Source organism: Saccopteryx leptura, chromosome 1 (assembly GCF_036850995.1).
Source record: "Saccopteryx leptura isolate mSacLep1 chromosome 1, mSacLep1_pri_phased_curated, whole genome shotgun sequence".
Classification (NCBI taxonomy): Eukaryota; Metazoa; Chordata; class Mammalia; order Chiroptera; family Emballonuridae; genus Saccopteryx; species Saccopteryx leptura.
This window is the reverse complement of record NC_089503.1, coordinates 223,785,313-224,933,491: the sequence shown is the minus strand read 5'-3', so window position 1 is coordinate 224,933,491 and position 1,148,179 is coordinate 223,785,313. Positions and strand designations below refer to the sequence as shown.

The 1,148,179-nt window shown below is 37.2% G+C and overlaps 5 protein-coding genes and 3 pseudogenes across 14 annotated transcripts; 4 read left to right on the top strand and 4 right to left on the bottom strand.

Annotated features, from left to right (window-relative positions):
* Positions 1 to 105,492: 105,492 nt before the first annotated feature.
* Positions 105,493 to 124,008, bottom strand: NPY1R (neuropeptide Y receptor Y1). Of its 4 annotated transcripts, XM_066387144.1 has the most exons (4): positions 123,464 to 124,008; positions 113,628 to 113,722; positions 113,411 to 113,516; positions 107,971 to 108,136 (listed from the first exon to the last, which is right to left on the bottom strand). In XM_066387144.1, exons 1-4 carry the CDS (start codon positions 123,820 to 123,822, stop codon positions 108,115 to 108,117), a joined length of 582 nt encoding a protein of 193 aa, XP_066243241.1. In that variant the 5' UTR covers positions 123,823 to 124,008; the 3' UTR covers positions 107,971 to 108,114. The 4 variants fall into 4 exon arrangements, with proteins under 4 accessions (XP_066243233.1, XP_066243223.1, XP_066243241.1 ...); XM_066387136.1 differs by lacking the exons at positions 113,411 to 113,516; positions 113,628 to 113,722; positions 123,464 to 124,008 and adding exons at positions 105,493 to 107,181; positions 112,686 to 112,761 and having other exon boundaries at positions 107,290 to 108,136; XM_066387126.1 differs by lacking the exons at positions 113,411 to 113,516; positions 113,628 to 113,722; positions 123,464 to 124,008 and adding exons at positions 105,493 to 107,181; positions 112,555 to 112,679 and having other exon boundaries at positions 107,290 to 108,136.
* NPY5R (neuropeptide Y receptor Y5) lies at positions 123,213 to 129,321 on the top strand. Of its 2 annotated transcripts, XM_066387107.1 has the most exons (3): positions 123,261 to 123,286; positions 123,894 to 123,963; positions 127,621 to 129,321. In XM_066387107.1, the coding sequence occupies exon 3, from the start codon at positions 127,630 to 127,632 to the stop codon at positions 128,965 to 128,967; it is 1,338 nt and encodes a 445-aa protein (XP_066243204.1). In that variant the 5' UTR covers positions 123,261 to 123,286; positions 123,894 to 123,963; positions 127,621 to 127,629; the 3' UTR covers positions 128,968 to 129,321. The 2 variants fall into 2 exon arrangements, with proteins under 2 accessions (XP_066243211.1, XP_066243204.1); XM_066387114.1 differs by lacking the exon at positions 123,894 to 123,963 and having other exon boundaries at positions 123,213 to 123,286.
* Positions 129,322 to 151,622: 22,301 nt separating this feature from the next.
* On the bottom strand, positions 151,623 to 154,608 carry LOC136406852 (RNA-binding protein 25 pseudogene; annotated as a pseudogene).
* A 64,282-nt stretch (positions 154,609 to 218,890) lies between these two features.
* On the bottom strand, positions 218,891 to 220,771 carry TKTL2 (transketolase like 2). 2 transcript variants are annotated; one of them, XM_066360930.1, is made up of 2 exons: positions 220,544 to 220,771; positions 218,891 to 220,429 (listed from the first exon to the last, which is right to left on the bottom strand). In XM_066360930.1, the coding sequence occupies exons 1-2, from the start codon at positions 220,766 to 220,768 to the stop codon at positions 218,891 to 218,893; spliced, it is 1,764 nt and encodes a 587-aa protein (XP_066217027.1). In that variant the 5' UTR covers positions 220,769 to 220,771. The 2 variants fall into 2 exon arrangements, with proteins under 2 accessions (XP_066217027.1, XP_066217026.1); XM_066360929.1 differs by having other exon boundaries at positions 218,891 to 220,768.
* Positions 220,772 to 225,773: 5,002 nt separating this feature from the next.
* On the top strand, positions 225,774 to 246,976 carry TMA16 (translation machinery associated 16 homolog). 2 transcript variants are annotated; one of them, XM_066387180.1, is made up of 8 exons: positions 225,774 to 225,911; positions 226,483 to 226,660; positions 233,102 to 233,214; positions 239,380 to 239,417; positions 240,962 to 241,046; positions 242,190 to 242,338; positions 244,074 to 244,116; positions 245,765 to 246,976. In XM_066387180.1, exons 2-8 carry the CDS (start codon positions 226,595 to 226,597, stop codon positions 245,943 to 245,945), a joined length of 675 nt encoding a protein of 224 aa, XP_066243277.1. In that variant the 5' UTR covers positions 225,774 to 225,911; positions 226,483 to 226,594; the 3' UTR covers positions 245,946 to 246,976. The 2 variants fall into 2 exon arrangements, with proteins under 2 accessions (XP_066243277.1, XP_066243286.1); XM_066387189.1 differs by lacking the exon at positions 226,483 to 226,660 and having other exon boundaries at positions 225,782 to 225,911.
* Positions 246,977 to 251,513: 4,537 nt separating this feature from the next.
* On the bottom strand, positions 251,514 to 1,085,441 carry MARCHF1 (membrane associated ring-CH-type finger 1). Of its 4 annotated transcripts, none has more exons than XM_066387072.1 (9): positions 1,085,421 to 1,085,441; positions 801,563 to 801,637; positions 715,018 to 715,226; positions 415,916 to 415,966; positions 337,747 to 337,826; positions 336,725 to 337,471; positions 303,480 to 303,660; positions 263,185 to 263,332; positions 251,514 to 255,364 (listed from the first exon to the last, which is right to left on the bottom strand). In XM_066387072.1, exons 3-9 carry the CDS (start codon positions 715,114 to 715,116, stop codon positions 255,066 to 255,068), a joined length of 1,605 nt encoding a protein of 534 aa, XP_066243169.1. In that variant the 5' UTR covers positions 715,117 to 715,226; positions 801,563 to 801,637; positions 1,085,421 to 1,085,441; the 3' UTR covers positions 251,514 to 255,065. The 4 variants fall into 4 exon arrangements, with proteins under 4 accessions (XP_066243169.1, XP_066243160.1, XP_066243153.1 ...); XM_066387063.1 differs by lacking the exon at positions 1,085,421 to 1,085,441 and adding an exon at positions 1,084,726 to 1,084,920; XM_066387056.1 differs by lacking the exons at positions 801,563 to 801,637; positions 1,085,421 to 1,085,441 and adding an exon at positions 574,786 to 574,934 and having other exon boundaries at positions 715,018 to 715,095.
* LOC136388224 (tubulin alpha-1B chain pseudogene) lies at positions 795,561 to 796,835 on the top strand (annotated as a pseudogene).
* On the top strand, positions 939,633 to 943,171 carry LOC136388223 (PDZ and LIM domain protein 1 pseudogene; annotated as a pseudogene).
* Positions 1,085,442 to 1,148,179: the final 62,738 nt, after the last annotated feature.

Genomic DNA, 1,148,179 nt, shown 5'->3' with positions numbered 1-1,148,179 from the left:
GTATTGGAAAAGTTAAGGAAAGCTTTACAATGAGCATGATATTTGAGCTGGGCCTTTAAAGAGAACCAAGACTTTCTTAATCTGAAAATGTAGGAGGCCTTCATTGGAAAGAATAAGATCATGTAATTTTCTGTTTAAAACCCTAAATATTTGCATCACACTTAGAATAAAATCCAGACTCCCTGCATCTAGTCTTCAAAACTCTGATCTGGATGCTCCTTATTTCAATTTCCATCTCCTCTCACTTTCCCCTCCCTTGTGCCATTCATCTCACTGATCTTGATCTCCTTCAACACACCAAGCTCCTTTACATAAGGCATGCTCACTATGTTGTTCTCTCTTTTCTTATTAATATGGTTCATCTCCTCACTTTACTCGGATTCTCTACTCAGATATTACACCACAGACAGGGCCTTCCAGACCACACCATCTAAGAGTACTTCCTAATACAAGTCACTCTCTAGCTCATTGCTGTTTTTTATTTTTAATAGTACATATCTTCATGTGGAAATATCATATCTATTTACTTCTTTATTGTCTCTGTTTTTCCATAGATTAAAAACTATGAACTCAAGATCTTTGTCTAATTCACAGGAGTCTTTCAGTGTCCAGAACCATAATAAGCCCTTTAAAAAATTTTTTTAATATTTAAAAAATTTTATTTTTTAGTTATACTTTACATTCAGTTGTCTAACATGGTGGTTATACAATTATATACTTTACAAAGCAGTCCCCTCAATATTTTAAGTACCCACCTGGATATATATATATATATATATAGTTATTACAATATTATTATATAAAATTTTTTTGAATGAAAGGAAAACAAATAATAGATTTTTATGAAACAATCACAGTGAAGGAAAAACTATTTACAGATAAAAGTGCAGCAGGTTCCTAAGTTATTCATTCAGTTTAAATGAATCTAATGGTATCTAAAAAAAGGAGACTGGTTTTCAACAAAAATCCCTATTGGTTTTGGAATGGGATAGTCTCTGGGAAGCAGGATAAGAATAGCTGTACCTCTGCCTAGCTTTAAACTAGGTCACTACTTTGCAAATGCTACTTTTTCTAAGTGCTTGAATATGTCAAAATGTCTTGAATTTATCTATTTTCAGAGCCTGACAGTCCACTGAATTATTTCTAACGGCTGCTAAACTTAGCCTGAAGTCTTTAACCTAAGGCTAAAAGCTGAAAAAATTAAAAATAAATAAAAAATGCTCATTGAAAGAATGAATCGTTTATAAAATTATTCTTAAAAGTAAGGGTTTATCTTGAATTAAATTATGAATTAAAAGCCATATTATATTTCAAAGCTAACATATAAAAACCCTAAACTTTCTTTAAAATGCAAAACAAAGTTTATGAGAAGAAATTTATTGATTTTAAGAACAAACAGAATGTTGCAAGTTCCCCAGTCTCTAGTTATAAAGATTGTGAACATTTTCAGAAAGAAAAAATAAACCTAACTAGTTCTTCATGACATTTTCACTGGTGTGCAATGCCTTGCTGTTCAAAATATGGTGGGACATCACTTGGAAACTTGTTAAAAAGGTAGAAGCTCAGGCCATACCTCCTGAATCTGCATTTTAATGAGATTCCTCATGTGATTTGCATGCACATTATAGTTTAAGAAACTCTGCTCCAGAGACTATGTGAAGGCAGGAAACATCCCCAGAGTAGCATGATGCTTGAAAGTAAAATAAGTGAAAGACTTAAGAGATACAGATGATGTATCCTAGATTTGTACACTTGAAACCTATATAATTTTATTAACCAATGTCACTCTGATAAATTTAATTATAAATAATAAATGAATAAATAAAATATTTTCTTTAAAAAAGAGGAGTTGATGTGCTGAATCTAACCTGAATAAAGTCAATAGCTCACCGTCTGTTGATACCTCTACACGGATGCCCCACAAGAACCTCAAACTCTCGTATCTAAAACTGATCTCAGCGTTTTTTTCTCCATACTTGTCCTTTGTTATCTTTTATCCTTGTAATATCATCATCTACCTAGTCACTCACTACAATACTAAGTCTCAGCCTCACCAATCTGCTGTGCGTGACTTCATCCAAGTCATATTCATTCCTTTATTCATTCAATAAATATTCACCAAGCACAAACTTTGTGTCAGGTGCTGGGTATTGGAAATAAAGTGGTAAAAGAAGAAAGAAAAAAACAGAAAAGGCTGAAAAGCTCATGGAACTCACAATATAAAATTTCAGTTTCAAATACTGAATGGTAAGAGCAGAGATGGACTGCTCCTGAGTGAGGGAACGGCGAAGCTGGGAAGAATGTCATTCCCGGTTTTTTACACATGCTGAGTTTCAGGTAAGATTTCATTTGAAGAAAAGATTTAATGGCAGAAATAAACCCAAAAATCAGTAAGTTGAAACTTAAGACCTTTTTTAGAAATAACATTTCAAAGTCTTCGAATTTTGTTTCCAAAACTGAAGTCAGGATTTTTAATAAATGACACACTGACCGATCTTAGTTTATTTCACTGTTTAAAAAGACATGAAAAGACATATGTACAGTTTAGCTAGAAGCCTGCAAAGCCCTTGTTAAATAGAAATGAGAGTTTCTAATGTTCGTCGCACAATGACTAGAAGGATATGTGACAGTTTAGACAAGTTGTTATTCCCATTTTTATATACTACAACACCAAGACTGGGTCAAGGGTTTGATTTTTACATTGCAGGCTAATGCATAAGGAAAAGAAAGGTGTAAAACATTTTGCTAGACTTATTTGAGTCTTGACAGAAAGAACAAAAAGAATATGTATCAAGTATGAGCCTGTTGTTAGGGGAAATACTTCTACTCCACTTCTCTTGTTTTGATAGAGGAGATTCTGACTACAGCTCGGGACTAAGATAATGAAAGGAACACCTACCTCTAGCCGCCCAGTCTCTCCTCTCACATCCCAGTGGTAAAAAGAATGACTTACCTAATTGGTGAACTTGGGAAAAGGAACTGCGCGTGCTTGAACCAGTACCTTTTGGATCCTACTGTCAGGGAGGTTGCATTCTGAGCCATCCTCCATTGTACAATAATAATAAGTGCAAACACATACACAGCACTGAACTGTGTGCCGTCCACTATTCTAAGCCCTCTATAAAGCTCCTTAATTCTTTCCACAACATTTTGGAGTAGATAAAATTCCCGTTTTATAGGCAAGGAAACTGAAGCGCAAAGAGGATTACTGAGTTTTGCAAGGTTACAAGCTGGTAAATATCAATATTTCTATTCTTCCAAAGCCTGAAGATTCCCAACTAATACAGTGAATGAAGTCTTTCCAGTCTTAAAAGTTCATTTTGCTAGAGATCTAAAGCCATGACCTCTAATTAATTTTATCAGTAATTAAGGTAATATTTTTTCTGCATCCACTTGTCTCAGGTCTTATTTCTAAACTGCTGCGTACTTAGGAGGAAAAGAAAGGGATGTTATTTATTGTCTACCCAAAAGTCCAACCTCTGGAGGCCAGAGTTCAGGTAGAACAGCATACATAGAAATGAGTTTTCCATTCTTAGTAGCACCCAACACCTTACCTCTCAAAAACTAATAGCCTACCCAAATGTCTCACTCCCCAAAGAGTGTATTTCAAACCTATGCTGTTCTGTGGAAATCTCTACAATTATTGAAATGTACTGTATCTGTGCTATCCAATATAGTAGCCACTAGCTACATTTAGATACTGACACTTGAAATGTGGCTAAGGGAACTGACAAACTAATTTTTTACTTTATTTAATGTTAATTTAAATTTAAATGTTCCTTCATTAGAGGTCTAAAGTTTTCAGCTAATACAGTGACTGCATTGGTAAATATGTCTACACTCAAAAGTCCGTTTTGCTGGTATTGCTACCATATTTGGACAGTGCCATTTTGAACCTTCATCATCCTTCTAAACTTCCTTTTCATAATTCTTTCACTCCTGTCAAATATTCATTAGATTATGTACCCCTTCACCTTTCTACCTGCAGATTTATAAACTTCCTCATTCCCATTCTTTCTACTATCACTTTAATCTTTTAAAAACTAAAACTTCGCCCCTAATCCAGAATTGGTTCAGATCTGCTATGGATTTCATCTCTCTGTGCCTTCTCAGGGGCCATTATCACTTATTTTATTTCAGTCATTTTCAGTTAAAAGCAACCTTTGTCTTCCTCTTCTATTTCCCTTTCTTTTCCATTAAAGATGTCTTTTTATTTTTAATCTCTCTCATCTTTTTTTTCTTTACAGGGAAACTTCTTGAAAAAGTAGTCTGCACTTGGTTTTTGCTACTTCCTCATCTTCCAGTTCTTAACTCATTGCAGTATACTAATTACAAAATTGGTGACACTAAAATTTCTCTTTGAAAGCCATAAAGGACTTCAGATGAACTGCCAAACCCAATCAGTCTTTTTAGCATTCATCTTTGCTGACCTCTAGGATATGACACTGTTTATCACACCCTCCACTTTTGACCTTTGGGGTAGCATTCTTCTATTTTTCCCTCCTCTGATTTATTTTTCTTGGGGTTTATTTATTTATTTGTTTTGTTTTATTTTTGACTGTCCTCAACAGCTTGCAGGAAAGCATGCTTCGCTGAGAGCAGAGGGTAATTCAAGCAGACACAAACTGCTATAAAGTGGAAGATAAGGTTGGCCCATACCAGGGGTTCACTATTATTAATCTCATCACTTTCTTGCCTAAAATCTGCCACTTTGTATATTAATCTTCACTCTTTAAAATGCCTAATTTTTGGATATTGCCTCATCCTTTCTGTATCAAACCAGTCCTGACACTCAACCTTGAGGTCTGGCTAGATTATGGGTCTGAGGGGCTCCCAAGGGCCACTCACCTCCTCACACATACTGTAGACCAGGCATGTCTGTGGTTATGATGGATGGAGCAAGGGGAAAAAAGTGAATGGCTGTATCTTTCCTGGCAAGCCAGATTCCACAGCAGGCTCCAGGCTCCAGGTTCAAAGGGGTCTCTGATACATACTGAACTGCTAAATAAAAGCCATACTCTCCAACACCCTTAACTCACTCTTCTAGTAACCACTGTATTTTTCTCAATCCCATTTTATCAGACATTGTATTCATTATGATTATATCTATTACACTTTCAACCTTATTAAATGCTGTCTCTTCATCCCACCCACACAACTCAGAACCACCTTGACTAATACTGCTTCAGAATCTCTACTTAACCTCAAATAAACTCTAACTCAGGGGTACATGGCTGTGAGCAGTCCTGCCACCCATGTGGCTCACCCATGCTTTCAAGAGCAGCATCTGAACGGGTCAGACAGGATAGGAGACACAGGGCAGAAGGGGCTGGCAACAAGAACGCAAATCAATTTTTTTTCTGTTAGTTATGCCTCAGTAAAGCTGAAATAAAAAAACTGAGTATTTTTGGAACTACTGCTGTAATCCAGAGTGGATGTACATGTAACACACTCAACAAATTTCGTACGCTTATTTTTATCTTGAGTTCTGTCTGAAGCCAGGAATTACATTCCCCTTTTTCTCTAAATTTTAGTTTCCAGGACAATTTTGAGCATTTCTATTTGTTGCCTATAATTCAATCTTGAAGATACTAAAATTGATTTTACTCTTCCAAGAAATATATTTTCTTTTTAAATAAAGCAATATGAAAGTCCAACAGAGGTCAATCAATAGTTGAATGGTTTCATGAACCAGCAAACCACAATTTGGGGAAGTAGCAGTAAACACAGACGTTGTGTGGTATGTTTGTTGGGTCAAAGAAAATTACTTGCACACTGCCTTTTTGAGGTTTACAAATAATCAAGGGAAAGTTCTTATAGGAAATACTTTATTTTCTCTTAGATTCCAAATTTAAATATGTCAAGGTCATTCTTGTTCAATTTCTGAATTAAATGGTGATGGCAATCAGTGGATTATGTACTGCATACATCATGGGAAAGGTGATATTGAATAATAGAGTGGGGAAATGGTGTTTTGAACTAATAGGCCCTGGGGTCTTTTTATCAAAGACCTACTCAGGTGCACTGGTTGAAGTAGGCAAGATCATTTCAATATGTTTCAGGGATCAAGGGATTAACAAACTTTTCAGCACTTCTGAACCATATTAATTACATGATACTCCCTCTGTCCATGCTTCTCCTTTCATAAGACAAGTGCCAACAGAGGGACTGTTTGTTATAAACAGCATAATCCAACAACAACTCAGTCAGCATTTTCAGGAGGTGGTAGGTTTAAAACCATAATGGAATACTTCAAGCACTAGGTAAGACAGTATTGAAGAGAGTTTTATATTGTGCTTGAATGGAGACTAGATGACTTCTAGGATAGTGATTTCCAACCCTTTTTTTTTTTTTTTTTTTTTTTTTTGGTATGTGCACCTGTTTTGTGGTCTTTTATGAGATGGTCAGACAGATGCACTACTAGAAGCCACAGAGGAGAGGCTTAGGAAGTACCAAAGTATATTATACTCAAAGGTCCTGGAGACGGGAAGCATAGCATGCCACACAGGAACACCACATAGGAAAGCCACCAGGGCGGTGCATAGGCAGGAGACTAAAGCTGGGGACATTTAGACCACTGCCTCTTTTGGTGTTTCCATGCGGAAGGCGATGCAGTACTGAATGAGCAGTTTAGGACTGCCTAGCTGGAATAATTTTATGCAGGTTCTGGGCTATAGAAGTGGTCCCTAATGACCTGGCAACCGGCTCTCCTACGATTAAGGCAGAATAACATTGCCTTGGGGTGTATCAGCCTGATAGAGAAGGTTTGTTTATGAATCGGTTAGTTGGCATTATCAATGGCTACTCAAAAGCGAAGACTTTCCTTTCTCTAAGAACTGCTAGCCCTGGAAGTGCTAATTTAAAAGCAATGCAAACTTTTAAGTTAATGGTACTAAAGTTTTGTTTTGGTTGAATACATATTCATTTTAATAATTTAGTGAAATCAACACTATTGAATAGGCTTTCTTATTTGGAAATATTGTGTTAGCACTATGTGATTCAGTAAATTAAAGTTGAGTTTCTAAATTAAAGTTTTTTGCCTTTTTAATATGGAAAATTTTAATAGTTAAAAAAATAAGTTGAATAGTAGATCACACCTTTATGCATTTGTCATCTGTTTATAGGTTCATAGTAATCTTGGTTTATCCATACCTCACACTTCTTTTGACTACTACCCTGGATTGTTTTGAAACAAATTCCACATTTCATATAACTCATCTGTAAATGTTTCATTATGTATTTCTTTAAAATATGTATTTTTAAAATAAGCCACACCTTATTAACACAGACAAAAATTACTAAAAAAATTCCTTAATATAATCAAATATCCAGGCACTAATTCACATTTATGAGTTTTATACAACCACTTAAGTTAATATTGAAAATTGATTGTAATGAGTATAATAGCTAAAAAAGAAGTATTACAAAAGCATAATAAAATAATATACATTAAACATTTAAAGTAAATTAAATTATGGATGTTAAGGTAAAAAGTGGATATGAAAGCATGTTTCAGAGTCCCCCTGACAATTTTGAATAGTTTTGCCCAATCTTTCAAGATCTACTTAGGCTGCCATTGTTTTCATCTTGTAATAGTACATTTGACAAAAGAGTTCTCGTTTAAGAATTTGAGATATGATTGACATATAGCATTGTGTAAGTTTAAAGTATAGTACCTGTTAATTTGATACATTTATATATTGCATATGATTACCACCATAGCCTTTGCTAACATCTCCATTATGTCATATAATTATCATTTATTTTTTGAGGGGTGAGGACATTTAAGATCTAGTCTCTTAGCAACTTTGAAGTACATAATACTGTACTGTTAACTCTATAAAGAGCCTTTATTAGGAAACAGAAAGTTCAGCTGCATTGTCTTCTTGTTTCCTGTGTGCTTTACTAGTGTAACTATCGAGCACTGGTTACTATGGAATTATTTGTAAAGCCATTTGTACATATTATGAGGACTACTTTATTATATATCACATATCCTAAAATGATATATAAGCCATAAGTCTACTTATGTCACACTTAACATTCTCTGTGCTACTCTATGCTTCAAGTAAAGGGACAAGGGAGGACTCTCCCATCAAGCCCTCTGTGCTGTGGAATTATCACCCTTCTCTTATTATAGGGAACTCTGGACTAATCTAAAGGTAAAATGAGGATACTGAAGCCAAACTATTTAATATTAATAAAGCTTACGTTTTCCCTAAAATTTTATATATATATATATATATATATATATATATATATATATATATATATGCAAGTTTTAAAATTTCTTTCTCTTAGAGAATTGTCACATGTACCCATTCGGTGAAGACCTACTTCTGTGTTTCCTAAGCTTTCTAAGTCTGTGAATTGCTCTGTGTCGGTACTTTTGGGAAGTTCCCTATAGAGAGCCACTGCGTCTGAATGCCTCCGGCCTATGTGCAGCTGAGAGCGGAGGAAGGGCCCTGCTCGGCCTTGAGTCACCTGGCAAGGCAGGTCACTAAAACAACTTGAAGGCCGTTTGTGGCATTGACGCTGAAAGCAGGGCGGCAAGCACACAAACTCTACCACTACCACGGGCTCTACCACTACCATCTGCTTATAGGACAGAGCGTCAAGTAGTTTTAGTTTTGGGGTTGTTGTTTCCACTCCCCAGCACAACACCCTTTTGTTTAAGCATATAAAATAAACAGGTTTTCCAGGCTCAGCGGCAGTGTGTCTCCAACAGAGCACACTGTCGCACCTGGCCCAAACTCTATATATGTCCCCGTGTTTTCCTTCATCCTTCGCCGCCCCCACTCAGGTCTTCCTTCACTTCTCCGCACTGGTTGCGGCAGTTCCCAGTCGTTATTAATTTAAATATTTCTTCTGTTCCATTCTATCTTTCTTCTCCATTAGGTGTTCCAATTATACATGTTACTACCTTCAAAATGGTCCTACAGTTTTGGGATATTTTTTGTTTTTTTCTTAATTGTTTACCTCATATGGGGATGTCTCTGTCAACCTGTCTCAAGCTCATTGATCTTCTCGAGTCTAGGCTACTGGATGAGCGCACCAAAGACATTTTATTTCTGTTGTGTTTGTATTTCTAGCATTTCCTTCTGATCCTTCCTTAGAGTTTCCATCTCTGTTTACATTGCCCATCTGTTCTTGCATGTCGTCTACTTTTTTCATTCAAGCACTTAATATATTAATGATTGTATTTTTAATTCCCTATCTCATAATTTTAACTTCTTTATTATAGTTAAGTCTGGTTCTGATGCGTTTTTTGCCTTTTCAGATTGTTTTTTCTTTTTAGCATGCTTTGTAATTTGTTGTTGTTGTTGTTAACAGCTGGATGTGATATATAAGGTAATAAGACAGGTAAATAGTCTTCAGTGTGATATTTTTATGTTAAACTGGCTAGGAAATCAGATGTGCTTAATGTCTTTGTAGCTGTATATGTTCCAGAGCTTCCAGTTCCTTGAATGTTCTCTTTTTCCTTCCCTGTTGACTTGAGGTTTCCCTAAGTACTCCTCCTTAAGGACAGTCTGTGTGTCAAAGCTTTTCCAGCAGAAACCCGTTGTTACTATCCTGGAGCACTGGTATATGGTAAGGTATAGGTGAGAGGAAACACTATAGGTGAGATTTAATCAGATTATAGGTGAGATTTAATCAGATTATAACGGAAAGAAGTCTTTTAGTGCAGTTTTTTCCATGCACTGTTATCTTTCCAAGCGTTTTCTGCCCTAAGTGAGACAGAAAGGCTAGAGGAGACTGAAGTGAAGTGCCCTTCCTGACTTGGAATAAGCCTCTGCTAAAGATTTTTTTTTTCCTTAGAAAGTAGGTCTTTTGATTCCTCTGGGTGATTTTCACCATTTTACCCCTTTTACCTCCTTCTCAGATCCACAAGGTGATTTTTTTTCAGTTCTTGATCATGAGAATCAGTGTTGGAAAAAAATCTCAATTATTATCTCTTCAGATATTGCTGCTATACAACTGCCTCTATTCTCTCTTTCTGGGACTCCAGTTTCACTTGTGGTAGACCATTTTACCATGTCACGTGTTTCTTATGCTTTTTTTATGTATTTTTATTTTTCTATCTCTCTTATTTCAGTTTGGACATTTTTTTCTGCCCTATAATCCAATTCATTCATTTTCTTTTCATTCTTTTATATCTGGTGATTTTTCTTTCAGTGTTAGACATTGTTTATGGAAAATTATAGATAACTTTGATTTTCCAGATAATACTTCCCACAGAGAGAATTTACTTTTGCTTCTTTCACTAAGGTGCCAGATATCTCAGGTCATCTTAGTTTAATCAGAGATTGAAATAATTCTAATTAGAGCCTCATTTATGGTTCACCTTTGATTCCTAGGGTGGAGTCCTCCAGGGTCCTCGCAAAAAACCTCACACATTGACCCAGCTCCTCCTTTTTCATAATTATTAAAACCTAGTTTTCTGTCATTGGAACTTTAGGAGTCTGTCAAGGCCTCCAACTACCTTTGCACCCTCAACAATTACTTTTCAAATTGACAGATCCTACAATAGATTAATTTCTCTGAACTTCCATGGGTATTTGTCACACAAGTTTTTGCTATTTGGCAGCTTTCTTCTGCCTTCAAATAGGTTTTATTTTGTTCCATTTCAATTTTGTCCAGAACTTCTAGTTTTTAGTTAGAATTGAAATAACTGAAAATACATTTTTAAAAAAATAGGACCATAGGGAGTAAAAACCTTTGTTTTGTCTCTGTATCTTGGATCTGAAAATTTTGTTCATAACAGTTGAAGTATAAGTAAGGTCTACTCCAGAGATGCTATATGTGCTTATTTTTTGATGAATACTAGAGATCTAAATCACCTAGTTTTTGTAATGTATTTTTTTTTAATTTCATCAGAAATACTTTATGCACTATCTACAAAGTTTCTGTTCATAATTTTCTTTGTAAGCACCAGTTTTGGCTAAGGCAATAGAATTTTATGGCATAGAACAACTGCAGACGAGCCTGTGAAAATAAATATAGCTCTCTGGGAATTTTGTGCTTAACCCAACTCTGTAGATGATAGTTTTCTCTGGGAGGCTCTACAGCTAGTTTATTCCATTTTGTGATTACACAGACTTTGATAATAGCCTTTATAATTTTACACATTTGAGAGGTCATCCTAAGGGAAAGTGAACTAGCTTTCCAAAGTTGTCTCACATGTATTCTAAACTCCTAAAAACAATAATGTCCCTCCATCTTAACTAGTGCTTTTTATGCTTCCTGGATCATGCAAACACGAGTATATAATACATGCATGAATAAATGAAAACAAAGGCATTCTCTAAATTTTCAATGTTTTTCTGAAAATAAGAAACTCAAACTGAACACAATACCTATCAATGTTTTTATAAACAACAAGTGAGGCAAAGCAATCACCTTTGAAATTGGGGGAAATTTTTAATTAGAGGATACTATTAAAAGTAATAATATTAAGAATACAAGTAATAGAGTAACTCAGGTTAAAAAAGAGCCAGATTGTCTGTGGTTTAGGCAATTATTTGCTTTCAGGACTTAAAATAGTTTTCAAAGATTTCTATATTTTAAATCTTTGCCAAATTAAGCTTATAATATTTTCATAATAATTTATTCTGTCTCTGGAATTATGTTAAGCTATTGCAGCAGTTGTTATCTTTTTATAGTGTATATATGAAAAAATAAAAAGATACACAAATATTACTAAATTGAGAAGAGTAGAAATTTGGGAAGCATTTCATGACTTCTAACTATATATTTTTAACATATTAAGGCTATTTATTAATTGACATGGCATTAACTCTATGCCAATATACTTTCTTTTATTTATTGCATTCTATCTACTCTCCAAAACATTCCTAAATGTGATTAAAATAATAATGGATAATTAAAGAAGAATGTGTATCTTTAATAGATGATATCTGGAGTCGCTGATGGTTTCAGCATAAACTTAGTGATGTTTACTTTAAAGTAGAATTTTCTTGTTTTATGGTATTCAATAGCAATATTATGAACTGTTTTAACTAGACCAGATAAATAGAAAATATTATAACTATTACTCATTTTTTTTACGACAGATGGTGGTTCTATTTCAAAAAAAGAAATCTTCCAATTAGACATATTCCATGAACATACAGAATTTAATGTAAGAAGTTACCATTTTGCTTGAAAAGCATCATTGAAAGTACTGTATTTGGCATTGCTGACATTTCTTTTGGTGTCTTCTCAGGTAGTTTTTAATATGCTGAAAAGAAACTTTAGAAGTTTACTTTATGCATTAATTCTACAATTTTAAAACTCTGATACTTTTTTGAGCATTTAAATTTATCTCAAATCATATTATTAACTTGTAAGACTATAAAAAAACAAAACAAAACAAAACAAAAACGAAAACAAAAAGACTTAGCCCTGGCCAGTTGTCTCAGCAGTAGAGTGTCAGTCCAGTGCGTGGAAATCCTGGGTTTGATTCCTGGTCAGGGAACACAGAAGAAGCGACCATCTGCTTCTCCACCCCTTTCCCTCTCACTTCTCTCTCTTTCTCTCTCTCTTCCCTCTACTGGAGTTAGTTGGCCCTGAGCACTGAGGATGGTTCCATGGCAACTGCTTCAGGTGCTAAGAAGAGCTTGGTTGCTGAACAACAGAGCAACACCTGAGAAAGGCAGAGCATAGCCCCATAGAGGGATTGTGGGGTGGATCCCGGTCAGGATACATGCGTCTGTCTGCCTCCTGACCTCTCACAGAATTAAAACTACAACAAAAAAAACATCACTTTTAAGATATCTTTGAATGACATTTAGAACTGCTTAAAGTTAAAAATCTTTAACATTTTAAGTTGTACTTGTGAGTTTAATGTACTTTTTTTCTTTTTGAACACTTTAAATTTCTTCAAATAGATCCTGCCTGATTACATAAGTAACTTTTATAAATCTAGTTAAACATGGTAAGCTTAAACCTAACACTATATATAAATAATACTATTTCAAATTAAAAACCACTAATCTAAATAAATTATCTAATTTAATATATATTAAATAGAAGCAACAAGACTTTTAAACTAATTACCAAATTCTTGTTAAAAAAGTACTAATCCAGCCATTCCTTGAACAACACTGGGTTGGGGCACTGATCCATTATGCAGTAAAAAATGTACATACAACTTTTGACTACCCAAAAGCTTGACTATTAATAGCTTACTGTTGACTGGAAGCCCTGATAACATAAACATTCGATTAACACATATTTTGTATGTTTTATGTATTTATAGTATATATTTTTTTAAATAAATTTTTATTTTAATGGGGTGACATGAATAAATCAGGGTACATATATTCAAAGAAAATATTTCCAGGTTATCTTGTCATTCAGTTCTGCTGCATACCCATCACCAAAAAAGAGATCGTCCTCCGTCACCTTCTATCCTGTTTTTTTTTCCCCTTCCCCTCCCCTTCCCCCTCTCCCTCCTTCCCTCCGTCCACCCCCCGTAACCACCACACTCCTGTCCATGTCTCTTAGTCTCGCTTTTATGTCCCACCAATGTATGGAATCCTGCAGTTCTTGTTTTTTTCTGATTCGCTTATTTCACTCCGCATAATGTTATCAAGATCATACCATTCTGCTATAAGTGATCCGATGTCATCATTTCTTCTAGCTGAATAGTATACCATGGTGTATATGTGCCCCATCTTCTTTATCCAGTCCTCTATTTTTTTTTACAGTGATTAAAAGCCTTTAAGCAAACTCTTGGCCAATACAGCAAGAATCCATAAAAGAGTAGTGTCTTTAACATGTTCACCAAGTCCAAGTTGGCCCCATCACCATGCCAAATCCCTGAGAAATGCAACCCAACCACAGTTCAGTCTGTTAGGAGCTGTCACAGGGAGCAGGAGACCAGGAAAAGTCCACATCCAGGAAAAGTCCGCATGGCACTGGAATTGTTGTCACCATTCTATACTTTGCAGCTCATGTCCAAGTCCCAATGACAGCTGCTTCTAGCTGGTAATGATTCAGGTACACTGGAAAAGCCATTTGCAGCATGCGTGGATATGGAGCTTCTGTTCTCCTCTGCCTGGAGAGTTGAGACCAGGTTGCTTTTCCCTGGAGCTCTGCGACTGTGGCATGGTAAAGAGAACTTTGGGATACACTAAGCTGGGTGGCAAAGGTAAATTCATAATACAAGTTGGCAAAAGGGGGAAGGAGAGCTCTACATTAGGAGTAGATCCCAGCCTGACATATGAGTGGGACATTGAGGTAGGAGGGATAAAGGAAACACTATATACTAAGCAAAGCAGCAGAAAATAGGACTATCAACACCCACACCAGAAATCTTCGAGGGAAGAATTAAAAACCTGACTATTCAGGAAAGACATAGTTAAGTGGCCCTTGTGCAAATGAGATCAGTTTACCTGCTTCTTGGAAGAAATACCCTAGACTCTTCCACAATGTTGTAGATGGGGCTGACAGCCCTGGGCACCTTCAGCCTTCAGTGGCAAACCCCAGCATTCTGGGCAAGGTTAGGTCATAGGTGGCCGGAGCAGGGCTGGAAGAGACTGAACCCTCCCTTAGAGGAGCGAGGGGGAAACCTACCTTCCAGTGTCCCTGTTTCCTCACAGCAGAGGCATGTAAGCCTGGCAGGCTTTAGCTCAATGACTTTCCTTTCCACTTTTGAAGCAGGACCCAGATGGCATCCTATGAGACCCCTTTGGGGCGTTGGAGCCTTTAAGGGTGTATCCTAAAAGCTGGTAGTTCCCCTGATCTCCATTGGGCTTTTTCTGCCTCTAGATATCTTAAAAGCCATGCTCAGAAGATTTCACTGAGGGGTTTGAGGATCCCCATCCGCCTATATAAATCTTTTCCATATATCTGGAGCTATTTGGAAAAAGACAAAACAGTGTTATTAGCTGGATCTAATAAAGAAAGTAGTAGTTTGCAGGTGAAAAAGATTTGGTGTCTCCTGTTAATCAGCCTTCAAAAGAAATGTAAAAAAAATTTTTTTAAGTAAAAAGCATGATATGGTAGACCCGTAGGAGTCATTGGCCTGGTGTGCAGGATTCCCAGGTTCGATTCCTGGCCAGAGCACACAGGAGAAGCACCCATCTACCTCTCCACTCCTCCCCCTCTCCCTCCCCTCCCTCCTCTCCATCAGTATATTTTTATAATAAAATAAACTAGACAAGAGCCATTTGCAACAACATAGATGGACCTTAAGGATATTATGCTAAGTGAAATAAGTCAGAAGAAACTAAGAACCATATGATTTCACTCATATGTGGGTTATAAAACTGAACTCACAGACACAGAAAACAGTATGGTGGTAACCAGAGAGAAGAAGGACAGGGGTAGTAAAAGATAAAGGGGGGCAAATATATGGTGATGGAAGATGATTTGTCTTGGGTGGTGGGCACACAATGCAACATATAGATCATGTGCCATAGAAATGTCCACTTGAAACCTATATGATCTTATTAACCAATGTCACCCTAATAAATTTACTAAAAAAGAAAATCATAGGGAAGAAACAATACATTTACAGTATTGCACATATTTTTTGAAAAAATTAGTGTATAAGGAGATTCGATCAATGGTCAACATAGACTAGGTTTTAATGTGTACTTTCTTTTCAAACACAAAAATTATATTCTAGTATTCTGCTTCTCCTAAATTTTCAAATCTTATTTATTTATTTATTTATTTATAAATAAATTTTTATTTTAATGGGGTGACATCAATATATCAGGGTACATATATTCAAAGAAAACATGTCCAGGTTATCTTGTCATTCAACTCTGTTGCATACCCATCACCCAAAGAGAGATTGTCCTCCGTCACCTTCTATCTAATTTTCTCTGTACCCCTTCCCCTCCCCCTCTCCCTCCCTCCCTCCCCCCGCCCCCCGTAACCACCACATTCTTGTCCATGTCTCTTAGTCTCATTTTTATGTCCCACCAATGTATGGAATCCTGCAGTTCTTTTTTTTTCTGATTTACTTATTTTACTCTGTATAATGTTATCAAGATCATACCATTTTGCCGTAAGTGATCCGATGTCATCATCTCTTATGGCTGAACAGCATACCATGGTGTGTATGCACCACATCTTCTTTATCCAGTCCTCTATTTTTTTTCTACAGTGATTAAAGCCTTAAAGCAAACTCTTGGCCAATACAGCAAGAATCCATAAAAGAGTAGTGTCCTTAACATGTTCACCGGTCCAAGTTGGCCCCAACACCATGCCAAATCTCTGACAAAAGCAACCCAACCCCAGTTCAGTCTGTTAGGAGCTGTCACGAGGAGCAGGAGTCCAGGAAAAGTTCACATCCAGGAAAAGTCCGCATGGCACTGGAATTGTTGTCACCATTCTATACTTTGCCCCTCATGTCCAAGTCCCAATGACAGCTGCTTCTAGCTGGTAATGATTCAGGTACACTGGAAAAGCCATCTGCAGCATGTGTGGATGTGGAGCTTCTGTTCTCCTCTCCCTGGAGAGATGAGACCAGGTTGCTTTTCCCTGGAGCTCTGAGACTGTGGCTTGGTAAAGAGAACCTTGGGATACACTAAGCTGGGTCGCAAAGGTAGATTCATAATAGAAGTTGGCAAAAGGGGGAGAGAGAGCTCTAAATTAGGAGTAGATCCCAGCCTGAAATATGAGTGGGGCATTGAGGTAGGAGGAATAAAGGAAACACTATATATTAAACAAAGCAGCAGAAAATAAGACTATCAATACCCACACCAGAGATCTTCGAGGGAAGAATTAAAAACCTGACTATTCATAGTTAAGTGGCCCTTGTGCAAATGAGATCAGTTTACCTGCTTCTTGGAAGAAATACCCTAGACTCTTCCACAATGTTGTAGATGGGGCTGACAGCCCTGGGCACCTTCAGCCTTCAGTGGCAAACCCCAGCATTCTGGGCAAGGTTAGGTCATAGGTGGCCGGAGCAGGGCTGGAAGAGACTGAACCCTCCCTTAGAGGAGCGAGGGGAAAGCCTACCTTCCAGTGTCCCTGTTTCCTTACAGCAGAGGCATGTAAGCCTGGCAGGCTTAAGCTCAATGACTTTCCTTTTCACTATTGAAGCAGGACCCAGATGGCATCCTATGAGACCCCTTTGGGGCGTTGGAACCTTTATGGGCGTATCCTAAAAGCTGGTAGTTCCCCTGATCTCTATTGGGCTTTTTCTGCCTCTAGGTATCTTAAAAGCCATGCTCAGAAGATCTCGCTGAGGGGTTTGAGGATCCCCTTCCACCTATATAAATCTTTTCCATATATCTGGAGCTATTTGGAAAAAGACAAAACAGTGTTATTAGCTGGATCAAATAAACCAGGTTGTAGTTTGCAGGCGAAAAAGATTTGGCATCTCCTGTTCATCAGCATTCAAAAGAAATTTAAATTTTTTTTTAAGTAAAAAGCATGATATGGTAGACCCGTAGGAGTTCCAGGATATGACTCCCCCCTTTTAAAATTTTTTTTAAGTTGACCTTAAAATATTTGCTGGGTACACTTTAATAATATCTTAACTTTGAAGATTGTAAGAATGACAAAATACAGTAAATGCTTTTGCTCCATATGCAGCAGCATTTTCAGTTTAACCAGTTTAGGAAATCCAATAATAGAACAATGCATACAGACAATGAGCTATCACATGCTTAGCAGCCTCTCCTGTTCTAACAGAGGTTACTATAAATCCAGAATATGTATCCACTGGAACGTGGACATAGGACTGTTTGCCAAGTGAAGGTATATTAGTAACATCCATTTGCCAAAGTTGTCCTGGTATGGGTCCTTGAGGGTTAACTCCAAATGAAGGGGCAGATTGTAGTATAGGACCCCTTGCACAGGATTTCCCAATCTGCCGTGCTGCTTCCCGAGAAAGTTGAAACTGTTTATATAGGTCTGCAGCGTTCTGGTGATGAATAGTATGAGACTGAATTGCTCGAACTGTCATGGTTACTCCAAATACTTTCTTTTGCGTAGCTTGATCAACAAGGGCATTCCTAGGCCCTGGCCAGTTGGCTCAGTGGTAAAGCATTGGCCCGGTGTGCAGGATTCCCGGGTTAGATTCTCGGCCAGAGAACACAGAAAAAGCGCCCATCTGCCTCTCCACCCCTCCCCCTCTCCTTCCTCCCCGTCTCTTTCTTCCCCTCCCGCAGCCAAGGCTCCATTGGAGCAAAGCCACCCCGGGTGCTAAGGATGGCCCCGTGGCCTCTGCCCCAGGCACTAGAATGACTCTGGTTGCAACAGAGCCACAGCCCAGATTGGCAGACCATTCCCCCCTGGTAGGCATGCTGGGTGGATCCCGGTCAGGCACATGTGAGAGTTTGTCTGACTGCCTCCCCATTTCCAACTTCAGAAACATACAAAAAAAAAAGCTCCAGGGAGCATGGAGTGAGCTTGAGTATGTCCTATGACACATGGAGCTCTATGTTGACATACAAGTCTTTGAAGAAGGAGGAACTGCTGAAATAGTTCGTCAGCATTTGTCCCTAAGACAGCAGTTTTTATAGTGGAAACACCATAAGTAAATATTTGCTGTCTGTATATAGATTAAAGGGGGAATATGGCAAATGCTGAAAAGCCATGATCATGGCATATAATTCTAGACTTTGAGCTGATTTTAAGTTGAGAGTTTCAGTATAAAGTTGTCCATTGATTTGCAAGAGCGATTTGCCATTTAGTAGAAGTTTCCCAGAACCATTGTTGTTGATCCTTTGAAAAAAGGAACAACAATAATTTTGAGGCTCAAAACCTATAAGGGTTGCCTATGCCCCTTGATAATCAAGGATACGACAAGATCAAAATATGGAAGTGTATTCCATGGGCTATTAGATGGTTCAATGTGCCCAGGCTGTAGCTGCTCTTGTACCCATTGAGTAGCTGCCCTAAGTTTCTCCTGAGAAAGGGGCCATTGGTCTACCCATACAGGATTATCTGATTTCCAAGTAATTGGGTCTGCACAATGCATTATTGAGGTAGCAGGAGTTACCAAGGCCCCTATGCTAAATTTTGATATCTGAATCCACACCTTCTGGTATTGGGTGCCACTTCTATGGGGGTGAGAATTCCTCGCTATTCTTTCCCTAGACCCTTGGTGGGCCAAAATCCCCAATCAAGCATTTGAGTACTGACTAAACCATTAGGACTGACAAACAACACTCCCGTATTTTTCAAAACATCTCTAACTCACAAATTAATTGGCCATCCAGGGAGCACATAAGGCTTAAAAAATCCAGAATGACTTCTTAATCTTCCCAATGTAGAAAACTAGAACTTTGTTGAGGGGATTTACCCTGCCCTACACCTTGTAATTCTGTGGCTGCTGCATGAATGGGTCAGGAAGGAGGCCAATGTAGCTTAGCGATAAGAGATACATCAGCTCCAGTATTTAAAAGTCCTTTAAATTTATGCTCATGTATCGTTAGTTCCATTTCAGTGTGTTCCTGACCTATTTTTTTTTTAAATCCAATTGACAAAATCAGAGGAGCCAAATCACCAATTTGCTTGGGGCCTCTTTTGCAGGATGTGGCCTGAGAAGCAGAATTAGCATCCTTATACTATTCTTCTAACTCTCTGAATTAGCCGTGAGACACATTCTTTTTTTTTTTTTTTTTTTTTTTTGATTAATTTTGATGGGGTGACCTTGATAAAATTGTCTTCGGTCACCTTCTAACTGTTTTTTTTGTGCCCCTCCCCTCCCCCAACCCCCTCTCTCTCCTCCCCCCCACCTTGTAACCGCAACACTGTTGTCCATGTCTCTGAGTCTCATTTTTATGTCCCAGCTATGTATGGAATCATATAGTTCTTAGTTCTTTCTTATTTACTTATTTTGCTCAGTATAATGTTATCAAGGCCCATCCATGTTGTTGTAAAAGATCCAATGTCATCATTTCTTATGGCTGAGTAGTATTCCATAGTATATATATACCAAAGCTTTTTAATCCACTCATCCTCTGATGGAAACTTGGGCTGTTTCCAGATTTTTGCTATTGTGAACAATGGTGCCATAAACATGTGAGTGTGCATTTCTTCTTTTCAAACAGTGCTATGGTGTTCTTGGGGTATATTCCTAACAGTGGTATAGCTGGGTCAAAAGGCAGTTCGATTTTTAATTTCTTGAGGAATCTCCATACTGTTTTCCACAGTGGCTGCACCAGTCTGCATTCCCACCTGCAGTGCAGGAGGGTTCCCTTTTCTCCACATCTTTGCCAGCACTTATTCTGTGTTGTTTTAATGATGAGCGCCATTCTGACTGGTGTGAGGTGATATCTCATTGTGGTTTTAATTTGCATTTCTCTAATCATTAGTGATGTTGAGCATTTTTTCATATGCCTATTGGCCATCTGTGTGTCCTCTTTGGAGAAGTGTCTATTCATTTCTTTTGCCCATTTTTGGATTGGAGTGTTTGTCTTCCTGTTATTAAGTTTTACAAGTTTTTTATAAATTTTGGTTATTAACTCCTTATCAGACGCATTGTCGAATATATTCTCCCATTGTGTAGTTTGTCTTTTTATTCTTTTCTTATTGTCTTTAGCTGTGCAGAAGCTTTTTAGTCTGATAAAGTCCCATTTGTTTATCCTGTCTTTTATTTCACTTGCCTGTGGAGACAAATCAGCAAATATATTGCTGCGAGAGATGTCAGAGAACTTACTGCCTATGTTTTCTTCTAAGATGCTTATGGTTTCACAGCTTACATTTAAGTCTTTTATCCATTTTGAGTTTATTTTTGTGAGTGGTATAAGTTGGTAGTCCAGTTTCATTTTTTTGCAGGTAGCTGTCCAATTTTCCCAACACCATTTGTTGAAGAGGCTATCTTTACTCCAATGTGTGCTCTTATCTCCTTTGTCAAATATCAGTTTTTGATAAAAGTGTGGGTTTATTTCTGGGTTCTCTGTTCTGTTCCATTGATCTATATGCCTGTTCTTATGCCAGTACCATGTGTTTTGAGTACAATGGCCTTTAATATAACTTGATATCCGGAAATGTGATCCCTCCTGCTTTATTCTTCCTTTTCAAGATTGCTGAGGCTATTCGTGTTCTCTTTTGGTTCCATATAAATTTTTGGAATATATGTTCTATATCTTTGAAGTAAGTCATTGGTATTTTAATCAGTATTGCATTGAATTTATAAATTGCTTTGGATAATATAGACATTTTAATGATTTTTATTCTTCCTAACCATGAGCACGGTATATGCCTCCACTTGTTCATATCTTCCCTAATTTCTTTTATCAATGTTTTGTAATTTTCCGAGTACAAGTCTTTAATATCCCTGGTTAAATTTATTCCTAGATACTTTATTTTTTTGGTTGCAATGGTAAAGGGGATTGATTCCTTGATTTCTTTTTCTGACAGTTCATTGTTAGTGTATAAAAATGCCTCTGATTTCTGAGTATTGATTTTATATCCTGCCACCTTGCTGAATTCATTTACAGGTCTAGTAGTTTTTTTACTAAGACTTTAGGGTTTTCTATATACGATATCATATCTGCAAATAATAATAGTTTTACTTCATCTTTTCCAATTTGGATGCCTTTTATTTCTTTTTCTTGTCTGATTGCTGTGGCTAGGACTTCAAGAACTATGTTAAATAAGAGTGGTAAAAGGGGGCACCCCTGCCTTGTTCCTGATCTTAAGGGGATTGCTTTTAATTTTTGCCCATTGAGTATTGTATTGGTTGTGGTTTTGTCATAGATAGCCTTTATCATGTTGAGGTATGTTCCCTGTATTCCCACTTTGCTGAGAGTTTTGATCATGAATGGGTGCTGGATTTTATCAAATGCTTTTTCAGCATCTATTGAAATTATCATGTGGTTTTTCTCCTTCCTTTTGTTTATGTGATGAATCACATTGATTGATTTGCAAATATTGTACCAGCCTTGCCTCCCAAGAATAAATCCCACTTGATCATGGTGTGTGATTTTTTCCATATATTGCTGGATCCAGTTTGCTAATATTTTGTTGAGGATTTTTGCATCTAAATTCATCAGGGATATTGGCCTATAATTTTCTTTCTTTGTGTTGTCTTTGCCTGGTTTTGGAATCAGAATTATGCTCGCCTCATAAAAGGAGTTTGGAAGTCTTCTTTCCTCTTGAATTTTTTGAAATAGCTTCAGAAGGATAGGAGTTAGTTCTCCTTTGAATATTTGGTAGAATTCACTTGTGAAGCCATCAGGCCCAGGACTTTTCTTTTTTGGGAGTTTTTTGATAGCAGCTTCAATCTCATTTGTTGTAATTGGTCTGTTTAGGTTTTCTGATTCTTCCAGATTGATTTTTGGAAGATTGTATGTTTCAAAAAATTTGTCCATTTCATCTAGGTTGTCTAGTTTTTTGGTGTACAGTTCTTCATAGTATTTTCTTACAATATTTTGTATTTCTGTTGTGTCAGTTGTTATTTCTTCACTCTCGCTTCTAATTTTATTTATTTGAGTCCTCTCTCTTTTTTTCTTGGTGAGTCTGGTTAAAGGTTCATCGATCTTGTTTACCTTTTCAAAGAACCAGCTCCTGGTTTCATTGATCCTCGGTATTGTTTCTTTAGCCTCTATGTCATTTATTTCTGCTCTGATCTTTATTATTTCCTTCCTTCTACTAGCTCTGGGCTTTACTTGCTGTTCTTTTTCTAGTTCTTTTAGATGTAGGGTCAAGTTGTTTATTTGAGCTTTTTCTAGCTTCTTGAGGTATGCCTGTAATGCTATAAACTTCCCTCTCAGGAGTGTTTTTGGTGTGTCCCATAAATTTTGAGTTGATGTATGCCCATTATCGTTTGTTTCTAGGAATTTTTTAATTTCTTCTTTGATCTCATTGTTTACCCATTCATTATTTAATAACATGCTATTTAGTTTCCAAGTGTTTGAATGTTGAAAAACTGAAAAGTTTTTCTGTTGTGGTTGATTTCTAGTTTAATGCCATTGTGATCAGAGAAAGTACTCGATATGATTTCAATCTTCTTAAATTTGTTGAGACTGCTTTTGTGCCCTAACATGTGGTCTATAATAGAAAATGTACCATGAGCGCTTGAAAAGAATGTATATTCTGCTGTTTTAGGGTGAAACATTCTGAAGATATCTATTAAATTGAGTTGATCTAATATGTCCTTTAAGTCTGCTGTTTCTTTGCTAATTTTCTTTCTTGAGGATCTATCTAATGATGTTAATGGGGTATTGAAATCCCCTACTATTATAGTATTGTTGTTGATCTCACCCTTTAAGTCCATCAAAGTCTGCTTTATATATTTAGGTGCTCCTATGTTAGGTGCGTAGATATTTATAATGGTTATAACTTCCTGTTGGATTGCTCCCTTTATCATTATGTAGTGACCTTTTTTATCTCTAACTATGGTCTTTGTTTTAAAGTCCATTTTGTCTGATATAAGTATTGCTACTCCAGCTTTTTTTTATTTCCATTTGCGTAAAATATTTCTTTCCATCCTTTTATCTTCAGTCTGTGTGCATCTTTTGATTTAAGGTGTGTCTCTTGTAGACAGCATAAGTATGGGTCCTGTTTTTTTATCCATGCAGCTACCCTATGTCTTTTGATTGGATCATTTAGTCCATTTACATTTAAGGTTATTATTGATATGTAATTGTTTATTGCCATTTTATTCTTTAAAACTGTATTCCTCTTTTGCTATATTCTTTTCCCTCTTTGATCTGTTTACAACAGGTCCCTTAGCATTTCTTGTAGCCTTGGTTTTTACTTCTCCTTCAATTTTAAATGATAGCCTTGCTGGATAAAGTAGTCTTGGTTGTAGGCTCTTGTTCTGCATTACTTTGAATATTTCTTGCCATCCCCTTCTGGCCTCAAGTGTTTCTGTTGAGAAGTCAGAAGTCATCCTTATGGGGGCTCCTTCGTAGGTGATAGTCTTTTTTTCTCTAGCAGCTTTTAATATTTTCTCTTTATCACTTAGATTTGGTGTTTTAATTATGATGTGTCTTGGTGTTGATTTCTTTGGGTTTCTCCTTAATGGAGTTCTCTGTGCTTCCTGAACAGGTGAGATGTTTTCCTGCCTTAATTGAGGGAAGTTTTCAGCTATGATATGTTTGAACAAAGTCTCTATCCCTTGTTTTTTCTCTTCTTCTTCAGGAACCCCTATGATGCGGATGTTATTTTGCTTCATATTGTCACAGAGCTCTCTTAGTGTTTCCTCAGACTTTTTGAGTCTCTTTTCTTTTTTCTGCTCTGCTTCTGTGCCTTTATTTATTGTGTCCTCTAACTTGCTTATTCGATTCTCTGCTTCATCCATCCTGCTTTTAATTCCTTCCATTGTATTCTTTATTTCAGATACTGTATTTGTCATTTCTGACTGATTCTTTTTTATTATTTCAATGTCCTTTTTTATATTTGCTATCTCTTTATTTAGGTTTTCGTAATGACCATCTATTATTGTTCTAATATCTTTGAGCATCCTAACAAGCATTATTTTAAACTCTGCATCTGGTAATTTAGTTGTATCTGATTCATTTAAGTCCTTTTCTGGGGATTTCTCTTGGTTCATTTGTGTTGCATTTCTCTGCCTTTGCATTTTCTCTTCACAGGATTGGCTGTGCTCACGTGCTCGGGTTTACAAGCCTTGGTGGCCTTGGCCTTTGCCCCACCCCCGTGGACGACGTTACTTGGTCCTGAGGTCACTGGCGAGCAACTTTGTTCAGCTGTGGGTTTCCGCCTGTTTCCTGGCTTTCACCCCGCCCTTGCAGGAGGAGCCCACTCATGGAATGGCTGCTAGCCTTGGCTCTACGGGCAGGGCAGAACTGCGTGCCCATGCTTAGCTCAGTAGCAGAACTCTACCTGTTCTGGGCTTTTGGCTCCACCCCCGTGGTAGGAGCTGGCTCCCAAATCAGACCACAAGCCTGGGTTCTGCAGGCGGGACAAGGCTGTGCTCCTGCGCCCTTGCTCAGGGGCTGGTCTCCACCCTTTCCTAGTTCCCGCCCTTCTCCCGCAGGCTGGATTACAGGCTGCCAGCAGCTGGGCTTGACCACTTTTGTACGCCCCCTCCTCCCCAGCCAGGCAAGACTGAGCTCACACCTGAGCCCAGTGGTGGCCAGCCGGCTTCCGCCCCTGACAACAGAACCGCGCTTCCGTCTCCCTCTGCCTCCCGCCCTCCGGTGCGCCCTCAGCCACATGGGTGCAGGCACTGCAGCTCAGACCCTAACACTCACTACTGTAGACCCGAAAGCTCCCTCCTTCTAAGCAACTCTGCTCTGAATGCCGCGGGGGTGGGGGGGGGGGGGGGCTTGTTTGGCTGCTCTCCTGCTTCCCTTTGCTGGTATTGCTGTTTCCGGGGAAAATATTTACTTCAGATTTTCAGATTTGGGGAGTGACTCGTCCCAGGCATTAGGCTGGCTGTCTCCCAAAATGTTTCTCCCTATGCTTCCCAGATTACACTCCCCTTCTGCTACTCTGGCACTCTCCCTCTCCCCGTCCCCTGAAGCCCCAGGTGAGTGGTTGTGAGAGAGGTGTTTTGCGCGGTCCCTTTAAGAAGAATCCCAGGTCTGAGAAATCAGACTCTTTCTCTCAAACAGTATCCTGACTTGTTTCCAGCTAAATACTGTCCTTATGCCTCTTCTGGGCTCTGGGGCTGCAGGCTGGGGCTTTGTTCCTGGGGCTCTGGACCCTCCCTTCTCTGCTAAACTCACTTCCCGCCCCGCGAGTCTCTCCCTGCTGCCATTTGCTCCAGGGAGCTGGGCAGCCCTCTCCGTGTTTCCGCTTTTCCTACCAGTCTTGGTGTGGCTTCTTCAGTGTTCCTTGGTTGAAGAGTCCTCTCCTAAATTTTCAAATTTTTATTGCAACATATTCCTGTAGTTAACAGTTGTATATGTAGGAGAAAATAAAATTTAACCCAATTCACACATTTATTCACTAATTTATTCATTCATTAATTCAAAAATTATTTCCTTTACACTTAACTGTGTATAGCACAGTGAACAAAGCAAGGAAAAAGCAAGCTTTCACTCGTGAAGCTTAACTTCTTAGGGGAGAAGAAAAATAATAAATGAGATAAATTTATCACATAATTTATAGTATGTTAAAGGTGATACATCAACCAATGGGTGGATACCATAAAAAAAAGAGAGAAGAAAATAACAAGCATTGCTAAGAAAGTGAAGAAATTGGAACCCTTGTGCATTGTTGGTGTGAATGTAAACTGGTACAGCTTCTATGAGAATAATATGATGGTTGCTCAAAAAATTAAAAACGGAATCACCATTACCATATGATGCAGCAATTCCACTTCTGGGTGTGTACTCAAAAGAATTAAAATCAGGGTCTTGAAGAGATAGTTGCACACTCATGTTCATAATAGCATCATTGAAAATAGCGAAGCCTGACTTGTGGTGGTGCAGTAGATAGAACATTGACCTGGAATGCTGAAGTCACCAGTTCAAAACTCCAGGCTTGCCCAATCAAAGCACATATGAGAAGCTACCAATGAACAGCTAAAGCGAAGCAATTATGATCTTGTTCCCTCTCTCTTTCTCTGCCTCCTTTTCTCTCTAAAAATAATCAATAAAATATTTTTTGAAATAGCTAAAACATGGATTCAAACCAACAGATAAATAAATAAGCAACATGTGCCATATATCATATACATATAATGCAATATTATTCAGCCTTAAAAAGGAAGGAAATTCTGACATGCTACAACATGGATGAACCTTGAGAACATTATTTTAAGTGAAATAAGCCAGTCACAAAATACAAATCTGTATGGTTCCATTTATATGAGTCACTTAGGGAAGTCAAAATCATAGAGACAGAAAGTAGAATGGTAGATAACAAGGGTTGGGAGAAGGGGGAAATAGAGAATTATTGTTTAATGGGCATAAAATTTCAGTTTTGCAGGAAGAGTTTCAGAGATGGATGATGGTGATGGTTGCATAACAATACAACTATACTTAATACCACTGGACTGTACCCTTAAAATGATTAAAATAATAAATTTTATGTTTTGTGTATTTTTCCAATATAAAAAAAATTGAGAGAAAAAGAGTTTACATGCCATGGAGAAAAAGAAACTTGGAGAGGGGCCAGCAGCAATTTAAAATTGTGTCACCAGAGAACAGAAGTTATTTAAGATCTCCTATTTGAAAAGGGCAGGAGGTTAGGTTCTGCAGACATTCAGAAACTTTGGTCTCCTTGTTATCAGAGCCTCCACTTTTGGTCACTGCAAAATTCCTCTAAAGACTGATCTCACAGCTCACCTGTCACAGTTCACCTTACCTAGTTGTTTTTTTCCGCTCAAAGAGTGCTTAATGTGTCTTCCATGCAGACACTTCAGAAAATTTTGCAGCTGTTTAACTTTTAAGATATGTAAAGTTTTCTCTTGTAATGCTAAAGAATCCTGTCCATGTATTTTGGACCTCTAAACATTGCTGTAGATTTAAAATTTTATTTGATAGACATCTCACAGGCTGTTTCTGATGTGTAGATGCAGTTATGAAACCATTCTACCTTCAGAAGCCTGACTTTCTTCCTGAATGCAAAAAATATAAAAATTACCTGCATTGTTATTAATAGATGTTTTTCCTGAGAAAATCTATTGGGTTCATTTAGACTCTCAACAATAATATTATCTAGGAAATGGTACTTGGAATACCATATATTTAAAATGCTAATAATTCTAAAAAGTAACTATGTTAGCTTCATATAAACAAAAGGCTGAGAAACGTGTTCATTTCTAAGCAAAATTACATGAACAGATTTTTAACTTGATCTGGCCAATTTCATTGTTATGAGCAATACCTACTCCCAACAATGGAACTTGATATGAGGAATAGCAAAAATGTTCCACGTAAAAATTATTCAATAAAAAAGAATAGATTGCCAATCTTTTAAATGTATTTTTAAAATATGATATTTTGTTTTCTATGTGACTTTAAGAAAAATACTAGACATGCTTGATTAAACTTGGCTGATCACATTTTATTTATTTATTTTTAAACCAGAACTTACTTCTATTTAAAAATGCTTAAGAGACTTTTAAAAGACCCAAAAGGTCAAAGATGCTCAAGTTTAATATAAGATCACACTGAGGTGGCATCTGTCAGTTTCTCCATTACTTCTTGATTTGATTCTTGTTAATGAAACACTGTGATAATTCCTTTCATTGGATCATGGTGATTTCCTCTGACTCCCGGTATAAATGCCCATCAGCTTCCGAATGCTGGAAAATGTAATACCAGAAATAATTATGAAACATCTGCAGATTCTACTTGAATATCCTTCCTGCATTATTCTCGGAAACCAGGTCCAGTTATTATCAATTTGAGTAGTGGAGTTCACGGCGAGGGTCATCTGCAGAGATAGGTATTAAATGCAGCTTTCAAGACAGAAACCAGCAAACACCCTTTGAGATTAAACACCCCCTGTCCACATTTTAAAAAGACATCATCTAGGAACCAAATTGACAAAAATCTATATATTTATATTTGATTAAATTGCACTGTTTATGCACATACAAGTCATGTCATAAACTGATTTAAGTTAATTTCATTTCAAGTTTTACATAGGGCCATGTATTTGTACGGCAGGCATAATATGAACTCTGCAGTAGAATCATAATTATTCCTCCTATCCCTCGCTCTAAGATGTAGAGTGTTTAAAGTAGGCAGAAGGAACAGTTTACTGGAGCTGGGACAGCTTTTTTGAGACTTGAGAAATGTACCCCATGTATAAGACGTACACTTTTTTGAAAATTTTGGGGTCTAAAAACTGGATACATCTTGTACAGTGGTTGTAGATTTTTTTACTTGCATTTCCTTCTTTTTCACACTTATTTTTGCACTCATTGTTGAAGACAGTGATTCGTCATCAGACACAGATGAGGACAAGCTAATGGATGGGAGTTTTGACAGTGATGAGGAGTTGTATGAATAAAACTTGAGTTCAATAACTTTATATAATACATTTTTTTTATTTTGGACCCTGAAATTAAGGTGTGTCTTATACATGGGAGTGTCTTATACATGGGGAGATATGGTATGTTTTGTGAGTAGCTCAAACAGGAAGGTGACAGGGCCTTCAGAGGGAATAACTGCGTGGTTCTCTCTCACCTTGGCACCCTTGTACTTGGATGTGTCAGCCAAGCTCCCATCCGAAGAGCTCTGCCCTTGCTCTGTCTAGAGAGTGTTTCCATTTCTTCTTCAAAAGCCATGCCAATTCTTTGTTCAAAGGTACTGTTTTCAGTGAAATTTTCTATGGCCAGTCGTATTTTTTTCCAAGATGACACGCATTCTCCGAGAACCTTGCCATGCTGCAGTGAAGAGGTAGAAACTATTTCCTACCCCTTTTAAACTGGTCATGCACTTTTAACTATCTCAATAAAGGGAAAGTAGCAAAACTAGCACTGTATAACTTTTAAGCTAGGCTACAGAGTCCTTCTTCTTGGACCACTCTGTCCTGGGACTCAAGTCCTTGAAACACAGCAACTACTTTGCAAGGAAGCTCAAGCCATGAACAGAGGCTTTACCGTGTCTAAGTGTTTCAGAAGCAACTACCAGATACTTGAGTGAGCAAGTCTTCTTCTAGCCCTTAGCCTCCAACCTTCTAGTGGAGACCTTGGGCATTATGGAACAGAGAAAAACTATCCCTGTCATGCCTTATCCAAATTCTTGACACATAAGTCCTCAAGACAACAAATGATTTGTTTTATACCCCTAAGTTTCAGAGAAATATGCTATGTAGTTAGATAACTGGCAAGGCCCTAGGGAAATATTTATTGTGGATCCCCTACCTACATAAACCATTTGATTAAAAAGAAATATATTACAAAAGTGATGGGCCAATGGATAGAATGTCAGCCTGGTGTATGAAAGTCCTGGGTTTGATTCCCAGTCAGGGCACACAGAAAAAGCAACCATCTGCTTCTCCCACCTTCTCTCCCTCTTCCCCTCCCACAGCCAGTGGCTCAATTGGTTCGAGGGTGGTCCTGGGCACTGAGGATAGCTCTGTTGGAGTGTATCAGAGTCAGGTGCTAAAAATAGCTTGGTACTCAAGCATCAGTCCCAGATGGGGTTGCTGGGTGAATCCTGGTTGGGGTGCATACAGGAATCTGCCTCGCTATCTTCCCTCTTTTCACCTAAAAAAAAAGTCATGGGTCCATGTGATGTATAGTGCTTTATCAATGAAGAGTATGTTTATGGTCAATCAGTGAACATGAACATTCTTAGTCCAAAGTCTGACCTATTCTGCAATCCCATCAAGCCAGCAAGTCAGCACTATTCAGGTGGTCCAATCTCTCTGGGCCCCAGCTACAAGAAGTGATCCACTTATCAGGCCCTTCTCCTGGAACTGGGGCATGGCCTGCAAGCCCAGGATAACCTCAGAAGCATGAGTCCTAGGCTTCTTTGAAACATCTTGTAAACCTCATGCATAGGGTAAGAAGTCAGAGAATGTTTTAAAGAGGTGAAAGCAGAAACCGGGCTCAGGTGTCTCTATGGTGCGCACCTGGCTCCAGGAAATCCCAAGCACTAGAGTGGGACTTTTACAATTTCAAGATTTACAGTTTTGGGACTATGAGGCATGGGGACTGAGGCAGGGGCTGTGCTTGTCACTATCTAATGCCATATTGTTATAGGAACACCTTTCTTAACCTCTTGTTTAAAAATTTTCCCTGAACTCCCAGGACTCCTTATCCCTTTCCTGCTCTGCTTGTCCATATAGCACTTAAACCATTGATATATACAAGAGGTCCATCTGTTTAAAACATTTAATGTGCTTCCTCTCTCCAAAATGTATGCTTCTAGAAGGTTATTGTTTTATTTTTTGGTTCCCACTTGTATCCCTATTTTCGAGAATAATTCCTGGAGCATGACAGGTATTCAATAATAGTGATACCTGATAAGAAAAAATAAGAAGGGGTGAGGGCAGCTCTGAGTTTGACTGGGACATAGTGGACACTATAGATATACTTTATAAATGAATAATTAAATATGAAAGCAATGATGAAGTTATGTATGGGTAGTATGAGAACATGAGGGAAAGAGACATCAGGTAAGGTTTGCCAGAAACTGAGCAAATGGAAAACAGGTTTGGCATTTCAGCAAACGAGGACTGCTTAGAAAATTCTAGGAACAGTTGGTTTGAGGTCATGCAGTATAACTTAAGATGTGATGGGTTTAAGAAACAGAGATGTGATGGGTTTAAGAAACAGGTATGCATCACACTATGGACACATTTGTAAGCTATCTAAGATTTCCTGTACACGCAATGGTGAAACAACAGCGTTTTCAGCAAAGGAGGGATGTGCTTTGGCTGATGTGGTATGATTCTGATTCAGAGCGTGGATTTGATGTAGGCCACGCCAGATTGAGAAAATTAGTCATTGGCTGCTTTAACAGCTACGTGGCAAAATGTTTTGCTGTTTGGAAATCTGTACTTTTGAAGTGAAGGCAAATGAGAAGACTGACAAAATGACTTCCCTCATTACCGCCTCCCCCTGTTCCTTTTACACTTGTACTGGAGCCAGTTGACTCCTACCTGCAGTTGCCCTTGCCTTGGGACTTGAGATCAAATCTGTCTACAGTCAGAGGTAATTAAGAAGGGAGATCTAAGGGCCAAAGGGACCAAAAACCAGGTCAATCCTGCTGCTCCTCTCATTGTGACTTCATGCCCTAAATTTAGTAAGCTGGCTATTTCCTTGTTCCTATAATCAAGATCAAAGCTCCACTAATACATCCACCAGGACTGCGCCATGTGTTGTTTTTACTAATTGCCTTGATTGCAGACCTACTGCTAGTCTGTATAATATTTCCATGTGAATTAGAAAAAGTGTCTTCTCTGGGAAGAAACAGCTAGATCTTCAGGCTTTCAGAAATGGGAGTTAGTCCTTTTTGATTCCCCTGCTGGATGCCATTGTGCTGTTCACAAACTGCCCAACTGTATGTGTTGGTCCTGCCTAAGTCCGATGTCATATCCCTGAACCTTAGCCTCATGACTCTCATCTTGCTACCATACCTATAATACTGGATTGACCACCTGCCTGCATCTTCAACCATCATCTTCTCCCTGAAACCCAGTTCAGTACCTCCCACCTGCTAAAACAGTTTAGGATTTTAGAGGAAACATAGTGTTAATTCAAGTTTCATTTTAGGGGAATATTTTTAATTTTTTTCAGTGAGGTTTAGAAACCATACATTGAGTTTATGCTACCTCATTCTTTTGTACATTATTTACTCATGTTATTAGAAAATTAATATTTGGTTTAACAGTTAAATTTCTCACCTATGATTGGTCAAGGTGTCTATTATTATATTTTCTTTCTTGGAAGTGGCACTTGAGTTATAAATCAGTATTAATGTATATATGGATCTCTTTATAATCTCTATTCTGTTCCATTGGCTATACATATACTGGTACACCAATACAATATTGTATTAATTACTCTAGCTTTATAAGAATATGTTTAAATATTTATCTTTGTTTGCACTAAAGTTTTGTTAAATGTTTTTGGGTTTTTTTGGCCTGAAACTCTACTTGTTTGATTTTTTTATAGCTACAAAACATTTCTTTTAAGTGATATTTGCACCATATAATTTTTCCTTTATTTTCAGTATCCTTATATTTCATGTGAATTTATTGTAACATACAGTGAGGTTTGTTGTTGTCTAAATGATACATTTTGTATTTTAATTAGATAAATTAGCTTTTTTAAATTTACATTAATAACTGATATGCTTTAGTTTAAATCTATCACTTTGCTATTGGTTAAGTATTTATCTTGTTTATTCTGCATTTTCTTTCTCTTATTTAGGTCAGTGAGTTCCTCATATATATATATATAGATGGATACATATATATGTATATACAATTCTATACATGTATATATATGATTTATATATAGATATTATGGTATATATTATATTAGATATTAGATATACATATAATATAACATATATTATGTATATATAAAATTTAAGTTATGTCAGCAAGATCTCTTCACTAAGATACAAATATCTTCAGAAATAGAAAACTTTTAACAAATATAAAATTGTATGTTAAATAAGGTGGGCTAGAAAATGAAAAGTCTGAGGAGAGCAGAATTGGAGAAACAATGGGTGGGCAGCTTGCAAGGAGACACAGTAAGTTTTAAGAGAAATCTACCATTGGCTTAATCCCAGTATTGCAGGGACCTATGTCATACCTAGAAAAGTATACAAGGATCAAAGGTGTGGTGAGTGAACACAGAGCATTCTGATTAGCTCCTATCGTCAACAAGTATCTTGTCTGCATATACAACCTCACCATCACTATGTCATACAACAATAAGTGTTTATTCTCACACTCAAGACCATGTGGACTAGCTTCTATGACTCTGACTCAGAGTTGACTTTTCTCTGTGGGTATTTATTATGAAGCCCAGGAAGTAGGAGCAGTGGCTACTTTGAGAAAGATCAAAATCACCTACTGATTAAGTTTAAACAGAAAATTACATTTAAGATCTAGATTTGTACACTCTCACTTCCATCCACATTCCATTAACCAAAGCAAATCCTATGAAGAAGGCCAACATCAAAAGTACGGGAAGGAATCTTCTTCCTAAGGAAGTACGGGAATGAGGAATAAATACTTGCTGAAAAAGTTTAATTGACCTCAGTGCCTAGCTAGAAAATGCTTTTAAAGCATCCATTATTTTTTTCTCTGCTTTTTGCTCATACAACAAAAAACATCATCCTTGGGCTTCTATGCCTTATTTTTATCTTTATGAATCTTTAAATGAAATTTGGGAAGCAGATGGGTCCTTTCTTTATAAAATTAGCTAGCAATAGCCTACCATATATTTTGTAACAAAAAATTGTTATAAGGTATTTGACTCACTCCTCCCTTTCCCCTATAACAAGGGACTTCTTTAGTGCTCTTCAGATACAAAAAAACATCTATTTTGGTAAACAATTTTAGCTAGGTTCCATTAAATGTAGGAATCTGTTCTTGGGCTTTATTATCTTGCAATCATAGCATGAAATACTATTTTGAAATTGATTCAGATAACAAGTATTACAATTGTAGAAATATATAGCATACACATAAGAATAATGCTTTAATCATTTGTTATTTTTAATATTAGAAAAAAAATAACAAACTCACAATGTATTGAAAACATGTTATAGAGAATAAGATGAAGGTACTTCCAAGAATGATTTCACATCAATATAATGCATCATTGTGTCTGCTTGCCAAATAGAAATCACAAAATATAAATCTGCTGAATATGAGAAACATCTAAATTGAAGATGAATAAAAGCAAGACACATACCCAAAAGAGTATGAATAAAACAAACACCCCCAATCCATTGAATTAATGTAGCAAAACCAAAAGTATAAGATTAGAGAGTACAATATTGAAACAGTTATTTTCAGTGGTGGTAGTTACCTAATACCTTCAGATAAAAGGAATTCATAGCAGGCACTTTAAAAGAAAAACTAGAAAAGGGGATTTATAGCCCTGGCTGGTTGTATCCATGGATAGAGCATTGGCCTAGCATATGTATGTCCTGGGTTTCATGGCTCAATTTGTTTTAGTGTGAACCCAGGTGCTGAGATAGCTCAGTTGGTCCAGTGTGTCAGTCTCAAGCACTAAAAATAGCTCAGTCGATTGACCATCAGTCCCAGACAGCAGTTGCCAGGTGAATCCCGGTCGGAGCCATATAGGAGTCTGTCTCACTATTTGTCCTCCTCTCACTTAAAAAGAAAAGAAAAGAAAAAGGGATTTATGAAAATACTGAATATGACATTGCATTTTTAGAAACTGAGAAAAGACAAAACAGATTTAGTGAAAGTTTTAATTGGTTTGGTTGACCAAGGATGGCAAAGCATCATTGATGCTGAAAAGTCACAAACAGAAATGGCAGAGCACAACCTAACCAGCTGGATAGATGACAAAGTGAAAAAGAAACTGGGAGACTTGGGATGGGGTGTGGAAGAAGATAGAAAGGAGGAAGGAAGTGAGGGAGGAAGGGAAGAAAGGAGGAAACTATCTCAGGGCGATTGCCAGCTTTAACTCTCAAGCACTCCTATGAATTTTTGTTTTGTTATTGATTTTTAATCTATAAGATTTTTATTTTTTTTACTTTTTGTTCCAAAAGGTTGCCTTAAAAATAATCCAGTATTTTATATGTGTTATACTCAGAAGGTTTCTCTGAAAGTTTATACTCTTCATTGTCAGAAATTGAAGTCTCCCCTTATGAAAATCTTCACCCAGTCTTAGGAAGAAATGAGGTTCTTACATTACCTTATAGTTTCAAAACTCTGTTCCTGTTCTGCAATGCTCAGTTTTTGTAAATCCAAATCTTTTCTTTTGAGATCATTTGCATACACAGATTTGTAAAATATATTCTATCACAAAAAATTCCAAGAATTGCTTCCCTGTCTTCTGTTCCTATAGCAGCATCCATTTTTTGAGATGAATAAAATGCAATCCACAAGCAGCCGGGATTAAGCAGTAGGTCCACAGGGAACAGTACAAGGAATTTTCGGTCCCTCTATTATATACACTAGCAAAAAACCACATCATTTATTGAATCCAGCTATCAACCTTCACTCCTTACAAAAGAAAAAAATATACTCATATAAATTGTGATTGAATACACTATAAAAATCATGAATACAGGCCCTGGCCGGTTGGCTCAGTGGTAGAGCGTCCGCCAGGCGTGCAGGAGTCCCAGGTTCGATTCCCAGCCAGGGCACACAGGAGAAGCGCCCATCTGCTTCTCCATCCCTCCCCCTCTCCTTCCTCTTTGTCTCTCTCTTCCCCTCCCACAGCCCAGGCTCCATTGGAGCAAAGATGGCCCGGGCGCTGAGGATGGCTCTGTGACTTCTGCCTCAGGCACTAGAATGGCTCTGGATGCAACAGAGCGACGCCCCAGAGGGGCAGAGCATCGCCTCTGGTATGCATGCTGGGTGGATCCCGGTCAGACACATGCAGGAGTGTGTCTGACTGCCTCCCCATTTCCAGGTTCGGAAAAATGCAAATAAATAAATAAATAAATAAATAAATCATGAATACAGCTCAAAATTGCCCAGAAATACTATACTGCTCACAAAAATTAGGGGATCAGGGAATGAGCAGATACTCCAGTGCTTTCAGCCTTTTGTATAGTGCATTTTCACCAATGAAATAAAAGTTGGTTTTGCATCTTATTTGCATAATCGAACAACTTTCTTTGACTTGTCATTTGCTTTTCTGATGTTCTTGTTTAATAAAAAAATTAAATGTTTCTCTTTTTTATCATTTCATGTTCATTTTGAAGTATCCCCTAATTTTTGTGAGTAGTATATTATATTTGGCTAGAACATTCACTTTTACCCTTTCTGAGAAGACTATTCCACGCCTTCTTTCTTCAGATTTCTAGTAGCCCTTTCTTCACTCCCTTTAATGACACCCTCACTTCTTTACTATAAAAATATTCAAAACTAGACATAATCAATACATCAATATAACCATACCCATCCATATTCATATTCTGTGTTATCCTTCTTGCCACAAAGGCACCCTACTGTGATGCTCTGGGCCCTGTCTCCTCTTTCTTTCACTCTTTCTCCTGCAGTAATTTCTTCCTATCTTTTGAATCCTTCTTGAAGGAGTATACTATCTCAGCACTATCTGCTGTGACTTCACATATGTCTGTGACTTCCATTCTGTTCCTTCCTCTATCTTTTTCTTTTCCTCCCTTCCCAACTATTCTTGAACCCACTCAAATCAAGTTTCTGTTCCCATAACATTTACTAACATTGTTTTTGTAAAGGTCTCAGTTTTCAAATTAGTAAATGCAATGGGCTATTCATTAGTCTCATCTTGATTGGGCTCTCAGCAGTACTGGACACGATCAACTACTTTCTGCTCCTTGAAATAATTTATTGTCTGCTTCTAGAATACACTTCTCTTTTGTTTTCTTTAATAATTTTATTTTTAATAATTTTCTTTTTAATGGGGCGACATCAATAAATTAGGATACATATATTCAAAGATAACAACTCCAGGTTATCTTGTCGTTCACTTATGTTGCATACCCATCACCCAAAGTCAGATTGTCCTCTGTCACCTTCTATCTAGTTTTATTTGTGCCCCTCCCCCTCCCCCTTTCCCTCTCCCTCTGCCCCCTGCCCCCGTAACCACCACACTCTTATCAATGTCCCTTAGTTTTACTTTTATGTCCCACCTACTTATGGAATAATGCAGTTCCTGGTTTTTTCTGATTTACTTATTTCATTTCATATCATGTTATCAAGATCCCACCATTTTGCTGTAAATGATCCAATGTCATCATTTCTTATGGCTGAGTAGTATTCCATAGTGTATATGTGCCACATCTTCTTTATCCAGTCATCTATTGATGGGCTTTTTGGTTGTTTCCATGTCCTGGCCACTGTGAACAATGCTGCAATGAACATGGGGCTGCATGTGTCTTTACGTATCAATGTTTCTGAGTTTTTGGGGTATATACCCAGTAGAGGGATTGCTGGGTCATAAGGTAATTCTATTTTCAGTTTTGTGAGGAACCACCATACTTTCTTCCATAATGGTTGTACTACTTTACATTCCCACCAACAGTGTATGAGGGTTCCTTTTTCTCCACAGCCTCTCCAACATTTGTTATTACCTGTCTTGTTAATAATAGCTAATCTAACAGGTGTGAGGTGGTATCTCATTGCAGTTTTGATTTGCATTTCTCTAATAACTAACCAAGATGAGCATCTTTTCATATATCTGTTGGCCATTTGTATTTCTTCCTGGGAGAAGTGTCTGTTCATGTCCTCTTCCCATTTTTTTATTAGATTGTTTGTTTTTTTGTTGTTGAGTTTTATGAGTTCTTTGTATATTTTGGATATTAGGCCCTTATCTGAGCTGTTGTTTGAAAATATCATTTTCCATTTAGCTGGCTGTCTGTTTATTTTGTTATCAGTTTCTCTTGCTGAGCAAAACCTTCTTAGTCTGATGTGGTCCCATTCATTAATTTTTGCCTTCACTTCTCTTGCCTTTGGAGTCAAATTCATAAAATGCTCTTTAAAACGCAGGTCCATGAGTTCAGTACCTATGTCTTCTTCTATGCACTTAATTGTTTCAGGTCTTATGTTTAGATCTTTGATCCATTTTGAGTTAATTTTAGTACAGGGGGACAGACTGTAGTCCAGTTTCATTCTTTTGCATGTGGCTTTCCAGTTTTCCCAGCACCATTTATTGAAGAGGCTTTCTTTTCTCCATTGTGTGTTCTTGGCCCCTTTATCAAAAATTATTTGACTATATATATGTGGTTTTATTTCTGGGTTTTCTATTCTGTTCCATTGGTCTGAGTGTCTATTTTTCTGCCAATACCATGCTGTTTTGATTGTCGTGGCCCTATAATAGAGTTTGAAGTCAGGTATTGTAATGCCCCCAGCTTCATTCTTTTTCTTTAGGATTGCTTTGGCTATTCGGGGTTTTTTTATAGTTCCATATAAATCTGATGATTTTTTGCTCCATTTCTTTAAAAAATGTCATTGGAATTTTGATGAGAATTGCATTAAATTTGTATATTGCTTTGGGTAATATGGCCATCTTGATTATATTTATTCTTCCTAACCAAGAACAAGGTATATTCTTCCATCTCATTATATCTTTTTCGATTTCTCTTAACAATGGTTTATAGTTTTCATTATATAAGTCCTTAACATTCTTTGTTATGTTTATTCCTAAGTATTTTTTTTGTTGTTGTTGCAATCGTGAAGGGGATTGTTCTTTTGTGTTCGTTCTCAAATGTTTCATTGTTGGCATATAGAAAGGCTATTGACTTCTGTATGTTAATTTTGTATCCTGTGACCTTACTGTATTGGCTTATTGTTTCTAGTAGTCTTTTTGTGGATTCTTTGGGATTTTCGATGTATAGGATCATATCATCTGCAAAAAGTGATACCTTTAACTTCTTCTTTTCCGATATGGATGCCTCTTATTTCTTTGTCTTGTCTGATTGCTCTGGCTAGAACCTCTAGTACCACATTAAATAAGAGTGGAGAGAGTGGACAACCCTGTCTTGTTCCTGATTTAAGGGGGAAAGCCTTCAGTTTTGTGACATTTAATATGATGTTAGCTGATGGTTTATCATATATGGCCTTTATCATGTTGAGATATTTTCCTTCTATACCCATTTTGTTGAGAGTCTTAAACATAAAATTGTGTTGTATTTTATCGAAAGCCTTTTCTGAGTCTATTGATAAGATCATGTGGTTTTTGTTCTTTGTTTTGTTAATATGGTGTATTACGTTAACCGTTTTACGTATGTTGAACCATCCTTGAGATTCTGGGATGAATCCCACTTGATCATGATGTATTATCTTTTTAATATGTTGTTGTATTCGATTTGCTAGTATTTTGTTTAGTATTTTAGCATTTGTATTCATTAGAGATATTGGTCTGTAGTTTTCTTTTTTTGTGCAGTCCTTTCCTGGTTTAGGTATGAGGGTTATGTTGGCCTCATAAAATGTGTTTGGAAGTATTGCTTCTTCTTCAATTTTTTGGAAGACTTTCAGTAGAATAGGAACCAAGTCTTCTTTGAATGTTTGATAAAATTCACTGGTATAGCAATCAGGGCCTGGACTTTTATTTTTGGGGAGGTTTTTAATGGTTTTTTCTATTTCTTCTCTACTAATAGGCCTGTTTAGGCTTTCTGCTTCTTCTTGACTCGGTCTAGGAAGGTTGTATTGTTCTAGGAATTTATCCATTTCCTCTAGGTTGTTGAATTTAGTGGCATAAAGTTTTTCATAGTATTCTACATAATTCTTTGTATATCTACGGTGTCCATGGTGATTTCTCCTCTTTCATTTTGGATTTTGTTTATATGAGTTCTTTCTCCTTTTTCCTTGGTAAGTCTTGCCAAGGGTTTGTCAATTTTGTTGATCTTTCCAAAGAACCAGCTCCTTGTTCTATTAATTTTTTCTATAGTTTTTCTGTTCTCTATTTTATTTATTTCTGCTCTGATTTTTATTATCTCCTTTCTTCGGCTGGTTTTGGGTTGTCCTTGTTCTTCTTTTTCTAGTTCCTTAAGGTGGGAAGTTAAGTGGTTCACTTGGGCTCTCTCTTGTTTGTTCATATATGCCTGAAGTGATATGAACATTCCTCTTATCACTGCTGTTCCTGCATCCCATAGATTCTGATATGTCGTATTGTCCTTTTCATTAGTCTGTATATATCTTTTGATCTCTGCACTTATTTCTTCTTTCACCCATTCATTTTTTAAAAGTATGTTGTTTAGTTTCCACATTTTTGTGGGATTTTTTTCCTCTTTTTTGCAGTTGAATTCTAGTTTCAAGGCTTTATGATCAGAAAATATGCTTGGTACAACTTCAATTTTTCTGAATTTGCTGATGTTGTTTTTGTGGCCCAACATATGGTCAATTCTTGAGAATGATCCATGTACACTGGAGAAAAATGTATACTCAGTCACTTTGGGATGAAATGTCCTGTAGATATCTATCACATCCAGGTGCTCTAGTGTTTTGTTTAAGGCCACTATATCTTTGTTGATTCTCTGTTTGGATGACCGATCTAGAGCTGTCAGCGGTGTATTGAGGTCTCCAACTATGATTGTATTTTTGTCAGTTTTTGTTTTAAGGTCAATAAGTAGCTGTCTTATATATTTTGGTGCTCCTTGGTTTGGTGCATATATATTAAGAATTGTTATGTCTTCTTGATTCAGTGTCCCCTTAGCCATTATGAAATGGCCATTTTTGTCTCTGAGTACTTTTGCTGTCTTGTAGTCAGCATTATCAGATATGAGTATTGCTACGCCTGCTTTTTTTGGATGTTATTTGCTTGGAGTATTGTTTTCCAGCCTTTCACTTTGAATTTGTTTTTATCCTTGTTACTTAGATGAGTTTCCTGTAGGCAGCATACAGTTGGCGCTTCTTTTTTAATCCATTCTGCTACTCTGTGCCTTTTTATTGGTGAGTTTAATCCGTTCACATTTAGTGTAATTATTGACACTTGTGAGTTCCCTATTGCCATTTTATAGATTGCTTTCTGTTAGTTTTGTGTCTTGTTTGATCCTTCTCTTTCGCTTTTCTATCTTTTGTTTTTATTTGGTTATATTCCATACATCTTTCCTCTGTTGCTATCTTTTTTATCTCATGTGCTTCTGTGGTGGTTTTTTCAATGGTGGTTACCTTTCTGTAATGACAAGGGTTCCTACCCTGTTCATTGTAGCGCACTATTTTGTGAGTACTTTTGCACTGCATCGTCCTTTGCTACTGTTAATCTCCATCCTCTCCCCCCCTTTCTTTTTGTTGTTGTCACAGTTTAAATTTGGTTTTATTGTGTTCTTCTTGGAACTTTTACTTGTGGCTTTGGTTTTTTTGTTCTTTGTATCTGATTGAAGAACCCTCTTTAGTAATTCCTGGAGTGGGTGTTTTTTGATGATAAATTCCCTCATCTTTTCTGTATCTGTGAATGTTTTTATTTCTCCTTCATATTTAAAGGATAGCTTTGATGGGTATAGTATTCGTGGCTGGAAGTTCCTCTCTTTCAAGACTTTAAATATTGGGGTCCGCTCCCTTCTATCTTGTAGAGTTTCTGCTGAGAAATCTGATGATAATCTAATGGGCCTTCCTTTATATGTTGTATTCTTCTTTTCCCTGGCTGCCTTGAGAATTTTTTCTTTGCCGTTGGTTTGTGCCAATTTCATTATGATGTGCCTTGGAGTAGGTTTGTTAGGGTTAAGAAAACTCGGAGTTATGTTTGCTTCTTGAATTTGAGGCTTTAGTTCTTTCCACAGGTTTGGGAAGTTCTCATCTATTATTTGTTTGAGTATGTTCTCCATTCCATTTTCTCTCTCTTCTCCCTCTGATATACCTATTATTCGTATGTTATTCTTTTTGATGGAGTCAGATAATTCTTGTAGGGCTATCTTATTTTTTTAAATTTTTGAGTCTCTTTCTTCTTCTCTCTGTTGTGCCTCAAGTTGCTTGTCTTCTATTTCACTAATCCTCTCTTCTATCTGGCCTGTTCTATTAGCTAAGCTTGTTACCTCGTTTTTCAGCTCGTGAATTGAGTTTTTCATCTCTGTTTGATTTGTTTTTATAGTTTCAATTTCCTTGGAAATATATTCTTTGTGTTCGTTGAGTTGTTTTCTGAGCTCCCTATATTGCCTTTCTGTGTTTTCTTGTATATCTTGGAGGATTTTTAGGATTTCTATCTTCAATTCTCTGTCATTTAGCTCCAAGGTTTCCAATTATTAAATTTTTTCTCCATAGATTTTTTTCTCATCTAGCTGTGTTACCTCTCTTTCTTTTGTATCCATTATATTCGATTTTCTCTTCCTTAATGGCATCTGAGGGTGGTTTTGTTGATAGTATTAATGAGATTTAATAAAGAATGAAAAGTTAAAAAAAATAAAAAATTGAAAAGAGTTGTTGTTTTTTTAAAAAAATTAACAATGAAATAAAGAAAAATAAAGTAAAAATTAAAAAAAGGAAATTATTCCCCCCCCCTTCTTTTTTATTCTCCTCTCCTCTCCCCTCTTTCTTGAGAAAATCTTGTGGTGAACTGTGAATTATATTGTACTAAATAGAACAAACAATGCCTGTGATGGAGTGCCTGAATTGGGGAGAAGTAATAAAGGGGCAAAAAAAAAAAAGAAAGAAAAAAGAAAAAAAAAGGGCGTATGAACCCACAAAAAGCAAATAAGAAAAAAAATTGGGTCAAGAATAAAATGATTTGCTTTTAGGTGTTGGTTGACTAAGAGTTATGATGAGAGGAATAAGAGGGAAACAGGAAAATGGGGGGACAAATTAAAAAATTACCATTGTATTTAGTGGAACAAGAACTAGATAAAATGGAGAGCCAGGGATGGGAGCACTACTAGTGTGTTAAAAAGGTGAAGTAAAAACCCCCCAAAATGCCACAAACATACGTTTGAGTCCCAGATAAGATATTGTTCGTTATTGAGGTTTGAATGAGAGGAGACGTAAAGGAGAAAGGAAGAAACTAATATAGAGGGAGAAAAGAAAGAGAGAGAGAGAGAAAAGAGGGAACCACTAAAAGAAGAAAAAAGAAAAAAGAGGAGAGAGAGAGAGAGAGAGTTAAGGGTTTTGGAGTGCAACCCTCATAGAGAGAAAGGAAGAGGAAAGAAAAGATAATGGGAGATGTAACACTTATGGGTAGTGTAGTTCAAGGAGAGGGAAGAGTAAGACCAGCAGAGAGTTAAATGACCAAATTGGAGGAGGAATAAAAAATATCAAGAATGAAGATAAGAGAAACAAACGAACAAATATAATAAAATGGGATAGGCTATAAAGTCTGCGTATCATTCTTGATTTTGATAGGTTATCTTCTTGCGTTTTCTTTTCTCTCCCTCTTCTTGGTTGGTGACTCTGTACCTCGGGTTCTGCCCCTTTGACACGCTCAGGTAGAGGTTTGCAGTTGATAAGTCTCTATGGCAATGTCATGTATTGTGGTTCAGTCTCGTTGGCAGTCGAGGCTCATTAGCATTTGTGGGCTCTGACAGTGAGAGAGTCTGTGTTCCTGGAGCCTTCCTCCTAGTCTTTCCTTCCTCAATTAGTAGCCTGATAATCCAGCTATGGGGTTGCTGCTGCCTCTGCCTGGATAGTAAGAGGCTCAAAGAGCTGGCAACTCCCCACTCTATTCCCACTCAGCACAGGGCTCTGGGTAAGGCTCAGTCAGTTAGAGCTGCTAGCATAATCAGGCGGGGCTTCCACCCACTCAGAGACCTCTGGCTCTGCCACACTGTGGGATAACACGGGCTCGGACTACCGACGCACTTGGAGGAATCTCTCGCCCACTATCTGCGTGCGCATACCAGGATATCAGGCCGGCCACCTCACCTTCTGAGTGAAACCCCCACCCGCACAGAAAAGTTCCAGCGTTGGAATTGGCTCTCGCTTCGTCCCCGTGTGTGGCTTTCCCAGGGCGCTGGGGCGGCCCGGAGATTCTGCTTTCGGCCCACACAGAGGCCTCTGACTCTGCCCCTCTGTGGGACAACACGGGCGCACACTCTCGGGGCTTTGGAAGGAATCTCTCGCCCACTATCTGCGCGCACCGACCAGGAGGTCGGGGAAAATGGCTGCCCCGCTTGTCTTTCTTTGTCTGGGTTTGGCGCGAGTGTTAGCTGTATTGCCCGGTTGTCACAGGAACCGCTTTTCCTCGGCTTGGATCTCTGTGCCACAGCCTGGTTCGGCCGTTTGTGCCGTGGCCTGGATCTATTCACGCCCTTTGCCCGCCTTAGTTTCTATATTCTCAGTTCCCAGTGAAAGCCGCCCTGTTTAGGTTAGTGAGGAAGGCAGAGCATTTCTTACTCCCTATTTCCTTCGGGGTTTGATTATATATTTAGTCAATTTTTCGCTGGACCATACCTTTGGGTGTATTGTGAAACATCTGGAGGCTCCAAGGATAGGTTTTTCTGTTTCTGGTTGAAGATCTTGTTGAGTTTTGGGGGAGATTTATCTGTATTGCTTCCTACCGCACCATTACTCTGATATCATCTCCTTGTTTTCTATTTCACAAGTAGTCTCAAGATCCTTTACAGGTTTCAGCTTTTCTATGACTAAGCTCTATTGGACTTCTCAAAGTTGAGCCTTGATCCTAGTTCTTAACTATAAATAACTGCCCTTTGTAAATGATATCTAGTTTTGTGTTTTTACAAACATATTAACTTCTCTTGTCTTGACCTTTTCACTGAGCTCTGGACTCATATCTACCTACCTGGAGTCTGCATTTGTGTATCAGATGAGGTAATACTAGATGCTTTAACAAACAATCTTTCCAAATTTCAGTGGCTTAATACAATGATATAAATTTATTTCCCATTCACATAAACAGTTCAGTTTGGGGGAAGGGGTTCCAAAGGCATCCTCCTCATGGTGCTGAGGTAGTCCCCATACTCCTCCCTTATGTTTTCACTCTTATTTGGGTACTGAGAGTATTCTGCATTCAGTAGAGAGGATGCAGAAGTAAATAAAACATATACATATCTTGGTCTCCTCTGCCCAGAATGACACAGAACATGTTCTCCTGTGCTCTGCTGGTAAGAACTAATCAGATGGCCCCTTCTGGATGCAGTATGAACTAGGAAATATTATCTCTGGCTGAAAAGCTGCTAACCAGCAATAATACTATGTTAAGGGGAGTATGAATCTCAGATGTATAGCTAGCCAGCTCTGCCACATTCTATCTTTCTTGTACAAAATAAGCATCCAAACCTTTCTTCACCTACACAAAACATAAGCATCCCTTTTCTGAGGGATAAACCAACATTTTTGCTTAGCTACTGAATCCAGCTAAGAGTCCAGGGTCTCTGGGTGGTGAATGATTCTCCAGCAGAGGTGGCTATGGTTCCTACTCTGGCTACATACGAACTAAATGAAAAGTCATTTGTCCACTCAATACCACTTCCAATTCACAGTGCTGGAGCAGGAGCCATGAAAAATTGAAATAAAGCTTCTATCTGAAAAGGAAAGGGACTGGGAAAGTTTCTCTACACCAATTAAAGGAAAACTCTGTTTTTCCCTTTATAATGCACACCACTTCACTTCTGTCCACCAAATGTATGGAGGTTTTCCCACACCCACCAATTCTCCAACACCAGCTCGCTGTCCTGTTCAGTTCTGACACTATCTGTCTGGAGATAGGATGAGATTGCACAACTTAAGGACTCAGTGCTACAAGACTACCCCACTTCAGATGTCAGTTGTAAGTCCTAGGTTGTTACCTGTACCTCTGATGGCTGCCTATATATAAATTGTAGTAACCATGACCCCCTCCACCAGCTCTCTAACTTGCTAGGATGGCTCACAGAATTTAAGGAAGCACATACATTTACCAGTTTATTATATAATAAAGTATACAGATGAATATAGCCCAATGAAAAGATATTAGGTGAGATCGGAAGGGTCCAAGTGCAGGAGCTCCTATCCCCATAGAGCTGTGGATGGTAGAGAAAGGTTTTCCAGGAAGAACCAACAGCATGTGCAAAGATGCTGAATTCAGAAATATACATGTTGTATTTGAGAGGCTGGAAAAGGAGAAGTATCTTTATAGAAAGCTCTGTGGAGTGTGGAAAACTTCCAGAAGAGGAAGTATAGGGTCAGTGAAGGAGTATGAGATGTTATCACATGAGTAACAGGAGATTGCCAAAAAGATTCAGGGAAGATAGATTTATGAGTAAATGTACACTGTTACTGCATTATGTATGGACCTTGTAAAATAGAAGCTGCATTCATTCATCAAAATAGTTTTATAAAGGTCAATTCCACTGATGTTGAAGAACTCAAAAGAAATCATTAAAATGGCTAAAAATGTACTGTATTTTATTATTTATTTATTTATTTATTTATTTATTTATATTTTTTGTATTTTCCTAAAGTGAGAAGTGGGGAGGCAGAGAGACAGATTCCCACATGTGCCCGACAGGGATCCATCCGGCCTGCCCACTAGAGGGTGATGCTCTGCTCATCTGGGGCCTTGCTCCATTGCAACCAGAGCCATTTTTTTAAGGCCTGAGCTAAAGGCCATGGAGCCATCCTTAGCGCCTGGGCCAACTTTGCTCCAATGGAGCCTTGGTTGCGAGAGGGGAAGAGAGAGATAAAAAGAAGGAGAGGGGGGAGGGGTGGAGAAGCAGATGGGTGGTTCTCCTGTGTGCCCTGACCGAGAATCAAACCCAGGACTTCTACATGCCCTGCTGACGCTCTACTGCTGAGAAAACTGGCCAGGGCCAAAATATACTGTATTTTAAATCAAAGTTGGAATACTTTGAATTCTGGTACAAAGGAACCATGCATATATAGACAAATAAAAATGCTGAAATAAATTTATAAATAGATGAAAAGCGATTATATCCACAAGCAATAATTAATTCTATTCCACCTAACATAACTAATTTGCATTTCTATGGGAAAGGATCTTTGCACTGTTATTACTCATAATTATTACTCATAATTTCTAGGGTTGTAAAATAATGCAAAGACAATGAAAAGAGTGAGAAAACCAGGAAGGGTACTCTCTGGGAAGACAATTTTGGTCAGTTTCAAAGCATTTCAGCATTGTTCCCACAACTATATAAAAATTATAAATTTTATAGTCTATAAGAAGGCTACTCTAGTACTGGTCCAAAAATTACTGCTCTGCCCTATAACCAACTGAACCTCAAATCAATGCTGTTATTTATGGCAAAGCTCTGCAGGGTCCTGGAGCACTTCCACTTTAATCGTAATGTAGGTCAGCTCCAGAGCTTTAAATCTAGAGAAATTTCACTCATATGTGACCCTGATCAGAACATCCAGCCACACAATGCAGGACACTTGACCGATGGAAACTCTAAGATAATAAATGTGCTTGTAGTCCATTATTACACAGAATACAAAACTAATGTACGTATATACATTACGATTCCATTTATATGGAGTTGAAGACTAGGCAAAACTGAACTGAGTGTGGTATTAGATGTCTAGCCAGGTGCTACCTCTGGGCAGTAAAGAGGTAATAATTAGGTGGGTAGGTGGGGAAATGAGGGGGCTTCTGGAATCTGATAAGGCTCTATTTCTTTATCTGAACATGAATTTGGGGAAATTCACCAAACCGTACATCGAGGATTGGTGTATGTTTCTGAATGTATAGTTCAACCAAATGTTATTGAAGAAAGATATAATTTAGCTTATATTTATATTTCTGATTTCATTGCCAAAAAATAGCTGATAATATTTACATATATTTAGCTAACATGTTTCCAAAGGCTTCATATCAATTAACATGTTTTTATATTTTTATTTTGCTTTTAGTGCCTTTTTAAATATAGAATTCTGTTAATTTGATATGGTCAAGGGTAAAAGTATTTACCCTTTAGGGTATACTTGTATATCATTTAAGAGTCTTCCCTACCTTGATTAAAGTGCTTTTAGAAACAAGTAAAGAAGGTATTTCCTACATATAAAAATTAATTTAATATACTCTGTTTTTAAAGATAAGCATAGTCTTTCTGTATATGAAAGGCAGTTTTTAGCCCTGGCCAAATAGCTCAGTCCATCAGAGCATTGTCCTGAAATGCCAAGATTGCAGGTTTGATCTCTGGTCAGGGCACATACAGGAAGCAACCAATGAATGCATAAATAAGGGGAACAAAAAAATCAATGTTTCTCTCTCTCAAATCAATCAGTAAAATAGACACCCATAATAAAAACCATTTTGCTAATTATATTTAACCCATTTTTACATTTAATTTTGATAAATGACATCACTTTTCAGTCCTAACATATGAGGAATCTATTGAGTGGTTTGGTTTTTTTTGCATGAAAATAAATTTTTTTTTTGTAATTATTATCATTTTCTTGTTACAGTCTTGGTTTTTAAATGCCCTCTCTGTTTTGGCATTCAAAATAAATGTAATTGTATTTATTTGTGTCTTCAATAAACAATATATTCTTTTGACTCAAAATTCAAAAGATATGAGTGAATACAGAAGAAAAAAGACCTTCCTACTTCTGTCTTCAACACTCCAATTCTCCTTCCCACAGGCAATATATGGTATACTTTTCTTGCATATCATCACAGAAATATTTTTATGCACATATGCTCAAATATGTACAAATTATATATATATATATATATATTTTTTTTTTTTCCGAAGCTAGAAACGGGGAGAGACAGACAGACTCCCACATGCGCCCGACCGGATCCACCTGGCACGCCCACCAGGGGGCGACGCTCTGCCCACCAGGGAGCGATGATCTGCCCCTCCGGGGGGCGTCGCTCTGCCGTGACCAGAGCCACTCTAGCGCCTGGAGCAGAGGCCAAGGAGCCATCCCCAGCGCCCGGGCCATCTTTGCTCCAATTGAGCCTTGGCTGCGGGAGGGGAAGAGAGAGACAGAGAGGAAGGAGAGGGGGAGGGGTGGAGAAGCAGATGGGTGCTTCTCCTGTGTGACCTGGCCTGGAATCAAACAAATTATATATTTGGATATAAATTATATAAAAGATACATAGCTGTAGATATATAATATATATATATATATATATATATATATATATATATATATATATATATATATATACAGAAATGAGTAGGCTGTTTTTAACACTTATAGACAATAAACTCCTTAAGATGATAGTCTTTCTGATACATCTGTGTAACCTCTCCAATATATTTATTACTCATTTGAGAAAGGAGAAAGAGAGAGAAGAGAGACACGAGGCATTCAAAATAAATTTAATTGTATTTATTTGTGTCTTCAGTAAACAATATATTCTTTCTCTAGATCTACATTTAAGTTGTTTAAGAGCAGGAAGCATCAACTCCCATATGTGCCTTGACTGGGTAAGCCCAGGGCCTTGAACAGCAACCTCAGCATTTTCAGGTCGACGCTTTATCCACTGCGCCACCACAGGCCAGGCTCCAATATATTAATTATATGTATTATTCTCTCCTTTCTTTTTGGCACATGGTAGCATATATACCAATACTTCACTATATTGGGTTTCCTGCCTTTGCTTTTATTTTTAGATAACAGCATTTCTTGTAGCAAATTCCTATCAGTACGTAAAATACTTTATTATCCTTTTTAATGATGGTATAATATTTCACTATTTGTAGTATTCCATATACATATAATTTTTTTCAGTCAAGCTTCTCTCTAGATCTACATTTAAGTTGTTTCCACTAGCTTGCCATTAACAATATGGCCATGGAAAAAATAATTTCTTTCCTTCATTTATTTATAGCTAACTTCAGTTGAGTAGTTAATATAATTTTGGCACCATGTGAAATGCTTTACATAAATTATCTTGTTTAGTTCTCCAGTTTACTCTAGGAGGGGAGTGCTTATTTTTACTTTACAAATAAAGAAACTAAGAGGTTATCTAATTTTCCTAAAGTGAAAAAATGAGTGAGAGATTCAGAGTCTGATTGCTGTTCTGTGTTATCTCCAAAACTTTTATAACAACAAATAATTACATAGATATTTATTGACAAACTATATGGATACAACATGCTAGGGAGATCACACAGATGAGACAGGCACAACTCTCATCTAAGGAACTGATTTTAAGTGTTAAAAACAGTCTGATCATTTCTGCGTAAAAGTAAGTCAATTACAGCAGATTTCAACATAATGACTGACAGTTTGGTAAACAGGTGTACATCTATACACAGAAATCACAGTTTAAAATCATATTCTCAATCTCAGGTTATATAATTTAACTGAAGAGTATCAGACTGAAAAAAGTAGTAATTATAACATTTAATAAAACTTCAAAGCTGCTTCTGATGTGATCCCCATAGGGTATAAGCTTAACAGCTAAATTTCAAAGATGAGCACTTTTGAGAGTTGAGCTAGAACACATCTCTAAATCAGTAATTACAGCTAGAAAAAACTCTTACAACATGAAAGATTTTAAAACAAGTAGTGAGAAAATGAATGCCTTTGGAAGAATTCTGAAAATGGCTTGCCTGATTCTAGGACAGAGAATAAATTTAAATTGATTATAGAATTTTAAAAATTCTCATTTTATTCTGTTTTACTGCTTATGTCCTTCAGGGACAAAGATTAGAAGTGTCAAAAATAACACATAACAAGCATTTCTTTTCAATGTTGAGATTTGTATAGGAATAAAAAATGTTATAAAGAAGCCTACTTTTAATTTTCCAGCCTAGTTTGAAATGTTCAAAATAAAAAGAAAAAAAAAGCAGTTATAGTAAGAAAAAAACCCACAGTTTATAGTGAGTCACTTACATCTGAAATGTAGTCTTGGCAATTCAATTACTCCTCTCTCTTGTCTTGCAGCTGCGCTTGAAATTACTGCTAACACTTCAACATTCGGCCATCATAGTCCTTATCACATGACTACTGTAATTTGCCAACATAAAATAAAAATTCTTGGTAGAATTAAGAGATGAGAGAATTGTTAAATATTTTCCCTTTGAATTGGCAATTGAATCAACAGATTATACTACCAAATGCAGATTCCCTAGCCCCAATTCTGACTCTTTATAAGAGAGTATTCAGGAATCTGCATTTTGGTTAAGTCTCATGCAATTAAATTTTAGAAGCCATGCAACGAAAGAAAAGAAACTGCAGGGATTACCTGTGATTTCTCTCTTCGCTCATGCACTTAGGTACAAATCAGTGGATAGAAAATGCACCAACTGAAACTGGAAGAGTGTCTTCTAAGCCTGGTTCTGCTACTTCCTTGCTGTGGGGAAAACAGCTGTGTTAGGCTTGCTGTCTGCAAGCACTTTGCCTGACAAGTGCATCTATGTAAGGCTATACTTTCCCTTGGGGGTGATTCTTCCAGGATTGCTCTCCCACCACTGGGAGATGTGGTTTTCCTGCTCCCTTGCCTTTCACTGTGAAAAGCAGGTTTTCCTTTGTTTATTCACTCACCTATCTTTGTGAGCCTCCAATAAACCGGTAATGGTCCGACGCTGTCTGGCTCCGCAGTTCCTCTACCGTCTGCCCAAATTCAATGCAAACCTTCCTGGCCTCAACCACCAGCATTACACTTGCAGAATGTGCTTGTAGGGGCCACTGAACGTCCTTGACCCCCAGAGCCCTCTTCTTCCTCTGGGGTGCTGTGGGGTAAAAGATAATATGTGCAGGCTCCTCATTTCCTGCCATTAAAATATATGGTATTAATAGTGTTAATTCCATTCACTAAGAGTAGATCGAAGAGTAATAGATTCAAAATAAAATCCATTTCGAACAGAAGTAAAAAGAATACAAACCAAGAAAGCGTATATCTGCAATTAACACAAAATAATATTAAATGTAAAAGTGTAATTAAAAAAAAGGAAATGAATAAACATTTACTTACTTTTTGTAAATTTATGACAGTATTAAATATCATTTTGTAATCATGACTGTTTTTAATTTAAGAGCTCTTCCTTGTGTTACTTTTTCACACAGAAACAAAAAGCAGGTGTGCTTTCATGATTAAAAGGGACAGGTTTCACGACATAAGCATTGCCTACTTTTTGGTACAATTGGGTTTCCATGAAGTCCTTGAAAATGTTTTTTCGTTGTTGAAGCATGTCTGTCTTGGGTATTACAAAAGCTCTGGGTTTTTAAATTTTATTTTATTTTAGAAAAGAAGCATGCCTTAAAAGTCTGACATTTCTGACAAATATGATCACAACCCTTGGGAAATTAAAGAGTTCTCTGGAGATATCACTAAAAAATACCAACTGAAACTATTCCTGTCTGATATATGAAAGCTCTAAACACCAAGGCTACAAACTGTTGGAATGAACAAATACTGAGATGAGAATCTTTTACTAGTTACTCAAAGTACTTAAAAAACTGGTGAGTCAGTAGGCACATCTGCACATCGTATGAGCCTCTTACCATTTCAGGGCCTCAGGGGCCTTCTGAGAAATGAAGAAATGGGATCTGATGATAAAGGCACCATTGGGGATCAGCAATCTGTGATCTATCTTACATCATCATGACCTGGAAATAGGAATGCTTCAGCCAACAAAAAAGCGTTGAGAGAAGAAATTAAAAAGTCTAAAACTACAAAGAAAGGAAAGAAAATTGTAAAGCCAAGTGCTATATATTGCTATAACTGGATAGAGAGGAGGGGAGGGGACAGGAGAGGACGGGAGAGGAGGGGAGAGGAGGAGAAAATGCAGCAGGAGGTTTTGTTTAAGGGCAGCATGGCCAGAATGGCCTCCTGGTGAAGTATGAGGTCTTCAGAACCAGGCTCCTTTGTTAGAATCTCAGTATTGCATTTCTAGCTGTGTGGCCTTGGGTAAGTAACTTAACTTCTCTGTGTTTCAGAGTTATCTATAAAATGGAAATAGCGTTAGAAAGTGCTGCACATGGAAACACTTAAATGTTGATTTTATCAATATTAAGAGAATTTATACAGTTAATATTCAGTTATCTATGAATAATAACTGACAAACAGATAATTGACAAATAATTATTGATTAATTTACTGAGATTAAACTAATACTTTTTCATTTAAAATCTCAGGGTCTTTTTTTTTTTTTTTTTCTTTTTGGTATTTTTCCAAAGCTGGAAACGGGGAGGCAGTCAGACAGACTCCCGCATGCAACTGACCAGGATCCACCCGGCACGCCCACCAGGGGGCGACGCTCTGCCCATCCGGGGCGTCGCTCTGCCCCGACCAGAGCCACTCTAGCGCCTGGGGCAGAGGCCAAGGAGCCATCCCCAGCGCCCGGGCCATCTTTTGCTCCAATGGAGCCTCGGCTGCAGGAGGGAAAGAGAGACACAGAGAGGAAGGAGAGGGGGAGGGGTGGAGAAGCAGATGGGCGCCTCTCCTCTATGCCCTGGCCAAGAATCAAACCCTGGACTCTGCACGCCAGGCCGATGCTCTATCACTGAGCCAACCGGCCAGGGCCTAAAATCTCAGGGTCTTTTAAGCTTTTCTCTAGAAGTTAGTCTACTAACTACAGAATTTGGAAATAAATTTACATTAAGCTTTTAAATATAATTTAAATATACCTAGATTAAGAAGAAAGACATTTTCCCATATTAATCTGCTTTATTCTTACTCAGAACTAAATTATATATGTATGTCAATATAATTACTCTCCACTTTATTCTACAACTACATAAATAAAAATTAAAAGATATCAAAGACATTTTAAAATTCTGATGGAGTGGTTGATTTGATTATTCCATTTGCTTTAGCTTTTTAAGGCTAAACTCAAAATTCAAAGGCTTCTGGATGACTATATAACATTTTAAAAGTACCAAGTTAAATTAATCAGTGTGAAATATACAGACTTGTGATTAGCCAGAAAGGTTTTAAAAATAAGAAAATAAATGAGACTGTATTGTGAGTCATACATTGTAGTATTATAGCTTAAATAATTCATCAATATTCCGGCCCTGGCCAGTTGCACAGTGGTAGAGCGTCAATCTGGCATGTGGATGTTCTGGTTTGATTTTTGGTCAGGGCACACAGGAGAAACGACCATCTGCTTCTCCACCTCTCCTCCTCCTCCATCTCTCTCTTCCTCTCCAGCAGCCATGGCTGGATTGGTTCGAGCTCATCGGCCCAAGGCAGTTAGGATGGCTCTGTGGACCCTCCATCTCAGGTGCTAAAAATAGTTCTGCTGCTAGCATGGCCCCAGATGGGGGTTGTCAGGTGGATAACGGTCAGGGTGCATGTGGAAGTCTGTCTATCTCCCCTTCTCTCACTTGAAAAAAGAAGAAAAAAAAATTTAAATAATGACATCAATATTGCTCGTTCAGAGAATTCTTAACGGAACCCTAGGAGAGGATGTGTAGAAGCATGTTGCTGCCATGGCTTGATTACATAGACATGCTATGCAATCTAAAGGAGAAGCAAGGAAAACTAGAGCCTGCTGCCATCTGTTTCACATCTTTATTATTCTAGCCACAGTTCTGTGAACACTACAGTATCTACTCTTACATGTCACAGTGTCATTTAATGACTGGGCTGAAATAATCAGTAATAAGGGATGAGGCTGACGAGGATTCAAAACACTATTTGGCATTAAGAGAATACCACAGGAACATTGGCATGGCACCTGCTATTCCTTTCCAAAAACATAATCAAAAGATAGTTAGACAACCCACACCGCCCACACTTCCCAGGTGGCTAACACATAAGTGGATCATTATTGGATAGGCTAGCAGGTTTTATGATATTGGCAGCAAATTGTCCATGACTGTTTTTCAAGTTTAAAAACATCTAGGAGTTTCTACTTTGACATTTGAAAAAAAGACTTTAGTAAAACTATTTTCAAAACAAGAAAGTAACCTAATATGAGGGAGAGTAAAGCAATTTACATCTTTTTTGCTGCTACTGCTGCTAACTTTCTTTTACCATTGTCAAAGCAAATTGTTTTAAAATTTAGAGTGACTGTATTCTATTTTATATAAGTTATATACTTTGGTTAATATAGTGTTTCTAATTTTAACAGAATTGTGGTTCCAGTAATTAATAAGAATTTCTTGCACTTTTTGCTAAAGTTGTATATTTCAATTTGTTTATACATTTGGTCAGAGTTTCACAAATTTGACAAGCATGACTGGTTTTGATACAATAGAATTAAGAGAATAAATTAAATTATTCATTCTAAAATCACTTTTCTTAATTTGATTTTTTTTTTTTTTTTTTGGCAAGACAGAGAGAGAGACAGATAGGGACAGACAGGAAGGGAGAGAGATGAGAAGCATCAGTTCTTCATTGCAGCTCCTTAGTTGTTCATTGATTGCTTTCTCATATGTGCCTTGACCGAGGGGCTCCAGCAGAACAAGTGACACTTTGCTCAAGCCAGCGACCTTGGGCTTCAAACCAGTGAAATTTGGGCTCAAGCCAGCGACCCTGTGCTCAAGTTGGTGAGCCCATGCTCAAGCCGGGTGATCCCATGCTCAAGCCAGATGAACCCGCGCTCAAGACTGCAACCTCAGTGTTTCAAACCTGGGTCCTCCATGTCCCAGTCTAATGCTCTTTCTGCTGCACCACCGCTTGGTCAGGCTGACTTAATTTTTATATATGGTGTCCAACTTCATTTTTTTTGCATGTAGATATCTAGTTATCTCAGCACAATTTTTTTTGTTTTGTTTTTTGTATTTTTCTGAAGTTGGAAATGGGGAGGCAGTCAGACAGACTCCCGCATGCGCCTGACTGGGATTCACCCGGCAGCCCACCAGGGGGTGATGCTCTGCCCATCTGAGGCATCACTCTGCCACAACCAGAGCCACTCTAGCGCCTGAGGCAGAGGCCACAGAGCCATCCCCAGTGCCCGAGCCAACTTTGCTCCAATGGAGCCTTGGCTGCGGGAGGGGAAGAAAGAGACAGAGAGGAAGGAGAGGGGGAGGGGTGGAGAAGCAGATGGGCGCTTCTTCTGTGTGCCCTGGCCGGGAATCGAACCCGGGACTCCTGCATGCCAGACCGACGCTCTACCACTGAGCCAACCAGCCAGGGCCAGCACAATTTATTAAAAAGACTATCCTTTAAAAAGAAAACTGTTCTTTCCCATTGAATTACCTTTGCAGCCTTGTAAAATCTTGACAATAAATATAAGGGTTTTTTTTTTTTTTTTGGATGCTCAGTTCAAGTTCATTGATTTATAGGTCTAACCTTATGTCAGTATCATACAGTTTTGATTACTGTTGTTTTGTATTAAATTTTAAAATCTGTAATAGTGTATCCTCCAACTTTATTTTATTTTCAATACTTTTTGGTTTTGGTCATTTGCATTTATTGTCATATGTATTTCACTATCCGATTTCATTTTTTGCAAAGGTGTAACAAGAATTTTAATAAGGAGTGCATTGAATCTGTAGATTGGATTTGGAAGTATTACCATCTTAACATTAAGTCTTCTGTTCCATGATCATGTGATATTTTTCTACTTATACAGATTTTTTTATTTCTTTTAACATCATTTTATAGTTTTCCATGTGTAAGTTTTGCACTTTTTGTTAAATTTATTTTTAAGTACTTTATTCTCTGTTATTATCATAAATAAAATTTTTCCTTATTTTGATTTTTGGACTGTACATTGACAGCATATAGAATTACAATTGATTTTAATATATTGATCTTACTTCCTGCCACCTTGCTTAACCCATTTGTTAGCTCTAAAACTTGTTAGTAGATATGTTAGGATTTTCTATACACAGTCAAGTCACGCAATGCTTAATGATGATGCTATATTCTGAGGAATGCATCGTTAGGTGATTTTGTCATTGTGTGAACATCATAAAGTGGACTTACACAAACCTAGGTAGTATAACCTACTGTACTCCAAGGCTATATGGTACAGCCTATTGCTCTTAGGCTACAAGCCTGTATAGCAGGTTACTGTACTGAAAATATTGTAGGCAACTGTAACACAATGATAAGTCCTTGTGTATATAAGCATATCAAAACATAGAAATGGTACAGTGAATTTATGGTACAAAAGATCAAAACTGGTATAACTGTATAAATTATTTACCATGAATGAAACTTGCAGTACTTGAAGTTGCTCTGAGTGAGCCAGTGAGTGACTGGTAAGTCTGAAAGTGTAGGACATCACTGTGCATTACTGTAGATTTTATAAACACTGTACACTTAAGCTACAATAAATTTAATTAAAGTTACTTTTTTATTAATAATAAACTAATCTTAGTTTACTCTAACTTTTTTACTTTATAAAATTTTCAACTTCTTAAACTTTCACTTTTTCATAATAGCACAATCTAGATTAAAACAGAAACACTATCCAATTCTATAAAAATATTTTCATTATATCTTTTTTCTTTGAGCTTTTATTTTTTTATTTTTACTTTTAAAATTATTTTGTTAAAAAAGTGAGACACAAGCACACACATTCGCCTAGGCCAACCCAGGGACAGGGTGATCAATATCACCGTCTTCCACTTCTGCTTCTTGTCCCAATGGAAGGTCTTCAGGGCAATGACATGCACGGAGTAGTCATCTCCTACAGTACAACACCTCCTTTTGGAACATCTCCTGAATGAGCTGCCTGAGGCTTTTCTTGAGTTCGTATCACTCTTTTAAGAAATATGTCCATGATGTTTGGCTTGGTTTCTTTTTTTATCATTGATTTCTTCTCTGAATAAAGTTATTCCTGAATATTTCATGCTGACATGGAGTTATGTGAAAATATTAAACAAAACTATGTAAATTATTTTTGAAAAGCAGTGTGTTTGTTGTTTAATCTACAGTCCCTACTAATTAACTACCTCTTTGGAGAAAGAGAAAGAGAGAACTAAAGATGAAGTAGCTTTGAAAATGTCTCCATTAAAAAATTTCAAACCAACTGAGCTAGACTGAAATTGATGACTTGATTATATTTGTCAAGTGATGTCTAAAGACTATAGTCTGTGAAAGATAGTGAAGCAGTTATGCAAATTTATGCATAAAAATCACATATGTACCCAAAAGGAGAGGTTTCCAGCCAAAATGCTAATGATATGAAAAAACAAGTTATCATCTAGACAGATTTTAATTCAGAGATCAAAATGGATTATAAATTTATTATCTGCTAAATGAGAGTAGGCAGTTATTTTCCTCTGTTAAAAATTTTTAAAGTGTTTACATTTTAATTGGACACAAATATATACATAATAATGAAATCTCTGAATGAGTAAACACCAGAAGACAACTAAAAATATTTAAGATTTAAAAACATCTAAGTGACCTAAATTGAATCAAATGTATGAACAAAACTGCTTGCAAATTTGAATACTATAAACATTTTAAAGACTTTTCTATTTTATATTTACATTTTAATATATAAACTATAATAAATTTTTTTTTAAATTTTTTTTATTATTTATTCATTTTAGAGAGGAGGGGGGAGAGAGAAAGAGAGAGAGAGAGAGAGAGAGAGAGAGAGAGAGAGAGAAGGGGGGAAGAGCAGGAAGCATCAACTCCCATATGTGCCTTGACCAGGCAAGCCAGGGTTTTGAACCGGCAACCTCAGTGTTTCCAGGTTGACGCTTTTTCCGCTGCGCCACCACAGGTCAGGCTAATAAAAAATTTTAAATAGTGTGAGTTCTAGATTAGGTGAAAAAAATATGGCAGCTGCCTTAAAGTGTTAGAATTAATGGGGGAAATGAAACTAATTAATAGGACTAACATTAGCCAGACATTATGTACTAAAGAGTTCAAAGGAAACAAGCAACTTTAGGCAACTGAAGAGGAAATAATGATCTTGAGATTGGCTTTATAAAGGGCAATTAAGCCAGATTTTGAAGTACTTTTAGAAGTTCTCAGGTCTGTTTTTGAGAAAGTAAATTTAGGGGATAATAAAATAATGTTAATGAACTGCCAGAATATGAAATGTGATATGTAGAATGGTAGGGACTAGACTGAAAAGCAGGTCAAGGTCAAACCAAGGTGGGACTGTCTTCTTCAAGTAATGAAAAATGACGGAAGTATTCTAAGTGTGACAGTGACAAATAATATTTGATTTGTGAATATTTTCTCACAGGATCAATGTTATAAATCTGAGATAGAAAATATAAGAAATTTAAGTAGTTTCTAGGGGAGGTATTTGTTTCAAACATAGAATAAAAAACTTAGTACAAAGCCTTAGAAGTTATTTCCTTAACCCACAACTTTTCTTCCCTCAATATTTTTGTCATTAACTATAGAAATTAAGAACTCCATACATAAATAGTTATTAATCTGCCCAAATCCACACAACAAATCAATTGTGAGGTATTGATGAAATGTTCCAGTGGAGACTTCTAGCAGGACGCTGAAAATGTGAATAGAGACATCATAAAAAAGTTGAGAGTTAAGCCTGTAGATTTGGGACTCTTCCAAATAGAATTTAAAAGAACCTTCAACTGGAGGTAGGAATAAATAAGAACAAAGAATGAAAGATAAATTCTTCAATGAAAGGTAGTCACACAAAACAAGAAGGCATGTTTCAATCATTTGAAAGTTTCTTTGACATTGAAGCTGGAAAGTCCAACTCATAGATACAAAGGACAGACTGAAGCTGTCAGAGGGGAAGGGAACTAGGGAGAGGGGCTTGAAATAGATGAAGGGATTAAGCAAAAAAAGAGAAAAAGAAAAAAGAAAACCTTATAGATACAAACACTGTATGGTAATTACCAGAGCAGAAAGGGAGGTAGGGCAGGCAGGAGAAGGTAAAAGGTAGATAAATGGTGATGGAAGGAGACTTGACTTTATAATACAATATATTATAAAACTGTACCTCTGAAACCTATAGAATTTCATTAACCAATATCAATTCCAATAAATTCAATAAAAAATTAAATTGAAAAAAAAGAGCTTAGAGAGTCCAAGATCAAAGTGTCAACAGAATCAGTGTCTGGTAAGGACTCTCTCCATGGGATATAGATGGCCATCTTCTTGTTGTGTCCTCATATGGCCTTTCCTTGATACATGTATGAGGGGGGCAGAGAGAGAGTAAGAGATAGTTATCAAGAGAGATCTCTTGGGGTTTCCAAGATGGCCACAGAGTAGGCAGACGCTCCAACTCCCGCTTCCCGGAGCCAAGGTGGATTAGCACTTAAATCTGAGAACACTCATCAGGAAAGACAAACTTTGGACTAAACTAGAAGGATTCTACAGCCAAGGACCACCAACGAACCCTCACTGAGTCTGGTAGGAAAGGCAGAGACATGGGATAGGCTTCCCGGCTCCTGGGAGCCAGCAGAGCCCGGGAAGGAATTTCGTGAGGAGGAGGGCTGTCCAGCGGGTTGTAGGTCCTTATCCCCAAAACTGGAATCCCAGCCTAGAGCCCTGGATCCTGGAAGGGGCTTACAGACTATATCTGGCTGAGAAAAAAGCCTACTAGACACGGTTTGAGAGAAGGAGGCAGCACTCTCAGACCCAGGCTCTGTATTAAAGTAACTGCACGGAAAGCCTCGCTCACAGCCACTTTCCTGGAGTTCCAGAAAGACATCCTAACCCCTGGGCTGAGTCACTCCTGAAATTTAAAGTGAACATTTTTTCTGGGAATGACATCACCAGTAAAGGAAAGAAAGTGCCCCATCCACTGGAGGCTCCCCTATCCTAGCTAGAACAAAGGCGCTTAGAGCCAGGCACCATGTTAGGGACACAAATACGGAGTGCAGAGGTCTAAGCTACACCACCCACTTCACAGCTGAGTGCTCCCCCAGGACAGACAGGTCGGAGGCAGCAGGGTGTGGCTGTGGAGGTTCCACAGAGCAAGGCGCAACCCGGCCCATGGAGCCAGGAACCGCCATTGCTGCTGGGGGGAGTCCAGGCTCACACACAGCCCTGCTTGCTGAGTAGCCCGCCCTTGGCAGGCATGGAGGCCCAAGAGTCAGCAGAGGAGGAACCCAAGGACGCGCGGGAGCCCGCCAGCGACAGCAGAAGTTGCTGGAGCTGCTGCAGGGCTCCAGGCCCGCGTACAAACTTGCTCAGGGTGTGGGCATGCCCCCAGTGGCTGCGAAAGCACCGGTGAGCTTGGCGGTGATCCGAGTGGGCACACGTGGCTCCCCCCACAAGTGGCTGCTGGAGGTCTGAGACAACCGAGGTAGCCCCCGAAGTGGTCCATTGGGTGTGCGTGGCACCACCTGCGGGGGTGAAAGCTGGGGCAGATGCCCAAGCCCATGAGTAAAAGTGCATGGGGCACACCCCAGCTCTCAGGCAGCAGAGGCTGGGGCGGCCATGGAAGCAGTCCAAACGGGTGGGTGAGCACACATGAGCCTGACCAGGGCAGCAGTGGTCATGGAGGTGGGCTGGTGCCAGCAGCACCTGAGCCCAAAAGCCCCAGCAGCAACAGCGGTGGTGGCCTGATAAACAGACGACACAACGGGAGCACAGGAGCCACATCCACTGGACTGCTGTGACTACATCCTACTGAGTGCTGAAAAAGAACAAAATAAAATAAAATAAAATAAGTAAATAAAATGTCTGGATAGAATGACACCTGAGGCTAAGGAGTAGTCCAAATCAAATACTGTACCTAATCACTGAGTTACAGTACTGAGCCCAAAAAGTAGCCAGTAATAAGAGGCAACAGAAAGTGAATGTTAGGGGAATTTGAACTTTTAAAGAAACTTCTCCCAGACCAAGAGTACATAAAAGCAAGCCTAGGAGTGCAGCTGATATTTACAATGGCACCTGGACCCAGCAGAGGCAGCCACAAGATTTGGATAATCTGTAGTTCCCAAAAGGTGGATAAGAACCAATCATAGACAGAGACCACCACTGATGGGCACCAGGCCCTGGCCAGAGAGGTCCAGGACAACACAGACAAAATGGGAAGACAGAGAAGTGCAACCAAATTTAACAAAAGAAATCCCCAGAAAATGAACTGAGTGAGATGGAAATAAGCAAACTACTGGATGCAGAGTTTAAAATAATGATTATTTGAATGCTGAAAGATCTTAGAACAACAGTGGATTGACACAGTGAGCACATAAATACAGAGATAACAAGCATCAAAAAGGACTTGCAATAATAAAGAAGAACTAGTCAGAAATGACAAATATAATATCAGAAATGAAGACTACACTAGAAGCAATTACAAGCAGGCTAGATGAAGCAGAGGATTGAATCAGCGATTTAGAAGACAAGATAAACAAAAACACAGAAGCAGAGCTGCAAAAAGAAAAAAGACTGAAAAAATCTGAGGAAACTCTAAAACAGCTCTGTGACAACTTAAGGAGAAACCACATCTGCATCATAGGAGTTCCTGAAGAAGAAGAGAAAGAACAAGGGATAGAGACATTGTTCAATCAAATCATAGCTGAAAACTTCCCTAAATTGAAGCAGGAAAAAGTCACACAAGTTCAAGAAGCACAGAGAATTCCATTGAAGAGAAACCCAAAGAAATTCACACCAAGACACATCATAAATAAAATAGCAAAGCTAAGAGATAAAGAGAAAATATTAAAAATTGCTAGAGGAAAAAAAGGGTATCACCTACAAAGCAGGCCCCATAAGGATGACATCTGACTTCTCAACAGAAACACTTGAGGCCAGAAGGGAATGGCAAGAAATATTCAAAGTAATGTAGAACAAGAGCCTACAACCAAGACTACTTTATCCAGCAAGGCTATTGTTTAAAATTAAAGTAGAAATAAAAAGTTTCCCAGAAAAAAAAAAAAAAAAAACAAAAAAACTCAAGGACTTTATTACAACCAAACAAATGCTGTAAGAAATGTTAAGGGGCCTGTTGTAAACAGAACAAAGGGGGAAAAGAATATAGTAAAAGAGGAATCTAGCTTTAAAGAGTAAAATGGCAATAAACAACTACATATCAATAGTAACCTTAAATGTAAATGAATTAAATAATACAATCAAAAGACATAGAGATAATAAAACAGGACACGTACATACGCTGTCTACAAGAGACACACCTCGAAACAAAAAATACACATAGACTAAAGGTAAAAGGATGAAAAAAAACATATTTCATGCAAATGGAAATGAAAAAAAAGCTGGAGTAGCAATACTTAGACAAAATGGACTTTAAAGCAAAAGCTATAGTAAGAGATAAAGAAGGTCACTACATAACGATAAAGGAAGCAATCCAACAGGAAGATATATAACCATTATAAATATTGACACACCTAATATGGGAGCACCTAAATATATAAAGCCAACTTTGATGGAGATAAAGGGCAACATCAACAGCAATACTATAATAGTAGGAGATTTCAATACCCCACTAACATCACTAGGTAGATCCTCAAGAAAGAAAATTAACAAAGAAACAGCAGATTTAAAGGACACACTAGATCAACTTGGATTTAATAGATGTCTTCAGAACCTTTCACCCTAAAGCAGCAGAATATACATTCTTTTCAAGTGCTTATGGTGCAGTCTCTAGGATAGAACACATATTAGGGCACAAAAGCGGTCTCAACAAATTTTAGAAGATTTAAATCATATTAAGCATATTCTCTGATCACAATGGCATGAAACAAGAAATCAACAACAATAGAAAAACTGAAAAATAATGAAACACATGGAAACTAAATAGCATGTTATTAAATAACGAATGGGTTAACAATGAGATCAAAGAAGATATTTAAAAATTCCTAGAAACGAATGATAACAAGCATACAACAACTCAAAATTTATGGGACACAGCAAAAGCAGTACTGAGAGGGAAGTTCATAGCACTACAGCATACTTTAAAAAGCTAGAAAAACTCAAATAAACAATCTAACCCTGCATCTAAAAGAACTAGGAAAAGAACAAGTAAAGCCTAGAGGTAGTAGAAGGAAGGAAATAATAAAGATCAGAGCAGAAATAAATAACATAGAGGCTAAAGAAACAATACAGTGGATCAATGAAACCAAGAGCTGGTTCTTTGAAAGGGTAAACAAGATTGATGAACCTTTAACCAGACACACCAAGAAAAAAGGAAAGAGGACTCAAATAAATAAAATTAGAAATGAGAGTGGAGAAATAACAACTGACACAACAAAATACAAAATATTGTAAGAAAATACTATAAAGGACTGTATGCCAAAAATTTAACAACCTAGGTGAAATGGACAAATTCCTTAAAACATATAATCTTTCAAAAATCAGTCTGGAAAAATCAGAAAACCTAAATAGACCAATTACAACAAATGAGATCAAAACAGTTATCAAAAACTCCCAACAAACAAAAGCCCTGGGCCAGATGGTTTCACTGGTGAATTCAACCAAATATTCAAAGAACTAACTCCTATCCTTCTCAAGCTATTTCAAAAAATTCAAGAGGAAGGAAGACTTCCAAGCTCCTTTTATGAGGAAAGAATAATTCTGATTTCAAAACCAGGAAAGACAACACAAAGAAAGAAAATTATAGGCCAATATCCCTGATGAATTTAGATGCTAAAATTCTCAACAAAATATTAGCAAACCAGATCCAGCAATACATGAAAAAAAATCATACATCATGATCAAGTGGGATTTATTCTGGGGAGTCACGGATGGTACAATATTTGTAAATCAATCAATGTAATTCTTCACATAAACAAAAGGAATTAGAGCCTGACCTGTGGTGGTGCAGTGGATAAAGCATCGACCTGGAAATGCTGAGGTCGCTGGTTCGAAACCCTGGGCTTGCCTGGTCAAGGCACATATGGGAGTTGATGCTTCTGGCTCCTCCCCCCCTTCTCTCTCTCTGTCTTTCTCTCCTCTCTCTCGGTCTCTCTCTCTCCTCTCTAAAAATGAATAAATAAAAAAATTAAAATCTTTAAAAAAAAACCAAAACAAAACAAAAGGAATTAGAAAAAACACATACCACATGATAATTTCAATAAATGCAGAAAAAGCATTTGATAAAATCCAGCACCCATTAATGATAAAAACTCTCAACAAAGTGGGAATACAGGGAACATACTTCAACATGATAAAGGCCATCTAGGACAAACCCACTGCCAACATCATAATTAATGGGCAAAAATTAAAAGCAATCCCCTCAAGATCAGAACAAGGCAGGGGTGCCCCCTTTTACCACTGTTATTCAACATAGTCTGGAAGTCCTAGCCACAGCAGTCAGACAAGAAGAAGAAATAAAAGGCATCCAAATTGGAAAAGAAGAAGTAATTTTTTTTGCATTATTTGCAGATGATATGATATTGTATATAGAAAACCCTAAAGTCTCAGTCAAAAACTACTCGACCTGATAAATGAATTCAGCAAGGTGGCAGGGTATAAAATTAATACACAGAAATCAGAGGCATTTTTTTATACACCAACAATGAACTATCAGAAAGAGAAATTAAGAAAAAAATCCCCTTTACTATTGCAACAACAAAAAAAATAACGTACCTAGGAGTAAATTTAACCAAGGAGGTTAAAGACTTGTACTCAGAAAATTATAAAACATTGATAAAAGAAATCAATGAAGATACAAACAAGTGGAAGCATGTACCATGCTTTTGGGTAGGAAGAATAAACATCATTAAAATGTCTATATTAGCCCTGACCGGTTGGCTCAGTAGTAGAGGATCGGCCTGGCATGCAGGAGTCCCAGGTTCGATTCCCAGCCAGGGCACACAGAGAAGCACCCATCTGCTTCTCCACCCTTCCTCCTCTCCTTCCTCTCTGTCTCTCTCTTCCCCTCCAGAGCCGAGGCTTCATTGGAGCAAAAGTTGGCCTGGGAGCTGAGGATGGCACCATGGCCTCTGCCTCAGGCGCTAGAATGGCTCTGGTCACAACAGAGTGATGCCCCAGATGGGCAGAGCATCGCCCCCTGTTGGGCATGCTGGGTGGATCCCGGTTGGGCGCATGCAGGAGTCTGTCTGACTGCCTCCCCATTTCCAACTTCAGAAAAATATAAAAACTAAAATAAAATAAAAACTTAAATAAAAATGTTTATTTTACCCAAAGCAATTTATAAATTCAATGCAATACCAATTAAAATAGCAATGACATACTTCAAAGATATAGAACACATAGTCCAAAAATTTATATGGAACCAAAAAAGAACATGAATAGCTTCAGAAATCCTGAAAAAGAAGAATAAAGTGGGAGGTATCACACTTCCTGATATCAAGTTATACTACAAGGTCATTGTACTCAAAACAGCTTGGTACTGGCATAAGAACAGTCATATAGATCAACGGAACAGAACAGAGAATCCAGAAATACACCCACAACTTTATGGACAATTGATATTGACAAAGGAGGTAAGAGCATGCAATTGGTAAAGACAGCCTCTTCAAAAAATGGTGTTGGGAAAATTGGACAGCTACCGGCAACAAAATGAAACTAGACCACCAACTTACACCATTCACAAAAATAAACTCAAAATGGATAAAAGACTTAAATGTAAGTCATGAAAACATAAGCATCTTAGAAGAAAACAGGTAGTTAGCTCTCTGACACCTTCACAGCAATATATTTGCTGATTTATCTCCACGGGCAAGTGAAATAAAAGACAAGATAAACAAATGGGACTATATCAAACTGAAAAGCTTTTGCACAGCGAAAGACAAGATGAACAGAATAAAAAGACAAACCACACAATGGGAGAACATATTCGACAATACGTCTGATAAGGGGTTAATAACCAAAATTTATAAAGAACTTGTAAAACTCAACAGCAGGAAGACAAACAATCTAATAAAAAAATGACCAAAAGAAATGAATAGACACTTCTCCAAAGAGAACATACAGATGGCCTATAGACAGATGAAAAAATGTTCAACATCACTAATCATTAGAGAAATGCAAATTAAAATCACAATGAGATATCACCTCACACCAGTCTGAATGGCGCTCATTAACAAAACCACACCGTAGGTGCTGGCGAGGATATGGAGAAAGGGGAACCCTCCTGAACTGCTGGTGGGAATGCAGACTGGTACAGCCACTGTGGAATACGGTATGGAGATTCCTTAAAAAATTAAAAATGGAACTGCCTTTTGACTGAGCCATACCACTTTTAGGAATATATCCCAAGAACACCGTATCACTGATTCGAAAACAAGAAATGCAGCCCCATGTTTATGGAAGCATTGTTCACAATAGTGAAGATTTGGAGACAGCCCAAGTGTCCGTCAGCGGACAAATGGATTAAAAAGCCTGGTACATATATACAATGGAATACTATGGGGCCATGAAAAAGAAAGAAATATTACCTTTTGCAACAACATAGATGGACCTGGAAACTATTGTGTTAAGTGAAATAAACCAGGCAGAGAAAGAAAAATATCATATGACCTCAACTCATTTGAGGAACCCAAGGAACAATGTGAACTGAGGAACGGAATTAAACCTGAAGGGAAGGGGGAAGGGAGTTGTTGAAAGGGGGCAAGGGAGATGTTGAGGGGAATATGGGGGAGGGGGAGATGCATTCAAGGAGACACTAGAATCTATGTAAACACAATAAATAAATAAATAAATAAATAAATAAATAAATAAGTAAATCTCCCTTTTTATAAGGTCACCAATCCTTTTGGATTAAGACCCTACCCTTATATACTTCATTTAACACATATTGTTTCCTAAAAGCCCTATCTCCAAATACAATTAGGTTGGGGACTAGGGTTTCTAATATAGATTTCACAGGAACATGATTCAGTGTACAGCAACAAGAAAACAAATTTGAACATATTACTTTAAAAAGGAATACATACAATTCATTCAGTCAATACTTATTGAGCATGACTTATGTGCCAAATGCTATTCTAGGCATTTAAGTTAATATATAGGAGAGCAAATCAAAGATCCCTGCTTTTGGCAGGCAATTTTGGGGGGGTTTTTAAGCCACTAACCGTATTTGTCTGTTTCTATTTAAATTAATTAAAATTGTAGGCAATATTTTAAATGGATTTTCGTAATCTGAATTATTTAATGGCAGATGACATGTTTCATATCTCTTATTGACATCTTACTTGGTAATAAATAATTTTTGAAATATCAGTAAAAGGGGAAAATGAACACCATGCAAAAAATCAGGCTTTTCTAAAATTGCAATTCAAGATATAATGACAAAATATATAGAAATTCTGTTAAATATCAAAACTTATGTCACAAACCTTTACCAAAATAAATTTGGCTTGTGGAGCCATGAACTAAGAAAAGAAATATTTTTCCTTACTGAAGAAACAAACAGTATTTTAGAGCATTTTTTTTCAGATGGCCAAAATAGTATTAGAAATCGTGGTAGGAAAGTAAGTTAAATACCAATGAAATGTTACATTTGGAAATCAGTAGATCAGCCCAAGAATAACAGTGAAATAGCAAGAGACCCTTTAATGTATTATTTATCAGGGATTAAAAACACTCAAAATGCTTATTTTACTATGTCACAAAGAATCTAAAAAGGCAGTTAATCTAAGTAAAATTAGAAAGAATAAGTTTTAACAGATTTTTAAGTCAAAATAATTACATGGAATTTAACAAATAATAATTGACAACAAATATTTAAATGTTGTAATACTGTATCAAATTCATTTTTCAACATGATCAGTTAAATAAAGGGATGACAACTACTTTGTCAAATGCGTTCTTAGGTAGTAATGTGATTTAAATTTTTAAGATTTCAACTGACAAACAGTCATATCTCTTTACTGGAAAAGCTCCTTCCTAGGCATAAGATCTGTTCCTGAGTGTCTGAAGACCTAACTTTGTTCTGAAGACCCACAGCAATTGATAAAACCCATAGGGAAGGAAAGGGGGAAAGGATGAGAAGGAAGGAGCGAGGTGGGGAGAAAAGGAAGAAATAGAAAGGGAGGGAGGATAGAACAGAAAGGGTACACAGTATCCTCTAAGTAATCTTTTTTGAGGTTCTCCTCACCCTTATGTCTTTGATACCATCAGTGCTATCCAAAGATACCTAATATTTGACCAGCTGTGTCACAAACTGTGTAAAGAATGTTATCATACTCTGCTGTTTCTACATTAAAGAGAACTGTAGGGAGGTGATGTTTATCTCCTTCAATTTTGGCTTGTCCAGAATAGTTGTCTTATTTTATTTGGAAAGTTATTAAAGCCTCCTCTTTTTCTTTCCAGCTCAAATCATTTTGTTTTTAGAATAAATATTCCAAGGTCTACAACTTTCCATCGTTTAAGAAATTAAAAAAAAAAAGTTGCAGTTTATTGCCTCTACTGTATTTTCTTTTAAATCCTCCTATATCACTCACATTGAAGTCTATCTTCTGAATTTTTTTTTTAAAAAGCTACAGTGTTATATATATTGTATTCTTTCAATTATGCATTCTTAAGTAAAATTTTAACAGAGGCTGTGGAATGATTGAGATGTTTTGTCCAGTAGAATTTAATTTATTTCTGAAACTATTTACTTTTATCCCCCAGCTTTATTGAGACTTAACTGACATATAATTTGTGTAAATTTAGGGTGTACAACATGATGATTTGATACACATATATATTGTGAAATGTTTACCACAATAAGCTTAGTTGGCCATTTTTTTTTCTTCTTTTGTGACAGAGACAGAAAGAGGGACACATAGGGACAGACAGGAAGGGAGAGAGATGAGAAGCATCAATTCTTTATTGTGGCAACTTAGTTGTTCATTGATTGCCTTCTCATGTGCCTTGACCAGGGGCTACAGCAGAGCAAGTGACCCCTTGCTCAAGTCAGCAACCTTGGGCTTCAAGGCAGCGACCATGGGGTCATGTCTATGATCCCACGCTCAAGCCAGCGACCTCTCACTCAAGCTGGTGAGCCCACACTCAAGCCAGTGACCTCGGGGTTTTGAACCTGAGTCCTCTGAGTCTCACTCCGATGTTCTATCCACTGCTCCACTGCCTGGTCAGGCAGTTAACCATTTATTTATTACAAGTTTTTATTTTCTAAATACAAAATCAAATATGAAGGTGATGTTCTAAAGGTAATTCAGTTTTGTCTCGTTAGACATAAATTTCTTGGGAATTAGCAAAAAGAAAAATTACAACATTTGATGTATCTGTTAATCATTTGCCCTATTTTCTAGTGAATGACTATATCAATCTCAGACCATGAAAAATAGGCAAAGAATTATGAATGAATTCATGAATATAACCTTCTAAAGAAATTATTTAAGTTATTAAAAACTGCCTTTTCACTGAAATTTCAGTCAAGATGGTGCCCACATACCTATTCACATACCACATTACATCTGGTTTCCAAAAGTGGTGAGCCCTCTGGTCATGTTGAGACAAGACTACACTCATACGTGGCCGGGTAGTTCAGTTGTTTAGAGTATCATTCCAATATTCCAAGATTGAAGGCTCAATCCACAGTGAGAGCACATACAAGAATCAACCAATTAAGGCATAAAGAAGTGGAACAGTAAATCAATGTTTCTCTCTATCTCTCTCTGTCCCTTTTTCTCTAAAATTAATTAAAAAGAAAAGACTACACTCATGATTTGTTATGGCGCAAATGAAACAGTAGACTACTTCTGAATGTGCTGTATTATCTCCCTTTATAATTTGAGTTCACTATTCAATAGTATTGCTTCAACACATTTTATCTGTATTATCACAGACCTTAAATATTTTAAGTTGAATTGTTTTGTCTATAAATATCATCCACACCTTTTCACTTCTTAGGGTGTCATGAAACTTCATACATAGCCACTTAGAAGGAACAGGATCTCTTCTATTGAGATCCATGCTTCCTAAATTTCCTTTACGTATTTTCCTAAAATTTTATTCTTTCATACTTACCGAGAATTCCTCTAGGTTCTCAGTTCTAAAGCTAATTCACAAACACTAAAACTACTTGCATGATTGATGGAGTTTAATTACACCAAGGGAACCGCAACAACAACAAAGACCCCTGAGGCAATAGTGGCTGATGGCCAGCCCGGACCAGCTGGGCAGGGCAGGCAGCAGTCTGGGACAAGCTGACTGGACAGGGTGGGCAGCAGCAGGCATCCTGTGCTGGGAGAAGAGACACAGCCGCAAAGAGCAGTCACACTAGAAAAAGATGGCTCTGGAGTCTGTGCTGTGAGGCAAAGTCGCTGGCCACTCAGGAGACCCTTGTTCTCACATGGCAGCAACTTCAATCAGCAGGGTCATTTCTACATTAAAAAAAAAGAAGAAATAGCAACAAATGTTTATTTTATTTGCTGCCTAATCAATAACAGTTGTTTTTGTTTTTGTTTTTCCTGTGAAAATCAAAGCTGAGATTTTTTCCCTTTTGTTTGTTTTTAAAGAAAGTGGAGGAAGTGAGCAATGTGTAATTTGGGTAGATTGTTGAACAGAACCGTGGCCTACCCGGAGCACTTTTAGATTCACATTTTATGATATTTGTCCATGTAGTCTCATCATAGCTTCTACTACTCTCTGAAAAGTTGCACATGGAGCCGTGAATTTTTTTTTTTTTTTTGTATTTTTCTGAAGCTGGAAACGGGGAGAGACAGTCAGACAGACTCCCGCATGCGCCCGACCGGGATCCACCCGGCACGCCCACCAGGGGCGACGCTCTGCCCACCAGGGGGCGATGCTCTGCCCCTCCGGGGCGTCGCTCCTCCTCGACCAGAGCCACTCCAGCACCTGGGGCAGAGGCCAAGGAGCCATCCCCAGCGCCCGGGCCATCTTTGCTCCAATGGAGCCTTGGCTGCGGAAGGGGAAGAGAGAGACAGAGAGGAAGGAGGGGGGGGGTGGAGAAGCAAATGGGCGCTTCTCCTATATGCCCTGGCCAGGAATCGAACCCGGGTCCCCCGCACGCCAGGCCGACGCTCTACCGCTGAGACAACCGGCCAGGGCCGGAGCCATGGATTAATTGAGTTTACAATTATCGCAGGCCAGTCTAAGACAATTTATCCTACAAACTAATGGCTAGCATTTCACAAAATTAGAACAATACTAGCAAATTATGGTCCCCAAAATAAAGTTCCTAAACTTTGCTTCCCCTCTTTTCTATTTGTCCATATTTTCAAACATCTATTCAAATAGTCAACTCAAATGGTTCTTCCTCCTGTAGTTTTTCCTATTTCCTCATTCAGCAATCTGTCTTTCTCCTTGGTGTTCATGAGGTATTTGCAGAAGGATTATGGTGACAGCTAAATCATCCCTGTACACCTGGTTATTCGTTCACCAAACATTTTTTTTTTTTAATGACAGAGAGTCAGAGAGAGGGATAGGGACAGACAGATAGGAAGGGAGAGCAGACAGGAAGGGAGAGAGATGAGAAGCATCAATTCTTCGTTGCGGCACCTTAGTTGTTCATTGATTGCTTTCTCATATGTGCCTTGACTGGGGCGCTACAGCAGACCGAGTAACCCCTTGCTCCAACCAGCAAGTTTGGGCTCAAGCTGGTGAGCCCTGCTTAAACCAGATGAGGTGATGCTCAAGCTCACGACCTTGGGGTCTCGAACCTGGGTCCTCCACGTCCCAGTCCGATGCTCTACCCATTGCGTCACTGCCTGGTCAGGCTCATTTACCAAACATTTATTGCTTCTTTTCTATCTAGCAACTGAGGGCACCAGGTTGCATGCGATGCAAGCAAGCAGATGATACACAAGCTCTTCGGAGGAGGGGTAAAAGTGACTGATTTTGTTTCTTGGTATAGAGGGAAAGCTAGGAAAATGAGGAGCAGCTTGACCTAGTTTCAGGAATGATTATTTTGCCAAGTAGATGGAGATGGGTTGGGAGAGAGATTTTCCAGACAGAGGGAATGAGTACAAAGCCCCAGAGGGGTGAAAGGATTGGGGCAGTCAGAGAGCTGGAAGCAGAAAGATTTTGGTAGAGCACAAAGTTCAAAGGAGAAGATTGTAATTCAGGACAGTTTAAAATAGTCATGAGCTAAACATGGAAGGCCTAGTACTGACAATTGGAATTTATTTTACTGGCTAGTGTTTCTCTTTAGTGTATCACCTGGAAAGCTTGTTAAAATGTGCCACTCCTAAAAATTTTGATTCAATAGGTCTAAGGTGAGATCCAGAAAACCATTCTTAGCAAAAATCCTCAGTGACATTTTTGAAGATAGCTTTTGTTCATGTTCTGAGAAAATGGCTGTAGTAACAGGAAGATATAGAGGCTTTCTAACCAGAAGCACATTTGGCACAATAATTCGAGATAAAGAAAAGAAGGAAATTGGACTTACTTGACTTGAGCAGACAGCACATGTTTGTAAGCCCCTTGTTCTGGAACTAAGGAGACTTGGAATTCTAGATGGGCTCCATCATTTCTTCAGAGTAGTTATCTAACTTACCTGCCTGTCATGTGTATAAAAATTTCATATTATAAACCTTCCTTCATTTTAAAAAAAGTTTTGTTTTTCAATTACAGTTAACATACCATATTATATTAATTTCAGATGTACCATATAGTGAGTAGACATTTATGTACCTATGACATGATCACCATGATGTCTTTTTACTCCTTCTTTTCCAAGTGAAAGGAGGGGAGTTAGAGAGACCAACTTCCTCATGCACCCTGATCTGGATCCACCCAGGAATCCCAGTATGGGGCCAATGCTCTTCCCATCTGGGGCCATGCTTGCAACTGAGCTATTTTTAATTCTTGAGGTGGAGCCTCCAGGGAGCAATCCTCAGCACCCAGGGCCAATGCGCTAGAAACAATTGAGCCATGGCTGTGGGTTGTGGGGGGAGAAAGTAGAGAAGGAGAGGTGGAGAAGCAGATGGTCATTTCCCCTGTGTGCTCTAACTGGGAATCAAACCCAGGACATCCATATACTGGGCTGATGCTCTACCACTGAGCCAACCAACCAGGGCCCACCTTGATAAGTCTTGTACCAATCTAACACCGTATATAGTTATTATAATATTATTGACTATATTCCCTATTCTGTACTTTACATCCCTGTGACTATTTTGTAACTAGCAATTTGTATTTTTTAATCCCTTCACCTTTTCCACCCATTCCTGCAACCTTCTCTCATGTAGGAACCATCAAAATGTTTTCTGTATCTATGCATTTTTTTCTGTTTTGTTTGTCATTTATTTTGTTTTTTAGATTCCTTATGAATCATGTGAAATTATATGGTATTTGTCTTTCCTTGTCTATTTCACTTAGCCTAATACCCTCTAGGTCTATTCATGTTATAGATGGCAAGATTTTATTTTTCATTTTTTTATGGCTGAGTCATATTCAACTGCATATGTGCACCACTTCTTTATCCATTCATTTATTGATGGACATTTATGTTCTTTCCATATTTTGGCTATTGTAAATAATGCTGCAATAAACATAAGCCTGCATGTATTCTTTTGAATTGGTGTTTTGGGTATCTTTGGATAAATACCCAGAAGTGGAATTGTTGGGTCCTTGTTGGTCTCTTATTATAGACTTTGTTTAAAAGTCTATTTTTTCTGGTAATAAGTATTGATATCCTAGCTTTTTTTCTTACAATTTCCATTTTCATGAAATATCTTTTTTCATTTCTTTATTTTCAGTGTCTTCTAATCTGAAGTCAGTCTCTTGTAGGCAGCATATACTTGCGTCTTATTTTCTTATCCATTCAGCCACTCGGTGTCTTTTGACTGTAGTATTTAATCTATTTACATTTAAAGTAATTGTTGATAGATATATAAGAATCATAAAAGTTTCTTCTAAGTTGATAAATAATAAAGCTAAAAATGCTTTAAAATAATTATGTTTTATACAACCAAAATGGAAGTTTTACCATTTTGTATAGTTTACCAAAATGATGGTATGATTCAAATTAGAGAATATACTATATTAATAGATACAGCCAAAACAAGTTTATGCTTTTAAAAAATGATGTCATTTTTTTACTCTTAAATATCAATGCAGTCATTTTAAAAAGAGTACATAATTGCTTGCTCTACTTTAAAATCAAAGTAAACATTTTCTCACTTTATTATTTATGTTCCATTTATAACAATAAAAGATATCCATAAGTTATTCATATTAATTATTTGTAATACTTTTTCCATGCTCTAGTAGTTTTATTGCAACCATTCTTAATGATTTATCAATAACGCTTGGCATACAAAGGACACCCTCTCTCATTACCACCATTGCTTCTCCTTTCTGAGCCTTTGGTTCACTCTAGAGACTGCCTAGTAGTCTGAAGAACAACGTCTGCCTTCAGACTTTATGAATACATATGAAAATATTAAGACTGCTTCTTTTATGCCTGAATAAAAACTGAAATTTCAGACTTTTCATTTAACATTTCATTTTGTGCCCTGATATAGCAAAATTTATGAGTGTGTTGTTTAATTTAGTTTTCTTTACTTAGAATATATGGTTTAACCTCTCAAGATCTCAGTTTCTTTGTTCATTTATTTTCAATTAAATAAACACTCAGTATTTTTTTAAAAACTGTCTTAATTAATTAATGAGGTTGAAATCGTGGGTCTTTAAATCATACGATAGGTAGTTTTGTCCTTTTCTCTAAGCTACCTGGTTAGCCATCTTGCAAATACATTAATTGTTTATCAGAAGAATTTTAAAAAACAACCAAAAACACTATGGAAATGAGTGAAAACCCTTTGCCATTATTTTCAGAACAGCCACTGAGAGTATCCTTAATAATAAAGCTTAGAATTTGAATACAGGTTCTCAGATCAAAGAAGAAGGATGTGGTCAAAACTTACCCTTAGTATCTTCCTAATAACTTCCTCACCATTACAAACTCAAATAGCTAACAGATATGTCTGTACTAAATGCCAGGAACTGTTATAGAATTTTAAATAAAAAATGTATCTCAAAACCCCTATTGATAAAATGTATCTTCAATGACGAATGGAATCTGTAATTGATCACAGGCAATCACTTAAATTTTTACTAACATATGAAGTTCTCCATTCAAACTATATTTGCCAATGTAGTAGGTTGAGAATAATGTAAAATTAATTGATCATCTCTTTTTTTGCAAAAAATACAAGCTTCTTCAAACCTATATTCATAAATGTTGAAACAATTTGTTCAGAAGCCCATTTTAAAAACTGGAGCTTAAATGAATCAATGTGGAATAAAGACAGGGACCACTGTTATCATACAAAAGTTACTAAAGTTACTGGACAAAAAATCAGAGCTGACTTTTTATCTAGTAATCACCTGTGCTCCCTGAAGAAAGCAAGTTATCTCTCTTTTCTTTAGTTTATTTTTCTTTTATTATAATATCAAACGACTGGACCAGTTAGTCTCCAATAAACCTTTAATCTCTACAATTTTATGATTCTATAATTAGAAATAAAATGTGTTGCCCATCCCTTAAGTTAAATATGAATCATCGATCATCTTACGACTAAAAAAATATGTCTTTCATCTCCTGTAATACCTCAGGCTCATGGTATCACAAGAGAACTATACCAGTCACATTTAGCTGCTTTGCTTATATAGTTTATGGCCAGAATTGGTTTGTTTTAGATAACACACTCCTGTGCTGTGCCACTGTTGCTAAGATACGGTTATGTAAATAAAAGTTATTTTAAATATACATCCTGCTGTAGGGAGGGAAGAAAACATGAGAAGTGGTAAGTCAAAGATTTAAAGTACCTTTTGAGATAAATGAGACAATACTTTAGCTAAATCTTTGCATTGATCCCTAAAATGATTATGCTTCACCTTAAAACTCAGTGAAGAGAGGGTAAGGACCCAGAAGGAGAGTGAGCAAGTCTAAGGCTAGTAATAAGGACGAGTTGTTTTGCAGCTCAGTGACTTGGCCAGTTTGAAAAGACACTGCTATTGTTGCTCCCTGGCTCTGTAAGGTTATTTTGCCCTTGATATGTATGTCTTAGTCTTTTCACCAAAAAAAAAGGGAGGGGTTCGATTTTCATCATTCACAGTAGATCAAAAGAGCCGTATCTAAGGAGTCGCTATGGAAGGCTGAAGGGATTACAACTGGACAGCCCTGTCGCCAAGAGCAGTTGGCATACAGGCTACCTGATGGTGGTGATAGAATACGTTGTTCACCATGAACTGGGCACTAACAGGGAAAAGGGCCTGTGAGCTCCAGATAACTCCTCCACGGAAACCTGACACCCACAATTAGGCATTCATGTCTTAAAGCCCCCATGACTTTAATGAGTGAGACTAAAGAAGACTGTGCTTTGGAGGGGCGTTTCTGGGCAACTAGCTGTCAACAGGATAGAAGGGTGGTGAGAGACGAAGGGTCCAGAGGGTACGTTGGTTGCCTGGCAAGGGGGAGAGGAGCTGGAAGTGCACTGCAGCATTTTGTAGTCATAATTTTGCCTGCTGCAGTCACTTCAAGGTGGAGCAGCAAGGACTTCAGCCACTTTAAGTCACAGCAAGGACGAGTCCAGCTGCCTTAGCTTATTTTTGGTTTTATGAATGAGGACTGTTCCACTAGCCTATTTCACTTACATTTATGCTTCTAAGCAGTATTCTTCTTAGCCACATTCTTATTATCAGACTTTGCCTAATATATGTACTTCCCCTCTTCATTCCTGGTCCCCTAGGACTTCTCCTGCCCCCCGCCCCCGGCCTGTGTTTATTCAAGAAATGTAACTTGACTTCATATTTACTAATCAAAATAAAGTCCTTTAGCATCTGATAAGTTTAGGAGAAGGGCTTGAAAACATCACCCCTGCTGCTAGGCCTTGTTAGTCTTTGTATCATTGACTAATACAGAAGGGCCACACTGAGAAAGTCCTCTGACACCACTCACTCCAATGAAGAGCTCCTCTACAATTAGGTAACAACTCTTTTCTTCTACTGCCTTTTACTACTGTTATCTTCATTACTATTACTACATGTCCAGTCCTTCACCAGACTCTAAGATGTGTCCACTCCTGGGCATTGTATGTTTTAGTATCCCTGCCCCTCCCCCCAACACACACACACACACACACACACACACACACACACACACACCCTGCCAATGTCAGGCTCTTGGCATAGGCTTGGCTTTTAGAAAATCCTTTTTAAATAAATGCAAATGATAAGAGCAGAAGACCATTTCACTATTACTTTAAATCAGGGGTAATCAACATTTTTATACCTACTGCCCACTTTTGTATTTCTGTTAGTAAAATTTTCTAACTGCCCTCTGGTTCCACAGTAATGGGGATTTATAAAGTAGGGAAGTAACTTTACTTTATAAAGTTTATAAAGCAGAGTTACAGCAAGTTAAAGCATATAATAATAATTACTTACCAAGTACTTTATGTCGAATTTTCGCTAAGTTTGGCAGAATAAATCTTTATAAAACAACTTACTATAGTTAAATTTATCTTTTATTTATACTTTGGTTGCTCCACTATCGCCCACCATGAAAGCTGGAATGCCCACTAGTGGGTGGTAGGGACCAGGTTGACTACCACTGCTTTAAATAGTATCTGAAGGCAATGGACATTCTTAGTACTTCTCTCAGTTTCTTAGAGGGGGAAATAGGACTGAACACTTCCTCCCTGGTTTGGTTGATTTTTTATGTGTTGCTTTGAGTAATGAGGAGCATAGATCCCACTCATAGGAGTCAGAACTCAGAAATGGGAGGTGATGAGCATTACTCAAACCCATAGGGTTTCATTAACTTGTGCTCTCTCAGTTTTACCCTAGCCTGTCCAATTTCTTCTTTCCCTTTCATCTGACTCAGGATAACTTATACCTCTTGTCTTTCTGTGTCGCTGTCTTGTCCTGGTCATTAAAATAAATGAATAAAAGAAATTACCCTGCTGGTATTTAAAAGGTTAACTTGGAAATTGCTGATGTCTAAACTGCTTGGCTAATATAAGAACACAAACCATATACTTCTCTGCTATGCACCCCTGGGAATATCCTGGAAGAAAATGTTGAACCATGGGATTCAGACTATTTCACAGAAATGGAACTAAAAACAAAACAAGTAGTTCTTGCTGCCAAAGAAAAATGAGGAACATAAAATCTTGCCAAAAACGGATACTAAAAAGGAGGGAAACATAATAATAACAAACTCAGGAGTTCAAACTTACTGTCTTCAAAAATTTCTGTGATTCTAAAGATTTAGATGCTATATATAACTGTTACCTAGAAGTTTTAAAAGCCACTTTATCGGTATGCATATTTAAAATACAAGGTATTTGTAGTTAGCCATTCTTATGGTCGAGATGTTGTTCTACAACTTACTAGTCTTGTGGCCTTGGCTTTCTGCACACTCTAGCATCTAATGAACATCAACTGTAATAATAAATATGCTAAGGCCTGACCAGGCAGTGGCACAATGGATAGAGTGTCGAACTGGGACACAGAGTACCCAAGTTTAAAACCCTGAGGTACCAGCTTGAGCGCGGGCTCATCTGGCTTGAGTGCGGGCTTACCAGCTTGAACACAGGGTCACTGGCTTGAATGTGTAATCTTATGGATCAATGTTACCCCAATAAATTTAATTGATAAAATAAAATAATTTAGTTCAAATAAAAAATAAAATAAAGGGATAGTTATTTAATGTACAGTAAAATTAAATGCTAATTGAGTCCTACATATTTCAGGCACTATCTTATTTACTGTACATATATTACCTTATTTAATTCTTATATAACCTTATGAGATAAGGCCCGTCATTGGCACAATGTCAGGTGAGGTAACTGAGGTACATAAAACTTAAGTCATTCGCTTGACCTGTGGTGGCACAGTGGATAAAGTATCCACCTGGAATGCTGGGGTCACTGGTTTGAAGCCCTGGGCTTGCCTGGTCAAGACACATATGGGAGTTGATGCTTCCTGTTTCTCCCCCACTTTTCTCTCTCTCTCTCTCTCCTCTCTAAAATAAATAAATAAAATCTAAAAAAAAAAAAAACCCCAACAAAAAACTTAAGTTATTCACCCAAGCTGACACAGATGATAAATGGAAAAATTGAGATTTAAGTCCAGGCTAAAGGGCTTGAGAATTCACTCTCCTAACTACTCTTCTTTAAATCAATATGTTTGCAAACTCTTAGACATGCAAGAGTTTAGTAGAGCTCTCTGTTTACATATGAGGACTCTGGGCCTCAGAATAGAGGCAGAGTCCCCAGAGAGTGACAGATCCAAGAGAAAGAGTCAGCTTTCCTGTCTGTGTGTCCACACCTCAAGCCTCACTCTGCACTGAGAAAGAGAAATCCACACACGAGAGACACCCATTGGGTCTTCTGGGTATGTTCAAGAGAGCAAACAAAAGAATATTTGTTTTGAGAAAACGTTTTTATATGGTTTAGAGAGCTTATATAAACTAATAAAATAAACTGGTCTGCAGGAATTATATTTCACCTACAGCAACAAAATAAGAGTCAATAAAGCAGAAGAAATAGGGAAGAGCGGAAATGAACAGAATTAAAGCTGGTTTTGATGACTCGCTGTATCTCCAGATATGAGAAGGTATGGATGGCCACTGGGTTTTTCATCCTCAATTCATCACTTACTAAAACTTTATCTATATAAAATAACAAGAGAGAGGCTAGAGAAACCATTAAATTTTTAAAGAATTTCTTTTGTCTATGTGCGGTTTGGGGAATGTGTTCATTTTCCTTCATTACCACCGGTCTCCTACTGGATGTGTAATAACGCTACTAAGGTCTCTTATAGCTCAATACAATTCACATTGTGTATTTCTCCCTCACAACCATCCTGGGAGATATGTAGTAGAAATTAAATGGTCTCCTTTTGTCAAAAGAGGAAAATGAGGCTCAGAGAAGGTAAGTCATATACATGCCCAGTTCCTCCACAGACTTTGGATAGTCATGGTCTCTTGAAGGATAGTTTTACTGACAATTTATTTTTCCCCCAATTGTGGTAGTCTATGGCCCAGTAATGTCCTGTAATTTACACCTAGATCTATCTCTGTACATGATATTACTTTATAGTGTTTTTTCCTTTCTATTGATGATAAAGATAGAAAAATAATCAAGATGAGAGGCTCTCTTTCCAAAAAGGGACTTTTGAAGTGATGGAGTTGGAACACCCAGTTACTGTGGACCCTGTCACAACAAAGGGTCCCAATGCCTGTATATACCCACAGACTCTAAGGCAAACTGAGACAGTGCTTAATTATTCATTGACTATAGAAATATGCACCAGCCCAGAGAAAAGGTTGTCAGAAAAATTTTCAATCACATGTTAATTGTTTAGACCTCAGAGCAGAAAGTTATAAGGGAAAGAAATAAAAATAGAGGTATGAATGATATTAATCTAGCAAATCAGATAAATTCTTACAAGAGAATATCAGAGGGTCAGATTTCAGCACAGTCAGCTTTTTCGTCCAAAGATCTGAACAGTGTTTGAAAGAATTGCCCTAATCTGCTGGTTGCTTATGTATAGGTAAATGGTTGCTCTCTGACATAGATAATTAACATTCAGGGTTGTATTGGGCCCTTGAAATAGTCTTGTTTTAGTTTGACACAATTATTTAAATAATTTTGGACATGTCATTTGCAATGTTTAGGGTACAGACTAAGTTGCTTGAATAAGGACACCTCAAAAATACTTAAGAGCACTTTATTATTCCCCCAGATACTCACAGATACTCTGGGGAAGGAACTGGGCTAGGACAGAGCAGGGAGGGCTTGTTTTGGTCCAAGATATCTGGAGCTCCGGTGGGAAGACATGAAGGTCTGGGGGTGATTCAAATGATTACAGGCAGGAATTGTCTAGAAGCTTCTTTACTGACATGTCTCTACCTGGGCTGGGAGTACTTGAAGGCTGAACTCAGCTGGTTCCGTTAACCCACACGTCGCCTCTCCGTGGAACTTGGGCCTGACACAGAAGGGCAGCTGTCTTGCCATCTCATACTGAATATTCTGAGAGAACCAGGTAAAAATCACATGGCTTTCTCTGGCCAAGCCTTGGAAGTCCCCTAGTATCACTTTTGTCATACTTCATTGGCTGAAGAAGTCATGTTTTTCAAAGGGAGGAGACAAAGACTCTACTTTTTTAGGCCTTGTTTTAAAACAATTACAGGTGCCAGACCAGGTAGTGGTACAGTGGATAGAGCATTGGCCTGGGATGCTAAGAACCCTGGTTTTAAACCCCAAGGTCCCCAGCTTGAGTGTGGGCTCAACAGCTTGAACATGGCATCATAAACATGACCCCATGTTCACTGGCTGGAGCCCAAAGGTTGCTGGTTTGAAGCCCAAGGTTGCTGGCTTGAGCCCAAGGTCACTGGCTTGAGCAAGGGGTCACTGGCTCAGCTGGAGCCTGCCAGTAAAGGCACATATGGGAAAGCAATCAATGAACAACTAAGGAGCCACAACTATGAGTTGATGCTTCTCATCTCTCTTCCTTCCTGTCTGTCTGTCCCTCTCTCTCAAAAACAAAAACAAAAACAAAACAAAACAAAAAGAACAGTCACAAAGTACGTAAATAAACAACACTCCAAAGGTGATCATTCCAGGCCTGGGAATAGCCTATGATTTTCAAGGTTTCTTCAATTTCTACCTTTTTCTAGGCAACAGAAAGGGGTAATTGCAGAGAAACCATCTGTAAAGAGATGACTTAAGATTTTTTCAAGCTCATCAGCTTGAACTTAGTCAAATGGCCTCACGTGACTGTAAGAGAGCCTGAGAGAACAGTGTGGAGCTGACAGGTGTGAAGGGTCACAGGTGTCCAGGTCAAATCTGGGGGGTGCTGTTACTATGTGTAAGAAGAGAAAGGACATTGGGACCCAGAGGACCTCAGTATGCCCTCTGTACTTCCCTCCTGCCCCAAGTTCCACACACGCTCTCTTCTTTTTATTGATACAACTATTCCTTTCCCCAAAAAAGGACAACTCAAAATCTCACTCTGTTTCTTCACGCAGCACAGGGGCAGAATTTCTGGGGTACTCGGTCTCCTCCATCATGTCTGGCTGGGGTTCCTCCTGCTCTGGGAGACATCATGTAGGAACCAAGATAAACGGCTATGGCATGAGGTCCCTGCTGGTTCTGTGCAACCCACCTCTGACTCTATTTTTGATTTTTTAATGCAAAACCTATTTTTACTTTATTGATTTTACCACCTTTTTCACATATTTAATTCACATATATACTTAGGTATGCTCTTGTCTTAGTTATATTTAATAAGTAAATATAATAAATATTAAATGTAGCCTAGTAATAACCTGTTTAAATTACATGATATTTAAATGCATATTGACCTCTGATAAAGCAATTTGTTTGTTATTACACTTTCTATTCATTTCTTTCCTTTTTACAAAAAAAATTTGGGGTGATATTGGTTATTATATGATGGAGAAATAAACTATCTTTTCTAAAAAGTCCATTGTAATTTTCTTTTCTGTCACTGCAGCTGAGATTTACCCAAACTAATAACAGCATTTATCACAAAATGGCTCAAATTGTCTACACTTATTTCAGTTTTATATTTAAGGATGACTTCTTAAACAAGACTATGTATTGTAGCAATTTAGGATTCCGTAGCATTTACTTGTTTATTGTCAGTCATCATGTTCAATGATTTCAACAGTTGCTGTGCTGCAGAGCACAGAGAAGAGAGCAGATGGTCAAGACAAGGAATCACCCATTGTTACTGTCATCACCACTTCTGTTGCTTTGAAATAAGAAAAGTCATGATAGTTAGTTTTTGGAAATGTTCCTACAGACTCAGGTAAACCCAGGGATGTTTAGATAAGGATTAGAAGGCAATCCTCTTATACTTGCTTACTCCTTGTCCCACCAACTCCAAAGCCACCTGAACTTTCCACATGGAATTTTTAGATGAGAAGTAGGTATTCAGTTACTTCGTGCAGCTCCTACTCAACCCCTAATCTCTAAGGACAATTTGGACACAGGTTACGTGTGACAAGTGTTGAAATACACTTCTAGGCCTGAAATGAAGCCTCTCCTGCCCAAGGTGTTGTTACATCAACAAACTGAAACTGAGAAAACTTTCTTGCCCCTGTAAATGTTCCAGTTGACCAGCAATGCTGTCTATCCAGTTATCCAATCCCAAAACAAGAAAACAACTCTGGCTGGGTTTTATACTCAGTTTCTGGTTACTTATTTATTTTTGACATTTTTCTTCTTTGTTTTTCTTTTTTCTTTCTCCTATAAAACTTCCTGTCTCCCCCCCCCCCCCCATTTTGCAATTCTGTGGATCTTTGGGAATGAAGTCTGTGTTTCATGAAGTGTATTACCTAAGTTGTCTTCCTTATTTTTAACACAGGCTATCTTAATTTTTGCTAGTATGTGTGTTTCTTAATTATTTTTAAAATCCTCAAATGCATATTTTAGAATTCTGAGATCAAAATGATACAGTAAAATCCTGGTTAATGAGATTGATTAGGTAAGAAGTAGTTCTGGTAACTAGTGCTTGATAAAAGAAAACATTATTTTCATTTCAAAAATTGTCACTGCAAAATAATTAGAAATGCATTAGTGAATCAGGGTTCCCATGTAGAACCTAATTTCAGTGACTCTCACTGTAAAACCACCAAGAATGATGGCAGCCGTGGGGCAATCTCTCTAAGGTGCCTCGTCATAAGCAACTTATCCCAAGAGAAAAGGCCATCAAGAAACCAAGATCAAAGTCTGAACAGAATGTGTATGAATACAGTTTTCCAGAATGCCCTTTAGCTCAGTCTTCATGAATTCACACCCAAGCCTAACAGCAAAGGAGATGCAATAAAAATAGAACAAAAAGAAAATGAACAAAATGGGAAATGTCAACCGTATGTTTGGGCTTCAAATGTGAGATGTAGTTGGCAGCATGGACATCAGCAGCCTTTATACTGAGCACCCACAGGCGCTGTCTGGACACCGATGGACATTAGTATTAATGAGGCTGCCCTGAGATTTCTAGAGGCCCTGAGGCTGAAGACATTATGATTCTCCTATGTGGACAACCAATAAAAATAATTATTATTATTCCAGAGTGTGAAAGACATGTAAAATTTAAATTATGATTTTGCTAGAAAGGCTAAATCAATAAATTTTTAAATGTCAAAGACATTATTTACCAATTTGTTTTTTGTTGCCTTTATTTTGTTAGTGTCCTAATCATATACCTTCTCTGCCTTAGGTTATCCAGGTTGGTTTTAATAACAATCTCTTTGGAGAGGAGTGGGCTGGGCAACAGCACACCTGGCACAGATGACATCTTGCTGAACACAAAACCTCTCTGACACAGAAGGCATTGGCAGAGATGGAGAGCATAGCCAGGGCACACTGGAGTGGGAGGAGAAGCATGGCAGGTTTCACAGGCAGTCAAGGGGACTGGTGCACAGGGAGTGACCTGGGGAGCACCATGCTAAGAGAAGTAAGCCAGTCAGAGAAAGACAAGTACTGTACGACTTCACAGAATGTGTATGAATACAGTTTTCCAGAATGCCCTTTAGCTCAGTCTTCATGAATTCACACCCAAGCCTGACAGCAAGGGAGATGCAATAAAAATAGAACAAAAAGAAAATGAACAAAATGGGAAATGTCAACCCATTGTGTGGAAGTTAATGCTCAAAATAAACAAACTAACTAATGAAAGAGAAACAGACTCATGGATACAGAGAACAGGCTGAAAGCTGTTGGAGGGGAAGGGGGCTGGAAGCTGGGTGAAAAGGTGAAGAGATCAGGCAGAGAAAAGAAAACTCAGACACAGACAGCAGTATACAGATAACAAGAGGGAAAGGGGTGGACAGGAGGTAGAAGGGGTCAAGAGGGGATAAATGGTGATGGAGACTGGACTTGGGGTGGTGCACACACAATACAGCATACAGTAATGTATTATAGACATGTACACCTGAAACCTATAGAATGTTATTAACCTATGTCACACCAATAAATTGAATTAAGAATACATAAATAAGTGTGTGATCAAAGATCTAATATATTATAAATAGTTAATCTTGGTGTTTCAAAGTCTTGAGGTGCCATAATCATAAATTCTTGTATTATAATACAAAAAAATCTTGTATTATAAATTAACATAGATGTACAAATAGAATATAGAGGTAATTAAAATTAATGTGCAAAGAACCATAACAGCCCTGAAAGTTATTTTCTGTTATATTTCATTTTCTATCATTTTGCTTTTGTTCTTATAGTTCAGGCAGCCAACAATAATTCTGCTTATTTTCGGACAGGTATTAAAATTTTAGTTCAATTCAACAAGTATGAGTTGAGCACTTACAATGTTCCAGGAACAAATCAAGGTGCTGGGCTACAGGGATGATGAACACGTAGTCTCTCTCTTCAAAAGTCTCACACTGAGAAGGTACGCCAAAAGCATACAAATAAAAATGATTAGAGACAGTATGTGTAAATTCCAACATCTATTACAAAAAACAGAAGTGCCTAGGGAAGTGGCAACATGTAGAAAGAACATTCAATTTAGTGGCGGATGTGGCGTTTCCATGAGAAAACATTTCTAAAAGGAGGTAGTGATCGATCTTTATGGGGGAAGAATAGAAGTCAGTCAGGCAATTAAGTAGGGGACCACAAGATTATAACAAAGTCATAAAACATTTCTCCTCATAAGAGAATGAGTGTGCATTAGTGTGATTGAAGTGGAAGGGGTGTATGTAGCATGATAGGATTTGAATGTCAGGAAATTCACCAGGCAGTTGTTTGGAAGGTAGTCTGGAAATAATAACCTAGAACAGTGGTCCCCAACCTTTTTTGGGCCACAGACCGGTTTAATGTCAGAAATTTTTTTACGGACCAGCCTTTAGGGTGGGATGGATAAATGTATCACGTGACCGAGACAAGCGTCAAGAGTGAGTCTTAGATGGATGTAACAGAGGGAATTTGGTCATTTTTTTAAAAATAAAACATCATTCAGACTTAAATATAAATAAAACGGAAATAACGTAGGTTATTTATTCTTTCTCTGTGGACCGGTACCAAATGGCACATAGACCGGTACTGGTCCGTGGCCCGGGGCGGGGGGGGGGGGGGGCGGGGGGGTTGGGGACCACTGACCTAAAACAATCAGAGAAAGCTAACCAAGGAATGAGAAGAGTTTCAAGTAAGGCTTTGCAAAGTATGGAGGTACAAAAAGAAGAAGATATTTCAGAGGTAATATTTGGCAAAAAGGAGAAAGGAAATTAAGATAATTCTAATTTTTTTTTTCTTGATAATTGGTGTTTCCACTAACAGAGACAAGGAAAATGAAAAGAAAAAGCAGAGTTGGGTTTGCGTGCAGGGTGAAGACTGGTAGTAGCAGGTACAGATGCTAGATTTGCAATGCTTGTGTGAGACCCATGTGCAGCTATTGAAAAGACATTTAGAAATAGAGATTTAAAGATAAGTCTAAGATGGAGAGAGAAATATTATAATTGATATTGTTGCACATCCTCTAGATCATCTTACAAACTGTATTCAATCATCAGGTATCAAAATGTAACATGTCTTTACTCCTTGTTCTATTGATTGTGAAACACTTTATTATGCTTTTACAAGTAAGAATCAACTATTGTACATGGGATGTTAAATAAAAGATGTTTTAGAAGTCCAAAATGTAAAAGCAGTGGCTGAGAATGAATCATCCAACAATCATATGTAAACACAATACTTGTTTGAAAGAGATATTTCCAATTATTTATGCATTCCTCGGATTGCTGAAAGGCAGTGTGGAACTGAGGTTACAGGCACATTTTCTGGAATGGACTGTACTTTTAACTCCCAGTTCTGCCCCACTGGGCTGTATGAGCTTGAACAACTCTCTGATGCTCTCTGTGCTTTAGCAATCCCATGAGGAAAATGAGAATGATAAGTTGAGGATAATATACCATACAGGATTTTTGTGAGAATCAAATGAAATATTATAGGTTAAGCATTTTTAAAAAAGCAGGCATATAGAGCGTGTTCAGTAAGCATTGTCTATTATTATTTTCAATGAACAGTAGGTTTTGTTATTCTTCTGATATGTTTACCCTTAATGGTGAAGAATAGTCTCCAATTTCTTTTTATATCTTTATCAACTAAACCTAAAGTTGATACATGACCTAAGTAGAAATTGTGTTTATTTCAAAAGGAGTTTGATACAAGGTGAATACGTAGATTTTTCTACTAAGGAAATGGAGATCTTTTCTAACAGTAAGAGAAATAAAAGCAGATTCAGTGTTTTTAAAATAAAAGTGTTCAGTTTGAGGAAAATTGAACTGTTTGGCATTGTCTGCAGTAATCAATCAGCTAACAGTTTTAGTTTTTCCTAATAATGCAGATGCAATCCCAGTCACACCAAACCAACTGTGTGAAGGACAAAAGGGAGAGATTATAAAAGTTAGAAACTGAAACTCATGCAATTAATAAGGCTTAACTGTGGAAAACTAAGGGTGTTATTTGTTCTGGGGCTTTCTTGTGATGCATTCCGAAGCAGAGGAAATTCGCTGGGTGAGCTAGCTCCCCATGTAGCAAAGAGGGTGTGGGCAGAAACCTGTAGCATTAGAGGGAGGGAACAGAAAATGAGAGCATTAAAAAATAAAGGACGCTGAATCAAAAGTTTCAAATCAAAGATGGAAAAGAAATACCCTGGCTCCTTCCACGCCCCCCATCCCATATTTCTATTCATCTTTATTGTGTTAAACGAAAGAAATAAGAGCTGTGAGACCACTTAGAGGCAGCATCTGTTCTCTGCTATGAGATGCTCAATTTAGCTTCTGGACTATAAAATGAACTAATTGTTTCTCTTAACTTTCTAGATAATTATATGCCTTCCTCTGAATAGTCAACCATTTTTAAAGCTTTGTTTGGGTCTTAAATGATAGTTTTCTTTAAATAAGCACTGTTGAATGTTATATATGGATATTAAAAGACCCCAAGGCAGCCTCTTACACCTCTTCCTTTTCTATATCCATATATAGTATGTATTTGGTAGATCCACTTCTGCCTGAAGCTTTACTTAAAAAAAAATATGGAACATAAATGTGACAAGGTACAATGGGGAAGATATGGACTGGTAAAATCAGAAGAGGACACTGAAAGCATATTTCAGTCTATTTAATATAGCTTCCTAGACAATGCACAACTCGATACATCTTTTGGAGGAAGTAGCACCAAAACGAAGAAAAATCCTCCTATACAGTACATTTTGCTCTGAGGAAACCACCCACACTTCTCAATTTGGAAATATCCTTAGGGTATTTTGCCAGAAATAATTTATCCTTCTTTATGTTCACATGTTCAAAGAAATCTTTCGCACTTCCCCCTCATTTTTAGAGGCAAATTTATGCCTATGAGATATACCCCTGGCTTAGCCTATGTTTCCATGCATTTTTCCATTGGCGAAATCCAATCAGTACTCATTATCTTTGGTCTCACAGAAAATTGGCTTAGTGGATTCCAGGATATTGGCTAAAGATGACTTTACACACAGTTACAGCCTTGGCTGTTGGGTTTCTATGAGTAGCATGTTCTAATTCAGATTCCAGACTTCTGAGAGATATAACAGATTAGGAAGAGCTAAGGTCAATCATCCATTTCTAGTTCATCCGCCTATGGCCAGGCTTAGGGTTGAAAGTGGGAAAAATAGGTTGCATATTAAAAACATGGCAGAGGGTTCGTTTTAGCTCAACAATTCCTTTCTAGTCATTTACTTGCTAAAAACATGGCAGCTTTCAGGGAAATGGGGTGAGAAGAAACCTCCAACACTATCGACTACAGGCTCTAACTATGGTTTATTTACCAACAGGATTAAAACAAACTAAGGAAAGAAATTATTTGGAAGAGATATACTTGGGATGTGATTTACAAAAAAAAAAAAGAGCTGTTGAATTGCTCTTCAGGCTTGAGGACCTTGTATGATGACAATGACAAAACAGAAAAGCCAGAGGGTATCTTACCTCAGCAATAGGCTAGAAGGCTTATCTTCATTCAAGGTCAAGGAAGGGCAGAATAGCTTAGCTGACATTGTTCCTCTCACAAGGCCACTGAAATAGAACAAAAAGAGTTTCAAATAATTATGTCCTTCTACTGAGTATTGTTGTTTTCTTCTAACCATGGTGCCCACATAATCACAATAACATACTATGGTAAATCATTTTTAATTCTTATTATTCTCAGCCAAGTGGCATTGTATATAAAATGTTACCAAAATTTTACATGGTCACAAATGCTCTATTCTTAATGTCAAATTTATAGTAATAATAACACATTTTATTTTTAATGTAAATGCTCGCTATATTGTTAGTTGCAATATTATCTTCCATTTAGAAATAGTAACTACAAAAAAGAAAAAAAAGCTTATGCTTAACCATTAACTTTTAAATAAAATTCTCAGCATATAAAAATCTGTAATAATATAGACAAACGTATTTTTAATTTATGTTGGAAGGTACAGTCTTAGCATAGATAATTTATTCTTGAAAAAGAAGAATAAAATTTAAAAAATATATCTACCTTATGTTTAAGGTCTAAAATATAGCTACATTAATCAAGACTGTGTGATATTGGTGCCAAGATAGACATCTAGATCAATGAAACAGGCTAGAAAACCCCAAAATGGCCCAAAGTTATCTTTGAAAAATGTAGTTTAAAAATAAGAAAATCAATTGAAACCTCATACTTTATACAAAAACTAATTAAAACTTGATCATAGACATTAAATATAAAACAAAAAATAGAAATTATTTAGTCTTAGGTTTCATTTCTTTAACCCTGCCAGTAATTCTGTTTCAGGGCTCGCAGCAGATGACCAACCGCAAAGAATGTCTGACCTCACAAGCCGAGAAGTCCTGGCAAACTTCCATAAAAGACCCTCCTTGGTCCAGCAGCCAATGGGCTAAATACCCCACGAGCCTTCCTACCCCCTTCCCCAAAACCCTTAAAACCCGGTCCCAGGCTGTGCTCGGTGCAACTCTCCCTTATGAGTCAGCCTGGCAGGGTTCCTTTCTTCCTTTCAATTAAGCCTGTTACACTGGTCGTTTTGGACTCTCATGGATTCTAACATTTAGGAAAAACATAAGAGAAAATCTTCAAATTCTAGACAGAGAATTCTAAGATTTGACACCAAAAGGACAATCTATGAAAAGAAAGATTGGTATGTTGGACTTCATCAAAATTGAATACTTATAGTCTGCAAAAGATCTTAAGACGATGGAAAAGATAAACTATAGACTGGGAAATAAATATTTGTAGACCACATATCTGACAAAGGACTAATATCTGTAATAATACATAAAGAATTCTCAAAAATCAACAGTAAAAAAAACCAAATAATCCAATCAGAAAAATGAGCAAAAGACATGAACAGACATTTAAGATATACAGATGGCAAATAAGCATTTGCAAAGGTGTTCAACTTCATTAGCCATTAGGGAAATGCAAATTTAAACCATGATAAGATAATTATTATACTTGTATCAGGATGGCTAAAATAAAAATAATGACAACACCAACTACTGGAGAGGATATGAAGAAACTGAATCATTTATACAATGCTGATGTAAATATAGTATGGTACAGCAACTCTGGAAAACAGTTTGACAGTTTCTTATAAAAACTAAATATATAATTACTATGCAACCCGCCATTTGTACTCTTGAGCATTTACTCCAGAAAAATGGAATTGTATGTTCACATGAAAAAAACTATATACAAATCTTCACAACAACTTTGTTTGCTTGTTTGTTTGTTTTTTAAGCAAGGGTGGGGGTTGGACAGACAGACAGGAAGGGAGAGAGATGAGAAACATTAACTCATAGTTACAGCACCTTAATTGTTGATCAATTGCTTTCTCTCTCTCTCTCTCTCTCTCTCTCTCTCTCTCTCTCTCTTAATTAAATGAAAGGTGGAGAGGTAGTGAGACAGACTCATACATGCGCCCTGACCAGGATCTACCCGGCAAGCCTCCTACCAGGTGATGCTTTGCTTATCTGGGACTGCTGCTCCATGGCTCAGTAACCGAGCTATTTTAGTGCCTAAGGTGAGGCCATGGAGCCATCCTCAGTGCTTAGGGCCAACTCACTTGAGCCATTTGAGCCATGGCTGTGGGAGTAGGAGAGACAGACAGAAGGGGAGGGTAAGGGGTGGGGAAACAAATGGTCACTTCTCCTATGTGCCCTGACCAGGAATTGAACTGGGATTTCCACATTTTGGGTGATGCTCTACCACTGAGGCAACCAACCAGGGTCTCAACTGCTTCGTCATATGTGCCTTGACCCAGAACTTCAGCCAGCCAGTGACCCCTTGCTCAAGCTGGTGACCTTGGGCTCAAGCCAGCAACCTTGGGCTCAAGCCAGCAACCCTGGGGTCATGCGTATGATCCCATGCTCAAGCTAAATGAGCCTTCTCTCAAGCTGGTGACCATAGGGTTTTGAACCTGGGTCCTCAGCACTTCAGGCTAATGTGCTATTCACTGCACCACTGCCTGGTCAAGCTTCACAACAACTTTATTGATAATAACCTCAAACTGGAAAAAATTCATATCCTAAAACATATGAGTGGTTAAACAAATTATAATATATCATACTAGAAAATACTACTCTGTACTAAAATGTAATAAGCCAGTAATACATAAAACTTCCTGGATGAACTTCTGGGAAATTATACTGAAAAAAAAAGAAATCTTCTATCAAATGTATATAAGCTTAGGGAATAAGTTTAGAACTTATACATAAATTATAAGTTATATAAGTTATACCATGTATGGTATATAAGTTATTATAATAACTTATAATAATTATACTACTTTCTAGTAATGAAGCAAGCTCAAGTCTGTTTGGGCTGGGATTTCAAAGTCCTGAGTAGCTATAAAGTGATATAAAGGGAGGGGCATTAACTCCATGTGGCAAGTCCTTTTGGCTTGTGGACTTTTTGCACTATGAGTGAAACATGGCTGGAAAATTTCTCATTATCAAAACAAGACCTGTAATCAACCAACTACCAACAGCTGAAGGGACTGAGTGCTTGAATCTTGCAGGAGAGATCATCTGACTGGTGCACCAGAGCATGTACTACAAGAACAGATCGATACCAACATTTCTAAATGATGTTTCCAGTGACTGAGAAAACAGGCTTCCTGGCCAATATTCACACCTAGGAAAGCCATAACAAGATACCATTACTAATTAAAATCCCCTTAGTGGGAAATAAACAATCCCTGAAAATCTATAAGTGTTAAACAGATTTCAGAATAGAAATTAGAAATCTGAGGCACTTTGCATCTTTGTTTAGAAACTTGCTATTTGGATTCATTGATCTAGGTATTAAAAAATAACCTGGGTATATAACTGGAGTGTTTGCATATACCCACCCTTTAAGAGATTCTTTGTATTAGAGGCACGGAACAAAATTTATAAATCTCATAATAAAGTCAAGAAGGGGTTAGGTTAAAAGGGTTAGTGGATATATTGAATTTACTAAATATAAATGCTTAGACTAAGATTCAAAAGCTAAGATCATGAGGAGAAAATACTCTTTTCTGAATAGAAACAAATAATTATAAATGAAATACATACATTATAACTATGTTTAATGAGTGCTCTTTTTTTAACTGTAACTAATTTAGGTAGAGTGTCATACTCTATCAAATGATTCTAACAAAGCTGGAAAGACTAAGATCATGCATAAGCATTTAAGTAGCCCAGATGACAAAACAAGAGTCAAGTAAGCCAGCCTCCATAACACTGTGAGATTAGAGCCTCCACTGAGAAGTCTGATAACAGCTGTGGACTCTCTCTGTGTCTGTGGCTGATCTGAATGGACCATTCTCCCAAGAAGACATACAAATGGCTAATAGATAAATGTAAAGATGATCAACCTCACTGGCTATTAGAAAAATGCAAATCAAAACTACGATGAGCTACCACCTCACACCTATTAGAATGGCTATTTTCAACAACATAGGTAATAAATGTGCTGAAGAGGTTGTGGAGAAAAAAGAACCCTCATTCACTGCTGGTGGGAATGTAACTGGTACAGCCACTATGGAAAACAGAATGGAGAGATTCCTTAAAAAATAAAAATAGTTATCATATGACTTAGCAACTCATCTTTTGGATATCTACACAAAAAATCTGAAAACATTTATTCCCAAAAATATATGCACCCCTATGTTTATTTCAATGTTATTCATGGTGGCCAAGAATGGAAACAACCAAAGTGTCCTTTGATAGACGATTGGTTAAAGATAATGTGGTACATACACACAATGGAATACTACTCAACCATAAGAAAAGATGAAATACTGCCATTTGCAACAACATGGATGGAACTTGAGAATATCATGCTAAGCAAAATAGGTCAGATATAAAAAGTTAAGAACCATATGATTTTATACATATGTGGAACATGAAACTAAAAGCAACAAATGAACAAGCAAGAAAAACAAAAACTCATAGACACAGACAGCAGTATGGTGGTTACTAGAGGGAAGGTATAGTAGGAAAGCATAAAGGATGTCAAATATATGCTGATTAAAGATGACTTAATGTTGGGTGATGGACACACAATGATATATAAAGATGAACTCTGGTTTCTCTTCAGATCACATAAATCTTTTGCCTTTTACTAAGGATGATGTATCATAAAAATATAACCTTATTATAATCTTATTAACCAATGCCACCCCAATAACTTTAATTAAAAAAGAATATCTAGAATTGCAAGCATAAAATTGCCTCAGCTAAACTATAACTTATCTAGAATTAAAAGTATCAAACCGGCCCTGGCCAGTTGGTTCAGCGGTAGAGCGTCGGCCTGGCGTGCGGGGGACCCGGGTTCGATTCCCGGCCAGGGCACACAGGAGAAGCGCCCATTTGCTTCTCCACCCCCCCCCTTCCTCTCTGTCTCTCTCCTCCCCTCCCGCAGCCAAGGCTCCATTGGAGCAAAGATGGCCCGGGCACTGGGGATGGCTCCTTGGCCTCTGCCCCAGGCGCTAGAGTGGCTCTGGTCACAACAGAGCGACCCCCCCGGAGGGGCAGAGCATGGCCCCACGGTGGGCAGAGCATGGCCCCTGGTGGGCGTGCCGGGTGGATCCCAGTGGGGCGCATGCGGGAGTCTGTCTGACTGTCTCTCCCTATTTCCAGCTTCAGAAAAATACAAAAAAAAAAAAAAAAGTATCAAACCACTTCAGAGAGACTTCAGCAACTCCAGTTAGTATTCCCATGTTACAGATATAAAAACTGAGGCACAGAGAAAGTACATTACTTGCCCAGGTCCCATTGCTGTGAGGTGGTAGAGGTGATTTTTGAACTCAGGAAAACAAAATTTATCTGCAAATTGTTTATAGTGATAACGATGTCCCAGGTTTTGCAATGACAACTGGTAGCCTTAGTGAGTGAGTCATCTGATCTTACTAAGCCTGACGTTCATCATCTACAAAATGTGGAATATGGGTTATATGGCACTATGTTCTTCTCCAACCCCAACATTCCACAAGAATAACTGAACAGTGGGGATGTGGCATAGGAATCATGATCCGTTTAGCAGCTAAACTTTAGCTTATATTTAATAAAAGTAAAAATGTCTTAAGTCAGGTTTTTTCCCAATTAAGAACAAAATTTGGCCACAATATTTAACATTGAAAAAGATTCTATCAACATCGACAATATTTAAATATTTAAATGAACCAAGGAATAGGTCTATCTTCTGTGCTTTGAGATTTAATGTACTTTTCTGAATGAATATCAAAGTAAAATATGAATCAATGTGAAGGTTCAGGTGCCTAAATGGTACAAATAACAGACTGAATTAATGGAAGAATATATTTGGCATTTAGTGAGTTGCTTGTGATGCTGATATTGGAAATGAGTCTACCTCGTATTTCTGATTTAAAAAAAAAAAGAAGCAGATGCAAGAGACCACTGTATATTTTCATAATAACAATTGATCATGATATTAATAATAATATGTCATGAAATGATGTGCAATAGGTGTGCATTATTTTTATTAGTTAACTTCCTCAGAAGTTAGTGTTTTTTACTTTTTACTTGAATATAATTCTAGATTCATAGGAAGTTGGCTTTCACCAAGTTTTCTCCAACAGTAACATCTTATATAATTATCATACCATTTCAAAAGTAGAAATTTGACATTGGCATAATGTGTATGTAGAGTTTTATGTCATAAGCATTTGTTTTAAACCTTAAGGAAAAAATGCCTTTATTTTTTCATAATTAAGATGCTTTTTCACCTACTTATACTGTTGGTTGAAATTTTCACTTGGGGCTGAAATTTGAACAGGAGAAAGCTTGTTTTTGAATAATAAGCTAGCTTCATGCTCAAGTTGCCGTATTAAGCACTGCTTAAGAAGTCTTCAGCATTAGCTAAATAAATCATATTCTCATTTGTCCAGCAGCTAGATTTTATCCTATTTTACAGGTAAATATGTTGCAAAGAAAAGTATTTGAGAATTCCATTAAAACATTTTTTAAATAGTAGAATGAATACTTAAGAATATGCCTACTGAAGTCATAACAAGTGTTTCAAAATCTATATAAAGTTGAGCCTTAAACAGCGTAAGGATTAGGGCTGCCTACCCCTACTAACCACAGTTAAAAATCTGCATATAACCTTTGTCTCCCCCAAAACTTAACTACTAATAACCTACTGTTGAACAGAAGCCTTATTGATCACATAAACAGTTGATCAACACTTATTTTGTATGCCATATGTATTATATACCATATTCCTAAAAGAGCTATTAAGAAAATCATAAGGAAAATACATTTATAGTACTGTATATATTTATTGAAAAGTTTCTGCATATAAGTCAACCTGCACAGTTCAAACCTGAGTTGTTTTAGGGTAAACAGTACTTTAAATTTACAATTTTCTTTTCCTCTAGCAGGTGTTTGATCTTACCTGCCTTAGCTTTGTTTGGAGCACTTTTCTCTGTATAGCTGATCGTGTGAGAAGTCTACTGATTATTTTATTGTTATTGTTGGTCTCTGTTCGTGGTGGTAAGTCTGCCCAAGTTCCCTATGGACACACACAGAGGGTTACTCACCTTCAGTTCCCTCCGTGGTGAGTGTGGAAGGACGATGTTGTAGAAAGGGCAGAACAGCGCCTTAGTCCCAGCATTAGCTCAGCTAGATTGTGCTACATAGACTCTGCTAACCCTCTATTTCTTTACCTCTAAATAGTAAGCTATAAATTCAAAAACATCAAAGATACTTTCTGGGTTAAATTCAATAATTTTGTGATTACTATATCACAATAATTATTGTAATTTCTCCAATTCAGCTAGGGCACACAAATTTAATCCTATAGCCAGTGGTTCCCTAGTGGGAAATATTACCAGCAGGAATATAGCTCCACTTCTTTGAAAGGACACAGTTGGTATGCTGGAGAGATCAATGGTAGCCTGGATGATGGGCTGGAGAATCTTTTCAGCTGCAGAAGTCTGGTTTAGCCATGACCATGACCTTTGTGCACTGTAGACGAGGCAACTTTGTCATGCTGCGTTCCAAGCAGTTGCCAAACATCTAGGATAGTGGATGATGCATGGTGCAATAGGAAATGGGATTTGGAGCCTGACCTTGGTTGAAATCCGAACCTGCCTCTCACTAGCTGTGTTTATAGATAAATAAGTGGATCAGGACTGCAGGAGGACCCAGGTAGGTTCTCTGGACAGAATTCTAAAAACAAGCACAGAGTAGTTTTACTCTACCTCATTTTAACTGTCTCTGGACAGAGATGCTCCTGGACCCAGTGGTGTGGTTTCCAGCCAGTCAGAAATCAAAGGCCTGAGAGTGAATCCTGCTCTTAAAAAGTGAAGTTGGCCTTGGCTGGTTGGCTTAGTGGTAGAGTGTTGGCCTGGCATGTGGATGTCCTGGGTTCAATTCCTAGTCAGGGCACACAGGAGAAGCAACCACGTGCTTCTCCACCCTTCCGCCTCTTGCTTATTTCTCTTTCTTTCTCTCTCTCTATTCTCTTCCTGCAGCCATAGCTCAATTGGAGAATGTTGCCCCAGGCACTGAGGATGGCCCCATGGCCTCTGCCTCAGGCACTAAAAAATGGCTCTGGTTGCAACAGAGCAAAGGGTCCAAATGGGCAAAGCATTGCCCCCTAGTGGGCTTGCCAGGTGGATACCGGTTGAGAGGCATTCAGGCATCTGCCTCTGCCTCCCCTTCCTCTCACTAAATAAAAAAATAAATAAAATAAAGAAAGTGAAGTTAAGAGAGGGTAGGATTATCTCACAGCAGGTAAGTACAAGCCATGAGCACAAATGAACATTAGTATCACAGATCTTCAGATATGGAAAAAGACTTTAATTATAACTGAGTCCTCAATATTTCACCCTATCCTGACCAGTGATTGCCAATTCTCTGCTTCTATATCCCCAATCATGGGTAATTCATTATCTCCCAGAATAAATGGTTTAATTTTCTGCCTCCTTAATTGCCTTCCTAATTCTGTCCTTCCTAATTAAGGACTGTGCTTAATTTTCTTATACTTTCTTGTGTGATGGTTTGAGCAGGAAGTTAAAGGAATAATAGAAAGAAAATTAAAAAAAAACACATTAGTAGCTCTTGCTGAATCTTGGCCTAATGATTGGACAGTATCATAATTTTACTGGTATTATTTATAGAAATAATTTAAGCTTAGAATCCATGAGTTGTTATGGATAAGCAATTCTTGGTGAGCATTTCCTTTGAACATTTCTTTGAGCTGTTTTATAGTTCTCAAAAGTTCACATTATCATGAGCAAGTTTGGAAAAATTCCAGAATGAGTGGGTTTTTTATATATATCTACTTCAAATACATGGTTGGATGTTTTTTCCAAGCTCTTGTTTGAAGTGTGAAATTGTTCCCACAGCTCTGATAATGCTACTTTAATTTCTCATTAAAACAAAGTACTGACGCATACTGCATAGGAAAAAAATAACTTTAATAAAAACAGCTAGTCCTAGATGAAACCACACCTACAATGTCTGTAAGTATATTTGCAGCTTTCCAGATGATTAAAAGGTTTCATTTTCTTCTTTCCTCAAACTGGAGTGTTCTTCTGCATCAAACAGCCTCTGTTTTCTTAAATAGATAAGAATTATATTTGAGGTCAATCAGAACTATTAAAAATTAAGTGACTATATTTCAGAAGAATAATTTGTGTTTTCTGTGACTCTGCTGCAATTGCTATATATTTTACTGTCTATTATACAATCAACAGGAACGTGATTTCACTACTCGGCTCTTCAGTCTTTGCAGGCCAGAACAAACAAGCATGGCTAATTTCCCTGCATGTGCAGCTATGGTAGTGGGTTGCAATGGAGAAGAAAGGCCTAGCTCTTTTTTGGGTTTTTTTTTTTTGGTTTTTTGGTTGTTGTTTTGTTATTTGGTTTTTGTTTTTGTTTTTTTGTTAGCATGAGAGAGAGAGAGAGGGACAGACAGAAAAGAGATGAGAAGCATCAACTCATAGTTGCGGCACTTTAGTTGTTCATTGATTGCTTTCTCATATGTGCCTTGACAGGGCCGGGGGACCTCCAGCCCAGCCACTGACCCCTTCCCCAAGCCAGCAAACATAGGCTCATGTCTATGATCCTACGCTCAAGCCAGCGAACCTGTGCTTAAGCTGGTGAGTCCGTGCTCAAGCAAGCAACCTCAGGGTTTCAAACCTGGGTCTTCAGAGTTCCAGGCCAATGCTCTATCCACTGCACCACCACCTGGTCAGGAGAAAGATCTGACTTTAAAAGAATCACCCATCTAGAAAATTAAAGCTATTTCAAAAGGAAAATTTATTCATACTAGCTTAAACAGTGAAAATTATCATAAAGTTATATAAAAAAGTGTTTACTAGTTAAATATGACTAACTTTTTCTAATAAAAGTTACTAATTTTAAGATATGCGAACAGGCTAGTACAGAGATCTCCAGAATCAGACAATGCTGAATTTGAATTCTGACTTCACCATTAATATCTATATGACACTGAGTAAGTCATTTGTAGCTAAACCTGAGCTTATAATTAATGCTTAACGATAAGACTAATACAAGTATTTTAGCTCATTAAATTCTTATGAGGAATACATGTGATAACATATAAAAATTATATCTTATATCTCCTGACCCATATTAGTGCTAAATTTAAGCACTATTACATTATTGTTTAATCCTGAATGTTAGAAATATTTATCGTGTCTGCTATATTCCAAATTCTGTGTGAGGTCCTGGACATATAAGAATTTGAACTTCCTTGCTCTATTGGTTTTCAAAATATAGTAGAGAGAAGAGAATCCTAAACAAATGGCATCTAATGTGAAAAGTGCAATGACAAGAGATTTAAGAGAATCACAGATAAGAAGACAACATTAAACTTTTAAATGCTTTTTATAATTCAGAGTCTTCCATTGCTGCAGACTTCTGGAAATATTTCTCATCCTTTATCTGCTACATATAGCTTGCCTGAATGAAATTTCCCACATTCAGCACATTTCCAGAAGTGCCAGGAAGTTCTGTGGGGTCTCTGGACTTTTTGCTGATGGGAGGGCATTTGTCATCACATATGATGTAGTGGTTTAACTGGGGCCTTTGGGATTAGGATCCTGAGACTGACTTTTGACTGATTTGCTTTGTGCAAATACTCCGTTTCTCTGAGCTTCAGTTTGTTCCCTATAAAAAGGGGAACATAATATTGCCTATTTTACAAAATTTTAATAGGATTAAAGGAAATGTGTAAGGCAGTTGGCAGATGTTTAGTGATAAATAGACGTTGGCTATTGCACTCAGCTGAGGAGCTAAAATTTACTCTTATTTCAGGTAAGGTCATTTTTTGTTTGGACGGTCACCCAACACTCAGAATAAAATGGAAATACGTCTCTTGGTGGAAAGAAAAAGCCCTTGAGGTGCTGAAAATCACACCTCTATTTGTAATTTGGTTCTTTTCTATTGCCCTAGGGCCTAGGTGATGAAAGCTGAAGGATTCTCTGTCAAATTAAATAAGGGCTGGCTTCCATTTATATTATTGTGACAGCTCTGTTTACCATATACTTGTTTATAATATTCTCACTTAATGTCTAAATATGTTTTAGTCCTGACATAGTCTGCTCCTGGTTTTATAACCAAATCTGTTGCCGTAATGCCCATAGTTTTATTGTTTATATTTTAATAAGAATCCATTGGCTTATTTTTTTAAAAAAATCAGGTTCTTCTTGTGAAAAGATTCACGTGAGAATCAGCCAGAGCTAAATAAAAACCTTTTCCTAGATATCCAAGACAACAAGAAAAGGAAGGAGTGGGGTCTTAGAAGATGTGTCACCCATAGAAATGGCAAGAATAGACTCTGGACACAGAAAGTGATGGTGGGAGTGTCACTTGTACTAAAATAAACATGCTGATTAATTAAAATCCCCCCTCCCTTTGCTTTGTCTGCAGGCTCTTTATTATTCATTTCACCAGTAACAGAGGGGTATTGTCATTCTCTAATTTCCAGTGATTATTATCTGAAATGTTTTATTGTAACTGAACAAGCAGCTCCAGTAGCACGGACCACTTCCCACCACATGACAGTAAAAAAAAAAAAAAAAATCACACATTTGGCAGTGTCTGATAATTATACATATATACACGCCATTTCATTTTTAAACCAAACCTATGTGATTTATTCTTTTTAATGCTCATCCTCAAATCTTTATAATATTAAAATTTGATGGTATTTATGTGATGTTTTCTGGTTAAGTAGGCTTTTTTTTAACTTAAATTTTATTTTTCAATTACAGCCCACATTCAAGCCCATTCTGCATTAGTTTCAGATGTACAGCATAGTGGTCAGAAAACAGGTACTTTACAGAGTCCCTCCGATGCTTCTAGTTCCCACCTGGCCCCATACAGAGCTCTTTCTTAACCTTTTAAAAATTATGAAATGTTACATCCATACAAAAGAGGCCACTAAGTATAATTGATGGCATAATAAATAATTATAAAGAGAACACCCCAATGAGAAATAAAACATGCTACACTCTGAGACATCCTCTACCTCATTGTCTCCTCCAGATCCAGCCTCTCCGTGGTGAGATAACCTTTGCTCTGACTTTTACAGTGATCATTGTCTCTGTAGCTTCCCAACTCTGTGTGCATCTTTAAAAATGTAGTTTAGTCTTTGAAATGCATATGACCAAAACCATACAAAATGTATTATTTGTCTATTTTTTTAATTGAGTATTATCTGTGGAAAAATTGAGACAGAGTCAGTATTTTTTGTTTTATTGTTATAAAATATTCCAATCTATGAGTACACTATTATTATTTATTCACTGTGCCATTGTTTAACATTTGGATTATTAATAGTTTGGGATAATAATGAGCAATGATGCTATAGATATTCTTTTATATGTAATGTATTCTGATCCAAATGAGCAAGAGGTTTGGTGAGTTCTGTTACTACGGTTGAGATTGTAGGATAATAAGATATGCACATCTTCAACTCTGCCAGCTAATTCTAAACTGTTTTCCAAGGTAGTTGGACTCATTTACAGCCCTATCAGTAGTATGGGCAACTCTCACTGTTCCCATTTTAGCCAATCTCATAGGTGTATAATGTTATGTTGTTATAGTTTTAATTTGCCTTTTCATGATTACTAATGACACTGAACAACTCTTACATGTTTAGCAACAAACTAAGTTTTGTTTTTTATGAGGTTCAAATATTTGGTCCTTTTTTCTACTGAGTTTTCTTCCTTTTTTTTTTTTTTTTTTTTTTTTTTTTTTTTTTTTTTTTTTTACCAGTAACTTAAATAAAATCTGGATACCAGTACTTTAGTTTATTTTTTCCAGCTTTATTGAAGTATAACTGTCATATACCATTTTAAGATATTTAAAGTGAACAATGTGATTATTTGATATGTGTATGCATTGTAAAAGGACTCCCTCTCATTGACTTAATATATCCATCACCTCATACATTTCTCTTTCTCTTTTTTGTCAGAATATTTAAGTTCTCCTTTCTTAGAAAATTTCAATTGTATAATACAGTGTTATCAACTATAGTCACCATGTTATACATTAGAAACTAAGACTTAATTCATGTAAAACTAAAAAAAAAACCACTTCTTTTTCTTTAGGTGAGAGGAGGGGAGACAGTGAGGCAGACTCCCACCAGGATCCAACCAGCAATCCTGTCTGGAGCCATGCTGGAGTCCTGTGCTATTTTTAGCACCTACAGCTGACATGCTGGGACCAACCAAGCTATCCTCAGTGCCCGGGACTACACTCAAACTAACTGGGCCACCAGCTGTGGGCGGGGAAGAGGAGAGAAGGAGGAGAGGGAGCAGGGGAAAAGCAGATGATCACTTCTCATGTGTGCCCTGACCAGGAATCAAACTCGGGACATCCATACACTGAGTTGACGCTCTATCCACTGAACCACTGGCCAGGGCCGAAACAGAAAATTTATATATCCCTTTACTAACCTCCTCTTGAATTTCCCTCACCCTGCAGCCCCTGGCAACCACTTTTCTTCTCACCATTTGTATGAGCTCAAAGTTCTTTTTTAAGATTCCACATCTAAGTAATAACATGAAGACTTTGTCTGGCTTATTTCACTTATAATATAATGCCCTCCTGGTTCAACCTTCAACCATTTTGTCACAAATGACTATATTTCCTCATATTCTTATTTAAGACTGAATAACACTATATATTATGTGAGTGAAATGTTGTTCATGTTTTGTGAACATCAACAAATTTAACTGAGAGTCCTTTGTGTTCTCCTCCAAGTAAGATACAAGATTTAGAAATTAGGTAGGTAACAGTCCCTGTCCTCAGACTACTCAGAGGGCAGTTCCCCAGCCAGTGGCTAGAATAAGAGACCATGCAGAGGTAATGCTCTTGGCTCCAAAAGGGGAGGTTGAGAGGAACCTACTGAAGTTTTAAACCCTGCCCACTCATTGGGAAAATGATCTCTCAGGATGACTCAGGCATCGGCTAGGGAACTAGAAAAGCTAGAGATTATATAAAGCAGGAAGCCAGAATTGATAGAGACCTGGAGAAAAGGAGAAGAGATTTGCACTGATCATTCTTGGGTGGAACAGACCTGTATCTCAATACTGCCACTGTGCCTAAATTACCACGATTAGGAGTCTGTGTTAGATCTCAGAGGAGAAAATATCTACTTTTTATCTTTCTGAAGTTGTTTAGAACAGGGGCAGACCTGGGATGCAGATAGAGGTCCTGGGTAGATCCAATAACAGAAAAATTGGGGAGGGAGAGCCTAGGGAACTCAGGCAGTGTGACACGTTGGAAAGGTTTTCAGGATATGTTAAAGACTCATGGTCAGACACCAAAGTGCCTGGTTTTACATCCTGGCTGTCATTTAGTAGCTGAGTGACACTGGACAAGTTACATAACCTCTCTAGGCCCTCCTTTCTTCACCTGTTAAATGAAAACAAACATAGTACTTTATAGAGCATTTTATCAGAGTGCTATATAGGGAAATAGCCAAATTCTAATTTTAGGGAGAATTCTCCAATTCAAAAAGGAATCATGGATACAAACAATCATAAGGGTCATTTTCTCTCAACTCTTTGACATTTCTTATGGTAACTAAAATCAGAAAGTTGGGTGGTATTGTTATACCCTAATAACAGAACTTGTAAAGAGAAAAATATTTTTTAAAACTCTGTCTTAGGTCCAGCTCATTGATTAGTTTACTCACACTGGACAGACCTGGACGTGATTTCTACTTCCATTATGACTCAGTGTGTAGCTCAAATTCTTCAACTTGATTTTCAGTTTCCTCCTATGTGAAGTGGCCAACTATTAGTCATGCATCCTCAGTTACTTAAGCACTTGACACGGTACTTGGCACACAGCAAGTGTTTAAGAATTCTAGCTATTATCATTTAATTCTAAATGTATATAGGTACTTTATAGCTATGCTCCTGCACTAAACCAATAATTTACTTTTGTTCTTGAGTTTGAGAAAATCCAGTGGTTCTATAGTTTGTATTTAACATGGTCATTTATTTCCTCTTGAATTACAATGGATCTGTTGTTGACCCTAGACTTGACTATTAGTTCATCAACATCTTTTGATAAAAAATTTGATATTGAGTTCATTATTTATATAAAGCCAAGAAATTTCAGCCACAGTTAACCAAAAATCCTAGAAATGGACATTTACTGCTTGTGCTGACAAAGAAGCATGTTTATATTAAGGCTTTTTATAAGCAATTTGTTTCCTTAGCACCTAAGTAGAGAAAGACAACATTTTCCATTAGACCCTCCAGGCAAAAAAAACAAAAACAAAAACAAAACAAAAACAAAAAAACAACAAACAAAAACAAGAAATTTAAAATTCCAAGTTTTGGTAAGATAAAAGTGAAATTATTTTCAAAATTAGTTTCAGAATTGTTTCTTCTTGTTCAGTTAACTAAAAGTCATTCTTAGGCTATAATGTACATTCATGTTAACATTCGATGTTCAAAGTTTAATATTTGCTTGACTTAAAAGACTAATCATGCAAGTTTCTAAAATCTAAAATGTCTTTTTTGCTTAATTTAAAATGGAAAAATAACATAATAAAATAGAAAACATCTCCTTGATAAAGATGAATTTAGGGTAAGAGTTCAAGAAAATTTCAGGATGTGAAGTCAATATGCTCATAAATGAGAAGGAAGGAAACCTAGTCATTATATATTCATATTTGTTTTAGAAATGTATCTTTTAAAACTTCTAAGTACCTGGCACTGTGCAAAACATATTGGGGACATGGAGTAATGTAAAACAACCCTTGTCTTCAAGAAGCAAAGGAATCAGATTAGGCCATTGATGTTTACACCACAGTGTAGAAAATGTTTCATTCTCAAGCAGATACATGATGCTGTGGGAAAATCATGGAAGGAAAGATATGGAACCACAAAAGAAAAAGAGAGAGAATAAAGACGGAGAGAGACACAAAACTGACTCAGAAAAAGCAAAAACAATTTTAATAAAGAAAATGTCTACCCTTCTAAAATCAACACACTCAATACTTTGTGTGTATACTCCATCAAAGATCTGTCTTGTTCTTTCAAATATTTTTTTTCCAAATGATTCTAAGGCTCAGTCACGATGACAGGATACATGAACTTAAATATATTAACATGACACAGCTACTCTGGACTCTATACAGTGCATTATTGAAAAGACTTCACAAGGCACACAGTTTATACAGATTAACATGGGTTATATGAAGTATATTCAGTTTTCAGGTATTTATCCCTGCTAGCCAGTGTGAACATTCATTTAACATTGTACCTTGATGTCTTTTTGAAAATGGACATTGTTAATCAAAAATGAGTTATTATATAGGCACTGAAGTATGGTAAATACACTTAGTGTTTTTATACATTGTAAGCTGGAAATGCCTTTTGAATTGCATGTATATTTATGCTAGGAAGCTTGACAAACACTGAACAGTTTGTAAGAAATGGGAAACCCCTTGATTATCAATTCAAATAAATATAATTCAACTATTTGCAATATTATTACCTTAATTATTAAACTAATTACTTTGAAACCCTTTGATTGTTGGGTACCAAAATAGTTTTGAATTTAGGGACTGTTTTCCTACTTAATTCTTGTGGGTGGCCCTATCCCCCATGGTACTCACAGCAAAGAAGTACATTTTATGCATTTTTAAGTGATATGCATTTATGTAAAAAAAAAAGCAAATCACTCCTGAATGACTTTAGATTGTAGGTATGCAAAACACAGACTCTCTTTTACCTCCATATCCTGACTGCTGTTTGTATGTTGTCACCTCTGTAGCAGACTGACATGATGCCTATTTTACATCAGGACTGCCCAATCTGGTAATGATCTATTCAGGATAGCTCAATATAATGAAAATATCAGCGGTAGTGTTTCTAAAGTCCTTAATTGTAACACTTAAAAGAAATTTTATTACAATAAATACGATATAAAAAGTTTTTATATTATACGCATAAATTTACAAAAAATACTTCAAGGGCGTCTAGTCAAAACTATCACCAGAAGATTCCAAAGCCCATATATTTTGTTCCAAATGAAATTATGACAGCTACAACAACATCAAGACAGGAATCCTGGTCTTTCTTCAGTGATTTTAACTCTATTCCGTGGTTGAACAAGTAATGAAAGTACGTGGCCGTTTTTGTGCTTGTTTTGAAATAGATGTCAACTGGGACCATATTCTACAGCAGTGTCAGATTTTTTCTTTATCGTTGTTGATTTTTCTAAATGCGACTGGGCTTGCTTGCTTCAAAGAAGTCTTGGAAACATCAGTGTGCATGGTAGACATGGCTATTGTCTCATAGTCATCATCCCTGGACCGGAAATCACAAAAGTTAAAAAAGAACTGCAAGTCTCTCTGGAAGTTTTTGTTCAGGAATCCATAAAATATAGGGTTGACAAAGGTGGATAGCATTGCTGTGAGGTGGCAGAGCAGGAAATAAAGATTATGGTTGCATACAGAAATCATCTTGTCATTCCAATCAAACACAGTGTTAAAGATAGTAAGAGGCAACCAGCAGACTGCAAATGCTACCACAATGGAGAGCAGCATGATGTTGATTCTTTTGGTTTCACTGGACCTGTACTTGTTATCTCTCATGTTGTTTCTCCTTTTCAAACGTATATAGATCTATGAGGAAAAGAGAAAACAAGTTCAAATAGGACCACTCATTTAATGAGGAATTCTTTGGAAAGAAGGTAAAAATGAAAATGGTGTTGGGAGGGGGAGTTTTCTTACCTTGTAGTAGCAAATAAATATAAAACAGAGTGGACCAAAATACTGCAGCACCAAGAGGAGAGTGGTGTAAGACAACCTATGAGACTCTGACGGGAATTTATCCAAGCATATGTATTTGTCCTCGAACCCATCAAGTGTTAAATTCTGGAATGGTTCATCAGTCAAGACTTGATAGATCAGGAAGGGTAAAGAAGTAGCCACAGCAACAAGCCAAATGACAGCAATACCTACATAAGCATGCTTATTATTTGGTCTCCACCCTCGTGGGTTGATAATCAGCTGATGTCGTTCCACAGCAATGAGAACCAGGGAGAAAATGGACACAGTGATTGAAACACATTGCACAAAAGGATTCAACTTGCACATTGCCTCCCCAAAAACCCAGTGGTCCATTAATGTGTAGACAAATGTGAAGGGGAGACACATGATGGCAACAAGCAAGTCTGAGAAGGAAAGGTTCACAATCAAGATGTTGGTAACATTTCTCATCTCTTTTTGTTTCAAGATGATTATGATCAAGGCCAAGTTTCCAGTGACCCCAAGAATGATCACAGCTCCATAAGCTAGAGCTAAAATAAATATCATGGCCAAAGGAAGATGACAATCATTTCCAAAAGCCAAAAACTGGGAATTATTCCTTGACAAATTGTAGTAGATTGAATGATTTTCAACCTTGGAAAATACTGTTGAATTCATTTTGATTGGTTTGGTTGTTGTAGATTACTTTAGACAAATGAACAGTATGTTTCTTCAAAGCAGGTCAATTTTTCAGCTTATTCTTATTTCTCATATTGGCATCCACTCATCAGAATTATTCTGAATTCTTCATTCCCTTGAACTGAACAGTCTGTAAAGAGAAAATGACCAATTGCATTACTAATTTTATTCAGGGCAGGCAAAATGAATTCTGACTCATAATATTGTTTAAAGTGAAGACACTGAAATAAATAAACAGAATGAAATCTGTATAAACATCTTTTTGAAGTAGCAGAAACAGCAAAAACATTTTGAAAAAAATCTCAATAATTTTCATTAGACTTGTTTACACATTGAGTTCAGCAAAACAGTGGTGTGTAAATTAGTAAGGTGTGTGTAAATCTCATGTTCAAAGTCTTATATAAACAGTACTATTAGCATTATTCCTAAACACTGTAAGAAAGCTTAATACATAGCGTAAAACATAAAAAAAATATATATGAAACAAGCAAAGCAAAAAACAAAACTATCTCATCCTTTCTTACTATAGAAATGAAAGAATTCTTGTAGAGGTCAATAATAGCTCCACCATACACTGAATTGCTCTTTAAGGCAGACATTAGTTAACACAAATATATTCAAAAGGAAATGACTAATAGAGTGAAACATCATAAAACTTTGTCATCTGAAGGACTGTTGAAGGAACAGAAGATGTTTAATCCAGAAAAAAACAAGGATGATGGTATAGATGTCTTCTCATATTTGAGCGGGTAGCATCTGGCACAGGGAACTGTGCTTGGAATATTATGTCAAAGTACACAAGTTACAAGCAGAACCAAAGGAAATATGTTATATTAAAAAGCCAAAACCAATTTCACATCTTCATTAGGAACAAATGTTTAATCCAATGGCATGAACTGCCTGCAAATCAAGCAGTGTCTGTACACAAAAGTTTATAACTACTACAGGTAAGACTTTCAAAGAGTTCTTATATTTGTGTAAAACAGCTTTGTCTCTACTTGTGAGAGTCTATGTCTTTATTAATATGTTATAAGTTTTCAAAAGATTTCTAATGTTCTATTCTTATATAAATATCCTCTCTCCCACTCTAGATTGTATACAGATATAATGCAGGGATCTAATTTTGGTTATAATATGAGTTTTCACAGCACTTTTACCAACAAAACAAATTACAGATCATAGTCTTATGAAGACTGAAAACCCTTCTTTAAAAAATCTCTAATTTACCCTAGTTTACTAAATAAATATATCACGAGATTTCTTAGGTTAATTTATAGGCCATTGTGTCTATGTTTAGAAAGAGGATTTCATTTATGTCTTCCTTATGCGAGAACAATAAAGGAAGTCATGCAGATTTACTTCCACTGAAAAGGAAGTAAGATGTTTAATGAACTAACAATATGTTTGCCTTTTAAGTGGTGTCCTTAATAAAGCTTTCTCTGAATGGTTTTGCTTTGTAGATGTGAAGTGTTATTTATTATACAACCACAGCTTGAACCACATTTTGTTTATAAAACAAAAATAATAAAAATAAAGGTTGCTAACATTAAATGGGAATGAAAATATAAGACTGGGAATGGTACTGGCAATGATGTCAAGTATGAATATTGTTAGAATAAATAGAGTTCTCCGCTCCTTTATGCAACAGCCTGTAATGATTCCTAAACTTATGTGATAATCACACTTTTTCTCTCAAGAATACGAAAGGCAGAGAAAATTATCTGTGTCTTTCAGTTTCTGAAAACAAACCTTGAAGAAATAAGTAATAATCTAAACCTTCCTTGAAAATTTCTCACTTAAGACTTCAAGAAAACTTTGCATAATGTTTCATATTCAGGTTGCTATCAAGCTATTTTACATTACTCATCAGTTAATTGTGAAGTTTTCCTCATTATGAAAAATAAAAATAGCTAAATAGGAAAGAATTTTCCTATTTATTCTATGACTTCTCATGGCTCCCTGTCACCAAGAAGCACTAGGTGACTAAGTATCCAGGTATGAGATTTGGACTATTGAGTCCATGTCTCAGCCTGATACTTGAAGACCTTTGTATCATGCCTCTCTCTGCCTTTCAGTCCGTGCTCTAATAACTCCATAATGAACTCTCTGTACCAGGTAGGCCAGTCTTTTCACAGTCCACCAAGACTTGGCCTGTTTTAACGTCTACAGCTTTGCCCCTGCCTTTTCTCTTGCTGGGTGTTCTTTTTCATCACCAATCCAAATTCTACCCATCTTTCAAAGCACCATTTAGTCCTTTGAATTCTTAATCGGCTCCTCTCAATTATAATATAACCTCTTTGAGGTAGGTACTGTCTATACACCTCTTAGTAACTCGCAAATAGTAGGTTTAGAAGAAAATGTGCAGATGCAGGGTTGGAACAGCAGGCTCCTCTGTGTGAGTTAAATCTTAACATCAGTAACTTAATTCTATCCTCGTCCTTTTACATGCAAATTAGATGCTGATTCCATATTGTTTTTTAATTAAGTCAGGTATGTAAAAAATATGTGCCACTTTGTGTTAAAAAAAGATATTGTTTCTGAAAGAAAATTCACTCATCAGGTAAATAAATACGTATTGAACACTTCTTTTGTGTCAGGCATGGTTTTAGTGGAGACAGTTGTGACATTCTCAGAGTTTCTCATCTTGTGCACAAAGACACAAAAAAATAAATAAATAAAAGAGATAGTATGCCAGATGACTGTAAGTGCTGTGGAGAAGACTACAGTAAGAAAGGGGAACTGGGCTTGCTGGGAGTTGCAATTTATTCCTGGGCAATAGGGAAGACCTCTACTTGCCTAACGAGATGGGATGTGAGATAAGGCAGGGCAGCGGTGAGTGAGGAGGTCATGCAGAGATCCCTGAGATTGCGCCTAATGTGGACAGAACATAAAATCATTCAGGCTGGGGTGTACCTGGTATTCTAAATAGCATTGGAAACCTTAAACAGAGAAGGCCCTATCCCAGGGTACAGTCTTTGACTTTTTCTTTGAGAAAGATGAGGAGTCACTGGGAAGTCTTTGGTAAAGGCATGAAGTTACACAACTTGTTTTAAAATTGTTACTCTAGCTGCTGTTTTCAACAGACTTAAGAACAGGAAAGGGAAGAGGTAGGAGATACATTAAGAGGCTACTACATTAATCCAGGTGAGAGATAATGAAGGTGCAGACCAAGGTGTTAGCAGTAAAAAGGAAAAGAAAAGTAAAAATTTTACATCCACTGATTTTGACAACATTCAATGTGTTTGGGAATTAACACAAACAGTTATTAAATTATTACAATGTATGGGCTACAAAGATAGCCTTCTTACAGATGAATTCAGGTAAATACACTGAATCTCTAATACCTTTGAAATGATATTTGATAGACATTTTTTATGAAGAATAACAGTGTTCCTACTAAGAAGTTATTTTAGCTATAAAGAAAATGCAAGCTATATATTTTTAAGTACTTGCAGGCCTCCTTTTCTAAGTGCATTGCTGGGTAGTCATTCCAGTTGGATAACACAGTCCCACATTGGATAAAATGTATATTTTTAGCCTACCTTACTACAATTTTAAGAAATAGTAATTGTCAGAAAACAACAGTACTAAGAGGGAAAGAATTTACATACATTATCTTTGCAAAAAAATACTTTGATATTTATTATTCCAATATATATTTCTGAAGCAAGGTATGCAACTACACACACTGCAAAAATGAAAGACTGTTAAATCTCATTATAGCTATCATGTGCCTTTACAAAGCAGAGACACTGCCCAGATCCTCAGTTGGCAAATTAGCCCCTTTCGAAATGGAAATTTCTTTCTTCTTTCTGATTAGAACACTGGCCTTTCACCACTTACTGTTCTTAGTGCTGTTACTCCCTGAAAGTGCAACTTTCCGTGTTTCATAGCTGGCTGCAGATACATTTTTTCATATACTCAGAATTGTCTGTTCACCTCATTTGTTTTGGAAATGTCAGTCCTGTTACATGCAGCCTCCCAAAGTTACTGAGAGTTGATCTCCATGAGTTACATAATCCCCTGTTCATTCCTCTCCAAGGAGGGCTTGTTCAACAGACAGCTAGCTGCCTTAAAACAATAAGAAAGACTAATCAATCAGTCACCCACCAAAAGGCACAGGTCTGTAGTCATTGGTGGGGAACCGACTGGGTAGCTTTCTGCTCTCTTGCTACACCCTGGAAGCAGCCTGGAGTCTTGGGAATGACAGCTACTGTTTCTACATTCTGTCTGAGCAGAGACAGATAAGCTGTGACCTTACCCCTGCCTGTATGCCACATGGCAAGTTAGGCTTTCTCCTAGGATCCAGGTGGGTATGGCAAATCTGACTCTTAAAAAAAAAAAAGGAAAGAAAGAAAAACGTCAAAGCACACTTCCTGTAGGTTTTCATTGTGTGGCACGCTTAGGCGCCCACAGTTCTTACATTGTGTAACTAGGTGAATTGACCCAAAATGTCCTCATTCCTAACCTCTGTCCACCCTCCACCCCGCTCCACCCCTTACCCTCATCACACACATTAGCCATCCATTTATTAGGGAACATCTTTACCTATGATGATCAGAGACTGGCAAAGCAGAAAACATCCGAACCAACTAAAAACAAATAAGCAGAGCCCAAACTCGGTCAATACTCTTTGGTCCGACATCAGTCCTAAAATCATCCGCCCCCCTCCAGCCTACCTGGGGCCAGCCGAACACTCTCAGGCTACCTCCACGTTCAGCCCAATCTTCTAACTCAGCCAGTGTCCCAACATCACTGTTCAGAATGGAGCCAAAGAGTTAGGTGGTTCCAACTGGGAAGTAGGAGGTGAGGGCTCAGGGCACAGACAGACTGGGAGGGCCCAACACAGGGGGGTGGGGCTCGGTTCCAGCCCAGTCGCGGGGACCCACAAGTGACCCGTGGGGCCACGTCTGCGCCGGGGTCTGCGGCCGCGGAGACGAGCCGGGGGACACGTGCCGCGGGAGGGAGACCAAGGCGGACGACCCTCCAAGCCCACCCTCCCCAGGCCGTCCCAGTGCCGGTTCCTCCACGAAAACTCCAGTGCAGCCACCCCGGCAGGGGCTCCAGGCGGCTCCCAAAAATACGACAGACGAGCAAGATGAGGTGAAGACCAGCTGGGGCACCTGCCCGCCCCTCGGCCTTCTTACGGGACCCCGAGGAGAACCGGGATCCCGCGCGTCCCGGTTCCCCACGCCCCAGCCCCGAGGCGAGAGCCCCGGGCTGTCCGCCCTTTCGAAGCACCTGGAGACCCCGCAGGGGGCCCGAACAAAAAGGCTGACTCTTCACCCCACCTCAGCTGCCCAGAGCCAGTTTCGGGGTCTCGCATGCTTTTTTTCTTCCCCCTCATCCTTCGTTCCACCCATCAACGACCGATTTCTCAAAAGTCTCATAAAAGGAAACTTACCCTCGGTTGTATTTGCCCTTTGTGCCCGTTTCTCGAAGCGGGAAGGATGGCCGGAAAGGGAGCCGGGAGGGGAAGAAGAACCGTGGGTATTTCTCCAGCTCACATCCTAAAGATTGATGAAGATAGGCAGAGACGTCCCCTTAAAGCCGAACTCCACCTCATCCCCGATCACGTGACGCGCCCCCCCAGGCGCCTGGAAGTCCCCCCAGCGCCTCACCTCGCAGCCTGCGCCCCGGAGGTGCGTTACCTCGGCGTCCTGGAAAGGAATGCCACTCAGCAAACCCACACACGGTTGTCGGACGCAGACTCGCGCTGCAGAGGGAAGTAAGCACTCATCCCCGCACGGTCCTCGACTCCGCCGAGGCAAGGCAATTTTACATGCTTTTTAAAAAGTCGGTGCCACTGTTTGTTTGCAGGTCAGTGCCATCTTGTGGCCGAAGGCACACCACTCTGAAAACCTGGAGCGTGAGCCCAACTCAGGAATGAAAGGGGTTGTTTGTTATGGGAAGAGGAACCTTGAATTTCGCACCGATATATGCCACTGGTTGTTTCTTGCTTTGTTTTGTGAGGCTCGAATTTTTTTTTTATACCAGTGCCGAGCTTATTACTTCCTTTTAAAAGAGAAGAAAAGACTTTGAAAAGGCAAAGAAGCAAGTCCGGTGGAGAGCCTGGCATTTTAGTCTTTTCTTTCCACTGAGAAAATGCATTGAGTCAGATTTGTTCCCAGCGCCTAGCTGCCTCTATTTTTTTTTTTTTTTTTTTTTAAGGGGAGCACGATGAACTGAATATTGCCCTGGTGGTCAGAGTCAATGCCATTGTCTAGGTGCTTACTCTACTACTGTACTGAACATGGTGAAGAAAAGAATAGAATGTACACCGAGTACTGATGGTGCAAAACCATCATAGTGGCCCATGATTCAGACTAATTAATGATCTGCTGATCCCAGATGTTTTACATAGTCTACAATACTTGGAAAAGTCAAAGTTGTGTAATTCGCACACATAAATTATTGACTGGCCTAGATGAAAAAACCCCTAAATCTGTCAAAAAAAAAAGTCTTCTTAATAAAAGTATAGGATACTGCCTAGAATATGCATAAAATTTTTATTACATAACTAAGATTGCATTCTGTCTTCAAAACTAAAAACTAAACAAAATTTTAAGACACATGGAATAGCCTGAATTTTACACTATTAAGAAATGTGTTCTCTTTTCTGGTTGTTAGGCTGAATAAGCCTTATTTAAACCTCAGTTTATAAGTCATAGCTCATTTATTTATAGAGTGACACAATTTCTTCTTTTTGTTTCAGGAAAGCTTTTTCATTGACTTTTGTCATTGGACACTTTTATATAGTTGTGAAGAGATATGATCAAGAATTAAGATATTATGATTATATAGCAAATGTACTATAATAATAGATATGAGCATACATTTAAAAATGTCCCATTAATGGTTAAACAGAGTACAATGTCATATATATTTTCTTCTTCTGCTTTTTTACCAAGGATGAAAATTAAGGCATAATTTAGAGATTTCAGTTCTCTCAAAGGGCAATAATTCATTAATGTTTCTACTGACCTTCTGTCTACTCCATTTGCCTAAGTCACGTTCTGTTCTTAGAAATAAGTTTATCACAAGATTTTCATCATCAAATCTTAAAATCTACGGGATGTAGTCAGTAAAGAGTTTAACTAAATTGCTTAGCACAAATAGTACAATCACTTTCCTCAATCGTCTTTTTGAGAGAATTAACTAGCAGTAAGAAATAACAATTTAGTTAAAATGCTAGTATACAAGTATATAGACAAACAATTCAATTAACTTCCTAGTGTAGAAAACACCAAATACTATTACGGTTTGTTCTTGATTTGAAATAGGAGTATACCTCAGGAATGTTCTCAAGTGGTTACATAGGCTACAGATTTAGAACACTTGTTTTAAAACTGTTAGAATAAGACACTTTAAGATAGGATCCTGGCCGGTTGGCTCAGCGGTAGAGCGTCGGCCTAGCGTGCGGAGGACCCGGGTTCGATTCCCGGCCAGGGCACTTTCCTCTCTGTCTCTCTCTTCCCACCCGCAGCCAAGGCTCCATTGGAGCAAAGATGGCCCGGGCGCGCTGGGGGATGGCTCTGTGGCCTCTGCCTCAGGCTGCTAGAGTGGCTCTGGGCGCAACATGGCGACCCCCAGGATGGGCAGAGCATCGTCCCTGGTGGGCGTGCCGGGTGGATCCCGGTCGGGCGCATGCGGGAGTCTGTCTGACTGTCTCTCCCTGTTTCCAGCTTCAGAAAAATGAAAAAAAAAAAAAGATAGGATCGTAAAAACTTAGTAACTTTCCAAACATTTTCCTGCAGGTCTTATCTTGTCAGACACCCTTTAGACATTTAACAAAAGAATAATGCTATTTTACAAAGTGGAACGTTCTGCATTTGCTGCATGCTTAATGAAAAGACCTTTGGCATCTTATACTATTGTTTTCTATTATAATTATTAATATTCTCTGCATTTTCTTTCCAAAGTGGTGGAGCAGGAATGGCTGCTGAGAAGGGGAAGTATGAACGCTGCCACTGAACCCTCCATCACCTGTGACAATCGTCTCTAACTATTCACCTTGCCCACGCCCACACCCACCCCACTCCTACCTCTGAAATCCCAGGCGTGGCATCTGACCCCTTCACAATACAGCACTTCCTGAGATAGTGCGAGTTCTCCCAAAGGCAGCAAAAAGATTCCTTATGTACACCTAAATAGTGTCACAAATGGGCACAGAGGCGGCGCGAAGTGTTCCCAGGTACTACTTTGCTTAGGTGAGCAGCCTTTCTTCATTCTTTTGTTTCAGGTCGAGCTGTTGCTTTTCTTTCCTGAGACACATTTAAAATCTCGAAAAAGGATAAATATCCAAGGACGGGTAGTGGTATAATCTGATTCATCTCAAGCCAGGAAACCACTTGGCGACCACTCTCTGCCAACAGAGCATGTATAGGTGAAGTTGCACAGATTGTTGCAACTACAATTTCAAAACCTTAGTTAAGCCTTAAATATTACCTTGAAATTCTTGGGCTTGGGTAACTCCCAATTCCTCTCCTCTCAGAAGGTATTTCAAATGGTTGCCAGTCTCCTCCACCTTCCTACCTCACACCCTCAGTCTCAATGGGCTCTTCTTTTCTTCTAAAGTGAGTGCCAGCCAAACGGTATAAACTCCCTTTCACATCCTATCCTTCATTTGGGCGGCAGCTGGTTCAGCCCCCAGGCTTTGAGTCACTTTAACCTACTGAGTTTTTCCAGATGGCACCCAAAACATCATGTGACAGAGACCAACCATCACTGTTGTGTTCCCCCTCTCAATCCATGAACATCAAATCCATGTTGCTCTCTTCTACAAGGTTTTGGGAGGTTTATTAAACAATGATAACTATAACACCTGTTTATTCAATAAACCAGTTTTCTTGGCTTAACACTGAAATAAAAACAAAACCAAAATGGCTCACTCAATTTCACTGTAACTCCCTCACTGATGTCATAGTTTCTCTGGCTGCCTTCTCCTTCCTGGTAGCTTTCCCCAAAGTATAGTACGTTTATTGGCCTCTCATTTCCCCCTCAAATACGGCCCGCCTGAAACTGCTTTTGCATAGGATATCGATGACCAAAGCCAGTAGACAGAATTCAGACTTGATTACATTTGGTATTTATGTAGCGTGTCACTCCCCTGACCATCCTATCCTCCTGGAATCGCCTTTTCCATTGGCTTCACTAACTCTACACTAGGATCTTCTCTTTCCTTGCGGGCTCTTCCTGTTTTCTCCCCCAAAATCAGATGTCTCCATCTACCTCTTATATGTTTTTCTCCCTGGGCTCCTGTTATATAAATGGGCCAGAGATAGCAGTTGTGTATTAGCCTAAAATAGTCCCCATATTATTCACCTCTTCATAGCAGGCTAGAACTATTCACCCAAATCCAGACAGCAATAAACTCAAATTCTTACACATTTAATTGCTTTAAATGTAGTCCAAATAAATATGTATTTAACCAGTTAGAGCCCACCCACTATACATACCCAGAGATAAGATAATTCTTGTAGCCACAAAAGATACCAATCTGTTGTTGCCCTTTGTAGTCCTCAATCAAATCTACTCACCTTGCTATATAGTGATGTCACCTAGACATATAGCCCCTCTCTATTTTCCCCATTTCTCCCCAGAGTCCCCTTGTCCTATCCTCTGTATGTATAGGACAGTTTCTGGAAGGTCTCTTGCTGGGAGAGACTTCCCCTGTCGTGCAAACTTGTCCAAGGCCACCCAAATAAAGCTAAAGCTTCAGTGTTATTACCTTTTGTACCCTGTCTCTTCCTTGATTGACCCTAAATTGCCCAAATTTACTGGAATTTTCACTCTTAATCTTCTTTTTTTTTTTTACTTTTAATGAATAATCACACCCTCTGCATCAATTTCATGCTTGTTGGCTCTTAATCCTAAATCTCTATCTAAAAGTTCAGCTCTCTCTTGCATTTCCTTGGAAATGTGCTTCTCAGGTTGTTGACTGGATCACAGTCATTGCCATGATCTGTACCCCACAAGTTCCAAACCAGCAATTGTTCCCAGAATTTCCCACTCTCACACTCTCAAATTCAACTGAGGACATATTCCTATTTATTTTACTCCCTGAATATCTCTCAAATGTATCCTTTCACATCACTCAAGCTCTACTTATCTCTCTACCAAATGGTCTCTCTGCCACTAGCTGCTTTCACAGCAATCCAGTTGCAGCCTTCCCCAGCTTTAAATCGTCTAGTCGCTTCCCAGGTCCTTCAAGTACAATACAGTGTCCTTTCTAACCAACATTTTCAGTACCTCTTCTACTGCTTCCTACACACTTCCATCATACTGACCTCTGTGCACTTCTCTGAATGTCACACTCTCTCACACCTTCGTGCTATTTCTTCACTTCCTACTTGCCCATCCCCTCCATCTGCTGGGTTAACTCTCACCAACTCCTTAAATTTTAGTTCAAGTATCTTTTCAACTATGAAGCTCTCTTGCATCTTGCCATCCCCTCCCACCCCATAAGCTGAGTTTGTCGTCTTTGTATTCTTACAGTACTCTAAGTATATTTCTGACACAGAGTTTATCACACTGCATTGCAATTTACTATTTATTTGCACAGATCTACAACTACACTGTGGTTGCTCAAAGGAAGTGACTACTTCTTTCACATCTTTAAACTTAAAGCCTAGAATAATGCCTGGAGTATCATAAGACACTGGAAAAAAATTAAAAGGTTGTTGGAGGATTGAAGAAAAATAAATAAGGTAGAATTATCTAAATTATGATCATCACAAATCAAGACCAGTTGTTCATCTCAATCACTTAAAAAATGTCTTTGGCATCTTAGCTATAGTGGATTATTGTTATTTTTATGTATACATCTAGTACTGTATACATGTATACATTTTATACATATATAGGCTTACTAATATACTCCCCTTGATGATTCTTCTCATATTTTTGGATTTTCTTATGTGTTGATTCAGCTTGCTCCATTACGTGTAAGCTCAGATAAAGGCCACTATTGCCTTTGAAAATGTATATGTCTAGTAGAGAAAATGCCTCAGATATTTTTTCTACCTGTTGAATAATATACTCTTAAAGCTGAATCACCTATGAGAATAATAAGAGTAAGAACATGGAAACAGAAGCGCTTTTGAAGAGCATATTATTTAACCATCTCAACTTTTGATTCTGAGTTAATGTTTTGAACAGTTCTCTAAATATTCTTTTGAAAGACTATTCAAAACAACCTACTTAAAATAGATTAAACTCTTCCCCTTTTGTTTCCACTTATATAGAGTAAAGCTATAATTAGATTTACAACCAGATTTTTAAAAGTTAGCCATGATAAATTAGCTAAGAAATGAAAATTTATTTAAAAAACAGTATTGGGGGGATACACTACTTTTTATGAGGAGTTTTGATCCACAAAAGAGAATATATGGCCTAAATATGGATTTACATGATAAAATGTTATTTTTTTCCAAAGGGATCTAAGTTCTCTTCTTCTATATATTTTGTGCTGAAACTTAAAAAATAATATAATAGATAAAGAATGATTTGTTGATCTGTAAGGCACCCACATCTTTTTAAAGAAAGGAATCAAATATCATTATGTAGTTACAGCTGTAAGTAAAAGAATGAGCCAGTATTAATGGGAAACACAACAGTATTTCTTCTTTTTCTTTGTTCTAATATGGAGAGGAGACAAACAATTTCTATGACCATTACATTTTTCTAAAGATCAAAAAGGTTATTTCCCACACATATGCCTGTAATGCATGCTTGTTAATGGCATAAAGTCATAGATATTTAGAGCTCAAAGAGGGCTCTGGATTTGCTAGTTAAAACATTTCATTTTTCAAAGAAAGTGAAGACTAAAAAAGATCAAGTGTCCCTTTTACAAACAAATACACAGGTATATGTGATTGTATAACCATATATATGTGTATCATATGTGTGTGTGTGTGTGTGTATTTTAACCTGGAAACTTACTTTTAAAATGAACTGCACATTCTCTCTGGAAATCAGGTCACTCCTTTATATTTAATGACTTAATCATTAGGGCATCAGAAGGAAAAATGTTTTGCTTAAATTGCATAGTGCTTATTAGAAGAAGGCAATGGAATGTTTGTAGTGCTCCTTGAGGACCTCAAAACTGATTTGCCTGGGAAAATGACTTTATGCACACAAATAATTTGCGTTTATTTATTTAAATAGCATTTGTTCCTTTTAAAACAAATTGTATGTGTTTCACAATCATAAGTTACTTTCTTGTTTAAGTCCTAAATATTGATTATATGACAAACTATTACTAATCCAAAAAAGTCACTGAAGCAACATGCAGAAATAGCCTTTCTACATCTTTTCAGAATTAAGGATTTAACTTTACTGTGACAGAAACAATGGATAAAAAAATGTTACTTTTAATGAATATAAAAAGGTTCTCAGAGAAAAAATGCATCAAATTAAGTCATATCATTTTCTGTACTTATTTACCCCCACTATTTCTATGTTTCAAGATCACATTATTTGAGTTTATACCAAAACATTCTAGATACTATCCTCCACAAATGGTAGCTGTTGTTAAAATACAGCAATAACTTTGACAAAAACAATGGACATGGTCCTCAGAGAAATACTACCCCAGGCATTGTTTGGTGTTTTATTAGTCAATAATTTGTCTTAGGAGTCCCGAGTGATTTTAAGTTTCACCTTTATAGAAAAGCTGTCTTTCATAGCTGATAAAGAACCATGACCACTGGGAAACAGCCAGTTTAATTTTGTAACATACATAAAACCCAACTTAATTTCCCAAATGAGTATTTTATAAATAGTGAGTAGGAAAAACACTGGAGCAGAGGTGGACATTATTTCTATTCCCAGAGGTAGAATTCTTCCTGTTTGAATGTTACTTCATAAAGCAGGAAAAAAATTATCTTCTACAGAGAGTGATGATGAGTCTTGAATCCTTCCTGGGAAATTTAGAGATGAAAAATATGTATGTGTCCTTATATCTTCTTAAAGTAGCATATTGTTAGAATTTTTAAATTGACAATTTCTGCTTCCCAAGAAAGAATTCTTAATAATAATTTGTTTACTCCTTTACCATCAAATGTGTAGTTGAAGAAGAAATTGGAACTCCTCTCTCTTTTTTTTTTTTTAAGTGAGAGGACAGGAGATAGTGAAACAGACTCTGGCATGAGCCCCAACCACGATGCTGATGTGGTGGGAAGGGAAATGGGTCAATCACATTCTGCATCTCACTGACATGTTGGTCTTTTAGTACTCCAAAAATAGTGACTTTAACCTAGAGCAGGGGTTCCCAAACTGCGGCCCCCTGAGGCCATTTATCCGGCCCCCACCGCACTTCCGGAAGGGGCACCTCTTTCATTGGTGGTCAGTGAGAGGAGCACATTGATCATCTCATTAGCCAAAAGCAGGCCCATAGTTCCCATTGAAATACTGGTCAGTTTATTGACTTAAATTTACTTGTTCTTTATTTTAAATATTGTATTTGTTCCCATTTTGTTTTTTTACTTTAAAATAAGATATGTGCAGTGTGCATAGGGATTTGTTCATAGTTGTTTTTTTTATAGTCCGGACAGTGAACTGGCCCCCTGTGTAAAAAGTTTGGGGACCCCTGACCTAGAGGTTTCTGTCATCAATAGCACAAGAAAATTTGTGAAAAACAAAAGATAAAAATCATCTTTTTAAATATAAAAAAGCTTATAGACAAGTTTTTTAGAAGATAGTCACAATGGGATTCGTTTGAAAGTTGTTTTAAAGCCAATGTGTATTTGAAGTAGGTATGTGTTATAACTGTGCAAGGGATGGAAGGATGGAAAGTTATGTGATGTGTAACACATTAACTGTACAGATGTTGGAGTTAAAGTCTAAGAACCAAGATTTATTTTCTCACTGGTCATCCCATCTCAACACTTCTATCTCCCCTCTCACCCACTGCAGAATCCCATGGGCCTGCTTAGACTGCCTACTGTGTTAAAATTTGGGGGAGACTAAACTAGTAGTCCCGAAATAAAAAGGAATGAATGAAAAAGGAACTGATCTGGTTGAGGTATTTAAAAGCTATCTGGCTGATAACAATGACAAGCTAGACAGATCCCCCAAGTATGTTAAAATTTAGCAGAAAAAAAGCACAAGAATTTTTGTCTGGCTTCTGCGATAACATAGTTTGCCACGCCCAGATATTAGCTATACAATTCTCATTGCATCCAAATGATACAGGTCTCTCCAGTTCACAGAGTACCAGTCCCACAGGATTTCACTCATCACCAAATGCACAATGCTGTGACTGTCATTTAATCGCTTTCAGTTTTAAAGTATACAATAAATACACCTTTTCTTGTGCAGGCTATGGTCAAAGATATATGCATCTCTCTCTCTCACATACGCCCACACACCTATCTCACGACTAAAAATAAGGCAAACCTATGCGATACCGATTTGGGAACATTAGGGATGGAAATCATATTCAAGAGAAACAGAAGGACAAATTTTATTCTTTTTTTCTTCATCGTTTTAAATTCATGACACTTTTTCCCCCTCCGTCGTCTTTTTTGTCACTGAGTGCAGTCTTGAGAAGTGGATTCCATTTCAGCCTCACTCCCCGGCTGCAGGCAGGCCCAGGGCTGCTCCTGAGGAATGGGCCGTATTCCTTTTTCTCGTGTGCGTCCCCGACTCTTGTGCGTGCCCTACAGACAGGTCAACCGCCCTGCCTAGGCTTCGCCCTTCTTCACTCTAAAAACGTGCAAATACAGCAACGTTCTGTTTGTGTTTGGGCCTTGCTTTTATTTGTTTGTTTATTATTATTTTTTCCAAACAAAGAGAAACCCTGGGCTTTGCATCTTTTTCTCAGGGAACCTAAGCTCTCAGAGATACCCCTGCTCCCCCACACCAGCTCCAAACTCCTCGAGCTCGCTTCACCCGGCTGGGGTCAGACAGGGCAGAACCCATCCTGTTCCTCAAGTGAACTTGGCCTCGGCGGGAACCCAGAGGCCAGAGTGACTGGGGTACCCTCCCGGGGGCCTGCAGCTTCTCCCTGGGGCCCCAAACAGCAAGGTGGGGGCCGGGATGCCCCTGCCCGCGGAGGCTGGCGCGGAGCAGGCGCGCTGGAGCAGGGTCTCGGGGGTCGCGGGAGCAGTCACGTGCTCCCCAGGCACCTCTAAAAACCCCCGCGGCTCCCCGCCCCCTAGTCCCCGCCGCCGCCGCCAGGTCTCCTCCTGCAGCCGCCGCCGCCCGCGCGCTGGAGCGGCCACGCTTGGCCGGGTTCCCAGGAGCCGAGGCGCCGGCAGCGGCCGGGGCCCCCGAGGTACGGGCTTCAGCCTCTCCCCGCCGCCCCCTTCCGCGCGGGGCGAGTCCGCGGGGCCCCGGGACCGGGCGTTGGCCGGGCCGGAGAAGTCGGGTTTGGGTGGCGGAGCCGGCGAGTGTAGGCGGGAAAGGGAAGCGGGGACGGGCCGGCGTTCTTTCGTGCGGGGCAGGTACTCACCCGGGAGCAGCGTGCCGGGGTCCGTGCGGGGGGCCTGGGCGGGACGGAGAAGGGACGAGGGGCATCGCGGCGCGCGGAGCGCTGCCCCTCGGGGAGGCGAGCCCCGCGCCTTCGCGCCGCGCCGGGTCGGTGGTGGGAACGCAGCTCGCGCCCTCCCCGCCGTGCCCAGCCCCGGCCCCGGTCCGGCACCGGCTCCGGCACCGGCGAGGCGAGGCCGGGCCGCCATCCACCCGCCGCTCGGGGCGTCCGGCCGCGCGCCGTCCCGAGGCTGGTCCGCCGCCCGCAGGCAGCTGCGCCCCCGGTTTGCGCTCTTGTTTGCAAGGTGGCCTCATCTGACAATTGCCATCGATCCCATACATCCGTACACCTCGAATGACAGAAACGAGATTTTTATCTCCAAGTTTACCGACCTTGAGTTTATCTTTTAAAGAAACGGAACCATCGGGTTGGAGCGAAGCCGAGAGACTTTGCCTTAGACCAGGGGAACAGCCTGAAGCACTGTGAGCAGAAATTTGCAACCCCAATGCATTTTAAATTTCAGGTTTCTCAAGGGAATAGAAACTCTGCTGTTAGAATTGAGAAGAAAGGGCGGCGCGTGCCTGCCTGCCTGTCAGCTGAGAACAGAGCTGTATTTATCTTTCCAATTCAAGTTTTGCCAGATTCTGGCTTTAAAAATAAATCATGGAAAGATTTGAGGACCTGGAATCTCTCCGTTGTTTCAAGTTCACAGCAAAACAGGCAATAGTCTGCATTTTATCATTGTTGCAGGGGAAAATTACAATTATTTTATTCTTTTGTGTGATTGTCATCCTTTGTGAGAAGAAAGATGTGCATTTTCATTAGACAGGGAATTATCTTAATAAATACTATTTAAATGTGTAAGCTAAGTTTGTTAGATCCTTTGAGTTCCCTACAGTTCCTATTATGCTTTCTAAGAATTATCTACTTAACATTTATAGTACACTCAGAAGATTTTCTGTTTTGGTGTCAGATATAGATAAATTTTTATTTAAAAAATACAGTAAGTCTTGACAAAGACATTGCTGTTTTAAAGTTGCCACAGTGTGACGAAGAACTTTTTTTTTTTCTTCACTTTTTACTGAGAGCATTCAGTTTGTTGTTTAGCCTAGTAATTCAGATGGTGGGAGAAAGAGAAGAAAATCTCTTATTTCCACTTTTTTAGCCACAACAAAGTTTTCACACAGTCAATATAAGATTTCTTCTCAAATAATAATTCATTTTTAAAACATTCTCTCTTTGGTTATATTTCATATTTTCACTAGGAATCCAAGATGAAGAAAGGTTCACATATAACATCACTTTTACTAGCAGAAAATATTTATGTTGCATCAAATTGGACAGCACTCATTCTAACACTTGTTGAAAGCAGAAAATTAGTCCACAAGCTGACATTCCCATTATAGGTTTGCTTATTGTGCTTTTCAGGAAAAAGGAAATGGAGGAGTAAGTTTGAGGAAAGAAATTCTTTGTGCTTTTTTTTTTTTTCATTTTAAAGGGGTTCCTCTGCCTTAGATTTTCAATTTTCCTAATGTTTAAAATATCCCAACTGTAAAGAGGCATTTTTAAAGAAACTGCTTAACATCCCCTACCCTAATTTGCAGTAACCATTATTTATTTGTGAGAAGTCTTTCACTGGAGCAAAGATTCACAGAATGCTCATTTAGTGCGGAGCACAGATATTAGGTGTTTCACTTGTGTATGTTTGTGTGTAGATGGGGTGGGGTGACAGTAAGAGCAGGAGAAGGGTGATTACATAGCCCCAGCAAAATAAAATAGATTAGTGAATGTTGGCTGAGAAAAACATAAGAAAAAATGATAATTTGCTAATTATCAGTAGGTACAAATAAGTATTTATTATATTCAGGAACAGTGCAAGTGGCCGTGCTGTTGGGAAAAAGACATTCCTGGAAGTCAAGAGAACGTCATTCATTCATTCACTCACTCACTCACTCATTCATTCATCAATCATCTATTTAGGGCCTTTTAGATCTCAGGCACTTGCAATCTTTAGTTACACACTGTGTAACCTTGTATTAATCCCTCATACAATATTCCTTACATAGTACCTTGTATTAGTTTGTTTTTTTGCTACCAGAGCCAAGCAGAGACCCTAGCATGTTAGCTGCTCAATAAATTCTAGTTGAATGAATGAAGACGGGAACAATGAATCTTTTTTAGCTATTCATTTATGAAAGGGGCCTCCCCTTTAATTTGTATATAGAATAGTGTCTTTTAGGGAGGAAAAGAAGTGGTGCCCTCAGTTTTTCCTATATCCAGTGAATTCTCAGGCTGGCATTTCCTTCATCTGCTTACTAAGGTGACAGTGGTTTTATAATTTAATGAATTCAGTATTTTGTGTGCATATATTTAAAATAGAAAAGTTTTAGGGACAAACTATACAATCTGATATGCCTCTTTTTTATTTAAATAAATATGTTATAAATGTATTTTGCTACTTTAGTTTTATATTGCTTATGTGATAGCCTTTATCAATGAAGACATCTAATTTAAAAATTTTAAGTGTTAAACTATTACAATTTTCTATATAGGCATCTACTCATTTCATTTTGGGGCCATTTGAAAACATCTAATTTCAGTGGTCCATATATATATATATATATATATATATATATATATATATATATATATATATATATACAGAGACACACACATACACAAAGTTATACTCTAAATGAGATTTGCCCATATTCCCAGGATGATTCATTTCTGATATTTTAAAGCTGGGAAAATTAAACTACTTTTATCAAATGGTTAGTAACAAATATTTACTTAGCATCTTCTATATACAACATACTCTATTTAACACCATTACTATCATGAAAAGAATTATACATTGGAGGCAATCTGAATGTTTCCATTACCACAGATTGTGCTGTATTTCCTCTTCAAAAAATTTGGACAATAATATTTCACTCTAAATGAGTGTTATTCCACATGTCTCAGGAAAGCATGAAACCTTCGTAGAATAGACCGTCCAGTATTTCTTTTGTCCTTACCTTGATCGTAGAAAAGGCAATCAAGAACTACAGGTCTCTTAACAAAAAAGAATTGTTTCAAGAAAGTGAGTCAAAGGAAATACTAAGCAGGATCACAATAACCAATAGCCTGTACACATTATGAGTATAAATATGATGATGGACAAGCTAGATGGACCAGGAGGTCATCAGAACTTATAAAATTAGACAGAAAGGCCAGTCAAAGCTGCTTTGACTCGAAGCTCACTAACCTCTCCAGGTGAATTGTAGGGAGTATCGACTATCAAGAGATGAATAAGAAAGATGACTCAGTAGGCCATGTGAGTCACTTTTGTACCTTTACAGTTTCTAATTTGAGGTAATATCAATGTAAATTATTGGTTAGGACCTAAGAATAAATGAATAAGATCCTGAGTTTTTTAATTAATTTATTTTTTAAAAGATATAAGTAGCTTCTTCTAGGGAGTAATTCAGTCAACATGGAATCAGTTGTAGATGTTGTGGAAAAGAGTAGTTTCAGAGTTTCTCATAGCACAAATGGTGAAACTTGCTGCACATAAAGCTACAGTTAAAGTTCTTGATAATGAATGTACATACACAATAGGATGTCCTGTTTGGAAATTTATTGGATCAAGACCTATAAGTCGAAAATAATAGTGTTTAAATTGAGGGTAGTAGTGTTGACCAGGAATATTTTAGGATAGGTGACTCTTAAGTTCAGTCTTGATTTAAGTAGGAAAGGAAGAAACGTTTAAAGTAGATTAGATGACTATGCCATGTAGTAAGAACCTTGACAGGAGAAGAATATTAATAAGGTACGGTAAATTAGGTATCTCAAAGTTCTTATCTATATTTGCCTTTCCTTACTTTACATTATTTCTTACTTTAATTTAAAAAAAAAAAGTCTGTGATTTTAACACAAGTTAACACACCATAGAATGGCAATAGACAAACTTACTGTTGTTGTTGGCTAATATTTGCACTGCACTTGGAACCAATTAAAGACCTCACTAAACATTCTTAGGAAGTTAAGGTAATAGGAGCAAATGGTAAAATTCAGTTTCCCTCTTGGTAGATTCATATATAGTAATCCTGTCATTTTTTTAAAGTTGCTAACTCGTGTCTTCTTCTTCCAAGCAGGACTATAATATGGATTTGGAGCTTGAGGATTATTACAACCGGACACTTGCCACAGAGAATGACACTGCTGCCCCTAGGCATTCTGATTTCCCCGTCTGGGATGACTATAAAAGCAGTGTCGATGACTTGCAGTATTTTCTGATTGGACTCTATACATTTGTCAGTCTGCTTGGTTTCATGGGGAATCTGCTTATTTTAATGGCTCTAATGAGGAAGCGTAATCAGAAGACCACAGTAAACTTCCTCATAGGAAATCTGGCCTTCTCGGATATCCTGGTCGTGCTGTTCTGCTCACCTTTCACACTGACCTCTGTCTTGCTAGACCAGTGGATGTTTGGCAAAGTCATGTGTCATGTTATGCCTTTCCTTCAGTGTGTGTCAGTTCTGGTTTCCACTTTAATTTTAATATCCATTGCCATTGTCAGATATCATATGATAAAGCATCCTATATCTAATAATCTAACAGCAAACCATGGCTACTTCCTGATAGCTACTGTCTGGACACTGGGTTTTGCCATCTGTTCTCCCCTTCCGGTGTTTCACAGTCTTGTGGAACTTCAGGAAACATTTGGCTCCGAGTTGCTGAGCAGCAGGTATCTGTGTATTGAATCATGGCCATCTGATTCATACAGAATTGCTTTTACTATCTCTTTATTGCTAGTTCAGTATATCCTGCCCTTAGTTTGTCTCACTGTCAGCCATACCAGTGTCTGCAGGAGCATAAGCTGTGGATTGTCCAACACGGAAAACAAACTTGAAGAAAATGAGATGGTCAACTTAACTCTTCATCCATCCAAAAAGAGTGGGCCTCAGGTGAAACTCTCCAACAGCCATAAATGGAACTATTCACTCATCAGAAAGCACAGAAGAAGATACAGCAGGAAGAAGGCATGTGTGTTACCTGCTCCAGCGAGACCTCAAGGCAATCATTCAGGTACGCTTCCGGAAAACTTGGGCTCTGTGAAAAGTCACCTCTTTTCATCCAGTAAGTCCATACCAGGGGTCCCCACCTGCTTTGAGATGAAACCTGAAGAAAACTCAGATGTTCAGGAAATGAGAGTAAAACATTCTATCATGAGAATAAAAAAGAGATCTCGAAGTGTTTTCTACAGACTGACTATACTGATACTAGTGTTTGCTGTTAGTTGGATGCCACTACACCTTTTCCATGTGGTAACTGATTTTAATGATAACCTTATTTCAAACAGGCATTTCAAACTGGTGTATTGTATTTGTCATTTGTTAGGCATGATGTCTTGTTGTCTGAATCCCATTCTATATGGATTTCTTAATAATGGAATCAAAGCTGACTTACTGTCCCTTATACACTGTCTTCGTATGTCATAATTCTCACTGTTTACCAAGAAAAAAAATGTTGGGATCATCTAAAATATATTCATGATAACTATGTGTATATAATAAATTTTGTTAATATTAATTTATGTGTAAAATTTCTGAATTTGAATGTCAGTTCATTGTATATGGAAGACAAGTTTGTGTTATATTGAATAGTACAGTGAATTGGTTTAGTTTGTATAAAGTCTGTGTTAGTCCAATCTGTGATTTTATTTTAAAAAGTAGTTATATTACCTTTCATTTCCCTTTGTCCTATAAACAAGTGAATTGTGAGTTTTTGTTTAAAATAAAAGTTATATCTACCAACTCTGTATTTTTTGTCAAAAATGATAATAAAAAATATTTTTCCTGAGGAACATCTAAAATGTGAGGAATATTTATTATCTCTTCATCTGCATTTCTATTTCATAGGTTTCTTAATGTTCGGTTTGTGAATATACAGAAAATATTTAATATTCTCAACAAATCATAAACAAATGACATGATGGATGCCCAAGTCATGGTTATAATTGCAAACATATATTGGGTATAGTTTTAAAACTCCTACAAGAAAGTATTCATCTCTTATTATTAATAATTGGTCAAATTGTCGATTTATCTCCACTGTCTTAGTAATACACAATTAATTACCAAATAAAAGTAGATTATAAATTTTTCTAGACTTATATGTCAGCATTAACACTATCAAGTAAAGATTATTTTCATATACATCTTTTATATTAAAAACTGTGCAGTATAAATGGTATCTGTAGTCCCAAGTATTAAATAACTAAAGTATATTTACATTGTCCACAGAAAAAAAAGCTTAAGTTTTTTGGCCAAGATATAGAATGATTAATATAATTTATGCCATTTTAGTAGTGAGGTCTCATATGCTCTCTTACAAAATTGAGGTCAAACTTTTCAATTGAAATTTTTGTTTTTACCAGTTTTTTTTTTAAAGAAGCAAGTCCCTGAAAACAGTTGAATATTTGCACATACAGCTCAGATTACTGTCTCCTAACCTCGCTGTCTTCAGTCCCTATAACCATCCCCCGCTTTGATTCCCAGGCTTAAGGGAAAACAGCAAAACAAACTAAGTTTGCAATAAGAGGTCATTCTGGTAGTTGGAAAGTCCAATATCTCAACGAGGCTTTCTTCGGGCCCCCTTTCCTCCTGCCCTAGATGACGTCTCCACAGAGGGGAGGCCAAAAATGGCGCCGGTTCACTCGGTACCCTCTGGTGGCTCTGCTGAACTCGGGTCAGTCCGGTAATCATCCTGCCACGTTACATCAGCCCCTCCCTGTGCTGCCTCATGCCTGGTCTGTTCTCAGTAAGTGCGGGGCCTGAGAGGCCAGCCCCTGAATGTCCCCCTGCTGACATTCAGTGAAGTGTGAGTTTCAGCCATGTCCTCCATTTTGTTCTGAGTCAAGGTTGTCTGGTGGGGTCTTGCCCTTGCCAAGTCTGGGGACTACTCAGGCACTTGAAGCTCATCACTCAGCACTCAGTAGAAACTTAGGAAATTCTATTCCTTAAATAGGTCACCAGGCACTGAGACAGGAAGCATGGCTTTCTTTGTCCAAATATTACAATCTGCCATATCTACACTGACGTGTTCACCTCGTGTTACTGCAAAAGCACTCTTTTTCAATCCCTTTCTAGATTTTCAATTATGAGACTATACAACTTCCTCTGCCTTTAGCTTCCTTCTCATTGATCTGGTGCTATCTGTCCTTCCCAAGTTTTTATATCTAGTAGAAAGAAAATAGAAGAAACATCAGTTTCTGTTTACTTTTTCTTTTCTTTTCCTCTTCCTTTTACTTGAATGGTTTATGCTCATCTCTGCATACTAGGAATGTCCCCTATTGACAATGTTTTCATTTTTCTCTGCACTATGGCTTATTGTAAAATTGTGTTTAAAACTTCAAGGTTTGCTTTTGGCAAAAGCAGCTCATGATTTAAAACCTTCTCCTTTTCAAAGCTTAGATTTAAGGCTTGTCTCACTCTTCACTCTAACCAAAACCAAAACAATCTAAGCTGAAAAATGACTGCTTATTTAAAAAAAATAAGTATTTTTACATTTACTAGGGCAATCAACTTCAAGGTTTAATTTTAGTCACTAAAGGGCATAATCTCATCAATAAGGGCAAACATAAATACATAGGAAGGCATTTTATACTGTTAGACTAACTTACATTAGCAAATGTACAATAACTGTCAAACCCCACAGATTTTATGGTGGCTGATAGATTAGTTAAATTGGATAAACTAATTTGGGGGCTCTTAAACTATTGAACTCAGAGAAAGCAATTTATGTTTCCCAATCAGAAATGACAAAATGTTCTTAATATTTGAAAGCTGAGCAATTTGAATGGGTTGGTGGCTAGAAGTCATTAAGAAGAGGATTAATGGTTTTAGATGATTATTGAGAATAATAATTTCTTCCATGGAGACTTGCTCAGTGAGCTAAAGGATTTTTGTTCAATCAACTCTCCATTTCTCAAGAGCTGATTATCTAACTTTTTTTTTTTCCTATTCTCTCCTGGTGTCTGACCTGATTACTTGTTTCATAGCATTGTCAGAAAGCATGACTTGGGGAAATAAATGGAAATGAATTTACAAACAGTTAACATCTTTACTTTTAACAACCATTTCAGCTTGACCTGTGGTGGCCCAGTGGGTAAAGCATTGACCTGGAATGCTGAGGTCACCAACTCAAGACCTCAGGTTTGCCTGCTCAAAGCACATGTGAGAAGCAACTATTACAAATTGATGCTTCCTTCTCCTCCCTGACCTCTCTCTCCGTCTCTCTCCTCTCTTTCTAAAATAAATAAATAAAATCTTTAAAAAAATTATTTTAAAATACATAATTCAGGAAGAGATGTTAAATTGAGTTTTAGTAGTTAAATTGTTCCTGCTAGCTGTGTAGTTTAGTAGTTAAATCGTTCCTGCTATTACTGTAGATAATAAAACACTGAATGAATTTAAAATTCTGGGAAATACATAAAAAGCAACTAAAATGATTAAATGATGAAAAATGTATATAAAGATTATTTTATTCAGATATCTATTGAATACCTACCTAAAGTATAACAGGAACTCTTCTAGGTGGTTGGGATGTAACAAAGGGAAAGATCCCTGCTCCTTTGACGTTTGCCTTCTGGGTGACAGGGAGTCAGTGGCAGGAGATAGACAGGCAGTAAGTAGTAAGAACAGCAAAAAGGGGATTACATAGCAATGATACAGTATATACATAGGTGTATTCATTTCCTTGGGAAGCTGTAAGAGGACTTGATAAAATCATTTACTCTAGATAGACCATCCTAAATGCATTTGGAATTGGCTTGACATCTGCTAATTGTTCTTATTCTACAGAAAATAAAATGCCATAAATCTCTCTGCCAAACAGGAACCAGGCACCTAGGGTAAACTCCCACAGAGGCAGAGAGATTAGGTGAGATCTTGATATTTTCAATTCAAAAGAGAGGGCTTAAAGGTTCTGAAGAAAAAATTTCCTTGGCTGTAAAATTGGCAAGAGGCTTTTTGAGCTTTTGAAAAGACTTACAAATCCAAAGGACAGAGGAAGAATTTACAATGCTTTTTAAAGAAAATTATCTAATTCAATACCCATTTATGATTGAAAAGAAAAAAAGAAATTCTCAGCAATGTGGGAATAGAGTGAACATAATATAATAAAGGTCATCTATGACAAACCCACAGCCAACATCATACTCAATGGGCAAAAATTAAACATGGTTTCCTTAAGATAAGGAAAAAGACAGGGATATCTACTTTCACCATTCATATTCAACATAGTACTGGAAGTCCTAGCTACAGAGCACTCAGACAAGAAGAAGAAATAAAAAGTGTCTAAAATGGAAAAAAAGGAGATAAAATTGTCATTATTCGCAGATGACATGATACTGTATCTAGAGAACCCTGAAGATTCCACCAGAAAACTACTAAAACTGATAAATGAATGCAGTAAAGTAACAGGATAGAAAATAAATATCCTGAAATCAGTTGCATTTTTATACACCAATAATGACCTATAGTAAAGGGAAACTAAGAAAACAATACCGTTGACAATTATTTAAACAATAAAATAAAATAAAATACCTAGTAATAAATTTAACAATGATGTAAAAGACTTGTACTCAGAAAAATTATAAGACTGAAGAATGATAAGGAAGAAGGTACTAATAAGTGGAAGCATATACCATGTTGATGGATTAAAGAATTAACAACATTAAAATGTTCATACTACCCAAAGCAAGTTATAAATTCAGCATAACTCCTATCAAGATATTCCACAGTACTAGAACAAATATTCCAAAAATTTATATGGAACCACAAAAGACCTCAAAAAGCAACAGAGATCCTGAGAAAGAACAAAGTTGGAAGAATCACACTACTGTATATCAAACTGTACTACAAGGCTATAGTAATCAAAACAGTATAGTACTGGCATAAACCCCAACAAATAGCTCAGTGGAACAAAATAGGGAGCCCAGAAATAAATCCATACCTTTATGGTTAATTGATATTTGACAAAGAAGCAAGAACACACAATGCAGTAAAATTAGTCTATTCAATAAATGGTGGTGGGAAAATTAAACAGATATATACAAAAAAAAATTAAACTAGACCATTTTTTTACAACATACACAAAAATAAACTCAAAATAAATGTAAGACTTGAAACCATAAAAATCCTAGGCAGAATAACCATAGAAAAACATAGGCAGTAAAACCTCAGACAACTCTCATAGCAATGTTTTCTGATATATCTCCTCAAGCAAGGAAAACAAAAGAAAAACATAAAAAACAATGGGACTGACTAGCCAGTGGTGCAGTGGTGCCTGGTACACTGAGAATCCAGGTTCAAAACCCCGAGGTCCCCGGCTTGAGCGCAGGCTCACCAGCTTGAGCGCGGGGTTGCTGGCTTGAGCGTAGGACCATAGACATGACCCCATGGTCACTGCCTTGGGCCCAAAGGTCGCTGGCTTGAAGTCCAAGGTCTCTGGCTTGAGACCAAGTTCACTGGCTTGAGCAAGGGAACACTGGCTTGGCTGGAACCCCCGGCCAAGGCACATATGAGAAAGCACTCAACGAACAACTAAGGTGCCGCAACTATGAGTTGATGCTTCTCATCTCTCTCCCTTGTTGACTGTCCCATTCTTGCTCTCTCTCTCTCTCTCTCTAAAAAAAAAGATCCCACACTCTAAAAGAAAAAGTGCTTTTCTTTCATCTCCAGAAATTTTTTTAAAATCCATAGCTTAAACCACCCAGCTAAAGACAAAAATAAGAATTAGTCTGAGCCAAAGAAGGAATAAATCTAAAAGAAACTGGTGAAACCCATACTCCCATCACACACTCCATCACATACTCCCATGTATATTCTTGAATCACAGGTTTGCTACATTGGGTGTAATCACATGTATACTTGTCAGTTTCTTGGACTGTTAGGTCCTTGAGGTCAGGGACCACACTCTGTCACTGTTGACCCTGTGTCTGACATAGTGCCTCAACTTTACTAGGTATTTAATAAATGTTTGTTTATTAAATAACATTTTGTTGACATGTCAAAATAAGAAAGTATATGCCCACAACTTATTAATATGTCTTATGTTTTCATTAAATATATAATGGCTGAAATTTAAGTATCTAATTAAAAAGACCAACCAGCATAAATAAATCATTTGCTTTTCACAAGGCCTCTTGTTCAGTGTAGATGTTTTTCTTTATTTAGAAAAAGAGAGCATCAACTATTACTCTATTAAAGTTTTCTTGTTCTTTTTTCTAACCTTTCCTCTCAGATTGTTCTTGTGTGTTTCACTCTTCTAAAAAATAGTCCTGTTGGTTTTAGTTACTTCTTTGCCTTCACAGCTTAAAAGAAGTTTTTAAAGAAAGAGGTCACATATCACCCTGGCAACCTGGTTTGAAGGAACTGATGTATCCTTAAACATAATAAAGCAAGCCAGCACCTGGCAGATTTATTATTGCTAGCCACTTCTTCGTAACTGGTCATGTCCTGGTGAAAGGGGAACAATGCCAGGTCTTAAAGAAAGATGTTAGCAGTGTGTCCTAAAGCATTATGAATGATGGCAAGCAAGTTCAACTAATTATTCTCAGAAGAGTAAGGAGGTTAGCATGAGCTATCTTATATAAATGGTGTTTGGTAAAAATTGCAACTCTTAAAATATGCTGGCTGAGAACTTATAAAACTATAAAAATTACCTGGAAAGAAGTTACAAGTTGAATGATCTTGCAATCTTGGTGTATACACATTGTATACACTGTCTCTTCTTGTTCATTATTAGTCTCCTGTGGGAGGAGACTATCCACAGAAGTACAAAGAAAACAAAGACAATAAACTCTCTCTCCTGAGCTTTATTTGTGGTACTGTGTCCAGACATGTATGAGTTTTCTCATCAGTGAAGGGTTTCCAATCAAGGATCATTACTTTTTTCCTTTTTCCTTTCTCCGTATAATAGGTAGGTCAAGCCTGGAGTCCAAATTAGGAAGACTGAAAAAACGCTATTAATGAAAAGGTAGAAACATTTCTCAACATTGTATATTATTCCTATCAGTATTTTAGGTTTCTCTTCATGATAGGATTTCAGCCTGGTCCAAGAGTAAGAAGAAAAAAAAAAAAAAAAACAAAGAAAATTTCAGGTAGATGAAAAGAGGTATTTTGGGTTTGTGACAGTGTCCTATTGCAAAGCTAGCAGGCAGTGGCTCTCTGGCAGCTCTCTGTATAAATCACCCCAAAGTGATAATTGTCCAATTTTCTCTACACTAAGGAAAGGATCGTGTAATAGCAGATTCTCCACTGAATTCCAACAGCAAATTACTTTTGGCCAAAAGCTAAATGGACTCTTAACCACCATCTTTTCTAAGTAGTTTCAGTACTAATGGAGTAGATTAGAAAGGGAGACTATGAGAGAGACCCTTGGAGTTTGGTTTATTGAGTAAAATTTAAGAGTGAGTACTCATGTCCTTGCTTCCAGAATAACTACATTTTGACTATTATAATATCACAAGGTAGGAATGTTAAGAGAAAAAGTTCACACAAGAATTCAAGTACACAATAAATTCATAAGCAGTGTACATGACCTGTGTTCTTCACAATCTGAAGACCAGTTATATGTCCTATTGATGTGATGCTTATACTCACTTTCTGTCCTTGTCCACTTTCCCTTCAACTCAGTTTTCTTTTCTCCCATGTTTTTGGTTTATTTCTATATCTGACCATATTAATTTCTAAGTGGTATTATTAAGTGATGGTTTAAATATTATCTGATACCTCTGTGCACTTCTCAGAGAGCTATGAATACATACAGACTTTTATGAATATAATTTGCCAATACCTTTCAAAAGCCTTAAACAGTTCATTTTTTTGATACAGAAAATTTATTCCAAAACATTTTCTAATAAGGAAACAATCAGAAATGTGCACAAAATTAGTTATAAGATATTCACAGAGAGTTGTACATAATTTAAGTAATCAGAATATCCAAGCAGTGGATTGTCAAAATTAATTTTTTTGAGAAAACAACATCAGCAAGATGGCAAAATAGGAAGCCATGGACTTTTCATGGACAGGCACACAAATTCAATGACAATACGTAAACCAATTTCCTTTGTGAAAAAGCCAGAAATTCACTGAGAGGTTCCTGTACCTCAGGTGAATGTGGAAACAGCCACATCATAGTAGGAAAACCTCATTACCAAAATCCCTCCCATTGGCACAAAGCCATGAAATTGGGAGAAACCTCATCTCTCAACTTCTCCTCGAGGAGGGAAGAAAAGAACTGGACCATATATCCAACATTTGGATTTTGCAGGGATCTGCCCAATAGGTTGGTTTTTGCCTTGTCTAATCAGTGTCTTAACAGGCACTGTCAGGAGGTCTCAGGTTGGGAATCACTGAGAACAAAGATGGTGGTTTGGACTAGCATGAATATTTTGCATCTATGTTTATCATGTACATTGGCTTGTAATTTTCTTTTTTGCTAGTGCCCTTGTCTGGTTTTGCCATCAGGGTAAGTATTCTCCCCTCTTCCATTTTTTGGAAGAGTTTGAGAAGTATTGGAATGAATTCTTCCTTAACTATTTGGTAGAATTCACAAGAGAATCCATCTGGTCCTGGACTTTCCTGTGTTGGGAAGTTTTTTATTACTGATTCAATCTCCTTGCTAATAATTGGTCTGTTCATATTTTCCATTTCTTCACGATTCAGTCTTGGTAAGTTGTATAATTCTAGGAATTTATCTATCATTCCTAGGTTTCTGTTGAACCTTGAATGCCCCACGCAATCAGAAATCTGCATATTCTGTAGTCAGCCCCTCATATATGAACAGAAACAGTATTTTTGATTCTTGGTTGGGAAACAACAGTTGGGAATGCAAAAATACTGTTTTTGACCCATGGTTGGTTGAATTTACAGAGTCAAAGCCCACAAAAGAGCTGACTGTATTTATTGAAAAAGATTCCACATATAAAGGAGACTTATACAGTTCAAACTTGTGTTCAAGGGTCAGCTATATACACAAAGACCAATAATGGTCAAATATTTGGTGAGATGACCACATATATATGGTAATATATATTTTTAAAGTAATGTTGTTTAGTCAGGAAAATTGTTAAAAAGCATATAATATACATAAATATGCATATGTCTACAGATATATATATATGTATATATGTCTGAAAACATTACATAAGAACCTAATAAGCTGCTGTTTTTAAATTAGCTGATAAACACAAGTTACATCTTTCACAGGTGTTTACATTTAAAAGCAATCTCAGCACTAACATATCCCCATTTTTTGTTTAAAAAATAAACAATTATTAAGTGATATTTTAGATCCCATTCACCCTTTGACTTTGAGAGTGCTTCAGAGAAGCTGCTACATCTAATTAGAGGACCTGTAGATGAGATATATACTGCATCAGTAAGTAGGGATGCTTGTTACATCCTTGACATCATTTGAATATCAGAGTTTCTTTTGTTCTTTCTTTTTTCTTTCCTTTTCTTTCCTTTTTCAACTGAAAGTTATATTTGGAGTAAAACATAAATAAGTGAAAATTTTTTTTAAAAAGGCTCAATTACAAAAGAAGAAAAAAAGAGACCAAACCTGAGCAATTAAACTTTTTCTGTTTCCAAAAGGTAAATGTGGAATGCCATGGAATTAAATTATAAAGATATAAAGAGTGAACCACATATACTTACTAAAATGGCCAAAATCCAAAATATTAGGCACATCAAATGCTGGCAAGGAAGTGGAGCAACAATTTCACTCATTTATTGCTGCAGAAAATGCAAAATGGTGGAGCCACTCTGAAAGGCAGCTTGTCAGGTTCTTATAAAATTAGATATACTCTTACCAGCAATCACACTCCTCAGCATTCACCTAAATGAGCTGAGAACTTATTTCCTTACTAAAACTTGCACATGGGTATTTATAGCAGCTATATTATAATCACCAATATTTGGAAGCAACCAAGGTGTGCTTCAAGTCAGTGAATGAAGACATAAATTGTGATACATCCAAACAATGAAATATTATTTTGCACAAAAAGAAAGAAAGAAAGAAAGAAAGAGAGAGAGAGAGAGAGAGAGAGAGAAAGGAAGGAAGAAAAAAGAAAGAAAGAAAAGAAAGAAAGAAAGAAAGAAAGAAAGAAAGAAAGAAAGAAAGAAAGAAAGAAAGAAAGAAAGAAAGGAGATCTCTAATCAAGGAAAGACAGAGAGAGCCTTAAATACATATCACTAAATGAAATAAGCCAATCTAAAAAGGCTGCCTACTGCATGTTTCCAATAATATGTCATTCTTGAAAAGGTGAAAGTATGGATATAGTAAAAAAGTCAGTGGTTGTCAGAGGTTGGGGAGGACGATGAATAGATAACACAGAAGATATTTAAGGCATGATGCTATAATGTTGGATATATGTCATTATACATTTGTCAAAACCCATAGAATAAATGCCATGATTTAGAACCTTAGTGTAAAGTATGGACTTTGAGTGACAATGATGTGTCAATGTAGGTTCCTCAGTCGTAACAAATGTAGCACTCTGGTGGGGGATATTGATAATGGGGGAGACTGTGCATGGGGGGGGCAAGGGTTACATGGGAAATTTTTGCACTTTCTGTTCAATCATGCTGAGACTCTAAAATAAAGTCTATTCAAAAGAAAATCTATATATGTATATATAAAGAGTGTCATAGAATGATGAGAATAAGATGTTAAACCATCAAATTAAAAAAGAAAACAATCAGATACAGAGAGATGAAAGAAAGAAAAAAGAAAGAGAGAGAGAGAGAAGAGAAGAGAAGAGAAGAGAAGAGAAGAGAAGAGAAGAGAAGAGAAGAGAAGTAAAGAAAGGAAAGGAAAGGAAAGGAAAGGAAAGGAAAGGAAAGGAAAGGAAAGGAAAGGAAAGGAAAGGAAAGGAAAGGAAAAGAAAGGAAAAGAAAGGAAAAGAAAGGAAAAGAAAAGAGCAGGAATTTCCCAACTAAGGAGAGGTGCTTTCATAACTGATTGCTATCAAATATTTATTTGCCCTTGGAGGCCATGTGCAGATTTGTCCTCCTGGTTTTATTTTGCTGGATCACTTCTTGCCTCATCTTCTTTCATGTTCCTCTGTAGGTTTCCACATATTCGTCCTGCTTTTAGCTCGGCTTGTCTGCCCTCTTGTGCTTTTGTTGCCTCTATTCTCCAGTATAAATGAAATGGCAAAGACAAACTCTGAGACCTGAATATTTGCGGCAGGTGGTTCCCCAGAATAAATGCTTTATTAAAAAACATTCATTAAAAAGCCTCCGGTCCAAAATCAATTATAGCTTTGGGTCTCTGAGCACACAGGAAAAAAAAAGAAAAAGATAAAACCAACATTACCTTTAAAGACAAAAGTGCAAATATTAGTTATGCTGGTAGGAGATTATGTCCTGCTGTTCATTGCATTTGTGTCCATGGAAAGATAAATTTCTTTAACAGGGTATTCTTTTTAGGAAACCCTGAAATGCCAGCTGGACAGAGACCCTGAGACATTGCTTGTTCATTACAAATAAAGGACTTATTTCTCCTTTATCTCAGGAAATAAAGAAGATGAAGACTTGACATTCTAGAATACTTTGGAAAAGTTGCTGGGTAAGATATGTGGATGAGGTAGGCTGTAAGGTTGGCTAAGAATTATATCTGTTACATCTTGTCAGTGTGCACCCTGTCCAGGTGGTGGTTGTGAAATATTCAGTGTAATGGGCACCATCCGTTTTGACCTGCTTCCCTGACTGCCTCAGGAAGGCATGTACAAAAAGTTAGCAGGTATGTTCAAGCTGGCAGAGGCTATTCTCAGCACTGGATGGAGCAAAGGCTGCTATATAACTAAAAGAAGAGGAGACAAGCAGCATAAACATTCTATTGAGAATCTTTGATTTACAAGACAGTGGAGAAAACAGGTATGACTAGAGGGGTACATGGAATCAGAACAGGATTGTTTTCAAACGTGAGAGAACTGACAGCAAATTGGCCTGATGTTGGGTCTAATTCAGTGGGAGGAGGGGAATCACATACAATAAAGTGGAAAGAATTGTTAAAGCATCTATAGGAACAAAAAAGAAGACAGAGAATATATGGGACAGATCATGGCTGGCAATCTAATTTGTGGCCCAAGTGAAAAATGAAAACTCAGAGCTCTAACCAAGGGCACAGTAGTCAATCTCTCTTTCCCAGGAACTGGCTCTCTAACCTATGGTGGATACATCTACTAGTCAGGGTTCTCAAGAGAAAGGAACCAACTAGATGTTTATATGTAGGTGGATACATAAAATACTAAGAAGTTTATTTAAAGGAATAGGCTTATGTGTTTATGGAGACTGTCAAGTCCAAAAGCTGTAGAGTAGCCCCACCAGGAGTCTGAAGATGGAGAAAGCCAATATTGCAGTTCAGGTCTGTGATAATTACTTTTATGTGTCCACTTGACTGGACTAAGAGATACTCAGATAACTGGGAAAACATTAATTTTTAGTATGTGTGTAGATGTTTCCAAAAGAGATTTGGATTTGAATCAGTCACCTGAATAAAACAAGATCGCTCTCACCAACATGGGCAGGGACAGAGGCAGTTTTAACAGCGCACAGGGCGTGCACCCTGGACCCCGACTTCTGAAGGGCTCTGCAAAACCCCAACTTCATACTTTTTTCTAATGACACCAAGTTTGGTTTCATATGTGCAATTTTAACATTAATAGTACATAATATTTTTTATTTATTTAAGAATATGGTTAACATGTATTTTTATTTTCCCTTTCTTTTTTTTAAGGGGGGCCCAATATTTTCTTCTGTGCCTGCCCAGGGCCTCAATCGACCTTAATCCACCTCTGGGCAGGGAATATCCAATCCCTTGAGGATCCGAATAGAAAAAAAAACAAACAACAAAAACCGAGAGAGGGTGAATTCTCTCTCTCTCTCTCTCTCTCTCTCTCCCTCTCTCTCTCTCTCTCTCTCTCTCTCTCTCTCCTTGACCTGGGACATGTATCTTCTCCTGTTCTTGGACATTGAACATCAGAACCGATTCTCAGACCATCAAACTCCAGGACCTACACTGGCAGCCCTCTGTTCTCAGGCCTCCAGAGCTGGACTTCAGACCACCAGCTTTCCTAGTTCTCCGGCTTCCAGATGGCAGATCCTGGGACTTCTCAGCCTCCATAGCCACGTGAGCCAATTCCCATAATAAATCTCCTCTTATACATCTTAATATATTCTGCTCATTTTGTTTCTCTGAGCACCCTGACTTGTAAAAGCCGTCTGTTGCCTTAATTTCCTCTTGCTCAGAGGAGGTCATTTTTGTTTCATTGAGGCCTTCAGCTGATAGAAAGAGGCCCATCCACATTCTGGAAAGCAATCTGACTTACACAAGTCTACCAATTTAAATGTTAAAGTTCATCTAAGAATAACCAGAAACGCTTACAATAATGTTTGTACCAGGTCCAGCCAAGTTGACACACACAATAAACCATCACAATCGTTGATCCCCAGGAGGTGGCAGTCTCCCTGAGATGTGCTCAGATCTGGGATCAAGAGCGGGCTGAAGACCTCCCACCTAGTCCCTACAGAATCAGTTGCGGAGCTGCCGGACCAACCATTGCTTTGTTCTGCTCCAAGACACCACAGGCACATGCGCAGCCGTGACCCACGCTGCACTGGTGCCCAGGCGTTCTGCATGAGGTGGAGGCTGACGGGAACGCAGACCGCTGGCCCAGCGCAGCCTGTAGCCCTAGTGGAGGACGGCGGCAGCAGCAGAGAGGATAATACAAGAGGAAGAACGGGATGGGCAAGAAAGGCTGGGGGACAGGAGTGAGTGAACCCACGGAGGCGTTAGAGAGGTGATATGAAGCAGGACCCAGGATCCAAGCCCCTGAAGCATGCTCCATTGTTCTTTTGAACTTCACTTACAAATTCAAATATAAAATTATTAAGAAATGTATCTTAAGACAGTTACCAGAGACCGTTAAGGTCCAAGTGCAGGACCATGGTGAATGTCGGCCCTGGGTGAATATTGACCCCACACCCATGAAGCGTGTTCCCGCCCAGATAGAAACGAGGACACACGTCTTAGCAAAAGTTTGCAAAAATTCTTCCGATTGCTTTTATTTTTCTCAACAGAATAAGCTTATCAACTGAGAGGCAGAAAGGGGAAGAGATAGTGGTGATTTTGGGAGAGAAAAGAAATTGAAAAATCACTTAGAAAGAGTGGGAGAGGAAATGAACCAGAGAAATGTACCTGAGTGGCCGGGCAGCTCAAGGGCTCAAATTGAGAAGAGCAGTCATGATTGTAAAGAGACGCCAAGCAGCAAGGTGGTGTCATTTTCTCCTGCTGCAGTCAGATGTGTGGGTGCAGCAGAGGATAGGTGAAGAGCTGGATTTAACCAGAGCTGGAATTTTTCCAGGCAAGTGTGATGAAGCAAAAGGGGGCACAGTATTCGAGCTTGCAGGTAAAGCAGTGATTAGAATGTGGGAACACAGAAATAAATAAATGAAGGAACAAACAAACAAACAAACCAAACAAGTAAATGAAAAATCAGTTGGTAAATTCCAGACACATCATGCCAGATACATTACTTTCATTATCACATTTAATCTTCAAAACATAATGAGATAGTACATTTATTTTTCCCAACAAGTATTTGCTGAACACTATTGTGTGCCAGACTGTTTTCTGTAGCTATGGCTTATTCACAGAGAAGGTGTGCGTGCTCATGGAGCAGGAAAATGAAAATAACCATAAATAAACAGGATAACGTCAACTAATGGACAGTGCTTTGAAGGCAATAAATATAATTGCGTAAGAAAGTGGAGCTTGGCTGAGTTTGGAAGTGAAAGAAGTCTTTCTGAAATGGTAACTGAGCTGAAACAAGGTAAGAAGACACACACACAAAGCTAGTATGAGCCGTGGATGGAGAGATAAGTCTTACATTTACAAGAACAGCTGAAATGCTGTTAAGCAAGAATATTCACAACCTGGTCCTAGTCTATGAATGGCACTCCCTGGAGAGGCGCAGCGTACAACCTACACGTACAGTATTAAAATAGGGAGCGTTCATCCTCTGGCAAAGACTTCTTCCAGTTGCAAACACATAATTAGATACATATAGAAATCACTACAAATTATGTATAATTACTATGAGATGCTGATTCCCATTTCTCTGGAAATTTGAGAAAACTCTCAACCAAGTGAGGTTATGATAACTGCTTCTGATTCTGTCTGGTAAGCACTTCTCCTTTGTTGCTGAACTCTGCTGACTGTTCTCTACTGTTCTTTTCCCATACTTGCCTGTGCTTGAATGTCATTTACTTTTGGAAGAAAGCTTATTTAACTTTCTGTAGAAAATGACTAGTTTCTACTTCTACAACTACACAACATTAATTGAAAGTACAGAGTCATGACCTATTGTATTGTCTTTGAAGCTTCCATTTTCTCCACCATCGTCTGCAATGTATTTGTTGCCAATTTTTCATTTGAGCTCTCTCTTTGCAAGCTGCTATGAGTGGTTAGTCTTTTCTACTCTGAGTGCTTCCTGTTCTTTGGCCAGATGCCCTCATGTTCTCTGTTCCTTCTGCACAGCTGCCATTAGAAGACACTTTATTCTCTCTTCTCTTTTGTCAAAGTTTAGCATCCAGAGTAATTTTATAATTGGCCATGAACTGAAAAAGAATCTCCGTGGTATAAAAATGTAGATGCCACAATAGTTGTAGTGCAACCTATTTTATATCCTAAGTTATATCTTCTTATGGATTTTTCTGGCTGAACATCTACTGGCTATTGTATCACAAAGTTAAAAAAAATGAACTAAGAATCAGAAGGTCTGGGTTCCAGTTCTATTTTTTTTTATTAAACTTTTCTTTTTTTCTTTACAGAGACAGAGAGAGAGAGTCAGAGAGAGGGATAGACAGGGACAGACAGACAGGAACAGAGAGATGAGAAGCATCAATCATTAGTTTTTCTTTGTGACACCTTAGTTGTTCATTGATTGCTTTCTCATATGTGCCTCGATTGCAGGCCTTCAGCAGGCCGAGTAACACCTTGCTTGAGCCAGTGACCTTGGGCTCAAGCTGGTGAGCTTTTTGCTCAAACCAGATGAGCCTGTGCCCAAGCTGGCGACCTCGGGGTCTCGAACCTGGGTCTTTCGCATCCCAGTCCGACACTCTATCCACTGTGCCATCGCCTGGTCAGACTCCAGTTCTATTTTTGATACTTACTAGTAAGCTCCTCAACATTGTTGATCTCTGTTTCTTTTTTCTAAACAGGAAAGATGGTTTAGGTCTAGCATATAGTGCTTTTCCAGACACCAAATAGAAAATGTTGGTAAAACTAATTTGTACACCAGAAAAACACTTTATAGTCTTAAGGCATTACTATATAGATAATTTTGCTGGTTGTTTCTTTACAATGCATTTATTTAAGATTCCAATTAAGATAGTTCAGAAAAGAGCACAAGTGAAATTATCTCTGTATAAAGATGGTATTATATAATATTTAAATGTGAATGTTTTTAATCTTGTATCCTAGAGCTTAGGTTTTCTAAGGTAAAATCTTTAAAGATAGTATTATGGAATATTTAAATGTTAATGCTTTTAATCTTGTCTCCTAATCAGTAAGTTTTCCATGGAAAAATCTTTTAGCTGATGTGCAACACTATAACAGTCATTTTGTTCAACTTACTGTCTAGGAGACAAGGGTAAATATGGTAATTGATCTTTTTGAGAATGTGAACCATGAGAAATTGAACTGCCCTAATATACTAATGGCTTAAAAGCCTATGACCTGACCAAAATATACACTTGTACATGGGAAAGAACATTATGGTCTTGTAAAGTACCAAGGCCACATAGTCATCTTGAAAAACATCAGAATGGAAGAAGTTGTATAGTGGGGTTTTTTTTCTGTATTTATTGGAGGTTTACTTTAAAATTGCTTTTAAATTTTAAAAACTTAATAAAAATGATATGGAGAAAAAGATTTAGAAGGCTCAAGAATATAACAGGAGTTTAAGAAAAAGAAATAAAACATGAAGTTGATTTTAGAAGTGAAATTACCCCCTTTAAATAAAATGAAACTCAGAATAGCTGTCATTGATTGAGTAATTAGCAGATTGAAAAGGGAGCAGAATCCACTGGCACCCATTCTGTTCCCTTGGTTTTTGACTTCTCTCTTGGATTCTCTGTGATTCCAGTGGTATGAATAGACTGATTCTGAGGGATTCCTCTTATCATGCGAAGAGCCCTGCCTTGATTCTGTCTGCCTGAATCTAAATCTGTGGAGCTTTGGTCTATGCTGACACCTAAAATTAACTTCTTAAACTCAGAAGTAGCTAATCTCACCATGTTTCACATTGTTGGCATCACTGGACACAATCCAGGCACAAGACCTTAATATCCTCCCTGACCCATCTACTGATTCCTCTGTGCTGACAGGTCATTTGTTTACACCCTGAACCTCCTCAGAGAATACTTCTTTTACTGTCTAGAAAATTTTCCACTCCAAAAACACCACTTCTCCTGTAACTGTCTCAAGGGGCAGCTGTTCATCTTTTTTTTTTTTTTTTTTGTATTTTTCTGAAGCTGGAAACGGGGAGAGACAGTCAGACAGACTCCCGCATGCGCTGGACCGGGATCCACCTGGCACGCCCACCAGGGGCGACGCTCTGCCCACCAGGGGGCGATGCTCTGCCCCTCCGGGGTTGTCGCTCGGCCGCGACCAGAGCCACTCTAGCGCCTGGGGTAGAGGCCAAGGAGCCATCCCCAGCGCCCGGGCCATCTTTGCTCCAATGGAGCCTTGGCTGCGGGAGGGGAAGAGAGAGACAGAGAGGAAGGAGTGGGTGGGGGTGGAGAAGCAAATGGGCGCTTCTCCTATGTGCCCTGGCCGGGAATCGAACCCGGGTCCCCCGCACGCCAGGCCAACGCTCTACTGCTGAGCCAACCGGCCAGGGCCAGCTGTTCATCTTTTTAAAGACAATATTCCAGACATACTCAGACACCAAAGAGTAAGGAATTTTTAGTCTGAGTAAGATTAGAAACCAGAGTTTTTCAGACAGAAAATGGATAAGATCTGTTAAACATTTGAGAAAGACCACAGAAAGAGTGGAAATAAAAGAAAGCTATTGCAATAATCCAGTTGATTGATAATGGTATCTTAGACTAGAATGTTAATGACAGAGGTGATGAAAAGTGGTGAGACACAATATTTTCCAGAAGCAGAGCTGTCAGTATGTAATGCTGAATTGGCTGATGGTGTAGGAGAGGAAGAGGACTCAAAAGAGTGTGTGAGTGTGTGTGTGTGTGTGTGTGTGTGTGTGTCCACAATGTGCTGAGTGACAGTGTCATTTATTGAGGTGAGGAAGACTGGGAAAGGGGAATACTATTTGGTAGCAGTGCTGGATAGAAATTCAGCAATATTGCTTTGGACATTTAAGTTTGAAATGCCAATTAGACATTCATGTAGGAATCCTAAAAAAAAAAATGAGTACATAAATTTCAGACTTTTTGTGCAAACGTCGTTTAAAGCCTAAGTGCTGGAGACGACCCAGAGAGTGACTAAATGCATTTAGAGCCAAGCAGCAGTGTAAGAACTGGACATACGCATGCAGAGGGGACGTGGTAAAGCGGCAAAGGACCCTAAAAGGGGGCAGTTAGCAAAGTAGGAAAACCTTGAGAATGAATAGCATTTTGAGAACAAGAGCAGAAAGCATTTTAAGCTGAGGAAGTCGTCAATTAATGCTGACGTAACAACATGAAGATGGAGAGACAGATATTTCCAGGAAATATGTCTTTGGCTTTGAAGAGTTTTTAGCGCAGACAACTCATCTCTTGCCTTTCATTGAGGCTCTTTGGAGAGCCCTGTTGTTGGGAAAAGTCCTATTTTCTCAGTTACTGGAAACCCATGTTAGATGAGAATCTGAGTACAAACAACAGTCAGCAGCAGCAAGAGCAAAAAAGAAAACATAATTAGGAATACGTTGAATAAGAAAAATACAAGACCCAAACGACAACTGAGAAACTTTAGCCTGACCTGTGGTGGTGCAGTGGATAAAGCGTCAACCCAGAACACTGAGGTCACTGGTTCAAGGCCCCAGATTGCAGTCAAGGAACATGCGAGAAGCAACTTCAAGTGGATGCTTCTGCTCCTCCCCACTTCTCTCTCTCTTTTCCTCTCTAAAAATCAATAAATACAATCTTCTAAAAAACTATACTAAGAAACATTATTGTAAGTGGAATAAGGACCCTCCAAAGATGTCTCTGTCCTTCCTGAAATCTGTGAATAAATTATTTTAATGTCCAGAAGGACTTCGCAGCATATGTGAAGGATCCTGAGATGAGGAAATTATCCTGGATTATCTAGGCTGACCCAATCCTTGGGTCTAGTTTGATCACAGGATCCTTATGAGGAAAGGCAAAGGGGTCAGAGTGAGAGGAGATAGGACAACAGAAGCAGACCTTAGAAGGATAGAGGTCACTAACAAGGAATGCAGGCAGCTCGTGGCAGCTGGAAACGATAAGGAAATGATTTCTCTAAGCTTCCAGGTGGAACACAGTCTTGTCATTTGACTTAGACTCTTGACCTCTGAAAACTATAAGGTGATGAATTTGTATTACTTCAATCCGGTAATTTGTTGTAACAATTGGAAACCAATACAGATTGAAAGAGACTGAACCAATGGGAAGAAATCTCCTTTTACACATACATAGAGAGAAATCTGTATGTCTGGAAGGACTCCGAACTGGCTTGAAAGACTGGGTTAGAGAACATCCTCCTTCATTGTTTACCCTCTTGTGCTATTGGACTCTCTTGATTTCTTATATATGCGTGTATTACATATATATTGTTTTTATTTTTTGGAAGTGCCATGGATCAAATGAAGTTGACCAATTTATTTCCATAAGGCAGTTACTCTCATGACTGGTGACTCAAATTGCTGCTGCCCCTGGGATGGACAAGAAGACGTGAGCAAGAGATATATGGACAGGTGGTTAGTACTGATGCTCTCAAACACAGCCGTCATGCCTTACACTCTGGCATAGAAATAAATATACAGAACATAGAATCACAGAGAAAAAAAGTACAGCTAAGGTTTTCAAGCCTTTCCAGATAGTCTGCAGTCCAAATAATAAGGACTCATCCAATAATCGTGTTCTTTTACACTCAGTAATGAGGATAGCTTTGAGGCAAATTTCATATGCCACCTGTTAGTATTCACTTTATTCTAGAAAAAAAATTGAAATAGAGAAAACATAAGAATGGTAGAAAGGTTCATGAATAATAGCTCAATGGCTTTGATAGAATTGGCATTTTGAAGGAGAGCTGCCGTGATTCAGTGTATTGTATTTTGCCTGAATAATAAGTGGGTGGTGTGTGATGTGTGGAAGAGCATAAATATGGTCATTTAGCAAGCGACATGTTTTGCTTTAATGCAAATCACTAAGATGTAAGTCCTTTTTGTAAATCTTCAGCATGTCTATTTGATTATAAAAAATGACGCCACTGACAATGATCAAAGCAATAACTATGTGGATGACTACAAAAAAGAAGGTACCATCGACAATGCTTCCTTCTCTCTTTGGAGACAACAGAATCGTTTTTAAACTAATATTTGCTTATTTTGCTAGACAGTTATCTTTTGTTTTTCTCAACCATAAACTGTGCTGGTTGTTGTTTATTTACTATCAGGCTAAATGTTTTGCCCTTCCTCAGAAGGCTATACGTGTATGACAGTCTTTGCTATTGTACTCTCTGGTTATCTTGATTTGGATCCATAGAATAAATTATATTGGGTGGTAGGAAACTTCAGTTTTATTTAAGGTTATTCTAAATTTATAACAGTTCATTAACCTATATTCTCCAATTACCATTTAAAAAAAAGAAAAACTCCAAAGTCTAGCAATATTTCTAATAAACAAATATAATTTTGGTATTTCACCATTACACATTAAAATCAACTTTTTCTTAGACAAAGAAGTTTTATGCTGTTTTATAAAACTGGCCTAAAAGATGAGACATACTTAGTTTTCACTGTGGAGACTTCATTTGAATAGGAAATACTGTGTGCTTTACTCCTCTTTTACTGAATTTAAATATGAAAGTGAATGTCTTGGCAAACGTAAACAGTATGTTGTGAACAAAGAAAATCTTTGTGTTTTTTTCTCTATTGACATTAATCTCTATAGTCTCAAAAGTTTTCACGTAAACCTTAGAATTTTAAAAGCTATGCAATAGTTTTAAGTGTAATTAGGGAGAAATAGAATCAAGAAATGTGAATTTTGAAGATAAATATTGCATAAAGACAGTGTTTAAGACCTTAAAATTTTTTTCTCCTCTTTTTAGAGTGTATTTTTTTAAAGACACTATATATTTTTTTATTCATTTTAATGGGGTGACATTGATAAATCAGGGTACATATGTTCAGAGAAAACATCTCCAGGTTATTTTGACATTTGATTATGTTGCATACCCATCAGCCAAAATCAAATTGTCTTCCGTCACCTTTGACCCAGCCATCCCACTTTTAGGAATATACCCTAAGAACACCATAGCACTGATCCACAAGGAGAAATGCACCCCCATGTTCTAAATTTATAACAATTCATTAACCTATATTCTCTAATTACCATTTAAAAAAAGAAAAACTCCAAAGTCTAGCAATATTTCTAATAAACAAATATAATTTTGGTACTTCACCATTATACATTAAAACTAACTTTTCTTAGACAAAGAAGTATTATGCTGTTTTATAAAACTGGCATGTTTATGGCAGCATTGTTCACAATAGCGAAGATCTGGAAACAGCCCAAGTGTCTGTCAGTGGACGAGTAAATTAAAAAGCTTTGGTACATATATGCTATGGAATACTACTCAGCCATAAGAAATGATGACATCGGATCATTTACAACAACATGGATGAAACTTGATAACATTATACTGAGTGAAATAAGTAAATCAGAAAAAACTAAGAACTATATGATTCCGTACATAGATGGGACATAAAAATGAGACTCAGAGACATGGACAAGAGTGTGCGGTTATGGAAGGTAGGGGGGAGGACACAAAAAAAGAAAACCAGATAGAGTGTATTTTTAAGAGAAAGTAAATAATAAAACTGGTGTCATACTCATTTGGGAGCATTTTTTTATAACATTCCCTTTACTTTATGAACTTGAGTTTGCAAAAACAAGCATTTAGTACTTGGCCTATAACTAAGATGGGCCACCACCAGGACTGAGTCTGTGCCTTCATTATAATCCACTGACTGCACTTACCACAGGAGTTTTACATGCTTTCCACTCAACAGTATCGATAAACAAAAACATAAAACATTTTGTGATAACTAAGAATATCGTTTTTCATAAAATATGAAAGTTTTCAAACAAACATGATTTCAAATTTAATATTTTATCAATATTACCAACTTTTGTAATGCGATATTTAATTTTTCCAGGCAGAAATAAATCTTATTAATGCAGTATTCTGAAAAAGGTGATATTTTCTTGCTCCGTCAGCTTAAAACAACACAGTAGTAACCACAACAGTCATTTGGGCTTCTCCCCATCTCTGTACTTATGGACTGAGAACCTGATGCTGTGTGTAGTGGAATTCAATATGCACAGTTGAATAGCAAACAATGTAGAGCGGGCTGACAGTGCTTTTACGTCCTTCACACTAAGGAAATGATGAAAATGCTAAGATAGATGTAATGCCTTCTGTTCTGGGCTTCCTTCATTTTGTATGTGTTTTCCTCAATTCTGCCTGCCTCTTAGTTTCTGGGTATAATCTGCTCTTTTGACATTTCTCATAAAGGATTAGGAAACTCCCAATTGGAAGAGTGAGCAAGTGTTACTGTGGCCTAGGTGCATCCAATCAGCTTTCTGGGATTGAGCGTTCCGTCCTGCAACATGAAAAGGAGTAAAAAGTTAGTCTTGCAATAAACCTCTAAATGTGCAATCTTAAATCAGAGGGAAAGTTGGAAGCTACTTGACAATTTATTTTAGCCCTAGATCTTTGTCTTGAAGCTTTAAAAAAAATGTTTCAAGCTATGATATATTATTTTATTAAATATAAAATTTTGTCATGCTTCAGTCTTTTTTTTTTTTTTTTTTTGCAAAATAACTGGGGAGTCATTTAAATATTTACAAGGAACAAATCAGCAGAACAAGATTATATAAGACAGTCTGTGTACAGTAGATGCGGCTTATAAAACATACCAGTAATCTGTACCTGATGAGTATAAAGAGAACCAAGGTAGGATTCAGATGTCTTTACAACCAAGGAAGTACACGGGGCATCAACAAATTGGAGGACAAAAAAAAATTTCACATTTTCTACATTAAAAAAAAAATTACAGATCTCACAAATGTCTTTGAAGACAAAAAAAAAAAATCAAAGTCTGTTGAAGGATGGGAAAGAAGATATCTGAAATGGAACTCTAAATGTAAAGAGTTTTACTTTACAAGACCAATTTTCTTGGCTTCTGTTTCATATATCAATAATCTCCACATTTTTGACAATAAAAACTTCTGCTTCTTCATCAAGTACCATAGCAACATCATCTAAAATGCTCTGAGGTGAACTATGAGCCATAACCTTAGAACAAACAAAATCGACTAATGTGGCTTCTTCTTCACCTATGTATTCTATAATTTTCTTATTAATCCATGGCCTAATTCGTCGTTCCATCAATATAGAATCCACAATAGACCAATCCAGGGGATAGGCAAAGAGCTCAGGTTTGGCTGTAGGAATTTTCTCAATGAGACTCTTAATGTGTTTGCGCTTTTCTTCGGTGTTTACAGTGCCTTTGGCAGCATTTTTTCATCTTCGCCATAATCCAAGGGAACCAGTTTCCTTTTTTGGGGTACATCATCACTGTCTTCAGCCTCAAATTTGTTAAAGACACTATCTACAGGGAGCTTCTTTCTCTTCACAGAATTAGGTTGACCAGGACTATTGGAAGCACCCAATTTAAGACTTAGTCCTATTTTTGGCCCATGCTCTTCAGGTTACTGTTGATCTGGCGAGTTTTCGTGAGGAATAATGATACCATAGGGAGACTCATCGCCAGGAGTGTTGGGGGTTGCGTTGCCACTGGCAGAGGAAACAGATGGGACGGAACTGATAGGTCTCAGGGTTGGTTTGAGACAGGGCTTCTGCTCGGGCTCTTCCTCTTCTTCTACGAGTTCCTCTCATTTTTCTTCTTTTTCTTGCTTTTCTTCTTCCTCTTCCTCCGATTCTGGTTCTTGTTCTATTTGTGGTTGCCTGCGCCTCTCAGCCTCTTGTTCCATCCTCTGTAGCTCTGCATCTGGATCTGGATGCCCTTCTGCCAGAAGCCGCTGCCTGATTTCCTCTAGCTCCTCCTTCTCATTTCCTACCCGTTCATCTGCTTCCATCTCCTTCTCCCTATCACGCAACCTTTTCTGAAGAGCACTTCCTCTGTAGTATTTGGGATCATCTCTATCATCATCATAATCTTCTAAGAATTCTTTTAGTTGTTTAGTTTCTTTTGCCATTTCTCTTCTTCTTTCTTCTTCTCTTTCAGCCTCTTTCTCATACTCCCGGGTTTCCTTCGTTCTCTAATCTCCCAATTCTTAAAGCGCTCTTGATAAGCAGCTTCTTTCTCTCGGAGTTTTCTTTCAAGTTTTCTTCGTTCATATGCATCCTCTTCATCCTCTTCTCGGTCCCTCTTCTTGTCTTTCTCTCTTTCTCGCTCCCGTTCCCGTTCCCGTTCTCTTTCTCGTTCCCGTTCTCTCTCTTTCTCTTTCCCGCTCCCGTTCCCTTTCACGATCTCTGCTCTTTTTTCTTGATCTACTCCGATCCTTATTCCGGTCTGAACTCCTTTCCCGATCGCGGTCGCGATCTCTCTCTCGATCTCGGTCTCTGTCTCTCTCCTTTGTCCGGTCACGATCCCTACCCCGTTCTGCTCCCGCTCCCGTTCCTTCTCTTTTTCTCTTTCCCTTTCTCGTTCCCATTCTCATTCCCGTTCTCGTTCCGTTCTCGCCTTTCTCGTTCCCTTTCACGCTCCCTCTCTCTTTCTCTCCGTTCTTTCTCAATTTCCTGTCTTTCTTTTTCTTTTGCCTTTCTCTTCTTCCAGTTTCTTGTGTGTGTCTCTGAATTTGCTGATCTCTCGAGATATCAGGTCTCTTTTGTCTTCTTCCATTTCTATAGCATTTATGTCTTCCTTAGTGATGAGTGGATACAGGATCAGAGGTGCCACTGGAAATCTGTGGAAAATGTCCTCCTTCTTTTCCTTCTTCTTCTTCCTGGGGTGAGAGTCAGATTCCTGTGAAGGGGCATTGAGCTCACTAGTATTCCCGTATTAAAACTTCAATGGCCCCTTTGATCATCTGATCTCTTCTTTTTGTTTCTTCACTAAGGCTTCTTCGTCATCAGTCATCATTAGTGACAGTTTCTGGCCTAGCAGTCCCATTAGAAGCTTTCTTCTTTGCTTTCCATTCATCCAGCTGTGCCTTTGTCTTTGCATCAACTTTAACAAGTAGCTTCTTCTCTCCAATCTGCAGGTCATGCAATAATAACCTTAGTGCACGGAGGGTAGATTCAGGCTCCTTATACTCACAGAATCCAAAGGCTTGAAGTTTTCCAGATGCACCTTGTACTCTCTTCCAGCTTAAAATCAAGCCACATTTAGCAAGAAGCTGTCTTATGAGCATGTCTGAGGCCTTCTCAGAAATGTTGCCAACAAAAACTGTAGTAGTGGGACCACAATTTTCATTATTTTCTTTCACCTTTAAGCCTGGATGATCCTTTCTTGCTCCCAAATGCTTTCCAACCATAGACACAGTGGGTACTAAGACAGTTGGAGCAGGAGCCATAATGTTCATTGGTACAGGAATCATTGGGGTTCCTGGAGGTACAGGTGGAGGAAAGCCAGGAAGCTGTGGGGGTGGGATCCCTGGAGGGGGTGCTGGGATTCCCACAGGAGGGCGATTCAAATGAGGGGGAAAAGACATTCTTACTGCAGCAGTCCGCCGCTGAGGAAACGGAACTGTCTTCGCGGTTCTCTGTGCTCCAGGTTACGACAGGGATCCACCGCTTCGAGGTTTCTCCGCACTGCTCACGGGGAGACTGATTCCGAAGCGACTACTCGCCCAGGCCGCAACGCAAACCCAGCCGCGCTGCGCGGGAGCTTCTGGGGGTCTTCCTCCTGCCCGTGCACTGCGGCTGGGGGCGTGGCTGCTTCAGTCTTAATTAAAATTGTGGCCGCATGGATGTTTACCAGTGAATTCATTTATCCATTCTATCAAAAACATTTATTTAATGTCTACTAGGAAAATATTGTACTAGGCCCTAGGATACAGAATATAAGACTGACGTAATTCCTCTCTCCTAGAGCTTTTTATTCTTATCAGTTACACATGAAACAACTCTGCTTTGCTGGCGTGGTAATCCTCCCTGTTAGAGGCCTTGAGCACTAGAGGTACTGAACCTTAACCAGAAGAAAAATAAAGATTTCTTTTTTCTTTTTTGCATTTCTCTTTGTTAAAAGGGTCCCAAAGTAGTGTTGCTTGGACCCCAATGTATTGTACAAATTAAGCAGATATTTCAGTACTGGTAATCATCTCTTTGAATGGTTCTGTTACACACGAATTTCAGTTACAGTTTAGTTCAATAATACTAGTTCCCCAACAGCACCGTTCAAAATTTTTATTTATTTATTCATTATAGAGAGGAGAGAGAGAGAGAGAGAAGGGGGGGAGGAGCAGGAAGCATCAACTCCCATATGTGCCTTGACCAGGCAAGCCCAGGGTTTTGAACCGGCAACCTCAGTGTTTCCAGGTTGACACTTTATCCCCTGTGCCACCACAGGTCAGGCAGCACCGTTCAAATTTTAATTACCATGGTATATTCACTTTGAATAATTTTATAAAATGCATACTTCACTGCTAGCTCTTCGTTCCACAGATCACTATGTAAATAACAGCTGGGCATCATGATTAGCGATCAATCGCATCATTACTTTCAAAGTCTGCTGGTGATGACGGGTCATTGCACATCTGTTACTCGCTAAGTGCCCAGACAGCAAAGCATGTAGCTGCGTGCCTCCTTGTCTCCTAGTCATAAATACGCCTGACGTTTTACAAAAGTGGATAACTGAAAGAGGAAATCAGTCAATAAAGATGCAAGAACAGTGAAGAAACAAAAAATGATAATGCTGAAAGTGAAATTCAACGCAAACCTAAATAGAGTTAGAGAAGAAATAGCTAATTATGACAATGTTGATATTGCTGCTGTTTGGGGAAACTTGAGCGCCGTAGCCAGGGAGACTGACCGAGGTGAACTAACTTACCAACATAAACTAGGAGCATGGTTGTGAGGAACATTGCCCGTGGAAGTGACACGGACAGCAAACTTCACACTAAAGAAACTCTCAGAGACAATTTTATGACATGGAAAACACTAGAATAAAATTTTGGAAGATTATCCGATTACAAAAGAAATACGATAGTCACGGGTATGTACAGCACAGCATAGGAAATATAGCCAACGATGTTACTATGTTAGGTGCCAGGCAGGTACTGGAATGATCAGGAGAACACTTTGAAAGGTTTATGACTGTCTAACCGCTATGCTGTAACCCTGAAACCAACACAAAATAACATTGAATGTAAACTGTAATGTAAAAATAAAATTTTAATTTTAAAAAAGAAAGAAGTATGAAAACTTGCAAAGGAACAGAAAAGATGCTCACTTTGTGTCATTATACATTAAGTTATATGACGAGAAGACAGCAAGCGCTTTTCAAACTCGTCTTAATAAGCTTTTCCAAAGAAATAGATGTTAATTAATGTGTCTAATGTTTGTATTACAGTGTATTAAATAAATAAATAAATACCTGTTTTACTATTTTTTATTTCCCTACACATTTATTATAAACAATAGTAAAAAAAACAAACAACTTTATAATCTTTTAACAAAATGTTTAAAGATCATAGAATAACTGCAATTTTTACCATTAATTTTTAAGAATTCTTTGCATGGTCTCAGCTTAAAGGGTCTTTTGTTTGTTTGTTTGTTTTATGATCTTGCGCTACTGTGCAAAACAGAAACTGCCTGTAGTCTATTCTACTGTCTTTATAAGGCCCACAATGCATGTGGGGTTGGCCCTGGGTGGGGGGTGGGGGGTGAAGTACCAGCCATTAAACACAGAGTTTACATTCCTCTTCAATGACTAAGCACCAACCTGTTTTTCAGCCCTTCTGCAAAGATAATGTCATTGGGCAATGTCACCATTTTGATAGGCATGGCAAAATATGCCTGAAATTGGAAAGGATGTATATTTTATTCTCCCAGCAATTCCTCAACTCCTATATATGATACATATAACGAATTCTGATAGGACCCATCTCAGCAGATTTCTAGACATTTTGAGTCATGACTAAATCCACAGTTGTAGACACTGCCCCACCTGAGATCTTTGTTTCATGAGAAAACTTAACATAAATGAAGAAAGAATTTGGATAGCATAAACATGTTAGAATTCGCTATCATTGCAGAAGGGTTCTAATAATATTTATTTTGGAAACAGTAGCAAAATATATTTCTAGGACCTATGGCAAAATGATCTTGATATTTAAAATGTAATATAATTAAAAAGAAAATATTGTCTCTTAGAAAGGAATAAGTCTACCAATATTTTTTCTTGATGCAAATATGTATTTGTATCACACTGAATATTTTTTATCTTTTTGGTCATTGCCTGAATATAGTTAATTGTTTATTAATGTGAAAGCACTAAAAATAAACTCTTAAAAAAAGAAACTGTAATTTATTTCTGTTTACTTTTCTTTGGTTTATCCTTCACACAATGACACAAAAGCAATGTATTTTTTTCTATAGCTGAGAGATATTCAGATAATTTACTTCCTGGCATTTCTAGAGTTCTACCACCACTCGTTTTTCTGAAACAGTCACATTTGCTTGATTTTGAATGTGTATTTGGATGTGTAGCCTTGAATAAACATTACATACAAAACAATTTCCAATCGCCATTTGATGATGGAGGTCACATATTTTAACTAATGAGTTTTGTGGCTCAGTGCTACAGTTTGAGAGACCTGGGGATGAGTTGCGCCACTTGATGATTGCATAAGTGGATAAACAAGTCTGGATCAGTTCAGCAGAGCACCAAAACACCAGAGAAAGAATAATAAAAACAGCCTTCTATCTGGCAGCTGAAACGGGTGCAAGACCTCACTTAGGTCTACTCTTTATTTAATATGGAATGAAATCTTTTTTTTTATACTAAATATCTTTACATAACAGGTAGTAAAACATGAATCCAAATAAATGAGCTCTACTTTACATAATCCTTTTAATGCTTATATGCTTCGGAACTGAAGAGTAAAAGGCATTTTGGATTTAACTATTAAACAGCAGCAAAAGGACATACACATTAAAATAAAAAGTCTGTCTAAAATTAGGCTGCAATATGTATGCTGAATAAGTTTGCTAATTTTTAAAATAAAAACTAAGTGAAATTAAAATAAGTAAAAACCTTTGTTTAGCCAAATTGATTAAATGTGGAACTCCTTGTATTAACAACAGTTTAATAGCTTGCACTTGGTGCAGGACCTTGACCCAAATCCTTGTCCGACTTTTGCCACTTATTAAAATTCTTGAGCCTGACCAGGCGGTGGCACAGTGGATAGAGCGTCAGACTGAGATGTAGAAGACCCAGGTTCGAGACCCTGAGGTTGCCAGCTTGAGCGTGGGCTCATCTGGTTTGAGCAAGGCTCACCAGCTTGAGCCCAAGGTCACTGGCTTGAGCAAGGGGTCACTCAGTCTGCTGTAGCCCCCTAGTCAAGGCACATATGAAAAATCAATCAATGAACAACTAAGGAACCGCAACGAAAAATTGATATTTCTCATCTCTCTCTGCTCCTGTCTGTCCCTATTTGTCCTTTTTCTCTGCCTCTCTCTGTCTTTGCCACACAAAAAAAAAAATTCTCGAAAAGAAAGGAACAGCCCTCATGGAGGACTTACACTGCATTGGGCAGTGAGACCCTTTGTTCATATATTACATTAATCTTGTGAGATAGATGTCTTTGCCTTCCTGTTGCAGCTGTCTATAGAAACCAGGCTTCCCAAAGCATGCAGGAGCCAGCAACAGGTAGCCGTGGAATTGTGGAATTAAAACTCAGATTCATTGTGCTCTAAAGTCTGTGCTCTTCCGGCTAGGTTATGTCTCCTTCCCTCTCCAATAACCCAAAATGCCATGGGTTCCTTGTTTCTATCACATCTGTTTCAAATGTAAATGAAGTTTCCCTTTGGCATTGAAGCAGCTTCCAAATCTCATGCAAGCTCCTTCCAGGGCATCCTGCTGCTACCAATATTTTATGATCTCAGTTCCATTTAAATCATTGTATTTTTATTTTTATCCTAAGTAAAAAAAAAAGAATAGGTATTTAATATTTGTTTCTGAGTAGTAATGGGAAGGTCAATTGAAAATATCAGCTTAAAAGTGTGTCAAAAATGTACAAGTAGTAGTAGACAAACTGACTTGATGATTACATTTCCATTCTACAACAAAATATTTGTTTTCTAAACTTCAGAACACTTCATAAGACTGTGCAGCCATATTCTTTATTTAACACCAAGAAAAAAATTAAAAAGACCATATTTATATGATTTAAAACAGTGAGAATCTGCTGGGAGTGTAAGGACAAAAACAAATTTATAATAAGAAGCTTAATTCTCCCTGTTGAAAATATGGGAAGGGACTTCCCTTCTTAAACATTTACTTTAGAAAACCTATAATTGTGAGTTCTCTGTCCCTTTGAAATAAATGTAAAATTTTATTTCAGTTCTATTGACAGATAGTTGACATCATCACTGTAGAAGTGTATGGTGTATATAGCATGATGGTTCGATTTACATATACTGTGAGGTAATTACCACATTAGGTTTAGTTAACATCCATTATCTCATATAGATTCAATAAAAAGAAAAAAATTCTCCTGTGCTGAGAGTTCTTAAGGTTTACTTTCTTAACAACTTTCTTATATATCAAACAGCAGTGTTAAATATAGCCATCATGTTATACTTTCGTGTGTCAATCTTTTTACAGATAAATAAGCCTCTCGCCAGGTTTATGACCCAGAAATGTCTTTCATTGAAGTATAATCAAAGAAAGGAGATCTCCTCTCTCTCCTCATTTCTGTGGGCAGGGGAGCCTAACTTCAGCAATCTCCTTGCTCCCAGTTACAAAACTGGCTCCTGTCATAACCAAGATTTTTCATGAATAAAGCTAAATTAGCTAACAGAGATGGTCACCACAATTACCAAGGAATTTAAGATAAACTATGTGAGAAAATGGTGCTGTCAAATCCTCTTACTTGAAGACTCATTATTGTTTAGAAATATATATATAATAATGGGTTGTATTGTCTTGGCTATATAAAAGAATGTTGTTTCTTTCTATCTTGATAAATACATGAATTTACCAGGAATTCCAATTGCCCTTTTGATGTTCTGCTTATCTGTCAGATCACACCCTTACTTACTGGACTATCACCCCTGAGACAGAGGAATTCCAAGAAGCTGGCAAGCCACCCCAAGGAGAAGCATTCGGACATACCAGTACTTTTGATTCAACACCCACTTTGCTCGAGATTCTCCTTTACTCTATAAAATTCGTCCCCCTAGCTTGTACTGGTGCCCTTCTCCCCGGAGAAGTGCCCAGCAGGGTTCTTTTCTTCCTTTCAATAAAGCCTGTTACTCTGGTCTTTTCGGATTCCCATGGATTCCAACATATCTTTGTAATCCTTTAGCTGATTATCTGTGATGTGTGTCATATTCTGGTTTAATGTTTATTCACAAATAGTTTTTCTCTTTTACGTTTATTATGGAGAGGTTTCCTCAGTTGGGAGGAGATTTTATTTTTAACCCTTTTAGTGAGTTTTTATCATGCTCACTGACCCCCGGGAGTGAGGTGTTTTTTTGTTTTTTTTTTCAAAAAATAAAATTAGGCCCTGGCTGGTTGGCTCAGCGGTAGAGCGTCGGCCTGGCGTGCGGGGGACCTGGGTTCGATTCCCGGCTAGGGCACATAGGAGAAGCGCCCATTTGTTTCTCCACCCCCCCCCCTCCTTCCTCTCTGTCTCTCTCTTCCCCTCCCGCAGCCAAGACTCCATTGGAGCAAAGATGGCCCAGGCGCTGGGGATGGCTCCTCGGCCTCTGCCCCAGGCGCTGGAGTGGCTCTGGTCGCGACAGAGCAACGCCGCCCGGAGGGGCAGAGCATCGCCCCCTGGTGGGCAGAGTGTCGCCCCTGGTGGGCGTGCCGGGTGGATCCCGGTCGGGCGCATGCGAGAGTCTGTCTGACTGTCTCTCCCCGTTTCCAGCTTCAGAGAAAATAAATAAATAAATAAAATAAAATTAGTTCCAGTTACAGTTTTATTAACTTAAAATCATGTTTGTTTGATAACCAATTTATGGAAACAAGAAGAACATACATTTGCCTTTTTTTTTTTGTATTTTTTCTGAAGTTGGAAACGGGGAGGCAGTCAGACAGACTCCAGCATGCACCCGACCGGGATCCACCCGGCATGGCCACCAGGGGGCAATGCTCCACCCATCTGGGCCGTCATTCTGTTGCGTCCAGAGCCATTCTAGTGCCTGAAGCAGAGGTCATAGAGCCATCCTCAGCGCCCGGGCCATCTTTGCTCCAATGGAGCCTTGGCTGTGGGAGGGGACGAGAGAGACAGAGAAGAAGGAAAGGGGGAGGGGTGGAGAAGCAGATGGGCGCCTCTCCTGTGTGCCCTGGCTGGGAATCGAACCCAGGACTCCTGCACGCCAGGCCGACGCTCTATCACTGAACCAACCGGCCAGGGCCTACATTTGCCTTTTTTTAATGTTGCCTTACACATTTTTAAAATAAATCAATCATACTCTGGATGGTCAGGAGGCATGAGGACGTACATGAACATTTGTACTACTCAAAGGGTTAACTGTATTTCTGAACAACAGAAAATATGTCTATAGAAGGTAAGAAGTCCTTTTAAACTTGCATCTTGAGCACAGTCAGGACAATAAGCAGTGACCATTTCATCAGTAGACATTTGAAAATTTGTATGTGATTGACTAATAAGAGAAATCTGTATTGAATTATCCTGTTTGGTATTAAAGAGATTAAAGGATTTTGTGTCCTTTCAGAAGAATACCAGTTAGTCTAACTTCTTCTTTTAATCTAAGATTTGAATTAAATCAATGAATGTATTGGAAATGCAAAGGTTTACATATTTAAGTGCAAAACAGGGTAGAAAAGTGATGGTTGGCAGATATATTGAACTAAGGCAATGTTCACCATATTCATTCTTTTAAATCTCAACCTCCAGGGTATTCTGTTTAAAAATGCGGAGGGTGGGAGCCTGACCGGTGGTGGCACAGTGAATAGGGTGTCAACCTGGGAGGCTGACAACCCAGGTTCAAAACCTTGAGGTCGTGAGCTTGAGTGCAAGCTCACCAACTTGAGCATAGGATTATAGACATGACCCCATGGTCATTTGCTAGAGCCAAATGGTTGCTGACTTGAAGCCCAAGATTGCTGACTAGACCTCAAGGTCATTGGCTTGAGCAAGGGGTCACTGGCACAGCTGGAGCCCCCTGAGTCAAGGGACATATGAGAAGCAAGCAATGAACAACTAAAGTGACACAACTATGAGTTGATGCTTCTCATCTTTCTCCCTTCCTGTCTCTCTCTCTTGGTCTCTCTCTCTCTCTCTCTGTCTCAAAATAAATAAATAACAAATTTAAAAAATAAAATATGAGGAAGAAGGGAGGAAAAAATTATGGAGATTTTATACTATATTCTGTTTTAAAGATTCACAATAATTAAGATAAATAATAACATGCTAAATATTAACAATAATTAATAAATGATAAATATAATAACAGTTGCATATTAAAAGTTCTGAGATATCTTACAGTCAAGAAATTTCTTATTTTGATTTAATTTTCTCTGAATTTGTTGACCTTTTAGAACATTTTATTTTATTTATTTTTTTGGGATATTTTATTTATTTATTTATTTATTCATTCATTTTAGAGAAGAGAGAGAGAGAAGGAGAGAGAGAGAGACAGGGGGGAGGAGCTGGCAGCATCAACTCCCATATGTGCCTTGACCAGGCAAGCCCAGGGTTTTGAACCGGCGACCTCAGTATTTCAAGGTTGACGCTTTATCCACTGTGCCACCACAGGTCAGGCTAGAACATTTTATTTTTAAAGAATTTATTTATTGATTTTAGAGAAAGAGGAAGGGAGAGAGACAGAGAGACAGACAGAAAAATCAGATCTGTGATTGTATGTACCCTGTCTGGGGATCAAACCCACAGCCTTTGTGCATTGGGACAACACTCTAACAAAACAAGCTATCTAGCCAGGGCAACCTTAGGGAACACTTATCAACTACTTGTTAATATTCCCACTATTGCTAGTGTTTCACAGAACAGAGCTCCCAACTGTGAGGACTCAGTGAGGATTCTTTTATTCAAATATTCAAACCAACTCTAGTAGTGACACATATATTGCTCACAAAAATTAGGGGATACTTCAAAATGACTATGAAGCTATAAAATATCCCCTAATTTTTGTGAGCCGTATATTTTGGGAAGTGCTGATATAAAGCTAGCACTGAAAATTTACATTTTCTCATTTCATTGGAATAGAGAAAAGAGACACACATCTGATTAATCATGGAGTGATTGTAAGGAGCTGTTTGCTTCAGAGTTGATCGTATGGCAACAGTGGCAACTCGAAGCTTTTGGTCAATAGGGATTAACAAACACAGCTGGAATCCTTTGTTAATCATTCAGAAACAATAATCTGTAGAAGAAGCTTTAAAAGATATTCCTTTTTTGGAATTTTGGACCATCTGTAGTCTAGTGGAAATGGATTTTATATTCACCCTTAGGGAGAAAAATTGACATAAGCTTTTTCCATAATTAAAGGAATTATTTTTAATCAAGTCTACTACTTACACAAGTGTTTTCCCAAGCTAAATAGCAAAAATAACTAAATAAATTTTCTTTGTGCTGAGGTGGTTGTTACCCTAAAAATTTAGTCTTCAGAGTGAGAACTGAAACTACCACCTCTGTAGTAAATTCTTTTCTGCAGTAAGCAATATATTCAGTCTTATCTTTTTTTTTCCTTTTTTTTTTTTTTTTTGTATTTTTCTGAAGTGAGAAGCAGGGAGGCAGACAGACTCCCACATGCATGAATCCACCTGGCAAGCCCACTGGGGGGTGACGCTCCGCCCATCTGGGCTGTTGCTCTGTTGCAACTGGAGCCATCCTAGTGCCTGAGGCAGAGGCCATGGAGCCATCCTCAGTGCCTTGGCCAACTTTGCTCCAATGGAATCTTGGCTGTGGGAGGGGAAGAGAGAGACAGAGAGGAAGGAGAGAGGGAGACGAGGAAGAGTGGAGAAGCAGATGGGCAATTCTCCTGTGTGCCCTGGCTGGGAATCGAATCCAGGACTTCCACACACTGGGCTGATGCTCTACCACTGAGCCAACTGGCCAGGGCTGATCATTCTTATCTTATTAATAGGATGCACTAGTTACATTTGAGGTGTCAGCATTCAACAACAGCTGGCTACCATTGCTACCCATTCTGGTTCTGTTAAATTAAGGCTGCCTAAAACCCAAGAAGAACTTTTGAATCAGATCTTTTGTTGTGAATTATTAGTAATAAGAGGCATATCCATGATCCTTGGGAATGCCTGTAAAATACAACAAAGGGGTGGCAAGGGATGCAACTTCAAAGACTTCTTTGACAATTTTTTTTTTTTTTGTATTTTTCTGAAGTTGGAAACGGGGAGGCAGTCAGACAGACTCCCACATCCCACATGCGCCCAACCGGGATCCACCTGGCATGCCCACCAGGGAGCAATGCTCTGCCCATCTGGGGCGTTGCTCTGTTGCAACCAGAGTCATTCTAGTGCCTGAGGCAGAGGCCATAGAGCCATCCTCAGCGTCCGGGGCAACTTTGCTCCAATGGAGCCTTGGCTGTGGGAGGGGAAGAGAGAGACAGAGAGGAAGGAGAGGGGGAGGGGTGGAGAAGCAGATGGGCGCTTCTCCTGTGTGCCCTGGCCGGGAATCGGATCCTGGACTCCTGCACGCCAGGCCAACGCTCTACCACTGAGCCAACCGGCCAGGGCCTTCTTTGACAATTTTTAATGTGACTGAATATTATTTTCTTATATAAAATTTTCTAATGATCTTATCATGTAAAAGCACATAATTCAATTCAAAATCAAAGTGATGCCCTGAAAAACTGACTGTCTTTAAGAAGATGGGAGTCCAGTTTTAGGAGGGATTCAAATCAAGGGATGAAACTTTACAGATGAGATTCAACATTCCTCTATCCTGGTCTTTATACTCAGTTTAAGCTTCTTTAAAATATGGTTTTTATCATCTTTCTCTCAGCTCCGTAGGTTTGTTTCTCATATTTAAATTAGTTTAGAATAAAGTATGGAAAAAAGAGATCTCCTAGGCCAGTGGTTCTCAAAGTGTGTGCCAGGGTGCACTGGTGTGCCCTAGAAGATTTCCAGGTGCTCCTTATGGCAGTCTAGAGAAATATGTGCCTGTAGGGGACAAAAAAAACAAAAGGAATTTGGAGTTTAGATTTTTGGGGGACAGAGGTGTGGGGAATTGTCTGTAAGCTGACAGTCTGCCCAACCCCCCACCTTACTTGCCTAATTAGGTTGCAAAAGGCTGTTAAGCTGTGGTGCTGGATTGTTTACACTACCCCCCATATTCTCCAGAAAGACTGGAAGTAAGTTTCTTCTATCCCTTGTTTGATGTAAAGTTAAGATGATATGTATGGGGGTTTTCTGCACTTGGTAAAATTCTTGTGTTGCCTTGGAAACATGATTGATTTGCTAATTGCCCACTTTGCTCTATAAATAAAGCAAGATGCAGTTTTGGGGCACGCTTTGTTCTTGCCAGCATAATTACAGGGCTCTCCTGACCCTGTATTTTCTTAATTCTGCATATTTTCTTAAGTCCACACCGTTCCCACTCAGGACCTGGAATTACTAGCTGCACTGGTTCGTGGCATGTGCCTGATATAAAAATAGTTACTTTATTATACCATTCATTACGGAAATACCGCTCTTTTTGTTAACACATCATTATTATATTTATTATTAACACATCATTTTATTATTTTTAGATATATACACCCAAATAAAATGGATAGATTTTTCAAAAAGAAGCATGATATTGAAGAATCTGATTCTGGAAGTGAGCAAAAGTTAAGTGTAAATAAAATAGGACTTGCAGGCTGACAGGTAGAATTTAATTTATAGCATTTTCCATCACTTAACACTGAACAATACGACTGGATTAGAAACCCATTCATGGAAGCTTCAAGTGACTTTGATTTAACATTAACAGAAGAAGAACTGGCAGCTTTATCCACTGATCGTGGATTGATGATTAAACATAAGGAATTATCTCTTGAAGCCTTTTGGATTTCTATAAAAAGAAGAATACTGTATGTAGCAATATCTAAAAAAGCTTTGAACATTTTACTACAATTTTCAACATCCTATTTATGTGAATTAGGATTTTCTACCCTCAACATAATTAAGAGTAAAAAGAGAGGAATTCTTCAATGTATTGAGGAGGAAATGAGAGTTTGCCTTTCAAATATATGCCCAAACATTGAAGAAATCAATAGGACACATCAGGCTCATGTTTCTCATAAACACAAGAATGAAAAAACTTAACACATTTGTGCCGGAACCTGCCGAATTTACTAAATCTTACTAAGAATGTATCTATATAAAAAGATAACTTTTTTTGCCGTTTTTTTAATTTTTTACCTCTCTTTTTTATAAATTCTAAAAAGCATAACTCAAAAATGTAACAAAAAATGTTTTATAATGTCAGAATAAATTTAATTTTTTCATATTTATTTCATTTAATTACCACAAAAGCACCTTGGACTTTATATTTTTTCTTTAATATTTGACTTAATTATTGTAACATATTTCTCAGAAGTTTGTATATAGTGTGCCTACAATTATTTGTAGGATTTTAAATGCATCCCGACTTCAAAAAGTTTGAGAATCACTGTCCTAGGCTAATATAATTAGAAAGGCGAAAATGTGATGAGATCAAAATTACCTTTACCCATCAAATTTCTTTACATTCTGATATTTTAAAAACTAAAATTCACAAGGGAATGATTAGCAAGAAAAAAGGAACAATACACACTTCATAGGCAAACATCTGGGTATACAATAAATCATTTGAGGGGGGAAAAATGCCTGGCTCTTAATATAATGTTGAATGAATAAATAAAAACATTGCCTGTGCAGGCTTATCCTAATTTCTGGAAAGTATATACTAATTAATTATACCCTTTCTTGGCATATTTATATTTCTGAATACAGTCTTAGGAAAATTCTAATAGGACTTACACTCTAATAAAATGATCAATCTTGAGGTGAATTTCCCTTCTAAATCTAGCACTGTTATGACATCAATCAACAATAGGATTTTTTTTTTAGATTTTATTCCTTGAAAAAATAATAATTATCTGGTGAGAAGAGAATTACTGATCCTTAATCAAAAGAGAAAGGGGGGAGAAAAAGAAAATGAATAAGGAGGGAAATCAGGTTAGGCAATTTAGAAATTAAGCTTATCAAAAATTTCCAAGGAACTATAGACTTGGTGAAAGCTAAAAATTGAAATTTTCAAAGGGTTTATTCTATCTCTTCAATTCAGTGAAAGCAATAAAGCTGTTAAAGTAAATATTAAACTTTATTAATGAGTTAAAAAATTACTATATAGTATGTGTGTGGAGGCCACAATGCTTCTACTCACAAAATGGTCTTAACATCAAATTTTATTAAAGACAGATCCAGCCTAATTCAGGAGAATATTGAATTAGCATGACTACATATTTTATTCATGTTTTATGAGAAGACTAAATTCGTCTGCTTAGTGGAAAGGTCAACTAGAAGTAATTAAGGAGTATTGGAAATGAGTTACAGTTCAACTTGTGTTTAAAATGTAGTAGATAAGGAGAATCCATAAAGGAGACATAAATAAGTAAGCGAAAGTATGCATCAGGTTGATTGAATAAAAAAATTTAAGTGAAAGAGGGAAAAATAATACATTTTCTGGGACCAATATATCTGGTATAGAACTTGAGGAGCTTAAGTTGGGACCCACTTTCGGAGTAAAATACATCAATAACTGATGTCCACAAGATTCGTAGTTGTGAATTTGACCACAGGTTCTTGTATTTTTCCATTCCCAACAGGCAGGTAATGTCAAGTCCTCTGTAAAGAAAACAAAAAGGTATATAAGTAAATTAAAACATTTATGGACCTTGATTAATCAAGTAAGACAACTCTAGTCTACCATTTCACTCCGTCAGTCTTAGCAATGGCCTATACAGATGAAGCTGCAAAAAGTTTTCTTTTTCTCATCTTAATAAGTTGGCTACTATAAATTTTGACAAATCTGGTTTAAGAATAGTGTTTTAAAATTATTCTTTTTATAATTCTTTTGTCTCTAATATAAATGAATATCAATTAATATTTGATATTGGTATCAACTCAATTAATAACCCTGGTAAAATCAATTAACAGTTAATCTAATAATTATTAATAAATGAATCATAACAAAATAAAACAGCTGTTTTTAATAGGTAGTTTAATTCCAAGTTAAAATTATTTAAAACAAAGCCTGAGCAATGAGAATTGGGAAACTAATTTAATACTAACAGTGAGTGTTAAAATTTTGATGTTTAATTGTTTTGTTGCTTTTAATTTTGTCTATTAAATATGGTATGCTTTTTCTTCTTTTAAATAAAAATTAAGTTTGTGGAAAGGGACTGATAAAAATCTACCAAGTCTTAGAAATGATAAAAATCTACCAAAGAACATCTAAATCGTTTGAAATTAATTTCACATTTATATAGAAAATTAAATATTTTTTTCTTAAAATTGAAACCTCATTATAGCATAGGTTTTAGAATCAAATAGAAATAAGCTTGAATATTTTTCTACTACTCAATTACTAGGCAAATTTGTATAATTTATTTCTTTTCACTGAGTCACATTTAAAAAATAGAATGCTAATACCTTATTATGTTAGATGGATTAATATAGAGAAAATGTATTTAATATCATCATTATAAAGCTAGTTTCTGTCACAAGAGCTATTATGGTTTTATATTATAATAAAATAAAAGCTTGTTATTTTTTAAACAACTAAACTCCAGCGAATTTACAAAACTAACCAAAAGAGGGAGGGCTATTTTATATTTAACAGTACAAATTATTTAGAGACTTTTTGCAAAAGTTCTATTTTAGGTGTGCTAATAGCCTCCTGTGAAATATTAATAGGTATATCTCCAAAACAAAGTCCCCATTTAAAAACAGCATTTAGCATGTTATGGAACTTTAGAGCATAAAAGAAAACAGCTTAGGAAAAGCTAGTACCTAATACATATTTGAAATTCTACTTGCCAAGTATTACAGTAATATTTAATCATTTTAACAGGTATTTAAATTATATAACTATTGCATTATTATATCTTCTCAGTCAGATTCCTGGCAGGAAAAAGATGGTGGATCAAAATACAAGGTACACAAAGGTATTTGAATAAATTGAGTTCTCACAAAGACACGAGCAAGATTTAGAGAAATTAGTTAGAGATAATGCAGTGTCCCACAGTTTGCAATTGCAAAAGCTGTTTTCACATCCAGGCTTGAAGGTGCAAGGACAGGGAGCTTGCCATTGTGAACAATGCTACTTAAGAGGAACATTTAGTGAAGGAACACTACCAACCTGCAGCAGCCTGTAGAGCAAGAGCCACACAATAAATATCCAGACTTTACCCTACTGTGGGCTTCCTGATGTACAATAAGTGCTGAACAACCATGGAGGCAACATCATGGAATTAATTCTGTGCTGTATATATTGTTATGATGGAAGAAACTGAGCAATACAATTTGCAGAAACTGATTCATAAAATATTAGAATAGCATGAAATGAAAAATTGTGGTAGGAAAAGAAGAGTTTGATACCTAACTCATAAAAAATGAAAAATTTTAAGCCTGGAAAAATATTGGCAGAGAGAATAAGGTATGACATCAAAATTCTCCTGCAAAAGGTAATCTGAATTCTTAAACAGTTATTGAAACTAGTAACACTTAAGAGGTTCTCATGCAAAAGAGATTGGATAGCTAATCCCTGTCTAAAATAATCTTAGAAATAATAAAGACTAGGTAAAACCTTTGCCTCTTTTCCTCAGCACATGAGAGATAGCTGGAGTAATTAAAAAGAATGGGGTTAGCTTCAAAGCTTGATTCTAGCTCTTCTTAGCTGTATAAACATGTGCCAATCATGATGTCATTAAAACAATAAAATTAGTAATACTTAACTCTAGGGTTGTTGTGAATATATCTTTATGCATATGGAGGCTCTGTTTTCACAGCAGGCACAAAACAAATGTTTTTGAAATAATCTTAGTGCAACTTTTTACCCTGGAAAGTCAATATGTGGCATTATTTTTATATGATGTTTATTTTTTCTGACTAGCAGTATTAGTTAAGATCATCTGTGCTTGGCTGTGCTACAGTAACCAAGATAATCTTAAATCTCGGCAATTTAGAGCAATTCATGTTTCTATCAGTCTTACCTGAAGACTTTGAGGGATCCAGGCTCCTTGCATCTTGTGAAAACTCTAGTGTTTTAACACATGCCATCCAGGGTTTCTCCCGCAGAGGAAGAGAGAAAGTAAAGGTAGAAAACTATACTTAAATGCTCAGCTTGAAAGTAATTCACTTTAGTTTTTCTCACATCTCACTGGCCAGAATTAGTGAAATGGCTTAATAATGGAAGAGACTGGGAAATGGTTTCCTCGCTTGTGCTAAAGAAGGAGAGAACTGGACAGAGCTGAGCACTAGTGGTCTTTATCACAGTACACCACTGGGTTTATTGTTGGATATCTGCACTGCCATTTTAATTACTTAAAACAAGGTTTAATATTTTTTGGCATGATCCATAACATACATGGCTTATACCCTCTAGTATTTAAGAAATCACTAGACTCTTAAAAAGAAAATTCTTACTTGATTAAAGGAAGCTAATGAATAAAATAAACTAATAAGCATAATATTTATAGAAACAGACTCATAGATTCAGAGAACGAACTTATCAGCCGTCAGAAGGGAGGGCAGTCAGGCGGCTGAGTGAACAAAGTGAAGGGATTAAGCAAAACAAACAAACAAACAAACAACAGATACAGACAACAGTATAGTGATTGCCAGAGGAAAAGGGTAGGAGGGGAAGTAGAAAGAGGTAAAGGGGAAGGAGACTCAACTTGGGGTGGTGAAAAGACAATACAATATACAGATGGCGTATTATAGAATTGTACACTTGAAACTTATATAATTTTATTAACCGATGTCACACCAATAAATTCAATAAAATATTTTTAAAACAAAAAATAAAGTAAAATGTAAGTTAAAAATAATATATTCCTTGTCTAGCATCAAAAAGATAAGAAATAGCTAGTGTTGGCAAGGATGTGAAAAAGAGGAAACCCTTGTGTATTGTTGATAGGAAATGTAAATTGGTACAGTCACTGTGAAAAACAGTTTGAAAGTTCCTCAAAAAATTAAAAAAAAAAGAACTTGTTATAATCTTGAAATTCCACTTCTGAGTATTTATCCAAAGGAAACAAAAACACCAACTCAAAAAGTAATATGGGCCCTGGCTGGTTGGCTCAGAGGTAGAGTGTCGGCCTGGCATATGGATGTTCCAGATTTGATTCCCAGTCAGGGCACACAAGAGAAGCGACCATCTATTTCTCTCCTCCTTCTCTCTCTTTTCCCCTCCCTCAGCCAGTGGCTTGATTGGCTTGAGCATTAACCCTGGCACTGAAGATAGCTTAGTTCAGGGGTCTCAAACTCGTGGCCCGCGGGCCGCACGCGGCCCGCCGAACAATTTTGTGCGGCCCGCAGACTAATCCACAAAGTTCAAAATATTTTGGATAAAATTAAGTAAGCCTAGGGGCCTACTTGTATTTTTCATTTCTCTAGCATCCTAGCTAGATATTAGCTTAGTTAACAGCAGTTGTGATGCGAACTACAGTTTCTGGTCGTTTTGTGACACTGAGTAAACTGCATGTACGATTGTGCTTGTTGTACTGATTTTTTTTTTGTTTTCAACTGCAGTGAGAAAAGTGTTGCGTAACAGTTGCCTTTTGTAGACCTAGTGCGGCCCGCCCAATGGCTGTGATCTTGCTCTGCGGCCCACATGCTGAGTTGAGTTTGAGACCCCTGGCTTAGTTAGTCTGAACCTATCAGCCTCAGGAGCTAAAAATATTTCAGTTGATTTGAGCATCGGCCCCAGATGAGAAGGTTGTCAGGTGGATCCTGGTTGGGGACATATGGGAGTATGTCTATCTTCTGTCCTCTCACTTAAAAAGAAAGAAAGAAAAAAAGATATATGCACTCTCACATTCATTACAGAATTATTTACAATAGTCATATATGGAAACAATTTAAGTGTTTATCGATGGAGGAATGGATAAAGAAAAAGTGATAGACACACAAACACACACACTAGGGAATGTTATTCAGCTCCAAAAACAAATCTTGCCTTTTGCAACAACATAGAAGGACCTTTGATAAGTAGAATAAGCCAGACAAAAACAAATACCATATGATTATACTTATATGTGGAATCAAATAAGTAAATAAATGTCTATGAAATATAATGTACAGAATAATGATTATTTTTAATAATACTATCGCATGTTTGAAAGTTGCTAAGACAATAAATCTTAAAGTTCTCATCATAAGAAAAAAATTCTGGAACTATTATGCTGCAGGATGTAATTTATTCTTTGTCACTCCATTGTACTATGAAGCTTCCTGGGGTCAGGAATTATGTCTTATTCATTGCCAGTGTTTAGCTAAATACTTACACATAGTGGGTGGTCACATTGAATTATTTAATAAGCAACAGGATATACATAATAAAACTGCTACTTTACATGCCATTAGCAAGAATGATATCAAGAATGTGAAGTATAAGTTTTTTTCTTGTATTACATATCTTAGAGATCTGTTCTTTCTTAAAACAATATCTAATGAGTAATTTCTGTCTTTTTACTTTGTAATTTATTTCTAATTACCTTTTTGTGGTCTAGACTTCTCAGTAGACTGTTTCTTCAGAACAAGAATCTTGTTTTGTCTTGTATTTGTTTGTATCCCATAAAGTACCTACTTCTTTTTATTTTTAAGTGAAAAAAGGAGAGACAGAGAGACAGACTCCCACATGCACCCTGGGATCCATGGGGCAAGCCCTCTACTGGTGATGCTCTGTCCATTTAGGAACATTGTTTGGTAACAGGGCTATTTTTAGTGCCTGCGGTGGAGCCTCCACAGAAGCCATCCTCAGTATGGGAGCCAACTTGCTGGAACCAATGGAACCATGGCTGCGGGAGGAGAGAAAGAGAGAAAAGGGGGATGAGAGGGGTGAAGATGCAGATGTTCTCTTCCCCTGTGTGCCCTGGCCAGTAATCAAACCCAGGACATCTACATGCTGGGCCTATGCTCTACCATTGAACCAACTGGCCAGGGCCAAAGTACCTACTTCTAATATACATTATACTTAATAGCTTCTCAATAAATGTCAAGAAATTGCTAGGCTGAATGAATACTAACAATGCAAGGTAATTGAGAATAAAGTATAGTCCCAGACAGAGTTTAAAGAGTAGCAAAAATGCAAAAGGACAAGCAACCAGAGCTTTTCTCTGAAACTTCACCTGAACACAGAAAACTAAGGCCATTTTCTGTGACATTCAATTTTCAAACCTCATATCCACTGAATTAGCTCGAAAATTTTGCCCTAAATTGATTTATAATTTTCTTTTATGTATCAATATATTTTTCTTTTACATCTAGATTTATTCATGTAAAATAAAGAACATGGTTCTTTTGTTTGCATTTTCAGCAAATGGAAGTATAAATAGTGAAATGACTTCACCCACTATTTATTGCATATAATTACAACAGCATTCACAGAAAACAGTGTCAGTGTCAACACTGCAGAAAGGGAGGTTAAATCAGGATAACATTCATTTTGTAAAACATGAACATGAAAACTAAAAAAAAAAAAATATTTCCTATATAAATCACATTTTCAAAGTACATATTTTGTCCCATGAACAGCTGATTCATTTTCATTACCATGGTAACCTAAGAGAACATGAAATTGCCATGGATTAATGGTTTCACTTAAGGGTCAATTTTCAAACAAATAGACATGTGTTCCCTTTTGTCCCTTACTTTTGTTAACATTTACCAATGGTTGTACATCATGTTTCAAGATATAGTGTCTAAATTTTTTATCAGGAGGTAATATGTCCAGGAAACTGAAGCAGAGCAAACTATATTATGCCTCTGACAAATCTCCCAAAAGCAACTAGTAAATACAGAAACCATTTCAATGAAGTGTGTTTGCTTTGGCTTTTAAAAAATGTGGTAGAGACTGCTAAAGGTTCATTAAAATCCATAATTCTCTTTTTTCTTGGCATAGAACAAGACTCTATTTCTCTACAGTCAACTTTGTCTATATGGGTTAGGGTCTTCCCAATGGTATATAATTGGAGGTCACATGTGTCACACTCAGAGATGACTAATTAAGTCACTTACATGTTTCTCCATGTTTCTTTCCCTTTCTGAATGATTAGGATGGCAATTTCCTAGATGAACTTGCATGCAACATGTCAAAAATGGCAGAAGCTGTCAGCCTGGTTAGTAATTGCATAAAGGAATGCTGCTCTGCTGACTTTGATACCTGTTTTGAGCTCTTCTAAAAGAAAGAAGTAGTCTTCTTGTTCTTTAAAACACTGACTTTCATGAGCCTATTTGGTACTGCAGCTTTGCCTATTCTACCTAATTTTGACCTCATACTTATTATGAGATAAATGTGTGCATGTGTATCTCACAGAATCATAATCATATATTAAGGAGAAATTAGGAACTTAAATTGTAGCATCCAAAAATGGAGATGATACATCTTCACAAATTCCTTGGTCTTGCATAAAAATTAGAGATAACAAAAAGTGTATTTTATATTTGTATCTTTTGCTTAGAATCAACTAATTTGATAAACACCTAAATTAAGGGCTTTAATAATTTAATCACTAATCCTTTAAACTGTATCCACATGTTTTTCTGAAATTTAGGGGTTTTGTTAGAGAACTTTGGAGTTCTCTATTTTCTTATTAATAAAGGATCCATCAATATATGGCAACTGCCAAAATTTGATTACTGTAACTCTATTGCACAATGTCAAATAACACCATTTTGTTTACTGCCAATTCTAAATGAGCAAATTTGCCACTAGGTAGTAATAGTGATAATGATAATGTTAGGAGCAACTGTCATTGTACACATTATTTAATTTAATCTTCATCCCAACTTCGAGGTCGATGTTATTATCCACCTGTTGCAGATGAGAAGTGAAGACTGAGCAGAAGTGAAATAACTTGTCCAAAGCCCTAACAACCTGAGCTGCCATAACCAGGATTTGGATCCAGGCTTTGAGTTCAGTGTTTGTGCTTTCAGTGGCCCACTCTGCCAGCACAGAGAGAAAAATACTCAGCACACTTTGCCAATTTTCCTTGTGTCTTACTGTTTTAGAGACAGTTTCATGTACTAAAAAGATACTGAAACAAATCCGTACTGCCAAGTCAGAACTAGACCCTTAAGTCTTAGCTTTACAGAGTCTTTCTTCAAAATCCAGAATAAAGGAACATAATTTTTTAATTATGATGGAAAAATTGTCTTCAAAACTAAACAATGATATCTTTCTAAATGTTAGAATTATAAAGTAGTATCTTGGTTCTTTCATATCTTCAGTGGAAACCACAGCTGATATCACATCCATTTTTGTTTTCACAATTTGAGAGTCTATCTTGAACCTCTACTTCTAACCTGGGTTTTATAATCTAATTCCAAGTGTTTAAAAGACAATTCTTCTGGACTTTGTATTGAAACTTTTAACACAACAGCTCTTTAAACAAAACGATTCTCCTCAGAGCTTGATTACTCATCCTTACATTCCCATTTATTTCTCCAATGAAAGAATTAATTTCTCAATCCTTTTGTCTCTGTTATTTAGTTGGTATTGTATGTATACTACTCATCAAATTCATAAATTTCAACGCTATTTATGCACAACCTACCTCCCATGATTGCATGTAAATACATGGTGTTACTCATGGGTCTATTGTTCAGAAGAGATTAACTTTAACAAGTCCAGTGACATTTATTTAATCACAGATTAACTCTAAAAAATGGTGCCTCTTTTTTTTTTTTACCTGAAACTAATATAATATTGTATGTCAACTGTAATTAAAAAATAGAAAAATGCCTGACCTGTGGTGGCACAGTGGATAAAGGGTCGAACCGGAATGCTGAGGTCATCGGTTCGAAACCCTGGGCTGGCCTGGTCAAGGCACACACAGGAAGCAACTACTAGGAGTTGATGTTTCCTGCTCCTCTCCTTTATTTTACTCTCTCTCTCTCTAAAAGTCAATAAATAAAATCTAAAAATAAATAAATAAAATTTAAAAATATATAGAAAAAGAGAGGGTGTCCTTTGAAATAGGTAGGAACCAAAGCTGTATATTCATTCATTCTTGTGCTTCCAAGAAGACCTGACGTAGGGCTCCGATTTTAACTGGGTCATGACAAATCTCGGTTACTAACAAATCACACATAAATCCACTGATAAAGAACTTTAGTACTAATAGATAAGATAAATGCTGAAATAAGAAAGGGCAATTATATGAAACTAAAGTGCACATGAATCAATGCCCAGTGGGCAGGGAGACAGTGAGTCCATCTTACTTTATGATTTGCAGAGTTTTATACTTAGGAGATGAATTTTTACTGAGATGATGAATAAACATCCACGAAAAAATATAACTAATGTACAAAAATCTGCAGTCTTGAAAACTGTAACATTTCATAAACAGCATATTTTGTAATGACAGGAAGTCTTTTGGTCCTTTGGTTAATATCATATAAAATAGTGAAAATGAGAACAACTGAGTATTTGTCAATGCTCATTGAGAAGTATGTGGATGACAGACACTCTTATTGATAAGCATGGATATTCAAGTCATTTTTAGAAAAACAGTCTCTAACGAGGATCAAGAGCAACTTTCCAGTAATCAAGTATTTATATCATTTTGCTCAAACTTGTCATATCTTATTTCATGTACCAGATATATTAACGTTAACAATTAGTGTTATATATATTGGATTAGAGTGTTAGGATCACTGGAAATGTTATAGTTATCATCTATTGTAATAAATTTATTAATATGCAAATAGCTCATTGCAGCATGTGCAATCCTGATTTTATCATTATGAAACTAGGCAATCTGTCTTCAACAAATGGTGTTGGGAAAACTGGAAAGCCACATGCAAAAGAATGAAACTTGACTACAGCCTGTCCCCGTGTACTAAAATTAATTCAAAATGGATCAAAGACCTAAATATAAGACCTGAAACAATAAAGTACATAGAAGAAGACATAGGTACTAAAATCATGGACCTGGGTTTTAAAGAACATTTTATGAACTTGACTCCAATGGCAAGAGAAGTGAAGGGAAAGATAAATGAATGGGACTACATCAGAATAAAAAGTTTTTGCTCAGCAAGAGAAACTGATATCAAAATAAACAGACAGCCAACTAAATGGGAAATGATATTTTCAAACAACAGCTCAGATAAGGGCCTAATATCCAAAATTTACAAAGAACTCATAAAACTCAACAACAAACAAACAAACAATCCAATAAAAAAATGGGAAGAGGACATGAACAGACACTTCTCCCAGGAAGAGATACAAATGGCCAACAGATATATGAAAAGATGCTCAGCTTCATTAGCTATTAGAGAAATGCAAATCAAAACTGCAATGAGATACCACCTCACACCTGTTAGATTAGCTATTATCAACAAGATGGGTAATAGCAAATGTTGGAGAGGCTGTGGAGAAAAAGGAACCCTCATACACTGTTGGTGGGACTGTAAAGTAGTACAACCATTATGGAGGAAAGTATGGTGGTTCCTCAAAAAACTGCAAATAGAACTACCTTATGACCCAGCAATCCCTCTACTGGGTATATACCCCAAAACCTCAGAAACATTGATACGTGAAGACACATGTAGCCCCATGTTCATTGCAGCACTGTTCACAGTGGCCAAGACATGGAAACAACCAAAAAGCCCTTCAATAGAAGACTGGATAAAGAAGATGTGGCACATATACACTATGGAATACTACTCAGCCATAAGAAATGATGACATCAGATCATTTACAGCAAAATGGTGGGATCTTGATAACATTATAAGGAGTGAAATAAGTAAATCAGAAAAAAACAAGAACTACATGATTCCATACATTGGTGGAACATAAAAATGGGACTAAGAGACATGGACAAGAGTGTGGTGGTTACCAAGGGTAGGGGGAGGGAGGACATGGGAGGGAGGGAGGGAGAGAGTTAGGGGGAGGGGGAGGGGCACAGAGAACTAGATAGAGGGTGGCGGAGGACAGTCTGACTTTGGGCGAGGGGTTTGCAACATAATTTAATGACAAAATAACCTAGACATGTTTTCTTTGAATATATGTACCCTGATTTATTAATGTCATCCCATTACCATTAATAAAAATTTATTATAAAAAAAAAAAAAAAAAAGAAAAGAAACTAGGCAATCTGGAAAAAGTTGCCCTCTCTCTTTTTTCCACATCTCCATTCACGAAATAAAAAAATTAAAAATAGGACTAACATCATTTACTAGTTTTTTTAAAAATCTGTGATTAGACTATCCCTGGCCAGGTAGCTTGGTTGGTTAGAGTGTCATCCTGATATGCAGAGGTTGCTGGATCAATCCCTGGTCAGGGAAAATATAGAAACAGATTGATGTTTCTCTCTATCTCTCTTTCTCTTCCCTTACCCCTTCCTCTCTTTCTAAAATCAATAAATAAAATAAAAATCTGTGATTAGAAAAAGACTTGTGTTGGTCTTTACCGGGTAGCTCAGTTGGATAGAACGTTGTCCTGATGTGCCAGGGTTGCAGGTTCGATCTCTGGTAGGGGCACATATTATAATCAACCAATGAATACATAAATAAGTGGAACATCAGATCGATGTTTCTCTCTCACAAAAATTAATAAACAAAAAAAGAGAGAGAGAGAAGACTTGTGTTATTAAGGAAGACTCTTTTCCCCACCAATGAAGACCTTTACTGACAGGTGACAACTTTATTGTGATGAGAACATTACAAAGGAAAACTAAAAATTTCTTAAGAGGAATTTGTACTTAAAATATTTAAACCATTTATCTCTGGGAACTTATTTCTTCAAATTAATTTTTATTCAAAACAATCTATCCTGTGGTTATTATACTGACACTGCTTCTAATAATACAGAAAATGTCTATCTGGTTTTAAATTCAAATGGCTGTCACTGCACTGCCCAAATTCTGGGCTTGTATTCTTCCCATATACTTTTCTTAAAAACAAATCAGTAGGGTCCTATTGATTTTGAATAGAGTTAAGAAATCTGGTTCTAGATTTGATTTGGGGTAAGACCAGCTCTATTTTATTACCTTTTTTTTTTCCAGTTTAGGTGTATTCTGGAGTTGAAGGTCAGAAGTTTTGAAACTATCACTATCAAGTATAAACCTGAATTTCCAGGGATTTCTAAGCTAGGAATGAGATGAATTGAATTACATTAATTATCAAGATAAAATGAGTAACAGAAGGAGGCAGCAAGCTTAAATATGAATAAAAGGAAAGCACAGGGCATTATAAACAACCTCTCAAATAGTCCCCTAAAGCAGTGGTCCCCAACCCCCGGGCCGCGCACCAGTACCGGTCCGTGGGCCATTTGGTACCGGTCCACAGAGAAAGAATAAATAACTTACGTTATTTTCATTTTATTTATATTTAAGTCTGAACGATGTTTTATTTTTAAAAAATAACCAGATTCCCTCTGTTACATCTGTCTAAGACTCACTCTTGATGCTTGTCTCGGTCACGTGATACATTTATCTGTCCACTTTAAAGGCCGGTCTGTGAAAATATTTTCTGACATTAAACCAGTCCGTGGCCCAAAAAAGGTTGGGACCACTGCCCTAAAGGGTAGACTCCCTAATCAAATGTTTTCTTTCTGATGAGCAAAGGCAATTTGACTATAATCATAACTTTTATAACTGGCAAGCAGGTTTCTATCTTCATCAATGTTGACTGAGGCCAACATTATCTTTTATGCTGGTTTACCCTCAAATAGAGTAACAATGTTATGAAACAAGCAGGTTTTAGCCACAATTTCATGCCAAATATCTCTCAACACAATTGAAACCCAAAGTCCATTAATTACACATAGCTGGATTTTCATGGAATTATGTAGATGCAAGTAATGTATGTGAGTAACTTAAGAAAGCCATCCCAGAGGCAGTTAAGAATTGGCATTATTAAATAGTTTCTTTGTGAGTGAAGAGTCTTTTAGAGGGGTATTTAATTTAGAATTGCCAGTAGTAAATCATAGGGAGTATTTGCACAAAATGCCTGTGCTTGAAAATCTATTAATCACAATTTAAAAAATATTTAATGAATACATATTGTATAACTATTCTGTACACGTCAGATTTAAACCAAATGCTGTTAGACAACATTTAATCAAAATCAACACAGAATTTTTTTTTCTGTTCCTTCAGGTTATAAATTACACATTTTTAAGACTCTGACTTCTAGTCTCCTCATAAAGAGAAGAGATACAAAGATACATATGATTTTTCTGTTAGAGTCAGAATGTTTCCCAGGTCACAGACAAGATAAACAATTTTAAAATCGCACTGTGCTTTACTGACTTCTTTAATTTGGATATAATCTCTGTTGTGAGGGTGACAGTAGAACCTGCTTCAGGTAAGACTGTCGGGGTCATTCAAAGATTATCAATCACATTTCTGTGGTCAGGTCTTCTGATCACAGCATGATTTAAAAAAACTGAATTTCATTGTATTTATTTTGAATGGAGGAGAAACTAATATTATTCTAGCCCAATAATGTGTCAGTTTTCTGAACAAACTAGTTTTTTCTTGATAGTTCTGGAAAGTAAGTTTAATACAAAAGTGTTGCTTGTTGAACTTATTATTATAACCCATAAGGTGAGATGTTCCTAAGGTACACTTGACAAACTTCAGTACTCTCATAAACTGATTTTCTCTATTTTCAAAATAGATGTATCTGAGACCAACTGTCTAGAATCAAAGTGTTATGGGCTAGAGGAGGGGACAAGACCTCGATTCTTGTCTTCCTGAGAGGAAGAGTTCAACCAAGAGACAAAATGTTGCAAGCAAAGGAAGAATGTAGGCTGTGCAGGAAGAAAGTCGGAGGACAGGGAACCTTGAAGGCAGGTTCAGGGCGTTAGCCCAGGACAAGCTGAGGCTGCCCATTGCTTCCCTGGTTGCAAGTCTTGTGGGGACCTTAGAGCTTAGATGGCCTGGGAGGAGCATGCCTGGGAGTCTGGTGGGGGGGTCCTTAGAGTTTACATGGCCTGGGAGGAGCATGCCTGGGAGGAGGAGGATGAGACAGGGACAACTCTTTGGGACCTTCTTCCTAAGTAATTTTAAAGGTGGGGATTTTAGGACAGGTCCCAGGGGAAAATCTCAATAGAATATTCAGCAAGTGTCCAGGTATGTCCTGTTAGGGTCATGGTCTCCACTGATTAGTTGATGTCAGAATAGGGGATCATTTGTCAATGCAGCTGGTCCTGAGGTCATCCATGGCTTCCCTTTGTCTGGTTTTGCTGCTTTTCTGGGCCTGAAGTTGAAACACTGCTGAGGCCTAGGAGTTATCTCTAAGGCAGGGGTCCCCAAACTTTTTACACAGGGGGCCAGTTCACTGTCCCTCAGATCGTTGGAGGGCCGGACTATAAAAAAAGCTATGAACAAATCCCTATGCACACTGCACACATCTTATTTTAAAGTAAAAAAACAAAATGGGAACAAATACAATATTTAAAATAAAGAACAAGTAAATTTAAATCAACAAACTGACTAGTATTTCAATGGGAACTATGCTCCTCTCGCTGACCACCAATGAAAGAGGTGCCCCTTCCGGAAGTGCGGTGGGGGCCAGATAAACGGCCTTAGGGGGCCACATGCGGCCCGCGGGCCGTAGTTTGGGGACCCCTGCTCTAAGGGTTAATACTTAAGTACTCTCTTCTGGCCTTCTTTTTTGTTCCTCCCTTAAGGAGGTCTAACCCACACTATTAGCTACATTCCACAGGAGTAAAGGTCAGAAGAGCATCCTAAAGCATGACCAAAGATATGAAATCAGGGGGTCTAAACCCCGTGACCAGCTGAAGAAGGAAGGGTTACCCTGGGGCAAGGTCCTTGTCTTCCCAGTTTTTTGGGTTTTTTTTGTATTTTTCTGAAGCTGGAAATGGGGAGAGACAGTCAGACAGACTCCCGCATGCGCCCGACCAGGATCCACCCGGCACGCCCACCAGGGGCGACGCTCTGCCCACCAGGGGGCGATGCTCTGCCCCTCCGGGGTGTCGCTCTGTCGCGACCAGAGCCACTCTAGCGCCTGGGGCAGAGGCCAAGGAGCCATCCCCAGCGCCCGGGCCATCTTTGCTCCAATGGAGCCTCGGCTGCGGGAGGGGAAGAGAGAGACAGAGAGGAAGGAGGGGGGGGGGTTGGAGAAGCAAATGGGCGCTTCTCCTATGTGCCCTGGCCGGGAATCGAACCCGGGTCCCCCGCACGGCAGGCTGACACTCTACCGCTGAGCCAACCGGCCAGGGCCCCCAGTTCTGCCTGTTGCTAGGCACCTAGGGATTTCTGCCCTGATGACCTTCTTTCTGTGCCTGACCTATATATAGTCCTTGCCCTTCTCATGTCTGGCTAACTACCTACCACAAAAACACCTCTCCCTTGGAGACCAATTTCCACTTCCCACAATGCCTTTTTGAAATTCCTTATCAGTTAACAGCATATCTGTCATTACACCCTCTTATGAGCAAGTTAGGGTTTCTAGGATTATACTTTATTTTCTTTATTTTCCAGGATCTGTGTCTTCTTGGTTTGTTAATTTAATCAGTGCTCTATCTCACAAGCATGGTCGAGGATGAATTATTTCTGGAAAGTTTCCTGAAAATAATTAAATCTATCTGCAGTTTGTTGGCTCTGTTGCCTTTTACTAAGAGTATGACATATGGTCTTGACTTTCATCCTTTACCGTCAGCCTCCATCTGTGTGTTTAACCAATATTTTGGACTTTACAAACTATAAAATAGACTCGATTTATAAATATGTGTAGAACGAAATAACCATTCTGTTAGCAAATATTTTGGGATTGTTGGCATTAACATCTAACATAAGAAAAAGATTACACTTACTCTGTTGTGTTAGATAGTTTTCTTTGAACATGTTTATATCATGTTCTTTCTTACCTAGCTTATTTTCTCCCACTTTAAAACATCATCAAGTTTAATGGAAATAATATAGAAAATATGGCAAAAGAATCAAAATATTTAACATCAACTACTTACTTCCTTTACTTTATAGGTATATTATATATACTAAAAATACATATTGGTTGTGTTACATTGTCTATTATAGTTTTTAAATTGCATATCAAGATGAAGAGATACAGCATGAATGAAATATCAGAGACTTTGAAGCAAGGCCTTACCAGCTTGAATTAATAACATCTTTCTTTATTGGGGTAGACTTGGACAAATTCTTGATATCCTTGATTTTTGGCTTCTGTTTGTATAAGTAGTGACCATTTTGACAAGTTTTTTGGGGCTGGTAGATGGTGTGTATGAAATGGTGAAGTAATTCCCATTTCTTTGAGACTTTATGGGATTAAATGGTAATAACTTCTAGTGTATTATAAGTACTTAATGGGCAGTAATGATCGTTATTATTGAGAGAAGCTTACTCTGAAAGACTATAAAAATATTGACTCATTGTTGGCCTATAGCCAAAAATAACGACTGTATTTTTAGAAAGATAACTGAACAATCTAACAAATCGTTGCATAAAATCTTACTGGGCAAAGAGAATTGAGGACTAAAACTTGGAAATAATATTGACATATGCTTGTGTCATGTGTCCCAGTTTTCAAGTCACTTGCATATCAATTTCAAAAAGGAATTTAATCAGTAGGAGTTAAACTTTTATTTTATGGTCAGCATTAAAATAACAATGGATTGCTGTAAAAAGATTTATAAGGTATAATAATTCTTGCCATCAAGTTACTCACACAGGTGACGATGAAGACTTTTTTTTAATATAGACATTTTAAACTATGACAACCTACTAAAATGTGAGAAAGTTTGTAGATATGAATTCAGGAGAGCAAGAGCGGGGAGGTGTGGATGAGATGGACACGTGGCTGTGGATTAAGAGGTGAGGAAAGGAAACCATGAGGAAACTGATTGTGGTAGGAGAGAGCTCTGCAGGGTAAGAAGGGGCGAGGACTGAATGAAGGTAACAGTGAGAGAATCAGTGGAAACAAATAGGGTCAGAATAAATAGTCACGGTGGGACTGGATGACCGAGAGCTGATAAGCAGTGAAAAACTACCATTTCATATTCTGATCTGAGTTCAGACGCTTGCTCTGGCATTTCGTGGCTGTGTGCTGTCTGGAATGCAGACGGACTTCTCTGACCTTCTCTTATTTCATCTGTCATATGTGGGAAAGAATTATTAAGTCAGAGGATTGTTTACATACAGTGCCAGTTTAGCACCCAGAAGACCATGATTCACGATAAAACTTCTTAAAAAGAAGCCAAGAACTAAAAAAGATTAAATGACTGCTTTCACAAAGGAGGCTTGGAAATCAAGAAAGCAAATGATTTTGAAAAAATTCTTAGAGCTGAGTGATTGCCACCGGCTCTCGGCCTTGTGTTCCTTCCATTAAACCACATTTTATTTTTGCCTTTTTATTTTTATTTTTTTTTGCCAGTTGTGCAGAATTCCATATACACATGGATCAATTTGGGAATCACTAAACTAGTAGAAAATTATAGAAAAAAACAGTTAAAACCTTGCATTGCTTTTTATTATATATATATACTATGGTTATATTATATGTTAATAACACATACAAAGAATTATAAACCAAAATAAGAATTTGAGTATAGGGATGATAAGTTAAATAATAGTATTATGTCAATATTACATTCATTCGGTTGTTTCCAAGTTATAAAAAACCAGCATTGTGTGTATGTGTGTATGTGTGTGTATGTGTGTGTATAAATATATATATATATATATATATATATTATTTTCCAAGGATTCATTGTTCATCCTTTGTATCTTACTAAAGCATTTAGGATATTTACATTTCTTCCTGTTCAGGTCCAATTAGCATGGTGTCATCAGTATAGTGAGACATCCTGTGGAATGGCGAGATGACCCAATTCCTGTTTATTAAATATGACAGCAAAGAGTCAGGGTTGACACAGCTCTAACATAAAATGCTAAATGTCCTGCTGCTTCTACCAGGTAAAAGTAAATTCTTATAGAGGTTTCTGCTTCTTATTTAAGAGAAAAAATAACACTAGTAAGAGGTGTGATGAGCTCTGATGATATGCTCCAGAGAAGAAGATAGCGGCCACAATCGAAGTGTGACTGGTTAAGCTCATCGTAATCCACTGTCTTTCTTCAGTAGTAAACAGTTTTTCACACTGGCTAAAAGTAAAATTAAAGAGAGACATAGAGAGTTATTTTTTATCATTTCTCCCTCTATGGGTGTTGTAAAGCCTGTGAGAACAAAGAATTTGATTTATTTTATTCACTGCTATGTTCACAATACTTAGGATGCCACGTGGCACTCAATCAAATATATGTTTACTTAATGAATATTTAAATATAAAGAAATTGAAAGGTGTGTGAGGGTATTACAATTGGATGCAGTTAAAGATATAAATAGAGGATCATATCTGAGGGCATTTTTATGCAGAGGATTTTGGAATTTATTGTGATAATTATTATATATTATTCCTGAATAAGGTTTAAAGTAAGGTAATGATTTATACTTTAGTAATATGATTAAAATGTTAACACAAAGTATTTTAGTAAAGGAGGAGCCTAAAGATAGACAGGCTTCAAATAGGACAAATTTATGATACTCATCTAGGCTTTTATGCCAATCTCATCACTCAGTCATTGTTCTGTAACGAGTTTGCTTAACATTCTTTTATGATAAAAAAATCTCAGTAAGAATACAAATCAATTTTCTTAACTTTATTAAAGATGTCTATGAAAAATTACAGCAAATATCACACTTAGTGATGAAGCATTAACATATTACCATTATAGGGGGAAAGAAAAATTGCCCTTAAGGACACCTGTGAAGAAGAAAAAGGGCAGTCCTGGCTGCTACCAGCTGATTTTTTGGCCTGGCAGTCATGGCAAAGCTATGCTGCTTCTTCCTTAATATGAGCAATGTCCTAGAGCATCTACATCAGTCAAAGTCACTCTGAATGTCTGACAGAGTAAGCAAAACCAAGACTACATTTTTAATCATTTCTGATCCTTGAAAAGTAGAAAAACACTGCAAATCACAAAAATTACCAAGCATGTCCCTCTGAATGTTACATGAGTGACTACTTATTTTATCAATTATAGCTTTAGCCCCACTCCATTCCACCTACCTCCCAGGTAAAAAGGAAGATTCATAATCATAGAATTTCCCAGTTCAGAGAAGAACACACTTCATTGGTTCCTCTTCAAATTCTCTAACATGAGCCCCAATCCTGTAAAATATCTTACTGAGATACCCCATTGTTTTCCCATGGGGTATGATCTCTCTTGCAACAAGTAATAAGCTCAACTTTGATTTTGGTGTTTCTTGTGTTCTTTGGTTGCTGAATATCTACACTTCTACACTGTTTATTGAAAATATTAAACATTACTCGAAGAGTAAAAGAGAAGAAAATAGACTCTCTTAAAAAGGGTGCAAACAAAAGGATATCTCCAGAGTAGTTAGATTCCACCTCAAGGGAGAAGGTGAATGGAACAGTCACAAAAATGACTCAGGATCAAGTCACCACTGATGATTGTATAAACTGTGTTCTTCCAAAGGGTGTTAGGTACAAGGAACAGGGAAACTGAAAACTGGGCCCCACTAGTCAACCTAGGTGCCTTCACTTGGAGCTTTCATACTGGGAGAGAGGAGGACCTTTGGAACATTACATGGTGGCACAGTGTGGCTTAACTTTGGTATGCTTGAGGTTAAAGGTTTTGCTGTAGACTCACCATGAGTTACAGAATTTTATGAGAATGAGAGGCCAGGAAATAAGGGCTGATTTGGAAGTCCTGAGTTTCCCATAGTGACTGAGGTAATCAGGGAGAAAATATACAATATTTATGACATGATCAACCCCAATTGTCTCGAGCAGAATGTGGAAGTATGGCTGTGAGATCTGGGTTGGGGAATCTTCTGCTAGGAACATGTAGAACATGGCCCCTCTTCACTTCCTCTGACAGAGAGGTGGAGGCCAGATGAGGGGCAGTCTTCCCTAGAACACTTGTACCTATATGTCTATCTCCTAATGCCTCTGAAGAACAGGAGGCACTCTCTGGTACTCACTTAATTCCTTCCAATTGAGTCAGAGAGGCCAGGGAGGGGATGCAGTCTTACTTGAAGTATGGCAAATTCTTGTTTCCCTTCTGTAATTTCTACAGTTAGAGATGTGGTGGCCAGGGAAAGGTCACAGAAAAAAGATATTCTGTCTTGCTTTTTCTTTTACCCTGATAGGTATACTCTCCTGTTAGGTTTGACAATATCTGACATGACACACACACCCCGCCCCAAAACTCAATTCTGGACTTAGCTCTTCTGTGGAGACTTCACTGATTCCTGAACTGAGCTGACACCTTCCCTCTTAGAACCCTCAGTATTTTTATTATGGCACAGATCTCAAATTTATACCATAGATTTAGTTACATATTTCTTTCTCCTTAAGAGTACTTTATAGCTCCTATTTTTCTTGCCTCTATCACTCAGCACAATAGCTGACACATAGAGGTGGTTGATTATACTGAGTCAAATACATTGGATTGAATTTATTTGAAAATAGACTAATGTAATATAGTGGAGTGAATATGGAGTCAGAAGGCTGAAAACTCAGGTTTCTAGCTTTGTCTGTGCTAACTGCTTTCATTATCATTTCCTAAAGTATAAAAGTGAATTTTTAGTATCAGGACTCGGTGATTCAGATAGATGTTCCACATGCTTGACCTTTTCAGCCAAGTTTTCATAATTTGTATAAAGAGCGGTGATGCATTCCTGGGTTCAGAAGATCAAAGTGTTCACTGATAATAAAGCTTTTGCTCAAGCACTAAGGCCTAACTAGGAAATTTGCCTAAGAACACTTGAACATTTCTAAAGACCATCAGATCTCTTACAATGACTTAAAAACAAAAAAGAGTATAATTTATCAAGGTTTTATCTAAGTAGAATTCATACAATGAACTTGAGGTCTAGTGAATTATCTTAAGTACAAAAGCATTTATATCATCTGTGATTGATTGCAATGATTTTAAAGCTTGTACACATGCAATGAACTGATGTCATTAAAGAAAAATTCCCTTTCCATATTTTGTATTAAAAAAATCTTTGGTTGCCAGAACCAGTTATCATAAATGAATTAAACTGCAACAGTAGCTCTAGCATTATGAAGATGATGTTTACAAATAATTGAATTGCCTTTGAACTGTTTCCACAAAGAGCGACACTAATGCATAAAACAAGGACCTTTCCATTATCAAAATTATGCTCTTTCCTAAAGATGCTTTTATAAAAGAGGCAATTTTTTATACCATTAGGTAGATAAAACAACTGTATATTTTTATGGAAAATAATTTAAAAATACAAATAATTTTCAACTTTATCAAGCATTGCAGATTTATAATGTATATACATTATGGTGGTTAGGGCAAGAAATAGGTCATTCCAAAGTGGTGTCTGCAGACTTATGTTAATTATTTAGTCTTACATAATGATCAATGTATTGGTCAATGTACTCTTAAAAGTGACATGGGTATTTTAGGTCATTGTCTTAGCCTTTAATAAGTTATTAATGCAATTCTGTGTGAGCATAAATAAAGCATCAAAATTTTTCCAGCTGGAAAAAATTGTTATCATTATATTAAAATAACTTTCAAGTCTTCCAAAATTACACTGTATAAAAAACTGCCTTTGAGTAAGGAATGCTATTTGTGTAAAGACTAGGTCTTACATATAGATAGTCTGAATTTGAATAGTGATTATTTTCCTCCAAATAACAGAAAATATATCTATTCTTTTCTTTTTGGTGTAAGGCCACTATAATTATACTAAAACCCTGAAAATATTATAGTGCTGAAATATTTTCAGGTAAACAAAGCACTTGTTCTTAGTAATAGTCTTTTTAACCAAGACAATTTTCCAAATGTAACACATTGAAATCACTTTTTATTAGTGCCAGAAATATTGATATTACTAAGGAAACAAATGATCACCCTCACCCTCTCAAGTGTCCCTGACTCTCTGATGTCACAGTGTCTTAGTTTCCTACTGCTACTGCAACAAATTCCCATAATCTGGGAGCTTAAAACAGCTCAAATTATGTTCTTGCCGCTGTTGTGGTTAGAAGTCCAAAATGAGCCCTGGTGAACCAAAATGAAGTTGTCATCAGGCTGCCTTCCCTCTAAAGGCTCCAGAGGAAAATTGGTTTCCTTGGCTCTTCCAGCTCCCAGAAGCCACCTGAATTCCTTGGCTTATGGCCCCTTCCTCTATCTTTAGAGCACATCACTCCGACTCCAATTTCATTGGCACAGCTGCTTTTTCTGATGTTCATATTCTTGCTTCCCTCTTACGAGGACCCTGTGTTCACAGTAGGCTTACTTAAATATTCGATCCAGGATAATTTCCCCATCTCAGTATCTTTAACTTGATCATATCTGCAAAGTCTCTTTTGCCATGTAAGCTAACTATTCACAGACCCTGGAAATCAGGACATGGACATCTTTGAGGGGCCATTTTTCTGTTTTCTATAGATAGACCCTAATGAAGTGTGGTGAAATCTACTGTTTCCTTGTTAGAATAATGTTTTATTTATTTGTTTATTTATTTATTTATTTTTAATTAAGTGAGAGACAGACTCTCGCTAGCACCCTGACTTGGATCCGCCTGCCAAGCTCCCTACACGGCCATGGTCTGGCCATCTGGGGCATTGTTCCATTGCTAGGCAAGCAAGCTTTCCTTAGCATCTGAGGCGGAGGCCAGGAAGCCATCTTCAGCACCCAAGGCCAACTTGCTCAAACCATTTGAGCCATGGCTGCAGGAGAGGAAGAGAGAGAGGGAGAGAGAAAAGCAAGAGAAAGAGGGGTGGAGAAGCAGATGGTTGTTTCTCCTGTGTGCCCTGACTGAAAATTAAACCTGGGACATCCACATGCTGTTCTACCACTGAGCAAACTGGCCAGGGCCAGAATGATGTTTTTAAATGCACAAAATAAAATACATAAATATACAATAGGAAAAAAATCACATTGAAACACAATAATCAAAATATTTAAAAATAAATGTGTTTTAGTAATATGTGTACTTTTTAAATTATTGCATTAAACAATAATTGCAATGGCTAATAATAACTATAATTTCAAAGTACTAAAGGCCATAATGGTATTTGCAACAACTGTTTAAAATATAAAAATATTTGTGATTTTTATTGTACTACTAATGGTGTGCTGCTGTTGTCTTTTTTGTTTAATTTTCTATACATTAATAATTGGAAAAAATGCTAAACTTCAATTAGATGTTAAGGCAAAAAATATAATTTTTATTTCCATCTATGATCTTGGGAATGCAGTTTAAGAATCTCTACTGTAGCCTGACCAGGCAGTGGCGCAGTGGATAGCTGGGATGCTGAGGACCCAGGTTCGAGACCCCGAGGTTGTCAGCTTGAGTGCAGGCTCATCTGGTTTAAGCAAAGCTCACCAGCTTGGACCCAAGGTCGCTGGCTTGAGCAAGAGGTTACTCAGTCTGCTATAGCCCCATGGTCAAGGCACATATGAGAAAGCAATCAATGAACAACTAAGGTGTTGCAAAACTGATGATTGGTGCTTCTCATCTCTCTCTGTTCCTGTCTGTTTGTCCCTATCTATCCCTCTCTCTGACTCTCTCTCTGTCTCTGTAAAAAATAAATAAATAAATAAAAATTCTACTGTACACACATGGCAGAAAGTAAACATTTATGACTTGGTGTGTATGTGTGTGTTTAAAAGAGAGAGAGATTCCCATTGACCAATATGAGGCCAGAAAATTGCTATGATTCTATCATTCTTCAACTGTATTTACTTTTTCCTATTATTCAGCTACTAACTGAAAAGTAAAATAAACTAATAATTGACATTATCAGAAATCTATATTATGAGATTCTCATTCTGCAGAGCATTAGACACTAAGGTATTTAGAGACATATGAAAAATTATTGTGTGTATTTAAATTTTGATGAATTATCCTGATTAATTTTAATATTTATTAAACATTGAGATTTCAATAGATACATGAGATAGCACTTTTGGTCTAAGAGCCAGCATTTGATTTAACACATAGAATATATATACTCTGCTACATGAGCACCATCTAAATTCATTTTTGATGTGTTGTAGTTTAATTATTTATCATTTTTGTTAAAATTTTTTTTACATTTTCATATTACAGGGGGTCATCAGGTTACAATACAGTTCCATTCCTATGACAGTGACATAACTTGAATTTTGGTGTAAGTTGAGACACTCCCTAGCCTAAGGCACTTACCTATCCTAACACAGTTGTAAAATCATAATCTAGAACATAAAAACACAACTAAGCTACAGAAAAAGAAAAAGGACATAAACATACTGTACTGTACACTGTACTATAGAGTAACAGAAAAAAAGACAAAAAATGAGTAGAAAAAAATTCCTTACCTTTATTCCTGTGGTTGGCTTGCACACTAGTAAAACACTAATGGTGTAAGCCAAAAAACTCTCATCTCAATTTTTTTAAGTTTTTATAGGAGTGAGCATCGTAAAGTCAAAATGTCATATGTATAAACAAGATATGTTTTTGCAATCCAAAACAAATGAGTTAAAAACTAAGGACTATAGGAAGCTGAAAGTTTACCTTCCAAAAAATATTTTTATCCCCAAAAGAATGACCCAATAAAATAGATGACTTTTATTTTTTTACTTGACTTTATTTTCTTATAATCCGTCTTTAATAAGCTCTAATAGATTAGGTGTAAATGATATCTTTACATATTAAACATGTGTCTGACTAACTAAATAAAGATTGAAATATATTTTAATACTTCCAGGATCTCAAAACTAAGAAATTTAGGCCATAATATTCTACTCTGCTGCTCAAAACTTAATATGAAGTTTGGATTTGTAGAGCTTTGAAAAGTTATTGCCTCACTTTAAAATAATCATTGTGTTCTACTTAACACAGAGTCTGCTTATACTTTCTAATCATGAATTCTGTTTATATTCTGATTATCCAATAAGCCTATCATTGTAGTTAATGGGAAATTACAGATTAAGTGCAATTGTTTAACCAAGAAAGTAGATTCACAGGCAGACAGGTCACATAGGATTGGATTGTGCATGTGAATATCCCTATGTGCTATTTTAGCTTCATTGCATTTATGGACCTGGTGAGTAGTTTGTGGAAAAGAAATGATCTGCAGTAGCAATAGGAACACTAAACTGCACCCCTGAAACATTTTATGTTAACTTTTCCTTACTGACATTGTTGCCACTTCCTTCCTATATTAATCAGACAGTCAACACTCTGCCATTTTTAGTAGTTTCATATTTTATAATGAGGAGATATCTGTGGTCTTGTGTGTGAACAATTTACATAAAACAGAAAGCTGCCATGATGAACAAGCTTGAGAATATTTGAATGATGTTAAGCAAGACCTGCTGTATCAATGTTCTTTTTTTCTTAAGATATCTTCTGTAAAAAAAGAATTTCACATGTTTATTTTGTTTCATTGTTTTTAAAGTCACAGCCTTAGTTAAATTTATAATGTATCATAGCTGAAGTATTTAAGGTCTCAACATTTCAGAAAGTATGTTTATTGTAATCTGTACCTTTGATCAAGGTATGTGAGTACTACTCACATTTGCTAAGTGAAATGCTATGGTTAGATGAAAGGAAGTACAACTCAAGAAATGTCTTCTTTATTTGCCACTAAATATCATTAAAATTTTGGTAATGATCTACTGAAGATAAGTTCAAATATGACTGCATATAATAAAATATAAAAATTCAAGTAACTGCATTTTAAGAGTTAGAAAATTACAGACCAAATAGTATATGTATTATTATTTGCTGCATCTAGTGTTTATTTAGCAGACATTTAGTAATAACCACTGCTTAACATTCACTGTCAGACACTGGTAAAACAAAGATGAATGCTTCCCAGTTCTGCTCTGATATCATAGTTCGATAGAGAAGGCTGTGACAGAACAAAATCAAACCACACCACACTATCTTCCATAAAGTGGCATAATAGATATGTGTTCTTTTAATTTAAAAATATTTACAAAACCTTTCAAGATAGCCATTTGAGGAAATTCACCAAAGAAGAGAAGGTTCACATGGGGGGGGGGGGGAGTGCATTCTTTTACTCCCAGGAGCTGTGAATGCTGAAGTGAAAGGAAGCACAGTCTGGAAGCTGGAGTTGTGGTCTTGTCTTTAACTCAGCTTTGGCCAACCTTGGCCAGGTTACCCCAGTTCTCTAATTTCAGCTACACAGTAAAAAGGATTAACTTTTAAAAATAGGAGTTCAGGTCCTCTTAGCTGTACAATTTTATTTTTTAAATTTTTATTGAATTTATTGGAGTGACATTGGTTAATAAAATTATACATGTTTCAAGTGCACATTTCTACAAATATATCATCTGTATATTACACTGTGTTCACCACCCTAAATTAAGTCTCCTTCCATCGCCATCTAGCTCTCCTTTACCTTCCTCTATCCCCTGTAACCCACTTTCCCTTCTGCAGTCCTCATACTGTCGTCTATATCTGTCTTTTTCTTTGCTTAATCCCTTTACCTTTTTCACTCAGCCCCTCCATCCCCTTCCCCTGACATCTGTCAATCTGTTTTCTATATCTATGAGTCTGTTTCTATTTTGTTTGTTAGTATATTTTGTTCATTATATCTCACATATAAGTGAAAGACAAGTGGTACTTTTCTTTCTCTGACTGGCTTATTTCGCTCAGCGTAATACTCTCCAAGTCTGTCCATGTTGTCTAAAAAGGTAAGATTCCCCAACCCCCTTTTTTTCGCAACAGGGTAGTATTTCATTGTGTAACTGTATCATAGCTTTTTAATCCATTCATCTACTGATGGGCACTTAGACTGCTCCTAAATCTTAGCTATTGTAAATAATGCTGTAATGAACAGAAGGGGGCATACAGTCTTTTGAATTAGTGTTTTGGGTTTCTTTGCATATATATTCCCAGAAGTGGAACTGTTGGGTCATAAGACAGTCCCATTTTTAATCTTTTGCAGCAACTTCACACTACTTTCCACAGTAAGAAAACATAGGCAGTAAAATCTTGAACATTTCTCATAGAAATATTTTTTCTGATTATTATGTCAGTCAAGGGAAACAGAAAGAAAAAATAAACAAATAGGATTATATCAAACTAAAAAGTTTATGCACAGCAATGTAAATTATCAACAAAATGAAAAGACAACACACTGAATGGGAGAACATATTCTTCGATACATCTGATAAGGGCTTAATATCCAAAATTTACAAGGAACTTATAAAACTCAACACACACACATACAAAACCCACAAAAAATCCAATTAAAGAATGAGCAGAAGACCTGAATAGACACTTCTCCAAAGAGGACAGGCAGGTGGCCAATAGACATAAAAAAAAGATGCTCAATGTCACTAATCAGATAAACGCAAATTGAAACCACAATGAGATTATCTCCTCACACCTGTTAGAATGGCGCTCATCAACAAATCAACAAACAAACAACAAGTGTTGGCAAGGATGTGGAGAAAGGGAACCCTCCCACTCTTTTGGTGGGAATGCAGACTGGTGCAGCCACTCCAGTTAGCTGTACCGTTTTATGATTCCTCCCACAACTCACCACAGTTTTAGTAATGATGCCTGCAGTCTGTTCCAACAGAAAATTTTCTTTAAGCAATTCAAATTATTCATAATATTTTCTCTTTACCTAGTTGCTAAGTTTGCTACCAAGAGGTTTCACAATGGGGAAATCACACAAACCCTGGAAAATGCAACCAAGTGTGATGAATAGCACCTTTTCTTTAGAGGAGAGTGGGCCACCCGGGAGTGAGATGTGCTGTGAAGACCTGTACTTTTCATGGAAATTAGGCTATTCTAAACTGTGATATGGGTGAGAACTGGATGACTTAACGCTACTGGACTAAGCTTTGTAACTCTCGAAATAATTCCTTCCTGGACTAATTAGGCAAACTATCAAAAAAAATAAAAACCCACAAAAACTTGTTTCAATTTAATTTAGACATTTTAGGAATGCTTCTTTTCATAGCCAGTAACACACTGAGAAGGAAATTATTTTATGCTTTTGAGCTGATACAATTAAATTGTAGCCACAGGCTTACTAAGAATCTTTCTGTCTCCTTTGGTATTTAATCGAAGAAGAAAATATGTGACTTCCAGATAAGATGGCAAAACAGTGCATGTTTGTTTAACTCCCTTACCCAAACGTTAAATATCCCACAAGCAAATAAATAAAATAGAACAAAATCTAAACAAAATAGAACAGAAACAAGTGGAAAAAATTATTTCAACATTGAAATTAGCACACAACTACAATTTTATACAAACATATCAAATAATGACTGCCTCATACAAAACAGGACCAAATTAAAACCAACTTTGAGATATGACACAAATTCCTAATACCAAGTTTAGAGCTACATGCTAGAAATGAAGAAGTTGAAAACCCCACTGATAGTCATACTCAAAGATGTGTGTGGGCAGTTAGGTATGCTCAACCACGGACAAGATAGAGAACCACTGCTTGGCATGTATTTCGTCCATGCAGAGCAGGTGCAATTCAGGTCTGGCAGAAGTAGAGCACTTATTACCACACCATTCAGATGCTTGCCTATCTTGCTAGACTATGTGTTCACTGCATTAGGGAAATACTCCTCACTCAATCCACCAGCGATGCATGGCACAATTCAGCTCTAAATCCTTGTTCTAGCCAGGTCTTTATGATTTCCTTTCTCCCCTAAATCTCCAGCCAGCTGGAAAATTCACCTTCAGTCTGAACAATGCACGGTCTCTGTGTTAACTCTATCTTTCTCGTGCCGACTTTGATGCTTGGTATGAATTTGTTGCTATGGTTCTTCCAGTAATATGTACCGGTTGCAATCCTACCCAAACTTTAAAGTCTGCTGAGAAACAACTTTCTTCATAATTCTGTCTTGATCCACTGACTTTTTTTATAGGACCCCCGAAAACTTTCTTCTCCTAAGAAGTCCTTTAAGTTTCATTCTTTGATGGCATCTCAGGTTTTCCCTCATAGCACAGTCATCATAACTGTTTATGAAGTTAATTTCTTAAGCTGAAAATCATGTTGGTTTTTGTTATCTCCTAGTGTAGTTCTTTGCATAAAATAATTATTCGATGAGTGCTGGTGAATCTATATTTTGGTTTCCCAAGATTGAGAAACAAATAGACATGAAAAGGCTTTATAACTCCTGAAAGGTAATTATTCTCTGAACAGTGTGGAGTGTCCACACAGTAAAGCCTACTCTTTCAAGGTCTTGCAATTTGTCATTGTGAGACAAATGAGTTTCTGAGTGCACTGAGATTCTGCCAGGCTTCTAATAGCCTGGCAACAACCCTTAACCTTGAAGCTCAAGTGACTTGAAAGTTCTCTTTCAAATATTCAATTATCTTATACCAATTGCCCCTCTTAAAGATATACTGCTTATATATCATTAAATTATTGGGACAATGTTATAAGCAGAATTGTTTTGTAAATTTTCTTGCAGAAATCATTTTTTACAGTTATATTTTTTCCTTTATTCTCCCTTCTAATGAGCTATTTTACATATTTTACATAGTTCGAGAGCAGTAGTGATTAGAGGAACAGCTGTGAAACTGTCACTGAGAACTCTAACACCTCACATTCATCTGTGGACTCCTCCCCTACCTGATTCCCCTGCCTTTTTCTACATAAAAATTTCTGTATTTATCATTTCCTTTTTTTCCCTTAAATTTTTAAATTGGAAATAATCTTAAATTACATAAAAGTTGCAAGGATAGTGCAAAGAACAGTCATATACTTACATGTACACTTAATGTATATATACTTATACACATGCAGAATTAATATATATGTATACATAATCTTTTCTCAGATTTTTTGAGAGTAAATTGCAGATATCATTGTCTGCCTTTATCTCTAAATATTTCAGAGTGATTTCCTACGTATAAGGTGTTTTCTTTCATGACCACAGGGCAGTTTTCAACTTCAGTAAATCTACCAATTGGGGAATGCTGAATAAGTTGTTACACCCTTGCCTTCAAGTTATAAAAAGTGTAAATTGTATCTGCATCCCCTGACCTGAAGAGATGTTGATAGTATACTCTAAGTGTAAAAAGAAACTTTGAGTGTAATGGGTAGAAAATGGTTCCATTTTTGTTAAAAACAAAACAAAATTTAAAAATGTACATGTGTTAATCTATGCAAATAAGAATATCCTGAGGCAAGGCCATTTGTGGAGTATGAAGTAGAGGCTAAAAGGTGTGTAAAGGTAGAGATGTTAACAGAGGTTCTAATGGGGAGGGCGGGGGGCATAAAATAGATGTTTAGAAAGTGTGAGATCATTGTATTTTTACTAATAAAACTGTATATTCTTTTACCCATTACAATAAGTATGCATTATCTTGTGTAATTTTGAAATCTAAATTAGAATTTAAAAAATTGAAGCAGTAGTGATGATATAAGGCCAATTTTAATGTTGAAAAATTCTCAACATGATCTGAAGCCAGCATGGTGAGTAGAATGTTATAACTACAGGATGAGTCACCCCAGTGGCTCCAGGGGCCTTGCAGTTCTTTACTGTGGGTGGGCTTGTGGCAACTGCACAGCATTCAGATCTGAAAACTGTGGAACAGTGTGTCAGCTCACCTCCTGCTGACTTCAGTAGGAGGCCTCCCGGGAAAGAAGAGAGTTTTGATGTCCTTATGAAGAGTCAGAAGGCAGTGCGGGGAAAACACTGATGGGGCAAAGTTGTGGAGCAGTAAGTCAGGAGATGCAATCAGACACTTCCTGTGCAAAGAGCCGAGAAAAGGGGAGGGATAGATTGTTTTCAGGAATGGAAGGCAAGAAGATGAGAGTTCCTCTATCTTACTCCTTCAACAATAACAACTTACATTGACTGGTGCTTACTTTTTGCCAGACGCTGGTCTGAAAGCCTTAGGCACTTAATGCGGTTGATCTCCCAATAACCTTATGAAGTTGGCCCTATTGTTATCTTCATTTTACAACAGAAGAAGTAACTGAGGGACAGAGAAGTTAATAGCCTATGGACTTACCTCAAACCAGTGGTGAAGTGAAACTTGAACCAAGACTGTCTACTTAAAGACCTCTTAACAACATGCTTCTTAAACTTCTTAGAATGTCAAGTTAATTGATACCTCCAAGTGTAAAAGGTTTTCCCTTTGTATAAAATATAGTCTTCTTCTCATCAAATATTACAATTTTCTTTGCTGCTTAAAACTCAACATCTGTCATTTTTTATAATACTTTAGAAATATTTTCATAATCTGCATCAGTATATTATAGTATTAGGTTAAACTGTGGTAAGGTACTGTTGGTCAAATAAGTGTGTAAATATGATATATATGTTTGCTCGCTTATATAATTTCGCATTGGGTGTGGGGACAGGCTGTAAGCAGGCTGGGTTGTTATAGCCTAAGGCTTAGTTTTAAGACTAAGCTTTTCTCCACACCCTTGACTGTTGCATAATAGGGGGTAGTGCACTCTCATGAGGAATCCCATTATGCCTCAGATAAGTGACTTTGTATTAGAGACTTCCTTGTTTTTATATTGGATTAAAAGTTTTGATTTCGGGTCCTGGCCAGTTGGCTCAGTGGTAGAGCGTCAGCCTGGCGTGCAGGAGTCCCAGGTTCAATTCCCAGCCAGGGCACACAGGAGAAGAGCCCATCTGCTTCTCCACTCCTCCCCCTCTTCTTCCTCTCTGTCTCTCTCTTCCCCTCCTGCAGCCAAGGCTCCATTGGAGCAAAGTTGGCCCGGGTGCTGGGGATGGCTCTATGGCCTCTGCCTCAGATGCTAGAGTGGCTCTGGTTGCAGCAGAGCATCGCCCCCTGGTGGGCATGCCAGGTGGATCCCGGTCGGGTGCATGCAGGAGTCTGTGTGACTGCCTCCCTGTTTCCAACTTCAGAAAAATAAAAAAATTAAAAAAAAATGTTTTGATTTCTACACTATAAGAGGAGAGCAGAGAAAGGCCTCGTGGAGGAGAGGAGAATGGCAGAGTGCTGAAGAAGAAGCCAGTTTGTTCAGAAAGAAGGAGATGGGGAACAGTGGTGAATAAGGCTGGTGAGCTAGAAACCTTTGATTCTAGGAAACTCGGATAAGTCAGTGGCTTGGGAGCCCTGAATGGAAAGGGAAGTGTTTTCCCACTGTGTGTATTTCTTGCCCGCCAGGTGCAAGCTAGGACAAAAGCTAAAGGCTCACCAGTTCTTGGCTCCATTGTTTCATTACTATCTGTCTGAATCAAATGCAAACCTGCATGAACCAGGCAGCTGAGACGGTGGCCGTGGTTACTGGCTTTACAGGTACCAAAGAACTAAAAAATTAATATTGATGTTTTAGGAGAAAAAGTCAGGTTTCTTGTCCTCTACTTGTAGAGAATAAAGAGGAAGAAATGCAAAAGTTTCCTAGCCTGCAGAGACATACTGTGTAGGAAACCCCTACTAGGAACCTTAAAGGGAATTTTTTTAATTTGGGCTAAGCATACAGAGAGATTTTATAAATATGATTTTTATACTTGTGTGTGATTTGTACCAACTCAGGACAGACAACAACATTGTATTGTAAAGAGATTTTGTGCTGGGGAGACTTAGATTCCCCTCCCCCACCTCTGTGAGAAACCGGGTAAACACCTAGCCAGGTGTGGGGAGGGGAGAGAGAGATTAAGCGAGTCTTTTCGTCTCCTTTTTTTTCTTTTCTTTCCTTCTTTAATGGGTCATTCATGAACGCTTATCCCCTGGCATCCTGTAGGCTCCCCCTCCCTTCCTGAAAATGTGTAATTAATGTATATACCTCTAGAGCAGTGGTAGTCAACCTGGTCCCTATCGCCCACTAGTGGGCATTCCAACTTTTATGGTGGGCGGTAGTGGAGCAACCAAAGTATAAATAAAAAGATAGATTTAACTATAGTAACTTGTTTTATAAAGATTTATTCTGCCAAATTTAGCCAAAATCCAACATAAAGTACTTGGTAAGTAATTATTATTATATGCTTTAACTTGCTGTAACTCTGCTTTATAAATTTTATAAAGTAAGTTACTTCCCTATTTTATAAATTAACATTACTGTGGAATCGGTGGGTGGTTAGAAAATTTTACTACTAACAGAGATACAAAAGTGGGCAGTAGGTATAAAAAGGTTGACTACCCCTGCTCTAGACAAAGGGATAGCAGATGAACACTGAAAAATTTGGGAATATCTTTTAATATGTGGAACAACATTTTTCACTATTGTATTACCTTGTAAGTTTTAATGTGTAGAAATATTTTTATAAATCGTATAGACGAGGACTTAAAAGATGGCAGCGGAGTAGGCAGACGCACAGACAGACGCCCAGCTCCCACCACCAAACTGGAATACAAATCAATTTAGGAAAAATCAGCATGAAAAGCCAACTCTGAACTACAAGAACAGCTCTCAAAAACCAAGGAGCAAAAAAGAAGCCACAAAAAACCTGGTAGGGAGCGCCTGAATCTCCCCTGCTTACAGGAATGGAGGGGGGGGGGTGAGGCTGAGAGCCCAGAGGGGATCTCACACAAGGGAAAAGGGCAGAAACTACTGCTCACAGCCACTTGCCTGGTGACCAGAGAGCGAGGTGTGTTGAAAAGAACAGCTTATCTCCCAAGTGGAAAGGACAGGGAGAGGGACACACTGTGAGGGGCTAGGAATGCAGGAGATGAACTAAAAAAGCTGACTCATCCATGCTGGAGGTGGCCATAGCTAGGGGAGGGACTGAACCTTTCACAAAGTAGAGCTGAACTGCTTCCAGATCAGAGATCTCCGGACATCTATCCAGCTCCAATCAGCGCAACAAGACACAGCTGAAAATAAGAAGTGGAGAGGAGGGGCAGTAACTCAGGTCTCCATGGAGATCTGAGATACACCTCCCCCTATTGAAGCTGAGAAAACACCCTGCCCCCAGAGAGATTATTGGCTAAAGAGGCCTTCAGAGTCTCAGGTTACACCCACCTCATTCCTGGATACAGTTTCAAGGAAGCCCCCTGCTGAGATCAGTAAAAAGACTATCACCTGTTAAGAAAACAAACAAATCAAGACTTCAAAGCTGCCCAAATCCGAAAGTGGATTACAGATAACAGCTGATACCAACCCAAGAAGACCTAGAAATAACTGAAAACTGGAGGCAGACAACACCAAGCCTAGACTCAACCAACTCTACAAATAAAAAAGCCAAAAACAGACAATGAGAAGACAAAGAAGTGCAATCCAAATGAAAACACAAGAGACACCTTCAAAAGATGAACTGAGTGATATGGAAATAATCAAAATTCCAGATGTGGAGTTCAAAATAATGATTGTAAGGATGCTTAGGGATCTTAGAACAACAATGGATGGCCATTATGAACACCTAAATAAAGAAATAGCAAGTATAAAAAAGAATCAGTCGGAGATGACAAATACAATATCAGAAATAAAGACCACAATGGAAGGAATTAAAAACAGGATAGATAGAGCTGAGGATCGAATCAGTGAGTTGGAGGACAACTGGAATGAAGGCATGAAAGCAGAGAAGAAAAGAGAAAAGAGACTCAAAAAGTCAGAGGAAACCCTTAGAGAGCTCTGTGACAACACGAAGAGAAATAACATCCGCATCATAGGGGTTCCTGAAGAAGAAGAAAAAGAACAAGGGATAGAGACTTTGTTCAATCATATCATAGCTGAAAACTTCCCTAAAGTAATGCAAGAGAAACTCTCACAAGTCCAAGAAGCACAGAGGACTCCATTAAAGAGAAACCCAAAGAAACCTACACCAAGACACATCATAATTAAAATACCAAAGCTAAGCGATAAAGAGAAAATATTAAAAGCTACAAGAGAAAAAAAAGTTATCACCTACAAAGGAGCCCCCATAAGGATGACATCCAACTTCTCAACAGAAACACTTGAGGCCAGCAGGGAATGACAAGAAATATTCAAAGTAATGCAGAACAAGAACCTACAACCAAGACTACTTTATCCAGCAAGGCTATCGTTTAAAATTGAAGGAGAAATAAAAAGCTTCCCAACAAAAAACAACTCAAGGAATTCATTACAACCAAACCAATGCTGCAGGAAATGTTAAGGGGTCTGTTGTAAACAGATCAAAGTGGGAAAAGAATATAGCAAAAAAGGAATACACCTTTAAAGAAGAAAATGGCAATAACCTTAAACATAAATGGATTAAATGATCCAATCAAAAGACATAGGGTAGCTGCGTGGATAAGAAAACAGGACACATACATATGCTGTCTACAAGAGACACACCTTAGAACAAAAAATACACACAGATTGAAGGTAAAAGGATGGAAAAAAACATTTCATGCAAATGGAAATGAAAAAAAAGCTGGGGTAGCAATACTTATATCAGACAAATTGGACTTTAAAACAAAGGATATAGTAAGAGATAAAGAAGGTCACTACATAATGATAAAGGGAGTAATCCAACAGGAAGATATAACTATTATAAATATCTATGCACCTAATATAGGAGCACCCAAATATATAAAGCAGACTTTGATGGATTTAAAGGGTGAGATCAACAGCAGTACTATAATAGTAGGGGATTTCAATACCCCACTAACATCACTAGATAGATCCTCAAGAAAGAAAATTAACAAAGAAACAGCAGGCTTATTGGAAACACTAGATCAATTTGATTTAATAGATATCTTCAGAATCTTTCACCCTAAAGCAGAAGAATATACATTCTTTTCAAGTGCTCCTGGTACATTCTCTAGGATAGACCACATGTTAGGGCACAAAAGTGCTCTCAACAAATTTAAGAAGACTGAAATCATATCAAGCACTTTCTCTGATCACAATGGCAAGAAACTAGAAATCAACCACAACAGAAACGCTCAAAAATTCTCAAACACATGGAAATTAAATAGCAGGTTGTTAAATAATGAATGGATTAAGAATGAGATCAAAGAAGAAATAAAAAAATTCCTAGAAACGAATGACAATGAGCATACAACAACTCAAAATCTATGGGACACAGCAAAAGCAGTGCTGAGAGGGAAGTTCATAGCACTACAGGCACACTTTCAGAAGCTAGAAAAAGCTCAAATAAGCAACTTAACCCTGCATCTAAAAGAATTAGAAAAAGAACAGCAAGTAAAGCCCAAATGTAGTAGAAGAAAGGAAATAATAAAGGTCAGAGCAGAAATAAATGACATAGAGTCTAAAGAAACAATACAGAGGATCAATGAAACTAGGAGCTGATTCTTTGAAAAGGTAAACAAGATTGATGAACCTTTAACTAGACTCACCAAGAAAAAGAGAGAGAGGACTCAAATAAATAAAATTAGAAATGAGAGAGGAGAAATAACAACTGACACAACAGAAATACAAAATATTGTAAGAAAATATTATGAAGAACTGTATGCCAAAAAACTAGACAACCTAGATGAAATGGAAAAATTCCTTGAAACATACAATCTTCCAAAAATCAATCTGGAAGAATCAGAAAACCTAAACAGACCGATTACAACAAATGAGATCGAAACAGTTATCAAAAAACTCCCAACAAAGAAAAGTCCGGGGCCCGATGGCTTCACAAAGGAATTCTACCAAATATTCAAAGAACAACTAACTCCTATCCTTCTCAAACTATTTCAAAAAATTCAAGAGGAAGGAAGACTTCCAAGCTCCTTTTATGAGGCGAGCATAATTCTGATTCCAAAACCAGGCAAAGACAACACAAAGAAAGAAAATTATAGGCCAATATCTCTGATGAATATAGATGCTAAAATCCTCAACAAAATATTAGCAAACCGGACCCAACAATATATGGAAAAAATCATACACCATGATCAAGTGGGATTTATTCTGGGGAGGCAAGGCTGGTACAATATTCGTAAATTAATCAATGTGATTCATCACATAAACAAAAAGAAGGAAAAAAACCATATGATAATTTCAATAGATGCAGAAAAAGCATTTGATAAAATCCAGCACCCATTCATGATCAAAACTCTCAGCAAAGTGGGAATACAGGGAACATACCTCAACATGATAAAAGCCATCTATGAGAAACCCACAGCCAACATCATACTCAATGGGCAGAAATTAAAAGCAATACCCTTAAGATCAGGAACAAGGCAGCGGTGCCCCCTTTCACCACTCTTATTTAACATAGTCCTGGAAGTCCTAGCCACAGCAGTCAGACAAGAAGAAGAAATAAAAGGTATTCAAGTTGGAAAAAAAGAAGTAAAACTATCATTATTTGCAGATGATATGATATTGTATATCAAAAACCCTAAAGTCTCAGTCAAAAAGCTACTGGACCTGATAAATGAATTCAGCAAAGTGGCAGGATATAAAATCAATACTCAGAAATCAGAGGCATTTTTATACACCAACAATGAACAGTCAGAAAGAGAAATTAAGGAAACAATCCCCTTCACAATTACAACCAAAAAAATAAAGTACCTAGGAGTAAACTTAACCAAGGAGACTAAAGACTTGTACTCGGAAAATTACAAAGCATTGATAAAAGAAATCAAGGAAGATACAAACAAGTGGAAGCATATACCGTGCTCATGGTTAGAAAGAATAAACATCATTAAAATGTCTATTTTACCCAAAGCAATCTATAAATTCAATGCAATACCAATTAAAATAGCAATGACATACTTCAAGGATATAGACCACATATTCCAAAAATTTATATGGAACCAAAAGAGAACACGAATAGCCTCAGCAATCTTAAAAAAGAAGAATAAAGTGGGAGGTATCACACTTCCTGATATCAAGTTATACTACAAGGCCATTGTACTCAAAACAGCATGGTACTGGCATAAGAACAGGCATATAGATCAATGCAACAGAACAGAGAACCCAGAAATAAACCTACAGTTCTATGGACAACTGATATTTGACAAAGGAGGTAAGGAAATACAATGGAGTAAAGACAGCTTCTTTAACAAATGGTGTTGGGAAAATTGGACAGCTACCTGCAAAAAAATGAAACTAGATCATCAGCTTACACCACTCACAAAAATAAACTCAAAATGGATAAAAGACTTAAATGTAGGCCGTGAAACCATAAGCATCTTAGAAGAAAACATAGGCAGTAAGCTATCCGACATCTCTCGAAGCAATATATTTGCTGATTTATCTCCACAGGGAAGTGAAATAAAAGACAGGATAAACAAATGGGACTATATCAAACTAAATAGCTTTTGCACAGCTAAAGACAACAAGAACCGAATAAAAAGACAAACTACACAATGGGAAAACATATTTGACAATACATCTGATAAGGGGTTAATAACCAAAATTTATAAAGAACTTGTAAAACTCAACACCAGGAAGACAAACAATCCAACCTAAAAATGGGCAAAAGAGGTGAATAGACACTTCTCCAAAGAGGACCTACAGATGGCCAATAGGCATATGAAAAAATGCTCAACATCACTAATCATTAGAGAAATGCAAATTAAAACCACAATGAGATATCACCTCACACCAGCCAGAATGGCGCTCATCAACAAAACAACACAGAATAAGTGCTGGCGAGGATGTGGAGAAAAGGGAACCCTCCTGCACTGTTGGTGGGAATGCAGACTGGTGCAGCCACTGTGGAAAACAGTATGGAGATTTCTCAAAAAACTGAAAATCGAACTGCCTTTTGACTCAGCTATCCCACTTTTAGGAATATACCCCAAGGACACTATAGAACGGCTCCAAAAGGAGAAATGCACCCCCATGTTTGTGGCAACATTGTTCACAATAGCAAAGATCTGGAAACAGCCCAAGTGTCCATCAGAGGACGAGTGGATTAAAAAGCTTTGGTATATATATACTATGGAATACTACTCAGCCATAAGAAATGATGACATCGGATCATTTACAATAACATGGATGGACCTTGATAACATTATACGGAGTGAAATAAGTAAATTAGAAAAAAACTGAGAACTATATGAATCCATACATAGAAGGGACATAAAAATGAGACTCAGAGACATGAACAAGAGTGTGATGGCCACAGGGGTGGGGGATGGGGGGAGGGGGGAGGGGGCAAAGAAGGAGAGAGGGGTTGGGGGAGGGGAGGGGCACAAGAAAACCACATAGAAGGTGACAGAAGACAATTTGACTTTGGGGGAGGGGTACACAGCACAATCAAATGTCAAAATGATCTAGAGATGTTTTCTTTCAACATATGTACCCTGATTTATCAATGTCACTGCATTAAATTTAATAAATAAATTTTTAAAAATTGTATAGATGAATGTTATAAGCTTGCTAATGAATTGTGTCATCTCTCCTCCTCCCCCTTTTCCTGCCAACCTGTGTGATCAAAGGTATATAACCTGCCTCAGGGCTATAGTCTGGATGACATGATTTGGGTCAGCTATGCTCCATGTTATTCATATGCAGCCGGCATATTATTAAATCTTCTCCTTTTAATAAAACTTCTTAAAATTCATTTGGACTTAGTGTCTCTATGTAAACCCAGAGGGACATTACTTTATAACATTTGGGGGCTCGTCCAGGATCCAGTGTTCCACGTCACCTGGTAGAGACACCCAGATAGGCTGGTCTCTTCGGGGTACTTCCTGACCCCGCTAGAATCTCGAGGAGAGGCACCACCTAAGACTTCCAGGGCTCCCATTTTCCTGTGGGGTTTGGACAGTTCCTCGGCAGACACCTCTGGTCCTCAAATTTGACAATTCGGCAGAGAAATCGAGGGGGTAGTTAAAGCAACTCTTTTGCTTTACTAAATTCTAGCTTTTTGTCTGTTCTGAATTCTAGCTTTTCTGTTTTGGACTAGTCAAATTTGGACTATTGCCTAGAGGACTGGATGCGGTCTCACTCTCGCAATAGGCTTTCCAAGACCGAGATGTTGGTGGAGAGTTTTTAGGTCCCACCTTGGGCTTATCTGGGAGACATCTGTTTATGCTCTAGGAGGACAATTAGTGGAAACCAGGTCCTGCCTCAGACTTCCAAAGATGTCTACTTGTGCTCTCAGAAAAAGACATTAGTGGGGACATTTGTTATTGCTCTAGGAAGACATTAGTGGGGACTGAGTTAACCAGGTTGATCAGCCCTGCCTTGGGTTTCCAGGGACATCTTTGTGCTTGTCAGATCTCATTCTTTGCTTTTATTGTTTCTGTCTAAAACCCCTAAGTGATTGGTATGTAAGTGGGAATCTCTGGTGCCTGAGCCTAAGTTCTAGGAATGTGGCTGAGCAAGTACCTGAAAGCCCCTAATGGGAAAATCCCTTCCTTTGTCTATTGAACTGTGTGCTTAAATAGTGATTTGTTTTGTCTCTTTGTCAGGAAAATCTCTGGTATAATTTTAATCAGAATAAGTAAAGCGCACTCATTTAAATCTCTTGATTTGTAATTTGTGTATGTGAAGTCTTTGTTTAATGTCTAAATGTGTCTGCTTTTAAGGCCTGAATTAAGTTCTTGCATGCAAAAAAAATTGGAAATTTCTGGCTTAAAAACCAGAGGGCAAAAGTGAAAGGAAAATTTTAAACTTCATATGGGGTTAGTGGCTGTCCTCTGGAGCCCACAAATTATAAAATTAGAGAAATTCATAGAAATATTAAAAATTCTTAAATGGTCAATTGTCTATACTGTAGATTCTCTTTATTTGTCCGAGAAATCTCTCATGACAATTCATAGTTTGGACCTTTCTCCCCAGATCCACTACATATCTTTTCTTGGATCCAAGACCTCTGGCTTCAGGGCACTCTGTCTGACTTCTCCCCTGAAGAGATTATTCTCTTCTGTTGGCTCCTACTTCTTGTTTTGTCTAATAAATTACACCTCTGTAGTCAAACATTCTTTATTCTGAGTACTAATTATTATCTGTCCTATCTTTCTTGCCTTTATTAGTGTACTAATTCCTGAATTCTCCTGGACAGTTTTTTTTTTTTTTTAATTTTTATTTATCTATTCATTCATTTTAGGGGGGGAGAGAGAGAGAAAGAGAGAGAGAGAGAGAGAGAAAGGGGAGGAGCAGGAAGCATCAGCTCCCATATGTGCCTTGACCAGGCAAGCCAGGGTTTTGAACCGGCAACCTCAGTGTTTCCAGGTTGACGCTTTATCCACTACGCCACCACAGGTCAGGCTGGACAGTTTCAATTTCATAAATTGGTGGCTCTAGCTATTAAATATGGGAGAGGGTCCAGTACACAAAAGACCCCCTTAGGTTGTCTCCTAAAGTACTTTCAAGAAGCTTATGGAGATAACCGTGGGTATGGAATTAAATAGTCAAAAAGAAGACTTCGCACTCTCTGTGAATCTGAATGGCCCACCTTCGAGGTTGGATGGCCATGGGCCAGGACTTTAAATCCCCAACTAATAAGGGAAGTCTGGAACATCGTAACTGAGGATCCAGGCCACCCTGATCAGTTTCCCTACATTGATTTATGGCTAAATTTAACAATAAATCTTCCCAAGTGGCTAAAAGCAGGTTCGATATAGAAAGGGCACCACGTCTTCCTAGTCTGGCCAGATTTGCATTTAGGACAAAAAGGGGATTCAAGAGAAAAAATTAAGACTCCTCTAGAAAAGAATCTGTGCACATATTGCAATAGTGAAAAGGCTGGGATATACGCCCGGGAGTATTTCTCCAGCCTCTAGGGAAAAAGGGCTGTAAGTAAGCAATTTAGGTGAGCGAAAAATAAGAAGTCAAGCCAGAATGTGCAGAATGCAGAACGTCGGGGAGCACCGGCCTGCTCCTCCCCCTCCCATTGGGCTTCTGCCTTTGACACCATGGGCACCCCCTGAGCGAGAGGTGGACAAAGGGCAGCTAGCTGAGCGCCGAGATTCGAGCCTCACCACCACCACCACCGCCATCACCCCCCCAACGCCCCCCCTCCCCCTGTGCGCTAGGCCAGGCTAGGGTTCAGCCTGCCTCTGGTTGTACAAGAAGGGCCAAGTAGAAATCTTTAGAAATTAACAAACCACAGGTGTAGATCTTGTTAATTATCAGTTTCTTGAAATAAATTACAGCTCCACGAAAAAGAATGAGTAATAAAATGATAGGAAATAGGATTGTCAGGAACAGGCCCGCCGGCTGTCTCTTCCTTCTTCCCCCTCCCCTAAGGGCCCTGGTCAGCAAACTGCCCCTCACAAACAGCTCGCAACCACATGCAGCCTTTGGCCCCTTGAGTGTGGCTCTCCCATAGAGTGCCGTCTGCAGACGCTGCCTCAATGGGAAATGTGCCTACCTATCTAGTTTAAGTTTGAAAATTTGGCTCTCAAGAGAAATTTCAGTTATTGTGCTGTTAATATTTGGCTCTGTTGACTAGTAATTTGCCGACCACTGGTTAAGAGTGGTGTCCTATCGCCCTCTACTGTTGTGTGAAAAGTTGTGAAGAAATTATTTGCTATGTAAAAATATATGTGTTATTTCAAAAGTCTTTTGTTAATTCTTTTTATTTGCTATTTGATAGCCCTGTGATGTTGAAATCTTGGTTTAAATATTAGGAAATATGTAATAATTGTTAATAATGTCTTTTTATGTAATGTTTAGTTTATCACTTTTGAAGCAATATTGTTCAGTGTTAAGTCACCAAACCCAGAGTGACAAATATTACCATTAGCTTAACAGTAAAATTACAGCATAAATAAGGTGTGTTTTCTTAGAATGTAAAGGAATTTGTAATTAAGTAAAATATAAAATTTATTAGTCATTTCAATTGGTGATTGTAACTAAATCATTAGAATGTAAGACATAAATGTAATAGAAAATAGTTTAAATCCTCTTTCCCAAGTGACCTATAGAATTAGAAAGCTCAGAATTCCCTTTATCAGGGAAACCTCAAGCCCTAGCAGGACAGTTAGAATCTGTAAAACAATCAAAATAACTTCAAGAAAATGTTTCTAATTGCCTAGTTTAAGTAGAATTCTAACAACCAAGCAAGTGAGGAAAGTTTGGACACTTTCCATCAGTTTCTATTAGCCAGAATCAGAAAAAAATATTAAGGCAGTCAACTTAGCCTTTACAAAGCAATCAGTTCTAAATATTAAAAAATATATAGTATAAATTTTAAAAGGTTGGCATCATCAGCTGCTAAAACTAAATAAATGAATAAAACTAAGCATTTTGGAAAGGACATTGCCCCTCCCTCAATCACATAACTCTGCCTGGCTCCTAAGATGACTGGTTAGTCAATGACGGGTAAGATTCCTGAAAAAAGGAACGACCTAAGACAGGCACAGTTGAAAAGGGGCCATAAAGAAAAGGTTACAAAACTAACAAAGGTGAGGCTCAAACCTTCACCCCAACAATGCAGGAGCCTGCTCCCCTGAAATAGTGAGTTTTATCCACTGACCAGGACACCAAAAGAAGGGAGACTCCCTAGAAATTCAAGAACAACCAAACAGCTGAAGATGCTACCTAAAATCAGTGGGATTTCTAGAAAATTTTAGTAACTTTACTAAAACCCTTATTGCTAAAGGTTTATTCAAAACCAATTAGCAGAAGATTTTGCCAACAGGAAAGGGATAACTAGAAAAGCCAGACTGAGAATTTATTACGAAGGCATAATATCTGAGTGTTTAGTTTGTGTCCAAGTGAATACTAAGCAAAGTAAGGAAATTGTGAAAGAAACAGGGAAGGAGGAACTTCCCCAGGTAAAAATTTAAAAATAGACTTTAATAAAGTAATTGACAAGTAAGTAAAAGCTTTTCCTACTAGAAATAAGGCCACAATAACAGTTGTTAAAAAAAATTGCTACATGAAATTCTTTCCAGGTTTAGCTTGTCCATTCTAAGGATGGGCCTGCAGTTGTATCCAAAATCTCACAGCTAGTAAGAAAGGAACTCAATATTAATTGAAAACTAATTTGAAATTACATTATGTCTATAAGCCCCAAAGGTTCAGGGCAGATAGAACACACAAATCAAATCGTAAAGGAAACTTTAACCAAATTTGTTTTTGAAACCGGTGAGAAGTAGCCCTCCTTAGGATGAGGTGCACCCCCTCTCGCCCCTTCCAGCGCCGACAGCACTGCCTTCTCTTCCATCCTGTCTTGCCATCAATCGACACAGGAGCAGGGCTTCGCCATATTCCTGACTGACAGCTAGACGCAGCAGCGGCAATGACCAGAACCTGGTTGCACAGAGCTCGGCCCTCTTTTGTTTACTCAGTACAGGACAAGGTGAGGTTTCTGCAGAAGTGCGGTTGCAGGAGCTCGATCTGCTGCATGATGATCAAGGACAAGCTTGTCAACCACAGATGCCCCTGTCACAATACACCCCAGCCTCAAGTCCAGCGTGAGGCAGCAAGCCTCCCTCAGCATTTGCACTAGGGAGTGAAGGTCCCTCCTCCCCAGCTGTGGCTACAAACTAGCCCAAGCTTGCTGCTTCCTGCAAATCTCAGCCTCAGTGTACATCTATGCTGGCAACCTGGTGCTTGGCATGTGGCTACTAGTGCCGCTTACTGGTACTGCCCATAATGCTAGCTATCCGGCTAGTCCACAGAGAACACAAGAGCCTCTGCCTGCCAGCCAGGAGCCAAAGCACCTACCGAGCCTACCTGACACTGTTCTTTGGGACCAGCATTGTAAAACATGGCATAGTCATCAAACTACTCTGTGTGCACCTAACCTGGACTTACTGTTGCAACAGGCCTCCTCCCCACAGACGCAGTGGCAGCCCAACCCCAAAGTGCTACACCTCATCCTGGACATTGTGCTACTCTTCTGAGCAAGCTTCATTCCCTTCTGAATGTAGGGGCTGCTGGCCCAATACTTTGGCGTCCAGCCACTCACACTCCGCGACAGGAGCACCAGTAGGCACGTAGACACCAAGACCCCTGGCAGTGCCACCCCCACTTCCGACATGCCTTTGGCAACTTGCTATTTATTCTCCAGCAGCCAGCTTCATTGTCACCAAAGGTTAAAAGTTTTAAAATGAAAAGTTCTGACTAAAAGTAAATTATTATAAAAGCCAGTTAATTTTATGTAAATTACAAAAGGTTTGTACAATTTATAAGAAATTAATCAGTAACATCTGTTTCTTCAATAAACTGTATTACTATTAATGAAAGCATTAAGTCTGTCTGTTAAATATCTGTTACATATTATAAGTTAATATTCCTACTCAACAGCCTCATATACCTTATTAAATTAAGTCAAAGAGTTGACTTAGGATATAAAACCAGTGGGGAATGGGGTAAGGTACCAAAGAATTGAAAAATTAATATTGATGTTTTAGGAGAAAAAATCAGGTTTCTTGTCCTCTCCTTCCTGTAGAGAATAAAGAGAAAGAAATGTGAACGTTTTCTAGCTTGCAGAGACATGCTGTGTAGGAAACCCCCTTTTACTAGGAAGCTTAAAGGGCATTTTTTAAATTTGGGCTAAGCATACAGATTGTGTAAGTATGATTTTTATACTTGTGTGTGATTTGCACCAACTCAGTACGGACAACAGCATTGTATTGTAAAGAGATTTTGTGCTGGGGAGACTTAGATTCCCCTCCCCCACCTCTGTGAGCAACAGGGTAAACACCTAGCCAGGTGTGGGGAGGGGACGGAGAGATTAAGCAAGTCTTTTCCTCTCCTTTTTCTTTTCTTTCCTTCTTTAATGGGCCATTCACTGATGCTTATGCTCATCCCCTGCCGTCATGTAGGCTCCCCCTCCCTTTCTGAAAATATGTAATTAATGCATATACCTCTAGACAAAGGGATAGTAGATGAACACTGAAAAATTTGGGAATATCTTTTAATATGTGGAACAACATTTTTCACTATTGTATTACCTTGTAAGTTTTAATGTGTAGAAATATTTTTATAAATCCTATAGATGAATGTTATAAGCTTGCTAATGAATTGTGTCATCTCTCCCCCTCCTCCTTTTCCTGCCAACCTGTGTGATCAAAGGCATATAACCTATCTCTGGGCTATAGTCTGGACGACATGATTTGGGTCAGCTATGCCCCATGTTAGTCATATGCGGCCGGCATATTATTAAATTTCCTCCTTTTAATAAAACTCCTTAAAATTCATTTGCACTTGGTGTCTCTACATAAACCCAGCGGAACGTTACTTTATAAAAAAAAAAATGAAACTGCTAATATTTGAACAATTTTGACTCACAAAAATGATCATTTCTTATGTCTCAATGTAATATCTGCCTGTGTTTGGGAATATTAGTTATGAATATATCTTTCCTGCTGAAGAGGAACCTCTCAGTGTACAAACCTCTTTTTTTTTAATCTGTTTTTCCAAAGCCTAACAAGGTATCTTCTGCATAGTACATATTCATAAATAATTAAAAATGTATAAATAAATGATGATACAGAGAAATTCTAAAGTACAAAGGCAGATAAGGTGATAAAAAATATAATAAAGCTAAAGACTTTGAGGGCATGAAAATTCATAGTGCAGAAACCAGTGTATGATTCAGTCAAATTCAGAAGAATAAGCATCAACATTGCTCATAAAATGTATCTTTCGATGTCTCTCAGGGTTAAAGGCAATCCCAAATCTGTTGATTAGTTGATATATTTCCCATTTTGGTTTCACAATAATCACATTGAAGAACACAAGCCCAAAATAAGAAGAGATTCTAAATGGTCAGGAAATATGTTATCATACAATCAGATTCAGGTAATTACTTAAAAATAGAAAATGATGTGAATCAGCATTATGAATAATTGGATTGTGCACTTAAGATCAAAAAGATAATATTCAAAAGGAAGCTTTCATTAGAAGGCCTTCAAGATGAAGACAGTGCTTTGTTCTATCTTCCACTAAATACACTTATGATAGAGAAGTAGTCTTTAAAAATGTTGGCTATGGCTAAACTAAGTAGAGGTTTCAAAGCCAGCACCAGTAAGTATAATCTATTTATTTTATAAGGGAAAAATAAATTTAAAGTTTCTCCTCTAGTTCAATAATTAATTTTTTATATATTTTTTGTTTTTCAATTATAGTTTATATTTAATATTACTTTGTATTAGTTTTAGATATATAGCATAGTGATTATAGAATCGTATACTTGACAAAGTGTTCACCCTGATGTTTCCAGTACCCACCTGGCACCATATACAGTATTATTGACCATATTCTATGCTGTACCCTTCATCTCTGTGACTATTTTGTAATTCTCAGTTTGTACTTCTCAATCCCTTCCCCTATCAAGTCCCCCAAACCCCCCTCCCCTTTGGCAACCATTAGTCTGTGTTGTGTATCTACGAGTCTGATTCTGTTTTGTTTGCTCATTTATATTGTTCTGTAGATTCCACATATAAGTAAAATCACATGGTAATTGTCTTTCACTGACTTACAAAAAATAATTTTTAAGATATACTAATAAAAGCAAAGCTAGGAAGGGTCAAGAAGGACGATGACTGATATCATTGACATAGGTGACATTTTGAGTTCTTAGAATAGTAATGAATAAATTCTATAGTTCCTGAATAAATCTGTAAGGTATGTCACAAGTTCTCAATGGATACGTTGGCCTCTTATATACCTGAGATCCATACAACCTTTCTGCTTTAATTCAATATCATTCTCATTTTTCACTACCTCTATGCTTTTATGAAGTTCATTCTTTCTTAATTCAAAGTCTTTTCTTCCTTCAGTGCTCTGAATTTAATATATTTCTGACTTTTTAAAAAAAATGTTATAACTTTCCCCATTGATTTCTAATTCTGATCCATACCTCTGGTATATGTGAGTCAAGGAGTTAAGGAACATTAATAAATATAGAGCCCTCAAGAAAAGATTTCATCCCCATTTTTAGATACTGTGGTAAAAATTGGCAAAGACAGTTCTTTGGACTTAGATTTCCAAAATAACAAATTATGGAGGCTTCTTAAATACATGGAATCATGAGACTACTGTCTCTCATCCAAAGTTTACATACTCATGTAGCTTTTACCCTTTTCTCTCTTTTCTATTTTCCTCTATGCTCACTACAAACAGAATATCTGAAATTATACAATAAAGGACTCTGTCTTGACTAATCTTAAAAACTAACAAACTTGTTTCCTTTTAAAGTACTATATTATTAGCATTAAAAATAAATAAATTAATTAATTAAATAAAACCTCAAAAGAGTTGTCTAAATCACTGGTAATTCTTTCACCACTTTTCCTATCTATTGCAATCTGGCTTCCACCTTTCCCTTGCTACTGCACATACTCTCTTAAAGGTCTTTTTTTTTTTTTTTTTTAAAGGCTAATGGAATGAAGTCCTGGAGAATGTAAGAAGTAATGGAAGCAAAGAGGTACAATTAAGCCATGAAAAGAGGGAAGCACTGTTAAAATGATAGGAAATGAACTGGAGAACAAAACGGAAAGAAAGACTTGGTCAAGTCTGTCTGGAGAGTATTGCCAGACAACAGTTAATGACACAGTGTTGGGAACAGTCCCAGAGAAGGATCTGATCTTTGTGGGACCCAGTAAAGTGTCTTGACTGGAATTTCATAAACAACAAAGGAGAGTCATTGTCATAGTAACTGAAAGTGTGATATACAGTACAATAAAGTATGCATACAGTAGAGGCCATGCCTTTATTGTATAATTTCAGATATTTTGTTTGTAGTGAGCATAGAGGAAAGTAGAAAAGAGAGAAAAGGGTAAAAGCTACATGAGTATGTAAACTTCGGATGAGAGACAGTAGTCTCATGATTCCATGTATTTAAGAAGCCTCCATAATTTGTTATTTTGGAAATCTAAGTCCAAAGAACTGTCTTTGCCAATTTTTACCACAGTATCTAAAAATGGGGATGAAATCTTTTCTTGAGGGCTCTATATTTATTAATGTTCCTTAACTCCTTAACTCACATATACCAAGCCAGTTTTCCTAGGAGGACTTTGTAGACATTGGCCTCACAAGTGCATCAGTATTTGTTCCTTGAAATGTCTCGTCACACTTTATTTGATGACCACCATTCTCAAATAAGACCCTCCAGGCACAGCTTTGGTTGCATCGTGTAACCAATTAAAACTTGGGAAGACGGAGGACAATTTCTTGCTGAAATAAATAACATAAGATAATTTGCTATGAAAAATAGGGATCTTCAGTAATAGTTTTTTAGTTTTGAGAAGTGGGCCACAAGAGTCAGATGTTATTTTTAAATGTTTTCATTATTGGTTAGATAGCTTGTCATAGCTTTCTTGTATATACAGAGAAGTAGTAAAAACAAAATTTAGGATATTCCAGATAGACAGCTGTAATAAAATTTCCCTCATCGGTTCATTCAGTTATGAATTGTTGTCTTGTTGGATCTTGTGTTAGTAGTCATATTATATCTCAACTAAGTCCTGAATACCCCAATTCAGTCCACTGACATAGTCTGAAAGTTGTTTAAATACAGTATATCTGCTCAGAAGCCTGTCCTCAGAGGCTATTCTCTGAATGGTTAGTATCAATCCAAGATTTTAAAGATCTCAGAAATTATTAACTGACATACCACAAAACATTATTATTACTCTTGAAAAAAACTTATTGGAATGATTCAATTAAATTAACACATTTTTAGTTTTCATAATCATTTATGTGAAAGTAAAGTTAGCTTATCTGCTCAGAAAATCTATGTAAGTTCAGAAAAAAGCAAACTTAAATGGAATAAAATATAAGGTTGCTTTATACCTAACATTGATGAATCAGAAGACAGTTTTTTTATTATTATTAAACAAAAATTATTAAGCAGGCCTCTTTTTTGCTACAGAGTTATCTTAACTGTGTTCGCCTGGAATTTCAAAACATTTAAGTTTTGTAAAGAAAAAATTTTAGATACATTCCAATTTTAGGCTGCAATAAGGAGGACCTTTGTGGCCTGGACTTATCCCTTAGATCAGCATGTCTACTGGTAATGGGCACCCATTAACTAAACCTGGTCTTGAAATTTTTTTTTCTCACATACTCCAAAATAACAAATTATGGAGGCTTCTTAAATACATGGAATCATGAAACTACTGTCTCTCATCCGAAGTTTACATACTCATGTAGCTTTTACCCTTTTCTTTCTTTTCTACTTTCCTCTATGCTCACCACAAACAGAATATCTCAAAATTAAAGTTATATTTAATTTTTAAATTATTATTTTAAGGATGTAACCTCTGTTATATTATTATAATTGCCTTTTAAAATAAAATTGCTATATCACATTCTTTAATGTATCTGATGGAATTAGAATGGCATATCAAATCTGAAAGGGATAAATTAATTGATTAAATGGATAACATACCCTAGATGGCCCTAGATTGCAACAGGGGGACATTTGGCTTTGAACCTGCATTTAAGGTTTTTCGCTAGCGAGAGCAATTTTTATCTAACTTGTGGAAATTCACATCAAAAATAAGAGAAGGTATAGGACCAAAAATAAATGTAAGTTTTATAACAAGTATATTTATTATTGTCTCTTAAATACACTATTTATAAGGAGAATCCACAATAAACTGAAGTTAAGTTAATCTAAATCTAGTAAGTGGTAGCTATATACACTATCAGAGATAACGAAGAATATCAAAGATAAAAAAGCAGAGAAATGGTCTATCAGTGACAACAAGTTGAGTCTTACACCTAAATGAAATGGCTGTGCATTATCCAGGAATCTTGTCACAAGACAAGGAAAACATGTCTCCTGTGAATCTAAACAAATAGTACAAAAAATTAATCAGAAATAAACAGAGCACTTTTGGTTGATCAGAAACAGAGCACTTTTAACTTCCTCTGCCTTAGAATCATGCAAAGTATAATTTCATGCTATAGACACAAATCAGTGAGAGTCTTGACTTTCTCCTTAATTAGGAGACTGAAAATGCTTTCATAAATCTTGAATAGTCCATTTCTAAAACTCATTGATGGATAAGGCATAGAGACTTGTCAGGACTTGTGGACAGGATAAAAGAAAGTGCTGTCATCTTCAAAATGTCTTATGTTCTTTGCTTTGCTCTACTGAAACCCTAAGTAACAATGCTTTGACAAATGCTGAGGGATAGGAGAAAAAGATTTTGCAAAACAAATACATCATCCTTGCCACCACTCAAACCTGTAACATACTGTGTATTCAGAACATGCTCACATGTGTAAAACTGCTGGTTTTAAAATTCTTTGTTACATTCACTCTAGTATTCTTAGTAGATGAATACAGTCTAGTTAGCAATCTGGTTTGGTCACTGAGAAAAGGAAACATTTTTGAAACCTCACCCAACAGTGTAGTGTGCAGACTAAAACTCACTATGCTTTCATCTCTTCATGAAACAGTCACAGTAAGCAGTATGGTGTGTCATAACAACTGCTCTGTAGTCTCTACTCTATGGCAGAAAAGGTGAAGTCAAACTTCTGATGAAATCTCAAGGCAACTGCAACCAAACATTATCTGCTAAGTTGTAGGTAGGACTGCATTATATGCAAGCTTGAATTCGTTTCACAGCCTGGGCTACTGAAGCCTACAATTAAATTCACGGTTTCTTATAAGGAAATTACATACATTTAAGAAACTATTATCTCTATGTTGAATTCCAACCTAGAGAGTTATTTGTGTAGTTGTTTTGTTTCCTATTCTGTTACTTAAAATGTTATAACCTACTTCAATGATTCAAAACTGAGAGTGACATTGGTATATATTTATATAACCACAGTTTAACAGAAGAATAACTTGAATTTCTGAATTAAGAATATAGACAGATATTAAATGCTTTTAAAAACCATACAATATAGATATAATGATTTTGTACATCGAGCATGAATATAATATAAAGATAACAGTGTTTTAATACCAAAGCCAACAGACTGACTTTTAAAGAACACAGCTATTTTAATTCAGTATAGTATACTTCACAGCTTCTATGATGTGTCTGGCACTGATTCCAAACATATCCAACAATTCGCTAGGTTTCCCACTTTGAGGGGCTCCTGACACAGCCAGCTCGTGAACAAGGATGTCAGGCTCCCCAGAGAGAGCTGCACATACAGCTTCTCCAATGCCACCTTCTCGGTAGTGCTCCTCCACCGTGATAACCCTACCGCCTGTAGCTTTCACATTGGAGATGATGGTGGCAGCATCCAGGGGTTTAATGGTAAATGGGTCAATGACACGAATAGAAATGTCTTGTTCAGAAAGATCATCAGCAGCTGCTAAGGCTTCATGCAGAGTAACTCCAGCTCCAATAACTGTGACTTTGTCATTGACGCTGTGGCGGATGACCTTGGCCTGTCCAATTTCAAAATTTTCTTGTGGACTATAAATTACTGCAGTTTCTGTTGGGTTGGTCCGAATGAAGCACATCCCTTTGGTATTGGCAGCTAGATAAACAGCGTGCTCGGTTGAGATGGCATCGCTTGGATAAAAAACGGTGCAATTGGGAATGCTTCGAAACATGGCTAGATCCTCCAAGGCTAACTGAGAGGGTCCATCTTCACCAGCGGATACCCCGCAGTGGGAGCCAATAAGATTGATATTGGTTTGAGATATGGCTCCCATTCGGATCTGATCAAATGCTCGGGTTAAAAACGTAGCAAAGGTACCAACAAAAGCAATGGTTCGACCACGTGTCGCACAGCCCAGTGCCACACTTACCATGTTTTGCTCAGCAATTAAACAATCAATAACACGGTCATGGTGTTCTTTCTTGAATATCTCAGAAAAGGTGGAGCTCTTTGTGTCGCTATCCAGGACAATAACCCTTTTGTTTGCATGGCCCAGTTTAGACAAAGCCAAATCACAGGCTTTCTGAGTAGCTAGCTTGTCACCAACTTTATAATCAGGCAGAGAGGCCATTTTTATATTCTTGATGCTGATTTGAGGTGAATCTTCAACAGGGGGTTTCGGTATGAGATTCTTGTTGGTCTGTATCTGACTCTCAATTAATTTGATGATGGCATCTTCTCTTTCCTTTGGCATTGGCTTTCCATGCCAATTTTCTTCATCTTCAACGTTTGGAATACCCCGGCCCTTGAAGGTCTTTGCAATGATGGCAGTGGGTTTGTTCTTCACTTGAGCTGCTTGCCGAAATGCTTGGCACAAGGCCTCTACATCATGGCCGTCGACTACGTACGTATTCCACCCAAAGGCTTCACAGCGTTTCTGATAGAGATCCATGCAGTGCTCGAGGGGCGCGGCGCCACTTTGTCCCAAACGGTTCACATCGAAGACTGCCACAAGATTGTCCAAATTGTGGTAAGAGGCAAAGGCCAACGCCTCCCAGACCGAGCCTTCCGAGGACTCGCCGTCCCCCAGAAGGCAGAACACCCGGTAGCTGGCCTTGTCAAAGTGCAAGCCGGTATAAGCCATTCCACACGCGGCACCTAGTCCTTGCCCGAGCGACCCGGTTGCCACATCAACAAAGGACAGTCTGGGAGTGGGGTGTCCCTCTAAATCACAGTGAATTTTCCTCAAGTTCAGCAAGTCCGATTCACTGATGTCACCCAATTCTGCCCACGCAGCATAGAGAACGGGAGCTGCGTGGCCCTTGGAGAGGATGAACCTGTCGTTGTCGGGGTGTTCCGGGTGGGCCGGCTTGTACCTCATGACATGGAAGAAGAGCACAGACATGATCTCGGCCGCGCTGCAGCACGACGTGGGGTGGCCGGAGTTGGAGGCACACGTGGCCCTGATGGAGTGGATGCGCAGGCGGTTGGCCAGGTCCCGCAGGACCTGCAGGCTGTCCGCGTCCGGCTTGGCGTCGTCGCCCATGGCCGCATTCTCCATGGTTGCAGCTGAGCAAAACGCGGGTGGAATGCCCTTTGGCCGTTTCGTCACGTGCTGCCCACATCCTGGCCCCGCCTCCCGGAGGTCAGGAGGTCAGCAACTGGCCGGGCAAGCGCGTGCCGGATTGGGTCGCGAGACTGAACTGGTTTTCAGACTCAGGTCGCACCACGTGCTTCTGAACCCTTCTGCACTGTGACTCCACCTCTTTCTCTTCACGGGGCCCATCTTCTTCCAAGCCCAGTTGAATGGATTATAAATATTTGCTTTGTTACTTGTATGTTCAGCGTTATTAAAAATATTTAAATTTCTTCATACCTTTCTTCATATTTTCGGTTCAAAAAGGGGCATTCTTATATCCAGATATTATAGAAAGCTATTTGTGAGGTTGTGCTGCTTTTATGTGCATTTATAGCGTGTCGGAGACATCATCCCTTATAGCAACAGCATTGCTAGACATCACCCAACGTCACTTTCAATCTGATCCATGTGGCAACACTATGTCAACACTCTGTCAGAGCAATTGGAAAATCTGACTTACAGATAAAAATACAATGATCAGTTTGACTAAAATTTACAGGGAGATCAAATCTAAAACCTCTCAATGGCGGAACTGCAATTTCCCCAGCATACTGTAAAATAACTGCTACTGCAAATAACTTTTAAAAAACAAAATTAATTTACGTTAGTTATAAAACAAATTTGTGCCACTGACTTCTACTGGACAAGGGTTATAGTTTGTCATAAAAAACAAAAAAACAAAAAAATACAATGACAGTATCATCTCCCATGCTGCGATGTTAAACATTTTGATTCTTGAGTAATAATTCTTAACATTGATTTCACATTAAAGTCATGATACTGAAAAAAAAATGATAAAAACCAACTAACCAACCAAACAGTAATAATACTGGGTTCCACTCCAGACAAATTGAATTTGAATCTCCAGGAGTAGAATCTGGGAAGCTATATTTTTTAAATGCAGCCATTGATTCTAATTTGTAGGTAAAGAAATTGATTCTCAGCCTTTTGGCTAAGAGCAAGTCCAATGTGTAGTCCAAGTTAATAACAGATTAGTCATCTGCAGATAGATCAGTGATTCTCAACACTGGTTATACTTTTGAATTATCTGGGGAGTTTTAAAAATCTCCTGGCTGGGATGTGCTCCAAACCAGTTAAATCAGAATTTCTGGGTGATTTGTCTGGGCACCAGTAATTTAAAAAACTTCCCAGACAATTTCATTGTTCAATCAGGTTGTAAATAACTAACTCAGGGGATTTTTGCTACTCTTTATATGTCTCTTACGTTATATATCAGAAACAATATTTTAAATATTCTTTGCTATTTAAACTAATTCTGTCATTTTCATTTTTAAGGATACATATTAGAATAAATCATAATGGTATAGGAAAAGTCTTTAAGAGATTATTTTGTATTCATTACTCCCAATACCTTTTTCAAATTAATGTTTGCTTATTTTTTTTGATAAAATAAAACTAGATTAAAATAAACTAGAGTTGGACTAGGAGTAAAGATGAAAATTAGAGAAAAAACATTCACAGTATCATAATAGCAAACTACTAGGAGCTAGCTAGAAAGCAGTTAATATTAACACAGGTAGCTTAGTATTATTTTGGTTGAGGAAAGTTCTAATAAATCAAAATAATTGGTTAACATGATAATTTTAAAATGATCTATGAGGTAGTGTTTTCATTAAAAAGATGAGGAAAATGGAGACAGTCAGACAGACTCCCGCATGCACCCGACCGGGATCCACCCTGCACGCCCACCAGGGGGCGACGCTCTGCCCACCAGGGGGCGATGCTCTGCCCCTCCGGGGGGTCGCTCTGTCGTGACCAGAGCCACTTCAGCGCCTGGGGCAGAGGCCAAGGAGCCATCCCCAGCGCCGGGGCCATCTCGGCTCCAATGGAGCCTCACTGCAGGAGGGGAAGAGAGAGACAAAGAGGAGGGAGAGGGGGAGGGGTGGAGAAGCAGACGGGCGCTTCTCCTGTGTGCCCTGGCCGGGAATCGAACCCGGGACTTCTGCACGCCAGGCCGACGCTCTACCACTGAGCTAACCGGCCAGGGCCTACCTTTGTTTTCAAGTTCCCAAATTCTTGCACTCATTTAAAGTATTGCACAAATATTTCCCAAGTTATTAAATAGAATGTTTTTTTTTTTTTAAATAAAAATACAATTCTATAGGTCAGTTTTGTTAAGAAAATAATGTGGTCTTGGGGATTAATATCCTAGGCAGTGAGTGTCAATTCTCTGTTGTTATTCTGTGAGACTGGATTTTTTATATTATAAAGGAAATAATATTTTGTAAACTATATGTAAAATACTTTAAAGTGTTCTGATATTTTTAAAGGAAAGTCTGGAAAGTTATATAAAGGTTATTGATAATATTCCTTTAAGCACTTTAGTGTTTTGGAATATAATTACAAATATGCAATTGAAAATAATTTGATAATGCAAAATTATCTAATGTCGCTGTGGACACAACTTCATCAAATAAATTGAAAACATGATACAACATTCCATAGTATTTTCCCATTTAGAAGAGGCTACCACTGACATAAGGCCAGTCAAATATTTTTAAGTCAACATGCCACAAATTTTGGTATCTTGGAAAAAAGCCCATTATTCATTTTAGAGATAATTTTGAAAGACAATCAAAAGTTTTCTGTAAGTAGGAGGAAATTATTCATTTTTTAATTTCTGGTTTATCTGCATGAAGGAGGAACTGGCAAACTCAAGTGCCTACTGGGCTGGAGAAGTACCATGAGTATATGAATGTCAGATATTATATAAGAGGGTTGGAGAGACCTGTGACAAACTGAAGGATACAAGCCCACCTTAAGGCATTCAAAACTGAAAACATTGTGAACACTTTATTTTGAAAACAAACACAAAACTCAAAAAACCAAACATAAAACAAAACATATCTTCAAGCTGCTAGTGTTGATTCTCGATTCAAAATCTGTTAAAAATACATGCTTTGTTTTATCGTTAACTTTATGCTAATTTTTCTAATAGTACAGAAAAGTGTTTAATGTAGTTCGTACTTCAAGTAGAAATTAAACTTAGCAGCATCATTAATACAAATAGCGTTGGAGGGAAAAGAAATATAAATTGCAGGAATTGGTAAGTGCAATTTCTACTTGGTTTTAGCAAAGAAAACAACACATATAATGATTACTCAGAAGGTCTATACTGATTTGTGAAAATATGTATATATTTGCTTTATGAGGGTGAGTTATATTTAGAGGTTGGGAACACAGAAGTTTATGTATATTTTATCTGAACTGTAGAGTTTTGTTAAAGTTTTATAAAAGAAAGATAAAAATGCTGAGGTTTTTTTTTTATTATTTATTTATTTTATCTTGCATGTTTTGAATTTGGTTGGTTTAGTAAGCCAAGTTTGGAGCAAGCCAGGGTAAAATTGTTGTGTAAGACAATAGGTTTCTTGGGAGGAGGAGTGTATTCTTGCAAGGTCTGGGAACAGTATTCTAAATAGACCTATTAGGTCAAGTTGTACTGTTGTCTTCTAGATAATTTGAAATATCTTATCAGTTTGTTTCCTATTCATTACTTTAAAAAAATGTAATTTCCCACCAAAGCAGTTGGTTTTTCATTTTTTTCTTTTTCTTTTTTTTTTTTTTTTTTTTTTTACAGAGACAGAGAGAGTCAGAGAGAAGAATAGATAGGGACAGACTGACAGGAACAAAGAGAGAGATGAGAAGCATCAATCATCAGTTTTTCATTGCAACACCTTAGTTGTTCATTGATTGCTCTCTCATATGTGCCTTGACCGTGGGCCTTTAGCAGACCGAGTAACCCCTTGCTCAAGCCAGCAACCTCGGGTCCAAGCTGGTGAGCTTTGCTCAAACCAGATGAGCCCGCGCTCAAGCTGGTGACCTCGGGGTCTCGAATATGCGTCCTCCGCATCCCAGTCCGATGCTCTATCCACTGCGCCATCGCCTGGTCAGGCACAGTTGGTTTTTCTATTTCTTGAAATTTTACCAGTTTTTCCATGATATATTTGGAGTTATATTACTAAGCACACATATATTTAAAATAGAAACTTTTTATCATTATGGGATAATATTTTCTATCTACCATAGTATTTCTTAACCTAGTCTATTTTGTTTAACAATAATGGATCTATACTAGCATTCTTTTCATTATTAGCATTTGCTTGTCATACCTCTCACCTCTTTAATTTTTAATTTTTCTGTTTCCTCATATTTAACATGTCTTTTATAAACAGGACATAGGTGTATGTTTTAAACCCAATACGGTGTGTTAATATTTTTAATTAGGGCACTTATCCACAATTCTTGTCACATGGATTTAAATTTATCATCCTATTTTTGTTTTCTTTCCCTACAGTCCTGTTCCTTTTTTTTCTTTGCTTTGAACTTGTTTTTTAATTATTCCTTTTATTTTTTCTACTTGTTTGTATCCTATTCAAAGTTACTAATACTGTTTCTATACTTTTAATGGTCACCCTAAAAATTAAGCATTAGTTCTTATTGTATCAATATCCAATGTTCACAGATACTTAAACCTTATACACAAACACATCTCTGTGTATTTGTTAAAGCACAGGAAAACATTTCTAAAGATGTGTTCAAACTATCTATAGTAGTTACTGGTAGCGGGGTGTTGGATGGAGGGCGGGGGGGATTCAACTGGCATTTGTGAGCAGCCCTCCCGGGAGGGGCAGCCTGTGCGGGGATCGGTGCGCCACAGGAGAGCCCCGCCGGCTCTGCAGCTGTGCACCTGGACAGGGGCGCCACGGGGCCTGCAGCGCCCGCAAGCGGCGCGGGGCCAAGGCCACTTCCTGCACGAAGTACCCTCAGCGCGCTTCGCGAGCACGCCGGGGCGCCAGCTGCTAGGAAAGGGTTTAAAATCCAACTCGGGCAAAAAAGGCCAGGTTTTGCTCACTGCCGGAAATTTTAGGGAGACGTACTCGTCCCTCCCTTTCCGGTCGATCCGCTCCGGCTTCTCCCGCCCCGCGTGCATTTGGCCAGGAGTACCCGCGTGAGCGGCTGGTGCTGCTGTGGGTGCGGGTTGTCTCGGCGCGGAGTGTAGAGGCCCTGGGGGCACGAAGACATCACCATGGTGGGCCCCCTCCTGCTTTGAACCGTTTGGTTACCTAGAAAGCTCCCGATGGGGAGTAGGGAGCGGTTTGGGGAAGCTGGGCTGGGACAGAGGAGGGGCGAAGTGGTTATACTGGGTGATACACAGGAGTTAGGGGTGGGGTGCGGGCGAGACAGCCGTGAGGATGGGTCCGGCCAGCGGCCGAACGTTAAAGCTCTGCTCTGAGTTTCAAGTGCTTGCAGGGCGCCCGCCACCTCTCCCTCGTGCTTAACTTCTTCCTAGTCACTTCCCCACCTGCATTTTCTCTCTATCCAACCAAACTCGTAAAAAAGCTGTTTCCATACCCCTGTGTCGTTCTCTCTCCCGCCCCACCGGCCTTTGTAGACTGCGTGGGCTCAGTCACCTCTTCTTGGCGTCCACTCACCGCCCTCTCGCGACCTGCTCGGCCCCACATCTTGCCTTCAGGCCCCCCATTTCCGCTAAGGCACTGAAACTATTGCTAATCCTCCGAGGTGAATAGTATCCAAATTCTATATTTAAAGTTCCCATACTTTTTTTTTTATGCTTACCTCTTAAGTTTGTGTCCCAATAGAGCCCAAGCTCTACGTGGATCAGGCCTCCCTGATTCGACTTTCTGGTGCAGTGGGACACTCCTGCTTATTAGCAGGGCTGGCAACCTCTTACAGACTACTCTTGAGGGAGCTATGAGGATGCTACTTATCAGTGCCGAGACCAACTACCACTGGAGGAAAGACACAACCGACAAGTTAGTTGCAAGAATCGCACAGGCAATTTATTACTCACAAATCCTTTTGGCATACCTGGGTACAGCTTAAGGGGGCCGGTTGGCGTGCTCCTCTGGGCTGTCCTTGGTCAGAGTGGCCACATTCTCGTCTGGGTGACTACCGCAGCAGGGGGTCCTCTTAGCTTTAGTACCTTTTCTGGCCAACGCCTTCTAACAGGTGTCAATCTATAAGATTATCATTTCAAACCACCGTTTTGAGAGTTCCTGGCAGGGAGCTCTTTTTATGTTACTCTGCTGAAGTGTTACATCAAGCCACTTTTAAGATGTTCCTAGGGGAGCCTCCTCGCTACCTCAATCCACAGAGTTATGACATCAAGCCACTTCTTATCTATCGATATATGTAACTTCACACATACACTAACTGAGCCCTGTGCAAAAGGCAGTCTGTTTATCATATCTGTACACATTATATTAATTCCTATCCAGACAGCATAACTTTATTTAATTTACTTAATTGCTTTTAATATTATAGTCTAATTACTTTTATATATCTTTCATATTTTTCTATATTTCTGTGTATTTAATTACTATAACCTTATATTACTGCAACAGTTTGCTTTCTAAAACTATTTGTTGTTTTTGCTTTTTTCACTTAGGTTCCTGAAAATAATTCTTGAATAGGACCATGTTTTAGAAATACTAGTTTTTCAACTAGTCTTTAATACAAACATTATAAAAAGTTAGAATACTCTGGCTACAATGTCTGTTTTCTTCTTTTTCTGACCCTGTTGTATGACTGTTCAGTCTTTTATGTTTGTCTGCAGTCTTTTTGTTTTAGATTATATACATGTGTGTATATTCAATTTTTGTTTATCACTACACGGGTGCTGTTTCCAACCAACGCTTTATAATTTTCTTTTACAGCCTTTCCTTTTCAGAGTGGAACATTAAAACCTTAATAATGAGATTGTGTGTGAATGATTCAGGGTTGATTGGCACTGACTACAGTCCTTAACTATCACAGTTTCATTGTCAGCCTGTAGAGTAGTAGACTATTGCCTTGTTAGAGTCAAAACAGTGGCACAGAAATCTGTTCTCGTTGGCACACTTCTTGCCCTTTCATTTTTCTGGTATATCTCTTGTGACTCTGCTACAGCCACTCTTGAATTTAAGCTCAGCTTGGAACTGGGGGTTGTCCACCCTAGACGTTTATATCAGGTACTCTAAACTTTTTTCAGTCCAGCTCAGAATATGGGCTATGGAATCCCAGAGGGAAGACTTTGGCACTTGTATCTTTACTAAATTATAATCTTGCTGAAGTTACTTAATTCTTCTTCCTTGTCCTACCTAGTAAATGGGGTAACCATAGTGCCTACCTCAGAGAATTGTGAGAATTAAATGTAAACCAATTATCCCAATGTATGGTATTTAGTAACTGTTAGTTGTTGTAATTTAGTGATAGTAGTCAATAATAATAGTACAGTTTGTTGTCCGCTTTTTGGTTTTTGTTCATTTATTGGGAATACTTCCTAGAGCTTCACAAATTCATATCTTTTTCTTATGTCAAAATTTAATGTGAATCCTTTCAAACTAATTCATCCCACTCAACACTTTTTATTCTGCATTTGAAAAAGATTTTAGTACTTTTGAGTTTGGTCTTAGGCTACTAGGCACTTATGGGTATATTAAGCCTATTATTATAGAGATTACATGTGTTTATGTACCTGGTTAGATTATAAACCATTCCAAAGTGTATAATCATCCTCCCTTGATTACCTACATGTTCCTTAATGATCAAAATTGTGCGCTGTTGGGTTCATACCTATAAATGTGATCTACCAGCACATCAGCTTAAACATTTTGATTTTTCCCCTCTGTATAGAGATGTAATTGACATACTACATTGTGTAAGTTTAAGGTGTACAATGTGATGATTTGTCATACATATATATTGTGAAATTATTGCCACAGTAAGCTTAGCTAACAATTCCCTACTCTGCATAGTTACCTTTTTTTCCTGTTGTGAGAACTTTTAAGATTTACTCTCTTAGTAACTTTCAAGTACACATTACAGTATTTTTAAACTATAATTATAAATATGAGATGAGCTGATTCATCTTATAATTGGAAGTTTGTACCTATTGACCCCTTTATTCATTTCACCTACCACTCATCCCTGACAACCACCATTTTACCCTGTTTTGTTATTTTGTATTTTTCTAGGAATATTTGAAGCATATTGCCCCTGAAATACCTCTTTCTGTTGCTGTGTTTTTTTTTTTGTTTGTTTGTTTGTTTGTATTTTTCTGAAGCTGGAAACGGGGAGAGACAGACAGACTCCCACATGCGCCCGACCGGGATCCACCCGGCACGCCCCCAGGGGCTACGTTCTGCCCACCAGGGGGCGATGCTCTGCCCCTCCGGGGCGTCGCTCTGCCGCGACCAGAGCCACTCTAGCGCCTGGGGCAGAGGCCAAGGAGCCATCCCCAGCGCCCAGGCCATCTTTGCTCCAATGTAGCCCCGGCTGCGGGAGGGGAAGAGAGAGACAGACAGGAGGGGGTGGGGGTGGAGAAGCAAATGGGCGCTTCTCCTATGTGCCCTGGCTGGGAATCGAACCCGGGTCCCCCGCACGTCAGGCCGACGCTCTACCGCTGAGCCAACCGGCCAGGGCCTCTGTTGCTGTGTTTTTTAAGTAAACTATGTGTTTTCTGTAACTCCCAATTCTGAGCTCAGAAAAAATAGTTTAGAATGAATTTTCTGCAGTAATAACCAAAGATTATAGGCGAGAGATACTTTGAATACAAGTTTTCTGACTAGAATATTACTGTAGTGCCAGGAACTTTAAAAAGTAGTCAGAGTTTTTGGAAAAAATTTAAAAAATATAAAAAAAGTAGAGTTATTTAAAAGTCTATTAGTGATGCCTATGAAAAGAAATTGTATTTCTGCTATAACTTTGAAATTTAGATTTGGTACTTTTTAAAAGATAAAATGTTAATTTCCGTAGAAAATAACCTTAAACTCTCTTCCCTAGTTTTGTTACATATTTATGTTCTGTACTGTTCATGAATCATCAAGTGCTCTATAAAATTAATTTGGAGAACCCTTGACTAATAGAGATTAGTTAAAAGATATTTAGTTTGAGTAGACTGCTTAATTAACATTTTATTGATAGAGTTTATTTCAGTTTTCCCCTTTTGAAACATTTTGTTGTTGTTTTAATTGGGATATATTGAAAAAAAGGAAGTTTTGAAATTTAGTGTTTCATTGTACATATTTCTGTGCCTTATATATACATATCCTGCCATGAGGCAACCTTATGAATAAGTTATTATAAGGAATCATAAACTACAGTTGAGTCAGAATACAAGTTCAATTTTCTTTGTACCTTATTTGTACTAAGTCTGGGAGGTCCTTTGAAGACTTCTAAAGGTATGAGGAGGATAAGAGTATCAAAGTATTTTTTGTCCTAAGGAAGTTTGTAAATCTTTAAAGTAAAATTACTACAGACTTGAACATATTGCTGAAACAATGTTACATATCTCTAACTTTAGTTAAGTTTTTTTTTTTGTATTTTTCTGAAGTTGGAAAAGGGGAGGCAGTCAGAGGGACTCCCGCATGCCCACCAAGGGACGATGCTCTGCCCATCTGGGGTGTTGCTCTGTTGCAACCAGAGCCATTCTAGCGCCTGAAGCTGAGGCCATGGAGCCATCCTCAGCGCCCGGGCCAACTTTGCTCCAATGGAGCCTTGGCTGCGAGATGGAAGAGAGAGACAGAGAGGAAGGAGAGGGGGAGGGGTGGAGAAGCAGATGGGCGTTTCTCCTGTGTGCCCTGGCTGAAAATCGAACCCGGGACTCTTGCAGGCCAGGCCAACTCTCTACCACTGAGCAAACCGGCCAGGGCCTAGTTAAGTTTTAACAGCTTCAGATAGCACCCTTTTTCTTGACTATTTTGTGACTTTCTTTCATTTTGTTAGGATATGAAACAGAGATCTTTTTAAAGAGCACACCTTTGCTTTGGTTTGTTTGTTTTTTGGTCTTGCATCAGTTTATCTCTTTCTGTGTAACAAGCTATCCCAAAATTTAGTGGTTTAAAACAATAGCATTTATTGTCTCACAGTGTTTGTGGGTCAAGGATCAGGCACGGTTTACCAGGTTTTTGTCTCTAGGTTTTTTATAAGGTTGCAATAAAAGTATAATCTGAGGCTGTGATTTAACCAAGGGCACACCTGGGGAGGATCTTCCCAGCTCACTCACATTGTTCTTGGTACATTCAGTACCTCATACTGTTGGTCTGAGGGCCCAGTTTTTCACTGGTGATTGGCTAGAGTCCTCCATGTTGTTGTCACATAGGACTCTCCATAGGGCAGCTCGCTACATGATGGCTTAGTTTTCCACCTGAACCAGTCGAAAGAGTAGGCAAGACCGAAGCCAGAGTCCTATTAAAACCTAACTTTGGGGTTGACATCTCATTGCTTTTGCTGTTTATTAAATGTGAGTCACTAGGTCTTCAGTCACAGGGAGAGGATTAGACACGGGCATACATATCAGGAAGTGGATTCAGTGGGAGCCATCTCAGAGGCAGCCTACAGTGACTTCTGAAAGTTTTTATTTGATTCATGTTTGCTGGGTAAACTTCATGCACAAAAAATTCTCCTCATACCTTCCTCTTCCCTGCCCCTCACCTTCACATGAGCAGAAAGACACTCTAAACTGAATGCACATACTATTTTATGTTACTCTTTATTCCCTTATACCTATAACCAACTTCCGGTGCCATTCTGGGTTTCAGACTTGCAGCTCTCTTCTCTGGTCAGGCTTATCTAGAGTTGAGCAAAAAAATCTTTTGTCAAATATTTTGGTAAATATTTGCTGAAGGAGTGAATACAGGTGTGAATGAGGAATTTGTGGTCTTTTTAATTCTGCCTGGAGAGTTTTACAAAGGAAGTAATTATGAGCTTCATCTTATCAAAGGACAAGAAAACAAAAGGCTTTTGCAGGCAGAAGTAACAAGTACAATCTCAAGAAGTTATGAAATAGCAAGGTGCGTTCTGGAAAGGTGAGAAGTTCATTACGAATGGGGTGATGGTTATTTGGAGGGAAGAGAGATAATGCTGGAGAAGTAGGGGGGTATAGGTTGTTGCCCACGTTAAGGACTGAGGACCTACCTCCCTTTGAGTTCGCAGAGTTAGTGTTGTAGAAAAATAAGCTCTGTGATTTCTTTGAAAAAAGGACTAGCCTTAAGAATCTAACGGCCATCCTAGTCATGAAAGATCATGAGGCTGAATTAAGGCATTGATAATGCTTTGAAGAGAATATTCTAGAAACACTTGAACCTTTTTAAATATTAGGTATGTTAGAAACTGTTAGCTGTCCCCTAATAGACTCTTTTCTTCTATAATAATTTATTTTTTATGAGAATAAGATTATATTTTCTACTCTCCCTCATAAAACTTTGATTAAATTTTGGTCAGTGGGGTGCAAGCAGGAGACAGCAACTTTCCCGATCTTGCTCTTGAAGGTGATAGGCCTTTTGATCGTCTTTTCTACTTTTCACTGGCTGGAGTTTAGATTTGTTTTGTTTGTTTGTTTGCTTTTGCGACAGAGACAGAGAGGGGCTGATAGGGACATACAGGAAGGGAGAGAGATGAGAAGCATCAATTCTTTGTTGCGGCACTTTAGTTGTACATTGATTGCTTTCTCATATGTGCCTTGACCGGGGGGTGAGGGAGGTACAGCAGACCAAGTGACCCCAGTTGTTCAAGCCAGTGACCCTGGACCCAAACTGGTGAGCCTTGCTCAAACCATATGAACCCGCACTCAAGCCAATGACCTTGGGGTTTTGAATCTGGGTCCTCCGCGTCCCAGTCCGACTCTCTATTCACTGCACCACCGCCTGGTCAGGCTAGATTTGTTATTAAGCCATCTTGAACTATATGTATGTACATACAGGAGGTTATAGCCTAAGGATAGTAGATAACAAAAAGAAAGGAACCTGTTTCTATTTTTCTATGAATCCAACTTTGATTTTGTTTGGTTCACTGCCCACTCCCCAGTCAAGATCCCATTAACAACATCCTGTGTTCTTTCTGTCCCCTCCCCCCTAACTTTCTTAACTGTGACACAAATTTCCAGTTCTGAGTCCCCTCACTATCTGCATTCTCTGTACCTACTTTAAAGATGGAACAGTTGATGAGCTGGCTTTCCTGACCCTTTCTGTTCCTTCCTTTATTTTTTTATTTTTTGCATCATGGAGATATTTCTGAATATATCATTACTGTTATGACCATGGAAACAAAGACTTTTAATTATGTAACAGGTCTGGCTTATCTCCTGATTCCTGGTGTAGTGGTTTGAAGTATATATTTGTTATAATTACTGTTCTTATCATTTATTCCTGAAGAAAAATTTTTGACAGGAATCACTTAAATATCTGACTTATATGTGTCATATGTTTTTCTACATTTTAGCCTAAAGCACTGAAAGGAAAAATTGTAGGACGGGAAAAAAAGATCATCCATCCGTATAGTAGAAAAGCAGCTCAAATTACCAGGGAGGCCCACAAACAGGAAAAAAAGGAAAAGTAAGTGTTTTGTTTTGTTTTTAAGTGTTTGTATCTGTCATGCATTGGTAAAAAGGCCATGCAGGCATTTCTCTGTGATCAGTATTGCTCTTCTTCCTTCCATAAATATGTCAAGTACATTCTGTGCACTGAAGGTAAAACATGAACAAGAATTCAGCTCTTGTAGAGCTTATCTTAAACAGACACATAAATTTAAATGGGTAATGATGAGTGCCGTGAAGAAAAACTAAAAAAGATTATGGGATGGAGAGTGAGTACATGAATCTGAAGAGGCAAGAATCATTGGGGACCATTTTACATAATACCACCTTTTGTTACTATCTGCCTACCAAAGACACTTGGTTTTCTAAGGAACAAAGGTAGCCAGGCAGCTTGGAGTATCCAGTCTCTGTATTATTTCACAGAAGCCAGGATTCATTGTACCACTTCCTGAAATTTCTATTTAAGGAGAAAGAGAGATGTCGGGGATCTCAGAGGGTATCTTAGGATGCAGTGCCTTTGACTGGTGGGGAGCATACAAAACCAGACCTGCTGGGTTAATCCCATTGACTCTTACTAATGGCCTCTGATTACTTAAAGATGCTGCTGGAGTGAATAACCACAGAGGAAGAATTCAAACATGTTATTCATCTTCAGTATTTGAATGCTCTCATTCAGAACTGCATGAAATACTGCTTCTGTTCACGTTAAAAGAAACTAGCACATTTCAAGCAATGCTCAATTTACAGGTAGCAAACGGCTATTCTGTATCATGATTTTCACTTTGTTTTAGGATTTCTCAGCATGGCAATATTTTGTTGCTGTGTACTGTCCAGTCTTGTCCTGCAGGGTAGTAGTAAGGAATTCTAGTTACTGAATGAAGTGGCTTAGTATGAAAAACGAACAGAGTGAATAAAACTAAGCATAATGGGTAAGTATAAGGCCAGTAGACACGGCCACCATCATAGCCTCCTGGCCTGTGCGGGTTCGCATTTGATTTGGACAGACGGTAATGGAACAATGGAACCAAGAACTGGTGGGCCATTAGCTTTCATCCTAGCTTGCACCCGGCAGGTGAGAAATACACATAGTGGGAAAACACTTCCCTTTCCATTCAGGGCTCCCAAAGCCACTGACTTATCCAAGTTTTCCTAGAATCAAAGGTTTCTACCTCACCAGCCTTATTCACGTCTGTTCCCCATCTCATTCTCTCTGCACAAACTGTGCACAAACTGGCTTTTCCTTCAGCACTCCGCCATCTTGGCTGCTTCTCCTCTGCAGTGCTAATTTCAGGAACTCAGAGAGAGAGCCCCTGGTCTCCCTTATTTTATAGTATAGAAATTAAAGCCTTTAAGCTAGTATACAAATATGGAAGTCTCTGATAGAAAGCCACTTATCTGAGGCATAAATGGGATTCCTCATAAGAGTGTACCACCCCACATCATGCAACAGTCAAGGGTGTGGGGAAAAGCTTAGTGTTGAGAAGATCTTAGTATCAAAAGGGTGGGAAAAGCTTAGTCTTAAAACTAAGCTTTAGGCTATAAGGACCCTGCCTGCTTACAGCCTGTCCCCCACACCCAATGCAAACTATAAGCGAGCAAACATATACATCATATTTGCAAACTTATTTGACCCACAGTAAGAACCCAGGAAACTACTTTTGAGAATTAATCTCATCTCTTTCTACTTTTCTTTATCCCAACTCATACCCTCTACTTCAGGTCCTCAGTGAGTTCATTCAGCTTGACTTCTAACTAGATTCTTTCCTCCAGGCTTATTTGAAAGGAATGAATTCTTCTCAAAGCCATTCTTTACCTTGTTATTAAATAAATAGTCTTTGTTTTTTAAAATCAATTTTTTTTTTTTTTTACAGAGACAGAGAGAGTCAGAGAGAAGGATAGATAGGGACAGACAGACAGGAACAGAGAGAGATGAGAAGCATCAATCATCAGTTTTTCGTTGCAACGCCTTAGTTGTTCATTGATTGCTTTCTCATATGTGCCTTGACTGTGGGCCTTCAGCAGACCGAGTAACCCCTTGCTCAAGCCAGCAACCTTGGGTCCAAGCTGGTGAGCTTTGCTCAAACCAGATGAACTCATGCTCAAGCTGGCTACTTTGGGGTATCGAACCTGGGTCCTCCACATCCCAGTCTGACGCACTATCCACTGCGCTACCGCCTGGTTAGGCTAAAATCAATTTTGAGGTATAAATAACATACAATGAAGCAGGCATATTTTAAGTGTACAGACTGAGCTGTGTATCCCCCATGGTCAGTATATAGTGCATTTTCTCCTCCCAAAGGATCCCTCTGCATCCTCGCAGTCAACCCTCCCTCTTCACCTCCGGCCTCAGGCAACCGTTGATTGGCTCTTTATTTTGATAGATGAGATTTGTCTTTCCTAATATTTCATATAAATAAAATCATATTGTATGTTTTGTGCCAGCTTTTTCCATTTAGCATGATGTTTGTGGAATTTATCCATGTTATTTCACATTAGTTGTCTTTCTCTTTTATTATTGAATAGTATTCCATTGTGTGGATATGCAGTTTGTTTATTCATTCACCAGTTGATAGTTATTTGGATTGGTTAGGGTTTTTGGCTATTATCAGGGTATGCAAATGAAGGTCAAACCCTCGTTTTTATAAAAACACTTTTAGTTGGAAGTAACTTTGCCCGTTCCTTTTGCATTGTTTGTGTTTGCTTTCAGGCTACAATGCAGAAGGGAGTAGTTGCCAAGGGGACTGATCACATGGTCTACAAAGCCTACCATGTTACTATCTGGCCATTTAAGAAAAAAGTTATCCCCTACTATTTTAAATGAAGCTGCCATGAGCAGTCATGTACAATATTTGTGTGGACATATATTTTTATTTTAATTCCTAAAACTGAAATTGCTGGGCCATATGGTAGATGTATGTTTAACAATGTAAGAAGCTAAGTTTAAAGGAATTGTTGGTCATATGATAGGTGTAATGTTTAAGTATGTAAAATAGCTTTATCCAAAATGATCGTGCCTGTATGGCCAGTAGCCACGGCCACTATCACAGCTGCCTGGCCCATGCAGGTTCGCATTTGATTCAGACAGACAATAATGAAACAAGGGAGCCAAGAACTGGTGGACCATTACCTCTAATCCTAGCTTGCACCCAGTGGACAAGAAATATACACAGTGGGAAAACACTTCCCTTTCTATTCAGGGCTCCCAAAGCCACTGACTTATCTGAGTTTCCTAGAATCAAAGGTTTCTACCTCACCAGCCTTATTCACCCCTGTTCCCCATCTCCTCTCTGCACAAACTGGCTTCTCCTTCAGCATTCCACCATCTTGGCTGCTTCTCCTCTTCTCCACGTGGCCTTTCTCTGCTCTCCTCCAGCATAGGCTCCTCTGCCCCATTTTATAGTGTAGAAATCAAAACCTTTAATCCAATATACAAACAAGGAAGTCTCTGATACAAAGTCACTTATCTGAGGCTTAATGGGATTCTTCATGAGAGTGCACCACCCCACATCATGCAATCTGTCAAGAGTGTGGGGAAAAGCTTAGTTATGAAAAGATCTTAGTATTAAAAGGGTGGGAAAGGCTTAGTCTTAAAACTAAGCCTTAGGCTATTAACGACCCTGTGTGTTTACAGCCTGTCCTCCACACCCAATGCGAACTATAAGCGAGCAAATATATATATATTTACAAACTTATTTGACCATTTTAAATTTTAATCACCAGTGTATGTGTTACATTTGCTCCATATCTTCTCAAATATGTTGTGTTATCAGTTTTTGTTTTTGTATTTTAGAAAATATGTTAGTAATTCAGTGTGGTTTTAATTTGCACAGTTAGTAATCTTGATGGCTAACAATGTTAAGCATCTTTTTATTTGTTTATTGGTCATTTTTGTGCCTGTTGGTCAAATAAGTTTTTAAATATGATACATGTTTGCTTGCTTATAGTTTGCATTGGGTGTGGGGGACAGGCTGTAAGCAGGCAGGGTGGTTATAGCCTAAGGCTTAGTTTTAAGACTAAGCTTTTCCCCACACCCTTGACTGTTGCATGATGTGGGGTGGTGCACTCTCATGATGAATCCCATTATGCCTCAGATAAGTGACTTGTATCAGAGACTTCCTGGTTTGTACATTGAATTAAAGGTTTTGATTTCTATACTATAAAGTGGGAAGACTAGGAGCTTGCTCTCTCTTGGTTCCTGAGATTAGCATTAGAGAGGAGAGCAGAGAAGGCCACGTGGAGGAGGCCAGGAGAAGTAGCCAAGATGGTAGAGTGCTGAAGGAGAAGCCAGTTAGTGCAGAGTTTGTGCAGGAGAAGGAAATGGGGAACAGAGGTGAATAAGTCTGGATAGCTAGAAACCTTTGGTTCTTGGAAACTCGGATAAGTCAGTCAGTAGCTTTGTGAGCACTGAATGAGTGCGTTTTGGAGCCCAGTGTGATTTTACTTGCCCCCCTCCCCCCCTGCAAGCTAGGATTAAAGGTAATGGCCCACCAGTTCTTGGCAACATTGTTTCTTACCGTCTGTCCCAATCTAATGCGAACCTGCATGGGCCAGGTGGCTGTGATAGTGGCGGTGCCTCCTGGCCATACAGTACCTTTGATATGATGAAAAAGATTTGTGAAAATCTTATGTGCTTTATAGTATTGGGTTTTTCTACCCAATACTTTATAGTAATAGTTTGTCTACCATTAAGTAGGAAGAGCTGTTTGTATATTCTGAAGGCAAGTCCTTGTCAATTATTTTTTTGAATATTTTTTCCTATTCTGTGGCTAAACATTTTTTATAACAGAAGCTTCATTTTATTCTCCAGTTTCCTAGTTGTTTAAAGCAGGAGAGTAAAGCTGGTCTGCTTTGTCAGGGCAAGGATGCATCCTTAATGGCGGCATATAGTGAGTGGGCAAACACTCACTATCCAGACATCGCTTCTGAATGATTTAGTTATTTAGAATTCAAATAAAAGTAGGCATTTATGACCTTGTAAGGCCAGTATTCACGGCCAGGGCTGCTATCACAGCAGCCCAGCCCATGCAGGTTCGCATTAAATTCGGACAGTCGGTAAAGAAACAACGGAGCCACAAACTGATAGGCCATAGTCTTTAATCCTAGCTTGCACCCGGCGGGCAAGTAAAAACACACACTGGGCTCCAAAACCCAATCACATTCAGTGCTCACAAAGCCACTGACTTATCCGAGTTTCCTAGAATCAAAGGTTTCTTGCTCACCAGTCTTATTCTCCTCAGTTCCCCATCTCCTTCCTTCTCCCAGATACAAACTCTGTACAAACTGGCATCTCACTCAGCACTCCGCCATCTTGGCTGCTTCTCCTGGCCTCCTCCACGTGGCCTCCTTCTGCTCTCTGCTCTGCTCTCTCCTCTAATGATAATCATCCCAGGAACCAAGAGCCCCAGCTCCCGTTCTGCCCCCATTTTATAGTAAGCTTCATAACCTTTAATCCAATATACAAAATAGGGAAGTCTCTACTACAAAGTCACTTCTCTGAGGCATGATTGGATTGTACCGCCCCACATCAAAAAGGGTGGGAAAGGCTTAGTCCCAAAACCAAGCCCCAGGCTACAAGGATTCTGCCTGCCTTTAGCCCACCCCAACACACATTAATATCACCTGGGCGATGGCCTCCTCATGTTATCTTTAACAAAGTGAGCATAATACATTTTATCTGCCCAACAGACCTAGACCGTTTTCTGAGAACAAACTAGTTCTTTTGCTTTGTTATTATTCTTTCTCACTTATGAAAAGTAAACATTCTGTTTTGTTCTTGTTGAAGTTTAAAAGACAACTGTAATGTATTCCGGTCTTGGTGGCAGAACTCAGTCTTCAGAAGGTATTCATTACTCTTTTGTGTACAAGTATTCTGCATATAACAAAACCCGCCTGAACATTCATAGTAATCCAGTCAAGCTCTCATTTGTGTTTTCAGAGTGGATTGTTCTATAGGTGTCCTTCAGTCACTGAAGAGCTAAGAAGAATTTTCTGATAACATTTTGTTCCAGTGATTTAAAAAAGAAGCATGATGTTCACTGTTTTTATATTAACAAAGTTAATTTCATATGTATGAAACAGTGAAATCACATTGGTTCTCTAGGCAGCTTTTCTTTTTGTTGTTTTGACAGATATTAAAAATGTGCTTTGGAAATTTTCTAACACCTTATGCACTTTTTCTTCTAAGGTTGAAGAATGAAAAGGCATTGCGTCTCAATCTTATTGGTAAGTGGATTTTTTTATTTGATATTTTGGCTAAAATATAGTGAAGCTCTCCCCTATACATTTTTTTCTTTTGACTTTCCTACTGAAATATTATTTTTTATCTAATTGAATTTCCTTCACCAACTTGATTAAATCAAAACAAACTAAAATCACTCATTGAGCTCTTAGAACAGTGTTAACAATATCTAGATCACTTTTTCAGGAATTGTTTGGTTTATAATCACCTGCCTACTACCTACCTCTCTATCTGCCTCTGCCTGCCTGTCCATGTTATGTTATGTTATTTTATCTTATCATCTTTCTGTCTCTCTGTCTATCCTTCTATAGCTGAAGTTAGTTACCCTAACCAGTAGAATTGTGGCTGAAGTATTTTGGAAACGCAATTCATATTGAGGGGGTGGTCATATTTATTGTTAGAAAGTTTTTCCTTATAAACCTGGAATTTTAAAATAGTGACTGTTAGGCTTTATTACTAAAATTAAAGGTATTTGAATACTTATCTAATACTTCATCAGGTATTGGAATAATATTTTGAAGTGAGTTATCAGTATTTGGGGTAGGGTTATTTCTTCATCTCTAATTTTGAGAAATCTTACTGCAGTGAGATGGTCTGATCTACTCATAAGAATGAGGTCTGTTAGCTCTTTGTATCGGACAGATCTTGTATGTTTAATGTATTTACTAACTTTGAGGCCCTGAACATGTTACTTAACCTTTCTCATGTGTCAGTGGGAATAATAATAGTACTGATCCTCATAGGATTATGAAGCTCTTGACTTAGTGCTTGCTGCTTATTAAATGTTTAGCAAATACCATTTTTACCATTAATCTAATTTTTTTTATTATTTTAAATAAGTTTTATCCTTTGCTTTTTTTCTTCTTTTCCAAGATAGGGGAGATAGAGAGATTCCTGCATGCATTCTAACCAGGATTCACATGACACCTGCTGTCTGGGGCTGATGCTCTGCCCATCTGCGGCCATGCTCACAACCGAGCTACTTTTAGTGCCTGAGGCAAAAGCTCCATGGAGCCATCCTCATCACCTGGTGCCAGTGTGCTCAAACCAATCAAGCTATGGTTGTGGGAGGAAAAGAGAGAGAGAGAGAGAGAAGGGGAAAGGAAGGGGTCAGAAGCAGATAGTCACTTCTCCTGTGTGCCCTGACTGGGAATCAAACATGGGACTTCCACATTCTGGGCCAATGGTCTACCACTGAGCAAGCCAGCCATGGCCATCCTTTGCTTTTTAAATACTTAGAATTTCATGTTCTGTATAAGTATTCCTTTATTAAAAAATTTTTGCATCCTCACTGGATAAGAAATATATTACAGAAAAGTTTCCTTTTCACTCCTGTCTCTTCCCTAAATTAAAATGTGACGATTTAATTTCTCACTGACTGGTTTAATTAGCTGTGAGCCCACGCAGGGCTTTATATTTAGCATTGAGATAAATTTTGATACTGTTATAAACACTGATCTTGAAAATTATGATGAATACCTCTTTGCTTAAATGATGATTGTGATGTTTATCTTGATACTTGTTGTAGGTGAAAAACTGCAGTGGTTTCAAAATCATCTTGATCCCAAAAAAGTAGGATATTCAAAGAAAGATGCTTGTGAATTAATTGAAAGGTAAACACTGGGCATGTTATAAGCAGACAGTCAGATAAGAAGTTTTATAATCTGGTTCTTCGAGAGACAGTTCTGTTCTGGATTTATAGAAGAGAAAATGGGCTTTGTTACAAAAAGACTGAATTTATATCCTAGCCTCCTCACGTTAGCAGGTTGTAACCTTTCTGTACCTCAGAATGGTAGTCCAGTTCCTTGGAAAGGCTTCCTGGGGAAAGATCATCTAAAGTGACCCCTGCAGGGTGGGGGCAGCAGGTGGCGGTAAGGTGATTTGAAGAGCCTCCAGGCAGATACTAATATCTGAAAGGCCCAGGAGTGCGAGTGCCATGTGGAGTGATCTGCCAGATATCTACCATGGCTGATAAGACAGTGCAAGGAGGGGATTTTCAGGCATGACAGGTGACAGTCAACTCATGAAAGAGCTCCGATACCATTTTAGGAGTTTGGACTTTATTGAAGGACATTCAGAGGCATGAGTGGCTTTTACAGCAAGTTCCTGAGATGATCATATTTAAACTTGAGAAAGGTCACAGTAGTGAGAATGAGGGCAGTGGCCTGAGGTGACATGGCTTTGGCCAGGGGACCGTGGAGAGGCTGATGGAACAATCCAGGGAGAGACAGTGGTCACAGTGCAGTGGAGGGAGCGCAGGATTCCAGAGACATGGGGGGGGGGGGGTCTCTCTCAACCTGTAGGGAGCAGATGTGGCTTGAAAGGGAGCGCGGGGAGGGAGGGAGGACACTTAGATTCCTAGCGGGCAGTTGGATAGGTGGGCATACAGCTTCCTGAGACGGGGAGCCCAAGAGATGGAGCAGCTTTGGTGGGAGATGGGGGTCAGGAGTGAGGACAAGTTCAGCTTTGATGTGTTAAGCCTTGAAGGACTTCCAAATGGAGTCATTTTGGAGGTGGTTGAATATGAGCATCTGGAGTTTTACAGGTACTTTAATAGCAGGCAGTGATTTGGTTGCTGAGATTTTGAGAATGGTTGAGTTTTCCAGGGAAGGTCTGAGGTTGGAGAACTTGAACTCAGAGGAATACCGTAGATAAATGAAAGGATAGGCGAAAGCTGGACAGGATGGTTTTTTTAATGAAAGAGCAGAAGCCAAATATACAGACTTTTTAACTCAGATCATTTTCTTGTTTTTCAGATATTTGAATCGATTCAGCAGTGAGCTGGAGCAGATTGAGTTACATAACAGCATCAGAGACAGGCAGGGCAGGCGGCACTGCGCCCGGGAGACGGTCATCAAGCAGACGGCGGGGCGGGAGCGGCAGCAGTACGAAGGCTATGGCCTGGGTGCGTTCACTGCGGTGTCTTCTTTCTTTCCAAACACGGTTCAGGCTTGTAGTTCACGTCAAAGGGTTAGTACTTAACTTAGTTTGATTTTCTTCCTATGATTTTCTTTCTCTTGTGAGTATGTGGAATCACTTTTTTTAAATTCATTTATTTTTTTCTACATACCCCCAAACTGTCATTTGTGACAGTGACATCGATCTGTCTACTGTGAGAGGAAAGTTTCCTCTTGCCTCTGGCACACGCCTGTTTGCTTTGTTCTAGGGTTACTACCTGCCTATCTCCAGCTACATCTAAGTTTCTTTAGAAGGCACTGTGTCCCTCTCCTTTGTGTGATTCTTCTAGAACCAAGCTGTACTTATTGCAGTTATTTTTGAGAAACTATAGAAATCAAATATCCATTGGGGCATTGTAGCACTTTTTACCATCCCTGAAGACAAAATGTTCCTAGTTTCCCAGCACTGTCTGAAGAAAAGCACTTAAAAGGAGAAGGTACTGAAGGCTTGCAAAGCCCACAAATAGGTGACATCCCAGAGCCTACACATGGCCTACAAATGATATTTGATTGGCTTATTAATTGTCAGTATAAAAAAATCTGGTGATTTCACATGAAAAATGTAGCTTTCTGGCTTGTCTTAAAAAGTTAGATAAGGCCCTGGCCGGTTGGCTCAGCGGTAGAGCGTCGGCCTGGCGTGCGGGGCACCCGGGTTCGATTCCCGGCCAGGGAACATAGGAGAAGCACCCATTTGCTTCTCCACCCCCCCCTTCCTCTCTGTCTCTCTCTTCCCCTCCCGCAGCCAAGGCTCCATTGGAGCAAAGATGGCCCGGGCGCTGGGGATGGCTCCTTGGCCTCTGCCCCAGGCGCTGGAGTGGCTCTGGTCGCGGCAGAGCGACGCCCCGGAGGGGCAGAGCATTGCCCCCTGGTGAGCAGAGTGTCGCCTCTGGTGGGCGTGCCGGGTGGATCCCGGTCGGGCACATGCAGGAGTCTGACTGTCTCTCCCCGTTTCCAGCTTCAGAAAAATACAAAAAAAAAAAAAAAAAAGTTAGATACTAACATAATCTGCTAGATGTACTGTCCTCACCTTGTCATTTAAAGGACACCCTTTTCCTCTTCTCTTTGGCTTATTGGAGCTGCCAGCATCACTGTGTGCACTTGGGCCGTTATTAAGTGGACCGGGGCTTAGCGCACTGTACTTGCACACAAGCTCTGTGATACCACAACAGTAGATCCGTAATCGAGACAGCTACTAAGTGGCTAATAGGCAGGTACGTTGATACACTGAACAAAAAGATACAGTAGTTCACATCCTAGGTGGGACAGAATGGGACATTGTGAGATTTCATCAAGCTACTCAGAATGGCTCACAATTTAAAACTTACGAATTGTTTTTTTCTGGAATTTTCCATTGAATTTTGAACTGAGGTTAACCTTGGATGTCTGGAACTTCGGATAGTAAAATCGCAGATAACGGGAATTACTGTCAGTTTGTTCCCTTTTACAGATTCTGTGCTAGATTTTATTATTGATAGGATTTTTCTTAAATCACCTTAAACTAAGCCCTTAATACTTGCAAAACATACTTTCATATAGCATTATAACAATGCTTTGAAACTTTGTTTTTCTTTAGATGGTTTTGCTGTCTATTATTTGAAGCATCTGAAATAATAAATGAGGAAACTATAAAGTATTGTAATTAAGAAATATTTTCTAATGGATATAAATTATTTTCTTCCCCAGAGATTCCAGATATTGTAGATGCAGGTAATCTGAAAACTTTTAGGTGAGTCTGTCACTTTTATTGTGCCTTGAAGCAGCATGTAAAATACATGACACATAAATTTCTTCTCTTTTGAGTCTAGACATTAGAGTTGACAGAAAATCAAATTTTTTTCTTAACCTTTTCTCTTTCATCAGACAAAGTAGGATTTTCCTAAATTGTGTTTATTTGAAATACCAGATATACACTAAAATGATAGTGACAAGGCTTTTATTTCCTTTCAAAATATTTTAAAATGCTTTGCTGTAGTACTTAAAAGAACTCTATCTCATTATTCCTCCTCAATTCTTATTTGTTAAAAAGAAGAATAACAGCAACAGATCTGATGGCTCAGAGTCACGTCGCAAACTTTCTGCAGCAGCCACCTTGGGAGAAGCTGGTGGGTGGAAGGTGACTGGCGCCCCCCGGGAGGGGCCGAGTGGCCAGCACCGGGAGGCCAGTGGCCTTGCTAATAGCACTCTTTTTTGACCAGAGAGACCACTGAGTAGGCTTTCAGTTTTTTCCAAACATGGCTTGTCTTTAAAAAATGATTTTTATTAAACGTTTTTATCTTAACTGGATCTTATTGATGAGTCTGAAATTGTATGTTAATTGAAATTAGATTAAGTCCAGTCATATTCTTTTTCACCCCTAAGCTCATTTTGTATTTTTTTTACTTATGAATTCATAGAAAAGTACTTCGTATTTAATACTTATAAAATATTGGTTCTACTAAAGTTTACTGATCATATTTAAGAAGTCATTTACTCTTTAGCTCATGTATCTGTATTTATGATATAGATACATCGAGCTTAAGATTCTATTTATACGCCTGACCTGTGGTGGCACAGTGGATAAAGTGACGACCTGGAATGCTGAGGTTACTGGTTTGAAACCCTGGGCTTACCTGGTCAAATCACATATGGGAGTTGATGCTTCCTGCTCTTCCCTTCCTTCTCTCTCTTTCTTTCCCCTCTCTAAAATGAATAAATAAAATCTTTTAAAAAATTCTTAAAATAAAATATTCTTTTTATACCTTAATTATGTTTTTGCCTAAAATAGTAATTAGGTGTATATATATATGTGTGTGTGCTCTTTATTTCTGAAACAAGTATGTTCTGCCTCCCAAAGAAAGTCAGAAAAGAGAGAAGAATTTAGAATAGACTGTTTATCAATGTTGCTGGAGTTCAGTTCTCAAAGCAATCTTTACGTTGCTCCTAAAGTAAATCAACATAGGGTTGTCACAGTAAATGCTGAGGTTGAGAAACTAAGTTGTTTGATTCCTGAAACTTGCCTGTGACTTACCACTGTATGTAAAAAGAACTTTCTGACTGTGCACTGTGGAGGTGTGCCACCAGGTCTGATATAGTCGCTCCTTGTGAGATTCTTGATGCCACAGAGCCTGACCGACGAGAGTGTGCAGGGCAGGGAGGACGGCAGAATGGCCCAGAGCCTCCTCGTAGCTCCTGTGTAACGTGTTCCTCTCTTGTTCTGGGAGTTTTGAGTATGTGGGATTCTCTCTAATGCGTTTATATTGTTTCCTCCTAATACTTTTGAATCTGCTGTAAATTTGTAAATTTTGTTTTGCTACTTTCAGAGTTTTGAGAACTGACTTTTTCCTGCTTCCTCAGCTCACATTCTGCCAACCCTCTGTGCTCTTTCTTTTGTGTAGGGAATGGGATTTTGATCTGAAGAAACTGCCAAACATTAAAATGAGAAAAATCTGTGCTAATGATGCAGTTCCCAAGAAGAGAAAGAAGAAAACAAGTACAGATGTGGACAGAGATTTAGGGGAATTGGCTTTACATGATGATTCAAGTGACTCAGACGAGGAAATGACTGCAGTGGCCTGATTGTCCTTTACTGAAGTTGAAAATAAATAATTAGAGAGCCTCCAGTTACCCTTAGCTGATTATGGTAAATAATTGTTTAGATACAAGAATTTGCTGTTAACTCCTCTTATATGATGAGAATCCCATTTCCAGTTTAAAACCAATGTTATGTTTTTTGTTTAAAAATGACAGCTGCTTAATTTACATTAAATTGCTGAAATAGGTATAGCGAAACAAAATAGTGAACTTTAAGATTAGTTGTATCTGAATATCTGGGGCAGGAAGGAGCAACATGAGCAAGGACAAAAGCCGCTTCAGTTCGTGTCGTCGTGTTGACTCAGGATCAGCCTCACATTTGGGGCCGGGCAGAGCCTGTTTTCTACGAGGGTCCTGTGGGCCCTTCCTGAGCAGGATGATAGCAAAATTGCCTTTCAGTGAGAATATTTTACTGCTTTTTCTCTTAAACATTATACTTATTTGTTTCCTTATAAAATAGAGGAAATGTGATGTGGAACTCATATACACTGACTGATTGTATGTTATATTTATTTGTTGTCTTTGAGCCAGAGTTAAATGGTAAAAAAAACAAAATGCAGTGACTTCTCTTGTTATGTGATCTCCCACACTTAATCAGCTATCTTTTAATAGGGGGAAGAAATTATTTTAGGCTAGCTCTTGTTTGTACATTATTTTCTGCTTTCTCCCTGTGAAAAGTGATAGTTTCTATTTGTGGAAACAGATGTAAGATTAGAGAACCAATTTTTTTTCAGTTGTGTTATTTTTTTCTTTTAAGAGATTGGTTAAATGACACCTGGTATAACTCAGTACAGTATTTCAAGCCTCCTGAATAACACGGCTGTCAGGGAATGTTCTTCACAGAACGTGTGTGCACGCATCCTTTCGTCTGTTTCTAAAGGAGGCAATAGCAAGTGCATGTGGATTTTCAAGAAGATGCTGGATGAGGTTAACTAGGTATCAACCAAATTTTGTAACAATTTATTAAAAGTTATGTATTTTTACTTTTAAAAATTAAAAATATTTCTAAAATTTTCCTTCTGAGGCTTCAAATTATTTCGTTTGCAGTGAGGTAACTGATGCTGACTTGCTTTTGCTTTAATAATCTGTGAAAGTATGGTTTTATGGTTACATAAGAAGGTCTTGATCTCATTAGTCACTGGAAAAATTTTTTTCTTGGAGTTCCTATTTAGTCTCAACAGCTATGAAAACTGAGTCATAAATTGCAGTAAAGAGAATAATAAGTGTTTTATCTGGTGTGATGTTTAAAAAGCTATGCTGTTAGATGAATAACTTGTGAAAATGCTATATCGCCCTTCCCATCAGACATTTATTCCTAGTTGGCCCTGTGCTATGAAAGTAAAAATAGCAAGCCACAGTGCTTGGAAGTACAACAGATAAATATTTGTTGAATGGATGAATTTACTTTTACCATCCAGTACCACATGGCACTCCTTGCTAGACCAAAGTATCCTGAGACATAATTTGTCTTTAGAGTAATGCTTTTAAATGATAGCCTTCATCATTGTCTATAGAACATGTTCTTTCTGCAGTAATAATTTATGCTGCCTTTTCTAGACTCCTTTTAGTCAGGGGTCCCCAAACTTTTTACACAGGGGGCCAGTTCACTGTCCCTCAGACCGTTGGAGGGCCGGACTATAAAAAAAAAAACTATGAACAAATCCTTATGCACACTGCACATATCTTATTTTAAAGTAAAAAAGCAAAACGGGAACAAATAACAATATTTAAAATAAAGAACAAGTAAATTTAAATCAACAAACTGACCAGTATTTTAATGGGAACTGTGGGCCTGCTTTTGGCTAATGAGATGGTCAATGTGCTCCTCTCACTGACCACCAATGAAAGAGGTGCCCCTTCCGGAAGTGCAGCGGGGGCCGGATAAATGGCCTCAGGGGGCTGCATGCGGCCCATGGGCCGTAGTTTGAGGACCCTGGTTTTAGGTCCTTAGTCTATCTTTGTAAGACAGCTCTGTAGTCCATGGCCATGGAATCGAATCAAAATAACTCACTTTGTTGTTGGCACGCTTGTGTAAACTAGGGCTTGGCAAACTTCTTTTTCCTTTTTTTCTTATTTTTTAAGAGTCAGATAGTAAATATTTTAGGTGTTGCAGGCCAGGTGCACTTTCTGTTGTATAATCTTGTGTGTGTGTGTTTTACCACCCTTTAAAAAATGTAAAGACCATTCTTCGCTCAGTGCCATTCACAAAGAGGCCATAGGCTGGATTTGGCCTGCTTGTCCTAGTTTGCCAACCACTAATCTAACTCGGCAAGCTGAACTTCCATGGACATAGGCCAATAATACAGTTCTAAGCTCAGAGCAAGGAATTTTGACATCTCTGGTCACTTTTCCTAATATTCTAGTCACTTCCTTTCCTTACCAACATAGGTGTCTATTTAGGACTCTCTAGCCTCAATTAGAAGCTTTTTTTCCACTTCTGTCCCTTGCGCTTTAGGAGGAGGAGGTGGGATGGGTGTCCTTGCTTGACTACCTCTTTCGCCCTTAGTTCTGTGAAGTTCTGTTAATATCTCTCCTCTTTATCGTCTTACCTCCCTGAAGAAACTCCTCATTCCTTGAAGACTTCAACTCTTGGCCCAGTTTTCTTCTCTCCTATTTCAGTAATTGTAGTGATTCCTGGAGTTCTGTGGATAACAGACCTAACACTGAAGTTTAGGTTTCTCGATGTTTTTCTCTATCCCATCAGAGGCCTCTCAGTGGTCACACTGCTCAGGTCCTTATCAGCACCTACATGTCTGTCAGCTTGCTTTTGAGCCTTCATTCTCCACGCTGTCTCCCACCCTCTCCGCGGAAGTTCTGCACCGTGACCTCATTCTCTCAGCGTCGCCTGTCTCCTGGGCTCGGACTCTCTCCCTCAGAGTTCCTGGCTGCCGCCTTGCACCCGCCCTCCCCTCCTCTGCCCCTGACTGCATCGTCTTCTTCACACCCGAACCAGGGAAGGTTCGATTATCCGTCTCCTTCCCACCTGTTCCTGAGCAGCTCAGCTGTGCTGGAGAATTTCAGACGCTCGTGTTTCCCGATCTCCAGTGGATTCTCAGGACTGCTTAGCTCGTTTTCCAACTCTGAGATAAGGTTTTTACTACTTGTTCATACTTTCTAGCTTGACTTTAATCCTACCATCCTAAATGTTCAACTGCTAAATATTTATACATAATTGAGAAAATACAAATCTACTGTTTTTCGATTTAATGGACACAGTAGCTTTTGTCTTTTCAAAGACCAGTACTCCTGTTTGTGTTCGGGGTCCTGTTCCCTGTTGTCTCCTCAGGAACCTTGATTGACCCCCACACATATTTTTACCCAAATCTCAAGCCAGAAAACCCTGTAAATCATCCTTGATTCTTCCCTTTTTCTCTCCCATGCCTTACCCCAGTGTACGTGAATTAGTGGCTATTTCTGATTCTATTTCCAAAAAATAGAAATCCGTCCGAGCCAGGGCATCTCTGCCCTCCTCCCCCCCCACCCCCGCCCGCCCCGCCCGTGCCCAGGCCCCGCGTCCTTGGCTGCACCATGTGGTCCCAGTGCCACCATTTTCCTCTGCTTTATCAAGTGCCCTGAGGTGCTCATTTTAAAAATGTGCCCTAAAGGAGGCCATTCCTTTGTTCAGTCTTGTTACAGTATCATTCCGTCACATTTTTAGTGGTATGTTTCTTTATTTGATGTATAATTTTGTTTCTAACCAGTTTTTAGAAAAGATTTTATTTTATAGAGCAGACTTAAGTTCACATCAAATTGAGAGAAAAGTAGAAGAGCTCTCCCACATGCCGCTGCCTCACGCATGCGTGCCCGCCCCGTTACTGACATCCCCATCGGAGATGAGCCTACAGCGATGTGCAAGCGTTTGAATGAAGTTCATGTTCCATACCCCAGCCAAGAGGCCTGAACTCATTGGATTCCTGACTGCTCCAACCTCAGCCTGTTTCCACTAGCCCTTGACTTACAGTACTCAGACACACTGGCCGTCTGTCCATTTCTGAAGCGTCCAGGCTGTTTCCTGCAGAGGAACAGCGCTGTGCTGGCACCCAGGTGACCACGTGTGATTCTGTGTAGGCCACGCAGGCCAGCCTTGGTGACAGCTGCCCTGAGTGTGAGAATGCTGCCCTGCGATCCCAGAACAGGATAGGGGGCGCTGGTGAGGAACTGCCGAGGCCACTTCATGTTAGCCTCCTGTCCCCCCAGGGAGCGCCTGTGGCACAGTCGCTGCCTCCAGGGCTCTGCTGAAGTATGGGGTTTCCCACCTGCCGTCTGGCGGGCGCAGCTGCAGGCTCTAGCGTCGCTGAGCTGCACACGGAATCCAGAATCCGCATCTCAGGAGCGGGGTGCCCAGCCCTTCCAGTCCATTATCCTGCCATCTGGTCCCTTCTGTGTCTTTCCTGGGGGCAAGACTATGGAGAGCTGGCACTTTGGTCCGTCTTTCTTTTGCTATCTCTATGTGATGAACTGTCTGACCCTGACAGGGCTTTTGGTTTCTTTATTGGCTGGTTTTGCTTGACATTTCCCCCTCAGGACTTGGGCCTTTTCTGTTTTCTCTGCCTGCAGCTGTCATTTCCCTGAGGTAAGGCCTCTCTCCCCACACCCTTGTTGCCCGGTTATCTGTTACAGTGCTTCCTTTTGAGATTAGCTGAAAACACAGTAACAATGATTTGTGATGAGGGAGTGTTTGTTGTTACTTGGGAGATGGGAGAAGACAGTAAGTTCAGACATCCAATTTGGCCCGAGAATGAGCTCATACAATTGGCATCTAATCGAAAGTCCTGTAGATGCCCTGGACCAAGCAGTCTTTCACCCTGAATTCTGGCTTAGAAGTGGGGGCTTTGGAGAAGAGTATTTTGCTCACTAATCACCAAACCTCTTAGATTTGAACTAGATTCCAAAATCTTTCTTTTATATTTATCTATGAAATTATCTGCATCTACTCATTTATTATCTGAGTAGAAACATCTTTTTGTATATCTAGGCCCTATGCATGAAAAATTCTTTCTCTATGTCACACTGTTATTTTTAAAGTTGTTTGAAAACAGGGTTTGAAAGTCTGGGTAGATTATTTCCATTGTTTTTTTTCCTTGTTAATGCATCTGTTTAGTCCTTTCTACAATGTCTTGGGTTAGTTGGTCTGTGTTGGCCTGAAAAGAATTTTATGTTCAGGCTCTGCTTTCAAACCCAGACCACTGTGAAATTAAAGAACTCAGCCCCTCTGAATGTTGCAGATCTAAATCAGCAGGAGTCCTGGTAAGTTTCAGAAACTAGAAACCACAACAAAGGTATGAGTCACTTGTTTAATATACAAAGTCTTTCTTTCACAGATAGTTATTTTCTTTTCCTTAATTTGTCGTACACATTATTCACAAAACAGTAAATTGTTAATGCAAGAAAAGTAGATAAAACAAAGTACAAATGTTCAGTCTCAAAAATTGCACAATTAAAATAACTTTTTCTGGTTTGTTTTAATGCAATGTCCAATTTCAAACTGGGTTTTCTTCAGATGTGGAGGAAACACTGCAGCCCAAAATAACAGGACATCCTTTCAACTACTGACATGGAAAATAGCACCTTTGGGCTGACAGAAGGAAAGAAAAAAGGTTTTCATTTTCTTAATCAAAGCGGACGTCCTACACAATTCTATAACAACTACAGTAATGATAATAATGCATTTTAAGAGCTCCATTTTGTTCCAAAATACTCATTGGCAAGGCAAGGCAAGGCAAGGTGAACTGTTAGGCTGATGAAATAAGCTTCCCCACCTCACCCCCACGACACTTATGACAATGATGTCATTGCTCTAATGAGCCTACTTTCCAACCAGAGAGCTGTTTTAGGGGTACCCTAGGCCCTTTTATTTCTCTGGGACCATAATCACATGTAGCAGCAGCTCAGAGTGAGATTTAATCCTGGGGCATTTTGAAAGACTCCTTCAGTATATACCCATTTTCTTTCAATTTCTCCATTGCTCTATCTCAAGTTGATGGGACCATTTTGGTTTTGATTTTTTTTTTTTTTTCTTTTTCATTTTGGTTTTCTTGGTGTTTGTACTTAAGCCTTGTGGCCTTTTGGGCTTCACTTAAAAAAAAGATAATTGTATTTTGATCCTTTACAATTTAATCTTTTGATCTATACAATGAAATGGACAGTTGGACAGTTCTTTTTAAAAAATAACAGCATAATATAGTATTGGTAATACCACAGAGTCATGATTATAATAAAGCTCGAGTTTTTAACAGAATAGTAAGCTCATTGTTCAGTGTCAGTCCTTTGTTTCAATTCCATTGTCTTTCTTACACGACCAGGGAAACCATCACTCTGATGAGCAGTTTTCTCTTTGAAGGGTATGTCCAGTCTACACAAGTGTAGTCACAAAGCGAAATCATTTCAATGAAAGGGCAAATGTACCATTGCCACACAGAATATAAGAAGAAAATAATCAACATTAGGTTTTAAGTGCACATAGTTATTTAGATTGAATCATAAACAGCCATTGCAGAAAGACTTTCCGGGAGTGCAGGGTCTAAAACGGTCAGAAAAATAACAGAATAAAATGTTGACTTTTAACCTGCTAGGGAGTTATTTTCTCATTTCAGAAAAAGTCAAAGCCTGTACGAGTTCATTTTGAGAATTTAGGCATGGTTTTAAAACACCCTGTCATCTTTTATCATTCTTACAGTAATGGCTTATCTTTACTTTTCCTGTTAGAAATGTTTTTTCTTAGTGTTAAGGGCAGCCCTTAAGACATGAGGCTTATTTTAATCAGTCACCTCTGGCTGTGAAATGAACTATGCACTTAGCTATGTTGCTTAGGTTTGCACAGTATTTAAACAGTATTTTTGGTGGTAATAATCCTTTTCCTTTCAAAGTAAACAAAAGAGAAATCATTTCTTTGTTTTCCCGTGACTAATTTCCAGCCCCAGGAACATTGTAAACAACATGTTGCCATTGCTAACCCACAGGAAAAACGGATCAGTAAAAAGCTTAGGAAAATGATCAGTTACATTGACTCAAGGTTAATCCCTTGAGTGAGAGGCCATGGAGTTTGTTTGGGGTTCATATTGTTATTACACCGCTTATGTCCTTATCTGTACAGTAATTCTGGTCCCGTTTAGTTAGTTAACGCAACTTTGTTTTCCCTGTGCCTTTATTCCATATCCCTACAATAAGTTTTAAGAAAGATGAGTTTTAAACCTTTTGTTTCCTGACTGACTGAAAACGTTTTTCTCTTGTATATACATGAACACACACACACATGCCGCACACACGCACACATAGAGTGGACATTGTTTTCCTTTATTTCTAGGAATCAGGACTATTTGGACTCATCGTCAGCCACTACTAATATTCTTATCTTTCTCATCATGAGGTTATTTCTTTTCCCTTTTTCCTATGATGATCTGTGAAGACAAGCACACGAATAATGACAAAGTGCATCAATGTGATACCCAGGTTTGTGCAATGCAACCCCCATGCTTTGGTTCTTATGGCTGTCATGGTTGCCTTCTCACTATAATAAATATGACAGCTAACAAAAATAAATCACCTTTTTAAATGTAAGACATCTTTCTTTGACAGGCTACTATCTCTATAATCAATCTAGCGAACTGCAATGTCATTCACGCTTCAGTCTTACATGAATATGCAAAGAACACAATAATCAACCCAACTGTCAAACCTAAACACCTCAATTTATTACTTATCACAGAACCTGTTGAATATTTTTGCTTCCCAGCTAAGCAAGGGGGATACTGTCAGCTTTTAAAACTAGAGTTTAAATGCTTAACTACTCATCTGTCAACTGGACACCTCATATGGATTTTTTTTTAAGTCTCACACATATGACTTAGTTAACAAAATATTTCCTTCTTTCCTATAATAGGTGCTTCATCGTTGCAGACAAGTTCCTTTCCGAACATGGCTGCACGCATGCAAACTGCTTTATCTTTCTATACTTTTGTTGTTTCATACTACAGTGACTTCACCTAACTCTTCAGCCAGGCTGTTTAATTTGATTAATTTAGTGCTTTGTAAAATTATCACATCTGTGAGACTTTGAGTAAAAGAATGAAGTAGTCTGCTGTTTTGACATAGTCAACTATGAATCGGAGATTCTGTCTCCAGTTTTAGGACTGTGCTTGCCAATACAGTTAATTCAAATTGAAATATGCAGCAAGAATAAAATTCTGGATTTTGACGACTTGGTTCCTAAAAAGAAGTAAACTATCAATAATTTTTAATGCTGATATGTTGAAATAATTTGACTATATAGTTTAAAATAAAATAAATTCTCAAAATTTTCTATTGAGGCTACAGGAGACTTTAAAATGTATGCATGTGACCTACATTTGTAGCGCACAGTATACTGCTGTTAGATAACACTGTTTTAGAGGTCCAGGTAAGATATGGAACCTGATGGTTGATTTCAACTTCTGTAGGTATTTAGCAGAGCCAATTAACCCCCCACCCCAAATCTCTGAAAATCTGTTGCTCATGATTTAAAGAGAACTCCAGGAATTAATATCTTGAAATAGGTACTGCATCTATTTTAAAAACATGCATCTGTCAAAACAACTGGACTGCACTATAGCCATAAAAACGTTATCTGTCAAAGTGTGCATATCAAACAATGCGTCCTCCAGGTGTGCTCCTGATGCGTCTCAGGGATGACGTGGACAATTTCTACCTTAAAACCAACTATGCTTGTGATTTCCAGGTGAGATGGTTAACCTTACAAGGCCTTAGAAGAAAAATACAGGTTGCAATTTAAGTCTGTCTTACACTTTGTCCTGCTACTGTGAAGACTCACATGTCCATTTAGTCTGACGATGAACATTGCCTAAAAGCATTCCTTGCTCCGACAGTTTTTCATTGTTTCGGAAATTACTCCTTAGCAGACTTTCACATTTTTGTGTCACACTTTAGGCTGCTTCATGGGATCCTGGTCATTTGGTGTCTTTTCCTCCTTTTCCTTTTTAAGTAAGGGACAATGAGTCAGTAGGAGAAAGGGGAGAAGAAAGAAAGTGGATGATTCAGGATCATTTCTGTCGTTTGTAGTGGCTGAGGGCTAGAAAGAAACTGTGGCGAAGAAACTCCCACCTGGCTCCATCACACTGGTAGGACTTCCGGAGGGCTGCCCTCTGCAGACGGCAGTGAACTTGTACCTGTCTGTAACACAGGCACTACAACCGCATCCTTGATGTCCGTGTTGACGTTGCACGAGCAGCTCTTCTCCTGTTTCTTGGCAGTGTCCGGGCAGTTCTGCACAAAGATCACCCGGTTGTAGGCCTTCAGCCTGCGCCACAACTGGACGTAGGCTTTGCACTGTACGTACATGAAGACGAGGCCGCCGGTGAAGCCGATGGCCACCACTACCAGTTTTGTCCAAAATGGCCATTCAAGGACACCTTTAAGATAAAAAAAGAGAGGATGTTATCACCATGTTGTTATCCATGGATATGGTGATTTTTTTTTTCTCTATGACTCCTTCAAAAGACCATGCCTGCCTGGTAAATTTTGTGGGTAAGGAATATATTGTTATGTAAATGTAAGATTTTATGAATAAGAATTCTAACCTGAATTGCCAAACTGCCTTCACATATTCTAAAGGTGTTAACATTGTATACGAAGAAATCTTCTTACCAGTATAATCTCATATTTCCCCACCTAGAATCAAGTACCTACTATGAATATCAGATACATTAGACTTTTGATACTTTGACATTTATTCCTTGTAGCTTAATCTTTAAGGAAGGATAGTGAACATATTGAGTGAAAGAATCAGAATATAAAGTCCTCTTCACTAGGTAAAGTAATAGGTAGATCTGACTTTGTGCATAGAATCTGCCTTCCCATCTTCGTTCTCTTGAAAGAGAACATGAGAAAGAAAGGAGCTGCTGCATGTCACCAGAGAGAAATCCTGAGTACGGACATACAGAAGATTCAGGATTACAGTCATTTTAGCCAAATTTTATATTTTGTTACTGAAAACCACTGCTTTCTCAAATATAGCTAAAATAGTATCTACACATGTTATCAGTGTAAAAATTATTAATATGTCTATAAAACAGCAAAAGATAATTGATACATCCCTTAAAATGGTGGTAATAGTAGTATCTACCTCCGGGTTTTTAGTGTGGATTAAATGAATAGATCTTGATACATAGAAAGTGCTATAAGAATGTAACTTATGATTTTTGCTACCTGAGTGATTTAAATGTTTAATAGGATTAAGGGCAAAGCTTTCGCGGTGCCTACACTAAGACCTTTTTAACTTCTGGCCCACCGGGATGCAAGGCAATGAGAGCCAGGAGCCCTGGCGAGGGCAAGTCCGGTTCGCTGCCAGCCAAGCCGCTAGCATCTCTTCAGCATTACACCTCCTCTCCCCGTGCCCTGGGAATCCCTTGCAATTCTAATTCCCTTCATGGGAAATGTCCAGAAATCTCAGCAAAAGTCAACTCAAAGGTCCTGAAATGCTTCAGTGGCAGCGCTGTGTATTGTGCTTGTTAGGAAACACGCCAGATTTTCAAACCACAACAATGACTTGTAAGCTGGGATGTACCCACTGGCCCCTTTCAGCCTCGTTCACTGTCCAGCAATATTGTCTCTGAGAATATCTTTTATTGGTAACAGGGCAGGGTCCCATCCCTTTCCGCTGGAGGCACACATGCTAAGTCACTTGTGACATCTTGCTTCTCTATTTTTTTAAGTCTAATTGGATAAGCCACATGCTCCCAGGTGCAGTTTATGATATACCTGCAGATTAGGCAAATTACTGATTTCCTCATCTTTAAAACAGTGATCTCTAAGGTCTCTGCCAGCTTTTAAATTCAAGTATTTTACATATCTTATGCAGCAGGTCTGTGACTGGGGGCACCTGTGTCTAAAATGCCTTTGTATATCTCCAGACAGCAGAAGAACCTCCCCCCCCCCCCCCCCGCCCCCAACTCACAGCAGCAGAACAATGGATATTTAGAAAACATATTGGTGAAGTTGGGATTGTTTTGGCTGGGTGCTTGGGTTATGCAGTTACAGAATGTGTTCATGTAATGGTGTGTATGAGTGGCCAGGTTGGATGGTGGTTTTCTTCTTTGCTTTTATCCAGGTTGAAAGAAAAGAAAAAGAAAAATTGTTGCACGTACTTATAACTTTTTCTTGTTTTAATGGTAAATATTCATTGTGAGTAAACAGATATGATGATATATGCAATATTGTATAAACAGTGTTTCAATTTATCTGGTGTCTTTGAAAAATGAATCACAAAAAGAACCTTTGGAGGGTCATGAGTCCAACTTAGTTTTACAAATGAGGACATTGAGTGTCAGAGTGATTTTTTGTTCAAGACAACTAGCCTGACCAGGCGGTGGTGCAGTGGATGGAACATTGGACTGGGATGCGGAAGGACCCAGGTTCGAGACCCGGAGGTCGCCAGCTTGAGTGTGGGCTCATCTGGTTTGAGCAAAGCTCACCAGCTTGGATCCAAGGTCACTGGCTCGAGCAAGGGTTACTCGGTCTGCTGAAGGCCCACGGTCAAGGCACATATGAGAAAGCAATCAATGAACAACTAAGGTGTCGCAACATACAACGGAAAACTGATGATTGATGCTTCTCATCTCTCTTCGTTCCTGTCCATCTGTCCCTATCTATCCCTCTCTCTCTGACTCTCTCTATCTCTGTAAAAAAAAAAAAAAGATAACTAACTAGTCAGTGACCAAGGCAGAACCAGAACCCTGACCTTGTGATAACTAGCCCAAATCAGTGTTAATTATATTTGGATTGTTAACAATAACATCACATGTAATTAATTTAAAAAGGAGTCATTTAAACAATAATGCTGAAAAGGAAAATATAGGGATTAGGGAAATGATTTTTTTGTCTTTTAAATTGAATTTATTGGGGTGATACTGGTTAACAAAATTACAGTTTACACGTGCCCAATTCTACAACACATTTCTGTATACAGTATTTGAAGTGATTTTAACACATACTCTAAACAGATGTTAAGAGCCACTGTTATCTGCTGGACTCAGCCACAGTTAGCAAAAATTTCAGTTGTTGATGCTAGTCTCTTGTGCATATATTTAAATGATTTGGGGGCAACATTAATATCTGTATCTATAGTCTTTTAATAGTATAAAACTTTTCCTCCGTCTGTGTTTTTATTTGGTTTGTTTTCCACATACAAACAGCATCCTAGTGCATTCTTCTAGAATATGTAAAGATAAGGCACAAAGAGCAATTGTTCTCTCCAATTAGAGTTGGTAGCATGGGTAATTCATGTTAAAGTTTCAAGTACCATGTATTACTTTTTCTTTTTTTTTAAGCCATCACAGATGACAGAAAGAGTGAGGTGAGAGAGTTATGTGGGGCATCATGCATATTTAATCTGAAAGAACAATCATTTAAAAACATGAAACATTTCTTTTTTCTTCGGGATTGTTATAATGGTTCAAAGATTTTGCTGTTTTATAAATCAACCTCAATTCTGGTTGACGAAGGACAATTTGTTTCTCTTCAAAATATTTTTGAAGGTTTTCAAGATGGATTGAAAATATGTTGACTTCGAAATGATGCAGGTCTTTTTGTGTTTTGTTTTGTTTTTCAAAAACTTTACAAGTAAATTCAGGGTCAGCACTCACAATTCCAAAGCCAAAGGAAGATGAAATAATAACTCATACAGATGGCCACATTACCCGTATCTTGGGAGGTCAGGTCTTAAGTACAGTTAACGTAAGTACACGATACCATTTACAAAAGTCACTATGGTTTTCATTTGCAGTTATGTGACTTAGGAGTTGTCCCATGGGCAATGGCTCTGTAGAAATAGCCGAGGGCACTGCTTCTTCAAAAATATCTTGCTTTTTAATTCAAAAGCTCTGAACATCAAAGATAAACATTATCTAATATTCACTTATTTTTAAAAAACTGAAAATAATGTTTAAAAGTGTATGGCCAAGCCTGAGCTGTGGTGGCGCAGTGGATAAAGCATCGACCTGGAACACCAAGGTCACCTGTTCAAAACCCTGGGCTTGCCTGGTCAAAACACATATGGGAGTTGATGCTTCCTGCTCCTCCCTCCTTTCTCTCTCTCTCTCTCTCTCTCTCTCTCTCTCTCTCTCTCTCTCTCACACACACACACACACACACACACACACTCTCTCTCTCTCTCTCTCCTGTTTCTCTAAAAAATGAATATTTTTTCAAAAAAAATCTAATAAAAAAGTGTATGGCCGAAAGTTGACTCTTGACTACAAGTATATTTGCAGAAGCTGACCTTTAATTGTCATTCAAGCCTTTCTACTGGGAAATCTGACCTGAGCTGACAGTCCACTAGGAGACTGTTTTCTGAAATTCTGCATCCACCCAGAACTGAGAAAGGAAAAACAAGTTGTTCAGAAGAAAATACATAAAAGCAAGATTAACAATGGAAAAATGTGGGTATGAGGTATTCACACTTCATCACTGCATCTAGGACATTAGCTGGACCACCAGGACCCACACAGCACTCAGAACCAGGGACATGCTGGTGGGTAAGATACACACGGCCTGACCTGCTCTGGGCTCAGGCTATTGGTGTGGGGAGACAGTTGAATGAGCCATTACAACCGTGTGTCCTGGTGGGGAAGAGGCTCTCAGTGTGGATGCACAACAGGATTACATACAGGATAATAAAGTCTAAATCTCTGGGGTAAGAGTCAGGCTTTGTAGTGCCATAGACACTCCCCAGGTAACTCGAGTTATGCAGTCGAGTTGGAGTAAGGGATGGGGAGGCAGGTTAAGAGCGTGACCATGGAAACCCTGCTTTCTGCAGGTGACGAGCGTCACAATCACTTGGCTTCTTAAGCAAATTGGTGGGCTTTGCCCTCAGAATTTCTGAATCATCAGTCTGGGTAGGGAGAGCCCCAAATCTGCATTTCTCTAACAAGTACCGAGGAGATGCTGATGTTCTTGGTCCTGGGGGCACTTTTTGAGAACCACTATGCTAGTATAAATGACTAGTTCAGGAAGCTGAGCTAGGTTTCCCAGCGGGAGTGAAGTTGAAAGGGAGCTGCAGAGCTGTGTGAGGTTGGAGAGTGGTGTGGAGTGGGTGGACATTTGGGGGCGTGGTGGTGGGCAAGAGAAATGGGGAGCAAAGGTTTTGTGTAGAGCAGGGGTCGGGAACCTATGGCTCGTGAGCCAGATGTGGCTCTTTTGATGGCTGCATCTGGCTCACAGACAAATCTTTAATAAAAAAAAAATAACGTTAAAAATACAAAACATTCTCATATATTACAATCCATTCATTTCCTACTGCTCATGTTCATGGTTGCAGGTGGCTGGAGCCAATCACAGCTGTCCTCCCGGACAATACCAAATTTTTATTGGATAATGTGTAACGTACACGGGTCGTTGTATGGCTCTCATGGAATTACATTTTAAAATATGTGGCGTTCATGGCTCTCTCAGCCAAAAAGGTTCCCGACCCCTGGTGTAGAGAGTAAGGCTGAGCTAGGGTCTGGAAGTAGGTTTGGGGAGCTATTCAGCGTAATTGGCTACAGCTAGGTCAATGGCTAATGAGGGATAGGATATGACCAGATTTGCATTTTGTAAATTTGCAGGGAGTACGTTATTGCAAGTAGGTTGAAAGTGGGAGAAGCTAGAGAAAGTCTAGAAGCTATGGCAGTTTTGAAGTAGAAGACATAATAGTTTGCACATGGATGGTGGCCGGGGAAGAAGGGGAGAAATGGACAAATTCCAGAGGTCTATGAGGCAGAATAGAGAGGACTTGGTGACTGTAGGGTGGTTGAGAGAGAAGGAGGAGAGGAGGAATGAGAGCCCGACTGGACTTGGTGCCTGGGTGGCAGTGATGCCTTTCCCACGGGTGTCAGTGCAGAGTGGTCGTCGTGGTCGTAGGTGAGGAGTGCGGACACACTGAGGTTAGTGCCCGGAAGGCCTATAAACGGAGGTGTTCCAGAGGTGGGGAACTGCGTGATGCGTTCAGCATGAGTTGGGGATACATTTGGAGGGTTGGTTATCGGATAGAAATGACAACTGGAGAGTAAGGATCTAGCGCCAGGGGACCAGAGATAGGGCAGGCCCAGTGAGATAACTGGAAGCACGGGGCCATAGGTGTGTTAGGTTCGGGGAGATCTCCGTGGCTGAAGGTGAGACTCGGGTTCATTGTAGGATAAATGATCACTAGCCATTCAGATGTCTCAGAAGGGGCACTGAGTAAATGAAAGTAAAAGAGGGGTTCTGACCTGGCCATTTATGAATGGCACAGGTTGCTTCTCCTTTTGTGCCCTTAATGTTCCCTCACATGTAGCTAAAGGGGGACAGAAAGAGCCCTTCAGGCCAGTGCAGCTGGACCAAGTCAGGGTGGCCGCGGGAGACGGCGAGGCTGCGCACGTTTATGATTCTCAAACACTGGACTCCGTTAAACATCCGCAAATGTTATTAAGTCTCTGGCTCTCACGCCAGCCCTTGATTGCTAGGAAAATACTCGGGTCTTGAGCTCCTACGCTGGGTATAGGGGGTTGGGGGAGGCTGGAATGCCTCTGTTTCCCCATACATGCACAAGGTGTTTCTGGCACGTTTTCTGTGACTTGGCTTGGGCCAGTACTGTAAATGTAGGGGACATGGATTTAAAAGAAAAAAAAAAAGGTCCCTACCTTGTAGGAAATTATTCAATAAGGTCTAATAGACATTTTTTAATCCAGCATTTCAGGAATAATGCATAATGTAGTTTAGGCATTGTAGTTGGGAGTTAAGATTGAGCCAAAAAATAAAAAAACCCTCCCCCTCCCCGTGTTTCCAGCCACAGTACTTTCATTCTCTTGCAGACGAGAACAGCCGGATCTGTAACTCCGTCGCCCAGGTCCCCTTCTGCTCCTAAACGCCGGGAGAGCACATGCTGGCGAGCACTGCTGCCACCGTGAGGGCAAGTGTGGAACGCCGTACCTTCCCTTCGGCTTTTATGAAACCGAAAGAAGTACAGAAGAAACAAAGCTTTCCCTTTAAAATTCTTTCCCGTTTTCCTCACTCCCTCTCATCTTTTTCTTTCTTTCCTTTTCTTCCTTTTTTTTTATTGGGGGGGGGGGTGCGTAAACATTTTTATAGCACTGCAAACAAGCTGTTAACATCTGAACAATTTCTCCTTTCAAATTCACCAGGGTTTGAATCCGGTGCCTCTCCCACCCCCGCGCGGAGGCGGATGGTTAGGCGAGTACTCCCAAGCCTTTACCAGCTGTGATTGAGGAGCCCTGCTAAAGCTGTTAGAGCCTAATGAGAAACAGCTGCGTACCTTCGGCGTCGAAGGTCATCTATCTTAAACGACCTCTCCATTTTAAATATTAGAATATACCTCAGTGATTTTTGAACATCCTTTGCAGACTTGACCATCAAACCTAGTATGTTTAAAATTTTAAAACATGGCGCTAATCCACTCTATCGCCTTATATAGTATAAGTTAACAAACTATGACATTCTCGACTAGAGTATCATCTCATTCATGTTTTAAAAGAAGCAATGAGGCCCTGGCTGGTTGGCTCTGCGGTAGCGCGTCGGCCTGGCGTGCGGGGGACCCAGGTTCGATTCCCGGCCAGGGCACATAGGAGAAGCGCCCATTTGCTTCTCCACCCCCCCCCTCCTTCCTCTCTGTCTCTCTCTTCCCCTCCCGCAGCCAAGGCTCCATCGGAGCAAAGATGGCCCGGGCGCTGGGGATGGCTCCTTGGCCTCTGCCCCAGGCGCTAGAGTGGCTCTGGTCTTGGCAGAGCGAGAGCATCGCTCCCTGGTGGGCAGAGCGTCGCCCCTGGTAGGCGTGCCAGGTGGATCCCGGTCGGGCGCATGCGGGAGTCTATGTCTCTCCCCGTTTCCAGCTTCAGAAAAATACAAAAAAAAAAAAAAAAGCAATGACTAGGGTGAATTCAATAAAAAACTTTAAAAACCTTCCATTTTTACAACCGTTTACCGTTGCACCCCTGGAAAGAACTTAATCTTCATTCTGCTCCTGCAAAGTCTTTACATAGACTTGGTCCATCTCCCATCTCAGCCTGGGGCCCCGTATCTCTAAGGCTTCACCGTCAGAGTACGCAACAGCAGCACAACGGGAGAAGGCTCAGTCCACCTCGCAGTACTGGTTTTTGCTAGTGTATCACACATGGAGATGTACCATGGGGCCATGGCTTTCCTGCCCGGCTCTGGGCGTTGTCCTAGCGTTCCAGGGAGGAGAAAAGAGACCTGCTCTCACCATTATCATTGCCTTGCTTGATCTCCTCCGCTGTCCGATCTATTAATACGTACAAAGACCAGACCACACAGGTGATGGCGATGATGTGGAACGTGACAGAGCAGAATATTTTCCTCCTTTCGCTCGTGGTCATCTGTAGTTTCTCCCACTGCAATCAAAAACAAATCAAACAGAACTGAATTTCCAGCTGGGAAATTGTGCTTCCCATTGATATCCCACACATAGGTCAGGAGTGGGGGGAAAACATGCAATATCTGTCATGCCAGAGGACCCCATAATAGTCACACTAGTCTTCCTGTTTAGGAAGATATGAAATCATAACCTATGGCCCTATAGATAACTTGGATGAATATTAAAGTGAAAACAGTATTTTTCTATTCTCCAAATGAATTAAGTCATTTCCGTTTTGCCAGCCCATCGTTTCCTTGTTGGTAACATGAACAGGACAGCTATAACATTGTCCAATGTTTAGAAAACATTTTCTTTCAGGTTTCTAATTCATTTCTTTGTGACACTAAGTTGTAAGTAGTGATAAGTAAGCTCTTCTTGGATGAGCACATAACCCACTATAATGTTGCATTTTTGAATGTATAAATCTCATAAAGCATGTGAATGGTGGGATGGTATCTGTGAGAGAAAGTCAACGTGGGTTCACAACTGTTCACCTAGGAAACGCTCATTTTAGTATCTGGACAAGGTGAGAAGACCAGCGGAGGCCCCTTTTAGAGCTGCTGCCACTACTCTTCCCCTTAGTCACCCTCTGCAGAAAGTTGAGGCTTATATAAGGGAACGTGGCCATTACAGTGTGTCCGTAAAGTCATGGTGCACTTTTGGCCGGTCACAGGAAAGCAACAAAAGACTATAGAAATGTGAAATCTGCACCAAATAAAAGGAAAACTCTCCCAGTTTCATACCTATTCAGTGCAGTTCGATGTGGGCTCACGCACAGATTTTTTAGGGCTCCTTAGGTAGCTATCCCGTATAGCCTCTACAGACTCGTCACTGACTGATGGCCTACCAGAACTGCCAGTTTCCTTCAACGGCTTATCCCACTGAGTAATGTTATTCCTATGTGGTGGCACCTCGTTATAACCACGCTGATATTCACGTTGCACTTTGGTCATGGATTCGAATTTAGCGAGCCACAGAACACACTGAACTTTCCTCTGTACTGTCCACATCTCGACTGGCATGGCTGTGGGCTGCTCCGCTGTATACACAGCATTACGTCATCATGTGCACATGCGCACATGCTGCCACATCATCCTACAGAAACTGGGAGGGTTTTCCTTTTATTTGGTGCAGATTTCACATTTCTATTGTCTTTTGTTGCTTTCCTGTGACCGGTCAAAAGTGCACCATGACTTTACGGACACACTGTAGAAGCTTCAAAGAAACAGACTTGCAGATGAAACTATAATGCTCAGACAGCTACAGCATCACTCATTTCTGTGCTGAGAACCATGTCCTTCTTTTTCTTTTCATTGTACTTACAGGAAAATCCAATCACTATGATCTCATTCTAGAAGTGGCTTCCTGTGCTAAGCTCTCAATAATCTGAAACTCTTTACACTGTGTACTTAATATGCTCTTGTTAAGGGAAAATCTTTAGAACTTCCATCACCCCACCTCATCTCACCCCCACACAAAACTCCATGCACGACTCAGTTGAAAACAAGAGGGACACATTATGCTCCATGAAGTCCTGGCTCTAAGACCTGGGTGAAGTGCTTTATTTCTCTGACCCGCTTGTCTCATCATAAGATGCAAATCGTGGAGGAGGCTGCGACAGAGCGCTTTGGGAAGAGGGTACTGCTCTGTCCTTCCTTTATTAACAGACTAGCAGTTCTAGGAGGGTCGGCATCGTGCCCAGCGAAAGCAGCTTTCCAACCTTCCTTGCCAGAGGTGGATAGAGGCTGTTTTCCAACAGTGAGTGGCTATCTACTGGAACATCGAGTTTTTGCTTTCCAGACACAGAAATTGTCCCTTTCTCCATTTTTTTCTCATTTTTGCTGCCTGGAATTCATAATTAACAGTAGGAGTCCCAACAGTCATCTTGCCACCTGGAGGAAAAGTCTTGAGGATTGAAGAGACCTCAGCCCCATCAGCAATGGCATCGCCTCATGTGCGAGGAACACAAAGCCCCGGCTAAGACTTATTTCTCAGGACCCTGCTGCTTGCTGTCCAGTGCAGTTCCTGATCAATGACTCAAATGCCTATTTTCTTAATTTCTCTTCCAGTCTGATGATTAAGATCCTATAATTTCTCTTCAAAGAGAGCACAACATGTGAAATCTTATCATCATGCTCCAGAATGCTGCTTAAACGTTTTTAGAGAAATAAATATTTTATTTGCAAACACCGCATTGCTTTCCTCTTACTGGCCAATCATAACAGTTTTCTTTACGAGAACGTGTTAGAGCCGATCAACAGTTCATACTTCATCATGTACTTTCTTTTACATCGCACTATGTTTTACGTAGTTTTCCAAGTAAATAATGGAGAGAGCTTAGCAACATGGCTAGCAGAAAACCACAGACTTCAACCTAGAATCTATTTTTAATTAACTGATATTGAATTGAGAAGATTTTAGTATGTATATCTTGGCTTGTTTCAAAACTTCACATATTTGCGAAAGCCTGCTTTTTAAAATTTTGTTTTGTTATTGATTTATTCACATGTTAATCTGAATAAGCTGTATGATTATATAATAGACTTATCAAGTGGTTATAGCATTTTGTGATTTCATACCTCTTTCTTGAATTACATCAATATTCAATGACCAAATGGCACAGAAAATGAGTTTGACATGCCCCAATTTTCAAAATTTTCAAAGTGGCTAAGAATACTTGCAGTAACAAAATATTCATAGCAAATCAACCCTCAATTGTAACACTGGATTTAGAAAAAATCTCTGAATAATTGTGTCTTTTTAAACTTGAGGAGCATTTGGATGCAGTGCCTGGAATACATTCTTCCAAATTCACGAGCCTTAATTAGAAAAGCATCAGTGTGGTTGACAAGGATGGACCCAATCAGGCAAAGACTCCTAGTTCCAGATAATAGAAATCCTGAAGTTGGCACTCCTTAATCTCAGGAAATTTTAGAAAAAAGTGAAGTGTGCAAAGACCACCCAGCTTTCCTCCTTTCCCTTTATAAATCTTTACAGGGACTATTCAGGAATTCACTGAACAGTGCTCATGTTAATGAGCGTCCTCTTCCTCATGATCACATTACTGCATACAATCGTCCCCACAAGGCATCACCACAAATCTTTGTGTTTTATAAAATGTTCATCCATATCTTTGTCTTTTCAGGTTTCTATACAAAGTGTGAACAGGTTTTACAAGCCCCCACGGTGAGAAATGGATCGAGAATGCAAGGAAGAGGAACCTTATTTAAACAAAGTTGTCATAAAAGCTTAATGTTTGGAATACTGATGTTCAAAACCAGTATATAAAAGATTTTGTGATAGGACAGTGATAATATGCACATAAGCAATTTGTGCTCCCTTGCCCGGTTTTATAACACAATGTGGGCTTATGCCACATGACCACGTGTATAATATTTACCGTGTGACTCCTCCAGAGCGGGGTATTAGAGAGGGGAGCCTCACTAGGCAGCCTCACCTGGCGCTTGTTAGAGCTGCAGATTCTCACACTCCACTTCGATGTGATTGCTCCATTGGTTCTGCCCTTAGTGGACGGAGCACAGCTCACCGCCAAGGCAGCAAACCTGCTGTTTGTCTTGCCACCGGCAGGACAGCGGCAGGACACTGCCTTTCCTATTTCCCTGACTTGTGAGTAAAATACCTGCCCTCAAGTCCCTCAGTTCTAAGGTGATACACCTTAGTGGTCTCAATGAAACTGGTGGGAACGCTGAAACAGAGCAGCGGGGAGGCCATGCACCCCCGCACGCCACCCAGTTCTCCCAACCTTCACACTGCCGACACCCCTCCGCCCCGCCACTCAGCAGGGCCTCTTGTGCCTGCACAGTGAGGCATACGCTAGGACGGGCAAAGCCAGTTTCACAAAACCTTACCTCCTTGGGCGTACTTGGCCTTTGCTTTATTATTATTTTTAATTATTATTTATTTATTTTTAGTTGGATTTATCGGGGTGGCATTGGTTAATTACACAGGCTCCAGGTGTACAGGTCTACAGTACGTCATCAGCACACTGCACTGTGTTCTCCACTTTCACTGAGGTTTTGTCATTGCTGGGTCTTGGTACCTGCTTTATAGTTCTTGGCCTTTGGTGCCTTACTGAAACCACTCAATAGTATAAGAAATGGAACAGATCTCTGTTATTCACTTCAAAATGTGCTGCTGGTAGTTTTAGAATAGTTGCAGAGATGTAAATTACAGCACAGAGAATATAGTCAGTAATATCATAATAACCAGGTATGGGGCCGGGGGGGGGGGGCGGTTCTTGAACTCTCAGGGGATCACTCCGTGAAGTACACGATAGTCCAACAACTATGCAATGCACCTGGAACTAATACAGAGTAATATTGAATGTAAACTGTTACTGAAAAAAAATATATATGCTACCGTATTTTTCTGAAAATATTTCCACACTGGGGTTTTAGTTGATGCAAACATTATTTCTGTCAAGGTTTCTATTTGCTCTAGTTAAAATAGGTTTGCTAATTTAAACTACTTGTATTCATATTCTGTCCAAGATATAAATTCAAAAATACTGCCTAATGAGAATGCTTTTTAAATCTTTGTACCAGTGAAGAATAAAGGCAGCTTATCTGCACAACATCAAAACACACGAGATAGGGACTGCTTAACTACATCCATTTTTTTTTCTTCCTTGACTCTTTAGTACATTTTTTAACTGTTAAATTAAATAACCAGAGGAACCAGAATTAGCAAATCTTCATAATGCTAGAGCATATAAAGACCACCAGGTGGCGCCAAAACCAAGCTATTGCTATTACAAGGACCGTTGTGGCTTTTTTTTTTTTTTTTTTTTTGGTTGCCGTTTTTCCATTTTTGTTTGTTTTCGTGTACAACCAAGCCCAGGAGCTCCCAGCCAGCCAGCTACACAAGCTCCTGATCATTTCATTAGCCCGGCAAAATGACATTTTAAATGGTTAAAATTTTCTGACCCTTCCTGCTTACATAGTATGGTGGAGTTTTACTGCAGATGAGTGACTATAAAACCAAAAACGTCTAAAGTTTATTTCATTATTGTAAAGCCAGTAGCCACGGCCACCATCACAGCAGCCTGGCCCATGCAGGTTTGCATTAGATTTGGACAGATGGTAATGAAACAACGGAGCCAAGAACTGGTGGGCTATTAGCTTTAATCCTAGCTTGCACCCAGCGGGCAAGAAATACACACTGGGCTCCAAACCCACTCATTCAGTGCTCACAAAGCTACTGACTTATCCGAGTTTCCTAGAATCAAAGGTTTCTAGCTCACCAGACTTACTCACCTCTGTTTTCCATCTCCTTCTCTCTGCACAAACTGGCTTCTCCTTTAGCATTCTGCCATCTTGGCTGCTTCTCCTGGCCTCCTCCACGTGGCCTTTCTCTGATCTCCTCTCTAATGCTAATCTCAGGAACCAAGAGAGAGGGCAAGCTCCCAGTCTGCCCCACTTTATAGTATAGAAATCAAAACCTTTAATCCAATATACAAACAAGGAAGTCTCTGAAACAAAGTCACTTATCTGAGTCATAATGGGATTCCTTATGAGAGTGCACCACCCCACATCATGCAATCAGTCAAGGGTGTGGGGAAAAGCTTAGTCTTAAAACTAAGCCTTAGGCTATAACCACCCTGCCTGCTTACAGCCTGTCCCCCACACCCAATGCGAACTATAAGCGAGCAAACATATATATCATATTTAAAATTTATTTGACCAACAATCATCTACAGGCTTAATTAAGACATACTATGCTAGAGGATAGCAAGTACACTCTGGAAAAGTTCTGGGGCTTAAACATTTAGTGAAGTTTCTACAGGGCCCATTGCTCTGGGGCAGTGGTTCTTAAATAGTGTTTGGCAGAAGCATAAAGCATCAGCCTGGCTCTTGTTAGTGTTAATTAAATGAGGAGTTCTTTGGGCTGAGGTAGCTCTCATACCCACGCCCACATAAGCAAACAAAAATCTCAGTCTGTAAATGCCTGGACGCTGGGTAATCGAAAACCTCAGGAAGACCAACGAGGCTGCAGCTGATTCCTCTCCTTGCTTGGCTTCCGCACTTTGTACCAGTCTTTCCCTCGGCTTCGGGGCTGGAGCATTCCTATCCACTTCTGGTTTGCCGCTGTCTGATTGCCGATACCAATCGATTTTTGCTCAAATAAATTCTTAAAACTTTTAATAAGCCTTAGTTTGTCTTTTCACATTAGCAATGCAGTCATGTGGGGCCTGGCATCAGACTTACTGAAACAGAGACGCTGGGGTGGGGCCTGCAGTCAGGGTTTTAATAAGCCGTCAGGTGATTCCCACTAAAGCAAGCTTGGTTTTGAGAATCACCTGCCTAATGAATGACGTGGCAGAGCTGTATGATGGTGTCAAGGGAGCCCATATTAGAAGTAGTGTTCATTACTCTGTGATGTGAAATCATATGTAGTCCAGAGAAGGAAAAATCAACAAACCAGTTTGGTTACCTGGCTGTAACCAACCTGTACTGTTTCGGGTTGAGTGAGAAACCACAAAATCAGTGAATTGGTTTGAAATAAAATAAAATTGTTTGCAGTTAGCTTATTCATCACTAAAACAAAATATTTCATCTTTTAATTTCTCTTTTCATAATTAGCATTAGGTACATAAAAGCCTATTAAAATCTAGTTTTACTAGTTATTATTTCAAATATTTTGAGAGAGAACCAAACCACAAACTTTAAATATTTGGTAAGAAGTAATTCTTGAGATCTTAATGAATCCCAAGTTCATAAATATGGCTAAGGTGAATCATTCCTTTCTTAAAAATGAGTTAAAGAACCCTGAAAGAAAAAAAAAGTGACCTCTTCAGACGTGTGAACATTGGCTACAAACCTGATGATCAGTCAGAAACAAGAAAGCCAGGTGGGATTCCTTGAAATGTAACAAATTCAGTTTGCCTTAGTGCCACCACTCTGTTTGCCCACTTTCCTCATTTCTGTTACCTGCTGGGCACCTGCGACCCTTGAGTGCTGGCATCAGTCTGCAGCATTTTTCAGAGAGATGGGAACCACGGCGTGCAAAACAGGCATCCAGAGCCTTGGGGGTCTGGCGAAGAGCTGTGGCTGTTAGAAGCCAACATGAAGAGATGTCAAAGGGGCCACCAAGTACTAAAAGATGCCCAGAAGGGAGCAATTTGGAAGATCTAAGTTATTGTACTGATGTGCTGGGAACTTATGTGACAGGATCAGGCTTACAGATATGAATACTCTAAAAACACTGTGGCCACGATAGTCAAATATTCGCCAAATATTTGTAAAAGGAGATTAGCTCTATTATTCAGTCGACCTTTTCAGAATTAAACTTTTCTAGAAGATATATGTTGCATATTGAATGCATATCTAAATATTTGAAAATCCAATATTATATCACATCATTTTCTAAGTAAGCTTTTCCCTGAGTTTATAAGAGATGGCATTTCCTAAAAGTTTTGAACAAAGTATTTATAAGAGGTATAAGAAAAAATAAAAAAATCTTCAGTAACATCGTCCACTAGAGGGTGCAATGATATCACATATGATGATTTGAGGGAAAAAAGATGAACAAGTGCTTATTTTATAGGTCTATCAGGAACAAGATGCTATATGCTGTACCTAGGCACGTCTATATTGAAATTGCTATGGTAACAATTAAACTAGAAAATCCCCAAACTCTGTCCAGAGCCACAGCCGGGGATCTAGGACCTGCATTCCCAACAAACGCTCAAAGTGATTTTAATGGAGGCTGAACTTTGATCATTATTTCCCCGAGGAGAGAAACATTTAGGGAAATATTTAAGAGATAAACTCTACTTTATCATACCTTATCACAAGAGTGAAAATATTTCCACCTCTCCCTCACATCCACAACCAAAACCCCACCCCAATCTGGGCTGATGGATATGTTGTCATGTAAGAACACAAATCACTTAAAGACTTAATAGACGCATTTAAACAAAGTTCCTTTTTTAAAAAAAACAACAATAAAAACTTGGTTTTCTGCTCTCTGTTGCAGGTTATGGGGAAAACTACTATCTCCTGAGCTCTGGAGGTGATATCAGTATATTTCTGCCTCAGGTGTCTTGAACCAGCAGATAATCCATGGTGCTGTCCACAAAGTACTGAATTACGAGCTACGACTTCATAAAGAAAACAAAGAATAATTGGATGACATTTTATGCAATAGTATATCCCCTCTTCTCTAGAGACTGAAGTCTGTGCCTTGGACTCTTGGAGTTGCCACTGCCACTGTATTGTCCTTTCCCAGGGCCCATTTCTCATGGTTGTTTCTGTTGTGTGTTCCTCCCTTCCTGCCTCTTCAGTGAATATCCACAGCGCATCTGGGGTCTACAGAGCAGATGTCAGCCTTTGTGCCTAAACCATCAAAGCCCTGCGGTTCAGGAGACAGTGCCCATCCACTAAGTGGAATCGGAGAGACTGGGAACATTAGAAGATGCCTACAAAGACCCAATTTTACTTCCTCATTTTCTAGAAGAAATGGTGGCCAAGAAAACTGAATTGATTTGCCCAGGGTCACATAGTAAGTGACAGGTAGATTTCCTGGGTTTTCTTCCTCTAGTTTTAATTAGTAAACTTTTTTTTTATTCAGGAGCTAATTATTGAAGCATCACAATATATTAGATGTTCTCTAGGTGTCAGGGAACAACACAGCCAAGACTTCTGCTTTCATGGAGTTTGCATTCGTGTCATAACTGTGAGATTTTGTGTATTTGTTAGAACAGGGGTTGTACAATTGTCCATCAACAAGAGAAAATGGGCTTTGATTTCGTAAGTGCGTTTATCCCTTTCCCGTCTTTTAGTGTGTGTATGTATGTATGTGTGTATGTATGTGTATGTGTGTGTATGTGTACATGTGTGTATGTATGTGTGTGTGTGTGTGTGAGTGTATGTGTATGTATTTGGGTATGTGTGTGTATTTGTCTTTCTAAAATATTCCTTTGGGTGGCAGCAAAGAAAAAGAAGTTTCTCCTTGGAATCACTTTTGTACAATGAGCCCAATTTTACTAACAGGCCCATTGTCAATGATTACTTTCATGGACTTAAAAAAAAATTCTTACATCTTATTTCCAACCTGCTTTAACAATAGTGTCACATCTGCACATTGTATGTAATGTGTTTGGGTTGAGGTTTATTTTTGTTTATTTGTTTTAATTCTCAGAATTGTATAGCCACATAAAATTTTGAAATAAATCAGATAGATTTAATTTATATATTAAATGGCAATTTAGGCTTAAATGGCAACCAATGAAGCTTTAATCTCTCAAAATACTGATCAGATTTTGTACATAATAATTCAAAGATGATGCAAATAAAACAAATAGTATTTAGTTAATATATTAAAAATCAGTTGTTGATACTCTGACATCAATCTTAAATAACTGGCTTAATATAACACCTTTAAGTATGTCTTGGCATTTTAGAGATTCAGCCTTGGATAAGAATTTTGTCCTAAAACTGAAGACTTTTATTTTAAAAAGCAGAGTTCTTCAGAGTTTCCAGGGGTATATACATGCCCTAGATTTCATGAAAAAATTTGATTTGTCTTTTCCTTTTCTGGGGAGAGACCCATAATTTTCACTGGATTTTCAGAGAGGTCCAAGCCACTTTCCAGATTAAAAGCCCTGGCTTTAAACTGCTCTCCTTTGAACTGATTTAATTAGTAATGTAACAACTTCTTAGGAAATAAGAATGCACTGGGCCAGGGAAGGGCAGGAGGCGCATGTACTCTCCACAGGCTGGAAACAAAACCCGTGGCTCAGGCACTCGGCATTGTGAAACAAAAATGTTGACTTCCACGGGTGAAAGTCTTTGTAAAAGAAGGAGTTTATTGCCTGACCGGGTGGTGGCACAGTGGATAGAGCATCGTACTGGGACGCAGAGGACCCAGGTTTGAGACCCTGAGGTAGCCGGCTTGAGCGCAGGCTCACCAGCTTGAGAGCGGGGTCGCTGGCTTGAGTATGAGATCATAGACATAACTCCACGGTCACTGGCTTGAAGCCCAGGGTTGCTGGCTTGAAGCCCAAGGTCGCTGGCTTGAGCCCAAGGTCGCTGGCTTAAGCAAGGGGTCACTGGCTCTGCTGTAGCGTCCCAGTCAAGGCACAGATGAGAAAGCAATCAAAGAACAACTTAGGTGCTGCAACAAAGAATTGATGCTTCTCATCTCTCTCCTTCCTGACTGTCTGTCCCTATCTGTCTCCTTCTCTCTCTGTCTCTGCCCCCCTCCCTAAAAAAAAGGGAAGGGTTTATTAGGCCACTGTGGACCTAGAGGGCATTATACTAAGTGAAATAAGTCAGACAGAGAAAGGCAAATACTATGATTTCACTTATGTGTGGAATCTAAAGAACAAAATAAATGAACAAGCAAAATGGAAACAGACTCATAGATACAGAAGACTCAGATACAAGGAACAGACTGCTGGTTGCCAGGGGAGGGGGCTGGGGGCTGGGTGAAAAAAAAAGGTGAAGGAATTAAGAAGTATAGGTTGGTAGTTACAAAACAGTCACAACGATGTAAAGTACAACATAGGGAATATAGTTATACTGTTGTAATAACTATGCATGGTGCCAGGTGGGTCCTAGACTCATTAGGGAGAACACTTCTTAAGTTACACAAATGTTTAACCACTTTGCTGTACATCTAATATTTATATAACTAATATAAAATATTGAATGTCAACTGTAATTGAAAACAGAAAAAGACCCATTTGGGGCATGAGTCTGCACCAGCAGCAGCATGGCAAGGTGGGAAGGACAAGATGGCCGTGCCCCTGGAGTCTGGCAGGCCTTGCAGACATCAGTTAGGGGCAGAAAATTATAAGCCCTTCTGAGGGATTTGCCTCTGTAGACAGAGGGGTGGGAGAAGGGGAGGGGGGCAGTTCTCGGACAGGTGCAGGGGAGCCCGAAAGCTAATACGTCCATGGGAAACATGCTCCCGGAGTTCCTCGTGCCTGGCTCTTCTGTTTTTAGATAATCTTGGAAACAGCCACCTGGAAGCTCATTCAATAATTCCAACATGCACTAGGGAGTATGAGCAGTTTCTGTTGGTTGCCATAGTTAATTAATTAACCCCTTCTTGTCTCTTCCTTCCACCCTTTGGCCTGCTGTCATTTAATTTAGACCATTGTCAGCATGTTTGAGGAACAGAGAAGGGCTGTGCAACCGTGACTGGCCAGAGCGCCTCACTAGTGGGACTGAGCCTGGAATCCGAGAGCCCAGGGCTGATTCTGGGCTGCCAGGTGGTGGCAGAGTGGTCACACGCCGCACGTCCGCCTGGCCGTGTTCAGCTGCATAAGCAAGACATCCGTGCCCCATCCTTCCAGCCCCAAATCTCCTAGAGAAGTCAGTTTGAACCAAGAGAAGCTCTCAGGTGGCCGAGAATCTCATTTGCATCAGGAAGACTCCAGAGCGATTTTGTCCAGGTCCTTCAACAGCCCTCGCCAACGAGTCTGTTCCGTGTAATGATCCGTTAGGTCTGTTTGCTCTCCGTGTGCAATTTCCTGGGACACAGGGCACACATTCTAGAAACCAATTCCGTATTGAGCTTAAGAGAAGCAAATATGAGGGGAACTCTTATCCAAAGGTTTATTTACTTATTTAGTGTGGTCATTTTTTTTTTTTTTTTTTGCCTGTCTCTTTGGGAAGCTAATAAAAATGGATTTGCCTTGCTTTTTGCTCTGTGTCCTTCATTTCCAGTTGTTAAAATTCTAAAACCTTTCTCCACTGCAGATTCCATGGTCAGTTTCTCTCGTTACCATTGCATTTCCTGCAAAGGGGTAGAGATTCAGTGGTAAACTAATCTTCTATTAGGCCAAACATTTATTATTACCATGACGAAGAGGTGAAGTTCAGTTATCCACACTGCAAATGAGCATGAATGTATAATATTCCCGTGGAATACCTGCTTTCTATCAAAGCTGATAAACGCTGTCCAAGGCTGGAGCTGAGCATGTTGGAGGCGGGGGTGTGTGAAAAGAGTGGACTCGGGTTGTGTGAGGGTTGCGGAATGGTGTGTGACAGGTTTGTCCGGGGCCGTGAAGATGAGTAGGAGCGTGGGGCGGGGGTGGGCAGGCGGTGAGCTGGGAAGAGTGGGCAGCCGGGATGACTGACGAAGAGCCTTGATGATCATCCCCTCACAGCACAGGACTGCGGGCACGGGACTGACACAGACTAACCAAACTGCAGACAGAAGTAGAAAATGGTCCTTCTATTTCCCTTCATGGAGGTTTTTCTAAAGAATTTTCTTTATGACTAATCGGGTGAAAAGGAAAACCAGAGGGACAAGAGGAGGGCTGATGTCGCAGAGTGACACGATGGAAATAGCTTCTGTCATTCCAAGGAGATGGGGCCTGGGGGTGCTGACAGAGCTGGCAAGTCACCGGGGAGAAGGCAGAAGTTTCTGGCTTCATGACCGGATTCCTCTCCTGCAGCTGAACTCATCAGGCTCAGAGATGAGTGGATTTGGGTACAAAATCTACAGACACCAGATTACACGAACAGCAGTGGGAGTATGTGGAAACGGAGAAAATAAGTTGTAGACACTTGCAGAAAGCAGATGTAATGTGTAGATTGTCCCAGACCATGGATTTCAGGATTGGGCCAAGTTGAAGTGAATCTCCAAGGACTAAGGCAGAAAGGAGTTTGGGTGACCAGCTTTAGAAAGATCAGTACTGCAGCTGCACGGAGGATGAACTGGAGGGAGAGTGACTAACCAGTAGCCCCTCCTGCTGGTTTTTCTCTCCAGGGCAGGGAAAGAACTGATGTTGTGACCGTGGCTCTTATTAAATATGACTTCTACTTTGAAAAGCATTGATACTCTCTTGGGTAAACTCCCATAACTTCCTGTCTTCAGACTAAACATGTATTTATAACTGCATCACACCCTTCTTACTTCCTTCTCTCTTACCTAAGAGGACAGAGTGTCCCTCTGCAGTCTAAAATAATCATTCTTTATGATCTCTTACCATAAATCTTTTTCATTAATTTATTTCTTTTTAAATTTTATTGATTGATTGATTTTAGAGAGAGGCAGGAAGAGAAAGAGAGAAAAACATCGATTTTGTTCCACTCATTTATACATTCATTGGTTGATTTTTTTATGTGTCCTGAACTGAGGAGATTGAACTTTCAACCTCAGCATATTCGACAACGCTCTAACAAACTTACTGGGTTAGGGCCTCTTTTTTTTTTTTTTTTTCATTTTTCCGAAGCTGGAAACGGGGAAGCAGTCAGACAGACTCCCGCATGCGCCCGACTGGGATCCACCCAGCACGCCCACCAGGGGGCGATGCTCTGCCCCTCCGGGGCGTCGCTCTGCCGCAACCAGAGCCACTCTAGCGCCTGGGGCAGAGGCCACAGAGCCATCATCAGCGCAGGGGCCATCTTTGCTCCAATGGAGCCTCAAGGCCTCTTTTTAATTTATTTTTAACTTCTTTATCTTTATATATAGCCCTTTTCCTTTCAACATGGAAACCTGCTTGTATGTCTCTCTCTCTTAGCTTTTCTTTCACAATAGCTTATTATTTTATTAACTGCATGCTTACTTATAAAATGCAGAAAAATAAAACAAATGAAATCATTTATAATCTCATCTGCAATGTATGCCCTCAATCTTTTTTTCTTTATGTGAATATAACATATATTAGAATGTAAACATTCAGACCATTTTAAAATGGAAATTTCTTTCTTATCTATATTTCTTTGGAGCACCAGCAGAATGGAGCTGGGCAGACATGGGGAGTGATTGACAATTAGGGAAGTAAAGGCAGGTTTCTTCTGTGCTACGAAGAGGTCAGAGACTGGATGGAGGAGGACCACCGTGCCCATGCTGGGAGCCTAGATGACCGCGTGGGTCATGGAGGGGGTCCTCCACCAGGAAGAGGCCTCCCTGCTCAGGAAGGACGTGGAGACTGGGTCTTATAGAGGACCACTGGAGGAGAGCCCCACAGTGTCCATGTCACCCCTCAAAGAGGAGCTGTCCTTAACTTTAAACCTGGCCATTGTCTGCCCTTGTGTCCTAGAGACCAGGATTGTAATTTATCTCCATCCATTGAGTCATCCATTGGCTACCAAGCAGGAGTGTCCCCTCTGTGCCGCAATGCTCCTCTCAGAACTTATCTGCATAATCAGTATGGCTGCACCCGTTTCCATGTCCTGGACGTCTGTACATACAGAAGTGGGCTCAGCCTTGGGTATCTGGTGGAGCCGTAATCGGGAAAGAAACCTTCCACCCTTTCATTAGTGGAGAGAAGCAAGAAACAAACAAGTGTGACACACCCAGCCTAACAATGTTTTCTATTTACAAAATTTAGAAACACAACTTTATGGAGATATAATTGACATTTATACTGCATATATTTAAAGTGTAAGAGTTGATAAATTTCAACATATATTATACACCTTTGAAACTAGCACAGTCAAGAATATGAACCTGTCTGTCATTCCCAGTTTCCTTTTATCCTTTTGTACCCCTCCCCTTCATCACCGTGCCCCTCCCCAGGCAACCAGTGATACGCTTAGGTCATTGTAAATTAGTATGCATTTTCTAGAATTGTATATAAATGGAATTATAACACTTTATGCTCTTTTTTATCTGGCTTGTTTTACTCAGCATAATTATTTTGAGATTCACCCATGTTGTATAATGTATCAATATTCATTCATTTTACTACTAAAGGTATTCCATTGTATCACTAAACTACAATTTTCTTGTTACTTGATGTTCACTTGTGTTGTATCCAGTTTGGGGATATTAAAAAGTTATAATGAACATTCATGTATAAGTCTTTCTATGAACATATGCTGTTATTTCAACTGGATAAATACCTAGGGGTAAAACGGCTAGATTATATGGTTAGTGTATGTTTAACTGTTTAAGAAACTGTCCAACTGTTTTCCAAAGTGTTAGACCATTTATGTTTCCACTAGCAGTGTATGGAAATGTAAGAAGGTTCTAGTTCCTCTATATTCTTCCCAATTCCTGGTATGATCAGTCTGTTTAATTTTAGCTAATCTAATTGGTGTGTAGTGATATTACTGTGTTTTAATTTACATTTCTCTAATAGCTAATGTTGTTGAATTTTTATATTTTTCTTTGCTATCTGTATAGCTTTTTGACGAAGTATCTATAGAAATCTCTTGCCCATTTTAATTTTTGTTGCTGTTGTTACTGCTGAGCTTTCAGGATTCTTTGTATATGTGGGAAACAAATCCTTTATTAGAGATATAATTTGAAAATATTTTCCCCACTATGTGGCTTGTCATTTTATTATCTTAACAGTGACCTTTGAATAGCAGATGTTTCCGACTTTGAGAAAGTCCAACACAGCAATTTTTCCGTCATGGATCTTGCTTCGGTGTCCTCTCTAAATAGCTATGGCCCAAAGTCATAAACCGTTACTCCTATGGTTTCTTCCATAGGAAGTGTTATTAGGTTAGGTTTCAGATTGATAGGATACATTTATAGGATACATATACTTTTTGTATATGGGGTGAGATATAGATCATAATTTTTCTTTGCATTTATTAAAAAGCCCATCCTTTTTCAACTGAACTGTTTTCGTTTTTTGTCAAAAAATTATTGGACCATATATGAGTAGGTCTATTTCTGGAACTTAAGTCTGGTCCATTGATGTATTTGTCAGTTTTGATAATGATGTTACATTTCCTGAATTCCTGTAGGTTTATTTGTAGCTTTTTGGTAGTCTTCAAGTCAGGCAGCATATTCCTTCAACTCTGTGCTTCCTTTTGAAGTTGATTTGGCTATCCTAATCCTATGCATACAAACCGAGACCTTAGCCAATTTATTTAACCTCTTTATGCCTCACCTGTGTTTTCCTGTTTGTTACACTGTAAGAACATCTATTTTACGTTTCTTAGGAGGGTTAAATGAAGTTAGATTAACAATAGAGTATGCAGCACCGTGCTTGGCACCAGGAGGCAACCAGGAATTTCAGATTGAGCATTGTGGCCACTAACATAATTCATCTTAATGAATCATCACTATACATGAGCTACACCTCTATCAAATTTACTTCATGGAAATTCAAGAGGAAAATTTCCTGAGGACCACATTGACCTGATAATCTGTGTATTTGCTGAAATATTTATATTCATGTACTATACATAATTTAATTAATCACATTTCCCTCCCTTCTTTAACTGCTAAAGCATTTTGGAAGCCAATTACCCTTTCCATACAAATAGTATATAATACCTGTGGCATGCATCTTCCTAGCGTTTGCCTGGTGATTTTACTCCACTCATTTTCTTTTACTACAACCTCCTTAACTATTCACCTTCCTTTTTGGTCCATATTTCTGTATGCAAGCTCAAATCCTTGTGCACAGTGGTGGAGTGCTCATAATTTTTGAAGGTGGTAATGAGAGAGGGCTGAGCTAAGCAAGCGACAAGTCTTTGTCGACTGACTGACGTCTGAATGCCTGATCTGTCAACTCCCAATAATGGAAAGAAAATAATGCTAATTCTTCAATAGTGGATATGATAATTTGTACTATTTTATATGACTAAAATTCCTTAGCTTATTGTAATAAGAATGGCAGCTGAAAGAAGCTGAGGTATGTTTTATCTAATAAATGTGCAACATCATAATGTCCTGAGCCATTAAAACCCATATACAAAAATTTCATTTAAAAACCACATATTTGCATTCTTAAACCCCTGGGAATCATGACATGAAACACAATTTTGTGTTTCAATTTTTATGTAATCAACCTTTGTGCAATCAACTTTTGTACAAAAATTGAAGGGGCAGGAAGTCTTATAAATGTCTGAAAAATTAACTGGAAACCCAGACTAATAGTTCCCAATGAGTGAGGAAGAATCACTTCCAATCACTATGTAAGTTGATGTAGCTTGTGATTTGTATGACTAAGATTCTACCTCTAGGAATACACACTGCTCACAAAAATTAGGGGCTATTTTATAGCTTCATATTCGTTTTTTAAATATCCCCTAATTTTTGTAAGCAGTATATATCTGAACAAACCTGAAACACTGCTTCAAAAGAATATAGGCACCTCTGTGTTCATTGCAGTGTTATTTACAATAACCAAGATTTGGAAGCAGAACCCAAGTGCCCATCAGTAGACGAATGGATAAAAAAGTGCTGGTACATTTACACAAAGGAAATCTACTGAGCTATAAAAAACAGGAAACCGCACCTTTTGTGACAGATAGCATGGATGGACCTGGAGATTATTATGCAAAATGGAATAAGCCAGTCAGAGACAGACAAGAACTACGTGATTTCACTTACATGTCAAATATAATGAACAACTGAACTATCAAGCAAAATAAGAGAGAGAGTCATCTATACAGAGAACAGATTGACAGCTGTCAGGGGTGGAAAGTTAGGGGGCTGGGTAAAAGAGGTGAAGGGACTAAACAAAAACAAACAAAACAACAAAAAAACCGAAACCAAAACCAAACAAAAGTCCTCGTAGACACAGCCAATATGGTGATTACCGGAGAGAAGGGGGCTGGGGCAGGTAGAAGAGAGTCAAGGGGTTAAATGGTGACAGAGGAGATTGACTTGGGGTGGTGAACACACAATACAATGTACAGAAGATGTATCATAGAACTGTGCATCTGAAACCTATTTAACCAATGTAGCCCCAATAAATTCAATAAGATATATTTAAAGTAAAAAAGAATGATTGTATCCTTAAGATACAGTAAAGAGATTGAATGACCTCAAATCCAACTTATAATGGGAACAAAAAAGATCAGGTATGAAAATGAAGTCTTCAAGTTTTCAATCTTCAGTAAGAATCTTAACCTTATCTATTTTTCTTGTTAACAGGGAGCCAGCAAAAAGAGCAAATCAATCCTTACTCTCCCTTCACTGGGATTATCTTTTAAATCAACCACTTGGGAGCCCAGATCTCAGTCTCTGAATTCAAGTGTGATATTGGTATAGCCTCCCAGAGAATCGTGGTCTTATCCTACTAGCATGGAAAAAACTCTCAAAACTGGGTCTTGATTCTTAAAAAGGGGGAAAAAAATACAACAGGTGAGTGATATTAACCCCAGAAAGCACTTTGCTTTTAAGTAATTTAATTTTACAAACCATGAAAAAGCTGTTGATTGCAATCAACTTACATAGAAATAGTCAAATATGCCAACATTGTTATTGCAGCTTCAAAAATGTAACTGTGTGTGGTAAACAACCTCACACTTCCTGGAAATGCAGAGATAGCACGTCACTGCTACGGGATTATTTTACCTTTAATGCTTTAATATACACAAATATCCCTCAAGTCAAATTCTTTCACTATCATGACACTGTATCTTATAAAAAAGTAATAGCTTTGTGCATACGGGGGATGTCTTTGACCCGTGTACTATAAGAGATGACTGCGTAAGGTTTGCAACACTGGTCCAGAGTGGAGAAAACGGTGCTGAGGGTTGCCTTGACAACACGGGTTAGCTGCATTGAGAAATCCTTGGCAAGGCAGGACCTTCCAGTGTGTCAAGATTGGAAACTATCTGCCAAATTAGGTTAAAAGAAAGCTAATCCCATTGCAAGGCAGTATTACCTGACCTATAAAATATCAGTTCTCACTTTTTAAAAAATCATAAACCTTGTTAGAAAATGGATGAAAAATCTAGGTGGGAAGACAGGAAAGCAGGAAGGAAACAGAAAGTGCAGAGCCTGTCCCCCTCTGCTCTAACCATCGCACCTCCCACAGGAGTTTGGGAATTGCCGCCTCTTCTCTGAAAGTCGATTCTGCTAAGACAAGTGCATCTTGCCCTCTGTCTGTTGACTTCAACGTGTGTTTCCCACAAAGTTTCTCTACGGGGAATGTTACCTGCCCATATCGCATATTCTTAAACAATGAGCCACATGGGGATTCCCAACGAAGCTAGTTATTGAATAGAAAACAAAACATGCTAATATATGTGCCCTGTGGCCTCGTTATTCCAGCAGGCCTGGCGAGGGATATATCTGCAAAGTATCATGTCTCTAAGACAGAGCCTGTTACTGAAAATCTATGGTACTGAGCAAACTCGTTTCCTCCCCTCACAAGGGCCCCTTGGTGACATTGTTCTTTGTGCACAGTTTTGGTATGTTTCTTCTAAAAATCACCATAAAGCAATTCTGAATGAGGACGCCTGAATATTTCTTTCATAAACGATTTTCTTAAAGGTAAATAGAGTTTGTTTGTTTTGGTTTAAACTGCAGTTAAGAGGTTTGTTTTCCACATAGTCCCATGTGGTGATCCAGCTGATATTATAGAGGTGGGTCCTGGTTACAGAAGATGTTTTGTGTGTCCCCCGGTCAGGGAAGGGAACTGGGACCGGGAGGACACCCATGGGGGCAGGGGAGCTGCCCCTGTAATTACAAAGTTGGGAAGCATTAGCCCAGCTCCTCTGAGTTGGGCTAGTGTGGATGGGTGGACAGTGACAGCTGCTCCATGTGCGGGGCCGAGGTAAACTAGCAGAGTGTGCCACTGAGTATAAGAATAAACAATATTTCTGTTCCAAGTGACATTTATTTATTTTTTTTCCTGGGCAATAGACAAGTATAATAGATGGGCCCATCACCTGCACTAAAGGCCAGTATTGTTCACAAGGCTTTGTATCCATCTGAATCAAAAGCCTTCACTCCAAGCCTATGAATAATTTAATGGGTGGCAGTGGATGAATGGAAACACTGCTTTTCAGAAGCATCTTCAGAAGGGACAGATGAACAAGCACAGCATCAACAATGACTCACTGACTGTCGCAGGTAGAAAAATAGGCATGTGATTTGGGAAGCATGCCTAAGTGTCATCACGGACAATTTCTGACCCAATCCTAAACATTCGGATTTCTTAGTTGAGGTAAGAATACAGAGAATTTAAGCTGTAAGCCATAATTTGTGCTCTTAGCTAAGTCCTTTAACTGTATCAGCTAACAAGCTAACCATCATACCTGCCATGTGAACACTGTATAGGACCACAGGGAATAAGAATTCTATCTAAGACAGTGGCTCTAAGAAGACAAAACTCATCTTTTTTTTTTTTTTTTTTTAAATATTTTATTTATTGATTTTTTGTGAGAGAGAGGAGTGAGAGAGAGAGACAGAGAGAGAGAGAAGGGGGAGGAGCAGGAAGCATCAACTCCCATATGTGCCTTGACCAGGCAAGCCCAAGGTTTCAAACCGGCGACCTCAGTGTTCCAGGTCGATGCTTTATCCCACTGCGCCACCACAGGTCAGGCCAAAACTCATCTTTTCCAATGATTTCATTTCTCATGCTAAGTGGGCTATCTGTCCTTTGGTCTACTTAGTGTGACCACATAGGTGGTCTGTCTCTCACGGGAGCTATTTGGGTGAAATACGTGAATCTATTTTGTGGTCACATTTTTAAAAACTCTTATGTTTAGAGAAGAAATTAGGCACATCTAAATAACATCTCTAGCTGGTGAAAGCAATGAGTATGCCTTGAGGAAGTCTTACATTCTGGTCTTCATTTTACTTAACTGTCTAATTTTGACTAAGATCTTTAATGATCCTTGGGTCTTGTGTGTTTTTCTTTCTATAAAATAAAATGTTAAAATTCAGTGGTTTCCAATCTTTCTTCTTTGAAAGTCAAAAAGTTTTCAGAGCTTTGGGGCTATCAGAGGTCAAAGGTGAACAGAGAACAAAAAGGACTCTTTCTTTGCTTTTCTCACTAGTCTAATAAGAACAGTTCAGCATCTCCCTCTTTTGTTATTCAATCTTTTATTTAACATTTAAAAATGAACTTTTAATTTTAGAGTAATTTTAGGTTTATAAAAAAGTTTCCAAGGTTGTGTACACCCCTCACCCAGTTTCCTCTAACATTAACATCTTACATGAGTCAAAATGAAAAAAACCCAATATTAGTACACTAAATTAACTAACCTCCAGATTTTATTAGGATTTCACCAGTTTTCCTACTAATAGCCTTTAAGATTTTTGCTAAATAATGTTCCCTGATAAAACTTATGGAACTATCTTTCATAGAGTTTAGAAAGTCCAGAAGAGATGTAAGACAATCTAGTACCTAATGGGGGCTTTGTTAAAAAATTATTTTTATTGAATTTTAGAGAAACAGGAAGGGAGAGAGAGAGAGAGAGAAACCCTGATTTCTTGTTCTTCTTATTTATACATGCATTGGTTGATTCTTGTATTTCCCCTTACGGGGATCAAATCTGCAACCTTGGTGTGTCAGGATGATGCTTCAACCAGCTGAACTAACCAGGTTTATTGGAGGCTTCATTTTGATATCATCAGACACTCAAAAGATCTGAATTAGAAAATCCTTTCTTCTTATGTGAGTCATACGTACATAAAACGTGTCTGCATCGGCACTACCTGGGAGTTCATCAGGAATGTGGAGTATCATGCCTCGGGTCTACTGAACAATCAAAACTGGATTCATTTTTAAGATTTATTTCCATAAAGCTACAGGCAAAGCCCACTTAAAGACTACTTAAAATTTTACTTTAAGATAGTTTCCTGCACCCTCCTAGACCCTTTGGCATCCTTCTTTACTGCTATCTAGGGGAAATTACTTTTAAATATGGTAGCTGATGCTTCCGATATTTATCTCGATCATTTTATGTAATATGCTTCTACTGCTACTGGCAACACATTGATATCACACAACAATCTCTTATACTGTTGATGATGATTTAATGCTTAGCCATAGCCCTCCTCACTCACCTTCTCCATAACCTCCCAGGATCAGTGTCTGGCTCTTTTGATTATAACAATAGAAGAAATTACAACTATATAAAGTGGTATTCATTAAAGAAATCAAGTGTTATTCTAGGGCAGTATTTTTCAAAGTGTCACTTGGGGATCCTTTCAAGAGATCAGATGTGGTCAAAATTATTTAATAATAATTCTTAGATCTTTTTGTATGGTGGGTTTTCCCTGAAGGTATATTATGTGTAGTATCACAACGGACCAAATGCAGAAGCAGATATGAGATTTCAGATGTCTTCCATAGGCCAGCCATTAAAAAGATTTGCAAAATGAAAAAGCAATGCAACTCTTTCATTAAATATTGTTTGTTCTGAAAAATATAATTCTTTATAAAAACATATTACTTATTTAACATGCAAGTATTTCTTAAATGACTTATGTACATATTTGAACATCTTAGTTTCAATTTCTAATAAGGTACATATTTATAGATATATAGATTCTTTAGTGTCTTCAATAATTTATGAGTAAAAAGTTTGAAAATTGCTGCTCAAGGTTAATAATTCATTTTATCAATAAATGTCTTTTGCATTTTAAAGATGATACCCTTTTAATATTCAATCTTGTTTCTCAAGCAAATCAGATACCTATCAAACTGATTCTTTCCCAGAGATCTCTGACCCTGAGGTCTTTAATTCTTTAATTTTTTATTATTTTATTCTTTAATCTGAGATGGTCATTCTCTTGGTCTACATATTTTTTCCTCCTGCTCTCTCCTCTGCATCATTCTCAGGGTGATCATTTTTAGATAGTTTTGAACTGCCGGGTGCACAGCGCTTGTCCTGAGGACCCCTTTGCAGCTCTGCCATATTGCCCCCTCTACTTCCCCATCCTTACTGTTTTGCTTGTATCAAGTGCCTTATTTTGCTCAAGCTCTCCCTTGAAAAGCTTCTAAAGAGCATGCTGGATGTAAGTCTTTAAATTACTTGCATTGTTTTAAAATCTTTATTCTACTCTTATATTTTATTGGACTATGTGCCGACTATTAAAGTGTGGTTAAACATGCCTGCAGAATTCTCAAGGTCTTTCTGAACCATCTCTTAAGTGTGCATAATGGAGAAGACAACCATAATTCTGATTTCAATGGAATCCATCAGAAGCTCTTTGAAAGCTTCCAGACTTTGCTATTTATATTTAATCTTGTTATTCTGAATTTTTATCGTTATCTAAGGCATTATTCGTTTGTGCTAGATAACCATGCCTTTCATTTTCAGAAGTATTCTTGTGTTATTTCTATTATATTTTTCTCTTGCCTTTTCCTCTATTGTCAGTATGTGGAAATGTTCTTAATCTAATTCTAGACTACCTTGACTAAGATTCTTTAAGAAATCTTTTATTCCTTTTGTCCTTTTAGTTTAGTTTTTTTGAAACATTTGCTCAACTTTATTTTTCAATTTTTTCATTGAATGCTTCTTTTTTAGTTATCTGACTTTTAAGGAATTAAAAAATCTCTACTTTTTATTTTTTATTTCTTAAAGCATAAATAACCAATTAAGCTTTCTTTGTCACATCTGATATCAACATCGTGACTGCTTCCTAAAAAGACTGTGGAAGTCATTCTTTCCCTTCCACTGGAACTCTTTATAGCACAGAGGTTGCACGTTACGAATTACAAGTCCTGGTGTCCTCTGACTTCTGCAAAAGCCTGAGTGACTTTTAAAGGAGATCAATGATGGCCTGTGAGGAGCAGGAGCATTTAAGTTGTGACAACTTTGGTTGGGATGTTTATTGAGCTAAACTCAAGGGGTAAGCTGGGAGCTATATTTCTGCTATTTCCCCAAAGTCACTTGATAACTGTCTATGATTCAGAAATCTTGATAAATAGATACTTGACAAGAAGACAGAAGATGTGGGTTATGAGGAATTATTCTTTTCTTACAGAAACAGGTTAATCTCTGAGCTTCGTATTTTTGACTTGAATCTCCCTATTAAAAGTTTTGAAAATACCTTTCTGATGATGAGATCTGTCTGGGTTTATGAACCTTCCTCAGCTGTGTGGCTGAGTCAGAAGTCATACGGATGATCAGTGCCAGCCAGCCCCTCTTAGCCAAGGTATCTGGAGGAAGACATCCCTATCTGGCTTGCTGGGATTCTCTGTCCCAGGTAAAGCGAATGATTGCACTAAACGTTCTATTAATGACACAGGGAGCAGTGGCCCATGGAAGACCAGAATCTCCTAGACATGTTTTTTGGGAATCACAGGGTGAAGAATCCCACGATGAATGCCAGAGGCACCGGCTGCTTCAGGGTGCTCGGTGCCCAAAGGCTCGGGTGAGTCAGCTGCTACTACTCTGTTTATATTACTTATCTGGTTTCGGATATAAAGTGAATTATCCTTCTGCACAGCTAAAGACAATAAGAACAGAATAAAAAGACAAACTATACAATGGGAGAATATATTTGACAATGCATCTGATAAGGGATTAGTAACCAAAATTTATAAAGAACTTGTAAAACTTAATACCAGGAAGACAAAAATGGGCAAAAGAAATGAATAGACACTTCTCCAAAGAGGATATACAGATGGCCAATAGGCATATGAAAAAATGCTCAACATCACTAATCATTAGAGAAATGCAAATTAAAACCACAATTAGATATCACCTCACACCAGTCAGAATGGCACTCATCAATAAAACAACACAGAATAAGCACTGGTGAGGATGTGGAGAAAAGGGAACCCTCCTGCACTGCTGGTGGGAATGCAGACTGGTGCAGCCACTGTGGAAAACAGTATAAAGATTCCTCAAAAAATTAAAAATCGAACTGCCTTTTGACCCAGCTATCCCACTGTTAGAAATATACCCCAAGAACACCATAGCACTGTTTGAAAAGAAGAAATGCACCCCCATGTTTATGGCAGCATTGTTCACAATAGCGAAGATCTGGAAACAGCCCAAGTGTCTGTCAGAGGACAAGTGGATTAAAAAGCTTTGGTACATATATACTATGGAATACTACTCAGCCATAGAAATGATGACATCAGATTATTTACAACAACATGGATGAACCTTGATAACATTATACTGAGCGAAGTGGGTAAATCAGAAAAAACTAAGAACTATATGATTCCATACATAGGTGGGACATAAAAATGAGACTCAGAGACATGGACAAGAGTGTGGGGGTTACAGGGTGGAGGGAAGGAGAGGGAAGGGGTTGGGGGAGGGAAGGGGCACAAAGAAAACCAGTTAGAAGGTGATGGAAGACAATTGGTCTTTGGGTGATGGGAATGCAGCATAAGCAAATATCAAAATAACCTAGAGCTATTTTCTCTGAACATATGTACCCTGATTTATCAATGTCACCCCATTAAAATTAATTAAAAAAAAAAGAATTTGTCTCAGGGCTAATTCAGGCAGTTAGAAGAATAATATAAGGATGCTAATTCTGCTTCTCAGGCCACATCCTGCAAAAGGGGCCCCAAGAAAATTGGTGATATGGCTCCTCTGATTTTGCTAATTGGATTTAAAAAAATAGGTCAGGAACAGCCTGAAATGGAACTAACAATACATGGGCATAAATTTAAAGGACTTTTAGATACTGGAGCTGATGTATCTGTTATTGCTAAGCTACATTGGCCTCCTTCTTGGCCCACTCATGCAGCAGCCACAGAATTACAAGGTATAGGGCAGAGTAAATCCCCTCAACAAAGTTCTAGTTTTTTACATTGGGAAGATTAAGAAGGTCATTCTGGATTTTTGAAGCCTTATGCGCTCCCTGAATGGCCAGTTAATTTGTGGGGTAGAGATGTTTTGAAAAATACAGGAGCATTGCTTGTCAGTCCTAATGGTTTAGTCAGTACTCAGATGCTTGATCAGGGATTTTTGCCCACCAAGGGACTAGGGAAAGAACAGCGAGGAATTCTCACCCCCAATACCAGAATGTGTGGATTAGAATATCAAAATTTAGCATAGGGGCCTTGGTAGCTCCTGCTACCCCAATAATGCATTGTGCAGACCCAATTACTTGGAAATCAGATAATCCTGTATGGGTAAACCAACAGCCCCTTTCTCAGGAGAAATTTAGGGCAGCTGCTAGATTGGTATAAGAGCAGCTACAGCTTGGGCACATTGAACCATCTAATAGCCCATAGAATACACTTCCATATTTTGATCTTGTCGCCTCCTTGATTATCAAGGGGCATAGGCGACCCTTACAGTTTATAGGTTTTGAGCCTCAAAATTATTGTTGTTCCTTTTTTCAAAGGATCAACAACAATGGCTCTGGGAAACTTCCGCTAAATGGCAAATCACTTTTGCAAATCAATGGACAATTTTATACTGAAACAGTCAACTTAAAATCAGCTCAAAGACTAGAATTATATGCCATCATCATGGCTTTTCAGCATTTGCCATATTCCTCCTTTAATCTATATACAGACAGCAAATATTTACTTATGGTTGTTTCCACTATAAAGACTGCTGTCTTACGGACAACTGCGGATGAACTATTTCAGCAGTTCCTCCTCTTCGAAGACTTGTATGTCAACATAGAGCTCCATGTTTTATAGGACATACTCGAGCGCACTCCATGCACCCTAAAGCTTTAGCACAAGGGAATGCCCTTGTTGATCAAGCTACCCAAAAGAAAATTATTTGGGGCAACCATGACAGATTGAACAATTCAGTCTCATACTATTCATCACCAGAATGCTGCAGCCCGGTGTAAACAGCTTCAACTTTCTCGGGAAGCAGCACGGCAGATTGGTAAATCCTGTCCAAGGTGTCCTATACTACAATCTGTCCCTTCATTTGGAGTTAACCCTCAAGGACTCCTACCAGGACAACTTTGGCAAATGGATGTTACTCATATACCTTCATTTGGCAAACAGCCCTATGTCCACGTTACAGTGGATACTTATTCTGGATTTATATACATAGTAACCTCTTTAGAACAGGAGTGGCTGCTAAGCAGGTTAAAGCTCATTGTCTGTATGCATTTTTCTACTATTGGATTTCCTAAACTGGTTAAACTGACAATGCTCCTGCATATGTAGCAAAAGCATTTACTGTATTTTGTCAAACCTTTTGAATTATGGGTATTTCTTACAATCTTTAAAGTCAAGGTATTATTAAAGTATACCCAGCAAATATTTTAAGGTCAATTTAAAAAAATTTAAAAGGGGGAGTCATATCCTGGAACTCCTATGGGTCTACCATATCATGCTTTTTACTTAAAAAAATTTAAATTTCTTTTAAATGCTGATAAACAGGAGACACCAAATTTTCTTCTCCTGCAAACTTCTACCTTCTTTTATTTGATCCAGCTAATAACACTGTTTTGTCTTTTTCCAAGTAGCTCCAGATATACGGAAAAGGTTTATATGGGCGGATGGGGATCTCGCGGAAGACCCCTCAGCGAGATCTTCTGAGCATGGCTTTTAAGGTACCAAGAGGCGGAAAAAGCCCAATAGAGATCAGGTGAACAATCAGCTTTTTGCTCTTAAAGGCTCCAACACCCCAAAGGGGTCTCATAGGATGCCATCTGGGTTCTGCTTCAATAGTGAAAAGGAAGGTCATTGAGCTAAAGCCTGCCAGGCTTACATGCCTCTGCTGTGAGGAAACAGGGACACTGGAAGGTAGCCTTCCCCCTCTCTCCTCTAAGGGAGGGTTCAGTCTCTTCCAGCCCTGCTCCAACCACCTATGACCTAACCTTGCCCAGAATGCTGGGGTTTGCCTCTGAAGGCTGAAGGTGACCAGGGCTGTCGGCCCCATCTACGACACTGTGGACGAGCCTAGGGTATTTCTTCCAAGAAGCAGGTAAACTGATATCATTTGCACAAGGGCCACTTAACTATGTCTTGCCTGAATAGTCAGGTTTTTTATTCTTCCCTCAAAGATCTCTGTTGTGGGTGTTGATAGTCCTATTTTCTACTGCTTTGTTTAATATATAGTATTTCCTTTATTCCTCCTACCTCAATGCCCCACTCATATTTCAGGCTGGGACCTACTCCTAACTTAGAGCTCTCTCTCCCCCTTTTTCCAACTTCTATTGTGAATTTATCTTTGCCACCCAGCTTAGTGTATCCCAAGGTTCTCTTTACCACGCCACAATTGCAGAGCTCCAGGGAAAAGCACCCTGGTCTCATCTCTCCAGGCAGAGGAGAACAGAGGCTCCATCTCCACACATGCTGCAGATGGCTTTTCCAGTCTACCTGAATCATTACCAGCTAGAAGCAGCGGTCATTGGGACTTGGACGTGAGCTGCAAAGTATAGAATTGTGACAACAATTCCAGTGCCATGCGGACTTTTCCTGGATGTGGACTTTTTCTGGACTCCTGCTCCTTGTGACAGCTCCTAATGGACTGAACTGGGGTTGGTTTGCATTCGCAAGGATTTGGAATGGTGTTGGTGCCAACTTGGACTTGGTGAACATGTTAACTCTTTTATGGATTCTTGTTGTATTGGACAAGAGTTTGCTCAAAGGCTTTAATCACTGTAAAAAAAATATATATAGAAGACTGGATAAAGAAGATGTGGCATATATACACTAAGGTATACTACTCAGCCATAAAAAATGATGACATTGGATCATTTACAACAAAATGGTGGGATCTTGATAACATTATACAGAGTGAAATAAGTAAATCAGAAAAAAACAAGAACTGCATGATTCCATACATTGGTGGGACATAAAAACGAGACCAAGAGACATAGACAAGAATGTGGTGCTTATGGGGGGGGGGGGGAGGGAAGGAGAAAGAGGGGAATGGGAGGGGGAGGGGCACAAAGAAAACTAGATAGAAGGTGACAGAGGACAATCTGACTTTGGGTGATGGGTATGCAACATAATTGAATGACAAGATAACCTGGACATGTTTTCTTTGAATATATGTACCCTGATTTATTGATATCACCCCATTAAAATTAATAAAAATTTATTTATAAAAAAAATAAAGTGAATTATCCATGAGACTCAACAGCTCTCCACCGACACTTGGTGGTTACTTTTCTTGGCCCACTTGGAGAGGGGTGTCTGTGGGAATCCTCCAACCTCTTGTAACTGATGCTCATTTGACAACCTTTTCACCATAGTATCTTTAATTAAATCGTTCTCTTAGTGTAACAGAGAAGCAGTTGCAAAATTGAGCATTTTTGCCCTAAAAATTCTCATCAGCTTTGCTTCAGTTATAATTTAATAGTTAGAATTATATTAATCCTGTCTAGGGTTACTAAAATTATCTTCCATATCATTCTTAAGTCTATTTCAAAATATTACAACTAATTCACTTTCAAACTCCATATCTCTGTTCAGTAGTGAATCATAACTGGGCATCAACGAGCCCCGCTCAGTGTGGCCGCCCAGACCCAGCTGGCATTAGTGGGGTCTTACATATGAATAAGTCCAGCAGAAGGTTATTAGTCTCTTAGGAGACATGCCATTTCCTAAATGCAGAAAAGATGTAGCTCAAACATTTGTTAGCTTTGTTCATTCATAAAAATACTTCATCAAAAGGTCAACTCTTGTATTAAACTAACTCTACATTTACAGAAACCCTAGCCTTCAACAGAATATCTTTCTCAGGCTTAACTACACTCATTTGCTTGACCTTAAAGCTATACTGGTTGTCTTTACTGCGCCAAAGAGAAAATGGCTTTCAGCCCAGCCTGCCTCTTTTCTTAGGGTCAGAAGTCTTTTATGTATTGTGTCAAGAACCACTTGAATTTGCTTTACACTAGCTTGTAACCACCTACTTACAATTTATAAGAAAAAAAAAAAAAAGCCCTACATGGGTAGCTCAGTTGGTTAGAGCAGGGGAAGTCAATCTTTTTATACTTACCGCCCACTTTTGTATCTCTGTTAGTAGTAAAATTTTTCTAACTGCCCACTGGTTCGACAGTAATGGTGATTTGTAAAGTAGGGAAGTAATTTTACTTTATAAAATTTATAAAGCAGAGTTACAGCAAGTTAAAGCATATAATAGTAGTTACTTACCAAGTACTTTATGTCGGATTTTTGCTAAATTTGGCAGAATACATCTTTATAAAACAACTTACTATAGTTAAATCTATCTTTTATTTATACTTTAGTTGCTCCACTACCACCCACCATGAAAGCTGTAATGCCCACTAGTGGGGCGGTAGGGACCAGGTTGAGTGATTTTCAACCTTTGTTTCTCATGCACTCATAAACTAATTACTAAAGAAAAAGGGGCCTTGACCTCTTCTTCTTTAGTAACTAATTTATTTGTGCCATGAGATGAAAATGGTTGTATTTAGTCAGGGGCACTGACCTTAGTAATTAGTGTGTGTTTGTGCCATGAAAAAAAAGGTTGAAAATCACTAGCAGAGCATTGTCTTGTTATGCCAAGGTTGTGAGTTTGATCCCTGGTCAGAGCACATGCAAGAAGAAACCAAAGAATACACAACTAAGTGGAACAACAGATAAATGCTTCTCTCTCTTTCTCCCTCTTCTTCTCTCTCTCAAAAATCAATAAATATTAAGAAAATAAAAACAATTATGTCCTGGACACTCACATCTAGCTTCTAGTCACCTTTCAGGATGCCTCCTTAATTGTCAGCCTCAAACAGTCTCCTTTGCTCCTCTTTTCCTTTTCTCTTTCTTCTCTCCATTTTCCTTCTCTTTCTGTAGTCATGCCTTTTAATGTTTTTTTTTTTCTTTTAAAAAATTTAGACAGAGTGTGTCTTGTTTTCCTCACCAGGGTTTCCTTTAAAGCAGGGGTCGGGAACCTATGGCTTGTGAGCCAGATGTGTCAGACAGACTCCCTCATGTGCCTGACTGGGATCCACCCGGCACGTCCACCAGGGGGCGATGCTCTGCCCCTCCAGGGCATCGCTCGTTGCGACCAGAGCCACTCTAGCGCCTGGGGCAGAGGCCAAGGAGCCATCCCCAGCGCCCGGGCCATCTTTGCTCCAATGAAGCCTTGGCTGCTGGAGGGGAAGAGAGAGACAGAGAGGAAGGAGAGGGGGAGGGGTGGAGAAGCAGATGGGCGCTTCTCCTGTGTGCCCTGGCCAGGAATCGAACCCAGGACTTCCGCACGCCAGGCCGACGCTCTACCACTGAGCCAAACAGCCAGGGCCCAGATGTGGCTCTTTTGATGGCTGCATCTGGCTCGCAGACAAATCTTTAACAACAAAAAAAATAACATTAAAAAATATAAAACATTCTCATGTATTAAAATCTATTCATTTTCTACTGCTCATGTTCATGGTTGTGGGTGGCTGGAGCCAATCACAGCTGTCCTCTGGGACAACACCAAATTTTTATTGGGTAATGCATAACGTACACGGGTCATTGTATGGCTCTCATGGAATTACATTTTAAAATATGTGGCATTCATGGCTCTCTCAGCCAAAAAGTTTCCCAACCCCTGCTTTAAAGGGTAGGACGAAAGACTAATAAAGCATACACCTAATTTCTGTAGCATTTGAACCTTGGACTCCTCTGTTGCTTGGCATCCTGCAGCGTACACCTAAGCTAGTCAACGTGAAGAATTCCCTCTATACCTGTTTTTCTTTATCTTCAGAATATTTAAAATTTATTTGAATGTGAGGTTTCTTGCATTATTTTCTTTTTTTTTAAGTGGATTCCTCATTGTGCTTTTCATGAAATCACAGAATTTTAAGTTGAAAGAAAAATCAAACATAATCTTGCCCAGTCTCATGAAGAAACTGAGACAAGGGTAAGTGGGCTTAAGCTTCATAACCAGAATTAAAATCTAATTTTCTGACTCTTAGCCCAGGGCTCTTTCCTTTACTGTTAATTGGTTATGTGTCCTTTTTAAATTGAGCTACATTTTTTATATTTCAGTTAAAAGAGGATTTAAAAACTATTTACCCTTTCTATATTGTAGGGTTCTGTGCTTTGGAGGGGGAGTATGGAGGCTTCTGGAGGATGGGCCTTATGGTCAAAGCTCTGTTGCCCTCTTAGAGCGCCTCTTTTGTTTCTTCTTCTTTATTTCATGTTTTCACATGGAGGGACCTCCATTAGGGTAACACAGTGTGCCTCTCTCTCTGCCTCTCACTCACTGCTCTAACTGAGAGGAGAAAAAGAACTAGGGATGGATTGCCCAACCTCTTTGCCTCCTGTCCCACTTCCCCCGGATTTTATCGTAGCCCATGCTGTGCACTGACAGGGCAGGTTCTGCTGTACCCGTGCCTAGATGGGTCAGTCAGCCTCAGTTAGGGTAGAACGTTCATATGCAAGATCACACCATTGGTACGATGAGATGGTGGGTGGTATAGCCATGTGGAGAGGAACAACTTGATGATGACACCATTTAGAGAAACGTAGAAAATTGGAAGGAAGTAGGCTTGTGAGAGATTAGTTCTTGCTTGGAGTGAAATCTTTGCACCGCCTTGTTCCTTATAATGTTGATAATATCACACAAGCATGTTGATGGATGTACAGTAGGGTTAAACACCATCATTCTAGACAGATCATATCAATGACTTCCTCATTTCTCTCTTACTTGTCAATCCAATAGAAAAGGAATCTGATTTGTCTAAAATATTTGCTTTAAAGAAAGCCATATTGATTTTCAGTGCCTTCTGGTTTAATAAATTCAGCCAAAAATTTAGGAAAATTCCTTTCTTATATTTTATGCCAAGATTTGAGAAATAAAAATAATAAATATGAAACAATCCCAGCTGAGAAAAAGATCTTTAGGAGAAAAATTCAAATATGAAAGTAATTTAAAACTCAATCATTATATCATCTTAAAAATTAAAGTGAAAGACAAATATATTTTCTTTCTCATATAAAAAAACTCCATCATAGGATGATGCTTGGGGAAATCTTTATTTGTAACTGTTTGTGTGTGTGTGTGTGTGCATGCGCACATGGATGTACATATGTTTCTTCACATTTTAATATGATGGTTTTATGCTTTCCATATGGATGAGTGTGATATTGATTCCATCACGGTATCTACAGTTTATGCTTCAAGTAGCAAAATACACTCTGTATAGAAGAAGTTCCATTTTGTATTTGTTGTCGTCATCAAAACCAAAATAGATTTCCCCGAAGGTGGAACTGTATCCTGTTAAAGACTTTCATAGTAAATCTAATGTAAGTTAAGTGTTTCTTTTTCGTATCTAGAATAGTGGCAGAAGGTGACGTTCTTACCAGGCAGATAAGGTTATGTTCTTCAAGTGATAATTTTCAAAGACAGAAACAGAACTAAAGTAGTAAATAATTGGATCTACTAATAACCAGTGCTGAAGAGAAATGTTCCAGCCAACCATGGTTATCCGGGGGTTGTTTATTTAAGTCTCCTTTGAGACATCCTCTATCAAATCCTGCTCCGTATTCCCAATTCTCTCTCCCCAATGTCCTGGTTATCTAACTGCTAACTAATACCTTGTTGATTGGCCTAGGTTATGTGAAGCATGGAGAACTAAAGAGAAAAGACAGTCATTTTGCTATGTGTGTTTATAGTTATCGTAAAAATATCTTTTAATACGGATCGTCTCATAAGCGACAATGGTGGGCTTGCTCTCTTTGAATTACCTTTATCTGCCATTCCCTTTGGAGCTTCAGAAAAGTTTTGATCCCCACAACCAGCCACTGATTACAAACCATTCAAATTTATTACAGAATATTGTAAGTAAGTAATTCATCCTTTTTCATCTTTCTTGCAGTGGACTATCTGCTCTCAGAGAGGACGGTGTTTTCCTGTCTAGTTTGCTACTGAACACAACTGGCACATATTACAGTGAGTTGAGTAAATGAGTGAACTTGGCATTGTTGAAGACTCCTCAGGAAAAAACATTCAGAACACAGCTTGCTCCTGATGGTGCTCAAGTCTGCCTAGAGGTTGTACTGTGATTACAGATGTAAGCTTCATAAAAGAATAAGCTCTTTGCCTGACATGTGGTGGTGCAGTGAATAAAGTGTCAACACGGAACGCTGAGGTCACCGGTTCAAAACCCCGGGCTAGCCTGGTCAAGGTGCAAAAGAGAAGCAACTACTATGAATTGATGCTTCTTGCTCCTCTCTTCTTTCTCTCTCTCCTCTTTCTAAATTCAATAAATATAATCTTTTTAAAAAAGGAAAAAAATAAGCTCTTTTGTTGTCCAGAGAAGAATATTTCTATTTTGCACAAACTATTTTATAATATTGATCCCTGCTGGGTAAACAATTTTGTATTGAAATTTTAAAGACTAATCAACTTGTCTTTGTTGTAACTTACTAGTATTTCCTCAGAAGAAGAAAGGATGAAATCATGTAAGAAGTCTCACGTGTCTACTTGAAAGAAGTATGAACCACTTGTATTCTCCATCCCAATTATTTGGCATAAGACATGTTGGCATTGTTATTTACTCAAACTGGAGTATTACTTTAATTGAAATATTGTTATGCCGGTGGCTGAGACCAGGCAGGTCCATATTGGATTTGGGCAGATGGTAGAGAAATTGCAGAGACAGAAAGCACTGACTGGGCCATTTCCATTTAATAGAGTCTGGCAACAGCAGACAAGCACACAGGCAGGGGGAACTGCTTCTCAGGCAAAGAGACAGCAAGAATGGTTCCTCACAGTGGTGGGCAGGCGATCCACCATCCGCAACTCCCCTGAGCACAAGCACCCATAGCCTTACATAGACCACACACACGTGGTGCAGGTGCACACCCACACGCCAATCAGGAAAAGTGCTCCCTTTCCTCCTGCACAGTCAATAAATCCTGGCTTTACTTGCTGCACTTTGCCTCTTAGTTGTGTTTTTGCCTTCAAGAAGACAAGAATCAAGGTCTCATCATTTTTGCCAATAACAATTCTGACTGAGAGCATGAATGTCTTAAGGCAATAAAACAAGTAAAAAACAAGGAAAACATCTTAGTGGAAAAGATAATGCTTCAATTGACTTGAAGAACTTTTCTTATAATGACATTCTTTCTGTTATTTTGTAGTTTATTGGTCCTTTCCCTTCCACAGCAAGCAGCCTGTTGGGTTCCTCCTTCTCATTGAATAAAACAGTGAGTAGGCAAAGGGAAGCATCTGGCTGTAGACATCACCACTGGGCAGTGAGAAATTTGTTGTGGGAAACTCAACTGGCTCATCCAGGGAGTGTGAGTTTGCAAACTAAATCATTTCCTAAGATTATTCTAAAACATTTAGGCTGCCCTTAGGGCTTATACAGTAATGGAACTAAAGCACAGCAAAAAGACAAGACGGGAGAATGAGTATGCATTGCAAATTAAGAGGATGTTTTCTACAAAAGTATAAAGAAATCTTTGTACAGCATTATAATAGAGCAGAGATTTCCACTGCCTCTAGGCTTATGTATATATTTTTGAAGAAATTAAATAGCAAACCCACTGCCTTCAACTGGGCTCCGATTATAAGGAAACAGCCTAAAAGGCAATGGAAATCTTCATTTGCTGAAGGCTTTTTAAGAATCATGGAATCCCAAGTAATTTGAGTAAAACTGAAAATTAAGAAAGATGGCAAAGAGAAGTTCAAGAATCCAAAAACGATGGCAGAATGTTCGTGCTCACAAAACTCTTCCCAGTGATCACAAGAGAATCTTGCAGAAGTTTATCTAGAACAGCTTTTTCTAGACCCAATTCTATAACTCTTGATTTTTTTTGGTTGATGTTTGAAGTAGAAAGCAGCTACATAAAGTGTTGATTAAGGCAGTGGTCCCCAACCTTTTTTGGGCCACGGACCGGTTTAATGTCAGAAAATATTTTCACAGACAGGCCTTTAGGGTGGGATGGATAAATGTATCACGTGACCGAGACAAGCGTCAAGAGTGAGTCTTAGACGGATGTAACAGAGGGAATCTGGTCATTTTTTAAAAATAAAACTTCGTTCAGACTTAAATATAAATAAAACAAAAATAATGTAAGTTATTTATTCTTTCTCTGCGGACCGGTACCAAATGGCCCACGACCGGTACTGGTCTGTGGCCCGGGGGTTGGGGACCACTGGATTAAGGGCTATTGGAGGAACAAAGCGGTGACAGTAGATGCTCTGAGAGGAGGGGAAAAAATAGAAACAATAAAAAGCAGATAGAATGGCTTTCCAAACACAGCAGACTGGTGGCAGCAGAAGGCGAACACACATCCTTCTATGCGTTTCAAGATACTGAGGCAGTTAATATTTTTCAGCCTGCAAAATATTTGATGTTTATATTGTATAATGACGTAACTAGGTATTAGGAAAATACATTGGGTAAAACATGCATGTTTAAAGAGGAAGATTTTTTAGAAAATTTTACTTTATAAAAACTTATTTCTAAAGATTCCAATAGAAATGATTTAAATAAAAGCGAGAGTTTTCAGCTTCTGAAGGGAAGGAGTCACAATGAGATGAGTATTAAGCTTTAGAATCAGAGAGCTTTGTGTGATATCAAGTTTGATACTGTGTCTTATTTTCCTCATCTGTAAAATGGGATTTATGGATGCCTACACAAAAGTGAGTTTGTAATGTAGATTAAATTAATTAAGTGGTCTATTCTAAATATTTGACACGATAGAAACGCAGCATGTGGTTTTCTCAGTGAAATTGCAAATCCTCTATAATTTAAGTAAATTATGCATTTTAAATTTCTTATATGATTAGGTAACATTATTCAATAGGGTGCTAGAAGAACCTAGCTAAGAATTTAACCACATTCCCTGCCCTGTTCAATTTTAGTGCTGTGAATTGTAAGACTTTCAGCTCAGCAGAGAATCAATAATAACCTCTGGGCAGTTGACTCACTACAGTAATTTACATAGGCTCTTTTAAAAGGTGTGATGCTACATCATATTAAGGAAAGGAAGAAATTAACATAGTACTTGTCAAATACAGTTCTTTACTTTTTTAAAATAGATATTGCAACTAAAGCATTGTAAGTCAGCATGGTGTTAATGTAGAAATACCAAAATAATTACTCCTTTGTATTTGGCACAAGTTCACACAGAACCTATATACAGTATAATGAACTTTCCAATATTCAAGATCTTTTTGATCTGGAAAAATAACAAGTGCATATAGTTCAACCTACTAGGCACTGAAGCAAAGGTAATTGATTAACTGCCTCATTTTATATGTAGAAATGAGACAAGAAAAAAATGAATGCATATTTTGTGTTATGTATTTGTCAAATAGCTTTCATATGGAAAACTATATAAAGAAACATTATAGGGGAGGACATAAAGTTGTCAATAGCATTTCTACCTTCAAGCATAGCTACATATCCAGCAGGCGGTTTCTCCCACTCAGGAATGATTCAAACCTGAACCCCATGCAGTTCTTCAACTTCCAAACAGGAGGCGAGTTTATGCTTCCTAACTGATATTGTGTCCATTTCTAGATTTCACTGAGTCATCACTCTACTTTCTATATCTTTGGCTTTTTGACTTTTCTGGGACCTGATAATGATTTCTGACCCAGGTAACTTAGTAGATTAATGAGACTCTTCTTGAATATTATCCAGTAACTGAGCTATTGACTTGGAGATGATGGAAATTGCTTTTTTCTCAAATAAGCTCTTGATTTTTATTTAGACTTTAGAGACTTTTTCTGGAAACATTAGGATACCTTGAGGAATTTACTAATTATAGATTTTGATGTAATAATATTAGCAATTAATGAAGTAAGGTTTTACTAATACCTTTAGAGACTAATAAGTTGCAAGGTTCATCAGACTAGGAAGACTTGTACCTTCCTACTTTAAGAAGCTATTTCACTTAAATAGACTACCCTGCTTCCATTGGCTAATGGTAGAAATTCAGAATCATTATCTAAATTAATTGTTTTATATGCTTGGTTTTTGGAATATTATCAGCTATAATGGAATTACTGAGTTGAAAGCAATTAATTGGGTGTACTTCGAATATATTTTAACCAAATGCTATGCCTGTCACTCTAAATAATCACTTAAAAACTACCAAAAGAAAACTGCTGATGAGTCTTAGTGCCATCAAAACAAACTATCTAGAAAAGTTTTAAAATGCCTCATATCTGTATAGCTTGTGCCACCTCAGAATCTGAAAAGTCATTTTGAATACTGCTGTTTACATATTATCCCAGTGCCCCTAGGTTTAAAGGAGAAAGGGAAAGTTTGAAATACTTTTTATAGATTTTCAAAGCCTATAAATCCTAGAGGCAGGAATCGAATGTGTGTTTCTCATGCCTAGGACTCAATGTGTTAGACCAGGCATTAGAAGTTCCGATGCCTTGACTAGAGCCACAGAGGTACTCAGGCGAATGAAGATGGCGCAAGGTCTCCGGATCAGAAGGAGAGAGAGGGCTGAGAAGTGTGGAGAACGTAAAGGCAAAGGGCCTTTTGAAAGGACAAGCCACCACCTAGCTCTCCTGGTTGTTTTCCTATGGATGCTGTGATTTTCAAATACAGATTATTTTAGACTTTACATAAAATAATCACCTATTTAAAAGTTGGTAACAAATTCAAATTTGAATCCTTGTGGATCAAATAAAATGTATCCGTGGGGTGTTAGGAAGCCACTTCTGGATGAGATTCTAACATCCTCTGTAGATATATAAATGCTATTAAAAATGAAAATTGTTAACATGCTATCCTTCATTAATATTTATGACCAATCAAAGGAAATATTAAAAAAAACTAGGGTATTTCATTAATCAACAGATAGTAGGTGCCCACTAGGTTGCCACAACATATTCATTAGTAAGAATATATTTATTATCTTTTTAGTATATAATGAATATTCATATTCATTAAAAAAGGATAGATATATTCACTGCATTTCTGAGGTCTATAAACAGGTTAGTTGAGGGGAAAAGAAAAAATTTTCTGATAGGGTTGTAAATTACTGGGAATAAAATATTTAGAAAGGATCAAAGTTATATATCAGGGATGATTCTATAGAAGCTGAAGGTAGGATAAGAAGATTTTTCAAGCTACATATAGTTCCATGTGTTGTTTACTATAGAAAAATGGGAGAGAGGGCAGATAGCATGAAGAGAAAATGTGACTATTTTATTATTCTTGACTATGGCTTTCAGATTAAAATACGATGTTTGACAAAGTTGAAATGGAAATTTCATATAGATGTAGGTTAAGGAAAAAACCCACGGAGATGCTATGAACTAACTGTGGTTCCCTGGGGGCTTAGAAGAGGAATTTACAGAATCATGGAGAACAACAACGTGTCATTTAGCTACTCCAGATAACATCTAGCATCTGTTGGTGGGTAAAGCAAAGAATAAGCAGTAAGTGTCCAGTTCTATTTCTGGCATTTGATTGCTCTGGGCCCAGAGGAAACTGAATGTCACCTTTTAGCACTTAGGTCACTGGGTATGTTAAAAAAAAAAAGGCAATGTGTCTCCCAAGGCCATTATGCATCAGTTTGACATCTCTAAACCATTTGCAGATTTTTTAAATTAAGGCTACCACAAATGCAGGGAATGCTATTCTCTTTGTAATTTATAGATTTTTAATGAAGGATTGTGATGGCTACCTACCAATCAGATCCTTATTAGAATATGCTTGTTTGCTTTACATCTCTGCTCATCCCAGAACCCATCATGTTTATTTCCAAGCAATGTTATCTTTATACACTTTTTCTTTGCATTTAATTTAAATGAGGAAGCAGATTCATTATTTAAATTGCAGTCTCCATACTCTCATTTGGAAATTGAGGCACCCATGTATGTAAGGCTGCAGTTGGGTAAAAAGATGAATATGCTGTGTGCAAAAATCCAGGGGCCCAGCCATGAAGCATGAATTATATAAAGTGCATTTTCTTTGTATCTTTTACAAGTTTTTCTCTGCTAGCTTTGAGTGCAATGCTAACTTCATATTTTAATCATATTCTTACCTTTATTTTTTAGAAAAATATAACATAAATGAGGAATTTGAAGATTAAAGTTATAGATAAAAATCTACTTACCCTGTCTTAGAGCTCGGTGCACATTATGAAAAACAATGCCTTTTGCATGTACTCTAATTTTCCATGAACCTTCAAACCACATTCCCAAATAAAGTTAAACATGAACACACTCTTGACAGAAAAAGCATTCTTTTCTATTACCTGATGCCTGACTTTCAAAAAATTAGATGAGTTCAGATTATTTAATGTAACCTATTATCTAACCTTCTTGGGAATTGACCTCAGTAAGCACAGTGTTCTCACGGTTCCCATCAATTCAATGGCATTGAATTACAAAAATATTTTGCATACATACTCACACACATTCACATACATATGCACACACTTTTTTTTTTACTTTAAAGAATGATATAAAAATCCGAGGCTCTAGAATACAAACTAGAGAAGAAAGAATTATCTGCAAACACCTGGCTGCATTTTATATATTGAAGCCAACACAAGACATGTACTCTTTAGGGATATTAAAATATTAGCAAAATCTCATTGGAGAAAGAAATGGTTTTCCAACAAGCCAGCTTTGCAAGTTCTCCTTCCAAACTAATTCTTACAGACACTGTACCTTCCGGAGAGGTTTGAGCTTGGTCTCCATTATGAAGTCATACTTGCAGAGCTCACAGCAGCGCGTGTCTGAGCTCTTGATCCACTGGTGGAGGCAGGACTGGTGGACGAAGCGCAGGGTGCCCGTGCAGCGGCAGGGTGTGATGAGGGGGCTCTCTTCATCCCCTTCGCAGTGGCAGATCCTGGGGAAAAACACAGCAGCCAGGATGAGATCTCCCAGAAATCACTTCTCCCCAACGGACTTCCTCCCCCGCACATCCCAGGCTGGATGAGTACGGTGACATCACCTTTAGAATGCATGAACATTTCATTCCAACTTGGTGCTAGAACTCAATCTATGACCAATATTAATTTTCTTTCATTTGCACAGTCATTGCTGGACCCTTAAATCATGTTATAAGGCTCTAGACACAGGCGCATTCCTACACCAAAGCCAATTTTTAACAGCACAGCTATTGAGCTATGACCCCAGCTTAATTTATTTAATAGGTGAGTGTCTACGGCATTTACTGACTATATATATATATATATATATAAAAGGTATGACTTCTAAATATTCTAAGAAATGTTGTAATCTGTTAACTTTATTCTTTTGTTTTGATGATAGTTTTACAGGGGCATGGTGTATAATTTAGTACAGAGGTATCCTAGCAACACAGTAGAATTCTGAAAATTTTCACATATTACCAGAGAATAAAATGAATACAGAAAGTCTCAGCTTAGAAGTATTACAAAGATTTTCCTAGGAAGAGGCACATAAATTTGGGCATAATGAATGGCCTAGTCAACAATTATCATTGTTTAAGTTAATTACTACATTTTCTAAAAAATTCAGAGTTCAATTAGTATGTTGAATTACCATGAATTTTAGTGTCATAGATTCACAGTCTATAAAATCTTTATTCTCACCTTCAAATTTTAAAAGGTAACTTGTTTACCCCATTGGGTGAGATAAGCTTTGCTTACCTCATGTTGTGAATTCAAATCTTAGTATTTCAATAATTCCTATGATTTAACCAGCTATTAAAATTGATGATAAATTTAATTAGAAGTATTGCTTGAAATCTGTTAGAAATAGAAATGGAACATTAAGAATATATCTGTAGAGTTACTTCTTTAAGCTGAGTCGCAGTGGCCCATTGGAAGAATATTTAAATTGCTGCTAGTGCTCTTTCCTCTTAGGTCTGTACATTTTACTCTCCAGAAGCCTAAGTATTCAAGAACAAATTTTTAAAATATATGCATCTATCTTGGCTGCCTCACCAGGGGAAATGAAATAGGTGCTCCGATCATTATAGCAGCAAGATAGAGGAATCGAAACTCAACTCTTCCTTAACCTCAAAATAAAGAAGTATGACACAGGGCAGTAGTATTTTGAATTTCTTTTTCTTAAGTAAAAATAAAGTAAGCAACAAAGAAACACTGACTTTTAAAGCCCTAGGGGTGGGAGTGGTGGGTGAGAGCATAGGTCTGCCTTCCCCTGGACTGAGTTAGGAAGTAACAGTGTTGGTTATAGCAGCACATATAAAAGGCTGACCTGGTGCAGGCAAACTGAAAATTATCTGAAAGCTTCGTTTTTAATATGAAAACCTGAAATATCTTCTCTTTTCAAAGGTGAATGTCTTAGGGATTAGGGTTTAGTATAAATATATATTGTATCATACTCACTGCCATAAGAGTGTTGTTTCCACCATAGGGACTCAGTAAATAATTGTTGAGTAAAGGAACTGTTCAGTCAACAAACTATGTCTTATTATAAAAGTGACCAGTGAAAACAAAAGAACATCTGTGTTTCTATAACACTTCATTTTGTTATAATACTTGTTCTTGGAGCTAGCTTTGAAATAATAAATTATATGGCACAAGAGGTTGACATATTTCTCAAGTTCTTGAAACTCTTATCTCCCTGCCTCCACACAAAGATACTCCCTTAGATTAGGAGTCAGCAAACTATGGCCTGATTCTTCCTGCTGCATGTTTTTGTAAATAAAGTTTTATCGGAACACACCAACACATGTTGTTTGTATTGTTCAGAGCTGTGTGTGCACTGTCCCTGCAGAATTGAGAGTTGCTGCAGAGACCACAAGGCTGCAAAGACTGACATATTTACTATCCATCCCTTTACAGAAAACATCTTCTTAATCCTGCCTTAAACATGATGCTTATGAGTTAAAGATAATGCATAAATATTATCAACAAAAATAAAAACAAATTTATCCCCCACCCCCCAAAAAAATCACATCAACTTCTGCAAGGGAACAGTGGTTGAAATAAAGGTTACATAGAGAAAGAAGCACACAATAAAAGTGAAAGTCCCTCCTGGCCTGGCATTGAAGTCTGCTGCTCCATGAACAGTCTGCAGGGGCAGGGCACATGCTCTCTTGTTTAAAAAGTAAAAACTTGCAGTGAATGCTGTCTGATAATTCATCACCAAAAAACGATTGTGTCAATGAAATACCACTCAGCCATAAAAAAGATGAAATACTGCCATTTGCGACAACATGGATGGACCTTGAGAATATTATGCTAAGTAGAATAAGTCAGACAGAAAATGTCAAGAACCACACAACTTCATTCAACTGTTGTGGGATATAAAACTGAAAGCAATAAATGAACAAATAAAAAAAGCAAACAAAAACTCCTAGACACAGATAGTAGTATGGTGGTTGCCAGAGGAAGGGGGTGGGGGAAGTAGTAAAGGTTAAAGGTCAAATACAGAACGACAGAAGAAGATTTGATTTGGGGGGGGGTGAACACACAATGCAAGACACAGATGACGCCTTATAAAACTGTACACTTCAAACCTATGTAATTTTATTAACCAATGTCACCCCAATAAATTTAACTAAAAATGTCAAAAAGAAAACCAGATTGAGTCAAATGCTCACAACTGCCAATATGATTCTGAGTCTCTGATTTTCTACCCACATGAAAAAGGTAATTTATTCATAAGAAAATTTAAACTACAAATTTGCTGATTACTGAGTTCAAACTGACCTGAGCTGTTTACTGATTGTATGGTCCAATTTATTGTATCTTATAGACTCCTTTTTAAAAGTTTCTGCTGAAATTGTTACCTGAGGCAGCACCAGCAATATCAGGTTTTTTTTTTTTCCATAAAATTAAGATTATTTCCCATGGGAAAAATCAAAAGCTTAGTTCGTTTTCATTCCCATTTCACAAGATTTATTTTTATATTAGTTTAGCATTTTGAACTTTTTGTAAATTATTCAACTAATGTTGGGTCCCAAGAGCCTTTTTAAACCATGTTGAAATTGTTCTAAATGAATTTAAGAGCTAACTATAAACTTCAATTATCTACCAAAAATAAAAAATAATGTGATAGTAGCATTACAGGAAAAAATTAAAGAATTTGTAAATTGCTACAGTTCACACAAACCACAATTGCTAAATTATAAATGAAAACATAAACATGCTTTTTCCAACAGAATAATTGTGCAGACAAAATGATTTTAATAAAATTGCCTTGAAAAATATTCATAATTTGATGAATAATTTTAACTTATGAGAAATTACAGTTTATGATTTGAGTGATTCTATAAAATATTGCTGCTCTTCAATGGTGTCATTTTGGGGGCATTTTAGGGTATAAACTGGCCGCTTACAGTTTAATCAGAATATACTGATTCATATAATTTCTAGCTTTCTGTGAAAAACAGACCACAAAATGCTATTTTTCAAATTAAATTTTAAAAATTGTGTGTGTGTGTATGCGCTTAAAAGTTCCTTTTTTGATGTTTGAGTTTTAAGGAAAGTAGGGTTTTTTTCTTGGTCTGACGTGTCTTTAAACGACCTCCACTGCGCCCTATTCCTTCCCTAACCAGGACTTCTTGGTTCTGGTGGGATAGTCACTTTTTTCTGAATAAGTTTTTAAAAAATAACTCATCGGTAAAAAAAAATATTCATGAAGACCATAGTGATTATGTAAGTATGATTTTTAAAAAAATTCATTCGTCATTTCATTAATTTACATTTTCTTGGTTCTTGCTGTATGTGAAGAAAATCAGTTAATAGCATCAGCATGTAGGGTTAATTGAGAGGGAGAGAAAAGAACCTGCAGGCAGGTGTCCGATTTGGGCAGCTATTACAATCGTCCAGGTATTAAGACTCTGGAACACAGTGGTGACATGGGGGAGGAGACAGGACACTCTCAGCCTGCACTGTGCAGACAGCCCGAGGACCTTGCTTGGTTTCTCTGCCTGCTGTGGCAGCACTGCACCTTGACAATATGTGACTCTAAAGACAGCCACCCACCTGTGATGTTCAGACAGTATACCATACGCAGGCTTCTCAACTCCTTCTTCCCCATTCATGCCATATTTCCATTCTCTTCTGGAAAAACCTTCTGATATATCCCTTCATTTCTCTACCTACATATTTCTCTGTACTTCTCTCCAACTAAATAATCTTTAAGCACAGGAATGATGGATACTGCTATATTTGTAATGGTTTAATTTGGATGGTTTTCTTTACTCAAAACTAATCATCATGCTTCATAATCTGGCACTTATTCTTTTTTTGAATTCACTTCACTAAGCCAAAAAAAAAATGATGAGAACACATGTTGGTCAGAGCCATATTGAAAGGTATTAAGCTGTGGATGAGAAATCAGTGCTCAAGGAAATGAGTGACAGATATATTCTTTCTCTCCTTTTGAGAAATAAAGCAGAGCAGGAAAAGGAAAGCAGACCAGAGAAATTTTTACTTTAATTTTCTTTCTTTTTTTAATTAAGTGAGAGCAGGAGAGGCAGAGAGACAGACTCCCACATGTGCCCACCTGCAAGCCCCCTATGGGGCAATGCTCTGTCCATCTGGGGCCATGCTCAACAACCAAGCTCTTCCTAGCACCAGAGGGGAGGCTCCCCAGAGCCATCCTCAGCTCCTGAGGCCAACTTGCTCAAGGCAATCAAGCCATGGCTGCAGAGAGTTGGGGTAGAGAGAGAGAGAGAGAGAGAGAGAGAGAGAGAGAGAGAAAGAGAGAAAGGGGAAGAGGAGGGGTGAAGAAAGAGATGGTCGCTTCTCTTGTGTTACCTGACCAGGAATTGAATCCAAGACATCCACACACTGGGCTGATGCTCTATCACTGAGCCAGTCTTCCAGGGACTATTTTTAATTCTCTTTAAAAAATTTTTTATTAATTAATTTGAAAGAGAGAAACATCGATTTGTTGTTCCATTTATTTATGCATTCATTAGTTGATTCTGGTATGGGCTCTGATTGGGCATCAAACCCACAACCTTGGCCTGTTGGGAGATGCTCTAATCCACTGAGTTATCATCCAGGGCTTTTTTTTTTTTTTTTTTTTTTTTTTTTTGTGGCAGAGACAGAGAGATTCAGAGAGAGGGACAGATAGGGACAGACAGACAGGAAGGGAGAGAGATGAGAAACATCAATTCTTCACTGCAGTTCCTCAGTTGTTCACTGATTGATTTCTCATATGTACCTTGACCAGGGGACTACAGCAGACTGAATAGCCCCTTACTTGAGCCAGCGACCTTGGGCTCAAGCTGGTGAGCCTTGCTCAAGTCAGATGAGCCCGTACTCAAGCTGGTGACCTCGGGGTCTCGAACCTGGGTCCTCCACATCCCAGTCCGACACTCTACCCACTGTGCCACCGCCTGGTCAGGCCATCCAGGGCTATTTTTAATTTTCATTTTATATTATTTTTAACAAGTTTCTTGTCCATAAAGCAGCAGTGCCAAAGACAGGTCTTCTTTTAAAAAAAATTGGCAAGAAATGTCCCATTGTTAAATGAAGATCCTTGAGAAGTTAAGAAAATATGAGGAAAGAAAGTATGGTAGAGAGGAATTGCTTTGGGTAAGTGGAAGAATACACAGGAGGGAAAGAGACACATTTTCTTGTGGGCAAGAGGTAGGGGAAGAATGACAGGTGAACGCCAAAGGTGGCGGAAACAGAGGCAATAGCAGAGCTGGATCTAGGAGGTCTTATCATCTTCCATGACATGGGAGACAGCATACATGCTAAACAGATGCCAGGAAGGCAGAAGGTTAAGGTCTTATAGAGGCTGTAAGTAATTAGAAAATGCCACTTGGAGAATGTGATGGAAAATTAACCAAGCATGAATATTACAACTGTGGGGCAGCCATGGGGTCCCTGGTAAGGTTAGACAGCACAAATTTATAGCAGACGCTATGAATACCACTTAGTGACCTGGCAGTGTTCAGCAGTCAGAGAGCAATCCTCCAGCACCATCTCACATCTTCCGGTCACTGGGTCAGGAGGACAAAGAAGTGAAGCATTCAGGCACATCAGAAAATATGGTGGGAAAACGGTTGCTCATAGTGACTAGACTCTCACTGAGCAGGAAGGCCACTGAAACCATCTTGTGGTGAATGTATTATAAGAAAAGCATGGGTTTGAGAGACTGGAAATTGCAATGATGGCAAAGAACTGATTTTGAAAGTGGGAGGAAATAGTATTCCTGTTTATATGTAGAGCATTCCTGTCTCTCATATTTGACTTCATATACCTTGTGTTGTATTATTTTTTCCCATGGCATAGGGAAAAAATACGGAATAGTTTGGTGATTGAGAATCACAAGCAAATCAAAACCCTGACTCACACCCTTGCTGCTCCGGTAAACTGAAGAAGTTCTGTTTACTCATGTGTAAATTGAGGTTAAAAATACCTCATAACACGTTGTGAGGATTAAATAAGAAGACTGCACATAGTAGGCAATCAAACGTTTGTTAGTTTTATTATGGATAGTTTGTTCATTTTCTCATGGTATTAATACCACTTCAATTTCTTTTCATTTTTTCTTCTTTTTTCTTTTTTTTTGTATTTTTTCTGGAGTTGGAAACGGGGAGGCAGTCAGACAGACTGCCGCATGCACCCGACCGGAATCCACCCGGCATGCCCACCAGGGGACGATGCTCTGCCCATCTGGGGTGTTGCTCTGTTGCAACCAGAGCCATTCTAGCGCCTGAGGCAGAGGCCATGGAGCCATCCTCAGCGCCTGGGCCAACTTTGCTCCAATGGAGCCTTGGCTGCGGGAGAGGAAGAGAGAGACAGAGAGGAAGGAAAGGGGGAGGGGTGGAGAAGCAGATGGGCGCTTCTCCTGTGTGCCCTGGCTGGGAATTGAACCCAGGACTCCTGCACGCCAGGCTGATGCTCTACCACTGAGCCAACTGGCCAGGGCCTCATTTTTTCTTTTTTGAGAGAGAGAGAGAGAGAGAGAGAGAGAGAGACAGACAGACAGGAACATACAGACAGAAAGGGAGAGAGATGAGAAGCATCAGTTTCTCATTGTTGGCACCTTAGTTGTTCATTGATTACTTTCTCATATGTGCCTTGACTGGGAGGGGGGAGCTCCAGCTGAGCCAGTGACCCTTTGCTCAAGCCAGTGACCTTGGGTTCAAGCCAGCGATCTTTGAGCTCAAGCCAGAAATCATGGGGTCATGTCAATGATCCCACAATCAAGCTGGCGACCCTGTGCTCATGCTGGTGAGCCCATGCTCAAGCTCATGACCTTGGATTTCAAACCTGGGTCCTCAGCATCCCAGGCCCATGCTCTATCCACTGCACCACTGCCTAGTCAGGTAATACCACTTCAATTTCTACGACAAACTTGGTTTATCTATGTCATTGCTTTCAGTATTTTGGAACTAATAGTTTTTAGCAGATGGTTTGTAAGTTGGTTAGAGCAATTGCTTGTAAGGCCAAGGTCATGAATTCTGACTCCATACAGGTGACACATTTGAATCCTCAGGTCAGTCACATCAAAGACATGTCTCAAAATTAGGCGATGGAGTATATTTCGACTGTGTAGGGTCAAACTGGGATTAAATTTAGCTTCACTCTTTTATACAGTAGATGGCCTTAGACAAGTTTTTTAAACAGTTGGTTTTATTAATCTGTAAAATCTTACATGGCTATTATGAGGCTAAAATAGAATAAGATATATGAGGAAATATTGCAAAGTATAAATGTCATCTCAAATTAAGGCATTACTGCCAACCTATAAATAATCCGTAAAAATCAACAAAAATTGCTGCTAGATAATAAATGCAATTCATTGCAGGCTTTTTATAAAAGCAACTCAATTTTTCATGTCTGCATTTCAGCTTACAGACTGTTATTATTAATTATAAAGGACTGTGATGTAAAAAACGAAGATAGTTTCTCTATCTTTCTTACTACTCAGATCACTTTTCTGCTAAGCTACCAACACTCTTCCTTACAGCCAAACCGAAGGGCTTTTTTCTAGCTCTTTGTCTTTCCTATGTCTTTTTTGCATTGTTAACTAAACTGTCCTTCTTCCAAATTCTCTCTTTTTGACTTATATGACATGGCTTTTATATTGCTACCCTTAAAGTTGAAAGCAGTAGAATCAGAAGGGCATTAAGATAATTGTAAGGATCAGAATAGTGACTATTTAAGGAGAACAGATTGAAAATGTTAGGAATCTGGAGACTGAGATGGTGAGAAATGATAGGAGAGATATGATCAGAGAGCTTTAATGGTGGAGGTGGTAGGGAAATAAGACAGAATTCAACATATGTAAATTCATGGCTAAGATTCTTCTGCTATAATTGAAAAAAATTTTTTTTCTTCGACTGGGCAGTATAATTGAAAATTGTAGGTCAAAGGGACAACCATCTAAAGTATGAGTGTAGTCATTTGAGGACAAATAAAAAGAAATACTAAGTCCCACATTTTACATTAGAAGGAAAAAAAGGTGGGGAAGGGGAAATTTTATGACAGCCTTCTCTGTGAAAGGGAAACTCATCTTGTTCTGTCCCACTATTGGGTCCGATGAGTAAAAGCCAAAGGAATAAACAGAGCTTTCCAAAGATGTTATAAGCTGCCACAGGAGGGGGTAAATTTCTCATCACTGAAGATAGTCAAGCCCTGACTTTTTGGCTCTGTGGTAGAACATTGGCCCATTGTGTGGTGTCCCGGGTTTGATTTCCAGTCAGGGCACATAGGAGAAGGGACCATCTGCTTCTCCACCCTTTCTCTCTTCTCCTGCAGCCTAGGCTTGTTTGGCTCAAGCAAGGCCTCAGGCACTGAGGATGGCTCATGGCCTCACCTCAGGTACTAAAAAATGGCTCCAGTTGTAATAGAGCAAGGGCCCCAGATGGGCAGAGCATCACAGCCTAGTGGGCTTTCCAGGTGGGTTCTGGTTGGGGCACATGTGTGGATCTGTCTCTACCTTCCCTCCTCTCACTGAAAAAAAAAGTACTCAAGCATAAGTGAGATGATGAAATGGCAGGCAGAGAAAGCAATGATTTTCAATCAGTGTGCTACAAGAATTTTTACAACCTGCAATACCTGACAATTTTTTCAGGGGCACTGACCTCTTTTCCCTTTTAGATTGTTAAAACAAAAATTACAAAGTCAACGTAATAATAGCCATAAGGTGTTAATGAATCAGTATTATACCTATTTTTTGGAATTGCCTTTTGACCCAGCAATCCTACTTCTGGGAATATATATGAAGAAACACGAAAACTAATTAGAAAGAATATATGCACCCCTATGTTCACTGCAGTGTTTTTTACAGTAGTCAAGATTTAGAAACAGCCCAAGTGTCCATCAGTGGATAAAAAAGGTGTGGTACATTTACACAATGGAATACTACTCAGCCATAGAAAAGAAGAAAATTATCTCATTTATGTGTAGAATCTAATGACCAAAATAAACTGATGAACAAAACAGAAACAGAGGAATAGTTACAAGGAACAGACTGACAGTTGTCAGTGGGGTTGGGGAGCTGGATAGAAAGAAGGTGATGGGATTAAGAAAAAGCATACATATATATATCATATATCATATTATATATATATATATATATATGTATATATACATAATACATAGACACAACAGTGTGGTGATAGCCAGAGGGAAAGGGGCTGGGATAGGTGGAGGTAGGCAAAGGGGAATAAATGGGGACAGAAAGAGACTTATCTTTGGGGATGGGTGCATGTAAAGCCAGTATCCACGGCCACCATCACAGCAGCCTGGCCCATGCAGGTTCTCATTTGATTCTGACAGACGGTAATGAAACAACAGAGCCAAGACTGATGGGTCATTAGCTTTAATCCTAGCTTGCACCCGGCGGGCAAGCAATACACACAGTGGGAAAACACTTCCCTTTCCATTCAGGGCTCCCAAAACCACTGACTTATCCGAGTTTCCTAGAATTAAAAGTTTCTACCACACCAACCTTATTCACTTCTGTTCCCCATCTCCTTCTTTCTGCACAAACTCTGCAGAAACTGGCTTCTCCTTTGGCATTCTGCCATTTTGGCTGCTTCTCCTGGCCTCCTCCACATGGTCTTTTTTTGCTCTCCTCTCTGCTCTCTCCTCTAATGCTAATCTCAGGAACTGAGAGAAAGTAAGCTCCGGGTCTGCCCCATTTTATAGTATAGAAATCAAAACCTTTAATCCAATATACAAACAAGGAAGTCTCTGATACAAAGTCACTTATCTGAGGCATAATGGGATTCCTCATGAGAGTGCACCACCCTACATCAAAAAGGGTGGGAAAGGCTTAGTCCCCAAACTAAGCCCCAGGCTACAAGGATCCTGCCTGCCCACAGCCCGCTCACAACACAAATTAATATAATGACACCCATCTCAAGCAAGAAGGGCAACTGTATCACCTGGGTGACAGGCTTCCACGTGGGCTGCGCCATCTTTAACAAAGTGAGCATAATATATTTTATCTGCCGAACAGTGCACAATGCAGTGTGCAGATGTTTGTTGAGTTGTACACTTGACACCTATATGGTTTTGTGAACCAGTGTCACCTCAATGAATTCAATAAAAAAATTATACCTATTTATTTGTCAGATCAGCAAAAAATATAATACATATTTTGGTGTGCACACCACAGAATTTTCATAATTGGCTTATGTGTGCCATGAGATGAAAAAGTTTGAGAATCGCCGTATTAAAGGAACCCAGGCAAGGGTAGACCACATGACCTCACATGTCTTTCCAATGTTGAAATTCTGCATTTTCCCCTTCCCACAGACTGATTTCTATGTCGTGGTGATTAGCATTTCCCCTCTGCCCATCCTGGAAGTTCTGTACTGGACCTTTTGTTTTTTTCCTCTCAACACTGACTACCTTTTTGTAGGAAGGTAATCTAGGGCCACAAGTTCTAGCATCACTCCTGGACTTGTGATTTTAAAACATCATCTCCAAAACCAACCTCAGCCTCTCCAACAGCAAGAAACTTCAGCCAGTTCTCTAAGTCTAATGGCAGGGTTACTATTTCTTATATCTCATCATCTCCAAAGTAGCTTTTCAACCCAAAGATGCCATTTCATAGCCAATTCTCTTGGCTTGCCTTTATCTTTGGACCTTCCTTGTACCTCAGATTATATATTCAAATTGTCATCACTACGGCAATATTTTTCTCCTTCAGTGTTTTTCGTATCTTCCTCCTTTTCATCCTCATTATCATCTCTCTAGTGGTCTTGAATTGTCAACAGGGAGGTAAACTATCTTTAAGGCTTTGCTCCTTCCAAGCCTTTTTAAAAACATACAGCTGTTCAGATCCTCTGATGATCCAGCCACTCTTTAAAAACTCTATCATCAATCACTGAATCCAAATTACCTGATTTTCATATGACCTTCCATAATTAGGATTGTTCTACTGTATTTCCCATTAATCACTAACCTAGGGGCATAGTGGCATGGTAAAATTTATCACCTGCTAAGCTATGGGTTTTGCCACAAACAGTTCTGGATTCTTCTCAGCCTAGAGGGCAGTTTAAAACTCCTCACAAATATTATCATATTGTGTGTGTGTCATGATGTGGCAAATGTTGGGAAATCGCTGGTGTGGTTGTTAACAATCAACATTGGAATCATAGTTCTTCATATGTATGTCTGTTAAATACTTAAATCTTGTAGTTTCAAGTTCCTCATCAATTAAATAGGAAAATAGGAGTGTCTACTTCATAGGACTGTTTATAAAGATTAAGTTAATTGTCAATAAAGGTTAAATAGGATTTTTTGAAAGTAATGCTCTGATGGTAATTTCCTTAGCCTATTGCATTCTGGAAATGTCTACCTTTGAGAATTTCCTCAAATATAATCTCATATCAGTGATATCTCCCTCTCTTGATAGCACCTCATGTAAATGTAAGCTATCCTAAGACCCATAGCATTAATGCAATAGCTTCTTTCTAGAGCTTCTTTGCATACAATGCTCCTCCATTTATTTTTATTTTTATTTTTTTTTAAGACTTGAATCATTTTAGAGAGGTGAGAGAGGGAAGCCGGGAGGAGCAGGAAGCATCAACTCCCACCATATGTGCCTTGACAGGGCAAACCCAGTGTTTCGAACTGGTGACCTCAGTGTTCCAGGTTGATGCTTTATCCACTGCGCCACCACAGGTCAGGCACTCCCCCCATTCTTGAGGTTACATTACTCTTAAATCTTATTCCATACAGTTCTAATCTTTATTGTTTGTTAATTGTTCCATCTATCTAAGTCCTGCTATTATGAGCTGAATAAATTCCTAGTTACTAATTTTGGGGGCAGGATCTATGTATGGGAAGAACAGAATGATACTAAGTACAATTTATATGATGAGAGTGTTAAAAAGTCAGGGTAAATAAAGGTGGCAGCGTACTAGACCATAAATCGCTGGGAATGAGGTAGTATTATTTGAATATGTGCAGAGCCCAAACCAAAAAAGATAGTTTAGTGAGATGATGTAGCACTTCTCAGAAGTAGTTACCAACTATCAGTTTTGTTTATGTTTTAGGAAAATTAACTTATAATGAAAGTAATAAATGTCTGATCCTTGCACATACCATGAGCTCTTTAAATAGCATTTGAGGAACTAAACTGAGCTATAACAACTTTATACCCACTCTGAGCACTGAGGAAGTCAAGCACACCGATCTGCTATAAAAAGGAGAAGTGACTTATTTAATAAGCAGAGAAGAAGATGGACAGTATTTAATAACAGCGTTCTTCCTAACAGCTATTTCCAGCAACTCTAATTGACATGGAATCAGCATATGTTTTTGGATTAATAATAAAAAAATTATAAATCAGAGTTTTAAGATTTTTCTTTAGAGAAATGAGAATAAGCATTCTAAGCTATCATTTAGCCTGAGATTAAAACTATCTTGTAAACTCTAATTAAAAGTACAGTTGTGACATACAAATTAAAATATTTTATAGACAGCTGATCCTTTTTTTGCAATCATAAGACTGGGCATTCTGAATCTACAATCTTCTTAACACCTACGGTTGAGTGACAGCTTTTCACACACACATGATTTTGTTAAGTGTTTTCTTTCCTCAAAGGAATAGATTCAACTCAAAAAACCCTGCTACAGAGCATGACTTCCTGAGTTTAATTTCATGCCCTAATTTGTCACCACTGACTCGGTCAAAACCTCAGACCATCTGCACAGGGCTGGAGGGAATGATCAACAACAAAGACAATGGCACAGCAAAGTCCCTGGCTCCTAATTTGATCCTGGAGCGGATCCAAAGTCACAACTAATCAGCTGCATTTTCTTCCCACTAGATATCACACTGATGGAAAACAGTGGAGAGGAAAATGATCACCTTGCTGTGCCAATAACAGAAGCCGAGGAGGCCGAGTCTGATTTGAGTTCAAAGGCATTGTGGTGGTGTGAGCTGCTATGGATTGGGAAGATTCTATTTGAATTGCTCCTCTTGTGGCCCTCATCACCTCTGGTTATGCTTCAATTCTATTGATAACAAAAGTTTAAATCCTGATTGGGATTGAGGCTTCTTACATGGACTCCTCTGTTATCATCCAGCCTAGTGATTCTGTTTCACAATGGGCTAGGCTCCCTTTGAAGACCTTCTGAAGTCTCCACGAGTTCATGGAATACATTAGATATTTTCCCCCTGCATGTTGGCATGTGTTGCCCTAAGGGCCCCAGCTCCAAGTACCCAACAACAGAATAGATCTTCCTCATTAGTCTTAGGGTCAGCTCCAACTGTCCAAATCCTCCAAGTCAGAAGAGATCAAAATATGGACTGTTCCCTTTGGGATAAGTCCTCCCCTGTTAACCATCATTGACACCCTAGTCATACTTTGATAGTGAGCTCAGAGAACAGGCTACTTGTGGGAAAAGGAACTGATGCTCCCCAATGGTATTTAACTTTTCAGATTTTACCTTACAATGTTGGTGACATATAGATGTGTAATTAGATAATAACCACTGAGTGAATGTCCTTGTGTAATGATTTTCTCTATATTCTCATACATTGCAAACATGCATTTTATAGTAAGCTTTGAGATCTTTTAGGGTTTGTTTGTAATATTGACAAAATAAGAGATATTTCTATGTAGTTATTCTTAAAATTATTAGATTCAATTTTATTGCCTGCAAGTGGTAAAAAGGAAAAACAAAAGGACTGATAATACACATTCATTTGCTTTCTGTGTTAATATAAATAAATATATTTGGTCAGATGCAGAGTAGGGCTTTGATACATCCATAATACCAGACCTGTTAGAAAAATTATCATTATTATTTTTTTAGTATTTTTTATTTCTGCATATGGCAGAGACTTTTAATTCAAACTGATCATTTGATAGCTCTTTCTTTATGATTGCTACGTGTTTGAATCCTCATAACCTCATTCTCAACCATGACTTCCTTCTGTTTTCTCATCCATTCATTAATCTTATCTGGCTGAGCATTACATCAAAGGAAGTCTCAAGTTCCAGGGATAACTGCCAGAGTAATTTACTTCCAGATAACCAAGAATACATTGAATGAATTAGAAATAGGCTTCTGCATATGAATTCTTCTACACAGGCAAGTAAGTGTCTTGGCAAAATATTGATGTTTAAGGTAGTTCCAGCCATTCTGAGTGCAGAATGGTCAGTCTTTATTCATTCATTCACTTATTTATTCATTATTTACTTATTTACTTAATCATTCTCTTAAGAATAATTTGGTGCATATGGACTCTGTGCGAGGTTGTACAAGGTGCTGTGATGAATGAAAGGACAGATAAGTCTCAGTCTTTGTGCCCTCCATGGAGCTTATACTCTGATAGTTTATATATTGGACTGTTGTACAACTAGCTAGAATCCGGTTACAGTGTGATGCCTATCTTGTCCAGTGCTGTTATACGCAAGGGAAATAAAGATAAAGTATAGATTTGGGGTCAGGTGCTGGTTAAGCCTAATGGAAGATGTAGTTTGTGAAATAAAATTTGATCCTGGGAGGAAATTTGGAAGATGGAGATAGAAATTGGCATAACACTCCAGATATAGAAGATATTTTCAGTGACTTCTTAGAAGAAGAACAAACCAGGTAATTGGGTCAAATATGTGGAAGGGAATGGAAAAGTTTGTGTGGGATGTCATGCTGAAAAATAAAGTAAGATTGTGGAGAGCCTCAAATACATTTCCTTCATCCATTGCCAACATGCACACATACACACTCACACTCACACACACACACACAGAGGTACACATGAAAAGTTTTAACTGTATTCAGGTGGGGTGGGAACTTACTAAAAAATTTGAGTAAGGCCCTGGCCGGTTGGCTCAGCGGTAGAGCGTCGGCCTGGAGTGCGGGGGACCCGGGTTCGATTCCCGGCCAGGGCACATAGGAGAAGCGCCCATTTGCTTCTCCACCCCCCCTCCTTCCTCTCTATCTCTCTCTTCCCCTCCCGCAGCCAAGGCTCCATTGGAGCAAAGATGGCCCGGGCGCTGGGGATGGCTCCTTGGCCTCTGCCCCAGGCGCTAGAGTGGCTCTGGTTGCGGCAGAGCGACGCCCCGGAGGGGCAGAGCATCGCCCCCTGGTGGGCAGAGTGTCGCCCCTGGTGGCCGTGCCAGGTGGATCCCAGTCGGGCGCATGTGGGAGTCTGTCTGACTGTCTCTCCCCGTTTCCAGCTTCAGAAAAAAAAAATACAAAAAATTTGAGTAAGAATGTACGATTATTAAAAAAAATTAATCTAGGTATATCACCTCATACATTAGAAAGAAAAAGAAAAGAATGTTGTAATAGTTAAAGTCAATGGTAATAAGAACAAGAAGTAATGTAATAGTCATGAGAATGGAAAAAGAGAACGAGAGACTATAGTAGTAAAGTTGGTAGAACTCAGGCATCAGTTTGGGACAAGGAAGGGGTGAGCAGTGGGAGAACGGGAGTAAAGGATAAATTACACTGACTGTAGCTCCTCAAGACAGATGCTCATGATTAATCAATCTATTTACAGGGTTTCTGAGCATTTGTTTGTCACCACAGGGATCATTTATAAACCATAATCTTCATAATTTAATTTTTAACTTTGTCACACTGTATGGAAACAGTCATTTTGAAAAGTAGAAGAAAGTAATTTTGCACTTTCTCACAGATATTACTATCTTGAATTTGAAATATTTCAGTGAATAATCATATTTGAAAAATATTTTTCCAAACAGTGATTGAATTACCAATAAAAACTGTTTCAAGAAATAATTTGCCTGACCAGGCAGTGGCACAGTGGATACAGTGTCAACCTGGAATGCTGAGGACCCAGGTTTGAAACCTTGTGGTTGCAGGCTTGAGTGAGGGCTCACCAGCTTGAGCATGGGGTTGCTGGCTTGAGTGTGGGATCATAGACATGAATGACCCCATGGTCGTTGGCTTGAGCCCAAAGGTCACTGGCTTGAGCCTAAGGTCTCTGGCTTGATCAAGGTGTCACTGGCTTGGCTGGAGCCCCCAGTCAAAACACATATGAGAAAGCAGTCAATGAACAACTAAGGTACTTCAACTATGAGTTGATGCTTCTCATTTTTCTCCTTCTGGTCTGTCTGTCCCTGTGTGTCTGTCTGTCTCTTGCAAAAAAATAAATAATTATATATCAAATATATAGTTCTACTATAAACACATAATTAATAATGTGGCTCCTTACTTCCTCTTTCTAATTTATATTTTCGTATGTAAGTATATTCAGAACGATTCTTTTACCATTTGTTTTTTCCAATTATTTCTTTCTCTATCATATGACAGAAAGTACAATTTTTGGAAAGTTAAAATACCTTATAAAAATAAAATTATATTTTATTCAGAATCCTGAGAGAACAGAATTTCTATTTAGACAAAAATTTCTAAGATTACTTTTTTTCTGACAGGTTTCATTCTTCCAAAACTAAGTGTAGAACTTTGTATCTTGTTATTGAGAGACATAACTCAAGATAAAATATAATCCTATTAAAATTATATGTATAAGAACATTTAAAGAAAATATATCAAAATTTGAATAATTAAGTTTAAAGTGGTTTTCTCTATTTCAACTTTTCTTTACAATAACCACTACTACTCTAATAATCACTAAAAGAAATACTAAAATAAACTAAAAATAAAGAGATTTAAGAATACATTTTCAATTCTACTTCACTTTCTTTTACCTTATTTTCTGGTAAGTTAACAAATTTATAAATATTATATTTATATACCTGAACAATGTAGAAAAAGTGCCTTGTTTTTTGTTTTTGTTTTTTCCTGAAGTTGGAAACAGGGAGGCAGTCAGACAGACTCCCGCATGCACCTGATCGGGATCCACCCAGCATGCCCACCAGGGGGCGATGCTCTGCCCATCTGGGGGCGTTGCTCTGTTGCAACCAGAGCCATTCTAGCACCTGAGGCAGAGGCCATAGAGCCATCCCCAGCGCCCGGGCTAACTTTGCTCCAATGAAGCCTTGGCTGCAGGAGGGGAAGAGAGAGACAGAGAGGAAGGAGAGGGGGAGGGGTGGAGAAGCAGATGGGTGCTTCTGTGTGCCCTGGCCGGGAATCAAACCCAGGATTCCTGTACGCCAGGCCAACGCTCTACCACTGAGCCAACTGGCCAGTGCCTTAAAGTGCCTTGTTTTTATTGTCAGTCACTGGAAACTGCTTTCCAGTCTCCCTTCTGTCCAGCTTCAGGAGACACCATTTTAGGTTACAGCATAACCAAAGGATTTCCATATAACAAGCATTTATATTTCAATAGCAATATGAACTGTGAAGGTATTAACCCTATACATGAGAGTCTCCATTCTATACCCAAAATATTTATTTGTTGGAAACACAGAAAAGTATAAACTTTTTGTCCCCCATCTTCACCCCACCCACAAATACCAATATTAGGAATAACTTGTATTATCTGAATTTAAGTATTTAAACCTTGCTATTTTGGGTCAGGTATGGTCTACCGTAACTGATCTATGATCTATGATCTATGGAAGTATGTGTATTCAGACACTCCATTAGGTATATGAGGTTCTGCTTCAGTTTCTTAGAAGCAGAATCCAATTTACCCAACTTCCTACTAGCTGCAAGGGAGCTCACTCTTCAGCTCCATTATTAGCATTTAAACTGGCTGGATTTGTGCAGGTGTCAACTTTCTCTATTCTGTTCACCATCCATTGAGTCTTTCTCAAAGTCTCGCCTTCACTTGTGTACTTACATTTTCATCATCTTTTGAGCTTTCTCTTTCTTGGGCAGACTTTTTAAAATTATGAAATAATCTAAATGATGAATTGATATCATTTTTCCTCCACACCTAATATGAATGAATTTAAATAATTATGTATGCCAGGTGCAATCATTACATTTAGCTCTTCCCTGATATCTTTGCCTTTCTGTTATGTCTCTGAAGCAGCTATCTTACTTCAAAATAGAAACAATAAATTTTTTTAAATGTGACTTCAATTTAGAGTAATTGAAAGACCTTTTATTTTCATGCACAAACCATGAAACTAAAAAGTGCAAGTGCTATAGTACAAACCTCAAGTATGGTGTTGCACTAACACGATGCAAAATAAATAAGAAGTAGATCATTTTTGGAGTATGAGTGCACACACGTCTATGCAATACCCACATATATATATACACATATCATGTGTGTGTACTGCATGCTGTAGAGTTGGCACCAACTCCTGGAAACTCTATGTTCGAGTGATGTCCACAGTGTCCTGTCCTCAACAGCCCTGCTCAGCTCCTGTAGACTCATGCCTATGGCCTCCTTTATGGAGTCAGTCCACCCCATATTGGCCTTCTATTTATACCATCATAATCAGGGTGGGGCAAAAGTAGGATGAGTTGTTTGTATAGAAAAGAATACAATAATAAATAAATAATAATACAAGAATAAACTGTTTTGTGTACTCACAACTGTTAACCTACTTTTGCCCCACCTCATAAATACATACATATGCATGTGTGTGTGTGTATATATATGTATGTATATGTACATATATAGTTGTCCTTCGGTATCTTCAGGGGATTAGTTCCAGAATCCACAATGGATACCAAAATCCATGGATGCTCAAGCCCCTTAAGTAAAATGGAGTAGTATTTGCATATAATCTATACAATCCACTCCTAGATTTTAAACCATTTCTACATTACTTATAATACTTAATTGAATGTAAATGTGATGCATATAGCTGTTTTACTGTATTGTTTAGGGAACAACAAGAAAAAAAGTTGGTACATATTCAGTACAGACCCAACCATGGTAGGCCTAACTACATAGTGCATAGCAGAAACAATAAAACATTTTTTTCAAATATTTTGATCCATGGTTGGTTGAATCATCAGACTCAGAACCCATGGATATAGAAGGTCAACTGTATATACATATATACACATATACATATATGTATGTATATAGGGTATATTTTTACCATCTATTTAGCCCACTGCACCATGAACACTATTACAACTCTGTTTTTTTTTATCTGTAGTCTCTAGTTTCATGGTTTTCAGACTTAAGCGTGAATCAGACACACATAGAGGGCTAGTTACAACTCGGATGGCTGAGTGCCACTCGGAGTGTTTCTAAATCAATAGGTCCTGGTTAGGGTCCAATAATGTAGGTTTAACAAGTCCCCAGGCAATTGTGATGCTACTGGTGCAGGCACTATACTTTGAGAGCCATGTATTTAGGTTTTGTTTGTTTGTTTTTAACTATAGTGTCATTTAGAAGGGAACTGCAACTAGATGGGAAATTTGAAGTTTAACCCAAGATAAAAGCTGTTAAAAGCAACTATCTTCTATTTCTACCAGTAGAGTTATCAAGTTTGTGAATCATTCTTAAATACTCTCAAAAGTTGTTGCTCACCATCGGGCTCCATTCTAGTGTGTCCAGGCTGTACAAGTGCTGACAAGTGGACGTCCGACCCCAAACATGGTTCCTGTGATATATATATATCATCCTGGCTTCAACTGGTCCACTTGACATTGGACTAAAATCAGTGATTCTCAGCCCTGGGTGCTCATTAAAATCATCTGGACACAAAAAATGTACCCATGCTGAGACATCACTTCTGAAGGATATCAATGAGGTCCTGGCAGCACATATATTTCTAACTTCTCAGGTGAGTCTACCATGCAGCCCAGACTGAGAACCACTAGGTGGGGTGGTAATCTCTCTGACCCTTGCTAGTCTAACTGGTACAGAGATGAGGCTTTGGAATGCTGACTGCAACCAGGGCTCCTCTGATGCATGGAGCATTTTGATAGTGTCTATGACTTCTATTTCATTCTAGGTATTTTTATTTCTTTACTGTTCTTTTAATTTTTCATCATTACTATTGCAATATATTACAGTGTGGCAAAACATCTTCATTGGGTTGTGAACACCTTAGATCAAAGAGTTGTAAACTAGCTTAGGTCAAAGAGCCTGTAAAATAAATAAAGACGCCAGAATTTTTTAAGGTGAAGCTCAGAAGGGCCAAATAAGGACAGAGTCATGCAAGTGAGACAGAAAACAGAGTGGTTTTGATTAGGCACTTGCTAGATAACTGCAAGGAAACATAGGAAATATTCAGCGTAATGTCTAAAGTAAAATCTATCTCCCAGAAGCTTCCCAAACACAGGAATTCCTGGACTATGGCATCTTCAGTCCTGCCGGGGCCTGGCAGTGAATAAAGGGGAGCTAAAGGGCTCTGGAAGTCCTCCTTGCATCTGACAGAGCTAGAAAAGATAACATTGTGCTGAGTCTCAGATAGTCAGAGCACTATGAACAAAAGCCAACCCACCAAGGCTGTCCCAGGGGTATTTAAATTTCTGAACCAAATCAGACACTGGTGTTTAAATTTACCTCTGTCTGAGGACGATTGTAGAAGATTTGAAATGAATGTATAACTACTGTGCAACGGTTAAAAGAAAGATAAGAACCTAAATGGTAATTAGGAATGGAGGAAATGTTCAAGCTATAAATAAAGTCTCAGATATAAATCATAATTTAGAAGCAGCAAGCACTGTATTCAATATTTATCATTTAAAAATACAAGTGTTCATTTTCTATTTACATAAATATATAACAGGCCTGAATTTAATATATGCATAATGGTTTAAAATGAATTTGTTTGAGTGAGAGAAGAGAGAGGGTGTTTCTGGTTTCCTTCCTCTTTTCTTGTGAGAGAAAGAAGAAATTCCATATTTCCAAACAGATGGAAGGTCATTAAAGAAAGCACATTGTTCAAAATAACTGTAATCCTAAAAACATGTGGGAGTGGGCAAAAGTAGGTTGACTGTTATTTGTATGGAAATAATAATACAAGAATAAACTTGTGTTTTGTGAACTCAAAACTATAAACCTACTTTTGCCCACCCCTGTATTGTTATTTTTTTTAAAGTTCAAAACATAATGTTTTTAAATTAAGAAGTAGATAAACTCTAATTGATATTCTTTATTTAGTATTTTGCACTTTGGTATAATTGGGCATAACAAACTTAGAAATTAACAACAAAAAAAAGAGATAAAAACAGCACAGTCTATGCCTGACCAGGCAGTGGCACAGTGGATAGAGCATCGGACTAGGATGCAGAGGACCCAGGTTCGAGACCCCGAGGTCGCCAGCTTGAGCGTTGGCTCATCTGGTTTGAGCAAGAGCCCACCAGCTTGAACCCAATGTCGCTGGCTCCAACAAGGGGTTGCTCGGTCTGCTGGAGGCCCACAGTCAAGGCACATATGAGAAAGCAATCAATGAACAGCTAAGGTGTTGCAACGCGCAATGAAAAACTAATGATTGATGCTTCTCATCTCTCTCTGTTCCTGACTGTCTGTCCCTGTCTATCCCTCACTCTGACTCACTCTCTGTCTCTGTAAAAAAAATAAATAAATAAAATAAATAAATAAATAAATAAATAAACCAGCACAGTCTAAACAGCTTTATAACCTGCAAATACTAACTTATATGTCTGAAGGAGCATCATGCTTCTATGTACTTTGCCTGAAATGTTCTGAGATTGTAAATTTTCTGACTGATACTCAAATCTACGGTAAGATAGTTTTATAAACAGAAAAAAAGTCTATTTTTTTCTCTAAAAGACAAGTTGTTAAATAATTGGCCTGTAAAAGACATGCTATTTCCAAAAATAAGAGTGACCTACTTTGCCAAATTTGAAAGTAATTAATCAAATCCACTTGGTTTTGGTCATGTAAGATAATTTACCAGTCAAGACAATCAGTATTATTGATGACACTGTCATTCCATTTCTAAAAAGATTATCTTCCAAAATTGAGAACAATTATAGAAAAACAAAAACCTGCCAAGAACAAGGCATGTCTTTGAAAGATATATATGAAAATATATTAAATAATGGCATTTCTACAATCTTTTCAAGTTATTTCTCTCATAAGTTTCATGCATACATATATCAGTGTCAAAATAGAAATTACTGAGATAAATACTAATAGACTGAAATCACAATAAATGTTTATAACATTTCAATGTGTTGTTATAAATGATTTTTCTTTTCTTTGTTGGAGAAACTTGACTCCATAAAATAAAGGCATATGGTATATATCTGAATTTTTACTGAGGACTGCAATAAGAAAATTATTCACTTCAAGGAAAGAAATAGTTTTAAAACTTTATATTATACCAGTATTACATACATTTATAATGCACATCCACTTTTCTTATTTTTTTTTTTTTTTGACCATAAAAATGAAGATAGAAACATTTTACTTTGTGAAAATGTGACCACTTTGCACAGAGAGAAAGCAGTAGTTGAAAGTGAGACTTGGTGTTTTTTTCTTGGATAATCTCAAGTAACTCTTTTCTGGCAGGTTACTAAAAGTGTTCAATCCTATATTTCCTACCAACTCAGCTGTTATTAAAATGAACAGGAGAAAGTTTGTTATTAATTCCTATGAGACTCAGAGAAAGAATGGCAAAGGCATAAGGAAGAGAATAAATTTGAGAACTTTCTTGAGAATTTGTTACCTCTTGCAAATGAAGTTTCTCACAGGTCCCTTAGGAAGACCTTTCTCACCTGAATATTGAGGACTTTGAACAGCTTATTTTTTACTCATGGAATGGACTTTTAAAATAGAACATCATATAATTGAATACCAGTCTCATTTTTGTATGGAAAAAGAAATAAGTAACAAAATGTGTAACAAAAGTAAAAAAGAAAACTATTACTGAGTAAATAGAAATCTAGGGCTAGCAGGTAGAAAATACAAGAACACAGGCTGATTAAATATTGGAAGGACTGTTCTCATAATTAGAGTCTACAAAAGGAAAGAGGAAGTCCCAGGAATGATATGTACAAAGAACAGGTAGATAATGTGTGTGGATGTCCCAAAGGTCTTCAAAGAGCAGATGGGAAAGTGAACCATGTGATTTGTGACTCTGAATCCACTCTTCCCAGTGGCTATGATAACTGCCTGAAATGTTAAGGTAGAGAGAGGTATGTTTTCTTTCTCTAAATAAATATTGAATAAAAAAAAAACTACTCACTGAAATGTTATTCTACTTTAAAAATCTTATTTGAACAGCATATTTTTCTTAGTTTTTAAATTTCAAGTTTATCTGGGGAGATATAAAACTATGCTAAATGTAAACTTTAGATGTCTCATGATGTCACTCCCATAGTTCCGTGTTCAGTTGCCTTCCTTGGTTTTATCTGCATTTAAATGATGTGCGATGGAGGTAAATTATACTTCCTGCAGTCTTTGGCCACATAAATAGTTATGAACCTAAATAAAACTTTCAATAATGTTTTTCTATCTTATTATGCTTAGCATTGCCAGACTTAGTAAAAAATACAGGATGCCCAATTACATTTGAATTTCAGATAAACAACAAATATTTTTTCAGTATGAATATGTCCTAATAAAAATATTTGTTGTTTATTTGAAATTCTAATTTCATCACATGTTTGACCCTGCAACCAACCCCCTTTCTACAAAGCCATCAGAAAGCAGCTCTAATAAACTGTAGATCCACATTTACCCATATTGATCATATCCTCTTTACTTCTATTGCAAAGAAAGGCATACCTATCTTTCTTGCCATGGCAAGCTTTCTACTTTGAGTTTGACTCCCATCCTTTCTTAACTACTCAGTGGGAACTTAATACATAAATGTCCTCTCAGTTTCCTGCACCTTCAATTGTTCTCTCTCTTGCTTTTTCTAAGCTCAATGGTCTCTTAAACTGGAAAAGCAAACCAAAAAGACTCCCTAGTTCATCTTTCCTCCATCTATCACATTTTCTCTGTCCTTTACACACTCTTGGGTTTTCATCTGATCTTTATCCACTCTGTTTCTTCTATCTGTTTGTTTCTTTTTCTCTTTTGGGGCCATTAAATGTTGCTTTACAACAGGGTTCTTCTTACCTTCATTTTCTCAGTCTGCAACTTTTCCACGAGAGAGTTTGACAGTCATCACTTACATGCTCAAGACTTCCTTATCGCCATGTAAAGTTGAGATATATTTTGTGAAGTCTAGATCTTTATGTATACTTGCCTCCAAAATATTTTGGCTATGTAGATATTTGCCATGCATCACAAACTATCAGTCTAAAATGGAACTCAATTTGCTTTTAAATGTCTCTTAGTGTGTCCATTCTCTCAATACTAAATGATATAATAATCTATAGTTTTCTAATGCAGAAACTTGAGATCATATACATATGTAATTTATTATTAAGTCCCATTTGATTTACTTTCAAAATTCTTTAAAACCCCATCTATTTCATTTTCTTCTGACAGCCACCATCACCTGTTCCCCAGGACACAGTGATGGCTTTCTAGTTGGTTGCCTATCACTTCAGGCTTGCACCTTCCAATCTATTTTCCAAAAGCACTTTCCAAGCTCAAGTAATCTTCCAAAACACAAAAGTGACAGTGTCATTCTTTTGCTTGCAAGTCTACAGAAATTTCCCCTTGTCATTAGAACACCATCCAAACTCCTAACTATAAAGAACTCTGTGACTGTCTACCTTTGCCCTCCTCCTGCTGGGCCATCCTGGAATCCTTCTATACCATGTCTCACTCATTTCTGGTGGTCACATGTTGCCATATCCTTGTCCTGGAATAGACTGTCTTCTTTTGCTCAACTTACTCTTACTTCTTCTTTGGGATTCTCCTTAATTGTTAGTTCCTCAGGGAAACCTGCTTTGTACTACTAAATGCAATGGTTCCTTTAGCTTTATTCATGGATATTTTTTACATTTGCCTGTTTAATATTTTTCTTACCAACCGGAATATAGATTCATGAGGGATGGGACCATTACTGTACTTTCCACTATATTTCCAGCTTCTAGAACATTGCCTTAATACAGAATAAATTCCCAAGAAATAGCTGTTCAATGTGTTAAATGAATGAGCACATAGATATAATGACAATGATAAAAAGCATTCATTTTAAGCAAGATTTTCTTAGGAGCTCAAGCCTATTATTCAAAAATTACCTAAATCAATTTTACAGATGCTACTGCTTTCTCACAAAGCACAATCCCATTGATCTTGAAAAGGAGTCTTCTGCTATGAGCTTTTGGAGTTTTAGAAATTTTCTCTCCATTTTCTCATACCTACTTTAAAGTACCTGCAACTTACAAGAATTACACAAGTCAAAATACATATTATCTTTACCATTTTCTCTTCAATTTTTCCTCAAAAAGTTTTTATTAATGAAGAAATGAGAATATACCTAATGAAGGCTATAAGAAAATAATAAAATATACCTTTAAACTCACCATCCAACCCAAGCTAGAACTTGAACGTTATCAGGAGTTATTATTTATTTTGGACTCTTCTTCTTTTATTTATTTATTTTTAAATTTTATTTATTGATTTCAGAGAGAGAGAGAGAGAAGCAATAACTCATTGGTCTACTTAGTTGTGCATCCATCAATCCACTGGGCCAGCCAGTGACCCTGGGATCAAACTGGTGACCATGGCGCTCTGGTACATGCTCTATCCACTGTGTGACTGGCCAGGGCTTACTGATTGCTTCTTATATGTGCCCTGATCACATATTGAAGCCATAACCTTGGCATATCTGGATGATGTTATAACCAAATGAGCTACCCAGCTAGGGCTACTGGGCTCTTTTTCTTTTTTAAAAACTATGGATGTTATTTCATTATTCCCTATTTGTTTTTCCCTGCAACACCCAATTTCCATTATCATGCGCATAGTTTTGGCAAGTCTTTGCTCTTAGCATTCACTGATTACAAAGTCATCTCAAAAATTCTGTTTGAGAAATTCTTAAAAGCCAGAATTTTTCTGATCACTGTGGAAGACATACTCCTACCTTCAAGGAGCTTATTTTATCGGAAAAAGAGAACACATGAAACTGTTACAGGAAAACTGAATACTAAATACACGATATTTACTACAAAGATTATGGGAATTCCAAGAAAAAAAGATCACTATGAACCAGAAAAGTTTGGAAAAGCTTTATGGAAAAGGATAAAAATAAGGATAGTGTACCTATGTTGGGCATTTGGATAGAAGTATAAAGGCTTTTAGGAGGCAAAGAAATGAGTTTGATGGTGGTGAGTGCTACTGTATATATTTTGCTCATAATTCTTTTTTCACATTTTCTGGTCCTTGTGCTGCTATTTTTGTTGTTGAAATGTCCTTTCCCTAATTCATACAGTTCTAGAGTCATTGGTTTCCAACAACTACATTTTAAATCCAACTTTCCCACCCAGGGACTTGCCTCAAGCATTATGCCTCATGACCTTGTGACTGTGATTATCTCAAGGATGTGACCCAAGGCAGGCTGAGGTTTCATGAACAACTACTAGAAGAGAACATTTCTTTTTTCTGTTAGGTCACTGCTAGAAAATGTAAGCCTGAAGCTATCTCTGGCAACACTGTCTCTTCCCTCTGCTGTGTAGAGGAAGTTTATCTATAGTTGGGGAAAAACGAGAACACACAGAAGAGAAGAGAGAGAGTGAGAGACTACATTGTTTCAGTCTCTGGAGTCCCTAAAGCCATTTGTAGACCTGGATTTTCTATTTCTCTGGCTCACACATGCCTATCTTGCTTAAGCACATTTGAATTAAATTTCAGTCAATTTTAACTTTGTATAAGAGTACTGCCCAAAGCAGGTAGCCAGCTAAGGGGTGGATGTGGAGAGTAGAACTAAAATGGGACATTGACAATGAGACAGAAGGCACCACAGATCAAAAGCAATCTCTGGAGGAAGAAATGATAGAAATTAGAGACTGGATATATTCAATGCAGAAGACAATTGTTAAAATTGAAAATTCAGAGGATTTGTTGAGTCAATGACAGAAATGGGGGTAGTTGAGATAAGGAAGTGGGTCTGAAGGGAAACAGCATCCAAACCATGACATCTGAGTTCCTGGTAAAGTTGAGACATTGTCAGTCTATGGTTTTAGTGGGATGTTCCACACTATCCTGGTATGACAGTGTGAAATACAGAAAAAAAAAAAATCAAACTATGTGTTGTATCAGCATTCAATAGACTATGATAGAAAACTATAATTATATTTCCCAAACTCAACCTTTCAATGACCTTCTCTCTTTTCTCTTCCCACTTAAAGCCAAAAGAGAATTTGTAGCATAAAACAGAGGATCTATAAATGTATTCCCTAGGTCAACAACATCTGTATCACTTCAGAACATTCCAGAAATGCAAATACATGGACCTAACCCCAAAGTAAGGGAATCAGAAACTCTGGGGGTATTTCTGGCCATCTTGATTACAAGCCCTGTAGTTGAGTGATGTCCATGAATGTTTGAGAACTGCTGGTGTAGAGTATTCTATACACATTTGCTCCAAAGAACATCAGGTAACCCCCACTTAGTGCTATTATTTCACACAGTAGGAATGACTCCCTTAGAAAAATTCATTTTCCCTAAATCTAGTCATTCAAAAGCTAAGTTGAATGTGTGCTATCTTCCAGGCACTGTGAATACTCCAATGAACAAATATGATACCATTGATCACAAAAATATCTACATGTTAGTAATTAATTTTATTTTTTTTAATTTTATTGAATTTATTGGGGGGCATTGGTTAATAAAATTATATAGGTTTCAGGTGTACAACTCTATAACACATCATCTGCATATTGTATTGTGTGTTCACTACGCCAAGTCAGGTCTCCTTCCATCACTATTTACCCCCTTTTCCGACTTCCACCCCCCACCTTTCCTTCTTGTAATCCCAATACTGTTACCTGTGTCTGTGAGTTTTTTCTTTGTTTAATCCCTTAACATTTTTCACCCAGCCCCCCAAGCCCCATTCCCATGTGTTAGCAATTTAAAATTATGCTATGGAATTGACTCCCAGGTGACCTGAGTATTGGTTAGGGAATCGTGAAGGCATCCCAGAAAAATGACATTTAAATCAAGAAAGAATGACTAGGAGTTAGTCTGGTGAAGGACAGAAGAGGAAATGTGTAGGCATCGTAGGCCTTAAAAGAGACAGGCCTGGCTACTTTCAGGGAACTGAAGACAGAGAAGCATGAATAGGTCATCGTTAATGATGGGTATTGAAGCTGGGGGAGCAGATCTGATAGAGAGATCATGCAGAAATTTATAAATCATATTAAAGATTTTTGAACTTGCAGTTGAGGGCAATTAAAAGGCTGTTGAAAAGTTTCAAGCAGTAGGAATGACTCCCTTAGAAAAATTAATTTTCCCTAAATCTAGTCATTCAAAAGCTATGTTGAATGTATACTATCTTCTAACATGATCTAATTCATGTTATTCTAAACATAAATTTTTCTATAAAAGAAGGCAAAGCTTTTCCCACTACCCAACTTTGGGGGTAAATCATGGTGATTAAATGTCTTGTACATTATAATTGGCTAAGAGAAACTACGAATAAGGCTTTGTTGAGGTGGGAAACAGCACAGAATACCCATGTGGGGACTACATCCTAGGAACAGAGGAGGAAGGACTTAGAAGCTTCTGCTTTGTGGTTGTGGCTGAGACCCGTCCTGCCTGTGCATTTCTAAAGAAGCAGGTGTGCAAGTTCAAGGCAACTGCTGCTGCTTCTCTCATGGGCCCCTTTTCCCTCTTCATAGGAGGCCCTGCTGCTCAGCTTGTGTCCACCTAGGGGCTTTTACCCTCTATGTATGATCTCATTTAAAGATTTTATCACTTTCCTAGCATCCTAGTCACTTCCCTGAGAATCTATATGTCCTCTCTGACCATAATTATATTTTCATTTTTAATGTCTTTGTACTATTTCCCTATGCTAGTGCATTATGTTAACAACAATTGCAAATATGCAATTGTTTAGTGTTAGTCTGTGTATAGTTCACAAATGCTTGAAAAAAGTACACAGACCTAACCCTGACTGCTCCCCTATGTTTTGGTGACATGTCTCATATTATCTGCTGGACAGGTGACCCTTGAATGTCACTGTGACAACAAATAGCCTGCCTTAGTTAAACCCATCAGCTCTTTCCCAAACCAACTTGCTTCTGACCTCTTCTGCCTTCGTTAGTAACATCAGAATTTACTGTCTCCCAAATTCCAAGGTTGGAGTCATTATTGATTCCTTTGTCTTATGCTGTCACCAATTCCAAGTACTAAGATTGTTCCCAATTACCTGGTGGAATGGCAGTATGCTGATGTTCCCCTTGTCATTACCCTGTATCATCCTAATCTTAGTCATTTCAAAGTAGAAGACTTCTACCACATCCCAACTAATTCTCCTAAATCTAGGTTCCTTTCCCAATACACCTTAAAAATACTGTGACTACTCTATATATGTTGTTCTTCATCGAGCCTATTATATTTAGCAAGGGCTATTTTGCATTATTTTTTGAAGTGGAATCTTCTTTTTTCTTAAAAGAATAGTGTGTAGAACCCTATTATATAAGAGAGATAATTATAACACATCTCTGGTTGAAGACGGGTTAAAGGGAGCACAACCCCTTAATCTGTCCTCAACTTTCAAGGCAGCCTCTTCGACACCAAAAGGCTCATTGAGAAAGTTTGGAGACAAGGATGTACAGAAGATAATTGAACTCCTTGGAAGGAGATGCATGTTTTACTCATAATAATCCCTTTAAGCAATTTATTTGCTATCAATCTATGCAAATCTTCCAATCTAGTCACTCAAATTCACACAAAATTATTTTTTGTGCATGTGACAGAGACAGAGACACAGAGAAAGAGACAGACAGGAAGGGAGAGAGATGAGAAGCATCAATTCTTAGTTGTTCTTTGACTGTCCTCTCATATGTGTCTTGATTGGAGGGGGCCACAGCAGACTGAGTGACTCCTTGCTCAAGCCAGCAACCTTGGGCTCAAGCTGGTGAGCCTTGCTCAAACCAGATGAGCCTGCGCTGAAGCTGGCAATTTTGGGGCCTCAAGCCTGGATCGTCCACGTCCCAGTTCGAGACTCCATCCACTGTGTCACTGCCTGGTTAGGCTCACACAAAATTCTTAAGCACACAGTGACATTCCTGCATTCTGCTCTGGTCATAGTAATTTCCCTGCATAGAGTGCCTGGGATGCCATCCATGCGTCTCAGCCAATCTAAACTCTACTTTTTTCAGTCTCAATAATCCCCCTTTTCAGGGGTTCTCAGATTGTTCCAGCTCTCAGCACTTTTTCTGTCTACAAATTTTTGCAGTATTCCTCTTTTAAATTAACCCCATATGCCTTGAGCTTCTATATTTTCAGTATGTGTTCAATTTCTCCTAATAAAGAATAGTACAGTTTAGGGAAGAGTCAAGTCTTCTGTTACTTTTCATCCTAGGCATCTATCTAGCACAATAGGCTGTCCTCAGTGTTTGCTTAATGGGTATATTTTGATGATAACTCACAGCAAGAAATAATAACTATAGGCCCATCAATCTCACTTTCACTAATAGAAGTCTAAGGGAAATATCTGTCTTTGAAAATGTTTCTCCAGTGCAGAGCTTTTAAGTTACAAGAACTAGCCACTAGGGCTTTAATTGCAAACATTACTTTCCCCCCCAACTACTATACCATTAAGCCGACAACCAGCTTCTTTGACTGTCTTTCATTAAATTATGTTGGAAGTAGATTTGGGGAATGACAACAGCTGGTTGCAAGTGGGGAGTTCTTAGATCAGAAATAGTGTTTCATTCTATCACCCAGCCTTTTAGCCAAGCCACACTTAAATCATATTCAAGAGATTACAAGAAACTCACCTCAATATATAAATCAAATGATATCACTTCTCCTTAAATCACTTAGCATGTTCTATTCGGCCCTCTCCATGTCTCGGTGCTCATCTCTGTCGCCCTCCCTTTTCACTCGCCACACCCTGGCCACAGCAGCCTGCTTTCAGTTCCTTGGTTTGCAAAATTCCTTCCCTCACCCTGGCTTTATGGGGTGGCACTCTTCCTGCATGGTCCTTCCTGCTTCTCTCCTTGATCAATCCTGTCATCCTTGATCAATCCTGGAGCGATGCCCCAGATGGGCAGAGCATCGCCCCCTGGTGGGCGTGCTGGGTGGATCCCGGTTGGGCACATGATGGAGTGAGTTAGCTGTGACTTCCTTAAGAGAGTTCTCCTCTTGATCTCCCAAAATAAGGAAAGCTTCCTTGTTATGTATGTAACCCCTTATCACAATCATAAATATATATAACGATGAAGTAGTTATGTTGGAAATCCTCATCCAACTGCAAGCTAAGAGGTCAGAGACTATGTACATCTCATGCATTATGATGTTTTCAAGACTAGAATAAAACCTGATGCATAATAGATGCTTGAATTCGTAAATGAACATTTTATGAATGACTAGCTTATAAAACTTCAGAGTGGCCCTGACCGGTTGGCTCAGTGATAGAGCGTCAGCCTGGTGTGCAGGAGTTCCGGGTTCGATTCCCATCCAGTGCACACAGGAGAAGTGCCCATCTGCTTCTCCACCCCTCCCCCGTTCCTTCCTCTCTGTTTCTCTCTCCCCCTCCCAAAGCCAAGGCTCCATTGGAGCAAAAGGTTGGCCCGGGTGCTGAGGATGGCTCTGTTGCCTCTGCCTCAGGCGCTAGAATGTCTCTGGTTGCAACAGACCGACGCCCCAGATGGGCAGAGCATCGCCCCCTGGTGGGCGTGCTGGGTGGATCCTGGTTGGGCGCATGCGGGAGTCTGTCTGATTGCCTCCCCATTTCCAACTTCAGAAAAAATACAAAAAAAAAAACAAAACCAAAAACTTTCCGAGAAACAAACCATTCTACTATAATTTACATCCAGAATTAAATTTCCCCATGTCCTGCCCTGAATAAACTTAAGGCTGTATTCTCTGGGGTCACATGATTCACATGAAACACACATACATTGTTTTAAAAAGTAACTTCCATTTGCAAATAAGCAAGCCCAAAGCATACACTTAAATAATTGGGTTCAATATGAAAGTTGAACAATATGTTGTGTTTAAAATTGTCTCCTTTGTGAATAACGCATAGAAATGTGTACAGCTAGGCAAAAAGTGCAAGAAAGCAGTTTGAAAGCTATGAAATATCTGCATGTTGAGACCTTTTAGTACACGATTATCACTCATGTTAATGCAGGCTCCTTCCAGGAAGGTTCCAGCACCCCCACTGATGTGTCTACAACCTGTTTCTGTGTCCTTTCGGTCTTAAATCACCCTACTGAGTCAACCAACTAGAGAACAAATTAGCACCAAGTGGAGAGGAGATTTTTCTGACTTTATAAACCCCACACCTTGATTTTGCATTGAAGAGTCTAAGGTTTCATACATCCTCACTGAGGTTTCCTCCACTCGTCTCGTCTTAACTAGAATGGTCTACAAGACTCAACTGGTTTGTCAGTCCCTTTACTAGAATAAACCATTACTCAATTAAAAAAAAAAAAAGAAAAAGGGGAAATCTAATTCTATTGTTTTTCTCAGACTCACCTTTTTTCATTTTGTCAGCTTGTAACCAACCAAATAACAGCATGAATAAATGTTATGCTTTAAGGGAAGGGGTCAAACACACCTAACTCACAGCGGGAAGAAATACATTTGCATGGCATCAAGCCTTTACTATAGGGACTGACCTGCACACTGTTAAATTACCGGGCCCGTGACGGCAGGTGGCAGAGTTATTCACCTGGAACCCTGCGTTGTGCACAGACTCCCCGCCTTCTGGTGCTGCCAGTACTGCAGCGCGTGCATCTGTTTTTGAAAATCGTTTCTTGCTTGTCTTATTTGGCCTAAGACTATACGAGAGCTGTGGGTCCCTGTGTTGGTATTTGCTCTCACTTTCTTCACGGCTCCTTGAGGATCTCTGAATCTCATAGGGTCCTCCAGGCAGCGAAGGACCACACTCTTGGTACCATGGGCCATTTCCTCTGCAGAAATTTAAAGAGCAGCTCTCACATTCAATCTGTTCTCCTTGCTGTTCACCTTTGGATCCCAAATTTACCAGATCATTGTCATTGGGGGCAGAAGATCCATCCAAGTTTCCACGTGACTTATTGTTATTTCTCCTTCTTCGTGACAGTCGGAATTTCACCTGGGCTCTCCTTTTTGCTTGAATCCAATGACTGTCATCTAGGGAAGATGAATCTGAAGAGTCTGTGCAAAGCTCACTCCATCTGGGACTGGAGATTTGCAGGTGAAAATCATTTCTTCTCCCTTTTACTTGTTCTTCTGCATGCTCATATCTCTCAGAGGCCTTTCTCCTTCTCCTAGGCCTCTGTTTTACTGATTTCTTACCAGGCTCCTTCCTAGCTGGGCTCAACACCATGACAGGGGTGCATTGCTCAAATGCATCTTCTGACATGTCATGCAAGATGGCAGATCTAAACAAAGTGGCAGGCAAAGGATGGGAGTGGGAATGGAGAGGAAAGCCATGGGAAACAGAGAGAGAGAATGATAAAAATGATAGCATGGTCCAGAGTTGGTAAATAAAGAGCAAATGAAGAAAATGCACTAAAGAAAAAAAAATTAAGCCAGTATAAATTAACCATGGACAGCATAAAGCAGAAGCAAGAGCCACACAGTCTCAGAATGTGAAACAAGAATACAAAACACTGGTCTAAAAAATATTGAGTAGAATCATATGCTGAGCACTTACCTGCAGATGTCCTGAGTGGACGGACAGACGGACAACCTTGATTGGCTCCTGGGAGCTGTCCCTGTGGTTGGGCTGCTTGCCTGGAGAAACAAGTTAGATAATTTGGCATCTTGGTTAAGGTAATACATGGTTGATATCTTGCTTTTTTTCCACATATTTAAAAAATTACAACAAACGTGGCTGCCGGTCATGTTGATCATAGCACAGCTCACAGAATGTAGGAAGTTAGAGGCTCATTTTGCAAAAGTAAAACTTATTTGAGGAACTTGAAACAGCTGAGATGCTGTACGACTTTGCTGTTGCTTCATTTATGAGAGAGGAAGATGATTCTACAAGTTTCTATTCTATTTACTGTAAACATTTGAGTGGAATGGCTCAGGCTTAATTTGCCTTGGAAATAAATGAGTAATACTTGAATATCCTATGATATAAAGGACATACAGACTATTATGTGACAAGGGTGATAATAATCTAGAAAAACCTAAATAATCAAATAGCCATTAGGTTGCTAGATGCTGCTTGGAGTTAACATTAAGTCACAACAAGGCCCCATGAGATAATATACTTGAAAATATTCTGTAATATTCAAAAGCCTCTAGTTATTACTACTTCATCATTAAAACCAAAGAAGTCTATCCATCTGTATTATTGATCTTTTCTATCTTTTAATCACTTGAACATACTGAGCCTAAGAGTAAGAGAGTATGAAATACTTCAGATTGTTGGCATAAAGTAGAGTACACGTCACTAAACTCCCACCTTTCTTCACTCTATTTGACTTCTTCAACCTGTTTTGTTTAATACAGGTGATGATAAATCAATAGCTATGGTATACTGAGAATCTACAGTGTGCCCTGCTTTGTGCTGTGGCATTACCTACTGTCCCTTTCATTCTTATAATTATCTGACAGGTGGGAAATCATCATAATGAACAGTTCTGAGTGAATATTATATGCCAATTACTGTTTAAGTAATTTCTGTATGTTCAGTTATTAATACAAGAAATGTATGTGGTAAATATTGTAATCATTTCTATGTTCTAGATGAAGAAACTGAGAAATTGGTGGTTTCTTACTAGTAGGTGTTAGAGCAGAGGCTGGATGAGGAATCCTGCTTCTCTCTCTGTTCTCTTATCTTCCTAGCAATATAGTTCTTTACACAGGAGGAAATCAAGGAAGTCCTAGGTCCAGATTTAGGCCAGTCTGACTGCACAGTTGAAATAAACAAATTTTCTACCAAGAAAATAACAGTAAAGGTAGAAAAATTAATCCCAAATTTCAAAGTAGTTCTAAAAATTCCCACATTTGAGATATTGTGGGATCCAGAGAAAGAAAAACTAATTTTAACTCAAAAGGTCAGAAAAACTTTCAAGCCTGACCAGGTGATGGCAAAGTGGATAGAGCGTTGGCTTGAGATGCAGAGGACCAAGGTCATTGGCTTGAACATGGGCTCATCCAGCTTGAGCATGGGCTCAGCAGCTTGAGTGAGGGGTTGCTCACTTGAGCGTGGGATCATAGACATGACCCCATGGTCGCTGGCTTGAGCCCAAGGTTGCTGGCTTGAGCAAAGGGTCACTGGCTCAACTGGAGTCTACCAGTCAAGGCACATATGAGAAAGCAATCAATGAACAACTAAGGTGCTGCAATGAAGAATTGATGCTTCTCATCTCTTTCCCTGTCTGTCTGCTGTCTGTCCCTCTCTCTGTTTCTGTGTCTCTCACTAAAAAAAAAAAACAACCCAAAAATACTTTTAAGAGGAGGCATGGTAGGCTGAATAATATTCCATTCCCTCCCTATATGTTAATATCCCAATCCTTGGAATTTGTGAATACATTTTTTTTACACAACAAAAGGCACATTGCAGATAAGATTAAGTTAAATATTTTGAGATGGAGAAATTATCCTGGATTATCTTGGTGAGCCCAATGTAATTAATCATGAGGAACCTTATCGATGGAAGCAGAAAAGTTAGAATCAGAGAGAGACAATGCCAGGCTAAGAACAGAGGTCAGAGAGAAGGTAAGATGCTACATTTCTGTTTTTAAAGATGAAAGGAGGGATCCTTGACCCAAAATACAGGTGGCTTCTAGAAACTGGAAAAGGCTAGAACTAAGACTGAAATCTGTTTGACCAGATAATTGCTGTAAAGTTAATCCTAGCTGGCGTCACTCAAAATTCATTTGTTCAGCAAACATGAATGAAGGGTGTATTATGCGATAGATACAATGACGAGTTCTGAGCATAAAGAAATAGATGGCTGCCTTAAGGGGCTTCTTAGTGAAGAAGAGATGAAAATGAACAGTCAACTGTAATAGTCCAGTGTAACCTGATAAGAGTCTAGTAATAGAATTCTGATGAAGGAAGACATCTAATGTAGAATGGAGCAGACATGTAAAGTAAGAGTCCCAGAGGTGATGACAACTGACCTTAAAAAGGTGAGTATGAGTAAAGTGGGGAAGGGCAGTCCAAACAGAGAGAAGGGCATACACCAGCACAGACTAGAGAGAACGTGGCTTGTTTGGGGAACACAGAACATTTTGTAGTGGCTGGAGGGTTGGTAGTGAATGAGATACAAAGTAATATAAAGTCAGGATAAATGAGTAGACAAAGGTCCTGTATGCCACATTGAAATGTTGGGGCTGTAGCCTCAAATAACTGTAGTCATTGATGGATATTCAGCAAAAAATGGAAATGATGAAATCTGGGCACGAGAAAGCTCACTTTGGCCACTGAGAATTGGAAGGTCCAGAACTGACTATGGCAGGGAGAAGAGTGAGGGGTCCATACATCCCCTGTACAGTGGGGATTCAGAAAAGGGCTACTTTAAGCACTACAACCCCAAGTGATTGTTTTATATTTAAATATGATAAAAATTATTTGACAGATCAGCTGAAAAAAAGTAATATGGGGAAATATCTATGAAAATTATTTAATAAAAAATAAGTGGGCTCAAGGATTAGAGTAGTTTTATCAGATAACAAAATATTATAGCTCTTCAGAAATTAGAGGGCTATATGAGTGGCAAAGGAAAAGACACATCATTAGAATAGAAATCTGTTATCTATTTCTCTATCTATTTATCCTTTATTACATGAAAAAGTTGCATTACAAATCAGTGGGGAAGGCTAGGGTATTAAATAAATAACGGGGAAAATGACTAGTCATTTGGGAATATGTAAAGCTTAATGCCTTCCTTACTACCTACACTAAACTTCAGGTGGATAAAAGACTTATAGTAAATAAAATCATAAAAGTATGTGAAAAACACATCACTGAATATGTTTATAATATTTTAAAAGGGAATTCTTTATTTTAGGACAACATAAAACAAAAAAATTAATATAGAATAAGACAAATAAGCATGATATTTAGAAATATAAATTAATTTATAAAAAAGAAACATGTACACTCACACATCAATACTACATCAGAAAACATTCAAAGCCATAAATAATGCCATATTCATAACATATATGCTAACCAAACAGCTACTTTCCCTAGGATTCTAAGATCTTTTACAAGTCAAGGAAGAAAAGTTGATTGATTTTTTGAGAAAAATGGGTAATCCAACACAGACAGTTCACAGAGAAGGAATTACACACGGCCAAAAGCCACGTGTAAAAATATGCTCAATTTCAATAAGCAAACAAATGTAAATTCAGTTAACAACAGTATTTACTATCACTCATCAGATCAGCACATTTAGAAAAGATGGATAACACCCACTGTACTGAGGTGGGGGAGACCAAGCATTCCATACATTGTTGAAGTATGTAACTAAATTGGCACAACTTGTTGGAGGGCAATTTGGTAAACTCTATTAAAACAGAAAATGTCTATGCTATTCCAGTCAGAAAGTCTAATCATAGGAATCAATTTTGCTAAAACACTTGCACAATTGCCCAAAGATACTTTCATTATAACAAGAATGTTCATTATGGCATTGTTTGTAATAGTGAGAAATTGAAAACAACCCAAATGTTCAGTTATTTACAATGAGATAAACAAACCATTAAAAGGAATGAGCGAAACCACACACATGCACGCACAATCTCACACACATACATTTGTAGGATCTATCTCTATGTGAAAAGTCAGGTTTCAAAATGATATATATATATAGTATGATCTCATAATAATAACTAAATAATGTTTTCATAGTTTGTGTTAGCATATAAATATGACAAATTTGAAGAAGTATACATCCAAACATTAGCAATGATTATCTTTGAGACATAGAGTTAGGATAAACCTTTAATTCTCAGTTTACATATTTCTGTATTAGTAAAAATCTTTCATTTTAATAAAGGGAGAAAAACTTTTTAATCATATTAATGTGATGTTATACATGACAATGATTAATATCAATAATCAAGATATATGTGGGTTTTTTCCTTGCAATTCAAGTAATAAAGTCATTGCTTATTTAGCCACTTTGAGCTCCACTTCCCTTCTTCAATTAAATGTAGTCAATAAGACATCCATATAAAAGGATGGTGAGAAGGATAACAGAATTATTGATCAGGTAAGTACTTTGTAACATGTCCAAGAGTTGTAATAGGACAGGGGTCCCCAAACTTTTTACACAGGGGGCCAGTTCACTGTCCCTCAGACCATTGGAGGGCTGGCCTATAAAAAAAAAAACTATGAACAAATCCTTATGCACACTGCACATATCTTATTTTAAAGTAAAAAAAAAAAACAAAAACAAAATGGGAACAAATACAATATTTAAAATAAAGAACAAGTAAATTTAAATCAACAAACTGACCAGTATTTCAATGGGAACTATGCTCCTCTCACTGACCACCAATGAAAGAGATGCCCCTTCTGGAAGTGCGGAAGGGGCTGGATAAACGGCCTCAGGGGGCCGCATGAGGCCCGCAGGCTGTAGTTTGGAGACCTCTGTAATAGGACATTATTCTTGGAATATGAGTATTCTTTTTATTCATTTCTAACAAATCATGTATTATCCCCACAAAGGGACTCAATGGTATCTCCTCATTCAAAGAAAAGACACATACAACCATAAGTCAATGATCCTTAATCTTGGCTAAACACTTGAATCACTGGGAAGTTTACAAAAAAAATTAACTCTTCCCAGGTCTGATTTTAGAATCTCTGAGGAATGAGATCCAGGAGACAGAACCTAATCATCAGTAGTCTGAAAAGCTGCCCCCCATGAGTGACTCAATGTATCTAAAAGACCTAAGTTATTGGCTTAGGTCAAAGGGGACATTATCCTACTTCAAAGTTCATATTCCTTTTTTTTTTCTCTGAGAGTCTAGTGATAATATTCTTGAAAGCCAATTTCTTTTCTTTTCTTTTTTTTTTTTTAAGCGAGAGGGTAGGGAGACAGACAGGGCAGTCAGGAAGAGAAAGATGAGCAACATCAGTTCTTTGTTGCGGCACCTTAGTTGTTCATTAATTGCTTTCTCATCTGTGCCTTGACGGAGGGGGTGGGTACAGCAGTGTGAGCGACCTCTTGCCCAAGTCAGCGACCTTGGGCTCAAGCCAGCAACCATAGGTTCATGTCTATGATTCCATGCTTAAACTGGTGACCCCACACGCAAGCTGGTGAACCCTGTGCACAAGCCGGCAACCTTGGGATTTCAAACTTGGGTCCTTTACGTCCCAGGCCGAAGCTCCATCCACTGTGCCGCCACCTGGTCAGGCAAGCAGGATTTTTGCATAGAGAAAAGTGTTTTGTAAATTTTTAACTTTCACTTTCATAGTCTAGATAAGACATTGGACCTCTGGTCATGATTTTAATACAACCTATAGCAGAGTGAGAGGAAGGGTATGACTTAGAGGAAATTTAAAGTTTACAAAAAGAACAATCACTCTGCTTACTTCTTGCTGCTGAAGAGCAGGGCAGAAGGGAGGGGTGAGAAGAACAAAGGATGAAATGCAAGTGTCTTCTCTCCCCACTGACCCACCCTGGGTTGAACATGGCATGGGGAGAGGACATGAGGGGCAGGCAGAGTACTTGGAAGACTCCCCATGGCCTCCTTGGGAGCAAACCAAGGGCATGATGCTTTCTTTTCCTACAAAGACTGCATGTCTTTAAGATCAGCCTCTCAGTAGGCAAGGGCAGTGCCTAATATAGCACCTGCCCACTAGGGTAGAGGTAACTGAAGCAGATTGTCCCAAGCCAGCTCTCCCATTCCCTCAGTGTAGGGTGGGAAGGAGGAATACAGATGTCTTGCACTTTGTGTAAAAGAAGCCTGAGATCTCTAGCCTAGGGAAGTAATCAAGAGTCACCAGAGTTAAAACAAGTATGACTGTATAACAGAGGGCCACAGAAAAGACTACCGAGGCAAGAGGCTCGGGATTCCAGTGAAAACCCAAATTGGCTGGAAGGTCAAACTGTAACAAAGAGCTAGTCATCAGGTCCAACAGCCAGTGGTGATAATTTAGCAGCAGGTCTGGTAAAAATGTGCAATACAGAACTCTAAATATAGGCTCCTGCTCAGTGTATTCTGAAATTTGTTGGGAAATGGGAAGAAAACTTGAAAATCTAAATGTGATCAAGTTCTGAACGGATAGAGACTGAAGTCTTGTTTTGAAAGAAAAACAAAACAAAAAACAAAGCAAACATTTCCCACATCAGCAGAAAAGGGAGCTAAGAGGAAGATATGAAAACTGAGATTATTTCTAGAAATTCACATGCCCCTCCCCCCATATTATGCAAAATTTACTAAACTATATGCTAAAGATCATGTGGAAGTCCTATGAAACTCTGTGTAACAAACATCCACACCATTGGCTGATTACAAAATCTAGATGTAGAAGAAAGTAATCTGGAAACCCAGGATGTAATTCTGTGCATTAAAAATGGTGCAAAAAGAAAGATGTAGGCCAGACAGCAAAAAGTAGAAAAGAGAGCTATAGTAAGTTGTCCTAAAGTTCCTTGTGGCACACCAAGTTTTAGAAGAAACTAAAACACCTTTTTGAAAAGAGAAAGCCAGATCTATCTTTGGCAATTCACACCATTGTGGGAGAGGCTAGAGCAAGCTTAAGTCAATAAAAGAACTGCAGCTATAGGTGCAGAATATAGCCCGTCCTGAGAGGCAGACATTAGAAGGCCAGCAAATGGAGCCGCACTGGTCTGCAGACGCCAAGTGAAGCCAGCCTACATGTCCTTTTGAAACAGACAGTTGAAAACACAGATGGCACAGTGATTGCCAGCAGGGAGGGAATAGCAGAAAACTTGCTTTAAAGTAGCAATTCATGCCACCTCCCATTTTTCAAAAGCCACCCACTCCTATTGATATAGATCAGATCCAAGATAAGCTTTTGCAACAGTCAAGATTGAACCATTGGGACCAGAAGATGGAAAGGCTAGTTTTGAGAGCAAGGACCATCTCTTGGGGGAATAGACAGGGACCATTCTGTAAAGTTGAGGATGCATCATCGTACCCAGGCTCCCTACTAAAATGTAGGCATTTAAGTAGCTGGATAGACAAACAGATTCAGACAGTTGTCTCTGGTATCTTATGTTACATCCCCTTAACATACTGTTGACAGCTGCAGCGCTGGTGAACAATTCTTTGTGGGTGCCAACTGACCTTATGTTGACAATGTTCCACTTCAAGTGAGTGTCACTTCGTCTCTACTTAGTACTCCTAATTCCATGGGAACACACGTGGGCTTGCCCAGCCTGAATGCAAGAAGAGTTAATATCTCCTGGAGCAATCTAAAAAATATGAGGTCTAGAAGCTTATTGAAAAATGATGCATTCTTTTGTCCCTCAGGTAGAAAATTCTGAGAGACATTCTAAATATTTCTCAGAAGTCCCATTAGAATCAAGCCTACATAACTGACTTCAAAATGTATCCTTTCATTGACTGTTCACCTAGTTTTGTCTTATGTTCCCTAATCCCTCATTTATAATCCTAGGATGACTTCTGAAGTCCACCACTGGCACCCGAAGTCTTGTCATTGGTACTTTGAGAGAAAGCTGGTACCAGAAAACCAGAAATTGTTCTAGAGAGCAGACCCCTGAGATAGAATTTAGGAGACAGGTTGCTCATGGTCAGACACAATGGGGAACCCTTTGCTTGCAGCAAGTGGCATGGTGAGAATGCCTGGGGAGCTGTAGCACCACAATGACTGGGTTGCCTGAGGGACAACTGGATGGGGAAGCATGCAGGAGCCCTAGCATTTATATAGTAAGGTCAATGATAAGGATGAGGATATGTCATTGCCTTCCTTTCTTAACTGCTTGGGACGTTTCTATGAAAAAAAATGGCAGGTTCAGCTTGGCCAAATGCCAACCAAAGGCACTTAGTGAATGCCTTTGTACAAAGCATACAGATGTTACCTCTAGACAGCCCTGAATTAAAAGGGGCTCATGTCTCTAATCTTGGAGACATCCTTACATTTCACAGGTGATCCTGGCAGAACCAAGTTCTGTTCGACACATCAGTGACCTTTACTATCATACATTTCTCTACTGGCTTCTCCTTTTCTGTCTCACTGCCCTTCTCCTTGCTGCCTAGGAAACATTTTCCCCCTAAACAACCCTCAGATCCTGGAGGTTTGGGGTTGACGCTATTATCAGATAAGCTGGTTGCCTGTGCCATCGTCTATGTGGGCCCAGGCTATCCCCGCACTCCGGGAGTTGTGTGTGTTCCCCATGGCCTGAGTCCTCTTGTTGCAGGTCTGGTGCTCACCTTAAGCACCACTGCAAGATGATCACATTCCAGATCCTGGCCCCCTCAACCTGAAACAGTTAATTGTCCAGACAGAGAACAATTCTTCTCACAGTTCTCCCTACCTCCCTTTTTTCTCAATTTTCACCTGTATTCTGCAGAACATTTGGGATTTATCTTCCTAAGGTAAAGCTCCAGGCATTTCCTTCACCTTATCAAAAGCTTCAAAGGTTCCTGATTACCTAATTAAATACAAAGAGACTAGTTTGGTATTGTTTGCAGTCCTTTGTGTTCTGTAGTGCATCTACTTTTCTGGTATCAACTTAGTCACTTCTCTTAAATAGGTTCTAGCAACATCTGGCTTGTTTGTTATTATTAAATAGGTCCCGTCCTTTTATTTCCACCCCTTTCTTTCTATAAAGAAAGTAGCAAGAGAAAAAAGGCTTGGAATTTTCCTCAAGGGACAGTTCATTTTTTCAGTGTGATGCATAACCATTTTTCTTTGAACTCCGGGAGCCCTTTTAAAACTTTTCTTATGGTATCACTCTTCCTCTAACATTTACTTTATCATCCATATTCCTATCTGATTACTTCCATAGTGCCACAACATTCTACAATCTCTCTCTCTCTCTCTCTCTCTTCCCCTCTCCCCCCATAGCATCTTGTATGTATCAGGTAGCTAATAAAGGCCTGTGGGGGTGAACTGTGCTTGGTAAGACTTGGGCAGAGTTGAACTGACCTGGGTAAATTCTGTCCTGATTGCAGTAGAGATAAGGATGACAGACAATTACATCCAGTGACCCAGAGGGCTCCACTCTCCTCTGTAAAAGAGGCAATCCTGCTCTGTAACAAAGTAAGTGAACTGAGGCCAAATTTTATATAATTCTTGAGACCCTTTTTTTGAACTTCGGAGTTAAAAAGCACATCAAATTAAAGATACATCTTCTGTTTTCCTTTAAAGGTAGGGATTCCTATTGAGAAGTAATGTAACTATCCTATATGGAGAAGACGATGTCTTTCACCAATTTTTAAACTGGCAGGGTCTGTTCAAAAAGTAAACATGGTCATTGAAAATAACAACAAATTAAAATCTTTTAAATGCATGGCCCGATTCAGCAGCAATGAATTGTTTTAATTTGCTAGTTGGTGCATCATGAGAGCTGGTAATTTGTTCATCCCTTTAATAGGTGCGAGATTGAAATGCAGTTGGGAAGGGGAAAATAACAATTGACTGGATGAGCAGAATAATATGTTCTTTGAAATGCAGCATTCTTTGTAATGGATGTTTCTTTCAGATGATTACATTGTACAGTGCATTCAAATGGGAAGAACAAACAGAAGGCCAGCTGCACTAATTTTATCAAAGTTATTTATATCCTCCATATAATTAAAGGCAGTAATTTCAAATTAGGTTTTCTGAGAATCCATTTATAGGCGATACAAGACAACTTGTCTCTATGGCATGTAGGCCACAATTGTGCTCAGAGGGCAATGCTAACTATTGCCAATGGGTCTTGGCATTTTAAAAATTAATTACTATTTCGCAAGATGCGAAAGCTGTTGCTTCCTGTTGCCTTGACCAGTTTAGATGTACTCTGCCAGGAGAGCTCGATATATAATTTATGGATGTGACAAAAAATAAGCTCATGTAATCATTTACAAATAGTGTCTCTTATTTACTAATACATTATAATACCTTATGAATAATGATTCTAGAACTTCAGGTGGGAATTGTTGTTGCAGAAGCTTTCTTTCAAAAAATAAAAGCCTTCTTTAATTTCAGTAGTACTTTGTGAATAACACATTGAAGAACTAAGAATTAAATAAAATATATATTAAACTGGCTATAGGGAACAGATACAGGGCCAAAAACTGTCTAAAAGACCCTTTCTGGTGGTAAAAATGACATTTAGTAAATAGAAGAAATAAATTTAGAAAATATTTTTATGTAGTCTCAGGGCTATGGGGAACTTCATAAAGGTGACTTGGTCTAATCCCCATCTGACACTATTACTCTTTATAACATTCTCAGTAGATGACTGTCCAGCCCCTGGTTGGACAGTAGCAGAATTCACTATCTCCTGGGAACTTCCCTGGCATTTCTCTGGTTATATCCTCTTACCATAACTGTATCATTCTACCATCACATTGAAGTCCATTTCTCTGTGGTTTCCAGCACTAGTTTTACCCTCCAAAGCCACATGGAATTTGCTTAATCTCTGAGACTTTCTTCTATTCCAGCATCCTTTACTACTTATTGATCCTTATATATTGTGTTCTTGCATCCCATTCTCAATCCTCTTATGGAAGTGTAGAGAATACTATGTACTCTTACATGAAAATTTGCAGTATATAATTGGGGTAGTGGGTAATGAAATATACTGGAAACACAGGATGCCAGTAATGAATTTATAAAGGAAAAGTTTAGACAATGACGAAATTTCAATGCCATGTTAAGTAGTGTTCTACAGTATTTAATATGTAATCACTGATAGTTCTGATTATGAGATAAGGATGACAAATATCTTTAAATAAGGTTAATCTATTGAAAAATGAAACCAAAAAATCCATTTATAATAGCACCCAAACTATAAAATACACACAAATTAGTCAATGAGACAGACTAGAGGATCTATAAATCGATTTATAAATATGATCAATTGAATTATGACAAAAGTGTCAAGGCAATCCAATGAGGAAAGGAACATCTTTTAAACAAATGGGGCTGAAACAAATGAATACCTGCATTGACGAAAATAAATCTCAATCCTTACTTTACAACATACTAAAAATTACCTAAAATGATTCATTCAAAACATGATTCTGAGGGAAAAAAAAATAGAACATCTTTGTGACAAAATAGGAAGAGATTTTCTAATTAGACATAAAAAGCACAAATCCTAACACAAATTGTTGGCAAATTACATTTTACATAAAGGAAATACTTTTGCTCTTAGAAAGTCATTATGAAGAAAGAGAAAATGTGAAGTGCATATTGAATAGAGAACTTGTGCCTGACCTGTGGTGGTGCAGTGGGTAAAGCATTGACCTGGAATGCTGAGGTTGCCGGTTTGAATCCCTGGGCCTGCCTGGTCAAGGCACATACAGGAAGCAACTACTATGAGTAGATGCTTCCTACTTCTCACTCTCCTTCTCTCTCTCTCTCTTTCCCCCCTCCAAAAGTCAATAAATAAAATAAAAAAAAAATGTTTTTTTAAGAGAACTTTTATCCAAAATATATAAATAATTCTTACACTCTTATAACTCAGTAATTAAAAAGACAAACACCCAATAAAAATATGCTATTTGAACAGCCACTTAAAAATATGAATTTTCAATAAACATTTGAAAAAATATTCTAAATAATTTATCATCAGTGAATTGCAAAATAAAGCCACAAAGATATACCACCCCATACCCATTAGAATGACTACAGTGAAAAATACTGATAATATCAAGTATTGAATAGAGTTCAGATACTGGAGGAAATGTAAAAAGGGAAATCACTTGGCAGTTTCACATAAAGTTAAATGCACCTACCATACAACCTAGCCATTGCACTTCTGTGTATTTATCCAAGAGAAGTAAAAGCATATGTGCACCCACAGCAAAAGTTGCATACAAGTACTCATGGCAGCATTATTCACAATAGACAACATGTGGAAGTTACTCATCTGTCCACTGATGAATGAATGAATGAATGAATGAATGAATACATAAGCAAAATGTGGTATATGCATTCAATGGAATATTATTCAGACTTACAAAGAAAATTGTGACACATTCTTCAGCAAGAATAAACCTTGAGAACATTATGTTAAGTGAAATCAGCCAGACCACATGCTGTATGATTACACTTATATGAAATACCTGAAGTAGTCAAATTCACAGAGACAGAAAGTAGAATGGTGGTTGCCAGGGGTCCTCGAGGGTGGATGGGGAGTTGTTGTTTATTGGGTACAAAGTTTCAATTTCTCAAGAAGAGAAGAGTTCTAGAGATTGGTTGCACAACAATGAGAATGTATTTACAACGACTGACCTTGTTCACTACAAATTGGTCAACATAGCATATTTTATGTTATATGTATTTTAACTCCAATTAATTTTTTTTAAAGTAAGGAGACAATGGGACAAAGAGGAACTGAGAGCAGAAAAAATGAGCTACGTACCTTTAGGTACACTGGCCAGAGCAGTAAGCCCCAGGGGGTTCTAGGTTTTCTAGTCCCTGATACAAAGAATTGCACATGTACAGTCCCATAAAATAAAAAAAGAAAAAAAAAAGTGAACCATTAGAAAAAGCAGAATTGCTGGTTCTGAGATCAAAAAGAATGTTCACGTATGGGTGATCATTTAAGAGAAATAGTGAAGTACGTTATTGCTCAACGCAACTTTTATAATGAACCCAGTGCTGAGTCTCAAACACATGTCCATCATTTTCCAACGGCGTGAGGTCAAAGTGAAATTCAGTGCAACAGGAAAATTTTTACTTTGACATTATACCATCAGAAAATAATAATGGATGTGTGTTTGAAATTCATTGCTTTGTTCATTGTAAAGTATTCTTAGCTTTTCCCCCTACACCTTCCCTTTAAAAACAGAAATACAAATAAAATCTTCACTGCTTCTCTTCCTGCCTTCATGCCATCTGGATTGGCAGACAGTGACACAAGGAGAAAGAGAGGTTGGCTAGATTTCTCTACAAAGGAAAAGTCGGAAAGGAAAATAAATAAGATCCAATAAAGAGATGAAGAAAGTGCAGTGTGATAGGAGCTGAGAACAGCTTTAAGACTTCTGTGGTTGAGAAAAAGATGAGCAGTTGTTTAAATGAATGAGAATTTAGGGGCTAGAGATAAAGGGTCCTCAGGAACCCTTACCCTGTGCTCTTTGCCCCAATTTCAGCTTCATTTCCACCTCTGCCTCCAACCATAGACCACTCCAAGAGAAGCCTTATGAAAGAGCTCGCCAGTGCTTTCAGAACTGGAACTGCATTGCTTTTGAATGGCATTTTATGTGGACAGAGGGCTTAACTCGGGAACAAGAAGGCCTGGATTGAGTTAGATTATATCAATGAAAAGCAGTTTTACAGAACAGCAGAATAAGGGATCTAAACATTTTTTACTCTCTGGCTTAATTCAGGAAATAACTTTAGAGGAAAAGCTACAGATCAGATAATACTTTATAAATACTACGTCTCCCAACAAGGTAGTTAATAGAGAGTTGAAATGAATTATCTATTCCCAGTCAGATGCTTCCATGAAGCAATTCCATGTGGCTAGTTAGGTGTGCAGTCAGATGATAACAGGGGAATGGAGCATTTTCTTCTATATACATATATAATGAGAATTCTATGAAAATATCTGCCTAAAGAAAAAGCCAGCAAATAATCACAAGGAAATTAGTCAAAGGTGTACATGTAGGCAAGGCCGAGAACTATCAGAAGAAATTTCTCAGGTGCACTTAAGTGTGTACAGATTAAAGGACAGTTAAGATCTCAAATTTCAATACCATGAGCCATAGCTATAGATAATTTTAGCCTGGAAAAAATTTAAAGTATGTCCAATCACATTTCTCCCTTTTTATATGTATAATATATACCTTCAGCAAACCACCAAAGTATATTTAACAGCCTAAGCTGTCATCTTTTATTATATCCACCAAGCTCATCAACTTTGTGCCTAAATGACTGCATAAGTTGGATTTTTATACAGGAATATTGGCAATTTATATAAGCGAAAGCACATGTAGTTTTAGAATAGTTGATTTGTAGAAATTTAGAGTAATAATCTAATAATTGGGCTAATTGTCTGTTAGGGCCACCCGTTGTGCATTAGAATCATATTATCTATATCAAAGAGAATGTTTACTTTTCTTCTTAGAATGCCAAAGGGGTACAAAAATGACAATTAAGACAATATAAAAAGACTTTACAATACTAGGCTCAGTTTTTATACTTCCTTTATAATTTGTGCTTTTATGGTTTGAACGCAAAATCTCATTATCCTGTCAACCTATAAGTGCAATCTCTGAGTTGTCCCTACAGTAATTTTTAGCATCTGGCAACTACAGTACATTTGCTTAATGTTATAATATGTCATTCTTGCACTTTCTACATGCTAATTTCTAAATAGTGTATGCTATGAGAATCTAAAAAATATTTCTTAACATCTCAGTTGTTACTTCATCAAAGCTGTCACTTTTGAAGAATAAAATGATAGTTTAACTTTGATTGAGAGATCATAGGGAAATAAGTAATAATACTGTTTGGGAGAACAAAGAGAGGAACCAAACTTATTACAATTCCTATCATTTTGTTATTATGACTAATAATAATATAAGAAAATAATGGCTGTTTGTAGGGAAAAAAGAGGTTTCTAATGTAAATTAAGTCCTATGATATTCATAAATCTGGGGTTTACTGACAGTTTTAGTATTCTTTCTAATCTGCTCTATGGATTTATCATATATTAGAATAGAAATAGGAAACTACAAGGGAAATATTGATTCCTGAACTGATGCAAGAATAAATATTTCTAAGCTTACTTCAATGAAAAGCAAATAACTTTATATAGTAAGGGAGACAAGGACATCCCCCACAAAATATGCTGCTTGATGATATTGATGATTTTCAGCTAAAGGCACTTGAAAACCAGCAGGTGCAAGCTCTGACCTCTCTTTTTCTTCCTGAAAGCAGGAGGTTGAAATTCCCATGTGCAAGATATACCAGGTGGAAATAAACTTTCTTATCCCCAAGGGCGAGGAGCTGAGGCTGAGAGAAAAGTGTACAAATGGACCTTGCTGAAATAATTCTTATCTCCCTTTACTCTCCCCATGCATTTTACTTAATGTTTTTTACAATTGCCACTCTTGGTTCAACCTCCTATACAAGCACTCAGATCTAGATTCTTTTGTGGGTCTTCATTTTCCCAGGACTACTCTCATGTACATGCAAAATCTTATTAAGTAAAACATGTACTCATTTTTTTTTTCTTCTGTTAATCAACCTGATGTCAGTCCCAGCTGCAAACCCAAAGAGCGTAGAGGAGAAATTTTACCTCCTGTAGATTAGGACTAGGGTGTTCTCTTCTTGGGCCCCAAGAGGAGTGGAACTTTTGTTGAGAAACATTATCTTCTGGATATATTTAGAAATTTCAGAAAACTCCAAAGGTAACATTCTAGGCTAGACTTTGTCTCTTTCTTTGATTTCCATTTATTTTCTCCTATTCGGACTGGTGCTAGACATTAGTGGAACCAGAAACAAAGTTGGTTTCTGTATGTTGGAATTCAATATTATTCAAGCTTTCTAATTTCTTTGGCTTGGTTGGCCCTGTGTACAACTGCTCGGAACATGTTGAGTTAACTATGGAGACAATGTGTTCTACACTTAAGGAAGTCTCCCTACCCTTCACCCACTCCCACAATGCTAACACTACCTCATTTTCCAGTGGTTGTTTTGTTCAGGCCCCAAATCTTTATATGTTAGATCAGATCACAAAGAGTTAGTAATTTGACTTTATATTTGGATAAATGACTCAACCAATTTAGCTGAGCATAGATTCTCATAAATGAGTTACATGGAAGTGCTGGTCAGTCATTGTACTCATTTGCCTTTCTTGGGAGGGAAATTTTCAGAGTTGGCTTTAGGATTCTATGGCCTTCCAGAAGAAAAAAATAGATAAATTCATTTGTTCTTTTTTTACAGTAAGTATAATAAAAAAATCTTTTTTTAACATTTAATTGCTTGAAGTTTCCCTCACCTTTTAATAACCTCATAGTGTTGGGATTTCCTCTAGAGTATTAGATAACCTGAATTTATTTCCCCACTAATGAGTACAATTGTCACTGTTTGCTTAACAGTTATTTTAGTTCCAAGTGGACTATTCTCACTGGATTTAAAAGTCATGGCCCTGCATTCTGTTTGACTTGATCACATGTTTATCTATTGATTAAGGAAAAAAGTTTGCTAGATCTCTTTGTAGAGTTCTCTCCATAGCTACTGTTATAATTAGATTTTTTTCATATGTTCTAAAACAAATGGATAGATGGTTAATTGAAGTTTATGGGATCTACTTTTTATCACCTAGTTTGCTCCTTTAGAACACCAGATTTGCTAAATTTATTTTGGAGAGCGAGGGTGTTATGTTCTGTGGGCCTGTCAAAAGATTTTGCCTAAAAACATTTCCATCTATAGAGTGCTACAAATAAGAATTATTTGACTACAATATATTGAATTGTTTAATATTGTTATTAGGCAAAAAACTGAAAGGTCTTAGATTTAAAATTAGGGAATTAAAATACCACGTTTCTTATTTTGTTTTTTAAAAGATGATTTATTGCTAAATATGGATAAGAAAAAAGTACTACATTTCCATAAATAAATCATTCACAAATATTGATTTTTGAAAAAGTCAGTTGAAAGAGAAAAACTGCTACATTTCCTCTTGTGATCACTCTGCAGGTATAATGACGAGGGGAAAGGGTGTCCAGATTTAACACTATTTCTGGATGTGCCTATGAGGGTATTTTCTGACCAGATTAGCATCTGCATTTTTGGACTCAGTGAAGTAGGCTCTTTTCCCCAATGAAGGTGGATGTCATACACTTTCTTCAGAACCCGAGTAAACCCAAAGATACAGGTAGATGTTGGTCAAATAAGTTTGTAAAATATGATTTTTATGTTTGTTTGCTTATAGTTTGCATTGGGGGCTGGGCAGTGCCAGGTATATGTGGTCTATGAAATTGCAAATTACCTTCCTGCTTGGGAAGGGCTATTATTTGCTAATGTTTGCTGGAGGAGAGGTTTTCATGCCAGAAAATTTTGAAAAGAGAGAAGAAGATGTAGAAAGAAGCCATGTTTGCAGAGTGAGAGTGGAGAGAAATGCAGAGTGATGAGGAAGAAGCAAGTTTTACAGCAAGAGAGAAGGTGTACAGATGGGGAACCAGAGGTGAGGGGCTTTGAGAGCTTCGATGAGATTGGAGGGGTCTTTGATTCTAGGAGGAACTGGAGAAGATTCTCCTGGTTGTGGAACTAGAGAATGTATCAGTGGCTTTGGGAGCCCTATATGTTTGCTCGTCGGCTGGTGCAAGACTTTAATTAAAGGAATGGCCCACCATTTTCTGGCTCCACTGTTTCTTTACCGTCTGTCCAAATTCAATGAGAACCTGCAAGTGAAGAGCCACGACAGTGGTGGCCCCTGGCCTTACAGAAGAAAATTTGTTCCTTTTTTGCTCCCTGTCTTCTTGCTGAGCTAGGACACTGTGGGGATTTGCACCACTTGCTCCAGGTTCTCAGGCTCTCAAACTGGAACTGGAATTATGCCACCCACTTGGCTGAGTCTCCAGTTTGCAGGGAGGGGTTGTGGGACTTTTCAGCCTCTAGAACCTTGGGAGCCAATTCCTCATAAGAACTCTTTTTCTGTTTCTCTGGAGAACCATGACTAAAACACTAGGATGGCTTCTGAATAATTAGCCATGATTTCAATTTTTTCTATTTCTGAAGACACTCCTTTTCTGGGTGGATAGGAAAGTAAGCAATTTTGGGGATTTTCAAAATTAGCTTTTAGTTTATTTTTTGTTACTATTTGTTACAGAAAGAAAATGCCCAGAAAGAAAACATGTAGAAGAAAAATTATATATTTTCTAAATAAACAGGATGGGATAGAGATGGGAGTAATGAAGAAAAGAATATGAGTAAAATTGAGAATGTTATTATTATATGATGTTTCTCCTATGCTTACTTGTAAAGTTTTTCTTACAATATATATTCAATAGTGCTTTTGTAAGTGATACTACCCATGTTTCTTCAAAATATTTTTATTACAAAATATATAACATTTAGGTAAAGCCAATATTTCTATGTACTCTTTTGGACTATGTTTTCTTAAACATATTTTATCCATTTTATGTAAAATACTCTTTTCTCATAAATGTCCTTCAAACTTACGTTCTCCACCAAAAGTGAAGCTAATTCAGGTTGTTTGATAAGTTTGTTTTGCGAGAAAGAAAATCACCTAATAATGTTTTCTATTAATACAAAATAAAACTTTGATTCTTCCTCTTTATGTTAGGGGCTCAGTTCTTTTTCTTCCTCTTTTAAAAAGTTAATCACTTATATAATAATTGATTCCAAGCTACTTAAAAAAATATTTTTTTTTGGTCAGAAACCAGGAAATTGAGACTAAGTCAATATTTCACTTCATATATAGTTCTTAATTTCTGTTATATTAGGCTTGGTTTTTAGCTATTTAAATAATTTTAGAGATAGTATCTTACTGTGCAGACTACTGCTTAAGAACTAGTAATACTGTGTTCAGTTTATTTATATTTTTAACTTTGATGAGTCAGCTTTAAGACATAGCTTCTATGTCCAAACTTTGAAGTTTGGCACACAATGCTAGGCAGATTAGGCATTTTTGCATGTCTTCTACTTAATGGTGAAGATTTTTACTTACTTACTTTGTCAGGCTATAGTCTATAGCAGGTGACAGCAACCTATGGCTTGCGGGCTAAATTCATCCTGCTGCCTGTTTTTGTAACGAGCATTCATCTACATTCATATACACATTGTCTGTGGCGGCTTTCACACTACAGTGGGAGAGTTAAATAGGTATGTTACATTATGCAAAGCTGAAAATATTTACTACCTGTTTTTTTTAGAGTTTTTTGACCCTGGTCTACAGTAAAAGTAAAAATTCACAGGAAAAAGCTGAAATGGCTGCCTTTAAGTCCAAATATATATATATATATATATATATATATATATATATTTAAGTTTGAGAGAAGAGAAAATAATATTGTAGAAGAAAATAAAAATAATGAAGGAGATGAAAATTATCAATGAGAAAACAACAACAATGAGTATATATTAAAATTACAGTCCTAGTACTAAATGGCAATTCAAAGATGAATAGATGTGAGGGAGGAAAAGTACATAGGAGTTTAGATGTTTGGAAAACATGCAAACATACAATACTAACAATTTTTAAAATGTCTGTCTTTAACTGTTATGCTCTGAGGTATTGTTACAAATTCCATCATTGGGAAGAAACATGTAAAAGCAGGAGTTCACTGCAGCCTTTTTTCCCCCCAATGTGACTATATTTTTGGCTTTTCTAAAATCACCATAGTTGCAGAAGGCAAACAGTGCTATATTTAAGTTGAATGCATAACACAAGATCCAAGCCTCATGTGATTCATTTTTCTAGAATATGCTGAATTTAACTCCATTTCTGGTAAATTATGTACCTGTTTCAGCACATTCCTGAGAATGAGTTTTTCTTTGAGCACAATATGCTACATTAGACTAGATATTCCATTAAAACGAATGGATTTTCTGCACTGAAATAGGCTACCCGAGCCCTTATATTGACTTACAGCATATGAAAAAGAACATTCTCCTGGAGTATTTTTGGAATTTAACGACGTAGTCTAATCTCAATTTCCTTTAAACCCACAGGAATGCCTAATGCTATACTGGAAGAGAAATTTATAGGCAGAGAGTTATAGAACAAAACATATCATTCAAAAGAAAAGAATATTGGGAAAAATAATTGGTGATAATCCATGTTTCTTGTTTCCAAATCTATCTGTCAGAGAGATTGATATGCTGACATTTTAAGTAGATTTTTTAGGACATAAACAGCATCTGTAACAGAGAAGCTAAGCCTTGTTGATCCCCATAGCAGAATCTTGAGAGTCCATCCCCAGAAGCCCCTCCCAAGTAAGTCATTGCCTCTTAGCCTGGTGTCAGCTTTAAAGTGCATGATGATAAAGTCAAACAAACAAACAAAAACCCAAAAGCATTTTTCCTCATACATAGCTAACTGAAAGTCTCCGGATGATACACTGTGGAGTCTTTCCATGTTTATACCTGGTTCTGTCATTATGCCCTTGCCCTAACTGTTGAATGGTTATACTCTAGTTTCCACTTCAAGAAAACAGAAGATATTCTCCATGAGTATAAAGGCTAAAGGGATAGCTGAATAAGTCACAACCCACTTCCTAATGATCAGAGACAGTGGTTTATAGTCTGCTTTAATCATTAACTTTTGTTTTTATTTTGTCTCCATAGAAATGTTTCATTAAATTACCTGATTTCTAGCACCAAATGGAGCCTAGCTTTGATAGGAGCCCACTTGCAACTCCCTCTCCTGAAATGAGACACAGTTGTTTAAGTGAACTGATCGATTTTCAGGACTAAGAGACTGGTTCAAGGAGAAATAGAGCACGCTTTTAACTCAGTTTCTTGGGACAGAAAATGACAGCTAGCAGAATATACCAGCTCCAAATGTCACTTGGGTTTAAGAATTATTTTGAGCTGAAGGCAACTGAGCGGAAAAAAGCTCTCTACCATGTATACATGAAATACACATGTTATTAAACTTCTGGGTTTTTTTTTAAATATATAAAACCATGGAATGGGTGTGATAATCTGCCAATTGAGTATACCATATTTCCCCAACACCCTTTTTCAAAAAATTTGGGGTCTAAAAACTGCGTGCATCCTATACAGTGGTTATAGATTATTTTTACTTACATTTCCTGCTTTTTCACAGGAATGAATTTTATGATGAACAAAACTTGAGTTCAATAACTTTATGTAATACATTTTTTTCAAATTTTGGGCCCCAAAATTAAAATGCGTCTTATATATGGGAATGTCTTATACAGGGGAAATACGGTAGAGATAAGAGGTAAGGATACAATTTTGGGGCACCCTGATATTTAAGTTCAGAAAGATAAAGAGAAATCCCTAAAAGAGACTAGAAAAACTGACAATATGGGTGAGGAAAACGCCAGCAGGGGGGTCCTTGGCAATCAAATGGAGTTGAGAAGAATAGAGAGAACCATTGGGTTAAGTGTCCTGAGAAGTGTAGTAAGAGAAACACTGTGAACCGACTCTTTGTTAATGTGGAATCAATGTTGACTGTGATGAGACCAATGTTATTATGGTAGAAAGCCTGACTAGAATATGTTCCAGGAAGAGTTAAAAAGTAAGGACTATAGTCAGCAGATATAAAACACTTCAAAGCCTCCCATCTTTAAATTATAAAATATTTTAAGTATACTAAAAATATAGCAGCCGTTATATTGAATGCCTGTGTTCAGATTTGAAGTCATTGCTTCCCAATTGACTTCCTGTGTGGACATACATGTAGAATAACAATAAGATTTGTAGAAAACCAGGTAAATATAGAGGCAGAGGGTTACAGATGGGGTTCACTGGCTCAGGGACTGTAGCACCTAAGGCCCTTCTTGACTGGGGAGTATCAATTAGTTTGGTCGGTACCTCTAGCATTCTCCTTGAGAAATGGTTAGATAAAACCTGTTGATTACATTGTTTGTGTATCTTGTTTACATTGTATTTTCGTTTGGTTGTTTAGCAAGAACTGAGACAGATTTGTATTAAACTTCCTTAGGTAGATTTCTCTATTTCCCCTTCAAATTCTTATATTTTTTTACCTTACATTTTTGTTTAAAAAATTTTAGAAAATCTCGAGATGACGTCAGAGTAATGGCGGGGTAGGAAGCGATTCCGATAAATCTCCCCCAAAACTCAACAAGATCTTCAACCAGAAACAGAAAAACCTATACTTGGAGCCTCCAGATGCTTCACAATACACCCAAAGGTATGGTCGAGTGAAAAATTGGCTAAATATATAACCAAACCCCGAAGGAAATAGGGAGTAAGAAATGCTCCGCCTTCCTCACTAACCTAAACAGGGTGGCTTTCTCTGGTAACTGTGAATATAGAAACTGAGGCGGGCAAAGGGGGTGAATAGATTCAGGCCACGGCACAAACAGCTGAACCAGGCTGTGGCACGGAGATCCAAGCCGAGGAAAAACTGATCCTGTGGCAACCCGGGCAATACAAGCTAACACTCGCGCCAAACCCAAACAAAGAAAGACAAGCGGGGCGGCCATTTTACCTGGTCTCCTGGTTGGTGCGCAGTTAGTGGGCGAGAGATTTCTTCCTAGGCCCCGAGAGTGGGTGCCCGTGTTGCCCCACAGAGAGGCAGGGTCAGAGGCCTTTCTGTGGGCCGAGGGCAGAGTCTCTGGGCAGCCCCAGCGCCCTGGGAAAGCCACGCACGGGAGGGAGTGAGAACTAATTCCAACGGTGGAAATTTTCCATGCTGCTGGGGGTTTCACTCAGAGGGAAACGCAGCCGGCCTCATATCCTGGTTTGCGCGCGAAGATAGTGAATGAGAGATTCCTCCGAGTGCCTTGGCAGTGCGCGCCCGTGTTATCACATAGAGGGGCAAAGTCAGGGGCCTTTGTGTGGGCCAAAGCGGAATCTCGGGCCACCCCAGCACCTTGCAAAAGCCGCACACGGGGACGGAGCGAGACTCAATTCCAACGCTGCAACTTTTCCCTGCGGTTGGGGGTTTCACTCAGAGCGTGAGACTGCTGGCAGGATATCCTGGTCTGCGCACGCAGCCAGTGAGTGAGAGTTTCCTCCAAGCGCCCCGGAAGTGGGCGCCTGCCTGTGTTACCGGACAGAGTGGCAGACAGAGCCAGAGGTCTTTGAGTGGGCGGAAAGCCCGCCTGATTATGCTAGCAGCTCTGACTGACTGAGCCTTACCCAGAGCCCTGTGCTGAGTGGAAATAGAGTGGGGAGTTGCCAGCTCTTTGAGCCTCTTACTATCCAGGCAGAGGCAGCAGCAACCCCATAGCTGGATTATCAGGCTACTAATTGAGGAAGGAAAGACTAGGAGAAAGGCTCCAGGAACACGGACTCTCTCACTGTCGGAGCCTATAAATGCTAATAGCCTCGACTGCCAACAAGACTAAAGCACAATACATGACATTGCCATAGAGACTTATCAACTGCAAACCTCTATCTGAGCGTGCCAAAGGGGCAGAACCCGGGGTACAGAGTCACCGACCAGGAAGAGGGAGAGAAAAGAAAAAGCAAGAAGATAACCTCTCAAAATCAAGAATAATCTGCAGACTTTATAACCTATCCCATTTTATTATATTTGTTCGTTTGTTTCTCTTATCTTCATTCTTGATACTTTTTTTCCTCCTCCAATTTGGCCGATTAACTCTCTGCCGGTCTTACTCTCTCCTCTCCTTGAACTACACTACCCATAAGTGTTACATCTCCCATTATCTTTTCTCTTCTCTTCCTTTCTCTCTATGAGGGTTGCACTCCAAAACCCTTAACTCTCTCTCTCTCTCTCCTTTCTTTTTTCTTCTATTAGTGGTTCCCTCTTTTGTTCTCTCTCTCTCTTTCTTTTCTCCCTCTATATTAGTTTCTTCCTTTCTCCTTTACATCTCCTCTCATTCAAACCTCAATAACAAATTATCTTATCTGGGACTCAAACTTATGTTTGTGGCATTTTGGGGGGGGTTTACTTCACCTTTTTAACTCACTAGCAGTGCTCCCATCCCTGGCTCTCCATTTTATCTAGTTCTTGTTCCACTAAATACAATAGTAATTTTTTAATTTGTCTCCCCATTTTTCCGTTTTCCTCTTATTCCTCTCATCATAACTCTTAGACAACCAACACCTAAAAGCAAATCATTTTATTCTTGACCCAAATTTTTTCCTTATTTGCTTTTTGTGGGTCCATACGCTCTTTTTTTTTTTCTTTTTCTCGTTTTTCTTTTTTTTTCTTTTCTTTTTTTTTTTTTTTGCCCCTTTATTACTTTTCCCCAATTCAGGCCCTCCATCACAGGCATTGTTTGTTATAATTCACAGTTCACCACAAGATTTTCTCAAGAAAGAGGGGAGAGGAGAGGAGAGGAAAAAAGGAGGGGGGGAATAATTTCCTTTTTTAAAAAATTTTTATTTTATTTTATTTTCTTTATTTCATTATTAATTTTTTTTTAAAAAAACACACCTATTTTCGATTTTTTTTTATTATTTTTTTTAACTTTTTATTCTTTATTAAATCTCATTAATACTATCAACAAAACCACCCTCAGATGCCATTAAGGAAGAGAAAATCGAATATCATGGATACAAAAGAAAGAGAGGTAACACAGCTAGATGAGGAAAAATCTATGGAGAAAAAATTTAATATATTGGAAACCTTGGAGCTAAATGACAGAGAATTCATATTGAAATCCTAAAAATCCTCCGAGATATACAAGAAAACACAGAAAGACAATTTAGGGAGCTCAGAAAACAACTCAATGAACACAAAGAATATATGTCCAAGGAAATTGAAACTATAAAAACAAATCAAACAGAGATGAAAAACTCAATTCATGAGCTGAAAAACGAAGTAAAAAGCTTAGCTAATAGAACAGGTCAGATAGAAGAGAGGATTAGTGAAATAGAAGACAAGCAACTTGAGGCACAGCAGAGAGAAGAAGAAAGAGATTCAAAAATTAAAAAAAATGAGATAGCCCTACAAGAATTATCTGACTCCATCAGAAAGAATAACATAAGAATAATAGGTATAACAGAGGGAGAAGAGAGAGAAAATGGAATGGAGAACGTACTAAAACAAATAATAGATGAGAACTTCCCAAGCCTGTGGAAAGAACTAAAGCCTCAAGTTCAAGAAGCAAACAGAACTCCGAGTTTTCTTAACCCCAACAAACCTACTCCAAGGCATATCATAATGAAATTGACACAAACCAACAGCAAAGAAAAAATTCTCAAGGCAGCCAGGGAAAAGAAGAATACAACATATAAAGGAAGGCCCATTAGATTATCATCAGATTTCTCAGCAGAAACTCTACAAGCTAGAAGAGAGTGGACCCCAATATTTAAAGTCCTGAAAGAGAGGAACTTTCAGCCATGAATACTATACCCATCAAAGCTATCCTTCAAATATGAAGGAGAAATAAAAACATTCACAGCTACAGAAAAGATGAGGGAATTTATCATCAGAAAACCCCCACTCCAGGAATTACTAAAGGGGGTTCTCCAATCAGATACAAAGAACAAAAAAAAAACAGAGCCACAAGTAAAAGCTCCAAGAAGAAAACAATAAAACCAAATTTAAACTGTGACAACAACAAAAAGAAAGAGGGGGAGAAGATGGAGATTAACAGTAGCAAAGGACGATGGAGTGCAAAAGTACTCACAAAAGAGTTCGCTACAATGAACAGGGTAGGGACCCTTTTCATTACTCAAAGGTAACCACCATTGAAAAAACCACCACAGAAGCACATGAGATAAAAAAGATAGCAACAGAGGAAAGATGTATGGAATACAACCAAATAAAAACAAAAGATAGAAAAACGAAAGAGAAGGATCAAACAAGACACAAAACTAACAGAAAGCAAGATATAAAATGGCAATAGGGAACTCACAAGTATCAATAATTACACTAAATGTAAACGGATTAAACTCACCAATAAAAAGGCACAGAGTAGCAGAATGGATTAAAAAAGAAAATCCAACTGTATGCTGCCTACAGGAAACTCATCTAAGTAACAAGGATAAAAACAAATTCAAAGTGAAAGGCTGGAAAACAATACTCCAAGCAAATAACATCCAAAAAAAAGCAGGTGTAGCAATACTCATATCGGATAATGCTGACTACAAGACAGGAAAAGTTCTCAGAGCCAAAAATGGCCATTTCATAATGGCTAAGGGGACACTGAATCAAGAAGACATAACAATTCTTAATATATATGCACCAAACCAAGGAGCACCAAAATATATAAGACAGCTACTTATTGATCTTAAAACAAAAACTGACAAAAACACAATCATACTTGGAGACCTCAATACACCGCTGACGACTCTAGATCGGTCATCCAAACAGAGAATCAACAAAGACATAGTGGACTTAAACAAAACACTAGAGCACCTGGATATGATAGACATCTACAGGACATTTCATCCCAAAGTGACTGAGTATACATTTTTCTCCAGTGTACATGGATCATTCTCAAGAATTGACCATATGTTGGGCCACAAAAACAACATCAGCAAATTCAGAAAAATTGAAGTTGTACCAAGCATATTTTCTGATCATAAAGCCTTGAAACTAGAATTCAACTGCAAAAAAGAGGAAAAAAATCCCACAAAAATGTGGAACTAAACAACATACTTTTAAAAAATGAATGGGTCAAAGAAGAAATAAGTGCAGAGATCAAAAGATATATACAGACTAATGAAAATGACAATACGACATATCAGAATCTATGGGATGCAGCAAAAGCAGTAATAAGAGGGAAGTTCATATCACTTCAGGCATATATGAACAAACAAGAGAGAGCCCAAGTGAACCACTTAACTTCCCACCTTAAGGAATTAGAAAAAGAAGAACAAAGACAACCCAAAACAAGCCGAAGAAAGGAGATAATAAAAATCAGAGCAGAAATAAATGAATTAGAGAACAGAAAAACTATAGAAAAAATTAATAGAACAAGGAGCTGGTTCTTTGAAAAGATCAACAAAATTGACAAACCCTTGGCAAGACTTACCAAGGAAAAAAGAGAAAGAACTCATATAAACAAAATCCAAAATGAAAGGAGAAATCACCACGGACACCGTAGATATACAAAGAATTATTGTAGAATACTATGAAAAACTTTATGCCACTAAATTCAACAACCTAGAAGAAATGGATAAATTCCTAGAACAATACAACCTTCCTAGACTGAGTCAAGAAGAAGCAGAAAGCCTAAACAGACCTATCAGTAGAGAAGAAATAGAAAAAACCATTAAAAACCTCCCCCAAAATAAAAGTCCAGGCCCTGACGGCTATACAAGCGAATTTTATCAAACATTCAAAGAAGACTTGGTTCCTATTCTACTCAAAGTCTTCCAAAAAATTGAAGAAGAAGAAATACTTCCAAACACATTTTATGAGGCCAACATAACCCTCATACCAAAACCAGGCAAGGATGGCACAAAAAAAGAAAACTACAGACCAATATCTCTAATGAATACAGATGCTAAAATACTAAACAAAATACTAGCAAATCGAATACAACAACATATTAAAAAAATAATACATCATGATCAAGTGGGATTCATCCCAGAATCTCAAGGATGGTTCAACATACGTAAAACGGTTAACGTAATACACCATATCAACAAAACAAAGAACAAAAACCACATAATCTTATCAATAGATGCAGAAAAGGCTTTCGATAAAATACAACACAATTTTATGTTTAAGACTCTCAACAAAATGGGTATAGAAGGAAAATATCTCAACATGATAAAGGCCATATATGATAAACCATCAGCTAACATCATATTAAATGGCACTAAACTGAAGGCTTTCCCCCTTAAATCAGGAACAAGACAGGGTTGTCCACTCTCTCCACTCTTATTTAATGTGGTACTAGAAGTTCTAGCCAGAGCAATCAGACAAGACAAAGAAATAAAAGGCATCCATATCGGAAAAGAAGAAGTAAAGGTATCACTTTTTGCAGATGATATGATCTTATACATCGAAAACCCCAAAGAATCCACAAAAAGACTACTAGAAACAATAAGCCAATACAGTAAGGTCTCATGATACAAAATTAACATACAGAAGTCAATAGCCTTTCTATATGCCAACAATGAAACAACTGAGAAGGAACTCAAAAGAATAATCCCCTTCACGATTGCAACAAAAAAAAATAAAATACTTAGGAATAAACATAACAAAGAATGTAAAGGACTTATATAATGAAAACTATAAACCATTGTTAATGGAAATCGAAAAAGATATAATGAGATGGAAGAATATACCTTGTTCTTGGCTAGGAAGAATAAACATAATCAAGATGGCTATATTACCCAAAGCAATATACAAATTTAATGCAATTCCCATCAAACTTCCAATGACGTTTTTTAAAGAAATAGAGCAAAAAATCATCAGATTTATATGGAACTATAAAAAACCCCGAATAGCCAAAGCAATCCTAAGGAAAAAGAATGAAGCTGGGGGCATTACAATACCTGACTTCAAACTATATTATAGGGCCACGACAATCAAAACAGCATGGTATTGGCAGAAAAATAGACACTCAGACCAATGGAACAGAATAGAAAGTCCAGAAATAAAACCACATATATATATAGTCAAATAATTTTTGATAAAGGGGCCAACAACACACAATGGAGAAAAGAAAGCCTCTTCAATAAATGGTGCTGGGAAAACTGGAAAGCCACATGCAAAAGAATGAAACTGGACTACAGTCTCTCCCCCTGTACAAAAATTAACTCAAAATGGATCAAAGATCTAAACATAAGACCTGAAACAATTAAGTACATAGAAGAAGACATAGGTACTCAACTCATGGACCTGGGTTTTAAAGAGCATTTTATGAATTTGACTCCACAGGCAAGAGAAGTGAAGGCAAAAATTAATGAATGGGACTACATCAGACTAAGAAGTTTTTGCTCAGCAAGAGAAACTGATAACAAAATAAACAGAAAGCCAACTAAATGGGAAATGATATTTTCAAACAACAGCTCAGATAAGGGCCTAATATCCAAAATATACAAAGAACTCATAAAACTCAACAACAAACAAACAAATAATCCAATAAAAAAATGGGAAGAGGATATGAATAGACACTTCTCCCAGGAAGAAATACAAATGGCCAACAGATATATGAAAAGATGCTCATCTTCTTTAGCTATTAGAGAAATGCAAATCAAAACGGCAATGAGATACCACCTCACACCTGTTCGATTAGCTGTTATTAGCAAGACAGGTAATAGCAAATGTTGGAGAGGCTGTGGAGAAAAAGGAACCCTCATACACTGTTGGTGGGAATGTAAAGTAGTACAACCATTATGGAAGAAAGTATGGTGGTTCCTCAAAAAACTGAAAATAGAACTACCTTATGACCCAGCAATCCCTCTACTGGGTATATATCCCAAAAACTCAGAAACATTGATACGTAAAGACACATGCAGCCCCATGTTTATTGCAGCATTGTTCACAGTGGCCAGGACATGGAAACAACCAAAAAGCCCATCAATAGATGACTGGATAAAGAAGATGTGGCACATATACACTATGGAATACTACTCAGCCATAAGAAATGATGACATCGGAACATTTACAGCAAAATGGTGGGATCTTGATAACATGATACGAAGCGAAATAAGTACATCAGAAAAAACCAGGAACTGTATTATTCCATACGTAGGTGGGACATAATAGTGAAACTAAAAGACATTGATAAGAGTGTGGTGGTTACGGGGGGGAGGGGGGAATGGGAGAGGGAAAGGGGGTGGGGAGGGGCACAAAGAAAACAAGATAGAAGGTGACAGAGGACAATCTGACTTTGGGTGGTGGGTATGCAACATAATTGAACGACATGATAACCTCGACTTGTTATCTTTGAATATATGTATCCTGATTTATTGATGTCACCCCATTAAAAAAATAAAATTATTATAAAAAAAAAAAAAAAAAAACCAAAAAAAAAAAATTTTAGTGTTAATCTTTTTTATTATATTTTTATAGCATTTTTAAACAAAATGTTTTATTTTCTTTAAAAATTTTATTTTAAAGTTACAGTTGGCATTCAATATTATTTTATAAATTTTCAGGTGTATAACACAGTAGTTAGACAATGATATAATTATGAAGTGTTCCCCTGATAATTCAAGTACCCACCTGACACCATACATATAGTAGTAATTACAATATTATTGACTACTAGCTCTACCCAGCCACGCATTGCTGTGGCTCAGCCTGGTTAAATGGAAAAGAAAGAAAAGAGAAAGCGCACGTTTCTAATATGTTTAATTTCACAATGCTTGTGGGTATACAATATTTTTTGTTGTTCCATTGTCTGTGCAGATATAGAGATTATCTGGTGTGCCAAGTCTAGAACACGCAACATATAATTGTCCATGTGAGAAGCGATCCGTGTGTAGATCTAAAGTGCACAATTCTAAAGATTGGCCCCCTGACCGGGCAGTGGCGCAGTGGATAGAGTGTTGGACTGAGATGCGGAAGACCCAGGTTTGAGACTCCGAGGTCACCAGCTTGAGCACAAGCTCATCTGGTTTGAGCAAAAGCTCACCAGCTTGGACCCAAGGTCACTGGCTTCTGCTGAAGGCCCACGGTCAAGGCACATATGAGAAAGCAATTAATGAACAACTAAGGTGTCGCAAAGAAAAACTAATGATTGATGCTTCTCATCTCTCTCCGTTCCTGTCTGTCTGTCCCTGTCTGTCCCTCTCTCTGACTCTCTCTCTGTCTCTATAAAAAAAAAAAAAACAAATAAATAAAAATAATAAATAAATAAATAAAGATTGGCCCTGAGCTTTGTTGATGTTGATTGCAAATGCCAATCGAATTGGGAATTGCAATGTCTTAAATTAAAATGGCATATCCATTGAAATCATAGGAATGCGAGGAATGAGGACATCTTCACCTGTGAAAGGTACTGTCAAGATTGTTGCTTCTACGACGTTGCTCATTAATTTTTTACAGTGCACAGACCCAAACACTTCATGTTTTACCCTGAAATCCATCAGCGATTTCAGCTTCTGTCTGAAAACACGTGCTGTGATGTCATGCCTATCTATCGGCAATTGGCCAGGAAGTAAGAGCTGTTGTTATATTGTCCCAAGCTGGATTGTATGTGAATGTAATGAATAGGTCTGGACACCCATAGTGACGAACATACGCAATTGCATCTTGAGCATACTCATGCATATGACGTGGACCACCTGTATATGAAGATGGCAAAATCATTAGTCTTCCAACGTTAGTTGTATTACTGTCATTTACAACTGTATCCTGCAGATGAACGTATTCTTCAGAGCAAAGCTTGGTCTGATTCAAACAGATGAATATCAAACGTTCTGTTTTGATTTTTGCATACATATCTATGATGTATTGGTGAAACAATTGACGGCATTTCAAAATGTGATTGTCTTTATTCTCTCGAATCATTGATCGTTATGAATAATATCATAGTTAATTGTGCTACATTTCATATTTGTTTCTTCGCCACCGACTGGATTTATCATCTTAATGTTGAAGTGATTTCCATCAGCACCATCCCAAAAATGATTGGATATTGCAGGGCATCTAGGTTGGAATTGATCTCCAACTATAACAGTTACCACTTCATCTATAGTTGCAGCATTGAATCTTTGCACATGTTCTCCAGCAGCCATTTTGTCAGCATGAATAACAATCTTGTGTGTATCAGACGGCATCACGTCAATTGCTGTTTTAAACAAATGCACTAAATTGTTTTTATCGTGAAGAAGCTTTTGCAGTTGGGAAATGATGGACCTTTTTATGCTGGTAGAAATTCCACAGCATGCATTCAATTCATCATTGCCATAACTGATGAAATACATTTGTAGGAATTTATGTTGACCATCTGGGAACGGAAGCAGGGAGCCGGCTTTATGATACATTTGTCCTTTCACGTTGAAAGTTGGCATGAATTGAGCTGTTACAATTTCTGTGCCAAACGATGATGTCATTTGGAAGCATGAGTTCTATTTCCTGATGTTAGATAGGAAATGCTTTGATTCGGCGGAATATCCGGCAAGAAAAGTTTTTAATGGCTCTGGTGGTTCTCCAAGTTGAGGCAGTTTAATTTTTCTGGCGGTGCAACACAGTCCTTTAATTTCTCCATTAAATTTTAGAGCCTTGCAATAAGGACACACTTCAGTCATAATGCTGATGAGAACATTCCGCTCAAACTATAATCGTCAGCTGGGTTGTACGGGAATGCAAGGTGATTGTAATCGCATGATTGCTGAGCACAGAGTCTTGTTTGACGCTGATCTGCTGTTTCTTGTTGACGTCTTTCAGCCACTCTCAGCCTGTCAAGTTCATTCTGTTGAAAACGAAGCAGATCTGAAGATACAGAACGTGATCACTGTGCTCGCAACCATGCATCCTCAAATCTGGCTGCATATAAACAGATCGTAAATCAGAATCATTGAAATGGAATCGTAAAATATTTAGTATAGCGTGTTTACTTTAATGTCCAACAGATGGCGCTGTTTTTTAGAAAAAGCATGTTTTTACCTGTCACAGGTGTGACATCTATATCTATATAATAGTAGGTATATAAAAAAGAGTGCATATTCGAATGGAACGTTGTTTCAAAATTTCAAAGCAATTGGTGAAGAACTTTCAAAAATTTAAGATTTTGAACAAATGAACATTTACATTTTTATTTATATAGATATTCCCTCTGCTGTACTTTATATTCCTGTGACTATTTGGTAACTACCAGTCTGTATTTCTCAATCCCTTCACCTTTTTCACCCAATCCCCTAACTTCACTCCTCTCTGGCAACCATCAATCTGTTCTCTGTATCTGTGAGTTTGTTTCTGTTTTGTTTGTTCATTTATCTTGTTCTTCAAATTCCACACACAAGTAAAATCATGTGGTATTTGTTTTTCTCTGTCTGACTTATTTCACTTAGCATAATGCCCTCTAGGTTTATAAATGTTGTCACAAATGGTAAAATTTTATTCTTTTTTATAACTGAGCAGAGTTGGATTTAACAGTGGGTACACCGGCATGTGCCCTTGGCCCCGACTTCCGAAGGGCTCTGTAAAACCCCAACTTTACACTTTTTTCTAATGAAAGGAGCCCAATATTTCTTTCTGCACCGGGGGCCTCAACCAACTTTAATCCACCACTGTGATGGAATAATATTCCATTGTAAAATGCACCACAACGTTTTTACCTACTCCTACTGATGGGTATTTGGGTTGATTCCATTTCTTGGCTGTTGTAAATTATGCAATGCACATAGGGGTGCATATATCATTTCAAATTAGTGTTTTGGGTTTGTTTGAATGTTTACCCAGAAGTGAAATTGCTGGGTCATAAGGTAGTTCCATTTTTAATTTTTTGAGGGACTTCCATGTTGTTTTTTAAGTGTTTTATTTTCATAAAAACCTATAACATTTGTATTTTTAAAATTAAATTCCAATAACACAGTACTATGTTATCTTCCTGTGAAGAAAAATTAGGAGATAAGTAAAGAGTCACCTTTGCGTAGTCAGAGTCAAATACATGAAAAGAACCACTTGCAACAACAAATGCCAGCTTTCCATGTCAAATGAGCCATTTGGGGATTTAAACTTGAAATAAGAAAATACTTTTTTTTGGTCATTATATCCTTGTTTTCAATATGCTACTTACTCTTCCTCATGCAGAACTCATCTTGTGACTTTTTAAAGTTTGAATTTTAAGCACATCTCATCAGGGGGTGGTTTGTGGGGAGGCTGTTCTCCCTTCAATGGGGGAATACCCTTTCAGAGGCATGCTTATTTGCCAGGGATTATTGGGGGAATATAGTGCAGATCTATGATTACATTTCTTGGATGATTTCCTTTTTTCTTGTACCACAGTGGTCCCTCGTCTATCGTGGTCGTTAGGTTCAAGAACCCCCCGCGATAGGTGAAAATCTGGGAGGCAGCGACTTCATATTTATTTTATCATTAATATATATTTTAAGGCTTTATAAATCCTCCCCTCATTCTTATAAACCTTTCCCACACTGTTATCAACATTTCTCACATGCTTATAAACACTTTCTATGCTTATTTTACCACAAAATAATTAAAATATATAAAAATACCTATATACCACAAAATCCCACGAACTGGTGAAAAATCCGCGATACAAAATTAGATATATACAATTTAAAAATCTGCAATACAGTGAGACCTGAGGAGTGAACCACAATATGGCGAGGGACAACTGTACACATAGAATTCAAGCCAAAAGAAGGGTCAGCTTTTTTTTTTTATGTCTCTGAGTAACTGGTTGAATTATTTGCTCCCTAATACTTTTACTGAGACAATAGCATTTTAAAGGGCCCTCCTTTTTTACACGTAGGTGGTGAGAGGTGTTTACGTCCCACACACACTCGCTGCCTTGCCCTCAGTTCCTGAGTGGGCACAATCACAGGGCAGACACTGTGTACTCTCAGCCCCATTTCTCTGGCCTACGGTTCCTTTTTCTTTCTGATTCCCCGAGATTTATCTTCCCTCTTGCTCACACAGCTAAGCGCTGATAAGAATATTTGTTTTATTTTTACCTCGTATTTCTAAGTTTTACTATTAGGAGTGATTTCAGATCTGTCTGTAATGTTGCTAGTCTCTAATTGTTGTATTTTCCTTTTTTGTCAATGATGGATTTTACAGTCAAGGATGCAGAAGCTTGTGAAAGATAAATGATGAACCCAAGAGCAAGTGGTAAGAGGGAAAGCCAGAGGCGCCTCTCTCCTGGCCTACTGTTATCTCCAACATGTTGTGTCCCTAGATCCAGAGGTGGATTAAGGTCAGCTGAGGCCCCGGGTGCAGAAGAAAATATTGGGCCCTTAAAAAAAGAGAGAGACAGGGAAAATAAAAATACATGTTAACCGTATTTTTAAATAAAAAAAAAACATTATGTACTATTAATGTTAAAATTGCACATATGAAACCAAACTCGGCATTATTAGAAAAAAAATGTAAAGTTGCGGGTTTGCGGGTCCCTTCAGAAGTCGGGGCCCAGGGCGCATGCCTGGTGCTCCCACTCTTAAATCCGCCTCTGCCTAGATCTCTTCTCTTTCTGAAATCTTCTTATTTTAATATACACTAATAAATATAAGCTAAGGGTTCTGGACCCAATTCCAAAGCGCATGTGTGTAGGATACCAGCGGGGTGTCCTACAGTGCAGCTCCATCTGACAGTATCTACCCAGGGACAGCCAGCTGCCGCAGGTGAAGGGCTCCGTCCCACAGGACTGCTCTCCCTTCAGGTGCTCACCGAGAGAGTTCAGGCTGTCACCTGTATTTCTGACAAACTGACTATAACTTAGAGGTTCCCAAGACCCCCCTCCTTGGGTTTGATTAATTTGCTATAGCAGTTTACAGAACCCAGGAAACCCATTTACTCACTAGATTTTTTATTTATTATAAAAGATTTTAAAGGATACCTACCAACAGCCAGATAAAGAGGTACAGAGGGCAAAGTCCTCAAACAAGAGAACTTCTGTCCTCATGGAGTTTGGGGTCTGTCATGGTGGCATGTGGAAACATTCCGGATAACCATTCTGGATGCTCTCTTAATTCTCTCCTGTTGGGTTTCTTATGTAGGCTTTTTATTACCTAGGCATGATTGATTAACCATTGGGCATTGGGATTGATTCAGCCTGGATCTGCTCTCTCCTCCCTGGATAACATGCTTCGGGACTGAACTTTTCAACCCTCTCTTCATGGTTGTTTGCCTGGCACGCCCCCCCTCCCCCATCCTAGGTGCTTTTCAAAAGTCACCTCATCAACATAAAGTCAGGTGTGGGTGAAAGAGGTTTATTATGAACATCAAGACACCTTTATAACTCTTACCACTTAGGGAATTCCTAGTTTCAGTTCTGTTTGGAACTAGAAATAAAATCCAAACACATATTAATTATAAGTCACAACTGATAAGCCAAAATTTATGCTGACATCAACTATCATATGTTAAGAAAAACTATTTCCTGGTGCAGTGGATAGAACATCGGACTGGGACGCAGAGGACTCAGGTTTGAAATCCTAAGGTCGCTGGCTTGAATGTGGGCTTTTCCAGCTTGAGCATGGGATCATGGACATGAAATCATGGTCGCTGGCTTGAGCCCAGGTTGCTGGCTGAGCAAGGGGCCACTTGCTCTGCTGGAGCCCCCAGTCAAGGCACATATGAGAAATCAATCAGTGAACAACTAAGGTGTCACAATGAAGTACTGATGCTTCTTATCGCTCTCTTCCTGCCTGTCTGTCCCTCTCTCAAGTCTCTTTTTCTGTCTCTCTAGTTAAAATTAACAAAAAGAAAAGAAAAGCAAAGAAAAGAAAGAAAGAAAAAAAAGACAAGAAAAGAATACACTATCAAGGACATATTCATAGAAGCAAAAATCCTTCATCTTTCATATTTGTAAAACTATTTGCCACTCTGCATCTTTTATCTCTTCTGATCGAGCTATTCACACCACTAAGTCAAGGCTTCAATATACTTGCCAAAATGGGGTAGTAAAAAAAGAAGAAAGAAAAACTGACAAAAACACCAAACAGCTGACAAATGCAATCAGCTGTGATACCTATTTGCATTGTTTAACTGGGGGTTGAACACTAAAAAATAAATCAACAGAGTAGTCTCACTATCTTATTTTTCATAGACAATGAAACTCAAAGGCACTTATAATCCTGAAAAAGTCTGACAAGAATGTTTTGTTTCATAAGCCAAAGAATGGGGAGTTCAAAGCAATGAACTTGTGTAATACTATCTCTATTTGTCTCTTCCTGGTAAGAGAATAATGTCTTCCTGCACTTAGTATTCAAAGCACAGTGAGACTTTAGAGTACACATTGCTCAGTAAGCTCCAAGATGTACATACACGGAAGATACTTTGAAATACAGTAACAGATTTTTATTTGTTAGTACACAGATATCATATAAAATGATTTTCAAATTTTTAAAAAGCATTAAGGTCTCCTTTTTCAATTAAAATGTTACAAAGGACCTAAATATAAAATAGATTAAACTAACATGTTGTCCCCGCCATCCTTCGCGGCCCGCACAGCACCTCCGAGAATGGAGGAGGCCTCAGAAACGGTCATGAACCCGCCAGACCCCGTAGGGAGGTGAACTGAATCGCAACTCATTGTTAAAATTTCTAACATGAGGAAATAAAGAAATAGCCTATCTGCAGAGCCAATTTATCTAGCAGGTACAGTAAGTACAGGGTGATATTTTTAAACACTCATAAAAATATTTTGATTTTTTTTTTAAATTTATATAATAAGGAGCATAACAATAAAATAGATTAGATTATATTTGTCTTTTCCTAACATGTTCATAAAGCATAATTTTGGAGGGTGGAGTAGGAGGAAGGCAAAAGTGCCTTGGGCCCATGACAGTCATAGTGCCGCCTGTCTCTGTGTCTCATTAGTTACCAGATGCTAGAGCTCTGATCCCAACAACTTCAGAACAATCTGCAGAATTAAAGAGAATTGATTCCGTTATAAGTTTCAGTATACAGGAAAATTCTCATGGCACACTTGATGTCATAATATTTAGTAATACAGACTAAAGAAACAATGCAGAAACAAATTTCAACGTGTTTAAATTGCTTAAAAGGTTCTGTCAAAAATATAATCGAGGAGAGATGCTGAAATGCTGCCCAGATGCAGGACTGTGCTGGGTGGGAACTTTGTTAGTTACAGCCTCTTCCTGAGGGGCTCAGATGTGCACACGTGACAGGATGACTTAAAGGAACTGTCCAGTCTTCCTATCTCAAGAAACATCTTCTTCAAAGTGCATTTTCATGCAGTAAAAATGTCTAATGGTGTTTTTCTACTCACACTATAATTTACTGCCATAACATTTTTATATGTATGATAGAATTATTCAGTGTTCCTTTGAAGTTACTGCTTGACGGTGTATCGTGTTTAAAGAAAAAATTCTGTTAAAAAAGCCAGTTTTGTGCTTGACGATTATTAAGGTGATATGTAAATTCACTCCCTTTATCCATCCTTATTCTCCATGTTGTGACACTTTTTTTCTCCATGAAAAAGAATGGTGCAACTCTAAGTAGAGACACTGCCAATTGCTACCTCTCTGCTTAAGCCTATAAATCTGTGCTATAAACTCTCAAAGATACTTAGCACTATATTATAAATTTGTCTAAAGCATATTAAACTAATTTTTAATAACTAAAAGTTGCCAGTTTTGCTAGCCCATTGGTCACACTAAGACAATCTCTCCCAGTTGAGGGTTTCTGGTGATGCTGAGGGGAGTACTGTGCCCAGTGGGTTTGATGTGCCCAACGCACCCGTGCCCTTTCATGCAAACATTCATGTTCATGCTTCATGCAAACCTGCTGACTGAAATATCAATAGTTAGTTAAATGTCTCATTTTACTTAATTTACTTAATAAATGGCCCAGGTAATTAACATATCAGAATCTCTCTAGTTCTAAAGAACTAGGTAAACCTGAACCATTTGTCCACATGTCTTCTGAAAACCATAAAATGTCATTTGATACTGTCATTTTGTTTCATAAAGCTTTGGCATTATTGCACACTGCTTTATATATATATTTTTTATTTTATGAATGTTATCCTACAGGTGATTCTATACTGATTTAAAAAAAAACCATTTGAGCATTAAAAACAGTTTCTCTTTTTATTGCTCCTAACCAGTTCTACCTCTTTTTAGTCAACATACACACACAAAGAGAAATCACTCAGAATTTGTGTCAGTATGTTGCAGCAAAAGCAGTTATTCCAGGAATTTATTATAAGGAATTTGTCACAGTACACATTCAGATTTAGATCACTGAGATCTCCAAAACTATGAAACATTCATTTCAAAAAGTGGTGGTCCGTTCTTCTTGAGTTGACTGTTATGCTTACTCTCAGTGAATAGATTGAGCATCTATCCTGGTCTTCACAGTCAACTTTTTCCAGGGAGCAGTGAAATCAGACAAGAGGTGCCATGCCACAAGACAGACTTTTTAGAATTTTCATTTTTGGCCTGTTTTCATAACAGACTTCAAGGTTCTGCTTTGTGCTTCCTGTTTCTAACCACCGATATATGTTCCCATTTTAAAATATAATTTAAACAGTTAAAAATAATACTTTTACATTGGCAAACAGAAATGACACTGATATCATAAACCTCTGAATTTTTGGCATTCTTTTGTTCTACGTAGACTCCAAGGAGTCTAAGCATTCTGAGAAGGGGCCACCTTTGTCTTGTATCCACACACTGCTGCATCATTGTTCAATTACTTTCTGGGGACTAATACAATATGGGGGAGGTTTATAAACAAAATACTTGTTCAACACAATTTTTTTTTTTAAAGAGAGTTGTTTCTCAAGGGCAAAATATACATTTTTTAGAAACCCAGCTGTGTGGCCTCGCCTGTGTGGCCTCGCTGTGTGGTGGCAGAGTGGGCAGAATGTCGACCTCCAATGCTGAGGTTGCTGGTTCAAAACTTCAGGCTTGCCCAGTCAAGGCACATATGACAAGCAATCAATGAACAACTAAAGTTAAACTACTATGTTTTTGTTCACTCTCTCCCCATCTTTCTGTAAAATCAGTAAATAATATATTTAAAAAATAATAAAAATAAAATAAAAACCCAGCTGTGTGAATGCTGGCATATTCTGGCCAGGTCAATGATGAGGTTCCTGAACTGCAGGGGTGAACAGAAGCTGAGCTGCAGAGTGACATTACCATGAGCTGTTCACACTGATCATGGGGCTGACGCCGCAGGGCGGCCCCCACAGAGCTAACCGCTGGAGAAAAGGATTACACTTTTCAGTCATTAACTATGTAGGGTTTTCTTTCCTATACTGCAGGCTTGAAGAACAACAACTAAAATGTCCTATAAATTAGATGTTGAAAATAGTGTCCTATGGATTGCCTCATAAACCTTTCTATTGAAATCAAAATATACACTATTTTCTTAATCTTCAAATAAGATTGGAAAGACGTGAAGAGCCCCTAGTCCAGGGGTCGGGAATCTATGGCTCGCGAGCCAGATGTGGTTATTTTGATGGCTGCATCTGGCTCGCAGACAAATCTTTAATTAAAAAATAATAACATTAAAAATATAAAGCATTCTCATGTATTACAATCCATTCATTTCCTATCACTCATGTTCATGGTTGCGGGTGGCTGGAGCCAATCACAGCTGTCCTCCAGGACAACACCAAATTTTTATTGGATAATGCATAAGGTACAGGGGTCATTGTGACGTCAGGAAGTAAACTTCCCTTCTTTTAATCAAGTAGTCAGCTAGCTAATTGCAGAAACCTTTTTGATGAAGAAGATGGCTAAAAGAAAAAGAGATGAGGAGTATCATACTTTTCAGCAGAAATGGACAGAGGAATTCACCTTTGTGGAGAGAGCAATGATAAAATTGCATTGATGAAATGGTCAAATATAAAGCGGCACTTTGACACATGCCATACTACATTTGCATCGAAATATCCAGTGGGGGACAGCAGGAAGAAAGCATGTCAAGAGCTACTCATTGTTCACAGTGGCCAGGACATGGAAACAACCAAAAAGCCCGTCAATAGATGACTGGATAAAGAAGATGTGGCACATATACACTATGGAATACTACTCAGCCATAAGAAATGATGCCATCGGATCATTTACAGCAAAATGATGGGATCTTGATAACATGATACGAAGTGAAATAAGTAAATCAGAAAAAAACAGGAACTGCATTATTCCATACGTAGGTGGGACATAAAAGTGAGTCTAAGAGACATTGGTAAGAGTGTGGTGGTTACGAGGGGAGAGGGGAGAGGAAGAGGAAAAGGGGGAGGGGGAGGGGCACAAAGAAAACTAGATAGAAGGTGACAGAGGACAATCTGACTTTGGGTGATGGGTATGCAACATAATTAAATGACAAGATAACCTGGACACGTTATCTTTGAATATATGTATCCTGATTTATTGATGTCGCCCCATTAAAAAAATAAAATTATTAAAAAAAAAAGAGCTACTGTGCAGAGTGCAAGCTAGTCACCAGCAACTCTGTGTTTGGACCCAACAAGGTGACTGGAATTTGGCTAGCTTTGCTGGTGCTTTAGCAATTGTGAGAAATGGAAAGCCATTCACAGATGGGGAGTATGCCAAAACATTCATGCTTGATGTTGCCAATGAACTTTTTGATGACTTTTCGGATAAAGACAAGATAATCAAACTAATAAAAGACATGCCTCTGTTGGCAAGAACTGTTCCCGATAGTACCATCATGATGGCAAATCAAATTGAGGCAACACAAGTGAAGGACATAAATGCAGCACCATTCTTTTCTCTTGCTTTGGATCAATAGACGTAAGACATTTATCCCAGTTCAGCGTGATTGCAAGGTATGCTGTCGGTGACACACTTTGTGAGGAAAGTCTTGCTATTTTGCCCATGAAAGAGAAAACAAGAGGGGAGGATTTATTCAAGTCTTTCACTGAGTTCGCCAAAGAAAAAAATCTACTGATGAACTTATTTTGGTGTGTGCTGATGGTGCTTCGTGCATGGTGGGGAAAAACAGGATTTGTAGCACTTCTTCGTGAACATGAAAAGAGACCCATTCTAAGTTTTCACTGCATCCTACATCAGGAGGCTCAGATGTGTGGCAAGCAGCTTGGTGAGGTGATGTCACTGGTCATTCAGGTGGTCAATTTTATTGTTGCCCGAGCTTTAAATGATCGCCAGTTTAAAACACTGCTGAATGAAATTGGGAATAATTATCCTGGTCTGCTTCTGCACAGTAACGTGCATTGGTTGGCAAGAGGGAAGGTGCTCAGTCATTTAGCGGCTTGTCTGAGCGAAATCTGGACTTTTCTTGAAATGAAAAACGTCGAGCATCCTGAGTTAGCTAACACTGAGTGGCTCCTGAAGTTCTACTATCTTGTGGACATGACTGAGTGAACATCTGAACCAGCTCAATTTGAAAATGCAAGGTGTTGGAAATACAGTCTTATCCCTTCAACAAGCAGTATTTGCATTTGAAAACAAGCTGGAACTCTTCATTGCTGACATTGAAACAGGTTGTTTACTACATTTTGAAAAACTGGGAGAGTTTAAAGATGCATGCACAGCAAGTGACCCTGCTCAACATCTTGATCTCCAGCAGCTAGCGGGCTTCACATCTAATCTCCTGCAGTCATTCAAAGCGCGCTTTGGAGAATTTCGTGAGCGCACTCATCTTTTTAAGTTCATCACCCATCCACACGAGTGTGCAGTGGACAGCGCAGACCTGAGTTACATCCCCAATGTCTCTGTCAGAGATTTTGAGCTACAAGCTGCTGACCTGAAGACCTCAGACATGTGGGTGAATAAGTTCAAATCACTGAATGAATATTTGCAAAGACTTGCATGACCGGAAGCAGAGTTGGCGAGCAAACACAAGTGGGGAGAAATGAAAATACTTCAACCCGCAGACCAGCTGATTGTCAAAACTTGGAACACGCTTCCCGTCACATATCACACACTGCAGCATGTGAGTACTGCTGTATTGACAATGTTTGGCTCTACATATGTATGTGAGCAGTCTTTCTCACATCTAAAGAACGTTAAGACCAACCTACGATCATGTTTAATGGATGTCAGTGTCAACGCCTGCATGAATTTTAACCTCACTATGTATCAACCAGATTACAAAGCCATCAGCAAAACCATGCAGCACCAGAACTCGCATTAATGGTAAGAAGCACTTTATTCATCATTGATTAGCAACAGCATAACAACGTTATTAAAAGGAATTCAGAGACTTATTGTACTTTAAAAGTGTTGGTCTTACATAAAATGCATACATTTACTTGTATTTAGTGTTAAACATATTGTATGGCTCTCATAAAATTACATTTTAAAATATGTGGCGTTCATGGCTCTCTCAGCCAAAAAGGTTCCTGACCCCTGTCCCAGTCTAATGGAGAATTCCTGAGGATGTCTGTTAGGTTTAAGATATTTTTATATAGGTATACAGCTGCAGCATGCCTATCATTATAAAAATTTGACTCAAAAGCATCATTTTATGGCCCTAATATTTTGAAAGCTTATTTTTAAAGGCCTGTGTTAGAATGAATGTCTACACAATCCTGACCACAATTTGTCAAACATTTCTAGTTAGAAATGCTCGTGGCATTTAGTAAATTAAACTATACATTTGTTTGGCATAAATATATGATCAACTGATTATGATATTAGTAGATCACTGTGTGTGATATAACAAACCATAATTTGTAGAAACTTTACTATATTTTGGGGGGTATATTCCAAACAGGCCCAGATTGCACAACTGTACCACCGACCTGGCAGTGAACTAGTGAAGTAAGCATGGTCACCAATAGCGCTGAAATCCTGATCTCAGCAAGGCAGTGAGCTAAGTGCGAGTAAGAGAAAATGAGTAAGATGGGGGTACGTGCCTGCCCTTAAGAATGACCAAGGTCTTATGAGTGAAGCTGATATGTAAATGATTAATGTATATGCTTTTTTAATTGATTTTAATTTATTGTGTTTACATACATTCTAGTGTTGCCCCGAATGCATCCCCCCCTCCCCTGTATTCCCCTCAACATCTCCCTTGCCCCCTCCCCATAGCGCCCTCCCCCCTTCCCTTCAGGTTTATCCCATCCTATCATCGCCTTTCCCTCTGTTCTCTTTTCCTCTGGTCCCTTTGATTCCTCCTCTGTGTCAATTCCATTCCTCAGTTCACACTGTTCATTGGATTCCTCAAATGAGTAAGGTCATATGATATTTTTCATTTTCTGCTGTATATGCTCTTTAACGATATATCTACAGGATCATGCATATTACAGAAAATAGCATCAAGGAATGAGTAATTCTAAGAAGGAGGAGGAGGACATGTAGGCAGAATGGACAAAGACAAGTTAGAGCATATAAGAAGTGAGGTAGATAGTCTTTAGGAAGGACCAGGACCTCACCAGATGCAATTGGGCAGGATGGGTAAACAGCAGAGCACATTATTACCACGGAATATGGTGCCTGCAAAGGGCCGAGTGAGACTAGAGTGGGCTGAACAAGATAAAGCAAGTTGAAAGCACAAGTATGGCTTGAGATAATATCCCTGAAAGGCAAATATATCAGAAGCAAGATTTCTTTACATTACTGCTCTGTTCCCCTATAGTTGACGGTATAATGAATAAATTACCAACAATAGTATGAGGACAATATAGGTAAATCCGTTTAAGTAGTATAATATGCAGAAAAGTCCAGAAAATTATCTAGAAAGCTCAATGAATTATCACAAAATGAATTAGGTAAAACAATAAAACATTACCCACATTTTAGAGGAGTCTGCAAACTCCTATTGGTCAGTTACATCCTTTTACCCTACAAAGAGAACCATTGTTTTGTCTTTTATGGTACCTACCTTCTTTTTAAAAAAACTTTTTTTCAGTACTTATATATGGAGCCTTAATAACTATTATATAGCTTTGCCTTTTTAAAGCCTTATATTCACAGAATCATACAGTATGCAATATTTTCTGACTTTACATTAAGAAATTGATATTAATTTAAATTTTTGCATGTTAAATAGTCCATTCATTTTCACTGCTATACAGTGTTCCATTTTATGAATATGACATAATTTATCTATTCTATTTTTCTAGAAATTTAGATCATTTAAGTTTTATACTGTTCAAATTAAGTTTTATAAATATTAGTGTATACATCTTGGTACAAATGTGCACACATTTCTATTAAATATATAAATGAGTGGAAATGTTAGATCATAAGGTATATGTAAACTGTTCACAAAAATTGGGGGATATTTTATTGCTTCATATTTATTTTGAAATATCCCCCAATTTTTGTGAACAGTATAGTTTGGAGTTGAGGAGACAATGCCAAAAATGGTTGTTTAAAACAACCTTCCCAACCATTTCTGTTGTCCCATAATCTTTCCAACAATTACTATTTTATTTTATTTTTATTTTTATTTTATTTTATTTTCTGAAGTTGGAAATGGGGAGGAAGTCAGACAGACTCCCACATGCATCCGACCAGGATCCACCCGGCATGCCCACCAGGAGGTGATGCTCTGATCATCAGGGGCATTGGTCTGTTGCAACCAGAGCCATCCTAGCACCTGAGTCAGAGGCCCTAGAGCCATCCTCAGCACCTGGGCCAACTTTGCTCCAATGGAGCCTTGGCTGTGGGAGGGGAAGAGAGAGACAGAGAGGAAGGAGAGGGGGAGGGGTGGAGAAGCAGTTGGGCGCTTCTCCTGTGTGCCCTGGTTGGGAATCGAACCCGGGACTCCTGCACGCCAGGCCGACACTCTACCACTGAGCCAACCAGCCAGGGCCCCAACAATTACTATTTTAATCTTTTATATTGTAACCATTATAATATCTGCATAATAGGATTTCATTATACTTTAAATTTTCATTTCTTTTATTACTCATGAGCTTGAATATCTTTCATATGCTTACTAACTCTTTGACTGGTCTCTTTGTGCCAAGCCTTGTGGGAACACCATACTGCTGTCTGTGTCTGTGAGTTTTGTTAGTTTGTTTGTCTTGTTTGTTCATGTGTTGCTTTCCATTATATGTCCCACATATGACTGAAAGCATATGGTTCTTAACCTTTCTGTCTGATTTGTTTTGCTTAGCATGATATTTTCAAGGCTATCCTTATTGTCACAAAGTGCTTTCTTATAGTTTAGAACTCTTCTTTCATTCTTTCTTTCTTTCTTTTTTTCTTTTTTTCTTTCTTTCTTTCTTTCTCTTTCCTCTTTCTTTCTTTCTTTTTTACTGAGAGGCAGGGAGACAGAGAGACAGATTCCTGCATACACCCTGACTGGGATCCACCTGACAAGCCCCCCTACAGGGTAATGCTCTGCCCATCTGGGGCCACTGCTCCATTGCTTGGCAACCAACCAATTTTAACACCTGAGGGAAAGCCATGGAACCATCTTCAGTGCCTAGGACCAACTTTGCTTGAACCAATCAAGCCATGGCCAGGAGGGGAAGAGAGAGAGAAAGAGAGAGAGAGAGAGAGAGAGAGAGAGAGAAGGGGGAAGGGTGGAAAGGCAGATGGTGGCTTCTCCTGTGTGCCCTGACTGGAATCAAACCTGAGACTTCCACTCACCAGGCTGACACTCTACAACTGAGCCATCTGGCCAGGGCCTTAAAACTCTTTTCATTCTTCTGAATTCATTAAGAAATTCCCTCATGTTTCTATATATCTTTTAGAAACTAAGAAAATAAGCCAAATGACATAGTTCTTAAAATCTCCTTCCCTGCAAACTTGTAGGTGAGAGACTATTGGAAGCAACTTGGAAGCAGAAAAGAAGCCATAATATCCCAGAGGCTTTTGCAGCTAAAGGTGTGTGGGCTGCCGTGAGGTTCCCAACAGCTTTCTTATGAGCCTGTGGGATCCATCCACCCACTTCACTTCTGCACAATGTGGTAGTTTGTGGGAGCTTCTGAGAACTTCTAGAGAATTATGGCAGCCTTCAGAAAGCTTCGGAGAAGTCCTACTCTTTGCTTTTGGCTGAGTGTTATAATTTCAGTGGTAGCTTTGTTAGTTCCCCAGATCTTTTAGGGTTGATACAATAGTCAGTTGATTTATTTATTGAATCCTGACTTGGTTTTAGTTTTTTTATCTTGTCTTTTTGTATGCCTGGTTATCTTTCCTTTTTCTTTCTGGACATTGTATTCATAAAGGTGCTCTTAGAAATGGACGAGGCAGAGAGAATTTATATTTGCTCATTCCAGGCACTTAGTGTCACTAGTAACCAGTAACCCAGAATCTCATTAATTTTGTTCCAGGAATTGAAATGATTTGAAATGAGCTGCAGCTCTTGTGATGTTTATCTACTTCCTGCTTGTATTTAACCCAAGTCCCTGATCCAGACCAGTCTTGGACTCGTACTATGGCTTCTTAGACTCTCAGCTGTTCAACCACTTCCCGAATTCGTACAGATGTCTAAGAAAGTAGCCCCACACAAAGATCTCCTCTCTAGATTTTTATCCTTTATGGATCTTTTTCTGTTATTTTGTCCCTGACATGGCAATTCTCCAAAGTCTTCACGGAGGTGATTTTTAAAATAATTTTTCAGTGTTTTTGTTGAGAGTAATTAATGATGCAAATTACCTAATTTGTTACTATGAGAAGAAGTTACTATAGAAATATTTATTTAAAGAAATTTTATTTCTTTGAATACCATTCATTAAACACAAATCTCTTATAATGCATAATATGCTTCAGTTTGGTTAAAAGATTTACATTAAAACTATAAAAAATATATTTTTTATAGTCATCATATGATAAGAGGTTTTCTAAGTCAGACACTAAAAACCAGAAAAAACAAAAAGAGAGATATTCTAGGTATATAAAATTTAAATATTTCTGTACTTTAAAAAATAAGATAAATGACAATAGACTGAGAATAAGTACTTGATATGTATATAAAGAGAAAGTATTTTTATCTATTACCTATTACTCCCTTATTTGCAATTATATTTTCTGTTAGATTTTCTTTATATATTTTCCTTTTCTTTTTTTTTTGGCTCAGCTTATTTTCTCTACTGATTTACATCCATGCTTTATGGAGTAAAAGCCTTCTTGTTATTCATTAAAGATATTGAATCCTTTTCTAAAAGATTTATTCATTAATTCAATGAATATTTATTGAATACCCACAATCAGTCATACAAATATTTTAGGGGCTGGGAATACAATGGTTAATAAATATTCTTACTCTGGTAGTCAGTCCTTGTAAGGGTTCTAATTTTCTTCTGAATCTTCAAGTATTTCTTTTTTCTTGTCTTGCAGCACCTGGCAATTCTTTTTTTTTTTTTTTTTTTTTTTTTTTTTTTTTTTTTGTATTTTTCTGAAGCTGGAAACAGGGAGAGACAGATAAACTCCCGCATGCGCCCGACCGGGATCCACCGGCACGTCCACCAGGGGCGACGCTCTGTCCACCAGGGGGCGATGCTCTGCCCCTCCGGGGCGTCGCTCTGTCGCGACCAGAGCCACTCCAGCGCCTGGGGCAGAGGCCAAAGAGCCATCCCCAGCGCCCGGTCCATCTTTGCTCCAATGGAGCCTCGGCTGCGGGAGGGGAAGAGAGAGACAGAGAGGAAGGAGAGGGGGAGGGGTGGAGAAGCAGATGGGTGCTTCTCCTGTGTGCCCTGGCCGGGAATCAAACCGGGACTTCTGCACGCCAGGCCGACGCTCTACCACTGAGCCAACTGGCCAGGGCTACACCTGGCAATTCTAAGTTTGTATTTATTTCTTTGAACAAAGGAGAGCAAGCCAAACCTAACGTATGTCAATGGAAAGACTATGAGATTATTTCTGACTTTATTCCTTCTGGTTTCACTTGTTTGCTGGTTAGACCCTTCCCTGTGCATGTCACTGAACAGTTTATAGAGGATGTAGCCTCTTGCCTAGTTCCCTGTTTTAACAGTTGGATGCATAGCAGATCTTCTCCAAGCAGTACTCTGCTACTTAAAAAAACAGAACACTCAACATAGAGAGATATCTACCAAGATTTTGCTTTAGAAGAGACTTTATATTTTGAATTAGGGGTCTGGTGGAGGCAGAGTCCAGTAGTTATCTAAATTCCAGCAAGAAAGAACACAATGCAAATCTTTCACCAATTGCTTTTTATTTATTTATATATTTTATTTTAGTATGGCTTTATTATGGTAGTTTTTTTGTATGTCTTTGTTCTTGACTAATAAGTTGTGATGGGACAGGACATATTAGAGGCTAACTAGATGCCATTTTCCTCCTAGGGTTAATTGCTCAGTTCAATCTGTAATGTTACATTTTCTCACATGTATTTTTATTGGTATTTATAAGTAAATATACTGGTTTTTAAATTATGCATATGTTAGATTGGCAAAACTCTCAATGGTGTGTAATCAAGTAGGTCATGACATAATTTCATTTCCTAGAGGCAATTACATACTTATATAAAATACAGCAATTTAGTTTTAAGTGTAAAAGGTGAAATTTTTTTTGAAAAATAAAAATAGGAAGTATTTTTTTAAAGATCATTTCAACAGAGTTTGAAAACTTTTATTATTTCCTGTTTTTTTTTAAAGTTCTTTTTCCTACATTTTAAAAGTAATTAAAGTTTATTGTTCAGTTAAATAAAAGAAAAAATAAAACTTACTTGTTTTCCACCATGTGGCATTCCAATGGTTGTAAATATATATATTTACGTACACACTTTGTTTTTCCTGTGGGGCTCTCTATCCAAAGATGACTAAGAGTGCAGGCTCAGGGGTCTCATACCCTAGTTTCAAATCCGTTACTGACTGTGTGATCTTGGGCAAGCATCTTAATCTCTCAGTGCCTTCATTAACTCATCCATAAAATAGGGATAATATTATTCATCTTGTAATTGAGATAACAAATACAAAACTCTTTAAGATCTCTTGACATACAAAAAAGCATGTAAAAATGCAGCTTGTCATTCATAATTTTCTTGTTAAAAATTTGTTACTTAACATTTTATTTTACAAGACAGTTTTCATCATTTTTAAATAGACTTTATTCTTTTAAAAAAGTTTTAGGTTTCAAAAAAATTGAAGGGAAATGGAGATTTCCCACAGACCTATAACCCTTGTCTTACACATGCCTCACCTTCCCTATTAGCAGCATTGCTCACCAGCATGCTATTTTTTTTAAAACCAAGGGTGAACTTATATTGAACCATCACAATCAAACAGAGGTCATACCTTACCTTAGGATTCATTCTTGGTATTGTATCTGCTATGGGTTTAGAAAAAAAGTATAATGACAGATATCCATAATTATAATATTATACAAAATATTTTCAATGCCCTAAAAATTCTTCATGTTCTGTCTCTTCATCTCTACTCCACCCCTAAAAACCAGTGAAAAACATAGTACAAACACATGATAAAATGCTGTCCTACAACATTGCAATGGTTGCATAATACATGTTTTTTGGTGTGTCATTAACCAATCTTTTGTTGATTTGTTTTAACTTTTTACTATTGCATACTTTATTAGTTTATCATTGCCACTTTAACAAATTACTGCAAATATAGTAGCTTAAAATAACCAATTTTATTATTTTACAGTTTGAGATGTCAGAAGTCTAAAATCAAGGTGTTGGCAGGTTTATGTTCCTTCTGAAGACTCCAAGGGGGAGTCTATTTCCTGCTCCCTTTTCTGCTTCTAGAAGTCACCTGCATTTCTTGGCTCACACCCTTTCTTCCATCTTCAAAGTACATAAATCAACCTCTGGTTCTGTTACATGTCCTACCCTTTGCTTCCCTCTTATATGAGCCACTGTGATGACATTGGGTCCGCCCAGATAATCCAGGATAATCTTCCCATCTCATTGACAGCTGTCAGAGGGGATGGGGATTGGAGGACTGGGTGAAAAAGGTGAAGGGATTAAACAAGAAAAAAAATTTAGACACAGACAACAGTGCATGGATTACAGGAGGGAAAGAAAATGGGGAGGTGAAGAAGTGTAGAAGGGAACAGATTATGATGGAGGAGGATATGACTTGCGGTGGTGAACATGCAATGCATACAGATAATGTATTATAGAATTGTGCACATGAAACTTATATAATTTTATTAACCAATGTCACCCCAAAAAGTTCAATAAAATTTTTCTTAGGAAATCCTTAACATAATCACATCTGCAAAGTCCCTTTTGCCATGAAAGGTAACATATTCACAGGTTCCAGGGATTAGGACATGGACATCTTTGGAGGGGCATTATTCAGCCTACCACATACATCAAGCTGAAATAAGCACCTTGAGAGAAATTAATTTGTGTGTCTTCCATTACTTCTTAGTGTACATTTCTAGAAATAAAGTTGCTGGTCAAATAACATACCTATTTAAAGATTTTTACTCGATTTTCTCAATTTAACATTTAACAGGTGCCTAATTGAATGAGTATTATCTGATTAATTCCAGGAATGTTGTATTAAGTTATAGTTTTACCAGAATTTGATAGGTATATTATTTACTGTTCAGCATTTTGGAATTTCCAAACTTTTTAATCATCTTAGCACTAGACTTGTAGTTGTTCTTTTTATTAATTGTTTCACCAGTTTCCAATAACAAAAACAGAAGAATTTTCTTAGTTTTTATATCTAAACAAAATGCTAACAGAACAAAGGCATTCTATTAAATAAGATTTGCTCCCTTATCAATTGTAAAATAGCCATTTCATGAAGTACAGGTGGCGACAATAGGTGAGATGTTTCAACATCTAAACAAAAAGAAAAATTAAGCTCTGATTTTTTTTATAAAAACCCATAAGCAAGATATTATAAAAGGCAAGAGTGTTTCTTTTAAAGTGTTTGCCATATGCGAAAGACGTCAATATATTATATATTATTTTTGGAAGCTGTCATGTGTATAATTCATGAGTTGAAATTGGAGAATAAGGATAATGTTGACTCAAATTTTTAAAATGTGAGAAAAAATACCAAAAACAAAACTCCTATTGCTGACATGATAGTAAGCTACAGCCTTCGTTCCTAGGCACTCCTTCAAAATCAAAATTGGAAAAAGCAAAGCAGGAAGCATGAATTACACAATTTACCTAAATAACAAACAACCTGACTTGATCCCCTCATGGGACTTGAACTGGGAGTGTGGAAAAAAGTAAAGGAAAGTGTTTGGAGGCTCTTTCAAGCTCTTCTTTTGCTTCTTCCCTTCATTGCCTTAAGATAATCACTGCTTTCCCTTCATGATTCAACTGATCACCAACACCCAGAGAATAACGACAACGTACAACCAGGGCCACTAGAACCATAACAGAGCAAAACACAAACAACAAGAAAATGCTGGTGATGGGCTAAGCAGTTGATGAAAACAGTGGAGGTGACCAAGTGCCTTCACCCTCATACTTTAGAGCTATCTCCAGCCTGGCTTTTTCTAAATCCCTGGGAAAATTAGATTACTACTAAGAAGAAAGACTCCTCATGTATTCATTTCAGCTAAAAGCAGAGAAAACCTGACCTACACATTTATTCAGAAGAGTGACAGCAAACGGGGAGCTATCAACAATATTTTGGGTGTTTGAAGCTTTGTGCCTCGTTGGTCACCCTCCATCTCAGCTTTCAAGCCCTTCCCCAGGGCCCCTGACCCGAGGAACTAATATTTTCAGGGAAATAGGGGTTTACAAATCAAGTGCCGGGTATTTGGGAAATATAATTATTATAAAGAAGGATTTATATCGAACAACATATATTATTTGAAGCACAATTACTAGAGTCATAATATAAAATTAGTATAGTATTTATGCTTAGCAGAAAAGGTAAAATACCACCAATATAAATAAGAAAAATACATCATAACATTGAAACATTAAATATTAAAATAAAATGGTTGAAATAAGGAACATAATAGAAATAATAAATACTGGGCTGGATCAAGCTGAAGAATAAATTAGTGATTTGGAAGATAACATTGAAGAACTCTTTTAGAAGCCAGCTCCAAAAATGAAAGTTATTTTAAAAATACATAAAATATAATAATAAAGGTAAATATCACAAGATTCAAAAAGATAGAAGACTTCAAATTGGAAGTTTATAGAATGCTAAACAAGCTGGGAGAAATAAAATTCACTGCCTAGCATATTTAGTAAAATTTAAAACTATTAAAGACAATGAGAGTATTCAAAAAGTGTTTAGAGAAAAACAGCAAATCTCTAGTGTAAGAACAAGAATCAGGTTGTCAAACATTTTCGGTAGTAACACACGATACAAGAACAATGAAGCAATAATTTTCAAGTACTGAAGAATAGCCTGTTCAATAATTCTTCAAATGGAAGAACATAATAATATTCTCAGGCATCAAAGATTTTAACTTTGGTAATCTTATACAATGAAATCATTCTGGAAGTAGGTACTCAAATACCGTTAATAAAGAGAAAAAAAAAATCCAGAGACGCTACACATGTCAAGGAGAGAAGGGGTACTAAAATTCTTCCACGACATTGTGTGTGCACATATGTGTGTGTGTGTGCAGGTGTGTGTGTGTGGGAGGAAATAACAAAGGAATAGAAGCCTGTGTTACAGTAGTGGTTTTATTTTGGGGGCCATGTAGCAATAGGTACATTCAAGAACTCAGAATATAAATAAAAATACTATAGTTCTTCAGTTGAGATCATCCATATTAAGAACAAAGAGATAATGTATAACTTTGAAACTGAAAGAACTAAACTAGATTTATTAAAGGAATGCAAAAAAAAAAAGACAAGAAACAAGAGAAGTAAGTTCATATACAATCAAAAATAGAAACAGATGTAGATATGCATATTACATATTAAAAGTAAGATTTGGTAATGTTTTCAGCAATTAACACTCCTAAAATAAGGACAGTATTTTTTAAATCAGGGAAAATATAAACAACAATAAAGCTGAGTTAGCAATTTTAAAACTTAAAAAAGTAGAATTTAAGTCAAAAACATCCCAAGGATGTTATATACTGGAGAAAGATAAAAGACAAATGTATGTGCACCTGTAATACAGATGCAAACATGCAAATTGAAACTTTTCAAGGAGAAACAGTTAAATTAACTATGGTCATTTGAGATTTTGCCTATCCCACTTAGAAACTGCATTCAAGTAGGCAAAAAATAAGCAATCTCTTTTCCATATAGAACCCAGAACAATTTTTTAAAGATGTAAATTAGATTACATCATTTTCTCATCACAATTTTTCTATAGCTTCCTATTATTCTTAAGATAAAATCCAGATGGTTCTACAAGAGCCTGGATGATGTGGCTCATGATTTGTTTCCATCTAATTTCATGCTTTTCTCTCCCTTATCTATTACATTTTTGCCAAACTAGCCTCCTACTGGTAGTTATTCGGTAGATGCCAAGCTCCTTCTTGCTCAGAATTTTGGTTTCCTGTTTCCTGCTACAATAGCCTTTCACTTAACGCCTAATGCCTTTGCATCATTCAGGTCTCTCCTTAAAATATTTCTTTCTCAGAGAAGACGTACCTATTCACACTTCACTAAAAATAAATAAATAAATAAATAAATAAATAAATACCCCCCCCCAATTCCTTATGCCAAGTTTCTATTTCTTCAGCAGCATTTATGCCACCTGATAACACCATCTTGTTTATATCATCACTTGTCTACGGTTGGTCTCTCCCACTAGTGTGAATGCTCTATCAGAGACGATAACATTTTAAAAATCTTTTTTAATTGGTCAGTAATTTTATTGTATTTCTAATGTTTTTTTCTTCCACTATAATTCACCTTGTGTGTGTGTACCACACAGTGGCCAATCAGACACTTCACAGAGTGTTCCCCCCAGTATTCCCAGCACCCACCTGGCACCACACATCGTCATTGCAACAGTATCTACCATATTTCCTATGCTGTACTTCACATCCTCCTATTTTGTTTTTGGGTTTTTTAAAAATGTATTGACTGAGTTTAGAGAAACAGAAAGGAAGGGAGAGAGAGAGAGAGAAACAGAAGAATTCATTTGTTGTTCCACTTAGTTGTGCATTCACTTGTCACATCCCATATGAGCTGTCGCTAGATATCAAACCCACAACCTTGGTGTTTTGGGACAATGCTCTAACCAACTGAGCTAACCAGCCATAACCCCCTTGACTATTTTGCAACTACTAGGGGTGACTCTTTAAAAAGGTTTTTCCATTGATTTGAGAGGGAGAAAGAGAAAGAGAAGTGGGGGGGGGGGGGAGAAAGAGGAGCATTAACTCGTTTGACTTAGTTGTTCCATTTAGTTGTGCACTCATTGGTTGCTTCTCTCACATGCCCTAATCAGGGTTGAACCCGAGACCTCTGGTGTGCCAGGTGAGTGCTTAATTCACTGAGCCACCTGGGCAGGTGGAGCCTATGACGTTTTATCCTCTGCACATCCCCACCCTTCAGCAGGACTCCTGACACCCGTTGCATGTGGACAGATTACTGGATAGGGCAGCATGGTGGAGAGCGAGATGCGTGGCCTTTGGATTCCCAGATTTCATAACTCTGAAACTTTTATAACCTCAGCTTCCTCATCTGTAAAAAAAAAATGTGTAGTTTGTTTAAAATAAGCAAGCTACCACATAAAGATGAACTCACTTATGAGTTGATCCATGTGAAAAACCTTCCAGCATGGTCTCCAGCAGTTGGCAGAAATTCTGGTGATGGGGATGAAGAGGATGGGGTCTGCGGCCCTCCCTCCTCAGCCCCATTGCCCTCAGTGCAGAACTACCAGTGCACCCGCCAGCTAACACTTCCGCAGTAGAGGTCCTAGTTCTCTGCCCTTCCTCATTTCTTATGGTAAAACATGAGAGTTACACTCAGAACCACCTGAACTTCATTTTGATTACTTTGACAATGTTCTCAGCCTGCCGGATTAAAACACAAGCCATAGCTGTACTGTTGCTATGCTCAGGCAAATAGATGGCATGTATTATGATTAAATAACACAGAATCTTCTCTGCTTCTTGCATAGAATTAATTTTGGCATAGTTTCCATTTCATTAGGGAGACACTTTAAAACAGGTCGAGTGTAACCAAGACTGAATTGAAAATGCATTATGCTATTTTTTTGGTCCTCCAAGCTGATACATATTTAATGCAATTTTATAAGGAAGTTCAATGTCAGGCAGATTCCTTTAAGAAAACAAATGCCTTAAGTCTCACACTAGGTGATTTTAGTATAAACACTCCATATATCTCGTCAACTGTCCTGGAGCATTTCCTGGACAGAAGATAAGCTACTTATGTGAGTTATGTGGTCGACAGCTGATAGTAAGACACTGAACACTGCTCCCTTTAATGCTCTGTCTCTTCGGGACTTACTTTAAGCATTCAGGAGTACCTTGGATTTTTCTCTATTTTCTTTCTTGGTATTGGATTATTGGAATTACGGAAGTTCAATGCAATTTAGGTCCATGCTTTGCTGTTTATCCACATATGAACAGTTTTATTTGTTAGGCTGTTTAGTCAGCAGGATGACGACAGTGACTTAACTTTCTACTAAATGTAAAAGCAGCTCCTTTTCAGATAAAACTGCTTCCTGCAGTATTCAACACCACTGGGGAAAAATGCACATTTTATTTCTACAACTGTCCTGATTATTCAAAAATGAGTGCATGGACTAATGAGTCACATGCTTAGGGCGTTAGTTGTTTGGTACTGCGGTGCGGGATCCGGGCAAGAGGAATGAAGTATACTGGGAGCTGTGGCCGTGAAACATTAAGTTCTCAAACATCCAAATCAACTGAAAGAGGAGAAGGTTGAACGTGCTTCCCTTCCTGCCAGAGTGCTTTGAGAGAATGTGAAATGAAAATTTCTGGGCTTTACATGTGAACTTGTGCCATAGCTTTCAAAAGAATACTGGATTTTTCAGAAATATTTTCCCAAACTTAAAGATACCCTAATTTGATCATTTTCCAGAGAAAACTCTTGGAGTGTATGTTGATGTGTCTATTTTTTCCCCACAGCCTGGAACACTTTGCTTAGAGCCTACTGCCATTGAGAAAACCCTAGAATACCCCAATCCTGTATTCTTTTAATCCATATCCTCTTTAGCAGTAAATGGTAGTGTCTGTCCCATGCATTCATCCTGGTAGTAAAGATGGAAACCTTAACATTATCCTAGGCTCCCCCCTCATCTAGTCCCTAAACTCCAGAGTCTTCAAGTCCTGGATCTTTGACTTATTAAAGGATATCTCATATTCATCTCTACTTCTTCAACTTCCACGTGCCACTTGGGTCTTTATCATAAAACTCAGAACCCCTTTTCTAAAGTTGAAGATGACTCGCATTTGCCTCTTTGTCAAACCTAATAATCTTCTTTCAATATTAATCCTCCCTAAACTCTCTGAGGAGTTTCACTCTCTGGAACACCAGATCTTATAAAAAACAGTCTTCTTTTTAGTACTCTGTGGCTCCGCACTCTCCAGTGTCTTTCTCTCTTGTCACTCCTTGTGTTCTTCAAGGGCTCCTGTCATCCTTCCTCTGTGCATATGGGAATATTTCTTGCAATTCTATCTTTAGACTTCTGATCTTTTTTCCTCATACATTTATTTCAAGTGAATATCATGTCTAAATATAGAGCTATCATCTCTGAGAGATAAGTCCAGACTCTATTCTCAATTCAGACCCTCAATCCAGACCGGTGCTCCAATATACTGTACTATGACTTGAAATTCCTTCACAACCCTTACCAAAGTTTACTGTGATGTATGTGTATGGTTTTATGCCTGTTTGGATAACTCATTACACTGTAAATTTCAAGGCTCATGATTGCATCCTTAGTGTCTGGCACTGTTTCTGAGATTATCTATATTTCAATAAATACTTGCTGAATAGATAAATAACAGCCAGATGTGATTGGGACTGTGTTAGATGAGACTATTCTCATTTCTGAAATGTACCTTAGAACAGTGGTCCCAACCTTTTTTGGGTCACGGACGGGTTTAATGTCAGAAAATATTTTCACGGACCAGCCTTTAGGGTGGGACGGATAAATGTATCACGTGACCGAGACAAGTCTCAAGAGTGAGTCTTAGATGAATGTAACAGAGGGAATCTGATCATTTTTTAAAAATAAAACATCGTTCAGACTTAAAAACAAATAAAACAGAAATAATGTAAGTTATTTATTCTTTCTCTGCGGACCGGTACCAAATGGCCCATGGACTGGTACCAGTCCACGGCCCGGGGGTTGGGGACCACTGCCTTAGAACAAATGAACAGTATCCCCATGTTTTTAAGAACTGTTGCTGTTATGTCTATGTAGGGTATGCTAAGAGATGGCCTCCACAAACTAGTCTTGTGACATTTCCAGACCATTCACTACCTTCAGGCTATATAAGGAAGACAAGATTTACAGGAGAGAAGTGCTATTCAGTGTGGTAGAGTGACTGCTTCTAGTCATCTCAAGTCAAGTTAAGGGAGATTGAGGAAAACCTGAGGAATTTTCATATTTGCATGTACAGTTCTGCAGGTTGTATACTGCACACTGGGGGTGCATTCACATCATAGGCATTATAGTTTAGCAAAGATGGCAGTAAAATTTTGTTTTAATAAATCCAGAATATAATATGACAATTTTATGACAGACGTTACTATAATATCTTCAGAAAGTGATGCCTTTTTCTACTTTGCACAAAGCTAACACCTGAATTTTATATTTACCATCTAAATTTTTTTTTTTTTTGGACATAGACAGAGAACATTAAAGAGAGGAACAAATAGGAACAGACAAATAGGATGGGAGAGAGACAAGAAGCATCAATTCTTTGTTGTGGCACCTTAGTTGTTCATTGATTGCTTTCTCATATGTGCCTTGACCAGGGGGTGGGGCTACAGCAGGGTGAGTGACCCCTTGCTCAAGCCAGTGACCTTGAACTCACACTGGTGAACCTGCACTCAAGCCGGTAAGCCCACACTCAAGTTGGCCACCTCAGGGTTTTGAACCTGGGTCCTCTGTGTCATCCCAGTCCAATGCTCTATCCATTGCATCACCGCCTGGTCAGGCACCATCTAGATTTTGGAAGCTATAGATATTACTGTCTCTCTTTTATTTAGAAAATTTATAAGATAAGAAACTCATTGCATCTGCACACCACCGCAGTGTTAGGAGGGAAATCTAATGGGAATAAGGTATACTTCCACTGTTAGGAGCAAGGGCTCATGTTTCCTACAGGCTTAAGAAGTCTTGAAAAAAGTCAGGTCTTCATGCTAGGACAAAGTGACGTTAATGAAAAATGTCTGTGTGTATGTGTTCTATTTACAATGGCTGAGTAATACATTATTCCAAAACTTGGTGGCTTAAAACAATGACATTTATGTTGCTCACAAATCTGCAATTTAGGTAAGGCCCAGCAAGGACAACTTTCTCTGCTCCACTTAGTATGAATATGGAGGCTGAAAGGATTGGGGAGGGAATCAGGTAGGCTCACTCGCTCAGTGTCTGCCACCTGGGCTGGGAAGACTACGATAGCTGGGGCTCAAATAGGTGTGGCTTCTTGGGTATCTTTCTGTCTCTGTGGGAAGTGTGGTGGCTGCAGGGCGGCCAGTGCTCTTCCGTCATCATCATCTCAGAGCTCTCCAGGAGGTGTCAGGAGTGATACCCATACAAAAGTTTATGACCTTGCCTTCAAAGACACACAGCATCATTTCGGATACATTCACCCGGCTGAAGAAATTACAAAAGTCAACCTGATTTCAAGGGGAGGGAACGCAGGGCTCTGCTCTTGTTAGAGGAGTGTGAATGTCACATCGAAGCATGTGGCATAGGATATATATTAATGCAGCCAATAAAAGGAGCTCTAGGAGGGTGATAAGATGTCAACTGCAAAGTATGTTGCCAACGTCAGGGAGATTTCCAGTTCGGGCCGTCTCCAAAATAAATGGCTACAAAGGCGCTTCAGAAGAATGCCAGCATTTGGCCTTCTGTCACAGCAAGCACTTCAAGGGCAGATGATGAGAGCACCACTACTTGTTCTTTTAACCAGGCTAGAAGCTCTTGAAAGATTCATCTCTCTTGACAAGTTAACAGCAAAAAAAAAAAAAAAAAAAAAAAAAAAAAAAATATATATATATATATATATATATATATATATATATATATATATATAAAATCTAATTTAAAAAAAGAAGGAAATATTACCTTTTGCAACAACATGGATGGACCTGGAAACTATTATGTTAAGTAAAATAAGCCAGGCAGAAAAAGAAAAATATCATATGACCTCACTCATTTGAGAATCCAAGGAACAATGAGAACTGAGGAACAGAATTGAGACAGAGGAGGGATCAAAGGGAACAGAGGAAAAGAGGACAGAGGGAAAGGGGATGATAGTATGGGATAAACCTGAAGGGAAGGGGGGAGGGCACTGTTGGGAGGGGGGAAAGGGAAATGTTGAAGGGAATAAGGTGGCGGGGGGATGCATTAGGGGTGACACTAGAATCTATGTAAACACAATTAACTAAATTAAAAAAAAATGGGCAGAGTACTTCACTAAACACCTCTCCAAAGAAAATATTCAGATGGCCAATAGACATATGGAAAGATGTTCAACATCACTAATCATCATAGAAATTCAAATTAAAACCAAAATGAGATATTACCTCACATTTTCCAGAAAGGCTATCAATCAACAAAAACAAGTGCTGGCGAGGATGTGGAGACAAGGGAACCCTCCTGCACTGCTGGTGGGAATGCAGACTGGTGCAGCCTCTGTGGAAAACAGTATGAAGTTTCCTCAAAAAATTAAAAATGGAACTGCCTTTTAACCCAGTAATTTCTCTTCTGGGTATTTATCTGAGGAAACCCAAAAACACTAACTGGAAAGAATATATGCACCCTATGTTCACTGCAGCATTATTTACAGTAGCCAAGATCTGGAAGCAGCCCAAGTGCCCATCAGTAGATGAGTGAATAGAAATGTGGTGGTACATATATACAACAGAATATTACTCAGCCACAGAAAAGAATGAAATCTTACTATTTGCAAAAACATCAAAGGACTGAGAGGGTATTATGCTAAGGAAAAGAAGAGAACAATGAATACCATATGATTTCACTACATGTAAATCTAAAGGACAAAGTAAAAAAAAAAACCCAAATTGAAACAGACTCATAGATACAAAGGATAGACTGATGGTTTCCAGCGGAGAGGAGAGTTGGGGGACTGAGTGAAGAAGGTGAAGAGATTAAAAAGTACACATGGTAATTACAAAATAGTCATGGGGATGTAAAGTACAATGTAGGGAATATAGCCAATAATACTGTAATAATTGGCCTGACCAGGTGGTGGCGCAGTGGCTAGAGCGTCGGACTGGGATGTGGAGAACCCAGGTTCGAGACTCGGAAGTCACCAGCTTGAGCGCGGGCTCATCTGTTTGAGCAAAGCTCACCAGCTTGGACCCGCGGGTCGCTGGCTTGAACAAGGGGTTATTCGGTCTGCTGAAGGCCCGTGGTCAAGGCACATATGAGAAAGCAATCAATGAACAACTAAGCTGTCGCAATGAAAAACTGATGATTGATGCTTCTCATCTCTCTCAGTTCCTGTCTATCTGTCCCTATCTATCCCTCTCTCTGACTCTCTCTCTGTCTCTGTAAAAAAAAAAAAAAAAGAAAAGAAAAAAAATACTGTGATAACTGTGCATCGTGTTAGATGGGTGTTGGAATTGTTGGGGGCAACAATTACTTTGTAATGTATGGTTGTATGGTTGTCTAACCACTTATGCTGTACACCTGAAACCAAATTAAAAATAATATTGAATATATACAGCAATTGAAAAATAAAAAAGATTCATCTCTCATGATTTCATCCCTTATTTTTAATTTTTAAATGGTAACTCATTTAGTTATTTTAAGTATTAGTCATGGCAGTATTTCTTCTTTCCCATTGTCACTAACATGCTCAGGTACTCAACAGCTCCTATTCAGTTTATTGTAATGTCTCTGAGAATTAGTCTCTGCCTCTCCAATCTAGCTACATATTGCTACCAATTTTTCTATTTTTTTTCTAGCATCTTATGAAAATTTTCAAATATATACAAAAGTTGAAAGGATTATGTAGTAACATTTGAATACCAATACTCAAATATGTAAAATTTTGCTCATTTTATTGTATCACATATTTATCTATTTATTCATCTCTTTATCCATTAAAAAATCCATTTTACTTGTATGATTAATGTCAAAGTAAGTTGCATGCAAAAGTGTGCTTCATTTTTAAATAAATTGGAATTCATATCACTAACCAGCATTCAGTATTGTGTACAATACATTTTTAGGGAAAAAATTCACATGGAGTAAAATGCATAAATCTTAAGTTCACCATGTTGCAAGTTTTTAGGGCATCTTTTTAAAGTCCCATTTGTAGTATGCTATTTCCCTTCTCAAGAAACCCAAATGGCTTTCTATTATCTATCAAAATAAGCCACTCAAAATCTTTTTTTAATACAACCACATTATATCTCCAATTGTTTTTGAAATCCCTTCCCTCCCCTTCTACAGTGTGAGTCGTATATAATCTGTGCTGGTCACTCATGCTTTTGTGGGTGTCACACTGAAGAAAAGTCAGAGAGGACCATGGTGGTGGTTTGGCATATTAGACTATGGATAGGTATCTCTAACTCTTGAAGTCTAACACCTAGGTTAAAAACCCAGGCTCTATCACTAATTTGTTTCCTGATTTAGGGTAAGTTAGGTATTGTAAGTCTTAGTTATCTCAGCTTTAAATTGTAAATCTATCTAAGAAGGTTCCTGTCAGGTTTAGTGATAATATGTGTACAGAACCAACTAGGATGCTTAACACATAGTATGTGCTCAATAAATGACAAATAGCAGGTGCTTATCATGTATCCTTACCAACATTAATAAGACTTAGTAAAACTCCAACCTCAAAACACTTCAAAAACCAATCTTGTATTTTGCTAATATTAAAATAATATTTAATATAAAATGTTTTCTTTACCTCAGATATAATATTTTTAAATATAATTTTATTATCTATTAAGCAACAAGCAGTGCTTCCCTTTATACTCAGGCAGAAAGATCTCTATATAAATTATATGGTGTTCTATTTCCTCATTTGGGTTCATATGTAAGTGAATGAACAGGGTAGGCCTAAAGTATGTGGAAAGATGGATGGATGGGCCATATTATTGTTAATATTTTTCTTGACATTTCCTTTAAGTAATATGAATATGTACTTACTGAACTATTTCTATCATAAGGTCTGATTTTTCTGGAGTACCTACATTGATCTATCTCCTAGGTTAAGTATTTAGCTAAGTGCTTGACTCTTAAGTTTTCAATACATATTAACTATTATTTTTTTTGGTCCATTTTGAGAAAAAAAGCAAGTCAGAAACCCAGCTGATGTAAGAAAATGTTCTTTCATATAGTATATGTCCATGTAGAAAATAAGTCTGCAATTAAAACTTACTGTGAAACACCTAGGAATATAGTAATCAAATAAAATACTTGTGGAACCATTTAATAATTACTATCATTTTTATGATTTTTAGCTATCTTATTCTGTTCTGAGAGCAAAGACATTTTTGCAAAACCAAATCCTTCGATTAAAGTCTTTCTAAACCATGAAAAATTTATCTTCAGTACATGAATTGGAGACTTGCAAACTTGTTATTAGCTTTTCAGCACATGTTTTTGTCCATTTATTTTAGATGAGCAGGCACAAAAAGTAAGTTTAGCACTTTTTTGTCTTACTTTAAACAAAATCACCTTGAAAGGGTGAAAATGCCAAGTTGGAGAATCAAGAAAGCATTGAATAAAAAACTGGAATCACTGAATCATTTGTCTAATAGGCTTTCAAGTTCAATGTATATTCCGAGAGGTAAGAAGCCATATATATTTTTTTCCACATACTACAGAACAAGTGCAAACCATTAGTCTGCTGAGTAAATGAATAAAATACTAGTTTATTGTAGTTTGCTCAGCAAAAATTTTTCTTCTGGCAGACTGAAGGCCTGTGATGGGTCAAACAGTAATTAATTATTGTATTTTCATTTTGAAAGGTAAAAATAAAAAGTTATTAGGTCTGAGCATTTCAGCATGATGTTAGGGGATGTACTATGTTTATGAGCTTTATGTATAGTGGATAGAGAGTTCCCTCATTCATCCTTTCCCTGGCGGCAGCAAGAAAGGGGTCTGAAATTTTCCTCTTTTCTCACTTCAGCGGAAAGATGAGATGGAAAACAATGCAGCGATTATTGAATTTCAGCTGAAATTGGTGCTCTTTCTATGTCACTGTTCCTTCCTAGAGCTTTGATGGTAAATTTCAATGAAATGAGAATTGAATGAGGGAATACATGATGTGTCTCTACAGTAATTAGGGAGATAGAGATTTGACAATTATCCAGTTAATCTGATCAACAAAGACAGCCAAATTGGGTACTTTCAGGCTCAAAGTGGATTTATTTGGCCTAGTCATTCCAAATTAACTACAAGCATTAATTACATTTACAACACAGCTGCCAACGTTCTCCTCGCTGTAGGCTATATGGAAAGAGCTCAAATGGAGGGGAGGTGATGAAGGACACTGACAGCAAACACAGACTCAGCGGTAGCAAGTAACCCAATAAATGTAAGTGGGAGAAGCGAAGGAGCGGGATATAACTGTCACACAGGAAAAAGAAAAAAGCCAAGGGCATACAACATTTGAAAAGATAATTCATAGTTAATATTGTCAGAAGTAACAGAAAACGGGAGAGGCAGTGAGAGGAACCACTGGTGTTATCCTATGGGAAACATGTCACCATATCTCTTGTTAAAGTGGGTGAAAGATGATCAAATGCTATGGCTTCTTTGACCTTTAATGACTTCAACAATGCCTCTTTTTTTAAACTTATAGTATTTGAGGGAGAATATGTCTAAGTTCTTGACTAATCAACCTTTATAGTTGCTAGAACTAAATGTAGCCTATTGTTATAAGTGAGAAAATCTGTAATATTAAATTATTTCCTAAATTAAAACCATAGGTGAAAAAATTCAAGGCTGCAGCCATCAAACTACCATGTTAGATTATATAAATTTAAAGAAATTTGTATAGTTTATTTACCTGAAAGATATTCAAAGAAAATAAATACTAATTTGGCTTTAGATCAACTATTCTTGCATTGCATTTTCAGTTGAGGAAAGCAAGAGGGAGAAAATTATGATTGCTTAGAGAATCAGTGGACAACATTCATTTCTCTTGCTTGAACCAAGTCCTGTCCCCACCTTGCCCCCAATGTCCTAGAAAACTATTACTTCATGGCTAGTTAAACTTTGAATGTATATCCTTATTTAATCAGAAATTTATTACATTGAAATATATGAGTATCTGCAAAAATTAGAAATAAATGTAATGTAATCAGTTTCATTTACAATCAATCCTTTCTTTGAAAAAGAAACCATAAATGCAAGGTGGCTTTCTATTTCTGCTCTGTGTGATGATCAGTGGCAAGAGATCATTTCTAACCTGGGACCATAAAACCACATGGTATTCACTTCCGTGTAGAATTCTCATGGGAACCAAAACACTGGCCCACTTTAGCTTTATGATCTGGTCACGAAAAACAACTTCCAACATTGCTACAGTAACACAGTCACAACAATTACAGCTGGGTCATTACTTCCCTGAGGCCAATTCATTCCTGATCACTAATTCTTGCTCCTCGGTAGTTCTTGTTAAGCAAGCCTAAATAAATGGTAGGAATCAGATTTAAGAACTGGTACAGGTCTATTGAAATATTACATATTATCAGATATTACCCAGATTGGGGTCATGTTTCTAGCTGTGTTAAAAAACATCTTCACTCATTTCTTCTCAAAGGGGAGTTTAACATATTTTCTATAACAGCAGTGATCATCTGATAGAACTTTCTGAGATGAGAGAAATATTCTGTAGCTACGTTGTCCAATATAGTAACCACTAAGCACTTGTAGTCATTGAGCACTTGAAATGGGCTAGTCAACTAAACTTAATTTTGAATTTTATATAATTGCAATTAATTTAAATTTAGATAACCACCCATGGCTAGTGGTTACCATACTAAACAGTAATGTTGGAGAGTAAATAGTCAGCTACTTGCTGCTTGAAAACTCACTTGTATAGAAGTTTTTTCCCATATATATTCTAAAAAATAACCTTTTTTATCTTAAACTGAAAGACCAAGACTCTTGGAGAAAGATTTCCCCCATCATCAGTAAAATAGGTGAGAACTGTTCACATTGTTAGACAGGTTTGAAAGATGTGAGATTTTAATTCATCTCACAAGTCTACTAATATATACTACAGTAAAAGAAAGAGAATATAAAAACATGCAAGTCCAACATGAAAGAGTATAAGTTAAAATGAACTGGCCCATGGGACATATGAGATACATTTGATATATGCCTAGTGAGCCACGACCAGTGCTGCTTATTGTCTTGGCACTCTGTTCCCTTGCTCTGCCTGTTCTCTCCCTCAGAGCGGTTGGCATGCCCTATTTTCTGAGTTCTTTAGAAGCCTATGCTTGGCTGGGCATTGGTTCAGGAGATCTCAGCTATCCTGGTGATAGCCAGAATTCTTCAGCTCAGTAGGCACAGGGCACGCAGACTGACTGCCAACAGCAATCCCATGCCCCATGTGTCTGATCCCCGGGCCAACCTGCAGCTTTGTTTCTGAATTTCACCTCCACAGACATAGTTTTTCTTAACAGCTATTTTCAGTGAAAATTACTTTGATTCTGGACTTTCCCCAAAGAGAGTCACCTTCTCTTTAATAGCTGTTCAAAGGTGATAGAATGAACTGGTTAAATGTTGAAGGAAGACTATAGCCATCTACTAAATGTTGGAAGAGATAAAGTATTATTGATCTCTTTAGCAGATGTTCTGTTTGGAGATTTAATCACTGGCAATACATAAAAGTGGAATTTAAAAATAGCCCCTGGAAACCATGAAGCCAAAATTTCTTGCCTTAGAGATGAATCCCCTTCCTCGCCAACCATCCAAATGTTGGTCATGTTAAAGTACGTTAAAAAAAAAAGTACCTCCGACTCTTTCTTTTTCCAAAGGCTGAGAAAATTAAATGTGGTACTAAGATAGAAAGAAATCATAAATTAAGATTACATAGTTGAAGGACCATATTTTACTGAAGAATAAAGGACAGACTTTATTTCAAATCCCCCTAAACCTTTTGTTTGCCAGAATACAGGTGAGGTCTCAGCTATAATATAATTGGTTAACAAAAGCTGGCCAGCATTATAGCATCCGAATCATGACCCATACAGGTGTTCTCCTCTATGTCCTTTGGTTGTGGGCACAGAGGTCACCTCAACCAATGATCAGATCAGCAGCCTCCACAGGTACTAGGCTTCTGGCACTATTAGCTCAGAGGTCCTCAAAATGCTTTAGCTGAAGGCAAGGCTGACTTGTTTGTATATCTGAAGCTTTCCCATGAGGATAAAGCTTAACTGCTCCTGCTAGAAAGGTATCAGATTTCTTTACTCGCATACTAATAGAAGGAGCTCAAAGTGACCAGGCAGCAGTTACTGCTTTAAATTTAGTGGGACTTTCTGTCTTCAGATAAAAGTGTCCTCTCTGTAAACCAGAACTTATAAACCCACAGAACCTAAAGTGTCGGATGTGGGAAGCACAAATTCCCCAAGTGGATCACCGAGAGTAAGGTAACTGGTCAGCCAGGTAACTCATATATCTACCCTTCCATTCTTATACCCAAGTATTCTACCCATAAGAGGCGAAGCACCACTTAGTAGTTATTGGTTTAAAAACATGCTGCATTTTGTGGGACAGTGTCTTATTCTCCCAGGATGTCTTTTCCGAGCTGATTTCTCTGATGCATCCATCTTCCAAAGGACATATAATCGCCGTATCAGATGGCAGCATCTGGCTGATAGGGCACCTGCTGAGAAGCATGAATCCCACGGCCACACAGCCATTGCCAAACCTGTTTTGCTATAAATGAGTCTGGGTTAGGCAGAATCCTGAGTACATAGATTGAACAGTCACTTCTCAGCTGTCGCCTGAGGCACAGGGCCAGGTCTGAAGTGAGGGGGTGAGGCACTCACCTCAGGCACATCTTGTAGGGGGCACAAAGAAACTCAGCAATCAGAGAAAAACAGTATGTTAAAACAGTATTTTTTAGAAATCAAAGCAAAAAATCCCATGATAAAACACGCATCAAAAAACTTAAATAGAAAATCAGTATTATAGATTTTTTCCTTTTGCCTCTGGCTGCATATAGCCCGATAGAGCACAGATCCTGTTTTTGTATAAAATTTTGATAGTTTATTTATAATAGAATTTTTGCATGACATTGTGTTGCATGACAAACCATTGCATTGACATTTGTCTTGACTTTTCTGATTTTTGGTACACTCTTACATTTTGCATCTGAGCCTAGTACTTTATACTTCCTTCCCTTGAGTCCAGTCCTGCACAAGAGACAAACCCAAATTGGAAGGTACCTAATGCAATCAAGTGGCTGGTTGGTCTTCCTGATAAATGGCCCTAAGTGGGGAAGGCCTAAGATCAGTCTCTGCTTCAAACAGCCAAGCAGTGGAGGCAGCTTGTTCACCCATGGTAAGGAGAAGACTGCAGTACTGGTGCCCAGGCATGGCCTCCTTCTCTGCTACCATGGCCACTCCATTTAGAGACAGAGGCTGGCTGAAGTCCACTGGATGAGTCACCCTTTCCACTTGGTTATTTGGTGTTTCTTCTGCAGTAGATGGTGGGTATGTAAGAGTAATATTAAAAAATTCTCGACCCTGGTTAGTAGGCTCAGTGGTAGAGTGTTGGCCCGGTGTATGGGTGTCCCGGGTTCAATTCCCAGTTAGGACACACAGAAGAGGTGCCCATTTGCTTCTCCATGCCTCCCCCTCTTACTTCTCTCTCTCTCTCTCTCTCTCTCTCTCTTCTCCTTCTCTCCTGCAGTCATGGCTTGATTGAGCGAGTTGGCCCCAGACACTGAGGATGGCTCCATGGCCTCCAGCTCAAGTGCTAAAAAATGGCTTTGGTTGCAATGGAGCAAGGGCCCCAGAAGGGCAGAGCATTGCCCCCCTCATGGGCTTGCTGGGTGGATCCTGGCCGAGGCTCATGTGGGAGTCTGTCTCTCTGCCTCCCCTCCTCTCACTAAAAAAAAAAAATTCTCACTTGTCACACATCCAGGGTGAAAGACTACCACTTGATTTAGGACAATTTTCTGCAGAGGGAGGCAACTGATGAATTATCTGAAGCTGGGGAGGAGGTGGCCAGTACTGAGCATCTGGGTGGGGCATCTATAATAAACACACTTTCTAACTGGTGGGTCTTGATAACAAGTTCACAGACTGGTCTGGTCCAAGAATCACTATTCTCTACACCCACAGATTCCATTTAAGAACACATGTCCTCAAGCCAACAAAACAAAACAGGCTCCATTCATTCACTCAACACATATTTACTGAATGTATATCAGTATCAGTCACTTTTCTATGGGTTGAGGAAGCAATATTGAACAAATAAATAATGCTTTGCTGTCATAGTGCTTAAGTTAAACAAAGAATACAGAGGTTGCGGATTATAACAAAATCCTGAAAGAAAAATACAGCAAGGAAAGGAGACAGGTCTTCACTGATACAGTGGTATATTAGGAGAAATGGGAAAAAATTAAGGAAGCCAATTGGTCAGATCTCTGGGGAATGAGCACTGTGGGCAGCAGGAAGGGGGATTCCCTGAGGCCATGCTTGTGTTTGAGAAAACAGTAAGAGGCCAGCGTGCTGGGAACTGAGTGACTTAGAGCAAGAGGGATAAAAAATGCAATTATATAGAGAGCACAGAGCTAGATTAAGGCTTCTTGGCCTTTGTAAGGATTTGTCTTAGCTCTATGTGATCCAGGAAGCCATTGGAGGGTTTAAACAGGAGCAAGACACTATCCGATTTCCATTTGAAAAAGATCATTTTGGCTTTTGAGTGAAAAACAGACTTAAAAGGTGATTGTTTCCATCCTGTCACCATTTCATTCCTGTCTGTTTCCTGCAGACACCTGGTGGATCAGGCAAATGACAGCAGACCAGGGCAAATGTGTCCAGGTGGCATCTCTAACTGCAGCTGCTGTGCTGCATGTGGTGTCATTACCGGGGAAGAGCAACACACTCTCTGGCACGTGGGTTGAGGCTCTTACCCTAGTAATGGATTCTTCCCAATAGCCATCAAAACAAAGAGCAAGCGCAGTCTGCACCCACCTGGCATGGACATTTGTATACATCACTTTTCCTACCCCAGGGATATGTCACAATATAGCCTGGAGGTGACCTTGATGGTCTGACAATTGTCAAACATCAGGTTAGTCCATTGCATTGAGGACATCATGCTAATCAGATCTAACGAGCAGGAAAGGCCAATCATCTAAATTCTTTATGAGGACCCATGTGCTCCAGAGGATAGGAGAAAGAGTCTACCAATATTCAGGAGCTAACCAGATCAGTGAAGTTTTAAGGGGTTCCATGTGGTGTTCATGTCAGTACATTCCTTTTCGTGTTTAGGACAGATTTTGTGTTCTACTGTAGTGTTGAGAAAGACCCAGAGTGGTTGGTGGGACTCGGGATTTTAGAGGCAGCAAAACCACACTTTGGAATAATGCTTAGACCTTTAATCAGATGATTCAGAAGGTAATCAGCTGTGAATGGGGCCGAGAACGAGAGAAGGTTCAGCAGCAATTTCAGCTCCAAAACCAGCAGCTTTGATGCCAGAGCTGTAATAATCAGCACATGCTGTGTTACCATAGTAAATCAGACTGCAGGTCGCAAAATGAGAATGGCATGGGAACCCTAGAGTTTGAGGTCATCATATTGCTGCAGAGTTCTCTTCCTAGTTTGAAAAATAGCTCTTGGCATGCTACTTGGCTCTAGAAAGACTGAAGGCATGACCATGGACATTGGTTGGCCACAGACTGAACCTGTCCCTCATGAGCTCAATAACATAAGTTTATTGCATGGTAGGCAGAGCAGCAATTCACTAAAAAAATTGACTTGCCCATTATGAGAAGGTAGAGTTCCTGCTACATAACACGGGAGCTAGAAATAGGTTAAAACTTGGAGGAATCTGTTGCAGCATTTTTTTGTTGTTTATTCACACCCTGGTTTAACTTTACATGGTTGATTAGAACTACACTCTAGTAAGAGCATGGTGCTTGGAATTGGAGATCAGAGACACCTCACCAGAAAGCCAGCTAGTCTAACAGAACTGAGGATCAAGAAAAGGATAGGCTCTGGCCGGTTAGCTCAATGGTAGAGCATCTGCCTGACATGTGGATGAGCATCTGCCCTGCATGTGGGTGTCCTGGGTTTAATTCCTGGTCAGGGCACACAGGATAAATGCCCATCTGCTTCTCCATCCCTCCACACTCACACTTCTCTCTTTTTCTCTCTTCTCCTCTCCTCCTGCAGCTATAGCTCAATTAGAGCAAGTCAGCCCTGGATGCTGAGGATGGCTCCATGGCACTAAAAAATGGCTCCAGCTGCAACAAAACAATGCCCCAGATGGGCAGAGCATTGTCCCCGTGATTACCGGGTGGATCTCGGCCGGGGTGCATACGGGAGTCTGTCTCTGCCTCCCACCCCCTCACTAAAATAATAAATAAATAAATAAATAAATAAATAAATAAATAAATAAAAGAGGGATATAGGAAATGAGTGGCAGAAGACGATGCATCACTTACAGCTTTGGCAGCTGTAACAGCAAGAGCTCATTCAATTAATCCATGTCTTTTAATTGTTCCCTCAGAAACTGTTACCTGTCCTCCTCTGTAAGTATTCATGACAGGATAGCAGAAGTTCATATGGATCTGAGTGTTGCATCGCATGGGCCACAGCACGTGCTGCGAGTTCCACCATGATTCAGCCTGGCTCCCTTCCCAGCGCCTGGGCAACTAACGTCCTGCAACTGTGATTTTCTTTGGAAAATTGCCCTTGGCTTCATAGAAGCTTTGTCTGTATGAGAAGAGAGGAAAAGCACCCAGAAGTTTCCCTCCCTTGAAGTGACCTGAGAGAATGAATGCCTGGTGTAGTATAGGAGGAGGTGAGTCCTGCACCCATACCTCTATAGTGGGGACAACTTCAAGTCCATTTTATACTGCAGGGTCCCTCTGGCAGGACTAGGGGCACTTGCCTTGACTTCCTTCTCTTCCCTGCCTGCTTCTCCCACTCCTTTAATGGCTTCTTCTGGGAACATTCCTAGAGTAACTTATTGCAAAACATTCTCATCCTAGGGTCTGCTTCTGGGAAACCTGACCTAAGACCAATACCTATTACACATTTATTTGGAAATTTTGAGTAGGATATTCGAATCTGGAATTCCCAACAGAAACGTGGGCTAGAGATATCTATTGGAGAGTTGTTGCCCTGGGAGGCTATGTAAAGTCGTGAGGCTAGATGAAATCACTCAAGGAATGAGTCTATATTAAGAAAAAGCCTCGAGATAGAAGAAGGTCTCAGGCTTTCTTCATCTTCCCCCAACATCTTTACCAATTCAATTGAATTTATCCGCATTTTCAGCATTGGTCTCAGGACTCAGGCTCTATAAAAGTTCTCAGATTAGTCCACCTCATTTTCAGTAGCTCATTCTTAGTTGTTTCTTAACTCTACATCCTATTCCACTTCATCACCCTATCAAATTTACCCTCTGAAGGTATGTATCTGAAGGTATGGCTGATTTATAGGTCCCTTGTATAAGCAAACTAAGATTGATCTCTCAATAAATCAGAACATTAAACACCTGTTCAGAGATGCAAATGTTTGGCTCAGGTTAAGCTGAAAGAAATCCCAAAGTATTTTACATTTGGGGAACACTTTCATCTTGACCTTGTTGGAAATTTTAAAGACGGGGCTGGAAAAATGTAAAGAAATGAAAATTTATAGAAGTAAAATCAAAGTATGTATTCCATCCAAGAAAACTTAAAATATTATGCTTCTTATAATGCCCTATACATAGTAAACACATCCTTACAAAACTATTGGTTGAATAAATTTTATTTACTATTCCATGCATCTGCATTTTCATTTATTGCTCAATAAACTAGGATGCACAGACAAGAGAAAACTTCAGAAATATCTTACACACTATATACTGTCTTTACCTTAACATTATACATGATATTTCTAGACCAGCGGAACAGTTTAGATCAGTGGTAGTCAACCTGGTCCCTACCGCCCACTAGTGGGCGTTCCAGTTTTCATGGTGGGCGGTAGTGGAGCAACCAAAGTATAAATAAAAAGATAGATTTAACTATAGTAAGTTGTTTTATAAAGATTTATTCTGCCAAACTTAGCGAAAATCCGACATAAAGTACTTGGTAAGTAATTATTATTTTATGCTTTAACTTGCTGTAACTCTGCTTAATAAATTTTATAAAGTAAAGTTACTTCCCTACTTTATAAATCACCATTACTGTGGAAACGGTGGGCAGTTAGAAAATTTTACTACTAACAGAGATACAAAAGTATGCGGTAGGTATAAAAAGGTTGACTACCCCTGGTTTAGATGAACCTCTGTCAAGTAAATAAAGTCTTGGGAATATAAGAAATGGTGAAAATGAACTAAAATATCATTTTGTTAAGGTAGTGGCTTTTGAATTTCTTTTCATAAGTAGATTAGATTCTGTGAGCTGCTCCCTACATAGATGAAAAGCATAAAGTGTTTCATTTAAAAGAAAATCCTAGATGTTGATTTGAATTGAAAGTACAAGGCTTTCTTTCCTTTTGACAGATTGCTTTTGAAAGGTTTTTCTGGTGAAATATATAATACACTGTTGCTAGTTGCATGTAATGATCCCTCACCCAAGAAGAAATAAAAGAAAGGCCAAATTTGGCTAATTGTGCATCATGAGGAACTTATTTGTGAGTCGCACGTGCGTTTAAAAGCAACAAGCACTAATATCAAAAGCAGCTTTGCCAAAAGAAAAATTAAGTGATGGATGAATGGATGCTGCCATGTTCACACTGAAGTTATTTTGACAATCACACATTCATTGTTTTGTTTTAAACCTACATAGCTTCTCTGTAGCTTTTTAGTCATCTTTACCATATCCAAGCCATATAACTCTTATTAGAATAAGAAGAAAAAAAGAGAGAGAGAGAGTCACACATCTACCAGTCTTATATGTCCTAAAACAAACTAGAAATATAAGCCAATAAACAATTAAATGTTGGAATGACTGTAAAATTCAAAGAATAATTGCAATTAAATAATACATGGTACAAAGATTCAGAGGTAAAGACTAAGGAGAAAACTGGTAATATTTACTAACAATTCAACACTTATTTATCCCATGCTTGGATATTTCATACTCACAGCAGCAAGATCATGTTTATGCAGTCCTGAATAGCAAGAATAATGTTTAGTTTCATACATAGTTACTAAAAACAAAGACTTGAGAATCTTGATGGGTTCTTAACCCATCTTTATGTTTCCAAACCAGATAACACTTGTAGGACTAAAGAGAATGCATCCTGTTTTCAAAGTTCCATGTCAAAGACCCCTAAAAACTATTTTCATAAGTATTTATAATATTTCCGTATAGTCCATATTTTCTAGCTTCCATGCCTTGAACTTATTCCCTTTAAATGTGTTCTCTTGACTGTTGATCAAGTCATATTCATTCTACAAGTCCCTGTTTATAGGTCATTCTTCCAAGATACCTTCTCTGAGGTTATCCTGTTTTTACCCAAGGGAAGTGATCATTCTCTGAATGCCCATAGCCTTCAGTGTCTGCTTTTATGACTAATACACCAGAGGTTCTCATGACCCTGCCCAAGTTTAGTGATTCTTCTAGGCCAGCTCATAGGACTGAACTTAGAGTCACACACAGAGCTATGACTTATTACTGAGAAAAGATGCAAATAAAAATCAACAAAAGGAAAAGTTACATAGGGTAAAGTCCAGAGGAAACAAAGTAAAACTTGCACACTTTCAAAAGTTTACGCCCAGTGAAGTTAGTTGTACAGGATGCACTTAATTTCCACAGCAATAAACTGTGACAACGTGAAAAGTGTTGTAGCTACCAAAGAAACTCACTGGAGTTTCAATGTCTGAAGTTTTTACTGGGGCTGGCCCTGTAGGTATATACCAACATCCTAGACTCCTCTAGGAAAGCAGGTATTGATATTTAGGACAAACTGAATAGTTTGCACAGTTTAGGCACAGTGAGCCATTTTTATTAATTAGGATGGACTCTAATCCTAAAATCCAAGTTCCCAGATGCCAGGCAAGAACCAACCTTCCAACAAGTCTTTCTAAGAATAGGAGTCTCAAGCCTGCTCTGTTAACTTTTCTGCATACAGTTCGAAATATTATATGTAATTTTATATATCACATTTCAACTCCATCACTGTAAGATCTTGGAGGACTGGGAAGATTTTTTTTTATTACCCTATCAATTCCAGTATAGAATAAGATTCCTGATGGGAGACATTCCACAAATATTGATGATGAGAAGGTCTGTTGATTCAGGAAGGAACCACAAAAAATTGGCAGTAAAGTAGACTCAACAGTGTAGAGGGCATTCCTGCTACCCCATTCTGAATAGAATCCTCCATATCACCTGCCTTTTCCCCAAAACAAAAGACAGGGGATGGTGCAAACTTGATAAAAGATAATGAAGACACCTATTATGAATGATACTGCTATTGACTTCAGATAATTTATATATATATAGACACACTTTTTAGGGAAGCAGAATCTGCAGTGTTCTGTCAGATAACTAACATCTTACTTAGTCCTGTCAAGTCTCTTACTTATCCTTACTCCACTCAAAAAACAATGCATATATTATAACCCACGTCTCAAATTCATGTGCTTATGAAAAGACCTACTGAGAACATATTTGAGGCTGTTACTGAGATATAAAATATTAAGAGACCCATAATAATAAAAGCTAATGCTTACACAGGGCCAGAGTTCTAAGCACAATTCTAAGAGGTAGATACTGTTATGTATTCTCCTTTCACAAATAAAGTTACAAGGGAAGCTAATTCACACTCTCAATTACTCTGTTAGGATGATTATCAAATCCTTGAAAAGCTCACAGTCTTTATTATTTTGACATAAAAAAATTATTTTGATAAAATTTGAGAAAAACTATTCTTCTTACATTTTAATGTTTTCTTCTCTACCACTTTAAAAGTAAAAGGACTAGCGGTAGAGCATTGGCCTGGTGTGTAGAAGTTCCAGGTTCGATTCTCGGTCAGAGCACACAGGATAAGTGCCCATCTGCTTCTCCGCCCCTCCCCCTCTCCCTTCTCTCTATCTGTCTCTTCCCCTCCTGCAGCCAAGGCTTCATTGGAGCAAAGTTGGTCCGGACGCTGAGGACGGCTCCATGGCCTCCGCCTCAGGTGCTAGAATGGCTCCAGCTATACAACACAGCGATGCCCCAGATGGGCAGAGCATCGCCCCCTGGTGGGCACTCCAGATGGATCCTGGTTGGGTGCATGTGGGAGTCTGTCCGACTGTATCCCTGCTTCTAACTTTGAAAAAAAATAAATAATAAAAGTAAAAGGACTAAAATATAGCTAGATTTTGCCATTTCATATTTGGTAAGTCACAGGGTCTTAATGAAAAATTTATCACTTAATAATTCATGAAAAAGTAGTGAGGACTCAACAATGTATTTAGCAGTCATGACTGTCACTCTGAATATAAATAGAAGTTATATTGTTTTAAATTAAAAAAGGATGCATACTAAAATCTTTTTATTCCTAGCAGTGTGAGATAGTTGATTTTTGCTCTTGCACAATTAGTGACTGCTGAGAAGAGAGCATTTCATTTCTCTCTGAATGGCATGCATTTTTATCATCAATTGTCTCCTACATAATTAATATATATTAGAGCCTGGAAGAACTCAAAGAAGAAAATCTACATTCTTGACATTTTTACTTCTTATAGAACAAAATAGAAGGTGAAAATGTTATAAACAAGCTGCATGATCTCAAATTCAAACAGCTGTTTGAAAATGTGGCCATCATTGCACTTCTGGATCGAGAAACAGTATTTGGTGTGAGGAAGTTGTCAGTACTGTTTACAAGTTTCTAGGTCAATGTTCACATTCAAGTTCAGAAAGATGACAATATTCTCCAGCTGCGGGCAAGGCTCTTCATAATAAACATTTCAAAGATATTTTTTTTAATTTACAGCCACTTAAGGAAAAACTCCTTGAAGTGACTGATAATATCATTCTCACGTCACACAGGAGGCGAAGGTTAGTGAATGTCTAAGGTTACTACAGAAGTAAAAACCTGTGCAAGCAGCAACTTGCACTCAGCTTCTCTCTCCACAGCACTCTTAGCCACTAAGTGACATTACCTCTCAAATGTCTATGGAGGTGCTCAGAGTTAAATGGAGTTAGACACATTCAGTATGATGTATTGAGCTGCTATTCTTTCTGTGTCTCTTGTATCTCTGTATGTAGAAGAATTGACTGCTGTTGTTCTGGGATATCTTTTAAGGATGTTTGTACCCTGGATGGTATGGATAGGCATGCTTACAGTCTCTTACAAATATTTGGGTTTCCTAAACGCGGGGTTCTGCTCCTGTGATCAACCCAGTGTGTCTGTGGGTGTCCCCTAGCCATCTTGGCATTGTCTCAAAAGAACTGGCCTTGGGAAGTCAGCTTAAGAAAATGCTGATCATCTGGCTACAGCTGTCTTTCAGTGAGTAATATAGTCCTTTGTTTCCAAAAGCAAAACAAAATTTAAAAATATATCCTTAAATTGGAAGTAAATTTGGGTTCTGTAGTGGCTAAGGTTTATTACTTTTGGCAGGTCCTCTTGAAGAAAAAAAATACAAATTATATATACAAAATTAAGTTCAATGCGGTGGAAGATTTTCTGCAAGTAAAGGGACCTTAATGAAAGTTTTATTCATGATAAATCCATCTCTGTCTGAATTATATTTTTGGAAGTCATAAATGTCCAATTAGACAAATGGCTTTAAATGACTTTCTACTCCCCAAGCACCAAGTCTATGCGTTGTAGAGTGCCTTGTTTTAGAGAACAGATCTTAATTTTTGTTTTCAAGGCAATATAAAAATCTAGAGTATCTTTCCCATGCCAAAATGTTTTTCAACAGTCTGCTGTCTTGGTTAGATTTATAGACAATCTAGGCAGCATTTTTTTTCCATCTATTGACTTTAAATGAAATATAACCAATCTAATGTCTTCAGTTGATTTCTAAAACCTGCCCAGTGACAGGAATAGCTAAATTCTAACATTGTTGAGCCCAAACTCTTGAAGCATTAAATTCATGGAACTTGTACCATGAATGTTGATACAGTTTCATCTTGGGTATGTGGTAGCTCTATAATGCTTGAAACAAGAGGGAAAGAAACATACTCTGTATGACTTTGTATGCTACTCTGAAAGTAACAAATGATGTTTTTGCATATAGCATTGAAGAGGAAAAACTAGCTTAACTTGTTTTGTTGTGTAAAATCATGTTCTTTTATCACAGTAAAACCTTGGAAGAGTTAAAACCATTAATTAGTAAGCCATTCTTGTGCATTGTTCACAGAATACAATTATAGGTTAAACGTTATAAAATATTTACTTAAATCATAAAATATGGAAATTAATAAACAAGAAAACAAAGTTTACCTACTTTTGAAATATTACTCGATCGACTTGCAGATCGTCCTGGGGATTTTTCATTCTGAAAAATAAAATTAGAGTCATTGATTAAACATATGGCAATAGTCTTTTTTAAATTTATTTTTAAAATTATATTTTAATTGAATTTATTGAGGTGACAGTGGCTAATACCAATATAGGTTTCAAGTGTACTATTTATTTATTTATTTATTACAGAGACAGAGAGAGAGTCAGAGAGAGGGATAGACCGGGACAGACAGACAGGAACGGAGAGATGAGAAGCATTAATTATTAGTTTTTCGTTGTGCCTTGCGACACCTTAGTTGTTCATTGATTGCTTTCTCATATGTGCCTTGACCGTGGGTCTTCAGCAAACCGAGTAATCCCTTGATCGAGCCAGTGACCTTGAGTCCAAGCTGGTGAGCTTTTTGCTCAAGCCAGGTGAGCCCGTGCTCAAGTTGGCAACCTCGGGGTCTCGAACCTGGTTCCTCCGCATCCCAGTTTGACACTCTATCCACTGCGCCACCGCCTGGTCAGGTTCAAGTGTACAATTCTATAACACATCATCTGCATATTGCATTATATGTTCACCACCCAAAGTCAATTCTCCTTCCGTGGCCATTTATTCCCCTTTCGCCCTTTTCAACCGCCCCGCCCTCACTGTCCCTCTTGTAATCACCATACTGTTGTCTGTTTTTCCTTTATTTAATCCAGGGGTCCCCAAACTTTTTACACAGGGGGCCAGTTCACTGTCCCTCAGACCATTGGAGGGCCAGCCTATAAAAAAAAACTATGAACAAATCCCTATGCACACTGCACATATCTTATTTTAAAGTAAAAAACAAAACGGGAACAAATACAATATTTAAAATAAAGAACAAGTAAATTTAAATCAACAAACTGACCAGTATTTCAATGGGAACTATACTCCTCTCACTGACCACCAATGAAAGAGGTGCCCCTTCCAGAAGTGCGGCGGGGGCTGGATAAATGGCCTCAGGGGGCCGCATGCAGCCTGCGGCCATAGTTTGGGGACCCCTGGTTTAATCCCTTCATCTTTTTCACTCAGCCCCCAAGCTTCCTCCCTTCTGACAGCTGTCAGTCTGTTCCCCATATGTATGCATTTGTTTCTCTAACACAGAGGAAAAGAAAAGCTTAGCACAGGCAGACATGTAAATGCTCTCGGTATTGTTCTAATAGATGTACAAATTGCTTAAACAGGATGGCTTTTTTCTCACTCAATTGTATTTCTTGAGAGCCTATTTGTGTCCCTTTGACAATGTCTCAGTTAACATGAGCCCAGAAGTGTTTATTTCCAGGAATGCTTATTTCTCCAGAATGTATGCAGTTCCTTTAAAATAAAAGTAGACGGTGGAAATACAGTCCATTGCTTGTCCTTTTACTTTTGCTACCAGGAATTTTTGAGCTAATTCTGGTTCTCAGTGTCACCAAATACTGCATGCCCGGCACATGGTACAAACATCTGACTCATTTTTCTGAAATGCATGTTATTGATCTTTTCTATTATTTTTCTTTTAAAGTAAAAAAAAAAAAGTCTAAAAAACCTTTGTACATAAAATGTTTAATTTGAAAATTATTTGAAAATTATTTGAAAATTTTATACTGAAAACAAGTTAAAAATCATCACCTCAATTTTTGCCTCTTATATAAGCTTTCCAATTTAGTAGAAAAGACACATGAAAAAGGTTTTGAATAAATAACATAAAAAGAGTCATTTAATTTTAAAGTAGGAAGGGGTCTTAAAGAGTGTCACTCCCTCGCATGAAGCCTTTTCTGATCCTGGCGGTCGTAGAGTTCATGCCCAAGCCAGTTCCCGCCCGAGACGTTGACTGGTTTGTTCTGAAAGCTCTCTACACTCTGCCAGTCATCTGCTGGTGGACAAGTGACTGGCGAATGAGAACATCTGTATTTACCAGGTACCAAGAAATCACAGTACACTTCCATACAGAAAATGTTGGAAGAACTTGCTCTGGAAACCAAAAGTTTGTGAAGGGTCTGAATTAACCTTGGCACTGAAATACTCTAGCACTCTTTTAAAAAAAATTTCTGAGCATCTGGATCCAGTACCAAAGTGGACTTGAGTAGATACCTGGACAAAGGTCATTTTTTTTTTTTTTGAGAACTAAGTTGTTACAACAACCTGTGGGTCTGAAATTGCCCCTTGATGACAGCTTGACAAAGTTTTAGAATACATTGATGACAGGCGATGGCAAATGTGTTCGTATGGAAATACAGTCGCTGCAGTCACTGCAGAATGTCGCTGTGTCATGCACAGGTTTGCAGATAGATATTCCAGCTAACAGCACTTTTTCCTTTACATGCAACATCCATCTCCTGCAACCACTGATGTCACTGTGGAGCATGTTATTACAGACTGAGATGAGTCCCAACGATACGATTAGTTACACCTCATAACAGCCCCGTGATCCGGGGGGAGATTAATGGTTCTACTACCCACAGACATTTTTCCTTGATTAGCTTCCTCTGGTGATGGAGAGAGGTACTTTTCTCCTGACATCTCAACTCCTCTTCTAGAGACTAGAAAACAAAAGCAATCCATCTTTCCTTCTCGGTGAAATTCAGGATTTTGACACAAGAGAACAGAGGTAAACAGGCCACACAATATTAATAGGCTTTGGGAGCAGTTTGGGGGCAGTTTGCTTTGTTACATTTTCTATATTTAAGTGGTATTTGAGAACATGATTATGGAGCTAGAATTGAAAGGTGCTTCAGCAGGAAACAAGAATTGTAGGAAATTTAATGTGCCATCAGATTACTTAATTTTTCAAACCCAACAGGACTTTGTGGTGTTTTCAGATAAAACAAGGAGGTCAGATTCCCTCCACAATTACGAATGAGTTCAGCACAGGGTTTTAATAAGTAGCTAATTCGCAGGCTCTTCACCAGCACTCTCCAATCTAATGGGGAGGAAGCATTTGGTTCATTATATAGTTCTTCAAGAGATCTTTTAACTTTACATCTGTTGGTTCTTTTGTCTCCTAAAGCACCATTAGGTATTGAAAGAAGTAGATGAGCTTAGGCAAAGGTTCAATTCTTGCTGTGGCTCCATTCTCTGTTGTCTCTATTCCAGTTAACACACGGGAACAGAGTGGCGCACACTCATGCTGGGCTGGCCGTGATGGAGAGTGAGAGACCGACTTGCCGTTAGACCCGTGGGAGTGTACTAGCTCTAGCAGGAATATATATATTGTTTGACATTTTAAAACTTCAGTGTCCTCTCTATGACATGGGGATTTCTATAAGAATCAAACAAGTTACAGACAGAAACATTTTACAGATTGCTAGGTTATGATGGTTCCACTACAATTTACAGGCAGAGAAAACATCAGTAGTGCACCTTCATGTTTCACCATGATCATTACGAGTTACAAGACTCATAATCTAAACATAAGCGTCTGAGTTGCTCAGCCCTGCAGTTCTGCCTCTATTGTGGATTCCATTTTGGCATATAAAATTTAAAAATGGGAAATCATATTTTTTCTCCACCAAAAGAGATTTAGAAAGTTGGTCAGTTTGGCCTTTGAAGCAAAGCACCAGGAGCACTTTATATCCTGGAGAACTTCCAAAGCAATCTGTCCAATTTGCTATTAATTAATTGGGTGGTTTGTCCCATTAATATTGCAATGACATATCCTTCTTTGTAGATGAGTGAAATATGGTTCTCATACCTCATTATGATCAATTTAAATTCTTTACCTTAGATTAAATAGAAACTGCTTCCAATTCTAACATCACTTACTGGTACCCAAATTATAGTGACTTAGTAAGTCAATAAAAGTTGGAGCCAAAAATGTTCCATCGAGTCTGCATGAAAGTCTGAGATCATCAAGCAGGAATGTTAGATTTTAGCAAATTGCTTACAGAATACAGAAAGAGAGACTTCTAGTCTTTGTAAATGCTTTTTAATATTTTTCAAGAGGTTTCTAACTTTTGGTTTGATATGAGTGTCTCTGATATTGTCAGTTTTTTGTGATTATTTTTAATAATATAATATTTAAAAATGTTGATCAGTTAATTAAGCATGATTGAATTATTATTACCAGTAAGAAGAAAATGATTACCAAATGAAAAAAATCATTACTAAATTGTTTGACATATTTTAAATGTTATATCTAAGAGAAACAGAATAGTTTCGCCTGACCAGGAGGTGGCACAGTGGATATAGCGTTGGACTGGGATGCCAAGGACCCAGGTTCGAGATCTGGTTTGAGCAAAAGCTCACCAGCTTGGACCCAAGGTCACTGGCTTGAGCAAAGGGTTACTCGGTCTGCTGAAGGCCCGTGGTCAAGGCACATATGAGAAAGCAATCAATGAACAACTAAGGTGTCACAAAGAAAAACTAATGATTGATGCTTCTCATCTCTCCGTTCCTGTCTGTCCCTGTCTATCCCTCTCTCTGACTCTCTCTCTGTCTCTGTAAAAAAGAAAAATAAAAAGAAAGAAAAGAAACGGAGTAGTTTCTTGAAAAGGAAATGGTCTGTGTTAAAGAATACACAGTATGACCGGATATGTAGGTACCTATGCATTAATTCTCTGTAATTTACATCATTGACCAGAAGAGGGCAGTAAGAAGCTTGTAGCAGGTTTATATGTAAACTGAAGGGAAAACCAACGATTCCCGAGTGAAGAGAGTCTAAGACAGTCTCACACAAATGTTATTGTGTAGTGTATGCCTCTCTTTTTCTTCTCTAGGCTAAAAGTCAAGAGAATTTGAAAAAGGAAAATGAGTTCATCTGAAGGATCACCTGAAGAATTCTAAATAGATGATAGACTATTTTTGCTAGGGTAATTAAAGCTTGTAATAGAACAAAAGTCTTTGAAAGCAATGTAACTTATAAAGAAACAAAAATAAACAAGAACAGAAAAAATCGAATAATGCAATAAAACTTAATTAATAGATATACCAATTAATTAATTATAATTTTTAATTATAAATGCCTTTGTTACTCAAGAACACAGTTCAAAATAAAGTAAAAAATCCCATGTCCATTTATTGAAAAATACTCTTTTTAATATCTATCAAAATTGAAAAATTATTTGACCTCAAATAATACCTTAGCAAAGATATTCAAGTAGAGATTTCATGGGGCACTTCTTTTGATATTGAGCAAATAAAATTAGAAATAAAGATTTGAAATGTGACTAAAAAATCTTAATCACCTGAAAATTAATTATCAAATTTTTATATAATGCTTGGTCTAAAGAAATGAAAACTCTCTGGAAAATAAAAAATATCATACTAAAACCTTTGGAACACAGCAAAAGTTATATCCAGATAAACATTTTTAAATTATAAATGCCTTTGTTACTCAAGAACACAGTTCAAAATAAAGTAGAATACAATAAAAATTATAAAATATAGAAGCTAAAACCCATTAAGTGGATATAAATAAGAAGGATAAAGAAATACTTTTTAATATAGCAGGTTCTTAGAACATAATCACAAAATTGATGAACTTCCTATAAGATTTATTAAGGGAGAGAGCCACATTATGTAGAAAATGAGAAAGAATATATAACCAAAAATCAGAAAAGACCAGAGAAAGAGATTATAAAAGCTATATGTAATACTATAGCAACATTTTGAAAACCTAGAGTAAGTGAATCATATTCTAGTAAAATAAAAGTTGCCAGGATTAAATAAAGAAAAAGAGAAAAAAATTGATAGATAACAAAGAAGAGACTGTTAAAGTAAGTGAAAGTCTATATGCCCTATGCAGGATAAGGATACGATGATTTCATAACTGAGTTGTACCTTACTTTTAAAGAATACATAGTGCAGTGGCCGATGGCTCAGTTAGAGCATCGTCCAGATATGCAAAGGTTGATGGTTCTGCTTCGATATCCTGGTCAGGGAACAAAACAGGTTAGTGTTTCTGTCTCTTCTCTCACTCTTTCCCTCCCTCTCTCTCTAAATCAATAAACCAAAAAAGTTAAAAAAATAATACATAGTTCCAATTTTATTTACACTATTCTCGATCATAGAAACATTGTTTCCTAATTCATATTATTAATCTTGCATAAATGAAACTTCAAATGTATTAAGAAAGTACCCATCCCAAAAATAAAGAAGAAAAATAAAGTTATGCTCTAGTCTTGTTTGGGATGACAGATGCAAAAAATCTTTAAAGAAAAACGATTAACTGATACCTACATAGTAGCATATATCTTTGCTACAACAGCAGTTTATGGTATTTAAAATATTCACAGGGAATAGAATAAATCTAATTTATTCTAGTGATTTTCTTATCAAGAAGTCTGTTAGCATAGTTCTTTAGATTAATACATTGAAAGGGACAAACATTATCTTATAATTAAATGCCAAAAAGATATTTGACAAACCTCACCCATCTTATTATAATGTCAGCTGTAAGTGAAATAAGATTTGAAGAAAACCTCTTACAGTGATAAAGACAATAGTCTAAAAACCAATATCAAATATTATTCTAAATGGTGAATTACTAGAATTATGCTAATTAAGGAAATTCTGTTAGGAATGTTTATTCTTGCTACTATTACCCAATGTGTCTTAGAGTTTCTAGCAAATGTTATCACAAGAAAAAGAAATATTTTATAGAAAAAATATTAAAAATAAAATAATCTTCTTTCATTGATAATATGTTGTTATGGAAATTCCAAGAGTCTCTAAAAGAAAATTAGTACAATTAATGAGACTTAGTACAATGGCTAGATACAAAATAATTATTACAACATGACAGAGTCTCCTAAATTTTCCAAAATCTATTTTCCCTTTTCCTGTAGTGACCGAATAGTAACTGGGTATATATCTTCCCAGTCACATTATATCTCCTTTCCAGTAACAGGTTGCCTATGACTCAATTCCCACTAGTGAGATGTGAATATAGCTAGCAATTGTCAGCTTCCTACTTGTCCAATAAATCTAAAATTCCTCCCATGCTTTTGGTATTGCACTGTGCTAGGATGGTATCAGGGCAAGCCAGGAAGTCACTTATTAAAGATAGGAGAGCTAAATTCTCTTGAGTCCTTGAATGACCACATTGTGAAGAGCCTTCTGACAATTTGGAAAATACTCTCTAAACTGCCAGGAAAGAGAGACAGAAACTTACATTCCTTTTGAGCCATTATATTTGTTGAATTTATTATAACAGTTTAGTCTATTGTTTTCTCTTTTCTAGCAATAAATATCCAGAAATGTAATAATAAAAACACACACAGAAAAAAAAAACACACTTAGAAATAAATTTCACAGGGAAATCATAGAATTAAATATGTAAACTCTAAAATCTTACTGAGCAGTATAAATCACAATCTGAACAAATGAAAGCAATATTCTTTGATGGGAAGATAATTTCATTAATATAAATCTTTTACCAATTGACATATAAGTAAAAAGTAGTTCCAGTGAAGTCACCAGTGGAGTTTATTTCTTCATTTCTGAAGAAGAAAAGAGATAGCAGAAATGATCTTAAAGAACAAAGACAGAAAAAAAGTGCCTTGGAATAGTCAAGAAAATAACGATAAAAAGAACATCTCCTTATGGTAGACATTGCCCATACTGTGATTAAGTCAATATGGTATTGGCACAGAATTATCCAAAAGGTCAGTGAAATCTAGAATAATAAAGAAATACAGAAATAGATATAAAATTTTTTGAAAGGAGAGTTAAAATAATAAATGCCACCAGACAATCACACAGTATATACAATCAAGAACTCCAAATTGGACAGAATAAAATGTTAGAGAAAAACAAAACAAAACAAAACCTTTGAGTTATAAGACAGTTCCATTTTTAATTTTTTGAGGAATCTCCATACTGCTTTTCACAGTGGCTGCACCAGTCTGCATTCCCACCAGCAGTGCATGAGGGTTCGCTGTGATTCCACTTCTGAGAATTTATCTGAAGAAACCTGAAACACTAACTGGAAAGAATATATGCAGCCCTATGTTCACTGCAGCACTATTTACAGTAGCCAAGATCTCAAAGCAGCCCAGAGTACATCAGTAGATGAGTGAATAAAAAAGCTGTGATATGTTTACACAGTGGAAGACTACTTGGCCATAAAAGGGAAGAAAATCTTACCTTTTGTGATGGCATGGGTGGACCTGGAGAGCATTATGCTAAATGAAATAAGTGAGTCAGAGAAAGACAAGCACCATATAATTTCATTTATATGTGGAGTCTAATGAATAAAATAAACTAACAAACAAAATAAAGACAGACTCAGAGATTAGGCTGACAGCTGTTGGGGCAGGGGTGGTTGGGAGGGGAGGGTGGAGGACTGAGCAAAAAAGAGAAGAAATACTCATGAACACAGACAACAGTGTGGTGACTGCCAGGGGGAAGGGAGGTTGCGGGTGAACACACAAGACAGTGTACAGAGATGTGTTGTAGAATTATGCACCTGAAACCTGTATAATGTTGTTAGCCAATGTCACCCTAATAAATTCAATTTAAAAATCTATTGCAAAAATATTTTTGAAATAAGCATAAATTACAAATTCAATATTGTGGTGGGAGATATCTATCTAACTAATACAGGAATCAGAAGCTATACATCATATTTAATTATATAATACTTGAAAAGCTACAAAAATTAAAATGAATAAAAACAACAATAGAGTTTAAAAAAAGTACAACACAGAAGCTGATAAATTTCAATTTCTATAATATAGAAAGAGGTTTGTCAGTTCACATAAAAAGGCAAGAGAAACAAACCCACTGGAAAAAAATTTTAAGCAAAAGACAGGAATAGAAATTCACAAAAAAAGAACTACTGCTTGTTAATAAACACATGACAAGATGCCTAAAATCACAGTCAGGAAAATTCAAATTAAATAAGACATTGCTGGAAAAGTTGAAAGGAGTGATAGCCTCTCTTGCTGGTGGGGATGAGATGAAAGAGTATACTCTCAAATATTGCTAGTAGAAGTGTAAATTTTTGTAGCAACATTTGAAATAAAACATCTGGCAACATATGGTGAAATTAGAAATATAATATTATGCAATAATATCATTCCTGGGAATCTATTCCAGAGAAATAAAAGCACCAGTACATAAATATATGTGAATATAAACACTTAATACAGCTCTGCTCTTAATTGGGGGAAAAAAAAAATCTTGGCCATAAAAGAGGTACCAGTTGTTAAGTTAATATTTCAGAACTTTTTTTTTTTTTGACCGGGATTCACCCGGCATGCCCACCAGGGGGGGATGCTCTGCCCATCCGGAGAGTCACTCTGTTGCGACCAGAGCCACTCTAGTGCCTGAAGCAGAGGCCATGGAGCCATCCTCAGCACCCGGCCATCTTTGCTCCAATGGAGCCTCGGCTGCGGGAGGGGAAGAGAGAGACAGAGAGGAAGGAGAGGGGGAGGGGTGGAGAAGCAGATGGGCGCTTTTCCTGTGTGCCCTGGCCGGGAATCGAACCCGGGACTCCCGCACGCCAGGCCGATGCTCTACCACTGAGCCAACCAGCCAGGGCCTGTTTCAGAACATTAAACCCAACCTCCTAAATTTGGCTCTGGGGTTGGGACCCTGCAAACCACATTTCTGATTCATTATCTGGATCCCTCTGAAGCTCAACTAGGAGGGGGGCCCCACAGGGAATCTGAAATTGCTCCATCCCATTGATTCCCATTGGCTTCTTAGCTGCTTCTTTTGCGCATGCGCACCATCTTAGAAATGCATCACCTGTGTGCCCCTCCTGTAGCAGCAGCTGGGTACAGTGCGCAGTTATCCTAACACCATCAGAAATGAAGCCTTGCTTCATTTTTTTAGACACCAGCACCAGCTTGCTGGCTCCCTCCTCAGAAGCTCGAGTTTCAGTTCCATGAGGAGCCTATTCTCATCTTTAAATAATTGCGGGGTTTTTTTCCCCTTTGTTCACCTAGACCTGCACTTCCAATTTGCAATATCTTATTCTGTTTTTATTTTTTGGCCTTTCTCTGTTACCTAGTTAATGTTTTTTTTATAGTTAGGCACTCAATCTTTATGTTAAATTTTCTGTGTTAACACAGAAAGTCTGGATCCTGGCCAGGTTGGTTGGAGCATCGTCCTGACATGCCAGAGTTGCAGGTCCGATGCCTGGTCAGGACACATACAAGAATCAACCAACTAATGGCATGAATAGGTGGAACAACAAATTGATATCTCCCCCCCACACACACTCTTCCTCTTTTTCTAAATATCAATGAAAAAAAGGGGGTTCTGATTTCACTTTCCAGACTAGATGGGGACTAATAAACAAAGCTTATCAACAGAGAAATGAACAAATAAGTTATAGTAGACCCACATCTTGGCATATTATGTGATTATGAAAAAGAATGCATTGGCTCTCTACCTTTTGACTTTAAAGAATGTGCACTAGATAAGTCTGAGAGTGAAGAGGAAAATGAGAAGTGGCACAGCATGATTATTTTGGAAACACATAAGGACAGAGCCTGTATAAACGGTGTCCAGTTGTGAACATACCTGTTTGTAGACATGCATTTGCATATAATGATATGAGCATGAAACTCAAGGAAGAACACACATGAGTGTGCTAACATGCGTTTCTGGGGGGGGGACTCAGGGAGAGTCCAGTGGAAGGGGAACAAAAAAGATAAGAGAAGGGGAAAAAGGTCCTTAAAAAGCAGAAAGGCAGAAGAGCCTGTTGGATGCCTGTTTATGTAAAATTACATATGGATGTGATATTATAATGCTAAAATTATAATGCAAATATGAGGTTATATGTTTACTTATTGGCAAGTTGCATTATCATCCATGATATATGAGTAAGGTAAAAATGAGTGAAAAAACAATGTGAAGGGTTAATTTCATTTCTTTAGAAACAAGTATACAGAACCTCTATGTATGTTTATATACAGTGTGTCCATAAAGTCATGGTGCACTTTTGACCAGTGAGAGGAGAGCAACAAAAGGAGATAGAAATGTGAAATCTGCACCGAATAAAAGGAAAACCCTCGCAGTTTCTGTAGGATGATGTGGCAGCATGTGCGCATGCGCAGATGACGACATAACACCGTGTATCGAGATGTGGACGGTACAGAGGAAAGTTCAGTGTGTTCTGTGGCTCACTAAATTCGAATCCGTGACCAAAGTGCAACGTGAATATTGGTGTGTTTATAACAAAGCGCCACCACATAGGAATAACATTACTCGGTGGGATAAGCAGTTGAAGGAAACCAGCAGTTTGGTGGAGAAATCCCGTTCTGGTAGGCCATCAGTCAGTTACCAGTCTGTAGAGGCTATACAGGATAGCTACCTAAGGAGCCCTAAAAAATCTGTGTGTGAGCCCATATCAAACTGCACTGAATAGGTATGAAACTGGGAGAGTTTTACTTTTATTTGGTGCAGATTTCACATTTCTATTGTCTTTTGTTGCTTTCCTATGACAGGTCAAAAGTGCACCATGACTTTACGGACACACTGTATTTACATATATATTTTTGACTGAGCAAAAATAGGCTCATCCAATATGGGTCTTTACCATACCAATCTAATCACGGTTACCACCTGCAGTCCCTCAGCATGGTGGGACTGAAAGGGAGCAGAGAAGCCCATGGGGATATTCGAGCCTTTTTAAAAATATCTTATGAGTGGTATGGTTTTACTTGTTTATCACAGTCTTTTATGGTAAAGTGTCAAATTAAGAAAATTAAAGAAACAAAATGACAAAGTTACTTTTACACATCAAAGAATGTATACAGGGTGGGGCAAAGGAAGGTTTATGTTGTGAGCATGTGAAACACTGAGTTTATTCTTGTTACATTATTGTCTATTAATTATTGTATTATTGTCCATAGGCACAACTGTAAACCTACTCTTGCCCACCTTCTACAGAAAATAAAGGGAAGTGCATCTGTGTGATCGAAGGAGCTGAAAAGAAACCTTGGATGTTTCTATTTCCCAAGACAGTATAGTACCTGGAACAGAAAGGCTTCCAGTTAATGAAGGCAAGCAGGGTTGGAGGGAACACTACGGGGCTTGTGGTCGTACCACGTGGATTAGAAATGAAACCACATGAATATGGATCATAAGAAGAGCATTTCTCTTCTTCACCCCTGGCTTGCTGAATTTGCAAAATGGTCCTAAAGACTTTACAGAACAGCATGGAAGTAAAAGGCAATAAACTTTGAGAAGATATGTTCCCAATGGTAAAGCACTGTGTAAATATAAACTAGGACTTATTAGGATTATTAAACTTGGATTTGCTAGAGTTAAAGGATGATTAGCGAGAAGGACACTTACTTGTAAGTGGTCATATTTATTATTAAATTTTGCATTGTATAGAATTTTCTGAAAACACTGAATTTTCTTAAATATATCATGCTGAAATATCAAATTTAATGGAAAACTTGCTACTCTTGCTAATGATGATGATGAAAAAAAAAAAAATCTTTACTTATATTCAAACAGCCCAAGTAATTGTGTTGACTAGGAAATGAAGAATATAGAACTCATGCTATAGAAATCTCCCTCCTATCCTTAGAAAGCTGAACACAACCATGCCCTTGATGACATACTTATAAAGAAAGACTGTCTACTGATGAATGACAGGTCATTCTGACAAAGTAAATGCAATTGCTAGTATGAGAACAAAAGGAAATGTTTTTTAAAAAATAAGTTTGCACACCGAGTACTATACTGTTTCAAACTGAGTCTTATTTGGATGGAAAGAAAAATAGTCAAGGGATCACTGATCACTAAATTGCTAGTGCACCAGGGAAAAGGCCCTGAGGATTTAATTCACACGTCTTTCCAGTTAGGAAAGATGGACAATAAGGAACCCTGAGTGGCTGGTAAAATGCAGAAGGTGAGGATTTCAGTTCTGAGGCTTGTGTGAACAGGCGATCACTGTTGCTTTTTTTTTTTTTTAACAGTACATACAATCAGAAGCTTTTAGTGTACATCAGTTGAACCCTTATAAGAGTGTAATACAAGGAATTTTGTTGGTTCCCACAATATAACTAGGTTCACATTAAAAACAGGAAGCTCACCACTCTTTCAGTATTCTAAGAATATACACATAATTTACAAAACTTCTATTTTTTATTGATCCATGAAAACATTCTTTTTCATTATACACATTCTCTTACAGTAATCTTCATACTTAACAGTGCCAAAAGGAAAAATCTATCATTAGTTTTCCTAAATTTCTTTTTGCAAAAAATGAATATAAAGACCCATTTCTTATTAATTATTTGACTTTTTTTTTAATTTGGCTTTTTTTTTCCTGTTTGGGAATCTCAGAGTTTCCACAATAATTAAAGACATCTTATTTTCACTTGCTTATATTCCCAGCTGCACTGTTCATGCTTCATTTGTCCCTATAGATCTGCATCGCACTGTTCCCCACATTGCTCTGTGCTCAGGCGGCCCACCTGAATGAGTCTCATCTCAGACTCTTCTGTTCTCTGGCTTCTAATTTCTTCCACCATTGCAGAGTTCCAGGGGATTGTAGCAAAGGAGGACCCTGAGATCAGAGTGCCTACCGCATCCTTCTCCATGGAGGTTTTGGCATTTGTCAGGTAGTCCTTGCCACAAAGCCCTCTGCCGCTGGGCTCTGGGAAATGCTCCTTCTTGACGCCTCTTCAAGTCTGTGGGTGGTAACCACCCACTACTGTTTCTAGCCAGGGGGTACTGAACTATCCCTTGTGTTTTCTACATTCTCTGTTCATACCTGTTATAAATAGACTATTAATTCTTCCCAAATTATCCAATTTAAAAATCCCATCTGTTTCTTTCTAGACCCTGATGGACACAAATCATCTTTAGTATTCTTTTTCTAATTATGTAAGAAAATGATCAATTTTTGCTGTTTTAATCAAATAAAATCTTAGAAGGTCACTCTGGAGGCATGGTCATATTGACCACTGGCAGTCTGTAGGTACTGGAAACAAGTACCAAGTAGCCTTCAAACCACATTTTGCATAAGAGTTACATTGCTTTCTTCTATGGGTTTAATTTAAGATTGGAGACATGTTTGTAAGATGCTCCACACATTAGAGACCAATCATTTTAAAATGTGCTGTATAGTGAGGTGCTTTCATTAGCGTTTTTCATCTTCCATTCTATTGAAAATACTTCATATTTAAGACATTGTCAAGGAAAGTTTAGGCTAGGTATTTTTTTTTTTTTTATTAAATTCTGGAATAGTGTTAAAAAATTCTGTGTATGTGTGTGTGTGTGTGTGTTTGCCATAGCTTTTGTTGTGCTTATGTGAGAAAACTGACAATACATCTCTGTCTTTTTTTTTAATTCAGTGAGAGGAGAGGAGGCAGAGAGACAGTCTTCTGCATGTGCCTCAACCAAGATCCACCCAGCAAGCCCACTAGGGGGTGGTGCTCTGCTCATTTGGGGCGTTGCTTCATTGCTTGGCAACTGAGCTCTTCTTAATGCCTGAGGCAGAGGCCATGGAATCATTCTCAGTGCCCAGGGTCAACTCACTCCAATCGAACCATGGCTGCAAGAGGGAAAGAGAGAGAAAGAGAGAGAGAGAGAGAAACAGGAGGGGGAGGAGTGGAGAAGCAGATCGTCCCTTCCCCTGTGTGCCCTGACCAGGTAATGAACCTGGGACTTTCACATGCCAGGCTGATGCTCTATCACTGAGCCAATCAGCCAGGACGGACAATACATCTCTTATCTGAAAGTATAAAATTTAAAAATATTCAACATTTTGTAATCCAAGCAAACATACGTTTAAGCAAATTTATGATCCATGCATAAGTTGGTAATTATTTTTCCTCTATTTTTGAAAAGCCTCACTTAAATGTAATACAGCTACTTCAAGTCATTCCATTCTTGTGCCTGACTTCTATTTTTACCCCAACTCCATTATTCAGCTCTTTCTCCCTTCTTCTTTCAGTCAGTAACATATAAAGTATGTGATAAAATTTTATAATAGCATATGTAAATTCTGGTTATATAAAATAGCTGGGGACACGTGGGATTTTCCTACTTGAACAAACAGACACAATGACCTTGATACGAATGAGAACAGTTTCAGGGAACCTGATCTTGCCCAAGTTTCAGGGTTTTCCCTCACTGTCATTTATTTAAGGTCCATTTTTGACAATCCCTCATTATATGATAATACTGGCCCTCCAGGAAGTCTGCTGTTGCAAATCTCAAGGCAACATTTCCTGAAGCTCTTTTAGGAAGACAGCCTGAAAGTCCATCCTAGTGTGCATGAATGCAGAACTCATGCATGCATGAGAAAGATCATAGCCAAATTTTTCTAATTTATTACAGCAGCTCTAGCATATCCTTCCTCTCTTTATTTTCATCTCCCTATTGCTACTTCTTAAGCTATTTTAAAAAACAAAGCCTGACCTGTGGTGGCTCAGCAAATAAAGCGTCAACCTGAAACACTGAGGCCACTGGTTTGAAAGCCTGGGCTTGCCTGGTCAAGGCACATATGGGAGTTGATGCTTCCTGCTCCTCTCTCCTTCTCTCTCTCTCTTTCTCACTCTCGCTTCTCTCTAAAATGAATAAATAAAATCTTTAAAAAAGATTTTAGAAATGTGAACTCATATGTTAGATAAGAATTTCAGGATTTTTGTCGATTATTATTAGATTAATTATTAGACAAATGATAGAGGGTTGGAAAACAAATGACCTCCAAAAGAGCCCAAAGGAAAATCAAATGTAATCTTTCCACATATGTACTTTTTTGAATCCAGGAGGAAATACTCAGGAGTGGCACTGGACTGTTACTACTTGATATAACTAGGCAATAGTAAATTTTCCAGAATAGTTAGGCTCAAATTCCAACCAAACCACTTCCGAAATGACCTTGGGCAAGTTACTTATCTACTTGCAATTTCTGCTGATGCATCTATAGAATATAGGTAATAATACAGTTCTCTCAAGATTGTTGTGAGAATTATATTAGAAAGTAAGAATTAAATCAGATAAAGTATTTAGCATGGAACATAATGGGCTAAGTAAATGGTTGCAAAATTTTATATTTCATATAAACTTTATATGTTATGTACAAACTGTATTTCATTACATTAGAAACAATCTGTTAGAAATAAAAGTTTTGAAATCATGTCTTAAAAATGTAAAAAAATTAGTTTTAGACTTATGTTATGAAGCATTTCTCCATATAATTAAAACTATCCCTTCAAATCTTACCTATGGACAGTGGTAGAGGTATGAGACCCTGACTCATCTAGAATATCTTCCCGAGGTGTACATCTGGATGACACACCCAATAGTCTCTGTGGCCTTGGTCACTTTTAAAGAAGTCTTAACAAGTTGACATATTGTAATGGACAATTATGATGAAATATGTATGCATCATAGCCTGACCAGGTGGTGGCACAGTGGATAGAGCATCGGGCTGGGATGCAGAGGACTCAGGTTCGAGACCCCGAGGTCGCCAACTTGAGCGTGGGCTCATCTGGTTTGAGCAAGGCTTGAGCCCAAGGTTGCTGACTTGAGGAAGGGGTTACTTGCTTTGCTGTAGGCCCCCGGTCAAGGCACATATGAGAAAATAGTCAATGAACAAGTGAAGTGCTGCAATGAAGAATTGATGCTTCTCATCTCTCCCCCTTCCTGTCTGTCTGTCCCTATCTGTCACTCTTTCTGACTTTCTGTCTTTGTCAAAAAAAAAAAGAAAAGAAAAAAATATGTGTGCATCATAAAGAGATGGGAAGAAATGATTTATAGCTACCAAATAAGACAGAAAATAGTAAATATATAGTTTGTATAAAAATAATGAACAAATAAGCATAAGAATGAATTTTCATTCCTTTTCCTTACTGTCATTTATTTATGGTCCATTTTTAACAATGTATATGGTTCAAATTCCAAATCAGCTCAGCAGTCACTAGCATATGACTTTGGGCCAGTCACTTTACATGTCAGTGTCTCATTTATTGTTGTTTTCTGTTTTTTTTAATGATTATAAATATTATTAGCACCAGACTAAGCAGGATTTCTGGCACATGTTTCAATAAAATGTAATAGAAGTGAAAGATTTGAAAATGCAAGGTTTTAGACACTTGATTTTCATGAAGTGCCTCGTTCTCCACCACACATACAGAAGCCATTCCAAATAAATGCACAAGTCAAATTTTGCTTGCTATGCAAACTCAACTTATACAGGTCTATGATACTGTCCACAGATTTATTTTATATAATAATTCTGGAGACTTGTACATAAATAGCATTACTAATGAAATTAATTTGGGTGTAAGTTAATACATGTTATTCTAGTTCCATCACTTGATAAATTACTTCTCAAAGGAAGGGACTTTATTTGAATTATATTTTATTCTCTCTAAATCAAATCCAGTACATCCCTGGAGTATCATAGATGTTTAATAAATTAACTAGAACTATGATTCATTCTGTTTGTTTCAGAAAGATATTAGCATAGGTATTCCTGAAAATAACAGACATCAAGTATAAAATGGTAATTTATATGACATTTCATTAATGAATAATATGCCTTTATTTTTATTCATTTATAATAGCAAAATAAATATCTATACCTGGGTTTATAAATGTGGCTAAATTATAAAGTCACAAGTAGAAAGCAATATCAGATTGATTTGGGTTGTAGCATATTCTATTTTGGATTTCATATACAATATTACCAAATCCTGCAGGTGGTAACACCATTTACAACTGTTTGGTAGCAGTACTGGCTTCATCAGAAGCAATCATACTTTGACCTACCATGATGAGCTGAAATATGAAAAAGAAGTAGAAAGAAGAGTGGCCTAAAACCAGCTTAAAGTGCTACCTGAAATTTCAGTTTTACAAGCTCCACTGCATCTACTTTAGCTGACTCTGGCCCAGCCAGGGTACATTTATATGTTTGAGCTTCTTTAGGTTTATGAAGTGTTTACATAATTTCAACCATTCAGATGTGAAAATCTAAAGGGGCTGAACTTTAATCTCAGTGGAAATCACTGAGATCCAACACATGCAAATATGTGCACAAAAGGAACCATGAATTAATGACTACTTATTAAAGAAATTTGAATTTCTCATAATATGAAGAATCTCTAAGGATAAATATAATAAAATAAGGGCTGATATGTCTGTTGAAATTTTTCTGCTTCATATCAGAAGTTCAAAAGGCATTAAGACCTTTGACCACAAGGAGAATCAAAATAATTAATAAATTTTCAACCATACTTTCTGGGATAAATAAAAATCAACACCTCCTGGATCTTCAATTATAAGAAGATAGTCCAGGGAACAATTTATTATCTATCAATTTAGTATTTTTGTTTTGACAAACAAAAAATGTAAAGTACAGAAATTTTATCAGGATACCAAAGATAGGTATGGGCAGGTATCAAAATACTGGTGCTTAAAAAACAAATCATGTTAGTAAATTATTTATCACCAATAAAATTTATGTGCTTATGCAACTAGTTTTCTGAAAGACTTTATGAAACACCAGAGATCTATTGAATCTGGTAACTGTGATTCAATTTAGGTAAAACACAAAACACAAGCATCCAATAGGTACAATTATTTGGCATTTGTTAAAATTTTAAAATTTTGTTTCACAGTACAAGATGCACATTTTTAGCCTAACTGGGTGGTAGTGTAGTGGATAAAGTATCAACCTGGGATGCTGAGGAACCGGGTTCAAAACCAATAGGTCACTGGCTTGACCACGGCTCATCTGGGTTGAACGCAGGCTCACCAGCTTGAACACAGGGTTGCTGGCTTGAGTGTGAGATTATAGACATGACCCCATGGTCACTGACTTGAACTCAAAGGTCATTGACTTGAAGCCCAAGGTCATTGGCTTGAGCCCAAGGTCACTGACTCAACTGGAGTCCCTCCACCCCCATCAAGGTACATATGAGAAAGCAATCAATGAACAACTAAGTTGTTGCAATTATGAGTTGATCCTTCTCATCTCTCTCCTTTCCTGTCTGTCTCTCTGTCCTTTGTTTAAAAGAAAAGTAAAAAAGATGCACACTTTTGTTATTGTTTATTTTTACAGAGAAACCTGAAAAGTGCCTTTATAATATGGTAAGAGTCATTTCATGCCCTTTCAGATGATAATATTGATGTTGATGATAGAATTAAAGTCAATTGAAATAAGACAACATGAAAACCAGTAAAAATTTATGATTTTTATAGAAATATAAGTAGAAGCTTAACTGATAAACATGTAGGTAGGATTTATAATGTTAAAAGATTACTAATATTCTCCCTGTGCATAAGATGTCCAAAGGACATGCTGTTTCATTAGTTTTGCATTGGTGTTGACTTGCTTGACTTAGGGCAGCTCCACATCCAAGAGCAGTCCCTTGTGGACCGGACCAGTGGGTAGGTAAATCATTTGTGGCAGGAGGCTAGGTGGAGTAAAGGCAGGTGAAAAGACCATCACCTAACAACCAAACAGTTTACAGAACTACCAGTGTTTGAGTTGGTTGCTAAGTAGCAACTCTAGGTCCAGAAACTATTGTAAATCTAGAAAGTTTTTATACATAGTTATTCAAATGGGAAAGTTAGCAAAATTTTTCCTAGTTGGCCACATAATAATAAATTTTGCATTAACAAAATAAATTATTTTATAATGTGTCTCAGAAAATGTCCTGAGGGTTATGATGTTAAAGCTATTGGTTTATTTATTTTACTGAGAGGTTTGTATTTCAGGTATTTAAAAAATGAGTGATAAAAATAGTGACACAGAAGAAAACAGACAAGCAAAGGATGGTAAGAGAAAATAATGAGAATTTAAGTGATAAAAGGTAATACATTTTTCATTCAATAAGTACTTTAGAAAATTAATTTAAAAATAAATCCTCTCACTTTTCACAGTCTGTACTTGTGAGGCAGTATAGTATAGGAGGCACAGAAACTCAAGTCAGAAATCCCAATGATAGAGTCCTGGCTATATCATTTGCTGACCATCTGTGTAATTTTGGGAAACTTTTTCTGTGTCTGTTTCTATGGTTGTAAAAGGTAAATAACCCTAGTACTTATCATTAAGTATCTTCACTGTAAAATTAAATAAACACTTTAGGTAACAATTTTAACATCTCTCCAGTTAATGTTTTTACACTTGATCTTAGCCAAAAGGCCGAGAAGCGATCCAGTTAATATGTTTTTAATTTGTATTATACTATTATGTTTAGAATGGCATTTTACTTCATTTTTCATGGCTTCCAATGATTTCCTAATGTGAATTTTAAAAAAATGATTAGAAATGTAAGCAATCACTTGTGTTTAACTTTTGAGAGATCACTGCATTTTATTGCATAGAATTACACATTTTATCAAATCAATATTTTACAAGTAACACTGTATGGGGAAATATGTTAGCACGAGCAATTGAGGCATCATGAGAAGCTAGATCCAAGGGGTACCTGTTGAACTTTCAATTTTTATAGATAAAACAGAAAACAAAGTAAGTCACTTAACTGCCCTAAGTAACCTGTGGCACCTCAATTTCTACCACAAGTTCATTGTTTATTCAGCTGAACTTACTAATTATTCATTATTTAATTAAATAATTCAATCAACAAGTACTTATTGACACATGTGCCTGACGAACAACTATTTTTCTGTGCTTGTAGACAATGCAGTGAGTAAAGTGAAAATTAAAATGACATAAAAATAGCCCTGGCCGGTTGGCTCAGTGGTAGAGTGTCGGCCTGGCATGCAGAAGTCCTGGGTTCGATTCCCGGCCAGGGCACACAGGAGAGGCACCCATCTGTTTCTCCACCCCTCCCCCTCTCCTTCCTCTCTGTCTCTCTCTTCCCCTCCCGCAGCCGAGGCTCCATTGGAGCAAAGATGGCCTGGGCGCTGAGGATGGCTCCTTGGCCTCTGCCCCAGGCACTAGAGTGGCTCTGGTCGCGACAGAGCGACGCCCCGGAGGGGCAGAGCATTGCCCCCTGGTGGGCAGAGCGTCTCCCCTGGTGGGCGTGCCAGGTGGATCCCGGTCGGGCGCATGCGGGAGACTGTCTGACTGTCTCTCCCCGTTTCCAGCTTCAGAGAAATACAAAAAAAGAAAATAATAATAAAATAAAATGACATAAAAATAAGGATGAAAAAGAATGTTTAATAAGTGAAGAGTGGAGTCATTACTTGAACTTCACAGTAGTAAGTAATAATTTTGTTACTTGTGTAACTGTCCTTTTCATTTTTTTCCTCTCTAAGAGCATTACTTGTAATTACTAATTATGGTTTAATGAGTTTTTAGCATCACATGCCAATAATAGTCAATTATTTTTTACTGTTTCTCTCTCTCCCAATGCTACCTCTATTTCCAAGAACCCTTGTAACACTCTTTGCTGAATTCTTTTTTTTAGATCTCTAAAAGTTCCAGTGCCTTTTTCTCTTCTTTATCTATACTTACTCACTCATTGGAGAGCTGTTTTAGTTGTCTGGGTTTGAGGACAACCAATAGAATAAAGACATCTGAATTTATAACTCATTGTCTGATCTTTCCTTCAAATTTCAAAATAATCTGTCTAACTTCTTTCTTATCATCTCCAACTACCTACTTATCATCTCTACTTAGATTTATAATAGAAAACTCAAATTTACTTGTCCAAATCTAAATCATCCCTAGAATGGTGAGGGCCAAGAGCAACTCAAATAATCTAGGGCCTGCCCTATATAACTCAATTTGAAAAACGATAACAGTAACCACATCTTTCATAGAGCCCTTGGTATTTAATTAAAAATGAATTTTAAAACAGAGTTTTAATTATGTTCAGTGAGGTAACATTTCTTATGTCTCAGCATACTCCTCCACATATACAATATATTATCCTTATGGTAACTAGAATTATTCTTTAAAAAGTAAATAAGGCTACTTAGCAATGGAATCCTGTGAACATTACCCACTGCAACACTGCATAATTAGAATTGATTGGGAATATTTTTCCATCTATTTCTGGCCAAGTTGAAGTAATGGGGATCAAATTTATCATCCAGTTGGAGCAATGAGGACCAAATTTATCATCCCATCTGAAAAAACTAAAAAAAACCAAACTAGTAACTAAGTGTAAAAAACAATGGCTCTCAAGAAAGTGAGTGACAAAGGTTAGTGATCATGAAGGACGACACACATAATAAAGTCAGTTCTATAATTATTCCAGACTCCTACCCGGACAGTTTTCTGATAATAACATAGGGATGGAGAACTCAGGCAGAAACTGATAGGCTCTCTTAGATGAGGAGGTGGTTTTGGGAGTCAAAGAAAAACAAGGAGGCAAGATTTCGTAGAGCTCAGTACCAGAGAGGAGAGAACGGCACATCAAGGGAGCTAGAGAGATGCTGAGGGGACCCTTCAAATACTCAGCTGAGTACTAATCAGCACATGCACATGAGGAAGCCACCTAAAAAAGAAACCCAAAAAGGTTCACAGAAAGAGTGCCCTGATATCACACAAGGCCAAGAATAGTGTTTATTACCAACAGCCACAGTTGATAACCTTCTAATTCACAGGGTGTTCACCAGACTATTAAGAAAGTCTTGCATAATAATGAGGAAAAAGTGACTCAAGAATAAAATCTATCTTTTTTGGCCTAGTAAACCTCAAAGCAAACCCATGAGCATCAAACTGTTTCTGATGAACTAGATGACATTCCAGGACAAATTTCAACATTTTTAGAAATACAAAAATACAATAAAGTAAAACTGTAAAACACACAAAGTCCATTGTCCAATCAAAAGTTTCCAGGTAAACAAAGAAGCAGGGACTGCGATCTCTATTGGGAAGCAAAATGATCAAACTAATCTATAAATAGCAAGGGTGACATATTTACGGTACAAGGGAATTCAAAATGTTATTATGACTATTCCATACATTCAAGAAGCTAAAGGCAAGACTGAACATAAAAAGTAGATATAAAAGAGATAAAAAAATTTATACTTCTAAATCTTGTAAACTACACAGTTAGAGGAAAAAGTGCACTGGGTGGCATTAATGGCAGATTAGATTAGTTGATAAAAGATCAGCGAGCTGTCCAAGACAGCAAACAGCTCTTCAAAAACAGAGGAAAAGATGGAAAAAATAACATCAACACCCAAAGTCAAGTTCAAGCAGCCAAATATACATGCAATAGGAGTTCCTAGTGGAAGAGAGAGAGGGTGTAAAGAATATTAGTTTCTAAATGATGAACATTGTAAATGCATAGATCCAAGACACCCAACTACCTTTAAACACAAAAGCATAAGGAAACTACACGAAGGTACATCATAATTAAATTCCTTCAAGGCACTGATAAAGAGAAAACTTTTAAAGCAGATGCAAAAAGACATTATGTAGAGAAACAGAGATATGATTGTCTGCAGATTTCTCACTTGAAACAATGAAAGCTTGAAGACAGTAAAGCAACATCTTTTAGAGCAATAAAAAGAAAAAAGGAATCTTTCAACTTATAATTTCACCCAGTGAAAATATCTTCCAAAAATGAAGGCAAAATAAAGACATAGTCAGACATACAAAAGCTAAAATAATTCACCACCAGCGGACTGGCTTGCATTATAAGAAATGTTAAAGGAAGTGTTCCAAGAAAAAGAAAAATGATTCCAGATGGAAACCTGAACATACACAAAGGAATAAAAAGTACTGGAAGAGGTAACTACTTTCAAGAAAAGGAAAAACGGAAGGAAAACTTTAATCTAGCTTTCATATTATGTTTTAAAATGAACACATAGTGAATTTTAGGTATAAATGGAAAACCTAAAATTATAAAATTAATAGAAGAAAACAGGAATAAATCTTTGTAACTTCAGATTAGGCAAAATTTCCTAGATAACCAACAAAAATCAATCCACATTGAAAAAATAATGTTAAACGGGATTTCACCTAAATTAACAACTTCTGATCTTCAAAAGACACCAGTTAAAGAATAAAAACAATGAGCAAAATATTTGCAAAACACCTATTAGATCAAGGACTTTTGTCCTGAACTTACAAAGAATTTCAATAATCATTAATGAGAACGAACAATTTAAATATGGGCAAAGATTTGACAGACTCTTTACCAAACAAAATATTCAGATGACAAATATGCACATGAAACATGGTGGACACCATTAGTCCATCATTAGGAAAATGAAAATTCAAACCACAGTGAAATAGCATTATATCCCAATTAGAATGGCTAAAATTTAAAAACAATAAACAGAAAATACTGACCATTATAACTCTTAGCAGGATATGAAGAAGTGGGGACCCTCAAACACTGTTGGTGGGAATGTATAATGTTATAACCACTTAGTATGTTTCCTTTCTTCTTCTTTTCTTTCTTCTTCTTTTATTTAAAAAAAAAAGACTTAATTTTATGTAGAAGACATGGCACAGTATTTCTTGTTCTTTTTAAAGTATTTAAAAATCATTTCAATATTATGTAAGTTTTATGTGTACAGTATAATGGTTAGATATTTATATAATTTAAAAAAGTGGTCCCCTCATAAGTCTAGAACCCACCCAATACCATCCACAATTATTACAATATTATTGAGGATATTCTCTGTGCTGTAGTTTATATCCCTGTAACTATTCTGCATGTGGCAGTTTCTTAAAAGTTAAATATCCATCTACCGTATGTCTTAGCCACTCTACTCTTGGATATTTTACCCAGAGAAATTAAAGCATATGTCCATACAAACTCTTGTACACAAATGTTCATAGCAGCCTTTTGTTTTTAACCTCAAAAACTCTGGAAACAATCTAAATGTCCTTTAACAGGTCCAGAAGTAACCTGAGGATTATCCATGAAAAATGAATATTCCTCAGCAATAAAAAGGATTAGATACTGATGTACACAACAACATAAATGGCTTTTAAAATAATCATGCTGAGGAAAGAAGCCAGACAAAAAATGAGTACATGCTTCTGGTATTATTTCAATTCTAGAATGGAATGTCCAAATTCTAGATCATTCAAACTAATCTAGAGAAAGAGAATCTAGATTAGTAGTTGCCTGGGGATGAGGGTGATGGAGAGGGTAGAGGATTCACACAATATCACAAGGAAATCTTTGGGGAGAAGGTTATGTTCATTATATTGATTGCAATAATGTTTTCAATGGCTATAGGTACATCAGAATTAATCAGATTTTAAACATTGATGATTCATTGTATGTCAGTGTACATTGGTGAAGTTGTAAATATATACAGAGGCAAATTTAACAGCGGGTGCACCGGGCACGCACCCTGGGCCCTGACTTCTGAAAGGCCCTGCAAAACCCCAACTTTACCCTTTTTTCTAATGACACCAAGTTTGGTTTCATATGTGCAATTTTAACATTAATAAGTACATAATATTTTTTACTTATTTAAAAATATGGTTAACATGTATTTTTATTTTCCCTGTCTCTTTTTTTTAATGGGCCCACTATTTTCTTTTGCACCCAGGGCCTGAACCAACCTTAATCCTCCTCTGAATATAAACTATATCAGACTGTATCACTCTTTTGCTCAAAGCCCTCTATTGCCTTCCCATTTTTTTTAGAACAAAATTTGAAGTTCATATTGAGTGAAAGTTTTCCACATAATCTGGCCCCTGGCTAGTATTTCATCCTCTTTTTATAGTCATTCTTTCCATCCTTACCACCATCTAATCTCCCTACTGGTCCTGAACATGGCAGCATGCTCCTACTAGGAACACCTGCTGTTCCTTCGATGGCACACACCTTCCCTACAAACACACATTTTTCTTCTTCACTTTCTTCAATATTCTAATCAAATGCCACCCCCTCAGAGAAGTCTTCTTTGACAACCCTATTGACAGTAGCCCCCATACTCATCATATTTCGTTTTTATTACCCCAACTCATGTATCTTCCTGGCTATTATAAACACATGGTATTAGAATAAATAACTATTGTACATTTCCCCAATAGAATGTGATGGCTATGACAATGGAGAACCAGTCTGTCTTACTCATTGTTACAATTCCCAATTCCATCACCTGGAACAGTGTCTAACTTACTGTGCACTCAATAAAGAGATATTGGTGCAAATGTTTAGATAATCCTCAACCATTCCCTGTAAGCTATTGTACCAGAATAGCCCATGTCACATCTTTAAAATGTTTATTCTTGTCATATGTTGCACTGGTACATGTGATGGATTAAAATCTTTAAAGAATTGAAGCTACTGCTCCCAACCTAGCTTTCCCCAGAGTGCAAAGAATCACGCTGACAAGGATGGTGATGTCTAGAATAAATAGGATGTTATGATGCTTAGGGATATAAGATAAAAAATGTAGGATATTTTAAAGAGACTAAGGACTATAAAAAATCAATACTAAATAATATTAAGTTATATCACATCTAAAAAATATAATAAAAAATTTCAAAGTACTCAACTAGAATGCTTTTATTCTATTACAGTCAAACAAATAGATTTTGTGTACGCGTGGGCAAAAAATTGTTTTTTATTATGAACAAAGTCTTGCATAAACATAATTTACTTTGTTCATCCCTTTTTAACCCTCCATCCCTTATTTGGTTTTCTCTCTTAGTACACTAAAGTGAAAGGCCTAATAAATTTATGATGGACCTGACACATTCAGTTGCATACGGCACACAAACAAACCACAACTAGTATATGTGAAAGTAGAGAAACAAGTCTGTGTCTGCATCTGAAGGGCTTTAAAGCACATCCTTGTAGCTCAGGCACAAAGGCAGAGCCTTCTGTATTCATAGAGAGCAAAGCTGGGGTTTACAAGGGAGCATTCACCTGTTTCTCAGGCCCCAAAACACAGCCCTGGTATCTAAGTGTCTTTTAATTAGAAGACTCCTGTGGTTAAGCCCCTCTTTAAAGTCACCTCCCTGCACTCACCACTTTCTTCTGGTGCCTCTGGAAGCAGTTCAGGCTTTCTGGTGGTCTGGATGCACACACTTTGAGGAAGACATGGGAAGGTCACATGCTTATCTAAAACAAGCTGGCTGGCCTGCCCTATAGACTGGTGTCAACTAAGAGTTTCCATTCTGACTACTGTTGCTTCAGAAAAAACTGAAGGAGTTCTGTCTCTGTTTTCAAATTGACCTTAACTAGTGGAGTCAAGAGAAAAATGATAAAGACATATTTTAATCTGATTTCAGGCCCTTGATGCAAACATGAGTCTTTCTCAGTTGATGGTGTAGAAGTTTCCACAAGAGAACAAGACCTTCTGCGGGGCCATTTAAACTACTTGGTAGAACAAAGCTGAGTCCTATGGGCATGGATTTCTCTTTCACTCATGCCTTATCAGATCCCAAAATATATTTGGCATTAGGGAGCTTTTGCATATTTTTCTAAAAAAATATTCTCATCATCTATTATTGCCAGTGAACATGAGAGTTTACATTTTTACGTAACAAAAGCTTCTTCAAATCGAGACTATATTATTAGCCACCTGGTATATTCAGAGTAGATACCAAAACATGCCCCAAATGTCTTTATGTGCCTATAAAGGGCTATTTTTCTTATGCAAATTGGTGTTTTAAGTAGTGCTCTATGCCAGGTGATACACATTCTCTCAACCTGCATTCTCATAAATGCAAAGCAGAACAGAATTTCATTCCTCTGTTCAGGATTTAGCCTGAGAAAAATATTCCACTGCCGTGCAGACAAAAGCCACAGCTGGATGGATGGCACAAAAGCAATCATTAAACTTTAAAACCTGAAGTGTATTTTAAATTACAAATTACTACAAACATCATAAATATTCCTAATCATCAGGCCCATTAACTCACCTTTACCTCCTTCCTAACTTCTAATAGCAGTATCTGTTGCTGCTGCTAAAACCAGGGATAAAAGGAGGTGTTCCTTAAGTCCATGATTGAACCCTAGCTGGGTAGCTCAGTTGGTTAGAGCATCATCCTAATACCAAGGTTGTGAGTTAAATCCCCAGTGAGGACACATACAAGAATCAACCAATGAATGCACAAATAAGTGGAATGACAAACTGATCTCTTTCTCAAATCAATTTTTAAAAAAGCATTTTGATTTTCATTTCTTTATGCTAAAAATCATTTACATGTGGAGTGAATATTTGTTCATATCTCAACCATCTCACAACCCTTTACAGCTCATTGAATGGTAAATGCATTTTACATTTTTTTCTCCTGTGACACATTAAATAGACTCCTCATGGGGTTGCCACCGAATCACTCTATCTACTGAAATTCAAGGGTGACTAGAGAAATCATAAAAGGACACAGTAGACTAGTTCAATGGACAAGTGATTATTCACAAATTATGGAGGCTGATTTTTATGTATGAGAAAATTCAACAGGATGAAAAGGACATCTTACTCTTGACATTTATGCCAGGCAGAATGGCAAAATTGTATGTGTGCTAAGAGCGCTAGGCCAGTAATTTCAAAGTACACCATATCCTTAGTGAAAGAACACTAAACTGAAATGTCATGAACTCAAAAATTTCTCCCTTTTAAAAGCCTCAAAGAACATTATCCAGTATTTAACAACTAAAATAGTGTAAGAGACAATCATGAAAAACTCGCTAACATGACATTCAGAATAAATTCTCAGGGGGAACTCATTTTCTCTTAGGAAAAAGTTTTCAGTTATAAATAATCATTTAAACTTCTTTTATGTGCTAATTTTCAGACAATTTTTACTTCACACTTTCATGTTAAGATTAAAGTACATTTTCTTTAAAATATCACAACAATCATCACTTTAGGTGTTCACAAAATCTTGTTCAGTGGTAAAAACTGATTTTTTCTTATTATGAATCTTACAATGGAGTATAATTCCCTCTGATGTGCTGTTCCACCCAGAGGTCAGAACACCTGAAGGATGGTGAAAGGAATAATAAATTCTGGTTCAGTTTCTTCTTGTTGCAATCACTTTTGCCATTTACTTGCCAATATGTAAATTGCCTCATCATTACAGGCAAGCTGCATGATTGAACTAATCTTGATTTGCAGTCATTTAAAATGAGAGACTTGATGATTACACACCAGCTGAGAGAGCTCAGTTTAGTCAATAAAGATGGATGACATTGTAAAAACTACCTATAGGTGACCATTCCAGATCTCCTTCTGCCAAGTTACTATGCTCCCTCCTAACCTCCTTCGCTGCAGGGCACACGTGCCATCCACCACTGTATGGTTTGGTCTCACGACAGGTACTGTTTCATCACTGATGCCGGCTGAAGACAGGAGCCTTGTGAATCAGAGACAAGGACAGTTTATTACTTCTAGCACCAGCAGTAATCAGAGTGTCAATATTTGTGCTGGTTCTCCATGGTGCAATCTGCACTGGGCAACGGGGAGAGAGCTAGTGGAATCTTTACACTCAGTGGACTGCATAACAGAGGAGAAATGTTAAGCTTTGGGAGCCCAAATCAATTGTAATGTCCACAATTGTGCTGTATAGGGAGATACTCCTGCTCCCAAGACTCTTCACTGGATAGACACATCCTTGGATAGACAGACAGTATGGAACACAGACAGTGCCTCTGCCACCAATATGTGCAGGGATGCAAGAGATTTATGGAGAATTGTATCCCAATATTAATCCCACTCAACATAATGCATTCTAGTGGTCTCACCAGATAGGTAAATAGTGGAATAAAGAAACTCCACAGCAAGTAGAAACTCTATAGCAATGCATCTTGCTACCCTTGAGCTACCAGGAAACACAGTGTGAGAGCCAAGTAGATCTCTACTATGTCACTTACTGCAAAGAAGACGCCTCGCTGTCTCTAATAAATACAACATCCATCAGTGTGGACATCTCCTGTCTTGCACATGGACCTTTCAGGCAGCATGCTGTCCTTTTTTGAACTATCTTCTCTACTGTTTCTTTCTTGTGTATGTTACTCTTTTACTTGCCATTCTCTCTAGGGCAGAGGGCATGATATATAACACACTGCCTGGAGGTCAGAAGACTGGGTTCTAAACTTAATTTTCTATCTACTAATTATGTGTGCTGGAGTAAGTCATTTAAAACTGCCGAGTCTAATTTTGTTTTGTGTAAAATGAGGAGGTCTACTTTCCAGCATGGTTCTGTTACCCCAGTTTTTCTTTGACTGTGGTTTCATGGTTTAATTGCACAGGATTGTTATTGATGTGAGTCTATGTGTATGAGGAAATAGGGAATAAAAGAGAGGGAGATGAAGAGAATGGCAGACTCATTTGTTTTTATTGTCATACTTTATTTTTCCCCTAAGGAATACTCAAATCCTCATTCATTATCAACTACTTATTATGCGTTGTATTATGAGAAAAACCTTTCCATTAGAGAATTTTCAAAAGGAATGTCGCTTTAAAAACCCTTGTAAGTGGGTATACCTCCTGCCACCTCTAGGGGGCGGAATGAGGTTTTGCACTGACTAAGAGTCATAGGTTCAGGTACTGATTCTGCTCTTTTTATTCAGTGATCTCTAATGCTTTACTTATTTTTTAAAAATTTTTGCTTTCTCATTAAGAATTTCAGAGTAATAATATTTAATAAAGCTATTCTGAGTATTAAGAAAATGTTGAATATAAAGTATCCTAATACATATTTGATACAAATAAATATATAAAATTTTTCATTAAACACATTAGAAAACCTAACATCAGGGTGTTTAAGTGAGTCGCCCAATTCCACACAGCTGGTAATATAAGTTGGTTTCCCTCCAAAGTCATCGGTGTTTCTGGATACAGTCTGTCTCACAGGCGGTCTGGCCTTCCAGAGTGGGGAAAAGGAATGTGGTATATTCACTCTTCCTTTTTGTTTCTCATTTCCCCAGCCAGCCACCAGAGCGGACACCAGGGCTTGTGGACCGATTATTGAAATATTATTTCTACTTATGTTAAAACTGATTTCTTTTTATTATGGTCAAATATACATAACATAAAATTTACCATTCTAACCATGTTTTTAAGTGTTACAACTCAGTGGCACTGAGCACCTTCACAATACTGTACAACTCTACTTATTGTCATCTCATCCTTTCAAGTTTCTATTCTTGCATATTTATAAATCTATATAATAAATTAATAGCCAGATGTGTATTTAATGTATATTTCTGGATTATTATTTTTAAATATAGGCACACTGAGGGTGTGATTATAATATTTTACTAATAGGTGCATGGCCCAAAATCAGGGAGAGTACTGGTTTAGGGCAGTGGTCTCCAACCTTTTTTGGGCCATGGACCAGTTTAATGTCAGAAAATACATATTTTCACAGAACGACTGTAGGATGGGACGAATAAATGTGTCACATGACTGAGACAAGCGTCAAGAGTAAGTCTTAGACAAATGTAACAGAGGGAATCTGGTCATTTAAAAAAAATAAAACATCATTCAGACTTAAATATAAATAAAATGGAAATAATGTAAGTTATTTATTCTTTCTCTGCGGACCGATACCAAATGGCCCATGGACCGGTACCAGTCGTGGTCCGGGGGCTGGGGACCACTGGTTTAGGGAATGTTCTTTATAATCCTCCACCAAATCCACCAATGGAGCTGTGCTTTCCCATTGTCCTCTCTTCTCATTCCTCCTCCGCAGGCTTGCTAGGAACACTGGATAGAGTCAATCAAACATGACAATCAGTTGACCAGTCCTAAAAGGGGTTAACTCCCCTTACCTGAAATAGTAGGAGCTGCCTCCAATTGGAGAAAACAAGGGCTGGAATTTCAGCTACAGTTCCAGTGCACCCATTCCCGCCTTCTATGCAAACTCTTCCAGTCCTTTCAGATGGAATTAGAAGAGAGAGGAAAGCCACGAGCTATGGAAAGGTGAATCTGTGTGCTAATTACAACCCCTTCTGCTTATAGGTAACTGTGCAGCTTACTAAGCAGTTGACTTGCATTATCCCATTCCATCCTCAAAAACTTCTATTATAAAAATGAGTTGATTAAACTCAAAGAGGATTAGTAATTTGCTGATGGCCAGAAGAGGGATTGGAATCACAATGTTGCATCATTCTTTTTCCTCCTGGTACCTAGTTATCACCCTTTTACATAACAGCTGTATCTAAGGAAAGATTCCTGAAGGAGCCATGTGGGCCTAGGTCGCTGGTCAGAGCTGGTTTACTCTGTGGCGAACATACAAGTAGAGCAGTGATTCTTAAACTTCACTCAGAATCAGAAACATCTGAAGACACTCATTAAAAATACAAATTCCCAGTACTATAATCCTAAAGATTTCGAATCCACAGATCTATGGAGGTACTTAGAAATCTGTGTTTTGAAACGTTTCCCAGGTGATTTTGTTAGGAGTAAGCTGTGGACTGGCTTTCAGATAAAAAGCACGTGGATGGAACAAAATGGGAAGCTGATGACAGCTTTTCCATATTGGGTGGAATTAAGTTCTTCAAATGATTGAAACTAGAAAATTGGCATTTGAAGAATCAAAATGTTTTCTGCATTTTAACATGGAACTTGATGAACTTTTTAAGTGCAGCTAATTTAAGAAAAGTATGTACTCATTTTAAATGAACAATCTCTGGATTTGTAAAGTAATATAACTTCATATTGTTTGCATTTTTGTTATATATTCTGTCTAGTTATGTGAATTAAATATGCCTGTAGCTCAGAATTAGTCCTCAAATATTAGAATTATGTTTAATCTAAATACAGATTCTTACTGGACTCCCATGCTCCAGTTGTTTGGCTCAAATAATTTAAGATTTTTAAGCATGTGTTGTTGATTCTAGTGACTTTTTGAGTGCTGAGAAAAATCAAACCACTCCATGCATGTAGGGATGCGGGCTAGGGCAGAAGTAGAGCCCACCTCTGAGGGAAATGGGTCTACCATGCTGGAACAGAAAGGACTGGGCTTTGTTCTGAAGTTGGGAGAACCGTCTTCACAGTTGGTGTTAAGGGGAGAATTGGCATTGGAGACTAAGAAGAGTACAGGGTCAAAGAGGATTCCAAGTAATCCAAGATAAATTGGCCCTTAAAACATAGCAGAAGGGCTCAGAGGAATGAAGAGAGATGGCCTCCTCTTTGGGAACATTTACGGCCACTGGCCTTTAGACAAAATATGTAATCTTTAAAGTTCTGTCTTTCTCTTCCCCTAATATATATTGCCAAGCTCTTACTAATAAATAGGATGGCCTGTTGTTTGTTCTTCCTGTGTGTTGAAACAGAGAAGATAACTTCAGTCTGATCACAAGCCAGCAAGTGATCTCCATCTCATGTCTTTCTAGTCACCATGCTCCACTAACTCATTCATTATCTTACTGACATTTCCAGTAACATCTTTGGGACTATTAATGTAGCCATTAGCTCCATGGGGACCCCTTCTGAGAAATTCTCATTTACTCCATTATTCCTGGAGAGCAATTGTACTGTACTAAGAGAAACATATGGGAATACTTGAGATTGGATAGCTCAGCTAGTAAAAATTCAGGACTAATAAAGTCAAGGTCAGGAGATTGTTCTCTATGATAATCAGGGAGCAATTAACTTAAAAAAGAAATAATTTTCCAAAGGCTGTGATTAAAGCGGCACCTGGGCCAATGACTGCTGTCATTATGAAGCCCAGATGAGAGAATAAGGACGCTTTATCTGTCCACCGGCAGACTCATTAGTCCACAATGACACATTAATGACTGTGGTTGCCTCTGACAGGCCCAGACAGGGAAGGAGGAATTAAGACAAGGGGAAGAAGAAGAAACAGCAGACTAGAATAAAAGGATCACTTGTGTGTTTGTGGGAGTGCAGAACTACAATTAACAAGATAATGCAGACACTAAGCACATCATATATTTGAAGGGAGAAGACTTTTGGATTCCTTCAAACCAATATTGTTATGATGAACTATTTTTTATTTAGAAAGGAGCAGAGAAACCACTCAAAGATCACATCCTGATGCTGGAGTTCTGGTTGTGACATCTTTACTCCTAGTCCAGTATGATCATAGGTTCAGCTCCATTTAAAAAGGAATTTCTGAAAAAATATGGGCTCCAAGAAATATTCAGAAGAGGAAAGTTAAATATGTGAGCCAAAGATAAAATTATCTCTGTGTATGCACATACAGGATTTTAACAAATATGGGAAGAGAAAGCATGTAATTGTTTGAATCCAGTGTTTAGATCATTGATGTGTAGTCGTAAGGATTGTCAACCACCTGAGCTGCACAAGACAATGCGAGTTATTCCTGGAAGATGAATCAGAAGGGAAAAACCTTTCCACATTTCAAAATTCTTTATTTATATATCTCTAGTTTTGTATTTTTGGTAGTACTTTGGTTGGTAAGATATCAGTGTGAAGATCAGATCTATGATGTTATGGGAATAAGTAGTATTTTCATTTGGTTTTGTCTTGTAGCTCTTTTTCTTTTAAAAAACCATTTGCACTCATGACATACACATGCCTGGTCAGTTAAACATATATGACATAAGCTGACGTTGCATCAAAGTTATTCTGATAATTTAAACTAAAGAAGAAACATATCACAAGAAATAAACTGTCTCATTATGCTCTTCTATTGCTATTGTAAGTGCACTTTCATAGCTCATGTTAATGTAGAGCTTATGTGCTCTAAGTTGTAGGAAAATAAAGCATTCATTGAAGCAACTTCCTTGACTTCCATTTTAAAAGGACTATGGGGAGATGAGAACAGGGGTGTAGGATAACCTTGAATCTGGAAGGAAGTAACATCAGAAACAAACTCTGGAATGTTGACTCACATTGTACATTCAGTAAAGAGTCAAGACAAAGATTATATATTATCTGTTATGGTGGCAAAGTAGCCAGAACTGTTTCACTGCTCTTATTCTTTCCCTAGTTCTCACATGCTGGCCATAGATAAGTAGATGAGAAAAGGTATGTTGAGCACAATTTCTCAGTGTCTAAAGATTGATCACAGACTAAGCCAAATGAATAGAGACGGAAAAATAAAATGGTGAGAAAAGTGAAACATTGAGGTGCTTATTGCTGTGGCTGACTATGGTAAAATTAATGTATAAAGAAACTGGATGCTAATTACCTCACCTAAGTTGCTTCTTTGTTTAAACAAATTCAATTATGACAACAAACAATGGAAAGATGATACACTACTTTCATAGAGTAATGTTAAACAATTTGCTGAAACTGGCAATCTCTTTTAGAGTTTAAAAAAGTATAACAAGTACATATCCAAAAGTTGAGATTGAAATATGCATTTTTTAAATGTATTCATTTTAGAGAGAGATAGGGAAAGAGAATGGAGGAGGAGCAGGAAGCATTAACTCCTATATGTGCCTTGACCAGGCAAGCCTGAGGCTTTGAACCAGTGACTTAAGCATTTCAGGTGGATACTTTATCTACTGCGCCACCACAGGTCAGACAGAAATATGCATATTTATATCACAACTCAGACCTTCAATTGTGTGACACCACCTTGTGACTATAGCTGCAGCTTTGGTTGGGTGTATAAAATAAATTACCTTCATTTTATTGAGAAGTAGTTTAAATAGAATTATCCCATAGAATATTAATTTCATTAAAAACTGACCCCTGTTTTCAAGTTAATTCCTATTTCATGAGCCGGTGTTGGAGCAGCTTTCAAAGTGACTGCACTTAACTCATTCTCAAGGTGCACTGATTGATTTATTACTATTCATTTTTTTGTTGTTGTTAAGACAAGAAGGAGCCCCAAGGACATACCATGACCTTCCATAGCATTTTATGTGCATTATTGAACCAAAGACTTTTTCTCTATAGGACAGTAAGAAATAGACAATTCTTATTCTGTTCAGGGTGCTGCTTCTCATATTTCAGGTACACATTACATAAATGACATGAAAAAATAATGCATTTCTAATCAGATTTTTGTTTAGAATATTTTTTGAAGTCCCTGTCTTGGTAAATGTTCATCACCAGTTATTGAAATGACCCTGTATTGTAGAGTCAGCCAAATTTGCAGCTATTTAAGCTTTCTGATCTTCAGTTGACTTCTCAGTCCAATAAAAAAAATACCCAATTTGTTAGCAAACATTGTGTGAGGGTCAAGTTAATAAGACATAAAGTCCTAGAATTTACCTTGGTAAAATAAAGAAATAATATTTACAAAGCATTTTTTCTCTTGAATGTGCATTGTTTACATTACTATTGAAATAAGAGAACCAAACCATTAAATTGGCCCCTTATACTTTTTGCCCTAAAGTAAGAAATAATTATCCTTTCATGTATGTATGTGCATAGGTATATATATATATATATATACTGCCTCATTTTACAAAGAATTGAGACAACTTCTAAAAAATAATAAAGATAAGAAAATTGAAAAATTGAACAAGAAAATATGTTGAAAGATTAAAAGTATAACACTGGATAGAGAGATTATATACAAATTATAAAAAAATGATACCTTAAACTCCTATACTTTTTCCACCACTACATAGGGCTGAAAATTTGGCTCTGAGTTCTCAAGTTAATGAAGCAAGAAAAACAAAACCAGTTCTAAATTTTGAATACCTATTTTAAAAATCATAGCAATTTCAAACAAGAAATATATCAACTCACAGCCACAGAAAATGAGTGTTGACAAGGATATGGAGAAATCAGAACTTTCATGTCCTGTTGGTGAGAATAAAATAGTACAACCATTATGGAAAATAATATGGTGGCTTCTCAAACAACTAAAAGTGGAATTACTATGTAACATAGCAATTTCACTTTTTGGGTATACCCCAAAAAACTGAAAGTAGGATCTTGAGACTATATTTGTTCCTCCATGTTCACAGTAGCAATATTCACAATGGTTAAAATATAGAAGCAATTCTACTGATGGATGAATGGATAAGCAAAATATGGTCTGTACCACAATGGAATACTATACAGCCATAAAAGGAAGGAAATTCTGATATATCCTATAACATGGATGAATCTGGAGGACATCATACTAGGTCAAATAAGCCAGACACAAGATGACAAATATTATACATTCCACTTATATTAAGTACTTAAGAGCAGTCAAAAATCATAGAGACAGACAGTAGAAGGTTGGTTGCCTTGGGGGAAACTGGAGGAAGTGTTAGTGTTTAATAGGTATAGTATTTCAGTTTTATAAGATGTCAAATGTTCTGGAGATGGGTGGTAGTGATAGTAGCAGAGCCACCCATTTAAAAATAGTTAACATGGTAAATTTTATGCTTTGTGCATTTTCCCACAATTAAAAAGATTTATAAAATCCCAGGGAAAATCTCTTAACAAGGCCATAATGCTGGGGCAAACACCATGAACGCACTCTGCTGCTGGGTAGACATGCAGACTCCTGTGTAAATAAAGCTGCTATAACAATCCATGCACAGGATTTTGTATAGACATAAGTTTTTAACTCATTTGGTTAAACACCAAGCAACATGATGGTATGATAAAAATGTTTACTTTTGTAAGAAACCATCAAATTGTCTTCCATAGTGGCTGTCCCATTTTGTATTCCCATTAGCAATGAACAAGAGTTCCTGTTGTTCACCCTCTCATTTTTTGTTCTTTTTTCTTGCCTCCACTCCCTCTTTCTACTTACATTAAAAACATACACACACACAAACAAAAAAACACATCTTCTTGAATAATGTTTCGCATTTACTATTTTGACTCAGACTCTTTCTCTTCAAAACATAGGCTAAGGCTACTGGCACTCACAGCATGTGACTGTAAGCTAGCCAAGTCCCTTCACCTCCAAGCTCTCATCCTCATCACAGTACATCGTCAGTGGAGGAGTTTTGTAGAGTGCAGCTTCTTACTCCGAGTCTAATGACTCAGTGAAGGCACAAATCCAGAAGTAAAATCTACAAATCTACAAATAAGTAGACCACTGAAATCAACCTTTGACCTCAAGCACATTTTGAAAGCCGGGTGAAATTGATCAACACTTTCTAATACCATACCTCATTGAGGTAAAGGAAACAAAATTGAGGGTCTGCCAACAGTACAGTCTAATAGGAGATACACACAATATCTGCAAAATTAAAAGATTACACTGTCAGTGTTATGAGGAAGTAGAAAAATTTCGTCTCCTTTCAGGGGACTATACAGAAAAATTGTCTTCCATAAATCATAGCATTTAGAAGAGAGGGAAAATACATTCCCCAGAGAATTTGTAACTATAGCTAGCCTGAATTCAAATTACCTGGCTTGACCAAAATTTCCCAAGCTGAGAATTTATTTTAAAATGATCTCAAGCTGGTAGTGCCTTCAGGTACTGGCAAAAGCAAATAAAAATTTTCTTTGATGGAACCTGCTTTTAGATATCGAAACAATTCCCACAGGTAACATTCTAACACATATGAGCTCAGAGTCAAACTCAAAAATACACAAGATATCATATGTGAAAGTCAGCAAATTAACTGACAGTTGAATTTAACATGCAAAGTTTTCAAATTCTGGAAGTGTGAGACAGGGAGTTATGTTCAAAATGTTTAATAAAATAAATGAAGGAACTGAATATATGAGTCAATAAGAAAAGTCTATTAAAATTTATTAATCAGAATCCAAGAAGGGCCAAACTAAATATCTAGAACTTGAATAATATAATAATATATATTTTTTCCTATAGTTCGTAGTTTTAGGTATACAGGTTTTATGTGTTACTTTTTGAAGTTATTCCTGAGTGTTTTATATTTTTAATGCTACTGTAAATAATTTTGACTTTTAAATTTCATTCAGAAGTTATTTTGTGAATAAATAAAAGTATACTTAATTTTTTTGTACATTGACCCATTATTGACTTTTCTAAATTCACTTATTACTTTCTCATAGTATTTTTTTATTATTATTCCTTAAATTTTCTATGCAAAAAATCAGGTCATCTGCAAATAAAATCAATTTTGCTTCATACTTTTCAACATTTATGACTATTTCTTTTTCTTGACTTTTTCTCCCTGGCAAGGACCTTCCAATGTTGATGGGGAGTAATGAGGCATTCATCCCTGCCTTTTCCACACTCAGTGAGTTGTGTCTTCACCACTAAGTATAATGTAAGCTGTATTTGTAGATGGTCCTTATTAAATTGAGGAAATCTCTGCTTCTAGTTAGCTGAGAGTTTTTATCATAAACTGTTATTAAATTTTGTCAACTGCATCTTCTGAACCTACTGAATGATGATATGATGAAGTTATACAGCTTCCTAGGGAATATTTTGTGAAATCATCTCAGCAAGCACACAACACATCTCAGTGGCTAACTCAATAGTACATCCAAACATTGGCTCACCATCCTTCTCTATTTCATTCCTCTTGTCCTTCATTTCTACTTCTTGTGAATGAATTGTCTCAGACTGTTTTGTTTTTGAGGGATCCTGAGATAAAACACTTTATAACTATAAAATATACTGAATCAATAGTTAATAATATATTAAAAAGAGAACACAAGACCCAAATTACATATAGCTTTAACATCAAGTTCTCCCAAAATTTTATGGAGTGAACAGTTTCAAGCACATACAATCCTCCAAAGAATAACAAATAACAACTGCACCTTATTTCATGAAGTTAGTATAACACTGACAGAATATTTAAGAGATAAAAATTAAAGGACATTCTAATTTGTTACCACAGGTGCAAAATTCTGAACAAAACACTGGCCAAACAAATCCATCAATATAGCACAATATAACAAAATCCACAAGTTTGTATTTCTCTCTGGTTATGAGTCTATTAAATTTAAAAAGAAAATTTGTGTTTTCATGTTAACAAATTTAAAGAGAACAGTAATATCTATCTTAAAGGATAATTTTATAATACAAAAAACATTCTTTTCATTCTTTTCATAATTAAGAACAAGAGAAGGGTGTCAACTTTCAGTACTTCTATACAACGTTGCCTTAGAGTCTAAGCCATGCAGTAAGGCATGACAAAGTAAAATAAAATAAAATAAAATAAAGTAAAATAAAATAAAAGGCAGATGGGAGAATAGGAGGAAAATTAAAGAATCATTTTTCAGAGGATGTAAATATATACAAAAATTCAAAATTGTCCAACATAAATTATTATAATTAAATAACAAAGCTTTAGAAAATTTATGGATATAAAATCAAAATACAATAAGAATATATAAATTTATGTACTATCCAAAAATTATACAACATGATATAAGAATAGATTTAAAATCAGGAGCAAAAGTATCATGAGAAGCCCTGGCCAGCAAGCTCAGTGGTAGAGCATCGGCCTGGTGTGTAGAAGTCCCAGGTTCAATTCCCAGCCAGGTTACACAGGAGAAGTGCCCAACTGCTTCTCCACCCCTCCACCTCTCCTTCCTCTCTGTCTCTCTTTTCCCCTCCCACAGCCAGAGCTCCATTGGAGCAAAGTTGGCCCAGGTGCTGAGGAGGGCTCCATGGCCTCTGCCTCAGGTGCTAGAATGGCTTCGGTTGTAATGGAGCAACACCCCCAGATGGGCAGAGCATCGCCCCCTGGTGGGCATGCCAGGTTGATCCCAGTCGGGCCCAGGCGGGAGTCTGTCTTTCTGCCTCCTCATTTCTCACTTCAGAAAAATACATTAAAAATAATCATGAGAAAATTATAAAATTGTATTGAAAGAATAAAATAGGTTTAAATAAATAAAGATACTTAATATCCATGACTGAAAGATACAATATTGGAGTATATCACTTCTCAAGTTGCTATACAGACTTAATAGAATTCTTTGTCCTCAGTTGCTTCATTTTCTAACATTTTGGGGCCATCTTAAGTGCTATAAACATTATTATAAAAAGGGAAAAGAATCACAAATGTGGATACAATGTGTATAAAACATAATTGACAAAGGATGATTATATGTTCATTAAATATCTAAAAACTAATAAAAGACAAAAACACTATCTAGAAAAATTGACAAAAATAGTCACTTCAAAGAAGAAAAACCACAAATGTTGAGTATACATATGAAAAGCTGTTTACCTCATTTGTAATTATAAAATATAAGCAAGATCTACAAGCTAAGATTTTGCCCATTAAATTAGCAAAATAATAGTCAACTTTGCAAAATAATTTTTCATCACTGATAAGTTGAAGAAAGCACACTTTATGGTAAAGATCTTCAACATAATGATGAGCATGGAAGGAAGCAGAAAGGGAAAGCCGAGATCCGAAGGATAAACTGCAGGTTTGCTTCCTGTCTCACTTTCTCCTGTATTTTTTGACCAATAGTTTCAACCTGAGCAAATTTCCCCTCAGGGAAAGTTTGGCACTGTTTAGAGAAACGTTTGGTTTTCCCAACTGAGTTGGTTGTGGTGGTGGTGGTGGGTACTGGCCTGCATCCGGTAGAGACCAGAGATGTTCAGCACTGTATTCTCAATGCAAAGTGAACCCTTCACCACAGAGAAGTTACCCTTGTCCAGTATGTCAATAGCACTGTAGTTGAAAAACCCTTGTTTTAGATTTATGACCAAATTTCCGATCAACAAATTACAGAGATTGCTGCTCTCTCCCAGCTAACTGATAACAATCAGTAAGTCTTATATACAATAAGTGAAGCTGTTTTTCCTTCAAATAGGTTACTAGTGTGCTATGTGACTCAGATTTCTATCAGCAGGAAAGGCCTACTATGCCAGTTCACCTAAAAAGTTAGGGCTGCCAGACACCAACTTAACTAGATGTTATGTGTTCAGTTCAGACAATAATGGGACTCTTGTTTTTTTCTCTGTCAATTTATTTCTAACTTAACACTAGCAGTGAACAGAACTGCCTGGCTGTGTCTCACACTGTCATTTTGGGCAGATCATGCATAAAAAAACCACCAAAAAATAAACCACAGAGCAAAGATCCAATCTCTCCTGAAAAAAAAATGACACAAGAGGTGAAACAATTTATTTGGCTGATCTATACACCTTGGACTATTGGGCATCTGAAAAGGAAAATAAAATCACTGCAAATAAATAGGAATTCTGTATTCCTATATATCAAGAGAGCTAGTAAATAACATAAGCTCTTGGTGAGTGTTTAGATTGAGTGAGTAAGCTCAATAAAATTGATGCTGAATGAGAAATTTCCTGGAATTAAGAAAACTATGTCAAGATACACACACAGGCTTTATCTTCTTAGGGAAAAAAGGGGTATTGCTGATGATACATTAGCACAGGGGTCAAAAACCTATGGCTTGCGAGCCAGATGTGGCTCTTTTGATGGCTGCATCTGGCTCGCAGACAAATCTTTAATTAAATAAAATAATAACATTAAAGATATAAAACATTCTCATGTATTACAACCTATTTATTTCCTACTGCTCATGTGCATGGTTGCGGGTGGCTAGGGCTATTCACAGCTGTCCTCCAGGACAACACCAAATTTTTATTGGATAATGCATAACGTATACGGGTCATTATATGGCTTTCACAGAATTACATCTTAAAATATGTGACGTTCATGGCTCTCTCAGCCAAAAAGTTTCCCAACCCCTGCATTATCAGTTGAATCCAAATTACTGGGCCTTACCTGCTACCCTTACTACTTCCAATGAGCAAGGAGAGAAACTTTATTATATTATATCATCTGACCTTGCAAATGGATGCAACAATTGCTTAAGTTCTTCAGCCTTAACTTTAAGGCTTAAGTTACTTTTAATTTGTGACTTTTTCAAAGCAACTCATATACTACTTAACACATATACTAACACTGAACTTACAAATACTTTTACCTACAGTTTACATATGGACCTTCACAATAGCCCATGTACAAAGATAAACTTTGAGACATAAAGCAGAAAAATGCTTTCCCAAAGTCATAGATCTGGTAAAGCGAGAGCCAGAATTCAAGCCTATTTGTCGAATTCTTATTTCAGGGTTTTTATTCTACTGCATCTCTCCTCTTATATAATATAGCTTCTCCACTTAGAGAGAGGAGCAACATAAAAGGAAGCCAATGAAAGCAGTGAGCCAAAAAAAAAAAAAAAAGTATATTGGACCTTAATACTAACTTTTATGTATTCTGAGAATGATCAAGTGAAATTTGAATTAATGTTTTTAATTCAAGTTTCTAATATTAACTTAATGTTTATGCTCAGATTCCTAAAACCGATTTCTTTAGGTTTTTGTTATTTTGTGATATATCTGAAGAAAAAGTTAGCAGAAGTATCTTAAATGAAAGGAAGCCAGTATGTGGATTGAAAGAAAAAAAGAAAGAGATGATTCTCCAATAGTCCTTACGTTGCTTTCAACAGAGACCCAGCGGCCATTGAGGCTGTAGAGGATGGAGAGGAAATGGACTGTCCATCTTCGTTATGGTGAAGTCTTCCCAATTCACACTTAAGATGAAAATGGAAATTGATAGCTAGTGCAATATTATCTCTTTAAACTCACTCTTCCTATAATCCAAATCTTTGTTAAATCAGTGAACATTTGCAAATGTAAGTCAGGTGAGGGAAGTTATGGTGTAAACTGGCAAACATGCTAACTCTTTATTAAGTATTCTCTAAACTAGAGAGAGCACATCTGTACCAGCTTCAGTCCCCACCGCTGCTTCTCCCATGTACTGATATTGCCTTGGTGTCTTTCCTACATAACAGACCCAAGCCTACATGTGAAGAGACTTGAAGCACCGTAAAGCTAGGGCAGAACCAGAGACCTCTCGTAAATATTAAATTATATTAGCGTATGGTTACTGTCAATAAATTTCTGAATAAACGACAGAGAACATGTGGACATAATAAGCATTAACAGTGCTGACTGGGCCTAAATTCAGCTTGTCATTTGGATCCCCTGCCCCTTCTTATCTTGAGTCTATAAAAATGACATCACTTTTTGCACCCTAGGAATACCAAAGACAATATTACCTAAGAAGACAAGTATTTTTTTTTTGTCTGTGGTTAATATCAAGAGTAACCAAACATTAAAAAGCAAAAGTAAGAGTTCTTTAAAAAAAAAAAAAGAAAAGAAAAGAAACATCCCTTAGTTTAGACCTGCCTTTGTCCTTTGAGAAATAAGTATTTTAAATGAATTAAGGATTCTGTTGATCAGCAGAAGAGTGGATTTTTCAGAATTTATTTTACAATAGTTTGACTACATGGCCTTTGATTCAATTGACCATTTAGCCTCATGGTAAAATGAGTGAGTAGTCATTACACCAAGGATAATCGTTAACATGCCTCATTAGGCCCAGAAAGGAGTCATTTCGTTCACAGTGAAAGATTTTGAGTTCAGTTTCATGAAAGGGTTAAAGTGATATTTCAGAATAATCTCTCCAGCCCTGAAATTTATTTATTTAGTTACAGCAAAAAGGCATGAGTTTCTAGAAAGACAATAAAATACGAATTATTAAGACTAACAGATTTTTTATTCATTCTTTCCTAACTTTTTCTTTTAATTCGTGTTCTTTTCCCATTAGTTTTATCCTTCTAGAACATTTGTATTCAAGAACAAATATTTCAGGGCCAGACCTCCTGGGCCAGCACTGGGTTGGGACAGAGGGGAGCCTGGAAACAGGAGCCCAACTTCCATTGCTTCTGTCTCGATAAGTTCAAAAGCTAGATGAAACTGGCTGAACAGAGCTAGGCTGCGCAACTGTTGTATTAGTCTTCATTCTATGCTCTGAGGAGCATGCGAGTGCTCTATTTAGAAGAATGTAACAGACAACATGAGTGGGACCTGAGGTCCTCCACCCCTGCTCAAGTTTGACTAAAGACATTCCACCATTATTGGCTTTACGCATTGGGCTTCCATATGAGATATTACTAATTGAAAAAGGGACTTAGATACTAACTATAATTGGAAAGTAGTCATTTCTCTGATGAATACACTGAGGTCCACAGAGCTTAGCTGTCTTTTCCATGGTCACTCAGAGAGCTGGCAGAAAAATTCTGATTTCTTGTGGTAGGTAAATTATTACCCTCGAAGGACAAGCCTAAGTTGCCGTTTTAATTCATTCAGTTAACATTTTATACCTAGCTTAACAGACATACTGTGACTTTTATGAGTGAAGATAGAATGAATGATGAAATACTTTCACCTTGACATTTTAAAAGTAACGCCGAATAGTCAGAGCTGGGTCAGGACCTCCTAAAATGCCTGCCTTGTATTCTCTCACAGTCTCAAACTTTTTGAAGACAGACACTTCTGTTTCTTTTTTCCATTGAAATTGTGTGAAATTGTGCATACTATAGTAACTTAACTGAAAAAAAATAGAAGTATTTAACATATTGACTTTCACTTTTAAATTTTGAAATAAGAAAAAACAAAAAAGGTTTTGAAATATCATATTAAGAAAGCCTTCTTCTTACTAGCATTCTAAATTACTGGAGACCTAATTACTAGAGTTACTGCTTACAACTTGAAAAAAATGGAAATAAACATTAGACAATAACTCATATAAATATAAGGTGTTGCATCCTTTCTATATAGTTTTTAGATATCTTTTATGTTTCATTTATATTCACTTAATTTTTTTCTACTTAAGGATAATTGCTCATGCTAATGATCAGTTTCAAGGTGTAAACACTTGGAAGGTAGGACTACTATTTTTATAACATCAAATATAAATGTAATTATTTGATGGTGATGAAGAACAAAAAGTAGTGGCAAGGTAAGTTCTTTTTTTCAATGGTGTATCCTTTCACTGATGTATGAAGTAAGTTTTTTTTTTCAATGTTGTATGCTTTCATTGACATATGGAAACTTAATTTTGGAAGTTAGAAATAATATACAAACAGAAATCATTATTTTATCATGTAAATATTTCCTTTCACTTAAGTTCCCAAAAGGTACATGATAATATACCTTAGATGTATTCAATAGTGGTTTATAAGCTTTTTCTTTGTTTTGTCAATAAATGATTAAAAAACATTTTAAGGTTAATGATCTCATGATGTGATCAATCATTCTTAGCTACAATCTGCCACCAGGGCTTCTCATTTTGTGAAAAGCAAATGATTTCTTGATAATGATCACAAGCAGCACATCTGTATGCTGGTTGAAAAGTTAATTAAAATGTGATTCCATCTGGTAGTCCAGTTGGGAATGTCACTATTCGATTTAATCTACATTGAGCTGAAATGAACTCTGCATAATCAAAACATATAATGCAGTGGGGGACACAGAGCTGTAAGTTAGTCAGTGTTGCCATGTTCATTTAAATCTTGTTTTCTTCTCTTATTTTTTTTTTCTTTTATAAAAGTGAGAAATCTGTGAAAACATAATTTCCTTATGACTTCTCAATATGGTTACATTTTCCTTTATGTGAATTTTGTCTAACTGCATAGTTGTCTCTCTTCATTTTAGTAGGATTGAGAGAACTGATGTGAACACAAATATACTACATTGTTTTGATACTGCTGACTTCAAGCCCTTGTTTTGTTCTTATATCATGTGTATTAGGTTCCTATTGCTATTATAAATAATTACCACTAACTTAGCATCTCAAAACAATGCAAATTTAGCCTAAGCAGGCAATGGCACAGTGGATAGAACGTTGGACTGGGATGCAATGGACCCCAGGTTTAAAACCCTGAGGTTGCCGGCTTGAGCGCATCCTTGTTTGACTTGAGTTTGTCCTGAGTAGAGAGTGACGCTCTTATCTTCCTCTCAGAACATGTAGAAAATTTTTCCTTTGTGGTTTGGCTGATGTTTACGAGTTTGCACACATGCTAACGTATTTCTAGTTATAGATTTTCCCATGGGACAAAGAACTGAAGATAAACTTGCATTAAAAAGTGTTTCTCTTAGGTATTACCTCAGTGTAGAATTGAATACATACATACATATATAATTCCATTCCTTTGCATGGAATGCAGAAGTTTTTTTAAAAAAATTCAGAATTTCTCAGTGGGTCTTATTATTATGGTGTACCTATCTTTCCAGGCCACTAATTTAGTTATTACAGGTTGGCTGCTATTCCATCTTACAAGTTTTTATTACATCTTATTTTTCTTTGGAAAGTGAAAATTTTATTTTTATCAGTTAAACATACTTGTGTTATATTTAGATAAGTAGGAAGTTAAACTTTGGTGAGATTGAAGCTTTGCAATTATTAAGCCAGCCCTAAGTCCCAGACTCCACAGACAATGTCTACCAATGTGTCTGTGCATACCTCTGCAAATAAAAATGCACCCAATGAGAGAACCATAAGGGATTACTATTAGAACAGTAACGATGCAAGCATAAAATTATTTGCATTAGGTGTCAATCATTTTAAAACTAGAAAAATACAAGACATTCTAATGCTGATAAGATATTTAGTCTTTTTTTTTTTTTTGTATTTTTCTGAAGTTGGAAACGGGGAGGCAGTCAGATAGACTCCCACATGCATCCGACTGGGATCCACCCAGCATGCCCACCAGGGGGCGATGCTCTGCCCATCTGGGGTGTCACTCTGTTGCAACCAGAGCCATTCTAGAGCCTGAGGCAGAGGCCACAGAGCCATCCTCAGCACCCGGGCCAACTTTGCTCCAATGGAGCCTTGGCTGCGGGAGGGGAAGAGAGAGACAGAGAGGAAGGAGAGGGGGAGGGGTGGAGAAGCAGATGGGTGCTTCTCCTGTATGCCCTGGCTGGGAATCGAACCTGGGACTCCTGCACGCCAGGCCGACGCTCTACCACTGAGCCAACCGGCCAGGGCCAATATTTAGTCTTTTAATCAGTCAGATTTTAATCATACAAGAATAACCACTAGGATATATACTTTTATATGAAGGGGTATAACATTACACAATTGTGGAAGATGGTTAAAACGTTTTCTTTGCCTTTGTGTCTAATGCTGGAACTTAAGGCTACCAGGCGGGAAGTGGAGAATGGAAAATGGATGTGAAGTGGGGAAGATCGAGGATCACTATAAGCCACAAACATGAGTTAGAACCAATGAGAACAGACTGGGACCCATGTCAGCTCTTGTTGCCTTAGACCTTGAAGATATCAGGGTCCTGCAGAAGTGGAGGCCCTCTTCTCAAGCCAGGATTTGACGCTAAAAAAGGATCCAGGGGAATAAGTAGAAATTTCAGGCCTGGATGCAACCCTACCCCAATGAGATGAGCCAGCAGATAAGTGCCAGCATGTCTGAATGACAGAATGTCTGCTCTGCCTTCTGCTCTCCATGAGTCCTGCAATTTCCCTTGTTGCCTACATTAACTAGAAACACACAGTAAAGAGCATTCTTGGAAGGTGACACATTACAAAGCCACTAAACATAGTCTGGGAATATCTGTGATCTACAAAAATACCTATTTATCTTCAGTAATTCTCCATCTATCAAGAAGAACACATAATCTTACTCTTCACCTTTCCCTTCTCCATTGAGTTTGTTTGTTTATTGAAACATATATTAGAGAATACATTTTGGGAGGGTTAAGGGTTAAGAAACAGTAACTGATAAAGTCTTTCGATCTTTCATTTTTCTTTCTGAAAATATTGTCAGATGTCATTGGTCTTTTCAAGCCAATAATTTATTGTTTTATTAACAGGAAATGAGGGAGTAGGACAGGGATGTAGGCACCACTTTTTATAGAAATGCGATATTTTTAACTAGCTAAATGAAATAGAAAATTGAGGTGATTATCTTTATTATTCCCGGTTTTCCTTTAAAAAACTTTCCTCACTTGAATTTTATTCTCCAAAATGGCTTTCTTACTTTGTATTATTCATATATTTTTCATGTATTCATTATTTTATTTCACATTTGTATGTCTGGCCTGTATGATTAATACACAGACATTTTATAAAACCAGTGCTCATAAAATTCTGTTCTATTGAAGAGAAGTATTACTTGTACTTTGGGTTAAAGAAATTGCAAAACTATGGATGTGTTATACATAATCAAGGGAAGAATTCTAGCAATTACTTGAATCACATATAAAGAAAGAACTACCTTTTTCTTCATTGGATTGTTATGGCAAAATTTTGTTATGAGGGCTACTCTGTCTTCAGAATTGTTCTGATTCTATAAGCCCTTTATATGCATGGAAAGTTCAAAAGAAATTATATACATATCAAAGCCAGTATAAATGCAAGAATAGAAATTTTAAATTCCAGAATTTTTAGGAGAAATTCCTGAATATCCTTAATATCACTTCTTTGACCATTGTAAACATATATTATAATGACCTAAAATTATACAAATAGCACACTTACCCTAATTAATAATTTAAAGACCTAAATAATGATTATAAGATGTATTTGCTGAACATGGTTAACATGTGATAATGTATCTTACTTTGACATTACATATCGACTGTTGGAGTTAAGTTTCTTACTTTACAATTTCTTGACATTTATTATGAATATGATAATAAGAGTAGGACCACAGTGAAAATCTAAATGACCATTTGATAAGCTTACTCTGCTCTTCTTTATTATAAAGTAATCCTGCATCTTTCTACTGCACATAACAAGGCTCTAATTATAAAGCAATATCCAGGGGGCAACATAAACCCCAGAGGTAAAATGCAAATGGTATGCTCGTGGCATTGGGATCATGACACGTGCTTATAATATTCTGAGCACAATTCTAGCATTTCTTCTTTATATGCATAATAAAAGAGAAATCTTAGATGAGAAGCTTTATGGTTCCTATTTCATTCTAAATCAATCAGCAAGTGAACAGTTCTCCTCTGTCATCTTTACAGTTCATTCGACCCTTACTGAAGTCTGAGGACAGAAATCAAGGGAGGCCCTAGGAAATCCTGGGTGAAACAAATGAGTTCATGACTATAGACTGTCCTTATTTCTATAGCTCTTCCTATGTGTTCTTGTTCATTGACCAGGAGCATGTTTATTTGCAGGGCTGGGCATTCTTATCTATTCCAGAGATGAATTTTCCTTTCCCTGAATTAATTACTTATTTTTCTTCTTCTTCTTCTTCTTTTGTTTATTTGTTTGTTTGCTAAGGCTACTGCACACTGAGTTTATCTGGGGCTCTGGAGCATTGATTTTTAATCTGTAGACTGTAAAACCTGAAATTACATGCAAAATTGTCTTTTATATATAGATACTCATTTCTCTGGGAAGAAGAAGCTAGGCCTTTATAAGAATCTCACTGAGGACTATGGTTAAGAAAGCTTAAGAATCACTGCTTTAGAGGGCTTCTGAGTGATTTCTTCTGTAGTAGACCACTGTCTGCTTTAAAAACATCAGTAGGGAAGAGGAATACATCAGGAAACATTGTGTGACATTTGCATTTGACAGTAAGTAGTACTTTGTTTGGGGACATTTTGTACTGGTTAGCAATGAAGGTCCTGATATTAATGACTGATTGCTTTCATTTTTACTTCATGAGTCATACTCTTATATTAGCAGTGAATTATTTAGTCCTAAATATCACTCTCTACCTAGTATGTATTGAGTAAGCAAGTAAATTAAATAAATTAGAAAAAACTTTAAAATCCATTTGCAAAGGTTTTCTGATGATATGGCCACAAGGCTAAAGAAGTCACAAAACACTCCTTTCCTCATCTTTTTAGAAATTTCTCATTTCAAATTTTTCATGAAGAACAAAACATCATCCAAAATCTATGCTAGTGCGGCAATTAAGATAAAAAATATAATCCTTACTCCTTCACCAAAAGGTCTAAATAAATTTTGGGGGGAGGGGAGGAACGGAGCTGTGCCTGAGTCAACCCACTGAACTGTACACTCATTACAAAATTTGTCATGGGCTTCCTGTGTCTAGGCATTGCTCCAGCGCCTTAGATTGTAATGGATTCCATTGCTGTTTAAGAAGAAGAACTACCAGCCCTTGATACTTTATAAGTTGTGAGCATGAGGAAAAAGAAGAACCTGGTATGACATCCAGGTTTCTTGTTTTGATAACTGGTAGATTGAAGTGCAATTTACTAAGACAAATAATATAGGAAGAAGAGTATATTAAAGGATAGGAAGCATATGCAGAAAATCCTTAAGATATTTACAGTGCCTAAAACTTTTGTTTTATTGCTGAGGGTTGAGGTTGTCTAGTACAGAAAGAAAAATCTCTTTATTTATAATTAATTAAATTTATTTGGGTGACATTGTTTAATAAAATTATGTAGATTGCCTTACCATGATACCTGATTGGTGCATTGCATTGTGTGCCTACCACCTATGTTCACTGCAGAATTATTGATGGTGGCCAAGACATGGAAAAACTACAATGTCCTTGGATAGATGATTGGATAAAGAAGATATGGTACATATATACAGTGGAATACTACTCAGCCATAAGAAATGATACTGCCATGTGCGACAACATGGATGGATCCTGAAAATGTCATGCCGAGAGAAAAATCTTGAAGGTTGTTATAGTTACTAGTTCTTTGGAGGAACAGTGACATACATTTCCATAGAAAGACGTATCAGAACTTCACACTAGCCGTCTTTTACTTTGAGAAACTTTGTCTCTGTAGTAAAAATTACTGTATTTCCTCATGTATAAGATGCATAATTTTCCGAAAAATTTGGGGTCTAAAAACTGGGTGCATCTTATATAGTGGTTGTAGATTTTTATATTTGCACTTCCCACTTTTTTTTGTGCAGTGATGTGGAGTTTTATGATGAATAAAACTTGAGTTAAATAACTTTATGTAATAAATACATTTCTTTTCAAATTTCAGGCCCCCAAATTAAGGTGCATCTTATACATGGGTGCATCTTATACATGGGGAAATGCAGTATTCACCCACAGGGATTAGACAATTCCTGAGAAATACCCTTTTCTGAATATTATATGACCTTAAGGTCTCAAGTTCCCTGGTAGATAACAACAGTGGCCATGTAAATGTGTCAACAGAAATTCTAAGAGGGTTTATAGGCTATAATCTAATGGAGATTACACATAGTCAGCAAGTGTACATTATTAGTGCCAAACATTCCCTACTTTGTTTGCTATAGTTCATTGTTCTGATAGCATAACCTGGGACCAACAGTATGTTGGAGATGGTTTGTATTGGCTCATGAGAGTCAGTTCTTAAATTTTTAGGAACATTGTGTCCAGTTGTTAATCACAACTATTATCAAGAAATTATATTATATACTCACAATTAAATAAGTTATACTAAAACAAAATTAACGAATACTCAAACTTGTTATGTCTTAATTACTTTTATTAGTGAAAACACTGTATGATGGTGTGCTCCTGTGCATTGTTCTCCAACTCTGCATTTAATGAGGTCACATTGGGAGCTTGATAGCAGTTGTGTGAGACTATACCACTAACATCGGCGATTGCTACAAATCAAGGTTTATTGTTTCATGGACTGTTAAATTTAAGAATGCAGAGAAAATGTCAATGAGGCAGATTATATTTAAAGAGTGTTTTATCTTTAGCCATTAGTTGAGAAATATTCTCTTAATAGTTGAAGACTATTTGTCCAGTTTGCCAAAGGAACCATTCCCACTGACTACTTATGAACAGGTGACATTCCAGCATGGACTTGTGTTGCTTTACTTTCATCTTACTGTCGGATAAAACAAACACATCAAACAGCATTCTTGTCAGAACAACAGTCGTCTGTCAGTTGCAGCTACAATTGTAACAACAATACTCACTGTCAATAGGTTGGCTACGAATATACCCCAAAAAAGTTATTTAAAGCAGTGGTCCCCAACCCCCGGGCCTCAGACCGGTACCAGTCCGTGGGCCACTTGGTACCGGTCCGCAGAGAAAGAATAAATAACTTACATTATTTCCGTTTTATTTATATTTAAGTCTGAACAATGTTTTATTTTTAAAAAATGACCAGATTCCCTCTGTTACATCCGTCAAAGACTCACTCTTGATGCTTGTCTCGTAAGTTTGACAATTATATTTAAAAATACCACAGTTTTTATGCCAGTTGCATCATTTTATTTTGTGCATTTATCCATCCCACCCTAAAGGCCGGTCTGTGAAAATATTTTCTGACATTAAACCGGTCCGTGGCCCAAAAATGATTGGGGACCACTGATCTAAAGCATTCTGTAAAAATCAATTGACTTTTATAAAATTTATAACAGAGTATTGCATATTCATCATTATTTGTAAATTGAGTTCTAGACATCCTTGATATCAGTAAAGTTTATAATAAATTTACATGTGAATATATATGCAGAATTTTTTTTTTCAGTGAGTACCGGTTAAACATGATTGCCTCAGACATGAAACCAATGGGTTACTATCTGCCTGGTGTCCAAGTAGCTACATTTTGAGGTTAGATGGCTTTATCTTGAAATAACACAATAAATATCAGGGAATATTTCCTGGCAAGGTAGTCATAATCTTATTGGAAATAAATGAGATGGGTAATAAAAACTTGAAAATAATATTACTTATATTTAATGTTATTGATTTTGTTTATAGCATTATATAAAGTTTCATCAAGTCTACCTTACTTCTCAGAATGAGAGTTAGAAGAGATACCTTATATTTATATGAAATTTCAGTGTTTATACATTTTTCACATACAATCCAATTGATCCACATAACAGTTTTCAGTAGGTAGAAAAAATATTATCTTAAAAGACACAGCTGAGGATACTGAGGTTTTCAAGCACAACTGTGTTCAGTATTGCACAGATATTCTTTTTCAGAGTTCAGAATAGAATTTAAGACTTCCAGCAGATCCACCATTAAGACAGCCACTGCCTCCCCAAATAGATTCTCCTCTTCACTGTAACTGCTGACTTTGTGCTTGAAGCTTTATTTCACTCTCCCAGATAAGAGAAATACAATGGACTAAAATGGTAATATCAAGTAGCATTGGAGAAGGGAGGTCTACAATGTATGCCAGGGAAGGACTTTTTTTTTCTCTGTGTGTTCTGAATCCTGAATGACAGGTTTAAGATTGCTTTTCGCTATAATTTATGTTGTTTCTTTTTATGATTATAAATGAGTTCTCACATGAGTATGCAATCATAATAAGAGTCAAACTCCAGCAATTTCCTGACAAGTTATAAAACAATAAAATACTTCAAATGGTATATCACAGAAAATGATATTTTTATACCAGAGGTGTGGTGATACCTATAAATCATCTAAGCTTTCCTCTTGAGATATCTATTCTCACTTGGAGAAATTAAAGAAAAAATGCATAGAGAAAGTGTTATTGAGAGAAAACAAGTATAACTTTGGAGAAAATAAAAAACATCTAGAAGTCTTATAATGCTTGTAAGAGAAGGCATATCTGTCTCAATTCTTTTCCTCCCCTACTTACTCTTTACCTACACTAGAAAAGGTCTGAGAACTTAGCACATATATTAAAAATAAAATATAAAGGGTTGACTGACTTCTCAAGAAATATATTTATTTAAGTATACCATCTAATAGTGGTCTAACATAGTTGCTATGATGTTCTAAAATAAACCCCTGGAGAATAGACATCTAAAGTTTAGAAACTCAATCTCATCAGTTAAGTCAGAGCTTAAGGAGGAGAAAGATCCCTTTATCCTTTCAATAGTCCCTACACATGCAGCTTGGCTGTGCTTTTGAGCAGATGGGCCTTACCCTCAGGTCCATTATACTGGGGAGCAAAATTTTTGTTGCACCCACAAAAACACTTCTTCTTACCTAATTCGAGTTTACTGATCTCAATCTGACATTAGTTTTTCTCTGTAAGCTACAGTTTTTTTGCAATTCAAGATTTTAGGTTTTCATCTTATTGTAAAATTTTCAACATTTAGTTGAACATAATGAAGTAGAATGTCTTCTTGGGCATCATCTTTGTGAAAATATAATAATTTATATAATGCAGTAAATACACTAATACACTAAAAGATATGATTGCATTAGAATTTGTCTACAATTTCAAAATAGAACATATTAAAACACTTATTTTAATCATAAAATTTGTGCAAAACATATTTAAATTCTGTTCAGGCAAAAATTTGCGTTTGTAGCTCTTGCGTTTGTGTACTTGTTGAGGACAATCTCGTTTGATGCTCCAGTAGTAGTCTGCCTTCATATTTCTGTCCCATTGCCCCTGATAATGCTCTTCCATCATCTTCAGATCTTGATGAACACGTTCTGCCCGCTCATCACTAACAGCGCCAAGATTTTCGGGAAACTTACAAAGATGACTGTTTAGGAAGTGAATCTTAATGTTCATGTTACATCCAATGTCGCAGAAAGCCAACAGCATCCTTTGAACCAGAAGTTCATAGTTTTCTGCTTTTTGTTGCCAAGGAAGTTCTTTGTAACGTCCACAAAAACTACTATGCTGCTTTCTCCTCCTTATTCATCTTCCTGGCGAATTCTTCGTACATATGAGGTTTCAAATTTGAGGTCCATCGAATACATCTGCTTTTATCTTCTCGAAAGACAAGGCCAGAAAAGCAGAAAGAATATGTTGAAAGCATTCACTTTCTCTATTCAAAGCCTGAACAAACTGCTTCATTAAGCCAAGTTTGATGTGAAGTGGGGGAAAATGATCCTGTCTCGATTAACTCCAGGTTCATTCATAATATTTTGCATCCCTACTTCCAGAGCTTCACGTTTCGGCCACTCCTTCTGTGTCGAATGTTTTTCCCGAGCTCGGCTGTCCCACAAACAGAGAAAGCAAGGATACCTTGTGAAACCTCTCTGTTGTCCTAGCAGGAAATTTACCATTTTAAGATCCACACAAATGATCCAGTTATGCTCCTCATACTTCAGAAAGTCGAGGACAATTTTATGTCATTATAATCTTCTCGCAGATGAGTTGGATAACCAATTGGAACCACTGCATAAACATTACCATTGTACAGGAGAACACATTTCAGACTCTGTTTAGAGCTGTCAAGAAATAGCCGCCATTCTGTTGGACTGTAAGTGGTAACACCTAACTGGCTGAGAAGACTACTGATATCATGATAGTAAACAAATTGTTTGTCTTCGGAAAAAAGTTCACAAAAATTTGTTCATGCTATTTGAAATGGGATACTTTAGCTGACCAGTGAAGTACATTCATTTCTTGAAGCCTGGAGGCTAATAACTTAGCTGCTTTCTTTGATAGGCCCAAATCTCTTACTAAGTCATTCAATTCAGGTTGGCTAAACTGCTGAGGGGTTAATGACTGCTTGGCATCAGAAGAAGACCCTTCAGATTCTACAACCATTTCCTCATGCATCTTATCAAAATACACTTGATCACCATGTTCACTTTCTTCGTCCTTAGAAGAAATAAAACCATTGAAAACTGGAACCAGGAGAGTCTCAGAGTGTGGGATAGGTCATATTGCTGAAGGAATATTAGGATATGTGATCATAAGCCCTTTTTTGGGGTCAATGCCCTTTGTATGGATCAGACAGAAATAACAGTCACTGCTGCGGTCCTTAGGTTCACACCAAACCATGGGAATACCAAAAAGCATTCCTTTGCATTTTTCTTTTCTTTTGTCCAGTCACGAAGCATTTCCTCAGAATTATGACACAAAATATGAGGAGCCCAATTCTAGTCTTGATTGCCAAGGGGAACTTGAAAATAGGTAATATATGCACGTCACAAATGATGAAATATTGCGCCTTTGATGTTGAAGTGTGTAACAGCCACATATATAACAGAAGGTGTCAGGACTATTCTTACATTTACGCCTACTCAAAGAAGCCATGATTCAATCTTAATACAAAATAAGAGGGTGTTTTTATCAGATAATAATTTTTTACATTTAAAAACAACTACAATTATGTAAAAGTGATGTTTGTAAAACATTAATTGCCTTGTGGTTATGTTCAATCCAAGAGTCGTTGCCTTTTAACTCCAATTTAAAAACCAATGCATGCCATTAACATGCATGCCAGTAACAAAAAGAAATTAAAATTACATAAAAACTAGAGCATGCACCAAAAAACAGATTTCAGATTTGGAGTCAGCAATGCAGAAATATATATATAGAAAAAGTTCTAAAATTTCATGCAACAGAAAATGAAAAAGAAAATTGTTCTTCAGTGTTATCAGTGTAGAGCTGTCAGAAAAGACTCAGTATGGATATTTTCCCATCAAGAATCCTACTTGAGAGATGAAGGGGAATACTCTGTTTTGTTGAAAACAGACACACACACACACACACACACACACACACACACACACACACACACTAACATAATGAAAAAGAAAATAAACAAGAGTGTCCAGAGATCTTTTTCCTTGGTTCTTTTTAGTAGAGATGTGGCAGCAGAAACTTTAAAAACCATTTTCTTGACCTCAGGAGACCAAAAAAGAAAGAAATCAGAATGGCATTGATTTCCACGCACATGTTGCTGACCTTCAATGACTAGTTCTATGAGGCGATTCAAATTCACTCGACTCTGCGATTCAAATTTACTCGACTCTGCTGGGGTCACTTCTGACTTTTCTACATCCCTGCCTATCTACACTTCAGAAGAAACTGGTTTAGCTGTCCGTGGAGAAGCTGCCTTCCTAGGGTTTGTCAACTTAGTCCCATTCTCTGGTTGACCACCACAATCCAATGGCAGACAACCTACAACACATTGGTGCCCTGATTGCCAATGAAAATCTCTCTCCCACAAACAAGGGGGGAACCTGTTTCCTTGCAGCCTAATACATTACAATCTTTTAATCCTTTGCAAAAACTACAACACAGATTATACATCTAATGATAGGAAATTCCTTTTAAGAAACAATCACATACTTCTATCAGTTTTCAGAGCTAATGGATTATTTCTTTTGATGATAAAAGATGATTTTAGAAAACATCTGTTTTCTTTATTTTGTGGTATCTACTATAAAAATGTTGCAACTTTCATTTTTCTGAAAAACAGAAACAGTTTCCCTCAGTGGTTTTTCTAATATTATAGCACTTCAGTCAGTTGGTGTATTGTTATTTTTGGTGGTGAATATTAAAAAGCATCCTAGATCTTGAACAATCTATAATAATTTTGTTTTAAAGTATTTTGGATTATGTTTTTAAAAATTACTGCTTTTATAAATGTGTACCCTTTGCTGTAGATTTCAGATCTCTTTTTCCAGTTAATCGCAACAAACACCTAGATACTGAAACCCACCCCTCTTACAGAAAGAAAAAAATTGTCTTTTAAAATACCATCTTTATTATTTTAATTCTTTATTTAAAATTTTTTATTTATTCATTTTAGAGAGGAGAGAGAGAGAGAGAGAAAGGAGGAGGAACAGGAAGCATCAACTCCCATATGTGCCTTGACCAGGCAAGCCCAGGGTTTCAAACTGGCAACCTCAGTGTTTCCAGGTTGATGCTTTATCCACTGCACCACCACAGGTCAGGCTCTATCTTTACTATTAATATTTTGAAAGGACAGATCATTTCTTCTCTTTGAAATCCCATATTTCCCCATGAATAAGATGGTCCCATGTATAAGACATACCTTCATTCTGAGGCCCAAAATTTGAAAAAAAAAATATTACATAAAGTTATTGAACTTGTTTTATTCATCATAAAATTCATACAACTCCTGATCACTGTCAAAACTCACATCCATTAGCTTGTCCTCATCTGTGTCTGATGACGAATAACTGTAACTGTCTTCAACAATGAGTGCAAAAACAAGCGCGAAAAAGCAGGAAATGCAAGCAAAAAAAATCTATAACCACTGTATAAGATGAACCTAGTTTTCAAACCCCAAATTTTTTGAAAAAATGGTGCATCTTATACATGGGAAAATATGGTAGTCCAAATGTTCCCAATAAGCAAAACATGAGTTAAGTATCTGAGTTTCATGAGTTGATTGTCAGAAGTCCTCTTCTGTTTTGTAAATAAAGCAAAAGGAGAGAAACCTCATATAGATTCTCTTGTAATGTATGACATGGTGGCTATAGTTCATAGCACTATATACCATAATTAAAATCTGCTAAGAGAATAGAATTCAAATATTCTCCCCTCAAAAGATAAATATGTGACATGATGGATTAACAAGATGAGAACACTTATACAATATATATGTATATGAAATTACCATAATGTACACTTAAAATATCTTAGTTTAATGTCTACCATACTTAATAATACTGAAATTTAAAAAACAGAATTAGAAAAAAAAATCATGATTATCTATCAAGTAGATATTTATATCTCCTCTTGTTGATAAAACACTATTACATACAACTTCAATGTATTATTTATAGAGATACTTTGAACCAGTTTAATTATAAGGTTATGAATATATATATATATATATATATATATATATATATGAAAAACAAAACAAAACAAAAAGTGCAGTCCATCAGGGAACGTTGTTTAGTTGTTCTAAATCCAAAAAGTCAGGGGAAAAAGTTTGAAATATTTTTTAATACAATGCCACAACAAGTTCTGACTCTTTTCTTAGGAAATATAATTGTTGTTTTGCAAGATTCTGAATAAATTTCACAGACTGAATGAGTCATCTATAATACAATGCTTATTAGAACTCTATTAAGTATAACCTTCTGCACTTTGTGTGAGTTTCTAAAAACTCATCTCCTTGTAGAAGCAAATTGAGACCTAGTACTTTGGTTTCAGTTCTGGAAGAAAGGTAACAAAGTAAGAACTTTGTCAATAACCACTCCATCTATAGGAAAAGGATTAAATTTCCTATACTTTTTCTTTAAGCTATTAACTTTTCAATAGTTATTAAATCATAATATCTTAAGTAGCTGGATGCTTTGTGCTTTTTTTAAATTTTTATTTATTCATTTTAGAGAGGAGAGGGAGAGAGAGAGAGAGACAGAGAGAGAGAAGGGGGGGAGGAGCTTGAAGCATCCACTCCCATATGTGCCTTGACCAGGCAAGCCCAGGGTTTTGAACCGGCGACCTCAGCATTTCCAGGTCGATGCTTTATCCACTGCGCCACCACAGGTCAAGCCCGCTGCTTTGTGCTTTTTAAAAATCAGAACAAAGTATTTTAAGAAGTAACTTATAGCTATATATAAATCTATATGTTAAATATATAGAGAGGTGTAGAAAAGTATGTTTATAGTTATTATTGTATTATTTTCCATATAAATAAATGTAAACCTACTTTTGCCCACCCTTTGTATATATATTTAAGAATTACTGAACAGACTTTTGATCTAGTCATGCCTATTGTCTACTCAAAGGTTAAGGAACATATAGCCAGAAAGGCAATATATTAAGAGAAGTAAAATAATATATAATATTATAGGTACTATAAATTGGAAATATTTTCCATTAGCCTGTGCCTGTGCTAAGTATTTTTCATATTTTATCACATTTAATATTCACAGAAATCTATGAAGTTGGTTTATCCCCTTTCACAATAAGGAAACTAAGATTTACAGAAATTAAGTAATTTTCCAAAGCAGTGCCACAGAGGGAGAGTCAAACTATGTCTGTTCCATTTTAAAAACCATGTTTTTACATCTCTTGCAGTATTCTTTTCCTGAGTAAAAGCCTAGTGACTGACATAAGAATGAATAAACAGTGATCAGACCAAAAAATTACCAACACCCTGTTTAGTACATCAGTTTTTCTAGAATAGTCTCTGGATTTGAGAAGTTAGCAATAGCTGGGATAGACTTAATTTTATATGCATCATATTGAACCACAATCACCCAAAATAACACATGCCATGAAGACTAGATTATTGGCCAATGTCAGTCAAATAAGTTTGTAAATATGATATATATGTTTGCTCGCTTATAATTTGCATTGGGTGTGGGAGACAGGCTGTAAGCAGGCAAAGTCATTATAGCCTAAAGTTTAGTTGGTTTTTTTTTGTTTTTGTTTTTGTTTTTTGTATTTTTCCGAAGCTGGAAATGGGGAGGCAGTCAGATAGACTCCCGCAAGCGCCCGACCAGGATCCACCCAGCATGCCCACCAGGGGGTGATGCTCTGCCCATCTTGGGTCATTGCTCTGCCTCAATCAGAGCCATTCTAGCGCCTGAGGCAGAGGCCACAGAGCCATCCTCAGCGCCCGGGCAAACTTTGCCCCAGTGGAGCCTTGGCTGCGGGAGGGGAAGAGAGAGACAGAGAGGAAGGAGAGGGGGAGGGGTGGAGAAGTAGATGGGCGCTTCTCCTGTGTGCCCTGGCCGAGAATCAAACCCAGGACTCCTGCACGCCAGGTTGACTCTCTACCACTAAGCCAACCGGCCAGGGCCCTAAGGTTTAGTTTTAAGAGTAAGCCTTTCACACCATTTTAATACTAAGATCTTCTCAACACTAAGCTTTTCCCCACACCCTGACTGTTGCATGATGTGGGGTGGTGCACTCTTATGAGGAATCCCATTTATGCCTCAGATAAGTGACTTGTATCAGAGACTTCCTTATTTGTATATTGGATTAAAGGTTTTGATTTCTATACTATAAAATAAGGGAGACTGGGGGCTTGCTCTCTCTTGGTTCCTGAAATTAGCATTGCTCAAGAGAGGCAGCCAAAATGGCGGAGTGCTGAAGGAGAAGCCAGTTTGTGCAGAGTTTGTGCAGAAAGAAAGAGATGAGGAACAGAGGTGAATAAGGCTGGTGAGATAGAAACCTTTGATTCTAGGAAACTTGGATAAGTCAGTGGCTTTGGGAGCCCTGAATGAAAAGGGAAGTGTTTTTCCGCTGTGTGTATTTCTTGCCCGCCGGGTGCAAGCTAGAATTAAAGCTAATGGCCCACTAGTTCTTGGCTCCATTGTTTCATTACCATCTTTCTGAATCAAATGCGAACCTGCATGGGCCAGGTGGCTGATACTGGCCTTACAGTCAACTACCATCAATTGATAGTCAGGGAGTGCATGTGTAACATATTTTAAATCACATTTAAGTCATTTTAACCTTAAAATTATCCTTAAAATGTTCATATGAAAAGAAAAGGACAATGTCTAGCAACGACCAACTGAAGTTACACACAGATGTACGTGGTTTGGTAGCCAGAATAAGGCATAAAATCCAAGTTCAAAGGAAGCATTCATATTGGTATGTAATATTGCAGCATGGTTGACAGAATCAATTTTTCTGCACTGAAAACAGCACTCCTGCCCTGCCATATGAACACTCACGTAACAATGATAGGGTGTGAGGCCAGTGGCGTCGCCGTTGTGGCCATGCAGGTTCACATTGGATTCCAATAAAGGAACTGTGGAGCCAGAAAATGGTGGACCATTCCGTTTATTAAAGTCCTGAAACAGCGGACCGAGGAGCAAACAGGCAAGGAAGACCACTTCCCTCTCACTCAGGGCTCCCAAGCCCCGACTCATTCTCTGGACTCTCCCAGACTCACAGGCCCCCACCAGTCTCAGCAATCCTCAGCTGAACAGACCCTGCCAAAATTTCAGGGCTTCCAAAATTTCAGGGCTTTCAAATCCCTCAGCGTGCTCTCTCTCTCTCTCTCTCTCTCTCTCTCTCTCTCTATTTTTCAGCAAAACCTGCAAAACCCTTCTCCAGCAAACAATGGCAAACGGTAGCCCCTCCCAAGCAGGAAGGCAATCCTCAATCTGCTGCCCTGAGGGTAAACACCACAGCCTTCCATAGACTATACACACGTGGTGCTGCCCCAATACAAGAAACAAACACACTTGTTTACCCAACATAGAAATTCACACAGACCCTGAGAAAGTGTCAGTATCACATTTTTATTTGTCCTATTTGCAGAGAGAAAAGGATGATAAACTATTTAGCAGAGATGCTTACCAGGAGCAAAAATCCAACAAAATGGATGGGGGGGAAATGGGAAGGATTTGGAAAGAAAGAGTACTTAATTGTTCATGAGAAATGGTAAGAGGACAAAACAATAACAACAGAAAAAAAAATTAAGGAAAACTTATAAAAAATAGCTTCTATCAGACCGGAGAGTCTTTTGAAAAAAACTGCTCAGCCTTATGAAGGCATGAGGATTAACCAGATATTACAAATTGAAAACTAAAGTATTATCAAGTTAAAATTTAACTAAGCAGTGCTTGAATAATTCGTCTCTATCTAGATTTTTCAATTAAACAAGTTGAATATGCTGTGACATTTTTATAGATATAGATTTGCTCTAGTTTTTATAGAAAAAAAAATTGAGTCCTTTATTATGCACTTTGTTTTTCCTTTCCTACATAAAGCCTAAATCAGTAATACTTTAACTTTAGAACAGTGGTTCTCCCCAGGGGAGACTTTGCCCCCCAGGGGGCACTTGGCAATGCCTAGAGACAGTTTTTGTTGTTACATTAGAAAGGGGATGTTATTAGCATCAGTAAGTAGAGGTCAGGGATTTTTTAAACATTCTACAACGCACAGGACTGCCTCCCACACACAAAAAAGTATTGCCTGATCCAAAATGTCAATAGTGTCGAGGTTGAGAAATTGCTTTTGAGTAACATACAATTCATCTGAGGAGCTTATAAAAATCCAAGCTCTTGCGCACTGCCTGCAGCTGTTCTGGTCTCTAGGGCAGAGAGGCAATTCAGAAAGCAGCACCGGCTTGTTTTCCTCAGGTTACCTCTCCCCTACGCGCCTCCTTTGGGTTACATTTTTGACATACCAGGCTAATTCATTACTCAGATACTCAATTAAAGTCAGGTCGATACTACTTGTGAGCATTACCTAACTTACAAGAATGGTGTCTAAGAGGAATCGCTCATTCTCATCGGGACAGTCATGCAACTACAAATTCTAGTTGAATAACTTGAATTATACCCACAAATCCCAGGATCATCACCCGGGAATCTGTTAGACTCTCAAGCCCCAACCCATTCCTGCAGGCTCACATTCTGCATTTTAGAATCATCCCTTTTATGAAGCTTTAAATTAAATAATTGTTTTCTAGTTTTGTGTAACAAATTATTACAAACTTAGTAGTTTAAAATGCCCATTATTATCTCACAGTTCTGTAGTCTTGGTAGTTTCTACTCGAGGCATCACGAAACTGAAACCAAGGTGTCAAATCAGCTTATCTGGGGGATTCAGTATAAAAATCCATTCCCAAGCTCATTCTTCTTGTTGGCAGAGTTCAGTTCCTCATGGTTGTTGGACTGTGGTCCCTGTTCCTTGAAGGCTATCAGCAGGGGATCCTGAAGGACACTGAAGGATTCTACCTGTCACACAGAGCGACTGAAGTGATGAGCCTCAAGTGGCATCCCTTGATGTGCTATCCCTGTGGCATCAGACAATTAGGGAGGTAAGGAGGTGTGCTGGTAAATGCATACATCTGCTGCAGAGGAAGGCTGTGGAGGGTGCCTATAGCCCACTGTTTTATTTGTGTTAGTGTTTAATTCGTGAAAAGTGAAAGTGAAGGTTTCATTTCAAAGCTTTAAGAGGAAGGGGATAGTTTTGAAACAGTTGCTAAAGGCAATGGGAGAAAGTTTAACAGGAAAAAAAATGGAAGAAATTTTGCTGGCCAGTGATGAGTTACCAGCAGGAGGCTTCCTGACACGTGGGAAGAGGACCAAGAAGCAGCTTCTGCCTCAGAGGACTGCCTGGAAATGAGCCTTCTCTAACAGGAGCCAGGTTACCCAAGCTCAGGAAAATACCCAGAAACTTCTTGTTTCCTTTTACTGTAAAATAAATATGAAGTAAAGAGGACTGCACATCCTTTGAGCTTCAGGATTTTAAACAGGGGGATAATAGCACTGAACTAATATTTTCAGGGACTTAAAACAACAGTTTCATCACATGCCAGGGGGCTATCAGGCAAATGTCGCGGTTGCCTGGCAATAGTGAAGGCTCTCTTTTGAGTGATTCATGGTAATGATGTTCAAACAATATAGAATGGAATGGAGGGAAAACGATTGTATCTTCCTTCCCACTTTATTATAGATAAGAGATTGTGAAGTGTGAGATTGACGAAACCAATGGCTGACACCTCATTTGTCACACGTGTCACGGGTTCAATGGCCCTGCTGTTTGCCCTTCACACCTTTCACCCTGGTGCATGTGGCTCACAGCCAAGAGAGAGGGAAGACTTTAATCTTGCCCTTGTCACCCGCCTTAAGGTCAGGGACCTACGTTAATGGTACGCTGTTTCGCTTTGGGTGTAAGTCGATGTTCTGCTTTTGTTTACTGCAGAATAATTTTAGAAAACTAAAAAAAAAATCCTATGCTTTAGTTTCAGTTAAAAAAAAGTAGATTTAAAGAATGCAAGTTTATTATTGTTTTATACACAATAATTTCCTTTTTCCCTGGGCTCATGTTCCTGCCAAGATACTCTTGAAAGTAGGTTTAAGACATTTTACATAATGTCTTGTAGAAAAAGCTATCATTTGAGAGTTAATCTGTAAGGAATAGCAAGACAAAGATACTACATGTCTGTTTCCCTTAAGATATATTCATGAATGTATTTACAATAAAAAATACATAAAGCCATAAATAGTGCCTTTTAAGCCATATAAAACAGGTAAAGCCACTTTTCATAAGAAGAATCTTACTGTTTTTGCTGCTTTGCTTAAATCCAAATTTTTAAATTTTGCTTAAGTGGGCTAAAGATTATATATATAAATTATAATGAAATGGATATCTTTAAGATCCATCCAAAGTTTCCATAGTTGTTTAGATGTGATCCCAAGAAAAACATTATTTTAAAGAAAATCAAAGCTGATATTGACAAATGCAAATGAGATGATGCTTACTACTCTCAATAACATGTTCAACATATGTTAGGCATTCTGGGAAGCCCTCATTTAATTTCCTCAATTTGACAAGACAGCCATTATTATTCCCATTTCCTAAAGGAAGAAACTGAGCCTCAAAAATGATGGACTACCTTTGCCTAGTCTAGTGGAAGATTTGAAATTGGATCAATTTTTCATCCCTAAAGAAAAGTCACATTGGACCCTGGCCAGTTAGCTCAGTCAGTTAGAGCGTTGTCCTGAAACAACAAGGTTGAGGGTTCGATCCCAGGTCAGGGAACATAGGGGAGGGGGCCAGTGAACGCACAATGAAGTGGAACAACAAATGAATGCTTTTCTCTGTTTCTCTTCTCCCCTCTTTCTCTTTCTGTCTCTCTAAAAGCAGTCAATAAAATAAAAAAAAATAAAATAAAAAAAAGTCATATTGTGTCACTTTGTATAAAAGCCTTCAGGGGACTCCTCTCTCCCTCAATAACATCCTATAATAATGTCCTACAAGGCAGGTCCTGACCTAGCTCTTATCTTTTTACCACTTACTCTCTCGACTCACTGAGTTCCAGATACTCTCAAGCAACCACCTGAATTTCAGGTTTTGAATCGCTCATCTCTCGCCCTGATTTCTCTTCCCACATATATCAGCACTGCTCACTTATTTACCTCTTTCATATTTGTACTTGTGTCATCTTACCAGACAGGCCTTTAATCATTCTTCTCTTTGCTTTTTATTTCCTTTGTGTTTATTTATATATTTGTTTACTTGTTTGTTGTCTGTATGTTCCTCCTTTCTCTCTGCATGAGAATAGGATTTTGTTTTGCTCAATGCTATGTCTCTCGTGCTCAGAACAAAGGCTGTCGTGTAGAAGTCATTACAATGCTGTTGCATGAGTATATGAATTATTAACATTTTATACATCAAAGAAGAACATGCATTATGTGACTGGGCTCTGATCGTTTCAAATTCAGTTCAGGAAGTTTTCAGAGGGATTCGTTGCCAACACTCAGTTCAGTAAGGGCTTTATAGAACAGACACAGTTTTCAGGGACAGATTAAAGGACTTGATTCACTGATTTTAAGATGATGACAAGAAGGGCAGAGGTAAGACTGATATTAGGAAGAGTGCTCAGTTTTGGATGAAACACAATGTTTCTAAGGAGAGAGCAGTGAGCAAATCTATCTAAGTTGTGTAGAGAAGAAATGGGGGAAAACAGAGGAGACCAAATATGTGGGGTCATTTCGAGTAGCCTGTGATGGATGGTCAAGCAGAAGCAGCGGACTTTGCCAGGACCTAAGGTGATATCAGTATCCACAGGTGGTCAAAGTAGAAGATGAGGTGACTGAAAATGTGTGAAGAACTGCCTGGATAATAGATCAGACTGCTAACAATTTCCTGGACAGGAAATTGTGTGTGGCTGGGCTGTATCTTTGGCAAGAAGAGTCTAACAGGCCATGGGTTTGAAATGCCATGGGGCAGGGGGAGAAAAAGGAAACCAGCAATGTGTTTAAGTCCTACTACAGGTCAGCCACTTTTCTCAACCTATGTATACATTGTCTTTAAATTACCCTTAAGAATATATTACTTCCTATTATATTACAACTTTTATAAATAAAGAAATTAGGGTTCAAAGACAGTGAAGCTTACACAAAGTCACTTTGTTAACAAGGTTCATTGTGTTCAAATCTAGATCTGCCACTTTCCAGCCTCTATTCCCTGCATTCCCCTCCGCCATTCAACTCATTGTTGTCATTGTTTAAGTAATTGGGACTTACCGTTGTCACCTACAGGAGCGAGCAAAAGTAGGTTTACCGTTGTGAGTGACATTCTTGTCACTTAATAAAGCTATTGTAATGGTCATAACCTGCATGTGTTTTTCCACATGAACAACTACAAACCACTTTTACCGACCCTAGTATGCTGAAAGAAAAAAATTCAAAAACGTGTTTCCACAAAAAGCCCACATACTCCAAATATTCCAATAGTGCTCAGCTTTTATTTTTATTCAAGTGTTTAGTGTACTTGGCCTTTTGTAATACTTGGTTGTTCTCGTATTTTCTTCCTGCTTCCCACCCTATCCATTGGAGGCTGACTGTGTGTCTCACACATCTCTATTTTGCCAAAACTTAGCACATTTCGTAAGAGCCAGAAGACATTAAAATATTTTTTTTCTGTCCAGAATAGTTAAATTTATACAAGCAAGACAATACCCAGAGGTATTATGAAGAACCTCACTAATAGCACTGCTGTACAGAGGTTAGTCTTGCTTATAGGATTTAGAACATCTGAAATGACTCTAATTGAAAGTATATAGCCTTCACCAGCATGTAGAATAAATAGGTCATTTTGAGCACACAGAGCAATTCATGGCAATTTTCCTACCCTCGAGAAAGATTTTCCACACTGCTTTGATGCTCTCTTTACCAACTCTAACCTCTTTTGCTTTTTTAATTCAAGCCCTTTGCAATCAAAATCACTCGTAATTCATGTTTAAAGAGAACATACATAGATTTTTCAATCCATGTGATTCAAGTCAGAACGTTTTATGATTATCTGCCTCGTGGTCAAGACACTGTTTTCTTAGAAACTCTGGTCAATGAATTATGTTTAAATTGCATGCTAAGCACTGTGATGAAGAGGTTGTGACTTCTCAGAAGATGAATGGGCCTTTCAAATAGGAGCTCTGCAGTTGGAATTTATTTAGAACACACACTCCAGAATTTTTTTAGCTAATGATAAACCATTTTACTTCTTCTTTATTTATAATCAGGGGCGGTATCCATAAATTAAAAACATGGCATGAAGTTACATATCTATTTTTTTTCTTAGATGTCTCCATTTCACCATGTTAAAGTCACTATGGTTTCTGTGGATATTTTGGGTTATGCTTCAGGACTCCTACTGTAATGTATTACACAGTCACTGTGGGAAAATTGCATGGGTTATCAATTAAAAATTTTTTAAATTATTTTCTTCAATACCATAGTGATAAGCACTGAAAAACCATGAACTTGGGATCCGTAGAGGGACCATATGTTTTATTTGGGAATTATCTGTTTGTTTGTTTTGCAGGTTTCTAGTTTCATTTTCTGAACTATGTTCAGGAGTAGAAGGACATCAGGTACAATAGGCAAGCCTATCCAGATGAACAATGATACTTAATGCTTTCCTCCTCCATATTTTGTATTGTGCTCTGTAAGTTTTATTTTGGCATAATCTACACACAATAAAATTTAACAATTTTTAATGTACAATCTGGTGAGATTTGACACATGTATACAGTTGGGTAATGACCACCACAGTAATAACTCATAGTATTCACATCATCTCAAAACGTTCCCTACAGTCCCTTAGCTGACAGTCTAGTCATGTCCAACTCAGTGGCCACTGACCGCCACTGAGCTGCTTTCTACCACCACAGTTTTATCTTTTCTAGAACATAATATCAGTGGAATCAGATAGTGTGTGCTCTTGTGTATCTGGCTACTTTCACTTAGCATAATGTTTCTGAGGTTCATCCATGATACTGCATATGTCAGTAGTACTCACCGTTTTATTGGCAAGTTGGATTCTATTTATATGAATGTATTATAATTTGTTTATCTGTTTACCTGTTGATAGACATTTTGGTTGTTTCACAATTTGGGTATTTTAATAAAGCTGCCCCAAATATTTCCACACATGCTTTATGGATACACATTTCTACTTCAATCAAGTAAAAATATATCGAAGAGTGGAATTTCTGGGTTACATGGTAAATGCATGTTTGACTTCATAAGATACTGCCAAACTGTCGCTTCTCACGCTCATTAATTTTTGGCATTGTCAGTCTTTTTCATTTTAGTCACTCTAGTGGACAGCCAATGGTATCTCACTTTACTTTTAATTTTTATTTATTGAAATAATAATGATGTGCATCTTTTCATATCCTTATTTACCATTTATATTTTTATATACTGTGTTGGGTAACGTGTCTATTTAAAATTTTTGTCCATTTTTGGGGACTATTGAGCTTCTTAGATCATTTATTTTAAAAGTATGTAGTAAAGCAAGCAAAACAGAATAAATTTGATTTCAAAAGATTGACTACCTGCCTGCTGCCCCTTAGGTGTGTGACCCAAGCAACAAGATCTGGTTGCTGAACTTCCAAAACCTCGGGACTGACTCTTGAGTACAACTTGGAGAATGAAAGTCTTGACTAGATAAGAGATAGGCTCTTCATATATACATCTAATTCTCTCCTTAAACTTCAAACTATCTCTAAGAAACCCCAGAGAGAGTACTTATTTTTTTCTCCTTTTCTCTTACCTTCTTTCCTTTCCTCCCTTTTTATTAAGAGAAAGAGGCAGGGAAAGAGAGACAGAAAACAGGAACATCTATTCCTGTATGTGCCCTGTAGGGATGGAATTGGCAATCTCTGCTCTTTGGGACGATGCTGTGAAAAACCGAACTATCTAGCCAGAGCTCAATTTTTTATTGGTTTTTATAGAGACAGAGAGAGGAAGGGAGAGTGAGGGGAGGGGAAGGGAAGCATTCATTTGCTGTTCCACTTTTCACTGGTTGTTTCCCATATGTGCCTTGACCAGGGATCAAAGCCACAACCTTGTTATTTCCAGACAATGCCCTAACTGACTGAGCTATTCAGCCAGGGCCTCCTTCTTTTTTTCTCATGTCCCATCTGGCAGTAAGGAGTGGTTTCTATAAAAAAATCTGTTTATTAATTTACTGAGAATATTTCAGAGGCTCATTAGTCTATTCCTACTAGTTCTATAACCTCAGATTGATGAGACTCTGGCTATAGTGTGTTAATAACTTATTTTTTTGTAAGTAAAGCTGCAAATTATCCACTTGCTCAGAAGCAAGAATAGGGCCATCACCTCAATAACCAATAGGCATTTTTTTGCATATCTAGCTCAGTAAGATATAAAGCAGGCTGCTAAAAGAAAAACATGACATTTCTTTTCAATAGGTTTATGTCAGACACCTAATTACTATTCAGTGAAACACGGGTAGTTCTGTTAGTACAATATTCCAAACTAAAGCATATAAATGTAGGAATATTCTAAACAGCATGTAAATATAGAACTGATACATGATTTTATTTTTTTAGTTTTTTTATGTCAATTAAGCTACAAACCAGGCAGAAATTAATGATTATTACATTTACTTCATAACATCTGAATTACTTTGAGTCCATTCTTCCAATGGCAGCCCTCACAAAGGCATTATTTGTCTTAACTATTGTGTTGGCTTCATAAAAAGAACTGGAAAGCTACTTCTATCTCTTTGCCTGAAACAATTGCTTTCCTCTATCACCAATCCTCCTCACCCGCATTTTGTTATGAAAGGTGAAAGGTCAGATTAGAGAAAAGGTCAGATTAAAAGGAAACTTCATAACTTCATGGAGATGACAGCATTCAAAATGACTCCAAATAATCAAAAGGGAGCTCATTTCTCTTTTTTGATCTAAAATTGCTAGCGGTCATGCACTCTCATCCACAAATAAAGATGCACATTGTTATATTCTACATAACAGTTTGTAACTGAATTTCTATACAAGTCAAATACTAAAATCTACTCCAACCAATCCTGGTTCGTTAGCTCAGTGAGTCAGAGTATCGTTTCTAAATACCACCGTTGGGGTTCAATCCCCCATCAAAGCATATATGAAAAGAACAATGAAGTGGAACAAAATGAATGTTTTTTTCTCTCTCTCTTGCTCCCAAATCAATTAATAATAATAATTTTTAAAAACCTACTCACAACCAAAATTCACTTCTAATATTGGAGTCAGAATCCCAAACAGACTATTTGAGAATATTTCCTATTTGATCCTCTTTGTTCATGTTAAAGGATTATAAGACATGTTATACAGTATTTACTTTTGTCTACTTAGAATGAGATGCAAAGGGAAAATAGCTAAAATATATGCTATTTGAGGTATGAATTTTGTTTTAGCACCTAGAATTGTGCTTAGTACATATTAGGCCAGGGGTCGGGAAACTTTTTGGCTGAGAGAGCCATGAACACCACATATTTTAAAATGTAATTCCTTGGGAGCCATACAATGACCCATGTACCTTATGCATTATCCAATAAAAATTTGGTGTTGTCCCGGAGGACAGCTGTGATTGGCTCCAGCCACCCGCAACCATGAACATGAGCGGTAGGAAATGAATGGATTGTAATACATGAGAATATTTTATATTTTTAATGTTATTATTTTTTTATTAAAGATTTGTCTGCAAGCCAGATGCAGGCATCAAAAGAGCCACATCTGGCTTGTGAGCCATAGGTTTCCAACCCCTGTATTAGGCACTCAAAATGTTTTTGAATGCTTAACACCATAGTACTCATTCTTTAAGATTAAAAGATATTGTTTGAGGCTCTGTAAATTGTCCTTTACTTAATTATGACTCATCAACAGAACAGTGAAAAAAGTAACTGATCAGATTATGGAGTGAAAGATACCTGACTGGTAGAGTCGAAATCTGTCATTAATTTCCTGTAATTCCCTAGGATAATTATTTAGCCTTATTTTTAGACTTCAGTTCTAATCATATAAGGGAGAGTATAACATACTTACAAGAATTGGCAAAGTATGGACATGGACCAATAAGCAGAGTTGCCTAACCCATATAGAGAAGGCACTGGTCATTATATCATAGGGTTAATCATCCCCCTCAAATATCCACCTCTGATTTCTTACCAGCCTCAAAATACATAATGCACATAAAGTATTTAATGCCATGCAAGACCCCAGTAAGCATTCAGTATAGGTTACTTAATAATGGTATCTTAAGATGTTTAAGTTGGTAAAAATTTTACTGTATCTGCAGTAACTTCTCAGAGTTTATGGTATGTAGCTGATATTCTACACATTAGTACCATGTGGTTATCATTTTTCCTTATTTTCTCTTCAAACAAGTTTGTTAATTTGGAAATAGAGAAGTAACATTTCTACTTTATTTATTTCTTTCCCCCAAAGCCATCCTCATTCTAGTCATTAAACTCTATTCAAATATATTTACCCTCACTTTTTAGCTATTTATATATTTGTTTTACTGTATGCATTCCTATAAACTATGTCAAACCCTTTGTATAATGAGGCAGAAAATGAGTGAATGAAGGAGTGAATATAAATATGGATAGATAGATAGTTGCTGGTTCTTGAGAAGTATTGTCCAAATAGACGTCAGTATAATTCACCTACTAATATGCACTTACTTCACCCTCTGAAAGATTCTTTCCATAATGAAATCCAATCTTTGAAGAATTTACTTGGGAAAGTGGCCATAATCTTTCTCACACAATGAAAAGAGTGAGTGTTTTACAGTTTACTTTTGTGTTCTTAGCATGAATATTCATTGCAGGAAAAATATGAGTGAGTTTAGGCAAAAGTAATATTTTCTATTTTGTTCACTGAACATGCTAGGTAGGAATAAAAACTCCATTTATAAACATGACCTCTTTGATATTATTTTAGCTTAAAAATTATCACTTTTTTTTTTCAGAGAAAGAGATAGATAGGGACAGACAGACAGGAATGGAGAGAGATGAGAAGCATCAATCATTAGTTTTTTGTTGCGACACCTTAGTTGTTCATTGATTGCTTTCTCATATATGCCTTGACTGCAGGCCTTCAGCAGAGCAAGTGACCCCTTGCTCAAGCCAGCGACCTTGGGTCCAAGCTGGAGAGCTTTGCTCAAACCAGATGAGCCTGCACTCAAGCTGGTGACCTCGGGGTCTCGAAGCCGGGTCCTCCGCATCCCAGTTCCACGCTCTATCCACTGCGCCACCACCTGGTCAGGCAAATTATCACTATTTTTGCCTAAAATTTATTGATATTATTCTTGCTTAACACCTGGCAAAAAAGGACCTGTAGTTTTTGAGAACTTAAGGCAAACATCAAAATTCAAAACTAACACCATCAGAAAGTGAAATGCATATCCCCCCAAAAGAGAATCTTCCCTAATGTGCTCAACACAAAAGAAGGATACTCTTGAAATCCAGCATAAAAAGCTGTCAAATCAGCTTGCCAAGGAAATCTTTGTCAGGGCTGGAATCCTTATCTAATGGGGCATCTTATATTTCATTTCTTCTCTTAGGTTTTCTAAAGTAGAATTTTAAAATATATCATTTTTTTTAAAACTTTCATCATTATACTTTGGATGTTTTGTTACCCGTATTTTGTATATTAGATAACCATAGGTTATCCATTCTAAGGAGAATAATGGAGGTATCAGATATAAAGGCTCAAGATTCAGTGGCTCTGGACTTAAAGATGAAGACAATAAGATAAAAGAATTTCCTTTAGGAAGTGTAGAATTACAGCTTTGATTTTACCTTGATGGTTGGTCTATGTGATTGGGGCATTGTGGTAGTTAAAAAACAATCACAGGGATATAAAGTACAGCATAGGGAATATAGTCAATAATATTTTAATAACTAATTACTGTGCCAGGTCAGTACTGGAAATATCAAGGGGAATACTTTGTAAAGTATATTACTGTCTAACCACTATATTGTACACCTGAAACCAATAAAAAATAATATTTAAAATAAACTACAATTTAAAAAAATTTAAATGCAAAAAAATAAAGAATATTATGTTTGAAAAAGTATTCAAGGGTACTGGCAGTCAATGAATATATTGTTATTTCTGATTTTTAAGCACACATTTCTCCTTCTGGTAACAGAACTATGTTTTCTGTGCAGAAACTATTACATATGATTTTGGAAGGGCTATCTGCAGACTTTCAAACAGTATTCATGTGACCTAACTTGGCAAATAGCATTGGGGAACAAAATTTTTGTTGCATCCACAAAAACATTGTTCTTACCTAATTCAAGTGTGCTGATCTCAAATCTGATGTTTTTCTATGTAAGCTACAGTTTTTTTGCAATTCAAGATTTTAGGTTTTCAACTTATTGTAAAATTTTCAACATTTAGTTTAACATAATAAAGTAGAATGTCTTCTTGGGCATCATCTTTGTGAAAATATAATAATTTATATAATGCAGTATATACACAAAAAAGATTGTGTTTGTAGCTCTTGTGTTTGTGTATTTGTTGAGGACAATCTCATTTGATGCTCCAGCAGTAGTCTTCTCATTACTAACAGCTCCAAGATTTTTGGGAAACTTACAAAGGTGACTGTTCAGGAAGTGAATCTTAAAGCTCATGTTACATCCAATGTCGTGTAAAGCCGACAGCACCCTTTGAACCAGAAGTTCATAGTTTTCTGCTTTTTGTTGCCAAGGAAGTTCTTTGTAACATCCACAAAAACTACTATGCTGCTTTCTCCTCCTTATTCATCTTCCTGGCAAATTTTTTGTCACCTATGAGTGATTGAATTTGAGGTCCATCGAATACACCTGCTTTTATCTTCTCGAAAGACAAGGCCAGAAAAGCAGAAAGAATATGTTGAAAGCATTCACTTTCTCTATTCAAAGCCTGAACAAACTGCTTCATTAAGCCAAGTTTGATGTGAAGTAGGGGAAAATGATCCTCTCTCGATTAACTCCAGGTTCATTCATAATATTTTGCATCCCTACTTCCAGAGCTTCACGTTTCGGCCACTCCTTCTGTGTCCAGTGTTTTTCCCGAGCTCGGCTGTCCCACAAACACAGAAAGCAAGGATACTTCGTGAAACCTCTCTGTTGTCCTAGCAGGAAATTTACCATTTTAAGATCCACACAAATGATCCAGTTATGCTCCTCATACTTCAGAAAGTCGAGAACAGTTTTTATGTCATTATAATTTTCTTGCAGATGAGATGAATAGCCAATTGGAACCACTGCATAAACATTACCGTTTTATAAGAGAACACATTTCAGACTCTGTTTAGAGCTGTCAAGAAATAGCCGCCATTCTGTTGGACTGTAAGTGGTAACATCTAGCTGGCTGAGAAGACTACTGATATCATGACAGTAAACAAAGTGTTTGTCTTCAGAAAAAAAGTCCACAGAATTTTGTTCATGCTTCCTGAAATGGGATACTTTAGCTGACCGGTGAAGTACATTCTTTTCTTGAAGCCTGGAGGCTAATAACTCAGCTGCTTTCTTTGATAGGCCCAAATCTCCTACTAAGTCATTCAATTCAGGTTGGCTAAACTGCTGAGGGGTTAATGACTGCTTGGCATCAGAAGAAGACTCTTCAGATTCTACAACTATTTCCTCATGCATCTTATCAAAATACACTTGATCACCATGTTCACTTTCTTCGTCCTTAGAAGAAATAAAACCATTGAAAACTGGAACCGGGAGTGTCTCAGAGTGTGGGATAGGTTGTATTGCTGAAGGAATATTAGGATATGCGATCATATCCCGTTTTTTCTTGCAGGTGCCCTTTGTATGGATCAGACAGAAATAACAGTCAAAGCTGTGGCCTTAGGTTCATGCCAAACCATGGGAATACCAAAAGGCATTCCTTTGCTTTTATCTTTTGTCCAGTCACAAAGCATTTCCTCACAATTATGACACACAATATGAGGAGCCCAATTCTGGTCTTGATCGCCAAGGGGAACTTGAAAATAGGCAATATATGCACATGTCACAAATGATGAAATAATGCACCTTTGATGTTGATTAGCCACATATATAACAGAAGGTGTCAGGACTATTCCAATATTTACGCCTACTCGTAGAAGCCATTATTCAATCTTTAAAAAGAGGGTGTTTTTTATCAGATAATAATTTTTTACATTTAAAAACAACTACAATTATGTAAAAGTGATGTTTGTAAAACATTAATTGCCTTGCGGTTATATTCAATCCAAGAGTCGTTGCCCTTTAACTCCAATTTAAAAACCAATGCATGCCATTAACTCTAACAGAAAGAAATTAAAATTGCATAAAAACTAGAGCATGAACCAAAAATGGATTTCAGATTTGGAATCAGCAATTCAGAAATATATAGAAAATGTTCTAAGACCTCATGCAGCAGAAAATGAAAATAAAAATTGTTCCCACTTCACACTTCCTTGGCCATAGTGCTTGAGAAAAGAGCAGGTGATTGAAGTAGGGCCAATCAGGCTCCTCCTTGGTAATTTTCTTCCAGAACCTAAAGAGAAGGTATGCTTCTATTACTGGGCTCAGCATGCTGGTAGGATGTAGTTTTAACTCTTAGAAGACACACGAAAAGGTCAATTTAAAAATAGAGGAAAGAGCTTATCCAGGTGGTTGCACAGTGGATAGAGTATTAGACTGGGACACAGAGAACCCAGGTTCAAAACCCTGAGGTCACCAGCTTGAGTGTGGGTTCATCTGGTTTGAGAAAGGTTCACCAGCTTGAGCCCAAGGTCACTGGCTTGAACAAGTGACCTTGGGCTCAAGGTCTGCTATAGCTCTCCACCCCGTACCCCCCACCCCATCAAGGCACATATCATAAAGCAATTAATGACCAACTAAGGTGCTGCAACATAGAATTGATGTTTCTCATTTCTCTCCCTTCCTGTCTCTCTGTTCTTATCTGTCCCTCTCTCTGTCTCTGTCACACAAGAGAGAGAGAGAGAGAGAGAGAGAGAGAGAGAGAGAGAGAGAAGACAACCTATATTCTGTTGCGCTTGAAGCCAGAGACAGCCTTGGACTTTTCTGTATGTGATCCCCAATTGGGAGTTGGGGGTGGGAGAGGGAGCCTTTAGCATGGTTCCTCTTAAATCATTAGAGTGCTATCTCTTTGAACCAGAGTATTCCTGATTAATATGATGGGGAGTAAGGTGGAATAAGAACACTGATGACCAAGGAGTTTAGCTGAAAAGTAGAATTCAAAGTTGGCAAATGACCTATGCTTGCTAACTCAGTAAGGAAAGAAAATATTGAGTTGGAGTTCTGAAGTGAATTCTCATAGTTCATCTTAGAAAGGTTCAGTGTTTTCTACAGCAGTAGTCAAGGAGAAAAAAATGAAAAGCAGAAGAGATAACAGAAAAAGAAAATAATTGCTTCTAACAGGGCCAAAGAAAAAATGAGTCCTACTTTAAAGTAGTCATATGTGAGTCATACCAACTTATGGTTGAACCAAATTAGAGACTGCTTATAAAAGGCAAGTTACTCATATTATCTTTAATCTAGGAAATGTATAGCATTCCAGAGTTGGTTCTCTTCTCAGTTTTAATACAGGTGAAGTAAGAAAAAGTCAGTGCTTTGCTCAGACCTATGCCCCAGACATCTTTTTTTTTTTTGGAGCTACTGTATCTGATGTTCACCATAAGATCAAACCACTAGGTGTAATGAGTACCCTCATATCACACTATTGTTTCCTGGTACATGTGTTCAAATATCTAGAAGAAATATGTATATTAAAAATCTAGGGAAAAATTCTCTTATGTCGTTACCTGCACAACATGATTGCTATTGACTCAGTTAAAAAAGAAAAACCAATTTGTTCTAAATTAGGACAGAATAGCTTTAAAAATGAAAGAATAGCTTTAAAAATCCTTGAAAAAATGAAATTTGGGTAGAAAGAAGCAGAAGCACTCTGATTCAAAGACGTGATAAACTCTCTGGGATGAGATAGGTGTTCAGGCTCTATCTATCAATAAGCAGCAGAAAAGGTCCTCAGGCAGCAACGGCAACATTATCCAGCAGTGGTGACGGGCAGCATGTGGTGTTCAAGACAGAATCAGCCTTGGAAGAGTCCTGCGAGAGTCCTGGGCAAACAACTGCGCATGTACAAGGAGGTGGATCATGGCTGCCAGGACATGCTCTGAGGACAGGCCGGTGTTTCAATGGCAGTAGGAAGAAAGAATAGGAAGTATTAGGATTGGGATTTAGGACTCCAGTCTCCAAGAGGCCTGAAAGGAAAATGAAGAACTTGAGTCTTATTGGAACCATGGTCCCCAGTACCAAATTATTAAAATAATTAATGTAAGAAAAACCAAGTGAAAAAAACAAGAGAAATTATGTTAGCCATTTCAATTTAGAGATAAAAGAAAATCAGAAGCATGATGACTTAAATTTCTAAATTAATAATGTTAACAAAATATAGCTAATGATTATAAATTATTTGTATGCCTGCTCTGTGTTGTTATATAGACTTTATTTATTTATTTATTTATTTATTTATTTATGAAGAAGACAGAGACAGAGAGAGGGAGGCAGAGAGAGGGTTAGACAGGGACAGACAGGCAGAAAGGGAGAGAGATGGGAAGCATCAATTCTTTGTTGCGGCACCTTAGTTATTCATTGACTGCTTTCTTATCTGCATCTTGACCAGGGAGCTCTAGCTGAGCCAGTGACCCCTTGCTCAAACCAGCAACCTTGGGCTCAATCCAGCAACCTTGGACTTCAAGCCAGCGACCTTTGGGTTCAAGCCAGCAATCATGGGGTCATGTCTATTATCCCATGCTGAAGCTAGCGACCCCATGTTCAAGCTGGATGAGCCCAGGCTCAAGCCCATGACCTCGGGGTTTCAAACCTGGGTCCTATGCATCCCAGTCCAATGCTCTTTCTATTGCGCCACTGCCTGGTCAGGTGACAATATTTAATTTTCAAATTTAGTCCATGACAGAATTCAGAACATGTTGCTACCAAACACAAAAATTTGGCAGATTAAATATTTTAAGCTGAAGGAATGTGAGAAAGAGCATGGGCAGGAAGGATTTTCTGGCCTTTCCCATTGAGGAAGGAGGGGGCAGTCCCTCCCTCTGCCTTTCCTGAATGGAGAAATTAAAAGAATGCAAGGGATCGAAGCCTGCAGGGGCAACTGAGTCAGCCAGTTATAGATTAACTATATCCTATAGTTATCTAAAAGGTTTCCTTGAGCAGTTGCAAAACAAAGCAAGACAAACTGGACTTGTACATAGCTGAGACTAGTGGTCCAGAAACCTCTTCCCCATTGCTTGGCACACTGAAACTCGCCCTCCCCTCCTGGAGTCATAAGGATGACGTATACCTCTAGATCACGAGCCCCTTGCATAAACACATGTATTCTGTAAAAGGTATATAAGATGTAAGAGATCTAACTTGGGGGAGCTCATGATTTGTTGCCTCTTTTGGGACCACGCTGCTCCGCTGGCGAACAAATCCTATTGATATTTCCTTCCTCAAGTTGTCTGGGTGACTTTGTCCCCCTTGATTCCTGCTACACCATAAGGGTCATAAAATGCTCAACTGTGCCCTGGATGGATAGTTCAGTTGGTTAGAGCACTGGACCAAAGCTCAGAGGTTTCTGGTTCAATCCCCAGCCAGGGCACATACAGGATGGATCGATGTTCCCCTTTTTCCGTTTCTATCTCTCTCTCTCTCTTTCTCCCTGACTAAAAGCAATAAATAAATTTTTTTTTTTAAAACCTCCTATGAGAGGTGTCCTCCCTACACCTGTAGGACAGAATGATCCTTATCTCTATGGTACCCAGAGGAATTTAACAAACAGGCCTTCTTTTCCTCAAATTATTACACTTACTCATACTTTTTTTTTTTTGGTCTTATCACATTTTTCCACCGCTTCCTGCTCTTCATCAAACGTAGCATAAAAATAGTCAAATTTATTGCTTTCTTCAGGCCATTCTCTCTCATGCCATGTAAAATATTAAATAAATGTGCCTGTTTTTCTTCTATTTATCTGTCTTTTGTTATGGGGCCCCAGCTGAGAACTTAGAAAGGTAGAAGGGAAAAATTTTTTTCCTCCTCTATACCCAGGAGGTACAAATTCTTATTATCTTTTCCCAGATGATAAAATTGAAGCTCAGAGTCAAATTTTCTCAAAGATCACAAAACTAGTAAATGAAAAAATTCCTGACCATCCGAAGTCTAAATTTTAGACAGCAAAACCTATTCTGTCCATCCTAAACAGGAAGAGGTGTCATATAAAATATGATGTAACTCACAGGATCCTTGGGAAGGACAGAATCCCTGGCTCCAGATGGAGTTTATAAGGCCACTTCCAGAACCACCCCACAGACTGGCCTCACAGGTGAGTTGTAGACTCGCCTGAACCAGGACCACATTTTCTCTGCTGTGAGAAAACTGTCTTACTGCTGTACCAACAAAACGTACTGCAGTCCCAACATTTTCACCAGGTGCGTTTCCTGGTTATCTCAGTCACTTCTCAAACAGTCTCAGGGGACACGTGGAAGGAACAGAACCAGGGCAGAGATAGGATGAGACAAGGAAAGAAGCAAGGGTCTAAAAAGCAGGGACCCTCACTCTCAGAGTCATGCACGTGCAGGGTGAGCATCAGGGAACAAGTGCTTCCTTCAGTTTTGTACTTTGGGCGCCTGGCTATCCGAACACAAGCCCTGGCCCTAGACCTGAGTGTAGGTCCTCCCCCAGCTGAGAGTCTGTCATGGACAACTTTGCCAAGTCACAGACTGAACACTCAGCTGCTAGGGCTGTTTCTACCTTTGCCATTGACAAGTCATCTTTGATTATTCTGCTTATTGTTTGGCTCTCCATTTCTGGAAAAACAAGAACTAGGAGACAATGCTATTTCAAAGGAATAGTTCAAATCTCAGTAACCATTAAATATTTGTAAATGCTTAGCAAATAAAAAGATGTAATAAGCAATTAATAGATATATTCTTTGAGTGGTTTTGAAATGAGGGTTTTTCTCCCCAAACAGTAACTTTTGATAGAAAATGTGTGATTTTCGACGGAAATGGCGCCGTGAGCAGCGCGTCCGACAGATCTCCCCAAAATCTCAACAAATTTATCAACTAGAAACAGAGAAATTTATCCTCGGATCATTCCGCAGTTCCACACACACACTGAAAGCAAAAGGACTGTTGCCGAGGAGGGAGTACACCTGTGCCAAAACAGGCTACCAAGTGTGGAAAGCCTGGGTTGAGTGGTCCAACTGAATGATAGGCGCTGAACAGTCACCTTGACAACAATTGACTCCCAGCCCCACCTGATTACACTGGAGGCTCTGACTGCCAGAGCCTTACCCAGAGCCTTGCGCTGAGTGAGGATAGAGTGGGGATTTCCCAGCTCTTTGAGCCTCTTACTCCCCAGAGAGAAGCAGTGGCAGCCTCATAGCTGGATCACCAGGCTGCTAATTCAGGAAGGGGAGACTAGAAAAGAGACTCCAGGAAAGCAAACTCTCTCATTGTTGGACTCTGCAAACGCCAACAAGCCTTGACTACCAGCAAGACTAAAGCCAATTATATGACATTGCCATAGAATCCCATCAACTGCAAATCCCTACCTAAGCGTGACACAGGGGCAGAACCTGGGGTACAGAGTCACCGACCAGGAAGAGGGAGAGAAAAGAAAAAAGGGAGAAGTTAACCTCTCAAAATCAAGAAAAATCCACAGACTTTATTACTTGTTCCACTAATTCTTTGTTGTTGTTGTTTGTTTCTTCTATCTTATTGCCTTTATTATTATTTCTATTTCTTCCACCTCGGTCCTTTTACTCTCTGCCCATCTTATGCTACCCTCTTCTTGAACTACACTACCCATGAGTGTTACATTTTATTTCTTTTCTTCATCCTAACTCTCCTTTAGGGTTACACTCCAAAACCCTTAACTCTCACTCTCTCCCCTTTTGTTTTTTTTTTTCCTTTCCTTTTTTTCTTCCTTCGTTTCTCTCTTACTCTTATTTTTTCCTTTCTATTCATTTCTTCCTTTCTCCTTTTACTTTTCCTCCCATTTAAGCCTCAATCACGAACAAATTATTTAATTTGGGACTCAAGTTTTTGTGGGTTTTTTTTTGTTGTTGTTCTTTTATTTCTTCTTCTGCTTTTGTTCTTGGTTTTCCTTTATTTGTTTGTTTTTGTGGCATTTTGGGCACTTTTTACATTGCTTTTTAACTCACTAGCATTCCTCCCAACCCAAAGTCTCCATTGTATTTAGTCTTCGCTCCACTTAATACAACAGATTTTTACTTATTATTTTTATTTTTATTTTTTTTCTTCTTTAATTATTGTTTTTTCTCTCCTTTTTTCTGTTTCCCTCTCATCCCTCTTATTATATCTCTTAGTCGACCATCACTTACAAGCAAATCATTTTATGCTTGTCTAAGATTTTCTCCCTTTTTTTTTTTTTTTGTATTTAGTAGGTCCCTACTCCCTTTTTTGCCCCTTGAACTCTTCACCCCAAATCAGGCCCTCCATTATAGGCAGTTTTTGTTCCATTTAGCATAATATAATTCACAGGTCATCATGATATTTCCCTAAGGAGGTGAGAAGAGGGGAAGAGAAGAAAGAAAAAAGGGGGAAATAATAAATTATTACTTTTTTTTTGTGGAGTGTTTTCCTTTTTTCTTTTTTTTTTTTTCTTTTTTATTAATTCTAATTAACACTATCATCAAGACCACCTTCAGATGCCAATAAGAAAAAGGAAATCGAATATTATGGATACAAAAGACAGAGAGGTAACACAAATAGATGTGGAAAAATCTATCGAGAAAAGATTTAACATATTGGAAGCCTTGGAGCCAAATGACAGAGAATTTAAAATAGAAATCTTAAAAGTACTCAGAGATATACAAGAAAACACAGAAAGGCAATTTAGGGAAATCAGAAAACAACTCAACGATCACAAAGAATATATTACCAAGGAAATTGAAACTATAAAAACAAATCAAACAGAAATGAAAAACTCAATTCAAGAGCTAAAAAACGAGGTAACAAGCTTAGCTAATAGAACAGCCCAGATAGAAGACAGGATCAGTGAAATAGAAGACAAGCAACTTGAGGCACAACAGAGAGAAGAAGAAAGAGACTCAAAATTAATAAAAAACAAGAAAGCCCTACAGGAATTGTCTGACTCCATCAGAAAGAATAACATAAGAATAATAGGTATATCAGAGGGAGAAGAGAAAGAAAATGGAATGGAGAATATACTCAAACAAATAATAGATGAGAACTTCCCAAGCCTGTGGAAAGAACTAAAGCCTCAAATTCAAGAAGCAAACAGAACACCGAGTTTTCTTAACCACAACAAACCCACTCCAAGGCACATCATAATGAAGATGACACAAACCAATGACAAAGAAAAAATTCTCAAGGCAGCCAGGGAAAAGAAGAATACAACATATAAAGGAAGGCCTATTAGCTTATCATCAGATTTCTCAGCAGAAACTCTACAAGCTAGAAGAGAGTGGACCCCAATATTTAAAGCCCTGAAAGAGAGGAACTTTCAGCCACGAATACTATACCCATCAAAGCTATCCTTCAAGTACGAAGGAGATATAAAAATATTCACAAATACAGAAGAGATGAGAGAATTTATCATCAGAAAGCCCCCACTCCAGGAAATACTAAAGGGGGTTTTCCAACCAGATTCAAAGAACAAAAGAAAACATAACCACAAGTAACAGCTCCACCAAGAAAACAATAAAACCAAACTTAAACTGTGACAACAAAAGAAAAAAAAAGGGGAGAAAGGATGAAGATTAACAGTAGCAAAGGACGATGAAGCGCAGAAATACTCACAAGAAAGGGTACTACAATGAATATGGTAGGTACCCTTTTCATTACTTAATGGTAACCACCCTTGAAAAAAACCACCACAAAAACACTTGACTTAAAAAAGGTAGCAACAGAGGAAAGAAGTATGGAATACAAACAAACAAAAACAAACGATAGAAAAACAAAAGAGAAGAATCAAACAAGATAGAAAACTAACAGAAAGCAATTTATGAAATGGCAATAGGGAACCCACAAGTGTCAATAATTACACTAAATGTAAATGGATTAAACTTACCAATAAAAAAACAAGGAGTAGCAGAATGGATTAAAAAAGAAAATCCAACTATATGCTGCCTACAAGAAACACATCTAAGCAACAAGGATAAAAAAAATTCAAAGTGAAAGGCTGGAAAACAATACTCCAAGCAAACAACACCCCAAAAAAAGCAGGTGTAGCAATACTCATATCTAATAATGCTGACTACAAGACAGAAAAAGTACTCAGAGACAAAAATGGTCATTTCATAATGATTAAGGGGAAGTTGAATCAAGAAGACATAACAATCCTTAATATATATGCACCAAACAAAGGAGCACCAAAATATATAAGACAGCTACTTATTGACCTTAAAACAAAAACTAACAAAAATACAATCATACTTGGAGACCTCAATACACCGCTGACGGCTCTAGATCGGTCATCCAAACAGAGAATCAATAAAGATATAGTGGCCTTAAATGAAATACTAGAAAAACTGGATATGATAGACATCTACAGGACACTTCATCCCAAAGCGACAGAGTATACATTTTTCTCTAGTGTACATGGAACATTCTCAAGAATTGACCATATGTTGGGCCACAAAAACAACATCAGCAAATATAAAAAAATTGAAATTGTGCCAAGCATATTTTCTGATCATAAAGCCTTGAAACTAGAATTCAACTGTAAAAAAGAGGGGGAAAAACCCACAAAATTGTGGAAACTAAACAACATACTTCTAAAAAATGAATGGGTCAAAGAAGAAATAAGCACAGAGATCAAAAGATATATACAGACAAATGAAAATGAAAATACGACATATCAGAATCTCTGGGATGCAGCAAAAGCAGTAATAAGAGGAAAGTTCATATCACTTCAGGCCTATATGAACAAACAAGAGAGAGCCGAAGTAAACCACTTAACTTCACACCTTAAGGAACTAGAAAAAGAAGACCAAAGACAACCCAAAACCAGCCGAAGAAAGGAGATAATAAAAATCAGAGCAGAAATAAACGAAATAGAGAACAGAAAAACTATAGAAAAAATCAATAAAACAAGGAGCTGGTTCTTTGAAAAGATCAACAAAATTGACAAACCCTTGGCAAGACTCACCAAGGAAAAAAGGCACAGGACTCAAATAAATAAAATCCAAAATGAAAGAGGAAAGATTACCACAGACATCATAGATATACAAAGAATTATTGTAGAATACTATGAAAAATTATATGCCACCAAATACAACAATCTAGAAGAAATGGATAAATTCCTAGAACAATACAACCTTCCTAGACTGAGTCAAGAAGAAGCAGAAAGCCTAAACAGACCAATCAGCAGGGAGGAAATAGAAAAAACTATTAAAAACCTCCCCAAAAATAAAAGTCCAGGCCCAGACGGTTATACTAGTGAATTCTATCAAACATTCAAAGAAGACTTGGTTCCTATTCTACTCAAAGTCTTCCAAAAAATTGAAGAAGAAGCAATACTTCCAAACACATGTTATGAGGCCAACATAACCCTCATACCAAAACCTGGCAAGGATGGCACAAAGAAAGAAAACTACAGACCAATATCTCTAATGAATACAGATGCTAAAATACTAAACAAAATACTGGCAAATCGAATACAACAACATATTAAAAAAATAATACATCATGATCAAGTGGGATTCATCCCAGAATCTCAAGGATGGTTCAACATACGTAAAACAGTTAACGTAATACACCATATCAACAAAACAAAGAACAAAAACCACATGATCTTATCAATAGATGCAGAAAAGGCTTTCGATAAAATACAACACAATTTTATGTTTAAGACTCAACAAAATGGGTATAGAAGGAAAATATCTCAACATAATAAAGGCCATATATGATAAACCATCAGCCAACATCATATTAAATGGCGTAAAACTGAGGACTTTCCACCTTAAATCTGGAACACGACAGGGTTGTCCACTCTCTCCACTCTTATTTAACTTGGTGCTAGAAGTTCTGGCCAGAGCAATCAGACAAGACAAAGAAATAAAAGGCATCCATATCGGAAAAGAAGAAGTAAAGGTATCACTTTTTGCTGATGATATGATCCTATACATCGAAAACCCAAAGGATTCCACAAAAAGATTATTAGAAACAATAAACCAATACAGTAAGGTCGCAGGATACAAAATTAACATACAGAAGTCCATAGCCTTTCTATATGCCAACAATGAAATATTAGAAAACGAACTCAAAAAAATAATCCCCTTCACGATTGCAACAAAAAAAATAAAATACCTAGGAATAAACATAACAAAGAATGTAAAGGACCTATATAAAGAAAACTACAAGGCATTGCTAGGAGAAATAGAAAAAGACACAATGAGATGGAAAAATATTCCTTGTTCTTGGATAGGAAGAATAAATATAATTCAAATGGCCATATTACCCAAAGTAATATATAAATTTAATGCAATTCCCATCAAAATTCCTATGACATTTTTTAAAGAAATGGAACAAAAAATCATCAGATTTATATGGAACTATAAAAAACCCCGAATAGCCAAAGCAATCCTAAGGAAAAAGAATGAAGCTGGGGACATTACAATACCTGACTTTAAACTATATTATAGGGCCACAATAATCAAAACTGCATGGTATTGGCAGAAAAATAGACACTCAGACCAATGGAACAGAATAGAAAGCCCAGAAATAAAACCACATATATATGGTCAAATAATCTTTGATAAAGGGGCCAAGAACACAAAATGGAGAAAAGAAAGCCTCTTCAACAAATGGTGTTGGGAAAACTGGAAAGCCACATGCAAAAGAATGAAACTCGACTACAGCCTGTCCCCGTGTACTAAAATTAATTCAAAATGAATCAAAGACCTAAATATAAGATCTGAAACAATAAAGTACATAGAAGAAGACATAGGTACTAAACTCATGGATCTGGGTTTTAAAGAACATTTTATGAACTTGACTCCAATGGCAAGAGAAGTGAAGGCAAAGATAAATGAATGGGACTACATCAGAATTAAAAGTTTTTGCTCAGCAAGAGAAACTGATATCAAAATAAACAGACAGCCAACTAAATGGGAACTGATATTTTCAAACGACAGCTCAGATAAGGGCCTAATATCCAAAATTTACAAAGAACTCATAAAACTCAACAACAAACAAACAAACAATCCAATAAAAAAATGGGAAGAGGACATGAACAGACACTTCTCCCAGGAAGAAATATAAATGGCCAACAGATATATGAAAAGATGCTCAGCTTCATTAGTTATTAGAGAAATGCAAATCAAAACTACAATGAGATACCACCTCACCCCTGTTAGATTAGCTATTATCAACAAGACGGGTAATAGCAAATGTTGGAGAGGCTGTGGAGAAAAAGGAACCCTCATACACTGTTGGTGGGACTGTAAAGTAGTACAACCACTATGGAGGAAAGTATGGTGGTTCCTCAAAAAAATGCAAATAGAACTACCTTATGACCCAGCAATCCCTCTACTGGGTATATACCCCAAAACCTCAGAATCATTGATACGTAAAGACACATGTAGCCCCATGTTCATAGCAGCACTGTTCACAGTGGCCAAGACATGGAAACAACCAAAAAGCCCTTCAATAGAAGATTGGATAAAGAAGATGTGGCACATATACACTATGGAATACTACTCAGCCATAAGAAATGATGACATTAGATCATTTATAGCAAAATGGTGGGATCTTGATAACATTATACGGAGTGAAATAAGTAAATCAGAAAAAAACAAGAACTGCATGATTCCATACATTGGTGGAACATAAAAACGAGACTAAGAGACATGGACAAGAGTGTGGTGGTTACCAGGGGTGGGGGGAGGGAGGATGCAGGAGGGAGGGAGGGAGAGAGTTAGGGGGAGGGATAGGGGCACAGAGAAAACTAGACAGAGGATGACGGAGGACAATCTGACTCTGGGCGAGGGGTATGCAACATAATTTAATGACAAGATAACCTAGACATGTTTTCTTTGAATATATGTACCCTGAATTATTAATGTCATCCCATTAACATTAATAAAAATTTATTAAAAAAAAAAAAAAGAAAATGTGTGATTTTCACAAATATACATCCCACTTTGAATAATCTTGATTCACATGTTTCCCAAGCAGTCTCTGAGACATTCAAATCCCACATGCAAAGATTTCTATCTGATGTAGGCCCCTCAACCTTATTCTTATAAAACATTGACTGCTCTTGATCAGTCACCCTTTGTATCAGCCAAGATACTGACTGCAGAAAGAAGAAATGTGTTCACAGCCACACTGTGTCAATGCTAAAGAAGTAATGAGTCTAAAAATTTCTAAAATAGAGATGTTTGAGCTGCACTGAGTTTTAGGCCTGGTGTTTCAAGAAGGTGGAATCACGGATAGTAGACTTTAGTGTGATTAAAAATTAAGTACCCCAGCTTGTAGTTTTCTATCATCACATAGGAAAAAATGACATAAATATCCCCCCAGCTATATTAATTTATAATTTGACATTTCCCCAACAGTTTCTTATACCGAAATCCACAATTTACTTGTCCATTTCTATAGCTTGCTCTGACTCCATGTGTGTCACAGGCATTTTCCCTAAAGGAGCTGGTAGTTCACACCCTGACACATACCTACGGAGCCTTTCCAGATAGAAATGTTGTCAAATATTTACCGAAAATTATGCTTCTGTTATTTCTCATTTAGCCAGAACCAAAACAAAAATTTTTAAGTGGCTTCTCCCCCCCCCTTTGTTCTAAAAAAATACATTGTAGAATTTGTGGGAGAACAATATCGCATTGTTGTTAGTGTCTATTATTTGAAGAATAGAAATGAGTCTGCCTTTTTAAAGTTTGTTAGAATAATTAGCAAATGATAGCTAATATATTATTCTCATAGTCAATGATTAAATATAACAAGTTTACCCTAAATTTATTGAATGTCAGAGAAGAGAAGTCACAATGATTGGCAGAATAATGCCCCCTAAGGAGATCTATATCCAAACCCCCTATGCTTATGAAGATGTCACTGTATGTAGTAAAAAGGATTTTGCACATGTGATTAGTTAATTCTGAGATGGTAAGATTATTCTAAATTATCCTAGTGGGCCCAATATAAATTAACTAGTCTTTATAAGAGGGAGGAAAGAGGATCAGAGTAGGGAAAATGTGATGATACAAGGGAGAGAGAGATAAAGTTGCAAATGCTATGCTACTGACATTAAAGCTAGATGAAAGGTCCTAGACATGTGGCAGCCAGGTGTGAACAGCTGGAAAAAGCAAGAAAATGGATTTTCCCCAAGAACAGGAATTAAGTCCTGCTAGCACTGTGATTTGAGGACTCCTGACATCAAGAAATGTAAAATAATACTTGTGCCTTTTTAAGCCACTAAATCTGTGGTCACTTGTTACAGCAGCAATAGGAGATTCATATTTTCATTCTTTCACTCTTTTACTTTTAAAATTTCAACATTTATAAATACATATATAATGGAAATAAAATTGCTGAAGTATGTTAAAATTCAGAACAGATTTGAGAAAGATTTGAAGATTTTAGACACTGATATAGCAATTAAGTAGAAATCTCTCCTCCTTCCTCTCTATATATGGAAGCTAATAAATTGGCTCTTTAAACAAGATATAATAGTAGATACATAAAATAATAAGAGTATTTAATTTCATAAAATCATGAGCTTAACCAATATTTTAGGAAAAAGAAATATAAAACTGACTATATATTTAAAAACTTTGGTATTACAGTTTTAAGTTACAAGATAACAAAGACTTAACAAAGATAGTAGGTTCTAATCTTCACCAACCTTAACATTTTACCAAAATATATTTAGCAAGATGAATAAATTAACATTGGTAAAATAATAGTTATCAAACTGTAGACTTTATTCAGATTTCACTAGCTTTTCCACTAATGTCATTTCCTGTTCGAGAATCCAATCAGGAATACCATATGGCAGTGGTCCCCAACCTTTCTTTGGGCCACGGACTGGTTTAATGTCAGAAAATATTTTCACGGACCGGCCTTTAGGGTGGGACGGATAAATGTATCACGTGACTGAGACAAGCGTCAAGAGTCTTAGACGAATGTAACAGAGGGAATCTGGTCATTTTTTTTAAAAAAATAAAACATCATTCAGACATAAATGTAAATAAAACAGAAATAATGTAAGTTATTTATTCTTTCTCTGCGGACCGGTACCAAATGGCCCACGGACACATACCGGTCCGCAGCCCGGGGGTTGGGAACCACTGCCATATGGCATCTGTTCATTGTGTTACCTTAGTGTCCTTGAATCCATGAAAATTTCCCAGTATTACCTTGTTTGCAAGACCTAGACACCTTAGAAGAGTACTAGCTAGGTATTTTGTAGAACATCCATTAACTTTAGCTTATCTTATTTTTTTCTTATCATTAGACTAGAACTGTAGGTTTGGGAAAGGCACACCCCAGAGGTGCAGTGCCTCCTGTACTGCATCACATCACAAAGTACACGCTGTCCACACCACTCATCACTACTGATACCCCAGTCATTTGTTGAGGTGGTGTCCGGCAGGTTTCTGCATATTTTCCCTATTTCCAAACTGTAGACGTAGGAAATAAAGCATTACCTCCTACATGAGCAGAACAAAATAATTTATGGTAATATGTTAGAACCACCACTACATGATTAATAAATAGAGATATTTGGAGACTATGCAAATATCCTGTTTCACCTTAAAGTTTTTCCCACCATTTTTAACATTAATTAGTGAATCTCGCACACAGCAATTACTACTGGACTGTTCTTATGCTGATGGTCTCTTTCATTTCATCTACATTTTTATTTGGATTTTTCCTGCAAAAAAGATTTGTGTCTTTTCCTCCTTTATTGTTTTAAACACTTATTAATATCAGCACTAACTCATGAATTTAAAAAGATTTTTTGAATAACCACCTAAAACTATTATTAAGGCCCCGGTCAGTTGGCTCAGTGGTAGAGTGTTGGCCCAGTGTGTGGAAGTCCCCGGTTTGATTCCCAGTCAGGGCACATAAGAGAAGCGACTGTCTGCTTCTTCACTACTCCCCCTTCTCTCTTTCTATTTTTCTCTCTCTCTTCCCCTCCCACAGCCATGGCTCAAATGGTTTGAGCAGGTTGGCCAGGAGGACTGAGGATGGCTTCATGGCCTCACCTCAGTCACTGAAATAGCCTGGTTGCCGAGCAACAGAGCAGCAGCCCCAGGTAGAGCATTGCCCTGTAGGGGTCTTGTTGGGTGGATGTCAATTGGGGCACATGCAGGAGTCTGACTCTCTGCCTCCCTGCCTCTCACTTAATAATAAATAAATTCATTAATAAATGAAAATAAATAAATAAAATAAAAATATTATTAATACAAAGTGAAAATGTCTTCCTCACATTTGGTACTGAAACTATGAAAACATAGGAATAGCTTCTGACACTTATTTTAGCATATCTGTGTTCTAGCTTGTGGGATTGATTTGTTCTAAGAATTGTGATTAGTGGGAAAATGCCAAGGGAAAACCAAAAGAAGCAGGTGATGCTCATTTGATCTACCCAACAAAGATAATAGGAAAATATATAGGGAGTGGGACTGGTAGAAAGAGAAAGAAAAGGACTGAGTGAGGAAGATCCTTTGAACAGGGAGGGAAAAGTGATGGATGAAGACAGGCTTCAGAGTAGATTTGGGCTACTTGAGATTAGGATTGAGAAAAGGAAGATCTCCAGAAATGGTGTAAGTTTTACATTAAATGTCCATTACTCTTCCTTGAGATCATCAAACAAGACTTGATTACTTTTACTTCTGGGTGTTATTTTTGAATGAAACACACGAGAAAGAAGACTGACCCGTGAGAAGCCTGAAGTTCATATTACAAAAGGTAGGACTTCTCTTTAATGTATACATTTTGAGAAATGTTGGAAAAAATGTATAGTAATTACTTGCTAACTGTGTTTAATAAGGAAATTTTAAAAGAAGTATGCAGCTTAATAGTGTTTTATTTTCATACTATTTTAATCTTCCTCAAAAGGTCAGATGTGACTATTATTGTTATCCATGAAATAAAATGCTCTTATCTCTGAAAACACAGATGATAGCAGCTCTTTTTAATTACTTAGTTATATCACAGTAGGCAGTGTAAGGCCACTACCCACGGCCATCATCACAGCTGCCCTGCCCATGCAGGTTCACATTTGATTTGGACAGACAGTAATGAATCAATGGAGCCAAGAACTAGTGGGCCATTTTCTTTTATTCTAGACTCGTACTGGCCAACAAGTAAAAACAAACACAAGAGGTACCAAAACCCACTCACATGTTCTCCTGTTCCACAACCAGGAGCATCTTTCCAATTTTCCTAAAATCAAAGGCTCCCATCTCACCAGTTCAGCGGAGCTAACAAAGCCCCTCACCTCTGTTCCCCTTCAGCTCCCTGCCATCCTGCTTGCTTCCTCTCTGCCACCACATGGCCTCTGTCCCTGCAACAACGTGGTCTTCTCCAAAAATGGCCTCCTAGCTCCTCCTTTTAAAACTTTTTGGTGTAAAAACCCTCCTCCAGCAAACATCAGCATAACCAAGCCCCTTCCCAAGAAGGAAGGTAATCAGCCGCCCCATGTGGGCAGCAGCCATCTTTAACAATAAAAATGAGCAAAACCAGAAAATACAGATATCAAAACTCATTTGCCCAACAGGCAGTTAGACAGACATGTGCAGAGCAAGGACTGTACAGGCCAGAGCATAAAGCCCCACATGCCTAGCAACAGGCAAAACAAGGAAGACTAGGACCTGCCCCCAGGATGACCTGCTTTCACTAGCATATTGCTGGTCGTGCAGTTTAGACCCCCTGATTTTATGTCTCTCTGCTCATGTGGTTTGGATCTTCTCCTCACTTTTCCTCCCCTGGCATGTTGCTGGTCATGCAGGTTAGACTCCCTTAGTAGGGGAGTGAACAAAGGGGCCAGAGCGTAGCCCTTAAACATTAACCCCTGGGGACAACATCTGGGCCTAAATTGTCTCAGCTCCAGGCCCAGGAAAGCAGCAAAATCAGACAAGTGATGCCAAAGCTGACCTCAGGACCAGCTGTACTGATTAATGATGGCCTGCCCTGGCACCGACCAATCAGTGGAGACCACAACCCTAAAAGAATACACCTAGAGCACTAATGAATATTCTACTGAGCTACTCCCCTGGGGACCCCCCCCCCAAGCTCTCCACACTTAAAAGCCCGTAGGCAGGAGGACCCAGTGTGCTGTTGTCCTTCCCAGGAGCAAGGCTGCACCCCCCATGTCCCTCTTCCCCTTTTCCTCCTTGACAGGCACATACTTACTAAACTCTAAGGGTCCTGACGAGACTTAAAACTGGGACTTGCAACTCGGGGGGCGGTTGGCAAAGGCAGCTCGTCCAGGGCTCACCCCTTGATCCTGTCTCCAAGGCCCCTTTCCTCTGACTTCCCAGAGGAAGGCTGCCCCACCCAGGCTTTCCTATTGATTCTTTTGTTGTAGGCCAGGGGTAGTCAACCTTTTTATACCTACCACCCACTTTTGTACTCTGTTAGTAGTAAAATTTTCTAACCGCCCACCGGTTCCACAGTAATGGTGATTTATAAAGTAGGGAAGTTACTTTACTTTATAAAATTTATAAAGCAGAGTTACAGCAAGTTAAAGCATATAATAATTATTACTTACCGAGTACTTTATGTTGGATTTTTGCTAAGTTTGGCAGAATAAATCTTTATAAAACAACTTACTATAGTTAAATCTATCTTTTTATTTATACTTTGGTTGCTCTGCTACTGCACACCATAAAAACTGGAACGCCACTAGTGGGTGCTAGGGACCAGGTTGACTACCACTGTTCTAGGCCCTACCTTGTTTCACTGTCCCAGCTTTGCTAAACTTACTTTCAAAATTACCTCGGCACTTGTTGTGAAAATTTTCCAGCATGAAGTCAAGAGCTTACACGTATTAACTTCTGGCCCTAGGCAGACCCTAAGGGCCAGGTCCCTGTCCAGTAACAACATGGACAGAAACTAACCACTTGATAAAAAAAATGCTGAAATGACAAAAATCCATATCTTCTATCTAATGTAGCTATTAATAAGGTCAATTTTTATGAGATCTCAAAAGACTGTTTGCCGATGCAAGTTTTACTTAGGTGCTAATGTCTCATGATCCGTATAAAGACCTGAAATAAAAGCCACTTGCATTTCAGAATAAAATCAGTCTCAGCTTATCCTAGACACTAACAAATGAAAAGCAGAGTTCTTAGAAAGTGGGCCCAGAGAAATAGAGTTTGGACCTTGTAACTGCCGTGTGAGCAAAACTTTTCATCCTCTATTAGCACAGACGACTGCAAACTAAAGCATAAGTGTTGGGGTCTGGGGGTTGGGGGTAGGAGAGTGTCTTCTTAGGCAGCTGTAGAATAAGAAATAAGGGAATGAGTGAAGCTACGTCCTCAGCAATGGCATAAAGATTGAAAACAGAATCCCTATAGCTGCTAGGTGACCGGGTTGAAGGGGTCTTAGCATGCAATGTTATTAAGGGGTGAATATCTGTGTCAGGAAGAGTATCTAATGCTGCCTAGCAATAAATGTACTTACTAGGTTTTCAGTTTCATTTACTAGATATTTTAAAAAGGGATGAAAAAATTATTCATTTATTGACTCTCTGGTTTAGCATGGGATGATATTCTAACAATAAATTCAGAATGAGAATGTGAAAACCAAAGCACCTTAAGAGTTATAAAGGCACAATAAAGAAAATATGGTAGAAGTGTTATAAAGTAGCATACCTTAATTCCATAGGTTATGTAGAGACACCAAGGCAGGATACAGAAGAATTTTTAGGAGGAGATTTATTAATAAACCGGCTGCATATGACTTACATGGGGTATAGCTGACCCAAATCGTGTGTCCCCAAAATAGCCCTCAAGCTAGTTATATAGACTTGATCACGTATAAGTTGGGGGAAAAGGTGGGGGAGCATGACACAATAATCATTAACAAGCTTACAACATTCGTCTATAGGGTCTATAAAAACATTCTTACATATTAAAACTTACAAGGTAACACAATAGTGATGTCATTTTACATATGAACACAGTAGCAGTAAATGTCATTTTACATATCAAAGACATTTATAAATCTTTTAGTGTCTAACACCCATCCCTTTATCCAGAGGTATATGTTACTCTCAGGACTCCAGGAGGGGAGGAAAAGTTAAAATCAGTGTAGGATGTGTAAATATTATCTCTTATTGAAAGGGAAAGGAAGTCTTTCAGATAACCTTTATTCTTTCAGAGAACTATAGTTAAACTGTGACTAGATGACCCAGTTGTCCTTGTAAGCCAGGAAGCTCCCACATTCTTCTCTCTCCATTCTCTAAAGAAAGGAGGGGGCAAAAAGCCTAACTTTTCCTCTTTCAAATGGCATTGCCAATATTTAGTTTTACAGCTCTTTGGCACCTTATCACAGAAGCACATTTGTTGGCTACCTGAGCTAAGGCATAGGAGAATGTTTTCTTCTAGTTGAACATCATCAACTACCTCTGATTTAGAGACTTAGAAAATGTATGTGTATGTGAGTATATAGCCATTGGTACATGTTTTATCTGCTACTATTACACTTATTTCACTATAGATATGTACCTATCATAACATGTCCCACGTCAAACCAAACCCACCTCAAGTATTAAAATCCAGAAGAATGTCACAGTGAAATTCTTTTGAGAGCTACAATTTCATTTAAAGGTAATTATATATCAGATTCTCAACATCTAGAATTTTTTTGTGTGCTCTGGAAATTATACATATTTACACTAACTTTTCAGAATAATCTGTAAATCAAAAAATGTTTTTCTTTTCTTTTCTTTTTTTTTTTTTGTATTTTTCTGAAGCTGGAAATGGGAAGGCAGGCAGACTCCCACATGCGCCCGACCGGGATCCACCCGGCATGCCCACCAGGGGGCGATGCTCTGCCCATCCAGGGCGTCACTCTGTTGCGACCAGAGCCGGTCTAGTGCCTGAGGCAGAGGCCACAGAGCCATCCCCAGCGCCTGGGCCATCTTTGCTCCAATGGGGCCTCGGCTGCGGGAGGGGAAGAGAGAGACAGAGAGGAAGGAGAGGGGGAGGGATGGAGAAGCAGATGGGTGCCTCTCCTGTGTGCCCTGGCCGGGAATCGAACCCGGGACTTCCGCATGCCAGGCCAACACTCTACCACTGAGCCAACCAGCCAGGGCCCAAAAAATGTTTGTATGCTAGAATATGCCCTCATACTGGTTCCAGCACCACCTCTGATTGACAAGGTGGGTATTACAGGGCTGCAGAAGGAGAGTTGAGACACACTGGCTCCCTGAGAGATGCCCTGTCCTTTGCAAAGCAGATCTATTCATCCAGGCGTCTCTTTCTGGTTCATTGGAACTGATATCATGTTTCCAGCTTCATCTCACATTTTCAATGTGCTTCTTTCCTTTGATACCTTTCTGAGTTGACTTCCTGTACAATTACTCTACTGTGCTACACTCCTTTGAGCCTTAACTCCTAACTGTCTGGTAGGCATTCTGGGCAGTTCTGCCATTAGAGCCCAGGAGTCCATAACAGCTTCTTATCAGCCTTTTGCCCATTTTATTTTAAGCAATTTTTTTGCTTTCAAATGCTACTATCCTTTAATTGCCCAAATAATACCTATTTCTAAGACCTTTTCTTCAAGGAAAAAAAAAAGAAATGGATGTTATGCTTAAACAAGGATTTCATCTTTTTTCTTGTATCAAAATACTTCTTTTTACTTCCTGCTTAATAAAGATAGGATCAATGAACACAATTTTCAGTTTCATTACTGCATTTGCCACAGATGCTTTTAGATGAACAGCATATCATTATTTAAATATCTTTTAACGTCTATTATAAAGGTATTTTCCCTTTCCTTTCATCTTCACTATTTTATTAGAGATTAAAAAAATCTCTAAAATAAAAATGTAAAGAAAATGACATAAAATATTTAATAAACAGATTATTCAGATTCTACTAAAAGTTGAACACTCAGTTTAATTTAATTTAATGGCTTATAAATATAATTCATGTCTGTTCTCTCACTCTTCTGGTTGACATACACATCCAAAATATAATCCAACCCAGCTAGCTTTTTATTTTCAACAAATGCTTGCTGATCTTCATAATCTAATATTTGCAATGCATATTTTACATCCTAAGTCTGTAAATTTGCTTAAAAATATAGGGATAATTCTTTCATAGTGACATCACTAAATCTCCATCATATGTATGTATAGGTAAATCCTAACTACTTAACTGCTATCATCTTCTAATGCACATGGCATGCATTTAAGACATTTGAATAATTATTTTAACTGAAAAGTAAAACAATTAGTCAATCCTGATTTAGATACCAATTTCTATATATATGGAATTTAGAATTAAGCACTAAAAAACACAATATTTTTCTGAAAAATATGTATATACTGCAATAGACTTGTGTTTCACAAAGTAGTCATCAGTTTTAGGGGATAGACTAGGAGCCCAGGGAGGAAAGATGGGGGGAGTGTGGAATACTGAAAAAGTAACCAGCCTAGGAACTGGGGGCACCCACACTGATAGACCCTGGTTCTATTGCTTCATAGCGATTTGACCTTCAGCATGGGGATGAAAAAGGGGTCATTTATTAAACCTGAAAAGCTCAGGGGAGGCCTGCATGATTGGCTGCACAAACTCAGAGACCAAAGGTAACCACATAGGATGGTCTGAAATTAAAACTTCCTAACTAAAAGCAAGTCATGGCAGGTAGTTGTGAGGTCAATTGACAATGGGGGAAAGTCACATGGAGAACTAGGTCCGGGGACTTTGGCCAGAACCACCCACACCCATGACTGCCAAAAGAAATGGCCACACCATGCCCACCAAAAAAAACGGCCCAGGAGCATTTTGAAAAAGAACAACTGTCTGTCAGCCAATGAAGTTTCGCCAACAACCACCATTCTACCAACGCTATAAATTACCCCCACGGGCCCTGCCAGTTGGCTCAGCGGTAGAGCATCGGCCTGGCGTGCGGGGGACCCGGGTTCGATTCCCGGCCAGGGCACATAGGAGAAGTGCCCATTTGCTTCTCCACCCCCCCCTCCTTCCTCTCTGTCTCTCTCTTCCCCTCCCGCAGCCAATGCTCCATTGGAGCAAAGATGGCCCGGGCGCTGGGGATGGCTCCTTGGCCTCTGCCCCAGGCGCTAGAGTGGCTCTGGTTGTGGCAGTGGCTCTGGTCGTGGCAGAGCGACACCCCAGAGGGGCAGAGCATCGCCCCCTGGTGGGCAGAACATCGCCCCCTGGTGGGCAGAGCGTCGCCCCTGGTGGGCGTGCCGGGTAGATCCCGGTCAGGCGCATGCGGGAGTCTGTCTGACTGTCTCTCCCCGTTTCCAGCTTCAGAAAAAAAAAATACAAGAAAATAAAAAAATTACCCCCACGACCCTCGGCGGGAGAAGCTGAGCAACTTCCCTGGCCAGTGAACCTCGCCCCGGAGCACCTTAAATAAAGCTTTTGCTTGTCCACACTTGGTGGCTACCTCCTTCTTTCTTCCTCCGCGGAAAATACCTTACAGTAGCGATGCCCTAAGCCAGTATTTTCCTTGACAAATGTCAACGTTACCTTAACTGAGCCTTTCCATGGTCTTTTTGCATCTACCTACTGACAATACACCTTTAGAATGTTAGGGTGATTTCCTTTTTCCAGGCCCACTGGAACACAATCAACCAGAGCAGGAAACCACAGAGCCTCTCATTGTTGTCATAGTTACTATTATTGTTATTGTTATTGTATTGAGTGTTAACTGTTAACCATCCTGCACCCACTTATGTGTAAAAGAAGCATGTGTCTATTCCTGTTTTTTTTTTTTTTTTTTTTATCTCCTGGAGCTTTTCCCCATATTTCTCCCACCTCCCCAATCTATCATCAGTGGATTTTATGTAACCGTCCATGTCATCCTCTTTGATTCTGATGTATAAAATATATGGTAAAACTGCCATTTTCCGGAGCATTGTCTCAACCCGTTTTGCCTCCCAGCAATTGTTGTCAGTTTGGCTCAAGTAATCTTATAAAAATTCTTACAGGTTTGGACATTTCTTACATCGGCAAACAAAGCACGGTGCCAAAACTTCTCTGAGTGTCCTCTCAATAATGAAGCCTTCTTTCCAGAGTCCTTGGAGAGCTGCATGCAACGCTGTATATAAACAACTCAGCTCAATATCTGACATAGAGCAGATGCTAAGTAAATTTTAGTTCTTCCCCCTCTGTATGTGTGCTCACTTTTTTTTTAATTAAAAGGCAGTAAAAGAATGTGATCCCTAAATAAAAAGTAGATCTAAACAGGCAAAAATGCCATCGCAATCTAGAGATGTAAGTTGCCATGGTAATGCAAGTATCATCCTACTAGTCTTTCTAGTTACATAGTAACAGGAATGCGTTTTACAGCCTTAAACAGCATTTATAAGTGTCTCAAGTAATAAGTTAAGTGGACATATAAAATCACTTTTTGGAGATCAGATCCAGCCCATGGCCTGCAATTTTCCATGACTAGCTGGAGGGAAAAATATGAACCTCAAGGGAAGAATTTCTCAACCTTTAAGAAGTGCCCTCCTGTTCTCCTTTGAAACATTACTGGGGATATTCAATGGCTTTAAAGATCAATTTGATTCTAGTGTTTGAGTGAAAGAACACTTAGAAAGTGTTTGGTCAGACTATTAAATTTAATATTTTATCTTCTCTCTTAGTAATTGAAATGAAGGTGTCATTTATGCAAATGTGTTGAGCAAAGTCTCTGCCGTGGAGGACTAATGATTCAGACTGCTATCAGTGTCTAGCACATGTATTTCCTGTCTCCTCTTTTTTTATTACTGAAAATACATACTTCCTATATACTACACGCCTTTCAAGTACAGTATATAGTCTTTCTTTGCTTTGGGCATTTTTAAGGTTTTAAAAAAATATTATTATTGATTTAGAAAGAGAAGAAGGGAGAGACTTTAGTCTCTAAAATATTACTATTTCTGAAAAGAATTGTTTGATCAAGTATATCAGTTTCAACTATAGCTTTTCAAATAAAAGGTATAGTTTTATAAAATTCCCAACACATCAAATAATAAATCCATAGTAGCAAATAAAAATGCATAATAAATGGATACACAAAAGGCCAGTAATTCTGTAAAAATTCACAAACAGATGCAAATGTTAGAGGAAAAGACTAGAAAGTATATGAGATTTATAATGCTTAATGGTTCATGATGATTTTTATTCATTTCTGCATATTCTATGTATTTTTCAAACTTTATAAATATACATAGTATTATGTTCATATTAAAATATATTTTATTTTTAAAAAGTGGATAAAAACCAGTATGAGTTTCTTACATATCATAGTAAAATATCCTGACATTTAGTTGTTATTTTGCAGACTAAGAGACTCAGATTTGTACTAGGATAGTTTCCTTTAAAAATGCATTGTGAAATAAAACACATAAACACAAAATGTATATAAAGTCATGGGGGGTTAAAAATAATAAAACAAACATTATTAAGACCATGAAAGTTAAGAAACAGAACATCCTTAATCAGTATTTTAAATGCTGCCTTATACCTTTTCCAACCCATCCAGACTATCCTTTGCCTCTTTTCTTTCTACATAAATTTCAGACTTATTTTGTCAATTTTCTGGAAACCCTCTGTGAATTGAAATTAAATAGTACAGTATCTGCAAATCAAATTCATAAAAATGTCAATTTGTAAAATTGATATTTCTTATCCAATCATATTTATTTAGTCTTCTTTCAGTGTCTTTCAATAAAAATTTGCAGCATGGATGTGCATTTTTGGTTGGATTAATTTCTAGGCATTTTAATGCTTCTTAAAACTAAGTTTTGCTTATATATATATATAAATGTAATTCTGTTACATATTCACCCTGTGTTGCATAGGTTTTTTGTAACTGAAGTATTTTATCTTAGTCTGCCATTTACTGATAAAAATATGTTAGTATTTTTCCATCATGATGGGGATTTACCACGTATTCCATGTAATTCTGTCAAGGGTTGAGTGATATTTAATGTAATAAATTTATAATTATCTTATTCTCTTAGGAAACTGAAACTTTGATCAGAGTGTAGTCAGGTTTTCTCTCTAGCAATAAATCTGACTTAACGTCTAACCCGCCTGATATTACTAGAGCAACATTAGTTTTTATTTATTTTCTTTTGCTTTACCTCTTTCTTTGCTTTGTCTTTTGATTCTTCTGTGTCCTTAATTTTTAGGTGCAGCCTTTAAGAAATAGTATATCACTATATTTTTTAAATACAATCTGGTCTTTTTTCTATTTTAGTTAATGAGTATATTTTATTTAGATCTGTTGTGATATTTTGGATTTATGCCTGTCACTTTTCTGGACTTTTGTTGGATTACTCTCCCCTCCCATTCTGTTTTCTTCACTATTTTGTTAGTTACATTTTTATGCTTATTTTTTAGTAGTTATATAGCTTTTAAACTTCCTACTTAATAAAATACTAAGTATAATAATATATTTGCCTTCCTCCTGAATACTGTATGGCCTGACAATGCCTCTTATCACATCTCACAATTTTTATGCTAGTCTGATCTAATTTATTAGATCTACTTATTCTTAACCCCAGAAACTAGGTATTGAGATCATTACTTTAATTTTTACTCACTTTACCACTTCTATCTCAGACCTTCTATATAAAATTTATTTCCAATTGTCAGAGGTATTGCTTAGGTTGCTTTTCTTCCATAATGGTCTGTTGCTAGCAAACACTGATAAAATTCCATGCTGTATTTCTCTTTGTATTTTATCTCTATTCTTCAACTGTCTTTCACATTTGCCGAGTTGTCTGGTTTTTTTCTCCTCATGTATTGAGGATGATACCTTTCTACTGCCTCCAGGCTTCCATTCTTGCTATCAGGAAGTCTGTGTACTTTATGATCTATCTTTTCTTTGTAGATGCTTTTGAAGAGCTTTCTGTCTTTGTTGTTATGCAGCTTCACTATAATATTTGAGGTGTGTGTGTGTGTGTGTGAGAGAGAGAGAGAGTGTGTATGTGCGCGCACGCGTGTGGCTTACTCCATTTGAGATAATTTGGGCTTCCTAATCTGGAACTGGTGTTTTCTAACAATTCTCAAAGTTGCCAAATGTCTTCACAGAGCTTAAAAATAAGGTGCCAACCATTATTTGATTCTTTAATGATGAAGAATTCAACTAAAAATGTAACAGCCTTTATTTGAATTTTCATTATTTTAATTCTAAATTTTAAATTATATGTTATTAATTGTGACACAGTATTTTTCTCATATTATTGGCATATATGCTGCCTTTTCTCTTTAACATTATTTTCCTCTATTACTGCATTTTATTAAAACACCATTTAACTCCTTAGAGTCTTTTCTCTTTGTAATAACTTAAATAAAATTAATAAGCATTAAGAGTTAAATAAAACATCTCCCACCTCCTCTCTAAAGTCTTATACACAGAGAACTCGGGTGTCAATAAGCAGTAATGTTAACATACTGCCAGGCTGTGTTCTATGATAAAATATATCTGACTTCCTTTCATTGCATCAAAGCAAGAAACAACAAAGTATCAGTTGGTGTTGAGGTTTTAAATAATTATTATGATGTTTTACTTTTTAAACTGATTTTAAAAGATAAAGTCTTCAGACTCTACAGAGCTCAAGAATCTTTGCAAGAGGAAATTGCAAACCTTTTCAATGAAAATACCATCATCAATGTTCCATCAGGTGAAAGCCTTCAGACAAGATGTTGTCAACCTCTCTCAACTCCAGGGAACAAGGCCAACTTTCACATTAGCAAATAAACAAGTAATAACTGAGAAGTTCACGGTGTCTCTGACATCAATTTATTTCCTCTTAAATTCTGTGGACCATTTCTTTAACATGAACTGAAACACACAGAGGGAAAAACACCAGGTACTAAAATTGCTCATTTCTATAACTGTCACTCACATAAGACTCTCTTTTACATTCTCTCCATTGGCAATTTTTAGAGAATTTGTAATAAGCATCACCATGTCACTTGTGAATGAGAGAGTGAACAAAGATTGTGCTTTATGTTAAAAGAAAGCAAAAACAAAAATCTATATATTGTAGCTAATCTATTATCCAAAACTTAAGAATAAGCCCTAAATTTTCTGTTTTTACGCATAAAGAGTCCATGAATATTTGATCTTGCAGAAATTTCAAGTGGACTATTAGGAGTCATCCAAAAACCCATGTATGAGCACTGTAACATTTTAGGCATCAGTTCCTGAAAAAATTGTCTCTTAACATCTAGCTTCAAGTTTCCTGAAATCCACAGAGTAAATTCTGATTTTTCTCCCATGTAGAAGATACTATATTTAAATATTTTGAATTGTTCCAGAAAAATAACTTAAATTCTTTTTTTTGTTTGCTTTTTTATTTTGTTTTGTTTTTATTGTATTTTTCTGAAGTTAGAAGCAGGAAGGTAGTCAGACAGACTCCCACATGCACCCGACCAGGATCTAACTGGCATGTCCATCAGGGGGCGATGCTCTGCCCCTCTGGGGCATTGCTCCCATGTGGCCAGAGCCATTCGAGCACCTGAGGCTGAAGCCATGGAGCTGTCCCCAGAGCTGGGGCCAACTTTGCTCCAATGGAGCCTTGGCTGCAGGAGGGGAAGAGAGAGACAGAGAGGAAGGAGAAGGGGAAGGGTGGAGAAGCAGATGGGCACTTCTCCTGTGTGCCCTGACCGGGAATCAAACCCAGGACTTGCACACACCAGGCCGACACTCTACCGCTGATCCAATCCGCCAGGGCCTAACTTAAATTCTTACAGTGATTTGTTTGTTTGTTTGTTTTTTGTTAAGGTATATCATAAAGTTGGTGAGGTTAAACCTAGAGCACGACAAAATTTTACATATGAATACAGCCATGTATGCACTCAAATCAAAATAAAGTATTTTTAGTATCCTAACTCATTATTTCCTCTTTCCAGTCAATTCTTCTTACTAAGAGGTAATTACTAGTTAGAATTCTATCACCTTTCATTAATTTTACCTGTTCTTTAGTTTTACACAAATAGGATAATAAAGAGTGAACTTTTTGTGTTTTGCTTCTTTCATTTACTATAAGGTTTTGAGATTCATTTATGATGTTGATTGGATATATTCTTCATTCTTTCAAAATTGCTGTAAAGTAATCAGTATATAGTTTATCAGTTGCAGCATTTTTATACTTTTAATTTATATTTATACTTTTAATCAGTTTCTATTTTTAATTCATAAAATTTTTAATATTTTATTTATTGACTTTAGAGAGAGAGAGAGGAAAAAAGAGAAACACTGATATGTTATTCCACTTACTTATGCATTCCTTGGTTGTTTCTTGAATGTGCCCTGACCAGGGATTGAATCCACAACCTTAGTATTTCAGAAACAATGCTCTAACCAACTGAGCTACCCAGTCAGGGCTATTATATAAGTATTTTTCTTTTTTTTCTTTTTAAATTTTTTTTTTAGGTGAGAAAAGGGCAGATACTAAGGCAGACTCCCCATGTGCCTCAACTGGGATCCACCAAGCAGCCCCTTCTGGGTGATGCTTGAGTACTCAGGTATTTTTAGCACTTGAGGCTGATTCACTCCAAAGGAGCTTGCCTCAGCCCCTGGGGCCACGCTGTAACCAGTTGAGCTACGGGCTGTGGGAGGGGAACAGGGAAGGTAAGGGGTGGGAAGCAGATAGTCTCTTGTTCTGTGCCTTGATTGGGAATCAAACCCAGGATGTCCATACAACGGGCAGACGCTGTATCTACTAAGACACCAGCCAGGGCCTTACATGAGTTGTTTGGGGTTTTTTGTTTGTTTGGGTTTTTTTTTTGTATTTTTCAAAAGTAAGAAGCAGGAAGACAGTCAGACAGACTCCCTCATGTGCCCGACTGGGATCCACCCGACATGCTCACTAGGGGTAGATGTTCTGCCCCTCTGGGGCATTTGCTCCATTCTGGCCAGAGCCATTCTAACACCTGAAGTGGAGGCCATGAAGCTGTCCCCAGCACCTGGGCCAACTTTGCTCCAATGGAGCCTTGGCTGCAGGAGGGGAAGAGACAGATAGAGAGAAGGGAGAAGTGGGAGGGGGGAGGGGGGAGGGGGAGAAGCAGACGGGCACTTCTCCTGTGTGCCCAACCAGGAATCGAACCTGGGACTTTCACATGCCAGGCTGATGCTCTACTGCTGAGCCAATCAGCCAGGGCATATGAGTATTTTTAAGAGCTTTTTTCTTTTGAATTGGAGATAAGGTATCTGAAGTTGAAAAGTGAAAGTAATTTTGAACATACATTACATATATTAAGATTTTGAGTATAAACTATTGACCAAAATCTCATTTGATTTGCCTAGGGCCTGCACTATGAACTATACACATATTAACTACCAGGATCTTATTTTATTTTATTTTATTTTTTTACAGAGATAGAGAGAGAGAGAGAGGAATAGATAGGGACAGACAGACAGGAATGAAGAGAGATGAGAAGCATCAATCATTAGTTTTTCATTGTGACACCTTAGTTGTTCATTGATTGCTTTCTCATATGTGCTTTGACTGTGGGCCTTCAGCAGACCGAGTAACCCCTTGCTCAAGCCAGCAACCTTGTACTCAAGCTGGTGAGCCTTGCTCAAACCAGATAAGCCTACTCAAGCTGATGACCTCGGGGTCTCGAACCTGGGTCCTCCGCATCCCAGTCCAATGCTCTATCCACTGTGCCACCGCCTGGTCAGGCCAGGATCTTATTTTATTTATAAAAGAAGGATAATCTTTAAAAATATAGTTCTTTTATTAATGTGAATAAATTGAATCAGTTAAAGATAACCAGGTGCTTTGTTCCACTCACAGTGAATGCAATGTCACAGAAAGTCATTTCCTGACTGTCCCCATAGGATTTAGAATTCCTCTTTCACGAAGCATAAATGACTCCTTGTGTGTCACATCCAAGTGACAAAACACTCATTTACTACCTAAACCCTCCTCCCCCATCAAGCCTTATTTTAATGTGAAACCTTTAAATCTGCTGAATTATTGCTAAAATACTCCAGTTAGAATTTCTGGAAGGCGTAAGAAGGCTTCACAGTGATCCATCATTGCAAAGTCAAATTATTTCTGAATATTTTTAAATGATATCTTCTTCATGTAAAACATGTATTTAAAATTATACCAATTCAAACTTCTGAATTTAGAGGTGTTCTAAATTTTGCATTTTAATTAGAGCCACCGAATGTAAAACAGCTTTTAGCTTTGCGATCACACTCTGCTTCATGTAATACTTTCTCTGTATACAGCTCAAGCCCACTCAAGATTATTATACTGTTAGTCAAAGATGGCAGGCACCTTTACTTAAAGCCTGCCAACTTAAGGTCAGTTATTTTTTTCCACAATGTAATGCCCTTTTGTATTTTTCCATTCAATTCTATCTGGGGTGGGGGTGGGGTAAATTTAGTTCTTAATCCCAATTGCAAAGTCAAGAGTATATTTTAGCAAACTAATCTATATAGGTCCGTTCTTCTACTTACACAAATAAAAAAATATTGTATATCTTCTTAAAAGAATTGTTTTTAGTTACTTATAGAACAAGTACTGAATTTCTAACGTCTGCAGCTAAAACAATAGCTGATTCATAAAACATATTTGAAATATGCAACATGGCAGGCATGCTTTTATTTACATATTTCCAGCAGGCCCTTTTTTTTCTGGACATGTTAGTGCTTAAAGTATATTCTTAATTGAGAAGAAATCATCTTTGAGAAGCAGCTCTTGAGTCAAACTAAGATTCCAGTGAAATGATCTGTTTAAAGAACTATTACCACTCTCGAGTGACGTCACGGAAATGGCGCTGTGAGCAGCGCGTCCGACAGCTCTCCCCAAAATCACAACAAATTTATCAACTAGAAACAGGAAAATTTATCTTCGGAGCATTACGGAGTTCCACACAAACTGAAAGCAAAAGGACTGTTATCACTTGAATCTGAGAGACGAGGGTGTGGAGGAAGCTACCGCAGGGACGTTCATTCAAGCCGCGAGGAAGTGCGCCTGTGGTAAGTCATCCCGCACTCGGGAGCCGCGAGCAGCAGCCGCGAGCCGCCGCCGCCAGCCGCCGCCGCCAGCCGCCGCGAGCAGCGCCCGGGTTGGTTGCAGAGACAGCACCGCCCACACTCCGGAGCGGCGAGCAGCCGCTGGCGCGCGCCCGGTCTGGTTGCAGACCGAGCATTGCAGACCGAGTACCGCTAACGTTCCCAGCGGCCCGCACACGGGGAGCGGGAGAGGCCCCAGGGCGGTATTCCCTACTTGGGAGATTCTCTCCGCGGGTGGGGCACCTCACCCAGCCATTCAAGCTAACAATCAAGCCTTGGGGGAGGGGCGCGCGCAGGCAGCCTGAAATACCTTCGGGAGCACAGCTGCGACCCAATTACTAAAATTAACTTAACCCGTGAAATCTGCGCACCCTCGGTTCTAATTGATAAGATCTCTCTCAGTTCACCGACCCAAGACAAGAGGCGTGATATTTTTTAGTGCCTCTCGCTAAAGGGGCGGGGGCAACTTCTGATTAATAGAGCCTCCATATTCAGGGATAAACACTAACAAGAAGGACTTGGCAGATAATAAGATCTATACCACACTAGTCGCAAGCAGAGACTAGTGCCTCTTCTTACCAGCCAAAACAGGCTACAAAGTGGGGAAAGCCTGGGTTGAGAGGTCCAACTGAATGCTAGGCGCTGAACAGTCACCTTGACAACAATTGACTCCCACCCCCGCCTGATTACACTGGAGGCCCTGACTGCCAGAGCCCTTCCCAAAGCCTTGCACTGAGTGGGGATAGAGTGGGGATTTCCCAGCTCTTTGAGCCTCTTACTCCCCAGGCAGAAGCAGTGGCAGCCTTATAGCTGGATCACCAGGCTGCTAATTCAGGAAGGGAGGACTAGGAGAGAGAATCCACGAAAGCAAACTCTCTCATTGTTGGACCCTGCAAACGCCAACAAGCCTTGACTACCAGCAAGACTAAAGCCAATTATATGACATTGCTATAGAATCCCATCAACTGCAAATCCCTACCTAAATGTGACACAGGGGCAGAGCCTGGGGTACAGAGTCACCGACCAGGAAGAGGGAGAGAAAAGAAAAAGGAAGAAGTTAACATCTCAAAATCAAGAAAAATCCACAGACTTTACAACTTGTTCCACTAATTTTTTTTTTGTTGTTGTTGTTGTTGTTCTTTGTTTCTTCTATCCTATTGCCTTTATTTCCTCCACCTCGGTACTTCTATTCTCTGCCCATCTTATGCTTCCCTTTTCTTGAACTACACTACCCATAAATGTTACATTTTATTTCTCTTCTTCATCCTCACCCTCCTTTGGGGTTATACTCCAGGACACTTAACTCTCACTCTCTCCTCTTTTGTTTTTGTTTTTTGTTGTTGTTGTTGTTTTTTGCTTTATTTTGTTTTTTTCTCTTCCTTTTTTATTTCTTCCTTCGTTTTTCTCTTTTTCTTATTCTTTCCTTTCTATTCGTTTTTTCTTTTCTCGTTTTACTTTCCTCCCATTTAATCCTCAATCACGAACAAATTAGTTAATTTGGGACTCAAGATTTTTTTTTGGCTTTATTTTTCTTTTTCGCTTTTGTTTTTGTTTTTTTCTTGTTAGTTTATTTTTGTGGCATTTTGGGTCCTCCCAACCCAAGGTCTCCATTGTATTTGGTCTTCGCTCCACTTAATACAACAGATTTTTACTTATTATTTTTATTTTTTTCTTCTTTATTATTCCTTTTTTTGTCCTTTTTTCTGGTTCCCTCTTATCCCTCTCATTATATCTCTTAGTTGACCATCACCCGCACGCAGATCAACTTATGCTTGTCTAAGATTTTCTTCCTTTTTTTTTTTTTTTTTTTTTTTTTTTTGCATTTAGTAGGTCCCTACTCCCCTTTTTTTTTGCCCCTTGAACTCTTCACCGCAAACCAGGCCCTCCATTATAGGCACGATATTTCCCTGAGGAGGGGAGAGGAGGGAAGGAGAAGAAAGAAAAAAAAAAAGGGCGAAATAATAAATTATTACTGCTTTTTTTTGTGGGCTGTTTTACCCTTTGGTTTGTTTTTTTTTCTTTTTACTCTTTATTAATTCTAATTAGTGCTATCAACAAGACCACCCTCAGATGCCAATAAGAAAGAGGAAATCGAATATTATGGATACAAAAGAAAGAGAGGTAACACAAATAGATGTGGAAAAATCTATGGAGAAAAGACTTAACATATTGGAAGCCTTGGAGCTAAATGACAGAGAATTTAAAATAGAAATCTTAAAAATACTCAGAGATATACAAGAAAACACAGAAAGGCAATATAGGGAGATCAGAAAACAACTCAATGAACACAAAGAATATATTACCAAGGAAATTGAAACTATAAAAACAAATCAAACAGAAATGAAAAACTCAATTCACGAGCTGAAAAACGAGGTAACAAGCTTAGCTAGCAGAACAACCCAGATTGAAGATAGGATTAGTGAAATAGAAGACAAACAACTTGAGGCACAACAGAGAGAAGAAGAAAGAGACTCAAAAATAATAAAAAACGAGAAAGCCCTACAGGAATTATCTGACTCCATCAGAAAGAATAACATAAGAATAATAGGTATATCAGAGGGAGAAGAGAAAAAAAATGGAATGGAGAATATACTCAAACAAATAATAGACGAGAACTTCCCAAGCCTGTGGAAAGAACTAAAGCCTCAAATTCAAGAAGCAAACAGAACACCGAGTTTTCTTAACCCCAACAAACCCACTCCAAGGCACATCATAATAAAGATGACACAAACCAATGACAAAGAAAAAATTCTCAAGGCAGCCAGGGAAAAGAAGAGTACAACATATAAAGGAAGGCCTATTAGATTATCATCAGATTTCTCAGCAGAAACTCTACAAGCTAGAAGAGAGTGGACCCCAATATTTAAAGCCCTGAAAGAGAGGAACTTTCAGCCAAGAACACTATACCCATCAAAGCTATCCTTCAAGTATGAAGGAGATATAAAAATATTCACAAATACAGAAAAGATGAGAGAATTTATCACGAGAAAGCCCCCACTCCAGGAAATACTAAAGGGGGTTTTCCAACCAGATTCAAAGAACAAAAGAAAACAACACCACAAGTAACAGCTCCACCAAGAACACAATAAAACCAAACTTAAACTGTGACAACAAAGGAAAAAAAAGGGGGGAGAGAATGGAGATTAACAGTAGCAAAGGACGATGAAGTGCAGAAATACTTATAAGATAGGGTACTACAATGAATATAGTAGGTACCCTTTTCATTACTTAATGGTAACCACCCTAGAAAAAACCACCACAAAAACACATGACTTAAAAAAGGTAGCAACAGAGGAAAGAAGTATGGAACACAAACAAACAGAAACAAATGATAGAAAAACAAAAGAGAAGAATCAAACTAGATACAAAACTAACAGAAAGCAATTTATAAAATGGCAGTAGGGAACCCACAAGTGTCAATAATTACACTAAATGTAAATGGATTAAACTTACCAATAAAAAGACACAGAGTAGCAGAATGGATTAAAAAAGAAAATCCAACTATATGCTGCCTACAAGAAACACATCTAAGCAACAAGGATAAAAACAAATTCAAAGTGAAAGGCTGGAAAACAATACTCCAAGCAAACAACACCCAAAAAAAAGCAGGTGTAGCAATACTCATATCTGATAATGCTGACTACAAGACAGAAAAAGTACTCAGAGACAAAAATGGTCACTTCATAATGATTAAGGGGACACTGAATCAAGAAGACATAACAATCCTTAATATATATGCACCAAACCAAGGAGCACCAAAATATATAAGACAGCTACTGATTGACCTTAAAACAAAAACTAACAAAAATACAATCATACTTGGAGACCTCAATACTCTGCTGACGGCTCTAGATCGGTCATCCAAACAGAGAATCAATAAAGATATAGTGGCCTTAAACGAAATACTAGAACACCTGGATATGATAGACATCTACAGACACTTCATCCCAAAGCGACAGAGTATACATTTTTCTCTAGTGTACATGGAACATTCTCAAGAATTGACCATATGTTGGGCCACAAAGACAATATCAGCAAATATAAAAAAATTGAAATTGTGCCAAGCATATTTTCTGATCATAAAGCCTTGAAACTAGAATTCAACTGCAAAAAAGAGGGGGAAAACCCACAAAAATGTGGAAACTAAACAACATACTTCTAAAAAATGAATGGGTCAAAGAAGAAATAAGCGCAGAGATCAAAAGATATATACAGACAAATGAAAATGAAAATACGACATATCAGAATCTCTGGGATGCAGCAAAAGCAGTAATAAGAGGAAAGTTCATATCACTTCAGGCCTATATGAACAAACAAGAGAGAGCCGAAGTAAACCACTTAACTTCACACCTTAAGGAACTAGAAAAAGAAGAACAAAGACAACCCAAAACCAGCCGAAGAAAGGAGATAATAAAAATCAGAGCAGAAATAAATGAAATAGAGAACAGAAAAACTATAGAAAAAATCAATAAAACAAGGAGCTGGTTCTTTGAAAAGATCAACAAAATTGACAAACCCTTGGCAAGACTCACCAAGGAAAAAAGGCACAGGACTCAAATAAATAAAATCCAAAATGAAAGAGGAGAGATCACCACAGACATCATAGATATACAAAGAATTATTGTAGAATACTATGAAAAATTATATGCCACCAAATACAACAATCTAGAAGAAATGGATAAATTCCTGGAACAATACAACCTTCCTAGACTGAGTCATGAAGAAGCAGAAAGCCTAAACAGACCAATCAGCAGGGAGGAAATAGAAAAAACTATTAAAAACCTCCCCAAAAATAAAAGTCCAGGCCTAGACGGTTATACTAGTGAATTCTATCAAACATTCAAAGAAGACTTGGTTCCTATTCTACTCAAAGTCTTCCAAAAAATTGAAGAAGAAGCAATACTTCCAAACACATTTTATGAGGCCAACATAACCCTCATACCAAAACCTGGCAAGGATGGCACAAAGAAAGAAAACTACAGACCAATATCTCTAATGAATACAGATGCTAAAATTCTAAACAAAATACTGGCAAACCGAATACAACAACATATTAAAAAAATAATACATCATGATCAAGTGGGATTCATCCCAGAATCTCAAGGATGGTTCAACATACGCAAAACGGTTAACGTAATACACCATATCAACAAAACAAAGAACAAAAACCACATGATCTTATCAATAGATGCAGAAAAGGCTTTCGATAAAATACAACACAATTTTATGTTTAAGACTCTCAACAAAATGGGTATAGAAGGAAAATATCTCAACATGATAAAGGCCATATATGATAAACCATCAGCCAACATCATTTTAAACGGCATAAAACTGAGGACTTTCTACCTTAAGTCAGGAACAAGACAGGGTTGTCCACTCTCTCCACTCTTATTTAACGTGGTGCTAGAAGTTCTGGCCAGAGCAATCAGACAAGACAAAGAAATAAAAGGCATCCATATTGGAAAAGAAGAAGTAAAGGTATCACTTTTTGCTGATGATATGATCCTATACATCGAAAACCCGAAGGACTCCACAAAAAGATTATTAGAAACAATAAACCAATACAGTAAGGTCGCAGGATACAAAATTAACATACAGAAGTCCATAGCCTTTCTCTATGCCAACAATGAAATATTAGAAAACGAACTCAAAAAAATAATCCCCTTCACGATTGCAACAAAAAAAAATAAAATACCTAGGAATAAACATAACAAAGAATGTAAAGGACCTATATAATGAAAATTACAAAGCATTGTTAAGGGAAATCGAAAAAGATACAATGAGATGGAAAAATATTCCTTGTTCTTGGATAGGAAGAATAAATATAATCAAAATGGCCATATTACCCAAAGCAATATACAAATTTAATGCAATTCCCATCAAAATCCCTATGAGATTTTTTAAAGAAATGGAACAAAACATCATCAGATTTATATGGAACTATAAAAAACCCCGAATAGCCAAAACAATCCTAAGGAAAAAGAATGAAGCTGGGGGCATTACAATACCTGACTTTAAACTATATTATAGGGCCACAATAATCAAAACAGCATGGTATTGGCAGAAAAATAGACACTCAGACCAATGGAACAGAATAGAAAGCCCAGAAATAAAACCACATATATATGGTCAAATAATCTTTGATAAAGGGGCCAACAACACACAATGGAGAAAAGAAAGCCTCTTCAACAAATGGTGTTGGGAAAACTGGAAAGCCACATGCAAAAGAATGAAACTCGACTACAGCCTGTCCCCGTGTACTAAAATTAATTCAAAATGGATCAAAGACCTAAATATAAGACCTGAAACAATAAAGTACATAGAAGAAGACATAGGTACTAAACTCATGGACCTGGGTTTTAAAGAACATTTTATGAACTTGACTCCAATGGCAAGAGAAGTGAAGGCAAAGATAAATGAATGGGACTACATCAGAATAAAAAGTTTTTGCTCAGCAAGAGAAACTGATATAAAAATAAACAGACAGCCAACTAAATGGGAAATGATATTTTCAAACAACAGCTCAGATAAGGGCCTAATTTCCAAAATTTACAAAGAACTCATAAACTCAACAACAAACAAACAAACAATCCAATAAAAAAATGGGAAGAAGACATGAATAGACACTTCTCCCAGGAAGAGATACAAATGGCCAACAGATATATGAAAAGATGCTCAGCTTCATTAGTTATTAGGGAAATGCAAATCAAAACTACAATGAGATACCACCTCACCCCTGTTAGATTAGCTATTATCAACAAGACGGGTAATAGCAAATGTTGGAGAGGCTGTGGAGAAAAAGGAACCCTCATTCACTGTTGGTGGGACTGTAAAGTAGTACAACCATTATGGAGGAAAGTATGGTGGTTCCTCAAAAAACTGCAAATAGAACTACCTTATGACCCAGCAATCCCTCTACTGAGTATATACCCCAAAACCTCAGAAACATTGATACGTGAAGACACATGTAGCCCCATGTTCATTGCAGTACTGTTCACAGTGGCCAAGACATGGAAACAACCAAAAAGCCCTTCAATAGAAGACTGGATAAAGAAGATGTGGCACATATACACTATGGAATACTACTCAGCCATAAGAAATGATGACATCAGATCATTTACAGCAAAATGGTGGGATCTTTATAACATTATAAGGAGTGAAATAAGTAAATCAGAAAAAAACAAGAACTACATGATTCCATACATTGGTGGAACATAAAAATGAGACTAAGAGACATGGACAAGTGTGTGGTGGTTACCAGGGGTGGGGGGAGGGAGGACAGGGGAGAGTTAGGGGGAGGGGGAGGGGCACAGAGAACTAGATAGAGGGTGGCGAAGGACAATCTGACTTTGGGCGAGGGGTATGCAACATAATTTAATGACAAGGTAACCTAGACATGTTTTCTTTGAATATATGTACCCTGATTTATTAATGTCATCCCATTACCATTAATAAAAAATTATTTAAAAAAAAAAAAAAAAAAAAAGAACTATTACCGACGCTGCCCATAGACATCTTCACTCACAAACAAGCCTGTGTTGCTGTGGGCCCCACAAATTTCCAAACTGAAGCAGTCAACATCCACAGACATGGCTTCCTTTGGCTCCAAAAGTTGAAATATCTGAAAAGTAAGTGAATCAAGTACCTCTATTTCTGTGTCACAATCTATTTTCTAGGGCGTGGGCTCTCTAAGCGTGGTTCTCAGACCAGCAGCAGCGCATCTCCTTGGAAACAGTGGGAATGCACAGTCTTAGGTTCCACTCCAGACCACCTCAATCAGAGACAAGCAGTCTGTTTTAGCAAGCTGTCCGGGGGATTCTGATGCACACCAAAGTTTAATGGAAAAACCATACTAAAAGAATATTAAAATACCTAGAAGAAATATAAGTGCTCAATAATTAAATGTTTAATTAAATTAAGTGAATATCACCAAACTAAATGTCCCAGGTTACAGACAAGATAGGTCCTGTAGGTTTGTTCTTAAGTTAAATTTGTATACAGGCTGGAACAGGTGCATTCACCTATTAAATGCAACTTAGACAGATGTTTGTCTTAACCTAGTATTTATTTTTACCTTTCTGTGCATATAAATACTTAAACATTTTCACATCTATTGAACCTAGCCTGACCAGGTGATGGTACAGTGGATAGAGCTGCGGACTGGGACACAAAGGACCCAGGTTCGAAACCTGAGGTCTCTGACTTGAGTGTGGGCTCATCCAGCTTGAGTACAGGCTCACCAGCTTGAGTGAGAGGTCACTGGCTTGAGTGTGGGATTGTAGACATGACCCCAAGGTCGCTGGCTTGAGCCCAAAGGTTGTTGGCTTGAAGGCCAAGGTTGCTGGTTTGAGCCCAAGGTCACTGGCTTGAGCAAGGGGTTACTCGGTCTGCTATAGCCCCCTGGTCAAGGCACATACGAGGAAGCAATCACTGAACAACTGACGAGCTGCAATGAGGAATTGATGCTGCTCATTTCTCTCCTTTACTCTTTTTCTGTCCCTATCTGTCCTTCTCTCTGACTCTCTTTCCATCTCTGTCAAAAACAAAACCAAACATCTGGAACTTATTTTGTTCATAACCCAGGACTGCCTGTAATTAAAACTTTCCTGTTTTGCCAACTTTTTTGTGAGAAATAGAGCAGGTTTTCTCTCCCAGAGATTACAACTCTAATAAAAATAAAAATTCCATGAAATTATTGATAGATGTTCCTAACTGGAAAATAAACATGTGAGGACATCAGATTCTAAAGATAATCATTAGGCTCAAAATTTGCTTCACACTGGTGAGGACACACCTTTGAAACCACTGGTGCACATGGCTCCATGGAGAATTCGGGCTTACTGCCCTCCATGCCAGCACAGCGTTGCTGGGCACTGACAGACTGATGGTGATTGGTGGGTGGATTAAAATGGTCACAATATCAACTCAAGCACAAGGCTCAGCTGTAGAGGCCTCTCTCTTCCTTGCCTTTCTCTTACCTTGTCAAAATGCTCTACCCCGATGTTCGAGGGGTACTCACTGAGGATTCTTCTTTCACTAACCCCTTAAATATTATTATTCTCCAAAGATGTGCTGAATTGTACTTTCATTTTCATCACTTTCTCAAGAAAAGTCCCTTCTATACTTAAAAGCACCTGCCCTTGGAGAGACACTTGAACTGTCTGCTCAGCCGCAGACTAGGCTTACTGGTGGGGGCTCTGACCTTACGAGGGGCAACCCCATAGAATGAATGACTAGGTTCAATTTAGCAGTTACATAGTAAACCCAATTGTGGGGCAATAGGCACATTTTCTCCAATCAACTTAACAAGCAATATTTTCATGTGCTGATTGCCATCTCTCTGATGTCCTCTTCTTTTGCTCAGTTGGTTCCACGTTCTGGGTGAATGGAAAGAGTAGGAGGGATGAAAGCATGATCAGCAACTCCACCAACTCCAACAGGAAAACAAATTCAAATAGAAGAATGGAAGAAAGCCTTACTCCAACCTCAGAGCCCCATCCTCTTTTGTCCATCAAGCACCGTTGCTTTTTCTATGAATTGCAGCACCCTAATTTTGGGGACAGCTACTCCCTTCCCACTCCAGCCAAGTAATTCAAGTGGGGACTGCTAATTCTGGTACCCTGACCTCTCTGGCTACTGGGGAAGATATATAACCCTCAATGTGAAAACTGACATTCTTATTCGAGAGTGCTTTAGCAAGGAGGGTCTTACTTGCTAGTGGCAAAGCTGTGAGAATATAGAGATGGTCACCATTTTCCCAACTGAAAAGAAAACATGAAACTAGAATGTAGAGAGGAGGACAGTTGGAGACACACCCTGATGTCTAGTCCCGACTACTCCATCCCCAGAGACAACGTTCTCTTCCCACTTTTATAGACAAATAAACCTGCCCACCTTAGTCCAAACAGTATGATCTCACACAATAAAAAACTCCTGACTACTGAAACATTGCTTAACCAACTAAATTACAGGTGGATTAGGAGATAATTCAAAATAAAACAAAACAAAACATAAAACCTAGAAGAAAGCAAGAAAGGGTATATCATAAATAAGATGAAACATTTTTTTCTAAGTTTAAAAAGGGAAGGTAATACAAAAGACATGTCAGATTAAGTGGAAAAACATAAACTATAAGAACTTCAGCGTGTCAAATATCCTAAACAAAAAAACTATTGGACAAAACTAACACTGAACAATATTTGCTAAAATTTTCATAAAGATTTTATTATGTAAATGATTATATAAATTGATAAAGGATAGCAATACTGTTCTCAGTAGTAAAGTGGGTCAAATACATAAATAGATAATTCATAAAAAGAAAACATAAATGGCTTATGAATATCTTAAAATCTACCACTGATAAAGATATGCAAGACAAATGACAGCTTTTTGTTCAAATGTTATATTCTGCGTATGTGTTATGACATATACGTACACACATACCTATACTGGTATGTGTAATGTGTATTCACATGTTTTTACAGATACATAAACTGCTATTTTGGAAGCAATTTAGTAGCTTTTGCAAACAGCTTTCACGATCTTCACTCCATTTATCATAACCTCGTCTCCAGGCCTTTCAAGAATATAATTCAAAATCACTAAAAAAATTCTTATGTCCAAAGAAGTTTGTGGAAGTGACAAACTAGAAGTACTGTATTACAATACATTGTTATAAAATGTGACATATCCACTTAATAAATATTAATTAGCTATTAAAATAACGCTAATGAATTTAGAGTAAAGTTATGAAAATGGTTGTTTTGATGTAAGGAGGTATAGCATTTTACACGTGCAATTATTTCAACTACATTAAAAATAAATATAGAACAAACAGTGGAAATAAATATAGCCCAAATTTAATGGTGCTTAATTCTGGACAGTGAACTCACGGGTAATTTCATTTGTTTCTTTATGTTTTTCTCTATTTTTATCCAACAGGTAGTGATTCTTTTTATTATAAAATTGTTACATGCGAACGCTTAACCCTTTTCTAAAAGTATTTTAACACTTTTGCTTCTGAATTACAGAATGGATGCTAAAGTGATTAGTCCCAGACTCGGTAGGTAATCATAGTAAAAAATCAAGTTCTGCCTTTGGATTCTCTCTCTTCAGTGCTACACACATTTCCTACACTGCTAGCTTCCTGTTGTGCTATTTTGTGACACAGTATTCTGAGAGAGAGAAAAATATTACTTATATGTAGATACAAAGTGACATTAATTTATTTCCAACTAGCCAATATAATTGCAACAAAAACCACAGCTAACCAAAACGCAATAACAACTCCTGCTCCCATAAAATAAAATGTCCATTTCACTAATCACATGCTGCCTGGAATGCTCCTTCTCCATGGTAACTACCTGGCTTTTCTAGATAAGCATTTCTGATTCAAGTACACAATTGGCACTCTTGCCCCAGCTAGTGTGACCTAGTTTAGTGGGAGTTCTGCAGCTGGAATTTGAAATGCTACAGCTGAGAGAAAATTTCATATTGAAGCCTCAATGAAAACGTTCTTCCAACGCATGCATTGGCAACTCAACACTGGTTAACAAGAGTGTTTCTCAGCGTCAGAGACAGCACTGGTGTCAGTGGGGTGAGGCCTCAGGTCCAGAAATGGGAATGTGAGGGGGAGGGCACTAGGAAATACATTTTAAATCCACTTTTGTATTTACGAAGAAAAAAGATAGGTTTCTCAGGTGGAGGTTAGATAAGACTGTCTCATCCATTTTCACAGAGCTGAGATTTCAAACCCCAGCAACATCTCTACCACCTCATACCAAACAAATCAAGTCCTCTTTCTCCTCCTTTGACCTTTTTTCTTATGCAATTGATTCCCAACCTTCAATTTACCAGCCCTCTCTGATTTGATCTAAACTTACCCTATAAATAACAACACGATTTCAAATTTTAAAAAATTGTAAGTGCCAATTACTCTATATCCTCTGTGTTGGGCAGGTAAAATATATTATGCTCACTTTGTTAAAGATGGCGCTGCCCACGTGGAAGCCCATTGCCCAGGTGATAATATCAGTTGCCCTTCTTGCTTGGGATGGGTGTGATTATGTTAATATTGTATTGGGGGAGGGCTTTCACACCAAAAAGTTTTAAAAGGAACAAAGATCACGTTGTTCCAGGGGAAGAGTGATTACGTTCTAGGAGAAGCCCATGCTGAGAGGAGAGCAGAGAAAGGCCATGTGGAGGAGAGGAGAAGCAGCCAAGATGGTGGAGTTCTGAAGGAGAAGCCAGTTTGTGCAGAGTTCGTGCAGAAAGAAGATGGGGAACAGAGGTGAATGAGACTGGTGAGGTTAGAAACCTTCGATTCTAGGAAACTCAGATAAGTCAGTGGCTTTGGGAGCCCTGAATGGAAAGGGAAGTGTCTTCCCACTGTGTGTATTTCTTGCCCACTGGGTGCAAGCTAGGATTAAAGCTAATGGCCCACCAGTTCTTGGCTCTATTGTTTCATTACCGTCTGTCTGAATCTAATTCGAACCTGCATGGGCCAGGCGGCTGTGATGGTGGCCGCGGCTACTGGCTTTACACTCTGGAAAGAGGATCAGGATTTGTGTAAAACTAGCTCAGCTCTGGGTTATACAAAGTGGCTTTCTACGAGTAAGAAGAAAAACTTCTTGCTAGTGTTTGGTTATCTTTATGAAGTAATAGGTTTGAGAAAACTCCAGCTGAGACCTCAATGTCTAATTCACCCTGCTGTGATATTTGCATTTTATAATGACATCTGTAATATTTCATACTTTTCTATTTATTTCAAAATAGCACTTTTGTCATAAATACCATTTCTGTCCATCTCTTTGGCAGAGACAATTTCCACAAGAACTGAAAATGTTAAATTGCTGTTTGGTTCACTCTCTCCGATTATAAAGTCCTCCGTTATTTCAGAATAAGACAGAAGAAAAGGTCACAATTTAGACTGAAAGCCAGGACTACATAAGACAAATAGTATCTGCTGAAAATATTATGCACAAAAGAAATGATTTCTGTTATACTTCTATATAACATATATGTGTGCACATACATATAACATATAAAAGTCAAACACAAACATATATGACATATATAGGACAAGCTGTGATTGGATATATTTTCAAATAAAATATAATTTTAAAAAGTAAGGACTGATTTTGTATTGAATAATGAATGAAGCGATAGAAACAACCCTGTAGACTTCTGAGTTCAGCAATTTCTACAATGCCTCACTTTTTTCTTTCTTTGGATTTTTTTAAAAAACTTTTCTTGTAAATGGTGCCATTTGAAAAGCTCTAAGCCAAAACTACCAAATTGGAAGAAACATCCTGTTTGAAAGCCTGACCATGAAGTTATAACTGGGAAAGGCTGTTGTTATAAGGGGACTGAAAATCAATTGATCCTTTTAGAGTTAACCTCTATAATTGCTCTCCTAATTATGGACTTCATCCACAATGTAGAAAACTATGGTGGCTGAGGTGGTACAAAATGAGGACAAAAGAGGAGCATAATGGGGAAAGTTCAGTGCATAGATCTGAGATATCTCCACTCTGTGCTGATTGAAGATCTTTGGCAATGCTTAGGTGAAAATGATAATTGCTTTCTACAATCTGATTCAATAGTATTTAAAAATTTTATTAATCATAATAAATTTAAGCATACTACTTGAACTTTCCCTTGTTTTTTTCCCCCTTCAATATTCTTTCAGAAAGAAGCAAATAACAACAAATTTCCATCCAAAGAATTACGATCTAAATATACAAAAATGAGTGCTGGAAATCTGCTTTACAACCTAGTGCTTTGAGTTACCAATAAGATTTGGGCACTTAAAAATGTATACTGGCAGATCTCACATTAAGTGTTTTTACCACCAAAAACACCAAAAAGAAAAACAAAATGCCAAACGGACACAAGGAAACTTTAGACATGATAGATGTTTATGACCTTGATTATGGTCATGGTAACTCTAGCGTGTACATATATTCAAACTCACCAAATTGCATATAGCCATTATGTGCAGCTGTTTGTATACCAATTATATTTTAATAACTGTTGAAAAAAAGCAAATTTCACTGTTTTTATGGGGCATGAGCATGAAAGTCTATGGTAAATATCTCTGCCTCTGTGGCCCACAATTTTCTGGGTTTCCAATGTCTAGGTGGGCTCTGAAATTCTTCAGCAAATTATTCAGATGACGATAATTTCATTCATGGTATAAAAATGTTTTTCTAGGGTTAAATTAAAATTGAATTTCTCATCCTTAAAAAAATTATTTGCAACCTGAGTAATATTTGAATTGAAAATTAAAAATAACTAAGTAAAATTTTGATTACTTTATTAATTTTATATATCTGAGATGTTAAAGTTTTTAAGACATGCATTTGGATACTTTTCTACTATTTAAGTAAAATGTAAATATGATGTACTGAAAATTATAAAGTAACTTCACCCAAACTTAAGAAATCACTTGGAAGCCATCCTTCTCTACACCTCTTTCAAAAATCACCCATAAAAACCATTGTATTTGCTAGAGTAAACATTTATGCAGTAGTGACTCAGGCATTACTATCAATGCCAAGGAGTGGTAGTAAATATTACAGTTTGGGTTTTTTTTTTAGTTTTTGTGGTTATACCTAGGTTAGCTCAAAGAAGTTGCACTGTAGGAAGGGCCATCTTATTGAAAAACTGTCATTTTTTTTGCCTGGGTTTCTTTTTCAGGATACAATTGATGAGACCTCAAGTTTTTCATCTGCTTCAGTCTAGAGCTGTTCCTTTGTTGACTTTATCACATTCTCAAGATGTGTTTTGTCTAATTATATTAACTGTTCATTTTCCAAACTGTATCTCTACTTAGACTTCATATAGATCCAAGTTTTAAGATTTTCCATACCACTAAGCAGGCTAGTTTAAAGAGGCCCTAAATATGATAGATTAAAAGAAGTTTCTAAATATTTTCAATCTTTAGAAAACCAAAACGGAAAGAAAGGGGGAAAATGGTAGAATCAAATTTCTTCTGCCTTCGGTTACAAGCATATGTTGGGAGGAAAGAATGTAGTTGAATCATAAATATGAGAAAACTTCAGTGTATAGATGTGAGGATGCCTCCCAGAAAATTTTTAGAAAAGAGCCAACAACCTGAGCATTGAAGAAGCTTCAGTATCATTCCAGTGATTCCTGTTTGAGTTCTCACAGTTAACCAGGCATAGTACTTCACGTGAATCAGGCTCTTTAATTTCTTCAGCTTAGCAACTTGGGAGTAGTTTTCATCCTCATTTCATAGATGAGGAAGCTGACTGTAGAGATAGGTCCACGGTATCTGATTACAACATTTTGGAATTACATAAGCTTTGGAATTCAGCATTTTTATTATTTATTTTAGAAGGTAATATGATGGATGAACCGTACATGATACACTAACATCACAATAGGGTATGGGGCACTGGCAGCAACACACAGACTCTTCCCACTCACTGGGATAAGTGGAGATTACAAACAGCTCGTGTCAGCTCAGGGGGGAGGCGCTCCTGGGGTCAAATGAGCTATAAAAATCATTGGGATTTCAGAGCTTTGTGAAGTTAGAAATTGTGGACATATCAGGTGCTGGGAGTTACATGGCTGGTCAACTGATGGATTTGAATCTTGAACAGTCACTCTGATTTCTCAGCCCATGCATTTGCCACTCTGCCACTTTCAGGGGCTTCAAAAAAAAAAAGGATCCAAGGACTAGAGAGGTTCAGTAACCCGCACAGCACTCACTCTGGAGGTAAGAGTATATAGGGAGCTGCAATTCAAATCCATATCTGTCTGATGCCAAAGTGTTGATTATACTCTCAGACTCTTCTCAGTTTCTTTACATGTTAGCTGATCCGTTCCTTCAGTTCCGCTAAACTATTTAACTATCCTGGTTGGTCATCTGCGCATAAGCTTTATTATTCGTAAAACTATTCTGCCCTCAGATTTTCTTAGGACCATTCACAGCATGCATTACTACAAAGCTTTCTGGGATCAACTAACTGTATTTTTAAAAGAGATTAATGAACAAAAACTAAAATCACTTTACATCTCACATTTAAATATAAAAATTACTTTCCCTCACTTAATTTTGTTATTTATAAGATTCTGATTACTTTATTAAATAGTTTTAGTAAAAAATAAATCTATTAAATGACTAAATTAATTGCAAGTACTACACTTCCTAGAAACGAGTGAGTAATATATTTGAAAAAAAAAGTTCTAACATGACTAGAAAATTGTTTGTCATAGCTACATATTATTTGGGGGCAGGAAAATTTGCAGCATGATACAATAAAAACTAAGTTGAACTAAAGGTCAGAAGAGTTAGGATCTAATTCTGGTTTAAATGCTTATATATGTGTGACTTTGAGCAAATCACTTATTTTCTATTTTAGATTTCCTGTCTATAAAAAAACTATCAAAAAAATCATAGAGTTGTGAGATATTGAAATTATATAAACAAGTTTAAAATAATTTTGAAATTCTATATAAAAACAGAATGTCAGTATTTCTTTTTAGAATTTTATTATTTATTGTAAGAAATAAATTTGTACAAACCTGAAAATTTGAAGATTCTATTCTATGGGTTTTGAAATTAGAGTAAGTATATCTATTTTACAAAATGGTCAGCATGATTTTTAAAAGTTAAAATAAAATGAAAGGGCCATATTTGCTACCAGATATATTCATAAATAAAGAAAATACCTTTGGATTATTTCTCCAGAAAGTTAGTAGTAACGGCAACATTGTTAGGATAAAGTTCAAGTTAGCTCTCTACCTTAAATCTTTCATTTTTATACCTTTTTATAACCACTTTATATCCTTTTATAGTTTTGAATCAAAACAAGAATAAAATAAAGTTTGAGTATTTTACTTTTATCACAACATGATCTCATAAGTTTTCCATTTAGGCTAAGACTTGAAAAACTCCCAAAGGTCCTAGAGATAATTAATGTACATATTTAGAAATGAAATTGTCTCAGTCTCTATTTCTTTAATACTTGAGCAATCACAGTGCAGTTTTGCACGGAAGTTCTTTTGTGGCAGATCCAGAAAATTATCTAAAAAACAACATGTGCAGCATGTTCTTACTGATAAAGAAAGGAATACAATTAACAGAGCGTCTATTACAGGTGATACCCGATACTGGTTGCATAATCCACATTATTGCATGAAATCTTCACAATATGCCCTGATGAGTATTATTAGCTCTACTTTTATAGAGGTGCAGAGAGAGGAACTACCTCAATGATGATTACACAGCCCTTATAGACCAGGACCCAACTGCCCAGTTTCTTTGCAGTCTGCAACAGTTGATTTTGTTATATTTTTATGGCTTTACGTAGTGCAACCCTTTTCTCCATAATGTCAACAGATTTAGGGCCATCTAAAACTTCCAAGAATTTTAATAATTTTAATGCCTTGTCTATGTAGATTCCCTAAGATACCAGCATATTGTTAAAGACATTCCATAAAAGTAAACCTAGTTTTTCCCTCTAAGAAAAACTGTGGGAATTATTTGCTTAATAACTAATGTAGAGATGTGAGAAAATGAATCAATCAAGTGAAAATAAATACATCGTTTTCAATGATCTGAAGTCCCTCCATTTCTCCTTTTTGTGACTGGAAAAAAGTAAATTCTATCTCTAAGTAATATGTTCAGGGACACACATATGTATTTACCAAGAACAAAGCAGTAAACATTGTCTCGATGGGTTGCTAGAAATTACTTATTTCACACCAACCATATTACACTCAGAGTTGCCTCAATTCTACTAAATGAACAATAAAATGGTACTTCTAAAAAAATGTCTGGAGCTTGAGCAATAACACAGTGAAACTAAGGAGATGTCAGTGGGCCCAGATGTTTGTAATCACACCTAAACTGCTGGAAAGGCATTGAAAAATTGGCTGAGAAAAGGGAATAAAAGCTGCAGCTGATCAATAAGCGGGAGATTACTTCTCATATAGTTTTATGTAGTTTTTGGAAGATCATTGCCGTAAGTTACATTGATCTTCAAAAAAGCATATAGACCACATCAGATGAGTAAAAGAATACCTTAGTGTGATTTTTTAAAAAATAACATGTGGCTCAGTGTAAACTATTGACCGTCTTCATACATTTTCTTCTCTTTGACTAGATATGGCAACAAAAGGTCCTTAATGATACTATTAATAATATATACTTTTTATTAGTTAATAATATTTCATAATTGATTAATTTTAATACAATTTTATAAGTAAATATTTGTTGGATGCTTAATATGCATCAGGCTGTTTTCAAAAAGGCGTAAGTTTATTCTATTCTGGAAACAACCCTTTGAAATAAGTGGCCATCCATCATCACCATGGCCTCCTTATCCCCAATGCTCTTCTCTCTCATTCCATTCAGCCATCCATCCCAGAGTCACAAAGTGGATTTGTCATCTCCATTTGCAGAAAAGAACACTGACATGCATGAAAGGGAAGAGACTTGTCCAAAATTACACAGCTAGTAAGTAGCAGATCTGGGATCTGAAACCAGAGGTCCAGTTTCCAAGCCCAGGCTCAGAGACGACACTACACAACCTCGGTGGTAGGTTATGGAGCAGCTCCTGTGTGTCAGGCACTTTGTCATACACTATCCACATAATCTTACTTAACCCTCCCAGCCAGGCCCCTAGGAAACTAAGGTTCAGAGGACCTAGCCACCCCAGTCGAGGCCCACAACTACTAAGTGGTAGAAACAGAATATGACTTGGTCTTTCTGATCCCAGATGTACTCGCTCTCCACCATGCTTTGGCTTTGTCCATTACTACCTCAGCAATCTGAGATTAGCTGCAAGACTTCCAATGCCAAGAGAGTTTGGAAACCATCATAAGATGGAAAACAATACTAAGCATGTCCTCAATAATTAAAACTCACTCCAAATTACAATAAAATAATATCTCCCCAATTACACAACTCTTCGTTACCCTTCAACCCTGGTTGTTCTCCTGACTGCACTGTTTACAAGTGTGCCATGCTTCAGAAAGCACCTCATTTTTCTTTTGTGCAAAATCAGTTCCACGTTATACCTTCTTACCCTTCATAGGAGATAATTTTACACATTTGCCTACCACTTCTAGTGATCTGCTGTATTCAGCAATGTTTAATAGGACATCATCCAAACAGTGCACATACTCATTTGAATTGAAATTAAATTTCTATGTCAATCAGGATTTGGTGGCATTCCTGTCAAGCATTTACAGATTTTTTTGAAAACCATTCACCAAGGTACCTACAATGAAATTATTATTCACCTCTTTCAGTTTGTTCTAGGTTGCTTCATTGATGAGTATTTCAATGGCTTCTTATTTTATTATTACGGTTTAATTGGCTTCTTTTTAAAGGAAAAGATAATAAAAGATTATCTTGTCGATTCTGTGGGGTTTTGCATAATATCTCTTCATCCATGTTTCATGATATTTGACAAATATAAGTGAAGCATGCTGTAATATCTGCATTTTAAATCAATGAGAATTAACATTTACTTAGAAGATTTTTTTTTCTGATATCTTTTCTGATTCTTAATAATACTGACGCATTTCAAATCAAGTATATTGCTGACATATTGTTCTGGCCTTCTTTGCTCCCCACTCAGCCCTTAATCCTTTCCGCTCTTCACAAACCCTTCCATGTGACCCTCTTAAACTGTCACTCAAAACCAAAAGCCATGCAAGTCCTCACAACGTCTTTACTGAATTCCAGTTTGCCTCTGAAGACTCCAGTCTTTCAATGTTGGCTGTTTTCTAACCACTTCATGAACTTCATGTTCAAGAAGAGACACTGGCATTCTTCTTGCACCCCATGAGCACTCCCATCTGGTTATTTCCCCTCTTATTGAAGCACATGCCGCCATGTTTACCATCTCCTCATTATTAACGTCTGCAGACATCCTGATCACTTTTCTGTCATTAAAGGCTCACCAAGCTCTTTTCTGATCCAGAGCCTACTGTTTATCTGTCTAACAATAGCATTTATCCCAATAATCCATCATCACCATGGCCTCCTTATCCCCAGTGCTCTTCTCTCTCATTCCATTCAGCCATCCATCCCAGAGTCACAAAGTGGATTTGTCATCATCTCTAATGAATGCACGTCCAAGTCCACATTTATTATTCAACCGTACCTACTACAACTACTTTTAAAACACATTTGGTTATCCTACTCCTTTTTCTTCACTTTTCTTCCTATCAAGCCAATAATCTGTAGCTTTTATTTTAATAACATACTATCTGATGGCTCTTTGTTTCTCATTGCACTTAGATGACAGAAGCTCTGGCCTGAATGAAACCACTGCACCATCAGTGACTTCTCCAGAGCAGCAGAGCACTGCTCCAGAGAATGTAACAACAGGTCAGATTGATCCATCCTAAGTTAACGAGCACCAAACTAAAAAAGTGCCCTAAAATACTTTCTGTAAACCTGACTCTGGACCTGGAACGCTGAGGTCACCGGTTCAAAACTCTGCACTTGTCTGTTCAAGGCACGTATGGGAGTTGATGCTTCCTGCTCCTCCCCCCTTTTTTTTTCTCTCTCTCACACTCTCTCTCCTCTCAAAAATGAATAAAAAAAACCTGACTCTGTCTCTTCAACTTTTCTCTCCAACTCACCACAATGATTTCAAAACTTTTTAAGTTTCATCCAATTTCTGACAACCTCCTACCTCTTCAATCCCTCATATTCAACAATGACTTCACTTCTGACTTTACAGAGGAAACAGAAGCTCTCAGATGAAAATTCCTTCATCTTTCCAATATTCATGACACAAGCAAACAAACCAGCTTGCCATGCATTTATCCTTTCTGTCACCTCTGCTGTTACAATAGAAGCTACACTTTCGCCTACTTTAAGCCATTCCCTCCACCTGGGCTACAGCTTCATTTCCGCCTGCCTCAGGGAACCAGAAACAAGGTGATTCCTTGGTTGAAGTATATTTCAGCTTCTTACTTTCACCTGAAACCTTTCCATCAGCTTTTAACATATAAAAGTCTGTGCACTCAAAAAAACACAAAAAACCCAAAAAACCAACTCTTAAAACCTAAAACTGCATTGTGTGGCTATTACCAAAAGACAAGAAATAACATGCTGATGAGGATGTGGAGAAATTAGAGCCCTTGTGCTGTGCTGGTGGGAATGTAAACTAGTACAGCCTCTATGGAAAACAGTATGGCAGTTCCTCAAAAATTAAAAAAATAACTTACCTTATGACCCAGCAAATCCACTTCTGGGTATTTATCTGAAGAAAATGGAAACACCAACTTGAAAAGTTATATGCACCTCGTGTTCATTGCAGCATTATTTAACAGCCAAGGCATGGAAGCAACGTGAGTGTGTGTCAGTGGATGAGTATATAATGAAAGTGTTTTATACTATGGAATATTTATTCAACCATAAAAGAAGGAAATCATGAAATTTGAGATGATAGGAATGGACCTTGAGGGCATTATGCTAAGTGAAATAAGTCAGATAGAAACTGACTGCTATGTTGAACCTTAAAACAAAACAAAATAAAAAAGTTCATAGATACAGGGAACAAACTGGCAGCATTCAACGTGGGGTTCAGGGTGGGCAAATTGAGTGAAGGTGGTCAAAAAAGTACAAACTTTCAGTTATAAATAAATAAGTCATGAGGATGTGATGTGCCACGTGACTATAGTTAGTAATATTAATACTGGATATCTGAAAGTTGCCAAGAGAGTAGGTCTTAAAAGTTCTTACCACAAAAAAAAAATTGATACTGTGTTAGAGGAAATGGATGTTGACTAGACTTTTTGCGGTGATCATTTTACAATATATACAAATATCAAATCATTGCGTTATACACCTTAATCTAATATGTTGATTATATATCAATTTTAAAAATTCGTAAAACTACCTGGCCTGTGGTGGCACAGTGGATACAGTGCCAACCTTGAACTCTGAGGTTGCCAGTCGGAAACGTTGGGCTTGCCCAGTCAAGGTACATACAACAAGCAACCAATGAACAGCTAGAGTGAAGCAACTACTTACTGCCCCTCCTTTGTAAAATCAATAAGTGCATTGTTTTGTTTTAAGGTCAATAAGTAGCTGTCTTATATATTTTGGTGCTCCTTAGTTTGGTGCATATATATTAAGAATTGTTATGTCTTCTTGATTCAGTGTCCCCTTAGCCATTATGAAATGGCCATTTTTGTCTCTGAGTACTTTTGCTGTCTTGTAGTCAGCATTATCAGATATGAGTATTGCTATGCCTGCTTTTTTTTGTATGTTATTTGCTTGGAATATTGTTTTCCAGCCTTTCACTTTGAATTTGTTTTTATCCTTGTTACTTAGATGAGTTTCCTGAAGGCAGCATACAGTTGGATTTTCTTTTTTAATCCATTCTGCTACTCTGTGCCTTTTTATTGGTGAGTTTAATCCGTTTACATTTAGTGTAATTATTGACACTTGTGAGTTCCCTATTGCCATTTCATAGATTGCTTTCTGTTAGTTTTGTGTCTTGTTTGATCCTTCTTTTTCGTTTTTCTATCTTTTGTTTTTATTTGGTTGTATTCCATACATCTTTCCTCTGTTGCTATCTTTTTTATCTCATGTGCTTCTGTGGTGGTTTTTTCAATGGTGGTTACCTTTAAGTAATGAAAAGGGTTCCTACCCTGTTCATTGTAGCACACTGTTTTGTGAGTACTTTTGCACTCCATTGTCCTTTGCTACTGTTAATCTCCATCTTCTCCCCCCCTTTCTTTTTGTTGTTGTCACAGTTTAAATTTGGTTTTATTGTGTTCTTCTTGGAGCTTTTACTTGTGGCTTTGTTTTTTTTTTCTTTGTATCTGATTGGAGAACCCCCTTTAATAATTCCTGGAGTGGGGGTTTTCTGATGATAAATTTCCTCATCTTTTCTGTATCTGTGAATGTTTTTATTTCTCCTTCATATTTGAAGGATAGCTTTGATGGGTATAGTATTCGTGGCTGAAAGTTCCTCTCTTTCAGGACTTTAAATATTGGGGTCCACTCTCTTCTAGCTTGTAGAGTTTCTGCTGAGAAATCTGATGATAATCTAATGGGCCTTCCTTTATATGTTGTATTCTTCTTTTCCCTGGCTGCCTTGAGAATTTTTTCTTTGCTGTTGGTTTGTGCCAATTTCATTATGATGTGCCTTGGAGTAGGTTTGTTGGGGTTAAGAAAACTCGGAGTTCTGTTTGCTTCTTGAATTTGAAGCTTTAGTTCTTTCCACAGGTTTGGGAAGTTCTCATCTATTATTTGTTTGAGTATGTTCTCCATTCCATTTTCTCTCTCTTCTCCCTCTGATATACCTATTATTCTTATGTTATTCTTTTTGATGGAGTCCAATAATTCTTGTAGGGCTATCTCATTTTTTTAATTTTTGAGTCTCTTTCTTCTTCTCTCTGTTGTTCCTCAAGTTGCTTGTCTTCTATTTCACTAATCCTCTCTTCTATCCGAACTGTTCTATTAGCTAAGCTTGTTACTTCGTTTCTCAACTCGTGAATTGAGTTTTTCATCTCTGTTTGATTTGTTTTTATAGTTTCAATTTCCTTGGACATATATTCTTTGTGTTCATTGAGTTGTTTTCTGAGCTCCCTAAATTGCCTTTCTGTGTTTTCTTGTATATCTCGGAGGACTTTTAGGATTTCTATCTTGAATTCTCTGTCATTTAGCTCCAAGGTTTCCAATATATTAAATTTTTTCTCCATAGATTTTCCTCATCTAGCTATGTTACCTCTCTTTCTTTTGTATCCATGATATTTGATTTTCTCTTCCTTAATGGCATATGAGGGTGGTTTTGTTGATAGTATTAATGAGATTTAATAAAGAATAAAAAGTTAAAAAAAAAATCGAAAAGATTTGTTTTTTATTAAAAAAATTAATAATGAAATAGAGAAAAATAAAATAAAATAAAAATTTTAAAAAAAGGAAATTATTCCCCCCCTCCTTTTTTCTTCTCCTCTCCTCTCCCCTCTTTCTTGAGAAAATCTTGAGGTGAACTGTGAATTATAACAAACAATGCCTGTAATGGAGGGCCTGAATTGGGAAAAAGTAATAAAGGGGCAAAAAAAAAAAAAAAAAAAAGAAAGAAAAAAGAAGGGGGTATGGATCCACAAAAAGCAAATAAGGAAAAAAATTGGGTCAAGAATAAAATGATTTGCTTTTAGGTGTTGGTTGACTAAGATTTATGATGAGAGGAATAAGAGGGAAACAGAAAAATGGGGGGACAAATTAAAAAATTACTATTGTATTTAGTGGAACAAGAACTAGATTAAATGGAGAGCCAGGGATGGGAGCACTGCTAGTGAGTTAAAAAGGTGAACTAAAAACCCCCCAAAATGCCACAAACATAAGTTTGAGCCCCAGATAAGATAATTTGTTTGTTATTGAGGTTTCAATGAGAGGAGATGTAAAGGAGAAAGGAAGAAACTAATATAGAGGGAGATAAGAAAGAGAGAGAGAGAAAAAAAGAGGGAACCACTAAAAGAAGAAAAAAGAAAAAAGAGGAGAGAAAGAGAGAGAGTTAAGGGTTTTGGAGTGCAACCCTCATAGAGAGAAAGGAAGAGGAAAGAAAAGATAATGGGAGATGTAACACTTATGGGTAGTGTAGTTCAAGTAGAGGAGAGAGTAAGACCGGCAGAGAGTTAATCGGCCAAATTGGAGGAGGAAAAAAAAAATATCAAGAATGAGGATAAGAGAAACAAATGAACAAATATAATAAAATGGGATAGGTTATAAAGTCTGCAGATTATTCTTGATTTTGAGAGGTTATCTTCTTGCTTTTTCTTTTCTCTCCCTCTTCCTGGTCGGTGACTCTGTACCCCAGGTTCTGCCCCTTTGGCATGCTCAGGTAGAGGTTTGCAGTTGATAAGTCTCTATGGCAATGTCATGTATTGTGCTTTAGTCTCGTTGGCAGTCGAGGCTCATTAGCATTTATAGGCTCCGACAGTGAGAGAGTCCGTATTCCTGGAGCCTTTCTCCTAGTCTTTCCTTCCTCAATTAGTAGCCTGATAATCCAGCTATTGGGTTGCTGCTGCCTCTGCCTCTGCCTGGATAGTAAGAGGCTCAAGGAGCTGGCAACTCTCCACTCTATTTCCACTCAGCACAGGGCTCTGGGTAAGGCTCAGTCAGTCAGAGCTGCTAGCATAATCAGGCGGTGCTTCTGCCCACTCAAAGACCTCTGGCTCTGCCACTCTGTCCGGTAACACAGGCGGGCGCCCACTCCCGGGGCGCTTGGAGGAAACTCCCCGCTCACTATCTGCATGCGCAGACCAGAATATCAGACCAGCAGTCTCACGCTCTGAGTGAAACCCCCAACCGCATGGAAAAGTTCCAGCGTTGGAATTGGCTGTCGCTCCGTCCATGTGCGTGGCTTTTGCAAGGTGCTGGGGCGGCCCAAGATTCTTCTTTGGCCCACACAAAGGCCCCTGTCTCTGCCCCTCTGTGGGATAACATGGGTGCGCACTGCTGAGGCACTCGGAGGAATTTCTCGCTCACTATTTGCGCGCGCAGACCAGGATATCAGGCCGGCAGCGTTTCCCTCTGAGTGAAACCCCCACCAGCACGGAAAAGTTCCACCGTTGGAATTAGTTCTCGCTCCCTCCCATGCGCGACTTTCCCAGGGCGCTGGGGCTGCCCAGAGATTCCGCTTTCGGCCCACACAAAGGCCTCTGACTCTGCCTCTCTGTGGGACAACATGGGCGCCCACTCCCGGGGCTTTGGAAGGAATCTCTCGCCCACTATCTGTGCGCGCCGACCAGGAGATCGGGGAAAATGGCTGCCCTGCTTGTCTTTCGTTGTCTGGGTTTGGCGCGAGTATTAGCTTGTATTGCCTGGGTTGCCACAGGAACAGTTTTTCCTCGGCTTGGATCTCCGTGCCACAGCCTGGTTCGGCCGTTTGTGCTGCGGCCTGGATCTATTCACCCCCTTTGCCCACCTCAGTTTCTATATTCACAGATCCCAGAGAAAGCCGCCCTGTTTAGGTTAGTGAGGAAGGCGGAGCATTTCTTACTCCCTATTTCCTTCGGGGTTTGGTTATATATTTAGCCAAGTTTTCGCTCAACCATACCTTCGGGTGTATTGTGAAACATCTGGAGGCTCCAAGGATAGGTTTTTCTGTTTCTGGTTGAAGATCTTGTTGAGTTTTGGGGGTGATTTATCGGTATCACTTCCTACCCTGCCATTACTCTGACGTCATCTAGTACATTCTTTTAAATCCATAAAACTGACCCTATGTTCCTCTCCAGATTACACTCTTTCCTCTTTGTAGCCAAGTTTCTCAAAGGAGTTATTTGTACACAATGTCTTCATTTTCTTACCTCCCCCTTATTCTCTTTCTTCCCCCCTTTTTCTCTAGATTGTGCCAGACAGTTCTTGAAAAACTCAGTACTTATATATACATGATCAAGGAAACAAATCCCACTAGCTGGTCCATTCTATCTGACCTCTCGACAACATTCAGTGATGGAGACCTCAGTTGTCCTTTGGAAGCCTTCGCTTCTATAAACTTCCACTTCACAGCCCTGTCCTGGTTGTCAGAACTCTCCAGCTGCTCCTGCTTTGCCTTCCTTACAGGTCCACCCTTCGCCACTTGGCCATTAAAATTTAGAACTTACCAGGCTCTATTCTAGGCCTTCTCAATTTCTCATTTCACCCTTTCTCATTGGGAAAATCACTCATGCTTACAGATTCAATGACAGAACACACACACACACACACACACACACACACACACACACACACAACTCAGACCACTCTTTAGGGTGCAAATCGTTTATTCAAAGTTTTTTGACATCTTAATTTAGATATTCAAGAGACCCTCAGATTCATAATGGCTAGCATTCGCTCTATTATCTTTCTTACAGTCTACCTAAATCCACGTTGTTCCAGTGTTATCTGCTGCTAATAATGTAACCCATTCATCAAACTATGCAAGCTGGAAAGCTAGGGTAGTTTTGCAACTCACAATCATTCCAAATTCAATCCATCATCAAATTTTGTAAGGTTGACTTTATAAGTTTCATACACATGTACTTCACTCTCTCCTAAAACACCACCTTCCACGAATTCTAGTCCATGGTACCATTATCTCTTTCCTGGGCTACAGAAATAGCCTCCTCAGTATTCTCCCTACATATATTCTTATCCTACTTCATCCTCTATAGTGCAGGATAAACTTTTTAGAAATGCAAATATAATGAAGTCATGCCACCTACATGTTCAATATTCTTTATTTCTCTTGAAATAAAAAAAAAGCTTATTATCCTAGCCTATGCTGTCCAACCTGGTCCTGCCCTACCTCTCTGGCTTCAGCTTGTGCTGTACTTGACCAGGTCTTCCTGTACTGGCCCTCTAGGTCTCATGCACACTATAATCTTTGTTACCATGAGTGTTTGCATCTGGCTTCCTGATTCTGGGGTACACTTTCCCGTCTTCTTTGTTCAATTCACTCTTACCCTTCCGATCTCAACACAAGGTGTTCCTCCAAGATAGTCTTGTTTTCTAATTATATACCCTTTTATCAAGATTGCCTCTTCTCTCTAATATCCATTATGATTTCTCCTTTATACTTTGTGTGTGTTTGGTTATTGAATTAATGGCTATTTCTCCAACAAGACTCTGAGTTCAAAAATCATGTATAGCCATTGCCTAGTACAGGCTGGCAAGAGTAGGCATTTAATAAATATTTGTAGAATAATGTAAACTATATTTTCAAACATAAAACTGATAGATTTGTAATAAATTAAGTCACTGATACTATGAGGTAAATTTCAAAATACTGTGGGACAAAAATTTATAAATTCAAAAAATATAAAGTAAAAAAATTAATCATGCAAATTTTGTTAGATTAGAAAGTGACTTCCTTAATTAGTTTTTAGGTTCTCTCTAATTTATCATTTCTTTCTTCATTTCATTGAAAAATGACTAATTCTACAAATCACAGAAAAGCTGTGCTTTGTAGAACAAGAGACCATGAAGGCGGAAAATTGCAGCTTCAAATTTTAAATCTTTTACTTATTGCCAAGGCTCTGGAAAAAAAGTTTCTCTTTTTCTGGCTCAGAAAATAGAACTACTCAATTAGAATCCTACTTGGGGAAGCGCCATCTGTGCCTCCAGTGTCACGAAACAGAAACTCTTTTGGCAAAAAACAACACGAAAAGCCCTGACTGTATAGCTTGGTTGTTTGGAGTCTTCTCCTGAAGTGTAAAGGTTGCTGGTTTGATCCCCGATCGGGGCAGCTTGATGTTCCTGTCTCACTCTCTCTCTCTCTCTCTCCCTGCCCCTCTCTTTCTCTCTCTCAAAACAAAACAAAACAAAACAAAAAATACAAAACAAACAAAAAAGAACACAGAGCAAGTTTCCCCTATAACTTTACCTCCTCATACCGCTGCTGGCAGCAGGCACGACGTGGAAGGAAGTTGGTGGGATGAAACCTATCACAATTAATTATTTTTTTTAATTTTTAAATTTTATTTAGAAAATTAACTTTAACACAGTGACATTGATAAATAAGAGTGTATAGGTTTCAGGTAAACATTGCTATAGCATTTGAACTGTTGATTATATTGTATACCCATCATCCAAAGTCAAATCATTTTCCACCACCTTATATTTGTCCCTCTTTACACCCTTCCCCCACTCACACCCCCTCTCACATGACCACTTCCCCCCTGGTAACCACTTCACTTTTATCTATGTTTATGGGTCTCAGTTTTTATATCCCACCTATGTGTGAAATCAAACAGTTCTAGCTTTTTCTGATTTACTTATTTCATTCCGTATAATGTTCTCAGGGTACATCCATGTTATTATAAATGACACTATGTCATCATTTTTTATGGCTGAGTAGTATTCCATCACATATATGTACCACATTCTCTTTATTTAATCCTCTACTGAGGGACACTTTGGTTGTTTTCATGTCTTGGCTACTGTGAATAATCCTACTGTGTATATGGGGGTGCACGAGTCTTTATGTATCAATGTTTTCGAGATTTGGGGATAGATACCCAGTAGAGGGATTGCTGGGTCATATGGTGATTCTATTCTTAATTTTTTGAGGAACCATACTTTCTTCCATAATGGTTGTACTGATTTTCATTTCCACCAGCAGTGAATAAGGCTTCCTTTTTCTCCACAGTCTCTTCAACACTTGTTATTGCCTGTTTTGTTGATAATAGCCAATGTAACTAGTGTGAGATGGTATCTCATTGTAGTTTTGATTTGCATTTCTCAAATAGCTAGTGAAGATGAGCAATGTTTCATAAATCTGTTGGCCATCTGTATATCCTCTTGGGAGAAGTGTCTATTCAGGTCCTCTCCCCATTGTTTTTTATTGATTTTAATTTATTGTATTTACATAGATTCAACTATCCCACTGAATATATCCCGCCACCCCCATGTTCCCCTCAACATCCCCCTTGCCCTCCTCCCCCAACGCCCTTCCCCCTTCCCTCCAGGATTTGCTTTCTTGCTCTCTATAACTCTGTGTTATTTATATATAATTTCACTAATCTATTTCCCTTCTCTGATCCCATCCTCTCATCCCCTTTTTCTCTGTCTGCTTTCCCTCTGGTCCCTGTGATCCCGCCTCTACCTGTATTCCACTCCTCAGTTCACATTGTTCATTGGATTCCTCAAATGAGTGAGGTCATATGATATTTTTCTTTTTCTGCCTGGCTTATTTCACTTAACATAATAGTTTCCAGGTCCATCCATGTTGTTGCAAAAGGTAACATTTCCTTCTTTTTCACAGCTGCATAGTATTCCATTCTGAATAAGTACCACAGCTTTTAATCTACTTGTCCACTGACAGACACTTGGGCTGTTTCCAGATCTTGTCTATTGTAAACAATGTTGCAATAAACATGGGGGTGCATTTCTTTTTTTGAATCAGTGATTTGGTACTCTTAGGATATATTCCTAAAAGTAGGATGGCTGGGTCCAAAGGCAGTACCATTTTTAATTTTTTGAGGAATCTCCATACTGTTTTCCACAGTTGCTATACCAGTCTGCATTCCCACCAGCAGTGCAGGAGGGTTCCCTTTTCTCCACATCTTCTCCAGCATTTATTATGTGTTGTTTTGTTAATGAGCGCCATTCTGACTGTTGTGAGGTGATATCTCATTGTGGTTTTATTTGCATTTCTCTAATGATTAGTGATGTTCAACATTTTTTCATCTGCCTATTGGCCATCTGTATGTTCTTTTTTGGAGAAGTGTCTATTCATTTCTTTTGCCCATATTTTGATTGAATTGTTTATCTTTCTAGTGTTGAGTTTTACAAGTTCTTTATAAATTTTGGTTATTAACCCCTTATCAGACATATTGTCAAATATGTTCTCCCAGTGTGTGGTTTCTCTTTTTACTTTGTTCCTATTGTCTTTAGCTCTGCTCTCCCCATTTTTTAATTGGATTGTTTGCTGTTTGTTGCTGAACTTTGTGAGTTCTTTATATATTTTGAATATTAACCTGTTATCAGAGCTGTTGCATGCAAACATCATCTCCCATTTAATTGGCTGCCTATTTGTTTTGTTCTCAGTGTCCTTTGCTGTGCAGAAGCTTTTTAGTTTCATATAGTCTCATTCATTTATTTTTGCCTTTAGTTCCTTCACCTTTGGTTCAAATTCATAAACTGTTCTCTTCAGCCAAGGTCCATGAACTTAGTACATATTTTTTCTTCTATGTAACTTATTGTTTTGGATCTTATATTTAGGTCTTTAATCCATTTTGAATTAATTTTGTGCAGGGGGACAAACTGTAGTCAATTTGTAGTCATTTTTTTCCACTAATGATTTCAAATTTTACATTCTGACTCCCCTTCTTGATGCAAAGCTTTACAAAATTTTATAAAGTGATTCCTCAAATTTGTATGGTTATAAAATTGAGTAGCCTAAAGTTATAAACATAGGTTTTATTAAAATACAGAATACTCCAGTAGTATTCATTGATTTAACAAATACTTACTGAGATCCTAAATGTGCTTTGTTTGGCACTAGGTCGCAATACTTAGCAAAACCAACATACACTCTACTTCATCGAGTTCATAAGAAAAACAGAAAAAATACAAGTAAATTAATATATAGATTAAATAATTAGAAAAGGTACAAGTGTTATGCGGAAACAACAGGAATTATATAGAATAACAAGAGGGCCCTACTCTGAAAGGGTAGAAAGTCTGCTATGACAATATTATATTAATGTTAGCTAGGTACATCCATAGATAATTCAGGGAGCAGCCAGAAAGTATATAGGATTGTTCCCACCAGAGGTAACAACACAGTCATAGGACGTGCAACATAGAAATAATATTAGCAAATCTAATAATTTATAATTGACAATATTGAGGTATTTTTCACAATTACCACAAAGAAAAACTGGAAAAATTTATGTAAACTTATGTTACATTTGCATGTGGAAGATATGAACATCCTCATTTTCTAGAATGAAGAAGACAATCAGTAATGAAAACATTTGTTTTTTCTATTGGCTGTCTTTCCTAAATGAAACAAAGTATTCATATTAGACTCATTGTCATCCAGCTCTGAGAGGCATAGTAATGAATGTCCCCTTTTCTCGTAGGCTGAAAATAATATATGTAGTGGTACTGAACTGTTTGCACATGAAGCTCTTCTAAGCATATTGATGCTTTATGCAACTTTGGTTGTCTTTCCGTAACTATATTTGTGACCAACATACTGATATTTTCTCCATTGCATTAGAAAAATTTTGGAGAAAGAAAACTAGCTGAAGGATATAACTTGTGACACTATAGTAGGGGGTTATTCTAATCGATGACATTATAAAGATAAAAGCCCAGGTCAAATAATGTCTTTGTAATAACTGGATTAAATTCTACTTTAATTGACATGATGTGCATATTTGAATGGATAAAGTTGGTTAAAATTATGATTAGGGAACTATTTCTAACACCATTAACATGTTCCTTTTTAGACTGTAAGTTCCTTTAAGACAGGAGTGTTCTCCATGAAAGCAAAGAGTGACCCTCAGCCCAGTGCTTGTCACATGGTTAGCATTTCATAAGACATAGCTGACAGAAAAACTCCCTTCTACTAGTTACAGCCAATGAACTATCCTGGATCTACTACTCCAGGGATGCTTTGTAAGTTACAGATATTTCTCATAATTCTTTGTACACTGTACATTAACTGAACCTTATTTTGAAATTTTGCTAAATTGAAATGGAATGAACTGTGCAGTTAGACAGAATGAACTGTGCACCGCCAGTATGTCTTGACTGGTGACTTTTAAACCCATAGAGCTAAAGCAGGACAAACCTACATTACAGTGTCTGGTGTAAGTGAATTTCTAGAATGTATGTGGTGGATGCTGATTCAGTGGACCTAAGAAGAGGGACACCTATGTTATTTCTATCAAAAGAGGGAGAAATTAGGGAATATTTACATTAGAATAGAAAAAATATGTACTCATACACACATACACACAAGGCTTCAAAAACAACGTACATAGAAAACAGTTAGTTGGTAAAAAAAACTTACTGTGGAAAATAAGACACCATTTTAATTTCTCCCTCAACTCTGCACACTATATATTCTGGCAATGTGAATGTGTGTTACATAGTAGGAGAAAATAGGTCAAAAAGATAAAAAAACAATGCTATGTGTTCTAGATTTTTTCTTTTTGGAAGACAAACTCATCAGAAATATTTATAACTTGCACATCTTGGATCTGCTCCTGTTAAAAGCAGAAGACACCTCACACTTGTCAGAATGGCGCTCATTAACAAAACAACACATAATAAGTGCTGGAGAGGGTGCAGAGAAAAGGGAACCCTCCTGCACTGCTGGTGGGAATGCAGACTGGTGCAGCCACTGTGGAAAACAGTATGGAGATTCCTCAAAAAATTAAAAATGTAACTGCCCATTGACCCAGCTATCCCACCTTTAGGAATATATCCCAAGGACACCACATCAATGATTTAAAAGAAGAAATGTACCCCCACGTGTTTGCAGCATTGTTTATAATAGTGAAGATCTGGAAACAGCCCAAGTGTCCATCAGTGGACAACTGGATTAAAAAACAGTGGTACATATACACAATAGAATACTACGTGACCATGAGAAAGAAGGAAACCTTCTTACCTTTTGCAACAACATGGATGGACCTGGAAACTATTATGTTAAGTGAAATAGCCAGGCAGAGAAAGAAAAATATCATATGACCTCACTAATTTGAGGAATCCAATGAACAATGTGAACTGAGGAACGGAATAGAGACAGAGGTAGGATCAAAGGGACCAGAGGGAAAGAGGACAGAGGGAAAGAGGATGAGAAGATGGGATCAGAGAAGGGAAATAGATTAATGAAATTATATATACATAACACAGAGTTATAGAGTGCAGGACAGCAAATCCTGGAGGGAAAGGGGGAAAACATTGGGGGAAGGGGCAAAGTAGAAGGCCGAGGGGAACACTGGGGTGGGGGGAGATATATTTAGTGGTACACTTGAATCTATGTAAACACAATAAATTAAAATCATAAATTAAAAAAAAAAACAACAAAAAAAAAACCATACCACACTATAAGTTCTTATTTATTAAAAAATAAAATGTTTGGCCCTGGCTGGTTGGCTCAGCGGTAGAGTGTCAGCCTGGCGTGCAGGAGTCCCGGGTTCGATTCCTGGCCAGGGCACACAGGAGAAACGCCCATCTGCTTCTCCACCCCTCTCCCTCTCCTTCCTCTCTGTCTCTCTCTAACCCTCCCGCAGCCGAGGCTCCACTGGAGCAAAGATGGCCCAGGTGCTGAAGATGGCTCCATGGCCTCTGCCTCAGGCGCTAGAGTGGCTCTGGATGCAACAGAGCGACGCCCCAGATGGGCAGAGCATTGCCCCCTGGTGGGCATGCCAGGTGGATCCCGGTCGGGCGCATGCGGGAGTCTGTCTGACTGCCTCCCTGTTTCCAGCTTCAGAAAAATGAAAAAAAAAAAAGTTTTAAGTGATAAAAAAAAGTGGAAGACAGTCTTGGTAGGTCCTAGACAAGGAATACACAGCTACTTGTACATGCAAATGAAGAACAGAAACACAGTCTCTCATTCTGGTGAGGTTGTTCTTGTCAAATAAACATACAGGTGCAGTAGAGATGTTCAAGGAGCAAAGAGCCGGGGAAGGGGAACCAGCCAGGCCCAGCAGCTGAATCAGCCCTCGAGTCAGGGAGACGCTGGATGCCACAGCCAGAACCCCTTCATACCCAAAATGGCAAGAGGAAAGAGTATGCAAAAGGACATATCTACTTTTACCAGCATGATGATTTCTGCACACTTTCCCACTCAGTGCCCATTTGCTGTAGATTTTCTAAGCACTTCAAAGAAACTTCTTTTACTCAGAGTATCTTAGTTTGTTAAATTTCACTGTGATAATTGTCATGATAGAATCATTTATGGCAAGGGAACAAAAATGGAGTTGGGAGGTCATGAAAAAGTTTGCCTCATGCGCATCCACCCGTGAACTTTTGAACTTTTGCATTACACTACATCCCAAACTTTACTCCTTATAATAGGGACGGGACCATCTTCACCTCGAAAACAAGCAATCTGTCTCAACAGCCAGCACCCTTCATTTGCATACAGGACTGAAATGAGCTTTGATCTCTTGGACTTTGGTGCTTGCTTTAGAAGGCATCCTGAAATTTGTTTACCTAGGTCCTTAGGACTAGACCAGACCGTAGTTTCCTGAACCAGCCATCACGCCACATTAGAAAGCCAATAGGAGAAGCTTCCTTTGTTACAACTTGTGGTTTGTGCCCTTAGCAGCCCCAGTTTTCTCTGTTCTTCCTGGAGCACAGTCTTGAGCTGCTGCTTGAGTCTGTTCCGCCTGCACTGCCATCCTTTGCTCAGATAAATGCTTTTTATTCGTTAACCCCTACACTGTTTTTTTTTGTTTGTTTGATTGATTGATTTTGAGTACTACCATATCTTGAAAATAGGTGATACAATTTTTTCTATCTCACGCTTCACGACAGAGGCAGAGAAAGACCAGAGGATATGTTTTATTTAATGTAAAAATTCAAGCTCCTTGAATATCATTCTCATAAAACCTACTACAGACCCTTCAAGCCTCTAGCATATTTATACCTCTCCTTTTTGACATTTTCATACATGCCAATTTAGGTCACCCATAGATCAAGAAACTTAAATATTCAGAAGTTGCCAAATGTCCTTCTTGTTCTTTCTGCACCACACAGTGGCTCTTCCCTGCTTCCCAGGGAGAGTCCTCAGCCTGAGAGGAAGGGGAAGAAGATATGGAGGCTTTTCTTCTCCCTGGACTGGATGGTGGTCACACACACCAACAATACAAATACAAACCTCCACTCGTACATGTTGTATCTGTCCGCATTACTTTTGGAAATGCACATGTACATTACAAATTCCAATTTTTCTTACAGAAAATACCCTCTCAACCTTTTCCAGTGGTAAGGCTAATAACTTGGCCTCACCTGACTTCCTAATTTTCTGAAATGAATTTTTAAAATAGCAAATAGATCGTATCTGGATAGTCCTGTTTTTGGTTTAGTTTCTGAAACATACTGTGGATAGCCTGGAGCAATGTTGAAAAGTCAGGATTTTGAGAGTAAGTTTGAATTGTGAACAATTTAATTGAAGCCTCCTAAAGTTTGATTCAACATGTTTGAGCATTCCAGAAATGGGATTCATTTTACATTTAATTCTAGTTTTTTTATTTGTTTTACTGTCTGAAAGATAAATGCAGACTATATCTAACAGTGCCTAATGCCTGACCTGTCGTGGCGCAGTGGATAACGTATCAACCTGGGATGCTGAGGTCGCCAGTTCAAAACCCTGAGTTTGCCTGGTCAAGGCACATAAAGGAAACAACTACTATAATTTAATGCTTCTTGCTTCTCCTTCCTCTCTCTCTCTAAAAGCTAATAAGAAAAATACCTAATAAATTTAAATGTTTTTACAGATTATCTAGGAATATTTCTTTTTTTTCCCCCGAGGAAAAGAATATTTCTTCTTTTATTTCCACACATACATATAGTTGTTGGTACAATTATAGTATATTGATGGGTCGTGTTGGGTTAAAGGAAGAAACTATACCTGAAAGAAAGTGCAGAGGCCAGAGGAAAGGAATGCTGGGGCTGTCAGGAAAGTGGCACAGGAGCTAAAGTTGAAAGGATGCTGAGGATCCTGGATGGTTCATTCAGACTCCATCCTTCCTTCCAGATTTGGAAAGCTACAAACTGCTTTTTTCCGGATTCCCTTGCAGCTAGGGTTTTTAGTGCAAATTAAGTCCATCAATCACATGCTGCCCCAGTGCTTGCATGGCAGCTGCTGCTTTAGTCACTGTTATGACTATGTTAAGGTTCCCTCGCAGGAACAGTGAAATATCTGTTATCAGTGCTGTAGGTTCTGAGAGGCAGTTATAATAGTATCTATAACTGGGGGCTCTAGCTCCAGCGTGGTCTAGGACAAAACATAATCTTCGACTTAGTATTCCCCTTAGTGGGCCAATGAGTGTAGTTCTGGGAATATTTCCAAGAAGTTTAACTGAAAAATTCCTCAGCCCTTCCAGGAACTTAATTCCCATCTTACCTGACATTTCAAAGAGGTTATTTGTTCCCTGTACTGAACCTGACTGATAAAGAAAGTGAGGGCCAGATGCCTCTCAAGTGAATTCTCCATTGTTAGAACCAGGGCGAAGTTCCAGACACAACATTCAAAAGAGTTTCCAAGTTAGTATCCAGATTAGTACCCAGTCTAAAGTCTATAGTCAGGCTATTTACAAATCCAAATCCAAACCTAAGACAAGTAAAATAAAAAGCCAAACTGTCAAATTAAATTTTCAGAGAAAAGGAAGGCAGAAAAGTTAATCCATAAAGACAATGGAAGATAGCAGAAAATACTTCAGAAGCATTTGTTAGCTAGTATGCAGAAATTCTGTGGTCTTTTTTCTTTCCTTTTTCTTTTTGCATTGTATGTGACAAGTCTTTGGTTTGGCAGAGCTCGAACCGTATAAGGGATTCATGGCAGTAAACACAGAGTTTGAGTGTGAAGTTCCTCATTCATACACCATACTAACAAGCTCAGAGTTTATGCTATAGACAGTGCCGATCCTTTGATGGTTTTAAAGCACTGGGTTCTAAAGTATGTTTTGAAAAGACAACTTTCAAGCAAAGTGCAACACAGATTAGAACCAGTAAGACCTGGAAGGAGAAAGATAAATGAGGCCATTAAAATTTCACAGGACAAGTATGATAAAGGCATGAGCTGAACTAAGGACAAATTGAAAAATGTGTCTATGGTAGATTTGATGAGACAATGTATATGGATGGGAGGTATATAACAGGAAGGGATGCATTTTTTAATTTGGGCAGATGAAAAAATCGTGATGCCTTTCATACAGATATATAGAATAAGTGTAGAACTCATAGAAATAAAGAACAACTTAGGACTCAACAAAGTAGAAATGCAGGGTTACATAATCCCAGGGCTGGCCTTGTACTTGATGAGTTGTGTGACCCCTAATAAATTTCATAATCTTCAAGTTCCTCTTATTGTATCATGGAGGTAACAGTATCCATCCTCCAGAATATACATAATTGATGTGAGAATAAAACAAGCTAATGTGACAGTGACATAAAAAATTAAGTTGTTTTTTCTGATTATTATAGCCCATTTGGCAAAACAAAAAAGGTCCAGTAAAAACTCTCCGAACTGATTTTACCATACTTTCTGTATTATAGCTAACTATAACTATAGTTGATGAATGAATATATTTCCAAACATAAACACCGGTTGTTATTTTTTTTTACAATGTTAAGTAAATAATGAAAACGTGTCAGCATTTACTTATTCTCCATTAATGTGGGCAACTTCTTTGCTGAATTAGTTAAAAGTTATCACATTGTAGAAAAACATTTCCTTGTTATTTTGTTCTATTCACAATATAATGACTACAGATACAAAATACCTTTAATTATCCTAAGAGAAGCAATTGACTATATGAAAATTACAGTAAATTATAGTGCATATTTTTAAGTGTAATTATTATATTTATTATCTGTGAATAAAGTGCACATCCTTTATATCAGTAAATTTATAAGAAACCCAAAACATAACAAAAAAATCCCCAAACTAAAAAAAAAGTTGTTTTAATTTCTTTCATCTACCTTAGTTTAAAGTTTGATCTGAAATATTATTTACTGTTTTTAATTCAGACTGAGTGATCAGGGCTACTTTTATAGGAAAAAGAGTAACATGATTGGAGCATATTATTTTATTTAGAAAGACACCTGAATAAAGTGGACATAATTCAGAAAATTTAATGGAAATGGGGACAATTACTGTGGAATAATGCATTTCAGTTTATTGTGCCCACCCTGTGTAACATCAATCAAGCTTTCCTGAAGCAATTAGAAATAGAGACAGTGAACAGCAACTTCATCATCAAGTTCAATTGTTCTGCAATAGGAACAATTGAGAATCCTGATTTCATTTTTAAGCCCTTCTGACAAGAAAAAAGCAATGACCATAAGCCATGCTATGTGTTGTCTTGTTACATTAAAAAAAAAACCATTGTAACATGTTTTTGTACTTTGCTTTGTAAGAGAGAGACACTATGTTCTTTACTAAGAACAAAACAAAACAAAAAACTGTACTTGTAAATCAGCACCTGACTTAATTTCATGTTTGACACAAAAAAGTATGTGAAAAGCAACCTTGTTTTATGTACCTCAGAGTAATAACTTTAGGAGAACAGGAGCAGGAATTCATCCCCTAATAAAAACCTGCCAAATAACCATATTAATTGAGATTATAGGACTGATATATGAGCTTTCAAATAATTTTTGTGATATATATATATATCACAAATATATATATTTATATAATAGGACATAAATGATTATGTTTGCTCAACTTCTATAAAGTGTTATAAAAAGTTTGACTTTTTCACATATTGGTTATTAAGTCAATCTCTTTATAGTTTTATCTTAGATGCTTAGATCAGTGAAGACTTCTCATAATTTAATCTCAAAATCTAATAGCATTTGAATGAAATGACCATATTTCTAAAAAACTATTTATCAAAATTGATACAGAAATGAAATAACTTCCTCTTTCTACATTTTTGAAATTTGTTGAAATCTCTTTTCACTGATGTGAATTTATTCCTTTTTTTTATTTTTATAAAATCCTTCTTTGAGGGTCTCAGGAAAGAAAGATCATGGATCACTATCTTGAAAGGGAGGTAGACATTTGAGTAGAAAGGCAAGTATAGAAGTCAGTGATTTGAGAGACACTTTTAAAGTTGATTTTAAAGAGAGAGAAAAGAGGAGGAAAAGAGAGGGAGAGAAATATCAATATGTTTTTCCACTTATTTATATATTTGTTGGACGAATCTTATATGTGCTCTGATTGGGGATAGAACCCCCAACCTTGGCATATTGGAACAATGTTTTAACCAACTGAGCTATCTGGCCCAGGGCTGGAAGAAACATTTATAACATAATAAGAAAACATCACTTGGTCCCTTTTAAATAAGAAAGAAGAATAAATTCAACTTTATTTATGGAGCAGATTTATTTATTAATTTTTGCTTTGTATCTACATGTGTATAGCAAAATCAATGTATTATATATAGTTATGTAAACATTAGCAAACATATTGCATAAAAACTACATAAAAATGTTTTTAAAAGTCTTTCACTAAGTGTAAATATGACTCTAAAAAAAATTAATGCCAGCCATTGACAGTGGAGTTAATCATAAGACATTTCAGAAAATATAGTGAATTATGTGGTTACGGGATTTGATAAAACCTTATGCACAAAACTGCACTAATTTTTAAGTTTATCCTAACATAGTGAGAGGCAATAACAACATCAGCAATGTTATGCCCATTGAATAATGTTGGTGTGTCTAATTTCCATAGGTGAAATTACTCAACCCATGAAAACAAGACAACCAATTTTTGTTTGCAGTCTCATCTCAATACAGTATAATAAAATTTAGTTGGTGTGACAATGTGTCTGTGAAAGTTGACAAGTTGGTAATTTCAGTGTAAAAGCTATTTCATTTTTTATCTTTAAAGAATTACTGAATCGTTAAATTAAATTTTATTCCTGTAGGCTGCATCAGACACATAAAAATCAGGTGTCTAAGTTCCCTTTTCTGCATTTAAGCTACTGGATTCTTAATGTGGAATCAAAGAGTTGTACTCATGTATTATTCCACCTAATAATTATAGATGACAATTACTATGGTGATATAAAAATTATTTAACAGGCCATCAACTGAAAGGTTGCTTTTGGATTTTAACCCAAGGGATTGGCTTCATATGTTGAATAGACATTTTACTGAATGATGTGTTAAATAGTTAAAACAAATCAAGCCTACATAAGAGAATATATTAAATAACCTCATCCTTTCCTCTGGAAATGTAGATAATAATTATTAGTATCCAAGAGGATAATAAACCAGTCAATTATTTCAAATATAGATCCAACAAGTATGTTTTTCATCGCCAAGTTCATTTTAAATGCTATTTAAAACTACATTTAATTTGCACTTTAACATTTAGTAGTTACAAATAAAAATCTAAGAAGAGACTATCATTCTTTTTTAATATTTTTTTATTTTTAACTTTATTCAGTTTTGAGAGAGAGAGAAAGAGAGAGGGGGGGGGAGCAGGAAGCATCAACTCTCATATGTGCCTTGGCCAGGCAAGCTCAGGGTTTTGAACTGGTGACCTCAGTGTTCCCAGGTCAACACTTTATCCACTGCGCCACCACAGGTCAGGCTGAGACTATCATTCTTAAATAAATACACTGAATGCAGATATTTCAGATCTTAATTAATCCCCTAGGGCAAGATATTTAGCCAAAACGTATGTTTTTCTATCTGTAAAATGGAGACTATATTATAGATATATTATGTATACATTTTTATATAAATGTATAATATATAAAAAGTTATTATATGGAAATATATAATATATAAATGTATGTTTATTTACAAGTATATAATGTAAAATATATCTACATATAGATATATAATATATATACATTTTATTACCTATAATTAGGTGCAATATACCATACTGTAATCAAAAGTGTGCAATAAATTCAATCTTAAATATGTATCTAAATTAAATTTATTCAGATTCAACAAAATTAAAATTTATTCATCTAATAAAGTCTGTGTTTTTATCTTTTCTTAAGCCTTCCATGTGCAGAATAGTGATTTTGCACATTTCACACAGTGCTATAGCAAAAATTAAATGACTTGTTAACACATCAGAAGTTTAGAACAGTGCCTCATATATAGTATGTATTCAACAAATGTTGGTTTTTATTGTATAATATTCCCACTTTGTGTTTTTCCAACTGGAAAAATACAAATACTACATGTTGGATATTAAAGCTAAATAAATTATACCAAAATATTTCATTAATTCCACTACCTATAGGAAGTACAATCCTGTATTAGGTTATTAGGTTCTTAAAAATGGTTCTGTTTACTTACTACACCAAAGAGATAATATGTCTTTAAAAGTAAACAGAACAGAATTTATATGACTAATAGTTTATATAGAGTAATAAAATGCCCCTTTCTCTTTTCTCCTTACTAGTATATTACCAGCTCTCAGTGCCTGGGAAACACTTGAACCCTCACAGCCTGGTTAGGCACCCATCTAAGGGCTCTTCCAACACCTTTGTGTACTTCCCATTCTACTCTGCACCTATTCATTAATTTTTCCACTGTTTTTTTGAGGATAACCACTATGTACTTTTATTCTCCCCAAATACTATTTATTTATTGCATAATATAATGCTCCCACATAGCTGACTTTAAATAAAGAGTAATTAAATGCATAAATAAAAATACTTTCTAAACTCTGTGATTATTGTCATTCAACTAGTTCTGAATCCTTTTTTCATCTGTGATTTATTTACTCCTATTTTATTCCTTGATAACAGATAGCTCTGGAGTCCCAAACTATAACTCAACAATGAACAACCCTGGATACCAAAAATTCATTCATTAGATAGTACAATACCTAGAATGGTGAATTACTAGATTACTTGTTCAAGTTTAAATATTGTCATGTTATATCATGTAACTCTGTCAAATATTTGTATGTATGCACACAATATTCTCTATGAAGTACACAGAAAATAAGAAACATTTAGAACTCTGGATTCCTGCTCTGCCACTTACCTAATCTTTCTGAACCTTAGTTTTTCTGTCTGAGAAATGAGAACAGCAATATCTACTTTCAGAGTTAACATGAAGTTTTGAGGTATATGTCTAAACATTTTGATATAAAATAGGCATTAAAATGCTATTGCTGGATATTAATTATTGAGTTTTGAGATATAAATTTATATGAGAACTCTATGTTGCTTGTATTTTAAATAAGAAATAGTTCTGGAGTCTTTAGTTCCACTCTGAATGAACGTTCCACTTATTTCCAGGTACAGTTTTTATTCTGAGACAAAAACAAGGTGACAAATTTTAACTTAATTGATCCTGCCTGCTCCCTTTCCATAAAGCGTAACAATATTCCCATCAAAGCCAGGACAAAGAAATCTTTACCATCTGTGTCATTTGTGAGTAGAGACAAACAGTGCCCTTCAATTCTCCCTATACACCTGACCTCTCAGATTTAGGTATAAACAACTCTGCCCTTTGGTCTTTATATAATGAAATTAGAATATTTAAAATCCAATGTATTCTAAACGCTATACAGATAGTAGAATTATACAACTATCAAGAATTCAACATCTTTCTGAGGAGCTCACAATTTAATTTGTATCTAAATTAAACAGACAGAAGTGACACATTTTGATAAAGAGCAGCTGTGAACATGATCTCATGATTTACTCCCTAGAGGAAAAAATCTCTTTGTATAAGGTGCATTTTTAGCTCAATTATTACTATTGTGAATAATCTTGTTTTGACATTGTTCCATAACTATACAATTAAAGTTAATATGCTACTTTAAGCTGCACAGAGAATGTAATTTTTCTTCATGGCGTGATGTTTGAAGCATCAGTCTTTCTCTTTGCATTCTTCAATTTTATCTGTTTCTATAACAACCACTGGGATACATTTTTTAATGATTTTGCTTTTTTACAAAAAATCAAAGCTCTTGAAGACATAATGGCTTTTATTTAATTTCCCTCATTTGTTTTTTAATAGTTATTCTAATATAAATTTAGATTTTATTCACTATTGCCTTTGGCAGTATTTAGTAAAGGCTTTGTAATAGCTATTAAAAACAATAACTGATAAATGATCAAATAAGAAAGAATTAAAAGGAGAGAGAAAATGTGTTTTAAAAAATCTTACAAACTCTCTCTATGCTGGTATAATTTATTTTCAGAATGCATAAAGTCAATTGTATAATAAACAACTAGCCTTCTTGCTCAGAGACTAAAAAGAAAATTAAATTTTAAAAAAAGGTGAACCTGTTGAAAACAAGTCAATAGGTTTAATGAGAAATTTAATATACTCAAACTCCTCTTTCTATTCACTTTACATTTGTTTTCTAAGAGAGGTTATGTTTGTGGGGTAATACCAGTCTATTTGTTACAGGCAGATAAATTATTTCCTTTAGCTTGGTAAGACTAAAAGTAGATAATGGAATAATTGGGAGAGTAAGGAAGATGACTCCGGTAAATATCAGTTGGTAAATGTGATTTCTTAATAAGGACACATGTATATTTCATTGTCTTAGGCATTAAAAAAAAAACTACCTATAATATTTTAAATGATTAAAGGCAGAATTTTACCACAACAGAATGTACTTTTTATAATCAAGATCTTAGTTTCTAAAACTTTAACTTTATATAAATATTTTGGTCATCGAAATCATCTCAGAGTTGTTTGATGTTTAAGATTAGTTCTTCCATATTTTAAGGCATCTGGCATTTTTAATAAGAAAAGCAGATTTTACGTATGATACATTGTACTTAACAGACTTTATAAACAAAAAGCATTCTCACTTTTGTTAAGTAAAAGCTCTCTGCTAAAATTTCATCCTTTCCACAAATTGTGTTATGTTCCTATTATTCCAAACACCAGAAATATAAATAGGAAAGACTTTAGGTTTTTCATCTTATACCTTAGTGTAAAAAAAAAAAAAAAGAAAAGAAAAGAAACCAACATGCATTCATACCACTATAAATACTTTCAGTAAAGATGAGTCTATGAAAAAAACAACAACAAAAATAAATAAAGAATTGGCACAGAGAGTGAATAGATGCAATATTAGGAGCAACTCTAATCAAGGTTGTTATGGTAGACATACCAAGTTTTGAATAAGAAGCTGGCTATGAAAAGATCTAAAGAAAGAAAATTTTAGGCACATAATCCAGATTCATTAATAATACATACGTAGTCTTTATACTATGTCCATAATTTATATAGTAAACATCATCTCCATATTACTAAATTTTGAAGCAGATTACTTTCTCAGTTTTATTTGCTAACATCTGTGCATAAAGATAGTTAAGTTGGATCAACTTTTATGGTCATTTATCAAAAAGATATAATTCTCCACTCCAATCTGGTGATTAAATATTATATATTAGATTTAAGACACCATACTCTAATTAATTCAACCAATTCTATTGCTGAATATTATAAACACAAATAATTTAAAACATTTTGTTCATGTTTAATACAAAATAGTTCAAGCTACTAGACTTAGATATGTCTATTTTCAAGAGCAAATGATAACTACTCTGCTTCAGTTTTACAGGTTTTGGGTAGAATAAGAAAAAATGTGTTATACTTACCTGTCTACAGCAAAAGATCTACCTCACTTATTTCCCTTTAGGTTTTCATCAAACTTTGCTCTTTTGTGATATTACTGGTTTTTAAAATGTTAAGATCTCATATTTAATTAAAGTTATTTGAATTCTAATCATTCATTCATTTATTTTCTGTATAATATTCAGGGACTATCAGTGTTCATTAAATCATAAAGAATGGAATTCTAGAAAGTCTCAAGTTTAGGGGCTTATTTCTATATTTACAAATGTCTAAGTGGGCTGGTTTAATATAAATCAAAAGAAATAATAGTCCAGGCTGTGAACAGTGAGAACAACAAATAAGCTGATAATATCATGATTCTTCAGTTAAGGCAAAAAACCCATCTATGTGCTTCTAATAGAAGTCAAAGTAAAGCACATTATTATGATTTTTCATAAGATTAATAAATGTGAAATTTTAACCTGCAACACATCTCCTATTTTGAAAATAAAAAATTATAACACAATTTAGCATGGATATTTTTAGCTATTTGTTCTACTTACTAATACTTATCAGACTGTATAAAGAGGTACTTTGTCCGGTAGCTTTAAATCTTGATTTTCTAAATGTATTCAAATAAGCTATGTCTTATTACTAGAGAGAATTTAAAGCAATTATGAAAAATCTTGCAATTTAAAATCAGAGAGAAATAGGTTCACCAATTTGCCCTTCTGACTTGTTACTCTGGAGAGTTATTTAACTTCTGACTTACAGTATTTCACTTGTAATATGCAAACATTTCTCATTTAAGTGTAGTATAAAAATAATCTCGAAATTAGAGGACTTTGGTCCTTATGATTTGGAGTGAATTACCTAAACTCTAAACAACATCTCTATTTTAGTAATTACCATTTGGATATCTAATTTGTATTGTATATATCTTAGCATGGTTGGGAACTAAAGCAAAACAGAGGACATAAACATTGCTTTGACAATTATAAAGCTTTTTACACATATATCTTATTACAAGTCTCTTTTCATTTGAGTTTAATTCATATGTATTGCATACTTCTCTTTCAAAGCTTTCATATCTAGTCCCTCTTCTTTAGTCTTTTGTGGAGCAGCAAGAAGCCAACTCTGAACAAGCACACAGAAGGATGGGAATGTAAATTCATGTTTGGAAGAGGCAGATTATCTCATCAAACACATATAGTGATACAACTATTGTCTATCAATAGCCTCAAATGATCGCTATTGATTACAATCGTGATGGCAAACCTTTTTATAAAAACTACCCTCTTTTGCAGTGCTGGTCAATCTGGTCCCTCCCGCCCACTAGTGGGCGTTCCAGCTTTCATGGTGGGCCAACCGCGGTGCCATTTGTTTGCTCCACTACCCCCACCATGAAGCTGGAATGCCCACTAGTGGGCGGGAGGGACCAGGTTGACCAGCACTGCAAAAGTGGGTGGTTTTTATAAAAAGGTTCACCATCACGTAATTATAAGAAAGTAATTTTCCCTGGAGTTGTTGCTGACCACCTAAAATGACATCTTTTTAATCTCCCTATAGATTTTGACTCACATAGATTTCTTCAAGTCTATTTCTCAGAAAATGTTTCACCTTCCTATTTCAGATTCTTATGATCCTTGCTCTCATTTTAAATTTAATACTAAAACTCTGATTTGATTCAAGAAATTGCTTAAGGGTCTAGTTGGCATAAGGTACTTTGTTTTTGTTTTTAACATGTAAACTTGTATTACAATAAATTTTAAAAAGATGTTTCTTTTTAACTTGTCACATAAGGGGCTCCCTTGTGTATCGGGTTACAATTGCAAAAAATGGTTGCTTAATAAGCATCATCTCTCAAGTCCCTCAATGTTCTCACTCAATTTGAAAGATTTTCATTTAAATAAATACTTTGTGAATTTAAAAATACAGTTAATCTGAAATCCCTTGTAGAAAGAAAGATGCCCCATTCTTTTCAGTTAGGTCAGCTATTGAGGTTGCAGTAGAGAAAATGGCTGTAATTATATATCAGTCAATGCAGGGCAGAGAATAATCGAACAGACACATAATAATCAGGAGATTATAAAAAAAAGGCCCTATTTGTCTTTATGCCACAATATAATGTATTATTATCTTATTTACATTCTTTGTGTTTAGCCAAATGTATACAATTTGAATAATGACTGTTTTGTCCCCAAGCTGAGAGAGACACAATGACTTGGATTATTAGAATCCCAGCTTTACCAGTTATTACCTAACTCAGTTTGGGCAGGTTTTTAAATTTCACAATGCCTCAGTTTCCTTGTCTATAAAATAGGGATAATACTTATATCTAGCTCTTTGGATTTTTTTTTTTTTTTTTGTATTTTTCTGAAGCTGGAAACGGGGAGAGACAGACAGACTCCCACATGCGCCCCACCGGGATCCACCCAGCACGCCCACCAGGGGGCAACGCTCTGCCCACCAGGGGGCGATGCTCTGCCCCTCCGGGCGTCGCTCTGTTGCGACCAGAGCCACTCCAGCGCCTGAGGCAGAGGCCAAGGAGCCATCCCCAGCGCCAGGACCAGCTTTGCTCCAATGGAGCCTCGCTGCAGGAGGGGAAGAGAGAGACAGAGAGGAAGGAGAGGGGGAGGGGTGGAGAAGCAGATGGGCGCCTCTCCTGTGTGCCCTGGCCGGGAATCGAACCCGGGACCTCTGCATGCCAGGCCGACGCTCTACCACTGAGCCAACCGGCCAGGGCCACTCTTTGGATTCTTGTATTAAAAAATGAGACTATTCTTAAAATACTTAGAAAAGCTTCTGGTATTCAATATTCAGTCATCCTGATCCTCCTCTTTCTTTTTCTCTTCCTCCTACACCACTTTTCTGCCTCCTCTTTCTTTCCTCCCTCCACCCCCCAATATTATCCCTAGGTGGGTTATGATAGCTACAGGAAAGCCTCAAATGTTCTGGGTGACAGCAGAGAAATAATCAATAAAAGCATGAGTATACAAAATGGAAATGTAGGAAAAATACTATCTCTCAAAGAACAAATGCATTTCTGATAGAGGTTGGCTAAGTGCTTTAATTTCTTTATTCTGGAATTCCTTATTTCATCATTGTCAGATACACCGGGGTATGTCGTTAGTATGTAGTCAATGGCCCCAGGGTAGAAATGATGCACTTACTTCCAAACCTAACCAGGTGTCTCCACAATCACCCACTCACACTCTTTCCCTTAGCTGATAAACTCAGAGGCCCTGTGTTCTACACAGCAGACCCGCAGGAGGGGAGAAACAGGGATCCCTGCATTCATTGCTAGAGAGTCAAATGTCCTATACTAGACTGAGTTATGAGCAAAAGCAAACCCTTACTATATTAAGCCATTGAAATTTTTGAGTTTATTTCTTAAAGCTCCTATCTTAATTTTCATTCTGATTACAAAGCTAGTACCAGTCAGCTCTAAATTCATTCTTCTAAAGTCTGTTGTAAGATGCTGGGAGTCTTCCAACCAGATTTCTCCTTTGCCATTTATCTGTTGGGCAGGTTGTGTCAATGCTATTGCAGAAGGAAATTAGAATACAGGAGGAGATTCTTGCTTACCCCTGTTTTTTGTTAGTATCATCCCAGCGAGGCTTCTTTAAGTCAGCAGAAGTTGGGTCCAGTTTCTAAGTTTTTTTCCATATTCTTTGAAATATCTTTATTGCACCTCCCACTTGAATATATAAGAATTGAGACATGCCCATTAGGATTCTGCATCCTATCTTCTCAGAGTCCCTCTTCTGAACTACAGTTTCCTGCAGCAGCTGAGAAGAATCTGTGCTCAGAGTGTGAGGTGCAGCTCTGAGGGGCCTTCCTCAGACCTGTAGGTTCCAATAACACCAGCCTCCTCCCTTTGCTACTCCTCTGTATCGCTGGTCATTACTTCCTGCACTTACTAAATTTGTGTATACCTTCTGGACTTTTTCAACAGAATATATATACATTCTTCTCAAGTGCACATGGAACATTCTCAAAGATAGATCACATGTTAGGACACAAAATAAGTCTCCACAAATTCAAGAAGATTGAAATCATATAAAGTATCTTCTCTGATTAAATAGTATAAAACTAGAAATTAACTACCTTAAAAGAAGTAGAAAACAATCAAACACAATGAGGCTAAATAGCATGTAATTAAACAACGAATGGATTGGCAATGAGATCAAGGAAGAAAATACCATCTTGAGAGAAACATGGGAGAAGAAGAAATAAATGGCATCAATGAAAGAGCTCTCTTAGACACATGACTATCAGGAGCCAAGGAGATAAAGAACTTTATGAATATTTCATAGGATTGTAGCAATAAAATACCATGATCCCAGAACTATGAGCCTTGATATATTTTTTATTTTAAACAACCCTTGGTCCCCAAGAGTTGTTTCCTGTTTTCCACAAACAGGAAAAAATATTTAAGGCTATACAAACCCCAATAGGCACTTCAAATGTGGACAAGAAGAATAATAGAAAAGGAAGAATTTCCCAAGGGGCATAAGCAGATTCTGGAGAAAGCTGTGGACAAGGGAGATGGACAAAACCTTTTCAAGAATCCTCCCTGGCCTCTAGTTTAGGAAGACTTTATAATATCTGTCCTGTAGGATTTCACCTCTGATTTCCATGTGTATTTGGTTCTTTCTCTTTCCAAGCAAAAGTGGTCATTCTGGTTTCCCTCTTCCAACTTCTTATTAGTATATTGGGTATAAAAATGTGGTAGGAACTGGTTGCAAAAATACAGAAAATTTATTCATAGATGATTTCACCATCATCATTATTTGATGAAGACAATGAATAAGCAGAGATCACAGACTTGGACTGAATCCTGTAACTGAAAGCATTTTTAGTTATCTCTCTCAGAATGTAATAATCCTTCTTCATGAGAGAGTGGAAACTTGACAAATATTTGGCAACTGAATGGTGGGCTGTGGCTTAAATAGGCTAGATGCTCACTATTTCCATCTACTTTGGGCCACATAACTGCCTAACATTTACCAGTGTCTCTTACAGTTCAGATGGGGCCATGAGACTATCCAATGGGAAGATATCCACACATTCCAGTCTGCTCCATAATAGTCCATGCAGCACAAGGGTCTGTGTAGTCTCTATTTTTTTCACAGTGAGCTAAGAGGCCACGTGCTTAAGTAGGCATCATCAAAAGATGAAAAGAGTCTATATCTTTGAATCATCATTTGACAGCAAAACATCAAGGAGAGCTCACTATGACAGAAGAAAGAAATATTTGATTTTTCTCTGTTAAGAAACTGAGTTTTTCAGGTTTCGTTACTGTGGCTGAAGTTTATCTCCAAACATAGCATTAGATTTTAAAAGATTAATTACTGGGTTTAATCAAAGTAGTAACTTGATGTCTTTTTCTTTCTACTAAAAATATTTGAATGGGGAGAAAAATGTCATCAGGAAAGAGAAAGAGTGTGGTAAAGTAAGAAAAAGTCTTGGCTTGAGAAGCTTAGCCTCAAGTAATGCTTTCATCATTTACTAGCTAAGTGACACTTGTGAAGTCAATTAATTTTTCTGGGCCACAGTTTTTACACATCAATAAAATGAAGCTAATATTAGGTTACCCAATTATAAGAGAAAGCTGGGCCAAATGTTTGCTCAAGATTTTTTTATGGTTTTGATCCATGGTTTTATGAAATAGGAATTACACAGTAAAGCCACTAATGAAAGCAAAAAAGTCAATTTTTTTTTTAATTTTTAAACTTTTAAACTTTTAGCTACTGCATACCTGACAAAGTCCAGCTTTACGAATAACATGTTTCAATGATGTTAATTCATTCCAAGTAGATTTATTAAAAATAGTAATTTACAAAAGAGGTGAAACAGTAAAGATTACAATTTCAGAGAATCTATTCCCTAGATCTTTGACCATCCAATTGTGTTACACACAATTCTCCAGACCCTCCTAAAGTGATGAAATTGATGTAGGACTCCCACTTCTATCCTTGGTCAACTGAAAGCCTATTTCTTGAGGTGGTTTCTCTTGATATCCACTCAATAATGTTTGTTAAAATCATTATTTCTATGGAAATTACCAAAGGACTCAAAAGTTAAAAACAAACCTAAAATCATTGCTCAAATTTAACTGTACATTCATCAACTAGTAAGTTAGGCTAATGACAACACTTGTATTTCTATAAAATCGTAAAACAATAACTAAAATATATCTAATATGTTAAAATAAAACCTAGAGACTAAATGGAATTTTCCTTCTTTAAGTCAAAATCTAAACAAATAACATGTAAAACTCTTTTTGCTAATTAATGAGTTTTCTTTTCCTAATCACAGGGATATGATGGCTAGCTGGAGCTGAGCATTTAAACCTAAAGGAGAAAACTAAACATAAAGGAGTATATTACTGAATTGTCTTCAAATCATTTTTGCAATTATTTAATTCACAATTTTATATGAAAATTATAATTTTAATCTCTTTTCAGACATTTTTATTTATTTACTTATTAATTAATTTATTTTCTGAGCACAAGAAGTTTTTTTTAGGGGGGTTGGTCTTTTTCTTTTCATTGAATTTATCAGGGTGATAATGGCTAACAACATTATACAGGTTTCAGGAGCACAATTCCATAACACATCATCTATACACTGTATTGTGAGTTCATCACCCCAAGTCAAGTCTCTGTCCATCATCATTTATCCCCCCAATACCCTCCTCTACAAATTTTAGAATACATATTAAAATATGTGATTCTGATTTTATATTGTTTTTGAATAATTCCATTTGCTTTGCCCCATTGATTCTGTTACTCAAGTATAGAATACAAGACAAGAACTTTGAATATCTTTAACATCCCTAACATAATGGAAGGGTAAAGAAATAGAAAGAAAAAAAATTGTTGTCTAACCTGAATTAAATGTGATTATTATGACATTAAGATATTTCTATTAATATCCATTAAGTAAACTGAATCTATATGAAAAATATAATACAAATGCAAACAAGAATAATGTATAGTTCAAAAGTCATCCCTCTCCTCATTTTCTTAGCATTTCATTTACAGAAGAGCTATTTTTAAGTAAAATAACTTTTCACTCACCAGTGTGGAGGTTTGTGAGGCATCAGCCAACTCCCCTGAGATCTCGGGTGTTCGGGTGTTGTTTGGGATTCTGTGAGGGTTACGGGCTATCGCTTCACACCAGCCCAGCATTTTCTCCTTCCTCTTATCCCTTTTCAATTTCTGAAATTCTGAAAATAATTTACATTCCCTGAAACAGGTCACTTATTTCAGTTGTCTACTTTTGGAAAATGTACATAATTGAAATTAAATAAGCAGTTTAATGAAATACTAATGGAGACATTTTATTTTAACCATAGATTATAAGGAAGCAAAGAATATGCTGATTATTAATAATATTCCCAGAGGCACAGGTAAATGAAGACAGTACACATCTATTCAAAGAGCCTAATGTGTACATCCCAATTTGCGACCCTTCTAGATTGTGTGAATTTCTTGCATCAGGTTATAGAGTTATTTCCAGGGATCAGTTTATTACATGACGTTGTTAACGTGGGAGCTAAGAAAAGACAAAGTTTCTGATATATCTCGATATTTCAATGACATATAAAATTTGGCATAGTTTTTCAGCTAAATGGCCTACAGATGCAGAATAAATTAAACACAGGCCAGTGAGAAAGATTACTCATTCTAAGTACAGCATGATTATCTCCTTGATAAAGTTCTTCCAACTTAAGAAGGAATTTTAGTGCAAACATGGTAAACTTCCTATATATTTATCACCAGAACAATCTATTCAAAAATTAAAAAATTTTAAATATCTGTACTATCATGAGTAAAAATATTACACAATCCTTTCTAGTTTTCTAGAACTTCTCATTTGGGAAATTATTATTACTATTATTATTTTTTGTCTTTGAAAAAGTTATATCAACAATGACTTTTAGCCTAATGGAGAAAACATTCTTTCCCTTGTATAGTTTTACAGCCTACTTTTCCACTTCACCACCTTCAGTAATTAGGAATAGTATATTGCAGGTCTTTAGTTAAATGCATTACACTGTCAATTAAATATAAAAAATAATGTGGAGTAATTATTTTTCACAGCATTGAAAGCAATTAGCAATCTGGTAGTTTATAACATTTCAGGGATTCAAAATAGCACATTTCATACCACTAAGAAAAGTAACAAAGAAAGGTGGCACTAACAGATTGTTGAGTTATTACTCTAAATGACAAAATACTCAAGTTAAATGAATCTGAACAATATAAATAGGGAAGTTTTAAAAAAGTTTCATAAAAATTAAGTCTAAAATTCTCAAAGGTGATTTCTTAATAAGACTGGTAACCTGAGTGAATCATTCACTCGTGGTGCAGGGAAATGGTATGGGAGCTTGTAAACAATTGTTTGAATGAGCAACAAATTGTTAATGCTTGCCCTTTAAAACACATTGCTTGAGATTTTACTGAAAATTCTTATCTATGGTATATAAAATCTGCATACCCAACTAATTTGCACTCCACAGAAAGTAAATATTTCTTTATTCCTCAACACAGGAATTTGGTTACTCATCAGCTTTAAATTACATTTCTTGAAGTGTGCTAAGAGTAAATGAAAATTAGTATCTTTATTCAAAGGCAAGGAGTGCAATGACACATAATGACCAAAACAGTTTAATCAAGTATAAACAAATGTTCTACTTCAAGTCATTTGACATTTATTTCTTGAAAATTTTAACTCTATAATTAAATACCACTTTAGTACTTATGACAAAATGTTGAATTCATACATGAACAAAAAGCATAATAAAGTGGCCCAAAAGATGATATCATCAGTACCTATTCTGGGATATGCTTTTAAAGGCTGCCAACTTCTTATTCCCCATTCAGTTTCTAAGATTAAATAAAAGTTTACTTTCATTTGCAATATGTGGCAATGACCCTTGTATATTGTAGGTACTGAAGAGGCATGGAAAAGCCACAAAATGAGAATTCCTTTCATTTTTGATTTGAGTTAAATTTAGTGCAGGCCCTGGCCGGTTGGCTCAGTGGTAGAGCGTCGGCCTGGCGTGTAGAAGTCCTGGGTTCGATTCCCGGCCAGGGCACACAGGAGAAGCATCCATCTGCTTCTCCACCCCTCCCCCTCTCCTTCCTCTCTGTCTCTCTCTTCCCCTCCCGCAGCCGAGGCTCCACTGGAGCAAAGATGGCCCGGGCACTGGGATGGCTCCTTGGCCTCTGCCTCAGGCGCTAGAGTGGCTCTGGTCACAATAGAGTGACGCCCTGGAGGGGCAGAGCATCGCCCCCTGCTGGGCGTGCCGGGTAGATCCCGGTCGGGCGCATGCGGGAGTCTGTCTGACTGTCTCTCCTCGTTTCCAGCTTCAGAAAAATACAAAAAAAAAATTTAGTGCAATATTTTAGAGAATTTCAAAATCCAAGAATAACTAAGATCTTTCTGACTCTCTGCATCTTGAACTTGTAAACTTATTTGTTTAACTCCAAAGTGACTTCTAGATCGTCGTGATCTTAGCTGTCTTCCTGGAAGTTGGCTTGTGCAACTCATCCTTTTGAACTGTTTTTGTTGAATTGCTACCAATATGCCAGCATGACAAGAGGTATCAAACTTTTAATTATAATTGCTGTAGTATAATAAAATATCAATTGCATACTAGTTTAATTTTTATTGTAACAGTTATTAATTCTAGCATGACTAGGTAAGCTAAATAATTCAACAAGATAAATACATACTTTTTGTTCATAATGAAACAATGTGTTCATAATAATTACTGAATATTTACTGTGGACACTGTCCTACTCTGTTTTGGGAATACAGAAAGAAACATGATACAAGGCCTAGAAGACTGGGAAGTTTGCTTATAACTGAACTTGGACATGGTCTTGGGAATATTCACAAAGAAAGCTAAATTGGTAAAATTACAAGAGGAATCTAACTACAAGCTTTACTTCAGCATTTTATTATGTAAATGAAGAATATATGACAATATAGAAACAGCCTATGAAGGTTAGAATACTACATCTATACATTCATTTCATATTATAAGGAAGTTTGTCTAATGGCTTACTCTGTATCAGATGCACCCAACTTTACCAGCTACGTTAGAATCAAAGAATTATATTAGGAAGAAACCAATGCATAAATGCCTCTAAGGAAGTAGCATGGGTGTAGGCAAATTAAAAGGGAAAGAGGTAGGAAAAAAATGAGATTCACTACCTCATCCCATAAATTCCTGTGGGTAACAGACTGTCACAGTTGCTTAGGACAGTCTCTTCTTTTCTGTTATCACAAAACACTTAAAGTTTAGGTCACATTTCAAAAAAAATTTTTTTGTACCATTGATGACAGAGATTCTAGAAATTGTTTATGTGATCTGAGAAACTGAAGGTTAATAACGTTGATTGCTGAGCCTCCACAACCAGCATTCTTCCTACACAGGTCTGAAGCACTCATCATATTCTTAGGTATAAGAATGTACTGTCAGTAAGAAGGGTAGCCAAATCATGAGCATTTATAATTCATCCTAAAGCACTTTAAACTCTAAGTATCATTAGTATGATATCAGAATAGAAAAGTGGTCATTAAGCATTCATGTTAATTGCTATCTAACCATTGAACCAAACTAATATGAGATACAGCAATGAGCAACTTATTTAATGATCACAGGAAATTGAGATTTAACTAAGCTTAATTTTTAATATGCTACTTCAAGCAGATAGTTAATTTAATAAATAGGAGCACAGTGCATTCTCTGTGAACTAAACTGACAACAAATTAAAATTAGGAAGAAAAAACTGCAAGGCAATTGGGTATATCTCATGGAGAATAATTCACTTTTAATTCAGGAACCATTTACTAAACACTTCCCTTGTGCCAGACACTGTGCCTAGAACTATTGATACAAGAATTGAAGAGATCCAGAGCTCAGACACAAGAGGGGGAATTGACGAGCAGGAAAACCCACCTTTGATAGTGCAAGGACTACCATGAGAACTTTGAGAAAAGACATTTGACATTGTATTCCCGGAAGGAGGTTGATCTTGGATGACTCTCCAAAGAAAATAAACTTACAAATAATTTACATGAGAATTATAATTAGTACTGCTCTCCCAAAGGCATCTGCCACTACTAGCTGTGCACACACTCCCAGGGGCATCATTCATATGGTAATCCATGTAAGGAGCACTGTGCTCCAAGGGATGCTCTTCACATAAAACACTGTGTGCCTGGAGTTGTGCAACCCGACAGAAAGCCCGGCAGATTTCTCCAAATGAAGCTCATTACACTTACTTTATTGTACCTAAGTCTAGTCTAGTATAATTTAATCTCAAAATAATCAGTTTTTTCCTTTTAGGAAAAAAAATGCAGTTGCCTGCCTCTACTTCACCTCTCCATCTCCTCAACTATTTCCTTCCTAAGCTTTGCCCACTCCATAACATATCTGGTAAAGTAGACTGAAGGGCCTGACCAATGCCGTCCCTCTTCACCACATGCATGTACCTGAGAAAGTTTCCACCACCACCTCCACTCATACAGATAATCATCCTTAAACTGTAGTCTAGTTTCAGAATAGTCTTTTATCTAAGAATTGGAAAGAATTTTTTACTTGAAAATTTGAGAGATTTGGCTGTATATATTCTGATAGCTTAGTGTCATTGAGAAATAGGTCTTGCCTGACCAGGCAGTGGTGCAGTGGATAGAGCATAGGACTGGGAAACAGAGGAACCCAGGTTCAAAACCCCGAGGTTGCCAGCTTGAGTGTGGGCTTGCCAATTTGAGTGCAGGGCTGCTAGTTTGAGCATGGGATTATAGACATCACATCATGGTCACAGGCTTGAGCCCAAGGTTGCTGGCTTTGAACAAAGGGTCACTCACTCTGGTGTAGCCCCCGGTCAAGGCACACATGAGAAAGCAATCAATGAACAACTAAGGAGCTGCCATAAAGAATTGATGCTTCTCATCTCTCTCCCTTTCTGTTTGGCCCTATCTGTCCCTCTCTCTGTCTCTGTCACACAAAAGGAAAAAGAGATATGTTTCAAATATTAAATACTTTCTTTGCTCAGAATAACAGTGAAATTCAATCTGTTATGAAAGAAACAACTTGCAAATGAGAGAAGGAAAAAGCAGTAAGAAATATGCTTCCCTTGCTCTTTTAACTGCATATTCCTGAGAATTAGTTTTTGTTCTTTGGAGGTGTGTGTGTGTGCAGGTGCACATGTGCATGCATGTGTGTATGTGTGAGTTCCAACAGCACTCCCTAGATCAGGCATCCTAAACTACGGCCCACGGGCTGCATGTAGCCGCCTGAGGCCATTTATCCGGCCCCCTGCAGCACTTCCGGAAGGAGCACCTCTTTCATTGGTGGTCAGTGAGAGGAGCACTGTATGTGGCGGCCCTCCAACGGTCTGAGGGACAGTGAACTGGACCCCTGTGTAAAAAGTTTGGGGACCCCTGCCCTAGATGTTCAGAAAACTATAACATGCACACATAAAACTCACACCAGCTGCTATTCTGTCAACCTGTGTGGCTGTTTTGAAGTATTCACACACAACTACAAATTGTTCTTGAAAACTTTGAGGGCAAAAAACCACTAAGGACTGCCTGCTGGGGATGAATTTTAAAAGTCTTTAGACCAGACAGTCTTTAGATAAAATGACAGTATTTGTTGTGAAATGGAAATGTGTCCCAGGGGCCTTCTGATTTCTGCGAGTAGGATGCAAGGTTTCCCAAATGGAAAGAGGGGTGCATAGTTTTATTCTACAACCTGGAACCCTAACTGACATAGAGCCCACCTGATAAGTGTTGATAATACAATGAATGATAAAATAAAGAAGAGCTCTTCTTTGAGTAAAGTTGAGAAATGGGGACAGGCATAAGGTGACTCACACAGGGAAGGATTAAATTCGTAAGCATTTTTGCTTGGATTATAAGAGAGGTATATTTAGTATGTGGTTTTATTCATTTATTTATTTTTTAAATTCTCCCTCTACCTTGCAATTACTTTTAGAAGCACCAGTCTTTCTGTGAAGCCTTTTAAGTTGCTCTAGCCTCGTGCATGGCTGGCGATGAATAAAGAAATGGCGAATGAAAGGCAGCGGTGCTCTCATTCCCTCCTCACCTGAGGCAGTGGTGTGAGTGAAGTTTTCTGTAGAGACAGCTTTGGTAGCAACAGAAGCCATAACATCACAGACTGTTAGAAACAGGAGGAAGGCATAGTTTCCTAGTAGGTAACTTTGAAAACAATGTAAGAACTGTGATTCCTCCAGTAATATACCAAGGGAGGTGACTCAGCAGATGAAGGAAAAGTCACACACAAATAACTACACCAGGGATGGGGGCGTTGCTCTTTAGTGATGACTAGAAAGCTTTTTCATGAAAATAATCGTGCTAGCTCTACCCTCAGCACGTATGTTGGAGCAATCCTTTAGACATAAAAATGAAATATGAGGGACTTCTAATTAAGCTGTGACATACAAAGAGTTTGGAAATCATTACTCCTGTCCTTACAAAAAAGATAAAGGTGAAGAAAGTAAAAAAATCAATGATTTTGATTGAAACTATCAGGACAGAGTTTGTAGAACAAACCACCACTCAAAAATATGCAGAGACAGGTAAATACAGAGAAACATGGCCAATTTCAGAATACATGAAGAGAAGCTATAGTAATTCTTACGTGTTATTGGTGGGACAATGTGAACTAGCTTGAGAATGAGAACTTCCTGGAGGCTGCATTCTGATATAATCACAAGTAGTGAGGTTCCTATGACTTCCTGGGTTTTGCCACCAGGAAATTTACCTGGATCTCATGATGAATAGCTGAGAATGATACCATAATGGCACGAGTTGGAAGAAGGAAAACCATGATGAAAAACAACAAAGACCTATTCTCCAGAGAAAATATCTTAGCAGAGTCATATTAACCTACCTGGATGAAGGTTATTTCTCCTATTCCAGGCTATTCTAGCCTCTCTGTCTCACCTCAGTTGGGTAAAGAAGCTAAGAAACATTTGTGAAGGCCACAGCCCAGGAACAGAGGTCCATTAAAATACTTAGATTTAATTATAAAATTATAAAATATTTCCCCTGTACTGTACCTTACCACCATACCACAGGGCTTCAGGATAATAATAATATTATAGCTGAAAAACAGCAGATACACACTCTATTTAAGGAAGAATACATAGGGAAGCTCAAAATCAAAAGGATAAACATGAAAACACTAAGAATTTAAAGTGTCTGGTAGCTATAGCTAGCAAACATTAAATACAGGCCAATTTATAGCCAGAATAACATAGAAAATGACACAAGCATGAGTCTTTCAACAAAAACAATTAGAAAGCAATTTATAAAAGTCTAAGAGACATAAAAATACATCAGAACCAGATTCAGATAGGATACAGATATTAGAATTATCAGAGAAGCAATTTAAGATATCTATAATTAATATATTAAGGGCTGTAATGGGAAAAGTAGACAACATTCAAGAACTGATACATAAAGTAAGCAAGAGAGATGGAAACTCTAAGAAAAAATCAAAAGGAAATGCTAGAAATCAAAACACTGTAACAGAAATAAAGAATGCTATTGATAAGATCATAAGTAGATTGGACATTCCCCCCAAAAAGTATCAATAAGTTTGAAAATAGAACAGAAACTTCTCAACTGAAATGAAGAGAGAAAAAGGAAAGAAAAAAGAGCAGAACACCCCAGAACTGGGAGATTATTTCAAAAGATGTAATATATGCATAGCTGGAAGAAAAGAGGTAACAGAAAGGAAAAAATATTTACGGGATACAAGGTTAGTATACAAAGCCAATCAATTTTATATATATTGTCTAAAATAATTGAAATCTAAAATTAAAAAAAGCAATATTATATTTAATAGCAAAAAGAATATTTAGATAAAACTCTAAACAGAATATTTATATGGAAAAGTATATTTTGATTTTACATATTAGATAAAATCTAAATAAATCAGATACATTCTGTGTCCATAAAGGAAAAAATTAATATTTTAAGACATTAATTCTCCCTAACTTAAATTATAAACAAACTCCCGAAAAGCCATTTTATAAATATGAACATAATTTTTCTATAGTGTATATATATAAAGGCAAAAATACCTAGAATAGTCAACACAATAGTAAAAAAGTACAAAACTGAAGGACTCACAACCTAGTTTCATAACTTATTATAAAGTTATAATAATAAATTCACTGTCATATTCACAAAATAATAAACATATGAACCAATAGGACAGAGTCCAAAATTATTCAATTATAATTAACTCATCATTGAAAGAGAGCAAAGGCAGTTAGAAGGCAAAAGATATTCTTTTCAAGGAATGATTCTGGAAGAATTGGACAGCATATGTAAAAAATCAAATCTATACACAAAACCTAACATCATTAACAAAAATTAATTCAAAATTCATTTTAGACCTGATTTAAATGCAAAATAACAATTCTGGAAGAAAATATAAGTGACTTTAGGCTCAGCAGTGAAGTGTTAAATACTACAATAAAATTACAATCCATGAAAAAAATTGATGAGTTAGAATTTATTAAATTCTTAAACTTTACTCTGTAAAAGACTCTTAGAATGACAATTCAAGCCAAAGGCTAGGAGAAAAATATTTGAAGAATGCATTTCAGACAAAGGACTTGTATCTAAAATATACAAAAAAAAAAACCCTCTTAAAAACTAAAAAAAAAATAAAAAAATCCCAACCCAATAAAAAATGAACTGAATCAAAACAGAAACCTCAAGGAGAGGATATACAGATGGCAAATAATCATATGAAAGACATCATCATATGTCATTAGGGAATTGCAAATTAAAACAATGAGATACCACTATACATCTATTTGAATGGCTCAAACCCAACAAGCTGGTAACATGAGATGTTAGCAAGGATGTGAAGCATCAGGAACTATCATCCATTGCTGATGGGAATGCAAAACAGGACACCACTTTAGAAAACAATTGGGTACTTTCTTGCATAAACATAGTCTCACCATACAATCCAGTAACTGTACTTGTACCTATTTACCCAACCAGCTTGAGAATTCTGTTTCTCAAAAACCTGTACACAACCAATATATACCTTCAATAGGTAAATGGATAAATAAATTGTGGTACATCCCTATAAAGACATAGTATTCAGAAATAAAACAAGACAAGGCTCTGGCTGTTTGTCTAAAATGCCAAGATTGCGGATTTGATTCCCAGTCAGGGCGCATACAGGAAGCACTAACATGTACAACTAAGTGTAACAACAGATGAATGCTTCCTTCTCTCTTCCTCTCCTTTCCTTTCTCTGTCTCTTTAAAATCATTTAATAAATTTAAAAAAATGTATTCAAGAAAATCAAAATGAGTTATTAAGCCACAAAAAAAGAATGGATCAATCCTAAATGCATATTGCTATGGCAAAGAAGCCAACCTGAAAAGGGCTATCTACTCTATATATGATTTCAGTTACACAATATTCTTGGAAAAACAAAACTATAGCAACAGTAAAACAATCAGCAACAGGCAGTGAAATTAAAAGATACTGTAATAGAGGATTCCTTATGTTTTTTATATAATAGCCTTCCTCTGTCAGTTGAGAGGGACCGGAAGCAATGACACCCCGGTAGCAATGAATGCACCTAGCACCCTGGTAACACAGTCCAGAGCTGTGTGGGAGTTGAGTTTCTAATACCGTTCTCCAACCAGAGCTGCATGGAGAAATGGCTGATTCAAGGACTGGGATGAGATATATAAGGGATGAGCCTGGAGCAACTTGTGGGACCAGAAAGTAAGGAAATGTTGAGAAACAAAACAAAACAGAACAAACATATTTATGGTGTATGCCAAAGGGACACAGGAGCCAAATGAACTAACCCCCAATGGCCAAAGCTGTAATAATTTGAGCAACCAAATATCAGATTATAACCTAAAACATAAAATATATGCTCATGAGTTTATACTGATATAAATAAGTAATTGAATAAAGAAATAAATGCAGAAGAACAGACAAATCTCTCATGTAGAATTCTAAATAATTTATGTAGATAGTCTACCCTTAAAGGCTGAGGAGCACACTTCTCCACTCCTTTGCAGATTGTATAGTAACTTGGTTTCAAAGAGTACAGCATGGAAAGCTAAAGAGTAACTCTGCAATGGGAAAACCTGACAAACTCCACCTTAGCTGGGTTATTAAGGTTGACATCAACAGTAATAAGTCATGCTGATAGTATGTATGTGCCCTTTGATGACATAATAAAAATGGAACTTGACCTCTGGAGTCTTCCTCTCCAAACCCAAAGCCCCAGTATAACCATGAAAAGAATTATCAGAAAAATTTCAATAGAGGTACTTTCAACATAATACCTAAACAATAATGCTCAAAATTGTCAAGGTCATCAAAAAAGGCAAACAGAGAAACTGTCACAGCCAAGAGAAGCCTAAGACATGATGATTAAAAGTAATATATCTTGAATGCAATGCCAAAAAAATGGTAAAAATGAATGAAATCTAAATAAGGTACAGACTTTAGTTAATTTTAATGTATTAGTATTGGTTCATTAATGGTAAGAAATGTATCATACTAATACAAGATGTTAATAATAGGAGAAACCAGGTACAGAGTATATGGAAACTCTGTGTATTATGTGCATAATTTTTCTGTAATTTTAAAATTATTATAAAATAAAAGGCTTATTATAAAATGTGGATTTTATTCTTCAGGTCTGTAAAACTACACTTTATTTCAATATATAGTTCTAATCAATAACCAGTTGAAAAGTGCATATATCCAAAGGCTAATGATTTAATTGCTCTGACAAATTATTTTAAATTATATGGTTCAAGCACTTACTACAGAGCAAGATTGTTGATGAAGTTAGAAATTTTTCTGGACTTATTATTTTTTTTATTGATTTTAATTTATTGTGTTTACATAGATTTTAGTGTTGCCCCAAATGCATCCCCCCTCCCCCGTATTCCCCGCAACATCTCCTTTGCCCCCTTCCCTTCAGGTTTATCCCATCTTATCATCCCCTTTCCCTCTGTCTTCTTTTCCTCTGGTCCCTTTGATCTCTCCTCTGTCTCAATTCTGCTCCTCAGTTCACATTGTTCATTGGATTCCTCAAATGAGTGAGGTCATATGATATTTTTCTTTTCCTGCCTGGCTTATTTCACTTAACATAATAGTTTCCAGGTCCATCCATGTTATCACAAAAGGTAACATACACACACAAGAGATATCACCTCACACCAGTCAGAATGGCACTCATCAACAAAACAACACAGAATAAGTGCTGGCGTGGATGTGGAGAAAAGGGAACCCTCCTGCACTGCTGGTGGGAATGCAGACTGGTGCAGCCACTGTGGAAAACAGTATGGAGATTCCTCAAAAAATTAAAAATCGAACTGCCTTTTGACCCAGCTATCCCACTTTTAGGAATATACCCCAAGAACACCATAGCACTGTTTCAAAAGGAGAAATGCATCCCCATGTTTGTGGCAGCATTGTTCACAATAGCCAAGATCTGGAAACAGCCCAAGTGTCCATCAGTGGACAAGTGGATTAAAAAGCAGTGGTACATATACACAATGGAATACTATGGGGCCATGAAAATGAAGAAAATATTACCTTTTGGATTTATTTTTAATTTCTTAGGAGGAAAAGGTAATGACAAGGGATTGGTAGAAGAATATGTATTACTTGTTTGGGATTCAAAAGTTACCAACCTGGTTTTACTCAAAGTTCTAAATAAAATGATCGCCACTGGGCTAAAAAAAAAAAGGCTAATCGCTACCCCATCTCTCTCAGGAATGAGAACATTTAATGAAAGCATGAAGTTAATAGAAATTAATGCCATGCTGTTGAAGAACACATTTTGCTATGTGCACTAGACATACCCCCAAGAAATATTTTACCAGAGGCATGAAAGTGTAAATAGAAAATAAAAAAAGATGCTAGAGTATCTTGAGGAGGTTTATGAACACTTGAAAGTGTTTAAATATAATATTGGTTTCCAACTTTTTCCAGTGGGAAAGCATCTTTTCTCACAAAAATGTTTTTCAAGCCATTGGCTTAATTGTAAGTGTACTTTAAATATAAATTTATTGAGAAAATGCATTATAATGTGGATTTAAGTTCTGATTGTAATAACTTTGTCATTCCTCCTTGGATTTATATCTCACATCTTGAAAGTCATTAGGATGTCTGGATGTTTTGCTTAAAACTTTCATGTAATAATTTTTACCATCCACAATGAAGCTTGGTTTTCTTTCTAATTCTCTTGTCCTTGGAGCTGATTTCAAGATGATTTTGTCACTCATTACTCAGGTCAAGTTTCTGAAAGGCACAGGACTCTGTAACAGATAGAGGTGACTGACCGTTTCATAAAAAAATATTTTAAACACCTTTCATTGTCCCACTTAAAAACACACTAGCTGGGTTATTTCATTATTCAATACAGATGTGAAATTCTGCTAGCTAACCTATGAGAAAAAAAATGTATTCAAATGTAAACACAGACTTGCCTGAATTTGTAGGATTTTGTGGGGTGGTTGCTCTTATTATTTATATGAAAAAGTTTTTTTCTGGAAATTTTCTTTCCTTAAGATTAAAAAAAAATTTACAGACAACTTGCCTTGTCCATGCTAAGGGACGATGGACCACTATTACTTCCCTTTCCTGTATTACCAGCTGAAATTTCTACCAAATTTCTTATAATCAAAGAGATTTTTATCTTTTTGACACTGTGACTTTTCTAAAAGGACTATGTTTTCCTTTTTATATGGGACTCTAGTGAACTTGAAGTTCATTAAAAATATAATTTAATACTAATGTTTCTAGTTTATATTTTAAATTTTAACTGTCATCCTGAGTACTTTGTTAATGTTTGATCATCATCAACTATTGGTCTTCATCTCTTGTGCCTATTTTTAAATCAATGTGCCAAATATATCTTTGTAATTCACTCAAACTTCTTTTGCAAGTTATAAATGTTACATTCAGATTAACACATTTTTAGCTGCAAGTACTTACCAGGAATCAGTAAACTCTTAGTCCTCACTCATAATGACTCTCCCCCCTTCTTTTTCCATCTATTCTCCACTTGTAATAATTATATAAAATGAAGGGAAGGAGGAGATATCATTCCAACATTTTACGGTTTAAATTTACCACTTGATTTAAGTTTTTAAATAACTACTAATTATCATAAATTCTTAAACAAAATGTTGTAATTACATATGGAAGCCTATTTGTGAATTTCCTTCCATATATGAGGTTAAACATACAATATAATATAATAAAATTCACTTTATTTTTACTTTTTTAAATTAAATTTATTGGGGTGACATTAGTTAATAAAATTATGAAGGTTTCAAGTGTGCATTTCTATGATATATTAAAAGGGAACTTCTCATTCAATTCTAGGGAGTGTAAACTTGTAAAGAGACTATGGAAAACAGTATGGAGGTGCCTGAAAAATTAAGAATAGAGTTACCAAATCCCAGAATTTATTTTTAATATTCAATTTATTGTGTATAACCTAATCAGAATTCCATTGCAATGGCAAATGTGAGATGAATGTGCTATTGTATACTCAATCTCCTATTAATATGAACAGTTGACCTAATAATTCAAACACTGACTACCAAGAGTTTTCTTTTTATATATAGTACACGTGTGCCATGAACTGTTATTTGCCATTTCCAATAACATACTTATTCCAAAAATACTGATGTAAATATTCAGTGATATCCAACTTTTAATACCACAGTTTGACTATAAACCAGTATCCAAAGTTCAAAGTGATAAAGGTATATTAACTTTCAATAAATAACTTTAAAAATCTTTGCGCTAAGAAGCTGACCTTTCTGATAAGTTCCCGGGTAGTAGCCTCTTTTGTATTCATCTCCTTGGCATATCTCTTCCCTGCTCCATACTTTGTCATGCTGTCTATATTAGATGGTTTCATCAACAACCCTGCATTATATTGCCTGGTAACATCTCTGCTTCCTTGTCCATGTGAATTTGGTAGATTACTTACTTCACCATTAGAGTGCCTTTAGCATTGCGTTATTATTTGTTCCCGGTCTGCCTACCTATCTACATTAAGAGTACACTTAGAGAAGGGATGAGTGTGTTTTCAAAGGAGTCTGTCATATTTCCAGACCAAAACCAGATCATAGCACCCAGTAGATACTCAACTATGTTCAATAAATATTAAAATAGGAAGACACATTAATTAAACAGTACCTACATACAAAATGTATAAGAATGTTACAAAAATGTAAGTTAATATTATAAAGAGAGAGGGTCATTGTGTGAGGCTATGACAAAAACTGCAAACTACTTTAATGACAAATGGGATGCTAATACCAGACCTGTAAACATGAGATAAAATGTACAAAACTATTCAACAGTTGATGCTAAAAGAGGAAAACAAAACTCCATTTGAATGCATCACAAATTGAGTTTTTGTAGAGTTCTGTTACTAATTTCACCACAAAAGGAAAATTATATACATATATACACAAACAAATGTTCAATTTGGAACAGATTCTATGAGAGCTAAATTTATATATGTAAATAGTAACTTTTAAAACAGCATCTGTGTGGATAAGTTTGACATTTAAAAGGTATTCCATTTCATTGTGAACTGGTAATAATAAAAAGAGGAAGCTTTCTCTTTTGATACAATAAAATAAAAAAGTGACACTGGTGGACTTTATATCCCTCCAAAGACAGCCTGTGAGATGACAAGAAAGTCATATTCAACTTCAGAGGATACTATTTTTCCAGAAAAAATGACTATAGTCTTGTGAAAGAAATAGAAAGCTCTAATATGACTCTATACCCTGCTACCCTACTCCTGGCTACACGTTTTTTTCAGTAACATTTTAATGAACCTTTTATTTTATTTATTTATTTTTTAAATTTTTCTGAAGCTGGAAACGGGGAGAGACAGTCAGACAGACTCCCACATGCGCCTGACCGGGATCCACCCCGCACGCCCACCAGGGGACGATGCTCTGCCCACCAGGGGGCGATGCTTTGCCCCTCCCGGGCGTCGCTCTGTTGCAACCAGAGCCACTCCAGCGCCTGGGGCAGAGGCCAAGGAGCCATCCCCAGCGCCGGGGGCCATCTTTGCTCCAATGGAGCCTCGGCTGCGGGAGGGGAAGAGAGAGACGGGGAGGAAGGAGAGGGGGAGGGGTGGAGAAGCAGATGGGCGCTTCTTCTGTGTGCCCTGGCCGGGAATCAAACCCGGGACTTCCGCACGCCAGGCCGACGCTCTACCACTGAGCCAACCGGCCAGGGCCTGAACCTTTTATAATATGCTAGTTTCTTAAAATGTAATTCACAATGCACAAAAAATATATAAAGCTTTAAGCAACAGGAGAATCAAGGTAGTAGTAACCAAAGGGGGAAAATATCCTAGAGAAGTAGGAGAAAAGCAGGGAGGAATGGTGTACTTCAGAGATTACATGAGTATTACTATTACTGTACTTCAGTAATACTGAAGTATCACATTTTATACCCCCAACCAATCTGGATCTGTGATAACTTGAAGATTTATGCAAGCTTAATTAGGGCTGCTGAGCAGGAAGGTATAAATAGCAGGCTATTCTTTAGGGAGTTTGTTATAAAGATGCTTCATGACATTTGTCTATGGTAAATCCCCATAACTAGAGCAACCCAACTGATCTGCTCAGACAACGAATAAACAGCCACAATTTTGCTCATCTAGTGGGTTGTAGAAATAAAGCCCTGACCTCAGAGCCCACAATTGCAGAACCGGTGTACAGTCATCCCTCGCCTTATTGTGGTTCACTTTTCGCGGTCTCACCATATTGCGGATTTTTAAATTGTATATATCTAATTTTGTATCGTGGATTTTTCTCTATGTCGTGGGATTTTACGGTATATAGGTATTTTTATATATTTCTTAATTATTTTTTGCGGTAAAATAAGCAAAATAAGTGTGGGAAAGGCTTATAAGAGTGTGGAGAGAGTTGATAAAGCCTTAAAACATATATAAATAATAAAATAAATATAAGGTTGCTACTTCGCAGATTTTCACCTATCGTGGAGGGTTCTGTAACCTAACCCCCATGACAGACAAGGACCACTGTACAATCTGCCTCAGGACCATTAATTTCTTGCTTTTTTTGACCCCAGAATTATCCATCAAATAAAAATGCAAATGACATATTATATGTTGCTACTGAAAATTCTCTCCATATAGTTCCTGTTAGACAATCCAAGGGGAATAGAAAACTCCTGAAATAGGAGAGTATTTTTAGTAGTTTATCTATTAAAAAACATTATAAAAATATATTTTAAGAAAAACAACACTCAGGACTTTTAGTAATATTCAACTAATATTTATATTACACAAAATTATGTAGGCATATATATGATTCACTTTGTGATTTAGGTAAAGTTATATAATATTTAGCCCTGATTTTATACTATTAAAAATCAAGATTCTCTCATCATTAATATATATCGTGTATGTACCAGGGTACACTAAAATCTTAATTTTATAGTTTAGTCAACATGTAAACAGATTGGTGAAAATAGTATTGAAAATTGGCATCTTGCAAAATAATGAACTCTCCTAAAACCATCTTAGAATGTGAAAGAATTGCAAACCCTAAAATTTAACATATTTAAATCCTGGACTTATTTTTAAAATTTAAAGATGCATTTAGTTAGTGAGTCAAAGGTCCAATACATAACATTTCATAATGTTTAACAGTTAATTTTCTGGCTAAACAGGATTTCCATGTGATTCAATTATAATAAGAAGGGAAAAATAATGAATCACAATAAAATTATTTTTAAATTTCCAATACAGAATTTTCTAAATTCTCTATTATACTCAGTGTCCAGTTGTTCCAAAAGACTTTTTATTAAGATGTGCCACAAACATTTTCCATTTGAGAAGCTTTATCATCCAAACCAGTCTCATTTTCTATTAGTCTTGCATTGTCCTAATATACTTACAATATGGACAAAATAGAGCAGAGACGTGCACTTCTGCCTAGTACCCTAATTTGTTTACTTTGCCTGGTTTTATTTGTTTGCATATTATAAATAGCATTTCACATACTGCAGAAGGGGAAATATTATTAAATTAATTAACTTATATATGACAAAAAAATAGAAATCTGAAGTGCACATTTCCTCCCTGATTTCTGGTCACATTTACCCAACATTACAGAGAAATGAAATGGGATGAATTAAAAATAACTGTCAGTCCAAAGATACTGCCTTTCCCTTGGCTAAAATGATTAAACGGCTTGAAACTAAATAAATAATAAATGAAACAGAAAATACAAATAATGAGAAAGTAACTTTTTATGCATTAGGTTAGATTCTCATTCACAATCATATTTGAAGAGCCAGTACAAAACAGCATTGTTTCTTATAAGGTCTGGCATTAGTAGAAGGGATTAGTAAAAGATCTAATTAGGAAAAAAATCCCAAATTATTTGGGTAGAGTATAATAGTGGGATTAATAACTGACTAGTGTTATGCCAAATATTATCTATGAAAATATCAAAACTGTGCTCATTGAGTCCCTTCTTGTTCACAGGGCTGTGTGGGCTCATTTAGAGAATTTTATTTTTGATAATAAAGACTGAGAACAGAGCAATTAATTTTCCCAGAGCCCTTTTGGAAATAAACTAAAGAGCTAGCACAGAAAAGATTTTTACTAAGAACTTACTCAGATGCAATCAACCTCTCAATCACTAGCCAGATGAAAATGTTGGAATGGTCAGATATTTCATTTGTACCATGGACAGTTTATTTCAAGGTCATTCAGAGAACTTCAAATACAAGTCTTTGCCTTCAAGAGGACTTTACAATAAAAGGGAAAGTAAAAGGAGAAACAGAAGAGTGAACTGACATGAAAGACAAACATTTTAAAATAAATATATTACATTTGGTTTATTACATGATTCTATAAAGTCAGACATAGAATAGAATGGTCACAGGATGTGCATTTGATATTTTCATTTAATTTACATGAAAAGTTTATGAGAATTTCAATTTCTTTACGATGTAATTCTGTACAATACATCATCATGTGTTAATATTTGAGTTCCGGGATCCTTAGTTAATGACTAATCCAAAATCAAACGCCAGGAAAAGTTTGTTTTAGACAGTTTATTATAATGACTAATTTCATCACCTGTAATGTTCAAACTAATTGAGCTTTATTAGCCAAGGAAGGATATTTGATACTGGATTTGTTTTTAATTAATTTAGCCAAGAAGCAGCTTAAAATATTTGAAATATAGATGCATAAAACAAAAAAAAATTAGAAGTAATGCAATAATATCAACCATTAGATGCAGGTGGATATTTTACTAGACACAGTTAGAGGAACTAAATTGTAAATATGTGAGCATAAGTGACATTTTGAGTTTTAATCCAAGATAACATAGGTACCCTGCATTGTTTTGGCCAATGTAGAGTAAATGTTTTCTGAAGCTGTCTGAGCACGTATGTAATCTTGAAGTGAAACTAAGTTGGTTGGCTGCCTGCACCAAAGGAAGACAAAGATAACACTTGATTAGAATGACATGTCAAAGAACACTTAATTTTTCATTTAAATCTATACAAACGGATCCTTGAGAAACAGTAAATCTGTACCCATAACAGAAGATGAAATTTGACTTCTTGCAGACTTGACCAAAAAGCTCTTAGTAAGGAATTATCTGGTGTAACAAATACTTGAAAATCATGCTAGTTTGTCCTGCAATAAATTGGTAGTATGTTAGGCAACAATCTTGCTTTTACATCAGAAGAGGTGATACAATGCTATATATTTATGTAAAGATAAATATGGTCAACCAAAAGTCACTTACATTCAAGGAGAAGTGCTTATGTCAAAACAACCTATATTTTACTTTGAAGATACTTCCAAGAACAGAAGTCAAACTTAAAGAAACAGACTAGGATGGTGGCTTCCAGGGCTTGGAGGGTAGGGAAAATGTGGAGATGTTGGTCAAAGGGTACAAATTTTTAGTTATAAAATGAATAAGGTATGAGAGTCTAATGTACAGGATGGTGACTTTGGTTAATAATACTATCATAATAATACTGCCATAAACTACGGGAGTAAGCTTAAGCCTTCTCAACACATACACACATATACAAGTAACCATTTGAGGTCATAAATGTGTTAATTAACTTGATTGTGGTAATCATTTCACAATGCCTACATTTATCAAATCATATCATACACTTTAAATATATGCAATTTTATCAATTGTACCACAATAAAGCTGGAAAAACACACAAAAACTCAAACAGTTTTAAAAAGATCTTTTCAAGATATTCTGTATCAATATACCAAAAAATACATATATTTATTTAAAAGTAATAAAGTCATACTCAGAGATCAAACTCACTAACCAACTGAGCCTCTGTAGTTTCTTCTCCAGCTAATGGACAATATCTCTCCTTCTTGCAGACTGACACAGCTAAAGCCTCAGTAAACTTTCCCTCTCAGCTTCCTTCCCAGCAAGTTCACAACTCACTGTAGTGGTCCTATGGGTTAGCATGTAAATAAAGAGGATCAAGTTCAAGTGTTGGAAACAAAATCCTCTTAGAAACTGGGCTGGCCAATCCATGGAACCTGGCCATTTGCAAACATCAGAGCCCTTTGACTTCTGTTGTTACGGCCTCATTTCCTAATACCTCTGGTCATCTCAGACTCTTTTTGAGAGGCAGGCTTTGGTCAGGGCTGGGCTTTGGCATGGCATCCATCTGTCTTCTCATGGTAGGAGTTGCAACTGCTCTAACAGGATACCCAGTGATAAACTCCCAGGGCTCTGGCTCCCCTACCATCTATCTACCTTTATTGGCCTGGTAAGACAATCAGGAAATGTGTGGCACTTAATGCCCAGGGGGGGAAACTAAGATCAGTAAGATAGAAAATGAAAAAAACAAAACAAAAAACAAAGGATATAAAATTCCTCGCCTATCTTTCCTGCTCATGGACCATATTGGAGCACAGTGGTTCCATATGTTCTTTTTAGACACATTCTCTTTGTACAGGACAAGTGGTCAAGTTCTCTTGTAAAACTCTGGGAAGAAACACAGGCGGTATCTCTCATGTGTCTCCCAACCTGTGCTGTTTGGAACTACCCTTACGAAAACAGTAGGATGTAAACCTTGCCTCAGCATTTTTTCTCCAGACAACCTTAGCTAAGACAATAATTGAAACCTGAATATTGGTTCAACTCTTACTTCAAAGAACTGAAAATTATTAGATTCAATTTAACAAGCGTTCTCTCCTAGATTCCAGACATTAGAAGGCTATCAACATGAATACAGTTTAGGCTGAGTCCTAATGGAGATCTTAGTCTGGCAAAAGGGATAGATGAGTCATGGGGGCAATAGTTACTGACCAAGTGACATTCAAAATATTTAATAACAAATATGGCATGGCTTCTCCTCTCACTAAAAAATAAATAAATAAAACAAATATGCCATGGGCACAATGAATTGCAACAGATAATAATACCCTTTCGGATATTGGATTATTAGAGATGCTAGGGCAGCCAGATGGCAAGAGCTAAGCAGGGGTCTCAAACTCAACTCAGCATGTGGGCCGCAGAGCAAGATCACAGCCGTTTGGCGGGCTGCACTAGGTCTACAAAAGGCAACTGTTACACAACACTTTTCTCACTGCAGTTGAAAACAAAAAAAAATCAGTACAACAAGCACAATCGTACATGCAGTTTACTCAGTGTCACAAAACAACCAGAAACTGTAGTTCGCATCACAACTGCTGTTAACTAAGCTAATATCTAGCTAGGATGCTAGAGAAATGAAAAATACAAGTAGGTCCCTAGGCTTACTTAATTTTATCCAAAATATTTTGAACTTCGTGGATTAGTCTGCGGGCTGCACAAAATTGTTCGGCGGGCCGCATGCGGCCCGCGGGCCATGAGTTTGAGACCCCTGAGCTAAGGTCTGTGTTATTTACTCACTGGAGAAGTACTGTACAACTGTAATAGTAGGTATGGTAGTACCGGTGTGTAGCATCAGTTCTGCACACCAGTTACTGGAAATCTCAAAGAGATGTACAGAAAGGTTTAGCCAAGTGACTGAAATCTGTCATTAGTGGGCTGCAAGATCAGATTGGTGCAGTGTGGAACCCACTCACATTTGAGTTTTTGATGAAACATAATCTGCTAGCTATTAAAGTGCACTTTTTTTTGTAGCAACAGCAAACAAGGTCTAAAAAATTAAATCAACACTATAAATATAAAACTGTGTGACTAAAGACTAAAGATATGGACTAATGCTGAGAAAATATTTAGTTGAATGTGGTTCATTGGAAATGATTACTATAGTCTTAGGGCGAGTTGCATCACTTAGGTGGCACTTTTGTTTACAAGTTGATAAAAAATTTTTAGACAAATACAAGTTTTGGATTATTGAAATTCTCAGAAACTTCAGCATGTTATATACTTAGCTTTGGGATATTTTGTCCTGTTTTAAGGAATGTTTTCTACCTGTTTTTCCTGAAATGGATCCAAATATATAGAGAAAAGACCCTGCATTGACACACACCTGGAGGTTTGCATTTCAACAGAAATATGAAGTATTTTTATATGCAATAAAATGCATGAATCTCTTTGGAAATTATGACTGCATGTCGATATAACATCTGTATAATTCTCCTCTTTCTGTAATTTTAGTCAGCTCAGGGCAACTCACTATGGAAGAGTGAGCTCTATTTTATTTGCTTTACCTTAATACACATGTTGAACTTTGACTATGAATATCTGTACTTCTTTTTAACATATTAATGACACTCTTTTTGAAACTCTGTCTTCAGTTAAATGTGACAGGATGGATTTGTGATATACACAGGTGATTCATGGTGCAGTCCACAATATTGAGATTCTTAGAACTCTTTAAATCCCAAGTCATTGATGGGAAAAAGCAATTCAGCAAGACTCAGCGATAAAGTATACTAAAATCTCAATAACTTGTCCCAATTCCTTCCAAAATAACCTAAAATTGATGCTGATTAAAATCACAACGTGAGAGAAAGTTCAGTTCCTTAATTTCATTCCCCATCAAAACATGCAATGAGAACTCCTCATAAATGCCACCGCACAACCTATCTTGCTCAATGACAGAATGGAAATTGGGTTTATGAAACTTCTTCTCTGATTTCAAAAAAATGTTGAAATCTTTATTTTCCCCCCTTTACTTCCTTTACTTGCAGATACTAAGATACTAATGTGTGCAAACTGAACTCAGTTTTTCTGTTTAAACCAAGCTACAAAATCTTACACATATTAACTGCCTAGTAGGACTTTGTAAATTGTTAAAAACATTAAAACATATGCAAATAATACTATATCCAGGTTAATTCCACCTGTTCAACTGGCTGTTTAAGGACTATTGTTCGGGATACAGAGAGATAATAACCTGATTCTTTTTTTTTAAATTAATATTTATTTTAGTGATTTTAGGAGAGGAAAGGAAAGAACAGGAGAGGGATAGAAACATTAATTTGTTCCTGTATGTGCCCTTACTAGGGATCAAACCAGTAAGCGCTGAGTTTCAGGACAATACTCCAACCAACCAAGCCCTCTGGGCAGGGCATAATGACCTGATTCTGACTGGGTTGATAAGAAGAGGCATTTTAGTACACCTTTGAAGACTGAGTCATAAATTGATTATTTGGAAAAGAGAAGAAGGTAGATTTCATGTTGAGAAAATGATAAAAAGTTAGAGTACAGAATCAAAAAGACACAATGTATAGAGTAGATTTTTAAAAAGCATTATATTAATATTAAATTAGAGCTTTTGGTCAGAGTAATGGCAGGGTAGGAAGTGATGCCGATAAATCTCCCCCAAAACTCAACAAGATCTTCAACCAGAAACAGAAAAACCTATCCTTGGAGCCTCCAGATGTTTCGCAATACACCCAAAGGTATGGTCGAGCGAAAAATTGGCTAAATATATAATCAAACCCTGAAGGAAATAGGGAGTAAGAAATGCTCTGCCTTCCTCACTAACCTAAACAGGGCGGCTTTCAATGGAAACTGAGAATATAGAAACTAAGGCGGGCAAAGGGGGTGAATAGATCCAGGCCGCAGCACAAACGGCTGAACCAGGCTGTGGCATGCAGATCCAAGCCGAGGAAAAACTGTTCCTGTGGCAACCCAGGCAAAAAAGCTAACACTCGCGACAAACCCAGACAAAGAAAGAAAAGTGGGGCAGCCATTTTCCCCGATCCCCTGGTCGGCGCGTGCAGATAGTGGACAAGAGATTCCTTCCAAAGCCCCGGGAGTGGGCACCCAAGTTATCCCACAGAGAGGCAGAGTCAGAGGCCTTTGTGTGGGCCGAAAGCAGAATCTCTGGAACGCCCCAGCACCCTTAAAAAGCCGCGCATGGGGAGGGAGCGAGAACTAATACCAACGCTGGAACTTTTCCGTGTGGGTGGGGGTTGCATTCAGAGGGTGAGGCGGCCGGCCTGATATCCTGGTCTGTGCGGACAGATAGTGAGTGAGAGTTCCCTCCAAGCGCCCCGGGAGTGGGCGCCAGCCCATGTTACCGGACAGAGTGGCAGAGCCAGAGGTCTTTGAGTGGGCGGAAGCCCCGCCTGATTATGCTAGCAGCTCTGACTGACTGAGCCTTACCCAGAGCCCTGTGCTGAGTGGGAATAGAGTGGGGAGTTGCCAGCTCTTTGAGCCTCTTACTATCCAGGCAGAGGCAGCAGCAACACCATAGCTGGATTATCAGGCTACTAATTGAGGAAGGAAAGACTAGGAGAAAGGCTCCAGGAACACGGACTCTCTCACTGGCGGAGCCTATAAATGCTAATGAGCCTCGACTGCAAACGAGACTAAAGCACAATACATGACATCGCCATAGAGACTTATCAACTGCAAACCTCTACCTGAGCATGCCAAAGGGGCAGAACCCGGGTACAGAGTCACTGACCAGGAAGAGGGAGAGAAAAGAAAAAGCAAGAAGATAACCTCTCAAAATCAAGAATAATCCGCAGACTTTATAACCTATCCCATTTTATTATATTTGTTCGTTTGTTTCTCTTATCTTCATTCTTGATATTTTTTTTTTCTCCTCCTCCAATTTGGTCAATTAACTCTCTGCCGGTCTTACTCTCTCCTGTCCTTGAACTACACTACCCATAAGTGTTACATCACTCATTATCTTTCCTTTCCTCTTCCTTTCTTTCTATGAGGGTTGCACTCCAAAACCCTTAACTCTCTCTCTCTTTCTCTCTCCTCTTTTTTCTTTTTTCTTCTTTTAGTGGTTCCCTCTTTTTTTTTTCTCTCTCTCTCTCTTTCTTTTCTCCCTCTATATTAGTTTCTTCCTTTCTCCTTTACGTCTCCTCTCATTCAAACCTCAATAACAAACAAATTATTTTATCTGGGACTCAAACTTATGTTTGTGGCATTTTGGGGGGTTTTTACTTCACCTTTTTAACTCACTAGCAGTGCTCCCATCCCTGGCTGTCCATTTTATCTAGTTCTTGTTCCACTAAATACAATAGCAATTTTTTAATTTGTCCCACCATTTTCCTGTTTCCCTCTTATTCCTCTCATCATAACTCTTAGTCAACCAACACCTAAAAGCAAATCATTTTATTCTTGACCCAAATTTTTTCCTTATTTGCTTTTTGTGGGTCCATACCCCCTTCTTTTTTTCTTTTTTTTGCCCCTTTATTACTTTTCCCCAATTCAGGCCCTCCATTACAGGCATTGTTTGTACTATTTAATACAATATAATTCACAGTTCACCACAAGATTTTCTCAAGAAAGAGGGGAGAGGAGAGGAGAGGAAAAAGGGAGGGGGAAATAGTTTCCTTTTTCTTTTTAATATTTATTTTATTTTATTTTTCTTTATTTCATTATTATTTTTTTAAAAAAACAACAACTCTCTGATTTTTTTATTTTTTAACTTTTTATTATTTATTAAATCACATTAATGCTATCAACAAAACCACCCTCAGATGCCATTAAGGAAGAGAAAATCGAATATCATGGATACAAAAGAAAGAGAGGTAACACAGCTAGATAGGAAAAATCTATGGAGAAAAAATTTAATATATTGGAAACCTTGGAGCTAAATGACAGAGAATTCAAGATAGAAATCCTAAAAATCCTCTGAGATATACAAGAAAACACAGAAAGGCAATTTAGGGAGCTCAGAAAACAAATTAATGAACACAAAGAATATATTTCCAATGAAATTGAAACTATAAAAACAAATCAAACAGAGATGAAAAACTCAATTCACAAGCTGAAAAACGAGGTAACAAGCTTAGCTAATAGAACAGGCCAGATAGAAGAGAGGATTAGTGAAATAGAAGACAAGCAACTTGAGGCACAACAGAGAGAAGAAGAAAGAGACTCAAAAATTAAAAAGAAATGAGATAGCCAACAAGAATTATCTGACTCCATCAAAAAAAATAACATAAGAATAATAGGTATATCAGAGGGAGAAGAGAGAGAAAATGGAATGGAGAACATACTCAAACAAATAATAGATGAAAACTTCCCAAGCCTGTGGAAAGAACTAAAACCTCAAATTCAAGAAGCAAACCGAACTCCGAGTTTTCTTAACCCCAACAAACCTACTCCAAGGCACATCATAATGAAATTGGCACAAACCAACAGCAAAGAAAAAATTCTCAAGGCAGCCAGGGAAAAGAAGAATACAACATATAATGAAAGGCCCATTAGATTATCATCAGATTTCTCAGCAGAAACTCTACAAGCTAGAAGAGAGTGGACCCCAATATTTAAAGTCCTGAAAGAGAGGAAATTTCAGCCACGAATACTATACCCATCAAAGCTATCCTTTGAATATGAAGGAGAAATAAAAACATTCACAGATACAGAAAAGATGAGGGAATTTATCATCAGAAAACCCCCACTCTAGGAATTACTAAAGGGGGTTCTCCAATCAGATACAAAGAACAAAAAAAAAAAACAGAGCCACAAGTAAAAGCTCCAAGAAGAACACAATAAAACCAAATTTAAACTGTGACAACAACAAAAAGAAAGGGGTGGGGGAGAGGATGGAGATTAACAGTAGCAAAGGATGATGGAGTGCAAAAGTACTCACAAAAAAGTGTGCTACAATGAACAGGGTAGGAACCCTTTTCATTACTTAAAGGTAACCACCATTGAAGAAACCACCACAGAAGCACATGAGATAAAAAAGATAGCAACAGAGGAAAGATGTATGGAATACAACCAAATAAAAACAAAAGATAGAAAAACGAAAGAGAAGGATCAAACAAGACACAAAACTAACAGAAAGCAATATATAAAATGGCAATAGGGAACTCACAAGTGTCAATAATTACACTAAATGTAAACGAATTAAACTCACCAATAAAAAGGCACAGAGTAGCAGAATGGATTAAAAAAGAAAATCCAACTGTATGCTGCCTACAGGAAACTCATCTAAGTAACAAGGATAAAAACAAATTCAAAGTGAAAGGCTGGAAAACAATACTCCAAGCAAATAACATCCAAAAAAAAAGCAGGCGTAGCAATACTCATATCGGATAATGCTGACTACAAGACAGCAAAAGTACTCAGAGACAAAAATAGCCATTTCATAATGGCTAAGGGGACACTGAATCAAGAAGACATAACAATTCTTAATATATATGCACCAAACCAAGGAGCACCAAAATATATAAGACAGCTACTTATTGACCTTAAAACAAAAACTGACAAAAATACAATCATACTTGGAGACCTCAATACACCACTGACAGCTCTAGATCGGTCATCCAAACAGAGAATCAACAAAGATATAGTGGCCTTAAACAAAACACTAGAGCACCTGGATATGATAGACATCTATAGGACATTTCATTCCATAGTGACTGAGTATACTTTTTCTCCAGTGTACATGGATCATTCTCAAGAACTGACCATATGTTGGGCCACAGAAACAACATCAGCAAATTCAGAAAAATCGAAGTTGTACCAAGCATATTTTCTGATCATAAAGCCTTGAAACTAGAATTCAACTGCAAAAAAGAGGAAAAAAATCCCACAAAAATGTGGAAACTAAACAACATACTTTTAAAAAATGAATGGGTCAAAGAAGAAATAAGTGCAGAGATCAAAAGATATATACAGACTAATGAAAATGACAATACGACATATCAGAATCTATGGGATGCAGCAAAAGCAGTGATAAGAAGGAAGTTCATATCACTTCAGGCATATATGAACAAACAAGAGAGAGCCCAAGTGAACCACTTAACTTCCCACCTTAAGGAACTAGAAAAAGAAGAACAAAGACAACCCAAAACCAGCCGAAGAAAGGAGATAATAAATATCAGAGCAGAAATAAATGAAATAGAGAACAGAAAACTATAGAAAAAATTAATAGAACAAGGAGCTGGTTCTTTGAAAATATCAACAAAATTGACAAACCCTTGGCAAGACTTACCAAGGAAAAAAGAGAAAGAACTCGTATAAACAAAATCCAAAATGAAAGAGGAGAAATCACCACGAACACCGTAGATATACAAAGAATTATTGTAGAATACTATGAAAAACTTTATGCCACTAAATTCAACAACCTAGAAGAAATGGATAAATTCCTAGAACAATACAACATTCCTAGACTGAGTCAAGAAGAAGCAGAAGCCTAAACAGACCTATTAGTAGAGAAGAAATAGAAAAAACCATTAAAAACCTCCCCAAAAATAAAAGTCCAGGCCCTGATGGCTATACCAGTGAATTTTATCAAACATTCATAGAAGACTTGGTTCCTATTCTACTCAAAGTCTTCCAAAAAATTGAAGAAGAAGCAATACTTCCAAACACATTTTATGAGGCCAACATAACCCTCATACCAAAACCAGGCAAGGATGGCACAAAAAAAGAAAACTACAGACCAATATCTCTAATGAATACAGATGCTAAAATACTAAACAAAATACTAGCAAATCGAATACAACAACATTTTAAAAAGATAATACAACATGATCAAGTAGGATTCATCCCAGAATCTCAAAGATGGTTCAATATACGTAAAACGGTTAACGTAATACACCATATCAACAAAACAAAGAACAAAAACCACATGATCTTATCAATAGACGCAGAAAAGGCTTTCGATAAAATACAACACAATTTTATGTTTAAGACTCTCAACAAAATGGGTATAGAAGGAAAATATCTCAACATGATAAAGGCCATATATGATAAACCATCAGCTAACATCATATTAAATGGCACTAAACTGAAGGCTTTCCCCCTTAAATCAGGAACAAGACAGGGTTGTCCACTCTCTCCACTCTTATTTAATGTGGTACTAGAGGTTCTAGTCAGAGCAATCAGACAAGAAAAGAAATAAAAGGCATCCATATTGGAAAAGAAGAAGTAAAGGTATCACTTTTTGCAGATAATATGATCCTATACATCGAAAACCCCAAAGAATCCACAAAAAGACTACTAGAAACAATAAGCCAATACAGTAAGGTCACAGGATACAAAATTAACATACAGAAGTCAATAGCCTTTCTATATGCCAACAATAAAACAATTGAGAACGAACTCAAAAGAATAATCCCCTTCACAATTGCAACCAAAAAAATAAAATACTTAGGAATAAACATAACAAAGAATGTAAAGGACTTATATAATGAAAACTATAAACCATTGTTAAAAGAAATCGAAAAAGATATAATAAGATGGAAGAATATACCTTGTTCTTGGTTAGGAAGAATAAATATAATCAAAATGGCCATATTACCCAAAGCAATATACAAATTTAATGCAATTCCCATCAAAATTCCAATGACATTTTTTAAAGAAATAGAGCAAAAAATCATCAGATTTATATGGAACTATAAAAAACCCTGAATAGCCAAGGCAATCCTAAAGAAAAAGAATGAAGCTGGGGGCATTACAATACCTGACTTCAAACTATATTATAGGACCACGACAATCAAAACAGCATGGTATTGGCAGAAAAATAGACATTCAGACCAATGGAACAGAATGGAAAGTCCAGAAATAAAACCACATATATATATAGTCAAATAATTTTTGATAAAGGGGCCAACATCACACAATGGAGAAACGAAAGCCTCTTCAATAAATGGTGCTGGGAAAACTGCAAAGCCACATGCAAAAGAATGAATCTGGACTACAGTTTGTCCCCTGTACTAAAATTAACTCAAAATGGATCAAAGATCTAAACATAAGACCTGAAACAATTAAGTACATAGAAGAAGACATAGGTACTAAACTCATGGACCTGGGTTTTAAAGAGCATTTTATGAATTTGACTCCAAAGGCAAGAGAAGTGAAGGCAAAAATTAATGAATGGGACTCCATCAGACTAAGAAGTTTTTCCTCAGCAAGAGAAACTGATAACAAAATAAACAGAAAGCCAACTAAATGGGAAATGATATTTTCAAACAGCAGCTCAGATAAGGGCCTAATATCCAAAATATACAAAGAACTCATAAAACTCAACAATAAACAAACAAACAATCCAATAAAAAAATGGGAAGAGGACATGAACAGACACTTCTTCCAGGAAGAAATACAAATGGCCAACAGATATATGAAAAGATGCTCATCTTCTTTAGTTATTAGAGAAATGCAAATCAAAACTGCAATGAGATACCCACCTCACACCTGTTAGATTAGCTATTATTAACAAGACAGGTAATAGCAAATGTTGGAGAGGCTGTGGAGAAAAAGGAACCCTCATACACTGTTGGTGGGAATGTAAATTAGTACAACCATTATGGAAGAAAGTATGGTGGTTCCTCAAAAAACTGAAAATAGAACTACCTTATGACCCAGCAATCCCTCTACTGGGTATATACCCCAAAAACTCAGAAACATTGATACGTAAAGACACATGCAGCCCCATGTTCATTGCAGCATTGTTCACAGTGGCCAGGACATGGAAACAACCAAAAAGCCCGTCAATAGATGACTGGATAAAGAAGATGTGGCACATATACACTATGGAATACTACTCAGCCATAAGAAATGATGACATCGGATCATTTACAGCAAAATGGTGGGATCTTGATAACATGATACTAAGTGAAATAAGTAAATCAGAAAAAAACAGGAACTGCATTATTCCATACGTAGGTGGGACATAAAAGTGAAACTAAGAGACATTGATAAGAGTGTGGTGGTTACGAGGGGAGGGGGGAGAGGGAGAGGGAAAGGGGGAAGGGGAGGGGCACAAAGAAAACTAGATAGAAGGTGACAGAGGACAATCTGACTTTGGGTGATGGGTATGCAACATAATTGAACGACAAGATAACCTGGAAATGTTATTTTTAAATATATGTATCCTGATTTATTGATGTCGCCCCATTAAAAAAATAAAATTATTTTTTTTAAAAATTAGAACTTTTAAAATACCTTAATAGGTTATCAGACACAAGCTTCTGATTTCAAACATGAAGAAAATCCCAGAGAAACTTGGTCTTGACAAACTCTAGACAGCGAACTTGACACCTCAGTACCACATTTAGAATAGTAACCTAACCTGTTTCCCCAAATTCAGACTCAACAGCAACTGCAAGTCTATCCACGTCACTGTCCTATAGAAATGGCAGAATTACTATCGAAAATATAACTTATCTTCTCTTTAAAAAAATTGTTCTGTCACCTAAAACTTCCATTTTTGTGAAGGCTTCCATCTCCTCAGGTTCCTAAACTAGAAATGTCAATGTCACTCATGGTTATTGATCTCCCCAGACTTCTAGTCAGCCACCAGATGAGAAAATTTGACTTCAGAATGTATCTCAAATCCAATTTCTTTGTTTCATTGCCCACTACCACTGACTTATTTCAGGTTCTTCACCTCTCATCTGGATCATTAAAATGGCTTCCACAAAAAACAAACAAAAAAACCAGTTACCACACCATTCTCCCCATTCAGCACATGGAGTGAGAGATGTCCACAGGGACTCCATATGGAGGTGCTCAGCTGGCAGACTGAAATAAGTATTCTTGTGAAACAGGGTTGAGATTCAGGTTAGGGTTGTAGATTTGGTAGTTAATGGTCTATAAGTGGTATTGAAAATCATGGAAATACATCGTATTCCCCCCTCAAAAAAGGAGGGTGAAAAAAAGAGAGGAGGTAAACATAAAAATTCAAAGTAATATATTTTACTTTGAAGATAAAAATACAAAGTTATATATTTTGCTGTTTTTACAGTATACTGCTGATTATTTTTTACAATCTTGCATACAGATGTGGAATTTTTTATTAGCTCATTAGTTGTCAGAAAATTAACTAGCTAGACTTTCCAAATAATTAAAGAAGAAATAGTTGATAAGGCTAAGCAGAGGAAAATGTTAAGTTAATAGTGTTTCATGAGTAATCAGCCAAGTAAAATAACTTTATGAATTCAATTATAAATTTGTGTAAAACCATTCCTTAATTAGTACCAGTTCTTTGAAGTTTTAGGCAGCATAAAGTAGCCCAAAAATATATTTAAAAAACTTCACAAGTTTCTGAGTAATAGCTATTATCCATACTTAACTATATGGAGACTGTGTAAGAACTGTGATGTACAGTGACAATGAGAGCCTTATATTATAAGGTCGTGTTATCTGTCATCCCTTGTCATCTCAAAGTCAGTTATTTTCATCCCTCAGCAATGTTCCTGATTAAACGCCTAAGTGACAGAGGCATCAGTGATTTAATCTCAATATGTTCACCATTTATCTTTTTCTGTTTATGTGTCCAGGGTTTAGCCTTCCACTCTTTCCTTAACAATGTTTCTCAACCCTCACTGTACACCAACTGGAAAGTTTTAAAAAACTTGCCATCACCTCAATCTCATCCCCGACACTTTTATTCTATTAGTTTATACTTGGATGTAGGCACTGTTCTTTTTTTCTAAAGAACACACCAGGTTGAGAATCACTGATCTGTACTTCCTCCTGCTGTTGGAAGAGTCTATATACTCAAATTTTATCATCATCCCAACCTCTTAGATTCCTCACCTATAAATTGATATATATATCCAAATACCTATTTAACATCTCAACTTCACAAGGCCAAATGTAAAGTCCTGATCCTTCCTCTCACAAATTTGCTTCTCCCTAAATCACTATTCACCTTCTTACATGTAAAATATTTAAATAGTATGAAATTGAACTTACATTTCTACCACCCCTGATTTCCCTGCTGATATTCTTATCTACCTAAAGCATAGTCTTCACATAGCAGTCAGAATGAACTTTTAATAGTGTAAACTGGATAATGTCTACTTGTAAATAAATATACAAATACAACATACATGAATTGAATTATATATGAACCCAATGCTCATCAATACATCAGCAAGTAGGTGGACATAGAACTGAAAATACTTTTATTTTTATAAAATTATTTAACAAAATGCAAGAAATTTCAGAAACTAAATTTGATTAATATTTTTCACTTTTAAAATATTTTGTTTTCAACTGGTAATATTTATTAAGTATAATTGATAATTTATATTTTAATTATATTAGATAATTAAATATATTTTAATAAGTAGTATAAAAATAATTTATATATTTTAGATATAGACTAATGGGCATTGTTATTATACTATATTTGAATTTCCTATATTTTGAATAGATACATTTTACTCTTTTTATTCTATAGAACAGTACTTTTGCTAAAAAAAAAACACTACCCAAATTATATAAAAAATATTGATTGTACCAACCCATTTGGTTCAATTAAGAGGGAGGAAAGAACTTTTCTTGAATAAATATACTACAATATATGAATTAGGAAGGTTTTATTGCCTTACTCCACCAAAGATTGTTGGTCCGTTAATGAGACATAAACAGGAGCAACATGTATTACATTATTACATCTGTGAATTTTAGTCAATTTGTGGTTCTATAAAAATAGTATTACACTTTTTAAAAGCAATTTCTTGCATAAAGCTATACTTTCCAGTGCGTATAGGCAGAAAGAGCATATTTCTTTAAAATGCATTAGTTTGATTTAAAACTGTGAAATAGTCAACACCTATTCTGAATTTCCATTTGAACTCTGGCTCCAAGTGTCCCATCCATACCCAGGTGAGTGAGTCACCATCGTTCCACACTGACGAGTCACTTCAAGGAAAAGAGGTGTATGTTTACTACACAATGAACTAGCAATAACAGAGATGAAGAGAGGTCTGAGGGGAAAGGCACATTGACATTATCACGGGCAATACAGCAGAACAGACATGGGAAGGCTGAAAATCACTGCAGCTTCACACCCTTGTGACTGCGCCACCTCCGAGTGCACATTTAAACTCACAGAATGTTCCCAGTCCACTCTAAGAACTGAGAGAAATGAAACCATCCAAATATATACAAAAGTATATATTTGGATGGCCATATATATACACACACTTGGCATCCATTCTGTGACCTTTCTAAGCACTCAGAGAGAATCAATATGACATGTTTCCTGCTCGCAAGCTGTCTTATCTTCAAAATAACTGAATTATAATAAGGGACAGGGGAAGAGAAGTGATAAACCAAACAGAGTCAATCTGGTTGGCATCGGGTGGGAGAGAAGATAAGGAATATATGAAATAGAGAAACTACTACACAGGAACCAACAGAAAGGTTTAAGAACAGAAGCACATCTATGAACTGTACTTGGGTCCATACCACCAATAACTGCAGCCAAAGGCATGTGGACAGGCATTATTTATTAACTCTGACAGCAGCCTGAACTCTACCTCCTGTACATGAGGAAACACGGTCATCTAATGTTTCCTAACTGTCACCCTCTCAGGAGAGTTCCATGAAAATGAAATATTTTGCTTAGGAGTTTATCCCAGTGAAGACACCTAAAAATAAAATAAAAATTTCTTTGTCACTTCAAGGAAACGCTGCATAAATAGTGTATTGAGGGGACTATCTGCAGAATCAGTTGCTACTTACTGATCTTTTTTTTTTTCTACTGGGATAGAGACATGCTTCTCGTTTTAATTTGCAGAAATATAGTACATTGTAGAGAAGAAATGAAAGAGAAAAGTTTGGATTTTTGGTATTTAAACTGCTTTTAAAAGCATCCACAATTATGGGAAGCATTTTTCACTGAAGTAAGCACAGGTTTGTGTCTCTGGGACTCTGTGGTTATAACTGAGCCTGTGAATTCATTTAACCTTTTGCCAAAGCAAAGACGACACAGTATGCTAACCTACTCTATAGATGGTTATCATAAATTTTCAAATACCCTGAAAGCTCCCAGGTCCCAGGGAAAGTGAAACCTTAGAAACTATTTAATCAAGCTCTTGTTTTGAGTAGATATGAGCTGTTTTAGTCTGCTAAGCAGCTACAATATTATTAAAAGGATTATGAATGTATATACAAATTTTCCTCTATTTCTTTTATTATTCTTTAACAGTTGCCTAAATTATTGTTCTTTTACTTTGACTTCTGCCTCTTGGGACTTCCACATAGCCCACTCAAGACCACTGTTAGCTTACTTTTTTTTGGTAGATTTTCTTTCTCCTCTTACTATTATGATGTCAGATGTCCAATGCTGGTATCGCTTTAAAATATCAAAAAAAATTATTTCATAAATACATCTTTACATTCCAGAGGAGTTGAAGTACATATGATTCAGCACCTGGGAGTCAACTCCCCACCACTGGTAATAAATATAACCAATGGTTGGAAAGTTACTTTAATGAAAAAGGGCACAGTCAACCACACTTCATTCATATAAACGAACATGCCCAGAGATACTGGCATCTGGTTTGAGTTTAATTCTCTTTCATCCATTACAGTCCACTCTGACAACTGGAACTTGGCCAACTTTCTACTTGATCTGCTGATTTAACATGAGAATTTGATGCCTGGTGAAATTTGGTGGGTTAGAGCTATTGCTTTCTTCCAAATAATTCATTTTCTTACTGTTCAGGCTTATGGATTTAACCTAATTACCCCTGGAATGAATTTTGATCCTTAAACATGAATAGGTCTGACCTTATAAGACTTCAGAGTCTTTTGAGTATAACAAAAGGCACAAGCAAAACATATTCAAGATGCTTCTGGGAAGATTCTAGTTGGGAATGAGTGATTGTCATATCATACATCATATGACCAATAGTAGGAAAGTCAAGTAAGAATTTCACTTTATATTTTTAAATGTTAAGCCTTGTTTTTGACCCGAGACTGGAAAACGGAAACATCTTTTCATCATTGAGTATGAACAATGATGTTCCATTGCTTTTATAAATATAAATAAATTTCACTTAATTTATTATTGATTTTTATTTAAAAACTAAGAATTACATACACGGGTTTTTTTTTCCATTTTACATATATATAAAAAGACTCATAATTACCCAGTCATTAAGGGTTCTTATCCATATTATTTATTGTCTCATAACTTGCTGAAAGGTTTCAATAAATGATCCAAGTTTTAATTAAGGAATCTTAAGGTGTGCTATGAAAAAATATGATCAGATATTGTACTGTGAGGTAATAAAGTACTGAGTGCCCGTACTAGAAATTTGAGAATGATACTGTAGTTGGGATATTTTTTTCTCTGAGGCTTGCAAACAGGGTTACTGGATAGTATACAAGATACTTGGTTAAATTTGAATTTCCGACAATGAACATTTTTCACTATAAGCATGCCTTAAGTTTTGCATGAAACATACTGTATTTAAAAATTACTTTTTAAAATCTAATATTTAGATTTAACTGGGTGTCCCATATATTTATTTGCTAAACTTCACAACCCAATTTATAAAGCACTGCCATATTGGAGCTTTTGACCTGTCCTGGTCTGCATCAAATCTAGAGACATGAAATAAATTTATCACAAAATAGCAAATTGATGTTCAAAGATCTTTGTTTGGTGGATGAAGGTATTTCCTTTAGTAATTATGACTGCCAAAATAGTAATTGGCAAATTAGTATTTAGTGGTTGACTGTCAGATGTGCCTAAGTCCTTTAGTGGAGTAGCCCAGAAAACTGTAACTGTATACAATGGTCCAGCTTAAGTGATCTCTTAAGAAATACGTTTAGAGGTCACTCATCCCATTAGACCTGGGAATCAAATCCTTGCTTAAACTATTTCTGGACAGAAAGGGGAAAAGAGTCTTATATAAAGTAAATAATAATTATAAAATAAATATATCTCTAGAGTCACCTAAATTGTTTCCTTTTCTATCTAAAAATGTACTATATTTTATGACTATATTTGAGCATTCCTTCATTTTTTCTTAATAGTGTACACCAGGGGTAGTCAACCTTTTTATACCTACCGCCCACTTTTGTATCTCTGTTAGTAGTAAAATTTTCTAAACGCCCACCAGTTCCACAGTAATGGTGATTTATAAAGTAGGGAAGTAACTTTACTTTATAAAATTTATAAAGCAGAGTTACAGCAAGTTAAAGCATATAATAATAATTACTTACCAAGTACTTTATGTCAGATTTTTGCTAAGTTTGGCAGAATAAATCTTTATAAAACAACTCACTATAGTTAAATCTATCTTTTTATTTATACTTTGGTTGTTCCGCTACAGTCCACCATGAAAGCTGGAATGCCCACTAGTGGGCAGTAGGGACCAGGTTGACTACCACTGGTGTACATAAATAAATAAAGTGTCCAAAGTGGATGAGTGGATAAAAAAGCTGTGGTACATTTACACAATGGCCATATAAAAAGAAGAAAATCTTAACTTTTGTGTCAGGATGGATGGACCTGGCAATTATTATGCTAAATGGAATAAGCCAGTTTGAGATAAACAAAAACCATATGATCTCACTTATATGTGGAATCTAATAAACAAAGTAAAGTGATAACAAAAAAGAAACAGAGGCATAGATACACGTAACAGACTGAGAGCTGTCACAGGAGACGAGGGAGAGGGGACTGTATGCAAAAAGATGAAGAGATTAACGAAAAACATATATACATAAGGGAAAGAGGGTTAAGGTAGGGGGAAGGAGGAAAATGGGGGGGGGATGAGGGCAGAAAAAGCCTGCTTGGGGCAGAGGTGCACGATGAGGTATGTAGATGGCGTTCCATTGAGCTGTATTCTTGAATCCTGCATGATATGGCAAGCCAAAGTGTCATCCCAAAGAGTTAAAAATAAATTAATTTAAGAAATAGTGTATATAAATAAATTTTTTAAGTGGATTGCCCCTAGCCTCTCTCTTCCCTCTGAGAGGCTGTGAGGACAAAGGTGATAAAACAGCACCGCTACTGGCCCCTCCTTTCCCAGTCCCCTCGCCTCTCGTTTTCTGACAGTCTTCAGTTCCAAGGTCCCCTGGTACCCGGGAAGCTCACAGGTGTTGCTGGGGTCACTAGGGCTTTGAGACATAATCATAAATAAAGATGATTGATTTAAAATTAACCTCAATGTATTTAATGAGATCTTTTATCTTTGATCCAAACTTTCAATCCTTCCATTTGCATCTCAAACTCATAAACACAGCTATGTACCAGGGCCTAGCCAAAGCCAGGAGACCGAGATGACATACATTTTAGAAAAAAAGTAATTGAAAAAGCACTTTATCTAAAAACCAATATGACTGAAGAAGAAGGCTCAAGCTATTTTTTACTTTAAAGATTTTCAAAGATAGTACAGGCAAACTTCAAAAAAGAAAATAAAATTAGTGACTGTTACTTTAAAGCTAAAGCCCCACTCTCCAGGAATGTGAATTACTTTTCTCAGCAGTTGGTGACATTTGGGGATAAATTTGGAAAAGTACTCCATTTAAATCTGTGGGAGTCCAAAGCAGAATAAGCAAGTGAGCCAGAGATTTAGGAGGAAAAAAATATAAGTTATATACATATAAATATAAAGAAAACTAAGCTTTACTATGCTTTAATTTGTAATGACTGGCACGAGCATCCTCACTCAGTCCATTATACACATGCAAGGTCCCTTGAGCAGAAATGTGTGTCCTTCATAAGGAGAAATGAACAGCGGCTACCTCACTCAATCATTTATTTTCAGCATATTTCAACCTCTCTTAGTTTGGTCATAACCTGTTAAGTGAAATTTTAAAGACTATTTAATCTTGTTTAGTAAATTAACCTTCATTCAACAAGAGGTTTATAGGTGTCTTAAAAAAAAAAAAAAAAAAACACAAACAAACCATAGGCTTATGATTAAAAAACAAAGTAACACAAGCCAAAAATAATTGTAAAAAGAAACAGCAAGCACTTCATCAGCATGTCACAGAGACAACATAGTTATGATTTAATCAGGTCTTAAATGGAGTTAGAAATAACTAACAATTTGAAGGTCACTATTGGAAAGATTTCCATGTTCTCTTTGTGGTACACCCTGCTATCTTCGTGCTTTGGCTTTTGCAATAATAGCTAATGATTGTATGAATACATCACAACATGTAAAAATATAAAATAAGAAATTTTAAAAATACATATTTTCAGCTCTATTTCATTTCTTTTTCAATTTCTGGGTTTTTTGTGTGTGTGTTTTTATAGTCTATACAATATAATGATCCAGACATAGCTTATTGTACATAGTTTATTAATAAATACAGCAAAACAAAATATATTGGGAATGTGTTTTATAATATATATTGATTAATCAATATAGAAAAATAAATTGTACTTGGAAAATAATGTTTTTAAATAATAAAGTGTCTCAATAAATATTTTAAACCAGGTTTAAACTATTTTGAGGTAGTTTGTAAGAAAAATAGATGCTAGGAGATAGTACCAAAAATCACCCCAAACCTGTGATTAGGTAAGTTCAATACTGTAAACAGAAAACAAGATAGGGTTAGAGGTTCTACTGTTCATTGAGGGGAGCAGTATAATTGAAAGAGGGAAAGAACTTTTGTGATTGGAGGAAAACTACATAAGATCTCTCACCTCCACGATAAAAGGTAAATTGCATTTTCCTCAGTAAGTATTTAAAAGAAAGAAGGGGTGTTTGGCAGAAGAAATCTGAAAGACCTTTGATACTAATAAGTTCAAAGCCCAGGACAACATTAGGCTTCAGGCACAAGGAATCCTGCTCCTATGAGATGAAGAGGCGCTTTTGAAAGATAGGATGAAAAAGTCAAGGGGTGGCCAACCTCTTTGCCCTGAATCTTCTTCTCTCCCTTACCCAAATTCTCATGCCTAAAAGACTTTTTCATTTTAACATCTTCAAATCCCACACTTACCAACCCAGAATTCTCCTTTGAATTCTGGACCCCTATTTCCAACTCTCACCTGCATATTTCAGTCTTGATGCATCATTGATTCAACATATATTTATTGTAGATCCTTCCATAAGTCTGTCTCTCTTTTTTTTTTTTCAGACAGAGACAGAGTCAGAGAGAAGGACAGATAGAATAGACAGACAGGAAGGGAGAGAGATGAGACACATCAATTCTTTGCTGTGGCACCTTACTTGTTCATTGATTACTTTCTCATATGTGCTTTGACGGGGGCAGGGGTACAGCAGAGTGAGTGATGCCTTGCTCAAGCCAGCAACCTTGGGCTCAAGCCAGCAACCTTGGGCTCAAGCCAGAGACCTTGGGCTTCAAGCCAGTGACCTTTGAGCTCAAGCCAGCGATGATGGGGTTGTGTCTATGATCCCATGCTCATGCCAGCGACCCCATGCTTAAGCTGGTGAGCCTGAGCTCAAGCTGGATGAGTCCCCACTCAAGCCAGCAACCTTAGGGACTTGAACCTGGGTCCTCCACCCAGTTCAATGCTCTATCCACTGCACCACTGCTTGGTCAGGCCATAGGTCTGTCTTTAGCCAGAGAACATACTGATTATTTGCATCTTGAATATTCTTGCTTAAGTGAGAGGCATTTCTCTCTGCTGATACACTGGAGTCTGGTTTCATATATCTGTTTATTTAGGTTCAAGCCCACTTCTGAGACTCCTGAGGAATGAATTAAGCATTGATATGCAATCCAGATTATTTCTAAGCTCTTAAGGCAAAAAGTTGGAAGTTCATCAAGACATAAGCTTTCTGAAGCTTTTTTTTGGGGAGGCAGCCTAAGGCCCTTTTCTTGGAGAGCATAACATCCCTCTTATACCCTCACTGGTTTGTGTGCAGCAAGCACAGTTTTGTTGTTACTGTTCAATTTCTGCACTACATGCCAAACAATGTGCAAAATACTGAGAATGCAAAATTGATAAACATGGTCCCTGTGAGTAAGAAGCATGATTTAAGTAAATAAATGTGCACAGTAAGTTTTATCAATTATTCTAGTGTGGTATAAATGCTATTGAGCTCTGGGTTGGTGCTTGAGCTGAATTTCAATAACAAACTGGAGTTAAATGAGGAATCAGGGGGTGACATGTGTGAGAAAATAGAAAATTTATATATTGCGCTTTTCCTGTGGTTTCTGGCACAGAGCTCCTAAAAACCCTTGTAATTTCCTAAATCATAAGAGTCTAGAAGCATTTTTTGTTCTATTGAGGTGGCTTAGAGTGGGTTCCTGGATGGCCCCAGGAAGGCGGATGGTTGCTAGAAATACCAAGTCATGATTAGAAGCTTGGAAATTTCAGCCTGACCCCCAATTTCCAGAGAAGGGAGAGGAGCTGGGACTATCATTATACTTGATCATGTCTATGTGAAGAAGCTTCCATAAAACCCCAATAGTGTGGTCTTCTGAGAGTTCCCAGGTTGGGAGGGTAGCATATCCCAAATTTACAGGTATAGACGTTCCTGAGCTCAGTACCTTCTGCCCGGTGTTATGCCTTCCTCTGGCTGTTCATTGGTATTCTCTATCATATCCCCCAATAAACTGGCAAGTATAAATAAGTGTTTCCCTGATCTCTGTGAGCCGCTCCAGCTCGTTAACCTAATCCCAGGAGGAGGTCATAGGAACCTCCGATTTATAGCTAAACTGGACAGAAATTTATACGTAACCTGGAGGCCTACAATTTACTAGTGGCATCTGAAGTGAGTGGGGGCATAGTTTTGTGGGATTAAGCCCTTTACCCTGTGGGATCTGACACTATCTTTAAGTAGACAGTGTTAGAATTGAGTTAATGATAGGACACCCAGCTGTTGTTGCAGAGAATTGTTTGCTGCAGTGAAAATCCCTTGCAGATCTGGTGTCAGAAGTGTGGTAAGTGTGATGGCAGTGTGCGAATAAAGGAAAAACACAAGAGACAGATTATAGATTTTTTTTTCAAAACAGAAAGAAGGAAAAGAATAGAGAAAACAGAGTGATCTGATATAAAATGCCATGTCCTATGGACCTAAGTAGCTTATGATGACCTTATACATTGTATTAAAATAACAAGTAACATAGAGTCTTTATCAAGTACAAGATACTAAGTGTTATATAGATATCACACCATGTCATCATTTAACCATACTATAAGATAGGTATTCTTTTCATCTATCCTTTGACAATGAGAACTGAGATACAAAAAGATTATATACTTTGTTCATGGTCATACAAGTCATATTCTTGGAACCAGGATCTGAACTCAAGCAGTGGTAATATAGTGGCTTCATCCGTCACAAAGAGTCTATGTAACATGGTAATTTCTTAAGCATTCTTACTACATTATAAATACAATTAGAGCAGGAACTATGTCATATTTTTTTACATAGTCTCAGTGCTATTAAGTACAGCCAAACATATTGAGCAAATATGTTTCATGATGAAAGGAAAGAGGTTGAGATAATAAATAAAAGATTAATGAAGAGATCCTGATTAAATTTCTCAGGACTTAGTCCTAATTTGCCTGAGTATCTCCTGCGTAACCTTTGCTTGTTTCTCAGGTGCAGTGAGAATCATGTCCTTCTATTTCCCTTTGCTGCTATATTTTATAGACCAGAAGTCACATACTCCTGAGTTGGTGACTCTAACCGTGGCTGCAGTTTTTTATTACACTTCTGCATATACCCTTATAACACATCTTCCTGGTAAGTGTTAATTGCAAAACCACTATATACATATGAAACTTTTTTCTTACTAATAAATACCATATACTATTTTTATTGCATTTTAAATATAGGAACATAGGCTGTAATTTCTGATGTTTTGTGCCAGAATTAATAATTAAAAAGAACTTGCTGTGTTCATGTTACAGAATATTCAGGGTATTTTGAAATTTTAAAATAATCCACCTCTGTCTTATTTTATTCCTTTCATTTTTTTTGTTTGTTTTTTGAAAGGCAATAAAATGACAGAAATAAAAGTGTGGACTTTTATGCCAGCCTTTCTGAAATCAAACTCTGGCCCCTGTCCTCCAATAACTTAGTATATTTGGGGAAATTATTTAATCTATCTCTCAGTTTCATTTTCTTATTTTTAAAAAAATAATTTTTAACATTTTTAATCAAGTTGACAACATTTTTAATCATAGTTAATATTACATTAGTTTCAGGTGTACACCCGTGATTAGACATTATATAACTTACTAAGTGATCACCCTGATAAATCTTGTACCCTTCCGACCCACACATAGTTATTAGAATATTATTGACTCTATTCCCTATGCTGTACTTTACATACCTGTGACTGTTCTGTAACAACCAGTTTGTACCTCTTAATCCCTTCACCTTTTTCTCTATATCCTCCACCTCCCTCCCACCTGTCAACCGTCAAGACGTTCTCTGTATCCAGGAGTCTGTTGCTGTTCCGCTTGTTTGTTTCTTTCATTTTTTTAGAGTCAATTGTTGATAAGATATGTATTAATAAAGTGATAATGACATCATTATGTCATTACATGGATTAAATGGGTTAATTGTGTCTGGCAAATAGTGAGCACCTCTTAAATATTAATTAATATTAAGTTCCTTTTTAAAATACAGATTTATTCCTTCATTTATTCAACAAATGTGAATTAGGAACAGATATATTTGGACATATGTCAGACATGCTTCTGTTATGAAAATGTTAGCAGTGAATGAAAGAGAAAGATCCCTGGCTTTAAGAAACCTGAATTCTTTTAGAGAGACACAGACACTAAACAGATAAAACACTAAAAAGATAAATATTTGTCAAATGGTAATTAGTGTTGTAAAGATAAATCAGTTTCTATAAAGCAGAAAATGGAGCAAGAAAGAGGGGGAGGGTTATTCAATATTGAGCAGGGGGTAGATACTGAAGGAAATGAAGGGAGGAATATAGCGTCGAGAGAAAAATTATTTCTCTGCAAAGAGTATTATGTCAGATTTCACTCAGGAAAGCAGAAGCCATTCTTTGTATTTCAAGTATGAAGTATTTTAATATAGGACATTAGAAACTTACATAAGCTTTGGAAGGGCTGAAGAGGGAAGGTCAGGGTAATCTATTGCCAAAGATCCTGGTTTTTCACAAGCTGTAGTTCTTAAAAGTTTAAACCATTGTGAATCTCAAGTACCTCCTGAAGTTTTATTAGTAGAAAGCTGGCCCTGGCCAGTTGACTTAGTGGTAGAGCATCAGCCCAGCGTGTGGAAATCCAGGGTCCAATTCCTGATCAGAACACACAGGAGAAGCAACCATCTGCTTCTCCACCCTACTTTCTTCTCTTTTTCCTCTCTTCCACTCTTACAGCCGTGGCTCAAGTGGTTAGAACAAGTTATGCCGGGTGCTGAGGATGGCTCCATGGCCTAGCCTCAGGTGCTAAAATAGCTCGGTTGTCAAGCAACAGAGCAGCAGCCCCTGATGGGCAGAGCATTGCCCCCTAGTGGATTATGGTCCCAGTCAGGGCACATACAGGAGTCTGTCTCACTACCCACTACCTCCCCATCTCCACCACCCTCTCACTTATAAAAAGAAAAAAAAAAGAAAGTTATCCAGGGTGAGACAGTTTAAGCCACGTGATACTGAGGAGTCTTTAGAAGGGAGTTGTGAAGATGCAGAGGTAACAACAGACATCCCTGCACACAGAAAGAATGGCAAAAACAAAAAAATATGTGCCTGATAATTTCTAGAAAAAGCAAAAAGACCACTGTGGTTGGAATAGAGGGAGAAGCTGAGCATGGAACATGATGAGGCTTGAGAGGTCATGGGAATGAGCCAGGGAGCATAAATATCTATATAACTTGGTTTTAGAAGGACTTCTCTAGCTGCTTTGTTGTGAGACTATGGGGAGGCAAGAGCAAATTCAGTAAGTCCAATGAGGTGGCTCTTGAGGTAATTTTACAGAAACATTATGAAGATTTTGGGGTGGGGTAGTTATCAGTGAGGAGAAGTAGCCACATTCTGGATTTATGTTTTAATGGCTTAGATGTAGTTTGGGGGAGGGTGTAGGAAGAAGGGTGAGAGGTGAATGAAATGTGACCCTGAGGTTTGAAACCAGAGCAATTAGGTCATTTAATGGAATGGGGATATTAAAAAATGTTAGTTTTTGAGGAGGAGAGATTAGAAATTTTGTTTCAGGCATATTAAAATTTTAATGTTTATTAAACTCCAAGTGGAGTGTCAGGTAGAGAGTTAGATAGATACATGAATATGGATTTCTGGGGAGAGATCTGGAATGCAGGTATAAATTTAGGAGTAATAAGCATACAGATGGGTTTTAAAGCCAAAAGGTGAATAAAATTACCTAACGGAGTAAATGAAAATGGAGAACAAAAGGAGTTTAGAATTCAGCCTCAGAGTAGTCTAAAGTTTATAAGAAGACTTACAGAACCAGTAAAGAAGTTTGCAAAGAAGTAAATATAAGAAAATCATGACTGTGTGCAATGTCCTGGAAGTTAACTACAGGGAATGTTATAAGAAAGACGAAGTAACCACCTAGGTGATTCATTAAAAGAAAATTGAGTCTTGGCCTTTAAATTAGGAGGGCAAAGGTCACTGGTGACCATGACAGTATAGTTGTGATGAAGAAGGAAGAAGGGACCATAGCTGAATGGTTCAATGGATAGAGTGTCAACCTGGTATGTCGAGACCTTGGGTTAGATCTCCTGTCAGGGCACATATGAGAAGCAATCAGTGAGTGCACAACTAAATGGAACATCTAACTGGAACAATGAGTTAAACCTTCTCTCTCTCTCTCTTTCTCTCCTTCATCAATGGAAAAATTAAAATAAGAAAAAGAAGGAAGAAGCTTGTTTGAGTGGACTCAATGGATAAAAGAAGGGCATTGATTGAAAGTAAGAAATATGAACAATACTTTGAAAATTTTTTCTGTAAATAGAAATAGAGAAATAAAGTTTAGCCAGGATATGTTGGGTTATGAGATTTGTTGCTGCTGTTTAAGATGGGTGTAATGTCAGCATGTTTGTGTGCTGATGGGAATGGTGGAGTATAGGGGGAAACTTGATGATTTCTGAAAGACTTTCTCCAATGACTTTGAGTAAGATGGAGGAAATTATATCTATGTACAAGTTGAGGCATTGCCTTCGCTAAGATCATGAACATTTAACATTCAGCAACAGGAGGGGAGTATCTAGTGTATGAGCACAGATCAGTGAACGGGTAGATAATTGTTGAAGGGATCCTTGAAGTTCTCTTCCGATGCTTCTATTCTGGTGAAATACAAAGCAAAGACATCTGTTCAGAGAGAGAATGAAACAAGAGACCTCTGGGGTCTCAAGAAAAAAGGTGACAGTATGAAATGGCTGATCAAGTTAGTAAGACAATGAATAAACTAGAGAAATAAACATTGCTGGATAGCACTATGGATCTACTTGTAGTAAGTAGCCAGGAGTTATAGAAAGATGTGAGAGCTCATATGTTTTCTCTAGCCACATTTAAGGCACAGATGAGGCAGTGTATTAAATTTTACTAGATTTGGAGGTTTTTCAGCTGAATACCCAGAAGGAAAAGAAGAACAATTGAGAACGTTATATACAAAGGGAGTGATTACAATAATTGATCATAAAAGCTAAATCGTGTATGGAGGATAATGAAAAGCTCACTGAACTACAGACAAAAAAGAGTGGTTAAGACCAATGGATTCAAGTTCTGGGGGAGGATATCTAAAAGTGGTTGGAGACGGGTTCTAGAAAATGGAGCTATAAATACAGCCAAGGTGGTCAGAGTGGGGTACATATGAAAATGAGATTGAGGAGTGGAGACAGTTATTGTTAATGACAAGGTCCAGGCTGCACTATATAAGATGATAGCCACATGCATCTATTTAAATTAATTAAAATTCAGTGAAGCTAAATTCACTTCCTCAGTCACATTAGTCATATTTCAATGCTCAACAGCCACTGTGGCTACTGGTTATTTGTCTTATTTTGTTGAAGCAACACAATACCATAGTCTGTGTGACTTATAAATATCAGAAATTTCTTTCTCACAGTTCTAGAAGCTAAGAAGTCCATAATAAAGTTTAAAGCAGAAGAAACTAGTCTGATAATGACTTGTTTCCTGGTTCATAGATGGCCATCTCTTTGCTGTATTCTCACATGGAAGAAGAGATGAGGGAGATCGCTTTTATGAGGGCACTAATTCCATTCATGGGGAATTCCATCATCCTGACCAAATCACTTCCCAAAGACACCACTTTTAAATACCATCACCATGGAAATTAGGTTTCAACATATGAATTTTGTGGGACATAGACTTTCATTCAGTCTATAGTACTACTGTATTGGACAGGATACATACAGAACATTCTCATCATTGCAAGAAGTTCTATTGAACAGAATTGGTAAAAGTATGACCATAGTAAAAGATGGCTTTGTTAGGAGGGAAGCAAGAATATTGGAAAAGAAAAGGACGAGAAATGATTTTCAAAACAATGGAAAGAATCACTTATCACAGGAACTATATTTAAGAGAGATATCCACTTTGAACAGAAAAGAAAAAATTTTTGAAGATCACTATCCAGGAGCTAACACTTTCAAGGAATAATGGTAATTGATCAATGGTCTCTGCAGATGGTAACAAAAAGAGGTATTAAGTAGTATATTTTGATGGAATAAATTTTGATGCTAGTGGGTTTTAGGAAAAAGGGAGATCCAGTGATCTCAAAAAAAATCTCAAAAAAAGTTGGAATTATATCCCATAACAAATAGGGGAATGAGCATGATTTATTACCAATTCTATTACATGTAGAACCAGCTCCCTGCTGGTTTCATTTAAATACTCAGAGTATTTCCTATTTTCCCAGTTTCACACAGCTATATATTCTTATTCATATATTTACTACTTTATTTTTAAATTTTTTGAAATACACTTATGGTCAATATTTTGTGATATAATAGCCTTGTTTTTTATAATAATTGTGTATTTTTGGCTTTAAAATATTTAAATTCTGGAAATCTCATTAACCTGAAATAAGCTTGCTGTCTGGCATCACTGATAAAATTTTTGCCAGATCTCAAAACTGACCTTTATTTTGCTTCCTGGTGCAACACCAGGAACAGACTAGTGTCTAACAAATGTATAAATATTCAGATTGTGTCAAGCAAGCTTGAAATATGAAACTGCTGTTCATATTTATTTTATTTTCTGACTTCATACTATTAGTATAGTCAACCTATATTTTGAATACCGGAGACTAAAGTAAGTTTCAAAGCGCAAGGGATGCCATGTGGAGAGGAAAGAGGTCACCAAAATCCTGTCAGGTCACAATTTTGAGAGTTCTGTTGTGCATGATTTAGTAATAATTATTTCCATGCTTGATCTTGGTAGCATAAAACAGTAATTAAATTTTCACCCTGAGAAAGTGAGTAATTGTCTTCCTCATTTTGTACTTGGGTCCCATGGAGATAAATTACTGTAGCGTCTCATATGGTGAATAATTTTAATATCTGAATCTGTAAGGGAAAAATCTACAATAAAAGGTGTTAACTAAAGAACACAAAACTGAGATTGCCAATTAAATTATTTGCACATCGTTCCAATGTTGTTGTTTTGTTTTCTCATGTTTAAAGGTTAACAAATTTCCAGTGGATTTCAGGCAGACCATCAGTTCCAGAACAAGGGGATGAAGCAAGTATCTCAATAAAGCAAGTCACACGAATGTTTTGGTTTCCCAGGACATATAAAAGTTATGTTTATATCATAATGTGATCTATTAAGTATGCAACAGCATTATATTTGAAAAAACAATGTATATACCGTACTTATTGCAAAAAAATGCTAACTATCATCTGAACCTTCAGCAAGTAGCAATTTTTTTTGCTGGTAGTGGGTCTTGCTTTAATGCTGATGGCTGTTGACTAATTGGGATGGTGGGTTGCTAAAAATTGGGTTATCTATGGCAATTTCTTGAAATAGGACAACAATAAAGGTTGCCACATCAATTGATTCTTTAATGAACATTTCTCTGTAGCATGTGATGTTGCTACTTTATCAACTAAGTTTTTATAATATTCTAAGTTCTTTCTTGTTATTTCAATCATCTTCACAGCATCTTCACCAGGAGTAGATTCCATCTCAAGAAACCACTTTCTCTGGCATCCATACAAAGCAACAGCTCATTTATTAAAGTTGCATTATGAGGCTGAAGCAATTCAGTCACATATTCAGGACCTACCTCTAATTCTAGTTCTCATGCAGCTGCCATCACATCTGCAGTTACTTCCTTCACTGCAGCCTTGAACCCCTCAAAGTCATCCATAAGGGTTGAAATCAACTTCTCCCAAACTCTTGCTAATGTTGATTTTTTGAGCTCTTCCCAAGAATCATGAGTGTTCTTAATGGCATCCAGAATGGTGAATTCTTTCCGGAAGGTTTTCAATTTACTTTACCCAGATCCATCAGAGCAATCACTGTCTATAGCAGCTATAACCTTACCAAAAGTTTCTTAAATTACAAGAAACTTGAAATTATTCCTTGATCCATAGGCTGCAGAATGGATATATTGTGTTGGCAGGCACGAAAATATTCATCTCTTTGTACATCCCCATCAGAGCTCTTGGGTGACCAGGTGCATTGTCAGTAGCCAGTAACACTTTGAAAAGAGTCTTTTTTCTCAGCAGTAGGTGTCTACAATGAGCCTAAAACAGACAGTAAATTATGGTGTAAACAGATTTGCTGTTATCCAGGCTTTGCAGTTTTATTTATAGAATACAGGAAGAGAGATTCAGTTTAACCCTGAAGCGGCCCAAGGATTTTCAAAATGGTAAATGAAAACTGGCTTTAACTTTAAGTCACCAGCTATATTTGTCCCTAATAAGTGAGTCAGCCTATCCTTTGAAGCCAAGCCATGACTTCTAGCTATGAAATGCCCTAAATAGCATTTCATCTTAAAAAAAAAAAAGTTTGTCTCACCTACACTAAAAATCTGTTGTTTAGTTTAGCCACTTTCCTTAACTGGATCTTTTATCAGCTAATCTTCTGGATAACTTGTGGCAGCTCCTACATCAGCACTTGCTGCTTCAACTAATTCGTTATAGAGATGGTTTCTTTCCTTAAACCTCATGAACCAATCTCTGCTAGCTTCAAACTTTTCTTCTGCAGCTTCTTCACCTCTCTCGGCCTTCACAGAACTGAAGAGAGTTAAGACTGTGCTCTGGATTAGGTTTTATTTTAAGGAAATGTTATGGCTGATTTGATCTATTCAGACCACTAAATTTTCTCCATATCAACAACAGCGTGTTTCTCTTTCATATCATTTGTGTGTTCACTGCAGTAGCAGTTTTAATTTCCTTTAAAAAACTTTCCTTTGCATCCACAACTTGCCTCTTTGGTACAAGAGGCCTACTTCAGCCTGTCTGGGCTTTCAACATGCCACCCTCACTAAATTTCATCATTACTAGCTTTTTATTTAGAGTGAGGGTCAGGTGACTCTTCTATCCACCTGAACACTTGGAGGTCATTATAGGGTTAATAACTGGCCTAATTTCAATGTTGTCGTGTCTCCAGGAATAAGGAGACCCAAGGGGACCAAGAGAGACGGGGGCTGGCTGGTCAGCGCAGCAATCAGCACACACAGCAATTACTGAATAAGTTTGCCATCTTATATGGACATGGCTTGTGGTGCCTTGAAGCAATTACAACAGTCACACCCAAAATGACCAATCACAGGTCACCATAACAAATATAATAACAATAACAATAACAAAAAGTTTGAAATGTGAAAATCACCAAACTGTGACACAGAGACAAAAAGTGAGCACATGAACCTGGAGAAACGGCACTGAGAGACTCGCTTGAAGCAGGGTTACCTGCAATTTGTAAAACCACGCAATATCCGCGAAGCGCAATAGAGTGGGGCACAAACAAGGTATGCCTGTGGATCCGTAGCATTTATTTCAAAATATGTTTCTCAAAGGAGCACTTTTGCCTATAAAAATTTATAAACTCTCTCAACTCATGCAAATGAGAGAAAACAAAAGGAGACAAAAGCTGTCATCATTGCCCATAACAAGCAGGAGCTTCCCGATGCATTCTCATGGCTCCTGTACTGTTCCCTAAGGCTCTGACTCTCTTACCCCCTGACTCGCACCCCACTGCAAATTGATTCTTTTATCATATCAAGGTGGATCCAAATCCAGCCAAAACAGGCTAACCACAGAAAGCACAACAAATCACCTGGAGCTTTGGTTTTTCTCTAACGTATGGTCCTTAATAATCATCCTCCTACAGGTGATTAATAGCATATGTGGTGGCTTTTTCTTTAATTAGCAAATAATTTTGGTTCAAGACTGAGTCCTGCTTTGTATTTTATAATCATCAAGTGATACTACCCAATATGAACCTGTTCCATATCAATGAAACAGTAAATGGTATCCACAGATTAAACAAACATACAGATGAATGAACCAACTATAAAAAACACCTGCAGCCCACAGGCATTTTAACAATTTATTTTTAAACATGTAGAACATATCAAAATGTCAAATGACCTCATCTACTCACTGAGCTTCACGTTTAAGTTAACACAGGAAAAAGGGGAGGAAGCATGAAGACTAGGTCCTAACCAGTTCTCCTCCATACTAGAAACCTTTTAAATGCATAATCTGAAGGAGTTCATTAGAAACACTTGCTTATGGTATATATCTCATTCATGCATGCATTACCTAAAACCCTAAACAGACATGTAACATACAGAATATATAAGAGTGCAATTGCTATGTTGAAATGAGAGCAGACACTTCAAGCTTGCTCATACTTCAACCAGATGGCCCACCGAGGCTTAAGCTGAGAAGGCACCAGCTGCTATAGTTGATACCATATAGTAAACACAGTCTTAAAATTTTATTTAGTAAGTTTTATTTTAAAAAAGAATTACTCATTCATGCATGTATTTATTATTCTCACCATAAGGAAAGAAGATGATGGTAGAAGAGGAGCAATTTAAGAGAACATTATGTCAAGAACAGTGAGGGGTCCCCTTGTAAGCTAATTAGTTAGCCACCAGTTTCCTGGATGCTGGCATAAGACCTGAGATTCCAGGATCAGAGGCAAATGACGTTATTACAGCAAGAGAAAGAGCTGGAAGATTAACGTTTGTTCTAGTTCCTTGAACCCAAATTTTCACAAAATAATTCAAGGAAGACTAGGTGATACTTGCACACATAGTGAGTTGCATTATGAGAGAGGGAACACTGATCTTAGGAAATCCAGATCTTTAATAAAGGGCAGTTAGCTCACCTGATCTTTGCCCTGGAAGTAAACAAACCTGCCTTTGCTCCCGAAGGAGACACCATTTCTATCTTCTAAGGCTGTTTGCCAAACAAACATCTTTGAGAAGTTAGTTAAGAACAAAGACAGTGCCTCTGCTCACAAGATGTACAGAAATGCAAGACACCCATAGAGAATCGACTCCCAATGCATTAAGCAAACAAATGAAAGGGACCTGGGTAAATAATTATCAAAAATTTACATAATATTCTCTTCATCTTCTTGAATAGCTAATTAGTATTTCTAAAACTTATATGAGAAGACACTAAGGAACTATACAGAGGCTTTGACACATAGTCGAAGCTGAATAAGTATTTTCTGAATAAATGTATAAATTAATAGCAATTGCTATTCTTTTATCTCAAGATGAAGGGATATTTAGTAGCTTCCCTAAAAAATGCACTGAAGCCTCAAGATAGCATGTAAGAGTGAACCAGAGAATCACCGTAGGTCAGGCAACCTGGAGCCAGCACCATTAAAGAAGTGCTCACTGGCAGCAGGAATGACCCAGCTCTTTGAGAAACTGATTACCCACTTGAAATCTGATCACTGGTCAAACCGCACAGGAACATTCACAATGTCCCTCAGTAATTTAGGTTAATGCCCACTTCTCACACTTCAATGAAATTGTTTCACCCGTTCCTCATTTTTCTAGCATAATCCCAGGAAAAAAAGAAAAACAGTACAAGATAGTGATTCAAAATTACAAGGCCATTGAAATCTCAGATACAAAGTAATATTATTTCTTATTAGGCACAGTGGGATAATGTCTGTCATCCATCAGGACAGCTGACAGAGAGCAAACTTCCTTCCAAAGCTTGACTGGTTTGGCAATTTTCCTCTGTTATTATAGTATCCTGATTATATATTAGGCACTATAGACTATATAAATGTAAAGTTGTCTATTTCCTTGTCTAAATCTCCACAAAGATATATAATATTTTAAAAAAATATTTGAACCATAATCTTGGCTACATCTACATACCCAACACATTCATGACAAATATATAAAAATTTATAATTAGTGTTTGCAGAATCAAAAAATGAATGATCAGTGAATGAAGAGATAAGCTTCACTGCCAACCCCTGTAAGAATGAAGATAGGCGGGCATTCAAGTCACTTTAAAACCATTTTGCTGAAAGATAAGAAGTATAGGCAGTCACATGTGCACACATATGTGCATTTCTACCTACAGACAAGCATGTATAACAAGGCATGAGCAATGGCTAAAACGTTTGCAGCCCGAAGTGTTCAGCAGTTTAAATGATTACGGTATCTATTTATATTATTAGGATGAAAGTTATGTAGAATTGTTTAGATTCATTATTACCCTTTACAATTTTACCTCTTTCAAAATGCCAACTAAATCCCCCTCTATATAGGAATAAATCATTTCCGGATAAGCTGCTTTTCCTGAGATAGCTACACTGCTTGCGTGCCTGATGAAATGGCTCAAACAATGATGCCAGGCACAGGATAAGCACCATATTTGCCATGGAAAGGCCACTATTTCAACTTAAATATGGCACTTGCTTCCTGAACCGAAAGAGAGGCTGAACGTATTTCCACACAGCTCACTGTTCGTGTGGTTAGCCACTGCCCTTCCAATGTCAAAGTTGCACAGTGTAGGTGACGTATCTGAGTTTCCATTTCTGAGTCTGCTGTTCTACAAACTTAGAGAGGTGATCTGTTTAATGCTATGGAAGAAAGCAATCCTCTGTTCTGATCAGGTTGCCTATGAAGGGTTGAATAGCTCATTTTTTACTTTTATTTTCTGAAGTTACTAAGTTAGAAGTAGAAGCTTTAATTACATACATGGCCAGCAGGTGTACTCAGTGAGGGCCTGGGTTATCACTGAGATGAAGGTAAGGCACAGGCGATGCCCTCAGCTCCCTCAGGACTAACCCTCAACTCCTGCTGCCATCACTGTTCAGTCAGGCCACAGGCACAACCCCGCCACCCAGCGATAAACACACACACTACTGACAATGGGACACATACGTTTCCAGCAAAGTGGTTCAATGTGAGCAGCACTGATGAATACTTTGAAATCACTGTTTATGAAATCAAAATGATTTTATAAAACTGATCATAAAATATACTCTGCCAACAGTTCCCTCTGATTACATTTTCATAGCTGTGTCCTTTTGCTTTCTATTTAACTTGTAATATATATTGTGCTGAAAAAGGATCCAGAATAATTTCCTATTCTATTCAAGTTAGGGTTCATTAGCATGCAATTAATTATCACAACAATAATAGTGATGATGAAACCAGGAACAGAAACCACAGGGTGCAGTTGGGCTTTGGTTGTTTCATTTGTCCTGTAATGTTGTCTGGGAATCAGGACAGTTGAACTCTGGCTCCAGCTCTACCACATCGTCGTAATTAGTTAGGGAATTTGAATTAATCATTTTATATCTTTGTGCTTCAGTTTTCTGATCTACAAATGGTCATTATAAGGCATGCCTCAGCCCTCGTCAGTTGGTTCAGTGGACAGAGCGTTGGCCTGTCAGGCAGACATCCCAGGTTCAATCCCTGGTCAGGGCACACAGGAGAAGTGACCATCTGCTTCTCTACCCCTCCTCCTCCCCTTTTTCTCTCTCTTCCTCTCCTGCAGCCAGTGGCTTGGTTGGTCTGAGTGTCAGCCTCAGGCTCTGAGGATAGGTTGATTGAATTGAGCAGCAACCCCAGATAGGGGTTGCTGGGTAGCTCCCAGTCAGGGCTCATACGAGAGTCTGTCTCTCTATATCCCTCCTCTCACTCAAAAAAAATAAATTAAAAAAAAATAAAGCATGCCATCCTTACAGCTTTTAGATATTTCTGAGTCTCCAAGAACATCCATTTCCTTCTCAAAATTCCCTCAACATGGTGTTTTTCTTGGTTTTCCTCCAACAGTCCTGCTACCGCACTGGCTCATCCTGAATTTCTGTAACTTCTCACCTGGACTTGTGTGACAGCCTGATTTTGATCTCTCCTTTCTTTTCCTCTGCCACTACTCTTTTTGAACTACAGTAACATCATTTTTCCTGGCCCCTATCACTGATCCTGGTGCTACTCTGATCAAAAATGTTAATTTTCTCAATTGCCTGGAAAAAGAGAATTGAACAAAAGGGAAAATGACTATCTTCCACATGCAATGATGACTCTTACCTGCCATAGCCCTTCTGCCATAGCATTGGGGATGTAGGAGGCATCCATGTTCCTCATTGCTGTTACCAGATAATTCTCTTGCCTTTGTCACTGAACATCCTAATTTTTCAAGTGCATGTTACCAAACCACACCATCTATATGAATTTAATTAAAGCCAGTTCATCACTCGTCCACTCCCCTTTATTTCTTAAATATTTGCATTCTCATCTCATTGCTCACTGTCTTCACTACTCTTTAAAAAAATCTTAGTGATTGCAATATCCACATAGATAACCATGACAACAGAGTTAACTCTAAGTCCCTTAATCTCATCTCTTTCGCCCTATCAAAGTCAATCTCCACTAAGCCGCTGTATTTTTCTTCTCCTTGCCTAATATATCATATATTCTCACCTCTAACTCTACCAAACTAAATTCCACGGCTCATCATTATAACCACTTTCTTCCACTCCCCCTCACATTCCTTGCATTCTCATTGTTTCATGTCTGAAAAAAATCCAACATTAGTAAAAATTCTATCTGATGTTTACTCAGGAGCCGCCTATCTGAAGATGGTGGGTGGAATTCACAATATATTTTAATTAGTCGCCTTTTAAATTAAGATCACTTACTTCAAGTGGACCCAATAATCACATTGTACTTGCAATGTATTCCTTTTTACTCATACCTCTAGTACCCCTCCCCATCCTTGTGCTCAGATGATGCCTTGGTTTTCTAATATAATAGGGGTACATAAGTGATCAGAAACGCTCTTCCAGATATTCCCACTACCCCATCTATTCTTCACCCCTCCCCGCAAATTGCAACTGTGTCCATATAATCTATCTTACTGCAGACAAATTTACCCTGAGCCCATGTAAGTCCATGCCCTCTAGTGCTCTGCCTCGGTACTAGAATCCACCCATCTCTTCTTGCCTAGAATGTCATCCAAGCATTTTCTGCTTCCTACTGCTCCAAGAGATTGCTTTCCCATCTATTTCATTTTTTTCCCATCAGTATACAAATATGTTCTAATTACTCGATATTAAATAAATAATTTTATCCTCTAACAGCCACTCTGTTCCTTTTATCCCCACTCTTTAATAAGTTGCTCATATCCCTTTTCTCAAATTATTTTCTCGCACTTTCTTCATTATCTAGTTGGAATTAGACTTTGACTTCTACCATTTGACTAAAACTTCTCTTGTCAAGGTCACTAATGACTTCACACAATTAAACTTAATAGTTGGTTGTCAGTTTTCACTTCATCAGCAACACTAAATAAAATTGATTACTCTCTTGGACTTTAAAACACTCTTTACTTGGCTTCTAAGATTTAGAACTCTCCTCATTTTTCTTCTACTTGCTTATCTCCTGTTTCCATCCTCTTCATCAATTCTACTTCATGTTACTACCTAAACATAGGAATACCATAAGACTTTTCCTAAGACCTCTTCTTTGCTTTGGCTGATCAATAATCTTATTGTTTTAAATACTATCTAAATGTAGATGACTCCCAAATGTTCATATAGCCCCCTTTTCTGACCTCCAGATTCATTTTTAAAATTTTTTGTTTATTGATTTTAGAGAAAGAGGCAAAGAGAAAGAAAGAGAGAAACAGGAACATCACTCTGCTCCTGTAATGTGCCCCACTGGGGATTGAACCAGCAACCTCTGAGCTTCAGCATGATGCTCCAACCAACTGAGCTATCTGGCCAGAGCTGGATTCATATTTATTACTAAATTCTTGTCCTCTCCATTGGGATGTCTCATAAATAGGTCAAACATAACATATGCAACAACAGACTCCCAATTTCTCCCCCCCCCCACACACACATACACACATAACTGCTTCTCCCAGTTTTCCCTTTCTTTTTAAAAAGCAACAGTGTAGGCCCTGGCCGGTTGGCTCAGTGTTAGAGCATCGGCCTGGCATGCAGGAGTCCTGGGTTCAATTCCCAGCCAGAGCACACAGGAGAAGCGCCCATCTGCTTCTCCACCCCTCCCCCTCTCCTTCCTCTCTGTCTCTATCTTCCCCTCCCACAGCCGAGGCTCCATTGGAGCAAAGTTGGCCCGGGCGCTGGGGATGGCTCTGTGGCCTCTGCCTCAGGCGCTAGAATGGCTCTGGATGCAACAGAGCGACGCCCCAGAGGGGCAGAACATCACCCCCTGGTGGGCATGCTGGGTGGATCCCGGTCTGGCGCATGCGGGAGTCTGTCTGACTACCTCCCCATTTCTAGCTTCGGAAAAAAAAAAGAAAAAAAAAAGCAACAGTGTAGATTTTGCAGTAATTCAAACTATGCTATTTTTCAAGCACACCAAGCATGCTGCTAGTCAGGGTTTTCACCTTGATTTTTCCTCAGTCTTGAAGTCTGTTTCCCACCACTGACACACCTTGCTCCCTCATGTCACTTATGAGACTTCCACTGATCCTCTTTTACACAAACCTTCTCATATTTTCCCTTGGTTTGTTTCTTATCTGTTGCTTCGGTCAAGATTTTACTTATAAGTCATCGATACAGATTTCTATTTCTTTTCTACCCGGAGTAGACTATAAACTCTATGAAGCCTTTTCTTTTTTTAACTGCACAACTCCATGCTCAGAATAATAACTGGTGTATAGCAGGCTCTCAATATATATTTGCTAAATTAATGTATTCTGATTGCTACACTATTAATGAATTTGATTCTTAAATAACTTACATAGTCAACTGATTTTTCACAGAGGCACATAAACAATACAATAAAGTTAAGATAGTGTTTTCAACAAACGGTGGTGCTGGATGAATTGGACATCCATATGTAAAAAAATTAATCTAGACACACTCCTTAAACCAGGGGTCGGGAACCTTTTTGGCTGAGAGAGCGATGAACGTCACGTATTTTAAAAATGTAATTCTGTGAGAGCCATACAACAACCTGTGTACGTTACACATTATCCAATAAAAATTTGGTGTTGTCCGGGAGGACAGCTGTGATTGGCTCCAGCCACCCACAATCATGAACGTGAGCAGTAGGAAATGAATGGATTGTAATACATGAGAATGTTTTATACTTTTAATGTTATTATTTTTTTATTAAAGATTTGTCGGCGAGCCAGATGCAGCCATCAAAAGAGCCACATCTGGCTCATGAGCCATAGGTTCCTGACCCCTGCCTATTACACCACCTATTACAATGGCCAAAATCTGATGACACTAAATGCTGGTGAGGATGTGGAGCAACAGGAATTCTCATGCATTGCTCGTGAGAATACAAAAAGGCACAGCCATTTTGGAAAGCAGTTTTGTCAGTTTCTTATAAAACTAAGCAAACTTTTACCATATAACTCAGCAATTATGCTCATTGGTGTTTACTCAAAGGATCTATAAATTTATGTTTACACAAAAACCTGCAACACATTTTTATAGCAGCTTTATTCATAATTACCAAAATTTGGAAGCAATCAAGAGGTCCTTCAGTAGGTAAATGGATAACCTATGGTAAATTCAGGCAATGGAATATTATTCAATGCTAAAAAGAAATGAGCCATGAAACAACATGGAGAAAACTTAAATGCATATTACTAAGTGAAAGAAGCCAATAAATATATAGTGGGATATATACAATGATGGATATATGCCATTATATATTTGTCCAAACCCACAGAATGTACAGCACTAAGAGTGAACCTTAATGTAAACTATGGAATTTTGGTGATGATATGCCAGTGTAGGTTCATCAATTAAAACAAGTGTAACCACTCTGGTGGGGATGTTGATAATGGGAGAGGCTGTGCATGTGTGAGGATGGGGGGATATAGAATCTCCACACCTTCCCCTCAATTTTGTTCTGTTCTTAAAATATAAAGTCTTAATAAAAAAAGAAACTTACTTCTTCTCTATCAATTTATGCTTATACTATCTTATGAGTCTATGGTAAAGATTTGATATAAGGTTCATACTTCGCCTAGTATACAGAAGATTTCAGCTGATAGCTATTATTTATAGCAGTAGGGCTAGTGTATTGTCCTGTTCCTGATGTCACAGAGCACACTAACCTGATGGAAAACTTTTTATCCAACTTATTTTGTGAATGTCAGTGTCTTTATTAATATTTCGTCACCTGTCTTATACACATAGTCCTTTTAATTTGCCTGTGGCTGTCATTAGATTTACTGTCTGTAGGGGCAAGACCAGCTTTTGCTCCTTTTGCCAGCTCTACAGAGCACCCAAGGCAGCATACTTACTCTACACAGAGTTTTAATAAGTTTTCTGCCCTGGGGATATTTTTTTCAGAGTTCAAATTGTTATGGAAAAGCACAGACTGACAAATGGTTTGCGAAGGCATGGGCAGTAAAGATTTACAGCAGGAATGGCATTTCTCTTCCCACTAGAGCAATTGCTGTGTTCCATTTCAGATATTCGAAGGTTTTGCAAAATTTATGGGAATAACCAATACATCTATAATCTCTCCCTTTATCCCATTTACCGAAGCACTCATTTTAGGAACTTTAGAATAAACAACAGTGCATATACGGCTCTGTCTTAGGTGTTCGGCTTCTGTTGTCTCTGTGTCTAAAAGCTCTAGCTCTTCAAAATTAAAATCAAATAAATTTCAACTCTTGTGGAAAATGAAATTATACCACATCACTTACAAGAGAGACTTGGCTGAAAAACTGCTGGATGAGCAGAAAAATGTTGCCAGTGGGAGAAAACCCTGCTCATTAGTATTTCTTGTATCCCCAAATGAGATATGAGGGGTAACACATGTCAAAAGCACTATTAGATCTACTCAACAATACTCTAAAACAAGGTATTACCAACAAAACATTAAAACAGACCATCATGACTAATGTCAAGCATACCTTTAGGCCCCTCAGGGGACTCTCAATTAGCTCTAGCAGCTGTAATATGCATACATTACCATCAGAGAATGCTAATTTTAAAAATCTAATTAAATATTAAGAAGGCAATACACATCCTTTCAATTGATTTTATACCATAATTAGAGACAGTTGATCACACCGACCAAGAGAATGCTATCACGGGCTCGCAGAGCACCTTCAGTGGCTCTGAAACAGTGAATATATCAAACTGCAGACATGAAGCATTTTACACGTACTGATTGTTGGCCCTTCTCTTAATGAAAAAATCTCAGAGACCCAATTTCCATCATAATGTAATTTGCATACATTTGATACAACCACCTATTGCATCTTTAATGTCTTTTCCATCCATAAGCAAAGAGCTTCAGGTAGGAAATTCTCAGTGCACTATTCTAGAAAAGCCCAAACTGTCAGATTCTAGAGAGAGTAACTATATCTCAAATCTTTCTTTCAAAAAGAAATAATCATAATTGATTCTTCCTGTATCTAGAAAGTGTCCAATTGCCAATCACAGTAAACAAACATATTGTAACTTCTGCAAATAAATGCCCTTTCCATCCTCCAAATGTCATTTGTCTTCTTTGCTACAATTACAACTACATTCCCCCAAACTATTGCTGACTCCACCATCACTTCTACTTTAGCGCTCCAGTGAGGGATGAATTAGAGTGTGGACTATTTATCCCACTTCTCCTTGCTTGTCTCTTTCTCTCTTCTGAGAAGCATGTCTTCTTCTCTGACCCACTACTTCAAAGTTATACTTCCAAATGCACCTCTTCTCTTCATGCCTTAGAGCAGGGATCCCCAAACTATTGCCCACGGACTGCATGTGGCCCCCTGAGGCCATTTATCTGGCCCCCGCCACACTTTCAGAAGGGGCACCTCTTTCATTGGTGGTCAGTGAGAGGAGCACATTGACCATCTCGTTAGCCAAAAGCAGGCCCATAGTTCCCATTGAAATACTGGTCAGTTTGTTGGTTTAAATTTACTTGTACTTTATTTTAAATATTGTATTTGTTCCCGTTTTGTTTTTTTACTTTAAAATAAGATATGTGCAGGGATTTGTTCATAGTTTTTTTTATAGTCTGGCCCTCCAGTGGTCTGAGAGACAGTGAACTGGCCCCCTTTGTAAAAAGTTTGAGGACCTCTGCCTTAAAGACTCTTCTCTATAAATATCATTTCTAAAATGATCTCTAATAACTACTAGACCTTCAAAATAGATTAAAGAGCCAAAAGACTCAGATTAATGTCAATCCAGGAAAATCACAATATTATAAGGCTGATTTGCAGTCTCTAAAAACATTCCCCATGTTTCATTTTTGTGTCAGTAATTTTTGTTTTTTAATTTATCCCCCTTCCCTTCTCTCTCTGTCTCTGTCTCTGTTTCTCTTCTCTCTTCCCCCACCCCTCCCTTTCTCTGTGCTGGAAACCATACTGAGAAAATAAAATATAAGCTCTTTCAAGGAATAAGCCTAGAAACTGAGATCTATTGATATAAATGCTAAATATACAATTGCTGCTTTGGAATAGGCACTTGTTTCCTGACAACAAACTTTCCCTAACATCTACTGTGCAAAGGCCCAGCTCTCTAAATATGGATTTGCTCTGACTGTGACCAGCCTCCTAGCAAAGACTCCATTTCTCTGGGTCGACATTCCTAATGTACACAGGTGGTATATTTGACACACACGCCATCTTATTCCTTCCTTTTGGCTGAATTTCCTTTAACAGCATTTCATTGGAAGGTTCCTCTATCTACACACCTTCCAAGGATCTTAAACTTTAAATCCGAATTCTTCCCTGACATAATCATGAAAAAAGAATGATCCACAGAAGCTGAGGAACAGGGAACAATCTAATTTAAGTGAATCTTCTGGCAGTAAATTGATTACAGGTTAACTTGAAGTTGTTCATAATGTCTTTACGGAGTTTCTTTGATTCAAAGTAGTTTTATGAGATTAAAAATTTTATTTATTGATTTTTATCAAGAGAGGAAGGGAAAGAGAAAGAGAGACCGGAACATTTACCTGACCAGGGTTCAAACTGGCAACCGTTGCATATCAGGATAATGCCCTAACCAACTAAGCTATCTGGCCAGGGCTATTTTATGAGATTTTTAATGTTGAATCTTAAAGGAGTTACATCTAAAGAAATTTGCCTCACAGTTTTATTTGTCATAAAATTTTATAACAAGTCTGACTGGAGGTGGCACAGTGGATAAAGCATCGACCTGGCATGCTGATGAACCAGGTTTGAAACCCCAAGGTATGGCTTGAATGTGGGGTCACCAGCTGGAGCATGGGATCCTAGACAGGACCGCATGGTTGCTGGCTTGAACTCAAGGTCACTGGTTTGAGCAGAGGGTCATTGAGTCTGCTGGAGCCCCCAGGTCAAAGCACATATGAGAAAGAAATCAATGAACAACTGAAGTGATGCAGCTCTGAGTAGACTGTAAGGTCGGTGGGCAATGGGGGAAGGTCACGTGAAGAACCAGCCCCGGGAACTTTGGCTAGAACCGCCCACATGCATGTGCGCCGCAAGAAACTTCCCAGAAGTCCTTTGGAAAAGAGCAACTGTCCATCAGCCAGTGAGATTTCGCCATATCAACTCACTTTCACCATGCAGACCCTATAAATTTCCCCCACGCTGATTTCTCCATATGACTTCTCTGACCCCTATCCCCGGGACCAGAGAACCTCGTCAGGTGGGATGCGCTGTACTAAATAAAGCTTTTGCTATTCCACACTTCGTGGCTATGCCCTTCCTTCTCCCTCAGTGGGGAAAAATATCTTACATTTGGTGCTGAAACCCAGGAGGAGTTTGAAGCCCTCTGGGACTGCTCCTCTCCCCTTCCCTTCTGAGAAAGAACCAGGATCTCTGACCTTCCACCCACTTGGGCACATGGTGCGATAAGTCCCTTGCCTCCAGCCTCCCCTCAGTTCTTTCCTCCTAGTGTCTGTGCTGCCTGCTACATGGCGCAGACACTTTTTAGCCAGAGAAACCTCAACTAAACCCTCCAATCCTGATTTTTCCTCCTTCGCCAACCCCCAAATCTCTTCCTCTCCTGCCCAACCCCCAGGGGCGCCCCTCTCTCGGGACCCCTCTCTGGTCCCTCTTCGGACCTCTTCTGCTCCGGTCTCTTCCCTCCAGGAAGCCTCCTCCCCTGCTGGCCAGGGGCCCCTCCCTTCTCCACTGTGTTCTTAAGCCCCTCCCCCATCAGGCCCTTTTCCACCAGGCATTGGCCCTCATGCCGGTTTTCAGGGCTCCTGACCCCACGGCCCAAACCCGATCTTCTTGCAGGAAGGCCTGGCCATGACCTGCCTCTGGCTCTGGCATTTCCGGCTGGATCTGGGTGCCTTCTTCCCCAGGATCCCTCTCCTCTTATTCTCAACCCCCAATCCCCTATCCGAGACCCGTGAACATGGCATTTAAAGTTTTTAATGGTTGTGGCTAGTAGAAAAGGTCTGAGACTATTCGCCAGGTCCGCAGGCAGCAAAAGGTAATGCTCCAAACCCAGGCAGCCCTGAGGCTGCCAGAGCAACAGGGGCAAGGCATAGGAGGTGCCCGACCCAAGTTCAGGCCACAAAGAGGAACCTCATCACTGGGCCCGACAGCAGCCCATGGCTGCCCACTAAGCCCTGCCCTGACTGCAAGCAGTCTGATCACTGGTGGAGCGATTGCCCCTTTGGGCAACAGGCTTTTCCTCAGCGCCTCTACGTGAAGGACAAGCCACTCAAATGGGAGGCTAAGCCAGCCAGGCAGGCCTACAGCTCGAACTCCTCGACCTCATGGACCACTGACACAGCCCAGACTTGAAGACTCCCATCACCCACGCCAAGCCCAGGGTAATGCTGTAAAAGCGTCTTGCCCCCATGCAGAACTGCTGGCAGGAAGTAGCCTTACATTTGGTGCTGAATCCTGATCTTTCCTCCTATCTCTCCTCCTATAGATGAATCCTATCTTTCTTCCTATAGACGAATAGCAGCACCCCTATCTAACATAAAAGGTCAGAATGTAAGGTCGGTGGGCAACAGGAGAAGGTCACGTGAGGAATCAGACCCGGGAACTTTAGATTTCTCCATGCGACTTCTCTGACCCCTGTCCCCGGGACCAGAGAACCTCATCGGGTGGGGTGCACTGTACTAAATAAAGCTTTTGCTATTCCACATTTGTGGCTATACCCTTCCTTCTTCCTTAGCGGGGAAAAATACCTTACATAGATGCTTCACATCTCTCTTCCTTCTTGTCTGTCTCTCTGTCCCTCTTTTGCTAAAAAAAGTACTAGCCAACAGGAAAACAGTTAAGTGATTATAAGTATACATATTAAATAAAGAATAAGTATAGCTGGAGTTATACATTTCATATGATATATATTTGTAATTTTTTAATAGGATGGACTAGATTTAAGTACAATCATTTCAATCACTGGGTTTATATTGCTTAAGTCTTTATTTGGCAAGAAGACATTTAAAAAGTTTATGTAGAATAAAAACTATTATTCTATTGATTGCTGGATATTTTACATAAACTTTGTTAATAATTGAAGGTTTTTGGTTTAAAATATCGAATCCATGTATCTAAAATAGTGATAAAATTTCAACTACAATAGGAAATTGAACAATTCTATGTTCATCTCCTCTCATATAATGAGTTAAATAAGTGTTTCTGAAATTATCACCAACAAATCTATCTCTAATTCACAGATTAAACAGGGACATCTTGAGACGAACTGCACCAGAGTTTCCAAGGCTAAACTACAACTCCAAGAAGCAGGGCCAGAAATGAGTCAATTTCAGTTTCCTGAGCTGAAAAGCCCCCTGGGCTTGCATCCCTGCTATCTAACAGTGCTGTTGACCCTGAATCCAGAAGGACTTGGATTATCTGCAGAGAGCTGGCAGCAGCTGACCTGGTGGTTATCCCTCTCCTGCTGTGAAGCCAACAGCCCTACCCTCCATTCCAAGGGGAGCAACAGTAATACATATTCCAGAGAGTTTTACATTTGAAAAGGTATGTGTCTGTGTATGTATGTAGCTTTTAACTCATTTTTCATCTCCCAATTCTGGTTCCTTTGCCTTGGCGTTAACTGATGTAGTGGATCAGTACATACAATTCAGAAATTGTATTTCACGTCACTTAAGAAAATCTCAGAATGAAAACCTGCTGTGCTACAAAAGCAAAAACATTTGCTTCTATTATGCCTCACACTTTTTTCCATATTTTATTTATGAGATGTCATTGACAAAAATTTTGTATTTCATGTTTTAGAACTAGTATGCCATAGATATTTAAAATGATTCCTAAGTTTTTTATTAGGATACTTCTTTAATAGAGTTACAATCATCCATTAAAGGGGGTAGATGTCTATAATACCACAGTTGAAGAAACTAGGGCATAATGAAATTGCTACACATTAGTTTTGAACCAAGAAAGGAATGAAAAATATAAAATTATTCTAAAGAGCAAGCTTATAATAATTTGCTATTTCACTCAACAAATATTTATCATGTGCTCAATATGGACATTGCCTAAGATAGTTAATGATCTCTATAAACAATGTACTAAACCTAGACAAACAATATGCTTTTTAAATGATTCACCTCTAACCTTTTTACCTAAAGCTTAACGACTTAAACTTCTGAAATAGAACATGTCTATCTCAATATGGAACAAACTTGAATCTCAAGATTATGTTGCATATATTCTCAATAATACAAATTTAAGTTATATTATAGAAACAGAGAAAATGAAGTATTTAAGGGAGAAATTTCTGCTGAAAGTAGAGGTAGGAAGAGTTCTGCTGTGTAACTGTGTCCAATCCAGACCCTTGAAGACACTGTCACAGATTTAGACAGCCTGTACAGCTGCTTTACTTCTAAGCATCTTTTGATGCCAACTGTGACGCATATGAAGGCTAAGATGATTATCAGATAGATAATCCTTTAGGCAGGAAGGTCCCTGTTTACCAGTGTCTCCTTCTGAATCTGATCTCTGGAAGAGCAATCTAATAATAGCATGGCTGAATGTACTTCTTATGTATTCCAGTTATACGGTCAGCTTATCTAGTCACTATCAGAAAACTGTTATTGGATCTTCCAACATACACGAAAATCACCATCAGAAAACTCTATTATTGGATTTTCCAACATACACAGAAAGCTAAAAATATTCTCCATACTTTTCCCTGTTAACATATGTGGATTAATAATTCAAACTCCATGTTTTTCAGACAGAAAAAAACACCCCAAACTGATATTAGGTTGTTAAATCTCTGTAGTATTTTATGAAAATTTAAAATTTAGCCAATGGATATATGAAGCAATATCACTGTATTTTACCTCTGAAACATTAGAGTTACGGATTGTTTATTTAGTACCAAAGTGAAAATGGATGAGTAGTTATAGCTTTTTTCCATCTTGTACAGGAGGAATTTCTTGTTGACTATTAGCTTTTACTCATCTCCTGCCATCAACTTCTACCTACAGAGACTTAAACATCTCCCCTGGGCCTTAATGGGCAACTGAGGAAAGAAATGGAGTATTGATAGAAAACCTGAGTAGTATCTGGGCTCATTAAGATTTACCTTGAGATCTAGAATATTGCTCATATTGAAGGAGAAAAAAGAGGCTATAATGGAGATAAGGTGACCTAGAAAGCTTGTTACGTATCTGGCTAGAATAGGTTCCTTCTTTAATTAGAAATATATGAGCCCTGGCCGGTTGGCTCAGTGGTAGAGCGTCGGCCTGGCGTGCAGAAGTCCCAGGTTCGATTCCCGGCCAGGGCACACAGGAGAAGCGCCCATCTGCTTCTCCACCCCTCCCCCTCCCTCCTTCCTCTCTGTCTCTCTCTTCCCCTCCCGCAGCTGAGGCTCCATTGGAGCAAAGATGGCCCGGGCGCTGGGGATGGCTCCTTGGCCTCTGCCCCAGGCGCTAGAGTGGCTCTGGTCGTGACAGAGCGACGCCCTGGAGGGGCAGAGCATCGCCCCCTGGTGGGCAGAGCGTCGCTCCCTGGTGTGCGTGCCGGGTGGATCCCGGTCAGGCGCATGCGGGAGTCTGTCTGACTGTCTCTCCCCATTTAAAAAAGAAATATATGATGTTTGCACCTGTTTGTAACTCAGCAATGGCTAGAAATTTTAATTTTGAATTGATGGTGCTCTAGATCCTGTCCTAGGCAAGAAAACTGGTATTCGACAAGACTATTTAAGGAACACACTAGTTATTGTCCTTTGAGATCAGGTATCTAAAGCTTGACTTTGATATCAGGTAGAAAACACACACATACACACACACACACACATATATATATATATACACACAACACACACAATAATCAACAATCATTTAGTATAATTTAATCATTTGGTTTGGGTCCTCATTAAAAAATCAGTCGATAAAATATTTTTTATGAAGATTATTTTTTGCATCTTTTTTACAAATTCTTTGTTCAGATTTTTTATTATTGTCCTTAACTCTGTTTATGGATACATGTGATAAATTCTTTTATAGTTTTAAAGCCAGAAACATTGGCATTCTTTCAATAGCATGTATTTTCTTTCAATAACTTATGTATTTTATGTTATCTGATCTTCAATATTCACATAGTAGTCCCTTTTATATACTTGTTTTGCTTTTGGAAGGTCAGAGCTAAATTTAATGCTCAATCATATAAACTATATTTTCTTAAATATGTTTCCTATTTTATATCATTTTAAGTATATATTTCTATTGTATAGTCTTTGTTTTATACATTTCTTAACAAAACAAACTATAAATAAAATGAAATATACTTTTTATGTGTCAGTAAAAGCTTGTTGGTTTGGTGTGTTGTATTCCTGTCATTTTGTTTAGTCTTGTTTGAAGAAAAAGAATGAAGTATACAAGTGGTGAGTAAGTTGTAACAGTAGAAATAGGTTACAATATAAAACTCAGTAACACTTTAGGGAAAAAATACATTGGTTAGAAAAATATTCAAAACATCTATTGGGGTTAGGGGGTGTTACAAGACTGGATAAAAAAGGTGAAGGGGTTAAGCAAAAAAACAAACAAATAACAAAGCAAACTGATAGACACAGACAACACCAGGGTGATTACCAGAGGGGTAAGATGGGGGGAGGGATAGAAGAAGGTACAAGGGGGTAAATGGCAATGGAAGGAGACTTGACTTGCGGTGGTGAACACACGGTACAGTGTACAAGTGATGTATTATAGAACTGTTCACCTAAACTCTATATAATTTTATTAACCAATGTCATCTCATTCAATTCAATAAAAAAGAAAATATATAAGGAAAGACATAAGGAAAGACATTTAAAAATATATCAAACATTTATTTAGCCCATGAATCGGTGCATTGGCTATCTGCACTGGGCTCAGCTGGGTATTCACTTTGACCAGTGAATACAGAGAATATAGACAATTGTTAGAAAAGATATGCTGTAAAGAGAAGTATAGAAATGAATGGAAACTGGAGGTAGAAGTGGGTCAAGCTTTTTTCTTTAAGATTGGAGAATAAAGATAAATATGATATGGTCTGTCTTCGAGTTGCTTTAAACCTAGGTGAGGAGACAAGCACATAAGTAGCGGCTGTAAAGATGTTCACTGGACTCCATAGCAATACATTCTATAAAAATGTAAAAACGTTGCCTGACCAGACAGTGGCGCAGTGGATAGAGCATCAGACTGGGACTCAGAGGACCCAGATTTGAAACCCCGAGGTTGTTGGCTTGAGCATGGGCTCATCCGGCTCGAGCGCGGCCTCACTAGTTTGAGTGCAAATTCAGTGACTTCAGTATGGGATCACAGACATGTCCCCATGGTCACTGGCTTCAGCCCAAAGGTCACTGGCTTGAAGCTCAATGTCGCTGGTTAGAGCCCAAGGTCACTGGCTTGAGCAAGGGGTCACTCACTCTGCTTTAGCACCCTGGTCAAGGCACATATGAGAGAGCAATCAATGAACAACTAAGGAGACTAAGAAGCCACAGTGAAGAATTGATGCTTCTCATCTCTCTCCTGCTTGCCTATCTGTCTCTATCTGTCCCTCTCTCTGTCTTTCTCTCTGTCTCTGTCACACACAAAAAAATGTAAGAACTTTAATATAGGAAAAATTATTTTTAAAACTAAGCATTAAATCACATCTTGACTTCTATAAAAGAAGAGAACGGTATTTCAGAAAGAAATAAAAGTACCAGAACATAACAGAATAAAATATTTCATTCTAAACCAATCAGATACATATTTGTAAAGAGTTTTGATATCAAAAGCATTTGAAAGAAACTTATAGATTACATTTTCAACCACATAAGATCATAATAGTGTATGAGAAGGGAAAAATTTAGATTAGTTGACAGGATGGAATTAATTGGATTAGTTGGAACTATAATTTCTTAACTTGATCTTGTCAATCTGCTCTGTCCATTTTGATTCATTTCTCCTTTTTAGACACTAAATCAATCTGAACATCATCACTAGGAAAGTATGACTCCTATGTAATTTCACCAAGGTTTAGTAGTTCAAGGGAATACATCTGGAAGTTCATGCAAGAGTTTCAGTCTCCTGGCTCACCCATTATATTCTAACATTAACCAAAGTGAAGTAGCTTGAAAATAACACAAGGAGCCTGGAGATTGGTGTTGAAATATATTTGTTGCTTCCTTTTAAAAACCACAACTTGATTAGCTACACACAACACATTTCATTCTCAAGACACTTATGCGGATGCTACTGTAAGCTGATGTCTGCACAGGGCACTCTTGTGAGAACACATGCAGTCTTGATGGCTCATCTCACAGCTTAACTCAGCAATAAAGCTTGGTAATCAAGATAAAGACCAAAACTCAGCCCATACCACAACCACACAAAAGTTTTTAGTCAGCAGCTAACATGAAAATCTTAAACTGCCTTGAGCACATAGAAAAAGGAAAAGTTAACTTGCCCTAGAAAATGAATTTTAGTCAACAATATTAACCATATACTTATGACATTTAAAATGTTTGTGGCATGCATTACTTAAATGTACTCTATGGACACAATCAGAGAGACTATATTATGTTTATTATGCTAACCCATATTCTCAGAACTATCAACTTAGAGTGATGTCATCAAGAAGGCCACATAAGTCATTCTCAACTTTAGTCCTCCCATAAGAAGACTAATTAGCTCACAAAAGACCAGCTATCAACTATCAAGAGAAAAGACACCTTGTGAAAATCACAGCACCAGGACTGAAGCATGCCCCTGGGCCACAAAGACTGGCAAAGACTGAACTAGAAGGACTGACTGAAAAGAAGCAGCTGTGCTCTGACCGAATTGCCCCTCCCCCTGACCAGAACAGTGCCTCACCAAGAGGAATCGCCTGGGCCTATAGTTTCCCCATAGAGGGAAAAAGAGCCCAAGGTGGACATCCAGCTTCCTCAGCATCATAGGGTGCTTCCTAGAAGGCCCATCTGGGTCTCCCTGACAGGGATCACTGGAGTAATCCCTGGAACTTAACCACTAAAGGTCAGATAGAAACGGAGAAGGTGGGGCAGTACGTACAACCAATGCTCAGATGCTGGCCGACTTCATTCCTCCTCAAGGCTGCACCTGAGGGGAAGTCCCCTTCAGTGGCTCTGCCCATCTCCTGAGTGGAGCAAGTGGCCTTGTCTGGCCAGGGAATTCAGCGGACAGTTCTGCTTGATTCAGGTCTCCAGCCAAGTGGGCTGTATTGGTCATGGAGAATGCCCTACAGACCCATCTGGGCAGGGAAGCAAATTCAAAACACTACCTACTATTGAGTATGGCATCCAATCCTGCCAAGCCAAGAAGCCCAGCCTGAGAAGCTGGATTGCCAAGTAGGCCATTGTTCAACCACACTTGCAGCAGTGCCTAAGAAGAGGTTTCAGACACCAGTTCTGCAGATCTGCAGAGCCAAGCTAGTGTTTCTGACTGGAGCTTTGTGGGTAGTTCTGCCTGATTCATTCCCCAGCCAATGGCCACACTGGCCGCAGAGCCTCCTCTGGGAATGGGAGCAATTCCACAGCCCTATCCAACTGCTGAATAGAAACTCCAGTCCCATGAAATCAAGAGGCCTGACCAGAGAGACTGGCAGCCATAGAGCCCATCCTGCAGCTGTGTTTGGGCAGAGAATTAAGCTAGCACCTCTGCCCAACTGTTAAGAACAGCCTCTGGCTCCACATGGCATATTGCATAGAAACAAAAAAGCAATTCTAGAATTCATATGAAACCACAAAAGACCCCAAATAGTCAAAGCAATCCTGTGAAAGGACAAAGCTGAAGGCACCACACTTCCTGATTTCAATATATTTCAAAGCAAGTGTAATTTAAAAAGTATGATACAGGCATAAAAACAGGCACATAGACCAATGTGACAGAGCAAAGAGCCAGAAATAAATCCTTGCAAATATATTATATGTTCAACTAATATTTGACAAGGAAGCCAAGAATACTCACTGGAAAACAGTCTTCAATAAATGTTGCTGGAAAAACTGAATATTTGCATGTAAAAGATGAAAACTGGACCCTATTTTACACCACTCATCAAAAGTAACTCGAAATGGATAAAGGACATAAATGTAAGACCTGACTCCATAAATCTTCTAGAAGAAAACATAGAGAAAAAATTTTTGAAATCTTGGCAATGACTTTATAAATATGACACACAAAACATAAACAACAAAATAAAATATAAACAAGTGGGACTATGTCAAACTGAAAAGCTTCTGCATAGTTACAGAAACCATCAACAAAATTAAAAGACAGCTGATGGGATGGGAGAATCTATTTGCAAACCACAGATCCGATATGAGGCTAACACCCAAAACATATAAGGAATTCGTACAACTTAATATCAAAAACCAAATAATCTAATTACAAAATGGGCAACAGACCTGAACTGACATTTTTCCCAAAGAAGCCATACAAATCGCCAGTAGGTACATGAAAAGGTGAACAATATCACAGGTTATCAAGGAAACCACAATGAGATACTACTTCACACCTGTTACAATGGCTATTGTCAAAAAGACAAGAGCTAACAAGTGTTGGCAAGAATGCAAAGAAAAGGGAACTTTTGTGCACTCTTGGTGGAAATGTAAATTAATACAGTCACTAGAGAAAATAAATGAAAAAGTTTTAATGCCAGAAATAATTTAAGATGAGCATCTTTCCATAATTACTACAAGTGGAATTGGTAGATCTAAAGGCTATATACTTATTTTTTAAATAGATGTATTAACACAATCTAATTAAAATATAATAGCCTATAGGAAAAATAGGCAATATAAAACCAGCCGATGAATAAAATTTATCTCATACTGCCAAAATATAACATTAGGAAAAGAAAATCAATACCACACAGCATTATCTTTCTAAAAATAAGTTTTTCAAGTAATAGTGTTTTTTTTTGGCACTCTTAGAATTAAAAACTACTTTTAATAATATGTGTTAATTGATATACTATAGTATAATATTTTTCTTTAAACATTCCATCCTGGATTAATTTACATTGCAGAATAATGTAATTAAATTGTGTTCAGGTAGCGGTTACTATGGAAAACTGCCAGCGATAACAGAAAACAGTAAGTGTTTGAGTGTGCTGTGATAATAAACTCTTCCAGCGCTCCAGGATTCCAATTTCAGAAGTTTAACAGGATCTTTCATATGCATAAACATAGATATTTCTGTCATTGCAAGCCCATCAGTTGCATCCTACTGTTGTAACTGCAATTATACTTACAATCACGTTTAATCCATATACTATAATTACCATGAAACACACTATGAACTCTTTTTAAAGAAGAGAGAGAAAAAGTTCCATGTCTCTATTTGAAAATGTTTGCCCTCTGTAAGAGAGTAAATTCAATAGTCCAGTGAGAAGGTCATGCTTTATAGCACAGCAATAAATCCTATTTCTCTTCTATTAAGTAGCATTCAACAAGATGTTTTATTCAGATTTCTGAGTCAAAAATAAATCGTTGTTTCCATAATCTAATATACTGTATGACTGATTGAACTCTGAATAAATTTCAGAGAATTAAAAAACTTTAATTTCATAGAAAACAAAATTGGGTAATCCAGATTAAATGATCTCTATCAGGTTATTTGGATACATGTATTTAAAATAGTTATATGATAATTAAATCATATTTACCATTAATAAAACTGGGACAAGTTAGTAAATAAGCATTCTAAACCATTAATACACTGAGAAAAATTTCATTGGCTATCTTGTTAAGTCTATTTTTTAAATTATCAACCCATTTTTTTCATTAAGATGCACTAAAAATAAAACTATCTAAATATACTCTAACTAGAACACTGGTTCTTAGCCTGGATGAAGCTGTGTCTTATAATTTTCTCAGCATAACAAAACACTTTATATATAAGGACCAAATACTCAGTTTGTAAAGACATGTGGACTTAATTAGATTATATTTAAATCCACTAAATTTTTCTATAAATAAATTATATCAATTAATTAAAATGATAATTTAACATTTAAGAGAGGCAAACTAATAGATAAATTTAAAGTATTTCTGATGACTTTCTTCTATGCCTAGATTGGCAAATATTTTCAAGAAGGGCCCCATAGTTCATGTTTTAGGCTTTTCAAACAACATAATCTCTTTCATAATGAATCAACTTTGTTGTTTTAGCACAAAGCAGCATAGACATTACATAAACAATGTGTTCCAATAAAACTGTTTGCAAAAAACAGACAAAGGGCTGGAACTGACACAGGGGCTACAGAGTGCCAAACTCAGGTCCATGCAAACCAATGAACTACATCCTTGGAAGACATCATTTCCAGTGGCTTCAACATTTGCTCAATGGTGTGTTCTTTTCCCTACGTAATATGACTTATCCCTATACTATACCATCTCAGATGTTCCAAATTTTACTGTTTCCCAAATAATAATCTTCAGAAGTGCCTTGGAAAATAATCTCTTCTAAAATAGTTGAAATAATTAATAACACTGACAAAAATGTACATATCACATGCTCAAAACTTCTGGCTTACAAGTATATTATCAGGCTTTAATAAAAAATTAAATTCAAGATAACATGAAAAAATTTATCAGGAATAGCAGGTGCATGAAAAGTAGTTTATTCAGCATTGCTACAGGCAGAAAGTCATTTCCCCTTGCTTCCCGTTTCCATGTGGAGAATTTTTAATTAGAGACCTCTGGTTTGTACCTGCATTCTCTCATCATTTATCTTCAGGGGGTCAGAGTAATTGAATAATCTGATCAGTGACTTTGAGAAAAGAAACTGCACCCATTGGTTTAGTGCCTTCTGGGTCTGATCTTCTGGGAACACAGGAAGCCCACTTTCTGTTCTCTCTCTGCTCTGCAGTAAGTCTAGCAGAAAAGGTTTTCCCTGTCGGGGAGATGGGTACCTGAGAGTGGTGAGAAGTCTGTGTTACTGAGGAGAAAAATTCTAGGAAGCCTATGCCCATATATCTAAGATAGTCATCTAATGAAATAATCCAGCTTGCACCAATAAGTACTGCATTTTGATATTCCTTATGTTGTATCAAACAGAAATATGTCTGGCTACAAGTAAAAACAGCAACAAATAAATAAATGTGTTATGGGTTAAGTTTTGTGCTGCTAAAATTTATAGGTTGAAGTCGTAACCAGGACTCAGAATGTGGCTGTGTTTGGAGATAGGGCCTTTAAAAAGGTAATTACAGTGAGGTCGTATGGGTTGGCCCTGAGCCAATATGTTGGTGTCCTTATAAGAGGAACTGCCATGCACAGTGGAAAAACAATGTGAAGATATAGAGAGAAGATGGCTATCTACAAACCAAGGAGAGAGGCCTCAGAAGAAATCAGCCCTGCCAACATGTGAACATCTAATGTCTAGCCTCCAGAATTGTGAGAAAATAAATTTCTGTTGTTTAAATCACAGTCTGTGGTATTTTGTCTCAGTGTCCTAGCAAGCGAATAAAGAGTGGCTTAGCAAGATGGAAGATTTCTTCACTCAGGAAGGACAAACAAGCAAACAACAACAAAAACAACCTCAGTTTAGAGCTGGTAGACCAGCATTGTAAAGTCCTCAGGAATACAGGTTCAATGCATGTTCATAACGGAGATTCAGCCATTACATCTCCATTCCAGTCAGAAAAAAAGAAAAAATGGGGAAAAAACCTGGGCTTCCTTCTTGTAAAAACATCCCTGTTTACACACCACTGGCAGAACTGAAACACACTGCCACATCTAGTTGCTCAGAGGGAGACTGGACAATGGAGTCATTATTTTGGGAAGTCATGCGCCCACTAAAAACTCAAGGGTCTCTTAAGAGAAGACTAAATATTAACAAACAACTGTCTCTTGTTTGTATGAAACTAGGAGAGTTTTCCTTTTATTTGGTGCCAATTTCACATTTCTATCGTCTTTTGTTGCTTTCCTGTGACTGGTCAAAAGTGTGCCATGACTTTACGGACACACTGTACATTGACCAGTAGGGCTTAACCAAGCGATGGCACAGTGGATAGAGTGGATAGAGTATCAGTCTGGGATGCTAAAGACCTAGGTTCGAAAGCCCAAGGTCGCCAGCTTGAGCATGGGCTCAACCGGCTTGAGCACAGGGTTGCAGGCTTGAGTGTGGAATCATAAACACGACTCCATGGTCACTGGCTTGAGCCCAATGGTAGCTGGCTTGAGCAAGGGGTCACTGGCTTGGCTGGAGCCCTCCGCCTCCCTATCAAGACACATATGAGAAAGCAATCAATGAACAACTAAGATGCCACAACTATGAGTTGATGCTTCTCATCTCTCTCCCTTCCTGTCTGTCTATCTGTCTGGTTTATCTGTCTGTCACTCTCTTTCTCTTACTAAAAAAAAGGGAGTGGGGGGAATACATTGATCATTAAAAGTTAACATTCATTCTGCTTGTCTGTTTTAGTGAAAAAAGCAAAGCATAACAAAACAAAATAATCATATGGCCTGTCATTATAAGAGTGGCCCTAACCCTAGTCTAAAATCCATGGAAACCAAAATTTAATAGTGCAGGAAAATGAGAAAATTATTTAGGAAGTCACTACGGATAACGCCACATGAAATAAAACATGCAAAAACACTTTGAAAAATATAAATAACTATGTCAATTAAAAATGCATTATTTTAAAGCAAGTCACTCATTAATTTAAAACAAGAAAGGTTTTCCCTGCATAAATGATAAGTTATGAAAGTTAAAAGTCTTATTATGATTTGCAATCAAATGCAGAGTTTCTTTCTTATTTTTTTATTTTTATTTTTTGTAGTGAGAGGAAGGGAGGCAGAGAGACAGACTCCTTCATGTGCCCCAACTGGGATCCATCCGCAAGCCCACTGGTGAAGGTGCTCTGCCATCTGGAGTCCTTGCTCCTTTGGTCAGCAATAGAACCATATTTTTTTAGTGCCTGAAGCTGAGGCCATGGAGCCATCCCTAGCATTCAAAGACATCTTGCTTGAACCCAGCCATAGCTGCAGGAGGGAAAGAGAGAAAGAGAGAGAGGAAAGGAAGGGGTAGAGAAGCAGATGGGTACATCTTCTGTGTTCCCTGACCAGGAATTGAACCTGGGACAGCCACACGTCACACGTCACTCTATCACTGAGCCAACCGGCCAGGGTGCGATTTCTTTGTGGAACAGAGTCTGTTGATAAATAATAGCATGTGAACAAATTTTTGAAATATTTAGAGATTAAGGCCTTGTGTATTTTTAATTACAAAATTATAAAAATGGAAGATATTATTACCCACTCTATTCCCTTTAATTAGTCAAAGTACTGCACAGTGCTAAAACGTCCCTTTATATAGTCTGTATTTTGTATGAAGAACACACATACATAATGATGTTCAACACTGGCTTGCGGTCTTGATGTTCAGTCCCTGGTTTTTGATGATTATAGGGTTCTTGATTAAACTTTTTGCCCCTGAAGAGAAATTTGTGTCTGATTTAATTTGTAATGAAACTAAACTATACTGCTTTTACCCAGAATAGAGCCTTATATGGGACCCTATTGTATAACACATTAATAATCTTTTTCAGTGCTATACTCTAATCTCTTGAACCATTTTCCTTTATCAAGGAGACTTCCCTACATATAAGTATTGAATTCCACTACCTCTGTGTGATCTTATATTTACTCATGAAAAGTGCCAGGCATGTCTTGTTGCACTAGTCCACATTTGCACTAAAACCTATGTGGGTAGCCTGTACAACTTGGTAGTCAAAGTTTAACATGGTTTTTGAAAAAAAGAAAGATAACTGAGGAAAAATTGAGTTTTACTGTTCTATGGCCACACTTGTCATAGACACATGAAGCTACCCTAACAGAAATTTTATTGATTTCTGGACACTGGTGGTCTGGTGTCCTTTCTCCTACCATTTCTTACTGTCACTTATTATAATTGCACCACAGTCTAAACACACCAACCCAGCATATATTGGGCATTAATAAATATTAATTGATTAGACCTTTGTCTTGCATTCCCCTGATTATATATTTTATCATCTATACAGCAGGTGATGACAGGCTATGAAAGCAGACACGAGGTTGAGTAATAGCAGGTAATGGCAGCACAGTGATCTATTTTATTTCTTCTTCATGTATTCATAGAAATAATCTTTTTTGACAGTTATTATTCAAGCTTTACATAATTTACACAGGTGGGGAAGAATTTTTATTCTCTTTCCGATTAGGAAAGAATAGATAACAAAACTTATGAGAAAGTTAATTGAAGTGACTTGCTACAGTCTTCATAAACATCACCTGAAGTCTTTCTAATTATGAGCTAATTTTCTTTTGTTTTACAGACATTCTGATAAAATCCTTAGTAAAATACCACTTTAAGAAAGTGACAATCACTTTTTCACAATAAATGTAATCATGATAAACCTTTGAAAAAACAGACTTTTCCAATGTTATTCTGCCTTATTATAAGCTAAGGAGTTTAAAGCTCTCTGGGAAAGAAAATGGTTAATTTTTACAAATGTTTTCAGAAAGCAATGTATGTGAAAAAAGAATAATACCCATATATAGTCATAAAACTTTAATCCTCTTCATAAATACTATTAAATACATATGCAAAATAAAATTATCAATTACAAAAGGAGATATTTAAAAATGCAATTGTTACATATGAAATTTTTAAAAAGTAGGACTGTTTTTCCAATACTTGGGGGAAAAAACCCAGAAAGTAAAAAGAACAGAGTATACAGCCTGACCTGAGGTAACACAGTAAAAAAAGTAATGACCTGGAATACCGAGGTTGACAGTTCGAAACCCCGCCTTGCCCAGTCAAGGCACATATGAGAAGCAACTATAAATTGATGCTTCCTGCTCCTCCCTGCCCAATCCTTTTCTCTCTCCCCCACTTCTCATCTCTCTAAAAATTAATTTAAAAAGTAATTAAAAAAAGAGTATACCATGTTTTATGAAGATAGATTGTAACAGCCAAAACACTACAAACAAAATGTAAAGGAAGTGAACAGGTTGTATTTAGAAGCAAACTTATATTTTTAATTGTCTTTATTTATAGATATATAAGACTAAATATAAATAAATCAAACTAGTTTCAAAAAACTAGGATCAAGCCTAAGGAAGAAATAAGAAAAGAAAGATTAAATATTAAAAGTAAAATTAATACATTAAAAAAAGAAACAAATATTACTTTTAATTTTTTTATTTATTCATTTTAAAGAGGAGGGGGGAGAACAAAGCATCAACTCACATAAGTGCCTTGATCACACAAGTCAAGGGTTTTGAACCAGCAACCTCAGTGTTCCAAGTCGACGCTGGATCCACTTGTGCCACGATAGGTCAGGCCAAATACGTATTACTCTTAAAAAAGTAAATCCGAAGGCTTGTTTTTTTTTTGAGCAAGGGAATTAAACAAAAAACATTCTGGCAAGTGTAATAAAACATATCAATATTTTATATTTTATAAATATTTCATAAATTTTATATTTTATAAATACAATATAGTTACAATTAAAATGCCAGTGGCATATAATAATTTTTTTTTTTTAAGAAACTGGTGAGTTTCTAAAGTATTTGTGGAAAAGTAGTAGATAACACTCAAAATAAATAAAAGAATAATGAGTGAAGCTGGTAGATGATAAAAACTGTCCTGGACAGATGTTAGTATGTTTCGTTCAGACTCCAGCTGTGCTTCACTGCTTCCATCCTTATTGTTTCATGTAGGTATCTGTTCTTATTTAGGGAATGAGTGTACACTAGGCATCATTAGGGAGTTCTTCAGCTTTTATTGCCTACTAACTATGTTGAATAATTCAAACTAGTATGTTTAAAGAACAGTGCAGATGGAGCAAAATCAGGCTGCAGAGGGAGGCAGCATCCAGATCACTGCAGGGCATTGAAAACAAGGTGAGGTCTTTGTAGATTTTATTCTAAGAGCTAAAAGGATATATTTGAGAGTATTTAAGTGTAAAAAAAGAAGCTTTGCTTTACTTAAAAAACAAAAGATACGTTTTGTTCTTATGTGAAAATTAAAATGAAAGAGGACAAGAGGACAAGATTAGAAGAACCCTTAACCCCAGTTTAAGTACGAGAAAAGTATCAGGAAAAAGTCCAGCAGAGGAGCATCCTACCAGTACACCTGAAAAGTGTCAAGGTCATCAAATATGAGCTGGCCAAAGATTCTGAGAGAGAAAGAAAGTCCTTCAGGAGGGTGAATACAACTATTTTCATTAAGAAAATGATTAATTGGCCCTGGCCGGTTGGCTCAGTGGTAGAGCATGGGCCTGGCATGCAGAAGTCCCGGGTTCGATTCCCGGCCAGGGCACACAGGAGAAGCGCCCATCTGCTTCTCCACCCCTCCCCCTCCCTCCTTCCTCTCTGTCTCTCTCTTCCCCTCCCGCAGCGAGGCTCCATTGGAGCAAAGATGTCCTGGGCGCTGGGGATGGCTCCTTGGCCTCTGCTCCAGGCACTGGAGTGGCTCTGGTCGCAACAGATCGACGCCCCGGAGGGGCAGAGCATTGCTCCCTGGTGGGCAGGGCATCGCCCCTGGTGGGCGTGCCGGGTGGATCCCGGTTGGGCGCATGCGGGAGTCTGTCTTGACTGTCTCTCCCCATTTCCAACTTCAGAAAAATACAAAAAAAAAAAAAAAGAAAAGAAAATGATTAACAACACACTAGGCAAATGGATACAAAATAAGTCACAAAAAAGGGAGTAAAATATAATATATCTAAAATATATTACTAAAAATTATGGACAAAGAGATTATTATTTTACCTATATAACTGGGAAGGGTATAAAATGACAATATATTGAATTGAAAAGTTTATGTATGTGGCCTGACCAGGCGGTGGCACAGTGGAGAGAGCATTGGGCTGGGACACAGAGGACCCAGGTTCAAAACCTCGAGGTCTTTGGCTTGAGCGCAGTCTCACCAGCTTGAGTGTGGCATCGCTGACTTGAGCAGGGGTCACTCGATCTGCTGTAGCCCCCCCCCCCCATCAAGGCACTTATGAGAAAGCAATCAATGAACAACTAAGGTGCCGCAACAAAGAATTGATGCTTCTCATCTCTCTCCCTTCCTGCCTGTCTGTCCCTCTTTCTGACTCTCTCTCACATACACTTACACACACACACACACACACACACAAAGAAGTTTATATATGTGTTTCTTTCTTCATATTTTATCTTATTTTCCCTATTCTTTTACAATGAGTAGAAATTATTTACAACTAGAAATAAATAGGTTAGCTTAATTTTTCAAAAAATTTAACAGATACATATTAAAGGATTTCCATTTTTCCTATCATTACACACGCTTATATAAGTCAGTCTAATGAATTCTACATAATATGTACATAAATTCTATTGGATCAATGTAATTATTTTCAAAATACTTACTAAAATCTTGTTTTTTTAGGAGTTCTTTGTAAATTTTGGATATTAGGCCCTTATCTGAGCTGTTGTTTGAAAATAACATTTCCCATTTAGTTGGCTATCTGTTTATTTTGATATCAGTTTCTCTTGCTGAGCAAAAACTTTTATTCTGATGTAGTCCCATTCATTTATCTTTGCCTTCACTTCTCTTGCCATTGGAGTCAAATTCATAAAATTTTCTTTAAAACCCAGGTCCATGAGTTTAGTACCTATGTCTTCTTCTATGTACTTTATTGTTTCAGGTCTTATATTTAGGTCTTTGATCCATTTTGAATTAATTTTAGTACACGGGGACAGGCTGTAGTCGAGTTTCATTCTTTTGCATGTGGCTTTCCAGTTTTCCCAACACCATTTGTTGAAGAGGCTTTCTTTTCTCCATTGTGTGTTGTTGGCCCCTTTATCAAAGGTTATTTGACCATATATATGTGGTTTTATTTCTGGGCTTTCTATTCTGTTCCATTGGTCTGAGTGTCTATTTTTCTGCCAATACCATGCTGTTTTGATTATCGTGGCCCTATAATACAGTTTAAAGTCAGGTATTGTAATGCCCCCAGCTTCATTCTTTTTCCTTAGGATTGTTTTGGCTATTCGGGGTCTTTTATAGTTCCATATAAATCTGATGATTTTTTGTTCCATTTCTTTAAAAAATATCATAGGAATTTTGATGGGAATTGCATTAAATTTATATATTGCTTTGGGTAATATGGCCATTTTAATTATATTTATTCTTCCTATCCAAGAACAAGGAATATTTTTCCATCTCATTGTGTCTTTTCCTATTTCTCTTAATAATGCCTTGTAGTTTTTGTTATATAGGTCCTTTACATTCTTTGTTATGTTTATTCCTAGGTATTTTATTTTTTTTGTTGCAATCGTGAAGGGGATTATTTTTTTGAGTTTGTTTTCTAATATTTCATTGTTGGCATATAGAAAGGCTATGGACTTTTGTATGTTAATTTTGTATCCTGCGACCTTACTGTATTGGTTTATTGTTTCTAATAATCTTTTTGTGGAGTCCTTCGGGTTTTCGATGTATAGGATCATATCATCAGCAAAAAGTGATACCTTTACTTCTTCTTTTCCGATATGGATGCCTTTTATTTCTTTGTCTTGTCTGATTGCTCTGGCCAGAACTTCTAGCACCACATTAAATAAGAGTGGAGAGAGTGGACAACCCTGTCTTGTTCCTGATTTAAGGTGGAAAGTCCTCAGTTTTATGTCATTTAATATGATGTTGGCTGATGGTTTATCATATATGGCCTTTATCATGTTGAGATATTTTCCTTCTATACCCATTTTGTTGAGAGTCTTAAACATAAAATTGTGTTGTATTTTATCAAAAGCCTTTTCTGCATCTATTGATAAGATCATGTGGTTTTTGTTCTTTGTTTTGTTGATATGGTGTATTACGTTAACCGTTTTGCATATGTTGAACCATCCTTGAGATTCTGGGATGAATCCCACTTGATCATGATGTATTATTTTTTTAATATGTTGTTGTATTCGGTTTGCCAGTATTTTGTTTAGTATTTTAGCATCTGTATTCATTAGAGATATTGGTCTGTAGTTTTCTTTCTTTGTGCCATCCTTGCCAGGTTTTGGTATGAGGGTTATGTTGGCCTCATAAAATGTGTTTGGAAGTATTGCTTCTTCTTCAATTTTTTGGAAGACTTTGAGTAGAATAGGAACCAAGTTTTCTTTGAATGTTTGATAGAATTCATTAGTATAACCGTCTGGGCTTGGACTTTTATTTTTGGGGAGGTTTTTAATAGTTTTTTCTATTTCCTCCCTGCAGATTGGTGTGTTTAGGCTTTCTGCTTCTTCATGACTCAGTCTAGGAAGGTTGTATTGTTCTAGGAATTTATCCATTTCTTCTAGATTGTTGTATTTGGTGGCATATAGTTTTTCATAGTATTCTACAATAATTCTTTGTATATCTATGATGTCTGTGGTGATCTCTCCTCTTTCATTTTGGATTTTATTTATTTGAGTCCTGTGCCTTTTTTCCTTGGTGAGTCTTGCCAAAGGTTTGTCAATTTTGTTGATCTTTTCAAAGAACCAGCTCCTTGTTTTATTGATTTTTTCTATAGTTTTTCTGTTCTCTATTTCATTTATTTCTGCTCTGATTTTTATTATCTCCTTTCTTCGGCTGGTTTTGGGTTGTCTTTGTTCATCTTTTTCTAGTTCCTTAAGGTGTGAAGTTAAGTGGTTCACTTGGGCTCTCTCTTGTTTGTTCATATAGGCCTGAAGTGATATGAACTTTCCTCTTATTACTGCTTTTGCTGCATCCCAGAGATTCTGATATGTCGTATTTTCATTTTCATTTGTCTGTATATATCTTTTGATCTCTGCACTTATTTCTTCTTTGACTCATTCATTTTTAGAAGTATGTTGTTTAGTTTCCACATTTTTGTGGGTTTTTCCCCCTCTTTTTTGCAGTTGAATTCTAGTTTCAAGGCTTTATGATCAGAGAATATGCTTGGTACAATTTCACTTTTTCTAAATTTGCTGATATTGTCTTTGTGGCCCAACATATGGTCAATTCTTGAGAATGTTCCATGTACACTAGAGAAAAATGTATACTCTGTCGCTTTGGGATGAAGTGTCCTGTAGGTGTCTATCATATCCAGGTGTTCTAGTATTTCGTTTAAGGCCACTATATCTTTATTGATTCTCTGTTTGGATGACCTATCTAGAGCCGTCAGCGGTGTATTGAGGTCTCCAAGTATGATTGTATTTTTGTTAGTTTTTGTTTTAAGGTCAATAAGTAGCTGTCTTATATATTTTGGTGCTCCTTGGTTTGGTGCATATATATTAAGGATTGTTATGTCTTCTTGATTCAACTTCCCCTTAATCATTATGAAATGACCATTTTTGTCTCTGAGTACTTTTTCTGTCTTGTAGTCAGCATTATTAGATATGAGTATTGCTACACCTGCTTTTTTTGGGGTGTTGTTTGCTTGGAGTATTGTTTTCCAGCCTTTCACTTTGAATTTGTTTTTATCCTTGTTGCTTAGATGTGTTTCTTGTAGGCAGCATATAGTTGGATTTTCTTTTTTAATCCATTCTGCTACACTGTGTCTTTATTGGTAAGTTTAATCCATTTACATTTAGTGTAATTATTGACACTTGTGGGTTCCCTACTGCCATTTTATAAATTGCTTTCTGTTAGTTTTGTATCTTGTTTGATTCTTCTCTTTTGTTTTTCTATTATTTGTTTTTGTTTGTTTGTGTTCCATACTTCTTTCCTCTGTTGCTTCCTTTTTTAAGTCAAGTGTTTTTGTGGTGGTTTTTTCAAGGGTGGTTACCATTAAGTAATGAAAAGGGTACCTACCATATTCATTGTATTACCCTATCTTATGAGTATTTCTGCACTTCATCGTCCTTTGCTATTGTTAATCTCCATCCTCTCCCCCCTTTTTTTTCTTTTGTTGTCACAGTTTAAGTTTGGTTTTATTGTGTTCTTGGTGGAGCTGTTACTTGTGGTTTTGTTTTCTTTTGTTCTTTGAATCTGGTTGGAAAACCCCCTTTAGTATTTCCTGGAGTGGGGGCTTTCTGCTGATAAATTCTCTCATCTTTTCTGTATTTGTGAATGTTTTTATATCTCCTTCGTACTTGAAGGATAGCTTTGATGGGTATAGTATTCTTGGCTGAAAGTTCCTCTCTTTCAGGGCTTTAAATATTGGGGTCCACTCTCTTCTAGCTTGTAGAATTTCTGCTGAGAAATCTGATTTTAATCTAATAGGCTTTCCTTTATATGTTGTACTCTTCTTTTCCCTGGCTGCCTTGAGAATTTTTTCTTTGTCATTGGTTTGTGTCATCTTTATTATGATGTGCCTTGGAGTGGGTTTGTTGGGGTTAAGAAAACTCGGTGTTCTGTTTGCTTCTTGAATTTGAGGCTTTAGTTCTTTCCACAGGCTTGGGAAGTTCTCGTCTATTATCTGTTTGAGTATATTCTCCATTCCATTTTCTTTCTCTTCTCCCTCTGATATTCCTATTATTCTTATGTTATTCTTTCTGATGGAGTCAGATAATTCCTGTAGGGCTTTCTCGTTTTTTATTATTTTTGAGTCTCTTCCTTCTTCTCTCTGTTGTGCCTCAAGTTGCTTGTCTTCTATTTCACTAATCCTATCTTCTATCTGGGCTGTTCTGTTAGCTAAGCTTGTTACCTCGTTTTTCAACTCGTGAATTGAGTTTTTCATTTCTGTTTGATTTGTTTTTATAGTTTCAATTTCCTTGGTAATATATTCTTTGTGTTCATTGAGTTGTTTTCTGATCTCCCTAAATTGCCTTTCTGTGTTTTCTTGTATATCTCTGAGTATTTTTAAGATTTCTATTTTAAATTCTCTGTCATTTAGCTCCAAGGCTTCCAATATGTTAACTCTTTTCTCCATAGATTTTTCCACATCTATTTGTGTTACCTCTCTATCTTTTGTATCCATAATATTCGATTTCCTCTTTCTTATTGGCATCTGAGAGTGGTCTTGTTAATAGCACTAATTAGAATTAATAAAGAGTAAAAAGTAAAAAAAAAAAAAAAAGGTAAAACACCCCACAAAAAAAAAAAACAGTAATAATTTATTATTTCCCCCTTTTTTCTTTCTTCTCTTTCCCTCCTCTCCCCTCCTCAGGGAAATATCGTGATGACCTGTGAATTATATTATGCTAAATGGAACAAAAACTGCCTATAATGGAGGGCCTGATTTGGGGTGAAGAGTTCAAGGGGCAAAAAAAGGGGGTAGGGACCTACTAAATGCAAAAAAAAAAATAAGAAGAAAATCTTAGACAAGCATAAGATGATTTTCTTGTAAGTGATGGTAGACTAAGAGATATAATGAGAGGGATAAGAGGGAACCAGAAAAAAGGAGAAAAAAAAGAATAATAAAGAAGAAAAAAATAAAAATAATAAGTAAAAATCTGTTGTATTAAGTGGAGCGAAGACTAAATACAATGGAGACCTTGGGTTGTGAGGAATGCTAGTGAGTTAAAAAGCAATGTAAAAAGTACCCAAAATGCCACAAAAATAAACAAACAAAAACAAAAGCGAAAAAGAAAAAAAAATAAACAAAAAAACTTGAGTCCCAAATTAAATAATTTGTTCGTATTGAGGATTAAATGGGAGGAAAAGTAAAATGAGAAAAGAAGAAACGAATAGAAAGGAAAAAATAAGAAAAAGAGAAAAATGAAGGAAGAAAAAAAGGAAGAGAAAAAAACAAAATAAAGCAAAACAAAAAAAAAAACAAAAGAGAGAGTGAGAGTTAAGTGTTTTGGAGTGTAACCTTAAAGGAGAGTGAGGATGAAGAAAAGAAATAAAATTTAACACTCATGGATAGTGTAGTTCAAGAAAAGGGAAGCATAAGATGGGCAGAGAATAAAAGGACCGAGGTGGAGGAAATAGAAATAATAATAATAAAAGCAATAAGATAGAAGAAACAAACAACAACAACGAAAAATTAGTGGAACAAGTTGTAAAGTCTGTGGATTTTTCTTGATTTTGAGAGGTTAACTTGTTCCTTTTTCTTTTCTCTCCCTCTTCCTGGTCGGTGACTCTATACCCCAGGCTCTGCCCCTGTGTCACACTTAGGTAGGGATTTGCAGTTGATGGGATTCTATGGCAATGTCACATAATTGGCTTTAGTCTTGCTGGTAGTCAAGGCTTGTTGGCGTTTGCAGGGTCCAACAATGAGAGAGTTTGCTTTCCTGGAGTCTCTCTCCTAGTCCCCCCTTTCTGAATTAGCAGCCTGGTGATCCAGCTATAAGGCTGCTACTGCTTCTGCCTGGGGAGTAAGAGGCTCAAAGAGCTAGGAAATCCCCACTCTATCCCCACTCAGCGCAAGGCTTTGGGAAAGGCTCTGGCAGTCAGAGCCTCCAGCGTAATCAGGCGGGGGTGGGAGTCAATTGTTGTCAAGGTGACTGTTCAGCGCCTAGCATTCAGTTGGACCACTCAACCCAGGCTTTCCACACTTTGTAGCCTGTTTTGGCTGGGAAGAAGAGGCACTAGTCTCTGCTTGCGACTAGTGTAGTATAGATCTTATTATCTGCCAAGTCCCTCTTGTTAGTGTTTATCCCTGAATATGGAGGCTCTGTCAATCAGAAGTTTCCCCCGCCCCTTTAGCGAGAGGCACTAAAAAATATCACGCCTCTTGTCTTGGATCGCTGAACTGAGAGAGATCTTATCAATTAGAGCCCCGTGGGTGCGCAGATTTCATGGGTTAAGCTCATTTCAATGATTGGGTCCGCAGCTGTGCTCCCGAAGGTATTTCAGGCTGCCCGCGCACCCCTCCCCCAATGCTTGATTGTTAGCTTGAATGGCTGGGTGAGGTGCCCCGCCCACGGAGAGAATCTCCCAAGTAGGAAAGACCGCCCTGGCGCCTCTCCTGCTCGCCCTGCCGCTGGCGGCTGGGGTGCACCGGGTGCAGGATAATGGGGCACCCTGGGTGTGCGGGCCAGTAGGGCTCTCTGGGTACATGGGACGCCCAGGGCACGTGCGCGAATGGGGTGCTCCGGGCACCGGTGGCTGGGGACTCTCACTCGCAGTGCTCGGGCCACTGGGGACGCTAGCGGTGCTCGCTCTGCGACTGGACCGCGGCACCAGGCGCACGCCGGCGGCTGCTCGCAGCGCTTAGGCTGCTGCTCCCTGAGTGTGGGCTGACTCACCACAGGCGCACTCCCTCCGCAGCTTGAATGAACGTCCGTGCGGTAGTTAGCTTCCTCCACACCCTCGTCTCTCAGATTCAAGTGATAACAGTCCTTTCGCTTTCAGTTTGTGTGGAACTCTGGAATGCTCCGAGGATAAATTTTTCTGTTTCTAAGTTGATAAATTTTTTGAGATTTTGGGGAGATCTGTCGGACGCGCTGCTCACTGCGCCATTTCCGTGACGTCACTCACTAAAATCTTGTAATAGCTCCTAATATCCAGAGATATTTTAACCAGTCCCTTGGACTAGAAAACTGCTTTTAGCACTATTTCTTAAGGTTCACTCTGGTTTAATGGCATTTCATAGTAAGTAGATGACCTTGTCTAGCTATTTATAGGAAAGCATATTGTCACTAAGAAAAAGAGCACGAGCCCATTTCAATCCCGCTTTTCCTCTTCACTGGAGTGTGATCCTGGTAAGTGATTAAATCATCATAATTACACATCTTTGCCGTCAAATGAAAATTATGACTAATACTCTTGAGGGGCCTCTTAGAAAAGTTATTAAGATTATATTGAAATAACCACATCTGTAGAATCTGGTGTAGAAATGGCATTCAAAAGAAAGCACTGCTTTGTGTGTATGGCTTCCAGATTAGTTAGGAAATGGTCGATGTCACAGTTAGAAGTGGTCTGGGGTCAAGAGCTGCTTTCTTTCCCCATCATAAACACCCTATCCCAGCTACAAACAGCACCTGCCACCGTTCTTTCTTAAGTATCAGGATGCCCATTGACTTGTTCACATTCTTCCCAGAATTAGTTATTTAAAAACTCTCATGGTTGGTCAGGAAGGGTGGTAGGCTTAGTATTGCTGAACTTTGATGCTGCTTCCTTGGTCCTTTATTCTACAGGTTTTACCCTTGGCTTTTAGCTCAATGACTCTGTGTCTTCGATTAGCCTCTTGAAGCCTGTCCTACTTTGCCTACTTACTCCATGGCTTTGCAGATTCCTCAAGAATGGTGTCTTACAGGGCCTGCCAGTTCTCGGCCAACAAACTGGCTCCCATGAACCTCTCTCAGTGTGGTCACAGAAATGCTCTGTGGCACCCTGTCCCGGTCATGCTCTGTGATCCTGACCCATGAGCTCACATGTACTACTGTGCCCCTGGGGACACAGGACGAGCTGACAGAAATAGAAGGGTCAGAAGTTTGGAAGCATTTCTGCCATAATTTTAATTGAAATTTTGAAATATGTTGAGTAAACTGAGTTATTGAATTTTCTTGCAAAAATAAGTCTTAATGATAACCATGATTCTGTGTTGTAGGTTTGAAATTCTAGGACTAAACTGATTCTTAATTAATGTAACCTGAACAAGGTAAAAACCCTTTTAAACAGAAACAAACAAAAAAGGGTTTAACCAAAAAATAGCAAACTGGCAACAATTTAGAAAATAAAACCTATAAAGTTTTGTTAATGTCAAACTTAAAAATATATATATCATTTGAGAATGTTTAGCACGTTCAAAGCTTGAATAACATCAAAGCACTTTTCTGCAAAGATTCTGATAGTAAATGTCTTTGTTTCTAAGGAGAACAGACTTAGACTAAATGAGTTTAAAATACCAAGGATGAAATTTAAATAAGAGAAAGATAACACAGCCTGATTGAAATGTTCTTAAATAGTATACGATGTTATGAATTCTACTAGACTCTATTTACCCTTAAGTGTTTGGAAATTGAGAATACCTCCTTCATTTGGAATTGTTGTATTTATTCTTATCTATGGATAAATCTAAAAAATCCTCTTAGGGTATCAGACTTAAGATGTTTATGATCTGACGTTAGGAAGCTTTAAAGTCATCAGCTCAAAAGAGATATTGCCCTCAAAACAAGAGCAGTATGTAGCAAATTTCAAGAAAAAGGAGGACCATCATTAATGGTGGTGTTCATAAACATTTACCATTACTACAACCTCCTCATGATAACTCAGACTGTAAGAGAGCAAAGACAATGTAAGTATCTATAATAAAGATATATTTCAGAGATTCTTTAATGGTTGTACTTTTTCTTAGAATATTATAGCTGTGCTGAATTAAAAAAAAAAGATATAAATATAAAACCATGATAAAGGAAATATCAATTTGTGATTTATCAGAACTGTTTAATTTTCAGGAAAACCAGAATTAAATTTTTGGAGGAAAAGTAACTGTTATTTCTATTATTACTCTGAATTAGTTAATAAACCTTAAAGTTGAGGAAAAAATACTCAGAAATTTTGAGCACTGGGAAAGGACTTCATACCTCACATACTATAAAGAAAAAACACACAACAAAAACAAAACTCGGTTTTTCATTTCAGACCACTCTCTATACTAAACAAAAAATTAAGTTTTCTTTGGCTGCTATATAATGAGTCACACAGGACTGCTGTAGTTTACCAAAACATATCTAGCAATAAGGCTTCCCAAAACAGACAGAAAAGCTGTAGGACGAATTTAACTCATCCATCTGTTACTCACATACAACTATGATAATTTGCAATTCTGTGAACAATTGATGACTTGTGTGTTGAATTAGTGGTATTTGGTTTTATATCATTTAAATTTAAAATGTGTCTCTCTAATGTATTTCATAACTATATTAGCTAAATATTTCAGCTAATAAAGCAAGTTCATGAAGAAAAATGAACTCTCCCTTTAAAGCCAAATGACACACATCAGCAGATATTCCACATTGAGCAAATAGCTCCTTTGTTTCCATTTTATTACTGAGGAGTTTCTTTCAATAGTATAGAATAAATTTATTTTCTTTTAACAACCCTTTTTACAGGGAAATGGTGGAGAAAAATTACTCACAAATAAAGTCAAATACCAAGTAAATCATAAGAACATTCTATACCAAGGAAAGCTATAGAAATCCCAAACAAGATAAACCCAAAGAGGCCCACACTAAGACACATTCAAAGTGATGAAAAGCAAGGATCTACAACCAATATTACTTTACCCAGCAAGGCTATTATTTAAAATTGAAGGAGAAATAAAGAACATTGTAACAAAGTTAAAAGCTGTGTCAGTGGTGGGGCTATAAGTACTTTTCCCTTTTATTTATTTCATTTCTTCTGAGGTTTTATTTATTTTATATAACAAAGCACCTATAGTGCCAAGAAGCTCTCTTACAAGTTTATAAACATACATTCACATTTGATCATTATTTTGACATTATGAGGTGGGTGTAAATATTTCAGATGTAGAAACTGAGAGATAGAGAAAATAAGAAACCTGATCAAGGGTACACAACTAGCCAGTATTAGAGCCGGAGCTCATACCTAGAAAGTTTCACTTCAAAGTATGAGCTCTCTGCTGCCAGTCTTTTCCAAAGCTCTCATCATTTAGACTTAATTCGTAATGTAATAAACTTGAGGAAAAGTTAAACAGCACCATGATATATAATTACACAAAGTTTATTTAATAACATAACAATGGCTCGGCTTATACTCATGAGCAAAACTATGCAGAATCCTAAATCTTAAAGATTTTTCTAAGGTCCTAAATGAACAGTTTAGTTGCCTTGGTCTTGCTCTCTAACGGGTTTGAATATGGTCTCCACAAGCATGACTCTATCACTGATAAACGTAAGGACCTTGTCACAGGAAATTATTGTGTTTGGCCAAAGACGGGCAGTGCTGAAATTTGTTTTTTTATTTACCTGACAATATTTTCTAGCGGACTTGTTTCACTTAAGAGAAGGAAGTAAAAGAGTTATAAGGAAGACAATACAAGGTTTGTTCATACATGAAGTCATTTAGACCAGAAGTACAGATAGTCAGCATTTGTCGGGGACTCAAGGACTCACAAGTATACCTCCCAGAATGGCTCATTCCTCAAACATCCCAGGTAACTCAATAACTGAGTGTTCCATGTAGATATGCTCTGCATTAATACTCTTTCTTCAATTGCCATTTAAAAAGAATCATTATCCAGCAAGGAAATAATCCTTCTAAATCAATTTATTGCTATGTTACATTTTGCATTCAACACACATGTAAAATGCTTAACAAATTAAAGAAGTAAGCTATATTCAGAATTTTGTTCAGAAGACATAATTATATATGAAAATCTGCATTTGTTACCAGTTCCAAAAATCTTGGAGACTGAAACTGAAGAGAAATCTAATAATTTTTCCTATGACAATAGCAGATAAATACTTGAGTAGCTCATCAGCAGATGGGCCAGACTGAAGTGGAAGTGTGACAGACCTTTACCAGACTCTCTCAGAGTAACTGCTTATTTTGGAGGCTACAATTTAGTCATTACTTGCTTGCTAATTAAAACATGTAAACAGAATATCTGACTTTTTTTGTGTGTGTGACAGAGACAGAAAGACAGAAAGAGGGACAGATAGACAGTAAGGGAGAGAGATGAGAAGTATCAAATCTTCATTGCTGCACCTTAGTTGTTCATTGTTTGTTTTCTCGTGTGTCCCTTGATTGGGGGGCTACAGCAGAGTGAGTGACCCCTTGCTCGAGATAGTGACCTTGAGCTCAAGCCAGTGACCTTGGGCTTTAAGCCAGCATCCTTTCAGCTCAAGCCAGCAACCATAGGGTCATGTCTATGATCCCAGGCTCAAGCCAGCAACCCTGTGCTCAAGCTGGTGAGTCTGCACTCAAGCCGGCGACCTCGAGGTTTCAAACCTGGGTCTTCTGCATATCAGTCCAACACTCTATCCACTGAACCACCACTTGGTCAGGCAGAATATCTGACATTAATAAATGCACTGTAGAAATAAAGAGAAAGTAAAATTTCTAATACAGAAAAGTTAATGATTGGTATTTATATTTTCCCAAAGTACCTCCTACCCCAAGAAATATATAGTTCCAAAGTATTCTGAGGCTTTTTAAGTTTCTTTCAAGTTCAATATGCAAATAATACTGAAGTCATAAAAAGTGTACTTTGCAAGCTTTTTAACAATTGTATAATATAACGTAGAAAAATTTAATTATACCCTTTACTGCATTTAATAAGTTAGCATAATTATGTAATTATCATCTAGGTCAAGATCCAGAACAGCCAGTTTATATCTCCCACAAAGTGTGTATAGTAATTTTAGAGTAAACTACATGCAAAGCTAAAAGAAGTAATATAGAAATCATCCTCAGGAAGAAGATAACAACCTTCTACAGATTCTTGGTAAAAGCACAAACATATCCCACAGTTCATATGTATCTATTTCCTAAGGATTCCAAGGCGAAATATGAGATCAAGCCAATTTTTCAGATTAGCATTCATTTGAATATGCAACATGCAAGCAAAGACCCATGTGTAAATACTTTTGTACTAAGACTAAATTTTTTTCCCTGACAAATGATATACAGTGTATCTGTAAAGTCATGGTACACTTTTGACCAGTCACACGAAAGCAACAAAAGACAATAGAAATGTGAAGTCTGCACCAAATAAAAAGAAAACTCTCCCAGTTTCATACCTATTCAGTGCAGTTCGATGTGGGCTCACGCACAGACTTTTTAGGGCTCCTTAGGTAGCTATCCCGTATAGCCTCTACAGACTCGTCACTGACTGGTGGCCTACCAGAACGGGGTTTCTCCACCAAACTGCTGGTTTTCTTCAACTGCTTATCCCACCAAATAATGTTATTCCTATGTGGTGGCGCTTCGTTATAAATGCACCGATATTCATGTTGCACTTTGGTCACGGATTCGAATTTAGCGAGCCACAGAATACACTGAACTTTCCTCTACCGTCCACATCTCGACTGGCATAGCCATGGGCTGCTCCGATGTATACACGGTGTTGCATCATCATCTGCGCATGTGCACATGCTGCCACATCATCCTACAGAAACTGTGAGGGTTTTCCTTTTATTTGGTGCAGATTTCATATTTCTATCGTCTTTTGTTGCTTTCCTGTGACCGGTCAAAAGTGCACCATGACTTTATGGACACACTGTATGAAAAAGAAAAAGTTGCACGTTTTCTTCTCCTTATATGTTGTCTACATCCTCTTTTCATGATTACCCACTTCTCAAGCATTTGCTGTTTGAATGGCTTATGTATGCTTTACTCATGTTAGAAAAATCTCAATTAAATGTTCAAACATTTTGGTAATCTTTTATGTAACTCTTTTATGTAATTATCTAATATAGAGAATATTGCCTTTATCAACTTCATCCATTCATTTGTATTTCATTAACATATTATTTGACTCCATGAATATTTACTGTCAGGTATATGCCAATCATTTTGCTGGGTCCAAGGAATAAAAAACACCAATGTAGGGTTTTTGTCTCCAACTAACATCCCAATGGCTAGAGCAAAACAGAAATGTAAGAAAAGCAGCATGGCAAGTACTGGAGGAGAGATAACAAGAAAATGAATGGGGAGAAAGAGCCTAGTGAGGTGGCAGAGGGATCTTCCAAGCATATATGTGATGTGATCATTACAATTTTTAAAATTGTAGGGTAGTTGGTAATGTGACTCATGTTTTGCAGATAAAGCAACTAGGACAGGTCTCACTTAATAGCTTCAGGAAGGTGAATTACTCAATTTTTTTTTCTACTGATAACTGTGGATAGAAATGACATTTCAATTATTTGTAGCAGCCTTTGAACAAAAACAATAAAAAATCCTGATTTAAGTCATATATTAATATTATAAAGGCTAGCTATAAAATGTAACACGTAAGAAAATCAAGAAAAACTGCATATGCAGAGAGTAGTGAAATCGACTCTAAGCACTTTAATTTCCTTTCCTAGATTTTTAATTTTCAATGTAATACAATTTAAGAACTTAACTGCCTTAATATAACTTTTGAAAATCACTATTCTAATATTTCCTATACTATGAAAATTGTCCTTAAAATACCAGTGGCACAAAAGAAAATATAAGATAGCTATGTGTGCTTCTAATGAAGTAACTCTGTGATCACCTAATTTATGGTCCAAATCAGAACACCCTTGAGATGAAAAGAGAAGCTTGAATAGAAGTGATCCTAGCACATCAGACATAACCTGCGATCCTTCTGAATAAGATGGATGTACAGTCAGTGGGTACTATTTATTGAATTGTGTTCCGCAAAAATGCACACGATGAGTCTTGACTCTTTGTAGTTCACCTTCAACAGGAAGTTTTCTTATAATTCCAAAAAGGAATGAGCCAAATATTTTTAGAACAGTCTCAGTAGATTTTCTCTAATCAAACTTGAATTGTAATTATGTTTCTTCTGAAACTAGCTACCCGGTCAAGACTGAAACGGTGCCAATTTTATACTTCTGTGTCATTAGTTGCCAAAATATTTAACATAAATGAAATAACAACTTTCCCCTTCTTAGAAGGGTAGGTACAAAATACAAAGCCATCATGTACCCATCTCTAATGACAGTGTATACTAGTGATGTTCATTACTCCTCTAATTGTCACAGTCCCACCTAAACATTCTATCACCTAAAGGCTAGATTTTGAAGGAAAGTACTATTACCATGCTTTAAATAAATAATAAAGAAAATGAGGGGGATAAAAAAGTGAATATATGCACTATGCATACAAATATATATCTATATATAATATATATATATTATATATATATATAATATATATATAGCCACATACCCAAATATATAAAAATATGCATATTGATAGAGCTTTCATTTTGTAACTGGTCATAAAGTTGTGACTGGTTTTTGTAACTTTTTTTTATTCTACTATCAATTCCAGATGCCTTTTGTCATTGGCAGCATGTGGGGTGATCTTAATTTTCATTCCTAAAAAAAAAATCTGAATCCTCATTGATCTTGTATATAAGTAATATTGGGGTTGTTGTGATTTTCCACTAACTTTTGCTGTTGGGTTTGGAGGAAACACAGATAATCTGGGCTCACTGACATATTCCCCCAGCTCCCATTTAGTAGAGTGACCTAGTTTCTCTCTTGTAATCAAGATCAGCCATGCCAGCCAAGGCAATTACCTGCTTGTCAGTTCAATGGCAGGAGAATCACAAAGCAGCCAAGGTGGCAGACTGAAATTCTAAATCAGTGAAACCACTGTGGTGTACCTGATGAAAGCACTTTTTCTTAAGGAAGTAAGAAATTCGAACTCATAGCATCTAAGTCCGTGATGGCGAACCTTTTTATAAAAACTGCCCACTTTTGCAGTGCTGGTCAACCTGGTCCCTCCCGCCCACTAGTGGGCATTACAGCTTTCATGGTGGGCCAATCGCAGTGCCATTTGGTTGTTCCGCTATCCCCCACCATGAAAGCTGGCACGCCCACTAGTGGGCAGGAGGGACCAGATTGACCAGCACTGTAAAAGTGGGCAGTTTTATAAAAAGGTTCGCCGTCACGGATCTAAGACATGGAAAAGAAATACAAAAATTCTGCAAAGTCATTAAGTGAAATAATGAGTGATGCCACTCTCTTTTCCACCCAGGATTGCCAGACCTATCAATGCTAGACATAAAAGAAATGACATATGGATTACTGATTCAAAACATATTCTCCAACCTAGAAAATAAAATCTCACTTTTTGAAGGATTTAATCTCTAAGCTGCACTATAATTAAGTTTCCAATAGACCAGTCCCCCATTCCCTCAGGTCACCTACTTTATACTGATGGAGTGCGTCAATAAGACCAGATAATTCCCTGAGCATGAGCCCATCAGCTCACTTCTTTTGCTGTACAATGAGTACCCTGACCTAGGCCATGCCCTAGGAATAAAATAAAGGTAAACCCATGGATGCTGGTGCTAGTGAAAAGCATGCTTGGCAGGGAAGGCAAATATATATCCAGAACACAATCCTATTCCAGCAAGGGCAAGTAACTGCCTTCTCCCTGTTAGAAGGTTTTCTCCTTCTTTCCTTCCCTCCCTCCCTCCCTCCCTCCCTTCCTTCCTTCTTTCTTTCCTTTACAGAGAGAGAGACAGACAGGAAGGGAGAGAGATGAGAAACATCAATTATTCATTGCAGAACCTTATTTGTTCATCGATTGATTTCTCATATGTGCCTTGACCCTACAGCAGAGCAAGTGACCCCTTCCTTAAGCCAGTGACCTTTGGGTTCAAGCCAGTGACCTTGGGATTCAAACCAGTGACCATGGGGTCATGTCTATGATCCCACACTCAAACCAGTGACCCCATGCTCAAGTTGGATGAGCCTGCTGTCAAGCCAATGACCTCAGGGTTTCAAACCTGGGTCCTCTGCGTCCCAGTCTGATTCTCTACCCACTGCGCTACTGCCTGGTAAGGCCCTGTTGGAAGGTTTTCAATGCAGTGAGGCATCTGACTGGTCTCCCTTGAGAAAGCTGCTATATTGGAGCCTGTATTGCTCTCAGCTGTTAAAAGAGTTACACATTTTACAGTGTTGGTAGCTGCAAACCCTGTGAGCTTTAAGGGTGAAAAGGACAAACTCAAACTTAGAGATAGCTATGAAGAAGGCTTTGTAAAGGAGCTGAAGTTTCCTGACATTAAGTGTAGGTGAAAAGGTTAAAAGGAGAAGAAGTTATTCTGAAAATCATGAAAGTGTAAGAATAAAAGAAACAGGCTAGACAGGAATAAACATGGCAGACAGAGCCCCAGTTAGGAGCATACTTATCTGATTATAATTAGTTGCGTATGTTAAATGGCAGCAAAGGATAAATGCTTGTATTCTGGATGACCCTACCTGATTTCAAATTGTGTCCTGCTACTCAGCACCTAGTGTGACCTCCTGGGGGTATTTCTCAATTCATACAAAACCAATCAAATATACTACTCCAAGCTTTGCCCAAAGGATAGATTTCCCTTTACCATGGATTTTTCAGAGACATTCCTAAGTTTATTGATCAGCTTTCTTAGAACAGTAGACCTAAGTACATCAGTTTTCTCATTTGTGAAAAAAAAAAGTATCGATGCACAGAGCTGCTGTGATTAAAGGATTCAAAACATGTAAAGCACTTAAAATAGTTCTTGGCATATCGTAAATGCTATAGACGTGTTTTTAAATTACAATTTAAATTTATGAGTCAACTTTAAAAAGTGTTGACTTACATTCAAAAATATTGCATATAAATAAAAGTAAAACCTTTCTACTTTTCATATTATATTTCTTAAGACAAAGAACTTCCTTCTGCATTTACTGCATGGCTAAAGTCATAAAATTTAGTGTGATGGGGTGGTTAAACTAGAAACACTTTCTCAATAAAAATTGTTGTATTTGGTGTGCTAAACAATAAAATAGCATGTTGTAATATTTATTTTCTACTGCTTCATATTACCTAGTTCATAAGTTACAGCCTGATTTTGTGAAATATCTGTGAAGCTATAATGTTCCACAACATCACTATCCTGGAAAATTGGTCAAATCTACCATGGTCAGTTTGGAAGTCATTCTCAAAGTACAGCAGTATAAAGTAGTGAAGCAAAGAAATTAGTCATGAGTTCAACAATCCCTTTCATAACCAAGAGTTGTTGTAGAAACATGCCTTTCTGGATGATAAAGTGTTTGTCTTACTATAACTCTGGGTAAGATGTATATTAAGATAACATGGCAATTGTCCTGTAAGCCTCTTGGCCAGCTTCCTGACTCTGTGCTACACAGGTTGACAAGCCAGTGCTCCTGAGAACCTGGCTGATGGAATAAGTGAATTATTATCTGGGCAGAGAGAGTCATAAAAGTTCATGTCCCTGACAAGTAATTGTACAGTGACGGTGGAATATACTGTGATGGGAAAATTGAAGGGAGATTCATCTTCACCAAAAGACTTGAAAGCAAGATATTTTTCTCCTCTATTTTTTCCTCCCCATAGAGACTCATAGGGAAGAACTCATGACCTCCCCAGCTCTCTTTTGGACATTTCCATTTAACTGAAAATTCTCCATTGTAATGAATTAAAATCATTTCCTCTCAAATTAGGTCTCTCCTTGTTTTTATTCATTAATTCCTTTGGGCTCTACATCACCCACCATTATTCCCTTTCTTATATGGAACTGCATTTATTTGGTGGAGAGCTCTTCTTCAAAAAAATAAATAAAATTCCTTTAGCATTCTTGTCTTAAAAAAATCTGCTCACAGTGCATTATAATTATTATTTTGGATTAGTCTGCGTACCATCTATAGAGGGCTAGTTTATAAGCAACCCAAACCAATTCTGGTTAAGAAGAGCAAAAATAAGGACCTACTGGAATACTGTCACACAGTTCACAGAATTAAAGCAAAGGTTAAATACTGAGATCTAAGTAGAGCAAGAGCCAGGAAGGCCCTGAGTCTTGAGGGAAATCTCTTCAGGCAGCGACCAACACGATGAACCATTTCTTTCTTTCTCTTGTCACTCCTCTCCAAATTCGAATTCCAGCGAAAATTCATCTCATTGGCTGCACAAGGCTTAGAGGCCTACCTCTAGGCCAGGAGACAGCAGGGCACTTGATTCCAGCAGTAGGAGGGTGGTGGTCTTCCAAAGGAAAACCAACATTCTGTTCCTGAGATAAAAGGGAGTTGGATTCTAGACAAACAAAGCTCATGGAGTCCCACTAAAGGATGCATTGTCATTCAATGTATTTAATCTAAATTCATTTGGAAAAAGACATTTCACTTTATAAAACTTACTATATATAGTCTAAAAATCCCAGATTTAAACAGCTCTTGTGTTACTCTTTCTCATGTAATTAGAGTAGGAGGATGACACCCTTGGTAGCCATGGCGACCAGAATAAAGTTCCGCTACAGGTGTCTGTGTCCAAATCCCCAAAACCTATAAAGATGTTACCTTATGCAAAGGGGGTTTTGAAGATATAATTTAGTTAAGCATCTTGAGATTAACTTGGGTTATCCGGGTGGACCTGCAATCACAGGGTTCTTATAAGAGGGAAGAAAGAGGATCAGAGTCAGAGAAGGAGATATGACAATGGAAGCTGAGGTCAGAGCAATGCATGACCACAATGCATGAAGCTTCTAAAAGCTTGAAAAGGGAAAAAAGGGGGTGAGGTTCTCTCTTTATGACTCCTGAAGGGACACACCCTTGTAAATCAATTTTAGATTTCAGACATCCAGAAATAGTAATTTTGTGTATGTTATTCACTAAATTTGTGGGTAATAATTTATAATAGAAACAGAACACTAGCAGAGTAGCTTACTGTGTAGCAGCCACTGTCTTATAGGTATTTTAGTTTCCTGTGTGTCTGCTAGGTGACCTTTTCGGTCATAATTATTTACCTTGCTTTTTCTACTCACATCTGGGGACTTAAAACTGCTTTGCAGCTATTATAGCTTCTTAGAAGAAATAGAAACATATCATTTAACTGTTTTCATTTCTGTTGATGACTATCAAAATCCTGAAGGTATGTAGTAATATTCCATAGTACAGACAGTACCACTTTCATCCCAAGCGACTACTACTTCCTTTTGATTGCAGGCTGTATCTTCTCACCATTCCAATTTACTTCATCATGTGTGCCTTCTACTACAGCACATTAAAAATCCACATAAGTGATGAAACCAACATCTAGCAATGAAATTAAAAGAATAAAGATACTAAAGCATTTTAAAGAAAACAATCTCCTAAAGTGACATTACATGGTGCATTTTATGTTTTAATGGTTCATTAATACTATTTCTGTCAAACCAGGTAGTATCATTAGAGATATATCTTTTTTTCATATTAAGAAACAAATTCTTAGAGGTTAAGCTACTTGTAGCTTTTCTAATATTGTACACATTTATTTTCATTGGAAAATGGTTTTCTAATAATTGGTTACATGTCTAATATTTCAGGATTTTGTGGAGTAAGATCTTTAATTTCTTACCTATATCAAATTTACAATCAAGTTAGGGAAACAACACAAGTTGGTAAAAAAAATATTATATGACTAATTGCCTGGTTTTTCAGTTGAAATGACAAGCATGAAGAAAATTAAAGACTGGTCAAAAGAGTCTGTTTCTCAGGAAATGCATTATGTATTCGCATGTGCGAATATGTATGCAACATGAGTTCGACTTAAAATTATATACAGAATAAAGTTAAGTGTAGAAGAGGAGAGAAGATATTCTAAAAACAAACAACAAAAGTAAAGACACAGAAGAAAACCTAAGGTAGAGCACTGTGATAAGATGGTGCAATGGCAGAAAATAATAACACACAAAAGAGAAGTCCACATTTAACAAAGCAGTCAGCAGCAACGTGGAAATACCATGGAAACTTAGGTAAAAGAGGACAGTGGTCAGAGCAACAGTTCAAATGCTATAGAAATATTTACCTGAAATCTATGTACTCTTATTGATGAATGTCACCCCATTAAATTTAATTTTCTAAATAAAAAATAAAGATAAAAAAGAAAGCAATGCTTAGCATAATAGATTGAAGAATGTGAAAGCCCAAAATCAGAAACAGCAAGTCTGGGGAAGTGTGAATGAAGATCAAGATTTTAACCTTGAGCCATTCAAGGGTTCTATAGCATGATATATCAAGTTTCTGTATCCATGTTACAATGCTTAACTGTTATTTTTTAGGGTGACAAAATATACTAATGTGTAAGTCTATCACACGAGTGTGGCAGTTTACTAAGGTGCATTTTCAAGAAATTGTTCTACAGAAATCTATTTCTCCTTGATGTTAGAAGAAACCTCACCTTCATGTCAGCTCCACAGAACACTGTACAAGGGAAGCAATGAACCAAGTGACTTACTAATTTAAAGATTACTCAGTTATTGCAAAAGCAGATGTCATCATCTTGGACAGAGTCGAGTCATGTAGGCTAAATAGATTAGCTACCAAAAACAATGAAAGCATCTGACCAGGTGATGGTGCAGTGGATAGAGTGTCAGACTGAGACACAGGGGCCTAGGTTCGAAACCCTGAGATCACCGGCTTGAGTGCGAGCCCATAAGGTTTGACTGCAGGCTCACCAGCTTGAGCATGGGATCATGGACATGACCTCATGGTTGCTGGCTTGAGCCCAAAGGTTGCTGGTTTGAACCCAAAGTTGTTGGCTTGAGCCCAAGGTTGCTGGTTTGAGCCCAAGGTTAGTCACTTGCTCTGCTGTAGCCCTCAGGTCAAGGCACATATGAGAAAGTAATAAATGAACAACTAAGGTGCCACAATGGATAATTGATGCTTCTCATCTCTCTCTCTCTTCCTGTCTATCCTTATCTGTTCCCCCACCTCTATCTCTCTCTGTCCCTGTCACACACACACACACACACACACACACACACACACACACAAACCCCAAAACACCTGAAAGCACAAATATATTTCTTCACTTTAATGATATTCTGAAAAATGAGTTGACCTCAACTGAAACATTAGATAAAATGAGGAAAGCGGAGCCTTAACAGAGGCGAGAGTAGAGATCATTGTTACTTCTGCGAATAGTCAACTATATTGGCACTTGTCCTTAACCACAGTTGTAGTTTTGTTTTTAAATCTCTTCCTTCATCGCCTTTAACTTAATCCTTCTTCTGAACACTCACCTATAAAATTGATTTCTATCTAGATATGAAGAGCCATGAATGTGTCAGCTGTGGTAAGGTTAGGGATAGTAGAGTCAGAAAATATACCTACCTAAGTGAACAGGATACTTCCCTGTGGAGAATATACAGGTTGAAACCAAACCAAAACTACTAACAAAATCAAAAGTAAATTTCTCTCAAGTAAGAAAGAGAAAAACCATATGATTGACTGAAAGGTAGCCCTGAAACAAAGGTTCCAAGGGATAAATGACTGAAATCCATGGACTAAGGAAAAGAGAACAAGAGAAAAAGAAGAAAGATAAAGTGAAAAGGGAACCAGGGCAATGGTCAAAGGCAAGTAAGTACTGCAGGTCACTGCTTGCTTTTGGGTCCTGCATGAACAGATTGTGTAGATAAATTAGTTAGTTGAGTTTAAAACTGGGAGACTAGCCCTGGCTGAATAGCTCACTTGGTTGGAGTATCGCCTGGTAGTACAGAGGTTCCTGGTTTGATCCCTGGTCACGGCATACAGGAACAACTTGATGTTCCTTTCTCTGTCTCTCTCTCTCTCTTTTTCTTTCCCTCTCACTGAAATCAACAAAGTAAATAACTAAATAAATACAGACAGACAGACAGACATACATGCTAAAGACTGTATGTCTTTAGATCAGTGATGGGCAATCTTTTGAGCTTGGTGTGTCAAAATTCACCAAAAAACCGAGCATAACTTGGGTGGTGTGTCACTTGGAGAAAAAAAACCATAATTTCTTGATATTTATAGTTTAAATAACAAAAATGTATAATTGTAGTATATAACTGTATTTAATAAACCAAAAACTAATTATTTAATTTACCTGCTTATTGACTTTTTTGTTCATCATCTGTCAGTCGGTTTCTTTTGTTGGTCTTGATCTTATTTAACTTGTGTGGGGTGCCGTGAACTAAGATAAGTGAGTGGGACGGGGAATTCTTTAACTAACCTGCCTATTAGTGACTTTTTTGTTGCTGAATTTTATTGGCTAAATCTTCAATTGAAGGTTGGTATTTTATACAATTCAAGCCCAAGCAAGCCCTACTAACTTCATCTGTCAATTTCTTTCTTTTGTTGGTTTTGATATTATTTAACGCTGAGAGTAAGGCCTCACAAAAGTATCAATACGTAGAGGGAAATTTTTTGAGTAAAGCCACTGCTATATTTTTCAGGGTGCTAAAAGTGTCTGGTAATCGGTTCCAGGCACTCCAACTTTCCTGTTCGTAGTGGCACTCCTCTTGATTCTCCAAGCGACACCTTTCCAGATTCTCAAGCTTTGACCTCAAGTCAACAAACACCTGAGCCCAGACGCTGTCTTGAAATTCTGCAAGTTGTATCTTATGTAAATTAAGACGGCTGCTGCTATTTCTAGTGGCAGGAAATGGCACCCATAGCACAGGCCCTCACCTCTCCCAGCTTCCCCCTCACTTATCTCAGTAATAATGGTCAATTAGAAATCCACGACACCCCAGAAAAGTAGATTGTATGATGGTTGCTGTGGTTATGTGGTTGCTGGTAACGGCGATCACAGGGCCCCCAGAGATGTGTCCCCTGTGGCATTCCGCTGCTCCCTGCTCCAATGGCCAGAAGTGAAGTCAAAGATCCCCTAACAGCCTAACCGGAAGTCCCAGAACTAGACGCTCTGTGCTGGAGTTCTGTTGTTTTGGCCTACAGACCTCTGGCACAGAGTGTCTACACTACAGCAAATGTTTTATCCTCAGCTACTGCACCTGGCCATGCAGGAGCCGAGGATGAAACGTCCTTCTCAGCATGTGGCCCCATACTTCTCTGGTATGTGACCGCGTGTCATCGAAAATGGCTACGCATGTCAGTGCTGACACGCGTGTCATAGGTTCGCTGTCATGGGCTTAGATCATCCCAAAGTACCAGAAAGAAGAGCCAGGCACATGGCTATAGCTCTCCAAGTATACTCTATTTCAACAAGCTCTAGCTCAGGGGTCCCCAAACTTTTTACAAAGGGGTCCAGTTCACTGTCCCTCAAACCGTTGGAGGGCTGGACTATAAAAAAAACTATGAACAAATCCCTATGCACACTGTACATATCTTATTTTAAAGTAAAAAAACAAAGCGGGAAAAAATACAATATTTAAAATAAAGAACAAGTAAATTTAAATCAACAAACTGACCAGTATTTCAATGGGAACTATGCTACTCTCACTGACCACCAATGAAAGAAGTGCCCCTTCCGGAAGTGCAGCGGGGGTCAGATAAATGGCCTCAGGGGGCTGCATGTGGCCCACGGGCTGTAGTTTGGGGACCCCTGCTCTAGCTAAAGGTACCTTAAAATGATCTTCTTATAGGCAAGTAGTCCCCAGCTTACTATTTCAAAATATGCTGCATACTGTGAATTCTAAAAGTCAACAATTTCATAAAATATTTCCTGACTCTGTTTCCTCATTTTTCATTTCAGCATAATTTAAAATTTATGAAGAACAGAATATTTCTCAAATCTTGAAAAACAGCCATTAATAGCAACAAAAATTGTAGTGATCTTAGCTCTTTAAAATTCCATAAAAATTGCTTACTTTCCCAAATAAACATTAAGATCTAAGAAATATATTTGAGTTTGATCTTCCAAATACAAAGTCATATTTCCTATCTCCTGCATCAAAGCTGAACACTGTTTAATATTATTAATTTGCATTTGTAAAAAATACTTTGACTCATTCTTTTATCCCTTCTTTATTCTATATAATGATGCACACTATAGAAATGTCAATCCAAAAACATAAAATCTCTGTTAAGGGTATAACTTTCTCATATAATTTTTCTACCATTTATTGTAAACTCTAGTGAAAATGTTTTTTTACTAACTTCTTTATTGTCTAACCTTTGTTCTTTTGGCTATGAGGGATTCCTAGACAAAAGACAATTAAAGGGCTTAAAAGTTAAGCACATATTAAGTATGAGTCTGAGTTACACAGAGGAAAATGTAGATTGCATTCCTCAGCCTACTCCCATACAACAAAGAGTCTGCATAATGTGCATAGTTGTATTACTGAAACATTTACCATTCTACCTAGATAGTATGAATTATCTAGCTCAATTACTATGACCAGATATAATTTTCACATTACCTAAATAGCATTGTAGCTATCATCTGCTTTGAGAAAACACAAAAAGCAATGGCATATGAAAAATACAATCTCTATGAACTACCTTCTTCGTCTTTTAATACAACACAGTGTTAAGTACAATTGGGGAAGATTAGAGGGTCCTTCTAAAATTTCTCTTGGGGACATATAACTGCCAGGTGAGCAGCAATGCATTTACTTTTTTAAAAAAGTTGGGCCAATAACAGAGACAGGGAAGTAAAAAGAAAAATGTGAACCAATCTGTTTCCAGCAGGTCAAAAAGACTAAAATTTACAGAGGGGAAGAGGAAGATAAACGAATGGCAATGAGATGAAAGACAACACCATGGCCACTGGGAATTTAAAAGTGGTATTTCATCTGCCTGCTTTTCCATCTCCAGCTATATTCTCTTTAGCTTTACACTCTTATATTTGGAATATCCTCCTCTACCTACCAACTACTTGCCAGAATTTACCTCAAGGTTCTGAACACTACATTCTTGTGACACTCTTCTTCCTCATCTTCCTCTAAAATTAAATTATTTTTGTATATAGCACTCATTCTCATTGAGTGAGTCAGTGTGGTCAGTATTATGTAGTGCAAATATCTCTGTATCTGCATTCAGACTTGTATTAATTCTGCCATTGACCTTGTATAACCTTGAAAAGTTAGGTAAGCCTCATGTAAAGTTTTTCTCATGTAAAGTGGCAGTGATGTTACCAAGTCCACAGGATATGATGAAGTTTAAACAAAATGAAATTCACAAAGTAGATGGTACATTCACAATGATGGTTAGTTCTCCTTGTTTCTCTTTCTCTTTCAAGCCTCTGGTTTTTCTCAGATACACAAAACATAATGTGAATGTTATAGTTTAGATAACAGGAACTCATCAGGTTCCTATTAAATCTGTAGTTAATAGTCAAACCATCATCAATATACATTCATATGCTCAACTTCTTAGATCAGAGGTCAGCAAACTATAACCTGAGGGCCAAACCCAGTCCCTGGGCTGTTTTCCATAGCTCACAAATGAAAAAAGTCTTTTATAGTTTTAAGTGATTAAAAAAATACAAAAATTAAAATGATACGAAACTAAAATTTCAGTGTTCGTGAATAAATTTTTATTGCAACATGGTCACATTTACTTTGGTTACTGGTTCTGCCTATGTGTATTGGCTATATGCTACAATTGCAAAAATCAGTAGATAAGAGAGAGACTCTATAGGAAAAAAATCTAAAATACTTTTTACCTGGCCCTTTTAGGAAAAGTCTGCTGACTCTTGTCTTAGATTAATAACAAATAGAAGTCAAAGTTATTCATTAGTAAGCTAGTGTCCCAAACTTGGACGTTAATATTTTTAATTATTGATTGATTTTAAAGAAACAAAGAGAGGAAGAGAGGGAGTGGGTAGGGAGAGAGAGAGAGAGGAGGAGAGAGAGAAGTGTTCATTTGTTGCTCCATTTAATTGTGCATTCATTGGTCACTTCACACGTGTGCCCTGACAGGACTGAACCCCACAACCTTGGTGCCCCAGAACGACACACTAGAAACTGAGTAACCAGCCAGGGCCAGATACTAACTCCCTGAAGGCAAAAATTACTAACAATGGCTGTATATAATAAGCCCTAAATAGACATTTTTAAATATATAAAGATATAGTTAGATAAAGGACATAGGTCCTATTAAAGGTAAGTTATTTCTAACTTTCATTCATTAGATTTTCACTAAAAATACAGTAGGCAATTATAGTTCTTAGAGAAATCATAAAGAATATTAATAAAAATTATATAATTAAATTCCTAATAAATTCATCATTTTTATGCTTATGATAAACTCAAATATTTAAGTGGTAGGTTAAACAATTCAGCATTTAAAGTTCTATATCTAAAACTTTTGCAGAGGATTGATATAATAAATTTCATTCAGTCATTAAAAATACATAATCAGAAGAAGTGAAATATAATGAGGTGACATTTAGAGATGCTTTAAAACAATTTTTCCATTTGTCCCCTGCATGACTGAGATAAATGTAGAGTGCATATTTAATGGAGATTGATAATCCTTTGCAATGTTCTTTCCTTTCTAGAAGAATTTTAGCATGCACGTTTTCTTGACAAGGTTTCTTCTTTTAAAAACAAACGAGTCATATTTTATTTGTGACTGTCAAATAATTTATAAAAATTTTAAAATCTAGTAAACAATATCTTAAATTAGTGCTCCTAAAACTTGAATATGTACATGAACCCCAGGGGTATACTGTTACAAATGCAGGAAGGTACCAATTCAGTAACTCCTAGATTATGCTGAACATTCAGAGTGGCTAAGTTTAAATAACACTGAAGGATACTGGCTCCTAACACATAGACCAAAAAAAAAAAAAAAAAAAAAAAAAAATTGCCCTGGCCGGTTGGCTCAGTGGTAGAGCCTCGGCCTAGCGTGCGGAGGACCCGGGTTCGATTCCCGGCCAGGGCACACAGGAGAAGCGCCCATTTGCTTCTCCACCCCTCCGCCGCGCCTTCCTCTCTGTCTCTCTCTTCCCCTCCCGCAGCCAAGGCTCCATTGGAGCAAAGATGGCCCGGGCGCTGGGGATGGCTCTGTGGCCTCTGCCTCAGGCGCTAGAGTGGCTCTGGTCGCAACATGGCGATGCCCAGGATGGGCAGAGCATCGCCCCCTGGTGGGCAGAGCGTTGCCCCTGGTGGGCATGCCGGGTGGATCCCGGTCGGGCGCATGCGGGAGTCTGTCTGACTGTCTCTCCCTGTTTCCAGCTTCAGAAAAAATGCAAAAAATAAATAAATAAATAAATAAATAAATAAATAAATAAATAAATAAATAAATAAAAAAAAATAAAATAAAATGAAAGGGTCAGAGGCCCTGTTTAAAAAAAAAAAAAAAAAAATTACAGCCTTGCTTGAAAATTTACAAATTTCTCCCCTGTACCTTGTATAAACTCATTAAAAAAAAAAACCCTTTCTTTGGTGCTTAATTTAGAGTAATCAACAAACTATTAGACTGTCTGGAATTTTAAAATGTTAATCTTTTTATAGAACACCTTTTCCATATTCAGAAAATCAGTTTCAGATTTTAGAAACATTCTTTGTGTTTCCCTACAATCCTCAGTTCTGTCCACATCCATTATATTTATATTTAGTGAGGAATCACTGACATATAAATTTTATTAGTTTCAGATAAACAAACATGATTCTTGTTTGTATATATTGCAAAATTATCACCACCATAAGTCTAGTTAATATCCATCACTATACAGTTATAAATATTTTTCTCATGTTGGGAACTTTTAAGATCTACCTTCTTAGCAATTTTTGAATATACAATACAGTAATATTAACTACAGTCACCATGCTGTACATTATATCCCTAGGACTTATTTATTTTTTTATTTATTTTTTATTTATTTTTTTTTAATTTTTTTTTATTTTTTTATTTTTTTATTTTAATAACTAGAAGTTTGTAGCCTTTGATCACTTTTACTCATTTCACCCACTCTCTACACCTCACCTCTAGCAACCACCAATCTGTTCTCTGTATCTGTGAGTTCAATTTTTTTTTTAGATTCCACATATAAGTCTATTTGTCTTTCTCTGTCGAACTTATTTCATTTACCATAATGCCCTCAAGATCCATACATGTAGAAAATGGCAGGATCTCCTTCTTCATGTGGCTGAATAATATTCTATTGTAAATGCGCATACACCTATAGCTATACAATATGTGTATACATACAAACACACATATATGTATACATAATGCATCTATGTGTATATGTAAATTATATATGTAACACGAAAATCTTAGTAATAATTTATGAATAGGCTAAAGACCTATTGTCAAATCTGTTTACTCGGATTGTGGCATTTTGGCAACACTACTGGCTTCCTTTACTGGCCAGTTCAATAGCGGCATGATGACTAGATGTAACAGGATATCTTAGATTGAATCATGGGACATAAAAACTGACAAAAGTGGATAAAAATTATGAAATTGAAAAAAGTCTGTAGTTAATAGGATGCTACCAATGCTCATTTTGACAAAGCAATATGCGAAAATTATAATTATGTAAAATGTTAAATTAGAGAAAGCTGGGCGACGGGTATATGAGAACATTCTGTACTATAGTTATAATTTTTCTGTAAATCTTAAATTATTGCAAAGTTAAAAGTTAGAAAAATTCTATTCAAGTCATAGCCTCAAACCAGATTTCCTTGACTCACTCAGCCATTCAATAAATATTTATTAAAATGTCTACCATATGGTAGGGCTCAAAAACTTTTGTTGAATGAACCATTCCCACATGAATATGATCACTTGGTACCTTGGAAATCCTATTATTAGAGTCACTATTAAACTGGCAAATAAAGGAGCCAGTAATGTTGCCAAAATGCTATATAGTCTGAGTACACAGATTAGACAATAGGGCTATATTTAATTAGTAAATTATTGCTAAGATTTTCATGTTAGTTGTTTATCTAAGCAACAAATAAAGATGATACCAGGGAGAAATTTTCTATAAGGACAACAAAATAAGAAAAGGTTGGCAAAATGGACCATATTAGATATAAAACTTTAACATATGATACAAAAACTATTTTAAATAAATAGCATAATTTATGTGCTGAGATAACTAATATGTAGTTTTGAAAACAATTAACACATAGACATAAAATGGCAAAAAATACTTTCTATAGTAAATAGCTACATAAGCTGTTTGTGTGTTTCAATTGTATGACTTCAAAGAACTTCAAAACTGCATATACTGTTATGGTTATATATTAGGTAAAATAAGCTAAGTAGTCAATTAAAAGAATCCCTGCTGCATACCCATCTCACTTAACCCAGAATATTTATCTGCATTACATCTATATTACTAGAAAACTCAGAAAATGATTTTATTTTTCTTATCAAATATAGAAACTTTATGTGGCTTTTAACTATTTTCAACTGTTAAAGAATTGTATTAAGGTAAATAATAGAATTTCTGCATACTTTAACACATTTTTAAATTTGCATTTACCAACAGACATTTCATAGTTATAGCCGAGAATAATTTTGGGGGTGGGGGTTTGTAAAAAAATGATAGCTATGGGTTAAATCATGGTACCAAATTCTAGATCATTTATTAAAGTCTACCAACATCGACGTAATGTGACATTTCTTTCTGAAATTCTGTGTAAGTGTGTGGTTACTGTAATGAGAACTTAATCTCAGCAGTAGTTTTAGGGTTTCTTTTGGTTAAGTGCATGCAGCTAAAAACAAATCAGCAGAAAATTGAGTGGATGGAAGCGTGTTGCCCAGGAAACCATACTATCCACTGATCTGATATTTGCTCAAGTATATGAAATTCCCAGCCAGAGTGCCTTGTTTTGCTGCCAAGCTCGGCACTTTTCTACCCTACACCCTCCTCCCACCATTTTTTAAAGGATACCATTTATTGCACTGTAGAAAGAAAAGCTATGAAGGAGGCAAAGAAGATACCAATCAAATCAACTAAGCATTTATTTAAGTTATGCAAAATACAATGTTATTTCTATATAAAACTAAACTTTTGCTTTCATTTATGCCAAAACTTGCTCTTTTTATGTTTTTTCTAATTAAGAAAATAGGTCTTACTCATCACTGAGTTGTTCAGGCCAAAATAGAAAAAAAGAAATGTTGTTTTTGACTATTTATATCCTTACACCCAATTTCCTTCCTGTAAGTATGCACACTCCGCTTGCGCTGTATATGGTGATCCGACCTGCTCTCTGTAAATCCACAAGCATCACCTAGGTTCTGATATGTATTATTGCATTTTCCAGACTCTTGAAATAGCTTCCAATGAATTTTCTGTTCAATTTCTATTTCTTTACAGTTTATTTTCCATACTGCATTCACAGAGCCTTTTAAAAACTCAAATAATTTCAATCACACTTAAAATAAAAATCAGAACCTTACCATAGTTTGAAAGACTGCACAGCTGGCCACTTGATACTTTTCAATTCTATCTTTTTTCTCATTGTACTTCAGCTGTTCTTGCTACAACTTTCCAGAACATTCCTATCTTAGGACCTTTGCACAGAAAGATCTTCCTCCAGATATCTGCATGTCTATCTCCCTAATTACTGTCAGATATTCAAATTTTCAAATTTCACCATTTCTGACAGCTTTAACCTGACCACTTTATTTAAAACAAAATTATCCCTCCCCCAATTGCCTTCCAATCACTTTATCTCTTTTTCTGTTTCTTTTTTATTGTGTTTACCACCTGACTTAATACATAATTTTTTGTTTTGTTTGTTTGTTACTCGTCTATTCCCACTGGAAACCAAAAGCTCTGATGATTTTGTTAAGACATTTCTTAGGGATAAAAAGCTTGTTAGTTTAACTTATAAAACAAATACCCAGAAAATTATTATGTAATAGGTAGTAAGCACTTAATAGATAATTACTAGTTTTGTAAATTAATAAATGAACACTACATCAACACAATGGAATACTATTCACCCATAAAGGTTAATACTACTTAACCAAAGGTTAAGAAGGAAATCTTAACCTTTGCAATATCATGGATGGACCTAGAGAGTTTTACACTAACTGAAATAAGCCAGTCAGAGAAAGACAAGTAACATGTGATTTTACTTATATGTGGAATCTAATGAAAAAATAAACTAACAAACAAAGTAGAAACAGACTCATAGATACAGAGAATAGAAGGACAGCTGTCAGAGAGGATGGGAGTTGTGAGGATGGGTGATTAAGGTGAAGGAATTAAGCAAAGAAAAAAACCTTATGCACACAGACAGCAGTGTGGGGATCGCAAAAGGGAAAAGGGGTGGGGGAGGTGAAAACATGTTTGGTTTTTTTAATACATACTTATAAGTTGTTTTATTTACATGTAAGATATTGACTATTTTCCTACTGAGAAACACCTACGATTGCACAACATAAAACATAAAATTTTGTCTTTGTTAAGAAAAGGGTAATATTCAGTCACTTTTAAGGACATTTTCTTCATTCTGTTTTCTTGCTTTATGCCATTTATACTGCTTTGACCTAGGCTGGTCTTTTAAAGTCTGCTGCAGTCTACAATCAGCTTGAAATTATTGGGGGGGGGGGGGGAAGAGAGAGCTTATTCTTGATAAAGTTCTGTTTTGTTTTAACCATGTACCAAATCTCTTACGAGTTTCAGACTTTTTAGGATGACTTAGGTTTTTGTTAGTTAGCTTGTTTGTTTGTTTGTTTTGGACCAATACAAAATTGTGAAAATGACATTCTGAGAGTTCTGAATCCAGGCTTTAAAAAGATTAACAGCTCTACTTTCACAAAGAGGGAACCTATCTACCACATTAAAAAAAAAAAAAAGTCCAGATCCTCTATCACTGGAGAATTAGAACCATGGGGAAAAGAGAAAAGCCACTGGAGAAGAAGTGAAGTTGCCCAGCCAGGGGCCAGCACCAAGGCCCCGGACATGTGTGTGAAGTCTCCTTGCTGTCCTCTCACCCAGCTGATCTGTGACCCTCAGAATTGTGAGCAAATAACATCACCAGTGGTCAAAACCAGCAATGTGTGGAGTGCTTCATTCAGCAGCTATATGAGTCTAACATATAACACAGACTGGGTGGCTTAAACAGAAAAATGTATTTTATAACAGTTCCAGAGGCTGAAAATCCAAGATTAAGGTGCTGTCGGAGTTGGATTCTGGTAAGACCTCTCACTCTGACTTGCAGATGGTCACCTTCTCCCTGTGTCCTCACGTGGTCTTTTCTCCATGTGTGTGGAGAGAGCTCTCTGGTGTCTGTCTCTTCTTCTTATAAGGACACAAATCCTACTGGCATAAGGGCCCACCCTTATAATCTCATTTCACCCTAATATCTCCCTAAAAGCCCTATCTCCAAAAATAGTCACATTGGAGGTTAGGGTTACAATTTTTGAATCTTGGGGGACACTATCTAACATTTTATGGAACTTCTCTTTGATTCCCTTTTCCCAATATTAAAAAATAAGATTAATAATTCTTTTTCTGACATAGAGAGGGGAAAGAATCTAATGCACTGAGGATAACTGTACTAATTTTCATTAGCATCCTGGGAAGTCCATAATAAGGGAATGTAACTAGAATGCATTATCTTTTTATTTTTTTTTTAAGAAAAGTCAGCGGTTCAATATACTCTAGTGTTTTTCATTTGTTTTATTCATTTTACTGGTCTGACCTAGTTTTCTGGGGGCAAAGTGGAAAACTTTAATATTCCTTTTTACTTGGAAATTATAAAACACTTGTCTGTTAAGCTGTTTCAAATGTGATTTACATTAATCTGCAAAATAGAATATTTTAAAAGTTAATACTAAAGGGGTGGAGGGAGGTAGAAGAGGGTCAAGGGGAATCAATGGTAATGGAGGGAAACCTGACTTGTGGTGATGAACACACACACAGTGTAAGATGATGTATCCAAGAATTGTACACCTGAAAACTATAATTTTATTAACCACTCTTGCTCCAATAAATACAATTAAAAAATGGTATGAAAAATTACATGATTGTCTTGTGGGGTGCTTGTATATGCAGATGTAATGCATAAGACAACAAAGAAAAAGACTGGGATGGAGGTGCAAGAAAACAATGGTTATCGGTTTCTGTATTTTATGTACACTAGTTAAATATTAATTCTAGACTGCAAAATGTTAAGAATGCATGCTGAAATTCCCAGAGAAACAATTTTTAAAAATAATACAAAGAGGTATAACTAACAAATCAATAGATAATTTAAAAATAGCACAAAACATTATTATATCTTAAAAAATATTTTAGACTAAGGCCCTGGCCGGTTGGCTGAGCTGTGGAGCGTCAGCCTGGTGTGCGGGGGACCGGGGTTCGATTCCCGGCCAGGGCACATAGGAGAAGCGCCCATTTGCTTCTCCACCCCCCCCCCCCCCGGCCTTCCTCTCTGTCTCTCTCTTCCCTTCCCGCAGCCGAGGCTCCATTGGATCAGGGGTGGCCCAGGTGCTGGGGATGGCTCTTTGGCCTCTGCCCCAGGCGCTAGAGTGGCTCTGGTCATGGCAGAGCGACGCCCCGGAGGGGCAGAGCGTCGCCCCTGGTGGGCGTGCTGGGTGGATCCCGGTCAGGTGCAGGCAGGAGTCTGACTGTCTCTCCCCGTTTCCAGCTTCAGAAAAATACAAAATAATAATAATAATAATAATAATATTTTAGACTAAATAATAATGAAAATACAACATAAAAGTATGTGGGGCCCTGGCCAGGTAGCTCAGCTGGTTAGCGCATGATCCTATAAGCCAAGGTTGCATGTTCAAACCCAGGTCAGGGCACATATAAGAATCAAGCAAGTAATGCATAAATGAATGGAGCAAAAAATTAATGCCTCTCTTTCTCTACCTTTCTTTCTCTAAAGAAAAGAATGTGGAGGTACAGCTAAAGCAGTATGTAGGAGGAAAAGTACAGCTTAAATCCTTAAATCTAAAAAAATAGTCTAAAATAAAAAGCCTAAGATTACACCTTCAGAATCTATAAAAGATGAGTAAGAGATATGCAAAGTAAATAGAAAGATATAATAATGAGAAAATAAATCAATCAAAATAAAAAAACAGAAAAACTATTGAGAAAATTAACAAAGTCAAGATCTGGTTTTTCAAAAGTATCAAGAAAATACTTAAAACCCCCAGCTAGATTGTTTAAGAATAGGAGAGAACAGACCCTGACCAAGATGGTTCAGCGGTGGAGCATTGGCCCAGCGTGTGGAAGTCTGGGGTTCGTTCCTGGACAGGGCACACAAGAGATGCACCTTTTTGTTTCTCCACCCTTCCCCCCCTCTTCCTCTCTGTCTTTCTCTTCCCCTCCCACAGCCAAGGCTCCACTGGAGCAAAGTTGGCCCGGGCACTGAGCATGGCTCCATGGAGTCCACCTCAGGCACTAGAATGGCTCTGACTGCAGTGAAGCAAGGCCCCAGATGGGCAGAGCACCGCCGGCTAGTGGACATGCCAGGTGGATCCAGGTCGGGTGCATGCGGGAATCTGTCTCTTTGTCTCCTTTCCTTGCTTCTCACTTAAAAAAAAAATACAGTAAATAAATAAATAAATAGATAAATAAATAAATAAATAAAATAAAAGAGAACAAAACACATCAATAACAGGAATAAAAAAGATTTTCATTATAGAATTTAAAGATTGTAAAGGATAATAAGGGATTATAAATAACTTTATGGCAACAAATTCAACAATTTAGATAAAATAAGCAAATCTCTAAAACTTGAAACTCATCAGAAAAGTTAATACTAAATATAACTTGTTAGTGTCTATTTAAAATTTTATTTCTAAAAATGTTTTTCTACTATTTCTTATTTCAAAACACTAATCTCCTAGGCTTTCAGAATTTTTCAACTGGAAGAGACTACAATTTAAAAACTAATGTACTCATCCCTTGTCCAGGTCATCTTAGAAATTCAGGGTACAAGTTGAGAAGTTGAGATCATTTGGGAACAGGAATGCTTTCTATTTAATTAAATAAAGATTTTTATTTATTCACCAACAGTTATTACACATCTTCATTATGCCAGGCTCTGTGTTTAGTGCCTGAGGATAAGTCGATGGGCAGGAAGAATGTTGTGGTTGACTACTTCTATATAGTGGTCCAGGAAGGCTTTAAGGTGGAGGTGTCTAGTTGAAAGCCAAAGCAAAATGTCTTCTTTGGGAATTCACCGGTTCACATTCCCTAATTAGCTGATGTAAGGAACAATTAGAAAACATGCTATGTCTGTGACATAAATTTGAATAACAGGTGGTATACATATTGTGTACTCTAACAGTGGAGAAAAATGTTCTGCTTAGGCCATGAGACACAAATAATGCAAAAACTAAGGCATGAAATATAATCATTTCCCCTTTTTTAGCAAGTGAGAAAGAGAAAGAGAGAAAGAGGGACAGACAGAAAAGGAGAGAGATGAGAAGCATCAACTCATAGTTGTGGCGCCTTAGTTGTTCATTGATTGCTTTCTCATATGTGCCTTGACTGGCTCCAGCTGAACCAGTGACCCCTTGATCAAGCCAGCAATGTTAAATGAATTCAAGCCAGCAACTTTGAGCTTCAAGTCAGTGACATTTGGGCTCAAACCAGTGACCACTGGATCAAGCCAGAGACCTTGGGCTTCTGGCCACAGACCTATGGGCTCAAGCCAGTGACCATAGGGTCATGTCTATGATCCCATTCTTAAGCCAGCAACAACACTCAAGCTGGATGAGCCTGCACTCAAGCCAGCGACTTTGGGGTTTCAAACCTGGGTCCTCAGTGTCCCAGGCTGATCCATTATCCACTGCGCCACTGCCTGGTCAGGCAAAACATTTCCATTCTTAATATATATGCTATAATAAATATTAAGGAAAAGATGTTTGGGGTATTGTAGAGAAGAATAGTTTTATAAGGATTTTAATATAAATTCAAATCTTGTAAAAAGCTGTTACAACTTTATAGAGAATAAGGAATTTTAAAAGTAATTTTTAATTATTTAGAGCTTAGAATTTTATTTTGCTTCTTGGGTAAACCTTTAATGACTTTCATACAAGAATATGGCATCTGGCTTGATCTCATGAGATAAATATTCTGGGCAACAAAATCTGTCTATTAAAATTTTTCTTTAAAAAGTCCACATTTATTTCTGCTCAAAAGGATTTCCTAGAGGGCACTGCATTTCTTTACAGAACTTTGCATTTCAAAACATATGGATCAAAATAGAACCATTATGTTTTTAAGGTATAGTGGATCCCGGGTCAGGCGCATGTGGGAATCTGTCTGACTGCCTCCTCATTTCCAATTTCAGAAAATAAATAAACAAACAAACAAACAAATAAATAAATAAATGTTCTTTGGTTGTTGTTTTTTTCTTACACTTCATACCAGTAACCCATTGAAGACAAAACACCATGGAAATAGAAAATTTATGATATCATTCTATGTATATTTTACTGTTTTCCTTGGTGAGTTTACAAGTGAGGGAAGAAAGTTTTGTGGCTCAAGAATTTTATTTCCAACAAGTTTCCAAGTGATGCTGATGCTACAGGTCCAGGACAACATGGTGAGAACATACGTGTTAAAATAATCCCCAACCCTCCTTTCTAGAACTGTTAGTCCAAAAGAATTACAAATCATGTAACAATAATTTTCTCTACTATGTTCTTCACGTTCTCATCCTCAGCGTCTCGCCTTTGTGATCCCCCTTTTCTATAATTCTCACCATGGGTGGTGATGTTGGGTTCACCTCTGTCTTCCCAGAGCCACTCAATTTAAAGTCCCTCACAGCTGGACTTCCTCCAAACATATAGAACATGCCAAAATTTTCCATGGCCTCAGTAGTTTTGATTCAGAAATGCTGCACTTAAATGATTGATTTTGAGCTCATCAAGGGTTGAGATCTTCCTGGTATTATATTTGTGTCAGCAGTGCCCAAAGACATAGTGTTGGTGCACAATAGCATGAAAAATATAAAATTCAAGTATATTTGGCATTTGGGGATGTGTGTTATTACTAACAGTGAATGTTACACATGTAAATCATGCAAAGTTTTATTAATTTTGTTTAAAAGAGTTGGGATTATTAATATTTCAAAGGTTAAATTTAGATCTAATTATATTAACATTTGCTATATTACATGAAGACAAAACTGTATACTTGTACCATTTATAAATTGGCACTTTCAGTATTATTTCATAATGTGTTGTCTTTATAAACATAGTTATTTTGCATAAATGGGAGATTTTATTTCATTTTAATTAGGTTATTTAAATTCTCAACCATTAAGGAAAACAGCTTTAGGGTATAAAGCATGCTTTTCATAACTATAGGCTGTATCTCTTTACCTAATAGATGGAATGAAAACTGAGCATCCAATTTCCCAGTGGTTATGCCTAATGACCAAACAATTCTTATATCCAAAAACAATAATGAACATCTGTGTGACATTTATTGAGCTATTCATTTACCATTCAAAAATAAAACGTGAACTCAGTCATTGTAAAGATGATGAGGATAAATAATGCCTGGCACATAACTACTGATACTTCTTTAAGAAACAATAGATAAATAAAGCATATATTTTTGAGCTCTTTCTATATACAAGGCACCATTCTAATACTTTCATGAATTAAACATTTAATTGTCCTAATAGTGCTACTCTTTTCACAGTTTTCCACAGTGAGAAAATAGCGTCCTTGTGTCACAAAGCTCTCAGGGAGCACAGTTGAGTTTCCAACTGGGTTTGTCTCAGAAGTGTCAGACTCCCAAGAGGCAACGTTTACAAAAACCTGGTGTGATAGTGCAATCACAGACATGCAAAAAAAAGTGCTGTGACAGTTAAAAAAAAAAAAAAAAAAAAAAGAGGATTTTTCTGATTCTATGCAATGGAAAATATTTTACAGTTGAGTTTCCTTTTTAGTTGGGCCTAGAAATTCATACACCAAAGAACAGGAAAAGAACATTCAGGGGAGAAGGGGTGATACCAGCATAATTGTATATTCAGGCTGTGAAGAGTAGATCAATAAGCCCACAGCAATCAGAGAGTGAAAGGACCCTAGTGAGACCCAGAAGGAGAAATGTCTTTGGGAATCAGATCATTAAATAGCATGACAAGAAAATGAAATTTACAAATAAGGCGGTGGGAAGTCATCAAAATCACTTAAGCAAAGGAGTGATATTGTCACATCATCTTTTATTAAGTGAACCCGTTGACAGAATCAAACAGGGTTCTTGATAGAGATCGGTCAGGAGCAATGAGCAGTGAGAATGAAGGCAAGGCAAGGGGAAACAAGTGATCAGCAGTCAATGCTCAGTCCACTGCTACTGCATTCCCTGTGGTCCGTCTATTTTTAACGTTCAAGACATGTTTGAAGAAAGGCAAATCACTTTTGAAATTTGCATAACTAGCCCAATCAAACATTACAAGAGCAGTGTTTCACTCCACAGCTGTCCCTGTTTTTCCTGCTCTTTCACATTCTGCCTCACACCCCCAGCTGGGGTCCTGGGCCTCCGTTCCTCCTTCCAGCTAGTGCAAGCAAAGAGAAACTTCCAAGGCTGTTGGCTGTGTAAGTCAGTGTTCTCGAGAAACAGAACCAATGGGAGATACAGGTATGCATACAATATGTATACAGCATATACAGGGCATTAACATATATGATGGGACAACGGTAGTTTTACAGTTGTTAGTTTGTATGGAAAATAATATAATAATAAATTATAATACAAGAATGACTCTGTGTTTTGCATACTCAATTCCGTAAGCCTACTTTTGCCCCATTTTGTATATAGAGAGATTTATTATAAGAAATTGGCTAGTGCAATTTATGGAGGCATGGTGAGCAGAGATCCAAGAGAGCTGCTAGTGCGGATTCAGTTTAAAGTCAGTCTACTGGAAAATTTCTCTTCGGTGAGTCCAGTCTTTTTGTTCTGTTCAGGCCTTCAACTGATTGAATGAGACCCACCCACATTATGAAGAACAATCAGTTGACTAATTTAAATGTTAATCTTATTCAAAAAACATCCTCCAATTTGACACATAAAATTAACCAATTCAGTGGTCATTCCTGGACAAGTCTCAGAGTAAGTTTCTACTTGATAAAATATCCATTAAGCATTCATGAGAGTCTTCCCCGCATGGTTGGAAATGTCCTTCATCCTGGGAATAAGTACTGGCTGTTGTAAATATTCATTTGCTGCAAGTTATTTATTTACTAGTCATAGTGTCAACTTCAAAATTCCTTGTATCCATTAAATGAGAATCCTGTATTTGCAAATAGATTCTTGGACCCTATTCACTATACCTTAGCTACATGTTCTTTATGTATCCAGGAAAAATGAAAGTCTTGTTTTGGTTTTTTGGAAAGCATGTTCAACATTCACTTAAAGACACTCCTCCTGTTATGTAAACAGGACAAAAACAAATAGAGAGAAAAATTTAGATTTCTACCTGGGCAATTTCCAAATTCAGTATTTGGAAACACATGTTTTACTACTTATTGTAAAGAATTCTCATAACGTATTATCTTTTTTTCTAAAATACAGAAAACTGTTGATTATTTCCCATACATTACTGCTATTAAATAATATGTATAGCATTTAATGCATACAGAGAGCATTAACCAAAAACACCATCACACCTCGCCCTCGCCAGCACTGACTGGGCTCCTACCCTGTGCCAAGCACTGAATAAACGCCTTCTGCTTCCCTACAGTCCCGGGGCTGCCTTCCCAGTTGGGCACACTATGCTGCTTGCACTTAAGAGAAGCATGCGACTGCAGATGCAGACACCCAAATCCTAACACTTGCTAATCATTTCCTCTCTTACTAAGCATCACTTCTTTTCCAACTGCCCCTCATGCAACTAACAGCTCTAAAATGAAATCAGTCCTAGAAAATAAAATCCCACACAATAGTGAGACTTTCTAGAATCTTTTTTGACTTCCTGGCTCAGGAAACATTTATCCAAATTCATTAGGTCTAGCACTGTGCATTAATTAGAAGGGCTAAGCCTCGTTCCTCGCCCTGGCCTGGGTGAGGTGGAGAGAAAGATGGCGCTGGGGCAGTGCTTGGCCTATAGGACACCGAGGTCCTAGAATAGGCTGCGCTCTTGCACTCACAAAGGAGAAGCAGCCAGGCTCTGCTGCTAGCTACAGGCACGTGTCTGAGATTTGTTTTCAGTGGAGACCCAATGGGGCAGGTTGGGCGGGCGCTCTGCAATACTGTCATCTCTTCATCTGACCACTGTGATGCTTAATTTTATGCGTCAAAATGGAAGATGCTTTTTGAATAACATTTAAATTAGTAAACAAATGACAAGAAGAGAATGGGAAGGTGTTCCTAGGAAAAGAATGGAGCTCACACGTGGTAAGAGAAACAGAGATCACATTTCCCCTCTGTGTACACACAGCTGGTCAATTGTTTTTGCATTTTTATACTTTTGCGCTAAACTCTAAATCTGACAGTACCATTCCAAGTAAGTAAAATGTAAGAGAAGCATTATAAAATTCAATGTTTCCTTTGGCATTTTCTACAAGTTATAGCAAAATCTGTGCTGAAATGCGGATGCTTTAAAATGTGTTCAAAGAGATCTCTGTCAGGGTGGTGACAGGTTTTAGGAAAGAAACACTGATTCTTGGGGAACTGATTCTTGACTGTAAAGTTGCTATATGGCAAGACAAGAGAAATATTTAATTTTACATAGTCTGCTTTGACAGAAAACTAAATTAGATTTAAGGTAAAAGTTAAAATGATTTTGCTCAGACTGTAAGTTCATCCTTCCATTACTCATCTTTCATGATCAAAGTGGCATATGTTGTAATCCATCTGGATGAGCAAAAGATCAAAACAAATGACACGAAACAGAAATATATGCGGTGTGCCGCACGTTTCTATGATCTGATATTTCTTAAACTTGATGCGTTGTAGCTTTTTAATCAATGTATTTATCACTCAACAAAAATACGTAGGTTAGAATGGAAATATGGAATGGTAGAGGCAATGATACCATTCAATGTATTGAAAATTTTTGGTTCCTAACACATGTTTCAGGGAAGAATTAAGGAGAATGGCAACAAACACAGTCTCAAAATAATCTGACATGTGCAACCACTATTTAAAAAAAACAGGATTATACTCAATGACTCATTTTTTTCATTAAGCAACTTTTCCAAAGTGACAGCTAGCAAGATGGAAGGCAGGAAGATGATTAGAACAGAGCAGGGCTCAGTAGACCTCACGCATTCCAAGGGCCCGAGGGACTGAGACAGGCAGAGCCCCTAGTTCAAAGCCCCAACTTTATCATGCTCACAGCATGACACCTTTCAGGTTCTGTTCGTGACATTTTTTCGTGGGGTTAGGCACATGGCAGGTGTTTTTAAAGTATTTGTTTGGAGGCCCTGGCCAGTTGGCTCAGTGGTTGAGCATCAGCCTGGCACGTGGATGTCCTGGGTTCAATTCCTGATCAGGGCACACAGAAGAAGTGCCCATCTGTTTCTACACCCTCTCACTTCTCTCTCTCTCTCTCTCTCTCTCTCTCTCTCTTCCTCTCCTGCAGCCATGGCTCGATTGGAGCAAGTTGGCCCTGGGTGCTGAGGATAGCTCTATGGCCTCTGCCTCAGGAACTAAGAATAGCGCAGTTGCTGAGTAGTGGAATAATGCCCCAGCTGGGCATAGCATTGCCCTGTAGGGGGATTGCTGGGCATTGCCCTGTAGTGGGCTTGCTAGATGGATCCCCATCAGGGTGTATGCAGAAGTCTTCCTAACTCTCCTCGTCCCACTTCATAAAAAAAAATACTTGTTTGGTAACAAGCCTCCTAGTTTGAAAAGTTATAATATGGTATATATATATTTTTTGACAGAGACAGAAAGTCAGAAAGAGGGACACATAGGGACAAACAGGAAGGGAGAGAGATGAGAAACATTAATTCTTTGTTGCAGCTCCTTAGTTGTTCAGTGATTGCTTTCTCAGATGTGCCTTGACTGAGGGCCTACAGCAGAGTGAGTGACCCATTGCTCAAGCCAGTGACCTTGGGCTCAAGCCAGTGACCATGGAGTCATGTCTATGATCCCATGCTCAAACCAGCAACCCCATGCTCAAGTTGGTGAGCCCATGTTCAAGCTGGATGAGCCCATGCTCAAGCCGGAGACCTCAGGGTTTCAAACCTGGGTCCCCCATATCTCAGTCCAACCCCATGCTCTATCCACTGCGCATCACCTAGTCAGGCTATAATATGTTGTGAACTACAATTTTTACTGTCCTGAAAATAATCCGATTGCTAGCAGAAACCCAGCAGTGCTCCATAGCTACCTCAAGTTATCTGAGTGGAGAATAGCTAATGACCTTGTGTTCCCATTGGTCACAGAAGCTCTGAGGCCAATCAGACCACTACACTGACTCGTCCATTAACACCTTCATAACAAATGAATCCTGCATTTGGCACGCTTCAAAAGAGAGCAAAGCAGAGTCTAAAGGAAAAGGAACTTGCCTTTCTCCCCATTTGGTAATTAAATCTCTTCTAGGATATTTCCTCTAAATACTCTCTCTGCCTGCTTGAACACTTCCGTCACTTCATTCTCCTGCTTTTGTATTCAGACTGAAATAGCCAGTTTTCAATATTTAAAAAGTTCTTATGTATAGTACAAAAATTCTATGTCCCTGCACGACTAATTCTGACCTCAGTAATTACACTTAGTCGAATCCCCCTTCCATTACATGATGGGATGTAAGCTCGTGAGAACCAGAAATTCATCTATGTAAAACTCTATCCCTAACTGCTCACTGCTCATACGTGGTACTCAATAAATTTTTGTTCAATAGATGAATGAATGAATGAATGAATGAATGAATGAATGAAGCCTCAAACACTTTCAAGAAAACAATGATATTTAGTGAAAAAAAAATGAGTCAGGAAGCCTGGATTCTAGTTTTACTTCTGCATCTCAAGATCAATAACATCTTGGGGCCTATTTTGATATAAACACTCTAGGGTTTATTTTTCTTTATCTGACCAAGAGGGGTTTGGTTATTTCTAATCTAAATTTTCATCAGACTGACATTCAGTGTCCTTTTAAATCTAGGTAAGGTATTCCAGTGCCACATAGAACATATTTGATCCTTTCCCCTAGCTCAGCTTTCCCTAATACTTGTGAAATTATAATTTTATGCAAAAACATTTATTTTCTAAGACATACCTACATATGCTCCTAAAACAAATTTTTGTAGAAAAAATTGTTTCAAGCCTCTTTGCCTACCGGGGTTGTCTATTTCTTGGAGTACTTTAGATTGTTGGTGGTGCTCTTAAAGTGCAATAATCGGACCTAAACACAACTCTGCTGGCAAGTTCTGAACAGTACAAACTAGAGTAAGCCTATTATCCCACTAGCTTTAAACACTATTTCTTCATCCCAGAAATATTTATTGTGAGGCTGCAACGTGCCAACACTTCTCTGGGCACTGTGAATGTTACCAATGGGAGAGACAAAGCTTTTCTCACAGATGTGCCTTATTTTCAAGTAGGAGCGGCCAGAATAGCTAATTTCATATTGTGATCATTATTAATGAAGTAAATAAAACCAGACAGTAGGATGAAAAGGGGCTGGGAGCTGCAGTACTATTAAGACAAACTCAGACAGATGGGTAAGGCCAAACACCAAGATTTAGGTGGAAAGCCCTACAGCTAAAGGGGAACAGTAAATGTGAATCCCTGAGGCAGAAATGAGCTTTGTGCACTCCAAATTGAAGGAAAGCCCATGGTTATCAGCCATAGACAACCCAGAGAAAATGTGTATTACATACAACCTCATTGTAGTGTTTTTCAGGCGGACTAGTTCAAGTTTATTGTCTTAGATTTGCCATTCAGGTTAGCCCTGTTACTGAAGGTTCCGCAGAACCAAAGTGAGCAGAGGGACTATCTCTCCAAAAGAAACGACAAATGGCAGTGAAATTATGAGCATTTGCAGAGGAGAAAAGGGAGCAGGCACAGAGGTAGGCACAATATATAAATAAAGCTAAATATGCTGTAAAGTAAGCAGGAGGTTGAACCCAGGTGTAGCTTGAGAAACTAAGAGTAAAGAAAAAAAGAATGAGAAGGTCAGTGAATGATTGAATGGACCAAGTAAAGACTTAAAAACAGTCTTTGCCCTTGTATTTTTAAAGTATATGTTCTCCACAGTAAGAGATATTGGAGAGCTACTATATTGAAAGGTCTAGGGCAGGGGTCCCCAAACTATGGCCCCCTGAGGCCATTTATCTGTCCGGCCCCTGCCACACTTCTGGAAGGGGCACCTCTTTCATTGGTGGACAGTGAGAGGAGCACATTGACCATCTCATTAGCCAAAAGCAGACCCATAGTTCTCATTGAAATACTGGTCAGTTTGTTGATTTAAATTTACTTGTTCTTTATTTTAAATATTGTATTTGTTCCCGTTTTGTTTTTTTACTTTAAAATAAGATATGTGCAGTGTGCATAGGGATTTGTTTATAGTTTTTTTTATATAGTCTGGCCCTCCAACAGTCTGAGGAACAGTGAACTGGCCCCCTGTGTAAAAAGTTTGGGGAACCCTGGTCTAGGGGCTAGATGCGAAGACCTAGTCTCTTAAGAAATTATCTAACATTACTGAGCCTTCCAAGTACAATGCATTTTAAGAAGTATGTGTACCTCTTGCACTGTCATTCAAAATATTATAAAAAGAATAAAATATTGATATAAATTAGTCAAAGGAAAGAGCCCTGTCAAAAGAATTTTGCAATCTGCATTTGAAATTGCTCAATTTTTAAAAGTTAAAGTTTTTTACTCTTTACTTTTAAGTATTAAGTGTATGTTATAAGAAATATTTGCACTTAAAATGTCTTAAATATATGTTTTAAGAGCTCTATTAAATATAGAAATCTAAGGGGCTCAATTTAGAAGAATCAGAATTAGTCACTATCAGTGTAATTGTTATGGTTGTAAAGTTAATTTAGCAGCTGAAATTAACCAATCTAGCAATGGCACAGATGATTTCTATATGTAAATGCAGTATCAAAATAGATTGTTGTCTCCTCTAAAAAATAGTGTGGCAAGCATAAAATCTGCATTTAACCTCTTCAGACACTATCAGAACAAGCTGTACAAATTTAACAAGTGTCAAATCTCCAGAATAGAAAATATGAGCATTAGTTTAAAGAAATTACATTAGTTTTCTATGGCTGCATAACAAACCACCACAAAATTTAAAACCACACCCATTTATTTAGCTCATAATCTGTGAAGTTGTTACTTAGGCCTGGATCAGACTCAAACAACCTCGACAAGGCTTAGCCATACATCTGCAGTCAGCTGGGTACTGGTTGGTCTCCGACAGCCTGACTCACATGTCTAGTGACTATCTGTTGTTTGGGGACAATGGGAATGACTGGGCATCATTTCACTCACCATCCCATAGTTACTTTGGCTTTAACCACTTTGCAAAAGAAGAAAGAGGCCAAATGCTAATATACAAGTATATTTCAAGGCTCAGCTTGTATCATTTTTCCTACCTTCCCATTGACCAAAAAAGTCACATAACCAAGTCCGGAAACATTATTGGGAGACATTACCAAAGGCGTTGAATACAGGAAGACAAAAATAAATAGGAGTCATTACCGTGATTAATCCACCATAGCCACACAGAGTAAATGCCCTAGCAAAAATAAATCTTCATATTAGAAAAATGACAAGGATCTATATTGCAAGAAATAGCAAATAAAGGTTCTGAGAAAGATAACGAGAAATTAGATTTTATGCTGCATTAAGACAGATTATGTCCCTCTTGTTTACCACTGTATCTTTCCGTACCCAGGCCCGTGTGTGTGGCTGTTCTTGGCATTACTAAAAGTCTGTAAATAAATGAACAATTTATAATGGAAGTGAGTTTTCCTCTAGAATATCTAGATGCTAAAATGTACCTTCTGCATTGCTCAGTGAGAAGAAGCCAGGTAATGTAGTGGTTTTAACAGAACCTTTGGAGTCAGACTGCCAAGGTTTTCAGCCAGGCTTTGCTTCTTAGTATTTGTGCATTCTTGGAAAAGGTACCACGCCGTTCTGGGCCCAAATTTCCTGAACCATAAAATGAAGATAATGATGGTATCCATTTGTGTTTCTTTTAAACATGGCTCCTAGTTATTTGACTTGAATTGCTTTAAGAGGTAGGGTCTGCGACACCTTCTGAATGAAGCAGGCTGTGACTGCTTCAACCAACAGAATCTAGTGAGACTAATGCTGCACGACTTCTAAGACATGGTCATAAAAGGGTGTGCACCTTCTGCCTTGATTGTTGGAGTACTTGTTATTTGAAGCCTGAACCTCAATTTGAAAAATTTGACTACCCTAGGCTCACCGGGCTGGGAAGAAGACAAAGGACACAAAAGGGCCATATGCAGTGTTCCAGTGGGAAGTCTTACTCTTGGAGTCATGTTAACTCACAGACTGGAGAGTGAGTGAACAAACCATCAGCCTGTTCAGTTTACCACTGTTGAGTTATACTCTCTCCAACCTTCTCACCTTTCCTGCAGAGGCCCCAGGCATCAGGAGCAGGGAATCCCGCTGCACTGCTACGCCCAGCCCAGCAAGGCTGTCTGAATTTCCAATTCATGCAATTCATGAGCATAAGACTCAGTTGTAAGCCACTGCGTTTGGAAATAATGCGTTATATAGCAATAATAACTATAACAGAAACATGGTGCCTGGAAGAAAGGTGCTACCATAAAAACGCAAAACGTGTGCCTCGGCTTTGGGGCAAGAATCAGGAGGAAGCTAGAAGGACCCTGTGATGGTTGATTTTATGTGTCCACCAGACGAGGGCCACAGCATGCCCAGATGTTGGGCCAAACGTTATTCTGAATGTGCATGTGAAGGTGTTTCTAGATGACATTACCATCTGAATCATTCAACTAAAAAAAGCAGATTGCCCTCCTTAATGTGGGTGGCCTCCATCCAATCAATTAAAAGATCTGAATAGAACAAAAGGCTGAGTGAAAAAGAACTCCTCCTTTCTCCTGTCTGACCACTTGAGCTGAGTCATAGATCTTTTCCTGCCTTCAGATTCGATCGAAAAAAATTGGCTTTTGGGGAATCTCAAGCATGCTGGATTTCAGACTGGTACTTTCATAACTGTCTCTTGCTCTCCAGCAGACTTTAGTAATTCTCAGCCTACCTAATCATCTGAGCTAGTTCCTTTATATATATGATATACATCATATATCTCTATTTATTTGTATATCTCTCCTGTCTCTTCTATCTATCTATCTATCTATCTATCTATCTATCTATCTATCTATCTATTATCTATTTATCTATATATCTATCTATCTAAAGAATTTTGATTACTCCAGACTTGAGGAGACTGTTAGTGAAGAAGTTGAAAGACCTCAGGTACTGGTGATCAAGGATGGAAAATTTAGAAAAAGCTGCTATTGGAGGTTGAAATAAGGGTTGACCATTGTCAGCAGCAGAAAGATTGACAATGCTCTCACTAATGATGAAAAAAAAATAGCTAAGTGGATTTGCAGGCTGTATATAATAAGATACAAATGTAGAAACAAGCTGAAAGAAAAACTTGGGTTTTTAAGCAGAACTTTAAAAAAATAATAAAGGCTACAAGACTTGCTCCTGTTATTTAAGTATAAAACTATTTCTTTATCCCCAAACTCTCTTCACAGAAAAGTCTCAAATTAGGAAAATGTCTCAGGGCAAATATGAAAGCCTGATTCCTCTCAGGTAAACATCTCAGGGTTAAGATGAAGTCAAAGGAATCACTATACAAACTCTTCATTAAGGGCTTCATAAAACTGGACATGGTACCTCATAAACTTTTAAAGAGATGAAAGTCATCTAAGGATCTTAAGAGCATCCCTCACGAATGAGTCCCTTCTTTTAAACACTAGAGATTCTGAGAATACTAAGAGCTGTCTCTCCAGCAGCCTTATGGGAAGCTAATGCAGTTGAGTTTATCTCAAAAAGAATTGTGCATATGACTTTTCTCTAATTAAGTGGATTATAAATCAAAACGTAGGAAACCCACAAAATGTTTAAAGAAATTTGTCAACTTTGATTGAAAGAGTCAAGCAGTCCAAAATAAAAAGAGGCCATTGGGGCCCTGGCCGGTTTGCTCAGTGGTAGAGCGTCGCACTGGTGTGTAGGAGTCCCGGGTTCAATTACCGGCCAGGGCACACAGGAGAAGTGCCCATCTGCTTCTCCACCCCTCCCCCTCTCCTTCCTCTCTGTCTCTCTCTTCCCCTCCCGCAGCCAAGGCTCCATTGGAGCAAAGTTGGCCGGGCGCTGAGGATGGCTCCATGGCCTCTGCCTCAGGCACTAGAATGGCTCTGGTTACAACAGAGCGACGCCCCAGATGGGCAGAGCATCACCCCCTGGTGGGCATGCCGGGTGGATCCCGGTCGGGCACATGCAGGAGTCTGTCTGACTGCCTCCCCGTTTCCAACTTCAGAAAAAAAAAATGAGGCCATTGGACTTGCCACCTTTTTGGAAGCAGAAAGCAAATATGAGAGGACTTCTCATTTGAAGAACAGATCTATTTCATGGAAAAGAAAGAACAAAGGAAAGAGAATAGCCAAGAGTCAGATGGCAGAACCAAGAGCCTCAGAAAACTGCCTTTGGGAAATAGAAAGAAAGCCTAGTCAAAGAACTCACAACCAGCACCCAGCTGAATTTTAGAATTGCTATGGACCATTGACTGCTCTGTGTCTCTTATTTCTCTCCTTTTTAAACAGGAGTGTGTGTGGAAGTTTTCAATAATTTTATGTTAAGTGTATAGTGGACAGATAACCTGTCTATTTTAGAGTTCTTCAGATTGAAAACAATCATACTAGAAGAACTGCACCCAAGAAGCCTGCCTCATCTGTAACCATAAAGTTTAAGTAACAAAGTCCTGGGCTCGTGGTTGATGACACAATGGCTTGAAACTTGAGGGAGGGAATAACTGTATTTTGCACCCTGGAATGCAAAGGAAGAAATGTATTTGTGGCTACAGGTGAACTATAGTCGTTTTAAACCATGAGCCTAAAATTATTAGATGTGACTTTCTCACATCTGGGTAGGAATATAAACAACTAAAAGACTACTGCCTGAGTGATGCTGGTTGGTTTCTGAGGCTGGATCGTAAAAACAATGCAGTTTCTAATTTGTTTGTTGGAAAACTCACACTTGGAACCTTGTGCCTCCGTTAAGAATTCTGACTACCCTCAAGTACCATGCTGTGCAGATACAAAGAGTGGTGATACATAGCTTATTCAGTTGGCAGTCCTAGTCTATCTATCCCAATTCAGGTGCCTAACCTTTGAGTGAATGAGCCTTCAGATCATTCTAGTTCCATGCATTTGTGCACCTCAAAGCCACAAACTTGTAGAAACAGCCACACACAGTAAAACATCTCACTGTACTGTCCAATTCCTGATTACAGAATTCATGAGCATTATGAAATGTTGGCTTTAGCCCATTAAGCTTTGGGCAATTTATGCACAGAAAATAGCAGCTAGAATACAATCTCATAGAGAAGCTGTGAGTTATCATAGAAAGCACATTAAACAATTCTTGTAGGTGTTCAATAATTATTAGCTAGACTAATAATGATTATAACTATATTAAATATATGCTTCATATATTAGTTTAGTGTCAGGATTAGATAAAAAGCTGCCTTTATTCTTCATAGCATATTTATTTAGCAGGTTGGACAAAGAGATTACCTGTTAATTGCCATAAATGTATATATGAAAAATTCAGCAAAAGAGGAAAATCTAATTAATAGCTGAAATTTAGCCAGCCACATTCCGGGTTATTAAGCCAAGATGTCTACAATTTTAAACACCTGGGGGGAAATGGTCATATCCCTTATTGATATTACACAAAGGCAGAGTGACTGACCCTTATTAAATATCATCTATCATGTTATCCAGTCTATCTAAATGAACTCCCAAGTCTCATATTCATATTATGCCAATTTAAATTCAGTTTAGTGGCTTTTTCTTAGGCATTTCTACTCTCGAAGCCCTTTAATTGATATTGCAAGCATTGATGTCCCCAAAGACAATCAGAAGAAAACTTTTCACAGAGAAATTCATTTCAAATTGAACCATCCAGTAGTTCAGGTAAATGCTATAAGTTCAACAGTTATAATGAAGTCATCACTGTGCAGTTGAAGACCAGTTTAAAGCTGTTCAGCACAATGTTATTTTATTAAATATTATTGTGATTTAGAAAAATGAAAAAAATGGTGGTATTTCCTTCAGTACTCAAATATTCACAAAATAATTCTGTGCACGTAATTTCAACAAACTTTTCTATTAAGTATCATTGGCTATTTTAGTTTTCCATAGTATGGTCTGTTTTTTATAATACCTAAGAGTAGGTTAAAAAAAAAAAAGAAAAAGAAAAGGCAATTAGGACATTTCTACCATATAGATGAAGAAAGTAAAAAAAAAAAATGATCAAAGTAAGATATTTACAATATTCAAACTTAAAAGTCCATAAAGTGTTAAAAATATTAATTCAGGGAAAGAACACTTGTCAATGTGCATTTGGAGCAGAAGAGAAAGATAACATGGATTTCTCTACAAATTTTTGACTCTAAAAAATTCTTGATTGAGCAGCTGCGGGATTGGCAACAACAAAAAAAAGACATAGGTTAGGTTTCACTTATCTAAGACAAATAGACACGGTCTATACCCATAGAGGTCAGAGAGTTGGCAAAGTTTTACAGTAATGAGTTTGCTTTTTATTTTCATGATTTTATCATCATTATTATAAAAAGCTCAATCTTATGATGCCATGCGACCTTAAATATTTCATCATTTCATTATTAATGGAAGCGATTAATTTATTAGTCATAGTCACTACAAATAAAATATGTTGATGAAAAATATAGTCAACATAGGGAATTAATTTCTTTAGTACTTTCATTTATCAACAATTTAATAGTGTTTATTTTGTCTCAGTGAATCTCCTAGGACTTTATAAATACCAATTTAATTTAATTCTTACAACTTTATGAGGTAGTCCTCACATTTGTCCCTCTTTTTTTTGTGACAGAGACAGAGAGAGGGACAGATAGGGACAGACAGACAGGAAAGGAGAGAAATGAGAAGCACCAATTCTTTGTTGCGGCACCTTAGTTGTTCATCGATTGCTTTCTCATATGTGCCTTGAGTGGGGAGCTACTGAAGACCGAGTGATCCCTTGCTCAAGACAGCAACCTCACGCTCAAGCTGGTGAGCCTTGCTCAAACCAGATGAGCCTGCACTCAAGCTGGCAACCTCGGGGTTTCAAATCTGGGCCCTCCGCATCCCAGTCCGACGCTCTATCCACTGTGCCACAACCTGGTCAGGCTTGTCACTCTTTTACACATAAACAAACTGAGGCCCAGAAATATTAACTAATCTTACTAAGGTGCCACAGCTAAGAAGTAGCAAAGCTCAGATCTGTACCCAATTATCCTGTCTCACTCTGCTGCCTCTAAGTATAGTCCTGTAACAAGCAAGAGATTCCTTCTAAATCTAAAGCAGGAAGGTAATATTCTATCTACTCCTATTGTACACCAAACAGAATGCCTGAGTCAGACAATAACAATGATAATCAAAGGTGAAATCTTTGTGTACTATAATTGACTGTGTACAGAAATCACTTCTTCCAGAACTTGTATGAACTGCAGTAGTAGTTTCATAGTAAACTATTGTTATATATAGACAGTAAGTTTTTTTTACTTATTTATTTATTTAAACTTTTTATTAAAGTGAGAGGCAGAGATGCAGAGAGAAACTCCTGTATGTGCCCCAACTAGGATCCACTTGGCAAGCCCTACCAGGTGATGCTCTGCCTTGCTGGGCCACAGCTCTGTTGCTCAGCTATTAAGCTATTTAGCTCCTGATGCCAAGGCCATGGAGCCATTCTCAGTGACCAGGGCCAACTTTGCTCAAATCATTTGGGCCATGTCTGCAGGAGGGAAAGAGAGAGGGGGGGGGGGGGGGAGGAAGAGTGGAGAAGCAGATGATCACTTCTCTTGTGTTCCCTGACTGGGAATCGAACATGGGACTTCCACATGCCAGGTCAACACTCTACCACTGAGCCAATCAGCCAGGGCTAATAGTAGTTTTAGACTAAAATAAAACATGTGGCTAGAATTTAAATTTTTTATTTTTTTATTTTTTTATTTTTATTTTTGTATTTTTCTGAAGCTGGAAACAGGGAGAGACAGTCAGACAGACTCCCGCATGAGCCCGACCGGGATCCACCCGGCACGCCCACCAGGGGCGATGCTCTGCCCCTCTGGGGCGTCGCTCTGCCGCGACCAGAGCCACTCTAGCGCCTGGGGCAGAGGCCAAGGAGCCATCCCCAGCGCCCGGGCCATCTTTGCTCCAATGGAGCCTTGGCTGCGGGAGGGGAAGAGAGAGACAGAGAGGAAGGAGGGGGCGGGGGTGGAGAAGCAAATGGGCGCTTCTCCTATGTGCCCTGGCCGGGAATCGAACCCGGGTCCCCCGCATGCCAGGCCGAAGCTCTACCGCTGAGCCAACCGGCCATGGCTAGAATTTAAATTTTTAAAGCTTTTAAAATATAACAATAACAAATATTGTATTTTATAAGTTTATGAAAATGAATTTCAATTAAATTTAGAAAGTAAAACTGTGTTATGGATCTAAGTCTGTGGAAGCCATACAACATTCAGTCAGTAAACATTCATAGCCATAGACGACTGTATGGAACTGGTTTAGGAGTAAGCCTGTTTAGATTTATAGGTAGGGATAATTACTATCTCTAAAAAAAGTGATCATTTGTTAAAACATGGAGCTGATGTCTCACTTAACAAATGTTTGCTCTCTGTATTTGACACATAAGCTTTTCTGTACCCTGCAGCATTGCATGTCTAATGATTTCCTGGTGCCAAAATTTATTTCCTAAGAAACTTTCTTTTTCATGTTGTCATAAAAAGGACAAATCCTAAAGAATTCAACGTGTCCCTTTGTATTAAAAGAAGTGTATTCTTCGGCAGTGCTTGGGTGAAAGTGATTTCTTTGCAACTGTCCTCTTTGTCTTCCATATCTAGACTTGCACAATTTGATGAATGGAATAATCAGTGTGAAAAGTCAGAGGCCGAAAGCCAAAGTCAGACACCGAGCACCCAGATGCACCCTGTTCTTGTCTTAAGTCTCCTTTTCACTCATTTTAGGAGCAAAGTCTTATCACCAGTTCAACCCTCGTGTCATACCTATTTCAGTTATTTAACAGGGTCGCAGAGACAGGGAAGAGAATGAGTATTGAATAGATGTCATTTCTCATTCGCCGCTAAAGGTTACGAAGGCCGCTGCAAGTGGCTCAGAGTGATATTTCGAGGAATGAGCTGAGAAAAGCAGCGCTCAGACTGCGATCCCCCCTTCGGCAGAATCTGTCATTGCAGGCTTCTAAATCCATTCTGGTATTGTTGGCTCCCCTTGTACTGCAAACATTTGAATCAAATGTTGGCTAATCAGCAAGTTCTAAAAATCCTGATTAATAAAATATGTGTAGCCGCATCTGCTCTTTCCATGCTCAAGGCACTTCCAAATCAAGATTTGTGTTCAAGTTCAAATGCTATAGAAATGTTCACCTGAAACCTGTGTACTCTTATTGATCAATGTCACTGTGTTAAAGTTAATTTTCTAAATAAAATTAAAAAATTAAAAAAATAAGATTTTTGTTCAACAGTCTTTCAAACACGACGAATACACTGAGTTTTATCAAATCATCTATGAATACATAATATATATTTTTTGAAATTCACACCACAGATGAAGTTTTAACAATCTAACTGCCTAAGTGAGCCCACAGTTTAAAAAATACTGACCAGGGTATACCAGCAATTACTAGTTGTTTTAAATTTAGTAGTTAATAAATGTGTTCTTCAGTCTTACTTACTAATACAATTATCCACAACATCTGTTTAAACAAGTAAAATTAATGGGAATTATGTTAATTTCAAAGTTGAAAGCCAATAATAATATGGAAATTTGCTGGTTTTCATTACACAGAAGTATCTTAATACTATTAGCATACTCAGTGGAATTCACTCTAAATACAGGGGATTCTAATACTCAATTTAGACTCAGGAGAGTAATTGGAAAGTGCTTTTCTGGAAAAATGAAAAAGAGAATTAGCCTTTCTACCCTGTGGTTCTCTCCCCATAGGGTCAGATGTGCACCTGCTAAAGTTGTATTTCATTTGGTTAATACAGAGCATTCTGGGTAAATGTGCACAGGTTATTCATAAATTAATATTTGTGATTGCTTTACCTGAATCCCAGCTATTTTCATTCTCAGAAGTCAGTTGTTTGCACAGTAACAAAGCAGGGAACTGTTGTAACTACACTTTGGCAAAGAAGAATCATTTAGAGCTCTCTTATTTTACAAAGTAATATAATATCCAACCAAAAGAAACAGCTTAAACAATAAAGAATACATATTGAATCACTTCACTGGAAAGTTGTTTGATTTTGAACAAGGGTTGGTTTCAAGCAAAGACTGACTAAGTGGCTCAACCAATATCACTCAGAATTCATTTTTCCTTTCCCTCTCTGCCCTGCCTATTTCCAAGTCAGCTTCAGCATCAAGAGTCCCTCTGGTTTCCCTGAAACTCCAGTCTTCTCCTTTACAACACCCAGATTCAAACCTCATGTCCTTACACAAACCACGCAGAAGAAGAGAGCAAGTCTATTCTAGAGATTCCTGGACCAAAAAGTCTTTTTTTCCCCCAAAATCCAAAAAGTTCAATAGGTGCCATTGATTCTGATGGAGTTATGTAACCATTCCTGAACCAATTACTATGTCAGAGAAAATTATGACATACTGACTGATGTAAGCAAATCAAGGCTCACTCTAAAACATGTGGCTGAGAATGGGTGGGATTGGTTCTCTGACACTGTTACCAGAAGGAAGATTAAGTGATTAAATCCTCACTACTCAGTTCTATCCCGCCTGAGCCAAATACAGTGAATCCTCACGTAACATTGTTGGTAGGTTCTGTGACTAAGTGAAGAGGTAATGAAACCAATTTTACCACAGGCTAATTGATATAAACAAGAGTTAAGTTCCTATGACATTTTATCAATGTTAAAATGTTATAACAAAATGACATTGAATGAAACAATGTTATTCCAGGACTGACTGGAATATGCCTTTGAAGACAATCATAACCTTTGTATACCCAGAGCTCAGCATGACCACAAGGTCATGTTCAAAACATAACAGAAGAAAACAAAATGCTCTTATTTTTGAAATGAGATATAGTAGTAGATATAGTTGTTTTCTATATTTACTAGCAAATACACTTTTCTCTTTAGGGGACAAGCTGGAGAGATTAGGTGACTAACCAAAGGCTAAAAGTCTTTGGTAAAGCCAAGACTCCATTTCAGGTACCCTGAATCTGACTCAGTCCAATTTTCTCTCTAAATAGTTTTGTCCATTATTTTTTTAGGGTGTTGATTTATATTTTACCTTATTTCCTAAATTTTAATAAAACTCATTCTAGTTATGTTCTATAACTAGAACCCATTTTATATCCAGCCTGATGCTTTAAGTTATGGGCAGATAACGGTAACAAGAAATCCAAACTCCACCCTCATTGAGTAGTTAGCAGTTTTGAGGGTTATAGAGCTCTTTTAGATTTGGGGATTATAATTCTGTTCCTTGAAAAGAACTTACCAAGTGCAATAATAATAGAAAGAGCACTAGACTGGCAGTCAGTACGCCTGTGTTGTTGTCCCAACTTTACTATAAGTAGTGGTGTGACACTGGCTAGTTATTCTCTGTGTTTCCATTGTGGAATGCAGATAAAAAACTTGTAAAAAAAAAAAAAAAACAACTCTGATTTTGAGATTCTTTGATTCTATAACTCTTGCTTAAGAACGTGTAAAGAAACACATAAAATTTGAAATTAGATTAGCTCATCTTAAATTAGGCTCTGGCCCTGAGATTAAATATGTTTTTTAGTTTTTATTTTTTTTACTAAAAAAAATATTTTTAATTTATAGAATTAATAAATCTATCACTTATCTACAATGTTTAAAATGACGAATAAATATCAAACAGCCATCTTATCTTTTTCCAAATCGTTGAAGTTCATAAACGGATTGTCAATGAACAGGTCAGCAGCTACTGTGAGTAAGGAAAGGGTGCCTATTGGACTACCATTGGAAAGGCAAGCCAAAGACCTTGAAAAGGATAGTCCAGAAAAAGGGGTGGAGAGTTAACATACTTTTTTGGAAAAAAGAAGATAAACTGAAGAACTATCATAAAATCACGAAGGCAGTAGAGGAAAATGTACATATAAACAAAAATGGGTTTATTGGGGTTTTTTTTCTCCTCCTCCCTCTTCCCCAATACTTTTTAAAGCATGGCTGGCACGCTCTGTCAGTGAGGAAAGGGGAGAAGGAAAGGGCTCGTGCCTCTTTCTCCTCTGATGTCACTCCCATGGTCCACCTCCCAGCTCCGTGCACACAGCGCACAGCAGCAGGCAGTAAGGTGGCAGCAAGTGTCCTTGGTTGGATCAGTGCTTCCCCTGCATATCTGAAATATAGTAGGTTTTAGGCACATCTGCTTGTAAATCCCAGAGGTATGAAAATATGGGCTGGACGTTGGCTAAACACTGAAATTTACACAATCTTAATATCTAGTTATAGAGTGTGAAATTATAGAGTGTGACCTCGAGAGTTCTAAGAATTTGATTACTCTTGTAAGAGACAAATGTTTATCATAGGCCTGGATCCCTGATGTGAATTAATTGCAGCCTAATAAATGCTGTTGACATAGCTAAAGAAAAGAAGGAAAAAAAAGTGGATTAACAGAATCAAAGTGACCCACTTAGAAAAGTAGTCAAATGAGATTGAAAGAAACTAAACTGATCAATCTCTGTTCTCAACTAGAGAAGGAGAGCTCTGGAGTGATCCAGAGCTACGGACCTTCTTAGAGAGTTGTTTTCCTCCATGGTCTTCCCAACGATGGGGATTTCCCAAGGTGTAGATGAGCAATCATAACCCCAAACCATTTAATTTCCTGCAATGATTCCACACTACAAAGGAAAGTCAAATTCTTAATTCTCTTTCTCAAACTTTCCTTGAGCATTTCATCACTGAAAAATATTATCTCCAGGTATAAATTAATAAATTTGACTAGCTGCATTATATATAAATCTTTCATAACGTTGATTAGTCTATCCATTTCACAAGAGATTGATTATGTAATAATCAAGTGGTGCTAACAAAGTCTTGTCTCTGGATTCAGGTTTGAGGCACTACCCTTTAACTGTCCAAACAACCTCGAGCCTATGTCTCCAGAAGATAAATGCATCCTTCATCTAAATATGAATACTAGCCAGATCCAAACTGGATGTAATATGCTATTTTATTTTTGCACTTCTGGGATTATTAAGCAAATACATAAATAATTTTAATATAATGCCATGCAAAAGATCTCAAGTGCACTTTCATTATAAAGCTTGGAGTTAGAATTATTTTTTTAATTTTAATGTTATTAGTTTTTACATCTTATACCTTTTGAAGTACAATAACAGTTAATAAATGGTTTATATATAGTCTTTATATTCCTTAAAAATCATAAAAACTAGATATAAAGTTTATTGGTTAATATATTCAAGAGCCTCTAAGTTTCTAATGGAAAAAATTAAATTTGTTCACATTTAAGTAAGCAAATCCTTAATTTTGAACTTAGATCATTTGCTCCATTTGAGTATGTATTATTTCAACAACTTTAAGACAAGCATTACACATTTAAAAAACTCCAAAGGAGGATGTGTTTTATTTGTTCAATCAGAAAAATCCATATGTGTACTAGATGGTCTACATTTCTTTAGAATCAACATTTGTCCTAAACAGATTCTTCTTGTTTTCCAACACACAAGGTGTATGTTGTTTAATTTATCCACTTTTAATGGCATCTGTAACTGTTTTAGGATATATTCATTTAATTCCTCAGAAAAAGAGATTTAAAAAAAAAGAGATTTAATAATCTCTTTAATAAGATGTAATAATATGTCTCAAGCAAACTACTAAAGAGAAATATTTCACTCCATCCATAGAAAACCAGAGGTATTTGAAATCTGAAAAGTAGTTCCCTTTCTTAGAACTATGTCTCTTTTTAAAAATAATTTGTAGGCTGGGAGCTCCTTTTCTTTCTCCCATATTTAACCTAATTATCTTTTAAGAATGCTCACTGACTCACCTTGTAACATACTGAAGTGTGTTTGCCCCTGAAAGAAATGAAGCTATTCACAAAATAAGTACTTCTTTAAAATATTTGTGAGGATGTCTGGAAATGTGGCTTAACATCAATATCTGAATAAAGATTATAGCTATTTTTATTAGAGGTACAATAATTTCACTATTATTTCTATCATAAAAAAGAAAAGGTTGTTTGATTTCTTTTCAAAATCACATACGCCAGCCATCCCAGCTTTATCTGATTCATCACCAAGTAGACATCAACAGCAGGAGATTACTGGTGGTGACAGATGCCAAAGAAGGAGGGGACCTTGACAAGAAATACTGTTTTCATTTCCAAACATCCTTCAAATTCTGATAATTTCAGATAACAAAGTTGCCACTCAATGTCATCTTCTAAAGTTTCCTTCAAAACTATCTTAAATTCAACCACAGAATCTAGACGCTGAGTAAGGACAGCGATGTGTAACATTTATAAATCTGCTTTTAGCAACTCTGAACCTATTTTGAGAAATGGTCAGTGTCTTCCACTCGCCACCCTCTGCCAATAAACTCAACAGCTCCTTAATGTTCTAATCATCCCATTACCAAGTCAAAGAGAAGAAATAGCTAAGAGAATTTTTTAACTAATAATGAGCTGATAAGTGTCCTGACTCTACAAGGATTTTTTTCATTCTTAGAAACTACAGAAATACCCAATGTTCCTATAGCAGAGCAATCACTAAGGAAAAAGTATCTTTCACACTAGTCAAACAACTCTCCAGAACAAATTCTAGCCACACAAACATCTTGTTGGTCTTCAATGATATTTCACGCTCAGCTCAGATGAAGTACAAAGAGGCTATAAATGTTTGTTCCGATACAAAACGTGTTTAGGTTTATTACTCTCTTCCTCTCCGTACGCCTTGACACTCACTCCATTTCTTTCAATGGTTTGTTTGCTTGGTCTTGTTTTTGTTTTTTTGCCTCCTCTGTCCTAGTACCCATTCTTTAGAAAAAAAGATTAACATACAGAACTGGAGGCCGGGAAAGCTCATTTTCTACAAAGCTATTAGACCTGAGGACTAGATAACAGTAAAAAGACAAGAGGGTTATGGTACCTGGCAGTCTATCTCATGTTCCGTTTAAGTGAACACAACCTTTATATTTTTGCCTATTATCCTTGTTCTGCTCAGTCCCTTTCCCAAAACACGTGGAAGTAAGTTTCCAGCATCTGATCCTTCAGGCAGTTTAACTTAGAATAGCAGCTGCTAAATTTCACTGTAAAATAAGGCCTGAATGTAATAAGTTGAATATTATATTTCTTTAACCCATGTAAGTTTCAAATAATGTTTTGTTTTGTTTTGTTTGTTTGTTTTTGAAAAACAAATGCACATGACACCAAACAAAAGTAAAATGCTTGCATGCACAGACACTGGGGATGTCTGTGGAAAGCAATGAATCTTCTGAGGCAGTGAATGTCTTCTTAATTCATGTTCTAGATTCAGTGACACAGCTGTCATATAGTTCTGGTTTTTTTGTCACTTTAAGAAAGTCATTTTCAAACATTCTAGCTTAATGAATAGTGAGAAAAAGTAGCAGATGTCAACAGTCCCACTGTCTGAAAATGGACAACAGCAATGACCACAGCCAACGGGATGGCTGGTTGTGCCTTGTGAGCCACAAAAGTCCAAAGTGACTCTGTACACTGTTTTTTAAAAAAAAAAAGAGGCAAAAGTTTTTGTCAAGCAGCAAGTGTCCTTATGGATTCAATTCCTTTCTTCATTCAGAAAATAGAGGCTACATTTAATACGTCCCTGTTGGTTACAAATGACTCCTTTCCAATCCCCTGTTACACACGGAGAGCAGGAGTCTGGCTGCTCTTAAGCCTCAGAACCACATCCTGTGGCTCAAAGAGCAGCCTTGGCCATAGTTGGCTTGGCTGTCCTATTTTATTAAATCAAACCTCCTCTTACCTCGACTTCCTTGTTCTTCTCTTTGTTCCTGCCCATTGCACTTCTCCCATTGCTGGCTGTCTCCCGTGCTGGGGTTACGGAAATCTGGTGGAGAGGCATACTGGCAGGGCTGCAGGTTGCCAGTCCCTGACTGGAGGCCTTATCTCTTCACTCGCCCTGAGTAGCCCACCTGCACAATTGTTCATATCCTTGCTTTGCCAAGCTCAGTTCTAAACAAAAAGGGGAAAAATAGTGTGTAAGACACTGTGCAGCAGAAGCCAGGGTATCTGGCCAAAATGTCACACTGGAAGGGAGTCTCAAAGAAATGCAAGAGCAAATAATCCAGGGAGAGAGTTGACTCTCAGCAAGATGATTCACTGCAAGTCATAACTGCACTGCTTTGTCACTGGAGCACCCTAAGAGCATTGTGGGAGACGATTCAATTTCTATGGCACCTAATAACTGTCCTGGAAACCAAGGAAACCTAGGTCTCGCAGGCCCTTATTGCTTACTGCTTCCTTTAATGGCACTGACTCCCACATGAGCAGCGGCTGCCACTTCTGCGTTTGTCTCTCCCGACTCCCCAGGGGCTCACTAAGCACCCAGAGACACTGCATCCTGCTGACTAAGTAACTAAGCAGAAGGCTGAAAAGCTTAGTGTCCTATTTGGAACCAAATCTCTTTCTTGAAAAGCGTGACAGGCAGACTGTGTCCTTCATGCTTCCACAATAATCTGCTTAGGTCAAAGGACCTGCCTTGAAGTGAACAGCTTCGAAAGAGGTGTTATAAAATAAGAACAGAAACAGAAAGGAGAGAGGGAAGGGGAGAGAGAAGGGGAGAGGAAAGAGAGAGAGGCAGAGGACGGATTAGGAACAAGTGCAAATGTCATTCTCTGGGTGATGGTGAAAAAGATTAACATTCCCTGCGCCTTCCTTAATAAGACATCAGCAACAGGAGGCAGAAGCATCATCGTTCTGAGACACAGAGCTCCACACTACATTTCAGCTTTACTGCCATTCCTGTGCTCCCTGAAATATATGTGTTAGAATCAGTAGTAGCCTCTCCTTGCTTTTCTAAGAAGGAAACAGACTCTCTTAAGGACTTCATTGTGCTCTTAATATAATTTAGAAATAAATAAATGATTGATCCGAATCTCTGTGCTTTGTATGAAAAATAATCTCTTGTGGAGTGAATTTGCAAAATACATTAACTTTAAAAAAAATCACTTTTCCCCTGTGATCATTTCTCCTTTGTTAGGGTATTTGGTATTCTGTTTTTTAAAAGACAGATTTTCTTTTCCTCATTTTGAATATATACACTTTAAAATTTCTGGAAATCATGAGTAGATTAGATCTCCTGCTATCTTTTGTGTTTCTTTACACCAAAAGAAGCAATATTTAGAAAATTTGTTGTATTCTATATCCACATGCACTGCATGTAAGCTCTGATTTGTCTCTCATCACACAGGAGATGTTCCAAGTAATTTCTAGCTACAATTCATCCTCAAACAGCTTTGTATTCCACAGTAATAATGCCATTTTCTATAAGACATTCCAGTTTGTTTAAGCTTGGGATAGCGTTACAAAATAAAAAAGGTAAGTACTCTCTTTGGTAATGAAGACAAAAATAATTAACGTAAAGATTGCTGCCTGAGCAGTGGTACCACAGTGGATAGAGCATTGACCTGGCATGCTGAGGTTCTAGGTTTGAAATCCTGAGGTCACCAGCTTGAGCATGGTCTCATTTGGTTTGAGTGTGGGCTCACCAGCTTGAGCACTGGGTCATGGGCTTAAGTGTGGAATCATCAACATGAACCCATGGTGACTGGCTTGAGCCCAAAGGTTGCTGGTTTGAAGCCCAAGGTCACTAAATTGAACAAGGGGTCACTGGCTCAGCTGGAGCCCCTGGGTCAAGGCACGCATGAGAAAGCAATCAACAAACAATTACGTGATGTAATTATGAGTTGATGCTTCTCATCTCTCTCCCTTCTTCTCCCTCTCAAAAAACAAAAAAACAAAAAAAGCTTGCTAAAGTATCTTAAAGTTAAATATTTGCTGAAATAAATTGATGTAGTTTCAAGTGTGGCCTAACTTTTTCATCCTAAATTTGCGACCTGAGCATCCATTTGGCCCAATTGCATGTATTTTATGGCACATTGATAGATACCTGAGACTTACTTTACCACAGATTCAAGTTCAGGAGTGCTTCAGAGGGAACCTGAGCTGGATACATTTCTTTAAAATATGCAAATAAATCTGATAACAATGTTGGGACTCAGTGCAGTAGGTCAATAAAATAGCCTTAGAACAATAAGCATATTAATATAAATCTCTAGTGGCAATCTCTTGCTTTAAAATAGTAAAAAACATACAGTTTAAATAACCTTAATCTCAGCATTTGTTCATCATCAATCTTAGTTTACAAAGTGTGCTTATAAAACACAGAAGCTTAATGAAGTGACTAAACACCAAGTTCTTCCCAAAATGTCATATCCAAAGTTAAGTTGATAAGGTCTAAAAATAACATCTGTGACCTGTAATTGTATAGTGGACATTTCCTTACTTTAAAAATAATACCATATCCCTCTGCCTAGAAGAAATACCTTAATTAAGAAAAAGTTAGAAATAGAAGTCTGTAAATTTAACCATGTGTGACAAATACTGAAATGTAAATTATGAATCTGTTTAGAAAAGTAATGTCCTCAGCGTTTATATCCATGAAAAGTTCCATGAAAAGCTAAGGCAGCTTTCCAGATAATTTAGACTTCAGTACTTTTGCTTAAAATATTCATTGAAGTTACATGAAAGAAGATTTTTAGCTTGAATTCACTAAAGGGCTGTCTTAATCCTTGACCTCATGATGCATATGAGCTTTATCCTTTGTTTACACTGAGATTTTTTAAAAATATTTATATTTCAAGTTAATTTGATTTATGTGGTTGAGTTATTTCAATTAGCTTTCTTTTATCTTAAAATTTAGAAAATAAATTAAATTTCAAAAGAAGATATTTACTTCCTAGAGTAGTTTACACATTAGACAAAAGAAGTTTATTATGTCTTTTCAAGTGAATACTTCAGAAATAACAAGAAATATTAATAACCAGTGTGTTTGATACACATTTATCTACTATTGTATTAAGTATCTCCACAAATTGAGATTTTAAATTCTCAAACTGTATCAGAGAGAGAGAAAAAAAAGAAAAGTACATGCTTTTAACACTTTGTGTGTTCTAATATTCTCTGCTTTGAAATACATATCAGCTAACGTCAATGACTTGCATCTAACACCTTTCCTTAAGCAACAACTAAAGTGCTCCGACAACAAGAAGCATGAAGTCCCCCTGGGGAGACTCATTCTGTAACAATACAAAACTTAAAAGAACTGTTGTGGAATGCATTTTCCTGTGAGATCACAGTCCATCTTGTGCAGTAACTAAACCCAATGGAATAAATGAGAAGCAATGCATTCAGCAACTGAGTACTTACAGGTACTGGCTTTGCTACCAGAGAAGAGCCATAGATTCAGGAGTTGATGTACAAAATTATGTGGGACAATCTCTGTAGTCAAGGAGTTTACTACATCATTAGGGAGATATGAGTTACACAGCCAAATTAGTTTGAAAAATATATGATGTAATACATCAATAATTGAAACATTATATAGAATGTTGATGGTAAGTTAAAAAAAATTTGAACACCAATAATTTATTATAAGTCCAAATAGTTTAACTTAAGGAGGAATTGGCATACGGGAGTGCGAGACACTATTTCAAATAAAAGAGAAATTTTGTTTAAGGTTATCAATTGATTTAGACTGTGTATGCCCATTAGAATAAGACATTGATTGAAACATGTGGTGGGGATAGGGAAGAAATCAGGCCAACAGCTGAAGAAACGGAAAGTCTACGCCAAACAATATCAAAATTATAAGTGCATTGATACAAGACATAGAAACAATAAAGCTAAGAACTGTAAGTGAATTCTGAAAATGGCAACAAGCATTCTAACTTAGGGAAGATATCTCATAGCACATCCCTGGTGAGAGAGAGGACACCCGCACTGAGTGGGTTTTCAACACGCCACCACACAAGGCCACTGTTAGAGCTTATTGGGACGAATATAAGAGCCAGATATCACTGCACAAAAACTTTACGACATCTTGTAAAAGAGAAGGAGAAAGGAACTTGGATTTAAAAGCTATTTTTACTGGATAAATGCTGAAGCATATACTTATAAAGAAGAGTTTGGAAATAACTCAAACAAATAAAACAAGATCAGTTGGAATAATGAGAGGGAGAGATAAAATGGAAAAATAATTAAAATCTCTAGTTCTTGGTTTATAAACAAATCCTGCAATGTAACGAAGCATTTATAACATTGTGAGTTTTTTTTCTGGGCTCAATGTGATTGTTGGAATCCAATTATGATTATTTTGGTATGTGCAATTATCTTTTATAATTAGAATAACATCTTTCTAATGTTGAAATTCTGTCTCCAAAGACCTTTCAGAAGCAATCGGATGATCAGCCTTGAAACTATGAACATGAGATAAACTCTCAAGATCTTTGATTTTATTCTCTTAAAGCATTGGTCTTAATTTGCACACATCTACTTTCTGAGGTTGAAGCACAATACAATGGAGCCAAAGAGTTCATTTCAGTCTTTTGGAGGATCAATAGCAATCTTCACAGAGATATAACATATGTGATAATTACATCAGGCACTGAAATGATCAGTTGTACTAGTTTTTATTCTTTATATTATGCTCGTGACAAAATAACGTCATCAGAAACAGAATTTCTTTATTAATTTCAAAGAGCTAATCTTTGTTGCTTTTTCTTTAATGAGCTGCAGGAAAGAAAAAAAAAATCATTTCATTTTATTTTCTAAAAATATGTTAGAAGTAGTAAAAAAAAATCCAAAGAATATCAGCATCTATTTAATTAGCTTTGTGGACAGAGTTTACAATTAAACAAAATCAAATTTTGTGTTGTCCTGAACATCACTTTTCACGTTTCTAGAAGGAGAGTGTACCTATTTTAGCTGTCTGAATATGGAGTATGTAATGCTTAACAAAATTATTTTAATTAATCACAATTAAAAACATAAGCAACAAATTAGGAGTTAAAGTTCTAGTTGTTCTTTACTTTCCATTAGGATATTTCTTTTTATAATGGTAAATTAAAATGTTATATTCATCCATGTCAGAAAATACATTACAACATAACATTACTTTAAAAATAACAATCCATGCAAAAATACTAGTGAATTTAGGAAACATTTTCTCTGGGATCATTATCTCAGCTACTCAAAGTTAATGAGTATCTAATTTCTTATTTTATTTGGTTATTTCTAAAGGTCTGCAAGGAATATACATGCTAGCTTAAAAAAATAGAAATAGCCTGCCCAGGAAGTGGCGCAGTGGATAGAGCATCGGACTGGGATGCAGAATGACCCAGGTTTGAGACCCCGAGGTCACCAGCTTGAGCGTGGGCTCATCTGGCTTGAGCAAAAAGCTCACCAGCTTGGACCCAAGGTTGCTGGCTCGAGTAAAGGGTTACTCGGTCTGCTTAAGGTCCACGGTCAAGGCACATATGAGAACAATCAATGAACAACTGTGTCGCAAAGAAAAACTAATGATTGATGCTTCTCATCTCTCTCCATTTCTGTCTGTCTGTCCCTGTCTATCCCTCTCTCTGACTTTCTCTCTGTCTCTGTAAAAAAAAAAAAAAAAGGAAAGAAATAAGTAATCATGTTCTAAAAGAATTAAAAGATAGTTTTGTATGCTCAATGTTCTCCTAAAATACATTAGGATTACATTTTTCATTAGTTCACTGTAAGTGTATTATCCATACACTTTCAGGGGAGGGTTAACAGTAAAAATGATTCAAAGAACCTGTCTGTCAGAGGGCTATTGTAACATAGTAGCAAAAACTGAGTGGCTTAAACAACAAAAATTTATTTTCTCACAGTTCCCAAGGCTAGAAATCTGAGATCCAGGTGTCATCATGGCCCTGTCCTTTGGAAGGGAATAAGAAAGTGTCTTTGTCAGGTCCCAACTTTTGGTAGTTCCTTGTTTTGTGGCAGAATATTTCCAAATTTCACATGGCATTCTCCCCCCATGAATTTTTGTCTCCATGTCCAATTTTTCTTTTTCTTGAGGGCACCAGTTTTACTAGATTGAGACATACACTAATGACTATTTTAAGTTGATTATGTCTATAAAGACCCTTTCTCCAAATAAAATCATATACTTCAGTACTGAGGACTAGGACTCCAACATATATTTTAGGGGAGAGGTCATTTACCTCATAACAGGGAATAGTATGGTTATTGAAAAGAAGTGTTATTAAATTCTGACGGGAGTCCATGTCTCATTTCTAAACGTCTTCAAGGAATAAATATGCTGGCTTTAAATTTTTTTTAAAACATGCTGGTTTAAAAATAGGAATAAACAATTTTGTTCTCAAAAGAATTAAGAGATACTTTTGTATACTCAGTGGTCTCTTAAAAACCATTGTTTAATTGGGGTTATACCCAGTTAGTTCTCAGATTCTATTCTTTTGGACTTTAAAAAATTCCAATAAATTTTCATGCCTACATTACAAATACAGTACCAAGTAAGAGAATCAATAAAGGCACTCAGATATCCTCATGTTTAGCTCTATACAAGTCAATCTATTCCTCATAAAGTTAGTGAAGTTTTTGCTCAGATTAGTAATACTTCCTGGTGAAAGACAAATAATAGGTATACAAAAGTTAGAACGCAATATACTGAAACTTGTGCATATTGAAAGACCTAGTACTTGAATAGACAGGAAAGTGGAAATAATATCCCAATGGACATCCAGGCTTCCATAAGCAGATAGATGTGCTCGATTGGAAAACAACCCATATGAGAAGCAAAACACAGGATAGCCTATGAGACATAATGCATAAGATGTGAGTGCTGAACAAAGCGCCAGATGAAGGCAGATGGTTCTGGGGATCGAGTCTTAGCAGGCAGGCTGTCTCCATTAGGTCCTGAGAAAGCATTGTTTTAGGAAATGCCAATGATCATCAATCAGCCAGAGCCAGGGCATTAGTCAGATGGTAACAGTGGGCACCAAGTCCAAGGGAAATAGCCTGGGATATAAAGAGAAGACTAAGAATGTTGTAGTAAGAGCCAAGAGCAGAGAAAAGCAGTTTAAAAAGTAGCCTGAGATCGAAGAGTACAAAGCAGTGTCTGCATTTTCTGTTACCTTACTTGTGGTTTTAGGGGCTTGAAAGAGCCAAAAAAGAGAGGAAGGAGAGGTTAGTAAATGGAAGAATTCAAGTGGCAAGGTGGTGTATTTTGAAATAATGTTTTGAATATAGTCTGACAGAGATCTATTGAGTCAGTACAATAAAGAAAATTAAGATAATTAGAGCTCTGTGAAAATAAAAGCAGGCAACTCTTTTAGTCTAAAGTTTAGAAACTTGAATGTTCAAGTTGTAAATACATAACCACTTATTGGGACAATTAAGGAAATAATTTTAAAATATGTTTAAAGACTGGATTCAATAGCTTCTGAAATACCTTTTATTTTTGGGATTCTGTGACAATAGATGTTGTATTTATCCTGTGCATGTAAGATGATTCCTAGTAGAAAGACAGGAATATTATGAGGCAATACACTTCAGTAAAATAGGATTCAATTTAAATAGGCAGAGAATCTGCTACTATTGATGACTTACCATAAAGCATAGCAGAGAAAATAAAAGAGAAAAGCACAGGAGATAAAAGATATCAAATCTTATGGCAGAAGAAGACAAACCATCAAATTGTGACAGTAAATATAAAAAAATTTTAACTGTCTAGCTATCGAGTTTATTGCTTGTCAATTACACATTCCTTATCCACAACTCAAAGGGTCTTAAACACACACATAAAAATTCTCCACATAAAGGGTCTAAAAGGAAACATAAATAATAGAACAGATTCTTAATATAGTTAACTTTGAAGTACTACAGATTTTTTTAGGCTATTACAAAGAAAAATATTATAAAGAAAACATATTCACTCAAATGATTAAAGGGTGTAAACTACAAAATATTTGAAGAGGAGCTCTAAAATATTTAAAAGTATTACTAGACTAAGGAGAATAAATGAAAAAATTTATCAGATGTATATCATTTTTATAGAATGTTCTTCATAGTCATGATTAGGTCTCCAAATTATAATGAATTAGGGTAATATATTAATTACTCAAATATCTTATTTATTTTAAATAATAATAATCATTTAAATTTTTTAATTTTTTAAAGCAGAAAGGTTCTTTTTTTCATTCTTTTATAAAAATGATTTAATTATTAATACAATAGTACTATGCTAATTCTTAAATTAAATAAGATAATGTATAGAAACTTTTTTGACATATGACCTGTCATGGAGTAAGCACTAAGCATTAACCACTCATATTTGTAGTTTAACATTATAGAAAAATATTTCAATCATTAAACATATACTTACATTTAAAATAAGAGTAAAGATTAAATATAGTTTTTTAAAAAAATAATTGGGGGTCAGAGTAATGGCGGGGTAGGAAGCGATACCGATAAATCTCCCCCAAAACTCAACAAGATCTTCAACCAGAAACAGAAAAACCTATACTTGGAGCTTCCAGATGCTTCGCAATACACCCAAAGGTATGATTGAGTGAAAAATTGGCTAAATATATAACCAAACCCCGAAGGAATTAGGGAGTAAGAAATGCTCCGCCTTCCTCACTAACCTAAACAGGGCGGCTTTCTCTGGTAACTGTGAATATAGAAACTGAGGCGGGCAAAGGGGGTGAATACATCCAGGCCGCGAAACAAACGGCCGAACCAGGCTGTGGCACGGAGATCCAAGCCGAGGAAAATCTGATCCTGTGGCAACCCGGGCAATACAAGCTAACACTCGCGCCAAACCCAAACAAAGAAAGACAAGCGGCGCAGCCATTTTACCCGGTCTCCTGGCTGGTGCGCAGTTAGTGGGCGAGAGATTTCTTCCTAGGCCCCGGGAGTCAGTGCCCGTGTTGCCTCACGGAGAGGCAGGGTTAGAGGCCTTTCTGTGGGCCGAGGGCAGAGTCTCTGGGCAGCCCCAGCGCCCTGGGAAAGCCACGCACGGGAGGGAGTGAGAACTAATTCCAACGGTGGAGATTTTCCGTGCCTGAGGGTGTTTCACTCAGAGGGAAAGCGGCCGGCCTCATATCCTGGTTTGCGCGCGCAGATAAGGAGTGAGCGATTCCTCCGAGTGCCTCGGCAGTGCGCACCCGTGTTATCGCACAGAGGAGCAGAGTCAGGGGCCTTTGTGTGGGCCAAAGCGGAATCTCGGGCCGCCCCAGCGCCTTGCAAAAGCCGCGCATGGGGACGGAGCGAGACTCAATTCCAACGCTGCAACTTTTCCCTGCGGTTGGGGGTTTCACTCAGAGCGTGAGACTGCTGGCCGGATATCCTGGTCTGCGCGTGCAGCCAGTGAGTGAGCGTTTCCTCCAAGCGCCCCGGAAGTGGACACGCGCTTGTGTTACCGGACAGAGTGGCAGAGCCAGAGGTCTTTGAATGGCCGGAAAGCCCACCTGATTATGCTAGCAGCTCTGACTGACTGAGCCTTACCCAGAGCCCTGTGCTGAGTGGAAATAGAGTGGGGAGTTGCCAGCTCTTTGAGCCTCTTACTATCCAGGCAGAGGCAGCAGCAACCCCATAGCTGGATTATCAGGCTACTAATTGAGGAAGGAAAGACTAGGAGAAAGGCTCTAGAAACACGGACTCTCTCACTGTCGGAGCCTATAAATGCTAATAGCCTAGACTGCCAACAAGACTAAAGCACAATACATGACATTGCCATAGAGACTTATCAACTGCAAACCTCCACCTGAGCGTGGCAAAGGGGCAAAACCCGGGGTACAGAGTCACCGACCAGGAAGAGGGAGAGAAAAGAAAAAGCAAGAAGATAACCTCTCAAAATCAAGAATAATCTGCAGACTTTATAACCTATCCCATTTTATTATATTTGTTCGTTTGTTTCTCTTATCTTCATTCTTGATACTTTTTTTTTCCTCCTCCAATTTGGCCGATTAACTCTCTACCGGTCTTACTCTCTCCTCTCCTTGAACTACACTACCCATAAGTGTTACATCTCCCATTATCTTTTCTCTTCTCTTCCTTTCTCTCTATGAGGGTTGCACTCCAAAACCCTTAACTCTCTCTCTCTCTCTCCTTTCTTTTTTCTTCTTTTAGTGGTTCCCTCTTTTTTTTCTCTCTCTCTCTTTCTTTTCTCCCTCTATATTAGTTTCTTCCTTTCTCCTTTACATCTCCTCTCACTCAAACCTCAATAACAAACAAATTATCTTATCTGGGACTCAAACTTATGTTTGTGGCATTCTGGGGGTTTTTTACTTCACCTTTTTAACTCACTAGCAGTGCTCCCATCCTTGGCTCTCCATATTATCTAGTTCTTGTTCCACTAAATACAATAGTAATTTTTTAATTTGTCCCCCCGTTTTCCTCTTAATCCTCTCATCATAACTCTTAGACAACCAACACCTAAAAGCAAATCATTTTATTCTTGACCCAAATTTTTTCCTTATTTGCTTTTTGTGGGTCCATACGCTCTTTTTTTTTTTCTTCTTTTTTCTTTTTTTTTTTTTCCCCCTTTATTACTTTTCCCCAATTCAGGCCCTCCATCACAGGCATTGTTTGTTATAATTCACAGTCCACCACAAGATTTTATCAAGAAAGAGGGGAGAGGAGAGGAGAGGAAAAAAGGAGGGGGGGAAAATTTTCCTTTTTTTTTTTTTTTTAATTTTTATTTTATTTTATTTTTCTTTATTACATTATTAATTTTTTAAAAAAAAAAACAAAACAACTTTTTTCGATTTTTTTTTATTATTTTTTTAAACTTTTTATTCTTTATTAAATCTCATTAATACTATCAACAAAACCACCCTCAGATGCCATTAAGGAAGAGAAAATCGAACATGATGGATACAAAAGAAAGAGAGGTAACACAGCCAGATGAGGAAAAATCTATGGAGAAAAAATTTAATATATTGGAAACCTTGGAGCTAAATGACAGAGAATTTAAGATAGAAATCCTAAAAATCCTCCGAGATATACAAGAAAACACAGAAAGGCAATTTAGGGAGCTCAGAAAACAACTCAATGAACACAAAGAATATATGTCCAAGAAAATTGAAACTATAAAAACAAATCAAACAGAGATGAAAAACTCAATTCACGAGCTGAAAAACGAAGTAACAAGCTTAGCTAATAGAACAGGTCAGATAGAAGAGAGGATTAGTGAAATAGAAGACAAGCAACTTGAGGCACAACAGAGAGAAGAAGAAAGAGACTCAAAAATTAAAAAAAATGAGATAGCCCTACAAGAATTATCTGACTCCATCAAAAAGAATAACATAAGAATAATAGGTATATCAGAGGGAGAAGAGAGAGAAAATGGAATGGAGAACATACTCAAACAAATAATAGATGAGAACTTCCCAAGCCTGTGGAAAGAACTAAAGCCTCAAGTTCAAGAAGCAAACAGAACTCCAAGTTTTCTTAACCCCAACAAACCTACTCCAAGGCATATCATAATGAAATTGACACAAACCAACAGCAAAGAAAAAATTCTCAAGGCAGCCAGGGAAAAGAAGAATACAACATATAAAGGAAGGCCCATTAGATTATCATCAGATTTCTCAGCAGAAACTCTACAAGCTAGAAGAGAATGGACCCCAATATTTAAAGTCCTGAAAGAGAGGAACTTTCAGCCACGAATACTATACCCATCAAAGCTATCCTTCAAATATGAAGGAGAAATAAAAACATTCACAGCTACAGAAAAGATGAGGGAATTTATCATCAGAAAACCCCCACTCCAGGAATTACTAAAGGGGGTTCTCCAATCAGATACAAAGAACAAAAAAAAAACAGAGCCACAAGTAAAAGCTCCAAGAAGAACACAATAAAACCAAATTTAAACTGTGACAACAACAAAAAGAAAGAGGGGGAGAAGATGGAGATTAACAGTAGCAAAGGACGATGGAGTGCAAAAGTACTCACAAAATAGTTCGCTACAATGAACAGGGTAGGGACCCTTTTCATTATTCAAAGGTAACCACCATTGAAAAAACCACCACAGAAGCACATGAGATAAAAAAGATAGCAACAGTGGAAAAATGTATGGAATACAACCAAATAAAAACAAAAGATAGAAAAACAAAAGAGAAGGATCAAACAAGACACAAAACTAACAGAAAGCAAGATATAAAATGGCAATAGGGAACCCACAAGTATCAATAATTACACTAAATGTAAACGGATTAAACTCGCCAATAAAAAGGCACAGAGTAGCAGAATGGATTAAAAAAGAAAATCCAACTGTATGCTGCCTACAGGAAACTCATCTAAGTAACAAGGATAAAAACAAATTCAAAGTGAAAGGCTGGAAAACAATACTCCAAGCAAATAACATCCAAAAAAAAGCAGGTGTAGCAATACTCATATCGGATAATGCTGACTACAAGACAGGAAAAGTACTCAGAGACAAAAATGGCCATTTCATAATGGCTAAGGGGACACTGAATCAAGAAGACATAACAATTCTTAATATATATGCACCAAACCAAGGAGCACCAAAATATATAAGACAGCTACTTATTGATCTTAAAACAAAAACTGACAAAAACACAATCATACTTGGAGACCTCAATACACCGCTGACGGCTCTAGATCGGTCATCCAAACAGAGAATCAACAAAGACATAGTGGCCTTAAACAAAACACTAGAGCACCTGGATATGATAGACATCTACAGGACATTTCATCCCAAAGTGACTGAATATACATTTTTCTCCAGTGTACATGGATCATTCTCAAGAATTGACCATATGTTGGGCCACAAAAACAACATCAGCAAATTCAGAAAAATTGAAGTTGTACCAAGCATATTTTCTGATCATAAAGCCTTGAAACTAGAATTCAACTGCAAAAAAGAGGAAAAAAATCCCACAAAAATGTGGAAACTAAACAACATACTTTTAAAAAATGAATGGGTCAAAGAAGAAATAAGCGCAGAGATCAAAAGATATATACAGACTAATGAAAATGACAATACGACATATCAGAATCTATGGGATGCAGCAAAAGCAGTGATAAGAGGGAAGTTCATATCACTTCAGGCATATATGAACAAACAAGAGAGAGCCCAAGTGAACCACTTAACTTCCCACCTTAAGGAACTAGAAAAAGAAGAACAAAGACAACCAAAAACCAGCCGAAGAAAGGAGATAATAAAAATCAGAGCAGAAATAAATGAATTAGAGAACAGAAAAACTATAGAAAAATTTAATAGAACAAGGAGCTGGTTCTTTGAAAAGATCAACAAAATTGACAAACCCTTGGCAAGACTTACCAAGGAAAAAAGAGAAAGAACTCACATAAACAAAATCCAAAATGAAAGAGGAGAAATCACCACGGACACCGTAGATATACAAAGAATTATTGTAGAATACTATGAAAAACTTTATGCCACTAAATTCAACAACCTAGAAGAAATGGATAAATTCCTAGAAAAATACAACCTTCCTAGACTGAGTCAAGAAGAAGCAGAAAGCCTAAACAGACCTATTAGTAGAGAAGAAATAGAAAAAACCATTAAAAACCTCCCCAAAAATAAAAGTCCAGGCCCTGACGGCTATACCAGCGAATTTTATCAAACATTCAAAGAAGACTTGGTTCCTATTCTACTCAAAGTCTTCCAAAAAATTGAAGAAGAAGCAATACTTCCAAACACATTTTACGAAGCCAACATAACCCTCATACCAAAACCAGGCAAGGATGGAACAAAAAAAGAAAACTACAGACCAATATCTCTAATGAATACAGATGCTAAAATACTAAACAAAATACTAGCAAATCGAATACAACAACATATTAAAAAAATAATACATCATGATCAAGTGGGATTCATCCCAGAATCTCAAGGATGGTTCAACATACGTAAAACGGTTAATGTAATACACCATATCAACAAAACAAAGAACAAAAACCACATGATCTTATCAATAGACGCAGAAAAGGCTTTCGATAAAATACAACACAATTTTATGTTTAAGACTCTCAACAAAATGGGTATAGAAGGAAAATATCTCAACATGATAAAGGCCATATATGATAAACCATCAGCTAACATCATATTAAATGGCACTAAACTGAAGGCTTTCCCCCTTAAATCAGGAACAAGACAGGGTTGTCCACTCTCTCCACTCTTGTTTAATGTGGTACTAGAAGTTCTAGCCAGAGCAATCAGACAAGACAAAGAAATAAAAGGCATCCATATCGGAAAAGAAGAAGTAAAGGTATCACTTTTTGCAGATGATATGATACTATACATCGAAAACCCCAAAGAATCCACAAAAAGACTACTAGAAACAATAAGCCAATACAGTAAGGTCGCAAGATACAAAATTAACATACAGAAGTCAATAGCCTTTCTATATGCCAACAATGAAACAACTGAGAAGGAACTCAAAAGAACAATCCCCTTCACGATTGCAACAAAAAAAATAAAATACTTAGGAATAAACATAACAAAGAATGTAAAGGACTTATATAATGAAAACTATAAACCATTGTTAAGGGAAATCGAAAAAGATATAATGAGATGGAAGAATATACCTTGTTCTTGGCTAGGAAGAATAAATATAATCAAGATGGCTATATTACCCAAAGCAATATACAAATTTAATGCAATTCCCATCAAACTTCCAATGACATTTTTTAAAGAAATAGAGCAAAAAATCATCAGATTTATATGGAACTATAAAAAACCCCGAATAGCCAAAGCAATCCTAAAGAAAAAGAATGAAGCTGGGGGCATTTCAATACCTGACTTCAAACTATATTATAGGGCCACGACAATCAAAACAGCATGGTATTGGCAGAAAAATAGACACTCAGACCAATGGAACAGAATAGAAAGTCCAGAAATAAAACCACATATATATAGTCAAATAATTTTTGATAAAGGGGCCAACAACACACAATGGAGAAAAGAAAGCCTCTTCAATAAATGGTGCTGGGAAAACTGGAAAGCCACATGCAAAAGAATGAAACTGGACTACAGTCTCTCCCCCTGTACAAAAATTAACTCAAAATGGATCAAAGATCTAAACATAAGACCTGAAACAATTAAGTACATAGAAGAAGACATAGGTACTCAACTCAGGGACCTGGGTTTTAAAGAGCATTTTATGAATTTGACTCCAATGGCAAGAGAAGTGAAGGCAAAAATTAATGAATGGGACTACATCAGACTAAGAAGTTTTTGCTCAGCAAGAGAAACTGATAACAAAATAAACAGAAAGCCAACTAAATGGGAAATGATTTTTTCAAACGACAGCTCAGATAAGGGCCTAATATCCAAAATATACAAAGAACTCATAAAACTCAACAACAAACAAACAAACAATCCAATAAAAAAATGGGAAGAGGATATGAATAGACACTTCTCCCAGGAAGAAATACAAATGGCCAACAGATATATGAAAAGATGCTCATCTTCTTTAGCTATTAGAGAAATGCAAATCAAAACGGCAATGAGATACCACCTCACACCTGTTCGATTAGCTGTTATTAGCAAGTCAGGTAACAGCAAATGTTGGAGAGGCTGTGGAGAAAAAGGAACCCTCATCCACTGTTGGTGGGAATGTAAAGTAGTACAACCATTATGGAAGAAAGTATGGTGGTTCCTCAAAAAACTGAAAATAGAACTACCTTATGACCCAGCAATCCCTCTACTGGGTATATATCCCAAAAACTCAGAAACATTGATACGTAAAGACACATGCAGCCCCATGTTTATTGCAGCATTGTTCACAGTGGCCAGGACATGGAAACAACCAAAAAGCCCATCAATAGATGACTGGATAAAGAAGATGTGGCACATATACACTATGGAATACTACTCAGCCATAAGAAATGATGACATCGGAACATTTACAGCAAAATGGTGGGATCTTGATAACATGATACGAAGTGAAATAAGTAAATCAGAAAAAACCAAGAACTGTATTATTCCATACGTAGGTGGGACATAATAGTGAAACTAAGAGACATTTATAAGAGTGTGGTGGTTACGGGGGGGGAGGGGGGAATGGGAGAGGGATAGGGGGTGGGGAGGGGCACAAAGAAAACAAGATAGAAGGTGACAGAGGACAATCTGACTTTGGGTGGTGGGTATGCAACATAATTGAACGACAAGATAACCTGGACTTGTTATCTTTGAATATATGTATCCTGATTTATTGATGTCACCCCATTAAAAAAATAAAATTATAAAAAAAAAAAAAAAAAAAATATTAAAAAAAATAAAAAAATAAAAAAAAATAATTGGGTATGTTCCTTCAAACTCTACCTAAAAAAAAGAGTGTTCCAACTACAGAGTAAAACCCACTTTTACGTGTAAAGGAAATTACTTCCGCTTGTCAATTAAATATAAATGTATAAACTATACTGAATAGTACTTTTTAAAAACTAAGAATCATCAGAAAATAGCACATACATAGTACACAAACTGTAATTTATACATTGTAACTTTTCAGAGTAGTAGTAGCACAGTATTATTATAAATTTCAGTTATTATATTGTAGAAAATAATAATGACAATAGTAATTACTGTTTGTTGAGCCATCTAATATCTGTCAAGTAATATATCAGGCACCTTATACAAATATTATCTAACTTGGCTCTCACTATAATCCTTCTAGGTAGAAGCATTATCTCCATTTAACAAAAAAGGGAACTGAGACTCAGAGTTCTATGATTGCCCAAGTTCCGAAATACATAGTTGATGACTGATTTTAGATTAAATTTAACTCTGCATAACCCAAAATACCTTTAAAAACAACATGATGATAGAGATTACTGATTGGTGGATTTCAGAACAAATATAACATTGATTGTTGAGCTCCTGATCAGATCCATCATCTTACCCCTATCATGCAGACCTTGCCGTCCATGCCACAAAGCCAAATGGTCAATGAATGTCTTTAAAACTTCAGTAACAATGACACTCAGCTCAACACACTGTATAATAATGTCTGTGCTTTCACAGCAGTGGGAAAAAGAATATATTGATCACAATTTCCTGTACTGTTTGACCATTTTGCCAAGATTGCGAAGTCAACAGAGGACTAATAGGTTAAAAACCTAAAAAATTAACTTGAAAATCATAGAAAAGAATTACTGAACCAGAGGTTCTAAACTATATTTATGTCTTATTATGAATCACTGAACTGAAAAGATGTGTTTGGCAAGATATTATTTCTTGAAAGTGTTCACAGATGACAGTCACCATATATGCCAAATAATCATAAGAAGTCACTAAATTTTAGAACACAAACTTCATTTACTACTCTAAGAGATCTGCAGGCATTGGTTGATAAATTAAATAAAGCAGTCAGTGAACATCAATGTATAAAGAAGGGAGAGACAGACAGATACACACAGAGAAATTGAGTAACTTTATTTAAAATGCTTAAAAATAAAAAAATCAATTTTGGAGGCTGGAATTTGCTGATAGAATTACTGAGTTAGAATTTAATAATTGTTTTTGGTCCCTATGGGAGTTACATTGAAAAAGAACACTTGAGTAGACTATTAAGAGGTATTTGTTCCCAGACTACACAATGGACAAATATCCATAATTAGTTTGAAAATAAAATACAATCTGTACTATGATTCCATTTTGAGCATTATACATAATTTTAAATTTGATATCTCTTCCTTCAGAGAACAATTATCTAGTAAAATGCTCACTAGAGCATAACATCAATATAAAAAACAACGAAGACAAAGTTTTTTATTTAGAATTTTAAAACTAACTAATGATTTTTCATCTGTTGTAAAAGAAGCTACAATTACCCAAAGATCATTTTTCTAAAATTAACTATAATTAGCAAATGAATGAGACATAGAAGAAAATGATGACTATTTAGGTCATATTAAAATTACAAAATAAAATGTCCTTTTAGGAACAGAGAGTTTAAAGCATCTTCAATCATATTGTCCAAGATTTTACTTTTCCTTTTAAATAAAAGGCTAATATACATGTTATACCTTAAATTACTTGTAAATAAAGACAACTATTTACTGTTAGAAAAGTCTTTATTAAAAGAATACTAGTAAATATTTAATAACTTGATTTGAGGCCAATATATGAAGAGTTTAAAAGCATATGGTTATAATATATGACACATTCTAGGCAGTCAAAAAGTTAGGTTACAAACACCTAGGAACAGAATCAGGTAATGATACAAGAGGCAAAGTAGACAGTACTAAGAAGGAAGTAACATAAGGTTAAAAGTCAAGGTAAGCAGATTACTTCCTCCATTTCTTTGAGGCTTTCTCCCCCACTGTATATAACCAACTGTAAAAAAAAAAAAAAATCAAACTCTAAAATATATACTGGACAAGTGTTTCCAGTTAATATACAAGCAGGAAGCACAGACACTTGATTCCTGAAAAAGGATAAACAGTGCAATGATTCCTATAATTTTTCAGGTTTTCTGGACTCTGGGACTGAGAAGGATGAAACTAGAACCTGATTGTCTATCTTAGTTTATGAGGCAGAGATTGAGATAGAGAGAAATGGAGATGGCTGGAATTTGTGGAGCAAAGAACCAAAGAGAAAGGACCTATAGAGAAAGAGCTCCAGAAATCTTCAAAAGGTCTCCTAGAGTGTTTAGCTGAACACTAACCTGAAGGTTTGTGAGGTGAGAGTCCACAGGTTGCAGGAGGGGAAGAACATCTGAGAGCTACACACCAAACCAATCAAAGAGTTTACCTAGGGTTCAAGATCTATCAAGTGAGGGAGGAAAGAACTTGTGAAACCACAGGATATTCACCAGAGATGCCCAAATATTTAGAATTTGGAATAAATTCTACTCTAGATCCATCCCAAAGAAAGCGTAAAGCCAGCTTCTAAAGAGACAAACCTCAAATAATTAACTATTTTCATTTTTTAATGGAAGGTAGCAAAATCCAGATTCTCAACAATGGAATATTCAGAAAATTTGGTATTGAATAAAATATCACTAGACACATAAAAAAACAGCAAAATATGATTCATAGAATTTATTCGCCAATGATGGCAAATCCAGAAATTATATATGATAGAATTAGCAGATAAGCCATTATAATAGATATAAATTGGCTCAAAGGAAAACATAAGGAGAGAAGAATAGCAAAATACAGAAAAGAACCAAATGAAACTTCTAAATATAAAAATATAATATCTAATGTAAAAAATCATTAGATTTAAAACAAAATTAGACATTACAGAAAAATATAAGTAAACCTGAAGATCTAACAACAACAAAAACAACAACTACCAAATACAGCAAAAAAGAGGAGAAAAGAAAACAAAAATAATAGAGAAAGAGTGACATGTGGAAGGAAATCAAGTAGTTTAACACTTGGGCAACTGGAGGACCAGAAGGAAAGAAGAGATAAAGAGGGGCACAAATCACATTGAAAAAATTGAAGGACAAAACTTTCCCCAAATTTATGATAATTAAGTCCACAGATCCAGGAGGCTTATATAAACCAAATTAAATACATAAAAAGAAAATCAAACCTAGACTCAACAAATTCAAAATTTTGAAAAGTTTTAGCTAAAAGAAAATCTTTAAATAATGCTGGTGGAAAAAATGCCTGTTTCACCCAAGAAAAAAAAATAAAGCTCATAGCAAAGTATCTTTATTTTATCTGATAAAAAAGAAAAAACAACCCTGCAAAGTCCAAAATAAGGACCAAAGAAAATATTCCTTGAAACTGAAGGCAAAATTAATTATTTTTACACACTAATGACTGAGAAATCTTGTGCTAGCAGTCCTGCATTGCCAGAAATGTTAAAGAAAGTTGTTCAAACACAAGAAAAGCAACATCAGATGGATATCCCTACCCATGTCAAGGTACAATGAGTGCCAAAAATGGTAAATACATAAGTAACTATAAAAGACATTTTTGTCTCACTTAAAATTTGTATTTAAAAAGATTGTTTAAAGTAATATATATAAATGCATGTAAAGAATAGGACAAATAACCAGTGGAGGACTAAGGAAAAATATCAATATAAAGATCTTAAATAGCCCTGGCCGGTTGGTTCAGCGGTAGAGCGTCGGCCTAGCGTGCGGAGGACCCAGGTTCGATTCCCGGCCAGGGCACACAGGAGAAGCGCCCATTTGCTTCTCCACCCCTCCGCCGCGCTTTCCTCTCTGTCTCTCTCTTCCCCTCCCGCAGCCAAGGCTCCATTGGAGCAAAGATGGCCCGGGCGCTGGGGATGGCTCTGTGGCCTCTGCCTCAGACACTAGAGTGGCTCTGGTCGCAACATGGCAACGCCCAGGATGGGCAGAGCATCGCCCCCTGGTGGGCAGAGCATAGCCCCTGGTGGGCGTGCCGGGTGGATCCCGGTCGGGCGCATGCGGGAGTCTGTCTGACTGTCTCTCCCTGTTTCCAGCTTCAGAAAAATGAAAAAAAAAAAAAAAAGAGATCTTAAATATATAAAAGTATACAATATACATTATAAATGTAAAATGGTATAAAGGTAGATAGTGATCAGTTAATATAAATATTGAAATACTGGAAATCACTATAAAAATACAATACATAAGAAAATATAGCAAATACACCAAAGATGACAATAAAATTGAATTCTAAAAGCAATCCAAAAAAGGCAGCAAAAAGAGGAAGAAAGAACAGAAACAGAAGTGACAATAAAGCATAGAACAGGATGGCAGATTGTAATCTAAAAGCATTGCTACTTAATTCATTAGACAATTAATTGTCTAAACACTAATTAAAAGACACAAATTGTCAGAGCATATAAATAAAGCAAGAGCAAACTTTATGTAGTCTACAAAATCCAAGTGTAAACACACACATAGTTTAAATATTTTAACCTAAGAAACCTGTTAAATAATGACATACATATATAAAAGTATGTAAAAAGATATAACATTTAAACACTATTCACCCTGGCCGGTTGGCTCAGCGGTAGAGCGTCAGCCTGGCATGCGGGGGACCCGGGTTCGATTCCCGGCCAGGGCACATAGGAGAAGCGCCCATCTGCTTCTCCACCCCCGCCCCCTCCTTCCTCTCTGTCTCTCTCTTCCCCTCCCGCAGCTAAGGCTCCATTGGAGCAAAGATGGCCCGGGCGCTGGGGATGGCTCCCTGGCCTCTGCCCCAGGCGCTAGAGTGGCTCTGGTCACGGCAGAGATACACCCCGGAGGGGCAGAGCATCGCCCCTGGTGGGCGTGCCGGGTGGATCCCGGTCGGGTGCATGCGGGAGTCTGTCTGACTGTCTCTCCCTGTTTCCAGCTTCAGAAAAATACAAAAAATAAATAAAATAAAAAAATAAATAAATAAACACTATTCAGAACAAACTAGAATTCAGATAGACTAGAATTTATCAAAATGAATAATACTAGGATAGGACATCAGAGTAACGACAGCATGAGAGATACTCCTGACCTCTCCCCTTGAAATTTCAACAAAATGACAACTATAATACAGCAAAGGAACTCCAGCTGGGCTCACAGGTGCACCTGAGGGATCTGTGCTCCATATGGACTAAAGATGAGGCAGGGTAAAAAGGGGTTCAGAAAAAAATACAATCCCAGTGGGCTTTGGAGAGGAGAGAAACCTGGAATGAATGGGTTTTCTTTACTCTGCTGGACTATGGGGAGGAGGGAAGCTCAGGATCTCTAGATTTTATCTGAGGATTACAAACAGGGAAACTCGAAGTGACTGGGTCTCCTTCTGCCAGGAGGGGAAGTGAGATAGAGGGGCAGAGGGGAAGATAAACCAAAATAGCTAGAGCCCAGGGTGATGGCCAGTGTTCCCATGGTCTGCCTGCAGCCTGCACTCAACAGAGACAAGAGAAAGATAAACTGTGGCCCCCAGCCTCCCAGATCCTGCTTCCCTCACCTTGTAGTACTGAGAGTGGCAGAGACAAACCCCACAGCTAGCTCTCCACAGCCACTCTCTCCCCTGAAGAACAGAGATGCTCCATGTCTGGTCCCTAGGTCTGTTGAGATGTGGAAAGGAGTTCCCAGAAGCCTAAGGTCACCAGGCTAGACCTATAAAGCTGGAAAGCTGAAGCCATAAAGCTATAAAACCCTCAAAACATGCCCTACCCACCAATGCTACTGCGGCCCCACCTACATCATTGCAACAGCAATGTCAGTGGTGGACAAACCAGGAACTTCACAGAGCTAAAAGTTGTAATACAGTGACACCTACTAGAAGAAACCTCTCAAAACCAAAATTTATATTTCCTTTTCTTTCTTCTTCTTCTTCTTTTTCTCTTTTTTTTTCTCTTCTCCTTTTATGAAGTTCATCTTCTGAAAATACTCAACAAGATGTGAGAAGACACCAATAGGCAACTTAAAGAGCTCGGAAAATAAATTAATGAACAAAACTAATACTTCACCAAGGAGATTGAAACTTTAAAACCAGAGATGAAGAACTCAATACATGAACTGAAGACTGAGATGGCAAGTTTAGCTAATAGAACAAGCCACATAGAGGAAAGAATCAGTGACATTGAAGACAGGCAACTAGAAATGCCACAGAGAGAAGAGGAGAGAGACTCATGAATTAAAAAAACTGAGAGGGTTCTACAAGAATTCTCTGACTCCATCAGAAAGAGCAATATAAGAATAATGGGTACATCAGAAGAAGAAGAGAGGGAGAAGGAAATTGAGAACCTATTCAAACAAATAATTGATGAGAATTTCCCAAGCCTATAGAAAGAGTTAGAGCCTCAAACCCAAGAAGCAAACAGAACGAGTTACTGCAACTCAAACAGACCTACTCCAAGGCACATCATAATAAAATTGTCAAAAATTAATGACAAAGAAAGACTCCTCGAGACAGCTAGGGAAAAAGAAGAACATAACATATAAATGAAAGCCCATTAGGTTATCATCAACTTCTCAGCAGAAACTCTACAAACCAAAAGAGAGTGGACCCAAACATTCCAAGTACTAAATTGCCAGCCAAGAATTCTATATCCATCAAAGTTATCCTTCAAATATGAAGGAAAAATAAAAACTTTTACAGAAGGTGAAGGAATTTATCACTGGAAAACCCCCACTGCAGGAAATACTCAAGGAGTATTCAATCAGACAGAAAGAACAAAACAAGTCAAAACTACAAGTAAAAGCTTCAACAAGGCCACAATAAAAACAAGGATATCTGTGACAATAATAGCATAAAAGGAGAGAGGATAAAGATCTGCAGTAGCAAAGGAGGATGAAGTGCAGAAGCACTCATAGAACAAAGGACTCTTGTACATATGAACATTTCTCTCTTAATAACCTAATGGTAACCACTCACAAAAAAAGCCACCACTAAAACACATAGCCTACAAAATGAAGAAATAGGGGGAAAAAAGTATGGAATACTACCCAACAAAAACAACTGACAGAAATAAAAAAGAGAAGAACCAAACTAGACACAGACCTACCAGAAAACAAACATAAAATAGCTATAGGAAATCCTCGAATGTCAATAATTACCCTAAATGTAAATGGACAGAACTCTTCAATAGAGGCACAGAGTAGCAGACTGGATCAAAAAGCAAAACCCAACCATATGCTGCCTTCAAGAGACACATCTAAGCTGCAAGAACAAAAGTAGATTCAAAGTGAAAGGTTGGAAAATAATTCTCCAAGCAAATATTATCCAAAAAAAAAAAGCAAGTGTAGCCATACTCATATCTGACAATGCTGACATCAGGACAACAAAGGTAACCAGAGAAAAGGATGAACATTTCATAATCACAAAGGGGACATTGTATCAATAAGACATAACACTTCTTAATATATATGCATGGAACCAGGGAGCACCAAAATATATAAGACAACTACTAACTGATGTAAAAATAGAAGCAGACAAAAACACAATCATATTTGGAGATTGCAACACATCACTGACAGTTGTAAATAGATCATCCAAACAGAAAATCAATAAAGAAATATTGGCCTTAAATGAGACTCTGGACCAAATGGAAATAACAGACATTTATAGGACATTTCATCCCAAAACTTCAGATTATTCATTCGTATCCAGTGTGCATGGAACATTCTCAAGGATAGCCCATATGTTGGCCCACAAAACTAACATCAACAAATTCAGGAAGATTGAAATAATACCAAGCATATTTTCATAAGGCTTTGAAATAAGAATGTAACTATAAAAAGAAAGTAAAAAAAAACCCACAAAAAAGTAGAAATTAAACAACATATAAAAAAATAACTGGGTCAAAAAAGAAACAAAAGTAGAAAAGAAAATATATAAATGAAAATAACAACACGATATAATTAAATTTCTGGGATGTAGCAAAATAAGAGGCAAGTTTATAACATTATAGGCTTATATCAAGAAATGAGAGATCCCAAATAAACAACCTAACATCATGCCTTAAAGAATTAGAAAAAGAAAAACAAAGGCAACCCAAAGTCAGCAAAAGAAAGGAAATAGTAAAATTTAGAGCAAACTAAATGAATTAGGGGACAAAACTTATGGAAAAAATAGTACAACAAACACCTGGTTCTTTGAAAAGATCAATAAAATAGACAAACCACTCACTAAGGAAAAAAAAAGGGAAGGACTCATATAAACAAAATCCAAAATGAAAGAGGAGAAATTACCACAGACATCATAGATATATAAAGGATTGTATGCCACCAAATTCAACAACCTAAAGGAAATGGGTAAATTCCTAGAACAATGCAATTTCCTAGACTGAGTCATGAAGAAGTGGAAAATCTAAATTGACCTGGAAGGAAGGAAGAAATAGTAACAACTATCAAAAACCTCCTAAGATGATTACACTAGTGAATTCTACCAAATATTCAAAGATTTGGTATTTATCTTTCTCAAAGTCTTCCAAAAAATAAAAGAAAAGGCAATACTCCTCAACACATTTTATGAGGCCAACATAACCCTCATAGCAAAACCAGGCAAGGACAACACAAAAAAGAAAACTACAGACCAATCTCTCTAAGTAATACAGATGACAAAATCTTAAACAAATTACTAGAAAATCAAATACAAAAACACATTAAAAAATACACCATGATAAAGTGGGATTCATTCCAGAGCAAAAATGGTTCAACATATGGAAACTGATCAACATAATACACCACATCAACAAAGAACAAAAATTATATGATCTTATCAATGGATGCAAAAAAGGCATTCCATAAGATACAATATCCCTTTATGTTTAAAACACTTAAAAAATTGGTATAGAAGGAAAGGTGATATATGACAAACCATCAGCTAATATCAGACTAAATGGTGAAAAAATAAAGGCTTTTCTTCTGATATATTTTTTTATTTATTCATTTTAGAGAGGAGAGGGAGAGAGGAGAGACAGAGAGAGAGAAGGGGGGAAGGAGCTGGAAGCATCAACTCCCATATGTGCCTTGACCAGGCAAGCCCAGGGTTTTGAACCGGCGACCTCAGCATTTCCAGGTCGACGCTTTATCCACTGAGCCACCACAGGTCAGGCTGGCTTTTCTTCTAAAATCAGGAAGAAGACAAAATTGCCCACTCTCTCCATTCTTATTCAACATAGTTTTGGAAGTTTTAGCCAGAGGGATCAGGCAAGGGAAAAAAATAAAAGGCATCCATATTGGGAAAAGAGTCAAGATATCACTTTTTTCAGATGACATGATCCTGTATATAGAAAAAACCCCAAAGACTCCACCAAAAACAAAACAAAAAAAAAAAAAACTATTAGAAACAATAAATCAATACAGTAAAGTCACAGGATACAAAAACAATATACAAAAGTCCACTGTTTTCCTATATTCCAACAATGAAACTTTGGAAAATGAACTAAAAAAAACCATTCCTGTTTGAATTGCAACAAAAAATACGCAATACTTAAGAATAAACTTAACAAAGGATGTATATACTGAAAACTACAAAACATTACTGAAAGAAATTGAAAAACACACATTGAAGTGGAAAAATATTCCATGTTCATGAATTGGAAAAATTAACCAAGTTAAAATGGCCATGTTACCCAAAGCCGTATACAGATTTAATGCAATCCTCATCAAAATCCCAATGTCATTTTTTTAAAGAAATGGATCAAAGAATTACCAGGTTTGTATGGAACCATAAAAAAATCCAAATAGCCCTGGCTGGTTGGCTCAGTGGTAGAGCGTTGGCCTGGCGTGCGGGGGACCCGGGTTCGATTCCCGGCCAGGGCACATAGAAGAAGCGCCCATTTGCTTCTCCACCCCCCCCTTCCTCTCTGTCTCTCTCTTCCCCTCCCGCAGCCAAGGCTCCATTGGAGCAAAGATGGCCCGGGCGCTGGGGATGGCTCCTTGGCCTCTGCCCCAGGTTCTAGAGTGGCTCTGGTCACGGCAGAGCGAGCCCCGGAGGGGCAGAGCATCGCCCCCTGGTGGGCAGAGCGTCGCCCCTGGTGGGCGTGCCGGGTAGATCCCGGTCGGGCGCATGCGGGAGTCTGTCTGACTGTCTCTCCCCGTTTCCAGCTTCAGAAAAAAAAAAGAAAAAAAAATCCAAATAGCCAAAGCAATCCTGAGGAAAAAGAATGAAGCCGGGGGTGTCACACTATCTGACTTCAAATTATACTATAGAGCCATGATCATCAAAACAGCATGGTATAGGCGGAAAAATAGACATACAGAGCAAAGGAACAGAATCAAGAGCCCATAAATAAAACCACATATATATAGACAAATCATCTTCAACACAGAAGCCAAAAACACACAATGAAGGAAAAAAGCCTCTTCAATAAATGATGCTGGAAAAATTGGAAAGCCACGTGCAGAAGAATAAAACTTAACTATACCTTGTCCCCCTGCATTAAAATTAATTCAAAATGAATCAAAGACCTAAATATAAGATCCAAAACAATAAATTACATAGAAGAAAAGAGAGGTACTAAGCTCACTGACCTTGGCCATAGAGAACGATTTATGAATTTGACCCTAAAGGCAAGGGAAGTAAAGACAAAAATAAATAAATGGGACTATATCAAACTAAAAAGCTTCTGCACAGCAAAAGAAAGTGACAACAAAAACAAGTAGGCAGCCAACTAAATGGGACATGATATTTGCAAACAACAGCTCTGATAAGGGGTTAATATCCAAAATATATAAAGAACTCACAAATCTCAGCAACAAACAAGCAAACAATGCAATTAAAAACTGAGGAGAAGACGTGAACAGACACTTCTCCCAAGAGGACATACAAATGGCCAACAAGGATATGAAAAGATGCTCATCTTCACTAGTTATTTAAGAAATGCAAATCAATTACTTCACACAGTAGACAAAATTTTACTCAAATTAGAACAAAGATGAAAGTATAAGGGCTAAAACAATAAAATCTCTAAAAGGAAACAGGAGCCATTAGCCACATGTGGCTAATTAAATAAAATTAAATTTTTCTTTCTCTGTTATATTAACCACATACCAAGTGTTCAATAGACACATATGATCACCTGAAGGATAGATGATTTCCATTGTCTCAGAAAGTGGTGGGGTAGTGCTGCTGTAAACAAATGTTTGTAGTCGTATATTGCTGAGCATCTTGAATCTTAAATTTCACTTTCTTTGTACTAATTTGTGGTAACTTTATTAAATGATTATTAAGTGATTAATTTAGGATTACTTGAAGATGAAACTTATGGTAAGATTTTAGTTTACTCTAGGATTTATAGATACATGCCATTACAGTCCTTTGAGAGATGCATCAAAAATTTTATAATTTTTTTGTTAATTTTTGAGCCCCCAGGGCTGATGCACTCAACCCAATTGAGCCATGGCTGTGGGAGGGGAAAAGAAAGAGAAGGGGAGAGCACAAAGGGAGGAGAAGCAGATGGTCGCTTCTCCTGTGTGCCCCAAACAGGAATCGAACCTGAGACGTCCACATGAAGGGCCGACATTCTACGACTGAGTCAACTAGCCAGTGCCAAAAAATTTATAATTTCAAATGATGTTTTTTAAATCCATCGATAATTCTTATAATGCTTTATGTCTAATAAATGTGATTATTTAAAATTATATTTATATTAATATTGTATTATTTTGAGAAATCAATTTTTGAAAAGGTATCCTTTTTTTTCCTTTCGGTTTCTATTTTTCTCGAGGTTTTACAAATGACAAATTGACAATAGTCAGCAAAAACACCTGGAAAAGGGAAAACCAATTATAGGACAGCTGTATTTTCTAAAATATATTATACAATAAGACACTATTACTATTACTGTTCCTCTATTTATAAATATTTCTGAATTATGTTTAATCATCTTTTACAAAATATCCATTTTAAATTTAGAATTTTAGGATAGTATTTTACTAAATAACAAATGGAAATATTTCATAGAACAAAAGTAATAAACCACTTCTCCCCCCAAAGATGGTTTGTTGGAGAAAAATGACAAGCTAGCTTGTTAAAAAACTTAGAGTAAGAACTAACGCACCTTTTTCTATTGTTTTCTAACATTTAAATGCAGCAAAACATATTTAATATTCCTCCCTAAAAAACTTTATTCTTATCATAAACTGTCGGTGAAAATGAAAAGCCACTCTACAATAACCTTGTGTAATAATCTCCCATCTCTCATTGTGTCCTTCCTCAAAACTGAACTACCTGTTTACAGAAACATTTTCTGTGAAAGATCTGCCTTCACACAAAAGATTCACCCTAACCATACATGACTTATGTGAGGATGATCATTTTTCACTTACGATTCAATAACTTTGTGGGATATTTACTGACTGTTCAGAATGACATTAGGTACTGTGGGGTATGCAAGAAAGCAAGAGGGAAATAACATAGTGAAGGAGTTAAGACATAAAAAGGCTTTAGTTAGTGATTAAGATAATACAGTGTCACACAAATCTGTGTGGCATTGATAATAACAGCAACATAATTTTCAGCATGAATGCTAAGTATATTGTTGAGAGGAAATTTTTGCTGAGAAAAGTGAGATTAAAGTCATGTATTGAAAATATTCAGGAGAGTACGTAAAAGGATGGAAGAGAAGCAGATGGTAAGAGAAGATAATTTTGAGCATAGAAGAATTCTATGCTATTCTTTCATTTCTAAAAAGAAAAGGAGGAGTGGAGAAACATCCCCCACCATAAAATCTGTGTGAACATCTTATGAGAGTTGAAAGGAAATAAATGATGGAGTTCAGGATAGAGGATATGATATTCTCTTACTTTGTAGACAACAGACAAAAGATAATGTCTGCTGTTTATGGAACAAGGAATAGAAGATTCTGTGTGTATTTAAAGTTACAAAGTTATCTCAATAGTGACTGGTCATAATATCTTCAGTATGAGAGTTGGGGAGTAGAAATAATGAGAGGAACTAAATAAATGAGCTAAATTTTGTCTACCCTTGTTGGAGTAAACGTATATTGGCAAAAATTAAACGTATAAGTAATAAAGATTAATGAATGCAGTCACTAGGAAAAATAAAAGAATGGTTTCCAATGATTGCCCCTTGGAGCAAGGGACTGAAGTGGAATATTGCTGTTTTATTTTCTGTGCGTATGTTATGTTAATTAACATTTCAATATATGTACACTCCCTGAAAATGAATAAATTACATCCCAAAATGCTCAAATTCAGAGGCATGTTATTAAGAGTATCTTTCTAAACACCTTATTTACTTTGAAAAAAAAAACAACAGAAAAAATAAACCTCATAGACACAGATAACAGTATGGTGCTTACAAGAGGAACAGTTGGGAGTGGAAGGTTTAGAAGGGTAAAAGGGGGATAAATGGTGATGGAAAGAGACTTGACTTGGGGTGGTGAACACAACACAATATACTGATGATGTATTATAAGATTGTACCTCTGAGAGCTACATAATTTTCTTAACCAGCCCCATAAATTCCATATAAATAAATAAATAAATACATAAATAAATATTAAAGAAAAAAACAACTGAACTATGCAGAGGAGGCACAGTGATTCCTGTATGGCAAATATGCTGAGCTGTCAAAACCATGCCTTTTAATCTCACCTTCTTGTGGCACTTTTTCTTATGTTACACTGGTCATTTCTGCATCTGATTTTAACATATTACAATGTGATTCACTCACAATTCATCAGCTCTTAAAAAGAAAATTCCAAACAGGAAATATTCAAAATACCAAGTACAATAAAATATTATGGTTATGTGATAATAGCTTAATTCTTTGAACTTATAACAGATTTTATGGTAAATATCATGTACAACAAATAAATCATTTAAAAAAATAAATGTGGCACAGCTCAAGAGTTTAAAAAATTATATTTAAGATTACAAACTTTTTATTTTTTTAATTTTTATTAATTTTTATTTATTTTGTTAACATGGATTCAAGTGTCCCACTGAATATAACACCTCACCCCCCACCCCCATGTCCCTATTTACACCCCTTTTGTCCGCCTCCTCCTAGCTCTCTCCCAGATTAAAAAACTTTTTCATGTGTCTAGTATTTTTTTACTTTTCACAGTACTCTGCCATTATCAATCCAGTTTTACAAACAAGGATACCAAAGTTCAAGAAAAGTAAGGTATTTACATTAAGTCACTGATACAAGAGATAATATGGCTGGGCTTTCACATACAGGTCACCTGTTCCCAAATCCAGAGAATTTAAAAAGAGAGACACTGGAATCTATGTAAACACTATAAATTAAAATCAATAATATATATATATATATATATATATTAAAAAAATAGATGTTCTAGGAATTGACTTCCACACATATGCCTCTAAATACATGTAGCATTGCCAAAGTATTAACAAACTATCAAAAAAGAAAATGCCACTGGTATTCCTTAATGTTATACATGTGATTATATATTTCTATTTTAATTAACACTTCTGACCAATATAAGAGTACTTTTATACGTTTTAATATAAAGTATTACTTGGACATACAGCATAATTATGTCTGATCAGAGTCTTGCCTATCTTAGTGGAACCTGATGTTTGAAAGCTTCACTGGGGATCTCTAAATGCATGTAGAAATATGTAAATAGTATAAAAAGAGAACGGCCATCTGCAGTCAAGAGTAAATGATTCCTCTACAACCTGACAACCATAACCCATCCAGAGCTTCTCTGCAGATTCATGTAAGATATTGGTTATCTTCTAAATGAGTAAAATTTAAGACGTTTTCTGTTGGTTTAGAAGAATGACAATCACTACCCAAAACCTAACTATGAAAGAGAAAAATTCTCCAGACTATTTAAGGAAATTGACAACCTCTTAGAACTTTGAGAAAGAAAATAACTGTTCATACCTCTAAATGTGTATGAAATTCTTTCTTTTGTTATGTTACAGTAATATAAGGTTATAGTAATTAAATATATAGAAATATAGAAAAATATGGAAGATATATAAAAATAATTAGGATGTAATATTAAAAGCAATTAAGAAAATTAAAGTTATGCCATCTGGATAGGAATTAATATAGTGTGTACAGATATGATAAACAGACTCTGCCTTTCACACAGGACTCAGTGTGTTTGGTTACATATAGATAAGAAGTGGCTTGATGGCATAACCTTGTGGGTGGATGTAGATAGGAGGCTTCCCTAGGAACATCTTAAAAGTGGCTTGGTGTTACATTTCATTAAATTAACATAACAAGGGCTCCCTATGAGGAATTCCAAAAAAAAAAGGTGGTGTGAGATGATAATCTTGTAGATTGACACCTGTTAGAGGCATTGGCCAGAAAAAGTACTAAAGCTAAGGGTCCTCCCTGCTGCAGTAGTCACCCAGACTCCAACATGAACGTGGACTGTCTCCACACCGCTCTGACCAAAGACAGCAGAGAGGAGCACGTCGACGGGGCCCCTTATGCTGTATCCTGGCTCACCAGAAAAAACTGTGAGTAATAAACTGCCTGTGTGATTCTTGCAACTAACTTATGTGTTGGTTGTGTCTTTCCTCCAGTGGCAGTTACTGTCAGTACTGATAGTAGAATTCTCATAGCCCCTCAAGAGGAGTCTGGAAGAGGCCACCAGCCCTGCTGATAAGCAGGAGTGTCCCACAGCACTGGGAAGTCGAATCAGGGATGCCTGATCAACGTAGAGCTCTGACTCCACTGGGTCATGTCATCTATTGATTAGAAATATTTCAGGGAAGAAAAATAACAATGTAACCCAGTATTACCATGTAAGTAAACTACCAGAAGGGAGGGAGGGAGGGAGGGAGGGAGGGAGGGAAGGAAGGAAGGAAGGGAGGGAGGGAGGGAGGGAGGAAGAGAACCCTGACACTAGCAAAAAAAAAATTAAGTGTTTTTAATAAGGGTACTGAAATCAAACAGCAGATTCTCTGGTTCTGAGTAAACTCTGCAAGGATGAAATACTTAGTGAAATTAGATTTAATTAATAGGTTTTTTTTATTAAAAAAAGAGTTATTGAAAATAGATTTGTGAAAATGTTTTTTTTTTTTCTTTTCATTTTTCCGAAGCTGGAAATGGGGAGGTAGTCAGACAGACTCCCGCATGCGCCTGACCGGGATCCACCCAGCATGCCCACCAGGGGGCGATGCTCTGCCCCTCTAGGGCATCGCTCTGTTGCATCCAGAGCCATTCTAGCACCTGAGGCAGAGGCCACAGAGCCATCCTCAGTGCCCGGGCCATCTTTGCTCCAATGGAGCCTTGGCTGCGGGAGGGGAAGATAGAGACAGAGAGGAAGGAGAGGGGGAGGGGTGAAGAAGCAGATGGGCGCTTCTCCTGTGTGCCCTGGCCGGGAATTGAACCTGGGACTTCTGCATGCCAGGCCGATGCTCTACGCTGAGCCAACTGGCCAGGGCCAAGTGAAATGTTTATATGTTGTAGCTTGAATTAATGGTAATAAAGTTCTGAGAGCTCAGTTTCTACCTCACCACTCATAATTTCCCTCAATTATATTCTCCAAACAACCTGCAGATACCGTTGTCTGGTTGACACTGTCTATACTACAGCCTGAGAAGGGGGTTGAAAGACTGAAGAAAGATCTGTTTTTTCTGATATAAACACTAAAGAAAAGTGACTTTGTGATTGAACTGGGAAGCTATAAAATCAACCGGTACAATTACCCTCTAGTAATTCAAATGCTGTCTGAAAACACTGGAATATAACTAAGTGGAAGCCATAAATTTATATTTTACTTATCAAGACAAGGTTTGCAAGAATGAAAATGCCCACAATCTATTTTTTGTTATATTTTCAAATTCTGTTTTAACAGTAACACAAAAAAATATTGTTATTTCATTACTCTCATTAGTGATATAATTCTAGGAAATCATATAAAAGATTAGACAAGTGGTAAATAGATGAAAAATAATGTTCAACCTCAGTGAGCAGGCAACACAAATTGAAATCACAATGTGATACCACTAGACTCATCAGAAAGGCTAAAATTTTAAAGGCTGTTTGGTGAGAATATGGAGCAAGGGAAAGATTCATTTTTTGGGGGGGTGTAATTTTTAAAAACAGTTTGACATTATCTAATGGTGAATATATGACTACCTAAGGACGCAGTAATGTCATCTCTAAGTAAAAGAATTCAGACCAGAGTGTTAGCAATGGAGTTAGTAACAAGTGATCAGATTTTGGATACTTAGAATACCAAGATTTCATAACTGATTTAATATGCTGGAAAGAGAAAAGAACAAAACAAACCCTAATATTCTGGCCTTGAGCAAGATACATACTGTCGTATTCCACTGAGATAGTAAAACTATCCACTGGGCAGGTCTGCGAGTGGGGAAGATGCTCTTCCTCCATGCCCACCTTACTAGAAATGCTCCCAGTTTTCTGTCCCAATCACTCTCAAACCCTCATTAAATCTATAGTTTTTTTATTTTTTATTTTATTTTATTTTTTTTCATTTTTCCGAAGCTGGAAACTGGGAGGCAGTCAGACAGACTCCCGCATGCGCCCTACCGGGATGCACCCGGCACACCCACTAGGGGGCGATGTTCTGCCCCTCTGAGGCGTTGCTCTGTTGCATCCAGAGCCATTCTAGCACCTGAGGCAGAGGCCACAGAGCCATCCCCAGCACCCGGGCCACCTTTGCTCCAATGGAGACTCGGCTGCGGGAGGGGAAGAGAGAGACAGAGAGGAAGGAGGGGGGAGGGGTGGAGAAGCAGATGGGCGCTTCTCCTGTGTGCCCTGGCCGGGAATCAAACCCAGGACTCCTGCACGCCAGGCCAATGCTCTACCGCTGAGCCAACCGGCCAGGACCTAAATCTATAGTTTTAAACAGATATTAGGGCAAGGCACTAGGGTTAGCTTCATTGAAGTACCTGTGAATTCTTCCCCCCCAAAAAGAATCAAAGTAAGTTGTGGATTTTTATACATAAATGTCATATGAAAGTCCATATTTAATATTGCAAAAATAAACTAATATTAAAAGGGACAATATTTTGTTATAGACAACCATATAAGCTAAAGATCTATAGCTTTCCTGACATTGTAATGCATAAAAGCCACAGTATTACTCCATCTGAATGAGTAGTAATAAAATTGTGGATAACAAGTATAGCTATATTATTAGTGTATAATTATATTAGAAAAATAACCTTCAATATAAACACTTTGGATGTTTATAAATGCTGATTTTCCGTTCTTCCAAGGTAAGTAGCACATTGTTGCATTCTCGTGTCTGGGACCTCATTCTCTAGTCTGTGAAGCTCAGGGCAAAAAGGCTAGTAGGAGCTAAAAGTAGACTGTGTTTACTTAGCAAACCTGCACCCCAGGCCTGGAGCTAGACAGATGTCTTTTTGGTAGCACAGAGAACACCTTCTCACCAGGCTCAGACTGGCCGGGTTTCAAATGACTCAAAAATTTGTTTGACTGACTATACATAAACTAATACAAAATAAAAGGACAATAAAATTGACAACAGAAGACCATTACGCTGAAGGAAAATGAAGGATGATATATAAATTAAATGCATATCCAAGTTTATAGTAAATATGAACTTCTAAGATGGAACTTGAACACAAACGTGTGTATTAAATTAAGGAACAAAATAATCTATTCACCTCTAGTCATTAATTTGGAGAAATAGAAAAATCTCTGTATATTTTTTTTATTTTTTAAATTCAACATACAATAACATTTGCTAATCTAGCTTTTCAGGATGCTTTGAAAACCAATAGGAGCCATAGGCTCAGTATAAACTTGACTCTCCTTGTCGAACTTCTTGCCTTAGAGTAGCAACACTGACTTATTTTGATATGGCAATCAAGTTACGCAGAAAGAAAATGGGTTGAAATTGCATTCACCATGTAACAGTAAAAACTCATGAAACAGAATTAGGTGAAGAGTAGAGTTCTTAATATAAAATGTCCTCTCTGTGTGCAATTACCACCTAAAAAACAGGTTTATGTAATTACAGTAAAAAATATCTATCACCCTCCCCGATTCACTCAGCCAAAGACACATACTCACTGCAAGTTACATTTACACAAAGAACTGTGAAAAGAGGCACCTGAAGTATAAACTTTTAGCTATTATTCACTACAGCTCAATTTAATCTGCTTAAGACATTGTTTCTCTCCACATTCTCACACCACTACAAATAAATAAATAAAAACATAGACACAGTTTTCTACTGTAGTAAATACCACTTGATAGTAGAGATTTAGGAAATATTAAATGAGTACTTTCCGAATACTTAATATATGATTTAAGAAAATGGAAGTGGTCTTTAGCTTCTGAATTTGAACGAATGTGTGTTGATGACTGATAAGTAGATTTTTGGATGATATGAATGTTAGCTATATCTTAAATATCATATGGTTTTGAACTTTGCTCTAAATATACAAGTGACAATGTTTTTTCTTTAATACTCATACTAAGAGTATGTTTAACAATAGCAAATATGTTGTTACTACTCTCCTGTACTTAAAAAATTGACTTGATTTTGTTCTTGGAGAGCTTCCAGTGTTGAACTGAATTTAGAAGCACTGAATTTAGTAACACTGACTATTTTCTAAAGTAAGGATTATAGAATGTAACTGGAAATTCTGAATCATTCAGTCTAATATCAATCTAATGAGCTATGCTTAAAGACTCTACACCACTAATATTGTGTGCATATTTTACCAAATATAAGCTCATTACTAGTATGCCATTTCCTGAGCTCTCAGATACTTAAATTTAATTTGAAATTACATAGGTAATTATAATGACAATGTTAATAAGATCATAATGTAATAAAACGATCACCACACAAATTATGAAGTTATCCAAGCAATCAGCTCCCACTCTCAGAATGTGGCAAATATATCTAGATATTTGTCACATAAGTGGACACAGAAGGGCATGGCAGTATCTAAATGTGCATGTATTTTATGGGGCAAGAGGGAATTTAGCCCAGGGGTAGAGCTGTGAAGCCTAGCCTAGTCACCAGAACCACCCACTTCTGTCAGAAATCTCTCCTTCCTTCACCTACTACTGCACTAAAGCTACACTCTTTGGAATGGCACTGAGCCTTTCCACTGGAAATCACTGTCTCCTAATGCCTTATCTCTTCTTTTAGCCTAGAAGCCCTCTGTGGATGGGATGCATGCTCACTTCATCAACCTATCTGCCACAACTGCTAGCATAGTGATTCCTTGGTTGATGGACCTTTAGCAATGATTTGCTAAATGGATGAAGACATGAATTAAAGAGCCAAATCAGTATGTCTTACAATGAAGAGCACTGTATTTTACATATGAGTATTTAAATATGTTTTCCTTCCCATCCTACCAACAGTCTAGAGCTGTAGTTCTCAAAATGTGGTACCAGCAGTAGCAGCAGTTCCTGAGAGTCTATTATACATGACACTTCTGGTTCTGATATACTGAATGGCGGTGGGTTGCAGTAATCTATATTTTTGCAAGTCTTCCTAGTGATTCTGATGTAGACTAAGGTTTAACAACCACTGGTCTAAAGATTTATGGCCGGCTTATAATCTTTTATTCTCTTTTCTTTGTACATTTCCAACAGAACAGGAAATAATCTTATTTTCTAGAATTCAGATGGATATTGTGTAAAAAAAAATGGTTCTGTACCCTGATTTAGGTGATCAATCTGGACCTAGAAAAGAGCCAGTTCTCTGGTGCCTGTGATTTACCATGTCGTTCATTTCCCAGTTCTCTGGAGAAACCAGACCCTACAAAATGACATTACCAGCACTTCGTAGTTTATTTCTTTCAATTCATATTGTTTTCTAAAAGGGCAAAAGGTTCACCATTGTCTTCAATCTTTTGTTCTCAGCAATTGTTCATTCTGGGCCAGAATCCAAGAAAGAGACCCTCTTTCCCTTCAGCCTGAGTCCCCCCAGGCTAAATAAGTAAGAATGTCTGTTGCAATTGAAATAAATCATCCTCTGAGCAGAGAGGTTAGGCTCTGAGGGAACAAGTGGCAGACGCTTGGAGTTAGGCCGAGGACCCCTCCAATAGCTATCTCCCTCTCTCCTCCTCAGGTCACCCTGTAGCATCTTTTCCTTTTTCTTTTATTATATTTATTTTAATTTATTGTGTTTACATACATTCTAGTGTCACCCAAATGCATCCCCTCTCCCCCGTATTCCCCTCAACATCTCCCTTGGCCCCCTCCCCACAGCACCTTCCCCCCTTCCCTTCAGATTTATCCCATCCTATCATCCCTCTTCCCTCTGTTCTCTTTTCCTCTGGTCCCTTTGATCTCTCCTCTGTCTCAATTCTGCTCCTCAGTTCACATTGTTCATTGGATTCCTCAAATGAGTGAGGTCATATATTTTTCTTTCTCTGCCTGGCTTATTTCACTTAACATAATAGTTTCCAGGTCCATCCATGTTGTTGCGAAAGGTAAGATTTCCTTCTTTTTCATGGCCCCATAGTATTCCATTGTATATATATACCACTGCTTTTTAATCCATTCATCCACTGATGGACACTTGGGATGTTTCCAGATCTTCACTATTGTGAACAATGCTGCCATAAACGTGGGGGTGCATTTCTTCTTTTTGAATCAGTGATATGGTGTTCTTGGGATACATTCCTAAAAGTGAGATGGCTGGGTCAAAAGTCAGTTCTATTTAAAATTTTGAGGAATCTCCATACTGTTTTCCACAGAGGCTGCACCAGTCTGCATTCCCACCAGCAGTGGAGGAGGGTTCCTCTTTCTCCACATCCTCACCAGCACTTATCATGTGTTGTTTTGTTAATGAGCACCATTCTGACTGGTGTGAGGTGATATCTCATTGTGGTTTTAATTTGCATTTCTCTAATGATTAGTGATGTTGAGCATTTTTTCATCTGCCTTTCTCTTCAACATACTATTTCCCTTCCACAATCCTAACACAACTCCCACAGCATGGTCTGTAAGTAGACAAAGACAGAACTGAGGTTCTAATGCTCAACAAACATAAAGAAGACAGCCTTCCTAATAATTCAGAAAAATGGAAATGGAAATAAGGACCTTTGGGAGTCTGGGGAGTTATGGGAGTGACTGGCACTGGATCTAGGTGTCTCAACTCAGGAGAAGAAAAGACCCAATGTTATTAAATAATAATTAAAAACAAAAATCAAAATATTCAAAAATCTCAAAGAGAAACCAACCAACTAAACAAAATGAAAATCAAACAAAAAGCAAGCAAACAAACAAAATACAAGGACATTGTAAAGGTCTTGAAACTTTCTAAATAGTGCAACTTTGGCCTGACCTGTGGTGGTGCAGTGGATAAAGCGTCGACCTGGAAATGCTGAGGTTGCTGGCTCGAAACCCTGGGCTTGCCTGGTCAAGGCACATATGGGAGTTGATGCTTCCAGCTTCTCCCCCTTTCTCTCTCTCTGTCTCTCCTCTCTCTCTCATTCTCTCCTCTCTAAAAATGAATGAATAAATGAATAAATAAAAATTTAAATAGTGCAACTTTGATTAATTTAAAGTTAATATTCTCTTGAGATTAGAAGATGGCAGCGGAGTAGGCAGATGCACAGACACCCAGCTCTCACCACCAAACTGGAATACAAATCAATTTAGGAAAAATCAGCATGAAAAACCAACTCTGGACTACAAGAACAGCTCTCAAAAACCAAGGAGCAAAGAAGAAGCTACAACAAACCTGGTAGAGAGTGCCTGAATCTCCCCTGCTTACAGGAACGGAGGGGGGTGGTGAGGCTGAGAGCCCAGAGGGGATCTCACCCCAGGGAAAAGAGCAGAAAATACTGCTCACAGCCACTTGCCTGGCGACCAGGGAGCGAGGTGTGTTGAAAAGACCAGCTTATCTCCCAAATGGAAAGGAAAGAGAGAGGGACAGACTGTGAGGGGCTAAGGAATGCAAGAGACGATCTAAAAAAAGCTGACTCATCTGTGCTGGAGGTGGCCATAGCTGGGGGAGGGACTGATCCTTCCCCACAAAACAGTACTGAATTGCTTCTGGATCAGAGATTCCGGACATCTCTCCAGCTCCAATCAGTGCAAAAAGACACAGCTGAAAACAAGAAGTGGGGAGGAGGGGCAGTAACTCAGGTCTCCATGGAGATCTGAGATACACTTTCCCCTACTGAAGCTGAGAAAACACCCTGCCCTCAGAGAGATTAGTTGGTGGAAGAGGCCTTCAGAGTCTCAGGTTACACCACCACATTCCTGGATACAGTTTTAAGGAAGCTGCCTGCTGAGATAAGTAAACAAGACTATCACCTGTTAAGAAAACAAATCAAAACTTCAAAGCTGCCCAAATTTGAAAGTGGATTACAAATAATAGGTGATACCAACCCAAGAAGACCTAGAAATAACACAACTGAAAACTGGAGGAAGACAACACCAAGCCTAGACTCAACCAGCTCTACAAGCAAAACAGAGACAATGAGAAGACAAAAAAGTGCAATCCAAATGAAACCTTCAGGAGATGAACTGAGTGATATGGAAATAATCAAACTTCCAGATGCAGAGTTCAAAATAATGATTGTAAGGATGCTTAGGGATCTTAGAACAACAATGGATAGTCATTATTAACACCTAAATAAAGAAATAGCAAGTATAAAAAAGAATCAGTTGGAGATGACAAATACAATATCAGAAATAAAGACCACAATGGAAGGAATTAAAAACAGGAAAGATACAGCTGAGGGTTGAATCAGCGAGTTGGAGGACAACTGGAATGAAGGCATGAAAGCACAGAAGAAAAAAGAAAAGAGACTCAAAAAGTCTGAGGAAACTCTAAGAGAGCTCTGTGACAACATGAAGAGAAATAACATCCGCATCATAGGAGTTCCTGAAGAAGAAGAAAAAGAACAAGGGATAGAGACTTTGTTCAATCATGTCATAGCTGAAAACTTCCCGAAATTAATGCAAAAGAAACTCTCACAAGTTCAAGAAGCACAGAGGACTCCATTAAAGAGAAACCCAAAGAAACCTACACCAAGACACATCATAATTAAAATATCAAAGCTAAGCGATAAAGAGAAAATATTAAAAGCTGCAAGAGAAAAAAAAGCTATCACCTACAAAGGAGTGCCCATAAGGATGACATTTGACTTCTCAACAGAAACACTTGAGGCCAGAAGGGAATGGCAAGAAATACTCAAAGTAATACAGAACAAGAACCTACAACCAAGACTACTTTATCCAGAAAGGTTATTGTTTAAAATTGAAGGAGAAATAAAAAGCTTCCAAGACAAAGAACAACTCAAGGAATTCATTACAACCAAACCAGTGCTGCAGGAAATATTAAGGGGCCTGTTGTAAACAGATCAAAGTGGGAAAAAATATAGCAAAAAAGGAATACAGCTTTAAAGAATAAAATGGCAATAAACAACTACATATCAATAATAACCTTAAATGTAAATGGATTAAATGACCCAATCAAAAGACATAGGGTAGCTGCGTGGATAAGAAAACAGGACCCATACATATGCTGTCTACAAGAGACACACCTTAAAACAAAAGATACACATAGATTAAAAGTAAAAGGATGGAAAAAAACATTTCATGCAAATGGAAATGAAAAAAAAGCTGGGGTAGCAATACTTATATCAGACAAATTGGACTTTAAAACAAAGATTATAGTAAGAGATAAAGAAGGCCACTACATAATGATAAAGGGAGTAATCCAACAGGAAGATATAACTATTATAAATATCTATGCATCTAATATAGGAGCACCTAAATATATAAAGCAGACTTTGATGGATTTAAAGGCCGAGATCAACAGCAATACTATAATAGTAGGGGATTTCAATACCTCACTAACATCACTAGATAGATCCTCAAGCAAGAAAAGTAACAAAGAAACAGCAGACTTATTGGACACACTCAACTCAATTTAATAGATATCTTCAGAACCTTTCACCCTAAAGCAGCAGAATATACATTCTTTTCAAGTGCTCATGGTACATTCTCTAGGATAGAGCACATGTTAGGGCACAAAAGTGCTCTCCACAAATTTAAGAAGACTGAAATCATATCGAGCACTTTCTTAGATCACAATGGCATGAAACTAGAAATGAACCACAACAGAAAAACTCATAAATTCTCAAACACATGGAAACTAAATAGCAGGTTGTTAAATAATGAATAGATTAAAAATGAGATCAAAGAAGAAATAAAAAATTTCCTAGAAACGAATGACAATGAGCATACAACAACTCAAAATTTATGGGACACAGCAAAAGCAGTACTGAGAGGGAAGTTCATAGCACTACAGGCACACTTTAAGAAGCTAGAAAAAGCTCAAATAAAAAACTTAACCCTGCATCTAAAAGAACAAGAAAAAGAACAGCAAGTAAAGTCCAAATGTAGTAGAAGGAAGGAAATAATAAAGATTAGAGCAGAAATAAATGACATAGAGTCTAAAGAAACAATATAAAGGATCAATGAAACTAGGAGCTGGTTCTTTGAAAAGGTAAACAAGATTGATGAACCTTTAACTAGGATCACCAAGAAAAAGAGAGAACTCAAATAAATAAAAGTAGAAATGAGAGTGGAGAAATAACAACTGACACAACAGAAATACAAAATATTGTAAGAAAATACTATGAAAAACTGTATGCCAAAAAACTAGACAACCTAGATGAAATGGACAAATTCCTTGAAACACACAATCTTCCAAAAATCAATCTGGAAGAATCAGAAAACCTAAACAGACCGATTGCACCAAATGAGATCAAAACAGTTATCAAAAAACTCCCAACAAAGAAAAGTCCAGGACCTGATGGCTTCACAAATGAATTCTACCAAATATTCAAAGAACTAACTCCTATTCCTCTCAAGCTATTTCAAAAAATTCAAGAGGAAGGAAGACTTCCAAGCTCCTTTTATGAGGCGAGCATAATTCTGATTCCAAAACCAGGCAAAGACAACACAAAGAAAGAAAATTATAGGCCAATATCTCTGATGAATATAGATGCTAAAATCCTCAACAAAATATTAGCAAACCGGATCCAACAATATATGGAAAAAATCATACACCATGATCAAGCGGAATTTATTCTAGGGAGGCAAGGCTGGTACAATATTTGTAAATCAATCAATGTGATTCATCACATAAACAAAAAGAAGGAAAAAAACCATATAATAATTTCAATAGATGCAGAAAAAGCATTTGATAAAATCCAGCACCCATTCATGATCAAAACTCTCAGCAAAGTAGGAATACAGGGAACATACCTCAACATAATAAAAAGCCATCTATGAGAAACTCACAGCCAACATCATACTCAATGGGCAAAATTAAAAGCAATCCCCTTAAGATCAGGAACAAGGCAGGGGTGCCCCCTTTGACCACTCTTATTTAACATAGTCCTGGAAGTCCTAGCCACAGCAATCAGACAAGAAGAAGAAATAAAATGCATTCAAGTTGGAAAAGAAGAAGCAAAACTATCTTTATTTGCAGATAATCTGATATTGTATATAGAAAACCCTAAAGTTTCAGTAAAAAAACTACTGGACCTGATAAATGAATTCAGCAAAGTGGCAGGATATAAAATCAATACTCAGAAATCAGAGGCATTTTTATATGCCAACAATGAACAGTCAGAAAGAGAAATTAAGGAAACCATCCCCTTCACTATTACAACCAAAAAAATAAAGTACCTAGGAGTAAACTTAACCAAGGAGACTAAAGACTTGTACTCAGAAAATTACAAAGCATTGATAAAAAAATCAAGGAAGATACAAACAAGTGGAAGCATATACCGTGCTCATGGTTAGAAAGAATAAACATCATTAAAATGTCTATATTACCCAAAGCAATCTATAAATTCAACACAATACCAATTAAAATACCAATGACATACTTCAAAGATATAGATCAAATATTACAAAAATTTATATGGAACCAAAAAAGAACACAAATAGCCTCAGCAATCTTAAAAAAGAAGAATAACGTGGAAGGTATCACACTTCCTGATATCAAGTTATACTACAAGGCCATCATACTCAAAACAGCCTGGTACTGGCATAAGAACAGGCATATAGATCAATGGAACAGAACAGAGAACCCAGAAATAAACCTACAGCTCTACGGACAACTGATATTTGACAAAGGAGGTAAGGAAATACAATGGAGTAAAGACAGCCTCTTTAACAAATGGTGTTGGGAAAATTGGACAGCTACCTGCAAAAAAATGAAACTAGATCATCAGCTTACACCACTCACAAAAATAAACTCAAAATGGATAAAAGACTTAAATGTAGGCCATGAAACGATAAGCATCTTAGAAGGAAACATAGGCAGTAAGCTCTCCGACATCTCTCAGAGCAATATATTTGCTGATTTATCTCCACGGGGAAGTGAAATAAAAGACAGGATAAACAAATGAGACTATATCAAACTAAAAAGCTTTTGCATAGCTAAAGACAATAAAAACAGAATAAAAAGACAAACTACACAATGGGAGAACATATTTGACAATATGTCTGATAAGGGGTTAATAACCAAAATTTATAAATAACTTGTAAATCTCAACACCAGGAAGACAAACAATCCAATCAAAAATGGGAAAAAGAAATGAATAGACACTTTTCCAAAGAGGACATACAGATGGCCAATAGGCATATGAAAAAATGCTCAACATCACTAGTCATTAGAGAAATGCAAATTAAAACCACAATGAGATATCACCTCACACCAGCCAGAATGGTGCTCATCAACAAAACAACACAGAATAAGTGCTGGTGAGGATGTGGAGAAAAGGGAACCCTCCTGCTGGTGGGAATGCAGACTGGTGCAGCCACTGTGGAAAACAGTATGGAGATTCCTCAAAAAACTGAAAATCGAACTGCCTTTTGACCCAGCTATCCCACTGTTAAGAATATACCCCAAGAACACCATAGAACGGCTCCAAAAGGAGAAATGCACCCCCATGTTTGTGTCAGCATTGTTCACAATAGCGAAGATCTGAAACAGCCTAAGTGTCCGTCAGAGGACGAGTGGATTAAAAAGCTTTGGTACATATATACTATGGAATATTACTCAGCCATAAGAAATTATGACATTGGATCATTTACAATAACATGGATGGACCTTGATAATATTATATGGAGTGAAATAAGTAAATCAGAAAAAACTAAGAACTATATGAATCCATATATAGATGGGACATAAAAATGAGACTCAGAGACATGAACAAGAATGTGATGGCAATGGGGGAGGGGGGTTGGGGGAGGGGGGATGGAGCGAGGAAGGAGAGAGGGGGTTGGGGAGGGGAGGGGCACAAAGAAAACCAGATAGATGGTGACAGAAGACAATTTGACTTTGGGTGAGGGGTATACAGCACAATGAAATGTCAAAATAATCTGGAGATGTTTTCTCTCAACATATGTACCCTGATTTATCAATGTCACTGCATTAAATTTAATAAAAAAAAAGTTAATATTCTATTAGCAAATATCAAGAGTTATGTGATTCAAGTTTAACTTAGTTTTTTTTAAATGCAGAAACAATAGAATTACATTGGTTAAGCTATTGTTACTTAGTTTTTAGAAATAGCAAAACACATTATATTTTAATAAAAATTATTTTAATAGAAAAAAAAAACAACTAGTCCTCCTTTTGATTGTCTTCTGTCATTCTTGTCTCAAATAAAAGCAGCCCAAGATTGATTGATAGCTACAGGAGCGCAAGGAGAGTATTTATTTTACTTTTTATACACGCAGCAAAGAACATGAAACATATGTTAAAAACTAGGAAGGTTCTGGGATTTTACCCTATTCACAAGCTAACAGCAAGCTAGCATGACTCAGTTTCATGAGTGCTAGAAGAAAAACAGTTCCTGGTAACATTATACGAAGTGAAATAAGTAAATCAGAAAAAACCAGGAACTGCATTATTCCATATGTAGGTGAGACATAAAAGTGAGACTAAGAGACATTGATAAGAGTGTGGTGGTTACGGGGGGAGGGGGAAGAGGGAGAGGGAAAGGGGGAGGGGGAGGGGCACAAAGAAAACTAGATAGAAGGTGACAGAGGACAATCTGACTTTGGGTGATGGGTATGCAACATAATTAAACAACAAGATAACCTGGACATGTTATCTTTGAATATATGTATGCTGATTTATTGATGTTGCCCCATTAAAAAATAAATAAAGGAAAAAAAAAAGAAAAACAGGACTCCTAAATCAGGCAAAAGACCGTTAGTGACCCAATAGCAATAACAATACTAGAATAGACTCATTTTCCTGAACCGGTTCCCTACACTCCAGTGATCACAGGCTGACATGAGCAGAGAGGGGAGGCCCCTGCACATGCAAGGGAGGCATTACAGGAGAGGAACCTCCAGGCTTGATTCCCGTGTCTTATACTGCGCCTTTGCCCCAGAAGGACACATTCTCTTTATTAATACAGGCAGCCCCCCCTGGTTACCAACATGATAGGTTCTGTGGGTTGGAAAATTTTTAACTATTTATATGCACAGAAAGGTGAAAATGAATACTATGTTAAGCGAGACATCCATCTAAGCTGCATTTAATAGGTAAATGTATCTGTTTCAATTTATATACAAATTCAACTTAAGAACAAACCTACAACAAGATTTCCTTCTTTCCCAGAAGAGAAACAATTTCTATTCTCCAAGGTTGTTTGTTTTACAAATGTTCTTGAAAAGATCATTCAAAACAAAAGCTGTCAGTGCCTCCTCACAAAATGTCCAGAAACACAAGAGATTCATGGAGACTGTCTTCCAACACAACAGGTATTCATTTCCATTTTTAGATTAGTTAAAACAATGAAAATTATTCTGATTGTAAGCACTATTTCTTAGTATTATCTGATGCTAATTATCAGCATATTTCTAAATGACCAATGTGAATATAATTTTCATATTTCCTACTAAATAAAACTCATCAAATGTTTAATATGTCTGCTCTATACTAGAAATTACAGTTTATTAGCAGAAATCTTATCTTTGTACTGTAATGAGTTTATGATTCAAGATAAGAAATATTAATAAAAGCACAAATATGTTAGAACTACAGTACATCAGTGAACAGAAAGGATATTACTTTCAAAATACTACAGCTATCTCTAAATGAGAATAAACTTGAATTATATAATTAGTGTGAAGATTAGTGAAAATAACTATAGAAATATGACCATTTAGGACAGAATGAAGAAAAGCAGCCAGTTACTTTGATGAGTAACCACAGAGTGTTATGGAAAAAGAAATACTTTTTTTTTAAGTGAGAGGAAGTAAGATAGACAGATTCCCACATGCATCCCACCAGGATCCACCTTGCAACCCCCGTCTGGGGCTGATACTCTGCCCATGTTGGGCCAGTACTTGCAGCTGAGCTATTTTTAGTGCCTAAGGCAGAGGCTCCATGGAGCCATCCTCAGTGCCAGAGGCTGACATGCTGGAATCAATCGAGCCATGGCTGTGGGAGGAGAACAGAGAGAGAAACAGAGAAGAGGGAGGGGCGGGGAGAAAAAAGCAGACAGTCGCTTCTTCTATTTGCTCTGACCAGGAATCAAAGTGGGACTTCCAAACATTGGGTCAATGCTCTACCACTAAGCCAACTGGCCGTGGCCAAAATACTTCTAAATCTGTTAGGTGAAAGGGATATCTTGGTGGATAACTGGATATTGAATATATCAATCGTTTAATCTTTTTGTAAAAAGGTTTTTAAAAGTGTGTTAGAGTTTAAACCTCAGGATAAAGTCACTGTCACAGACTTAATAACATTAAATAAATTCATATTACTCAAGGAAATGTAAGTTTCATAATTATTATTAAATATAAACATATATATTTTAAATAAAGAAAATTTGCTTAAAGTCATATCCCAAAAATATTTTTCTAAAACATTGGTTTGATCATTCTGCTCCTAAACACAATAACATCCAAATAAATAAAGCCCTGGCCAGAGAACAACTATAAAAGCTGAGAATGACCTTTTCAGCTGACAGGCAATAAAAAACAGATACCTCAGCCCTACAACCTCGTGAGAATAATAATTCTTCTATAAACAACCCTGGAAGCAGACCTCTTTCCAGAACCTCTAGATATGAGCCCAGGCTGTCCAGTACCTTGATTTGAGAATTGTGAGATCTGGAGCAGAAAACCAAGCTGAATCCACATGGATTTTTGACTGAACTATGATGTAATAAATGAAAGTAGTGGTAAGCCACTAAATTTGCAGTAATTTATTATGGCAGCAAAGGAAAACAAATACAGCGAGCTTCTATAAACACATCCCGATTTAATTTTGAACATCTACTGCTGCTCCTTCTCCATATTTGACCACATAAACATTCTAATCAGTTCTTCACATTTTGTTTTCTGAACAACATGTCTTCCACCACTATGATTTTGTTTTAACTCTTCCAGAAGACATATGTAGGCCATTTCTGCTGAATAACATCAAACCCATCCTTTCCAGGCTTGGCCTGCATTTCAAGTAAAATGATTTCATTCTTGAGCACCTAAGCCAAAAAGGTTCTAAGTTGAAAAACTCCAATGTTCATATTATACTATTTATTTGTATAATATAATTACTTGAATAATTATAATTCTTTGGTCCTTGTATTTGCAATTATATTCTCTCATTTATGTATTTACCTAATTTCCTAGTTTAGATCTGTAGCTCCTAAAGGGAATGATATAATTTTACCCTTCTAATAAACAGCTCCCTTCCCAAGGCAATGCCAATCACATCCAAAATCTCTCAGAAGATTATGCTGGTTAATTTTTGCTTCTTCCTACTGAGAAAAGCAAAAGCCAAAACAAAACAAAATATCAATATATCTTAAATACAACATCATGTTCATAAAATTAAAATGTGAGAAAAATAGCCCCTGGTCTCCTGGCACATGCCATATTCCCTAATCACCTGAAAAATATATTACTCAGTTTTGTTGTTATAATTAGAAACAAAAATAAATCAGTTTAAACCCATTACATTTTTTTTGTTCACAACTTATACTTTAAATCTGAGCACTTTCTTCAAATGTAGCACATAATCTCAAATATTTTGGTAGTGAAAATTGTTCATCATTCCACCACAGTGCTGTAGGCAGATGGTGGTTTGCTGAGTTGTGCACTTGAAGCCTGTGTGGTTTTTGCAAACCAATTTTTTTAAAAAGAAAGAAAACTGTTAATCATTCAAAACTAACCCACAAAGCACATCATTGCACAGAGCAAGATTCAAACCCAAGAATCTAATATATAAAATAGTTTATTCTACATTTAAAAATGTTAAAACTAATACAATGAGTCCAAGTAAGTGATGGATGATAAAAGAGAATTTAAATTCAACAACAAAAAACTTATTAAAACAACCTAAAACATAATTTTCATAGAATTTTACAGTTCCTTTTTTGAGCACTTCTACAAAAGTATGCAAAAGCTGGAAAGAGGCTGAAGGTCAAATGATCATCCTTCTGTTCCTGACTTTCCTTACTATACCCTGGACAGATGGTTTGCCGTTAGTATAGGTATACTTTTTAACGTTCTTTCAGAAAGCAACATAGTGGACAATTAATTTGGACTTTAAAAAATTTATTATGAATCTAGTTCTCTCTTGACATATATATTATAATTACATTTATGGACCAACATTCCATTTCTTTTCCACTTCAGTTTTTCCTTATCTCATTCCTAACCAAGCATAACATTGAAAATGTTTTGCTTAGTGGTTTGCCTTTGAATTTTTAAAATTTGCAGGTCTCAATTTATCTAGCTTAGCATCCTGCCCGTACTGCACTGATGAACACTCAATATAGTGTACAAATGATATAAAAAAATAAAATTGTCCACTATAGATTCAGTACATTAGTAAAAGATAATTGTCTCAATGTTTACATCAATAAAATCTCATTTCAACATTAAAAAATCCTTTTAAAAACTTCTTATTTCCACTGACCTGTGGTGGCACAGTGGATAAAGCATTGACCTGGAATGCTGAGGTCGCTGGTTCAAAACCCTGGGCTTGCTGGGTCAACGTACATGTGGGAGTTATGCCTCCTTCTCTTTCCTTCCTTATCTCTCTCTCTCTCTCTCTTCTCTAAAATGAAGAAGTCATAAAAAAAGATCCTTAATAAAATACTTTTTATTTCCTTGAAATTTTCATCTCAATTATATCTCCTATTGCATTTTTCCAATCAATACCAAAAAAGCTACTGAAAATTCCCTTCTATAATAAATTGTCAGAATAGATTTTTTTCATCTTTTTTTCTTTATGTCAAATCTTATCATCTTTTAGCTTGCTTTTATAAAAGATTATATACTCCTTTACTTATCTAACCTATCTTTATCCACAAGGGAGAAAACACAAAAAATCAACTCTATGTAGTTCTCTTACACAAAAATTTCTAATCTAGTGAATAAAAATGCTAATTATTAAAAGCCAATATTTATTACACATTAATTAATATATGGCAGGGACCCAATGTATTAAGTATATTAGTTACTAGTTTAAAAGCACTTTCTGGTTTATTCCTGCTAAGAATGTTAGGAATTTAGGAGCTCCAGTGGCGCAATCGGTTAGCGCGCAGTACTTATACAGAATGTTAGGAATTTTAATCCATTTTTTTTTTTTTTTGTATTTTTCTAAAGCTGGAAACAGGGAGAGACAGTCAGACAGACTCCCGTATGCGCCCGACCAGGATCCACCCGGCACGCCCACCAGGGGCCGATGCTCTGCCCCTCCGGGGGTTCGCTCTGTCACAACCAGAGCCACTCCAGCACCTGGGGGAGAGGCCAAGGAGCCATCCCCAGCGCCTGTGCCATCTTTGCTCCAATGGAGCCTTGGCTGCGGGAGGGGAAGAGAGAGACAGAGAGGAAGGAGAGGGGGAGGGGTGGAGAAGCAGATGGGCGCTTCTCCTGTGTGCCCTGGCCGGGAATCGAACCCGGGACTTCCGCACGCCAGGCCAACGCTCTACCACTGAGCCAACCGGCCAGGGCCTTAATCCATTTTTTAAAAGTTTTGATACTGGGCCTCAAAGCAGTTAAATTTACTAGATTTACTCATTATTAAAGATTAGAGCAATTACTAAGCCCCATGGTGTCAAACACAAAACATAATGTCATAACCTCTATGCTACACCACATGTATTCATCCCTATTTCTAAATAAAATTGATTATACTCTGGTTTCTCTACAGATAGTATAAATCTTTCCCCTTTTACTAAATAAAGTTGATAGAAAATATATCTAAAAATTATCTCACTTATTTTATTTTACAAACTGATAAAGTGAAACAGCAGTTTAGCTCCAAGAAAGGACACTTATTTTTTTTTAATTGAGAGGCAGGGAGGCAGAGACACACTCCCGCATGTGCCGCAACCAGGATCCACCAGGCAAACCCACTAAGAGGTGGTGCACTGCCCATCTGGAGCCACTGCTCCGTTGCTGGGTAATGAAAACTTTAGCACCTAAGGTAAGGCCACCGAATCATCCTCAGCACCTGGGGCCAACTCGCTCAAACTGAGCCATGGCTGCAGGAAGAGGAGAGAGAAAAGAGAGAGAAAGAGAAGGGGTGGTGTAAAGCCAGCAGCCAGGGCCAGGGCTACCATCACAGCAGCCTCCTGGCCCATGCAGGTTTGCATTGGATTCGGACAGTTGGTAAAGAAACAACGAAGCCAAAAACTGATAGGCCATTTTCTTTAATTCTAGCTTGCACCCGGCGGACAAGTAAAAACACACACTGGGCTCCAAAACCCACTCACATTCAGTGCTCACAAAGCCACTGACTTATCTGAGTTTCCTAGAATCAAAGGTTTCTAGCTCACCAGCCTTATTCTCCTCAGTTCCCCATCTCCTTCCTTATCCCAGATACAAACTCTGCACAAACTGGCATCTCACTCAGCACTCTGCCATCTTGGCTGCTTCTCCTGGCCACATGGCCTCTTTCTGCTCTCTGCTCCCTCTGCTCTCACATGCTAATCATCCTAGGAACCAAGAGAGCAAGCTCTCGTTCTGCTCCCATTTTATAGTGTAGATTCAAAATCTTTAATCCAATATACAAAATAGGGAAGTCTCTAATACAAAGTAACTTCTCTGAGGCATGATTGGATTGTACCACCCCACACCAAAATGGGTGGGAAAGGCTTAATCCCAAAACCAAGCCCCAGGCTACAGGGATTCTGCCTGCCCACAGAGACACATATTAATATCACCTGGGCAACGGCCTCCATGTGGGCAGCGCCACTTTAACAAAGTGAGCATAATACATTTTATCTGCTCAACAGGTGGAAAAGCAGATGGTCACTTCTCCTGTGTGCCCTGACCAGGAATTGAACCCCGGATTTCCACAAGCCGGGCCTGCGCTCTACAGCTGCAAGAAAGGAAACTTTACCATCTAATTATTTTCATATATACTGCACATGTGTACACACACATACACAAGGGAAAAAGCCTAATGAAATTATAACTTTGTATCACCACTGTTTCCTTGCATCTTTAAAGATAAACATTATTTATAGGATGAAAAAGTCCAAATGTGTATACCTCTTACCTGAATTCTGCATTTACATTTTCAAATTCTACCTAACATTTTCACCTAGATGCCTATGGAGCAACTCAAACCTGACATGGAAAAAAAATAAAATTCTAACCTTGACCACCCCCTCCAACTCTTCTTCCATTATGTTCCCTGTATCCATTAATAGCACTTTCATTCCTCTGGTAGTTCAGATCAAAGACTGAAAAGTTATCTTCTTTCCCTAATCCCTTCACCTTCTCTGATCCCATCCCCTCATCTTCCTTTCCCTCTGCCAGCTGTCCCTCTGCTCCCTGTGACTCCATCTCTGCCTCTATTTCATTCCTCAGTTCACTTTGTCCCTTAGATTCCACATATAAGTGAGATCATATGATATTTGTCTTTCTCTGCCTGGCTTATTTCACTTAGCATAATAGTCTCCAGGTCTATTCATGCCATCACAAAAGGTAAGATTTTCTTCTTTCTCACGGCACAGATAACAGTACAGCAAATCTTAGAGGGAAGGGGGGCGGGAGTTAGGGGTATGGGGGCAAAAGGGGTGTAAATAGGGACGTGGGAGGGGGGGAGGGTGTTATATTCAGTGGGACACTTGAATCCATGTTAACACAATAAATTAAAATTAATTTTAAAATGTCAAAAAAAGAAGAATGGGGAAAAAAAAAGTTATCTTCTTTATTTTTGTGTCTCACCTTCAAAATATATGAAACACCCACACTTCCACTGCTGTGTTTGACCTAAGCAACCGTGATCTCTCATCTCAGTTACTAAAACTGTCCTCTAACATCTTGCTACTCAAAACATGGTTCACAGACCAGCATCACTCGGGGGATTGTTTGACAGGCAGGGTATAGCCCAATACAAGCTTACTAGAAGTATGAGGTACTCGTGACTTATAGAAGGTAAATAACTCTCCCAAGAACATAAAACTAATAGTAGTGAAGCCAGCATTCTTCTCTGATTTCATAGGTGAAACACTTAATTGTTATGTTATTTTATAATATTCAATAGAAAGCAAAAAATATAATGCTTTAGGACTATGGAAGTCTTTATAGATAATACAGGATTTATATAGAATTAGACTAATTCCTTCAAAATTAATGGAGTACTTTAAGAATATCTAGTTTTAGTGAACACCTGCTCTTATCCACATAGACTTATCAAACTGCAAAAAAAAAAAAATTCACTTGCATCAATGACAAAATGAATATTGCAACAATGAGATTTCAGATATTGAATACATCAAGATAAAGGACTCTGACCTCTGGACAATAAATAACTGAAGTCAATGACATGCTTGCTATCTTATGTCCACTTTTTAAAAAAATTTAGTAGAAATGTTGTAAAGTAATTCTCTGAGATTTTTCTATACATCTTGTGACAGCTTTTTCATTTTGTGTTATCTCTTCAAGGATGTTTGCATAACATATAACCTTGGAAGTCAGAGACTGTGTCTCTCTCAAATTAAGATAAAAATAATGCCTTCCTCCTGGGCACATACTGAATAAATTTACAAGAAGCTCCTAATAAGATTAAAAATTCTCAAGCTTGGTGTTCCATGGCTGTGACACAGACCTAATATGGGCACAGCCCCCATTGGGGCTGGTCCTCCTCTTTCCCATGAAACTTAAGGATAAAGGGAAACTGATGCAACTGAAGCTCACTCTGCCTGTTGTACCATGAATAATAAAATCTGTTGTCTCTGACCAGTGGACTTGTGTCTTTTACCAGCAACTATGAAACCAGCCGGATAACTTGTAAATTGCAAGCCAGGTAAAATCTCAGACCCTTGCCGTTCCTGACACTGGGATGGCGAAATATAGTGGTCAATGACACGGGGTAAAAACTAATTAGGGGAATTGTTATTAAGGTATTTAAAATTATCAAACAATAAAACATGAAAGGAATAAACTCACTGTAGAACTCTCCTTCCAAATTATGTTTTGTACAGCCAGGTGGCCTGTCTTATTATACTGACTGTCTTGTACAGTTTCTTGATCTTTTATACTTTTAGAGTTCTTCTAAAATATAATACAATTAGATCTTATTTGATAATCAAAAATAACATGATTATTAAATTATTTGAAATATTGGTAAATTATTGGTAAAAAAAACATCGATTTAGAGAAAATTTTGTGACATAACACACAGGGTCCATATAGTGTGTGTTATGTTGTCTGCAGAGAGTCTCCCATCCAAGCACTAACCCAGCCTGACCCTCCTTAGCTTCTGAGATCAGACGAGATCGGGTGTGTTCAGGCTGGTATGGCCCTAGACAGAAAGTCTATTTAAGTGCATTTTAAAAAACAAAATGTCCTTGTATGTTTCTTTCAAAGTTATCAACTATGTCTCACAGTTTTAAACTAAACCACCTACAATTCTTGACATTTGAGCATTTTATATTTATAACTTCACATGTGTCAATCCCATACATAATCTGAGAAATAAAAATTAGGAGTCTAATAATGTTTCTTATTCAATGATGCCATCTTTGAATATAATAAAAGCCCTCGCAGTGTTTGTGATGCTGTCACATATGCTAGTGACAGTAATGTGTGTCAGGGCAACATTTGCATGTGATTGAAAAGAGTAAAGCATAAACCATCTTCTGCTTTTCTAATATGTCTACAGTAAATTTTTGTTTTACTAATAATAGTTGGATCTCAGCATTTTAGACCAAAAGTCACTTGTAACTTTCATATTTCATGATGCTATAAAAAATAATTTTCTAACATTAGAGCTTTGGAAATCAAGATGGCCTTCTTCATAACATATTACTGTACACTTTCAGAGTCTCCTCTGAAAAAAGATGTTTTTTTTCTTACTGTGTCTAGCCATCAGGAAGCTTGTGGAGTAGTGCTTTACCATATTTTCCATACAATTCTTCCATTAACCCCCTGAAATAACACTGTTTCAGCTTGTAAGGATAGAGTTCAAGCACCTCATATTCTTTGTTCTATTTTATATTTCTCCTTCTTTTGTTATCTTCCTTTTCCGATTTCTACTCTCAAGGAAAATAGTCTTTAAAGATAACTCAGTCGGCCCTGGCCGGTTGGCTCAGTGGTAGAGCGTCGGCCTGGCGTGCAGAAGTCCCAGGTTCGATTCCCGGCCAGGGCACACAGGAGAAGCGCCCATCTGCTTCTCCACCCCTCCCCCTCTCCTTCCTCTCTGTCTCTCTCTTCCCCTCCCGCAGCTGAGGCTCCATTGGAGCAAAGATGGCCCGGGCGCTGGGGATGGCTCCTTGGCCTCTGCCCCAGGCGCTAGAGTGGCTCTGGTCGCGGCAGAGCGACGCCAGAGCGACGCCCCTGGTGGGCAGAGCGTCGCCCCCTGGTGGGCGTGCCGGGTGGATCCCGGTCGGGCGCATGCAGGAGTCTGTCTGACTGTCTCTCCCCGTTTCCAGCTTCAGAAAAAATACCAAAAAAAAAAAAAAAAAAAAAGATAACTTTATTTCTAATGCAGGAATCATCTCTTCAACATTTGAAATCAACGTTCACATTCCATTTGAAAAGAGGCAGTAATAACTCACTATGTTATGAAAAAGGCCAACTTGATTTCAGAGACTCTACTTGTTAGAAAATTATCCCTTATAGCGTCATGTAATATGAAAGTTGCAAGTGACTCTGGGCATTATCTAATTCAATTCTTCATTTGATCTGTTGGGTTATGTAAATAAATAGAAGGAGTGAAAAAATAAATAAACAAGAGAACAAATAAAAGTAGTCAAGAGTAAGTTAGTGAGGATTATAATAAAGAAAATAACCCTGAATAATGTGATGAAACTTAGGAATGAGAAGCCTGTGGGGTTGGGTGGTTAAAGTTACCCTCACTGAGTCCTTCTCTCCCAGAACACAGGTACTAGGTGCTAAATAAGTATGTATTTGATGGAAAAATAAGTGAAAAGGAGAGTAGTAATAAATAAATGTAAATTTATATTAAAATTTCAGTCAACTTAAACATTTATTTTCTGGTTTAACATATGTTAACTAAGTAGCATGAATTAAGGAAAAGAATACAGTAATGGTTCTCTAGGGGACCACTGCTTTGTACTTGATTAAATTTATAGTTCAATGCTATAGGAAAATACACAAATACATATACCAACAACATTCTCTCTCCTCTTTATTTTATATCCCTTTATTTACTTTGCCAGATAGGGTTTGTAACAAGAACTTGATTTCTTGAAGAGCCTGAGCATTAGATTTACGTGTTAGTTGTTTATTCAAGTAAATTTGTTCTACTTTAGTCAATTTTGCATTATTGATGCTACTCATCTTTGTCACCAAAGAAAGGTGCAAACATCCACCATGCAAAAGTAACTTCCAAAGAACGTTGTAATGTTTTTAATTGTCCATAAGTATCTACAGTAGAAAAAAAATAAGCCCAACTGTAGCCCACGGAGGCAGTCCTTTAGGTTTGGGTAGTAAAAGCAATCCATATCTGGTGTGTGGGCCAGATTCCCCTGTCTCTTTTCCCCAGTGTCTCTAGTCTACCAGTGCTATGGCTCTGTGTGTGTGCTTTCTCTCCTACAATCAGCACTGTCATCTCTTTGTTGAAGGGCTCCCTTTAGCCTGCCCAAGTCAACTTCTGCTGTGTCCTTGGGAATTCATGTTCTGGAGGTGGGAGATTCCCTTAACTACAGACAGAAGTGTTGAGGTGTAAACGATAAATTTTCTAGCTCTCTTCCTATCCTGTTAGGATAAATCAGAGGTGTGATGGATATTGGCTCAAGAGAACTCCAGAACATCAGAGACAAAGTTCCTATCAGAGATTTTGGACTGTCATTTGGGTTCCTTCATTTCTGGCCCAATTTTTCCATTCTTCTCTCAAGCTTTTCTGGGAAAGTTTCCTAATGAATCTCTTCCACAGGAACATTCACACCACAGTCTGTCTCTGGTTAATCCAACCTAAAAATGCTGGTAGTGGTATGTTTCCAACCTGTTTGTTGAGAGCAATAGATTGGGTAGAAGACTCACAATGAGGGCGTGCTTTAAGAAAATGTTAAATAGCAAATAAAAACACCAATGCATTTCAAGAGAAAGAGTGAAGAAGAAAACAAAAAGCTTTTCTTCCTGGTTTTTGAACAAAGGACCCTGCAATTTCATATTATAGTGGTGACACAAATTATGTAACTGGCCCTGTCATAACTTTTCCCTTTGTAATAATTATAATAAAGACTGCAGTGCTTTGTATGAAAACTATTACCTCATTTACTCCATAAGAGCATCCACCCATTAAGTTAAACTAAGAAGAAATGCATCCAACAAATTGCTTAACCCAACTTCCATTTTCTCCTCTCATCCTTTGTTACAGAAACATAGCTATCTTTCTAGACACATTATTTCATGTAATTCAGAAAGCTTTTCCAGTCTCCTTTATATCTTAGATATGATCATGTGACAAAGGCCTGTTCAATGATCTATATGTTGTGTGGAACTTCTATGAAAGTTACCTAAAAATAGCTGAAAGAAATCATTCTACCCATTTTGTCTTTTATCCTTCATAATCATCTTGACTTGGGAGATAGTTGTGAGGATAGGAACAATGGGCTAAGGTAGTAAGAAAGTCAAAAGAACAGAGCCTTAACAGAAATGTCACATCTCTCTACAAAGTCTACATCTGGACTCCCTTCTTGTAAGAGGGAAGTATAAACCTATGTTTAAATCATGGTGTGTGTTTTGTTTTTTACCTTATGTGTACGCAAATTTAACCTTAGCTAACCAAAAAAAAAAAAGGTAGCTACTTTTCCTTAAATGTCTAAAATCTAACCAGTCTCTGAGATATCTAATTCATTAATGTAGTAAAAAAATAGCTTCACATTTTATTCCATTTCTTGACTTACCCTCTGAATAACCGGTTATACACACTCTTGTCTCTGATAAAACTGACAGCTCTCAAGGCAATGGGAAAAAATTTGGATGGTTGGCAAAGTGTTTGATGCAAATATTCACAGATACAGAAACCAGTGAGTCACAATGATGCATTGCATGTTGAACTTCTTTGTTCCCTCAAACTGCAAATTCAGGTACTTTGCCAAAAACTGCAGGTGCTCCATCTATGCAGAGTAACAAAATTTTCTTTCCAGCTGAAGTCTGGCTTGGCACAAAAAGTTTTCCTCATTTGAAAAAATCGAGTTTGCAAAAGGACTCAAAGAATTCTTCATTGATATTTGATGCTTACACCTATGAGCTGGTTGTACTTATTTATTTATTTTTTTTACAGAGACAGAGAGTGAGTCAGAGAGAGGGATAGACAGGGACAGATAGACAGGAATGAAGAGAGATGAGAAGCATCAATCATCAGTTTTTCATTGCACGTTGCAACACCTTAGTTGTTCATTGATTGCTCTCTCATATGTGCCTTGACCGTGGGCCTTCAGCAGACCGAGTAACCCCTTACTTGAGCCAGCGACCTTGGGTCCAAGCTGGTGAGCTTTGCTCAAACCAGATGAGTCTGCACTCAAGCTGGTGACCTCGGGGTCTCGAACCTGGGTCCTTCCGCATCCCAGTCCGACGCTCTATCCACTGCGCCACCTCCTGGTCAGGCCGAGCTGGTTGTACTAAGAAGCACCATGGCAACTGTTTCATCTGGTTATTTGTGTAAGGGAAGTAACAGCTGCCAATTCCTCCAGTATCAGCTTTACAATCGCAAAAGACTACCAGTGACTCTGGAGTAAATGACAGTCCTGTTATAGAGGCATTAATTCAGGTTGCTTCCCTATAAACCAGCCCCAAATTTCCAGGGCCCATGGCTTCACCAAGAGCTCTCCGATGTGGATGCATTCTTTCTCTTAGCAATGTGATAAGCCAATGTGTAGGATGCTTCAACCCCAGGCTTTTGTGCTCAAATTCTGATAAAGTTCTAGCCTTTTCAAATTGATTTTTCTCATTAAAAAATGCCACATAATTGATACATTTTTAGGATGAATAAATAAAACCTGTTTCTTCAGCTCGCCTGGCATTATACTAATTCATTGGCAATAACTCCTAGCTATTGTAAGAGGCATTGCATATTTTGTGCACTATCCAACCTCAGCAATGAAAATAAAATTAGATAACATTAAGGGTTTTTATACTATTTTTACATTTTCCAATTAAGATCAACCTGATGTAAATAAATACAGATGTCCATAATCATGATGGTGGGTACATTTATGTTAATTCCTATCAAAGTAACCTATTTTGAATATCATACTATGTGAAACTCACAAATTTGCATTATCTGATGATTAACAAATGTTTAAGTGATACAAATTTCATAATAAAATTTAACCTTAATATTTTTCATAAAGATGGATTGAGGCCCTGGCCGGTTGGCTCAGTGGTAGAGCGTCGGCCTGGCGTGCAGAAGTCCTGGGTTCGATTCCCTACCAGGGCACACAGAAGCGCCCATCTGCTTCTCCACCCCTCCCCCTCTCCTTCCTCTCTGTCTCTCTCTTCCCCTCCCGCAGCTGAGGCTCCATTGGAGCAAAGATGGCCTGGGCGCTGGGGATGGCTCCTTGGCCTCTGCCCCAGGTGCTAGAGTGGCTCTGGTCACAACAGAGCAACGTCCCCTGGTGGGCAGAGCTTCGCCCCTGGTGGGCGTGCCAGGTGGATCCCCATCGGGTGCATGCGGGAGTCTGTCTGTCTCTCCCCGTTTCCAGCTCCGGAAAAATACAAAAAAAAAAAAAGGAAAAAAAAAAAAAGATGAATTGAGCAAACAAAATATTTTTACAATAAGATCACAAATTAAAAGTAGGTAAAAACAACCACTTATTTGATTCTCAGAACTGCCACTTAGTATGAATGTAAATGTGGTCAAGCTTTTTCTTTTCTTTGTGTTTCAGTTTTTCCACATGTGGAAAGAAAATCCTGTCTAAAATAAATTAAATTATTTAGTATATAAGTCAATTTGCAAAACCAAATGATTTTAGCTCTGTTTCTGGGTCACACTCTGCTTTTACTATCGTTTTTGTATTAAAAAATATATGAGGCCTTTTAAAATCAAAGATTGTCTCTCTTTTTTCAAAACATCCATATTTTGATACTAGATTGCTGAGTATCACATAAGAATTTAGCTAAGAACTTCCACATTAATCATATTACAAATTACACAAACTGGTTTAGAATAAATATATATTAAACCATGTGTTGAAGAATATTTTTTTCTTTTTTATTAATTTTAATGGGGTGACATTGACAAATCATGGTACATATGTTCAGAGAAAATATCTCCAGATTATTTTGATATTTGATTATGTTGTATACCCCTCACTCAAAGTCAAATTGTTGTCTTCTGTCACCTTCTATCTGATTTTCTTTGTGCTCCTCCCCCCGCCCCACCCCTTCTCTTTTCTCCCCCCCCCCCCCCCAACCATTATACTCTTGTCCAGGAGAATTTAATTAAAAGCAATTTCACTAAACAACAGTATGGTAATGGCCAGGAGGAAAAGGAAGAAAAGAGTAGAGAGGGGAGAAATGATGATGGAAGCAGACTTAACCTGCCATGGTGAACACAAAATATAACATACATATTGTGTATTGTAGAATTATATACCAGATCCTATATAATTTTGTTAACCAATGATAACCCAATAAATTTAATTACAAAAAGAAAAAGTGATCTCATTATAAGAACAACCTTCTGGTATGCTTTCAAGTTGTAGTGCCAGAAAATAGGACCTAAAACAAGGAAAACCCTAATTAATTATACAAGATTCTAATTTTAGATTTTATTTATTTATTTTTATAAAAGAAGGAAAGAGAGAGAGAAGGAGGCAGGAGCAGGAAGCACCAACTCCCATATGTGCCTTGACCAGGTTAGCCCAGGGTTTCGAACCAGTGACCTCAGTGTTCCAGGTGGATGCTTGATCCACTGCACCAGCACAAGTCAGGCCTGATTCTAATTTTAATCACATAATAGTCTGTATTTTATTTGCAGTCCTGGGATGAGGTGTGATAAAGTGTATAAAAATATTTTGTGAGCAATGGGTAATACAAAATATTTCCAAAAATGCAGAAATATGTCACTTGATAAGTAATTAAAAAAATTGAGAATTTTTATCAGAACAAAGTGGGAACAGTCATAAGTGTAATCAAATAATTGAACAGCTTTTATTTAGACAAATAAGTCCAACATTCTTAATAACCCTCAAGGAAGATAACCAAGGAAAATTAGTTATATAAAGATAAGTTTCCATTCATTGTAAATAAGAACTTTCTAATAGTTGTAATTTTCTAAGAATAAAATGGTTTTTTATAAGCACCAATAAAAATGTTCCTAAGTTCCTCCTAAATTATATATTTTATCCTTTCTTTCAAGCAACACATTCTGATTTGATAAATGTGTAAATTGTTATGTTATTTGGGTACTTTGCTCCGGAATTCATCTGTTCCCACTTTAATCATCTTCGTCTTTCATGTTTGATGAATTCTTTGATTCACCATATTTTCCTGAATATGAATAACTGATACATTTTGAAACTTGTTTCAATGCCCTAGGATAGAACTTTCTCCCTACAACTTGAATTCATTTTGGAATATTTCTACTGAAGTATTCTCAACAGGAAAAAATGTAACTAAATTTATACTCAACTAGCTCAATTTTGTCCTCTGTGACCATGATATCATCTAGCCCAATATAATAAGCTTAGCTCATTTTTATTTCTCTCAATTTCAACAAAAGTTAAAGAACTTATATTACTGTGCTTCAATTATTCTAGTCTTTATCTTGAACTCTTATGATCCAGATATTAGTCTTAAAATCTCAGACTACATTCTTGCATTACAGTACAGCCAGAAAAAATTAGTTATAACAAATACTGCTTCAAAGCATGTAAAATAAATAAATAAATAAATAACTTTAAAAACCATGTATTTAGAATAGCTATTTTAAAAGAACTTTGAATCACATTTAATACTAAATATGATACTGAGTAACAAGTAGAAGCCTTCAATAAACTCCAATATTAATGTACCCCCTGGAAGGTGTGCAGGCCATTTCTACCCTAGAGGTTTGAGATGCTACTCTTGAATTTGGAAAGGTCCTAGATAGAATTTTACTATAATGTATATAAGGTATTTAAAATCAAGAAGGGACTCATTTCAAAAATTGATTGGTTGGGAATGTGTATTCTTTGTAGGGTGACTAAATATTCTGATTTGTGCCTGCATTTGGACCTATAATGGCCCATATCATATGAAGTTACTGCTCCTTTCCTTCCTGCTGGTTTAGATGACAAATTACATGTTATTCTAAATTAATAAGTAATTAAATACCTATCATAAAAGCAGAGTCACAACACCTGATTTATGCCATGCTAAAGGCCCTAATCCATTCTGTCACAATATTCAATTATGTAATATAAAAATCTGCTTTGGTATAATAATGTTTAATAATAAATACATCCAGACAAAAGAATTTGGGGCAACTTTAAAAAGTTTATATATCTCTGTATTGTACAAAGCTGTTATCATAAACATGTATTATTTTTGTAGATTAAAAAAAGTAAAAGAGGCCCTGGCCAGTTGGCTCAGCGGTAGAGCGTTGGCCTGGCGTGTGGGGGACCCGGGTTCGATTCCTGGCCAGGGCACACAGGAGAAGCGCCCATTTGCTTCTCCACCCCCACCCCCTCCTTCCTCTCTATCTCTCTCTTCCCCTCCCGCAGCCAAGGCTCCATTGGAGCAAAGATGGCCCGGGCGCTTGGCCTCTGCCCCAGGCGCTAGAGTGGCTCTGGTAGCAAAAGAGCGACGCTCTGGAGGGGCAGAGCACCGCCCCCTGGTGGGCAGAGCGTCGCCCCTGGTGGGCGTGCCGGGTGGATCCCGGTCGGGTGCATGCGGGAGTCTGTCTGACTGTCTCTCCCCGTTTCCAGCTTCAGAAAAAAAAAAAAAAAGTAAAAGATTTTTTAAGTAAAAAAAAAAAAATCTACTTTGACCTTGATGTATGAGCTACAAATTAAACATTATTTTTCAAATTTAAAAGAGTAATAATAAAGGAACCTCATTTTATTTCCCTTTCAGAACAAAATATCTTAGTTCTTTTGTATCTGGTAATATTAGTTCATAAAAATAATATCTTGAGTTTGATTCCTGGTCAGGTCACACAGGAGAAGCACCCATCTGCTTCTCCACTCCTCCCTCTCTACTTCCTCTCTATCTCTCTCTTCCCCTCCCACAGCCAAGGCCCTATTGGAGCAAAGTTGGCCCAGGCACTGAGGATGGCTCCATGGCCTCCACCTCAGGTGCTAGAATGGCTCTGGCCCAGCCACAGTGAAGCAACACCCCAGATGGGCAGAGCATCACCCCCTGGTGGGCATGCCTGGTGGATCCCAGTTGGGCGCATGTGGGAGTCTGTCTGACTGCCCTCCCGATTCTAACTTCAGAAAAATAAAATAAAATAAAATAAAAAATAATAACTATCATAAGTATTCTAGAAAGTATTTAACACTGTTTCTCAAATTTAAAAGAAATAGGAAATAAGAAAGTATTATTCTTCTCTAACATTTGAGTTTTAGGTATAAACTATATAGTTTTCAGAACTAAAAGAAAATGTAAGTGAAAAATTTTTTGTTCCTCAATACTTTATTTAAAAACAAAAATTAATAGTGATTAAAAATACTATTTTTAAAGTTTCATGCAAAAGAATAAAACTTGACTACAGCTTGTCCCCTTGTACAAAAATTAATTCAAAATGAATCTAAGACTTAAATATAAGATTTAAAACAATAAACTACATAGAAGAAAACATAGGTACTAAACTTATGGATCTTGACTGTAGAGAACATTTTATGAATTTTACCCCAAAAGGCAAGGGAAGTCAAGTCAAAAACAAATGAATGGAAGCATGTCAAACTAAAAAGTTTCTGCACAGCAAAAGAAACCAACAACAAAACAAACAGGCAGCCAGTCAATTTGGAGATGATATTTACAAAAAACAGGACTGATAAGGGGTTAATATTCAAAATATATAAAGAACTCATAAAGCTCAGCAATAAAAAAGCAAACAACTCAATTAAAAAATGGGGAAAGTATCTGAACAGACACTTCTCTCATGGAAACATACAAACAATATATATGAAAAGATATTCATCTTCACTCTCAATCAGGGAAATAAAAATCAAAACCACAATGAGATATCACCTCAAACATGTTAGAATGGCGATTATCAATAAGACAGGTAATAAGTGTTGGAGAAGCTGTGGAGAAAATAAAACCCTCATTTACTGCTGGTGGAAATGTAAACTGGTATAGCCATTCTGGAAGACAATGTGGCAGTTCCTCAAAAAATTAAAAATAGAACTACCATATGACCCAGAAATCTCTCTACTGAGTATCTACCAAAATAACTCAAAAACACTGATGTGTAAAGTCACATGTACCCCATCTTCATCACAGCATTATTCACAGTAGTCAAGACATAGAAACAACCAAGTGTCCCTCAATAGATTGATTGGATAAAGAAGATGTGATACACACACACACACATTGGAATACTACTCAGCCATAAGAAATGATGATATATTACCATTTATTACAACATGGATGGACCTTGAGAACATTATACTAAGTAAAACAAGTAAATCAGAAAAAGCTAAGAACTGTTTGATTTCACACGTAGGTGGGATGTAAACATGAGACTCATCATGGACATAGATAAAAGTAAAGTGGTTACTGGGGGAGCATGGTAAGGGAGAAGAGTAAAGAGGGGTAAATATACGGTGATGAAAAATAATGTGAGTTTGGCTGATGGGCACACAACACAATCAACCATTCTAAAAAGTTTTTTTAACTAAAAAAAATGATTAAAAAGACTTTTTCTAAGAGCTGGCAGGAGAGGGAATGAAGAATGCTAAAATGGGTAAGGGGTTACTTTTTGGAGTGCTAAAAATGTTCTGGAATTACATAGTATTGATGGTTTTATAACCTTGTGAATACACTAAACACCATTCAACTTTAGACTTTAAAGTAGTGAATTTTACTTCCATTTTTTTTTAAAAAGGCACCTGTTTCATAGGGTTGTTGTAAGACTAAATAAAAGTATATAAAATATACAGGGCTATAGTCAATAAATACTAATTTTTATTCTAAAAATCATAATATTTTTAAATGTTAAGAAAATATTAAATATTTAAAAAGCACAACATATTTTTGTGCATCAAGGAATAAAACTGTACTAATTGTAGCTGCATTCAATGAAAGGTTGTATTTTAATATTCTTTTAGAAATTAATATTAGTAAAGCAAACACAGACAATGCTGTTTCTCCAAATTAATCTAACTTGTTATAATGAATATTTAAAGTTTTGTCTCGCTCCTTTGAGATGCTTTGCTGCTCTTATTTCTTTCTCTAAGACATCACCTCAGGTTGTTACTGACAGCACAGAGCTCCCCAGTGGTAAACTTCGCTTTCAAAATTTCTCACTCTGCTGTGTGTTTCTGGCTCCTACTGTAAATGTACACTATATGCAATAAAACTTTACATTTTTTTCTTCCCAACTAATCCACTCTGATGTGAAAGAAAAACATTCCATTGCATATTTTATGAATTTTTTAGTGCAGCAAGGAAGTGAAATTTATATCAAGTAGATAATTCCAATGCCAACAACATAACAATGCATTTGTAGATTTTTTTTTAAGTCACAGAGACTAGAGAGAGAAGTAATAAAATAAAAATAAAGTTATTTCCGACAGGCAACTGCCATCACTTCTTTTCTATTTGCTATATCACAAGAGGTATACAGTGAGAATAACATAAAAGCTGCTAATATTCATTCTTTTTTTCTGTCAACAAAAATCTTAAAGCTTTGTCAATTCCCAATGTTTATTTATGTTTTTCTACCAGCATCATTATTCACTATATAATGCTTTCTCCAGAAACAGATAATTTTAAAATATTCTCATTTACACCTCTGAAAAGAAACTTGAAGGATTCTTTTACAAAAATGGAAGCACTAAACCCCTGAAATTAAGTAATTTTCTCTAGTAAAAAGAAAACTTTATTAGTGCCTTGCCTTTGCATATAACTGAAGTGGTCATGAAGACAGACATGACAAAATCGGCAGATTCATCAGATTAGTAGTAGTGATAGTAAGTATAATAAAAATTCATAACATAAAAGATGAAAGTGAGTTTAGAAGAACTGCAAACTTCACAAAGAAAGGGAGGGAGAATTCTAGGAAAAGAAAAAAAATCATCTAATCTGAGGCCCTGGCCAGTTAGCTCAGTTGGTTAGAGTGAGGTCCGGAAACACCAAGGTTGTGGATTTGAGCCACAGTCATGGCACACATAGGAAAAGTCCATCAAATACAAAAATGGAAAACAGATGAATGCTTCCTTTTCTCCCTCTCTCTCTCTCCACTCTCCTTTCTCTCTCTGTTTGTCTAAAATCAATAAAAAAAAAAAAGATAATCCAAACAGAGTCAGAAATAAAGTTTCTCTGAAGTACAGTGACTTGTTCAGATATTATGAGTAAGTTATAATTTATGAGTTTAGTTTACAAATAGGCAGATGAGTCTCACATTAGGGACAGAATTTGTAAGGCTCAATATCAGCTAAAGATTTTCACATCATCATTGCTATAGTGAATGTTATATACTCCCAAAATTCATATGTTGAAACCTAACTCCCTATATGATGGCATTAGGAGGTAGAGCATTTGGGAGGTAATTTAGGTAATCAAGCTGGAGCCCTCATGAATGGGATTGGTGTCCTTATGAAAGAGTTCCCAAAGAGAACCATAACTTCTTCCACCATGTGAAGACATAACAAGAAAGTGGCTGTCTATAAACCAGGAGACAGGCTTTCACCAGACACTGAACCAACTGATGCCTTGATCTTGGACTTCCCAGTCTCCCAAACTCTGAGACATAAATTTCCATTATTTATAAGACCAGGCTTCGGTATTCCATTATAGAAGTCTTAATTAATACAATCATGTGGAAAACTAAAAGCCACTGGATCTTGATAGGAATTAATATGCTGACTACACTATTTTAGAAAGTTGAAATTTAGTTAAGTAGTAAGAGCTGGTATTTGCTGAGACCCTGCTAAAAACCTATTATTTTGCTAAAGACTTTCCAAAAATATTTAATTTTAAGAGTGATTTTTTTGAACAACAAAAAAAAGAATGCAAATTAAGCATTTAGTTCACATATAGTCTTTTTAATCTTGAAAGACAATATGCAAATGAGCAATAGCCAGACTATATATGGAGATAGAACTATGATCATCATAAGAAGTCCAGTGACCCAAACAACAACCAGGTCAAAAAGTCAAACCTTTGCAGCAACTGGCCCAGAATACTTAAGATCTGATCAACAATTCACCAGTTCTTTTTCTTTTTGTTCCTGACTCAGACCAACTGGAGATACTAAAAATATACTCCCAAACCAATCACATAAGATGCTCTGCTTCTAGTTAGCCTGCCTCCGGCTTACCATGCCAATGACCTCCAGTTAGAATAAACCGGAAACCTGCCCTTTCTTTCACTATAAAACTTTCCCACTCATCAGACTGCCTCTAACTCTCTGCCAAGTGAAAGTGCTGGGGACCAACTGTCCAGTATCCAATTCCTGGTTTGTTACTGGATTATAACTAGGTAAGGTGTAATCACTGAGGAAAACAGAGGTACCTCTGTCTTTGCAATTTTCTGACAATCTGTAATTATTTAAAACAAATAGGAAAAAAATTAATAGCTCTAAACGCATTGGATCCTGCAACTGAAAAAAGACATGAGAAAAACTGGTAAAATCCAAATAAAGTGTAATTCAGTTATTTTTTGTACAAATGTTAATCTTTTAGTTTTGATAAAGGTACCAAGGTGATGGAAGATGTTAATATTAGGGGAAGTTATATAAAGGGCAAATGGAATTATTCTTTGAATCTAAAATTATATCAAAAAATAAAATTCTGATGCTCAGACCAATTATATCCTCCCTGGCGTTTTTCAAAAGTCTATCTGCAGTGGTTTCTTCTAGATGTTTTAGTAAAGTATGCCTCATATTTTCTTCACTTTATAAATCTATATATTAGGTTATTATTATAGGATAAAATCTTTTAAATAATTATAACAAAACAAATGCCACCCTGTTTTACATTAATGTTTGGTCAAATATATTCACCCATTTGTAACTGACATCATGTGTACATATACATATCTGCCTCAAATATTAATAGAAATCAGTAATTATATAAATTTTATAAAAAATTAATAAAAACAGATTCTGTTCTCTTGAGCAATTGTATTTGAATCACCTACCAGTGGTCAGCAAACTCATTAGTCAACAGAGCCAAATATCAACAGTACAATGATTGAAATTTTTTTTGAGAGCCAAATTTTTTAAACTTAAACTATATTGGTAGGTACATTGTTATTAACTTAATTAGGGTACTCCTAAGCTGGCCTTTGAGCCACACTCAAGGAGCCAAAGAACCGCATGTGGCTCACGAGCCGCAGTTTGCCAACCAGGGAGTCCTATACCAAAAAAAGCAGCAAATATATTAGGTAAATATAAAGACAGTAAACTGCTTAACAGCATCACAGAACTGACAAGACAGTAAGAAACTAGTGAACTGTATTAAATTTTTTAAAAATAGCCCCATTATTCAACCCTGAGAGGGTCCACACCATTTCTCATGTTGTGACTTCCCACTCTGCATCTGGTTTCACTGTGTGGCTTGTTTGAAACCAGCTGGATGTTGGCAAGCATATTGGAAGCAGGAGCTTGAAAGGTGCTTGTATGTTTCAGTTTTTTCACTCATCCTCTGTGACAGCCCTGAGAGGGACATCCCTCAGCTAGCCTTATTTAATCCCAGGGAAAGAACAAGAACGATAAAAAAAATAGCATCAAGTCACACTGACCATGCCAGCTGAAGCCATTTCCTGCACCAGGATCCTCAGTGCTGCTAGCTGACCACCCAGAAACATGAGCAGTATAATTTACTCACTTTCATATATCCCCGAAGTACTGTGATTGCTACATAGCATACAGTACTATATAACTGCATCTTAAGACAAAGATTAAGTGATAGTTAGAATGCAGAAGATTAATTGGAATCTGAAACTTAATTTTGTCCTGAGAGCATTTGCCAAAATGATTGAATCTATGCTTTTTAAAATGTATATATTGCAAAATGATTACCAAATAAAGTTAGTTAACAGATCCATCACCTCACATAGTTACAGGTTTGTTTTTTTTTGCAAATACTGAGAGCTTTTAAAATCTCTTAACTTTTAAATATGTAATATGGTATTATTAACTAGAGTCACCATGTTGCATATGCTTTTGTTCTGATACACTGAAAGGGAGTGACAGCATTAATGTCAGGTGCACCCGCAAGGAGGGGTGGACACAAAGAGGCCACAGTGACTCAGGTGCTTGACAGAGGGAGGTAGTAAAACTCTTTGAAAAATGACAGCTTTCATCTTAGCACTCAGGAAATTCCAACAAATAATTTTCTTTAAAAATAAATAAATAACAGCTTGTAAGAGAAACAAGAGTTGAGTGCATTAGAAATAAGGAACAATGAGCAACCACTAGAGGAAACAAAAAGCAGGAAAAAAACTTGGAAATAGATTCAATATTAGAATTCAAAGAAACAGATCAAAAAACAACTGTGCTTATTGCATTCAAAAAAATAAAAGCCTGACATGGTGGCGCAGTGGATAGAGCATCGGACTGGGATGCCGAAGACCCAGGTTCAAGACCCTGAGGTCACCAGCTTGAGTGTGGGCTCATCTGGTTTGAACAAAGCTCACCAGCTTGGACCCAAGATCGCTGGCTTGAGCAAGAGGTTACTCGGTCTGCTGAAGGCCCATGGTCAAGGCACATATGAGAAAGCAATCAATGAACAACTAAGGTGTCGCAACAAAAAACTGATGATTGATGCTTCTCATATCTCCGTTCCTGTCTGTCCCTATCTATCCCTCTATCTGACTCTATCTCTATCTCTGTAAAAGAAAAAATAAATAAATAAAAGACAATATTTAGAATAACACGAGTTAAAAGAAACTATGAAAAATAACCTAGCATTTTCTAAAAAGAACCACATGGAATGCTAGAAATGAATACTATAGCTAAAGTTAAAAATGTCAGTACTGCCTTAAAAGCACAATAAATATGACTATATTACCTTCTTTATTAAGATATATTTCTGGGTATACAAGTCTATGTTAACATTTAGAAATCACATTAACAATCCCACCACCCAATATATGGGTCCTGTTTTAAAAAAATCCTTGGTAATTTGATGAATGGAAAGTTGTATCCCATTATTAGTTTAATTTGCATTTTTGTCATTTTTAAGGAGGTTGTGTATCTTTCTATCCATTCAGTCTTTTTCATTCCTTCCTCTGTAAATTGTGTTGATATTTTCATCTATATTCCTTCTGCATTATGTATTTGCTACTTACTCTGTTGTAAAATATATTTTATACTATGATATTAATACTGTGTTACATATGGCAAATATTTCCTCCTTGTGTATACTTTGTCAAAAGTAAATATGGTTCTACAATTTCTGAAAGATCATTATTTTTAAAAAGACAGGGGAAAAGTTACTGAATAAAAGAGAAGTTTGTATTTTCTGCCAAACTAAAAATTGAAAATGAAAATGATCACAATGATTATGCTTTTTTCCATAAAGCATTCAACAATTGTTGTGATTGACAAAACCAGGACTTTTATAGAAACTTTACTCTTTACAATTAGTAAATATGTGTGAGGTATTTTTTTAATATAATGTCTTTATATAGTCAACATGTCTTCTTATTTTTAGAAGAGTTTATTATTAATGGATACCTAGGAAAATATTACCAGAATAGAGAATAAATTTAAAGCCTCATATAACTTATAATTTAATAATACAATAAGGGCATCCAAAAAAAAAAACCAATAAGGGCATCCAATATAGCAATTCAATGAATTTTCTAGTCTAGAAACACTCCTATATTATATTATTTATATACTCTTTTATAAAAGAATTATTGTGTCTTCTCCTTTTGGTCAATTTTACCTAGTTTTTTATTTTCATGTATTTACTTTTCAGTAGTCATAATCTGAGTACTATTAAAATAAATTTTCATAACATATCTAAAAATGTGTTTACTAGCTCTTTAAGTAGCATATTTTCCCATAATGTTAATGTTACAAATTTACTATGGATAGAGTGAACAGTGTTATAAACACAATATACTATCAGTGAGGCAGTCTGTTTCACTGGCACCTCTCAATAAGTTATGGCTTAGTATTCGTGCCAATGCTCTTGCTTTGGGGCTATGCCTGTGGCTCACTTTAATTAATTAAAGTTCAATTGACAAAAAAAGATATAAAAAATTACTGAACAAAAGTCAACCAGTTATCACTGATAAATTTTACAAATCATGATTTAAAATGCTACACTAGATAAACATATTGAAGTTATGAAGTATTACTTACATATTAAAAGATCAAAACCAGGTATGTTTTTGATTCAAAATAGCACACAAATGTAATTAATGCCCGCAGATTCTGTGCACTGATTTGATTTAAATTTGTTATGGGAAGTAATACTGTTTTAATATGTAATGGTTGTTTGGAATAACTTAGTAAAGGAATATTTTTGTAAAATACTATCTTTTTCTGACAAGTTTTCTTCAATAAAAAATAATAATAGTAATAGTTACTGCTCTTTCTTGCTCAAAGATACAAACTAAGTCTACCAAAAAAGAGAACTGTCTTAGAATCCTGGGGTCTCCAGGGCAATACAGGAATTTAAATATTCTGTGAGTGCTCCGCCACTCATCACTGAACAGTTTAGGACAGGGTATCTATCGTCTTAGCTTAGTGGCAAATGGAAACAATGCTTTTCATATGATCATGAGTTTCCTAGGAGTGTTTGGAAGTCATGAAAACACACATTAACACCTACACACAGAATCACACACACACACACACACACACACACACTACAATGCAGAAATCAGATCTTGGGTTCTGCTCTCTCCTCATGAACTACTGGGAAATTGGGTCACTAGACCTTTACCTATGTACATACAGGTTTAGTCTTTGGTTTTTCCCAATATGGGTACATTTTATCATAGCTCCACAAGAGCAACACTAGATTAACAGTCATCTTGACTAAGAAAATGAGTGAAGACATCATCTAAGAACACTGTGCTGCTAAACTGTCTTATTAGCATCTGGCTGGCAAATGTGCATAGGTCTTCTCACTATGTCCTGTGCATGTCATCTTGTCTATCTTGCCAACAGAGCAAGGTGATTGATTCATGTATTAGTGTTTCCCAAACTATGAAAACAGCCCCAGGAGGCTACCTTCCACAAAGCCTCTTCTTCCTCATACATGCTGGCAAATGTCAAAATCTCCGAAGAACACAAGCTTGTTTTTTCTCCAGTTAGGCCTCTTTTCTCATTTCACCTTTAGCAATCAAGAGCTTCTCTCCTTTTCGCAAGCATGAAATTATATATTAGTGAAGTAAATTATTCTCAAGAACACTAGGGACAGATGCTACATTTCTTATCACCATCAGCTTAAATATATTAATTTATAGGCTCCATTATATCTTTTCCCCAAAAAACTTCATAATAAAAAATGAAGCAACAGATGAGAAACCTTTACATAACTTCTTACTTGCCCTCCCCCAAATTTGGTCTTTTACATGTCTTTGAGTTAATTTATAACTTAATTGGAAGATACCAATTTTATAAGAAAATTTTTAAAGAAGCCAAAAGAGACAGTAAAATTTTCAGTTCATTAAATAGATTCATGCATTTCCTAGAAAATATACACACAAACATTATCTGTGCTTAGGAAATTATTTTAAGCTACAAAACCATCAAGAAACTGGGCATCCCAATATCACTTTCATTTGTTCAAAATAATGGCAAAAAATATGTGTTAAAAACTCATAAATTGTATCTCATTTTCAAATCCAGGAAGCAAGCAACGTGATCATTCCTGAAATTAGCCAAATTTGGTGCCTTTATCCTGACTTGCAATTATTTTAAGCTGAGGGGAAACAGGATTGTAAAGAAGCACATCCTTACAAATTACTGCTACAAATCCACACCAGCCATGTGGACTACTTAAATTCGAACTGACATTCAAAACTCATGTTGCCTTATTCTGCCCTGAATTTCAACTCTCAAACCTCTGCTCATGTATTGAAATGTCTTTTCCTATATTTTGCTAGAAAGATATGTAAATGGTGGTCTTGATAGTGAAGATCCCCCATTTATTATACTTCCTTCCTTTCTTTCCTACCCTTGGAACACATGGCATCTTTGCTGTCATGTAAGGGGACAAAATAGGTCTCCAATGCAATACTTCCACTGCCTCTTCTTAGAAAAGTAAAAGAGAAGCTCAGGTGGGTAAAGCAATGAAAAACTCTTGACTATGCTCTCTCTGGACTGGGAAATAGAATCAGATGGATTTGGATGTAGAAGAAAATTAGAAGTTGCTGAAAGGTTTTCTAGTTGTTTTTTGTTTTGTTTCTAATAATCTATCTTTCTTTCAGACCAACTGTCATACAAAATTAACTTGATATTTGAATGATTCATCTTGTCACGTGTTTTCTAAAGGGGCTCTTTAGGGGTACGTGATGTTGTGATGGCTCCGTTTACTATTCTAAGCTAGTATTTTATATAAGTTCTAAATTTGACATCCTCCAAAATTAGGTGCTTATAATGTGCTATTCTAGTGTTTTATAAATTATAGATTTGCAGACTTCCAAAATTCAGGTAAGAAATATTGCATAGTAAGCAACATTTTATCAATGCTTTAACTGGGAGACATATGCTTATATTTAATGACCTTTTAAGATTCAGCTTCTTCAGTCATATTGCTTGAACACTTTTTAATGTCAAAGGAACAAACCTCATTGACAATTTTATCAGAATATATAAAATGAAACAACGCTTCTGTGTGAGTAAAACAATTGATGATTATTTTTTAACTAATGAAATCTAATAAAATGATGGTCATCTACTTATATTTCCTGAAGGAATTTATGAAGTCCACAAAGCCCAGAGAAATCTCTTCTCCTGTCACTTGCTACCTTCTGTTGCTTAATTGCATAATCTTAACCTGTGAACCATTTAATAAGTGTGGTTTCTATTTCTCCATTTATTATATTTCTTTCATCGCCTAATTTAATTGTACATGTTCAAAAATACAGAATTGTTTTTTCTAGGAATATAAATACTTTTCATGTAGTGATCCTACTATTTGAGTTACAGCAAAATTTGTAATTCACAATTTTATTTATATAGGTCTTCATGTAAATCTAAGATACACTATTTTCTAATTTATGTAAAATCCCTGGAAAACTAAAGATATTAGTTTTATGAGGTTCATAGAGTCAATTAATTGGAAAGGCTTCATCCAAGTTAAATTTGCTCTTACATTTACACGTTTGAAAGTGCTTTACAGCCCTTTCAAAACCATATGTTTTAGAAGAATCTTTTATTTGTCTCACTATGTACAGTGCCATAATGAAGCAAAAGATAGAAAAATAAAATTCTGCACACTCAGATATAGCCTATTATATTCTCCAACCCAGTAGTACAAAATATTCATAAAAAGTCATATTATGTTCTTGACAATAGAACTTTCCCTCTTACATATTATTTTTTAGCACTTTCCCTTTTAAATATATCATATTGTCATTTCATTTGCTAAATTCCCAATGACATTAAGCACAGACTAAAGAAAGAATATTGTAATTTAAGAGTTTTGTGCACAAAAAATAGTACATAATTATCAGGAATAAAATTCTCGAGCACCTGAAGGGAACTATAGCTATTACAGATTTCTCAAAGTCAAATGCCAGTTGAGTTTTTTTTTAATATACCTGCAAATATTCTGTAGTACAATTCTGAAATCTATCTTGCTGCATAAAAATTCCTTTTATTATGAAAGATAATTATGATTCTTCCTCACCACTTTTCTAAATAGGAGCGAGATAAGAAAAAATAGATTTAAATCAAGATTAAATTATGAGAAAGCTAAATCTTATCATCCTGGTTCTATGTGTTCTATACAATATGTGTATGGGGATAAGTTAATTATTGCAAGGAATTGATGATGTAGGTTAATAAAAATATCTAAAAAGGAAAAGAAATTAAAAGCAAATGATATCACTTCTGGAAGAAACATCTTCCAAAATAATGTTTTGCTGGCTTATTTTAAATCTTTGGTTTTATCTTATTAAAGGTTTAACATCTTTTTTAAAAAAAACATCATTAGCCCTAAAGAATAAAAAATAACTTTTGTTTTCTAAACATTCTTCTGCTTATCAAGTGTCTGCTCAGTTGGAAACATCAGGGCATACTATTGTTTCTTGTATCTAAAACCACTATAAAATCTTTATGAATACTGGCTAAAAATAATACATTTTTCATAGAGTTGTATTATAACTCCCAAAAAATAATTATCATTATAAAAACACACTGTCTACAATTTTTTGAACTAAACTTTTGTTTCCAAATATGAACCCATATCCTTAATGAATATACAAATGGCCAACAGTAACCTGGGATCCTTCATTAACAGAATACTTTTCACTTTCAACATGTTTTATTACTGTAAACACCAGAAATGAAGAGTAACATTTATTCAATATTAATTATGTACCAAATATGTTATCACTACCTGTATTTCAGATTAAGAAATCAAATGTTCAATTTAGCAACCACACAGCTAAAAACTGACAGAGTTGATATTCAAGACCAGATAAATTCATACTCTATGTTCTTAATCAGTATCCACACATAAGTTTAAGGAATTAATAGATGCTACATGAAAATACTAATTAGGAATGTCAATCATCATCAAGAGCTCAAAAATAATCTCCGTTAATGATTTGCTATCATGGATGCAGAGTGAAATAATTTGATATAATTTGGGGAAAATCAATGGTAGTTTGAGAGGAGGAGAGAATATTTGTGAAGTGAATGAAAGGAAATGTTTAACAATAATTGCATACTGGAATGTAGGCCTGGAAAAAAAATTTGACCAATGGTCTAATAATGTATGTGATTACAGAGTTGCCTAAGGATCTCATTAAACATATGGAAATTTTTAGCATACTTTTTCATGAACAACAGCCAGTTAAAAATATAATCTAAAAGGCATTCATTTGAAAAATGAGCTGGGCAACATTCAACTCATTTTCCTAATAACTAAAGCCTGGATTACTTTCTCTTGCTAAGATTATGTGAATACTCGGAGGCTCTTAGATATTCAAACACTGGGCCCTGAAATTTTAAAAAATTATCTAAACTTGTATTTTATTAAAAATATAGTATGGCTCTTTGTTCTTCCCTAATAATCTTACTAGAGCTCTTTAAAATCCTACTGTGTCTAACTTGATTTCAGAAAGAGAGAGATCCACGAGCATGTGTTGATCAGCTATGTAAGATCTTAGGTCAGTGTTAACCACAAGATCATTTCTTTTTTTCTTTCTTTTTACCTTTTTTTTTGACAGAGACAGAGAGAGACAGAAAGAGGGACAGACAGAGACAGACAGACAGGAAGGGAGAGAGATGAGAAGCATCAATTCTTCATTGAGGCACCTTAGTTGTTCATTGATTGTACTTTGATTGCTTTCTCTATATGCCTTGACCGGGGGGCTAGAGCAGAGTGAGTGATCCCTTGCTCAAGCCAGTGACCTTAGATTCAAGATAGTGAGCTGCACTCAAACCAGATGAACCTGCGTTCAAGCCAGCAACCTTGGGGTTTCAAACCTGGGTCCTCTGCATCGCAGTCCATCACTCTATTCATTGCATCATCGCCTAGTAAGGCTATTTCTTTTTTTTTTTTTTTCTTAAGTGGGTTTGTTTTCAGGTTGAAATCTTTTTATTTTTTATTTTTGTGACAGAGAGATGGATAGATAGGGAGAGACAAATGAGAAAGGAGAGACAGATGAGAAGGGAGAGAGGTGAGAAGCATCAATTCTTCCTTGTGGTACCTTTGTTGTTCATTGATTGCTTTCTCATATGTGCCTTGATGGTGTGGAGTAGAGGAACTACAGCAGAGTGACTGACCCATTGCTCAAGCCAGCAATCTTGGGTTCAAGCCAGCAACCTCAAGCTTCAAGTCAGTGACCTTTGGGCTCAAGCCAGCAACCATGGGGTCATGTCTATAATCCCACACTCAAGCCAGCAATCCCGTGCTCAACCTGGTGAGTCCATGCTCAAGCCAGATGAGCCAGCACTCATGCCAGCAACCTCAGGGTTTTGAACCTGAGTCCTCTGCATCCAAGTTTAATGCTCTATCTACTATTCCACTGCCTAGTCAGGTTTTTTTTTCTTTTTTCTTAATCAAGTCAGAAGCAGATAGATGGAGAGACAAAACCTCATCCACTGCAACCAGGATCCACATGGCAACCCACCTCAGGGTCTGATGTTCTGCCCATCTGGGGCCACTGCTCCGTTGCTTGGCAACCGAGCTATTTTAGTCTGAGGCAAGGCCATGGAGCCATCCTTAGCACCTAGGCCAACTTGTTTATTCAAGCCATGGCTGCGGGAGGGAAAGAGAGAGATGGGGGTGGAAAGGGGGAGGGATGGAGAAGCAGATGGGTGCTTCTCCTGTGTGACCTGACCAGGAATCGAACCTGGGACTTCTACACACCAGGCCAGTGCTCCATCACTGATCCAACTGGCCAGGGCTGCAGGTTGAAATCTTAATGAAAGATAATATTCTGTTAAATGCTCTTCTCCATTAATAATCATCTGTAAGTATAAGCTTAAGAAGGACCTCTATTAGCAGATTTTTCTTAAATTTCAGAGAACAAGGTATCTGGAAGTAAATTTTTACTTTTTTAATAGACAATATATTTTATAAAGTATATTCCTCTTAATTTATAAAGTAGGAAACTGCACCTAAGAGAAAATGAATGGATTTTCCAAGGTGATACAATTGCAAAGCCATGACTGGGACCTACATTAACTATTTTTTTGACCACATGAAGTTCATTAATAGTATATTTCAAACTTGAGGTATTTGGGGAGAATTTAACACCTCTGATAACCATTCAAAGATAAAGTAGAATAAAAGTGATTATTTTAACATTATGTAGTTCAGAATAATTACTAGAGACCTACAAAGTAGCCAATACAAAAAAAAAAGGAAAGAACCCATGATACAATGTGAGATTTATGTCTATGCTACTTGGGAAATAATAATAGTATTATAGAAAATAGAAAAAATTGGTTAAAGTTCAGAAGACATATAATATTTTAAAAGAACTTTTAAGTAAAATATTTAATAATGTTTAATACTTATGGAATTATAAAAATAAAATCTAATTAATATGTAATTAATATATACATGCTGTGTAAAGCACATAACAACCATCAAAGGGTAAAGAATAATCATCTCCGTTTTACAAAAGATTCACTTGGGCTGAGACTTAGTACTTAGTCTACGGTTCAAAGCCATTCAATGAGAAAATTTTAGAGTCAAGATCTAAATTTCAGTTTCACTTCAAAATTTGAGCTTTTGTCCTTGACCACATGGTATTAGGTTTGGTATAATGAACTATTTTCTACATACCCAAGTAGTGCAATGGTGTTAGAGTTCCTGATCCAGGCTTCCTGGTTTCCAATTTAAACACTTTTGGGTGGTAATAGCAATGATTGAGGATGAGTATCTATATTTCTAATTCTTGTCTGACCACAAATATAATGAGTAATACATTTAGAAACATAACCATTTGCCTTTAGACTAAAAGCACTGAGGAACTAATCTAACCATAGTAAAAGTCCACAGAAATGGCCTAATTATTTCCTTTTGGCTTCCAATGATATAGATTTTTCTGTACCATTGCAAAACAGAAAAGATTCCCTTTTGAAGAATCAGCATTTGAAATATGACCAATGTTGGATTTGTGTAGAGAGTCATCAAACCACAGTCAAATGCTCACATTTGTCAGCGTCAACAATGCTTTAATTCACTGTCTCTTCAAAATACAACATAAAGTTTGAAACCTGTAGTCTTCGCAGCATAAATAAAAAGTCTGACTTTGGTGTGCCATCCAACCCAATCTAATCAATCACATCTGTTTATCTTTAAAATATTGTTTTTGATTTCTGTAAATTTATGTATTTGTCACATCTTCCATGTTGATAACAACCTCACCGATATAAAATCAGTTTATCGGTTCTATTTCTTGGGAAGGTGTCCCTCATTTTCTCAGCTAAGTTTTATATAAGTTACTGTAACAGGACCAATTACCTGAGCCATATTAAGAAGCAATGATGCATAAAAGCTTTTTCAATATCAAGTTCAGAGCAGGACAAAAGGTGAATTCATTAATGTGAATGCTAAGAAAAATGAAATAGAAAGTCACAGTGGTTAATTATGCTGGGAAAAAAATTAGAGTTTATTACACTTAGAAAAATCTTTAGAAATAAAAAGAATTTCTCCAAAAGAAATTTTGTCAATATTGTTCTTGAAGTTGTATCAGGAATGTGCTTGTGTGTATGTGTGTGTATATATTTTTAAAGGCAATTAGAAGAAGAACTAATGCTTTTAATTTTGTTATTTTTTCTATTATGAATGTCCATGAATGCAACTAACAGTTATGAACAAAGAAGAAGAAATAATGTCTCTCTGCTAAATCAGCAAGGAACATTGCTGCAGCTCACAAGAAAAAAAAATAGATAAAATTTTGTTATTTTGGGAACTGATGCTCACTATATTGATATCTGTTCTATAAATAAATCACTAACTGAAAGGAAACTGAATTTTCCTTTTAGAGACTTCAAATTTTTACATTTATTTGTTTGTACTTATATTGGCATGTCAACTTCATTTTTTAATTTAAAGTTGTTGAGAGCTTTACTCCAAATAACAAACTTCCATAACTCTCTAATATAGAATATATTTTTAAAAAAGAGCAAGAAAAATGAACACAACAATTTCCATCACTTGACTTGGAAACCATGTTTACCTAGCAGGTTCATTATAATGCAGTTTCTATCAATTAAACTCATTAAGAGTGAAACTTAAGATTTCACTCTCTTGATGATATATAGTGTATCTTCAAGATCTTTCATCAAAATCTTTAAGACAGAGACAAAACTTTTAAATACACTTTCATCACTCTTTTAAGCATTTAGAGTTCCTTCCTGACAAAATTGTTTTCTGCACACAGGTGCCTCAACTTCTAATGATAAATAGTGGGTGCCAACATATGCTAACTGAGTTCTTGTGTTGTCTAAATGAATAAATTCATAACTTTCCCAAAGAAATATCTTCATTTTCAATATGGCTGATTTCTACATCATTGTGATACTTTTTCAGTCAGGAATGAATATTTCCTGTCCTTCAGATAGTCACTAAAACCTCACTTATGAGTTATCTGCCATAAAACTCCTATCTTAAGCCTGCTGGACACAGTTGACATTCAAGATAATTACCTAAAGAATAAGCTGCCTTTAAGATTCTTTAGGTCTTTTTCCTGTGTGTCTAAATAATCAGAAAGCTAAGTGAGTGACTTACCTCAACTTTTAGCTTGTCAGGGACAGTAACTGGGACCTGCTGTCTACTCCTGCCTATGCCTGCTAACCCATAGCCATGTGTGAGCGCATCTCCATCCATGTTGGCCAGGCTGGTACAATGCCTGGAACATGGCATACAGCCCAAAGGCCAGATGCCAAGTGACAAGATAATTGGGGGTGGGGGGATATGACCCCTTCACACCTTCTTCAGTAAGACAAGCAAGCCTGTGTGCCCAGGGCAGTGTTTGTAGACCTAGAACCAATAGTCACTTATGAAGTCTGCACTGGTACCTACTGCCACCTCTTCCACCCTGAACAGCTCATCATAGGCAAGGAAGGTGCTGCCAATAACTATGCCCATGAGCATTACACCATTGGCAAGGAAATCAATCAAGTAAATTCAGTAATTGGCCGACCAGTGCACAGATCTTCAGAGTTTCTTGGCCTTCTCCAGCTTTGGTGAGGGAACTCATTCTGGGTTCACCTCTCTGCTGATAGAATGATTCTCTGTTGATTACAGCAAAAAGTTCAAGTTGGATTTCTCCATTTAGCCAGCCACCCAGGTTGCCACAGCTGTAGGCAAGCCTTAAATCTCTATCCTCATCACCTCCAGCACCCTGAAGCACTCTGACTATGCCTTCATGATTGACAAGGTCATCAACAGCATCTGTCATAGAAATCTCAATATTGAGGGCCCAAACTACACTAACCTTAACCACCTTATTAGCCAGAGTATGCCCTCCATCACTGCTTTCCTCACTTTGATGGGGCTGGGGCTCTGACTGTTGATCTGACTGACTTCAGACCAACCTGCATCTACTTCCCTCTGATCACATAGGGCCCCGTCATCTCTGTTGAGAAAGCCAAACAGATTTCTGTTGCAGAGATCACTAATACATGGTTTGAGCCACCAGCCAGATGGTGAAATGTGAGCCTTGCCATGGTAAATACATGGTTTGCTGCCTGTTGTACCAGGGTGACATGGTTCCCAAAAATGTCAATGCTGCCATTGCCACTACCACCATCAAGACCAAGTACAGCATCCCATTTGTGGATCGGTGACTCACTGGCTTCAAAGTTGGTATCAGTTACCAGCCTCCCACTGTGGTACCTGGTGGAGACCTGGCTAAAGAGGAGCAAGCTGTGTGCCTGCTGAGCAACACTACAGCTATTGCTGAAGCTTGGGCTCATTTGAACCACAAATTTAACCTAATGTATCCTCAGTATGCGTTTGTCCATTGTTACGTGGGTGAGGGCATGGAAGAAGGAGAATTTTCAGAGGTTGGGAGGACATGGCTGCCCTTGAGAAGGATTATGAGGAGGTTGGTGTGAATTTTGTTGAAGAAGAGGGTAAGGAGGAAGGAGAGGAATACGAATTACCATTTCCTTCAGCCCTGTAACATGTCATACTCAGAATTTCTAGTTCAACAGATGACAGGTGTTACAGCTTCCTGGTTAGCTTGTCTTCGCTCTTACATGAGATCATGTCTGTCTTGTCATATGTACCTAAGAGATATTTTCCTCATGTCTCAAAGTAAAAGCATGTAGGGAAAGAAATAAACAGAAAGCTGTAATCACCACTTTGTTTCCCAGTGTAATTGCATTTAAATTTTATTCAAGATGTCTACCAAAGAAAAATCCATAAAAGACACATAAAATATGGAAGACCTGTTCTACATTTTACAAAGTGTCTATTGAGAATACAAGCCATTATGTTAAAATGTATAAATATCCTCTTAAGAAATGAGGGAGAAAAATGTTTCTCTTGATGAACTGCTATCCTTTCAGATAACTTGAGTCTAGTCAATTCAGAGCTCTATACTTAAATGCTATAATTTTCCCCAACAATCTGTTTGTTTCATTTTGTTTTTATATAACTGTCTCTTGTCCTATTTCATCCCTGGCTCCTGACATTAATCAGGTATTAGTAGTTTTTGGTTCATAGTTTGCATTTTTCTTGTCAATCACCAAAATGCCTTTTAGTTTAGATCATACTTAACAACACGAAAAATATATTGTAATATATGTTAAAAGCAAAATGGTAAAAGTGTATCTAAAAGCAGATTATGAGATATTACTTTGTATTGCTGAAGTAATTGTTATTTAATCTATCACAACTGATTGTACTCACTGATCATAATACTCTTGAAAATTACTAATAAATATATGTATTCCTAATTATTCTTCTCTGTCACTTAGGAAAATATTGTTATTTTCATTATTTTATGTCAACCTTTGTAGGTACCTATGCCATACATAGTACTCTCGTTGTATATTCTATGTATATTTTTACAAATGTTGAGTAAATAGCTAAATAATATTTTTTTTAATTTCAGAACAAGCATCATTTTATCTTCCTCAGAAAATGTCACAGTTAGTCTGGTCATATCATAAATAGATGCCTACTAGTAAATGAGCAATTCAACAAATGAAATGTCTGTCTAGTCTATCACTTCATGGTTATCTCTTTCTAACCAAGGATTCCTCTTTTAGAAAAGTATGAAGATTTGTAAATGAAACAAAGCATCAAATCATTTTGTTTCTACAAAATGTCGATGGCTATAAATTAAACCTTTTGATCTCTAATGAAGCAAACAATTGCTCCTGAATGTCATCCCTAGACTTTATGTGGGTAAAACCTAGTCAATAATAAATTAATATTTCTTTCAACATTTCAAGAATCCCTGTCTATTCATTTAAAATTTCACTTTTAGGTAAACTAGAAATACGGTGACAGTATAAAATAAAAATAAATTATAAATGACCATTTGCCTTACTATAAAAAATGCCAATAATATTTTAAATACAAAAGGAATGGAACTAAGATAAAAAATATAGGGATAAGAAATTCATGGGAAATAACTTAAGTATGCTGCAAAAATTGAAAGACCTCCATGCCTGTATCATTCATAAAAAACTGCTCCCTCCACCCAACCCCTCATTGTTCACATTTCCATGCATCCCACATTTTCCACTTATTCAGAGCTAGAAATACGGCACTGTCTTTGATTTCCTTTTCATCCTTTTCCCCTGTATCAATTATTCAGGAATGGATAGGAGAGAATTTCATTGATATGTCTCTTGTGATTGCCTCCTACTGGATAAACTACAAGCTGCCCAGCATGGAATGAAGACCTTTCATGATTCAGATCAACCTTATCTACTTAGCTTTGCTTCTCACTATTCATTTCATAAAATTCTCTTCTCCAATACCATTAAAGCTGAAATGTATCATCATATCAGAAGTAATCTCTAAATTGAGTCAAGCCTGACTTAATCCTATCTGTGATATCAGTCCCTAAGTATCCATCTAAGTGTTACCTATATTTCACTTCTCAATTTTAATTACAGTGATTCTCTAAATAACTGCAGCACTTCAGTCATTCATTTTTATCCTTCATTCACTCATCTCTGACTATGTACATGGCACAGAAAAAATATAGTAGATTTAAAATGGTTGTGGGAGGGTAGCAAGTTATAAATAGTCTGTATTTTTACTGGCATTAATCCTACACTTAATTTTTACATAATTGATTTTTCTCCATAATAGAAGCAGTGCTATTTCATACTTCTCTTTTATCTCCCACAGCTCTTGGCACAAATATTCATTTGATTAAATTCCTTAAATTTAAAAATATATATATTTGAAAAAAGATAATGCTGATTTCATTTCTACTGAGTTTATGGAAAAAGAAAGTCTATAGAAAAAAACTAGCATTATAACACAGAAGACAAAAGTGATTTCTAAGCTGATATAATGCATTGTCTCAAATACCAGAAAAATAATCCTATGGAAAGGTATTAGCATGTGAACTACAATTCTTTCTTAAGGGAACATCAAAAATGGACAACAAAAGGTTAACTGATTTTTTTAATATCCTCATTAAAACATTTGTTTAGATTAATTCCAGCCAGATATAAGTTTAGCTCCCAGAGAAGTTTTCATTCCAAACGCAGAGAGTCTACTTTAATCATCCTTTACACCCTTAGAGAAAACTGTACTGATTCCCATTAGCGACTGGACAGTTATTCAACGGGGAAAATAGCTGAGCAGCTGTTTTGCCAAACCAGTTAACTGCATCCTCAGTATGGTCTCAAGAAAGCAAAGCCAATGTTGGTTGAAGTTAATGATGTATTACAAAATGTAAAACAGTAACTGGATTGGAAAGATTTTATATGAATAAATGAGCACTTTTTCTCTCAAACAGTCGCTGCAACACAGGATCAGATTTGTTTTAAAAGATCTTTGAAGGCCCTGGCCGGTTGGCTCAGTGGTAGAGCGTCGGCCTGGCGTGCAGGAGTCCCGGGTTCGATTCCAGGCCAGGGCATACAGGAGAAGTGCCCATCTGCTTCTCCACCCCTTCCTCTCTCCTTCCTCTCTGTCTCTCTCTTCCTCACCCACAGCCAAGGCTCCATTGGAGCAAAGTTGGCCCAGGCGCTGGGGATGGCTCCATGGCCTCTGCCTCAGGTGCTAGAATGGTTCTGGTTGCAACAGAGCATGCCCCAGATGGGCAGAGCATCGCCCCCTGGTGGGCATGCCGGGTGGATCCCAGTTGGATGCATGCAGGAGTCTGTCTGACTGCCTCCCCATTTCCAACTTCAGAAAAAAAAAAGGAAAAAAAATCTTTGAAAATAAGGGATTTTTCTCTTCTTTTGTTTTTTTGTTTTAGAGAGAGAGAGAGAGAGACAGACAGACAGACAGAAACGGAGAGAGATGAGAAGCATCAATCATTAGTTTTTCGTTGCGACACCTTCGTTGTTCATTGATTGCTTTCTCATATGTGCCTTGACCGTGGAGCTATTGTACATACAGCAGATGGAGTAACCCCTTGCTCGAGCCAGTGACCTTGGGTCCAAGCTGGTGAGCTTTGCTCAAACCAGATGCTCAAGCTGGCAACCTCGGAATCTCAAACCTGGGTCTTCCGCATCCCAGTTCGATGCTCTATCCACTGCACCACTGCCTAGTCAAGCGAAAATAAGGGATTTTCAAAATTCTAGCTGTAGTTATTCTAATGCTAAAAAAATTTAATTGCTCTTAAAAATAAATAAATCCCTTCAACACCTCTCTAAAATCAATCAGTAAATAAAAATTCTCACAGCATGATCATCTTTACTGGTAACAGTTCAGGTTTACTATATTTTTTGTTTTTTCTTAGTCACTGTAACTTAAAGTATTGGTCACCTTTACTATAAGATCTCATTATATGTCAAAAACAATATTGTTATTTCACTGTTTTCTTCTTCAAATAAAATTAGTCTACCTCCTTTTAGAATTTTTTATCAGAGACACTATTGCCGATATATTTTAAACACAAATATTATTTCTCTCTTGCAACTCCTTCTATCCCAGATTCCTCTTTAGCTGACAAGATGATAAGTGTCCAACGTAATCAAGAGTGTGACCAAAGCCAAGAATACATTTGTTCCTGGTTCTTAAAAAAAAAAAAATATATATATATATATTACAATTTAGGTTGTATATATTAACTTAGGTTACAATTTACTAACCTATGTCCTAATAATACCACTATGATTCTCAATTTGGATTTTTAAGACCTGTATGGATTAATGTAGTAATGGAAGAGAAAAAGACTTCTGTGAAATACTAGCAGAATATGTATAGTCACTACTGATAAAATTGTACAGGTCTTATTTAACACCAAATTTCTTTTTCATTTTTCATGTATAGGATTGATACACTGTAAATATTCAAGAAATATTTCTTATTAATATAACAGTATAAGGTAATTATTATAGATAAAAACAAATATATTTGTTCACTGAAATGAAGGACATTATAATTACCAACATATTTACCAAGGAAAAAATCAGTATTACTGATAGCAGTGCCCCTTCAGCTAGCTTATCAACTCATAAAGTTCTTATCACAAGTCATTAAATATTGGCAAAGAGATAGAAGGAAACAGAGTTCATCTTTAAAAAAAAGAACAGCTTTTTATTACTCATTGAAATGAAATAAAATTTAGGTAAAGGAAGCTTGAAAAAAATAAGAATCAATTAAGTCTTCCCTTAAAGCAAAATTCTACTCTAATTCCAGATTGAAAAAAAAAAGTGGTTCTCTGCAGGAAAAAGTCTTCTTTATTAGTATAAAAATATATGAACTTACAAAATACAGCAGTGTTGTCTAATCACAGCAGGACAACTGAATATATTCTCTCAGAACTCTTTGTCGGTACCTTTCCTGAAAAAGAAAATTAGATAAATAAACTTAAAGGTTGAACATTAAAAAATCAGCTATAAAGAAACTAAGTTTTGTGTATTGTAAAGACCATGCAAATACTGTAAAAATTGAGGACTCATCTAAATAGTCTTTAAACTATAATTGGGAGTGCTTGTAATGTCATTTGTGCCAATATTCAGAACATATGAAAAAATTTATATCAATTTCTATACAGTCCAAAATAGCTAAATACTTCAGTATATTATGAATGACTCAACTGAAGTTTTATTTTCTAATGAAAATATTCAAAATGGTATAAGACAGAAAAGGTTGTGTATGCCCTTCTACTGCTACTGAATAGCGAAGACACTCAGCAATAGCTCCAAACACAGATAACAAACTAAAAAGCATACTAGAATGGCCCTAGTTTGATAGTTATTCCATGATGATACAGTCTGAAATGGACAGAATATTTCAATTTAATGAGGATGAATAAAAAGACAGCATACTTGATTTAAAAAGAGCATTGTATGAAGATGAGCAAGAGCTTTGCTTTTGGGTCACTATGCATTCTAAGCAGCACATTAAGAAGAAATATTCACAAGCCACATGCGTCACTGCCTCTTACATCCCTGGGTATAAAACAGTACCATCTATTCCATCCCAGATTTATTTTAGGATCCATTCCAATAAAAGGCAAACTTTGCTCTACTATTGAATTGCCTATGTTTGGTTGAAAGGGCAAAGAATGCCCATGTCCATACTATGAGCTGACACCAATCTCGTAGAAGCCTTCCATGTTCTTTTTCACATGAAGAAAGGTCACAGATGGTACTTTAACAAACTATACTAATAGTGTTACTGATCACCTTTTAAAGACTCTATAAAGTAACATTATTGCTATAGATAAAATATGACATTTATATATTGAAGTTGGATTCATTTGTACAATCAATGTACATGGAGCTGAAACAGAGGTTGTAAATAGTTATTTAAAATAAATTTGCCTGAAGAATTAATAAGCTAATTTAAAAAGTCAACTGCAGCCACTGGAAACAGAATAACCATATATGGTAGAAAAACTAAATACAAATTATATACAACAAATTAAAAACCAGATAAATCAGAGAAATAACAATGACAACAAAAATGTTTCCACAAGAGAATACACTGGATAGACCTCTGAGAATTTCCATTAATTTTTAAATTATTATCAATGCAATTTTTAAAATAGGTCATTATTATTTCTACTTTCACTAAATATTTTTATAAAGTATGTATTTTCAAATACCCAGAATAAGTCGAGTATTAGCAATTAAATATCCATCAAAAACTGCAAATGACTTCTTTTACAAATTAAAAAATTGTATCCTTCTTTGGCTCAGAAAAAGTCCAATTACTGTCATCTGGCTTTAATTATAGCTATCTTCAATTTTGCTTAAAGTAAAATAAATAACTTGAAATTTTTTCCTTTTTCAAAGGATTTCATTTTCATAGATCATAAAATTTAAATGTAATTTAGATATTAAAACCTAAGTTCCAATGGCAAAGTGTTGTGACATATCAGTGAATCTATTAGCATAACGAAAGTAAATAAGCAACAACCCTAACAAATTGTGCAGAAGTCATGTGGTCATTAATCGCATAAGATTAGTATTACAGATTAAACTGTTTCATCACTTTAGGTTTCCAGCTGGACTTTTGAAAGCTTAATAAACCAAATGTTATCCCTTTTCACATGTATCTGCCCAACATTTACTTCCCTTTGTATATTGGCCTGAGGGACAATGAAGAAAAGAAAAAAGGGAGAGAAGGAAGGAAAGAGAGAGGGAGAAGGAGAGAAAGGAAAGAACAAGCCTGACATAAAGAGATGTCTGGGGAAAGGAGGGAGTTGACACTAAACTGTAGTCACCACTGGTGTTCTTTTATATTTGGATGTTTGGAGAGGTAGGTGTCAAAATTATCTTTGTAAATGACTGAGGAGGATCCTGAGAGAACTAGTGAATAGAGAATTGTATAGATAATTATATCCCTGAAACAAATTATTCAGGCAGAAGTTGGGGAAGTCAAAATTTAGTCAACAGATGGTACCTAATGATTGCATGTGAGATTTTTCTTTGAAGCCACTCCACCATGATTATTGCAGATTTTTTCAGAAAGAGGAAACATGTAAGTTAAAGGTAAAATTATAATTTCACTAAACATGGTGGACAACTTTGACTATTTAGACCGAGCATAGCAAATCTAAGTTTGCCCCACTCATCTCAAACATATTTTTATTTATAATTATTTAATTCAAAATTGGATAAATTGTAATAATAAGATAGGGTCAATATACATCATTCCACTTAGTTTATCAGAGGATGAGCAAGTTTGATAAAAATCTGATAATCAGAAAATAGTGATCTGATAACATGCTTCTAAACAAGTAGCTGGGCTTCAAATTGATATAGCCATCAATGTTTTTATCTTCTCATATCTATTTAATCTACCAATTTATCTGATCTATCTACCATTATATGTACGTATGTATGTGTGCAATATATAGTCATAAAATAAAAATATCTCATGGATGTTAAAGCACTGGTTATTTCTAATATATTACTGTTGCAGTTCATATCATCTGTTTTTTATTTATAACAACATAAAGGCATTAAGTTCTCTACTTAAATATATAAGGTGCTTTCACAAACCATGTTATTAATTAATTATTAATAAACAAAAGTAAACATTAACATAATAATCCATCTATAATATCACAAGAATTGTTATTTTTTTAGTTGGAAATTTTGGTCAATACAGAAATTAAATGCTATGTTAAATATTTCTGTTTTTCCAACACAGGCTATATATTATATTGTATTATATTATATTAGGGTTTATTATTTTATAAATATTGACAACCACAGTAAAGAGAAAATCTTAATGGACCCATTTCTATACATGTTATAAAACAAATACCATACACAAAAGAACCATTCTCAGATACTTTCATTAATATGATCAATTAAATCTCCAAAGAAATAATAGTGTTAATATTATTTGAGTTATTCCTGATAATTAGCCAAGAAACATTTTAAGTTATATTATGAAATGAATATAATAGGTACTAAAACTTGATAAAATTATGTAAGAAAACTACAGATCAATCTATAAATGTCTATTCATAAAAAAATCGTAAGTAATATATTTGCAAATAGAACCCAATTGCACATTTAAAAACTATCACATCATTACAAAATGAGATTGACTCCAGGAAAACAAGAATAGTTCAATAATAGGAAATAATTTTAAAAATTTATCATATAGCCTGACCTGTGCTGGCACAGTGCATAAAGCATTGACTTTGAACACTGAAGTCTCTGGTTCAAAACCCTGGGCTTGCCTAGTCAAGGCATGTATAGGAGTTGATGCTTCCTGCTTCCCCCCTTCTCTCTGTCTCTCTCTGTCTCTCTCTCCTCTCTAAAATAAATAGATAAATAAAATCTTTTTTTAAAAAGTGAGGATTTACTTTAAAAATTTCATCATATAAATAAACTTATAAAGAAAAATTGTGTGATCATCTGAACTGTGAAAATGTTTTTGTCATTCAACATCCACTCTTAATAAGAACAGTATGAGTAGGAATTGATAAATACATAATTATCGTGTAAAATATAAAGATCTTACCCAAAAGTCATTATAATTCCCACTCTACACTGTGGTCTCAGTTTTAAAAAAAATAAAGTCTAAAGTATAACATGGTGATTATAGTGCATAATATGCTATCATATAGCTGAAAATTGCTAAAAGATTAAAACTTAAAATGTTCTCACCAAAAAATAAAAAACTAAAAAGAGGTAAATATGTGAATGTTGAGTTTGTTAATTTACTCAATGGGAGGGGTATCCTTTCACAATGTTTATCAAATCATCATGTTTTATACGTTAAATGCCTTGCAATTTTTTTGTCAGTTATGTCTCATCAAAGCTGGGGATAAAAAGAGCATAAAATGGGCAACACAGCATGCACCTCAAGAGTCTTGTAAATCTCAGGAACAACTTCTAAAATTTGCCATCACTCCTGGGATGCACATACTTCTGAGAAATGAGGCTCCATAGGTCTCATGGGAATTAAGAGATATGGCCACTTCAGCTCAAGAAAGCTAGTGGATTCGGTGGCCCTTCAGTTTTTATACAATGCTTTCATTCTTTTTTGCTGCTGTGTATCATGTATTAATATTCACACAAACACAATTCCAACTACCTGGTACAGAGTGCTCAACTCAGTAAATCATAACCTTATCAGAAATTCACATTTACACTGGATCTGGAATACTCCAATACATTCCCTAAGTTAACATTCTAAAGGGTTTGAATAAGGTCACATCTCAGTCAGTAGGCACAAAGGATTAATTTTGTTTCTGTTTTTAAGCCTTCATTCCAGATAATATTATAATGGGAAATTAGTGAGTTTTCCATCAAAGTTAAGAATAAGGCATTGCTGCTCCTTAGTATTGAATTAAAAAGCCAAAGAAATCACATAAGAAAAAAATAATGAGAGATGTAACCATTGAAAAGAAATAGAGACTATTTCTATTTCCAGGTAACACAATGTGTTATATCAAAAATCCAAGAGCTAAAACAATGCTAATGTCAATGTTAAAGTAATAAATATAGTAAGATTAAAAATATATATAGGCCCTGGCCAGTTTGCTCTGGGATAGAGCATTGGCCCAGCATCTGGATAACCTGGGTTTGATTCTCTGTCAGGTCACACAAGAGAAGCAACCATCGACTTCCCTCCCCCTCTCTCTCCCCCTTCTTTCCCTCTTCCCCTCTCACAGTCAGTGGCTTAATTGGTTCAAGCATGGCCCTGGGCACTGAGGATTGTCCAGTTGGTAATTAGCATGTCAGCCTCAGGCACTAAAAGTAGCTCAGTTGATTCTAGCATCAGCCCCAGATGGGGGCTGCTAGATGGGTTCTGGCCAGGTCACATGCAAGGGTCGGTCTCATTATCACCCCTCCTCTCACTTAAAAAAGGTCAAAATCAATAATATTTTATAAAATACAACACAATTTTATGTTTAAGACTCTCAACAAAATGGGTATAGAAGGAAAATATCTCAACATGATAAAGGCCATATATGATAAACCATCAGCCAACATCATATTAAATGGCATAAAACTGAGGACTTTCTACCTTAAATCAGGAACAAGACAGGGTTGTCCACTCTCTCCACTCTTATTTAACGTGGTGCTAGAAGTTCTGGCCAGAGCAATCAGACAAGACAAAGAAATAAAAGGCATCCATATCGGAAAAGAAGAAGTAAAAGTATCACTTTTTGCTGATGATATGATCCTATACATCGAAAACCCGAAGGACTCCACAAAAAGATTATTAGAAACAATAAACCAATATAGTAAGGTCGCAGGATACAAAATTAACATACAAAAGTCCATAGCCTTTCTATATGCCAACAATGAAATATTAGAAAACGAACTCAAAAAAATAATCCCCTTCACGATTGCAACAAAAAAAATAAAATACCTAGGAATAAACATAACAAAGAATGTAAAGGACCTTTATAATGAAAATTACAAAGCATTGTTAAGGGAAATCAAAAAAGATACAATGAGATGGAAAAGTATTCCTTGTTCTTGGATAGGAAGAATAAATATAATCAAAATGGCCATATTACCCAAAGCAATATACAAATTTAATGCAATTCCCATCAAAATTCCTATGAGATTTTTTAAAGAAATGGAACAAAAAATCATCAGATTTATATGGAACTATAAAAGACCCCGAATAGCTAAAACAATCCTAAGGAAAAAGAATGAAGCTGGGGGCATTACAATACCTGACTTTAAACTATATTATAGGGCCACGATAATCAAAACAGCATGGTATTGGCAGAAAAATAGACACTCAGACCAATGGAACAGAATAGAAAGCCCAGAAATAAAACCACATATATATGGTCAAATAATCTTTGATAAAGGGGCCAACAACACACAATGGAGAAAAGAAAGCCTCTTCAACAAATGGTGTTGGGAAAACTGGAAAGCCACATGCAAAAGAATGAAACTCGACTACAGCCTGTCCCCGTGTACTAAAATTAATTCAAAATGGATCTAAGACCTGAAACAATAAAGTACATAGAAGAAGACATAGGTACTAAAATCATGGACCTGGGTTTTAAAGAACATTTTATGAACTTGACTCCAATGGCAAGAGAAGTGAAGGCAAAGATAAATGAATGGGACTACATCAGAATAAAAAGTTTTTGCTCAGCAAGAGAAACTGATATAAAAATAAACAGACAGCCAACTAAATGGGAAATGATATTTTCAAACAACAGCTCAGATAAGGGCCTAATATCCAAAATTTACAAAGAACTCATAAAACTCAACAACAAACAAACAAACAATCCAATAAAAAAATGGGAAGAGGACATGAACAGACACTTCTCCCAGGAAGAGATACAAATGGCCAACAAATATATGAAAAGATGCTCAGATTCATTAGTTATTAGAGAAATGCAAATCAAAACTACAATGAGATACCACCTCACCCCAGTTAGATTAGCTATTATCAACAAGACGGGTAATAGCAAATGTTGGAGAAGCTGTGGAGAAAAAGGAACCCTCATTCACTGTTGGTGGGACTGTAAAGTAGTACAACCATTATGGAGGAAAGTATGGTGGTTCCTCAAAAAACTGCAAATAGAACTACCTTATGACCCAGCAATCCCTCTACTGGGTATATACCCCAAAACCTCAGAAACATTGATACGTGAAGACACATGTAGCCCCATGTTCATTGCAGCACTGTTCACAGTGGCCAAGACATGGAAACAACCAAAAAGCCCTTCAATAGAAGACTGGATAAAGAAGATGTGGCACATATACACTATGGAATACTACTCAGCCATAAGAAATGATGACATCAGATCATTTACAGCAAAATGGTGGGAACTTGATAACATTATACGGAGTGAAATAAGTAAATCAGAAAAAAACAAGAACTATATGATTCCATACATTGGTGGAACATAGAAACGAGACTAAGAGACATGGACAAGAGTGTGGTGGTTACCAGGGGTGGGGGGAGGGAGGACATGGGAGGGAGGGAGAGAGTTAGGGGGAGGGGGAGGGGCACAGAGAACTAGATAGAGGGTGGCGGAGGACAATCTGACTTTGGGTGAGGGGTATGCAACATAATTTAATGACAAAATAACCTAGACATGTTTTCTTTGAATATATGTACCCTGATTTATTAATGTCATCCCATTACCATTAATAAAAATTTATTTAAAAAAAAATCAATAATATTCCTATATCTTTCAGAAATATAATGCAAGGGAATGTCACAATAAAAGTAACAATAACAACAAAAAGATCAATGATTAGGAATAAATTATCAAGAGAAGAACACTCTCTGTATGAAGAAAACTTTATTTAATGAAAGATGCAAAGTAATCATAAAACAATTGTTTTTAATCCAAGTTAATATATACATTTTTAATTACCCCTAAAATAATAAGAGGTTTTTTGGTTTTGCTTTTCCTCCTAATGTTGGACAGGCTGATTCTAAAACAGAACTGCAAAAATCAACTATAAAGAATAGTGAGCAAACCTTGAATAAAACATTGGGGCACCTTAGCCCCAGCAAACAGAAAGGCATGCCATAAAGCTTCTATAGTGAAAACAGTATTGCACTGGCCCATAAGTATGCATAGAGTAAATAATCAAGAATCAGATTCATCTATACAGTTCTCAGGGAATATATATTTTTAAATAAAAATGCGTGAACAGTATGTACCCCTTGGAAAAAATTGGCTCTAACACCACAGAGCAGAATTACTTTAAGTAGATAATACATTTAACTATTTTAAAAATTAATAAATACATGCATCAGAAGAAAACATGCATTAATTATTCATAACATAGCGGTTAAATTTTCTAACAATAATATAAAATCCAGAAAGACTAAAAGAAACTACAGATATGTTCACTTACATTTTTTAAGTGACAAAATAAACCATAAGCAAATTCAAAAGACAAATTATAAACTCTTAGGCAGACAACTATGAATATTGAGCACACTTTTTAAAATTAAGGAAAAATAAATTTAAGACCCCATAGAAATGGCCAAAATGCATGAAAGAAAATTCACGGGCTATAAAAATGACCTTTAAATACATGAAATGGTGCTCATGTATGCATAACAAAAATAATACAACTTAAAAGTACCCTTCTATACTATTTCTCATCTGCCAAGCTGGCAAAAATAAGAAGCATATTGAGAACACACTGACAAAACTTTAAGGAAACATGTATGCACACACACATTGCTCGTGAGAACTCCAAATGGTGGAGTTCTTGCATAGCCCTCACTATTGTTAATGGATTTACACACTGACCCAGCAATCCCATTCTGCACCTCTACAAACATAAAATAGCATGCACAATGTCTGAACTGCTTTCCCTGGTGCACTTCTCCCTCCACTGGGGTGCAAAACTGAGTATGGGATTATTGCCCTCCTGTGGTCACCCCTACCCTCACTCAGACACCAAATTAATTAGAATGCAAAAGTCACATATTATTTTTTTTTTTAGATCAGAGGAGGGGAGATAGTGAGGCAGACTCCTGTATGTGCCCCGACCAGGATCCACTAGCCTCCCCATCAGGGGCTAATGCTGGAAGGTCGAGCAATTTTTAGCACCTGAGCCCATGCTCCAACAAAGCTATCATCAGCACTGAAGTGGGGGGGGGGGGCTACGCTCGAACCAATCGAGCCACTGGTTGTGGGAGAGGAGGAAGGAGAGAAGGGGGAGACAGAAGAGTGGAGAAGCAGGTGGTCACTTCTCTGTGACCTGACTGGGAAACAAACCCAGGACATCTATACACTGGGCAGATGTTCTATCCACTGAGCTACCAGCCAGGGCCACACACATTACCTTTATAAATATTATCAATATTACCATTTGGAAGGAGAAGTGGAATACAATATTTTTTAAATAAACATCTTCTTAAGCACATATAAATTTTAATATCTTCATAGTGGTTTATCATAATATGGTGCCTAAAGTATTTGTAAAACTAATTATGCTTTGAAAAGTTATTAAAATATATATGTATATTCAAAGGTACAAAAGCAATTTTAAATTCAAAAACTGTATGTTATGGAGTACTTTGGTTTCATAAAAACAGATTATGCAGAAATCTGTAGTTTACTGTTCCTTTCTCACTCAAGATTACAAATACCAACAATTTCATTTATGATTCACTTCATTTCATTGTTTTGAATAAATATGCTTAAAGTTACACTATCATTGTTTTAATTGTGTATAGTAACATTCACAATAATTAAATGCTGAGATAGATAACATAATAATAGATAGTGCATTGTGCTTTGTTTTTAATGAGTCTTTATAATAATCTCATATCATCTTCATAACATCCTATGAAGTTTCACCCATTTTCTAAACTGGAAAATTGAGGTTGAAGAGATTTATTTTTTTTTATTTTTTTAAAAATTTTCCATTGATTTGAGAAAGAAAGGATGGAGGGAAGGAAGAGAGAAAGAATCACCAACTCCTTGTTTCACTTAGTTGTTCTATTTAGTTGTGCATTCATTGATTATTTCCTGTATGTACACTGACCAGTGGTCGAACCAGCAACCTCTAGTTTATCAGGCCAATGCTTTTTCCAATGAACCACACAGCCATGGTTGAGGCTTAGAGAGATTTAATGACCTCTAAAAGTATCGCTGTAAGTAGCCCCCATGGGAATCCTATGTTGACTGATTCTGGTTCACTGTTTGTTTTTCTTCAGTATGCCACAATTCTCTCAGCATAAATTAACAAGTTAATTCATATATTGTAGTTAAGTCTTATAAGTATGAAGTAAATAAACTTGAGGTTTTTCTCTTCCCAACTAAAATTCTAAATTTATAAACTTTTATTTCAAAAACCTTTCTAGGATAAAAGACTTCCTTCACATAGATTAAAAAAAACAAAACAAAACAATGATTATCTATGATTTCTTTGTCTATAGACAATAGAGTAGTGGATTTGTAAAATAATATGACTCATTCTTGTCTTTAGGATTTAGAAATGATTCACAACCAAATATCTTCTTATAAATATAAAGGAATGTATATGCAATATCTGTACTCTATAATGGAAATTTTGGAAGACTGTCTCACAGAAAAAGTCCCTTCCAGATCTTGATAACATGATACGAAGCGAAATAAGTAAATCAGAAAAAAACAGGAACTGTATTATTCCATACGTAGGTGGGACATAATAGTGAAACTAAGAGACATTTATAAGAGTGTGGTGGTTACGGGGGGGAGGGGGGAATGGGAGAGGGATAGGGGGTGGGGAGGGGCACAAAGAAAACAAGATAGAAGGTGACAGAGGACAATCTGACTTTGGGTGGTGGGTATGCAACATAATTGAACGACAAGATAACCTGGACTTGTTATCTTTGAATATATGTATCCTGATTTATTGATGTCACCCCATTAAAAAAATAAAATTATAAAAAAAATAAAAAAAAAATAAAATAAAAAAATAAAAAAATAAAAAAATAAAAAAAGAAAAAGTCCCTTCCAAATTAACCAAAATATTCTTTTCTTGCTATGCTAAGCTGGTTTCCCTGGACAAGACGAGCTCAGTTGGGAGACAGGGAGCTCAATGCCTTTGGGGGTTGCCATGGGATACAGTTTTATAAAAGCATTTGCAGAGCAGATGGAAGGGAGCTAAATAAAGTATATGCAGGTACAGAAAGAGAAGTTTTCCGTTTAATTTGCCATTAAACAAAAGAAAAATTTGAATATTTGTCTTTGGGAAAAAAAATTCCTCCTTGTCAGAACAAATCACATTTAGCATTACAACCTCAGAGTTGTAAACCTAATTTTTTTTAAAACTTGAGAGAGCAGTTTTTATAATGGCATCACAATGCTCATCAAAAATAAATAAATAAATATAAGGTATTTCCTAAGAACTGATTGAGAAAAAATACTATATTTTACTAATTTAAATTTCTGCTTTCCTCTTTTGTATGATTATAGGTAAACAGAAATAGGAAACTATTGGTAACAGCCCTAAGATCCAAAACTAGAAATTATAAGACTTAATTATCAAAGGGAAGAACACGCCTTTTAAAATTCTACAGATGATGGCCTTGTTCACAAAGTAGTTTCCTGTGCCTGCTACTCTGAGTAGCTTCTGGATATACCATCTTGCTCTATAAAACAGCACCATTTTAATTAGCATAGCTCTTGAGTGGCCTTCAGTGAATTAAATAGCTTTCCATAAAAATGTAATTTCTTACATGAAGTTTGTGTACTGAATACATGTAATCCAGGCCATATAAATTTCTCCTTTAAAAAGCAAATGCTTTTTTTGTGGGAATGCATTGACTGACTAATCCTCACCAGAAAAATTACAAGACTATTTACTTACAAATCCTATGTATTGCTACTAATTTTTGAATTACTACTTGAAATATACTAACTTCTAACAGCAAGAAATCCTACACAGAACAGCAAGTAGAACAAAACAAAATAAACAAAAGCTTCAGCTGCCTATGTACTAGTAGTATAAATGATTCATACTTCAAGAAAGACAAATTGTTGTGGGGCAAAATATGATGATAAAATAACCTTTTCTTTCTTCTGTCATCCCATCTTTTTCTCCCTTCCTCCCTCCCTCCCTCCCTCCCTTTTTCTCTTCTTCCTTCCTTCCCTTCCTCCCCCCCCCTCCCTTTTTCCTTTTGCTAGAATCTGGAATGGGGTGTAGCGCTTTATGGGATTCAGATAACATTATCAGCAAGAATGCAGTATAAGTAATTTTCTTCATATTGCATCATATCAGAAAGTTAAAAATTATCACATTGCCTTACTATTAATGATAGTCAACAATAAATGTAGTCATTTGGCTGACAATGACTGGTGGCTGCCAGTTCTGGCCACTGTAAATGTACATTTTTCCCTTTGCAACATTTAAATATCCTATTCTCCGATGATCACTGATATAATGGTTTTAGCACTAACTGATGATCCTTACCTGAATCAGTTATAAAGGTCAAATTTCCAATTTATCATTCCATATATCTTTATATATAGCACATTTTTTACAAAAAAACACATGTTGTTCTTTTCCCCCTTTCTAATTTATGTTTTTACATATGGGAATATACATGTATGCATGCATAATTATATTTATTATCTTTAGGGTTCATGAATTTATACCATATATTAAAATAAATTTTAGACACTATCATATGTCATAAATCCATTCATTAGGAATGTCTTCAAACTGGGTCATCTTTCCTCTAAACATGATCCCATTAGTCTTTAAACTTCCTTGCTTTCTGGTAGAACACAATGTTCCAGGCACTACTTGTACTATGGTTGCTACACATCTGAAATCAACCTCCTAGAGAGGAAGAGAAATAAATGTTCTGATTGATGCACTTGGGAGAAAAAAATGGAAAATGTAGCTCAGTCCCTTCAGAATTGTCTTTCTCAGTAGGTCTCAGCAGGATGTGTGCATTCTGGGGTGCTCTCAAGACCAAGGATCTGTCCTTGTGGGGGAACTGTGGTTATTCAGATGAGTCATTGAATGGGTGGAAAAATCTATCTAGTGTAAGGTTGGAGGACCAGCCCTTCATAGTTGTGGATTTAAACCATATACAGTACTTCAATCTAACTTTTATCAAGAATGAAACTGGTATTTTGACCTCATGATTCCTCTACATATCCAATTAATTGTAAATTTAGACAACAAAGATAAGTATCATTTTACTGAATTCAAAGCCACTATGGCATTTATTTAAATAAAAGTCTCAACACATTAAAATACAAATATAATCACAAACACACATATACATACGTGCAACAGAGTGAAATTTTACCTAAAGAAAGATGATGTGTTGTGACCTACATTAATTCTAATGCCCCATGAGTAATCAATTATCAATAACTTCACCAAAAATGAATCACCCAGGTGGTTGGTAGGACTAGTAGAAGTACAGTCCAAAAGAGTACTGATATTTTTGAAATCTAATAGGTACTAAAAAAGCATCTGGCTCCTCCCAGCAGAGGACATTACCATCTACCTACTGGTCCTCTTGTTAACCTGAATGAAGCATGAACACACTTTCTTTTTTTTTTTTTTTTTTTTTTTTTTTTGTACTTTTCTGAAGCTGGAAACGGGGAGAGACAGTCAGACAGACTCCCGCATGCGCCCGACCGGGATCTACCCGGCACGCCCACCAGGGGCAACGCTCTGCCCACCAGGGGGCGATGCTCTGCCCCTCCGGGGAGTCTCTCTGTTGCAACCAGAGCCACTCTAGCGCCTGGGGCAGAGGCCAAGGAGCCATCCCCAGCGCCTGGGCCATCTTTGCTCCAATGGAGCCTCGGCTGCGGGAGGGGAAGAGAGAGACAGAGAAGAAGGAGAGGGGGAGGGGTGGAGAAGCAGATGGGTGCCTCTCCTGTGTGCCCTGGCCGGGAATCGAACCCGGGACTTCTGCACGCCAGGCCGACGCTCTACCACTGAGCCAACCAGCCAGGGCCTAGCACGAACACACTTTCTAAACAGATGCTGTAGTAGAGATAGATTTTTATTTTTACAAATAAGTCATTTCCTAACTATACTGATAATTCCTCAAGGGCATTTTATATCCCTACCATAGTATCTTATATAGTAGATATTCAATTACAGTTTTGTTTTCAAAGTCATTCTGATTCAATAATTATTTATAAACTTTGCCCTTGTTTGGATCATTATATGTATATTTTTTTCTTTCTAAAACTCTTTAGGCTAACTATGACAAAGAAATTTCATGAATGAGTCAAGGGAAGCAATTTCTCCTTTTTACTTCCAAACACATCACTGTAATAGGGCACACATTAATTTTTCTCTGTCAGAACACTTGATTGGTTACCATGTTTCTACAATCTTAAGGGGTATATCTTAGAACTCAGATAATTTTCATTATGCTAAAATACATTATCATTTAAATTTTTCTTGTTTGCTTAAAGCAGTACCTGCTTTAAAATTCCATTTTTTGTTTCCTGAGTCATTACAAGTTTGCAGAATACATTATCTTTCCTCTAATATCTAAGATACACTCCATTGGTAAACAGGCTGCTCAGTGACTTCAACTCAAGTCACTAAGTTACTCTCTAATGCATGTCCCCTGCTTTTAGAATCAAGGGAATTTCCAACCTGCATTTATTTATATTTGCCCATTTTTCCCAGCCAACACACACCACAATATTCAATAAACTCTGGAAATATATAAAGAAATGCCTAATAATATGTTTCTAAGGACAATTTGAGGACTGTCTATGAGGGAAAGAGAATTACTTTCAGCTCTATTTTTTTAACTCTTTGAATTTCTTTTAGCAGATGCATATATTATCAATTGAAAACAAAATAAGTAAAAGATTCAAGGCACAAGTCCAAGCATTATGGAGTCTACCAGAGTAAGTATCAGTTTTAGAGAAGAACTAATTTCCCAAGTTTAATTAAGCAGTTATTTCCTCTAAGCAACTAAAGTATGAAATCAGTTGACCCGAGTCTGGATAACATCTGTCAGATTTAGGTACCTTTGATATGTCCTCTCATTTTTCTAGGTGTCCTCTGAAGGAATTCCACACAGAAAGTTGCTTGGATCATTGTTGAGATCCGTTTATTCAAACGAAAGGACAGGGTCCTCCTCCTTGGCTATTGGCACCCTTCCTCCCTTTTTTCCTTTGTTTGTTTGTTTGTTTGTATTTTTCTGAAGTGAGAAGCAGGGAGGCAGACAGACAGACTCCTGCATGCGCCCAACTGGGATCCACCCAGCAAGCCCACTAGAGGGTGATGCTCTGCACATCTGGGGCTTTGCTCCATTGTAACTGGAGCCATTCTAGTGCCTGAGGCAGAGGTCATGGTGCCATCCTCAACACCCAGGCCACCTTTGCTCCAGTAGAGGCTTGGCTGTGGGAGGGGAAGAGAGACATAGAGGAAAGTAGAGGAGGAAGGGTGCAAAAGCAGATAGTTGCTTCTCCTGTGTGTCCTGTCTGGGAATTAAACCTAGGACTTCCACATGCCAGGCCAAAGTTCTACCACTTAGCCAACTGGCCAGGGCCTGGATACTCATAATTTAATAATACATTTTAGTTTTCATTATTTCTTTTCCTTAGGTAGTAATTTGCTCCATCACCTCAGGGCATTAAGCCATCAGCATTCTAGAATTGTTGTAGGAGTTCTTAGTTCTTCGTGAGATGACAAAAAGAGGTAGCACACAGTCTAGGATGACATGGTGATCCAAAAAACCACAGTAGCCAATGGAAGGTCAGAATACAGGGCAGAGAGATTCAAGTAACTTAGGAGACGTAAGTTGCAAAAGATGTCTTGAAGCAAAAATTGAACAAATCTGTTCTCACTTTCAGAAGAATGTTACTTGTATGGTCTGGGCTGGTGTTTACCCACTCCATATAACTACCCCACAGCAATAGGTTACTTGGGGTTATTAGCCACTTTATCTCCCTAGGTACAAGCATTACCACAGATGGTCATCTATGTGGCATGGAAGAGAAGAAGGGAATGAAGAACGCAGTATTGTGATATCTGGGCTACCTAGATAAGTTAGCTTTATCTAAAATATACATATATATATATGTCATTGTACAACTGTGGGATCATGAAGGCTGACTTTTGACACACCATTCTTCCAATTACTCAATTATCTCTGGGAAAGAGATAGTCTCATTATTAATTAAGACTTATATTAAAGTCTTCTTGGGCCCCAAAGGAATGAAAGGAAGTAATTGTCTAGACAATTTATTCATATCTAAAGGAAACTAAAAATTTTATTGTGAAATTTAAACCATATGACACATTTTACATTAGTCAAAGACTGAAATTTGAATTGCTGTCTTCCATTCAATTCAAATTTCATAGTTCTCATTACTTAACTAGGTATTATAATAATTTTACCATTGGCAGCTACTTTCTATTAATTCTGATATATTTTCTAACTTTAAAGTTGTCAGGACTTTCTTTAAGGTTTTCTTCATCTTAATAGACAACCTTATTACTTAGAAGACTGAAACTAAAGAATGTGTCAAAAAGAGAACTGTTCTGAATAAAATAATTATGATAATATATTTCTATGATATTATGATAATAGAATATGACAGATAAAACTGGATGATAAAGTACATGGCAATATCTTTCATGCAACATCAACAGAGTGATTATTTTTAATGATAGCAAGAAAAATTCAGCTATCAACATGTTTTCACCATATTAATGGGTTGTAAGTTTCAGATTTCTCAACCAAATGTTATGTATTAGGTTCAATGGGCCAATATCTAAGAATGACAGCTCTTTTTGTGTGTGTAGAATATGTCAAAATATGTATTTCTAAGTAAAACATGCCACAACAAAAAAGACACAAGTTCAATAGCTTAATTGTGAAAACTATATTTAACAAAGAACATCATTAATAATTAAAAGGTAAATTTCATTATTGTATCTAATCATTTGAACTATTTCCAGATCTCTGGGAAATATTGTTCCTTGATATGACCAAACTAAAATCTTTAGGCTACAAAAAAAAAAATTTTTTTTAATATACAAATGACAACTACTTAGAAGAAATTATTGTAGTCAGTTTATTACAGAGTGATATTGAAAACGTTGTCATGAGGTGAGCACACGGTAGACTTGAAAGCACACTTGTCCCAGGTGGTCATTTCTGAGGTGTATAGCCACTGCCTTACTTCTTGCCCACTAGGTTCCTCTAGGTGTTTCTTGCTGTAGTAATGATGAAGCCAACAAAGACTGTTTGGGGTCAAATCACTAGAGTGACAGCAAGTTGCTAGAGAACTGTGGGAAGGAGTAGGTATTTTCCTATTTATTAGAAGACTTACTGGATTCAGTAAGAATTTTTTTACATTCACATTTTTTTTAAATTTGATTGATTGATTCTAGAGACAAAGGCAAAGGGGAGAGAGAGCACACAATCAATTTGTTGTTCCACTTACTTATGCATTCATTGTTTGCTTCTTGTGTGTGCCCAGATTGGGAAACAAACCCGCAACCTTGGCATATCAGGAGGATGCTCTAGCCAACTGAGCTACTCGACCAGGGCTTATATTCTTACATTATGTTCTTTTACACCTAAATCATATTTTCACTAATCCCTGACATGATCTAGGGTTTTTTTTTTTTTCTTTCTGTAATTGTATTTTATTTTTTAATCCTGGAGAACAGAACTCCTGGAAAGCTGAGCCTGTGTTGATGAGCTACTTAAATTTGGTGGTATATACACCTGCACACTGTAAAATATCTGAATTTTATTTACTAAGTAAAATGACAAGTTGATGACACAGTAGCCTAAGCTTGATAGTGTATATTTTTAGTGTATTTAATTCTTCTCCTTTGGCTTGACTTAAAGAGATATTGTTCTTTCAGAAGGCAATGTTAATAATAACTAACCTTTTCTGAATATGAGCCACGTGTTCCATAAACTTTTCATGAAATCATTTTTAATAATCTTTAACAATACACTATTAGGAAGGTACGATTTGCATGCTTTTTTCATGGATGAGAAAACTGGTGCAGTGGGTGAAGTGACCTGCTCCACCTCTGACTTTGATCTCTTTTTATTTTTGAAAGAGGCAGGGATAGAAAGACTGAGAGACAGGAACAACATCAAGCTCTTACTGTATGTGCCTTTACTGGGGATCGATACTCTGGTCTCTTTCATGTGACAAACTTGCCTCAGAACCTCAGAGACCATGAGCACTAACTGTCCTATCCCAATAGCATTAAGAGTCTGTGACTATTTGTACTAAAGCAGCCGTAGGAATTAACTTTGAATCCATACTGTAAGATTCCTACTGTTAAGAAATAGCTATTCACATACACACACACACACAAAAGAATTTAATAATCAAAATTTGGTAGTACATCTACCAAACGTAGGATACTGTGGTGGGAACAGAGTCAACGAGATAAAAATTACTTTGTCTCTGTCCTCAGGTATTTACAACATACTATAAAGACAGCAGTACCCAAATCATTAAAAAGCCAATGACACAAGAGAGGGTCAGAGTGTCATATGGATTGTCTAATGAAGAATGGATTATTTCTGGTCTCTATAAATGTTACAAAACAACCATAAGAAAGTATAAAAGGATATTTTTAATTTTTGTTTAGATGGCGGTTGATTGTTAACACTGAGGTGCAGAAACTACAGAGGAGCTATCCTTTTAAGAATATAACTAGTTTTGGTTGGCTCTGTTAATGAGTCTCTTCTTCAAGTGTAGGGGAAAACAAATCTGAGAAAGTTCTTTATTATCTAAATATAAACAGAGTCATTTCTCATTTTCCTGGAGAAATTCATTAACCTGTATGCTTCTATGGGAAAAATCCTTCTTCGTTCTGTACTAATTCAGTACCTGACTACTGCTTGGTCAACGTGTGTGTGTGTGTATCTGTTAAGAGGTTACTGTTTGAATCACCTAAAATGACACACCTAAGACTTCAGCATAGATCTATAGAGAGAAATTTGTTGAAAGAAAGACATTAAAATATGGTCAAGATCAGGTAAACCCCATCTACACTATAAAATTAATGCCCTATATGTGGTGCTCTTTAATGGCTGGCTTGTGGTGGCGCAGCGAATAAAGTGTTGGCCTGGAACACTAAGGTCACTGGTTTGAAATCCTGGGCTTGCCTGATCAAAGCAAATCTGGAAGTCAATGCTTCCTTCCTCCCCTCCCCTCCTCTCTAAAATTAATAAATAAAATATATTTTAAAAATTTAAGACTAGCCACATTAAATTTTGGAAAATGTAATCCTGTGATTGTCCTATGAAAGACACAAAACAAGAAGAAATTCTTATGGAAGAGAAAAAGGATTTCAAGTGTCAGTGAGTCACAGAAGAGCTAAACACTGTCACAAGAAGTAAAAGCGAGGGAGCAAGGCCTGGCCCTGAAGATGGGGGTCACTCCTAAGAAATGGGGCCTGGACTTTGAGGTGTAGGTACTCTCGGAGGACTAGACTAGCAGTAGTAGTGGCTTTGGGGACTTGCCATATCGGGGTAGGACAGGATCTAGACGTTTAGACACATGCTTAAAACAGATCCTGCAGGTGGAAAGCCTGTGCTTTCTGTGGGAACCAACAGTATCTATACCAGGGGTCGGAAACCTTTTTCGCTGAGAGAGCCATGAACGCCACAAATTTTAAAATGTAATTCCATGAGAGCTATAAAACGACCCGTGTACCTTACACATTATCCAATAAAAATTTGGTGTTGTCCCAGAGGACAGCTGTGATTGGCTCCAGCCACCCCCAACCATGAACATGAGCGGTAGCAAATGAATGGATTGTAATACATGAGAATGTTGTATATTTTTAATATTACTATTTTTTTTATTAAAGATTTGTCTGCGAGCCAGATGCAGCCATCAAAAGAGCCACATCTGGCTCGCAAGCCATAGGTTCCCGACCCCTGATCTATATGGTTACATGTTAGCATTGCATTATACTTCTTTTTCTAGTTATCCCTAATCTTTTTAAATAGATTTACCAAACATTCGCAGTTGTATCTTCCTTGTATTTTAGTAAATTAAGAAATGGACACATCTACACTTCAGAAAAAGTGACATGAGCAGACCAGTGCAGAGTGTTGGTGACAGAGGAATGTAGTAGGAAGTGAAAGTCGGCCATCCACCACTACCTCGATCTCATCAGGGCTAGGGACGGAGAGGCACGAGCATCATGACTTCATGGGGAGACTCTTCTTGAGCATGTGTGTGACAGCTCCCTCCTTGTGAGGCTGTGAGCAGTAAGGCCATCTCAGAAGGACTTAAATCTTGTATAGGCAAGTACTGAGCTAAAGGCTACCTTTGCTGGGCAATGTTTTGTTTTTAAATGGATGTATTCTGAAATCCCAGGTTGGTAAGGCATAGGTTTAGCCATCACGCAAAGTATAACAGAAAAAAGTTAGAATTTTATTCTGTTATTTTCCTGGAACACCTCACTTGGCTTTTCTGAAACTAAAGTTTTCATCTGTGAAATGAGTACTAAAGCAATGATTTCTTCTTCTGGTCTAGTAAAGGACAATATATCTAAGAATTCTGTGGTGGCATGAAGTTCTGTGATAGGATGAATGCATTTTACAAAGTAAGTAAACTCGGCTAATTGAGAACACATACACAGTCTCGGGAACCTGACAACACGCAACAGTAACGGAATGCCACATGCCAGAAGAAAAGCTGCTACCTCAATGTTTTAAGGTATCTTCAAGAGAACTGGTAAAGTGATCTCAGAAAAAGATAGTATCTAACCTTTCTGTGCCTCAGTTTAAGTGGAAAGCCTTCATCTTCAATTTTATCCCAAAAATCTCATATTCATTACCTCAGTCCTTTTCATGTAGGAAATGCTGACATTCTGACAAGCAGTGACTCCTCCTACATAAAACCTCAAATACTAGTTTGCTGTCGCTAAGCTACCAAAAGGCAAAAAAATAAGAAGGGATGTGGAACATGATGTCTCCCTCCTCCTGTCAACCAGGGTCTGGGAAAGCAGTGAGGAGGTGGAGTGACAGAGAGACCTGCAGTATTCTATAAGAGAAAGACAGATCTGAAAGCAGAAGCAGCTCCTCCTTGCTCTGAGCCCTACTTATTCAGAGCAGGGGTGGTGAATGTCTTTGAAAATTCAATGATGCTTTCAGTAGAATTTTTAAAAATGCTGGAAAATTTAAATTTAAAGAACACTATCTACAAACCACTATATTTTATGATTGTTATAAATGCTGATAAATTAATGTGTGATATAATACATAATCTATATTAACCTTTGGGAAAATAAGGAGATACTAAACTGGATTTAGACTCACTCGAATTTCTGGACAACTGATGACATATCTCATTTCATCTTTACCTTCCCCCTGCTAACAAAGGTTTGGTAATTATCCTATTTTCTCAGGTATAACCTAAGATGTTAAGGGCCGCTTAATAGATCAAGGTCTCCATTTTTGAACTAAGCTTTTCAATTTTTTTTATTATTATTTATTTTTTCTTATTTTAGGATTTTTAAAATTCATTTTTTTAAATAAATTTTTATTTTAATGGGGTGACATCAATAAATCAGGGTACATATATTCAAAGAAAATATTTCCAGGTTATCTTGTCATTTAGTTCTATTGCATACCCATCACCCAAAGAGAGATCGTCCTCCATCACCCTCTATCCAGTTTTCTTTGTACCCCTCCCACTCCCCCTCTCCCTCCTTCCCTCCACCCACCCCCCGTAACCACCACACTCCTGTCCATGTCTCTTAGTCTCGTTTTTATGTGCCACCAATGTATGGAATCCTGCAGTTCTTGTTTTTTTCTGATTCACTTATTTCACTCCGCATAATGTTATCAAGATTCCACCATTCTGCTGTAAGTGATCCAATGTCATCATTTCTTCTAGCTGAATAGTATACCATGATGTATATGTGCCCCATCTTCTTTATCCAGTCTTCTATTTTTTTTACAGTGATTAAAAGCCTTTAAGCCTGACCAGGTGGTGGCGCAGTGGATAGAGCGTCAGACTGGGATGCGGAAGGACCCAGGTTCGAGACCCCGAGGTCACCAGCTTGAGCATGGGCTCATCTGGTTTGAGCAAAGCTCACCAGCTTGGACCCAAGGTCACTGGCTCGAGCGGGAGGGGGGGGGGATTACTCAGTCTGCTAATGGCCCGCGGTCATGGCACATATGAGAAAGCAATCAATGAACAACTAGGGTGTCACAACAAAAAACTGATGATTGATGCGTCTCATCTCTCTCCGTTCCTGTCTGTCTGTCCCTATCTATCCCTCTGTCTGACTCTCTCTCTGTCCCTGTAAAAAAAAAAAAAAAAAAAAGACTTTAAGCAAACTCTTGGCCAATACAGCAAGAATCCATAAAAGAGTAGTGTCCTTAACATGTTCACCAAGTCCAAGTTGGCCCAATCACCATGCCAAATCCCTGAAAAATGCAACCCAACCACAGTTCAGTCTTTTAGGAGCTGTCACAGGGAGCAGGAGTCCAGGAAAAGTCCACATCCAGGAAAAGTCCACATGGCACTGGAGTTGTCACCATTCTATACTTTGCAGCTCATGTCCAAGTCCCAATGACCACTGCTTCTAGCTGGTAATGATTCAGGTAGACTGGAAAAGCTATTTTAAAGAGGAGAAACAGAAATAGAGAGAGATAGATAGAGAGAGAGAGAAAGAAAGAGAAGGAGGGAGGAGCAGGAAGCATCAACTCCATATGTGCTTTTGATCAGGCAAGGCCAGGGTTTGAATGGTGACCTCAGCATTCCAGGTCAATGCTTTACCCACTGCGCCACCACAGGTCCGGCACTAAGCTTTATATTTTTTAGACGACTAATAGCACCAAAGTTTTTCCATCCACACCAAGGTAAAATATACTCCTATGTGTTAAGAATATAGTAGATATATTTATATAGCTGAGCTCTAGTTGTTAAGAATGACTCATCTACACCAATATATCTATACCCTCATCCATAAAGGATATTTCTAACTGATCATAACATACTTAACAAACCTGAACATGACCTTCTATCCTTTGTCAAGATCATGCTCCAGGCAGTCTTTAACAATTCTCAAGGATTAGCACAAGAATCAAAACAAAGGGTGCAGGCCTTGGCTGGCTGGCTCAGCAGTAGAGCCCCAGCCCAGAATATGGAAGTCCTGGGTTCGATTCCCGGCCAGGGCACACAGGAGAAGCATCCCCCTCTCCTTCCTCTCTGTCTCTCTCTTCCCCTCCCGCAGCCAAGGCTCCATTGGAGCAAAGTTGGCCCGGGTGCTGAGCATGGCTCCATGGCCTCCGCCTCAGGTGCTAGAATGGCTACGGTTGCAAAGCAGCAATGCCCCAGATGGCAGAGCATCACCTCTTAGTGGACATGCCAGGTGGATCCCAGTCAGGTACATGTGGGAGTCCATCTGTCTGCCTCCCCACTTCTCACTTCAGAAAAATACAAAAAAAAAAAAAAAATACCTAGGGTGCAAAAAGGGGAAGGAATCCAGAAGTACAAATTGGTAGTTAGAAAGTAGTCACAGGGATGTAAAGTACAGCATAGGGAATACAGTCAGTAATATTGTAATAACTCTGCATGGTGCCAGGTAGGCACTTGAAATAATAGGCCCCTATAACATGACAATATTGTTATCAATGAAGCTTCTGAAATTGGCTCCATGTTGTGGTTCACTTGGTGAGTGTACCTTTAAATGTAAAGTGAAAATAGGGAAAAACTCATCACCAACGGCCCTCCTTCATGGTAGCAGCAGGTGACAATGGCTCCCTGATCCTTCCTTTGGCAAATATACCCCACTAGCAGCATTTTCTAAGGCCTCTAGAATATTTCCCTGTTTAATACTATTTTAAGATTTGCTATTTGTCTCTGATACAGCTATTGACTCCTTTCCTATGAAATTGACCAGTTTTAACTTTTCTCTACTTTTTCCAGGAAAAATCCACAGTAAGTTTCTTTGTTCTCTTGGGACAACTATGGACAAAGAAAAGCCCTATAAAGAAACTTATTTAAGAAACCTCCACCCCCACCTTATCATCTCCATTAAGGTTAAGAAGCCTGTACCATGCCATACCAAATCACACTCCTAGTTGTTCCTTTGTCTGTTTTTGTCCTGTCTTCAGGCAGTACGCTCAGCAAGGTCAGCTCTATTAGTCAAAAAAAATAAATGTCCCCCTACTAGTTGCAATACAGAGTTCATCATTCCAACTGGCAATGCAAACTTTAGGTAAGAATAGCAAGTTGGTAAAAATACAAATTTTTACAGATCCTCACAAAAGGTACAAAAATAACTGTTTAAAGGGACCTTTAAGAATAACTCTGGTGGCCCTGGCCAGTTGGCTCAGTGGTAGAGTGTTGGCCTGGCGTGCAGAAGTCCCAGGTTCGATTCCCGGCCGGGGCACACAGGAGAGGCGCCCATCTGCTTCTCTACCCCTCCCCCTCTCCTTCCTCTCTGTCTCTCTCTTCCCCTCCCGCAGCCGAGGCTCCATTGGAGCAAAGATGGCCTGGGCGCTGGGGATGGCTCCTTGGCCTCTGCCCCAGGCGCTAGAGTGGCTCTAGTGGCAACAGAGTGACCCCCTGGAGGGGCAGAGCATCGCCCCCTGGTGGGTAGAGCGTCGCCTCTGGTGGGCGTGCCGGGTGGATCCCAGTGGGGCGCATGCGGGAGTCTGTCTGACTGTCTTTCCCCGTTTCCAGCTTCAGAAAAAAAAAAAAGAATAACTCTGGTTGTCCTGTGTAATTACATCAACTTAGTGCAGACTAAATTTTTAAAAATCATTCTGAATTTTAGCTAAATATAGAAAAAATTAACCTCAGCAGTGGCCAGCAAACTGTGGCTCGCGAGCCACATGTGGCTCTTTGGCCCCTTGAGTGTGGCTCAAAGGCCAGCTTAGAAGTACCCTAATTATGTTAATAACAATGTACCTACCTATATAGTTTAAGTTTAAAAAATTTGACTCTCAAAAGAAATTTCAATCATTGTACTGTTAATATTTGGCTCTGTTGACTAATGAGTTTGCCGACCACTTGGAGATTATTCAAATGTGATAAAAATGTAATGAAACAAAATGAATATGATTACATATGGTTTTTTAATAATCAAATTCATTAGGATACTAGAAGATAGACATATTCTGAGAATTAGTACTGAGTTCTTTTCATTTCTTATCATCAAAAATACCTTCTGGTAATAGCTACCAAGTTGTGACCATCCAAACCAAGGTAAAGAAAACATGTATGCATTTAACCAGGGCAACCTAGTTAACAAAGAACCAAAAGATATTGGAATTGAAACTACTAGGGGATGTCAACATGATATTAGTTCACTGGATTTTAATTAGTTGTTGAGTATAATTCCAAAATGATTCAGTATGAAAATAAAGACCACTTGACAAATGACGGCAGATCATTCAGACTCTTCAGGGACAATCCATATTCTGTAGGTCCTAGTTACGTAATCTTAGCTCTGCTGGTGAAGGACAGCCATGCTCTCCTCAATTAATCACTACCCCATTCTACCCCTTCTTCATCCCCCTCCTAGTCCCACTGTTCATACTTGGCTTTCCCAATAAACTCTGAGTATGTTCATTTCTTGGGTGAGCGGGGTCACTTTTATAGTGCTTCTAATAAGGCATTTCCTGAAGCTAAGGTTCCCATGCATTCTGAAGGTCCTCCACCAGAAAAAAATAAAAATAAAAAAGGTCATTTTTAACAGAAATGTAATTAACCAAGTCCTTTAGAAAATTCTGGCTAATTGACCACTAATTATTTGGGGGGGTTTTGTGTGTGTGTGACAGAGACAGAAAGAGAGAGAGAAGGACAGATAAGGACAGACAGACAAGAAGGGAGAGAGATGCAAAGCATCAGTTCTTCATTCCAGCACTTCAGTTGTTCATTGATTGCTTTCTCATATGTGCCTTGACCGGGGCTACAGCAGAGCCAGTGACCCCTTGCTCAAGCCAGAGACCTTGGGCTTCAAGCCACTGACCTTTGGGCTGAAGCCAGCAACCATGAGGTCATGTCTATGATCCCATGCACAAACTGGTGAGCCCGCGTTCAAGTGGTGAGCCAGGGCTCAAGCTGGCAACCTTGGGGCTTCAAACCTGGGTTCTCTGCACCCCAGTCCAATGCTCTATCCACCGTGCCAACACTCTATCTACTGTGCCACCACCTGGTCAGGCAACTACGAATTTGTTTTTAAAACAAAATATTAAGTCCTATTAAGTAATTTTAGAGATTCCAGCAAATGTGGACTTTTTTCCCCTTTGCCCATTTATAACAATTAAGATGGACAAAGACACTAATGTAATTGTTTCACACACATACACACATGCATGCACGCACATCTTGTATCCTAACATGCTGTTTAATTTCCTATGGGCAAGGATTTTGCTTAGGACATGTTACTGAACCTGTGGAATCTAAACTTTCTCTGAACTCTTTACATTTGAAACATGAATTTTTATTAAATTCAACAAATGACATCTCAGGAAGTATCAGAACATGGAATACATGAATCAGAGAGAAGAGTAGGAAGATATTTTTACAGCACGACAACTATGGAATGGGCCAGGCTTAGATAGGTTATCACTACACATCATCTTTTCTGAGAAACGAGTGCTTTTTAGAGTTTTCCTCATTTTTAACTAAGAGATTTCAGTGATATTTTATCTTTGTTTGCCAAAGCTGGTTCCTTGGCAACAGCTTCAAGGACTCCAGTAAAAATAACTATTTTTATATTTGAGTCAATAATAACAGTTCGTGTTTTTCATCAAGAATACCATAGCCTGACCAGGTGGTGGTGCAGTGGATAGAGCGTCGGACTGGATGCCGAGGACCCAAGTTTGAGACCCTAAGGATGCCAGCTTGAGCGCGGTTCAACTGGTTTGAGCAAAGCTCACCAGCTTGGACCCAAGGTCGCTGGCTTGAGCAAGGGGTTACTTGGTCTGGTGAGGGCCCACAGTCAAGGCACATATGAGAAAGCAATCAATGAAGAACTAAGGTGTCGCAACGAAAAACTGATGATTGATGCTTCTCATCTCTCTCCGTTCCTGTCTGTCTCTCCCTATCTATCCCTCTCTCTGACTTCTCTCTGTCAAAAAAAAAAAAAAAAAAAAAAAAAAGAATACCATAAATTCACATAGTTTTAAACACACTTAAAAATAAAATAAACCAGAAGCTTCCCAAGTGTAGCAGGTAATGAATGAAGGATATAAAGAAATTCAGACTGCTGGTTTGAAGTGTAAATTATCTATAGATTTCTGGACATTTAATAAATTTATGTCAAATTTTCAAACTTCTGACATTCAAAAATTATTAATCATGACTTTTATTATAGTTATAAGTGTCTCACTTGGGCCTGGCCTGCGTGAAAAATAACCTGATTTTTTATTTATTGACAGAAAACTCTTTGTAATTCAATAGGATAAATTATTTGTGGCCAGGCTTTTTCTACTTAGACACTGTATCACTGCCTCATAAAACAATATAATGGAACAGTTACTGTCAAAGAGAGTAAAAAAATAAGCAACTATTTTTTTTACCTGCATACAATTGGCAAGTAAAATTCCATTGAAAGTTAATTACAGAGATTAGTTCATACTTAGACTCTGTCACAGAGGTCAAATATAAGAATCATATTATTACATTTCACCTAGACAGACAGTGACTTTAAAGTACCTGTCATTAACCTTATTTTCTAAAAATGTTCAGAGTGCCTTGTGTGTGGTGTTCTTTGCAAATGTGAAGTCCTGATGCTCCCACTAAGTACAGGAAGTGTGTCAAAAATCAATGCATAGGACATCCTCTCTGAGACCTGTGTGTCTGCGAATAGGTAGTTATAGACAACAAAAATTGAACTGCTTTCTTTGCACAGAGAACAGGCATTTCGACAAAAGAGAGGGAAAGTCTAGTAGAAAAAATCAAATTATATCTGCTGCATTTATGAACTTACCCTGTTCCAACCACCCTGAGCATGGTCCTCTTTAAAAAATGAACTGACCAGAAAGATACAGCGGTTTAGATTCTTTTTTATCTTAGATTTAGGCTGTGTTAACCAGACATGAAAAGTGAACTGGCTCTTACCTAGAGATAAGTTCATTTTTGGAAATGTCCAAATCTTCATGAAGACAATATATAACCTGGCAGGCAAATTGTCTCCCAAATATGTTCACTTCCCCATCCCCAGAATCTATAAATATGTTACATTACATGGCAAAGGAGAGGTGAGATGGCAGATGGAATTATGATCACTGATCATCTAACCCTGTCCGGGGTCATCTGGGTGAGCCCAACGTAATCACCAGGGTCCTTAAATGGGAAGAGGGATGCAAAGGTGTCAGTATCAAACTGATATGATATGAGAACTGCTTGGTCAAAGAATGTTAAGTGGCCTTTAGAAGCTGGAAACAGCAAGGGTGCAGATTAGCCCACCCCCACCCTAGAACCTCCAGAAGGAACTCACTGCTGACAAGTGATCTCAGCCCAGTGACACCCACTTTGGTCCTCTAACTTCCAGAAAGGTAAAAAATAAATGTGATCGCTTTCAGCCAATAAGTTTGTCATATTTTTTACAGTAGCAGGAGAAAAGTAAAATGACAATGACCAGGAGAGCTGAGACAATTCCCAGGATAAAAATATTACAGAAATTTCTCCATTTGGATTTTGAAAGATTGCCTGCAAGTCCATTTATTTGCCTGTTGGTTCAGAATTACAACATGAATACTATTGCCATCTGGTGGTGGTGACGTTCTTTGTTCTTGAGCAGAGCCTTGCTTACCTATGAAATTTTGTAGACAAAGAGACTGAAAATAGAATTACCTTTTATGTGTGAACACCAGTCTGAAGAAAGATTTCTTAGCGGGCACCTGCCTCAGACAGAAGAAACTGCCCAGAAGAACTGAGTGCGATTGAGAGTCAGAGGTTCCTTATCTCTGTTTCCATACTTTGCTACACTCACAAACCATGACTCTGAAAACGCAGCTCTGTCGTCTTTCTTGAAGGTTCATCTAAGTAACAAGAACAGGCCTCCCCTCTTACAGTGGAAGCTGCTACCAGCAAAAAAGGCACTAAGAACTGGACTAATTTTTTTTACAATATTTCATTTATGCCTTTATCTAAAATTGGAAAATAAGACCAAAATTCTTTCTTTCTAACAAATCCCAGCTCTCATTTGCCAACACTCTTATTTCCCCAACAACTAACCACATTAAATTTTTACTTCATTTCTGTATAAACTTGCTGACCTTCCCAAATCGTCAGGTTTACTGGCACTTACCCTCACAGCCACATTGAAAAGTATTTCGGTTGGCTGGAACTTAGCAGGTGTGATTACATCTATTCATTAGCCAAGCATTGTTCTGAGTCCTGCAGTTGTAATGATGGATGAATAAGAATGATCAGGCCTGACCAGGCAGTGGCACAGTGGATAGAGCATTGGACTGGGATGTGGAAGGACCTAAGTTTGAGACCCTGAGGTCGCCAGCTTGAGCGCGGGCTCAACTGGTTTGAGCAAAGCTCACCAGCTTGGACCCAAGGTCGCTGGCTTGAGCAAGGATTACTTGATCTGCTGAAGGCCCACGATCAAGGCACATATGAGAAAACAATCAATGAACAACTAAGGTGTCACAACGAAAAACTGATGATTGATGCTTCTCATCTCTCTCCGTTCCTGTCTGTCTGTCCCTATCTACCCCTCTCTCTGTCTCTGTAAAAAAAAAAAAAAAAAAAAAAAAGAATGATCAGATCCTTTCCCTGATGGAGCTTTTATATTCCAGTTAGAAAGTGGAGATGATAGAAACAAAAAAACAAACACATACTTACATGCAGTCATAGATGCTGAATTGTGATTTCAGATGGTGATTAGTATAAATAAAATAAAACAATAGAAACCACTGATTTAGAAGAGATTACTTTAGCCAAGATGGTATCAAAATTATTATTGTATTAAAAAAAATAGTTTGTCATATATGTTTTAGGAAAAAAAAATTTTCCGCCATCTTTCCATAGAATATGAGAGCATATACAGGTACTGGAATTTTAAGCAAAAAATAATGATTAAATTTAAATATACCAGCCAACATGTATGTGCACTCATACACCCACATACACACACAGAAACACACGCATTGCACAAATCCTGAACCACCAAAGCTGTAGTTGGAATATAATATGAAAACCTGAATATATGCTATTTTCATATAGCATCCATACTACTTTCCCTTGATAGCATTTTATATCAGCATCTACTTATGCATGTATAATCCTCCTTATATGAAAATATTTTAGACTTAGTCTGAATAGTTACAACTTGTAAAGTTGCAACTTATTTGAGGTCATCTCATTCTACCTCTTCTCTACCCTTCCACTTTGAAGCAGTCATTCTAAGATGAATCCCAATGAGTCACACCTTTTTAAAATCCCTGTGTCTTGCATGACAACAGAAGCCTGACTTGCTTCTAACCAACTGAATCTGGCAAAAGTGATGGAATGTCACTGCTTTCATTAGGTTACATTATATAGCAAAGATGAAGAAATTTCAAAAACATCACTAAAGTCCTTAATCAACTAATAAAAGGGAAGATTTTCTGGATGAGCCTGACCTAATCAGGTGACTCATTTAAAGATGGTCTAGAAATTATAGACTAGAAATGGCAGATACTTGACCTCTGTTTCTGGCTATGAAGAATCAAGCTGCCCTGCATGCTAATGGCTCAAGTGAATGAATTTTACCCAAAACCCAAGGAGCTTTGAAGCATACTTTTCCTCAGTAGAGCCTCCAGATAAGAAGGTAGGCTGGATGATATCTTGATTTAGCCTTGTGAGACCCTTAGGACAAAATCTAACTAAGCCATGCTTAAACATATATACCCTACAGAAACTGAGACAAAAGAAGGAATGCTATATCCAATGGCCACGTTTTCGACACAGCAATAGAAAACTAAATACACACTCTTTCCAGCAATAAACATTTCTTGTTTCTGTCACACTGCTTGCTGAAACATGAAATAATACTTTCCTGTCTTTTGTCTAGTCAATTTCCAATGTCCTTCCCCATCCCTACCCAAGGAAATCACATCATCCCTTAAAGGATCAGTCTAGATCCCAAATCTTGCCTCAAGCCTGCCCAGACACTTCTTTCATACTCTGGCCACATCTGTCCTGCCCACTTTCTTAGAGAAGAATTAATCACTTCTTTTCTACGACCTTGGAATCGCTTTAGTACTTTGATTGCAATCTAGTATTGTTAGCTATTTATGAGTTTCTGTGTTGATTTGTGAGCTCCTTTAGAGAAAGAAACATACCCTGTTGATCGGAACATTCTCACCACTTCATGCAGGGCCTGGCCCATAAAAAGTATTAAATAAATATTTGTCTTCTGAGTCTTCTAAATTTTTCTAATTTTTTGCTTTTTTTACTCAAAAACTCTAATAAGTCACTTTGTTTCTTTTTTCAATGTGACCAATATATTTTTTTTCCTTTATCAGCTTCTACTCTTTGTCAGATACTATCCCAGTAATATTTCCTTTTCATTGTGGCTTTTATTTTTAATATTTGTTTTGATCCCATATAATTTATTGGCTCACATATGTATATGAGCTTGAAGTTTAAAAAATTTTATCAATTAAGCAACCAAGTTTTGTAATAATTATAGATTTTCCTTAAAAATCTGAGTCTTAACTTGACTAGGTAGTGGCACAGTGGATAGAGTGTCAGCCTGGGATGCTGAGGATCCAGATTCGAAACCCCAAGGTCACCAGTTTGAGCATGGGCTCATCTGGCTTGAGTGCAGGCTCACCAGCTTGAACACTGGGTCGCAGGTTTGAGCATGGGATCATCAGCATGAACCTATGGTCACTGGCTTGAGCCCAAAGGTTGCTGGTTTGAAGCCCAAGGTTGCTGACTTGGGCAAAGGGTCACTGGCTCAGCTGGAACCCCCAGTCAAGATACATATGAGAAAGCAATCAATGAACAACTAAGATACTGCAACTATGACTCTATGAGTTGATGTTTCTCATCTCTCTCCCTTCCTGTCTGCTGTCTGTCCCTGTCATTCCTCTCTCTCTCTCTCTTTCTCTCTCTCTCAATCTCTTTCTCTCTCTCTCTCTCTCTCTCTATATATATATACATATAATCTGAGTCTTAATAATCATCGTACTCAGAAATGCTACATGTAGATTTCTAAAAATATTTATGCTTCTCCATGACAAGCTTTAGTATGCTAGAAATGATAATACAGCATGTGGTTAAGAACTCAGGCTCTGCAATTAGACTAACTAGGAATCCACTTCACTGCTGACTTGTGTGACCGGCCAAATTACTTACTCTCTTCAAGTCTCAGTTTGCTCTTATAAAAAATGAAGAAAATAAAGTAACAGGGCTAAAGTAAAAATGAAACACTGCACAGAGAGTTGATACTTTAAAAAATGTTAACTTGGAAATGTTGGGAATTAGGCATTATGTGCAATGGTACAAATAGTTATATATCTCTGTTACATAAATTACATAAATGATCATGAATGTTTTCCCAACCTTAAAAGTCCTATTTAGAAAAAATACATAAATCTATTTTTTTAGATTTTTTCATTTGAATAGAATGTTTCTCTTTCTTAATAGATGACATAGATAAAAAACACAAGAAAGAATTGAAAAAAGTATCCATGCATTAGAACTCTGTCACTGCACTTTACTCTGATAAGTTTTAAAAATGTGTTGGAAATGACGAGTAAAGGAGCCAACACAGACTTTCCTCACCTCAGGCATTCAAGAGGGCTTTATTAAATTGCAGATTAGTATAGAATGTTTTCAATATTACTTGTGCATTAGCCCAGCTGATACTTGTAAAGGTATGCAGAGAAGTTTTTAAATTGGTGTAAAGGAGCTGTAAATGAAATACTTATAAAACAGTTTTTGGAGAAATGATTAAAGATGAAAAAATGTAAGCTAATAGAAAATATAGTATAGTGGAAAAAGCATTAAACTTAGAATCAGAGTTGGATCTAAACCCTATTTCTGCCACTTAATAGCTGCCTCACTCCAACAGATTGGGTCTCTTCTCTGGAGCTGATTCTTCAGCTATAACTTGAGAATACTGAACTTTATCATTCAGGGTAAATATGTGACATTTGGTGCTCTGGACTGTAAAATGCCTTTGAAAAATATTACTTATCCTTTAAGACACCCTTCCTACTTAGCCAGGACCTAATCCTAGTATTCTTCTTAATATTTTCCTCAAAACAGCCATTACCATTTATTATTATTATTATTATTATTATGTGTTATAAAACATAAATCTTATCAGCCATTTAAATTACAGATGAATTTTCAAGACTTTTTCACTTTTTAAATTCTACATATTTTAAATTCTACCTTAGACATATATGTTAAAATTTCACTATTATAACCTGACTTTAGGTTTCTGATGTGAATATTGAAATTAAAAAATGTTTAACTTAAAGAATTATAAAATATATGTGATTAGAAAAATACATTACTTAGGAAGGTAACTAATATGAAAAGACAAAGCCTCTGGATACAATTTTTTAAATGCTTTTTTTAAAATAAGGGAAACAGCATGATCCCAAATGAGTATGTGAATTCAGCCACTGACAGCTAGTGCTCTTTCTATCTCTCATTACTAAACCCCAACTGACAGGTATGCTTTCATCACAATTCAGCTTAAGGCTTACCTTCTTCATAAAGCTTTTAAAGAATAACCCAACTTCAGAATTTTAAAGATCAGAGAGCATGTAACAAGATAACAGAAGATAGACCGCACAATTAAAAAACGTGAAATCTCAGATTTAATAAAAGTAAATTTGACTTTATGTTTTTTATAAAAGGCATACCTGATAGAAAATGACAAAAAAGATAAGAATAAAGCGATGCTTTCTGTTTCTAACATATTATCTAAGAAGGCATAAGTGCCCATTCAACTGAAAACAATTAAGTTGGATAAAAATTAGGGAAGCATATTCTTAAATCTACCCATGAGATGTTAAAATTATAAGATTAACAATAATAATAATATTCTAGCCAAAATCTGAGTAAAGATGGAAACTAAAAGCAAAGTACTAATTATAACTTTCATCTTGAGGGTAAACTGTTAGACCTCATACACTTGAGTTGATGTTTTCATAGCCTCATGAAACTTAAAAGTTAAAGAGACAAAGCCTGGAGCCTCTCGGGTAGAGAATCTAAAAGAAGAAATCCATTCTACATACCTAGGAGACCAAGTGACTGAAAATATAGCATAGAAATGAATTTCAGATATATCTACCTTGATGCGAATAATTAGCAATGATCATGAGCCATACCTTATATGGCCCAAATTCCAATAATAAGTTTTAATTTATAATGACTGGGACCAGGCAGAAGAAAACCCAATCCTTTTATCACCCAAATGTATTAAGAAAGAAATGCATCAGTATATAAGTTTAAGGTGTACATCATGATAGAAAAAAAATAATTCTTCAGAGGAACCCATCTTTATCCTAGGACTCAGAAAATTTCCATATATCAAATTCGAAGAAATATGAACTCACATTCATAAAAGCACAAAACATGAAAAGAAACAAAGAGGCGATGAAACAACTGCCAACAGAACCAGACTTACGAAGACTTCAGACACGGGGATCATCACACAGCACAAAGAAATGTTTTGCATGTTTAAAGGCATAAAACAAAAGGCAAAATAAATCACAGACTATTATAAATTACCAAACAGACTTAAGAAAGAACCAAATAAAATTTTTAGGAAGTAAAAGCATAATGATTTAACCAGAACACCATCGTCATTAGAACTCAAGAAATAGGGTTTGAACTGGAAGAAATTACATAGAATGTAACACAGATACACACACAGAGAAATATAATTATGAAAGGCAAGTGTCATCACAGGAATCCCATAGGAGTCAGTCTGATCAGGAAACAGAGAAGAATCAAACTGGGTAGTCTGAGGAGAGGTTGAGAATGACTATAGAATTTTGGCTGCAGTTTAACGAAATTGTGTACTGTATTTTAATATAGCTGGGTAAGTAACTTTGGAGAGCACTACCCCTCTAGGTCTGGGGAGGAAAGGGAAGGAAGTAGTAATGGAACCAGAGAGGACAGCATAAGTGGGGGGCTGCCTGACAGGCACTGTGACCTTTAATATTAGTAAATGGTCAATGAGACTGGCAACACAGGAGCAATGGCAATGACGGCACAAATTCACCTTCCTCCCTCCCTCTGATCTGCTGCGGGTGCCTCACATTATTGGAATAAATCTAGAAACCAGAAGGCAAGGGAGGTCATTAATGAAGTCCATTATCAATCAGTCTCTTAAGAAAACAGTACATGAGTAGAGGACAAACATGGATATCCAGAATGAAATATGTATTAAATTCCAAGTGAAAAATTAAGAGACATTAGGCAAGTGATGTCAGAGAAATGGCGCTGTGAGGGGGGGCTCTCAATACCTCTCCCTGAAATTTCAACAAATCCAACAACTAGAGACAGAAAAACAATCCCAGGAGCATCTGAAATACACATACACCAAACAAAGGTACAACTGGGCGAAAAGGTGGCTGAATATATAAACCAATCTGAAGGAAATAGGACGGAGAACTGAGTATTCCGCTTCCCTCACTGACTCGAGAAAGGTCTGCTTTCACTTGGAACTTAGAGGAAGGGGGGGCTAGGGCAGAGACAGTGGGCTGGCTGGAGTGGAGACGGTTGGGCGGAGGAGACAGCGATATCGCGGCTCAGCCCAGGAGGAGCTAACACTGGCGACAGGCCCCGGCAGAGGTGGGCGAGTGACTTGCCTGCGGAGTGGACTTTGTTTACTCCCAGTCTGCTGTTCGGCGAGTGGAGGCAGTGTACTAGCTGTTCTTCCTGGTGTATTGGGCGTGGGTGCCTATGATCCCAGACGGAGGGGCTGAGTCAGAAACTGTCAGCAGTGGCCTTCTGTGTGGGCTGTGGCTGGAGTCTCTGTGTGGTCCCTGCTCCCGGAACAACAGAGCACAGGGAGCGCGTGAAAGCCGGCTTCCCTACACCCAGAACTCTCTGGGCGGGGCACCTCTGCCAGCCATACAGACTAACAAAGCACATTCCCGGGAAGAAAAATATGGAAGTGCTGGGAGGAGGAGCACGCAGGCAGCTTGCAGACAGTCTCTGGAGAGCAGATCCGCAGATCAGATCACTGAAAGGAGCCTAACCCGCAGTCTACTCACTGCCCAGCTGGCTTACATGGGCAGTGGCTCTGGCTGACGTCTTCTTCCCCAGTCTGCAATTTAAGAGAACCTGGAGGAGAGACTTGATAGTTTTTAGGGCCTCTTGGTCTGCAGGCAGTGGATGGGGCAACTTCCTGCCAGCCGATACAGGTTAAAAAACATATTCCTATGGAGTAGACCTCAGAGAACACTGCAAAAGTTGGGCAGGCTAGGCTGTAGGCTTCCTAACAAGGGAGAAGCCTGTGGAGAGCAGTCCCACGTTAAGGCAAATTTAACCAGACATACCCGGGGAACCTTAGAAAGTAGCCTGACCAGAAGTCAGCTCACCCCCCTGCCTGCTTAAGCTGGTGGCTCTGGTCAGCAGAGCTTTCATACCCAGGGCTGTGCTTTAAAAGGAGCTGGAGGAAGGATTTGGCAGCTTTTAAGACCTCCTGTTCTGCAGGCAGTGACTGGGCATCTTCCTGCCAGTAGATACAGGTTACAAAGTGCAAAAAGCCTGGGGAGAGTGGTCCCGTGGGGCACTGAGGCACACTAGACATACCTGGAGGCTCATAGAAAGACACTTGAGGAGCAATTTGCTCCCTGCCCTGCCTTATTATGCTGGGAGCTCGGGCTGGCAAAACCTTACCCAGAAACTTGCATTAAGTGGGGATAGAGAGGGGATTCAGCAGCTCTTAGAATCTCTTGCTTTCCAGGCAGTGGAAGAGGCAACTTCACAGCTGGGTCCCCAGGCTACAGCCTCAGGAAGAAGAGACTTGGAGAGAGGCTCTGGGAAAACAGACTCTTCCATTGTTGGAACCTACAAACACTAACAAGCTAAGACTACCAATGGGACTGAGACCTAGTTCATGTCATTGGCATAGCGACACATCAACTGAAAATCTCTACCTAAGAGTTCCACAGGGGCAGAACCTGAAGTACAGTGCTGCTGGCCAAAAAGAGAGAGAAAGAAGAAAAAGGAAAAAGATAACCTCTCAAAATCAAGAAAAATCCACAGTCTTCATAACATTTTCCATTTTTTTTCTCTTTCACTTTTTATCTTTTTGTCTTCCACCTTGGTCATTTTATCCTCTTCCTGGTTTATTCTTTTCTTTTCATTTTGAACTTCATTACCCATAGGTATTACATTTTCCATTCTTTTTTATTCCTCTCTATAAAGGTTACATTCCAAAAACATTAACTCCTTTTTTTCTCCCTTTCTTTTGGTTTCCTCTTTCACTTTTCCTCTCATTCAACCTCACTCACAAACAAATTATTTTATGTTGTATTCAAATTTTTTCTTTGTGGCATTTTGTGTCCTTTTTACTATGCTTTTTACCTCATTAGCATTTCCCCCAACTCCAGCTCTCCATTCTATGTAGTTTTTGTTCTACTTAATACAATAGAATTTTCATTTTTCACTGTATTTCTTTTTCACTTTTTTCTTTTTCTTTTTTTCTTTTTTCTCTTTCACTATAGCTCTCATTTGAGCATCATTTACAAACAAGTTATTTTATTCTTCATCCCAATTTTTTCCTAGTAGCATTTTGTGGGTCCTTACCTCATTTTTTTTTACCTTTTTGTCACTTCTCCCCAACTCAGGCCCTTTGTTCTATGTTGTTCCATTTAGCACAATATAATTTTCAGTCTTTCACTGTATTTTCTCAAAAAAAAAATTTTAATATCTTTTTTATTTTTTTATTCTATTCTTTATCAATTCTTATTAATGTTATTAACAAAACCACCCTCAAATGCCATTAGAGAAAAATAAATTGAATATCATGGATACAAAAGACAGTGATGTAGTACAGATAGATAAGAAAAAAACCTATAGAAAAAAATTTCAATAGCGTGGAAACCTTGGAGTTAAATGACAGAGAATTTAAAATTGAAATCCTAAAAATACTCAGGGATATACAAGAAAGCACAGAAAGGCAACTTAGGGAGCTCAGAAAACAATTCAATGAAAAGAAAGAATATATCACCAAGGAAATTGAAACTATGAAAATGAATCAAAAAGAAATAAAAAACGCAATTCGTGAACTGAAAAACGAGGTAACAAGCTTAGCTAATAGAACAGGCCAGATAGAGGAGAGAATTAGTGACATAGAAGACAAGCAACTAGAGGCACAACAGAGAGAAGAGGAGAGAGACTCACGAATTTAAAAAAATAAGAAAGCCCTACAGGAATTGTGTGACTCCATCAAAAAGAGCAACATAAAAATAATAGGTATATCAGAAGGAGAAGAGAGAGAAAATGGAATGGAGAACATATTCAAATAAATAATAGACAAGAACTTCCCAAGCCGGTGGAAAAAAATAAAGTCTTGAATTCAAGAAGCAAACAGAATACCAAGTTATCTTAACCCTAACAAACCTACTCCAAGGCACATCATAATGAAATTGGCACAAACCAATGACAAAGAAAAAGTTCCCAACCAGCAGCCAGGGAAAAGAAGAATACAACATACAAAGGAAGGCCTATTAGATTATCATCAGATTTCCCAGCATAAACTCTACAAGCTAGAAGAGAGTGGACCCCAAATTTTAATTTCTGAAAGAGAGGAACTTCCAGCAAAGAATACTATACCCATCAAAGCTATCCTTCAAATACAAAGGAGAAATAAAAACATTCATAAAAATATGATACAGAAAAAGATGAGGGAATTTATCAACAGAAAACATCCACTTCAGAAAATACTAAAGGATTTTTTTTGACCAGATACAAAGAACAAAACAAAACAAAACCACAAGTAAAAGCTCCAGTCAAGAACACAATAAAATCAAATTCAATCTGTGACAACAAAAACAAAAAAGGGAATAGGACAAAGATTAACAGTAGCAAAGGAGGATGGAGTGCAGAAGCACTCATGAGATAGTGTACTACAATGAACATGATTGGTACCCTTTCCATTACTGAATGGTAACCACCCCTGAAAAAAGCACCACAGAAGCACATGACTTGGAAAAAAAAAAACAGAGGAAAGAATTATGGATAACAACCAAACAAAAACAAATGATAGAAAAACAAAAGAGAAGAATCAAACAAGATACAAAACTAACAGAAAGCAATATATAAAATGGCAATAGGAAACCCTCAAGTGTCAATAATTACACTAAATGTAAATGGATTTAACTAACCAATAAAAAGACACAGAGTAGCAGAATGTACTAAAAAATAAAATCCAACTGTATGCTGTCTATAAGAAACACATCTAAGCTACAAGAATAAAAATAAATTCAAAGTAAAGGCTGGAAAACAATACTCAAAGCAAATAACATGCAAAAAAAAGCAGGTGTAGCAATACTCATATCTAACAATGCTGACTACAAGACAGCAAAGGTAATCAGAGACAAGAACAGTCATTTCATAATGATAAAGGGGACATTAAATCAAGAAGACATAACAGTTCTTTGTATATATGCACCAAACCAAGAAGCATCAAAATATATAAGACAGCTACTGACTGACCTAAAAACAAAAACCGACAAAAATACAACCATACTTGAAGACCTCAATACACCACTGACGGCTCTAGATCGTCATCCAAACAGAAAATCAATAAAGAAACATTGGCCTTAAACGAAACACTAGAATAATTGAATATATGATAGACATCTACAGGACATTCATCTCAAAGTGCCAGAGTATACATTTTTCTCTAGTGTAGATGGAACATTCTCAAGAATTGATCATATGTTGGACCACAAAAATAACATCAACAAATTCAGAAAGATTGAGATTATACCAAGCATTTTCTCTGATCATAAACCTTGAAACTAGAATTCAACCACAAAAAAGAGGTAAACAAACCCACAAAAATGTGAAAACTACCCAACATACTTTTAAAAAATGAGTGGGTCAAAGAAGAAATAAAAGCAGAGATCAAAAGTTACATATAGACAAACGAAAATAACAATACGACATATCAGAATCTCTGGGATGCAGCAAAACAGTAATAAGAGGAAAGTTCATATCACTACATGCCTAAATGAACAAACAAGAAAGAGCCCAAATAAACCACTTAACTTCATATCTTAAGGAACTAGAAAAAGAAGAACAAAGGCAACTCAAAACCAACCAAAGAAAGGAAATAATAAAATCAGAGCAGAAATAAACAAAATAGAAAGTAGAAAAACAATAGAATAAAATGAATAAAACAAAGAGCTGGTTCTTTGAAAAGATCAACAAAATTGACAAACCCTTGGCAAGACTCACTAAGGAAAAAGAAGAAAGAACTCAAATAAACAAAATCCAAAATGAAAGAGGAGAAATCACCATAGATATAATAGATATACAAAAAATTATTGTAGAATACTATGAAACACTATATGCCACCAAATTTAACAATCTAGAAGAAATAGATAAATTCCTAGAACAATACAATCTTCGTAGAGTGAATCATGATGAGGCAGAAAGCCTAAACAGACCCATAAGCAGGGAGGAAATAGAAACAACTACCAAAAACATCCCCCAAAATAAAAGTCCAGGGCCAGATGGCTATACTAGTGAATTCCATCAAACATTCAAAGAAGACTTGCTTCCTATTCTACTCAAAGTCTTCCAAAAAATTGAAGAAGAATCAATACTGCCAAACACACTTTATGAGGCCAACAAAACCCTCATACTGAAATCTGGCAAGGACAACACAAAAAAAGAAAACTACAGACCAATATTTCTAATGAATAAAGATGCTAAAATACTAAACAAAATACTAGCAAATCAAATACAACAAAACATTAAAAAATAATTCATCATGATCAAGTGCAATTCATCCCAGAATCACAAGGATGGTACAACATACATAAAACGGTTGACATAATACACCATATCAATAAAACAAAGAACAAAAACCACATGATCCTATCAATAGATGCAGAAAAGGCATTCAATAAAATACAACATCATTTTATGTTTAAAACACTCAACAAAATGGGTATAGAATGAAAATATCTCAACATAATAAAGGCCATTAATGATAAACCATCTGCTAACATCATATTAAATGGCATAAAACTGAGCACTTTTCCCCTAAAATCAGGAACAAGACAAGGTTGTCCACTCTCTACACCCTTATTTATCATAGTGCTGGAAGTTCTAGCCAGAGCAGTCAGACAAGAAAAAGAAATAAAAGGCATTCATATTGGAAAAAAAGAAGTAAAGGTTTCACTTTTTGCTCATGATATGATTCTATACATTGAAAACCCCAAAGACTCCACAAAAAGACTTTCTTTACTAGAAACAATAAACCAATACAGTAAGGTCACAGGATACAAAATTAATATACAAAAGTCCATTGCCTTCCTATATGCCAACAATGAAACATCAGAAAATGAGCTCAATAAAACAATCACCTTCATGGTTGCAACAAAAAAAATAAAATACCTAGGAATAAACATAACAAAGAATGTAAAGGACCTATATAATAAAAACTATAAAGCATTATTAAGGGAAATTGAAAAGAGATATAATGAAATGGAAAAATATTTCTTGTTCTTGGATAGGAAGAATAAATATAGTCAAAATGACTATATTACCCAAAGCAATATACAAATTTAATGCTATTCCCATCAAAATTCCAATGTCATTTTTTAAAGAAATGGAACAAAAAAATCATCAGAACGAAACTGGGGGCATTACAATACCTGACTTTGAATTATATTATAGAACCATAATAATCAAAACAGCATGGTATTTGCAGAAAAATAGACACTCCGATCAATGGAATAAAATAGAAAGCCCAGAAATAGAGCCACATGGTCAAATCATCTTTGATAAAGGGGCCAACAACACCCAATGGAAAAAAGAAAGCCTCTTCAACAAATGGTGCTTGGAAAACTGGAAAACCACATGCAAAAAAATAAAATGACTACAGTTTGTCCCCTTGTACTAAAGTTAATTCAAAATGGATCAAAGACCTAAATATAAGAACTGAAACAATAAATTCATAGCAGAAAGCATAGGTACTAAACTCATGGACCTTGGTTACAAAGAGCACTTTATGAATTTGACTCCAAAGTCAAGGGAAGTGAAGGCAAAGATAAATGAATGGGACTATATCAGACTAAGAAGCTTTTGCACAGCAAGAGAAACTGACAACAAAACAAACAGCCAACTAAATCAGAGATGATATTTTCAATCAACAGCACAGATAAGGTCCTAATATCTAAAATATACAAAGAAGTCATAAAACTCAACAACAAACAAGCAAACAATCCAATAAAAAAAATGGGAAGAGGACATGAACAGACACTTCTCCCAGGAAGAAATACAAATGGCCAACAGATATATGAAAAGATGCTCATCTTCATTAGTTATTAGAGAAATGCAAATGAAAACTACAATGAGATACCACCTCACACCTGTTAGATTAGCTATTATCAACAAGACAGGTAATAGCAAGTGTTGGAGAGGCTGTGGAGAAAAAGAAACCCTCATCCACTGTTGGTAGAAATGTAAAATAGTACAACCATTATGGAAGAAAGTATGGTGGTACCTCAAAAAATTAAAAATAGAACTACCATATGACCCAGAAATCATTCTACTGGGTATATATCCCCCAAAATTCAGAAACATTGATACGTAAAGACACATGCAGCCCCATGTTCATTTCAGCGTTGTTCACAGTGGCCAAGATGTGGAAACAACCAAAAAACCCTCAATAGATGACTGGATAAAGAAGATGTGGTACATATATACTATGGAATACTACTCAGCCATAAGAAATGACATCGGATCATTTACAACATGGATGGACCTTGATAACATTATATTGAGTGAAATAAATAAATTAGAAAAAAAACTAAGAACTATATGATTCCATTCATAGGTGAGATATAAAAATGAAACTCATGGACAGGGACAAGAGTGTGGTGGGTACTGCGGAGAGGGTGGAGGAGAGGGAGGGCATGGGGGAGGGGAAGGGCACAACAAAAACCAGATAGAATTTCACTTTGGGTGATGGGTATGCAACATAATCAAATGTCAAAATAATGTGGAGATGTTTTCTCTGAACATATGTACCCTAATTTATCAATGTCACCCCATTAAAATTAATAAAAAAATACAAAGGAATAAAAAATAATATATAATTCCACCTTACATAAAATATTCCCCCAAGTAACACAGAATGAGGAACACTGCTCAATTTACTATTTGGGGAAATTATAGCCTTCTTAACAAAAAAAATTAGAAGGATAGTTCAAGATATAATTATAGGCCAATCTTATTCATGAACACAGATGTAAAATATGTAAACAAAATAAGCAAATTGGATTTACAATGCATAACTCAGTGTATATTTTTCAAAAATGTAAAGTAAACAAGATTTAAAAATTTATGTAGATACAAAGTAATTCCAATAAAAAGTAGAGGTTTTATTTACGGGAAAAAAGAGAGACATTAGGCAGAGGTAAAATTTAAAGCGACAGTGGCTGAGAATTTTACAAAATTAATGTAATACCTAGTTATCAGATACAAGTGCTCAAAAATTCAAAGCAGAAAACATAAAAATAAAACACTCGAGGAAAATTCTGAGGAAAAAGCAGAATACACACACACGCACAAAGAATATATAAATGAAACTATACCAAAGAAACCATATCACATTTAAAGAAACAACAAATTAATAACAGCTAACTTCTCAAGAGTAAAATAATAACCAGAAACCAGTGTAATACTACTCCTATGATCCATAATAAAATAAATGTAAACCTAGAATTCTACTCAATGAAAACTTTATGAATAAGAATAATTTTTTAATATTTAGAAAAATACTGAAAAAAATTGCTATCAACAGAATTACTAAATGAAAATTGCAAAGAATGTTCTTCAAGCAAAAACAAACCTTACCGACACAGAAGGTTCCAGACACAGGAAGAAATGAAAAGCAAGCAAACTGATAAATATGAGGTAAAATTTGAAAAGAAAGCTTTTAAAAGTTATTATAATGATATTGAGCGAATTGAAAAACAAGCTAAAACTACAAAACAAAGCCAAAATAACACACAAGTAAGGCACAAGATAATTACAGAGAAAATGATTGAAATTTTCCTGCTGTGTTTGAAAGGAGGCTGAGATCCTGATTGATACTTAACTTTAAAGTATGCATATTAAAAGTTCCGAGTACTTTTTGGTTCATTTTCCAAAGTTTCATCTTTGACATATAAAAAAGCAATAAACTTTTGTATATTGATTTTGTAACCTGTGACTTTACAGTATTGGTTTATTGTTTCTAATAGTTTTTTGGTGAAGTCTTTAGGGTTTTCTATATACTGCATCATGTCATCTGCAAAAAGTGATACCTTTACTTCTTCTTTTCTGATGTGGATGCCTTTTATTTCTTTCTCTTGTCTGATTGCTCTAGCTAAAGCTTCCAGAACTGTGTTGAATAAGAGTGGAGAGAGTGGGCAGGTTTGTCTCTTCCTGATTTTAGAAGAAAATCTTTCATTTTTTTTTACTATTTAGTATGATATTAGCTGATGATTTGTCATATATGGCCTTTATTATGTTGAGTTATTTTCCTTCTATTCTGATTTTATTGAGTGTTTTAAACATAACGGAATGTTGTATCTTATCGAATGCCTTTTCTGCATCTATTGTAGGATCATGAGTTTTGTTCTTTGTTTAGTATTGGGTATCTACCCCCCAAACTCAAAAACATTGGTACATAGAGACAAATGCACCTTATATTCATCACAGCATTATTCACAGTGGCACAGAAACAAAAACAACCAAAGTTTCCCTCAATAGAGGATTGGATAAAGAAGAGATGGAACATGTATACAATGGAATACTACTCAGCCATAGAAATGAGACATAATGACACTTACAACAACATAGATGGACCTTGAGAACATTATACTGAGTGAAATAAGTAAATCAGAAAAAGCTAAGAATTGTGTGATTTCACACATAGGTGGGATATAAAAATGAAACTCATGGACATAAATAAAAGTGAGTGGTTACCAGGTAGGAGGAAGGGTGTAAAAAGGGACAAATGTAATGGGAAATGATTTGTCTTTGGGTGATGGGTATACAACAACATATAATCTACAGTTCAAATTCTATAGAAATGTTTACCGGAAACTTATGTACTCTTATTGATCAATGTCACCCTGTTAATTTTCTAAATAAAAATTTTTTTTAAAGTTCAGAGTAAATGCTAAAAGATAGTACTCATATATACAACTTTCAAACTAGCAGAGAAAAACACTAGAATAAAATTTTTTTTTAATTCAATCCAAGAAAAGTCAAGAAAGGAGAGAAATAAAAATATAAATGACAGAACAGAGTGAAGCTTCAAAAATCATAAAACAAAAACTTATATAACTGAAAGGAGAAACAGACAAATCAAGAGTTACAGATAACAATCTTATCTTTTGTGAAAGCAAGGATGGGCCTGGAGAGAGTATTATGCTAAATGAATTAAGCCAGTCAGAGAAAGACAAATACCATATAATCTCACTTACATGTGGAATCTAATGAATACAATAAACTAACAAAATAGAAACAGACTCATAGATCCAGAGAACAGACTGACAACTGCAGTGGGGAGGAAAGTTGGGGGGCTTAGATGAAAAAAGGTGAAGGGATTAAGTGAAAAAGAAAACAAAACTCATAGACAAAGACAACAGCATGGCGATTACCAGAGAAGGGGGCTGAGAGAGGTAAAAGGGGGTAAAAAAGTGACAAATGGAGACAAAAGGAGGCTTGACTTTGGATGGTGAACATACAATGTGATTATACAGATGATGTGTTACAGAATTGTATACTTGATAACTGTATAACTTTATTAACCAATGTCACCCCAATAAACTCAATAAAAACTTAAAAGAGTTACAGATGATTTTTATACCCACTTTGAATAAATGAGAGAACAAATAATGAGAAAACTAGTGAGTACATAGAACACTTAAATAACACTATCCACCAACTTGATCTAGTTGACATGTATTGGACATTTCAAAAAACAAGAGTAAATATTCATTATTGTCAAGATAATATGAAACATTTACCAAGATGGACCACATCTGGGTCACAAAAACACAAAATAAGCCTCAATATAAAAAATCCACCATAATACAAAGTATGTTCTTAGACTTCAATAAAATTAAATCAGAAATCAATACACAGAAATATCTGGAAAATTCACAAGCATTTAGCAACCCAATAACACATTTCTAAATAACCCACGGGTCAAAGAAAAAATCAAAAGGAAAATCAGAACATATAGTCTATTGCAATAAAATGATATAAAAATATACCAAGATTTGGAAAATCCTGATAAAAGAGTGCTAAGAGGAAATTTATAGCACTATATTAGAAATTTATGCCTATAGTAGGGAAAAAAATCTCTCAAATTGAAAGCCTCATTTCTGCCCTAAGAAATGAGTAAAACAGGAGTAAATTAAACTCTGAGTATGCAGAATAAAAAAAAATAATAAGAAAATAATGAAGTAGAAAATAAATGGAAAAACTAAAACAAAATCTATGAACCAAAACTAGTACTTTAAAAATAGTAATATTGATAAACCTCTACTTAGACTGACCAGGAAAAATAGAAGACACAAGCTACCAATACCAGGAATGACAAAAGTGACCTAAGTCAAATCCTATATATATTTAAAAGATAAAGAGAATTTAATGCATAACGTTACAAAATATTCTAAGATGGAATTCAGATATAGGCAGTAAAGAGAACCGCCAATAAATTTCATCCATATTCAGAGATGATATAAAAAGGTACACAAAGAAATGCCCAATGTCCAAGTCAATTTCCTGACCGAGTCATAGTGTTTTAGAAAGATAAAATGAAATAATATGTGCAATTATGGATAGCATTATTCTTTAAACAAATATATATATATATCTTAATTTAATAAAAACAATAGCTATAGAGTTAAGACCCTTGCTGACCTACTCAAACCATTAGAAGAAGGCATCTAGAATCATAATAATGTCAACATAAGAGAAGAAAGACTGGTTATGCCCAGAGTTGGATTCACCAATGTCAGTACAATGTAGGAAAGTTAGGATATAACTAACACAAAGGGATTGATCAGATGCCTGGATATGCCAAGAGCACATGCTATGGCTCAAGGATTCTGAGAAACAGGGTGATAAAATCTTCCAGTTGTGGTTCTGGTGATTTTACTAGTAAAGGCTTTGAGCCAGAGATGATTACTACTGTATAACTATTGTTATGGACTGAATATGTTCCCTCAAAATTCAAATGTTGAAGCCTCAACCCCCAGTGCAACTGCATCTGGAGATAGGGCCTTTGTAAAGTGATGAAGGTCAAATGGGATCATAAAGGTAGAGCCTGATATGACAGGATTAGTGTTCTTATACAAACAGGCAGGGAGAGCTGTCTGTCTCTGCCTATCTCTGCTCCTCCACCCTTTACTTCCTGCCATGTGAAGACATGGGGAGGAATGAGCAGTCTGCAAGCCAAGAACAAGGTTCTCACCAGAAATTAATCATGCCAGGACCCTGATCTCGCCATGTCACCCCAAAAGTATGGAAAACTAATTTCTGTGGTTGAAGTCACCCAGTCAATGGTATTTTGTTATGGATGGCATGCAGAGGTGACTAAGACAGCTCTAGTTTTTATTTTCACTCCATTAAGCAGACATTGCCTGGTGAATGTAGGTTACATATTAAAGAGACCTTTGTAGAACAAAAACACTCCAGTGGGCATGGAGGGGTTCTGAGGGGACGTAACTTCTGTTTGGCCTGATGGCCTTAATTTTCACTTCATCCTTCATCCGTTGAGACTGCCACCTATGCTGGAGCTCTCTTCCCTCTCATTTTCCTTCTTTGTCCCATCTCTCCTTCTCTGACACCGTGTCGCCAGAGGGGCAGTGGACCTTGGAGAGCAGAAGGGTAGACGTCTGAAACTCCATGCCAGTTGCCTTTTTCCTTTTGAGTTTGCTTGACTCAGATGTGAAAATACAGAGGTGGAATATGCTCAGCAAATAATGCAACTCATGGGCAAATAATTTTTAAAATTAATACATGCAAGGAACAGATACTGATAGGCTCAGCTCTTAGCAAGATATAATTTCACTGGAATCTGGGATAAGAATTTCAAAAAAGGCCAAGCTTATTCAAAAAACAACCTAGGACTAGAATTCCATCAGCCTAATCAGGATCCTTGCCTCTCAAGTGCTCCTTTTGTCTCTTCATGCCCTGTCCTCTGGCATCCTTATTTCGTGCACAAGGTGATAAATATATAAGCACGTTGGGTGAGCTTGCTCCATCTAATAAAATTCCATCCAAGTCCAAATGAGCTGTGAAGCTAGTTAAAGGCTTTTCATTATTTCCTCACATACACAATCACGTTATCTAACAACACTTACATCAAAATGCTCAGTGTTTTGAAAAGAAAGACTAGAGATTACAAAGGAAAGAACTAGTCTCTGAACTAGTCCTTAATTTTAAAATGTGATCTGGATAAAGACAATTTATAAACCCCAAAGAGAGAAATGTAAGTTATGTTTTTCAATGTATATAACATTAAATATTATAGTTATAAAAGCAAAGAATTTTCAACATAATTAAAAGGAAGTATTTACTTAAAAGATAAAAATTATATAAAGCCATGACCACCCAGAACTGTTGGGCAACGCCTGCTGGATTGCCATACCGGAGTCACTTTGTTTAGTAGCCCACCTTTCCTTCTACTGTCCTTACTCTGATAATCACTCACTCTCCCAGTACCTGTGCATCATTTTCAGCCAGAGAGCATAGCCAAGCAATTTAAAAACATCTAGAGAATTAAAAATCCATCACACCCACAACTCTGCATTTACCCTTTAGCACCTTGTATGCTGTTTCCTGACCAGTTGTTCTTACTCTTCCTGCTCCCTGTGCTTCCAGCCTGCTTAATTGAACTCGAGTGTATTATCAAAGCCAAAATTCTCAGCTATCTTTTTGTAGAGGCAGGTGTCCAGGAAAACCAAACAAAAGAGAAAAAAATCAAAGGATAGCATATTAAGTCCTATGATGACCATGAGCCAGCTCTTAGGAAAATTAAAATTTTGATGGAAACAGTAAACATATTTTGAAGAAAACTTCAGGGTGCCATTCTAAGAGCATAAGAGTATAACTATTTTATATTGGCCATAAAAAAATCTTAGCATATATTGCAAAGGTATATTTCCTCATGAAGCGTAACAGGAATCAATTGCTTTTAATGAAAATACGTTTATAGTTTGGTATATATATTTGTGGCATCTATTAAATGGGTAATGGAGTTTATGAGGTTTTTTTTGTAACCCGTGTACTGTTGGGCTTGATATACATTGTCATTAAATATTGTCAACAAATGTTACAGAGTTTGGGCAGGGATTGCATTGTCATTCACAGTCACTGCTATTGTGAAGATTAAAGGAGATAATGTTTACAACCATACCTACCACTTAAAAAATGTTTAGTAAATAATGATACTATGAGTTCCTACGCTCAAAAACTTTATAGTCTGTTAGGGTTGCACAATAATTGACCATAGTGCAATTTTTTTTCATTGTTAAGGGGAAAGCATGCTATAGAGCAGGGGTCGGGAACCTATAGTTAAAGAGCCAGATGTGGTTCTTTTGATGGCTGCATCTGGTTCGCAGACAAATCTTTAATAAAAAATAATAATAACGTTAAAAATATAAAACATTCTCATGTATTACAATCCATTCACTTCCTACCACTCATGTTCATGGTTGCGGGTGGCTGGAGCCAATCACAACTGTCTTCCGGGACAACACCAAATTTTTATTGGATAATGCATAATATACACAAGTCGTTGTATGGCTCTCATGGAATTACATTTTAAAATATGTGGCGTTCATGGCTCTCTCAGCCAAACAGGTTCCCGACCCCTGCTATAGAGGCAGAGCAGGGTGGAATCATTAGACAACATTACATTTGAAATGAATTTTGAAGGATATGAAAAGTTAGCTAAATGGCAGGAAAGGGGAATTTATTCAAAACTGATGGAACACAGAAAGAGAGACCAAAGGGATAACTGCCAGAGGGGAGGAGCAGGAGGAGAATGGTGAAAAAGTGAAGGAGGATATAGTCAATAATATCATAATAAAGTTGCATGGTGACCACTGATTACTAGATTTAGTCAGAGATAAAAATGTCAAATCACAATATAGTTAGTACACATGAAACTATTATAACTAATATAATATTGTATACCAACTACAGTTAACAAAACAATTATTTTAACTGGTGGAACAAATTCTTATGCAAGTGAGAGAAAATGTAATCTAGAACAGTGGTGTCCAACCGCTGGGCCACGGACTGGTACCAGTCTGTGGGCATTTGATACCGGTCTGCAGAGAAAGAATAAATAACTTACATTATTTCTGTTTTATTTATATTTAAGTCTGAATGATGTTTTATTTTTAAAAAATGACCAGATTCCCTCTGTTACATCTGTCTAAGACTCACACTTGATGCTTATCTCGGTCACGTGATATATTTATCCATCCCACCCTAAAGGCCAGTCCGTGAAAATATTTTCTGACATTAAACTGGTCCATGGCCCAAAAAAGGTTGGGGACCACTGATCTAGAACACAGAGAAGACATTATGATGTGCCAGTCAGCATAAAAACTTTTCCCATGTTCACAGGTAACAAATATTTATGAGTAATTATTATGGTTCCTATGCAGTTTCATAAAAATGTCAAAGAAAATTGATGAGATTAACTTAGAACTACATAACTAATTATTGTTGGTTACTAATATAGACCCCCCAAATGGGAAAAACTTTCTCCTATAATATAACCAATGTTTTAAATTATTTATTCATTCTTTTGTTAAATATTGCAATTAATTAAGTGGTAAGTATAATTAGCCTGGCAGGGGAAGAAATGTCTTATATAGTACACATTCCCATTTCAGAGTATTTTTGCCCTTTTAGTAAACATTAACCATTTTACCATTTATTTCAATAGTTCCTTTCCAAACAGAACTCTGAAATGCTTATAAATTCCATCACAAATTGTATTATACAAAGAGAGGATGATTATTCATGAGCTTGAGTGTTTCTATTACTGTAATTTACTCTTGACTTAGAAAAATGGTTATATAATGAAGCAACATTAACAACAATACTCACAATAAAGTTATAATATTATAAATATGTATGTGTCTGTTTATGTCCACCCACTTGCTTTTAAAGTGATTTGTCCAGTGGCCACTGATTATAACAGTGTTTTCTTTCTTTAGGGTGTCATATTGAGTGAATTGAGTCATTGAAAGATTTTAGGAATGATTATTTCTCAAATAATCATTACAATGTAAGAAATTTTATTGTCCCTGGCCTGTTGGCTCAGAGATAGAGCCTCGGCCCAGCATGTGGATGTCTCATGTTTGATTCTCAGTCAGATCACACAGGAGAAGCAACCATCTGCTTCTCCACCCCTCCACCTTTTCTTTCTCTCTCTCTCTCTCTCTCTCTCTCTCTCTCTCTCTCTTTCTCTCTCCTTTCCCCTCCCGCAGCCATGGTTTGATTGGCTTGAGCGAGGTGGCCTCAGGTGCTGATGATTGCTTCATGGCCTCAATCTCAGGCACTAAAAAATGGCTCTGGTTACAACAGACTAATGGCTCCAGATTGGCAGAGCATCGCCCCCTAGTGGGCTTGCTGGGTGTATAGTTGGGGCACATGTGGGCGTCTGTCTCTCTGCCTCCCCTCCTCTCACTAAAATATAAATAAATAAATAATTTAACAAAGTTAAATTATTATACCATTAAAAGAAAAAAGCAAGGGCACTTTATTTTTTCAAAGCTTATAAAGAAAGGAAAAGACTAGAATCCAAAGCCTGACAAGAATTTAAGTATGCTTTTAAAAAATTCTTAGTTGAAACACAAAACTCATTATCAAGTTCCTCAGGATACCAACTGTTCCTGTCATTCAATTGCTTCATGCTATTGGGAATGAGGGCTGAGAAAATAAAAATGCATTGGGCCCTTTAAACTTTGCTGTTCAGATTTTTCAACCAAAATGCAAATACGAGTTTCAGAAAACCACAATATTTTAAGAAATTCAATATTTCTCTAGTTTTTCAATCACTCTGTTAAGAATGATATTCTGATTTGCCCAGGGAATATTCCATTCTATTGAGTAGAATTTACTATTGGCTCTCCCCATCTGGCCTGCTCCATGGTCTCTACAATACAGCAAGTTTCCCCAACAGTCCTCAGGCTCCCGTGGGATAGAATTCAGATGCCAAACATAAACCCTGTGCTCCACATGGAGCCTTTCTACTAATCACTCCTGTTTCCCCATTCTCGGATGCTTCTCTGTTATCTACCTCATGATCTACCATCACCCCTCATTTTCTATAGCCTCTTAGCATCTGTCCATGTTCTCTCTTTTCCCTAGTGCCTAAGACAGAGGGAACAAGGAAATTAGTAAAGGAAAATAAAATCTAAACCTGTAAAAAAAAATCAAATTATTGCTTATGAACCTATAATCACTTTACGGGAAGCAAACACAATATATCTTTTCTAGTAATCACTAAAGTGTTTCAGGGAGGGTGAATATTAGAAAATAACGTTTTCAGAGCACCAGAGGCCTAAGTCAGTTTTTCTCTCATAAGGAATTATTGTAACCCTCAGGCCTTGCCCAGTGCTTCTCAGAAACTGTAACCTCATTGAGTTTACTAAACAGTTCTTCTTTATCATTATGTCCCCTTATACAGGAGACGCATTATAATTTTGAGACGAATAATAATAAATTCCCATGAGAGCACACAAAATAATGTTTGAGTTTAAAAGTCAATTTAGATTCACTAGACGTGAGTTAAATGAAAGCAAGTTTTAAGCAAGTTGACACCAGTAAGCGCCATAAAATTGATGATCCCAAACCCAAGGGAAACTAAGAGTTACAGTTTTCACAACTACAAGCAATATCCGTGCTAACATGCATTCAAATGTCAGTGTGTGTGTGTGGCTGATAGAGAAAGAGAGAGAGAAAGAGAATGTGAATATGAATGACTGTAAGTGTAGCCCCGGCACCCCTGTGATCCTAAATCATCACTGCAGTACATTTACTAGTAAAGAAAGGAAAGCAATTCTATCATCAGAGTCCCTCACGTGTAACAATCTGCCCTAGGCAGAATGTCAGAGAAATCTCTTTCTAATGGATCTAAAACAAGTCACTGATGAAAGGGATACTTTTGCAAATAACGCTTCAATTTTCTGAACACGCAAGGATGTATTTTACATTCATAATTCCAATACAGTATAGATCTCTAAACTCAAATACTCTTCTATAATAAAGTTGCATCAGCCTGCTTGTAAGTATTGTGTAGTCTTACTAGCAAAGAGATAAAGACTTCACACAAGGTATCTTTCGTTTGGAGATACTTGGGCCCTTGCTGAGACAGCTGGAGTAGATAGGAAAGCCTCTATAAAAGAGACAATACTATACTTACCCAGACACCAGAATGAGGGACAAAGGGAAAGAGGAAAAGTAGGAGCAAAGTTAAGGGACAAGGAGAGATCAGGGTTCACTGAAGGAAGATAGAAAAGCTGGCCAGGCTGCAGGAAAGAGTTCAAGTTGAATATAATGTGACTGGGGTTTCCTTTCCCTCTTTGATTTAACAATTTGAACTAATGAAGTCGCAGAGAAACAATATAATTATTTATGCACTTCCCATCAGAACCAAGGAGCTCAAATGGTAAGGGATATATGCTAGGCCTCCCAGAAGAAATCACTGATCACTGATACAGGTGAAACCAAATTACGGGCCCGCGGGCCTGTGCGGCCCCCTGAGGCCATTTATCCAGCCCCCGCCACACTACCGGAAGGAGCATCTCTTTCATTGGTGGTCAATGAGAGGACCACTGTATGTGGCGGCCCTCCCATGGTCTGAGGGACAGTGAACTGGCCCCCTGTGTAAAAAGTTTGGGGACCCCTATTAAATATGAACATTTAAACACCACTACAAATTTTAATACTATGCCATATTTGGAGGGGTATTTTTTCATTTAAAATGAAGACTCATATCAGATAATAAAATGTTGGTTTTCTTTCCAAAACTGGTTCATTTGACTACAAAGGTTAAAAAAAGAAACACGACTCTAGCTGAAAATAAAAATGGGGCAAGATGACAACCATCCTATACGTCTAGGAGAAATGAAATTACAAAGAAATAGAGAACCAGTTCTCTTATGAATTGAAAAACTTTGCCATTATAGTTTAGGGTTTTTTTTTAAAGGTGGGATGATGATATTTACAGAGTAAGTTCAAGTCCTCAGTTTACAGAAAAGAAAAGCACACATCAGCAACTTTTGGTCTGCTGGCTGGTGGCATGGTTTAGAAAGAGAATGTTTCCCTCTGGCATTATCCCCAAGGAGTCCCAGCTCCATTTTTGGTTTCTCAACACCTGGCTCTCAGGTATGTAACCCCAAGGGGTAGAAATAGCAGGAGGGGGGCAAAAAAGAAGCCATGGCCTGTTCTTTCTAGGAAGCAATAAAAAGACTCCTGCCCATAGTAAACTCTCATTATATCTAAGCTAAAATGATTAAGAATGAATAAGCACCATTTGTCACTAGCCTTGTGTTATCATTTCTTTTGGCATCAATGATTCCTAGCCATGTTCTCATGACAAAATGTCATACTGACAACATATAAAGGAAAAAAGAAGCAGGTTTATATGAATTATGAAATAGTACACTAGTATAAATGATTATCAAATAGTTTCGGCCCTGGCCAGTTGGCTCAGTGGTAGAGCGTCAGCCTGGCGTGCAGGAGTCCCAGGTTCGACTCCGGGCCAGGGCACAGGGGAGAAGCACCCATCTGCTTCTCCACCCCTCCCCCTCTCCTTCCTCTCTGTCTCTCTCATCCCCTTCCGCAGCCAAGGCTCCATTGGAGCAAGGTTGGCCTGGGCGCTGAGGATGGCTCTGTGGCCTCTGCCTCAGGCGCTAGAATGGCCCTGCTTGCAACAGAGCAATGCCCCAGAGGGCAGAGCATCACCCCCTGGTGGGCATGCTGGGTGGATCCCGGTCGAGCACATGCGGGAGTCTGTCTGACTGCCTCCCCATTTCCAACTTCAGAAAAATACAAAAAAAAATAGTTGCAAAGTCATGGTATATCCTCAAAGTGGTACAGAAACCATTAAAAAGGCAATTTTCCTAATTCATAACAAAGGATAATATAAATGTCAATTATAAAAATTATATTATACTAAAACACACATAAACACATAGTAAAGGGCACTATACTGTTAACTTTTTGCACACTCATTCTTATAGGTTATTATGAAAATATTCTTTCCATAAAATAATATTATTATAGTATCTCTCATTTGCAGATAATTACTCTCCAACTGGTAAAATCTCTAGATTTATTTTTCTCAAAATAAAATTTTGATTTTGAATAAAAAATAATTAGATGGTCTATAACCTATAAAAGGACTAAACAAGGTGGGGAAAGTGCTAAGAAGAAAGTTTTGCTCAACCTATAAATATTTCAGTAATTTTCAACAGGAGGAGAATTTGAATGCTGGCTGATTGTTTACAGTCAGAATAGACTAACAAAACTTGACTCCATACTAAATAGTAATCTTTATTCCTTTTTTGTTTTGTTTTGTTTTTAGTGAGTGAAAGAGAGAAAGAGACAGACAGGAACAGGCAGTAAGGAAGAGGGATCAGAAGCATCAACTCATAGTTGTGGCCCTTAGTTGTTCATTGATTTTCTTATATGTGCCTTAACCAGAGGTCTCCAGCTGAGCCAGTGTCCCCTTGCTCAAACCAGTAACCTTGGGCTTCATGCCAGCAACATTTGGGCTCAAGCCATCAATCATGGGGACATATCTATGATTCCACACTCAAGCCAATAATCCCATGCTCAAGCCAGCAACTTCAGGGTTTCAAACCTGGGCCCTCAGAGTCCAGGCCAATGCTCTATCCACTACACCACCACCTGGTCAGGCTAGTAGATGGTAATTGAAGTCTGTTTCTAAATTGAAGTCCCAGGACACTGATAAAGACCACATCCTTTAATGGTGAAAGCACTAAATTAAAAATACAAATGATGTTTTTCCAAGGCATAGTTGTCAAAAATTTTATGATTAGACACATACATTTTTTTAGTTAAGAATTTATATTGAATTATGGCTTCTGCTCTGGTAAGAATTTTACTAGATGTCATAAATACAGACTTACTAGAAAATTCAGCATGTGTTAAATTAGAAGAGAGAAATTTTTTTATCATATAAACTTTTACATAAATTTGTAAAATATTCTTACCTGCACTTGAAAATTAGTATAACTAACCTTTCCTGAAAGTCAACTATATAAAATTACAATCTAATAATATTCTACCTGTCTATGTAATGTCCACCTAATTATTTTTAAATTATAATTTAGAATTGTACTGATTGTCAAAATTACACAGTACTTTTTAACAATGAAACAGTTTGAGGTTGAAGTTTTACTAAAATATGATAACTGGCATGATAAGCCTTTATTTTGTAAATGGACTTATGTAGCAGAAGAGACATTAATAAATCATTTTCAGCAGAGACCCAACATTTTATTTCCATCGAGACAGCAAATATGTGTACAGGTATCCTGAATTCACCCTATTCATCAAGGACACGTTAGGTTACTAAATCTTTTACAAGTCACTCTCTACTATTGTGTAAGATTTAGTACATAATTAATTACTAAGTAATAAAATTTAGACTAACACGTTTAAGGGACAAAAGATATTAGAATGGCAATGTCCACTCACATCTCTATTTTCACTGCCCAGTCCAACCCACCATTTCTCACCTGAACTATGTCATTCGTCTTCTCCTCAGGCAACTTGCACCCATTCTAGGCCCCACTCACCTCCCTAATGTTTGTTTTCTGCATCCAGAGAAATCTTCACCAGGTAGAATTCTCATCATCTGATTTCCTTACTTAAAATCCTTTTCCAGTGTCCCATTGTTCTTAGGATAAAAGCAAAGCCTTAGTACAGGGGTCCCCAAACTACGGCCCATGGGCCGCATGCGGCCCCCTGAGGCCATTTATCCATCCCTGCTGCACTTCCAGAAGGGGCACCTCTTTCATTGGTGGTCAGTGAGAGTGCTGACGCAAAGTGCAACGTTGCTCATGTACAGTACTACTTCTGGTGACGTGGGATGCACGCCTCATGGCTCCGGAAGTGCGTCATATCACTTGTTATGGCTAGCAGTGACAAATATGGAACCGGACATTGACCATCTCATTAGCCAAAAGCAGGCCCATAGTTCCCATTGAAATACTAGTCAGTTTGTTGATTTACATTTACTTGTTCTTTATTTTAAATATTGTATTTGTTCCTGTTTTGTTTTTTTACTTTAAAATAAGATATGTGCAGTGTGCACAGGGATTTGTTCATAGATTTTTTTTTATAGTCTGGCCCTCCAATGGTCTGAAGGACAGTGAACTGGCCCCCTGTGTAAAAAGTTTGGGGACCCCTGCCTTAGTATGTATGACCCTAGTATCCCCTAAGGCTGGGTCCCCCTTTGCCTCTCCCACACCTGCCACCTAAGCCTTGATTAACTCCTCCTACCCATCAACTTTTCTTCTCCACAAAGCATTTGCTTGGGTACTTCTTCTGCCTCATGTACAGTGGTTTCCTGTTTGACTAGTTCACTACTACTCAACCTTCTATTTTATCTCCCATCATGATCCTGTGTATCTCTTTTTTATCATTCTGTACACACATTTATGTGTATATCACATAACATACATGTCTACGCATAGCACACACACTATATATACTACACATACATACATACACACGTGAGCATCTAAGGTAAGGTATATATCAATATATATTTACTTTATATATATGATGTATGTGAGGTTATTTAATGACTGTAAATATACTCTAGGAGACTGCGAGCTCCATGAAGGCAAGGTTGTATGTATTTTAGGCTTGTAATTTATCCAAGTATGTCAAGAACTACAACTAATTCTACGGTAGGAAATAGATTCCAAATAAAAAGACTCCAATTTGAGGGCACAGAAGAAGCATCATAAGATAATTCTGAAATCTTACAAAATAAAAACCTAAATAAAATACATTTCTAAGTTATTTATTTCTGTGACAGTATTTTGATGAAAATTCTCTGGCAAACAGTGCTAAATTATGAAGTTTCTTTGGGAAGGTGATTATATTTTTAGTACCATCAAATAGATGTGCTAAGTGCTGCTTAGAACACGACAATACAGTCCTAACTCAAATGTTCTCTAAAAATAAAATAAGTTATTTTGCTTTAGATTTGTCAACTTCTTTATACATTGCTGGAACACAATTCATGAACTCCTGTTATTTTTAAAGTCTGTGCTAAGTTAATGTAGTTTACCTTAGGGCGATGCCACAGCTTCTTGAAATTCTATTTTTAGTATTGCATTACAAATTCTTTGAATATAAACAGAATTAAATCATTTGCCATTATCAGCTTTTTCTCTTCAAACCCAATCATACACACAAACCTACAACAGATGATATGTGTTGTGCAATTAAGACTTCAGGTTAAAGGTATGTTTTCTCTGAAACTCATTAAAATGAGTTAAAGAACAAAACGCAATGATAAACACACTATTGGCAGTGAAATGATTAACAGTTACAAAATGCTAAGATGATAATCATAAAAACATTAAAACTTACACCAAAGCAGTTTCCTCTAGATCTCTGGGTACTTCCCTAGAGGGCACTGTTCAGCAGGAGATGGGCACAATTAATAAAATGAATAAAGAGAGGATTATAAAATATAATCAATATATTTTACTAATAGATATATAGCAATTTTTTAACCTATTGGTGTTCCCATGTAATATCCCCTGAAAAAATAAAATCAACCCTCTTAAGGTACAAATAATGCATAATTAAATTTCAAAAAGCAAGAATTATACAGAAGGAGGTAGATGTATAGATATCAAGGAAGTTAAACAAGTCATATTTATAAGTGAAAAAAGCATCTTGCAAAGATCTATGTAAGCTCATTTCTTTTGCAATGAAAATATCTTTCTGTCCCTTTCTTTTTCTTTCCTTCTCCCTTTCCCTCACTCTCAGTCCTTCCTCCTGCCTCTCTCTTTCTATCTATAATATATAATATATATAAATTATACTTTTAGCATAGACATGTACAATTGTAAAAATATCCTATGTATATTGAAGAAAAAGTTACAATACCATAATTACTTTTGCAGAGTAGGACTAGAGAAGTTGGAGTCATCTTTTTCTAACTTTCTTATTCTTATATACCACTTGAGATTCACAACAATCATACATGTCATTTAAAATTAATTAATTTTAAATTAAACATATAGGAAGCTCCAAAAATCAGCTACATAGTAATATTTAACTTGTGCAAATCAAAATTGTGTTTATCAAAAAAGGATAACTTGAAATTTTCCCAAATCCAACATCATACTTTTCCCTGAAAAGTTAAGCTCACATTGATCGGTGCTATTCTTAATAGAAATAGAAAATATCTAGACATAAAACTTCTAATAAAAAGTCTTCATGTCAAATGATAAGGTCTCATAATTTAAAGAGAACAAGAGATCTTGGTCTAAATCCCTTATTCTTGAGCCAAAGCATTTCAGTTTGAAAACGATTGCCAATTTAGCTTTAACTTTCTTCTGCTTGGTATAAACAAATCTCACTTCTTGCACCTCCCTATATTTTAATACTTTTAAAACTTTTACCATTTGTCTTCTCTAATTTGAATTTTAATAGGGAATACGACGTTAAGGTTCAAACACTAAAAATACAAAAAGCAATATACATTGGAAAAACTCACTTGAAATCCCTGTTCCCATCCTCCCAGGGCCCCTCCATTTCTACTAGGTAATCACGCTTATTTTTTTTTAATATATTCTTCTAGAGATGCTATATACAAAATAACCAAATATAAATGTATAGTGTTACCCCCTTTGATACCTAAGATAACATGCTATACAGTACATATAATTTTGAAGTTTTGTTTTAAACAATAAAATAATATTTGGAAAGTTGTCTATCTTAAAACAGGCAGCATCTTCATTTTCTCATCCCCAATATTTTATGGTAGGGATGCATCACAATTAATTTAATCTGTGTCCTAATGATGAAAAGATTATTTATTTCTAATCTCTTGCTCTTAACAATGGTAAGATGAATAACTTAGTATCCTGTTTTTCTTCACTTGTATAATTCATCTATTAGCTGAATTCTCAAAACTGAGGTTTCTGAGTTAATTTACAATTTTAAACACTACTGACAAGTTGTCTTTGATAAGAAATGTTCAGATATACATTCCATGAAGATATGAGAAAGCCTGTTTGCCCACATTACACCAAAAGAATATATTATTAACCTTAGAATTTGCCCAATTCTGGGTATAAAAAGTAATATCTAAGAACTACTTGTTCGCTTGACCAGGCAGTGGCACAGTAGATAAGAGTGTTGGCCTGGGATGCAGAGGACCCATGTTCGAAACCCCAAGGTCACCAGCTTGAGTGAGGGCTCATCTGGCTTGAGCACAGGCTCACCAGCCTGAGTGCAGGGTCGCTGGCTTGAGCGTGGGATCATAGACATGACCCCATGGTCTCTGGCTTGAACCCAAAGGTTGCTGGCTTGAAGCCCACAGCCGCTGGCTTGAGTAAGGGGTCACTCACTCTGCTGTAGCCTGCCCCCCCATCAAGGCACATATGAGAAAGCAATCAATGAACAACTAAGATGCTGCAATGAAGAATTGATACTTATCTATCTCCCTCGTCTGTCCCTTTCTCTGTCTCTCTGTCTCTGTTTCTCTTGCTAAAAAAACAGAAACAAAAACCATTTGTTCAAAATTTTGCTCTTTTATTCACTGAGAAGTTGTTCTATTGCTTTATTAATGCTTTGTCTGTGGGGAAACAGGCTCTCCATGTTACTTATTTGGTAATTTGGGAATCCACTTTTAGCTTTCATATCAGAGAGAAAGTCACTCTTTCTACCCCAGGTTACACACTCATTGCTACATACTCAGGACACAAACTGCATTGAAGAACTCTGTCTCTGCCAGAAGTGATAGGGGTTATACCAATGCTGAGCAGCAGTCAGAAGGCTGCCTAGCCCATTGACAAAAAGCAAAACGTTCCATAGACATTAGCTGATAAACATTCAGTACAAAATAATATACTGAAAGATCTAATCAAACATCAACTCCGTTGGCAGTATGGCCCCTGACTGTTGAGCTGACACACTAGAAAGAACAGAGCCTGATGATCAGAAATTCCCTCTTAGTCTTAGCAGCCACAATGACCACAAGGGCTGAGAGTGAGCCCAAGGTTCTTAGTGATTATGAATTGGATAGTGATACAAAACCTGCAGAGTTACATAAAAATACTAGCCAGCAAGATGAACAGAGTTGTATGCATGGTGGTGATGATGGTAGAACAACAAGTGAGCCTACCTCATGTTATTAAACTCTATATGTAAAAATGGTTAAGACGGTAAATTGTATGTTATGTGAATTTCACCCCAATTTGAAAAATTTTAAAAGCAAAACAAAATTTAATATATATTAGTATTAAACAAAATCAAATAGGTAATTCTAAATAAATTCTTTTGCTGCCCTCATAAAATTCTTTAAGAATTATATGTAGATACCCAGGATGGGTGTTAAGAATGGGCAAGAAAAATCAGATAAACTCTGACTGTGAGGCTTGTTTCGGTTTAAATTTGCTGTGTATTGCATTAGCATATTCAACCAATTTTGACTAATGCTCTCATGTTGATATTAGGCGATTAACATATGGCACACATAAGGTATTTGGGTGAATGGCTATTTTTAAATTAAAATTAGCTTTTATTTAAGTGACAAAAATATTGCAATTACCATTATCAATAACTTCATTAGGACAATTTCTTTCCAAGGTTAATCCATCTCTAAGTTTTGTATGCCACAAAGAGGTCTTGTCTAATGTTACCAGGTATTAGCACAACAAGTTTTTTGGGGTTTTATTTGGTTTGTTTGTTTTTTTACAGAGACAGAGAGAGAGTCAGAGAGAGGGATAGATATGGACAGACAGGATCAGAGAGAGGTGAGAAGCATCAACCATCAGTTTTTTGTTGCAACACCTTAGTTGTTCATTGATTGCTTTCTCATATGTGCCTTGACTGTGGGCCTTCAGCAGACCGAGTAACCCCTTGCTCAAGCCTGCGACCTTAGGTCCAAGCTGGTGAGCTTTGCTCAAGCCAGAGGAGCCCGCACTCAAGCCGGCGACCTCGGGGTCTTGAACCTGTGTCCTCGGCATCCCAGTCTGACACTCTCTCCATTGTGCCACCACCTGGTCAGGCTAGCACAACAGGTTTTATTATAAAAACATATAAAAGCAATATTACATCCTTAGAGACACAAGGATGTTGAAAAGAATATACTTCAACAATTAAATTTCATGCCTATTTTCATATAATCTAAGACATAGTTCTCCTAAAAGAAGAGCTACTTGTATTAATCTTTGTTGCAAATTCTAGGGAGATTCAAAAATAAAACTTTTTCCCCCTTTGAGGTGAGAATATACCTAGATGATTTATAAAAATAAGTCACCTATTTTCTGGAAAAATAAACACTAAAATTCCTTTTATATTAAAGGAGATAGTAAAACTAGCTACAAAAGAAAAACATTACAGAGCAATACATATATTTCCTCTCAACAGTCTCTTATTTGAGCTGAGGCCTTAAAGGCAAATGCTGAGTTCTGGTTTTAATAATCTTTGAAAACATGGAGTAATCCTGAAGTCCTGCGACCACCAAAATGAATTATGTGTTTAACTGGTGTTCAGCATTTCCTCAAGGATAGAAAAATTGCTCTATCGATTGTTATACAGCTCTCCCTTTAAAGATCTGTCATTGTAAAAGAATTTATATTATTGTTAGCCATGCTCTACGTGACCTGCTTGTCTGAAACTCTGAAAACAGATACTTTGCTCACTCCTAACTTCCTGCTACCAACTGTCATTCAAGCAATGGTCCATTCTATGGATCAGTTCCATTTCTTTGTCATTTGTTTAGAAGGAGGCTTTTTACTTTATCGGTCCCTACTATTACACCCCATTCAAAAGAGGAAAACAGTATGAATTCAGAGGAAAAATGAGCTCTCCAAGTTTTAATTAAAAACTATTTTTTATTAAGTTCTATGTCCTTATATACTTTCTTAGTAGGGGAAGCTCGCACGAGTAAATGTCTCAGGGCAATGTTGAGTTATACAGGGACTCTCAGGTCTTAGCTACACTAAAGATCTCAAAAGAGTTCGTTCTTAACACCTATCATTTAATTAGTGAGATATTACTGGTTTTTGGTATAAGGGATATCCTCCAATATGTTACCTTTAAGTTAAGGGGCTAAATCTCAATACTAGGAGGGGGGATATATCCAGAGGCTTCAGCCTAGATCAAGGCAGTCTAGCTCTGTCAAAAGTAGATTCCAGGTTTGTAAATCAACATATATAGAGAGGTTTGTTTTTGGTTTGGTTTTTTGTTTTTTTTTTTGAAGTTTTAATTTAATATCATATGGCTTGAGAAGGTTTTGAATTGCCTTCAGCTATGAGGCAATCATCATTTGAGTGCAAATGCATATTATCTTCTAAGCTTGCTCAAACTCTCAGCTTCTATCCACCATTTCTGGATACTGGATCCAAATGTGTATTGGGAGATATTCGCCATAGGTCTGGCATATCCATGCACTTGAGCAAAGGCCTTTGACACTTTTGTTCAAGGACATTTGCGAAGCTGCTGCGGTCAGGGGACAGACTTGCTTCTGTAAGAGGGCAATAAAGTTAAGTTCTTCCCCTCTCTGGGGTACATTCCAGGATACTAAAAAAAGTGTCTCCTCTGATCAGAGGCGGATTGGTTTCCTGACCAAGACTGGATAATCTCCCTCCCCCCCTCTCTGAAATGGAGAATAAGCACATTTGGTAAGGTCCCTTATGAGTCATGGATTTCCTGAGTTCCTCAGCTGTGCACAAATCCACTGTGTGCACAATATCTACCTGAGCCCCTCCATTGGAAATTGATGCTGTGCTGTGACACACGGACCGTCTATATACCATCAGGCTTGTTGCCTCCTCATGGGTTAAATAGATGGAAGCCAGGCAGGCCCACATAGCAGCTGCAATAGTTGCTAATGATGTTAGGACCCACTTAAGGTTTTGACAATGTGGATCTCAAGTATAGTTGTTAAAAGAAATTTATACAATGCTCAACAATAAAAACAAAGACAGTCCTTTTAAATTGTTTTTAAAAGTCACAACTGTTTCAAATGATAAAAAATTATATTATTTTTAACCTTCTTGATGGCTGAAAGCCTATATTGCATGTCATTTTTTACATTTTTCTGACTCTTTAATTCTACAAATTGGAAAATCTAATCTCCTAAAATAAATTACTGTAAATGGCAATCATTTTTGGCACTATAAAGCCTTTCAAAATACTCAGATTGAATATGAATCCAGAAATTATGGGTGTTTTCTCATGAAGGGCTATCTCCATCACTTCCTCAAAAGCAAAGTCAGTGAGCAAAGAGCATTTAAAACTGGAAGGCTGAGTGTTGAATTTTAGGAGGGCACCATGTGGAATTCAAATCTTATTTGGATTGCCTAGAGCCCTGGAAATTCTTTCTCCCTGCTTTTGCTACATTTTGCTGTGGCTTTTAGAATGTCTAAGTGTATATAAAAAATACATCTCAGAGGAAGAATTTTTAGAAAGGGTATCAGGAGAATGTCAAATTCTTGATTATGGAGTTTCATCTTCATATGAAATCCTAATACCATAACCTCATGATAAGAAACTTTTCTCCTTCAGTCTTGAAGCAATATGTTCAGGCTGTTAAGAGCTTGGGATACTTTCCTAGAGTAATTACTTGGGCATGTCCCTGGAAATCACAGAACTTTACTAGTGTTTGGATGCCAAGAAGCAATTGCTCTCTATTTTGCTTGTTTACTTTCAAACACTTGGGAAATATTCTTTACACTGCCTGGTCAGCTGACCTCAGAGTATTCATCGAAGTTATGTTTCAGTATACTGAAAAGAACAATATTTTGTGGTAGTGGTAGGATTATCATCACAATTTTTCCTATTTCCTTCAATATATATGATATAAATAAGACTAAGAGTATGGAATAAAATTCAGTGCAAAATAGATTCATTTCAAAGCAAATGTCCTTTCTTTATCCTCGTAGTAAATTAATGAAACTGAATGACCATTGAGCACTTCTCCCTCATACTCAGAACAGCATATATGTTAAGAGTTTGTCCATAATCTGCACATCAACGGATAAACCAGCTAGAAAACCAAATGTCTATTAGAATACATATCAAAAAACAGTTACTTTTTACGATTAGATCATTAGTATAGTGTAGCACTGAACAGTGTGCTTCAAAACAGACTAATGTGTTCTACTCTCTTTCTCTGAATATAATATGTTTAATTATCTCTGCCATTGTTTCTACATATTTCTTGGAAATAGTGTTATTTATTCTTATTTTCGCTCTGAGGAACACAAATTAGAACAATGACTCTAAGGTTTGTTTCTTCTCTATATACAATTACAGAATTGACCTAATTTATACTGGAAATTAATTTTGTACTTGTTCTAAAGATCAGTATCTGGTAAACTTTTATAACAGGTAAAAAAATTAGACACTTGAAGCAAGTAGATTATTATTAAACCAATGTAATCTACATTTTAGGCAGTGATAATTATAATTCCTCTTTACCCAATATTTAAATAAATTCTTTGAAAAAACTAAGATTACATGAATTGATGAATACATATTCACATTCTAAAGATTTCTTTTTTTTAAAGATTTTATTCATTTCAGAGAGAAGAGGCAGTCCGTATGTGAGACAGCGAGAGAAAGGGGGAGGAGCAGAAGCATCAACTCCCATATGTGCCTTGACCAGGCAGGCCCAGGATTTCAAATGGTGACCTCAGCATTTCAGGTCGATGCTTTCTCCACTGCACCACCACAGGTCAGGCCATATTCACATTCTCTATGTTTACTTAAATCCTGTTCACAGTAAACATCATGTGTATTTTAACACTATGTTGCTATTTTTATTATAATTATGACTAAGGAATTGCTTTTGAGGCTTTAATCTATTTGAAGGAACTGTTAATGAAAAACAATCCAATGGTAAAATATGAAATGTAAAAATGTAATAAGCCAAATAAAAACCCAATAAAAGCAAAAAACTCAAGAACTATTGTACCCTCAAGTGAATATAAGAGAAAACTAACATTGCATGAAGTTCACAATGATTAGAGCAGTGCTTTTAAACCATAAGAATTTTTTAAACAAGCAACACCTGACCAATTAAATTGTCAAGTTAAAAAATTACAACAGCCAACATAACAATAGTCATCCAGGCTGAATAAATCAAAATTATACATATTTTTTGGTCAGATCAGCAAAAAGTATATTTTTTGGTGTGCCACAGAATTTTAGTAATTACTTTTTGCCATGAGATTAAAAAGATTGAAAATTGCTGCTTTAGAATATAATGACTCCTAAAAACATAACATGTTTTCTTTTAAAAGTACGTTAATATAATTTGCAAATTAATAATAATAGAATTATATTTTATTTTTTCTCCAAGATCACCTAACACTTGAAAAAATAATAACAGATTTTTAAAATACAAAAGATATAATAAATGGAAAAAAATATTTCATGCAAATGGAAATGAAAAAAAAGCAGGGGTAGCAATACTTATATTAGACAAAATGGACTTTAAAAAAAAGACTATAGTAAGAGATAAAGAAAGTTATTACATAATAGTAAAGGGAGCAATCCAACAGGAAGATATAACCATTATAAATATCTACGCACCTAATATAGGAGCATCCAAATATATAGAGCAGACTTTGATAGATTTAAAGGGCGAGATCAATAGAAATACTATAATAGTAGGGGATTTCAATACCCCACTAACATCAATAGATAGATCCTCAAGAATGAAAATTGACAAAGAAACAGCAGACTTAAAGGACATACTAGATCAACTCAATTTAATATCTTCAGAACCTTTCACCCTAAAGCAGCAGAATATACATTCTTTTCATGTGCTTATGATACATTCTCTAGGATAGACCACATGTTAGGACATAAAAGCAGTCTCAACAAATTTAAAAGATTGAAATCATATCAAGCACTTTCTCTGATCACAATGGCATGAAACCAGAAATCAACCACAACAGAAAAACTGAAAAATACTCAAACACATGGAAACTAAATAGCATGTTATAAATAACAAATGGGTTAACAATGAGATCAAAGAAGAAATTTAAAAATTCCTAGAAATGAACAATAACGAGCATACATCAACTCAAAATTTATAGGACACAGCAAAAGCAGTCCTAAGAGGAAAGTTCATAGCATTACAGGCATATCTCAAGAAGCTAGAAAAATCTCAAATAAACAACCTGACCCTGCATCTAAAAGAACTAGAAAAAGAACAGCAAGTAAAGCCCAGAGCTAGTAGAAGGAAGGAAATAATAAAGATCAGAGCAGAAATAAACAACATAAAGGCTAAAGAAACAATACAGAGGATCAATGAAACCAGGAGCTGGTTTTACCTTTGAAAGGGTAAACAAGATCGATGAACCTTTAAGCAGACTCACCAAGAAAAAGAGAGAGAGGACTCAGTTGAATAAAATTAGAAATGAGAGTGGAGAAATACCAACTGACACAACAGAAATACAAAATATTATAAGAAAATACTATGAAGAACTGTATGCCAAAAAAATAAACAACCTAGATAAAATGGACAAATTCCTTGAAACATATAATCCTCCAAAAATTAATCTGGAAGAATCAGAAAACCTAAACAGACCAATTACAACAAATGAGATTATCAAAAAACTCCCAAAAAAGAAAAGTCCTGGGCCTGATGACTTCACAAGTGAGTTCTACCAAATATTCAAAGAAGAACTAACTCCTATCCATCTCAAGCTATTTCAAAAAATTCAAGAGGAAGGAAGACTTCCAAGGTTCTTTTATGAGGCGAATATAATTCTGATTCCAAAACCAGGCAAAGACAACACAAAAAAAGAAAATTATAGGCCAATATCCCTGATGAATTTAGATGCTAAAATCCTCAACAAAATATAGGAAACTGGATCCAGTAATATATGAAAAAAATCATACACCATGATCAAGTGGGATTTATTCTGGGGAGGCAAGGCTGGTACAATATTTGTGAATCAATCAATGTGATTCATCACATAAACAAAAGGAAGGAGAAAAACCACATAATAATTTCAATAGATGCAGAAAAAGCATTTGATAAAATCCAGCAACCATTCATGATCAAAACTCTGAGCAGAGTATGAATACAGGAAACATACCTCCACATGATAAAGGCCATCAATGACAAACCCACAGCCAACATCATACTTAATGGGCAAAATTTAAAAGCAATCCCCTTAAGATCAGGAGCAAGGCAAGGGTGCCCCTTTCACCACTCTTATTCAACATAGTTCTGAAAGTCCTAGCCACAGCAATCACATAAGAAAAAGAAATAATAGTGACGTCACGAAAATGGCGCCGTGAGCAGCGCATCCGACAGCTCTCCCCTAAATCACAACAAATTTATCAACTAGAAACAGAAAAATTTATCCTCGGAGCATTCCGGAATTCCACACAAACTGATAGCAAAAGGACTGTTATCACTTGAATCTGAGAGACGAGGGTGTGGAGGAAGCTACCGCAGGGACGTTCATTCAAGCCGCGAGGAAGTGCGCCTGTGGTGAGTTAGCCCACACTCGGGAGCCGCTGCGAGCCGCCGCGCGCGCGCCCGGTCCGGTTGCAGAGCGAGCACCGCTTACGTTCCCAGCAGCCCACGCACTGCGAGTGAGAGTGGCCAGCCACCGGTGCCCGGAGCACCCCATTCGCGCGCGTGGCCTGGGCATTCCACGCGTCCAAAGCGCCCTACTGGCCCGCACACCCAGGGTGCCCCATTATCCTGCGCCTGGTGCGGTCCAGCCGCCAGCGGCAGGGCGAGCGGGAGAGGCTTGGGAGATTCTCTCCGTGGGCGGGGCACCTCACCCAGCCATTTAAGCTAACAATCAAGCGTTGGGGGAGGGGCGCGCGCAGGCAGCCTAAAATACCTTCGGGAGCACAGCTGCGACCCAATCACTGAAATTAGCTTAACCCATGAAATCTGCACACCCTCGGTTCTAATTGATAAGATCTCTCTCAGTTTAGCGATCCAAGACAAGAGGCGTGATATTTTTTAGTGCCTCTCGCTAAAGGGGCGGGGGCAACTTCTGATTGATAGAGCCTCCATATTCAGGGATGAACGCTAACAAGAAGGACTTGGCAGATAATAAGATCTATACTACACTAGTCGCAAGCAGAGACTAGAGCCTCTTCTTCCCAGCAAAAACAGGCTACAAAGTGTGGAAAGCCTGGGTTGAGAGGTCCAACTGAATGATAGGCGCTGAACAGTCACCTTGACAACAATTGACTCCCACCCCCGCCTGATTACACTGGAGGCCCTGACTGCCAGAGCCTTTCCCAAAGCCTTGCACTGAGTGGGGATAGAGTGGGGATTTCCCAGCTCTTTGAGCCTCTTACTCCCCAGGCAGAAGCAGTTGCAGCCTTATAGCTGGATCACCAGGCTGCTAATTCAGAAAGGGGGGACTAGGAGAGAGAATCCAGGAAAGCAAACTCTCTCATCGTTGGACCCTGCAAACACCAACAAGCCTTGACTACCAGCAAGACTAAAGCCAATTATATGACATTGCCATAGAATCCCATCAACTGCAAATCCCTACCTAAGTGTGACACAGGGGCAGAGCCTGGGGTACAGAGTCACCGACCAGGAAGAGGGAGAGAAAAGAAAAAGGAAGAAGTTAACCTCTCAAAATCAAGAAAAATCCACAGACTTTACAACTTGTTCCACTAATTTTTTTTGTTGTTGTTGTTTGTTTCTTCTATCTTATTGCCTTTATTTCCTCCACCTCGGTCCTTCTATTCTATGCCCATCTTATGCTTCCCTTTTCTTGAACTACACTACCCATGAGTGTTACATTTCATTTCTCTTCTTCATCCTCACCCTCCTTTAAGGTTATACTCCAAAACACTTAACTCTCACTCTCTCCTCTTTTGTTTTTTTTTGTCTTCCTTTATTTTGTCTTTTTTCTCTTCCTATTTTATTTCTTCCTTCGTTTTTCTCTTTTCTTATTTTTTCCTTTCTATTTGTTTTTTCTTTTCTCATTTTACTTTCCTCCCATTTAATCCTCAATCACAAACAAATTAGTTAATTTGGGACTCAAGGCTTTTTTTGGCTTTATTTTTCTTTTTTGCTTTTGTTTTTATTTTTTTTCTTGTTTGTTTATTTGTGTGGCATTTTGGGTCCTCCCAACCCAAGGTCTCCATTGTATTTAGTCTTCGCTCCACTTAATACAACAGATTTTTACTTATTATTTTTATTTTTTTTTCTTCTTTATTATTCTTTTTTGGTCCTTTTTTCTGGTTCCCTCTTATCCCTCTCATTATATCTCTTAGTTGACCATCACTTACAAGCAAATCATCTTATGCTTGTCTAAGATTTTCTTCCTTTTTTTTTTTTTTTTTTTTTTTTGCATTTAGTAGGTCCCTACTCCCTTTTTTTGCCCCTTGAACTCTTCACCCCAAATCAGGCCCTCCATTATAGGCACGATATTTCCCTGAGGAAGGGAGAGGAGGGAAAGAGAAGAAAGAAAAAAGGGGGAAATAATAAATTATTACTGTTTTTTTTTTGTGGGGTGTTTTACCTTTTTTTTTTTTTTTTTTTTTTTTACTTTTTACTCTTTATTAATTCTAATTAGTGCTATCAACAAGACCACCCTCAGAAAGAGGAAATCGAATATTATGAATACAAAAGAAAGAGAAGTAACATAAATAGATGTGGAAAAATCTATGGAGAAAAGACTTAACATATTGGAAGCCTTGGAGCTAAAGGACAGAGAATTTAAAATAGAAATCTTAAAAATACTCAGAGATATACAAGAAAACACAGAAAGGCAATATAGGGAGATCAGAAAACAACTCAATGAACACAAAGAATATATTACCAAGGAAATTGAAACTATAAAAACAAATCAAACAGAAATGAAAAACTCAATTCACGAGCTGAAAAACGAGGTAACAAGCTTAGCTAACAGAACAGCCCAGATTGAAGATAGGATTAGTGAAATAGAAGACAAACAACTTGAGGCACAACAGAGAGAAGAAGAAAGAGACTCAAAAATAATAAAAAACGAGAAAGCCCTACAGGAATTGTCTGACTCCATCAGAAAGAATAACATAAGAATAATAGGTATATCAGAGGGAGAAGAAAAAGAAAATGGAATGGAGAATATACTCAAACAAATAATAGACGAGAACTTCCCAAGCCTGTGGAAAGAACTAAAGCCTCAAATTCAAGAAGCAAACAGAACACCGAGTTTTCTTAACCCCAACAAACCTACTCCAAGGCACATCATAATAAAGATGACACAAACCAATGACAAAGAAAAAATTCTCAAGGCAGCCAGGGAAAAGAAGAGTACAACATATAAAGGAAGGCCTATTAGATTATCATCAGATTTCTCAGCAGAAACTCTACAAGCTAGAAGAGAGTGGACCCCAATATTTAAAGCCCTGAAAGAGAGAAACTTTCAGCCAAGAATACTATACCCATCAAAGCTATCCTTCAAGTATGAAGGAGATATAAAAACATTCACAAATACAGAAAAGATGAGAGAATTTATCAACAGAAAGCCCCCACTCCAGGAAATACTAAAGGGGGTTTTCCAACCAGATTCAAAGAGCAAAAGAAAACAACACCACAAGTAAAAGCTCCACCAAGAACACAATAAAACCAAACTTAAACTGTGACAACAAAGGAAAAAAAGGGGGGAGAGGATGGAGATTAACAGTAGCAAAGGACGATGAAGTGCAGAAATACTTATAAGATAGGGTACTACAATGAATATGGTAGGTACCCTTTTCATTACTTAATGGTAACCACCCTTGAAAAAACCACCACAAAAACACTTGACTTAAAAAAGGTAGCAACAGAGGAAAGAAGTATGGAACACAAACAAACAAAAACAAATGATAGAAAAACAAAAGAGAAGAATCAAACTAGATACAAAACTAACAGAAAGCAATTTATAAAATGGCAGTAGGGAACCCACAAGTGTCAATAATTACACTAAATGTAAATGGATTAAACTTACCAATAAAAAGACACAGAGTAGCAGAATGGATTAAAAAAGAAAATCCAACTATATACTGCCTACAAGAAACACATCTAAGCAACAAGGATAAAAACAAATTCAAAGTGAAAGGCTGGAAAACAATACTCCAAGCAAACAACACCCAAAAAAAAGCAGGTGTAGCAATACTCATATCTAATAATGCTGACTACAAGATAGAAAAAGTACTCAGAGACAAAAATGGTCATTTCATAATGATTAAGGGGAAGTTGAATCAAGAAGACATAACAATCCTTAATATATATGCACCAAACCAAGGAGCACCAAAATATATAAGACAGCTACTTACTGACCTTAAAACAAAAACTAACAAAAATACAATCATACTTGGAGACCTCAATACACCGCTGATGGCTCTAGATCGGTCATCCAAACAGAGAATCAACAAAGACATAGTGGCCTTAAACGAAATACTAGAACACCTGGATATGATAGACATCTACAGGACACTTCATCCCAAAGCAACAGAGTATACATTTTTCTCTAGTGTACATGGAACATTCTCAAGAATTGACCATATGTTGGGCCACAAAGACAATATCAGCAAATTTAGAAAAATTGAAATTGTACCAAGCATATTTTCTGATCATAAAGCCTTGAAACTAGAATTCAACTGCAAAAAAGAGGGGAAAAAAACCCACAAAAATGTGGAAACTAAACAACATACTTCTAAAAAATGAATGGGTCAAAGAAGAAATAAGCGCAGAGATCAAAAGATATATACAGAAAAATGAAAATGAAAATACGACATATCAGAATCTCTGGGATGCAGCAAAAGCAGTAATAAGAGGAAAGTTCATATCACTTCAGGCCTATATGAACAAACAAGAGAGAGCCGAAGTAAACCACTTAACTTCACACCTTAAGGAACTAGAAAAAGAAGAACAAAGACAACCCAAAACCAGGTGAAGAAAGAAGATAATAAAAATCAGAGCAGAAATAAACGAAATAGAGAACAGGAAAACTATAGAAAAAATCAATAAAACAAGGAGCAGGTTCTTTGAAAAGATCAACAAAATTGACAAACCCTCGGAAAGACTCACCAAGGAAAAAAGGCACAGGACTCAAATAAATAAAATCCAAAATGAAAGAGGAGAAATCACCACAGACATCATAGATATACAAAGAATTATTGTAGAATACTATGAAAAACTATATGCCACCAAATACAACAATCTAGAAGAAATGGATAAATTCCTAGAACAATACAACCTTCCTAGACTGAGTCATGAAGAAACAGAAAGCCTAAACAGACCAATCAGCCAGGAGGAAATAGAAAAAACTATTAAAAACCTCCCCAAAAATAAAAGTCCAGGCCCAGATGGTTATGCTAGTGAATTCTATCAAACATTCAAAGAAGACTTGGTTCTTATTCTACTCAAAGTCTTCCAAAAAATTAAAAAAGAAGCAATACTTCCAAACACATTTTATGAGGCCAACATAACCCTCATACCAAAACCTGGCAAGGATGGCACAAAGAAAGAAAACTACAGACCAATATCTCTAATGAATACAGATGCTAAAATACTAAACAAAATACTGGCAAACCGAATACAACAACATATTAAAAAAATAATACATCATGATCAAGTGGGATTCATCCCAGAATCTCAAGGATGGTTCAACATACGCAAAACGGTTAACGTAATACACCATATCAACAAAACAAAGAACAAAAACCACATGATTTTATCAATAGATGCAGAAAAGGCTTTTGATAAATTACAACACAATTTTATGTTTAAGACTCTCAACAAAATGGGTATAGAAGGAAAATATCTCAACATGATAAAGGCCATATATGATAAACCATCAGCCAACATCATATTAAATGGCATAAAACTGAGGACTTTCTACCTTAAATCAGGAACAAGACAGGGTTGTCCACTCTCTCCACTCTTATTTAACGTGGTGCTAGAAGTTCTGGCCAGAGCAATCAGACAAGACAAAGAAATAAAAGGCAATCATATCAGAAAAGAAGAAGTAAAGGTATCACTTTTTGCTGATGATATGATCCTATACATCGAAAACCCGAAGGACTCCACAAAAAGATTATTAGAAACAATAAGCCAATACAGTAAGGTCGCAGGATACAAAATTAACATACAAAAGTCCATAGCCTTTCTATATGCCAACAATGAAATATTAGAAAACGAACTCAAAAAAATAATCCCCTTCACGATTGCAACAAAAAAAATAAAATACCTAGGAATAAACATAACAAAGAACGTAAAGGACCTATATAATGAAAATTACAAAGCATTGTTAAGAGAAATCGAAAAAGAAACAATGAGATGGAAAAATATTCCTTGTTCTTGGATAGGAAGAATAAATATAATCAAAATGACCATATTACCCAAAGCAATATACAAATTTAATGCAATTCCCATCAAAATCCCTATGAGATTTTTTAAAGAAATGGAACAAAAAATCATCAGATTTATATGGAACTATAAAAAAACCCGAATAGCCAAAACAATCCTAAGGAAAAAGAATGAAGCTGGGGGCATTACAATACCTGACTTTAAACTATATTATAGAGCCACGATAATCAAAACAGCATGGTATTGGCAGAAAAATAGACACTCAGACCAATGGAACAGAATAGAAAGCCCAGAAATAAAACCACATATATATGGTCAAATAATCTTTGATAAAGGGGCCAACAACACACAATGGAGAAAAGAAAGCCTCTTCAACAAATGGTGTTGGGAAAACTGGAAAGCCACATGCAAAGGAATGAAACTCGACTACAGCCTGTCTCCGTGTACTAAAATTAATTCAAAATGGATCAAAGACCTAAATATAAGACCTGAAACAATAAAGTACATAGAAGAAGACATAGGTACTAAAATCATGGACCTGGGTTTTAAAGAACATTTTATGAACTTGACTCCAATGGCAAGAGAAGTGAAGGCAAAGATAAATGAATGGGACTACATCAGAATAAAAAGTTTTTGCTCAGCAAGAGAAACTGATATAAAAATAAACAGACAGCCAACTAAATGGGAAATGATATTTTCAAACAACAGCTCAGATAAGGGCCTAATATCCAAAATTTACAAAGAACTCATAAAACTCAACAACAAACAAACAAACAATCCATTAAAAAAATGGGAAGAGGACATGAACAGACACTTCTCCCAGGAAGAGATACAAATGGCCAACAGATATATGAAAAGATGCTCAGATTCATTAATTATTAGAGAAATGCAAATCAAAACTACAATGAGATACCACCTCACTCCTGTTAGATTAGCTATTATCAACAAGACGGGTAATAGCAAATGTTGGAGAGGCTGTGGAGAAAAAGGAACCCTCATTCACTGTTGGTGGGACTGTAAAGTAGTACAACCATTATGGAGGAAAGTATGGTGGTTCCTCAAAAAACTGCAAATAGAACTACCTTATGACCCAGCAATCCCTCTACTGGGTATATACCCCAAAACCTCAGAAACATTGATACGTGAAGACACATGTAGCCCCATGTTCATTGCAGCACTGTTCACAGTGGCCAAGACATGGAAACAACCAAAAAGCCCTTCAATAGAAGACTGGATAAAGAAGATGTGGCACATATACACTATGGAATACTACTCAGCCATAAGAAATGATGACATCAGATCATTTACAGCAAAATGGTGGGATCTTGATAACATTATAAGGAGTGAAATAAGTAAATCAGAAAAAAACAAGAACTACATGATTCCATACATTGGTGGAACATAAAAATGAGACTAAGAGACATGGACAAGAGTGTGGTGGTTACCAAGGGTGGGGGGAGGGAGGACATGGGAGGGAGGGAGGGAGAGAGTTAGGGGGAGGGGGAGGGGCACAGAGAACTAGATAGAGGGTGGCGGAGGACAGTCTGACTTTGGGCGAGGGGTTTGCAACATAATTTAATGACAAAATAACCTAGACATGTTTTCTTTGAATATATGTACCCTGATTTATTAATGTCATCCCATTACCATTAATAAAAATTTATTATAAAAAAAAAAAAAAAGAAAAAGAAATAAAAGGCATCCAAATTGGAAAAGAAGTAAAACTATCATTATTTGCAGATGATATGATATTATATATAGAAAACCCTAAAGTCGCAGTCAAAAAACTACTAGACCTAATAAATGAATTCAGCAAGGTGGCAGGATATAAAATTAATACTCAGAAAATAGAGGCATTTTTATACACTAACAATGAACTGTCAGAAAGAAAAATTAAGGAAGCAATCCCCTTTACCACTGCAACCAAAAAAATAAAGTGCCTAGGAATACATTTAACCGGGGAGATTAAAGACTTGTACTTGGAAAATTATAAAACATTGATAAAAGAAATCAAGGAAGATACAAACAAGTGTAAGCATATACCGTGCTAATGGTTAGGAAGAATAAACATCATTAAAATGTCTATATTACCCAATGCAATCTATAAATTCAATGCAATACCAATTAAAATACCAATGACTTACTTCAAAGATAGAGGACACATATTCCAAAAATTTATATGAAACCAAAAGAGAACACAAATAGCCTCAGCAATCTTGAAAAAGAAGAATAAAGTGGGAGGTATCACACTTCCGGATATCAAGTTATACTATAAGGCCATTGTACTCAAAACAGCCTGGTACTGGCATAAGAACAGGCATATAGATCAATGGAACAGAACTGAGAACCCAGAAATAAACCCACACTTTTATGGACAACTGATATTTGACAAAGGAGGTAAGAGCATACATCGGAGTAAAGACAGCTCTTTAACAAATGGTGTTGGGAAAATTGGACAGCTACCTGCAAAAAAGTGAAACTAGACCACCAACTTACACCGTTCACAAAAATCACCTCAAAATGGATAAAAGACTTAAATGTAAACCATAAAACCATAAGCATCTTAGAAAAAACATAGGCAGTAAGCTCTCTGACATCTCTTGCAGCAATATATTTGTCGATTTATCACCATGGGCAAGTGAAATAAAAGACAGGATAAACAAATGGGACTATATCAAACTAAGAAGCTTCTGCACAGCTAATGACAATAAAAACAGAATAAAAAGACAAACTACACAATGGGAGAATATATTTGATAATACGTCTGATAAGGGGTTAATAACCAAAATTTATAAAGAACTTGTAAAACTCAATACCAGAAAGACAAACAATCCAATCAAAAAATAGGTGAAAGAAATGAATAGACACTTCTCCAAAGAGGACATAGAGATGGCCAATAGGCATATGAAAAAAATGCTCAACATCACTAATCATTAAAGAAATGTAAATTAAAACCACAATGAGATATCACCTCACACCAGTCAGAATGGCGCTCATCAACAAAACAACACAGAATAAGTGCTGGCGAGGATGTGGAGAAAAGGGAACCCTCCTGCACTGCTGGTGGGAATGCAGACTGGTGCAGCCACTGTGGAAAACAGTATGGAGATTCCTCAAAAAACTAAAAATCAAACTGCCTTTTGACCCAGCTATACCACTTTTAGGAATATACCCCAAGAACACCATAGCACTGTTTGAAAAGAAGAAATGCACCCCCATGTTTATGGCAGCATTGTTCACAATAGCGAAGATCTGGAAACAGCCCAAGTGTCCATCAGTGGACGAGTGGATTAAAAAGCTTTGGTACATATATACTATGGAATACTACTCAGCCATAAGAAATGATGACATCGGATCATTTACAACAACATGGATGGACCTTGATAACATTATACTGACAGAAATAAGTAAATCAGGAAAAACTAAGAACTGTATGATTCCATACATAGGTGGGACATAAAAAAGAGACTCAGAGACATGGACAAGAGTGTGGGGGTTACGGGGTGGGGGGGAGGAGAGGGAGGGGGTTGGGGGTGGGGAGGGGCACAAAGAAAACCAGTTAGAATGTGACAGAAGACAATTGGACTTTGGGTGATGGGAATGCATCATACATAATCAAATGTCAAAATAACCTAGAGATGTTTTCTCTGAACATATGTATGCTGATTTATCAATGTCACCCATTAAAATTAATTTTAAAAAAAGGATTTAGAGAATTAGCCTTAATAAACAACATTCTAATAGTGATATCTATACTTTCTGTGGCTTTCTAAGAAATAAATGTTTCTGGTAAATAAACAAAACAAAGCAAAAAAAAAAAAAAACCCATGTAATAAAATTGCTAGAGGTAAAATTCAAGTCTAAGCATATTAGGGGCTTCTGTTTCCCTTAAGAAATTACTCAGAGGTCTAGCCCATACTGGGGACTATCTAGTACTGGGTGGGCAAAAGTAGGTTTACAGTTATTTATATGGAAAATAATACAATAATTAATAAATAATAATACAAGAATACACTCAGTTTCACGTGCTCACCGCTGTGAACCTAGTTTTGCCCCACCCCAGACAGCTGCTATGCCAATGACTTTTGTCTTTCACTCTTCTGGGAAGAAGCATTTCTTATGAAAAGTTCTAGACAAAACTTGGATTGCTAAGAATGATAAAGGGAGAATACCTCTTCAACTTGGGGGTTTTTCAATGGAGCAAATAAATTTCACTTCATGTATCAAGATGGATTTCATCCACCTACCCTCTAACAATCAAATGGATGTGCTATGAGGGAAGTTGCCATGTGTGCTTGTTATTTTATCTTCAGTGCTAGAATTATAATGCTCACACAATAAAAACTCAATAAATATTTGGTGAGTGCATAAATATTGTACGGCTCTTCCAGCACCTGTCAACTAGCATTTTATAACAAGATCTATAACATTCTGGCCAGTAGTCCAACATTTGTTAGATAATCACCAAACCAAAAGACTTAAAATAACAAGCTGCTTTAATAAGCAACTGATCTTATTCAATTACTCCAACATACGTGATTTCTGGGATTAGAAGTTCTAAATAAGTGGCTTTAGTGGTCTTAAGATCTCAGTATGCACTAGCCCAAAACCCATTTTAAAGATCATGGTCCATGGTTTGCAAGAATCAAGCTATCTCTTTTGAAAACAGGGGAGTCGATCAGAATTAGCAATAAAATAAAAATATCAGGAACCTAAGGTCAAGCCATAATAAGATATAGTGAATAATCCTAAGAGACTAGAAAGAGTCATGACTATAGTACAGTCAAGTTTCATTTCTTTGGAAAAGAAGGAAGAAAAAGAAAATTTATTTTAGTTTTAATTTTGTAGGGAATTTTTTTCCTTTTAGCAGTTTCTGCCTATGGTGCCAACAAAGTATTAAACATTAATGCCACAGCAGTATTCTAATTTCTAAAATTACTTTCGGAAACAGATTAAGGGCACTGCAGGGGGGAAGTGCATTATGACTTCATTGGGGAGCATAATGTGAGAACTATCATGATGGACGAACAAGCTAATGGAAAACATCCCCTTTCTCTTTTCTTAGCAGAGTATTATAAAATACAACATAATTAAATTTTTTAAAAGCTATTTTCACTTTAATTTTTAATTACCTGGTGTCTGTCAAAATCTTGCAGTTAATTAACTTTTCACACTCAGTCTACATCTCTTAATTATATGCTGTCATTCCACAGTAAAATCTAGCAAGGTTACTATTGACTAATATCAAATTGGTAAGACCATGTTTCACGAGCTTTTAATGGGTTTCCACAAGAAGGAAGAAAGCATGGTTTTAACCACTTGATAGCAAATAATAAAATTCAAAAACAATATTTCAGAAATTCTAAAAAGAATTGCTATTCTAAACTTTGATGCACTAATGTACACATCTAAAAACTTTGCTGATTTATGAAAAGAACATGCATTTTCCCTAGAGTGACTACCTTAATATAAGTTCTTTGAGAACATGATTCATTTTATCAACAACCTCTGTAACTCTCCCATATCTAGCTAACTGTTTTTCATGTAACAAGCACTCATGTTACTGAATGAATAAAAGAAACATTTTCCAAATATAATCTCAAATATAAAATCTTAGGATTCCGGTGCCACTCTAAAGAAAATAATGAAAAATTCAAAAAGAGAGATGGACTTTTTGTATTAATGTTTTCATGGAAATGTGATATATTTAGGATATTAGAAATATTTAAACCAGACTTATAAGGTATAGTATAATTAAATAAAGTGCATACCTCAAGAGCTCCAAAATCTATCTTTAATTCCAAAATAACAAATATTACTTTCTGTTCCTTATTATTACTTTATGAAAATATCTCCTGTTCACACTGTTTTTGCTAAAATAGACATAGGCTGTCCCCACTTTCCAAACATAGAGCATACTATAAAACTTTTCATAAACTGAAATGGTATAAAGTAAAAAGTACCTCCCAGTTTCTTAAAATTCACATTTAAGCAACTTTATTTTTATTAAGACCTATATTAGCACCTGTTTCAGCTAACCAAAAGATGTCTGAAGATAATGTTCCTTTTTATCAAAAGACCTACATTAGTACTGTAAGTGCTTTTTTCCCATAAAAAGGAATATTCTCTTTGGATTTCTTTCAATTATCAAAAACAGATACTAATGTAGTTCTTTCACAGAAGTTCAGAAATCAGGGGATACCATATATAAATAATATCCCCAAGGATGCTTTCCTGGTTCTACACAATGGTTTTGCATCATTAAAATAATGTGAAACAAACTATTAAAATAAGTGAGTTTCTTTAAGCTTATGGGTCTTTCTCTTAAAATACAAAATCAGGTATTAAGCACAATATTTTTTTTTTTTTGCCAAAAGTCACATTAAAATTGGAATGAGGAAGAGAAAAAGGATACTTGATTGAGAAATGTTCTAGAAAGCTGCTGTCCTAGTTAATATTCACCTATGTGACCTGTGAAATTGACAGATAACATGGGTCAAGCAGGAAAACCATTCTAGCACAAAGGTCTTCCTTGCAAGAAACTTTGTGTGGCTGAAAATGAAATCTTATCTGATGCCCACTGTGCTGGTGATGTGTGAATGCACAAGAGACTCCTGTGCTCCCTACCATCAGGGACTCACTCTGTACAAGTGCTTGTTGGATTTTGTTCAGTTTTAGAAACCTGAACAGATTGGTTCTATCTTTGAATCTACACACTGGACTGAAACTAACCTGAGACTATGTATAGCAGACAATACGTGTTAACAATACGTGTCAACATGGGGAACGACAACAAAAATAAGATATTTTTGGTGAGATTTCCTTTCAAATAAAAGAATAAATAAAATACAAGAATCAATTTCAGCAAAGCTAAATTATCCTTTAATAGTATTTCCAAAGTATCTCATAATATAGGCTATCTTTAGGTTGAAAAACTTTCTAAAACCTCCAAAATAAAGAACTTGACTTGTAATTGGTAATTAAAATATAAAATATCATAAATTCTCCATTTCTCATAATGGAATCTCAATTGTACTTGTTCTCTCAAATTATAACTAAAACAGAAACATTTAACCCATTTTACATGTGACAGATAATATAATATAAAAGTAAAATTAAAATGTCATAGATATCCTCTTAGAGAGAAATAATATTCACCTATTAGAGAATTCATTGTTTTTAGTAAGCAAAGAAAATAACATTGCTCATTTTATTAAGTTCTTATACAATCATGAGATCTTTTCCAGCAGGTACAAAACATGTGTTTTATATTTACTAAACATGCATATTAAAAAAGAATATTTCCTTAAAATAATTGTTTCACAAGTATATGAAACTTGGTGGAAAATATTCAAAGAGAAGATAAGTTAATACAGTGGTCTATTGAGAAGAGTTAGAAAAGCGGGATTAAGAAATTTGTGTCTGAATGTCTGAGCCAAAATTTAACCAATAAGTAGGTCCAAAGCCTTGGATAAATAACATTCTTGTGGGGGTGGGAGTCTATTGAGGGGACTCATTTTCCAATATTGAGTAGTATCATTTTGTCCCATCTCATAACATGTACCATAACCATAAGGGAGAAGCACAGAATTAAATAGTTACAATTCTAGGCAAAAGGAAATGCATTTCCTGAAACCCTTACTATAAGAATGTAACAGATGCAAACGAAATGAGAAACGGGGACTATAAATTATCTCAGATCCCAGCAGTAAAATTTTTATGGATTTCGGCAATCCTATTCAGCTTGCTGACTTAGTGGTGCTTACAATGATCATATGTTTCAGATCCTGTAACACTCACACACCAAGAGAATATTAAAATAATCTAATAGCTTAAATACACTGTCTCAAAAATACACGTCTGCAAAATTTCTCTACTTTACTTTCCCAAATATTTTTATTCTGTGCATTCCCACTGCCCTACTGAATTCCAGCCCTTTATCAATTAGCTAGCCAGTGAACTTCTAATTGACAATGAACTGTATCTTCCTGCTTGCTTCCCACAAATACACCACCACACTGACACAAAAATGAAACTTCTAAAGCTTAGATCGAACCAGAGGATGCCCCTGCTTTGTTCAGTAGCTTCCCAATGGCATCCCAATGTCGTTATGGCTTATGTAGTCCTCTGAGCCCTGGAGCCTCTGTACGCATTCAGTGTCTCCTCCCCTTACACAGTTCCCCACACTGTGCGCTCCAGCAGAAATGAAGTGCCAAAGGGCTCTCAAAGAACCTACTTTGCTGAGGAAGAAAGAAATCTTACCTTTCGCAACAACATGGATGGACCTGGAAACTATTATGTTAAGTGAAATAAGCCAGGCAGAAAAAGAAAAATATCATATGACCTCACTCATTTGAGGAATCCAATGAACAATGTGAACTGAGGAGTGGAATACAGACAGAGATGGGATCAAAGGGACCAGAGGGAAAGCAGTCAGAGGGAAAGTAGAAGAAAAGATGGGATCAGAGAAGGGAAAGAGATTAATGAAATTATATATACATAACACAGCATTAGAGAGAACAGGACAGCAAATCCTGGAGGGAAGTGGGGAGGGCATTGGGGCAGGGAGCATGGAGGGGCCCAAGGGAAATAAGGAGGTGGGGGGAGATATATTCGGAGGGACACTTGAATCTATGTAAACAAATTAAAATCATAAATTAAAAGAATTTTAAAAATTTTTAAATAAAGAACCTATTTTGCACCTTTGTGCTTTGCTCTTGTGTTTGTTGCCTGGGACCTCCTTGCCATCCCCATAGCTTTCAGTTCCCTTTTCCTTTAAAAACCAGTGAAAACACTGCTTTCTACAGGTGGACTTTCTGCAGGATTCTGAATTCAAAGAAGTGCCCGTTCTCTGCACATACAGACATGGCACGCTATTTACATCACCGCATGCACTATATCATATGACTTGTTGTGTATCTGGATTTTCCTCTACAATGACTTACACCCTCTTTTAGTTTTAGATTCCTACTGCCTATCATATTACTTTTGAATTAGAGGTATATAAGATTTCATTGTGAACATTAGTCATTTCAAGATGTTTTCTGAAAGAAGTATCAAAGATGGCACAAATTTTTCTAAAAAGAAAATAATAATAATAATAATAATAATAATAATAATAATAATAATAATGTACACTTCATCTCTCCACCCTCTAACATGTTGTGCTCTGAGTAATACTCGGATGGTGACCTGGCATTTTCTGATTCTATCTTGTGATTCTTTCCTAGGCAAGGATTTCTTCCCTGATTACTTCAATTCTATTTATCCTTCAATGTACAGTTTTATAAAATGTCTTTATTCATGAGTCTTTTTCTACCAAGCCCTCAAGGCCTCTTGTCAGACACACAGATATTTAACAAATGTTGGTAAATTAAATTGCTCCTGTGCTTACCTGTCTATAAAAATGGCATATATAATTTTCAATAATTCATTCTACCAAAAAAAAAAAATCTTTACCACCCAAACACTGAGTTTACAGCAGTAAATAAATCAGAAACACCTCTTAATGGATCTTACATATTCAATGAAGAGTAAATAAGAAAATAAATAAGCAAATAGAAAAGATCATTTCAAATGGTAGTATGTGCTAGGAAGTGAAGGAAATAATAATGCCTAGAGAACAACTGGAGATTCATGTAGATCAATGGTTGGAAGACCTGTGAAGATGACAGCTTGAGCTACGACCTAGTGAGCATTCCAGGCAGAGAGAACAGCCAGTGGCAAGTGCATTGTCTGGGAAAAGCAAAAAAGCCAGTTCAGCTGGGTTAAAAAAGAGCAAGCCAGAGAAAAGAGTGGTAGAAGAAAGGAAGGTTGCTGAAACTCATGCTGGTCTTCCAAATCAAGAGAAAGAAAGCATTTGCATTTCATCTTGGCAGAATGAGTGGATAATAATGTCGTCTCGGCCCCAAATCTGATTTATGTTTTAAAAGATGGCATTGAAAAAATAGAACTTTCTTAGGACAAGAGTTGGGAGGCTATTGTACCAGTGGAATCAAGACATGTTAGTGGTTAAGAAAAGATAAATAATGGTTATCTAGGGGGCAGAGTCTACCAAAAATTTTTGTGTTATGAGGGGTTATGTAAGAATAAATTTCAGAATAGGGGTCTATATCTGGGGGAGCTGATTTGATTAGAGGTTTGGGAAGCCTGCCCCCCAAAATAACATTACACTGAGATAATATAAAAGATAAAGAGAAGTTATATAAGCTAAAAAACAGATCCAGGCAGAGGAAACTATCTACGCTGAGACCCAAAGATGAGAGAATATGGCAGATGTCATGAACTAAAAGTTCCATACAACTGAATCATAGAGGATAGGGGTAGAAGTGGGGAGGATTCTGGCTGCAGAGGTAAGAAGGGATTATAGGTTATGGTTACAGGAAATAGGGTTTTCCTAACCCTTGTTGAGTTAATAGAATACTTAAAGCAGAGAGTGGTACAACTTTATGTGAATTTTTTTAAAAGATTAGAATATGTAAAAGTTAATTTTCCAAAAGCCTTTATCGGGAGATATTTGTTATTATTCTTATTATATATATGAAAAGCTTGTTTAATAAACCTGTCCAAGTCACATGGCTAGTATCAGAATCAGGATTTAAGTCCATTATTATCTGACTAAAGGCCAAACTTTTCCACCATACCTTGCTGCTTTATATCCTGTTACCTCTTTTTTCTATACCTGCATAACAATAATCACTGTTCCCAAATACTTGCAACTATTTCCTATGTCATTTGCAGAACATAAAAACATTCTTTACAATGCTTGAAACTAAGTCACATGTTCTTCCTTTGAATTTCCTTTGCCAAACTATAGTAATGGTGGTGGAACAATATTTTGAAGTAATTAATTTTTATCCTCCTAGTTCTTTTTGACCTATTCTCATCGACCATTAACCCAAAACTGCAACACACACAAGCACACACAGAGAACAAAGAAGTGAACTGAGTTTCTGATTTTTGTTTTTGTTTGCCTTTTCTATCTTCTTTTCCTTCCTTCCTTCTTCCCTCCCTCCCTCCCTCCCTCCCTCCCTCCCTCCCTTCCTTCCTTCCTTCCTTCCTTTTCTTCCTTTCTTAACCTCTTGATATGGATAATAGTTATAAAAGCCCTGTATTTTAATGCCTAGAATCAGGCACCAACTGGGGTTTAATGAGATTTTTTAAATTACAAAAGTTTTGTTTTAAATTTTTCATGGTAGAGACTTTCAGATTCAAGCATAGAGCTTATAATTAAACACAGAGAGGGAAAATAGAATAAAGGTATTTTTTTCTGTACACTCAGGAAAAAGAAAAAAAAGATACAGAGAAGATGGAGAGAAAGAAAAGAATGGCCTGACCAGGCGGTGGCGCAGTGGATGGAGCGTCAGACTGGGATGCAGAGGACCTGCGTTTGAGACCCCGAGGTCGCCAGCTTGAGTGCGGGCTCATCTGGTTTGAGGAAAAGCCCACCAGCTTGAACCCAAGGTTGCTGGCTCCAGCAAGAGTTTACTCAGTCTGCGGAAGGTCTGCGATCAAGGCACATATGAGAAAGCAATCAATGAACAACTAAGGTGTTGCAACGCACAATGAAAAACTAATGATTGATGCTTCTTTTCTCTCTTCGTTCCTGTCTGTCTGTCTCTGTCTATCCCTCTCTCTGACTCTCTCTCTCTGTGTCTCTGTAAAAATAAATAAATAAATAAATAAATAAATAAATAAATAAATAAAATTTTAAAAAAAGAAAGAAAAGAATGAAAGAAAAGTAGGAAAGAAAGAAGGAAGAAGGAAGGAAGGGAGGGAAAGAAGGAGGGAAGGAGGGAGAGGAAAGGAAGGAGGGAAAGAATGAAGGGAAAGGAAAAAAGATGCTTTCTGGACTGTAGAAGAATATGGAGAAGAGATAGAAAGATGAATGCTACAGAGTGGTCTGTGGGACCCTGCTCTGTGTGCCTCCTCCTCAGGGGCAAGAGGTGAGGGTGAGCTGACATAAAACTCAATAGAAACTTAAACTGATCACAGGATGTGTGTTAGTCAGGGTTCTCCAGAAAAGCAGAACTGAGAGGATCTTTATGTACACAAAGATTTATTATAAGGAATTGGCTCAAGTCATTTTGGGACTTGAGGAGTCTAAAATCTGATGGGCTAGACCAGCATGCTGAGATTCAGGGAAGAGTTGAAATTTGAATCCAAACACAGTCTGATGGCAAAATTTCTTTGTCTTCAGGAAAGGGGAGTCCCTTACTATCTACTAAAACCTTCAACTGATTGGATAGGGCTCATTTTATAAAGGACCATCCACCTTTCTCAAATTCTATAGATGTTGATGTTAAAATGGGACAAAAAAACACCTTCACAAAACATCAATGTTGGGCAAATGAGTTTGTAAAATTTCTGTTATTTGAGTTTGCTCATTTTTATTATTAAAAATGACACTGGGCAGCACCAGGTATGTATGTGATCTGTGAAATTGCTAATTACCTTCCTACTTGGGAAGGGCCATTGTTACGTTAATGTGTGCTGGAGGACAGGTTTTGGTGCCAGAAATGTTTTAGAAGAAGCAGAGAGAAGGCAGAGTGCTGAAGGAGAAGCTGGGGAACCAGAGGTGAGAGGTGTTGGGACTGGTAAGGCCTTTGATTCTAGAAAAAAACAGAGAAGATTCACCTGGTTATGGAACTAGAGAATGTGTCAATGGCTTTGAGAGCCCTGTGTGTTTGCTTGTTGGCCGATGTGAGTATTGAATAAAGGAATGGCCCAACAGTCTTTGGCTCCACTGTTTCTTTACTGTCTGCTCGAATCCAATGGGAACCTGCATGAGCATGGCCATGGCGGCGACAGCTGTGGCTACTAGTCATACAATCAAGAATAATATCTGAACCCTGTGGCCCAGTCAAATTAATATATAAAATTACCCATCAGTGGAGAATTCTGAGTAGTTCAGATTTGCCTCTATTTCTTATCTGGAGCCTTGGTGAAAACAAGAAATACAACATACCTTACCCTCACTTGAGAATCAAGTTGTTGGTGGGGAACACTGGGGAGAAACTGAAAAAGACACAAAAAACTGAAACTGAACTATAAGCATGAAGTACTGAGTTACAGTATACTTGTAAAATTTGTGTTATTCAATAATTATATTTAAATACAGATCCATAGATAGGTTAATTTCTATCATAAGCAATAAAATATTTGTGTGTTTACAAATCTGACATAATTTTAAAATCATTTACTTCACTGTAATGCTTTGAACATAACTCTAGTGGTTCCTATTTCCTCAATTGTAATGGTTTTAAAGTGATTTTTTTCCCACTAGAGATGAGGAAAATCTCTATTATATTTTATATAGCATGACAAATGTGTGTTAAATAAAAGCTTGTTGCATGAAGTTTCATTAAAAGTCAAAAGATTCTCAAATTTTATGTCATTCCCTCAAAGCAAAAGATGACAGCACCTAAATCACCATTTTGAACATAGATAAAAAAAAAATTACAAATCAACAATAACAGTAGTCAAATAAAAACACCTGTTTTTCACTTAACAGAAATTGTTTGGGATCAGTGATATTTTCCTCCTGACTCTAGACATGTACTTCTCCACAAAGGAAACTATTTATAAGATCCTGATTTCACTTTTTTGTTCTTTGAGACAACTGAGCAACAAAAAATAATCTGAGTCTTTCACTTTGTGTTAGTTACATTTCAATGTAAATACAGAGCAGATTTTGCCAGTAAAAAATAACATTAAATGTGTCATTCACCATTCAGTAGCAATGACCCAGTTATACCTAACCATTTCGTGTTTAAAAAAATAAGAATAACTTTTGGGCTTAATAAAATATGCAAGAAGCTTGTCTGATTCAGAAACCTTGGAATGCTGAAAATGTATCCAGTGACAGGCATCAGAAAGCCAGTAAGGGTTGAGGCTGTGAAAAAAATGTCAAAAATAATGTTGAAGGTGTCAAAAGACATTCAGAGCAGAGTTATAAGTATATTCTCTGCAGTGACACTTCCAGCCTCATTCAGCTTCATCAGAAGGTAATTTCCTCGAGGACTTGTAAACTTTAATGGCAGCATTAAATATTTAATTTTACATTTAAGGCATGAAATCCTCCCTTACCACTTCAGTATTTAGATGTCACTGTACAATCAAGAAATCTATTTCTTTTCGTATACACAAAGTTACATAAAACAGAATTCAACTCTTTTAAAATTAAAATATTCCAAATGTACTGAACATTTTTTTTGAAGATGGGATTTAATCATATCTAGTGTTTTATCATACTCTGGCCTTCAATTTAATGACTTAAAATCCTATATGCTTATTGAGTCCTGAATAAAACACTTATACTTAATCCCATATAGAAACATTGATACCTGGGCATTAGATATATTGACACATTAATTTCATTGTTATTCACTGTCAGAAAGAAGCATAATCTGTATAAAAGCTGGCTATATTTACCACTTAGTAGAGTTGAGAGCTTATATTTATTGAGCTGTCAATATGCCCTCAAATGGAACAAAGAACCTCATTAAAAATATTTAATATTTGTAACAACTTAGGGATATGGGCACTATTGTCATCTGCATTTGAAAAAGTAAAATAAAGTTCGTAGAGGAGAAGCTGTATAGAGTCACACGGAAGAACCAAGCTTAAACCGTGGTGTTGCCAAAGGCAAAGTCTCTCTCCTAAATCAGTCCGCTGTCTTTCTATTTAGGAATGAAATGACATGAAACAATCAAGCAGTGTTCATCTTCTTGGATTAAGTTTATGGAATAAGGAGAAAATTTTTAAGTCTCTCCCTTAATTTAAAATAACCAAGTGTGTTCTAAATGCAGAACCACATAGATCCCATCCTATCTGCCAGTTAGGGGTTTGGCGAGAGTATGAAGGGATGATTTTTGTTTCGTTGGTTTCTTTGAAGTATTTGCTAGGAATCTGAAATGTTTCTATGTCTCTATGCTCTAACCGTCCAGCTAATATGGTGAGCCAGAATTTTCTACTTAAAAAAATACTAATTACTCTTGCAATTCATTTCATCTAAAGTACTGTAAGATATCTCTATAACCATGAAAAGTAAAAGTAAATTGTAAGGTAGCCAATGGAAACTAAAATCCAAAACATTAAACAATTTGATATTTGTCACAGTATATTTCATAGTAATATGTTCTGAGTGTTTTTTAACTAAACTCATACTTCCTCAACAATGACCATTATAAATAGGCTCAGCTTTACTAATGTAAACATAAAAATTAAGTTGAAAACTTAAACTATTCTATTCTATTCTGTACCCTTAACATTTCTATTTCTAAAAACTGAAAGTAACATGACACCTCCAACCCCACTAAGATTTGGCAACAAATGAAAATAAAACATGAATTTGTATTTGATCATACATGAACCAAATTAAAGCTTATACTATATATTCTCTTTCTTTTTTTTTTTTTAACAGAGACAGAGAGAGAGAAAGTCAGAGAGAGGGATAGATACAGACAGACAGGAACGGAGAGAGATGAGAAGCATCAATCATTAGCTTTTCATTGCGACACCTTAGGTGTTCATTGATTGCTTTTCTCATATGTGCCTTGACTGCAGGCCTTCAGCAGACCAAGTAACCCCTTGCTCGAGCCAGCGACCTTGGGTCCAAGCTGGTGAGCTTTGCTCAAACCAGATGAGACCGTGCTCAAGCTGGCAACCTCAGGGTCTTGAACCTGGGTCCTTCTGCATCCCAGTCCAACACTCTATCCACTGCTCCACCACCTGGTCAGACTATATTCTCTTTCTAGTGAATGGAACCAAAGTTACCCCCAGAAATCGTATTCATTAAAACCAAAAAATAAAAGAATTCCTTTAATTTCTAAATTTGAAAACAATCCTTTTTTTATGTGAGACATCAAATTAAGTATTAGAAAAGTAAAAGGGAAAGATTGATCCATTATCTTATTATAACACAGAATATATTCATCTTTGTCAAAGAATAAAGGAAAATATTTAGCTTTCAAAGATCATAAAACTGCTTTTGAATCAGGGCCTCATTCTTTTCTAAAAAATTATTATTAAAAGAATTATTATTACTAACAATTAGATTAAACTTATTTTATATAAATAATTAGGATATTCATATATTTAATTTAGATATAGTCAATATGTACAAAAATTATACATAATAATTGTTCAAACTAGAAGTGTGAATCAATAAAAATATTCTCTAAACTATAGTAGATAAAATTAAAAATGATTAACAAGTATATTACCAAATAAAAATTTTAATTGCTTATCATGATAATGCAAAATATATAGTAAAAAGGAATTTTAAGAATGATATAATAATAATATCTATAGCTAACCTTTACTAAGAACTTACTATATTCAGGCACTAGTCTAAGCATTTATTGTATAAACTCACTTAACAACATAATGTTTTTCTCTTTCTTGATTTTCTGGGGGGAGAGACAGGAAATGAAAGCCAATAACATCAAACTGAATAACACTAATAAGTAAGCCAAAACAAATCATCGTATTTCCATATTTTAAAACGCATAAAACATTATTTCCTAGTACATCTGTATAACATGATTACACCTGTTACAGCATTGCCAATTTCAAAGTGTTTGCTCAAATATGAACTGATTTATAATTTTGTCTTTTAATCTCATTCATTAATTCATTTTAACTATTTCTTACTACTATATTATAGGCAGGCAGAAAAAATCAGATGGGAATACAGTAGACAGCATTAAATAAATCTCCATAAATGTCAATTTTTAAATACAAACTGTGGTGCCTTCATGAAAGTAAAAACATACTTTAAGACACCCAAAAAATAATTTTATTTGGGATGAAAATACATAAGATCTCACTAAATAAATGATATTTAAGTAAGCCTTGAAGATAGGAGTTTCCAGGCAAAGGTTTCAGGGAGAAGCATTCTAGGCAGTAGGAACTACATGTTGGAATTCCTGATGTTAGACAGAGTTGTGTTTTCTTTTTTTTTTTTTTTTTTTTTTTTTTTTTTTTTTTTTTTTTTTAAATAAATTTTTATTAATGGTAATGGGATGACATTAATAAATCAGGGTACATATATTCAAAGAAAACATGTCTAGGTTATTTTGTCATTAAATTATGTTGCATACCCCTCGCCCAAAGTCAGATTGTCCTTCGCCACCCTCTATCTAGTTCTCTGTGCCCCTCCCCCTCCCCCTAATTCTCCCCCTGTCCTCCCTCCCCCCACCCCTGGTAACCACCACACTCTTGTCCATGTCTCTTAGTCTCATTTTTATGTTCCACCAATGTATGGAATCACGTAGTTCTTGTTTTTTTCTGATTTACTTATTTCACTCCTTATAATGTTATCAAGATCCCACCATTTTGCTGTAAATGATCTGATGTCATCGTTTCTTATGGCTGAGTAGTATTCCATAGTGTATATGTGCCACATCTTCTTTATCCAGTCTTCTATTGAAGGGCTTTTTGGTTGTTTCCATGTCTTGGCCACTGTGAACAGTGCTGCAATGAACATGGGGCTACATGTGTCTTCACGTATCAATGTTTCTGAGTTTTGGGGGTATATACCCAGTAGAGGGATTGCTGGGTCATAAGGTAGTTCTATTTGCAGTTTTTTGAGGAACCACCATACTTTCCTCCATAATGGTTGTACTACCTTACAGTCCCACCAACAGTGAATGAGGGTTCCTTTTTCTCCACAGCCTCTCCAACATTTGCTATTACCCGTCTTGTTGATCATAGCTAATCTAACAGGTGTGAGGTGGTATCTCATTGTAGTTTTGATTTGCATTTCCCTAATAACTAATGAAGCTGAGCATTTTTTCATATATCTGTTGGCCATTTGTATCTCTTCCTGGGAGAAGTGTCTATTCATGTCTTCTTCCCATTTTTTTATTGGATTGTTTGTTTGTTTGTTGTTGAGTTTTATGAGTTCTTTGTAAATTTTGGAAATTAGGCCCTTATCTGAGCTGTTGTTTGAAAATATCATTTCCCATTTAGTTGGCTGTCTGTTTATTTTTATATCAGTTTCTCTTGCTGAGCAAAAACTTTTTATTCTGATGTAGTCCCATTCATTTATCTTTGCCTTCACTTCTCTTGCCATTGGAGTCAAGTTCATAAAATGTTCTTTAAAACCTAGGTCCATGAGTTTAGTACCTATGTCTTCTTCTATGTACTTTATTGTTTCAGGTCTTATATTTAGGTCTTTGATCCATTTTGAATTAATTTTAGTACACGGGACAGGCTGTAGTCGAGTTTCATTCTTTTGCATGTGGCTTTCCAGTTTTCCCAACACCATTTGTTGAAGAGGCTTTCTTTTCTCCATTGTGTGTTGTTGGCCCCTTTATCAAAGATTATTTGACCATATATATGTGGTTTTATTTCTGGGCTTTCTATTCTGTTCCATTGGTCTGAGTGTCTATTTTTCTGCCAATACCATGCTGTTTTGATTATTGTGGCCCTATAATATAGTTTAAAGTCAGGTATTGTAATGCCCCCAGCTTCATTCTTTTTCCTTAGGATTGTTTTGGCTATTCGGGGTTTTTTATAGTTCCATATAAATCTGATGATTTTTTGTTCCATTTCTTTAAAAAATCTCATAGGAATTTTGATGGGAATTGCATTAAATTTGTATATTGCTTTGGGTAATATGGCCATTTTGATTATATTTATTCTTCCTATCCAAGAGCAAGGAATATTTTTCCATCTCATTGTATCTTTTTCGATTTCCCTTAACAATGCTTTGTAATTTTCATTATATAGGTCCTTTACATTCTTTGTTATGTTTATTCCTAGGTATTTTATTTTTTTTGTTGCAATCGTGAAGGGGATTATTTTTTTGAGTTCGTTTTCTAATATTTCATTGTTGGCATAGAGAAAGGCTATGGACTTCTGTATGTTAATTTTGTATCCTGCGACCTTACTGTATTGGTTTATTGTTTCTAATAATCTTTTTGTGGAGTCCTTCGGGTTTTTGATGTATAGGATCATATCATCAGCAAAAAGTGATACCTTTACTTCTTCTTTTCCAATATGGATGCCTTTTATTTCTTTGTCTTGTCTGATTGCTCTGGCCAGAACTTCTAGCACCACGTTAAATAAGAGTGGAGAGAGTGGACAACCCTGTCTTGTTCCTGATTTAAGGGGGAAAGCCTTCAGTTTAGTGCCATTTAATATGATGTTAGCTGATGGTTTATCATATATGGCCTTTATCATGTTGAGATATTTTCCTTCTATACCCATTTTGTTGAGAGTCTTAAACATAAAATTGTGTTGTATTTTATCAAAAGCCTTTTCTGCATCTATTGATAAGATCATGTGGTTTTTGTTCTTTGTTTTGTTGATATGGTGTATTACGTTAACCGTTTTGCGTATGTTGAACCATCCTTGAGATTCTGGGATGAATCCCACTTGATCATGATGTATTATTTTTTTAATATGTTGTTGTATTCGGTTTGCCAGTATTTTGTTTAGAATTTTAGCATCTGTATTCATTAGAGATATTGGTCTGTAGTTTTCTTTCTTTGTGCCATCCTTGCCAGGTTTTGGTATGAGGGTTATGTTGGCCTCATAAAATGTGTTCGGAAGTATTGCTTCTTCTTCAATTTTTTGGAAGACTTTGAGTAGAATAGGAACCAAGTCTTCTTTGAATGTTTGATAGAATTCACTAGTATAACCGTCTGGGCCTGGACTTTTATTTTTGGGGAGGTTTTTAATAGTTTTTTCTATTTCCTCCCTGCTGATTGGTCTGTTTAGGCTTTCTGCTTCTTCATGACTCAGTCTAGGAAGGTTGTATTGTTCTAGGAATTTATCCATTTCTTCTAGATTGTTGTATTTGGTGGCATATAATTTTTCATAGTATTCTACAATAATTCTTTGTATATCTATGATGTCTGTGGTGATCTCTCCTCTTTCATTTTGGATTTTATTTATTTGAGTCCTGTGCCTTTTTTCCTTGGTGAGTCTTGCCAAGGGTTTGTCAATTTTGTTGACCTTTTCAAAGAACCAGCTCCTTGTTTTATTGATTTTTTCTATAGTTTTTCTGTTCTCTATTTCATTTATTTCTGCTCTGATTTTTATTATCTCCTTTCTTCGACTGGTTTTGGGTTGTCTTTGTTCTTCTTTTTCTAGTTCCTTAAGGTGTGAAGTTAAGTGGTTTACTTCGGCTCTCTCTTGTTTGTTCATATAGGCCTGAAGTGATATGAACTTTCCTCTTATTACTGCTTTTGCTGCATCCCAGAGATTCTGATATGTCGTATTTTCATTTTCATTTGTCTGTATGTATCTTTTGATCTCTGCGCTTATTTCTTCTTTGACCCATTCATTTTTTAGAAGTATGTTGTTTAGTTTCCACATTTTTGTGGGTTTTTCCCCCTCTTTTTTGCCGTTGAATTCTAGTTTCAAGGCTTTATGATCAGAAAATATGCTTGGTACAATTTCAATTTTTCTAAATTTGCTGATATTGTCTTTGTGGCCCAATATATGGTCAATTCTTGATAATGTTCCATGTACACTAGAGAAAAATGTATACTCTGTCGCTTTGGGATGAAGTGTCCTGTAGATGTCTATCATATCCAGGTGTTCTAGTATTTCGTTCAAGGCCACTATATCTTTATTGATTCTCTGTTTGGATGACCGATCTAGAGCCGTCAGCGGAGTATTGAGGTCTCCAAGTATGATTGTATTTTTGTTAGTTTTTGTTTTAAGGTCAATAAGTAGCTGTCTTATATATTTTGGTGCTCCTTGGTTTGGTGCATATATATTAAGGATTGTTATGTCTTCTTGATTCAGTGTCCCCTTAATCATTATGAAATGACCATTTTTGTCTCTGAGTACTTTTTCTGTCTTGTAGTCAGCATTATCAGATATGAGTATTGCTACACCTGCTTTTTTTTGGGTGTTGTTTGCTTGGAGTATTGTTTTCCAGCCTTTCACTTTGAATTTGTTTTTATCCTTGTTGCTTAGATGTGTTTCTTGTAGGCAGCATATAGTTGGATTTTCTTTTTTAATCCATTCTGCTACTCTGTGTCTTTTTATTGGTAAGTTTAATCCATTTACATTTAGTGTAATTATTGACACTTGTGGGTTCCCTACTACCATTTTATAAATTGCTTTCTGTTAGTTTTGTATCTAGTTTGATTCTTCTCTTTTGTTTTTCTATCATTTGTTTCTGTTTGTTTGTGTTCCATACTTCTTTCCTCTGTTGCTACCTTTTTTAAGTCATGTGTTTTTGTGGTGGTTTTTTCAAGGGTGGTTACCATTAAGTAATGAAAAGGGTACCTACCATATTCATTGTAGTACCCTATCTTATAAGTATTTCTGCACTTCATCGTCCTTTGCTACTGTTAATCTCCATTCTCTCCCCCCCTTTTTTTTTCCTTTGTTGTCACAGTTTAAGTTTGGTTTTATTGTGTTCTTGGTGGAGCTGTTACTTGTGGTGTTGTTTTCTTTTGTTCTTTGAATCTGGTTGGAAAACCCCCTTTAGTATTTCCTGGAGTGGGGGCTTTCTCGTGATAAATTCTCTCATCTTTTCTGTATTTGTGAATGTTTTTATATCTCCTTCATACTTGAAGGATAGCTTTGATGGGTATAGTATTCTTGGCTGAAAGTTCCTCTCTTTCAGGGCCTTAAATATTGGGGTCCACTCTCTTCTAGCTTGTAGAGTTTCTGCTGAGAAATCTGATGATAATCTAATAGGCCTTCCTTTATATGTTGTACTCTTCTTTTCCCTGGCTGCCTTGAGAATTTTTTCTTTGTCATTGGTTTGTGTCATCTTTATTATGATGTGCCTTGGAGTGGGTTTGTTGGGGTTAAGAAAACTCGGTGTTCTGTTTGCTTCTTGAACTTGAGGCTTTAGTTCTTTCCACAGGCTTGGGAAGTTCTCGTCTATTATTTGTTTGAGTATATTCTCCATTCCATTTTCTTTCTCTTCTCCCTCTGATATACCTATTATTCTTATGTTATTCTTTCTGATGGAGTCAGATAATTCCTGTAGGGCTTTCTCGTTTTTTATTATTTTTGAGTCTCTTTCTTCTTCTCTCTGTTGTGCCTCAAATTGTTTGTCTTCTATTTCACTAATCCTATCTTCAATCTGGGTTGTTCTGCTAGCTAAGCTTGTTACCTCGTTTTTCAGCTCGTGAATTGAGTTTTTCATTTCTGTTTGATTTGTTTTTATAGTTTCAATTTCCTTGGTAATATATTCTTTGTGTTCATTGAGTTGTTTTCTGATCTCCCTATATTGCCTTTCCGTGTTTTCTTGTATATCTCTGAGTATTTTTAAGATTTCTATTTTAAGTTCTCTGTCATTTAGCTCCAAGGCTTCCAATATGTTAAGTCTTTTCTCCATAGATTTTTCCACATCTATTTGTGTTACCTCTCTTTCTTTTGTATCCATAATATTCGATTTCCTCTTTCTTATTGGCATCTGCGGGTGGTCTTGTTGATAGCACTAATTAGAATTAATAAAGAGTAAAAAGTAAAAAACAAAAACAAAAACAAAAACAAAACAAAACAAAAAAAACAAAAAACAAAAAACAAACAAAACAAAACAAAAAAAAACAAAGGGTAAAACACCCCACAAAAAAAAAAAAAGCAGTAATAATTTATTATTTCCCCCTTTTTTTTTTTTCTTTGTTCTCCTTCCCTCCTCTCCCCTCCTCAGGGAAATATCGTGCCTATAATGGAGGGCCTGGTTTGCGGTGAAGAGTTCAAGGGGGCAAAAAAAAAATAAAAAAATAAATAAATAAATAATAAAAAAAAAAAAAAAAAGGGAAGAAAATCTTAGACAAGCATAAGTTGATCTGCCTGCGGGTGACGGTCAACCAAGAGATATAATGAGAGGGACAAGAGGGAACCAGAAAAAAGGACAAAAAAAGAGGAATAATCAAGAAGAAAAAATAAAAATAATAAGTAAAAATACGTTGTATTAAGTGGAGCAAAGACCAAATACAATGGAGACCTTGGGTTGGGAGGACCCAAAATGCCACTAAAACAAACCAACCAGAAAAAAACAAAAACAAAACCGAAAAAGAAAAACAAAGCCAAAAAAAAAAAACCTTGAGTCCCAAATTAACTAATTTGTTCGTGATTGAGGATTAAATGGGAGGAAAGTAAAACGAGAAAAGAAAAAACGAATAGAAAGGAAAAGATAAGAAAAAGTGAAAAACGAAGGAAGAAATAAAAAAGGAAGAGAAAAAAACAAAATAAGGCAAAAAAAACAAAAGAGGAGAGAGTGAGAATTAAGTGTCCTGGAGTATAACCCCAAAGGAGGGTGAGGATGAAGGAGAGAAATAAAATGTAACACTTATGGGTAGTGTAGTTCAAGAAAAGGGAAGCATAAGATGGGCAGAGGATAGAAGGGCTGAGGTGGAGGAAATAAAGGCAATAAGATAGAAGGAACAAACAACAACAACTACAAAAAAAAAAACAACCAACAAACAGTGGAACAAGCTGCAAAGTCTGTGGATTTTTCCTGATTTTGAGATGTCAACCTCTTCCTCCTTCTCCTCTCTCCCTCTTCCCGGTCGGCGACTCTGCACCCCAGGCCCTGCCCCTGCGCCACACCCAGGCAGGGACTTGCAGTTGATGGGGTTCTATGGCAATGTCACACAATTGGCTTTATTCTTGTTGGTAGTCAAGGCCTGCCGGCGTCTGCAGGGTCTAACGACGAGAGAGTTCGCCTTCGTGGATTCTCTCTCCCAGTCCCCCCCTCCTGAACCAGCAGCCTGGCGATCCAGCCCCAAGGCTGCCACTGCTTCTGCCTGGGGAGTAAGAGGCTCAAAGAGCTGGGAAATCCCCACTCTATCCCCACTCAGTGCAAGGCTCTGGGAAGGGGTCTGACAGTCAGGGCCTCCAGTGTAATCAGGCGGGGGTGGGAGTCAATTGTTGTCAAGGTGATTGTTCAACGCCTAGCATTCCGTTGGACCTCTCAACCCAGGCTTTCCACACTTTGTAGCCTGTTTTGGCCGGTAAAAAGAGGCACTAGTCTCTGCTTGCGACTAGTGTGGTATAGATCTTATTATCTGCCAAGTCTTTCTTGTTAGCGTTTATCCCTAAATATGGAGGCTCTATCAATCAGAAGTTGCCCCCGCCCCTTTAGCGAGAGGCACCAAAAAATATCACGCCTCTTGTCTTGGGTCGGTGAACTGAGAGAGATCTTATCAATTAGAACCGAGGGTGCGCAGATTTCACGGGTTAAGTTAATTTTAGTAATTGGGTCGCAGCTGTGCTCCCGAAGGTATTTCAGGCTGCCTGCGTGCGCCCCTCCCCCAACGCTTGATTGTTAGCTTGAATGGCTGGGTGAGGTGCCCCGCCCGCGGAGAGAATCTCCCAAGTAGGGAATACCGCCCTGGGGCCTCTCCCGCTCCCCGTGCGCGGGCCGCTGGGAACGTTAGCGGTGCTCGGTCTGCAATGCTCGGTCTGCAACCAGACCGGGAGCGCGCCAGCGGCTGTTTGCCGCTGGCTCTGCAACCGACCCACTGCTCGCGGCGGCGGCGGTAGTGGCGGCGGCGGCGGCGGCGGCGGCGGCGGTTTCCGAGTGCGGGATGACTTACCACCGGCGCACTTTCTCGCGGCTTGAATGAACGTCCCTGCGGTAGCTTCCTCCACACCCTCGTCTCTCAGATTCGAGTGATAACAGTCCTTTTGCTTTCAGTTTGCTCCGAAGATAAATTTTCCTGTTTCTAGTTGATAAATTTGTTGTGATTTTGGGGAGATCTGTCGGACGCGCTGCTCACGGCGCCATTTCCGTGACGTCACCTCCAGAGTTGTGTTTTCAAACAGTGAAATAATCAGTGTGGGTGGAACAAAATAAAAAAATTCAAAAAAATCCTGAGAAGAGGCTAGACAGGCAGGCATCAGCCAGGGCCTGGTGGGCCACATCAGCACTGTGGAATTTGACTCAAGTGCAATGAAAATATATTTAAAGGGTTTTATGGTGGAAAGTGACAAGATTTAATTTACATCTATAAAAGATGGCTTCTTCTGACAGCCTGGGCTAAATTCTTTTTCTCTCCTCATGCCGCCATTGTAAACTATTTAGGAAATACTGTATGGGCTCTACTTAATGCCCAGTCCCAAGACTCTAGAAAAGAGTTTAACCTGAAGTTGAACCAGAAGCTGAACATTCCTAAACCAACTGCAAGGGTTGAACTTAAATTAAAACTGAGTAGAATAGAATAGTTTTATTCTTTTTTTATTAAATTTATTGGGGTGACATTGGTTAATAAAACTATATAGGTTTCAGTAGTACAATTTTATATATCATCTGTATATTGCATTGTGTGTTCACCTCCCCACGTCAAGTCTCCTTCCATCACCATGTATCCTTCCTTTACCCTCTTCTCCCTCCCCCACCCCCTTTCCCTCTGGTAATCACCACACTGTTGTCTGTCTATGAGTTGTTTTTCTTTTTACTTAATCCTTCACCTTTTCCACTCAGCCCCGCAAGCCCCCTGCCCTCTGACAGCTGTCTCCCAGATAACATGTGAAGATATTTCCCAAGAAGACATGGAATCTTTGCTTCCTCGTTGTGTATGCCTATGTAACATCAGCCTGGGAAAAACTGCCATTCTCCACAAGGGGACAAATAATGAAGGAAGGGAGAAAAGATAAGAATCTTTATAGGTGGCATCAGGTAAAAACCAGTGCTGTGTCAGGAGAAGAAATGAGTGAGAACCCTGGATAATGAAAACTGGGCATTTAAAAGCTTCTCTGTACTCTAAATTTTAATTGAAAAAAGCAAGAGAATCTGGTTACTATTTTATGGCATTAACATCAGTTAAAGTAATGCTGTTTTGATAGATAAAGCACCAAAAATCTCAGCGGCATTATATATTAGATTCTCTGCTCCAGTCAAGGACAAAATGCTCTTCCTAATCAGATGACTCGTCTCCTAATGGTAATTCAGGAATATTTCCTTCCAATTTATAGATCTGTCATCTTGAAAATGTAGTTTCCAAGATCTCTAGGCTCACCTATATATCAAATCACATGGAGTATCACACAAAGGAGGATTATATATAGCCCAGGGCTGGAATCTTTTCTCAGTGTACAGTTTATAGCTCACTGGCTGGAACTCGTCATACCTTACTGCAGGGCAATCTGGGAAAGACAGTCTAGCTGTGTATCAGGAGGAAATAAGATGGGTTAGAATGGAAGCCAGTCTCAGTCACTGCAAGGCTGCCTTAGGACGTATATTCCTGAAAATTCTGCAACGCAAAGTAACTAATATAAAGGCAAACAGATTAATGGAAAACAATGAATGGTCAAAATGAAACATTTTGTCGCACTGTTTTTATCTGATACTGTCTATAAAGATTCTTGTCTTTTCCCTCTTGCTCGATCATTTGCCCATTTGTGAAGAATGGCAGTTATCCCCAGACCGAGGTTACGTAGGCAAATACAAGTGAGGAAGCAAGCATTACTGTGTCTTCCTGGGAAATATTTTAATCAGATCAATGCTTTTAATTGTCCACATTGTATAAACACAGCATTACAAATTGTCTTTTTCCTTCATGTATCACACCTTCATCTCCTAAAATAAATCCTCTTCATTTAACATGTATCTGTAATTGGAATATTTTACTGATATACATTAATTAATTCTAGAGTGGGCTCTAGAAGAAAATTTAGATTTCATGAAAAGCATGTAAAATTTAGAATTAATAAAAATCATGGTTAGGCAAGTTACATATAACTAAATGTTTTCTACCTTTTTTCTTGAAAATTATTCTACTGTGGGTAGTGCTATATTTTTTACTGTGAGTAGAAAGAAATGTCTGCTCTATTATTTCAGTTTTCAATTATGAGTCAAAGAACAGGTAAAGAAAAACTGGTACATCACTCTGATTGCATATGTAGTATTGATTACAAAGAAGCAAAAGTAGAAACAGACTGATTGATAAGAAAATGATTATATTTGCCTAAGTGTAAGAGGAGTTAAATCATTTATCAGCACCTCTGAAGACGAAGAGAAATTGATGGGCTTAAAGCTACAGAATATTTCAGAAGTAGAATTGACAGTTTCACGTCAGGTTACATAGAGTAGATGAAGGAGAGAGAAAGATCAAGGATAACTCCTCAGTTTCTATCATGAGCAACTGGATAAATGTCAGTTCCATAAACTAAAACCAGAAAAAAAAGAATATATAGAAGAAAGGTCAAGAGTTTAATTTGGGACATATCAAATTTGAGATGGGTCCATGAAAAGGTATTCAGCATCACTAGTCACCAGGGAAATGCAAATCAAATCCACAATAAGATATTACCTCACCCCTTTTAGAATAGCTACTCTCAAAAAAAGCAAGACATATCACGGGTTTATGAGGATGTGAAGAAAAGGGAACCTTTTAGAATTATTGGTGGGAATGTAGTGAAGAGAAGTGAAACATTGTGCCTGACATCATAACACTGTAAGGATTGCTCCAAATACTAGTTGCACTGCTCTATTTTTAACTGTTAATATTAGACAGTAGATAAATGCAACAGCAAATCAGTTGGATTATCAGAATACTGTCCTCATTGATGTGTAGTTTGGGTGCTGATTCCAAACCTATGGCTGAGCTACTTTCAGTATCAAAAGTTTCTTTCTTCTTTGTTCTGAATAAAAATTCACTATGGATTCTCTATAGAAAGTAGCATATCTCTTTTTGTAAAGTGATGTATCTCTAGTTTATTAACCAGTTAACTTTAGTTAAGTAACCTTTGAAAGTTGACATTGTAAATGAAAACAACTTGCAAGTTTTCTGAACTAGAACTAACAATGTATTATCTTTATGCATGAGTTGGAAGCTGGAAAAAGACCACTTAAGTTAAATGTTCTGAGTGTGGTTATTAAGATGTCTTCCAGCTTCTTGGAGTCAAGAACTACCACTGGTATTGATTAGCCCATATGTGGCAGGGTTCCCTTAATTGGACCTGAGGACTTGTTTTTGCATTTTAAATCTTCTCAGCTTTGAATATGTTGTCTAGAGCAGTGGTCCCCAACCCCTGGGCCATGGACCGTTACCAGTCCATGGGCCATTTGGTACCAGTCTGCAGAGAAAGAATAAATAACTTACATTATTTCCGTTTTATTTATATTTAAGTCTGAACATGTTTTATTTTTTTAAAATTACCAGATTCCCTCTGTTACATTCATCTAAGACTCACTCTTGACACTTGTCTCGGTCACGTGATACATTTATCTATCCCACCCTAAGGGCCAGTCTGTGAAAATATTTTCTGACATTAAACCAGTCCGTGGCCCAGAAAAGGTTGGGGACCACTGGTCTAGAGACTCAGTTCTACTCAGTTTGTGATTTTGAGCAAAATATAACTAGATAGTTGATAGCTTTTCAATTAAAAAAGACAACACTTGTAGTATATCATCTTTCTATAAAGTGATCTCATATGGGGAAAACTACTTACACTACTTGCATGTAAAAAAAATTTAATCTTTGATCCCAAGATGGTGACAGAGTAGGTAGACTTTCCAACTGCCACCTCCCAGAACCAAATTGGATTACAACTTAATTTAAAAACAATCATCTTGAAAAACCAGCTTCGGACTAACAAAGAGGAGCCTATAACCAAGGATTACAGAAGCCACACCAAGTATGGGGCAGCTGTGTTAGGCTTGCTCACGGGTTTACCAGCTACAAGCACTTGGCTTGATTATGCATGAGCACATGGCAGAGACACGTATGTGTAGCCTAAATGAGGCTATGGGTGCTTTCCCTGGGCACTGATTCTCCCAGATTGCTCTACTGCTACCGTGAGGTGCGGTTTTCCTTGCTCCCTTGCCCTTACTGCGAATAGCAGATTTTCCTTTGTTTATTAGGTCTTTCCCTTTTGTAGTTTATTTGCTCACCTGTCTTTGTGAGCCTCCAAAAAACAGGTATGGCCCGACACTTTACAGCTCAGCAGTTTCACTACCGTCTGCCGGAATCCAATGTGAACCTGCCTGGCCTCAGCCACCGGCATTACACCGAGACTGGCAGGAAGACCAGAGACACAGAAAGGGCTGCCCTGCTCCTAGGAGTTAGTGAGGCAGAGGGTCTGGAGGGACTTTCATTGTGGGGAGGGTCGCCCTGAGAGGTGTGGGTGCTCAGCCTCAGGCCCGGAGCCCCAGCCTAGAGCCCCAGAGCCAAGAAGAGGTGCCCACACAGCATTTGGAGGTGAAAAGAGCCAGGGTTTCTGTCTGTGAGAAACAGTTGGAGCTCTTGGAGACACAGGCTCCGTCTTAGATGGCAAGTGCACAAAATCTCGTTCATGGCTACTTACCTGGGACTCTGGCAGAGGGAGAGCTGAGAGGACTTGAGTTGCAGGAGAAGAGTGTGAAGTTGGGGCCCAGGAAGAGACACTGTGGGGATGGCCACCAGAGCCCCTGTGCTGACTCATTCTCCAATGCTGCAGTCGCCATCTTTCTTGGGTGGAGTAGTCCCCTCTGAGCAGCATCAGCCTGGGGGAGAGCAACTGCCCCACCCTTGGGACTCTCTCCTGCCGCAGCCTGAGGAGACGGGGCTGTTATAGAAACCAGGAAGCAGGGGGTGCATCAGTGACTCAGTTCTCAGGTGTTGAGGTCAGAGCTTTCCCTGCACTCTCCCAAGTCTAGCACTGGTGCTTTGGCCTCACAGGAGACTCAGTAGAAACTGTCCAGACTGCAGGAAGACCACATCTCTGGATCTCAGAGGATACAATTACTGGACTCCTGGGGTCGCACCCTACTGAGGGCTGTGAAAACAATCTGGACAGACTGACACTTGGGGCCAAGGGATGGAACCACACCCACCACCCTTCCTAATCCCTGAATTGCCCCAGGCTCTAAACTCTACCAGAGGTTTTATTTCAGTGGCCAAGCCCAACAAGTAGCCAGCAGACAGAGGCTGAAAGAGGTGGGGCTCAGGGAACCTTGTCCTCTTACGGACCCTCCGTCAAGCCCAGAGTGGGTAAAAGCCAGCCTAGGTGTATGGTTTGGTATTTGCATGTGCACCTGGGCCCAGAAGAGGCATCCACAAACTCTGGATTACTTGTAGCTCCAAGAAGGTTACTGAGCGCCAATCACGGGCAGTGTCCCCACTGGTCTCTGCTGGGTTCCCTCTAGTGAGGCCCAGGGCCAGCACATCCAGTGGCCAGCTGCAGAGAGCATCGGTTCAGAACCTAACAGCCCTTGCCGGTGGCATGTTTTAAGGAAGGGTTCCTTATACCTGGCACAGCTGAGGTAAATTCCACTTTCTGTGATCAGCACTGACACAGCAGCTCATGTGCATTGGACAGCATAGAGTTTCACAGTCAGCCAGCCTGGGTGCTGGATATCCTGTCCCACTGGGCTAGACTCCAAAGGGGGAAGAAAGAGAGGCTTGGAGCATGGACATTCCAAGTGTAGATCCCTGCGGCCTATTCCTGGGTTTGGTCAAGGGGTTTAGTCACTTTCTGGGGGGAAGGGCACAGTCAGCCCTAGGAGAGGACTCACTCAGTCTTCCTCCCTGAGACCAGGATCACACCAGCTGTAATAACTTCTGCAGAGGGGACTGCCAGCCCCTCTTGATCTGAATCTGCTGCTCACCTTGCTGAGGAGAAATATAATCAGAATATCCAGCAGTGTCTCAGGGATTAAACTCTGGAGAAGCCACTTTCCCCATACTAAGCTCCCGACCAAGAGACCCTGAAGTAGAGGTTCCCACTAATGTTGTATTCCCAACTTCAACTGCCCTAAATCATCACACTTGTAATCTGTAGAGGGGTTGGTTGGGTGAAGCCAGTCAGAGCCCACAATACAGACTTTCTACAGAAGACTCTATGGGAAGACTAGGCAGCTGCAAGAGGAGGTGAAACAGCTGAAAAGTGAGGCAAATCTTAACAAGGGATAGAGAGCCTATTTGAAGAAATCATAGCTGAAAATTTCCTGAAATTGATGAAGGAAAAGGTCACACAAGTTCAAGAAGCACAGTGTCCCATTAAAAAGAAACTTGGCCCTGGCCTGTTAGCTCAGTGGTAGAGCATCAGCCTGGCATGCAGGAGTCCCAGGTTTGATTCCCTGCCAGGGCACACAGGAGAAGCGCCCATCTGCTTCTCCAACCCTCCCCCTCTCCTTCCTCTCTGTCTCTCTCATCCCCTCCCACAGCCAAGGCTCCATTGGAGCAAAGTTTTCCCAGGCACTGTGGATGGCTCTATGACCTCTGCCTCAGGTGCTAAAATGGCTCTGATTGTGGCAGAGTGACACCCCAGATGGGCAGAGCATCACCCCCTGGTGGGCGTGCCAGGTAGATCCCGGTTGGGCACATGTGGGAGTCTGTCTGACTGCCTCCCTGTTTCCAACTTCAGAAAAATACAAAAAAAAAAAAAAAAGAAACCCAAGGAAGCCTATACCAAGACACATCATAAATTAAAATGCCAAAATTAAGTGACAAAGAAAGAATACTAAAAGCCATAAGAGAAAAGCAGTTAATTACCTACAGAGAAATCCCCATAAGAATGACATCTGACTTCTCAACAGAAACATTTGAGGACAGAAGGGATTGGCAAAATATATTCAAAGTGATGCAAAACAAGAACCTACAACCAAGACTACTTTATCCAGCAAGGTTATCATTTAAAATTGAAAGAGAAATAAAAACCTTCCCAGACCAAGAGAAAAAAAGACTCAAGGAATTTAATACAACCAAACCAGTACTGCAATAAATGTTAAGGGGCCTGATATAAAAAGAGCAAAGGAAAAAAAACACCCAAGAGAAAGAGGATTATAGGTTTAAAGAATAAAATGGTAATAAATAAGTACATATCAATAATATCCTTATATGTAAATGGATTAAATGCTCCAATCAAAAGACGTAGGGTAGCTGAGTGGATAAGAAAACAGGACCCATACATATGCTGTCTACAAAAGACCCACCTCAAAACAAAAGATACACATAGACTGAAAGTGAAGGGGTGGAAATAAGTATTTCATGCAAATGGAAAAGAAAGAAAAAGTTGGGGTAGCAATACTTACATCTGACAAAACAGTCTTTAAAACAAAGGCTATAGAAAGGAATAAAGAAGGTCACTACATAATGATAAAGAAATCAACCAACAGGAGGATATAATCATTGTAAATATTTATATACCTAATATAGGAGTACCTAAATATATAAAGCAGATTTGATGGACATAAAGGGTAAGATCAACAGCAATACTATAATAGTAAGGTATTTTAATATCCCACTAATATCAATGCTTAGATCCTCCAGACAGAAAATTAACAGAGAAGCAGTGCCTTAAATGACACACTAGGTCAACAGGATTTTATATCTTCAGAATCTTTCACCCCAAAGCAGCAGAATATACATTCTTTTTAAGTGCTCATGGTACATTCTCTAGGATAGACCACATGTTAGGACACAAAAAGAGTCTCAATAAATTTAAGAAGATTGAAATTATATTAAGTATCACAATGGCATAAAACTATATAGAAATCAACTACAATATAAAAACTAGAAAACATTCAAACACTTGAAAGCTAAATATCATGTTATGAATAATAAATGGATTATCAATAAAAACATGGCAGAAATCAAAAATATCCTTGGAATAAGTGAAAATGAACATACAACAACCCCAAATCTATGGGACACAGCAAAAGCAGTCCTGAGAGGGAAGTTCATAGCATTACAGGCATACCTTAAGAAGCAAATAAACAACCTAACCCTGTACCTAAAATAACTAGAAAAAGAACAACAAATAAAGCCCAGATGAAGTAGAAAAAAGGAAATAATAAATATCAGAGGAAATAAATGACATAGAAACTAATAAGGCAATACAAAAGAATTAAGAGCTGGTTCTTTGAAAAAATAAACAAGATTGGCAAACCTTTAACCAGACTCATCAAGAAAAAAAGAGAGAAGACACAACCAAATAAATAAAATTAGAAATGAAAGTGGAAAAGTAATAACTAACACCACAAAAATACAAAGAATTATAAAAAAAAATACTATGAAGATATCTATATGCCAAATGCCAAAAAATTGGACAACATAGGTAAAATGGATAAATTTCTAGAAACATACAATCTTCCAAAACTCAGTCTGGAAAAATCAGAAAACATAAACAGACCAAATGCAATAAATGAAATTGAAACAGTTATGAAACAACTTTCAGCAAACAAAAGTTCTTGTACCAGACGGTTTCACAGGCTAATTTTACCAAACATTCAAAGAAGAACTAACACCTATCCTTCTCAAGCTATTTCAAAAAATTCAAGAGGAGGAAAGATTTCCAAGCTCATTCTATGAAGCTAGCTTTATCCTCATTCCACAACCAGGTAAAGACAAAACAAAGAAAAAAACTATAGGCCAATATCCCTGATGAACGTAGATGCTAAAATTCTCAACAAAATTTACCAAACTGGATCCAGCAATGCATTAAAAAGATCATACATCAAGATTAAGTGGGATTTATTCCAGGGACACAAGGCTAGTACAATAGTCGCAAATCAATAAATGTGATTCATCACATAAACAAAATGAAGAATAAAAATAACATGATTTTATCAATAGATGCAGAAAAAGCATTTCATAAACTCCAGCATCCATTTATGATCAAAACTCTCAGCAAAATGGGAATACAGGGAACATACCTCAACATAATAAAGGCCAAATATGACAAACCAACAGCCACCATCATACTCATTGGCAAAAATTAAAACAATCCCCTTAAGTTCTGAAACAAGACAGGGGTGACCCTTTCACCACTCTTATTAAACATAGTTCTAGAAGTCTTAGCCACAGCAATCAGACAAGAAGCAATAAAAAGCATCCAAATTGGAAAAGAATAAGTAAAACTATCATTATTTGTTGATGACATGATGCTGTACATAGAAAACCCTAGTCTCAGTCAAAAAATTACTAGACCTGATAAATGAATTCAGCAAGGAGGCAGGATATAAAATTAATATTCAGAAATCAATGGCATTTTTATACATGAGCAATAAGCTATCAGAAAGATAAATTAAGGAAAAAATCCCCTTCACTGTTGCAACAAAATTAATAAAGTACCTAGGAATAAATTTAACCAAGAAGGTAAAAGACTTGGATTCAGAAAATTATAAGACATTGAAAAGAGAAATCAAAGAAGATACAAAAAAGTAGAAGCATATACTGTGTTCATGGTTAGGAAGAATAAACATTATTAAAATGTCTATATTACCCAAAGCAATCTATAGATTCATTGAAATTCCTATTAAAATACCAATGGCATACTTCAAAGATATAGAACAAATATTCCAAAAATTTATATGGAACCAAAAAAGAACATGAATAGCCTCAGTAATCTTGAAAATGAAGAATAAAGTGGGAGGTATCACACTTCCTGATATCAAGTTATACGACAAGGTCACTGTAATCAAAACACATGGTATTGGCATACGAACAGGCATACAAATAAATGGAACAGAACAGAGAATCCAGAAATAAACTCACACATATAAGGTCAATTGTTATTTGACACAGGAGGTAAAAGTATACAATGAAGTAAAGACAGTCTCTTTAATAAATGGTGTTGGGAAAACAGGACAGATACATGCCAAAAAATGAAACTAGACCACTAATTTACACCATTTACAAAAATAAACTCAAAATGGATAAAAGACATAAATGTAAGTCACAAAACCATAAACATCTTGGAAGAAAGCATAAACAGTAGACTCTCTGATATCTCACGTAGCAATATTTTTGCCTATATATCTCCATGGACAAGTAAAATAAACAACAAAATAAACAAACGGGACTATATCAAACTAAAACTCTTTTGCACAGCAAAAGACACCATTAACAAAACCCATACAATGGGAGAACATATTTGCCGATACGTCTGATAAGGGGTTAATAACCAAAATTTATATATAAAAAAAACTTCTAAAACTCAACACAGGAAGGTAAACAATCCAATTTAAAAATGGGCAAAAGAACTAAATAGATACTTCTCCAAAGAGGACATACAGATGGCCAATAGGCTATGAAAAAAATGTTCAACCTCACTAATCATGAGAGAAATGCAAATTAAAACTACAATGAGATATCACCTCACACGGTCAGAATGGTGCTAACAAAACAACACATGATAGGTGCTGGCGAGGATGTGGAGAAAAGGTAACCCTCCTGCACTGCTGATAGGAATGCAGACTGGTGCAGCCACTGTGGAAAACAGCATGGCGTTTCTTCAAAAAATTAAAAATGGAACTGCCTTTTGACCCAGCTATCTTTTAGGAATATACACTAAGTATCCCAAAACACTGATTTCAAAGGAGATATGCATCCCTATGTTTATTGCAGCATTGTTTACAATCGCGAAGATCTGGAAACAGCCCATGTGTCCATCAGTGGACGAGTGGATTAAAAAGCTGAAGTACATATACACAATGGAATGCTACATGGCCATGAAAAAGAAGGAAATCTTACCTTTTGTGATGGCATGGATGGACCTGGAAACTATTACTCTAAGTGAAATAAACCAGGCAGGGAAAAGACAAATATCATATGATCTCACTTATATGTGGAATCTAATGAACGTGGTGAACTAAAGAATGGAATAGAGACAGAGGCGGGGTTCACAGGGAGTAGAGGGACAGCTATCAGAGGGAAGGGGGATAAGGGGACGGGATCAGAGTAGGTGAAGGATTAGTGAAATTATATATATTATATAGATATATATATAGTATATAGATACAGATAACAGGACAGCAAATCCCAGAGGGAAGGTGAGCAAGGAGTTGAAGGAGAGGGATAAAAGGGGTATAATGGGGGGCACACTGTTGGGGGTAAGGGTTTTATACTGAGTACCATGTCAATACAATAAATTAAAAAATTTAATAAAAAAGGAAATTAAAATATATCTTTTAGGAGAAACTGTCAGGTAGGCAAAAGAAAAATGATATACAATTACAGGCCCTTATCCTAAATGCCTTGGAAAATAACAATGTTAAACACTCTTTTGAAGCTGAAAGTCTCATTAGTATGTCATTAAATTTCCTAATTTAATGTGAAAGGGTATGTGATGCTAATAAGGAAAAAGAAGAAAAAGTATGCTTTACAAGGAATGGCAGCAGATTGAAAAAATAATTATGTAAAAATTTAATTAGTTGGAACCCAATTGCTAACAAAGGAATGATCAAGTTTAGTTAATTTTTCTATTAATAAAGTCATTTTTCTCATATTAGATTAATTACTGATGAAGAAAATATTTAAATTTTAATTATTCTGAGCTTCATGATAGAATACAGAGCTCCTACTGTAAATGTTACCCAGTTGGAAAAATAAAAGGATTATCTAGGACCTACAGGTGTCTCGTTCCATGAGAAAGCCAGGTAAAAGCAGGGCTCTTCAAGGGACTCTGCGACTGCAGAGATCATTCTTGACTTTAAATAGATGATACTATTTCTATCTTTCTTTACAACTGTTAGTACCTATTGAAATCCAAGAATATTATCAATTTTTATTAATTTTTAAAAGCATAATTATACATTACCAAATTTATTTATATAAGTAGTCTAGAAATATTCAGTATGTGTTTTATCTTAACCAATAGCATGACAATGAATATAGCTTGGAGCACAAGTGCAGAATTATATCTACTAGAAATAAGTGGAAATCTTTACAGGAAGCATTTTTTTACTTTACTTTTCCATTCTCATTTATTACCATATTTCCCCATGTATAAGACACAAATCTTTTGAAAAATTTGGAGTCTAAAAAATGAGTGTCTTAAACAGTGGTTGTAGATTTTTTTAGTTGCATTTCCTGCTTGAGGAGTTGTATGAATTTTATGATGAATAAAACTTGAGTTCAAAACTTTATGTAATACTTTTTTTTTTCAAATTTTGGGCCCAAAATTAAGGTGCATCGATATCTCACCTGCTTGCCAGTGACTCTCTTTTGCTTTTGAACAGAATTCCATTGTACCACATTCACTATTAGTACTAAATTACAGGTCACTTTAGATTTGCCTGGTGTTTCTTGGTACCCTTACTGTGTCAGACCAGATAACTTCCCAAAACAGTTTTAAGACAAGAATCACTTGCTTATATCCCATTAGCTGAGAATCTGATGTAAGTTATAATTGATTTAGCCTAAAATAACGCAAAACTTCACCTAAAAGCAGAAGTTTTAAGGCACTTGTTAAATGAACAAACAAAAAATTAATTCTGTATGTTTACCTATCATTCATTCATCTGGCTATCAGGTGCTAAAAGCTCTATTAAAGTTTTGGGGAAAGTGCCAGTTAATATAATAAGATAGTCTGCTAGAATGCAAAAATGATTTGTTTTCAAAAAACAAAAAGGCATATTAAAATAATCATAATCAAATAAATAAGTACAGTGCTTCCCACAAATGACATGGCTCCTTTAGTAACTGTCTGCCAGATGCCAGCACTGATGGCCTACTTCTGTCTCAGGAGCAGATCATGCCCAGACCATGGGTAAGGGTTATTAAAAGTACTTAGAAGACAAAGGGGAAGAGTAGACTCCCAGCTCCAGAACACATCTATCCCCAGGAAGCCAAACTGAAGCCTGAAGGTTGGTCCCCACATGTCACTACTCCTGTTTCGTCTGCACACATGATAAGGGAAGGTCCATAGAGCAAGACTGGAAAAATGCCCTTCCCCCAGTGACTCACTCAGAGTGTAGAGAAAGGTTTTTAGTGGGGCATACTTTTGTAACTGAAAGAGAAAAAACAAAACAAAATGACTATTAAAAAAAAAGAAGATGGCCTAGCTTCTGTGATCAAGAAGAAGGGAGGTATTATCATAGATTTCTCAGGTTTTCTCCAATCACCCTTTATGAGAAATATTTAGATAATGTGCTAAATTTCCCCATATAATAAGGTAAACAAAATTATAAAAAGAGCAAATTCTTAGCATTCACATATTTTAAATTTCTGTTTATTTGAAAAAATTCACTTTTGCATGAGATGAAAAAATAAAAGTGTACATTTGTTCAGATGGAATTAGTCCAGCTAGGTCTTTTCGTGTCCTGAACTGAAATTAAGATTTTATAGCACTCTATAAGCTTCTGAAAATGCAGCCAAGTGGCACACAGAAACATGAAACATTTGTTTCTGCCTTTTTTTTTTTCCTTAATCTGGAAATGGGGAGGCAGTCAGACAGACTCCCGCATGCGCCCGACCGGGATCCACCCGGCATGCCCACCAGGGGGCGATGCTCTGCCCATCCGGGGTCTCGCTCTGTCGCGACCAGAACCACTCCAGCGCCTGGGGCAGAGGCCAAGGAGCCATCCCCAGTGCCCCGGCCATCTTTTGCTCCAATGGAGCCTCGGCTGCGGGAGGGGAAGAGAGAGACAGAGAGGAAGGAGAGGGGGAGGGGTAGAGAAGCAGATGGGCGCTTCTCCTATGTGCCCTGGCCGGGAATCGAACCCGGGACTCCTGCACGCCAGGCCAATGCTCTACCACTGAGCCAACAGGCCAGGGCCTGTTTCTGCCTTTTTAAATATCAAATAATTAAAAAGTCAACACCTAGGAAAAGGCAAGGCATATATATATATATATATATATATATATATATATATATATATATATATATATATATATATTCATCAGCATCAAGTACAGTTGCTCTTCAAAAGGGAGTCTCTTAAGTATCCTGATATCCTGGTGCTGATGAATAGGTCCTAATCTCCCTTCTAGGAAAAGTTTACCACTTAAGGTTATCACTCTTAGGCAAAAGAAAATGTAAAACTCAGCAAATGACTGTTTTACATTTTGATGTATCCACACTTTTTAAAAAGGGGGATTTCATCATTTGGCACTACTTTAAACATTTTTCAGAGGGGGTATGGTTTCAGGTTAGAATGTCTTCTTTCCCTGCTCAATTATTTGCTAAATGAGGAAGTATCAAATTTAACTTCATGACTAATCATTCTTTAACTACTATACAAAAAGTTGCACTTTGTCACAATACAACATTGTATATACATTTCAATAAGACTCTAGTCATTGTTAAAACTGTTCAAAGATGATCATATAAAATCCTGGTCATCTTTCTTGACTATCAGATATGACTAAATTGTTGATGGTGGACACTCAAATCACATACTGTCAACCACATTATTGGATCCAAGACCTATATCTTAAATGTGGCTAGTTAAACAGGCACACACAGGTACACTTGCTTCAGCTCTACGAGGAGATACAGATCTAACCAGCTCCCACCTAGTCACTGTATCAAAGCTTCTACTGCATTTAAGTATGCATTGCCATTATGTCCACTAACTGCAAAGATTTTGCCCATCACCATTGCAATCCCCACACTACCCCTAGGAGTATTAAGTGATGCTACAGTATCCCATTTGTTGCATTGAGGATCATACCAGTCCACTGAACTAAGAGAATTATTATTCAAAACCAACAACAACACATAAGCAACCATGGAGCTCACTAACTCACTAACACGTCTTTTTCTTTTCTCCTGCTTGTCTGTTCATTTAGATTATGTTTTTTTATGCTTAATGTATAGAAGGCAATTGACCTACAGGAAATATTTCAGAAAGGCAACACAAAAAAGTGGCCTTTCAAGTATATGAAGAAAATAGGTGATTTATATATATTAGAAAGTAAGGCAAACTAGATTGTAAGTAAAAAATAAATTTTGTAAAAGGAAAAGGAGCTTACTTAGATATATTTGTAGAGATAACAAAAATGATAACCCCTGTTAGCATATGCATACAAGATACATTTCACCCACATTTTCATAGGTAGCATTTTCCATAGGTGGTGCTCTAAAGAGTCTGCAAATAATAAAAGTGAAGAGATAGGGAGGGAGAGAGAAGGTGAGAGGACGAGAGGGACAAAGGGAGGGAGATAGATGGGTAGATATCATTTATGACAAAAGTCTGTGTTGGACAGATAAAATATATCATGCTCACTTTGTTAAAGATGGTGCTGCCCATGTGGAAGCCCATCTCTCAGGTGATGATATTAGTTTCCCTTATGCTTGGAATGGGCATAATTATATTAATGTGTGTTGGGGGTGGGCTGTGGCAGGCAGGATCCTTGTAGCCTGGGGCTTGGTTTTAGGACTAAGCCTTTCCCACCCTTTTTGATGTGGGGTGGACTTTATATCAGAGACTTCCCTATTTTGTATATTGGATTAAAGGTTTTGATTTCTGCACTATAAAGTGGGGCAGACCGGGAGCTTGTTCTCTCCGTTCCTGAGTTTAGCATTAGAGAAGAGAGCAGAGAAGAGAGCAGAGAGAGGCCATGTGGAGGAGGTCAGGAGAAGCAGCCAAGATGGCAGACTGTTGAAGAAGAAGCCAGTTTGTGCAGAGTTTGTGCAGAGAGAAGGAGATGAGGAACAGAGGTGAATGAGACTGGTAAGATAGAATCCTTTGATTCTAGGAAACTCAGATAAGTCAGTGGCTTTGTGAGCACTGAATGAGTGGGTTTTGGAGTCCAGTGTGTGATTTTACTTGCCCGCTGGGTGCAAGCTAGGATTAAAGATGATGGCTCACCAGTTCTTGGCTCCATTGTTTCATTACTGTCTGTCTGAATCCAATGCGAACCTGCATGGGCCAGGCGGCTGTGATAGTGGCGCTGGCCACTGGCTTTACACATGGCTAGAAAGAAGGCCGAGGACATTTTGCGCTTTTGGCAAAGTGCTCAGATACTGGTGAAGTGTACCTTTGTAATTGTTGAAATTGTATGTTTTGTCATGTTGTTGTAATTTGTGTAATGTGCCTAATTTCCTTGCACAGGGTTGCCGGTGATGTAGATTGTGGGTAGTAAAGTGAGCATAGGGGTGGATTGTTGGGCAGATAAAATATATTATGCTCATTTTGTTAAAGATGGCGCTGCCCACATAGAAGCCCATCTCTCAGGTGATGATATTAGTTGCCCTTATGCTTGGAATGGGCATAATTATATTAATGTGTGTTGGGGGCAGGCTGTGGGCAGGCAGGATTCTTTTAGCCTGGGGCTTGGTTTTAGGACTAAGCCTTTCCCACACTTTTGATGAGGGGTGGACTTTGTATCAGAGACTTCCCTATTTTATATATTGGAACAAAATGTTTTTGATTTCTGCACTATAAAGTGGAGCAGACCGGGAGCTTGCTCTCTCAGTTCCTGAGATTAGCATTAGAGGAGAGAGCAGAGAGGAGAGCAGAGAAAGGCCACATGGAGGCCAGGAGAAGCAGCCAAGATGGAGGAGTGTTGAAGGAGAAGCCAGTTTGTACAGAGTTTGTGCAGAGAGAAGGAGATGAGGAACAGAGGTGAATGAGACTGGTGAGAGAGAATCCTTTGATTCTAGGAAACTTGGATAAGTCAGTGGCTTTGTGAGCACTGAATGAGCGGGTTTTGGAGCCCAGTATGTGATTTTACTTGCCCGCCGGTTGCAAGCTATGATTAAAGCTAATGGCCCACCAGTTCTTGGCTCTGTTGTTTCATTACCATCTGTCCAAATCTAATGCGAACCTGCAGGGTCCAGGCGGCTGTGATGGTGGCCGTGGCTACTGGCTTTACAATCTGACTAATACAAAAAAAACATAATGATAGATTGATTGTACATTTTGACGATAGTTTTATAAACGATGATTGTTCAATGTTTATGATATGTGTCATACTAACTTAGGGGCAATATTTGACAGAGGGTATGAACTATAAATCAGTTTGCATAGTAGGAATAAAGTATGTAGGAATACTAAAGTAGGAAAAACCTCCAAGGGAATGTTGTAGGGTTGGACTAATAATGACATTTTAGAAATACAAAGCAACAAGCACAAACCTGCAGGGAAGAAATATTATTTTATTGTTTTATTCTGAATTAACTAGAATACTGAAGAGAGAAGCTGGAAGCTGTCAGACAAACACATGCATATAGAGACAACAGTGGCTGTTAATAGCATCATTTGAGGACATGAACATTTCTTCAAAAGGCTACAGGAAAATCAAAAGATTGAATAATGAGTGCAATCACATAAACTTATTGGAAATGCAGATGAAAAATGTTGATTGCATTAATTCTCCAAGCAACAAATATTTATGAGAATCAAGTTCAATATTTTATGAAGAAGAGCCAAAGGATAAAAATTTCACCATTTATTGTAAATGTGAGCAGACAGGTTCTGCAGTGATTTTCTTGCCCATCAAACTAAGTTCAAATTCCATATCAATCAAACCCCTTCTGCCATAGCCTACCATTTTCCAAAGCGTATTTCATGAAATACATTCCTGCTCTTTAGAAACTAGGTCCTGTGGTAAAATTACAGGAAACCCTACCCATTATATTCTCCTGTTAGAGAATAATGATTCACAGAAACATATTAAAGGCTCTGAAAATCCCTGCAAAAAAATAAAATAAAATAAAACTGTTCATTCAATTTTTCAATTTCTGCATCTATTTACACCCAGAGCACTCTCTAGTGTTACCCACTAGCATCCAAAGAAAATAATATTCCAATTTTGGGAAACTTAGTCTTGCCTCAGGACATTTCTAGCATCCTTTACAGCATCTATATCACCCTTTAGTTAAAGTGAAAAGCTAGATACTATCCATATGTATCTTGGATTTCTTATCTTTCTTGCTATTTTAATTATAGGTTCTTCTCTCTTTTTGCATACCTCTGCACCCACCATTATCTTTTCTCCCTTTCACCATTATCTTTTTACCCACCATTATCTTTCTAATGGTAGTTGCATATCACTACCATTAGAAACTCTCACAAACATTGACCTATTAGCCTCTCCTTTATTTATCCCATAAAAAAATCTGAAATGTAGAAAATGGCTTTACATAAAAAGATGTTCAATGCATAACATATTAACAAAACCTAAGACACTCCCCTAAACAGTCCTAGAGAAGGGAGCTGGATGGGTAATGAGAAGATTTAGAATGGTTCAATAAAATAACCATTAACTTCATAGTAATTATAAAAATGTTTAAAACGATGATACAACTCTAAGTTACTTATTTAAGTGAATATAGTACTGACCTAAAAGGCAGCATATAAAATTATGTGTATATTATCTTCTCAAACACATGAGGTAATGCTGAGAAAGAGTAAAGTGAAATATACCATGCTTGTGTCAATTACAGGTTTGAGCCGTGAAATTTCAGGTATTTATATATTTTTTTATTTTTCTAAGCATCTGGATTTTATACAATAACATTGATTTTATAATTAAAATCAAAATAAAATGAGCAAACTCTTATGCATTCCTCAGGCACAGAATGATTTTCTTTGTTCTTAAGAAGACTTCCCTAATTCTGCCTAACAGATGTCATTGCTTCTGTTTTCCAACTCCAAGTTCTGTGGTGTATGTTTCTACCAGTATATGCCACAGTCTACTCTGAACCAGAGATAACTGCATAATTGTCTTACCTAGCCTGATCCAAATTACATTCTATTTTATCTGCTTCAGTGCTTAACAGAACGCCTTTTATAAAGTTGACATTTAAGAAGCATATGTTCAATGCATATTTTATTGTCCAGATCAAATTTAATTTTTGTCAATGTTTTTAAAAGAAATTTTAAATGAAAACACATTTTAATCCAATGGTATATGTTGATAAGAATTCAAAAAATGTTTCACTGCCTGTACTTCTTTGCTTATAATATCAAAATTAGCCTGATACCCTATGACCAGCTTGATATCCTCTTAAGGAGTTTTTCTGATAACTGAAAGGAAAAGTTGTAACTATGGGGAAATACATGTAAATTTCACTGTGACAAATTAAACATATCAATATACTCTATTTATATTACTTAGTGATTTGAATGATCTTCAACTTCATTATTCCTTCTTGTCACCCTGCTGCATATTAAAAAAATAAATGAAAGGGTGTGTCTTTTCTAACTAGGAAGAAAGACTATTCATCCTTACTATGAGTTATTCATTTTTTTGAATTTTTCATTAAAGAAATACTAGAATTTATTAATTTCCTTAAATTTAAATTATAAAACTTCTTTTAATCTATATAACCAAGTGGTGGTGACAATGTGGAGTAACTGGAACTCTCGTATATTCCGAGTGGGGATACAAAATGTTTCAGCCACACAGAAAACCAGTGGGGAAGTTTCTTGTAAATGAAACACACTTCTGATTCTTCAAGTTTTGAGGCTTAGCCCTCATTTGAAATATTTCCCACTGGTTGTAAAACATGCATTACTTTAAGCATAACTATTGTTTTCTGCTTTCGGTCTTTCCTATTGTGAGTACATTTCAAAATCATTCCACCTAGAGGAGAGGTTTTTTATAGCAATAGTTCTAGAAAATTAAGACATGGCAAGTGCAGGAGGAGTTCACACCATCAACTGTTATGTAATGCATTCCGCGCAACCAACTCACCCTCACCATCTATTACCTTTCATTTTTTGTCTTTTTTTTCTTTTTTTCTTTTTTTTACAGTCTTCTCATTTTTCTCTCTTTTTTGTCCTTCTCTTCAGCTTAGGTGATTCTTGGTTCAAGGTGTAATCACATGTAAGCATTTTTTATTTTATTTTTGGGGGGGACAGAGACAGAGAGAGAGACAGAGAGAAGGATAGATAGGGTGAGACAGACAGGAAAGGAGAGAGATGAGAAGCATCAATTCTTCATTGTGGCACCTTAGATCATTGATTGCTTCCTCATATGTGCCTTGACTGTGGGGCTATAGCAGACCGAGTGACCCCTTGCTCAAGCCAGCGACCTTGGGTTCAAGTTGGTGAGCTATGCTCAAACCAGATGAGCCTGCGCTCAAGCTGGTGACCTCAGGGTTTCAAACTTGGGTTCTCTGCATCCCAGTCTAACACTCTATCTACTGCGCCACCACCTGGTCAGGCTGTTAGCATTTTTTATAGAGACCTGGGCTCCATGGTGATTCTTCTGAACCAGAAATTATACTATGAGGACCTTGCATTTGTACGTTTCAGCAACTCCACATATGATGTTGATCACACCACTCACTCCTTGAGGATACTGACTTAGAGTTTGCTTAGGGAAGCAAAGTTGAGCCTGTACTGCTATGCCGTGCTGTAGGTATTGACACCAACTCTATAGGAACAAGTCTGCTATAAGCATAATAGGTATATGATGCACAATTCCTATAAGTAAATACCTAATAATCTTGGGGAATAAAAGTTTTGCCAGAGAACAACTGAGCTAACTGTATGATACTCTTCCATTAACCAGCTCCTCACATGCATATCCATCTGCTCCCTAGCACCCATTCCTATCTTCTTCTTTTAGTCAGGTTTTGTGCTTAGTTTGGGATAGTATATGGAATATAGCAGATGCTCAATAATTATTTTATTTCTGTTTGTATTGATTTATTGAAACTAATTATACTTATATTGTATAGTTTTAACTTCTTAGGTATAGTCCTATACATAATTCTTTCTAAGCTTCCTTCAAACTACATTTGTATAGCTAAAGCTGAAAGTGTGATTTGTACTTGGACACTCTAAAATGGGTTCTGAAATAAAACCGTGTTCTCTGCTAACTATGGTCGAGAGGCACACCACCTGTCTGTCCTGTTACCCAACATTATCTCCTTCTCCTCCAACCAATGAGTAACAATATTAGTTTTCTATAACCCATATTTGTACCTTAGAAATGCACTAGCTGTCAGTACTATTTAATCTAAGATTTTAACTGCAAATATTGATAACCTCAAATCACCAAATACTTTGAAAAAATTAACATAAGACAAATCTAACCAAGCTATTACAAATGTCAAAGACAAGCTAACACCTGAGAAACAGTTAATAAAGAACACAGGAAAAAAATTAAGTTTAATTAATAACCTCAGGCTATCATCTCAATAAACCAACAACAGAGATAGTGATGAGGGAATAAAAGAAACCGTTGGAGTTTTTGGCAGAATAAAAGCATGAAAAAAAGGAAATGTGCCCCCAAAATAGTTTGAGGAGTAGACTAACTCAACTGAAAATCACACTACTAAGATGAAAGTATGACCCAAAATTCAGGGCAAAAATGCAAAGAAATAAAATGTGGAAAAAATAGAAAAGATACAAAAAGGACAGAGAACAAAGACATTGTAAAATATGTCCAATAAGACATATATATATCACATATACATAGGTATAACAGATATAAACAGATGGTATAAAAGCAGCAATTATATATATATATATACACACACACACACATATGCATACATGTGTATATATACATAATACATATTTATATGTTAATCACATATTTTAGAACATATATAATAGAACCTTTTATAATAGGACATAATATATAGAACCTTGTAGTGAATGCAATATAAACAAATACAGGGTAAAGCAAAAGTAGGTTTATAGTTGTTCATATGGAAAATAATACAATAATTAAGAAATAATAATACAGGAATAAACTATGTTTTCCATACTCACGAATGTAAACCTACTTTTGCTCCATCTTGTGCATTTGAAGCAGCATGGACCATATCAAATGATCATGCACTATATGTTCGTTTCCTTCCCAGCCCTCACCCTCATCTCTCTGACATAAATTTGCCTTTTGGTGAAAGGTTTTCTTCCAGCATAGCTGACAGAAAGTCTAGCCAAAAAGCCAATGAGGTTTCTGAATGAAAATATTAAAATGTAGGTTTTATTACACCAAATGGAATTACACCCCATGGAATTAGTGGAAAAACAGAAAGTAAAAATCAATAAAAAAAATTATGAGAAGTCCCTCCCCCCAATTCAATTTTTTGTAGGCATCTTAAACATCATGGCAAACATGGAGCACTGAATAACAAATTTGGTCAACCATGTCATGATGTCAAAGAATTTGAAGAGAACAGCATTTGCTGATATTTGATGACAGGAAAACTTCTTCATACAGACTATGCTAGAGGTAGGGATGAAGGCAGCCATGATATTTTAGAACTAGCTAAAGCCACTATTATTACCTCAGAGTTATTTTATTAAAAAAATTAAAATAATAATGTGGAAGAGGAGGACAAAAGAGTATTCTTGCAGTCTTGTATATCTCCCACTATATTCTGCTGTGCCTGCCTAAGGTTGCCAATCAAACACCATCTATGTTTGTATCTACTTTCAGCCAAGTACGGCACTCTTTTACCAAGCGCTTGAGAAGATAAATACCTCATCACACTGTGATGGGAAGTGGAGGTTGTATGTATGGGAAAGGCACTTCATGGTGGAAAATATAATCTAGTCTGAAGATAACATAACATGATGACTTAACAACACAAAAATCCCGGATTTTGGTCCCCTGTATTGTCCCTAGAAATGTAACCTTGGACAAGTCACATAATCTCTCTATGCCTCTGTGTTTTCATCTATAAAATGAATATATTGATATTAAGGGGACTTATTTATAGACATGTTTTTATAGTTAAATTGCAAAATGAAAAGTATTATTCACATAATAAGTTCTGAATGTGTGTTAACTGATAAGAATGATGGATATTGCTTTAGACCACATGTCCACTAAAGGGGAAGTGCCTCATTAAGTTTACCAAGCCACGAAGTCTAGAGTCTACGCAATTCTGTCTTAGCACAGATTCCCCCTTAATAACAGAGACCTGAATTTTCCTTGTTATCACTATATTTTATTTATTTGGCCCTAGTAGTTTAAAAACCCCTAAATCTATTAGAGAATACTATAGATTCTATTAAACACATGAAAATGACCCTAACTGGGTTAAATGAAATGTTATGATAACGAGTTTTATTTTTGACCAATTATCATGGCCTTTACTTGGAAAAATTCTTTCCAGCAGTTAATCTCCATGCAGACCATTTGGTTTACCATGGAGCTGACCCCACAAAAAGCAATAGATTGAATGATGGTCAAATCTATAAGATTGGGGAGAGGGAATGTGTACCTTGATCTTTACACCACAAGGAATAAACTCAGAGTGTATCTCTTTTTCTTATATTTTAATTATTAAAACAAGAACATCTGAAGAAATTCAGGGTCCTCCACAATTCCCTTGCCTTCAGACATTGAACAGGAGAAGATGCAGTTTTATTTTCTAGTCCTTTAGCTAAGAATTGCCTGAGAAATTTTAGCTCCTATGAACAAAACTGGGTGTAAATCTATTGTTCTTCTTGACCAGGGAAAACAAACAGATGTTTCTGAAGTTAGTATACCAAATTCCAGTCTTAATAGGAAGAGGAGAGGACATAAAGAACCCAATAATAAAATAGACCCCCAAAAAGTTGGTATTTAAACCAGGACAGCAAGAGGAAGAAAGGAAAAGAGGGATATTACAGTTTTGAGAGTATATGCTAACGCAGAAATATCTGTGTGCATCAGGCAAATTTAAGGTAGAAAAAGTTACACAGAATGAGTTTTGTGGCCCTGGCCGGTTGGCTCAGTGGTAGAACTTCAACATGTGGAAGTCCTGGGTTCGATTACCAGTCAGGGCACACAGGATAAGTGACCATCTGCTTCTCTACCCTCCCCCTTCTATCTTTCCTTCTCCTCCTCCCATTGGGACTGGACACTGAGGATGAATCCATGGTTTCACCTCAGGGGCTAAAATAGCTTGGTTGCTGAGCAATGGAGTAGCAGCTCCAAATGGGCAGAACATCAGCTCCAGATAAGGTTACCAGGTGGATCCTGGTCAGGGCACATGTAGGAGTCTGTCTCTCTGCCTCCTTGCCTCTCACTTAATAAAAATAATAAAAAATAAATTCAAAAAAAGAATGAATTTTGTGCTTATAGAAAATAGTGTCTAATTTATCATAAGCTCTCACTAAATGGTACCTATTATCAATAGCTGTGCAATATAGTAGTTTTTTTAATGGCCACAGAATCTTTGATACTTCTACCTTCAAAAGGTAGAGCCTGCTTCCCTACTCCTGGAGTATAGGGTAATCTTAGTGCCTGCTTCCAGTGATGAATAGGATAAGATGCATGTGCTAGTATGCGACTACAGAGACTAGGTCATAGAAAGCCATCTCTGTGACTTTCTTGATGCTTCCTGGTGTTCTCTCTCTTTGGATCACTCACTCTAGGGAAAATTAACTGCCATATTGTGAGCAGCACTATGGAATGGCCCACATGACTGAGGTGAGCTGCCAATAAATAGTGATGAGGAACTGAGCCTTTGGTCAACAGTTACGTGAGTGGTCTTTCTTAAATTGGAACCTCCAGTACCAGTTCAGCCTCCAAATGGTTGGAGATCAGACTGACCTCTTGACTACAATTGCCTGGCAGGCTCTTAATCAGAACTACCCAATTAAACCACTCTTAAATTGTTTTAAGTTGTTAAATTTTGGAGTACTTTGTTATACAGCAGTAAATATTACATGCTACTATTATTACTTTTCGTAAAGAGTTCAAACTGATTTGTGAGACAATAATGAAGTATTAATTCAAATAAGCAAAGTATTGAACTTTCAGAATCACTTTCCAGGGATTATCAGAGTAATCCTATCCCTGAAAGCATTGCTAATTAGAAAAATGGGAACAATACATATCTAAAAATAGAACACAAATGATTAAGGAATTCTACTTTCTTTCACAACTCAGATTCCTAGCTTAGTGAACAAGATGCACATGGACATAAAAGTTTGGCACTTCAAGGGAGAAACAAAGAGAAATGATACATTTTCTTCAGCTTGTCAGATTCTGTCCAAATTCTGTCTCTACCACAAATTCTATGTTGCTTTGATGGAGGAATAAAAAGCATAGGAGAGATTTTTTTAAAAAGAAGGAAATAAAGAGGTTTTAGGTGGAATAGAAGTACAGATCTCTCAACCCAGTTCTCCACAGAAATTTCTCGCATGGCGTTCCTAATGTATTGTAATAAGGCTCCTTCTTTCACAGTTCCCTTGCTGGAGAAGTGGTCAATTAATTTTTAAAGCATGCTAAAATTCAGAAACTTCAACTGTTAAGATTCTTAGTAGGTTAGAATCTCTCTTTACCCTTAGACATACTTTTTCAATCAAAATAGAACAACTCTGTAAATCCTCCAAATTTTGAAGCAGTTAACATGTCACCTTTTAAGTCTAGCAGAGATATGTGAAGAGGACACTCAGAAGTGCTTGACACACACATCCTATGAGGGAGAACAGAATTAAGGAGTTATAAAAGAGTGGAGGCATTTTGATATGCAGGATAAGAATAAGAGCTGAGGAGTGAAATTCATGGCATTAGGCCACATGTCCTTTCTTTTGCTCCCCACTCTCAACCCAAATGACACATAAACACCCAACATTAATTAGCAAAAGAATGTATTCTTTTCTTCTATACTCTTTTCCTGGAAACTCTGATATTATAGGTCACATTCACCAAGGTATGTGGGAGTAATGCATTTTGACAGAAGAATAAGTTCTTAAATCTATAATCAACTCTACATTCAGACTCTTATGACTGATTATGAACAACTTACATACTCTAATTCTATCATTACAATGAAAATGACTGAATGATCCCTAGTCATATCATCAAAAATGGTCTTGAGTTAACTCATATAATAATATCATAGAATGTATAATAGGATGAATGACCAGTGAGAAATTTTGGATAAAGTCTTCATATTATTCAGGGAATCTATTCTAAAGCAAAGAAGGAAACCACTTACATGATGAGCTTGATTAGTTCATAAAGAACAAAGTCAGTACTAATTTTAGTAAAAGCCAATTTCAATCAAGCAACACATTTTCATTCATCATCTTTTGGCTCTAATCACTATCTTCACTTGAATGCTGAACAAAAGTGATTGCTAATTTTTGAAGGTTAATATAAAAGTTATCACACTTACACTTATGCCTATTGCTATAAAACCCCACAAATTCCTCACAATTCTTATAGTATTACTGGAACTAAGTTTTTCTTATAATTTAGTTGTCACATGGATATTATAAATTAAATTTCAAGTCAGGTGGCAAATGATTTCTGAAATATCTTTTTAAATGAGAAGGCTTAACCACCTTAAGTGTCTATTTCTGGAATGTATCAATTGAGTTCTTTCTGTTAGTGACATTATAAATTCAGATGAAGCAGACAGCCTCTGAGAAACTCACACTGGAGTTCTCACCTACCTAACATTACCATGAAAGATAACAATTACCCTCTGGATGCTACGGAATGGTTTAACAAGTTAGAATTATTAATATCTGAATAAACAATAGGAAAAACTTAATTTGATAGCCTTCTCAGACCTCTGTCTAAAGTCTTATAATATATGCATATGCTGAATAAACTATACAAGAGTTATGAATGGTGCATGCCTCCATGGATATAATATAACATACACGTTTTCTATGACTTACTTTGTCAGAAACTTCAAAATAAAATGAAGAAATGACCATAAAAACAAAAAGAAAAACCTTCCATCTATTGCTTTGCTTTAGCCAGTGAAATTATTTTATTGACATGTCTATTACAGTTATAATCAATGACCAAGTAGGGTTTCAGCCTATTTGTCCTTTTTCTCCTTGACAAAATGCATTACAGTAGTCCCTTCTTATCCACAGTTTTACTTTCCACAGCTTCAGTTACCCACTATCAACCCTGGTCTGAAAACATGACAGTATTTTGGGAGAGTGAGCAAGTGCACAGGCACATTCAGCTAATTTTTATTACAGTATATTGTTATAACAGTTCTATTTTATTATTAGTCATTGTTGTTAAACTCTTACTGTGCATAATTGATAAATTAAACTTTACCAGAAGTATGTACAGGGGAAATTATAGTATATATAGGGCTTGATACTATCTGTGATTTCAGGCATCTACTTAGGGTCCTGGAACACATCCCCCACAGGGAAGGGGGGACTGCTGTACATCAATGCACTTCTAAGGGGAAGAGTTAAAGATAAAGATGGTGAAATTGTATAACGAATTTACTTGAAGTAAGCTTTTTCAAATAATGCCCTGGTATTAGAACTAATTCTTCTTAATCTCTTAAACCCAAGAAATATACACAATGAAAATAATGTGATTTTGAAGCAACATTAGATCTTAAATTAAAGACAGATACAGGATATTTTTAAAAGATGTTTCAGTACCAGATAAAACGAAAAAGGTTTCTACTTCAACTGCCCTCACCAAAGTTCATATTTACATCAGTAACTGAATATCTGCTCAGCAGAGTTACTGAGTTCAACAGATTCTGACAGCCTTTGCTGGGACTGTTTCACACCGAAATAAATTTATTAAAGCTTAAATCAAGCTGAGGTTTCCATACTTTTGTAAAACTCTGTTCTCTGTTTCTTCTGCTACAATTTTTTTCTCTAATTTCCCTTCCTTCACACGCCTTTCCCCTCACATACCTTAAATAAGGCTATTATCTAAAAGTTTTCTCTTTCTCCCAAATCATTCTCTCCTCATGTGTACATTGTAAACAGTACAAGAAAATATTCTTGATTATATCCGACTTACTTCCTGTCTTGTGCATAAGCAAGGACTGTAGAAACAGTCCCAACTTCCCTGTATCACAAATTCCAAAGCTTAGACCATGCTACAGACAAAAATTTACAAACACACACTTAGAACGTTGTATATATTACAGCTCTATCAGGGTATATCTATTACAGGAAAAATTTTGCATCTAACCTAAAATTGAGTCCTAATGTTTCTCCCCTACTATGAGATGTACTGAGATCCAGAAACACTTCATAATGTTTAAGTTGGTCTACTTCTTCAGTTCTAGTTTACTTTCTTTGCTATTCTTTCTCCAGCAAGGCTACAGGAAACTCTTAGTGAAGAAACCCAGTGATACACAGAATTTAGCATAAAGAAAATACATTCAAGCCCTGGCTGGGTAATTCAGTTGGTTGGAGTATCATCCTGATTCGCCAAGGTTGTGGGTTTGACCCCAGATCAGGGCACATACAAGAAGCAACCAATGAATATATAAGTAAGTGGAATAACAAATCCATGGTTCTCTTCCTCTGTTTCTCTCCTTAAAATTAATAAATTTAAAAAAAGAAAAAACATTTGTTTTTTTGCCTCCTTCCTCCACTTCACATTCTGGCTTTTATATTAGTGGAAGCAACATCGCATGTATTCTATCTCTTCTATTCTATTGCCTTTATTGTATTTTTACATATTTATTGTCCCCTGACACGTAGATAGCAATTCCTTTGGGAGTAGCATCTTCCTGGTGGTCTGAAAATTCTGGAATTTTGGTACTAAAGCTTGTTTCAATCACTCCTTCTTACAAATTGCTTCGATCAACACAAGCTTAGATACATTTAAATGCGTGGCTCCAAGTAATAATATGTATTATTTATTGTTTCATAACAAATTATTCCCAATTTTATTGTCTTAAAACAACATGCATTAATTATCTCAAACACTTTCTGAGAGTTGAGAATTTGGGAGTGGCTTAACTAAGTGGTTCTGGTTCAAGCCTTTAATGAGTTTGCAGTCTTCATCTGATCTCTTCTCCTTTCTTTAATCATTTCTACCTTTTTATCACAGAAATGTTCCAGTTAACCTTATTTGGTTTATTAAATGCCTATTAAACTGATGAATAGTCTTTACCTATCTGTTAAATCCTCAGAAGGATCTATATTAAATATTCAGCATGCTGTCATGTGTTGAGTCCTATAATTCAAACAAAGATTACTTTCACTAACTCATTATGTGATCTCTCTTCAGAGGACAGCAGAGGCATAGCTATAAGATGGTTGTTCTTAATAACTGTATTCCATACTTCCTACAAATACAACTATAAAACTCATTGCCCTGGAGTATTTTTGCTTTTCTATCAAGTTTACTAGCTAATGATATAAACAATAACATTATCTCAGATGTTTATAGGAAAAATAGACAGTTGACCCAATAAAACCTAGAAGGCTTAGGAAATATTAAAGAACTGTTCATAGTGATCAAACTTTACAAATGAATTTGTACTAAAGATACAAACTCAGGTGGAGAAAAGACACAAACAATTATATCACCTATGGCATATAAAATGACAACATTTAACATACTTTTAAATACTGTTGCCTGACCAGGTGGTGGCATAGTAGATAGAGCATAATAGGCTGGATGCAGAGCACCCAGGTTCGAAACCCTGAGTTCGTTGGCTTGAGCGTAGGCTCACCAGTTTGAGCATGGGGTCGCCGGCTTGAGCATAAAATCATAGATATGCCCCCATGGTCACTGGCTTGAAGCCCAAGGTCATTGGCTTGGGCAAGGGGTCACTGGCTCTGCTGGAACCCCGGGGTTAGACACATATGAGGAAGCAATCAATGAACCACTAAGGTGCCACAACAAAGAACTGATGTTTCTCATCTCTCCCTTCCTGTCTGTCTATTCCTATCAGTCCCCACTTCTCTCTCTCTCACTAAGAAAAATAAAAAAGAAAATACAGATACTAAAAAAAAAAAAAAATACAGATACTATTTAAAAATCATTTTAACACACCAGCCACTTTTAATGATTCATTATCTAAAAGATCCATAACAATTGAATAAATTATTATAAAAATTTTTTTTAATTATTAGTTTGGGTTATAGTGGAAAGATAATAAAACCCATTCTCTTTGCTTCAATACAAAAACTTATTAAAAATGTTTTATTAATAATCCTGCCCCCATCAAAAATATATTATGGCAGAATAAAATACAGCACTCAAAAATATTTTGAAGAACTATCAATATTCTATTTTAATAATCTAATTAAATATGCATTATTTAAAAATACAGCCAATCCTTGTCAGTGACCATGGGGTAATGTCTACGATCCCATGCTCAAGCCAATGACCCTGCACTCAAGCCAGTGAGCCCGCGCTCAAGATGAATGAGCCCGCACTCAAGTCGGCAACCTCAGAGTTTTGAACCTGGGTCCTCTGCACCCCAGGCCAATGTTCTATCTACTGCACCACAGCCTGGTCAGGCCACACTTTAATACACAACATACTTTTGATCACAATATAAATCGTGCCTTTTTTGCTTGTTTTATATTGCTCTGCAGTGCTGCTGTTTGTCTCTGTGATGATCTTTATTTTTTCTTCTTTCCCACTATTGGCAAGTATTTCTAACACCAGGGATATTCAAACATTTTATTACCATGAAATAAATTTCTGAGTCCAAGATGGAGCCTCTCCTACTCAGCATGCCATGTCAGCCATCTGAACTTTTGTGTTCCTGTGAATGTTCTGTTTGATCAAGGAAGTCAGTCTTACTAGTCAGACAGTCTGCAAATGCCAAGCCAGCTCTGGGCTCTTTACTTACTTCCTTATTCTTTAAGCTTTCTAAGTAAGATCAGGTATGCAACCCCAGTCAATCATGCCCTGTTTCCTGCATTGCCTCTTCTAATGCTTTATAAAACTCATTCTTGCCCAAAATCCCATGGAAAGAGTGTTCCACGGCTCATGAGGCACCACCCAACCCAAACATCAAATTTGCTACTAAATCATTTTAGTTTGTAATTTGACTACAACTCACAATATCAAATACATTTTATGTCATGACATAGTGCACTCACATGCACACACACACACGTATACACAGAAGAAAAGTTTACAAAATCTTAAATAATTTCACAAAATAATTCTCCCTCTTCATTGAAAATCACTGTGATATTAGATTTCTATTCTATTACATTTGTGACGATTAATAAACAGAAACCTCATTTAAATTGGAGTTGGAAGGACCTGTGGGGGGTGCTCTCATACCCTAACACTCAATTGTCAATTACTCTGAAAGGGAAGAGATGTTCTCTTTCCTTTCCTTCTTTCTTTCTTTCCTTCCTACCTTCTGTCCTTCCTTCCCTCCCTCCTTCCTTCCTTCCTTCCTTCCTTCCTTCCTTCCTTCCTTCCTTCCTTCCTTCCTTCCTTTATTTTCTTTCTTTCTTTTTTTCTGGGTTTTTTTTTTGAGAGAGAGAAGAGAAGGAGAAAGAGAAGAGAGAGAGAAAGATTGAGAGACGCATCAACTCATTATTCCATGCAGTTGTGCATCCTTGATTGCCTCTCCTATGTGCCCTGACCAGGGCTCCAACCAGCGACCTCAGGGGTCCAGCCAGAGACCTTGGCCTTGGCATTCTGGAGCAATGCTACTGCACCACTGGCCAGAGCAAAATATATGATATATTTTCCATCTCCAATACAAATAGGCCGTTCTACTGCACTATCCCAGCAGGAAGAAGGCAGATCTTTTCCTAGCCCAGCAACCAATAAAAACTGTTCAACTTAACCAATAAAAAATCACTATATTTTAAACTCTCAATTTTTTCTAATGGACTCTTTGTTTACAATAGCCCCTCTCAACCCCTTCCCTTTATAAAAGAGAATTCTTTTTGTTCTCTGGATTTATAAGTTTTACCATTAGATTTTATGTCCTGAATTTAAAATCTTTGTTGTTCCTGTGCAGATCCATATTGCTGAAGAAATAGCTATTTGTTTAAAGTCAACACATTATTTTTCTCTTTTAAAAAATAATCAACTCAAAAAGTGCTTCTTTTTCTCCTTATACAATGCCTCAAAAGTGCAGTTCAGTGTTTTGTGCTTAACTTAGGCCTAAACATTTCCAAACTACAACATGAAAAAAATATTCTATATTTCAGGCATGAGATTTTTGCTAACATTAAAATGAAGAAATTAACTGAAGAATATGTATTTTTAAAAGACTAAAGTCGTTGGTCAAATAAGTTTGTAAAATATGATTTTTATGTTTGCTCACTTACAGTTTGCATTGGGGACTGGGCAGCGCCAGGCATATGTGGTCTGTGAAATTGCAAATTACCTTCCTGCTTGGGAAGGGCCATTGTTTTGCTAATGTTTGCTGGAGGAGAGGTTTTCGCTGCCAGAAAGTTTTGAAAGGAAAGAGCAGAAGAGGAAGAGAGAAGCCATGTTTGCAGAGTGAGAGCAGAGAGAATGCAGAGTGCTGAAGGAGAAGCCATGATGGCAGAGAGAGAGAGAAGATGTGCAGATGGGGAACCAGAGCTGAGGTTTGTTGGGAGCCCTACTGAGGTTTTGGGGGCCTTTGAGTCTAGGAGAAACCAGAGAAGATTCTCCTGGTTGTGGAACTGGAGGATGTGTCAGGGCTTTGGGAGCTCTGAATGAGTGAAAGGGAAGTGTTTTCCCTGTGTGGTGCTCGTTGGTGGGTGTGAAACTTTAATAAAGGAATGGCCCACCATTTTTTGGCTACACTGTTTCTTTACCCTCCACCCGAATCCAATGTGAACCTGCATGTGAATGGACACAATGGCAGTGGCCCTTGGCCCTACAAAGTACACGCTTATTACATGTTTTAAAAATGCTTAAAGATATTTTGTTAAAACTCAACAAACAGTTGATTCACATGACACATTTTAAGGGATAGTTAAAAAAATTTTAATTGTTGATTTTTCTATAGATGAAAGCCACTATTTCTACTTTAAAATTACAAACAATTGAATAAAAATAGTTAAATGGCTCTAGAATACTATTATAAGTTTCTTATTATAAGCTCTAAATAAAAATTTATATAGAATCAATTTATGTAAAAGCAGGTAAATACTGGAAATATCCCCATTTTTAGACTAAAGATTACATAGTCTATCTTGAAAGTAATTTCCGTTGAGTGACTAAGTTTAAATCAAAAGGAAATTCAGAAAACCTAGGCACTTGGGAACCCATTTTCTATCTCAGAAGTTACTCAATATTGAAATAGAAAAAGAGAACAAGTAAAATCATAGTAAATCATTACAAAATTGAAATCAGCAATTGCTTAGCAGTATTTACATTGGAATTTTACAGATTTTGCATAACAAAAGACTTCTTTCCAAATGTGAAACTTACCCAAACTCTACCAGTTGAGTACAATTCCCATTACTGTACTTCACTAAGAAAGAACTGAGTCCTCCATAAGAAGCTACAACATCCCTGGACCACATGGCATATTGCTAACAAATGTAGTAAATTTGTATTTAATTATACCTTCCAGTCTTCCTCAGAAGGTAAACATAAAATTAAATAACATCTAAAATAAGTTTTAAAAATTCTATCGCTTTTTTTATTTATCCCATGTTTTAACAAAATATGGACAAAAAGGGACCACATACTAAACCTGACAAGTTCAGGGTGGATCCTACAAACGCAGAGACAAAAAGTAACCACACAGGATAGTTTGAAGTTAAAACATTCTAACTAAAAGTAGATCATGGTAGGAAGTCATGTTCTAGGGGGGAATCTTCCCTGCTAAAGGTCAATCTTTACCTTATCTGAGCCTATCTGTTGTCTTTTTGCATCTGCACTAGTATACCCTTGGAACATCAGAGTAATCTCCTTTCTCCTACCCCTCACACACTGCACCAGAGCAATGACCACAGAGCCCTTCACTGGTACCTTGTTCCACAGAATACCATCTCCATCTGCTGTAAATGTTCATTGTAACCATCAGTGCTAACGAAGTGCATGTATCTCCTTTACTCTTTATCCAGTCCCAAAGATTTCCCTTCTTTGCTTTCCCTGCCTCTCTATTCTACCACCAAAGAGCTTCAGTAATCACCCCCTTTTCATCTCCTCCTTTAATTTTAATGTATAAAAGAACTACAAAACTGCCCTTCTTCACAGTATTTTCTCAGTCGATTGAGGTTTTGCTTTCCGGCAACTGTCATCAGTTTGACTCAAATAAACTCATAAAAATTCTCTGCAGTTTGGGCATTTCTTACATAGGGAAAAAATGGTTAAGAAAGATAGTTTTAAAGTGTAATATTACAACTGAATCTGAAAACAGAGTTATTAACTGAGTTTCTCCAAAAAGAAACAATGTCTTTAATGAAATAATGTGCATTTAGAAACATTAAATAGAATCATAATTAACCAAATTATAGTCAGATTTACTACTTATAGGTATTTGTTTAAATGAGGGATTTCTATTAGTGTCAAAACTTTTATTTTATAAAGCTTTTCTATCATCTTCTTCATTTGCAGCCTGGGGTTCTATCTAAATTGCATATCAATAAAACTGAATAAATTCTGAAGGAAGGGCAAAGTGGCTGTGTCATAATCTAAGTACATTAGCTTTACTGCAAAAATTATGAAGCATCCATTTCATTTGGATAAAGGCACATTTCCACTTATTTATTAATGCCAGTTTGTATGCCAGATACTTGAGGCCTTTTACTGTCGTTTTAAAAAAACATTATTTCAAAATTTGCCATAGTCTCATTTTATTTGATCATGAGACGCCAGTATTTAAGTTTTCAAAAACTTCACTAGTATGTAGAAAAAGATGCATCCCTAGAGATCTTGTTTATCATGTGTCTGGCTATAGTTAGGCAGTCCTTGACATCTTTGATTTTCCTGCTGGATTACAGTATTCAGATTGCTCTGTCAGGGAGTAGTATGTGACCAGTAATTCAAACACTCTGAGCACAAGAAAGTGTTTTGACAAAATTTGGAAGAGCCTTATACTCAGAAACTTTGGTAACCCACTTAAATTATGAGCTCTTCAACATTTCCAGTTATAAACCTATGACATGTAAGAGAGCACTGATGCTAAAATAGACCATCTCTTGAAAACTTGAAACCTCAGAGAGTTCTTTTCTAAAAGGTGTGTATTTCATTATTTTTTCCATTTATTTGACCACCCTAGCAATTTCACAGAATTTACTATTGATTTTATATCGATAGACCAGGTGGTGGCATAGTTGACTGATTTTATATTGATAAAAATCTTTCTGACAGCAAGAAAACATTCTTAATTGAATACTATTATCTTACAGAAAGCATTTCTTTCTTCTATATCTTGCATTGATAAGTACATGTTTAGATATAGCAAGAGAGCATCTTTGCTTTCAACATTTATCATGTGCTATTCATTATTTCAATAAATGCTCATTGAGCACTTTCTAGGTACTAAGTCTTGAGATAGTCACGGGACTTACAGAACAAGTAACACAAATCAATCATTTCAAGGACTATACAACCTCAAGGAACATGGACAATAAGAACCAGAAGACCTGGACTGCTACCCCAGCTCTGCCACCAATCAGCCACGTTGGTTTATCCTCATTCCTTCAATGATGTTTTTCAAGATCACTGTTAGCTCAAAAATTCCAGAATTTTTTTGTTAGAATACTAGTAAACAATTCACTAAATACAATGACTAAGAACCAGCATGTGGCGTACGTGGGTATGTTTTATTATTATACTGTTTTACTTTGAAAGGATTTTAGCCGTTTTTTAGAGATGACTTTCCCTGATAAATAGTGGTGTCTGGACTAGTTTCCAGAACCAGTTCCAATGGAGACTTTCCATTCTTCATCTTGTTTTACATGTCTGCATCATTTGAACCGTTTCCAGGTATTCAGCCCTTCTTGAATTTCTCCCATCACTCCCACTGCTCATTTAAAAAAAAAAAGTTTTAAGTTATATCTATCTTGAGTTATAACTACCTAATATAATTATACCATTTTCTTTTCTAAGAATCATTCCAATTTTTAAAAGTGACATGGCTAAGAGAGATATTTAGGAATACATTTCCAGGCAGAGTTGAATTTAAATCATCCTTCAAATACTACATTCTATCCTTTTTTTAATTGTGATATTTTATCTGAAAGTACACAAAAATTAATCAATTGCTTATATTATGTGATTGTAAAGTATCAACTCTATTGCCTTCAATAAATAACACATAATTACTTCTATAACATTAAGATACAGTCATTTATAAAGATAATAGCAATTGAGACTTCCATGCACCTATGAGTAATCCATTAAACACAAATGCCAATCTTAAAAACACAATTCCAGAGTAAGTGCAGTTACAATGATTATAAATAAGAAAGTACAAGGAGCTATTGGCTATGCTATGCCTAACAGATAAAAAGGAAAATTGACTTTAAACTGTGGGTCTATAAAGAAATAAAACTCTATTTTTTCCCATATGTATGCTTAGAGTTCTTGTACAAATAACTGTACACTCGATTACATCCTCTTCAACAAGATAAACTCGTTGGGAAAAGATTTTTTTAAATATGATAACTCCCAAATTTATGCTAATTTTTCTACTTCTATTAATTTCCAGACATATTTAACATAAGCAGGCAAATATTTTCAATAAATTTAGCAATTGAAAACTCAAGAGGACTGACCTGGGGTGGCGCAGTGGAACCCGGAACGGTGAGGTCGCCGGTTCAAAACACTGAGCTTGCCTGGTCAAGGCACACATGGGAGTTGATGCTTCCTGCTCCTCCACCCCCCATCTCTCTCCCTCTTTATCTCTCTTTCTCTGTTTCTCTCTCTCTCTCTCCTTGCTAAAATAAATAAAAAATAAAAATAAACTTTATTAGAGAACTCAAGAAAAAGGCCAAGTAAACACTCGACTGACTTAAAGAATTCTGTCAAGTGATATGTATGCCATGTTGCTTTAGTTTCCCATCTTGTCATTGCTTTAAGCTCCCATGCAGGTTTTCTCTTTTTTTAAGCAGCCTGTGAAATTTTAGCATCCTTTTTGGCTTTTAAAGTTATGGCAAGCAACTACTTTGGCAATTTTAACACCAAGCTCTCCAATAACTAACTAGCTGGTTGATGAGTTCCTCAGCCTTCCCAATAATCTGCTCCACAGCCTGGGCTACAGTCTTTTCAATGCCCAACCTGAGATTTTTTTTTTTAACAGGAACTTCAAACTTATCATTGACCCCATCATGCTGAGTAAGCGCTTTCCACTGAGTTTCACTTGAGGACTATTCACAATAAGATTCTTCTTCATTCTTCACTTTACTTATTCTGGAGCATTTTCTTTTGTTCTGTCTAAACATTTTTTTTTTTTTGTCTATTGATAGATTTTAGAGAGAAAGGAAGGGAGAAAAAAAGAGGAAGAAAGAGAGAGAAACAAACACTGATTTGTTGTTCCACTTATTTATGCGTTTGTTAGTTGATTCTTGTGTGTGACCTGACCATGGATCAAACCTGCAATCTTGAAGTGTGGTAGACGATGCTCTAACCAACTGAGCTATCCAACCAGGACCCTCCTGGATCTTGAAGTTGAGGTTTTCTGTTCAGAATTATTTTTATGCAGTTCTTGACATTTACTCCATATGTTGAACCATCCTTGTGCTCCTGGAATGAATTCCACTTGATTGTGTTGTATTATTTTTTTAATGTGTTGTTGTATTCAATTTGCTAGTATTTTGTTTAGGATTTTTGCATCTGTATTCATTAAAGATATTGGTCTGTAGTTTTCTTTTTTGTGTTGTCTTTGCCAGGTTTTGATATAAGAATTATGTTAGCCTCATAAAATATGTTGGAAAGTATTGCTTCTATATTTTGGAAGACTTTGAGAAGGATAGATACCCAAATCTTCTTTGAATGTTTGGTAGAATTCACCAATGTAGCTATCTGGTCCTGGACTTTTGTTTTCAGGGAGGTTTTTGATAGTTGTTTCTATTTCCTCCCTGTTTATAGGTTTATTTAGGTTTCTTTTGATATTTTGGCCCAGTAGCCAATAAGCACATTGATCTCTTGAGTTCAAGCCATTACTATTATTTGGCCACAGTGTTAATATTTTTTGACAATAGTTTGTCAAGATGATATATGTCTGAGGTTTGGTCATGGGCCTAAAATTGAGAAACTCCTCTTTTCTATGTATCTTATACTGGGTTTGGCAGAAAGCAGAGCCTGAGGCATAGAATAATAGGCTACTATTTACTTTACTTTATAAGGAAATACAATCCCAGCCATCAGCAGTGTCAGACAAGGGATTTGAAACAGGGAAGAAGGAACTAATAATGTAATGATGCCTTATCAAGCTGGCCATTGCTACAAGTGACTATACTCTGATAGGACTGTCTTCTGAGAAGACACCTTCGCTTCACCTTAGGCATTCCATCTGGGCCAGGGAAAAGAAAAGCTTTTATCTACTATCCCCATTTTCCCCTAGTCAAAAGCTTCTGTGATGGACTGTTAAATCCCTCATACTTCTGAGTTTTGCCTACATGATCGCTAAGCATCCCACACTTGGGAATTGACAAAGAAGCCCTTTTGCAGGGGCATAAGGTGAAGGGTTGTCAGGTTACATCTAAGTGAACTCTATGAAGCCGATGCAGAGCTGAATAACTTAACTCAGTAATGAATGGCTGAAACAAAGAGACTGAGAACGTCTGCAGTGGTCTGTGAGGGGTGTCTGATAAAATGTGGAGCATACCTGTCTTTTGGGAGACCACATTTTTAACAGTACAGATCTCTGAGATTTATGATGAGATCTGTATTGTAATGATTTGGTTCTCCCATATTCAGAGCAAGAGGGAGGAAGGCAGGAGAATGGAAGAGGGAAACAGAGAAGCTGAGAAGACAGATTTAATTTTCATTTCCTAACCTGCCCTCTCCACTGTTCCAATTCTATCCATAGACATAATTACCCATTCTCAGCAATGTGGTAGATTCCCTTAAAAACTGTTTTTCACTCTTTCAGAGATCTCACACACACATTACAAAAACGGCATGATGAATATATACATATATATTCATCAGTATCTTGCTATTTTCTCTTCAGGGCTGTATTTGATCCTTTTTACTATTATTTGAATTAATCCTGGAGAAGGGATATTAAAAGAAACAGCTACATATAGATCATTCCCGGCATTCTCTAGGGACAGGACTTCCCTTTCCTGTCCCAGGTTTTTGTTAACCAACATGCTTTGCCTACACATCAGAATGAACCCCAACCTCTGACCTTTCTATAAGACTCTTTAATCACTGAGGACATGCCCCAAGTTCAAAGACCATTGACCATCCACTGTAGGTACTTTATAGCCCAGAGCTTACAGTCTTGTCTATTGACTACAGTTGTTGATAAGAGCAGGTAGAATGAGTGAGGGAGACAGCCCATTTCAATGGAAAGGATGTGAGACTGGTCAAGCTGCTGCCAATCTGGGAAAGGAGACCAAGTGCATAAGAATCGCAACATGCATGGATGGCATTGATGCCCTTGCCCTCATGAAGCCTCTCTGCTCCAGCCAAGGTATCGAGAGAGGTATTAAAACGATTTTTATTTTATCCAAAGAGGTTTCTTTTATCATCGGTTCAAATTATCTATTGCGACATACAAATTTCTCAAACATAGTGGCAGAAACACTTTTTTGTTTGTTTGTTTATATATTTTCTAGGTCAGGAGTTTGGACAATGTGCAGTGAGAGGACTTGCATCTAGTTTAATTTGGCCTCAGCTGGTAATACTTAAAGAATTGAAGGCAACTCAAAGAACTGGAGGCTTCTTCTCTCATAAAAGTCTGGCATTAGAACTGGGATGATTTAAAAGCTAAACTTAGCCCCAAACCGCTAAGGTTGCGAGTTAGATCCCCAGTCAGGGCACATCCCAAAACGCTAAGGGTGCAGGTTAGATCCCCAGTCAGGGCGCATATAGGAAGCAACCAGTGAATGCACAACTAAGTTGAAGAACAAATGAATGCCTCTCCTCCCTCTTCCTCTTCCATTTCTTCTCTCTGTCTCTAAAATTTATAAATAAAAAATAATATTCTAATTAGAAAAAAATTTTTAAAGCTGAGCTCAGCCAGGATTGTAAATGCTACACGCGGCCTCTCAGGGTGACGGGAATCTCAGGAAGAGCCAGGGTTCCCAGAGACTGATAAGAGTGGCTGTCCCAAGAGACCAGGGACTCTCTTGGGAGAACTACAGGACTTTTTCTTCCCAAGCCTGGGAATTCATGTCACATCTATTTTGGAGCATACTGTTTGTTCTGAGTGAGTCGCTAAGACCAGCCCAGATTTCAGGAGGGCAGAATTAGACCCCCACCCTTATTACAGGGATGGCAAAATTACATTGCTCAAGACCACATGCAGTGTGAGGTGTTGCAGCCATAATAAAAAATAGGATCTGCCCACATCACCCCCGAATACTCCACATTTAGTAAACACAGGAAGTCACTGGTAAACAATATTGTACTCCTCAAAGTCAAGAAATTAAAGTGATTTGTTTAAAGCTACACAAAGATCAGGACCTAGAGAAAATAAACAATTAACCTATACTATGGCTACAACACTATCCTGAATTGTGGCATACAATTTTTTCTTTAAACACTGGTGGAAGAGTATGATTATTTAGTGACCAATATATTTGACCTAGTAATATAATTACATGAGTTTTTTTTTTCTCTAATTCTGTTTTTTGTGTGTGTGTGACCTTGAACAAGTCTCTTGCCATCTCGGAGCTTCAGCAGCTGCATTTAATAAAAGAATAAAACTAAATGCACCAATCCCAAGCCATAATGTGGGAGCAAATGTTCCATCATTATAGCTTTTATATGTCTGCATAATAACGGCTGCATGATAGTTACAATAATGACAGTGACAGTGAGTCCCAGTATAAAAATGATTATAATGCTCTCTTAGAAAATAACTTTTGTCTGCCCTGGCCGAATAACTCGGTTAAGAGTGTCGTCCGTTCATAAAAGTTGCTGTTTCAATTCCCAGTCAGTGTACATACAGGAACGGCTTATTGTTCCTGACTCTGTCTCTCGCCCTCTTTTTCCTCTCCATCTCCTTTCTCTCTCTCTAAAATCAATAAATCTGATGTGAATGAAAAAATAAATAAATAAATTTTGGGCCTGTCACATTATTGTTGCATGTTATCAAAGGTTAAAATTCTCAAGCAGCTTCCAAAATTCAACCTAAATTTTCACATGCAAAATATTAATTTATATGTCAAAAAGAAAATAAACAGAGCAAGAATACATGAATAACGATTTTTAAGAAAATTGGTTATATACTCTGCATTGTTTCCTAGGGATAATGAACTGACCAATGTTTACCACTGCCATGTAAGTTCAGAAAAACATATGTCAAAAAAGTAAAAAGTACTAGTGGGGATGTCTCATTTTTAAAGAAATTCTTACTTATTCCTTTATATTTATTTGTTCCTGTAATCAGGAAGAAAGAAGTAAAGATCTCTACGGACTATACTCTTTTATATATAAATACATAGATAAGCAACATTTACCAGACCAAAATGTGACCCTCTGGCGCAAGGTACACTTTATTCTTTTTTTTATTATTATTATTCAGTGAGAGGAAAGGAGGCAGAGAGACCAACTCCCACATGCTCCCCAACAGGGATCCATCCAGCAAGCCCACTAGGGGGCAATGCTTTGCCCATCTGGGGCATTGCTCTAACCAAGCTCTCCTTAGTACCAGAGGCGGAGGTCATGGACCTATCCACAGCACCCTGGGCCAACTTACTCCAATAGAGCCATGGCTGTAGGAGCAGGAGAGAGAGAGAGAGAGAGAGAGAGAGAGAAGCATGAGGGGGAGGCATGGAGAAGCAGATGGGTGCTTCTCCTGTGTGCCCTGACCAGGAATTAAACCCAGGGCATCCACATGCTGGGATGACACTCTACCACTGAGCCAACCAGCCAGGGCCCACTTTATTCTTAATAAACTAAAGATTCAGGTAGAGCCTTGCCTCATGGTGGCAAGGGCTTTGAGCAGCCTCCCACCACTTCCCAGGTTACTCCCAGAAGCAAGACTGCTATAGCTAATTTATGTATTGGAGACATAATCACAGCCATCGATGGGGAAAACACCAGCAACATGATCACTTGGAAGCTCAGAACAAAAATAAGGGTTGCATAGTCAACATGACTCACAGTAGCCAGATCTGAACATAAAGTCTGGTCTTCTCTAGTACGAGAGGCAGGGAAATGTCATCCATACAAGATGAATTTAGCCTCTGAATCACAAGAGGTTCTGCACATAGAAAGTGCCCACAAATGAAGTGCCATGCCCTTCACTACTTTGCCTGCCTTTACTTCTGCTGCCCAGCATCATCATGAACCAGTGAAACAACCCCTCTAGCCTCTACCCCTCTGAGAACATCTCCAACTTCAACAGCACCTTGGAGTGAAAAATGACAGCCAGTGGACCAGAGATGAATGGCAGAGCCTTAGAGCATTCTCAGCCTCCAAGTGGACTTGTCACCCACAAAGAATCTGCAGTTTACAAGATATTTCAGGAGGAACAGGGGTTAAATGAGAGCCCAAAACAGTCCGCTTCATTTCTGGTTTTGCAGGAAATCCTGGAATCTGAAGAGAAAGGGGATCCCAACAAGCCCTCGGGATTCAGATCAGTTAAGGCTCCCATCACTAAAGTGGCTGCATCAACTGGAAACACTCAGAAATTGCCCATATGTGCCAGATGTGGCACCAGCATGGTTGATGTGTTTGTGAAGCTGTGGGGCCTTCACCCTGAGTGCTATGTGTGCACCAACTGAGGCACACGCCTGAAACAGAAGGGCCATTTCTTTGTGGAAGATCAAATCTACTGTGAAAAGCATGGCTGAGAGTGGGTCACCCCACCCAAAGGCTACAATGTGGTCACTGCATTCCCCAAGTGACCCAGCAGAATTGCACACAATGGTTTTCTTCAACTAGCCCCTGTGGCAACTTGTTCTCAATGTGCTGACCCTGTCCTCTCTTGGAAGTTCTTGCTTACTTTGGCATTATCCCTGTCCATTAAACATTGCATCCCCTGCCTTTGCTGACTCACACTGCTGTGTGATGGCTGCTTTTACAGTAAATGGAAGATGGTTTTGTTCAGTGTCCCCTTGCCAGCATACTGTGCCTTCTCTTCACCTCAGGTCATCTCTGCTGCAAATGGAAATCGGCCAAATGTGAACCAAACCCAATTTCATACGTCTGCCACTGATTATATTTTGACTCAATAAATGTAGTGACCCTTAAAAATAATTATTTTTTGATCTGTGGTTGGTTGAATCTGCAAAGGTGAAACCCACACATATACAGGGCCTACCATATTATCATTAATAATAAAACCAAGTAGTAATTAAAATTATGAAATTCGATAATTATTTAAAATTAAAGAGAAACTGATTACCAGTTACTTTAAAGTATTCCACATACCAAAAAATGGCTAACTGTATAATTTGGGACTAAAAAACAAAAAATATGCAATATTTATGTTATGCCAAAATCCTAATGCAAAGTTTGGGTGGTAAAGCTCCTAATTAGAAGCTTAAATTACAGATTAAATTTGGAGAATTGACAGAGATGTTCCTTTTTAAAGGGCAAAATATGTTTTGACTAAATGAATCACTGAAAAGCATGTTTTAAGAAACATTCTCAAAAATTCATAAGTTCATCTGTTAGACAAGAAATGCTAAGTATATTGACTATTATAACCTTTTCTATACCTCATTAGAACATCTTGAGAACAGTGCATTCTGAATACTTCCATTGTTTCTTTAAAAAATCACATCACCTACTTTTGTTGAAAATACAAAGAATCTGTCAGTGAAGTTGTTAAAAATTTAAACCACTGGTAAAATATCATTGAATATACATGGCACTAAAATTTGGAAAATCAGAGTTCCACAAGATATTCAGAAAGGAATATTGTCCATGTATTCAGAATTATCATCAATTAAAGTATTTCCCCTCCTATGGTGTGTTTTACTCAATGGGAAACAGCATTTTTCTTAGGTTTAGTAAACAGCTTATTTTTAAAATTGTTTTGCAAAAGAAAAGAAATGCTTATAACATCTTTTTTTTTTTTTTTTTTTTTTTTTTGTATTTTTCTGAAGCTGGAAACAGGGAGAGTCAGATAGACTCCCGCATGCGCCCCACCGGGATCCACCCAGCATGCCCACCAGGGGGCGATGCTCTGCCCATCAGGAAGCGATGCTCTGCCCCTCCAGGGCGTTGCTCTGTTGCGACCAGAGCCACTCTAGCGCCTGAGGCAGAGGCCAAGGAGCCACCCCCAGTGCCCGGGCCATCTTTGCTCCAATGGAGCCTTGGCTGTGGGAGGGGAAGAGAGAGACAGAGAGGAAGGAGAGGGGGAGGGGTGGAGAAGCAGATGGGTGCTTCTCCTGTGTGCCCTGGCTGGGAATCGAACCCGGGACTTCTGCACGCCAGGCCGACACTCTACCACTGAGCCAACCGGCCAGGGCCGCTTATAACATCTTAAATCAAAAGTTTTTTGAGATGTACCTAGCTCAGTACTTTTGAATATACATTCAAAACCACAGTAAAAGTTAATTTATTCAGAGTCTCAAAGTATTTTATAAGTAATCCGTGGCAAATGCTGAGGCTATTCTCATATTCCAGAAAATCTACCAGAGTAAGGACTACTATATTCATTAATTCCATCATCTTACATTTTCTTAAATCCTTTTAGGAATCACTTGAGCAATAACTAAATCAAAACATATGCATGTAATTATTCAACAAAGAATTCTGAAGTTTTATTTACATTGCTTGAGTAGATACTAAGACAAAGAAGATTAAGATTCTGCCATTAAAAAACTTAAAGACAAATAGACAAAGATATAAGACAGAAAGTAGTGAAACATACAAATGAAGTGGCAATTTAGATTAAGAAATTATTAAATTACTTGAAAATATTGGGAAGAGAGAAAACTCTGAGCTGTTCTTTTAATTATGGGTTTGATTTTGGTCATATGGTGAGAAGCATTCTGAGGCAATGAGGCAGGAAAAAGCATGAACAAGGACTCTGAGAGAGGAAAACGTGGTGTATGTGCAATTGAAGTATCTTCATGCAACAGAAGGGGAGGTTTGCAAAAAGAATAGAAAAGATAAAGAGGGTAATACCTGCACATCTCATAATCGAGGGTCCTGAATCTAAAATAATGCATGTTGGACTTTATTTTGTAGGTATTGGGGAATCCATTAAGTTTTTCCTAACAGCACATAAGAACTAAATAAAGAAAAGCCAGATGTCAGGAAGAACAGTAAAAACCATCTATGAAAGGGCCAGGCAATTAGATCCTGACCTAGAGTATAGTTATTTGGGATCAAAGAAAAAATAATTGATGGGAGTTGATGGAATTGATGTGGGAGGCAAGGAAAAGAGCCAACTAAAGATGATTTGGTGACTGGATAGAGATTCTCCTTACAAAAAATTGGAGAACTGGGACAGAGAAGGGAAGGGAGGGAAAAGTTGGCCACAAGAGCAATTACTCAACACCTCCAGACACAGTTCTAAGTTTGTTACTTGTATTACCTCATTTAACTTCCTAATAGTGAAATTGGGGCAGTTAAGGTGATTTGCTTAAGGTCACACACACAATTAGTGGGTGACAGAACCAGAGAAGACAATCGGTTCAGTCTGTGTCATACTGAGTTAGAAAAATGTAAAATGCAGGTGGCAGTATTGAGTAATACTCAATAAATGAATACTCAATAAAATAATAATAAATAAATACTCAATAAAAAAATTCCAGAGAGAAAAGAGTAGATCCAAGACAAATTTGGGGTGAGTCACATGCATAGTAAAAACTAATTACAGAACATTAATGGAAATAAACACAGCATTAAAGCAGTAAGAGGAGAGAGACAGTCAAAGAAAATAGAAGGAAGGTAAACACATTAAGAATAGATATTTAAATGAACCATTACATCTTACAGATCTTCATTTGTTCTAAGATTTTAGAATTTTTCTCTTGTACTAAATATGAATAATATAAAATATAAACCCTGGGATTGCATAAGCCAAACAGTTTCAGTATTATTTAAATGTCATCGTGTAAATTGGAAAGTTATTATAGTAGAAAAATGGTAAGTCAATTTTCCACTTCAAGATTTCTTAATTAATAAAACTAATACCACATACATTATATTAATAAATGATAGTTTGTTTAATTTTATTTTGAGAACTTATTTCTCATCCCAGGTTGATAAATAAATAGTTCAATAATTCATCATAAATCTCATGAAACATAAGTTAGAGTTTGGTTTTTTAATTACTTAATAATTAATAGCATTATCTGTTACAACTAAAGCAAGTTAAATTTTTTTAAATTACCAGGATCTAGAGAAATAGAATGATAAAGCATTTTAACAACATTGACTAGAACAAAAAAAAAAAAAATGAAGAAAAGATAATGTAAAAGGGAAATGAAGAAGAGGAAGAATCAATCAAGGCCTTCAAATGCATCAATCGGTAGAATCTGAATGTGTGCTGAGATAATTCATTATTCCCTGCTTGTTTCTGTTTGTTTTCTTAATTTGGGAAAGGAACATTGAAAAGATTTGAATGATGTCATTTCTTACTAACATTTAATAGTCCCATAACAAAGATCAAGAAATATATTACCATGACCAATTATTACTAGCACAATAATTTAATATAAATAAGTGGTCAATAATGTGCTAGTCATTACACAAAATTAAATACTTAATATAATAAGATTTATGTTCTTCTTTTTCTGAGTCATTCATTAGTAAAATGTATTTCCCTAGCAAAATCTATTTGAATTTGCTCTTTGCTTAACATTACATAGAATGTAATTCTCTCCATATTTTAAGGTATAATACTACCTAAAACAGGGGTAGTCAACCTTTTTATACCTACCGCCCACTTTTGTATCTCTGTTAGTAGTAAAATTTTCTAACCACCCACCGGTTCCACAGTAATGGTGATTTATAAAGTAGGGAAGTAACTTTACTTTATAAAATTTATAAAGCAGAGTTACAGCAAGTTAAAGCATAAAATAATAATTACTTACCAAGTACTTTATGTCGAATGTTCGCTAAGTTTGGCAGAATAAATCTTTATGAAACAACTTTCTATAGTTAAATGTATCTTTTTATTTAAACTTTGGTTGCTCTGCTACCACCCACCATGAAAGCTGGAACGCCCACTAGTGGGCGGTAGGGACCAGGTTGACTACCACTGATCTAAAACATCAATCATGTAATTATATTTACCAAATTTACACTCATGATGTTGTACATCTGTGATGATCAATAGAGAAAAGACACAGCTATGAGATTGAGATCACTTGAGAATGCTTGAGTGCAATGAGATACAATGTTTGGCCTGGCAGCTCTTCTTTCCTGGCCCTTCTCCTAGTCAAATCCTGCACAACCCACAGATGCCAAATTTTATCCTGGGGCCATAAGGGAAATTCACAAGAAAACAATGATGTCTTTGATCTTTAAACTGTTGTTTACCAAGTGTGTAAATGGATATGGTTTTTCACTCTGTGTATTGGGATGATGGTAAAAGCAAATTACTTCATGTAGTATATATAGAACAAAACATTTTACTGCTGCCTTCTTTGTAGTTCATAGTGATTTTGAAAAATTCAGGACTTGGCTTAAATGAAAACACTTCTGTGTTGCCTTACTAACTCTTCTAACAGAAATCTCCACACAGACAATAACACAACAAACCATAGCTATATGTGAATGCATGAAATTTTAACGAGATGAAACTCAATATATAAATTAAAAGGACACATTTCAAAAACTGACAAAATAATAATTGATAGCTCAATTTTAGAAAGTCTAGAGAAGAAATGTAAAAAAATAATTAAATCATTTTATCTAAAAAGGTACAAAGCACAAATACATTTTCTGAATTATTTTGATTGTTTAAAAATCAATGACATTCATCTTATTCACAAAATAAATGGTTAGGGAGAGAAACACTCAAATTATTCTAGAGATAATATGATGACTAAACCTCAAATGGATTTGAAATTTTTTAAACCTGCATATCGATGGATGTAAAAAAAGTTCTTAAAGGGATGATTAGTTTCTATAATAACTTAAGCAAAAATAAAAAAGAGGTTTACTACATAACTAAGTATGCATTAGGCCAATGTTACCATAAATATAACTAAACCTTCAACTTATAAGAAAACTAACCATGTGCTGGATTCTTCCTTTCCTGTATAAAATCTTTAGAAAAGATAGATTTTTTTCAAAATTCTAAAAAAAAAAAAGAAACAGAAAAGTAAAAGAAAAGTCCCCTAGGTTGATTCCATATTTTGGTTATTGTAAATAATGCTGCAATAAACAAGGAGGTGTACATATGTTTTTGAGTTAGTGTTTTCATTTTCTTCTGATAAATACCCAGAATATGAATTATTGGGTCATATGGTATTTCTATTTTTAATTTTTAATTTTTTTTGAGAAACCTCTATACTGTTTTTCATAGTATCTTAAGAGGCAAAAACTTCCATTTATAAAATAAATAAGCACAGAGATGTTAAGCACAGCACAGGGAATATAGCCAATAACACCATACAACTTTGTATGATGACAGATGCCTATTAGTCTCATCATGATCACTTCATAAGGTATAATAATGTTGAATCATTCTGTTGTATACCTGAAGTTAATATAATATTGTTTGTCAATTATACTTCAATTTCTTCTAAAAATTGTTCAAATAGAAACCAGATTGAATCCTTTCTGAGGCCAAAAAAACAACCCCACTGGAAACATCACAAATATCAATCAGTAGGTGGATTCTTACTTAAAATCACAATACATTGCTCAGTGAAACTCTAAAATGTGCTGCAGAGATGAAAGGCTTCCCACTCATAGAGTAAGCAGAAGCATATGTACCCCCAGGCTTACCCACATATCTCTTTATGCCTCTAATTTTTGTCTCTTAGACTTTCTTTATGTCGTGACTATTGGAAACCTTAGAGCTATACTGGAAGTCCAACCATATGAAAAATATTTGATCATGTGTTTTGATAAGTTGCCAGTTCCATTTTGTAGTTTTCTTTTTCCTTGCTAAAACTTTTTATTAATATTTTATTACGCTGTTTTATTGTGACCTAATAACTAGTTGTAAGATAACTTAAATAATTTGGAAAAACATGTGATGGCAATAAATAAAATACGTAGGTTCAACGCATAAAATCTAAAATATATGAAAATGCAATGTATAACATCCTAAATATTTAATAAAATACAGAAACAAGAATTGTAGAACATTTAAAAATAATTAAATGAATTAAAATTGATTATCAATAAGTTCTAAAGAAAAATCCAAAAAAATTAAAATTCTTAACTTTAAGATAGTAGCTGTTTTCTTAAACTGCCATATTTTAATGTTCTGCAGAATATAATCAAAAACCAGAATAAAATCAAGAAACAGAACCAGAGAACAAGCGAGAGAGAAAACTTTTTTAGAAAGGTAGCCTGAACTCAGAAGGCAACCCCGTCTCACTAGAGGTCAGGGGACCTGCATTCTGGTTTCTGTTATAGAGATATATATCATAATTAAGGGTGAGGCACCACTTTCATAATTTGGAGCTTTGTCTTCTATCCTAGGGACCATAGTGAATCTTACTTTTGAGTCTTAAAGCTCTTTGACACTGAATGCAATTGTTGAAATGAGTTTCTGCATTGTGGAAAGCATTACTATGTCAAGGAAATATACTTGGGGGCTCATGTTTTAATAATTTTATGCAGACATTTAATAATCCATTTCTATTTTGGGTTTCAAAACATACTGTAGCTCTGTGACTGTAAATATTTATTTAATAAATGTTTGAATTTATTTTTCATCATCATTCTTCCTCAACTTAATAGGTCCAGTTTGATTATTCTGGGGAATTACCTTTAAAGTCTAAGCGTCTATTAACAGTGAGGAAGAATGACATTTCAGTGAGTCAAGGAGGCAAATAATAAAGCCATTGGGACCCTGAAAATATTTTAGTATTTAAAGGCCAATATAAATGGGATTATAAAAACAACTACATAATCACTCAGAGTCTATGCATCCTTTATGTCAAATAGTTAATTCATTTTTAAAAAATATATAGAAACCCACTGAGCTCTTCCTATACAATAGGTACCATGCTTGTATATTTAAAGGTAAAATCTATAAATTTTTCCAGCAAGATATTAGCAATAAACAGTAATTATGCATTAAATTGAATTCACTGAGTCTACTCTTCCATGGTGAAGAGGATGATCACATTCCTCCCAAATTCATGCCATCCCTATACATCACCTATGTAACAACCCTGGTTGATCTATAATGATTAAGATGCACAGCTGCAATAAATATTAGGCAGATAACAGTTTAGCAGTTTGTATTATCAAGTTTTCTGCTTTCTTCAAGAATGGCAAATCTATGTGACCTCTGAGATAGGCATATAGGTATATGTAACTTCCATGTGACCCTTAAAATAAGTGTGTAGATATAACTTCAGGTATTTGCATGGACTTAGTTATTTTAAAGTAGGTTTAAGATGTTCAGCTCTTTGGGGATAAGCTAAGTCATTTTCAGTTGCCATTCTGTGAGGTGTATAATCTACAGCTATCACTACTTGGATTGCCACAGAGAAAATTCTCTGGTGTAACAATGGTTTTCAACCGTGGCCCCAGTGGGGCCACCACCAGAGATGATTCAATGATTTGCAATGGGGCTGAGCATAGCTTTTAGATATCTCCATGTGATTCTAATATAGAATCAAGGGTGAGAACCATGGTCCAATTTATAAAAAGATAATATCCAACAAATTTAGAGGTAAGTTCTTTTCTTCTTGACATTAAAAAAATAATAAAATGTTTTCTCTTCTCTTTTCTCTTAACTTGGGGTCACTAGCCCTCAAGCTTCGGTCTCTATGCATTCCTAGGTGCTATAAAAACACATACACACTATTAATACCCTACTCACGCTATTCTGCTCACAAAACTCCAGATACGCTAACCTTAAAAACCTTCAGAGGAATGAGACTCCTGGGTTCAATAAATTGTTCGGTTCTGAAGGGGTGTTAGACAAAGAAAGAAACAGTAAGCTAAATCCGCCAGTGCCATGTCCTTTGAGACTACTTACATTTTTGTGAAACTTGTGGATCAATCTTCAACTCACACAAATGGGAAATTAACTCTGCCCATTTTTTCTATGTCTCTCTAGTTGGTATGCTTTTTTCCAGTACTGGTTCCACTTGGTGTGCTTACTTACCCATTGTGCTCCAGGGACTTCACATTAGATATTTTTCTTGACCAACCAAACACAAAATGCATCTAAAGTCAGAAAAGCCTAGTAGATAATTTCATTTGCACTATTTTCCCTCATTTCAAAGATTTGTCTATGGGGTAATATGACAAATATCTTACTTTTATTCATTACTTTCTACTGATGAGGAAACTGAGGCAGGAAGAGTTAAGAGTCAAAATTAATATATAAGATCGGCCACCACCATTTTGCAAATTTCACCATTATTGTGGAGTCTAGAGCTACTCTTAAATCCAGTTTTAATATTGTAGAACTGTTCCTAATTTTGATTTATCTTATAGCTTTGCACTTGATAAACTGATTAGTGCCCTATTCATGTTTAAACTCAATAAAATCAGAATAGAAGAAAAGTACCTCAACATAATAAAGGCCATATATGACAAACCATCAGCTAATACCATACTAAGTGTTTAAAAAAATGAAGGCTTTTCCTCTAAAATCAGGAATGAGATAAGGTGCCTTCTCTCTCTGCTCTTATTCAACATAGTTCTGGAAGTTTTAGCCAGAGCGATCAGGCAAGAGAAAGAAATAAAAGAGAAAGAATTTGCAGATGACATGATCCTATATATGAAAAACTCAAAACTCTACCAAAAAACTATTAAAAACAGTAAACCAATACAGTAAAATTGCAGAATACAAAATCAATATATAAAAGTCTATTGCTTTCCTATATGCCAATGATGAAATTTTGGAAACGAACTCAAAAACAAAATTTCTTTTACAATTACAAAAAATAAAATAAAATACCTAGGAACAAACTTAACAAAGGATATGAAGGACCTATATACTGAAAACTACAAAACATTACTGAAAGAAATTGAAAAAAAAAAACCAATGAAATGAAAAAATATTCCATGTTCATGGGTTGAAAAAATCAACATAGTTAAAATGGCCATATTACCCAAAGCAAGATACACATTTAATGAAATTCCCATCAAAATCCCAAACGCATTTTAAAAAAAATAGAATAAAAAGTCACCAGGTTTGTACGGAATCATAAAAACCCCAAACAGCCAAAGCAATCCTGAGGAAAAGGAATGAAGCCAGAGGTGTCACACTACCTGACTTCAAATCATACTACAGAGCCATGATAATGTTTACCATTGTATCCTCAGTCACAACAGAATATACTATCATGCTCCTTTTGAAATCTCACTCATATTTTGAGGATAAGTTAGTGATTTTTGTTTTAATTTAAATACTAATTTGAAATCTGCTGTTCAAAAATAAATGATGATAAATCTATATTAATTAGAAATTTTGAAATTAGTAATTAGAAATATTAAGAATAGAAGACCATTATCATTATCTATTCCATAGCCAACTATAATTTCCAAGGAATTTAAGATATAGATGACACCATTATGGACACCCTCTTTGGATTCTTCATCTAAGAAACTCTGCCAATTTAGAATATATGTTCATTTAAAGTAACTAAGGCTTGTACCTGGCTAGTATGGCATTTAACATTTGTTGAAAATGAATATTATACATGTTTATATTTTTTTTTTTTTAGATTTTTTTATTTATTCATTTTTTAGAGAGAGGAGACAGAGAGAGAGAAGGGGAGAGAAACAGAAAGCATCCACTCCCATATGTGCCTTGACCAGGCAAGCCCAGGGTTTCGAACAGGCGACCTCAGCATTCCAGGTCGACGCTTTTACCCACTGCGCCACCGCAGTTCAAGCTTATATTTTATTTTTAAAAATAACTGTTTACAGATATAAACACACACACACACACATATTTGATGGAATCATGCTTTTATTCTCTGTTTATAATTTTTTGATTATTTGTAATTATATTAACACCTCAATTCTTAGCTTGGCCTACAGGGCTCTGGATGATGTGGCACCTGCTGAAGTTTCCTTCTTATTAAATAGCACACTCCCTGCCTTCACCCTGATCCAGCTATTGAAACCATTTTTAATTCAGAGACTAAACCAAAACAAGCTCTTCCCACAATAAGGCCTTAGTTCCTGCTCTTCCCTGATTGAACTATTTTTCTCCTGACAAATTAATAACCATCGATCATAATTCATGCATGGACTCAGAAAAGCCTTCTTTAACTGCTTCCCTTCTCCAACTAAATATGAAACCGCTGTGTTTATAATTTTAAAATAATTGGGAGATTTTATCAATATCTGTTTCTAACAAGAGACTGTCATTCTATGGAGACAGGGACCATTAACTGCTCTGTCCAATCTTGGAATATATAGTCAATGATAAATGAATGAGTAAGTAAGTGAATAGATGTCTCATTTTTAGATGAGAGTACTAAAATAATTCTGAAAGCTATAGTCATACGGGCCATTTGTGAGAAATGGAACCACAAAAGACTTCAAATAGCCACAGCAATCTTGAGAAAGAAGAACAAAGTTGGAGGTATCACACCACCTGACATCAAAATACTACAAGCCATAGTAATCATAACAGCATAAATGGTACTGACATAAAAACATAAAGATCAACAGAACAAAAAGGAGTACCCACAGCTTTATGATCAATTAATATTTAATGAAGAAGGCAAGAAACTAAATGGGGAAAAAATAGTATCTTCAATAAATGGTATTGGGAAAATTGGGCCAGATCATGCAAAAAAAATGAAACTAGATCACCTTCTTACACCATACACAAGAAAAAACTCAGAATGGATTCAAGCAATGTACAATATTTGGAACCATAAAAATCCTAGAGAACAACATAGGCAGTAAAATCTCGGACATTTCTCATAGCAATATTATTTCTGATACATTTCCTCAAGCAAGAAAAACAAACAAAATAAACAAGTGGACTACATCAAACTAAAAAGGTTTTGCACAGCAAAGGAAACCATCAACAAGATGAAAAGACAGCCCACTGAATGGGAGAACATTTACCCATACATCAAAGGTCTTTATTGATTTATTTATTTTGGAAAAAGGAATAAACAAATAAGAATGTTCTTAAAACAGGAAGATAAAAAAAAATATTTGGCTCAAACTGCTAGATTTGCAGGTAATTTATCAAAGCCCCCCCCCCCCCCCACTCTTCAGAATCATTTGTTTTGGAATGAAGCTTTAAAGTAGAAAAGAAAATGTCTTAGGTAATAAATAAATCATAAGGCTAAACCTATCTAGTCTGAAACTAACTAGACAGTGATGGTAAATTATTTTCTACTGGAAAAACAAGTCTCTATCTGGAGCTTTATTTTTATTGGTGAGCAAGTGGGTATCAAATCACAATTTTTGTGCACATGTAACCACACCATCTTTTCAGTTCATAAAGATGACTCACAGGGTTTCATCTGAATTTTAAAGTTTGCTTATAGCAAGCAGTACATTCAATATCTACGTCTAACATTGTTTAACCTTGTAACATTTCCCTGAACGATTAATAAGGTGTTATTTGATTCTTCAGTGAATCCTGGGTAGTTTGTTTTTGTTCAATAAGAGGGATTCATATCGATCAGCCAAGGAAAACATTATTAAAAGGAAAATCAATTTGAAAGTTATAGTAGATGTGAGAAGACCATTTTCAAATCCCCTGCCTATCATGGTTGTTTGTGCAAGTAAAGAACACCAGTGCTGATGAGGTTCAAATTATCACCCTTTGGCCACTCTACTCTCTACTTGGTGTATAACACGTGCCCTGGAATCCACTTTTAAGAGTATATACTATTCTGACAGGTTGTATAACTATTATAAGAGATTAGGCAATTTGCCCTTAATCTAAGTATATTAATTGTATATCAATAAAGAAGGCCAAGACAAGAAATGGAAGGTAAAAAGTATGGCTTATTATACATGTCAAAAATTAAAAACTAGGCCTGACCTGTGGTGGTGCAGTGGATAAAGTGTCAACCTGGAACGCTGAGGTCGCTGGTTCAAAACCCTGGGCTTGCCTGGTCAAGGCACATATGGGAGTTGATGCTTCCTGCTCCTCCCTTCTGTCTCTCTCTCTCTCTCTATCTCTCTCTCTCCTCTCTAAAATGAATAAATAAATAAAGTCTTTAAATAAAAATAAAAAAATTAAAAACTAGGCCTGACCTGTGGTGGCACAGTGGATAAAGTGTCAACCTGGAACGCTGAGGTCACCAGTTCAAAACCCTGCACTTGTCTGGTCAAGGCACATATGGGAGTTGATGCTTCCTCCTCTCTCTCTCTCTCTCTCTCTCTTTAAAATGAATAAATAAATAAAAATATATATAATAATTAAAACTATAAAAGAGTCATTAGAAAGTATTTTCCAAAAATCTGTGATCCTTTTCTGCTACTATTCTGCTGTTGGTACACAGACTTCCCCCAGCCAGCCCTTCACTCCCTTCGTTATATTATACAGCTAACTGACTTATGAGAAATGTTGATACTGGAAGAGTTAAGGGTTGCTATAGATATGCTTATTATACTCAGACATTAGAATAATCCTTGAAAGAGCAAAAGGTTAAAACCCCTCTGGATAAGTGTTAACTAATTAATGATGGTACTAAACAGTGTTTGGATCATTTTTCCTTGCCCCTTGACATAAAGTTGATAAATAACTCAGAAATAAGAAAGAGATTAATAGCTGATTAAATTCCACTCAGGTACTTAATATTAGCTCCTAAAATTAGCTATTTGTAAACTGTCATAAATTGTAGAGGTATGTAATGTGTAGATTTAATTTATCTTTGGTGAAGTGATATTGAGGTAGTGAATTATTGATGTCAAATAGTCAACTAAGAGAAAAATAAAGGCATGTTCCCTTTTCCTGGAAAAGCAACACCATTAGTTGAGATTAGTTGAGGCTAGAAAAATGCACTTAAAGTGATAACGGTAAACAAATTGATTACTCTGATGATTTTGTGCCTCCACAAAAATTATTACTATTTGTCATGTCCAAGTTACCTGTATACTGTTATAATTCTTCCTTTCATTTGTTTATTCAAAGTCTTCTCAGTTAGATCTTGTCCACATGCCATTGTCTCTCCCATTAAAAAAGAAAAACCACCTGACAAGGTGGTGGTGCAGTGGATAAAGCATCAGACTGGGACACGGAGGACCCAAGTTCAAAACCCAGAGGGCACCAGCTTGAGTGTGGGCTCACCAGCTTGAGTATGGGGTCGCTGGATTGAGCATGGGATTATAGACATGATCCCATGGTCACTGGCTTGAGCCCAAAGGTTACTGGCTTGAGCAGGGGGTCACTCACTCTGCTGCAGCCCCCCCCCCCCCCGGTCAAGGCACATATGAGAAAGCAATCAATGAACAACGAAGGGAGCTGCAATGAAGAATTGGTGCTTCTCATCTCTCTCCCTTTCTGTCTGTCTGTCCTATCTGTCCCTCTCTCTGTCTCTCTGTCTCTGTCACAAAAAAGTCCCCCAATTCAACAATATCTTCAGACACTATTTTATTCTCTCCCTCTTTTCAGATTTTTGAAGATTTCAAAAATTTACCTATTCTCACACCCTCCATCCTTATGTATTCCATTCCAATGGACTCAGTTTCTGTTACTCCATCCAAACAAGACTTGGTAACCCTAGAGTCACTAATCCCAAAATATGCTGCAGTTCTTATCCTTACCTCTCAGCAGCCTTTAACGATGTCAGCACTACCTTCTTTGTTGCTTGAATTCTGTTACTCAACACACTTGCAGGTTTTTTCTCTCATCTTCCCATTTCATCTTTCTCCATTCTGCACTAAAACTTCACCTCTCTTTCTCTTTCCAATCTGCATTATCTCTGTAATTTTTAAAAACCATTTTATCAGTGTCCACTGCTTGAATTACCATGTATTAAACTCACACACACAGACATGCATGTATGTACATGTGTGCAGCCATGCATGTACATGAGCACATATGTGTCCCAACCTCCTCTGAGTGGCAGGTTGGTTCAAGTCAGGACAACTACTCTCATTTTATCTGGTGGGCTTGCATTCAGGGGGCTTCTTGCATCATTGGTTCTCTCCTGGATCTCCTCACTTTCTTCAGATTTTTGCTTACATGTCACTTCTCTGGGGGACTTCTCTAACCTATTAAAAACACTGCCTCACATTCTAAGCTGCACAAGGACAGTTTTTCATCTGTTGTAGTCCCTGCTGTATCTCCAGTGCCCAGAGCAACGTCTGACAGATAACAGCCCTTGGTAAATATTTGCTAAATGAAGTGATAGGTTTAAATCAGATCACATCACCCACTGAAAGTAAATCTTTGGCCTCACAATGCACTTAGAGAATGGATCTTTTCTCATACAATATATGACCCAGCAGAATGCAGACACCTTCTTCTCCCCTTCATCCTCTTTTCAATATTAGACTTTTCTTCATTTCGTTATATATACCTGTTTCAGCCTATCTCAGGACATGCACGCATGCTCCCCTCCCTGCCTGGCAAGCCCTTCTTTTAACTTTTCCCAGTGAAGCCCTAACTCCACTTACATTCTCAGCCAAAGATCAATTCTCTCCTGTAATCCTTCCCTGGCCTCCCAGCCCACTCATTGTATCATATGTTTACATATCATCCACAGGTGTTTCATGTTACATGTATCACAATGGCAACTTTTATTTTCATTTTAACAGTTTCTATTTCCTATATCCAACCAAAAGCCTCCTGCAAGCAGGGACTTGGTTTTATTCCCTGTTGATCTGTCCAGTGTCTAATGCAGTACCCGGCACTGACTGTAGTGAAGAAGGGTTTGCAGGACAAATGAGAAAAAGGAGGAACTGCTGTGCCTTTAAATCAGGGGTCAGGAAACTTTTTGGCTGAGACAGTCATGAACGCCACATATTTTAAAATGTAATCCCATGAGAGCCATAAAACGACCCATGTACGTTACACATTATCCAATAAAAATTTGGTGTTGTCCCAGAGGACAGCTGTGATTGGCTCCAGCCACCTGCAACCATGAACATGAGCGGTAGGAAATTAATGGATTGTAATACAAAAGAATGTTTTATATTTTTAACGTTACTATTTTTTTTATTAAAGATTTGTCTGCGAGCCAGATGCAGCCATCAAAAGAGCGACATCTGGCTCATGAGCCATAGGTTTCCGACCCCTGCTTTTAATCATGACAGCAGGGATCATACGTAGAAAAGTGGCCAGATTGTTGTAATCCATTTACACTAGTTCCCAATGAAGGGGAACTATCATTGAAAAAGAAAAGTTCTAAATTAGTAAGTAAAAGAATTTTTAAAAATAAAAGAAACATGACAAAGTAGAAGAAAAAAATGTTTAAAAGCTTTCTCCTAGGCCACTAAAACAATCTAATTAAGTTATGATTTGTTTTAGCATTCACAAAATTATATTACATATCAAACACATGCCCACTAATCAAAGACAAAAATGTTAGCTTATGCCAAAGTTGACCTTGAGAAATCTTTCAAATGCAGCTCAGTGTGATTGGAAGTTATACATGAATCTGTTTTCCTAAGGACCTATCAGCAATGCCTCAGTAAATGTTTCAGAAATACAATGCATCTGAGTAGCAGCAGATAAAATTACTCTTATATCCCTCTATGTTAGCAAGAGATTTTGAAACCCTGACCTACATAAGAAAACCCAAAATGAATTAATTCCTTTTGGGAGTCAATCTGTTATTCAAAAGAAATGTGAACATGGGCAGTTAAGACCAAATAATTGTTTGGCTCTCTACTCAGAGCAATCGTGTGACTGCTGTATTTCTCCACCCCACCCCTGCCCAGGATAAGGAGTATGCAATGAGTTAGGAAGGGTAAAAAGAAACGCATAAAAAAACACTCCATGAGCCTGACCAGGTGGTGGTGCAGTGGATTGAGCATCCACCTGGAACACTGAGGACTCAGATTCAAAACCCCTAGGTTGCTGGCTTGAATGCAGGCTCTTCTGGTTTAAGTGAGAGTTCTCCAGCTTGAGCACAAGGTCATTGGCTTAAGTGTGGGATCATAGACATGACCCCAAAGTCACTGGCTTGAGCCCAAGGTTGCTGGCTTGAGCAAGGGGTCATTGGCTCACCTGCAGCCCCTCAGTCAAGGCACATATGAAAAAGCAATCAATGAACAACTAAAGGGCTGCAACAAGTTGATGATCCTCATCTCTCCTCCTTTCTATCTGTCTGGCCCCGTCTGCCTCTCTCTCTTGCAAAAAAAAAAAAAAAAATTACATGTACACAGATTTACCAAAATCTTCACATGCACATGTATATGCTATACACAGCTAGTAGTATATAAGTTAGGCTCATTTATAGTCTTTGTCCATATAGATAAATTTGCTACTTTACCTGAAAATGAGGCACTGGCTGGGTGGATCAATAGTAGAGCATCAGCCTGGCATGTGGATGTTCTAGGTTTAATTCCCAGACAGGGCACACAGAAGAAATGACCATCAGCTTCTCCACCCCTCTCTTTCTCTCTTTCTTTCTGTTTCTTTCTCTCTCTTTCTTTCTTTCTTTCTTTCTTTCTTTCTTTCTTTCTTTCTTTCTTTCTTTCTTTCTCTCTCTCTCTCTCTCTCTCTCTCTCTCTCTTCTCCTCTCACAGCCATGGCTCGATTGATTCAAGCACATCAACCTGGGCACTGAGGGTGGTTCTAAGGTACCTCCGCCTCAGGCTCTAAAATATCTCGGTTGTGTGCATGGGCCCAGATGGGCAGAGCATTAGCCCCAGACAGGGTGTCCCAGGTGGATCCTGGTTGGGCGCATGCAGAAGTCTGTCTCTTTGTTTCCCCACCTCTCACTTGAAAAAGAAGAAAAAAAATTAACATACATTTTTTAAATAGTTAACCAAAATCTGTTTACAATTTAAAATGTGATATATATCCATACATACAATTTAGGTCAGAGAAAAAAAGCCAAATGTCAGAATATATAAAAATTTAAAAATACAGGTAAATTACTAACCTGTTAAAAATTTATACAAGATTTAAAATATTTTAACAAAAAAAAATAACAACTAATCACTGAAGAAAATATAGAAAGAAAAATAAAATACAAAAATTTTAAGTGCATAAATTAAATGTACTACAAAAAATAGAAAAACAGTAGAATTGATAAAAAAAAGATCTTTTGAAAGAACAATAAAATATAGCAACTGTCAAAACTAATAAGAAACATAATAAAACAAAGGCATTACATACATAAATGAACATTTTTCAAAATGAGAGATATTCATTCTGTAATAATAAAATAACATGTCCATAAGTAGAACATTTTCGATAAATATGCCAAACTTAACAGGAAGAAAATAAAAACTGAAATAGATAAAATATGCTAGAAATTAAAAAAAAAATCTTGTCAGCCTTGTCCAGTTGGCTCAGTGTTAGAGCATCGGCCCAGGGTATGGATGGCCTGGGTTCAATTCCTGGTCAGGGCACACAGGAGAAGCACTCAACTGCTTCTCCACCCTTCCCCCTATCCTTCTTATCTATCTCTCTCTTCCCCTCCTGCAGCCAGGGCTCGATTGGAATGAGTTGGCCCTGGGCACTGAGGATGGCTCCATGGCCTCCACCTCAAGTGCTAGGAAGGGCTCAGAGCTACGCCCCTGATGTGCAGAGCATCGCCCCTTAGTGGGCTTGCCAGGTGGGTCCGGTTCGGGGCACATGCAGGAGTCTGTCTCTCTGCCTCCGTTCCTTGCACTGAATAAAAAAAGTTTTTTAAAAAATCTTGTCAAAAAGTTACCACCAAAAATATTCTTTCACATTGACAATTATTTTTTCTTATCAAACTTTAAGTGAAGATATAACTTCTGTATTATTTATGGAATGCCTCCCTAATCATTGTAACTAAAATTACACCTTGATACTAAATATGACAATGGAAACAAAAATAAAAACTCCACAGACTAATTTTAATTCTGAATAAAATTTAAAATTCTAAGTAGAATATTATCAACTTAAAGCCAGCTTTATATAGCACAAACTAAATATCACTAAGTAGGTATTATTCTGGAAACTCATCTTTTGAGAATTCTGAAAGTCCATCTTTTGACAATTAATTAAAATAATTTACCACCTCGGTAATTTAAAGAAGACAATTATATATTCTTTTCAATAGGCACTAAAAGGACATTTGGGTTAATTTTTACATTCTTGCCCTGCATTAGAAGTTAGAAACATAGTTATAAAGGTAATGTAATTCCTGCACTAAGAAAATGTACAGTCTATTAAAATGTTCTTGTATTTCTAATCAAATCAATAGAAAAAGAAAACAAAATAAAACCTTTATGTTAGAAAATGAAAGGGAAAATTATCTGTGCACCAGATAACCTACCTAATAATTCAATCAATACAATGGGAAACTCCTTAGGACTGAGAAAGGTGCCTGCCACCTTAGGAAGGTGGCTGATTAAAGAATGCATATCTAAAAGCAATAGTTTGTTATCAGCAATAATCAGTTAAAAATAAATTTTAAAAATTGATTTAATTTTCAAAGATAACCAACATTTTTCTCTATCAATACATAGAGATATTTATAGGTCTATAAATATATAGAAATATCAAAAACTATAAAGGCTCTTCTAATTTTACTGTAGATATAAAAATTTACAAATGCACCATTTCTGAGAAACCAAGTGTTCACCCAATTTGCCTTTTGGTTTAATAAGCCTTAATCAAATGTCAACAAAACTCATTTTGAAAACTGTTCTCAGTGATTCTTAAGTTCATTTGTTAGCATAGAAGTGAAAGTATAGGAGAAATTAAACTAGAAGACAGAAGTTAATTGAAGAAGCATTATCCCGTCTCATAATGAAAAAGATTATGAGATTTAATGGTTCATTGTATATGTGTGCAGACATTATACTAAGTAAAGTACATAGATTATGTCAGCTAATCCTCTCAATAGTCCTATGAAAAAGATATTGTTATACCCATTTTATCATTATTCCCATTTTAGCATTGAGTAAACAAAGATTTAAAAGGTTATTTTCTCAAAGTCCCAATCCAGAATAAAGCAGAGCTGAAGTTTGACCCTAAGGACATATGACTTCAAACACTGAGCTCAACACCCAATCACTGTCCATAGGGACTGATGGAGAGATGGGCATATAACCCAAGTAGGGCTCATTTATAAAGCGATGGATAGAGATCTCTTTTCTTCTAAGGCCAACGATTTTAAAGATTCTCTAGTGTTGTTAGGGAATCATTTCCATCACTGAGAAATGAATACTCCCTACAGAGGAAAATAGAGCAAAGAGACTGAGAGACAGGAGCCTGTTGATAGCTGTTAAATCTCTGGATCCAGCTGTTCTGAACACTCAGACTTCCAAATTGTGAGAAAGAAAAACTTCCCTTTTTTTAAATGAGTGAAATTGGTGTTCTTGCAAGGGGGTGTTTATAATGAGAAATTTTATGCAAAGTGAAGCAAGACAGTGGTGATGGAGGGTGACAGATTGGTATAGGTCAGGGGTCGGGAAACTTTTTGGCTGAGAGAGTCATGAACGCCACATATTTTAAAATGTAATTCCATGAGAGCCATACAATGACCCGTGTATGTTATGCATTATCCAATAAAAATTTGGTGTTGTCCCGGAGGACAGCTGTGATTGGCTCCAGCCACCCATAACCGTGAACATGAGCTGTAGGAAATGAATGGATTGTAATACATGAGAATGTTTTATATTTTTAACATTATTTTTTTTATTAAAGATTTGTCTGCGAGCCAGATGCAGCCATCAAAAGAGCCACATCTGGCTCATGAGCCATAGGTTCCCGACCCCTGGTATAGGTAGATGAGTTGGAAGGTTGAGGATGTGAAAATACTGCTCCAAGATAACGGCATCAGTCATCTAACAATAAACTTGTTGAAACTGAGATGTTGGCAATGGTGAAATTATTGGTGATTATTATTAGGTTATAAGTGTAATCATGTCAAAAGGTGACCACGGTGGATAAAGATACAGAGTTTAAGAAAGTAGGAGGCCAGGATATAGGATGATAAAGTAGAAAAAAATATTGAGAAAAGAGATACAATTATGAGTGAATTAGAGAGCTGGAGAGAGTTTAATAAGGACAGCGTTATCTGACCAGGTGGTGGCACAGTGGATAGAGCACTGGCTTGTGACACAGAGGACCCAGTTTGAAACCCCAAAGTTGCCAGCTTGAGCGCGGGTTCACTGGCTTGAGCCCAGAGGTTGCTGGCTTGAAGCCCAAGGTCGCTAGCTTGATCGCATGGTCACTGGCTTGAGCAAGGGTTCACTCACTCTGCTGGAGCCCCCGACTCAGTGCACAAATGAAAAAGCAATCAATTAACAACTAAGGAGCCACAATGAAAAATTGATGCTTCTCATCTCTCTCCCTTCCTGTCTCTGTCCCAATCTATCCCTCTCTCTGTCTCTCTCTGTCTCTGTCACACACACAAAAAAATAATAATAAAGGAGACTGTTACAACCAGATAGTCTGAGTGTTGAAGATGACAGAGATTGTGGGAGAAAGGGTCAAAATGATTTCATATTGGTAATTAGGAGCATGGGGGATCCTTCTAGGAGATATGTGATGAGAGGGAGAAGCAAACTCCATGTACACACAATCCAGTTCATACAAGAATGCAAAGTAGCATTCAGAGAAAATACTGACCTATGGAAGTTTACAAATGGGAGAGTAAGATGCCCATGGTGGAAAGTAAAAGGGTGAAGGAAGGAAGCAAATACCAGGCACTGAGCCGGATGAGGATCATGTGACTGATAGAGAAATGAGAATCTTAGTGGAATTGAAAGCCAGAGCAATCTAGACTTATGGATGTGACTAAGGTCTGTGACATATGGGACATTTTTTGATTAGTTCAAATCATCTGTCAGAAGAAAATGAACAAGCCTCTTGCCCCTGCAGCCTGCCATGCTGGGTGTTAACGTGTAGCCTAGACAGCAGAATGCATGCTTCCTCCAATAGGAAATGACTGCATAATGGTCTCAGGTCAACTGGTCCAGATTGCTCTAATGATAAAGTTATGAACTGAACATGGCACATATGGGATCTTATAATCCAGATCCTTTAGCCTCCTCTTTTGGCACTTCTCAGCATTGCACATTACAGTTCAGCTCTGCTGAACCTGAACTGCTCTTAGTTCCCCTAAATGCTCTGTATTGTCTCTTGCCTCTTTAAACATATTTTTCTTCTGCCTGAAAATGCCTCTACCTCCCATTCCATACGCCTCTGTTTTTGGTTGACGGCTGCAGTCATCCTCAGGAAAGCCTTCCTTTACTCTCCAGTACTGGATCACTGTTCCCATGTCTTTTACTCCTCTTAGAGCATTAATACATTACATCATCTTTGATTTCTTAATGTAAGCTCCTTGATGAAAAATATTGTGACTTGTAGAGTCAGCCTTTAAGAAGAAAAGCATGGCCCTGGGCGGTTGGCTCAGCGGTAGAGCATCGGCCTGGTGTGCAGGGGACCCGGGTTCGATTCCCAGCCAGGGCACATAGGAGAAGCGCCCATTTGCTTCTCCACCCCCCACCCCCTCCTTCCTCTCTGTCTCTCTCTTCCCCTCCCGCAGCCAAGGCTCCATTGGAGCAAAGATGGCCCGGGCGCTGGGGATGGCTCCTTGGCCTCTGCCCCAGGCGCTAGAGTGGCTCTGGTCGCGGCAAAGCGACGCCCCGGAGGGGCAGAGCATTGCCCCCTGGTGGGCAGAGCGTCACCCCTGGTGGGCGTGCCGGGTGGATCCCGGTAGGGCGCATGCGGGAGTCTGTCTGACTGTCTCTCCCCGTTTCCAGCTTCAGAAAAATACAAAAAAAAAAAATTAAAAAAAAAAAGAAGAAAAGCATGTGGTGTTTTTTCAGTACCTGTGGGTAATATGAATGAATTGAAAAAATTAAAAAGGCATGACACAATCAGGTTTCTACTTCAATATTTCATGTGGTTGATGTCAGTGTTCTTTAATTCATGTATTTTTTTTACACAATAAATGGTGCCTATGTTCCTGATGATCATGCACCACAATAGATGATAGATGTAAGAATATAATGGAAACAAGCAAGACATCTGAATCAAGATTTCTCCTGAGTATTCAGGTTTATTTCCACATTGTCCTGAGACATAAGTGTTCTTTTAGAAAACATCCCATTCAATGTTTTCTTTCTTCCCCAGAGTATTCTGTATTTGCTCAATGATTCTCTTAGTAATTACTACCTTTTTTTCTAAAAGAAAGAGGGAAATTTTCAGGACTATAAAATTTACAACCAATATCTTTATCTATAGGTAGAGTGAGCTCAAAAACAGAAAAATATAAATATTTGTTCTAGTGTTATCCAGTGGTATAATGAGTCAAATAATATTTTTTTAAATAAACTTTAAGAAATTTAAAATGGAAAACAGAAATCTGAATTTATGCTTTAAAGGTCCTCATACCTGTTCCTGAAATGTACCTAAATTTATGAAAAGCATCCAGCCTTCTATTTTCTGGGCTAAATTGACATGTAAAGTAATTGTGAAATACATGTACAGTATTTCAATATTTGAACATAAATCTATAATCCATCTGGAGTTTATTTTGGTTTATGTCACAAGGAATGAACTAATGTTATTCCTTTTCCAAATGGTTAGCCAATTGTTTCAATGCTTTTTCATTGCCCTCCACTCATTTGAAATGCCTCCTTTATGATCTACTACTTTGTTTAATCAGGTGTACTGCTGCTCTTTCTATGCTGTTACACTGATCTTTCTATTCTTGCATTGGAAAAAACAATTCAGAGGGTGTTCACTATTGTCCAAAAAGCCTACTGGTCTTACTTAGTAACTTCATTTACGCACTCTCTGCATTCAGCTTTTTCCTCTCTCCGCAATATCAAACACACCTTCCCTACCACATTCACAATAGGTATAATACATTTTAGAGAAAGTGCCTCACCTTGTCTTCTCAAAGTCTATCTATTTCTACTCTTGCTCTCAAGGAAGATGCCTGGAGAATGGGAAAGATGGTGCTATCAACTAAGAGACAGTACACAGACAGAGAAAGAGAGTGAATCTTCTTTGAGACATTCTGAATACCCAAGGGAGCAGTGTCAGCAGCTCAGGAAAGTCTTGGGAAAGTATGTGTACTAATTGAAGGCTTTGTAGACAGGTCACCCATAGAAATTATATGTAATAAGAAAAAGGAGAATGGGCTCCATAAACACCAACAGTAAAAGCTGTTGCCAGAGAAGACCAAGAACAGTAGACAAAGATAGGAAAAAATTTAGGTAGGAATGTATATGAAGGGTGAGGAGATAGAGAACATCATAGAAATCAAGAGGAGGAATTTTTAAAGAGATAGATTTTGATTTCTAATTTGGTCCAGTTATTATACTTGTCAGCAAGGGACTGTTTTGTTATAAATGGAAGAGCTAGTAATTATTTCTCAGTTCAGACAGAATTATTTAATGTCAAATGCAACTTTTGGTTAAGAATGACTGATTTTTAAAAAGACAACTGGATTCAACAATTAAGATTGATTTGTGTTATGTCTGAAATCAATCCCACTGAAGAGACTTAAGCAATGAATTGGAAATAAAAGATAATGAAACTAAGGATAAACTTAGGTCCTAAGATGATAAGGTTTATGATGGATGGCTAGTCAAATCACTTAGCATATAGAAAAACACATTCTTAGTCTGGATATGAGACAGGACTAAATGTTTTTCATAATTCTTTTGAGGATTCTGACATATACGCTAGTGTAGACCAAAGAAAAGATATTCAGGAGGCCACTCAACTTGCTTTGACTCCAGTCTTTAAGCTAAAGAAGACAAAAAAAAAAAGAAGAAGAAAGATAGCTTGTTGGGCTTAATACACCAGAGTAGAAAAAGCTAACAGAAAATAGGGTGTCCCATAGTGTTTCCAGACACATACATTTATTACACATCATGACAACTAGGTAACTAATGATTTGAATATTTGGGTTGTGGCTATATACCGTGAAAGAAGCAACTGACCTTGAATGAGCTGAAATACTAGTTTGGATTAAAAAAAATTTTTTAACAGTTTTAAACAACTCCCATAGTCTTGGGAAAACAAGAAATCAAGAACAGACTGACTTATTCTGTGACTTCCAGAAGATGCACTATTGCTCTCAAACATGCCAGTTGGCTACAGGTGATCAATTAGCTTGTACATTAAAGGGCAGCTAGTTCAAAATCACCAAGGTATTCAACCATCACACTTTTTCTTCCTTGATACACACTGAAAAGTGAAAAGTAGTTCAATAATATATATAGTAGGCACTTCTTCTCCAAATACAATATGGGAAAATTAGATACAAAGTAATCCAAAACTGTTTGGGTTTTTAACTAGCAAATACCTAATTCTCTCTAAGTAACCTTAGCTAAAATATATATGTACTTATATAGTAACTGATTGTGTTCTTCCTCCATGTACTGATCATATAATTAGGTAAAATGGCAGCTTCTTTAGTAATTATAAGTGGGATGCATAAAACATTTTTATTTTAAGATATTACCTGACCATGCTGAACAATAACATATCTATAAGTATAATTTTTTTATATTTTAAAATTTTTATTTATAAAATTAAAGTTAAAAGGGTGACATTGATCAATAAAAGTGCATAGGTTTTAGGTAACCATTTCTATAACATTTGAACTGTTGATTATGTTGTATACCCATCACCCAAAGTCAAATCATTTTCTGTCACCTTATATTTGTCCTTCATTACACCCTTCCTCTCAATCTCTACCTTATGCTCCCCTCCCCCTGGTAACCACTTCACTCTTATCTGTGTCCATGAGTCTCCGTTTTATATCTCACCTATGAGTGAAACCATACACTTCTTAGCTTACTCTGATTTACTTATTTCATGAGTATAAATTTTAAGAATTGTCAGGGCTTCAGAACAAAGACAACTGTATGTCACTAGGAATGATTATTTCATTATAACCAATAAAATGCCTACATATTGAAATGCTATTTACTAATAAAGAGATGCATCTTATTTCTTTAAGTTGAATATCCTGGTAATTGTTCCATTTTCACACTATTTTTTTAAAAGCTAAACAGAAATCACAGGTTATATAAAATGATAATTCAGGTCATACCTTTTGCCCAACAGAATTTCTGATAAAAAGTACCTTGGTCTCACTTTTCCCCCAACCAGAACTCTTAGGGAGGAGTAAATAAGTAAGTGTAATAATAAAATACTAATATAAAACTATAAATTTCTGATAGAAAGAACAAGGAAAATATTTCATAAACTGAAATAACTCCAACAAAATGGCTATACAATTTATTTTTGGTATCCAACTTATGTTCAACTCTCCAAAAGATAAAGGGAAGTTTTATTCACATGCCTGGCTGTGTGATTTTTAAGAAAATTGCATTAATTAGAAAGTTCCTATGTGACTAACAAAATATCACCACCACAGTACCTAACTTCTAAGCTTGTAGTATATATCAATCACTTGCCCTGAGTATTTTACATCCATTATTCCACTTGTTATATATTAGTTAAGACATTTTATTGAAAGCAAAAATAACAGAGCCATAGGGTGAGTTTTAGCCTTAAAAATAAACCTCTATTTTCCACACATCTTCTTATTCCTAAGGGCTTGTTTATTGCAAGTTAATATGATAAACAAATAATTCCATCAGGAATAAAAAAAATACTCAAAACATTTTATCTAAATTAATGTAACAAGCCAATAACCTGACCGGACTTATTTGGCAATTATTGTCATCTGTTTTCCCATAGAGAATCACAGTGTTAGAAGGAAAAGCAGCCACAGGCGGAGACATGGACGCTCAATGTGTGTGTAATGAAGTCTTTTGGATAACAGCTCATTTTCATTTCAAATTCAGCCAAACATTCATTCCCTCTCTCTCCTTCTGTAACAGACATAATCTTAAAGTGTTGCCTTATCTCTTTGAAAAAAAAAACAAAAACACACATCAAAAATCTTCCTTGATTCTCCCAGAGAAATAATTTGTCACCCAAGCCGCATTCATTTTTAAGGAAACCTAATCTTGAGTAGAGATCTCTCTACATCCTGACACCATTAAAATTAAAAATAAATATTCAACCCACAAAATAAACAGAAAATATAGGCTTTATGAGTTCACACATGTAGATTTGGTCAGTGTTGATTCAATTGTTCTGTTTGGGAAAGAGCTGATATATAATAAAATTAAAGCACTAACAATCTGGAAAAGACAAAGGATACAAGCTTTTTACAACATATGTGAACTCATAAGGGGTAAGGGCTTTCATCATAATCTTTGTAACATTATTCTCATTAAGTAGAATGAGTATCTTGGCCATCAAGTAGAATTAAGTGGGTTGTGGCTAAACTCTAGATTCAGTAATTAGACACACTGACAAACACTAGAAATAAACTAATAATGATAATAGTAACAATAATAGTAAAATAAACTATGTGGAACTGACCGTGAAGAGAAAGCCTGTTAAATTCAGTAAAACTGTTCTGAGACAGGGAGAAATCAGACTGCGCACTCTTTGCTTGTGAATGACATGTAGTTCCACAGACCCCATGCTGTGGGTAGATAAACATAATGAGGTTCTCTTTGGTGTCCAGGTCTCAAGTTCTTGAGTGACGGAGACTGAAGAGACATCACAGCAGGAGAACCCATGACTTGGAAAGAAATAAAGTGAGGGGACTGGAAAGAAACCACTGGGCAGTGCCAGATGCCCTGCAGGCTCCTTGAGGCAGAGTGAAACAGACCTAGTTATGAGAAGGTGTTCAGGCCCGTGTCAGAAACCAAGAATTCTTGGCACCACCCTAACCCACTGAATCAAACTCTCCAGAGCCGCATTCCGGAAAAGGTTAACAAGTCCCACAGTGATTCTTATTATTGATATAAGGGTGTTTAGAAACACACCTCCCAGGCAAGTGACTGCAGCAAAGGATCAGAGATAATTCTCATCTGATGAATTAATACATACAGGGATTGGGTTGCCAAATTTAGCAAATAAAATTACAGGGTACACCCTAGTCAGCGGGCTCAGTGGTAGAACATTGGCCTGGCATGTGGAAGTCCTGGGTTTGATTCCCGACCAGGGCACACAGGAGAAGTACCCATCTGCTTCTCTACCCCTCCCCCCTTCCTCTCTCTCTCTTCCCCTCCCACAGCCAAGGTTCCATTGGAGCAAAAGTTGGTCCGGGTGCTGAGGATGGCTCCATGGCCTCTGCCTCAGGCACTAGAATGGCTCCAGTGGCATTGGAGCAACGGCCCAGATGGGCAGATCACCGCCCCCTGGTGGGCATGCCAGGTGGATCCTGGTTGAGCACATGCGGGAGTCTGTCTCTCTGTCTCCCCACTTCTCACTTCAGAAAAATACAAAAAAAAAAAAAAGAAAAAAAGAAAAGAAGAAGTACAGGGCACCATTTGAATTTGAGATTAACAACATTTCTGAGTATATTTCAAATATTGCATACTTACATTAAAAACGTATTTGTTGTTTATCTGAAATTTGAATTTTACTAGACACCCTGTATTTTATCTGGCAATCCTACACAGGAAGTCAGTATAACAAGTAAAACAAGTAAAATGTTTCTCCCTCTGTAATATAAAAGTGGATGAAGTCTACATTAAAGGTCACTTATTCAGGTCAAGGTTCTGCAAAGTCCATGTTCATAACAGTCAGATGTATGGCAGGCATTTTCTTTCAGGGGATGCAAGGGAGAAATAGCCCATCCTCACAGAAAATGAATTCACTTCAAGGTCAAATAGTCAAGGACGACCTGCCATCTTTTTTACTATAAGGTTCCCTGCCTGTCACTCCAAAGGGCAGCCTTCAGCATAAGCTAAATGACAATATAGCTTAAGACCAACCCAGTTGTCATGTTGTAACAGGGCTCTCGGTTTCAAAGCAGCGAAAATGTCACTGGACATCTTCATTAGGAGAGACTATTCCAAGGCATTCTTTAGAATCAGTGAGTCAAATTTTTAAAGTCATCTCAACTCTTTCATTCTTCCTGATCACCTTGAATACAACTAGCTAGGACTTAAATGAGAAATGCTCCTTTATTCAAACTTGGAGATCTTCACAGTATCCCTAACTTGAGGATGTGAAATACTTATTTTTTTATTGTTGTGGTGGAAGTAGTTCTGGTATAATCTGGAAACTAGTCACTCTGTCTTCATAAGAGATTCCAGGAGGTCACTTGAGAATAATTCATTGTTGACTATATTTCTAAGGTTGTACATGTGGAAAGAAAAGTTCTTAGAAGTTTGTTTACTAAACCATTAGACTGCAGTAATATATTTCTCAGAAAAGCTGAAAATCAGGGCATACATAATGGAATTCTACAATTGTTAATATAAACTGGCCCAGAAACACAAAGATACTGTTTTAACTAAGACTGCCATGGGAAGCTTATGAATATCCAAAATATATATATTGTGTGGCTGTAGGAAGAAAATAGAAATGTCACAGGCAAAGATTAAATGCATGATTTATATGGTTAAAAATCCTGGGCAAATTCTAAAAAAAAGAAAAAGAAAACTTACCGCAGGAGCAAGAATTACATAGAGGACGTTAAAATAGATTAAAATTCAGACTTGTGGTTTTTAAAATGGGTGTTGTTCATAGGTGGTAGAAAAGAGAATCCACTGTAATTCCAAGAAAAATAGAAAAGCAAATGTTGCCTAGGGCTTTTAGTGATAACCAGGTGATTCCAAAAACTTCTCTGAATGAGGGAGATGAGACTGTGTTGTTTGTATTAGGTAAGAGGTACATATAGGAACAAGAAATTGAAGAAGGAAATAAGCAGAACAAGAATTTTTAGGTGTCAGAGCAGAATGAATAAAAACTAATTATGAGAGAACATGGAAAGAAAAAGACATAAAGCCAGAAATGTTGGTAAAGGATAATATATAATAAAAAAAATGATTTCCTCCCATCCAACAGTTATGATGATTTTCTCCCCTTGATTATATTATTATGTAAACGCCAGCCAAATATTCATCTTTCACCACAGCTTTAATAACTGCTGTAGTCATCAGTAGAGTCCTTTTGAAATCTTTGGTAAAGACTCAAAACAAATGTGAGGTTTTCCATCTTTAATTTCTCAGAAATCATGTAACATTTGCAACTGTCCTTAAAGTACATATATATCAGTTACTTCTCAAAAAAGAAAACTTATTAACAAACCCTATTATCACATCTTCTCTTTTATTCCTTGACTATCCAAATTGTTTCATTATATACTTGTTAGAACTGGTTAGGTAAAAAGTACTTAAATCTTAAATAATTAAAATTTGAAACGTTCCAGATAAAATATATGCTGGGAATTTTTTTGTTGGTTTTGTTTTGTTTTGTTTTGGTATTTGCTACATTCTGTTTTTCTTTTGGTTATTTTTTGTTGTTTTTAACAAAATCTGTAAATTTATATTTATCCCAATTAAATTGATGACCTTTCAAAAAATCTAAATATATCATGCCATATATTATACACTTCAGTGGTTTATCACACTACAAATACAAGGATTAAAATACTGAGCTCTTTATGCTCTAATCCTAGCCAATCTTTTTAGTATCATCTCTTACCACTGGGATTTATACTTCAGCCATAATAAATGCTGCTGTTTCTAAATAATTCTATGTCTTCACGGAATTCCCTGTCTTCTCTTATTTCACCTCTTGCTCTGAGATTGTTCTTAAATCCTTTAACACACACACACACACACACACACACACACAGATGGTTCCTCCCCTGTGTTCTGAAGCACCTCATATATATCTCTATAATAGCATTCACACGTTGGACTATAACTATTTATTTGCATATTTATTTTCAACATAAGCAAATGTGCTTTATCAAGTCAGAGGCTGTGTCTTATTCATCCTGCTTTCTCAGCACCTTGACTTGTCCTTGGGGCTCACCAGTTACTCAGTGAAAGAATGAATGAATAATAATGCCTCTATAATTACATAAAATATCAGGGAGACCTACCCATTATTTTTTAAATTTTTTATTGAATGTATCAGGATGACATTGGTTAACATAATTAAACAGGTTTCAGGTGCACAACTCTACAAATATTATGTATGTTGCACTGTGTGTTCATCACCCTAAGTCAAGTCTCTCATTCTTATATTATTTGAAGTTTCATCAATTGAAACAAAAAGATATTGAATTATGAGAATGTAGGATACACTCTTGAAATTTACTAACTTGCTGCTTTACAAAATCATGCACTTACATTCATTGATACTCAAACCTAATGTTAAAAAACTAATCTTCTCTATTTTAAATTCTTTCAATGTCATTAAATCAGACCCGACTAAGGAAAAGAAAGACTGCTTTCTTTTCAAGTTGTTAAAAATCCAAGAACTCCCCCACCTTTCACTCTCCAAAAAAAATCCATATTTTATTTAGTTGCCTAATTTTTGCTAATAATATATTGAGAATTTCAATTATGTGGTTTAAAGCTAAAATGTATAAATGAATATTTAATCACATAATTCAAAGAGGGAAATGCTCTCAAATAATGAAAATAATCTGAAAACTATTCATACTTCATTTTTATGAAAGCCAAGAATTGATTTTATGCTAAATATCTCAAATTTTTATATAATAGCCCATGAAGGAAAAATAATGAAAAATTATACTTCAAATCTATTTCTATTTAACTTCTAGAAATAGACATATTTTTCAAATATACACATGGAAGGCAGATCTGAATAATTTTAGTTACAAACATGCTATTAGTATTTTATTTAAATCTTGCATGTTAATCATTCTGGATTTTCACATTTTAAGCAGACATTTGTGTAAATATGATTCTTTTTAGTATCATAATTGTTTATTTATCATAAATTTTAAACAGAAAATTTTAAAATATACTCAGTAGACCAGAAAATTATGGTTAAGAATTGAAGGATTTAATTCTGCTGATGAGAAAATATGTCAGCAGTTCACGATTTTTAAATGCTTGAGAATTTATAAAAAATTGGTTACAGTTTTTCTATTCTGATATTATAATTCAACACTATAAAACAAAGTTCTTGATCACGTAGATGAAGTTGGATTATAGTAACAGAAGAGGAAGTGTGTTTTGGAAAAAATCTTATGTAACAGATTTTTACTTATATATGTATATAATTACAATTTTCATTGCATGTCATTTCTAGTGCTATGAAATTAAATTTAATACATTTTATTTAAACTACTGGTTCATAGAATCACTGTTTTAGTAACAAAATTATTTGATTTGTAGAGAGTGATGTTTGAATTACCATTTTAAATGAAATAAGATACAATGATAATTTATTTGAACTTACTTCTACACTTCCTTGATGATTCAGGGATACTTTAGATATATTACATTCTCTCAGGTATTTTAATGATATTTATACTTGTCATCATTCATTCATTCAACAAATATTACTAATACTGTCTTCTGGATTTTGCTGAAGTGCGAACACTAGTTTATTTGGGGTTTTTTTATGACTCAAGACTATGTCACAAAATCAATCAAACAGTGAGTTATGTTCCCACAACAGGCTAGGGATGATCATCGGCTTTATGAAGATGGGTCACATTTCTTTTTCTTTTTTTACTTTTTTTATTTTTTACACTCAATATTATTCTGCATTAGTTTCAGGTGTATAGCAAAGTAGTTAGAAAGACAGATACTTTACAGAGTGGTACCCCGTGGCTTTAAGACCCACCTGGCACCATACATATATTTATATATCATGATATTGTTACATATATTAATCTACATCTCTGTGTCTATTTTGTATCTGTCATTCCTGTTGATTTTTTTAACCCACACGCAAATAATCAATGGATGGTCAAAGAAATTTTAAGTGTTGAAAGAACTTCAGTATCTTTATTTTAATATTTATATACTTACATATAGTCAATCTGTCATACTCAGATCTCACATCTACCTAATGACTGCACAGCATTTGTTAGATATCTAGAAAAGATAAAATTCCAAGTTACATATTTTTAATACAAAAATACTTGTCCCAAATATGCATCTTTTTTTTTAGTATTTTTTGTGACAGAGACAGAGAGAGGGACAGATAGGGACAGACAGACAGGAAGAGAAAGATGAGAAGCATCAATTATTTGTTGCAGCACCTTAGTTGTTCATTGATTGCTTTCTCATATGTGGCCTTGGCCAGGGGGCTACAGCAGACCAAGTGACCCCTTGCTCAAGCCAGCAACCTTGGACTCAAGTTAGTGAGACTTGCTCAAACCAGATGAGCCTGCACTCAAGCTGGCAACCTCAGGATTTTGAACCAGGGTCTTCTGCATCCCAGTCTGACTCTCTATCTACTATGCCACTGCCTGGTCAGGCTATGCATCTTTTAATGTAAATGAATCCAAAAAGCCAGAACGAAAAGTATGTGAAAGTGTCTGATGGCCAAATTCAAGAAGGTTAGGGATGTCTAGCAAGGAGGCAGTATAGCCTACTGGTTGAAAGCAAATGCTGCTGCACCCATCAGACTTGGGTTCCCGCCCTTGCTCTGTGTGATCCTGTCAAATTGTTTAAACTCTGATTCAACTTTCCACATCTTTAAATGAAATAACCTATATTTTAGAGGTTTGCAGTACTAAGAGAAATTATTAAAATACCATGTTTAGCCTGACCTGTGGTGGCACAGTGGATAAAGCGTCGACCTGGGAATGCTGAGATCACCTGTTCGAAACCCTGGGTTTGCCTGGTCAAGGCACATATGGGAGTTGATGCTTCCAGCTCCTCCCCCCTTCTCTCTCTCTCTCTCTGTCTCTCCCTCTCCTCTCTAAAATGAATAAAAAAACAACCATGTTTAGCACAGTGGACTGAATTAAAAAGGCATAGAAGAAATGGTATTATGAAAATCATCTCCAGTGGAAACAAGAAGGGGCCCTGGTAGGTTAGCTCAGTTGTTAAAAATACCAAAATTGGCCTGACCAGGTGGTGGCGCAGTGGATAGAGCGTCGGACTGGGATGCGGAAGGACCCAGGTTCGAGACCCCAAGGTCGCCAGCTTGAGCGCGGGCTCATCTGGCTTGAGCAAAGAGCTCACCAGCTTGGACCCAAGGTCGCTGGCTCCAGCAGGGGGTTACTCGGTCTGCTGAAGGCCCACGGTCAAGGCACATGTGAGAAAGCAACCAATGAACAACTAAGAAGTCGCAACACGCAACGAGAAACTGATGATTGATGCTTCTCATCTCTCTCCGTTCCTGTCTGTCTGTCCCTGTCTATCTCTGCCTCTGTAAAAAAACAAAAAAAACAAAAAAAACAAAAAAAACAAACAAACAAAAAAAAATACCAAAATTGAGAGAAATGGTGCCATGATGAGTGCTCCCGATACTTCTCCCTGAAACTTCAACAAATTCAACAACTAGAGACAGAAAAACAATCTCAGGAGCATGTGAAATACACATACATCAAACAAAATTTCAATTGGGCAAAAAGATGGCTGAATATATAATCCACTCTGAAGGAAATAAGATGGAAAACGAAGTATTCCACTTTCCTCACTAACCTGAGCAAGGGCTGCTTTCACTTGGAACTGAGAAAAAGTAAGGGCTGGGGGCGCAGAAAAATCTGGGCTAGGGCAGAGACATTCAAGCCGATGAGAGAATGTGCCCGCAGCTCACCCCACGTGGAGCTAACACCAGCAGCAGACCCTAGCAGAGGTGGGTGAGCAGTTGCCTTGTTTACTCCCAGTATCCTGGTCAGCGAGCACAGGCAGTGTGTGAACGGATCCACCTGGCGCTTTGGGCATGGGTGCCCACATTCCCAGACAGAGGGGCTGGGTCAGAGACTGTTAGTAGTGACCTTTGTGTGGGCTATGACCAGTTTCCAAATAATCCCAGCTTCCTAAACAACAGCATACAGGAAATGCACAAAAGCCGGCTTCCCTACACCTGGACCTGTCTGGGCGCAGCACCTCTACCAGCCATACAGGCTAACAAAGCACACTCCTAGGGAAGAGAACTGTGGAAGTGATGAGGGGAAGGGCACGCAGGCAGCTTGTAGACAGCCTCTGGAGAGCAGACCTGTGGAGTGCTGAGGCATACTAGACATGCCCGGAGGATCATAGAAAGATACCTGAAAGGCAATCGGCTCCCAGCCCTGCCTGATTATGCTGGTGGCTCTGGCAGGCAAAGCCTTACCCAGAACCCTGCATTGAGTGGGGATAGAAGGGGGATTTGGCAGCTCTTAGAGCCTCTTACTCTCCAGGCAGTGGCTGGGGCAACTTCACAGCTGGAGCCTCAGGCTGCTGGTTCACAAAGGAGAGATTTGGGGAGAGGCTCAGGGAAAATGAACTCTCCCATTGTCGAAGCCTACAAACACTAACAAGCCCCACCTACTAACAGGACTGAGGCCTAGTTTATGTCATCACCATAACAACACAACAGTAAATCTCTGCCTAAGAATGCCACAGGGGCAGAACCTGGGGTACAGCACCAACAGCCAAAAAGAGAGAAAAAAGAAAAAGGAAGAAGATAACTTCTCAGGAAAAATCCACAGTCTTTATAATTTTTTCCATTTTTTTCTTGTATATTTTTTTTATTTTTTTTTCCTTCCACCTTGGGCATTTTATCCTCTTTCCATTTTATTCTTTACTTTTCATTTTGAACACTATTACCCATAGGTATTACATTCTCCATTCTTTTTTTTTTCTATGAGTGTTGCATTCCAAAAACTTAATTATTTTTCTCTCTTTTTCTTTCTTCTTTTCTCTTTAATTTTTTCTCTCATCTGAATTTCACCCACAAACAAATTATTCTATTCTAGATTCAAATTTTTTCTTTGTGGCATTTTGTGCACTTTTTATTTCACTTTTTATCTCTGTAGCATTTCTCCCAACTCTGGCTCTCCATTCTATAGTTTTTGTGCCACTTAATAAACTAGAATGTTCGTTTTTACACTGTATTTTTTCCTTTTTCTCTTTTTCTTTTTTTTCTTTTCTCTTACACTATTTCTCTCATTTGACCATCATTTACAAACAAATTATTTTATTCTTGATCCAAATTTTTTCCTTGTGGCATTTTGAAGGTTCTTGCCTCATTTATTGCCTCTTTGTCACTCTCCCCAAACCAGGCCCTCCATTCTACATATTTTTGTTCTACTTATCACAATAAAATTTTCCATTTTTCACTGCATTTTCTCAAAAAAATTTTTTTATCAACTCTTATTAGTTTTATTAACAATACCACTCTCAAATGCCATTAAAGAAAAAAAAATTTAATATCATGGATACAAAAGATAGTGATGTAGCTAAGATAGATGAAGAAAAATCTATAGGAAAAAATTTTAATAGCTTAGAAACCTTGGAGTTAAATGACAGAGAATTTAAAATTGAAGTCCTACAAATACTCAGGGATATACAAGAAAGCACAGAAAGGCAATTTAGGGAACTCAAAAAACAATTCACTGAACAGAAAGAATACTTCACCAAGGAAATTGAAACTATGAAAATGAATCAAACAGAGATGAAAAACTCAATCAATTCATGAACTTAAAAACAAGGTAAAAAGCTTAGCCAATAGAACAGGCCAGATAGAGGAGAGAATTAGTGACATAGAAGACAAGCAACTAGAGGTACTACAGAGAGAAGAGGAAAGAGACAAATAAAAAAAGAATGAGATAGCCCTACAGGAATTGTCTGACTCCATCAGAAAGAGCAACATAAGAATAATGGACATATCGGAAGCAGAAGAGAGAGAAAATGGAATGGAGAACATATTTAAACAAATAATAGATGAGAACTTCCCAAGCCTGTGGAAAGAACTAAAGCCTCAAATTCAAGAAGCAAACAGGCCTGACCTGTGGTGGTGCAGTGGATAAAGTGTCGACCTGGAATGCTGAGGTTGCCGGTTCAAAACCCTGCACTTCTCTGGTCAAAGCACATATAGGAGTTGATGCTTCCTGCTCCTCCCCCCTTTCTCTCTCTCTCTCTCTCTCTCTCTCTCTCACTCATTCTCTCTCCTCTCTAGAATGAATAAATAAATAAATAAATAAATAAAAATTAAAAAAAAAAAAAAGAAGAAGCAAACAGAACACTGAGTTATCTTAACCCTAACAAACCTACTCCAGGGCACATCATAATAAAATAGGCACAAACCAATGACAAAGAAAATTTTTTCAATGCAGCCAGGAAAAAAAAGAATACAACATATAAAGGAAGGCCCATTAGATTATCAACAGATTTCTCAGCAGAAACTCTACAAGCTAGAAGAGAGTGGACCTCAATATTTAAAGTTCTGAAAGAGAGGAACTTCCAGCCAAGAATACTATACCCATCAAAGCTATCCTTCAAATATGAAGGAGAAATAAAAACATTCACAGATACAGAAAATATGAGGGAATTTATCACCAGAAAACCACCACTTCAGGAAATACTAAAGGGGGTTTTCTGACCAGACACAAAGAACAAAACAAAACAAAACTACCAGTAAAAGTTCCATGTACATCACAATAAAAACAAGAGTAATCTGTGACAAAGAAACAAAAAAGGTGGGACAGGGTTGGGAGATGGGAGTGGCACAAAGAAAAGCAGTTAGAAGGTGATGGAAGACAATTGGACTTTGGGTGATTGGAATGCAGCATAATCAAATGTCAAAATAACCTAGAGATGTTTTCTCTGAACATATGTACCCTGATTTATCAATATCACCCCATTAAAATTAATAAAAAAAGAAGAGACAAAAAAGGGGAGAGGACAAAGATTAACAGTAGCAAAGGAGGATGAAGTGCAGAAGCACCCATGAGATAGTGTACTACAATGAACATGATATGTATGCTTTCCATTACTTAATGGTAACCACCCCTGAAAAAAAACCAACACAGAAGTACATGGCTTGAAAAAAGAAGTAACAGAGAAAAGAAGTATGGATTACAACCAAACAAAAACAAATGATAGAATAATAGAGAAGAACAGAACAAGATACAAAACTATCAGAAAGCAATATATAAAATGGCAATAGGAAACACTCAAATGTCAATAATTACACTAAATGTAAACAGATTGAACTCACCAATAAAAAAAGACACAGAGTAGCAGAATAAATTAAAAAAGAAAATCCAACTGGCCCTGGCCAGTTGGCTCAGCGGTAGAGCGTCGGCCTAGCGTGCGGAGGACCCGGGTTCGATTCCTGGCCAGGGCACACAGGAGAAGCGCCCATTTGCTTCTCCACCCCTCCGCCGCGCTTTCCTCTCTGTCTCTCTCTTCCCCTTCCGCAGCCAAGGCTCCATTGGAGCAAAGATGGCCCGGGCGCTGGGGATGGCTCTGTGGCCTCTGCCTCAGGCGCTAGAGTGGCTCTGGTCGCAACATGGCGACGCCCAGGATGGGCAGAGCATCGCCCCCTGGTGGGCAGAGCGTGGCCCCATGGTGGGTGTGCCGGGTGGATCCCGGTCGGGCGCATGCAGGAGTCTGTCTGACTGTCTCTCCCTGTTTCCAGCTTCAGAAAAATACAAAAAAAAAAAAAAATATGTAAAAAAAAAGAAAATCCAACTGTATGCTGCCTACAAGAAACACATCTAAGCTACAAGGATAAAAACAAATTCAAAGTGAAAGGCTGGAAGAAAGTACTCCAAGCAAATAACATCCAAAAAAAAAAAGCAGGTATAGGAATACTCATATCTAACAATGCTGACTACAAGACAGAAAAAGTAATCAGAGATAAAAATGGTCATTTCCTAATGATTAAGGGGACACTGAATCAAGAAGACATAACACTTCTTAATATATATGCACCAAACCAAGAAGCACCAAAATATATAAGACAGCTAATGACTGACCTAAAAAGAAAAACCAACAAAAATACAATCATACTTGGAGACCTCAATACACCACTGATGGCTGTAGATTGTTCATCCAAACAAAAAATCAATAAAAAAAAATATTGGCCTTAAATGAAACACTAGAACATTGAATATGATAGACATCTACAGGACATTTCATGCCAAAGTGCCAGAGTATACATTTTTCTCTAGTGTACATGGAACAGTCTCAAGAATTGACCATATGTTGGGCCACAAAAATAACAAATTCAGAAAGATTGAAATTATACCAAGCATATTTTCTGATCATAAATCCTTGAAACTAGAATTCAACTGCAAAAAAAGAGGTAAACAGACCCACAAAATGTGAAAACTTAACAACATATTTTTTAAAAATGAGTGGGTCAAAGAAGAAATAAGCACAGAGATCAAAAGATACATACAGGCAAATGAAAATAACAATATGACATATCAGAATCTCTGGGATGCAGCAAAAGCACTGAAAGAGGAAAGTTCATATCACTTCAGGCCTATATGAACAAACAAGAGAGAGCCCAAGTAAACCACTTAACTTCACACCTTAAACCACTTAACTTCACAGAAAAACTATAGAAAAAATTAATAAAACAAGAAGGTGGTTCTTTGAAAAGAAAAATAAAATTGAAAAAAATATGGGGCGGGACGTCACGGAAATGGCGCCGTGAGCAGCGTGTACGACAGATCTCCCCAAAATCTCAACAAATTTATCAACCAGAAACAGAAAAATTTACCCTCGGAGCATTCCGGAGTTCCACACACACTGAAGGCGAAAGGGCTGTTATCACTTGAATCTGAGAGACGGGATGGAGCTGAGGGTGTGGAGGAAGCTAACTACCACACGGACGTTCATTCAAGCCGAGGAGGGAGTGCGCCTGTGGTGAGTCAACCCACGCGTGCAACTGCCCGCCCACACTCGGGGAGGAGCAGCCTGAGCGCTGCGAGCAGCCACCCGCATGCCCTGAGAAACCGCGCGCGTGCCCCGTGCTGCGGTCCGGTCGCAGAGCGAGCTACTTTGCGCCGCGAGCATCCCCAGCGGCCTGCGCACTGCGAGCGAGCGTCCCCAGCCACTGGCGTGCCCAGAGCACACACGTGCCCTGAACATCCCACTCGCCCACGCGCCCAGAGCACCCCACTCGCCTGCACACCCAGAGTGCCCCATTCTCCCGCACGCCCAGTGCACCCCAGCCGCCAGCGGCAAGGCAAGCGAGAAGGACGCCAAAGCTATCTTCCCTACTCCGGAGATTCTCTCCGTGGGCGGGGCACCTCACCCAGCCATTCAAGCTAACAATCAAGCATTGGGGGAGGGGTGCGCGGGCAGCTTGAAATACTTTCTGGAGCACAGCTGAGGATCCAATCACTGAAATTAGCTTAACCCACGAAATCTGCGCACCCACGGGGCTCTAATTGATAAGATCTCTCTCAGTAAAGCGATCCAAGACAAGAGGCATGATATTTTTTAGTGCCTCTCGCTAAAGGGGTGGGGGCAACTTCTGATTGACAGAGCCTTCATATTCAGGGATATACACTAACAAGAGGGACTTGGCAGATGTTAAGATCTATACAGCAAGCAGCGACTAGTGCCTCTTCTTCCCACCCAAAACAGGCTACAAAGTGTGGAAAGCCTGGGTTGAGTGGTCCAACTGAATGCTAGGCACTGAACAGGCCTAGAGGCTTATTGAAAGTCACCTTGACAACAATTGGCTCCCAGCCCGCCTGATTACGTTGGAGGCTCTGACTGCCAGAACCTTACCCAGAGCCTTGCGCTGAGTGGGGATAGAGTGGGGATTTCCCAGCTCTTTGAGCCCCTTACTCCCCAGGCAGAAGCAGTGGCAGCCTCATAGCTGGATCACCAGGCTGCTAATTCAGGAAGGGGAGACTAGGAGAGAGGCTCCAGGAAAGCAAACTCTCTCATTGTTGGACCCTGCAAACGCCAACAAGCCTTGACTACCAAACGAGACTAAAGTCAATTATATGACATTGTCATAGAATCCCATCAACTGCAAATCCCTACCTAAGCGTGACACAGGGGCAGAGCCTGGTGTACAGAGTCACCGACTAGGAAGAGGGAGAGAAAAGAAAAAGGAAGAAGTTAACCTCTCAAAATCAGGAAAAATCCACAGACTTTATAACTTGTTCCACTATTTTTTCATTGTTGTTGTTTGTTTCTTCTATCTTATTGCCTTTATTATTATTATTTCTATTTCCTCCACCTCGGTCCTTTTATTCTCTGCCCATCTTATTCTTCCCTTTTCTTGAACTACACTACCCATGAGTGTTACATTTTATTTCTTTTCTTCTTCCTTACTCTCCTTTAGGGTTACATTCCAAAACCCTTAACTCTCACTCTCTCCCCTATTGTTTTTTTTTTCATTTCCTTTATTTCTTCCTTCATTTTTCTCTTTTTCTTATTTCTCCCTTTCTATTCATTTCTTCTTTTCTCCTTTTACTTTTGCTCCCATTCAATCCTCAATCACAAACAAATTATTTAATTTGGGACTCAAGTTTTTTAGGGGTTTTTTTGCTTTTGTTTTTAGGTTTTTTTTTGTTTGTTTGTTTTTGTGGCATTTTGGGTACTTTTTACTTTGCTTTTTAACTCATTAGGATTCCTCCCAACCCAAGGTCTCCATTGTATTTAGTCTTTGCTCCACTTAATACAACAGATTTTTACTTATTTTTTTATTTTTTTTTCTTCTTTAATTATTATTTTTTTCTCCTTTTTTCTGTTTCCCTCTTATCCCTCTCATTATATCTCTTAGTTGACCATCACTTACAAGCAAATCATTTTATACTTGTCTAAGGTTTTCTCCTTTTTTTTGCATTTAGTAGGTCCCTACTCCCTTTTTTGCCCCTTGAACTCTTCACCCCAAATCAGGCCGTCTGTTATAGGCAGTTTTTGTTCCATTTAGCATAATATAATTCACAGGTCATCACGATCATGATATTTCCTTAAGGAGGGGAGAGGAGGGGAAGAGAAGAAAGAAAAAAGGGGAAAATAATAAATTATTACTGTTTTTTTTTTGTGGGGTGATTGCTTTTTTCCTTTTTTTTTTTTTTACTTTTTATTCTTTATTAATTCTAATTAGTGCTATCAACAAGACCACCCTCAGATGCCAATAAGAAAAAGGAAATAGAATATTATGGATACAAAAGATAGAGAGGTAACACAAATAGATGTGGAAAAATCTACGGAGAAAAAATTTAACATATTGGAAACCTTGGATCTAAATGACAGAGAATTTAAAATAGAAATCCTAAAAATACTCAGAGATATACAAGAAAACACAGAAAGGCAATTTAGGGAGCTCAGAAAACAACTCAATGATCAAAAAGAATATATTACCAAGGAAATTGAAACTATAAAAACAAATCAAACAGAAATGAAAAACTCAATTCACGAGCTGAAAAACAAGGTAACAAGCTGAGCTAATAGAACAGCCCAGATAGAAGGTAGGGTTAGTGAAATAGAAGACAAGCAACTTGAGGCACAACAGAGAGAAGAAGAAAGAGACTCAAAAATAATAAAAAACAAGAAAGCCCTACAGGAATTGTCTGACTCCATCAGAAAGAATAACATAAGAATAATAGGTATATCAGAGGGACAAGAGAAAGAAAATGGAATGGAGAATATACTCAAACAAATAATAGACGAGACCTTCCCAAGCCTGTGGAAAGAACTAAAGCCTCGAATTCAAGAAGCAAACAAAACTCTGAGTTTTCTTAACCCCAACAAACCAACTCAAAGGCACATCATAATGAAGATGGCACAAACCAATGACAAAAATAAAATTCTCAAGGCAGCCAGGGAAAAGAAGAGTACAACATATAAAGGAAGGCCCATTAGATTATCATCAGATTTCTAAGCAGAAACTGTACAAGCTAGAAGAGAGTGGACCCCAATATTTAAAGCCCTGAAAGAGGAACTTTCAGCCAAGAATACTATACCCATAAAAGCTATCCTTCAAGTATGAAGGAGATATAAAAACATTCACAAATACAGAAAAGATGAGGGAATTTATCATCAGAAAGCCCCCACTCCAGGAAATACTAAAGGGGGTTTTCCAACCAGATTCAAAGAACAAAACAAAACAAAACCACAAGTAACAGCTCCACCAACAACACAATAAAACCAAATTTATACTGTGACAACAAAAGAAAAAAAGAGGGGAGAGGATGGAGATTAATAGTAGCAAAGGACAATGAAGTGCAGAAATACTCATAAGATAGGGTACTACAATGAATATGGTAGGTACCCTTTTCATTACTTAATGGTAACCACCCTTAAAAAAACCACCACAAAAACACTTCACTTAAAAAAGGTAGCAACAGAGGAAAGAAGTATGGAATACAAACAAACAAAAACAAATGATAGAAAAAAAAAGAAGAATCAAACAAGATACAAAACTAACAGAAAGCAATTCATAAAATGGCAATAGGGAACCCACAAGTGTCGATAATTACACTAAATGTAAATGGATTAAACTTACCAATAAAAAGGCACAGAGTAGCAGAATGGATTAAAAAAGAAAATCCAACTGTATGCTGCCTACAAGAACCACATCTAAGCAACAAGAATAAAAACAAATTCAAAGTGAAAGGCAGGAAAACAATACTCCAAGCAAACAACACCCAAAAAAAAGCAGGTGTAGCAATACTCATATCTAATAATGCTGACTACAAGACAGAAAAAGTACTCAGAGACAAAAATGGTCATTTCATAATGATTAAGGGGACACTGAATCAAGAAGACATAACAATTCTTAATATATATGCACCAAACCAAGGAGCACCAAAATATATAAGACAGCTACTTATTGACCTAAAAACAAAAACGGACAAAAATACAATCATACTCGGAGACCTCAATACACCACTGACAGCTCTACATCGGTCATCCAAACAGAGAATCAATAAAGATATATTGGCCTTAAATGAAATACTAGAACACCTGGATATAATAGACATCTACAGGACACTTCATTCCAAAGCGACAGAGTATACATTTTTCTCTAGTGTTCATGGAACATTCTCAAGAATTGACCATATGTTGGGCCACAAAGACAATATCAGCAAATTTAGAAAAATTGAAATTGTATCAAGCATATTCTCTGATCGTAAAGCCTTGAAACTAGAATTCAACTGCAAAAAAGAGGAAAAAAATCCCACAAAAATGTTAAAATTAAACAACATACTTCTAAAAAATGAATGGGTCAAAGAAGAAATAAGCGCAGAGATCAAAAGATATATACAGACAAATGAAAATGACAATACAACATATCAGAATCTATGGGATGCAGCAAAAGCAGTAATAAGAGGAAAATTCATATCACTTCAGGTCTATATGAATAAACAAGAGAGAACCCAAGTAAACCACTTAACTTCACACCTTAAGGAACTAGAAAAAGAAGAACAAAGACAACCCAAAACCAGGCGAAGAAAGAAGATAATAAAAATCAGAGCAGAAATAAACGAAACAGAGAACAGGAAAACTATAGAAAAAATCAATAAAACAAGGAGCAGGTTCTTTGAAAAGATCAACAAAATTGACAAACCCTCAGAAAGACTCACCAAGGAAAAAAAGCACAGGACTCAAATAAATAAAATCCAAAATGAAAGAGGAGAAATCACCACAGACATCATAGATATACAAAGAATTATTGTAGAATACTATGAAAAACTATATGCCACCAAATACAACAATCTAGAAGAAATGGATAAATTCCTAGAACAATACAACCTTCCTAGACTGAGTCATGAAGAAACAGAAAGCCTAAACAGACCAATCAGCCAGGAGGAAATAGAAAAAACTATTAAAGACCTCCCCCAAAATAAAAGTCCAGGCCCAAATGGTTATACTAGTGAATTCTATCAAACATTCAAAGAAGAGTTGGTTCTTATTCTACTCAAAGTCTTCCAAAAAATTAAAAAAGAAGCAATACTTCCAAACACATTTTATGAGGCCAACATAACCCTCATACCAAAACCTGGCAAGGATGGCACAAAGAAAGAAAACTACAGACCAATATCTCTAATGAATACAGATGCTAAAATACTAAACAAAAGACTGGCAAACCGAATACAACAACATATTAAAAAAATAATACATCATGATCAAGTGGGATTCATCCCAGAATCTCAAGGATGGTTCAACATACGCAAAACGGTTAACGTAATACACCATATCAACAAAACAAAGAACAAAAGCCACATGATCTTATCAATAGATGCAGAAAAGGTTTTTGATAAAATACAACACAATTTTATGTTTAAGACTCTCAACAAAATGGGTATAGAAGGAAAATATCTCAACATGATAAAGGCCATATATGATAAACCATCAGCCAACATCATATTAAACGGCATAAAACTGAGGACTTTCTACCTTAAATCAGGAACAAGACAGGGTTGTCCACTCTCTCCACTCTTATTTAACGTGGTGCTAGAAGTTCTGGCCAGAGCAATCAGACAAGACAAAGAAATAAAAGGCATCCATATCGGAAAAGAAGAAGTAAAGGTATCACTTTTTGCTGATGATATGATCCTATACATCGAAAACCCGAAGGACTCCACAAAAAGATTATTAGAAACAATAAACCAATACAGTAAGGTCGCAGGATACAAAATTAACATACAAAAGTCCATAGCCTTTCTATATGCCAACAATGAAATATTAGAAAACGAACTCAAAAAAATAATCCCCTTCACGATTGCAACAAAAAAAATAAAATACCTAGGAATAAACATAACAAAGAATGTAAAGGACCTATGTAACAAAAACTACAAGGCATTATTAAGAGAAATAGAAAAAGACACAATGAGATGGAAAAATATTCCTTGTTCTTGGATAGGAAGAATAAATATAATTAAAATGGCCATATTACCCAAAGCAATATATAAATTTAATGCAATTCCCATCAAAATTCCTGTGAGATGTTTTAAAGAAATGGAACAAAAAATCATCAGATTTATATTGAACTATAAAAAACCCCGAATAGCCAAAGCAATCCTAAGTAAAAAGAATGAAGCTGGGGGCATTACAATACCTGACTTTAAACTATATTATAGAGCCACGATAATCAAAACAGCATGGTATTGGCAGAAAAATAGACACTCGGACCAATGGAACAGAATAGAAAGCCCAGAAATAAAACCACATGTATATGGTCAAATAATTTTTGATAAAGGAGCCAACAACACACAATGGAGAAAAGAAAGCCTCTTCAACAAATGGTGTTGGGAAAACTGGAAAGCCACATGCAAAAGAATGAAACTCGACTACAGCTTGTTCCTGTGTACTAAAATTAATTCAAAATGGATCAAAGACTTAAATATAAGACCTGAAACAATAAAGTACATAGAAGACATAGGTACTAAACTCATGGACCTGGGTTTTAAAGAACATTTTATGAACTTGACTCCAATGGCAAGAGAAGTGAAGGCAAAGATAAATGAATGGGACTACATCAGAATAAAAATTTTTTGCTCAGCAAGAGAAACTGATATCAAAATAAACAGACAGCCAACTAAATGGGAAATGTTATTTTCAAACAACAGCTCAGATAAGGGCCTAATATCCAAAATTTACAAAAAACTCATAAAACTCAACAACAAACAAACAAACAATTCAATAAAAAAATGGGAAGAGGACATGAACAGACACTTCTCCCAGGAAGAAATACAAATGGCCAACAGATATATGAAAAGATGCTCATCTTCTTTAGTTATTAGAGAAATGCAAATCAAAACTATAATGAGATACCACCTCACCCCTGTTAGATTAGCTATTATCAACAAGACGAGTAATAGCAAATGTTGGAGAGGCTGCGGAGAAAAGGGAACTCTCATCCACTGTTGGTGGGACTGTAAAGTAGTACAACCATTTGAGGAAAGTATGGTGGTTCCTCAAAAAACTGAAAATAGAACTACCTTATGACCCAGCAATCCCTCTACTGGGTATATACCCCAAAACCTCAGAAACATTGATACGCAAAGACACATGTAGCCCCATGTTCATTGCAGCACTGTTCACAGTGGCCAAGACATGGAAACAACCAAAAAGCCCTTCAATAGAAGACTGGATAAAGATGTGGCATATATACACTATGGAATACTACTCAGCCATAAGAAATGATAACATCAGACCATTTCCAGGAAAATGGTGGGATCTTGATAACATTATATGGAGTGAAATAAGTAAATCAGAAAAAAACAAGAACTACATGATTCCATACATTGGTGGAACATAAAAACGAGACTAAGAGACATGGACAATAGTGTGGAGGTTACCAGAAGTGGGGGGGGGGGAGGACACGGGAGGGAAGGAGGGAGAGGGTTATGGGGAGGGGGAGGGGTACAAAGAAAACTAGATAGAGGGTGACGGAGGACAATCTGACTCTGGGCGAGGGGTAAGCAACATAATTTAATGACAAGATAACCTAGACATGTTTTCTTTGAATATATGTACCCTGATTTATTAATGTCATCCCATTAACATTAATAAAAATTTATTTAAAAAAAAAAAGAAAAATAAAATTGACAAACCCTTGGCAAGACTCACCAAGAAAAAAAAAGAAAGGACTCATATAAACAAAATCCAAAATAAAAAAGGAAAAGTCACCACAGATATCATAGATATAGAAAGAATTATTGTAGAATACTATGAAAAACTATATGCCACCAAATTTAACAATAGAGAAGAAATGCATAAATCCCTAGAACAATACAATCTTCCTAGACTGAGTCATGAAGAAGCAGAAAGCCTAATCATACCCATAACAGGGAGAAAATAGAAACAACTATTAAAAAACTCCCCAAAGCCTGACTAGGTGGTGGCGCAGTGGATAGAGTGTCGAACTGGGTTGCCGAGAAACCAGGTTCGAGACCACGAGGTCACCAGCTTGAGTGCGGGCTCATCTGGTTTGAGCAGAAGCTCACTAGCTTGGACCTAATGTCGCTGGCTGGAGCAAGGGGTTACTTAGTCTGCTGAAGGCCTGCGGTCAAGGCACATATGAGAAAGCAATCAATGAACAACTAAGGTGTCGCAATGCGCAACAAAAAACTAATGATTGATGCTTCTCATCTCTCCATTCCTGTCTCTCTGTCCCTGTCTATCCCTCTCTCTAACTCTCTGTCTCTGAAAGAAAGAAAAAAAAACTCCCCAAAATAAAAATCCAGGGCCAGACAGCTATACTAGTGCATTCTCTCAAACATTCAAAGACTTGGTTCCTATTCTACTCAAAGTCTTCCAAGAAATTGAAGAAGAAGCAATACTACCAAGCACATTTTATGAGGCCAATATAACCCTAATACAAAAACCTGGCAAGGACAACACAAAAAAAGACTACAGACCAATACCGTTAATGAATACAGATGCTAAAATACTAAACAAAATACTAGCAAATCGAATACAACAACACATTAAAAAAATAATTCATCATGATCAAGTGGGATTCATCCCAGAATCACAAGGATGGTTCAACATACATAAGACGGTTAACATAATACACCATATCAACAAAACAAAGAACAAAAACCACATGATCTTATCAATAGATGCAGAAAAGGCATTCGATAAAATACAACATCATTTTATGTTTAAAACACTTAACAAAATGGGTATAGAAAAAAAAAATCTCAACATAATAAAGGCCATCTATGATAAACCATCAAATAACATCATATTAAATAGCATAAAACTAAGGACTTTTCCCCTAAAATCAGAAACAGGACAAGGTTGCCCATCCTTTCCACTTTTATTCAACATAGTGCTAGAAGTTCTAGCCAGATCAATCAGACAAGAGAAAGAAATAAAAGGCACTCATATTTAGAAAGAAGACATAGGCCCTGGCCGGTTGGCTCAGCGGTAGAGCGTCGGCCTGGCGTGACGGGGACCCGGGTTCGATTCCCAGCCAGGGCACATAGGAGAAGCGCCCATTTGCTTCTCCACCCAACCCCCCCTCCTTCCTCTCTGTCTCTCTCTTCCCCTCCCGCAGCCAAGGCTCCACTGGAGCAAAGATGGCCCGGGCACTGGGGATGGCTCCTTGGCCTCTGCCCCACGCGCTAGAGTGGCTCTGGTTGCGGCAGAGCGACGCCCTGGAGGGGCAGAGCATCGCCCCCTGGTGGGCAGAGCGTCGCTCCTGGTGGGCGTGCCGGGTGGATCCCAGTCGGGCGCATGCGGGAGTCTGTCTGACTGTCTCTCCCCATTTCCAGCTTCAGAAAAAAAAAAAAAAAGAAAGAAGATGTAAAGGTTTCACTTTTTGCAGATGATATGATCCTGTACATCGAAAACCCCAAAGACTCCACAAAAAGACTACTAGAAACAAGAAACAAATACAGTAAAGTAAAGTCGCAGGATACAAAATTAATATACAAAAGTCCATTGCCTTCCTATATGCCAACAATGAAAAATCAAAAAACGACCTCAAAAAAACAATCCCCTTCATGGTTACAACAACAACAACAAAAAATACCTAGGAATAAACATAACGTAAAGGACCTATATAATGAAAACTACAAAGCATTGTTAAAGGAAATTGATGTGGCAGCATGTGCACATGTGCAGATGATGACGTAACACCGTATATACAGCGGAGCAGCCCACAGCCATGCCATTCGAGATGTGGATGGTATAGAGGAAAGTTCAGTGTGTTCTGTGGCTCGCTAAATTCGAATCTGTGACCAAAGTGCAACGTGAATATCGGTGCATTTATAATGAAGCACCACCACATAGGAATAACATTACTCGGTGGGATAAATAGTTGAAGGAAACAGGCAGTTTGGTGGAGAAACCCCATTCTGGTAGGCCATCAGTCAATGATGAGTCTGTAGAGGCTATATGGAATAGCTACCTACGGAGCCCTAAAAAATCTGTGTGTGGGCCCACATCGAACTGCACTGAATAGGTATAAAACTGGGAGAGTTTTCCTTTTATTTGGTGCAGATTTCACATTTCTATCATCTTTTGTTGCTTTTCGGTGACCGGTCAAAAGTGCACCATGACTTTACGGACACATGTATAGTCAAAATGACTATATTACCCAAAATGATATACAAATTTAATGCAATTCCCATCAAAATTCCAATGTCATTTTTTAAAGAAATGGAACAAAAAAATCATCAGGTTTATATGGGACTATAAAAAACCCCAATAGCCAGAGCAATCCTAAGGAAAAAGAATGAAGCTGGAGGCATTACAATACCTGACTTCAAACTATTATATTATAGGGCCATGACAATCAAAACAGCATGGTATTTGCAGAAAAATAGACACTCAGACCAATGGAACAGAATAGAAAGCCCAGGAATAAAACCACATGTATATGGTCAAATAATTTTTGATAAAGGGGCCAACAACACACAATAGAGAAAAGAAAGCCTCTTTAGCAAATGGTGCTGGGAAAACTGGAAAACCACATGCAAAAGAATGAAACTCGACTACAGTTTGTCCCCTTGTACTAACATTAATTCAAAATGGATCAACGACCTAAATATAAGACCTGAAACAATAAATTACACAGAAGAAAACAGGTACTAAACTCATGGACCTTGGTTACAAAGAGCACTTTATGAATTTGACTCCAAAGGCAAAGGAAGTGAAGGCAAAGATAAATGAATGGGACTATATCAGATTAAGAAGTTTTTGCACAAACAAACAGCCAACTAAATCTGAGATGATATTTTCAATCAACAGCACAGATAAGGTCCTAATATCTAAAATATACAAAGAAGTCATAAAACTCAACAACAAACAAGCAAGCAATCCAGTAAAAAAATGGGAAGAGGACGTGAACAGACACTTCTCCCAGGAAGAAATACAAATGGCCAACAGATATATGAAAAGATGCTCATTTCCATTAGTTATTAGAGAAATACAAATGAAAACTACAATGAGAAAGCACTTCACACCTGTTAGACTAGCTATTATCAACAAGACAGGTAATAGCAAGTGTTGGAGAGGCTGTGGAGAAAAAGGAACCCTCATCCACTGTTGGTGGGAATGCAAAATAATACAACCATTATGGAAGAAAGTATGGTGGTTCCTCAAAAAACTGAAAATAGAACTACCTAATGACCCAGCAATCCCTCTACTGGGTATATACCGCCATAACTCAAAAACACTGGTACATAAAGACACATGCAGCCCCATGTTCATAGCAGCATTGTTCACAGTGGCCAAGACATGGAAACAACCAAAAAGCCCTTCAATAGATAATTGGATAAAGAAGATGTGGTACACATATACTATGGAATACTACTCAGCTATTAGAAATGATGACATCGGATCATTTACAACAACATGGATGGACCTTGATAACATTATACTGAGTGAAATAAGTAAATCAGAAAAAACTAAGAACTATATTATTCCATGTATAGGTGGGACATAAAAATGAGATTCAGGGACATGGACAAGAGTGTGATGGTTACGGGGGTTGGGGGGGAGAGGAGGGGATAGGGGCAGAAGAGGGGCACAAAGAAAACCAGATAGAAGGTGACGGAAGACTATATGACTTTGGGTGATGGGTATGCAACATAATCAAATGTCAAAATAACCTGGAAATGTTTTCTCTGAACCTATGTACCCTGATTGATTAATGTCACCCCATTAAAATTAATAAAAAAATTTTAAAAATAGAAAAGATATGTCAAAATTGCAGGTTTGATCCCTGGTCAGGGCACAAACAGGAAGTGGCCAATTAATGCAAAACTAAGTGGGACAACAAATGAATGCTCTCCTCTATTTCTCTCCCTCTGTCTCTCTTTGTCTCTCTTCCTTCCCCTCTCTGTCTCTCTAAAATCAATCAAATACATTTAAAAAAAAAAACAAGAAGGAAATATCCTCCACACATTCCTTGAATCATTAAAAATGGGGAGGGAGCCTTGAGGGTTGGCTGAACTTAACAACGTACTTCCAAAGCAGAGTATGGGATGGGCAAGGAAAGGAACTGACAGCAGAAAAACCTGAAACACACCCCCTTCCCAGGTGACCAAGGTTGATATGACGATGATAACCATACTGGAAGCAGGTAAGTGATATAAAATGATGAGGAAAGCACTTCACCTCTGGAGTGTTTATCATAGTCTTTCATGAAAAAAAACATCAAACATAAATTAAGATGCATTCTACAAAAACAGCCAATTAATTCTCCTCAAAACTGTTACACTTATGAAAACGAAGGACAGATTGAGAAACTGTCATAAATAAGGGTAGGCTAAGGAGACGCAAAGCCTAAACACAACACAGTATCCTGGATGGGATCACAGGATACAGCAGGGGCAGGAGTGGAAGAACTAGTGAAATCTAAAGTTTTGGAGTCTAGCTAATAGTAATTCAGGAAAAACTAATGGCTGTGAAAGATGTTAAAAACTGGACAAACTATATAGGAAATATCTATGCTATCTTTGCAACTTCTCTGTAAATCGAAATTTAAGAGGATTCCAAAATAAAAGTATATTAAAAAGTGGTCTTGGGGGATGCCATAAATCATAGAAGTGATTCAATTTACCTAAAGCATGCTTACTTAAATGTTAAATAGACACCATAAATTTTCTCAATTTGAGAGCATAAGATTTTGAATTCTGATATCAACTTCACAAATCAGGTCATAATCCCCACCTATCTAATCTAGTAGGGGATTAATTAAATTTACTGGGGTAACACTGGTTAATAAAACGTACAGGTGCACAATTCTGCAGCACATCAGTATTGTGGGTTCAGCACCCCTCCCCAAGGCAAGTCACTGTCCATCATCATTTATCCTCCTATACTTTCCTTCACCTGCCCCCCCAGCAATGTTGTCTGTGTCCATTAGGGTTTTATTTTTGTCCTTTTTTGCTCAGTCCCCCTACCTTTTCTCCCAACCCCACCACCTTGAGAGCTGTCAGCCTGCTCTCTATCTATGAGTCTGTCTCCCTTTTGCTTGTTAGTTCATTTTATTCATTAGATCCACATATAAGTGAGGTCACATGGTATTCATCTTTCTCTAACGGGCTTATTTCACTTAGCATAACTGCTCTCCAGGCCCATCCATACTGTTGCCATGGGTAAGGTTTTTCATTTTTACAGCTGAGTAGTACTCCACTATATCAGGGGTCAGGAACCTATGGCTCGCGAGCCAGATGTGGCTCTTTTGATGGCTGCATTTGGCTCGTAGACAAATCTTTAATAAAAATAATAATAACATTAAAAATATAAAACATTCTCATGTATTACAATGTTTATTTCCTACCGCTCATGTTCATGGTTGCGGGTGACTGGAGCCAATCACAGCTGTCCTCTGGGACAACACTAAATTTTTATTGGATAATGCGTAACATACACGAGTCATCGTATGGCTCTCACGGAATTACACTTTAAAATATGTGGTGTTCATGGCTCTCTCAGCCAAAAAGATTCCCGACCCCTGCACTATATAAACATACCACAGTTTTTTATCAACTCATATACTAATGAACACTTAGTAAAATATGGGTGGGACAAAAGTAGGTTTACAGTTGTTTGTACACAAAAGTTTATTCTTTTATTATTATTTATTAAGCATCACATTATTTTCCATAAGAACAACTGTAAACCTATGTTGGCCCCACCCTGTGAAATGCTAAATGACCAGGGTAAAGACACCAGGCTCATTAAGAGTTTTAATAGACTTCAAACATATTAACAATTTTTACTCTTATAAGTAAAAGCATTTGGACATTTCAGCATCAACACACTTTTTCTTTATTGGACTGCTCAATACCGGCTATATTTTTATAGCAAATTCAAATATGCAATAAGTATAATAAAAATACCTTAAAATGACACATGAAAACAGAGAAAAATAAATGCCTCTCCAGAATTGTCTGACATTGCAAAAAGCGAATGACTGTGTTTATTGAACAAATTAATTAGCCTGAAGTAGCACTTCTCTTTCTGAGTGCAAGTTAAAACAAAAACAAAAACCCTATGGCCCCGAGGTCCTTCCATAACAGGTACTCTCTTCAGAATCTGAGCAGTGAGTACTCACTGGAAGTAACTCACTGGATTGATAGCCCAGAACATAGACAACTCCCTTTCGTATATTTTAAACAAGTTTCTTATTTTGCTTCCCATAATAAGATATGATGCATAACTTTTGAATGGATTTACAGTTATCCCTAAAACACTGAGTCATTCTAGCTAAAGGCCTTTAAGGTTTGTTTTCTACAAAGGTACACTCAACTCCCACCAGAACTTAAAATGGGCCGTTCTCTTAGGATGCTTACAAAGGCATTAACTCTCTAAGGTTATGAGCAATATATCATTGCTTCTATGGACAAATGGCACTCTGGCTATTGCAAGGACTTGCTCTTCTGAGAATAACTCTAGCCAGAGGTTATATTTTATTATTCTCCATGTTAACCTACACAAAGACTGAAGCAAAGAGAGGCACACTGCTATAGTGAGAGGGAGTTAAGTAATGGATAGGAAATAATTCCTTTCCCTTTTGAGTGCACTCTATGGAATAAAATGATAGAATTTTTTTTTCAGGATAAAAAAAATGGTCTAAGGAAAATAAGGTATAACAAATATGCTTCAAGTGGATTTTCTTTAAAAGTCCTGACATTTTAAACAAAATACATCTTAAAGTATGCACTCATACCACCCACAATACATTCCTTCTGACATGTACATACTAATGAAATACCAACTCAAAATGATCATTTAGCCTGTCCAAGCAGTGGCGCAGTGGATAGAGCATCAGATTGGGACATGGAGGACCCAGGTGTGAGACCCCAAGGTCATCAGTTTGAGCACGGGCTCATCTGGTTTGAGCACAAGCTCACCAGATTAAACCCAAGGTCGCTGGCTTGAGCAAGGGGTCACTCGGTCTGCTATAGCCCCCGGTCAAAGTACATATGAGAAAGCAATCACTGAGAAACTAAGGTGCCGCAACAAAGAATTGATGCTTCTCATCCCTCTTCCTTCCAGTCTGTCTGTTCCTCTCTCTGTCTCAAATATATATATATTCATTAAGCACGCATTCATTCAACAAATATTTCTTGAGTGTCCACTATGTGCAGGCTTTGTGCAAGGAAGTAGCATTATAGTCATTCCTTTAGAGCTATGTGCCCTCCATTAAGTGAGCTTACTGGACTCAAGCCCTTAATTGTTCAATAATTTATAGTGTTAAAGTATACGTGGGAATGGAGAAAAATAAAACTAGGACTAAAAGTCCTGACAACTTGTCATGTTAAATGGAAAACTTAGAAATATTGTCATGGAAAGAAGCCATTATATCAGAAAGCAGCAGGTCTTCATATTAACAAAAAAATTTTAGAAATTGCCTTTATTATTAAAATGGGGTACTACTGCCAGGAAAATGAATCAAGTAATCAAAAGGATATAAGGCACCATTTATTGGAGGTGAAAGAAGTTGGCATTTGGCTCCTGAATTAAATCTGACAAGTTCAGTCAGCCCAGGGTGCACAGATCCCAAAAAGACAGAGGAAAGCTTTCCTATTTGGTGCAGTTGATGCAAATAACCTAGACCACAATCACTGTCCCACTCTACCTTCCATGATGTTCTAGGGTCAGAGAGCAGCTGAGCTCTTTGGCTAATGGACTATGACTCCACAGAATGTCATGTTCAACTCCTAACAGAGGAAAAGAACTAAGTGGCACTAAGATAAAGACATGAGTTTGCTTTTCATAGCTTTCTGTTTTCTGAAACAGATAAACATGATCGTGGATTATTTGCTATAAATGAAATCATTTGAAATATAAATAAACCTCACATTATATTATTTAAAATAAAATACTTTAATTTTCAATAGAATTCACAAATTATCTAGCAGAATTATATTAGCACATGTGTTCGATGGAAGATAATGATATAAATCAAACAAATATAACTCTCACCAATAGCCCGGGAACCAGTAAATAACAGAAATAAAATTTAAAACTTAACAAAGCTAAACCCACATTTTCAGGCATCAACACTTCTAAAACACTAGGCATTCAATTCAGTCCTAAGTGGCTCTTCCTCTCCTTCCTACTCCTTTCCTCAGTCATAGCATATCATTATCAGTATTATCATTTTTATTATTGTTGAAAGTCTGCTTTAATGAATACTCTAGCTCTCCTTTACAATTCTCTGTATAAAACGACATCTCAGACAATAAATTATACACCTGGCTGACTGGAGCCAACCAGTATATACTTAATGGAAGTATACCGAAGGCCATATGAGCCCTGGAGACAGCTATAATCCTAAAATCTAGGCTTGGCCTTCCATCTACTCATGGATGTCTCAAGATAACCTGGAATTCCACAAATGGTACTCTAGGACCCCAGAGTTTCCTCTGTAAAGATTTCCAGATTCCTGAATAATTTTCACTCCTTGAACTAATATTTTTAAAAATTAGTGGAAGAAATACATGTGAGATTAACAGTGATACTGTGTGAATTAACAAGTGTAAAAAGATAAAAGAGAAAGAATTTACTCATTTGCCCTAGTCTGATTCAGGGTGGTGACAAATAAGAGGTAACATTTAAACTGAGTATTAAAGGATAAGGAAGATATGGTAACTAAAGAAAAAGAAGATGGGAAAACATAGAGAAATATTAACACCACACAAACATGAATATGCAGCATGATTAAGTTGGGTCTTTGGAGAGATGCCATATGAAAAAAAAAAAAAAAAAAAAAAAAAGGACACTATAAATGAAGATGAGATTAGATCTTAAAGGCCCGGACACATAATTAAGCATTTAATATTTTGAAAAGGGAGGCATTTAAGTTTTATAGAGAAGCAACAACTCCCATGACTATGTGAGAAAATGCTAAAGGAGAAAAGGAATGAGGGATGGAAGAACCAGCTATGCGAACCCATGACAATGGCAAAGAAGCAGAACAAAGGGATAAGAAACAGAAATATTCTGAAGATATAATTGCCAGTATTTGACAAATGAAGAAAAATTTCATGGAGGCTGTCTATTAATTTTCTAGCTAGCTGAAAAGAAGCCAGCAATCTAAATAAGGAACTCAGAATAATCATAAGGCTGTCTGTCTTAAGAAGACAGGATTTGACTCTCCCCATACTAAATTCTATAGAAAAAAGAGGTAGAAAAGTCCATCTAACAGAAAGAGAGTTCCTTTGGCGCTCAGGAGGGTAAACAGGGCTAGAATTGTATGTTAGGGAGTTTTTGGGAGGCAATATTTGCCACTCCAAAATATTCCACTTTGGCATATTGATTATTTTTTAATTAAAGTTCATTGTGAAACAGCCAGTGTTAAGAAGGGCACTCTGACCCTCCTCTCTGTTGCCCTGAAAGCTGGAAATAAATCTCCCACATGAAAGGTACCCTTCCAGCTCCAGTAAGTAAAAGGATATCATCAGAGGTAAGAAACCCAGGGCACAGGAGGCTATGTCAACAAATGCTACTTAATTTCTTTACCAATGAGTACACAAGCATAAGTTTGTCTGGTCAGCCCTTCACAAATTTATTATTTATTTGTCTAAAAATATAAAAGCTGCCTGTTTGGGTCATTTCTTTAGAACTATATCTATGAAACCTCTGTATGTATAAAATTAAACTTGATTTTCTCCTGGCAATCTGTTTAATGTCAATTTTATTCTTAAAACAACTAGAAGAACCTAGAAGGATAGAAGAAAAACATAACATCTTCCCCAACAGGGTCATGAGCACAAGCTGATAGCTATGCCTTGGGAGTAGGTGAAATTACCCAAGGGGAAAATGCTGAGCCCATTGAGGCCGATGTCAGAAATTTAATGAACTTACATATATAATGAATGAGTGGACAAAGAACCAAAGAAGAAAACTGACCAAAATATCAAAGAAATAAAGGAAGAATGCCAAAGGTTCAAATTCAATATCATAAAAGGCAAAAGGAATGAAAATGTCCCAAAGTAGATGGCAGAACATTCTAGAAGGATTGAAGGCTGAGAAAAGTAATGAATTCAGGTGACTCTCACAAAGGAATCAAAATAAAGCAAAAAGAACTGTGAAATGAAAGAGAAAACTTAATTACAGAAGCAACGGCATGAAGAAGGGAAAGGCCAGAAGGTGCTGTGGAGATAGAAAGAGAAATGATGGGCTGGGATTGCCAAGGGGGCAAGAGAAAAGAGGGCAGGGGCAGGTTGTCCAGGAGAGGAGTATGGATTTGTTTATCTCTGCATTAGTAGGGAGGTGCCGCTGATATACATAGGAGCACAGCATTTTTAACTGATGAAGCATTCAGACTTTACACAGCTCTTTTGGAAAGCGATGATAGCAAATACAGCCTTAGGTTACATACAATTTTGAATAGTGATGCCCCACACTGAGCAAATACATAATAGACCATCTGGGAGGCCCAACAAATCAGGCCTCTTATGGGCTACTGTCTATTTGCTTCAATAAACACTCTTATATAAGCACATTATTCCACTGTTCTAAAACAATAGAATTACAAGTCTTATATGGCATATTTGAACTTGAACATGTCTTGAATTAAAATTACTTTATAATTTTGTAGTTAAAAATTTTAAAACCCTTAAAACCAACCTAAATTTCCTGAATCTCCTTTTTGAGAAATTGTAATTTCTCAAACACAGACATAAACATACATAACATAAGAACTTAATTTAACCCTGATGTCATGACTCTTAAAAGGTTAAGAATTTCAGTTACAGAAGATATGACTGGGAGAAAACCCAATAACACTTTTCTTATATTTATGAGTTTTATTTATTTTGTTTGTTTGTTAGCAAGAAAGAGAGAGAAATAGACAGGGACAGACAGATAGGAAGAGCTAGAGATGAGAACCATCAATTTTTCATTGCAACACCTTAAGTTGTTCATTGATTGCTTTCTCATACGTGCCTTGACAGGATGGGGGGGTGCCAGCCAAGCCAGTGACCCCTTGCTTAAGCCAGAGACCCTAGGCTCAAGCCAGTGACTGTGGTGTTATGTCTGTGATACCATGCTTAAGCCAGCGATCCCGTGCCCAAGCTGGATGAACCTGTACTCAAGCTGGTGACTCCAGGCTTTTGAAACTGGGTCTTCAGCATCACAGGCCAATGCTCTATCCACTTGCATCAACGCCTGGTCAGACTGTTTATAAGTTTTATTATAAATAATATCCTAATTAGCTCTCTATTATGGCCTGAAGAAAGAACAGAATCTATGTGCAGAATGAAGCAGTTCAGTCAGACATACTTGCAAGTACATTTTCATGTTTACAAACAAAAGGCTTATAAAAGCGATCTTTAAAAATCACTAAGATAAGCTACGATGTTTATCTTTCTGAAGTGGATATGGTCAGACACTATGAATCCCACAAGTCCACACTGGAATCTGTGATTTTATCTCTTCCATTTGAGTTGATTCATGTTCTTTCTCTAGTTTAGAATAATCATACCAATGTGTGAACATACACACTTTCTGCTGCCCAGATTACCTTTGTTTTGTTTTGTTTTGTTGCTTTCAATAGGGGACCCCTGGACCTAAGCAGACTCCTCTCTGCCTCGTGATTTGTGACCAAACTTTATCATTTGTTTCTGTGCAATAACCTTAAGAACCTAGCTCTTTTAAATAAGAATACATATTTCTCTTCTGTGAAATGAAGACTGCAATTGTGATGAGGTAGAAGAATACAGATGCTCCTCAACTGATGATGGGGTTATGTCCTGACAAGTTGAAAATATTGTTATGCATTTTCTACACATAGCCTAACAAACATCATGGCTTAGCCCAGCCTACCCTAGAAGTGCTCAGAACACTTATGTCAGCCTACAAGTGGGGAAAAACATCCTGCTGCCGTTGCCCAGCATCCCAAGAGAGTATCACACTGCTTGGGAAAAGATAAAACTTCCAAATCCAATGCATGGTTTCTGCTGAATGAATATTGCTTTTGGACCTTAATTAAAGTTGAAAAATTCTAAGCCAAACCATCATAAGTAGGGGGACAGTTCTTTCCAGCAGCCTCAAGAGGAAAGATAGCAAAGACACTGGGCCAGTTTGGACCAGTGATTTAACTGTTCTGAGCCTCTGTTTCCTTATCATCATCTTTGATACCACTCATGATTAAAATAGGAACAAATGAAGACTGTGTGTAGACTATATTTCACTGTACTTGACACAGAATAGGTGATCAACAGATTAACATTCATCATTCCTACAAGGAATCGAAGTCATGCCTTTACAAGCGTATCTATACCACCTTGGAAGGAATGACACTAAATGTGAACTCACAGGGTCTGATTTCATTTCAGTACAGCCTCCCTACTACAACCACCCATGCCCCATCCTCCCAATTCCCAGCACCAACAACACACACACACACATTTCAGGTCTGAGATCTTAAGTGAAATTCATGAGCAACGAAGTATAGGAAACTGAATTTTCTTAGTTGCTATTAGGAAAGAGGAAATATATAGCCCCTATGGGCATTAATTGAGATAATCTACACCCTAAATGACTGAGGAATCTGGTAAAAGCTCCCCTAGCCCTATCCACTGTTGGCATTTAAGATATCAAGCTGACATGCTATTCAGTCCCTTCCCAGTGAATTACTGCAAGCTATTTCAATTCTGAATCACATTCTTTAGAACAATCAAATTATGAATTAATCCCTGAAGACTGGATGATTGCAAGCCACAAAACAGTACAGAAGCTTGCAATTAGACTACAAATAGGAGATTGCAGAAGAACTGCCAGAAACTGTGTTACATAATTAGCTATAACCAATGTGAGAAAAACAGGTCTAGACATCCCTGAAGATAACCCATGAACACAGACCAAGTTACAGGGGTGGGGGAAATGCAAATCATGGGGCCTCTAGCAATAGTCTATTAATTCTAAAGAAGCAAATCAAGACAATAATGTCAAGTATATATGACTAACTATTAAGCAAAGAGATTTTACAAATATTGAAAGTGCATTTTGAAATGAAGGAGAAGCCATGTGCCCCTTCCCACTTCTTCATGTCTTTACTCATTTGGAAACTATTTAGACGCAGTCAGCAGTGGTCAGACTTGGTACGAAGTCTTTTAGTGATCATTTCCAAGAACTTATAGATACTAATCTCAGAAAGTTATCTAGTTTTTGTCTCAAGGGTTAAGTTACAATGACAGAAATCCTTTGTAATGAAGAGGATTGTGGCAGCACATGAGAAACTAAGCACAGTGAAAGGCCCAAGACCCTAGAACTATGCATGCTTCCCAATAACTTAAATATGGAAATCAAAATGTTGCATCATTGATGCATCCATTATGTTCACATGCTCTGTCTTTATAAATGTCCTTAAACAGTGGGGTTGTGTCTGTGGCTACCAGGTCCACAGGAAGGTGTTTGCTTTGTTTGTGAGAAGAAAGCTAAATTTAGTTAAATAAGCCTTTTATTTAGTTTTTTTTAAGAGTTGCTTCTAGATTTTTAGATGTTTGATGACTCTGAATGTTTGTTATCAAATAGATGTGTGACTGTAGGCATAACCTAAGTTTCCAACATCATTTGTAAAACTCCAAAACACTCTGCTTTGATCATGGGGGATCCCCCACCATTCATCAATGGACATGTTACCTTTCTCCTTACAGATTTATTATATGCTCTGTGCCGCACGCTGTACTAGTCTCTCAGAATTTAAGGTTGTCCAAGAGCAGCAGGATCTCTACCACCAAATGGATTATGCTCGAGTTAGGAAGATAGATATGTATTAATCCAATAAATACAATGTACACACAAATGTAAAATCACACATTATGTAAAAGCACTAAAAAGGAAAGGAAAAGAATATTTTGGGAAAGACTAACAGTATTGAGTCACGGATTCAGTCATTTAGCTGAAATCTGAGAAAGAAGTAGGAATGGAGGCCCAAAAGTGGGGAAAGAATATTTCAGACAGAAAAAGGTCAGACACTGGAAAAACTGGAAGAAGGCCCGAGGGAACTGTGTGACCAGGAGAGCACAGCACTTGAAACCAGACCACCTCGGCCCTAGACCAATGGCGCCACTGATTCACAGCATGAACAAATAAGAAGGTGAGAATAAGGTGTCTTCCAACTCTATTACCTCATTTCATTTTCTCTGAGTAATCCTCACCTCAAACAACACAAAACTCTTTCAAAAACTGAGATGTTCAAATGATGGTTAAAAGGTAAACGAGTCCTAATATAATTTAGTGCACATCCAAAATGTTTATAAATTTTAAAAAGTAGTTCTTTTGTGCCCATCTGTCACCCATCTGGAAAAAGGGAGATCCATATTTACTAAAATAAAAAGATAAAATATTAATTCTGTCTTCTACACAAAGGATATTGGTTAAAAGTTTGATTTTAACAAGCAATAAATTAATCACCATTAATGACAACATCTACTTATTGAGTTTTTAAATTTCACTGCTGAGGGAGAAGGTAATAATTAGAGATATTACACACATATTTTCTATATCTTTTTTTATGCTGTCTCCCTTTAATCTTTAATGATTTTCTTCTGACTTTCTAATGTTAAGCCCTTAGGCCTGGAGAAATAGGACGAATTCTTAAGGAAAAAAAAGGTCTAAAAAACTGGGTGAACATAGAAGGAACAGAATCTAGACTTCCCTGCTACACACAAATCATCTCTTGCCTAGTGCAGATATTGATTTTCTGCACCAAGGAAACAACCGTCATATGAGTTTATAAAACTAGGCAACAGTAAAAAACAAAATTGAACTGTGCTTCTCAGGGATTTGGAAAACCCTGTGTTTAGATAGACTAAGCGTCACAGAGTTCCTTACCACGTTCCTTACAGCCCAGCATAGTACGGGAGTCACCACATTAACTCCAATGTCCAAAAAGGGCGTGGATCTAGAGTCTTTGAGCATAGGAATGAAAGACAAAACAGCAGTAACCTGCTTAATACTCTGAGGCTGAAGTAAAACAATGGATCTGTCAAAAATTGATAGCTGGATATGTGGCCAGTGAAGCCCAGAGCCCCTCGCTTCCCAACCTTATATAATCCTCGTTCTGTCTGTCTCACAGTCCTCTACCACCCACCCCCAAGTTCCCAAGGAAAACTAAGTCATTTCATTTTGGCTACTCCAGGTAATGGAGACCACAATTAGAAATTAAATTCAACAGCAACGGAAACATCTCATTTGTGGATTGTGATTGCCACCCTGTACATAAGGGACTGTGCCAAATGCTAAAGGTAAATTTAAGTATTTTAGGAACAATTTAAGAAACAGATTATGCCCTTAAATTGGCGTTACTGTTTGGAGACAGGGTACAGGTATAACAAATGTAAACAAAAATATAAGGAAATTTGTGTGATATAACAAGACCAAAAAACTGTAAGATACATAAAACTCCCTAAGTGCCTCCTTTCAGGAAGAATACTGAGCTTAATGTTCAAATCCTCAAAACTTTTGTGCTGTAAATGCTTTTAAATCGTTTGTCTCCACTCACATTACTGGTCCCCTAAGCCTACTAAGCTTGTTGAATCTCCAAGTTGTCTTATAGCTACACTGACCCTTTTATAAATGCCACCTGTTGTAACTACACACTAATGAATATCAAGCACTATATGAGAAAAGCTGAAATTACAGGACTAGAAAATTTCCATCTCTACCAATAGCAGTTAGATCAAGCATCCCTTCAAAAACCACTAAACCTAATACATCTAATTCTAAGTAGATAAAAATCACAATAATGTTTATGACTTGACATAATTCACAAAAGATCTTGAAATTTCATTAAACCTAGCCTTGAATGTGAGATGGATCAGCAAATGTTAACTTAGAAATTATACTGGACTAGACAGACAGACATGGGAAATAAGTTACCTGCTTTTTTCCCCTGGATTCCAGGACAAAGAACACAGTAAAGAATTATAATAATATCATTGGTGGAATCTATTGATTTCCAATCACACTTGGTAAAAATGCTACTGTGAGGATGATCATTTTCTTAACTAAATCAACACATTTGCATTACCTGTAGTTTGTTTACCCAGGCTCTAGAAGAGTTTAATTAAGTATGCAAGGTGATCATTAATGCTATTATTAAAGACAAACAATGTATAAAAGTATTTTAAGATATGACCTCAAAATAGTCACACAGGATAAGATAAAAAAAAGAAGAAGAATGCAGCCCAAGGTTATATAAAATTTTATACAAGTAAAATAGATGAAAGATAGATAGATGATAAATAAAAAAGTTTATACTGTACAAAGAAAGCATCATTTTGGGCATAAAGAAGAATAAATAAATGTGAAAATAAAATCAAAATATAACTATAGAATCACTTGCCTTGGGTACTTTTTAAGAAGGTCTATTTTACCATTAGTGTATGTGGCAAAAGAAATTTTAATCCTTTTTATAACCACAACTCTGTGTGTATGTGTGTCTATACATATACTACATGTATACATACTATATGCTCGCTATATATGTGGATATACTATATATGTGACTATATGTGTGTGTGTGTGTGTGTGTGTGTGTGTATATATATATATATATATATATATATATATATATATATATATATATAGCACTTTGTGTGTGTGAGTGTGTTTGCATCATGGCTCTCTGCTTCTCACTAGTATCTTTCCCGTTCTACTCACTACATTTCAGAAATAGTATCAATAACAGTGACACCCTTTTGGCAGAATCTCTATTGAGGACTCTTCAAGAGTTGCTGGCAAGTCTACAGATGGAATACTATGGATGAAATGCTCATCTCTCAATTGAGAACACCTAGCACAGCATTCCCAAGCAGGGGCCTGGTGCAATACAGAATATTTTAGCAGAAGTGGCTACAGTGGTAGGCATTATGACTGTTACAAATCAATGAAATACGATCTGCACACTTACAATTATAAGTGCCTTGGAGACATGCCGTTCACATCTTTCTGTTCTCTTCTATACACTAGGCTTACCAAAGTTCCAGAACAGTAGCCAACCAATAACTAATTGTGGAACTGAATCAAGTTCAACAGAACAAGATCCATTATATGGGATTTCCAAAGACATTAACTAAAACCAGACAACTGGATATGTATGGAGAATTGCTGGGCAAGCAAGGGAGTGACAACCCTGTGCTTTGTTTAATAACTTAATAGTAAATCAGAAATAGCAATTACGTTGCTTGTTCTTTTTCTAATGCCTAATATCTCCCGTATCAAGAAAAATGTGTGAACCTGACCAGGCAGTGGTGCAGTGGATACACATCAGACTGAGGACCCAGGTTTGAAACCCTGAGGTTGCCAGCTTGAGCACTGGCTCATCCAGCTTGAGCACAGGCTCACCAGCTTGAGTGCGGAGTCACTGGCTTGAGCATAAGATCATAGACTTGACGCCATGGTCACTGGCTTAAGCCCAGAGGTCACTGGCTTGAAGCCCAAGGTTGCTGGCTTGAGCACAAGGTCACTGGCTTGAGCCAGGGGTCACTCGCTCTGCTGTAGCTCCCGGTCAAAGCACATATGAGAACGCAATGAACAATCAACGAACAACTAAGATTCTGTAATGAAGAATTGGTGCTTCTCATCTCTCTCCTTTCCTGTCTGTCCCTATCTGTCCCTCTCTCTGACTCTCTCTGTCTCTGTCAAAAAAAAAAGAATGTGTGAAACGAAGCTCATGCAATGCTAGAATTCTCTTTCACAACAAATCACTTTTTGTTGTTCAAACAAACTCATAAAATGGTGTTCCTTTTAAATTATTTTCTAAGTCATTAGAAATGAATGGAATTTGAGTTTTATTGAACTACTAGGAACAGAAAGCATGTTTATAAAGAACATATTGATTCAACAGACCATTAAAACCATTCTGTTTATAAAAATGTGTTTTTATCTTTACAGGAAATTGAAATGTACTTACAGCAGTAGATAATATATTTATTATTTTGTGGTGTTTATTCCTTTACCCTATGTAACAATCTTCTCTGAAATTACATAGTTGCTTAAAGCTACCACTCAGGTCCTTAATTTTGAGTCATTAAATAAAACAGTAAAAATATAGTTCCATAAGAAAACTTAGGGAACAAATCAAATGAGATCACTTATATATAATTTATCACACAGAGTTTAGAAATTTTTCTAATGACAGTGGAGGATAAATATTGAGTCTCTTCTTCTCCACATGTGGGTGTACATTAAATCCTGAAACAAACTCAATTTGAAAACCTAATTCCAAGAGTTTGTGAAATACTTTCCAACCAGAACACTACCTTTCTTCTGATGCTTTGCATTGGAATTCATCTTAAAGAATTCCAGGAAAAGGAAAAATAGAACCATTCCAAAAACAATGTAAATGTTGTATTTGCCCAGAGAGTAAGAAATTGCTTTTAATCATTTATTTGGTATGTTAACAGGTGAATGTTTTTGAAATGCTTTTTTCAGTTTATTATGAGGATCACTACTCACAACACCTAATATTCTCTTAAATAAGCTCTGTCATTCTCCCAGGTAATCCTGGGGCAGAAAAAGAAAAAAAATATGTATATATCAGTCACAGAAACATCATTAGCTTTATGACAGTATGAAAGTAATAAAGTTAAACATTTTGGATGGGATGGATACAATTAATTGATGCCCCTGCTATGCTTATTTTGAGGAGAAACAACATTTTCTTATAGATTACTATCATTGAACAATTCTACAAGAAACCTTTTCACTGACCATCTGTCCAAACTGTGTATTTAAGTTCTGAGACGTTTAAAGAGCGATCCATGTGGTTAGTTCGCAGTTGCCATGGAACTAAGAAAAAAAAATTACGGTTCCAATTATCATCTTGAGTCACATTAATCTTGGTGATTTTATTTTTGTGTGTGAACATTTTTTTTCATGATCTGATTAAATAAAACTTGTGAAGAATTTGCCATCCCATTAGTATTACATCTATTCCCAAAGAAATTTTGCTGGCAGGTATATTTCACATAACCACATATTTACACTGAGACTATGAATTATATTGTAACAATGTTTATGCATCGAACAATAAAGACACTAAATAAATGATGAAATACATCATGAAGTTTTTCCCGGCCTGGAGTTTTACAGCTTTCTCATTAAAATTTGAACAACGGTTTTCCTATCTTGTATTTCGGACTTATTTTTTTCCCCATCCTGATTCCCTTTCATCCCCAACGTTAAAATAAGACCCATCATGACCACATATCCTTCAGATTTCTCTGCACAAGTCAGAAATCAATATTTATCTGTGGCCCTACCACTGCCAACACAGACGATGGCACTGATCTTGTTCCAGGAGACACAGGAAAATCAGCTCGGTATCTTCTAAGAATTCTGACGAGCTCCCAACTGAAGTCTTAGAAAAGGTCAATTGAATGAACAGGATACAGCTACCTTAGATGCTTGATGGCAATGATACTACAGGTCACATTTGGGATGTTCTGCTAGAACTTTACATAAGATACCTTCCTCAAGCAATTGTATTTTAGGTACTAAAAACAAATAAAGTACTTATAAATTACATTTACACTGATCATAACTAAGGCTGGGAAAAGAAAGTACAGTGATACCTCAGTGTTTGTTGATAATCAGTCTAAATACAATCAGCAAAATCCGAAACCGATGAAAACCGAGGCAACTATTTCCATATGAATCAATATAAATACAATTACTGAATTAGCACTCGTAATCAATAAAAAAAACCCCACAAAAACACTAAAAAGCAGTGGAATTGTATGGCTAGAGATGTGGGGTGATGCTCACACAATGAGAAACAACACCACACTGAGCAGAACGCATGAGTTGCCCTTTGTTTTCACAAAATTGGCAGCAAGGTCACATGGCCATGCCGACAAAATCGGAGGCAACCAATAAAAACCAAGACAAGAGATGACATCAGAGTAATGGTGGGGTAGGAAGCGATACCGATAAATCTCCCCCAAAACTCAACAAGATCTTCAACCAGAAACAGAAAAACCTATCCTTGGAGCCTCCAGATGTTTCGCAATACACCCAAAGGTATGGTCGAGGGAAAAATTGGATAAATATATAACCAAACCCCAAAGGAAATAGGGAGTAAGAAATGCTCCGCCTTCCTCACTAACCTAAACAGGGCGGCTTTCTCTGGGATCCGTGAATATAGAAACTGAGGCGGGCAAAGGGGGTGAATAGATCCAGGCCGCGGCACAAATGGCCGAACCAGGCTGTGGCACGGAGATACAAGCCGAGGAAAACTGATGCTGTGGCAACCCGGGCAATACAAGCTAACACTCGTGCCAAACCCAAACAAAGAAAGACAAGCGGGGCAGCCATTTTACCTGATCTCCTGGTCGGCACGCGCAGATAGTGGGTGAGAGATTTCTTCCTAAGCCCCGGGAGTGGGTGTCCGTGTTACCCCACAGAGAGGCAGAGTCAGAGGCCTTTCTGTGGGCTGAAAGCGGAATTTCTGGGCAGCCCCAGCGCCCTGGGAAAGCCGCGCATGGGAGGGAGCGAGAACTAATTCCAACGGTGGAACTTTTCCTTGCTGGTAGGGGATTCACTCAGAGGGAAACGAGGCCGGCCTCATATCCTGGTCTGCGCGCGCAGATAGTGAGCAAGAGATTCCTCCGAGTGCCTCGGCAGTGCGCACCCGTGTTATCGCACAGAGGGGCAGAGTCAGGGGCCTTTGTGTGGGCCAAAGTGGAATCTCAGGCCGCCCCAGTGCCTTGCAAAGGCCGTGCATGGGGACGGAGCGAGAGCCAATTCCAACGCTGCAACTTTTCCATGCGGTTGGGGGTTTCACTCAGAGCATGAGACTGCTGGCCGGATATCCTGGTCTGCGCGCGCAGATAGTGAGCGACAGTTTCCTCCAAGTGCCCCGGAAGTGAGCGCCCGCCTGTGTTACCGGACAGAGTGGCAGAGCCAGAGGTCTTTGAGTGGGAGGAAACCCCGCCTGATTATGCTAGCAGCTCTGACTGACTGAGCCTTACCCAGAGCCCTGTGCTGAGTGGAAATAGAGTGGGGAGTTGCCAGCTCTTTGAGCCTCTTACTATCCAGGCAGAGGCAGCAGCAACCCCATAGCTGGATTATCAGGCTACTAATTGAGGAAGGAAAGACTAGGAGAAAGGCTCCAGGAACACGGACTCTCTCACTGTCGGAGCCTATAAATGCTAATGAGCCTCGACTGCCAACGAGACTAAAGCACAATACATGACATCGCCATAGAGACTTATCAACTGCAAACCTCTACCTGAGTGTGCCAAAGGGGCAGAACCCGGGGTACAGAGTCACCGACCAAGAAGAGGGAGAGAAAAGAAAAAGCAAGAAGATAACCTCTCAAAATCAAGAATAATCTGCAGACTTTATAACCTATCCCATTTTATTATATTTGTTCATTTGTTTCTCTTATCTTCATTCTTGATATTTTTTTTCCTCCTCCAGTTTGGCCGATTAACTCTCTGCCGGTCTTACTCTTTCCTCTCCTTGAACTACACTACCCATAAGTGTTACATCTCCCATTATCTTTTCTTTCCTCTTCCTTTCTCTCTATGAAGGTTGCACTCCAAAACCCTTAACTCTCTCTCTCGCTCTCTCTCCTCTTTTTTCTTTTTTCTTCTTTTAGTGGTTCCCTCTTTTTTTCTCTCTCTCTCTTTCTTTTCTCCCTCTATATTAGTTTCTTCCTTTCTCCTTTACATGTCCTCTCATTCAAACCTCAATAACAAACAAATTATCTTATCTGGAACTCAAACTTATGTTTGTGGCATTTTGGGGGGTTTTTACTTCACCTTTTTAACACACTAGCAGTGCTCCCATCCCTGGCTCTCCATTTTATCTAGTTCTTGTTCCACTAAATACAATAATAATTTTTTAATTTGTCCCCCCATTATTCTGTTTTCCGCTTATTCCCCTCATCATAACTCTTAGTCAAGCAACACCTAAAAGAAAATCATTTTATTCTTGACCCAAATTTTTTCCTTATTTGCTTTTTGTGGGTCCATAACCCCTTCTTTTTTCTTTTTTTTTTTCTTTTTTTTTGCCCCGTTATTACTTTTCCCCAATGCAGGCTCTCCATTACAGGCATTGTTTGTTATAATTCACAGTTCACCACAAGAATTTATCAAGAAAGAGGGGAGAGGAGAGGAGAGGAAAAAAGTAGGGGGGGAATAATTTCCTTTTTTTAAAAAATTTATTTTATTTTATTTTTCTTTATTTCATTATTAATTTTTTTTTAAAAACTTTTCGATTTTTTATTTTTTTAACTTTTTGTTCTTTATTAAATCTCATTAATACTATCAACAAAACCACCCTCAGATGCCATTAAGGAAGAAAAAATCAAATATCATGGATACAAAAGAAAGAGAGGTAACACAGCTAGATGAGGAAAAATCTATAGAAAAAAAATTTAATATATTGGAAACCTTGGAGCTGAATGACAGAGAATTCAAGATAGAAATCCTAAAAGTCCTCCAAGATATACAAGAAAACACAGAAAGGCAATTTAGGGAGCTCAGAAAACAACTCAATGAACACAAAGAATATATGTCCAAGGAAATTGAAACTATAAAAACAAATCAAACAGAGATGAAAAACTCAATTCACGAGCTGAAAAATGAAGTAACAAGCTTAGCTAATAGAACAGGTCAGATAGAAGAGAGGATTAGTGAAATAGAAGACAAGCAACTTGAGGCACAACAGAGAAAAGAAGAAAGAGACTCAAAAATTAAAAAAAATGAGATAGCCCTACAAGAATTACCTGACTCCATCAAAAAGAATAACATAAGAATAATATCAGAGGTATATCAGAGGGAGAAGAGAGAGAAAACGGAATGGAGAACATACTCAAACAAATAATAGATGAGAACTTCCCAAGCCTGTGGAAAGAACTAAAGCCTCAAGTTCAAGAAGCAAACAGAACTCCAAGTTTTCTTAACCCCAACACACCTACTCCAAGGCATATCATAATGAAATTGACACAAACCAACAGCAAAGAAAAAATTCTCAAGGCAGCCAGAGAAAAGAAGAATACAACATATAAAGGAAGGCCCATTAGATTATCATCAGATTTCTCAGCAGAAACTCTACAAGCTAGAAGAGAGTGGACCCCAATATTTAAAGTCCTGAAAGAGAGGAACTTTCAGCCACGAATACTATACCCATCAAAGCTATCCTTCAAATATGAAGAAGAAATAAAAACATTCACAGATACAGAAAAGATGAGGGAATTTATCATCAGAAAACCCCCACTCTAGGAATTACTAAAGGGGGTTCTCCAATCAGATACAAAGAACAAAAAAAAAAACAGAGCCACAAGTAAAAGCTCCAAGAAGAACACAATAAAACTATATTTAAACTGTGACAACAACAAAAAGAAAGGGGGGGAGAAGATGGAGATTAACAGTAGCAAAGGATGATGGAGTGCAAAAGTACTCACAAAATAGTTCGCTACAATGAACAGGGCAGGGACCCTTTTCATTACTCAAAGGTAACCACCATTGAAAAAACCACCACAGAAGCACATGAGATAAAAAAGATAGCAACAGAGGAAAGATGTATGGAATACAACCAAATAAAAACAAAAGATAGAAAAACGAAAGAGAAGGATCAAACAAGACACAAAACTAATAGAAAGCAATCTATAAAATGGCAATAGGGAACTCACAAGTATCAATAATTACACTAAATGTAAACGGATTAAACTCACCAATAAAAAGGCACAGAGTAGCAGAATGGATTAAAAAAGAAAATCCAACTGTATGCTGCCTACAGGAAACTCATCTAAGTAACAAGGATAAAAAAAAATTCAAAGTGAAAGGCTGGAAAACAATACTCCAAGCAAATAACATCCAAAAAAAAGCAGGCGTAGCAATACTCATATCTGATAATACTGACTACAAGACAACAAAAGTAATCAGAGACAAAAATGGCCATTTCATGATGGCAAAGGGGACACTGAATCAAGAAGACATAACAATTCTTAATATATATGCACCAAACCAAGGAGCATCAAAATATATAAGACAGCTACTTATTGACCTTAAAACAAAAACTGACAAAAATACAATCATACTTGGAGACCTCAATACACCGCTGATGGCTCTAGATCGGTCATCCAAACAGAGACTCAACAAAGATATAGCGGCCTTAAACAAAACACTAGAGCACCTGGATATGATAGACATCTACAGGACATTTCATCCCAAAGTGACTGAGTATACATTTTTCTCCAGTGTACATGGATCATTCTCAAGAATTGACCATATGTTGGGCCACAAAAACAACATCAGCAAATTCAGAAAAATCGAAGTTGTACCAAGCATATTTTCTGATCATAAAGCCTTGAAACTAGAATTCAACTGCAAAAAAGAGGAAAAAAATCCCACAAAAATGTGGAAACTAAACAACATACTTTTAAAAAATGAATGGGTCAAAGAAGAAATAAGTGCAGAGATCAAAAGATATATACAGACTAATGAAAATGACAATACGACATATCAGAATCTATGGGATGCAGCAAAAGCAGTGATAAGAGGGAAGTTCATATCACTTCAGGCATGTATGAACAAACAAGAGAGAGCCCAAGTGAACCACTTAACTTCACACCTTAAGGAACTAGAAAAAGAAGAACAAAGAAAACCCAAAACCAGCTGAAGAAAGGAGATAATAAAAATCAGAGCAGAAATAAATGAAATAGAGAACAGGAAAACTATAGAAAAAATTAATAGAACAAGGAGCAGGTTCTTTGAAAAGATCAACAAAATTGACAAACCCTTGGCAAGACTTACCAAGGAAAAAAGAGAAAGAACTCATATAAACAAAATCCAAAATGAAAGAGGAGAAATCACCACGGACACCATAGATATACAAAGAATTATTATAGAATACTATGAAAAACTTTATGCCACTAAATTAAACAACCTAGAAGAAATGGATAAATTCCTAGAACAATACAACCTTCCTAGACTGAGTCAAGAAGAAACAGAAAGCCTAAACAGACCTATTAGTAGAGAAGAAATAGAAAAACCCATTAAAAAACTCCCCAAAAATAAAAGTCCAGGCCCTGACGGCTATACCAGCGAATTTTATCAAACATTCAAAGAAGACTTGGTTCCTATTCTACTCAAAGTCTTCCAAAAAATTGAAGAAGAAGCAATACTTCCAAACACATTTTATGAGGCCAACATAACCCTCATACCAAAACCAGGCAAGGATGGCACAAAAAAAGAAAACTACAGACCAATATCTCTAATGAATACAGATGCTAAAATACTAAACAAAATACTAGCAAATTGAATACAACAACCTATTAAAAAGATAATACATCATGATCAAGTGGGATTCATCCCAGAATCTCAAGGATGGTTCAACATACGCAAAACAGTTAACGTAATACACCATATCAACAAAACAAAGAACAAAAACCACATGATCTTATCAATAGACGCAGAAAAGGCTTTCGATAAAATACAACACAATTTTATGTTTAAGACTCTCAACAAAATGGGTATAGAAGGAAAATATCTCAACATGATAAAGGCCATATATGATAAACCATCAGCTAACATCATATTAAATGGCACTAAACTGAAGGCTTTCCCCCTTAAATCAGGAACAAGACAGGGTTGTCCACTCTCTCCACTCTTATTTAATGTGGTACTAGAGGTTCTAGCCAGAGCAATCAGATAAGACAAAGAAATAAAAGGCATCCATATTGGAAAAGAAGAAGTAAAGGTATTACTTTTTGCAGATGATATGATCCTGTGCATCGAAAACCCCAAAGAATCCACAAAAAGACTACTAGAAACAATAAGCCAATACAGTAAGGTCGCAGGATACAAAATTAACATACAGAAGTCAATAGTCTTTCTATATGCCAACAATGAAACAATTGAGAACGAACTCAAAAGAATAATCCCCTTCACTATTGCAACAAAAATAAATAAAATACTTAGGAATAAACATAACAAAGAATGTAACGGACTTATATAATGAAAACTATAAACCATTGTTAAGGGAAATCGAAAAAGATATAATGAGATGGAAGAATATACCTTGTTCTTGGCTAGGAAGAATAAATATAATCAAGATGGCTATATTACCCAAAGCAATATACAAATTTAATGCAATTCCCATCAAACTTCCAATGACATTTTTTAAAGAAATAGAGCAAAAAATTATCAGATTTATATGGAACTATAAAAAACTCCGAATAGCCAAAGCAATCCTAAAGAAAAAGAATGAAGCTGGGGGCATTACAATACCTGACTTCAAACTATATTATATGGCCACGACAATCAAAACAGCATGGTATTGGCAGAAAAATAGACACTCAGACCAATGGAACAGAATAGAAAGTCCAGAAATAAAACCACATATATATAGTCAAATAATTTTTGATAAAGGGGCCAACAACACACAATGGAGAAAAGAAAGCCTCTTCAATAAATGGTGCTGGGAAAACTGGAAAGCCACATGCAAAAGAATGAAACTGGACTACAGTCTCTCCCCCTGTACAAAAATTAACTCAAAATGGATCAAAGATCTAAACATAAGACCTGAAACAATTAAGTACATAGAAGAAGACATAGGTACTCAACTCATGGACCTGGGTTTTAAAGAGCATTTTATGAATTTGACTCCACAGGCAAGAGAAGTGAAGGCAAAAATTAATGAATGGGACTACATCAGACTAAGAAGTTTTTGCTCAGCAAGAGAAACTGATAACAAAATAAACAGAAAGCCAACTAAATGGAAAATGATATTTTCAAAAAACAGCTCAGATAATGGTCTAATATCCAAAATATACAAAGAACTCATAAAACTCAACAACAAACAAACAAACAATCCAATAAAAAAATGGGAAGAGGATATGAACAGACACTTCTCCCAGGAAGAAATACAAATGGCCAACAGATATATGAAAATATGCTCATCTTCTTTAGCTATTAGAGAAATGCAAATCAAAACTGCAATGAGATACCACCTCACACCTGTTCGATTAGCTATTATTAGCAAGACAGGTAATAGCAAATGTTGGAGAGGCTGTGAAGAAAAAGGAACCCTCATACACTGTTGGTGGGAATGTAAAGTAGTACAACCATTATGGAAGAAAGTATGGTGGTTCCTCAAAAAACTGAAAATAGAACTACCTTATGACCCAGCAATCCCTCTACTGGGTATATACCCCAAAAACTCAGAAACATTGATACGTAAAGACACATGCAGCCCCATGTTTATTGCAGCATTGTTCACAGTGGCCAGGACATGGAAACAACCAAAAAGCCCATCAATAGATGACTGGATAAAGAAGATGTGGCACATATACACTATGGAATACTACTCAGCCATAAGAAATTATGACATCAGATCATTTACAGCAAAATGGTAGGATCTTGATAACATGATACGAAGCGAAATAAGTAAATCAGAAAAAACCAGGAACTGCATTATTCCATATGTAGGTGGGACATAAAAGTGAAACTAAGAGACATTGATAAGAGTGTGGTGGTTACGGGGGGGGGGGGGGGGGGAGGGGGAATGGGAGAGGGAAAGGCGGAGGGGGAGGGGCACAAAGAAAACAAGATAGAAGGTGACAGAGGACAATCTGACTTTGGGTGATGGGTATGCAACATAATTGAACGACAAGATAACCTGGGCTTGTTATCTTTAAATATATGTATCCAGATTTATTGATGTCAGTCACCCCATTAAAAAAATAAAATTATTATAAATATATATATATATATATATATATATATATATATATATATATATATATATATATATGTAATGCAGCCCCTGCTTCTGATGCAGATATTGAACTCTTGGTAGGAACTCAGATCTAATAAAATTTCTTGTTCATGTTTTTTAAAAGTAAAAAAAAAAAAAGAAAAAAAAAAAAAAAAAAAACCAAGACAAAGTTTTCATGGAAAATATCAATGAAAACCGAAACCAATGATAACTGAAGTCAACAAAAACCGAGATATTTGTGTATCTGCTATTTATCTAAGTTCTTAATCTAATACTGATCACAGGAGTTTCCTCTTTCTCTATATTGAATTCAAGGTTGATTCATGTTAAAAAGGCAGATATTTGCCTGACCAGGTGGTGGCACAGTGGATAGAGCATCAGCCTGAGATGCTGAGGTCTCAGGTTCAAAACCTTGAGGTTACTACCTTGAGTGTGGGATCACAGACATGACCCCATGATTGCTGGCTTGAGCCCCAAGGTTGCTAGCTGGAAGTCCAAGGTCTCTGGCTTGAGCCCAAGGTCACTGGCTTGAGCAAGGGGTCATTGGCTTGGCTGGAACACCCTAGTCAAGGCACATATGAGAAAGCAATTGAGGAATAATTATGATGCCACAACTGTGAGTTGATGTTTCTCATTTCTCTCCTTTCCTGTCTGTCGCTCCCTCTGTTCCCCCCCTCTCAAAAAATAAAAAAGGCAGATATTTTACACTAGAAAAGTAACTATATTAACAAATGGCATTAGCTCTGCATGAACCCCGTGGCCTCTATAGACCCACGAACTCCATGACCACAAGTTAGAACAATGAACAGCTGTGGGACAACTCAGGCCCTCTCTGATGATATACATACACCATTGACACTGAGGTTGTTAGCACTGAGGATGCCTTATCTTCAGCTGGGAAGCTCCAGCGAACTAGCAAACTGTAGGTTTCTATGCAACCATGTGTGAATTTGCAGTGACTTTCATTCAACCATCGGATCTACTAAGCAGTCCGGAATTGTGCACTATGACCTCCACAATATCTAACATAAGGTCAGTCTGGGTTAAAAATCTAGATCCTGCTCAAGGTAAACACATGCTTCCCAGATCAGTTTCAGAAATACACGGACAAAGGACTGGACAGGCCAGGCAGCACAGTGAAACGGGTATGACTTCTGTCAGACCTCCAACTTCTTTTTTCTCTTCTTTCTTCCAAGTAACACTATTAACAACTTTAAACAACTACGTTTAATGAGTTTCCTTTCTAAAATCATGTCTATTTTAAAGAAAAAAAAAGTCATGAATAACTGAATGCATCATCTTGCCCCAAAACCTTTCTCCTTAGATTGCCTAACTCAGTGAATGAAATTAATTCGATCCAGTCACCCACTTCAGCAACCTGAGAGCACGAGCCTTCTTCCTCTCCCACGTTCAATGATCAAGCCTTGACATATTTTTTCTCATAAATAATTCTAAAATCCACCTCTTCTATAGCCCTTCTAATCTATCTGATCTCCATTACCTTTTGCCTGAAACAAAATAGCTTCCCCAGATCAAGTGCATCCATGTTTATCTTCATTCAGATGCCAGAGGAAGTGCGTCCACAAACAAATCAGATCTCCACCCTCTCCCGTTTCAGATCTTCTATTGCTTCAAAGATGAAGTTAAAATCCTTAGTTTCTACAGAGAATTTATGTTCATTCAGCATGTCCTGTTGACTATCTTCTCGCTTTCAAATTGTTCCATGGTATCTTCCAGTCCGTATCAGAATGGATAACTTTGTTCATCCTGATTTCTATAAAGACTAAAGAAAAATGCACTTTTGGCCAAGTTCAGACCTTAAGATGAGGTGTTTATCATCACAACTTGTCTGCAGGATCATCGTTCATCTTATTTGTTGGCAGAAAAGATGCATGCAATGCTGGAACTAATCTGACTAATCTCATGCATTACATTGCTTCAGGTAAAGTCAGGTGGGAATAACTGCTCGCTCTCCCCAGACGTGGACAAGTCCTGCTGGGGGTGGGGACAACGAAGATGCAAAGACCCGACTCCAGGGACCAGGTTCAGTGACGCAGATCCACTTTATTCAGGAAGTAAGCTAGCTTATATACGTGGGTTCAGCCTATAGGGTGTTACAGTATGTCCTTCATAGCCAATGGCTGAAAAGATCAGGGAGCTGCGTGGTTGGCGCTAAGTCACTTCCTTATAGCGGGCAAGCTCCCTTCCTTAGTATGCCCAGGAGGCTTCTGGGAGCTGGAGTATTCTGACAGCATTGCATCAGCCACAGCTGCTAGGAATGTTCTCTGCACTCCACCCACACCCAGACCCAAGGACTCAAATGAAAGATTTCACTGTTTACTTAATCTAAGAAGTTTTCTCAGCTACAATATATGTAAGTCATAACCTCAGATAAGTCCCTCTGTTGTATTTACAGATATCACCTATTGCCCATCAAGTACTGACAAATGTACCTGCTAGAGTGGTCCAGATTTTAACCCTGGAAAACTCCAACCAAACTAAAATACACTAATAATGATATGCATTAGAAATTTTACCATATTCTAGAGATGACATGGTTATTATGCAATTGCTAAGCCATGCAAAATTTTAAATAAATATTCAATTAGTCCTTTGTTAGTCATCTATTAATTTGGCCCTTGCCACCACATCTTTTCTTTACCAACTCCTATTAGTTCTTACTCATATGTTGAACATATATTGAATCCTTACTGTATAATAGATACAGTATGTTCAATACATTTATAAGGCAATGGCTTTTATTCTATGATATAAAGTAAACTGAACTCTCTCAGGTCCTTTTCCCTTCGCTCAACCACCCAAAAATGTTGGAAAATGTATATTTTTTGATTACTTGTACAAAAAAGCTCTTATCTATAATAGTGACAATCCAACAACTTTCAGAAATTATTTCAAAAGTCACTTGCCAAGTAAATAGCAAGTAGGGTCCATGAATAAAATACAGAAAGTTATTCCACGGATTACTCAAGTATGGCAAATGCTGAGGGACTTGGCCCACCTAGTTTTATACACTCAGATTGCCTATGCTCCATAAAACACTTCAGATCTCATTAAAACTAAGCGAACAATGCCAGTAAGAACATTTAAAGCCAAACTTAGCTATCTTTTGTATTGGGTCAATTTAACCAAAAAGAAAGAAAAAAAAATATTCCATAGACCTTTAACTTTCAGTTATAATGCCATCTTGTAGAAAATACTGAAGCAATTAAAAAAAAAACTTGTTAACATTTTGATACAATTGTTAGCAAACCACTGTAGAAACATGGAAGGAATGTGAGATCTTTATACACCAATAGGCAATGTTTAGTTCAAATTTTTCTAATTCTACAAGGTAAAAATCACTCCAATATGTAACACTATGTTTCAAACCATTAGAATCCAGCCAACGGCATTATCATAAGGAAGGGAAGTAGACACACCAATGTGTCATTGTCAGATTGCAGAAAGGAGAAAAACATATGGAAACAAATTTGTCTAGGGTGTGAATTAATAGTCCATTTTATACATGATTTAGACCTTCTTCTATTTGATCCAGACCACATACTGAGGTGTATCAGGAATCTGAAGTTTTCCAATGGCCTTGAGAAATCTTATTTGTCATAAGGTATTTGGGAGGTATTGAGACTTTTAAGGGGAGTGGAAAAGAAACAGTTGATTATCCCTATTAATCATAACTAGGTCATTCTCAATAGCAATCTAATTATACTATATTAATAATAAAATCTTCAAATATAAGCTATCAAAAGGATCGGCTAAGAAGTACCCTTATGCCTGACCGGGCGATGGCGCAGTGAATGGAGCATTGGACTGGGATGCAGAGGACCCAGGTTTGAAACCCCGAGGGAGCTGGGATGAGCACAGGCTCATCCGGCTTGAGTGCGGAGTCACTGGCTTGAGTAAGGGATCATAGACATGACCCCATGGTAGCTGGCTTGAGCCCAAAAGTTGCTGGCTTGAGCAAGGGGTCACTTGGTCTGCTGTAGCCCCCAGTCAAGGCACATATGAGAAAGCAATCAATGAACAACTAAGGAGTCACTACAAAGAATTGATGGTTCTCATCTTTCTCCCTTCCTGTCTGTCTGTCCTTTTCTCTGTCTCTGTCAAAAATAAAAAATGAAACTTCAAAAAAAAAGAAAGAAGTACCCTTATTTTAGAGACCAGTAAATGGTATTAGAGCGGTTATATAACTTGAGATGCAGAGTAGAGGTTATGAATGCAGGAACTATAGCCAAACAGGCTGAGTTGAAATTTTAGTCCTTTACTTTCTAACTGCAGAACTTTAAACAATTTATATCTACCTCAGTGTCTTAATTTGTAAACTAAAAGTGATCATAATACTCATCTCAATGAGCTACTATTTGAACTAAAGGAGCTAAAACATGCAAAGTAATCAAACAAGTGCCTGGCATACAGTGAATATTCAAAAATGTTAGCAATTATTATTACTCACAGTCACTTAACTCCTCAGTGGTAGAATCAGAACTGGAGGTCAGGTCTACTGACTCCTGAACCAACTAACTTCCCAGTCCTAGCACGCCATGACAAAACAAATGGAACAATGATTTCGGGGTTTTGGTGTGTGTGTGTGTGTGTGTGTGTGTGTGTGTGTGTGTGTGTGTGTGTGTGTGTTAAAAATAAGAATAAATAGATTACACTAGTAGTTACCTTTCAGACCAAAAAAAAAAAAAAGGCTTTTGCTCACTAGTTAGTACTCAGATCTCAGTTGGCTCACTTTTTATTAAATTTATTGGGTGTCAACAAATTTCAAGTGTACAGATCTATATAACATCATATATTGTATTGTGTGCTCACCACCCAAAGTCAAATCTTCTCCATCACCATATATGTGGCCTAGGATGTACATATATACAATGGAATACTATTCAGTCATCAGATAAGATGTCATACTGCTTTGTGACAACATGGATAAATCTTGAGAATATCATGCTAAGCAAAGTAAGTCAGACCGAAAAAGTCAAGAACCATATAATTTCACTTACATGTTAGATATAAAACTGAAAGCAACAAGTGAACAAACAAGACCAACCAACCAGCCAACAAAATCTCAGATACAGACAACCATACGATTACCAAAGGGAAGGGGGTTGGGGGTGTAAAGGGCAAAGGGGGTCAGTTGGCTCATTATTGAGGAGCAACAAATCCATAGGACTTTAGAGCAAGAGACAGAAAAGGAGAGAAAGTAATACTAGTTTGGTTAAATATCAGTACCAATACTGTGCTTTTAAAAAATAAATAAATAATAAAAAATAACAAAATCTGTCTAAAATATTATTAAATATCCAAGTTATACACTCATCCATTAAAGTAATAATAACAAAAAAAGTTACTAAGAGAAGTAAAAGATACCAATCTGTAAGAAAACCAAATATCTTGTTGAAAAAAATTTTTTTCATGCTGTTTTATTCTAATATTGATCACTATACTTTTCTTTAGTAGATAATGTCCTGAGGACATTTTTCTGATAAATACTATTTTCTGTAAAAAGCAAGGTAAGTAAAATAAATAAATTTCTAATAAGCAACTAAATCTGTTCTAAACCATACCATGTGCCCTGGCCGGCTGGCTCAGTGGTAGAGCATCAGCCCAGCATGTGGAAGTCCCGGGTTTGATTCTCCCAGTCAGGGCACACAGAAGCGCCCATCTGCTTGTCTACCCCTCTCTCTCTTTTTTCTCTCTCCTCCCCTCCTGCAGCCATTGCTCAAGTGGTTCAAGCAAGTTGGCCCTGGACATTGAGGATGGCTCCGTGGCCTGTCTCAGGTGCTAAAATGGCTTGGTTGCCAAGTAACAGAGCAGCGGCCCCAGGTGGGCAGAGCATTCCCCAGTAGGGGGCTTCCCAGATGGATCCCAGTGAGGGTGCATGTGGGAGTCTGCTTCTCCTCGCTTCTTACTTAATTTAAAAAAAAAAAAAAAACATGTGCAAATTATTATTAACCTGCTTACCTGATTTTCTATTGTCCTTTCGTTCCATTTTCAAAAGTAGTCTTTTCTACCTTGTGTATGTGTCAGTTAGTTCAGCTGTATGATGCAATGAAACCAAGGGTAATAGTTGCTTAAACAAGACATGTTTATTTCTCTTACATTTAAAAAAAAAAAAGCCTCAGCAAGCAGTGTCCATGACTACTAGAGCAGTTTAAAACTGGACTAAGATACAGGCTCCTTCCCACTCACCTCACAGCCATTCCTGGAGGATAGCCCCTCACTCCATGGTCCCAGACGGCAGCCAGATGTGCAATCGTAATATCCACTCACTGGGCAAGAAGGTGAAAAAGAAGAGTAGCCCCCTTTAAATACCTTACACACATCTACACTATCTCACTGGCAGGAGCCTAGTCCCTCATCACTGCTTTGAGAAGTGGAACTGGAAACCAGTCTGCACTGAGCCACACTTTCACTCAAGGAGGGAAAGTAATGTTGGGAGACAACCAGCAAAGTGCGCCTCAGAAAGAAAAGCCATGTAGAAGAGCAAAGCCTGTCATGGGTGGGCAGGATTGTGGTTGTACTGGTTGTGACTAGGGAAAGCCGTGGACCAAAGGACGAGTGGCTCTACATAAAAGAGCAGGTGGGAGATATGGATTAGGTGAACCATGTTTCGATTCTCTGTTTATTTGTACCTTGCTGGTGAGGTGCTTCTAGTCTGGCTAAAAAAAAAAAAAATCATTTTCAGCCATAACACGTGTCCAGAGGCATCACTGTGCAATTTGGGATTGTTTTCACCTAGTATCGAGGACTCTAACCTGAGGCCATGTTCTTAGTGTACATATATAGTTACTTTTGACAAGACCAAAATCGTACTTTACTTTTAACTGCAGAAAGAATAAAAAGTCAAGGTCTTGAAAGGCTGTGTAGTACAATGGTAACAAATGCAAACTCTTATTACCTACTGCTTGCATTTCAAACCTAGTTCCTCTTAAATTCTAAAAATGTGAGTTGGACAAGTTATTTAAATTCTTTAGCACAGGCTCCTTGTTTGCAAAAATGAAGACAATAACAAAACCTCGTTGATCAGGTTGGTATAAGGATTAAATGAGTTTATAGATATAAAACATTGATAATACATCCTTGCACATGGTAAGTGTTCAAAAAAGTTGTTAGCTCTTATCAACTGGAGACTTGCATTCTGGAAAAAGACTGTGTACTCTAGTCTGCAATCATGGGGTGAGGGCTAAAAAGTAAAAATCACAGGCTTAAAGAAGCCTGTTTGATGTGTTAGATGTTCATGAGGTGGATCTGGGTTTCATCATACTCAATCTGAAACTGGTTCTCTCTCGTGGCATGAGATACCATACAATCTTCATACAACCACAGCGTAATTTAGCAAGTAAGAGAAAATGATTATCTGGAAGAATAGCTATCAGGGAGTAATAGTACCCTGCAAAGAGAGAAAAAAAAACAGAGAACAAAGGTGAAGGGCATTTTAAAAATGTGATAAACAAAGAAGGAATTGCCAGAAGTTTCATACAATGGGAAGAAGGGTAGTTGTCCTAGACACACACATTTGAATGGTGCCTGTCTGAAGGATAACCCTTAACTACTTTCACTGATGGTGGAGTCTATGTAGCTATTACTGAATGCCCTGAAGCAGGATGAGATGTATCATGTGACAAAGCAAGGTTGGCAGACCCTGCAGGCTCGGGATTACAAAGGCTTGCCCTTCCATATCACTTAGCGCCAAAACTCTAGTCTGTAACATTTGCCATATATTTACATATGAGAACACTTGTGGTTTTTCTACTTCAGATTTTGTATTGAACACTGATTTAAGTAAACTCCAAAGACAATTACAGCTTCCCAATGCCGACAGTGAGCAAACAAGACAAGTGGCATCCAGCCTGACCAGGTAGTGGCGCAGTGGATAGAGCGTCGGACTGGGATGCAGAGGACCCAGGTTCAAGACCCCGAGGTCACCAGCTTGAGCGCGGGCTCATCTGGTTTGAGCAAAAGCCCACCAGTTTGAACCCAAGGTCACTGGCTCCAGCAAGGGGTTACTCGGTCTGCTGAAGGCCCGTGGTCAAGGCACATATGAGAAAGCAATCAATGAACAATTAAGGTGTTGTAACGCACAATGAAAAACTAATGATTGATGCTTCTCATCTCTCTCCGTTCCTGTCTATCTGTCCTTGTCTATCCCTCTCTCTGACTCTCTCTGTCTCTGTAAAAAATATAAATTAAAAAAAAAAAGGACAAGTGGCATCCAGCCAGCCCCTCCTAACTTTGCTACATGCAATACTTCTCCCATTGAAAAGTGAAAAATTTATTTTAATAAGTAATATGTTCTTTTAATAAAATGGTAGAAATGTCTTTAAAATTATCATTAATAAAGGTCTTTGATGTAAGGAAATAATGTAAATAATATCATACTTTTCCTTCAAGTTTTACCTCATACTTTAAAGAATTACTTTCCCTTATTATTCAAGATAATTTTTTGAAGAGGAAAACAAGGACATAAATAAGATAATGGGCTTGTAAATGACATATTAGCTAGGGGTCATGCCTGGGTCATACTGATATCCTAGCATTGGACTAGCAAAGCAATACCCAAAACTTTATGCATATTTTTTAAACAGTGTCATATAGGCCAGGACAATTGTTCTCATATAGTTTTCATACTTTCATGTATCTAATTGCAAATTACTGAATCCAATTTTTTATTCAACAAATATTTATTGGCATATCCTTTAGATACTGGAGAAATAATGGAAACCAAAACAATATTCTTATCTTCACATACTTTGCATTTTACTTAATTTGTCTAGGAATCATGAAAATTTTCTAATGCATTAGAATTCATTCATTAGGGAATTAATTCTAGATTCTCTGCTAGATGGTATTTCCCAAAATCTTCAATGAGAGAAAAGGCCTATCAGAACACCAGAATCAGGAGAACTAAGAGATTACTGCTCCTAAAATAATGAGAAGAAGATGACGTCAGAGTAATGGCGGGGGAGGAAGCGATTCCGATAAATCTCCCCCAAAACTCAACAAGATCTTCAGCCAGAAACAGAAACACCTATACTTGGAGCCTCCAGATGCTTCGCAATACACCCAAAGGTATGGTCGAGTGAAAAATTGGCTAAATATATAACCAAACCCCGAAGGAAATAGGGAGTAAGAAATGCTCCGCCTTCCTCACTAACCTAACCAGGGCGGCTTTCTCTGGTAACTGTGAATATAGAAACTGAGGCGGGCAAAGGGGGTGAATAGATTCAGGCCACGGCACAAACGGCTGAAACAGGCTGTGGCACGGAGATCCAAGCCGAGGAAAAACTGATGCTGTGGCAACCTGGGCAATACAAGCTAACACTCACGCCAAACCCAAACAAAGAAAGACAAGCGGGGCGGCCATTTTACCCGGACTCCTGGTTGGTGCGCAGTTAGTGGGCGAGAGATTTCTTCCTAGGCCCCGAGAGTGGGTGCCCGTGTTGCCCCACGGAGAGGCAGGGTCAGAGGCCTTTCTGTGGGCCGAGGGCAGAGTCTCTGGGCAGCCCCAGCGCCCTGGGAAAGCCACGCACGGGAAGGAGTGAGAACTAATTCCAACGGTGGAGATTTTCCGTGCTGGAGAGGTTTCACTCAGAGGGAAACGCGGCCGGCCTCATATCCTGGTTTGCGTGCGCAGATAGTGAATGAGAGATTCCTCCGAGTGCCTCAGCAGTGCGCGCCCGTGTTATCGCACAGAGGGGCAGAGTCAGGGGCCTTTGTGTGGGCCAAAGCGGAATCTCGGGCCGCCCCAGTGCCTTGCAAAAGCCACACACGGGGACAGAGCGAGACTCAATTCCAACGCTGCAAATTATCCCTGCGGTTGGGGGTTTCACTCAGAGCGTGAGACTGCTGGCCGGATATCCTGGTCTGCGCACGCAGCCAGTGAGTGAGAGTTTCCTCCAAGCGCCCCGGAAGTGGGCGCCCGCCTGTGTTACCGGACAGAGTGGCAGACAGAACCAGAGGTCTTTGAGTGGGCGGAAAGCCCACCTGATTATGCTAGCCGCTATGACTGACTGAGCCTTACCCAGAGCCCTGTGCTGAGTGGAAATAGAGTGGGGAGTTGCCAGCTCTTTGAGCCTCTTACTATCCAGGCAGAGGCAGCAGCAACCCCATAGCTGGATTATCAGGCTACTAATTGAGGAAGGAAAGACTAGGAGAAAGGCTCCAGGAACACGGACTCTCTCACTGTCGGAGCCTATAAATGCTAAAGCCTCAACTGCCAACGAGACTAAAGCACAATACATGACATCGCCATAGAGACTTATCAACTGCAAACCTCTACCTGAGCGTGCCAAAGGGGCAGAACCCAGAGTACAGAGTCACCGACCAGGAAGAGGGAGAGAAAAGAAAAAGCAAGAAGATAACCTCTCAAAATCAAGAATAATCTGCAGACTTTATAACCTATCCCATTTTATTATATTTGTTCGTTTGTTTCTCTTATCTTCATTCTTGATACTTTTTTCCTCCTCCAATTTGGCCGATTAACTCTCTGTCAGTCTTACTCTCTCCTCTCCTTGAACTACACTACCCATAAGTGTTACATCTCCCATTATCTTTTCTCTTCTCTTCCTTTCTCTCTATGAGGGTTGCACTCCAAAACCCTTAACTCTCTCTCTCTCTCTCTCTCTCCTTTCTTTTTTCTTCTATTAGTGGTTCCCTCCTTTTTTCTCCCTCTCTCTTACTTTTCTCCCTCTATATTAGTTTCTTCCTTCCTCCTTTACATCTCCTCTCATTCAAACCTCAATAACAAACAAATTATCTTATCTGGGACTCAAACTTATGTTTGTGGCATTTTGGGGGGGTTTTACTTCACCTTTTTAACTCACTAGCAGTGCTCCCATCCCTGGCTCTCCATTTTATCTAGTTCTTGTTCCACTAAATACAATAGTAATTTTTTAATTTGTCTCCCCATTTTTCCGTTTTCCTCTTATTCCTCTCATCATAACTCTTAGACAACCAACACCTAAGAGCAAATCATTTTATTCTTGACCCAAATTTTTTCCTTATTTGCTTTTGGTGGGTCCATACGCTCTTTTTTTTTCTTTTTTTTTTTTCTTTTTCTCATTTTTCTTTTTTTTTTTTTTTTTTTTATTATTATTTTGCCCCCTTATTACTTTTCCCCAATTCAGGCCCTCCATCACAGGTATTGTTTGTTATAATTCACAGTTCACCACAAGATTTTCTCAAGAAAGAGGGGAGAGGAGAGGAGAGGAAAAAAGGAGGGGGGGAATAATTTCCTTTTTTAAAAAATTTTTATTTTATTTTATTTTCCTTTATTTCATTATTAATTTTTTTAAAAAAAAAAAAACAACTATTTCCGATTTTTTATTTTTTTTATTATTTTTTTTAACTTTTTATTCTTTATTAAATCTCATTAATACTATCAACAAAACCACCCTCAGATGCCATTAAGGAAGAGAAAATCAAATATCATGGATACAAAAGAAAGAGAGGTAACACAGCTAGATAAGGAAAAATCTATGGAGAAAAAATTTTATATATTGGAAACCTTGGAGCTAAATGACAGAGAATTCAAGATAGAAATCCTAAAAATCCTCCGAGATATACAAGAAAACACAGAAAGACAATTTAGGGAGCTCAGAAATCAACTCAATGAACACAAAGAATATATGTCCAAGGAAATTGAAACTATAAAAACAAGTCAAACAGAGATGAAAAACTCAATTCACGAGCTGAAAAACGAAGTAACAAGCTTAGCTAATAGAACAGGTCAGATAGAAGAGAGGATTAGTGAAATAGAAGACAAGCAACTTGAGGCACAGCAGAGAGAAGAAGAAAGAGACTCAAAAATTAAAAAAAATGAGATAGCCCTACAAGAATTACCTGACTCCATCAAAAAGAATAACATAAGAATAATAGGTATAACAGAGGGAGAAGAGAGAGAAAATGGAATGGAGAACATACTCAAACAAATAATAGATGAGAACTTCCCAAGCCTGTGGAAAGAACTAAAGCCTCAATTTCAAGAAGCAAACAGAACTCCGAGTTTTCTTAACCACAACAAACCTACTCCAAGGCATATCATAATGAAATTGACACAAACCAACAGCAAAGAAAAAATTCTCAAGGCAGCCAGGGAAAAGAAGAATACAACATATAAAGGAAGGCCCATTAGATTATCATCAGATTTCTCAGCAGAAACTCTACAAGCTAGAAGAGAGTGGACCCCAATATTTAAAGTCCTGAAAGAGAGGAACTTTCAGCCACGAATACTATAGCCATCAAAGCTATCCTTCAAATATGAAGGAGAAATAAAAACATTCACAGATACAGAAAAGATGAGGGAATTTATCATCAGAAAACCCCCACTCCAGGAATTACTAAAGGGGGTTCTCCAATCAGATACAAAGAACAAAAAAAAAACAGAGCCACAAGTAAAAGCTCCAAGAAGAACACAATAAAACCAAATTTAAACTGTGACAACAACAAAAAGAAAGAGGGGGAGAAGATGGAGATTAACAGTAGCAAAGGACGATGGAGTGCAAAAGTACTCACAAAATAGTTCGCTACAATGAACAGGGTAGGGACCCTTTTCATTACTCAAAGGTAACCACCATTGAAAAAACCACCACAGAAGCACATGAGATAAAAAAGATAGCAACAGAGGAAAGATGTATGGAATACAACCAAATAAAAACAAAAGATAGAAAAATGAAAGAGAAGGATCAAACAAGACACAAAACTAACAGAAAGCAAGATATAAAATGGCAATAGGGAACTCACAAGTATCAATAATTACACTAAATGTAAACGGATTAAACTCACCAATAAAAAGGTACAGAGTAGCAGAATGGATTAAAAAAGAAAATCCAACTGTATGCTGCCTACATGAAACTCATCTAAGTAACAAGGATAAAAACAAATTCAAAGTGAAAGGCTGGAAAACAATACTCCAAGCAAATAACATCCAAAAAAAAGCAGGTGTAGCAATACTCATATCGGATAATGCTGACTACAAGACAGGAAAAGTACTCAGAGACAAAAATGGCCATTTCATAATGGCTAAGGGGACACTGAATCAAGAAGACATAACAATTCTTAATATATATGCACCAAACCAAGGAGCACCAAAATATATAAGACAGCTACTTATTGATCTTAAAACAAAAACTGACAAAAACACAATCATACTTGGAGACCTCAATACACCGCTGACGGCTCTGGATCGGTTATCCAAACAGAGAATCAACAAAGACATAGTGGCCTTAAACAAAACACTAGAGCACCTGGATATGATAGACATCTACAGGACATTTCATCCCAAAGTGACTGAGTATACATTTTTCTCCAGTGTACATGGATCATTCTCAAGAATTGACCATATGTTGGGCTACAAAAACAACATCAGCAAATTCAGAAAAATTGAAGTTGTACCAAGCATATTTTCTGATCATATAGCCTTGAAACTAGAATTCAACTGCAAAAAAGAGGAAAAAAATCCCACAAAAATGTGGAAACTAAACAACATACTTTTAAAAAATGAAAGGGTCAAAGAAGAAATAAGTGCAGAGATCAAAAGATATATACAGACTAATGAAAATGACAATACGACATATCAGAATCTATGGGATGCAGCAAAAGCAGTAATAAGAGGGAAGTTCATATCACTTCAGGCATATATGAACAAACAAGAGAGAGCCCAAGGGAACCACTTAACTTCCCACCTTAAGGAACTAGAAAAAGAAGAACAAAGACAACCCAAAACCAGCCGAAGAAAGGAGATAATAAAAATCAGAGCAGAAATAAATGAATTAGAGAACAGAAAAACTATAGAAAATATTAATAGAACAAGGAGCTGGTTCTTTGAAAAGATCAACAAAATTGACAAACCCTCGGCAAGACTTACCAAGGAAAAAAGAGAAAGAACTCATATAAACAAAATCCAAAATGAAAGAGGAGAAATCACCACGGACACCGTAGATATACAAAGAATTATTGTAGAATACTATGAAAAACTTTATGCCACTAAATTCAACAACCTAGAAGAAATGGATAAATTCCTAGAACAATACAACCTTCCTAAACTGAGTCAAGAAGAAGCAGAAAGCCTAAACAGACCTATCAGTAAAGAAGAAATAGAAAAAACCATTAAAAACCTCCCCAAAAATAAAAGTCCAGGCCCTGACGGCTATACCAGCGAATTTTATCAAACATTCAAAGAAGACTTGGTTCCTATTCTACTCAAAGTCTTCCAAAAAATTGAAGAAGAAGCAATACTTCCAAACACATTTTATGAGGCCAACATAACCCTCATACCAAAACCAGGCAAGGATGGCACAAAAAAAGAAAACTACAGACCAATATCTCTAATGAATACAGATGCTAAAATACTAAACAAGATACTAGCAAATCGAATACAACAACATATTAAAAAAATAATACATCATGATCAAGTGGGATTCATCCCAGAATCTCAAGGATGGTTCAACATACGTAAAACGGTTACCGTAATACACCATATCAACAAAACAAAGAACAAAAACCACATGATCTTATCAATAGACGCAGAAAAGGCTTTCGATAAAATACAACACAATTTTATGTTTAAGACTCTCAACAAAATGGGTATAGAAGGAAAATATCTCAACATGATAAAGGCCATATATGATAAACCATCAGCTAACATCATATTAAATGGCACTAAACTGAAGGCTTTCCCCCTTAAATCAGGAACAAGACAGGGTTGTCCACTCTCTCCACTCTTATTTAATGTGGTACTAGAAGTTCTAGCCAGAGCAATCAGACAAGACAACGAAATAAAAGGCATCCATATCGGAAAAGAAGAAGTAAAGGTATCACTTTTTGCAGATGATATGATCCTATACATCGAAAACCCCAAAGAGTCCACAAAAAGATTACTAGAAACAATGAGCCAATACAGTAAGGTCACAGGATACAAAATTAACATACAGAAGTCAATAGCTTTTCTATATGCCAACAAAGAAACAACTGAGAAGGAACTCAAAAGAATAATCCCCTTCACGATTGCAACAAAAAAAATAAAATACTGAGGAATAAACATAACAAAGAATGTAAAGGACTTATATAATGAAAACTATAAACCATTGTTAAGGGAAATCGAAAAAGATATAATGAGATGGAAGAATATACCTTGTTCTTGGCTAGGAAGAATAAATATAATCAAGATGGCTATATTACCCAAAGCAATATACAAATTTAATGCAATTCCCATCAAATTTCCAATGATGTTTTTTAAAGAAATAGAGCAAAAAATCATCAGATTTATATGGAAATATAAAAAACTCCGAATAGCCAAAGCAATCCTAAAGAAAAAGAATGAAGCTGGGGGCATTACAATACCTGACTTCAAACTATATTATATGGCCACGACAATCAAAACAGCATGGTATTGGCAGAAAAATAGACACTCAGACCAATGGAACAGAATAGAAAGTCCAGAAATAAAACCACATATATATAGTCAAATAATTTTTGATAAAGGGGCCAACAACACACAATGGAGAAAAGAAAGCCTCTTCAATAAATGGTGCTGGGAAAACTGGAAAGCCACATGCAAAAGAATGAAACTGGACTACAGTCTCTCCCCCTGTACAAAAATTAACTCAAAATGGATCAAAGATCTAAACATAAGACCTGAAACAATTAAGTACATAGAAGAAGACATAGGTACTCAACTCATGGACCTGGGTTTTAAAGAGCATTTTATGAATTTGACTCCACAGGCAAGAGAAGTGAAGGCAAAAATTAATGAATGGGACTACATCAGACTAAGAAGTTTTTGCTCAGCAAGAGAAACTGATAACAAAATAAACAGAAAGCCAACTAAATGGGAAATGATATTTTCAAACAACAGCTCAGATAAGGGCCTAATATCCAAAATATACAAAGAACTCATAAAACTCAACAACAAACAAACAAACAATCCAATAAAAAAATGGGAAGAGGATATGAATAGACACTTCTCCCAGGAAGAAATACAAATGGCCAACAGATATATGAAAAGATGCTCATCTTCTTTAGCTATTAGAGAAATGCAAATCAAAACGGCAATGAGATACCACCTCACACCTGTTCGATTAGCTGTTATTAGCAAGACAGGTAATAGCAAATGTTGGAGAGGCTGTGGAGAAAAAGGAACCCTCATACACTGTTGGTGGGAATGTAAAGTAGTACAACCATTATGGAAGAAAGTATGGTGGTTCCTCAAAAAACTGAAAATAGAACTACCTTATGACCCAGCAATCCCTCTACTGGGTATATATCCCCAAAACTCAGAAACATTGATATGTAAAGACACATGCAGCCCCATGTTTATTGCAGCATTGTTCACAGTGGCCAGGACATGGAAACAACCAAAAAGCCCATCAATAGATGACTGGATAAAGAAGATGTGGCACATATACACTATGGAATACTACTCAGCCATAAGAAATGATGACATCGGAACATTTACATCAAAATGGTGGGATCTTGATAACATGATACGAAGCGAAATAAGTAAATCAGAAAAAACCAGGAACTGTATTATTCCATACGTAGGTGGGACATAATAGTGAAACTAAGAGACATTGATAAGAGTGTGGTGGTTACGGGGGGGGAGGGGGGAATGGGAGAGGGAAAGGGGGTGGGGAGGGGCACAAAGAAAACAAGATAGAAGGTGACAGAGGACAATCTGACTTTGGGTGATGGGTATGCAGCATAATTGAACGATAACCTGGACTTGTTATCTTTGAATATATGTATCCTGATTTATTGATGTCACCCCATTAAAAAAATAAAATTATTATTAAAAAAAAATGAGAAACAGGGGGCAAGATTAATTCCTTCTCATAAGTATGACATTAAAGAAGTTACACTGTCCTCACATTCCTGTTTCCACCCCAAGCTGAGAGCCACCAATAAGCGGGGGGGGGGGTCCCCACATTTTGGAAAATGAAGCTGTTAACAACCATTTAAACTGTTCCTATATTTGTTGAAAAATATAAATCACAGGTCCTGGCCAGTTTCCTCAGTGGTAGAGTGTTAGCCCAGCATGTGGATGTCCTGGGTTCAATTCATTGTCAGGGCACACAGGAAAAGTACCCATTTGATTCTCCACTCCTCCCCCTCTCGCTTCTCTCTCTCTCTTCTCCTCCCCTCCTGCAGCCATGGCTCAATTAGAGTGAGTTAGCCCCAGGCACTGAGGATGGCCCCATGGCCTCTTCCTCAGGCACTAAAAAATGGCTCCGGTTGCAACAAAGCAAGGGAACCAAATGGGCAGAGCAGGTGGATCCCAGTGGGGGCACATGCGGGAGTGTCTCTGCCTCCCCTCCTCTCACTAAAAAAAAAAGAAAGAAAAATATAAGTAACAATATTGCCAGGGTATACTTGATAATCCAGTTACATAAAAGTAATTCTGAATGTTACTGACACATAAAAGCACATCCACTCAATCACAGCTTTACATTTTTTGTGTCAGTAGATAATTAAAATGCTTGAAAGCCTTGGATATTTAACCATTAGCACTCTTCTGATGAAAACATTTTAAAAATAATTTTGTTAGTCCTTTTCATATTGCTAGTTAATATTTCTTTTATCCCCTTTTATTAAAAAAAATAACATTTCCTCTCCTAAGTGATTAGCGTTACCTTTCATTATGGTCTTAGAGATTTTACTGTTGGCAAAGAAATAGGCAAGTAAACAGCGGCCCATTCAAAATAAGGAACATTAAAAATAGTGCAAATGCGAGGTTTAATTACAATGGTGAAGAATTAAGGTTTTGAGAGGGAGGGAGGGAGGGAGGGAGGGAAGGAAGGAAAATGGGTAAGTTAAGGCATTCTTTCAAATGCTTTACAACGCAATGTGCTGAAACACAAGATTCTGAAGGAAAAGAATGAAAGTGCACTCCTTTGATTCTGGACTCATTTGTACAATTGGATTTTAGCCCTTTTAACTCTTTTGTTCAGACTTTTATATTGTATGTGCATATATACATATATTTTTTTAGGTATTAATACCAGGCAATTACAATGCCAGAGGAATGCACTTCTGTTCCTTCTCTTCAAAATCATGGGCCTCATTAGATTATCATCAGATTTTTCAGCATAAACTTTACAAGCTAGAAGAGAGTGGACCCCAATATTTAACGTCCTGAAAGAGAGGAACTTTCAGCCACGAATACTATACCCATCAAAGCTATCCTTCAAATATGAAGGAGAAATAAAAACATTCACAGATACAGAAAAGATGAGGGAATTTATCATCAGAAAACCCCCACTCCAGGAATTACTAAAGGGGGTTCTCCAATCAGATACAAAGAACAAAAAAAAAAACAGAGCCACAAGTAAAAGCTCCAAGAAGAACACAATAAAACCAAATTTAAACTGTGACAACAACAAAAAGAAAGGGGGGGAGAGGATGGAGATTAATAGTAACAAAGGACGATGGAGTGCAAAAGTACTCACAAAATAGTGCGCTACAATGAACAGGGTAGGAATCCTTTTCATTATTCAAAGGTAACCACCATTGAAAAAACCACCACAGAAGCACATGAGATAAAAAAGATAGCAACAGAGGAAAGATGTATGGAATACAACCAAATAAAAACAAAAGATAGAAAAATGAAAGAGAAGGATCAAACAAGACACAAAACTAACAGAAAGCAATCTATAAAATGGCAATAGGGAACTCACAAGTGTCAATAATTACACTAAATGTAAACGGATTAAACTCACCAATAAAAAGGCACAAAGTAGCAGAATGGATTAAAAAAGAAAATCCAACTGTATGCTGCCTACAGGAAACTCATCTCAGTAACAAGGATAAAAACAAATTCAAAGTGAAAGGCTGGAAAACAATACTCCAAGCAAATAACATCCAAAAAAAAGCAGGCGTAGCAATACTCATATCTGATAATACTGACTACAAGACAACAAAAGTAATCAGAGACAAAAATGGCCATTTCATGATGGCTAAGGGGACACTGAATCAAGAAGACATAACAATTCTTAATATATATGCACCAAACCAAGGAGCACCAAAATATATAAGACAGCTACTTATTGACCTTAAAACAAAAACTGACAAAAATACAATCATACTTGGAGACCTCAATACACCGCTGATGGCTCTAGATCGGTCATCCAAACAGAGACTCAACAAAGATATAGCGGCCTTAAACAAAACACTAGAGCACCTGGATATGATAGACATCTACAGGACATTTCATCCCAAAGTGACTGAGTATACATTTTTCTCCAGTGTACATGGATCATTCTCAAGAATTGACCATATGTTGGGCCACAAAAACAACATCAGCAAATTCAGAAAAATTGAAGTTGTACCAAGCATATTTTCTGATCATAAGCCTTGAAACTAGAATTCACCTGCAAAAAAGAGGAAAAAAATCCCACAAAAATGTGGAAACTAAACAACATACTTTTAAAAAATGAATGGGTCAAAGAAGAAATAAGTGCAGAGATCAAAAGATATATACAGACTAATGAAAATGACAATACGACATATCAGAATCTATGGGATGCAGCAAAAGCAGTGATAAGAGGGAAGTTCATATCACTTCAGGCATATATGAACAAACAAGAGAGAGCCCAAGTGAACCACTTAACTTCACACCTTAAGGAACTAGAAAAAGAAGAACAAAGAAAACCCAAAACCAGCCGAAGAAAGGAGATAATAAAAATCAGAGCAGAAATAAATGAAATAGAGAACAGGAAAACTATAGAAAAAATTAATAGAACAAGGAGCTGGTTTTTTGAAAAGATCAACAAAATTGACAAACCCTTAGCAAGACTTACCAAGGAAAAACGAGAAAGAATTCATATAAACAAAATCCAAAATGAAAGAGGAGAAATCAAAATCATGGGCCTTAACAGGTTATTTCATAAAGCATTTAATAGAATGCTTTAAATTACCACATTTTTTTCTTTTTGCCATACTGTAGGGAAGCAAAATTTGCCATGCTAAAATATGTCTCTCTGGCATGAGGGTGATTTTATTTTTAAGAAACAAAAGAGGAAGGACCTTTAACATTCTCTTACTGCCTCAAAGACTTTAGATAGAGGGCCTGTTTTATTTATAAATTTATGGTAAAATACTTTTTCTATTAAGTAAGAAGCATGGAGGCAGAGAGACAGACTCACATGCAGCACAACCGAAATCCACCTGGCAAGCCCATTTGGGATAGATGCTCTGACCATCTAGGGCCATTGTTACATCACTCTGCAACCGAGTTATTTTGGCACCTGAGGTGAGGCCATGGAGCCATCCTCAGTGCCTGGGGAAAATTTGCTCAAACCAATTGAGTCATATCTTCAGGAGGGAAAGAGAGTGATAAAGAGAGAGAGAGAAGTGAAGGGGTGGAATATGCCCTGACTAGGAATCAAACCCAGGACTTCCACACATTGGGCGGACAGTCTACCACTGAGCCAACCTGCCAGGGCCTCATATATGTAATTAAATTTAGTTATTTTTTTCTCTGTTAATCTCTCTCATGTCAATTTAATTCTTAGAACAGCCTAAAGAACCCTGTAAACAGAAGAAAATTTCTTCACCTGACACCTTTCTATAACGTATTCTGAGTGTGTATATATATACATACTTATATGCATACATTTATAATTCAAATTCTCAGGATTTTTATGCACAATTGTAAAAAGAAAACCTCTGAATACTTTCTCAGTTTTCTTAACCTCATAATCATCTTTTTATAATATATTTATACTCCAGTTTATCTTTATTACACAAGATTTCAAGTATATATAATAGCAGAGAAGACAATATAATAAATTCCCATGTTCCTATCATTAAAATAATCATTGAAGCAAATACACAGGTAGTCCTAGTCCCAATATTTTTGTTCTTTAGAAATATACCAGTACCCCACATAGCTCAGTGTCCCACAGAGCATTTGTCTCCTGCCTGGATGTTCGTATACATCTGTTCTCTTTTCCACTTTTTATTCTTCCCCTTCAACTTATTCTCTCCTTATTCTGTCTGTCCTGACTAGAGTTGTGACAAATCAATGTGGTAGGTATGCAAGCGGAAAGAGAAGACAGTAATGGGTTAGAGCAAAGGTCAGGAACCTATGGATGGCGAGCCAAATGTGGCTCTTTTGATAGCTGCATCTGGATTGCAGACAAATCTTTAATAAGGCCCTGGCCGGTTGGCTCAGTGGTAGAGCGTCGGCCTGGCGTGCAGGAGTCCCGGGTTTGATTCCTGGCCAGGGCACACAGGAGAGGCGCCCATCTGCTTCTCCACCCCTCCCCCTCTCCTTCCTCTCTGTCTCTCTCTTCCCCTCCTGCAGCCAAGGCTCCACTGGAGCAAAAATGGCCCAGGTGCTGAGGATGGCTCTGTGGCCTCTGCCTCAGGTGCTAGGATGGCTCTGGATGCAACAGAGTGACGCCCCAGAGGGGCAGAGCATCACCCCCTAGTGGGCATGCTGGGTGGATCCGGGTCAGGCGCATGCAGGAGTCTGTCTGACTGCGTCCCCGTTTCCAGCTTTGGAAAAATGCAAAAAAAATAAATAAATAATAATAATAATAATAATAATAACATTAAAAATATAAAACATTCTCATATATTACAATCCATTCATTTCCTATCGCTCATATTCATGGTTGCAGGTGGCTGGAGCCAATAACAGCTGTCCTCCAGGACAACACCAAATTTTTATTGGATAATGCTTAATGTACATGGGTCATTGTATGGCTCTCACAGAATTACATTTTAAAATATGTGGCATTCATGGCTCTCTCAGCCAAAAAGGTTCCCGACCGCTGGGTTAGAGAGTGCCTCGATCATGTATTCTGTAGGTATCTTTTTCAGGATGCCTGGAGCTGACATACTACACAGACACACAAATAGCTGTTGTTTTGGTTTCCATCTCCTCTGACATTCCTGCCAAAGGTTGTTATCAAAAATAACAATTATAAGGTAGCTTTTAGAAAAATGATTATTCCTATTCACACATCTTGCTGTCTATTAGTACAAGTTGCTTTTCTACTAAAATTTAAACTCTGGAGATGGAACTCTGAGGAAATGAGACATTGCACTGGGGTTGGGAGTAAGGAACCAAGTGAGGTGGGATGGCTGCAGGCAGCACTGTGGTGGGTAGGAAGAGGCAGGGTCCTGTGCATCATGGGAGTCCTACAGGCAATACACAGGAGAGAGCTGGCTTCTCAGATGCAGGAAAAATTAAAGATCAGCTTTATTGCATTTCAAATTTTACTGTAGGGCTGGCCATGAGCACAGAAAAGAAAAGCCCTGATTTCGGCATCTACTACTCTGTGCAATTAGTGCCACACTTAAACTGCATCTTGATTAACTGGGCATCTGTGATACAGTCTGTTTGCCAACTCATCACTGTAAGACTGTAGTTCTGCACTTTCTTTAAGTTGACTTTGAAAGGAAACACTAATATAATCAGTTTGATATAGGAGCTGCCTATATCAAAATGTACTTCCATTGTTGCGAATTTGGGGCTGGAATTATAGTGTTGTGGGTATAGTGTTTTAATGGCCCTTGTATTTAAAAATATATGCTAAAATGTATGAGTGAAATGAAATGTGTCAGTTTTGCTTCAATATATATTGGGGGAATGGGAGGAATGTGGAAGAAAGATGTAACAAAATTGGTTACGGGAGTTCATTTTTTTGTCCAGTCTGTTATTGTGTTTCAATTTTACATAATAAAAACATAATGAAAATATTGTTATAAAATTGTGTATATATACATACATACATATTCTCCCTTGTAATCACCATAAGCAAGCTAAGCATACCAAAGAGTATTTTCAATAAAAAAACTTTTTCTTTTTCAACTTAAAAAATAGTTGTAGAAAGAACAGTTACTTGTTCAATGGGAGTTAATGAACTTACATTTGTTGTACTGAAAGATAACATTAGTAACCAACTCATGAATATAAAATACTGAGGCAGAAGGTTCACAGCTGGGAAGGGAGAGATTTTCTGACTGGACCACCAAAGGAAAAGGAAGTGCTGTCTTCTTGACACATAAGAGCCTAAACAACCAAACTGACTATTCTGAAAATCACCAATGTACCCAAAGGAGAGCCTATGTCAGGTAAGAAAGTTTAGTAAACAGCAGGAAGTGGCTATAACAGTAAGGTAATGCTGGCATTTGGTTGAGGGAAAAGAATGGAATATTAATCAGAAAAGATTTTGTCTTTTATGGTATGTGCAGAATATGCAATATCCATTGTAAAATAAACTATGAGCCTTAAAGAACTCAGAGGTTCCTACCATCATTTTTTATGCAAAGCAGCTTCCTTACTCCATTTTTTAAAAATACATAGCAAGCAGTTATACGACAAGTTTTTAAAATTTATTCCTTTTAAAGCAAATATCACATTTTTAAATAATGCTTCTCAGAAGCCATAACTGATCTGTTAAAAGAACACTTCCCCTCACAGTAGGAGCTGCTTATACTTGTATTAAAGATATATTGGCTTTAAGGTTAGAATTTGTGAATGTTATCAAAATGAAAGCTACTTTCTTTTCATCTTTTTTTTTTGTAGGTGTGGCAAGCATTTTCCCAAATGTTATAATCAGGTTGCAAATCTTTGTTCTTGTGTTTTTGTTGGGATTAAATGCAAGAAAGTGTCCCATCACAGCAAAGGGCTACAAACAAGGCTGGTCTTGTGCAAAAATCTTTTTCTTCTACAAGTCAGTGATGATTTATATTAACTCGCTTTTTAATGGCTCAGAAGAACTGTCCATCAATCTTTCACACCACAGTGAAAATAAAATAATCTAAAAGAAAGAAATAAAGAGAGAGAGAGAGAGAGAGAGAGAGAAAGAAAGAAAGAAAGAAAGAAAGAAAGAAAGAAAGAAAGAAAGAAAGAAAGAAAGAAAGAAAGAAAGAAAGAAAGAGTAAAGCTTCCAAGGGGTAATTTTTCAAGCCCATAGGACTGAGCACAGTAATAGTCTACTGACACTGTCCGTGGTGTTGTTGCTCAGAATCTTGAATATGGAATAGAAGATTCATTGTCACTGACAAAATTTGACTATTTGTATACTTTATTTTCTATGTCAACTCTCTCTTCTATTATGTGGGTGAATGAAACCAAGTTGTATAGAGTAGGTAGGTTTAGTGAGATCTAGAAAGGCAAGTATCTTTAATGGAATAGTATACAGAAATAAATTTGGAGTCTGTGAACCATTTCTCTTCCTGTTACTGCTAACTTAACTATAAATTCTGGCAAAAAACACTCTCTGTCCATCCATTTGCATACATACAAAACAGGTCTAAAAATAGTAAGGATGTTCCTTCACAACCTCAGAAGTCCTCTGGTAAAAGTCAAAACAGGCCCTCATACATAGAGGACAAGGAGAGACAGGGGGAAGAGGCAGACCATTCAGGTAAGTGGCAGGGCTGGTAAACCAGGGAACTCACACACAAGATTGTGATGGGCCATCAAAAGATGAGTAGACCAGAGCACCTGCCCACCAGAATAGAAGCCTTGATGGGGTTCAGTCATTTATTCATTCCAGATGGTCTCAAATACACATTAGTTTCTCAAGGCATTGTCCTTGATACTCCTCTGGTTATGGGAATGGTGGGTGAAAAGTACATTCTAAAGATGAGAAAGAGGGTAAAGAAGCCTCCAACAGCCAGGGCCCAGCTCTCCCATCAACCGCTGGTCACATCCTCACAATGTTCTCTACCAATAAAAGAACACACCCATTCTGAGCCAACCTATCCAAGCATGACAAATTAAGGAAACTGGATATTAAATGAAAAAAGTTTTTGTTCCTTACATTTAAAAACCTTGTTTCCTCATAATCAAAGTTATTTATTTTCCTCATGTTTGCCAACACCAAGATATTCCTGAGTTTCAAAACATGATAACGCATTGCAAATATTGGAAGCTCTCTGAAGAGCTTAACAAGAATATACTAAAATCTTTCTTAATAATTTTCACAATAAAAATCATTCACAATGCTTTTATTAATAATTAAATAAATAATGTCAGGTATTTATATAAAAGGCATTTTTTTTAAATTAAGTGAGAGCAGGGGAAGCAGAGAGATAGACTCTTGCATGATTCCAATCAGGGGTCCACCCAGCAAGCTCCCTATGTGACAATGCTCTGTCCATCTTGGACATTGCTTCATTGCTTAGCAACCATACTATTTATAGCACCTGAGGCAGAGGCCACCAGAGCCATCCTCAATGCCCAGGGCCAACTCATTCAAGCCAATCTAGCCATGACTTTGGGGGGGGGGGGATAAAAGGCATTTTTAACAATAACATGGATTTTATCAGGGCAATGGTTTGGTTGATGCTGAGACAAATTCACCATTAGAGTTAAGTGCTGAGGTGGCAAATGTGCAGTTCCTTGGGTATCAGAGCTCAGACTTTGTTCTTATTAGTTCTGAGTAAATAAGCTAAGTGGACCTTAACAGATAATGCCCTAGGTATATTACAATAAATAAAACAAATCTCTTAGGAGTTGAGCCAAATAACAGAGAGAAAAGAAATATTGTGATAACTAAAATTTTATATTCTATAAATATACAGAAGTCAAATGTTTTACTTTTAAAAAGTATATGTTTTATGATTCTCTATAACCCTTTTTTTTCTTTTAATAATTTTATTTTTTTAATGGGGTGACATAAAAAAATCAGGATACATATATTCAAAGATAACATGTCCAGGTTATCTTGTCGTTCAATTATGTTGCATACCCATCACCCAAAGTCAGATTGTCCTCTGTCACCTTCTATCTAGTTTTCTTTGTGCCCCTCCCCCTCCTCCTTTCCCTCTCCCTCTCCCTCTCCCCCCTCCCCCTGTAACCACCACACTCTCATCAATGTCTTTTAGTCTCACTTTTATGTCCCACCTACGTATGGAATAATGCAGTTCCTGTTTTTTTCTGATTTACTTATTTCACTTCATATAATGTTATCAAGATCCCACCATTTTGCTGTAAATAATCCGATGTCATCATTTCTTATGGCTGAGTAGTATTCCATAGTGTATATGTGCCACATCTTCTTTATCCAGTCATCTATTGATGGGCTTTTTGGTATAACCCATTTTTAAGAGCGTATATATTATATATCTGTGTACTATATTACATATGTATATAATATAGATATATATATATGAATTGTACTGTTCATATTCATTTAGTTTTAAAGGACACATTTAATAGCTAAGCCAAAAGGCCCTGGAGACCTGGTTCTCATCTTCTGCCTTTTAGTATCTCTAGTACCAAGCACAGTAATGAAGGGTCCCGAAAAATTCCAATATCCGTAAGCCTGTAATTATATGTACACATGCTCAAGTATAAACAGTCAGACATGTAAAATGCTTAGTCTGTTTTATTCAGAGATGTGCTGAATCCATAAAAAGATGACTTTATTGTGCTAGCTTTACTAATTTTTTGAATGAATAAATAAATTCAGATTTACAAAGAGCCATATACATTATAGTGATTTTCAAAATGCCTAAATGAGTCAAGTCTATCCCTCTTTACATGTGTTTAAGAAAAATATAAAGTAAATAAAAAATAATTTAATTCTCTAATTTTTAAAAAAAATGTCCTTTTTAAGGCTCATAATACCATTTACATTTCCAAACTAGATTTCATTTTAAGTTCATTCTCTCCTGGCATTCATAACTGGGATTACCCACCAGGAAAGTGTGTTGGTATATAGTAGACCTTTGCTTATTTACTGATGTCTCCCATGCTCTTTGAACTGAGTCTGGTACATACTAGGTGATCAACATTTGTTGAATGAATAAATGAGGAACAAATAAAAATAGATTGGAAGAAACAGCTTGATTTTGAACTAAGTTGAATGGAGAAATGACATACAGTTCTAGAAAACCTCTTTCAAATATCTTTATTTTTATTTAATCCATCACTTTGCATTATCATAGATTTCAGACTTTATTTCTGGGTGTCCTTCTGAGAATGGCTGAGCAAAAACTGCCACTGGTAGCTCACACAGCTGAGAATTGGCTCCCAAAGCTGGAACACTGGAGTATCAGATTAAGTTCTTTCCTTTGCCAGAAAAAAAAAATGTCTCTTTTAGGCAAAGGGCCAGATGCCGTCCAAGGAGCCTGTTGTACCTCCTGTCATGTTAATGAATGATGTTGCATTTACTTACTTTGCCTGTTCTTAGCTATTTTTATTTTCTTTTAGTTGTTATAGTTATAAAAGGCAGCGTATCCCATTTCCCAAAATGGGTCAATTATTTAGTTGCTGTACCTCCACTGTGCTGCCATATTTTCTTAGAAGAAACAAAACATATTCCTATTCTTAGTCCCCAAAGTGAAATGTATGATGAAATTCTTAACAGCTGCATAATGGAGAGCAGTACTAAGGAAACTTGTTAATTATGAGTTTCAGTACTTCAAAGAACATTACCTTAGACCTCTGGTTGGCAAACTGCGGCTCGTGAGCCACATGCAGATCTTTGGCCCCTTGAGTGTGGCTCTTCCACAAAATACTGCATGCAGGTGCTACCTCGATAGGGATGTACCTACCTATATAGTTTAAGTTAAAAAATTTTGGCTCTCAAAAGAAATTTCAATCGTTGTACTGTTGACATTTGGCTCTGTTGACTAATGAGTTTGCCGACCACTGCCGTAGACATAGCAGGGTAAACTGGAAGCAAGGAAAACGATGCTGAAAGTGGCAAAATGAAAAGAAGAATGTGTTTTAGAATTAATTAAGGTGAACAGAAAATGTTTGTGTTGATGAGATGTAATACAATTTATTCTATATATTTCTTTTGTCAATACACAATGTCTAAGAAATTAGCCTTTGCCCTAATCCTATGAGACTTCTAAAAATTAGATTTGAAAAGGGAGGAAAGAAAGAATGGAATAGTAAACCAAATTAAATGAAAGAGAATTCAATCCTTGCCTTTGGAGGAGTGAGGGAGGAGTGGTAATACAATATTTCTGCAATTTTCTAGGAGCAGGTAGAGAGGAAGAAAGAAAAATCTAGACACTTGCCCAATAATTGGCATCAAGAGAGTTCATCTGGTTTTCTTTGTAGAGGGTCAGCCTTACATCACAGCACAGAGCTGGCTCAGCAGCCCAGACTGAACTTCCATCAGGGCTGACTGGTAAACTGGCTTCATTTCGAGGAAAGGAGCAAAGGAGGGACAGTCCATACTGGATTGTTGCAATTAGACATGAAGAATAAAGGGATAAACTTTACTTAAACTATTTACTGATAAGAACAAGAATCATTTCCTGCATTAAAGGTGGGATTTGTCTAATATCAACTTCTTTTGAGTTCCATGATGTGTTTTCATGATCCAAGAAGCTAAAGACACAGATATACAGTATAATAGTTTGTTTATAAGTAGACATTGCTTACCTTGGGTCCTTCCAAATATAAAAAAATATACTGATACTCTACTGAAATCACTTAGAGTCTAATCTGAGAGCTATGGAGTGCTAAATCCCTTGGGGGCTTAGGGGCTCAGAACAGTGTCGTTTCTAGAGAGAAGAAAACTATGGTCAGAAAATATATTAATATAACAAGCAAGCATATGAAACAAAGCAAAGGAAATAAGAGATATGAGTCTTACCTAAATAAATATGTAATCTCTTGACCTTTAGTTGTCTGTGACCATGGGAGCGGAATCTTGGCCAACTCATTCACACAAAAATTATTTATTGAGACATTATTGTAATGTATTCTTCCAGACATTGGAAATACCACAAAGAATAAGCCAGACAATCTCCCTGTCTTACAGCTTCTTATATTCTACTAAGGACACTTAGTTTATGAGCAACAAAACTTACTTTGAGGTTCCAACAATAAGTTTTTATACACTGAAAGAAAGATCTTCTGTCTGGAAAAGGTTTACTCATCCTGACACACAGGGTTAGTACCAATGTGTACAGAATGAAGTGGAATAATGATGATGAAGGACAGGGAAGCCCTTTCCCTGTCAGAACTGTTGAATCAGTTCTAGCAACCAACCTAAGGTCAGTTATCAAAACAGTTCTCCTACCTTCATTCACAAGTTCATATTTAACTTCTTGTTATAATAATGTATGTCCTCTGAAACTATTGTACTAACTGAAAAGAGTTCACTGTACTTGTCAAAATACTAGTTAGACTATAAATTAAAAGAATATTTTCTGGTTCAACTCTTGAATAGAAGCAAAATGTGAAGAAAGTCACAACACCTTTGCATTTTCTTTGTCCTCACTTTCAATAGTTACTTAAATAAAGCACAAAGTTAACAATATCAAACCATCAACTACTCAACAGCTCCCAATTGTGACATATCCTTTTTCTACTAACAGTGTCATTCAAAAAGTCCAACCTTTATATGAGAAACTCTGGTGATATTTTTTTTTTCATATATCCTTTTTAGAGTACAGCACTTATTTTCCAGTGTTTGTCCAATATTATGGTGTTTATGTCCTTTTATAGGAATGATTCTGGAATTAATGCAATCTTAAAGAGTAAGAGTTTTCCTAAGATGTCAAAGACTCTATAATTTGTAGAACTCAAATATCGTAATCAGAATCACTCTACTTATGGGGATGTTTTTATCACTACATGGCAGCTAGTTGTAAAATAACATAAAATGAAGAAGAAAACAAGGAGGAAAAACAGAAAATGTTTCTTTAGCACTTGAGATAAAACAGGAAAGTCAAATGTAATGATGACATTTCAGTTATTTTATTCAAAGATTTCAAGAAATGTTAAATAGATATTTGTCTTTTGGAGCCAGAAACAACAGAGCTGGAATTTCAACTCTATCATTTAGGGATTAAATGATTTTTGTAAACTCAATTTCTGTTTCCTCATTATAAAGTTACAAAGTTGTGAGGACTAAGTTATAATCTTTGTAATGCATTTAAAACATACTCATGTTCAGCCCTGGCCAGTTGGCTCAGCGGTAGAGTGTCGGCCTAGCGTGCGGAGGACCCGGGTTCGATTCCCGGCCAGGGCACACAGGAGAAGCGCCCATTTGCTTCTCCACCCCTCCGCCGCACTTTCCTCTCTGTCTCTCTCTTCCCCTCCTGCAGCCAAGGCTCCATTGGAGCAAAGATGGCCCGGGCGCTGGGGATGGCTCTGTGGCCTCTGCCCCAGGCGCTAGAGTGGCTCTGGTCGCAACATGGCGACGCCCAGGATGGGCAGAGCATCGCCCCCTGGTGGGCAGAGCGTCGCCCCTGGTGGGCGTGCCGGGTGGATCCCGGTCGGGCGCATGCGGGAGTCTGTCTGACTGTCTCTCCCTGTTTCCAGCTTCAGAAAAATGAAAAAAAAAACAAAAAACATACTCATGTTCATAAGCACATAAATATTTAAACAGACATATTTCAATAATCCTAGAAAAAAAAGTACTATTACTTTTATTATTATGGAACTATAGATATATAAACTGCTCACTGTGTTTAAAAACAATGTGTGTCAATTAAGTTTCATATCATACCAAAATAAAGTAAAATATTTTTCATCAACATTGGAGAAAGGCAATCTAATATTCTCTTTCATATTTATGCTGTCTGTATTACTTTCCTATTCTTGCTATAATATATACTAAAAATTTAACTGCTTAAAATAACACAAATTCATTATCTTATAGTTCTGGGTGTCAGAAATTTAAAATCAGATTCACTGGGCTAAAAAGTTACGTGTTGGCAGGGCTGGTTCATTCTGGAGGCTCTGAGAACAGAATCTGTTTCCTTGTCATTTTCAGCCTCTAGTGGACACTTATATTCCTTGGCTTGCAGCCTTTTCTTCCATCTTCAAAGCATATCACCACACTATCTGTTTCTGTCCTCACATCTCCTGCACTAACTCCAATTCCTCCTGTCGCCTCCTGTAAAGATTGTTGTGATTACAAATGGTCAACCCAGGTAATCCATGATAATCTCCCCTTCTCATGATCCTTAACTTAATCGCATTCACAAAGTCCCTTTGCCACATGATGTAATATGCACACGTCCTGGAAATTAGAAAATGAAGATTTGGGGACACCATTCAGCCTACCGCAGCCACATAAGACATATGATATGCCACTTTTAAGAAAATTATAATGCAATAAAATATACTGAAGAGAATAATTCTGATTGTAGTTCAGTTAATGTTCAATAAAAAAGGAAGTCAGAATCCTACAGTGACGGAGGCGCTGAAAAAAATAATGTGTTATTGTGAGTACTAAATAACAAACGGTACATACCTTGTGACTGATAAAAACCAAAACAGATTTTCTCTGACCTCCCACAAACTGACAAAATAAACCTTCAGCTAGGTATTACTTTTAAATAAAATAGGTATTTAAAAAATAATTATCAATATATTCCCAAAAACTTCAGAAGAAAAAGGAAATATGCATTTTCTGGAAAGAATTGTGGCATCAGGAAGAGTTTCAGACTCCCAGATTCTGGAAACCTCTAGTAATCAGGTGATAGAGGACAAGGTGAGAATCAAAAGAAAAAAAGGGAAAGACTACAGAAATTATGCACTGTGGCTATTTTCTAATAGAATACAAATCACTCCCCAGGAATGCATAAAAATCTCTCCCACAGCCACGCTGAGCTTACAATAGTCAATCCATGATATACACTAGAGCCCAAGATATCAGCCAGAGCAGATCTCTGGAGCCTCCTCCGCTAGGGAACGCCTGCTCTGGGGACCGCCGCCCAGGCAGGCAGTGAAGACTTGGATGCATGCCAGGAGCCCTCATGATCTCTTGGAATGACTAGAAACACAGTCATATGCTGCACAACGTTTTTTCAGTTAACAAAGGCCCATGTAACCTTTCAGTTAATAATGAAACACATATATATGACGGTGATCCCATAAGATTATAATGCAGCTGAAAAATTCTTCTAGTCTAGTGACGTGTGGCCATGGCAATGATATAGTACAATGAATTACTTAATGTGTTTGTGGTGATACAGCAGGAAACAAACCTACCGTGCCAGCATTAGTAAAAAGCATAGTACATACAGTCACAGTAGGACGCTACACCATCTAGGTTTCTGTAAGTGCACTTTATTATGTTTGCATGACAAAATCGCCCAAGGATGCATTTCTCTGAATGTGTCCCTGTCAATAACGGGCACATGACTGTAGACAGAGGTCAGAAGTGGATAGCCACAAGACAGCCAATGTGCCTGAAGGGCATAAATGCTAACAAGAAAGTCACTGGTCAAGTAACATTGGATATGAGGCACCAGGGTGGTTTTCTTTGCAATAGAGAATGAATTGGAAGATAAAAGAAACCTTGGCTGGGTTTCAGAAAGAAACTGAGATAAGAGAAGAGCAAGAATTTCAAAATGAGACTTCCTAAACAGGAGCTCTGAAATTAATTTCACAAAAGGAAATGACCATTTCAACATGGTTTTGTCTTTGGGGACATAAAAAGAGTGAAAAGGAAGTATAAGCTGATATTGCTCTTGGTAAGTGGGAATTGGTAGACCTGGTTCATGTAAGTAGTTTGTCATTTAAGTAGACATCATTGAGGAAGAAAGTCAGTGAATAAGATCACCGAGTGGTAAAACAAGTGTAATTATATTAATATGATTAATATCATCCCAAGATAATGAAATCTATTTTCTGCCTATTAAAACAAGTTCAGCTTTGTGTATGAATCAGGAAATGCTATTGAGTAATTATCATTATTTTTAGAACTGGCCTTTTCTAACTTTTCATAATATTAGACATTTGGCAACTGGCCATTTTTAAAGAAATAGAAATGAAAAAAAAAGCTCCACAGGTCATTTAGTTTTTTCATGTATTTTTCTAGCAATGACATTTTTCTTAAAGATACTTGGAGAAAGAGAAACTAATATAGTCTAATATCTGAGTCTACTTTGAAAAGGGGTTTCTCTAATTACTCCACAAAACCTAACCTTAAATTACAAATATAAACCTTTTTGTTTTCTCCCGGGAATTCCGAGTAAACATTGCTAGTGCAGTAGGTGTATTTAATAGGCAAGCAATTCTACTTTTTGGCACCCAGCTGTGACAGAGTGTTGGGAAAATGTGGACATTCACATCATGCCTGTAAGCGCTCCATTAACTCCAGTGATGTGTGCCATTGCGTATGCGGAGGGTGTGACAGTGCTCTGTTCAGGAAGCGGTGTTTTGGAAGGATTCCTCCTTTCCCTCAGTTGCCACTGTTTTCAGTATTGTTGTCTGACACAGTAAGAAGTGCTAAACAAAATTCAGTAGGTCTGTCTGAAGTGAGGCCCTTCAATTAAGCTGCAACTTCTGTCACATGCCAAGACAGACCCCTCAGCTCCTTCTTCTGTTGAGAAGAAAGATTATCTAAAGTGCATGTTGTCCAAGTAAGCTCATCTGCGGTACTTACTCATGACAGGCAGTCAGTAAATCATGATGTCTATAGTCTATATTCTATTATAATAAGGTGAATATACAGTTTAACCAACTGTATACACTATAGAATATTCAAATTATTTTTATGCTGGTATGAAACAAATGAGGCATCCTCTAGAGCTTTTTTTTTTCATTGTAATGAGTTATTTGCTGTAACAATGTCCAGTTTTTAAAAATATCTTCAAAAGTCCCAATAAAGCTGTATTATATGTGCTTACATTTACTAACACATGTAAGTCCATCTCTCTGGGAAACACAGGCCACTAAGAAAATGATAGACTGTTCTCATTGAAACTGTTGGAATCTCTGACAGTGAGCCCAAAATTAGACTTTCAGCAGTTCTACAGGAGAGGTGATTCACACCAAAATATGAAAACCACTCATTTTTTAAAGTTAAAAATGACACTATATCACAGTGTCATGTTGTAGTAGCTAGCCAAGATGAGCACAATGGCCAGGACAATTTCAAAAGATCATTCCAGCCAAATGTTAGGCACCTGTTGCAACACTTAGCCTAACTCAGGTCATTAATTGTCCTTGTGTAATCATTAACAGCATCATAATGAAGACTTTGTAACCCACAGACACTGGCTTTCCTTCCACTGGCTTTATCTGCAAGACAAAAGCTTCTAGCTTTATCCACAAAAAAAAAAAAAATCTGTTATTTTCCCCCCCAGGTTTTGTAATATGTTTAACACAGCAGGTGGCTGCTTGTAATACTTCCCAGGGCAAAATGGCTTCTCACGCATCTGGCCCCCTGTTGAGTGAGGAAAGGGGAAGTCTTCATTTCCAAAGAATCCATAGCAAACATTTCTGGTATTTGTAGATCTATTATTTCTGCACTTTAAAATGGTATGAGGGAGACATGCTCCAACAAAAATGAGACAAAATAAAATGCCAATTTTATTGGTGGTATGTGTTCATACTCTGATAGGAATAGGCTTTATTCTAATAGCATTCTATAATGTTGTGGTTTGTTGTACATACGTATCACCTAGAGAATTGGTTAAATGTAAATTTCTCAACTCCACCCAAAGAGCTGGCCTGAAGTGGGGTTCTGCATTTTATTAGCCCTTCTAAAAGATTCTGATTCAGGTCGTCCATGAATGTGCTTGGAGAATGAGTACAGTGAGTGGCCCTCTGCATGTTCTCCCCGCCATGGGAACCAAAATTTTAATTGCAACAATATATACATATTTATGATAATACCTGAAAGGGTTTTTCTAAGTCTGGATTTTACAATAACAGAAATACTCCGTGGAAGGATACCTGAACCCACAACTGGTAGTAAACCGTATGTACATGGTTTATCGACAAATTAGTTATCTTACACAAACACATATGAAATGAACCTAATGACATCCGAAACTAATACAGAATAATACTGAATGCAAACTGTAAATGAAAAAAAATAAATTTTTTATAAAGCTAATGATAGGTATGCATTTTGGTCTTAATGAAATTCCTCCACAAAAGGATGGGTGAAGCACTTGGCTAAACACAGCTGAAACATACCCATTTTAGTCCTGACCGGATCTTCTTCGTCTTCTGATGTTTTATTATCTAACTCTCTTCTCTTTCCTACAATATTCTATGTTCCATAATTGCTTTCCAAAATAGGGCACTTCCTTAAAGCCAAACTTTGATATTAATTACAAGAACCTACTTATTCTCTTATATCTACTGTTATTCAAAATTCAAATTAAATTAGATCCTCCATCAACCACCACCTGCCTTGAACTCCATCTGGTGTCACTCTTCCTAGTTTGCTAATATATGGGGTGGTAAAATATAAATCTATAAAGGAGTTGGTGTCCCTCCATTAGGGACACTATAAAATATCTTTAGTATTTACTTAAACTACTACTTCTCTGGGAATGTAATATGCACAGAATACCCATTTTTTTACTACAACTCTTTCTCCTTTCTTTCAGTCCACTCCCTTCCTTAATCCTTAAGCCCTTAGGACTTTATATACTGGTCAGCATTAAACTGTCTGGAGAACAAAGACTCAGGTCTGTTAACCACAGAAACGGAGTTTCTGTTAAGCTCAAGGTAATATCTGAACTTCAGTTGTGTTTCAGACCAGGCCCATGAAAGCAAAATGACCCTATGGACCACACTTTTATTAAATCAGACAAAACACTGCCATGTCTGTCGTCAGGAACCAACACAATGATCAACTACTCCCCACCCTGGCTACAACCAATCAGTAAAGCCCAGGACCCCAACTCCTTTAGCTACAAAGATCAAGGATTTTCCCCCTATATCACCTATCCCCTGAAAGCCACTGGAGAGCCAGGTCTTTGAGTACAAGCTCACCTGTGACTCTGGGTGTGGCACCATTTCCTCAAATAATAAGTCTTAACGTTCTTAGCTGCAAACTCCGGTTCCTGTTTGATTGGGCTTCGATGCCTGAGGGCAAACAGACCCCTTTAATCATTCTCTCCGTCCATCCCTCCCCCCCCCTCCACCTTAAACATGCCACTGTCATTCTCTCATGTTTGTAGACATTCATATGACTATGAGTTTTGCCTGTGTTTCAATACACCCTCAGGGAAGCTATTTTTTGATGGGAGTTGAATATATCCAAAAGAATCCTTCACCATGAAGGTTTATTGTAGCATATCTAAGCATTAACCCTTGCCATGTCTTCTGAGGTTTTCCTTTGAGACATGTACAATTTAAAAAGGTAACTTACTGAGGCAGAACTTAGCCTCTAATGTATACAAAGTTTGAAATAGATTTTGAAAGTATATACAAAATACTGTACTATAATTCTATAGAACATGTAGGTTAATTTCATTAACAAAATGAAGACTAAGAATTTTAATCACGTATTTCTACCTATTTGGCCCAAAAGCATTAGCATAAATCCAGAGTGTTTGAGGCACCCAAAAACTCATGTGTACATTAAGCATTTGTAGAATTCTAGGATTTTTCCACATTGGTAAACACCTAAGGGCTTTATTATCAAATAATGTAGTTTAAGTTAAGTATGCCTGGGATTGAAAAGTAAAAGATATAGTAAGTGAACAATTTTTAACAATGGCTTATATAAAAAACCTTTCTATGGAGCAATGAATGGTATCTAAAACCTAAGGACATTTAAGTGTGTGATTATCTAAGACAGAGATACATATACTTTAAAACATATAATCCTGAAAACACATGCCAAGAGTTCTATTTTGTTTTAAAATGGTCAACTCTCCATTATCTGAACTATTAGAAGAAAACAGTGGTGTATTCCACACCAGAAGAATCTAAATGAACAATAATGTTTTTACTACTGCTGATGTCAGAAGGGCATGAGTTCAGGGAGTCTGTTTTTTTGTGAATGGAGGTTAAAGCTACACAGGAGCTATAAGAAGCTCTAGCTCCATCAGTGGCCTTTTACCAGTTGATTAACACACAGACACCTAAAACTGATTGGATGGGAAACCAGTCACATTTTGCTTCCCAGAGAAGGTCAGAAATTTTCTTTCATAACACAAAGTAAAAACTAGTTAAAATTTAAAGTTATTTGTGATTTATCAAAATCTAGCCAGTTGAGACAGGGGAAGAAAATATCAGAGATATAAAATGACAGGGAGTTTGTATAACACTTAACACAGTTGGTGAGCAATAGAGACATACACTTTTGCTGTGGCTAGAAACTCATCTACTAATAGTATCATCTGCAAATGGCTGTTCCTTTGTTCCAACTTCTCATTTATATATCTCATTTATAATCCTACCAGACTGCCTCATTTTTGTTCCAGTTGTTTTCTGGAAATGTGTTTTCTGTAAAATATGACTGTGTTTCTCACAGCACCTAAAAAATTCCTAATTAGGATCTATAGACTCTTGTTGCATACACAATTGCCAGAGTCCCTAAGAATCCAATACTCTAGGAGGTAAAAGGCCAATTAACAGTAAATCCTACAAGAAAACCATTTAGCTTACAAAAACCATGCATGTGTTTCATTCTGTTTCAAACTTATATGTGGCAAACTTTTACCAACCAATAAATAGTGCAAGAAAGAATATTTCCTAATGTACAATAAAACATTTACTAAATATGGACTGAATCTGAGAAGTAATGAGAGCAGAAACCAGGTTTGTTTGTTTTTTTTTAAGATAAACCAATTTTCTTTCTTCTTAGAGTTAAGAAAATGTAAATATTGTAACATATGAAAATAATTTAAACCAACATTAATTAATTTTATTTTTGAGAGAGGATTCCAGGGTCCCAAAACTATTCCTATGTTCCTTTGCATTTCTGTGGTATCAGTTGTAATGCTTCCTTTTCCATTTCTAATTTTATTTGAGTCTTCACTCTTTTTTCTTGATTAATGAAATTGACCTTTTTCACATATCACTTTCAAAAATTAACTTATAATGAATTATAGGCTAGAATGTGAGATCTGAAACTGTAAAACTCTTCAGACAAAAACAGGGGAAAAGTTCATTGACATTGGTCTTGGAAATGAATTTTTAGATGTGACATCAAAAGCCAAAATCAACCAGTAAGGATATATTAAACTAAAGGCTTCTACACAGCAAAAGATACAACCAATAAAATAAAAAGCAACCTGCAGAATAGGAAAAAATATTTTCAAACAATCTATCTGATAAGAGGTGAACCTCCAAAATACAGAAGAAACACATAAAACTCAATAACAAAAATCCAAATAATCCCATTAAAAATTGGTCAGAGCAGCTGAAAGCACATTTTCCCAAAGATATACAAATGGCCAATAGGTACAAGAAATGGTGCTCAACATCACTAACTAGGGAAATGTAAATCAAAACCACAATGTGGTATCTATCACCTCACACCTGTTAGGATGGCTACTATCAAAAAGATAAGAGCTAGCAAGTACTGATGAGGATGTGGAAGAGAGGAAATACTGGTATACTCTTGGTGGGAATATAAACAGGTACAGCCAATATATAAAACAGTACATAGGTTCCGCAAAAAAAATTTAAAATAGGCCCTGGCTGGTTGGCTCAGCTGTAGAGTGTCAGCCTGGCATATGGAAGGAAGTCCTGGGTTTGATTCCCAGTCAAGGCACACAGGAAAAGCAACCATCTGCTATCCACCCCTCCCCATACACCTCACCCTCTCCCCCCTCTCTCAACCCCCTTCCATAAGCCATGGTTTATTTGAGGATGGCACCGTGGCCTCACCTCAGGTGCTAAAATAGCTTGGTTGCCAAGCAATGGAGCAACAGCCCAATATGGGCTGGACAGAGCATCACCTCATAGGGGGCTTGCTGGGTAGATCCTGGTCAGGATATATAAGGGAGTCTGTCTCTCTGCCTCCCCGTCTCTCACTTAATTTAAAAAAAAATGGAACTATCATATGAGCTAGCAATTCCACTCCAGCACACATACCTGAAGGCAATGAAGTCCCTATTTCAAAGGGATATTTGACCAGTTTGTCACCTCAATAGTGAGTGGGAATTTCAACATAGCTGTATAAGGCTTAGAATCTGGGCTTTTACAAACTATGATTTATCCTATTCCTCTAACAGGAAAACTGAGTCTTTTTGTTTAAAATCTACTTTAAAAACTTATTTATAAGAAAAAATATTTCCCTAAGTAAAGTAAATAATTAAAGTATAATAATTTTCTCTCATTGAGGAAGAACTAACATAAAAAGAATTCCATCTCTAAAAGAATAGATCACCCCCTAGCACCGACATGGTATAAAGCACACTGATCAAATTCACACCACAGCTGTGGAGAGTAGACCATGATGAATGAACTATGGGATTTGTGAGTTCAGAGTCTGTAATCTACACACCTGATACCACCATTTTTTAAAATGGGGGCAGGGGGAATAAAGGGGAATGCAGATTACTCTTTACTCTTCACGATAACACATAAAAGTAAAATTTGGTACTATTAACTGTACTTTTAGCTTGTTAGGACAACTTAATGAGGATAATCAACAATTTCTTTTAAGCAACTTATTTAAAACAAACATTATTTCTTGGATCCCAATAAGAAACAGCCAAACTCATGTTATCTCTTATACTATTGAGAGGCAAATTATTCAAAGAAATTTTTGCAGTAGATGTACCTTCATAGACTGTAACTTAGCATTAAATAGAAGATTCCTTTCTTATGATTTTCTGCATATATAATTTCATCATTAAATATATATACATGCAGAAAATTATTAAAAACTAAACAATCATAAAAAACTATTTAGGCCCTGGCTGTTTGGCTCAGTGGTAGAGCACTGGCCTGGCATGTGGATGTCCCAGGTTCAATTACCAGCCAGGTTCAATTACCTGCTTTGTCACCCTTCTCGCTATCCTTTCTCTCTATCTCTCTTCCCCTTTCACAACCAAGGCTCCATTGGAGCAAAGTTGGCCTGGGCGCTGAGGATGGCTCTATGGCCTCTGCCTCAGATGCTAGAATGGCTCCGGTTGCAACAGAGCAACACCCCCTAGTGGGCTTACTGGGTTGATCCCAGTCGGGCACATGCAGGAGTCTGTCTCTCTGCTACCCTGCTTCTCACTTCAGAACAATACTAAATAAATAAATAAATAAATAAATTTTTAAAAACTATTTAGACTTAACAGAAGTTATCATTTTGCAGTTTTGCTTCAGATATTATTTTTTTGTTCAAGAAGTATTTAATTACGTTACTGAGAAAATAAATCATACTTATAAAAATTTAGAAAATAATGTAAGAGTAATAAATTCACCATAGTCCTACAACCACTATCAATATTTTGAAAAACTCCCCTTATATTTTTTAAAGAAAAACAGATTATTGTAATTAGACTTCTAATAATTAAGATCCCTTTTACATGTCTCCAAAATATTCTGGGGTGTTTTGTGGGGGGTTACTTGGGTAATGTGTGATGGAAAATTTTAACATTTTTACATGGTTTTTAATAATGCCTACAAACTGACAATTACAATTCACTTTCATAACGAAGTCAATGGAAACAGTATCTATCATCACTGCTTTTAAGACCTGTTTTCTAACTTTGGTCTATAAAAAATGAAAGAGGGGATTTTTGTCTGAGTTTGTTTTTCTAAGGGTGGTTATCTTCTACCGTGAATATCATAAAAGAGCAATTTTTTTTAAATCCCAGACTTTATCTTTTATACTGGTTATGCAATATTTTACAAATCTGCCCAACTGATTTCCCTACTTCTATTTAACTTATGGCACAAATCTTTCTTTCATAATAATTACTGAACAAATACTGGCTTATCATTTATTTACTAAATGTTTTTAAAATTAGACATATTCACAGGATTAAGAGATTTCATAAAAAACTAAGTTAAAAGTAACCTAGAAAAATAAGCCAAGTTATCTCATTAAAAAGAGAGAAAGTTGGCAAGAACTATTATATATTATGCTAAATCTTAAAGTAATTTCACATTATATCTGAAATATAACTTTGGGTTTTATTAAGGCAAATTGCTAAGAACTGCCTAAGAAAAGGTATCTCTAGTGAAAAATAATTTCTCTCTAGCACCCTGAGTTTGAAACTTGGGAGAAATTAGCAGAACTTGTGTGAGTACCTAGGCAATTCAATTTTATTAAAACCTAAGTACTACAAGAACTAACTTGGGACTGAGTGATTAAATGTGGCTGTGAACCTTGCCTCAATAGTATCTATATAGACTCTTTCTAAAGTGGTACACTATTAAAATCAATCTCAAATAGAATTTTAGTTGAAATGCTTTTAAATTAAAAAGACTACCTACAATTCTACCACCCTTAAAGTTAACAGATAACTACTAAAAGTACATAAAATTTATGACAATGCAAAACTACTTAAATATACAGAACTTTAAATGCCTCATATGGTACCAAGTTTACCACTCCCACCAAGCTCCAATGAATTTCCTAATGAACCATAGGACACTGACTGGAAGGCAGGCAAAAGAGTCCATTCTAGGCATTCTCCAGATTCCACTTGATTGCATTCCCAAAAATCAGAGGTTTCTGATATGTTATCTGAAATACATAACCACTTTAAAGTGGCATTATATAGATATTTAGTTCACCTTTAGTATCCATCCATCACTAGACATATTCATCAAAAATCCCAGGCTAATCCATATACAGTTAACTTAGGTTTTAACAATATATGTTAAGTTAAAGACATTTTTAAAACAACTGACCACAGTTTGTGACATTTCTTCTAGAAGAAACATATTCTTCTGAGTATCAGTCATATACCAATTAGAAAAGAAGCTGAGAGATACACAAGGAATAATGGTGACATGATACTCCTGATCTCTCCCTTAAACTTCAACAAATTGAAGAACTATAATGCAGTGAAGGAACCCCAGCTGGGCTAGCAGACATACCTGAAATAACCATGCACAGAATGGATTGAAGGTGGGACAAGGTGAAAAAGGGGTGGAAGATAAAACTCAATTGCAGTGGGCTTTGAAGAGGAAAGGAGAGAAGACAAACTTGGAGTGACTGGGGTTTTTTTTTCTCTGTTGGACTGCTTGTTCTCTCTGGATTTTGTCTAAGGGTTATAGAGAGGGAAACCTGGAGTGACTGGGTCTCCTTCTGCCAGGAACAGCAGTGAGACAGAGGGGCAGAGGGGAAGATAAAGTGGCCAGACTGTGGGGTCACAGCCAGTGTTCCCCTGGTCTGCGCATAGCCCGCATTGACAGAGACAGAGAAAACTCAAGTGTGGTCCCCAACCTCCCAGATCCCACTTCCTTCCACATGTGGATACAGACAGTGGCAGAGATAAACCCCACAGCTAGCTCTCCAGAGCCATTCTCTCCCCTGAAGAACAGAGGTGCTCCATGTCCAGTCCCCAGGTCTGTTGAGACATGGAAAGGAGCGCCAATAAACCTGAGACCACCATTGTTAGAGCCATGAAGCCCTCACAACATGCCCCACCATCAACGCAACTGCAGCCACACCTACATCATTGCAACAGCAACATCTCAGCAGACAGCCCAGAAACTTCACAGAGCTAAAAGTTGTAATACAGAGACATCTGAAAAAAAACCAAATTTATTGTTCCCCCCATACTTTTTTCCTTTTTTAAAAATATTTTTATTCTTATTCCTTTTTCCTTTTCATTTTTGAATTCAATTTTTTTTAATTTTATATTTTTATTCTTATTTTTAAAGGTGTTTTGTTTTTGATATTTTTCTTTGCTTTTGATATTCTTTCCTGAGGTTTTTCTTAATTACTTGTCATAATGTTTTAAATTTTTATATTATTATTGTATTCTTATTTAACTTTTCAATTTTTTATAGGGTTCTTAACAATAACACTTTCAAATGCCATCAAGGAAGAAGAAATTGAATACCATAGCTATATTTGGTATCTATTATTCTCAAATTCTTCCATAAAATAGAAGAAGAAGCAATACTCCCTGACATATTTTATGAGGTCAACATAACCCTAATACCAAAATCAGGCAAGGAAAACAAAACAATAAAACTACAAACCAATATCATTAATGAATACAGATGCAAAAATCCTAAACAAAATACTAGCAAATTGAATACAACAACACTTAAGAAAATAATACACCATAATCAAGTGGTGGTACTCATCCCAGGAGCACAAGAATAGTTCAACATACAGAAATCAATCAACACAATATGCCACATCAACAAAAATAAAAATCATATGATCCTATCAATAGATGCAGAAAAATTATTCAATAAAATACAGCATCCCTTTGTGTTTAAAAAAATAAAAACAGAATAAATAAAAAAGTACCTCAACATAATAAAGGCCATATATCACAAAGCATCAGCTAATATCATACTAAAGAGTGAAAAAATGAAGGCTTTCCCTCTAAAATCAGGAACAAGACAAGGCTGCCCATTTTCTTTACTTTCATTCAACATAGTTTGGGAAGTTTTAGCCAGAGTGATCAGACAAGAGAAAGAAATAAAAGACATCCGAGGTGACAAGATGGTGATGGAGTAGGCAGATGTACCAACTTCCACCTCCCAGAACCAAAGTGGATTACAACTTAATTTTAAGAACCATCATCTGGATAAACCAACTTTGGACTAAACTAAGAGAACTCTTCAACCAAGGGACACTGAAGAAGCCACACTGAGACTGGTAGGAAAAGCAGAAACACAGAGAGGGCTGCCCAGCTCCCCGGAGTGAACAGCAGCCCAGAGAGACTTGCGTGGTGGGAAATGAGTTTAGCAAAGAGGGGAGGATCCTGAGCCCCAGGAACAAAGCCCCAGCCTGCAGCCCCAGAGCCTAGAAGAGGCGTATGGACAGTATTTAACTGGAAACAAGTCAGGATACTGTTTGTGAGAAAGAGACTGATTTCTCAGACCCAGGATTCTTCTTAAAGGAACTGCGCAGAAAACCTCTCTCACAACCACTCACCCGGGGCTCCGGGAAATGGGGAGAGAGGAGAGGACTGGAGCAGTGGGAAGCTAGTGTAATCTAGGAGGCACAGGGAGAAACACTTTGAGAGACAGCCACCCTAACCCCTGGGATGAGTCACTCCCCAAATCTGAAGTGAATATTTCCCCTGGAAACAGCAATACCAGCAAAGGAAAGCAGGACACAAGCCAAACAAGCTCTCCCACAGTACTTAGAGCAGAGTCACTTCCGGGATTATAGTAGTGAGTCTTAGGGTCTGAGCTGCAGCACCCCCACCCACAGGGCTGAGAGCTCACCTGAGGGTGGGTGGCGGGACGCGGAAGCACAGTTCTGTCGGCAAAGGCGAAGCTGGCTGGCCACAACTGAGGCCCAGGTGTGAGTTCGGTCTTGCCCAGCTAGAGAAGAGGGGATGCATGAAAGTGGTCAAGCCCAGCTGCTGGCCGCCAGCAGTTCAGCCTGTGGGGAAAGGGCAAGAGCCCCGGAAGGGGCGGAGACCCGTACTTGAGCAAGGGCACAAGAGCGCAGCCTCACCCACAGAACTAAGGCTTGTGGCCTGACAAAGGAGCAAGCTCCTCCCATGGGGGTGGAGCAAAAAACCCAGAACAGACAGAGTCTGAGCATGGACACACAGCCCCGCCTGGCCCATGGAGCCAAGGCTTGCAGCTTCATCCTGTGACAGGGCTCCTCCTGCAGGGGCTGGGTGAAAGCCCAGAATCAGGCAGAGAACAACGGCTGAGCAAAGGTGCTCACCCCTGCCCTCAGGGACGAGCATAACCCCACCCACGGGGGTGGAGTGAAGGCCGAAGCCACCAAGGCTTGTACACCTGAGCATGTGATCACAGCCCCTACCATGAAGAAGAGGCAGAAATCACAGCAACAGCCCCAGTGGACTGGCACCAGCAACACCCATACCCGAACGACCTAAGCAGCAGCAGCAGAGGGGGTGGCGGGCCTACAGACAGACCACACCTAGGGAACACAGAGGCCACAATCAGTGGATACCAGTGGACAAAACCTTCTTTTACACAGATAAAATGAGAAAGCAGAGAAATGCAACACAAATGAATCAAGAGAAATCCCCAGAAAAGGACCTGAATGAGCCAGAAATAACCAAATTACCAGATGCAGAGTTTAAAAGAACAATTGTTCGGATGCTCAAAGATCTTACAACAATAGATAGATGGTCATTAAGAACACCTAAATAAAGAGAGAGCAAATATAACAAAGGACATTGAAATAATAAAAAAGAATCAGTCAGAAATGACAAATACAATATCAGAAATGAAAACAACAATGGAAAAAATTAAAAGCAGATGGATGAAGCTGAGAATTGAATCAGCAAGTTAGAGGACAAGAAAAATGGAGGCACAGAAGTGGAGCAGAAAAAAGAAAAGAGACTCAAAAAGTCTGAGGAAACTCTAAGAGAGCTCTGTGATAACATGAAGAGAAATAAAATCTGCATCATAGGGATTCCTGAAGAAGAAAAGAAAGAACAAAGGATAGATACTTTGTTCAAACATACCATAGCTGAAAACTGCCCTCAATTAAGGCAGGAAAACATCTCACAAGTTCAAGAAGCACAGAAAACTCCATTAAAGAGAAACCCAAAGAAATCTACACCAAGACACATCATAATTGAAATATCAAAGCTAAGTGATAAAGAAAAAATATTAAAAGCTGCTAGAGAAAAAAAGGCTATCACCTACAAAGGAGTCCCCATAAGGATGACTTCCGACTTCTCAACAGAAACACTTGAGGCTAGAAGGGAATGGCAAGAAATATTCAAAGTAATGCAGAACTAGAGCTTACAACCAAGACTACTATATTCAACAAGGCTATTGTTTAAAATTGAAGGAGAAATAAAAAGCTTTCCAGACAAAAAAAGAACTCAAGGAATTCACTACAACCAAACCAAGGCTGCAAGAATGCTAAGGGGCCTGTTGTAAAAAGATCGAAGGGGAAAAGAACATAGCAAAAAAGGAATACAGTTTTAAAGAATAAAATGGCAATAAATAACTACATATCAATAGTAACCTTAAATGTAAATGAATTAAATAATCCTATCAAAAGACATAGAATAGCTGCATGGATAAGAAAATAGGACCCAAACATATGCTGACTACAAGAGACACACCTTAAAACAAAAGATGCACATAGACTGAAGATAACAGGAAGGAAAAAATATTTCATGCAAATGGAAATGAAAAAAAAAGCTGGGGTAGCAATACTTATAACAGACAAAATGGACTTTAAAACAAAGGCTATAGTAAGAGATAAAGAAGGTCACTACATAATGATAAAGGGAGCAATCCAAAAGAAAGATATAACCATTATTAATATCTAGGCACCTAATATAGGAGCACCTAAATATATATATATAAAGCAGACTTTGATGGATTTAAAGGTCAAGATCAACAGCAATATTATAATAGTAGGGGATTTCAATACCCCATTAACATCAATAGTAGATCCTCAAGAAAGAAAATTAACAAAGAAACAGCAGTCTTAAAAGACACACTAGAGCAACTCGATTTAATAGATATATTCAGAACCTTTCACCCTAAAGCAGCAGAATACACATTCTTTTTAAGTGCTCATGGTACATTCGCTAGGATAGATCACATGTTAGGGCACAAAAACAGCCACAACAAACTTAAGGAAATTGAAATCATATAGAGCACTTTCTCTTATCACAATGGCATAAAATTAGAAATCAACCACAATAGAAAAACTGAAAAATACTCAAACACTTGGAAACTAGATACCATGTTATTAAATAATGAATGGGTTAACAAAGAGATCAAAGAAGAAAGAAAAAAAATTCTAGAAATGAATGATAATGAGCATACATCAATTCAAAATTTATGGGACACAGCAAAAGCAGTCCTGAGAGAAAAGTTCATAGCATTACAGGCATACCTTAAAAAGCTAAAAAGCTCAAATAAACAACTTGAACTTGCATCTAAAAGAACTAGAAAAAGAACAGCAAGTAAAGCCCAGAGGTAGTAGAAGGAGGGAAATAATAAAGATCAGAGTGGAAATATATGACACAGAGGCTGCAGAAACAATACAGAGGATAAATAAAATCAGGAGCTGTTTCTTTGAAAAGGTAAACAAGATCAATGAACCTTTAACCAGACTCACTGAGAAAAAAAGAGAGAGGACTCAAATAAATAAAATTAGAAACGAGAGTGGAGAAATAACAACTGACACAACAGAAATATAAAATATTGTAAGAAAATACTATGAAAAACTGTATGCCAAAAAACTGGACAACCTAGATGAAATGGACAAATTCCTTGAAACATATAATCTTCCAAAAATCAATTAGGAAGAATCAGAAAACCTAAACAGACCGATTACAATAAATGAGATTGAAACAGTTATTTAAAAATTCCCAACAAAGAAAAGTCCTGGGTCTGATGGCTTCACAAGTGAATTCTACCAAATATTCAAAGAAGAACTATCTCCTATTCTTCTCAAGCTATTTCAAAAAATTCAAGAGGAAGGAAGATTTACAAGCTACTTTTATGAGCCGAGCAAATTCTGATTCCAAAACAAGGCAAAGACAACATGAAGAAAGAAAATTATAGGCCAAAATTATACCCCTGATGAATTTAGATGCTAAAATCCTCCACAAAATATTAGCAAACCAGATCCAGCAATATATGAAAAAATTCATACACCATGATCAAGTGGGATTATTCTTGGAAGACAAGGCTGGTACAATATTCACAAATCAATCAATGCAATTCAACACATAAACAAAAGGAAGGAGAAAAACCACATGATAATTTCAATAGATGCAGAAAAAGCATTTGATAAAACCCAGCACCCATTCATGATCAAAACTCTCAGTAAAATGGGAATACAAGGAACATACCTCAACATGATAAAGGCCATCTATGACAAACCCACAGCCAACATCATACTCAATGGGCAAAAATTTTAAAAATCCCCTTAAGATCAGGCACAAGGCAAGGGTGCCCCCTTTCACCACTCTTATTCAACATAGTTCTGGAAGTCCTAGCCACAGCAATCAGACAAGAAAAAGAAATAAAAGACATCCAAATTGGAAAAAAAGAAGTAAAATTATCATTATTTGCAGATGATATGATATTGTATATAGAAAACCCTAACGTCTCAGTTAAAAAAAAAACTACTGGACCTGATAAATGAATTCAGCAAGGTGGCAGGATATAAAATTAATTCTCAAAAATCAAAGGGATTTTTATACACTAATGATGAACTGTCAGAAACAGAAATTAAGGAAGCAATCTCCTTCACCATTGCAACCAAAAAAATAAAGTACCTAGGAATAAATTTAACCAGGGAGATTAAGACTTGTACTTAGAAAATTATAAAACATTGATAAAAAAAAATCAGGGAAGATACAAACAAGTGGAAGCATATACCATACTCATGGTTAGGAAGAATAAACATCATTAAAATGTCTATATTACCCAAAGCAATTTATAAATTCAATGAAATACCAATTAAAATACCAATGACTTATGTCAAAGATATAGAACACATATTTCAAAAATTTATATGGAACCAAAAAGAACACGAAAAGCCTCAGCAATCTTAAAAAAGAAGAATAAAGTGGGAGGTATTACACTTCCGGATATCAAGTTATACTACAAGGCTATTGTACTCAAAACAACCTGGTACTGGCATAAGAACAGGCAGACAGATCAATGGAACAGAACAGAGAACCCAGAAATAAACTCACACTTTTATGGACAACTGATATTTGACAAAGGAGGTAAGAGCATACAGTGGAGTAAAGACAGCCTCTTCAACAAATGGTGTTGGGAAAATTGGACATCTACCTGCAAAAAAATGAAACTAGACCACCAACTTACACCATTCACAAAAATAAACTCAAAATGGATAAAAAGACTTACATGTAAGCCATAAAACCATAAGTATCTTAGAAGAAAACATAGGCAGTAAGCTCTCTGACATCTCTCGCAGCAATATATTTGCTGATTTATCTCCATGGGTAAGTGAAATAAAAGACAGGATAAACAAATGGGACTATATCAAACGAAAAAGCTTTTGCACAGCTAAAGATAATAAGAACAGAATAAAAACACAAACTACACAATGGGAGAACACATTTGACAATACGTCTGATAAGGGGTTAATAACCAAAATTTATAAAGAACTTGTAAAACTCAATACCAGGAAGACAATCCAATCAAAAAATGGGCGAAAGAAATGAATAGACACTTCTCCAAAGAGGACATACAGATGGTCAACAGGCAGATGAAAAAATGCTCAACATCACTAATCATTAGAGAAATGCAAATTAAAACCACAATTAGATATCACCTCACACTAGTTAGAATGGCACTCATCAACAAAACAACACAGAATAAGTGCTGGCAAGGATGTGGAGAAAAGGGAACCCTCCTGCATTGCTGGTGGGAATGCAGAGTGGTTCAGCCACTGTGAAAAACAGTATAGAGATTCCTCAAAAAGTTAAAAATCAAACTGCCTTTTGACCCAGCTATCCCACTTTTAGGAATACACCCCAAGAATACCATAGCACTGTTTCAAAAGGAGAAATGCACCCCCATGTTTATGGCAGCATTGTTCATAATAGCGAAGATCTGGAAACAGCCCAAGTGTCCATCAGTGGACGAGTGGATTAAAAAGCTTTGGTACATATATACTATGGAATACTACTCAGCCATAAGAAATGATGACATCTGATCATTTACAAAAACATAGATGGAACTTGATAACATTATCTGAGCGAAATAAGTAAATCAGAAAAAACTAAGACCTATATGATTCCATACATAGGTGGGACATAAAAATGAGACTCAAAGATGTGGACAAGGGTGTGGTGGTTACGGGGTGGGGAGGAGGAGAGGGAGGGTGGGGAAGGGGAGAGGCACAAAGAAAACCAGTTAGAAGGTGACGAAAGACAATTGGACTTTGGGTGATGGGAATGCAGCATAACCAAATGTCAAAATAATGTGGAGATGTTCTCTCAGAACATATGTACCCTGACTTATCAATGTTGCCCCATTAAAATTAATTTTAAAAAAAGAAATAAAAGACATTCATATCAGGAGAGAAGAAGTAAAGGTATCAGTTTTTGCAGATGACATGATCCTATATATAGAAAACCCCAAAGACTCCACCAAAATACTATTAGAAACAATAAACCATTATAGTAGTTGCAGGATACAAAATCAGTATACAAAAGTCTGCTGCATTTCTATATGCCAACAACAAAACTACAAAAAATAAACTCAAAAAAATAATTTCTTTTACAATTACAACCCAAAATTATAATGTACCTAGGAATAAACTTAACAAAGGATATGAAGGACCTATATACTGAAAACTATAAAACATTTTTGAAAGAAATTGAAAAAGACAATGAAATGGAAAAATATTCCATGTTCATGGATTGGAAGAATCAATACAATTAAAATGGCCATATTACCCAAAGCAATATACAAATTTGATGCAATCTCCGTCAAAATCCCAATGTCACCTTTCTTATTGATTTTAATTTATTGTGTTTACTCAGATTCTAGGGTTGCCTTGAATGCATCTCCTCTCCCCCTTATTCCCTCAACATCACCCTTGCCCCCCTCCCTATAGCACCTTCCCCCCTTCCTTTCAGGTTTATCCCATCCTATCATCCTCTTTTCCTCTATCCTCTTTTCTTCTGGTCCTTTTGATCTCTCCTCTGTCTTAATTCCGTTCCTCAGTTCACATTATTCATTGGATTCCTCAAATGAGTGAGGTCATATAATATTTTTCTTTTTCTGCCTGGCTTATTTCACTTAGCATAATAGTTTCCAGGTCCATCCATGTTGTTGCAAAAGGTAAGATTTCCTTCGTTTTCATGGCCCCATAGTATTCCATTGTATATATATATCACAGCTTTTTAATCTATTCATCCACTGACAGTCACTTGGACTGTTTCCATATCTTCGCTATCGTGAACAATGCTGCCTGGCCCTGGCCGGTTGGCTCAGCGGTAGAGCATGGGCCTGGCGTGCGGGGGACCCGGGTTCGATTACCGGCCAGGGCACATAGGAGAAGCGCCCATTTGCTTCTCCACCCCCCTTCCTTCCTCTCTGTCTCTCTCTTCCCCTCCCGCAGCGGAGGCTCCATTGGAGCAAAGATGGCCTGGGCGCTGGGGATGGCTCCTTGGCCTCTGCCCCAGGCACTAGAGTGGCTCTGGTCACAACGAGCGACGCCCCGGAGGGGCAGAGCATCGCCCCCTGGTGGGCAGAGCGTTGCCCCTGGTGGGCGTGCCGGGTGGATCCCGGTGGGGCACATGCGGGAGTCTGTCTGACTGTCTCTCCCCATTTCCAGCTTCAGAAAAAAAAGAAGAAGAAGAAAAAAAAAAACAATGCTGCCATAAACATGGGGGTGCATTTCTCCTTTGGAAACAGTGCTATAGTGCTCTTGGGGTATATTCCTAAAAATAGGATAGCTGGGTCAAAAGGCAGTTCAATTTTTAATTTTTTGACGAATCTCCATACTGTTTTCAACAGTGTCTGCACCAGTCTGCCTTCCTGCCAGCAGTACAGGAGGGTTCCCTTTTCACCACATCCTCACCAGCACTTATTCTGTGTTGTTTTGTTGATGAGCGCCATTCTAACTGGTATGAGATGATATCTCATTGTGGTTTTAATTTGCATTTCTCTAATGATTAGTGATGTTGAGCATTTTTTCATCTGCCTATTGGCCATCTGTATGTCCTCTTTGGAGAGTTGTCTATTCATTTCTTTTGCCCATTTTTTTATTGGATTGTTTATCTTCCTGGTAATGAGTTTTACAACTTCTTTATAAATTTTGGTTATTAACCCCTTATTAGAAGTATTGTCGAATGTGTTCTCCCATTGTGTAGTTTGTGGGTTTGTTTTTTTTTAATTTTTTTAATTTTATTTTTTTAATGGGGTGACATCAATAAATCAGGATGCATATATTCAAAGATAACAAGTCCAGGTTATCTTGTCATTCAATTATGTTGCATACCCATCACCCAAAGTCAGCTTGTCCTCTGTCACCTTCTATCTTGTTTTCTTTGTGCCCCTCCCCACCCCCTTTCCCATTCCCCCCCTCCCCCCCGTAACCACCACACTCTTATCAATGTCTCTTAGTTTCACTATTATGTCCCACCTACGTATGGAATAATACAGTTCCTGGTTTTTTCTGATTTACTTATTTCGCTTCGTATCATGTTATCAAGATCCCACCATTTTGCTGTAAATGTTCGATGTCATCATTTCTTATGGCTGAGTAGTATTCCATAGTGTATATGTGCCACATCTTCTTTATCCAGTCATCTATTGATGGGCTTTTTGGTTGTTTCCATGTCCTGGCCACTGTGAACAATGCTGCAATAAACATGGGGCTACATGTGTCTTCTTCTATGTACTTAATTGTTTCAGGTCTTATGTTTAGATCTTTGATCCATTTTGAGTTAATTTTAGTACAGGGGGACAAACTGTAGTCCACTTTCATTCTTTTGCATGTGGCTTTCCAGTTTTCCCAGCACCATTTATTGAAGAGGCTTTCTTTTCTCCATTGTGTGTTGTTGGCCCCTTTATCAAAAATTATTTGACTATATATATGTGGTTTTATTTCTGGACTTTCTATTCTGATCCATTGGTCTGATTGTCTATTTTTCTGCCAATACCATGCTGTTTTGATTGTCGTGGCCCTATAATATAGTTTGAAGTCAGGTATTGTAATGCCCCAGCTTCATTCTTTTTCTTTAGGATTGCTTTGGCTATTCGGGGTTTTTTATAGTTCCATATAAATCTGATGATTTTTTGCTCTATTTCTTTAAAAAACGTCATTGGAAGTTTGATGGGAATTGCATTAAATTTGTATATTGCTTTGGGTAATATAGCCATCTTGATTATATTTATTCTTCCTAGCCAAGAACAAGGTATATTCTTCCATCTCATTATATCTTTTTCGATTTCCCTTAACAATGGTTTATAGTTTTCATTATATAAGTCCTTTACATTCTTTGTTATGTTTATTCCTAAGTATTTTATTTTTTTTGTTGCAATCGTGAAGGGGATTATTCTTTTGAGTTCCTTCTCAGTTGTTTCATTGTTGGCATATAGAAAGGCTATTGACTTCTGTATGTTAATTTTGTATCCTGCGACCTTACTGTATTGGCTTATTGTTTCTAGTAGTCTTTTTGTGGACTCTTTGGGGTTTTCGATGTATAGGATCATATCATCTGCAAAAAGTGATATCTTTACTTCTTCTTTTCCGATATGGATGCCTTTTATTTCTTTGTCTTGTCTGATTGCTCTGGCTAGAACTTCTAGTACCACATTAAATAAGAGTGGAGAGAGTGGACAACCCTGTCTTGTTCCTGATTTAAGGGGGAAAGCCTTCAGTTTAGTGCCATTTAATATGATGTTAGCTGATGGTTTATCATATATGGCCTTTATCATGTTGAGATATTTTCCTTCTATACCCATTTTGTTGAGAGTCTTAAACATAAAATTGTGTTGTATTTTACTGAAAGCCTTTTCTGCGTCTATTGATAAGATCATGTGGTTTTTGTTCTTTGTTTTGTTGATATGGTGTATTACGTTAACCGTTTTACGTATGTTGAACCATCCTTGAGACTCTGGGATGAATCCCACTTGATCATGATGTATTATTTTTTTAATATGTTGTTGTATTCAATTTGCTAGTATTTTGTTTAGTATTTTAGCATCTGTATTCATTAGAGATATTGGTCTGTAGTTTTCTTTTTTTGTGCCATCCTTGCCTGGTTTTGGTATGAGGGTTATGTTGGCCTCATAAAATGTGTTTGGAAGTATTGCTTCTTCTTCAATTTTTTGGAAGACTTTGAGTAGAATAGGAACCAAGTCTTCTTTGAATGTTTGATAAAATTCGCTGGTATAGCCGCCAGGCCCTGGACTTTTATTTTTGGGGAGGTTTTTAATGGTTTTTTCTATTTCTTCTCTACTGATAGGTCTGTTTAGGCTTTCTGCTTCTTCTTGACTCAGTCTGGGAAGGTTGTATTGTTCTAGGAATTTATCCATTTTTTCTAGGTTGTTGAATTTAGTGGCATAAAGTTTTTCATAGTATTCTACAATAATTCTTTGTATATCTACGGTGTCTGTGGTGATTTCTCCTCTTTCATTTTGGATTTTGTTTATATGAGTTCTTTCTCTTTTTTCCTTGGTAAGTCTTGCCAAGGGTTTGTCAATTTTGTTGATCTTTTCAAAGAACCAACTCCTTGTTCTATTAATTTTTTCTATAGTTTTTCTGTTCTCTAATTCATTTATTTCTGCTCTGATTTTTATTATCTCCTTTCTTCGGCTGGTTTTGGGTTGTCTTTGTTCTTCTTTTTCTAGTTCCTTAAGGTGGGAAGTTAAGTGGTTCACTTGGGCTCTCTCTTGTTTGTTCATATATGCCTGAAGTGATATGAACTTCCCTCTTATCACTGCTTTTGCTGCATCCCATAGATTCTGATATGTCGTATTGTCATTTTCATTAGTCTGTATATATCTTTTGATCTCTGCACTTATTTCTTCTTTGACCCTTTCATTTTTTAGAAGTATGTTGTTTAGTTTCCACATTTTTGTGAGATTTTTTTCCTCTTTTTTGCAGTTGAATTCTAGTTTCAAGGCTTTATGATCAGAAAATATGCTTGGTACAACTTCAATTTTTCTGAATTTGCTGATGTTGTTTTTGTGGCCCAACATATGGTCAATTCTTGAGAATGATCCATGTACACTGGAGAAAAATGTATACTCAGTCACTTTGGGATGAAATGTCCTGTAGATGTCTATCATATCCAGGTGCTCTAGTGTTTTGTTTAAGGCCACTATGTCTTTGTTGATTCTCTGTTTGGATGACTGATCTAGAGCCGTCAGCGGTGTATTGAGGTCTCCAAGTATTATTGTGTTTTTTTCAGTTTTTGTTTTAAGATCAATAAGTAGCTGTCTTATATATTTTGGTGCTCCTTGGTTTGGTGCATATATATTAAGAATTGTTATGTCTTCTTGATTCAGTTTCCCCTTAGCCATTATGAAATGGCCATTTTTGTCTCTGAGTACTTTTCCTGTCTTGTAGTCAGCATTATCCGATATGAGTATTGCTACACCTGCTTTTTTTTGGATGTTATTTGCTTGGAGTATTGTTTTCCAGCCTTTCACTTTGAATTTGTTTTTATCCTTGTTACTTAGATGAGTTTCCTGTAGGCAGCATACAGTTGGATTTTCTTTTTTAATCCATTCTGCTACTCTGTGCCTTTTTATTGGTGAGTTTAATCCATTTACATTAAGTGCAATTATTGATACTTGTGAGTTCCCTATTGCCATTTTATATCTTGCTTTCTGTTAGTTTTGTGTCTTGTTTGATTCTTCTCTTTTGTTTTTCTATCTTTTGTTTTTATTTGGTTGTATTCCATACATCTTTCCTCTGTTGCTATCTTTTTTATCTCATGTGCTTCTGTGGTGGTTTTTTCAATGGTGGTTACCTTTGAGTAATGAAAAGGGTCCCTACCCTGTTCATTGTAGAGATCTATTTTGTGAGTACTTTTGCACTCCATCGTCCTTTGCTACTGTTAATCTCCATCTTCTCCCCCTCTTTCTTTTTGTTGTTGTCACAGTTTAAATTTGGTTTTATTGTGTTCTTTTTGGAGCTTTTACTTGTGGCTCTGTTTTTTTTTTTTTCTTTGTATCTGATTGGAGAACCCCCTTTAGTAATTCCTGGAGTGGGGGTTTTCTGATGATAAATTCCCTCATCTTTTCTGTATCTGTGAATGTTTTTATTTCTCCTTCATATTTGAAGGATAGCTTTGATGGCTATAGTATTCGTGGCTGAAAGTTCCTCTCTTTCAGGACTTTAAATATTGGGGTCCACTCTCTTCTAGCTTGTAGAGTTTCTGCTGAGAAATCTGATGATAACCTAATGGGCCTTCCTTTATATGTTGTATTCTTCTTTTCTCTGGCTGCCTTGAGAATTTTTTCTTTGCTGTTGGTTTGTGTCAATTTCATTATGATATGCCTTGGAGTAGGTTTGTTGGGATTAAGAAAACTCGGAGTTCTGTTTGCTTCTTGAAATTGAGGCTTTAGTTCTTTCCACAGGCTTGGGAAGTTCTCATCTATTATTTGTTTGAGTATGTTCTCCATCCCATTTTCTCTCTCTTCTCCCTCTGTTATACCTATTATTCTTATGTTATTCTTTTTGATGGAGTCAGATAATTCTTGTAGGGCTATCTCATTTTTTTTTATTTTTGAGTCTCTTTCTTCTTCTCTCTGCTGTGCCTCAAGTTGCTTGTCTTCTATTTCACTAATCCTCTCTTCTATCTGACCTGTTCTATTAGCTAAGCTTGTTACTTCATTTTTCAGCTTGTGAATTGAGTTTTTCATCTCTGTTTGGTTTGTTTTTATAGTTTCAATTTTCTTGGACATATATTCTTTGTGTTCATTGAGTTGTTTTCTGAGCTCCCTAAATTGTCTTTCTGTGTTTTCTTGTATATCTCGGAGGATTTTTAGGATTTCTATCTTGAATTCTCTGTCATTTAGCTCCAAGGTTTCCAATATATTAAATTTTTTCTCCATAGATTTTTCCTCATCTAGCTGTGTTACCTCTTTTGTATCCATGATATTCGATTTCCTCTTCCTTAATGGCATCTGAGGGTGGTTTTGTTGATAGTATTAATGAGATTTAATAAAGAATAAAAAGTTAAAAAAATAATTAAAAAAATAAGAAATCGAAAATAGTTGTTTTTTTAAAAAAAAATTAATAATGAAATAAAGAAAAATAAAATAAAATAAAATTTTTTTAAAAAAGGAAATAATTCCCCCCCTCCTTTTTTCCTCTCCTCTCCTCTCCCCTCTTTCTTGAGAAAATCTTGTGGTGAACTGTGAATTATAACAAACAATGCCTGTGATGGAGGGTCTGAATTGGGGAAAAGTAATAAAGGGGCAAAAAAAAAAAGCGTATGGACCCACAAAAAGCAAATAAGGAAAAAATTTGGGTCAAGAATAAAATAATTTGCTTTTAGGTGTTGGTTGTCTAAGAGTTATGATGAGAGGAATAAGAGGAAAACAGAAAAATGGGGGGACAAATTAAAAAATTACTATTGTATTTAGTGGAATAAGAACTAGATAAAATGGAAAGCCAGGGATGGGAGCACTGCTAGTGAGTTAAAAAGGTGAAGTAAAACCCCCCCAAAATGCCACAAACATAAGTTTGAGTCCCAGATAAGATAATTTGTTTGTTATTGAGGTTTGAATGAGAGGAGATGTAAAGGAGAAAGGAAGAAGCTAATATAGAGGGAGAAAAGAAAGAGAGAGAGAGAGAAAAGAGGGAACCACTAATAGAAGAAAAAAGAAAGGAGAGAGAGAGTTAAGGGTTTTGGAGTGCAACCCTCATAGAGAGAAAGAAAGAGAAGAGAAAAGATAATGGGAGATGTAACACTTATGGGTAGTGTAGTTCAAGGAGAGGAGAGAGTAAGACCGGCAGAGAGTTAATCGGCCAAATTGGAGGAAGAAAAAAAGTATCAAGAATGAAGATAAGAGAAACAAACGAACAAATATAATAAAATGGGATAGGTTATAAAGTCTGCAGATTATTCTTGATTTTGAGAGGTTATCTTCTTGCTTTTTCTTTTCTCTCCCTCTTCCTGGTCGGTGACTCTGTACTCTGGGTTCTGCCCCTTTGGCACGCTCAGGTAGAGGTTTGCAGTTGATAAGTCTCTATGGCAATGTCATGTATTGTGCTTTAGTCTTGTTGGCAGTCGAGGCTATTAGCATTTATAGGCTCCGACAGTGAGAGAGTCCGTGTTCCTGGAGCCTTTCTCCTAGTCTTTCCTTCCTCAATTAGTAGCCTGATAAACCAGCGATGGGGTTGCTGCTGCCTCTGCCTGGATAGTAAGAGGCTCAAAGAGCTGGCAACTCCCCACTCTATTTCCACTCAGCACAGGGCTCTGGGTAAGGCTCAGTCAGTCAGAGCTGCTAGCATAATCAGGCGGGCTTTCCGCCCACTCAAAGACCTCTGGCTCTGTCTGCCACTCTGTCCGGTAACACAGGCGGGCGCCCACTTCCGGGGCGCTTGGAGGAAACTCTCACTCACTGGCTGCGCGCGCAGACCAGGATATCCGGCCAGCAGTCTCACGCTCTGAGTGAAACCCCCAACCGCAGGGAAAAGTTGCAGCGTTGGAATTGAGTCTCCCTCCGTCCCCATGTGCGGCTTTTGCAAGGCGCTGGGGCGGCCCGAGATTCCGCTTTGGCCCACACAGAGGCCCCTGACTCTGCCCCTCTGTGCGATAACACGGGTGCGCACTGCCGAGGCACTCGGAGGAATCTCTCATTCACTATCTGCGCGCGCAAACCCGGATATGAGGCCGGCCGCGTTTCCCTCTGAGTGAAACCCCCAGCAGCACGGAAAATTTCCACCATTGGAATTAGTTCTCACTCCCTCCCGTGCGTGGCTTTCCCAGGGCGCTGGGGCTGCCCAGAGACTCTGCCCTCAGCCCACAGAAAGGCCTCTGACCCTGCCTCTCCGTGGGGCAACACGGGCACCCACTCTTGGGGCCTAGGAAGAAATCTCTCGCCCACTAACTGCGCACCAACCAGGAGACCGGGTAAAATGGCCGCCCTGCTTGTCTTTCTTTGTTTGGGTTTGGCGCGAGTGTTAGCTTGTATTGCCCGGGTTGCCACAGGATCAGTTTTTCCTCGGCTTGGATCTCCGTGCCACAGCCTGGTTCAGCCGTTTGTGCCGTGGCCTGGATCTATTCACCCCCTTTGCCCGCCTCAGTTTCTATATTCACAGTTACCAGAGAAAGCCACCCTGTTTAGGTTAGTGAGGAAGGCGGAGCATTTCTTACTCCCTATTTCCTTCGGGATTTGGTTATATATTTAGCCAATTTTTCACTCGACCATACCTTTGGGTGTATTGCGAGGCATCTGGAGGCTCCAAGTATAGGTGTTTCTGTTTCTGGTTGAAGATCTTGTTGAGTTTTGGGGGAGATTTATCGGAATCGCTTCCTACCCCGCCATTACTCTGACGTCATCTCGTAGTTTGTGTTTTTATTCTGTTCTTATTGTCTTTAGCTATGCAAAAGTTTTTTATCTTATACTTCTTTTTTTACAGAGACAGAGAGAAAGACAGGAATGGAGAGAGATGAGAAGCATCAATCATTGTTCTTCTTTGTGACACCTTAGTTGTTCATTGATTGCTTTCTCATATGTGCATTGACTGTGAGCCTTCAGCAGACCGAGTAACCCCATGCTCTAGCCAGAGACCTTGGGTCCAAGCTGGTGAACTTTGCTCAAACCAGATGAGCCCGCGCTCAAACTGGCATCCTTGGGGGTCTCGAACCTGGGTCCTCTGCATCCCAGTCTGATGCTCTATCCATTGCACTACCACCTGGTCAGGCTGTTCAAAACCTTTTCAGTTTGATATAGTCCCATTTGTTTATCCTGTCTTTTATTTCACTTGCCCGTGGAGATAAACCAGCAAATGTATTGCTGCGAGAGAACTCGAAGTGCTTACTGTCCATGTTTTCTTCTAAGATGCTTATTGTTTCACGGCTTACATGTAAGTCTTTTATCCATTTTGAGTTTGTTTTTGTGAATGGTGTAAGTTGGTGGTCTTGTTTCATTTTTTTGCAGGTGGCTGTCTAATTTTCCCAACATTTGTTGAAGAAACTATCTTTACTCCATTGTATGCTCTTACCTCCTTATCAAATATCAGTTGTCTATAAAGATGTTGGTTTATTTCTGGGTTCTCTGTTCTGTTCCATTGATCTATATGCCTGTTCTTATGCCAGTACCAGGCTGTTTTGAGTACAATGGTCTTGTAGTATAACTTGATATCAGGAAGTGTGATGCTTCCCACTTTATTTTTCCTTTTCAAGATTGTTGAGGCTATTTGTGTTCCTTTTTGGTTCCATATAAATTTTTGGAATGTGTGTTCAATATCTTTGAAGTATGTCATTGGTAGTGTAATAAGTATTGCAATGAATTTATAAATTGCTTTGGGTAGTATAGACATTTTAATGATGTTTATTCTTCCTAACCATGAGCACGGTATATGCTTCCACTTGTTTATATCTTCCCTGATTTCTTTTATCAATGTTTTATAATTTTCTGAATACAAGTCTTTAATCCCCTTGGTTAAATTTGCTCCTAGATACTTTATTTTTGGGGTTCCAATGGTGAAGGGGATTGTTTCCAAATTTCTCTTTCTGACATTTCATTGTTGGTGTATAAAAATGCCTATGATTTATGAGTATTAATTTTATATCCTGTAACCTTGTTGAATTCATTTGTCAGATCCAGTTGTTTTTTGACTGAGACTTTAGAGTTTTCTAATTACAATATTATATCATCTGCAAATAATGATAGTTTTACTTCTTTTCCAATTTGGTTGCTTTTTATTTCTTCTTCTCATCTGACTGCTGTGCCTAGGACTTCCAGGAGTATGTTGAATAAGACTGGTGAAAGGAGGCACCCCTGCCTTGTTCCCAATGTTAAGGGGATTGCTTTTAATTTTTGCCCATTGAGTATGATGTTGGCTCTGGGTTTGTCATTGATGGCCTTTATGATGTGGAGGTATGTTCCTTGTATTCCCACTTTGCTGAGAGTTTTGATCATGAATAGGTGCTGGATTTTATCAACTGCTTTTTCTGCATCTATTGAAATTATCATGTAGTTTTTCTCCTTCCTTCTGTTTATGTGATGTATCACATTGATTCATTTGCAAATATTGTACCAGCCTTGCCTCCCCAGAATAAATCCCACTTGATCATGGTGTACAATATTTTTCATATCTTGCTGGATCCGGTTTGCTAATATTTTGTTGAGGATTTTAGCATCTAAATTCATCAGGGATATTGGCCTATAATTTTCTTTTTTTATGTTGTCTTTGCCTGGTTTTGGAATCAGAATAATGCTTGCCTCATAAAGGAGCTTGGAAATCTTCCTTCCTCTTGAATTTTTTGAAATAGCCTGAGAAGGATAGGCGTTAGTTCCTTTTGAATATTTGGTAGAATTCACCTGTGAAGCCATCTGGCCCAGGGCTTTATTTGTTGGGAGTTTTTTGATAACTGTTTTGCTCTCATTTGTTGTAATCGGTTGGTCTAGGCTTTCTGATTCTTCCAAATTGATTTTTAAAAGATTATATGTTTCAAGAAATTTGTCCGTTTCATAAAGGTTGTCTAGTTTTTTGGCATACAGTTCTTCATAGTATTTCCTTACAATCCTTGGTATTTCTATTATGTCAGTTTTTATTTCTCCACTCTCATTTCTAATTTTATTTATTTAAGCCCTCTCTCTTTTTTTCTAGGTAAGTCTGGCTAAAGGTTCATCGATCTTGTTTACCTTTTCAAAGAACCAGCTCCTGGTTTCATTGATCCTCTGTATTGTTTCTTTAGCCTCTATGTCATTTATTTCTGCTCTGATCTTTATTAGTTCTTTCCTTCTACTACCTCTGGGCTTTACTTGCTGTTCTTTTTCTAGTTCTTTTAGATGCAGGGTTAAGTTGTTTATTTGAGCTTTTTCTATCTTCTTAAGTTATGCCTGAAATGCTATGAAGTTCCCTCTCAGCACTGCTTTTGCTGTGTCTCATAAATTTTGAGTTGTTGTATGCTCATTATCATTGTTTCTAGGAATTTTTATTTTCTTCTTTTATTTCATTGTTAACCCACTTGTTATTTAATAACATGCTATTTAGTTTCTAGTGTTTGAGTATTTTTCAGTATTTCTGTTGTGGTGGATTTCTAGTTTCATGCCACTGTGATCAGAGAAAATGCTTTATATGATTTCAATCTTCTTAAATTGTTGAGACCATTTTTGTGCCCTAACATGTGCTCTATCCTAGAGAATGTACCATGATTTTGCTGTAGATAGTCTGCCTACTGCATGTTGAGAGATAGTCACCATCTGGAGACTTGTCTCAGTCTAGTGCAGGGGTAGTCAACTTTTTTATACCTACCGCCCACTTTTGTATCTGTTAGTAGTAAAATTTTCTAACGACCCACCAGTTCCACAGTAATGGTGATTTATAAAGTAGGGAAGTAACTTTACTTTATAAAATTTATAAAGCAGAGTTACAGCAAGTTAAAGCATATAATAATAATTACTTACCAAGTACTTTATGTTGGATTTTCACTAAGTTTGGCAGAATAAATCTTTATAAAACAACTTACTATAGTTAAATCTATCTTTTTATTTATACTTTGGTTGCTCCACTACCGCCCACTATGAAAGCTGGAACACCCACTAGTGGGCGCTAGGGACCAGGTTGACTACCACTGGTGTACATAATGTGATTCAGTAGAATCTGCTCTCTTTCTATAACAAAACTTCTGTGATTTTTTTAAATCAAATTCGTTTAGAGTTAGCTGGAATGCCTGAGCCTGTAGGCTAGGACTACTGACTCCAGTTTTATCATGAAGTAATGATCTTGCACCTATTTTTGTAACGGGTGTAAAATAATGACCCATTTGAGCAGACAGTTATGGTGGTATAACTCGCAGTAGACCAACAATACCACCAAAAACTAGAAAAGCCAGAAATAAGGGTGAAATTCCCTTAAAAATTACTGGAGAGCTTCTAAGGAAGCCAAGACTAGAAGCTATAAGATTCCAGATGGAGGGTGCATCAGAGCTGGAAGCTGAATATGTGAGGACAATTTTTCCGCCTGGACTGGAGAGTGGGGCACTTGTCAATCTAAATACACAGCAAGAGACTGAGAACATTCTTTTCCTTAGCAGAGGACCACTAACATGGGATAGAGAATCCAGCAGAAATTTTGGTAGTCTTGTGGGGCTAAAGATAAAAAAAAATTCAAGCCCAGAGATGCTAAGGTCACAGTCAAAAGGAAATAATGAAACACCAAGCTGGCACATGCCTGGTTTTACCCACATGACATCAGCTGATGCCTGAAGTCGTACATATGATTAGAGAATCAGACCCTAAGAAGAAAGTTTCTGGAAAGAGTAATGGGATTCAGAGAAGTCTTGATCTGAACTGTGTTCAGTACTTGTGAACACACCAGTGAAAGGCTCTGCCTTGGCAGCTCGGGTGTCCCTGCAGTGGAAGAAGTCTATTAAGTCAGCTCAATGATTGATCAGATTACACTGACTGACCACCACTCCATTTATCCACCTAGCAGAAGAAATGCTGACAGCTCTTTGGATAAATCATTTGAAGCCTTTACAATTTTTATACATAATTTAAAAATCAAAAGTAAGAGAGATACTGAAAAGCAATTCACAGTAATCCAATTATTGGCATTAATGAACAAATTTTAAATAATTTAATTAGTATGTTCAAAGTAACAGAAGAAAAATGGAGTAAATAAATAAATTGGTATCCATAGAAAAGAATGAAATACACATATTTGAAAACTGGAAAAAAAATGCAATAGCTAGAGTAATAACCCACAGATTAGCCAGACAGCATAATAAACATAGTATAAAAAAAGGTTATCAGTTAAATGGGAGAAAAGTTCAAAGGAAAATATTCACACAAGGATAGAGAGAAAGATAGGATAAAAAAGAATGAAACAACGATAAGTGGCATTTGAGGTACCAAGAAATTATGTGTTAAATATATCATTGAGGGCTCAGGAAAACAAAGGAGACGGAGTAGAGAGCTATAGCTCAAGAATTAACCAGTGAATTTCATATGATGAAATATATCTAGCCACAAATCCAAGAAGCTCTGCAAACTCCATGAAGAATAATTAAAAAGAAAACTATACCAAGAATATCATAATAAAACTGAAGAAAACTAAAGACAAATGAAAAATCTTAAAATTAGTGAGAAACAAAGACACATTATCCTCAAAGCAACAATAAGTCTGACAACTTAGAGAACAGCCAGAGTCCAAAGAAGAGCAAGTTAAAGCGTTGACAGCAAGTAACTGCCAGCAAAAGTCTATACCCAGTGTAAATATTCTTTAAAAATTGAGGCTGTACAAAAATATCTCAAACATAAAAAAATGAGAGAATTTGTTGCCAGGAACTTGCAGTAAAAAAGGTATATAACAACCTACTTAACAATTTTATAAATTATAATAAAATATTCTTGTCAAGAATGCTACTAATCAAAAACACCAAATATTTAAAATAGAAATTACAACTAAAGTCATCTCTATATAAATTTACTTCTTTAACTGACAATACTTAGGTATTAAAGGATTACCAATAGATCATATCTGTTAGATAGTTCTTCCTATATTTTCGAAATCACTTCTGCGCAATAGCTCATTTATTAAGCACCATTCCCTATGAGAAAGGCGGGGCAGGTACTATCATCTTTATTTAATGTAAAATGAAACTACTGTTCAAGAGGTTCAGCAATCTGTCCTCAATTAGATGACACAGTTAAAGCTAGAACACATTACTTCCTACCCAGTACTCATCATTCTGACACTGGGAAATAGAAAGTGAATCAATAATATCACAGAGGTCCAATAAGTTGCAAAATGTGTCTAATATATAACAAAAGGATAACTTTAGAGATTTTGTCTCAAATTTTCCTTAATTTTATTTTTTAAAACTCCATTAATAATATTACTTAACCTTATGAATAAAATATCATCACACTCCTAAATATGTTCAACAATCCCATTAATGTTGGCTTTTACTCAACATAATTCCAGAAAAAGCCAGGACATCAAAATCTTTTAACCAAAAAGGTTTTCCTGACCAATTTCCCTATCAAAGGCCTACACAAAAATTAAAACCACAATGTTTTCTGATCCACAAAGCATCCTTAAACTGAAATTTAAATTACACCAAGGAAAAATTCCATAAGATAACCTTCTGATTGAGTTCAAGATACAATTCTGCCTCAAGTAAGGTAAAGAGTTTCGCTGTATAACAGGACATCTGTTCGAATCTAGCGATTGGAACCATGAAAGCAAGAGGTCACCAAATGGTATAAACTTGTTCCTTGTACATAATCTTCTCTTGGAAGTCTTTCAGTGTTCTAACGCAATACTCTTTCCCATGACCTTGAAACATCCCCTACTGCCTACCCATGGCAATATACCCTAGCTTTGTTTTTGTCTTATAATGCAACTTCATTCTCTTCCTCTCATTTTTTCCAATGAAGAATCCTGTGTAACAAAATAGCCAAAATATTTGTGAAAGATATTAAAGAACATTGTGAGAATATTCTCTAGTGTAAGGACATCATTTTACTTCATGTTTTTTAAATAACATTGAACCGCCTGTCAGCTACATCAAATCAGATTTAGAGATGCTTACCCTTTCTCAGGACTTCCCTTACATATTCCAGAGTGTGTGTAATGAAGTACATTTTTTACCTTCTTGCACAAATATTTTTGAAATAAAAGACTTCAGACAAGAACTATAACCCATTTTCTTTCAAGTTCATTTTTACTTATCACATATGGGGGGAGGTAAAGCATCTTATTGTTAAAGAAAATATTTGCTTAAAAAAACATGAGCTAAATACCACATACATCCTGCTTTGCTGGCTGATTGTCTAATTAAGATCATATATAGTTTATATAAATGTATGTTTTTGAGTCAGGTGCATCAGTACATCAGCAGACTGTCTGTTCACTGGGCTAGTTTCAGAAAGAGATGTTATTATAATATTGAAGGAAAGCGGCCCACCTGAGCAACAAGTTCTCTAAAGGCCTTCATATAAACTTCTAAAGCTTTACTATAAAGAGATAAGTATAATAAAGTTAGAAAAATAATAATACTTTTGAAGAAACAGGTAGAGGCACTTTCTGATAAAAAGTCAGGAAATAAAGAATGAAATAAAAAATTATTTCTGAATCACAGGAGAAAATGTTACTGCTAGCCCTGGAAATTCTGGATAAAAATAAGCTCCCTTTGGTCATGTCATTGGACCCTCAACATAACAGAATACAATCAAACATATAATTTCACACTTCCCAGAAGTACAGACAGCATGTAAAAGCTACAGTGAGCATTTCCAAAAGCAAAATTGATGTGACATCTTTGGTACCCATCTTACTCCCACCATTTATATCTACTATAACTTCTCTCTATTCTTTCATTCAGTTCCTTTTTACTTCCACCACATTTCTCATTCCAATTTTCTATTCTGTCTGTTCTGAAAAGACCTCAACTTTATCAGAGGAGCAGCCATTGACCAAGATAATTTACTTTGACACTTTTGTTTTAGAAAAGCTTTACTATGAGCACCAATCTTGGAAGGAAAGAAGGAAGGAAGCAAGGAGGGAGGGAGGGAGGGAGGGAAGGCTCTGAAAACCAGTAAGCCTTTTTAAGAAAAAGAATATAAAATGCACTTTGAATTATAACCATCAATGTTACTTTCTTATATCCTAGCATTATGCTATATGCTGGAATATCCAAATTGTATACCGAGAATCTCCTTAGTATTCTGTTATCATTTATCATACACTAAATTCATGAATAGAAAATATTGTAGCTCTGAAAATTTTAAGTATTTTAGATTGCAATGAATGAAATCCCCCTAAAATAGTAACTGACCTCCAAAGTGGCAAGCTTTCATTTCCTTATATCTTTTCCACACAGTATTTCTTTTGGAAATAAACTAAGATTTAAATAAATACTCCAAGATTCATCGCCACTTCTCTGTGATCTGAAAATTGGACTCTTCCCAAACAGAAGGAATTCATTGATAAAAAGAGTGTCGAACGGACAGGTAAGGAGGCAGCGCGGATATTGGTTTGTTGGCTTTCTAGCACTTACACGCAGCACAACTCTAAACTGAGATAACTGGGCAGCTTCCAAATCTTTTCTCTTAAGCCCACAAACCTTTGTGATAGAACGGACACAAATCTCAAAAATGTTTAGCAAGCAAACCTTTCGGGTTGACTGAATAACCAAAGGGATTGCTAGGAACACGTGGATCTCCCTAACTGTGATATATACTGGATATACCTCTAACTCCATCCACCAGTAAGAAATAATCCTCAAGATAAGCGTTTCAATAACCGGGGGGGGGGGGGGGGGGGGGGGCGAGCATGAGTCTCCTAAGTTTGCTCTTTCACTCATACCGCTTGGGGACAGAACTTGGGCGTCTATCTGCCTCGACTGGTCACTTAACTTCCTGGAGCTCAGGAAGGTCTCTATGAACCTGGATAACTTCCACACTCACCCATGGGCGCAGGACTCTCCGGTGTCTTAAATCTCAGCTCTCAGTCCCTCCTGCAGCCAAAACACAATGGCATCCCTCGCCCAGGTGGGCGGGTGCGGGCGACCTGGATCCGGCTTGACAGTTGCGGAGAGCCTGACTTGGGTCTGAGCGCATCAGAGCAAAACCCAAGACAAAGGCTGCCTTCGGTGGCCTGCGGCGCGCGCCCTTCCTGGGTAATCCGTGCCCGGGCTCCTGAAGCCTACAGCGGTAGCTCGTGAGCCTGTGACCCGGCTCGCAACGATTCCGCGCTTTCCGAGGGGTGCGGCTCCGAGACTAGTACCACGCCGGTGTAAACAGTGCGCCGCGCACTGGGATCCACCAGAAACGACTGGCGCGCGCAGCGGGCGCTAGCGGGCCAGGAGAGGTAACTACCCTACACAGCTGACTGGAACAGCCTCCACTCACCAAGAGCGGTGCCTACGGGGCGAACTCACCATCAGGGAGTTGGGTCCCAGCACCCATCACACAGCCCAGCCAGGAGCCTCCGCTCCTCTGCAGACCCACCTGGCAAAGCTACCTGCTGCCTGGGCTCCCGGGTCTAGTGCTGCGCCAAGCCCCGCTGGGGGTCAAGGACGCGGGCACCCCCTGACGGCAAGCCGCCAAGGAGGGTGCGGATTCTCCACGAGTCTAATTGAATGATCTTTGCAATCACTCACCGGCGGAGGGCGAAGTCGCTCAGGCGGCTGCAGGTCTGTGCACAGCGAGCATCCCCGAGCACAGGCATCCTCCCATCCTTTGTCAATAGAGAGCTGAGCGCTCCTCCCAAGCTTGCGGACGTGCAGCTGGGTGGCGGACAGCCCGGCTCTGGCTCTGCTTCCCAGCCCTCTCCCCTCCGCTCCTCCCCCTCCCCTTCTCCGTCCCCTCTCGAAGCCGGCACTCAGCTCCCATGATGTCATCTGGTGGAAATCTGCCATGCTCAAAGACTGGAATAATCCAGCGCTCACGCGGGGAACACAGCGCGGGGCGGAGGCGGCAGCAGAGCCTTTAGGCACGAGTACCCAGAACCTGCCAGGCCAGGATAACTGGAGTCAAGGACAGGACAAGTGGAGGGGTCTGCGGAAAGGTGGCTCAGAGGGTGAGTGTGGGCAGGGTGGGCGTGGTCAGGATAGAGCCCAGGACGAAAAGTGCGGTCTGTCGCTTCTGCAAAGATTTCTAACTTGGTGTTTAGTAAGGGCAAAAAGAAAGTTTTCTTTACTTCTCCGCAGCTCATGCGCCCCAGCATAATGATGGACACCTCAGTGCAACGAGAATCACTAGAACCACTGAGACTGTAGAGCCCCAGCCTCGCCGTGAAAGTTTGGGACCTCGAGCTGATGGTAGCCTCAGTGATGAGCAGATAAAACGATGAAGAAAGGCGCATACTGTTTATGGGCAAAAGAATCTGAAAGAAAGATATTGTCTGAGGGTGAAAAGCGGGGAAACGCGACAATGTTGAAACTAACACGGAAAAGACAACAGCTCCCAAGCTAGAAACCAAGAGCAGAAATTTATCCGTGGCCTTAGTTTTTTCCTTCTTTCTTCCTCACCAAATCCTACTGGACACTCTGGAGGTGACTTCCTCCTAGCCTCACCCAAGGATTGCCATCACTGAAGAAACCATATAGATTGCAAGAGGTTCAGTAAGAGCTGGAAAAGATGCGATGTCAATTCTTTTTTAGCTTCATAATATCAAGAGATGTTTTATTAGAGGAATAGACACAAACAGCCTCAGTACTTTAGGAGATCCACTTGTATTAATGGACACATACACACCACCCCAGAGCTGAAATCCAACGGGGGGAGGGCCTTCATGTTAAAAACTCTCACTGTTTAGAGATACCTCAATAACTGATTCCAATCTTATCAATCATTGTTTCAAGGAGTCTCTCGAGGCTCCCAGGATTACCTACCAGTACCACCCCTGGAAGAACCATTGCAGAGAACACCACCAGCCAGTGCTGGTTAGCCAGGCTTACCTGGGAGTGCCTAGGTAGGAACATAGGGACTCTACCAGAGGATTCATCCACCATCATCTTTTAGAAGTATAGCAACTTGAAATGACTTTTCTTGTAAATATGGGCACAATTAGAAATACCTTAATCTTTGTAAATACAAAGAGGTGTACTCAATATAAAAAGGTCATTTTGAAGGCTAGTTATTGTATTAAATAAGCTTGTTAATACATTATGAAAATGTGAGATCCACTGGGACTTGTCTTAGGAAAAAGTAATAAACTAAGTGTGGGAAAAGGTCATAAATTATTTTTTAAATAAAATATCAAAAAGGCCATCAGGCACATAGTTGAGAAGTTAATATAGGAAATCTGAAAGTATCAACTTGCATTTATTTATCTTCAAATTAAAATATTATAGGTATCATTAATATATATCATACATTACTAATATGTATTATAAAGATATATTTAGCATCCTTGTTAAAATCTTTATTTTTAAAAACTTTTTTTTAATTTTAAGGATAGTCACTTATCCTTTCCTCCAAATCAAAGTACAATGAAACATAAAACACATGAACAACTTTTATAAATGAGTATATATTTTTAAATATCAAAATAATGATTTTTTTAAAACCCAGGGAAACTAGGAAATAAACTAGATGAAAAAAAAATCCAGTAGAGATAAGAATTTGGTAATGTAAGCAACGACCATCTTTGAGAATAGATTATCTAATTGCTTGTAAAAAGTAATTAGAACCGCTAATGATGCTGTTCCAAGTATATAAGAAGGTCAATCGTAAACCTTCTTTCCTAGATTGCTTGTCTGATGCTCCATCTATCTTCATTGCCTCTGTTTATCTTGCTGTGCTTCAGCATTCTCTGGGCTAATGTGCTAAGTATGGAGATACGAAGGTCATAGGGAGTCAGCAGATCTGGGAGCTTAGACGTTACTGAAAAGATCAGGAAATGTATCCCTTAGCTTTTTCATTTATATTTAAATCACTCCTCTAAAGGATTAAAGCAAAACCTGTATCATGTTGTATACTTTAAACTTATACAATGTTTTATGTCAACTATATCTTAATAAAACTAAAAAGTTTTTTTAAAAACTCCATGTCTCTTACTTTAAGGATAATGAAATGCATTCATAGTGCTCATATATCTAGTCTTATGGAAAGTCTTCAGTTATGTTTTTCTGGCATTGTTTGAGAATTAAAAATACTGTGCTGTGGCCTTCACCATGCCCCTTGATCTTAGCAAAGTGAATATTCCATATCTCTACAAGAACTTCTTTCCCAGTGTGTGTAAACCTACCAAGATCCTTGCCTGTGTCACTGACATTTCCCACTTTCAATGCATGCTTTTTTCTATCTGTACAATTTTTAAGTCATGCTGTTTAAATATTTTAAGATTTTTTTATCCAAATAGGTGGCTATAAATAACTAAAATAAAGTATCTAATTGTTACATTGAAAAAGTAACAATTCTTAGAAAAAGACTGTATCTACACTCATATCTTACAAACCTAACTCATTTTCTAATCTTGTTTACATGGTGAATATATTAAGCCTTGGAATTGAAGATTCAGAGTGGAAATATTAACTCTGCCTCAATTATTGATGCTCTGCTGCACTGTGTTCAGAGTGATACAGGATTCTCTTCACAAGAACAATGAATGTTTTGGTGGGGGGAAGAGAGGCACATTTTAATAGTTTTCCTTGTGGCTTTCGCAAAATACAAAATTTTATACTCTGGTTTTAGCTGAATTTATAGATTTATTAATAGCTAGTGGCTTTTTAAAAACAAGTTTGCCTAGCTATAAATTTAACTGTTAATAAATAATAACTAATAAGCAAAACTAATATCATTAAGTTCTTATAATGTGCCAGATACTGTGCCAAGTGCTTACATGTATTAGCCCATTTGATCTTTAAAATTATCCCCATGACATAACTGTCTAATTAACCTCTCTTGATGAGGAAGAAATAGACACCTAGAGAGGTTACAAAAACTGTCCAGGCAACTAAACTAGTGACAAGTCAAATTGAAAATTTTATTCTATTAGCCTAAACACATGGAGCCTGCCCTCATAAGAGCATGCTGGCAACTTTTAGATAATTTTTCCTATGAAAACATGGTAATTATCGACATTATTTTTGGAGACATGAACAGTAAACTTTTCTGAATTCTGACATCAGTTACTAAACCATCATGAATATTATTTTCATAATCCCCATTAATGAAATGTTTCCAAAATTATTTACAAAGAAAACAAATCTCAGGATACCAAATAAATTTTAATTTCTAATCTATCCTTAAACAGTTTCAGACTTAAAAAAAAGCTGAAATGATTTTTTAACTTGGAGCTAGATCACTGTAAAATGAAATTTAAAAAAAGAAAAGAAAAAGAGCTTGATGAGGTGGTGGCACAGTGGATAGAGCATTGGACTGGGATTTAGAGAACCCAGGTTTGAAACCCCAAGGTCACCGGCTTGAGTGCGGGCTTGAGCGTGGGGTCACTAGCTTGAAAGTGGGATCATAGACATGACCCCATCGTCACTGGTTTGAAGCCTAAGGTCGCTGGCTTGAGCAAGGGGTCACTGACTCTTCTGTAGCCTCCCCCACTCCCATCAAGTCACATATGAGAAAGCAATCAATGAACAACTAAGGTGCCACAACAAAGAATTAATCCTCATCTCTCTCCCTTCTTGTTTGTCCTTATCTGTCCCTCTCTCTGTCTCTCTCTGCCACACACACACACACACACACACACACACACACACACACACACACACGAACCAAACCACTAGTTTAAGTAAAGACAAAGACCACCTCAGCAACTAGGTTCTCTGTATAGTTAACGCATTAGTGGGTCTAGGAAGGCAAACTACATCACCAAACTTTTCTTCCCTACTGTGAATATTAACAAGGAAAATAAATCATTTCACATATTGTATCTCAAAGGCCCCATATGTTTTTATCATAGAAAGTAATATTCCCTGGGCACAGCTTCTTTAAATAGAAGAGTTTAGTATAGATTTTTTCCCCAAATCCATTTTTATCTTACCTTTTTTGATAATTGGCTGATGTTCAGTAACTCTGTTAACAAGGGTTATTTGAATGGATTTGTGCAAAGGTTACAAGGTACAGATAACCAGTTTTCCTTCTTTCTAGCTGTGCTGCTAACCTAGCTCTCTGTGTTAATTTCTCACAAAATAAACTGTAAAAAAAAATTTTAAATCCTTATATTCATCAGATGTGTTAGCAGGCATAATTTATAGCACACGTGTGATTTAAATGTTAACGTTATTTTGACTTTGGCTGCAATACATTCCTCTGTCATTAAACACCCTTATTTTACAGGATAGGAACCCTGTCCCATGTTCTTAAGCTCACTTTCCAGTTGCTCTATCTATCGTGCTGGTCAGTGATAATAACATGACCCAGATGTGGTCATAGAGGAACTGCTTTTCTTTAGGTAAAGAAATGAATAAGGAAAAGTTATCCTGAAATGGACATAATCCTAGAAAGGAAAGGAAACTCCATGTATAGCCATATGAAAGAATGTATGTATGCAATTTCTCCCCAAATTAAATTATTTGAAAAGTAGACATGCTGATTTACCCAAGAATATGTCGGTTGCTCATCATCTCAGTGGGAATTTTTCTTGAGCAAATGTTTGTGGTGTTCACCTATAATAATAACATGAGCGATCTGCCTTCAATATTTCCACCAAGATCTTGTGATAAAACATATACCCTCAAATTACTTTAAAGAGTTTGGTTGAGCCCGTTTATATGTATAGAATTAAAGACAATGCAAAATGAAATCTTCCCATCAGGGAAATAATTTTCTGAATTTTTGAGTCATAGTTCTTCATCTTTACAGTAGACTACTTTCCCAAGGCTATATCTTTTAAACTATTATGAAAGCCACCTTGTCTTTCTCATTTGGAAGAAGAAGAAAAAAAAAAACAACCTTAATGATATCTGTCTTATCTCTCCTGAGAAAATTTAATGAGAAAAGAATGTTGCCTGACCAGGCGGTGGCACAGTGGATAGAGCATTGGACTGGGATGCGGAGGACCCAGGTTTGAGACCTCGAGGTTGCCAGCTTGAGCGCGGGCTCATCTGGTTTGAGCAAAAGCTCACCAGCTTGGACCCAAGGTCGCTGGCTCAAGCAAGGGGTTTCTTGGTCTGCTGAAGGCCCACGGTCAAGACACATATGAGAAAGCTATCAATGAACAACTAAGGTGTCACAACAAAAAACTGATGATTGATGCTTCTCATCTCTCTCCATTCCTGTCTGTCTGTCCCTATCTATCCTTCTCTCTGACTCTCTGTCTCTGTAAAAAAATAAAAGAAAGAAAGAAAAGAATGTAGAGTTTAATTGTGATATGAAAGTACAGTAATAGTTATAAGAAACCTAAACAAGGCTTCGTGAGCTATGTCCTGTACAGACATAAGAAACATTCAATTACATGGAGTTGGTTTTGGTGACTAGGATAAGAAGAGGAAGAAGGAAGAGGAGAAGGGGAGAAAAGAAGATCTGTTCTCCATGGATCTTTCCAACAAAGGTTAAGAATGGAGTGGTGGAAAGGCAGCAACCTTTGCAAAGGTTCTAACTCCAGTTCTGCCATTTGCTATAACTCCATCACTATATTTCTTTGGACCTCACTTTCCCCTATAAAATACAATTAAGTTTTTTCCTCAATCTATTTAATGTTTTTAAAATCAAGATAGGTGTGCAATTCTAGTGTACTTTGTTCTCTTAAAAATATTAAAATTTGTAAATGTATATCTATTTTTCTTTAAAGTTTACAATATGCAGTAAAACAAAAGACTCAGGGAAAATAATTATTTTTAAAAGGAAGAAAAAGAAACCTGAAGCTTCTAATTAAAGTTGAAGACATTTTTTTAACCTTGTTGAACTAGTGACTTTTTTTGTGCTTATGGTGAGAAAAAGAAATATATTTAAAACCTTAAATTCAGACACCCATGCTTCCTTCAAAATTCTCACTCCTCCCCTCTCCTCATGGTTGAATGGCTATTTTCCTACCAAGTTTGTGTCTGTCACAAGTTTACAAGTTTGGAGTGCTGGGTCTCGGCCATCACGCCGTCTGTGGCACCGGCCAGCTAGCATCATTAGGGGTCAAATCTCTGTACCTTGTGGCTGTGACCTTGTCTTGAGCCACTTCTGCCTTAATACAGTGTTATTTCTCACCCTTCCCCAAAAGTTATTTCATTAATCATAACACACCATGTTGATACAGTCTTCAAGAAATAAGATGCTATCTTAAAGAAAAAAGAGCACTTAATCTGCTTTAATGATACATACCAAACACCCTGAACAGGACCTATTGGTTAATTCTGAAAACTACTGGTTGAATGAATGAATATGTGATTGAATCATTACAATGATAAAATAAAATAATAGAATATAGATAATGATTCCTGACATTTAATAGCTGATTAATTACTAATACAGCCTGGATTCAGGGACTAATTAGTAAAATGTAGAGTAGATAATGTAATATTTTATATAATGCCCCCACTGGGGTCTGCAGAGTTCAGCACCCTGAAATCAAACATAGCAATAAGTCTGCAGTGAAATACCTGACAATTCACACCAAGTGTTATAAAACAAGCCTCACGTCAGTTCAGGTCACATTTTATGCCACAGGAGTTGTGAAAATTTTTTTTCAATGTTCAGAGATTTCTAAATTTTAGGGTTTGGCCACATAGTTGTGAATATGAATAGTCAACATTTACTAAGTATCTACTATGTGTCAGGCACTGCTTCACTCACTTTACGTGGATTTACTTTAGCCTCACAGAAATACCCTAAGGGAGGCACTAGTATTATTTGCATCTTATAGGAGACAAACCTGATGCACAAAGAGGCTAACTTACTTGCTTTATTTGGTTTATGAATCAAAATGAGTCTGGAAGAATTTGTCTTAAACATTATAAAAATAAATTGAAATTAAATTACGAAGAATATAAAGATAGGCACTTATCTTGGTAGGAAAGGAATTTTTAAGATATAAGCATGAAAGAAATCAAGAAAAACAGTAATATGTTTTATTATGTAACAAAATTTCTTAAATATCAAAAATATCACATAAAAGTTTAATAAACTGGATTGACTTTGCAACAGATATGGCTTGCATATACAATATAAAGAGTTCATACAAATCAGTAAGAAGCATCAAGACCTCAGTAGATGAGAAGTCACAAAATAATATATAATAAAAAAACAGCTGTAAAAAAATGTGAAAATTGACATCTAAAATTCAAGTTTAAAATGGAGATAAAATTTTTAAAGTAAAGATTTTTGTAACTTGTAACAGATGTAATATTTTAGAAATTCCCATAGCCTTTGAAGTAGTGATTTGATTTTGTTAAGTCTATTATAGAGAAATAACAGCTACAGAGGAAAACATTTGTTTCACAAAGATGTTTATTAAAGAGTAATTTATAATATAAAAAACGTGGGTGGAAAATGATGCTTTTAAGGGTGTGGCATCAATAAAACAACTTCAAACAAGAAGAAAAATGTTTGGGCCAAACAATACGCCATTTTTTAGCACACTGCTGAGTGCAACAGAACTGTCAAATGTTATGAAATTATAGTTTAGTTTCCTAAAATCACATTCATAAACTCTCTGTAGTTGTTGCCAGGGAATCTGAGACCCTGAAGCCATACATCTAGGCAGGAGAGTTTTCTCTGCAGTTGTCCTGATCAGGTGGGAGGATAATTTTCACTGCAGAGGTATTTTTTCACAGTAAGTGATGACTAGTTGTGAAATTGTTATGCTCCACTGTGGACCTATATGCTGTCCTTTTCTCCAAATAAGTGAATACAGCAACTGTACAGCAAATTGACTTTGAAGCCTTCAGGAACTAGATCAACGCAACTAGAGTATAACAAAATAGCAATTTTAGTATTAATAATGGACTTCATGCAAATTATTGACTTCCTTTCTTAACTCTAACTCCTTCTTTCCTGCTCTGGGTTTTGTACTCCTTTTCTGGTAAACATTTCCAGGGTTTCAAGCAGGAAATCTAAACACCACTACAAGAGCTTTCCTCTCGCTTGCACCCCAAGGGAATAATCAAAATCTCATATATACACATCCAACTATTTTTTTAAACAAATTATTCTGTGTGGATTAAATGCCAGCTCTTCTAAAACATGACATATTACGGTGACTGTCATCATATACATATTTCCAATCAAATATTCTGTCATATGTATTAGTAGAGTTCTGTGGGATATAAGTGACATAGTCACCAAGTCCTATGGATTCTACTTTATAAAAAATTTTTGTAGTTATTCCCCCTTCTCCGTACCCATTGCTATTGTCCTCATTTAGACCCTTCCCATCTTGTGCTGGTTATTCTGTTTGCCTTCCTAGATGTAGTCTATATTCTCCTTTGTTTTTCTCAGTGTCCCAGGAAGTTTTTCTTGCTTTCTGGCTTCTGGTTTGGTTGGGTTTGGAGGCACCAGAAGGATTTAAAGATTGAGAAGAGAGAGTGCTGGGTTTATATCTCCCCCATTCCTTCTGCTTGGGTATGATTCGTTTGAATACTACCTTGCTTCACGAATACAGCTTCTCCCATGATTCCAGCCCTCAACCAGGTTCTTATGGTATCTTAAGAGTAGTAATGATAGTAAAGCTTAAGGGTATTAATGGCTTCCCTCTCTTGTTAGTGCTAACCTGCTGGTTGCTTTACCTTCATCTATATCTCAGTAATTGTTTCCTTTACTAAAATCTCAGCAGGTTGTACCTTCTGTTTCCTATCAAGACACAGCTATATATTCCTTCTCCAAACCACTAAAATGGTCTCTAATTGATTTTATGACTACAGCCTCACCCTCTCCCCCACTTTTCATAACACATCCTTTAGTGATAAACACAGCACCCCTTCTCAAATGCAAACCTGACAGCATAATTCCTGTGAGCAAAATCTTCCATGTTCTGCACCATTGGCAGTAGTTTCCAGCCAGAGTTGTTCCAAATGATCTACAAATACTTATACACCCAAGAATTTTCTGTGAAATTATCAGTCTCATATATACACATACTACTATATTCTGAAAATTATGCTATTGTGATTAATTAAATATCGGCTCATTTTAAACTTATCTTCATACTGACTTTGTCAGTGTGCATTTCCCCAGGCAATCAAATATTCCATCATGTATATTAAAATAATTCTCATATTCAAAATAAAGTCTAGACTCTTTCTAATTTTCTAGTTTATTCTTCTACTGCTCATCGACATACACTTACATTTTACTTAAGTGCCATACTCTCTCTCTCTCTCTCTTTCTCTTTGCATCTTTGCTTTACATAAACTCCATGTGTCTAAAATGTACTCACTCACACTCAATAACCCTTTCATGGAAAATTCTTACTTTTCATGATAGAAATATTACATTGAATAGTCTAGAGTTTGCGTTAAGTATTTTGTATGCATTATCTCATTTAATACTCATTACAATAGATGAAATGAAGCTTAAGGAGTTCATTCAATTTCACACAACTATAAAATGTAAAATTAAGAATGGAAATCAGACCTGACTTTATATCTACACCTTAAACACTAAACTGTGTTTCCTAATAAAATGCTAGTCCAGAAGGTCAAAAAATTACATACTCACTGAAATCTCCTTCACATGCCTCTCTCCTCATGTTTATTTCCACTCTGCTTCCTACAAAATTCCTCATAGAGTATTACCATTATTTGTTTACCTATTTTGCTCTCCCCTGACCTTGAAATTTTAAGGCTAAACACCCTGTTTTTGGTTTTGTTTGTTTGGTGTTTTCCTTTTTTTTTTTTTTTTGCATACCAAAATTTAATAGCATGTCTAGATATTAAAAGAAGTTATTAATCATGTTAACACCTTATAAATGAATTAAACTACTTTTAATATTAAAATAAAACAACATTAATTAGGGATTGTTACACTACAACATTTCCAAATGTTCCCATTTTGTTTATATTCCTGATTCAATACTAGCTGGATATTTATACATTGTGTCTCAGTTTCCGACATCATCATGGCAACAGCCCAGGTTGTTTGGTTTCTTTATGGTCTTAGTTGCTCTATAATGAATAACTAATCATATGTGCCAAGAAACATCAATTCTTCTGTCAACCTTAATTGACTTGGTTCATATATATATGAATGCTGATAGTTACTTTATTGTTATCAGTGCCATATATTGTAAACTAACTGCACAATGAAAAACACTATGTATCTGGATGTCTTTATTTGTAATTAAATCATTTCTCATTTCCTCAGCTACACAGGCCAAGTTTAGAAGATTCATATGGGAAATAAAAGACAGCTAAACCTTTCTATTTAAACCATAAAATCAATACATTAAGAAAGAAAATCAAATCTTTAAACCATTCCTTTTGGCCACAAAAATTTTTTTGAACATGATAGGTTTTTCAAAGTATCTGTTTGCAACCTAATTAATATCATGAAAATACAAATAATGATAGCAAATGTTTATTGAGTTCTATTGTGTGCCAGACATTATTCTGAGTACTCTACATACATCAGTTTATTTAGTCCTCACAACAACTTTATCCAGCAAGCATTATTATTTTCTTTATTTTGTAGATTGGAAAACTGAGGTGCAAAAAAGTAAAGCAACTTGTATAGGTCATGTAATTACTGATATCTCAGGTGATATTTAGAACCTGACAGGCTATTCTCTGAGCCTGCTTAATAATATGCAATTACAACTTTATTTAAATAAGTGTCAAATGGAATTTATTATTAGTGTATGTGTGCATATACACATGCACAAAAAAAAATACATTAGAAATGAATGAGTACTCTGGCCCATGTTTCTAACCTGACTAGTTCCTAGGAAAAAATCCTGGTTCTACCAATCTCTATCTATATATTTAAAGTCCCTCAACTATTAGACAATAGGAATGTTGATTTTATAGGGATGGTTGTGATTATTATATCACATAATATATATGAAGTACTTTAAAGAATGTCTGGTATATACTAAATGCTAGTTATTAGTATTTCCAGACTCAAAAGAGATTACCTACCTTTTGGTAAACAGTCATTTTGGTAATATTTATATAAAAATTAATGAACTGTTATTTTGGTTTGTAGATCAGTCTATTATTATGTATTTATTAAAATGGGTTATCTTCCATGAGTTCTTAAGTCCACGTACAGCTGAGATATGACTTTAGACTTGGACTAACAGGTTTTAATTTCTAAGCCATCTATAAGATATTGATAGCAGTTTCTTGGGTGTGTAGTTAAGATTTCTGTAGGTATACAAGTGTACAGCAGGGAAGAGTGCTTTGCTGGATTCATCATTGGTCAAGGAGCCTTTTTCAGCACCCTGGACAGCACAGGGCACAGACTTGGAACACTGCTTGATTACACAGGGACTTCTTGGGCAAAGAGGCACAAGATGAGACCTAATATTTTTCAGAAACTTGACCAAAATACATACATGTGTATATAATTTAATTGATGTCATATGGGTGTGTGTGTGTGTGTAGCAGTATTTGTTATTCTATTCACAATAAACCAAGATCATTAGAGCGAATAAATATGTCAAACAAAAGCTAAACAAGAAAGAAGAGAATAGCTAAAATTTCAGCAACATTACATTGTTACCATATTACTAGATGATCCTAAAAGATTGTATGCTGGTATTTTCCCAAGTTTTCTAAAACCATTAATTTATATGTTTTTTCTTCGATGGAGCCTGTCATATTTAAAGTGGCATAATTCATGAGACTGGAAAGAGTTGGCAGTAATGTTTTATAAGTCTTATTTTACTTAATAACAATATAGTATTATATAAAGTTTATAGTTAAATCATATTTTAAGAATTGCTACATAATCTTGTTCTTTGGAAAATAATTCCACTCTCAATATATGCTTTTTTCCCCAAAAGATATTTGTACTCATATTTTTAAATATTTTACAGGCTCTTTCAGAGTTGGCTCAGCAGTAGAGCATCAGCCTGGTGTGTGGAGGTCCTGGGTTCGACTCCAAGTCAGGGTACATAGGAGAAGCAACCATCTGCTTCTCCAGCCCTTCCCCTTCCCCTTCTCTCTCTCCCCACACCCTCCTGCAGCCATGGCTCATTCAAGCAAGTTGTCCCTGGGCACTGAAGATGGCACTATAGCCTTGCCTCAGGTACTAAAATAGCTCGATTGCCGAGCAATGAAGTGGTGGCCCCAGATGGGCAGAGCTTAGCCACCTAGTGGGTTTGGTGGGTGGATCGCAGTCAGGGCACATGTAGGAATCTATCTCTTTGCCTCCATGCCTCTCACTTAATAAAAATATATGTGAGTGTTTTATTTTACCATAGAATTATAAATTCTATTATAGTAGCAGAATTGTTTAATTTACTTCTGTTTCCTTGCATTTAGTTAATTAAAGCAAATCAACTTCTTTATTGACCTTTCAACTTGGTAAATTCTCTCCAAGACAATAGCACTGTATCAGTTTCCATAGAAGGCAATTGGCTTTCCTTAGCAATTTTTTATCTTTAACACATGCCTCCCATTCCTAAATCCATAAAGCCTTTCCAAATTTCCTTTTTCTAAATGACATCTCCCCCTTTTCTGGATTCCTCCTCTAACTTCCTATTATATTCCTTTTTATTTTTCCTAAGTGAAAAGCAGGGAGGCAGAGAGATAGACTCCCACAAGCACCCTGACCAGAATCCACCCGGCAAGCCCGCTACCAGGTGATGTTCTGCCCATCTGGGGCCATTGCTCTGTTGCTCAGCAATAGAGCTATTTTAGCACCTGAGACATGACCATGGTGCCATCCTCAGCACCCCAGGCCAGCTTGCTCCAACTAGGTAATGGCTGTGGGAGGGAAAGAGAGAGATAAGGAGAAGGGAGATGGGGAGAGGTAGAGAAGCAAATGGCCACTTCTCCTGTGTGTCCTGACTGGGAATCAAACCAGGACATCCACATGCCAGGCTGATGCTCTACCACTGAGCCAACCAGCCAGGGCCAACTTCCTATTATATTCTATTGCTGTCTACTTTTACATGGTAAATTTTTTGGACTATTTCACCTCATACAAACATTTCTTGCCCTATTAGACATCAGCTCTTTGAAGACAAAGATTATATTTTCTCCACATTTGTAATTTCCACATTATCTAACATAATGCATTACACAAAGAAGGCCATTAAACAAGGTTATGAAAGAGCCATCAACTATTTGAATATCAAATTATTTAAAGAGCATGAGCTGGAGGATGCTTTGTAGTATTCAGAACACTCTTTTTTTTTTTTTTTTTTTTTTTTTTGGTAACTTCAGAAAAATAAAATAACTATGCATTTCTACAAATACATTTCACACACTGTGTAACAGGATTAATAATCATCCAATAGAAAAGCCAAACTAGTTTGCTATAATGTCTACTATTCCTGACTTAGAATATTTTCTGTTATAAAGAAACCTGCCATATGGTAAATTATCTTGATGCAATGGTATCCTTGAAATACACTGACAGGCAAGATCCCAAAGGCCACAGAAAAGAAAGGTTCACAGAACTAGTTGAAATGCTCAAATAATATTATTTATTTACCCAATTATAGTACATAGTGAGATAGCCAAACCATGTAAATAAATCATGCAACTCAACAACAACATAATGTTACCATCTTATAATGTCACTATTGCAGTACAAGGCTTTATAATTTATCACAGCAGGAAGCACATGCATAAAGAATCTGCAGGAGCATCTAAGTGCTTCTACCCAGAAATGACACACATCACTGTCACTCACATGCCACTGCCCCAAGAAGGTTACTTTGCCACACTAGTTTCCAGGAGGTGTGTGGCAAGAAAGAAGGGAAACTGCAAGTTTCAGAAAACACTGGTAAAGTATTTCATGGTAATTATTGACATGAAAGCAACAATCAGAGATTTACCAAATCAAAAGGCAGCGTGAATTAGCAAACACTGAATATTTTATCTATATCTAATATTAATGTACACATATCTGCATAAACATATATCCATATATGAGTATATGTGTGTGCATATATCTTTATATGCATGTGTACATTACATTGTAAGGATGAACTGAATGCAACCTCATCCCTGGTTAGCAGATAGTTTGGAACAAAATAATCTACCTTGGTGTGACTCCTCCCATACCAGATGTTTCAGAGTCATTCATAGCTGATAAGATGGTCCTTGTAATATAAGCAGGCTCTGCAACTGGCCAACTGCTTCTTAGAACAGGATTATTCATTCAAATGTAGCATAGCCTAAGTCACGTAAATAGTATAAATAAACTTTCCTCATATGGTACCAAATGTGTAGTATTTGAAAAAAAATTGCATTCCCCCTTTGACATGTCATGAGTTTAGGTAACTTATGAGAAATGCAGCATCAGCACTTACTGGGGAGCAGGGGAACTTAACTAGAATGAGAACACCCACTGGTATTTGAGGAAAAAAATACCATTTTGCTCCCTTCAGTATCAGGAATTGAAATTTCTGAATTAACAGACCTCAGAAGGATGCCTTCATTCCCAGGGAAAACTGGAGAGGTGTGTGGAGGCAGAGTAGGGAGAGAGCCTGGACTGTGAGATGTAGGAGCAGGAAGAGTTAGCAAGGAGCCATGGATGAGAGGGAGAGGCCACCTCTTAATTAGGAGGAATTCTCTACTTCCATAAAATGCAAAACATCAGTAAATTCAACTCTCTTGGGTGTGTTTTATATATTTTTATATAATATAAATCTGATCTTTCAAGAAAAGAACTGTGTGTTTGATTCTGGGGCAGGAAGTTCTCAAAGATGATGTTGTCTGACTTCTGAGCCTCTTACAGCATTCCAAGCAAGAAGAGGCTGAGAAACCTCTAGACCAGGAGTCAGGAACCTTTTTGGCTGAGAGAGCCATGAACACCACATATTTTAAAATGTGATTGCCATTAGAGAAATGCAAATTAAAGCCACAATGAGATATCACCTCACACCAGTCAGAATGGCACTCATCAACAAAACAACACAGAATAAATGCTGGCGAGGATGTGGAGAAAAGGGAACCCTCTTGCACTGCTGGTGGGAATGCAGACTTGTGCAGCCACTGTGGAAAACAGTATGGAGATTCCTCAAAAAATTAAAAATCAAACTGCCTTTTGACCCAGCTATCCCACTTTTAGGAATATACCCCAAGAACACCATAGCACTGCTCCAAAAGAAGAAATGCACCCCCCTGTTTACGGCAGCATTGTTCACAATAGCGAAGATCTAGAAACAGCCCAAGTGTTTGTCAGTGGACGAGTGGATTAAAAAACTTTGGTACATATATACTATGGAATACTACTGAGCCATAAGAAATTATGACATCGGATCATTTACAACAACATGGATGGACCTTGATAACGTTATACTGAGAAAAATAAGTAAATCAGAAAAAACTAAGAACTTATGATTCCATACATAGGTGGGACATCAAAATGAGGCTCAGAGACATGGACAAGATTGTGAGGGTTATGGGGTGGGGAAAGAAGAGAGAGGGGCTTGAGGGAGGGGAGGGGCACAAAGAAAACCGGTGACGGAAGACAATTGGACTTTGGCTGATGGGAATGCAGCATAATCAAATGTCAAATTAACCTAGAGATGTTTTCTCTGAACATATGTACCAATTTATCAATGTCACCCCATTAAAATTAATTTTAAAAAATAAATAAATAAAAGGAAAGTGCTAAAAAAAAATGTGACTCCATGAGAGCCATACAACGACCCATGTATGTTACACATTATCCAATAAAAATTTGGTGTTTGTCCCAGAGGACAGCTGTGATTGGCTCTAGCCACCCGCAACCATGAACACGAGTGGTAGGAAATGAATTGATTGTAATACATGAGAATGTTTTATATTTTCAACGTTATTTTTTTTATTATTAAAGATTTGTCTGTGAGCCAGATGCAGCCAACAAAAGAGCCACATCTGGCTCACAAGCCATAGGTTCCTGACCTCTGCTCTAGACCCTTCAACCCCCCCTTCAAGGGCAAGTGAATGAAGCTGCTGTAATTCACCAGGAACTACTGAGACAACTACTGACCTGCACACAGCTCCTCCCCCTTAAAAGATCCTAAGACTGAACTTCCTACTCTTACGTGTTCCCCCCTGTATGCATACAGAGCCCATGGACACATGGGGGTTTGGGAGGAGGGATAGAAGAGCTAGGGCATCTACATTACTTATTGGTCTCTAGAAAATGCACTTTACCTCTCAAACTTTTGTTTTTCTTATCTGTAAAGCAGAAATAATATCTGTACTCATTCTCACGAACATTGTGAGGGTTGAAGGAGTAAATGCATATGAAAGGCATCTGAAACTGCAATGAGCTAGTTTTTCATTAGTAATATTTATTTTGACTATTTACACTAGGTTATCTTAATTTATATTTATAGTTTTTAAAGAACAAAACAAGTTCTTTTCTAGGAGAAAAAATATCTGATATGTGGATTATATATTTATCCTTTAAGTAAACATATCTGATATAAGCATTCTTCTTTCAGATATCCCTTTGCATCAAGCTGTCCCACCTGTGGTTTAAGAAGATGAGAGTGTTTATTTTAAAAATTCAATCCTCTTAAAGGGAAGATATACTACAAACCTTGTGGTCAGCACATCAGTCATTAAACAAACTTCTGATAGATGTTCATACTTTATTATTACAGCTATTCATAGCACAACTGATATGGCACTGTAATTACATTGTTACCTATTTTTCATAAAAATCTTGACACAGCTTGACAATTTCATAGAGTTTTAGAATATTAAGCTCAAAATGATCTCAGAAATCATTTAGACAATGTCTAGATAAAGTAACTAAGACCCAGAAAGGTTAAGTGGCTTTCATAAGATCCTACAGTTAAACCTTAGCAGAATTATGACTCTGACTTAGAATCACTTTACTAAACAGTGAATTTTCAAAACCTTTATGAAGAAGCCTTCCCAGTTTTGCTTAATAGAGAGAATATATACTATGGTGATATGTAAATAGAAAGGAAAATATTTTACTTCAAAACTGAATAAAATATTAAATTGAAATATACCTATTCATAACTAGTCAAGTAGTGTTACACTGAGTTTAAATATTCATTAACTCCACAATGTATAAAAACCACATTGTTTAAAAAATAAATAAAGCATGGAGAGTATACAATGTATCCAATAGTACCTGAAACAATTCAATGTACTGCACATATTTACCTCCTACATCAAATAGTCATTTTAAAAGAGAGTTAATAAAAATTGGCCAAAAATTATATCCAAAAATTATCAATTATATACAAACTTGTATGTACATATACACACACACAGATAATAATCTGTTGACTCAATGTATGTCAAAGGTTTCTTTTTAAGAGAACTATATCATTATCATCAAAATAGTTTTTTTTCTTTTTTTTTAAATAAATAAATTTTTATTTTAATGGGGTGACATCAATAAATCAGGGTACATATATTCAAAGAAAACATGTCCAGGTTATTTTGTCATTCAATTCTGTTGCATACCCATCACCCAAAGTCAGATTGTCTTCCGTCATGGTTCTTTCTAATTTAAAATCTAACTTTTTTTGGCTACTATATAATTTATCACCAAATTCTTTGGTTATTAACTTGTCTCATATCTATTCAATGCTTTTAATAAAGAGAATCAATTTTTCTCCTTTTGGAAAGTAGTCATTATTCATCTACCACAAAATCATGTTGGTGGAAAAAAATGTTAGTAGGAGATTTAATAAAAGCACAGTCTTAATAGGATTTGAGTTCAATGATATCAAAATAGAAATTTGGCACCCACTGTAGCAAATATACCAGATAAAGCCCGTATAGTATACAAGAAAAAGAGGGCAAAAACCCCATAAATATTATTATGCAATTTTTTTTCTTAGCATAGAATATATAAGAAAGCCCCTTTTAGGAGAAATCCATAATACGCTAATCAATTTCATGATGTTGATTCAAGAAACCATAAGATATCTAGTTCAAATTTATTATTGAATTCTACCATGTAAGAACCTCATCATTCATCACTAAGTTTATTAACAAAGAAACAGAAAATTACATGAGAGATACCATCTCCTTTGAAGGACTGGTATAGCAGCACTGATGAGACCTTGACCTCTAAGACTAAGTGAAGGACTATTATAAAACAGTGCTAATGCCCAGCACCTTACATAGCTAGGCAGGGTGAGTTCCTGTCTGGTGTCATGCTTGTCTTCCCTCCTGTTGGCCATCTGAAGTACCAGTCTTTGCTGTAATCCAGGGTGTAATATATCTGCACTCTTAGAAGCTCTCAAAGGCTTTGTATACACATTGAATGAACTCCAACACCTGGGCAAAACTCCTGTACGACACTTGATATTTGAGAGCTGTGCCCTAATGAGTGTGTTAATTATCCACCTAATAGGGAGGTGCCAAGTTTCAACATTGCTTTGAGTTGACCATCAGGAACAAAGTTTCTCTACAAGTTCACTTTTCACTTCTCACGACTTTGCCTTTTGCTTAGTTACAAGTCTGTGTGAAACCCTCTAGTCATACAGAAGATTGATTTTTAAAAAAACAGATTGTACGAGGCTTTCCTTACTGACTGTAAAGCTGTGCTTATGGACATTGTACCCCCTGCATTCAGTGCTGTCTATCCAAGGACACACATAATCAATTTGTGCTTTCGTTTCACCCAACAATGAAAAATATCATCTTTATAGATGGATGTGCACGCTTTCAGTTGTCACAAGATGAAGACTGTATTTCTTCCTGTTTTAAATCTTAGCTGACCAAAACAGTACCAAATTCACTCACCAAACACAGTAATTCAATGAAAACATTTCATTTTTTCTGCTAACTTCAGAGGCACTATTCAGTTTTTTACTTCCAATATATAATTTCGAACTCTTATTCAACCTGTAAACTTTCACAAAAATTCTCTTTTCAATTCTGCCTTCTTCTGCTCCATTTATCTGTCACTATCATGGCCCTTCTTTGGGGACCCAATCTCACGGAGCTAGTGAACCCAACCTGATCAGGAGAAGGGATGTATTAAGTAGGAAGCCTTGCCTAGTCAGAACTCCTGGTCTGAGACATGATGTACTACATGAGATTTAGGAGCCAGGGAGCTGGGTTGTTTGTGGATATCTGGATCCTCATTTAGCAATATACTTGGCCCTTTATTTTCTCTTCTCACCGTGAAGATTTTTTGCCTCAGTTTCTGGAGTTAACACTTCACATTTTTGCATGGAATGAAGTCCTATTGTAAACACTAATTTTGTTAGAATCTTAATAAAAAGTATAATAATTTCTTTCCTACAAGGAAGATTCTGTTGTGTGTGTCCCTATGTGAGGACTGGTGTCTTCTGAATAAGAAAATTGCTCAGGAAACTATAGTAATATAGCCATTTACTCAAGCCTAAACATGATTGCTCCTTTGAAACCACAGCTGCCATACTCTTTACCTGCTATATTGGATTTGCTTGTATCATTGTTTGTTCAAATCAAGCTCAAGTTGTTGATGATTTGTTACTCTTATCCCAGGCCTTCCAATTTCAGTGAACTCTCGTTACTGCCTGTACACAGTCCTACTACACTGCCTCAGTCAAGTCATTCTCTGACTGTCTCAGGCAGTTACTTCTTACCTTCTGTTTTCTCCTGAACCCCTTAACCCCCAACTCCTTCTCACATGCAGGTGAAGCCCTTCTTATTGGATAGCTTCTTTATCCTCACACATTATACCATATGTACAACAGATAAAATGCACCTGCTTCCACTAAGGTATCAACTCTACTTATTCTCTACACCTATTTCTTCTCATCAGCTCATCCCTCTTCCAGTATTCTGACTCTATCCTGCATCATTATTAATTTTTTCAGCATAAAAATATACTGCTGCTTCCATTAAAAAAAAAACTTTCTTAAGGTTTTGACTTATTTTTCTGTTATCCCTTGACAAAAACTTTAATTGGACTGGCCGGGTAGTTCAGCTGGTTGGAGTATTGTCCTGACATGCCAGGAGTGTGGGTTTCATCCCCAGTCAGGGCACATACAAGAATCAACCAATGACAGCATAAATAAGTGGAAAAACAAATCAATGTTTCTCTCTCTCTCTTTCTCTCTCACCCAAAAACCAATAATATATAAAAAGAAATACAGTTGTCTCCAGTTCCTGATTCTACTTTCATATTCAGTGATTCTACCTAGAAGTCACTTTAATCAGGATTTTATTCCATCCACTCTGCTAAAACAGCTTTGGTCAATGATGTGCACAATAATTCTTGAAATGTTTTATTTTCAGTCTTTATCTTATTTGACTTCTTAAAAACATTGAAAACATTCAATCGTGTTCTTCTTGAAATGCCATAATTGGTTATTTGCCTTCCAGAACACTATACTTTCCTGGTTTTTCTCCCATCTATTCTATTATCTATGCCCTGTGATCTCATCCAGTTTCATTATGCTAAGGACTTTAACATTTCACTTCAGACTCCATTTCCTTGGTGAACTTCAAATTAATATAAGCAAAAGTTTTCACTGAAATAAGCTTCTCAAACCAGACTCAGTCTCAACAATGCTCCTTCAGGCTTCCTCATTTTAGTACATAACACTGTCATTTTTGTTTCATCATTCTTGGAGTCTCATTTTATATCACATCCCACATCAAGTACATGAACAAATTCTGTTAAAGCACAATGCAAATCTTACCACTTCTCTCCTGCACTGCTAGGAGAGCAGTTCAAGCCACTGTTATCCTCACCTGGCACATGGTCAGAGTATCCTGATGCCCTGTTTCTACTCTGTCTTTTCACCACAGACAAACCATAGTAATCTTATTAAGACATTAAAGCAGATTATTCTTGCCTGACCAGGTGGTTGCACAATAGATAGAGTGTCAGCCAGAGATGCTGAGGACCCAGGTTTGAAACCCCAAGGTGGAGGCTTGAGCACGGGCTCACCAGCTTGATCGTGATTCACCCAGCTTGAGTGCAGGGACACTGGCTTGAGTGTGGGATCATAGACATGATCCCATGATCACTGACTTAAGCCCAAAGATCATTGGCTTGAAGCCAAGGTTGCTGGCTTCAGCCCAAGGTCACTGGCTTGAGCAAGGGGTCACTGGCTCAGCTGGAGCCCCCAGGCCAAGGCACATATAAGAAAGCAATCAATGAACAACCAAAGTGCCTTGTTGGAAGCTGATCAATGACTGCTGGTTGACAAAGTCACAGCAGAGAAGACCAACAGCTGCTGGTTGACACAGTCACAGCAGAGAAAAGGCACAACGATACTTCCCCCTTTGACCTTTTGAATTAATTTGGCCTTATATCCCCCCTTTTCTGTGTGTGTGTGCTATCATTTATGGCACAGGGATAACAGTACCATGCTTTCCCTGCAGATTTGTAGTAATTTCTTTGCAAATGAGACAGAGGGTGTGAGTTCCAAAGAAAAGCCTCTAAGCCCCTTTGCCTGGGCTCATAGACATAAGAGGCTGGCTATGACATCCCTCGAAAAGGGTTAAGTTTGTAGGAGAATTTCTTCTTATTAATCATGTTAGAAAAAATAGATTGTGACTTATGAATAGGTAGGAAACAGTAACTATACACAGAAGCACCTTTCAACTTTCACTTAATTCATTACTTTCCCTCCCTAGTCTTTTCATGTGGTAGAGTAGAGAAACTTTTCTTTCTTCTTGCATACCTGACCTGCAGGTGGTGGAACACTCTGAGAAAAATAAAGTTAGAACTTAACTAGTGTAAGAATATAGTAGATAAATAAAATTTGACTAGACAATAGGACATTAGGTAAGGTAGAGTTATTAATCAGTACTGACCTTTTAGAAGTTTGTACCAATATTGTTATTGCTGTTCAAGTTATTGTGTAACTATACTTAGAATGACTTACCACCTGATTTATAGCTTATAGAAATGAATAAACTGTTACCTAGAAATATGTAACCCTAGTGAAACAAAAATAATTATTAATCAACGTATTCTGAATACCATGTGATTGTAACTTAGTGTGTGTGTACAAAAATAAAGCTAGACTAACCATTGGCAGAGATGCCTGGCAGTGAATGCTGAAAAAGAATTCGGCTCTCTCACTTGATTCGCGCCTACGCTGTCTCTTCTTGTGGGACCCGTGGATTCCTCCCCAGGGCTGGACCCCGGCAGTGCCTTCTTGCTTAATACCCTTCTGTAGCTTCCCATCATACTTAGAAAAAAATTTAGTACACAGTTCTACAGTTACATATAACTAGCCCTGGCTAACTCCCCATAAGCATCTCTTACCATCCTCACTCTGAATAACTAATTGCAACCACACTGGCCTCAGACTATTTCTTCATTTAGCCAATGCCCCTACTTAGAGCCTTTGCATTGGATGTTTTCTTTTCTTAAGTTGTTGTTTTTCCCCAGGTATCTACTTCCGAATTTCATTCAGTTCTCAATTGTTACCATCTCCAAGAAGACTTCACTGAAAAAAAAATTGAAAAATAATACCTCACATCACAATCTATCTCCTTGAATTCTATATTTATTCCATGTCAGCTATTGCTACCTGTCACAGAAACAACCAGTGAACCAATCAATTTTGCTTGAAAAGTACCAGCCAGCTTCATGAAAAGTTCAGCTCTTCATTCCAGACATCATAAAAAAAAACCCAATGAATTAATGTTGAAAGTTTATTTTAGTGTTGAAAAGACACAAAATTTGATCAATACTATCTTCAGTCTCTCTCGTTTAAAGGACATTATGTGAAAATGTTATAAAGTATATTATGTGAAAGCTACAGCAGTGTTATCTGGGAGATAATTTTCAGAGAGAACACTTCACACATATTTTGACACTGAATTGACAGTATTTTATCAAATGCTAAAGATGCTTACACTACATGCTAACAATCTCATTTCTAACCTATTCATCCCACTCATATCATTCAGGGACAATTTGTCAGAAAATCTTGCCCATTATGGTTGAATTCATAAACAACTTGAACAGTATATTGAAATGTTCATATTCTCTCACTTTGACAGGAGTATTAACAGAGAAATATGTGGAATCTCAAAAGTAGAGCTTGAGTCTTGGTTTCACTATTTACTATATCTGGTTTCGAGTGTATTAATCAATGCTATAGCCTCAGTACTCTCAATGTTAAGAGAGAAAGAAAGAAAGAAAGAAAGAAAGAAAGAAAGAAAGAAAGAAAGAAAGAAAGAAAGAAAGAAAGAAAGAAAAAGAAAAGAGGGGGAGGAAGGGAGACAAGGAGGGAGGAAGGGGAAGAGGGACGGAGGGAGGGAGGGAGGAAGGAAGGAAGGAAGGAAGGAAACAGTAGATATTTTTTAAACACTTAAAAATATACAGTGAAATTGTCTGAAAACTGGTAAATTATTAGGGTTCTAAAATAAATCTTAACAATTTTAAAGAAGGGCTAGAGAGAGGGTAGTGGGGAGAGAAACATCAATCTGTTCCTGTATGTGCCCTGACCAAGGATCAAAACAGCAACCTCCATGCTTCAGGACTATGCTCTAATCAACCAAGCAATCCAGCCAGGGTGCAAATTTTATGCTATATTTGTTGAATACAAATGATGGTATACAGCTGGCAACAATTATTCAGGCACCAAGACATACTCTGGGTATTTTACCACAATACAAGATCATAGGATTTTTGAAAGGTTAATATGTTTAGCATGTCTTTATATGACTACCATATACAAAGGGAATAATTATAAAAGCAGAATCCGTTTCATATTAATATAGTCTGGTACAATAAAGTAAATACGAATTAAAGAAGAGAGTAATGGCGGGGTAGGAAGCGATACCGATAAATCTCCCCCAAAACTCAACAAGATCTTCAACCAGAAACAGAAAAACCTATACTTGGAGCTTCCAGATGCTTCGCAATACACCCAAAGGTATGATTGAGTGAAAAATTGGCTAAATATATAACCAAACCCCGAAGGAAATAGGGAGTAAGAAATGCTCCGCCTTCCTCACTAACCTAAACAGGGCGGCTTTCTCTGGTAACTGTGAATATAGAAACTGAGGCGGGCAAAGGGGGTGAATACAAACGGCCGAACCAGGCTGTGGCACGGAGATCCAAGCCGAGGAAAATCTGATCCTGTGGCAACCCGGGCAATACAAGCTAACACTCGCGCCAAACCCAAACAAAGAAAGACAAGCGGCGCGGCCATTTTACCCGGTCTCCTGGTTGGTGCGCAGTTAGTGGGAGAGAGATTTCTTCCTAGGCCCCGGGAGTCAGTGCCTGTGTTGCCCCACGGAGAGGCAGGGTCAGAGGCCTTTCTGTGGGCCGAGGGCAGAGTCTCTGGGCAGCCCCAGCGCCCTGGGAAAGCCACGCACGGGGGGGAGTGAGAACTAATTCCAACGGTGGAGATTTTCCGTGCTGCTGGGGGTTTCACTGAGAGGGAAACGCGGCCGGCCGCATATCCGGGTTTGCGCGCGCAGATAAGGAGTGAGCGATTCCTCCGAGTACCTCGGCAGTGCGCGCCCGTGTCATCGCACAGAGGAGCAGAGTCAGGGGCCTTTGTGTGGGCCAAAGCGGAATCTCGGGCCGCCCCAGCGCCTTGCAAAAGCCGTGCACGGGGACGGAGCGAGACTCAATTCCAACGCTGCAACTTTTCCCTGCGGTCGAGGGTTTCACTCAGAGCGTGAGACTGCTAGCCGGATATCCTGGTCTGCGCGCGCAGCCAGTGAGTGAGAGTTTTCTCCAAGCGCCCCGGAAGTGGGCACCCGCTTGTGTTACCGGACAGAGTGGCAGAGCCAGAGGTCTTTGAGTGGGTGGAAAGCCCACCTGATTATGCTAGCAGCTCTGACTGACTGAGCCTTACCCAGAGCCCTGTGCTGAGTGGAAATAGAGTGGGGAGTTGCCAGCTCTTTGAGCCTCTTACTATCCAGGCAGAGGCAGCAGCAACCCCATAGCTGGATTATCAGGCTACTAATTGAGGAAGGAAAGACTAGGAGAAAGGCTCCAGGAACACGGACTCTCTCACTGTCGGAGCCTATAAATGCTAATAGCCTCGACTGCCAACGAGACTAAAGCACAATACATGACATTGCCATAGAGACTTATCAACTGCAAACCTCCACCTGAGCGTGGCAAAGGGGCAAAACCCGGGGTACAGAGTCACCGACCAGGAAGAGGGAGAGAAAAGAAAAAGCAAGAAGATAACCTCTCAAAATCAAGAATAATCTGCAGACTTTATAACCTATCCCATTTTATTATATTTGTTCGTTTGTTTCTCTTATCTTCATTCTTGATACTTTTTTTTTTCCTCCTCCAATTTGGCCGATTAACTCTCTACCGGTCTTACTCTCTCTTCTCCTTGAACTACACTACCCATAAGTGTTACATCTCCCATTATCTTTTCTCTTCTCTTCCTTTCTCTCTATGAGGGTTGCACTCCAAAACCCTTAACTCTCTCTCTCTCTCTCTCCTTTCTTTTTTCTTCTTTTAGTGGTTCCCTCTTTTTTTTTTTTCTCTCTCTCTCTCTCTCTTTCTTTTCTCCCTCTATATTAGTTTCTTCCTTTTTCCTTCACATCTCCTTCATTCAAACCTCAATAACAAACAAATTATCTTATCTGGGACTCAAACTTATGTTTGTGGCATTTTGGGGGGTTTTTACTTCACCTTTTTAACTCACTAGCAGTGCTCCCATCCCTGGCTCTCCATATTATCTAGTTCTTGTTCCACTAAATACAATAGTAATTTTTTAATTTCTCCCCCCATTTTTCCGTTTTCCTCTTAATCCTCTCATCATAACTCTTAGACAACCAACACCTAAAAGCAAATCATTTTATTCTTGACCCAAATTTTTTACTTATTTGCTTTTTGTGGGTCCATACGCTCTTTTTTTTCTTTTTTCTTTCTTTTTTTTTTTTTTTTTTTTTTTTTTTTTTGCCCCTTTATTACTTTTCCCCAATTCAGGCCCTCCATCACAGGCATTATTTGTTATAATTCACAGTCCACCACAGGATTTTATCAAGAAAGACGGGAGAGGAGAGGAGAGGAAAAAAGGAGGGGGGGAATAATTTCCTTTTTTTTTTTTTTTTTTTTTTAAATTTTTATTTTATTTTATTTTTCTTTATTTCATTATTAATTTTTTTTTAAAAAAACAACTCTTCGATTTTTTTTTATTATTTTTTTAAACTTTTTATTCTTTATTAAATCTCATTAATACTATCAACAAAACCACCCTCAGATGCCGTTAAGGAAGAGAAAATCGAATATCATGGATACAAAAGAAAGAGAGGTAACACAGCTAGATGAGGAAAAATCTATGGAGAAAAAATTTAATATATTGGAAACCTTGGAGCTAAATGACAGAGAATTTAAGATAGAAATCCTAAAAATCCTCCGAGATATACAAGAAAACACAGAAAGGCAATTTAGGGAGCTCAGAAAACAACTCAATGAACACAAAGAATATATGTCCAAGGAAATTGAAACTATAAAAACAAATCAAACAGAGATGAAAAACTCAATTCACGAGCTGAAAAACGAAGTAACAAGCTTAGCTAATAGAACAGGTCAGATAGAAGAGAGGATTAGTGAAATAGAAGACAAGCAACTTGAGGTACAACAGAGAGAAGAAGAAAGAGACTCAAAAATTAAAAAAAATGAGATAGCCCTACAAGAATTATCTGACTCCATCAAAAAGAATAACATAAGAATAATAGGTATATTAGAGGGAGAAGAGAGAGAAAATGGAATGGAGAACATACTCAAACAAATAATAGATGAGAACTTCCCAAGCCTGTGGAAAGAACTAAAGCCTCAAGTTCAAGAAGCAAACAGAACTCCAAGTTTTCTTAACCCCAACAAACCTACTCCAAGGCATATCATAATGAAATTGACACAAACCAACAGCAAAGAAAAAATTCTCAAGGCAGCCAGGGAAAAGAAGAATACAACATATAAAGGAAGGCCCATTAGATTATCATCAGATTTCTCAGCAGAAACTCTACAAGCTAGAAGAGAGTGGACCCCAATATTTAAAGTCCTGAAAGAGAGGAACTTTCAGCCACGAATACTATAGCCATCAAAGCTATCCTTCAAATATGAAGGAGAAATAAAAACATTCACAGATACAGAAAAGATGAGGGAATTTATCATCAGAAAACCCCCACTCCAGGAATTACTAAAGGGGGTTCTCCAATCAGATACAAAGAACAAAAAAAAAACAGAGCCACAAGTAAAAGCTCCAAGAAGAACACAATAAAACCAAATTTAAACTGTGACAACAACAAAAAGAAAGAGGGGGAGAAGATGGAGATTAACAGTAGCAAAAGACGATGGAGTGCAAAAGTACTCACAAAATAGTTCGCTACAATGAACAGGGTAGGGACCCTTTTCATTATTCAAAGGTAACCACCATTGAAAAAACCACCACAGAAGCACATGAGATAAAAAAGATAGCAACAGTGGAAAGATGTATGGAATACAACCAAATAAAAACAAAAGATAGAAAAACAAAAGAGAAGGATCAAACAAGACACAAAACTAACAGAAAGAAAGATATAAAATGGCAATAGGGAACTCACAAGTATCAATAATTACACTAAATGTAAACGGATTAAACTCACCAATAAAAAGGCACACAGTAGCAGAATGGATTAAAAAAGAAAATCCAACTGTATGCTGCCTACAGGAAACTCATCTAAGTAACAAGGATAAAAACAAATTCAAAGTGAAAGGCTGGAAAACAATACTCCAAGCAAATAACATCCAAAAAAAAAGCAGGTGTAGCAATACTCATATCGGATAATGCTGACTACAAGACAAGAAAAGTACTCAGAGACAAAAATGGCCATTTCATAATGGCTAAGGGGACACTGAATCAAGAAGACATAACAATTCTTAATATATATGCACCAAACCAAGGAGCACCAAAATATATAAGACAGCTACTTATTGATCTTAAAACAAAAACTGACAAAAATACAATCATACTTGGAGACCTCAATACACCGCTGACGGCTCTAGATCGGTCATCCAAACAGAGACTCAACAAAGATATAGCGGCCTTAAACAAAACACTAGAGCACCTGGATATGATAGACATCTACAGGACATTTCATCCCAAAGTGACTGAGTATACATTTTTCTCCAGTGTACATGGATCATTCTCAAGAATTGACCATATGTTGGGCCACAAAAACAACATCAGCAAATTCAGAAAAATTGAAGTTGTACCAAGCATATTTTCTGATCATAAAGCCTTGAAACTAGAATTCAACTGCAAAAAAGAGGAAAAAAATCCCACAAAAATGTGGAAACTAAACAACATACTTTTAAAAAATGAATGGGTCAAAGAAGAAATAAGTGCAGAGATCAAAAGATATATACAGACTAATGAAAATGACAATACGACATATCAGAATCTATGAGATGCAGCAAAAGCAGTGATAAGAGGGAAGTTCATATCACTTCAGGCATATATGAACAAACAAGAGAGAGCCCAAGTGAACCACTTAACTTCCCACCTTAAGGAACTAGAAAAAGAAGAACAAAGACAACCCAAAACCAGCCGAAGAAAGGAGATATTAAAAATCAGAGCAGAAATAAATGAATTAGAGAACAGAAAAACTATAGAAAAAATTAATAGAACAAGGAGCTGGTTCTTTGAAAAGATCAACAAAATTGACAAACCCTTGGCAAGACTTACCAAGGAAAAAAGAGAAAGAACTCATATAAACAAAATTCAAAATGAAAGAGGAGAAATCACCACGGACACAGTAGATATACAAAGAATTATTGTAGAATACTATGAAAAACTTTATGCTACTAAATTCAACAACCTAGAAGAAATGGATAAATTCCTAGAAAAATACAACCTTCCTAGACTGAGTCAAGAAGAAGCAGAAAGCCTAAACAGACCTATCAGTAGAGAAGAAATAGAAAAAACCATTAAAAACCTCCCCAAAAATAAAAGTCCAGGCCCTGACGGCTATACCAGCGAATTTTATCAAACATTCAAAGAAGACTTGGTTCCTATTCTACTCAAAGTCTTCCAAAAAATTGAAGAAGAAGCAATACTTCCAAACACATTTTACGAAGCCAACATAACCCTCATACCAAAACCAGGCAAGGATGGCACAAAAAAAGAAAACTACAGACCAATATCTCTAATGAATACAGATGCTAAAATACTAAACAAAATACTAGCAAATCGAATACAACAACATATTAAAAAAATAATACATCATGATCAAGTGGGATTCATCCCAGAATCTCAAGGATGGTTCAACATACGTAAAACGGTTAATGTAATACACCATATCAACAAAACAAAGAACAAAAACCACATGATCTTATCAATAGACGCAGAAAAGGCTTTCGATAAAATACAACACAATTTTATGTTTAAGACTCTCAACAAAATGGGTATAGAAGGAAAATATCTCAACATGATAAAGGCCATATATGATAAACCATCAGCTAACATCATATTAAATGGCACTAAACTGAAGGCTTTCCCCCTTAAATCAGGAACAAGACAGGGTTGTCCACTCTCTCCACTCTTATTTAATGTGGTACTAGAGGTTCTAGCCAGAGCAATCAGACAAGACAAAGAAATAAAAGGCATCCATATCGGAAAAGAAGAAGTAAAGGTATCACTTTTTGCAGATGATATGATACTATACATCGAAAACCCCAAAGAATCCACAAAAAGACTACTAGAAACAATAAGCCAATACAGTAAGGTCGCAGGATACAAAATTAACATACAGAAGTCAATAGCCTTTCTATATGCCAACAATGAAACAACTGAGAAGGAACTCAAAAGAATAATCCCCTTCACGATTGCAACAAAAAAAATAAAATACTTAGGAATAAACATAACAAAGAATGTAAAGGACTTATATAATGAAAACTATAAACCATTGTTAAGGGAAATCGAAAAAGATATAATGAGATGGAGGAATATACCTTGTTCTTGCCTAGGAAGAATAAATATAATCAAGATGGCTATATTACCCAAAGCAATATACAAATTTAATGCAATTCCCATCAAACTTCCAATGACATTTTTTAAAGAAATAGAGCAAAAAATCATCAGATTTATATGGAACTATAAAAAACCCCGAATAGCCAAAGCAATCCTAAAGAAAAAGAATGAAGCTGGGGGCATTTCAATACCTGACTTCAAACTCTATTATAGGGCCACGACAATCAAAACAGCATGGTATTGGCAGAAAAATAGACACTCAGACCAATGGAACAGAATAGAAAGTCCAGAAATAAAACCACATATATATAGTCAAATAATTTTTGATAAAGGGGCCAACAACACACAATGGAGAAAAGAAAGCCTCTTCAATAAATGGTGCTGGGAAAACTGGAAAGCCACATGCAAAAGAATGAAACTGGACTACAGTCTCTCCCCCTGTACAAAAATTAACTCAAAATGGATCAAAGATCTAAACATAAGACCTGAAACAATTAAGTACATAGAAGAAGACATAGGTACTCAACTCAGGGACCTGGGTTTTAAAGAGCATTTTATGAATTTGACTCCAATGGCAAGAGAAGTGAAGGCAAAAATTAATGAATGGGACTACATCAGACTAAGAAGTTTTTGCTCAGCAAGAGAAACTGATAACAAAATAAACAGAAAGCCAACTAAATGGGAAATGATTTTTTCAAACGACAGCTCAGATAAGGGCCTAATATCCAAAATATACAAAGAACTCATAAAACTCAACAACAAACAAACAAACAATCCAATAAAAAAATGGGAAGAGGATATGAACAGACACTTCTCCCAGGAAGAAATACAAATGGCCAACAGATATATGAAAAGATGCTCATCTTCTTTAGCTATTAGAGAAATGCAAATCAAAACGGCAATGAGATACCACCTCACACCTGTTCGATTAGCTGTTATTAGCAAGTCAGGTAACAGCAAATGTTGGAGAGGCTGTGGAGAAAAAGGAACCCTCATACACTGTTGGTGGGAATGTAAAGTAGTACAACCATTATGGAAGAAAGTATGGTGGTTCCTCAAAAAACTGAAAATAGAACTACCTTATGACCCAGCAATCCCTCTACTGGGTATATATCCCAAAAACTCAGAAACATTGATACGTAAAGACACATGCAGCCCCATGTTTATTGCAGCATTGTTCACAGTGGCCAGGACATGGAAACAACCAAAAAGCCCATCAATAGATGACTGGATAAAGAAGATGTGGCACATATACACTATGGAATACTACTCAGCCATAAGAAATGATGACATCGGAACATTTACAGCAAAATGGTGGGATCTTGATAACATGATACGAAGCGAAATAAGTAAATCAGAAAAAAACAGGAACTGTATTATTCCATACGTAGGTGGGACATAATAGTGAAACTAAGAGACATTTATAAGAGTGTGGTGGTTACGGGGGGGAGGGGGGGAATGGGAGAGGGATAGGGGGTTGGGAGGGGCACAAAGAAAACAAGATAGAAGGTGACAGAGGACAATCTGACTTTGGGTGGTGGGTATGCAACATAATTGAACGACAAGATAACCTGGACTTGTTATCTTTGAATATATGTATCCTGATTTATTGATGTCACCCCATTAAAAAAATAAAATTATATAAAAAAAAAAAAAAAAAAGAATTAAAGAAAAAAATAAAGTAAATACATATGTCATTTATTTGCACAAGACTTTCTCCTTAAAGTAGCTTCAAATCTCAAAGATTTATGTATCAGTTACACCAGAGAGATTCTAATCTAGTAAGGGAAATTATTCTAGTTTTATGAATTTCGCCATTCATAGTCCAGCTGACATCTATCAATGTGCCTAAAGTCACATGACCAATCAGAGATAGAATTAAAAAGAAAAAAAATAACTACAGCTCAACATAAGTCCTAATCACTTTTTTTATTTTTATTAATTTTAATTTATGTGTTTACATGGATTCAAGTGTCTCCTGAATATAATTCCCTCACCCCCACCCCTGTGTATCTTTTTATACCCTCTTTGCCCACTTCTCCATAACTCCCTCCCCCCTTCCCTCTAGGATGGTGTTTCCCAATGTGGGGCCCACGCCCCACAGGGAGGCAATTCGATAGTTAAGGGGGGCAATTTGAAAATGGACTGGACACGACTTTAACTCTTTCGCCCCGGGCCATTTAAATGCAATGCTAGATATCGGTGCCAAATTTAACAAAAAATGCAATTCTTAAATAATTGCGGTAAATAATTATTAAGTATAATTTCGTTTGATGAAACCAAAATATCAACTGGGTGATTGGCGTCGTCAAGTAAACTTCGTCCTGGGTTCACCGCGGAGCGTGCCGTCTGCCGCGGGGAACCCCGGACGTTTTAAAAACTCGCTAAACAACGCAGTTATTCTCACCTAATTGGCCCATCGCAACTTCTGTAGTGTTTCACATCATTCAGTTGGTGTTAATTTGAAATAAGTGTCAGTCAAAACTGTTGTAAAAGCTCGTTGATTTAATAAATATACATACATATATTGTATAGATATAATTGGTAAGTATTTGATTTTATTTTTATCAATATTAAACTCTTTATTAAGTACTTCTTGCATCGGGGCTAGAAAGTACTAATATTTTATATATATTATTGGGGCTATAATAGTGCATGCATGACAATTTTAATTTTAGAAGCATAACTTTCCAGAAAATTTTGTCAAGTGGAAAAAATATAGATACCTTTTGATTTGCGGTGGTAGTGTAGTAAATGTGTCATATACATTTAAATAAATATGAATTTTTAGTATACGTTTACTCTATGTCACATTGAATATATTTTAACACATATTTTAATATTAGTTTTTAATTGATCTTATTTTTATTTCTTATAGCCCATAGTAAAATGAGTGGTGCAAACAAGAAAAAAAACTCGTCAATATTCGGAGGAATATTTAAAATTTGGGTTCATACCCACTGTTCACGATGAGTGGATTCCTTTTTGTCTTTTATGCCAGCAATGCTTGACCAACGAATCAATGAAACAAGGTCGTCTTGAGGTGCATTTGAAGGCGAAACATAGTGCTCATATTAATTCAGATTTGAGTTACTTTAAAACTTTAAAGAAAAATTTTGAAAAAAGAACAACATTAAAGTCTCTATTTACTGCTCATACTTCAACTAATAATCGTGTTCTTGAGGCTAGTTATCAAATTTATTTATTCATCACTAAAACTGGAGAAAATCACACTATAGGAGAGAATTTAATAAAACCGTCAATATCAGCATTTCTTAAAACGGTCTTGAAAAAGATGACAAAGATGTAAAAGCTATGCCACTCAGTGACAATACTGTTAGCAGAAGAATAGACAAAATGAGTGAAGATATTGAAAAACAACTTATTGAAAAGCTGAAAACAAGAAAATTCTCCTTGCAAATGGATGAATCAACTTTGAGAGACAGTGAGGCAGTATTGATAACTTACGTAAGATATATTGATAAAGGACATTTTGCTGAAGAAATGTTGTTCTGTAAAAGATTAGAAAGCACCAATACCTCCAAAGATATATATAATAAGCTAAAAAACTACTTAGATGTCAATGATATACCAATGAAAAATATAACATCTTGTGCTGCAGATGGTGCTCCCAATATGATGGGCGGGCAAGAAAAATGGCTGCTTAAAATTGATGAAAGATGCGAATCCAGAAATGATTCTTGTGCATTGTGTTATTCATAGGGAAAACTTGGTAGCTAAAAACATCTCGCCTGTTCTGAATGAAGTATTACATACAGTAGTAAAGTGTGTTAATGCTATTAAAGCTAGTGCCAAATGTGAGCGTCTTTTCAAGCTATTTTGTGAAGAACAAAATGAAGACCATGTGAGACTTTTACTTCATACTGAAGTAAGATGGCTATCTAAAGGAAACTGTTTGAAAAGATTTATGGAACTATTTGATACTCTTAGTGATTTTTTAAGCGACAAACCTGAAATGAAGTATCTGTTAACAATAGATGGTAAAGCATTTGTGAGTTATTTAGCCGATATCTTTGAAAAACTAAATATATTAAATAAGCAACTTCAAGGAACAAATAAAACTCTTGTCGATGCAAAAGCAAAGATATTTGGTTTCATTACCAATATTGAGTTATGTCAGAAACATATTAACAACAAAAACTTTAAACAGTTTCATTGGCTCCAAAAATGTGAAGTAACTGATACCGCTTTACTTGTTATTGTCAATCATTTGAATATTCTATCGGCTGATTTAAAAGAAAGATTTTCTGATTTAAAACAAACTGATTTCCCAACATGGATGATGCAGCGAATGTTAGTGGATTTGTCTGATATATCAAATATGCAGTATCAAGAAGAACTCGCAGAATTGCAAAATGATGAGTCAATTAAAGCTTTATTTAATATCAAAGGAGCGATGGCATGGCTTTGTGAGGAAACAGAAATCAAATACCCAAATTCAACCAAATGTGCAAGAAAATTATTGCAACCGTTTCCATCTTCATTTTTAGCTGAATGTGGATTTAGTGCTGTAAATGATTTGCTGGTAAAAAAAAGAAATCGGCTGGATATAACACAACGTGGAGACTTGTGCTAACCAACTTGAGACTAAAGCTAACCAAATTGGAACCTAATATAAAATCTCTGTGCAGCAAGCATCAAGCGCAAGGATCACACTAAATTAAAATAATAAATTAATATAGAAAAACCTGTATTAAAATTATTTGGAATTTAAATTTCTGTTTTTCATTATATGTTTTGAAATTTTACTTACTGTGTTTTGTTAACAATTTCATAGTGATTTCTTCCTAGAACATATCATTTATGATTATTAAGTGAACAAATCAATTTTTTAATGTTAAAAATTATGTATGTTACATAGGGGGGGACATAAAAATTTTAAAAAGGTTAAGGTGGGGCATGGCACAAAAAAGGTTAGGAAACACTGCTCTAGGATTTGCTTTCCTCTTATCTATATCTCTGTTATGTATATATAATTTCAGTAATCCCTTTACCTTCTCTGATCCCATCCACTCATCCCTCTTCCCTCTGACAGCTGTCCCTCTGGTCCTTGTGACCCTGCCTCTGACTCTATTTCATTCCTCAGTTCACCTTCTTCATTAGATTCCACATATAAGTGAGATCATATGATATTTTTCATTCTCTGCTTGGCTTATTTCACTTAGCATAATAACACTAATTCTCTTTACAAATATTCCTATGATGTGAGAATATTGTGCTCTTCTAATCTTCAGTTATTGAAAAGAGATCTTAAGGCCCTGGCTGGTTGGCCCAGTGGTAGTGTCAATCAGATGTATGGATGTACTGGATTTGATTCTGGTCAGGGCACACAGGAGAACCAACCATATATTTCTCCTCTCTTTTCCCTTCTTTCTCTTTCCTCCCCTCCCATAGTCATGGCTCAATTGGTTTGAGTGCATCAGCTTGGGGTACTGCAGATGGATCCATGGAGCCCCTGCCACAGGCACTAAAAATAGGTCAGTTTCCCAGATGGACAGAGCATCGGCCCCAGATAGGGGTTGCCAGGTAGATCCCGGTTAGGGTGCATGTGAAAGTCTGTTTACCTCCCTACCTCTCACTTAAGAAAACAAAGAAAAGGAAAGTGATCTTAAATGATCCTAGTGAATATATACTACTTAATTAGTTGAGAAGTAACAAAATCATCTCATCACTGAAAGAAAATGGATCAATTTTTAAAGACCACCAAATACAATATTAATTTTTTTTTATAATTTTATTTTTTTAATGGGGTGACATCAATAAATCAGGATACATATATTCAAAGATAACAAGTCCAGGTTATCTTGTCGTTCAATTATGTTGCATACCCATCACCCAAAGTCAGATTGTCCTCTGTCAACTTCTATCTTGTTTTCTTTGTGCCCCTCCCCCTCTACCTTTCCCTCTCCCACTCCCCCCTCCCCCCCCGTAACCACCACACTCTTATCAGTGTCTCTTAGTTTCACTTTTATGTCCCACCTAAGTATGGAATAATGCAGTTCCTGGTTTTTTCTGATTTACTTATTTCGCTTTGTATCATGTTATCAAGATCCCACCATTTTGCTGTAAATGTTCCGATGTCATCATTTCTTATGGCTGAGTAGTATTCCATAGTGTATATGTGCCACATCTTCTTTATCCAGTCATCTATTGATGGGCTTTTTGGTTGTTTCCATGTCCTGGCCACTGTGAACAATGCTGCAATAAACATGGGGCTGCATGTGTCTTTACGTATCAATGTTTCTGAGTTTTTGGGATATATACCCAGTAGAGGGATTGCTGGGTCATAAAGTAGTTCTATTTTCAGTTTTTTGAGGAACCACCATACTTTCTTCCATAATGGTTGTACTACTTTACATTCCCACCAACAGTGTATGAGGGTTCCTTTTTCTCCACAGCCTCTCCAACATTTGCTATTACCTGTCTTGCTAATAATAGCTAATCGAACAGGTGTGAGGTGGTATCTCATTGCCGTTTTGATTTGCATTTCTCTAATAGCTAAAGAAGATGAGCATCTTTTCATATATCTGTTGGCCATTTGTATTTCTTCCTGGGAGAAGTGTCTGTTCATATCCTCTTCCCATTTTTTTATTGGATTGTTTGTTTGTTGTTGAGTTTTATGAGTTCTTTGTATATTTTGGATATTAGGCCCTTATCTGAGCTGTTGTTTGAAAATATCATTTCCCATTTAGTTGGCTTTCTGTTTATTTTGTTATCAGTTCTCTTGCTGAGTAAAAACTTCTTAGTCTGATGTAGTCCCATTCATTAATTTTTGCCTTCACTTCTCTTGCCTGTGGAGTCAAATTCATAAAATGCTCTTTAAAACCCAGGTCCATGAGTTGAGTACCTATGTCTTCTTCTATGTACTTAATTGTTTCAGGTCTTATGTTTAGATCTTTGATCCATTTTGAGTTAATTTTTGTACAGGGGGACAAACTGTAGTCCAGTTTCATTCTTTTGCATGTGGCTTTCCAGTTTTCCCAGCACCATTTATTGAAGAGGCTTTCTTTTTTGCAAGTGAATTCTAGTTTCAAGGCTTTATGATCAGAAAATATGCTTGGTACAACTTCAATTTTTCTGAATTTGCTGATGTTGTTTTTGTGGCCCAACATATGGTCAATTCTTGAGAATGATCCATGTACACTGGAGAAAAATGTATACTCAGTCACTTTGGGATGAAATGTCCTGTAGATGTCTATCATATCCAGGTGCTCTAGTGTTTTGTTTAAGGCCACTATGTCTTTGTTGATTCTCTGTTTGGATGACCGATCTAGAGCCATCATTGAGGTGTATTGAGGTCTCCAAGTATGATTGTATTTTTGTCAGTTTTTGTTTTAAGATCAATAAGTAGCTGTCTTATATATTTTGGTGCTCCTTGGTTTGGTGCATATATATTAAGAATTGTTATGTCTTCTTGATTCAGTGTCCCCTTAGCCATTATGAAATGGCCATTTTTGTCTCTGAGTACTTTTCCTGTCTTGTAGTCAGCATTATCCGATATGAGTATTGCTACACCTGCTTTTTTTTGGATGTTATTTGCTTGGAGTATTGTTTTCCAGCCTTTCACTTTGAATTTGTTTTTATCCTTGTTACTTAGATGAGTTTCCTGTAGGCAGCATACAGTTGGATTTTCTTTTTTAATCCATTCTGCTACTCTGTGCGTTTTAATTGGTGAGTTTAATCCACTTACATTTATTGTAATTATTGACACTTGTGAGTTCCCTATTGCCATATTATAGATTGCTTTCTGTTAGTTTTGTGTCTTGTTTATTCCTTCTCTTTCGTTTTTCTATCTTTTGCTTTTATTTGGTTGTATTCCATACATCTCTCCTCTGTTGCTATCTTTTTTATCTCATGTGCTTCTGTGGTGGTTTTTTCAATGGTGGTTACCTTTGAGTAGTGAAAAGGGTCCCTACCCTGTTCATTGTAGCGAACTATTTTGTGAGTACTTTTGCACTCCATCATCCTTTCCTACTGTTAATCTCCATATTCTCCCCCTCTTTCTTTTTGTTGTTGTCACAGTTTAAATTTGGTTTTATTGTGTACTTCTTGGAGCTTTTACTTGTGGCTCTGTTTTTTTTTTTGTTCTTTGTATCTGATTGAAGAACCCCCTTTAGTAATTCCTGGAGTGGGGGTTTTCTGATGATAAATTCCCTCATCTTTTCTGTATCTGTGAATGTTTTTATTTCTCCTTCATATTTGAAGGATAGCTTTGATGGCTATAGTATTCGTGGCTGAAAGTTCCTCTCTTTCAGGACTTTAAATATTGGGGTCCACTCTCTTCTAGCTTGTAGAGTTTCTGCTGAGAAATCTGATGATAATCTAATGGGCCTTCCTTTATATGTTGTATTCTTCTTTTCCCTGGCTGCCTTGAGAATTTTTTCTTTGCTGTTAGTTTGTGTCAATTTCATTATGATATGCCTTGGAGTAGGTTTGTTGGGGTTAAGAAAACTCGGAGTTCTGTTTGCTTCTTGAACTTGAGGCTTTAGTTCTTTCCACAGGCTTGGGAAGTTCTCATCTATTATTTGTTTGAGTATGTTCTCCATTCCATTTTCTCTCTCTTCTCCCTCTGATATACCTATTATTCTTATGTTATTCTTTTTGATGGAGTCAGGTAATTCTTGTAGGGCTATCTCATTTTTTTTAATTTTTGAGTCTCTTTCTTCTTCTCTCTGTTGTACCTCAAGTTGCTTGTCTTCTATTTCACTAATCCTCTCTTCTATCTGACCTGTTCTATTAGCTAAGCTTGTTACTTCGTTTTTCAGCTCGTGAATTGAGTTTTTCATTTCTGTTTAATTTGCTTTTATAGTTTCAATTTCCTTATACATATATTCTTTGTGTTCATTGAGTTGTTTTCTGAGCTCCTTAAATTGCCTTTCTGTGTTTTCTTGTATATCTCCGAGAATTTTTAGGATTTCTATCTTGAATTCTCTGTCATTTAGCTCCAAGGTTTCCAATATATTAAATTTTTTCTCCATAGATTTTTCCTCATCTAGCTGTGTTACCTCTCTTTCTTTTGTATCCATGATATTCAATTTTCTCTTTCTTAATGGCATCTGAGGGTGGTTTTGTTGATAGTATTAATGAGATTTAATAAAGAATAAAAAGTTAAAAAAATAAAAAATCGAAAAGAGTTGTTTTTTTAAAAAAAAAATTAATAATGAAATAATGAAAAATAAAATAAAATAAAAATTTTAAAAAAAGGAAATTATTCCCTCCCTCTTTTTTTTCTCTCCTCTCCTCTCCCCTCTTTCTTGAGAAAATCTTGTGGTGAACTGTGAATTATAACAAACAATACCTGTAATGGAGGGCCTGAATTGTGGAAAAGTAATAAAGGGGCAAAAAAAAAGAAAAAAAAAGAAAAAAAGAAAGAAAAAAGAAGGGGGTATGGAACCACAAAAAGCAAATAAGGAAAAAATTTGGGCCAAGAATAAAATGATTAGCTTTTAGGTGTTGGTTGTCTAAGAGTTATGATGAGAGGAATAAGAGGAAAACAGAAAAATGGGGGGACAAATTAAAAAATTACTATTGTATTTAGTGGAACAAGAACTAGATAAAATAGAGAGCCAGGATGGGAGCACTGCTAGTGAGTTAAAAAGGTGAAGTAAAAACCCCCCAAAATGCCACAAACATAAGTTTGAGTCCCAGATAAGATAATTTGTTTGTTATTGAGGTTTGAATGAGAGGAGATGTAAAGGAGAAAGGAAGAAACTAATATAGAGGGATAAAAGAAAGAGAGAGAGAGAAAAAAAGAGGGAACCACTAAAAGAAGAAAAAGGAGGAGAGAGAGAGAGAGAGAGAGAGAGTTAAGGGTTTTGGAGTGCAACCCTCATAGAGAGAAAGGAAGAGGAGAGAAAAGATAATGGGAGATGTAACACTTATGGGTAGTGTAGTTCAAGAAGAGGAGAGAGTAAGACCGGCAGAGAGTTAATTGGCCAAATTGGAGGAGGAAAAAAATATCAAGAATGAAGATAAGAGAAACAAACGAACAAATATAATAAAATGGGATAGGTTATAAAGTCTGCAGATTATTCTTGATTTTGAGAGGTTATCTTCTTGCTTTTTCTTTTCTCTCCCTCTTCCTGGTCAGTGACTCTGTACCCCGGGTTCTGCCCCTTTGGCATGCTCAGGTAGAGGTTTGCAGTTGATAAGTCTCTATAGCAATGTCATGTATTGTGCTTCAGTCTCGATGGCAGTCGAGGCTCATTAGCATTTATAGGCTCCGACAGTGAGAGAGTCCGTGTTCCTGGAGCCTTTCTCCTAGTCTTTCCTTCCTCAATTAGTAGCCTGATAATCCAGCGATGGGGTTGCTGCTGCCTCTGCCTGGATAGTAAGAGGCTCAAAGAGCTGGCAACTCCCCACTCTATTTCCACTCAGCACAGGGCTCTGGGTAAGGCTCAGTCAGTCAGAGCTGCTAGCATAATCAGGCGGGGTTTCTGCCCACTCAAAGACCTCTGGCTCTGCCACTCTGTCCGGTAACACAGGCGGGCGCCCATTTCCAGGGCGCTTGGAGGAAACTCTCGCTCACTATCTGCGCGTGCAGACCAGGATATCCGGCCAGCAGTCTCACGCTCTGAGTGAAACCCCCAACAGCATGGAAAAGTTGCAGCGTTGGAATTGGCTCTCGCTCCGTCCCTGTGCGCGGCTTTTGCAAGGCCCTGGGGCGGCCCGAGATTCCGCTTTGGCCCACACAAAGGCCCCTGACTCTGCCCCTCTGTGCGATAACACCGGCGTGCACTGCGAGGCACTCGGAGGAATCTCTCGCTCACTATCTGCGCGCACAGACCAGGATATGAGGCCAGCCGCGTTTCCCTGTGAGTGAAACACCCACCTGCACGGAAAATTTCCACCATTGGAATTAGTTCTCGCTCCCTCCCGTGTGCGGCTTTCCCAGGGCGCTGGGGCTGCCCAGAGATTCTGCTTTCAGCCCACAGAAAGACCTTTGACTCTGCCTCTCTGTGGGGTAACACGGGCACCCACTCCCGGGGCTTAGGAAGAAATCTCTCGTCCACTAACTGCGCGCCGACCAGGAGATCGGGTAAAATGGCTGCCCCGCTTGTCTTTCTTTGTTTGGGTTTGGCGCGAGTGTTAGCTTGTATTGCCCGGGTTGCCATAGGATCAGTTTTTCCTCGGCTTGGATCTCCGTGCCACAGCCTGGTTCGGCCGTTTGTGCCGCAGTCTGGATCTATTCACTCCCTTTGCCCGCCTCAGTTTCTATATTCACAGTTACCAGAAAAAGCCGCCCTGTTTAGGTTAGTGAGGAAGGCGGAGCATTTCTTACTCCCTATTTCCTTCGGGGTTTGGTTATATATTTAGCCAATTTTTCACTCGACCATACCTTCGGGTGTATTGCGAAGCATCTGGAGGCTCCAAGTATAGGTTTTTCTGTTTCTGGTTGAAGATCTTGTTGAGTTTTGGGGGAGATTTATCAGTATCGCTTCCTACCCTGCCATTACTCTCTACAATATTAATTTTTGAAGTAAACCTTCACAAAGCTAGCCTACGTGTGATATGCAAAAGAAATTCTCACTTTCTAGAAGGGTCCTTTCATGTGTCTAGTAACATACATGGAATAGCACCTAGTCTGTGAGATGACCCTTCCCTGTCCCTTTTCTTCTCTTCAGAGGGTACTCAACCCATTACAAAGTCATTCTCAGTATCTTTCATGCTGCTATGGTGAGATAATGAGTTTTTTCTTTGGATATAAGAATTTTACTCACATATTTACAGATTATGCTGTGGCTTTAAGGCATGCAAAGCTGACAGCTACTCTAATTAGGATATTCTCTTGAATTCAGGAAAACTCGTACATTTAAAAGATGATGTGATCCTTTGGTGGGCATATCTAGCTTAAGGGATGCTCTTTCCATGATGCAATTTATTAACCTCTTTTCCCCTTTTTAAATATACCCTTGTTGCGAGTCTCGAGAACATTAGCATTTGCCCGGGGGATATCACTTTTTCAGTTTGGCTTGATAATCAATTCTACCATGAACAACATTAAAATTAAAGTGATTGAAATTCAGCTTCTCATCTACCTTATGCAGTGGTACTTTTTCCATGGTATTTAATATTGTGATTTTCCATTTAATTTCTTACACTGAAAAGAATGAGCTGGTGTAGTGTGCAACAACTAAGGTATTTTCTTATATGCTGGCTAACTATCATATACTTTTCTGGAACCTACAACTTCCTCTATTTGGGTAATCTATGGAAAACCCTCCTAGGCTATTTTCTTGACTTGGAGACAAAGTTCCAAATCTAATCAAATGTCACTATGAAACCTTTTACTTTCAGAGGAATTCCATAGCAAGAAGCTGATTTTTTTAACTTACGTACCCATCACTGAGGATGAGCAACATCAAGGCACTCTGAACTTCAAATTCTCACTTTTTCCTCTCTCCCTCTCTTGTCATTAGAAAGTACTTTGTGCTCCATTTTTTCCAGACCCTCTTTCTCTTAAGAAATTGAGAAATTCATTGTTCCAAGGCAATCAAGACTCATGGTACCCTACCCAAGAAACACTTAACATGTTAGCATTAAATGCCTTCAATTTGACTGCTAAAAGGAGAATTCAAAGGTAGAATTTCAGGAGTTGAAGAAGTTAGGGAAGGGAAATATGAGTGTTGTGGGGGAGGGGAGGGGTATCTTTCTCAGTGGTCCTCAGACCACACTGTATTGCTGACTAACCTGCTGGAACATAAACTGGCTTTCTTTGTTTAGTTTGTAAGGTAGCTGGCAGAAGCAACCACATGCTTTTTAAAAAAAGAGAAACTTGGAAGATAACAAACAACAGAATCCTATCTGCTATTTTGAAAATATGTGAAATTTAGCAGGGGTGGAAGCAGGGAGAGCAGGTAGGAGGCTACCTTATTCATCCAGGGGAGAGGCGGTGGTGACTTATGCCAGGGTATTAGTGGAAGAGTCGGTCATGCCTCCAACACTTCTGAGTGACAACTGAAGGAAGAGATTTGTCACTTATGAAACTTAAAGAAAGGAGTAGAAGTGAGAGGTTTACAGTTGGAAGATCAGAATTTCAGGTCTAGATGTGCTAGTTCTGAGCTTCTTAGAAATCTAAGTAGTGGTGTAGACATCTACATGGAGGCAGTTGGACACAGCGGTTGGAAATTGTGAGAGATGCCTGAACAGGAAATGTAAATTTAGGAGTCATCAGAATATAGTTGGTATTTTAACACATAAGACAGGATTTAATCACAAAACACTATGTGAGCTTAGATAGAAAAATGAAGTCAAAATTCTGAATACTAGGACTCCCTGTAGAGATCTGAAGATTAAAAGAAACCAGCTGTCAAAGGTGGGGCTAGGTGGAAAATGTAAAGGGATTAAGCAAAGGAAAAAAAGCTTAAAGCTACAGACAACACTGTGAAGACTGCAGGAGGGAAAGGGGATGGAGAAAGGTAGAGGAGGAGAGAACGGGGAGAGATGGTCATAGAGAAAGACTTGACAGGGTGGTGAACCCACAATGCAATATACAGAGGGTGTAGAGCTGTGCACCTGAAACATAATTTTCTTAATCAATTGCACCCCAATAATTTAATTAAAATTTTTTTAAATTATGTTTATAGTTGGAAAAAATAGAAAAATAAGTTTAAAAAAAACAGGATAGGAGAGTGAGAAGAAACTTCTGTTAAAGTAAAAGAAAAGTAGGAGTGTGATGTTCTGAAAACCGAGTAAAGAAGTGTTTCAAAGAAGAAGAAATGACCCACTGTGTCAAATACTATTTATATGTCAAATAAAAGAAGAACTGAGACTTGACCATCAGATTTTGAAAGATGACATTGTTGACTTCGACAAAAGTGGTGTTGTTGGATTTGAAGGAGTGAATTCAAGAGCATACAGAAATAAGATTGCTTATAAATAAATGTTTACAATAAAAAAACAAGTAGTATATTTTTATTCTGCCATTAGACAAATTGAATATAACATTTATATAAAAAATAGCCAAGAAAATGCTAAAAAGCAATTGGGGGTTGGAAACATTATATGCATTCTGTAATTAAAACAGTATGTTGGGGGGAGGAAAGAGAGGGAGGGTTCAGGGGGAGGGGAGGAGCACAAAGAAAACCAGATAGAAGGTGACAGAAGACAATTTGACTTTGGGTGATGGGTATGCAACATAATCAAATGTCAAAATCACCTGGAGATGTTTTCTCTAAACTTATGTACCCTGATTGATCAATGTCACCCCATTAAAATTAATAGAAAAATAAACAGTACGTCATTAGAGCATGCAGAAACTGGTAGACCAATGGAATCAACTGAAAAATACAAAAATGGAACTAATGTCATAAACATTTAGCATGTGATAAAGGCTGTATCTTAAATTGCTGAGGAAAATATGGACATTTTAATAAATAGTATTGAAAAAACTGGATAGCAAAATAATAGAACATCAAATGGACTCTGTCCCTATACATGATCATGGATTCTAGATAGATCAAATATTTAAATATAAAAAGTAAAATTATTCAATTATTAAAAGAAAACAGCTAAATTCTTCTTTAACTTCAGGCTGGAAAGAAACTCTTCTAACTCTACTCAAAATCAAGATGCTATAAGAGAATGATTGATAAATTGGACTAAATAAAATGTTAAATTTAAATAAGTAAATTTGAATTTTTTCTTGTATATGGAAAAATTTTATACTGTCATGATTATGATAAATAATTTTAAAAACCAGAAAAAATAGTTTAAATGTATATATTATTTTTCAATTTAATATTTAATATTGTTCAACTCTAATATCATAATTTGTACTTATATGATACTTTATCATTGAGGAAGTATTAAAACCCTACTATTTAAATCATTTTTAAACAAAAGAAAAAACCAAAAATCAGATAGAAAAATATGCAGGATATATGAACAAACAATCGATAGAAAGAGAAATGCAAATGGTCCTTCAACATATAATAAGATGTTCAGTTGATCTTGAATGTTGATAATGGAAATAAATATTTGAAACTACTCTGAGATACTGTTTCTCCTCTATTAGTCTAGTTAAATTATAATCCATTTATTTGTTGAAAAAGCATGTGATCATTCAAATAATGATACACAAATAAACAAAACTACTGGCTTTCCAACTTTTAACAAGTGACATTTTAACTAGAATTTTCTGTTTAATTACTTGCTTACTAACCCAGAAAAAGACATATTTTTCTAAAGGATATTTTAAATAAAATTGAGTAACCGTCATTAAAAAGCCAATATTTGATTTGTTTTTAGGCTTTTAAAAATTCACCTACAGCTCTGAAATTTTCTGAATAATTTACGTATTTAATGTTTAGTGAAGTACACAAGACCATGTATGGAGCCACCAAACAAATTTTACTAAACACAATAAAAGTGTAAAGTGACAAGAGTTATTCATGATGTGAAAGTAGAAATCAGATAAAAGAGAACCTTTATTTGGTTAGGACCTGAATCTATAATTCACATCACCCTTGTCAGGAGTACTATATTATACTCAGTAACCTAGGAAGTCTAACTAGTTTGGGGGTGAGGAGAAGAGGAAACAAGTAATCAAGTCTTCAGCACTTGTCTTATTAATGCCAATCTTATAAGCACTTCTTCTTTAAAAAAAGACAATGAAAAAGAAACAGTCATACTTCTATTGCAAAGCCATGCCATTTTATTTTAGCTTGAAAATTTGTGTCAGATGTATGACAAGGACATGACTGTCTGGAACAAGAAAATCAAGTGCTATATCACCCATTAATTCATAAACCATCTGATTGATATGTACATAAATATCACACCAAGGGTTAAGCTTTGTGCTAGGGACTAGACCAGTGGTAGTCAACCTGGTCCCTACCACTCACTAGTGGGCGTTCCAGCTTTCATAGTGGGCGGTAGTGGAGCAACCAAAGTATAAATAAAAAGATACATTTAACTATAGTAAGTTGTTTTATAAAGATTTATTCTGCCAAACGTAGCAAAAATCTGACATAAAGTACTTGGTAAGTAATTATTATTATATGCTTTAACTTGCTGTAATTCTGCTTTATAAATTTTATAAAGTAAAGTTACTTCCCTACTTTATAAATCACCATTACTGTGGAACCGGTGGGGGGTTAGAAAATTTTACTACTAACAGAGATACAAAAGTGGGCAGTAGGTATAAAAAGGTTGACTACCCTTGGACTAGACAGTTGCAGTTCACTGTTGTTGGCAAATAAATGATTGTAATTCAATGGGATAGGTTCTATATAAAAGTACTTATAAAAGATGAAGATGAAAAAATTAAGACTGCAAAGCAAATAAGATGTGAGATCTGTCTTAAAGAATATTTTGTTCCTTAATCTATTCAGAACCAGATGGATGTGAGGAAGAACACCCATGCAAATAGATTAGAAAGTACAAGGAAATGGAGTATGATATTACCTGATCTATCTAAGAAGTGCTGATAATTCTGTGGTAGCAGTGTTAACTGCAGGGAAGTGGCCACAAACCAGGCTGAAATGTACCATGAAATGTACCATTGTGAAGGAAGCTCCCTCTGCCAAGCCAAAAGGATTTGGAAACTACCTGATGGAGGATGAGAGACCACCAAAGGCTCTGAAGTAGGATGATTAAATTTGGATTTTAGCCTGACTTGTGGTGGCACAGTGGATAAAGCGTCGATCTTGAAATGCTGAGGTCGCCAGTTTGAAACCCTGGGCTCGCCTGGTCAAGGCACATATGGGAGTTGATGCTTCCAGCTCCTCCCCCCTTCTCTCTCTCTGTCTCTCCTCTCTCTCTCTCTCTCTCTCTCTCTCTCTCTCTCTCTCTCTCTCCCTCTCCTCTCTAAAATGAATAAATAAAAAAAATTTTAAATTTGGATTTTAAAAGAGAATTCTGATGGCAATGTTATATTTAGATTAGAGAAGTGAGAGACAAAAGATGTTTTCCTAATTATCTAAAGTCACTATTAGTCAACAGGTCTTGTTAACTAATTGGATGTTTAAAGTAGTAAAGAGGACAAGTCAAAGATGACACAGAAGTTCAATCTTGCAGGAAAGGATAAATTTATATTCGCACAAAGTGGGGGTGGGAAGAGAGCAAGTTTGGGGAAAAAGAATAAAATGAGTGTTAGATGCCAGGATTTCCAGGAGATACTGAGTTGACAGATGAATATACAAGTTTTAAGTTTGAGGTAGAAGACTAAAGACTCAGATCTCAGAGTAAACAACTTGCTGGTGATATAAATACTATGGAGGACAAAGAGTGGTGGGATTCAGCCAATTCGCACCAGTTCTGCAGAATTGATAACTAATTTTTTGTTGAGTTTGGCAAACTGGTTGTTAAAATGGCACTTGTAATCGGGGTTCTCTCTATGGTGGGCACCTGGGCAGCCGCCCAATGTGGGAATCACAAATTTACATTCCTTACTCTTTGTTAACGTTCATCTGCACAACAGCGTATTCTAAGCGCTCGTGATAATGTTCATTTCATCCAATGGTAAAAAAAAAATTGACAGAACCATGCTTGTAATATTTAATTCATAAAACTCATTCGACCTTTAATGAAATACTACATTTTAATTCCCTTGTATTTGTTACTTCAGTAGGAAGTGACACCAATCAAGAAGCAATATGAAAATATCTTAAGTAACAGTTTTATTGTTTTTGTCAGGTGTTATTTAATATTTTTATTAATATTTTAAAACTCTTATAATCTAGTTTATATATCTCTTTTAATGTTCTTAGTTAGGTATTAAGTGCATGAAATAATTAACTACCTTTTGGTATATCTTTTTTTATACTTAAAATGGTTATTAGGGAAGAGAACCAGTTGTTAAATTAATTGAATCACACCACTGAGGACAGATAATATTGTCAAGAAAAACTATGGGAAATAAAAATAAAGAGTTTCAACAACAGAATAAAATCTTAGATCACTGGTGTTTAAAGGACAAAGAGAAGGAGGGCATCTAGTGGGAGAGATGAGGAACCTGGGTCATAGATATCAAGGGAGACAAAATTTTATGAAGTGTATGTTATTGTCAAATGTTTTACACTAGTCATGAAAAAAATTAAGACAAAAATGTTTCCATGGCAAACATGGGGACCTTGTAAGAAGAGTCAATGATTGACAGGGGTAAGAATTGATTGCAGTGAGCTGGAAGAAAAGCAAATGAGAACAGTGTATATATACATTTCTCCATAAACTGCATGACAAGGAAATGAGAGTGCTTCACTGATATTTTAAGGTTGAGCTCTTATTCTTATTCAACAAAATATTGTCAAACTAAAATAGAATTGAAATAGTCAACTTGTTCGCTTTAGGTAAATAGGTTTACAGCGTAGGAAAGTGTTGTTATTACCTTCAGTCAAAAGATGAGAAAACTGATCCTTAGAAGGGACAAGTAATATAGCCAAGATTGTATGAATGGGGAAAGGTAGGATTCTAAACTCGTTCTGCCTGATGACTAAGCCTAGCATCTTGACCACTGAGCCATACCATCTGAGATGATAACGCCTGTGAGGAATGTGATGCTTTGATTTTGTCTGACTCCAGGCAAATATATTCATACACCAAAGTATAATTGAGTATTTAAACTCCCATTTCATACTTTTTTGTTGTTGTGTTGTGTTTTTTTTTTTTTTTTGTAGTTATTAGTTGAGATTTTGCAAGTCCTGTAGGTATCCAGGGATGATTTATTTTCATTTCAATTCCAACACATTTTGAGCCATTTTATCAGCCCATGGGGAAAGTAAATTGTTTTTATTTTGATTTGCTTTGTTGAAAAGAAACAACTCAAAAAGTTGGTTTATTAGGTAAAAATATTATAAACATTCACCTGGGGACATCTCCCTTGGCAGACAACCTGTTTGTAGAGTATGATTCCCAGCAACTTAGTTGAGATTAACAATAGGGAAGGATTTGAACATTACAGGTGGCAGAGAGGGTGACTGAACAGCAAAGCTGTGCATATTTACTCCCATCTCACAGTCACCTTGTAAGCGTACAGAAAAAGAAAAAGGGAAAGAAAAAGAAAAGGGAGAGAGGAGAGAAAAAAATATTTTCTACTTTCAACATATGGAGTTAGTTATGTAATTTTTAGACTTTTTTAAAGATTTTATTTATTGACTTTATAGAGAGAGGAGATGGGGGAGAGCAGTAAGCAACTCCTACTTGCTTCACTTTAGATGTTGATTGACTGCTTGCCCATAAACTGCATGACAAGGAAATGCCTTGACTGGGCAAGCCCAGGGTTTCAAACCAGTGACCTCACTGTTCCAGGTCAATGCTCCATCCACTGAGCCACTACCCGCCAGCCTATATGTGATTTTTGTTTACTTTTTATATTTATCTTGGCTTTACTTTTGTTACGATGTTCGTGTGTCACTGAAAACCTCTGCTATAATGTACCTCCCATTGATGGGAATTTGTACCTAATGCAAATAATACCCTTCTTCCTCTGAGCCTCAGTTCTAAAGAAAGATAGTGTTGTCCCTGGGTGAAGCGCATGTGGAAAGGGAATAATGCAGGACAGGGAGCTACAGGACAGGACAAAGGTGGATTCCTGTGTCTCGCAGAATTCTACCCTCGATCTTCCCTAATGGGATCAACAAAAAAGGGTACCAGATGACCTGATTATTCTTTAAATTGTTGCAGACATCCAGGCAAATCCAAACAGGCACAGATTGCAGAACTGTCCCCAGGTAGCCACAAGTTGAATTTGGATCATATGTTCTGAGCCTAGATCACCATCAAGCTGACATAGTGTCTCACCTTAGTCAGTTTATTAACTGCACAATAGCACAGTTCTACATTTTATCAGATACAACTTTTTTGTATGCTATTTCTTAAATTATAACTGTTTTACTCTGTCTCTGTAATCATAAGAAAAGGTATATGAAAAAATAAAATATACAAAATAATATGCTTACAATAGCAACAAAAATTAGAATGTATTTACTCTGTTGGAGTCTGCTGGATATCCCCCAATGTACATTTTCCACTCCTGTGCTGATAGAATACTGGATTGCTTACTGACTCATAGTGTCCCACAATTAAAGAAATATTTCTCAGGCTGTCTTGCCACTAAGCAGTGGCCATGTGACATCTTATTCTGGCCAATAAGCTATAAGTGGGATATACATGGAATTATTCTGTATCAGTTTCCAGAAGCCTTCCTTGTAAGACAACAGACTGTTCTCCCTACCTTCTTCTTGTAGATCATTTTCCTGGTCAGTTTCCCTGGAATGCAGGTATGTTGGCTACCATTCCTGCAGTTATCATGAATCATGAGGATTAGAAGGACATTTTTAGAGATGACAGGGTGATGTGGAAGGAACCTGGGGCCCCAAAGACTGTGCAACACAACCACCAAACTAGCCCTTAGTCAGATGCTTTCATGTGAAAGAAAAATGAAATTCTTTAATATTTAAGCTACTATAATTTTGAGATTCTTTTACTTTCAGTCAAACCTAGTCATAGGTGATATATACCTAAGAATAAAGTTGATAATAAATGTAAAAAACCTATGTAAAGCACACTTTATTTAATGAAGGACATAAATGGATGTGTGAATAAGTAGAGAATCATGCTAATTTTCTCGTTGGCTAGACTCAATATTATAAAGATATAAATCCTCCCCAAATTGACCTATAAATTCAATGCAAACACAATCAAAATTTCAATTGGATTTTTATATAAATCTTAAGGTGATTCTGAAGTTCATCTGGAAAATTAAATGTACAAAAGTGCACCAAAAAATATAAGAAAAAGAATCATGAGTAGAGACTTGCCCTTTAAAATACCAAAATATATTACAAAATACATTAATCAATGTGTTATTGGCCTAGAAATTATTTATATAATATACATCAATGAAATAAAAATACACAAATATATGCATATATATACATGTACATGTATGTAAAAATGTTTCTCATATATATATACATACACATGCATGAGGCTATCTACATGCAACCTGCTAACATTTATATATAGTTAATGTTAAAATATAAAGTATATGTATGTAAAAATATATAATGAAAACATGTATATATTAGTGTTTTTTAAAGCAAGTATGTTAAATAAGTAATGTTGAAAATATTAGTTGTACTTTGGGGAAACATTAATTTAGATTTTATTTTGTATATTTTTAAAAATAAATTCCAGATAAATTTGAATGTCTAAATGTAAAAAACAAAAAAAATTAGGAGGCAATACAGGAAAGTATTTTTAAATATATTTCTAGGTAGAAAGAGCCTTTCTAAACAATTCTCAGTAGTCATAAGAGAAAATTAAATGATTTCATTATGTATAAATTTGAACTTCTTTTCAACAAATGGCATCGCAAAGTTAAAATACAAGCAAAAACTTTGGAGAAAATATTTTTAACATATAAACAGTTTGTGCAACAGATAAATGGTAGATTTCCATAATATGTGAAGGGCTTTTACGAATCCAATTTAAGAAATGGGCTAAAGTGTCCAAAGAATTATGAGAAAAAGAAGTGCAAATGACATATAAATATAAAACTATACAACTATATTTAACACCTTAGCAATCTAAGGAATTAAGAATAAAAAATAAGACACTAACCTTTTGGGCATTTAATTGCAAAATTTTAAGAGATAAATCTTGTTTTGAAATGGGTGTAGTATTCAGGAAATCTCATATACCATAGATGGAATTAAAAGAAAGCAGTCTAGCAATATTTTTAACATTTATAATGTACTTACCTTTTGGCTCAATAGTGTCATTTCTAGGAAGATATCTTACAAAAAATATAGCTCATGTATACAAATATATGTATAGGGATGTCTAAAGCAACATTTTTTATAATCTGAATAACTAATGAACTCCATATATATTAGAGATTTGTAAAAATTTCCCAAAAAATTAAAATATCAAGACAAGGTTTTGAATAAAATGTTCTCATATATGTAAAAAAGAAAGCCAAAAATATACAAGTATATTCATTTTTTTTAAAAGGCTTAACCTAATGCACACAAAGTTTAGAAATGGGACAATTAAGAAGATATAAGTTTAAAGAGACACAGGCAAGCTTTTACCATATGCTTTTGTCTTATTTAAATTGTTCCGATACTTATTTCCCATGTAATTACATACATAAGTATAAATATAAAAATTGTTTAAATCTGAACAAATGAAAGTTCATTAGGCTATAAGGATAAAAGAAAAATCTACAATTTAAGAAAGAAAAGGCAGTGCATGTCAAAAAGGAATTTCAAAGCCACAAGTTAAAGTTTGACATTTACTCCTGTAAACATGCTGGGCATGTGTGGGGACCTAGCCTGTGCCAGAAAGGGTCACCAAGTCTCACCCGGCTATTTCCTGAAAGTTCAAACCTATTTTCCTCCCAATCCAAAGTTTATTTATATCCTCCTAGATGATGCCCCCTTATCAACAGTAACTCTACCAGCCTGATCACGCTTTGAATTTAAGAATGTCTGATTAAAATTGTAAAATGTCATCGTACTAAAATAAACCTAAATGATAACAAAACCAGTTTTAATTGTATTTATTGCCAAGGTATTTATCAGTAAATTTGCAAATTCTACTAACATATATCCTAGTAATATACTTATACTGTAAATTTGGATATGAGACTTATTTGATTCATATGTAATAAAATATTACTAATTTTATATACCAGGAAATTGCAGAACAGAAATGTCTAGAATCTCTTAGTTAAGGTTTCAAAATACTTTTAAAAGAAACAAAAATTACTTAATTTTTTTTACTCCTACCCTAAAATATTGTTCTATTTTTTAGATTGTTTTATCAAATTGGTCTATAATTATTGATCACTGAAATATTTGCCATATGTTAAGTCTTACAAATATTTTATTCTAAACATTGAGCTCCAATGATATAAAAAGATATTCACTTTTTCCCTATATAAACATAGAAACAAATGCTTGAAAAGTGTTTATCTACTTAATTATTATCCTTCTATGAGTCCAAAACAATGGCTTCAGAAAAATAACATGACATAATGGAAAATTTCCGAATCCTGACTCTATCTGCCAGCAATGTAAACATACGCTATTTACATAACCTCTTTGACTACTAATTAATTTTTTAATTGAGCAAATTGGTTGGCATGCAGTTGACTCTTGCTAACTATTATACTTTCTTTCCACTAAGTATGCCAATGGGCTTTGGGAAGATTGAGCTCAAGTCATAGTTTATGAAACCCTTTTTTGATCGTTTATAGATAATAATTTAGAAATTCTATTTTATTGAATAATATAGATTGAGATTTCTGGACTCCAACACAAAGTCACTAAATTGGAATGACAAGTAATGTTTCAAACCTCTACACAAGGATCTTTCTAGGTGATGCTAATAATCAGCATCAGGAAGCAATATTATCCTAGACCTTTTAGTAAATGCAAAGAAGTATATTTTAAATAACTGACAATAGACTCTGGCTGGGTTGCTCAGTGGATAAAGTGTTGTCCTAGCATGCAAGGTTGTGGGTTTGATCTCTGATCAGGGCACATAGGAGAAGCAATCAATGAGCACATGACTAAATGGAACAACTGAGTAAAACAATGAGTTGATGCTTCTGTCTCTCTGTCAAAAAATATATATTTTAATTAAATAACTGGCAATAAAATTAAACCAAACTAAAATAGCATGAATAAACTATGAGAAAAGTTGCAAATATATTTGCATGTTCTCAAGTCTCTTCATCTTAGCTGTATGTCTACATTCTAGTTTTTTACAGTTCATACTAATATTCACATAGTAAAGAGTAAATAAAAGTCATTCTTGATGAGTATTGACAGCATCTTATTTATTCAAAAAGACAAACTCTGCAATCTAGTATCATCACTATAAATTCCTAAGGAGCTATCATTGTTGCTATCAGGTCAAAAGTATTATATGATGAATAAATCTATATTTCACATTACAAATTGCTTTGCTACTTGCTTCATCTTGCTTAGAATTCCTCATATCATTCGTGCCATATGACACTGTGATGGAAAGACACGCACACACAGAGCCGCACACTATGCTTCGTTAATTTTATTTGTTTACTTAGTGAAAGCTTCGGCACTGCATCCAAATAGCTTCTCCTTTTTTCTGGGTCAAGAACATAAAATGACAAATGGAGTGTGATGCTATTCCAGGAGCTACCTCTCCTCCCTACCTCAGGTTGCTATATAACCTAAGACTCAAAGTTCTGGAAAGGTCCTTCTGAAATGTCTTAGTTCATGCTCCTGTCTCCAGACTAGGTCCAGTATCCAACCAGCAGCAAAATGCACCATCTAAAGTCAACTTCTGAGACTATCTCTATGTGGGAAATTGGGTATGTGCATGTGTGAATGTGTTGGGTATTGGTTTGATATGATTTCAAATCTACTTTTTTATAACAAAAATGAAGCTGTTTTTTGCAAGGTTTCTTAGATTACATATTTATTTATTTGGGTGATGGTAGAGAGGCTGAAAATAGTTGGGCCTGACCTATGCTGGCACAGTGGACAAAGCCTCGACCTAGTACACTAAGGTCACCAGTTCAAAACCCCAGGCTTGCCCAGTAAAGGCATATGTGAGAAGCTACTACTATGAGTTGATGCTGCCTACTCCTCCCCCACTCCCTTTCTCTCTCACTCTCTTCTCTCTAATAAATCAATAAATAAAATGTATTTTAAAAATTAGGGGTTAGGGCCCCCAATTACCTCTTGGCCCCAATACTGTACAATAGTGCTCTATACATAGGAGGCACTCAATGAATATTTAATATATTATTTTATTAATATGATAAGATTCAAGTGACAGAAATGCCATGGTGCCTTCACAGACATTAAGGAGGACAATATTCCTAGAAAAAAAATATGGATAGTCTGTCAACCTACTAACCAGATAACAATTAGCTCCCTGCTCCAGTTCTCATTCCAGAATGTCCCACTATAAACCCCAGTGATCTATGGCTACTTTGAACCAGTTGCAGACAGATGGTAACCTTTAAAAAGAAGCCTATTCTTATGAATTAGAATCAAGATTTTATAGCACACTCAAGTCCAAAACCATATCTCTTGCCTCTATAAAACTTGCAGAAAGGAGCCAGAATTTAATTAAGCTGCCATTACTCTTGAATTATGTATTCTGTTTTCTACTCTTTTCTAAAATTCTTCATTTTTTTTTGTTTGTTTTCAGCCTGCAACAAAGAAGGAAAAGGAAAAGGAGGAGGATAGAACCAGGAGCCAGGAGCGGAAAGAGCACTATTTAAGGGAAACTTTCAGTCATTTAAATCTATGTCCCATCTCAATGCAAGGGAACTTCACAACAAAAAGGGACCACAGGAAAAGACAGAAAGTTAAAGTACAACAGTATTTGAAATCAGGCAGATCTGGTTCCCTTCCTGGTTATACTAGTGACCGGCTGTGTAAATGAAGTTAAATTAATTAAACATTCCAGCATCAGTTTTCTCATCTGTTCAACAGGAGACACTAATATCTATATATCTTAATGACTTAAATGAAGGAAGGCCTATAAAATACTCTGCACAGGGCCTGGCACGTTAGAACTCCTTCCCTAACTGCAGTTACCACTATGAGAGTTCCCAGGGCTGATGCTGCTACTGGTGACAAAGGAGAAGGTACAATTCGGGAAGTGGAAATAAACATTCTGCCTTAAAAATATCTTACATACTGTCATTACTGTGATAGGATCAAACAATATTTTTTAACAGCTTTATTGAGATATAATTCCCATCCCATTCAATTTACCAATGTAAAGCACATAATTCAGTGGGTTTTATTCAGTTGTATAACCACTATTACATCAATTTTTAAATATATTCATCATCTTAAAAAGAAACCCCAAACAATATACATTTTTTCCCTAAGACTGTCACTTTATTATTTTTATTGAATTTGTTGGGGTGATATTGGTTAACAAAATTCTATAGGTGTTGGGCATACAAGTATATAATACATCACCTGTCTATTGCACTGTGTGTTCACCACTCCACGTGAAGACCCTTCAATCACTACTTAGCCCCCTTTTATCCTCTTCTACCTCCCCTACCCCTCTTTCCCTCTAGTAATCACTGTGCTATTGTCTGTCAATAAATACCTTTTTTTTGGCTTAATCCCTTCATCTTTTTTACCCAGCTCCCCACCCAGACTCCCTCCTCTCTGACAGCTGTCAGTCTGTTCTCTATATCTATGAGTCTGTTTCTATTTTGTCTGTTATTTTATTTTGTTCATTAGATACCACATATTAATGAAATCATATGGTATTTGTCTTTCTCTGGCTTATTTCACTTAGCATAATAACAAGATACTTTTTATTAACAATAATTTTATGCTTTTAGAATGTCATAGAAACATTCTTCTCTAGATTACAAGTAATTTCTAGAAAGATAATGTAAAAATGGTAAATAAGGTAGAGTGAGCCACATTTATGCATTATCAGCTCATTCAAGCATATTATGATATACAATATCATACAAATTTAATAAGTTCAATTAAATAATCATATTAAAACTAAGAATAATGCTAATAGAAATGAGCATTATAAATGCTCAAAAACAGCTATAAAATGAAAAATACACACTCCTTCTATATTTTTTTCTAATTCTTTAAGTTAGTAAGTGATCAAATATCAATATATACTGATTTAGAGATTTTTTAACCTTAGGAAACATAGGATCATCATACAGAAATAGTGGTCAGGTATTTAAAAGTTTCAGGAAACAACAAAAAGTAGAATACTATAGAAAACCATAAAGTCTACAATCTGTTCATAATTGGTTTCTAAGGTTGTTTATACTAATCAGGCTCTGAGGGGAACAATAGTAGTAATAGGCGTTAACAAAATGCCTTAGGGAACCAGATGCTCTTTATGAAATCCAGCTGGGTGACCTGAAGAAAGTTACATGACCTCCCTATGCCTCAGTTTTTCATATGTAAATTCAGGGTGATGAGAGCAGCTCCTGTAGCCCATAGGGTTGAAATGAGGATCAAATATATAACATGCATAAAATGATACCCAAATATATGTAAATAACCCTTTCCAGGAAGTGGAACTTAATTTCCCTCCACTTGAATGTGGGCTGGACTTAGTGAGCTGTTTCCAAAGACTGGTGCATGGAAATAGGAAATGCTACCTTTACATTAAAGAAAAAGGTTAAACAATCTTCCCTGCTTTAACACCATCACCCAAAAAGAGTAATTAAAAAACAAAACATTATTTAAACTGTAATACTACTGCTTAAAACTTCCAATGGCTTTTCTTTGTGCTTAGAAAACCATTTCAATTCCTTGCCCTGGCTTTCTAGGCTGCATGATCTCACTCCTATCTACTTTGTAATGAACCCCTCCTCCCTGGCTCTATGGTCTGGCCATCCAAGCCTTCTCAGTATCACTCACCTGCTCCACTATTTCCCTGCCTTGAATGCTTTACCTGCAGTGTCTCTGATCTTGCCATGGCTCATTCCTGTTTATCATTCATTCTCATCTCCATAGTTGCCTCTTAAATCCTACCATGTGACAACATGGATGAGAAAGACAAATACTACATCTTATATGTGGATTCTAAAAAAACATAAAACAACAAAAACCCTCCAAACTCAGAGAAAAAGAGATTAAAAGAGGGATAGGTGAGGGCAGGGGTTGGAAACCTTTTTGGCTGAGAGAGCCATGAACGCCACATATTTTAAAATGTAATTCCGTGAGAGCTATACAATATGTTTAACACTAAATACAAGTAAATGTGTGCGTTTTATGTAAGACTAACACTTTTAAAGTACAATAACTCTCTGAATTCTATTTAATAACATTGTTATGCTGTTGCTAACCAATGATGAATAAAGTACTTCTAACCATTAATGCAACTTCTGGTGCTGCATGGTTTTGTTGATGGCTTTGTAGTCTGGTTGATACGTGGTGAGGTTAAGCTTCATGCAGGCGTGGAGACTTCCATTCGTTAAGTGTGATCGTACGTTGATCTTAACATTCTTTAGAGGTGAGAAAGACTGCTCACATGCATATGTAGAGCCAAACATTGTCAGTATAGCAATACTCACACGCTGCAGTGTGTGGTATGTGACGGGAAACGCGTTCTAAGTTTTGACAATCAGCTGGTCTGCAGGTTGAAGTTTTTTATTTCTCCCCACTTGTGTTTGCTCGCCAACTCTGCTTCCGGTCGTGCAAGTCTTTCCAAATCTTCATTCAGTGACTTGAACTTATTCACCCACATGTCTGAGGCCTTCAGGTTAGCAGCTTGTAGCTCAAAATCTCTGACAGAAACATTGGGGATGTAACTCAGGTCTGCGCTGTCCACTGCACACTCGTGTGGATGGGTGATGAACTTAAAAAGACGAGTGCACTCATGAAATTCTCCAAAATGTGCTTTGAATGACTGCAGGAGATTAGATGTGAAGCCCACTAGCTGCTGGAGATCAAGATGTTGAGCAGGGTCACTTGCTGTGCATGCATCTTTAAACTCTCCCAGTTTTTCTAAGTGTAGTAAATGACCTGTTTCAATGTTAGTGATGAAGAATTTTCAAAGGCAAACACTGCTTGTTGAAGGGATAAGACTATTTCCAACACCTTGCATTTTCACATTGAGCTGGTTCAGATGTTCAGTCATGTCCACAAGATAGTAGAACTTCAGGAACCAAGCAGTGTTAGCTAACTCAGGATGCTCAACATTTTTCATTTCAAGAAAAGTCCAGATTTCACTCAGACAAGCCGCGAAATGGCTGAGCACCTTCCCTCTTGACAACCAACGCACATTGCTGTGCAGAAGTAGACCAGGAAATTATTCCCAACTTCATCCAGCAGTGTTTTAAACTGGCAATCATTAAAGCTTGGGCAACAGTAAAGTTGACCAGCAACATCACCTCACCAAGCTGCTCACCACACATCTGAGCACAAAGCACCTCCTGATGTAGGATGCAGTGAAAACTTAAATGGCTCTCTTTTCATGTTCACAAAGAGGTGCTACAAATCCTCTGTTTTTCCCCACCATGCACGGAGCACCATCAGTACATGCTGAAATAAGTTTATCCATCGGTAGATTTTTTTTCTTTAGCAAACTCAGTGAAAGATTTGAATAAATCCTCACCTCTTGTTTTCTCTTTCATAGGCAAAACAGCAAGACTTTCCTCACGTAGTGTGTCACCAACAGCATACCTTGCAATCACGCTGAACTGGGATAAATGCCTTACGTCTGTTGACTCATCCAAAGCGAGAGAAAAGAATGGTGCTGCATTTATGTCCTTCACTTGTGTTGCCTTAATATGATTTGCCATCATGATGGTACAATCGTGAACAGTTCTTGCTGACAGAGGCATGTCTTTATTCATTTGATTATCTTGTGTTTATCCGAAAAGTCGTCAAAAAGTTCATTGGCAACATCAAGCATGAATGTTTTGGCATCTCTCCATCTTGAATGGCTTTCCGTTTCTCACAATTGCTAAAGCACCAGCAAAGCTAGCCAAATTCCAGTCACCTTGTTGGGTCCAACTACAGAATTGCTGCTGACTAACTTGCACTCTGCACAGTAGCTCTTGACATGCTTTCTTCCTGCTGTCCCTGGCTGGATATTTCGATGCAAATGTAGCATGGCATGTGTTGAAGTGCCACTTTATATTTGACCATTTCTTCAATGCAATTTTATCATTGCATATTAGACACACAGCAGAACCTGCTCTCTCCACAAAGGTGAATTCTTCTGTCCATTCCTGCTGAAAAGTATGATACTCCTTCCTCATCCTTTTTTCTTTTAGCCACCTTCTTCATAAAAAAGGTTTCTGCAATTAGCTAGCTGACTACTTGATTAAAAGGAGGGAAGTTTACTACCTGACCTCACTACAACCCATGTACCTTATGCATTATCCAATAAAAATTTGGTGTTGTCCCAGAGGACAGCTGTGATTGGCTCTAGCCACCCACAACCATGAACATGAGCGGTAGGAAATGAATGGATTGTAATACATGAGAATGTTTTATATTTTTAACGTTATTTTTTTTATTAAAGATTTGTCTGCGAGCCAGATGCAGCCATCATAAGAGCCAATTCTGGCTTGCGAGCCATAGGTTCCTGACCCCTGGGCGAGGGGGAGTTTAAAAGAAACCAAGTTCCAGTTACAAGAAAAATAAGTACTAGGCATATAATGTACAACAATGATGACTAGTTAACACTGCTGTAGGCTATATAGAAAATTTGGTAAGGGGGTAGTTCTTAAGAGTTCTCTTCAGAAGAAGAAACTTTTTTATTTTCCTTTTATTCTAGTTATATGAGATGAGGGATGTTGAATCCATTATGGTAATCTTTGCACAGTATATGTAAATCAAACCCGCGTGCCTTACCCCTTAAGCTTATACATTAATGAATGTCAATTCTTTCTCAATAAAACCGGAAAAGTTGCTTCTTCAGATGCCTTCCCTGGTCATCTTACCTAAGTACTCTCCACATGACCACTCTCTGTCACTTTATCTAGTTTATTTCATTCACAGAGTTTATTATATCGTCAACTTGCCTTGAATATTTGCGTGCTTTCTTGCTTGTTGTCTCTAGCCCAGCATTAGAAAGGCTGCTCCGTGAGGGCAGGGACTCTGCTTGTTTTGTTAAGTCCTATATCCCCAGTACCTAGAACCTGGTAGGAGCCCAATAGTTATTTATTGAAGGAATAAATGACAGAGTTAGTAGTAGAGATGTCTGGCATGATTTTCATGTATTTTAGAAATGATAAAAAAAGATCAATTTTTTAATGAAAACTAACTGAACTAGAGGAATATCTACATTTTAAACATCTATTCTTATTCTTTAATAGTCATCAGTCTTTCTCTTTCATGCTTACCAACATTTGTTCCAGATCCAGAGGACCATAGACTCCATACCAGCACAAGGACTGCAGAATTAATCATTCTGCCAAAGCTGGGACCATATACGGGAATGTCTTCTAATCACTCTCTCCCTCAAGCCACAGCTTTCCTTTCCCCCATCTCATATATTCTCAGCTCCAGTAAAGACTATCAGTAGATAATCTTGTTGCCCAGTGGGATTGCAGCCCTCTCTGACCCCAATATAATTGATCAGAACATTACTTCATGTCTAGCTTTCAATAATCCTCTACCTAAGACACAGATTCCCATACCTCTGTGATTCTGTCACTCTTACTGCCCACACTGGGACTGTGTCATCCACCTCACTTCAGGCGTGATCCACCCTGTACTCTTACAGTACCCAAAGCTCCATGTTAGAACCTGTTGGTCCATGCAGAGCTGAGTTCCTATGCTTCCTTGGATACAGAACATTAAATGCTAGCTGTAAAACCTAGGTTTTCTTTCTTTTTTTTCCCATCAGCCCCTGTAGCAGAGGTTAAGTATTCCTCAAAGAAAAGTTCACTTACATCAAAATCTTATTTAATGCAGTTGCTAAAAATTCTTAAATAGCCAGTCATAGCAGAACCTACTTCAAGTTCTCAGATATTTAAAAATAGTAAGTAAATCATCATTATATTCCAAGCAAAAAAAATGTAGTGATAGAAATGAGTAGACTGTATAATATTCAGCTCAAAGTTATGAGCCCTTGGCATAGTTTCATAATTACAGTTAATCATAACACTGCCCTGAAATAACATGGACTATTTCATCATTTTGAAAGTAACATTTTGTTAGGAAATCACATATCTAAAGAAAAGTTTATGTTTTGTATTTTTTAAAAAATATTTACTACCACCTTTCACAGAAGCCCAAATCTTTATATTGGAAGTTATAGAATCTATAGAATATTGATTTGTTTTTATTTATTCAGATTCAACTTTCAGTAAAACCCAAAGAAGAAATTCAATTCCTTTTGGAAGACTCATGAAATATAAATGTAGCAATATAACAGCAAATGATCAAAGGAAATATTGTGACTATCAGAATATAACAGGAATCATGTTTTTAAATATTAAGCCAATGTATTTTCTCATCTTATGAATCCAGTTTTTTTCCTCCTATAACTCTTTCTGCCACTAAGGCTGCACTATGAAGTTTGTTACCTAAAAGAAATATAAGTAGAGTTTACCTAGACTCCAGCATATAGTATAACTAAAGAAGGTAAAATGACATAGAAGATAAGTTCTCAACAGCGTCAGGGTAAAATCTAAAACACAGAGGTATTTGGAGAAGATGAGATATGACTAAAGGAGTATGTTCAGTATCCCTTTATCCCTGGCTTATGTTGAGAAAATAACATCACTGAACAGCTGATGCAGAGGGCTCTTACAGCCTGTTCCCACCAACACAAAGTGGTAATATAAACATAGTAGTATGTCATATTTAAGCAGAGGGTGGGTTGAAGATAGCATTCCAAAATCTCCAGAGGCTCTTATGTGGTATGAAGTGTATCCAAAATCCTCAGTACCCTAAGTAAAACTCTAGAAGAAAGCAGATGTTACTTGGCTAGCAAACTTGCTAATGGATTGGGCTAGTGGTGATCACTATGGCAGAGGTAAAG

What these genes read in the sequence shown, in the direction of transcription:
- NPY1R (XM_066387136.1), bottom strand. Translation starts at nt 107,985, where the DNA reads ATGAATTCAACAGTATTTTCCAAGGTTGAAAATCATTCAATCTACTAC. An exon ending in TATTTATTTGCTACTACAAG is followed by an intron (nt 107,182 to 107,289) that starts GTAAGAAAACTC and finishes TTTTCCTCATAG; the next exon opens with ATCTATATACGTTTGAAAAG.
- NPY5R (XM_066387114.1), top strand. Translation starts at nt 127,630, where the DNA reads ATGGATTTGGAGCTTGAGGATTATTACAACCGGACACTTGCCACAGAG.
- TKTL2 (XM_066360929.1), bottom strand. Translation starts at nt 220,768, where the DNA reads ATGGGCGACGACGCCAAGCCGGACGCGGACAGCCTGCAGGTCCTGCGG.
- TMA16 (XM_066387180.1), top strand. Translation starts at nt 226,595, where the DNA reads ATGAGGATGCTACTTATCAGTGCCGAGACCAACTACCACTGGAGGAAA. An exon ending in ATTGCGTCTCAATCTTATTG is followed by an intron (nt 239,418 to 240,961) that starts GTAAGTGGATTT and finishes TACTTGTTGTAG; the next exon opens with GTGAAAAACTGCAGTGGTTT. An exon ending in GCTTGTGAATTAATTGAAAG is followed by an intron (nt 241,047 to 242,189) that starts GTAAACACTGGG and finishes CTTGTTTTTCAG; the next exon opens with ATATTTGAATCGATTCAGCA.
- MARCHF1 (XM_066387056.1), bottom strand. Translation starts at nt 574,896, where the DNA reads ATGCTGGGCTGGTGTGAAGCGATAGCCCGTAACCCTCACAGAATCCCA. An exon ending in TCCACTCAGGACATCTGCAG is followed by an intron (nt 337,472 to 337,746) that starts GTAAGTGCTCAG and finishes CACTTTGTTTAG; the next exon opens with ATCTGCCATCTTGCATGACA. An exon ending in GGTAATTTAACAGTGTGCAG is followed by an intron (nt 303,661 to 336,724) that starts GTCAGTCCCTAT and finishes GTTTTTCCCCAG; the next exon opens with GATCTGCCACTGCGAAGGGG.